Consider the following 1,153,433-nt stretch of genomic DNA (forward strand, 5'->3'; position numbering starts at 1 on the left):
CGCGGAGACAGAGACGGCTGAAAGTGCACCCTGTTTATTTTCTTTTTTTTTACAAAAGCACAAGGTTTTGTTGTTATTGTGAGTGCACACAAATAAAAGTAGACCCTTTATAGTCTCTAATGATGTCTTACACTTATCTGTATGCCCAAAAATATTTATTTTTGTTTAATATTTTAAGTTGTTTCCGCTGTTATGAGGAAAAAATCCAGCAGGACGTGCCGGCGCGGCCGTCGACCCCAGATGGTTAAGTTCTCTTACATTGTGAACACCAAAAGCACTGATGTAATTTCAGCTGATTCTGTGACTGGTTCACTTTAACCAAACTGGGTTTGGTTCACTTAAAATGTACTATATGGGAAGAGAATTCGGCCCTGGATTTTACGTAGAAACCGGCCCAAAAGTTGTTGAGAGGGGTGGGGGGTTCTGCATATCACGGCCCCCTTCAGCATATCGTAGCACTGTTTTGCTGCCCTCTTCAGTCAGTCATGGCCCGTTCGGCATAACGCGGTGGCCCGTTTCAGCTTTTCGCAGCCGGCCCACCAGGAAAAGTCCCGGTTCTCGCTATGGCCAGTCCGCCCCTGTGTGAAACCACCCTGAGATGAATGGATGATGAACTGATAAATGTGAAAATGAGTGGTAACTGAGAATAACATACTTCCTTACTCCTGTTTTCTCCTTTTGTGTTCCATTAAATAAAGTCATACTGAGGGGGCCTGGGTAGCTCAGTGGTAAAAGACGCTGGCTACCACCCCTGGAGTTTGCTAGTTCGCTAGTTCAAATCCCAGGGTGTGCTGAGTGACTCCAGCCAGGTCTCAGCAACCAAATTGGCCCAGTTGCTAGGGTGGGTAGAGTCACATGGGGTAACCTCCTCGTGGTCGCCATAATGTGGTTCGTTCTCGGTGGGGCGCGTGGTGAGTTGAGCGCAGATGTCATGGTGGATGGCATGAAGCCTCCACACATGCTATGTCTCCGTGGCAACGCGCTCAACAAGCCACATGATAAGATGCGTGGGTTGATGGTCTCAGATGCAGAGGCAACTGGGATTCATCCTCCGCCACCCGGATTGAGGCGAATCACTATGCCACCACAAGGACTTAAAAGCGCACTGGGAACTGGGCATTCCAAATTGGGTGAAAAAAAAATAAAAAAATACAATAATAAAGTCATACTGGTCGGGAACAATGTAGGGGTTATTATATAATGACCTAATTTTCATTTATGGGTGAACTATCCCTTTAAGTTAAGAAAATAATTCTCTTACAATTATAACTAAGGGTTCTCTTCACTTAATGGGTTTGTTGAAACCAGACCTAGGTATCTTAGACCTCCTCTCTCCTTTGAGATGTCAGACATCTTGAATGTAGATGAGAAGCTACAGGGGAGGAACCAAAACAGTAATATTAAGCTGAACATATCGAATATGTTCAAAAATATCATAACGAAAATAACAAAACGTCAGACAACTAAGCTGATTCGTCATGTCACATGAGAAGAGGGTCAGAGAGAGGGTGGAAGATTGTTATAAAACTACATTATGAATGATTTTTTTATTGTGACTGTATTAAAAAAGAAATTAAAAAATGTATGATATGACCACTTTAACTTGTTTTTAGGATCAGAATGGGGTTGTTAGTGTTAGTGTTGACAGCCCACAATTTTTCACTAAATACAAATAATTTCCTACCACACCAGGAACTATTCAAACACATGGCTTGACCTTCGATTTATGAATAGCACATCATCTGGGTACCAGCAGCCTGGTTTCAGACTATGGTTAACCACAACAAACACACCCTTCACTCTGTGTATGTGTGTGTGATGATGACAAGAGGTGTAACGTTTTGTCACACACATACTCATTTAAGAGCCTTGTCATTGATGGAGCAAGGTAAATATTAGCAGATTAAAAGTATAGCAATGACTTTACCATTTATGTTCAAGCTCTAAGAGGGAGGCTTGTCTGAGGATTGTGGAAGAAGTGAAAACGTACTTTTCTTGTCAGGATTTCCAGAATGGAATTTAAATTATTCGCCTTCATCACCTTAATCTGTACACCAGGTATGAATTCTCTCTCTTTTTATTTTAATTTTTTTATAAACAACGATGTTGAAAAGAGCATGTTACTGTGAATTTACCAGCCATTAATTGTTTGATTAAACATGTAACTTATAAAATAATTTCAGCATTTATTCAGTTGTTTCAGATTTTTTTTTAATCACAACAATCAAGATTTTACTTCTTGCTTCTTTAAACTACAAGTGGGTCGAGGTTGATTTTAATAAATAATCCAAATGTTCCCTGTCTGTCACTCACTCGACGTTGTGTCGATGTAGTGACATTAGGGGTTCGATCTTGAGAGCCCCAATCACCTTTGCTTAAAATAGAAAAGGCCAATGAGAATTGGCGAGTGGAATTTGCATGCCACTCTCCGCCCCGGACATATGGGTATAAAAGGAGATGGCGTGCACCACTCATTCAGATTTTTTCTTCTGAGCCGAATGCATGATTGTGTTCATCCTCTCACCTTTTGCTTACGCTGCTGGATTTTATGGCGCATATCAGCGGACACCCTCGCATGGTCGAGAGTGGGCGCTTTGGTGGCTGAGTCCACAGGTGCTAAAAGAGTATATTCTAAAGAGTATATTTCCTTCTAAAAGAGCTCGTGCAAACGCTTGCCATCTTTTTAAAGATGTCCTTCCGCATTTGCGCTAATGGATGTGGCCGTTATCTCTCCCCTCTGGATAGCCATGAAATCTGCCTCGAGTGCTTGGGGCCCCAGCACGCTGAGGCAGCTTTCGTGGAAGGGACATGTTCTCATTGTGAGAACATGCCCATCAGAACGTTGCGGTCACGGCTCACTTCCTTCTTTATGAAGCAAGGAGCCACCGTGGTCGCTCCCCAACCTGGTCCGCCCTGGGCTGATGCTCAGCTTGCTGGGTTGGCAAGCACCGCGGGCGTTCTGGATGTGGACATGGGAGCATTTCCACCGGCTCAGCCCTGCGGACCTCCCATCCCCCAGCACGCTCATTCTATCTGGAAGAGCTGTCGAGAGATACAGGCGGTCCACGTCAGGGCAGATTTAATGTGTTGCTCGCGGCTCGCGACGAGAATGAGCTTTCAGTCGCAGCATCGGAAGGTGGGCTTCTGCTATTTGAAGCGGACGAATATTCTGAGCTCCCGCCCACGGGCAGTAGAGCACACGATGAGGTGGACGCTGAGATGGCAGCCGTGCTTGCCCGGGCGGCTGTGAACATCGGGCTAAGTGGAACCCTCCACCCTGCCCTGAGCATTCGCGGCTGCATAATTGGCTTCTGGGCTCCCGGCCACCCCCCCGCCCCGGTGCCTTTCTTCCCGGAAGTGCACGAGGAGCTAACGAAGTTGTGGAAGTCACCTTTTTCTGCCCGTACACGCTTCATGGGCTCGTCCACCCTGACTACCCTCGATGGTGGAGCAGCTAAGGGATATGTTGAGCTCCCCCAGGTAGAGCACGCTGTAGCGGTGCAAGGCACAGATGCCTTGATGCACAGCTGGCCTCGGAGGCTACGCAAGTATGCGTTTCCTCCTGTGAGCCTCATTGCACAGGACAAGCAACAAGTCCTGTTCATTGCGCCGTACTGGCCCAACCGGACTTGGTTCTCGGATCTGATGCTCCTGGCAGTAGCACCTCCCTGGTGCATTCCCCTGAGGTGGGACCTTCTCACTCAGGAGCAGGGCACGCTCCAGCACCCGCAGCCAGACCTCTGGAACCTCCACGTCTGGCTCCTGGATGGGACGCGGAAGACCTAGCGGGTCTTCCGCCAGCGGTAGTAAATATGATCACTCAGGCCAGAGCCCCCATAGCAGCATACCACGATACACTGGACGGGAGACCCTCACGACAGTGCGACCTGATCAACAGGTTCCTCAAGGGCACGAGGAGGTTGAATCTTCCTAGACCACGCCTAATTCCCTCTTGGGATCTCTCTGTGGTCCTATCTGCCCTACAGAGAGCCCCCTTTGAGCACCTGGAGCAGGCTGAGCTCAGCACTTTGTCCCTGAAGACGGACCTCCTTGTGGTGCTCACTTCCATCAAGAGGGTGGGGGATCTAATACATCAGCACTGCACTTTATTACTCTTACTTTTATATCTCACACCGGACTATTATAATTATATTATTATTATATTATATTCTCTCTTAACAACTTACTATCAACCGACAGCCTGAATGTCAATACAGTACAATACAACCTACTGTACATTCTATATATACTATATATACTTTTTATTGAATAATGTGTATCTATATTGTGTGTATTGTATACTGTACAGTGTATGTTATTATTTGTATATTGTGTTGTGTGTAATTATGTGTATATTAGACTTTAAATTGTGTTGTGTTAATTTGATGTTATTGTAAATTGGTATATGTCTCATCACTGTCACGATTGCTATGTTGATCGGAACTGCACCCAAGAATTTCACACACCATTGCACTTGTGTATATGGCTGTGTGACAATAAAAGTGATTTGATTTGATTTGATTTGATTTGATCTGCAGGCGGTCTCTGTCACCAGCGAATGCCTGGAGTTTGGGCCGGCACATTCTCACGTGATCTTGAGACCCCGGCCCGGTTACATGTCCAAAGTTCCCACCACTCCCTTTCGGGACCAGGTGGTGAACCTGCAAACACTCCCTTCAGAGGAGGAAGACCCGGCCTTGTCGTTGCTGTGTCCAGTTCACACCTTGCGCATCTATCTGGACCGCACACAGAGCTTTAGATGCTCGGAGCAGCTCTTTGTCTGCTTTGGAGGGCAGCAGAAGGGGAAAGCTGTCTGCAAGCAGAGGGTAGCCCATTGGATTGTGGATGCCATTTTCCTCGCATACCAATCGCAGGATTTGCCGTGCCCCTTGGGAGTCTGGGCGCACTCCACTAGAGGTGTTGCGTTCTCCTGGGCACTGGCAAGGGGGGCCTCTCTAACAGACATATGCAGAGCTGCGGGTTGGGCTACACCCAATACCTTTGCGAGGTTTTCCTATGTAGGTTTTACATAGAGCTGGTTTCGACCCGAGTGTTACACAGTAACAGCAGGTAGACCAGGCGGCTGGTTGGGTGTACCGCTTGCATTGTGCCTTTCCCCTTTTTCAAAGGTGATAATATGTGCCTTTTGTCCACAACAGTTGAACCCTGGACGCCTCTTTAATTCTTAAGCACTGTTCGGTGACGAACTCAGTGGAGGAGTTACGGCACCAGGCCCAGTACTCGTGGTATGCCTCTTTTCAGGTGAGCCTGTGTGCTCGGGCTCAGTGCTCCATACATGGTGATTCCCCTTGGTAATCCCGTAGTATGAGTTTCCACTGTTCAGTTTCCCCGTAAGTGAACCCTGTGTTTCCCCTCGACAGAGCTTTCTCTGCCTCAGCCACTGTTGCTGCGTACCCTCTCTGTAGATGGGGTCCTCCGGTGGTATTATTCCATATGTAAACTTCCCCGTTGGTAAGTCCATGTGAGGTATTCTCCACATGTTAACCTCCCTCTGGTACGATGTGGTCACCGTAGTGCCCTCCCTCCTGGAGAGGGAAGAGCACTTCCCAGTGCTATTCTAGAAAGTGCTTGGCGGAAATTGCTTAACAGCAATCAGGTAAGGCTCCGCCGGTAGCCTCCTTGGGTAAGTGCCTCCTCCCCCCTTAATGGGACTTGGGAGACGCCTTACCTAACTCGCTGGAAGGTTACGACGTGGTTGAGCGCTCGCTGCGAGGCATGCAGCAGCTTGCCCATATCCACTCTTCTTTACCTCATGGCAAGGTTCAACGCCTGTGGCATTTCCTATAGGAACCCCTAGTGTCACTACATCGACACAACGTCGAGTGAATGACAGACAGGGAACATCTTGGTTACTGATGTAACCTCAGACGTCGTGTCCCTCCTGCCGCGGCACTGAACTGGCCGCTGACATGGCCGGGACTCTCTATTGGCTCCTCAGCATAAATCTGAATGAGTGGTGCACACCATCTCCTTATATACCCATATGTCCGGGGCAGAGAGTGGCATGCAAATTCCACTCGCCAGTTCTCATTGGCCTTTTCTGTTTTAAGCAAAGGTGATTGGGGCTCTCAAGATCGAACCCCTAGTGTCACTACATCGACACAATGTCTCATTCCCTCCATCAGGGAACAGAGGTTACATCAGTAACCAAGATGATATTTTGTTATATTTTATTATTTTTAGAAACATTTCTATCAAATTGAAACTTGAAAGACTTGACACTGGATGTATTGTATGACCCCACATTACTTAGGTGTTGTGAAAAAATCTTACAGTACTTCAACAAATTCTAAAAGTAAAAAATAATTTTAAATTTAGATTAATTTTTTTTTTAATCTAAATACTTGTGTAGAGCAAGGCACTACTGGAAGGGAGCAAGCAACTAAAAATGCAATGACCACATGTAAATTAGTAGACTTATTTTCCTCCTTGTCATGTTCCGACTATGGTACATAGTGCAAACATAAACAATAAACATCACAGTCACACACATATACAATTTTTTTTTAGTTTTGTTTTTTGGTTAAAATAATCGTACAGTTGAATTGTATCTTCCTGGCATTACATATTCAAACTGATACTGATTGCCTCACCTGTCTCTTCTAGGTTTATATGCATTGACCGTAGTTTCACCTAAAAACCCTGTGGCAGTGGGCAGCAATGTGACTCTAAGCTTGAATGACTCAAAGGCCATTCCAGTCGGGAGCTGGCTGTATGGGCCAACTGTATTGGTGGTCTGGTTCCCAGGAGATTCTTTAGTGGGTAGCAGCTTCAATAAGGAAATAGCATTCAACAACATTACATATGAACTCACCTTAACTTCAGTAACTCTACGCAGTTCTGGCCTATATGTAATAGAGTCCTTAAAACCACTGCTGAGCAAAGGAGAGTTTAGATTGGAAGTTCAAGGTAAGTAAAAATGTGGTTACTATCTAAATTAACTGGTTTTATTGGAGTTTGCTTTTATTTAATATGACTGAATCAAGCTGTCTACATTAGGTTACACCAACAAAATGATTTTAAGGGTCAGATCATCAGGTGTTAATTGCTGCATGTTTTCACTTTTTAGTGTACATACATTTTTAAGTATGGAGGTTTTTTACATGAAACATTAGTGCACACACCATACCAATTTAGTTGTTCACACACTTCACTTCAAACTGCAAACACTCACAAACACTGCACAAAATCTTATACTAACACATACTATTTACCATGTGATTACTTCATCCCTTATTGAGTACAACCAGGGGCGTAGCTACGTGGTGGCCATGGGTGACCAGTTCCACCCCTGATTGAAGCTTGGCCACCCCTCTGGCCACCCTTGTTGTGCAAAGCAATTTTGACAACACTGACAGACAGGTGACTTTTTTCGCCTCTCTATGACACAAACAGTCTGCGCTATTCGGGCTGAACAGCTGCGAACCGTCCACACAGCACAAACCTCTGTGTGTAGAGGTGTGATGTCATATCACGACCGTTGCAGTAAATAAATCCCGCCAAATATATTGCGGTCACGGATCCAAAAATAATAAGCGTGAATCAAAATAATAAGCGTGAATGAAAAAATAATAGGCGCAGATAAAAAATAATAAGCGCAAAAACAAATAAAAAGCAGAGATCTAAATAATAAGCACAGATCAAAATATAACAAGCATGAATCAAAAATATATAAACACATTTAAAATATGCTGCAAAAAACAACAACAAATTTAAGCAAAGTCATCAGAATTGCAAAAAAACGTCTCGGTTACATACGCAACCTTGGTTCCCTGAGACGAAGGGAACGAGACACTGCGTAGTTACGCATATGGGGAGTGCCTTCATACATGACCTAGTTGAAACCTCTCTACAATAACGCCAATATTCTAATATTAGCTATGGTGTTTGAGCCCCGCCTGTTTTGGCGCAAAACTGTCCGCTATAAAAACAGGTGCACAGACACCATTTCCTCCGAATTTCTGACTGAGAACAAGGAGCGCATCGCTCGTACCTCAAGAACTCTGAGTCTTGTAGTGCGGCTAGCGTTCGCAATGTCTCATTCCCTTCGTCTCAGGGAACCAAGGTTATGTACATAACCGAGATGTTCCCTTACGACTCAGTACATTTGACATTGCGTAGTTACGCATATGTGGAACAGAATCCCATCACGCCGCACTACACGACATAATTTCCCAGAGAAGAAATATGGCAGTGCAGTCTTGTGGGATGGCGACTGACATGAGCATGCCGCAGTGAGTAATCCTCGTGATGGCCAGGAGGAGAGCACTCATGACGAATATATGAACTAGTCATATAGTATGAATTAACTCCTTATGAACCCAGTCGGGAAGGGAGTATATTTATGATGAAAGTGCTTGCATCTTTATGGTAAATTATAACGGGCTAATGCAGGTGGTTGTGCAAATGATGTGGAGCCCGTACTTAAAGGGAAAGGCATAAGTATATATATATTTGGCTAATGAAGAGCAAGTGCTCTAAACAGAGAGGACTTGTGAAAAAATAGACGTTACGTCTAGGTAGTAAAACCTTGCGAATGTGTTTTGAGAGGACCATCCTGCTGCAAAACATGTGTCTTGTAAGGACACACCATTCATTCATGCCCATGAGGAGGCCATGCTTTTGTTGAGTGTGCTTTAACACCAATTGGGCAAGTCTTACCCTGCAACTCATAAGCCATGGTAATTGCACCGACAATCCAGTGAGAGAGCCTTTGTTTGGAGACGGGCATTCCTTTTGTGCATCTTCCATAGCATATAAAGAGCTGATCAGACAGTCTGAACAGGCAAGTATGCTCAACATATGCATGTAGTGCCTGTACTGGGCATAACAATGCAATGATTGTTCCTCATCCAAATTAAATGGAGGAGGGAAGAAGGCCTGAAGGTGAACCACCTGCGCTTTTACGGGCGTGGTTAGGACCTTGGGTACCTTGCCTTTCCTGGGTTTGACAGTGGCTCTTGAAAGACCGTGGCCAAACTCCAGACATGAATTGTCGACTGATAGTAAATGCAGGTCACAGACCCGTTTTACTGAGGCCAGAGCCAGCAGTAGTGCAGTCTTAATGGAGAGCATGCGCAGTTCTACAGAGTCCAAAGGCTCGAAGGGGGGCCCTGCAAGAGCTTTTAGGACTAAAGTTAAGTCCCAAGTTGGGACTGTAGCCGGCCATGTTGGGTTTAATCGTCTTGCTCCTTTAAGGAACTTTATGATGAAATCATGCTTGCCTATAGAGGTGCCGGCTTCAAGTGCATGATACACAGATATAGTTGCCACATGCACTTTGAGCGTTGACAGAGTGAGTCCTGTGTCTAATCGCTCTTGAAGAAATATTAGAATTTCATGTATGGGGCAGTTTACTGGGTCCTTGCCATGTAAGAGACACCAATCAGTGAACACCTTCCATTTTAGTGTGAAGAGGCATCTCATGGACGGTGCTCTGGCCTGTAAAATGGTGTTCATAACTGAACGCGTCAGTTCTGGCGTGTGTAATGCGCAGGGGCCACACATGCAGGTTACACAGCTGGTGCTGGGGATGCCAGATTGTGCCTCGCGCCTGAGGGGAGATCCCTCCTCAGCGGTATTTCCCATGGTGAGCAAGCTGTAAAGCATCTCCAGCATTTCCAGAAACCATGTCTGGTTGGGCCATTTCGGCGCAACTAATAGAACCGTTTCCATGTCCTCACTGACTTTGCATATGACAGAGTGAATAAGGCATACCGGGGGAAAAGTATATTTGCATTTCGCCAGCCATTTGTGTGCCATTGCATCCGTTCCCAGCGGGGCTTGGGACTTCGAATAACTGAGGGGACAGTGGGCATTCTCCACTGAGGCAAATCGTCATGGTTACTGGTGTAACCTCCGTTCCCTGATGGAGGGAACGAGACGTTGGTGTTGATGTAATGACACTAGGAGTCACTCTTGGGAGCCCGAGACACCTCTGGTCTTTGATAAAAGGCCAATGAAAATTGGCAAGTGGTATTTGCATGCCACTCCCCCGGACATACGGGTATAAAAGGAGCTGGCATGCAACCACTCATTCAGGTTTTACTCTGAGGAGCCGATATAAGGTCCGGCCATTTCAGCGGGTAGTTCAGCGTTGTGGCAGGAGGGACCAACGTCTCGTTCCCTCCATCAGGGAACGGAGGTTACACCAGTAACCATGACGTTCCCTATCTGTCACTCACTCGATGTTGGTGTCGATGTAGTGACACTAGGGGTCCCTATACAAAACGCCACAAGGCTGAACTGTGTTACGTGAACTGGCGGTGTGTGGTGGGCAGACTTGCTGTGTGCCTCATAGCCAGCACACCAGGTCGATACGTAAAAGGTTGTAGAACCTTGCACAGGTGTTGGGTGTTGCCCAGCCCGCTCGCTCTGCAAATGTCTTAGAAAGGCACCCCTGGCCAGGGCCCATGGAGCCGTTACACCCCTGGTAGAATGGGCTGGTAGCCCTACTGGGGACGGCATGCCCTAGGCGACATATGCCATAGTTATGGCGTCAATGAGCCAGTGGGCGATCCTCTGCTTGGAGACAGCGCTTCCTTTCTGCTGTGCACCAAAAGCAGACAAAGAGCTGCTCAGAGATTCTAAAGATCTGTGAGCGATCCAAATAGATGCATAAAGCGTGCACCGGACACAGCGACGACAAGGCTGGGTCTGCCTCCTCCTGGGGCAGCGCTTGCAGGTTCACCACATAGTCCCTAAAGGGGTGGTGGGAACCTTGGGCACATAGCCCGGTCAGGGTCTCAGGATCACGTGAGAGTAACCTGGACCGAACTCCAGGCACATTTCGCTGACAGAGAACGCTTGCAGGTCACCTACCCTCTTGATACAAGTGAGCGGAGTCAGGAGGGCAGTCTTCAAGGAGAGTGCCTTAAGCTCAGCTGACTGCAAAGGCTCAAAGGGGGCTCTCTGTAGACCCTGAAGAACTACAGAGGTCCGATGAGGGAACGAGGCACGGCCTGGAGGGATTCAGCCTCCTGGTGCCTCTTAGGAACCTGATGATCAGGTCGTGCTTCCCTAAGGACTTACCGTCGACTGTGTCGTGGTGTGCTGCTATGGCAGCAACGTACACCTTCAAGGTGGAAGGGGACAGCCTCCCTTCCAACCTCTCTTGCAGGAAGGAAAGCACTGATCCGACTGCGCATCTCTGGGGGTCTTCCCAATGGGAAGAACACCACTTAGCGAACAGACGCCACTTAAAAGGCATACAGGCGCCTCATAGAGAGAGCCCTAGCCTGAGTGATTGTGTCTACCATCCCGTCCAGGGGCCAGACATGGAGATTCCAGAGGTCTGGGTGCGGGTGCCAGATGGTGCCCCTTCCCTGAGAAAGAAGGTCCTTCCTCAGGGGAATTTGCTAGGGGGGAGCTGTCGTGAGGAGCGTGAGGTCCGAGCACCATGTCTGGGCGGGCCAGTAGGGTGCTACCAGGATGACCAGCTCCTCGTCCTCCCTGACCTTGCACAGGGTCTGTGCAAGCAGGCTTACTGGGGGAAACGCATATTTGTGAATACCAGGGGGCCAGCTGTGTGCCAGCACGTCTATGTCAAGGGAGGCCTTGGTCAGGGTGTACCAGAGCGGGCAGTGGGGAGGATTCTTGGGAGGAGAACAGGTGCACCTGTGCCTGTTGAATTGACTCCAAATCAGCTGGACCACCTGAAGGTGGAGTCTCCACTCTCCCCTGAGGGTAACCTGTTGTGACAGTGCGTCCACCATAGTGTTAAGGTTGCCCGGGATGTGAGTGGCTTGCAGTGACTTGAGGTGCTGCTGACTCCAGAGGAGGAGACGGTGGGCGAGTTGTGACATACAACGAGAGCGCAAACCACCTTGGCGGTTGACATATGCTACTGTTGTCATGTTGTCTGTCTGAACTAACATATGCTTGCCCTGGATCAACGGCCGAAACCTCCACAGGGAGAGCAGAATTGCCAACAACTCGAGGCAGTTGATGTGCCAATGCAGTCGCGGACCCATCCAGAGGCCGGCGGCTGCGTGCCCATTGCAAACGGTGCCCCAGCCAATTTTGGAGGTGTCTGTCATGACCACGACGCACCTGGGGACCAGTTCTAGAGGAACACCTGCCTGTAGGAAAGAGAGGTCGGTCCAAGGGCTGAAAAGATGGTGACAGACAGTGTGTTCCATGGTGCCATGGCCGTCTCGGGACTCGAGTCTGGAGCCAGTGCTGAAGCGGCCTCATATGCATCAAACCGAGCGGGGTGGCCACCGCCGAGGATGCCATATGCCCCAGGAGCCTCTGAAAAAGTTTCAGTGGAACCGCTGTTCCCTGTTTGAACGACTTCAAACAGGTCAGCACCGACTGGGCGTGCTCGTTCGTAAGGCACGCTGTCAAGGAGTCCAACTCCAAACCAAGAAAAGAGATGCTCTGAACCAGGAGGAGCTTGCTCTTTTCCCAGTTGACCCGAAGCCCTAGTCGGCTGAGGTGTGAGAGTACCAGGTCCCTGTGTGCACACAACACGTCTCGAGAGTGAGCTAGGATTAGCCAGTCGTCGAGATAGTTGAGAATGCAAATGCCCACCTCCCTTAACGGGGCAAGGGCAGCCTCTGCGACCTTTGTAAAAGACACGAGGAGACAGGGACAGGCCGAAAGGGAAGACTTTGTACTGATACGCCTGACCCTCGAATGCGAACCGCAGGAAGGGTCTGTGTCGAGGAAGGATCGAGGCGTGGAAGTACGCATCCTTCAGGTCTACCGCCGCGAACCAATCTTGATGCCGGACGCTCGCCAGAATGCGTTTTCGTGTCAGCATCTTGAACAGGAGTCTGCGTAAAGCCTAGGTCAGAACTCACAGGTCCAAGATTGGCCTCAACCCACCGCCTTTTTTCGGTACGATGAAGTACGGGCTGAAAAACCCCTTCTTCATCTCGGCTGGAGGGACAGGTTCTATCGCGCCCTTCCGTAGGAGGGTAGCGATCTCCACGCAAGGTAGCAGCATTTTCATCTTTCACTAAGGTGAAGTGGACATCGCTGAACCTGGGCGGATGCCCGGCGAAGTGAATCGCGCAGCCGAGTCGGACGGTCCGGACCAGCCCTCGTGACGGATTGGAAAGCGCAAGCCATGCGTCCAAGTTCCACGCAAGGGGGACCAAAGGGACAACGTCATCGGATGTACCGGTAGGTGGGGCCTCACGGCGGGGTGGAGCTCGAGGTGCCATACCACATTGTGGCCGTGCTGAGTCTAAGGACATCGAAGCACTTACCTGGCTCCTTGTGACCACCCCCGGAACAGCCTGGGACAGGGGAGGAAGAGGCCTGTCCTCGTGACCCGTGGAGACTGTCACATCGGGGGCGGATTTGTGCCACAGCTGGGCGCTCAGGGGCGGGAGACCGCCGCTGGAGCGCCAAACCTGCCAAATAGAGTGGTGGACGGTGGTTGTGAAGATGGTCATACACACCAGATACATGACCCAGGGAACAAGGAAACCACTCTTGCTGAGCTCTTGAGTACTGCAGCCGCTTGGGCATGCAGTGCAATTAAATGCAAAAGGTAACAAAAAGATGGGGATCTGCTTACCAGCTCCAGAGCAGCAGGTTTCGTTGTCCCTGGGTCGCCCGTCTCAAGGGCGCTTTGAAGCATTTCACGGGTTCTGGGCAGCCGCGAGATGGGTGGCATCTGCTTCCTGTGGTGGGCTCCACGCCGGGGCCGGGCCGAAGGGGCGGGCTGCGGCGGAGCCGGTGCAGTCACCGCAGGGGGATGCCCTTGGCAATGAGTAGACGGGGTGCGGGATCTTGAGCCGCGCCGGGGCAGGATATGCCAGCTAGCATCCATCTACTGCTCTACCATCGAGAACTGCTGGGCAAAGTCCTTGACAGTGTTGCTGAATAGGCCCGCCTGGGAAATGGGGGCAGCAAGGAATCGTGTCTTGTCGGCCTCACCCATCTCAACCAGGTTGAGCCAAAGGTGGCGCTCCTGGACCACTAGTGTGTCCATCGTCCGCCCGAGAGACCGCGCCGTGACCTCTGTCGCTCGGAGAGCGAGGGTAGTTCCGCCCAATCCCAGGGCGGAACTACCCTCGTGCAGTTCCTTTAGCGCCTTGGCGGATTTGCAGGAGAGCCATGGCGTGCAGAGCGGAGGTGGCTTGTCCAGTGGCACCGTAGGCCTTGGCCGTCAGAGACGACGTAAACCTACAGGCCTTGGACGGGGGCTTTGGGCACCCGCGCCAGGTGGCGGCGCTCTGCGGGCATAGGTGCACCGCGAGTGCCTTTATCCACCGGAGGATTGCCGAATAGCCCTTGGCCGCCCCACCATCGAGGGTAGTGAGGGCGGGGAAGCTGAAAAGATCGGGACCGGGCAGTAAAAAGTGCCTCCCGCGACCTTGTCAGCTCTTCATGCACTTCCGGGAAGAAAGGAACGGGGGCAGGGCATGGCTTTGAGTGGTGCCACGAGCCCAGGAACCAATCACCGAGCCGCGAGGGTTCAGGGAAGAGCAGTGAAATCCACTCTAACCGACGCTCGCGGCTGCCCGGGAAAGCATGTCGTCATCTCCACATCAGCCTGTGACTTGGCAATCGACCCCGAAGGGAGGAGCCCAGCTGAGGCTTCCGACTGGATGAGCCCGCTCTCCGATGCTGCGCTCGAGAGCTCATCACTTTCGCGGGCTCCGAATAAGAGGTCGAACTCGCCGTGAGACGAGCCGGCAGACTCGCCCGGAAGCCCGATCAGGGCAGACGAGCGTGCTGGGGAATGGGAGGTCCGCGGGGGGATACCCGGTAGAGGCGGTCCCATTGGGGTCCCCAAATCGCCCCCAGTGCTAGCCACGCTGGCCTCATACCCATGGGTAAAAGGACCGAGGCGGGAGCCTCTGGGGTGGCTCGCTTACTTACGAAGCCGAGCCGCGACCGCAACGTTGCCATGGACATATTCTCGCAATGAGAACATGACCACCCACGAATGCTGTCTCCGCGTGAGCAGTGCCCAGACACGAAAGACAGTGATGAATTCCGCCTTGGCTGTTTATATATGCCACAACTGTCATGTTGTCTGAGCGAACCAAGAAATGACAGTTTTATATTTCTGATTGAAAAGACTTTAAGGCTATAAATACAACTGATTGCTTTAGGCGCTGTGTGACAACTTGCCCCAGCGTGACACCTCGCTGGTAAAACGCAGGAGCTGTCCATGGTGCTAAAGCAACTGATGCGCATGCGCCCTTGGCACAAAGCACGTCGTGGCATATGTCGCTTCAGCCAGCACTGAAGAGGTCTCATGTGTAAGAGACCTAATGGAATGCCACCGTCATAAATCCCAATGCTTTCTGAAACCGTTTCAGTGGAAGTGTTCTCCCCAGTTTGAACTGAGATGGACAATGTAGAATGGCTGAAGCAGTAAGTTTCTGTGCTGGCATAACAAAGCCACTGATTGCACCAGTAACAGCCAATCATCAAGGTAGTTCAAGATGCGTACGCCGCTCAGTCTCAGAGGGGCGAAAACCGCATCAATGCGCTTTGTGAATTTGCGAGGAGCCAGAGACAGTCCAAAGGGCAGGACTGTGAATTGATATGCTGTTCCCCCGAACACAAATCTCAAAAACATCCTGTGATGTCATACAATTTAGACATGAAAGTACGCATCCTTCAGATCTATCAACGCAAACCAATCGTGTGGACGTACATACGATAAGATCTGTTTCTGAGTAATCATTTTGAATGGGCGCTTTATGAGTGCGCGATTTAAATGTCTCAGATCCAGGATTGGCCAAAGCCTGCCGTCTTTCTTTGGAACAAGAAAATAACGGCTGTAAAACCCTTTTTGTGCTTGACAATTTGGCACAATTTCTATCGCGTTTTTCACGATGAGACTGTGTATTTCGGCTCATAACACCGGCGCATCTTCGGATGAAACCGTGGAAGACAACGCCGTTGAAACAGGGTGGCCGGTGTGCAAAATTGGATTGTATAACCATGTTCGATTGTTTTTGCAACCATTCTGAAATACTCGTTAGGGCTCCGCATAATGGGACAGAGGGCAATTTGGTATGCTCACTGTATGATATGATGCAACGCTCATGTGTGTGCTTTGAAGAGGAAAAAGGGGCTCTTTATTGAGAATGTGTGAGCATCTCGTGCATTTGCAACGAATGCTGTATTCTTTTTTTGCACTTTTTCAAAGGGTTGTGCCTGTCAGGAGCGCTTTTGCTGCACGTGCTGATACGCAGGTGCCGGTGAGGCAGCAGGTATGGGGCTTTTAGTCAGGCGCTGGCTCGAAACAGAGCAAGGGTGAACCGGCAGTGATATACTCTGTTTGGGCATAAAGTGTCTCATAGCCTGTGACTGCTGCTGAATCGCGAAGTAATGCTCAGCAAACTTATTCACAGAGCCGCCAAAGAGACCAGCTGGAGACACTGGAGCATCCAAAAGAGTGGCTTTTTCCTTATGACTCATTTCTGTGAGGGTCAGCCATATGCTGATGGCCTGAACAGTGACTTTCGTGGTATGCAGCGCTAAATCTGTAGCGGTGCAGAGCTCTTTGAATATCTCTGGATCAAAGCCGTGCTCATCCATTTGCCTGAGGAGCTTGGCTTGAAATACCTGGCGCACCGCCATTGTGTGGAGTGCTGAACCAGCTTGTTCTGCTGCTGAGTAAGCTTTTCCTGCCAGTGCGGACGTTTGTTGACATGGTTTGGAAGGATGTATGCGGTGTGATTTCCACGCCCTGTTACTCGCAATAACCGTTTTCTTCCCCGTGATCCACATTAAAGAGGATGGCGTCACTGCGCGAACGCGCCAAGATTTGGATAGTTCATTATGAACTAAGGGGAAGAATGGGGCAGATTTGCGGGACGCTGCCATTTGACGGCATCCGGACTGCTGGAACCATTCATCAAGGCTAGACTGTTCAGGTTCCTCTGGAGGAGACCACTCAAGGTGAAGCTCTTCGACTGCCCTTGTAAGGATGCGGAGCATCTCCCCGTCAGTGGCGCGTGCATGTTTCTCACCCTCGCTGGGGGGAGGGGCGGCAGCCTCATCCACTGACCACTTGCCTGATGCAGCGAGAGACATAATGACATAGTCATTATTATCCCCAGCATCAGAACCGCTGCACGAGACGAGGCCGCCTGCTCTTTCAGAAGGCCAGAGCTCGTCTCGCACATAGCAGATCGGAAAACATGCACTTCGGAGAGATTGAGGGGCTCGCAGGGCATGTGCCGCCACAAGGACCACCTCAAAGTCATCCTGCTCGACCTCGCGGCCCCGCCGTGCCGCCTCGTGTGAATCCTCGGGTATCACAGAAGCAACTGAGGCTGAATCATCCCTCAGAACAAGGGTGATTCACGAGCGAAGCGTCTAGAGGCTCATGCCCTCACAGTGAGGGTAGTCTGTCTCCATTAGAGCTGACTCTGTGTGGGTGTGGCCCAGACAGTAAACGCAGCTCTCATGCTGATCTGACGGCAGGATGTGCCTCTCGCACAAGGAACACTTACGGAACGTCATCTTTAAAAAGATGCGAACACGTAAGTGACTCTTTTAGATATATAAATATATAAATTAATATATATTTATATCACACATTATACAATACACAATATACAATTGCTTTGTAAGGATACACAAACCCTGCCGAAGCGCTGCGGGGAATCAGGATGCAGAGGCCCATTCACCAGCGAAGTGTCAGTCGGCGAGGCGGTGTGATGTTCGCCGGAACACTGCAGGGGAGCGGAAAGTTTTCCCGCGAAGATTACGCCTGCTAACTTGTGTATATCGACGGCGAAGGTAGAGGGCTTCTAGACAAGAGATGATCGCTGTCTTGAAGGAAGAAATTCTGAGGAAATGGTGTCTGTGCATCTGTTTTTATAGCGGACAGGCGGGGCTCAAACACCATAGCCAATATTAGAATATTGGCATTATTGTAGAGAGGTTTCAACTAGGTCGTGTATGAAGGCACTCCCCATATGCATAACTACGCAATGTCAAGTGTACTGAGTCGTAAGGGAATCATGTTTTCCTTGGTTATATTACTGTTTTTTGTGCTCTCTGACAATTTTGCTCATGTTTTCATTTTTTTGTACGCTTACGCTGTATTTTTCTTTGCTTTTGTTTCCAAGTTCTGCGCTTGATTTTCCAAAACTTGTGAGTAGAGTTTCATGTAAATCAGGGGGCATTTTGCGTCCACATTGGTCCATTAGATCTTGATCGACAGCTCCTCCTCTTGCCAATCATTTGAAGAGGGGAGGTGACGTCACTCCAATGCAACGACGGCTGCTGCTCAATATTATATTATTTGTGGTTGATAGATACGCTGCTTGTGTCTGTTTTGAGTATTTTCTACCAGTTCTAGGAATCAATGTGTTGTCCGAATAGGCCATTGTCATAGTCCGTTAACACATGTATTTAGTCAGATGAATTTAGTTAACAGAGTCTTTAGTTTAAGTATTATTTAAGGCTTCCTTGTTTGTAGGTTATTGGCTACATATCTAAAAAAAAAAAAAAAAAAAAAAAAAAAAACGACGAAAAAACAAGGCTGGGTTGGTGTGGATGTTTGATGCATGTTTTTACTAGCTGTACCAATGTAGTCGCGAGTTCAGAACCCAACTTGATCCGCTTTTCCACGAAATAAAATCCAGACCCAGACACCAAGGCCTATTACAATACTGATGAATATAGAAATGCTTACATATAGCTGGACTTTTTTTTAAATTATTATTATATCAAAAATCTAAAAGTTGTGCACTATTGCTGACACCTACATGCGCACTTTGGAGTTGGCTGTATGCCTGTAAGTCATTTGCTTCAAATGTTACTGAAGTTGTATACTCTATGTTATGGAAATGTTTGTATATGTTTTGGATATGTATGCTCCAATGTTACCTGTATCTTTAGAGATGGTCCCTAAATTCGCTACTATTAGTGAATCAAGAACGTCCAACGTCAAGCCAACTTTATTGCATTATTTATTGACGTGGGAACGCTTGGTCACTTGTTTCTGATTTCACTGCAGTATCGTGGAAAAAGAAACTACATGTAGCCGTGCCAACGATGACAATGTAGGATCAGTACATAACGGCACATTCAGCAACATGGAAAAGCGGATCAAGTTAGGTTCTGAACTCGCGACTACATTGGTACAGCTAGTAAAATCATGCATCAAACATGCACACCAACCCAGCCTTGTTTTGTTTTTTGTTTTTGTTTTTTATATATGCAGCCAGTACATTTTTTTCCTTCTTTTGTATGGCATTGGAAATAAATTGATAACTTTAAATTCCTTGTGTACATTTGTAAGAATTTGCTTTTGGTACAGCATGTCACAGTCAGTAGTGAATTTTTTTGGCCACCCCAATAAAATGACTGGGTCTTACCAGGCCACCCCCGAAATAAAGTTACACACCCTGTACAACACACTGTCAAGAAGATAAAAATCAGCTGATAATAATTTACATGACTAGCATTACATAAAATAACATTCACAGCAACAATGTTATGTCTTGCAATTTAAATCGTGCCTTTCTTAATGGTTAAATGTATTGTTTTAAGAGCTATTTTATGACTGTCTATTTTAACAATATTCAGTCATTATGTAGGTGTCTCAAACTCTGATAAAATACTCCAATATTTGTCAGCTTCAAATTTAAATAATGTAGAAATCTGCTGTTTGTCTTTCTATTTGTGTAAATTACCGTTAATTGACAACCTAAACTAATACCGTGGTGGGTTGCAACACCGTGGAGCTAAATTCATGACTAAAGTCTTTGACGCATAAAAGCAAGGTGAATTGCTCTAATCTAAAAAATAAATGCATTGTATTATCAGTGCTTGCACTTAAACGTGTTGCATTTACAGTACTTGTATTTTGGGAGCCTGAAATTTTGGTTGTATTTTAAGAAAGTGTAATATTTCATTAGGAAACATTTCACAACTAATTTCATTATTAAAAATTAAAAAATAAACCTTCCAAAGTTCATTTCCAAAATATTCAGTTCATTTAAAAATACCATCTAGATTTGTCCACAGGTAAAATTCAGCCTGTTCTATTTTGCTTAACAAAATTCACTTCAAAGTCAGTGGTTCAAATTCGTTTCGAAATTCAACAATCCACATCCGGGAACTGCAGGAAAAGCAGCAGAGTACCAATGCACAATCTCAACCTGGTGCTATTCGTTCTCACCAGTAGGTGGTGCAGTGCGATTGGGTGTTGACTGCTGAAGACCAAAGCTACAGATAGAGAGAACAGCAGTGTATGTTTTAATAGTTTGTTGTTCAAAATTGTTCATGGGTAGAAAATAGATACATATTTGAATTGAACATGTGGGTGGGCATGAAACGCACCTTTCCACTGATTGGTCAACCCACATTATCATCAGTTCCTCAATGCCAAAATATTAGTTGTCTGTTTTAGAAATAGCCTATTGATGTCCCTCGCATCTGCACGCAAAATGTCTAATCCTACTTCTTAGACACACATCCTGTTTTATTTAGCTGTCAGCTATCAAAACTTCTATCAAAAGGTTTCCAGAGGCACTAAGTAGAATGTTAGTATCACTAAAGTAGTACTTAATCTCTACGGCACGTTTCCCAAAAAGCATCAAAGTAGTAAAGTAAAAACTTCGTAAATTAAAGAGGGCTTTGAACCGCTCTAAAGTCATAAGTACAACTTAAATGTATCTTTCGCTAATTTTCACAATTTATCAGAGAATAAGGAACATTTAATAACTTGTATTGATATATTTGGATAATTGGAAAGCCATAGCCAGAACCAAAGCTTTGGGTGTGCCAAGGGAAAACTGTTCAAGAACTGAAGCATAAAAAAGTGAAATTTCTTTGTAACTTTAACACCAATTGCCATTCACAAATGTAAAAATTTTTAGCACAAAATGTATTTTCTGTTTAGCCCAGCGTTACATTATAATGGGTTTATTAGCCTAAACAAATGAATGATGCTTTTATCAATGGAGTTGGTAGGCTTGTTAATATATACAAATATTAGGCTTAATATTTAATCATAAAATGTTATTAAATTATTTTAGAATGTTACATAATTATTTTCCAAAATCCAGAAGACAAATGCACAGGTAAATGAAACAATTTGCACTAACTGACAAAAAGTACTACACTAGGTTTTACATTCTGTGATTCAGAAATAAATGTGTGATTTTGTTAATTTTATGAAATAGGAAAATGACAATACCATGTGCATTCATTTTCCAGCAAAAGAAACAAACCTTTGGCAACATTAGAGACCCTTATTATGATTCACATTGCATGCGTTTACATGCATACATTTCTATCATTAATCTCTATAAAGTTGAGCATCAATCTGAAACACTAGCTTACCAAAGTCATCATTATTTATTTAATTAAATGCTGTGATCGTCATTAACTTTTGCCATCTCAACAAGGTTACATATCATTTCCATGCTTGCCAGTATTTCCGCATTATTGTCATGTTGAAAAGACAAACTCCTGGACATATTGGCAAAGGTTTGAGTGTTGGACCGGACAGCTCTCGTAATGAAGCATTTAAGTTCTACTTTATAACAAGCAATCGAAGTACTGTTTTGGGAAACAGGCGTATCGTATGTAAAATAACGTGCGGCATTAAGATGATCATAAAAGTTTAAGTTGCAGCATATATATATATATATATATATATATATATATATATATATATATATATATATATATATATATATATATGCAAATGTACTGGAGCCTATCCCAGGAGCATTGATTTTTATTATTAATTTTTTTTATTTTTATCTAACATTAGAAAAGCTGAAAACTGAGCTTTGACTTTTACAAATGAAGATAGGCAGATATGTCTCTGCTAGAAATGAATATACTGTTAGCCTAGATAAGATTATTTGAGTTTTTTAAAAAAAAAAACATTATGTCTGTCAATGTAGAAGTCCTTGGTTTTTTGGACTTATTTACTTCAGCACCGGACATTAATATGCAAATATACAGTTCAGGAAATGAAATAAATAAATAAACAAGGCTCAGTTTTCACCATGGTACAATGTTAAATAAAAAAATATATGTTCCAGCAAATCATATTTATGGAATAAATGCATCTTACATATTAATTTAAAAAACTGTGGTCACCCTACTTTATTATGCCTATGTCTACCTACACAGCAATCAGTGATTCAGGGCCGGTTCTAGACATTGAGAGGCCCTAGGCAAATTCTTTTGGAGGCACCCTGAATGTTTTTATTTATTATTTTATTTTTGTATTATTTAATGTGGCATGACATACAACAAAGTGGTAGCTCATTCAATAATCGCTTTAACAATCTGTTTAAAGCAGTAATCTTAACGCTTTTATTTTTTTTTTTTACTCTGGCAAATCTAATCAAAAGTCATGTAGTTTTCGACTATAGTTCTTCCACAGAGGTGCTCGTTGTAGCCTGGTAACTTCTAAACAACATTTTGTTTTCTGATAAAGTGATAAAAACCTGTGCACCTCATGAGAGCTGCCAGCCAATCAGAATGGATTGTCTGACAGCTCTTGTAATTTATGCTGCAATTTACATCATGCTTGCTGTGAATGGTCTGTGGCCATTTCCTGCGGTCTGAGAAACTAAATATATAGAGAGTGCAAAATAATCAATCCGATATCCTTACCACGTTTTGAAATAATAATGACACACTTGTATTATTATTAATATTCATGTTCAGATAAATTCTAGCCATTTCTGAAACTCCAACACACAAAAGAATATGCATTTTACAATTTTAATAAATATTTTTATTAACATTCATTATACATTATATTAATTATAATGTTATTATATTAATTATAAATTATCTGTCAACTACTAATATGAATAGTCTATTAGAGAAACACATGGCATGGTGTTTCTACAAAAAACATGTTGAATTCAGTGTTACTGTGTCAAAGTTCAACGTCTTTAAGCTTGTTCTCTTCAAGTCTCACATCTAGATAAAGGACTCACATGCATGACTTGTTGGGCAAACAAAATATTATTTTGCATTTTATTTGATCACCTCTTAATTTCTCCTGCTCTTGTTTTTGCGTACAGTTCATTAAATTATGGATTGCCATCTCTTGAGCACAGTTATGTGATACAGCGCAGAGGGAACATTACCTCCACCCAGAAGACGTGTCCGAGATTTTGCGGTAGCATCTTAGTAGATTCATCTTAGTTTTGCCTCCTGTCTCCCAAAGCCAGCATAACTTAGGTAGTACTTGAAAATGCTTGTAGATTTATGAGTGCTCTACAGAGCTAAGAGCATCTTAATCCTAATCTAAATGTTGCTCGTTATTTTACGATAGAGCTTTTCCCAGCTGTACAATAGTTAATGGATCTGTATGTTGTCACATATCAGCGGAGCTTGTGTTTCCAGTCCAGCCCCTCTTCTTGAGCTATTCACATGCGTTTAAACAGTGACATATCACCTCTCCACCTCACCGTTTGCCTGTGCCCATTTTGGTGTAGTTTTTACATGCAAGATGCCATTTGTCTCACAGAACTGTTGGAATTGAGAAGACATGAACTGTGGGCTGCAATCCGATCTGATGGTAAGGGGCAAACCATGGTGGCTGCAAACTTCCTCCAAGCTGTCAATGACTTTGTCAGCTGTAGTAGATGTAAGAACGGCATCTTCATAATAGCGGCTGCAGTAATCAACAACAACTAGTATGGACTCTCCTGTGGGCAGTGTGCCTAGTAAATCAGTGGCGAGATCCTGCCAGGGTCCCTCAGGCAGTCATTATCCTCAGTGACTCTGGCCCATCAGGCCTCATGACTAATTGGCACCCATGACATGACCTGACATGTCTCTCAGCATCTTTGTCCATTGCTGGCCACCACACGTTACTACAAAGATTTTGTTTGGTGCCCACAACACCTAAGTGTCCCTCATGAGCTAAATTTAAAGGTGTGGCATTCTAGGCAACGAATCTCACAAATTCCTCAGCTCCATGCTCATGAGTCTGTTTTCCTATTTTTCCACAGACGAGATGCGAGAGTGGATCCACTATATTTCACTTGCCATATATGTGAACCCCACGAAAGTCATATGGTTGCAGTCTAAGCACCTACCTTTCGATGCGGGCACATGGCGTGGATCGCAGGCTGTAAATAGCTTCAAATGGTTTTTGATCTGTCACTAGATCAAACTTTTGCCCATATATGTATGGGTGAAGTCTCTCGCATGCCCATACTAAGGCCAGAGCCTCCCGCTCTGTCTGTGAATATCTTCGCTTACACTCAGTCAGGCTGCGACTGACATAACATATTGGAACACTTTCTCCTTTCTGTTTTTGTATCAGTTCAGCCCCTATGCCTACCAGGCTTGCATCTGCGATAACCTTAGTCAGTGCTTTCTTGTCAAAGTAGGCAAGGGTTCCAGCTTCAGCTAGCTTTTGTTTTAAGGCTTGAAACGCCTGTCTCTGTTCAGGACCAAACATGAATGGAATGTCTTTCTTTGTCAGTCTCCTTAAAGGTTCTGTGACTGATGCAAATTGTGGGATAAACCTACTGCTATATCCCACTAGCCAAGAAACTTCACACTTGTGATGCATTTTCTGGTTCTCTGGCCTCAACCACTGCACGGACCCTCTCAGCTAGATTAGATTTGATATACTTTATTGATCCCACAAGGGAAATTGAAATTGCCATGTCTCTGACTGCAGCTACACTGACCCTAATTTTCAATACTCCCAACTTGGTGGCTGTATCTCTCCCGAGAAGTGGCTCTCCTTCTTTTTTAATGACTGTAAATTCAGCCTGGGTGTGCAGTCTTCCACACTTTATCATGCACGTAAAAGTTCCTTTTATGGGCAGGGGCTCTTTGGACGCATAAGTGTACAACTTTCTATCAGTCTTAAAAGAATGGCATACAATTCTTTTGCTTTTCAGCATCTCCCACGTCGATTCATCAATGATGATGCTTGTAGCCCGGAATCAATTAACATCTTTAAATCGACTCTGCCGACTGAGAATGTAAAACTGTCTTTCACCACGAATGCATACTGACTGTTGTCAGTTCTTTCTTTTTCTCCACCGATGTATTGGGCTGTCTGTTTGGTCAAACTTTTAGTTCTACACATTTTAGCAAAGTGATTGATGCCCTTGCATTTTCTACATTCCTGGCTGCGTGCAGGGCAGGTTGGATCTTTGGCAAAGTGATCGCATCGCCCACATCTATAGCGTCTCTCTCTTTTTTCTCCTCCTTGTTTTGAAACCTTCTTTTGATATTTCCCCCTTTTTTTCATAACAAAAATCACAGTTCCCGCTTGCTTTTCAGGCTCACTGACATGCATGGCAGACATTTGCACCTCCACACGTTCACATTGCATGGCTAATTCAAGCGTGCGCATTAGTGTTAGTTCTGTGCTTTCTTCTACCAGTTTTCTCCGAATGTTGTCTGAGCTGCACTTGCTCAAAACGGCATCATGCAAATGATTGTCTTTATCAGCTCTGAAGTTACAGTCTTTAGCAGCTTGCCTAAGCCGTGTAATAAATTGTTGTACAGTCTCACCTTGTTTTTGTGCGATCTGGTATAAGGACTGTCACTGTAGCATCGTAATCTGGGGCAGTTCCCGTATTCTCCAAAGTTGATAAAATATCTTGCACATCTGTGCCAGCATGGTGTAGTAATAATGCCCTTCTCTGTTGTTTAGTTGAATCGTTTGTGTTCTACCCCAGCAGTAACCCTTTTCCATCTACAAATGCCAAAGCCACCTTGTCCAGCGTGGTCCTAGCGTAGCAGGCTCAATGTAGCAGTCGAATTTCGGATTTTGGATTTCAGATTTAACTAAGTTCTAGTCCACTGGTTGTCCTCATCGCCACTGTTGTGTCTTTGCTCCAACAAGTTAAAGATGCAGAACTGAATCAGACATGAGACAGATTGCCATTGAACTCTGTGTTCTTATTGAACTTGTTTCTCCTCGCTCCTCAGGGCTAACATAAGGAAGTCCCGCCCACTACTTCAGATACACAACACCATTGTCTTTGATAAACTTTGAAAGATGCCAGAAAGATATGTTTAAGTTGAACTTAATGGACTTAAGAGCGGGTTAAAGCTCTCGTTATTTTACGAACATTTTTACGAACCACTTAGATAACGATGCTTTTGGGAAATGCACCTTAGAGATTAAGCATTACTTAAGTGCTACTAACGTCCTACTTAGTGCTTCAGGAATCCCAGCCAAGATTAATAATTAGAATAATAATAATAATAATAATAATAATAATGTAATTATGTAGTTAATTAGGATGAATATATCTGTAAACATTTCCAAGGAGGTAAATTACAAATGTTTATAAAGTTATACACAAATACAATTATGTTACTATGACGAGCAGCACTGGTTCACCCAGATTGATGGCTGGTCCACCCAATCAAATCTTCCAGAATATATTAATAATATATATTATATAGCTCACATGAGCTCAAAATAGCTCACATGATAATAATCATATTCCTGTTAGAAAATGTTGTTAGACAATTGTTTTTTATTTCAAATAAGAAAATTGATATGGTTTTGGTGAATTGAAATGGGTCGTGTCCTAATTCTCACCAAATCGGTCTGTTCCGCTCAGCAGATAACTGATCACATTTTGTCTCTATCGAAGTAGACTCCTTAACATCCAACACACAAACAACAGCCACATATGAGCAGTAATAGGCTGACTACATCCTCTTTTTGTAACGAGTGGCTGCTGGCACTGATAATGATAAAGACGATGACGATGAAATGAAGAACCCAAGTGCAACTGAATCCAAACGTGAAATCCAAAACAGTTGATCCAAATGTAAATAAAACATAAACATGAACAACTAACATGAACATAAACTTGACTTGACTTGACTAGGACTTAGCATGACCATACACAATACCTGACAAAGCACAATAGGAAAACATGAGGGCTTAAATACATGGACATGGGAGAACACATGACAAAGATAACCAATGAACAAACATAACTGATAACAGGATAACAAGACAATAAACCAATGAAAACAAGACACATGAACATGGTGGGAAAACAGTACATCACCTGACTAGGGACACATGACATGAAACAGGAAATAAACTTTTCAAAATAAAAGACAGGATAAACATGAATCAACAAAATACACATGACATATCCCCCCCACAAAGGGACTGACAGACCAAGGAGGAGCCGGAGGGACGAGAGACTCTGGCAAAGCCAACAGGCTGAAGGACCGCAGTGGAGTCGAGGGAATGCAGAGCTGAGGCAATTTCGAGGGACTGACAGGCCAAGGCGGAGTCCAGGGCTCAGAGGGTCCAAGCAGGGTCAGAGGGTTGAAAGTTCCCCTTGCCTGCTTAGAGAACTAAGGGTGGGTACAAGGGCGGGAACCATCTCCAGGTCCAACTGCTCAGATGTGGCCATGACATGGCATGGAACAGACTCAGGCGTGGCTGTGACGTGGCATGGAGCAGGATCAGACGTGGCTGTAACATGGCATGGAGCAGGCTCAGGCGTGGCTGTGACGTGGCATGGAGCAGGCTCAGGCATGGCTGTAACGTGAAACTCTGGCTCAGTGTCCATGACGTGAAACTCTGGCTCAGCGGCCATGACGTGGGACACTGGCTCGGCGACCATGACGTGGGACGCTGGCTTGGCGACCATGACGTGGGACGCTGGCTCATCGACCATGACGTGGGACACTGGCTCGTCGTCCACCTCCCCCACAAGGTCAGTATACCGAGTCAGGCTGTAGGTGCTCCAACCATCAGGCATCAGGGAGGAAGCTGGCTCACTCAGACCTGCCTGGAAAATGTCCTTGAGGGCTACCTCATTAAAGTCCACCCGGCAGGCCAGAGCGCAGAAGTCCTCCACATAGTCCTCCAGGGGACAATTCCTCTGACGTAGGCGGAGGAGCTGGATTGCTGGGTTCATTGTAGGTCAGGTATTTCTGTAACGAGTGGCTGCTGGTGCTGACAATGATAAAGATGATGATGATGAAATGAAGAACCCAAGTGCAATTTAATCCAAACATGAAATCCAAAACAGTAGATCCAAATGTAAATAAAACATAAACATGAACAACTAACATGAACATAAACTTGACTTGACTTGACTTGACTAGGACTTAGCATGACACGTTACCAAACGCAATACTTGACAAAGCACAATGGGAAAACATGAGGGCTTAAATACATGGACATGGGAGAACACATGACAAAGATAACCAATGAACAAACAGAACTGATAACAGGATAACAAGACAATAAACCAATGAAAACAAGACACATGAACATGGAGGGAAAACAGGACATCACCTGACTTGACATGAAACAGGAAATAAACTTTTCAAAATAAAAGACATGAAAAACATGAATCAACAAAATACACATGACACTTTTACCCGAGCATGTCCTTTTTTTTCGGACTTCTGGTTGATTGTCTGGCATAATCAATGTTACTGTCTACACAGGAAGCGTCACTCCTTGTATACACCGGGCGTGTAATGCGCCGCAACATCTTGAGGGTTTAGGCTGTCTACACTGGATGCATCAAAGCGAACGTTCTAAAGGCCGTTACACACTAGCAAGCCTTTAGAACATTTGCTTTTATGAGTATCTAGTTCATTTTCAATGAGAGGCACACGAAAAGCGGTTTTGCTAGCGGCACGGAGGATATCGGGTGCTCATGTATTCAATATGCTGCCGCTTTCACGTGCACGGCTTTCCGTGACAGGTGCCGCAAGAGGTCAAATATTTGATCTTTTTCTTATGCTGCAGCAGTCATTGAAAGGTTTATTATTCACAGCCAATCATACAACAACTTACTGAGCTCATATCAGATTGCTGAAAACATGGAAGAAAAGATAAGTCATTAAAATTCCCAAACTACATGATCCTTTGAAAATCTCATAAAGAGATATTATTTGAAAGTCAGTGCTTGGGAGCATATGAATGCACAAGTAGATTTGCCAGGTTAAAATATACTGCAAAATGAAACCTAATTTTAAAATGAACTGATTTCAGTGGGTGACATGTAGTCAATGCTAATCATAAACCATAACCCCAAAATATTTCAATTTATTCTAATGAAATTATAAACAACAAATAAAAATAAATGCTGTGCTAAATTTGCATCAGGTTTTCTCGTACACAAATCGAAGACAGACAAATCAACAATAAACACAAGTGCCGTTTTTATTTTATTATTTGTTATCTCATGTAACAACCGATTATGATTCAACTGACTTCTATTATTTAACTGACTATCTGCTGATTTTATTTAACTACTATATGAAGTGCAACAGGTGACCTCAGTTTAAAATCTGTGGTCAACTGCATCTTAATTAAAGTGTTGACAGGGCACTTCTACGGGAGGTAAGTTAAAACAGATCCAAAACGACTTTGGATAAAGAAATTTGTGTTTAATTATGTTGGTTTTAGTAAATTCAAATATGTGTGTGTATGTGACTTGGCGCAATGGAGTTCTTGTTCATTGTAATATGTCAACGGCCTCCTCTGAAACTGTGACGCGAGCACCGCCTACACTGCACAAAACGCATGTGTAATGAAGGAGCGAAAGCTTTATATCTCTTGACATTTTTCTTTATGTACGTTGTTTTGCACAATTTTCTTTGCATGCCATTTCTTTCTAAGCTGCCATTGCTTCTAATCACTTAAAACTGAAATGGAGAGTGCTCCCAGCCAAGTGCATTGATCATGAGAAAAAAAAAGGCTGCGTGCTTTTCCGATAACTATGGATCTTAGCTCTTAAGAGCATTCTCTACATGCGAAGTTGCGAACGTTCTTTCCTTTTTCTCATGCGTTTCCAAAACCTGCACTTAACACAAATGCATGACGCACTTTTAAGTCCTTCTTTGCTGTCCATTGTGAAGTGCTGAAAGCTGACCGTATAGTGCCGTTCATTCATAGATTTGTGCATAACTTTATAAATACTTGTAATTTAGCTCACTGAGAAATGTTCAAAGTTATTTTCTTAAATAATTTAACTATATAATTAAATACATAGTTTTGTAATTATTTTTGTGCTGGAGCCTATGATCTACTGTTTTTACAATCACTGCTTTGTTCATCAAATGTGCATTTGCAATGTTTCATTTATCATCTGTGGGTCGACCATTGGGGTGCAAGCTTCTAGGGTCTGTGAAGACTATAAAAAGTATAAAGAGGTTAACGTGTTGGCAGGCCTGTTTCATGTGCACAATAGGGTGGTGGAAGCACTAACACAGGGTACAAACATTAACTGATTAAGTGGAGATCTGTGCTTTGCGCCCAAACTGATCATCAGTGCATAACAATGTGCATGTGACAGTGCCTTTCAGTGTCAGAGAGGAAGATGAGAGTTTGTAAAGAGAAGGAATGTAGGAAGACGCGCCAAGACAGACAAATTTCTTTTCAAATTATAAAACAAACTCAAAACGTACATGGCTGTTCTCTCTACCTGTAGCTTTGGTCTTCAGCAGTCAACACCCAATCGCATTGCACCACCTACTGGTGAGAACGAATAGCACCAGACTGAGATTGTGCATCGGTACTATGCTGTTTTTCCTGCAGTTCCCAGATGTGGAAGTTTGAATTTCCAACCGAATTTGATCTACTGAATTTGAAGAAGCAAATTTTGTTAAGCGAAATAGAACGGGCTGAATTTTATGAGCTGACAAATCTAGATTATATTTTCAAATGAACTGAGTATTTTGGAAATGAACTTTGTAAGGTGAATATTTATTGTTTAACTTTTAATAATAAAATTAGTTGTGAAATGTTTCCAAATGAGACATTCAATGCTTAAAATTTCAGCCTCCCAAAATGCAACCACTGTAAATACAACGCATTTAAATGCAAGCATTGATAATGCAATGCATTTATTTTTTCAATTAGAGAAATTCAACATTCTTTTATGCGTTAAAGACTTCAGTCATGAGTTTAGCTCCATACAACACTGCTTGACAACCATAATATTTTGAATTGTTTTGAACTTAGCATGAATTTATTGTGGTAATCAAATGTACATTTTCAAAATAGAGTAGCTGTTAAAATATGCAATCCTACATTACCACCCCACACTCATTTTAATTTTAAATAATGAAAATTTTAATTTAAAATGGTACACATACAGTACAGAACAGACAGCATTTCTGCGCGTGCACAACGAGGTGCGCAGGGCGCGCGCGTGTGAGATGTGCAGGCGTGAGGCGATCGTATGGTGAAGAGAGTGGTGCCCTATGCACTAGGCTGCGTATATGCATTTAGAGAGCAGCAGTACTGCTGTACAGAACTAATGATCTAAATTCTTTCAACACTGAAAACTGTAACTACACTGAAATAAGAATCCACACAGGACTTTAAAAGCTATGAAATAGCTAAAGTAGGCATTAATAAAACATGATCTTGCTTTGGTTTATATTTCAGCATTATAATGTCATTGTGGGACATTTTCACGTTTTCACTGTAATAAAATGCTTGCAAACCTCTCTTGTTGACAAATTCATCCAGATCTGACAAGAGCCCTTAAAGGTATAGTTCACCCAAAAATTACAATTCTCATTATTTACTCACCCTCATGCCACCCCAGATGTGTATCACTTTCATTTGCTGAACTCAGATGAAGATTTTTAGAAGAATTTCTCAGCTCTGTAGGTCCACACAATGCAAGTGAATGGGTGGCAACATTTTAAAGCTAAACACACAAACATAAATAAGCATAAATTAATCCATAAGACTCCACTGGTTAAATCAGTATCTTCAGAAGCGATGTGATAGGTGTCGATGAGAAACAGAGAAACAGATCACTTTCACATTCTTCTTGTGTTTTTGGTGATTCACATTCTTCTCTGCATATCACCCCCTGCTGTCTAGTAAAAAATGACAAATATTGATCTGTTTCTCACCCACACCTATCATATCACTTTAGAAGATATGGATTTAACCACTGGAGTCTTATGGATTACTTTTATACTGCCTTTATGTACTTTTTGGAGCATCAAAAGTTTGGCCTACAGAGTTAAAATATTCTTCTAAAAATCTTAATTTGTGCTCTGCAGAAGAAAGGAAGTCATACACATCTGGGATGGCATGAGGGTGAGTAAATGAGGAGAACATTTTCATTTTGGGTAAACTATCTCTTTAAAGTGATAGCTCAGCCATAATTTAATATTCTGTCATAATTTCCCTACCCTCATGTTGTTCCAAACCTGTGTGACACTTTGTATTATGTGGAACACAAAATATGTTAGACAGAATGTTAGGGACTGACAGTCTCGGTCATCATTCACTTTCAAAATATGGAGAAAAAAAAAACATTCACTGAAAGTAAATAGTGACTCATGCAAACATTCTGTCTAAAATCTACTTATTGTGTTGCATGGAAGAAAGAAAGTCATATGGGTTTGGAACAACATAATGGTGAATGATGACAGAATTTCCATTAATAATAATAATAATAATATTAATTCTGTAATACATGTTCAATGTGTATTATGTAATGGAATATAGGGGAGTAAACATCTATTATGTAATTTGTGAAAGTAACGAGCTACTCACTACTTGAGTACTCTTTTAATTGGTTTTTTGCTCCTCTACCCACCTCTGATTAGGAGTACATTGAAAGTAGTATTACAGCCCTCCCTGTCTGGTCAGTAACTAATTTCTAATTGGTTAAACTGATGGTGTTACAACTCACCCCGTGTTACAACAACCCTCAGTTTCCCCTATATACTGTACAGTACATGTACAACTTGCCAATTAATTATGTCTAAATACTTCTATAATAGCACAGTTATAACAGGGCCTGGTAAAAAAAAAAAAAAAAAAAAATTTTTGGTTGAGTTACTTAACCTCCTGAGCCCCAAGTATGACTGCTGTGTGCATTTTCCATTTCCCTTTTTGATTTGTAACTAGAACCATGTTTTGAAAAAACATGCAAATATATATATATATATATTTCTGCGGTGGTCGTTGAACAGTTCGAAATGCACCTTATTTTCATCTGAACTCCACATAAAGCCTCTGAAAGCAACATTTTCAGCTTTTGGATGAACTCATCGATTCTCAATGTGAAAATGCACAGTAAATATATAATTTGTAAGGAAAAAATGAGCTAAAGTACACATTAGTATACACTGTGTTTAGCAGTGTGCTGTTTCACGATAAATCGCTCAATTTCTTAAAATGGCAATCAGATGATACTAGAGACTCAAATCTTTTGACTCAAACAGGTTTCAATTTAAAAACTTAATTAGATTTCTTACCAGATGTAGTTTTGTTAGTTTTTTTCCCAAAGTAAGATCGGTGCCATGTTGTTTTGTCATATGACTCCGTACGTTGAAAGAGTAATCCTTTACTGACAGCCTAGAGTCTTCTAAACTGACATCAATTGGTAAAAAATGAATTTAAATTATACATTGCATATAGCAAAGCCAAAATACAACGCCTACAAATGTGTACGCTGGGTCGCACAAGGTTAATGAAAGGGTTGAGCTTTGAAGATAGTGGATATTTTAAAATAGTGTTGAGGAAAATGTAATCCCAACAAAGGAAGGGAATAATTGAGTTTACTAAGCTGGTAGGTGGCAGGAAGTAGACATACTTAGAGTGTGCAGATACTTTGATCCTGAAAGCATTTTCTGTTTACTTGCAGAACCTGTAAGTAATTTGTCTTTAAACATAAGCAACACAAACCTGGTGGAGTTTAACGAAAGCATGACATTCACATGCTCTGCCAGAGGCACGCCAACATGGTTTTCATGGCAGAACGGCAGCACTGTGGTCACGGCTGGAGGAAGAGTTGAGCTCAGGAATGATGGACAAGTGCTTGCCATTAATAGTGTGATGCGGTATGACCAAGGGCCATTCAAGTGTATTGTGGCAAACAACATCAGCAAGGAAGAGAGTACACAAATTACCCTCACTATAAGCTGTGAGTATGACATCATAAAATGGTCTGGGCTATGATGTACTAAACAATAAATTTTCCTACATAGCATTGTAATAGGAAAGTGATGCCTACAAATGGCATCATTTGGGGTGGGGAGCTGACAATGACTGAGTCATGCTTCAGAAGTCATGAATTTGTTTTATTTGCTTAGATGGGCCCAGTAACCTGACAATTACAGCCTTGCCAGAGAAAACGGCATATGCTTCAGACTCTGCCATTTCCATGACATGCTCTGCGGACTCCAAGCCAACAGCTTCTTTCTACTGGACATACAATAAGGTTCCTCTCAATGTCAATGGTCCAAATATTAAACTTACTAACACTACCCAGAACCAAACGGGACAGTACACCTGCATTGCCCAAAATGCAGTCACACTCAGATATGATGCAGTGACCAAAACCATTCGTATAGTTGGTGAGAAAGTACACAATTATGTTTTTCTATATTTACTCTGATTCATCTTGTCATCATTTTAATCTCCAATATATTTCCTTTGTTCATTTAGATCCAATATCATCAGTGGTGGTAAACCCTTCAGCTGGCAACCCAATAAAAAACATGCCTTTTCGTCTGACCTGTGATGTTGTGGGGCCAGAGGACTCCATTCACTGGATTAAGAATGGCATGTACCTGTTACCCGACAATAAGATCACTCTCTCCAGTGACAACTCAACCTTAAACTTTAACCAGCTTACTCACAATGATGATGGACAATATCTGTGTGAAGCTAGTAATGCTGTCAGCAGCATGACCAGCTCGGCCTACAACCTTATAGTCAACTGTGAGTAACAAAATGCACTTCCAAGCAGTGTATCTTGAAGTGTCTTGTAGTAAGCAAACAGTCTTCAAGTGGCCAGGTGCAGAAAATGACCTGTGCGTTATCTGTTATTTGTGTTTGTTCAGATGGTCCATGGAACACATCAATCTCCGGTCCAGCTATAGGAGCTGCAGGGTCCAATGTGACCTTCAGCTGTTCTGCTATCTCTCATCCTCAAAGTCAATTCAGCTGGTTCTTCAACAGCTCAAAAGTGGCAGAGGGCTCAGTGCATGTGACAGGAGTTCTCTCATTAAACAATGCTGGACAGTACACCTGCATGGCATTCAATAATATCACAGGCAGCAGCAGCAATGCTTCAGTACAATTAACTATAAAATGTGAGTTGTTAAATTACAAGTCTTTCAAATAATGTGCATCTTATTTATAGTCTGTCTATTTGTTCAGTTGTTGACCTGTTAAAGGGATAGTTCACCCAAAAATTAAGAAATTCTTTCATAATTTACTTGTTTTAAACCATATGACTTACTTTCTTCTATGGAACACAAAACAAGATGTTAGGCAGAAGTCTTGGTCACCATTATCTTTCAATACATCTTATTTTCCATACAATGAAAGTGAATGGTGACAGGTGTCATTCTGCCTAACATCTCTTGTTTTCCACTGCCATTTTTTAGATGAAATATTTCCCTGTCTGTTACTCACTCGACGTTGTGTCAATGTAGTGACACTAGGGGTTTGATTTTGAGAGCTCCAATCACTTTTGCATAAAATAGAAAAGGCCAATGAGAATTGGCGAGTGGAATTTGCATGCCACTGTCCGCCCCCAGACATTTGGGTATAAAAGGAGATGGCATGCACCACTCATTCAGATTGTTTCTTTGGAGCCGAATGCATGCTTGTGTTCGTCCTCTCACCTTTCACTTACGCTGCTGGATTTTATGCCGCATATCAGCGGTCACCCTCACACGGTCGAGTGTTGTGCTTTCCCTGGGCGCTTCGGCGGCTGAGTCCGCGGGTGGTAAAAGAGTATATTCAAAAGAGTATATTTCCTTCTAAAAGAGCTCGCGCAAACACTTGGCGTCTTTTTAAAGATGTCCTTCCGCGTTTGCGCTACTGAATGTGGCCATTATCTCTCCCCTCTGGACAGCCGTGAAATCTGTCTCGAGCGCTTGGGGCGCCAGCACGCCGAGGCAGCTTTCGTGGAAGGGTTATGTTCTCATTGCGACAACATGCCCGTCAGAATGTTGTGGTCGCGGCTCACTTCCTTCTTCATAAAGCAAGGAGTCACCGTGGCTGCTCCCCAACCCACTCCGTCCTGGGCTGATGCTCAGCCAGCCGGGTTGGCAACCACTGCAAGCGATCTGTATGAGGATATGGGAGCGTTTTCACCGGCTCAACCCCTGCGGACCTCCCATCCCCCAGCACGCTCGTTCTATCCGGAGAGCTGTCGAGCGATACAGGCGGTCTGCCTCAGGGCAGATTTAACGTGTTGTTCTCGGCTCGCGACGAGGATGAGCTTTCGGTAGTAGCACCTCCCTGGCACATTCCCGTGAAGCAGGACCTTCTCACTCAGGGGCAGGGCATGCTCCAGCACCCATGGCCAGACATCTGGAATCTCCAAGTCTGGCTCCTCTATGAGACAGCTGTATGCCTTGAAGTGGCGTCTCTTCGCGAACTGGTGTTCTTCCCGTGGGGAAGACCCACAGAGATGCGCCGTTGGGTCTGTGCTGTCTTTCCTTCAGGAAGGGCTGGAGAGAAGCCTGTCTCCCTCTACCATGAAAGTGTACGTGGCTGCCATAGCAGCTTACCATGACACACTGGACGGGAGACCCTCACGACAGCGCGACCTGATCAACAGGTTCCTCATGGGCGTGAGGAGGTTGAATCCTCCTAGACCGCGCCTGATTCCCTCTTGGGATCTCTCTGTGGTCCTACCTGCCCTACAGAGAGCCCCCTTTGAGCCCCTGGAGCAGGCCGAGCTCAGCACTTTGTCTTTGAAGATGGCCCTCCTGGTGGCACTCACTTCCATCAAGAGGGTGGGGTACCTGCAGGCGCTTTCTGTTGCCAGCGAATGCCTGGAGTTCGGGCCGGCACACTCTCACGTGATCTTGAGACCCCGGCCTGGTTACGTGCCCAAAGTTCCCATCACTCCTTTTCGGGACCAGGTGGTGAACCTGCAAGCACTCCCTTCAGAGGAGGAAGACCCGGCCTTGTCCAGTTCATGCCCTGTGCATCTATCCGGACCGCACATAGAGCTTTAGATGCTTGGAGCAGCTCTTTGTCTGTTTTGGAGGACAGCAGAAGGGGAAAGCTGTCTCCAAGCAGAGGCTAGCCCATTGGATTGTGGATGCCATTTCTCTCTAATACCAATCTCAGGACTTGCCATGCTCCTTGGGAGTCTGGGCGCACTCCACTAGAGGTGTTGCGTCCTCCTGGGCACTGGCAAGGGGGGCCTCTCTAGCAGACATATGCAGAGCTGTGGGTTGGGCTACACCAATACCCAATACCCAATACCTTTGCGAGGATTTATAACCTACGCCTAGACCCGGTTTCGACCCGAGTGTTACGCGGTAACAGCAGGTAGACCGGGCGGCCGGTTGGGTATACCACTTGCATCGCACCTTTCCCCTTTTTTTAAAAGGTGATAACGTACGCCTTTTTGTGCACAACAGTTCCCCATATCCAGTGAACCCCAGACACCTCTTTCATTCTTAAGCACTGTTTGGTGACGAACTTGGCAGAGGAGTAACGACAACCAGGCCCAGTACTCGTGGTATGCCCCTTTTCAGGTGAGCCCGTGTGCTCGGGCTCAGTGCTCCATGCATGGTGCTTCCCCCTTGGTAATCCCGTATGATGAGTTTCCACTGTTTGGTTTTCCCTTAGGTGAACCCTGTGTTTCCCCTCGCCAGAGCTTTCTCTGCCTTGGCCACTGTGCTGCGTACCCTCTCTGTAGATAGGGTCCTCCAGTGGTATCATTCCATATGTGAACTTCCCCGTTGGTAAGTCCATGTGAGGTATCCTCCACATGTTAAACTCCCTCTGGTAGGATGTGGTCTCTGTAGTGCTCTCCTTCCTGGAGAGGGAAGAGTACTTCCCAGCACTATTCTACAAAGTGCTCCGTGGGAAATTGCTTAACAGCAAATCAGGAAAGGCACCGCCGGTAGCCTACTTGGGTAAGTGCCTCCTCCCCCCTTAACAGGACTAGGGAGATGCCTTACCTAACTCGCTGGAAGGTCACAACATGGTTAAGCGCTCGCTGCGCGGCACGCAGCAGCTTGCCTGTGTCCACTCTTCTGTACCTCGTGAAACAGTTCAGTGCCTGTGGCATTTCCTATAGGAATCTCTAGTGTCACTACATCGACACAACGTCGAGTGAGTGACAGACAGAGAACGTCTTGGTTACTGATGTAACCTCTGTTCCATGATGGAGGGAATGAAACTTTGTGTCCCTCCTGCCGTGGCGCTAAACCGGCAGCTGACATGGCCGGGACTCTCTATCGGCTCCTCAGCATAAATCTGAATGAGTGGTGCACGCCATCTCCTTTTATACCCGTATGTCCGGGGGCGGAGAGTGCCTCGTCAATTCTCAATGGCCTTTTCTATTTTAAGCAAAGGTGATTGGAGCTCTCAAGGTCGAACCCCTAGTGTCACTACATCGACACAACGTCTCGTTCCCTCCATTAGGGAACAGAGGTTACATCAATAACCAAGGCATTTTTCTTAGCACAACGGAATGACTTATGGAAAGGTTAGGAATTCCCTAAATTATATTATCTGTCTGAAACCCCTTCTGTGGCTGATTTTCAGATCCACCCAGAGATGTTGTGGTGTTCAGCAACCAGCAACCAATTTTTAATCAGTCATTCACACTAACCTGTCATTACAAAGGAGATGTTGACTCCATTCAGTGGATGAAAAATGGTATGTCCCTGTTACCCGACAATACGATCACTCTCTCCAGTGACAACTCAACCTTAAACTTTAACCAACTTACTCACAATGATGATGGACAATATCTGTGTGAAGCTAGTAACGCTGTCAGTAGCATGACTAGCTCAGCCTACAACCTTATTCTCAACTGTGAGTAAACATACATTTGTAATTTTGAAGTGATGGAATTTTAACTGATTTATGAATTTTGGATGGAAGACATTAAAAAAAATGTAACATTGAAAGTTTTTTTTTGAACTTCAAAATACAAATCATTGTACATAATAAACAGACAAACTTGTACTTGACATCTTTCAGATGGTCCATGGAACACAGCAATTACTGGTCCAGCCATGTCAGAGATAGGGTCCACTGTGACCTTCATCTGTTCTGCTAACTCTTATCCTCAAAGTCAATACAGCTGGTTCTTCAACAGCTCAAAAGTGGCAGTCGGCCCAGTGTTTGTGACTGAAGTTCTTTTACCAAACAACAGCGGACAGTACATCTGCATGGCCTTCAGTAACATCACAGGCAGCAGCAACAATGCCTCAGTGGTGTTCACTGTAATTGGTAAGCTATAATTCAAAGTTTTATTAATCTATGGTCTATTTATATTTTCACAAAACCGTGCATATTATTTTGAATGATATTTTAAAATTAGTCTTTAGAAGTCATTAAACAAGGTTGAGATTTTGAATATGTTTTCAACAGTTAACAGCCATTAGTTGTTCTTGAGTTATACAGCCTATATTAAGATTCTTTTGTATAACAATTCAAAATAACTTCAATGACAACTTTTTCAATGACATTTCTCATCATAGCTGTGAGAAGGCAATATGAACTATTCAGTTATATGGTTACTGAAAGGTGGTAGATACACTGAAAAGTAGAAAAAAAAAATCTGAGATATCTCTGGAAGGATCTGAAATTCAGACAAAAAAGGGGTTTCAGAAAAATCTAAAATTTTGCAGGGATAGCATGGATCCTCAGGTTTTGACAAACATGTTGAGTTTATATTTTAAGAATATAATTTGTAAGGAAATAAAAATTATATAAATGCTAAATAGAAGCATTTTCACAAGTGTACTTTTGAACCCATAAAAAAAAAAGACTTGAAACTTGAAAATTATTATGATATTACTAATATATTATTCTGTACTATCTCCTCAGATGGTGTCACAGTGAGTGTGAGCTCCAATCCTCTCATTCCTCTGGCCTCTCAAAACCTGCAGCTCTTCTGTAATGTGGATGGACACTACAACAGCCTCCACTGGCTTCGAAACAATCAGACTTTCCAGGCATCAAACAGAGTTACAATCTCAGTAGATAACACAACTGTGAACTTCAAACCTCTGCAGACTTCTAACAATGGGAAATACCAGTGTGTTGCCACAAACATATTCAAACAGCACATCAGTCAACCATACAGTCTTGTGGCAAACTGTAAGTAACATTCTTCGATCATGGTTAAAGGGGTAGTTCACCCAAAAATTACAATTGTTTTGCCATTTCCTTACTCTCGTGTTGTTGAAAACCTGTTTGACTTCCTCTCTTCTGAGCAACACATGAGATGTTTGGCACAAAGTTAGAGATTGACAGGTTTAGTTGCTATTCACTTCTCTTGTATTTGAAAAACAAAAATGCAATGCAAGTGAATGGTGATTGAGGCTGTCAGTCCCCAACATTCTGCCTAACATCTCCTTTTGTGTTCTATGGACAAAAGAAAGTTATACAGGTTTAAAACAACATGAGGGTGAGTAAATGAGAGAATTTTTCATTTTTGGGATAAACTGTCCCTTTAATATTACACCAAAACACATAAAGATAAAACCAAATTCCAAAAGAGTACAGACTCAGCTTGTAATAAAATAACAAATACACCATGCCCAACTCATTTAATTATACTTTCAGCCAGTGTTTTATAAGACCAGACCAAGACCATGCCAGCAGCTATATCACCCTGCAGCTCTTGCCTGTTTGCCCACTAAAGCTTAGCAGGATTGAGCTTGGCCAGTACCTGGATGGGAGACCTCCTGGGGAAAACTAAGGTTGCTGCTGGAAGTGGTATTAGGGGGTGGTCACCCTGTGGTCTGTGTGGGTCCTAATGCCCCAGTATAGTGACAGGGACACTATACTGTAAAAAAGCACTGTCTTTTGGATGAGATGTTTAACCAAGGTCCTGACTCTCTGTGGTCATTAAATAGCCCAGGGCACTTCTTGTAAAGAGTAGGTGTGTAACCATGGTGTCCTGGCCAAATTCCCCCCATTGGCCCTAATCTATCATGGCCCCCTAATAATCTCCATCCCTGAATTGGCTACATCACTCTACTCTTCTGTCCACCAATAGCTAGTGTGTGGTGAGCATTCTGGCACACTATGGCTGCCGTCCCATCATCCAGGTGGATGCTGCACACTGGTGGTAGTTGAGTAAATTCCCCCTATACTATGTAAAGTGCTTTGAGTGCCTAGAAATGCGCTATATAAATGTAAGGAATTATTATTTTTATTATTAAGACCATGAAAATATGTAATGGAATATGTAATCTTGTCATGGACTTGTAAGCATCTGGACTCTGTTTTGACTTGGACTCAAACATGTGTGGACTCAGACACAATGACTTTAAGTCGTCATCATGTCTCTTTTCAAAATATAAACAGTGAAAGCTTTGACTTATCTAACACACATTTTATCAACAATTATGATGTGTGTCCTGTATTTATGTCGACCACATAGAATCAGAACTAGTGATGCACGATTAACAAATAAATAATTCTGTTGAGTTGGTTCTGTACAGCGAATTGACCAAAGGTCTGAATCGATTTGCTATTCAGTACGATTCATTCAGACTGCTATTTCACTGAATAATTGCAGCAGTTTCTCACTCAGTAAAACAGCACTGGGATATTTCAGAAAACTAAAAATAAACAAATCATTGGGTCAAGTGGATATTTACTTACAATCATTTGAAACAAACGACTGCTTTTTAGAGGTAACTTTGAGAAACTTCTATTGATGCTGTTTTTCAGTTGCTTTTCTATGTAAACATGCTAAACAGACATCTTGATCATTGCACCATGTATTGCTGTGTTTTCGGCATCTTGTGCAGGAGCGCCACAAAGAACATCAACTGACACTGTTAAAAACATGTCTCGAGACACCTGTGTTCTACTTTATTCATTGCACTGCATTAGTCTGAGCAGCCTCAGCCTTTTAGAAATGCTTTAGCCATTAGTTACATGAATACTACACTGTAACACTTCTCAGTGGGAGGAGGAGGCGAGAAGCAGATTTCCTGGTTCAGGTAAGCGTTTATTTTCCTCACTGCAGCAAATAAAGTCTTTCAAGGCTTTTATGCTGTTCAATAACTCAGTCTAAAAAATCCACAAGCTACTTCACAAAATAAACTCTCAACTTTGCAATAATAACTCCTGGCTTCACAATTGGTGCCCAGGCTCTCTCTCTCGTCTACCTGTGGTGTGGCTCTATTTATGCCACTCTCCCCGTGCTCACTGAAATTAGAGACAGGTGTTAGACATAATTTAACTCAGGTGTAAGCGCCCTTACCGCTTTCTCTCTCTCCGGAGAGATGCTTAACCACGCCCCCGCTGCCACATATCCCCACCGCCCAACTCAGGCTGGGGCGGCATCCGGCCTGCCTACCACTCCCCCCCCATTCCTGGAAAGGAAGTCGGCGACAGCCATCTGCGCTCCCGGTCTGTGGACCACCTTGAACTTAAACGGCTGAAGAGCCAGATACCAACGGGTGATCCAGGCATTGGCATCTTTCATGCGGTGGAGCCACTAGAGTGGGGCGTGATCGGAACAGAGGGTGAAGGCCCACCCCAACAGGTAGTATCGGAGAGTGAGGACCGCTCACTTGATGGCGAGACACTCCTTTTCCACGGTGCTGTACTTAGTTTCCCTCAACGAGAGCTTACGGCTAATGTACAGCACCGGGCGCTCCTCCCCTTCCACCACCTGCGAGAGCATGGATCCCAGCCCCCTGTCTGAAGCATCTGTCTGTAAAACAAAAGGGAGAGAGAAGTCAGGTGAATGTAAAAGCGGCCCCCCGCAAAGTGCGGCTTTAACTTGCGTGAACGCCCGCTGACACTGCTCCATCCATTGGACCGGGTCTGGAGCTCTCTTTTTAGTGAGATCAGTCAGCAGGCTGGTGACGTCCGAATAATTAGGCACGAACCTTCTATAATAGCTAGCCAGCCCTAGGAACTGTCTCACCCCCTTTTTGGTCTTGGGTCTCGGGCAGGTCGCAATCGCCGCTGTCTTGTCAATTTGGGGACGCACCTGTCCGTGGCCCAAGTGGAACCCCAGATACCGTACCTCCACCCGTCTAATCGCGCACTTCTTTGGGTTCGCTGTGAGTCCCGCTCAACGCAGCGATCTCAGAACCGCCCTCAGATGTTGCATGTGCCGCTGCCAATCATTGCTATAAATGATGATGTCATCTAAATAGGCAGCGGCGTAAGCTGAATGCGGTCTGAGGATTTGGTCCATGAGACGCTGAAACGTAGCCGGGGCCCCAAGCAAACCGAACGGAAGTGTCACAAATTGGTGTAATCCAAACGGTGTGGAGAAGGCGTTTTTTTCACGGAAAATTGGTGTCAAGGGGATCTGCTAATAATCCTTCCTCAAATCCAATGTCGAATAAAATCGAGCAGTGCCCAACCGATCGAGCAACTCATCAATTTCTTCTTGTGTTCGGCTACGTACCACGACCCCCCGGCTCGGTCTCGATGTGGTGATGGATGAGGTTTGTACATCCCGGTAGAGGGGAGAACACATCCGCAAACTCCTGTTGCAAACTAGAAACCTCCGCGAGTTGACTCGGTGAGAGGTGGTCTCCGCAAATGACCAGGGTGAACTGTTTATGTTTTGAATTCACCTCCGGTCCAAGATCCGCCTTCTCGGGAACTACCGTAGCCAACATCACGGGGACTGCCTCCCTCCACAATTTCAGGAGATTGAGGTGGTATATTTGATGTGCGCCCCCTCTATCGGTTCGTTTAACCTCATAATCGAGATCTCCCACTCGTCGTGTGACCTCAAAGGGTCCTTGCCACTTGGCGAGTAATTTAGAGCTCGATGTGGGAAGCAATACAAACACTTTATCTCCCGGTGCAAATTCCCTTAGCTGAGTTCCCCTGTCATACAGTCGGTGCTGTCGTTCTTGAGCTTGGAGCAAATTCTCCTGTGTTAGCTGCCCCAAAGTGTGGAATTTTGCTCTAAGATCAAGAACGTATTGAATTTCATTTTTACTGTTTGAAGGTCCCTCCTCCCAGGCCTCTCGCAATACATCAAGCACACCGCGTGGGCGTCACCCATACAGCAGCTCCAATGGGGAGAAGCCAGTGGAGGCTTGCGGGACCTCTCGTACTGCAAATAACAGGGGGTCGAGCCATTTATCCCAATTTCTAGCATCGTCGTGCACGAACTTACGAATCATGTTTTTGAGGGTTTTATTAAATTGTTCCACCAGGCCATCCATTTGAGGATGGTACACGCTGGTGCGAATCAATTTAATATTCATAAACAGTCTTGTCTCAGACTCTGCGTTTTCTGGTCTCGGTCTCCATCTCAACTCAGTTCTCTCTGGTCTTGGTCTTGACTTGGACTCAACCCTCTTCTGGTCTCGGTCTTACTCGAACTTGACCTACTCTGGTCTCGGACTGGACTTGGACTTGGATGAGCTGGTCTCAACTACAACACTGTTTACATCTTAGAAAGTACACTATATTGCCAAAAGTATTCGCTCACCCATCCAAATAATTGAATTCAGGTGTTCCAATCACTTCCATGGCCACAGGTGTATAAAATGAAGCACCTAGGCATGCAGACTGCTTCTACAAACATTTGTGAAAGAATGGGCCACTCTCAGGAGCTCAGTGAATTCCAGCGTGGTACTGTGATAGGATTCCACCTGTGCAACAAGTTCAGTCGTGAAATTTCCTCGCTACTAAATATTCCACAGTCAACTGTCAGTGGTATTATAACAAAGTGGAAGCGATTGGGAATGACAGGCCACATAAAATGACAGAGCGGGGTCAGCGGATGCTGAGGCGCATAGTGCGCAGAGGTCGGCAACTTTCTGCAGAGTCAATCGCTACAGACCTCCAAAGTTCATGTGGCCTTCAGATTAGCTCAAGAACAGTGCGTAGAGAGCTTCATGGAATGGGTTTCCATGGCCGAGCAGCTGCATCAAAGCCATACATCACCAAGTGCAATGCAAAGCGTCGGATGCAGTGGTGTAAAGCACGCCGCCACTGGACTCTAGAGCAGTGGAGACGCGTTCTCTGGAGTGACGAATCACGCTTCTCCATCTGGCAATCTGATGGACAAGTCTGGGTTTGGCGGTTGCCAGGAGAACGGTACTTGTCTGACTGCATTGTGCCAACTGTGAAGTTTGGTGGAGGGGGGATTATGGTGTGGGGTTGTTTTTCAGGAGCTGGGCTTGGCCCCTTAGTTCCAGTGAAAGGAACTCTGAATGCTTCAGCATACCAAGAGATTTTGGACAATTCCATGCTCCCAACTTTGTGGGAACAGTTTGAGGTTGGCCCCTTCCTGTTCCAACATGACTGCGCACCAGTGCACAAAGCAAGGTCCATAAAGACATGGATGAGTGAGTTTGGTGAGGAAGAACTTGACTGGCCTGCACAGAGTCCTGACCTCAACCCGATAGAGCACCTTTGGGATGAATTAGAGCGAAGACTGCGAGCCAGGCCTTCTCGTCCAACATCAGTGTCTGACCTCACAAATGCGCTTCTGGAAGAATGGTCAAAAATTCCCATAAACACACTCCTAAACCTTGTGGAAAGCCTTCCGAGAAGAGTTGAAGCTGTTATAGCTGCAAAGGGTGGGCCGACGTCATATTAAACCCTATGGATTAAGAATGGGATGTCACTTAAGTTCATATGCGTCTAAAGGCAGATGAGCGAATACTTTTGGCAATATAGTGTATATTTAATATATCACTTTTAATATATTGAACTAAACCATGTACCTCTCTTCTCTTCCTCTGTTTGTTTTTGAGCAGTTGGACCACAGAGTGTGCAAATCTTTGTACGTCCAGGTATTCCCACTACCCTAACTTGTAAAGCAGTGTCTGAGCCACCAGCTTTGTATCAGTGGTTTAATGACAACTACGCAATAGTGGGAAATAAATCTTCCATAGCAGTTCTTATTGAGTCTATCCTTGGCACCAGTTACACCTGTGAGGCCAAAAACCCCTTGACCAATGTGACAGTCTACACCAGCCATATCATCAATGGTGAGCATTACGCCAAATTGACACAAAGTAGTTAAAGCTGAACTGTGTAATTTCTGCGCCACTAGCGCCGCCGAACAGAATTGCAAAAATAATCATTTGCTTTCAAACAGTTTTCTGAATAAAACCCCCAGATACAACCAGAAAATTTGTCTAAATACTTAATTTTGAACAATATAGAGTATATTGTTTCATAATTTTTTACTTAAGGTGTGCTTGCGCTTTTTTCTTTCAAAATAGAATAATATATATATATATTAGGGCTGTCAAATTGAAATTAGAATATTCGTTGCATTTAAGAAAACATTGCACATTAGAATGCTAAAACTGTGCATTCGAATTGTGGATGTGTGCCAAGAACTGATGATGACTTAAGATCAATCACATTCTTGTGCTAAAAAGGCTAGACACTGCGCAACAAATACAGGTTAACAGAAAGCAGGTGTCTCAATATGCATTTTAAAGTTCTTTTTAATTAGATACAGCATCTAAAACAGCGCTCCTGCAAAAGATGCTGAATAAACAAAAACAAAGCAAAACAAAGACGTTCGTCTAGCGCGCATTTACAAAGAAAACAAATGGATGGTGTGGCAGCGGGGGCGTGGTCAAGCATCCGTCCGGAGAGAGAGAAAGTGGTAAGGGTGCTTGCACCTGAGCTAGATTATGTTTAACACCTGTTTCTAATTCCAGTGAGCATGGGGAGAGCTGCATATAAGCAGCCACGCCTCCAGCAGAGGAGAGAGAGAGTCTGGCACAAGGAAGGCCACGGTGCTGCTGAAGCTGTTGCATTTAATCTATTGTGTTTGTGAAGCTGATGTGTTTAAGTGACAACGTGCCTGTGAAGCTGATGAGTTTGTGAAGTTGTAAAGCACTGAAGTGGCCGATTAAAAGTCTTACCTGAGCCTGGAAAACCCGCTTCCCTGTGTTCTTCTTCCCTTCTGCTGTGTCTCTGTGTTACAGATGGTTGCAAAAGCGACGTGTTTGGTGTGAACAGCCTCTTACAGTAGGTGGAGTGTAACAAGGAGGAGGGCCGGGCCGTGAATGCACATGGCCGGCCCCCAATCGGGCTAATCAGACGAGGAGGCGGGAACCGGACAAACCATCAAAATAATGTTTAATGAAAACTTAAAAAGACACAAACATAAACACACACGACAGCTGCGTGTGGCTCTCTCTTTCCCGAACTGCCATACCCGGCTCAGCTTTATCCCTGTCCTCGATTGGGGGCCAGTCGTGCGCATTCAGGGCCCCACCCTCCTCCTCATCACATGGAGGTACTTGGCCATTGCATCTTGCTCTCTTATAAGCGTTTCTCAGATTGAGCAATGAGTTTTTTAAATGCTTTGTCAGAAAAGAAGTTCAACTTGGAAATGTGTGTCTCGAGATCCTCGCATTCTGTTCCATTCTGTTGTGTTCCACCTGATTGAACAGCCCCTGGCCTGGGCTCATAGTCTGAGATGCTTCTCCATCGAGTTCAGCCGAATACCACTGCTGTCTGGGAATATTGCTACCCTACATACAGCTGTAATGAATAAAAACAATGTGGTATTTCGCTGTTATTATAGCTTGTGTCTGGGGTAGTAAACTGGCATCAGTGCAAGTGTTAACACCATGTGGACTGCCTATTGAAGCATTACTTTTGATTTAACATATATATTAGGGCTGTCAATTGAGCAGAGAAACTAAATTCGAATTGTTACCTAAAATATTTTCAAAATTTGAATAATATTCTAATTTTAAAGTCAGCTGATTCTTACAACGTAAGTTTAATAATCAGCTGACTTTAAAATTCGAATATTATTGGAATTTTGAAAATATTTAAGGTAAAAAATTTGAATTTAGTTTCTCTGCTCAATTGACAGCCTATATATATATATATATATATATATATATATATATATATATATATATATACTGTATATACAGTATATAAATCAAGTGGCATTTATTTGTATAAATACAAAGGCATTTATAATTTCTTTTATCTTTTATTCAGGGGCCACTGTATATACAGTATGTAGATTGTCGTCAACAAATGTTGTTCCACCTTATAAAACATTTCTCACCTCTGCTCTCTTTACCACAGCACCTGGTGCTGCTGTCAGTGTCCAGGCGAGTGTGTTGCTGACTGCTCTTTTCACTCTCCTGCTCCCTGTGCTGCATGAATAATGGATGGCTATAATATTGATATTAATGTCGAGTTGTCTGTCAGGCCAGAATGAGGACCTACTGTCTAAAAGAGGTAATATTGAGAAATACTGTAGATCACTAATGACAAAAATTGACACTAATTTTTTAACTTTTCTGTGGGGTTGCACAGTCCAGATTAGCTTCATTAAATGCATCTTAATTCCTTTTTCTATCTATCTTTCTATTTATTACTATTATTAATTTGACAGTAATTTATGAATTACTAATTTAATGCTGTTAGAATTATATGCTATTTCTCTTTAGATCTGCTAATCTATTGTCTGCAGTAGGTAAATTAATCTAGGCTGGATAATTTGGAATTGTAGCAGAATATAAATTATCTTCTGGAGAGGTTACATGCACCAAATTTAACCAAAGATTATCTAAATTCAAGGGCGTAGATTTGGCTTGAACACTGGGTGGGGGGTTAGAATGTTTATTTATGTTCTGTAATCATAAATTCTGTTCTTAGGTAAAATTGTAATTCTACTGCTTGATTATTGCAAAAAATATATATAAATGTATAATGATTTTTTAAAATGATCTGAAGACCAAAAATGTGAAAATGCTATATATTTTATCTATTAAAATAAATAAAAGCAAAAATATTTAAACAAACTCATCTTTTTTTCTTTTTTTTTAATGTTTTTTATTTTTATTTATTTTTTTGAAATGCAGTCGCACATTTCTAATTTGTAAAATCTGAGAACAGAAACATTGGATAGAATAGAATACATGTCAATGGTTGTTTTAAGACATAACAATAGATACAAAAATAGTTTTGTATAGACTACATATTTTAGATAGTGTGTACAGGTAGGCTACATAAATAAAACTGCAGGGTAGCTGCAGGGCCAGAGAAAGAGTTATATTGGGTTACTGATGCCTTTGTTGCCTTTCTTCTCCTTCCTCTTCTCTCCAAAATAAACTGTTGACATTTTTTAAATGTCTGAATCCTTCTCTTTTGGCACAAAGCCTTCTGTTCCTGGCTGAGGACTCCTGAAAATGTTAAATAGAAAATAAACTAGTATGAAATATAATATAACATAACATAATATAACACTGTAATTTAATAGATCAATGTTTTGTTTTTGTTTTTCACATTATAATTTTGACGGCGGCTGAGTCCGCGGGTGGTAAAAGGGTATATTTCCTTCTAAAAGAGCTCGTGCAAACGCTTGGCATCTTTTTAAAGATGTCATTCCACGTTTGCGCTACTGGATGTGGCCATTATCTCTCCCCTCTGGACAGCCATGAAATCTGCCTCGAGTGCTTGGGGCCCCAGCACGCTGAGGCAGCTTTCGTGGAAGGGACATCAGAATGTTGTGGTCACGGCTCATGACCACATGCTTTATGAAGCAAGGAGCCACCACGGCTGCTCCCCAACCTGGTCTGCCCTGGGCTGATGCTCAGCCGGCCAGGTCGGCAAGCACCGCGGGCGAGCTGGATGTGGACATGGGAGCATTTCCGCCGGCTCTGCCCCACGGACCTCCCATCCCCCAGCACACTCGTTCTATCTGGAAGAGCTGTCGAGCAATATAGGCGGTCCGCCTCAGGGCCGCGTTTGCAGCTCGCGACGAGGATGAGCTTTCGGTCGCAGCATTGGAAGCTGGGCTTCTGCTATCGGAAGCGGACAAATATTCTGAGCTCCCACCCATGGGTGGTAGAGCACAGGATGAGGCGGACGCTGAGATGGCAGCCATGCTTGCACGGGCGGCTGCGAACATCAGGCTAAGTGGAACCCTCCACCCTGCCCTGAGTGTTCACGGTTGGATAATGGTTTCTGGGCTCGGAGCGTGACTCACGGCCACGCCCCGCCCTGGTGCCTTTCTTCACGGAAGTGCATGAGGAGCTAATGAAGTCATAGAAGGCATCTTTTTCTGGCCGTACACGCTTCGTGGGCTCGTCCACCCTGACTACCCTCGACGGCGGAGCGGCTAAGGGATATGTCAAGCTCCCCCAGGTAGAGCAAGATGTAGCGGTGCATTTATGCCCAAAGGGCGCAGCCACCTGGCGTGACAGACCAAGGCTCCTTTCCAAGGCCTGTAAGTTCTCTCCCTCATTAATGACGAAGGCTTAAAAGGCCATGGGTCAAGCCGCTTCTGCCCTACACACCATGTCTGTCCTGCAGGTCCACCAGGCCAAGATGCTGAAAGATCTGCATGAGGGTAGAACCGACCCAGGGCTGATGCAGGAACTGCCTACTACGACCGACTTTGCCTTACGGGTGACAAAAGTCACACCGTGCGCCCTGGGCCAGACGATGTCCACTCTTGTGGTCCAAGAGCGGCACCTGTGGCTCAACCTTGCGGAGATGCGTGACACCGAGAAAGTCGGGCCGGAAAGGTGTGCTTAATCACCTCGGTCTGCTTTCTCACCGTCGAGAATTGATGGGTGAAATCCTCGACGGTGAGAAAGAAGACCGAGGCGATTAAGCACATCTTGCCGGCGCGACTCGGCCACATCCAGACCTCCAATGTCTCACACCCCATCTGCTTCTCACCAGAGCTGTTCCCCTGCCGTGCCGGCCCTGGCTCCCGAACCATCGGAGTCTGTACGCCGGCCTCAGAGAAAGAGATCCTCCCGTGGGAAGTTGGCTCCACCAGCCCGTCAGTCGGCCCCCAAGAACCCCAGACGGGCTTCGAGGCGGCCCTGACATGGGCAGCCCAGGGATGAGGTGACTGCCTTCGACCGGTCTGATCTCTCCAGCCCCACCATCGCCCCTGGGCCAGCTCGTAGTGAGTATTCTATCCCCAAGTGCCCCCTGGGCCTCGGCACCCACTCGCAATGTCCAGGCGCTGGAAGTCTTTCCGGTCAATCAGGCTAACGCAAGTACCTCCCGTTCCCTCGTTCTCCGTCGAGAGACAGCCGGTGAACAGGTAAGTATGCTGGTCTCTGGGGTCGCTCACCCACCCCAGTCACCGGCCACCGTTGCGGGCTTGTGGAGCAGCACGTCCCCCTGGGCTGTCTTCCAGAGCAAGCTCTCCCCTGTGCGGAGCATCTTTTTTCTCGGTATGGAGTTGGACTCGGTCACTCTCAAGGCATGTCTTTTGACCGAAGGTTTTCAGTCAGTGCTGACCTGCCTGAAGACCTTCAGGCAGAAAGTGGTGGTGCCAGTGAAATAATTTCAGAGGCTCCTGGGACACATGGCATCCTCGGCGGCGGTTCTCCCCCTCGGGTTGATGCATATAAGACCGCTTCAGCACTGGCTACAGACTTGAGTCCCGAGGTGGGCAGTCACACCACAGTGCCATCAGATTTTCAGCCCTTGGTCGGACCTGGCATTTCTATGGGCAGGTGTTCCCCTAGAGCAGGTCTCAAGGCACATCATGGTCACGACAGAAACCTCAAACTCAGGCTGGGGTGCCGTGTGCAATGGGCAGGCACAGCTGCTTAGAGTTGCTGGTGGTGTTGCTGGCCCTGAGGAGGCTTCGGCCACTGATTCAGAGCAAGCATGTGTTGGTCCGGACCGACAACACAATGACCATAGCGTACATAAACTGCCAAGGCGGTGTACACTCGCGTCACAAGTCGCAACTTGCCCGCCACCTCCTCCTTTGGAGTCAGCATACGTTGAAGTCTCTGCGAGCAACTCACCTTCCGGGCGTCCTCAACCATGCAGCGGACACGCTCTCACGGCAGGTAATGCTCCACAGGAAATGGGGACTCCACCCCCACATAGTCCAGCTGGTTTTGGAGAGATTCGGGGAGGCACAGGTAGACCTGATCTCCTCCAAAGAGTCTTCTCACTGCCTCCTTTGGTACTCCCTGTCCAAGGCCCCCCTCGGCATGGATGCCTTGGCACACAGCTGGCCTCAGGGGCTGCGCAAGTATGTGTCTCCTCCAGTGAGCCTCATTGCACAGACTCTGTGCAAATTCAGGGAGGATGAGCAACAAATCCTGTTTGTTGCGCCGTACTGGCCCAACCGGATCTGATGCTCTTGGCAGTAGCACCTCCCTGGTGCATTCCCCTGAGGCAGGACCTTCTCAGGGGCAGGGCACGCTCCAGCACTCAGGGCCAGACCTCTGGAATCTCCAAGTCTGGCTCCTGGATGGGACATGGAAGACCTAGCGGGTCTTCTGCCAGTGGTGGTAAATACGATCACCCCCTCTACGAGGCGGCTCTATGCACTGAAGTGGTGTCTCTTCGCGAACTGGTGTTCTTCCCATGGGGAAGACCCACAGTGATGCGTTGTCGGGTCTGTGCTGTCTTTCTTTCAGGAAGGGCTGGAGAGACAGCTGTCTCCTTCTACCCTGAAAGTGTACATGGCTGCCATAGCAGCTAATCACGACACACTGGACGGGAGACCCTCATGACAGCGTGACCCGATCAAGGGTGCGAGGAGGTTGAATCCTCCTAGACCGTGCCTGATTCTCTCTTGGGTTCTCTCTGTGGTCCTACCTTCCCTACAGAGCCCCCTTTGAGCAGGTCGAGCTCAGCACTTTGTCTCTGAAGACAGACCTTCTGGTGGCACTCATTTTCATCAAGAGGGTGGGGGACCTGCAGGTGCTCTCTGTTACCAGTGAATGCCTGGAGTTCAGGCCAGCACACTCTCACCTGATCTTGAGACCCCGGCCCGGTTACGTGCCCAAAGGACCAGCTCTTTGTCTGTTTTGGAGGACAGTAGAAGGGGAAAGATGTCTCCAAGCAGAGGCTATCCCGTTGGATTGTGGATGCCATTTCTCTCGCATACCAATCTCAGGACTTGCTGTGCCCCTTGGGAGTCTGGGTGCACTCCACTAGTGTTGTTGTGTCCTCCTGGGCACTGGCAAGGGGGGGCCTCTCTAGCAGACATATGCAGAGCTGCGGGTTGGGCTACACCCAATACCTTTGTGAGGTTTTACAACCCACGCATAGATCCGGTTTCGACCCAAGTGTTATGCGGTAACAGCAGGTAGACCGGGCAGCCGGTTGGGTGTATCGCATGCATTGCGCCTTTCCCCTTTTTCAAAAGGTGATAATATGCACCTTTTTGCCCACAACAGTTCCCCATTTCCGGTGAACCCCAGATGCCTCTTTAATTTTTAAGCACTGTTTGGCGACTAACTCAGTGGAGGAGTAATGGCACCAGGCCCAGTACTCATGGTATGCCCCTTTTCAGGTGAGCCCGTGTGCTCGGGCTCGGTGCTCCATACGTGGTTATTCCCCCTTGGTAATTCTGTATGATGAGTTTCCACTGTTCAGGTTTCCCCTTAGGTGAACCCTGTGTTTCCCCTCGCCAGAGCTTTTTGGCCACTGTTGCTGTGTACACTCTCTGTAGATAGGGTCCTCCGGTGGTATCATTCCATATGTGAACTTCTCCATTGGTAAGTCCATGTGAGATATTCTCCACGTGTTAACCTCCCTCCGGTAGGATGTGGTCTCCATAGTGCTCCCCCTCCTGGAGAGGGAAGAGCACTTCCCAGTGTTATTCTAAAAGGTGCTTGGTGGGAAATTGCTTAACAGCAACCAGGTAAGGCTACGCCGGTGCCTCCTTGGGTAAGTGCCTCCTCCCCCCTTAATGGGACTAGGGAGATGCCTTACCTAACTCGCTGGAAGGTCACAACGTGGTTGAGCACTCGCTGCGAGGCACGCAGCAGTTTGCCCATGTCCACTCTCCCATACCTCGTGACACGGTTCAGCGCCTGCGGCATTTCCTATAGGAACCCCTAGTGTCACTACATCAACACAACGTCGAGTGAGTGACAGACAGGGAACATTTTGGTTACTGATGTAACCTCTGTTCCCTGATGGACGGAATGAGATGTTGTGTCCCTCCTGCCGCAGTGCTGAACCGGCCGCTGACATGGCCCTTGACATGGCCGGGACTTTTTATCGGCTCCACAACATAAATCTGAATGAGTGGTGCACACCATCTCCTTTTATACCCTTAATTCCACTCGCCAATTCTCATTGGCCTTTTCTATTTTAAGCAAAGGTGATTGGGGCTCTCAAGATCGAACCCCTAGTGTCACTACATCGACACAGCATCTCATTCCCTCCATCAGGGAACAGAGGTTACATCAGTAACCAAGATATTTTGTGACCTGCTATGATTACTCTAACAGCGGCAGTGGTGTAACTTGGATCTTACAGGCCCCAGTGCAAAGAACCTGTTGGTTCCCCTCCTTGGGGGGCCTCTGTAATTTTTCATTGCCCATAGGGCCCAGAGTCATTTTTATGTTGTAGTTTTTTTGGTCAACCTTCATGGGCCCCCTCTCCCCCGGGCCCTATGGCAGCTGCCCACACTGCCCAGCCTGCCCTACCTCTAGTTACACTCCTGAACTGCAGGTTGGTTTGGTTAAATAAAGGTTGCATGACTCACTGTGTTGACAGGGACAGTTCTGCTCCAGAGCATTTCTTCTCCCTACAAAAAAACAGAGTATAAATCAATAGAACTCACTTTTATTTTACATCATAAATACAGCAATGCATGTCAAATATCCGGTTAATAAAAAACATGATACAGTCTATGGGTAGTAAAAACTGATATTCTAAACCAAAAACATACATTATCACACTTTAAAAGCACAAAAAGAGCTGCTTGTTGTCATAGATAATTACTGTAACATGTTTTCTGGAGAATTACAATGACATGCAAGAAAGGTTTGTGAAAGTAAAAGGAAATCTAAGAGAATAGGATTCCTGGTATTTTGTGTTTCATCAAAAAGTATTTTTAGTGACACTTTAAAATAATAAGAAAGCCTTTATTATTGTCAAATATTATACATTTTGCATATATACAGCAAAATTCTTTTTTTCACATATCCCAGCTAAGCTGGGGTCAGAGTGCAGGATCAGCCATGATACAGTGTCCCTGGAGCAGATAGGGTCAAGGACCTTGCTCAAGGGCCCAACAGTGGCATCTTGGCATTGCTGGGGCTGGAACCCCCAACTTTCTGGTCAGTAACCTAGAGCCTTAACCGCTGAGCCACCACTACAAGGTTGTATTTGTTAACATTACATTCGTTAAATACATTATACATGAACTAACAATAGATAATACTTTTACAGCAACTATTAAACTTGGTTAATGTTAACATATAATAGGTTTTTTAACTTAAAAGTTGTATATGGGGGGGCGCTAGCACGTGGCGAATGGAGTAGACACATTTTGATAGTCTCCTCAGAGCTGTCTCCAATATTTGCTTAATTTACCCATCAATATACCAGTTCACCCTATATGTGATATTACAGAGTGGTGTGCGATTGTCACGGATTTTAGTCGTCATATTTCAAGTTTGCATTTGTCCTCTTGTAACACAAAAATGACCACCAAGAAGTCTACGAAGACCATACAGCAGAGCAAAGATGGCGAGGCCACTGGTGATAGCCTCTCTTTTTCTACTTCCAACACTATACTTTCAGCCATTGAAACTCAAGCCAAGATTTGAAGCGGCTGATGGAGGAAACTAAACTTTTTTTTTTTTTCTTTTTTTTTTCTCCTCTCTGTCTAAACTTTCTATTAACAGTCACCTTGATGTGCTTGATGTCATGCTGGTGAATGTACAATCCGAGCATTCAGGTGTTAAGAAAAATATAGAGTAGTTGGAACTCGCCATGAATGGATGCGACTCACGGCTGGAAGATGTGGAGAAAATGTGAGATGATCTGCGCACTTCCAATAACTTCCTTTGTGCAAAGGTAAATGACTTGGAGGGCCGCTCTTGGAGGCTAAACCTGAAAAGAAGGAGCAGAGCTTGATCCGCCCACTGCATTTGTTACTGAATTGATCTCCGTGCTCCGTAAGCCCATCAAAGTTGACTGTGCCCACAGGTTGCTGAAACCGAAACCTTCAGATGATGAAAGCCCACATCCTCTCATTGCTAAGCTGCATCATGATCGCAACAAGGAACTGATCCTCCGTTTGAGCCGTGAAAATGCTCTGTGGAGGCAAGGTTTTTGTTATTTTCTTTGGAAGTAAGTCCTTATTCTCTTATGACTCAGTACACTTGACATTGCGTGCTAGCGCATATGGGGAGTTGTGCTTCCACACGACCTGGTTGAAACCTCTCTACAATAACGGCAGTTATATAATATTGGCTATGGTGCTTGAGCCCTGCCCGTTTAGGCACGAAGCTGTCCGCTATAAATCAAGTGCACAAACACCATTCCTCAGAATTTTCTTCCTTCAAGACTGCGATTCATCTCTCGTCAAGAAGCCCTCTACTACTTCGCCGTCGACTACACGAGTAAGCGGGCGGAGTCTTCATGGCAACGAGAAGACTCTCCACTCCCCTGCAGTGTTTCCGGTGAACATCACTCTGCCTCGCTGCTTGAAGCTTTGCTGGTGAACAGGCCATTTCAGCATCCTGATTCCCCACAGCACTTCGGCAGGTGTTGTGTCCTTATAAAGTAAATGTATATTGTGTGTGTGTGTGTGTATATATATATATATATATATATATATATATATATATATATATATATATATATATATATATATATATATATATATATACACACACACAGTTGAAGTCAGAAGTTTACATACACTTAGGTTTAAGTCATTAAAACTAATTTTTAACCACTCCAAAGATTTAATATTAGCAAACTATCATTTAGGACATCTACTTTGTGCATGACATGAGTAATTTTTCCAACAATTGTTTACAGACAGATTGTTTCACTTTAAATTGACTATCACAATTCCAATGGGTCAGAAGTTTACATACACTAAGTTAATTGTGCCTTTAAGCAGCTTGGACAATTTCAGAATATGATGTCAAGCCTTTAGACAATTAGCCAAATAGCTTCTGACAGGAGGTGTACTGAATTGGAGGTGTACCTGTCGATGTATTTTAAGGCTTACCTTCAAACTCAGTGCCTCTTTGCTTGACATCATGTGAAACTCAAAAGAAATCAGGCAAGACTTCAGGAAAAAATTGTGGACCTGCACAAGTCTGGTTCATCTTTGGGAGCAATTTCTAAATGCCTGAAGGTATCACATTCATCTGTACAAACAATAGTACACAAGTATAAACAACATGGGACCACGCAGCCATAATACCGCTCAGGAAGGAGACACATTCTGTCTCCTAGAGATGAACGTAGTTTGGTGCGGAAAGTGCAAATCAATCCCAGAACAACAGCAAAGGACCTTGTGAAGATGCTGGAGGAAGCAGGTAGACAAGGATCTATATCCACAGTAAAACGAGTCCTATATCGACATAACCTGAAAGGCTGCTCAGCAAGGAAGAAGCCACTGCTCCAAAACCGCCATAAAAAAGCCAGACTATAGTTTGCAAATGTACATGGGGACAAAGATCTTACTTTTTGGAGAAATGTCCTCTGGTCTAATTAAACAAAAATGGAACTATTTGGCCATAATGACCATTGTTATGTTATGAGGAAAAAGGGTGAGGTTTGCAAGCCAAAGAACACCATCCAAACAGTGAAGCATGGGGGTGGCAACATCATGTTGTGGGGGTGCTTTGCTGCAGTGATCTTAACTGACCTAAGACTGGGAATGTTTTTTAAAATTAAATGTCAGGAATTGTGAAAAACTGAGTTTATATGTATTTGGCTGTGTTTGAGTTTAGATGTATGTAAACTTCTGGCTTCAACTGTATATATATATATATATATATATATATATATATATATATATATATATATATATATATATATATATATATATACAGGGTTGGGAGGGTTACTTTTGAAATTTAATCCACTACAGATTACAGAATACATGCTGTAAAATGTCATTTGTAACGTATTCCATTAGATTACTTAAGGTCAGTTATGTATTCTAAATACTTTGGATTACTTCTTCAGCACTGGTAGATGTTTTCACTTGTTTTGACTATAAAAACTCTGCCAGTACAGTAAGACAAAATACACATGTTAAAAATACATTCTCTGAAAAACCTAAATATCTTATTAGATATTTTTACAGGAAAACAATACAAAAATTATTATCAAGAATACGACGATTTTTGCCCTAATATCAAAGGTCTTACTAGAAAAAAGAAATTATGATCCAACGTGAATTTTCTTGATAAAAAAATATGATCGTGTCTGGTAACATGTGCAAGTAAAATGGCTAGAAATATCATTTTAGCTAAGCGTAAAGCTGACAATTTACACAAGGTTTATTTCTATTTCTTCTGCTCCAAACTTACTTTAAACTTACTTCTCTGTCTGCTCGTATGAATGTAACACATCATAATAAAGTGTTTCACTGCTGTTCATATGAACTTTGGATGCATCATTTATATGTATAAATGTTTTCCATCTGAAAGGACTAAATATTAAATGAAACGAATGACAATAAAATACAAAGTAATCTCTTGAGTAATCAAAATACCTTTTGAATGTAACTGTATTCTAATTACCAACTGTAGTGGAATACAGTTATATTTTGCATTTTAAATATGTAATCCCGTTACATATATTCCGTTACTCTCCAAACCTGTATATATATATATATATATATATATATATATATATATATATATATATATATATATATATATATATAAAAGAGTCGCTTACGTGTTCGAATCTTTTTTGAGATGTCGTTCTGTAAGTGTTCCTTGTGCGATAGGCACATCCCGCCATCAGATCAGCATGAGAGCTGCATTCTCTCTCTGGGCCGCGCTCATGCAGAATCAGCTCTCATGGAGACAGACTGCCCTCACTGTGAGTCTCAAGACGCTGCGCTCACAAATCACCCTCGTTCTGAGGGATGACTCAGCCTCACGCACCCTCCCACCCGCCTCTTCTGTGATACCCGAGGGGTCACACAAGGAGGCATGGTGGGGCCGCAAGGTCTAGCAGGATGAATTTGAGGTGGACCTCGTGCCGGCACACGTCTCGTTCGGCGGTTCTGATGCTGGGGATATGACGTTGTCATGTCTCTCACTGCATCAGGCGAGTGATCGGTGGATGATGCTTCCGCCCCTCCCCCCAGCGAGGGTGAGGAGTGTGTATGCGCCACTGACAAGAAGATGATTTGCGTCCTTTCAAGGGCAGTCTAAGAGCTCGATATCAAGCGGTTTCCTCCAGAGGAACCTACACAATCTCTCTTTGATTAATGGTTCCTGCAGTCCAGATGCCGTTCATAACGAACTGTCAAAATCCTGGCGTGCGCCCTATTCAGCTTGCCTGCGCAGTGAGTACATCCACTCCAATGTGGATCACAGGAAAGAAAACTGTTCTCACACTTTTCAATAAAGGGCTTTCCCACTTCAAAGTCTCACATTTTGTGCAACCGTTTCCCAATGGTGAGCGGCGCATTATATCATGTTATGAACATACCAAATTGCCCTCCATCCCATTACACGGACGTGTTGCAAGCTCTTACTGGCATTCTGACTGGGTGCTAAAAAACGATCGAACATGGTTATATGATCCAATTTACACATCGGCTGCCCCGTTTCAACAGTGTTCTGTCTTCCATGGTTCCGTCTGAAGATGCGCCAGTGTTACGAGCCGAAATACACAAACATCTTGCAAAGAATGCAATAGAGGTCGTTTCATATGAATTAATAAGCCTGCTGTCCTGCTGCACTGATTGAGCACAATCTGTGGTCTGACCACATGATATGCCGGTGTTGCGCGCACAGACTGCAACACACACAGCAGAATTTTCAGCTGTTAATTCCTCGTTCTGGAGAAGAACAGCGGGCCAATTCTAGTTCTGAGATGCTTGAATCACGTGCTTGCGACGTGCCCATTCAAAATTTTAACTCAGAAACAGATCTTATTGCACATCCATCCTCAGGACTGATTTGCGTCAATAGATCCGAAGGACGCGTACTTCATGTACCAATTGCACCACATTACAGGCAACTTTTTAGATTTGCATTGGAGGGAACTGTGTATCAATTTAATATCCTTCATTTCAGTCTGTCTCTGGCTCCCTGCACGTTTACGAAATGTATCAATGTGGCACTTGCCCCATTGAAAATGAATGGTGTGTGTGTTTTGAATTACCTCAGCGATTGGTTATTACTAGCCAATCAGAGGCACTACTGAGCAAACACAGAGACTTGCTGCTTTGCATATGGAAAATCTGGTCTAATGTCAACTGGTGAAAAGCACACTTTTCCCCAGCCAGTAAATCTCCTTTTTAGGAGTTCATGCGTGCACACCTAATAAATGAGCGCATACAGACCATTCTTCAGTGTCTGTTTCAGTTCAAACTGAAAAAACATTACCACTGAAATAATTTCATTTTCCTGTGCATCGCGATAACTCACCACTGTCTGGCTGCTCTAGCACCATGGACAGTGCCAGCCTTCTACCAACAAGGTGTTATGCTGGGTCAAGTTTTTAGAAAGAAAGTGCAGACCGCAAATGTATCCAACACATGTTGGGGTGTGGTGTGTAATGGACGCCTGACTTTCGACTCCTTAAAACAGGTGTATGGAGCAGAACGTGGTTATGTGTCTGTCACTGGGGGAGAGAGGAAGCAGTAAGGGCTATCACCTGGTGACTAATGATACGTAACACCTGTGTCTCGTTACAGTGACGATGGAGATGGGTTTGAAAAGGACGCGGAAAATGCCAGTGAGGGAGAGAGAGTCCCAGTCACGCAGATCTGACATTCCGTGAAGCTAAACGCTGCAAAGCTGCTGAACTTAAACTCATAAATATTTATGTTGTCTTTAACTAAAGCTAAAGTAGATGCCTTGTTGTGAAGCTGAAGACTAAATGCCCTACTGTGAAGCTGAAAAGCCAAAGACTATTTGTTAGACTGGAAAAAACCATTAAAGCTTAATTTACCTGGACTGCCACCCCGCTTCCCGCTTCCTTATTGTTGAATCCTCTACAAGGCGCAAAACGGCCGTGATATGTCAACTGCCTAGAGCTACTGGCTGTCTTTCTAGCTTTGAGAGTTTTTCATTCCGATATTATGAATCACCACATTCTGACTCGTTCGGACAACACAACAGTAGTGGCGTACATATGCTGCCATGACATGCTGGCCCATGTATGGCCGGCGAAAAGCAAGTATGTGCTTCCCCTGGTGCGCCTCCTTCATTCTGTCATCAGCAAAATCCGAGTGGCCATAGAAACAGTTCTGTTAATTGTGCCGAAATGGCCCAATCTGCCATGGATTCCGGAAAAGATAGAGATGTTATACAGCTCGCCATGGGAAATACCGCTGAGGAGGGATCTCCTCTCTTAGGCACAAGGCACAATCTGGCATCCCCAATCCAAGCTGTGGAACCTACATGTGTGGCCCCTGAACAGAGCACGCTAAATGCGTCAGAACTGACACATTCTGTCATGAACACCATTTTACAGGCCAGAGCGCTGTCTACGAGACGCCTCTATGTGCTAAAATGGAATGTGTTCACTGATTAGTGTCTTTCACTTGGCAAAGACCCAGTAAACTGCCCTATACATGAAATTCTCATATTTCTTCAAGAGCGATTAGACACAGGACACACTCCATCAACACTCAAAGTGTATGTGATGACTATATCTGCGTATCACACATCTGAAGCCAGCGCCACTATAGGCAAGCATGATTTAATCATAAAGTTCCTTAGAGGAGCAAGACAATTAAATCCACCTCGACCGGCTACATTTCCGAATTGGCACATAACTTTGATCCTAAATGCCATTGAACACAAAAGTTCAATGTTCTCTGTAAAGCAATTATAAAACAGTGTGCATTATTAAAAGCACTGTTCAAATAAATTTAACTGATACTGAATTAATGTCCACACTGTTTTCCAAATTACCTTTTCCCCTTAAGGAAATACATGCACATTCTGCAAAGACACTCAAAAGAAAGTTAATTGCAGCAGGAAAAATGCAGAAAAGAGGAAAAACATAATACAACTAATTTCAAACGTGATAAAACATCTCACTACTGTACATGTCTCATCTAATAATTATGGTCTTCTACTGTAGAATTTATCCATTTAGCATCACAGCATGAAAACATCGTCACTTCTTTTTATACGTTTTTATACTCAGTAATAATGCCATTTCAAAACACATGAAGCATTCACATAGAAATGAATAGACTCTCAAAACATCTAATGAACTTTCAGCATATGTACACACACTTGTTAGCACATTAATGCTATCATTTATGTAATTCATTGCGCTCCGTTTCTGGACATCTATCGTAGCCAGACCGTAACGGTGGATAATATAAGTAATCCCAGCTGTTGACTTCTTGGCAATAAAGTGAAAAGAACACACAAACAAATTATTCCAAGATTTTCAAACAGATATTCCAAAGTCAGTCCTTCTCTAGGCAGCCGATGGAAGAAGCAGCATCTGGGACTGGAGCGCTTTGCTTTGCTTTGCGAGTGATTTCTGATCATAACGTTGCTGTTTTAGACAAAACTTTAGTTTTGCTTGATTATTAGGATAATCATTAACTGCACACATTGTCCGGGGAATTTTGAAGACATCTTACAACATTTAAAAAGCAAGAATTTGACCGCATGACATGCAAGCAAGCAGGGACCGGCTACACACAAAACGCCAACCAATTGCACTTCTGCTAGCCAACCAGAAATGGAGTGACTAGCTAACAGTGGACTTGCTAAGGATATTGTGGATAGCTTCGCTGATTCATTCGCATCAGACTGGTTTTATTCCGGGTAGATTTTCTTTTTCAAATGTCCGACATCCCATGAATGTTCTGTACAGTACATACACAAAGTGCTCGAAGGCAGCTGTTAATTCACTTGATACCGAAAAGGCTTTTGGTCAGATTGAATGGCTATACCTGCATTTGGTTCTTGAAAAGTTTGGGTTTGGTAAAAATTTTCGTTTGCTTGTTGAGATGCTTTATGCAAAACCAAAATCTGCAATACTTACTAATTTAGACAAGTCGAATTATGTTCTACTTCAGCACAGCACAAGGCATGGCTGCTGTATTAGTCCCTTATTATTCAGTTTAGCCCTAGAGCCATTGGCTACAAGCATTCAGCATCATCTTGCTATAAAGGTCATCACTAATGGGAATGTAGAAAATAGACTCTCTTTATACACTGACGATTTGCTTTTATATTTAAATGATGCAGTTACATCTTTGTGCCCCCTTATGGATTTAATCAAAAAATGTTAGTTCTTTTTCTGCTTACTTAGTTAACTGGGATAAGAGTACTTTTGTTCCCCTAGGTAGACATTTTTCACCCAACTTCTTAGATTCCGTCCCTTTTTGAATTGTTCGAGATAATTTTACTGTGGAGGGGACGTGGTCGTGTGTCTGTCAGCGGGGAGAGAGGAAATGGTAAGAGCCACCACCTGGTGATTATTGACTCTAAACACCTGTGTCTCATTTCAGTGACAGCAGAGACAGGCTTTAAAAGGCCAGTGGAATGCCAGACCAGGAGAGAGAGTCCGAGATGCACACACATCCTGAAGCTGTACGCTGAAAAGCCGTTTGATTCACTATTGAGTTTATGTTGACTATTATCATTGAAGCTGTATGTATAAACTGAAATATTTGCTGGAGAACATATTTTGAGTTAAAGCCCTGAGAATAAAAGTACACTCACGTAGACTGCAACACCAGCTCCCGCTTCCTTCTTACCTCCCACACTTAGAATCTCTACACTGGTTTGGAAGAAGACTGGCTGCCATGAAGAAGACTGGCTGCCATGTACACCTCACCACTGGGTGAATTCATCCATGCCTTGGCTAGCATCCAGGAGACTCACCACCAATCCCTCCTCACCCAGGAGCAGTGCTTCCAGGAACTCCTCCAAGCAGAGGCCGAGGATCGGCAGGCCTTACAGTGCTCCAGGTGGGTCTTCCGCCGCGGCCCCGGAAGTAGCGATGAAGCCGTACCTTGTGCTCACAAATATGGGGCCTCAGGATGATCTGGAGGCATTTGTGAGCCTGTTCAAACACTTTCATCTGCGTCAAGGAAAAACAGAATTGGTCCAGTGCCATCACCCCATGTCGGTGGATGACGCCGTCCAGCTGGCCAAAGCCCACATGGCGGCCTATCCGGAAGCTGGCGAGCAGGATCCACACCCCTTCTCTCACTCTCTCTCTCTCTCTCTCACTCTCTCCCTCTTGCTGCTCCTCCCCTTCTTGTCCATCCCTCTCCTCCCTCTCCCTCTACCTGCTCCCTGGAAATGGGGAGTGTTTCCACCCAAACTGGCACCCCATTTCCACGGGCTGCATTATACTCCAGCCCCCCCTCCCTACCCCTCTCCGTCACCTGTCCCAGGATAATGTCTCCATCGCCACGAGTGCAGCCGGGAAGACTGGGCTGGTCTGTTGGAGTTGCAGGGAGCTGGGACACACCAAAGAGCGGTGTCCGGTGATGGAGGTGGGGACACGGGTCTGGGTCCCTGACACGCCAAAGACCGCCCCCGCTCGAGCAGGGACGTACCGTATACCGGTAAGAATTAAGGGGCATACATACCAAGCCCTGGTGGATTCTGGCTGTAATTAAACCTCGATTCACCATGGCTTGTTTCATGACGGGCTTTAGGTGCAAAACACAAGGTGATGGTGAGGTGTGTGCAAGGTGATGTTCACGAGTATCCAGTAGTGATAGCCATTATTCAATTTCAAAGGGAAAAGCATAGAGTGGAGGCCACGGTTGATTCCCACCTCATCCATCCACTGATTTTGGGGACCAATTGGCAGGGATTTAAAACTTTATTAAAAGCATTATGTGTGGATGGGTCCTGTAAACTGCAGTCTCGGTGTGTGATGAGTGACGCGATGGCTGGGGAGGCAGAGCTGGGGCCGTCTACATCTGCTCAGTGTCAGAGTGATGCAGGAAGTGAATCCTCCGACATTCCCACCCCTAGGGAATTCCCCGAGGGGGATTTCCCTCTAAAGCAGTTGCGTGATGAAACCCTTAAGCATGCCTTTGACCAAGTGAGAATGATCAATGGCCAGCAGCTCCAGCCTGACGTTGCACTCACATATCCATATTTTTCGATCATTAGGGACCGGTTGTATCGAGTGATACAGGATGCTTAAACCCATGAAAATACAACCCAGTTATTAGTCCCAAAGAGCCGTCAGGAAACACTTTTCCAGGCAGCTCACCAATAATATGGTGGGCCACTTAGGACAAGAAAGGACGGATGTGCACAGATGGTTTTCAGATAACGTTAAATCTGCAAAAACCTCCTATTACCAGAACAAGATCAACAGCACCACAGACACTCACAGCTTGTTTAGAACATTCAACACACTTCTCTGCCCTCCCCCTCCACTGCCTGACACATCACTGACAGCAGATGTCTTCACCACATTTTTTACTAATAAGGTTACAACCATCAGCAATACATTCTCAGCACCACACCTTGTCAAACACCTGTCTCCTGTATGCAACTCTTCTGTCTCTATGTTCTCTCCTCTGACTGACACTGAGGTCTCTAAACTCCTCCTCTCCAACCACCCTACCACCTGCTCCATTGACCCCATTCCTTCTCACCTTCTCCAGGCCATTTCTCCGTCCATCCTACCTGCACTTACACACATAATTAACACATCTCTACTTACAGGCACTTTTCCCACTAAATTTAAGCAGGCTCGAGTAACCCCGCTGCTGAAGAAACCCGCACTTAATCCCACACAAATAGAACACTACAGACCAGTCTCTCTCATCCCATTCATGGCGAAAACACTTGAAAGGGCAGTTTTCAATCAAATCTCTGCCTATCTCTCACAGAACAAGCTGCTGGATGACAATCAGTCAGGTTTTAAAAGTGGACACTCCACCGAGACTGCCCTGCTGTCTGTCACTGAGTCGCTGAGATGGGCGAAAGCTGAATCCAGATCATCAGTCCTGATTCTGCTGGACCATTCTACAGCCTTTGACACAGTCAACCATCAGATCTTACTCTCTACCCTCTCCTCGCTGGGCATCACAGGAACTGTGCTTGACTGGTTTAATTCCTATCTCTCAGGTAGGTCCTTCAAGGTAACCTGGAGAGGTGAGGTATCCAAGCCACATCAGTTACTTACTGGGGTACCTCAGGGAACAGTGCTTGGGCCACTTCTCTTCTCTATATACACAACATCACTGGGACCCATCATTCAGGCACATGGTTTCTCTTACCACTGCTACGCTGATGACACGCAGCTCTACTTGTCTTTCCAGCCCAACGACACCACAGTGACTACTCGAATTTCTGCCTGCCTGGCGGACATCTTGGCCTGGATGAAGGAGCACCACCTGCAACTTAACCCAGCCAAGACTGAACTCCTTGTCTTTCCAGCCAACCCTGCTGTTGAACACAACACCACTGTGCAGCTGGGTGCAACTACAGTAATGCCTTCCAAATCGGTCAGAAATCTAGGGGTAACCATCGACAACAGACTAAATTTCACAGACCACATCTCAAAGATCACAATATCATGTAGATTTACACTCTACAGTATCAGGAAGATAAGACCCTTCCTCTCTGAACATGCCACACAACTGCTTGTCCAATCACTTGTCATAACTAGACTGGACTACTGTAATGCTCTCATTGCAGGCCTCCCTGCATGTGCAATTAGACCCCTCCAAATTATCCAGAATGCAGCAGCACGTCTGGACTTTAATTAACCAAAGAGAGCACGTTACACCACTCCTTGTCTCTCTCCACTGGCTGCCGATTGATGCACGTATCAAATTCAAGGCTCTGATGCTGGCATACAGAACAGTCACTGGGTCTGCTCCAGCATACCTAAAATCATTTATGCAGAGCTACGCGCCCACTAGAAGCCTGCGGTTGGCTAAGGAACGTCGCCTTGTTGTACCAACACAAAGAGGCACCAAAACACTTTCCCGGACTTTCAGCTTCATCATACCACGTTGGTGGAACAACCTTCCCAACTCCATCCGTGAAGCTGGCTCACACTCTGTCTTCAAAAAATGACTAAAAACACATCTTTTCCATGAGCACTTAACCAGTCATTAAATTAAATAAATAAAAATAAAATAATATATATATATATTTTTTTAATTCTGTTGCACTTTATTCTGTTTTGAATACTATTATGATGCTAGTGATACTTTGTAATACAGCACTTTTCATACCACTGTCTCCTAAGATGATTTGCTCATGTTTTCCTCTTTTGTAAGTCGCTTTGGATAAAAGCGTCTGCCAAATGAATAAATGTAAATGTATGTAAATGTAGGACACTGCACCGGTTAATGGCCCACTTTTATTGGCCGGGCATTCACGGGGATGTACGCAGATGGTGTGTGGCATGCCGTGAATGTCAGTTGGTGAATCCACCGGCCACACCAAGGGTGCCATTGTGCCCATTACCGTTAATCAAGGCCCCCTTCGAAATAATTGGTATGGACCTCGCCAGGCCATTAGAACGGTCAGCATGCGGATATCGGTTTGTATTAGTCCTGCTGGATTATGCAACGTGATATCCGGAAGCAGTGCCTTTCCATAACATCGCAGCATGCAGTGTTGTGAAGGCACTCTTCAAAATTATCTCCTGGGTGGGGATTCTGAAGGAAATCCTCACCGATCAAGGCATAATATTTATGTCACGTACACTGCGCGAACTTTATGAATTGCTGGGGATTAAATCGATTCGCACCAGCATTTACCACCCACAAACTGATGGGCTGGTAGAATGACTTAATCGAACCCTAAAAAAATTATTCATAAGTTTGTATACGAGGACGCTAGAAACTGGGTCAAATGGCTGGAACCCCTATTATTTGCAGTCCGTGAGGTCCCGCAAGCCTCCACGGGTTTTCCCCCTTCGAGCTCCTGTATGGACATCAGCCCCACGGGGTGCTTGATATCATACAGGAGGCGTGGGAGGAAGGACCTTCCCAAAACAAAAATTTTATTCAGTATGTCATTGATCTTCGAGCAAATCTACACATGCTGGGTCGGTTGTCACAGGGAAATTTGCTCCAAGCTTAAAAGAGACAAAGCTGGCTCTATAATAGGGGTGCCCAGCTATGGGAATTTGCACAAACTCCTGGTATTACTGCCCACTTTTATGGTATATTTTCAGTTAATCATTTAGTATGTAACTATATGAAGTGATTATAGTGTGTTTTATGCATATAAATTGAAATAATTATGCTTTTGCTAGTGTGAAAGAAAATATAATCGTTTGGTACTTTGCAGCTAGAAAAAGCATTATGTGATCACAAGTTTAAATGGAACATCCTGTTTTTGAGCAAAAGACAAATGTCTCTTCATTATAAAGAGCATGCATCTGATCATATGACAAACTTGGAGTAACATAGAATGTATACAAATGCATCCTAAAATATATTTTGCTGATATCACATGGAAATCTGCTGATAAGAAAATCAAATGTAACAAACAAATGAACTATACATAAGTACATCCTATATAAGCCTGTCATAAATTAAGGAGGGGAGAAGCCACAGGACTTCTCCCCCGGCCGGATGGTATGAATAAATGCTTTTGGAATAAGAACTTTGCGTCTCCAGAAATCTTTGACTCAACTGCGCTTCGATTGCTGTGTTGAAGAAATCTAACACGACATGAGCTCGAAATTACTCATCAAGTGGCAAGGACTCTTTGAGGTTACACAATGAGTCGGGGATCTCGATTATGAGGTTAAACGAATGAAAAGAGGCAGAGCACGTCAAATTTAACACCTCAATCTCCTTAAATTATGGAGAGAGGCGGTCCCCGTGTCCATGGCGACGGTAGTTACAGAGACGGCGGAGCTCGGGCCAGAGGTGAAGTTCAAAGCCAATCCATTCATCCCGGTCCCTTGTGGAGACCACCTCTCACCATCCCAGTTCGTGGAGGTGGCCAAGTTGCAAAAGGAATTTTTGGACATGTTCTCTCCTCTTCCCGGTCGTACCGAACCTCATTCAACACCATATCGATACTCCGCCGGGAGAAGTAGTATGGAATCGGCCATACCGCTTGCCTGAACAAAAGAAAAAAATTATTCGGGACGAATTAGAGGCAAAGCTCCAGATGGGGTTAATAGAAGAATCGCACAGTGATTGGGCCAGCCCGGTTGTTATTGTGCCAAAGAGCGACAGGTCAGTCCGGTTCTGTGTTGATTATCGAAAGTCAATGCAGTGTCTAAATTTGACACATACCCAATGCCCCGAATTGACGAACTGCTCGATCATTTGTGTGCGGCTCAATTTTATTTGACACTGGATTTAACATCGGGGTATTGGCAGATCCCCTTATTTCCATTATCCAGAGAAAAAATGGCATTTTCCACACCGTTCGGATTACACCAATTCGTCACTCTTCCGTTGGGTTTGTTCGGGGCTCCCGCCACATTCCAGCACCTCATGGATAAGATTCTCCGGCCGCACGCCGCAAATACCGCTGCCTATTTAGACGATATTATTATATACAGTAACAATTGGCAGATGCAGATGCATATGTAGCATCTGAGAGCTGTCCTGAGGTCGCTGAGGTGGGCGGGGCTCACGGCAAACCCAAAAAAGTGCGCAATTGGATAGGTGGAAGTACGGTCTCTGGGCTTCCACATGGGTCATGGGCAGGTACGGCCCCAAGTTGATAAGACCGCAGCGATAACAGCCTGCCCATGACCAAAGACCAAAAAGGAGGTGAGACAGTTTAAGGGGCTGGCTGGCTACTACCGAAGGTTTGTGTCTAGCCCCTTGACTGATCTCACTAAAAAGTGGGCACCAGATCCAGTCCAGTGGATGGAGGAGTGCCAACAGGCTTTCACGAGAGTGAAATCTGCACTCTGTGGTGGTCCGCTTTTACATGCTCCAAACTTCTCTCTCCCCTTCATTTTGCAGACAGATGCATCAGAGAGGGGGTTGCCGTGCTCTCGCAGGAGGTGGAAGGGGTAGAGTGGCCCGTGCTGTGCATTAGTCGTAAGCTCTCTTTGAGGGAGACTAAGTACAGCACAATCGAGAAAGAGTGCCTGGCCATTAAATGGGCTGTCCTAACCCTCCGCTTTTACCTGCTGGGGCGGGCCTTCATCCTCTGCTCGGATCACACCCCGCTTCAGTGGCTCCACTGCATGAAGGATACCAACACGCGGATCACTCGTTGGTACCTGGCACTTCAGCCGTTCATATTTAAGTTCATCCACAGGTTGTGGCTGATTTCCTCTCCAGGAATGGGGAGGGGGGTTGGCAGGCCAGACGGGGCCTGGGCCTGAGTCGGGTGGTGGGGGTATATGGAGGGGGACATGGTCGTGTGTCTGTCAGTGGGGAGAGAGGAAGTGGTAAGAGCCAACACCTGGTGATTAATGATTCTAAGTACCTGTGTCTCATTTCAGTGATGGTGGAGACAGGCTTTAAAAGGAACGCCAGACTGGGAGAGAGAATCTGAGACGCACACACACCTTGAAGCTGTACGCTGAAAAGCTATTTGATTTATTATTGAGTTTATGTTGACTATAATCATTGAAGTTGTGTGTATAAACTGAAATACTTGCTGGAGAGCATATTTTGAGTTAAAGCACTGTGAATAAAAGTACACTCACATGGACTGCAACACCGGTTCCTGCTTCCTTCTTACCTCCCATGCTCCCTATCATTCATCTTGTCCCCTCGTCTATATTGATTTCTGTTAAACCTTTGTATCTTACGTAGGCACTCATGTGTTATTTTGAAATGTAGTCTGGCTTGTGTTGTGTGTGTGTGTGTGGTTTTTTTTTTTTTAAATAAATAAATAACTAATAAAGATAATATTGAAAGAATAAAAGCTGTATATGTTAAGATTAGTTAATCCATTATAAACTTACATTACAATTAACTATTTTTTATTAACAAATTAACATAACCAAGATTAATAAATGCTGTAAAAAAATATTGTTCATTGTTGATTTGGGATTACCAAATGCATTTACTAATGTTAACAAATTCAACCCTGTTGTAAAGTGTTAGTCTACTTTTTAAATCATATGATTTGATGCTGACCACTCACACTGAGGTTTCAAGAGATATTCATATTTTTGCAACCTTTACTGAGATCATCACTTACCACTACAGTTGCATGACCCGCCCTGTTGTCTGGACAAGAGGACCTGACCTTTAATCATTGGAGATTTATTCGACTGACCCAGCTGAGCTTGTGCTGCACCAAGGACATAAAAACATCTAAAACTCATACCAACATTTTACCTTGTCTGTTCATTAGATAAGTAAGGTCTACTTATGTAATACTCTGTTGGGATGACATTAAGTCAAAAACAAAATATTTGAAGAATTAAACATTATTTAACTGAATATAATGTGAAAACCTGCCAGGCTGTGATTATTACTGTGTCAGTTATTTTCTTTTACAAACACTAATGGCAAAGCCAACGGAGGAAATTGTTGTAAACATAAAATTAGATTGCTCAGTAATCAATATTATAGTGCAAGAGTGAGGGAGAGCATGACAAAACAAGCAATATATTGATGGCTTACATAGTTTTAGTCTCACTGACTGTTTTGTGAGTCACTTTTTGCTTTCGTATAAGAGTGATGTTCTCTCAATTCTTATCTTTATTTCATTAACATAATATACATGAAACACAATATATAACAGCATAATATAACAAAAAACATATCAACTCAGGTAATTTTCATCAAAAATAACAAACAAATACCTTGACAGTGGACAGTAGTGGCAATAATCATAGCAAAGGCCAGAAGTACCTGAAGCTTCATCTCTATCACCAGACAATGAGAAACAATGTCTAAAAGAATGCTTTTAAGTCTTACAGACAAGAACCCAGTAAGGCTGTGTTTTCAAATCTAGGGTTACACTGTATTTATATGGCAAAGCACAGATTTTTAGGTCTCAAATGCCATGTCCAATTATGCCCCAACTTGTTGGACAGAATTCTAGAAGTGAAGTATGAATAAAATGCTGACAGAATATTTCATTTGATTGGAACTGCCAAGCTCTGTGATCAGTTTTACATGCAATTGTTAGGGGACATTTTTTTTTTTGTTGAATTTCCATGTCTCTGTTGTAATTCCAACCCTGCTCACCCTTCAAAGAAGATCTTTATTGTTACCATATTAAATTTATAATTGTGTTCAATTCAAATGAGCTTTTTAAAAAGCTATTTGGCTGAGCGCCAATTTTCCCGCATTGAAATCTTTTCCAGCTATCTGAAGGTTCAGATTTCACTAAACAAAAGAAATAACCTTCCCTGCTTAACTCAAAAACATACATGAGGTAACTGTTTCACCTACATTAATTTAAGCCATAGAAGAAACATGAAGGATGTTCTTGTGATGAAGCAGTAAGAGACCTGGATCACATTTGATGAATATCACACACAAAAAAATTCTTTAACGGCTAAATGATATCAAGCATTGACACCGTAATCAATCTTCTGTTCATTCAGATTCATTAAATGCTGGTCTGCAAGACTGTTTGAAAGGCTGAACAACAATAAGGAATCCATAAAAGTGGGAAGTGGGGAAATTTTCAAACCTGCTTTGGTGAAGATATAATCTCTAAAATATACTAAGAAAGATATCCAATTTAAAGTCATTTCAGTAATAATTTACTATGAAAAAAATACACTACACAAGAAGGACATCAGTTCTTGGAGTAAGCATATTGGTAAACATTTTCATCTCTTTGATATATTTGAGAGTACAAACACTGGACCTTAACTCTTACTTAATTTACAGATTTAAAACCATGACTTGAACTGCACAAAAAAAAACTAATATTGGCATTATATTCATGTTGTTTAGCCAGAGGGGAACTGGCCCCCACAGTGAGCCTGGTTTCTCCCAAGATTATTTTTCTCCATTAACCAACATCTTATGGAGTTTTGTGTGCCTTGCCACAGTCGCCTTCAGCTTGCTCACAGGAGTTCTAAATACAATTATTATTTAATTATTTAATTTCTATACACATTTTACAATCATATTTAATCAAACTACACAATGATCACTGTAAGACATTATAGATATTACAGTTTCATTTTTTTGTTTTTGTTTTTGTTAATGTATGATTTCCTGTAAAGCTGCTTTGAATCGATGTGTGTTATGAAAAGCGCTATACAAATAAAAATGACTTGACTACAACATATATCAATGTCTTGAAATGGGCATTTAGAACACAGATGTAATGAAGAATCATTGGATATCTAATCTAACATGTTGCAACACAAAATACATGTAGTCTTAGACATTTCTGGGGTAACTGAAGTTTAAAAAAAAATAGCAAACATACACTCGGATTGACTTTCACAGACCTACAGATATCTTGGAATTGTAATTACATCTTTATCTGTCCAAATCACTCTGGCTCAGCTGTCATGCATCATCTGAACTTGAGATGCTTTTGTGTACATCATAACATGTCCCAGCCATGTTATGGTTTTCCATTGCTTATCTGATTAAAAAAGTGCCATCACTTATCCAACAGTATCTGCGCAGTGACACATTATCAAAGAACAACTTGACCTCAATTCATACAGCTCAAAGAGACCTGTTTGTCACAGGCTTGCAAAATGATGTGGTATTGATGAGCAAGCTCACAAGCAGAGGTGGGTAGAGTAGACAAAAAGACTGTCAATCTGTAATATTCTGTCTAACATCTTTTGTGTTCCACAGAATACAGGTCACATAGGTTTGGAACAACATGAGGAAATTATGACAGAATATTAAATTATGGCTGAGCTATCACTTTAAAGGGATAGTTCACCCAAAAATGAAAATTCTCTCATCATTTACTCACCCTCAAGCCATCCCAGATATGTATGACTTCCTTTCTTCTGCACAACAAAAATTAAGATTTTTAGAAGAATATTTCAGCTCTGTAGGTCAGTACAATGCAAGTGAATGGGTGCCAACATTTTGATGCTCTTAAAAGCACATAAAGGCAGCATTAACGTAATCATAAGACTCCAGTAGTTAAATCCATATCTTCAGAAGTGATATGATTGGTGTGGGTGAGAAACAGACCAATATTTTTAATTTTTAAAATCACATTCTCTGCATATCGCCCAGCAGAGGGCGATATGCAGAGAATGTGAATCTCCAAAAACACAAGAAGAAGAATGTGAATGTTAACTGTTTCTCATCCACAGCTATCACATCTCTTCTGAAGATATTGATTTAACCACTGGAGTCTTATGGATTACTTTTATGTTACAGTGCATCCGGAAAGTATTCACAGCGCTTCACTTTTTCCACATTTTGTTATGTTACAGCCTTATTCCAAAATTGATTAAATTCATTATTTTCCTCAAAATTCTACAAACAATACCCCATAATGACAACATGAAAGAAGTTTGTTTGAAATCTTTGCAAATTTATTAAAAAGAAAAAAAAAGAAAAAAAAAATCACATGTACATAAGTATTCACAGCCTTTGCTCAATACTTTGTTGAAGCACCTCTGGCACCAATTACAGCCTCAAGTCTTTTTGAGTATGATGCTACAAGCTTGGCACACCTATTTTTGGGCTGTTTCTCCCATTCTTCTTTGCAAGACCTCTCAAGCTCCATCAGGTGGGTGGGGAGCGTCGGTGCACAGCCATTTTCAGATCTCTCCAGAGATGTTCAATCGGGTTCAAGTCTGGGCTCTGGCTGGGCCATTCAAGGACATTCACAGAGTTGTCCCATAGCCACTCCTTTGTTATCTTGGCTGTGTGCTTAGGGTCATTGTCCTGTTGGAAGATGAACCTTCACCCCAGTCTGAGGTCCAGAGTGCTCTGGAGCAGGTTTTCATAAAGGATGTCTCTGTACATTGCTGCAGTCATCTTTCCCTCGATCCTGACTAGTCTCCCAGTTCCTGCCGCTGAAAAACATCCCCACAGCATGATGCTGCCACCACCATGCTTCACTGTAGGGATGGTATTGGCCAGGTGATGAGCATTGCCTGGTTTCCTCCAGACATGACGCTTGCCATTCAGGCCAAAGAGCTCAATATTTGTTTCATCAGACCAGAGAATTTTGTTTCTCATGGTCTGAGAGTTTTTCAGGTGCCTTTTGGCAAACTCCAGGTGGGCTGTCATGTGCCTTTTACAGAAGAGTGGCTTCCGTCTGGCCACTCTGCCATACAGGCCTGTTTGGTGGAGTGCTGCAGAGATGGTTGTTCTTCTGGAAGGTTCTCCTCTCTCCACAGAGAAATGCTGGAGCTCTGTCAGAGTGACCATCGGGTTCTTGGTCACCTCCCTGACTAAGGCCCTTCTCCCCCGATCGCTCAGTTTGGCTGGGCGGCCAGCTCTAGGATGGGTCCTGGTGGTTCCAAACTTCTTCCATTTATGGATGATGGAGGCCACTGTGCTCATTGGGACCTTCAATGCTGCAGAAATTTTTCTGTACCCTTCACCAGATCTGTGCCTCGATACAATCCCGTCTCAGAGGTCTACAGACAATTCCTTGGACTTCATGGCTTGGTGTGTGCTCTGACATGCACTGTTAACTGTGGGACCTTATATAGACAGGTGTGTGCTTTTCCAAATCACGTCCAATCAACTGAATTTACCACAGGTGGACTCCAATCAAGTTGTAGAAACATCTCAAGGATGATCAGTGGAAACAGGATGCACCTGAGCTCAATTTTGAGTGTCATGGCAAAGGCTGTGAATACTTATGTACATGTGATTTTTTTTTTCTTTTTTTTTTTCGTTTTTTTATTTTTAATAAATTTGCAAAGATTTCAAACAAACTTCTTTCATGTTGTCATTATGGGGTATTGTTTGTAGAATTTTGAGGAAAATAATGAATTTAATCAATTTTGGAATACGGCTGTAACATAACAAAATGTGGAAAAAGTGAAGTGCTGTGAATACTTTCTGGATGCACTGTATGTGATTTTTTTTTTTTTTTAGCTTTAAAATGTTAGCACCCATTCACTTACATTGTATGGACCACGGTGATAAATTATTTTAAAAATCTTAATTTGTGTTCAGCAGATGAAAGAAAGTCATACACATCTGTGATGGCATGAGGGTGAGTCGATAATGAGATAATTTTCATTTTTGGGTGAACTATTCCTTTAAGGGCTCTTGTCAGATCTGGATGAATTTGTCAATAAGAAGAGAGGTTTGGAAACATTTCTAGTAATTATTATGGTGAAAATGTTAAAATGTCCCACAGGGACATTATATATAATGCTGAAATATAAACCAAAGGAAGATCATGCTTTATTAATGCCTACTTTTGCTATTTCATAGCTTTTAAAGTCCTGTGTGGATTCTTATTTCAGTGTAGTTACAGTTTTCAAAGTCAAAAGAATTTAGATCATTAGTTCTGTACCATCACTCTTTAAACGCAGAGTACGCAGCCTGCGTAGGACACCAACCCCGGTCACGGAACACTCACCGTTTCTGAAACCGCCCCCATCAACTATATAGTGCACTATTTTGGGTGTCTGCCATTTTGAAGGAATGTCTGAATTCTGAGTGAGTCACTCGTTCCCTACTTTTGTTCACTCATTCTTACCCACAATGCACTCTAATTTCGAGTGTACATTTGATGTACACTCGACGATGGTTAATTACTCATAATCCACTTTTGGGAAGACATACGAGCTGGGAGTTTACTGCTTCCTTCACTCCTGCAATGTTTTATTTCATGCTGAATGTATTAAATTACTTTTTGACAAATCATTACTTGATTAAAATAATAATAATAACATATAGAGAGGCAAAACATACAGATACATTTTAAAATGTACTCAATTTTGCCATTAAGCTGAAGAATTCTTTATTTACTAAATAATCACTGAGGTGATATGATTATGATAATTTGGTCGGATGAGGGCGCTATGCGCTCAGAAACGCTACCCAGCTTGTATTGGAGTTTAAAGATACTAAAGAATAACAAATAAATACAATAATGTACATTAAATAAAATGTGTTTACTCTTTATATTAATATATATATATATATATATTATTCGACATACAATCACCTCACGCCTGCACATCTCTCACACGCGCACCTCGCGCCCCTCGCTGTGCACGTGCAGAAATACTGTCTGATCGCGCTCCAGTTGTCAATCACGCAAACGGCAGAGCAAAAATCATTTACACTTAACTTGGATGTTTACATGGATTTATACAGTTAATCAGCCCGAAGCAGCTCCCATAGTTGTCAGTGCGAGGGCATGGGGTAAATGCGTAAATACTGCTCATGACATATGGGACAAAGTGCACTGATATATTGCTGCACTGATTTAAAAATGTACACTTAAAAACTGATGTCATAAGAGCCCAGTAACAGAATCACCCTGAAAATGACCATCACATTACACAGAAAAGCCTGCGTTAGCATTAGAGCCACAACTTAACTCAGCGTGCTGCATTAAGTTGGAGCTGTAATTTTAATCTTGAAATATCCGCTTGTCTTGGTGTTAAATGAAGGCACTGCATGACGAAACTATTCTTTTTTCACTGTGCGGAGCGAAGAAAGTGTTTCACTTTGTTTGAAGAGCATGATGCTGCAGCAGTAATAGACTCGGCTTGAGTGACAGTCTGTGACAGCGCGCACAGCTGTGAACTTCCACTGTAAAAGTCCCATTCAGTAATCTCTCAATAAATTACACATTAACTAAAATTAAACCCAGTAATGTACGACAGGAACACCGCCCATTGTAATGAAGTAATTTTTTATTAGAAATTTACTTGAATGAGAGTAAAAAGTACCCACTTTTAAACCTACTCTAAAAGTAACATTTTTCCCCAAAATGTTACTCAAGTAAATGTAACAGATTAAATGTAGCGTGTTATTACCCACACTATATTGAATATCACACATGAGAAATGTATATCCATGTATATAAATTAAATAATTTGTCTAGAACATAGCTGGTGTGTCATGCTGTCTCATCCATACAGGGTTTTAAACTGCTTCATAAATTAGTCATTGACAAATAAGGTTGTCCAATATGACAAAAATTAGAATAAAAAAAAAAAGAATCTGGTTTAAGACACAAGTCTAATTTAAATAAATTACATTTTTGTGTCCAATTTGATTTCACACATTTTTGAAACATTTATAGCATTCACACAAAAAACAAAAACAAAACAAAAAACAAGGTGTGGTGTAACCAAGTAAAAGGTATTAAAATACTTTCCTTGCACCTTGAATACATGAGGGTGTAGACAACTTAATTTCACAAATGTTTTCAAACATATATTTTTCAAGGTCATTTTTACAAATCATTTCGGGGCTGTCGTGCTTTCTGGTCGCTCTTGCCCCCACACTGATGCTTTGGCGTGCCTTATCAGGTCTCCCTCCACCATCATTATAATGAGAGACAGGTGTTAGAGTAATCACAACCCAGGTGACGAGCCTTACCACTCTCCCTCTCCCGCAGACAGACACATGACCACGCCCCCCCATGCCACACCTTCTAATTGATCATTTTATGAATCACGGTCTCTCTGAGACACACAAAGTTTTCAGCCTAATGTGAGCAGATCTACAGTGACTTCAATCTCAACAAAAAAGAGGAGGGAAAAATGGCATTGGTCTGCATTCCACAATCATAATGTTTTCCTCTCTGGGAGGGTTATGTTGTGTAGTGCGTGTGATGGGAATCTGTTCCCCATAGCATCAGCTTAGTGACGCAGTCTCTAGTGAACTGAATCGTAAGGGAACATCTCGGTTATGTATGTAACCTCAGTTCCCTGAGATAAAGGGAACGAGACATTGCATAAGCTGGCCGCACTACAGACTCAGAGTTTTTTGAAGTATGAGCGATGCACTCTTTGTCACTCAGTCAGAAAATTCTGAGGAATGGTGTTTGCGTGCCCGCTTTTATACCGGACAACTTCAAAGGGTGGGGCTTAAACACCATAGCCAATCTTAGAATTGCCGTTATTGTAAAAGAGTTTCAACTAGGTCATGTAGAAGGACACTCCCATAGTGTCAGCTTAGTGCAGTAGTATCCAGCTGCAAACCCACAGCACCAGCAGTTTCAGAACAGCAGCACCAGAACCACAGCCACAGAACAGAAGGGGGCAGTGGTGGCTCAGCAGTTAAGGCTCTGGGTTACTGATCAGCAGGTCAGGGGTTCAAGCCCCAGCACTGCCAAGATGCCACTGTTGGGCCCTTGAGCAAGGCCCTTGACCCTATCTGCTCCAGGGGTGCTGTATCATGGCTGACCCTGCACTCTGACCCCAGCTTAGCTGGGATACGTGGAAAAAAAAAGAATTTCACTGTATATGTACAAATGTATAACATGTGATAAATAAATACAATTATTATAAATTATTATAAAGAAGAGAGGGGCAGAGTTATTGACAACGAGATAAGCATGGCGGAGAGCACGGTGAGTTGTTTGTAATGTTTTTGCCATTATGTGGTGAATAATTATCGTATAAATTAAGTTAAGCATTTATCTGCTAAATACTGAATCTGTGCATGGCTTTATCATCTTATTGAAGCTTGAATTTGTTGTCATGCTTTATTGTACAGAATTATTTTTCTGCAGACTGTTCGGTTACTTTTCGTATCGCGTGTTGTAAATGCGATGAAGTTTTGAAGATGTTTTATTATTTATGAATATAAATAGTTTGTTCCACTTTCTTCTGTTATATGCATTGTTTGTGAGTTAATGTTACCTCACCATTAAGTTTTTTAATCGCATTTGTCAAAGTTGAGATAATTGTGTGGTGCTTTTTTTTTTTTATTTCTTGTAGAGACATATAAGGATTCAGAGAGGTGACACATTACCTCAGCTGCAACAGTACAAGTGTTGCAGCAATTACCACTGCCCTTTTTGCTTGGCCAGCGTGTTTAAAACAGCCAAACTGGTCAAATTAAAAAGTCATCTTCAAAGCCACTTCAACAAGGCAGTTGTCCATGGAGGTATGAATATCTTGAGTTATTTGTTTATTATATGTAGTCACAATATATTATAGCATAATATTTTACCAGTGTAAAAATATTAATATTGCGTAATATTGCGTTCAAGCTTTGCCATTCAGAGTGTGCCGTTCAAGAGTTTAAGAAGCTTGCTTAATGGTTACTTGCATGATGTTCTGATTTTGCATGCTGTGACAGTTGTTACAAGAAAGACCCAAATACTGGTGACTGCTGTGATTTTGCATAGATTCAGAGCTTCAAACTGTTTGTGCCGCACAATGTAACTTTGCATATTAAGAAATCTGTTTTTATTATTTGTGTATTTTTGTTGCAGTAAGATGACAGCAAAAATTGCTCCAGGCACATGGATGCTACTGAAAAACAAGGTTGGTTATAAAGAAGTCTGCTAAAGTTGGGACAAATGTCAAACCCTTACACTTAACCTCATGCTTCTTTTTTTTAGGATGACCCCCAACAAATTGGTGGTGTGGACTGTGGAGTCTTCATGCTGATGGTGAACAAATTATGTTTTGATATAAATAAACCATTGGTGTGCTTCTTAGATTGTAGTTAAAGAAGGAACAAGGAAGCAATTTCTTATTTATGACATATACAGAGAGAATTTTCTTGATTTTTGTTGTTTTTCAGTATGCTCTACATCTTGTTTTGGGAGCACCCTTTGATTTTACATCTGTAAGTAATTACAGTTCAAGTACTTGACATTTATGATGTTGTAGCAGTTGATATTTCAAGATTTCCAAACATACGGATATGGTGGACTCTTATTCTTCTGGAGAACTTTGGGGTTTTCTCTGAAAGGTAGATACTGGACATAGCCTCCAGCCTACCACTTGCACCCCCTTCCGACCAATTCTAAATTAACCAAGAAATGTATGTTACAGTAGAGAAACCCTTCAAGAGGCCCTTCCAAGTGGAGAACAAGCAATGCTTAGCAGCAGTGAGGTATGTCTCAAATATAGACACATATTTATCAGTGTATATATATCTTTGCAAATATTACATTTATAATAAATATTAAAAATTACATTTTTCTTTAACATTCTCTAATGAAGGAGCTCCCAGTAATCCGACACATGACAGAAGCTGTGAAATGGCTCCATTCCAACAGACATCTGCTCAGGGGCCCAGTTGAAGAGCCCCTTTTCCTCGCAGTGGATGAAGAGGACAAGGAAAAGGCCCTCAACAATCTCCTGGAACAATCAGAAGCTTCCAAAGAGCCCTTCACATTTCATTTTGTGTTCAGGGATGATATGGATTTATTTTTGCAGGAATGTCATGACAAAATGGGCCTAAGAGTGAATTGTTCATTTGAGGAATTTTAATTTAATTATTTGTTGTATAAAGTTTGATTGTTTCTTTTAAAATTATGTTGCTGTTTTTATATAATATATATATACATATATATATATATATATATATATATATATATATATATATATATATATATATATATATACAGTGGTGTGAAAAAGTGTTTGCCCCCTTCCTGATTTCTTATTTTTTTGCATGTTTGTCACACTTAAATGTTTCAGATCATCAAACAAGTTTAAATATTAGTCAAAGATAACACAAGTAAACACAAAATGCAGTTTTTAAATGAAGGTTGTTATTATTAAGGGAAAACAAAATCCAGACCTACATGGCCCTGTGTGAAAAAGTGATTGCCCCACCTGTTAAAACATAACTTAACTGTGGTTTATCACACCTGAGTTCAATTTCTCTAGCCACACCCAGGCCTGATTACTGCCACACCTGTTCTCAATCAAGAAATCACTTAAATAGGACCTGCCTGACAAAGTGAAGTAGACCAAAAGATCTTCAAAAGCTAGACATCATGCCGAGATCCAAAGAAATTCAGGAACAAATGAGAAAGAAAGTAATTGAGATCTAACAGTCTGGAAAAGGTTATAAAGCCATTTCTAAAGCTTTGGGACTCCAGAGAACCACAGTGAGAGCCATTATCCACAAATGGCGAAAACATGGAACAGTGGTGAACCTTCCCAGGAGTGGTCGGCCGACCAAAATTACCCCAAGAGCGCAGCGACGACTCATCCAAGAGGTCACAAAAGACCCCACAACAACATCCAAAGAACTGCAGGCCTCACTTGCCTCAGTTAAAGTCAGTGTTCATGACTCCACCATAAGAAAGAGACTGGGCAAAAATGGCCTGCATGGCAGAGTTCCAAGACGAAAACCACTGCTGAGCAAAAAGAACATTAAGGCTTGTCTCATTTTTGCCAGAAAACATCTTGATGATCCCCAAGACTTTTGGGAAAATACTCTGTGGACTGACGAGACAAAAGTTGAACTTTTTGGAAGGTGTGTGTCCCATTACATCTGGCGTAAAAGTAACACCGCATTTCAGAAAAAGAACATCATACCAACAGTAAAATATGGTGGTGGTAGTGTGATGGTCTGGGGCTGTTTTGCTGCTTCAGGACCTGGAAGACTTGCTGCGATAAATGGAACCATGAATTCTGCTGTCTACCAAAAAATCCTGAAGGAGAATGTCCGGCCATCTGTTCGTGACCTCAAGCTGAAGCGAACTTGGGTTCTGCAGCAGGACAATGATCCAAAACACACCAGCAAGTCCACCTCTGAATGGCTGAAGAAAAACAAAATGAAGACTTTGGAGTGGCCTAGTCAAAGTCCTGACCTGAATCCTATTGAGATGCTGTAGCATGACCTTAAAAAGGCAGTTCATGTTCGAAAACCCTCCAATGTGGCTGAATTACAAACAATTCTGCAAAGATGAGTGGGCCAAAATTCCTCCACAGCGCTGTAAATGACTCATTGCAAGTTATCGCAAACGCTTGATTGCAGTTGTTGCTGCTAAGGGTGGCCCAACCAGTTATTAGGTTTAGGGGGCAATCACTTTTTCACACAGGGCCATGTAGGTTTGGATTTTGTTTTCCCTTGATAATAACAACCTTCATTTAAAAACTGCATTTTGTGTTTACTTGTGTTATCTTTGACTAATATTTAAACTTGTTTGATGATCTGAAACATTTAAGTGTGACAAACATGCAAAAAAATAAGAAATCAGGAAGGGGGCAAACACTTTTTCACACCACTGTGTGTGTGTGTATATATATATATATATATATATATATATATATATATATATATAATATCTAGTTGTATTTTAGTTATATTTTTATTGAAATGTTTTAGTTTTCATATAGAAAAGTGCATGCTGCACATGTTCTTGGCTTTGGAATAAATGTTTATTTTGAATGTTGTGATTGAAGTATATTTCATATTAAATGCCCAAGTTTCTTTAAGTATTATTTCTAACATCACGAACAAGAAATAATACTCACATATACAATGAAACGGAAAACATTATACAATAATATTGCACAAGATTAATGTTTTAAAATGCTTATTGTACTGTACCTTACTGTATCATTATAACTAATACATGTACGAACTGAAAAGTGGTTTTATTTAAAAGTATGACGTTTCGCATGTAACAAAAGAAAATTACGCTCTAAAACCGTAGGTGGCGTGACTCCGTTTAGAACGTATGCTCCCCTCACTTCAGTTCTGGCGCTGCTGCTCTGAAACTGCTGGTCTGCAGCTGGATATATCTCGCTTAGTGATGTATGTCTCGTTCCCTTCATCTCAGGGAACCGAGGTTACATATGTAACCGAGACGTTTCGATGATAGTATTTAGTTTCAATAAATGCATTATCCGAAAAGTACGGAAGTTCTGAACCGTACGGTGGAAAAAAAAAAAAAAAAAAATAGGTTCTCAGTTCCTTCCTGAGCCTAAGTCTTAATTTTTCTCTCTCTCTCTTCAAAAAAATTTTTTTTTTCTCTCTTCCAAAAAAAAATTTTTTTTTTTCTCTCTTCAAAATTTTTTTTTTTTTTTTTTTGGTCTCTCTTCAAAGATTTTTTTTTCTCTCTTCAAAAAAATGCATGCGGTCTCAACCTTGGCAACCAGGTGCCACTATCAGTAAACATGTAATCTTATGCTATTAATGCTTTCTCTGATGCTATATAGCTGAATAATACATTTATTATTTATTTAAGGGTTTACAAACCTTAATCAAGACAAAATCAGGTTACATATGATTGATATGGCATTCGTTGTCGTGTAACAACTGGAGTTATTTTTTTGTTTGAAATTGTTGGTCTTTCTAAACCATCTATGCCGTTTGCTCAGTGTTACAGGGTGGAAGTGAAGGAATGTACTGAGGAAAACGGGAAACATGGGGAAATTATTATTATGTCTGTCCTTTTGAAGTGTTAGGAGTACGTCTGGTAATGTTAATATTGTTGTAAGTAATCTAATTTCTACTGCGACTGAACGGGGATGTCATGTGCAGACTTTCATGGTGGAATTTAATTATAATAATATATTTTAATATAACAAGTTGTCTATGCTTTTGAAGAAGCTTTGAAGAAGTTCAAGATGAAGAATGTCAAATAAATATCCAAATATTGTTGGTCTGTCTAAACATGAGCTAGACAGTTACGCCGATGTAAAATGCTGATCCCAAACAAATTGGTGAGGGGTGAGGAATCACCTATAGTATCGCTCCCCGGGTTCCGCGGGGGGGAAGAATAGTAGGCTACACACACCTGTTTTGAATTAGCAGAATGGGCGTGAAGCTATAAAAGTATAATGATTTCTGTTGTTAGGGGGGTTCTGGTACTACTAAAAAAATTTTGCCGGAGCTGCCGTGCCGGGAGGTGGGCTGGCTGTTATTGCGAAAACGCCGTGAGTAAATTGGGAGGGGTTATTTGCGACTTCGGGGTAATCTTGAACTCGAGGTTTAGGCGGCCGCTGTTGATGTGTTCTACGGATGCTGTATCCCACGTCCATTAGCGGGTTATGCAGTAAAATTGAATTGTTCTGCAAAATAAAGTCTCTACATTTTTTTTTCTTGAGAGCATTGACTATAGTTTGGAGAAATGTATAAAATCAATTGATAAAAACTGTAAGAAACAAGAAAATATTATTCTGCACTATACAAGACAACGTTTCTTTTTAAAAGGATTTCAACTTTTAATGCGAATGTAGTTTTATGTAAACCGCATTTTAAAATGTATTTTTGAGTACATTTTGAATTAAAAAAAATAAATAAATCACATCGTTGACCGAAATACCAATAAGAGGGAGAAATTATTTCTCGACTCCGACTCGGATTGAAACTTTAATTTGATTGTCAAGCATTAACGTCTTGATAAACTTATCATAAAAAGTAAACTAACAAAAACAGGCTCAACAGGTTTTTCAGACTTTATTCCAGTATTTTGACACAAAGTCGTAAAAGTGTCAGAAACCTAACCTCAGACTGAGATTTCAGGTGATTTTTGAGATGCAATTACCAGACCATTATTCAAGACTAATGCAAGATATTTAATGTTCACAAATACCATTATAGAGGAAAAGCATTATGAATACAAACACCAGGACTAAGAAACAGAGGAATCATACATGTAATTATTAAAACTGATGGTTGACAACTAGCTTTCATACCTCTAATACAGATATGGTGATCTTCCCCTTACAATATGATTCGCTTATTTGAGATTGATTACAGATTTACATATAAATACAAATGGTTTTAACTTGAGCCATGCACACACCACCCACACACACTTCTATATCAGCATTTTATCCACATGTAAATCTTTCAGATACCCAGGGTGCCTAAAGCACACACAATTCACCCACTGTGAAACACGACATTAAACAACACTAGAGTGAAACACAACATTAAGCAAAGAACAAAACCTAATGCAAAATATAATGGGCAAACATGGAAGAGACAAATTAAGAAAAATAAAAAACACTGTACAAAATCATTGGCACAGACAAGCTAAATCAGTGTACATCACAATACTTCTCCAGCAAAGAGAGTGTCCAAAACAATCTTATGGATTCACTTTAGAGTCAAGGCATCATAACCTTGTGTGAATGAACTATTCTTTTCCCAGAAAAGAGCCTATGGGCACTATGCAGGCTCAGTAAAGGAGAACTGAAACACATTAGCCTGTATTGTTCCTTTCAGTGAGTATTTCTCAACATCTGAAGAGCAAGACATCAACATAGCATGCTTTTGTGAAATCTGTGTTTCTACACAAGGATCAAAATAAATTATACGTCACGCAAACCATGATAGCAGCATGCAGCCCTTATTTACACTTCAATAACCATTACCCATCAGAGGTCATAGAGATCAACATTACAATGCAAACTATTAGGGTTTGCCAGTTTTTATGTCTGTGAAGAGCTCTGGAATGTACTAACCATTTTGCATAAACACAGTAAATTGGGTTGAATAGAATATTGGGCTGGCTCTAATAGCACAAGATGAACAGAAAAATCTATTTTTGTAGTAGCAAGGACATAGTAACACATGATGAAAAGCTTGTGACACTGTGTGTGGTGTATGTGTCCATTAAACAGTCATGTTTTCTAAGGGTTTAAAACTCAATAAGGGCTCTAATTATAGAACATAAAGGGTAAGACATCCACTCTGATGCACAGGATGAAGATGGTTATGCTGCATTTTCTTGTGTTAATATTTGTTTGTGTTCAATGAGCATGTTTATCTAACAGAGACTTGATACGTTCATGTAAGGGTGCACACACCCTCTGGTAGGCCGCTGGCGTGAGGTGCAGATAATCGTACATGTCCTGACGTGAGATGGAACCATCTGCTTGAATGAACCCAGGGTCCATGTCAAGCAAAGAGACATGAGACAGAGATTCGACCTCGGACTGCACTAGAGCATTCACACTCTTGTTACGCTCACGAAGTGGGTTTGGACTGTTACCTCTTGGCAGCAACCCCTATTGGTTAGGAAAGAATGAGATTAAGGACAATTAAGATGAAAACTACAAGTCACAGTAACAGTTTTTTCTCCTCCTAAAGCTGTAATCACAATGGAACTCTACACAATATTATCTCTGCACTGTCCAGCATCACTACAATCCTTAACTGTTCATATGTATTTATACTCTACATACCATACTGATTCAACTTTGTATATGCACTTACACTGATATACATCTCTACTTATCCCTGTCCCACTGACTGTCTATATTATATATATATTTATTTATAAATTAGGTATTTGAGAACCGCTGTCCCTTTCTTTATGCTTCCTATATTTCTTATAAATTCTATGTCCAGTGTCAACAACTGCCAAATGGAATTCCTTAAAAGAGCAATCTTACCTGGCCATTAAAATCAATTCTGAGATTGAGGTTTACAGTACGTTAATAGATTGTGTCCAACATCACACAATTCTGTTGCCCATTTCTTTGCTGATCAAGTTCTTACAGCCAAACACTTGACATTGCACAGATGGACATTGACAATATACAGTGCATCCGGAAAGTATTCACAGTGCTTCACTTTTTCCACATTTTGTTGTTACAGCCTTATTCCAAAATGGATTAAATTCATTATTTTCCTCAAAATTCTACAAACAATACCCCATAATGACAACGTGAAAGAAGTTTGTTTGAAATCTTTGCAAATTTATTAAAAAAAAAAAAAAACGAAGAAGAAAAAAATAAATAAAAAAAATAAATCACATGTACATAAGTATTCACAGCCTTTGCTCAATACTTTGTTGAAGCACCTTTGGCACCAATTACAGCCTGAAGTCTTTTTGAGTATGATACTACAAGCTTGGCACACCTATTTTTGGGCAGTTTCTCCCATTCTTCTTTGCAGGACCTCTCAAGCTCCATCAGGTTGGATGGGGAGCGTCGGTGCACAGCCATTTTCAGATCTCTCCAGAGATGTTCAATCGGGTTCACGTCTGAGCTCTGGCTGGGCCACTCAAGGACATTCACAGAGTTGTCCCCTAGCAACTCCTTTGTTATCTTGGCTGTGTGCTTAGGGTCATTGTCTTGTTGGAAGACAGTCTGAGGTCCAGAGGGCTCTGGAGCAGGTTTTCATCAAGGATGTCTCTGTACATTGCTGCAGTCATCTTTCCCTCGATCCTGACTAGTCTCCCAGTTCCTGCCGCTGAAAAACATCCCCACAGCATGATGCTGCCACCACCATGCTTCACTGTAGGGATGGTATTGGCCAGGTGATGAGTGGTGCCTGGTTTCCTCCAGACATGACGCTTATCATTCAGGCCAAAGAGTTCAATCTTTGTTTCATCAGACCAGAGAATTTTGTTTCTCATGGTCCGAGAGTCCTTCAGGTGCCTTTTGGCAAACTCCAGGCGGGCTGTCATGTGCCTTTTACTGAGGAGTGGCGTCCGTCTGGCCACTCTACCATACAGGCCTGATTGGTGGAGTGCTGCAGAGAAATGCTGGAGCTCTGTCAGAGTGACCATCGGGTTCTTGGTCACCTCCCTGACTAAGGCCCTTCTCCCCTGATCGCTCAGTTTGGCCGGGCGGCCAGCTCTAGGAAGAGTCCTGGTAGTTCCAAACTTATTCCATTTATGGATGGAGGCCACTGTGCTCATTGGGACCTTCAACACTACAGAAAAATTTCTGTACCCTTCCCCAGATCTGTGCCTCGATACAATCCTGTCTTGGAGGTACAGACAATTCCTTGGACTTCATGGCTTGGTTTGTGCTCTGACATGCACTGTTAACTGTGGGACCTTATATAGACAGGTGTGTGCCTTTCCAAATCATGTCCAATCAACTGAATTTACCACAGGTGGACTCCAATCAAGTTGTAGAAACATCTCAAGGATGATCAGTGGAAACAGGATGCACCTGAGCTAAATTTTGAGTGTCATGGCAAAGGCTGTGAATACTTATGTACATGTGATTTTTTTTTTTTAATAAATTTGCAAAGATTTCAAACAAACTTCTTTCACGTTGTCATTATGGGGTATTGTTTGTAGAATTTTGAGGAAAATAATGAATTTAATCCATTTTGGAATAAGGCTGTAACATAACAAAATGTGGAAAAAGTGAAGCGCTGTGAATACTTTCCGGATGCACTGTATGTATGATGTTGTCAAAATAGAGTTAAAGGGATAGTTAACGCAAAAATTCTCTCATCATTTACTCACTTTCATGCCATCCCAGATGACTTTCTTCTGCAGAACACAAAGATTTTTTGAAGAACATCACAGCTCTGAAAGTCCATAAAATGCAAGTGAATGGTGACCAAAACTCCAAAAAGGAGATAAAGTCAGCATAAAAGTAATCAATAAGGTTTAATCAATGTCTTCTGAAGTGATCCAGTTGGTTTTGGTTGAGAACAGACCAAAATATAACTCCTTTTACACTGTATATCTTGACATTGCAGTCTCTAGGCACGATCATGATTTCAAGCTCGATTGCACTTCCTATAGCACCATCTATAATCGAGCTTGAAATCATGATCGCCATGGAGACCGCTGTCAAGATGTATAGTGAAAACAGACTTATATTTTGGTCTATTCTCACCCAAAACCAACTGGATTGCTTTAGAAGACATTGATTTAACCACTGGAGCATATAGATTATTTTTATTCTGACTTTATCTTCTTTTTGGAGCTTTTGGAGTTCTGGTCACCATTCACTTGCATTGTAGAGACCTACAGAGCTGAAATATTTTTCTAAAAATCTTCGTCTGTGTTCAGTAGAAGAAAGTCAGACACATCTGCGATGGCATGAAGGTGAGTAAATAGTGAAAGAATTCTCATTTTTGGAAGAACTAACCCATTAAAGAATTATATGACTTAGAGGCAAGGGCTGAGACAACTCACCAATACAAGAGTGTGAGCATTGGGCAGCTTCTGATGGATCACATTGATGATGGCCATGATGCCTCCACAGATTTGTTCTGGGGTGTGCCCATGATTATTAGTACCCACCCACAACACTACCACCTGTGTGCAAACAGACAAAATATTATAAATTATTTCTATTCAGACTATTTTAGCTATTTTCCTACATATGGTATGCTCATTCCATTTGTCAGATGCTTAAAAATAGTCACATGCAGGTATTTTCCTTCACATTACATCACAAAGAGAAGGGATCCGTACACAAAGAAAACACACATGATTCACTTCTAAGAATGTATGCTGTTTATACGTACATAATGTACAGTATGCGTACCACCTTGTATAGGGTAAATATAAGACTCCACAATGATCTTTTAAAGTCACTTAACTCTTTAAATTACTTGGTTAAAAAAATATTTACAATCTATATCTTTAAAATCTTTATAATGCAAGTAAGGATAAACTTATTATTAATTGATAATTATTAATCATTTATATGACACTTTCATCCAAGGTGACATACAGTGCACCCGGACAATTCTGTTGGAGCAACATGCGGTATTTGTCCAAGGGCGCAATAGTGATGGTACATTAAACATTCCTTGTGGAGTTTGAACCTACAACCTTTAGGTTATCTTTAACCACTGGGCTACTCCACAAACTTTATGGTGTAATCTAAATGCACTTGTTAGGGCTGACACGATTATGATATTTGGTTGATGATTAATTGTCAAAAAAATAATTGCAATTATGACGATTAATTGTCTGTTCTTAAGGTGTAGGCCTATATGTGCGAGTTAGGTGCACACATCACAGCGCTTCAGAAGCAGTTAATTTTCACACGTTCTTCAGGAGCTGCTTTCAGTGCAGACTGCAGTGTGGCTCAGTGAGATGGTGGGAGTTCAATTGAATGAGACACAAATGCACCGTTCTTGGCATTTCTATATTCACTTAAAATTCCCTTACTTAGATGGTAAAATATGATTGGAATTTGAAGTGCAAAATAACCGCGATCAGATGATTATTTAACAATCTCGACAGGTCTACTTGTTAGGATGCACTGGCAGGAGAGGGCAAATAAGTGACGGGGTAAACAATGAATAGAATCTACAGAGTGATTTATTTGTGCAAAAAGCGAAGACATCCAGAAAAACATGCAAAATATTTAGTTGACAAAAAAAATAAAAAAAAAATAAAATAAACAATACTTGGGGTTTGTAACCAAAAATATACAATTTAAATACAAGTATTGTTTTGACTATACCACTTAGGTCCAAAAACACATTTCATATAGTTTTTATGAATAAACATGATATTTAGGATTACGATTGCATGAAGAGATTTGTATAGTTATAAAAACACGGATTTGTGAGAGTTTAGCCGAACTGAAGGGGTCAGAATAAACGCCTTGGTAATGACACTACCATACTGCTTTTAAAACTGATATGGCAGTAGTAGTAAGAGTAGAATGGGTAGTATGCCATTCCGAACTCAGCCCATGAAGCGCACAAATTGCTGTCATCGAAGAGTCTGGACTTTCTTTCTTCCATGAATGGAAAAAAAGATTTATGTATTTTTCCATTTATGGAAAAAAAAATGCAATGAAAGTGAATGGTGACTGAGCTTAAAATCTCCTTTTGTACTCCATAGAATTATTAACCGTGAAAGTTGTAATTAAAGTTTCTAAACATGTTTAGGCTATTGGCTTTTTTTTTTATAACAAATACTTTAGTTTAATTTTTAGAAAGACTATTGACATTAGCCTAACCACAGTAATGTGGAGTCATCCATTGTCTGACTTGTGGTTATGGCATTATTACATATGCAACTGTTAAAAAAAATTAGAGAATAATGGTAAACTTTCATGAATGCAAGTACAATTTAGAATGGTTAAAGAGGTTAAAATCTTGACTTCCATGGACAAATGGAAAAATTATTGACAGTTTACCTCCTGTTCTAACTGGCCGTGTTTGCCTTCAGATATTCTAAAGATGACTCAAATCATTAGGCTGGTGTCCTGCTAAACTAATATCATTCTCGTTCAAATAAAATGTCCAAACAAATGCATGCAGTTACAGTCTCCAGCTACTTTTATCACATTTTTGGGGGCAGAGGATGCTAGTGAAAATGATGAGTGGCTAGTGACTTTGAAATACCAATAGCCACAGTGACCGGTGAGCCAAAAATGTTATGTCAAGCCATGGTTGTAACTACACAGAGAGAGATGGAAACAGAACAGACAATGAACAGCTATAAACATATGAGACGCGACATTACTCAGTAATAACCTAAAACACTTAAATACAAGTATAGAGACGATTAACTGCTGCACAGATCCGCGTATAAATGTTGTTAGTGCAGGAAATCACGCCGTGAAAACAATGTTTTCTGTGTGTATGCGTGTGTATTTGTGGGTGCGTGTGCACCGGCGCATTCTCAGTCCAGTCTTTAGGTACAGCACTATGTTGTGAAAACACTGTTAATGTGCAATTGGAATTAATTTGTCACTTTTTATTAATTATTTAATTAAATTAATGAGTAAGTGTTGCAATACTGAAAAGATTTACCTTGGGGCTGATGTGGTCCAATTCTCCACTGCTGAGTCTCCACAGTACATGCTGTGTAGCATCCCCACCGATTCCAAAATTCAGGGCATGGAGAGGAGAAAACAGTTTTCGCCAAACCTGTCAACAACACAAGTATCAAACTAAACATGTGGCAGACACACCTACAATAGGGTGATGTAATAAAAAATTAAATTGTTTTAAACAGGTTACTTTTGTGATTAGCAATGTTAATTAACCTCATTTTTAACCCATATGCAGCCTAACAAAGAAGCAGCCCTTTGCTAATAACAACTAGTATAAAGTTTGTGAAAGGAGACACCGATACAATGATGTACCTCAAACTCATGCAGAAGCTGGACAAGTGAGTCTCCAACAAACAGAACATCTGGCTCCTTTCCTTTACTGTCTGACACAAATCGATTGTGCTACAAATATAAAACACAAATGGCATCACATTAAACCAAAATGACATAATTTACATAGTGCAGAAGGCACTGGCAAAGAGTACACAATAGATTAAATAACAAAATATATAAGCACACTGATTGATAGTGACACTAATTCAGTACAAAATATATTTTAAAAGAAGAAAGACCAGTGACATCCATCGACCATCTCCCTGTATGTCCTGACAGGGCGTGGGTGTGGCTGCAGGGTTGGAATCTTCACCACTCATTATTTCCTAAGGAAACACATAACACAGATGGCAGAAAGACAGGACATTTAAAAAATGGATCCTCATAGTAGACTGGAGAACATCTGATAATTGACTTAACTCCTGTGCAAAATGTTGTGCTTTTAACATGGAATCCTATTCACTGCAAAATGAGTCAAGCCATTTTTATTTGTATATCGCTTTCCGCAATACACATAATTTCAAAGCATCTTTACATAAATGATGCTGTAATGCAGGGTTGCCAACTTTGGATACCAGGCTGGAGTGAGATGTTGATGTCATGGTCGCATTAATGAACAGGCAAATCGTCATTCAAGCCTAGGGGGCCCGTGCCCGTGGCACCTTAATGTATCCCTGGACATATATTGCGCGTACTTGATACTAGTAGGCCTTCCATCTTTAATTTCTAACACAAAATAAAACCTCATCCAACCCTACAAGGCAATTCTATATTTTTTATGTTATTTTTGCTTACTTACGCCAATTTACCTACCGTTCACAATTTCAAAACACCCATACACTATAGCACAATCTCTTCTAAAAGATCTCCAATACTAACTCAGTGTGTTCATTACTAAGCAGCCCATGTGGCTAATGTAGCACTTAGCATTCAGAGATGCATTCCATTTTGAAGGACCATTTCCGTTAAAACAACGCGTAATATCATACTTGTACATATGTGCACTATTAATACATTTTAAAACCTATGTCAGTTCATATTAACTTAGAAACACGCATGATATCTTTACCAACAAATGTGACCACAGCAGAGTTCAAACAGTCAGCCCGTGGTCAGCTGCTAAACCCCGGAAGCTGGATAACTGACCGAATCAGGCATTGTTGGCGGATCACCGAGTGAGAGCGACCTGTAAAAAAAATAACATTAAAACTTTACAAACGCCAAACCTTCATTTCCGTAGAGCTTTCCTGTTTCCTTGGTTTAAATTTAGCACAATTAAAAAATGTTAACAGCATCAAAGTAATTATCTTACCGTGTCTTTCTTCTGTTTTGGAGCATGTGTGTGATCTGCGATCGACTGTCCAACCGTGAAGCACGTTGCTAAGCTACGGGATGGTAAAGTGTGAGTGTTTTTTAATTGAAAGATAGAAAGTTTATCTTTAACCTAACCTACATATTTATTTAATTCGATGGTTTGACAACAAAGAATGCATGTCAGTTCAGGTATATTGCTTAAACTTAAAATTGTTCACTGTAAGCCCAATAAGCATGTGGCTGGTAATCCACTTTACCAAATTTACCAGAAAATACACAAAATTGCTACCCTTTTTATAATACTTTTTACTTTTAAATACTTTTTCTTTGACAAAATACTCTTAATATCTAACTAGTAATTTTCTGTTCCTGTTATGTATTAGGCTCCTCAGTGAAGACATGATGAGCCACCAGACCAGCAAAAGCTTACAAGATAAACCCAATGTGCCTATGACCTCCCACAACAATGCAGCCAGCAAATCTAAGTCCTCTGGTGATACAGCAAGTGCTGCCCCATGCTGCAATGCAATTTGCCATATCAGCAACTCCACACATAGGGTGAAATGTCTCAAAACCAGGAAGGAAAGGAATCAGATTCGAGGTCAGGAGAGAAGCGGGTCTCAAACATGCCCTCAGCACAGCAGAAAAGAATGCGATGAGAAAGCGCAGGGTCATGACTGCCTCCCCAGACATTCATTCACCTCTTGTTCTAGAAAAGTGAGGGCATTTGCCAAGCCATTTTCTCCCCAGAAGCCAAGCATAATAACTGAAGGACACCTCACCTCCATCCAAGGTCTTTCCAGCCATGAGACAAAGTCCATTGATATTGAGAGGCTGGTAAGCGAGCAAATAAAGAGAGACAAGCAGAGTAATGAACAGAGAAACAGTCTCCGTTACCTCCTCAGCTGCCCTCAGTACCTGATTCAGACCATGATTGCACTCTTGACGAAGTACAGGAACCAGGAAACAGTACGCTGCCAGTACTGCAGGTGTGGACAAAGAAAATCTCAAGAAAAGAGTGTACAAGAAAACACCCAAATGTTTTTCAGATTAATAGAAGAGTCGCAGTTCCTATTGGTTCACCTCGAGAAGATGGTAAGCATGATAAAATGCCAATGCCAGGAAGGAAGATACAAATAGCAAAACAAGGCCAGATAATTCAAGTAGCCTGAATTTATGTTGTTGTCATTCTCAGAAATTGAACCGGCTCACCAGTTATGCCCCACTCAGATGAAGCCAACAAGAATAACTCTGATATTCCAGAGTCTCTCAGAGAAAACAGAAATTCCACCTCTGACAAGAGAAGTGGTTTTTATGAATATTCAAAGATCAGAGGAAACCTCAACTATGGCAGGATTCCCTAACATGCAAGTTCTGCAAATCATCAATGAACCGACTTTAACCTCCATGACCTCTCGATCTGAAATGGACTCTGGGACTGGTGCAATAGCAGGTAATGTTATGTCAGTCTCTGTTAGGGAAGTTGTGAAAAGGCTGGCTGCCTGTTTGTGCCAGGCAGTAGAGGTCCCATTGCCAAACCGTTGGTGCCCCCTGCTGGAAGACTGTAGAGAGGTGCTACTGCAAACTTTACAAAAAAGACAGCTTTCAGTCAGAGCATAATCTACACAGGCTACATTCATTGTTGAATGTGAAGGACACACATATCACATCTTGAAATGTATAGATCACATAAATAGTGGTCAAGCAATATAGGTTTTTCAATTATCGATATCTATGGAGCAGAATGGCCGAATTTGAAAACATTTCTAAAGTGAAACGAACATTTTCTCACTTCGTTTTTTTTTGGACTTAAAAAAAAAAAAAAAAAAAAAAACTATGCTTTGACAAAATCTATTGGTAGATTTTAAAACTGATACAAGGGAAAGTTAACTATTTTGTTGTTCGGGCAAGCGAATCTGCTTATCAGCCAATGGTGATCATTGAAAAATGGCCAAATATCATCTGATTAATCAGCCTGGCCATTATTTCACTACACATAGTATAAGTAATTATTACTCAGATTGGGGAGTAACAGAATAAATTTAACGGGATTACGTATTTAAAATATGAAATATTAGTAACTGTACTATACTTCAGTTACAATTTAAATAGTTGGTAATCAGAATACAGTTGCATTCAAAAAGTATTTTATTACTGAAGAGATTATTTTGCATTTTATTGTAATTTGTTAATAAGGGCTGGGTAAAAATATAGATTATCCGATGCATAGCAATCATCGTTTGAACGATATTGACTCTTAAATCCTAAAATCGATATTTCACTGTATGTGGCAACCCTCTATAATGCAAGTAAATAACTCACATGTGCAGCCAAATCTCATGCTATGCGACTATAAATGTCTGTGATTAGCCACTGGCTAGTAAATGTTCAGATTTCACTCACCAGCGATTGAGTGGTATAGTGGAGTTATTAGCACAGACGTCCTTTCACTGTGTGTTGAGAGTAAAAGTTTGGTTTAACACGTTCTATGTTTCCAAAGACGAGATCCACGGATCCATTCGTCATTGAATAATGTCTCTTTTAATACCCTTTCTGTTCTTTACAGTCAGATTCAAAACAACAAAACATACATTTAATTCTAATCATATATGGATGCACTAAAGAAACCACGCACGTCTTGTACAATACATTTAAATAGTACAAATTATGCACATAAACAATAAAAATGTAACAAAAATATATATGCAACATAATATATGCAATTTCAAGACATTGATGGAATAGACTGAATTTGAACACTTTTTAAAAGCTAAAATGTGACCAATTTGATGAGGAACTAATGATAAAATATAATTTCTAAAATTCATATTTTCGAATTGTACTTAGAAGGGTTGCCTAGAAGTTTCCTTTATAATTAATAGCATTAGACGAGAAATAATTTCTTTGATATGTAAGAAAAAGTTACATTGTCACAGAAATGTCTCGAATAGATTCGGGAAATCTGTATCAATACCCAGCCCTAATTTAATATTTAGTCCATTCAGTTGAAAAACATATATCCATATAAATGATGTGATCCGAGGAGCATCTAAGCAGCGGTAAAACAATTTCTTATGTGTTACACTGATATGAGCAGACAGAATGCGCTTTCACACTGTTGATGAGTGAAGAGGTGGAAATGAATTTAGTGATGAACTTCCCCTTTGGTAGCTTAAAGACCCAAACATACTCTACTTAAGTATATGAACGCAGACGCACCTTACTACACAAGCTCGATTTCACGTGCCGTTGCGTTGTGATATGTCTCAGCGCTCAGTTCATAACCCAACGCAAGTACGCGCTGCATTCTCAGCTTTGCCGCTAGGGGCGCTAGAACGGATTTTCTTCTTTCAATCAACAACTACCATGGCGGACTTGGGCAGCAATTTGAGTTCGATCTTTAAAAAAAATATGTATGACTTTTTGTCCCCAGTCCATTCAAACTAACTTGTTTTTTCTCAAACGAACTTGTTTTTTCTCCTCAACTATCGATTAATCCACCACATCCGGGCTGCATCCGAAAAGGTAGGCAGCTGACTTGCTGCCTAATCAGTTAATGGATTAACTGACAGCTCTTAAGGAAACTGATCTCCGAACAGTTTAAAAAGCACCTTATTTTCATCCTGCCCCGTATACAGCCTCCGAAGACAGCATTTTCCTGGTTTCGGATGCAGCAACGGTTTCGTGGTCATGCCTAAAATATCTATTGCCCTCTTGTGGTGTGAGGTTTGGTGTGAGGTTTACAATCGAGTAATGTATGTACAACGGGACCACACGTTGGACATGCGTTGGCCAAGCACTCACATCTGCGTTTGCGTACTTGCGTGAAATATGTTTCGGCTTTTAAAGACAGAATCCACATACAAACAATCGTTTTGAGCAGCAGAAAGATTTAATCTTGTGTAAATTGTAATGTGAACATTTAGATTTATGCTAAGCTAAAATGCTATTTCTAGCCCTTTTACATGCGCCTACCAGGCACGATTAAAAAAAATTGGATCACGAAATCCACATTCAGATCTTTTTATTTTCTCTAGTAAGACATTTGATATTAGGGCAAAGATGTAGTGCAAATATACAAATCTTGATGGGAATTTTTGTATTGTATATCTAAAAATCCTTAGAACAAGATACATTTACTTTATCTTGTTTTAGAAGCAACACTGCATAAGATATTTGGACAGTTTTCAGAGATTGTATTTGTAATATTAGTGTACTGTATTTTGTCTTATTGTACTGGCAGATTTTTATAGTCAAAACAGTGAAAAAACAGTGCTGAATAAGTAATTCAAAGTATTTAGATTGTTACTTTGAGTAATCTAACACAATACATTACAAATTACATTTTACAGCATGTATTCTGATACATTTTAAAAGTAAACTTCCCAACCCTGATTATTACCCTAAAAAGGTTTTTGTATCCTGGGGGTATACAAACATTTAAGAGGCTGGGGAAAGTGAGTTGGCCAAATTTTTGTGAAAAATATTGAAAAGGGGGTCCATGCAAATACTGAGGACAGGAAACTGTGTATATGAAGCACAGCATCAACTCACAATTTTTATCTACAAGTAAAAATGCAGCATTTTTTGAGAAGGCAGCTGACCTCGAAGCAAATGCTCCTATCTTTTCAATGTTATTTTCATGATTTCTACATGCTATAAAATAAAAAAAACAATATTTCAGGAAAAAACATGGAACTGTATTATGTGGGCCCTAATGTATTGAAAAATAGCAATTAATTCATTTTCAGAGGTACCTTTATATGATTGCCCTTTTTAGGGTTAAGTTGTCTACATTTTGGTATAACAGTTAATGTTTAATGACCTTTCTGCATCCCCAAACTATGGCATGCACCGAAATTATTAGAAGAGGATGTTAAGTAGGACTTGGACAGAGGAGCCTCCATCAAGAAGTGTAGGATACAAGACTGGAAGAATTTTCCCCCTCCTGTTTACCTAAATGAACCACTACAATCCCACACAGAAATGATGAGTCAAAGTAACAAGATTCTTGTGAAAGTAAAAATGTCTCAGCTATTTCACCTGTTGTGTTTCACAGTTATTATATTTTCACCTCACAAAGACATAACATTTCAACAATGCTTACTGTGAGTTTGTATCTTTTCTATTTTTATTATTATTATTACATGCTTGTTAATATATAACTGCAGAATTTGCAGTAATTCAGAGTACATATTACCTAATATTATATTTTAACCCGATTTTACCAAGACATTAGCAATTGAATCTGGCATTGCATTAAAAAAACAAATAAACAACCTGTACAGATTAAAAATACATTTCCAGGTAGTAAGTCAGGGCATCAGGTAATATACTTCATCATCTATTTGTGTCTGATTCACAAAGTATTCTCTTCCATGTATGCCCACACCCACTCTCTCTCTCCTTTGATCATTCTCCTCCTTCAGCTTCTGCTCCTCTTGGCTTCCAGTGTTGCTGCTCTTTAGTGCTCTCTTTAGCTGGCTCCAGAACAGTTCTTTTGCACTGGCTGGATCATAACAATTTGACCCAGGCCACTGCAAATAGGTCTTTTTAAGCATGACCTTCCTCATACGGTGGTAAGTGGACAGTTGTCGCTCAGGAATTGGCTCCAGGAAGACCAGCAAAAGCACATCCTCCATTTCTTGAAAGAGGCGGTAGCTGGCCAGCTGGATCTCCAAAGAGCACCATTCACTGCGAAGGAAGCTCTGACTGACCACGCAGATTGTTTTGCGACTACCGTATACGGCAGCCACAATGTTGTCAACAATATCACGGCCAAGCTCAAAGTCGCGGTGATGAAGACAGAGTCGAAATAAAGAACCCTCTAGGTTTGGCAAAAGCTGTTCCATTACCCAATTTTCATCTGCTGAGTTATAGGAAATAAAGGCATCATACTTGTATTTCTCCTCCTGGTCCCGTAAACGACGCCACTGTTCTCCAAACCATGATCGAAAGACATAGTAGCTGTACTTAAATTTCCAGTAAAGTCTCACATAGAGAAGTGGCAATAAGATTAATAAAACCGTGAATGCGTAAGTTGAGGAAAATAGATAGAGTCCTAAGTCCAAATAACAGACATTGGTGTCAAAGTTGTGAAAGTATGACCCTGGGTGATCTTGGCATGTAATATTGTAAAGATATGGAAACTGGAGTCGCTTGTTGCTCTTAATCCAGTTCTGTAAATCACTATTTTGGCAGCCACAACTGAGAGGACAACTACGTAAATCAATATATGACAGATTGGGGAGATTGTCCAGTAAGTGTGTGTCCAAAGACAGCATGGCATTGCGATTCAGATGCAGTACCTTAAGTCCTGTGAGGTTTCCAAATACCTCTTTAGTGAAATATTTAATGCCCATGTTCTCTACAAATAATAACTTCAGTTTTTTAAGGTTTTTGAAAATACCGGGTTTTAGTTGGGCTATACCAACACATGAGTTATCCAGAGTTAAAAACTCCAAGTTTGTTAGGTCATCAAATGTTTCAGCACCAAATCCAGAGATATGGTTGTTGGTGAGGTAAAGACTTCTTAAAGATTTGAGGCCACGAAAAAATGCACGAGGCAACAAGGTTATGCCATATGGCTCCTGTGCGTCAAGTTTCAGATCAAGAAGCTTTGTCAGATTTATGAATGGAGAGTGTGTACGTTCTGTATAGTATTGAATGTGGTTAGCCTGTAAATCCAGCACTTTTAGGGTGGTTTTAAGTTTCCCAAAGAGCATGCTGTCAATGTCTTTCAGACGATTTCTGTCTAAATAGAGATTGGTCAAGCTAAGAAGCCCATCAAATGCATGTGGCTTCAGCTGTGTGATCTTGTTCCCACCTAAATCTAAAATAGTTAAATTTGAAAGAGTATGAAAGCTATAATTGAAAATCACAGCTATTTGGTTGTTGCGCATGTTAAGTGTCTTGAGGCTGATAAGATCTTTAAAGCTGTCGTTGTACACATCAGTCAAGAGGTTGTTGTCTAGACGGAGTGTGATGAGATCTTTGAGCCCACTTAAGGCTTTATGGTCTAGATAGGCAATGATGTTTATGTTTAGCTCAAGGTTTGTTAATTTGGGGGTATTTCTGAAGGCGAAACCACTGACCTGTAGAATACGATTGTATCGATAGCTCAGGTTTCTCAGACTGTGAAAAATTTTTGTTTTGTTGCAGGATGGCAGTTTGGTAAGATGATTATGTTCAATCTTGAGACTTTTCAGTTGGCTCTGTCCATTCAGAAACTGCAAGCAGCCCGTGTTCTTAATCTCATTCTTTGAGAGGTCTATTACATCAGTCACATTGGGACAAAAAGATAATGTATTGTTTTTTAGAAATCTTATGGAATTGCTCTGGAGGATCAGTTTAGATAATTGTTTCTTATTAGGGTGGTGGTGTTGCAAAAGAAAACACAGCGAGGACAATGAATGATCATTCTTCAATTTCAAACCAGAGAAGTCGATGTGCCAAGGTGGTACTTTGGTATAATTAAGAAGCTTTTTAGCAGAGATGTTGGTGAAGCGTAAGTGCAGGAACTTTATGTGCTTCAAATTCAGGCCCTGAAATGCTTTGTATGAAAGTCGTATATTGTCTGACAAATCAAGCACTTTGACATATTTTAGGAAAGACTTGTCACATTCAAGTGTGTATAGTTTATTATAACTGAGGTAGAGGATGGAAAGCGACCGTGGCAGACGGGTGGAATGATGCAGAGTTGTCAGACTGTTAAAAGAAAGGTCCAGTTTTGTCAAGCTGGACAGGTTTGTTATGCTTTGAACCAAAACTGAGAAGTTATTCAGGTGGTTCCGGCGAAAGTCAAGAGTCTTCAGGTTTATCAAATTGGAAAACAGGAACGTATCAATATTATTGAGCTTGTTGTTTCCCAGGAGCAGCTCTGTGAGGTTATGCAAGTCATCGAAGACATGTTGGAGAGATGATATGTCATTGCAGGACAAGTTTAAAGTCTGAAGTTGTGTCAGGTTAAGGAAAGCCTGTTCGTGAACTTTAACAATGTGGTTATAGTCCAGTACCAGAGAATTCAGATTAGGCAGATGTTGGAAGCTTCTATTCTGAACTTCTGAAAGGTTGCATCGAGAAATTGTGAGGTTTGTTGCAGTGGGAAGCAGATCATCTACAATGTTAATTATATCTGGTTCTTGCCGATTAATACATCTGAAGATTGTATGGTTTGAATCTGGGATCTCTGTGCAACTTCTGAAACCATAGCTGAAGGCAGATTTAAGAAAGCATATACTTAATATTGCCCTTAGGATCAGTTTATGACATACAGAGTCTGCCATATTTTTTCATTAAAAAGTATAATTCCTCTTTTGCTGGCACCTAATCCAATATTTAGAGTCACAACACAGGCAGCTGGTAGAAAAGAAAGAGAGAAGAAGTTAAAATCAGTTTAAATTTGAACTAAATTTGGTAAACTTTACAGTTAGGTTCCATTTGTTAACATCAACTAACAATGAACAATACTTATTAATCATTTAATCTTAGTTAATGTTAACGTCAATATATAGTAATACATTTTTCAGATCAAAAGTTATATTTGTTGACATTAGGTAATACACTATGAACTAACATGAACCAAAAATGAACAACTGTATTTTTATTAACTAACATTAACAAAGAATAACAAATGATGTAAAAAATGTATTGTAAATTCTTTCCTCAGAGTGATGTTTTTTCTTTTATTACAAAGGACCCACAATATACTAGACCAACTGACCTCTTGTTCGCATTACTGTATATGTTTCTTCAAATGTAATAAATACATGAACAACATGGTCAAGAACAGGCTATGGACAATTTATGGATTTATTTTATTTATTATTAAAAGAAGAATTAAGATGATTTTAAAAACAATGGTAGTATCCAATGTCTTTAAAGACAGGTTGTAAAAATGTAAATAGAAGGATGCATTTTTGAAAAAATTCTTAAAGGAATATTCCGGGTTCAATACACGTTAAGCTCAATTGACAGAATTTGTGGGATAATGTACCATGAAAATCTGGGTTACAGTGAGGCACGTACAATTGAAGTGAATGTGGTCAATCCATAAACGTTAATATACTGTTTCAAGTCCCAAACTAATCCCTCTTGATTTCGCCCTTCTCCGACTCTTTCTTTTTGTCCTATTTACTTAACTTCCTTAAAAATCGTTACGAACGTAAAATCAAAGGATTTAAATTATAAAAGTAAATATTTAGACACTCGCATGTTTACATGTAAATGCATGACAAGTTTTTCTTCACAGTTTTCTGTCTTTTCACATGCTGCTGTTGCTCACAATACTAAGGTTAAAATACATACAGTAAAAGCATAACACTTGTCATGAAAGTGAATAGACCATAAAAACAGTGAATAGACCATAAAACAGAGAGCTATATCAAATTACTATTAAATCTGAATGGATCGCTCTCTACTGTCGACTGTTTAGTAGTAAAATAAAGAGAAATCTCTGACTCATCGCTTCAAAACCAATGAGCAATCCAAAATAACCCAAAGTCTCTTATCTGTCATTATTTTATTCTAAGTCATTGTGTTGATCATTCTGCTCAAAAAACAATAATTTCTGGATTTAAATAGCTCCATTATTCAGTACCTTACCTTTGTGAAATCATTCCTGTTTCTCAGATTTAGCAAAAAAATTACTGTCTCTCTAACACTCTCACTCACTTTTAAACAGGGGATTCTCTTCACAGGAATTGAAAGAGGAACTAAATGGTTACAGGCCATATTAAATAACATCAGACAATGGACGTCAATTCATAATAAAGTTGTTTTGCTTGATTATTCATAAAAGAACAAATCTCACTTGAAAAAAATTCATTTAAATTAAAATATAATATGGTTCTCTAAGCAAGGTAAACTGAGGTGGTGAGATGTAGAACTGGGACAGGAGTCAGTCATTTAAGCTAAAGCAAAGAGTTAAGGGTTGGTTCATATTGTTTGTGTAAAACCTATTAGCCACGTCATTTATTTCAATACTCCATGTAAGTGATAACAATGACATATTCAGTACACAATAAAAGTGTTATTTTCCTTCAATTGAATGGTTAGTATACAACCCCAATTTCAAAAATTGGACAGTATGAAAAATGCTAATTTGTAAATTATATTTACTCTTTGCTATATTGAAAGCACTACAACTAAACATTATATGATGTTTTACCTTGTGAATTTCATTGTTTTGTTTTTAAAAAAAATGTACATTAATTTCAAATCAGATGATTGCAACACGCTCCAAAAAAAGTTGGGACAGTTGAGTGTTTACCACTGTGAAACATCACCATTTCTTATAATAACACTTATAAAGCATTTAGGCACTGAAGACACAAGTTTAGAAAGTGGAATTTTCCCCCATTCATCCATTATGCAGATCTTCAGCTGCACAATTGTACGGGGTCTTCGTTGCCATATTGCACTTCATAATGCACCACACATTCTCAATTGGAGATGGTCAGGACTGCAGGCAGGCCAATCTAGCACTCGCACTCTCTGCTTATTCAGCCATCATGTGGGTTGAAGTTGTCCAGCTGAAAATTCTGGGACGTACCTGGAAAAGGCAGTGCTGGATGGCAGTGTGTGCTGCTCCAAAATTTTTACATATCTGTCTGCATTAATGGTGCCCTCACAGATGTGCGAGTTACCCATACCATGGGCACTCACACACCCCTGGCCCATACAGACAGTTGCTTTTGGACCTGACGCTGATAACAGCTCTTTGGCCCGGAGAACACAACGACGGCTGTGTTTTTCAAAAACGATTTGAAATGTGGACTTATCGGACCAAAAAACACGGTTCCACTGTTCTACTTTCCATCTAAGATGAGACCGAGCCCAAAGAAGTCAGCAGCGCTTCTGGACAGTGTTGATGTATGGCTTCTCCTTTACATAGTAAAGTCTTAACTTGCATCTGTGGATGCAGCGGTGAATGGAGTTGACTAATAAAGGTTTAATAAAGTAATCCCAAGCCCATGTTCATGATATCCATTACAGATGAATGATGTTTTTGAAGACAGTGATGTCTGAGTGATCAGTGATCACGCGCATTCAGAAGTGGTTTTCGTTTTGCCCTTTACGCACCGAGATTTGACCAGATTCCTTGAATCTTTATACTGTGCACTGTAGAGGGTAAAATGCCCAAAATCCTTCCAATTTGTCTTTGGGGAACTTTGTTCTCAAAGTGCTGGATTATTTGCTGAAGCATCTGTTGGCAAATTGACAAGTCTCGAATGATCCTTGCTCTTGAAGGACTGGCTGTTTTTGGAAGCTCCTTATATATGACACGATTGCCTCACCTTTTTAACATCTCCTGTTTCATATTGCCTTGTTATTTTAACTTGTCAAATTGTTATTAGTCTTACAGGTGCATCTCAATAAATTAGAATGTCGTGGAAAAGTTCATTTATTCCAGTAATTCAACTCAAATTGTGAAACTCGTGTATTAAATAAATTCAATGCACACAGACTGAAGTAGTTTAAGTCTTTGGTTCTTTTAATTGTGATGATTTTGGCTCACATTTAACAAAAACCCACCAATTCACTATCTCAAAAAATTAGAATACATCATAAGACCAATAAAAAAAAAACATTTTTAGTGAATTGTTGGCCTTCTGGAAAGTATGTTCATTTACTGTATATGTACTCAATACTTGGTAGGGGCTCCTTTTGCTTTAATTACTGCCTAAAAAATAAATGAACTTTTCCACGACATTCTAATTTATTGAGATACACCTGTAAATTGCCCCTGTCTCAACTTTTTTGGAGCATGTTGCAATCACCTGATTTTAAATTAATGTACTTTACAAAAAAAACAAAAAAACAATGAAATTCACAAGGTAAAACATAATATAATGTTTAGTTGTAGTGCTATCAATATAGCAAAGGGAGAATATGTTACAAATCACTCCTTTTTGTTTTTATTAGCATTTTTCATACTGTCCCAACTTTTTTGGAATTGGGGTTGTAATTTGGAATATCCTTAAAAATCTTAAAAATCTAAAAACTTGGAAAAACTTTGATCCAGCCATCATGGGTTCTGTCTTGTCTCATTAGCCTTTCATCTTCTGCTCTCGAGCCATCTGGCAGAGTCCACAGAGAGGACAGTAGGTCATAACCACCCTGTCATCACAGACAGAGCCCTTTTAAAAAGAGAGAAACCACTTATTGCAGTCACATTGCAACAATATTACAGAATTTTAACACTGTATTAGAAGCAGTGAAATGCACAAGCAATCATTAATAGCAAGGAATTGGTATAGGTTAAATCCGTAACCTACGTTGATACGATATTTGTGATGGATGTTGGTGCTCAATGCATCATAGCTCCAGGTGGGAAAGGCAAAGAACAGCTTTCACCATTATCCTGTGTCACCTTACAACCCAAGATGCTAGGAATAAAAGTACCACACATACATGAGGGCAAAACCAGTGTCCAAATTCACACTATTCAACAACATATAGGGAACCGATTACTTCTGTTTGATATGACATCACTGACAAAAAACACACAACACTTACTCTTTCACTCTATTTACTCTGAAGAAACAATAAAGTTGCCTTGTTTTGTGGCCAGTAAGCTGACATAAATAGACATAAAAACACTTTTTCCTTCCATGACTTATATTTTAAAATTTAAAATTAAAAAAATAAATAAAAAATAACTAAATTGGTTTGATCAGTATTAATTAATACATATTAAGTGATGGAATTACTAAACCAAAGTTCAAATGTTTAAAATCATATTATCTCTCTCACCTGTTTCAACGGAGTGGCTTCTGATCTTTTTGAGAGATGTGTCTCACTTGCTCAGGTAAATGTTGTTCAGTTTCAAGTACCTTAGTAAAAAGGAAAAATCACTTCATGCATGACAGAGGGGAGAAAAAACTTTAACAAAGGTATTTATAAAATGTGTGCCCTTGGTTGAAACTGATGGGTGGTTTATGTGACCTGTAAAACTAAACGGTAAAGTGTTTGGTTTCAGGGCGAGAAGTTTTCCTCTCTTTCAGGTCTCCGCACCTTCCATTGAGACAGTTTATGTCTTTTATATGTTTAAAGGAGAACAAGTATGTGTGCATTACCCTTTTTGATGGATGCAACAGTTATTGCCCTCAGACGGTTCACCATACAGTCCTTTTTTGATATAGCACAAATCAAAGTCACAGCAGGATTTCACACCAGGATTTCTGACTTCATTAATACTGTACAACGAACACCCATATTATACCGACTGCTGGTATGACCAGGCCTATAAAGGGATACACCCTTCTTAAATCCTTAATAAAGGTAGATTACTGTTGTTCAGATCTAGAGAAAGAACACTGAAAATTGGAATTTGAGTTTCAACTTTTTGCTTGTGAAGTATTGACAGGTAGAATGCAGAAAACTGTCATTTCAGTTTGAAATTTGTGAGTGTTGACATCATGAAAATATTAATTTTCCATACAGTGCTGATTTACTAGTACATTTACCTGGCAGATGCATTTTTAACAAGACAATTTCAAAGAAAATGCATGTGTTGTGTTGTGAAAGTTGATTATAGCTAAGGATATAAATTGGGTGCATATGTTTGTCAGACAATGTCCAAATAATGTTTAATAAACATATATGTCAGCCATATTTTGTTCTGTATATGTGCTGTGTCCTTATTTTTTAAATAAACTATGATTCCAGCATTAAAGGAATTGTTCAAACAAAAATGAAAATTGTCTCATAATTTACTCACCCTCATGCCATCCCAGATGTGAATGAATTTCTTTCTTCAGCAGAACACAAATGAAGATTTTTAGAAGAATATCTCTGATCTGTTGGTTAATGGGTGCCAAAATTTTGAAGCTCCAAAAATCCAACTCGATGTCATTAAAAGTCGTACATAATTTATGAGTTGGCTATTTCGTATGGTCTCGCACGATGTTGTTCGCATAAACTGGTATGACTTCATCACGTGCAAATTCCTGGATGTCTAATGTGGAAGTAAGTGCGAGTTGTGCACACGAGGTATTAAGGACACACTTATTAATATTATGCCTTAACCCAAACCCCTTATCTAAACCTAACCGATCAGTAAGTGTGTAAACATGATAGGAAACTGTTGTGTGTGACAGAAGTATTAGATGGAAACGATGTCCAGCGACATCATTGGCTATAGTGAAAGTCGTAGGAATTCAAACGAGTGCAGTCGCACAATATCATATGAATTAGCCATACAAAGTCACACAAATCCTGACGATTTCACTGTGAGAGTTTGTTGCAAAATTACATGTCAACATAAAAGTAATCCCTAAGACTCCAGTGGTTAAATCTATATCTTAAGAAGTGCAAGAAACAGATCAATATTTAAGTCCATTTGTAATATAAAATTCTCCTCCCTGCTCAATCTCGACTTTTACTTTTTTGTTTTTGTGTTTTTGGTGATTCACATTCTTCATGCATGTGTGCCATACTGGGCACGAAGAAGAATTTGTAGCAAAAATTTACTTAAATTGATCTGTTTCTCACCCATACCTATATTACTTCTGATGATGAGAGAAATTAAATTTTTGGGTGAACTATTCATTTAAGGCCCTGTGGCTTTAGCTCAATCAAACTTCTTTGATTACTAACACATATTGTTGAGTATCAGTAGGTTAAAATGACTCCAGTTGGAGTGGAAAATTTGAAATGTCCTGTCAGTTGTCTATTTTTATTTATTATTATTTATTTTTTTTAAGAATTGTGATATTATGTAGGTCTATGTCTTTGTTCATATCTTTGTCTTTTTTTTTTTTTTTGTCTATGTTTCTATTGAGTTGTATATTGCATTAATAAAAAAATTAATTAAAAAAGTTAAGCTCAATCAACAGCATTTGTGGCATAATGTTCATTACTACACAAAAAATATTTCTACTCATTCCTCATTTATATAAAAAAAAAGGGGGCCAATTAAAAATATAAAAATATACATTAAAATGTACATTGTTTCAAAGGTATTACCATAAGACGTAAACTTTATACGTGTTAACATGATTTTGTGTGATAACTCGCATACATTATCTGTGTAAAGTTATCCAATATTACAACACTGTTACCATGAAATGTAATGCTGGAAAACCCTGTAGGCGATTTTATCACACTAAAATCATGTAGGGCAGAGATTTTATCACACTAAAATTATGTTAAAATGTATAATGTATACATCTAGTTTTAGCGTTTATGGACTGGCTCCATTCACCTCCATTGTAAGTGCCTTACAGTTAGCACAATTTTTGTTTTTGTTAATTTGAAATAAATGAGGGACAATTTGAAATTATTTGATGTTGTAATCAACATTATGCCACAAATGCTGTAAATTTAGCTTATTAAACATTCCTTTAACTTTGTTAGAAGTTATAAACTTCATTTCACATCTGAAAGATTCAAATGAATTTTCTGTGAATGTTTTGCAGGTTCAAAAGTCAGTTCCTCTCTCATAAAGAGCACTTTAACCACACACAGACTTGCATGTAGTCCACAAGCTTGCACAATGTCTGAATTTGAAGACAGTGATGTTGAACGTTGTTCAACCGTTCTCTCAAAACCACACACTCCAGTTTCAAATGTATTGCCCAGGAATAAAATAACAGATCTGAAACACCACCATGGTTTCATTACCATCATTGGAAACAAGAAGTTCTGTGGTACATAAGCAACTGTTAAAATGTAGACCTATGAAAAAGATATACTGTGCAGACATTTCTGTTTAAATTTATTTAATCTGTCATGCAAGAATAATAATTTTGTCAAAGTAAAAACAGGTCAATACAAATAATTAAAAAGAGGAAAGTCACTTAATAATTACATTAACTGAGGATGTGTAAGTAGAAATCGAATAGAACAAATGTCAAAGTAAATTAATTTCTGGTGTAATAAACAATGTTGATCTCCAACAGGCAGCCTAAGTTTCAGGAGTGGTGCCTGATACAAACAGTTGAGAATGTGTCACAGAAATAGTGCCGCTCAGTGCTGAACAGGTTTATTGCAGGTCACAAATTAATTGCAGGTCTTTAAGATATTAAAGACATTACAGCATAATTTTCTGTAAAACTGCTTTGAAATGATGTGTGTTGTGAAAAGCATTATACAAATAAAAATGACTTGACAAATAAATCTCTCAGAATAGCTAACGGTTAAGAACAGTCATTGAAAGTAGGTATAACTAAAATTATCAACTTTAAATTATCAACAATTTAAAAGTTTTTATTAATATACCATACATAACTAGTCTGTCATTTGTCGGAACAGTCTTGTGCAATATAGGCCTAACAACTTTACCACTCAGCTATTCAGGAAACCTTATCAAAGGAAAGCTATCAAAGAAAAGCTCGATCAGTCTTATAATTGTCACAAACTCAGTTTCCCAGCAAGCAACGCGGCCTCCAAACATGGCTGCCCCGGACTCCAATTCCCACAACACAATGCAACACTCTCAATCGCTGGACTTCTGACTACACACACCTGCATGCAATTTCAGACCCTTTATAAGAGACTTTCAGCTACAGTCACATTGTGAAGTATACGTTCTCTTCCCTTGTGTTTAATGGTGCCAAGCCTTCATCGTTTGCATGATACTTTGTTATAGCTCCTTTGCCTGTTTTGACCACGAGTTTATTCTAGCCCTGTTTTGTCTGTTTGCCGATCGCCTGACCTTCTGCCTGTACTCATTGTCGTCTTTATTGGATTGTTGCCTAAACTTAATTAATCTGCCATACTGCACTTGCATCCTACTCTCCTGGTGATATTACCTGACAGAATACTTTGCCGATTCTCGTGGATGCAGCAGGCAACATGGAGTAGAAACAAGCTTTTACTCATCATGGACAGTTAATGGAACAACAACAACAATCCCTTACTGGTCTCAATGCCAAGGTTGATCTCATCACGCAAGCTATCTCTGCATCACCTCCTCCTACACGTACTATCGCTATTAACTCACCTGATGGCAGAAAAATGGGAGAGAAACTCTTGTAAATCACTCAAGAAAATCGCTGTGTGTCTTATGCCCTGGAGTTCAGAACAATCGCTGCTGGAAGTGGTTTTAATGACACTGCACTCAAGTCGTCGAGGGTTAAACCCAGAGATCTCAACCGAGCTGGCATACATGGATAAACATCTTACCCTCAACTCATTCATCGATCTATCAATCCGTCTTGATCTTTTGCTGTTACATCTTTATTTGCCTATTGTCAAGAAAACACCGCAACCTCCTAACAAAACCATGAAACCCTTAAATCGGATATGCAAGACTAAATAAATTTTTTGGGTGGGATAACACTAGCCAAGCTCCGGTGGTCGATTTCCCCATTGCAGTCAGCTGTAATGACCACGGAGCGTACCTCATTGTTTTCAGCACTCTCTTCCAAAGTGAATGATCCCCACTGATGTCGGTACGTTTGGCCATGAAAGCCATTTCTCATAGGGTATCCGCGCCCATGCCTGCCACGGTAAACGAGCCAACGCCTCGGAGGTCGTTCCCCAGTCGCTGCCGGTATTCCTGACCACGACGACTCCGCCCTTGGAGTCTTCTACGGCTTCGCCCCTCAAGCCTCCCACGGCTCTGCCCCTCGGGCATCTCCTGGCTCCGCCTGCCTTCGTCAAGCATCCCTTTGCTCCGCCCTCAACCCCAGAAACTCCACCTCATACGACACAGCCAGCTCTTACTCCTGTTGTTCCGCCTCCTGTCCCTGCCCTGTGGTCTCCTCCTGATCCTGAATTGCCTGTCGTCTTTATTGGATTGTTGCCTAAACTTCATTAAACTGCCATACTGCACTTGCATGCTACTCCTGTTGATATTACCTGACAATTGTATAAATTTATGTATTTTCTTGGCACGGTACTTGGTAGTAGAGAGAATTTCATATAAAATCTTTTCATATAAATAAAAAAATACAAATAATATACACAAAGCTACACTGGGGTTATGTTGATTTACGTATACAGTATATACCACCATTGTTTGGACTGGAGATACTAGCCAGCATATAGAATATAGCAAAAAAGAAGGATATGGTTAAAATTCTGAGTAGGTGCTAACACACCTCAGAGCAGTTCTGTGAAAAGTAAAGAAATGTAGGTCATGGTTTAGTCATACTAGCATGCCCACACAACCATGACTGGCTTCAGCAGATGATTCAATAATTTCATTTATAAAGTCAAGATACATTTTGATCCAATAAAAACTGGATCAGAAAAGTTACAAATTTACTCTTAAACTTTTGCCTTTTTCAAATTTTGTTTTGATGTATTTACATTTAGGACTCAAGATGGCGCCGAGTATGGCTGCTGCGTTGCGAGCTCCGACACAACATAGTAATGTTTTGTTTGTTTTGTTCACAATTCTTATGTTTTTTTGTCTTGGATGTTGTCTGCCTTATTGTCAACGACAGACAAACACTTTTGGTTCAGCAATTTCACACCGTAAACCGGACTTCACATTCCTCAATGCCGACCCGCTGTTTACAAACACGCAAGCGGAGCCCTTTGTCTGGGCAGCACGGCCGCGGAAACGCAAAAGGAAAAAGGGAAACAGAGCCGGCGTTCTCATCAGAGTAAGACGCTGTGCAAATCGACCCCTGCTACCCAGTATTCTTCTGGCAAATGTTCAGTCTCTGGATAACAAGCTCTGCGAGCTGAAAGCGTGGATCTCTTTCCAACGAGATACAAGGGACTGCTGCATTACCTGCCTTACGGAAACTTGGATGTCTGTGGAGATTCCAGACTCAGCCATTGAACCCACGGGGTTCTCCGTGCACCGAGCGGACAGAGTGAAAGACCTCTCAGGTAAAACTAGAGGAGGTGGTGTATGTTTTATGATCAACAAATCCTGGTGTGATCAGAGGAACGTTCATTCTATCAAGTCTTTCTGCTCTCCTGATCTGGAATTTCTCATGCTTCTGTGTCGACCATTCTGGCTACCGAGGGAATTCACAGCGGTCATTATCACTGCTGTGTACATTCCCCCACAAGCCGACACAGACCGGGCGCTCAAGGAACTGTATGGGATTATAAGTGAGCAGGAAACTGCGCACCCTGAGGCCGCGTTCATTGTGACCGGGGACTTTAATAAAGCCAGTTTAAAATCAGTCGCACCAAAATACCACCAGCACATTAGTTTCAACACACGAGGGGACCGGGTTTTGGACCATTGCTACTCTCCCTTCCGGGATGGCTACAAATCCCTCCCCCGCCCACCATTTGGCAAATCGGACCACTCTTCCATTCTGCTTCTGCCCGCTTACAGGCAGAAATTGAAACAGGAAGCACCCACCCTCAGAATGATCCAGTGCTGGTCGGACCAGTCAGACTCTACGCTACAGGATTGTTTTGATCACATGGACTGGGAGATGTTCCGGTCCGCCTCTGATGACGACATCGAGCTTTACACTGATAGCATAATGTGCTTCATCAGAACGTGCGTAGAGGACGTGGTTCCGACCAGAACAGTATGGATCTATCCGAATCAGAAACCTTGGATTAATAGAGATGTTCGCGTGGCACTTAATGTTCGGACCTCCGCTTTTAAATCCGGGAACGCGGAGGAGCAAAAACAAGCCAGTTATGCCCTCCGAAAAACTATCAGAACCGCAAAACACCAGTACAGGAGCAAGATTGAAGGACAGTTTAACACCACCAACTCTAGAAGCATGTGGCAGGGAATTAACATCATCACGGACTTTAAAGGGAATAAAAACTCCACCATGAACACCGCTGCCTCTCTCCCGGATGAGCTAAATACTTTTTATGCTCGTTTCGAGGGAAATAACACCGCCCTCGCGGAGAGAGCTCTCGCGGCTGAAGCTACAGAGGTTAGTTCACTCTCCGTCTCTGTAGCGGATGTAACCCGATCCTTCCGACAGGTGAATATCCGCAAAGCTGCGGGCCCAGACGGCATTCCGGGCTGCCTCATCAGAGTGTGCGCGAACCAGCTGGCTGGTGTTTTTACGGACATTTTCAACCTTTCCCTCTCTTTGTCTGTAGTCCCCACATGCTTTAAAACATCCACCATTGTGCCTGTTCCAAAACAATCAAAAATAACTTGTTTAAATGACTGGCGTCCTGTTGCTTTGACCCCCATCATCAGCAAATGCTTTGAGAGACTAATCAGAGATTACATCTGCTCTGTCTTGCCACTCAATCTTGACCCGCTGCAGTTTGCTTACTGCAACAACCGCTCCACTGATGATGCCATTGCATCTACAATACACACTGCTCTCTCCCACCTGGAAAAAAAGAACACTTATGTGAGAATGCTGTTTGTAGACTACAGCTCAGCATTCAACACCATAGTGCCCTCCAAGCTAGATGAGAAACTCCGGGCTCTGGGCTTAAACAGCTCGCTGTGTAGCTGGATCCTGGACTTCCTGTCAAGCAGACGCCAGGTGGTTAGAATAGGCAGCAACATCTCCTCATCACTGATCCTCAACACTGGAGCCCCACAGGGCTGTGTTCTCAGCCCACTACTGTATTCCTTGTACACACATGACTGTGTGGCAACACATAGCTCCAATGCCATCATTAAGTTTGCTGATGACACGACAGTGGTAGGTCTGATCACTGACAATGATGAAACAGCCTACAGAGAGGAGGTGCACACTCTGACACACTGGTGTCAGGAGCACAACCTCTCTCTCAACGTTAGTAAGACAAAGGAGCTTGTGGTGGACTTCAGGAGAAAAGACAGAGAACACAGTCTCATCACCATCAATGGAGCACCAGTGGAGAGAGTCAGCAGCTTCAAGTTCCTGGGTGTCCACATCACTGAGGAACTCACATGGTCCATCCACACTGAAGTTGTTGTGAAGAAGGCTCATCAGCACCTCTTCTTCCTGATACGGCTGAGGAAGTTTGGAATGAACCGCCACATCCTCACACGGTTCTACACCTGCACTGTAGAGAGCAACCTGACTGGCTGCATCTCCGCCTGGTACGGCAATAGCACCGCCCACAACCGCAAAGCACTGCAAAGGGTGGTGCGAACTGCCAGACACATCATCGGAGGTGAGCTTCCCTTCCTCCAGGAAATATATACAAGGTGGTGTGTGAAAAAAGCTCGGAGGATCATCAGAGACTCCAGCCACCCGAGCCATGGGCTGTTCTCACTGCTACCATCAGGCAGGCGGTATCGCAGCATCAGGACCCGCACCAGCCGACTTCATGACAGCTTCTTCCCCCAAGCAATCAGACTTCTGAACTCTTGATCTCCCAAGATCAAAATACATCAGCACTGCACTTTATTACCCTTACTCTTATATCTCACACGGACTGTCATAAATTATATTATTATTATATTATATTCTCTCTTAATAACTGACTATCAACCGACAGCTGAATGCCAATACAGTACAATACTGTACATTCTATATATACTATATATACTTTTTTATATATTTTATTTTTTATTTTTATTGAATAATGTGTATCTATATAGTGCGTATTGTATACTGTACAGTGTATGTTATTATTTGTATATTGTTGAGTGTAATTATGTTTATATCAGATGTTTAAATTGTGTTGTGTTAATTTGATGTTATTGTAAATTGGTACTGTCTCATCATTGTCACGACTGCTATGTTGATCGGAACTGCACCCAAGAATTTCACACACCATTGCACTTGTGTAAATGGCTGTGTGACAATAAAGTAATTTGATTTGATTACTGCTTTACTCTTGACTAAGGTCACATTGCTATGCCTGACACATTGACCTTATCACAAACCAAGGTGTGAAGTTTTTGCAACACTTGTTACTCTTACAACACATCTGCAGACAAGGGCATAGATTTGGCTTGAACACTGGGCAGTGGGGGGTCTAACAGTAACATACAGGTAAATGTAAATAGGCCACACGTTTTGTTTTATACCAACATGGGGACTTTCCATAGACTTCTATGGATTTTATATGGATCTAACCATTTCTATCACTTAACCCTCACAGAAACCTTTTTGCATTTCACATTTTAAAAAACAAAACATCATTTAGTATGTTTAATAAGCCATTTCCCTCATGGGGACCGCTGACTCGTCCCCACAATGGAGGTTAAACCTGTACACACACACACACTCAAATCTGTATAAAGAATTGGAACATACACATTTTAATTAGGAATTGTGCATAGGCTTCCTGTTCACTAAACAGGAAAGAGTTATTAGCATATCATAAAAGAGGCCATACAATTATTTTCTAGCAGTAAAAGGTATAAACAATATTAACTAAAATGTATCTTCCTGGTGTTACAAATACAGAGATTTCAAGCTGTTCTCTTTAAAGAAACCAATTAAGGATGTTGAAAAGGTTTCCAGTTAGAGTAGGTTTTTTTTTTGAGAGAGAGCAAAAGGGAAGAGAGAAAAAATGTGGCCAGGAAGCACAAAGATGAACGTGTTTCCTGAATTATTTTAGTTATACTCAGACCTCCATCGGGGCCAATCAGCCTCTGCACTGATAACACAGAGAGAATAAGTAAGATACTTTTTTTATTTATTTTGGATGCTGATTGTTAATGTTGATCCCTGATAAATTAAATATAGTTATTTTGATTTAATAAAGAGAAGCATAATTTTATTAATCAGCTTTAAACGTCATTCTCACTAGATTTTAACAGTTTCAATGCATTGTGAAAGGATTTTAGTTAAAAAAAGAAATTACAGTAAGAATATTTTCATATTTTACATTCAGTACAAAAGTTACTGCAAGTAATAATTTCCTTGTCTTTTCCAAATGATATTTTGTAAACAAAAAAATAAATAAATAAAAAATACACACCCAAATTGTTTAAAATACATGTAGTAAATTATGAAAGATAATGATACAAATATGTCAATTTTTTTATTATTTTATATTTTTACATTCAAAAGCCAAACTTATGCAATACTAATTCTCAGCATTTTAAGTTCCCTCTAGTACTCTTCTAATCCTGCTTTTTGCCCCACGAAACTTTAATCTTAAAAGTCTTTACTTTATACTTTACACTTTATAACTCCATTTTTGTACACTTTCAGCTTTACCAACCTGCCACTGCCACGTTTCTAACTTTTACAATTTAACAAATTTGAGATGTTTCTTAAAAAAAAAAAAAACTAGCAGCTTTTAGAATTTGTCTGTTGTCAGCAAACTGGGGATTTCAAAAAATTATGTTTTTGTCAGATTAATGCAGTTTTATTTCCCTTTTCAGACAGCCTTCAGTTCCCGTTTGTAGTATTTGTATAACATACATTAGTAGAAATTTTATGTGGTCTAGAGTACTTCTCTAACTTTTTCACTTTGTATTTTTCTCTCCTGGCATTTGTCCTGAAAGAAAGGAGAGACGAGTGCATCTCGTGCCCACTATTCTACTTGTCATGAAGAATACTTCATCAACCACGAATGTCTATGATGTAAGTGTTAATATGAATCAGATATGTCTATGAGCTTATAATGTTTGATAAACACTTCACTTTGAACAGTACAACTGTGAAAATCAACAAGAAACTGAAATTCCATTACTCTCTCTGTTAAAGTATCCAGATTATGACTACAATTCCACCTATCCCGACGATGATAATGACGATGCTGCCCCCTGCAGTTTGAGGGATACATGGACCTTCGTTAGCAACTTTGCCCCTCTGTCTTACATCCTGGTCTTTATCTTGGCACTAGTGGGTAACATTCTGGTACTGTGTGTGATCCGCCGCTATCGGCAATCTCGACACAACCCCTGCTCCTTCTCACTCACAGACACCTTCTTGCTCCATTTGGCCATCTCTGACCTCTTACTGGCTGTGACACTGCCATTTTTTGCTGTGCAGTGGATCAATGAGTGGATCTTCGGCTTGTCTGCATGTAAGATTGCTGGAGCGCTGTTCTCACTGAATGTCTACTGCGGTGTGCTGTTTCTGGCCTGCATTAGCTTTGATCGCTACCTGGCCATCGTACATGCCGTCAATATCAGCTGGAGACGCAAGAGCTGCCACGCTCAGCTGGCCTGTACTGTGATCTGGGTTGTCTGCTTGGGTCTCTCCACTGTGGATGTGTTCTACCGTGATGTGGTGGTGTTGTATGGCAGAAATCAGCAAGTGTGTCAAATTGTGTTTTCTCAAGAGAGTTCTCAGCAATGGCAGATCGGCATGCAGCTGGTCAGCCTGTTTCTTGGATTTGTACTTCCCCTACTGGTCATGCTCTACTGTTACATACGCATTTTCAAAGCATTGTGCCACGCCAGCACGCGTAGACAGAAACGACGCTCGCTGAGGCTCATCATCTCTTTGGTGGTTGTGTTTGTGGTGAGTTGGGCACCTTATAATGTCCTGCGGATGACTGACAGTCTAAAGACACTGGGGGTCATTGCCAACACCTGCGGGCTGAACAAGGTGCTGGATGTGGGCATTCTGGTAACAGAAAGCATGGGGCTGGCACATTGTGCTTTAAATCCACTCCTCTATGGCCTTGTGGGGGTAAAGTTCCGTCATGAGCTTGCCCAGATGTGCAAGACTGTGTTAGGACCCCAAGGGTGCCTTGGATTAGTAGGATGGGCACAAAGTCGGAGATCAACCCGCAGGCCTACTGGATCATTCAGCTCAGTGGACAGTGAGAATACCTCCTACTTCTCTGTCATGGCATGAAAAGAGTGAAGGGAGAGAAGAAATACACTGAGAAAAGGAAAATAAAGACTGGCATGCACATGGAAAGAAAAAAGAAGTGTAGTCACCAGTGACAAGAGGTGAAATGACAATTGCTTTACTCAGGAATTGAAAAGGAATCACTATTTTAGTTTGTACAGATAGAGTGACATAAAAAAAAATAGTTTACATGCAAGTTCTCTCTTCAAACCAGGGCATTGGCTAATGAAGAACATCTTTTCTGAAATACATGCTATTTGAGAGCCTTAATGTTATAAAATCACATTTCAAAATCAAATCTATTCTTGTGTTATAGATATTGTTGATATTGTCTATTTTGATGTGTTAGCATTTCTACCTTGTTGTGGCAGTTGTAACCATGACAATGAATTATCCCTTGGTTGTCTGGGTCACAAAGAGGAAGTGAAACCATTCTTCTACACTGCATCAAACAAATTAAATCCTTAACAAGATTTTCATTATTGGTTCTACATCACTGCTCTCCTCTTGCACTGTAACATTAAATGGTGCTTTGAATTGTTTGTCTTTTTATTAATCTGTTTTTTTGATATTATGAGTGGATTGTCAGACACATAGTCATGGCGGTTAAAGTATATTTTCTTTAATGTAATTTTTGTAATGTACTTTTTGTAACCTCTAATAAAGTGTAGATACCCATGATTGTAATAAAGATTTGAGAGACATACAATTAATTTCCTTGAAGATACATGCAGTTCTGAGAACTGCAGCCACACAGGAAGCACAGGTCAATATGTGTAATCGCTGTCTTCACATCTATATTGAAATCAGCTCTTTTTTATTTTCAGAGATTAGTGTAAATTAGTATGTTAATACATGTTAGCAATAACATAAATATTGTTGAGAAAAAGTGAAACATTTCTTTCAAAGTCAGTTTATTGTCATTTCTCTTCTGCATCAAAATAAAGTGTCCCCAGAAACCACAATGCAAGTCTTGACAAATGTGACAAACACTTAACACTGTGTGCAGGAGACACAGTTAATTAATACAAACACACCTACAATTTCCAATAAATATAGACAGTAAAAACAGCATATAGCATATATACATTTTATTTGTTCTTTTCTGGAGTGTTTTTTTTTTTTTTTTACAATAATGAATTATGTCTCTTTGCTTTGTTTTTGACATGAGAGACATAATGAATGTACTTACGATCTAAGTGCTTGAAATACTGACATATGCAAACAAGTCCCTTCAAAGCAAATCGTTTGACAAGGCAGCCATCTTGGCAGCTATTTTCTAGTCTATTTTCAACTCCAATGAACAGCTGAGCTCCTTTATTTGCTTTATTAGAAACCTTAAACACACACACACACCAACAAAAAGGACAGCCAGGGAACCAAGTAAACATCTTATAAAGGTTACAGTGAGTTTAATTTTTTTATTTTATTTTTTTTGTTCTTTTGCCAAGTCATGTATGGAGAGGATATGATTTGACGGAGGATCAGGACATGCTGAAAGTCGAATTTGAAAATCCACAGAAGCTCAGTGTTCGCTATACACAAAACCACAGCTTTGTTACAAAGAGTTACAGATTTCACAGCTCTCTTAATCTTTAAAGAACCAGTTAAATCAGAATTGAAGGCTTCAGTTCTGTGGCTTTTAGTCAATATCTGTTGGCTTGTCCATGTACACTCACTGAGCATTTTATTAGGAACACCTGTGCATCTACTTACTCATGTGATTATCTAATCAGCCAATCGTGTGGCAGCAGTGCAATGCATAAAATCATGCAGATCTAGGGCAGGATCTTCAGTTAATGTTCACATCAACCAGAATGGGGATAAAATGTGGTCTCAGTGATTTTGACTGTGGCATGATTGTTGGTGCCAGACGGGCTGGTTTGAGTGTTTCTGTAACTGCTGATCTCCTGGGATTTTCATGTTTATTCAGAATGGTGCCAAAAACATCCAGTGAGTGGCAGTTCTGGGGAAAGAAACACCTTGCTGATGAGAGAGGGCAACAGGGAATGGCCAGATGGTTCAAGCTGACAAAGTCTATGGTAACTCAGATAATCACTCTGTACAATTGTAGTGAGCAGAATAGTATCTCAGAATGCACAACATGTCGAACCTTGAGGCTGATCGGCTACAACAGCAGAACACCACGTCGGGCACTTTATTAGGACCATAGTGTTACTAATAAAGTGCTCAGTGAGTTTATATGCTAGGGTACCTGGTAAAGTTGACATAACTTTTAGAAAATATACCCATTTAAAATTACAGACTTTCTCCTCTGGGAAAATCTTACTAAAAATATTGGTGACTCATCTTGCACTCAAGGGTGTATACACACCGATCATTCAGGTGGAGTCGGGGCGCTCAGTTTATTTTCAACTGTTTTATGCTAAATTACTACCTGCTTATTCTATACAGTTTTCACAGAACAACTTCATTTTAGAACTTCAAACACTAGAGGACACTGTTGACACTGCGTGCGTGTGTGACCAAGCAGGGGCAAAATTGCATGGGGTTTGCGGGTATGAGGGAGCTAGTGAGCTACCAGGACCAAGTGATAACCTTCAAACGGCTCTTGGTCAAGTCGAAGAAAACCAACAGTGCGTCATCGTCGTTATCTACTCCTCTTTCACTCTGTAACTCTACGCGCTGTATTTGCCTGGATCAAACAAACGACTCTTAACAGATGGCTTACGTAAAAGAACAAACATGCAGACAGTTTGAGTTGAAGTGTTGGTAACCGAGAGAAAGCGAAACGGAAACATAACAGCACTTGTAAGTTTGCCTTCTCAGCGCTCGTAAAAACACGACAAGAGGTTTATGATTCTGATGTTCAGTTTATTGTTTCCTCTGTCCTGCGGGCTCAAGCCATAAGCTCTGCTGCGCTGTTGTGCCGTGTCTAATGTTTTTTGTTTCGACAACTAAAACTAGACTAGAATTGTATCTCTGTTTAACTAACCAAACAAACGCGTACTGTAGCTAGTTTTTCCAGATTGAACTTGACATGTATGATGAGAGAAGTTAATGGCGTAAACAAACCAACATACTGTGTCTGTATGCAGTAAGTTAAAGCTTTTTTTATTGTCTTGTGTACAGAATATAGTATATTATGTCTATTATATGCATGTACGTATAAAATTTAAATACGTACAGTGGCTGCCTAAAGTTTGGAATAATGTGCAGATTTTGCTCTTATGGAAAGAAATTGGTACTTTTCACCAAAGTGGCATTCAACTGATCACAATGTATAGTCAGGACATTAATAACGTGAAAAATTACAATTTGGAAAAGAGTTCAGAACTTCTTAAACCACTTCAAAGAGTTCTCATCAAAATCCTCCACATGCAACAATGACAGCTTTGCATATCCTTTTTAGATACTTCCTGTAGGAGTTTAGAGAAAGCTGTTTCTTTTGCCATTTTTGACCTAATATTGACCTTGACATGCCAGTATACTGTGGCAACTTAAAAATAAACAAACAATTAAGCTTTCGACTGTATTTGATAATGGCAAATGATTTTTTTTTAGTTCCAAATTAGCAATTTAGTATGATTACTCGAGGATAAGGTGTTTGAGTCATGGCTGCTGGAAATGGGGCCTGTCTAGATATGATCAAATGACTTTTCAAATAGTGATGGTGCTGTTTTTTTACATCAGTAATGTCATCACTATAACTTGTGATCAGTTGAATGCCACTTTGGTGAATTTCCTTCCGAAACCGCAAAATCTTTACCTTATTCCAAACTTTTGGCCGCCAGTGTGTATGTGATTAATATATAGCACTAGAGAGTTGAAGGTAGCAGTAATATTATAAGAGGCAGCTGTTGGAGGTAGAACAGTAAAAGTGCTATGTGTTGATGGTAAGAAGTTGTGAAGTGACTGACAGAAATTAAAAGAAGCAAATACAGTATAAGATCAGTAATCTTCCTCAGAAGGTGTGTGTGTGTCAGTTTTATTTACAGCAGTCAGCTGTCCCACCCAATACTGTGGAAAGTACGCTTTCAGTTTAAGAATTGTTGCCACATCTTGTGAAAACCCAGCATGTGATGGTTTGCTCATAAGAAACCACTCCACTCAAATCACACCAGTAGCTGCACTGGTGTGAGTTTGATATTAATCTATGGTCTGCTCTGTCTCATTGCAGCACACACTGAGCCTTTAAGACTATTTTTATTTTAGTCCAACATGGAGCTAGATCTGCATGGACTGTTTGAGCAAAACAACACATTTGACTACGATGATTATGAGTACAAGGAGGAGGGCTGCCCATCCAGCAAAGTGTCTGGCTCCATGGCAGTCCTCATTCCCTTTCTTTACTCTGTGGGGCTCTTATGGGGATTGCTAGGAAATGGACTCGTGCTGGTAATACTGTGGCGAAAAAGATGGAACTTGAGTGTGATGGACATCTTCGTCCTCTATCTGGGTATAGCGGACATTCTGCTGTTGCTGACATTGCCTCTGTGGGCTGTAGATGCGGTGAAGGGGTGGATCATTGGCACAGGATTCTGCAAACTGGCTGGAGCTTTGCTAAAGGTGAGACGGGCATTAATGATCTATTGTGGATTAAGGTGTTTTTTTTATTAAATTTAGTTTATTGGTCTGAAATGATCTGAGGTCATATTTTGATATCACTTCAGCTTTTACTTTCATTGATAATTCATTGTTAAACATCTAATGCTTAACAGATAATTAATGTATATTCAAATAGTTAGAAATATGAGACTGTGCTTGTTAATGTACTCAGTTTATGTAATGTACATTTAAATACTTGCAGATATTATTTAATAGGGTTCCCACGTGTCCTGGACAACCTGGAGTTTTGCAATGCAGTTTTCCAGTCATGGAAAATTAGAAAAATACCCAAATGTCCTGGAAAATATTTAGTATAATAGAACTGTTTGACTGTGTTGCAAGCAAGGTTTTACATGCACAAAAACATGGTAACGATCAGGACTCGAAACTAAAGTGCACTCATTCGTATCGATTTTTTTCACTGCAGTCGGCTGCGCATTGTGAAACAACGTCAACGCAACGGTTAACTGCAGGGGCGGACTGGCCATAGGGAGAACCAGGTCCCGGTGGGCTGGCCGCGATATGGGGCTGAACGGGCGGCGATAAGCTGAAACAGGCCACCGTGTTAAGCCGAACGTGTATGGCATCCCTTTAGGCTCTAAAATATGACTTTGCATCACGCACGCCTTCTACTACTTATTCCATTAAAGTCAAGACTTAGACATGACACAGACGTCACGTAAACCACGTCTGTCAGCGAAACGTCTAGGCAGACGTCACGCATCCACGTGTTGCAGTGGAGTGATTTGTTCAATTTCGTTAACTTGTATTGCAACGCGGTATGTAATACGGTTCAGTGAATTGTCAGCGTCTGCCCTAATTACTTCCCTTCACTCACTCGTCTTAATGAATGTGATGTCTGTTTTTTTGCTTTAAGAAAAGCACTTAACTATTGTTCCTGTTATCCCCTTTGTTTTTCTTTGCCAATTTGTTCAGTGAACTTATTTTAAAAATAAGAATTTATTGTATCACACTCTTGTTTATCTACTTCATGTCAAGATTAAATTGCTATATTGTCAGTATAATGCATAACTAGAATGCAAAAAGAGATGCTTAAATTTAAAAACTCTACCAAATATAACAAATGCATAATAGCAAAATATAAATGTGATCAAATATAGAAAATGTATCACTTATGAAGTCTATTAATTTGCATCGCATATATTATAATAAAAGTAATATTCTAGTCAAGACCAGAGTGTATTGAGACGAGACCAAGACTTTGAGGGGTTGAGATCAAGTGGAGACCAAGGCAGGGTGAGACCAAGTCAAGACCAGACCAGTGCAAGTCCCACACTGCATGACACATTTACGATAAAAATGTGGAACATGCAAACCATAGGCACTCAAGTGTGTGTGTGTTGAGAAATATCTTTGATAAAATAATCAAAAGGCATTGCAGAGGTAAACTGTATGTGTGAGCAAACAAACACTAAGGAGCTGAAATCAACTTAACCATCTTTATTCAGCACACCTCTTCCAAGTTTCCAATCCACCTAAAACAATTTTTGTGCAAGCATCGCATCAGGTTTTCTGGGTGACTCTTCCCCTAGAAACCATTAAGTACTGAATATATCAAACTTTTCTCTCTTTTCTTAAACAATCTAGGCTAGTAACTTTAAAAGGAATGCAGCAAGAGGCAGATTGCTAATGTTAGCTAGCTAGCTTTGCTAGGATCACTTACACTTATCTTTATGCTTCCTTTCTAAGTGCCGATAAAAGTTTGACGTGGTCCCAGCCATCTCGGTAAGCATTGCGTTGCAGAATTTACATACTGCCTTGTGTTTTCTTTTGGATGATCTTTTTGCAGATGAACTCTGGTTTAGATTAGTGTTTCCCAATCTTTTTTTTTTTTTTTTTTTTTTTTTTTTGTAGACATTTCCTATAAAGCAAAGAATTGTGGGTTGTGAGTGCCCATGAAGGATACACCTCATCCTACGAATTCCCGTGAAAGAAGGTCGCATTCAAAGTGTCCTACTCACTTTTCTGAAAGGAGACGGCCTCGATGACGTATGCGGCCGACAAATGCGACCTCTGGAGGGCGCAGCCTTCCAACCGAGACACAACCATAATTTTGACCCCAAAGGGACGCCATACGCGTGAAGAGCTTCTCAAGGTCTCTGATGTACGCGCCGTCGGCAGAGGCTCGCGCTGAACTCTCGCGGAAATATAAACTTTGATAGTGAACGCAAAGCGCTCCAGTTTCAATTTAATTTTAACGATCATGTATTTGCAAACTTTCATGTCAAACCGGGTTCATACACGCATGTTAATGACAGTGGCACGGAGGAGGAGACGCATGCCTATCTGTTTCTGTGGAGTGATAAAATTATGAAACTAAATCTGAGGTTTTGCTTCATTAGAAAAAGGGGCTCGTGAGTTTAATCAGAGCAATAAAATAACGTACGAAAGTGAAGAAATTAGGACAAATTATTTACTATTGTATAATATAAATAAAATAAAGTGTGTGTAAAATCTTTTTATTAGTTCCAAAACGGTGTAAATGTAAAATTGACCAAAAAGAGACATCGTAAGTATTTACAAATATATTTAAAACATTATTTTCCATGTCATTCATGTTTTTAAAAGCCTTAAGTCACATCCCCATTTTATTATTTGTTTCATGTATTTGAAGTTAAATATGTAAGAATGACTTAAGGTGTATAATGCACATGCACCTTAAGAAATATGATAATTTATGTGACAATTAATCATGAAAGCCCCAAAAGGGACAATTAATCATCATAGCCCTAAACAGACAATTAGTCGTCATAATCGTAAATTATTTTTTTGGCAATTAGTCATCAGCCAAATTTCATAATCATGACAGTCCTAAGTCACAGCTTTAAGGGGATTAATAATTACACTGGGCCATACTTATTTGGAGAGTTGAGAAACTACTGTCAAACACACCGAAACACCAAAATAAAAGCTTGAATTAAATGGACACATGTATTTTTGCCACTTGCTGGGCACATGAAATATCCAGGAAAATTGTGCCTTGAAAAGATTGGGAACCCTGTAAGAGTCTTTCACTTTAACATAAAGCAATTTTTAGAAATGTCACAATGATTAACAGATCATTTGTTACTGTACATTTAAAGTTTACAAGTGTCATTAGTCTTTTTCAGAAATTCATGAATAAGCGCTTGCATTTATTTTTCAATAATGACCAACTCGCTGTACATTGTCATGCTTGATGCATGGCTACTTGTCTAATAAATGGACATGAAATATTGATTTGAGTTGTAACTATTACTAGCTGCTTTGTAGAGACCACGAAGATGGAATAAGAACAACGATACTGTATAGGAAGGTTTCCCGGATGAACAGTCAGTTATACAATGGTGCCAACAGTCATTGTTAAAAAAAAAAAAAAAAAGTTTCTCTGCTGCATTCTGTGATTTGACCATTCAGAATAAAGTATTTCAGAGAGCTGTGTCATAAGTTAATGGCTGTTCACTTTCATTATCTCTTTAAACATCAGATCCATTTCTACTGTGGCATCTTCTTGCTGGCCCTCATCAGCCTTGACTGTTACCTGTCCATCGTCCGTGGAGTTCAGATGTATTCTCGCAAAAAGCCTGTGGTGATTCACTGTTGCTGCGGGATCATATGGTTCTTGTGTCTGCTACTTTCTATTCCCGATTGGATCTATCTGAAGGCTATCAGTGATCAAACCGATCAAGGTAAATGGGAATGTAATTACTCTTACTCTGATTCCTGGCGTCTTGCATCACGTTTGCTACATCTTGTTGTGGGTTTCACTCTACCGGCATTAGTGATCCTCTTCTGTTGTTCCTGCATTCTTCTAAACCTACGTCAGGCCTGCAATGGCATCCAGAAGAAGGACAAAAGGACACATGTTCTTGCAGCCCTGGTGCTGGCCTTCTTCATCAGCTGGACACCCTACAACATTGCCCTCATTGTAGACACTGCTCAGCCAGTGGACAATGTCTCCACAACAGGAGCAGAAAGGTGTGATGGAAGGAGATGGACAGCTAGCAAAGCAACAGACGTATTGGGGCTTCTTCATTGTGTTGTCAATCCTGTGATTTACCTTTGTCTCTCCAAAGAGTTCAAGCAACGCTCTCTGGCTTTGGTAAAGTTCAGTGGTTGTGATACAGACAGCAATGATGTTTCCCTTTGGGACAAAGCTGGGGTAAATGATAGTGCTTATGTCCAAGAGAAGGAACAAATTTCACTTCAGCCTATGAATGGCATTACACAAACAACAAAAACCCAGGATTATGATACTTAAAAGTAGCATGTGTATTTTCTAAATCATTACATTTATTTTATATTTATTTAACGTAAGCATTTAGTAACTGGACAATGGACAAAGCCCAATGACAGTCCCTCCCCATTTTGTGGAATTGTTTATGGATGATAATGTTTAAAGTCTACTTTGTGTACTCTGGGAAAATATTAGTATGCTGATGAATTTTAAGTACCAATTACTAAAGCTGAACAGGCAATGGTATTTCACTTTGTGCTTCAGTCATGTTGCAGCTTGCTGTGCAGTTATTCTTAAATAGGATAGTTCACCCAAAAATGAAATTGTGTCAACATTTACTCACACTCGTGGTATTCCAAACCTGTATGGCCTTTCTTTATTCTGTGGAACATAAAATTTGTTAGGCAAAAAATGTTTGGCAGAATATTAGGGACTGATATCCTCAGTCCCCTTTCACTTTCATTGTATGGGGAAAAAGAGCATCAACATTTATCAGAATTTCTCTTGTGGTCAACGGAAGTAAGAAAGTCACGGGTAAATGAAGACAGAATTTTCATTTTTGGGGGGGGGGTTATCCTTTCAAAGTTGTTGTCAGTGAGAAAGTTGTTTAAATTTGTTAAATTTAATGTATTTGTATAGCACTTTTTCATAAATGCATGTTCTACACAGCTAAATAAAGAAACATGCCTGCAACCCCCACAGTGAGCAAGCCAAAGGCGACTGTAGCAAGGAAAAGTCCCTAAGATGAAATGTGAAAGTGTACTATAAAAATTGTATCACCACTATCAGCAGATTTGTTGATTAAATCATTTCAGCTCCCATACTACTAATTTTTCTTAGCTATGACATATTGAATGTTAGATTTCTATAGGTAAGTGGTTTCTGGGAGGTTGGCTCCTGTTACTTACATAAGTGTTAAGAACTGTACAAGGTGAAAATAGTGCAATTTTATTATATTGACCTTGAGGTAAATGTTAATTGTCATAAGAAAAAACAACATTTAGGCTATAAAATTAATTGTTTATTCATTGATATTTTATTTGTCATAAATGACTATTCATGGTGAAGTGAGAGAATGACCGGGTCATGTGAGATAGGGTCATGAAGGGTTCTTTTCCCATGTTACACAACCTTTCCTTCCCCAAGTGTTCCAGTCACATACTTTTAGAGGAAGTCCCTTTCTCCCATTTTCCATAGCACTGTATGTACATGATGAAAGACTGGGAAAGGCCCCTGTTGGAATTTTTTTTTTTTTTTTTTGCAGTTCTCATGAGTGGAGTCCCCATGAAAAGAGATGACAACATGTGTACAGAGAGAAAGAGGTTCATTGTATGTACCCTAGCTTTTTGTACTGTGCTGCCAATACAGTGTCTTTCTAAATACTTTGAGGACATTTTATCATATGAACAACGGAGGGGTCTATGTCTGTGTAGTACACAGAGGGGCGAGAGAAAAGTTTAAGCATTTTTTTTAAACTTATTTCCAAACCACCAGACAAACAACGGAGGCATGAATGTGCTTGTGATCAAAGACAGTGCATTTTGAATGGAGTGACTTCCTAGAAAGATTTAAGATTTGCTCTTTGATTGCAAACATAAAAAAAATAGCCTCGTGTCTCAGCACCCCACCCCAGTTCCTCTTTCTTGACAATATGCTCGCCCTGTGAAGAAGATTGCAAAGTCATAAGATCTGATATCATCAATATTCCATCGCATAGTTTTCCCAGTGAGTCATCAATACATGACAAAAATGAACAAAATGAAAGTAGATCATTTTGTTGTTTGATGGATTTGGAGAATTTAAACTGTCACTTTGTGGGAGGTCAGGAAATTGCATACGTTTGCAAGTTGAAATGTGAAGTGTTCATTTCCTGTCTGTGTGTGTTTGTGTGACTGGCAGTTTTACTGACATATTTGTAAAGTCAAATCTTGTTGATAGTCACAGATATATGTATTCAAAGGGCCTAAAAAATAAAAATTCTTGAAGAACTAGAAGTGCTAGAAGATTTTTGTAATTCTTTGTTGCTCTTCCAGTGATGATGTTATACTGCTTTGCATTAGGAGCATGATGGATTGATAGTGCTTGTTGCCCAGTATTTGCATTCATTGTTTTAAATTTTGTTTTTTGTCTGAGGGGCAGGGCCAGTAACCACATAACAAAAAAGCTTAAGGTTCAATGTAGTGGCCATGGTAGGGGAAAGTTGGGTGAAAAAATAGATTCAACTTCACATGTTTTTGCGTGGATGTGTATACAGTACATGCCTACACAGATTTGTTTTGTCATGTCTACTAAGACCGGTTTGTCAATTTTTTTTCATGTGGTCGGAAATCACACCAACCCATCCTCAACCTGTTTTATAAAAGTGTGCTGAACAGAAGTACAGTAAAACACAATTGTTCTCTTAGATAAACAACAAACACCTAAAATATTTAACATATAAATATTACTCAGCCATTGATATTAATGCTTTTAAAGAATTATATCTTGATCTCTATAGTTCCACGTCTTCGTCTACTGATGAGGATAGTAGAAACTTTGTGGAACCAATAGAACTTCCTAAACTGACAACTGAGAAAAACATTCTCTTGATTCTGAGATAACCTTGGAGGAGCTTGGCGAGGTAATTAAGGCCTATAGGCAAGGCTCTGGGACCAGATGGCTTCGCCGCTGAATTTTTTAGATCTTATGCTACAGAACTGGCTCCACTTTTGTTAGAAGGTTATATGGAATCATTAAAGAATGGAAAGCTTCCGCCAACCATGACACAAGCCTGGATCAGTCTGATTCTTAAAAAGGACAAAGATCCAAGCGAGTGTAAGAGTTACTGTCCGATTTCCCTGATCCAGCCTGATGTTAAAATATTGTCAAAAATGGCTAACCGATTAAGTTATGACATCTCTTATACATATACAGGTGCATCTCAATAAATTAGAATGTCGTGGAAAAGTTCATTTATTTCAGTAATTCAACTCAAATTGTGAAACTCGTGTATTAAATAAATTCAATGCACACAGACTGAAGTAGTTTAAGTCTTTGGTTCTTTTAATTGTGATGATTTTGGCTCACATTTAACAAAAACCCACCAATTCACTATCTCAAACAATTAGAATATGGTGACATGCCAATCAGCTAATCAACTCAAAACACCTGCAAAGGTTTCCTGAGCCTTCAAAATGGTCTCTCAGTTTGGTTCACTAGGCTACACAATCATGGGGAAGACTGCTGATCTGACAGTTGTCCAGAAGACAATCATTGACACCCTTCACAAGGAGGGTAAGCCACAAACATTCATTGCCAAAGAAGCTGGCTGTTCACAGAGTGCTGTATCCAAGCATGTTAACAGAAAGTTGAGTGGAAGGAAAAAGTGTGGAAGAAAAAGATGCACAACCAACCAAGAGAACCACAGCCTTATGATTGTCAAGCAAAATCGATTCAAGAATTTGGGTGAACTTCATAAGGAATGGACTGAGGCTGGGGTCAAGGCATCAAGAGCCACCACACACAGACGTGTCAAGGAATTTGGCTACAGTTGTCGTATTCCTCTTGTTAAGCCACTCCTGAACCACAGACAATGTCAGAGGCGTCTTACCTGGGCTAAGGAGAAGAAGAACTGGACTGTTGCCCAGTGGTCCTAAGTCCTCTTTTCAGATGAGAGCAAGTTTTGTGTTTCATTTGGAAACCAAGGTCCTAGAGTCTGGAGGAAGGGTGGAGAAGCTCATAGCCCAAGTTGCTTGAAGTCCAATGTTAAGTTTCCACAGTCTGTGATGATTTGGGGTGCAATGTCATCTGCTAGTGTTGGTCCATTGTGTTTTTGAAAACCAAAGTCACTGCACCCGTTTACCAAGAAATTTTGGAGCACTTCATGCTTCCTTCTGCTGACCAGCTTTTTAAAGATGCTGATTTCATTTTCCAGCAGGATTTGGCACCTGCCCACACTGCCAAAAGCACCAAAAGTTGGTTAAATGACCATGGTGTTGGTGTGCTTGACTGGCCAGCAAACTCATCAGACCTGAACCCCATAGAGAATCTATGGGGTATTGTCAAGAGGAAAATGAGAAACGAGATCAAAAAATGCAGATGAGCTGAAGGCCACTGTCAAAGAAACCTGGGCTTCCATACCACCTCAGCAGTGCCACAAACTGATCACCTCCATGCCACGCCGAATTGAGGCAGTAATTAAAGCAAAAGGAGCCCCTACCAAGTATTGAGTACATATACAGTAAATGAACATACTTTCCAGAAGGCCAACAATTCACTAAAAATGTTTTTTTTATTGGTCTTATGATGTATTCTAATTTTTTGAGGTAGTGAATTGGTGGGTTTTTGTTAAATGTGAGCCAAAATCATCACAATTAAAAGAACCAAAGACTTAAACTACTTCAGTCTGTGTGCACTGAATTTATTTAATACACGAGTTTCACAATTTGAGTTGAATTACTGAAATAAATGAACTTTTCCACGACATTCTAATTTATTGAGATGCACCTGTAGATCAGGTGGGGTTTATTCGTGGCCGTAGCTCTCCTGATAGCATCAGGCGTTTCAATATCATGTGGTCAGTGGTGAATGATCACATGATATTGATGAATATCAATATAGCTGCCATCTCACTTGATGCCGAAAAGGCATTTGATATGGTAGAATGGTATTATCTTTTTAAGATTTTGGAAATGTATGGATTCAGGAATAATTTAATTGGATGGATTAAGTTACTTTATAGACACCCGGTAGCGGCAGTACAAACAAATGGATTAATTTCAGATTATTTTACTCTGAATAGGGGCACCCGGCAGGGTTGCCCTCTTTCCCCATTATTGTTCTGTCTTGCCATGGAACCATTAGCAGCTGCGATAAGAAAGGAAGATGATTTTCCTGGGGTGGTGGTGGGAGGTGTGGTGCATATGCTTTTACTTTACGCAGATGATATTTTATTATTCGTCTCCGACCCCACTAGATCTATGCCTTGCCTCCACAGAATTACTAATTCCTTTTCTAAGTTCTCAGGATACAGTCAATTTGTCTAAATCCGAAGATTTGGCTCTGACAGCGTACTGCCCGGTAACAGCTTTTCAGCCGGGCGCCTTCCAGTGGCCCAAACAGGGCATTCAGTTTTTGGACATTTTATTCCCAGCAAATGTGTGTGATTTAGTTTGTTAATTTTGACCCTTTAATAAAAAGGTTTTCGAGCGATGTGGGCAGGTGGGCTTCATTACATTTATCTATGACTGGGAAGGTTAATGTTATTAAAATGAATTATATTCCAAAATTCAACTACCTGCTATAAACTCCCCCTATAGATGTCCCCCTCTCTTATTTCAAGCAATTTGATAGCATAGCGAAGTCCTTCATTTGGAATGGTAAACGTACCAGATTACATTTCAGCAAGTTGCACAGGCTGATTGACAAAGGTGGGCTAGACCTACCCAAAATTTTGTTTTATTATTATGCATTTGGTCTCAGACATTTGGCTCATTGGTCGCTTCCTCCTGAGAGAGCCCCTCCCTGGTTTTATATTGAACAGGAAGTGCTTGCTCCTATTTCGCCATTGCAAATTTCTCTATCAAACTAACCGGAGAAGTTAAGTTACACCCCTTTATCTCGCATTTGCAATCGGTATGGACAAAAGTGTCCAGTGTGTTTAATTAGGACATTTTATTTAAATGTTGCCTTGAGCATATGGCTGAACCCAAAATGATGTATTAATAAGTCCTCTTTCTGTTGGTCAGAGTGGATTGTGAGGGAGGTTAATACGCTCGTTGACCTATATGAGAGTGGAGTGTTGATATCCTTTGAAAATATGGTTCAACATTTTGGGATTCCCAGGTCTCAATTTTTTAGGTATTTACAGCTGCGCCACCTGCTTTGCACTATTTTTGGGAGTAGCATACCCCCCCTAAAGCGGCAGACACTCTGGGAGTGGTGATTACTGCTTTTGGAAAAGGTCATGAAGCATCAGTGTATTACTGCCTGCTAGTTCAGAGTCTGGGGGACGGAGTTTCAACTTCTCTCAAGAGATTACGGGAGAAATATTTAAACTTGGTATTGGAGGAGGGAGTGTGTGCTAGGATTCTAAAAACTTCAAGTCTACATCTAGAGATGCAAGCGTGCGCCTTATGCAGTTTAAGATTTTACATCGATTCTATTGGACCCCCTCTAGATTGTATAGGCTTGGTCTTAAAGACACACCCACCTGCTGGCGATGCCAATCAGAAGATGGGGACAACCCATGTTTTTTGGTGGCGTGTTAAGATCCAAGAATTTTGGTTGAGGGTTCAGAGTTTTATGTGTGACATATTGGGCACTCAGATGTCATTTTATAATATTTTTTTTATATATATATAATTTTATTTATTTATCACACATTAGCACATATACAGTGAAATTCTGCTTTTCACATATCCCAGCTAAGCTGGGGTCAGAGTGCAGGGTCAGCCATGATATGGTGCCCCTGGAGCAGATAGGGTCAAGGGCCCAACAGTGGCATCTTGGCAGTGCTGGGGCTTGAACCTCCAACCTTCTGATTACTAACCCAGAACTTTTACTGCTGAGCCACCACTGCCCCAGTTTTTGCATCTCCCAGCCAAGCTGGTGTCAGAGCACAGGGTCAGCCATGATACGGCGCCCCTGGAGCAGATGGGGTCAAAGGCCTTGCTCAATTTTTTATGTACTTAGACCTGACGGTGGCATCGTGGCGGTGTTGGGGCTTGAACCCCTGATCATCTAGTCAGTAACCCAGAGCCTTAACCACCAAGCCACCACTGCCCCTGATTTTGCCCCAGGCTCTGTATTTTAGGCAATGGATTAATATAGGTACATAAAGTAATGTAAGATAAGTACATAAAAAATTGGGTCCTAGCAAGTGTTATGATCGGCAGGCAGGTCATCCTTAGGGGATGGACATCGGCTGGAGCGCCCTCATTTCAAGAGTAGCACACAGTGATGGGCAGCGGCATTTGAGTAGATGTCATGTAGAAGGCTAGGCAGCCTGGATTTCTTTAATAAAGAATGGGACAGTTATTTGGCCTTTTTGGGGGGCTCTCGGGGAGTGACAGTGGCGAGGGATTTGTAGTTTTGAACTTTTTTTTTTTTTTTTTTTTTTTTGTGTGTGTGTGTGTGTGTGTGTGTGTGTGTGTGTGTGTGTGTTTCTGAATGTGTTCTGCTGATTTGTTGTCTATTTGTGTCACTGTCAATTTAACATTTGACCAATGGAGTGCTCGTTTGTCATTTTCTGTTATGTCTGTTTGGCTTGTTGTATGGAATCAATAAAAAAATTTAATAACCAAAAAACATATAAATATTATACATATTTAACACTCATATTAGAGTAGGAGGTGGGGATAATGAGATATTACTTTGGCGGGTATTGTCTTGCTAAACAGCCCTAAATAGAACTTGCAATATGTACATAAAATACTTGTTGATATAGTGACACCTTGTGGTTGCTTCAAGTTAATCAATTTATTCCCTTTATAGATTTCCTTAGACCAACAGAGCCGCAATTTCCAAAGACAATATACAGGTGCATCTCAATAAATTAGAATGTCGTGGAAAAGTTCATTTATTTCAGTAATTCAACTCAAATTGTGAAACTCGTGTATTAAATAAATTCAGTGCACACAGACTGAAGTAGTTTAAGTTTTTGGTTCTTTTAATTGTGATGATTTTGGCTCACATTTAACAAAAACCCACCAATTCACTATCTCAAAAAATTAGAATACATCATAAGAATACACATTTTTAGTGAATTGTTGGCCTTCTGGAAAGTATGTTCATTTACTGTATATGTACTCAATACTTGGTAGGGGCTCCTTTCGCTTTAATTACTGCCTCAATTCGGCGTGGCATGGAGGTGATCAGTTTGTGGCACTGCTGAGGTGGTATGGAAGCCCAGGTTTCTTTGACAGTGGCCTTCAGCTCATCTGCATTTTTTGGTCTCTTGTTTCTCATCTTCCTCTTGACAATACCCCATAGATTCTCTATGGGGTTCAGGTCTGGTGAGTTTGCTGGCCAGTCAAGCACACCAACACCATGGTCATTTAACCAACTTTTGGTGCTTTTGGCAGTGTGGGCAAGTGCCAAATCCTGCTGGAAAATGAAATCAGCATCTTTAAAAAGCTGGTCAGCAGAAGGAAGCATGAAGTGCTCCAAAATGTCTTGGTAAACGGGTGCAGTGACTTTGGTTTTCAAAAAACACAATGGACCAACACCAGCAGATGACATTGCACCCCAAATCATCACAGACTGTGGAAACTTAACACTGGACTTCAAGCAACTTGGGCTATGAGCTTCTCCACCCTTCCTCCAGACTCTAGGACCTTGGTTTCCAAATGAAATATGAAACTTGCTCTCATCTTAAAAGAGGACTTTGGACCACTGGGCAACAGTCCAGTTCTTCTTCTCCTTAGCCCAGGTAAGACGCCTCTGACGTTGTCTGTGGTTCAGGAGTGGCTTAACAAGAGGAATACGACAACTGTAGCCAAATTCCTTGACACGTCTGTGTGTGGTGGCTCTTGATGCCTTGACCCCAGCCTCAGTCCATTCCTTGTGAAGTTCACCCAAATTCTTGAATCGATTTTGCTTGACAATCCTCATAAGGCTGCGGTTCTCTCGGTTGGTTGTGCATCTTTTTCTTCCACACTTTTTCCTTCCACTCAACTTTCTGTTAACATGCTTGGATACAGCACTCTGTGAACAGCCAGCTTATTTGGCAATGAATGTTTGTGGCTTGCCCTCCTTGTGAAGGGTGTCAATGATTGTCTTCTGGACAACTGTCAGATCAGTAGTCTTCCCCACGATTGTGTAGCCTAGTGAACCAAACTGAGAGACCATTTTGAAGGCTCAGGAAACCTTTGCAGGTGTTTTGAGTTGATTAGCTGATTGGCATGTCACCATATTCTAATTGTTTGAGATAGTGAATTGGTGGGTTTTTGTTAAATGTGAGCCAAAATCATCACAATTAAAAGAACCAAAGACTTAAACTACTTCAGTCTGTGTGCACTGAATTTATTTAATACACGAGTTTCACAATTTGAGTTGAATTACTGAAATAAATGAACTTTTCCACGACATTCTAATTTATTGAGATGCACCTGTATGCCTACAAGTTTATTTTAATTTAGGTGTTGATGTAAAATCAAGAAAGTATTTTTTATTATTATGTAAAGGGGTTCAGTGGAAAGGAGGAGGCGAGAAGCAGATTTTCTGGTTCAGGTGAGCATTTTATTCTCCCCACTGCAGCAAATGCACTCTTTCAGGGCTCTCACCGTGTTCAATAACTCAATTTAAACATAAACAACTACTTCAGCAAAATAAACTCTCAGCTTTACACTAATAAGCTCTTGGCTTCAGAATCAGGTTCTCTAGTGCCCAGGTTCTCTCTCTTCTGAGTGCTGTGTGGCCCTCTTTATGCTGCTCTCCCCATGCTCACTGAAATTAGAGACAGGTGTTAGACATAATTTAGCTCAGGTGTAAGCGCCCTTACCGCTTTCCCTCTCTCCGGAGAGATGCTTGACCACGCCCCCGCTGCCACATATTATTATTATTTTTATTTTTTTACTATGGCTAATTTGATGTCTCATACATTTGTAAGCTATTGTTACCACTGAAAACATGAAAACCTCTGAAGGTGTCCTGTGGTATCTGGCACCAAGACGTTAGCAGCAGATCCTTTAAAGAGGCCGTATTATGCTTTTTGGGATTTTACCTTTCCTTTAGTGTGTAATATAGCTGTTTGTGCATGTAAACAACAGCACAAAGTCCACGCAAAAGGGAGTTATTCTCTCCCACAGACAACACTGCTCAAGAACTACACGAAACGGCTAGTATGTAGTCCAGCCATTTCTTCCATAAAGTATCTATGTCACTATGTAAAACATTTGCATAATGCCCTTAAGAGCTACTTTGGCCCGCCCGCCAGGATGAGTTGGGTTAGCGTTGTCACCATGCCGAGAAGATGCTGTTTTCTTCACTGCAAAAGCAAAACCTCTTTGTTTGGACTTCCAAAGGCAGACAAATTGAAGAATCAGTTGTTAAAATGTATTTTTACCAATATTCCTCAGCAGTACAACCACAAACAATGCCGGATTTTCAAGAAGGTTACTCCTGAAAGATGGTGCAGTTCCCACTTTGTTGGGACAATCTGGCGCTTCAGGATCACAACCTGTAAGTAGGCTTGATTATTTGTGGATTTATCTGCTACAGAGAGTTCAAATAAAGAGTTTTGTGTTGTAGCTACGGTGTACACCCAGTGCACAGCTGTAGGCCTCTGCTAACCTGCTAGCTAATGTTATTGTGTTGAAATAGTTTTGCTAATCAGCTGTGGGCCCACTTTTGTCGTTCTTACTATCATGAGTAGTGATCAAGTGTGGAGATGGATTTATTTTTACAAACCGGTAATTTTACATCTGCAATCCACGGTAGTGCTTGGCTAACTTGCTATATAATGTTACTGTTTTGGTAAGGGTTTACTATTCAGCTGTGGGCCGGCTTTTACCTAAAACTGTGTAACAAAATGGTCAATCTCAAGAGTCTTTTATAATTATATAATTACAAGCTGTAATGTAACGCTATCAATGGTAGTCCACGGCTAACTTGCTCACTAACTCTCTAATACACCTGATAAAGTCCAACCAGGAGTAAGTCTCTGTTCTCCATTCATAGCTCAGGCAAAAAAAGTTTGGCTTCACCCATTCCTGCAAAATACGACTAACTTAGATGCACTATGTGTCTTTTACTTGAAGCTTTGTTAGGTTCACAATAATCAAAAGTGTACTTGTAAGAAAGCTACAAAATTAAAACTTACCACTGTGAAACGTCCTGCTGAAGTCGTGCTTGCGAAGGTGGTTCAGGCCGATCAACTTGTTCTTCCAAATTTTCATTATCGGACTCGGACTCAAACTGGTACGCAAAAACTGACGCCACTGTTACCATAATTACAATAGTGTTTACAGCTGTTAAGGAAGCCTGAAACTCAGTTATGGTAAGGGGCATTACATTTCCGATACATGGTTGGACAGTCATAACAAACTGGGCCAGCTGACCAATCAGAGCAGACTGGGCTTTTCAGAAAGGGGGGCTTTAAAGAGACAGGAGCTAAATCCGAGCGTTTGAGCAGAGGATGAAAATAGGTGTTGCAGCAATGTACAGTATTAGAAACAATGTGTTTTTTGAATATTAAAGCATGTAAACCTATTCTAGTAGACCCCAAAATAAAATTATGAACCTGTAAATTAGCATAATATGGGCTCTTTAAGTCCTGTAAGTTGCAAGGTGGGACCTCCATGGATCGGACTTGTTGGTCCAGCACATCCCATAGATGCTCATTTGGATTAAGATCTGGGGAATTTGGAGGCCAAGTCAACACCTTGAACTGTTTGACATGTTCCTCAAACCATTCCTGAACAATTTGGAGTGTGGCAGGATGCATTATCCTGCTGAAAGAGGCCACTGCCATCAGGGAATGCCATTGCCATGAAGGGGTGTATGTGGTCTGCAACAATCTTTAGGTAGGTGGTATGTGTCAAAGTAACATCCACATGAATGCCAGGACCCAAGGTTTCCCAGTAGAACATTGCCCAGAGCATCACACTGCCTCTGCCGGCCTGCCTTCTTCCCATAGTGCAACCTGCTGCCATCTCTTCCCCAGGTAAATGCCATCCACATGATCTAAAAGAAAATGTGATTCATCAGACCAGGCCACCTCCTTCCATTGCTCCATGGTCCAGTTCTGACGCTCACGTGTCCATTGTAGGCACTTTTAGCGGTGGCCAGGGGTCAACATGAGTACTCTGACCGGTCTGCGGCTACGCAGCCCCATACGCAGCAAGCTGTGATGCACTGTGTGTTCTGACACCTTTCTATCATGGCCAGCATTAATTTTTTCAGCAATTTGTGCTACAGTAGCTCTTCTGTGGAATCAGACCAGACGGGCTAGCCTTCGCTCCCCATGCACATCAATGGGCCTTGGGCGCCAATGACCCTGTCGCCGGTTCAACGGTTGTCCTTCCTTGGACCACTTTTGGTAGGTACTAACCACTGCATACCGGGAACACTCCACAAGACCTGCCATTTCGGAGATGCTCTGTCTCCATCTAGCCATCACAATTTGGCCCTTGTCAAAGTCCCTCAGATTCTTATGCTTGCCCATTTTTCCTGCTTCCAACACATGAAATTCAAGAACTGACTGTTCACTTGCTGCCTCCCCTTAACAGGTTCCATTGTAATGATATAATCAATGTTATTCTCTTCACCTGTCAGTGGTTTTGTGGCTGATCAGTGTATACTATATTCTTTGTAAATTTATTAAAAAGAAAAAAACTTAAATATCACTGACATAAGTATTCAGACCCTTAACTCAGTACTTAGTTGAAGCAACTTTGGCAGCGATTACAGCCTCAAGTCTTTTTGGGTATGATGCAACAAGCTTTGCACACCTGGATTTGGGAATTTTTCTGCCATTCTTTTCTGCATTTCCTCTCAAGCTCTGACAGGCCAACATGATCACACGTAAAGTCGTCATGATGTTTCCGATAGTTTCGGTACCCTAGGATCAGCGACTGTATACCAATGCGCTGACATGCAGCATTCTAATCAGACATGTTTCAATATGTTTACCTTTCCACCCGGCACTATTGGCAGTGCATTGCATCAACTGTGTGGGAGATTAGGGTTCAAATCCAGGCAGTAACCACGTTTAATAATCAATGACGAGCATGATTAGGAGGTTTCACTTTTCCCTCTAAAATTACTTTTTTACTCCACTTATGGTTAAGGTAAGTTTTGGGTTTGGGTTGGAGGATAGAATCTATAAATATATGCTTTTCTCTTCATTGTATAACGTCCTGTAAAGCTGAAAACAACTTGCTTCACTACTAGCTTTTGGCGACCTCTCCTGGACATAAATAAAGCTCACACGTGCCCATATGCCCTACAACACTTACCACTTTGGCCATTGGGGGCAGTGTTTCGAAATTTTGGTCAACGTATACTGATTTTGGTGGGAAAAAAAGTCAATCTACTCTTTCCGATTTCACTGTGAGATCAGACTGGTCAGGTTGGATGGGAACAGTCGGTGAACAGCCATTTTCAGGTCTCTCCAGAGATGTTTGATTGGGTTCAAGTCCAAGCTCTGGCTGGGGCACTCAAGGACATTCACAGAGTTGTCCCTAAGCCACTCTTGCATTGTCTTGGCTGTGTGCTTTGGGCCATTGGTGCACTGTCAGCCCAGTCTGAGGTCCTAAGCACTCTGGACCAGGTTTTCATTAAGAATATCTCTGTATTGGGGGCCTGGGTAGCTCAGCAAATTAAGACACTGACTACCACACCTTGAGTCGCAAGTTCGAATCCAGGTTGTGCTGAGTGACTCCAGTCAGGCTTCTTAAGCAACCAATTGGCCTGGTTGCTAGGGTGGGTAGAGTCACATTGGGTTAACCTCCTCGTGGTCGCTATAATGTGGTTCTCGCTCTCAGTGGGGCGCTTGGTGAGTTGTGCATGGATGCCGCGGAGAATGGCGTGAGTCTCCACATGTGCTAGGTCTCCGCAGTAACGCGCTCAACAAGCACAGTGATAAGATGCACGGATTGACTGTCTTAGATGCGGAGGCAACTGAGATTCATCCTCTGCCACCCAGATTGAGGCGAGTCACTACGCCACCACGAGGACTTAGAGTGCATTGGGCACTGGGCATGCCAGATTGGGGAGAAAAGGATATTTCTGTATTTTGCTGCGTTCAGCTTTCCTTCAATCCTGACCAGTCCCCCAGTCCCTGCCGCTGAAAAACATTCCCACAGCATGATGATACCACCACCATGCTTCACCGTTGGGATGGTATTGCCCAGGTGACATGATGCTTGGAATTGAGGCCAATCAGTTCAATCTTCATTTCATCAGACCAGAAAATCTTGTTTCTCACAGTCTGAGAGTCCTTTAGGTGTTGCAGTGATGGTTGTCCTTCTGCAAGTTTCTCCCATCTCCACACACGATCTCTGGAGCTCAACCAGAGTGACCATCAGGTTCTTGGTAACCTCTCTTACCAAGGCCCTTCTCCCCCGATTGCTCAGTTTGGCCGGACGGCCAACTCTAGGAAGAGTCCTGGTTGTTCCAAACTTCTTCCATTTAAGAATTATAGAGGCCACTGTGCTTCAATGCAGGCCAAAAAAAGTTGTAGCCTTACCCAGATCTGTGCCTCGACACAATCCTGTCTCTGAGCTCTGCAGGCAATTCCTTTGACCTCATTGCTTGGTTTTTGCTCTGATATGCATTTTCAGCTGTGAGACCTTATATAGACAGGTGTGTGCCTTTCCAAATCATGTCCAATCAATTGAATTTGCCACAGGTGGACTCCAATCAAAGTGTAGAAACATCTCAAAGATGATCCAGAGAAATAGGATGTACCTGAGCTAAATTTCAAGTGTCATAGCAAAGGGTCTGAATATGTCAATGTTATATTTCAGTTTTTTCTTTTTAATAAATTTATCATCAAAAATCTGTTTTTTGCTTTGTCATTATGGGGTATGGAGTGTAGATTGATTTGAATTTTTTTTTAAGCATTTTAGCATAAGGCTGCAACATAACAAAATGTGAAAAAAATGAAGGGGTCTGAATGCTTTCTGAATGTACTGTACAAACAAATAATGTACATATTGCGCATACGAAACAAATCTTCAAATTTTGCTTACAATAATTTTAGTGTCATCAATAATGGGAAAGCCTACAGTCCAAAAACAGGATCATGGTGTCATATATTGCAATTATTTTATGAAATGTTTATAAATATTAACATAAAAATACCTGTGTCCAGAAGTCTTTAGAGTAATTACAGGTGCAAAATAAATGTATAAAAGTTTCCAATTCAAGATTACAAAAAGAACATTGTGGTGAGATGTCTTCCTTAAATTTATTAAGAATTGCAGGTATATGATATGCAACACATTAAAGATATTAACACTGAAAACATATTAGCCTATGCTTACACAATACATATAACTTCTATTCTCTTTTATTGCATTGCAGTTTTATAGCATTAAAATTAAGAAACAGAAGGGACAATTCATGTTGTAGCTAGGCATAAAAAGACAAGCCTTAGCATGTACAATGTGCTATTCTAACTGAAAATTACATAAGGAGGTTACATTTTGTAAAAGCTTTACACAACAAAAATATTAAAGCATATAAGAATGACAGTAAATGCTAAAATAACAAATTTGCAACAGTTCTCCTTATGACTAAACCTATTTGAAAATGTGTTTACTGCAAATTTACAGATATACATTTAAAAACATTGATAACATTATTGGAAAACTATATAAGAAAACTAGTATATATAATAGAAACAAATAGTTAGATATAACATTTCTCAGCAACGGTTTATACAACAACTAGAATTCTAATTTGTAATACTCATTTATTAATTTGGAGTAACTCCAATCATTCATAGTGAAAAAGTATAAAAACAACAACAAAACATTTATACTATTCAATGACATCTTATATTTTATACAGCCCTGAGTAGATCGTTATTTTTTTAATTTAATTTTTTTACTGAATGTTAGAGTGATTATGAATTGTATACGTATTATAAAAAAATGACCACTGTATAGCTCCCTGCCCAGCTGAAATCAATTATAGTGGTTTAAAAAAAAAAAAAAAATCTTATCCATTAAACAAATTTGCCAAGTATTCAGCAGTGATCCATTCTGATAAAATCAATTTTAATCCCTCTCCAAAAAGAGTGAGCTTGCTTATCCAGTATGCTTGAGAAATGCTAAACAGTGGAGATCATAGCTGCCATGTGAACAAAGAAAACTATCTGAAAAAGAGTAAACAAGACACTTCTCTTCATTCATAATTATAATACAGTCTTTATGCTAACAAGAAAGCCATTAGAAATATATATATCCTTATATGTACATTACTCCTCTGTCAATATATGTACCTTTCTCATTTGACTTAATACCAGTTCAAAAGGTTGTCAAAGATCACTGATTGTTTACATATACTAGTTTGATGGCATATAAGTTTCAGAAAGCAGAAGTGTGTGAGGTGTCCACTGACTCTGACCATACAGAGCTCCTCCGGGACATCAGCCCTGCTGGTCCCTTAAGCGTGAAGCCTAGTGGTCTCAGCATGTCCAGCAAATGCTGACGAAATTTCACCCCCACAAAAGCATAAAGAATTGGATTAACACAGCAGTGTAAGTAGCCCAATGTGGAAGTAGCTGTGAGGGCTACATCCAATGCTGTGGTGCTGGCACAGAATGTTTGGTTATTGGTGCTGATGTTGCTTTGGATGGTGTCGACAATGAGGGTGATGTTGTAGGGCGTCCAGCTGATGAAGAAGGCCAGTACCAGGGCTACAATAACACGCATGGCTCTCTTTTTCTGCATGCCCTGGGAGCCGCGCTGCAGCCGCAGAAGGATGCAAGAGTAACAGAACAGCAGCATGAGTGCCGGTAGAGCGAAACCCACCACATGGTAGAGCAGACGAGAGACCAAATGCCAGGAATCAGAGGGGTAAAAGGTAACACATTCAATTTTATCCTGACGTCTGGAGTCTGGAGTGGCTGTAAGGTATATCCAGTCAGGAATTGAGAGCAGTAGGCAGAACAGCCAGATGACCAGACAGCAACAGTGTGTCACCTTGGGCTTTTTACGAGAATACATCTGCATTGCATGGACGATGGACAGGTAGCGGTCAAGACTGATGCATGCCAGCATGAAGATGCCACAGTAGAAATTGATCTGATGAAGAAAGAATAATTTGAAACCTGAAGCTGATTCTAAACATTTCCTACTAAGAATCTACAGTTTTCCTGACCAACCACTGGGCTGCGCCATGATGATTTTGGTTACCAAAAGAAACAATTTGAAAACTACTGAAATGAGCGATCCATGAGCAATTGCTGGCTTGAGCCATTGCATTTGTTGTGTGAAGAAGAACTAATGGTCTAAACATTGCAAGCAAGTGTAAGCCATTACAGTATTTTTGGAGCAATAAATCAGTGTATGGACATTTGTCATGTTTTTCCTTTTAGCAGATAGCCTGTTTAAACAGATCTTAATAGCCACTATAAGTACAAGGTGGTTCCCCATGAATGTATGCTCATCTCAGGTTGTTTATAATGTAGCGATTTCATAGTACAGTAATGTTTATGAATATGTTTAGCATGTAACCATCTGTCTGTTGTAACTTTACTTCCAAATGAACTTATTAAAAATGTATTATTGTAACTGTGATATTGCATATTTCTACGTATTATTTTCATGTTAAATAAAGTATATTTCATCATTATTGAATCCTCATTTTGTGTTTTTATATTACATTCTTATTGTTTGCAGTGCAAAGACTTACTATTGTAGTTACTATTACGGTTCACTTGCATTGTCCACTTAGGCTGTAGGTTATAATATAAAAACTAATATCAGCCATTTCACCTCTTAAATTTATGTGTGTAGTGCAATACAAATATAAATGTGTATTGTGTAGTGGATAAAACTGTTTAATAATCATATTAAAATATAATTAACAGTATTGTTAATCTTCCTCTAAGTAATATATCGGCTATAAATGTTTAAGCAAATAATATGAAAATAGCTCATCATGATTCTGCAGGTAATCTTTGAGTCCTCAAACCATGTGATTCATTCACGCAAAAGAGCAGTGCCGAATCACAACTGACATGAAGTGTTCCTCCGCAAGAAACTTGCAGTTTTAGGCTTCAACTGCTAGACAGCCAAAAGTTACATAGTGTAGCTTTAATATAAAAAATTAACTAAGAAATCCCAACAACATGCAAAATTTAACATGACATCAACTGGGAAAATTGAAATTGTGGTTTCTAAGTATCTCTCGAAATGCAATGCTTTCATGCACTCAGTAGCCAATTATTCATCACACAAAAAGCAAATTGTGGTCTGTACCAACTGTGTTTACTGTGAGTGAACCCATATTTAATTAAGTCTGGTTTGAATTTTCTTTGCATATACCTTTCTTTACTATTACTTGCCTAGTTTCAATCATGATTTTCAATGAGGATGGCATGTCACACAATCTGTTGGTATCTGCCTAATTTTGTTAGCTTCAACCAAGTGACACATGTATTTGTGCCAAAATACTTTAGAGTTTGATTGGTCGCACAGCCTTTGATGTCAACAAGCGATTTGGGAAGGATTTTCTTCTCCCTATTTGGCTGTCCAAACAATGCATGACTGTATGGGTTAGTTGCATCTTATTATTTGCATTTAGCATTGTTTTATCCACTATATAATACCAGACCTACAATCCATTTTGGGGTTGCATTGAGAACCACTGATCTAGGAGGAACAAACAAAAAAAAACAAATCTTTCATGTAAAAATCAACGTAGAAATGTGAACCTAAATACTCTTGCCCACCTTGAACAAAGATCCAGTCAGCTTGCAGAGTCCTGTCCCAAAGCTCCACTCCTTTGCTGCCTCTACAGCCCAGAACGGCAGTGTTAGCAGCAGTAGACTGTCTGCTATGCTCAGATGGAGGATGAAGATGTCTGTGACATTCCAGTTCATCCTTTTCTTCCACAGCACCACCAGTACGAGCCCATTTCCCACCAGCCCCACCACCAGCGCCACAGAGTACAGGACTGGAATAAAAATGGCATCAAACTGCATGCTGGTGTCCTGACTACAGACCACTCCACAGCAGGTCTCATCATAGTAGCTGTAGTTGAAGTTGTCCCCCAAACCAGAAAACACATCAGTCAACTCTTCACTGCTCAGGGTGACCTTTGTTTTAACATCCATCTTCTTCAAAGAAAAAATCATTATAATTAGTATAGTTCTATCTTTGCACACTCTTACAAAATGCTCACAAATTTACTTTTTCACTTTGATTAGTTCTCACTAGTGACTATGAGTGCTAAAAGTTGTGACTGTCCAAGCATTTTATATTTGAAAGGCTAAACTGTAAATGTGACAGCATTTTGTGTGCACGCATTCTGTGAAAAAGTACACGATAAAATGTGACGGCCAAGATGCCACCTAATAATTTCAACACAATATTTACTCCAATCAGCACTCCTACAATTATAAGCAAGATATTACATTATCCTTTGCATCTTAAGTATAGTTGATGAAATAAAGTTTATTACCAGAAGGGGGCAAAGGGGACAACTACACATGATGGCAGACAAACAGCCTTTAAAAGTCTAAGCTGCCAAGAAAATTACATATGTGTAAACAAAGATCAAAATTATTTTGTAACCAAGTAATGCACTAAATCTGGGTAAAATTAACCATGGTTTTAACATAGTAATATTGTATTAACCATATTTTTGCAGAAGCCATAGTTTTAATGCAATTAACCACTGTACTACTACAGTAATATAGTGTAAATATTGTTACTATGATTTTACCACAAAATACCATGGTAATTCTATGATTACTGTAGTAAAACCATGGTTAATTTTTGTAAGGTGAGGTTAGAGTTAGGTTTAGGGGTTGGTGCAGGGTGTATTTGGGACTCTAAATACATAATAAACACGCTACAGTGATCTATGTTAGTAAATACTGTATGTTATTAGTTTAATTAGAGGTGTAAATAGAATCCCAGTGCAAACAGTGGCAGATACTATTTTCACTCCTAATTAAATACTAACAAACAGTATAGGGACATTCCTGCAATGTGTTTATTGTGTTTATTTAGAATCCCATAGACACCCTACACCAACCCCTATGCCTAAACCTTCCCTTACAAAAATTAACCATAGTTTTATTACAGTAACCATAGTTTCATCATGGTATTTTGTTGTAAAATCATTGTAACCACAAAATTAAACATACCATATTTTACCATTTTATCACCATTACACATGACTGTAGTAACACCATGGTTAACAGCATTAAAACTATGGCTTCCCCCATTAAACATGGTTACTACAATATTACTATAGAAATCCATGGTTAATTTTACCTGGCTCAAACCAGTAATTGACTCATTTGAACAGATAAGCAAAACTGGAAAACCACACAGAGCATATTCATCTTTGATATCTTTCTCCTTTTCATTCATAATACAATTCAACTGAAATCTTACATTTACATTGGTGCTGATGTAACAGTCTATCACTTTTCTGATGGTCATTCCTGGTAAAAGTACCATTTCATTGAAAATGAGTTTCATTTTTAGCATTGTGTAGTACCTCTATAGTGTTATGAATCAACTTTTAGGGGAAACCACATTATTTACTGAACATGTTCTCAATTGATGTTATTGAAAACTGAAATCTTTGGAGGTGATAATTTCTCATTGCCTGGTATTTCCCCCTTATATTAGATGAACCGACAGTAGAAGTAAAATAATCTCTCTCATTCTGTTTGTTTCTGTACTGTCCCGGTAGGATATATTAAACTTTTCTTGTTCTGAATTCTTAAAGTCATTAATCGCAGATGGAACTGAAGCTGATTAACAATATACTGTAATTTCATATTGCACTTCAACACAAGGAAAGCAAGAAATTAAATCCAATACTTTTTCTAAGCAATAGGATGCAAGAGTAAAATTACTTCAACAATAAAACAGCCTTGAAAAATGTATACCACTCTCAGGGGGAAAAAAAAAGTACTACACTGTTCCTTTTAAGGGACAAGGACAGTCAGAGGGATGGTACCCCCAAGGGGACCCTTTTTTGTAACTTTAGTACATAATTGACCCTAAGGACCTATCACATATCTTTAAAGGTACATTTATATATTTTGTTCCCCAGGGAGCAAAACATTTTCATGATCAGTGCATTTTTCTCTGAGTGTATAAAATGAGAGCATTAATGTGAGGACTCAAGATACAAAATAAGTAGCCTGAAAAAGAGAAAGGTTTAAAAATAAAAAACTTACTGTGTGGATTCTCACAGCAGTTGAGAGGTGCCAAAATGATTGACACATTGAGAGTTACTCAGTAATAATAGTATAGGTCACAGTATGCAGAAGGGTAGGAAGAGGGAGGAGACAGCGGCAGGGATCACCCTGGTTTGAAGGGGGAAATATGATAACGATCAGTTGTCATTCACAATTCTATTTTAAATGCTCACTTGAACATTCTCCTCAATGAAATGTTACTCTCTAGGAATATCCAGAAATATATGCATGTAACATGCTGGCTAAACAGTCATTGTTCATTACTGACTGTCCATGAGCTTAATCATTTGTAGGGATCTGTAATTCTCCAGCAAAAACCTTACTTACAGAGAAATTGTAACTCCTGTGTTCTAACTGATCAGTACTGTGTATTTGCAATTAACAGTCAGTTGTTTTTGTTTTTTTTGTTTAATTTATTTTTTATTTTTTATGAGATAAGCTTTTTATAGGCAATTATCTGTTTATTTTGAATATGTTTTTATTTTATTAAAAGTGTTTTTTTCTCATTGCGTTTTTGAGCAACAGAATAGAAAATGGTTAATTGGAAGTATAACATTGTTGTTTTTTCCCCCGTACGACTTGCCTGATTCTCCTGTGTGTTGCTGATGCAACGGGATGTTTTTTTCACACCTTTACACCACGTCCTGTTCTCTCAACATTTGTTCTCTTTGTGAACCTTTTGTTTTTTGGTTTTCTACCTTATGAGCAGAGCTTTTGTTATTTGTGTCAGTGTGTAACTGTCACTATAAACAGCTAAGCGAAATGTACAAATAAAAAAAATTCTGAAGGAGAATAGAGAAGAGAAATCAAGCAGAGTTGTATTAAGCATTGGCAAAGAAAAGGGAAGTGAGAGAGGATGAGCATAGCTTTATATTATACTGGGTAGCCAAAAATGGACTTGTAGCTCAGATGATCAGATCCAGACAGATTTAGATTCAAGGCTGGCAGTCTGATAAAAAGTGAAGTTCCTAACTAAAATCTTAATCTGTCACTACTTAAAATTCTGTTGAATTTGCACCTTAGGTGTGCACCACAATCCAATCTAAACTGGTGCATGCATCAGTTCCACCTGTCTTTTTGTTGTTGTTCCCTTTAGAGTCAGTTCACTCAACATTGCTGTAAGCACTATGGAGAGTCCTTCTTAGACAACCTGTTTGAAACCCTTATACAATCACACCAATCATCTGATTGGCAAAGGCGCGCAGTTGGCCTATATAAGTGGGTGCTCATTCACCATTTCTTCTGAATTTTATTCCTTCAAGACCGAGGACATCTTCATCTTGGAAACCCTCTACGCTTTGTCATAGAAATACATGCCTCAGCGGACGGATCTTCTCTGCTATGAAGCAGACAGGACAACTTGTCACCTGTACATCTAGAGCCTACAGCGAGGAGAGTTATTGCTCCCCTGCAGTGTTCCGGTGAAGAGTTCTCTGCTTCGCCATCAAAGACACACCTGGTGAACTGGTTCTTCGCTTCGGCACTCGCCGTGACAGTGCGAGGCTTCAGCGAGATTCCACCCGCTTCCCACAGCATTCCGGCAGTAGATATTTTATCCTTTTCATATATACTGTATGTTGATATATCAAAAAAAGAGCCACTTGCGTGCAACACGTCTTTTTCAATATGTCATTCCGCAATATGTCGTTCCCATAGCAAGCAGCACGTCCTACCGTCAGATGAACATGAGAGCTGCTTTCGCAGCCTGGGCTGCACCTTCGCCGAAGCTGCTATCATGGAGACAGACTGCCTTAATTGCAAGGGCATGAGTCTCCGGACCCTACGCTCAAGGTTCGCCCTCATTCTGAGGGACAGTCCCATCTCTCGTGCCCTCCCACCTGCCTCCTCTGTTAGATCCTGAGGGACCACATGAGAAGGCATGGTGGGGTTGAGTTGGAGGAAATCGAGGAGGATCCCTTCAATCTTCCGATGTAGTGTCCTCGCCAGTACAGTATACGCATGATGAGCTCTGGCCCTCTATTGGAGCGCACAGCCTTATCACGTTTGCCGGTTCTGAAGATGGAGATGACATCGTATCCCTCGCAGCATCAAAAAAGTCCAGTGACCACTTAATTTCGAATGGCCCAAATGGTTCACACACTTTCACATGCTACTCATCCTCGCCAGGTACACCGGGATGGTAGGCAAATGTGTTTCTGTGTGTTGTGTTCTCACAAGAAATAGAAATGCACTCACTGCTCGAGATGCACACATATTCCCATGCTGCGCATCCCCACCGGATACGCCAGGATGGTAGACAAATGTTTTTTGTGCAATGGGCAGTCCACCTCCTACCTGCTGACTGAGGATGCCCAACTCGTGGCCCAACAACTCCTGGTCGACAACCTCCTGAGGTACCCTGAACTGAAGAAAGCCATCCTGCAGCGGGTCGGCCGCAGTCCCAAAGAGCATCACCAGCGGTTCCATTCCCTGATGCTGAGCAAAGTCGGCCACCCATTTGTTTTCGCTCAACAGCTCCTTGATGCCTTCCAGCGGTGGGTGCTGGCTGAGGAGCTCAGTGATGTTGGGGGTGTCATCGTTCTCGTGGTACTGAAACAATTCGTCTCCCAACTATCGAAAGGAACTGCGGAGTGGGTCCAGTGCCACCAACCGGCGTCGCTGGATGAAGCAGTGCAGTTGGTGGAGGACCATTTAGCGACATACCAGGGGGCCAGTGCGCCCCGCTTTCTCTCTCTCTGCGGTCCCTCCCCCGCCCCCTCTCCTCCTTTCCGACTTATCCCGTTCCCCAGAAATGGTGGAACAATCCCCAGAGACCGGTGCCCCGGCCTCGGGGGTGTACTAACACTCCTGTCTCTCTCTCCCCCGGCTCTACCCTTTTTTCCTCTCAGGTGGGGGAAGCTACCACCACTGGTGTGGGCATGAGGTTTGGGCCGGTCTATTGGAGTTACGGGGAGCCGGGACATGTCCACGAACAGTGCCCGGTGATGGAGGTGGGGACATTGATCTGGGTCCCTGACACTCCACAAGCCACCCCCGATTGAGCCGGGATGTACCAAATACCTGTGAGTATTGGGGGGGTTCAAACCAAGCCTTGGTGGATTTCGGAGTCAAAAACATAACATTGAGGCTGTGGTTAGTTCCCACCTCACCCATCCACTAATTTTGGATACTAATTGGCCGGCTTTTCCCGAATTGTTAAAGGGGTTGTGTGTGGATGGGTCCTGTAATACAGTGGGACAGTGTGGGGTGTGCAATGCGCTGATGGGGGAGGCGGAGCCGGGGCCATTTACGTCAGCTCCGCGCCAGGATGACGTAAGGGAGGGGGAAACCTAGGTTTCCCCAGCCCTTAGGGGAATTCCCACTGGGGATTTCCCTCTGGAGCAGATGCGAGACGAGACACTTAAGCACGCATTTGACCAAGTGAAAGTCATTGATGGTCAATGACTTCAGCCGCGCATTGCACTCACATATCCATATTTTTCAATTATAAATGATCGGTTGTATCGAGTGATGCAGGATGCTCAGACAAAAGAAGATACAACCCAGTTGTTAGTACCAAGGAGCCGTCAGGTAATGTTGTTCCAGGCAGCTCATAATCCAATGGCAGGTCACTTGGGACAGGGGAAAACACTAAAGCCATCTCATGGCCCGTTTCTATTGGCCGGGCATTCACGTGGATGTTAGCCGGTGGTGTGTGACATGCCGCGAATGTCAGCTGGTGAATCCGCCAGCCACTCCAAAAACACCATTGCGCCCTCTTCTGTTGATCGAGGTTCCCATTAGAATGGTCAGCACCTGGGCATCACTTTGTGTTGGCTCTGGTGGACTACGCAAGGCAATACCCAGAAGCAGTGCCTCTTCGCAACATCTCAGCACGTAGTGTTGCAGAGGCACTCTTCAGAATAATCTCCTGAGTGTGGATTCTGAAAGAAATCCTCACCGATCAGGGCACTACTTTCATGTCACGTACACTACGCAAACTGTACTAATTATCAGGTATTAAATCTGTTCGGACAAGCGTGTACTACCCACAAACAGATGGCTTGGTCGAACGATGCAAGAGGTCTCGCAAGCCTCCACGGGGTTTTCCCCATTTGAATTGTTATATGGGCATAAGCCCAGTGGCGTCTTAGATGTCATGAAGGAAAATTGGAAGGATGGATCTTCACAGAGAAAAAATGAAATTCAATACATTCTTGACCTGAGAGCAAAACTCCACACACTGGGGCGCATGTCACAGGAGAATTTGCTACAGGCACAAGAACGTCAGTCCCAGCTGTATAACAGGGGAGCTCGGCGACGGGAGTTTGCACAGGGAGATAAAGTACTTGTATTTCTACCCACATCGAGCTCTAAATTACTCGCAAATTGGCAGGGGTCCTTTGAGGTCACACAGCGAGTTGGGGAAGTCAATTATGAGGTAGTGTGTACAGATAGAGGCGGGGTTCGTCAAATTTACCACCTCAAACAACTAAAACCATGAAGAGAGGTGGTCCCCGTATCCTTGGCAACAGTAGTTCCAGAGAGGGGGAGCTCGGTCCGGAGGTGAGTGTAAAAGCCAATCAGTTCACTTGCTGAGACCACCTCTCGCCATCTTAAAGTATGGAGGTTGCCAGGTTCCAAAATAATTTCTCTGACGTGTTCTCCCCTCTCCCCGGCCTCCCTAATCTTACAAAACACCACATCGAGACAACCCCAGGGGTAGTGGTATGTAGTCGTCCCTACCGCTTACCCGAACACAAGAAACAAGTAGTACGGGAAGAATTAAAGGCCATGCTCTATATGGGCATAATAGAAGAATCCCACAGCAATTGGGCCAGCCCGGTGGTTCTGGTGCCTAAGAGTGATGGCTCGGTCCAGTTCTGTGTGGATTATAGAAAAGTTAATGCAGTGTCGAAATTTGATGCTTATCCAATGCCTCGTATTGACAAACTGCTCGATCAGTTGGGCTCGGCTCGCTTTTATTCGACACTGGATTTGACAGGGATATTTGATGCTGATGTCCCGTGAGAAAACAGCCTTCTCCACACCGTTTGGCTTACACCAATTTGTGACTCTACTATTCAGTTTGTTTGTGGCCCCGGCTACATTTCAGCATCTTATGCAGTCCGGACAGTTCCCCCGGCCTGAGTTGGGCAGTGGGGGTATGTGGAGGTGAGGGCGTGGTCAAGCACCCATCTGGGGAGAGAGAAAGTGGTAAGGACATCCACCTGAGATGAATTGTGACTAATTACAGTTTCCATGTTCACAGAGTGAGCCCAGCTGTGCATGTGGGTTGGCCGCTGCCGTTGTTCTTTTATATTGAAGCATCTTGAGTTTGTGTGCGTGTGAAGCTGCACCGTTGCGCTGTAAAGCAAACAAGTTTTTGAGTTTAATAAAAGACATTTCTGTGTGGGAATTTACATCTTCCACTTCCTCCTTTTGATACAAATGCAAACATCTGTTACACATTTACATGCTGCTCTTTCCCCGCTGGAGTTTGCCGGTATGATACACAAATGTGTTTCTGTTTGTTGTGTTCACATAAGAATATTCTCACATAAAAGAGAAAGCACTCACAGCATGAGATGCACACACATTCACACGCTGTTCACTCCCAGCTGGAGTTTGCTGGGATGTTACACAAAGGTGTGTCTATGTGTTGTGTTCAAATAGAGAATAATTCTTCCAAAAAAATGAAAGTGCTTGTGATGCCTTCACGAGATGAACACACACACATTTACATGCTGCTCTTTCCCCACCGGAGTTCACCGGGATGATACACAAAGGTGTTTCTGTGTGTTGTGTTCACATAAGAATGATCTCACATAAAAGAGAATGTGCTGGCTGCACGAGATGCACACACATTCACATGCTGTTCACTCCCTGCTGGAGTCTGCTGGGATGTAACATGAAATATTGTTCCCGTGTGATGTATTCAAATAGAGAATGATTCTTACAAACAAGAGGAAAGCGCTTGTGATGCCTTCACGAGACACAAAAACATTCTCACGCCATTTCAGTTGCACTTCGTCTCTGGCTGTTTTGAGATCCATGTTCAAGGTGAGGCCTCTCCAGCATTGGCTCATACATCATGTACTGAATACGCATTGGCATAATTCGCTGCTGTCTAGCTGCTCTAGCACCTTGGACAGCTCAAACCTTTTAACAGCATCATGCTGGGTCAGGTCCTCTGGCGAAAGGTGGTAATCACAGATTCGTCCAGCACAGGCTGAGGTGCATTGTACGGCTGGCGCCCAGCCTTTGGCACCTGGCATTCCAGTAGCCTGGAAATACTAGCTGTCTCTTAGCCTTGAAGACTTTGCATTCTGAGGTAGTGAATCACCATGTTCTGATTCGATCGGACAACATGACAGTGGTAGCTTACATAAATCACATGCCCTGTCATGGTTAATGCCATTCTGCAGGCTACAATGGCATCCACAAGACACCTCTATGCACTAAGGGGCACATGTTTACAAATTAGTGCTATTCATGTGGCAAAAACTCCATAGTGAATTTAGTGAATTACTCCATAGTGAGATCCTTGTGTTACTACAAGAGAGACCGGACAAGGATCTCACCCCATTGATCCTTAAGGCATATGTAGAAACTGTGTTGGCATACCACATTTGGAGGCTGGGTCCTCCATGGGCAGACATGTTCTACCTTTCAGTTCTTCAAGGCAGCGAGGGCCCCTAAAAACCGCTTGTAAAAAACCCTAGTGTCATGGTCCTGTCACTATGTCAGTCTGGGTTTTTGCCTGGCAGGACTGTGGCATTATCGTCCCATGTCCCACGTCTGTCTTTCTGTCGGTCTTGTTTCATGTCTGGAGCATGGTATCTGGATCCTGACTCTTCTGTCTGGTTCGGTTTCGGTGTCGGGGTCCAGACACTTATGTTCCATGTCTTGTCCTGTGAGTGCATTGCGCTTATCATCTTGGTGGCATGCACTCGCGTCAGTAATCTATGTCTGTCTCTCATGACCGTGGACACACGATGCGTTCACTTTGCGCTGCGTGCTCGGGTCGTGAGCTGTCTTGTTGTGCTATGGTTCGGTCACTCGGTGTAAGGTGTCGGGTCTGTGTGTGGCCGAACTCTCGCACAGGTGTCCTGTCTTGTTTTTGTCGCCTGTTGCGTGCCTCGTGATGTACGCACAGGTTTCGTTTAGTGTGAAAATGCATGGCATCGCTTTGTTTGCTGTTGCTACACATTCTCTCATCTTGTTTGTCGGTTGGCATGGGTGTATATCGCCTCATTGTCTTGGCGATGTGCACTCATGTCATTCAGGTGTTTTGTTGTCTTGTGAGAGCACGTGGATTTGTTTTGTTTCTGTATCACCACATGTCTTTATGTCTTATGTCATACCCCGCCTCCTTGTTTGCTTATTATTAGTTCATTTACCTCACCTGTCCCCTGTTAACCTGTTTGATTTCTCTCCCCATTTTAGCTTCCTCGTGTTTGCTGTTCAGTGCCAGTTCATCTTGTGTCCAGTCTTATGTGTTCCAGTCGGTCTTGCTTGTTGGTCTCATTCAAGTCGGTCCTGTTTATTAGCCCTGTTCCTGTTTGGTCCGGTCAGTCCTGGTTCCCCTATTATGTCTGCCCTTAGCCTGGATTACCTTTTTTCCCCTAAGGTGTTTGTTTTTTGTTTTAATAAATTCCCTGTTTTTCAACTCTGCACTTGGGTCCTGAGCCTCTGTCATTCTCTACAACCGTGACACCTAGCTTGGGATTTAAATCTAGTGCTGAAGGTGCTCATGAGCCTACCGTTCAAATCATTGGAATCTGTTGAGTTATGTGTGCTTTCTCTAAGACCCCACTCCTCTTGGCTCTGGCCTCAGTTAAATGGTGGGTGATATGTGGGTGCTGTCGGTCAACAGCTCATGCCTGGTATTCAGGGCCAGGCCTTTCAATAGCCACCATCAACCCAGGAAAGGTCTCGATCCTTCCAACAGGTGAATATCCGTAAAGCCGCGGGTCCAAACGGCATTCCGGGCCGCATCATCAGAGCGTGCACGAACCAACAGGCTGGTGTTTTTACGTACATTTTCAACCTTTCCCTCTCCTTGTCTGTGGTCTCCACATGCTTTGAAACATCCACCATTGTGCCTGTACCAAAGCAACTCAAAATCACTTGCTTAAATGACTGGTGTCGTGTTGCTCTGACCCCCATCATCAGCAAATGCTTGAGAGGCTAATCAGAGATTACATCTGTTCTGCGCTGCCTGCCTCACTGGACTCACTGCAGTTTGCTTACCGCAACAACCGTTCCACTGATGATGCCATTGCATCTACACTACACACTGCTCTCTCCCACCTGGAAAAAAGGAACACATATGTGAGAATGCTGTTTGTAGACTACAGCTCAACATTCAGCACCATAGTGCCCTCCAAGCTTAATGTGAAACTCCGGGCTTTTGGCTTAAACAGCTCGCTGTGCAGCTGGATTGTGGACTTCCTGTAAAGCAGATGCCAGGTGGTTAGAATGGGCAGAAACATCTCCTCATCACTGACCCTCAACACTGGAGACCCGCAGGGCTGTGTTCTCAGCCCACTCCTGTATTCCCTGTACACACATGACTGGGTGGCAACACATAGCTCCAATGCCATCATTAAGCTTGCTGATGATACGATGGTAGTAGGTCTGATCATTGCAATGATGAAACAGCCTACAGAGAGGAGGTGCACACTCTGGCACACTGCTACCATCAGGCAGGCGGTATCACAGCATCAGGACCCACATCAGCCAACTTCATGACAACTTCTTCCCCCAAAGCAATCAGACTTTTGAACTCTTGATACATATATCATCACTGCACTTTATTAGCCTCAGACTGGACTCACATTTGACACTTCTCTTAATAACACACTGGCAACTATCAACCGACAGCTAAATGTCAACACAACACCTCATATTTATTTCCACTGATTACATGGGGGGGGGGGGGGGGGTTACAGTGTATTTTTATTGTATACAGTCTCCTTATTTTGTGTATACTGTATATTATTAGGTGTATATTGTATATTGTGTTGTGTAACAAGATGTGTAAACTGTGTTATGTGTAAATCAGATGTTTATTGTAATTGTTATACTGCTATGTTGCTTGGAACTGTACCCAAGACTTTCACCCCCTGTTGCACTTGTGTATATAGTTGAGTGACAATAAAGGGATTTGATTTGATTTTGATTTGAAAGGCTATATTCCTAAGGTTCTATCCACGGCCTTCGGGGCTCAGGATGTCCGTCTCCAAGCAAAGGCTCTCTCACTGGATCTTTGATGCGATCACCCTTGCTTACGAATCACAGGGCGTGAATTGTCCTATTGGTGTCAAAGCGCGCTCAACTAGAGGCAAGACCTCTTCATGGGCATGGACAAATGGTGTCTCCTTACAGGATATATGTTTGGCAGCAGGATGGACTTCACAAAACACTTTTGTGAGGTTTTACAACCTGGACGTGGCGTCCATCTCCTCACAAGTCCTCTCTGTATAGAGTGCTTTTTTTACATTCAGTGGGTGATTCCAAGGTCTTATTATGGGTGGGCTTCCGACGATAATTGGCACAGCCACCTGTATGTAGGCTGTTATTGTTGAATTGCCCCCTTAAAGACACAAGTACTCTCATAAGAATAAAAACCTACTTTTCCAACCACATTTGTGAAACGGTTAATAAAACTATACTCTGTAATGTATATCTATATGGTTCATATAGATTCCCAGACTACAGTCATTTCCATCTGGCATCCACCACATGGGATTATTCATTGATTATACACTTGAAGACATATCAATAAGTCATCAGCCTGTAGGCCTGTGACTTCTCATACATACTCTTTTCAAGTGTTTATTCCCCTGGGGTATGACATCACATGCGGTGTGATGGGATACTGTTCCCCATAGTGCATACAGCAATGTCAAGTGAACTGAATCGAAAGGGAACGTCTCCGGTTACACATATAACCTTGGTTCCCTGAGATGAAGGGAATGAGACAATGCAGAAGCTGGCCACACTACTACTTCAGAGTTTCAAGATACAAGTGACTCATTCTTGTCCCTCAGTCAGAAAATGGTGATTGAGCTTATATAGGCCAACTGCGCGCCTAAAGAGGACTGGTGTGATTGTATAAGGGTTTTAACCAGATCATCAAATAAGGACTCCCCATAGTGCTTACAGCAATGTCTCGTTCCCTTAATCTCAGGGAACAGAAGTTACATGTGTAACCGGCAGTGTTGGGTAAGTTAAAAAAGTCTAAAAAAGTAATTAAATACTAATTACTAATTTCATCTTCTACAGTGTAATTAGATTACTGTACTAATTACTCTGTCTGATACTAATAACTTTCTAAAACCCTTATAAACCTCTACCAGATGAAAAATACAAGGATAGACATGAAACTGTTCTTTTAATTCTTTCAAATAAATTATAAAATCAAATAAATTATTCATGAACTGGCCAAAGAATTTAAGGGGGCAGCATTAAATTAGAAAACATATTTTTTAACATTAGACTTTAAATTTCGATTTTAACAGAATACATTTAGTTTTATGTAGAATTGTTCTATAGTCTATACAGTATTTAACACAATTACATCAGAAGTAACTGTAATTAAATTACTGAAAAATTAAGAGTATTCCTTTACTTTTTTCAATGAAAAAGTAATTTAATTACAGTAATTAATTACTTAGTAATGCATTACACCCAACACTGGTAACCGGAGACATTTTCCAGCAAACCTCATGTTAATCTGATTGTGCATGAGGTCATAAGAAAGCCTCAGACCAGGTTGCATGTGTACTTAATATACCTGGCCACAGCAACCCAAAACATCTCATTGCATTTACAGTAACAGAACTTTTGATAATGTGGTAGAAACAATATGCTTCTTCTGTTTTAAAGGGTAAAGATCTTAAATCAAGAAATGTCAGACAAGACATGCTGTAAATTGTTCACAAAACTTGCTAACAAGTTTGCAAGCAAACATACCTAATGAAGTGGCCACCCAATGTACATCACATACAGTAGTGGCCAAAAATATTGGCACCCTTGGTAAATATGCACAAAGAATGCTGTGGGAAAAAATCCACACAGCCTTTTGATCTTTCATTAAAAAAAAATCATAGAGGGGGGCCTGAGTAGCTCAGTGGTAAATTATGCTGGCTACCACCCCTGGAGTTCGCTAGTTCACTAGTTCAAATCCCAGGGCATGCTGAGTGACTCCAGCCAGATCTCCTAAGCAACCAAATTGTCCCGGTTGCTAAGGAGGGTAGAGTCACATGGGGTAACCTCCTCGTGGTCGCTATAATGTGGTTCGTTCTCGGTGGGGCATGTGGTGAGTTGAGTGTGGATGCCACAGTGGATGGCATGAAGCCTCCACACGCACTCCATGTCTCCATGGCAACACACTCAACAAGCCACATGATAAGATGCACGGGTTGACAGTCTCAGACACGGAGGCAACTGGGATTCGTCCTCCACCACCCAGATTGAGGTGAATCACTACACGACCACAAGGACTTAAAAGCACATTGGGAATTGGGTATTCCAAATTAAAAATCCACACAAAAAAAAAAAAGAAAAAAGAAATCTAACCTTTAATTAAATTAATGAACTAAAAACTATTGAAACAGGGGAAATACCTCATTATTAAATAAATCTTTTTCTCCAAAACGCTATACAATACTTTTTGCAGCCTCCCTTTTTTCCCAGCCAAGATAACAGTTCTGAGTCTTCTCTTATAATGCCTAATGAGTTTGAAGATCTGAGACATTCCTCCATACAGAATCTCTACAGATCCTTCAAATTCAGAGGTCTATGTTGGCAGACTCTCCTCTTCAGTTCACCCCACAAATTTTCTATGGGGTTCAGGTCAGGGGACTGCGATGGCAGTTTGTTTTGATGTTTGTTTTGGATCATTGTCCTGCTGGAAGATCCAACCAAGGCCCATTGTAAGCTTTTTATTGCAGCACCAAATTTAACCATGGGCATTGGGTACTTCATTTCTGTGTATGCCAAACCCATCTCTGGTGTTTGCTGCAAAAAAGCTCTTTTTTTTGGTTTCATCTGACCATAGAACCCGGTCGCATTTGAAGCTCCAGTAGTGTCTGGCAAACTGAGTTTGTTGTTGGATGAGAGCAGAGGCTTTTTTCTTGAAACCCTCCCAAACAACTTGTGGTGATGTCTGATTTTTAAAAAAAAATTTTTTTTAGACTTTCTTACACAAGACCCAACTAATTTCTGCAATTCTCCAGCTGTGATCCTTGGAGGTTCTTTGGCCACTTGAACCATCCTCACTGTGCGTGGAGACAATATAGACACACGTCCTTTTCCAGGCCAATTCATAACATCTCCAGTTGATTGGAACTTCTTAATTATTGCCCTGATGGTGGAAATGGGCATGTTCAATGCTTTGGCTATTTTCTTATAGCCACTTCCCATTTTGTGAAGCTCAACAACCTTTTGCCACACATCAAAACTATATTCTTTAGTCTAACCCACTGTGATTGATTATTAAGGGAATTTGGCCTGTGTGTTACCTCATATTTATACCAATGTGAAACAGGAAGTCATGGCTGAACAATTTCATGTTCCTAGTCACCCAGGTGCACTAAAAATTGTAAAATATGAATGGGAATATACTTCAGATATATTTTATTCATAAGAATTTCTAGGAGTGCCAATAATTGTGGCCGACGTGTTTGGAGAAAAATATTTAATAATGAGAGATTTCCCCTCTTTCAATTGCTTTACTTCAATTAAAGGTTAGATTTTTGTGAATTGTTTTAATGAAAGATCAAAATATAAGAAAATAGTTATTATTATTCTTGGGGATTTTAACAAAGCAAATCTCACACGTGAACTGCCCAAATACAAACAGCACATTACATGCCCCACCAGAAACAGGAACATACTGGATCATTGCTACACAACAATAAAGGATGCATATCACTCTGTCCCTAGAGCAGCTTTGGGACTCTCTGATCACTGTCTGGTTCATCTTCTTCCAACCTTCAGGCAGAAATTAAAATCAACCAAGCCAGTAGTAAGGACTGTAAAGAGATGGACCAATGAAGTAGAGTGGGAACTACAAGCCTGCTTCAATTGCACGGATTGGAGTGTTTCTAAGGCTGCAGACACCAATCTGGATGAGCACACAGATACTGTTACATCATATATCAGTTTCTGTGAGGATATGCATTCCTACTAAGACTTATTTAAAGTTCAACAATGACAAACCGTGGTTTACAGCAGAGCTTAGGCAGCTTCGTCAGGCCAAAGAGGATGCTTACAGGGGTGGGGATAAAGTCTTGTACAATCAGGCCAGGAACACACTGAACAAGGAAATCAGAATGGCTAAAAGAAGATACTCTGAGAGGCTGAAAAACAAGTTTTCAGCTAACGACCCTGCATCAGTGTGGAGTGGCATGAAACAACTCACAAATTACAGGAATCCTACCCCCAACCCTGTGGTGAACCAACAACTGGCTGATGACCTGAATGTGTTCTACTGCAGATTTGAAAGGCCCAATCCCACACCCCACACCCATTCTGACATTCACTTCACTTCACACAAACACCAATACCTCCTGCAATCCCCCTCCTCCCCCCTCCTGCTACTCAAACTGCACTTAAGATCTGTGAAGATGATGTGAGCCGGTCTTTCAGAAAAAAAATACAAGGAAAGCTTCAGGCCCAGATGGCGTCTCACCAACGTGTCTTCGATCCTGTGCTAACCAGCTGGCCCCCATCTTCACACAGATCTTCAATAGATCACTGGAGCAGTGTGAAGTCCCATGCTGCTTCAAACGCTCAATCATTATTCCTGTCCCAAAGAAACCAAAAATCACAGGACTTAATGACTACAGACCTGTCGCCCTGACGTCTGTGGTCATGAAATAATTTGAGAGACTGGTGTTGGCCCACCTGAAGAACATCACTGGACCCTTTCTAGATCCCCTTCAATTTGCTTATCAAGCAAACAGGTCTGTGGATGATGCAGTCAACATGGGATTGCATCATATCCTGCAACATCTGGACAGACCAGGGACATATGCAAGGATCCTTTTTGTGGACTTCAGTTTGGCTTTCAACACCATCATCCCAGCTGTACTCCAGAATAAATTACACCAACTCTCTTTTCCCATGTCTATCTGTCAGTGGATTACCAGTTTTATTCACAGTTATTGCCCCATTGAGCAATAACTATGTGCAATACACAGTTTAGTCTTTTTATATTTACCCAACACATCCAACCTCTTCTGCCATTTCATTCCTCTGAAAAAAAAACAAAAAACATTTGCAATGTACATAACAGAATGTATTTGCACTGTACATAACTGATAACAGATTTGTATTAGATTTGCACTACGTATGTGTATGTATGTATGTATGTGTGTGTCTGTGTGTGTATGTACGTATGTGTATAATTATTTTTGTATTTTTTATTATTATCTATGTCTTGCTGCTGTTTTTGTATTGTTTTTTTATTGTTGTACACTGGAAGCTCCTGTCACCAAGACAAATTCCTTGTATGTGTAAGTATACTTGGCAATAAAGCTGATTCTGATTCTGAAAAGAATAAACAATGCAGATTTTTCACAGCCTTCTTTGCTCATATTTACCAAGTGTGCCAATATTTTTGACCACTACTGTAAATTATGCATAAAAGGATTTACACAGCCTTTGCTACCATTAATGAAACTTTGAGGTGATCTTGACACATTTAATTTACCTCTGGCATACTAGCAACATTTTAGTTACAGAACTAGTAGTCATAGGAAAAGTCTTTCTGAAACTGTGCATTATTTAATTGTGGAAATCAAATATTACTGGTGGACCCCTTTAAAGGGGTCATATCATACTCTTTTTTTAATAATTTTATTATCTTCTCTGAGGTTCATTGATAATGTTTTTGTAAGGGGGTTTAGAGGAAAGGAGGAGGCGAGAACCGGCTTGACAACTTAAATAATAATTTATTAAACAAAAACCCAAACAAAAACACACAACTAAAAACACAGCACAGCTGTCTGTAATTCTCTCTCCCTCGAACTGTCGTCCCCGGCCACCTTTATCCCTCGCGCGCCCCATCAGGCTGATTGGGGACCGGGTGTGTCTCATTCCAGCCCGGCCCCGCCCTCCTCAGCTCTACACTCCTCCCGGCGTTGCCCCCGGCATGACGTACATCCCCCCCACCCTTCCTCTCCGGGGGGGGGGGGGGGGGGGGGGCGTGCCTCATGCCCCGACTGCCGGGCGGGTCCTCCCCGCCTTCCTCGACCTGGGAGGAGAAAAAACAACAACACAAAATGGCGAGGGAAAGGCCAACACGGAGCGGCAGAGAGAGAGAGAGGAGAGAGAGAAAAAGAAACTCACCGGTTCTCTGATGCGCCGTCGCGTGGTCCTCGATCACTACTCCACCCTCTCAGGCGGACTGCAGCCGCTCCTCCCCGGGCGGACCGGAGTCAGACCTCCGACCCCCAGCGGACAGAACGCCCCTCCGCGTTCCCGGTGTCCCGTGGAGACTCTCCTCCGCCCCTGGCAGCGGCCCTACCACTCCAGGCGGTCGGGGAGTCACTTCCCTCCTCCCCCCCGCGGACGGCGGTCTTCTCTCGACCCCTCCGCGTTCCCAGGGGACGGCAGGGCACTCCTCCGCCCCCGGCAGCGGCTCCCTCGCTCCAGGCGGTCGTGGAGTCCCGTCCCCACTCGCCTCGCGGACGGCGGCCGTTCCCCGCGTCCGGGTAGTCGGGCTACTCCGTCCCCCGTCGGACGGCAGCAGCGCTCCCCTGGGTGGACGGCAGTGTCGAGGACTCTGCGACGGGAATCCCTCCTCCTTCCCGGGTTTCGGCACCAGTGTAAGGGGGTTTAGAGGAAAGGAGGAGGCGAGAACTGGCTTGACAACTTAAATAATAATTTATTAAACAAAAACCCAAACAAAAACACACAACTAAAAACACAGCACAGCTGTCTGTAATTCTCTCTCCCTCGAACTGTCGTCCCCGGCCGCCTTTATCCCTCGCGCGCCCCATCAGGCTGATTGGGGACCGGGTGTGTCTCATTCCAGCCCGGCCCCGCCCTCCTCAGCTCTACAGTTTTAAAGGTTTTTTTTTTTTTTTTTTTTTTTTGCACCAAAACAGTCATAATTTAGTAATATATGATCATTTTCCACCCTGTCTCTGGCCTTCTGTTTGAAATGCTTGGTTTCGGCCTAAGTGCCTCCAAAACTTAAACATAAACGGCCACTGTTATGATTGGCTACTCAGTCAGAAGACCATGAACAAGCTCCACAACATTATAAAACTACATTTCAGGGTTTACAGATAACGCACACATTGCATCCAAATATATTAAACTGTTTACTTACTGTAAGCACCATAATCTATCAAACAGTCATGACATTTGAAATATTCATGAATGAAAGTGTTTACCTACAGTTTTGTGATCAAGTCCAAGTGTTTTTAAGTGCCCAATCTTTCAATAACAGTTCCTTTGTAAAGCTTGAATCTTGACTGGTTCACAAGCAATCCACACTGATATGAGCCGGAAGAAAAACACGCACATACACAGTCCAAAGCTGTATTTTGGTTTTGGCCTAAGCTCCTCCAAAACTTAAATGTAAACAGCCACTGTTATGATTGGCTATTCAGTTGGAAGACAATGAACAAGCTCCACAACATTATAAAACTAAATTTCAGGGTTGACACATAACGCACATCTAACACATTGCATTCGAATATATTAAACTGTTTACTTACTGTAAGCGCCATAATCTATCAAACAGTCATGACATTTAAAATATTGGGAGCAGGAGCATCCGATCCAACGACCTCTACAGCTCAGGGATTGTAACACCCCCTCCCATAAGACAACACACACATAAGACATAAAAATAAAATAATTAAATTATTATGCATGGGACAAAACATGATATTATCCTTGCCCTTCTTGTGCTGAATGTGTAACGAAAACTCCTTCACGATCAGGGCCCACCTCATAAGACGTTGGTTATGGTTGTACATACGATCCAAAAATACTAACGGATTATGGTCCTTGTACACAACTACAGGCAGTGACGATGACCAATATACACTTCGAAATACTGAAGTGCTAAAATCAAAGCAAGGGCTTCCTTCTCGATTGTTAAGTAATTCAGCTGATGACGATTAAACTTACGAGAGAAGAAGCAGATAGGATGGTCAATACCATCACTACCTTCCTGGAGTAGAACAGCACCAGCACCAACCCCACTTGCATCTATTTCCAGTTAAAATTTTTGAGCAGAATCTGGAGCAGACAGTACAGGGGCAGTACACAGAAAGGTTTTCATATTTTCAAAGGCTGCTTGACAGTCAGCAGACCACACAAATGTATTCTTCGGACTAAGAAGAGTAGTTACACAGTGAATACACAACAGATGAAAAATTGTGACAAAAACACCTGTAATATCCAGCTAAACCCAAGAAGCAGCGCAACTTTTGTCTGGTGGTTGGAACAAGAAAGTCTGAGATAGCAGACACTTTCGCCTCAACAGGGTGTACTTCACCCTGACCTATTTTCCTACCCAAATATGTGACCGTTGCTCTTCCAAACTCACATTTTGGCAAGTTTAAAGTTAGAGAGGCATCAGCAAGCATTTCTACATGCATTTCAGTGTTTCCATGTGATCTGACCATGATGTAGAATACACAATTAAGTCATCGAGATAAGCATTGCAGTTAGAAATTCCAACCAAAACTTTATCCACTAATCGCTGAAATGTGGCTGGAGCATTACGCAGACCAAATGCCATGACACTATACTGCATAAAGTGATCTGGAGTCATAAAGGCAGATATCTCAGAAGCCCAGTGTAGGTTCTACTGGTTGTTTAGATCAGTGTTACTATCAAAAATAATGAATAATTATTTCTTTAGTTATTAATTAATATTTAAATTAAATAATAGAATCTAACTCATTAAAGCCTCATACGGGGCTCCAGTAAATGTAGTGCGCTACATTCAGGAGCGGGTTTGGTTATTAGCAAAAATTAATAATTATCAAAGATAATTATAAATTATTAAAATCAATAGAACATTGATTTGAATCAATGTTAGCTCTTTTAATCCTTCACATCAACAATCAAAGATAACCATCAAATTCAATAGAATATCAATTATTATCAAGGACAATCATTAATTATTAAAATCAATGGAACATTGATTAGAATTAACACTAGCTTATTGATCCTTCAAATTCAACAATCATCAAAGATAATTATCAATTATCAAAATCAATAGATTATAAATAAGGATCAATATCGCCGGGGCACCACCCTGGAATTTGGGACTAATAACCAGACAGTATAACAGTCTCAATATTAGATTGTTCTCTTAAGAAAATCGACATTCAAAAGGAAACAATGAAGGCTTGAATCCGAGCACTGACATCCCCTGCCAGCATTTGACACAGGTGTATGCGAAACAAACCAAAACATTTCTCTTTGAAATATAACAAAGTTTATTTATGCAGTAATATCAATTAATAATCAATACAATGCAGTCAATAAACTTCCGACTTACAACTACAAACTAAACAGTTACATGATTAGATATGGTAACCAAAATAATCCTATAACACAGGAGAGGAAAGTGTGTGTGTGTGTGTGTGTGTGTGTGTGTGTGTGTGTGTGTGTGTGTGTGTGTGTGTGTGTGTAAGGAGTGACGTGCACAAAATGGCGGACGTGACTCTCGTGGAGAGTACGTCACGTGAGATTTCTGGCCAGAGAATGTGGGCGGAGAGAAGCTGGTTAATGGCATCTGCCCGTTTACCGCGTGTCTCCTCTTGTACGATAATTTAGGGACAAAGCTGAGCTTTATCACTAAGTTATCTACTAGCCAAAAGTGTGTGGTTAGTACGAGAGAGAAAGAATAAAGTGGCGGCACCAGAGCCGGTGTCGCGATCGTGGGAGAGAAAGCATCTGTTAGTTTATCACTCAGAGTCTCGGTGGACGGCTTGTAAGCCGTCCCGCGGTCTTTGGTTCTTTAATGGATAAACTCAGTTTGCCGGTCTCACCCGCAATGGCGGAAATATACAACAGTTCAATGTGGTTGGACTACAACACAGCAGATCTCATTCGTGATAACAGTACATTACAGTAATACCTTGAGTATTATTAGCAACAATGAGCAGACTCGGTGGTCCGTAAACTGTACAAGCAATAACCTTGATACACAAGAATAACACACTATAATATTCTATCTCTGCCCAGACGTAAACCTCTTACTTGAATCTCATGAGAACACAGGTAGAACGTGTGTTCATCCGTCCTTTAACTCCGACTCGGTCCCTCGAGGCTCGGGTGATGACGGGAGGCCGTTTTCTCGCTCTGTCGGCGGGTGGTACGGCTGCTGATTCTCGGTGGGCTGGCGGAGAAATCAGCAACGTCGACTTGATTGAAGAGGGAAGAGAAATCTTTTTCTCTTCACTTCTGCAGGCAAACGGATGAAGATGTGGATTGCTCAGCAGTCTCCTTCGGATCTGTTAGAGTGTTCTGTGGAACACAGAGTAATCTCAACACGTCCAGTGAGATGGAGATTGTATGGCCACAGTTTCAAGTCGGATGTTACTTCCTTGTGCCACGAGGCTACACCTGAGAGCAGCGATGAGCTGCATCTACACACGGTGAGCAAAGTTGCTGGAAGCAATGCCCGGAAGGATCTCAGAGGTATTTCTACTCCCGATGACGTCATGGTTGAGGGGCGTTCTGTTGTGTGTCTTATTCAATAGGAGTTGAGAGTTTGATCCTTTAGTGAGCAAGGCTCCATGGGATTTGTAGTCTGTTTTGGACTCCCTTTGTTTGATTTTGGCGCGGTTTTTATCAGTAAGATTTATGACTTTGTGTGTGGGCCTCAGTCAGGTTTTATGACTGTGTTAGGCCTGCCTTTGTCTTCTATCTGAATACATGAGGCCCAACACCGGGCAATGAGGGTAATCTGCCAATAACCTTTCAAAAGGTCCAATTTAGTCACATAAGTTGCACTTCTTAAGTTGTCGACACAGTCTTCCATTCGAGGTAACGGATAGGAATCAGGGACAGTCACTGCATTGACTTTGCGGTAGTCCATGCAAAAACGTGGACTTCCATCCGATTTGACCTCCAGAACACAAGGTGAGCTCCATGCACTAATACTGGGGACAGCTAGTTTGTTCTTTTCCAAATAGTCAACCTCTTTTCTCATAAGTGCCCGTTTAGTTGGATTAACCCTATATGCATGCTTCTTTATTGACTTGGCACCTGACACATTAATGTCATATTCTATTACCTGAGTTTGAGTAGGAACATCATTAAAAAGACATGGAAAATAATTTATCAAGGGCACAATATCTTGACCTTGGTGTACATCTAAATGGTCAAGACGGTTTGACAACTCAGCCAACATCTCTGAATTTAACAACTGTACATTTTGGAGAGTATGAGCATGAACAACCAAGCCATCTGGATCCTCATCATCAGCAGCCAGAGGTGTACTTACAACTGTGGCTACAGACCTAAAAGATGAATCAGAAATTTCCTCATTTCGATGGTGAAATAGCTTCAACATATTCATTTGACAAACTCTGCTCTTACTCCATCTTTGGGGTGTTTCAATCACATAATCTGTTTCACTAATTTTTTCCTTCACTTTATAAGGACCACTGAATTGAGCGGACAGTGAAGAACCAGACACAGGTAACAGAGTTAACACATCATCACCAGGCTGGAACAAGCGTAACACTGCTTCTTTTGTCATAACGGTGTTTCATTGACTTTTGAGAAGCAGACAGTATCTGCTTGGCCAAGTGCTCACGCATTAAACTCACATAATCAGAGGGATTCGTACCAACAGGAGGATCACTTGAAGAAACTTATCTCTAAGAACACTTAGAGGGCCTCGAAATGAATTGAGGCCAACTGTTAAATGCCACACTGAATAGATGAAAATGGGTAAATAGCTTCAGGGTGAGTCCAGGCCAAAATAATAAATAAAAACAATTCTAACTACCAACAACAAAAAAACCTCTTCCCTAACCAAACAAACAAAAATACAATTCTTACCCTCCCTGACTAGCAAACCAGGAGAAAAGAGAAGAGAAAAAGAAAAGGCAACTCACCCCTACAACAAAATGCAAAATCCAAACAAAGAAGCACAATCCCAGAATAATTAACAACCCAAAATTTATACAAACTAAGAAAGTATAAAAAATCCCATTTCACCACAATCTCATTTTTACTGTAAATGGCTTAACACCCCTATTCAAGCTATAGGGAGAAGAGCACACAACATAAGGTCATCAACTGGCTTTTTTAAAACCAAGAAGAACTGTTGAGGTGGAGCCTTGTGATTGGATTGCAAGGCACCGTGGGAGTTGTTGTCAAACATGTCAGTGTTGAAGTCTTCTGTAGCCAAGTCAAATGCAGGAGCACCCCAATCCAACGACCTCTACAGCTCATGGGTTGTAACAATAGTCCAAAGCAGGATGAACAAGACACGTACACATACAGGTGCATCTCAATAAATTAGAATGTCGTTAAAAAGTTCATTTATTTCAGTAATTCAACTCAAATTGTGAAACTCGTGTACTAAATAAATTCAATGCACACAGACTGAAGTAGTTTAAGTCTTTGGTTCTTTTAATTGTGATGATTTTGGCTCACATTTAACAAAAACCCACCAATTCACTATCTCAAAAAATTAGAATATGGTGACATGCCAATCAGCTAATCAACTCAAAACACCTGCAAAGGTTTCCTGAGCCTTCAAAATGGTCTCTCAGTTTGGTTCACTAGGCTACACAATCATGGGGAAGACTGCTGATCTGACAGTTGTCCAGAAGACAATCATTGACACCCTTCACAAGGAGGGTAAGCCACAAACATTCATTGCCAAAGAAGCTGGCTGTTCACAGAGTGCTGTATCCAAGCATGTTAACAGAAAGTTGAGTGGAAGGAAAAAGTGCGGAAGAAAAAGATGCACAACCAACCGAGAGAACCGCAGCCTTATGAGGATTGTCAAACAAAATCGATTCAAGAATTTGGGTGAACTTCATAAGGAATGGACTGAGGCTGGGGTCAAGGCATCAAGAGCCACCACACACAGACGTGTCAAGGAATTTGGCTACAGTTGTCATATTCCTCTTGTTAAGCCACTCCTGAACCACAGACAACGTCAGAGGCGTCTTACCTGGGCTAAGGAGAAGAAGAACTGGACTGTTGCCCAGTGGTCCAAAGTCCTCTTTTTCAGATGAGAGCAAGTTTTGTATTTCATTTGGAAACCAAGGTCCTAGAGTCTGGAGGAAGGGTGGAGAAGCTCATAGCCCAAGTTGCTTGAAGTCCAGTGTTAAGTTTCCACAGTCTGTGATGATTTGGGGTGCAATGTCATCTGCTGGTGTTGGTCCATTGTGTTTTTTGAAAACCAAAGTCACTGCACCCGTTTACCAAGAAATTTTGGAGCACTTCATGCTTCCTTCTGCTGACCAGATTTTTAAAGATGCTGATTTCATTTTCCAGCAGGATTTGGCACCTGCCCACACTGCCAAAAGCACCAAAAGTTGGTTAAATGACCATGGTGTTGGTGTGCTTGACTGGCCAGCAAACTCACCAGACCTGAACCCCATAGAGAATCTATGGGGTATTGTCAAGAGGAAAATGAGAAACAAGAGACCAAAAAATGCAGATGTGCTGAAGGCCACTGTCAAAGAAACCTGGGCTTCCATACCACCTCGGCAGTGCCACAAACTGATCACCTCCATGCCACGCCAAATTGAGGCAATAATTAAAGCAAAAGGAGCCCCTACCAAGTATTGAGTACATATACAGTAAATGAACATACTTTCCAGAAGGCCAACAATTCACTAAAAATGTTTTTTTTATTGGTCTTATGATGTATTCTAATTTTCTGAGATAGTGAATTGGTGGGTTTTTGTTAAATGTGAGCCAAAATCATCACAATTAAAAGAACCAAAGACTTAAACTACTTCAGTCTGTGTGCATTGAATTTATTTAATACACGAGTTTCACAATTTGAGTTGAATTACTGAAATAAATGAACTTTTCCACGACATTCTAATTTATTGAGATGCACCTGTATATAGTTATCATCTTGTACTGAAGCGCACATTTTATCTTATATGTCAAAATATCAAGGAAAATGTTATTCCTCATGATATGACCCCTTTACATTATAATTTTCTAAAATTCACTAAAAAGGCCAGATGTGGTAGTTCTGCCTGCACTCCAAGCTAAGCACTTTATTAAAATAAATAATGTTTAAAAACGTAGGTAATATAAATAGTTATTAACATGCATGCATGCACGTTGCTACATGTTGAAGTTTAGTGGTTAAAGATCTGTGTTAGTAATGTGGAGGTTACTGGTTCAAACCTCACATGAGGTGAATCATGACCTTTAGTTCTCATTGCGTCCTTAAGTAAGGCACTTAACCTCATGGTTGCTGCAGATGGACCATTTCTGTAGTAAGTGTACTATAAAAAGTGTCTGTTAAATCACAACTATAACATTTGAAAATAGCACTGTTTATTATTAAATTACTGTAATATTACAATATTACAATAAATTAAATCTGGGATATTGGTGAGTTGCTATGTACATGAATCAACTGTTTTTGTGCCATTAAAGCAAAATATAAATGCACCCACTGGAATGTTATATAGCAGGTGAGCAGAGTGGGAATGAACAGTGCTGTCTCATAAGTGAGGTGTCAATTTAGAAATGTTTTGCCTGCATCATGCAAATGTCACTGAACGATATCTCAGTTCAGAGGATTATCTTAACCGCAATCTGTTTTATTATGCTTATATATATTATATCGATATTTTAGATCCCCTAATTCCACCCCTAACCATTTTTCAATATGTAACAGGTAACAAGCAGATATAACTGTAGCTACATTATTCTGTTGTGTAGATATTTTTGAGCACCCAATCCCTTCCCAACACCTAAACCTAACCACTTCTTAACAATTTAAAAAACAAAAAGTACAGTCACAACAATTTATTTAAAAAATAACAATAAAGTCCAATAAAAGTCCAAGTCTTCTGAAGTTATATAATAATACTGTGTGAGGAACAGAGTGAACATCTTATTCATACAGCCTGATCTCATTAAAAGTGTGACTGTGGCAACAGTTTTGCAAAATAAAATGACATGGTTAATTACACATACCGTGGCACTATCAAGTTTTAAATCAACAAAACTTGCATCTCTACCTTGAACTTAATCTAAACCTTACCAACAATATCATAAAAAGCAAATGTAAGATGAAAAACAGATGAGGTTTTTAAGGTTAATGGCCTATCGAGTTTTAAATAAAGAAAACCGATATCTCTACCCTAAACATAACTGATAGTGTCATTTGCCAGCAAATGCAAGGTGAAAACACAATTGCTTAAGCAAACATGTCATTAAGGGGTGCTTTCTATGACAATTTTACCTCACGTGTCAAATCGCATGCTATGTTGGATTTGTACCCTGGTCCTAGTTCACATTGGAAGTAAAATGCTAGTGCAGATTGATCAAGCTCAAAAAAGCATTTAAATGTAGTTAGTTATGTAATCCAGACATTAAAATTTCCAAAATTTCAAGTCTTGCGCTATAGCAAAAGTGTTTTGATGTTATAAAATAGCATTGTTTGAGGAACAGGGAGTTGTGTGAGGAACAGTGTTTATGAACTGATACTCTGCCAGTGTACTTTTAAATTAAAATGAGAGTAAAACTGACGAATGAGCCAGTTTTGCCAAATGAGCCAAGTAAAACTCATTTTGCAAAAATGTAGTTACAGTAATGTGATTCTATGAGGCCAGTTTGCATTCAAATGATACATACACACTTTAGCATGTCACAACCGGTCACAAGACATGAGTGCCAATGGCATTTGACATCATTGACGGCAAAACTTTGGGCTTGTTCCTCACACATTCTTACCATAAGGGTTCAGAGGACTAATATAGCACACAAATAGAATGGATTGGATCACTATAGTGATATTTCGTTATGAGAGTGTGAATGAAAAGTAAACACCCTTAACTTGAAGATTGGAATTATTCATGGGGGATGCAGTACAGAATGAAGGTGCCAAGGCTTAGCTGATTATCATTTGAGTCATGATGTTGAAAATGCCAGTGAAAGAATGGGCTGCTCATTCAAGAATTATTCATATAGAATGTCAGAACAAGATTGCCAGTTGCCAGATTGCAAGATTCTTTGTGGAAGCTTCTGTCAGCAGTTCTGGATCCAGCTTTATTGACTCTAAGAGTTCCAAAATATGCAAAACATGCCTTTAACACATAATTCAGTTCAATACTAGCCTACATTTTTTGGGAAGTATAAGTTTAGGAATCTTTTGGGAAACAGGTTCAAAGAATAAAGCACCAAGTAAAATTATATTTATCGAAGAATAAGAAACGTCTTCACTGAAGAATGGTTAACAAAACCAAACACAATGCAAAAAAGTTTTTATCGAGAACAGAGTGCTTTTATTTTACAGAACAAAATAAATTCAGTAGTTTTCTTGTGAGGAAGCTTTTACTCCAAATCAAGGTTCAGTATGAAACGTTCAACAAGTGTTTTTTTTTTTTTTTTTTTTTTTTTTTTTTTTTTTACATCCAACCAAAATTCTTACTTACAGTTTCATTATAATTTGTATTTTCAGAATACATCTGTTGTGCCTTACTTATTCTCAAGTACAGTATTTTATGGCAGAATGGATTGTTCAAAACCACATAGCTATATGAAGCAGAATTGACTGCAGGTGTTGGAGAAAAGTCTCATTTAATTTAAGGAACTGAGAATACTAAGAAGTTAAACAATTTTCATGACACTGCACAACTTCCATAAAAGACTTTAACTTTTGTAGCATTGTCATGGTAATATGATGGGAAAATGTCAACAATATCAGTAAATACTCATTGTTAGGGACAGGACAACCCCACCCAGTGTGAAATTTGGCACACTGATTTGGGTTGGTCTGAATAGTCCCCTGACAAATTTGGCAGTCTCTCTGTCAAACCAGCTAGTGCCTATAGTGAATTTTCTTTTGCAATCACCAAGGCTTATCAGTCTGGGTTTAGTTGCAACAAACCCCTTAGTTACCCTTAGGTTTAGAAAACCTGTAGTGATAATACCCTTACAATTATTACAAAGGGATTTGTTGCAACTGGACCAAGGTCTTTTTGACCTTTTTAAGCAGTTAAAGGGATAGTTCACCCAAAAAGAAAAAAAATTCTCTCATCATTTCCTCACCCTTATATGTAATCAGCTCGATTACAGCTCAAATGCTGACTTTATCTATTTTTTTGGAGCTTTTGGAGGTCTGGTCACCATTCACATGGATTGTATAGATTCTTCTAAAAATTCTTCTCTTTGTTTGTGTAAAGCAGAAGAAAGAAAGTCATACACCTCTAGGATGGCATGAGGGTGAGTAAATGATGAGATAATTTTCATTTTTGGGTGAACTATCCCTTTAATTGTAATGACAGCTGAATGCTTTGTGACTATTGTCAGGAAATACTGTTTGAGCCAAAATTATAATTCAGTTTGTAAACATGCCACAAGCGTTGCCATAGCTGATGGCTTTTAAAAACCCTCACTTCCTCACCCTACACGATCAGAAGAAAATACACATCACCACATTACCACGTTCTCACCGTGACACTGGGTCAGTGAGTATGATTGCAGGGCAAAATATTTCTCCATTTTCTGCCCTGGACTTTAAATCTAGCAAGTGGTGTGTAAACTTTGCAAGCGCTCTGCAGATGGCAATGGCAAATGTAACATAAGTAAAGATACATATGCTTAGGTCTCTATGCCTGCTACACTTCTGCGGTTTCCTGTGCAGTGAAATAGAATGAAGACCTACAGACAGGAAATCTCACTTATTTCCAAAGACTTTGGCCCCCTCTCAGGGATATGTTAACTCTTCAACATCTACTTTGCCTAATATAGAACTTAATTATTTGTCGACAAGATGGTCGTAGTAGATTATTTTCTGATCAAATCATTAATTAACTTCTTAATCTAACAGTTTATTTATTTACTTGCTTACTTATTCTGGTGAACTATCAGTTTAAAACAAGAGTGCGCAGTCCTATTCTTGATTTACCTTTCTGAAGAACATAATTCAAGCTCACCCAAAGTAAACTAGTCAGGATGGTAAATCTCAAGGGGCAGGACTGAGCTGCCTTGATTTTAAGTACAGACTCATTTCTTGTCAACGTGTATGTTTGCTGTCACTTCAGTAATATGTACAGCGAAAGAGTTGGTTTTCAAAGAACTTTTCTCTGTTCACTTCTAAAGTAATCTGTTGGTTCCACTATCCAGTTTTAGTGTAGCTGAAGAAAAGCAAAATATAATTTAGAATCATATAAAACTACATTTGTATCAGTATTACGCTACAACTTTTTTGTTTTTGTTTTTTCATAAATGCACATTTTAGATATAGTTAGCCTTCATATTTGTGGTCTTCTACTGGCATTTCACTGTGATAGTTCTAATGATTAAGAATGTTTATGTCATAGATTTAAAAAGCTTCTGCATCAACTAGTGTATTTGTTGGCATTCAGTATTTTGACTCCTGCTCACAACATACATAGCTGATTCATTACAGATTTGTGAGCTCGTATTCATGTCTGGTTAGTTTCTTATTTGATAATTTCTTTGTAGACAGGCTTTCTATGGTTAATATAATATAAGATAATATCAGGTATAGAATGAAAACTGCTGAAAGAGCAGTTTCTGTATATGTCTGGTTTCAGGATATGTAAGCACTTCTTTCCTTACCTGAGCAATTAAATCAGTTTGATTTGCTCTGCTGTCACATAGTGGAGAGAATGTTAACTTACAACCTAGTTTATTTCTATTGGCAAATATTGGCTTGATGGCAAAAAGCCAATCTGCTCTACATGTTGTCAGTGCCTGAAGTGAAAGAAAAAAGAGCATGTACTCTCCTTGTTAGTATTAAACTTGATTTTTTTGTAAATAAATTATACTCTGTGACTGTTTTTGTTCACAACATATGTTCATTAAAAAAATTTAAAATAGACTTGGGGTTTTATACTATACAGCAGGGCTCTAACTACTTTTTTGCAGGGCAGATTATTATTTTCCATATTTATCTTCCCTAACACTTTCATTGTAACTCACATGTTAACATGAAAAACAAAACTATTAATAATTTGCATTTATTTACATTAAAATAGTATTTAATTAAAAGAGGAATTTAATTAACATGCTCAAAGTCTGGCCATAAATTCCCTTTTAAGATCTGGCTGAAGAACAAACATGACCTCACACACTCAACTAAAAAATTAAATGTACGTTGACAATAAAAACATACAATGTAGTGTTATTGTTTATGAAAACGGAGGAAGAACATTTAGATCTGCAAAAGTCTGTATCTTTGACAACGTCAACCCACATAAGAGAACATTGGTAATCTAATGTAAAATCGTCTTTTTACATAAAATGAATGTAGCCTAAAACTGAAAAAAGAGCATTTTGTCTGTTTTTCCTTTTTCTCTATTATCCTCCCATTTAGAACTAAACACAATCAGGACATATGCATGTTTACCACAAGCGCATAGCCAGGAAATTACTTTTGGGTGGGCCTCTTTAAAAATGGTTGGGCCAAATTTTCTCAAAATTTGACTTTGCAACAGAAAGGTGGCAATTTCAAACAGTTCTTTCACACTTTCAGAAAACAGAATTGATGCATTTGAACTATTTTATAAATATATATTTGAAGTAAAAAAAATAAAATAAATAAAAAATAAAATAAAATAAAAAAAACTCTAATATTCTGGGTGGGCATGGGTCTAATTTGGGCAGTGGCATAGATTTCAAGGTGGGAGGTAACCCGCCCAATAATCAGAACAAGCAAGTACATCCCAGACTCGTTCGAAATGACTGCTTCTGCCATATCGGTCTATGGCAGTAATAGTAAGAGTAGTACGGTAGTATGCAATTCCGATCTCAGCGTAAATTAGAGAAGTGCAGGAACTGCGTTCTGGTGAGTGCCTGCCCACTTCAAGCACTGCATGTTGATAAATAATAATAATAATAATAATATTAAAATCCTGCCTTAAATTTGATAGCTGGCCTACTATCATCATAAGGAAATATGGAAAATGAGTGTGCCTTTCAACATGCCGAGCAGCAAGTTATTTATATATATTAATTAAGTTATATATTCAGAGTTACATTTATATATATATATAGGATTTACAATTAAGCCTAAATATTTAACATTTATAAGTATATAACATTTATTTAATTATTTGTGTAATTATTTACTTGCTCACCCAATAATTAGCCTAATGGTTTATTTTACATCTTCTCAATACATGTAATAAGGAATGTTTTACGCTGGATTTGTATTGTTTGAGATTGAAAGTCTTGGTCTATATCAGTGAATTTGAAAAGTATAGCGGAAAGTAGAGAAGAAAACACTAACCTTTAATTTTTTTTTTTTTTTTTTTTTTTTTTTTTTAATGTTTCCAAGACGTTATGTGGCGGTTATAACGTTTATAAAGGTTCCCAAGACAGTTTTCATTCCAATAACAAAGAAACAAGTTTTAAACCGTTTAGGTTCATTTTATGTAGCATATATAGTTATTTTCTCGATCATTATCTATTCAAACGTATTGACTCGAAGTAGCAGACATAAATTATAAGATTACTGAGAGCTGCACAATCATAAATAAATGTTGTATCGATACTATTGAAAAGAATAAACTGGTCAGTCATGATAAATATATATATATATATATATATATATATATATATATATATATATATATATATATATATATATATATATATATATATATATATATATATATATATATCATGACTGAGTTGTAGGCCCGAGAGTTTTGCATCAGGTATTACGTTGAAATGTTTCGAATGTAAACAAACTTCTTAGAAACTCTCTACATCTGACATCATGGAACGTCCATGCATGGTGACACAGTAATCAATTATAACGTCATGTGAACGTCAGTCTGTATGAAGGCGCAACCTTTCACAAACTTCTCAGTACATTTTGGTTTATCGTTGAGTGCCAAAATGGATTTAGATCTGCTTCGCAAAATTTTTGCCAAACAACAGGATGTCAGCAGTCTACTACAAGAAATCCGCCAGGATCTACATTTCCTGAGCGGTAGCAGACCGGTTAGGGTAAGTTACGAGGAGAGCACTCTCTCTGTCTGTCTGACGCTTAAATCTCTGTGAATTAAAAAAAAAATAGCCTAATGACTATTCTGAACAATCTAAAACTATTATCCTATCCTTCGCTGAACCACGAACAAAAAGTAATTAAAAATGAATGGTAACACTTTAAAATAAGGTTCCATATGTTAACATTTGTTTACAACATCAGTTAACATAAACTAACAATGAATAATACTTTTACAGCATTCACTAATCTTGGTTACTGCTAATTTCAACAAATAGGCTAGTAACAAATTGTTTTAAATCAAAAGTTTTATATCAGAGCATTTTGAGTGTTGGATAACGATGTATTAGGTTTGTGATATATTGTTGGTCCTCTATACACAGTTTGTATGTGCTGGCCTGCATGAATATGTGGTTTTATACATAAATACAGCTGTTGATATGTGTTATTCATACATATACACTACCGGTTTTGAAACACTTGACTGAAATGTTTCTCATGATCTTAAAAATCTTTTGATCTGAAGGTGTATGCTTAAATGTTTGAAATTAGTTTTGTAGACAAAAATATAAATGTGCTACCATATTAATTTATTTCATTATGCCCAACATAGATGGGAACTCCTTCAATACTGTTTAAAAAGCATCCCAGGGTGATACCTCAAGAAGTTGGTTGAGAAAATGTCAAGAGTACATGTCTGCAAATTCTAGGCAAACAGCAACTACTTTGAAGATGCTCAAATATAACACAGTTTTTATTTATTTTGGATTTTGTTTAGTCACAACATAATTCCCATAGTTCCGTTTATGTTGTTCCATAGTTTTGATGACTTTACTATTATTCTAAAATGTGGAGAAAAAAAATTATAATAAAGAATGAGCAAGTGTTTCAAAACTTTTGACCGGTAGTGTGTGTATATATATATATACACATATATATACATATATATAAACTTGCATGCAACAGTATATGAAGTTCCTTAACATAAGTTCGGGAGGAGCGAGCCCATCTAATCTTTCAATTAACAGCCAGAGTATATAAGCAGCTGCTTACCTCTCTTCGGTCTCAGCTGTTTCCAGCATCCCTCCACCTCCCCAACTCCACCTTTACCCTAGGCATCTTGCCCCACATAATCATCTCCTATTAATAGCTGCTTCCTCGAGCCCCTCCACTGTGAACAGCAAGCCGAATAAGTTTAACCTTAATAGATTAAAGATTATATGGGCAAACGAACTCATGAAACAAATGTAATTCATTGCCTTATGTACTCAGAGTTTTATTTGTAAGGCTGTGGTATTTAATAAGGCATTTCCACTTAAAGACTTTGGAATTCCTCAGCTCCATTGACTGGTTGACTGTATTTATACCTGTGACCCATTTTGCCTGACACACTCTGAGGAAGGCTGTTTGCTGAAATGCATATGCCCCATATTTGATCAAAACCATTCTCCAATCTTGTTCTCCTTTTATTAACCAAAATTATAGAACATGAATCAATCATTTTGCAACTTATGTAGTTTAAAGTATATATATATATATATATATATATATATATATATATATATATATATATATACAACAGTTAGTTCCGGTCCTCGAATCTGATTGGATGAGAGACATTCCATGAGTGCTGATGGTCTGACACCATCAGCACTTGGACGCTTCACTGTGTGTGTATCACTTCGCTTGTGTTACACTCTTAAAGTGTAAGAGCAGTACATATGTGTTAAGAGCTACTGTTTGTCTTTTTTTTTTTTTTTTTTTTTTTTGACATTACATATGTTAACCAGCAGGTGGTGGCAAAAGATCATTTTTGTGTGTAATATGAGTCAGTTGTTGATGTGAAATGAATCCGCATCAGCCACTGTGTTTACATACAACAGAGCTCCGTGATCGCTTGTATTACTACACTACTAAAGCTAGGAAATAGTTTTAAATGGCTTCAAACTAACAATTTCAGCATTACGGCTGATCACAGCTGAGAGACACAACAGACTGATTGATTACATAACTCAAGGCGCTTACCACTTACCGGAGTTTACACATTGGATACATACTGTTTAAAATGGCGGAGGACATTGCGGTTTCTATATTTAATGACTCTAGCCCACCGGCTACCGCGAAATAGAGAGGAATACCCCTGCTTGGTCGGCTATTTTACCTCTGAGAAAGCTGATCTTCAGAAAGCTGACAGCATCTCTGCTTGGGTGTGGCAACAGGTGATAGCACACGCTCTCTCTCCCCCTCTCTCTCTCCCTCTCTCACACACACACACACACACACACACACACACACACACACACACACACACACACACACACACACACACACACACACACACACATCCATCCATCCATCCTTGTTTATCCAGTAACTTGTTAGAAACAGCACAAGCCATGATACTATTTCTGAAGTGAAATTTTTAATTACTAAGACTTGGACGCATCATTTGGTTTGAACCAGCAACGGCAGATGCTGATCTGTCACGTAAGAAAGTAGTTCCATACACAAATGCGTTTATATGACCGTACTCAGTTTTTCCTAATTTTTTAAAATGTACTTGTTCATTGAACTGATGTATATAAGCAATATCACACTCGCAATTGTGCTATATTGCCCTAAATCAGCACTGCTGTGATTACCTATGGCACTGGCCAGCGGCCTAATCAAAGCAGTGCTGTTGTAGGTCCATATCGCACTCTTCCTCATGTGATATTGCTTAAATATATAACTATTAATGCAATAAATGTTGCATTTAGCTTGGTTGTTGTTTATTGGAGTGAATTAACTTTAGATGATGTTTCTCAGTCTGTCATTAACTTGTGATTTGAGTCTTTTGAATCTGTTCACTAAAAAGATTTGTTCAGATTCATCCACTTATTCGTTCAGAAAAGACTTTTAATTATTGCATCGATCTCAAACCCCAGCTGCTCAGGAACCACAAACACCTTTTTAAACAAACAACTGCAGTAAGTCATGGCAACATCACATGTTATCGTCACCTGCACTGCATGCCACATGTTTTGCATAGCTTCATCCGTCAGCATGTGATAACTGTATAGTTCAGCTTACGGAGAAGATTATTGATTTAGAGTCAAACATCCAAACGCTAGTGGAGGTCAGTGAGAAAAGCACAGTAGTAACGACTTTATGAATTTCTTCACTAATACAATTGAAACTATCAGAAAGAAAATTGAAATTATGCAACCGTCTGCCACAGCACCTTAGAAGACAGTATCTGATATTGTTCCCTACGAGCAACTTCAGTCCTTCGCTGTCATAGGTCAGGAAGAGCTAGCAAAGCTTTATATTTCTTCAAGAGCTGGTGAAATTTTCCATTCTTCATGTTAGAGTGTATCAATGATATCAAAGAAAGGATGGCTAGAAATATCCTTCTACTTAATTCTGACAAAACAAAGGTATTGATTATTGGACCAAAAATAAGATGCTGGAATATAATTTGTCTTTCAATGAATGCACTGTTACATCGTCTTCTACAGTTAAGAACTTATGGCTGTTATATTTGATAGCAATTTATCCTTTGAAAATCACATTTCCAATGTTTGTAGAACAACATTCTTCCACCTCAGAAATATTGCTAATTTACGATACATACTCTCTGTTTCTGATGCCGAAATGCTAGGCTCATTAATGCGTTCATGACCTCAAGACTAGATTATTGTAATGCATTACTGGGTGGATGTCCTACAGGTTCAATAGATAAACTTCATTTAGTTCAAAATGCAGCAGCTAGAGTGTTTACTAGAACCAAGAAATATGTTCATACAGTATCAGCCTAATTTTATGGTCACTACATTGGCTACCTATTACATTTCTTATTAAATATAAAATTCTGTTAATTACTTACAAAGCTTTGAATGGTCTAGCTCCACAGTACTTAAGCGACCTTCTGTTGTGCTATAATCCATCAGCTTCACTATGATCTCAAAATTCTGGCCTGTTGATAGTATCTAGAATATCAAAATCCACAAAAGGAGGAAGATCCTTTTCCTATTTGGATCCAAAACTATGGAATAGCCTTCCTATCATTGTTCAGGACTCAGACACACTCTCTCAGTTAAAGTCTAGATTAAAGATTCATCTCTCCAGCCAGGCACACACCTAATTTATCCATCAACTCATAGTTATGCTGCATACGTCAGATCTGCCGGCACCATAAACTATTCTCATATTCTAGAACTCTGCAATAATGTAAATGACATCTATGCTAATATTACTCTATTTGTTTCCCTGTCATGCCTTTGAGATGCATATCCCAAGGTTACCAGTGCGAATGAGAATGAACTGACAACTCCAACTGTACAACAAGGGATACTTCAATGGCCACTGCCTGCACCTCTGCGTGCATCATCTTGATCATAGGATGGACTACACTTTCTTAAAATGCAATACATAGACAATAAATTAATGCCAACTTAATTAATTAATTAATTCCATTAATGCCTTCATCAGCAAAATGAAAAAGGAAACTGCATCTATGTGCACTTCCACAATCAATTCGGGATGGATTTCAAGACACTTAATCATTAATCTTAAAGTTCAATAAATTTCCTTTAGTTTTATACATTGCCCACCAACATCTACTCAGTTTACTCAATTAATAAATGACTTGCATTACACACACATTACCGGTCAAAAGTTTTGAAACACTTTCTCATTCTTTATTATAATTTTTTTTCCACATTTTAGAATAATAGTAAAGTCATCAAAACTATGGAATAACATAAATGGAACAATGGGAATTATGTTGTGACTAAACAAAATCCAAAATAAATCAAAACTGTGTTATATTTTAGCATCTTCAAAGTAGTCGCCGTTTGCCTAGAATTTGCAGACATGTACTCTTGACATTTTCTCAACCAACTTCTTGAGGTATCACCCTGGGATGCTTTTTAAACAGTATTGAAGGAGTTCCCATCTATGTTGGGCACTTACTGGCTGCTTTTCTTTATTATTTGGTCCAAGTCATTAATTTCAAAAACTTTTTATTTTATTTTATTTTTTTTATTAAATTTTAGTTTTATAATTAAATAAATTAATATGGTGGCACAATTATATTTTTGTCTACTAAACTAATTTCAAACATTTAAGCATACGCCTTCAGATCAAAAGATTTTTAAGATCACGAGAAACATTTCAGTCAAGTGTTTCAAAACTTTTGACCGGTAGTGTATATAACTAATATTTGCATTATATTCAAACTATACAGCTAGAGGGAACTGGCTCCCCCAGCTAAGCCTGGTTTCTCCCAAGGTTTTTTTTTTCCTCTCCATTTATTAACATATTATGGAGTTTTGTGTTCATTGCCACAGTTGCCTTTGGCTTGCTCACTGGGAGCCTACAGACAAATAACTTTTAAAAAATGATTATATTATAATGTTTTTCATTTAAACTACTCAATGAGGACTGTAAGACATTTAAAGAGATTACAGCATCATTTTCTGTTACATCATAATGTTCTGTAAAGCTGCTTTGAAATTATGTGTGTTGTGAAAAGTGATATAGAAATAAAAATTACTTGATTTGAGTTGACTTGATCCTTGAATTTCCCTAAATTTGTTCCTTTCGGACTCAAATCACCGACTGGTTTAGTGAAGGGGCTTATTTGTTCAGTAGGTCTACTCAATGATATGCTCATTCACTGTCAAATGCTATTGGTTCGTGCTATATACAGTCTTTACAGGCACTGCAAACTAGTGCAGCCACAGTGCTGCCTCTGTTTAACAAAGCTTACAATCAGTGTTTAAGAGGGACTTAAGCGATCACAGATTTGCATGCTGAATACAGACTTACAGATTTTCAGCAAATTGTTTTAGGATTTTAGAATTTTTATGTCTAGCAACGCCTATGTTCAATACAATCCTTGCTCTTGTTCTTATATTCACAGACCGGTTCACCTGTAAACCTCCAGGGAATGGAAAGGGAGTACCAGGCATCTCTGGTATCCCGGGGCCATCAACTGGCAGAGAGGTTTGAGCAGAGACAGGATGCTATGATCAACAGAATCGCAACGTCTTGTCTGTATGAGAACTTTGCTGCTCAACCTTCAAGACCTTTTCAGGCCAGTGGGCACCAGAGTCCCACCCCACCTATCAGCAGGCCTAAAATATTTCACAGGTGCTATAGGAAGGTCAAACCTTTCATTCCACCTGAGAAAATAGAAAGTTCTCCTTTCCACAAGGAGAATCTAAATGTTAAGAACCTGTTGGAAGAGATGACAGCGCTTCAGGACAGGATGTGTGATGAGGTAAATGTGGTAGCACACAGAATTGAAGCCTGCAGCACACATACAGTTGAGGTGGAGGAAGAAGAAGAGGTGTGTTTATCGGAAAACCTCAGTCCAGTAAAGCTTCACACTTCACCAGAGCTACCGGCTTTGCCCTTTAAAAACACACCTCCGGATATGCCACCTCATTCTCCACTTTATTATCCACCTGCCTCTGTAAAATGGACGAGCAAGATACCCAGGCTTGGAAGTTTGTTCAAATGGAAAAGATCAGGTAAGTCTCTGTATAGAAAAATAGCATTATAGATTGGTTAAAAGATAAATAAGATAAGAACGGACCATGGCCAAGAGCACATCATTGCAAAAAAATCAGTAATGAATAGTTAGTTGCGACTTTATTAACCAAAAAGTTGTATTTTAAAATGAGAAATAAAAAATTTAACTTTTAAATCAACTCTATATAGCACATTTAAAACAAAAGTTGACTAAAAGGCCTAACAGCAATGTTAAAAACATATACCACAAGCACACATACCAAATTTAAAAATTCTACTAATAAAAGACAAGATAGATACACTGTATCCTCAAACTCATTTTCCAGACTCAAAGGCCAGTGCCAGCAGCATTTGGTTTGTAGATCCAAAGGCCTTGAAGAAGTATAAAGGATTAGGAGATCAGCAATGAGGAGAGTGATTGTGTAGTGCTTTAAAAACAAATAATACGATCTTAAAATCAATCCTGTACTGAACCGGTAGCCAGTGAAGGGAGGATAAAACAGGAGCAGGCCTAATGTGATCCCTTTTTAAGTGCCAGTCAGTAGCCTGGCTGCAGCATTCTGCACAAGCTACAGACAGATTACCGAATAAAGTGAGTTACAATGGTCCAGGCCGTATATAATAAAGGCATGAACAACAGTCTCTAAATCTTTAAAACTGAGTAAGGGTTTTAGTTTAGAAATACTTCTAAGTTGATAAAAGTTGCCTTTTACAACAGAATGTATCTGTTTATCAAAACTAAGGGTTGAGTCAATTGTGACACCAAGATTTCTTACAAAGTCTTTCGTGGTCATTGCTTAGGGAGCAAGTACACTAGCATTCTTATTTTTATATTTTGGGGGGCCAAATATGATAATCTCAGTCTTTTATTAAGCTGGAGAAAGTTATTAGACAACCAGCATTTAACATCTTCCAAACAGTCCATAAGGAACTGTTCCCAATTTTAAAGTTTGGTCAATCAATTTAGGATAACTTTTATTTGTGTTGGTTTAGTAAAAATAGTGACAGAGCCTGTGGATGTTCAGAAGACGGTCAAAAAGGTCACCCCTATGTTCCACATCAGGAAACAAATTGAGGTGCAGAAAAACCAGGAACACAAAAGATCATTGTTCAGTCCAGGAATAGCCCTCCGACTGCTTGGAACAGACAGCAAAGAATGGTAACAATATATATTAAAGGGATAGTTCACACAAAAATGAAAATTCTCTCATCATTTTCTCACCCTCATGCCATCCCTGATGTGTATGTCTTTCCTTCTTCTCCAGAACACAAATGAAGATTTTTAGAAGAACAGCTCAAATCTGTAGGTCAATACAATGCAAGTGAATGGTGAAGAGAATTTTAAATCACCAAAAATCACATAAAGCCAGCATAAAAGTAATCCATAAGACTCCAGATCTCAGGCACCACTGGAGTCACGAGTTTGAATCCAGGGTGTGCTGAGTGACTCCAGCCAGGTCTCCTAAGCAACCAAATTAGAGTCACATTGGGTAACCTCCTCGTGGTTGCTATAATGTGTGGTTCTCGCTCTTGGTGGGGCGCGTGGTGAGTTGTGTGTGGATGCCGCCGAGAATATGTCTCCGCAGTAATGCACTCAAGAAGCCACGTGATAAGATGCACGGATTGACGGTCTCAGACGCAGAGGCAACTGAGATTCGTCCTCCGCCACCCGGATTGAGGCGAGTCACTATGCCACCACGAGGACTTATAGCGCATTCCAAATTGGGGAGAAAAGAAATAAAAAAGACTCCAGATCTCCACCTTTGACTAGCCCCGACCAGTAGGTGGTGATATGCACGAAGAATGCAATGGCCAAAAAGCAAAAGAAGAAGAATGTGGAAGTGAAGGTGGAGATTTAGGGTAAAAATGGATTTAAATATTGATCTGTTTCTGGCCCACACCTATCATATCACTTCAGAAGATATCGTTTTAACACTGGAGTCTTATGGATTACTTTTATGCTGCCTTTATGTGATATTTGGAGATTCAAAATTCTAGCCACCATTCATTTGCATTGTATGGACCTACAGAGCTGAGATATTCTTCTAAAAATCTTTGTTTGTGTTTTGCAGAAGAAAGAAAGTCATACACATTTGTAATGGTACATGGTTGTAAATGATGTGAGAATTTTTGGTGAACTATCCCTTTAAGAATTAAAACAATGAAAGATAGAAATTAAGTAGAAAAGAAGGCCTTCAGTCTGATCATATTTAAAACTATATGTTTATGTCTTTTAAAAAAAAAAAATAAAAAAAAAATAAAAAAAGGGAGAAGAAGATAGAAGGTTTGTGGCAAGTGCGTGTCATGGCAGAACATCAGCCGGGCATCCTGTTGGAAAATCTGGATGCTATCTGCCTTGCTGTTTCGAAACAGGTGATTGACAGTATTTCACAGTACAACTCATTAAATGATTCTTATTACATTCCCAAAGATATCCCATGTCTTATTGAAATACAAAAGGAAATGCTTAGTAGATTCAAGTTTCCTAACTTACTTACATGTAATCGGACACCATCTAGGTTAAGAACATTCGCTCTGCTGTTTCCCAAGAGGCTATAGTAACACTGGGGCACCTCTACGAACACCTGAAGGGTGGCATGAACGCAGAATTGAAACTTACTGCCACTGTCCTTCTTCAGAAGGCTGGGGATAGAAGTCAGTTCATCCGTGATGATGTCTGCAGGGCCCTTCGTAAAATGGTACAAAACTGTGGCCCTACAGGGGTCCTGCATGCAATCCTAGAGGAAGGACTGAGGTAAGAGTTTTAGTAATTGATTAAAACAAGTGATAATCAATATCATCTAATAATGAACTTGTAACTTTTTCAACATTAATGGAAAGTCTTGACTTGTTAAAGTTTTGATAGAAGGTATTTGTAATTTGAATTAGCAAAGTGAGCACATCAGAATTATCTGTTGTGCATTAACTGTTCTGGATATTTGTCTGCTTTGTTGCACAGTCATCGAAATTCAGCAGTTAGGGAGTGCACTGCTCGCTGCCTAAAAGAACTGGCAGAAATTTTGGGACCATCACAGTTTGTCAGTTCCAAGAAGAACTACAATGGTCGCTTTCTAAATGCCATCTGCAGATTGGCTGTAGACCCGGCTTCAGAAGTCAGGTATTTATTTTACAGTATATGTTCTCCAAATCCTGAGATTTAAGGTTACATTTTTAATCATTACCTGGGATGTAGCTCTGCAAATGAAAAGTACCTAACTAAACTTGTCTTTATAGATACCAGGCCCGGACCACCCTTACATTTCTGGCCAGTCATGAAAATTTTTTAATGACCGTGGACAGATCTGTAGATCCAGCCCATAAAGCGACCATAAAATACATAATCACCAAAGCAAGGTACAAATGACCAGTGAAATTGCAGTCCCACTATGTTTACTATTATAAGATGATTAAAGTTGGAAGAAATAGTTAATACATAAGTTTAATGTTGATTTTCTCTTTTTAGGGGTACATGAGGTGAAAAGAGTGTTCAAAATACAAACACCTGGAGCACACACACAAAAACATCTGGATCACTCAAAAAAAAGAAAACATCTGGAGCACTCAAAAAAAAAAAACATCTGGATCACTCAAATAATAGAAAACATCTGGAGCACTCAAAAAAAAAAAAAAAAAAAAAAAAAAACAAACATCTGGAGTACATCAAGAAAAACAGCCGGAGAACTAAAAAAAAAAAAAACAAAAAAACATCTGGATCACTCAAAAAATAGAAAACATCTGGAGCACTCAAAAAAAAAAAACATCTGGAGTACATCAAGAAAAACATCCGGAGTACTAAAAAAACAAACAAACATCTGGAGCACATCTATTTGTCGGCTACAATCAGAAGATGTTTCTTTTAAAGTAACATAATATGCTATGTAAACGTGTACGGAAATAATGATTGCTAAGACACTGTGGTATTCAAAAAATATAAGACTAACACAGTGCAGTTTATATAGTAATCCTTTATTGATTCTAAATAATTCTGTATGTGGGTTCATAATCACAAATTTCTTCAGATTAAAAAAAATAAATAAATCCCTCAAAACATTTTAAATAGCCTTTTCTTTGTCTTTACAAACACACAGCAAGCAGTGGAGTCAGCACCTCTTTGTTACCTTTAATATTTGAAAACTGGAGAACATCATGAACTTGTCTTATAATTGGAGCTTTTAATACAGTCATGTATTCAGCTATTGCAGCCAATGAATATAGTCATTTTTGAAACGAAACGAAACCTGAGTGCCCACCATGTCGCGCACAAAATTCTGAACCTTCGACCAGAATTTCTGGATCTCGACACACCACCAAAAAACATGGGCCATGTCTCCATCCTCCGATTGGCATTTCCAGCAGGTGGGTGTGTCTTTAAGACCAAGCCTATACAGTCTAGAGGGGGTCCAATAAAATCTATGCAAAATTTTGAATTGTATAAGACACACCCTTGCATCACTAGATGCAGACTTAATGTTTTTAAGAATCTTAGCCCACACTTAGCCCAAGTTGAAATCTTTCTGTCATACTCTCTTGAGAGAAGTTAAGGCTCCGTCCCCCATACTCTGAATTAACAGGGAGTAGTACACTGATGCCTCATGACCTTTTCCAAAAGCCGCAATCACCTCTCCCAAAGCATTTGCCTTCTTAGGGGGATGTGTGCTACTCCCAAAAATAGTACAAAGCAGGTGGCGCAGTTGTAAATACCTATAAAACTGAGGTCTGGGGATCCCAAAATGTTGAACCAAGTTTTCAAACGATCTCAACACACCACTTTCATATAGGTCACCAAGTGTGGCAACCCCCCTCACAATCCACTCTGGCCAGCAGAAAGGGGACTTATTAATACACAGTCTTGGGTTCTGCCATATGCTCGAGGCAACATTTAAATAAGTGTCCAATTTAAACAATCTGGACACTTTAGTCCATACCGAGTGTAAATGCGAAATAACGGGGTGTAACTTAACTTTTCCGATTAGTTTGATAGAGATGCTTTGTAATGGCGAAATAGGGGCAAGAACTGCCTGTTCAATAACAAACCAGGGAGGGGCTCTCTCAGGTGGAAGTGACCAGTGAGCCAAATGTCTGAGACTGAACACATAGTAATAAAACAAAATCTTGGGTAGGCCTAGCCCTCCTTTGTCTATCGGCCTATGTTACTTATTAAAATGCAATCTGGGATGTTTATCATTCCAAATGAAGGACTTCGCTATGCTATCAAATTCCTTGAAATAAGAGAGGGGGACATCTACAGGGAGAGATTGTAGCAGGTAGTTAAATTTTGGAATACAATTCATTTTAATAACATTAACCTTCCCAATCATCGATAAATGTAATGAAGCCCACCTGCTCACATCGCTCGAAAACCTTTTTATTAAAGGGTCAAAATTAACACTAAATCAGACAAATTTGCTGGGAATAAAATCCCCAAATACTGAATGCCCTGTTTGGGCCACTGGAAGGCGCCCGGCTGAAAAGCCGTTACTGGGCAGTACACTGTCAGAGCCAAAGCTTCGGATTTAGCCCAATTGACTTTGTATCCTGAGAACTTGGAAAAGGAATTAATAATTCTGAGGAGGCAAGGCAAAGATCTAGTAGGTTCAGAGACAAATAATAAAATATCATCTGCGTAAAGCAGAAGCTTATGCGGCACACCTCCCGCCATCACCCCTGGAAAATCATCCTCCTTTCTTATCGCGGATGCTAATGGTTCCAGGGCAAGACAGAACAATAATGGGGAAAGAGGGCAGCCCTGCCGAGTGCCCCTATTCAGAGTAAAATAATCTGAAATTAATCCATTTGGTTGTACCGCTGCTACAGGGTGTCTATAAAGTAACTTAATCCAACCAATAAATGTACTCCCGAACCCATACATTTCCAAAATCTTAAAAAGATAATCCCATTCTACCATATCAAATGCCTTTTTGGCATCAAGTGAGATGGCAGCAATCGGTGACTGATCATTCGCTACTGACCACATAATATTGATGAGATGCCTGATGTTATCAGAAGAGCTATGGCCCCGAATAAATCCCACCTGATCTATATGTATAAGTGATGTCATAACTTTACTTAATCGATTAGCCAAAATTTTTGACAATATTTTTACATCTAGTTGGATCAGGGAGATTGGACGGAAACTTTTACTCTCGCTTGGATCTTTGTCCTTTTTAAGAATCAGACTGATCCGGGCTTTTGTCATGGTTGGAGGAAGCTTTCCATTCTTTAATGAATTTGTAAAAACTTCTAACAAAAGTGGAGCCAGTTCTGTAGCACAAGATCTAAAAAATTCTGCGGCAAAACCATCTGGCCCCGGAGCTTTGCCAGTAGGTAGGGACTTAATTAACCCTGTCAAGCTCCTCCAAGGTTATCTCAGAATCAAGAGAGTTTTTTTGCTCAGTCGTCAGTTTAGGAAGATCCAATGGTTCCACAAAGTTTCTAATATCTTCATCAGTAGACGAAGACATGGAACTATAAAGATCAATATAGAATTCTTTAAAGGCATTATTAATATCAATGGCTGAAGTAACAATTTCACCACCAGCAGATTTCACTGAGGGAATGGTAGAAAAAGACTCTCTCTGCTTTATATATCTAGCCAAAAGCTTCCCTGCTTTGTCACCCGACTCAAAGTATGACTGTCTTGCCCTGAATAACCAAAACTCCACTTTCCGTGACAAAATAGTATTATATCTGTATTTCAATCGGGTCAATTCTCTGAGGCCATCAGCTGACATACAGCGCTTCAGCTCTGCCACTGCACTTTTAATATTTCCTTCCAACTCCACAAGTTCTTGTGCTTTGGATTTTTTGATGAATGAGGCATACTGTATAATCCGACCCCTAAGAAACGCCTTAAGTGCCTCCCAAGCCACGCCCACAGAGGATACTGAGGACCAGTTGGTCTCCATATAAACATTGATTTCAGTCTTAAACATTTGTTGGAAATCAAGATTTTGCAAAAGGGATACATTAAGGCGCCAACTATATGATTTCTTTTTCTCTATATGTGGCAACACCTCTAAACTCACCAGGGCATGATCTGAGACTAAAATGTTTCCAGTTGAGCAATCAACAACAGATGAAATGAGGGATTTGGATATATAAAAAAAAATCTATTCTAGAATAAATCTTATGGACTGATGAAAAAAAATTATAGTCCCAACCAGATGAGTTCAAAAGTCTCCAAATATCTGTAAGACCAAGATTTTTACACATCCTGTGAAGCGTCAATGTTGCTCTAGGGGGTTTACACACTTTTGCTTCACTGTGATCAAGGACTGAGTCCATCAAAAGATTAAAGTCTCCTCCCAATATTATATCATGAGGGGTGCCAGCGGTTTGCAGCGTTAGGTGTGTAAATATTAGCCAAAATCAACCTTTGCCCTTGAATTTCAGCTAAAATAATAATGACTCTTCCTAATTTATCTTTAATCTGTTTGAGATATTTGAATTGCTTCCTGCGGAGAGAGATGTGTTTCTTGAAGAAACACTATATCATATTTATATGATAAGTAATAACCTTCCTTCTTTTTATGGGGTGCCCCTATCCATTTACATTCCATGTGGAGAGAGATAGTACACTTATATTAACATTTGACATTTTGATAAAGTAGAAAAAATAAATTGTGTGTCAAAAACAAAATTATACAGACCAAATTCCCCATTAGTGAAACAATCAAACCCCGAACTTCCCCCAGAACAAAACAAATAGAAAAAAGAAAAACATTTGTATTAACCCCGCGCACGAGAGCGCCAACCGGCGACAATCCCTTTAAACTCAAAAGGTCCATGAATGCCCACGAGTCCCCACGACAACTTTGCCATCAGATTGCTCAATTTTGCCTAACAAATTTGTGAAGCAAAATTACATAACTTAAAATACTTTGTAAAATAAACCCAGCAAATAGGAAGAATGAACACAAAGAACATGCAGATTCATTCACAGAACTGTCTCAAAAGAGTGATCTTCCACAAAACAAATTCCAGCCAATATAAAACCGTTCAGATTCCTCGGACAGACAAACGAATGATCAGTGAGCCAGCTGTTATGAGTTCAGCAGATGACGTGATCATTCCAATGTCCCGTAAAAATACTCAACATAACAAACTCCAGCCAGCAGGAGGCATAAGCACGAAGAACAAACAGATTAATCCACAGCTGTTCCAAAGGCGTGTTATTCAATAGAACAAGGTCCAGCCGCTAGGCAGAACCAACACAAAAAGAAACAAAACCGGCATCCCGGTTCCCCGGGTGGTCAAGTCAATTCACTCGGAGGCCGCATAAAAGTATATACTATGACTTACATAATCTGTCAACTTTATAAAAGACATCCTTTGTGTGAGCATGTAGATATTCATCCGTAGTGTCCACTCTCAAACTGGCCGGGAACTTCAATGCAAAATTTCTTTAAGGAAAAGTGTTATTCACAAAACAAGCTCCGGCTGCTAGGCGGAGCCAACGCAAAAAGAAAAAAGAAACCAAAATTGGCCCAGCTTCCTCAAGAGTAAGTACAGCGAGTCGACCCACTCACATGAGAAACATCCAATGGTTTACTCAGACATTGATTCAATAAAAGACATTGCCTGATTTGGACATGTAAATACTTTGCGACCGACCTTCGTTTCTATTCTCAGTTTGGCCGGAAATATTAGAGCAAAAGTAATCTTTCGCCGATGTAAGAGTTTCTTACATTCCTTGAACCGATCGCGTTTCTCTCTTGTCGAGTTTGCAAAGTCCGGGAACAGAAAATATTATAGTTCTGCCAAGAAAGCTTCCCTTTGTTCCTCGCCTGGCGCAACACAAGATCTTTATCGGATGATCTCAGAAATCTGGACAGAATCGGTCAGGGCCTATTTCCCTCAGCAGATCTGTGAGCTGGGACTCTGTGAGCTCGCTCGATTTCCAGCTTGTGGCCTGTTATGCCGAGCAGACTCGGGAAAAGCTCCTCTAGGAATTTCACCATATCTCTGCCCTCCTCATGCTCAGGAATTCCAACAATTCAAACATTATTCCTGCGGCTTCTATTCTCAAGATCTTCAAGCTTTTCAAGGAGATGTTCCAAATCAACTTTGGTCGCGGGCGGATTAGTGGATAATTCCCTTTCCGAAGATTCCAAAAAATCAATTGATTTCTCAACATCAGTCACTCTTGTAACTAACTCAGAGAATTTTGTTTCCATCGCCGTAATCGATCGACGTATTACAGCGAGATCCTCCAAGTCAGCAAGAATCTTCGTCAACATCACCGACATGTTGGACAACTGACACTGGATTCCTTCTCCTGCCGCGCCATCCAAATCGAGTCCCCGGTCTGTAAGTCTGTCGGGGCTTTCATCCTGAACACGTAAGTGTCTTTTAATGTCTCCAGAGCCCGAGGATTTTGACTTCTTTGCCGTGTTTTGCATCAAAGAGCAAATGTGTAACTGGGTGTATCAAAATTCACCAGATTGTAACATGAAAATAATTAAAAATTTAGCAAAGTGCGCGAAGCTCGTTGCTCACACGTCTGCCTCTTGCATGGCGTCACGTGACCTCAAGACTGAAGTTATTAATATTTGATAATGATATTTTTCTCAGCAGGCCGCCGGCAGGCCCATTCAAGCTTAAAGGGTTAAATATGTCATAGTTTTATTGTAATTCAAAGAAATGTACAAAAGTCCAGGGACTCCCAGGCACAATTTGTTTTTTCATATAGTATTTTATTGTACATTATGAGTAATTTTTTATTTATTTTTTTCATATTAAGAATTAACAGAAAAGCAAAAAAAAAAATTATTATGTATAAATGTAATAGACCATTCAGAGCATTAGGGAGATAAATAAGGAAGGTAATCTGCAATATGAATGCAGTCACTGGAATGGGAAGTTTAACTCAGACAGCTATACATCAACATGGCTATTTGTAACATCAGTTATAAATATAAAAAGCAGAGGATCCTCAGGTCTTGTAGAATCCTTTTGTTTGGGGACTGAGAGAGAGGAAGATAATCAAAGATGATGTATATGATACAGTATATGTGTTGAAAGGATAATTCACATCATTTTCTCACTGTAACGTTGTTCCAAACCCAAATGCCTTTCTTTCTTTTACGGAACACAGAAGGAGATGTTAGGCAGGGACTGACAGCTTTAGTCATCATTCACTTTCATTGTATTGAAAAAAGATGCAATGAAAGTCAGTGGTGACTGAGACTCAAAGATTCTGCCTAACATCTTCTTGTACTGTATGTTCCACGGAAGAAAGAAAGTCATACAGGAACAACATGAGGGTGAGTAAATGTTGACCTAATTTTCATTTTGGGTGAACAATCACTTTAAGTTAAAAACAGGATACCAAACAGCCACTAAACTTACTTTTTACAGCAGCAGAACTTGGTCTTGTGTCGTCTGTACATTATCATCTGTTGAGAAGTATCACAAAATCTTTTTCAGTTTCACCTTTCAAAAAGTGTATTGATGACAGTCAAGTGTGAGTGTGTGTGTGTTTGTGTTGACAAACAAGTCCTCTGTAATGAACAGGGAAAAACTCTGCTTTGAGTACATATCACGAAGATCTTAACCTGTTTGTGTCTGCGAATGACAATGATGACGATAACAAGGAGCAAGATGAAGACAACAGCTCCACTGCTGATGGCAACCCAAAGCCAGATGTCCATCGAAACTTTCTCTGCAAAACAGTTTATCGATAACAGCAGAGTTACACGTTTTGCAGCACATTCATCACTCTTTTCCTATTTCTGTCACTTTTCTTACCAATCTTCAGGAATAGTTCAGCAGATGTCAGCATCTTCTCATTTTTCCAGAGTTCACATCTCCATTTCCCTCTGTTCTCCACTCTCACTTCAGGGATGGACAGAGAAGCAGGGTGAGGAGAGGAGCTAAGTGATGGAAGAGTGGAGCAAGATGGACATTTCCATTTCACCTCGAGGTCAGAGGTCATAGGATGCCCTAATGTGCATGTCAGATTCACCCTTTGGCCTTCAGATAATGAAGAACCCGGAGAAGAGTACACTAACAGAAGGAGAAATTTAGAGAGTTCTGATTAAATAATCCAAGTAAATGTTTGTATAAGTTATGCATTTACACATTTACACTGTATGTTATGTAACTGCAGTGTGAAAAGTCTCTGAAAGTTCTATGTAAATATAGACCAGGGCTTTTTGTCACACAGGAAAGATGTCACAAGGGCTGTTTAGTAACTATAAGGTTTTTGAGTCAAAAGTCCAATTACACAAATGTGTGTTTTCTTTAGCAGTGGTTTTGTATGTTGGTTTCAAACACCTAGTTCATAAATGTCTAAGTACACTCAGTAATTTTTTGTGTATTTTGCACTGGGCTTATACAGATACCTAGTGTGTGTATGAAGCTTCACACAGAAGAAAAGGTTTTCAGTTACTGATGCCACTGAGCACTATGAGTAGTCAGATTAATCTATTCCATGAGTAAATAACAAAGGTTCCCTGTCTGTCACTCACTCGACGTTGTGTCGATGTAGTGACACTAGGGGTCACTCTTGGGAGCCTGAGACACCTCTGGTCTTTGAAAATTGGCGAGTGGTATTTGCATGCCACTCCCCCGGACATACGGGTATAAAAGGAGCTGGTATGCAACCACTCATTCAGATTTTCTCTTCAGAGCCGAACGGTCATGCTCATTGAGCTGAATCCTACTGTTCATTCACCTCTGCTGGATCTGACGGCGCATTTCAGAAGCTTCTCCCTCCTCTGCACTGGTGCACTGCAGAGAACGCCCCTGGGCGCTTCGGCAGAAAAACAAGAGAGTATATTTTCTGAAAGAGCTTTTTTCTCCTCTAAAAGAGTATATATTTCTCTATAAGAGCGGCACACAAGGAACGTCTTTTTAAAGACGCGTCTTTTTAAAGATGCCTTTCCGTTTGTGTGTTATTCATGGTTGCAGTCATTATCTCTCAACTTCGAATGGTCATGATCGCTGTCTTTCCTGTCTGGGCGCGACCCACATGGAGGCAGAATTTGTGGATGGTTCATGTTCTCATTGCGAGAACATGACCATGGCAACGTTGCAGTCACGGCTTGCTTTTGTAAGAAAGCCCTTGCGGCTCCCCGCCTCGGTCCTTCTACCTACGGGTATGAGGCCAGCGCGGCTAGCACTGGGGGCAATTTGGGGACCCCAATGGGATCGTCTCCACTGGGTATCCCCCCGCAGACCTCCCATTCCCCAGCACGCTTGTCAACCCCAATCGGGCTTCCGGATGAGTTCACCGGCTCTTCCCACGGTGAGTCTGGCTTCTTGTTCGGAGCCCGTGAAGATGATGAGCTCTCGAGCGCAGCATTGGAGAGCGGATGCAGAAGCCTCAGCTGGGCTTCCCCCTTCAGGGATGATTGCCCAGTCACAGGCCGGTGCCGAAATGACGGACATGCTTTCCCAGGCGGCCGCGAGCGTCGGGTTAGAGTGGAACCCTCCGCTCTCCCCTGAACCCTCGCGGCTTGATGATTGGTTCCTGGGCTCGCAGCGCCGCTCAAAGCAGCCACGCCCCGCTCCAGTGCCATTCTTGCCGGAAATGCACGAAGAGCTGACGAAATCGTGGGAGGCACCTTTTACTGCCCGGCCCCGATTCTGCAGTTCCCCTGCTCTCACTACCCTCGATGGCGGGGCGGCCAGGGGCTATACGGCAATTCCCCCGGTGGATAAGGTGCTCGCGGTGCACCTATGCCCGCAGAGCGCCGCCACCTGGCGCGGATGCCCTAAGCTTCCGTCCAAGCCCTGTAGGCTCACGTTATCCCTGACGGCTAAAGCCTACAGTGCTGCTGGACAAGCCGCCTCTGCCCTGCACACCATGGCTCTCCTGCAGGTCCACCAAAACAAGGCGTTGGAAGAACTACACGAGGGTAGTTCCGCCCCAGATTTGATGCAGGAACTGCGCTCGGCGACCAACCTCGCTCTCCGAGCGATGAAGGTCATGGCGCGGTCTCTTGGGCGGACGATGGCCACACTAGTGGTCCAGGAGCACCAACTTTGGCTCAACCTGGTCAAGATGGGCGAGGCCGACAAGACACGGTTCCTTGCTGCCCCCATTTCCCAGGCTGGCCTATTCGGCGACACCTTCAAGGACTTTGCCCAGCAGTTCTCGGCGGTGAAGCAGCAGACAGAGGCAATCCGGCACATCCTGCCATGGCGCGGCTCAAGATCCCGCACCCCATCTGCTCATTGCCAAGGGCGTCCCCCTGCGGTGACTGCACCGGCTCCACCGCAGCCCGCCCCTTCAGCCCGGCCCCGGCGTGGAGCCCACCACAGGAAGCAGACGCCACCCGTCTCACAGCCGGCGCCTAAGGACCCACGGAGGTCATCAAAGTGCCCCTGAGACGGGTGACCCAGAGACGAGGGCACCCACTCACATGGAGCTGGTAAAAGACCACTCCATCCCCCGGTGGAGGGCCGGGCAGAAAATCTTTTGTTGCCTTTTTGTTTGAGTTCGCCGCATGCCCAAGTGGCTGTGGTACCCAACAGTTCAGCAAAAGAGCAGCTTCCTTCCTCCCTGGGTCACATACCCTGTGTGCACGGTCATCACCACGACTACCGTCCACAGGTTTTTTTCTTGCAGGATTGGCGCTCCAGCGGTGGCCTTTCCACCCCTGAGCGCCCAGCTGTGGCACACAGCCGCCCCCGATGTGGCAGTCTCCACGGGTTACAAGGACAGGCCTCTTCCTCCCCCGTCCCAGGCTGTTCCGGGGGTGGTCACAAGGAGCCAGGTAAGTGCTTCGATGTCCCTAGACTCAGCACGGCCACGACGTGGTGTGGCACCTCGTGCTCCGCCCCGCCGCGAGGCCCCACCTGCCAGTACATCCGACGACGTTGTCCCCTTAGTCCCCCTTGCGCAGAACTTGGACGCATGGCTCACGCTTTCCAATCCGTCACGATGGCTGATCCGGACCATCTGACTCGGCTACATGATTCAGTTCGCCAGGCGCCCGCCCAGGTTCAGCGGTATTCACTTCACCTTGGTCAAGAGCGAAAACGCTGCTACCTTGCGCACGGAGATCGCTACCCTCCTACGGAAGGGTTTTACAGCCCTTTACCGAAAAAAGGCGGTGGGTTGCGGCCAATCTTGGACCTGCGAGTGCTGAACCGGGCCTTACACAGACTCCCATTCAAGATGCTGACGCAAAAACGCATTCTGGCGAGCGTCCGGCATCAAGATTGGTTCGCGGCGGTAGACCTGAAGGATGCGTACTTCTACGTCTCGATCCTTCCTCGACACAGACCCTTCCTGTGGTTTGCATTCGAGTGTCAGGCGTATCAGTACAAAGTCGTCCCTTTCGGCCTGTCCCTGTCTCCTCGCGTCTTCACGAAGGTCGCAGAGGCTACCCTTGCCCCGTTAAGGGAGGTGGGCATTCGCCTTCTCAACTATCTCGACAACTGGCTAATCCTAGCTCACTCTCAAGACATGTTGTGCACACACAGGGACCTGGTGCTCTCACACCTCAGCCGACTAGGGCTTCGGGTCAACTGGGAAAAGAGCAAGCTCCTCCCGGTTCAGAGCGTCTCTTTTCTCGGTTTGGAGTTAGATTCAGTCTCCTTGGCGGCGCGCCGTACGAACGAGCGCGCCCAGTCGGTGCTGGCCTGTTTGAAGGTGTTCAAACAGAAAACAGCGGTTCCACTGAAACTTTTTCAGAGGCTCCTGGGGCATATGGCATCCTTGGCGGTGGCCACCCCGCTCGGGTTGATGCATATGAGGCCACTTCAGCACTGGCTCCAGACTCGAGTCCCAAGATGGGCATGGCACCACGGGACACATCGCGTTGTCATCACGCCAGTCTGTCACCGTCTTTTCAGCCCTTGGACCGAGGCACCGTTTGCAATGGGCATGCAGCCACCGGCCTCTGGACGGGCCCGCGACTGCATTGGCACATCAACTGCCTCGAGTTGTTGGCAATTCTGCTCGCCCTGCGTAGGTTCCGGCCGTTGATCCAGGGCAAGCACGTGTAGGTGCTCCGCATGTGGCGGTTCCCTGTAAGGCTAACCCTATATGATATATATCTTCCGCTAATTCGTTTCTCTGTTGGCAAATTGCGTCTTCCTTGGGCAGAGCCCCTCTGCCCCAGTCTCCATGTTTGTAGTAACTCCTCCCCCATTGGGCAGGATCTACCTTGAAGACTCTCCACATGTTTGGAAAGACCATGTGACATATCCTTCCACTTAAATATCCCCCCCCCTTTCTTTGGGCGAGGTGTGGTCTCCGCTGTGTCTTCCCCTTGGGAGGGACACCCCCGACTAGACCTGGTGGCCCAGTCAGATAATCCCCCTTCTTTTTTAGGGAGTGGAAAAAAGAGAAGGGGAAAAGAGGCCACAACTGGGTTAAGCCTGTCTCTATCTCTTGGGTAGTCGACTTGTCCCCAAAAAGGGCCGTTCGACACTCATAACTATGTTGGGGGAGGTTACGTGTCAACCTGGTGTGCTAGCTATGAGGCATACAGTAGTCTGGCCACCACACACCACCAGTTCACGTAACACAGTTCAGCCAATTGTGGCGTTTCGTATAGGGACCCCTAGTGTCACTATATCGACACAATGTCGAGTGAGTGACAGATAGGGAACATCATGGTTACTTGTGTAACCTCCGTTCCCTGATGGAGGGAACGAGACGTTGTGTCCCTCCTGCCACAATGCTGATCTACCCGCTGAAATGGCCGGACCTTATATCGGCTCCTCAGCATAAAACCTGAATGAGTGGTTGCATATCAGCTCCTTTTATACCCGTATGTCCAGGGGAGTGGCATGCAAATACCACTCGCCAATTTTCATTGGCCTTTTATCAAAGACCAGAGGTGTCTCAGGCTCCCAAGGGTGACCCCTCAGGGAACGGAGGTTACACAAGTAACCATGACGGTTTACAGACATAAAATGGAAGTTTTCAGCTGGTCATACTATCTTAATATGTCTTCATCTCATATGAGTGTAAATAATTTTAGTGAAGTAACGATTACCACATATTCGTAATTAATGTTAATTTATAAAAAATATTATTGATCATTGTTTGTCCATGTTAGTTCATAATGCATTAAGTAATGTTAATATATACAACATCTAATGTAAAAAAAATTATATGTCTGTATATGTATTTATATGTTAAATTAACATTAAAGCTGAAGTGTGTAATGTTAGTTCCACTAGTGCCACTAAAGATCAAGCAAACAGATAGTCCCACCTACAACTCACACCATTGGTTGATTACATTTTATTGTGTTGGTATGGACAGGTCGCTCAAAACAAACAGAGGATTTTTATAGCGCCACAGAGACAGTGTTTATGGTTTAAAGAACATTAACCTACAATTGGCTTACTTATAGTTGTCTCTGCATATTAAGATGTGATAAGAGAAAGTATTTTAACACAGAAAAATTTACACACTTCAGCTTTAACCAAAAACAACAGCAGCAAAATAGCACCCTCAACTGACAACTGTTATCAGCAACATGGCATAAAAATGGCATTAACAACACACAAAAATGATTGACAGGCAGAAAGCGTCATTGTCTACGGCCCGTGGACACATTTTTGTTTGCTGTTTACTGGAGTAAAAACTGTGACAACTAGCCCCATGTTATCAGCTATATTTTTGCAATAATTAATGTGAATTCCTCAATGATACTTTATTCATCCAAAGTGTTTTTTCACATACCCTGCAGAACCTCCACTTGCACCTTCCTGCTGAGGATCTTATTCATGAATTTCAGACTACAGGTGAACTCCCCTCTAATCTTCTCCGATACAGGCAGCTTATGAATTGATAGATCCTGGTCTTTTAACTCTCGTCCCTGGACAGTAATTTGTGCACCCATTGTGATGTTCCATGTAGTCTTCGGGTGAACACTTAGGCTGAGAAGAGATTCTGCAAGCTGCTGGTTTTGGTCACTGCGAGGAGTGAAGCTCCAGCTAACCCCCTGGAGGCCACAGTCAGTTACAACGGCCCAGGGGATGTTAGAGGACAAAGAACAAGGGATGTCAACTGTAGAGTTGGGGTATGAATAGGAGACATATGTATAAATGGGATCTGGTGGAGAAGGGGCAAGATCTGGTGAAGAGACAAGAAAACATATGAAAATTAATATTACAAATGTTAAAAAATAATACTATATCAGAATATCATAGTTCATGCAGTGCAGCATCATCACCCACAGAGACAAACATTGCCAAACAATATTCACACAAGTTTTCTACTTAGAGTTCCTCACTGTGAATCTTTATCATTTATTATATTCATTGTTACTTTCAAAGTAAAAAAAAAAAAAAAAACTCTTATTCTTATTCTGTAAGGTTAATCAGTCTACTTGAAATAATTCACTGCCGGCAATATAATATTCCACGTTCAATACAAGTTATGCTCAATCAACAGCATTTGTGGCATAATGTTGATTCCCACGAAAAATAATTTCAACTTGTCCCTCCTTTTCTTTAATAAAAAGAAAATAAATGAGGTTACAGTAAGGCACTTACAATGGAAGTGAATGGGGCCAATTTTGGAACGTTTAAAGGCAGAAATGTGAAGCTTATAATTTTATAAAAGCACTTACATTAATGCTTCTGTTAAAATTTGTTATTTGAGCTGTAAAGTTGTTTAAATCATACTTTTGATGGTAGTTTTAGGGTTTACTGCGTTACGTCGACATGGCAACAAAGCTGTAAAATGTTATGTAACTTTACACAGAAAAGGTTAGTAAGTGAGTTTACCACACTAAAATCATGTTAATATGCATATTGTTTATGAAACAGTGAGTATTTTAACTTTACAAATGAACCCCATTTACTTTCATTGTAAGTGCTTTACTGTAGCCCAGATTTGTCCTTTTTTAAAGAAAAGGAGAGACAGGTCAAAATAAATTTTTATTATGCCACAAATGCTGTAGATTGAGCTTAACTTGCAACGAACCAATATTCCTTTAAATGTTAGAATCTGTAATCAAGTAAGATGAAACTGAAGTAAAGTGCTGAGTAAAGATGAGAGAGAGTAAAAAGACATTTAAGAAGTACACTTCTGTAATGGATTGATACTCTCAGAAAAGAGAGAGAGAGATATGCAGAGAGTGAGTGTAAATACAGTGTATAACATTTATAAACACACATATACACAAAATACATAAAGTGCATACAGTAGAGTGAATGTATACACATGCAGTCTCACCTATTACAGAAACACTTGTTGTTGCTTCTGCTTTTTTCTTTTCATACTTCACCTCGCATGTCCAAACACCACCGGCGCACCTGGACACATCTTTAACCGAAATTGTGTTTCCACTGTAAGACGTAATCTCACGTTCACATTCTGAGTTTTTAGGTGGACTCCAAGTTACAGTGGTCGGAACCGAACTGCTTTCCGCTTCACAATTTAGAGACAGAGTGTCACCAAATATCACAGCCGGCACTTTGAGTATAGACACTAAAACAGAGAAAAAGATGTTGAAATGTGGAATATGAAAAATCTAAAGGAAGTGAAATCTTATCATTTAATGTGTATGGTTTTACACCAGTTTTACATAACTAAGTGTAAACAGGTTGTAACTGATGTGAAAGTATGCAGTGCAGAATTCTCTTTTGCAATTAGACTCTATGACACAGGGTGGCGCAGTGCACCTATTGACATTCTTACGTCATCACACTCTTTTAGTGTAAGAGTCCAAATTTAAACTCAACAGTGAGTGCCATTTCATCATATATTTGAAAAAAGAACTAATAGGAAAATCATTCTAATACTTGTCTCAGTGTTTTTGAAAATGTGTATTTAGAAGAGGCTAATAAATGGATGTTTTCACTGCATAATTTGAATATAATAATTAGAAATGCTCTCTCTCTTTGCACTTTGTCTTACCGCGGTACAGTTTGTAGGTCTTGGTATAAGTATCCTTCAATACATGTTGTTCACAGTGGAAAATTTCAAAATCAGAATCCTGCACTGGTGAAATTTTTAGAGAGAAATCCGGTAACAGAGAGGCACGCGTCCAGGTCCCTACTAATGGCATAAATACATGTGCAGTTATATCAAACATGATAGCCTAATTATTATTAGAGTACACAAAAATACATATACTCTTAAACAAAAACTTGCATCTCACCCTTTTGGATCCCTCTCTGAGGGTTCCTGCTGATGACTTCTGCTTTAACCTCTGACCCATAGTACCAGTTCACATAAACATTCTCTGCAGTTACCGTTTTATCTCTGGGTAGAGTAACAGTCCCTCCTTCCTGTGCGTAAATTACCATGGGGCTTCCTAACGGTAAAGGAACACAAACTGCTTATATAAGCTGCTACTGATTTCATGCCATATACAGTAACAACTGTCATGTTATTTGCCACACTTACCTTGTGCTTTGAGAAATTGGAGAAGCAGAGATATTAGTATCCAACCCAGCATCATTCTGTCCTCAGAACAGATAGAGAAAGGGCCGAGGATGATCTGTAAACCATTTCAGTTAGACACTGCTGATTTCGTAGCCATAGACAAATGTTAGAGTAATTGGAAGCCTTTAGAGGAAGGAAGGGGCTTGTGGTGGGCTCAGATTTTTTGAGTGATTGAGAGAAAGAGTAAGAGTAGAGAATGGCGAAGGGGAGAAGAAAGCTTTGTGGTGGGCTATGGGTTACAGACACAAAAGGAAGACAAGTGCCAGTGTAGAAACTTAAAAGAAAAACAGCTTGAAAGACAGCAAGAAGAGGCAGCTGAGAGGTTTGTCTGTGGTGGGCTGAGATTGTACGGTGAGTAGATTGTTATCCTGCTCCTTTTCACCTCTTCACCTCCTCCTCCATAACACCCCCTCTCTTCCTCCCTTGTTCCACGAAAGGCGGATCTCTCCTCGCTTACACATAGAAAAAAGTACACCACATAGCGCTGCTGGTGGCATAGCTAAGCTGGGAGTGTGGTGTGCATTACGTCTGTTATATCTGTTCTTGCCTTTCTTCTTGCATTTTTTTTTTAAATGTGTATGTGATTCACATAAATCTTTCTTTTTTACACTCCCTGTGAAGAGATTGATACTTCAAAAATGCAATGTATATAGGGACCCCACACTGTAAACCCTTTAGGTCTGTGACTTTATTTACAATATTGATAATATTAAGATACATTTAGGCACACTTAAACAAATCAAAATTATTCACATTTCTATAAAAATACAAATAAAAGTATCCGGTGAAATCATATTACTTCAAAACTTAAAAAACAAAAACATTCCGCAAACATTAATTCTGCATGTAGCAGCTCTTATATTGTGGACCCCAAGGAAAATAGTTTTGTTTATTAAGATCAGGCATATGATGCATTGGTTATACATATCAAGTAAAACAACTTACTGCTATGCTGTGGTACAAGCACTTTCTTGATAAATAAATGTAGTATGTACACTAAAAAAAGTGGTAATTTGCAAATGATACCTTATGGAGATATTTCTACCTGATCTAAACTTTATAATTAATTTTGTTGATGTAACCTAATGTATTCCGGTTCATTCAGTGATGTTAAATACTGTAATATCTCTACTGGAATAAAACCAGGTAATTTTGATGTTGCCCCATGAAGCACATATTTTAGTTTTTTTAAATCAGGGTAAATTTAAGCTAACGTAAGCACTGCAATTTGCATAGTTGCTTACACAAAAGTGTAATACACAGAACATTTTGGAATAAAATTTGGAAGAATTCTGAAATAATGCATAATTAGCCAGATGATAAACCTTTATGTGGAATGTGTTACTAAATATTTGCGGTGCCTCACAGTCCAGGCTTTTTATGCAAATATAATTCAGTGAAATCTAAATCGTGTCAATCCCAGCACGAGATTCAGCACACTGTCTCAGCAATGGAGAAAATGGAGAAATCAGAAATCAGTGAAGTTGAATCAGTGAATGGTCAATATTTGTACTGCGGAATGAAATCATTTGTTGAGACAGGCAGTTATATTTCAGTTATATTTCTGCCATTTGTACAAAAGGTCTCAATGCATTTATTGCTCCAAACCTCTTTGATTTTGCTACATCGTTCTGCTCTAATTTATTCAATTACAAACTTGCCTACGGTGTATATCAGTGTCTCCAATGATGGAATTAAAACTGAATTAAAAATGTAATTTTTACATCACCAGTGGAGTACAATGTGTGAGAAATGAGGAAAAAGTTTTAAAGAATGAGAAAGAAACAGGGGAAAGAGAAGCACACAAAGAAACATAAAAGACAGATGTAGACAGAGAGATAGAGATAGAGAGAGCAAGAGAGTGCACCTGAAGAACTAACCCATAAAGACAGACGATCAGGGCTGTGGTCAGGATGGAGGTTAAACAGCAAACAGACACAGAAAGATGGAGAATAGAAGGGAGGGGAACAATACTAAGACCACGAACTTGACATATTTAAATGCCTTAAAACAACAAATAATGGACCTGACAGGCTAAACATGTCTAGTAAATGTTTTAGTCAATTAAAGAGTCCTAATATAAGAAATTATTCGAAGAAATTCAAAGCGAATTTTGACTTTTTTATTGATCTACTCGAATGATTCCATTTTAGTACTAAGCACTGAGCAAAAATAAAACTAGATCTTGTTGTTTATGTGATTATTGTTCATGTTATGATAGAATCAATGATAGTTCTGTGGCTCATTTTCATGTTTTGCAAATTTATATGCACGTTTTAAGTTGTAAAAGTAATTGAACTAAAAACGTTAAGAGTACAAAGTATTATCCCTGTTCAGTGTTCTTTAATTTTGACTTTATTTCATACTTTATAAACAGTTCACAATGCGGCTTCAACCAGTTTTCTGTTTCTAAGGCAATGTTTCCTTATAAAAAATGTGTAAAAAAAAAAAAAAAACATCAAAAAAGATTTTATTCCATATTCTGACTTCATATTATAATAAAAATATTTTAAAAAGATCTATGATAAAGATTGAATAAATTTTGAATGTGTATGATAAATATATGTTTAAATTTACACGTATGTGTAAATATACTCACCTTATGAGCAAAATACTGTATCGCTTTTCTTCTTCAAAGTTGTGCAGCGGATGTGTTCACTTGCTGGCTAAAATATTTCTACGCCTCCCCTCTGTCTGATTGGCCTAAGGGATAAAAGAAAACGTCCAGCTATTAGCTTGAAGCTGTTGAAATAGGTTTATAAAAACAAAAAAACAAAAAAAATGAAATCCACAGAAAATCTAATTGTCACTTATAAATGCTTGTGACAGTGAAACTTAATTACTTTTCTGACCGCATTCTTTTTGGTATTCTTGTTCCAGTTAAATACATCAAATAATCCATGAAGCATAGGAAATTGTACATTCAGATATGTCCAGGAAAAGCTTCAATACGTAGTAATGACGATAATTGCTGCATAAATGCATAGCAATTTTTTTTACTGATAACCTGGAGGGGGAAAAAGACATCGACACCTAATTATTCCCAAAAAAGTTAATTCTGAGAAGGTTCTTTTTCACTTACTATAAAAGACAAATATTATGCATGAACATTCATCGATTAACATATACTCTGAAACCTAATTTATTCTACATTATTTTGAGCTGTCATGATTTCATTTTATGTTTTGTTTGTATGTTTTAATTTTGTATGTAAATTTTTGTTTGTTTTCATCAATACATGGTATAATTGACTTTATGGGGTCCATGTATGCTTTTATACATCATTCCCTATTAGAAACCATTAGTGTTACAGAGGTATTGATAAGATATCTAATCCATTCCACATTGTAAAAAAGTGAAAATGTGTAGTTGTTACTGTAAGGAGCTATTTCTATCTGATCTGACCCAATGTGTAACACACTGCACATTGGGTATAACCTAAAGTAGTTAATTTAGTCATATTAAATCATATTTTTCAACCAGTTCATTTAGATATTGCCAATTAAAAATATTTTTTATGTTACCTGCCAACACACTTTTACAGTGCATTTAAAAAACACTACTTCTTCACATCTGTTTCAGCACCCAAACCATCGAGCACAAAAGATGAATCTGATTAACATTTTAATTTCTCTCTAATCCTCTTTCCTCTTTAATTTTTCCATTGCCCTTGCTCTATTGCATAAATTGTTACATTAGATTGGGTTGTATATCATCTGTTTAAAGAGATTTAATGCTTCATTTTAATATTCACCTGGCACTCGGAACCTGAGTGTGACTACGGTTCTAGAAAATGCTGGTGGAATTTTACAACATGTGATAACTGTTTACAATAAACAAGTGTTTCTGTGTTATTACTATTGTACAGGATCCTGTCAAAAACACTTGAATTATAGAACTTCTTCAAATTATTCCAGTGTCCTGAACCAACATATAACAACAGATCCAGACTTTAAAATGTATTACATTCTCAACTGTCTGCAGCCCAAATAGATTTCAGGGAAAAACTTAAGATGTTAATTAAAATGAAACCAGCTTTATGCATTTTCTGAATTTGAATGTGATTTGTTAGGAAATTCTTGGTAGACAGAAAAAAAAGGAACAGTATGTGAAAATGACAGGAAAACGCTTGTGTGACTTATGTAACTTTATCTAGGTCTGAATCCTGTAAATCCAATGATTCTCATTTAAAACATCCTCATGCAACATGCAATAAGAAGGTTTCAAATGCATTTCAGATATAGATAATTCCATTTAGAGAAAGCAATGGCTTGCATAAATCGAAGTTAATGTTTATCATATTTTATAACACAGCACACAATCTCTACATCTTTCCTACTTTCCCACTGGCTTGAAAAAAAGTTTTTGGTAGAAAAAGGAACTGATACAAAAAATGAAAACTATGCAGTTCCTTAAAGGATCTTGATTCCTCTGTTAAACAAAAATAAAAATGAGAGATAGAAGTTCAAGATACAACACTCTGGTTAATATTAGACAACAATGGTCTTGCTAGATGCTGACTATAGATGTAAAAATGCTTATGTCTGTTTTTTTATGATCCCCAATTGTCAAGTCAGTACATACTGAAAAATATTCATATACTTCTCTTCATAGCTCCTCACTATATATCTTATATTTGTATTGTGTATAGGTCTATTATTACCTTAGAAACAACTTACCAAGTCAAGTTCCCCAAACTCGCTTGCAAAAATTCTGATTCTTATTCTGATTGCGCAGATGTGTTTCAGAGAGTTTAGAGGCCCAAATAAGTCATGAGTAAGTCTTTCATTTATAAACACATTTTTGCAGCATCATTGGTTGGACAGAATATCCCTCCTCTGATCAAGAACTATTTTCCGCTGTAGGATTCTGTAGTTGGTTATTAAGTTAGTTTTTTTTTTTTTTTTTTTTTTTTTTTTTTTTATGATTCTTTTGAAAATCTTTTGAGAAGTTTGTCAAGTTACATTATGGGTTCTTCAGATCAGTGTATTTGTTTCTGGGTTCTTTATTGCACAAGTGCATTTATGGTGTTCTAAATATGTATAACAAATTCTCTGTGGAACTCCTACACTGTAAACCCTAAAACTGTCATTACTGGAAACATTAAGTTGTCTGAAATAAGTATTACTTGAAATGTCAGGTCTCGGGCTCATAACTCATATATTTAAGTTCATTGAACTTATTTATCTTACAATTCCATAGACTTTAGATTTTAAGTGTTAATAACTCAAACTTTTGAGTACAAAATTGAGACTATGAGGAATACCCATAATGCTTTGCACTTGAATATTTATTTATGTTTCATTGGTCAAAGGAAAGTTATTGGGGCATTAAATAGTTGTAATTAATAATGTATAGAGGATTTAGCTCTTTTGTAGTATTATTTATGTTGTTTTGTTGCAAATAGTTGTTTTGTGTGATGTCACCATTAGGGTGATCAGTGTCCCATTTGGTCAGTAGCCCTATTGGCTAATTCTTTTTGTGCATGTGCGGTTAAAGTGCAGGTATATATGCGTTTCTTTGAAGAATTAACCTAAATAGTTCAGTTCATTGTACATATGAACACCAAGTTAATTCAACTTAATTACAAATGTTTTGGAGATGCCATTACTCAATTCAATTGAGGGACCGAGTTTACTCAATCAAATGAGTAGTCAACTTATTAGGGTTTTCAGTATAGCATTAGTCTTCAAAATCATTTTGTTCTGTAATAAAGTATACCTCTCTAGAGGTATAGATACACTGAGAACGAGAGAGAGAGAGAGAGAGAGAGATACTTTAGTGTAGTTTAGAGCTGTAGGACAGGGGTGGTTTGCAAAGGGGAACCACATGAAGGCTGAAACAAACATGCTGCCTGCCTCACATCTGTGTCTAAGGTTTCACCTTTCTGTCATTCTCTCTCTTCCTGCCATGCTCTGCTCAACATTTTCAAAAAATAAGTTAAACTTCACACAGCTCTTTGTCATTTAGATCACTATTTTCCTTAATCTGTTGGTAGCTTTGATGTTTCTTATGAATTCAGACCTTGCTCTACAATACCACAATTGGATTGGATAGTTAAATTTTAGGTGTATTTTCAAGTAAATTCTCAGGATAGTAACTAGATATCAACTAGCATTTAGGTAGTGCTCATTTAGCTTGCAGTATGATCTATCTATCTATCTATCTTTCTATCTATACTACTCTTTCTGTCTTTGTGTTCAGAGTTATAAGGAAAGACCCATTTTAGAGGGATTCCTTATTACTCACATAGACTGAAAGGGCGTCAAGAAGCCAAACATGATCATTACAGAAAGAATGAAAGAAAGAAAGCAGGAAAAGAGGCGGTTGTGGGCGATTTATTTCAATATGTCCCATACAGGTGTTTGTTTTGTATTTCCCCTTCAGCAAGTAATTTCCCTGCGTATTTGACTTAAGAACTGAGGTGTGATATTGTGATCATCATCCACACATCTTACCTAACTTGTGTTACAGTACTTTTGGCAAAAAGTCAGTCTGGTCTGCTAAAATTAGCTCAACTGTCACATGGCGAGAGAATTGTTTGTAGTGGGAGATTCGCTATTGCTGTCTGACTAACAGGGGATCCCTCTAACAGATCTGATCCTCAGAAACTTTTAGTGATTGACACACATCTGCTCAGACTGTGGGCTGTAAGAAAATGGTGAAAACTCTGAGGCGTGCCTGCAGACAACTGAAGAGGGTTAAGATGGATGCCATGAGGGACTGATGCAGGAAACAGCTGCTTATTGTCAAATGTAAGGCTTTCACATGGCAAATGCCCTGTTTTGGAAAAGTCAGTGGAAAATATAGAGAAAGACCAATTGTATTTATCTCTTTTTTTCTTGTTGTTTTCAGTTACAAACCTCCTCCATTTAATTAAGTCTTGTAGGTTTGAAATGCATGTGCGGCTAAATGTCAGTGGAAAGACAAGTCGAGGGAAGGGAAGTTTACTGAAATTTGGTCAAATGCTTACGAAAATGTGTATTTTTAGGTTAATGCACAGAAGATTAGATCACATTGTTGTCGGTTACTTTCTAAACTTGACTGTACAGAAGACGATTCTCTTCCATTACACAATTATTATGTTCACGTCATTTTGTTTCTGGCTCTCTCACTGTATTTCTGCTGAAATCTGTAAATGGCCTTTGCTATAGTCATACTCATTTTCTGGAATATCTTCTTCTGAATTCAAAATGTTTATTTAAAAATTGAAAGAGATTTTTATTTTGTGGCTAAAAAAGGTTTTCCATGTTAACATCTGGTCATAATGATGCCTGTTTAATGTATTGAGGTGAATGAGTCTCACCTGAACATCCATTGAGCCAAATTTGATTTGCATGCTCTGTAGATGTTTGTTTGCATTTTTCACATTAATTAAATTTTCTGTTCCAGACTGAAACGGTCAGATAGGAAAACACTCTGACAGCATGTGTGGTGTGTGTGTGGAGCAAACTGAAATGAGAGGATGAGAAACAGAGAAACCTGTCTGTATGACACACTGTCTGAAAGAGGGAATCCTTCTCTCATTATGAAAATCACTCACTCCTTATGAAAGCGCAACTGCAGTATTCAAACACAAGGAAAAACAACAAAATCAACTGATAAAAACACAGCTGAACTCTCCTATTAAGCTCCTCAAAATGGCTATACCATTAAGACCTTTATAAACATTCTCTGTACACTACTGCACCAATAAAACTGAAGGTATCACCCATTGTGATGTAACACTGGACCACTTTCTGACCACCCTTAACCATCTATATTTTGTCTAATCACACATTTGTTCACTTTTGACGTAAAAATGCAGAATCTGCTCTGCAACATTTATGTGTTCTGTAAACAGGACGCTCAACATCACACTGTTTAATTTGTGCTCCTTCACTGTAAAAAATCCAACTTCAGTTTTGTCAGACAAGCTCAATTTTAAAAGTTGATTGAACTATCTAATTTAAAAAAAAAGGGAGTTTACTTAAAACAATCAATTAAGTCAACTTGTATGCCATTTAAGTCAGAGCAACTTACATATTTAAACAGTGAGCACATACAATATCAAGTCTGGTGGTGAAGTTAGAACATACAGGCTTTTGAGCATGCTCAGTTTGATCACTGACCTTCCAACACACCCCTATTTGAAAAGTTGTGCACCTCTGTGAAATGGAAGTTTAAATTTCACTGATGTAAGTCTATAAAGCCAGGTTCAACCACAGAAAATCAGGAAATATGTGGGAATTTAAATCTTTGATTTCAAATCATATCTTTAATGATGTTATCCATTTGTTAAAGTCATGGAAAGGTCTTGAAAATTCATGGGTCAAAATCTGAAGGAACTTTGTAAGGCTGAGCACTATGAACTTCACATTGTTGCATCTGCTTCTGAGCATGCCCACTGGTGAAGCATTGTAGCTGAAGACACTACCCACAATCCCCTGCTCTTGAATTTATTTATGTGTGTTTGGTCAAAACGTTTTGTAAATAATCTGATTTTAATTAATAGATGTTTTTGCTCTTTATGTGTTTTTAATTATGTTTTGCTGTAAAAAGTTGTGTTTTTTTTTTTAAGTCACCATCAGGGTAAGTTGTGTTCGCTTTGATCAAGTATCTTTATTTATTAAGTTGATTCAACTTCTAAATGTTTTAAGTATTTGTAACCTACACCATCATTTAAATCAGACCAAATATTTGGTGTCTTGATGGGGCTGATACATGATCTTATGTCAAAATATAGATTTAATAAAAAAAAAATAATAATTTTATTGTTTTCAAAAATATTGAAAGTTATGGACAGCTGTACTTAAAAATTCTAGTTTATTCAACTTAATGATCATTGATATTTTTGAGTTCGCTTAACTTACTGTATTAAGTTCATAGAACTTGAGATCCAATTGGAATTGTTAAGTTGGTCAAACTAATTTGTCTGAAGTTGAGTAAACTCAAAAATGCTTTGCAGCTGGTTGCCTTACTTTTTTAAGTTTACTAAACTTTTTATTTTTTAGTGTTGTTTGAGTGCTCCGACTTATTACTATGTGCTTTATAATCCTCAGCTTTGTTCATGATTCCAAAACTACTATTTCCTAATTTTTCATCATTTAAAGCCACAGGTATCCAGTCACAGAAGGATGTTTGTCGCAGAATTGAATAATATGAGGATCATTTGATGTCCGATGATTTAATTTAAAGATACTCATATATTTGAAATAAATTCTTAACATACTTACACTCTAACTAAATATTATTAGGCTACATACAAGAGTTCAAGCTACCTTACTACATGAAAAAAGAAAAAGACAAGTCCATAGTTAATGTGCTTGAGATTTTGATTACATTTATGCTCTAAACATGTTACAACGCTGTGGAGAGATAGTCTACAGCACAGAAGAGGTACAATGAGGTTAAAGGCCCGCCAGGGTAATAGGTCCTAAATAACAACAAACACCACCACTGTACTTTTCTAAACACCTTTTTGTTGCTTTGCACTGAGAAAGTTTACTGAACCATGATTGTGTGCGATGACAAAAGGTAGACTTTGAGGTACGTTGATCTAACACATCCAAAAAAACCTGCTCTGCATAAAATGGACACCCAACAAGAGAACGCCTGCACTGCAATATTATGATTTCCATAAGGAATTGGGCCCACATGGACTGTACAAATCACAACAGAGATTCACTTGTGAAATATGCCTTTACTAACATTGCACCTCCAACATATACACAGTTTTGTTACTAGAAGCAGCATCATTAAAAATACAAACATGTTACAAAAACGACAAAGGAATTATTTTGAAGTATTTAATTGTTACTATATTAAAAGTAATTGTGTATGATATTGCATAGTGCCCTATATATCATTAAAACATTATTGCTCCCTCGTTGTTCTTTTGCCCTATGCTCGCATTTATTACATGATCTTAAATAAAACAATAAATAAAACAATTATATCATTTCACTTTATTAACTGACTTTTGTTTTTAATTGCTCCATAAATATTCTGTAAAAAAGAAATAGTTTTGAATCGTCATACAAATGGGTCTAGAAGAAGGCACATTTTCCTTGTTTTCCCCTATATTAGTGATTTGCATGCATATTACATATGTACATTGTCCAATATCTTTTTCTTATGCTGACATAAATGTATACATATTCTGTTTTTGCCAGTTTGAACCATGGTATTAATCACAATACATATTTAATATGTAGAAATATATGAATGGATGTTGCTGTATATAACTTTTTATAGTTGATAAAAAATACTACGATATTTTCTATCTCTGTGCGTAAGGATACTCTAAAAGTTACAATACAACATATTATTTTCTCATTGTACATATATCCAAAATAACACTAGACAGAAAGTTTAGAATGTTTGTGTGAGAAACTAACCGTGCATGTTTCTAATGCATTATATTATCCAACTTAAAGCATTTACAGATTTTATAATTGTACCATGAGGATCTTTACTCATTTAATACCTTTTATTAATATTTTTTTCATTATGACAGTGTGTGAGTAGAAGGCATTGTTTATGCATGTCTTACAATTCAGAGTTGAGTTTCTCTAACTGGATGAGCGGCTTCTCCTTAGCTCAACTAAAGGCCGCTGTTTTAAAGAGCAAATAGCTATACAAAATAGCTGTCAAGGTAATAAACTATTGTTTTACATTGTGAAATTTAGTACTGCCGTGTCCACAATAGTTGTCAATAAGCTTAACAAATAGCTGTGATTAAAAATATGGCAATAGTATATTTTGACATGTACTCACTGTGCACAGTGAGCTAAAACAGCTTAATCTGTGTTCAAAAGCTTTGACTTTTTGGAAGATATTTTTGTATTTCTTGTTATGTAAACAGATTATTTTTCACACTGTGCATCATACCACAACAGAATGAGACAAAGTCACCAAAAAATAACATACACATATACATATATAGATAATATAGATGTATGTGCCGCATGCTTTTAATGCCAGTGGAGTTTATTATTGCATATTGTCAGAGCATTTCTGTAAAGTCAGTTACGCTGGAAGGATTTTCTTCTCTTTTTTTTTTTCCCAGCATGAAATAAGCATGACAGAAAAAAAAAAAAAAACATAGAAAAGCCATAGGTAACTATCTCTAGATATTTGCAATCATATATACTCACTAAACAGTATTATAGACTGGTAAACATAAATGACCATATGTTGTCTTTGACTGGCTTTCATGTTTTGCTTTGGAATTCTGGGACTCTAAACTCTAGAATGGATTAGGACTCTATGAGAGTTTTATTCACCTGACTGAATAACCAAGATGGAAAAAAATAAATAAAGGAATCGCACACCTTGAAATCATCCATAGACAGGATTTTATCAAGCGACGTTTCGAGCCATTCAATTCTTCCTCAGATTTCATGTAGCTCTTCCCAGGTATGAGGTTCCTTTATTTACTTTTTGGTTTGAAATTTGTGGATCCTGCACCCACATTTACAATTTTTGGGATGTGCAAGCTTTTTTTCAATATTTTTATCACAAAGATGGACAGAATTTGTGATAAAAATGTGGGGGGGGGCGTTCCAAATTCTTAGATTTGGTGCATTTGTACTTTCAAATGCACCAAATCTAAGCATTTTATCTCTTTCCTGTTTATCCTCACCAAGAAAATCATAACAAATCCAGATTATTACCAAAAGACGGTCATATCTCAACAGCACAATTCTTTTCATAATTGGGGACTAGCGTTTATAGAAATTAGTCTTCCTTGCAGAGTATATTGAATAAAGGCTACAATTAATGTGGATGGGTTTTTATTAGTGAAATTGGTTGGGGGAAGACGATGTTGTCTTAAAAGAAATAATGGTTCCTGCTGTTTAGTGTTTAGTTCCTGCACAGACAGCACCCAACTAAGACCAGCCAACAGGGGAAAATGTCTAAAGCAGTCCGTTACATGGAAACCACTGAATCAATAAATGAATAACGCTAATACATGCTAGTGACTTAAACATAAAAAATACCTCTTCCAAAATAACTGTGGTATTAATCTTCCAATTTTATGAATCATGATTTATATACTTCTGACAACATTTGCATTTATTCACCATTACATATGGTATACAGACTTACAAAAATTAGCATTTATTTCTTATTACCTAAATGTACACTATTTCATGATTTAATTTACAATACGTTTCTGCCTAAATGAACTCATTTGAATTAAATGAAATATAACAAACTAGAAAGTATCATTTCACTGATTCTATACAATCGTGTGGGAATTTAGCGTGTCATATAAATGTTGAAACTTCAAAACCACAGACAACTTAGCATACAGCTAAAGAACTCTAATATTAAAATACAATTCAACTTGAAGTATTGGACTAAATCTTCACTTATCTTAAAAGAGTCAATAGCATTGCATACATTTCTGAATTCAAGTGCCCAAATTCAGGCGTTGGCCTACAGAACAGATGTCAAGTTTTAACTCCTGTGATCCAAGAAGTCACCTAATATCTGTTAGTGTTAATGTTACACATAGTGAAGGCTGACACATTAAAATTTTGCATGTCTACAACTAGAGTAGCAAAGCATAGCTTATGTAACACAGGTCATCCTACATGTTTTCTTTTTGTGTGATATCATCATAAACAAATATTCATTTACAAATTATCTGTACGCCAATACACCCAAAATATCTCATCAAATGGTTATTGATTTCATAATTCAGCTTTTAAAATTTTGATCAATCTGTACCATATGAGTCCTATCCACCAGAAACATCTGCACAAATTCAGGACAGTGCAGTATATAAATAAAATGTTAGGTAATATTATTTTATTCAGCTAAAAAAGATTACCTCTAAACATTTTTAACAACCAAACACTGCATCTCCATCACTATGATTTTGTTTGGTTAATTGTACTCTTCGTTTGTGTCAGTGAGAGATGCATAACTACAAAAGACCTTTGACCGTATACACAAGAAAACCTGTAGCAGACTGGCTGATTCACAATAAGTGGTAGCATTGTATAAGTTGTAATAATAACAGATACATAATACTTACAGTGCTGATGAGATGAGAGTGTTTGTGTGTGTATGTGGGTTCTGATCAGGATCAGAGAGCTACACAGACATTTTCTTCCAAACACACTCTGTCATACACACAGGACAGGAAACTGCGACAGGATTCGTGCAGCTCTACACTCATCTGTGTGGTGGTATTGTGTGCCACTGTTTTTAGTTTGACAGTTCTGTTCTATTTACCTCTTTCCTAGTGTCACTGTCCCTTTTATATTCCACTGAGTTTCCCTCTACATGTCTGTCACTCCCTGCAGCAAGCTATCTTTCTTCCTCTAACAGGCCTGTAAACGCAACTCATATCTTTCTTTCTCTTCAGTGGAGTTTTATTTTGGCTATAATGAGTTAAGGCTGCTTTGAGCCTGCTCAAAACTCTTAAACTTTCTCAAAATTCTTAAAAATGCCTTAAACTTAGTTGTTGTCATCATGATGGAGCATATATTTTATAGTTTCATATTAAGAAGTATAATTTCATATTTTCATTCATTTCATAATTTTATAGTTAAAACATTAATCTCATAACATCATTTATTCAATTGCAACTGCTGTGTAAATGCATTCATGCCACCTCTGTGCAGCATTAAACAGTCTGTGTAAATGCACCTTTTCTTGGTATATTTGCCACTTCAGATGCAGCTTCTGGGCCACCTTTGCAGTGTAAAGATGGCTTTAGATTCACTTTGACCCAGAAACACATTTTGAGTTTTATGCACTATAGTAAAAGTCTTTCTAACGATATAATTATCATGTTTCTACTCCAAACCATCGATGATATAATCATTTAAAGGGTCATGAAACCCCAGAACAAATTTTTGGAGATGTTAACCGATATGTACAGGTTGCACATCATTGAAAACAATGCTAACATTCATTATGTTTATTATTAAGGGGAAAGTGGCTATTTTTACCTTTTAATGACAAATTTCCTTCTGGTTTAGAAACGAAAGTTGAAGCAACATCACAAACTGTGAGGTATATGCATGTACATCACAAGATTCTTAGCTTTTTTTCTTATTATTCATGAGAAGGAACGCTACCATTCAATCACAGCACTGTGCCATGCATGCGCTCACATTGCTTTTCTTTAGTGTATCAAACTCTAAATGTGTCTCTGGGACAAGGTGACTAAAAATCGAGCAGGTGATGTAACAAATATCCTTTTAATTGCTACATGTAGTAATGCTTGTGTCACACCAAGATACAGACAATTTTTATAGTCATTTTTTAGAAAGCAATTTGTTCTGTTTGACGTCTGTGAACAGATGTGTATGTATAAAAGTATATATGCACCTGTGAACTCAAACAATCCCAGCTGCACCAGTTAAGGAGAAGGCAAATTCAGCTCAATAAATCTATAATGCAAATGTGGAGAAATAGAGTCACGCCCATGTACACACACACATGCATGTTAAAAGAGTATTATGTAAAGTTTTATTGATGAAACAAAAGCTGAAATATTCAACATTGTGGTCATTCAACAATTTGGCTGTGAAAACATTTACATTACATATTTAGCTAAATGTTGAAAGGGCAACAATCAAATGTGCAACACCATTCAGTCTTAGGACTGTGCTAATGTTTTACAGCAAATATTACAAGTGCATGTCTCATTTGTAAGCAATATGCATATTGAAAAGCACTGGCCCAGCATGCCACATGATTTGTCTCTCAGTGACTGCAGTTTTCCATTCTCCAGTACACATCAGTTATATGGTTTTGGACTGTTGTATGCATTACGTTGTTGTCTGGGGACTGGAACAGGCCTCATTACCTTTCCCAACTCCATGTTTCTCTCAGATCTTTAAAAAAAAAAACATGGTGTAAGACATCTATAACTGTGAGAAGGCTCTAATGCGGTGTCTTAAAATGGACAATTGTTGTTGTGCCCCAGAAAATATTTCAAAATTAATTGGTTGTTTATTTGAGAAATATAGATTGTGTAAACAAAACATCTCTTTTTGACCCCAACAGTAAATATGAAGTGATGTAATTAAGGTGATACTTATCTATTAGAATAAAATGAAAAATGACAACATTAGAACTATTAAAAGGAATATTCCGGGTTCAGTACAAGTTAAGCTCAATCAACAGTATTTGTGGCACAATATTGATTTCCATAAAAATTTCTTTCAACTTGCCCCTCCTTTTCTTTAAAAAAAAGCAAAAATCTGTGTTCCAGCGAGGCACTTACAATGGAAGAGAATGGGGCCAATCTGTAAACATTAAAATACTCACTGTTTCAAACGTACAGCCACAAGACTTAAGTATGTCAACATGATTTTAGTGTGATAATCACTGATATTTTAGGTAAATTTATAGCCAATTTTACAACTTTGTTGCCATGACGATGTATTGTGAACAAACTCTTAAACCCTAAAATGACAATTTAAACAACTTTACAGCTGAAATACACACATTTTAATGGAAGAATTAAATGAAGTGATTTTATAAAATTATAAACTTCACATTTCTGCCTTTAAACCCATCAAAAATTGGCCCCCTTCACTTCCATTGTAAGTGCATTACTAGCCACGTTTCCACTACTGGGCCGAATGAGGGCGTGCTAGTGCATGCCAGGGCCAGTTTGGCCCGCCGATTACCCATGGGCCAAACAAGGCCAACTTGCCAGGTTGTGTATCCAGCGCACAACGGCACAGGTTCATGAAAAATGTAAAAATTGCAGACACCAGTACAAATCTGTTAAAACGCACAATAGACAAAGCGGCACCCAAAAAAAGAACTTTCATGGTTCGAGATCATGGACAGTGTGCCGGGACATCGTCCCGCTGTTAGTGGAGAAACCACTTGGGACACCATGGCAGTTACAGTCAGGTGAGTTGTCAACGCTAACTTATATAGCTTGCTAATGTTTGCAAATGATATAAACTCGATAGTCTAGATAACATATCAGCTTGAGTTTCCCTATTGCTTATGAAATGGGCAGTGTGTGACATTGGCACCAGGGCACCGTATTAAAGGTGGGTTTTAAGGCAATGCTGCAGGGCAATTGGCCCAATGGTGAGAATGCAGATTGATTTTGTTCTCGGGTCTCAAGGTCCAAGGCTATTAGCCCTGGCAGGCCAAAAATAAATAAATAAAGAGGCTACAGTGAGGCACTTACAACAGAAGTTATTGGGGCCAATTTTTGGAGGGGTTTTAAAGGCAGAAATGTGAAGCTTAGAATTTTATAAAAACACATTAATTTTTCTGTTAAATGTGTAATTATAGCTGTAAAGTTGTGCAAATCGTAATGCACTCATTTACTGCAACATACTCTCATGGTGAAATCATAAGGATTCCTAAGACTTTTCTAAATTTGGCTAATTGGTATGATATACGACTGCACTCATATGAATTCGTACGACGAGGCAACCACACAGACCCCCCCCCCCGGTCAACAACTTTGGGGGTGTGTTGAAGTGGGTTTCCAGGGCGCCATGCAAGCTAGAAACGCTACTGCCTGTTACACTGCTAGGACACCAGTTTGAACTTGAGATCTGCCTCCTTATACATCCACTACAAATGACCTTGGCACTAGCTGGTTTAATGCAAAAATGACTGAGAAAAGCAAAGTTTCCTCTGGGAAAAGATCTAGCAATATTTGTTTACAGGTGCCAATTGGTTTGATTTTTTTGTAATCTAGTTCAATGAAGTTGCAATGAAATAACTTGCGATGGCACAAATTTGCACAGAAAAGTTACTGTGACCAAACCAAGTATCATTGTATGAGGAGGTACCTGTTGCACTGGCAGTAGTCTTTAGCTGTAAGAGGTTGCCGCATGGATCTCAGCTTTCTCACCCTCCTCTACAGAAAAGGAAGAAACCATTAAATGAGCCTCTTCCTTCTTTCTATCCTTCTATCTTTCTTTCTCTCACCTTCATTTGTTTGTTCCTCCGTTGAACAAGAGCAGTCAAGATAATAAGTCCAATCAGAACCACAGAACTTACTCCTACAGCAATCCAGACCCACAACTGTACACCCAACACATCCTTGGTCCAAGGTCCCTTCACTTTGGTGACGATCTGTCCACCTCCTATTTAATAATCATTACAAACAGACAGAACTGGAAATCTGTGAATCTGGAATGAGATTAGATGAGTTTGTAAAGTTGTGCAGTTGTGTCGTGTTTTGTTGCACCTGAAGGACCAGCTACAAACTTTAACGTTGCTACGGCAGTTAGATTCGTTCCATCCTCAAACTCCACTGTACACACATATTCACCTGCGTAACTACGCTGCACCTGAGTATGGCAGAGAGAGCGAATAAGAGGATAAATGACTTAAAACATGAAATGAAAACAAATATTGTTAATGCCAATAAAATAAACAAACATTAACACAGATGAGCATATAGGGCATTCACTTTAATCAGGTGGATATCAAAGTTGGTGCCGAGTTTTCCACTTGTAAATTTGACTTTTGATGAATTCTGGCCCTTCCAGTGTAAGCCTTTGTCATAAGTGTTTTCTAGGGTTGGGAAAGAGACTGAGGGGAGATGGTCAGCCTGCCATTTCCCACCCACTACACGTGGGTTAAATGCACTATTAGAGAGAGAACAGGGCAGCACTATGTCGCCCCCTTCAGGAACTTCAACATCGTTGGTCTGGAGATCTGTTAGAGACCACACACAAGTGTCATTCACAGCACGAAATGTGCAATTTACCATTTAGCTACAATATCCAACATTACTAAAAAATCAGACCAAAAAAAAAAAAAAACACTTTTATAAATGTAGTTTAACAACAAAAGCTAAGAGGGACACCAACCGACAACTGTCAATCTGACATTCATTTTCAAGTCCTTGATCTGACATGTCCAATGGCCATCATATTCTGAGGTCACAGGCTTCAAGGAAATTACTTGGTTTATTTTACTGTATGGCAGCCCATTGGGGCTCAGCCACTGTACTTTGGTTTGTGGTTCTCCTGTAATGGAACAGTGCAGCTCTGCTTCAGTCCCAAGACGCGTTATGGCTGGTTTAGCAAAGACTGAGAAAAAAAAAGGGGGTAAATACAGTATGTAAAATAAGGTAAATTATATAATTTAAATATACTTTTCTCCATTGCTGTCCTCTCTCACCTGATCCAACACGCACAGTGTATTGTTTCCCTGACTGCCTGCATGAGTAGACTCCCGAGTCACGTGTCTCCAGTCTGGGTATCTTCAATGTGCCTCCATTTGCATTTGCTTTAGAATGAATATGGGCAACTTCGTTGGAAGTACCTCAACAAATAAAGTCACAAGTTATAGTGCGACTACTCACACAACTGCATCATGTTATATTTCTATGTGAATAAAATAATCATAGGTTGTTGGTTGTTAATGATGATTAATCAAATGTCAAAGTGTATGTAGAGGAAAGAAAATCTGATACCCTTCCGTTGAGTTCCTCTTTTGGCAACAAAGGTAATGAGTAAAATACTGTTAAATTCCCAATCTATATCACCATGGGAAGGTGAATCACACTGCAGGGAAATTTCATCCCCAGCTTGCCGATATAACACATCACATTCTCCAGAGAAAATACACAGGACTGACAGAGAGAAGGATGGAGAGTTAAAGAGGAGACGAGAGAGATAAAGAGGATGTAATATCAGTTTCATTTAGTACAAATGACAGAGAGTGTTAACTAGGAGTAATTATAAACAGTTTAAAATTATAGGTATAGTATATATTGATTTATATTTTGCACTGAGTTTATTTATGCTCACCAAAGAGAAAAAAGATCTTGAATGAAGACATGCTGTTCCTATTTCTAAAAAATAAATGTGAAAAAAAATAATCCAAATATTAAAATCAATACCACAGAGCTATGATTTTCAATGGTTGATAAACAATTTTTTTATATTAGACTTTCCAACTAAAAACAAAACTGCAAAACATCCATGTGGCATGGGCCACAAAAGCAAGTTCATTTTGTATTCCTTTTTGCATGTTCTTTCATGATCTTATTTTCCAGTAAACACTTAATTTACATTTAATTGTTTAACACTTAATTATATTCATAATTTTAACTGATTAATAATTAATTGATTTAAATAAATTGAGATAACAAATGCAATTTCTTTCTCTTTAGGCTAAACAAAATATTTGATGCCTCCAAATTTCATGCAGACTTTAAAAAGAGCAAGCAATAAATAAAATAGATTTTATAATCTTCAGCTTTAATTACCTAATGTATGTTAATATGCAAGTTTCTTTTCAAGTGTTTATCATCTTACTGAACATTTACTTCTCAATTTTATCTGCCCAATCGTCATCTTTGGAAGTAAATTTTAACATCCAGTAAAATCGTGTTCTTATAAAAATAAAAACAAACTGTGCATATGTCATTTAAAACTTTAGATTCCTAAAGAATTTTGCTATTATTATTTTTACCCAGTGTATGTCCACATATTTATGATATCTATTAAAAAAAAACAATATTAAATTTTACTTAAGTTGATAAAAAGGTATCACGACTTCACAATTGAGCATGACTGAGAATTGGTTGTTGAAAATACATGTTAATTTTACCACAAGCAACAATCCATAATTAATCGTTTTTACCCTTTTTTTTTTTCCCCCCATTACTGCTTTTTTCTGCTTGCATTAAATAAGTCATTGGTTTATCTTTGTTAGGCATTGCATTTTCTTAAGTCGAAAGGTCTTACAGAAAGCTCTGGTGTTTATACTCACGTTTGGATGCCGTTTTGTTGAAAACGTTTAGCAGTTTTAGTCCGGCTGCTAAACTCTACAAAAACTTGTGTGTGTGAGAAAAATGCCAAAACGCAAAGCTGAACCAGCACAAGAAACTGAAATGAGGTAGGAGAGCGGAAGAAAGAGGGGGGAAAAAATGCTGTTTGAAAAGCACTAACCAATGTAGGGCAGAAAACTGCAGTTACATACACTGATGAGCCAAAACATTATGACCACCTGCCTAATATGCTGTTTGTCCTACGCATGCAGCCAAAACAGTCGAGGAATAGACACTACAAGACCCCTGTAGGTGGCACGTGTCAAATTGACGTCCGCATCAATGGTTGGGCCCGAGATGTAAAAGAAAACTGGACTCATCAGACCAGGCGACCTTCTTCTACTGCTCCAAGGTCCAGTTCCAATGCTCGTGTGCTCATTTTAGGCGCTTTCGACGGTGAACAGGGGTCATCATGTGCACTCTGACCGGTCTGCGGCTACAAAGCCCCATAGGCAGTAGGATGCGATGCACCGTGTTATGACACATTCCTCCCGTAACCATCATTACCATCATTTTTCTGTGACTTGTGCCACAGTAGACCTTCTGTCGGTACGGACCAGATGGGATAGCCCTTGTTGCCCTGGCGCATCAATGAGCATTGGGCGCCCAACACCCTGTCTCCGGATTGTGGTTTGCCCCTCCTCGGACAACTGTCGGTAGGTACTCACCACTGCTGACTGGGAGCACCCCACAAGCCTTGCCGTTTCAGATATGCTCTGACCCAGTCGTCTGGCCATAACAATTTGGTCCTTGTCAAAGTCGCTCAGGTCTTTACTCCTGCCCATTTCTCATGCTTTTAACCTGTTGACTACAAGAACTGATTGTTCGCTTACCATCTAAATCTACCCAGACCTTGATATGTGGCCTTGTTAGGAGATGATCAACATTATTCGCTTCACTTGTGAGTGGTCATAATGTTTGGCTAATCGGTGTACCTCTGAAATATATGAGTGTTGTTAGACTAGTAAAATCTCTAAGATACAATTATTAACCAAATATGATCTGTCATTGGTTGTCAACTCACATCCCAGAGTGTCTTGCTTCTACATTTACAATAGAATAATCCCACTATCCTACCAGTAAACGTGCATATACTGTATATTAGAGCCAGGCTAGCCTATTTCATGTGAAAAGTTTATTGCTGACGTTGTATTTTGCAGAAAAATCCATAATCCACTCTCAAAGTAATAATACACTGAGTCAAAAGAAGCAAAGAGACACTTTTTTAATATTTGGAAGCGAAAAGAACAAAAGGAAAACTTTCCTCCCCACAAAAAAAACAGAACAAAATAAGGAAAAAAAGAAACCGCACAATAACTTTTGCATTCATTTTTTTAAATTTAAAAATCCAATCTATAATTTTATTTATTTATTATTTTTTGTTTTGTGATTTAGTGATATTTACTTGTCAAATATTTGCAGAAACATTATGGAACACAAAGGGAAGGAAGGTGGAGTTTAGGAAGGTGCTCTAGAAGCAATGATGTCACAATAGCCACTATCCAATCAGGGGGAGGCACGAAGGAGACTAGTGTGTGTGTTTGTGTGTGGTAAGGCATTGTACAACAGAAGTGTTTAGAGTAAGAACACTCTAATTCGCACATCCTACGTTATTTTTTTCCTCTCCATTTTTTCTTCTGGCTTCCTGTCATCTCATCGGTGGTCATTATATTTGAGGGAGAAGTGCTTTGACTTAAAATGGCTTATCAGAAGGAGGTGTCTGGTCCTACTTTTCCTGTAGCTCAATTGTGTGTATGTGAGAGATAGATGCTACACTAATTTTCTCTATTCCACCACTCTCCTGTAAAAGTACAGGTAGCCCAGGTCCTTGGGGGGTTTCTCAGAGGCACAGACTTTCTGATCGTTAAAGATTACCCACCTGTAAGAAACACAGAAAGAGACAGAGATATTGAGATACAGCAAGACTGAGAAGGAAATGAGAGCACAGTGATATTACTGTTTAGGAGCGGCATATGAATACAGAAAGAGAGAGAGAAGACTTTACTCACTGTTGGTCCTTCTTGATGTGGCAAACATAATGGCCACACATTGTGCTTGTTCCCATGTGACTGATGAACGCGAAAAGCTCATACTCTTTAGGACAAATAAAAGAAAAATCATTAGAAGCATAAAGCAAAGAATCACTGTTTAATGCAGGGTTGCTGCAGAGTTTTTAAAATCAAATGTAAGACTTTTTCCAAGACCTGAATGAATACAATTAATACCGTATCCCCATACCAAAAAACCCCACACAATCTCAAAATAAATCATGTATCACAGACTCTTACTTAAACAGGCAGGGGCACATATTCAACATGGCCTTAACATTGCTTATCAGTAAAACAGGGTAGGATATATGCAAGCTCAAAATACTCAAGACATGTTTTCCACATATATATCACATTAAAATTGGTTTATGTACCATTATATAAATAGATACAAATTAGAGGTTGACCGATATTGGACTGTTTCGATAATTGTTTTATTGGTAGCCTATATTAAATGTTCTTAGTCTTTTCTTCATGTTATGGGGAGGGCCAGACAGAGGCTACAAGAGTCCAAATGTAATTAAATTCCAGATGCACTTTATGGGGGGGATTCGATTCATAGAGTGAAACTTTTAACTTTAAAGACACTTTAACTTTGAAATACACCAGGGACTCTTATTTTGAAATGTTTGCGCTTCACTGCTTCCTGCTGTTCATTCAAACAAATAAGGGAAATAAAATGTGCACTCCTACAATAATCTACAATGTAAACAATTAAAAGTAAAACATTTTCATATTTCATCAACAATATATCGTCATTATCAACAGTTGATCATTAGTGATAGCTTGTCATAAATTGAACTGCTCTGCAACAGCTGAAAACACTCACAAGCCCCCCGAGTGCTTGGAGAAAATACAACAGTGCCACGTTTTCACTTTGAAGAATGCAGCGCATGCATTTAATTAAATCGTATTCTTTTTAAGTTTATCACATTAGGTCATATCACGATTCCTGTCTTTCCGCCCCCAAATTTTAGACCTCTTTAAATAAAAATTAAGACTTTTGTTGAATCATTTAAGATGTTTAAGACTTTTTATGACCTTAAATTTTGGCAAACTGAATTCAAGACTTTAAGGATCCTCAGGAACGCTGAAACACACTTACTTCCTGGTCCATCACGGACACGTGGTCCTGGAGGAGGTTCCCGACTGGCCTCACTTCCTCCCTCGGAGCGGCCACCTTCAGACACATCCATGGACTCCAGATCATCCAGATGTGAAAAGATCCAGTCCACAGCACGCTCTAGAACATTATTCTACCAAAAGAGAATTTGACAATAAACATAAACATATTAAAATAGAGAAAGTAAAAACAGGATCTGAAAGTTTCACATTATGGAGTTTATGGTTTAATAATCATCCATAACACAGTGTGCAGGGCTGAAAATCAGATCTGTGCATGAAAGTTTTGCATAGTTATGATTCATAAAGAGAGCTGATGTCTCTCACCGTAGCTCTGAGAGCGCGAGTCGCCTGGTCTCGACTGAATCCCATAGAAACAATGGTTGCTAGGTGTTCCTCAGGTATGCTTTCTGTAGGTGTGGTGCCAGGGGCGGAACTAGAGCCAGGCAACACTAAAGGTGCAGAGAAATCTGCAGCCAATCACACACAGAGAAAGGTTAGTGAAAATCTGCATACTACTATATAAGAGCATTGCTCTTTGGTGCATGTATTTACCAGGGTCATCCATGTGTCCCATCACCCAGTTCATGGCAGCATCAATGCCAGTGTTGCCCGTGTAATACACAGCCTTACGACAGGCCTCCAGAGGGAAACCCATCTCACACAGTTGAGACACTGTGGAGTCATCCAACACCGGAGCTGAGAGATATACAGACAGAGAGATATCTATAGATGTGTCTTGATATAAAATTTCGAAAATAATATATATAGACTAGACACAACCCAAAATGAAACAATTAATGGGAAAATTGTAGATCCAATGTTTTCTAAATAAGAAATTCAATTGAAAAATGAATATTGAAACTAACTGTGGTTGAGCTTCATGTAAAAAAGACAAAGTACAGCTTAATTTGAACTCTTAAGTATGCATGTGATGGAAAGTAAAAGCAGACAAGGTCATCAAGGCAGAGGAAAGCAAAGGAAAAAGAAAGGATGAAAGAAAGGCTCAAGTTACAGACAGATGAAAAGACCAATGTAGTAGGAAAGAGAAAAGACAGACTGACACAGCAGTGGGGAGTAGAGAGAGTCGTCCTCCTCGTTGCCGTGGGAACCCAGGATACCTTTAACCTCCACGTCAGGGGTCATAAGAGGAGGTGGGGCCACTTCTGGTAGAAGCTCCTCCCCTGGCTGCTGTCCCATGGCCCTGAGCGCGCTCAGATCCAGTGTGTCAGGAACGTCAATGCTCACATCTAAAAATGCATCAAGTATTTTCAATGATCAATAAAACAAGCTATTTGAGTGCATTCATTTTTAAAATGAATTTTGAAATAATCTATTGACATAAATATCAAACATAGCAGATTAAAATTTTGTTTACCCAGCTTTTTAGGGACCCAGTCCAAGCCAAAGGTGAATTTCTTGATTTGGATGACAAGATGGTCAGGAAATGAAGCAAAGCGTGTGGTCCTGAGATGAAGAGACAATAAGATAAAAAAACATTACACAGAAACACTCCCCAGTAATAATAAAAGCTATTGTACAATTTCTATGCCTCTAAAGGAAAATCAAGGGTTCCATGACCATTACATAAAGAAAAAACAGAAAACAAAAACCTAAAATGAAAACGTAATGAAAATATTAAGTTAAATAAAATTAAAAATAAAATGGGGAAAAACTGTAACTAAGAAAATAAATGTTCATGTCTCCACTTAAATAAACTAAAAATTTTACATTTACTTTTGACATAGTACAGGTGCATCTCAATAAATTAGAATGTCGTGGAAAAGTTCATTTATTTCAGTAATTCAACTCAAATTGTGAAACTCGTGTATTAAATAAATTCAATGCACACAGACTGAAGTAGTTTAAGTCTTTGGTTCTTTTAATTGTGATGATTTTGGCTCACATTTAACAAAAACCCACCAATTCACTATCTCAACAAATCAGAATATGGTGACATGCCAATCAGCTAATCAACTCAAAACACCTGCAAAGGTTTCCTGAGCCTTCAAAATGGTCTCTCAGTTTGGTTCACTAGGCTACACAATCATGGGGAAGACTGCTGATCTGACAGTTGTCCAGAAGACAATCATTGACACCCTTCACAACATTCATTGCCAAAGAAGCTGGCTGTTCACAGAGTGCTGTATCCAAGCATGTTAACAGAAAGTTGAGTGGAAGGAAAAAGTGTGGAAGAAAAAGATGCACAACCAACCGAGAGAACCGCAGCCTTATGATTGTCAAGTAAAATCGATTCAAGAATTTGGGTGAACTTCACAAGGAATGGACTGAGGCTGGGGTCAAGGCATCAAGAGCCACCACACACAGACGTGTCAAGGAATTTGGCTACAGTTGTCGTATTCCTCTTGTTAAGCCACTCCTGAACCACAGACAACGTCAGAGGTGTCTTACCTGGGCTAAGGAGAAGAACTGGACTGTTGCCCAGTGGTCCAAAGTCCTCTCTTCAGATGAGAGCAAGTTTTGTATTTCATTTGGAAACCAAGGTCCTAGAGTCTGGAGGAAGGGTGGAGAAGCTCATAGTCCAAGTTGTTTGAAGTCCAGTGTTAAGTTTCCACAGTCTGTGATGATTTGGGGTGCAATGTCATCTGCTGGTGTTGGTCCATTGTGTTTTTTGAAAACTAAAGTCACTGCACCCGTTTACCAAGAAATTTTGGAGCACTTCATGCTTCCTTCTGCTGACCAGCTTTTTAAAGATGCTGATTTCATTTTCCAGCAGGATTTGGCACCTGCCCACACTGCCAAAAGCACCAAAAGTTGGTTAAATGACCATGGTGTTGGTGTGCTTGACTGGCCAGCAAACTCACCAGACCTGAACCCCATAGAGAATCTATGGGGTATTGTCAAGAGGAAAATGAGAAACAAGAGACCAAAAAATGCAGATGAGCTGAAGGCCACTGTCAAAGAAACCTGGGCTTCCATACCACCTCAGCAGTGCCACAAACTGATCACCTCCATGCCACGCCGAATTGAGGCAGTAATTAAAGCAAAAGGAGCCCCTACCAAGTATTGAGTACATATACAGTAAATGAACATACTTTCCAGAAGGCCAACAATTCACTAAAAATGTTTTTTTTATTGGTCTTATGATGTATTCTAATTTGTTGAGTGAATTGGTGGGTTTTTGTTAAATGTGAGCCAAAATCATCACAATTAAAAGAACCAAAGACTTAAACTATTTCAGTCTGTGTGCATTGAATTTATTTAATACACGAGTTTCACAATTTGAGTTGAATTACTGAAATAAATGAACTTTTCCACGACATTCTAATTTATTGAGATGCACCTGTATATTACAAAATGTGACATCTTTACAACCTGCCTTCATATACATGGAAATGCACCACGAAAGCAATAACTCAAGGCGGCCCTGAGAAATGTAACATTTAATGAAATGAAACATAAAATAGTGGTATCAGTTAATGCATTAACTTAGACAACCCTAAAATACTTAAGCTAAATACTGAAAAACTTAAACTAAAAAAAAGCACTAAAAATTTCAGTAAAAACTAATGAAAAATACAAAAATGAAACTAAATTGATGTCAAATTAAAAGAAAATTACATTAAAAACTAAAATAATCCTGCCAATAACATTTTTGGAGGACTAAAAAGGGAAATGAACATTATAATGCTTACTTCGTGGCAGTGGTTTTGGCCTGCACCGCAGAGCTCCAGAAATCTGTGAGCGTTTCTGGTTCGCTGAGAGCAGCCAAACAGGCAGCAAATGGGATTTGAGCACGTGGCGCAGAGGGGGGAGGGGCTACTGATGACTCTGCCTCCTCACGCCGACGCTCAGCTTCCTGTAGCTCCTCTGATAAACAGGAAGTGACAAATAAGAGTTACAATAAAGAAATAAAAATAAAATTAGATAAAAAGTATGGATAAGTATTTCTAGAAGCTCCAATGAATGTCTAACCCATATTGGATGCCTGGTCCATAGGAACAGGCAGCTGGACAATGTAGTCCACTCGTTGAGTATACTTGGCCTTTTGTGACTGTTGGCATACGATTTTCTCCTCCACCAGGAAGCGGAAAGCTTCTGTGGGATTCATGCCAGACCGACAGTTCCTCTGAGAAACATAGATGAAATAAAAGAAACACAACAATGTGTAAATGCACAAAAAAAGTGGACAAAAACAGAGGCAATGAGAGAATGAATTCAACATTACCTCCACCATATTTATAAAGTGAAGAAGAAACTCCTGTGCATCCTGTTGCCGACTGGTAGAGAACTCAGGGTGGCCTCGTCCAACCAGGGCTTTGAACATGCGAGGTGCTATACCAACCTGGTCATCCTTTACAAAAAATTATAATAATACAACTAAATAGATGTTGTAGGAAAAATACCTTAATGGATGGTTTTAGCTGGAGAAAAAAATCTGGATTAAGGTGTGAGTGTACCCTGGGTTCAGTGGAGGCATTGGGGTCATCTCCAAGGTCTGGGGCAGGCTTGGAGTACTCTCCTGACAGAAGTCCATAACCCAGCTTTGCACTAATAGAGAAGAGTTCAATGAGGGAACAGACACCTTTGATTACCTCATTAAATCATAAAAGCAACTTTCTACAAATGGGGTACACTTACCAACTGGAATTCGTATCCAATATGCATTAGAAACAAATGCCATGTTTTTTTGTCACTAGTTCTATAAAATATGTTAGATTAACAATTATCTAACCTAAGATTAACATTGAATGTGAAGTATGCAATATAATGTAGAAATGTTTAGAATAATATCTCAGCTCTGTAGGTCCATACAATGCAAGTGAATGGTGACCAGAACTTTGACGCTCCAAAAAGCATCTAAAGGCAGCATAAAAGTAATCCATAAAACTCCAGTGGTTTAATCCATGTCTTCAGAAGAAATATGATAAGTGTGGGTGAGAAACAGATCAATATTTTAGTCCTTTTTACTATCTCCCTGGCCAGTAGATGGCGATATGCACAGATAATGAAAATCGCCAAAAACAAAAGAAGAATGTGAAAGTGGAGATTTATAGTAAAAAGGACTTAATTTATCTGTTTCTCAACCACACTTATTTCACTTCAGAAGAAATTTATTTAATCACTGGAGTCGTATGGATTACTTTTATGGTGCCTTTATATGCTTTTTGGACCTTCAAATTTCTAGCCACTATTCATTTGCATGGTATGGACCTACAGAGCTGAGATATTCTTCTAAAATCTTTGCGTTAAGCAGAAGAAAGTCATACACATCAGGGATGGCATGAAAGTGAGTAAAGATGAGATAATTTTAATTTTTGGGTGAACTAATCCTTTAAGCTCTTTTTAACAAAACAACACAGTCATTTGTTTATTTTACTCTTTCTTTCAGGCTATATAGAGAAAAGACTATTGAAGAACTGAGCCCTGTTACTGTGGGTGATGTATAGCGGCCTCTGCTGGGAGCATGATTTACTGGAGCTACTCTAATGTCTTCAACAGGACTAAAGCTGAACACACTCATATTTTAAAGTATGTGTGCATTTGAAAGTTTGTGGTGCAGGTACTCACACTTGGGTCTTGAAGTCCTGGGTGGGGTCAGCGGGCGCCTCATCAAAGATCTTGTCAATTTTGGAAACGTATCTGAGATGACATTGAGAGGACAAAAGGCATTTAAAAACATTCTTTCAGCAATATTATTTAACTCCAAATCATGTACAAACACACAAAATTCATTGCATAATTAGCTAATATACACATACAGACTGCAAACAGGCAAACTATAAGGACACAGGTGAGGCTGGCATACCATGAAATAAACATAACACTGGCTGAAATACGCACAACATGACAAAAACACTAAAACATACACACATGCTCTCACAAACAATCAAAGAAGAACTGACTTGGTCTGGAAGTCAGGGATGGTGAAGAGCACTTGCATGACAGAGTTGAGGTAGCAGCTGTTTCCAAGATTTTTCATCCCTGTGAGCCCTGGGCCCCAAAGGGGCCTCAGAGTAGTTCCTGACTCCTGAATCACCTCCCACTCTCCCACACGCTGGTTCACCGCAATCTCCAGCTCAGTCATGGTTCGTTCAGTCTAAAAGAGAGGAAAAGCCTAACTTTAAGAACAGCATTCCAGAGTTTCCAAGCTTATCTTGCACATATCTTCTTATTCCCATATTTACAATGTGAGGAATGTATAAATACAAACAACATGCTACTGTACATACAAAGTACGGCTGACTTTAATTTATTTCAAAGAGTTTACCTTCTCCATAGTCATCATATCAATGCCAAAGTGAGCAAGATGTTCTGGAAGCTTTGAATCTAATACCATATCATCTTCATCATATGAATAGACATCTGCAAAGACATATACATTACAGTGTTATCATAAAAAAATATACCTCAAGATAAAGTTGACATTACTTACTCAGATGTCTACATTCCAGTACATTCTGTTGGAGATACCTGCTCCATCTGGTGTTATTGTGCCAAGTTTGACAGCCAATGGGTATCCGCTCTGCTGGTAGTGCAGGAGGGCGTGGTTATTCCCCCCTGTGCCATCGAAATATCTCCGCCCACACAGAACCTTCCCATCTGTAAGATTCATCCACAGGTTCTCCTGTAGGTCACAGACTTCACACCTCCAACCACTGAAAGAAGAAAAAAATAAATAAATAAAAATAAAAAAAATGACTGAACAGTTGAGGAGACACTAAATAGGGTAAAAAAATTTTTAACAATAATCTTTTGAAATATGAGATATTCCAAGATCATATTCTCATTATTACAAGATGCTACAAAACACATAGTAGACATTACGGATAAGGTTGAAATAACACCCGTTTTTGCCCATGTTTACACAGACTGCGTAATAAATCACAAAGTAAATGTTAGAATCATTATGTAATATCCTTCATAGTTGGTAAACTATGTAAAGCTTTACTTAATGTATGTTGAGATTTTTGTGCGTATTTAGATAAACACCTTTAAAATGCAAGCACTGCTAATTCACAAGTGTATGCAAAAATACAATATAAAAACTTACACTATAAACGTTTTTCAACATTATTATATCAGTATTACAGAGTACAAGTTAAAGAAGAAAATTAGCCTGAAACTTAAATTTGTGAATATAAGACACCAATTTCTCTCATTTTATAAATTTTTTCCCCCTAGAAAGATTCAAATGTGTGTACCTTGGAGGGATTTTGAGTCCATTGTTGAGTTGTTTGAGTTCAGCTGCGTGTTTAGACTCCTGTCGTACCTCTCCGTCCCACTGCTGCACCTGCAGGGTATGTGACACTGAGTCTGCTGCCTGCAGCCCCGCCATCGACAGAGACACCTGCACACGCAACAGCACCAACACACAACAGAGAATCAACATCTCTTCCATACAAACTTTAGCCTACACTGAATTATGACTGTATTCTTTTAATTTCTAAAAAGTAAGGAAGTTATTAGGGTGTAGGCTAAACAGTTTAATAACAGGTTATTACAGTGTCATTATAGTTTGACAAGTTGGTTAAAACATGTCAAAACCTTATTTATTGACCATATAGGTATCACTCTTAGAACAGCCACAAGTCTTTACACAATGTAAAATAATTAAGAAAATTCTATATAATACAAGAAACTCACCCGCTCCCTAACAACATCTGGCATGGAAGCTAGATCCTCTGATGTCACTTCCTGTCGGTCTGGGAAGAGAACCACTTTGACCTCCTCCTCATACTGATCCTGCTCAACGTCAAATCCTCCCTCAATCCCTGGGAGAAGATGAAGTTTGTTAATGGGAAAGGTAAAAGGCTGAAATTGTAATGCATGAGAACAAATGCAAAGCTTTAAAGCCTCTAATGTTTCATAAAGTAAACAAATGGTGTCTGAACTACATCAAATTATTAATTGTGAATTGTAAGTACGGAGGGTGACAAAACTTGACCATAAGCATGTCAGACTACCTCCTACTCTCAATGAAATACAAAAGATTAATATCTTCATGAAGACAAAAGAGTGTTTAGTTTGAAGTATTTGTCTGTATCTGATCAAAGTTAAGTCAATTCAAGCACATTCTGCAAACACAATCCATGAAGATGAAACCATCATATACAGTAATACAATATTAAGCAAGGACTGAGGGCAAAGAAATGTAGGGGTTTACCTATGGCCAATCTTGTGAGCTTCTTTTTTGGAGGATCACCAGATCCAGAATTGGTATCATCCTCTTTCTGAGAAAAAGCCAGAAAATGACTTAAATGACCCACACCTTTCATATCACTTCTGAAGACATGGATTTAACCACTGGAGTCTTACGGATTACTTTTATGTTGCCTTTAAGTGCTTTTTGGAGCTTTAACATTTTGGTCATCATTCACTTGCATTGTGAGGACCTACAGAGCTGAAATATTCTTTTAAAAATCTTTGTTTTTGTTCTGCAGAAGAAAGAAAGTCATACACATCTGGGATGACATGAGTGAGTAAAGGTGTGTAAATGATGAGAGAATTTTCATTTTTGGGTGAACCATTCTTTAAGTCATGTAGTGTGTGTTTGTCCTTAGTCTACATATGGCATGCCATGGGGCAACATGGCAATACATATCTTGAGTGCAAAAATTTTTTTTTTTTTTTTGTATAGTTCACCATCAGGTGACAATTTACTGTGAGTGTAACATTCCTCATGAAGAGTCTCATAACAACTAAAGATGTTAACCTTTGAAAACATTGAAATTAATCATTAATTATTGTAATTTACATAAGACTAGACGGCAATTAAAGATTTGTGAACTGTCAGTCTATACAGTTATACATGGTTGCGCAGAATGATCATTCATGTGTTTTTCAATGATGGCATGGGGATTCCTCTTGTCCCAGCACTGCTGTGTGCTTACCTGTGTCTTGCGGGTCCGTGTGATGTGCAGATAAGCTCTCTGACCGGTTTTGGCGTGGTGTCGGTCTACATACTTGCTTCCATAGCCGAGAAAGCTGTTCATGCAGACATACAAACCGCCCTCACTCTCCTGAAACAGGCGGAAAGAACTTTTAACAAAATACGGGTTGTCAGCAGCGCCACGAGCATTTACGCGCATGGCATGGAAACAGAGAGACTTCCAATTGCAGAGGAAAATAACACAACTTTCCAGCTCCTGGCTTACGTTAGCGTAATAACTAGCTCATGGCTAGCCAAAATAGTACATTTAAGGGGTCATTTAAAAGTATAACTTGAAATGAACGGTTTATTTGGGATGGTGACCAATAAGGTGCAGTCAACCGCGATGATGACTGGCGTAATACACTGACGCGAAAACGAGCAAACTTGTGCACTGAATGAACGCTAGTTAGCATTATCCCGGCATACAGTTAGAGCGCGGTGACTGTGCAGACGCATGCTGCTGCTGCTGAACTCACCGGGCTGGAGAATGAGAAGGCGCACTCGTCTTTGTGAACACGATCTCCGGGCCTCGGAACCCGAATCGTAGACAAAACCGACATTAATATCTCGCTAAACTCCGTCATCTCTGGCTCAACTCGATTTGCCTTCTGGCCAACACACGCTTGCCCGCCTGTGTTTTGTAGCGCCCTGTCTGTGATCACCCGCTCCTGGAATACAGTCCCCTTCTTTCTCTCTGTTTCCCTTCAATGAAAAGCTGCTAATGATCTAGTGTGTTTCATTCGAGGCCAGGGACGCTGCACACTCTCAAACTGCACATTACAGCAGCAGGTGTTTCGCCGTAAAATGCCGAGAATGCGCGCAAATAATATTTACTCTTTTACAAACCAAACGTTGCGGATTGCGCCGTCTGCCCTTCCAGTCTGAATTAAATGTTTACATTCGGCATATTAATCAAGGGTTAGTTAATTGTTTTCTCTAGCACGTCATCAGCATAACAGTAAGTTATAATAACAAGATATATTGTATGGTGCTTTATTTTGGTGTATTACGGTAATCTGGGAAGCCATGATAGTCGTCAACATGAGAAAGCGGAAATTTTGGCCTTATGTATATAACAATACTGGCCTCATGCGGTTGGGAGTGCATTTGCGAGCTAAAGTTAAAGTTACTGCATCAGGTTATAAGGATGCACCAATTAATTGTTTTTTAATTATTATTATTATTATTTTTTATGTGAGATCAACAAAACCTGTCAGGAAGAATCTTTGTACAAACTAGATCAATAATTATCAAAAAAAGTTGAACTTTTCATTTGGCATGGCTATAACGGTAATTTAAACATATGGGTGTGGCCTGGATTATGCAAAAACTATTAAATCCAACACGAAAAGTCCTATTTTCATATTTAGTACGCATGTGGGAGATAACATTTTGAAGAAGCATGCAAAATTTGGTCAAGATTTGACAATAGGTGGCACTATAAGAGTTATGAATGTTTATGCTATAGCGTTTTACATGCATGTGAATGGTTGTATTATCGGAAATGTTTCACACAGACACACATTATTCATATCATATGATAGATCTCCTCATTCTGAACAACTTTGCATCAAGAACCATATATGTCAATCAAACTGTTCGTTAAATATTTGAGATTATTTAGGTTTTTCACTCAACCTCGACAAATCTAGTGTTGTACAATTCTCTGAACTTCTAGATAAATATTAGCAGTAGCAGAAATACTCAAACCAGCCCATCTGGCACCAACAATCATGCCACGGTCCAAATCATTGAGATCAAATTGGTTCACATGAATAAGTAGGTGTACATGTGTTCCTAATAAAATGGTCGGTGAGTGTGTGTATCCCTTTATTTTTTGAACAGCAATGGGATAATGTGATTAAACAAACTAAACCATTTATCTTGAAACATTGAGCACATAACCAAATGTGGGCATATGCACATGAAACTCATGACCAGCAGATGGCATGTTTGTAAAGCAACAGATGGAGACGTTTAAAGAAACAAAAACGATTGTGTAATATGCACAAGTCAAAGTACAGACCTTTTTTATACCGGGATTTGAAAACGCGGAGGTAAACGATTGCAGGGTAAACTTCAACAGCGGTGAATGGGAGATCACAGCAAATATTATTTTCACTTACACATTTGTTCCAAGACCAAAAGAAAAAAATCCACTATTACATTTGAATGACTTTCCAGAAGAGGAAAAAACAAAAACAAAACAGAGAGCAGTGGATTAAGACAGTCAGATGAGAGAAGATGCCAAATTTACTGTCACTCTTTCAGCAGCTGTAATAGAAACCCCCTCACAGCTGTGGTAATTCATTTTTTTAAAACTAATTCCATGGTAATATAATAATAAGCATAATTTTATAAATTTACACTCAATATTTTAAACAATTATAATATAAAAAATTGCGAGATTTACGCTGCTAAATAAGGCGGAAACGTGTCATCACAGTCTGTGAGAAAAAGGTATATTAAAGGGATAGTTCACCCAAAAATTAAAGATCTCTCATCATTTACTCACCCTCATGCCATCCTAGATGTGTGATTTTCATTCTTCAGCAGAACACAAATGAAGATTTTTAGAAGAATATTTCAGCTCTTTTGGTCAATACAATGCAAGTGAATGGGTGCCAATAACATTGTGAAGCTCCAAAAATTATGTAAATCAGCATAAAAGTAATCCATATGACTCCAGTGGTTAAATCAAAGCCTTCAGAAGCGATTTGATAGGTGTGGGTGAGAAACCGATCAATATTTAAGTAATTTTTTACTATAAATTATCCAATCAATGTCCACTTAAACTTTCACATTCTTCTTGTTTTCCTTTTTTTTTTTTTTTTTTTTTGTGATTCACATTCTTCATGCATACGCACGCATGTGTTGGGTCTCACTGGAACCCATATTTTTGCTTTTTTTTTTTTTTTTTTTAAAGAAAAGGAGGGACAAGCCAAAATAATTGTTTTGTGGTAATCAATATTATGCCACAAATGCTGTCGATTGAGCTCAACTTTTATTGAACCTGCACTATTCCTCAGGTAACATTTTTAACCCATAGGCCATAGCCTACCATAAGCACACACACGTGCATACATTGCTATTTAATTAGGGACTTCGTTTTGACTTTACTGTTGTTCAGCTAATAACTGTAGATTTATTACTGTAGACGTTTTTAGTAAATAAATACAAACCAATATTCTGGGGACATTTTTCTACAAGTTTCTCTCTCTCTCGCTCTCTCTCTCTCTCACACACACACACACACACACACACACACACACACACACACACACTTCTCGCTGCCTGCCAGGCACGTATTTCCCTCATTTCTGTCTTCACATCCAAACTACAGTCTACAGTCTCTGCATTATGGCGCTGCGCTCAAACACATGCTCTGCTGTATACGTGGCGCTGAAAACAGCGTTCTTCTTAACTCTAAACTATGCAACTATAACTACAGGCAGTGGACTATCTTCAGAGAGTTTATCCGGACTGTTACCCCCATATGATGAGCTCTATTACCGCGGGGTTCGGGCATATTTTATGGAGGAATGGGAGCGAGCTGCGGAGTTCATAGAGAAATCCTTATCCACTCGAGACATGCTCCTGCGAACTAGACGAAAATGTCACGACGAGTGTTTAACAGCAGGAGATGACACACTCTCTGACTTGAGTAAATCTTAACTCTTTGCACAGCAGCACGAAGTGTTTTTGTGCATTACCATCACAGTGTGTGTTTCAATGACTTGGAATGCATAGTCTGTGTGTAACCACTCTAGTGCTTGAAACAGACTGTCAAAATAATGCTAAAAATACAAAACACGCTATGAAAAACCGGATTTTGGAGTTAGTTTTGTATTACTTGCTTAGTCATTTGCATATTCATACTGTGTTTTTTGTTGTTTGTGTGTAGACCCAGAAGAAGGTAGTCTCTGGGACCTGAGGACACTGGACTGGATGCAACTGCGTGCTGAGTGTGTGAAGTTCTGCATGGGTCAAAGCATCTCTCCGGCTGGCCTGCTCCCAGTATCTTCAGACATTGAGTATGAGTTTGGAACACGCAACCCTTACAACTTCCTGCAAGTTACCTACTACAAGGTACTATGACTGATCAATATGTATAGGTCTATACACCGATCAGCCACAACGTTAAAACCACCTGCCTAATATTGTGTAGGTACCCCTCGTGCCGACAAAACAGAGCCAACCCGCATCCTTCTCACCACAATTGTACAGAGCAGTTATCTGAGTTACCATAGACTTTGTCAGTTTGAAGCAGTCTGACCATTCTCTGTTGATCTCTCTCATCAACAAGGCATTTCCGTCTGTAGAACTGCCGCTCACTGGATGTTTTTTGTTTTTGGCACTATTCTGAGTAAATTTTAGAGACTATTGTGTGTGAAAATCTCAAAAGATCAGCAGAAATACTCAAACCTGCCCGTCTGGCACCAACAATCATCCATGCGATTATCTAATCAGCCAATCATGTGGCAGCAGTGCAGTGCATAAAATCACACAGATACAGGTCAGGAGCTTCAGTTAATGTTCACATCAACCATCAGAATGGGGAAAAAAAATATGATTTCAGTGATTTTGACTGTGGCATGATTGTTGGTGCCAGACAGGCTGGTTTGAGTATTTCTGTAACTGCTGATCTCCTGGGATTTTCACACACAACAGTCTCTAGAATTTACTCTGAATGGTGCCAAAAACAAAAAACATCCGTTGAGCGGCAGTTCTGCAGATGGAAACACCTTGTTGATGAGAGAGGTCAACAGAGAATGGCCAGACTGGTTCAAACTGACAGAGTCTGCGGTAACTCAGATAACTACTCTGTACAATTGTAGTGAGAAGAATATCATCTCAGAATGCTATTCTGAGATGCAGGTTGGCACTGTTTTGGCAGCATGAGGAGGACCTACACAATATTAGGCAGGTGGTTTTAATGTTGTGGCTGATCTGTGTATATTGGTCATGAAGCAAATATAATATACACTTATCCTAACACATCTGAAAGGGTCAGGATAACTGAATCTGAACAACATTTAGACTTGTAAGGACTGCCTTTGTGAATATTGTGAAAGCAAACCATGCAGCTATTTCTTAAAGACTTGAGAAAGCCCTAGGTCAGTAGGTCAGTGTTTTGAAGGTTTAAAATCCCTCACACCAAACATTCTTGTCTCTCCTCACATTCTGTACAGTTGGATAAACTGCAGAAAGCAGCTTCAGCTGCTCACACGTTCTTTGTGGCCAATCCGAGCCACCTGGAGATGAGGAACAATATTGAGAAGTACAGGAGAATGACAGAAGTGAAAGACGAATCCTTCCAGGACAGAGAGAGAGAGCATGAAAAACACTGGGTGAGTATAGTGACATTAAGGATCACAAAAATAAAATTAAAATAAAAGCCAAATAGCAAGATTTTGTATGTTGAATGTCATGTTCTCAGGGTGCATTTTACTAATGTCCGAACTCTTGTGACCATAAGTAATGTAAATATATTGCTGTAAGTCAAACTAGTCAATTTGGTTTCTAGTGTGTTGTGCAGGGTATAATTTTAGCAAATTCTTTTTACTCTGGCCGAGAAAGCTTTTATCTTAGAGACTTAGAGGCTTGTGTGCTGGATGTCTAAACAGCCAACTCCTGTCAATTATATACTTATCCTTTACCTCTCTCTCAACTTCTATTATGAAAATTCCTCTATTCATTTTAATCACACAGTAATTAGTCATTTACTTTAAAGGGATAGTTCACCCAAAAATGAAAATTTTGTCATCATTTACTCACCCTCATGCCATCCCAGATGTGTATGACTTTGTTTCTTCTGCACAACACAAATACATTTTTTTAGAATAATGTTTCAGCTCTGTAGGTCCATACAATGCAAGTGGCCAGATCTTTGAAGCTCCAAAAATCACATAAAGGCAGCATAAAAGTAATCCATAAGACTCCAGTGGTTTAATATATGTTTTCTGAAGCGATGCAATCACTTTGGGTGGGAAACAGATATATTTCAACACTATTTCAATCCATTTTTTACTATAAATCTCCACTTTCACTTTCAGAAGGTGAAAGTATAGATTTATAGTAAAAAGGACCTAAATATTGATCTGTTTCTCACCCACATCTTTATGCTGCCTTTATGTGATTTTTGGAGCTTCAAAGGTCTGATCACCATTCACTTGCATTGTATGGACCTACAGAGCTGAAATATTCTTTTAAATATCTTTAATATCTATTAAATTGTGTTCAGCAGAAGAAAACAGTCACACACATCTGGGATGGCATGAAGGTGAGTAAATGATGAGAGAATTTTCATTTTTGAGTGAACTATCCATTTAACCAGTTCGCTCGGTTTCTCTTTCTACCCATCTTCTCATCCTTCCTAACTTTATCTCTCTCAGGAGATGTATGATGCAGCCCTTTTGGCTGAGAGCTCGTCTGATTGGGTGAAGGCAGTGAACAAGTGGAAAGAGTGTGTGAACGAGACACTCAAGCAGACAGAAGAATGCAGAGCTCTATGTGTGATGGCATCACAGGTCCTTCCAGAAGAGCCAGACACTGTACAGGGGGCTTATGAGAGAGCTGCAGGTGAAAAAGAAAAAAATATTGTAAAGAAATATAAAAATGTATACACTACTGGTCAAAAGTTTTGAAACACTTACTCATTCTTTATTTGTTTTTTGTTTTTTTCACATTTTAGAATAATAGTAAAGTCATCAAAACTATGGAATAACATAAATGGAACTATGGGAATTATGTTGTGACTAAACAAAATCCAAAATAAATCAAAACTGTGTTATATTTTAGCATCTTCAAAGTAGTCACCCTTTGCCTAGAATTTGCAGACATGTACTCTTGACATTTTCTCAACCAACTTCTTGAGGTATCAGCCTGGGATGCTTTTTAAACAGTATTGAAGGAGTTCCCATCTATGTTGGGCACTTATTGGCTGCTTTTCTTTATTATTTGGTCCAAGTCATCAATTTTAAAAACATGTTTTATTTAATTAAATTTTAGTTTTATAATGAAATCAATTAATATGTTGGCAGAATTATATTTTTGTCTACAAAACTAATTTAAAATATTTAAGCATACACCTTCAGATCAAAAGATTTTTAAGATCACGAGAAACATTTTAGTCAAGTATTTCAAAACATTTGACCGGCAGTGTATATTTTTATGATAAGTAGAAGTGAAACAAATTGTTTCAAGGAATAGTTTTTGTATGTTCCATAATATTCACTCACTTATACTTGTAAATTAATATTTGAAAATACATTTTGTTACCATGTTCTTTGAATTGCATAACCGATTGTTTTGATGGCATAAACCAGTAAACATTCTGTCTTTCTCTTTTTCTCAGCCCTCTCTCTCTCCTTGCTGTCATGCAAACAGACCTGTGTGTCCTTGGTGTCAACTCGACCTGGAAGGATTTCTGCTCTGGAGGACTTCCTGCCAATGCAGCTGGAGCATCTTCATATAGCTCAGTACAAAGGTGAGATGTTGGTACTAGTGATTTGTTATTTGGGATTATCTAAATGTTTTCATTCATGAACGTGTTGTTCATCTGTGTTTATTTTTTAGTTAATTTTTTTCTTTCACAAACGCAACTGACCCTTCGCTAAGCTCCGCCACACTTGGTTTCTGTTGCTCGCTCAGACATGCTGTACAGAATTTCCCAAAGGAATTAATTGAAGATTTCTGCAAACAGGATGATTTTCAGGTGGCATATATCCTCTCTGGGTTCCTTGTGTCACTATTATAAGTTCTGCAGCAACCATGTTTTCCAAATTACCATATTTTTGAATAATTTCTGTAAAATTCCATGAAACTATCCAAACACACTGGATATCCGTAGATGTACATTAGAAAAGAGCAAAAATGTGTCAGTAATGTTTTTAAGTAGAAGAGGCATTTCCACTTTCTTAAAAGTTATAATTAATGCAAGGACACTATTGTAACATTGACACAACTCTTCTCTTTTCTAATCTTTGGTGTCCCACAGCTGGTGACCTGAAGGGGGCAGTGGCGATCCTGCGCTCCCTGCTGCTCTTTTACCCCACAGATTCAGACTCCCTTAGTAACCTGCAGCTTTACACCCAAAATCTAGAGGGCGACACTGAGGCTCAGGAAACAGCCCCCATTCAGGTAAACCATGAGTGTAATGGATGGGAAAAAAAGGAGTAAATATGACACATGGGAGATGGCCAGAAAGACTATGGTTTGCATTGATAGATGGGTCTGTCTGATTAAGATGAATGGATGAGCCAATGGTGCAGATCTATACAGACTTGTTATTTGATTTCTTAAAGGAAATTGCCTTGTATGTCAGCAGAGCCCTGCAGGAGAAGAAATTGCTGTACTTTGGGATGGCAAACTTGGACTTTAAATTCAGTGACCCGGTATATGCCTCTGTGTGTTTTGTGTGTGTGTGTGTGTGTGTGTGTGTGTGTGTGTGTGTGTGTGTGTGTTTCACCCCTTGTCTTTTGTTTTCCTTTCTGAAACTAACCTTAAAAGGCCTCAGTCTCACTGTCTGTCCCCGGCAGGATTTGTGGACACCCGAGGACGCTGTGCCCGAGTCACTGCGAGAAACCTGGAGGTGAGAAAAGAAATGACAAATTATGGTAGGGAACTGGTGGGATAAATTTACTGGGAGCTTCATCCCTTTTCTTTTTCTCAGAGTGGAGAAAGAACAACTTCATGAGAAACTGAAGCAGGGAGAGAAAGTGGAAGAAGTGGATGACAGTGGATTTTATGCAGGTACAAGGAGGGCTAGGTACTGGCACTGATTTCCCGATTTGATTAAATTCTGATTCACAAGATTTCAATTCGATTCAGATTTCGATTTGATTCCCTATCGATTCATTTGGGTACATTTCAGATTTTAAATCGATGTTGATTTATTTGGGAGTATTTCAGTTACAACAACAGGCCTGTTTCAATTATATTACATACGGTAATCACCTTATTGCTACAGTGCATAAAATACATTGTGTCTCACGCATTGTTTACTTAAATTTCACACATGCATATTTCCAAATATTTTTGACCATTACAGTTTAACACAGAGGACACAATTTATTTTTAATGACCTCTGAAATTTGGGAGGCATGCTGCAAATAATTTTCAGCAAAAGTTTCAATACATCCACTGAAAAAATGTATAGATTATAAAATATTTATTTTTTTATTTATTTTAATTGATGTCAGATTATTCAATAAAGACTCCATTAATCAGAAAATCAAAAATAAATTCCCACCCCCTAGGTACAAGGACTGTTTTTTGTTGTTGTTTTTTTTTTCAAATCCCCTTCCTTTCCACATGCTCTGTACTGTTTTTGGGAGTAGCACACACCCCACTAAAGCGGCAGGTGCTTTGGGAGAGGTGATTGCTGCTTTTGGAAAAGGTCATGAGGCATCGGTGTATTACTCCCTGTTAATTAAGAGTATGGGGGACGGAGCCTTCTCTCAAGAGAGTATGAGAAAAAGATTTGAATTTGGTATTGGAGGATGGAGTCTGGACTAAGATTCTGAAAAATGTCAAGTCTGTATCTAGAGATGCAAGGGTTCGCCTTATGCAATTTAAGATTTTACATAGATTTTATTGGACCCCCTCTAGATTATACAGGCTTGGTCTTAAAGACACACCCACCTGCTGGCGATGCCAATCAGAAGTTGGAGACACTACCCATGTCTTTTGGGGGGGTGTTAAGATCCAGGAGTTTTGGTTGAGGGTTCAGAGTTATTTGTGTGATGTTTTGAACATTCAGGTTTTGCTTTGTCCCAGACTCTGTATTTTGGGTGATGGAGCAGTCATGAATTTAGGGGATAATCACATTAAAAATGTAATTTTAAGGGGTTGGAAGTCAAGTGGAGCACCCTCTTTTTCAGAGTGGTGTGTGGAAATGGGGAGGGTAGCTGCATTTGAGGAAGTGGTAAGTAGAAGGCTGGGGTTTAGGGACTTATTTGTTAAAAAATGGGGCAAATATTTAGTTTTTTGGGGGGAATCTAGGGGAGGGGATGTGGAGAGTGTAGTTTAGTTTTATCATGTATGCTTATTATTTTATTTATTTATATATATATATATATATATATATATATATATATATATATATATATATATTATTATTATTATTATTATTATATATATATATATATATATATATATATATATATATATATATATATATATATATTTGTTTTTTTTTTGGATTGTGTGTTATGTGGGACCACAGGGGTGTTCGTTAGGGGTCAGGGTGGGATGTATTTGTGGGGTTTAAATGTAAAATGTTGATTCTTTATATATGTGTTGAGTTTTTCACTGTCATGTGCATATGAATCAATAAAAATGTTAATTACAAAAAAATCCCATTCCTTTCATTATTTTTAATAACTTATACTCTCTTCCTCCCTCTTTCTCTCTTTCTTGCTCATTCTGTCTGTCCCCAGGTGGTTCTGTTCCTGTGGTTGGCATAACAATCACTATGGATGATCATGTGCTGAATGGGACCAATCGTGTTGTGCTAGATGGTGTTTTGTCCCAATCCGAATGTGATCGTGTGATGCAGCTGGCTGCTGTGAGCTTTTCAATAATCATTCAAAAATCTGCCCGTCATTTACTGTTGTGAGCTGTGAAATTCCAATCAGCCTACCAATCAGATTCTGCATGTGTTGGTGATAGGTCTCTGCATCAGTGGGTGATGGTTACCAGGGGCGACGCTCTCCGCACACGCCGCATGAGAAGTTTGAGGGTTTGACTGTTCTCAGAGCACTTAAGGTGGAATATTACTCACTCATGAAACATACTAGAATGATTTATAAAATTGTAGGAACACTTACCAAAAATATACATCTGTTTTCCAGTTGGCTCAGGATGGACTGGTTAACCAATCAGATGCTAGACTGCTGCATGAGATTGGGGAGACTGCAAAAGTTCTGATGCACTCATACTTCAGAAGTCACTCTGCTCTCTACTTTGCCTACACGCACCTTGTGTGCCGCTCTGCCATCCCAGGTATAGCAAATGTGTAGTGCTGTAACAGTACTGTCACTTACTCACTTTTTATAGCTCAAAAAAGTATCTGGTTCATGACATTTCATAATCATATAAAACATGAAGAAGTGCAGTGAATATTTACATACTAAGATATTATGATTGGTGTACACACTGATAAAGTAATAGTTCACCCAAAAAGGACAATTGTCTCATCATTTACTCTTTATTAAAAATGTATCCTCATGCCATCCCAGACATATATGTCTTCCTTTCTTCTGCAGAACACAAACAAAGATTTTTAGAAGAACATTTCAGCTCTTTAGGTGCATACAATGCAAGTGAATGGTGACTAGAAGCTTTTCCACCATCAGGCCAAACAGTTCTCATCGCAAAACCGTACTGTACCATTCCGTGCTGGGTTTGTTGGTGTGGTTACAGTTTCTTTTTCAACTGTGGTGCAGTGAAATAGGAGAATGTCCGTAACAGGTCCGTCTGTGGCGACAGCATGAAAGGTAAACATTGGAGCGAGTGCGCTATGGAGGATAATCGCATGTTCCAGTTTTTAGGACTGCTTTTTTCCTTTAGTTTTAGGGATCATATCGCAAAAAGGAAAGCAAAGAGAAAAAGGCAAGAGGTTTATCATCATTAGGGCTCATGTATGCCACCGCACACGAACATGCCGAAAGGTAAAAGTTCCCTGACTAGCTAAAAATTATATTTATTGACTAAATATTATCTATGTATTATATGAAAATAGTATATGAGAATATATTGATATATTTTGAGTTTTAATGAATTCGTAATCTGCTTCCCTGATGAAAAAGGCGTGTAAAAAAAATAAATGTATGCTACAATACTAGTTAAACCATCATTAAAAAATACGATACACTAATCATACACGTTTTTATTAACTTTTATTAACTTCAGCCAAATATTAGCCAACTTGGCAAGATAGAAACAACTAAAAGCACTAAAAGTTGCGTTGGCAAATTGACAGTTGTTAGTCACCACGTACTAAAGCCATTAAACCAGCGCGGTTGAGTACGGTTAGCTAACCATGCCGAGAATTCCGGGCCGAGAACGGTTTATAATCATGCCGTGCCGAACATGCTCAAGTGGAAATTGTACTGTAACCGTTCCATTCCATGCTCAGAACTGTTCGGCTCGATGGTGGAAAAGCAGCTCATGTCTTCTGAAGTGATATGATGGGTGTGGGTGAGAAACAGATCAATATTTAAGATTTTTTTTATAATATACCTCCACTTTCACTTTCACATTGTTCTTCTTTTGTTTTTGGCAGTTCGCATTCTTCGTGGATATTGCCATCTACTGGGCAGAGAGAAGAATTAATAGTAAAAAAGGACTTAAAAATTGAACTGTTTCTCACCCACACTTATATAGCTTCTGAAGACATGGATTTTACCACTGGAGTCTCATGGATTACTTTTATGCTGCTTTTATATGCTTTTTGGAGCTACAGAATTTTGGCACCCATTCACTTGCATTGTATGGACCTACTGAGCTGAGATATTCTTCTAAAAACCTTTGCTTTCTGCTAAAGATCTGGGATGGCAAGAGGGTGAGTAAATGATGAGAGAATTTCCATATTTGGGTGACATATTCCTTTAAAGTTCACTCATTTGGTCAAACTAACCCCAAACTGACACTACAACATTACTATGGATACAAGTCAGTCACATTTCTGAAAAGTGCATGCCTACTTTGTGATGCAATAGAGGGTTAAAGCTTCAATAATATATTCCTACTGCATTTTGATTCAGTCAGAGAAACATATTAAAAGGTGTTTTGGGGTACCTGCCTGGGGTCCCAAACATAAAAACAGTAAAGATTTCAATAGAACGTGAGAGTTAAGATATACGTATGTTATCCATGGATATACGTATGTTTCTATATGTGTGTGAAGGGCACCAGGAGGGGCGGTCGGATCTTTCTCATCCAGTTCATGTGGATAACTGCATCCTGGAGCCAGAAACCAGGCAGTGCTGGAGAGAACCTCCTGCTTTCCCTCATCGAGACCTCAGGTACATAGATGTGTATACCTGATAGATGTAGACAATCACTAAAACAATCTGTTCAAATGTAGTGAACCAATGGCACACAAAGATATTTGATAAAAAACAGAAACAGTCTGTCTTACCAGACACCTTAATTTGTTGACTTTACTGTTATGCACACGCAATGTGATTTACATGTATTGATGCCTTTGCAGTGCAGTTCTTTACCTGAATGATGATTTTGAAGGAGGCGAATTCTTCTTCACTGATCGAGATGCTAAAACTGTCACTGTAAGAACCATTTCCCAATATTGACTATTTTTTTTAATTCAAATTCATGAGCTCTCACCAAATTAATATAGCTGTCTTAAATCTATTTATAAATAATGTTTCACTTCACACTGGTCTCTCTGTTTCAGGCAAAGGTTAAGCCAAGCTGTGGGCGACTTGTTGGCTTTACATCAGGGCCTGTCAATCCTCATGGTGTTACTGCAGTAACGGCTGGTCGACGATGTGCACTGGCACTCTGGTTCACCACTGAAAAGCAACACAGAGATATGGTGAGAAACTATAAAGGGCCATGTGCCTCAGACTGTATATAGTTATAATTGTCACACAGCTACTTTGAAACTGAAGCTTCCCAAGATACTAGCTACTCATTAAGTAGTGACATTACAATCAAGCTACTCTTGTAAAAAAAAAAAAAAAAAATTGTTGCTAAACTACAAATGTAGATAACTACATTAAAGCTATTTAAAGAAGAAAATATTTTAGATATTCGAGGAAATTGAGCGCCTTTTGTTTTTTCTTTTTGTGCTGGTTTTTGTGGAGTAACACTATTTTGGGACAGTTTTGTGGATGAATCTGCATGCTCTTTGTGCTTATGCCTCCTATTGGCTGGAGTTTGTTTTGTGGAGTATTTCTTGCAAGACATTGGAGTGATTAGGTCATCTGTTGCACTCACTGAACATTCGTTTGACTGTTCGAGGAAACTGAAAAAATTCCCTCATTTCATCTGTTGTTGATTGCTCAATTGGAAACATTTTAGTCTCAGATCATGCCCTGGTGTGTTTAGAGGTGTTGCCACGTATGGAGAAAAGAAAATCATATAGTTGGTGCTTTAATGTATTCCTTTTGCAAAATCCTGAATTCCAACAAATGTTAAAGGCTGAAAACAGTGTTTATATGGAGACCAACTGGTCTTCAGTATCCTCTGTGGGCGTGGCTTAGGAGGCATTTAAGGTGGTTCTTAGGGGCTGGATCATACAGTATGCACAAGAACTCGTGGAATAGGAAGAGAATATTAAAAGTGCCGAGGCAGGTCTGAAGCACCGAATGTCTTCTAATGGCCTCATAGAATTGACCCGATTGAAATACAGATATAATACTATTTTGTCACGGAAGGTTGAGTTTTGGCTATTCAGGGCAAGACAGTCTTACTTTGAGTCGGGGGACAAGGCAGGGAAACCTCTGACTAGATATATAAAACAGAGAGAGTCTTTTTCTACCATTCCCTCAGTGAAATCTGATGGTGGTGAAATATTTACATCATCTATTGATATTAATGATGCTTTTAAAGAATTCTATCTTGATCTCTATTGTTTCACGTCTTCATCTACTGATGAGGATATTAGAAACTTTGTGGAACCATTAGAACTTCCTAAACTGACGCCTGAGCAAAAAAATTCTCTTGATTCTGAGATAACCTAGGAGGAGCTTGGTGAGGTAATTAAGGTCTTGCCTACAGGCAAGGCTCTGGGGCCAGATGACTTTGCTGCTGAGTTTTTTTTAGATCTTATGCTACAGAATTGGCTCCACTTTAGCTAGAAGTTTATTCTGAATCATTAAAGAATGGAAATCTTCCGCAAACCATGACGCAAGCCCGGATCAGTCTGATTCTTAAAAAGGACAAAGATCCAAGCGAGTGTAAGAGTTACCATCCAATTTCCCTGATCCAGCTAGACGTTAAAATATTGTCCAAAATTTTGCCTAACCGATTAAAGTTATGACATCTCTTATACATATAGATCAGGTGGGGTTTATTCAGGGCTGTTGCTCTTTTGATAACATTAGGCGTTCCATCAATATCATGTGGTCAGTGGCGAATAATCATACTCTGGTTGCTGCCATCGCACTTGAAGCCAAAAAGGCGTTTGATATGGTAGAATGAGATTATTTTTTTAAGATTTTGGAAATGTATGGGTTCGGGAATACTTTTATTGGTTGGATTAAGTTACTTTATAGAAACCCAGTAGCGGCGGTACAAACGAATGGATTAATTTCAGATTATTTTACTCTGGATAGGGGCACCCCGCAGGATTGCCCTCTTACCCCATTATTGTTCTGTCTTGCCCTGGAACCATTAGTAGCCGTGATAAGAAAGGAGGATGATTTTCCAGGGGTGGTGGCGGGAGGTGTGGCGCATAAGCTTTTGCTTTATGCAGATTATATTTTATTATTTGTCTCTGACCCTACTAGATCTATGCCTTGCCTCCACAGAATTATTAATTCCTTTTCTAAGTTCTCAGGATACAGAGTTAACTGGTCTAAATCCAAAGCTTTGGCTCTGACAGTGGTTTGGTTAGCGCCTTCCAGTGGCCCAAACAGGACATTAAGTATTTGGGTATTTTATTCCCAGCAAATCTGTGATTTAGTTAGTTAATTTTGACCCTTTAATAAAAAGGTTTTCGAGCGATGTGGGCGGGTGGGCTTCATTACAGTTATCTATGATTGGGAAGGTTAATGTTATTAAAATGAATTATATTCCAAAATTCAACTACCTGCTACAAACTCCCCCTATAGATGTCCCCCTCTCTTATTTCAAGCAATTTGACAGCATAGCGAATTCCTTCATTTGGAATGGTAAACGTCCCAGATAACATTTCAGCAAGTTGCATAGGCTGAATGGCAAAGGTGGGCTAGGCCAACCCAAGATTTTGTTTTATTATTATGCATTCGGTCTCAGACATTTGGCTCATTGGTCGCTTCCTCCTGAGAGAGCCCCTCCCTGGTTTTGTATTGAACAGGAAGTTCTTGCCCCTATTTCGCCATTGCAAAGCCTTTCCATCAAACTAACTGGAGAAGTTAAGTTACACCACGTTATCTCGCATTTGCACAAGGTATGGGCAAAAGTGTCCAGAGTGTTTAATTCAGACATTTATTTAAATGTTGCTTTGAGCATATGGCTGAACCCAAAGTTATGTATTAATAAGTCCCCTTTCTGCTGGTCAGAGTGGATTGTGAGGGGGGTTAATACACTCGGAGACCTATATGAGAGTGGAGTGTTGAGATCCTTCGAAAATTTGGTTCAACACTTTGGGATTCCAAGGTCTCAATTATTTGGGTATTTACAGCTGTGCCACCAGCTTTGTACTATTTTTGGGAGTGGCATACACCCTAAAGCGGCAGATACACTGGGAGTGGTGATTAATGCTTTTGGAAAAGGCCATGAGGCATTAGTGTATTACTCCCTGCTAATTCAGAGTCTGGGGGACAGAGCTTTAACTTCTCTCAAGAGATTATGGGAGAAAGGTTTAAACTTGGTATTGGAGGAGGGAGTGTGGGCTAGGATTCTAAAAAACGTCAAGTCTGCATCTAGAGATGCAAGGGTGTGCCTTATGCAATTCAAGATTTTACATTGATTCTATTGGACCCCCTCTAGATTGTATAGACTTGGTCTTAAAGACACACCCACCTGCTGGCGATGCCAGTCAGAAGATAGTGACACAACTCATGTTTTATGGTGGTGTGTTAAGATCCAAGAATTTTGGTTGAGGGTTCAGAGTTTTGTGTGAGACGTATTGGGCACTCAAATTTCATTTTGCACCAGACTCTGTATTTTAGGCGATGGGGCAGTCATTAGTATAGGGGATAAATACATAAGAAATTGGGTCCTAGCAAGTGTCATGATCGGTAGACAGATCATTCTGAGGGGATGGAAGTTGGCTGGGTGCGTCCTCATTTCAGGAGTGGTGCACGGAGATGGGCAGGGTGGCGGCATTTGAAGAGATGTCAGATAGAAGGCTAGGCAACCTGTGGGTATTTAATATGAAGTGGTATTTTTTATTTTTTTGTGTAATTTAGCTTTGACCACAGGGATGTTTGTTGGGAGTCAGGGTGGGGTTGGGGATTGGGAGAGGGAAGGGGAATAATGGGGGTTAAAAGTTGATTCTGTGCATATATGTTTTGCTTTTCTGTTTCATGTGTTAGAATCAATAAAAAGTGTTAATCAGAAAAAATTATAGAAACAAATGGGCAAATTCAATTCATATCAAGCTTTATTAACTAGATAAACTTAAGTGTACCAGGGGTCGGCAACCTACGGCACGCATGCCAATGTTGGCATGCAGAGGGGTAATCACTGGCATGCAAGAAACAGCAAGAGAGGAGTAGACTATTTCCAATTACATCTTGAGTCTGTTGTACATGCTGCGAAAATACGCTGTGTGGTCATGAGGAAGGATTACATTAAGATGTAGATTGGCATGCAGGTGCGAGGGACTTCCTGATTACCCTCCATGTGATTTTGAAAAAAACATGACATAAAAAAAGAAATATTAAAGATTCCACACAATTTCTTGATCACTAATCAAAAAAGCTAATTTGTGACATTAACTGTGTTAACTCATTTTGTACAAAAGGACAGGTTTTCTTCCATTAAAGCACTTTCACAAGATGCTCTAGATAAATTCACATGCAGGATCATGATTATATCATAATCATCAACTTTTCACTCAAACTATAACAATATCCCTACGCTACATATAAAATAATTGTTTATTTTAACAGATTCATCTACATGGACAGTCCGAAAGAACCAATTAACTTAAAGGGGTCATGAAATGCCTTTCTTTATAATTTTATTATATTCTTGGAGGTACACTTATAATTTCAGTGATGTTTTTGCACCATAAACAGTCATATATTTGTAAAATATTATCATTTTTCACCCTCATTCTGTCAGAAACACTCGGTTTTGGTGCTGCTTCTCCTTTAAGACTTGACAGTAAATGCCACTGTTATGATTGGCTCTCTGCTTTTGTCTGACCTGCTCTCTCTACTTGCCATCTCACTGCTCACCGCTACTGGACCGGCGACCAAAGTGATAATGTAAATTAGGAGTTGATGTGTTGTTGTGGAGGCAGTCTGATGCAAATGTATTCCACAGTGTGACATCACAATGTGGAGGAATTAGAGAACAAGTTGTTTGGTTTCAACAAATGCTCTTTTTGGAGTGGAGGAAATTTTGAATTCTGAAACTTATAGTATGTTTTTTTTATAGGACAATGACTACTTTATATGTCAAAAGATCCAGGAAAATTGTATTCCTCATGTAATGACCCCTTTAAATAATTTGGTTTTCCTAGCGCTACATGAAAGAGAGAGAGAAAGGTTTAGGTGAGTGTGTTTGATTACTCCCTCGGCTGACAAATGTAGCGTTGTGACGCTACTCTCTGGTAAATGGAAATTGTTATTGGAAAAGCTATTGTGAAAATAGCTGAACTACTATACGGCTAGTGAAAAATGTTGTTAAGTTAGTAGCATCGCTACTTTTAGTTTGCTTCTTCCCAACACTGGTAGTTGATGCAGTAACTTGTTAGAAACTTACATTTAAAAGCACACAACGGTTTAAAAATTCACTTTTGAGGCATGATTGTAATTTATGTTGAAGAACAAAATATGGAAGTCTTTTCAAGTTATGTTAACCACAGACCTTATTTTGCTTGATCTACCATATTTTTTTATAAAAGGAAAATCGCTGTTCAACAAAATCAGCTCCTGAGGGAATCCATCGATCGATATTGCTAATTCTTCTCATTGTTTTAGGATTACAAATTAACAGATCTATTAACAAGCAATACAGACAAAAAGCTGAATGTGCTCAGCTTACAGAGAAATTAAAAGAGGAATAGTACTAACTCTAACTAATAAGCAGTAACTCATGTTTATTTTGTCTCAGGAGCATGAAGAAGCTGAGTCCTTATGGGCAGCAGATGGACAGAGTGTAGTAAAAGAGGAGAAGGGTGATGGAGAAAGCACCTCAACACCTGCCCGCAGCGGGAGAAGCCAAGTCAAAGAGAGGAGCAAAAAGAGGGAAAGAGTGACAGGCAGACACGATGAACTGTAAGAGTGACAGGTGAATGAGCCAATCGGATGACAGACAACGCATCCTTCCGGTGCCCATGGACATCGAATACCACGCAATCTATGCACCCTGTCATCATTTCATGAACACTAGTTTATTTACTAGTTTATCTCAGACAGCCCCAGACTATGTCTCTATAAGTGTGAAAGTGTGTACATGTTTGTGCCTTTGCTGGTTATGTTGAAATATGATGCTTTTATTAAAGAATCAGGAAACAGTGAATGGGATACTTGGGAATGGGAGTAATTTATTATTCTCCTTTTATTATTATTTTATTTGAATACTACTTTATAATAATACAAGTATTAATATACAATAATAATATGTATTTGTATTGTTATTATTATTATTATTATTAAATCGTTATTTATTCTAAAGGCTAATTATGATTAATAATATTCTTTATGTTTAATATTTATAAAATGAATATATTATACATAATTTATTTTAAGTATTTTAGGTAACATTTTAGTTTAAAGTTGTACACATTACATGTATCTATGATTACTTACTATAGAAATAAAATATGGATTGTAAGTACAAGCAGCTTTACAAAATAGTTTCACAGTATGCAGTTCATTAGTATTACTCAGTATTACCTACAGTGTAATAAATACACTGTAACAAGCATTGTAAGATTAAATGCAACCTTAATTATTTATGTATTACTATTAATAATGAATACTTGTATAATATTTTTAATTATTGTTTTGCATATTTAACAGTGAAGAGAGAAGTGGCTAACAGAGAAGTACATGAGCAGTCAGTGAGATTGAGCTATACTACAGTACATTAAAACAAGTGAGTGAAGAAAGGGAGGGAGGATGAGAGGGGAGGTGTGGACGGACTGTGGCACATTTGCACTGATGGAACGAGTGAGGGACAGAAAGAGGGAGGGCAGAGAGTTATGCAGAGGCGGTAAAAGAGATGGAGAGCGAGATTACAGATAATCCCTCGTAAATGAGTGCATTTGTTTATGAATATTACAAATCTCCCATTTAGAGTATAGAATAATAATCCAGGCAAGAAATCATGTAATCATTCATATCCAGTTCCCCATCGCAACATGATGCCCCTTCCAGTAAACCCAATAACCACTGACATTCCCCTAATGCACCAAGAGTCAGACTTTTGCCTTATTTATGCTTGCCATTTACCCCCTCTGTTAATCTACATTCTGCTGTAAAAAGTGGGTATAGAATGGATAATGGTTTGTTAGGTGTTAATCTCATTTTATGCATTTGACTCTCAGCAGGCCTGTAAAACTGTTAAGAAGTTAAGAGAAAAGCAGATGCGCAGACATGCCTCTTAGATAAATGACAAAGACCCTTCTGACCTGTTTCCATTGAGGTTTGACTATCACAGAGATGCATTTGGGAATAATCTCTTCTCCCTTGTGATACAACATTACACAAAATGTTGGTGTGCAGGATTTTGATCAACTCTGAAGAGCAGGAATATTAAGAGTGATAATGGAACAGTCAATGTTCCATTCTCATAACTTTTATTGACCGTTTCCACCAGGATGTTTCCTCTAGGAAACTTTAGACATACACTAAGAATTACTCTTCAATTATAATTTAACTGGCAAGGAATGGCTTTTTGGTTCAACTGTTAATTAAATTCTGGAACAAGAAAGTTTAGAGTGAAAGATAGTGTCATATTCTGCTTGTAAAGCGCAATATTTAATTTGTAACGCAGAATCTAATTGTTATATTTTTGAAAGTAAAACATTTTCTATCATGGTGGGGACCATTGACTTCTAATGTTTTTATACTGAGCTAATGATACACTCAAAAACAATCAGTCTGTTATTAAGATTTAAACATTTCCATCAAACTGATTTCCATCAAGAGTAATCTTTAAATAGTGTACATTTTATGAATTCAACATAATTGTGAAGTATTTAATCAAGAGAGGTATGAACTTTTAACCTCCTGAGACCCAAGCATGACTGATGTGTGCATTTTCCATTCCCCTTTTTGATTTGTAACTAGTAGCCCTTAAGAAACAGCAAAAACAAAATTAGACCAAATAGTTTTCCTAAAAATGTATGGCAACATTTGTGGACAGAGGGACTAAGTTGTGAAATTAGCTATAGAAAGTCAGATTTTTTTTTATTATTTTTTTTATCAAATTGTTTATTGTTTCCAGGAGTGCTGGTTATTCATGTTTTTGAGACATTACATCAGATATTAGCAGAATTAATTTTGATTCAAAGCAATGGCCAGCATCATCCAAATACAGCCAACCATGTTAAAATAAAATTATACATTATAAATTCTGAATTTAAGTAATGATGCCCATTGTCCCATGTCTGCCAAACATCTTGCGTGGTTCAAATATCAGCTGCAGCCTGAAACGGAACTTTTGGTCGGATTTTAGAAGTGAATGCACTTGGCTGCATAGGAAAGGTATAGGATGCTCCATTGCTCCCTAATTAGGGAACGACTTAACCTCCAGTGTGCTGTCTGTCTGGACTGGTCTCACAACAGTTTGAAATGCACCTTTTTTTCATCCTAACTCCATATACAGCTTATGAAAGCAACATTTTCCAGCTTTTGGGTGCATCCATTGATTCTCAATGTAATAATGCACAGTGAATATAGGATATTTTAAGAAAAATGAGCCTATAGTCCACATACGTGGTCATTGTGTTTGACAGAGTGCCGTTTGACGATAAATCGATGCATTTTTTTTAAATGGCATAGTATAAGTCGTTTTTCTTGTGTTGGTTGTTGGCTGGTCCCCATGTATAGGTGATTTCAGGTTTTACTATTCTTGCAGGCAAAACCTTACCCACAAACACACGCTATCCTACTGTATACATACATACAGCCTAACATAACAATAAAGGGATTTTTACATGATACTGAACCTAATGCAGCTCCTCATATACTGTAACTTTGGTTGCACTTTATTTTACAGTATGTGTACTTTCAGGATACTTAGAGTGTACTTATCCTAGAAAGTAATGAGTAATATTAGGCAACTACATATACTTAATATGGATTAAAGTTAGGGTTAGGTTTAGTACCTAGTAATTACTATAGTTGTTGTAATTATATAGTACGTAAATGTGGAACAGTACTGTAAAATAAAGCGCTACCGTAACTTTTCCTCAGTGTTCATCCATGTAAAAATAAACCACTCCCTTTTGTCCTAATAGAATTTAATCCTTTTCACCCATGGGTCATGTTGTCCCCCTCCTTCTTAAATCGGGTGATGATTTTATCCACCATGCTGTGATGTTTTGTCTGGTTCAGAGAGGAAGAGGAGTACGAGTTATTTATGATAATGATAGTTTGTCAGATCTAAATCAGGACACAGAAATTGATTTAAGCAAAGCCTTAAATTTTGACAGATTTTAAGCTCTTTTTCTGTGCTAAATTCTCTCACTCATCTTTTTTCCTAGAGTGATGTGCATTATCTGTTTTGTTACAATATCTAGCTTTTGAACCAATGAACACACAAAGATCCCTCTCTTCTTTTTGGTGCCACTGTGGTTACATTGTTATGGTGACAGAATTTTTGTTACAACATAATACATTATTTTACAAGCAGGCTTGATTCAAACCTAATTAAGAATTAAAACATATATTATATTATATTATATTATATTTAATCATCTTAAATAAAGATTCTACTCACAGCAGCCTCTAGAGATCTGAACCTAAGTCACCTCTAAGTATTAATATCTCTCATTTAAAAGCAGTTTACACTACATCAACTCACAGTCATCTCAAACTAGAAATCATTCCATACATAGAAATGTCTCTCCACATTATTTACTGTTTTCATCTTCCTTTCTTTTCCATCCCCCCATCAGAAGGGATGACATTTGTGAATGTTGTGGGTATCCTGCCTGCTCATTCATGACTAATAAACCACTGTAGTCCCATTGAGCCCTTTATCTGGTGGCTTTTGGGGTAAAAAAGGTGGTTTTCTGGGACATTGGTATTTAAAGATTAGTGAAATATTGCTAATGGACATTTTCAACCTCTGACCTTGCTATTTTCACAAAACTTTATTGTTATAATGTTTCTCAATCCATTGTTAGTGTCTGAAACCAGCCGTCAGTGTTTGGTCCTACCAATGGGACTTGATAGAAGGACAACATATGATATGGATTTTAAATATAATGCCTAAAAGGAGACCAATATTTACCTCATGATAATATTTAAGTCACTAACCACATCTCAAGACAAACTTCTACATTTAGTCAACATTTCTTTTTGTTTATTGGAAAACATTTCCTGATGCCCAGATTGGGGGGAAATGGATGGATGGATGTGTATTGTTTCTATCACTACTGAAAGCAAAAACTAGTGAAATCTACCCATTCTTTTCCCTTACCTGGCCCTCTATTTTCTACACCTGCTCTTCTGTCATGTGACCCCATGACCTGATTCTTCCCACTATTTAGTTATCTTGTCTTTTGCTCTCTGTTCTCTCCTAACATATTTCCCTCCCTCTCACTCTCTCCATCCCAACCAGGCTTTATCCTTTCAGCCCTGATCTCACTCATCCCCTCCAATCCTCATCTGCCCATCACAGAGTTTACAGAGAGAGAGTGAGAGAAATCAGGAGGTTCGTAAAGCAGAAAACCTGAATGAAAGACATTGTCCTGAGAAAAAGACAAGTGGAGAAAAGGAGAGTTAGAAGGGAAAAGAAATACAAATAGAGTAGAGAAACATCTAAGAGGAGCAGGTAAGTGTTGGACTTTTTCTACTCATTCAGATCTATATTTTGGATTTGCTTAACAATGCTTTAGCTTTTTACATGGCAAAGTTACGAATACAACAATTGGTTTATTTAGGAAATTCCTATTTTAAGACAAAACCAAAACTATTCCATAGAAGTCAAACAGCTTTAAGCCTGAAGTAGCCATACAATGCCTAAACTAAATGGCTTTTGTTGTGCTGTAGTGACAACAGATATATGTGACTTTTCATTGTGATGTTAAGCAATAGAGTAGCACAGTAGAAATATCTTTATATTCTCAGTGCTTTTGAACATATTATTTTAACAGACGTATAATGAAAATTTTCTCTTTATTGTGAGGAATAAAGAGAAAAAGGACATGTTATTAAATATTTTCAATCATTTCAAATTACTTAATAATTAAAATCAGTCTAATGAATGCAAAGAATCAACTAGATGTTATGGAAATTATTTAAATAAAAAAGGTTTGGAAATTACTAATGACTGTAATATGATCACAGACTGCTTTTTCAGCAAAGTCACAGAAAACTCCTGTCAGAGATTCAAATGATGGATAGGCCACACTCATATACCCATTCCATCTCTTTCTCTCGGTCTATCTACCTACCCCCCTTCCCATCTCTGCTGTAGCTCTTATCCAGATGCAAAGAGCAGTCAATAATCGGATGAGAACAGATTTGATTCAAAAGGCCTCCCTTAAAATCTCAGCAGTGTGGATTTAAACTCACTCTATTGCCTCTCTATCTCTATATCTCTCTCCCCCACTTTCTCACTCTCTTGGGTTATGGTATTTGGTGCTCCCAGTCTGGCTGGTGATAACATTGCCATTTCTGTTTAATTTACACTAATGACAAGAGATGACAAACACAAAGCAGCAATCTCAGGTATCAAGTCCACCTTCAGTTAGAAAAAAAAAAAAAAGACATTTTAACATTCACTGATGTCCATTCTGGAACAGCTCCCTCCCACCGATCCACCTCTCTCCCATCCACACCCTTCTGTTCCCTCACTTTCTCCTCTCAAACAAATTTTAGGCAAAAGTCATTTTAGGCAAAAGTCATTTGGTCATGCAAGCTCGGGAGAGACACAAAGATTCAAAAAACAATTAAAGCAAAAGGAAATAGTGTATATTAATCTGGTCAGGCTTTGTAAGGTAAGACATGATATTCAGAAACTTGAGATACATAAAATAATTATTTGATATAAACACTAATTGTTCTAGCAGGTGACTAAAACTGGGGCTCACTGCTTAACTCTAACTGTAGACTACAATATTGATATTGCCAAAAGATCATCAATAACGTCTGATAAGGAGATTATAATTTTGTATCTCAGATCTCATCCACTGCTTGTGTCTTCAGCAGAAAATCTACTTATTGTTTTGACCGTTTTTCCAAGAACTCAGGCGTAATTTTAATAAGTGTTAAAGTGAATGAATTATTAATTTAAACACAATTATCACTGTCTACTGTTCATTTCAACTATAATCTGTTCTGTTATCCTGTGAATGCTTTTCAGAGGGACTTAAAAACTAGAAATTAATTATAAGTCACCACAAACATATATAACTTGTGTGATAAATTAATGTAACTCAAACTTTTGCACTTAAATATAATCTATTAATGGACTAGAATATTCATGTAGAGTAATATCTGACTGCATTAAAGGAAGTGTGAATATTTGAAAAAGCAGTACCTTGTATGGCAAAGTGCTTGACTATGACTTGGTACACCTTGAATATGGGTGTAAGATTTGTACAAGTGAAATTTTGCATGCATCCTTATTTGTGAGGATTTGCAAACCAGGTTGAGGGGAGTTTGAATTGCAAATACCTGTTTAAGGGGCAACCGAAGTTATATTTCAACAAAAGCAAAAACAATTACCTTTTCCCACAACCAGTAGGATAAATTGCACAGTCATAATCAAAACAACAGCTGCGATTACTGTAATAATGAAATGAAAGACTGAAATAATGAATGATACTTTCCTCTCCCCAGCATTCTCTTGGCTCTACTGATCTCACTTCCTGTCTATATTCGTGGGTGATTGTGCCTGACAACCGTTGCCATGGGTGAAATGGAGCAACTGAGAAAGGAGGCAGAGAGCCTGAAGGATGAGATCACTGTTAGTGTTACCACTCTCAAAGACCTTGTAGAATATGTCTAACAAAAAAAATCAAAGTATATTCTGTGTATAGTACATTTTTAACAATACAATAACTTTAGTAACAAACATTTAACATACTTTTTACTAAAATATAGGGACATTTCATGAAATAATTCTAAACTACACTACCAGTCAAAAGTTTTGAAACACTTGACTGAAATGTTTCTCGTGATCTTAAAAATCTTTTGATCTGAAGGCTTATGCTTAAATGTTTGAAATTATTTTGTAGACAAAAATATATTTGTGCCACCATATTAATTTATTTAATTATAAAACTCAAATTTAATAATAAAAAAAAAAGTTTTTGAAATTGATGACTTGGACCAAATAATAAAGAAAAGCAGCCAATAAGTGCCCAACATCTAAACAGCACTGTGGCAGCAGTGGAGTCATTCAGGTTCCTGGGCACTACCATCACACAGGACCTGAAGTGGGAGACCCACATTGACTACATTGTGAAAAAGGCCCAGCAGAGGTTGTATTTCCTTCACCAGCTGAGGAAGTTCAACCTGCCACAGGCGCTGCTGATACAGTTCTACTCAGCAGTCATTGAGTCTGTCCTCTGCATTTCAATAACTGTCTGGTTTGGTTCAGCTACGAAATCAGACATCAGAAGACAACAAAGGACAGTTCGGACTGCTGAGAGGATTATTGGTTGCCCCCTGCCCACCCTTCAAGAACTATACACTTCCAGAGTGAGGAAAAAGTCTGGAAAAATCACTCTGGACCCTACTCACCCTGCCCACTACCTTTTTGAACTGTTGCCTTCTGACCTACGCTTCAGAGCTCTGAGCACCAGAACCGTCAGGCACAGGAACAGTTTTTTCCCTCAGGCTATCCATCTCATGAACAGTTAAAATTGCCCCTTTGAGCAATAATTAATGTGAAATACACAGCTTAGTCTTTTTATATTGTCCAACACATCCTACCTCTTCTGCCATTACATTCCCTTGCACTGTACATAACTGATTTGTATTTAGATTTGCACTACATATGTGTATGTGTGTGTATGTATGTATATATATTCATATATGTGTATATGTATGTATATATATTCATATATGTGTATATGTATGTATGTATGTGTGTATGTATGTATGTATATATATATACAGTGCATCCGGAAATAATTCACAGCGCTTCACTTTTTCCACATTTTGTTATGTTACAGCCTTATTCCAAAATGGATTAAATTCATTATTTTCCTCAAAATTCTACAAACAGTACCCCATAATGATAACGTGAAAGAAGTTTGTTTGAAATCTTTGCAAATTTATAAAAAATAAAAATAAAACGACACATCACATGTACATAAGTATTCACAGCCTTTGCTCAATACTTTGTTGAAGCACCTTTGGCACCAATTACAGCCTCAAGTCTTTTTGAGTATGATGCTACAAGCTTGGCACACCTATTTTTGGGCAGTTTCTCCCATTCTTCTTTGCAGGACCTCTCAAGCTCCATCAGGTTGAATGGAGAGCGTCGGTGCACAGCCATTTTCAGATCTCTCCAGAGATGTTCAATCGGGTTCAAGTCTGGGCTCTGGCTGGGCCACTCAAGGACATTCACAGAATTGTCCCAGAGCCACTCCTTTGTTATCTTGGCTGTGTGCTTAGGGTCGTTGTCCTGTTGGAAGATGAACCTTCGCCCCAGTCTGAGATCCAGAGCGCTCTGGAGCAGCTTTTCATCAAGGATGTCTCTGTACATTGCTGCATTCATCTTTCCCTCGATCCTGACTAGTCTCCCATTTCCTGCCGCTGAAAAACATCCCCACAGCATGATGCTGCCACCACCATGCTTCACTGTAGGGATGGTATTGGCCAGGTGATGAGCGGTGCCTGGTTTCCTCCAGACATGATGCTTGCCATTAAGGCCAAAGAATTCAGTCTTTGTTTCTCATGGTCTGAGAGTCCTTCAGGTGTCTTTTGGCAAACTCCAGGCGGGCTGTCATGTGCCTTTTACTGAGGAGTGACTTCCGTCTGGCCACTCTACCATACAGGCCTGATTGGTGGAGTGCTGCAGAGATGGTTGTTCTTCTGGAAGGTTCTCCTCTCTCCACAGAAAAACGCTGGAGCTCTGTCAGAGTGACCATCGTGTTCTTGGTCACCTCCCTGACTAAGGCCCTTCACCCCCGATCGCTCAGTTTGGCCAGGTGGCCAGCTCTAGGAAGAGTCCTGGTGGTTCCAAACTTCTTCCATTTACGGATGATGGAGGCCACTGTGCTCATTGGGACCTTCAATGCTGCAGAAATTTTTATGTACCCTTCCCCAGATCTGTGCCTCGATACAATCCTGTCTCAGAGGTCTACAGACAATTCCTTGGACTTCATGGCTTGGTTTGTGCTCTGACATGCACTGTTAACTGTGGGACCTTATATAGACAGGTGTGTGCCTTTCCAAATCATGTCCAATCAACTGAATTTACCACAGGTGGACTACAATCAAGTTGTAGAAACATCTCAAGGATGATCAGTGGAAACAGGATGCACCTGAGCTCAATTTTGAGTGTCATGGCAAAGGCTGTGAATACTTATGTACATGTGATTTTTTTTCGTTTTTTATATTTTATAAATTTGCAAAGATTTAAAACAAACTCCTTTCACGTTGTCATTATGGGGTATTGTTTGTAGAATTTTGAGGAAAATAATGAATTTAATCCATTTTGGAATAAGGCTGTAACATAACAAAATGTGGAAAAAGTGAAGCGCTGTGAATACTTTCCGGATGCACTGTACTGTATATATATATATATATATATATATATATATATATATATATATATATATATATATGTGTGTGTATGTGTGTGTATATGTATGTATGTGTGTATGTATATATATATATATATATATATATATATATATATATATATATGTGTGTGTGTGTATATGTATGTGTATATATATATATATATATATATATATATATATATACATACATATACATACACATATATATACACACACACACACACACACATATACATACATATACACACACACATATATATATATATGTGTGTGTGTGTGTGTGTGTGTGTGTGTGTATATGTATGTATGTATATGTATATGTGTATATATATATGTGTATTTTATATATACTTTTTTCTTTTCAATATTTATCTATTTAAAAGTCTTGTTGCTGTTTTTGTATTGTTGTGTTCTGGAAGCTCCTGTCACCAGACAAATTCCTTGTATGTGTAAGCATACTTGGCAATAAAGCTCATTCTGATTCTGATTCTGAACATAGATGGGAACTCCTTCAATACTGTTTAAAAAGCATCCCAGGGTGATACCTCAAAAAGTTGGTTGAGAAAATGTCAAGAGTACATGTCTGCAAATTCTAGGCAAACGGCGACTACTTTGAAGATGCTAAAATATAACACAGTTTTGATTTATTTTGGATTTTGTTTAGTCACAACATAATTCCCATTGTTCCATTTATGTTATTCCATAGTTTTGATGACTTTACTATTATTCTAAAATGTGATGAAAAAAAAAAATTATAATAAAGAATGAGTAAGTGTTTCAAAACTTTTGACCACAGTGAAACCTATAGAAAACGTTTTGGGATCATCTCTAATATGTGTTATGTCTATGTCGGCATCTGATATCTCTGCGCTATAGGCAGCTCGTAAAGCAGTGCAGGACCTCACACTGCAGGATCATGTGGCAGGGACAGCTGTCGTGGGACGTGTCCAGCTAAAGATCAGGAAGACATTGAGAGGACACCTGGCCAAAATCTATGCCATGCACTGGGGGACAGACTCAAAGTAAATATTATCTTTTTTGCAAACATACTAACTGTACTATATGGGTTGATATACAAGTAAGCACATACATACATTATACAGATACCTCAGGTATATTGTACATATATATTCTATAATAATTACATACATATACTCAGTTTACATGTATGTGCTATGCTGATAGAGCATGCACTGTATTTATGCAAATATTAGTAAGATCAAGGCTTTTTATATAATCACAGATATTTGCAAGGAGATTGATACATGTAAAAGACCTCCTTGGCCCCCCCTTAATTTCTTTACCTCTGATTCGGCTATATTTGAAAGGCAAATCTCAATCAGAGATTTGGATTATTACACCAACTCACCAAACTCAGTTTGCTTCTTAAAATAAGGTTAGAAGGCTTGATAAGGGATCAGATCTTTTGTCGTTGAAGATTTTTGTTTGTGTTACAGCAGTTACACTTGAGATAAGCACTGAATTAACTACTAAAGTCTTACCATACCATTTTTTATTTTACCTGTGGCTTCAGAACATGTTTATTTTCTAACCCGACCCCTATTTCTTTGTCTTTTTGTCTCTTATTGTCTTTCTCTCAGACTGTGTGTCAGTGCATCCCAGGATGGCAAGTTGATTGTATGGGACACCTACTCCACCAATAAGGTACTGCAATGTTTTTTTTTCTTTTCTTTTTTTGCCTTTTCTGTCCTTTTGTTTAGCTATAAAAAAGCCCAAAATCACTGATAACTATTGATAAAAAAAATAAAAAAAAATCTACAACATTTGTTGCTAGGTGTGGTGCTCACCAAAAATCAGCAGAGCACTTTAACTTGCTCTCATGTACATTTCAATGCAAATCATTTCTGACCATGGCTATTAAGAAAATTAGGACCTGCCAGTGGCCAAATTTGTGTGCAAGAGGAAGGAGGCATATTTAAATGACATGAAGTCCGAAAGTAGGACTGAAACATTTTCTGTTTATTCTGAGGCAAAGGGTTTGTTCCCTATCTGTCACTCACTCGATGTTGTGTCGATGTAGTGACACTAGGGGTCACTCTTGGGAGCCCAAGACACCTCTGGTCTTTGATAAAAGGCCAATGAAAATTGGCGAGTGGTATTTGCATGCCACTCCCCCAGACATACGGGTATAAAAGGAGCTGGTATGCGACCACTCATTCAGATTTTCTCTTTGGAGCCGAACGGTCATGCTCATTGAGCTGAAATCTACTGTTCATTCACCTCTGCTGGATCTGACGGCGCATTTCAGTGGCTTCTCCCTCCTCTGCACTGGTGCACTGCAGAGAACGCCCCTGGGTGCTTCGGCAGAAAACAAAGAGAGTATATTTTCTGAAAGAGCTTTTTCCTCTAAAAGAGTATATATTTCTCTAAAAGAGCGGCACACACGGAACGTCTTTTTAAAGACGCATCTTTTTAAAGATGCCCTTCCGATTGTGTGTTATTCCTGGTTGCGGTCGTTATCGCTCAACTTTGGATGGTCATGATCACTGTCTTTCGTGTCTGGGCGCGACCCACACGGAGGCAGCGTTTGTGGATGGTTCATGTTCTCATTGCGAGAACATGACCATGGCAACGTTGCGGTCGCGGCTTGCTTTTGTAAGAAAGCAAGCCACCCCAGCGGCTCCCCGCCTCGGTCCTTCTACCTACGGGTATGAGGCCAGCGTGGCTAGCACTGGGGGCGATTTGGGGACCCCAATGGGATTGCCTCTGCCGGGTATCCCCCCGCGGACCTCCCATTCCCCAGTACGCTCGTCTGCCCCAGTCGGGCTTCCGGATGAGTTCGCCGGCTCGTCTCATGGTGAGTCTGGCTTCTTGTTCGGAGACTGCGAAGATGATGAGCTCTCAAGCGCAGCATCGGAGAGCGGGCTTGTCCAGTCGGACGCAGAAGCCTCAGCTGGGCTCCCCCCTTCAGGGTCGATTGCCCAGTCACAGGCTGATGCCGAAATGACGGACATGCTTTCCCGGGTGGCTGCGAGCATCGGCTTAGAGTGGAACCCTCCGCTCTCCCCTGAACCCTCGCGGCTTGATGATTGGTTCCTGGGCTCGCGGCGCCGCTCAAAGCAGCCACGCCCCGCTCCAGTGCCTTTCTTCCCGGAAGTGCATGAGGAGCTGACAAGATCGTGGGAGGCACCTTTTACTGCCCGGCCCCAGTTCCGCAGTTCCCCCGCTCTCACTACCCTCGATGGCGGGGTGGCCAGGGGCTACACGGCGATTCCCCCGGTGGATAAGGCGCTTGCAGTGCACCTATGCCCGCAGAGCACCGCCACCTGGCACGGACTCCCTAAGCTCCCGTCCAAGCCCTGTAGGCTCACGTATTCCCTGACGGCTAAAGCCTACAGCGCTGCTGGACAAGCCGCCTCTGCCCTGCACACCATGGCTCTCCTGCAGGTCCACCAAGCCAAGGCGTTGAAAGAATTGCACTAGGGTAGTTCCGCCCCAGATTTGATGCAGGAACTGCGCTCAGTGACCGACCTCACTCTCCGAGCAACGAAGGTCATGGCGCGGTCTCTCGGGCGGACGATGGCCACATTAGTGGTCCAGGAGCGCCACCTTTGGCTCAACCTGGTCGAGATGGGTGAGGCCGACAAGACACAGTTTCTTGCTGCCCCCATTTCCCAGGCTGGCCTATTCAGCGACACCGTCAAGGACTTTGCCCAGCAGTTCTCGGCAGTTCAGTAGACAGAGGCTATCCGGCACATCCTGGAGTGGCTCAAGATCCCGCACCCCATCTGCTCATCACCAAGGGCATCCCCCTGCGGTGACTGCACCGGCTCTGCCGCAGCCCGCCCCTTCGACCCGGCCCCGGCGTGGAGCCCACCGCAGGAAGCAGATGCCACCCGTCTAACAGTCGACACCTAAGAACCCATGGAGGTCATCAAAGCACCCCTGAGACGGGCGACTCAAGGACGAAGGAACCCACTCACCTGGAGCTGGTAAGAAGACCACTCCATCCCCCGGTGAAGAGCCGGGTGGAAAATCTTTTGTTGCCTTTGTTTGATTTCGCCACATGCCCAAGTGGCTGCGGTACCCAACAGTTCAGCAAAAGAGCAGTTTCTTTCCTCCCTGGGTCACATACCCGGTGTGCACGGTCGTCATCACGACCCCCGTCCACGGGTTTTTCCACCCCTGAGCGTCCAGCTGTGGCACATAGCCACCCCCGATGTGGCAGTCTCCACGGGCTATGAGGACAGGCCTCTTCCTCCCCCATCCCAGGCTGTTCCGGGGGTGGTCACAAGGAGCAAGTGCTTCAATGTCCCTAGACTCAGCACGGCCATGACGTGGTGTGGCACCTCGAGCTCCGCCCTGCCATGAGGCCCCACCTGCCGGTATGTCCGATGACGCTGTCCCCTTGGTCCCCCTTGCGCGGAACTTGGATGCGTGGCTTGTGCTTTCCAATCCATCGCGATGGCTGATCCGGACCGTCCGGCCCGCCCAGGTTCAGCGGTATTCACTTCACCTTGGTCAAGAATGAAAACGCTGCTACCTTGCGCATGGAGATCGCTTTTTTACAGCGGTTTTACAGCCCCTACTTCATCGTACCAAAAAAAGGCGGTGGGTTGGATCTGCGAGTACTGAACCGGGCCTTACACAGACTCCCGTTCAAGATGCTGACGTAAAAACGCATTCTGGCGAGCGTCCGGTGTCAAGATTGGTTCGTGGCGGTAGACCTGAAGGACGCGTACTTCTACGTCTCAATCCTTCCTCGACACAGACCCTTCCAGCGGTTTGCATTCGAGGGTCAGGCATATCAGTACAAAGTCCTCCCTTTCAGCCTGTCCCTGTCACCTCATGTCTTCACGAAGGTCGCAGAGGCTGCCCTTGCCCCGTTAAGGGAGGTGGGCATTCGCATTCTCAACTATCTCGACAACTGGCTAATCCTAGCTCACTCTCGAGACATGTTGTGCGCACACAGGGACTTGGTGCTCTCACACCTCAGTCGACTAGGGCTTCGGGTCAACTGGGAAAAGAACAAGCTCCTCCTGGTTCAGAGCATCTCTTTTCTCGGTTTGGAGCTGGACTCAGTCTCTTTGACAGCGCGCCTTACGAACGAGCGTGCCCAGTTGGTGCTGGCCTGTTTGAAGGCGTTCAAACAGAAAACAGCGGTTCCACTGAAACTTTTTCAGAGGCTCCTGGGGCATATGGCAACCTCGGCGGTGGCCACCCCACTCGGGTTGATGCATATGAGACCGCTTCAGCACTGGCTTCAGACTCAATCCTGAGATGGGCATGGCGCCACGGGACACATCACGTGGTCATCACGCCGGTTTGTCACCATCTTATCAGCCCTTGGACCGACCTCTCGTTTCTACGAACAGGTGTTCCTCTAGAACTGGTCTCCAAGCACGTCGTGGTCACGACAGATGCCTCCAAAACGGGCTGGGGCGCTGTTTGCAACGTGGACAGGCCCGCGACTGCATTGGCACATCAACTGCCTCGAGTTGTTGGCAATTTTGCTCGCCCTGCAGAGGTTTAGGCCATTGATCCAGGGCAAGCATGTGTTAGTTCGGACAGACCACACGGCAGTGGTAGCATGTCAACCGCTAAGGCGGTCTGCACTCTTGTTGTATGTCACAACTCGCCTGCCGTCTCCTCCTCTGGAGTCAGCAGCACTTCAAGTCGCTGCGAGCCACTCACATCCCGGGCAACCTCAACACTACAGTGGACGTGCTGTCACGGCAGGTTACCCTCAGGGGAGAGTGGAAACTCCACCCTCAGGTGGTCCAGCTGATTTGCAGTCGATTCGGACGGGCACAGTTGGACCTGTTCGCCTCCCAAGAATCCTCCCACTGCCCGCTCTGGTACGCCTTCACTGAGGCTCCCCTCGGCATAGACGCGCTGGCACACAGCTGGCCCCCTAGCCTGCGCACATATGCATTTCCCCCAGTGAGCTTACTTGCACAGACCCTGTGCAAGGTCAGGGAGGACGAGGAGCAGGTCGTCCTGGTAGCACCCTACTGGCCCACCCAGACGTGGTTCTCGGACCTCACACTCCTCGCGACAGCCCCCCTGGCAAATTCCCCTGAGGAAGGACCTTCTTTCTCAGGGACAGGGCACCGTCTGGCACCCGCAACCAGACCTCTGAAATCTCCATGTCTGGCCCCTGGACGGGATGTGGAAGACCTAAGCGGTGGTAGACATGATCACTCAGGCTAGGGCCCCCTCTACGAGGTGCCTGTATGCCTTTAAGTGGCGTCTGTTCGCTAAGTGGTGTTCTTACCGACGGGAAAACCCCCAGAGATGCGCAGTCGGATCAGTGCTTTCCTTCCTGCAGGAGAGGTTGGAAGGGAGGCTGTCCCCTTCCACCTTGAAGGTGTACGTTGCCGCCATAGCAGCACACCACGACGCAGTCGACAGTAAGTCCTTAGGGAAGCACGACCTGATCATCAGTTTCCTAAGAGGCGCTAGGAGGCTGAATCCCTCCATACCGTGCCTCGTTCCCTCATGGGACCTCTCTGTAGTTCTTCAGGGTCTACAGAGAGCCTCCTTTGAGCCTTTGCAGTCAGCCGAGCTTAAGGCACTCTCCTTGAAGACTGCCCTCCTGACTGTGCTCACTTCCATCAAGAGGATAGGAGACCTGCAAGCGTTCTCTGTCAGCGAAACGTGCCTGGAGTTCAGTCCGGGTTACTCTAACGTGATCCTGAGACCCCGACCGGGCTATGTGGCCAAGGTTCCCACCACCCCTTTTAGGGACCAGGTGGTGAACCTGCAAGCGCTGCCCCAGGAGAAGGCAGACCCAGCCCTGTCGTTGCTGTGTCTGGTGCACGCTTTACACATCTATTTGGATCGCACGCAGAGCTTTAGGATCTCTGAGCAGCTCTTTGTCTGCTTTGGTGCACAGCAGAAAGGAAGCACTGTCTCCAAGCAGAGGATCGCCCACTGGCTCATTGATGCCATAACTATGGCATATCACGCCCAGGACATGCCGCCCCCGGTAGGGCTACGAGCCCATTCTACCAGGGGTGTAGCGGCTTCCTGGGCCCTGGCCAGGGGTGCCTCTCTAACAGACATTTGCAGAGCAGCAGGCTGGGCAACACCCAACACCTTTGCAAGGTTCTACAACCTCCGGGTGGAACAGGTTTCGTCCCAGGTAGTGGCACACAATACAAGCGGATAAGCCTGGGATAGCCGGCCGGGTGTATCGCTTGCACACAGTGCCTTCCACCTCCTTTTGAGCTGAAGACGTGCGCCATTAATTCCCAGTAGTGTTCACAAACTTTGTTCCCTGGTTGACTTCCTCCGAGCCCTGTGGCAGTCGAGTTTTCAGAGAGACTCGCTGCCGGCCCAGTACACGTGCTAACTAAGAGCCCTGTTCTGGGGTAGGTGCTCCGCATGTGGCGGTTCCCTGTAAGGCTAACCCCATGTGATATATATCTTCCGATAATTAATTTCCCCGTTGGCAAACTGCGTCTTCCATGGGCAGAGCCCCTCTGCCCCAGTCTCCATGTTTGTAGTAACTCCTCCCCCGTTGGGTAGGATCTACCTTGAAGACTCTCCACATGGTTGGAAAGACCATGTGACGTATTCTTCCACTTAAATATCCCCCCTCTCTTTGGTTGAGGTGTGGTCTCTGCGGTGTCTTCCCCTTGGGAGGGACACCCCCCGACTAGACCTGGGAGCCCAGTCGGATAATCCCCCTTCTTTTTTAGGGAGTGGAAAAAGAGAAGGGGAAAAGAGGCCACGACTGGGTTAAGCCTGTCTCTATCTCTTGAGTAGTCGACTTGTCCCCAAAGGGCCGTTCGACACTCATAACTATGTTGGGGGAGGTTACGTGTCGACCTGGTGTGCTGGCTATGAGGCACACAGTAGTCTGCCCACCACACACCACCAGTTCAAGTAACACAGTTCAGCCAATTGTGGCGTTTCGTATAGGGACCCCTAGTGTCACTACATCGACACAACGTCAAGTGAGTGACAGACAGGGAACGTCATGGTTACTTGTGTAACTTCCGTTCCCTGATGGAGGGAACGAGACATTGTGTCCCTATTGCCACAACGCTGAACTACCCGCTGAAATGGCCGGACCTTATATCGGCTCCTCAGCATAAAACCTGAATGAGTGGTTGCATACCAGCTCCTTTTATACCCGTATGTCCGGGGGAGTGGCATGCAAATACCACTCGCCAATTTTCATTGGCCTTTTATCAAAGACCAGAGGTGTCTCGGCTCCCAAGAGTGACCCCTAGTGTCACTACATCGACACAACATCTCGTTCCCTCCATCAGGGAACGGAGGTTACACAAGTAACCATGACGGCTTGTTGCTACATTTTGTAAGTGAAGAACTCTGTAAGCTGTGGTGTCATGCCTTGACTTCTTCCAGAAACAAACAGTAATCTCTGGCTGTATAGTGGAGCTATAGTTTTGGAATATGTAGTGATATTATTGATATATTGATAAATTGATATATTTTGAAATTAAATAAGGTTTAGTTAAATAAATATATTTAAAATATTTTAAGCCATTTTCCATTGATTTCCTCTATATTTTTTATATACCTTTTATCCAATTCTTGGAGCTTGCACCAAATTCATGCAGAAAAGACAAGCTCTGTCCCTGGAGACATGGGATGGCATGTTGGTTAATGCAGTAGTGCAGTATCTAAATTCCTCAATTTGGCATCCTTCTATACATCCCGCATAAATCACTGTACATCCCTATATCCATGTATTCCTATAACTGAGAACGTTTCTTTAACAACGTACTTATAACCAGATGCCAATAAGCCTTAATCTCTTGAACGTTAATTAACATCGTGCCTGATTGCGGTCTAGGTGCATGCAATCCCACTGAAATCCTCATGGGTGATGACATGTGCATACGCCCCTTCAGGAAACATGGTGGCGTGTGGAGGACTGGACAACATGTGCTCCATCTATAACCTGAAGGGCAAAGATGGTAATGTTAAGGTCATGCGGGAGCTCGCAGCACACACAGGTAAGAATAATTTATGAATTTGGAATTTTAACTTTCTGAGCCCCATAATAACACAAATATAGGCTTCAACCATGTCTGAGAAGGGAAGTGAACTGTGAGCTAGTAGCTACTTGTAACTGACGCATTGGTTTTTCTTTTTGTCTTTCAGTATATATCATTTGATTCCTCTTTATTGGGTTTTCTGTTCATCAGGTTACCTTTCTTGCTGCCGCTTCCTGAGTGACAGTGAAATCATCACCAGTTCTGGAGACTGCACCTGGTACACAGTAAAACATTTATTAACTTAAATTAATTGTGCTGTAAATAATGCATTTAGATCAGCACTACATCCTTAAAATGACATGACCTCTGATTTCTTTGCAGTTTTCTGTGGGACATTGAGACAGGATCACAGAAGACTGTCTTTGCTGGCCATCTGGGAGACTGTATGTCCCTGGGTGTGGCCCCAGACTTTAACACTTTCATCTCAGGAGCTTGTGATTTCACAGCCAAACTGTGGGATATCCGTGATGGCCAGTGCAGACAGACCTTTGGAGGCCATGAGAGTGACGTCAATGCCATTGGGGTAAGAATGCTATGGAGTTATAAAAATCAATTAGAGATTACAACCACAAAACAACCAGGGGAAATATTGAGTCAAAATATAATGAAACCACTTAAAAATGTAAAAAATTATTAGGCAAGCATCACTATTACTGTTGCTTATACTATAGGGTTAGTAATAAACTTAAGTATTTAACTTTGGTATGTAACTCATCCTGCACAATTTTTGCTATAAACATAAATGTTTCATCCACTGTGGCTTGTTGAGGAAAGGTGTGCTATATAGACTATAAAATGTGCAGAAATGCCCTTATAATTCAACTGAAGGAAGGACCCAATCCATCTCTATGGATCAGAATATCATATAGACTTGGGAGTGGGCTCTTTTGACTTGGGTTAGTAAGCAACCACTTAACAAACACACTGAACACCCGTGCAACCACATAGCAATGCGCTAAACACCACTCCAAACTCCTTATCAACCAACTCAACTTCTTTCTTTATCTGTTACTCTATCTCTGGCCTCTTCAGTTTTTCCCAAATGGCAATGCAGTGATCACAGGTTCAGACGATGCTTCCTGCAAGCTGTATGACCTGCGTGCAGACCAGGAGCTCATCACATACCAGGACTCCGCAATCATGTGTGGAGTAACTTCCCTTGCTCCCTCCCTCTCTGGAAGACTTATCCTCGCTGGCTATGACGATTTTAACTGCAACATCTGGGACACGCTTAAGGCAGAGAGAGTGGGTGAGTAGCAGGAAAGAGATGTGAACAACAGATACTCGTTACATCTTTTTTCTAAAATCTGTTCTATGAAACAGTGATACTTTGAAAAAAAGTTGACTGTAAAAAAAAAAAAAAAAGCAATTATATCCAGCATACAGGGCATTTTCAATACAAATGTCACGTCCACACTAATACTAATTGCTACATTTACACCTCTCATCCATACTGGAACGTGTTTTCCTCCACAGTAAACAGAGACTATCCAAAACGCTCTTTAGCAATAAAGTTTGCACATTATGCACAACCGCGTCCTAATGGTGAGCGGTGCAATATATAATGTATGAACATACAAAGATTGCAAAAAGTGTACAGCGCTCGCACAAGACGCTCACATTTTTTCAGTAAAGGGCTTTCCCACTTCAAAGCCCACATATTTTGCAAAACCACTTCCCAATGGTGAGCGGCGCATTATATCTTGTAATGAATTACAAAGATTACAGAGCTCATTATACATGCACGAGACGCTCACACTTTTCAATAAAGAGCTTTCCCACTTCAAAGCCTCACATTACACGCAACCACTTCCCAATGGTGAGCAACACATTATATCATGTTATGAACATACCAAATTTCCCTATGTCCCGCAACATGGACGCGTGGCGAGCTCTTACTGGCATTCTGACTGGGTGCTAAAAAATTATCGGACATGGTTATATGATCCAATTTGCACGTTGGCCACCAGTGTTACGAGCTGAAATACACAATCTTTTTTTTATTTATTTTTATTAACAATTTTTTATTGATTCCAGTCATAAAACATACAAACACAACATAGAATAAGGAATCAATTATTCACATTAAACCCCCCACGAACATTACCACCCCCCACCCCCAACCTGACACAAACACACACTACTGTGGTCACCAACAACTAGAACATAATAATAAAAGAAATAGAAATAAAAAAAATGTAAATAAATAATAATAATAAATAAATAAAAGATACACTTTCAAACAACATCAATAATACACATATTCAACTAAACTACAAATCCCTCTCCACAGCTCCTCTGCGAGAACCCTCCAAAAAACCTAAATAACTCCCCCAATTCATGACAAACAAATCCCATTTCCCCAGCCTTCTAAAAATCACCTCTTCAAATGCAGCCACCCCGCCCATCTCCCCGCACCACTCCCGAGGTTGCCCCAGCCGATTTCCATCCCCTGAGGATGACTTTCCTGCCAATCATGACTCCGGCTAGGACCCAACTTTTTAAATATGTATCCCCAATGTTGACAACCGTCCCATCACCCAGGATACAGAGTCTGTGGCAAAATGAAAATTACCTCACACATAAAGCTCTGATCCCTCAACCAAAATTCTTGGATTTTAACACATCCCCAAAAAACATGTCTTTAAGACCCAGCCTATACAATCTAGAGGGGGTCCAATAGAATCAATGCAAAATCTTAAATTGCATCAGACGGACCACTGCATCTCTCGATGTAGACTTTTTAGAGTCCTAGCCCACGCTCCCTCCTCCAATACCAAATCAAAGTCTTTCTCCCATAATTTCTTGAGAGAAGACAAAGCTCCGTCCCCCAGACTCTGAATTAAAAAAGCAGTAATCACCACTACCAGAGTATTTGCTGCTTTAGGGGGGTGTATACTACTCCCCAAAATAGCACAGAGCAGGTGGTGCAGCTGTAAATACCTAAAGAACTGAGATCTAGGAACCTTAAAATGTTGAACCACATTTTTAAACAATCTCAACACTCCACTCTCATATAGGTCACCGAGTGTAGTAACCCCCCTCACAATCCACTCTGACCAACAGAAAGAGGACTTATTAATGCATAATTTTGGGTTCAGCCATATACTCGAGGCTACATTTAAATAAATGTCAGAATTAAACACTCTGGACACTTTTGTCCAAACCGCGTGCAAATACAAGATAAAGGGGTGTGACTTAACTTCTCTGGTTAGTTTAATAGAAAGGCTTTGCAATGGCGAAATAGGGGCAAGAACTTCCTGTTCAATACAAAACCAGGGAGGGGCTCTCTCAGGTGGAAGTGACCAGTGAGCCAAATGTCTGAGACCAAATGCATAATAATAAAACAAAATCTTGGGTAGGCCTAGCCCACCTTTGTCAATCGGCCTATGTAACTTGTTGAAATGTAATCTGGGACGTTTACCATTCCAAATAAAGGTCTTCGCTATGCTATCAAATTGCTTGAAGTAAGAGAGGGGGACATCTAAAGGGAGAGACTGTAGCAGGTTGTTGAATTTTGGAATACAATTCATTTTAATAACATTAACCTTCCCAGTCATAGATAAATGTAATGAAGCCCACCTACTCACATCACTCGAAAACCTTTTTATTAAAGGGTCAAAATTAACTCTAACTAAATCACACAAATTTGCTGGGAATAAAATGCCCAAATACTTAATGCCCTGTTTGGGCCACTGGAAGGCGCCCGGTTGAAAAGCCGTTACTAGGCAGTACGCTGTCAGAGCCAAAGCTTCGGATTTAGACCAACTGACACTGTATCCTGAGAATTTAGAAAAGGAATTAATAATCCTGTGGAGGCAAGGCATAGATCTAATGGGGTCAGAGACAAATAATAAAATATAATTTGCGCAAAGCAAAAGCTTATGCGCCACACCTCCCGCCATCACCCCTGGAAAATCATCCTCCTTTCTTATCGCGGCTGCTAATGGTTCCAGGGCAAGATAGAACAATAATGGGGAAAGAGGGCAACCCTGCCACGTGCCCATACCCAGAGTAAAATAATCTGAAATTAATCAATTTGTTTGTACCTCCACTACTGGGTGTCTATAAAGTAACTTAATCCATTCAATAAAAGTATTTCTGAACCTGTATATTTCCAAAACCTTAAAAAGATCAAGTGAGATGGCAGCGACCGGAGTCTGATCATTCACCACTGACCACATGATATTGATGAAACACCTAATGTTATCAGAAGAGCTGCGGCCCCGAATAACCCCCACCTGATCTATATGTATAAGAGATGTCATAACTTTACTTAATTGATTAGCCAAGATTTTTGACAAAATTTTAATGTCTAGCTTGATCAGGGAAATTGGACGGTAACTGGATCTTTGTCCTTCTTAAGAATCAGACTGATCCGGGCTTGTGTCATGGCTGTCGGAAGCTTTCCATTCTTTAATGGTTCCGTATAAACTTCTAACAAAAGTGGAGCCAGTTCTGTAGCATAAGATCTAAAAAATTCTGCAGAAAAAACATATGGTCCCGGAGCCTTGCCTGTAGGTAAGGCCTTAATTACCACATCAAGCTCCTCATCAGTTTAGGGAGATCTAATGGACCCACAAAGTTTCTAATATCTTCATCAGTAGACAAAGACGTGGAACTATAGAGATCAAGACAGAATTCTTTAAAAGCATTATTATTATCAGTGGCCGAGGTAAATATTTCAACACTAGCAGTTTGCACTGAGGGAACGGTAGAAAAAGACTCTCTCTGTTTTATATATCAAGCCAAAAGCTTCCCTGCTTTATCCCCTCGACTCAAAGTATCACTGTCTTGCCCTGAACAGCCAAAACTCCACCTTCCGTGACAAAATAGAATTATATCTGTATTTCCATCGGGTCAATTCTCTGAGGCCATCGAACAACATTCGGCGCTTCAGCTCTGCCTCCGCATTTTTTATATTCCCTTCCAACTCCACGAGTTCTCGTGCTTTGGATTTTTTGATGAATGAGGCATACTGTATGATCTGACCCATAAGAACCGCCTTAAGTGCCTCCCAAGCCACGCCCACAGAGGATACTGAGGACCAATTGGTCTCCATATAAACACTGATTTCAGCCTTTAACATTTGTTGGAATTCAGGATTTTGCAAAAGGGACACATTAAAGCGCCAACTATATGATTTCCTTTTCTCCATATGTGGCAACACCTCTAAACATACCAGGGCGTGATCTGAGACTAATATGTTTCCAATTGAACAATCAACAACAGATGAAATGAGGGACTTGGATATCAGAAAAAAAATCTATTTTAGAATAAATCTTATGGACTGATGAAAAAAATGTATAGTTCCTACCAGATGGGTTCAAAAGTCTCCAAATATCTGTAAGACAAACATGTTTACACATCCTATGAAGCATCAGTGTTGCTCTAGGGGGCTTACACACTTTTGCTTCACTATGATGAAGGACTGAGTCTATCAAAAGGTTAAAGTCTCCTGATGAAGCACACTTTTCTCCAGCCAGTAAATCTCCTTTTTAGGAGTTCATGCATGCGCACCTCATAACAAGCACTTACAGACCATTCTTCGGTGTCTGTTTCAGTTCAATCTGAAAAAACATTACCACTGAAGTCATTTCACTTTCATGTGGATCGCAGTAACTCACCACTGTCTGGCTGCTCTAGCACCATGAACAGCACCAGCCTTCTACCAACAGGGTGTTATGCTGGGTCAAGTTTTCATAAAGCAAGTGCTGACCACAAATGCATCCAACACTGTTTGGGGCACAGTGTGTAATGGACGCCCGACTTTCGACACCTGGAAACAGGTGCGAAACGGCCGTGACATGTCAACCGCCTAGAGCTACTGGCTGCCTTTCTAGCTTTGAGAGCTTTTCATTCTGATATTATGAATCACCACATTCTGATTCGTTTGGTCAACACAACAGTAGTGGTGTATATATGTCGCCATGACACGTTGGCCCACGTATAGCCGGCGAAATGCCAGTATTCGCTTCCCCTGGTGCGCTGCCTCCATTCTGTCATCAGCAAAGTCTGAATGGACATGGAAACAGTTCTGTTAATTGCGCCGAAATGGCCCAATCAGCCATGGATTCCGGAAATGACAGAGATGTTATACAGCTCGCCGTTGGAAATACCGCTGATGAGGGATCTCCTCTCTCAGGCACAAAGCACTATCTGGTATCCCCAGCCCCAGCTGTGGAACCTGTATGTGTGGCCCCTGAATGGAGCATGCTAAACGTGCCAGAACAGATTCAGTCATGAACACCATTTTACAGGCCAGAGCGGCATCCATGAGATGCCTCTACACGCTAAAATGGAATGTGTTCACTGATTGGTGTCTTTCACATGGCAAAGACCCAGTAAACTTCCCCATACATGAAATTCTCATATTTCTTCAAGAGCGATTAGATGCAAGACTCACTCCATCAACGCTCAGAGTTTATGTGGCGACTATATCTGCATATCACGCACCTGAATCCAACACCACTATAGGCATACATGATTTAATCATAAAGATCCTTAGAGGAGCAAGACGATTAAATCCACCTCGGCCGGCTACAGTCCCGACTTAGGACATAACTTTGGTCCTAAAAGCGCTTGCGGGCCCCCCTTCGAGCCTTTGGACTCTGTTGATTTGTGCATGCTCTCCATTAAGACCACACTACTGCTGGCTCTGGCCTCAGTAAAATGGGTCGGTGACTTACATGTACTATCAATTGACAATTCATGTCTGGTGTTTGGCCCCGGTCTTTCAAAAGCTACTGTCAAACCCAGGCTATACGCCTAAGGTTCTAACCATGCCCTTCAGAGCGCAGGTGGTTCACCTTCAAGCTTTCTTCTCTTCTCCATTTAATTTGGATGAGGAACAATCCTTGCATTTGTTATGCCCTGTGCAGGCGCTACATGCATACGTTGAGCGCACCCGCCATTTCAGACTGTCTGATCAGCTCTTTGTGTGTTATGGAGGACATACGAAAGGAATGTCCGTCTCCAAGCAAAGACTTTCTCACTGGATTTTTGATGCGATTGCCCTGGTTTACGAGTTGCAGGGTAAGATCTGCCCAATTGGTGTTAAAGCACACTCAACTAGAGGCATGGCCTCCTCATGGGCATGGACGAATGGTGTGTCTTTACAAGACATGTTTTGCAGCAGGATGGTCTTCTCAAAACACATTCGCAAGGTTTTACAACCTGGATGTAACGTCTCTCTCTTCACAAGTCCTCTCTGTTTAGAGCGCTTGCTATTTCGTTTGCCAAACATATATTTATGCCCCTCCCCTTAAGTACGGGCTCCCTATCATTTTACACAACCGCCTGCATCAGGTTGTTGTAATTTACCAGAAAGTCACAAGTACTTTCATTATAAATAAACTCCCTTCCCAACTGGGTTCGTGAAGGGGTTAATTCACTGTATGACTACAGTTAATATATTCGTTCTGAGTGCTCCGCTCCTGGCCCAACATAAGGGTCACTCACTTGTGGCATACTCATGTCGGTCACCGTCCTGCGGGACTGTAGTGTCATGTTTCCTCTCTGGAAGGTTATGTCGTGTAATGCGGCGTGATGGGATTCTGTTCCCCATATGCGTTAGCACGCAATATCAAGTGTACTGAGTTGTAAGGGAATGCCTCGGTTTTGTACGTAACCTCGGTTCCCTGAGACAAAGGGAACGAGACATTGTGAACGCTGGCCGGACTACAAGACTTCTTCTGAGGTGCGAGCGATGCGCTCCTTGTCCCTTAGTCAGAAAATTCTGAGGAATGGTGTTTATGCACCTGCATTTATAGGACAGCTTCGTGCCTTAAAGGGCAGGGCTCAAACACCATATTAGAAAATTGCCGTTATTGTAGAGAGGTTTCAACTAGTTCTTGTGGAAGGACACTCCCCATATGTGTTAGCACGCAATGTCTCGTTCCCTTCATCTCAGGGAACCGAGACGTTCACAAATCATGACGAAAATCCAAGCAGGCGATCCAGGCTGTTTAAACTGTCAGGAGACTGCTGCTGCTTGTGCTGGATATGCACGAGTGTGTGAGTGCAACCAAAGTCTTTCTAGCAAGTCATTCCACTGTCGGCCATGTTTGGAATGCTCTTGGGAGGCTATTTCCAGTCATGAAAATGCAGCTCCTATCTACTTGAATGGGGAAAGACCAAAATCTCTAAAACGGTTGGTCAAGATTACAATCAAAGAAAATATTTCAAATCAGCAGTAAAATCTGACAACACTGATATCATAAATGGTGCTTCTTTACCTCAGATTACACTAAAAAACGCAATTTTCCCAGCTTTTATAGCTAATGCGTTCTCGAGTTGATTGACAGGTGATGTCTGTGTCTAAAAGATGATTGGCTCTTTTACCTGTAAGGCGAGACTTCCTATCTACATCCGTTGACTGTTGGCTGCAGTTGGGCATTCTAATTTTTTCCATTCATTTTAATAGAAGTGGTCCGTCTCTGTTAAATAGTCTCTGGTGCAACTAAGGTAAAAACACTTCACGTGTGCTATAAGTAAACGTCTTATTCACTATGCACTGTATGTACAATTTCTTTGATTTGGTATTTTTGGAGTAAATGCGATTGCTAACGTGGAAAAGCCATCCATGGTTGCTGGACTATTGTGTGTGCTGTTATGTCCTTCTTCCTAATATATTTTAGCAATTTTATGTTTATGTTATTAACTATATTAAATTGTGTTATATATCAGCATTGTATCAGCCTATCAGCCACCCTGCTCTCTGAATATCGGCATCAGCCATTAAAAAACCCATATCAGTCGACCACTACAAAAAATACAAGAGTTTTAACAGAAGAATTAATGGAAGTGCTTTTATGAAATTATAAGCTTCACATTTATGCTTTTAAACCCTCCTAAAAATTGGCCCCATTCACTTCCATTGTAAGTGCCGTACTGTAACCATGATTTTTGCTTTTTTTTAAAGAAAAGCTGGAACTAGTCAAAATAAAGTTTTGTGGTAATCAACATTATGCTACAATGCTGTCGATTGATTTTTTTTCTTGAACCCGTAATATTCTCTTAAATCTACATGTTAGAAAAACACATATTCCCCCGAATGTTTTCCCAACTGAGTTGTCTCAACAGTTTCATATTGAACAATGTTGCAGAAATGCGAGCTCCTAGCATGCATTACAGCAAAATAAGAAATAAAAAAATGATTGTTAATTGATAGTTTGAAGTTACCTTGACAAAAACTTATTAGCTTAATGAGACATTTTGCATTGAGGATAATTTAGATGATTAAAAATAAAAAATTATTGGGGCCTGGGTAGCTCAGCGAGTATTGACGCTGACTACCACCCCTGGAGTCGCAAGTTTGAATCCTGGGTGTACTGACTGACTCCAGCCAGGTCTCCTAAGCAACCAAAGAGGGTAGAGTCACATGGGGTAACCTCCTCTTGGTGGCGATTAGTGGTTCTCGCTCTCAATGGGGCACGTGGTAAGTTGTGCGTGGATCGCGAAAAGTAGCATGAGCTTTCCGTGCCGAGTCTCCACGGTGTCATGCACAACGAGCCACGTGATAAGATGCGCAGATTGACTGTCTCAGAAGCGGAGGCAACTGAGACTTGTCCTCCACCACCTGGATTGAGGTGAGTAACCGCACCACCATGAGAACCTACTAAGTAGTGGGAATTGGGCATTCCATATTGGGAGAAAAGGGGATAAATAAAAATAAAAAATTATTAAAAACTTTAAAAAAAAATCTTTTTGTTTTTTGCAACAATTATTTTGTCTTACTAACATCTTAAATTGCACTACATTTTTTCTTCAAATGACAAAACATTATTATTTGTCTTTTTCAGGAGTGTTGTCTGGTCATGACAACAGAGTGAGCTGTATTGGAGTGTCATCTGACGGCATGGCCTGCTGCACAGGGTCATGGGATAGTTTTCTGAAGATCTGGAACTAAGATGTGGTCTCAAAAAGAAGCAATATCAGGAGAATATGTCAAAGACAGGGTAAAATGTAAAGGATACAATTGAAACAGGACTATGGGAAATAATTGTATATGTAAGGAGGGAAAGGAATATGTTTGTTATGCAGAAGTCACAACAAGAAGGATTGTGAATAGAAAAACTCATTCAGAGATGGGCTGACTTGTTGAATAATCTCGCCAGAAATCATGCAATAATACTAAAAGTTTTTTGGGGACTGCTAACTGCAAAAGTGGGCATTTACAAAGCAATTACCCATTTGGTGATTTCTGAGGTTATTTTTGTTTAGGGTAATTAACACGAGTGTGTTAGTGCATATAATCACTATAGCATATGAAATAAGACTTTCAACACTAGTTGAATCAAGCTTACTAATATCATCTACAATGCGCTTCTTATGCTTCTCAAACCTACGTATATGACAGAGGTTGCCAAAATAGTTGAGCAAGATTTGCAAGTATACAATGACTTCAGTCTACAAAGAATTACATTTTCACTTTTATACAATGTGGATAGATAGATCAAATATGAGTTCTAGTGAGACTGTCTGATTGAAGCTTCTTTTGTTGAATTGTGTTAGTTCTTTTTTGATAGTGCACTGATAGTATCATCTGATTGTTCTTTTCTGCGTATTCAGGCCAATAAAAAACTATGACAATCTTGATTTTTTTTCTCCTACAAAACAATGCCTAGAATATTTAATTCAAACTATCTGAATAATTTAAATCTTAATCTTAAAAACTTCATTCAGTGAGGGGAATTGGATTAATGATTGCAATTGTCTTGCCACTGCACGTTAACATTTTGTAAAACGTAAAAAAAAAAGTAAACCTGTTTAAGAAAATTGGTACTGTATCAAATATCTGATACCTGAAATCTGATACAAAATAGTCAATAATATTGCTCGACACCCTAACAGATTTATCATTTATCATTTATCATATATAATTATTAATTATTAATGTATTGGAATACTAATATGTATTAATTGCTGAAACTATACTGCTGGATACAGCATGTTACCATATTTAAAATATATTTGTAAGCATGGCTCCATTTGTATATGGGGCATTAGTATCATTAGACATTGAATATTGACCAACTATTCACAAAGCAAAGATTTAAAAGGAATAGTTCACCCAAAAATTATAATTCTTTCATCATTTACTCACCGTTATGACTTTCTGTCTTCTGCTGAAAACAAAGATATTTTGATGGAGATATGATGTGAATATATACATACAATGCAAGCTCCAAAAAGGACATAAAGGCAGCAAACTGTAAATGTAATTCATATGACTCGAGTGGTTTAATCCATGTTGTCTAAAGATCCGATCAGTTTTGGATGGGAACAAACAATACATAACTCTACAACCTTTTTCACTACAAATCTTGCCATCTGCAGTCTCCAAGGCGCAATCATGATTTTAAAGCTCGATAACACTTCATCGTGCTTGATGAATGAGCAAGATTTGTATTGAAAAAGGAGTTTCATTTGGTATGTTTCTCATCCAAAACTGATGATATCACCTCAGAAGACATGGATTAAACCACTCAAGTCATAGGAATTACCTTTATGCTGCCTTTGTCCTTTTTGGAGCTTGGAAGATTTGGACCCTGTTGACTTGCAGAGTATAGATTTACAGTGGCAAGAAAAAGTATGTGAACCCTTTGGAATTAGCTGGTTTTCTGATTGTTTATAAAATTTGAAGTACAGACAAGCAACAATAATCTTTCATTTCTTTATTGAACACATCCTGTTAAACGTAGAAAAATGGGGGGATGTGTAGCTCAACGAGTAAAGACGCTGACTACCACCCCTGGAGTTCGCGAGTTCGAATCCTGAGTGTATGCTGAGTGACTCCACAGGTTTCCGAAGCAACCAAATTGGCCCGGTTGCTAGGGAGGGTAGAGTCACATGGGGTAACCTCCTCATGGTCGCTATAATGTGGTTAGCTCTCGATCCTGCGGAGAATAGTGTGAAGCCTCCACACGCGCCATGTCTCTGCCACCTGGACTGAGGCGAGTCACTACGCCACCACAAGGACTTAAGAGTGCATGGGGAATTGGGCATTCCAAACTGGGGAGAAAAAAAACGTGTGGAAAAACAAGTGAACCCTTGGACTTAATACCTGGTTGTTCCTTCTTCAGCAGCAATAACTTGTGTTTCCAATATCTGTGGATTAGACCTGCACAACATTCAGAAGGACCATTCTTCTTTACAGAACTGTTTCAGCTCAGCCATATTCTTAGGATATCTGGTGTGAATGGCTCTCTTGAGGTAATTCCACAGCATCTCTATTGGGTTACGGTCTGGGCTCTGACAGGGCCACTCCAAAAGGTGGATTTTCTTTTTTAAGCTATTCTGTAGTGGATTTATTATGTTTAGGGTCATTGTCCTGCTGCATCACCCAACTTCTATGAAACTTCAGCTGGAGCACAGCCACCCTGACATTATCCTCTAGGATATCTTGATAAACTTGGGAATTCATTTTTCCCTTGATGGCAAGCGGTCCAGGCCACGAAGTAGCAAAGCAGCCCCAAATCATGATGGTCCCTCACCATACTTCACCATTAGGATGACGCTTTCATGTTGGTATGCGGTGCCTTTTACGGCATACGTAGTGCTGCGTGTCGAGGTGGTCTTTGACAAACTTCAGGCGTGTAGCAATGTCTTTGTTGGAAAGCAGCGGCTTCCTTCAGGTTATCCTGCCATGGACACCATACCTGTTTAATGTTTTCCATATAGTAGACTCTGGAACTGGTTAACAACTGTTCATATGATTCCTTCATATCTTTAGTGGTCACTCCAGGGTTCTTTTTTTACCTCACTGAACATTCTGTGGTGTACCCTTAAAGTCATCTTGGCTGGACGGCCACTTCTAAAGGAAAGTAGCCACAGTACTAAATCGTCTCCATTTATAGACAATTTGCCTAACTGTGGACAGATGAATATCTATGCTCTGAGAACTTTGTAACCCTTTCCAGCTTAATGCAAAGCAACAATTCTTGATCGTATGTCTTCAGAGATCCATTTTCTTTTGCAAGGCATGGTCCACATCATCAGATGCTTCTTATAAAGAGCAAACTTAAAATGTGTGTGCTTTTTATTATGTCAAAAACACACTAACCCACACCTCCAAATCTCATTTCATTAATTGGATGCCAGGTTTGCCAACTCCTGACTCTAATTACCTTTTGTTGATATCATTAGCCTAGGGGTTCAAATACTTTACGACCTTCACTCTGGATGTTTGAATAATGTATTCAATATGTACAAGAACACCACAACTTGTGCATTATAAGTTAAAACAGATTGTGTTTGTACATTATTGTAACTTAGATGAAGATCAAACAAGATTAAGAAATGTATACATAAATGCAGGTAATTCCAAAGGGTTCACATTTACCTCTGTATTCACTTTATATCTCCATTTGTGTCCTGCACAAGAAAGTCATACGAGTTAAGAGATGGCACAATGGTGAGCAAATGACAATTGTCATTTTTAGATAAACTATTCCTTTAAATCTGGTTCAAGTGAAAATGATATATAATAAAGTAGTCCCATCCACAATGTCCTCATGTCAGCTTAAAATATGAAAGAAATTGGTGACAAAACAATTAAAATATCAACTTTATTTACATTAAAACACACAAAAGGGTTTATTTACAAAAACCACACAAAGAAAATGAGAAATTATTATAATCCAATTTAAGGCATGAAGACCTGAACATTTTTATATACATAGTGTTAGGTAAAATGTTCATTTTCATCCAGTTTGTCTTACTCATTCTCCTTGTTCGGTGAGAGAATCAGAGCCCTTCTGTCCAACTGACTGAACCTCTGTTTTTCTGGGGTAGACACTTTTAACTTAACCTGAATAGGGACAAGAAATATTTAGAGATTTAAGGTACAATAGATGAAAGCAATTACATGAAATGGAAGTCCACAGTGAAAAGGGCACCAAGGTTCAACTAGCAGTAGTAACGAAGGACCATTTTGCTATAACCTGAATTTCAATCATGTGCAATTACCTGAGAGTTGCGGTCCCTGGGTGAATTTGCCTCCTTCAGAATCTGCAGAGGGGATCTGCCCTCACCAATCAGATCTTTTTATGTAATAAAAATCAAATATACATTTGGCTTCAGAAAGTGCATTTGAGAACATATTCATTTTCTTCCATTGAAAAAATCCTACTCTCTACTTTCCATAAATATTAGCTAAAATATCTGTCATCACAACAAGAGCAGCAGAATCATTAATAATGCTTAAAATTATGCCTGCTTGGTGTACGCAGACACACTTACCTCTCTGCCTCCGTTTGGTGCGAACAACCATATTGTTATTCTCGTTGGTGGCAGTTTTTTTGGTGGACAGTGGTGAAGACACAGTTGTTTTTCCACGCCCTTGTACCCCTCGGGCTCTGACACCAGTGGTTCCAAACCCCACGCCTAACCACTGGGGCTTAAAAACAGCCTGACTGGGGCTACGGGTGTCAAACTTTGGACAGCGGATGCCAGGATTGACAGTTTCAACCTGGGTGTTGGTCACTGGACTGGATTTGCTGGCGGCAACAGCTGGCTGAGGTGTAGGAGGTTTGGTCACCTCTAACTGCTCATGGATCTGTTCTGGAACTGCAACAGTGACCTGATGGGGGTGGAACTTAAAGATAAGAAACCAGAAAACCAAAAAAACAAGAAGTACTGAGCCACACGCTGTAGTTCTAAAAACTCAGTGAGCTGCCTTGCGGTCCATTGCTACCTTTGATAAGGCCGTTCAGACCAAATACATTCTTGCATAGACAAAAACAAAACATGGAACAGGAGCCTTGTGGTGCATTATGAAATAAGATTAAAACGAATTTAACTTGACACACCATCTTAAAAAAAAAAAAAAAAAAAAAATAAAAATCCTCCTGTGCGAGACGCTGGAAAAACGCAACTGTCAAAGAAGACAAAAACATGTTCATTGTAAATGGTCCCTAAAGCAGCATCCTAATCTAAATCGAACCTCATAAGCGAAGGATTTGGAATATTCTGCACCACAAAAATAGGGCTTTACATGAAAGATGAAACGCAATTAATTCCAAGGGAGTTTAATGTTAGCTTGTTGCTTATCCAATGATCATAAAAATACATAGTACACACACATACATTTTTGGGTAATGGTCGGTTTTTAATGAATAAACTATTTATAGGGCTGGGTGTTGCCAACCACCTCACAATACTATATGTATCAATTTCAATCTCTGACTGCACAGAGAAACAGATCACAGAGTTTACACTTATTTAGATGATCTGCTTCATTATTGAAATGTTACACATAATTACACAAATCAAATAGAAAGAAACATCGTGATATGGCAATATCGTAAGACAGTATTGCAATATCAACATATGATTCAGCACAGCGCTACTATAATACTTTTATAGGCAGCTCACTATGTTTTGGAACAGAGAGAGTATTTCAAGAAACTCAGAAACACACCTGCTCGTCAGATGTCTGGGAGGAAACATCATCCACCTCAGAGGTCAAGGCAGCTTCAACAACAGGTGTGGAGGAATCCGTGGATTGTGGGACCACAGAGACATGAGCAATGGAGTGATCCTCATTCGGTTGTCTCTCAGCAGGAGGAAGTGGAGTGAAAGGATGCTCCTCCATGGAGGATGAATAAATGCCTTCACGACATGCAAGAAGACTCAAACTGAGTTCCTTCTTCAAAGGAGAATCACCAAGAAGCAAAGCCTCCTCCGCCTCTTCTAGTGGGGGCTCGGCATCCACCTCCAGCTCCACCTGACTGTCCACAATCAGCACAAATGGGCTGCTGCTTTTGGAGCTGTAGCCCTCTGAAGGAGAGAGGACCTCAGGTGTAGACAAGGCATCTGTGTGTCCATTGAGGATGCCAGAGTTCTGGTCTTTCACCAGAGGAAGCAGATGCTCTCTGGAGCATGCGTCATGTTGCTTCTCCACACTGGGCAGGCTGGGGTGTTTTGTGAAAGAGACAGGACGATGGGGTGCTGCAGGCGAGTCCCCATTCCTAACGTCGTTGAGAAAGAAGGAGCTCAGCCGCCTGGCTAGAGAAGTTACACTCACTGTAATGCAAATAAGGAAGGACTCTTGAGCTCTAAGTGTTTAAACTTAAAGTACCCATTTGGGCAAAATGGCAAAAAAGGTGACTTCTGCCAAAAGTCAAGTAGTTTGCATCCCTGTCTTTATGTCATGGAATGTCATGTCATGGTGGTTAATAATTAGTGGTCGACCGATATGTTTTTTTTTTTTTAATAGCCAATACCGATATCCAGAGAGCAGGGTCGCCAATACATCACACAATTTAATAAAACAATTGCTAAAAAAAAAAAAAAAAAACCCCGAATCAAACCAATTGTACATACAGCGCATAGTGAATAAGACATTTACTTATAGCACACGTGAAGCGCTTTTACTCTGAAGTTGCACTCACATGCTCGTGCAGATCCAGTGCAAGCATCAATCTTCTGACAGTTTAAATGGCCTGGATCGCCTACTTGGATTGTCACGGAGTGACCATCATGATTTATGAATACATTTTTTGCATTCTATCTGGCTGATGGTTCAGGAGGAAGATATTAGACGAGCGCTCGACAGGAAGAAAATGCTGGATTTTCATGAGGTTCACGAATTACATCCATTTAAACGTGAAATCTGCATATTTGCAAATTGTATATAATAGAAATTGCTTTGATATTTGCCTTTTATCATTAGACAAGACCGTAAAAGTAACAGGGAATTGCTGAGAGAATGAAACAGTCTAGCACTTTAACACGGAGCTCAAACGCGTCTGCCGCGGCTCTGATATGTGGATAGTTCAAATGACACTGTTGCACACCGGTCTATTTTTGTAGTAACATAATGGCACGGAACAAAACGAACTGTGACTGGTCATTTACATGTCTTTGTTAATTACCATGCAAGCAGGCGATTCTCAGCGCTCTCAAGAAACAAATCGGCCAATGACGAGAATTAAAAACGTCAGAATATCAGCCAATTTATCTGCCTCGGCGATATATCTGTCGACCACTATTAATAATAAATGGTCTAATTTCTGTACCACTAGTAGGGCTGCAATATGACAAATAATATATATATATATATATATATATATATATAGAAATAATAGACTTTGACATTGTAATTGCTATTAATAAATTTTACATTACAATACTTATTTTGGGTGGATCAACTACATACCATATTGCATGTATAGGCTACACATCCAAAAAAAAAAAAAAATTACTTAAGATATTTTATCAAAAGGAAAATGCCTAAAAGAGTCAACTTAACATTGACCCTCCAAGCAGCATTAAAAACAAAATTTGAATAAATTATACACAGAAGCAAGCAATGGACTTGTGATTGGTAACAACGCTCAACCACTGCAAAGACAGTTAAAGAACATTTATAAAAAAAAATAAATAAAAAAAATAAAAAAAAGTAGACCTAAATATACTGCTATAATTCGACACTACTCATGATTCGTTAATTGTGGCAGCTGTAATTTAGATTATTTATTCGATTAATTGTGCAGACCTAGCCAGTAGTGTCACCAAATGGAATTGCAAAAATAAAGAGTGTGTACATGCACAATCTTACACTAATGATCCTTAAGCTGACAAAGTGAAAAGTCATGTAAATGCCTTAAACGGCTTTCCTTTATGGGGTTAGGTTTATAAATGGTTTAAGCAAGAACATAGGTTGCCATGTTGGTTCTGTTTGCTTAAGCAAACTGAGCAACATTTTGATAATACCAAAGTGCCCCCCCTTCAGCTTGTGAGCTCTTTTAATTGTGTTATGAATGACAACATGAAGTACTCTTATCTTACCCTTTATTGGGGTTCGGGCAATACCAGATGTGGGCGAGCGGGGGTCAACAAATACAGGTGCAACTGACTCCACTACAGGAAGAGGCGTGTAAGCCACACCCACCTACAGGAGAAGAGGAAGATTTATTTGTTTAAATTTGATTAAAAGATGCACACTTTTGAGAAGATACACTTTGTTTGTCATTATGGACTACACTTAGTTTTCAGCTATAAGTGCTATTGTTCACTTTGAAGACTGTAGTGTACACCTTTGTATGAAATCTTCAGTTTTTTGGCAATTTTTTATTTTTATCCCCTTTTCTCCCAATTTGAAATGCCCAATTCCCACTGCTTAGTAGGTCCTCGTGGTGGCGTGGTTACTCACCTCAATCCGGGTGGCGAAGGACAAGTCTCAGTTGCCTCCGCTTCAGAGACCGTAAATCCGCACATCTTATCACATGGCTCAATGTGCATCTCACAACACTGGAGGCTCATGCTACTCTCCGCAATCCACGCACAACTTTCCACGCACCCCATTGAGAGCGAGAACCACTAATCACTACGACGAGGAGGTTACCCCATGTGACTCTACCCTCCCTAGCAACCAGGCCAATTTGGTTGCTTGGGAGACCTGGCTGGAGTCACTCAGCACACCCTGGATTCGAACTCGCGACTCCAGGGGTGGTAGTCAGCGTCAATACTTGGAGCTAACAAGGCCCCCCCAGTTTTTTGGCAATTTCAAGCATTGTATTGACTTCATTCCTCAAAACAATGATTGACTGATTTTCTAGAGAAAGTGGTTTCTTTTTTGCCATTTTTGACCTAATATTGACCTTAAGACATGCCAGTCTATTGCATACTGTGGCAACTCAAAAACAAATAAAGACAACGCTAAGCTTCATTTAACAAACCAAATAGCTTTCAACTGTGTTTGATATAATGGCAAGTGACTTTCTAGTACCAAATTAGCATGATTACTCAAGGATAAGGTGTTGGAGTGATGACTGCTGGAAATGGGGCCTGTCTAGATGACCAAAAATGACTTTTTCCAATAGTGATGTTGCTGTTTTTTTACATCAGTAATGTCTTGACTATACTTTGTGATCAGCTGAATGCCACTTTGGTGAATTTAAGTACCAATTTCCTTCAGAAACAGCAAAATCTGTACATTATTCCAAACTTTTGGCCACCAGTGTAGAAATACACCATTTCATTAATTAATGAGCGAGTGTGTCTAATAACTGGGCGGTTACTGAGATTAAGCAAGTAGTTTTCTGCTGGTCATGTGAATCTAACATGGCAGCCCCCCTGTGTGTGGACCCTCTCCATGTAGAATAAAACAGCTTTTATAAAGGTTACTGATATGACTGGAGTTTCCATCTCATGTGAGTGGTCATGATTTAAAAAAAAAAAAAATTCATATTCACTTCTTTAGGACTAAAACGTTAATGAGGTAAAAAAAAATTACTGAGTGCACCTTTAAACATAACACTTCTCATGTGAGAGCTGAGCTACATTTCATCTAAGAATCTGGGTTTTCACCAAGAAAGACTGTGGGGAAAAAATGAATGATTAGTTCATATTTTTGTGAGACCTTGTTACCATTCAGATTAACGGTCTTTTGACCTGTTTCATGTGACGTCACCATATGATCACGCCGCCATGTTTGTGACCAATTCCATATTTCTTCATTGTGCTGCGCTGTGGGATGCGGCAAATGCAGGCTAAAAAATAAATTCTATTTATAAATCATAACAAGGTGATACAAGTGTTTACTTACCAGAGCCAAAATGCCATTTTTATTTCAATAGAGTTTTATCTTTTAGTGACAAGGCTTCATTTTGCCAAAGTCAAGCAGCAATGAAGGGGGAGAGGAGGGATAAAAACACTTGTTGGTCTTTGCTCATTTATTCAGACATGTCACTTATCTGTACACGTGTCAATTATATTTATAAAACCATCAATTCAGAAACAAATTGGAAATGCACATAGGATGATGTAATTCATACACCCAGAATGTCATAATTGTAAAACATTGTAATAAATAAAAAAGCTCTATAATGTGAATATATAGTATATAATGTATATACTAATGTTAGTCAATAAACAACACATCATAAGATCATGAAGCACAGACTATATTCACACTAATATGCCTCGGTTGCTTTCTGTGTATTCTTCAGGAGTTAAAAGCAGCTCTTACATTCATACAAACGGGATCATCACAGACGTTTTGTAATATTTTCAGAGCAGAAAACACAAACATTTGTAACTTCTGAATGATAAATGTTTACGGTGATGTACCGGTAGACGTGCACTCGCCGGTCACACATCAGACTCGCCATTGTACGGAGATGAATTGTGGTTAAAATACGTTTAAATGTCCGCTAAAGTCAAATTTGGCAATATTTGTGCTGACTTCAGACCTGTATACACCTCTCCTGGGACTTTGCATGGATCAAAATATTTTTATTTATATATATATATATATATATATATATATATATATATATATATATATATATATATATATATATATATATATATATTAGTTTTACGGGTGGTTTTGCATTCCTCCCTCTGATGGTCACAAATATGGCGTATGAGGAGGGAAAGTGACGTCACTATGCTGGGAGAGTTTTACCTGTATAGGTGTGCGGTCGACACCGCAGGACGGTGAGCGAGGGTCCACCAGTTCTGATACACGCAGTGCTTTTAGTCGTTGGCTCAGGTCTGGCTTTGGTGTTGATGCCACAGTCATCTTGCTTTCACTGGCACCCATTTTTAAGTCTTTGTAAGAAAAAGAAATACCGCGTGTTAAGGTCTTCAAAGGAAGGTAAAATAACAGTCATTTTGTTCAAATATTAAGATATTGAAATGAAATGCAATGAGGTAGGTACTACGTGTTACTAAATTTAGTAGTCGAATTTCATTAAAAAGCGAAGTAGCGTTTTAATAACAAAATGAAGCTATCTGACACCAACTCAAACTAACCTTAAAACACGTGTCCAACAAACACAAACCACTATAACTTTCTTTTTCTTCCGTCTCTTTCACACCAGGTCAGACAAAATATGTCTGTCGTGTAATACTGAATGCGTATCAACACAGAAATACCTTCAGCCGTCTTCGAACTCCGTGTGACTCGAGCAAGAGCATTTAAATGATCCGTTCTCTGTTTGGGGCGACTTTTAAACAAACCAATGGGTTATTGCCTCGGCGCTTCTGATTGGCTGAGACGGTAAACTAATGTTAACATGGGCGTGTTTCAAAGATTTGAAATACAGCCGCGTGTTGACGTCACCATCTTCGTCTCTCGCATTTTAAATCAGTCAAAACAAGATACACAAAACAATTTGGGAAAAAAAAAACAACATCAAACGAATTTATCGGGCAATTAATATTGACCATTTGTAGAAAAGATACTTAAGTATATTTAATTCTGCTCTCTGTTTTGATTATATCCAATAGTAAACCCTGAATAAAAATATAATAAAATGTTTATCAAATTTAAGTACTAAAAGCATACATACACTTTTTATAATTTATATATGTATTCATGTACAAAAAGTTTGTTTTACTCAAGCAAACACAATCATTTATGTCAAAGCTTTATTGCTTAGATTACATAGATATCAGTTTGGATTGGCTATATGTAAAACAATAATAATTATTGGGCAATACACAATATGGCAAGTAGAATTTACAATTAAGCAAACTAATTTACAGACAGAGCAAATATCCATGATAAGAGTGCCTTTCAGTCTCACAACCCTTCCCTCACTCACAAATAAACAAGATATGAACTTAAAGGCTTCCAAATTACCTCCGTTATTTCATACGAGAACAGTATTGACACATAAAACATTTATATCTCAATATCTCTCCTCTCTGTGTCAAACAAAGGTAAGTATTTTTGAGCTCACAGTGCAGGGACCTAATTTTCCCTATATGAGATGTATATGTATTGTTATTTTGAGAAGGACAATGGCAAGAACTGTTGTTGTCTTCAAAACAAACAAAATACAAAATTACAACAGATTCTCTGAAGAGTAAACGTCTGGCAAAAGCTGTGGTAAAATTGTAGTGTAATTAAATTACATCCACCGTCTGGTTGTGTTAATTGATGTACCGTTGGCTTTTCATCATGACCTTTTTTCACATGAACAGTCATCAGTTTGTCTGTCTATCCATTCATGCTGTGCTGGGGCTGAATGGGTGTTTCACACTCCTTTTTTTGTCTTTAATCTCCCCACACTGCCACCTCTAAAAATCGTCCTCCATCTCGTTCAACTTTTGTTGAAATTCACACCTCCAGTCTTGCTGTTTTGCTCTTCATAGCACCTCTCTCCACACTCACACTCTATCTCCCTTCACTCCATTATTCCCTCCATCCTTCATTCTGTCTCTCCCTCTCTCTGGCAGAAATGTGCCATCAGCGTGTCTAGATCACGCCGGTCAGCAGCTGTGTATAGTGAGCTTTCTCCCATCATGCTCAACGCCATGCGCAGGGTGGACCAGATGTTGTCTGACATCACATTCGCTGCTGCACCTGGTCCCCGACCTGCGCCTCCCTCTCCGTCCCCTGCGGCCTGTCTCTGCAGCGAAAGTGCCTCTAGGAAGTGCTCTACTGCCTCCCTGAAAAAGACAAAGGAGAAAAGGCATGACACATTACAATTTGTGACCTGCTCCATCATTTTGAGTTACGTTGACCCAGAAACACAAATTGTATGCACTAAAAAAAATAAAAAAAGGAAAGTCTCTGCTTTCTATTTATATAATTATTATGTTTCTACCCCAAACCGTTGCCAAGATATAATAATTTAAATGTTGACTGAGACTTTCCTGTTTACTTAAATGCATAAAACACTTTTCTGGGTCAAAGTGACTTATTATGATGGAGTATGTAACATTTATTTTGTGTTATTGTTTTGTGGCATGTGTACCCTAGTACACATTTTCTATTACTAACCTATGGGCACCTAGGTTGACACAACTGATGCCCAGGTTATATCGGCTGCGTACAAATCCAGGCTGTAACTCCAGTGCTCGTCTGTAAGCAGCTACCGCCTCCTCTGATCGGTTCCCATTAGCAAGAGTTGCTCCCAGCTTGTTCCACAACAAATAATCCTTCATGTGGGGTTAACACAAGAAAGGAGAATGTTAATGGGGTTGTTCACCCAAAAACTTAAAATTCTATAATTGTTTACTCATTCTCACGTTGTTCCTTGACTTTTTTTCTTTCATGGAACACAAAAGGAACGGTTACAAAGAATGACAGCCATACTGCCTAAATTCCTTCTTCGTTGAGGGGTAAAAAGAAGTTCGAAACAGCCGAGCAATGGTGTACTGTTTGCAAACATTCAGACACCTGCCACACCGCTGTTGGAGGCATTTAGAGGAGCATTTAAAATGAGGACGAACAAAAATACATGTAAAACCTTAACTAATGTGACATTAAAATGTGTTATCAATGACTTCATGCCACATTCTATGAGTACAATTCACATGAGATCAGTAAAAGTAGCTGTTTTAGCCACTCGATGATGATTTAAAGTTATATACATACAGTGGAAAATGTTTAATTTGTGTTGTATACTTTCATGGAGCTATTGAGCTAACATGCTATACCCGCGTACATTATATAATATGCGCAGATTACACGTTGTTATGTTAATTTATGATGACACTGATACTACAGCAAAGATCAGTGTATAAAAGAGTGTTAATGGGCAGAATAAAGACAAAAGAGTGATGATATTGATAAGAGAGGCATATCTTACTTAGGGCAGATGTGTGAATTGGCTTTCGCTGCAGATACCACGAGTGAATGAACACTTAAAGAGTATTTGAGTAGATTTGATTCCTTTAGTAGACTAATTTACAAAAAAAAACAAAAAAAAAAAACATGACGTGTGACAAGGAGGAGGGCATGGCGGGGCCGTGATGGTACATGGCCGGCGCCGAATCAGCTGATCAGCGGAAGAGCGAGATAAAGGGGAGCCGGAGGTGCCAGTTCGAGGGACAAAGATGCACGCAGCCGCATTGCATACATGTCCGTGTTTGTTTTATGTTGTTTTAAGTTTGAGTTTTGACATTAAACTTACGTTTACTGTTCAGCCGGTTCCCGCCTCCTCCTTGCCCATCCTTATACTGTTACAGTGGTGCCGAAACCCAGGAGGGAGGAGGGATGCGCTGTTGCTGAGTCCTCGCTGCTGCCATGGGAGCAGCCGCGGCCATCTGCCTGGGGACGGAAGGGTTGCTGCCGGCCGCCGAGAGCCGGAGGAACCGCTGCCGTCCGCCATGGGAGGAGCGAGCTGGTGTCCGCCAGAGGGTGGAGGAGCGGTTGAGGACTGGGCAACAGCGTGTCCGGGAGCCGGCGAGCAAGTTCTTCTCTCTCCTCTCTCTGTGTCTCTGCCGCCCTTTACCTCTCCCCACGCCTCCCCTAGTCTCTACCCCAGTTTCACAGGATGCGGGGTGGACCACCAGCTGACAGAACGGCCGGAAGGGCAGCGTCTCCCCTCCAGAGATGGGGGGAGTTAGACAGACTGGTGGTGCCTAGTGTGATGAGGAGGAGAGCATGGCTGTGCCGTGATGGTGCACGGCCAGAGCTGAATCAGCTGATCTGCAGGAGAATGAGATAAAGGGGAGCCGGAGGCACCAGTTTGAGAGAGCGTACATGCGGCCGCATTGCATGTGTGTCTGTGTTTGTTTTATCTTGTTTTAAGTTTGAGTTTTGTTACAACATGGTCTTGGAAAATGTCTCTAAGTAAACGATCATACAGATGTAAGTAAATTTGTACCTTCTCGCAAATCACTCTGCACGCCAGTGTGTTAATGCTGACTGATTTTGACTGAACAATGTAACTGAAAAATCTGTTTGCCTCAAAGTAGGTGGAGCTCCAGGTCACACCTACTGAAGACTTGGACCAATGGCAGTAAGAAGGTTTCTAGCAGCTGGTGAGAATTTTTCCTAAAAGTTCGCTCAGGTGAGCTGTTACAAACCACCGAAACGAACTCAAAAACACCTTTTTGGCTAGATTTTGTTCTAAAAGACGTCACACCCCTTCTTTCTTTAATTTCGTGTGCAGTATATTGAGGCCTTACTGGACCCTGTATACTCACTGAGAAGATCTTCTTTGCTCAGAGCCAAAAAGAAGTTCAAAACAACCGAGCAACGGTAAACTGCTGACCACGGCGCTGGGAGAGGTGTTGAAAGGTGCACAAGACCGCATGTAAAAAATGTACTTGTGTGACATTATAATATGTTATCAATGACTTCATGCCTAATGCTATGAGAAGAATTCACATGAGATCAGTGAAGCTTTCACCACTCGATGATGATTTAATGTAAATGCAATTAATGTTTACATTCTGCATTCATGGTGCTAATGCGCTAACACTATATGTGCCGGTTATACTCTGTTTTTGTAATTTATGATGACAAGCTCTTTTAGTACTGCAAAGATAGGTGTATAAAAGTGTTAATGGGCAGAATAAGAATGATAAGAGGCATCTCTCACATTGGGCAGATGTTTGAATGGCTTTCGGCTGCAGATGGCACATGAGTGAAGCAGCATATAAAACAGAATTAATGGGCACTTAAAGAGTATTTCAGTAGATTTGATTCCTTTTGTAGACTAATTAAACAACCAAAAAAATTAAAATTGCATGACATGTTCTTAGACAATGTCTAGTGATGTCCCAATACCATTCCTTTTTTGAGAACGAGTACGAGTTTTTTCTTTCTGATATTTGCCATTACCGAGTCCGATACCTGTTTTTTTTTGTTGTTGTTTTTTTTTTGCTTTATTTTTTTCTGAACTGCATATCAACATATTATTTCAATTTTATCATCAAAATAGTGTTTAGATAAATAAATTACAACTTTAATCAAATGAAAATATTAAAATTTATTTTCAACATAATATTGTATTATTTTTTATCAAATGAAGTGCTTATATACTGAACCTCACAGCACAATCCAAAATACAGCATTGGAGTTTTACACTGCCTGGCCAAAAAAAAAGTAGCATACTCGAATATTTTGTTGGACCGCCCTTGATTATGGTGCACAATCGTCATGGCATTGTTTCAACAACCTTATCCAATGTCACAACATTTATTTCCATCCAGAGTTGCATTAATTTTTGGCCGAGATGTTGTATTGATGACGGAGAAGTCGAACCACTCCGTAAAGTCTTCTCCAGCACATCCCAAAGACTTTCAGTGGGGTTAAGGTCAGGACTCTGCGGTGGCCAATTCATGTCTGAAAATGATTCCTCATGCTCCCTGAACCACTCTTTCACAATTTGAGCCCGATGAATGTTGGTATTGTCATCCCGGAATATACCCCTGCCGTCAGGGAAGAACAAAATCCATTGATGGGATAACCTGATCATTCAGTACATTCAGGTAGTCAGCTGACTTCATTTTATTGCTGCATAATGTTGCTGAGTCTAGACCTGACCAACTGAAGCAACCCCAGATCATAACACTGCCTCCAGAGGCATGTACAGTGGGCACTATGCATGATGGGTGCATCGTTTCATGCGCTTCCCTTCTTACCCTAACGCGCCCATCACTTTGGAATAGGGTAAATCTGGACTCATCAGACCACATTACCTTTTTCCATTGTTCCACAGTCCAATCTTTATGCTCCCTAGCAAACTAAAGTCGTTTTTCTTCCGATTAGCCTCACTATCAAATGGTTTTCTTGTGGCCACACAGCTGTTTAGTCCCAGTAAGTTATTGTCGCATTGTGCGTGTGGAAATGCTCTTATTTTCACTATTAAACATAGCCGTGAGTTCTACTGTTGATTTTTTACGATGTGACTTCAAGCATTTTAGTGATCTCCGATCACGAAGTATACTGGGGCCTTAACATCTCCTTTATGTTGCATGTTAGAAAGAAAGTCATACTGGTTTGGAACAACATGAGGGTTAATGACAACATAAATAAATGAAAAATATCACTTTAAGTATAATACTGATGAACAATTTAAACAACCCTGTGCATGAGTGTGAATGAGAGAGGACAAACCTGTGGTGTGATGGACAGAGCTGCTGTGAAACAGTCCACAGCCTTGTCATATTCTCCACTCAAGTTGAAGAGAACTCCCAGACCACACTGCAGCTCAGGGTCCACCTGAGTGGGATCAGCGGCTGCTGCACTCAAAAACAGTGACTGCACTTCATTAAACAGTGCCCTTGGATGTAAAAGAGAGATAAAAAGAGAGGGGGAAAGAAGGAACTGGATGAGCCATTAACTTGATAAAGGTCTGCTCTGACATAAGTATTCCTAAGTCATATTTTATCTCCTTAGAAATTATTTTAAAACCTGCACTATCAACTGATTAATGCACTGAACAGAGTGCATATTGTCTGCAGATGGAACTCCACACCAGTGTCTGTGTTAAGAGTATTTTTAGACCATTGCTTACTAATGATTGGTGACAAATGTAAGGCTGTTGCTTGGTTACAATGCCCAGTCCAGTGGGTTATGTATGTCTCTGATGCAGCAAAGGCATACATTTTAAATTAATCCACAGAACTGCACTCATATGTAAGTTTTAGATAATTTTTCCAGGTTCAATATAAATTAAGCTCAATCGACAGCATTTGTGGTCTAAATAATTTTGCCTTGTTACACAAAAATCCCAGTTACTGTAACACACAATGGACGTTAACAGGGATGCGTTCTGAAGGCAGAAATGTGACAAATAATACATGCATTATTTGACCTATGAAGTTGTCTAAATCTTATTTTTTTGGATGAGACCACTTTTCTAGGTGGGATGAACTTCTGGTTAAGCATTATCAACGTAATTCCCGTGGATGGAGTTCGCTGGCTGCATGTAACTAACTCTTTATTTCACATCCTTTTTGGGTATCCCTAAACGGATTGTGCAGAAGTTAATGGGTTTACTGGCATTACGTGGCAATTCTATCACAGTAATCTCATGCCAACACAAGTCATGTGGTTACATTTGAAACAGTATGCACTTTAATTAGGGAAATTTAACGCATTCATTTCTGGGATTAATAGCTGACTCCCTCTACAGACTACAGCTCAGCATTCAACACCATAGTGCCCTCCAAGCTAGATGAGAAACTCCGGGCTCTGGGCTTAAACAGCTCGCTGTGCAGCTGGATCCTGGACTTCCTGTCAAGCAGACGCCAGGTGGTTAGAATAGGCAGCAACATCTCCTCATCACTGACCCTCAACACTGGAGCCCCACAGGGCTGTGTTCTCAGCCCACTACTGTATTCCCTGTACACACATGACTGTGTGGCAACACATAACTCCAATGCCATCATTAAGTTTGCTGATGACACGACGGTGGTAGGTCTGATCACTGACAATGATGAAACAGCCTACAGAGAGGAGGTGCACACTCTGACACACTGGTGTCAGGAGCACAACCTCTCCCTCAACGTCAGTAAGACAAAGGAGCTTGTGGTGGACTTCAGGAGAAAAGACAGAGAACACAGTCCAATCACCATCAATGGAGCACCGGTGGAGAGAGTCAGCAGCTTCAAGTTCCTGGGTGTCCACATCACTGAGGAACTCACATGGTCCGTCCACACTGAAGTCGTTGTGAAGAAGGCTCATCAGCGCCTTTTCTTCCTGAGACGGCTGAGGAAGTTTGGAATGAACCGCCACATCCTCACACTGTTCTACACCTGCACTGTGGAGAGCATCCTGACTGGCTGTATCTCCGCCTGGTACGGCAATAGCACTGCCCACAACCACAAAGCACTGCAAAGGGTGGTGCGAACTGCCAAACACATCATCGGAGGTGAGCTTCCCTCCCTCCAGGAAATATATACAAGGCGGTGTGTGAAAAAAGCTCGGAGGATCATCAGAGACTCCAGCCACCCGAGCCATGGGCTGTTCTCACTGCTACCATCAGGCAGGCGGTATCGCAGCATCAGGACCCGCACCAGCCGACTCCATGATAGCTTCTTCCCCCAAGCAATCAGACTTCTGAACTCTTGATCTCCCACGATCAAAATACATCAGCCCTGCACTTTATTACTCTTTTATCTCACACCGGACTGTCATAAATTATATTACTGTCATTATATTATGTCTCTCTTAACAACTGACTATCAACCGACAGCCTGAATGTCAATACAGTACAATACTGTACATTCTATATATATACTTTTTTCATATATATTTTAATTTTTATTGAATAATGTGTATCTATATAGTATCTATATAGTAAAAAACAAAAAACAAAAAAAAAAAAAACAGCATATTGTATACTGTACAGTGTATGTTATTATTTGTATATTGTTGAGTGTAATTGTGTATAACAGATGTTTAAATTGTGTTGTGTTAATTTGATGTTTTAAGTTGTGTAATTATGTATAACAGATGTTTAAATTGTGTTGTGTTAATTTGATGTTTTAAGTTGAGTGTAATTATGTATAACAGATGTTTAAATTGTGTTGTGTTAATTTGATGTTTTAAGTCGAGTTTAATTATGTATAACAGATGTTTAAACTGCGTTGTGTTAATTTGATGTTATTGTAAATTGGTATATGTCTCATCACTGTCACGACTGCTATGTTGATCGGAACTGCACCCAAGAATTTCACACACCATTGCACTTATGTATATGGCTGTGTGACAATAAAGTGATTTGATTTGATTTGATTTGATTTGATTTGACTCTTTAATGCATAAAAATAAATAAATAAAATGCAGTTTCCGTTTTTTTCACTTCACGAAACGTATATTTTAGAAACTTTACACTTCCTGTGGCTACAATTCGCATAAATAAATTTCCTGGAGGTACACACTCAACTCAACTGCACATCCTATTACAGACACTGATTGTGTGAGTAGTGCACGCTTGTTCATTGCACGCGACACATGTCTTGGGCATAATAAACACAGTAGCAGACTTACTGTACGGGGAGCAAAGCCGTGCCAGAGAGACCCAGCGTGTGCGCAACTGAGACTGAAAGGCAGCCAGAGAGAATAATAGTTTTGAGATTTTAGACTTTAGCATTCAATTTGTTTTATACCTGTTTGTATAGTCTAAAAATACAGCAGCAATGTACTCTTACATTTATTTTGCCAATAAAGCTTGATATGAAGTGAATCTGCCCGATTGATCCTATTATTAAAAAAGTCCACTGGAAAACGGCAAAAGAAAACTTTTAATTACAGCGACTGATGTCAACTGATTTTATGACATGTATACATATACTTGAATCAAAGAATTTAAAATGTGTCTATATTTTAACATGTTTATTTTTACATTATTAAAATAAATGATGACGAACCAATTTTTGGCAAATTCTTTAAGACAAAATATAAATATATTTATTATTATGTTTTAATGTTAGTTTTAATGTACCAAGATAAATCGTGATTAATCACAATCAGTTTTTATTAATGTGTTCTTTTATTGTAAGTGCCTTTCTGTAACACCGATTTTTGCTTTTAACAAAAAACTGAGGAATGAGTCAATATTTTGTTGTGAGATAATCAACATTATGGCAAAAATGCTGTTAATAAAGCTTAACTTGTTTTGAACCCAGAAACATTCCTTTAAAGCAATTATCAATCCTCTTACTCTGGCAGAAGGGATCCAAATCTCTCCCTCTCTTTCTCCTTCTCCCTCACGCCTCCTCTCTCCTTCTCTTGTTCATGCTGCTCCAGGATAGGCTGGTATTTAGGGTTATGCCTTAACCAATCGCGAAGTGTCTCACAGGCCTGTCTGTGCAGTGACTCATTGGTGAAGCTCACAGCTAGAGCCATGAGGGCTGTTAGATTGTCCTTTTTCAGTTCAATACATCTGAGGGCAAGAATTGAGACTTTAATTCAAAAGGGAGGGAGCAGTATTGAAGAACTAAATTGCTGTGCAAAGTAAGAGTGCATTAATCATTCTCACCTGCGGAGGGCACTGATAGCAGCAAACTCTTGCTCATTCTCCGCCTGGCAGGTGCCCAGATATTGCCAAGCCTGCAGTATCGCCATACATAGTCAGCATTTCACAAAGCCAAACAAGAAAACATAACACTCTTTGAATACCATCAGAAAAAATTTATCATCAGCTTTTGTGTGTAGGGATTATACATATGGAGCTCTGACCAGTTGGTTGCCTGGCTCTCTCTGAACCGCACTCTCAAAGAGACGTACAGCTCCAGGAATGTCCCCTGCCTCCATCCTCCTCACACCCTCAGCTAATGGATCTTCATGGGATAGGAAGGGGTTGTCTTCTTCAAACTGATATCCCTAAGAGAAAAGTAGAGGCCTGTTCACACCAAGTCTGATGGTACAAACAACATGAAAGTATGAAGTATTCACAATAAATTTTTCACACAGAATATTTTGTCATTCTCTATTTAAAAAAATAATAATTTGAACTCCTGAATGAATTGTTCAGCATGTCAACAATTCAGAATCTATCAGAATAAAAAACAATGGATTGTCGCTGAACGATATTATGGACTCAGTGTGGAGGAGTTTATTGAGATCCATTGTTTCATTATAAGATCTTGTCATGCATGTTTTTTTTTTTAGTAGAAAATTCCGACTTTGTGTAAACAGGCCTAAATGGTCAAACAACAGTACAAAACATTGCAATCATGCCGCTGTATGGAATATCAGCATGGCTGTTATTCTGCCATAGGCACAATGCCACAGGTAATCACAGCTGTGCTGATATTCAGTACAAAAGATTGCAAGTGTAATATTGCTTTTATACAATGGCTCTATAAAGAAATTAATCTTGAGAAACATACATTGTATACATAAAATAGACAGTCTATTTTTGCCCTGCTTATGAAAAGGTTAAAAACTAAAGCCAAAGTAGGATCAAGTATTGCATGTCGAGTCGAGTGCTAACAATAGTGAAATGTCCCAGTGCTGTTAAATTTCCAAATATGTAGCGTAATTAAATATCAGCACTCTTGGAATGCCCCTGCTTTATAAACTGTAAAATAAATAAATAAATAAATAAATACAAGGAAAGGGATCAAAGAGTTTCAGTCGAGTGAAGGTATCAATCTGTAAAAGGGCACAGATTTGCATTATCAAGGTACCTTGTCATAAGAGCTGCTGAGCATTTGGTCAAAGTCAGAGAGCCAGGGGTGAGCTTCAGCATCTCTCTTTGCCATTTCCTCCCACTCCTGCTGGAGTTTCTCCCAGAAATCAACATCACTCTGAACACCAACACATTAGCACAGATAAATACATCTATGCAATATATTATGCTGAAATAAATGTAAATGTGTGAGTGAAGTCTGCTTCACCTCCACCGCCGCTTTGGCCTGTTGGAAATCTGGCCCACAAGCAGTGAACTCATCTACCCAGGATTCTGCTGATTCTGCCGAAACCTACCGAGCACAGCGACATGCCAGGCTGTTAGCAGCCTCCATAACACATTTCAGAGCCTGCAAATGCTTAAGCAATACTCAGCTGAAGGAAAAAAAGGACAAGACCTTGTTATGAATGAGAATGGGGGAATAAAGAAAGGATGTAAAGGAAAAAAAGAAAGTGAGGGACTGGGAGGCAGACAGAAGGAATTAAATCTCATTCATCCATCTTTCCTTTCCTCTCTATTTAAACATAGGAAGCAATGTTCTCGTCTAAAAAGGTACCTTTACTATTGCAGGTTCAACGCGTTTTCAAGAACTGAGCAAGGTTCTAGCTCCAAATGCTGTCTTGCTGCACTATCTACGTTAAAAGCACTATTAAAGCAACACCCTGAATGCTTAAAAAGAATACAGTACTTCACCCAAAAAAAAAAAAAAGCAATTATTTACTCACCATTATTTTGTTCCAAACCTGTATGACTTTTCTATTTTAACTTATGCAGAATACACAAGATTTTTTTAAGGTCGCTGTCCATTGTTTCAGTACAATGCTATTGGATAGTGCCTCACTTTAAAGCTTAAAGTATCCAAAAGTGTCATAGAAGTAGCCCTTGCGATTTGGTGAGAAACAGCCCAAAGTTTAAATTGCGTGTTCAAGCGAGAACTAGCGTTTTTTTGCGCTAAATCACACAAGTTCTCACGTTAGCTGGGAGAACGTGCTTCTCTCATAGTGCTCCTGAACATGCAATGGATGCCAAGATTTTCACTGAACAATTACTTACATTTCAAGTTGTTTCTCACCAACACCGTATAGTATGCCTTCAGAAGACTTGGAATATGATGCATGGACTTTTATGGAACATTTGGGTCCTTTTTTTAAGCTTTAAAGCGGGATATTTATTAAAACATTTCCTTTTGTATTACACATAACAATCACTAAATCACTCGCATATGCTACCAAATTTCGCGCTTTGTGTCTAAAAAATATCTTTTATTAGCCATTGGCAAGTAAATATTCAGATTTCACTCGCCAGTGAGTTGTGTAGTGGTGAAGAACTTTAGCACTGAGATCCTTTCACTGCATGATGTGTCTCATGAGCACACACTCTGAAAGAAATTGACCTTATTTGGCTGCAGTGGGTCCTGAACTGTCATGGATCGTGGTGTACCCTCTCTTTAGTTGAGTCATGATATGCCATAGTTACATTTAAAATGCATTTAACGATATCAACTCTATTGTGTGCTGTTCGGGTCTTTTGGACCCGTTTTGATATTTTATCTTTAATAAAAAATGGTATCCTTTATCTGAGTGGTACAAGATTTGGTGACTTTTCCTCCAGTAGCAATCTGAATATACCCAAACAATCTGGAATTGATTCAATAAGTCTAAGGGGTCAGAAAACAAAAAGCAACACTTGTGATGTTCTGGGTCATTTTTGGCCCGCTATAGGAAATGAATGGGAAATACTAAAATACAGAGATTTTTTGTTTTATTGTTGTCAAATAAAAATAAATAAATCAGACACGATGCAGAACACAACCACAGATAAATGAAGGGGTGAGACTATAAAACATCCACAATGCAGAAAACACACCCACACACAAACACACTCACACACACATACAGGTTTGTTTGACTATATTAGTGATCTCTTATTGACTTCCACCGATTTCATATCAGGCTAACAATATTTTCTATTTCCAAACTCTACCCGTAAACCTCACCATCATACAAACATGTGCACATCAATAGATTTGAAGATCAACATCTTCTGACCAATTTAAGAGATTATTTTAATGAGGACATTTGGCCCTCACAGGTGTAGACAAACCTGTCTGTACACACGCAACAGTCTCTAGAGTGTATAGAGAATGGTGCCAAAAACGTTGGGTTCCAATTCTGTCAGCCAAGAACAGAAAACTGAGGCTATCATCTGTGTACCTCAGCAGAAATCCAGATTTGTCAGATCAGGCAATGTTTTTCAGTCATCTACTGTCCAGTTTTGTTGAGCCTGTGGCCATGCCTCAATCTCCTGTTCTAAACTGACATCGATGATACCCGGAGGGGTCTTCTAATGCTGTAGCCCATCCGCCTCAATATTTGACGTGTTGTGTGTTCAGAAATGCTTTTCTGCATAGCACTGTTGTAACGTGTGTTTATTTGGGTTACTGTCACCTTCCTGTCAGCTTGGACCAGTCTGACCATTCTCCTCTGGTTGTTTTTCACACCATTCTCTTTACACTCTAGAGATTGTTGTGTGTGAAAATCCCAGGAGATCAGCAGTTACAGAAATACTCAAACCAGCCTGTCTGGCACCAATCATGCCACGGCCCACGGTCGAAATCTCATTTTTCCCCATTCTGATGGTTGATGTGAACATTAACTGGAGCTCCTGACTCATATCTGCATGATTTTATACATTACACTGCTGCCACATGATTGGCTTATTAGATAATCGCGTGAATAAGCAGATGTAGAGGTGTACCTAATAAAGGGGCCAGGTGAGTGTACTATATACCAAACATACCACATAGGTCGAAGTCTGAGTCTGACTAATCTAAATATTAATTGTAATATACACTCTCACATACTAAAGCGTGTGAAGTCATTTATATGAATACTATATATATGTGAAGATGCCCCTGCCGGGTTTGCTTAATATCTTTTTCAGTTGCATTGCGCTTGAATGCCGTCAAAAGTCTAGCACGTAAAAACAAAAATGTACTAGCCAACAGTGATTTTTTTTCTCCAATGTGTCCGTAGAGGGTTACATAAGAAAGTCATATGGGTTTGGAATGACATACGGGGTGAGTAAATTATGACAGAATTGTCCTTTTTGGGTGAACTACAGTATTCCTTTATAACAGAATGTGCTCTGGTCAGCAGGGGCTAGTTAACATAACGAAAATGACAAGACTACAAAAAAAGACAAAACAGCAATTCCAGGACTACTGCATCACTGTTGTCAGGTGATAAGGGTCCTACCTGCCTGGCGATAGTAGCCCATTGCTCTGCCTTTTTAGCTGTAATTTTGTCATTCTTCTTTTTGCCCACTCGAGTTTCCACTTGAACAGTCCCTTCCCCTGATTCCAGGAACTGGAATCGCCAGTATTGGACAGAGGGTAGGGAGGGGTATTTATGGATATTAAGGTTTTGGTGTGGGATTGTTAAGGATAGTGGGGAAATTTAGATGGATGGAAGTCAAAAGGTTAAAATGTAGGGATCAATATGTCATGACGATCGTCCATGACAAAAGGAAGAAGGAAATATCACAATTAAACTATTGCTCAGTTGAACCAAGGAATAAAACCAAGCTCACTGTTTAGAAACTAGGAACACCCTTCTAGGGGCAGTTTCTAAACATAGTTTTAGTCTAGTCCTGGACAATGTAATTTTTCCATAAAAAAATAAATAAATATGAGGTCTAGACTTGACCTATGTGCAGAAACCAACCCAATCAAAGATATCCAAAATTGGATTTCCTATGGGTAATTATTTAATACACAGAAGTGCACATTGGCAAGGACAGAGAGCATGCTATGTAGTTTGGGCTAATTTTGCCTAGCAGCTTGAGAAGAGCCAAGATGGCTGCCAGGAGGCTGCAGTTGCACCCTTTGCAGTATTTCCTCTACTGGAGGAGCAGGGAGGGGCTCGTACCTGGTTGAGGCTGGAGGCCCAGTGCTGTGCCTCCTTGGCCTGTGCTTTATCAGTGAGCTCTTTTCCTGCTATGTCCTCCACAGTCACACTGCCCTCGCCAATCTGCCTAATGAACCGCAGGAACTACACAATAACAACAACAACAACAGCTATTACACATCTACTGCTAACAGGGAATACAGAGAGAGAGATTTGAGACACATTGAACACACACACTTTCATAAGTCCACTACTGGTTTCTTCTTGACAGTTGTGTTCAGACACAACTCAACCACAGGGAGGAAGGAAACACAGCCAAAGACATAACAGTTCCCAAATTATACGATGAAGCATGGGCAGAGTAAAATGAAAAAGAGAAAGCCGAATAGGTAAAGAAATGTACATGAAAATGTGAAAGATGTCACATAACATGATTATCTGCCACACATAAAAAAGTATAACTTTAACCTGTCTATTAATTATCTACTTTCCTGGAGAATTCAAAAAGCTGTAAGATGTAATAAAAGATCCCTTGAGACAACATTAACACAGGTTTAGTCAAACGAAACTGACCCCTTGTGACAGATCATTTGTGCGATGTGGCATTGTTGCAAGCACAGCACATTCACTCTGAAATAGTTACACTTTGGCCAAAGTATCCAGCAAAATAATCAGTTTATAAACTTACAGTACCGAAATCCTCATAAAATGATGGTACTCACACACACCCCCAGTGTGTGTGGTTTAGGAGGAATATACTGTATGTATACTTGTTTAATACAACTATTTATGTGGTGACTTTGACTAAAGTGCTACAAAGTACAGTGCAAAGAACGCTTAAACAACACAGACCATAGCAGGAGATCTGTTTTTTGTTCTCACCTCTGTGTTATGTAGTTTAGGATCATCCACTTTGGCAAGGAGCTCATTTGCCGTTTGTTTTAGTTCTTCCCCTGACTGGTATTCTTGTGTCCTGATAAGATCAAAATATATGAATTAATTCACTAGGATATGGCTAGTAGTAACTCATTTTGACATCATCAGGGTTTTTCCTGGGCCAAAAATGGTCTTCGTTGGTGACTGATGTATACGGTCATCCACATGCTCGAAGTTGATTTATTACATAATTGCATTTAATTAATACATAACATAATTACTTAACTGCATTTCATGTTTACATTGAATACGAGTTATTTTTTCACCATCTAAGTATATGGAACCTTCTGAATTTTTTACTTGAAAGGTGCTATGTGAAATCAAACTTAATTTAATTAACATCTAATTTCTATTATTTTTTTAGAAAGACTAGCTTTATATTGATCTAACCACAGTAATGAAAGTCATCCATGGTCATACCTATGCTTATAGCATTGCACTGTAAATATAAGGGCAAGGAAATAAAGGCTTTAAAGTCTGAACCTCCAAGACTTGTCAACAAATTATGGACAAATTATCCTCTTGTCTACTATATGTTCTGTTGGAATGATGTTTGATATTAGGAAATAAACTGGCCTTGTTTACCTACAGATATTCCTAAAGATAACTTAAAATACTAGGAGCCTGATGAAAGGAAAACAATATTTGTTATGGAGGAAACAACCTTTTTACATGCACATCCCCAACTCTGTAAACTATTTTACTCATGGGAACATTCAGAATATTATAACTACTCTTGCTGAATTTATGAAAAATATTTATGAAAATATTTATTTTGCTTAAATATATTTATGAAAAAAGTAGCCTAAACGCATTTAAAAAAAACTTTAACTACAACTGCCACAGTAGTCACCTAATATATAAGCATATCTAATTTGAAACTGCATACCTTTTGTCAAAATACCATTGTTACTGCTGTAAAATCATGATACATTTTAGTAAGGGTGATGGTGTGTTTTTGAAAAAAACATTGTTTTGTCGCATGTCAAAATAATCCAGCAGAGCGGAGGTCTTGTGCAAGTGGTCGCGCCACACCACACGAAAACTGGCTTCAGTCACACTGCACAAATGCGTATCTCAGATGAGAAGCATATTTAGCATGTATAAAGTGCCGAACGTGAGATGAATATATTTAATTTGGTTTCATTACATTTTTTATCAAGGTTAGTTCTCTCTACCTTTTCTCTCCCTGAAGAATGTTTACAGTAAATCACTATTAACATCTATTACTGATCTGATATAAGCATAGATACATAGTATAATTTATGCATGTTCTACTTACGTCAGTCTTTCTAAATTATTTCATATCAAATTAAAATAAAATACCATTCTTTGTCTTGTTCTCTCTCTCCCAAATCTCCAAGCCACAACTTCTCCTCTGATTGCTCCAGGTACTCCTCTGCCCAGCGGCCAGGGTCTAGGAGACAGGGGGATGGGAATTGAATAGTGGAGGTATAGTAGAAGACAGCAAAAGAAAGAGTGAAGCTATTAAAGAGAATGAAAGGATGGCTGGGCAAAGACTAGTGAAGAATTGTCAACTCCATCTAATGACATCATTAAACTATAATATGGGCTAAAATAATCAATTTAAAAGTATATTAACCTGCCACTTCATTGATGAATTCTCTGGTCCAATCAGCATCAGCTGGATCTAAGCCAGCTTGCCCAGGAGAAGAGGCGGAGTCGGCACCAGACAGGAATTCTGCTGCCCAATCGCCCGACAATGCCAGAGCAGCAACGTCAGGAGCTGGAAAACGGAAAGTTATATGGATAGTTACAGCACACTGATGAGTGTCAAAATCTGTCTGTATGTGTTCGTGTATGCTACCTCTCTGAGGAGCCTGTCTGTAGTTTTGTTGATCTATCTGCTGCATTTCCTCCAGCAGTTGTCCCATATCAAAACTGTGGGGAGGTCGTTGTGGGCCCTGCAGAAACTCACTCACCAGCTGGATTTAAAAAACAACAGGCATTATAACTAGAGCTGGGTAAAAATATTGATTTTCCGAAGCATAGCGATCTTCGTTTGAATGATCTTGATATCAATTCTTAAATTCCAAGATCGATATTTCACTTTATGTGGCAACCCTCTATAATGCAAATAAATCACTCGCATGTGCAACCAAATCTCATGCTATGCGACTATAAATGTCTGTGATTAGCCACTGGCTAGTAAATGTTCAGATTTCACTCACCAGCGATTGAGTGGTATAGTGGAGTTATTAGCACAGACGTCCTTTCACTGCGTGTTGAGAGTAAAAGTTTGGTTTAACATGTTCTATGTTTCCAAAGACAAGATCCACGGATCCATTCGTCATTGAATAATGTCTCTTTTAATACCCTTTCTGTTCTTTACAGTCAGATTAAAAACAACAAAACATACATTTAATTCTAATCACACATGGATGCGCTACAGAAACCATGCACATCTTCTCTCGTTGTATACGCTTACTGACTGATGCTGATAGTCTTAAAGAGACAGTACCGATTAAGCACGTGTTCTACATATCAATGTAAATACTTGTAAATAGTAAACAATTATGCAAGTAAATACTAAAAATGTAACATATATATATATATATATGCAATTTCAAGACATTAATTGATGGAATAGTCTTAATTTGAACATTTTTCAAAAGCTAAAATGTGACCAATTTCATGAAAAACTAATGATCAAATATAATTTTTAAAATGAATATGTTCAAATTGTACCTAGAAGGGTTGCGTGGAAGGTTCCATCATAATTAAGAACATTAGCCGAAAAATAATCTCTTTTTTATGTAAGAAAAATGGACATTGTAACAGAAATGTCCCATATGAATCAAGATCGGAATAGAATTGAAAGTTTGTGAATCAGAATTGAATCGGGAAATCTGTATCAATATCCAGTCCTAGTTATTACAGTAAGAACACAGACCATTAGTGTCTGTTTAGACCAAACACGTTCTTACTCTAAAAAAGCAAGATGCAGAGCAACGAATAGAACAGAACACAGGTATCTCGAGACGCGTTTTTAAAAAAAGTCTGTTTTAACCTAACACAGTGTCTAAATAATGCTGCACTCCTGCAGAAGATGCCGAAAAAACAGCAAAGTGGTGCAGTGGTCAAAGATGTCCGTCTAGGACATGTTTACATGGAAGAACAATTTATAAGAGAGTGGCCAGACGCAAAAACCTGTTCGGCATGAACGGCCGCTTAGACCTCTATCACAATAGCCCATTTCACACATGCAGCTGGGTAAATTACAGGAAAATTGTTTGGTTGCCTTTACTGGCAAATGTACCACATTTGCTCTTCACACATACCATCAAAATGAACACTTATAGGTACTAATGATACAACTTCACATTAAGGGAAATTGCCAGAGCAAAATTTACCAGTATTTTCATAAGGGTTGTGTTCACACATGACCTCTAACCTGAAAATTGCAGTACATTTTCTGGAAAACGCTGTATGTGTGAAAGAGGCTTAAAACACAAACTGAGCAAATAAGCTCATAAGAATACACTTTAATACATGATAAGACAAAAATACACACCTCCTCTTCAGAGGCTATTTCAATTGGAGTAGGAGGAATCTATGGAAAAAAGAGAGGGTATAAAGAAAGATAGAAATAACTGAGCAAGATTATCACTCCAGTGAACCAAGGTATCTGAAAGTGTTTTAATAGTGTCAATGAACTGTGCAAACATTTAATAGGCCTATTATGACTAAGAGGTGCTAATAATTTTAGTAGCTTACAGTGGGTGTTGATCGGTGTCTCCAAGCCCCTCCCTCTTGGGTTATGTGACCAGTCAGTTTCATGAGGGGATTGGCTCCCCCACATTCCCCTTCCACTAACTCCCGCATAGCCATGGCAATACACAGTCAGGCTGGATCTGGAAACTGACACCTTTAGATATCTAGAAGTAATCGAAATATTGTCATTTGGTGGTATGTTTTATAAAAGCAACAATAGAGAAGTGGTTCAGGGTCTGAACTGGTACCCAGAGGTTGTCATAGAGACCCCATGAAAGTGCTTGATGAGCAGTTTTCTTTCCTGCTGACATAATCATTTTGAAACAGAAAGTTTGGATGGAACATGTCGCAAGGGCTCATCTCTCTTTTCTTTTTCATTTTTAAAATTAGCATGATTTGCTACTGGCAAGTCTTTTGCAGGTCGTATTAGGGGAGAAACATTCTCATTCTAAAGAGCATTTGATTGGACAAAATCTGTGCAGTGCAAGATGAGTCATAAGTATTTGTGGTCCATTTACCTGAAAAGGAAGGCTGTCAAATTTACACAATTTATAACAAACTCCATCATCTTTCCTGATTTATGCACAAGCCATTGTAAACTATTCCTTCTCTAAAATCTTTTGGATTAACATCTCTTACTTGCCATGAATAGAAAACCTCTCCAACCTGAATAGGGACTGTAAAACACTGAATCATCAGCTTCATCCCACTCTGATAAATCCTGCAGACTGAGCTACCTTTCCACTGGCATAAACATATGCTCCATAAGCTTATCTAGGCTAGAAGGATTAGTTAGATATCAGAGTTCCTGAAAACAACTACATTACTGTCCTTATGCAACAAACCCAGAACTGCAGAATAAAGGGTTATTGGTGATGAAACTGCTGTTGAAACTGCCCACCGGTTGCATCAGTCATGCGATCACTGACAGATTCCTGCATTGTCCATTTGTACATTGAGACTACAACATGTCAGACATAATGAGCACTTCTGCTCTGATCATAGCAAACATCAGTAATGGTCTGGTTTATGTCTTCTGTCAGTTTGGCTTGTTAATAGTGGCGCACAGACATATGACATGTAGATGGCAGTTACACATCCTAACGTTCCAGACAACAACCGGTTAGCTATTCACAGTGATGTGTGTGCAGTAACTATGATTGATCATCCTAAAGATGTGAAAGCACAGTTAGCTTACAGGCTAAACAAACTCCCCTCACCTGCACAGGCGATGTGGTCACCTCTCCTCTTTTTCCCCTTTTATCCGGAAAATAATGCAGTTTTATTTAGAGACAAAACACGACAGAGTCCAGCGGTTACTAAGAATACTGCTAAGGTTAACAGCCCACTGTTTGTCGGTACCTGACGTGTAAATGTTCCTTTGGTGACCGTTCTGTCTTTATTTACCTTTCCCCGTGTGGCCCACAGAAACAGGAGCAAACCAGCCACACGAATTCAACACACTACGCTCCGGCTATTCACCAACGCGACTTACGTAAAAACCAACGACAAACGCTTTGAATTGTGCTGTGACTCGCGACGGACGAGGCGAGATTTGCGTTGAGGTTACGTAAAATTCCTAAAGTGACAGCGCATGCCTTGTCTTGAGTGACAGAGTGATAACCTATTGTTTCAACGTAAAACATTTTAATTATATGTAAACAAAATGTGCATTACAGGATTTTCTACCATAAACAACTAACACAACGACAATATAATTTCGCACACCACAAAAATGATTCAAAGGCCATCAAATACAGCCACTTTATTATATATATAATTTATTTTCGAAAACATTTCACATCCTTGCAGATGTTGCTTTAGACATATAAAGGTTTATATTTAGAAATATAAATATGTAATTTGTTAATTGTGTAATATGCGTTGTTTTCAATGTTTAAAATATTTGTGGCTGTGACTGCAACTCATCTCTGCACTTAATGGAGCACTCTGTATTTTTTTAAGTAATGAAAAAAAATTACCCTTTAGAAATGAATAGTTCATTAGAATTTTTTTTTTTTTTTTTTTGCAATTATGTACACTCACATGAGATGAAGAATCCAATCATATCAGTATTCTATTAGAAGCTGTTTTATTTTCCATAGTGTCGGGCTGTCATGGGGGCCGCCATGTTGAGATCACATGACCAGACTACTGACTTTATTTTAGTAAAGTCCCTATTATCAAACACTTTTGCTCACTGAATAAATTTATAAATCATGGCTGACTGCAAATAAGGAATTTCTTCAATGGCATCGGCAACCGTATACGATTGCTTGTTTGTAAAGCTGTCAAAATTAAAATTTAACGAGTTAATTTTTCTTAATCGTGATTAACGTTTAACGTTAATACAGCATAAACCAGCATAAACATTTGTTGGAAGGGCAGATCCTTTGTTTGTGCCTGCCCGGAGTCATTACACTGACGTACACCACAAACACACAACAGTGCTTCCGTCTCACTGTGAGTGATAAAATTATACCGATTTGTAACATTCACACTAATATTTGTATGGAAATTGTGAAGATCTGTTTCGTATCCCCCCAATATGTACATTATATATGTTTGTCTCTTGCAAAAAACAAAACAAAACAAACAAACAAACGAAAAAGATTAAATAATGGAGAAAGGACCTCTTAAAGCAATTTGTTGTACAATACAAGCTGAAATAGGACTTTTTCAACCTATGAAAGGTGCAATTTAATTACCACAGAAGCACATCAAATCTTATCTATCACGAAAATGCAGAATGAGATGTTGTTTGCAAGCGCTTTTCATGTGGAGTTCAAAGCAGCACTTGATGGTGGGGTTGACGCCCTGACGAGAATCGTGAAAACAGCTTCATGATTGCTGTAGCAAAGCAGATAGCCACAGTCTGCTGGCAGATTAATATTGTGGAAGATTAGAGTTTATCAGAATTAGTGCCTATTGCAATGAATATTCAGCCTATGTTCTTTCAATTAGTCAACCTCCCACTTAGACTTTGGGAAATGTTTAAAGTTACTAAAATTGGTGCTATTTTAGTGCATTTCTATCTTTATACTGTGGAAGGCTTTGTTTAGAAAATGTTAATAAAGTATTATATTGTTACATATTGTTTTGGTTTCTTCCCTAAAAAGGCAATAAATGCATTTTGACAGGAAAATAAGTATATATAGAGTAAAATCTCAGCACTTTCAAAATCTGCAATTAAATCGACTGACAGCACTGCGTATGTAATGCTCTATCCGTGTTGCTTGGTGTCAGTGTAAATCCAAAGATGACTGCCATATTGACCACAACATAAACAAAACAATAGTGAGTGCACATTTAAACAAATTACGCACCAACATCTAAAACCAGAGACCACATGCTGACGTCATCCGTGTGTTTTTATTATGAATTTTTTGAACAGCATATTTCTTCAGACGGTTATCAATAACAATCAATCATATTATCCATGGCATTGTATCTATAAGTATAGTTCATTGTCCCAATGGTAACCATTGTAATAATATATTGTTTTAATTCAGTGTTATCCATTCTTAATATCACACTGCAAAACAACAGGCCTTTATTTACTGACAGGTTTCCACTGTACACTAACACAGACAGAGAAATAGTCAAGGGAAAAGAGAGAAGAGTGCGAGCTGGAAGGAGGAAGAGCAGCACAGTTGTACATTCAGAAACCAAAAAGCAGTGGCATCAGAAAGTGGAAGGATAAAGAGGAAGAGAGGACAGGGATAGGAAAAGAGAAGAAATGTTTAGACAAGTGTACATGTTGAAAGGGATGATGGCATGATGGAGGTGAAAGTGTTCTAGGCATAACAACAATGTGCCTTTCTGTTGCACTGTGATTCAGATATTAACAAGTTTTTAAATAACACAATTTAACACACAAATAAATAGACATTCATCAAGCCAATCATTACCGCTCTTATTACTAATACTATCATTGTCGTTATCACTGTATATTATCAATAGAGATCTTAGAAAAAAATAACTAGCCTATCTGAAAGTGAAAAGACTGAAAATGAAAGTAATAGTAGTAGTCATTTGTATTTACATACATTTAAGTACAATCAAAACTGCCCGTGTTGAGCTAACATTCTGAAACAGCAGAGGGCATTGCACTGTACTGTGTTGTTTGTTGTGAGAAGAGGTACACAAAAGATTTGTGTATGTGTGCATGTGTAAAGGTAATAATTCTGGTACTGTGATGCTTAAAAGAAAGCAATTTCATACCTACCTGTAATCTGTCACTCACTATTACTAAACAGCATTATTACTGACTAGTCCTCTATATCTGTACATGTAAATTTGTTAGAGGAATGTATAAAGAGATAGATTGTGCAGAGGAAAAACAGCTTCTAAAATGGTTGAGTTTTGGACTCCATATATTGGGTACTAGACATTACATTTGTTAAAAAAGGCTGTAACTTGTGACCTAATTTTAAAACAATGTGTCTGAGTCAATTAGCTGATATGAGTTGATACTTTTACAGTGTTTTCATTGTGTTTGATACAGTGTAGTGAGCACATCAATTGATAAGGTTGTAGGATGAATGAATGCATTATATAATTGTGCCATTTATAAATATTGGGATCTGGGTCGAAAATGGCACAATGTTAGTCAGACATTTGAGCAAGAGGATATGCACTGTGCATTGCGTTTGTGTGAGCGAACATTCCAGAGAGAAGCATTGCATTCATAGGTTGAGATCCAATAATTATGTAATAGACTTTTTATTTACTTTGACGGTGTGTCTGTGTGTGTGTGTATAACATTTTAGTGGTAATTCCTGTATGTTCTGTGAGTGGTTGTTTTTTGATTATGTGGACGTAGCTAAATGGCTCAGTAGCGTCTGGGGGTGGAGTCTCTTCCCTCTTTCTTGATGATGATTCGTTGGTCATCACTGGTTTCATCAGGCGAATCCACTACTTCCTCCTCATCATCACACTCTCCTTCCATATCTGTCGCAATGCCCATGCGGTTTTCATATGACTTAGAGAGAATAAAAACAGAGAGACTTATAAATAACATGAGTCACTAGACACATTACCAATAATGCTGATATGTCCTGTACTTTTGGATTCATACCTCCATAGGGTTCACAATAATGGTGAGGGCAGAATCATCCCATTGGTTACTGCCTTCTTTGCCTCCGCCTCTTGCTCCTTCACCACGACGGTGGATGGAACGGATGCGGAAGACACCAAGAATCACCATAACAACCAAGAAACCCACACAAACCATGATGATGACAGTTGCAGCCCCTGGAACAACTGTGTGTGTGAGAAGATGAGAGAGACTGTGTTTATTCTTTATTGTTTATAATTCTTTTAAGTAGTCATATCAAGAGGAATCACATTTTTCTTGATCTTTTGATATAAAATAGTTCACTGTACTATGAAAACATACAGTACATTTTAGAACTCCCAATACAGAACCACTGAATTCTAAAGGTCAAGAAGAGATGGTGGAAAATTTCAGTTAAAAAAACTGGACTAACATTACACTATTAGAATGGACCTCAGGGAAAAAATTTCCCTTTAAAAGCCAAGGAGGAAAATTAGATTTATGTACTTATATGGGGGGGGGGGGGCTATGTGTGTGTGAACACATGGGCAAGTACCAGAGTTGCGGTGTGGGTTGGGAAGTGTGTGTCCACTCAGTTCTCCAGTGTGGTGGGATGGGTGGAGGAACTGCTGTTGAGATGCCAGCAGGTGAGACGGATGGTAAAGACTGTCCAGACTGTGCAGGAAGTTCACCTGAGTGAGTGCATGAGAAAGCAAAGCAAAAAGAGAGAGAGAGTTTTTTAATTATGTATCAATTTAAGAGCTTGAGTCCCTTGAAGTATAAAGTTTCAGTGGTGTTCTTTGTCAGGAAGTGTGTGTATTGGGTTAGTGTGGTGTTGTGTGGTGTGGGTCATGGTGAAGTATCAGTATCATGCTTTCAGTGTTTATTACCTCCAGTGTGAGCTCATTGCTGGTGTACCGGCCATTCATTTCTGAGCATGAGAGACGGAACCTTCTTTCAAAACGGGCCGAGCCCTTTGCTAACCGATAGCGAATGGACCGCAACACGTCCTCATACACAGAAATGGATTCCGCTCCTGAAACGAAAAAGTAAGAAATAGATTGTTGTTTTTTCTCTACTTCCTATTAAAATAAATAAGAATGTGGTCATGGCTAGTTTTTGCTAAAATAATGTAACATTTATCATTCATTACTTGCAGAATTAACAGAACATACATTAATTGCTTTTACAGTGCCTGCAAAAAGTATTTGGACGTTTAAGCCACACTAAAATATCAGTATATAGTATATATTAATTAAATATTTATTTAATTATTTTGTAATATTTACTCATTATTTTATTTATTCATAATATTAATAAATATAAAACCACCTGACTAATATTGTGTAGGGTCCCCCTCGTGCCGCCAAAACAGCGCCAACATGCATCTCAGAATAGCATTCTAAGATGCTATTCTTCTCACCACAATTGTACAGAGCGGTTATCTGAGTTACTATAGACTTTGTCAGTTCAAACGCGTCTGGCAATACTCTGTTGACCTCTCATCAACAAGGCGTTTCCGTCCGCAGAACTGCCGCTCACTGGATGTTTTTTTGGCACCATTCTGAGTAAATTCTAGAGACTGTTGTGTGTGAAAATCCCAGGAGATCAGCAGTTACAGAAATACTCAAACCAGCCCATCTGATGAAACACCTTGTTGATGAGAGAGATCAACAGAGAATGGCCAGACTGGTTCGAACTGACAAAGTGGTGGTGGGGGGGTAATACACAATATTAGGCAGGTAGTATTAATGTTGTGGCTGATTGGTGTATTTTAAAAATATAATAAAAGTGGAATTTATTTCCAAGAGAACACGTTTCAAGTTAAACATTATACAGAAAAATATATATATTCGGTATAAAGTTGAAAACAAAATAAATGTATTGTTAAAAAATTAAGACAAAAAGTATTTGGACACTTTCTGGTTGTCAAACATTAGTGGAACATGTCCATATTTAAAGGTGCTGTAAGCGATTTTTTTCATGGAAAGGTATGCAAAAAAAATGTCTACTCCCTGAAAGATGTTAATGAAATAAGTGTCATGAGATGTCTCACTGTTCTCTGTGACAGCTCTAGACTGTAAACAGAAAAAAAAAAATTTGTGTCCATGGGACGTGGTCTCTGACGCTTTCTGCCTGTCAGTCATTTTGCGCGTTCTCATAGTATTGTAGTTGCAGTGAATTATTGAGGCATAATGCCATTTTAATGCCATCTTGCTCACAATACATGTCAGTTGAGGGTGCTATTTTGCTGCTGTTGTTTTAGACAACACATTCTGCTCGATGTCGGTCTCAATAAAGTTCATTTGGTGTCTTTGGAGTGCTGTGTTTTGGAAAGAGGAGGCGTGGCTAATCCAATGGCTCAGCTTGTGGAAATTCTAGAACTGCTAAAATCGCTTAAAGCACCTTTAATGTGATAAACTACACCTGTTACTCTGTTAGGACACTGTGTGAACTTAAGGGGAACTGACTTCAAACATCCATTAACAATGACCAGTTCATTAAAAGTTATTTTTAAAAAATGACAGAAAAGTGAAAAGGACTAGCATAATTTGTTTGAGGGTGCCTCTTTGTTTGATATTTTGTTATCTAATGCACTTAAGTGTTCAAATACTTTTTTGGGCCACTGTAAATTGTACTTTCCCATTGTTTATACATTTTTCCTCATAAGGGGTTTTACACAATTATTTTAAATGAAAAAACTCAAATGACCTGTGATGGCAATGTAGGCTGTTGTGTTTATGATGTCTAACCCCCTCTCTCTTAATGCTTCCATGTCCACCAGAAGCCCCTCCCTTTCTGGGTTTAGCTCCTCCCCCAAGGGCTGGACTTCACACCCATCCAGAGTGTGAGCCACAGCATCTGACATCAGTGCTGATAAAGAGACAGAGAAAAGCAGAATTATTCTCTACCCTTTGGCCATAACAAAGACATGAGAGCAGAGCAAAGTTCTGTTTAATTCATTGCATAAGCCTAAAACTACAGATAACAGAGAGCAGGATGAAGTGACAGAGCAAAAAGGTAAAGTACAGGTTAACTTGTTTTGCTCTCACTTTCTACGATAACATAGTACACTTGTGATAAACAAAGAGATTGGAACTTGACCTTGATTTCTATCTAGTGTATCTATGCTTCACCCCTGGAACCACAAAACAATATCTTAGATTGCAGGTCTTTTGTTCTTAAAGCTGAAGTGCCTCATTTTTCTATGTTAAAATACTTTCCCAGCTTAATATGCAGTCAACTATAAATAAGCCATTCATAGGCTGATTTCCCCTAAAAACTGCGAACACTATAGCACTATCAAAACATTCCTGTTCATTTGAGCATCCCGACCAACCTGACATAGCAATACTGGCTTAACCAATGGTGTGAGTTTGAAGCGGGACTATCTGTTTTTAACCAATGGAAGACCGAGGTCATTGTTTTATCAGTTCCGTTTGGTGATGCTGGTGGCACATATTCTGATGTTTAGATACATTTCTATGAATAAATGAACTGAATAATTTGTGGCTAAAAGCTCTTTCATTGGTTGTACATCAAGCTGTGAGTTTACAGACTACTGTTTAAGGTACAGATGTTCAGAGATGTTTTTTTAAGAAGCTTACCGCCTCCTTCCATGCCCTGTGCAGCTGTGTTAACAGCATGAGACAAGGAGCAGACAATACGGAGCTCAGGAAACAAGAGGACGCCTTGAGGGCCCTCAAATTCAGCGGCTGGCCGGGCCAAGTGTGGTCCAACACCAGAGAGAGAGATCTGCGGTGCATCAGGCTGGAGCACGACCAGGTAACCCTCCAGCTGTCTGAGAGAGAGACAGCTCTCTTCACTGAAACACCTGCAGAATGACAAAAACATGATTTAAAGGGCACTGCAGCACAGTTGGACCTAACCAGACAAAAGCAGTTATGAGAATATTTAGATACTTAACAACAGATGATTAAAATGGGTGCATTTACACTACTGTTTGTACAACCATGCGTGCCCACATGATTTCATGTACGCATGCCAATAAATCTGTCACTGTGAGCAGCTGGTAAATTTATCTCCGGCTTATCATGGATGCTGCTACAGCTGGTCATTACGACCACTTGACTTGTTATCTGGTAATAGTATAGGAAAGCTCTGTTATGTACATGCTTGCCAAAAAAAAAAAAAGAATTATTATTATTTATTTGTTTTCTGTTTAACTAACACCAAACCAACCACTCACTGCAACTACTGTATAACTGGTAATGTTTATTAATCTTTTTTGTTACTAACCATTTTTCATTTTTATTTTGCCTACAGCATTTTTCCTAAAGCTTAAATTTGTGCGACCTCGCGTACATATGCATGGACATTGTATTTTGACTTTGCTATACGCAACACATAATTTAATTTCATTTAAACTGACTGATCTCAGTTCAGAAGACTCTGGGCTCTCAGTAAAGGGACAAAACAACATGGTGCCGACCACAGTGTTTGTCTTTGGGAGAAATGTCAACAAAACTACATCTGGTAAAAAACCTAATTAAGTTTTTACATCGAAACCTGTTTGAGTCAAAGATTAGAGTCTCTAGTTTAATCCGATATAGAGTTTTTTAAATTTCAGTGATTTATCGCGAAACACCACGCTGCTAAACACTATGTACACTGATGTATACTTTAGTGCATTTTTTCCTTAGAAATCCTATACTTACTGTGCATTATCACATTGAGAATCAAAGGGTTCATCCAAAAGCTCGTAAATGTTGCAAAAATGTTTATATGCTGCTACGTGCATTCACTCCTAAAATCCAACCAAAAGTTCAGTTTCAGGCTGCAAATGATGTTTGGACAACTCAACATCTTTGGTAGACATGGGACAATGGTAATCAGTACATAGAAATGTCATGTCATGACATCAGAAATATATGTATAATTTTATTTTAACATGGTTGGCAGTGAATGGATGATACTGGTCATTACTTTGAATCAGAATTTACTATGCTAATTTCTGATGTAATATCTGTAACCTCTCAAAATCATAAATAACCAACAATCAACAATTTGATTTTAAAAATCGGACTTGCTATAGATTGGTATTATTTAAAATTTCACAACTTAGTTACGCTGTCCACATATGTGGACATTCATTTTTAGGAAAACTATTTGCTCTAGAAATTTGTTTTTGCACGTTTCTTAGGTGCTACTAGTTACAAATAAAAAAGTGAAATCAATAATGCACACAGTCTCTTCAAAATCCTTATGTCAAATGAGTAGTATATCCGGAAACTCTGTATTTATTATACAGTAGGCAAATAATACCCGGATGATACACTGCATCTGCTGAGATTCTGAAAAGTGCAACCAGAGGACACTTTGCTATCCTAAAAGGCTACACAAGCTGAGGAGCTGTCAGTTTCGAAAAATTAAAAATAAAAAAATGGCAGAGAAATGTGAGCCAGGTGACTCTTTGTATAGGTGTAAATCCTAACTACCAAGAAAGTTGTTTCTCATGGTTACACTGTACTTGTTTAACCCTTTAAGCTCTGAAGGTGTTTTTAAAGATTTCCTGTTTCAGTGGCATGCCCAAAATTAAAGGCTTATAACTTGACAAAAAAACCCCCAAAAAAACAAAAAACAACGAGGGTCAGGTGTTTGGTAGCATTGTAAAGGAAACTTTTCAAAAAATGTTAAGATATAGATTATGATAAATTCAGAGACTCTCAGCCTAAGAAACAGCTGAGAAATAAAAATACAAAATAATTTTAAAATAAATTGAGCAAAAAATTTACTTTTTTTCTTATTTTTTTCTGATTTGACATTATATATCTCTGGGGGTAAATAAGGTAGCTCTGAAAAACTGCATTTGTTTTGTTCCCAATCATGTCAACTGTACCTGAGAAAAAGTTTGTATTGATACGATAAAGCAATCAAAAGTTATAGCATTACAAAAATGACAAGCCGATCCTTAAAGGGTTAATTAAGAATTTGGATGAAGCAATTATTTTATTTCAACTTAGGTAGTCAAATACAAACTAAACCTACTGTTCGCCAATTTTCTGAGAAAATGCAAATTAATATACAGTCTGTAATCATGAGACTTTAGATATGCTGAGCCAGTGGAAATTAACATTTTACATTTATTTTAGCATGTGAATGGTTTATTTACCTGAGAGAAGTTGTAAGTTTCAGAGGACGAACGCCAGGGGTGGCAAATCGTAGAGAGTTCCTGTATGTCACCTGCTGAATGGCACGGTTGAAACTTTCAATGTCATCTCCCTCTAACACCAGCACAGACTGGCTAGGGTTCACATGCACCTGAGAAAGAGAAGCTGGAGTTAGTAAAATTAGGCTAGTTTAAACATTAAAGGAATATAACCTGAAGTAGTTTTATAGTACCTTCATGCCTGAGCCCAAAGTCTCAAGGTCTCCGAAATCAAGCCCCTCTCGACAAGCATACAGACACTCCACCACACTGTGTGGCTCCACATTTCCTGGACGCACCGTTACCCCTGACAACAATCCCTTGTAACCACTGATAAACTTCCCTATGGACCAAAAATGAAAATACACATACATTATATATGCATCAATACATGGTCTCTTAATGAACGTTAAAGATGCATTCAGTCATTTTGTATATGTTACGCAGGCTAAAGGCAGTAATTTTGTACTTATATTGACACCTAACATTAATGCAACATCAAGCAAAAGCAATATTTTTTGGTTAATACATACTGCACTTTCTCATCCACAAACAAACTGGTGTGAACCTCACCTGTGTCTTTACTCTCTGGCATGGTGTTGTTCACAATGTCTTTCGGTTTCTCTTCTGACTCTGCAAAAGAATGGAGAAAGGAAGCAATAGTAATTTTATTCATTTTAAGCCTCAGTCCAGTGTCAAAACATCAGCTGTGATAAGGATGTTTAAAGGGGTGATTAACACAGGCTAGGTGACACAGTCAGCCAAACAGCAGGAGACTAAAAGCTTGGGCAACTCTCTACCTCACACACAAATTAAGTGAGTGCCACAGCGTGTAAGAATGGTTCCGTTTAGTTGAATAATTGATGAGTACAGAAGTATTAATAGCTAATTGAAACATGCACAGCCTAAGAAAAGAACATGACTAAAGAAGATGTCTGCTCCTTTTCACACCAACTCAAAGATTTGTCACATATGACTAGGGTTAGGAATTGAGAACCATCAAGAGATCTCATTTAGAACTGGTCCCATTTAAAAGAATACTGGAACCGAATTATTTTCATAACATTCGGTTACTTCAACAGTTCTTGAATGTCTGAGTTCTTCCATGGATGTGGACATTACTCTGCTAAGGAATATATAACCTCATGGCAAAAGAACTAATGTTTTAGCTGAGTTATAAGTAAGCTTGCAATCTGAATTGAATATAATAAAAGAGAAAGATTTGCGAAAGAATGACTCTTATGAGCTGGTTCGTTTTGATGAATCAGTGAAAAAGACTCCCAAATCAATCTCAAACTCACGAGTAATCCGTTTATGTAAACTTTGAGGCTTGTGTGACTTAAATCAGGCTAATTACTGTCTCAGTACTGTAGGTAGGACCAATATAAGAATTATTAATGGAATTGTTAAGGAACCGCAAATGTTACGTGGAATCAAAATTATGTTTCTCCTATATTTCATACATAAATTATGTATATATATATATATATATATATATATATATATATATATATATATATATATATATAAAAAGAAAATAGATATAATAATAATAATAATATATGTTTTTCTATTCTAACTGCAAGTCATGTTTATTTATAAATTCCAAAAATAAACCCCAAATTTTATAAAAGAGATACATTTTTCCCTTTAAAGCATAAGACATTTTTTTTTCAACTGATAAGCAGACTGACAATTCTCTCATTGTGGTGTTGTGTGATTATTATTATTATTTATTTATTTTTGTGTGTGTGTGTGTCTTCATGTTAATGTCCTTTCTGTATATAATCGTTATTGTAGATATATTTTTTATTTTATTTTTTCTGAGATGACAATAACCAAGTGGGTAGGGAATATTAACTTTCTATTTTGTTTTGTTAAACATGCAAAATCTGTATAAAAAATTATTTAAAAGTAAAGAAAAATATGTATTAAAAAAAAAGATGATTCCCATTACTATATACGACTGATTGATAACTTACCCCAGCATGCTCCAATGACCAGTCGTTGGTGTGGTGCAGGGTTGGGGATAGCTCCATTGTCATGGATGAGAGCAGGGTCAAAGGTCACACCATCCACATACAGAGTGACAGAGGGAAACTGCACACTAAGGGACAGGTGATGCCACTCACTGTCACACACCTGTCAGAGGTTAAAGATCAGCAAGTTTTAGTTTGCAAGTATACTATACGTTCTAAAGCAAGACACATTAACAACAGATGAAAAAGCCAGTTCTTGTGTTCCTGTGATTGCGTGACCTCTTTGTTTAACCCCCCATATTGTAAAATCGTCTGCCAGACCTGGCTAGCTGGCCCTCATACTTTAAACTAGATATTCTTTAGTGTATAAAATTGAAGTAACCAAGAATTCCCATCACGTCTAGTTTACCTGCTCCAGTTTCCAAAGGAATTTGACAGGCCTAGCGGCAGACACATCTGGCCAGTAGAAGAGAGAGAGACGACAGCCATGTACCGATACAGAGTAGTGAGAGTACGAGTCATCTAGAAATGAGACCAACACAAATCAGCTCACTTAAAATCAGACACCATTCATAATTATTACGATAAAAGTCTTTGACTGTACAAAATTATAAATTAAAAGACATATTGTGTTGGGATCAGAACTCACTGAAATATTTAGGAATACATCTACCGAAAGAAATCCCAACACTGGCAGAGATAAATTTTGACCCCCTCTTAACAAAAATGAAAGGTGACATACATAGATGGAATTCCATCTCTTTCCTTGGCCTCAGTCATAGAATTGACTCTGTAAAGATGAACATCCTTCCACGATATCTCTACTTATTTCAAGCACTCCCTGTAGAAGTTTCCTTGAAACAATGGCCCGAATTGAATAAGATTATTTCCAGATTTTTTTGGCAAGGGAAAAAACCCAGGGTCAAATTCAAAACTCTACAGCTCCCAACGGAGGAAGGAGGAATGGCATTACCCCATTTTAGGGATTATTTTTATGCAGCTCAGACTAAACCCTTAATTAATATATGTAACCCAACATACCATGCTAGGTGGAAAGATATTGAACTTTCAATAATGAATGATCCCCTAATTCATGCAGTATTAGCACATAAGAATTTGGGAAGATTTATAGATAAGGACAAAAGCCCCCCAAAAAATCTGGAATACGATAAGAGAAGAATATAAACTAGATCATAAACTACAAATAATTCAATGGTGTGCCTATGACCCTGAATTCAAGCCTAATAGAATAGATCATAGATTTAAATCCTGGATCTCAAAAGGAATAACAACATTCTATTCCCTTAAAAAAAAGGGACACTTAAAATACTTAGAAAGCTTGAAGAAAGAATATTGCCTTGAGAAATCTGATTTTTAGATATCTTCAAATACTTAATCATTTTGAACATAACATTAAAAATAAAACAGACTTTGATGACCCAATATTGAGGATACCAAATGTTGGAGACAGTGTGGGTTTCGGGGGAGCCAATCACTGGCATATATTCTGGGAGTGCCCAGTGATAAGACCTTTCTGGGCAGAGCTTCATAAAGCATTGGAAAGCATACTTAACACTGTCCTGCCTTTGCAGTTTCCCACATTATTCTTAGGAAATGATGATTTCCAGGCAAGAAGGCCTGATGAATATTTATTTTGTATTTTATCATCTGCTGGTAAAAAAGTGCTCACAAGGAGTTGGTTGCTTCCTGAACCCCCCACAATACAAGAGTGGATGGATATAGTAAATTACATTTATGTTATGGAAAAGATTACTTTTTCCCTTCATCTTCAGAAAAATGTGTTTATTAAATTCTGGACCAAGTGGGTCGAATATGTAAGGCCATTACGATCAGATTTTGTGGAGGTATTGAACAAATTACCGTTTAAGGTTGTTGTAATCTTATCTGTTTGCTTATTTACTCGTTTGTTTGTGTATTAGCCCTTAAGTACATACTCTATACACGGCCAGAGAGCCCGCATACCTTTTTTCTCTACCCTTGCACACCTTTTCCCTACCATGCATTGGGAACTTGTACGCTTTCTCCCACAGTCTCTACCACAGACTAAGAACCCTTAATTACCACCCTTCAGTATGGATTATTATGAACTTTGCCTCCCCCAAATTGTAAAGTTTTTGGATGGCAGAGAAAAAATACAACTACTTCCATTTGGAAATAAGTGCTGATGTATATGCTGCTACACCAAAATAAAGAATTTAAAAAAAAAATAAAAAAATAAAAGACATATTGTGAAATCACATCCTGTTATCAGTTTTAAATTTCTGACTGACCATTCTTTACAGTACTGCAGACAATAGTCTCCTCCCCTTTACGGGTTCCTCTCGCCTGATTGGCTGGTGGTTGTGTGTTAGCCCCTCCCCTTCGCATCCAAAGCTGCAGTGTGAAGTGGTCACCAGATACTGTTGAAGTAACGGAATCAGGTACTACAGCAACATGGGTGGAGCCATTGAAGGAGAAGACCAGGGATGAATCAGAGGATGGCAGAGTTGGCAGCGCAGCGGTCCAATTGGTTGCAGGAGATGGGGGTGGAAGAAGGTCAACTTCACCCCTCACAGCACCTGAAAAAAGACCAAAACATAAGAAAACAGATTACTGATTTGGTGTTTGAAATTTCAACAGTGAATGAACCCTGAGAACTATGGACATAAGTGCATGCTCATTTGAGAGGATTTGCATTCTATGGTTTAACTGTGGAGAACTTTGGGAGTGATTTGGGATAAAATAGGCTATGTGCCTATCAGACATTTTCCCATCTGCTATAAATGAAATGAACAGTTGGTCAACAGAGACTGCAACAGATAAACTCCTAGTCCTCAACAGACTGCATTTTCGCCTAATCAGTGGTAATCCTCATGAACAAGGATCTGCTCCCGTTATTACATTAAGACCTAAAATAATTTAAAGTGAATGTTCACCCAAAAATGACAATTGTGTCATCATTTACTCATGCTTATGCCATCCCAGATGTGTATGACTTTCTTTCTTTGGCTGAACACAAAGATTTTTAGAAGAATATTTCAGCTCTGTAGGTCCATATAATGCAAGTGAATGGTGACCAAAATTTTGAAGCTCCAAAAAGCACATTAAGGCAGCAAAGAAGATATCCAGTGGTTTAATCCATGTCTTCTGAAGAGATCGAATCGGTTTTGGGTGAGACAGACCAAAATATAACTCCTTTTCTTTATAAACCTTGATATCAGCAGTCTCCTTGGTGATAATGATTTCAAGCTCGATTACACTTCCTAGCTCCATCTAGCGCTCTGCGCACGCGTCAAAGTGTAATCGATCTTGAAATCATGATTGTGCCTAGAGACTGCAATGGTAAGATGTACAGTAAAAAAGGAGTTATATTTTGGTCAGTTCTTACCCAAAATCGATTAGATCGCTTAAGATGACATTGATTAAACCACTGGAGTCATATGGATTACTTTTATGCTGCCTTTAGCTGCTTTTCGGAGATTCAAAGTTTTGGTCACCATTCACTTGCATTGAATGGACCAACAGAGCTGAGATATTCTTCTAAAAATCTTCGTTTGTATTCAGCAGAAGAAAGGAAGTCATACACATCTGGGATGGCATGAGGGTGAGTAAATGATGAATTTTCATTTTTGGATGAACTATTAAAAATTTCCCAGACCAGCAATTGGTGTGGCTCACAAACATACCACAAAGCCTGCGCACAGATCGATCAGAGTAGCTGTCCCTGTCGCAGCCCTTCCCAATATGACCCGTCTGAAGCTCAACAGTAGCCTGAATATTCCAAACCGTCTCCTCACACGTTTCCAAGTGTAGGTTCGGGAAGAGAGGGATACTGCCGGAGCCAGGAATATATTCAATACGCTTTGACCATCCTGTAATTCAAACACACACATATAATAGACTACTGTCTAATTATAAAACGGATAGTACCGACTCTAAATTCTAATTGGATTCGCCGTGTTCGAAGCCATTGCAGCCATGCAAACCTTCGACCACAAATTATATATATTGTTTTTTTTATTTCTTTTTTTTTTTATCCCTTTTTCTCCCAATTTGGAATGCCCAATTCCCACTACTTAGTAGGTCATCATGGTGGCTAGGTTACTCACCTCAATCCGGGTGGCGGAGGACAAATCTCAGTTGCCTCTGAGACAGTCAATCCACACATCTTATCACGTGGCTCGCTGTGCATGACACTGCGAAGCCTCAAAGCATCCACGCACAACTTACCACGCGCCCCATTGAGATCGAGAACCCTTAATCGTGACCACGAGGAGGTTACCCCATGTGACTCTACCCTCCTTAGCAACTGGGCCAATTTGGTTGCTTAGGAGACCTGGCTGGAGTCACTCAGCAAGCCCTGGATTCGAACTCGCGACTCCAGGGGTGGTAGTCAGCGTCAATACTCTGAGCTACCTAGGCCCCCTACAAATTTTATATTAATATGCCAAGATATGCTACATTGTTTGGCAACCACAGACAGTTAGGATAATGAAAAATATTACTTGGCGAAAGAATTGTTTATTGTAATAATTATTAATAAATGTCACTATTGAACATTTGTGTCTTTTATCAAAGTTCTGTTGCCACCGTTAAATGAGCTTGAGTAATTACCAATCCAGCCTGGCTTGCAGGAAGGTTTGACTGTGACTTTGACCTGAGCATCAGCCTGTGCTCGATTCTTCCCACAGTCAAAGGCTGTCACCCAGAAAGTGTGGACATGCTGGTGTTTTGAGTCCAGTGGCTCAGTATTCTTTATGTTCCCTGAGTTTGAGAGAGAGAGAGAGAGAAAAAGAGAAAGAGAGGTTTATTCATCCAGAACTTTGAAGAGAACTTTCGAAGATATGAAAGGCACAGGCAGACCATATAGAATTGTAATAGAAATACGCACAATAAGAAGTAAGAGAGAGACAACAAACAAAGCAGTAAAACAAGGCAGAGCTCCTTTTTGGTCAGAATTTGTCATGTTACAAAATGTCGGCTATTGATCGCCTCTCCTTCTGGGCTGTTCAGAAAGTTGCCCAAAAAACCTGCTGAATATTAAAATGTCATCTCTGGCTTTTTGATAAAAAAATGATTTGCATACTAAAGGTCTGCGCTTGGTGAGACTAGATGCAACATTATGGAGAAAAACTATGGTGAACTGTAGTTCTGGGTTTTATCAGTGCTAGGCGTTTTACATTATTTCTGTACAATAACAAAACATATTGCCACAAATAGTATAGATTGTAAGTTATGATCTGACTTAAAGTGTGTAATTTCTGCGGCACTACTGATACCAAACACTATTGCAAAAAATAATAATTGTTTTCAAACAGGTTTCCCCAAACACTCACTCATCTTCCATTGGTCAATCACACAGATAGACCCGCCCCAAACTCATTGGTTGAGCCAATGTTGCTGTGTCAGGCTGGTTAGGATGCTCAAACAAACAGAGCAATGTTTTTATAGTACCACCGAGTCAGTGTTAACACTTTTCGGGGGAAATCAACCTACAAACGGCTTGTTGTTGTCTCTGGATATTAAAGATGCTGTAAGTGATTTTAGTCATTTTGGAATTTCCACAAACTGAGCCATTGGATTAGCCACACACCCTTTTTCCAACACCCCGCACTCCAAAGTTTCCAAATTAGCTTTATTGAGACCGACAGGAGCAGAAACGGTTTTCAAAAACAACAGCAGCAAAATAGCGCCCTCAACTAACAAATGTTATGAACAAAATGGCATAAAAATGGCATTAAGCCTCAATAATTCACTGCAACTACAATACTATGAGAATGCGCAAACTGACTGACAGGCAGAAAGCGTCACAGACCGCGGCCCGTGGACACATGTTTGTTTGATGTTTACAGAGTCTAGTTCTGTCACAGAAAGCAGTAAGATATCTCATGACACTTACTGCATTTCAATCATATCTTTCAGAGAGTAGGACATTTTTTTGCATACCTTTCAATGAAAAAAATCGCTTACAGCACCTTTAAGCTGGCATTGGAGAAAGTGTTCTAACATTGAAAAATTGACACAATTGACAAACATTACACATAGCTTATTTTCCTAGTAAAGAGTTAAAGGTCTCACCATCGTTGTCAATGGTAAAAGGGACATTTGGCGTGGTGATGTCATAGAAGCAGATCTGGCTGTACTGAGGGGAGCAGTCAGCATCCACTGCTTCCACCCGCACAATACGATCAAACAAACGACCCTCGGGCACCGACGCCTCATATCGATGCTCCACGAAGACTGGAGAGAACTCGTTCACATCATTTACACGAACATGAACTGTGGCTCTGTGAAGAAAGGGTATTAAGAGCACAATTTAGAAAGGAAAATACAAACCAGCAGAAAACCAAAAAACGTGTTTGGATTTTTTTTTTAATTAGTCAAGTTTGGAAAGTCAAGTTTAGTTATTTGTCATTTGCACAGCATGATACACTGGGCAATGAATTGTTAAAAAAAAAATTTAGGCTATGATTGCAGCCACATTACGTATGTCAACATATCTATCTAAAAAAAGTATAAAGTAAAGTGAAGAGGGCAGTACTGAGGAGGTATGTCATCATACAAAGATGGTGAGAAAGTTGAGACAGAAACTGAAGTCTCTCTTACTTGTGGGATTTCTTGCTGTTAGTGCCATCAGGACCCTCACCGCAGTCATAAGCCTGGATAGTGAAGCTGTGCTCCTTCTGACTTTCACAGTCCAGGGGCTCTTTAGACCGAACTAGACCTTCTCCAGTGGAGCGGTCCAACACAACTGCTTCAAACTGTGCAGTACCAGAACCACCTGGTCCATTATGAACCCTAAACCCACAGATTTCCCCTGAAAAGAGAGAGAGAAGTTAATGTTAAAAAAATCAAGTCTGTAGTAAAAAAACAACTTTTGTATAAAACCCTCATTTAAATGAAATGAACAGCATTGTGTTTAGAAATTGCTGTCACAAATGACACGGCACTGTGAATGTTAGCTCAGCCTGTGGTGGGGGGGAGGTCTGTCATCTTTATTCCCTGTGTATTTTGTGTAAACATAATGTGTAATTCCAAAACTAGCTACCTGAAGCTTCAAAATAGTCACCCCCCACCCCCCCCCCACCCCTCTCCCATAAAACCCTTACAACAACCCCTTGTCTATAGCCTGTAAACTAGTAATAATGTGATAACAAGCATGTAACAACACACTATTACACCATTACAATGAATGAAAAAGCATGCCTTTCATCTTAACTAGTCTTCACATTAGAAGCAGAAGAGCTTATATGTATTTGGGTATTTGACATAATATGGACATAAGCCTTTTTTATTCAACATAGATTTTAGATTAGCATGGTTTACATAGATTAGAATCTATAAAGGAGAACAGTGTTTTCCCTATATGCATTCTGCAGCGGTGCTGCACCACTGCTGAATTATGAGCGCCGCTGTTGTGATTTCACATGGTTAATTAAATTTTCTTGACGCAACATAATGCTTGCCAGCCCCCATCGGCTGTGCACTTTCTACACTGCGAAAGTGACCCCACCACACATAGTGACTTACTCACGCACTTACTCACAGTGACGTCACTGCATAACAACACGTGTCAAACTCGCTTCATTTCAAGTGGCCCGCAAGCTCATTTCTTAACGTAGGATGGCAGGGGATCACAACGTTTCACTGAACAATCAGTTAGCGCTTTCCTCGTAAATATAAATGAGCCTTCCCCGTCATCTGTATGTTTTGGAGCACATATTGCTCGCTTCAAAAGCGGAATGAAACAGCGCTACACGGGTCAATTATCAACACAGCTCAATCATGGGTAAAGCAGCACGAGTGCAGAGCAGGTGTGGTAATTCGCAATCTGGTCTCAACCGAACAACAGACTATTTTATATGCACTTGTGAACCAGTGAGATACGCGGCAGGGTTTGCGAAAACCTGTTTGAATGTGGTACAGAATTGTCTGTTGCAAAACTCTTATGTCTCGGTGATGAAACTAGTTTAAAACAAACAGACCCCGCATTCTAAACTGTACTGACAAAGAAAACAGGAGAAAACATAAATTTTTCAATTCTCAGATCACAACACTTACAAAACTTTACCATGGATTTACTGCAGTAACACTAACTGTACAGTCTTACCTATGGTAGTTGTGGCAGAAAAACTTCCTAAATGTATTTAGACTGCTGTTTTTTCATTACAAAATTACCATAGTTCTTTATATAGAAACCATAGTTACAAACCATGGTAGTGAGGAGCCATGCATGGTTTTACCTATAGTTACCATGAACTATTACAAATATAATTGTTAAAACTATGGATACAATAGAAGAACTATGGTGCATTTTCATAATTATGGACCAAGCTATCAGTTTTCCATCTGTATAAAATCTGTACCCTTGTAATGCTCTCTGATTTGAATTCAAGAAATTCCAAGACATGACTGTAGTTTAATTAGTAGGAGCCTGAAGAAAGGAATCTGTAAAGAAGACCCAACTTATTCACACTATCAGAATATTTCAATTTAGCCATATAAAAATTAGGTGTCCATTCTTTCCACAGATGTTACTGTTGTTAATATCATAATTTTCATCTGCATCCCAACCTCAAAATCAATGCTGTCCTGTCAAATGTGCATTTCATTGCACATAACATGTTAAATGATTTGCATGGGTGCTACCAAAGCAGGTGCTGGTGCCACATTTTCAAAGGGCCCTTTGAGGGCACAAACAAACCCTGATGCGGCCCAGGCTGAAATTGAGTTTGACACCCCAGTTTTAATCTATTCTTTGACCAACACGCATTAATACGGGTCCGGTGTTGCAGGCTTGTGGATGCGCACTCAACAGCACTGCTGTTGAAAAAATCATAGCGGAAACACAGGAAGAGTGTATATTTTAGGTGCTGTACCCAACAACGTAACAATTTTTAATTTTTGCAAAAATTATAATTTTAGAAGAAAAAAAATGCTGTTTAAAACATGAAGCTTTACATGAAGTATAGAATGTCACACTGCAGGGCACTTTTGTGATTGTTTGAAATGTCAGTTGACTACTAACCCATTTACTAACTTATTAGATACATGTTAATATGATGGCATTATCTTAGTAATTATCATCATCTTTACCAGCATAGTGCAGTGGTGCGTCTTTATCCAGGGCGAACAGAGGTGGGTTGAGGAGGACAGTATTGTCGTTTTCCATGACAATCCCCTGGTACTCCGTCTCGATCCATGGCTTGTGTTTATTGGCTGAGAATGAAAAATGACAAAAGCAGGGCAGGGTGTGAGATCCAAAAGAACAATCTGTGATTGAAAATAAACAAAAAATTTTTTGGCCAAGACTAATTATTATGAAGGTGAGTGAGCAGAGATTCAAAGACAAACATATATAAGTCGAATTATGCTAAATTACATTAGCAGCAGATGGTGCAATGGTTTGGCCAGCTGTACATAAGCATAACGCTTGCATGTTTAGTTACAAAAAATACCAATATGGGGATCCACACTAACCGAAAGTGAGTGACGGACACACACACACACACACACACACACACACACAAATAAACACACAGTATGCCACGCCTTACTGCTTTGCAGAGAAATTAGGTGTAGAGATTTGTTGGCCTGATCACACAGCGTGAAGTATATTGCACCTATCACTCAAACACAGACACAGCTCTCCGTGAACACTCTGAGAAAGACCTCAATGTACAAATCTCACTCTCAATCAAAAGCTTTTTTAAATTCTAAAAATGAATGAAAATTGGTTCAGCTGAAGGAAATAAATTTCCTGTGGAAAATGTTCAGTGAATCAAACTATGAATAATATATATATATATATATTTAAAGGAATGTTCTGGGTTTAATACAAGTTAAGCTCTTTGTGGCATAATGTTAATTACCAAAGAGAATATTTTCAACTCGTCCCTCGTTTATTTAAAAAAAGTAAAACGCGTGGTTAAAGTAATGCACTTACAATGGAAGTGAATGGTGCCAGTCTATAAACATTAAAATACACACTGTTCAAAAAGTATATCCACAAGACGGAAACATTATACATGTTAACGTGATTTTAGTGTTTTAAAATTGCTAACAGGGTTACGGTGTAACGTAGTCAAGGCAACAAAGTTGTAATACTGGATATACACTTACTGAGCACTTTATTAGGAACACTATAGTCCTAATAAAGTGCTTGATGTGGTCTTCTGCTGTTGTAGCCCATCCGCCTCAAGGTTCGACATGTTGTGCATTCTTAGATGCTATTCTGCTCACTAAAATTGAACAGAGTGGTTATCTGAGTTACCAAAGACTTTCTGTCAGCTCAAACCAGTCTGGCCATTCTCTGTTTACCTCTCTCATCAACAAGGCATTTCCGTCCACAGAACTGCCGCTCATGGATATTTTTTGTTTTTGGCACCATTCTGAGTAAATTCTAGACTCTGTTGTGCATGAAAATCCCAGGAGATCAGCAGTTACAGAAATACTCAAACCAGCCCATCTGGCACCAACAATCATGCCATGGTCCAAATTACTGAGATCACATTTTTTCCCCATTCTGATGGATGATGTGAACATTAACTGAAGCTCCTGACCTGTATCTGCATGATTTTATGAATTTTACTGCTGCCACATGATTGGTTGATTAGATAATCGCATGAATAAATAGGTGTAGTAGTGTTCCTAATAAAGTGCTCTGTGAGTGTAACTTTGCACAGATATGGTCAGTAAGTGATTTTATCTCACTAGAATCATTTTAACAAGGATAAAGTTGACGTCTTACGATGTTTTACTTTTGAAACTGTTTGTATTTTAAAGGTGCTGTAAGCGATTTTAGCCGTTCTGGAACATTCACGAGACTGAGCCGTCTATCCAAAACACAGCCCTAGCGGCTGTCAAAAACAGTATCAAAATAACACCATCAGCTGTTATGAATCTGAATATGTCATTAAACCTGAATGATCCTCTTCAACTGCTACACTATGATAATGTGAAAAATGATGGTCAGGCAGAAAGCACATCAAAGACTTCTGAGTGGCTGATCAAAGAACTTGTCCGCGGTCACATATTTGTTTGCTATTTTACACAGTCTAGTGTTGTCACAGACCGGTGAGATATCTCAGGACACTTATTTCAGTGATATCTTTCAAGGAGAAGGAACATTTTCTGCTTACAGGACCTTTAATGTTTATGGCCCCATTCACTTCCTTTGTAAGCCCATTACTGTAACCGTGATTTTTGCTTCTTTTATTTTTTAAATAAATGATGGGCGAGTCAAAAATATTGTTTGTGGTAATTAACATTATGCCACAAATGCTGTCGACTGAGCTAAACCTGGAACATTCCTTTAAAGCTGAAGTGTGTAATTTTTCAATGTTAAAATAGGCCGAAAGTGTAACAATGAACCAATGGCATTGCAACAATTGGGGAGGGACTATCTGCTTGTCCAACAAATGGCACAATGGCAAAGCCTTCAGAAAACCTGTTTAAAATTTGAATTATTTTTAAAATTCCATTTGGTGGTGCTAGGGGTGCACAAATTACACACTTCGACTTTAAAACTACAACACTGGAATATACAATAGTATACTATAAAATGTGGTCACCTTCAATTTTAACCTTAAAGAGCTATTTCCAACTGATCTAACTCATAAAATTTGTTTTGTTTAAATAACCTAATGTATTCAGGTTGATTCAGTGATATTAAATAATATCTGAATGTTGACAAGATGGCGCCGCAGATGGCTGCTTCGGTGTGCTCTCTAGTGTTTTTGTTACTTTTGTTTGTTTGTCATATTTTTTGTCACTCTTTCCTGATCAGTTTCACCAGGGATGAACTGCTGAATATTTGGCAGAGCATACCTGCTAATTTTTTGCCGGTGTTTGATTATTCGGATGTTTTATTAGACATCTTAGTTGGAGGCACAGCGGTACTCTACAAGCGATCCAAAAGACACAAGCGAGGGAAGCGAGCCGGCGCGCTTGTGAAGCTTCATCAACGCGGCTTTAGGATTCATCTGCTGAATGTCCGCTCCCTTGCCAACAAAACGGACAAATTGCTTCTGCTCACTCAAACAAATAAGGACTTTTCTAACTCCGCTGCTCTGTGTTTCACGAAAACCTGGCTGAATGAAGCCATCCCGGACAGTGCATTTCATCTGCCGGGCTTCCAGCTGTTCAGAGCGGATCGCATTGCGGAATCATCAGGGAAAACGAGAGGCAGTGACATGTTTTTATATCAACGAAAGTTGGTGTACAGATGTAACTGCATTGAAGAAGATATGCTGTCCTAATTTAGAAGCGCTCTTCATCAACTGTAAGCCTTTCTACTTGCCATGGGAGTTTTCCTCGTTTATTCTGGTGAGTGTTTATATTCTGCCACAAGCGTGCGTGAACGCAGCGTTGCAACAGCTGGCTGATCACAACACAGACATGGAGCAACAACACCCGGACTCTCTTATTATTATTCTTGGCGATTTTAACAAAGCAAACCTCACCCGTGTACTGCCAAAATACAAACAATACATCACATGCCCCACCAGAGACAGAAACATACTGGATCACTGCTACACCACTGAAAAGTATGCATATCGCTCTGTCCTACGTGCAGCTTTAGGACTCTCTGATCACTGTCTGGTTCATCTTCTTCTGACCTACAAACAGAAACAAAAATCAGCTAAGCCTGTAGTAAGGACTGTAAAGAGATGGACCAATGAAGCAGAGCTGGAACAAGCCTGCTTTGACTGCACTGATTGGAGTGTTTTTGAGGTTGCAGCCACAGACCTGGACGAGCTCACAGATACTGTGACACCATATATCAGTTTCTGTGAGGGAATGTGCATCCCAACTAGGACATAATTTACCATTAAATAATGATAAACCATAGTTTACAGGAAAACTCAGACAGCTTCGTCATGCCAAAGAGGATGCTTACAGAAGTGGGGATAAAATATTGTACAACCAGGCCAGGAACACATTGACTAAGGAAATCAAAGTGGCTAAAATAAGCTACTCTGGAAAGCTGAAAAAACAGTTTTCAGCCAACGACCTTGCATCTATGTGAAAAGGCCTGAAAAGCTTCACCAAGTACAAAACACCTCCCCCTCGCTCTGTAGAGAGTCAACTAATTGATGAAAAGCCCAGCCTCACACCCCTCACCTGCTCTGATCTTCACTTCGCAGTTCACACACACACCAACACCTCCTGGAACCCCCCTCCTCCTCCCTCCTGCTACTCAATCTGCATTTATGATCTGTGAGAAGGATGTGTGCCGGGTTTTTCGGAAACAAAAGACTAGGAACGCTTCAGGCCCAGATGGTGTTTCACCTGCCTGTCTGAAAGTCTGCACTTACCAACTGGCCCCCATCTTCACACAGATCTTCGATAGATCACTGAAGCAGTGTGAAGTTCCCTGCTGCTTCAAACGCTCCACCATCATTCCGGTCCCCAAAAAACCCCAAATCACAGGACTTAACGACTACAGACCTGTTGCTCTCACGTCTGTGGTCATGAAGTCTTTGAGAGACTGGTTTTGGCCTACCTGAAGGACATCACTAGACCCCTGCTGGACCCCCTTCAGTTTGCTTACCGAACAAACAAGTCTGTGGATGATGCTGTCAATATGGGACTGCATTATATCCTGCAACATCTCAACAGACCTGGGACTTATGCAAGGATGCTATTTGTGGACTTCAGTTCAGCCTTCAATACCATCATGCCTGATCTTCTCTCAACCAAACTGACCCAGCTCTCCGTGCCCACCCCAATCTGTTGATGTCGATCTGTCTGCATACAGATGGGAGGTTGATCGGCTGGCTGTCTGGTGCAGTCACAACAAACTTGAGTTGAACACGCTCAAAACAGTGAAGATGATAAAGGAATTCAGGGGAAATCTCCCCTGCCCACTCCCTCTTTGAACTGTTGCCCTCTGGCCGGTGCTACAGAGCACTGAGCGCCAGGACATCCAGGCACAAGGACAGTTTCTACCCTCAGGCCATTTTCCTCATGAACAATTAAACTGCATCAGGACTCCTCTATAGTGCAATAATATAAATACATATCTCATGTGCATATGTAAATTCACATATTTAATTCAATAACTGTACATACCCCTACCTTGCACATACATTACCACTTGCACATGTAAATATGCCATTCTGTTATATGTCCTATTTTGTATGTCTATTTATACTCTTACCTTGTTTTATATTCTGTGTCTCATTGTAATGTTCTGTGTGCACTTGTTTCTCCTATCACCAAAAAAAAAAAAAAAGATCCTTGTGTACGTGAGAACACTTGGCAAAAAAGCTCATTCTGATTCTTTTGATTCTGATTATTTCTGGCATAAAACCATTTAATTTAGATGTTACCAAGCACATCAGTGTAGTAGACTGTAGCAGTGTGTGCGCTGACCACTAACACATACAACAGTCTGTAAATCTGAGGTTTTTTAATGCATGACGGTAAGCTGACCACCTCACGCTCGTATTTCAACTCACCTTCTCTTTTTTGGGCATTTATCTTACTACCTATCCCACTCTCTCTCACCCACCCACCCACGCCTACATTCCTCCCTCTCATCCCTCACTCAGCCATATAACATTAATCTGAGCATCAGACCACTGGATTACTCTTCGGATTACAGACTGAGAAACATCACTTTGCATCTCTGGAACACACAGAGAATTATTAATCGTAAATTAAGAAAAATAGCATCTCCAGTTTTCAACGTCCCTAAAAATAGCAGAGACAAGAATAGATAAGCTTTCACCCTTTTCTTCAAGGACAAGACAGTCAACCTCACACTCTCTCATTCTCACTCTCATTCTCTCTCTTTCAGAAAACCTATCTTATGTGCATCCTTCCCCACTCTTTCTGCCCATTTCCAAATTTTCCTGTATTGGTCTCTCTCTCCATCAGTTAGTCTACATATCTCTGTCACTACCTATCATCTATTCTGTCTCCTTTTTCCTTTTCTCTTTCAGTGTATCATTCTACTCTTTTTCTTATCTCAGTCTCTTTGGATTTCACTTTTCTTCATCATGTGATTTGTTCTCAAGTCACCTTGAGATACGGCCTACCATCTGGAATTTAAAGGGATAGTTCACCCAACATGGAAAATTCTGTCAACGTTTACTCACCCTCATGTTGTTCCAAACCGGTATGGCTTTCTTTCTTCTGTAGAACACAAAAGATCTTTTTTCCCATGCAATGAAAGTGAATGGTGACTGAGAATGCCTAACATCTCCTGTCGTATTCCATAGAAGATGGAATGTCATATGGGTTTAGAGTGTATGAGTGTGAGTAAATGATGACAGAATTTTTATATTGAGTGAACTAGCCCATTAACCCATGCATTTAAGACAGGGGAAGCATACACCTTATAAAAAGTACTGTAATACTGATCTGAACAGAACAGTCAAAATATTGACATCACATAACATACAGTGTGACATTATTAAATTAATAATGAATGAACTGGTGCATGAAAATCTGCTGTAAGTGCATTTCCCTCTCATCCGCACTTAATCATCAACACACTGCTCAATATCAACATTCAAAAGGATGGAGGAGACTGACCTTTGTTGCCATGGGCAACTGAAGTCAAGCAAAAGAGGAGAAAGGAGAGAAAACTCATTCTGGCCATCTGAGGGAGGAAGGTAGAGGCAGAGGGGAAGAACAGAAGGAAAATACATGCTTTAACCTGATATCAAGCAGTTTAAGGTATAGAGCAAAGAGGACATACAGATGAGCGCAGAGACAGAGAGACAGACATATCACCTTGAATACCACACTGGGGTTGAATTCTCATTTCACATGCAATTTTGCTAGCATTCCTTTAAACTTTAGTTAAGACAAATGCTCTGCTCTATGTAAATGCGAATGTGATATGTAGCCTAATACCCTTGACATCATTTTTGTAGCTATGGCCTAGTTTGGCCGAGGAGGATAGACTCATATCTAAAACAGTTTGTCGACTTATTTAGAATATTATATAGAGTATTTTTACCACTGACAATCAACAGTTCTAATAAAAGCTTCATACTTAAGACATAACATGAGTATGCGTGAAATTGATAAGTGTGCGCATCCTCGTTCACACGCGCGCGCAGGTGTATCCTCGCGAATGTGTGAGCGCACGCGGATATCACATTCGCTTAAGAAAACAGGTTTGTTAACGGAATAACTAATTGCCCTTGCTTTGCCCATCTTGATTACAGACAGATGAAAATACATTGACTATTTATCTGTCGTTTACGTAAAACAATATATTTTTAAATGAAGATTAAAAGCTGACAATTTAGATGACAGGCAGAGGACGGGATTTTCAATGTTATAGCTCACACATATATGCGACAAACATGCATCGATTTTTTTAAGCCTGTAGGTCCATTCACGCGCCTCGAAATCATCATCTCATCGCATATCTACAAAACAGAGACAGCGGATTATAACCCCAGTCCTAATTGTAATATGTAAATGAGACCTATTATTTTGGGATCAAATGTAACGTTACCGTGAGGTGTTAGATGGTACCCTTCTCAGTCTCCTCTCAGCATCCGTCACACACTCACACTTTGACAGCCTGATGCCCGCCGACACACGAGCACAGCGAACGCAGCGGGTGGACCGTTGGGGGCTCCTTTGCCTCGCGAAATTATCTGAACTGCGAGGAGGATTGAAACCGGAATTTAAAGATTAGATACCAAGAAACCAATGATGTCGGTGGATAACGTGAGAAAAAAAGACGGAGCAATAGCCACGGTATCTCCTCCCTCTAGCAGTTTCTTAACCCGCCCACACTGCGTCTCTCTTGCTCTCCGCACTCACTCGCGATAAGCGAATTTACCACCCCTACTATGGTGAAGGGTTGTTTCTTAATATTCATAGTCTTAGTGATCGCCATTGGAGGGTAAGAACACATTTAATTAATATTCATTAGCCAGGCCGTGCCTATTGGAAGGCAATATCGCGATTTAGCGACTGACCAATTCATTTTCAAGAACCAAGCAACGTCATCATAACCTAATTAATATTTATGACCTAACGGTTCACCATAGTATGATTCTTACTTGTCCCGATTAATCACCGTGATGGCTGGCTACGTATGACATCTTTAAGCTCGTGCACAGTACTCATCGTCAGACCACACAATTACTCCCACTTCGAGTGTATAATGACTAACAGTTGTTTATGCGTTTGAGAAGGCTCGTCTCAATCTTAATCTGGGCGTCAGTTATAGTCCAAACTGCATGATGACGTCATATTGGATCGAACAGCAGACATATCTAAAACCCTGACAGCCCTAACTTTACATCTTACTGTATTGTACATTTTCCCTTTTATAATGTATATTTATTTAAGAAAAATATTATTTTTTATTTCCTTTTCCCTTGTATGTAAACCAGTGTATCCTTATTGTCACGGTACTGACAGTTTTCTAAAATGTTGTGAACATGTCATATACAGTACAATATTTCTGTCACTTTGTGGACTTCAATAATAATAATATTAATAATAAATCTTAAACCCTGACTTTACAATCCAAAAACTCCACAACACATTGGTCAAAATAATTTTGTTAAAATCCAGTATATTTAATGAATATTACAAAAATGTTCTCTCTTTTGTACATTTGGTAGCAATAAGGCAGAAGTAGTTTGTTTTCCCAAAAACAATTATTTTACATCATTAAAGTGTGTACCCCACAAGTATAGCCTAAATATTATAAAACAATTCAGATGCTATAGTGAGCCCCTGCTGCCTCTGATTGTGTCTGGGAGCAAATCTTAAAAATCATCCTCACTGAAGAGTTATGTACAACGATCAGCCACAACATTAAAACCAACTGCCTAATATTGTGTAGGTCCCTCTCGTGCCGCCAGAACAGCCCCAACCCACAAGATGCTATTCTTCTCACTACAATTTTACAGAGCAGTTATCCGAGTTACCGTAGACTTTGTCAGCTCGAACCAGTCTGGCCATTCTCTGTTTACCTCTCTCATCAACAAGACATTTCTGTCCACAGAACTGCTGCTCACTGGATGTTTTTTGTTTTTGGCACCATTCAGAGTAAATTCTAGAGACTGTTGTGCGTGAAAATCCCAGGAGATCAGCAGTTACAGAAATACTCAAACCAGCCCATCTGGCACCAACAATCATTGATGCGATTATCTAATCAGCCAATGGTGTGGCAGCAGTGCATAAAATCAGGCAGATTTGGGTCAGGAGCTTTAGTTAATATTCACATCATCCATCAGAATGGGGAAAAAATGTGATCTCAGTGATTTGGACCGTAGTATGATTGTTGGTATCAGACGGGCTGGTTTGAGTATTTCTGTAACTGCTGATCTCCTGGAATTTTCACACACAACAGTCTCTAGGATTTACTCAGAATGGTGCCAAAAACAAAAAACATCCAGTGAGCGGCAGTTCTGTGGACGGAAATGCCTTGTTGATGAGAGAGGTCAACAGAGAATGGCCAGACTGATTCGAACAAAGTCTACGGTAACTCAGATAACCGCTCAGTACAATTGTGGTGAGAAGATATCATCTTAGAATGCTATTCTGAGATGCGGGTTGGTGCTGTTTTGGTGGCACGATGGGGACCTACACAACATTAGGCAGGTGGTTTTAATGTTGTGGCTGATGAGTGTATATTTGTATCAAGAATCTTCAATATGTCATGTCATACAAAACGGATGCATGAAGGCAAATGTGTGTCAGAATTACTGAAAGCAGACAACAAAGTCTTGAAAGCTGATAAAAGGTCTGGACAGGTTTTTAATTATGCTGATCAATCAGAAGAAAGGTAGTTTCGAACCAGTATATAGCCTGTTTCACAATTTGGTTCACTGCCCATTAAAATGCTTGTTATAATATCAAGATTTAACACTCTGCTCTTAATAATATTGACACACATCTACCCTCTTATTTATGAGTCAGGTAGGTAGTGCATGTCTTTACCATGGTTCCTTTTTCACTTGTGCTCAACACTGGACAAAAAAAGACTTGGAGAAAATGGAGTGAACAGGGTATTAGAGAAGGTCAGATGGATTGACAGGCAGTGTTAAAGGGAGTGAGGGAATGCGATGACAGAATGACGGTCCCTTTTGTGAAACTTTAAGTCCAAAAAGCTATAAAACTGCAGCTACCATAAAACCCATCCTAAAAAATTAGAGGAACCCCCATCAGAAGTTGTCTAATCACAAGAAAAACTGTTATTAAAAATGAAAAATATTCATTTATAATGTCAGGCAATGCTGAGTGTACTGTTCACTCTTATTCACATATTTGTGTGTGTGTTCCAGTGCCTTTTATCAGTCTCAGGGGGTTTGCAGGTTTGTGGAGGTTTTCCAAGCAAAGGAAAATAAAAAACGGTCTCATTAGTTTCCATCTTTAAATGAATGTTCTACATCCTTTCTAAAAGTGCACATGTGCCCTTAGCTATAGCCAAAGCCAATTCTCTGATTAGACAGGAAACAGAAAATGAGATCATTACTGAGTAATGAGTGCAATGGTATGAGCATATACAGTATAATTATCTTAAGCCACCAAACATCAGTACTTCTTATTCAGTGAATATTCAATCGCAAAACTGCATATATTTCTGCAGTTTTTTACCTTTTTCATTGTTGTCCACACCTATATGACCCTCCAACTGACTACCATTTATACACATACATCATGTTGTATGTATATAGTAATATATTACTAAAGGCCTTAAAATTTGTCCTCATCGGTTGCTCTTTAAAAGTCACAGTTCAGTCAGTTTAGACAGCTGCAAACATAGATACCTGTATGTAAAAGAGAGAAGACAGAGAGAGTTAAACAATTTAGCCATTCTAAAATACCAAAACTTATGATCAGCAAAATATGCAGGAATGTTTACACTTGCTCTGTTGTTTTAGAATACACATGAATACACAGACACACTTTCCCATCAAAGAAGATTTTCTAGGGCTAGTGCAATGAAAGAAAGAGCAAAAGATGTGCATTACGTGCATAATTGATGCCTTATCTATGTATTTTATCACTCTTGTTAATAATCACCATTCTTCGTCAGAACACGAAACCAACTTTCGCCATGATTCTTTAGTTTCCCCACAAGTAAATACAACATTGTGTAGGTGTTTATGTGCACTCATCTCCTAAATACGATTATTGCAACATGTCTTGACAGCAGCATTAGACTCCACTGCGACTGAAACGGACAGACATGACAAACTCACACAGAGACTGGATAAAAGATAGTGACAGAGAACAGAATAAGAGAGAAAGAAGAGTGTGTATGTGTGTTTGAGATAAAAAGAGAGAGAGAGAGAACAGACACAAAGAGTTTAGAAGAGATGGAGGCAAAATTTACCCTTTTAACTAATTCTCCTTTTTCTCAGTGCCTCTTTTTTGAGGCACGAGCACCTTGCGGAGGTATGGCAGGACGAGAAAGGCAGCGAAGAAAAAGATGTGACCACAGAAATATAAAGAGGAGTAAACCTGAAAAAAATAATGAAACATTAGCAAACACTGTACAATATGGATTGATAAGAAGTCATGGCTCATCAGGATCAAGATAAATCCACATCCAATACCAGATTAATGAATGCCCTGAGTACACACCTTGAACCACTTGTCATAAGTGAAGAGGCAGAATGGCACAAGAGGGTATCCCATAAAAAGCCAGTGAATAAACTGCTGCACTACATATACGAGCACATAGAGAGGGCTCTGAGCTATGGACACAAGCAACGGACTGTCCCGCACCAGAGCCTGAGCCTGTAAAAACATTGACATAGCCGTTATAATATTACCCAACATCATTCTTTGGGGCCATAGACAAAAGATACATTAAAACATTGTGTACATCTTACCTAAAGCCACAGTTTACAATTCTCAGTAAGCTTCTAATCTAAGAATCGTTTCGGGTCTCATACACTAATGATTGCAAACAAGTGTTCAAATGTGCACAGAAAAGGTGCTTACGCAATATTTTCACCAGATTTAAACTGATGTGCACAAACATACATTTGTTTTTACACTTGTTCTAATGTTGATGAATTGCAATTATTCTAAATGAGGGGGGAAGTGCCCGGAATTAGTAATTAGCATAATACACGCCCAAACCATCTCCATACATACCAAACCATTCATCACATTCTTCAAACATATTTTTACACTCTCTTTACCAGATCAAGCAATACTGCACATCACATTTTATTACCCTGAAATAAGACTTATATGATAAATACTCAAAAATGAAACATTTACTCACTTTCATGCCATCCCAGATGTGTATGTCTTTCTTCTGCTGAACAAAAACAAAGATTTTTGGAAGAATATTTCAGCTCTGTAGGTCCATACAATGCAAGTGAATGTGACCAGACACTTTAAGCTCCAAAAATCACATAAAGGCAACATAAAAGTAAGCGATATGATTCCAGTGGTTTAATATATGTCTTCTGAAACGATGCAGTCACTTTGGGTGAGAAACAGATTAATATTTACTATAAATCTCCACTTTCACTTTTCAGAATGTTAAAGTGAAAGTGGAGATTGATAGTAAAAAAGGACTTAAATATTTATCTGTTTTTCACCCACACTTATCATATCACTTCTGAAGACATATATTAAACCACTGGAGTCTTATGGATTACATTTATGCTGCCTTTATGTGATTTTGGGAGATTGAAATGTCTATTCACCATTCACTTGCATTGTATGGACCTACAGAGCTGAGATATTCTTCTAAAAATCTTTGTGTTTTGCAGAAGAAAAAGTCACTTCCACGCAGGTTTTTTTGTTACTGAATGAGACCTTATATCTTTAAACCTGTAAACTTTCAGATCCATCTTCTGTTGGCATCATAAAGACTCAGAAGACTTTAGTCATCTTCTTGATTCTAAACTTCACACCTCACATCAGCTATAGCAATGTTGCCATGGTTACCTGCTTCTCCACGTTGACAATGATGAACTCCATGGAGAAGCAGATGAGGTACCCTGAGTGCAAGCCATGCCAGATTGCCAGGAATAACAATGTGAACATCTGAGACAACAACTTGTTACCCAAGAACTTCAACCTCTTAAACACATGCCTGTTACAAACAACAGGAGGAGACAGAACAAAACAGAGAAAAAGGGGGAGAAAATGAATGAATAAAATATCTCACATTTTACAAAAGAAAGCATTAAGGGACATAAAAAATAAAGCTCCGATTCCGATAAATGTCAAGAGTATAAACCACATGTGCACACCTGGCCACCCAAGCATTTGTGTTGATGTTGAAGGAGTTGATAGTGCCTGTGAAGAGGGGTGTGGTCTCAAATAGCCACACTCTGACATTGGCACAGGCATCCCATTGGTGCTCGCCTTTCTCGTTCTTCCCATTATAGCCCAGCCCGGAGAGTATACACACACCCTCCTAAGTATATATATATATATATATATATATATATATATATATATATATATATATATATATGAGAGAGAGAAAATGTGCATTCAGTATGTATTACAGAAGAGATATGTCAAAAATTATGGTACAAAGACAAGACGACAGTTACTAAAACAATACAAACACACCTAAAAATCACAACCAACACAAAGGTTTAGGCCAGAGAACCTGTTCAGCATCAAGTCAACCTGAACAGGTGTGGCTTGTTACTTCTAAGCTGGTGAACCTTATGGAAGGTCAATTTCAGGCACTCCACTAAGAAAAGAAAGCCATTTCTTGTCTGTAATTGGCTTGCTACACAACTAACACCTCTCCATGAAGATATAATAACAATACATTGACAGCCTGCACAGCATGAAATATAATGACTCAATTATCTCAAGTGTGGTCTTAATGGGAGATTGTGGTTGTGGTGCTTACTCACCGTTATTAGCCAGCAGCTGATGTACTTGTACAGGTTTATTTTTACCCACACTAGATTATACACACACTTGTACCAGAAAGGTTGTGCCTGGATAAGAAATAATTAAACACTTCTGATTAATTTTGACAAGGAATTCTGTCCATCTTATTTCATTTGAAAGCATGACAGATCTAGCCTTGTCAAACCAGTCCAAGGTCCAAGTATCAGTTAGCAAAGGATTTCTGTCAGTCTCAGAGGTTCACATAATGACAATAAATCAGTCAGGATGTCAATTTTCAGTCCATTGCCATTAAAATTAAATAACAAGTTAGAACAAAATTTAGAGCATATATGCGGTGTTCTAATCACTGTTTGAATGCTTAATAAATGCACTTCTGCTGAAATTGATAAATGGCCAGTTGATAAACGTATGAATTAAATTACTGACTACAATTAATTGATCGTTGATCAATAACACCCTAACAATGAATATTTCTCAACATGTATCACTATGATGTCACTCCTTTCTCCTCAGCAATAATGCAGTTATTCTGTTTGCCGCAACTGTTTTTTCATTTCCAAGAACATATAAATAGCTGCCAACAGGTAGCTGACAGAACGTTCTCATTCAGACTGTGAGCTTCAGGGCCAGACTGAACAGATCCCACCAAAAACAAGTGGCCTCAAACAAAGTTCAGGTTTAACAAGACTGTTATTTAGCCATGAACAAGTGAACTTGTTATTTATTATGCCTCAAAATCCACTTAACATTGATTCACTGACCTCAAACTCATCTGTTAAGTAGTAGCTATCTGGGTAAAGCGGTCCACCTATCGTGAAGATGGTTAAGGAAAGCATACCCAAACCTAGTCGTTTCATTGCCGGAACCACACTGTGAAACAGAAGAGTGAATGTCTGTTAGATTAAAATGTTTAAGGAATAGTTCACCCAAAAATGAAAATTCTCTCATCATGGATTATTTTTATGCTGCCTTTATGTGATTTTTGGAGCTTCAAAGTTCTTGCCACCATTCACTTACATTAAATGGACCTACAGAGCTGAAATATTGTCATAAAAATCGTACAAATTTTGTTCAGCAGAAGAAAGTCATACACATCTGGGATGGCATGAGGGTGAGTAAATAATGAGAATTTTCATTTTTGTGTGAACTATCCCTTTAATTAATTTTAATTAGGTGAAAGTTGTATTATTTTGGTCAGTATTGGTCCAGATGTTGTCAAGAGTTAGTCAAAACAACACACATGAAAGTTTAAATAGTAAAGTAATGTCCCTAATGCTAATGTTGTCTGATGCACCTCATTAGTTCAACATCGTGGAAAGATGTCATTACGGATATTAAGAGAGGCAAAATATCCAGTTTTACTGTCCTCTCTTATGTGTCTTGAAATTGTGCTGGCACTTAAGTCATTACTACATCAACTGATGTAGATATACCAGATGATTACTGTCAAGATTCTATTACTTGCAAAATTACTATGTGAACAAATCAAAATTGGGTGCAATGTGAACAAAGTCTAAGATCAAAACCTGTTCATCATCACTGTGCCCTTGAGCAAGTAACACAAGTCACAAAACAGGAAGTGTTATTGCAATGGAATTCCCATAAATCACCACAGATGAAAAAGGTTGGGCTAAATGTTAAATGAATGTTAAATCACTGGTTTTAACCAAATTTGTAAAGCTGGTATGATTAGGCTTGTGTCCCTCAGTGAGATTGTGCGTTTACCTATTGGGTGGGTGTCCAGGGCAATCAGACATTTCTCGGGATACCAGATTCTGGTAGTTGCGTAGTGTGAACTGAGGCCCTACCAGGAAGCCTCCATAGAAGTATGAGAAACCGAACACCTCCAACAGAGATGGTGTAGAGCTGAGGGCAGACTTCTTCTGGTCTGCACTTATCTGAGACTATCAGATACAAGAAAAAGAGTAAATTAATTATAAGAAAGAGATTGGAAAACAATACAGGTTAAGGTTGAATGGAATAGTTCCCCCAAAATATGACAATTCTCTCATCATTTATTCACCCTTATGTGGTCTCAAATTTGTGACTTTCTTCTGTGGAACACAAATGAAGTTTTTTTGATGGAGATATGTGTTTACATTGGCAGCCATAAGTTAGGAATAATGTACAGATTTTGATCTTATGGAAAGAAACTGATACTTTTATTCACCAAAGTGGCATTCAACTGATCACAATGTATAGTCAGGACATTAAAAACGTGAAAAATGACTACTACAATTTGAAAAAAAAATTCAGAACTTCTTAAACTACTTCAAAGAGTTCTCATCAAAAAAATCCTCCACGTGCAGCAATGACAGCTTTGCAGATCCTTGACATTCTAGCTGTCAGTTTGTTACTCAGGTGACATTTCACCCCACGCTTCCTGTAGCACTTGCCATAGATGTGGCTGTCTTGTTGGGCACTTCTCACGCACCTTACAGTCTAGCTGATCCCACAAAAGCTCAATGGGGTTAAGATCCATAACACTCTTTTCAAATTATCTGTTGTCCAATGTCTGTGTTTCTTTGCCTACCCTAACCTTTTCTTTTTGTTTTTCTGTTTCAAAAGTGGCTTTTTCTTTGCAATTCTTCCCATAAGGCCTGTACCCCTGAGTCTTCTCTTTACTGTTGTACATGAAACTGGTGTTGAGCGGGTAGAATTCAATGAAGCTGTCAGCTGAGGACATGTGAGGTGTCTATTTCTCAAACTAGAGACTCTGATGTACTTATCCTCTTGTTTAGTTGTACATCTGGCCTTCCACATCTCTTTCTGTCCTTGTTAGAGCCAGTTGTCCTTTGTCTTTAAAGACTGTAGTGTACTTTGTATGAAATCTTCAGTTTTTTTGGCAATTTCAAGCATTGTATAACCTTCATTCCTCAAAACAATGATTGAGTGACGAGTTTCTAGAGAAAGCGGTTTCTTTTTTGCCATTTTTGACCTAATATTGACCTTAAGACATGCCAGTCTATTGCATACTGTGGCAACTCAAAAACAAACACAATGTTAAGCTTCATTTAATTTAATTTTTTGATTTTCTAGTACCAAATTAGCAATTTAGCATGATTACTCAAGGATAAGGTGTTGGAGTGATGACTGCTGGAAATAGGGCCTGTCTATATTTGTTCAAAAATGACTTTTTTCAAATAGTGATGGTGCTGTTTTTTTACATCAGTAATGTCCTATATACTTTGTGATCAGCTGAATGCCACTTTGGTGAATTAAAGTACCAATTTCCTTCCGAAACAGCGAAACCTGTACATTATTCCAAACTTTTGGCCACCAGTGTATATCGATACAATGCAAGTAAATGGGGTCCAACACTTTCGAGCTCCAAAAAAGGACATAAAGACAGCATATCCATACGATTTGAGTGGTTTAATCCATGTCTTCTGAAGTAATTAAAACCCTTTGGGAGATAAGCTGACCAAATGTAACTCCTTTTTCACTATAAATCTTGTCCATGAATCAAGCACAAGGAAGTGTCACCAAGCTTCTGCAGATGTCAAAATTTATTGTGAAAAAGGAGTCTGTTTCTCACATAAAACCAATCACATTGCTCAAAAAGCCATGGATTTAACCTCCTGAGTTGTATGGATTGTCTTCATGCTGCTTTTATTTATTTTTTGAAGCTTGAAAGTGTTGGACCCCATTGACTTGCATTGCAAAATTATAAGAGTCTGAGGAGGCATAAAGGTGAGTAAATAATGAGAGAATTGTCATTTTTGGGTGAACTACTATAAATTTATGGAAATTGATAAAGACAAAATTGTGAAAATGTTGACATCTACTTGGGCAAAAAAAAGGAGATGAATTAAATCAAAACTGCTTTAGTTTTGTATCCCCTATACAGGGTTCCCATATCCCATATTTACATTATTTTTCCAGTCCTTTGTGATTAATAGATAAGGATGAAAAAATTTTTTTAGAGCTCACAAAGAGCAATTTCCAGCCAATGAAATATCTTAGAGTAGAGCATAACTAGGAGAATTTAGATTCACTATTGAACTTTCCATGATTTAATAAGACAATATTGATTTCCAAGCTTGGAAATCACCATTTTAAAATTCCATGTGAACTCATAGTCATGGAAAGTCATGTGCTAGTGAACAAAGAGGAGTCTATTATCGGTCATCAAGTAGGCTAATCTTTATACCCCCAATAAAACATTGCTTTAAGAAGCATAAGGGATTGCTGTGTAGGGTGGCTACAGTAAATGACATCATCAACAGATTTTAACAGAGATTTTGATGCATGAACACAATCAAATTAACAAGCCAACTGTGTTGAAGCATAGCTACTATAAACATTAAAATAAAAAAATAAAAAATAAAAACATTATTTGCAGAAAGGCAGAAAGCTGACTCCAATATGAGCACAGCTGAGATAACAGATTATACAATTACACCTGAGGGCATGCTTCACCAATCACACACCGTCAAAACACACTACACTTCACCTTGCCAGGTATCTTACACTGTTCCATATTGACCATTTAGTAAAATGTCTGCTACACCAGTGTTTCTCAACCTAGTGGCCCGTGCCGTAATTGTAGGGGGTCCGTAGAATCATTTAAAATATATTTGAAAATGCCGTTGTTGAGAGAGAAAGAGAGACAAGTCACATCTGTGTATGTCACACTGACAGAGGTTGTATCGGTAGGCTTGATTTAATCAGGAGAATTTTCTTTAAGTTATGGTGTGTAAATTCTTTTCACGTTTAATGAAAAAAAAAAAAAAACCTGAAAAATAAGCTACGTCTGTTTATATGTCATTTAACACTGTATACAAATAAACAGGTTTTAGTCTGAGTAAAGTAGTATGCCTACTGTATTCTATTAATTCATTAACGTCAGCGGCTACCTTTCTGTGGTTATTATTTCTGATATTTGCAACCCTCATTATCCGGTTCACTGACTGAATGTTTTTACTATGATGAATATGAAAGTAAAATTGTGCCTAAATGATTTGCATGCAGAGTAAGATTTGTGAAAGCGTAAATCAAATTTCAAGCGTAAAAATGTATTACATGCGCACAGAACGTTTTGTAAAGGTGTAAATCAAGTTGCAAGCGTAAGAAACAAATATTAATATTTATATTATATTATTCATTATTATAATTCATGTGTTGTGAATCTGTAATTTCGTATTAACACAAAGTAAACTTGGTGTGTATTCTTCTGACTTCCTTACACTTTTGGCACTGTTTTTGCACCTAAACATGGCCAAAAACATTCCAAACCTGCAGTCAGCAATATGCAAGCAAAGAAAGGCTGTAATGAACAGCAAAACGGAATGACCGCATAGAATCAGTCTGTATGTGTAAAATAAACTACTGCAAACGTGTAAATGACTTGTGTTTGTGGCATAAATATTTTTCAGAAATAATCCAATATACACTGTTCCGTCTTCCTTTTGTTACACTTTTGGCATGAATTTCTCAGTGAAAAGAGTTTTGCAAGCGTGAGGGGGAAGGTGGGTCTACCCGTTTCTAGTAACCAATCAAATGAGGTTTTTGTTTTAATATGCGTTATGTTTATACTTTTTGTTAATATGCAATTACAGATTCACAACACATGAATTACACTTATGCAAAGCATTAAAGTATTGCTAATATTTGTTTCTTATGCTTGCAACTTGATTTAAACCTTTACGAAACGTTCTGTACACATGCAGTTTATTTTTACGCTTACGATTTGATTTACACATTCACAAATTTTACTCTGTGCATGCAAATCATTTAGGCACTATTTTATCTTCATAGATGAAATGTCATTTTGAGGGCATGTGAGGAGTTGCATGTGTAAGCAGCTAGAGTTTGTTAACAACTGTTATGTTGGACAGAATATTTTACATAAACTTAATGACGGCAAAATACTCTATAAAGGCGAAATAAACTGAATAGGCTATTTTAAAACGCTACCGTCTCGATGATGTTTAATTTTTTTGATGTTAGCATATGTGTTTTGGTGTGCAGCACGTTTGACCGGCAGACATCAATTACAGTACGTATCATGTAAAAGTAGCTTTGGACTATAAGTTGCAGGAACTTTAGGAAATTAGGTTGAGGAAAAAAATTAAATAAACCCAAATTATACTGGAAAATACGGTAGGTAGGCCTATATTTTTTTACATGGTAATATTATTTCCAAAAATAGGGGGAAAAAAATCAGGTTATTGTTTATTGACTTTAAAATACTGATCAGCAACAATAGAAATGTAAAGGTCAGTGTAATGTGAATCCTTTTAACAAATTAACAAACAAATGTAAGACAAATGGTTGGAAATTAAGTGATATAATCCTGTTCTGTTACTGAAATATAATGTTTTGTTACATTTTTATATTAAATGAAAGTTAGACTTTTTTTGTGATTAATGTAATTTTATTGCAATGAAAATATTGAAATGGTAATATAATATAATATTTTATATAAACAAAAGTAAAAATGTAACAAACAGAGAGTGTTACATAGGCCAGTTGACAAAGGTGGGTTAGTCCTACCCAAGATTTTGTTTTATTATTATGCATTCGGTCTCAGACATTTGGCTCATTGGTCACGTCCTCCTGAGAGAGCCCCTCCCTGGTTTTGTATTGAACAGGAAGTTCTTGCCCCTGTTTCGCCATTGCAAAGCCTTTCTATCAATCTAATTGGAGAAGTTAAGTTACACCCCGTTATCTCGCATTTGCAATCGGTATGGACAAAAGTGTCCAGAGTGTTTAATTCAGACATTTATTTAAATGTTGCTTTGAGCATATGGCTGAACCCATAATGATGTATTAATAAGTCCCCTTTCTGCTGGTCAGAGTGGATTGTGAGGGAGGTTAATACGCTCGGTGACCTATATGAGAGTGGAGTGTTGAGATCCTTTGAAAATATGGTCCAACATTTCAGGATTCCCAGATCTCAGTTCTTTAGGTATTTACAGCTGCGCCACCTGCTCTGTACTATTTTTGTGAGTAGCATACACCCTCCTAAAGCGGCAGATACTCTGGGAGTGGTGATTGCTGCTTTTGGAAAAGGTCATGAGGCATCAGTGTATTACTCACTGCTAATTCAGATTCTGGGGGATGGAGCTTTAACTTCTATCAAGAGATTATGGGAGAGAGACTTGGTATTGGAGGAGGGAGTGTGGACTAGGATTCTAAAAAACATCAAGTCTACATCTAGAGATTAAAGGGTGCGTCTGATTTTGCATTGTTTATATTGGACACCCTCTAGATTGTATAGACTTGGTCTTAAAGACACACCCACCTGCTGGCAATGCAATTCAGAAGATGGGGACACAACCCATGTTTTTTGGGGATGTGTTAAGATCCAAGAATTTTGGTTGAGGGTACAGAGATTATGTGTGACGTATTGGACACACAATTTTCATTTTGCCTCAAACTATGCATCATAGGTGATGGAGCGGTCATTAATTTTGGGAATAGCCACTTAAAAAGTTGGGTCCTAGCCAGGGTTATGTTTGAAAGACAAATTATTCTTAGGAGGTGGAAGACAGCTGGGGCACCCTCGTTTCAGGAGTGGTGCGGGGTGATGGGTGGGGTGGCAGCATTTGAGGAGGCGATTTTTAGAAGGTTGGGAAAATGGGATTTGTTTAATAGGAAGTGGGGTGGATATTTGGCTTTTTTGTAGGGTTCTCGGGGAGGGGCAGTGGAGAGGGATTTTTAATTTTTAGTTTGATGTGTATGTGCATTCTTGTTTTTTGAAAGTATATTTTTTTAGGTTTTTTTTTTTATTTTATTTTTATGTTGTATTGTAAGTGACCACTGTAGTGTGTGTTTGTGTCAGGTGGGTGGATGGGGAGGGGTTTAATTTATATAACTGATTCTGTATTTTAGGTTGTGTTTATTTGTCTTGTAGATGGAAGCAATAAAAATGTTAATAACAACAAAACAAAACAAGAGGGTGTGGGGGGGGAGTTGAGACTGGTTTTGAGATATGATGGGGGTCCAGTACTCAAAAAAGGTTGAGAACCACTGTTCTACACAAATGAAGAAGATCCCTTGTGGTTCCCCATCAGCTCATTGTGCTCAAATCATGCAAAAAATACAAACAGCCATACAGGATGAGGAAAAGATAATGGTATAAGGATGAAGCTGTTGATAGCAAATCATAACTTAAGTCATACTCACTGGTTCTTTTCCACCATCATAATAATCAAGTGCTAAACCTGCAATAAGAAAATATTAAACCATCACTCATCCCAGATGATCAGTTGCCAAGTGAAAATGAGGGGATGTTACAATCACTATATAGTGCACTGTTTCCCAATCCTGGTCTGACACTGCACATTTTGTATGGCTCCCTTATTTCACACACCCAAATGGAGCCTCTACTAACAAGCTGATGAGTTGTATTAAGTGTGCTAGATTAGGAAGGCATCCAAAATGTGTCGTGTTGAAAGTACTCTACAATCAAGATTAGGAAACACAGAGTGCATTTACATGCACACACATTTATTTATTTATTTTTGTGTGTTTTTTTTTATTTATTTTTTTTATCAGACAACAAAAGAAAACCGTGTTTACATGAGATTTCATCATGGGGTAATTCTCTGCTTTTGACATTAAAACATAAACAGGCATGCGCAAAACACTTGCGCACATTGGATAAGCCAGTAAGAATGCTGTTAAATATGTTTTACATGCAGAGTAATTGGGGTAATGGACAAAAATCTATGTGTGTCAACTGACCCTTCGCTAAGCCCCACCTTAAAAGTGTTTCTGACCAATCCTATCTTAGCACTATCATATAACGCACTCAGTGATGAAGAACAACAATATTAGAGATATTACATCAGTTATAAAGTAGAAAAAAGTAATAACAATAGTATTTACAACAGTAATACAGTAGTAATACAAAACAGTTCAAAAACTAGTGTATTATCATGGTTTTTTGGACATATAGCATGGTAATACCAAAGTACTCTATGAAGTACCTTGGAGTAACATTTACAAACTGTACCATGATACATTAATATAAATATCATTCAGTATAATGGCATACAGTGGCCCAAAATTGTATCATTACTTTTAAGCCATTCGTAAAATTGTATGAATCTCATTGCATTAGATACAAAACAGAGGTCAACCAAGTGGATTTTGCCGATACGATAAATACGGTGGTGGAAAAGGCAGATAACCGATTAATCGGCCGATATTTTTTAAAATTGATTTATAAAATTTTAAAACATTTTAGTCTTTCCGTACTATCAGCACAGATTTTTGCCGATAACCGATAGTTCCAAAAAACAACTATCGGCACCGATTAATCAGTAAAACCGATATATTGGCCTACCTGCCTTTTAGTTTGATATTTTGTTCTCAAATAAAATTTTCAATGTTTAACAAAGTACCTTGGTATTACCATCTGATACAACAGTACTTTTACCACTACAGTACTTTTTTGTAAGAGTACAACTATATATCCATTTACCTTCATAGCCTTGTGAAAATAATCTATACATTCTGAGGAATAATAGATGAGGATGGAACAGGAGTCAAAAGCAGGTATCATACCGATGAGTTTGAGTGTGAGGACACAGTGAGGCATGGTCCATTTGATATCATACTCATCTGTAGCTGTGTAGTAATAACCCATCAACAGATATACCTGCCACACAAAGAGAGAGACACTTTAATACATAATTCAACATGTTACTGACAAGCCTAAGACATTTCATGCCCAGGATGAGAAAAGATAGATAAAGTTTAAGTGAATGAATGTGAGTGTGTTGTCTCACCATCTGAAAGATAAAGCTACTCAAAACGCATGTTACTGTCCTTCCCATCAACCTCAGCATCAAGAATTGAATGACTATACATAAGAGTGAGTGACCGACCTGAGACCCTGAGAGTGACATAGAAAGATGGTGTTATTGCATTCCAGTGGTACCTGTCAATGTGGTAACAACATAACAAGGTTTAAAGTTAACAATAAGGGAGACAGAGAGGAAAGGGGCATTCACACACACAGCAACAAAGCAACCAAAAGAGTGTTGCTGGAAAATTTACCGTTGGCATGCGATAAACAGGATTCTCACCCTTTTTGACCAATGAAATTACATGACTTTTCCAAGATTTGTGTTTATGGGTAGATTTTTAAAAATCATTTTGATTCAGACAGATTCGCTAATGAATCATTCAGACCGAAATTGTGAACCACTTTGACCTACTCGCTGAAAAGAGCAGACTCAAAAGAACAACTCGCTCACAAATTGAACAAAACTATGGCTTGTGAGCAAGTTTTACTCTACCCAAGAGCATTATCTAGATTATGAGATATTTTTAAAGCAGATAAAAACCAGAAATATGTAAGATTTCATAAATTTCCATAACTTTTGCAGGTTTTAGATGATGTAAATGAGCAGCGATGCAATGCAGCTACTAACAATAGGAATGTAGACAGTGATCTGCCACCTGATACAGATGAATACAACAGTCAATTACGATCGCCTACTAGCAATCAACATGTAAAATCACTGTGTGTGTGAACGGGGTAAGACAGACAGACAGACAGACAGACAGCGAGAAAGAAAGACAGATTTTAGGCTCTATGACAACTGGAAAACAACAAAAGACCATAATAAGAGCACTACAAAAGTAAAACAATGACAAAAGAGAAACAGACCTGCTGTTATATCCAAATGCAGCAAAAAATAAAATACACAGAATACAAACACAAGTTAATAGTCACATTTCCTAACACAACACTCATCTATTTTCATTAGCTTGCTTTTCAACCTGCCACTTATATTCTCATTAACTACAGTTTCACCACCCAGGGGTTATCACCATGGCAACAAGACCTTATATCTCTCTGTCACTGTTTTTTTTTTTTTTCAAAGCCACAGCCAACAGGAAATTACTACTACAGTTTGCAGATCCGTTTGCCAGGATACCCTTCATTTCTCCTCCATTACTTGCAAGGAAACTAAATGGTCAATAACTACATTAGTTTTCTATTAGGGACAGGTTATAACTTTTTTTCCCAGAGTAAATGACAGACCTTAACACTTTTTTTTTGTGTGTTTTTTTTTTAAGTTTCCAAAGGTTAAAATGGTTAACATAACTCCACACCCTAATATTGTGTGTTTATTAACTTTACAAGTAACATAATAATTTAAGTTTCAGAATTAGGAAAATAAGAGGAACATTTACAAGAACTACTCATATCTTTGACAATATCAAACCACAAATTACTGGAAAATCAATAAAACGACCTTTTTAACAAAGAAAAATGTCTTCCATATTTATAAGGAAATATGGAAATTTATTTTCAAGTTTTTGTTATAGGCTATTATTTTCTGCTATACCTGTAAAGTGAGAAAAAAATAAAAGGTTAAAAAGACTAAGGAATCTACCATTAACTGCTGTCCAAGTATACAAAATTGTAAATTGTTGAATAATTTTAAACATTAATAAAGACATACTGTATATAATTTTGCCTTACAACAAAAAAATTATGTTCACTGCCACAACACTACAGGTATTATTGGGAAGACCTTTTTGACATATCCATTTCGTGGACTGGCATTTTTAGGACACTTTATGAAACATAATTAATTGCACAAACGTGGGCTTTCCAACTTAAAGGGATAGTTCACCCCAAAAATGAAAATTCTCTCATTATTTACTCACCTTAAAGCTCCAAAAACTTTCACATTCTTTCACATTCTTAAAGTAAAAGTGGAGATTTATAGCAAAAAGTACTGAAATATTTATGTTTCTCACCCACATTTATCATATCACTGGAGTCGTAAGGATTACTTTTATGCTGCCTTTTTGTGATTTTTGGTGCTTGAAAGTTCTGGTCACCATTCACTTGCATTGAAAGGACCTACAGAGCTGATATATTCTGCTAAAAATCTTTGTTTGTGTTCAGCAGAAGAAAGTAAGTCATAAACATCTGGGATAGCATGAGGGTGAGTAAATGATGAAAGAATTTTCATTTTTGGGTGTGTTTTTTTTAAATATATTTATAAAATATTGCCAGCAAAAAAGATGTTATGCAAGTGGAACACTGAATTAGATTCATACTGTAGATTTTGTTCATAGGAGGAGGATAATATTATGCATTAATTTTTGTATTGTCCTTTTGTTGCTTTTTTGGGTCCAATATAGTGAATTGGCTTGCTGCATTTGAAATTACATTTCCATTGAATCTGTACACAATACTTTGGGGTGATCATACACAAAAACAAACATTTTTTATTTTTTATTCTAGTAGTATTTTGTATGGAAAACTATTGATAGTAAAGGTTTAAGTTTACCTGCATTTGAAATGCAACTGAAGTACTATTACATGTTAGAGAAAATGACAAGAGTTCAAATTGGTAGGAAGGCACGTTTCTAAGAAATTTGACAAAATAAGTGAGCTGTTTTGAAGATTAATTGAGATTAAGGTTTTTCATTTCACTGTAATATATTCAAATATTTATATATAATTATAGTTGTAAGCTTTAGTGCATATTACTTTATGTAACTGTTACCCCTTTATGTTACAGCTTAAAGTGTATTTTATGAATTTTTATTCATTATTTATTTATATCTTGGAAGAAATAAAAGCTGTATGAAGTGATCTAAGAATTATATAGATTTTTTGTATGTAATTTGTTACATAGAAATTACACCTGCTCTTACTGTATTTTTTTATTATTATTTTTTTGTAAAACTGTTTCTGATACATTTCATTTTTGTTGTATGTGCAATGTGATAATAATAATAATTAGCCTTTTAAAGCTCCCATGATAAAAAGGAGTCTTTCCTGCTCATGAAAATATTTTGAACTTGGTAAATATGAAATCAGTGTAATTTACATTCATTTACACCTCATTGGTGGACGCAGAACGAACTTAATTTGATGATGTTCAATATTGAGAACACTGACTCACAGCTGTTTGTACAGTAGAACTATATATATACAGAATAGGTTCAGTGGCACTTCACATTATCACTTTTCACAAGCACTACAAACTCCACGAATCAGACACGTCGAATTTACACTTGAAGCAGGCAGAATAAGAGAGTGTTGGGACATTCTTTTTGCTAGAAAAAGCGACTGGTCTCACTTAGACATAATGACACTAGTTATCAGACAGATCTTTCAGTTCCTCTCTCCTTCCTTTCCTCATCTCTCTCTCACCAAAGTTAAAAATGGCCAGTGCCAACCCAGAGAATGTGTGGAACAGATGAACAAGTGTTGCAGACTGATGAAAGAGAAACCACCGGTACACCAGTGCAAAGGGATAACCTATAGGGAAAAAAAGAGAGCAAAAGTAGGAGAGATTAGTCATATGATGCAACCGTTGATAAGTGTCTTCTTCTGAATCTACAAGTGGTTCTAATGTGCTTAATCCCCCCCCCCCCAATGCTAAAACTAATAAATAATGTAAAAACACTTTTATTCAGTAAACCTTTACAATGTTAATGATTTTATCAAGAAATGTATTCAATAATTTTTATTCAGTTACACAATGCCCATTCTGAGTATAAGCATTTCTTAGATTCAGATTTAAACACACAAAGTGAGAAGAGTAAGTATACAGGGTTATAGCTAGTGGGTTGAAAAGTGGTAACAATTCTAGGGGCCCACAGGTCCAAGGGGGCCCCAAAACAAAATTTAAACTGTACTTTTTAATAGGAAAGGGGCCCAGAGCAATATACAGTCAAGGGAACAGCCAGAATACCTGTAAGTATACCACTTTTTATCATGGTTAGAAATACACAAATACATTAAACAAACAGCAAGACAACAATAGTTATGTGTCAGGCATTGAACTCATGCAAATGAACAAACAGGCTTCTCTGGCTTCCCCAGTACAAATGCTCTACATGCCATTCATTTGGTAGCAGTGGTTAACCAACACATTGCAGTGCAACTGACCAAAGTACAGAAGATTCTGCTAAACTCCTCTCACATTGACAACGTGTAACTTAAAACCAAACTTCATTTGCATTGTAACGTTACAACTAACTGTGGGTCAGATGAAATAACACGCTGTTCTAGAATTAAAAGGATAGCTGTCAGATGAAGGTCTAATCAGTGAAAGTAGTTACAGACAGAACAATCCTGGTAGCTGTGTGCAGTTGAGCATGAATATCTCGCCTGGCATGTAGGTCACTTTTGTCGACCTTTGAGTTAGTCAAGAGCGTGTCTGACCGGAGCCAGTCGGTGTAAAGTACCGTGTCATGAATGAGTGTTAAGCTGTTAGTTTGTGGAGCTGGAAGCAGTTTGGACTGCTGTGACTTGAGCACACTTCTGGTTCAACAACATAACTGTCCACGTTTCTAATGACTTCTAATAACAATCTTCACAGTCTCTCGGCAGAGTCTAAAAGATATGACTGCGTGGCGTTTACTTACCTAATAAGATAGACAAAATCAATCGAACCGCCGGTTCGGGTGAACCTAAATATTCGGATAAATTCTCCATGAAGGGAGCCGCCATCTTTAGTGTGGGCGGAAGTAGCTGCGCTCGAGTTTCTACGAATGTGTGGCGCTCGTGAGGTCTTCACGTACTCCTTAACTTCGTCCTACTCCTCCTCTCTCCACCTCTCACACCATTCAACCGCACTCCCGACCTTCAAACTCAGCTTTGCGCAATACCAAAGCCATTCCAGTTCATGCCAAAGCGCCTACATAACGTCCAAAATGAGACTGAGGTGGTCTACTTACTGCAACAGTCCATTTAGAACAATTGGGACATTATTAATCCATGAGATTTGATTGACTAGCGTTAAACAGCTAATGTAACAAGTGAGATACACCAACAAAAATACTCAAAGAATAAAGTGAACTGATTATGGTTGATTTTGACAGTAGGCATGGCTTGATAGAATTTATAGTGCAATGTTGCACTGCTGCCCTCTAGTGTTTGAGTTTATTTTTGGCATTCCCAAACACAGAGGCTGAGTTCGTAACTGCATACTACCATACTACCCATACTACTCATATTATTTCTATGAGGGTAAATAAGTAGCAAAACTCGAGAGCTTGCATATTTGGATTTGAGAACTTGTACAATAAATAAATTTGCACCGATGTGAAAATTAAAGTTGAATGCTACAATCTGCTCTCACAGACAATAATTCAAAGCTTGTGTTCTGATTTCACAATTGCAGATGAGTAGTCACAAATGTGTAAAATGGCATTCACATAAATACAACTACAGACACAAACTTGAATTACTGTACTTTAATTAATTTTTGCAGAACAACCACAAATCGACACTTACAACCTCTCAAATCTGGCACTGCAACTTTAAATCTTCACGCCTTGACTTTTGCAACTACTTTTGCGAAAAACCTGTGGTAAAGCTCACTAGTGCACTTGTAAATACTGATGTGAGAGAGCAAGACCAGTGTTCGGCGGGGGAGGTGTAAATGAAGTCGTTTTATTGGTTGATGCTTAGCCAATGAAATGGGAGGTTTTTGTACGTGATGATGTCACGCCACAGCGCCAGCCTGCGCTTTTTTGTTAGGGCAAAGTGGAGCCAGTGTTATGGGGTTTTGGGCAAGATGGTGGGTTAAGCAGTCGCATCTTTTGGACCTCATTAAAACTGGTCCCAAAGTTTAGTATGAAGGTGAGGAATTTCTACTATAAAGTGTCAAGATGGATGCACAAAACTGATTAAACCTGCCAAATTAAAACTGGACTTCAAACGACAGGAAACTTCACCTAATATTGACAATAAGGAAGAGGGTAGAGAAGTGGAGCATGACTATGCAATGGACATAACTTTGCTAAATAAGAGAGAACACAGAGACGACTCTGTACCGCCAACGCCAAGCAAAAAGCCTGTGGAAAAGAAGTCTAAGTCAACAAATGATGGTGAGAAGGCTGAAATCTCTAATAAAACCATTTTGGAGGTGATACTAAGTCTTGAAAAAAGAGTGAATGAAAAGCTGGAAGACTTAAGCCAGCAGACAAAACAAAGTAGCGCCACGATCGCTAGCTTTGGAAAGGCAGTCCAGTTTAATGGAGAAGAGGTGAAAGAATGCAAAAAGAAAGTCAAAGACCTTGAGAAACAAAATGACCAACTACGCAAAGAGAACAGCGAACTTAAGGAGAGAGTTAAAGAACAAAAAGATCCAGAATGAGGTGGTGTCTTCGGATCAAAGGCTTGGAAGAGAAAAAAGATGAAAATATCAGAGCGCAAGTCATCCAAAAAAAGAGGATGCTTACAGAAGTGGGGATAAAATCTTGTACAATCAGGCCAGGAACACACTGAATAAGGAAATCAGAGTGGCTAAAAGAAGCTATTCTGATAAGCTGAAAAACAAGTTTTCAGCTAACGACCCTGCATCAGTGTGGAGTGGCATGAAAGACATTACTAACTTCAAGAGGCCTTTCCCCAACACTGTATGGAACCAACAACTGGCTGATGATTTGAATGTGTTCTACTATAGATTTGAATGGCCTAGTCTCACACCCCACACCCGCTCTGACCTTCACACAAACATCAACACCTCCTGCATCCCCCCTCCTCCCCCTTCCTGCTACTCAACATGCATTTAAGACCTGTGAAGAGGAGGTGTGCCGTGTCTTCTGGAAACAAAAGACAAGGAAAGCACAGGGCCCAAGATGGTGTTTCACCCACTTGTCTAAAATCCTGTGCTAACCAGCTGGCCCCCGTCTTCACACAGATCTTCAATAGATCACTGGAGCAGTGTGAAGTTCCCTGCTGCTTCAAATGCTCAATCATCATTCTTGTCCTAAAGAAACCCAAAATCTCAGGACTCAATGACTACAGACCAGTCACTCTGATGTCTGTGGTCATGAAGTAATTTGAGAGACTGGTGTTGGCCCACCTGAAGGACATCACTGAACCCTTTCTAGATCCCCTTCAATTTGCCTATCGAGCGAACAGGTCTGTGGATGATGCAGTCAACATGGGATTGCATCATATCCTGCAACATCTGGACAGACTAAGGACATATGCAAGGATCCTTTTTGTGGACCTCAGTTCGGCTTTCAACATCATCCAAGCTATTCTCTGGACTAAATTACACCAACTCTCTGTTCCCTTGTCTATCTGTCAGTGGATCACCAGCTTTCAGATGGACAGGCAGCAGCTAGTGAGACTGGGGGAATTCACTTCCAGCACCTATACGATCAGCACTGGTGCCCCCCAGGGATGTGTGCTCTCCCCACTACTCTTCTCCCTGTACATAAATGACTGCCTCGCCAAGGACCTCTCTGTCAAGCTCCTGAAGTTTGCAGACGACACTACTGTCATCGGCCTTATCCAAGATGACGATGAGTCTGTATACAGAAGGGAGGTTGAACGACTGGCTCACTGGTGCAGTCAAAACAACCTTGAGCTGAACACGCTTAAAACAGTGGAGATGATTGTGGACTTTAGTAGGAACACCCCAACATTAACCCCGCTCACCATTCTAAACAGCACTGTGGCAGCAGTGGAGTCATTCAGGTTCCTGGGCACTACCATCTCACAGGACCTGAAGTGGGAGACCCACAATGACTCCATTGTGAAAAAGGTCCAGCAGAGGTTGTACTTCCTTCACAGTTGAGGAAGTTCAACCTGCCACAGGCGCTGCTGATACAGTTCTAATCAGCAGTCAATGAGTCTGTCTTCTGCACTTCAGTAACTGTCTGGTTTGGTTCAGCTATGAAATTGGACATCAGACGACTATAAAGGACAGTTCGGACTGCTGAGAGGATAATTGGTTGCCCCCTGCCCTCCCTTCAAGAACTGTACACTTCCAGAATAGGGCTGGAAAAATCACTCTGGACCCCACTTACCCAGCCCACTTCCTTTTTGAACTGTTGCCTTCTGGACGGCACTACAGAGCACTGAGCACCAGAACCATCAGGCACAGGAACATTTTTTTCCCCTCAGGCTATCCGTCTCATGAACAGTTAGAACTTCCCCATTGTGCAATAATTACAGGTGCTGGTCATATAATTAGAATATCATCAAAAAGTTGATTTATTTCACTAATTCCATTCAAAAAGTGAAACTTGTATATTATATTCATTCATTACACACAGACTGATATATTTCAAATGTTTCTTTCTTTTAATTTTGATGATTATAACTGACAACTAAGGAAAATCCCAAATTCAGTATCTCAGAAAATTAGAATATTACTTAAGACCAATACAAAGAAAGGATTTTTAGAAATCTTGGCCAACTGAAAAGTATGAACATGAAAAGTATGAGCATGTACAGCACTCAATACTTAGTTGGGGCTCCTTTTGCCTGAATTACTGCAGCAATGCGGCGTGGCATGGAGTCGATCAGTCTGTGGCACTGCTCAGGTGTTATGAGAGCCCAGGTTGCTCTGATAGTGGCCTTCAGCTCTTCTGCATTGTTGGGTCTGGCATATCGCATCTTCCTCTTCACAATACCCCATAGATTTTCTATGGGGTTAAGGTCAGACGAGTTTGCTGGCCAATTAAGAACAGGGATACCATGGTCCTTAAACCAGATACTGGTTGCTTTGGCACTGTGTGCAGGTGCCAAGTCCTGTTGGAAAATGAAATCTGCATCTCCATAAAGTTGGTCAGCAGCAGGAAGCATGAAGTGCTCTAAAACTTCCTGGTATACGGCTACGTTGACCTTAACCAGCAGATGACATGGCACCCCAAACCATCACTGACTGTGGAAACTTTACACTGGACCTCAAGCAACGTGGATTGTGTGCCTCTCCTCTCTTCCTCCAGACTCTGGGACCTTGATTTCCAAAGGAAATGCAAAATTTACTTTCATCAGAGAACATAACTTTGGACCACTCAGCAGCAGTCCAGTCCTTTTTGTCTTTAGCCCAGGCGAGACGCTTCAGACGCTGTCTGTTGTTCAAGAGTGGCTTGACACAAGGAATGCGACAGCTGAAACCCATGTCTTGCATACGTCTGTGCGTAGTGGTTCTCCCCCACATTTTTGAATGGGTTTTGTTTCACAATCCTCTCCAGGGTGCGGTTATCCCTATTGCTTGTACACTTTTTTCTACCACATCTTTTCCTTCCCTTCGCCTCTCTATTAATGTGCTTGGACACAGAGCTCTGTGAACAGCCAGCCTCTTTTGCAATGACCTTTTGTGTCTTGCCCTCCTTGTGCAACGTGTCAATGGTCGTCTTTTGGACAACTGTCAAGTCAGCAGTCTTCCCCATGATTGTGTAGCGTACAGAAATAGACTGAGAGACCATTTAAAGGCCTTTACAGGTGTTTTGAGTTAATTAGCTGATTAGAGTGTGGCACCAGGTGTCTTCAATATTGAACCTTTTCACAATATTCTAATTTTCTGAGATACTGAATTTGGGATTTTCCTTAGTTGTCAGTTATAATCATCAAAATTAAAAGAAAGAAACATTTGAAATATATCAGTCTGTGTGTAATGAATGAATATAATATACAAGTTTCACTTTTTGAATGGAATTAGTGAAATAAATCAACTTTTTGATGATATTCTAATTATATGACCAGCACCTGTATGTGCAATACACACCTTATTCTATTTACATTTATTCAACATACCATACCTCTTCTGGCATTACATTCCCTTGCTTCTGTATATAACAGATTTGTATTTGTACATACGTATATATATATTGTCTTATTTTGTATTTCTATATATAGTTATATTTTCTATTCACTTTTTATTTTTATTCTATTTTTTATTATTATCTCTGTCTTGTTGTTGTATTGTTTGTGCACTGGAAGCTTCTGTCACCAAGACAAATTCCTTGTATGTGTAAGCATACTTGGCAATAAAGCTCATTCTGATTCTGATTCTGATTCAGAACAAAACAATCAAGAAAAAAATATGGTGATGGAGTTACAAGGCAAGTTTGATGATCTCTATCTTGAAAGAGCTCAGGGTGCCTTTATAAGATCACGAGCAAAATGGATTGAGGAAGGTGAGAAGAATTCCTCGTATTTAAGTAATTTAGAAAAAAGCAGGCAGCAGAGAAACTCAATTATAAGTCTAATGATAAATGGGGTAGAATGCAAAGATTTTAGGTGTATAGAATTTTTTAAGTTGTATTCCTCAGTTTATCTCTTTTTTGATAAAATCAAGAGTGTTATCCCATGTATTGAGGACTCCTTTAAAGATTTATGTGAGTCAGATCTTAAAATTGAAGAATTGGATTCAGTTATCATGAAGATGGCTTCAAACAAATCTCAAGGGACGGATGGGCTCAACCAATTTTTATCAACTTTTTTGGAAGGATGTAAGAAATGTATTATTCAAAGCCTTAAAGGAGTGTATAGAGAAGAAAGAACTGATGTCAAGTATGAAACAAGGCTTAATTACCCTGATCCGTAAATCTGGTAGAGATAAAAGAATATTAGATAATTTGAGACCAATTACATTGCTTAATACGATTATAAAATACTTTCTGGGGCTATTGCTGCTAGGCTGAAGAAAGGTATTTCAACCATAATTAATGAGACTCAATCAGGATTTTTGAAAGGAAGATAAATCCATAATAACATAAGACTTGTATTAGATTTACTTGATTATAGCTACACGATTCAAGGGAGTGGGTTTCTTGTATTTTTAGATTTTTTATAAAGCATTTGATTCCATTGAACATCCTTTCATTTTGAAAACTTTGTATTACTTTGGATATGAAGAGAGATTTATTCATGTAATTAGAATTTGGAGCACTTGTTCAAGATTTGAGATTAAGAAGGGAATTTGTCAAGGATGCGGTAGCTCACTGTTATTGTTTATACGTAATGGTTGCAGAGATGTTATCCATATTGATCAAAAACAATTGCATTGAAGGGTTAAATGTGATGGTTTATTGGATTACTGGATTATTATAAATAATAGTAAATCAGTTAACAACATTAACAACTTTATTTTTAAAAAATGGAAATCAAATTCCCCTAGCTTTACAATCCTACAGCTGAACATAGATAAATGTGAATTATTAACCTTACATGATTATCCCTGGAAGCCATTATATAATATAAAAATTAAGAAGGAGGTTACATATTTGGGGATTGTTATTTCTAAGGATAAAACAACAACTGATAATATGAATATTTGGAATAATATAGAAAAGTGTAATTTCAGTACTAAACTGAAGCTGCAGAGACAATCTTTTTCCAAAATGTATAGTTTGTCCAGACACATTTACCCAGCCTTCTCCTTACCCATATCAGCGAGAAAAAATGGAGAAAAAATTTCAGTACATACAGAAGAAGGACGGTTAAAAACTATGAAGATGGGGGTGTGAATGCAATCCTGAACCTGAAATGGTTAAAATCTTTTATTCAGAAGAGCCACTCTTTTTGGTTTATTGTCCCCAAGGCGATCTTTCAAAAATTGTGTGGAATAGACTTTCTACTTTGTTGTGATTTTGATTGTAGCTCATTACCAATTAAACTCTCTGCTTTCTACTGGAAACTAATATATAAAAATAACTTTTTGTGAAATGCAAATAGAAAGTTTGGAACATGTGTTTTTACATTGTGAATTAGTGCAACAGTGCAACCTTCCTGGGGTGATATGCGGCGCTATCTACAGTCCAAGGAGATTGAGATGTCACTCTTGACAGTGAAGACAATTAAGTTTGGTGTTTTTGTCGAAAACAGGAACTTGGACTTTGTTCTCAACATTTTGAAAAAAAGTTTTTTATACATAAATGTAGATACTTTAAGACTAAGCCCAGTTTAAACCATTGGAAGCATGAGTTAAAACTCTTGAATAAGTCATTGAAACTTGTTAAAGCCCTTAAACTGGTTATATATATATATATATATATATATATAATTTTATTATTATTATTATTTCTTGTGTGTGTGTGTGTGTGTGTGTGTTAAATGTCTGTCCATTTTGTATATCGCTTTTGGTTGTGCTCAACCTGAGACAGAAGATTTTTGATGAATACAACTTGATTATGTGCCTTGTTTGTTTGTAAATCATGTTCTCAATAAAAATAGAAATACATTTTTTTTTTTAAAGTGCCAGTGTTATGGATCAACTGGGGATGTGCACGTGCATGTGAATAATTTCACTTGCCTTATCAGCAGATTCGTTCAATGTGAATTGCCAAGGAGCAATTTTTTTGCACAATATAAATAATGTTAGTATGATTATTAACCTGCTTTGTTTCATTAATGCCTGTTCTAATGAATTTGACACAGTTTAAGAGCAATTTTAACGGCTTCTACATTGGTTTGAATGGGAAATGGCAATTACACTGGGCAGTAAATCGCAAGTGGATAATGCTAATATGCCTGCTGGTTTAGCGGTAGCATATCTGCTAACCATTCATAATGACCTGGGTTGAAATCCTCTGTGAACATCTGTATTTCCATTTACATTGTAATAACAGCATCCTTTACTTTTCAAAGGTTATGTGCATGACAATGCTGTATGTTTATAACTACCCATGACACTGCCAAAAGATGATCTTTCAGAACAGCGCATTTTTTTGTGGAGAGCAAGTACAAAGGCCAAATTGACCAGTGGGTGAGAATAAATGAGAATAGACTTTGAGAAAGCATGAGAAAGTTCTTCAGAAACTTAATGATTTTGTTTGTTTAGCAAAATCTTAAGATTTTCAATCTTAAATCTTAAACTGGTTTGACAATTTTAAAAAGCTTCTTGACTTTTTTTTTTTTTCTCAGTAATTCAAGCATTCTCAGAAAATTCAGAATACTGGTCTTAAATCCAGGTCAGACAGAATGCATCTGTAGCTTTGCTGCAAATTTTTATATATTTTTAACAGATATATTGACAATTTTTAGTAAAACACACATACACAGACAAACAATTTTAAAAATTGTTTTAAATAAATAAATCAAAATTGTAACTGAATCTGACAGCCAGTAATTACAGTATATAATTACTGGCTGTAATACTAATGCTAAATACTTCTAAATAATTTATTACACATAATAGTATATTACCACAGCTATAGATCATGAAATGAAACATTTCTTGTTCTGTGTGTTTTTCCGTTGTTCTGCTACAGAATGACTGATCCACAATATTACACAATTTTTTTACATATTTACACATCTTACAATCTTATATGAAAACCAGCAGTTATGATGGAAAAACCATTGTGTCCTGAGCAGTTACCCCTTGGGGACACTACTTCACAGGCGAACACAATTTATCACGACACTGGCTCTGCTTTTCCCTCACAAAAAGGCGCGGGAATGGCGTGACGTCATTGCGTACAAAAACTTCCCATTTCATTGGCTAGGCATCAACCAATAAAATGACTTAATTGCCCCCTCCCCCACCGAACACTGGTTTTGCTCTCTCTCATCAGTATTTACAAGTGCACAAGTGAGTTTTACTACAGGTTTTTCACAGAAGTAGTTGCAAAAGTCAAGGCGTGAAGATTTAAAGTTGCAGTGCCAGATTTGAAAAGTTTTAAGTGCCAATTTGTGGTTGAGCTGCGAAAATGAATTAAATTACAAAAGTTAATGTGTAATACAAGTTTGTGTCTGTAGTTGTATTTATGTAAATGACATTTTACACATTTGTGACTACTTGTCTGCAATTGTGAATTCAGAACACAAGCCTTGAATTATTTTCTATGAGTGCAGATTGCAGCATTCACATCGGTGCTGTGAGTGTAAATTTCAACTTATGAGTATAAATATTTATTGTACAAGTTCTCAAATCCAAATATGCAAGCTCTCGAGTTTTGCTACTGATTTATCTTCATAATTTCTGCCATAGACAGTAGTAGTAAGAGTAGAATGGGTAGTATGCCATTGAGAACTCAGCCAGAGTTCTTCAAATCAAGTTGGAATTTTTTTTTTTTTTTTTTTTTTACTATTAAAGGGATAGTTCACCCAAAAATTTAATTTCTCTCACACAAACAAAGATTTTTAGAAGAATATCTCGGCTCTGTAGGTGCATACAATGCAAGTAAATGATGGCCAGAAATCTGAAGTTCTAAAAAGCATATAAAAGCAGCATAAAAGACTCCAGTGGTTAAATCCATATCCTCAAAAGCAACATGATAAGTGTGAGTAAGAAACAGATCAATATTTAAGTCCCATTTTAGTATAAATCTCCACTTTCACATCTGAATGTCACATGTGGTGCCTGTTCGTTTTACTTTCACATCTAAAAGTGAAAGTGGAGATTTATAGAAAAAATGACAAATATTGATCTGTTTCTTACACCTATCATATCGCTTTTGAAGATATGGACTTAACCAAGTGGATTACTTTTCTGCTGCTTTTTGGACCTTCAGATTTCTGGCCTCCATTCACTTGCATTGAAAAGACCTACATAGCCGAGATATTCTTCTTAAAATTTTCGTTTGTGTTCAGCAGATGAAAGGAAGCCATAAACATCTGGGATGGTATGAGGGTGATTAAATAAGAGAATTTTTATTTTTGGGTGAACTATCCCTTTAAGCAATCAAGGTCCTCATTATAAGACTAAACCCAGTATGCATTGCACGTATTGTTGTCAAATGAAATTGTTTATTCATTAATCAATTTAGTTAATTATTGTTTAGTCTGGTGCAATGCATGTGCACTCCACTCCAATCTGTTCTCATGCAGAAAATATTGCTTGAAAGCACTGCCTATTTAAATCTCCAGAATAATGGTCTTGCTTCTAACATATTACATGCCAGCAAAAACCACTAAAAAGTACTCTACAAAGCTATATCACTAACAATACATACAACTTTAATACACAGCAGCAGTTCTTCAGATCGCAAACCATTTATTTCTTCAATTACACAGTGAAATGGGCTTCCTATTAAAGGAAACCTACTAGACAAATACTAAAAGAGCAATTTTCCAACTATCAGCCAGCAACGACCCGTGCTTACTACTTTTGACAAGAATAAAGGTCATGGTGACTACAAGCAAAAACAATGACTTATTTCGAAATATATGTTACAATGACATCTGAAAACCATTTAAAAGTATAATTATTTAATACTTTATTTCATCTAGAGGATTGTGTTATCTTGAAGTATTTTCCAGCATATTTTCTTATTAAATATAGCAAATATATTTGTAGAAATCGCAAACGCAAAAGGCATTGTGGGTATGCAAATCTAAACCCACCCCCGATATCCGAAACGTAGAAGAGTTATTAATATTCATAAAGAAAGCAGTACAGGATTGGACAATTCAGTAATATTCACCATAAAAGCACTCCTTGATTGGCCAGAGAAACTACAACTCCACCTCCAACCAAACCCTAGCAAATCAGATTGCACTGTACTCATGAATATTAATGACTATTCCCCTACCATCCTGCCTTTCGGAAATCCGCCTACCGGCCTCCTATTACAATGATGAATGTTTTAGATGTTGCAGTGATGAAACAGAACAAAACAGCACTCATTTCACTCAGTTAAAAAATGGACCCGTACATCTACACTGTCTGTGACCAAAGAACATGTATTTTCGCAGGCGTGTCGTGACGAGCCAATGACAGATACCGGGGGGAGGAGTTTCCCTAGCCATCTTTATATAAAGGCTGACGTGCTACATTTCCTCGCTGTCTCTTCGTCTGGAGGAAGTCTGTTAGAGTCCCATACAAAGTGTTTCCTAGTAAAAGCAACGTCTCTGCAAAGATGACTGGCAGGAAGTTTTTCGTCGGTGGAAACTGGAAATTGAACGGCGACAAAAAGAGCATCGAAGAGCTCGCCAATACATTGAATAACGCCAAACTCAACGCAGAAACCGGTGCGTATTTCATTCAGTTTCCTCTGCAAATCTCCTCTTCACCAGGCACAGTCACATGCCACTGCAAATACAGGCCTTTAGACACTGCATTGACCCTGAGATGACATTTGCTTTCACGCAGGACAACTATCATCGCCATAAAACGAGCGATATTACCGCTAACGTTAATAGCTCATCAAACAAAAGCTGCTCGTTGTTAACCGGTAGTAGTTATATAGTCAGTTGGGGTAACCTTCTACTAAACACTCTTGTGTCCAGCATAATTCCTGACATTCCAAGATCACATTTGTATTAAAAATTCATGGCATTTGTAAACATTTTATCAAAATGGTTTGGGAGAAATGACTGGATTTGATTTAACGTCATGTTTTGTTAATGAATGAGAGCATGACGCCCCTCTTGTGTCGTGATTCATGGGTTAAAGCTTGATACGGGTGTGTGATTTCCAGCACGTAGCCTTCATGTGTATTCAGTGCCTTATCAAATGACAGGATGAATAAGATGCTCGGTTTATCCTTGGCGCGGGAGGACAAATCTGTGGAATTCGACGTAGCATTACGTAATAGTCTTACGTTAAAATGTAACATTGAAGAAAAACGAGAGTTGTTACAGTAACGCATTAAAGCACCACAACCCTCTTGCTCAGTTTCCGCTATTTACAGTGACGAAAACCTGCATCACTGTCTGAGCTTTCACAAGGGTTCAAATGATAGATCGACCTTGTCTGTTAGATTCACAACAGCAGAACTGTGGACTTTAAATGGTAAAGTTCAATAGTCATTTTGCATGTGCGTCTCTTTCATTGATGGGCTGAAACCCGAGGAGCTTCTCAAGACATTTAACACTCAAATGTCATGGGTCAGATTGTCATATCTCGCACTAGCGTGTCTTTTTCATATATAACATTGGCCTATGTCCTGGCCATGTGTAACCTCTGCACTGTAACCCTAATGCTCATAATAATAGTTTTAGGTAGGGAAAAATTAAATCATACAAATGAGTTCAAATAAATTAGCCTTGAGTATTTAGAACCTTCTCTTTCTGAGTTTTTGAAACTGACACCTTTTAAGTAACCTGAATTGTTTTATTGTTTTGAACTTGATGAACATGTCTCTATTTTACAAGAACTTCAATTTAACTGAATGGGCAGGGGATTTCTATTTCCAAGCATGCTTTGCATGGCACTCAACAGTTAGCATAAATGTGTCTTTGTGCAAGATGAACGTAAAGAGGGATGCTTGTTAGTGTTTAATGTTTTGTGTTATTTAGAAGAGTTTCTGTTAAGTTCAACTTCTGGTGGTAACCATTATGGTGAATAGTGGATAGTGAATATTTCAAGTTAATAGCAATTAATATGCATGTGCAGTACAAAATCTGAAAGTTCTATTAATTTAAATGTGGAAGTTTATTAACTTGTGATGTAACATTGCCTCAAATTATGTGAGTTCTGCTGATTTAATAAGGTATACTGTGTGTGGTATGTAGTCATACGAGAAACCTTTTCTCTTGCAAACTTTGACCTTTTGTCAAGAGGGACCAGGTGCCAAATATGAGTGACCTTTACACCAGAGTGGCAGTCAGTGTTTAATTTAGTCTGACCCAAGATAATTTTACAGTATAAATGCCACCTCCAATGGTGATACAGCTCAGCCTTTGAAAAGTAAAATCATTAATCCACCCTGTCCACAACCTTGCTTTCAATATAATTCTTTTTTTTTTTTTTTTTTGGGAGACACTTTCTGTGAATTTGTGTTGATGAAAAATACTCACCCAAGTGTCCATCTTGAAAATGTCATTGACCAAGAGGTGCTGCACCATTAGAGAACATTCTGGAAGTAGAAAATGGATGGTGAAATAAATGTATAGGAAACCGGAAATCTTCTGTTTGCAGGTTTATCTCAAGTCACATGTTGGCAAGGAAAATTGCCCTGCCTTGCTTGTCTGTTACCCTGAAGAAATACTGCAATAATTAAAATTCAGTGTGATTTGTCCAGTTGCTGTTAAACACTTGTTTGTTTTGCAGAGGTTGTGTGCGGTGCCCCATCCATCTACCTTGATTTCGCCAGGTCTAAGCTGGATGCTAAAATTGATGTGGCTGCACAGAACTGCTACAAGGTTGCAAAGGGTGCCTTTACCGGAGAGATCAGGTACATGACTGGCACATCAGCCAAAACAACATCTAACACATTCTTACATGATGAAAATTTGGAAAAATAAAATGATTGTTGATTGCAATGACAATCACCAGTAATAAAAAATGCATTGTTATATATAATTTATAAAAAATAATTTATTATTTATCTATCACTATACACTTATCTGTCTCTTTCAGCCCTGCGATGATTAAGGACTGTGGAGTAAAATGGGTGATTCTGGGACACTCTGAGAGACGCCATGTGTTTGGAGAGAGTGATGAGGTAACTCGCTAATGTATTATAGAATATCAGATTGTCTCAGTGGAAAATAATTCAGCAGCTGATACGGAAAAGTGAATAAAGTACACTATATGCTTCTGATAGTCCATGAGCAATATATTTTGACATTTCATTAGTTGCCATTCGATTACATTCATTTGATGGAAATTATGTAGATGCACCATTCAGTTTGAGTGCATTTTATGACATGAAACTGTATTTAACTGCCCCCTGGTGCCTAGATTGAAATATGGCAGCTGTACTGTTCAAGCCAACTGGTTACTTCACAACATAACTGCTTTATTTAAACTCTCTAGTCTAGGTAATACAAAAATTGTCAAACTCAGGCATTACCTCTGGTATTACTAAAAGATTTATTAAAATTCTTCCTGCTAATGCATTTTACATGGACATCTCTAATCCTCCTAATGCAATTCAAATGAGTTTATATTGTCTTAAAGAATCTGCCACTATATGTATATTGAAGCACCATAAGGTTTTACCATAAAACTGCATAGGCCCTCATCAAACTAAATGGTATTCAGTACTGGTTTACACCGGAATAAAGCTCCACCATTATCAACATTGCTTAAAGTGTAATTATGCAAAGTGTTAATAATTTTAAAAGTGCTTTCTTTAAAACGGGTATTAGAGGACTATTTTCTTTTTAAAAAGAAACCTATTGGACAAATATTAATGGTACATTTTTTTTCTAGCCTTTGTGCAATTAACTTATCATTTTCAATGGGTATCTCACTCATGGTGACTGAAGCATACACGTTATCTAGGAACATTTGAACTAATTCAAGCTAAATGTGTGATGCATTATGGGTATGCAAATCTAAATATGTGAGGTCTCTAAAGGTTTTTTTTTTTTTTTAAGAGAGGAATGGAACCGTAGGAAATTGTCATTAGACATTTCACAGAAGTTATTTGTGTATATTCAGTTCATATGAATATGATTACCACACAGCCATAACTTATACAAATTTTCGAAAAACGTGTGAAACAGTCAGTGGCTGGCTCACAAAAGACAATGGATGTTCGTTCACTGCTATTAACACACATAAAATTAAATGATATACGCTCTCTGATCACCCTCCCTGGATTTGTTTTTCCTGACAGCTGATTGGCCAGAAGGTCGCTCATGCTCTTGAGAATGGTTTGGGTGTGATCGCCTGCATTGGTGAAAAGCTGGATGAGAGGGAGGCCGGAATCACTGAGAAAGTTGTTTTTGCCCAGACCAAAGTCATCGCAGGTATCTTTCATTAAGATTTACAATGCATTATAAGAACTTTGCTGTAAAAGATATTTGATTGATAAAGACTGCATCTTCTCTCTTAGATAACGTAAAGGACTGGAGCAAAGTGGTCCTCGCCTATGAGCCCGTCTGGGCTATTGGCACTGGTAAAACTGCATCGCCACAACAGGTACATCTTTTAGTACATTAGGAGTCATTTGGATTCGTTTGGAATCAGAACTTGGTGGCTGCTTAATGTTCACTAATAATTCTCCTCTTGTAGGCTCAGGAAGTGCATGACAAGCTCAGGCAGTGGTTGAAGGCCAATGTCTCCGAGGCTGTTGCCAACTCCGTCAGGATCATCTATGGAGGTGAGGGTTCCTCCTTGCTTAGTATTCAGTGTCAGTCCTCTGAGGATAGTAGAGCTTTATATAGTTGGACTGCACTATGAATAATCCATACACGTATCGACATGATCCAAGTATAGTTTAATACTTGCATGCTGTTTACTTTATACTGTCTTAAAAATACCTGCAAGCATATGTATGTAGATGTACCATGTGCTATTTGGAGATTAAATGTTAAATAAAAAAAGACAAATAAATGTAGTTACAAAACAATACTTAAAACACACATCAAACTGCATGTTTATCATTTCAGAGTATACAAGTGCAACACAGACAATAGTTGTAGTTTTTTATTTTTTAATAACAAGCATGAGGGACTTAAGAAAACCTACTGGACAAATACTAAAAGAGCAAATTTTCAATGAACTAATGTGCAATGAACTCCTCATCAATTTCAGTGAGTACCTGACTCATGGTGACTCCTTTAAACATGCACATTTAAACATGCCCTCAAATTGTGTCATCCACTACTCAAACTGTCTCTGGACAGTAATGTTTAAAATAGAATGTAAAGACGTACTAGAAATAGTGTTGGTTGTGTATAATTCTAGCAGACTTGTACAGTAAAACAGGGCTGTTCACTTTTCCCAGAGGGATACTGTCCTGCAGAGTTTAGTTTCAACCAGGAAAAAAAAACAGGGCTTTAGTGAGTTGAATAGGCCTGCATTGGACTGCATTAGATAAAAACGTGACACTAGATTGTGCCTTTAAAAAAAAAAAAAAAAAAAAAGTAAATAATATTTGTATTTAGACACCCAGAGAGCAAGCTAAAGGCGATAGTGGCAAGGAACACAAAACTCCATAAGAATTTGGTTAATGGAGAAAACAACTTTGGGTAACCAGGCTCACTGTGGAGGCCAGTTCTCCTCTGGCTAAACGGCTTGAATATAATAACAATATTAGTTATTTACATGTAGTACAAGTCATGGTTTAAAGGGTAAACTAAGTAACTTTTTGGGGCCAAGGTTTAAACAATTTTGTATGAATTGCGTGGATAATGAAATTGAGTTGTAATTTTAGGGCTTCCTTTTAAAGAAAACATACTGGACAAATAGCTGTTGTGCAATAACCTTTCAATTTCAGTGGTACATCACTCATGGTGACTGAAGCATTAGATGTTTGTATATACAGTTGAAGTCCACACCACAGATTTAATATTAGCAAGGTATAGTTTTGGCAAGTCATTTAGGACATCTACTTTGTGCATGACACAAGTAATTTTTCCAACAATTGTTTACAGACAGATTGTTTCACTTTTAATTGACTATCACAATTCCAGTGGGTCAGAAGTTTACATACACCAAGTTAACTGTGCCTTTAAGCAGCTTGAAAAATTCCAGAAAATGTCAAGCCTTTAGACAGTAAGCCAATTAGCTTCTGATATAAGGTGTACTGACTTGGAGGTGTACCTGTGGATGTATTTTAAGGCCTACCTTCAAACTCGGTGCCTCTTTACTTGACATCATGGGAAAATCAAAAGAAATCAGCTAAAAATTGTGGACCTCCCAAGTCTGGTTAATCCTTGGGAGCAATTTCCAAACGCCTGAAAGTTCCACGTTCATCTGTACAAACAATAGTACGCAAGTATAAACACCATGGGACCATGCAGCCATCATACCGCTCATTCTGTCTCCTAGAGATGAACGTAGTTTGTAAAATTGGAATACAAGTAGCACAAGCTTGTGCTTCAGTCAGCATGAGTGAGGTACCTGTTAAAATGAGTTTCATTGATCACTTATATCTTGGAAAAATGCTCTTAGTATTTGTCTATTTGATCTTGTTAAAGGAAGCCCCTTTAAAACTGTTAAAAAGAGAGGCTTCTTTGAAATATTGGAAGTTGCAAACACTGTTAAAAACTGAATCTTTTAATATTACTTAAAGGTGGGTAAAATATTAAACTCTGGCTTAAATAATATCTGAAGAGTTTTTCTCATTAATAAATAGTCTAGCACTGTGAAACCTTATTTTTAGTATTAAATTACTGAAGGTGGGTGAAATATTAAACTCACACTTTAATATCAGAGCACTTTACTTTTTAACAAATAGAAGGGACTTACTTTCACAAAACATCTACTGGATAAATACTAAAAGAGCAAATTTCCAGCTATCTGTTTTGTAATTAACTGTCTTATTGCTTTCAATGGGTTCCTCGTTCATGTTGACTGGAGCCCAATTTACACTGAACCAGTTGAAATTAAACATGTAAAAGGCATTGAGTATGCAACTCAATATACCCCCCCCACCCCCCACCATCTCTAGACTGGACAAGAATGTTTAAGACTATAAAGAAAGCAATGGATTGCTAAGTTGAGCTGCCCTATGCAAATAAATACACATTCCGACAAGTGTACCTTATTACTCTAAACACTGATGAAGCTGTGCTTACATTTGGGTTCTTAGGTAAGGGTTTGCTTGACTGTTTGGAAGATCTACTGACATTTTCAAAACGACAGCAGTTCCAAATAAATAGTCAGCAACAGAAATATTTGATGAAAAAGGTTAAGTTTTCACCAAGTGTTCTTTCTTATGGAAGAATACCATGAGTTCTCCATTACTGTTAGTAATGTTTTCCACGGTCTACTCTTTCAGGGTCTGTCACTGGCGCAACCTGCAAGGAGCTTGCCTCTCAAAAAGATGTGGATGGCTTCCTGGTGGGCGGTGCTTCCCTAAAACCAGAGTTCATCGAAATTATTAACGCAAAAGCATAAAGCTAAAGCCATCTACCTAAACTCTAGGGCTTAGGTCTGGTCCCGAACCCTTTTTCTTTAGACAGTGTTATTGTGATTTTGTTACTATTGTTTAATTTTGACTTGTCCTTTTTTGTGTTGTTATAATAAAGGGACAGATTGACACAAAGCACTCGAGATCTATTCCACAGAAGTATGGAAACATGTGCTACTGAGTGTACTACTAATCCCGCACACAAGTGCAGTGGACTACAGAGCTGTAAAAAGAACCAACATCGGGCGTAAGGCCCTATGTCTCTACTTGAGAAATATTTACCAACTTTCATTTGTACACAGTGTCAAATCTAGTCAATCAATCTCCGTGTCTCTTAAGTGGAACTGCTTTCCATGAATGTGGTTATCCTTCTGTTTTCCTGTCCCTAAAAGAGTGTTTTGCACATTCTCTAAGTGGCCTATGTCCTGAAAGAGGTGCTCATTGTATGTAATGGCCAACAACATTGTTTAAGGAATATAAATGGTCTAATAAATGTTTCAGGAGTGTAGACCTAATTTTGCGGTTTCGTCTCGGGTCATATTCTGTATAATTTACTTTGAATATACACATAATGATAATAACTTGTGTGTGTGTGTGTATATATGTATGTTAAACCTCATCGCCAGAAGAATTTAGAAGTTAGTCGTTTCTATATATATATATATATATATATATATATATAATAACTTTGTGGTCAAATTTAACCAGATTACTTCTATTTCTGCTACACTAAATCTTCTATAACTTTATTTTTGGCAGTTGCACTATTTTTTTTTTTCTTGGTAACAAGAATAAACAGTATTCCTATAAAATAAATCTAAAAGTTCTAAAAAGTGCTAAAAGAGCAAATTCCCAACTATTGTGCAATGATATGCTCTTATCCCTTTCATTAGGTACCTCACTCATGACTCGTAATAAAATTTGAATCAATGAATGTGACATGAAAAATACATTGAGTGTCATTTAGAATTTGCACTCCACTGCTGTCAACCCTGTCTCTGGACAAGAATGTGGAGTTGATTTGTTGTAGTTCAAGCAAAAAAGTTAGTGTACATTTCACTCCTTTGCCTTCATTCAAAGAAATCTTTGCTGTGACACTACTACACTGGATTGAGTAAAATATCAAACATTTAAAAATAATCATTTTTACACTCCTAAAGGGACTTCCTTTCACAAGAAACCTACTGGACAAATACTAATAGAGCAAATTTCCAAATAACAACTGCGGAGTGTGAACCTGTTTTTTCACTTTCAGTGGATCCCTCACTCATGGTGACTGAAGCACAAGCTGTAAGCGATTTTTTTTTTTTTTTTTTTTTTTCATTAAAAATTATACAAAAAAATTGCCTACTTCCTTAAAGATATGAATTAAATAAGTGTCGTGATATATCTCACCAGTCCCTGTGATAGCTGTAGACTTTGTAAACAGCAAACAAATGTGTCCGCGGTCTCACGCTTTCTGCCCATCAATCATTTTGCGCGTTCTCATTGTGTTTTCGTTGCAGTGAATTATTGAGGCATAATGCCATATTCTGATTTATAATTTGTCACTTGAGGACGCGATTTCGCTACTGTTATGTTTGACAACCGTGGGAACATGCTCTGTGTCGGTTTCAACGGCTAAGTCTCGTGGAAATAGCTTACAGCACCATGTAAAATTAATTACAGGTATGCACATTTGGACACGCCCTCCACTGTTGTTACCGCCTACCTACTTAAACTAGTGATAGTGAACTTGGTTATAGCACATAAAATATACCCCTTCCCTTAAACAATCATTGATACATCATCTTTTATATTACTAATGATATCATCTTAAATCTCGATATTGAACATTTTGTCAACTGTGGTAGAATGAGCTTCCAACCTCCACACAACTGATCACACATCTGTTTCGCGAGCACTTAATCAACACTAAATGCACATTTTGAACAAATAATAAAATCCTTGTTTGTCTTTTTTTTTTTTGCATCTTTACTACTCCAGCGCAATACTGAAGATATTGTTGACTTCTGTATGAAAAATTGCTTTTGTCGCTTTGAATAAAAGTATCTGCTAAATGTCAATGTAACTATCCATTTCCTAGCAGTTAGATGGCTTATTACAGCACTCTTAAAAAAAAAAAAAAGTTTTCTCCGCTTTCATCCATCTTATTCTTGAACGTGGAAGTAATCCACGATTCGACTGTTTTCAATTTCCGGTGTCCAGTGTTTTGCATATATTCTTAGAGGGTAATGTCAAAAAATCATGCCGATACTTCACAGAGTTGAGATGACAGTTTTTTTTTATAGACAGTGCCTCACCTGAGTGTGTAGAGAACATGAAGCGATGGTCAAAGGTTTAAATAGTTGTTGTTCTCCTCTGGATCGCTTGTTTTGGCAGTAATTATTTTGCGTCTCGAGACCAGAAGTAGAAAACAGGCAATTACAATCATCATGTCGCCGCCCAGTGGTTGCTCAGGAAAACGATAGACTGTAACCATGGTTCCCTGAAATGAAGGAATGAATGCTGTCAGTTGACGCTGTGGGTTATCCCCGCAGGCATAGCCAATCTCTGAAACTCTTTAAAATCTTGCCTATTCTAACTGGCAGATAGCGCTTTGTGCTCATCCTCCCTCGTGGGCGTATATATGGGCAGTGCATAGTGCTCTCTCTCAAGAATATTTGACTGAAGGGTGCAAGCGACCCTTGTAGTAGAGATTCATTAGCACGGCCTGCTTACGCACCATTCATTCCCTCATTTCAGGGAACCATGGTTACAGTCATAATCTTATCGTTCCCTATCAATTCAGTCATGAATGCTGCGTTATAGCTGACGCTATAGGGAATGTTTATCATCATGCCGAGCAACTGATTCACATGCGTAAAGATGCGTACTAGCCAATGGGGTACCAGAAAGCACCAACAGTCTCCTCTTTGCAACGCAATAAGACGGCTATGACTGCACTACCTGATCCGGTTAGCATCATCGCTAGATGAATTAAATCACTACCATGTGTGAATAAGTATAAATAATGGACTAACCAAATGGGTACTGAAAACACATAAGTGACTGCTAACTGCAGGCTATTATGGGATGACCATGTATAAATAAGCTGGTAGTAAGCAGCAGGATACATAGTTTAACTCTCCTGGGAAGAGAGAGAAAGGAGACATCCAGGTTGTAAAACTTGGCAAAGTGCTAGGGGATGCCCAACCTGCAGCTAGGCATATGTCTTTAAGGGAAACGCCATTAGACAATGCCCATGAAGATGCCATGCCTCTAGTGGAGTGAGCGTATACTCCAACAGGTCACTGAATGCCTTGCGAGTCGGATGCGAGCGCAATGGAATCCACTATGCGATGTGAAAGCCTTTGTTTGGAGACAGCCAACCCTTTAAAGTGACCTGTGACACAGACAAAGAGCTGATCTGAAAGCCACATTTGCCTTGTGCGATCGATATATGCATGCAGTGCTCTTACAGAACACAGTGTGTGTGTAACCTCTCCGCTGAATTGTACTGGATAATTTTCTTTAAGCATGTAACATAAGCGATACAGCCTGATTGTGTTTGTATGTATCTGTATACAATTGCCATGGTCCCATGGTGTAGGTCAAAACTTTTGGCACGTAGCCTTTCCTGGGTTTAAGAACGGCTTTTGATATCTCTAAGCAGGAGTCATTGACCGACAGCGCTTGAAGGTCCCCGACATGTTTTACTGAAGCCAAAGCGAGAAGCAGCAAGTCTTTAATGAGACTGCATGTAAACTCACTGAATCCAATGGCTCGAACGGCAGGCCTGTGAGTGCTTTTAACACAAGCGCCAAGTCCGAAACTGGCACGGTGGTGGGGCGAGACGGTCTCAACCACCTCGTGTCATGGAAGAATTTCACAATCAAAGGGTATCTGCCTATTGATAGACGCCCAGTGGGATATGTCTGGTTGCTATGGCAGCGACATACACTTTGAACGTAGATGGGGCGAGACCCGCATCTAAACCTTCTTGTAGAAAGTGAAGTATAGGCTGTATGGTGCATTGTACAGGGTCCTCGTGCCAAGAGGAACACCAATCCACGAACACTCGCCATTTCAACGTATATCCCTGTTCTTCAGCACAGTCCAGCATTGTGAAGGCTGCGGCTCCCTTGACGAGTATGGTGAATGGCATGACTTCATGAGCTCTTCGTGCAGCTTGGGGAAGAATGGCACTGGGCGGCGTGACAGAGTCACGTTGGCTCGAACAGAACTGAATGTCTAGCCGAGAACATTCAGGTGCACTAGGAGTGGGCCAATCCAATTTGAAGTTCTCGACAGCCCAAGCGAGCACCTGAAACAGTTCAGTTTCAGAAACTCTAGTGCAGTCTTCCTCTCCTCGAAGTCCCGGCGAGCTCATCCAACAACTGTGTCCAGGGCTCACCTTTCCGACACCATATCATCCTTATCCTTGGAGTGAGTGCCAAATGTAATGGAGCCCTGCACCCCAATAACGGGATGCAGGTCTTCACGGGCATACTCCACAGGCGAAAATGCTTGCGGATGAGGCGAGGAGACACACGATGCTTGCGCCAGCTCATCCCGCCCTCGTACGTCTCCCTCATGTGCCACAGGAGCATGGAGGGAGGGGAAGGGACCGGACTCATCCCTCAGAAAGTGGGAGAACCGAGAGCGCAGTGTTTTGAGTCTCATGCACTTACACTGAGCACAATCTGACCCACTGACACCACCTCTGCGTGAGCCTGACCCAGGCAAAGAACACATCGCTCGTGCTCGTCGGATAAGGGAACATTCCGTTCACACGGCAAAATACATTTATGAAACGGCATCTTTAAAAAGGCATCGTTAAGTAAACAACTTTTAGATTGTGCACAGTATACAGATACATACAAACACAATCAGGCTGTATCGCTTATGTTACATGCTTAAAGAAAATTATCCAATAAATAATAATCCTAAGCATACTTTCCGTTGAGGCCCATAGGCCGTAGAATAATCCCAGCACTGTGATGCAACGAGAGAGGTGAAGATGTCTCGTCCGCCTGCTGTCCACAGGAGGAAAACTTCCAACACTGCTGTTCAGCTGTGAAGGTTAGTGGTATCTGCTATCGCCGGAGAACCGCAGGGGGTAGGAGAAAACGCAGATCCACCCGCTGTGAGAGGGGCAAATAAAGAGATGGCGCTATGCACCACCTCAATATATGCCTGCTACCTGCGCGAGGGAGGCGGAGCACAAAGCTCTATCTGCCAATTAAAACTGACAAGATTTTAAAGAGTTTCAGAGATTGGCTACGCCTGCGGGATAACCCATAGCATTAGCTATGACGCAGCATTCATGACTAAATTGATAGGGAACTGTGGATACTAAAAATAACGTAGGAAGCACACCAACATGGAAACCTGTGGAATATTTAGTAACCAATTATAATGAACATTTTCTATGACTGTTTACAAACGTTTCTTTCAATTAAATCAATAAAAACATCTGATTTAAATTCTTTATTTTTTCCTCAAGAAAGTAAATACATTATGTACAGCATCTACAAACGGCAGTATATTCAATGTGAACTCCAATGTACAACATTTGGAGCTTTAATCAGGGCCGAGATATTTTTGCTTCATGGGTTTGAGGATGAGCTGTAAAAGAAAAAAAAAATAGTTGCAAGCACAGTCCTGTGGAAATACTTACTGGCAAGCACTGACCACATGTAAACCAATCCACAATCGCAACATTGCATTACAGAACACAATACACAAAGAAAAGAGAGAGGAATAGGCAGAAAGAGAAGTATAGAGGGTATATATATATGGCTGAATAAAAAATAAATAAATAGATGGAAACCAAAAGCAGTCAATAAATGGCTAGAAGTTCAAATGATCTAGTAGGGAGAGATCATCACTTACAGAAGCAAATATTACCAAAAAACAAAGAGCCTGATGCATAAGAAAGAGTAGAAGAACTTAGGGGTTCAAGAGGACAGGCAACATTTGAAGAGACAGATAGAGCTGTTAGTAATGTAGCTGTGAAAACAATACATATCAAATATAACAGTTCAACAGTAAAAGCTAAAGATACATTATATATATATATATATATATATATATATATATATATATATATATATATATATATGAAAACTAGTGGCTTCTAGATGACTGATAATGCTTGGGACACTAAATTGGTTTTAAAGGCCAAAATCAAGTAATAAATCAAGCATTATGGGCACCATTTCCTTAACACTGCAGTGAGATCTAATTTAGGTGTGGAACAAGAAGTACAAAAGGGCTATAACTATCTGTATGTCCAGGAATGTCCAGTATGCCATTCTACAGCTTAGATTAAATCAAAGTTAAACATTAGAAATATATTCAGTCCATATCACAAAACAAAGCCTAAACTTAACCAATAAAGCAATAACCAGCAGCAAAAAAAAAATAAAAATAAAAAATAAATAAAAAAATTGCAGAAAATAAATCAGCTACCAATGCAGAGAAAAATGAAGCACTAAGAAGAATGGACACAAGGCATCACTGAACATACAGCATATGAACAAGACTATATACATTGAAATGGTCTTTATGCTGACAAGATGTTCTGGTATAAAGGCTTTGAAATTAGTTTAAAAAAAAATTGCAAATCAAAATCAAGCTTTTCTTAAAAAGACAGATTCGTCAGACAACAACAGGCATAAGCAATCTCAATAAGCCGATGTCTGGATGTCTCAATGCCCATTTTCCAGTATGCCCTCATCTTTTTATCTCTTGCTTTGCTCCAATTTTGCATGACTGCAAGAAGAGAAAGAGAATCTGGTAATGAAGGAGAACAGGGGGTGGGAGGGGTTGGAAAAAAAAAAAAAAAAGGTTGAGAAGGAGAGAACAGAGTCAGTGTGGCAATGTCATTTACAGTCAACCAGTATTTATCATCATCAAGTGGTTAATCAAGGGACAATCAAATACAAGAATCCAAATAAAGTGAGTTTAAGTAGTCAAAATGAACACAACTGAACAAAAAGAAAGCACTGCTCAACTATGATTAAAAAGCTCTAACTGTTGCCCCAACTTCAATGTATTTCAGCCTTCAGTATTCATTTGATCTCAAATCAAGTCAAATCAGTTAAGAGAAGTTACAGAATAAAGGATCAATGCATTTTCGCCCAAAAAAAAAAAAAAAAAAAAAAAAAAAAAAAAAAAAAATTTGCGGAAGGTGTGGAAATTGTACTTTGACCAAATCTTTCTCTTGCTGTATGTATATTTTGGTATCTCATAACGGACATGATCAGGGTTCTGTTAAAAGGCATGATTTTAGCAAGAAAAAGCTGAAGAGGGAAAGAGAGGTGGCAGATGAAAAGATAAAGATTGATAAACAGGGTAGGGAGGTGCTGAGAACAGAGCAACAAAGAACTAAATGTGACACAGAAAGAGTGACCAGTGCTTTTTGGTTATGACCAACAAGGGAAAGATTTGGGATATTATTCATTCATGAAATCTGTCTCATTATGAGTTTGTATATGTTAACTGCAGCCCGAGCTTTACTTTTTAAACTTATTTTATGTTTTGTCCAGGGGACCAAGCAATTTAAGAATTAAACATTTCAAACTAATTTCATTTGTTTGTACAAAGTGTGCACATGCTCACCACACAAGACATTACACTAAATCTTTAAAAAATGGCATCAAAATTTCTGTATGGATCAAAATGACTTACCATTGTATAAACAAACAAAAGCTAATAAACAAAAGTACTATATAAAGAGAAAGTAACAAAATCTCACTCTGCACATTATTTACATTATCACATATGTACACACTTTACCAATGAGTGTTGGCTCTTTTAGCAACCCTGAGCAAAACCATCTTGCTAAAGCACACATTTCAGTTCCAAGCCCTATCCATGCTGGCTGAATTTTAAAATTACCACATTAAATTAATCTGTTTACTTCAACACCAAAAATGCTAAAAGGGTCCTTGCTTATTTGCAATGCAAGCAATAGTTTTTAGTCTATTACAGACCATGGAGCATTAGATTTTCAGCATACGACTTTGAATTGGTACACCATCAATGCTTCTCTCTGCAAGACTGTAATATTATAGCCATTATACTGTATAAACCTTTGAAATTTACTATTGCATCATAGCAATATCCAGTTAAAAAGCAGATCCATTAGATTACTCTGTAAATAATCTATCATATCATTTGTACAGATCTCTTGGTGTCACTAATACTTCGATCTTGAGGCAGAGTGCAACAGGAATATTAGGGCCTATTTCACAATAACACAGGTTGCTAAATTTACAACCAGTCAGCTGGGTAAAAACATAACACTACTGAACAAAATGCTCGACATTAGATAATACCTCAGCAAAAAAGCTGAGCATCCTTTTTCCAGTCCTTCTTACCAGCAACACATACATTCTAAGCTACCAAGTGGATGTTGCCAAAGCACAAGGGGGACACAGCCATACAAACCCATCCGTTTCCAAACCCAAAAAGGACAGCGAATGCCCTCATAGAGTTGAGATCACCATCTGAAGAGAAAACAGGAAGCAACAGCCATCTTGCTTTTACTGCAGAACGACTGAACTTGGTCAGGGTGACTGCATGTTGGGTGTAGGGGCCATCTATGTTGGGTGGTGCATGAGAGGACACTCTCCAGTGGAAAGCTGCTGGTGGCTAAATTCTGTGGTGTAAGCATGCCATATTTGGACCAGGATGACTTTAAAACGGTTGAGCCTATTCAGATCACAGCTGGAGAGGAGAACATTTTATAAGGTTGTGAGTCACTGACTGGCTGCAGCCATTTCATTGAGCTGCGCTCCCTGGGTGTTGAGAAAATAAGGGCAATATGACAGTGAAGCCCAGCTTTTGAGTGTTGAGATGCCATATCGTGTGCAGTAGGGCGAACGGAGACTGTGTGAGAGGGAGACATGTGATGGTGTGGAATGTGGCCTATCTGCATCTCTGGAAGTGATCATCTTGTTACATATCTCAGTCCGAATCTTGTGGGCTATACTGGCATGAAGATCACAGAGCTGAAGTGATGCAGGAGCTAACAGAGCACCTCCAACTCCACTCACTTACTGCAGACATCTCAGGCAAAGAAAAAGATAGGGCATACAAACCATCCTCTTCTTGCAAATCACAGGAATGCCAGGCAGCTCACTTGGAAGGTTAGTGGTATGTCCATTAAGATGACAATGTGAACTTAGGTTGTTCTGGAACAGACATCTTGCAGCAGTAGCCTTTGTCTTCTCATAGACTTAATCAGATGGTATGCTGTCGGTGTAAAGTGGCTCACATTTTATTCAACCTTTCCCATATTGCTGTTGTTTTCAGGTCTTGAGCTTTGTGGCTGTTTGCTTGAAAGGAGAGAAACATGAGAACACAGAACACTGTTAGCTTGAAAATGCTTTGAGGTCTGTGGTGTGGGAGACTAAGTCTTTTCTTTCAGCTGTCTGAAACTCTCTGACTGCGGAGATGACCCCATCAGATCTTTGCTCCATGTTGATGAGATAAACTGCAAACTAATTCTGCCAATTAAGTCCTTGTTGCCAAATACGTCACTAAATGGGCTGTGTGTACAGGCTATAATGGGTCTTGAAATGGCACCTAAGTAACTGTATATGGATCTATTAACTGCTCGTCTTAGTCAGAAAGTCCTTCACTCTACAAGAGTTAGAAATAGAGATCTCTTACAAATATAAGTTATAAACTAAGTGTGTGTGTGTCTGTTATGCGGATATCTGGTCCCTTCTCTAAAGTCTGTTTCAATAGGCTGTGGACTTTTATGCTCTATAAGTGAAAATTCCCTTGCCCTCCCCTTTTCCCGATACTAGGAGGTGGACAGACAGGCTGAGCTGACTTTACAATCTATTTTGCTAGGGTCAGAGGGGATGAATGTAACCCCAAGCCCAGTTAGAAATTCTAAACATGAGTCTAAATCTGGGAAGGCCAAGCTGGACTGCACATACTCCACTGGCACAGAGGGCCTGAACCTGCAGCAGAGAAAGGGGGAAAGATTAGACTTCTACAGCAGTACAATTTTTGCAATGACACTCATGTGCATCTCCCTGCTATCTGTACTAACGTTTTAAGAATGGCCCTCAGCGCCAACTTCCTTTCACGCTCTGCAAACTTGTCGATAAGGTAAGAAGTCATACGCGGAGCTTGACGATACAATTTGAAGAACCGGTGGAAGTTTCCAAGCGCCCAGGCTGTACGGAGCTCAAGAGCATGGGCTACACATGGATCAGCACGAAGCTCAGGGGTCAGGTACACAAGCTCAGTTGTAAGGTCTAAGAAAAATGGGAAAAAAGGCATTAAAGACTTGCTGTAAGTCTAAGAACGGGGAAGCCTGAATTAAGAGTGCAAAATTATAGGGGAGACTAAATGACTTAAGTAAAGCAATATACCTCCAGAGTTCTTAGTAAAGATGAAGTAAATAAGCCTGTAGGCGGTGAATTCTCCAACGTTGTCCGACGGGCAGTCCTTATACAAGGCCTTCAGCTGGGTCTGGCACTGGTTGAACTCTTCATGATCACCCTGATAGCACAAGCAAAACATATTCAGGTTATGCCCAAAAGAAGAACCTGAGTCCAAACTGAATGAGAGCTGACTTTAGTTGGGATAGTGAAAGGCACTCCATACCTTTTCCAGAGCGATACGAGCATGTGTCTCATAGACCTCCACTGTGAAGTCTGTACGCACACCTTGAACCTGAAGAACACAAGAATTCAACACAAGATACTAGGGCTGAAACGTTTAGTCGACATTATCGACAACATTGACAACAAAACATTTTCGCTGCCGAATAGTCGTTTGATTTCACTTAATGTAACATGAGATCACATTACACTCTAATGATGACGCACGAGAGCAGCACTGCAGTTTGCGCCTGACTGAGGAGAGGAAGAATTACACAGCTCACAGTCCAGATAAACTTTAAACTTCCAAACAGCTTCAGGTGATGTAGATCGCAAAGATGAGGGAATTATACAAAAATACAAAATACGTAAATAAAGAAGCACTCTCGTTGTGGAATAAGCAGATCCGGAGCTCTTTAAAGGAAACACCCCGGCATTACATCTTAAATGCAGTTATATTTAATGTGTTATAGCTTTATTAAAGCTCAAATAATACGGAAACAGATCACGTAAATAATTACAAACTCCTAAACTGGTCTTTCTTTGTGCGGTCAGCGCCTCTTCTATGAGTTGCACGAACGTCCTGATCTAAGGGGGAGAGAATGAAACAGCAGCTGGCTGAAGCACACTCTGGCGTGGGGACGCTCATCCCGAGCGTGCACGCTTAATGCAGCTAGATTATAACGTGATGGCTGGCAATTTATTCAATCATAATATATGTCACTGTGCATTTCTTATCATGAAGAAAATTGGCAATATGCAGCTTTATTAATAAAAGAGAGTTTGTTTTTTTTGTGAGTTAAAGATGGATTGAAATGAACAAAAGTGAGAGAGGGTAGACTTTGACCCATTATACACTGCAACAGAATACGTTTTTGTTTTGGCTTGTTTTCCAATATAAATATCTAAAACTAATTCAGTGAATGTCATTTAGAGGTATTTTTAAAAGATGATTTTGTCCTCTTTATTGTTAGTAAGCATGTTTAATACAAGTCAGGGCACAAGCTGAATAATTGGTTTAGAGCTAATGATTAATCGTTGCAATAATCGTTCTAATAATCATTAGATTAATTATTAAAATAATTGTTAGATGCAGCCCTTCAAGATACTGAGACAAAAAAAAAAAAAAAAAAAAAGGGGGAGAAACTGGTAGGTCATAAAATTTACTCACAGTGAGGTCCTGTCGTATTGATTTCATTTGTTCACATGCATACAAGTAATCCTGGTTTGTTTTCCAATGAGTTTTAACTGCAGTCAGAGACTTTCGCAACACCTGGAACACAAGAGAAAATTCACTACAAATCCAACACAGTGAACCCGCACAAACAATCCATAAAACACATGCTCTGATCACAACCAGCAAATAAGCCTCAGTAATAAACCACTGAATATCAATGTCACAGTACCCTGTATTCACTAGCAAAACTATAACCATTAAACAGATTACAAATTATATGCAACACCTAAATTACAGGAGACACTTACAGGTACAGGTCTGACAGTTGCTGGGTCGGGGGCACAGGTGAGGCGCAAGTAGTTTTTGGTGATGTCCTGGCAGGTGCCGACAATGGGGAAGTCGTCCCAGCTGAGTCCTTCCTGGGAGCCATTGGGCAGGTCAAAGACGTTGATGTTTAATACAAGGGGCTCAGTGCGTAGTTTAGTGTGGAAGCGTGCAGCTCGGCTCTGCTTCTTGGCTTCGCGATTTGGGTCATGAAAGTCCAGACCTGCATTACCGCCTTTTCGCTTTTTCCCAATACCACTGCTTGGATCATCCATATTCCTGAAAGAGGAAAAATAATGGTGTGATTGGAAATGTTTTATAATGTTCCCTAAAGTTCAGGTCATACAATCAGTGCTGATTTCTCACCTCCGCCCTCTGTTTGCTTTGCCTCTTCCTCTGCCTCTCTCTCCTACAACTCCTCTTCCTCGCTCCCTATCTGCCCCACGGCCACGGCCAGCCTTTTGCTGCCGCCGGGACAACGGAATACGAAGATCACTTGACATGCTGCTGTCTGTTTGGGAGCCAGAGTCACTGTAGGGAGGAAGACAATCACCAATTAAACCTTGCTGTTCTCCATCAAAATTTTTCCTAATTAAAGGGGATACTTCACCCAAAATAAAAATTATCTTGACATTTACTCACAATTATGCCATACCAGATGTGCATCACACAAAGATTTTTAGAAGAATATTTCAGCTCTGTTATAGAAGACTGCAGTGGTTAAATCTGTATCTTCAGAAGCAATATGATAAGTGTGGGTGAGAAACAGATCAAGATTTAAGTCCTTTTTACCTTAATCTCCACTTTCACATTTTGAAAGTGAAAGTGGAGATTTATAGTAAAAAAAGAACTTAAGTATTGATCGTAAAACTTCTGAAGATATGGATTTAACCACTGGAGTCTTACTTATATAACAGAGCTGAAATATTCTTCTAAAAATCTTCATTTGTGTTCTGCAGAAGAAAAAGTCATACACATCTGGGATGGCATTAGGGTGAGTAAATGAGAGAATTTTCATTTTTGGGTGAACTTTCCCTCTAACCAAATTTCTATCTTAAAGTGTTGGTTTTAGATTGTTTAGACTGTACTAATTTTGTTGGTTTGCATTACCTGCGGTTATGTCTACTCCTGCCTCTGTTGCGGCTGTGAGGTGAGGGGGATCGTGACGAAGATGAGTGGGAGGAGCTGGAGGAGGGGCTTCTTTGAGAAAAGACATTCCTATAGTTACCCAGCCTGGCTCCACCCCTGCCTCGAGTGGCTCCACCTCTTCCCAAACCACTGTCCTGAGAACGTTGAGCAACAACTTCCCAGCGAGACTGCTTTGGCTTCAGACTGATTAAAAAAAAAAGTAGAAGCTTAGTCTCAAAGGTTAAGCAGCTTGAAAAGATTGAGAGACAGAACTGATTAAATTTACAAATTTATATACACCGATCACCGAGCGGTTATCTGAGTTACCGTAGACTTTGTCAGTTCGAACCAGTCTTGCCATTCTCTGTTGACCTCTCTCATCAACAAGGCATTTCCGTCCACAGAACTGCCACTCACTGGATGTTTTTTTGTTTTTGGCACCATTCTGAGTAAATTCTAGAGACTGTTGTATGTGAAAATTCCAGGAGATCAGCAGTTACAGAAATACTCAAACCAGCCCATCTGGCACAAACAATCATCCATGCGATTATTTAATCAGCCAATTGTGTGGCAGCAGTGCAGTGCATTAAATCATGTAGATAAGGGTCAGGAACTTCAGATAATGTTCACATCAACCATCAGCAGCAGACGTGACGCCATGCGAGAGACAGACGTGTGAGTGACGAGCTCCGTGAACTTTGCTAGTTTTTAAATTATTTTCATGTTGTGATCCGGTGAGATTCGATACACCCAATTACATACTTGCTCTTTGAGGTAAACATGGCAAAGAAGTCAAAATTCTCAGACTCTGGAGACATTAAAAGACACTTACGTGTTCAAGCTGAGGCCTCTGATGGGACTGCGGACCGGAGACACGATTTGGATTGTATGTTGGGAGTAGATATTCAGCGTCAGTTGTCCAACATGTCGGTGATGTTGACGAAGGTTCTTGCTGACTTGGAGGATCTCGCTGTAATACGTCGATCGATACAATTCTCCGAGTTGTTTACAAGAGTGACAGAAGTTGAAAAACGAATCGATTGTCTTGAGTCATCAGAAAGGGAATTAACCGCTAATCCGCCCGCATCCAAAATAGATTTGGAATTAATTTCAGAAAAACTGGAATATTTCGAAAATATGAGCCGAAGGAATAACATACGAATTGTTGGAATTCCTGAGCATGAAGAGGGCAGAGATATGGTGAAATTCCTGGACGAGTTTTTCCCGAATCTGCTCGATATTACAGGCCACAAGCTGGAAATCGAGCAAGCTCACAGAGTGCCTGATCGCAGAACTGCTGAGGGAGATAGGCCTCGATGCATTCCGGCCAAATTTCTGAAATCATCCGATAAAGATCTCGTGTTGCGCCAAGCGAGGAGCAAAGGGAAGCTTTCTCGGAAGAACCATAATATTTTCTTGTTCCCGGACTTTGCTAATTCCACAAGAGAGAAACGCGATCGGTTCAAGGAATGCAAGAAACTCTTACATCAGAAAAAGATCTCGTTTGCTCTGATGTTCCCGGCCAAACTGAGAATAGAAACGAAGAATGGTCCCAAAGTATTTACTTGTCCAAAACAGGCACTCTCCTTTATAAATACATTGGAGTAAGCCATTTGATGTTTCTTATATTAGTGGACTGACTCACGGTTGAGGAACTCTATTATCTGAGGAAGCTGGGTGCCATTTTTGTTTCTTTTTGTGTTGACTCCGCCTAGCGGCTGGAGTTTGTTTTATGGCATTACTCCAAGAAACTTTTGCATTGACGGAAGATTTTTTGTTACACTGAAGTTTCCGGCCAGATCGAGAATGGACACTTTGGATGACCACAAAATATCTATATGCTCACATAAAGGACAACTTTTATAAAGTTGACGGGCAGAGTAAGTTATGGTGTTTTTTTGGGGGTTTTTTTGCGCGCGGCCTCCGAGTTAGTTTGGCTCTTGATCATCCGAGGAACCGGGATGCCGGTTTTGTTTTTCGCGCTGGCTCTTCCTAACGGCTGGAGCTTTTTTTGTGGAATTACACTACTTCGGGACAGTTGTGGTTAAATATGTTTGTTCTTTGTGCTTATGCCTCCTAGTAGAATGATTACCTCATCTGCTGCACTTATAACAGCCAGTTCACTGAACAATTGTTTGTCTGTCCGAGGAAACTGAACGGTTTTATATCAGCTGGAGTTTATTTTGTGGAGGAACACACCTTCAAGACAGTTCTGTGAATGAATCTACATGTTTTTTTGTTATTCTGCCTGTTGGCTGGGGTATGTTTTACAAAGTATTTTCTGTTATTGTAATTGTACCTCACAAAATTTGTGCAGAAGCACCGGACTCGTGCAATCCGATGGCAAAGTTGTAGCGGGGGCTCTGGTATGCGTACATGGATTGTCACCGGTTGGCACTGTCATGCACGGGGTTAATGCGCACGTTTTTTTTTTTTCTGTTTGTTTTGTTCCTGGGAAGTTCGGGGTTTGATTGTTGCATTAATGGGGAATGTGGTCCGTATAATTTTGTTTTTGACACTCTCATTTTTTATTTTTTATTATATCAAAATATCAAATGTTAATATGAGTGGGTTATCTTTCTCCACATGTAATGTAAATGGGTTTGGGCACCCCAAAAAAAGAAGGAAGGTTATTTCTGTTCTTAAGCGCAAGAAATATGATATAGTATTTCTTCAAGAAACACATCTTTCCCCGCAAGAAGCTGAAACATTTGGGAAGATATGGGGTGGGCGTGTCTTCTTTAGTGCTGGCTCAAGTAAGAGCAGGGGAGTCATTATACTGATTAATAAACATCTACAATTCAAATGTCTCAAAAAGACTAAAGATAAATTAGGAAGAGTCATTGTTGTGTTAGGAAAAATTCAGGGGCAAAGGTTGATTTTGGCTAATATTTACGCACCTAACGTTGATGATCAGGGCTTTTTTATAGATCTTGAAGGGATGTTGCAAGCTGCTGGCATCTCTCATGACATAATATTGGGAGGAGACTTTAATCTTTTGATGGACTCAGTCCTTGATCACAGTGAAGCTAAAGTGTGTAAACCCCCTAGAGCTACATTGACACTTCACAAGATCTGTAAAAATCTTGGTCTTGTAGATATCTGGCGACTTTTGAACCCATCTGGTAGGGATTATAAATTTTTTTCATCAGTTCATATGATTTACTCCAGAATAGATTTTTTTTTCATATCGAAGTCCCTCATTTCATCTGTTGTTGATTGCTCAATTGGAAATATCTTCAAGTCTCAGATCATGCCCTGGTGAACTTAGAGATGTTGCCACATACAGAGAAAAGGAAATCATATAATTGGCACTTTAATGTATCCCTTTTGCAAAATCCTGATTTTCAACAAATGTTAAAGACTGAAATCAGTGTCTATATGGAGACCAACTGGTCCTCGGTATCCTCTGTGGGCGTGGCTTGGGAGGCACTTAAGGCGGTTCTTAGGGGTCGAATCATTCAGTATACCTCATTTATCAAAAAATTCAAAGCACAAGAACTTGGAGTAGGAAGGAAATATTAAAAGTGCCGAGGCAGAGGTGAAGCGCCGTATGTCATCTGATGGCCTCAGAGAATTGACCCGATGGAAATACAGATATAATACTATTCTGTCGCAGAAAGTGGAGTTTTGGTTGTTCAGGGCAAGACAGTCATACTTTGAGTCAGGGGACAAAGCAGGGAAGCTTTTGGCTAGATATATAAAGCAGAGAGAGTCTTTTTCTACTATTCCCTCAGTGAAATCTGCTGGTGGTGAAATTTTTACCTCAGCCATTGATATTAACACTGCTTTTAAAGAATTCTATCTTGATCTCTATAGTTCCACGTCTTCGTCTACTGATGAAGATATTAGAAACTTTGTGGAACCATTAGAACTCCCTAAACTGACGAATGAGCAAAAAAACTCTTGATTCTGAGATAACCTTGGAGGAACTTGACGAGGTAATCAAGTCCCTACCTACTGGTAAGGCTCTGGGGCCAGATAGTTTTGCCGCTGAATTTTTTAGATCTTATGCTACAGAACTGGCTCCACTTTTGTTAGAAGTTTATACTGAATCATTAAAGAATGGAAAGCTTCCACCAACCATGACACAAGCCCGGATCAGTCCGATTCTTAAAAAGGACAAAGATACAAGCAAGTGTAAAAGTTACCGTCCAATTTCCCTGATCCAGCTAGATGTAAAAATTCTGGCTAACCGATTAAGTTATGACATCTCTTATACATATAGATCAGGTGGGATTTATTCGGGGCCGCAGCTCTTCTGATAACATCAGGCGTCTCATCAATATCATGTGGTCAGTGGCGAATGATCAGACTCCGGCGCTGCCATCTCACTTGACGCCGAAAAGGCATTTGATATGGTAGAATGGGATTATCTTTAAGATTTTGGAAATGTATGGGTTCGGGAGTACGTTTATTGGTTGGATCAAGTTACTTTATAGACACCCTGTAGCAGCGGTAAAAACAAATGGATTAATTTCAGATTATTTTACTCTGGATAGGGGCACCCGTCAGGGTTGCCCTCTTTCTCCATTATTGTTCTGTCTTGCCCTGGAACCTTTAGCAGCCGCGATAAGAAAAGATGATGATTTTCCAGGGGTGATGGCGGGAGGTGTGGCACATAAGCTTCTGCTTTATGCAGATGATATTTTATTATTCGTCTCCGACCCCACTAAATCTATGCCTTGCCTCCACATAATTATTAATTCCTTTTCCAAGTTCTCAGGATACAAAGTCAATTGGACTAAATCTGAAGCTTTGGTTTTGACAGCATACTGTCCAGTAACAGCCTTCCAGCCAGGCACCTTCCAGTGGCCCAAACAGGACATTAAGTATTTGGGCATTTTATTCCCAACAAATTTGTCTGATTTAGTCAGAGTTAATTTTGACCCTTTAATAAAACGGTTTTCGAGCGATGTAGACAGGTGGGCTTCATTACATTTATCGATGATTGGGAAGGTTAATGTTATTAAAATTAACTGTATTCCAAAATTTAACTACTTGCTACAGTCTCTCCCTGTAGATGTCCCCCTCTCTTATTTCAAGCAATTTGATAGCATAGAGAAGTCTTTCATTTGGAGTGGTAAGCGCCCCAGACTACATTTCAATAAATTACTAGGCAGATTGACAAAGGTGGGCTTGGCCTACCAAAGATTTTGTTTTATTATTATGCATTCGGTCTCAGACATTTGGCTCATTGGTCGCTTCCACCTGAAAGAGCCCCTCCCTGGTTCTGCATTGAACAAGAACTCCTTGCCCCTATTTTGCCATTGCACAGCCTTTCCATCAAACTAAATAGAATAGTTAAATCACACCCCATTATTTCACATTTACACTCAGTATGGACAAAAGTGTCCAGAGTGTTTAATTCAGATATTTATCTAAATGTTGCCTCGAGCCTATGGCTTAACCCCAAACTATGCATTAATACTCCTTTTTTGTTGGTCAGAGTGGATTGCGAGGGGGGTTAATTCACTCGGTGATCTTTACGAAAGCGGTGTGATAAGATCCTTTGAAAATCTGGTTCAATATTTTGGGATCCCCAGATCTCGGTTTTTTAGGTATCTTCAGTTACGCCATTTGCTCTGTACTATTTTTGGGAGTAGCATACACCCCCCTAAAGCATATACATAAAATGTATTTATTATTTTATTCTCTGTAAATGTGTGTACTTATGTAAGACCACTGGGATGTTCGTTTGGGGTGGGGTTCTTGATCGGGGAGGGGAAGTAGTGGGTGTTAATGTTGAATCACTGTATATATATATATATATGTTTTGTTTTTCTTTGTTTTGAAAATGAATAAAAATGTTAATCACTTCAACCATCAGCATGGGGAAATTTTTTTTTATCTCAGTGATTTTGACTGTGGCATGATTGCTCATGCCGGACGGGCTGGTTTGAGTATTTCTGTAACTGCTGATCTCCTGGGATTTTTGCACACAACAGTCTCTAGAATTTACTCCGAATGGTGCCAAAAACAAAACATCCAGTGAGCGGCAGTTCTGTGGATGGAAACGCCTTGTTGATGAGAGAGGTCAACAGAGAATGGCCAGACTGGTTCGCACTGGCAAGGTCTATGGTAACTCAGATAACCGCTCTGCACAACTGTGGTGAGAGGAATAGCATCTTAGAACGCTATTCTGAGATGCAGGTTGGCGCTGTTTTGGCAGCACGAGGGAGACCTACACAATGTTAGGCAGGTGGTTTTAATGTTGTGGCTGATCTGTGAATTTGAATAAGCCACTTCAGCAAAGAATGGTTAACTGCAAGTTCAGAAAAAAAGACAACTCACTCTGGCAGTGGTTCTCTAGTCCAGTCAATAGTGTAAGCAGAGCCATCCTGTAGTCTTGACTGCAGAATGTCTTTCAGCACTTTCTCTGTACAATCCTTATCCTCTTCAGATTCACAGGCTGTAAAACAGCGCTGCACATACTCTTTCATTGCCTGTGGCCAGTCCTGAGGCCTAAAATTTCAAATAAAAATATGTAGTTTTCATTCATTCTTAACAAATCTGTCAATGTACACTGACTTAAATATTAATATCACTGAGCTAATATGGGAGATAGATTTTAAGTGTATCTGCACAGCACTAATACATGTTCTGTTGTTTCTACTGAGAGATTTGCATTTTCCAACCAGCACTCTTAATTTAGGATATTGCCTTGCACTCTCACCGAGTCTGGGCACTTCCTGCTGAAGTGGTAGATGTTGCAACTGCAGACCCAGATGATGTGGGGTCAGCAGCAGTGGAAGACAGTCCCGGGGGCTGTTCACCTGGAGGGAAGTTTTGACTGGCCATGACATATGGACGCTTTTGTATATTAAATTTGACGGCACCAGATCCAGGAGCCTCTGTAGAGGAAGAATCAATTACAATTCATCAGGCAGCAATGAAACATTATACATGATAAGCACACATATTCATTTAAAAGGGTGACATCTAATTACACATACTGACACACATTAAATACACAGAGACACGTACGCGTTATGCGTTGCCACAGCTGGTGGCCACCTTTGTTCATACTGTTTGGTTTCTTAGCATCCACTCTGCCTGGTCCTCCATATGGGCCTTGTCCTGTACCCTGCTGCTGAGGGGGCTGATATCCAGGACCCTGATAACCCTGGTATCCTGGCCGAATCTGCCCTTGATTGTAACCCCGCATGGGGTTTGAATCAGTGGGGCTGTATGGCAGGGTTCCGTTAGGACTGTAGGGGGTCTGTGACAGAGGTGGAGGGTACTGGGCATTGGGTGGGGGAGGTATGGAGGGTGGAGGAGGGGGTGGAGGCTGGTCAGAGGATGTAGGGCTCTGGGGTGGAGGCTGAGGGGTTGCAGGAGGAGGAGGTTGGGAAGGATAACTGGAGGACTGATCTTCCATCATAGGCATGACAGGGGGCTGAAAGGAGGGGGTGGGGGGGGGGGATTGTGAGCACATTAATTAGAATTAACACACTGTGATTTATACATTTACATCCGCCAGGTTTTCAAACACATATGCTACCGGTCAAAAGTTTTGAAACACTCATTCTTTATTATAATTTTTTTCTTCACATTTTAGAATAACAGTAAAGCCATAAAAACTATGGAATAACATAAATGGAACAATGGGAATTATGTTGTGACTAAACAAAATCCAAAATAAATCAAAACTGTGTTACATTTGAGCATCTTCAAAGTAGTCACCCTTTGCCTAGAATTTTCAGACATGTACTCTTGACATTTTCTCAACCAACTTCTTGGGGTATCACCCTGGGATGCTTTTTAAACAGTATTGAAGGAGTTCCCATCTATGCTGGACACATATTGGCTGCTTTTCTTTATTATTTGGTCCAAGTTTTCAATTTCAAAAACATTTTATTTTTATTAAATATTAGTTTTTGAAATGAAATAAATTAATATGTTGGCACAATTATATTTCTGTCTACAAAATTAATTTCAAACATTTAAGCATATGCCTTCAGATCAAAAGATTTTTAAGATCATGAGAAACATTTCAGTCAAGTGTTTCAAAAATGTTTGACCAGTAGTGTATATCGAGTTATATACCTGTCCAGTGGGGGTTTTGGGTGTCTGGTAGCCCCCTGGAACACCATACTGTCCTGGAGGATATGCTCCTCCATACTACAAAAAAACAAAAGGGACAATATTTAAAGCTGCAGCAAAAGGGACTCAACACTGGTTACGCTCCATTAACAACATTTGTGGCATAATGTCTATTAGGCCTGTGTTCAAAATATTGCTACAATGATAAATCACCATGTTCTCCTTGCCGATGCATGCATAGATGCAGCTGCATCCGTATCATTTTTAGGCAGCACTTTAAAAGTTTAAGGGTAGCCTATCACGCGAAGCAAGTTGACTGTTATGTTTACATGGACACCAGAAAGTGGGTTATTGCGAGAAAGCAGTGTTCCTGTTCATCAGCACTGTATAAGCGGCATACTCTTTAATCCTGTATACATGCAGCTCGTTAGTAAGCAGCTTTTTCTACACAAACGTAATCTCCCCACTTGTGTAAAAAGCAAACATGGTATCCGAGGAAGACTAAAGAATAAAGAAGTTTAACTGAGAATAAAGAAGTTTTATTCTCAGATGCTTCTCTTTATTTTCAGATATTCCAGAGTTGTTAAGGTGTTTGTTTCCTTACCTTTCTTTCATAACCTGGAGCGAAATTGTGCTTTAATAGTAGGGTTTCCCTTTACATAAAACTCTGGGATTCCCTGAATGTACGAGCGGATATACACAAACATGAAGGACCATCGATATTTTACAGTGGTGTTTATAAATAGGTATAGTTAATGGTATGTGCTTTTCCCACTGTACACTCAGAAATGTTTTGTCGACTTGTTGTTGGGCTCCATCCTATGACGTTTGTTATTCAGTCTGTTCCACGCACATGCATGCTTTTCAAAAACCTTTTTGAATGCTACTTGCGTGTTTACATGGCCATATAAGCACCGTTCTCCGGGAAAAACCTAGGTATGTTAAACTGCTTTCTCTTAATCCCTCAAACGGCGTAAGGAAATCAGCGTTCTCATTTACATGATGTTTCAGAACACTGCTTTCTGCAAAAACCCTGGAATAACACGCTTAAGTGCATGTAAATGTGGTCATTTACTTGAGCAGTAGAAGACCACCACATTTAAATTGCAGAAGAGCTGATTTATAAGCACAGATTCTTAAGGCCCTGATATACTTCCCGAGAAGTTCTTCTGCGTTCTTCGTTCAGATGTTTGAAACAGCCAAGAAACTGTATACTGCGAACATTCAGACACCCGCCACACCACTGTGGAAGCCGTTTAGAAGTAATTTTAAATTACTTTTTTAATTTTAAGACGCTCAAGATTATAAGGTGACATTAAAATGTGTTATCAATGACTTTGACACATTCTATGAGCAGAATTCACATGTGGTCTGTAAAAGAAGCTGTTTTAACCACTTGATGATGATTTAAAGTAATATACACCAATCAGCCACAACATTAATACTACCTGCCTAATATTGTGTAGGTCCCCCTCATGCCGCCAAAACAGCGTCAACCCGCATCTCAGAATAGCGTTCTGAGATGATATTCTTCTCACCACAATTTTACAGAGCGGTTATCCGAGTTATCGTAGACTTTGGCCAGACTGGTTCGAAGAGACATTCTCTGTTGACCTCTCATCAACAAGGCATTTCCGTCCACAGAACTGCCGCTCACTGGATGTTTTTTGTTTCTGCAACCATTCTGAGTAAATTCTAGAGACTGTTGTGTGTGAAAATCCCAGGAGATCAGCAGTTACAGAAATACTCAAACCAGTCCATCTGGTACCAACAATCATGCCAGGGTCCAAATCACTGAGACCAAATTTTTTCCCCATTCTAATGGTTGATGTGAACATTAACTGAAGCTCCTGACCTGTATCTGCATGATTTTATGCACTGCTGCCACACGATTGGCTGATTAGATAATCGCATGGTTGGTGCCAGGCGGGCTGGTTTGAGTATTTCTGTAACTGCTGATCTCCTGGGATTTTTACACACAACAGTCTCTAGAATTTACTCAGAATGGTGCCAAAAACAAAAAAACATCCAGTGAGCAGCAGTTCTGTGGATGGAAATGCCTTGTTGATGAGAGAGGTCAACAGAGAATGACCAGACTGGTTCGAACTGACAAACTCTACGGTAACTCAGATAACCACACAATTTTGGTGAGAAGAATAGCATCTCAGAATAATATTCAGAGATGCAGGTTGGTGCTGTTTTGGTGGCACGAGGGGGACCCTACACAATATAAGGCAGGTGGTTTTAATGTTGTGGCTGATCGGTGTATATGCATTAGAAAATGTGCCATTTGTCTTGTTTACATTCTGAATTAATGACGCTAATGAGCTAACACGCTATAAGCAGCCATAAAATGCGCTGGTTACACGCTGTTATTGTAATTTATGATGACACTGATACTACTGCAATGATGGGTGTATAAAAGAGTGTTAGTGCAAAATACAGACCAAAGGATGACAAGAGGCATATCTTACTTTGGGCAGATGTGCGAATGGCTTTCGCTGCAGATGGTACATGAGTGAATGGGCACTTGAGAGTATTTGGGTAGATTTGATTCCTTTTGTAGACGAATAATAAAAAATAAAAAAAAACAACGCATGATATGTTCTTGGGATATTTCTCTATGCGAACAATTGTACAGATGTAGGTAAATTTGACTGACTAAACAGCAAACAGAATTAGCATTTTTCCTAAAAGTTCGCCCAGGCGAGGTGTTACAAACCACCGAAACGAACGCAAAAACACCTATTTGACCAGATTTCATTCTAAATTATATCACAACCATTCGTTCTTCGATTTCGTAGGAAGTATATTGGGCCTTTATTGATTTGATCATCTGTACGAATTGGTTAACCATTTCTTAGCTACATGTTAAAGTGAATAAAAGCATGAGTGAATTTCCTGCATTATGATCCTGGAACATGCGGGAATGATTAAAATTGTGCACAACACCAGCAATCCCTCGCCATATTTCAGGCCCTGGAATTATTTGAGCTGTGAAAACATTCCACAAATACTGTTGTTAGGGTTGCAATGGTATGAGATTTTCATGGTACGATAACCATCTCAGAAATTACCACGGTTTCATGGTATACGGTATTACACAATTATCATTATCAGTTACAATGACCCTTGTTTTTTTTTTTTTTTATTGTTGTTGAACAAACGCTTTTTTAATTGAAACTTAACCTTTTTTTGTTTTTTTATTGAAGCATGTGTAAAAAAAAATGTATTCTAAAATAAATAGAATAAGAAAGCTAACAGAATTATAATAAACTAATAAAATAATAACATGTAACTATAACATGTTATATAACTAAAGCATGTTAGTTTACATGTTAAATTAACTACTAAATGAAAAATATCATCAGCTGTGTGAGCTTTCAAAGTAATGTCTTATGATTATTAACAATTAACATACAGTTGTGCTCAAAAGTTTGCATTCCCTTGGAGAATTGGTAATATATGTACCATTTTTAAATGGTAGTCTTTTCACTATAGGCCTTGTTGACCCCTCTCCAAACATAGCGCTTATGGTTGTGACCATAAATCCCTATTTTGGTCTCGTCACTCCAAAGGCATGTCAAGGTGTTGTTGGGCATATTGTAACCAGGCTTTTTTGTGGCACTGGCGCAGTAAAGGCTTCTTTCTGGCAACTTGACCATGCAGCTCATTTTTGTTCAAGTATCTTCGTATTGTGCTCCTTGAAACAACCACACCGTCTTTTTCCAGAGCAGCCTGTATTTCTCCTGAGGTTACCTGTGGGTTTTTCTTTGTATCCTGAACAATTCTTCTGGCAGTTGGGGCTGAAATCTTTCTTGGTCTACCTGACCTTGACTTGGTATCAAGAGATCCCCAAATTTTCCACTTCTTAATAAGTGATTGAACAGTACTGACTGCCATTTTCAAGGCTTTGGATATCTTTTTATATCCTTTTCCATCTTTATAAAGTTCCATTACCTTGTTACGCAGGTCTTTTGACAGTTCTTTTCTGCTCCCCACGGCTCAGTGTCTAGCCTGCTCAGTGCATCCACGTGAGAGTTAACACACTCATTGACTATTTATACACAGACACTAATAGCAATTTATAAAGCCACAGGTGTGGGAAATTAACCTTTAATTGCCATTTAAACCCGTGTGTGTCACCTTGTGTGTCTGTTACAAGCCCAAACATTCAAGGGTATGTAAACTTTTGATCAGGGCCATTTGGGTGATTTCTGTTATCATTATGATTTAAAAAGGAGCCAAACAACTTTGTGATAATAAATAGCTTCATATGATCACTATCTTTAAATAAAAGACAGTGTTTTTGCATGATCAGTCATATTTTCAAAATCAATGCTAAAGTTTCACAATTTCTGCCAGGGTATGCAAAATTTTGAGCACAACTGTATACTGTATGAGTGCGACAGCACATCCAGACTGCTCCTGTCTGTACCTTTAACTCAGTGGTTCTCAACTGGTTTTGCTTCAAGATCCAGTTTTACATTGGAAATCAAGTGGCGACCCACCATATTAAAAATGTAACCTGTATTTAATGTATCCTGGGTCGCATTTCCTTTTATGTTGCATAGTAATTTTCATGGTTTTCAAGTACAAGGACACGCATCGTGACATTATTTTTGTTGTTGACGTCAAGGAGAAAAGGAAGAGGTGCACGCGCAGGTGAGATTCTCCGTCCGGTTGCATTTTTTTTCTCAATACCGTAGATAAGCAAATGTACTGCAACCCTAACTGTTGTTAGAACTTGATTTGTTTTAACCCTGGCACACTCCTTTCAGTGTGTAACTGAAGTTCATTATGTAACAGACTGTATACGGACACACATTTTAAGCATTTAAAAGAGTGTGTGTGTTCATTTACCGGAGACATGGGGTAGTAGTAGTTATAGGGATATGGGTAACCAGCATACTGTTGCTGGTTCTGTTGATACCACTGTTGATAGTACTGCTGCTGCTGCTGTTGTTGTTGTTGTTGTTGTGGCATTGCAGAGGAATCTGTAACTGTTGTCTGATACTGGCCAATCTAACAGACAAAATAAAAAAATAATTATTCACATGCCACAAAATTGGCATAAACAGGTCATGCAACTTTGAGAATTAAAAATAACACTTATTCAACAGCAGCAGGTATAGCTTCTATTCTTATATATATATATATATATATATATATATATATATATATATATATATATATAAAACATACCGGCTGGGTGGTACGGTCGGTTGGTGAAGTCTTGGAAGAGTTCTGATTTTTACTGATGGATGCTAGAGCCTGTCTGGCCTTTTCCCATTCTGGGTTCTCATGGATTTGGCCCTCTCCACTTGAATTAATACCATACGGCCTATGAATGACAACATGACATATTTGACAATCCAACTTCAGGTTACACCATATGCAGATGCGCAACTACAAGCAGTGCAGGGAGCGCACTGCGCAGTCGCACTGGGGTCGAGGAAAAGGGAGGGGCCGCGACAATCACAAAACTAAATAAAGCAAACCTAATTTAATCAATCTATATCAATTAATCAGTCTATATAAATGATATGTACTTTTTCAAAACGTGCAACTATATGTACATTTTTACAATGCCATAATGATTCAGTAGGATTTCAATCGGTACAGGCTAACAAGGAAAAGTGGCTATTTAACACAGGCCTGTAGAAAACAAGCCAAACGTTAAAGCACCGTTGACTGACTTCAGACTTTAACTTCAATTTGAAAGAATAAATTGTGTTAACACCACTATTTCCAACCAATACCAATGAAATCGTCAAAAGGGGAATCGTTTTACGATCGGCGATAGCATTTACTGTTTATCTGCGAAGTGGGCGAACAGATCAGGATCGATAAATGCCAATGGAGATTTAGACCTACTTTCACCTCAAAAATGCTTTGTAAGGTCTGCACTTTGTGAAAGCAACCGTCGAAATAATGCAGCGAAACACACAGTGGGTGGTAAACAAAAATATTTGGAGAACTTTGTAGGAATCTTACCAGCTCGGTGTCGGGGCTTGCTGTGTCGCGTTCGCCGCCATTAGCTCGTCCTCAGATTCTACGCAGGTCTGAGTAGACTGAATTAATACTAACAATTAATGTAGGATATTCTGTAGTAAATCGCTTAAAAGAGTTACACCGCAATGGTTTCTACCGAAAAACGTGGGAAAAAATCGAGTTCGAGATTATTTTATGAAGATATTGGAGCCCATTTCAGCGATTTCTTCTAATTCAACGGCTGAATGTCAACACCTCAAACAAAATGGCTGGAGATGGTGAGACCGGAAATTATGCCGCCCTTCTCCCATTGGACGAGACAATATTCTGCACACGACCAGTTTGAATCATTACACACACACACACACACACACACACAGAGAGAGAGAGAGAGAGAGAGAGAGAGAGAGAGAGAGAGAGAGAGAGATCCAAATTATGTTTAAAATACTAAAACAATCCAGAATAAATTGACATTGAACAGAATTTATGTCAAGTCCTATTCTGGCAGTATATTTCAAAAATCTCTAAATTGACCTGTAGGTTTCTCATAGATTCTGGCCAAATGTGCATGCAAATATACAGCTGAAGTCAGAAGTTTACATACACCTTAGCCAAATACATTTAAACTCAGTTTTTCACAATTCCTGACATTTAATCGTAGAAAACATTCCCTGTCTTATGTCAGTTTGGATCACTACTTTATTTTAAGAATGTGAAATGTCAGAATAATAGTAGAGAGAGAATTATTTATTTCAGCATTTATTACTTTCATCACATTTCCAGTAGGTCAGAAGCTGACATATGCTGTGTCTCGTTTGGAAGGCTGCGTGCTATGTAGTACGCGAGTATCCTCCTTTAAACAAGCCTCATTTAAATGAGACGGCCTTCGTAGGACAAACTGAAAGGAACGTAACATGGTTTCTGTGACTGCACGCCACTCTTTAACAAGCACGAGCGCTTTGAGTGAGAAGGGAACAAAGTCTCTTTAGAAGGTAATGTATGAGGTACATTTTAGGAGAGTTATAATTATGTAAAGAGAAAAGAAAATAGATTTTACAGGTGTACTTTTAGTCTAATACTTTATGTTAATAATATATTAATATAATTATACATATTATATACTCTGCACCCATCTACTGAGGTACTTCAACTTGGGAATTAACATTCCTTGCGTTTGAACATCATATTTACGGGCAAATTGGCGTAATTTTTTAGACATTTCCGTTGAAGCAAAGTATTGTGGGTTGTGAGTGCCTATGAAGGATACACCTCATACATCCTCTGAATTCCCATGAAAGAAGGCCGCATTCAAAGTGTCCTACTCGCTTTTATGAAAGGAGACAGCCTCGATGACGTATGCGGCCAACAAATGTGACCCCCGGAGGACGCATCCTTCCAAACGAGACACAGCCATACACTTTGTTAGTATTTGGTAGCATTGCCTTTAAATTGTTAAACTTGGATCAAACTTTTGCCTAGCCTTCCACAAGCTTCTCACAATAAGTTGCTGGAATTTTGGCCCATTCCTCCAGACAGAACTGGTGTAACCGTGTCAGGTTTGTAGGCCTCCTTGCTTGCACACACTTTTTTCAGTTCTGCCCACAAATTATCTATCGGATTGAGGTCAGGGCTTTGTGATTGTGTCATGTGTATTCTGTTGATTCATGTCTTTTATTTTGAAATTCTAGTTCCTGTTTCATGTCATGTGTTCCTGTTTCCCTTGTCATGTGATTTCTGTTTTCCCTCCATGTTCATGTGTCATGTTTTCATTGGTTTATTGTTTAATTATCTTGTTATCAGTTCTGTTTGTTCATTGGTTTATGTTCTCCCATGTCTTGTATTTAAGCCCTCATGTTTGCATTGTCTATTTGTGGAGTATTGAATGTTATCGGATGTGTTGGTCAAGCCATGGTCAAGCCATGGTCAAGCCATGGTCAAGCCATGGTCAAGCCATGGTCAAGCCATGGTCAAGCCATGGTCAAGCCATGGTCAAAGTCCAGTCTCATGTTATGATTGCTTCATGTTTGTAGTCAGGGTTATTGGTTTTCACGGTCTCTAAATAAACTGCACTTGGGTTCTTCATCTTTACGTCCTCGTCATCGTCATCATTGTCAGCAGTTCCAGCCAACATACGTTACAGAATTCTCCACCTCCCATGGACCCAGCGGTTTTGCTTCTGCGCTTACGTCAGGGGAATCGTCCTCTGGAGGACTATGTTGAGGACTTCTGCGGTCTAGCCAGCCAGGTGGACTTTGATGAGGTTGCCCTCAAGGGTTGTTTTAGATTTGGACTGAATGAGTCCATTTCTTTTTTGATGCCTGGCAATCGCAGTTCCCTCAGCCTGGCTTGATATATCGACCTCGCCCTTCGATTCATCGGTTCCCCGTTCACTGTGGGGGAGGCGGATCCCGAGCCAGAGTTCCACGACACGGCCGCCGCCGAGCCAGAGTTCCACGTCACGGCCGCCTCCGAGCCAGAGTTCCACGTCACAGCGACGCCTCAGCCTGCTCCATGCCATGTCACAGCAACGCCTGCTCCATGCCACGTCACAGCGACGCCTCCGCCTGCTCCATGCCACGTCACAGCGACGTCCCTCGACATTGCCTCAGCTCGGCATTCCCTCGGCTCCACTACGGTCCTTCAGCCTGTCGGCTGTGCCGGGGTCCCTCGTCCCTCTGGCTCCTCCTTGGTCTGTCAGTCACCTGGCTCCGCTTTGGCTCTACGATCCCTCAGCTCTGCCTTGCTCCTTCGAGCCTCTAGCACCGCCTTGGTCCTCCCTGCCATCGGCTCCACCCTGGCCCTTCGAGTCTTTGGCTACTCTCCGGGCACCATGTTCCATGGCTCCGCCCCTCAAGCCTCTCACGGCTCCGCCTTCCATGGCTCTGCCCCTCGAGCCTCTCATGGCTCCACCCCCCACGGACTTTGCCTTGGTCCCATGCCCCTCGCCCTTTCTCGCCACACCACGCCCCACGCCTCAAGACACCCCCCCCACTCCCTACAGAACTTTGAATTTATGTCATGTTTTACGTGTTTTGTTTATGTGTTGGGGTGTCAGGAGCCACCCCTTAGTGGGGGGATATGTCATGTGTATTCTGTTGATTCATGTCTTTTATTTTGAAATTCTAGTTCCTGTTTCATGTCATGTGTTCTTGTTTCCCTTGTCATGTGATTTCTGTTTTCCCTCCCATGTCCATGTGTCATGTTTTCATTGGTTTATTGTTTAATTATCTTGTTATCAGTTCTGTTTGTTCATTGGTTTATGTTCTCCCATGTCTTGTATTTAAGCCCTCATGTTTGCATCGTCTATTTGTGGAGTATTGAATGTTATCGGATGTGTTTGTCAAGTCAAGTCAAGTCTAGTCAGGTTATAGTCCAGTCTCATGTTATGATTGCTTCATGTTTGTAGTCAGGGTTATTGGTTTTCACGGTCTCTAAATAAACTGCACTTGGGTTCTTCATCTTTACGTCCTTGTCATCGTCATTATTGTCAGCAGTTCCAGCCAACATACGTTACAGATTGCCACTCCAGTACCTTGACTTTGTTGTCCTTAAGCCATTTTGCCACAACTTTGGAGGTATGCGTGGGGTCAGTCCATTTGCAAGACCAATTTGTGACTGAGCTTTAAATTACTGGCTGATGTTGCTTTAATATATCCACATAATTTTCCTTCCTCGTGATGCCATCTATTTTGTGAAGTGCACCAGTCGCTCCTGAAGCAAAGAACCCCCACAACACGATGCTGCCACCCCCATGCTTCACGGTTGGGATGGTGTTCTTTGGCTTGCAAGCCTCACGCTTTTTGCTCCAAGCATAACAGTGGTCATAATGGCTAGACAGTTCAATTTTTGTTTCATCAGACCAGAGGATATTTCTCCAAAAAGTAAGATATTTATCCCCTGTGCACTTGCAAACTGTAGTCTGGCTTTTTAATGGTGGTTTTGGAGCAGTGGCTTCTTCCTTGCTGAACAGCGTTTCAAGTTATATCGACGTAGGACTCATTTTACTGTGGATATAGATACTTGTCTACCTGTTTCCTCCAGCATCTTCACAAGGTCCTTTGCTGTTGTTCTGGGATTGACTTGCACTTTTTGCACCAAACTACGTTAATCTCTAGGAGACCGAATGCGTCTCCTTCCTGAGTGGTATGATTGCTGCATGGTCCCATTGTGTTTATGCTTGTACACTATTATTTGAACAGATGAACGTGGTACCTTCAGCCATTTGGAAATTGCTCCCAAGGATGAACCAGACTTGTGGAGGTCCACAATTTTTGTTTCTGAGATTTTCTGATTTATTTTGATTTTCCATGATGTCAAGCAAAGAGGCACTGAGTTTGAAGGTAGGCCTTAAAATACATCCACAGGTACACCTCCAATTCAGTACATCTCCTATCAGAAGCTAATTGGTTAATTGTCTAAAGGAATGACATAATTTTCTGGATTTTTTCAAGCTGCTTAAAGGCACAGTTAACTTAGTGTATGTAAACTTCTGACCCACTGGAATTATGATATAGGCAATTAAAAGTGAAACAATCTGTCTGTAAACAATTGTTGGAAAAATTACTCGTGTCATTCACAAAGTAGATGTCCTAAATGACTTGCCAAAACTATAGTTTGCTAATAATAAACCTGTGAAGTGGTTAAAAAATATGTTTTAATGACTTCATCCTAAGTGTATGCAAACTTCTGACTTCAAATGTATGTACAAATGTAAAAATGTAAATAGGCTAATGTCATTATAAAGGTTAGTCATAAACAATAATTTATTTAGCCTACTCATTTGTACCTCCTTAACTAAAAATCGGATACTAGTGGATCGCAGTCTAGCAATCATGCATGGTTGTTCCTTTGTGCATCACCCTAGATGTCCATTGTATGCATCATTTTCTGGGGTAGTCTATATGAACTGTGGTGCCACAGCATAATAATGACTGGCAACTTGCAAATATAAGACAATTAGTCCCTCAACTAAACCTTTCACTTGCATGACAGGGTTTTTAAAACAATTCACTCCCTTCTGAGCAGGACGAATCAACCCTTTTTCAATAATATACATTTGCATTTACATGTATTATCTTGGCTGATGCTTTGTTACAAATGTGTACATGCACTGAGTTGCAACAAAGTTGTTATTGTTAAAAGATGTGGTCCTCCATTTAAATGATGAAACGTACTCGTTTCTTAATTTACACGACAGGCAGAGAATAGTTTAATATTTTATTTTTTAACTGTTTGGGCTAGTAAGTATATCTATTGTTATAGACAGACGGCTTGAAAATTTTCACTCATGTGAAGTATAGTGTAGTATAGTATAGTATAGCATAGTAAAATGTAGTATAGTTTAGTATAGCATAGATGATGTAGTATAGTAGCATATTATAATGTAGTAAGGTATAGTATAGTACAGTATAGTATAGTAGTAGACTAGTATATTTTCAGAGGGGTCATGTTTTTATTTTTTGGGTAATTCCTGGGATTCAGTAATATTTCAACTTTTTTTTAAAAAACTCTGAATACTCCACAATATTCGGCACATATTTAACCTCCAACAGATCATATTTTCCCACCTTAGGCATTAAAGCCCTTTTATTATTTTTTGCTTTTTCCAGATTTTGACAACTTTTGTTCTCAACCACATCACTGACAAAATGGAATTGGTTTGAAAAAGATTTTATACAATACTTGTTATAAAACAAACATATATCTACTGCTCATGTGTCCCTCATACTTATTTACAGACTACAAATATACACTCACTGAGCACTTTATTAGGAACACTATGGTCCTAATAAAGTCCCAACATAGTCTTCTGCTGTTGTAGCCCATCAGCCTCAAGATTCGACATGTTGTGCATTCTGAGATGCTATTCTGCTCACTACAATTGTACAGAGTGGTTATCTGAGTTACCAAAGACTTTCTGTCAGCTCAAACCAGTCTGGCCATTCTTTGTTGACCTCTCTCATCAACAAGGCGTTTCCATCTGCAGAACTGGCACTCACTGGATGTTTTTTGTTTTTGGCACCATTTTGAGTAAGCTCTAGAGCAGGGGTCGGGAACCTTTTTGACATGGAGTGCGTTGTGTGGAATCTTTAATATTCCTTATATTATGTAATACATTTTTCAAAATCACGCATAGGGCACGCAAGCAACAGCGAGAGAGGAGCAGGCTATTTTATTAATATGAAGTTTTTCGCACCTGCATTCCAATCTACATGTTGATGCAATCCTTCCTCATGATCATGCAGCATGTTTTCATCAACTGAATGGGAGGATAAACACTTTTAAAGACATTTGCACATCACAAGCCAATCAACTATTCAGCCCTTTTTGGTGAATCGCACTTGCAAAATCCTAAAATTTATTTATTAAATTTATTTCCAAATTTAATTTAGATTTTGAATAGACTTGAAAAGATTTTGAATCCCACAATGTGGGTTTATGTTTTCTCTTTTAATCGTTTAATGTAATTTTGAGTGTGACCATGGTTTAAGGAGAGTGTACCCAGTAGTGTAGTCTAGGGCAGCGTTTCTTAAACTAGGGTCCATAGACCCCCGGGGGTCCTTTTCAAATAGCCAGGGGGTCCGTGGAAAATCCCTGAATTGTGAACATTGTGTTGCAATGTTGTAATCAAATAAGCAATAAAAAGCAATAAAAAAAAAAAAAAAAAAAAATACTCAATTTAAAGCTTTTGACTAGTATAAAAATAGGACATAACAGAAGTTTAGAACAATGTATTCAAACACCCAATTAAAAAAGTTGGAACAGGGGAAATCCAGTTATTCCCATGGTAACAGCCACAGCAACTTCTCTGATTGGTGAATGAATCTCGCTTCTAGATGACTCGAGGGGAATTACACATGTTATTTACAGGAGTTTCTGTGGATGACAGTGGACAATATCCATCATACATTGAGACATGGAGCTGTTACTTCATCCAGTAAAAAAAGAGAAGGGGTTTAATGACGTCTATTTCAAGTTATATCGACCACAATGAGCGTGAATATTCACAAGCCACAGCTGACCAGCACTGGATTAGCAAGGTCCCCGTTTCTGACTGTATATAGCCTATTGTGGCAGGGCGGAGGGCGGGGCCGGGTCGTGATTCTGCACACCTGGCCCCTAATTAGGCTGAGGAAGCCCGAGAGGGATAAAGGTGACCGGAGACGGCAGTGTGACAGAGAGAGAGAGAGTTACGGGTTGCTGCCCGACACCTGTGTGTGTCTTTTGGTTCAGTTTATTATTAAAATATTATTTCTATTATCAAGCCGTTTCTCGCCTCCTCCTTTCCACTGAGAGTGTTACACCTACTTATAATTATTTTGATTAATCTTGCTAGATAAAGTATGCTACTGTCATATTATAAGTTTGTATAATATGACGATTGACGGTCCAGCTTCTTGTCAAATGTGATAATATTTCCTAACATGGTTACCATGACTTTAACCATACGATCTGCCTAATAGTGGCCAATATTAGTTCATTTCATTATTTTTGCAGTATATAACTTTCCACTTCAGTATAACTGTCATTTACGTGAATATAAATCACATCACGAATGGAAGAGAGAGCCTTTATAATGTAGGAATATGAGAACTTTTAATTTTCCTTTATTTTTTTCCTTTTATTTGCAGAAAAGCAAAAAGTGACAGTTAAAAACAACATGATCATTTGACACAATGAATAATGATTAAATTGTGTTATTGTTTCATAACTGTTGTTTAATTATGAAAAAAAAATATGATATTATAGTAACAAATAAAAACGAATGAATCAATAATCAACTGTTTATTTTTCTTCAGAAGAATATGGGACTTTCCCCATGCTTTGACTAGGAGAAAATTATCATAATTTCTGAAAAAATAAGTAGTTTGAGCTTCGTAGTGTTGTCGATGATGTTTCTTCGCCCTGCGGATGGCGCTAAAAACAGAAATGAGCAACGGACTGTCTCTAAAACTTCATTTTATTGTGTTTGTTCTTGCCCTCTTTGATATGAATGTGCTGTATTTCTCATTTGTAAATTGCTGTACAATGGCTGGATGTAAGTCAAAGTTAAGTTTATTTAAGCAGTGTAGACCAAAATGCTGTACATTAAGTGTACATCAAAAACAATAACACATTCTTACAATCTTATTAAAACACAATGGAATAAAACATTTCCAAGCATAAAACCAAATGCATGCTTGTCCATTCTGCAAGCTTCATATGTATTAAAACATATTGGAACTCATTACTGTGATCTTTTTTATACTTTTAGTAAATAATACAGTGCATCTGGAAAGTATTCACAGCGCTTCACTTTTTCCACATTTTGTTATGTTACAGCCTTATTCCAAAATGGATTAAATTCATTATTTTCCTCAAAATTCTACAAACAATACCCCATAATGACAATGTGAAAGAAGTTTGTTTGAAATCTTTGCAAATTTATTAAAAATAAAAAACAAAACAAATCACATGTACATAAGTATTCACAGCCTTTGCTCAATACTTTGTTGAAGCACCTTTGGCACCAATTACAGCCTCAAGTCTTTTTGAGTATGGTGCTACAAGCTTGGCACACCTATTTTTGGGCAGTTTTTCCCATTCTTCTTTGCAGGACCTCTCAAGCTCCATCAGGTTGGATGGGGAGCGTCGGTGCACAGCCATTTTCAGATCTCTCCAGAGATGTTCAATCGGGTTCAAGTCTGGGCTCTGGCTGGGCCGCTCAAGGACATTCACAGAGTTGTCCCAGAGCCACTCCTTTGTTATCTTGGCTGTGTGCTTAGTGTCGTTGTCCTGTTGGACGATGAACCGTCGCCCCAGTCTGAGGTCCAGAGCACTCTGGAGCAGGTTTTCATCAAGGATGTCTCTGTACATTGTTGCATTCATCTTTCCCTCATCCTGACTGGTCTCCCAGTTCCTGCCGCTGAAAAACATCCCCACTGCATGATGCTGCCACCACCATGCTTCACTGTAGGGATGGTATTGGCCAGGTGATGAGCGGTGCCTGGTTTCCTCCAGACATGACGCTTGCCATTCAGGCCAAAGAGTTCAATCTTTGTTTCTTATGGTCTGAGAGTCCTTCAGGTGCCTTTTGGCAAACTCCAGGCGGGCTGTCATGTGCCTTTTACTGAGGAGTGGCTTCCGTCTGGCCACTCTACCATACAGGCCTGATTGGTGGAGTGCTGCAGAGATGGTTGTTCTTCTGGAAGGTTCTCATCTCTCCACAGAGAAATGCTGGATCTCTGTCAGAGTGACCATCGGGTTCTTGGTCACGTCCCTGACTAAGGCCCTTCACCCCCGATCGCTCAGTTTGGCCAGGCGGCCAGCTCTAGGAAGAGTCCTGGTGGTTCCAAACTTCTTCCATTTACGGATAATGGAGGCCACCGTGCTCATTGGGACCTTCAGTGCTGCAGAAATTTTTCTGTAACCTTCCCCAGATCTGTGCCTTGATACAATCCTGTCTCGGAGGTCTTCAGACAATTCCTTGGACTTCATGGCTTGGTTTGTGCTCTGACATGCACTGTTAACTGTGGGACCTTATATAGACAGGTGTGTGCCTTTCCAAATCATGTCCAATCAACTGAATTTACCACACCTGGGCTCCAATCAAGTTGTAGAAACATCTCTAGGATGATCAGTGGAAACAGGATGCACCTGAGCTCAATTTTGAGTGTCATGGCAAAGGCTGTGAATACTTATGTACATGTGATTTTTATTTTCTTTTTTATTTTTAATAAATTTGCAAAGATTTCAAAGAAACTTCTTTCACATTGTCATTATGGGGTATTGTTTGTAGAATTTTGAGGAAAATAATGAATTTAATCCATTTTGCAATAAGGCTGTAACATAACAAAATGTGGAAAAAGTGAAGCGCTGTGAATACTTTCCGGATGCACTGTATCAATGGCCAGTGTGCACTCCTTACCCTCGCTGGGGGAGGGGCTGCAACATTCTCCATGGACCATTATCTGATGCTCCGCGGGACATGGCATCATTATCATCGTCAGACCCTGCGAATACCACAACACCGTGCTCATTCATAGAGGGCCGGAGGTCGTCACGTGCGTACTGCACTGGCAAAGACGCTGCATGGCAAGATCCTCCTCGAGTTCTTCCATCTCTACCTCACGGCCCCACCGTGCTTCCTCATGTGGTCCGGGCACGGGAGGCGGAATCATCCCTCAGAACAAGAGCGACCCTAGAGTGGAGCGTCTTGAGACTCATGTCCTCACAGTGAGGGCAGTATGTACCCATGAGAGCTGATTTGGCGTGGGTGTTGCCCAGGCAGCGAACGCAGCTCTCATGTTGGTCTGACGGAGCGATGGCTCACAGGAACACTTGCGATATGACATCTTTAAAAAGACGCGTACACAGAAGCGGCTCTTTTATGTGTATTTTACGTCACTTGGACAGATTTATATTATATATATTGAAAGGAAACAACTCCTGCCTGGATGCTCCGGGAAGTGGGTAGATGTCTCGCTGAGCGAAGAACCCGATCCGGCGGCGAGGAGGAGAGACTTCTTCACCGGAACATAGAGGGGGTGGGTGAATCTTCGCTGCAGGTGCTGGACTCAGGCGAAGAACATCTTAATGCATCTGCAGTAGTGATGGGAAGATTGGATCATTTTACTGACTTGAATCTAGTTCGAGTCTCGTTCAGCAAAATGAACAAATCTATTCAAGTCATTTCGTTCATTTGAGCAGAATTAAATTAAAATGTTACATTTTCAATAGCCAAATCCCCCCAACACGTCTACTTATGCAAACTTTGATTATAGTCCCAATAAAGAAAAATTGATAATGCAGCCAAGGTTCACCTCTGGAATCTTCTTGTCCGAGTTGTTTGTTCGTTTGTCACGTGACAGCCGTATGTGCATAGCGGGGACCAGATGACTCGAGAGGTGAACTAATCATTTCTGTTTCCTGTGTGAGCAATGCATAGCGTATACGGTTGTCAAGTGACAAAAGAACGAATGACTCGGACCAAAAGAGTTGAAAGGTGAACTAATAATTTCTGTTTCCTGTACAGTGCCTATGCGGTTTTCACGTAACAAACAAATGGAGGTTGCGCAATGCACATGCGCAGCCAACACAAAATGAACTAATCACTCTCTGAGACTACTCGTTCTTCAGAGTCACATAGAAGATTCGTTCAAAATGAACGAGTCGTTCATGAACGACCCATAACTAGTCCGCAGGGAACCCTGTCCGCTGAAGGGTGTCCGTTGACAGCGAAGAGCGGGCTGATCAAGATGAGATTATCTGTCATAGTCAAAACGAGACGATGTCGGTCTTGAAGGAAGAAATTATGTTTGAGCGCCTGCTTATATAGGGCAAATGCGCACCTAAAGGGGCGGAGCTCAAACATCATTGCCAATCACAAGATTGGCGTTATGATACAAGGGCTTCAACTAGGTCGTGGAAAAGGGATTTTCCCCATAGCGTTCAAATGCAATGTCGAGTGAACTGAATCGATAGGGAACGTGATAATGTGAACATTACTACACTCATATGAGCTATACAATACTTAACAGTTTATTGCGTATTATGTATGTATTAGTTTATTAATTCAAGTACTTAATAAAGTATCAACAATTTTTATAGAAGCCTAATGAAAGCAACATTAATGAGACCTATTAATTTAAATACATATTTAACATCAAGTTACCATACCATGTTTCGTATTAGTGTACTGTACACCATGCCAGCATGAAACTTACCCTTTAATACATTTTGTAGGTGAACTGTTAAAAACAAAGGTGGTCAGCAGCAGTTTAAGAGAATCAGACATTAGTCAAAGCTTATAACGTATGCAGGGCCATAGCAAGGTATTCTGGGCCCCCTGACTGTATATGGGTCAGTCCTATTAAAAAAAAAAAATGATGTTTAGAATTTGTTGCGGGCCCCCCCTGAAACTGTGGGCCCCTTAGAATCGTTACCACCTTTCACCCCACTAGCTACGGCCCTGAATGTATGCAGTCACTGACTTTGCCAACAATCCACTTTAAAACTGGACAGAAAAATAACAAGTCTGAAAACAACCAACAGACTTACCAGAACAAATCATTCATTGTTACTTTTTAATTTGAAATAATAAGTGTTTCCAACTATTCTGATCAATATATACATTCACTACCAACTGAACAATCTGAGGAAACATCTTTGTAAGAGGAACCGATCATCCAATGTACGGCTTGGATTCGTTTAAAAACTGGGTAAAATAACAATATTGTCTCTGTCCTGTCTGTGTTGCTCTACCAGAATCACGTGTTGGTTTGTTTAGCCAAGATAAGGACATCAGGACACGTCAGACACGTAAGGCATTGGCCTAATTTTCCTTTATTTGGGTTGGTTAGACTGACCAAGGGCACATTTGAGCGACAGTTCAGATGCCTAATAGAATCACTGTAAACAAATGTAAACCCCGCCCACTTTCCTGCCTAAACGGTTAGGGGTGATGTCAGTATATTATTATGTGTCTTATTGGTCAATCCCCATAATAGGGCGGTACATTATTTGTTATTGTGGAGAAATGGGCCAGTCGACATCTTCAACATAGAAGGCGATTTATAACATTTAAAGTTTTTGCGTTTGTGAGACTAACATCATCACTTTGCTTATACGGGTATGAAATATTCGTCCAAGAAGGGAAGACAAGAATATTGATTCCTGAATCCATCAGTTGTATTAGAGGTAAGTTTTGTGTGTTTACCATAAGGGTTCATTAAGAAGTCCAGTCAACCGATTGCCGATTTTGTAAGGTTAGTTTACTAAATCTTGTAGATTTGTGGTCAATCAAAAGTTGAAACAAAAATCCAGTGGTCATCCGCGACAAATTCACTATTGTTCCCTGAATAGCAAGATCGTGTAATGCGAGAAGCGGGTGAGCTCGAGGAACAGCAGTTGTTATGGGCTCAGTTATCTCACTTTATCATGTCCTTCCTGATACCAGCAGGTTATTATTGTTTATTTCTAAACAACTAAAAGCTGAGTGTTTGGAAATTGTGCAGTACTACCGGCAGTAGTGGGAAGGACATATTGTCGCATTGCAGCACCATCACCAACGACAGTTATTGCACACAAAAGCCTGATACACGCTATAGCACTTTAAACTACAGGAAATCCGTACAAAATTACTGTGGCTGTACCATGGAATAGTGATGTATGTTTCAGATTATAAAAACTAGGGATGTCAAAGTACCGGTACCAAGTCAATACTTAAAAAAAGATGTAACGATAGTAGTACCGGTTACCAGTACTGAAGAACTACTGAAATTTTGGCATTATGAAAACCCTAATAAAACAATGGTACTGAATAATCATTCATATACCATGGTATTTCCACAAAGTAATTTATAGAATACCATGGAATTACCATAGTACAGGTCCAGAAAACAGAGGCATTTCCATAGTACCTTGTCCAAAAACCCTTGTAAAACCATGGTACTTTTATGTTAGTGAACATTCAGAGCAAGTGTGAAATCAGTTAAAGGGATAGTTCACCCAAAAAGTTAAATTCTCTCATCATTTACTTACCCTAATGCCATCCCAGATGTTTATGACTTCCTTTCTTCAGCAGAACACAAATTAAGATTTTTAGAAGAATATCTCAGCTCTGTAGGTCCATACAATGCAACCGAATGGTGACCAGACCCTTGAAGCTCCAAAAATAGCATAAAGGCAGCATAAAAGTAATCCATATGACTTCAGTGGTTAAATCTATATATGCAGAAGCGATATGACGGGTGTGGGTTAGAAACAGATCAAGATTTAAGTCCTTTTTTTACTCTATATTTCCAATTTCACTTTTACATCAGAAAGTCACACGTGGTGCCTGTTTAGTTTCACTTTCACTTCTAAAAGTGAAGGTGAAGATTTAGAGTAAAAAAGGACTTAAATACTGTTTCTTACCCACACTTATATCACTTATGAAGACACTGATTTAACCACTGGAGTCTTATGGATTACTTTTATGTTTCCTTTATGTGATTTTTGGAGCTTCATAGTAGAGCCCGACCGATATGGGATTTTTGAGACCGATACCAATTTTAGAGGGGGAAAATTCACAGATTACCGATATGGTGGCTGATATAGTTAATTTTTGAGCTGGAATGAAAACAGACCTTTTCTATGTGGATTGTGCACCAATGCAAAGGTACTCAGAAGGCTGCTTTCTTAAATATTTTTATCGAAGAATATTTTACATTATTATTATAAATTGTCAACAAATTCTAGAAATGAACACTGAGAAAATAAAGAATAAATAAAAATACAATAAATAGCTAAATAAACATCAGTACTGTATGTTTAGTATCAGTCAATGGCTGACCATTAAAATAAAGAATAAATTCAAATAAAATAAATAGCTAAATAAACATCAGTAGTACTGTTTAGTATCAGTAAAATGCTGACCATTTAAATAAATAATAAATAAAAATAAAATAAATAGCTAAATAAACATCAGTACTGTATGTTTAGTATCAGTCAATGGCTGACCATTAAAATAAAGAATAAATTCAAATAAAATAAATAGCTAAATAAACATCAGTAGTACTGTTTAGTATCAGTAAAATGCTGACCATTTAAATAAATAATAAATAAAAATAAAATAAATAGCTAAATAAACATCAGGGGCCGTTTGCACCAGCAATACGTACGTTATAACTTAGCCTAGTTGTGGCATAACATTTTTCCACTACTAAATATTTGAGCGTTGCACCATTAAACTTAGGTAGAACGTAACTCTACGTATAAACTAAATATTTACGGAAGCCTCTGACCACGAGTAATGGTTGGAATAAAAAGCAGACTCATTTAATGTCATCAATGAGCTCATGTTTTGGTTGACAGGCATCAGTCCTTTTGACATATATGATGATGTTGGCACTCGTTTACATTTACGAGAGAGAGAAAAAACGTACTTTTAAGCAGCTCTTCAGCATGAAACCGTTCTAACGGTGCCGTTTTTAGAGTGCATCACCCGGTGTCAAGTTTCAACACATTCAAAATATATATAGGATATTAAAATGAATAAATGTCTATTTTTCCAGCCTGTTGTATTAGAATTTTTTTATCACCACTCATTTATTTTAGATACAGTTCCAACAATATATACTATTTATTAAATCTACTTTTATTATGCATCCTATTTTAATGTCTGGAAACCACACTTTGAAATATTAAATTTTATAAATGCAATGACTGGAATTGTTTGGTTGAAGGGGGTACCAAACTGTGAATCCTGAACAAAACAGTTCGGTGAATACGTTTACACGCTGACAAGGTATGAAAGTAGCTACGTGATTAGCTATAAGCTCGTTGCCACGGAGAGTAAAAGATGGACTTTATTTACTTTCCAACATTGTGTCTCACCAACTAAGTAACAACATAGCATGAAATCAACACACACCACACACAATCCACCACCGCACCGTTGTCTGCTGAGCTGCAAAAAGATGCTCTGATGTTTACCTTTCAATCTGTTATATTACTGACTGCATTGACATACTATAGCTGGCTAACAGCATACAGATGTGATCAACATGAGTGACATGGTTGTCAGGGACAAGGTTAACATTATATTAGTTATATAAAATGATGGGGTCATTGTTTATTAACTTTCCAGTATGTATTTCACAAACTAGTTAGTAATTTACGGAGAAGACACCGCCTAACTCCGCCCTGTCTGAAGAGCCACCGTCAGTTCAGCTCTGTAAACAATGGAGTCGGAGCACGCTCTGCTGGACAAACTAAGTTATGAAACCAATTCTAAAGCATTGTTTTCTGCATTATATGTTCTGAAAAAAAAGTTTTCATATCTGCGCATATCGTTAAACATATATGGCAATACCGATATATATGCCGAAAGGCTAGTATAGGTCGACTGATACTACTTAAAAGTTCTGGTCACACTTGCAGTGTATGGACCTACAGAGCTGACATATTCTTCTAAAAATCTTTTTGTGATCTGCAGAAGAAAGTCATACACATCTAGGATGGCATGAGGGTTAGTAAATGAGAGAATTTTAAATTTTGGGTGAACTATTCCATTAAGGGCTTTAGTAGAAAAATACACATATATGTTTGTAAGTGGATGTCACATTAACAGAGAGAGAAGCAGGACCCAAACGCAGAGAAGCAATAATGTGGGCTTTATTTACAAAGAACAAAAATACAAACCAAAACACCTGCATGGGTTTAAAACAGAAACAGAATAATAAATGTAAACTCAAAAGCAGAAACCGTCTGAAGTATCACAGGAACAGGACAAGACTGACTGGATACGAAAACAGCACCAAAATATAATAACAAACGATTTGACACAGGACCACTGGTGGAGTGCCCTAATGGGCAACCTTCCAATGAAAAATTGTGATGCAGTGCCCCCTAGGGTGCCCCTATGTGTGAGGAAATGTGGTAAATTGCCCTCCAAGGTGCCCCATGTGCAAAAAAACATGATGAAGTGCCCTCTGGGTGCCCTTCCAGTGGATAAAATTTGATGCAGTGCACTAATGGGTGCCCTTCCAGTGGTAAAATTATGATGCAGTGCACTCATGGGTGCCCCATGTGTGAAGAAATGTGGTAAAGTGCCCTCTGGGTGCCCTTCTAGTGGAGGAAACATGATGAAGTGCCCTCTGGGTGCCCTTCCAGTGGTAAAATTATGATGCAGTGCCCTCATGGGTGCCCCTATGTGTGAGGAAATGTGGTAAAGTGCCCTCCAAGTTGCCCCTATGTGCAAAAAAACATGATGAAGTGCCCTCTGGGTGCCCTTCCAGTGGATAGAATTTGATGCAGTGCACTAATGGGTGCCCTTCCAGTGGAAAAATTGTGATGCAGTGCCCTCATGGGTGCCCCTATGTGTGAGGAAATGTGGTAAAGTGCCCTCCAAGGTGCCCCTATGTGCAAAACAACATGATGAAGTGCCCTTCCAGTGGAGAAAATGTGATGCAGTGCACTAATGGGTGCCCTTCCAGTAGAAAAATTGTGATGCAGTGCCCTCTAGGGTGCCCCTATGTGTGAGGAAATGTGGTAAAGTGCCCTCCAATATACACACAACTAAATATTTGAGCGTTACACCATTAAACTTAGGTAGGATGTAATCCTATGTATAAACTAAACCAGGAGTAACGGTTGGAATAAATAAGACTAATATTTTATGACATCAATGAGTTAATGTTTTGCGTGACAGGCATCAATCATTTCGACATACAGTATGATGTTGACATTTACGAGAGTGAAAACTTACTTTTAAGCGTCTCTTCAGCATGAAACCGTTCTAACGGTGCAGTTTTCAGGGTTCGTCGCCTGGTGTCAGGTTTCAACACATTAAAAATATATATATAGGATATTAAAATGAATAAGTGTCTTTTTCCAGCCTGTTGTATCGCCCCTTATGTAGTTTAGATACAGTTCCTATATATTGTTATTTACACAGGGCAAATATACTATTTATCAAATGTACTTTTATTACGTATCATATTTTAATGGGGATATAATTTATTACAGCTGACAGTTGTGTGAGAAAACAAGATTTGAACATCAACCGTAACAAGATCAAGCTAAAATTCACGACTGTTTAACACTTCTGTGTACAAATTTGAAGACTGCTTATTAGATAAATACAGTCATATTATGAGACTACGCATTACTTTACGGAGAGTTTACGACCTACTAGTTAAGTCTTGCCTTAAGAACAGGTGGTGCAACCAAATTAAGCACTGACTTAGTTACAAACTCTAGTAGTTACTAAGCCCTTAGTGTGAACTTTATGTCCCAACTTACGTGAGAATTTAGGCACAGCTGGTGCAACCCCACCCTGAAACACACGAGGGAAAACATGACACAGACATGACAATATGAGACAGTCAGGGGAGGGACAGTCAGACCCGACTGTGACGGTGGATGTAGTGCAAATGCAACCAGCAATGGTCTTTTGCACAGTAAACAAGCTATTTAGAGCACACACACAAAAAAACTACTAGGCCAGAGTGATTTTTGGTCCACTTTCTTTGCAACGGTATTGGACACATTTTCTAGTTTGGTTTGGCACACTCAGCCACTTGCAAACCCACTCTGAATTACATCATATGGACATGCTTTAATATGAAGCAAGCATTTTTATTCTGATAGAACTGGTGTGCATTTCTGCATTATGAAATGTCCCTCTGCAGCGCATGAGTGGCCCTAGGGAATGGTTAGACGACACCAGAACAAAACAAGCAGATATGCAGGCATCACAGTCATTAGAAGAATATCCAGTTTCACGGTTTTGAAAGATGCTAAAGCATTTTCCACGACCATCAGTGATGAAAGAATGATGTCACAAGTGTACAGTTAATCCTTTATGTACTACAGCTGGTAAACTTTGAGGCAAATGTCACTTAAAGACACTATAGTTGTGTGTTCTTTTTTGCGAGTTACCTGACCCAGGTATGTTGTTTCTTTATCAAATATACTGTCTGTATATAGTTCAGCTAATGCACTGATGGCACAGACCTAGGATGTAGTTTAAATATGCTCATACTGTTTCAAATTTGTTCATTTTATTTAACAGTGAATGACACCTTGTAGCACAAGTAATGTGTAGAAACAGTACTACTAGTCAGGACTCAAGACATACATGAACAACATCTGGACTGAGGGCAAAGGAGAGGAAGAGTCCCTGGTTGGATGGCAAGATGTCCAGAAAGTTTGCCTAAAAAGAATGTATTTTGTTAAACATGTGAGTGACTCATTCAGAGAATAAGTGGGTTTGAATCCATTAATGGCCATCTAGTATGGGATCTAAAAACCCTTCTGCTTGTTTTTGAATGTTAATACTACTTGATTTTGCACCCCAGTGTAATAAGTAGCAAATATAATATTATAACTATTGTAATCATATAATATTAACATGTCCATTCATTGTATTTTTGGGCTTTTTGCCTTTCAATTCATAGAGACAGAGTAGACAGGAGACGAGGGGAGAGTAGTGGGGGGAGTTGCTCAGAAAATGTCACAAGCCAGATTTGAAGTTGGGTCACCCGCGCATAAGCATTTTTATTTAAAAAAAATTTTTTTTGGCTCCTCCGGACTATTAGGGTGCAAATACCTGTGTTGTGCTACTTAAGTGCAAATAGATACTCCATTGATTTTAAGTATGACATTCTTTTTTTTTATTTTTATGTTTGTTGATATTATTGTTAATGTGTTTTGCTCACAGATGTCTAGCCAATATCAGCGAAGTGTTCCACTGGAGGTCAGAAGAGCAGAAGGGGAGAGAGTTCGTGCCAAACATCCGGATAAGATTCCGGTCAGTCTTATGGATGGAAACAACAATAACATCTGTTACATTTCAGCTTCATAATATTAAGAGGGTTCAGTGCATATACACTGAAGTGTCATATACAGTATCATTTGGAGAAGTGGAGATTGTAATGAGTGAATGTTTATTTTGTTTATGTTATTAGATAATTGTGGAGAGAGCTGCAAGATCCCGAGCTCCTGAACTTGACAAAAAGAAATATCTTGTTCCTTCAGACCTCACAGGTGACAACTCTTATTCCTTGTATCCTTCTGTTTGCTACTGAGTACATTGTTGATCCAATTATATTTATGAATTCACCAAATTGGAAACCAAATCAGCTCATGACTTACAGTAATTGTTATTTCTGACCATAAACTTCCTCAATCCTCTCTTCCTCTTGAGGAAGAAATGAAACTGTTTGCAATTTAATTTTGAAGTGAATAAATCAGTTTCTGTAAATCTGTCCCTCCACACCCTCCCTCTTTTTCCTCCAGTCGGTCAGCTTTGTTTTCTGATCAGACAACGGGTGTCTATGAGGCCAGAAGAAGCTCTCTTCTTTTTTGTAAAAAATTCCCTCCCTCCATCCAGTTCCCCACTTTCTGCAGTGTATGAGGTAATTCAAGCACCCTTTCGCTTCACTAGTGCTGAGAAGTATACACATATTTTTTTCCAGATTGATAATTATAAACCATCTGTTTACATATATCATTTTAGTAAGCTGTGCTTGATTTTTAGTGGACTAGAAAAGTGGCATGTTGTTATTGCAAAGCATATACATACACAATGCAGTTAAAGATGCTACAGCTAATACTAACTTAACACATTTAAAGAACTGTTAAAATTTGTACAGCCTTAAAATCACACAATGGCCATTATTATATGTTTACATTTAATCATTTAGCAGACACTTTTATCCAAAGTGACGATATATATATATATATATATATATATATATGGTGTTGTGTTGTTAGAATGTTTTTAAACATACCAAAGCCATATTGAAATTAACCAGAAAAACCACAAACCACTCCGCACTACTCTCAGTTGATTAAAGTTGTATGTTATTTTAGTAATATACACCAGCGTCAGAAATTAAGGGGGGCTCAGGGCAAACATGCCACCAAAAATGCCCCTGAAATTCAATATGTGGTGTCAAAAAAATGCCCTCTTAATGAATGAGTCTGTTTTTTGTTTGTAACATCTAATATAGTTCTTAATATGCTATTGTAGTCTTAATTATGCATATTATGGAATTAAATATCTAGAAAAAACTTCGTTGATTTAATTCTTTGGGTAGTCTTGAATTTGTATTAATGAATTGACATATTTGATAACAAAGTTTTTTTTTTTAATGGTTAGAAAAAAGTATTCCCTCTTAAAAAGGTAAAAAAAAAAAAACAAATGCCCTAAAAATCAAATCCAGCTGCAAAAATCCCCCCTTTATGTAAAAGTTAATTTCTGACACTGACAAACACTCTAAATTTGAGTCCTGTATGTAAAAGGAGGTTTGAGCAATAACACCTCACTGGGTTATTATTGACCATGTCTGATCTAAATGTTTCATCTCTGTCCATGTTTATAGGAACACCATGAGGAAGACCTGTTCCTGTATATGACATACAGTAATGAGAGTGTTTACGGTGCCTGAGACAGAGGATAAAAGGGATTAGAGAGAGAGAGAGAGAGATAATTGTTAAAGAAAGCAGGAGAAGGTTTTATATTTTATTTACCACTATTATCCCATGTTCAATACATTGTGCCCTACAGGAGGCATTGTTCTTAAGTGGGAACTAAAGGGTGCTGTTTGTGAATATCAGTATTTGGGGCAACTATAATGTTTTTCACTAAGCGGATTTATGACAGTAAAGCATTGTGTGTATAGTATTAAGATTACAAAAGAAGAGAAAAGAATAAATGGTCAAAAAATACAGCTGAATTTTGAAAATGCAGTGGTAGAGCAAGAAAGTATTCATTTCACCTTTCTCTCCCAGGAGCAAGTCATTTGTATTTAATTCAAATAAGTTTTTGTTCTTATTTTTCTTGTTTTGTAAAGTATTATCAATAGCTTTTGTGCATATAATAAATAAAATCTTAAAAGTGTCTCAGATTCACTTTTTGGTTATTTCATCTTATGTCATGTGTGCTTTGTATAAAATCCAGAGGACATTTGTTTTTAGTACATATGAGGTTTGTATCATTCTTGTCCAATATTTGTTCCATTCAGTACTGTAAGAAGGATTAACTATCCCTGTTTAAGCACATATTCAAATAATATTTTGCTTTTCTTTTGAAGCAGCTCACATAAGACCTGCTGCAATAACCCTTTTTTTCCTTAGGTCACCCCTGTGTGGGATTGCACCTGCAACTGTGATAGCAGCCCAGAGCAATCACAGTTATCACTATTAATCAGTCAATAAGGCTACCCCAAACCCAGAGGGACAGTAACGACCCATACAAGCAAAGAGATTGTTAGGAGATGTTTTTATTTCTGGTTTTCCTTCAGGATTGGACATAAGTGGTTTTACTAACTCTGTCAGTGAAAATAAGAGAGAAGTGAGGAATATCGTGGTGACGTGCAGGATTATAAAGAGGAAGTTGCAGAGAAAGCATTGATCATGTGTAATGTTCTGAATTATCCTGCTGTGCGAAATAATTAGTGTCAGGTCAGCAAATTTAAATGTGGGAAGTCTTTCAGCTATTGCTGGTTGTTATTCTTCATAGAATCATAGTTGTGTTTAGACAACAGCAGATTTGTAGTACTTTGTATTCAGTTTGGTTCTATCAAAAAGTTTGTAGAACTTAAAGGGACACTGATAAATTAGTCAGGAAACCGAAACTCTGGAGAATTGGCTGTAAGAAAAGTCATGGAGAGCAAGAAGACAGAAGTAGAAGTGGAATTGGAGAAGATCACCAAGGCTGAGGACAAAGAGGAGAAGGAAAGGCAGGTGACAAAAGGTAAAGTATTATATACAAAATATTGTTTAATAATAAGAAGTATAATGAAGTTTTCAATTGCTGTGTTGAAGTCCAAGACCAGAGAGCCTGTGTGTTCAGTCTGAGAAACTAATTATCTGAGCAGGACAAAACAAAGAAAATGATGTATTTTTTCTGATTTTGTGAAGTCTGGCAATTTATTTTGATAATACATATACACACTCACTTATCACTTTATTAGTAACACTTTGGTTCTAATAAAGTGCTTGATGTGGTCTTCTGCTGTTATAGTCAATCCGCCTCAAGGTTCGATGTGTTGTGCATTCTGAGATGTTATTATGCTCACTACAATTGTACAGAGTGGTTATCTGAGTTACCATAGCCTTTCTATCAGTTCGAATCGGTCTGGCCATTCTCCGTTGTCCTCTCTCATCAACAAGGTGTTTCCGTCCCCAGAGCTGAGGCTCACTGGATGTTTTTTGTGTTTGGCACCATTCTGAGTAAACTCAGACTGTTGTGCGTGAAAATCCCAGGAGATCATCAGTTACAGAAATACTCAAATCATGCCATGGTCGAAATCACTGAAATCAAATTTTTTCCCCATTCAAATGGTTGATGTGAACATTAACATTAATGCCATAGTGTTCCTAATAAAGTGCTCAGTGAGTGTGTGTGTGTGTGTGTGTGTGTGTGTGTGTGTGTATATATATATATATATATGTATGTATGTATGTACACTACCGGTCAAAAGTTTTGAAACACTTACTCATTCTTTATTATAATTTTTTTCACATTTGAGAATAATAGTAAAGTCGTCAAAACTATGGAATAACATAAATGGAACTTTGGGAATTGTGTTGTGACTAAACAAAATCCAAAATAAATCAAAACTGTGTTATATTTTAGCATTTTCAAAGTAGTCACCCTTTGCCTAGAATTTGCAGACATGTACTCTTGACATTTTCTCAACCAACTTCTTGAGGTATCACCCTGGGATGCTTTTTAAACAGTATTGAAGGAGTTCCCATCTATGTTGGGCACTTATTGGCTGCTTTTCTTTATTATTTGGTCCAAGTCATCAATTTCAATAACTTTTTTTTTTATTATTATTAAATTTTAGTTTTATAATTAAATAAATTAATATGTTGGCACAATTATATTTTTGTCTACAAAACTAATTTCAAACATTTAAGCATAAGCCTTCACATCAAAAGATTTTTAAGATCATGAGGAACATTTCAGTCAAGTGTTTCAAAAATTTTGACCGGTATTGTAATGTATGTATGTATATATACACACAGTTTGTATTCATGTATACTCTTAGTATATACATTTAGTTGTTTTTTTCTTTTTTCTTTCTTTCACATATCTTGTATTCAGCTACATCTTCTAAAACTGAAGAGGAGGTTGTAGGGAAAGGGAATGTATACTCTACTCTAAGCATCCCATCTGAGCATGTCTATAGTGTTCCATCTTCAACTCGACCTTCTTGTACAGTCAATAAAGGTAATACAATCAGTTCTTTAAAACCCAAATCAAAGTAAAACTCTGGTGGTCATAAAACTACAATGCATTCAGTCTTGTTAGTCAATGCTGTTGCCAAACCAGTAAAGTGTCAATAAATAAAAATACATAAAATGTAATGAAAAATTCCAAAAAAGAATATCTTTTGTACATAAATTTGATTATGACATTATTAAGAAATTATAAACTAGACAGATAATGCTGTAATTAAATGGTATAAAAATTCATTGCATGATACGAAAAATTTGATAGATCCAGCTGTCGATCTAAAATGGGTCAAAAAGAGGAACAAAAACTGAGAGAGAAAAAGAACAAGTGATGCACTGGACAGTGAGCTAGAGCAAGTTTTAAAGCCCAAATATTATTATTTGTGTGTGTGTGTGTGTGTGTGTGTGTGTGTGTGTGTGTAACTGATGCAAGTGATCTGAAGTGTGTCTGAAAAGAACTCCGAAATCTAAAGGATGATTTTGAGTTGAAGTGCTCTGATTCCAAACAGTTTATTCCTTTGTCATTTTAATTTATAATCAACCTAACTGGTTTCCACAAGCAAAGCATCTCTTGAATGATATTGCTAATCTTTTGCATTGCCATCGTTCTCAATTACCTTATCTGGGACAAAGAGCAGCGTCATTTTGTCCTCTTTATAAAGTACTTGAAAGTCAGTGGGTATTGTCTCGGTTAAGTACGTAACCTCGGTTCCCTGAGATGAAGGGAACGAAACATTGCGTTTATTAACGCATATGGGGAGTGCCTTCTTACACGACTTAGTTGAAACCTCTCTACAATACGGCAATATTCTAATATTGGCTATGGTGTTTGAGCCCCGCCTGTTCTGTCCGCTATAAAAACAGGTGCACAAACACCATTTCCTCAGAATTTCTGACTGAGAACAAGGAGCTCATCGCTCCTGCCTCAAGAACTCAGAGTCTTTTAGTGTGGCTAGCATTCGCAATGTCTCGTGCCCTTCGTCTCAGGGAACTGAGGCTATGTAAGTAACCGAGACGTTCCCTGAGACGAAGGGAACGAGACATTGCATTTTTTAATGCATATGGGGAGCAGAATCCTATCATGCCGCACTACATGACATAACCTCCCAGAGTGGAATAATAGGGTTCAAAAGAGTGTTACTATAAATGCAAACTTTAATACAGTGGAAAAGACACTCTATTAGCATAACATAAATATATATAAATAAATAAAAATTTCCATCATACTTTTGAATGTCCATGTACTAAAATAAAATATTTGATGCCATGATTTTTCCTTCATTTACTATTACTACTATTTTGAATGGCCATGGAAAATGAAGTAATGTGATAACAACTTTACCTGGTCGCAAAAATTAGTCCGTTAATTTACCTGATGAACTTTCACCTTTTGCTGACCCTTTATGCTTCGCAGAGCTAATGTGTGCTTCTAAATCACTTGCACCTTCATTAGCCGTAGCTTTACATGTCATACATTCTGCTTCCCACGGATCTCGACCTGGACGCAAGCATGGGAATTTTTTGATCAGATCTTCTGTAAATTTGCACTTTCGTTTGGGCATTGTTTCCACTCAGCTGTCATTTGCTGCTACTGTCAAACAACTGTTTGATGCCGAACACAACAGCGCTTTGGCGTTCGCGGAGAGATTGACAGGCAGGAATTTGGCCAATAGTTGCTGCAATCCTCTTATAATCGACCAATTGGTGTGCGAGAAGGCAGGACTTACAAAGAGGGGTTAAAGCGATGCAAATATGCGCACACACAATGAAGTATTAGACCAGATGCACATCATAATGCAGCTAAAGCCGAATCCCGGACATTTTCGCAAACTTAGAAATCCCGTCCGGACGCTTTTTTAAGGTACGAAATAAGAGGACATGTCCGGGAAAAAGAGGACGTATGGTCACCCTACACAGACGGCAAAGTGTCGTCTGAGGCAGCAGCTGGATTCAGGTGATGATGAATCTTGTGATTGCGCATCTTTTGACTTCCGTCATTTGTCGGTCCTTGTAACGTCAAATATCTGTACTATTTTTCTCCAGACACATCACCAGATATTCACAGGAAGGTTCGTGTTTACCGCATCATTTCAGTGGTTCTCTTTGTCATCTGCATCCTGTTGATGATTGTGGTCCTTGTACTGTTTGTGAAGTGTAAGTGCATCTCTCTTTTTTTAGCTACACGTAGGCATATAAACACTAACAATTTAAGGTTTCTTTTTATGGAAGACATGAAGATATTATTATTATTATTATTATTATTATTCATTTTAAAATGATACAAATAATGTATAACTTACCCTTTCAACACTGTCATCATGACTGGGGCTGTTCACACCGAAATCGTTTTTGCGTCTGTCTGTAAACATGCACCTCATCTCGCTGTTTTTTCATTGTCTTCATCTTTCAACTTTTAAAAAACGCGTCTCAAGACACTTGCCTTGTTCTATTTGTTACCTGGCGTCTAGCTTTTTAAATGAATAGTCCGTGTTCAATAAAACTAAGTTAAGCTCAATGGACAGCATTTGTGGCATAATGTCGATTACCACAAAAAATCATTTCGACTAGTCCCTCCTTTTTGTAAAAAAAAACAAAAAACAAAAATATGGGTTCTAGTTAGTCATTTACAATGGAAGTGAATGGAGCCAATCCGTAAACGTTAAAATACTCACTGTTTCAAAAGTATAGCCACAAGGCGTAAACAATATTTGTGTCAACATGATTTTAGTGTGATAAAATCACTTACTAACCTTTTCTGTGTAAAGTTATATGCAATTTTACTACTTCGTTGCCATGATGACATAACTCCATAAACTGTAAAACCCTAAAACGTCCGTATGAACGGCGATTTGAACAACATTACAGTTCAAATAATACACAAGTTTTAAAAGAAGAATTAATGTAAGTGCTTTTATAAAATTATAAGCTTCACATTTCTGCCTTTTAAACCCTCCAAAAATTGGCCCCATTAACTTCCGTTGTAAGTGCCTCACTGTAATCTTGATTTTCGCTTTTGTTTTTAAGAAAAGGAGGGATGAGTCGAAATAATTTTTTTGTTGTAACCAACATTGTGCCATGCCACAAATGCTGTCAAATTAGCTTAACTTGAAATATTCCTTTAAGCGCAAGTATGCATTCAGTCTGAACAGCCCCCTCCCCTCACACATAAGCTACTTATTTATTATGGTTTTATAGTAGTAACAATATCTCATTGTCATTATGGTATTTTGGAAATTCTGAAGCTGTGTTTGCAATGGTCAATTTTTAAAAGTGTCGCTTGTGCAGAAACACTGTTACATTATGTTATGCACAGTGAATGGAAAGCAGCCATGTGAGATTGTTCAAGACATTGACAGGACTCCACTGGTCCAGGAATGTACCTTGAAGAAATGCCATGGGTTACACGAACAGCAATTGGTCGCTGACAGCAATCGTGAGTTTGTGGACAAAAGACATACAGTTATCTTATCTACAATGTTTTATATTAGTTTTAGTCATAGTTTATATGAATATATATATATATATATATATATAGTATATTTATTTAACTTTTGTTTTATTGTGTTGTGCAGAGTGTGTGTGCAGTGATTGTGGCAGGGACTGGCTGCAGTTCGAGAATTCTTGTTATTTCCTGTCCCAAGACCGTCTTTCCTGGCAGAAAAGCAGGGAGGAGTGCCAGAGGAAGGGAGGAGATCTTGCCATCATTACTAATGAACATGTGCAGGTAAGGAAATCTTGCTAAATAAAACCTAACAAGAGTGAATGTCATATTTAGGTGTATATACATTTTTTATCTCTACCGTTCTGCAATATCTCATCTCTTCAGGGGTATCTGACTGAGAAAGGGAAGTTGCATTACTGGATTGGGCTAAAACGTGTGGGGACAAATCAGTGGGAATGGATTAACAACAATGTATTGACAGTGAGGTGGGAAAATTTTATGGCTGCAATAATGTGATTAAAATGAGAATAGGCTATATAATGACTGTTATATTATCTTAAAAGTAGTTATGATAAACAGTAGTTTTGATAATGAGTGAACAATAAATTATAATGTTTACAAAAACAAACAAATAAAAAATGAACAGATTTGGTTAAATGTGGTTTAGCAGATGATGACTGACTATGCCTCTACTCAATGCACAGATATTGGGGAGATAATTCCTCCAGTGGGGACTGTGCTCTCATAGCTACAGATGAACCACTTGAACGGAACTGGTACGCAGACTCCTGCAGAATATACTCACAGTACATCTGTCAGAAGAGCTTAAGATCTGCTTAGCATGTTACACTAGTTCGAAATCGAAATCGAAATTACCTACATATCAGGACATCAGAACTCAACTCTTATACAATCATTAATCCTTTTCTCTAAAAAAGTCCAGTCAAATGTAATGAGAATTTCACCATCAACATACATTGCACAGCTTTTTTGTATTGACCTGTTTCAGTGACGTCACTTTTTCCCCGCAACCGCCATATTTGTGACCATCAGTGGGTCAAAACAACGGCGGTGAATGGAAAAACCCATAAAATAATAACAAGAAAAACCTAAAAAAACCCGCTTTTGATCCATGCAAAGTCCCAGGAGAGGTGTATACAGGTCTGAAGTCAGCACAAATATTTCCAAATTTGACTTTAGCGGACATTTAAACGTATTTTAACCACAATTCATCTCCGTACAATGGCGAGTCTGATGTGTGACCGGCGAGTGCACGTCTACCGGTACATCACCGTAAACATTTATCATTCAGAACAGAAATGTTTGTGTTGTTTTCTGCTCTGATTTGGTCAAAATATTACAAAACGTCTGTGATGATCCCGTTTGTATGAATGTAAGAGCTGCTTTTAACTCCTGAAGAATACACAGAAAGCAACCGAGGCATATTAGTGTGAATATAGTCTGTGCTTCATGATCTTATGATGTGTTGTTTATTGACTAACATTAGTATATACATTATATACTATATATTCACATTACAGAGCTTTTTTATTTATTACAATGTTTTACAATTATGACATTCTGGGTGTATGAATTACATCATCCTATGTGCATTTCCAGTTTGTTTCTGAATTGATGGTTTTATAAATATAATTGACACGTGTACAGATAACTGACATGTCTGAATAAATGAGCAAAGACCAACAAGTGTTTTTATCCCTCCTCTCCCCCTTCATTGCTGCTTGACTTTGGCAAAATGAAGCCGTGTCACTAAAAGATAAAACTCTATTGAAATAAAAATGACATTTTGGCTCTGGTAAGTAAACACTTGTATCACCTTTTTATGATTTATAAATAGAAACAAAAATGTAGCCTGCATTTGCTGCATCCCACAGCACAGCAAAATGAAGAAATATGGAATTTTGGTCACAAACATGGCAGCGTGATCATACGGTGACGTCACATGAAACAGGTCAATAACAGGCATTACATAGTGAAGCTTTATAGGGCAGAAAAAAAGTTTGTCCAGCTTATTTGTCAGTATTATCACTGAACTAATACAATTTAACTGTTGTGATCATATATACAAAGCTTGTTTATTTGCACTAAACATGTCTAATGTCCACACAATATTTAACTTAAGTAAATGCCTGAATTGCACATTCATTCTCTAGTTTGTAATGTCTCTTTTTGTATTGCTTTATTAAACGTCTACCCTTATATTTAACAATATTGATGTTGCAGAGTTCAACTTTGTCTACCAAACACAACATTTATACATTTAAATATGGTAAAACACTGAAATAATTCATAATAAGTTGGTACCCTTAATTTATTTTATGAATGTCACATAAACTTTATATTACAACTTGACCCAACCCATTTTCACACATACTTCCATTAGGAATGAGGGAAATCCACATTTTCTTCCCTATCAACTTCGATACTCTGACGAATAATCTGCCAGCATTTTAGTGGCTTCCTTTTAGACTTGATTTGCATTGGATCACTTCCATTGTCACTCTTCCCAGTATCCTCCTCCTCCTTGGCTGGTTCTCCATCCTTTGCAAACGCATTAATATATCGTTTCATCTTTTGCACCAATGGGTCATTGCGATCCTCCACTCTGGAATAGAGATAAAGATTGAGTGTGGTCAAGATCAGTGTGTTCAGTAATGCTTTTGCATTGGAATTGTGATGTGTGGAATTGCAGAGTCCTTACCGGAGGTACCAACGTTCACCCAGGCCATACGCCAGACCACAAGCACCCAGCCTTGGCCACAGACACAGTGGAATCCTTCTTTCGAGCATCAGAGTAGTGGCCACCACCTATGAACAGAGAAACCTATTTTCACCCAGCTCCAAAAGCCTCTCTACTCTCTGGTATGTCTGAATACTGTTTCCTCACATGTGTCCAGAACACTTACTGTAGTGGGACTGTAGTCTACTATCTACAATACCAACCTGGGTCCTCCAGAGTTCATCACGTTCCTGGGTGACCCTCCACTGTGTGTCGCTCATCATGGCGATCAGGAGGTTAAAAAGGAGTATGTAAGAGACCACGCTGAAGCAGATGTGGAGACAGTGCACGACTGGATGGGTGTAGATAGTGTGGTCCACAGGCAGGTCAATCAGACCAATACTCAACTCAAACTGAGAGAATAAGGAAATGGGGAAAGAACGGTATGCTGGTACAGCCAAAGGTTCTTGAGTCATGTAGACCATCCACAGGGCTGAGAAGGGTAAAGAGAAGAGTGTCTAAGTACAAACAATGACAAATTAAACATTCAGATGTGAATAACTGGAAATGTAACTGTAACTGAACTAACCAGCAGAGAATCCTATGAGAAAGATGAGGCTCAACCACATGAACTTTGTCAAGTCTCCAAATATTGTCTACAAAACAAAATCCACACAAATATGTTAAGCTATGCTGGGTTTGAAAATAAACAACAGTGAAATGCTCTCTCTGCTAATCACTCCACCTTTTGGATCACAATGACGTAGGGCCCCAACATCTCAAAACCTCTGGCGAAGTACATAACATTGGACCAGCCAAGAACCAGAGACCAAGCCATTAGCACAGCTTCTCCTGCCATTCCAGCTGTCCTCAGCACACACAGAATCACAACTAGACATGCATAGCTAACCCTGCCACAGAAATACATAGAAATGGAAACAGAGATGTGAAGAGTGTAAATGAATGCATGCAAGTCAAACTGATTTCATTCAGTGTGATAATGGGCTGGTTCATCATAACAGAATGAACTTACAAAGTAACATGGAAGGGACCTCCAAGGGCACTTTGGCCAAAATAGCGTTTAGCCCCCACTTTCAAAATACTGGGAATCTGAAAATAATTAAACATAAGGTATAAGGGTTTTGACTCCATAGCAATTTTTAGATGTTAATATCTTTAGATGTTAAAGATAACCTCTATCAGCAGAATAATGATGGCTCCTATGACACTGAGAATTTCTCCAATTAAACGGATGTGATCTTTACGTGTTTGATAGCTCTCCTAAACACAAAGAGAAATTGGGTAATTGCATACACGCATATAATGTCAAAGCTTTTACATACAGGAAAAATACAATAACACATAGTGAATTGCACACTGTAAACCCCCGGGGTATTACAGACAAAAATATTTTGAGTCAGACTTACCAAAATTTCTCTACATGTTTATCTGACTAAAACAAATTAAGTGGTGCTGAGTTAAAACTTGATAACAAGTCACAGTAACTTAGGAAATTAAGTTTTTAGTAAGTGAACGTGATTACTGGCAAACATTTAAGTAATTCTAACTTCTGTTTTTGAGTATTAATAACTTGTTTTTGTTAGTGAATTATACAAAAATAAGTTTGTAAATTTAACATTTTTTCTTTTAGACATAAAATGAAATTACAACATAAAAAACTTGAATTTGTAAGTCATCTTAACTTTTGCTTCTGTTTGGGTAGTTTTAAACTTGAATTAGTTCTGCCCATTGTACATAGAATTTTACCTTTTGAAACTACAGTTATTTAGTCATCATGCAAACAAGGTTATTTTGTTCTCTTTACAAAAGCATTTTAATTTTAAAGTATTTATAATTACATGTTGTCTATGATATTGACATTAACCTGTTTTATCTTAAAAATTTATTCTTTTGTTGACCAACTCTGAAATTGTTAAAATCAGTATAGTGTTTAAAAAATAAAAATTATGCTTAAGTACATTTAACTCTAAAGTAGGGATCTGTAAACAAGAATGTTTGAGTTAATGAGGCAAAATTTTAAGAGTGCAATGTACTTAAAAAAAGCTCTACTTACTTAACAGGTCCAGTTAAATGAACTCAAAACTTTGAGTTATTTGGGTTCAAATGACAAATATCTTTCATGTTTTGAGTAACTTTACTTAAAACTTGGTAGTGCAGCGGGTTTCCACAAACATTTTGGGTAATGACTCCTCGGTAGGGTTTACAGTGCAAGTGCATAATGTGTTCTAAACTCAACCACTGTCTCTCATATGCACATGCAAACACACCTGGAAGGTTTTCTGAATTTTTATGGTGGGGTCGTTGTCTGCTTTGGTGTAATTCTCAGGAAGATCCTTTAGGGGGCGGTTTATACAACACAGAGTAAATATGCTAATATACAGCAGGTACACCAGCATCAATATCCTAAAAACAGACCAATAGCGTAACTAGTATTAGGAATGTCAAACATCATGAAATGTGATAAACATAATTTAATATATTTTGTAAGGCTTCATAACACACCACTGCTATCAAAGTGATATGTTGCCTGTTAAATGAGAGGGATACAGCTGCAAGCAGAGCTCCAAAAAGGGGTGGGAGCTCTAAACCAGCAAGAAGGATATAGCTGCAGATATTGCTCCAAAAAGGGGCGGGAGCTTCGAACCACTTTTAAAGATATAGGGAGCCCCTAACCTTAACCGTGATTGGAAGTGACACCCTTTTTGGAATTGTCACCACCCCCTTATGGATTAACCACACCCTTCTGGAGATGCTGCAGCTATACCTACTTAAAAAATGTAATAAGGCACCTGAAGTAATGCTTCCCAAAAAGATTCCACTTCAGACTGACGAGCTGTCGCACTGGAGTCAGCTCAAGAATCCTCCTGGCCTAAACAGAAAGATGCACAAAGCACTCAAAGAATGAAGTGTAGTTAAGAGATTAACAAAGAACAACCCAGATAAAGCATTTTGGTTTAGGCTAATACTACAGATGATTTTGATTCTCATTATTAGGGACTGTTCACCCAAAAAAGAAAATTCTGTCATAATTTATTTTTAAACTAGTATGTTTATCCATGGAACACAAAAGGAGATGTTAGGCAGAATGTAAGAGACTGACTGACATCCTCAGTCACCATTCACTTTCATTGTTTGGAAAAAAGATGTCTCCTTTAAAATGTCTCCTTTTGTGTTCCACTGAAGACAGAAAATGACACAGGTTTGGAACAACATAAGGGAGAGTATATGATGACACGATTTTCAGTTCTTTAACATTAATAATGACCCTGCTTTTTATTCTGTGATATGCCCAGCACTTCCACACATTAACACACCTCTCTTTTCTGACTGCTGACAATAACCTCAAGCACTGAGAGGTCATCTACCCTGGAGTCAATCTCAGTAAGGTCATAAAGGTTGGAGGACAATGGCCCAAGACGCCACTGAATAATTCGTCTGCGGTTAACCAAGTGTTGGAATGCCTGCATATCATTTAAGAAACATTACAAAAACATTACACAATGTTCTTTAAAACCTCACAATAGCCATGTTACCTTGCAATTCAGTGAAAGATAAGACGTCAATGCAATCAGTGTGTTTTTAGAAAAGGGTGAATGAAAAGATTGCTCTCTTACCACAAGGTTGCCCTCCTTAGCAGCAAGTTTGAAAGGTGTGAGGCCTCTGAAGTTGGGTATCATGTCTAGAGGTACAGTGGGTTCCAGCTCTGCATCGCGTGTCATTAGCATGTCAAAAATCTGACATGCAGTTGTTTTATTGTGCTGCAATACCAACAAATGTAGGATGGTATTACCTGTTGATGAGAGTGAACATTTCAAAGAGAAATACGGGGAGGATGTGTATATTTTGAGTAAAATAACTGGTCCCACTTTATATTAGGTGTCTTCAACTACTATGTCTTTACATTAAAATACAGGCAATACAATGTAATTATTGTACAATTATATGTTGTTCTGCAAAATTCTCACAAGATTCACATTTGCTGCTACTGCGGTTGAGGTATGGGCAGGTTTAGGGTTAGGTTAGATTAGGGTTAGGTTTCGCATTAGGGTTAAGGTTCACAGTTTAACTACAGATGTAATTCAATTCAGGTACTTTAAATGTAAGTTCAATGCAACAACACATATATACATGATAAGTACATTGTATTAAATGGTTAAGTACACAATAGTTAAAGCACCTAATAAAGTGGGTCCAAATAATGATTTAGGCCAATAGATAAAGAAGTAGTTAACCCAAAATGAAAATTCTGTCATCATTACTAATGTTGTTCCAAACATGACTTTCAATCATCCCTGGACCACAAAAGTATGTGTTAGGCAGAATGTTAGTCTCAGTCATCATTCATTTTTTTTCATTGCATCTTTTTTTTTATCTCCTTACAATGTAATTGAAAGGTGACTGAGGACGTTTTCTGACTCGTTTCTCATTTTGTATTCCACGGAAGAAAAAAGTCATAAGGGTTTGGAACAACATGATGACAGAATTTTCATTTTGATTGAATTAACCCTTTATTAATTTATGTTTCTTTTACCCAGGGAATCCTGAGCCCGAATATTAGCGCCAGCCTTTATCAGCATGGTGATAATTTCTTCATTACCCACACAGCTTGCAAATGCCAGGATGTGTTCACCTACAGTCACACAATATTTATATATATTTTAATATTAAATAGTAATACTCATGGGAAACTATATACGTATCTCCTGACGCTAATCAACATTTCAGTTACTTTGTGATTAATAAAATAAAAGCATTAAAGTCTCCATCTCACCAAAGTACAGAAGTCCTCCTCTTCTTTTGCGGAAGTACATGCCTGTGACCCTGGGTGTCGCGACATCACCCCCTCTAATTATCAACTCCCGGACTAAATTGACATTCTGATTAACTGCAGCAATATGAAGGGCTGTTAAACCTTTCAATCAGAACATACATACATGAGATCTTGCAGCACAAATAGCAGTTGATTTGCATTAAATGCTTGATGAAGTTTTTGATTTCACTTGTGTGCATTAATACCTTGGTAAAGTTCAGAAGTCATAGGCTCGTTAATGAGCTCTGGTGCTCCATCCATTAATGCCACAGCTGCTTCAAAATTATCATTCAACACAGCAACATGCAATGCAGTCTCTCCAAGCTCTCCTGGAATGCACACCAAATGTCAGATCAGTCGAAATAACATTGTTTTTGTCTTTCAGATATACAGGAATAATAATAAGTAATGCAAAAAACTGTGCTTTACCTCTCTCAAAGATGTTTGTTGATGCACAGTCAAGAAGTTTCTTAATACAGGCTGCATTATTCTCCTTAGTGGCCGAAAACAGGGGAATGTCATTTACTCTAGAGAACATAAAAAGAAATGCTCAAGTACAACATTAATTAGGAGCTGAAATCAGGACTTTTAAAGCCTTAAAACAGATCAACACAAAATAAACTAATATATCAGACAGCTAATGTTTATTACAGTGCTTGAAGGAGGCATTGTATTGATATCCTTTAAAGACTCTATTTCTATTCTTCAGACTAATTCAGACTCCATTCAAATGTTGTTTTATAGATAATTTCAGTCTTATGTGCTATCTATTTTTTTTTTTACCAGAAAACTTTACGTTTTAAGAGATTTAAGAATAAAACTGTGAAAATCTGTATTTGACTTACATTGGTAGAATATCAAACTGCAAAGACGGAAGCCGTGCTATTTATTTTGACTGTTAGCTGATCTGATGCAAACATTTCATTTAGGCAGAACCAAAGCATTTAACCTAAGCTTACCAAAACATTTACACTGTGCTGCCTTGTAAGCTAGTTTTTAACCTCCCGAGACACCTGCGGAACTGCTTTGTGCTTTTTCCATTCCCCTTTTGATTTGTAACTAGTAGCCCCTAAGAAACATGCAAAAAAAAAAAAAAAAAAAAAAACTATTTGTTTTTAGACCAAATAGCTTTCTTAAAAATGTATGTCCTCATATGTGGACTGTAGGATTAAGCTGTGAAATTTTAAATGATATCAAGCTATAAAAAGTCATATTTTTTAAATCAAATTGTTTATTATGTTTCCAGGTGTGTTGGTTATTTATGTTTTTGAGATGTTACAGACATTAAATCAGAAATAGGCATAAATAATTCTGATTTAAAGTAATGGCCAGCATCATCCAATCACAGCCAATCATGTTAAAATAAAATTATACATTATAATTTTTTAATCTATGTACTCATTACCATTGTCCCATGTCTGCCAAACATGTTGAGTGGTCTAAATCTGCAGCCTGAAACTGAACTTTAAATAGGAAGTTTGGATTGAATGCACTTATCTCCATTAAGAGCTATAGGATGCTCCCTTGTTCCCTATTTAGTGAATGACTTAACCTCCAGTGAGCTGTCTGTCTGCACTGGTCTCAGAATAGTTCAAAATGCAACTTATTTTCATCCTAACTCCATATAAAGCCTCTAAAAGCACAATTTTTTCAGGTTTTGGATGCATCCTTTGATTCTCAATGTGATAATGCACAGTTAATATAGGATATTTTAACTGAAACTGAGAATACAGTCCACGAATGTGGTCATTGTGTTTAACAGTGTGCCGTTGCGCAATAAATTGCTCAAATTTAAAAAATGGCATATCAAATGAAACTAGAGAGTCTAATCTTTTGACTCAAATAGTTTTAAAAGTAAAAACTTAATTATGTTTCTTACCAGATGTAGTTTTGTTGGTGATTGACGCCATATTGTTTGATCACGACTCCGCGCGTCGAAAGTTTAACTGTTTACTGACAGCCCAGAGTTTAAATGAAATGAAATTATGCGCTGCATATAGCGAAGCCAAAACGTAATGTCCACGCAGGTGCACGCGGGGTCTCAGGAGGTTAATATATAGTTTACATTATAATAGTTATAAATGGTAATAGTGATTAATAGAAGTTTGTATGATATTCATCAATATGTGTCTTTTATAAACTGCAGCTTTTTGATAGAAAACAATTCTCTGACCTCTAAATTATGTTAATTGCCAATTTCAATTAATAAACAGAATTATATACGTAATTATATACATATATACATACTGTATATACTGTATCAAACCTTTTTGTCTGCATGAGGAAGGTCTCATCTAACATTTCATTCCAGCCCTTTCTATGCTGAAGTCGGAACTTCATTTGGCTCCACCAATGATTTATCTCCCCTGCAGCGGTTCTGGAGATGGCTGGTGTCATGTTTTCTGGTTCTGGAGTGTCGGACCAAAAAGACTGGCAAGAAGAACATGTATACAGTCAGACAAGCAACTTTCTAAAATATAGTAAAAAATATGAAGTTAAAGCAGTTTCACACTTCATCTGTTCTTTTTTTTTTTTCAATTAACATTTTTATGGATTCATAAACATATAACAAAATAAAAAACACAACATATATACACTGAATCAACATTTAATATTTAACCCCCCCTAATACCATTCCACAATCACCAAACCCACCCTAACCCCCAACGAACACCCATGTGGTCACAAATAGATACATGCACAAAAAACAAACAAACAAACATATATAATACACATATAATTAAAACTAAACATCTCTCTCCCCGGCCCCTCTCTGAGAGTCCCCCAAAACACCAAGTAATTGCCCCACTTCCTGTTAAACAAATTCTGAACCCCCAGCCTTCTGTTCATCTGCTCTTTTGATATTGCTTCGATATTATCAATACTTTTTATCTTTAAAAGTAAGAAGATTTTTTTTTTTTACATTTTTTTTATTTTTTTATTTTTTTAAATTACAACATTTCTGATTCCAGGTTTTTTCTTTTAGACAAACTGAATGCATTATATATATATATATATATATGTATAAGGTTCTTGTGCCAAAGAAAATGTATATCAAACTAGAGGAAAACAGTAAAAACAGCAAAAACAGTAAAAACACATTCAGAACATTAGAATCATTAATGAAAAAACTTTCAACAATACGGTGTCAAAAGATGCCTGCACTCACAAAGCAATGTCAATTACCTACCTTACAGAAATCTGAAATATGTTATTCCAATATGTTATTTTTAGGAATGGATATATATAGTATGTTGGTTTGACTTTGTCAGTGGACAATAGAAAGGTAAGCAGTTTGTAGACTGACATCAGTATTTATACTTCTAGCTGAGCCAGGGAAGGAGGGAGGAGAATGTCACACAGGTGGCCAGTGGAAAAATTTGGATCAAGAGAGTTTTTATGGGGCCGTGGAGATTATTTGCAATACAGCAAGTGACCCTTCTGTTCTGCTGTACAGTATCTCTCAAAGTTTGAGAAAATGAGCGAAATTGGCTCTCTTAAGTGAATGTGATTTGTCCTGTGATAGATGAGTTCAGCTCAATTATGCTCAGATTCAGAAAAAACAGAGTGAGAAAATTAGGGATGCACTAGTGTATCTGCTGCTGATATTTATCGGCCAATTATGGACCACAGTTTTTGTTTAGGTGTAGATACTGCGTTTTGCCTTGGTAAGGTAGTAGTGTTGGTAGTAGTAGTAATGTAGGACAGGAGAGATTGGGACAAATTTATGAACATAACTCTACAATAATAATGTTGTGTTGAACCACTTAATCTAAATCTCTAAATCTGTTCTTCCTATCCAAGTTGTCCTACTTTTTGTTTAATTAGTTAAAATATTATATCAGTGATCAACCTGAGCATTATTTGGACAAAATTGAACATGATGTACCCTTATGTTCAATTGTTCACCAATATACCTCTATAGAGCTTCGAGATTGGTCCGTGGTCCATATTTTTCTATCCTGACCCATCATCGTAAAACTGCCAACCTAACAGGGAGAGGAAACAAAACCATATCAGTCAACACTTTTTAAAACACAGTCCAGATTTAGCTGACGGATACCTGGATGATCTAGATGATTCAAAACAATCTTCAGAGGCTGGAACCTTCCACCTTTATGTAAACGCAGGTTTAGATCTGTCAAGTACAAGGCTCACTGTCCTATTAATAAGCGTTTGTTCTTCTCCACTGAATCGTTTAATAAACTCAGTCCGTAGAATTGCCAGTCAACATTCGCAAGAGTTGTTCTCTCAGTAATGTGGCGAAGGACTGGTCAAACAGAAATCACCAAACCAGGTCAAGACATAAACCGGTTTTCTGGTCTTGATGTGTCAAGATTCTTTCTTTATTGTTTCCACGTCTTTCAGCGTAACAGGACAAACCACATGCTGTATGTTCCCCCTCAGTAAAATTCGTCTGATGATGGATTTTTTGCACGTAGGATTATAGGCAAACGAAGTCTGAATTTCAAACGATCTTTACTGCAGTGGATTACTGAGTACCTTAATCTCAAAACAGATGTTTACGTGTGGTAAAACAACAACAAAAAAGTCACTGGCTGTCTGAACGACTGGAATAAATGAATGTGGTCTAGTGTAGCATAAAATACTTCACTATTAATCATTGAAAACATTAATTCACTGTTCATAAATACTTAATTATGCGCTAATTCAGTCGCTATTTTTTTCTCTCGATACATGGTAAATTATGAATTTAGGTTTAGCGACATATTAAACAATTACAACTTGAGAGTTCGGAGGCTTTATATATATATATATATATATATATATATATATATATATATATATATATATATATATATATATATATATATATATTTGTTTACACAGATACGATAAATACGATGTAATTAATGAGCGAATAGTTTAATTGAATACACTAATTGTTCTCATAAATGCTTCGTTAATCATTTCAGTAGCTCTTTTTCTTTTTAGCGACATTATGCAATTACAACATCAGGGTTTAGTGGCTTTTTACAGTAATATAGGGTCATTTAGAGTATAATACATAGTGGTCAAACAACAGAGACCTAAAAAACAAGGCCTAATTGTATGTTTACATCTCAAAGCACAAGTGTTTTGGTTAACAAAGAGAGCAGTGTCAGTAAGCTGGGTGTAAATGACACCTGATATATTTTTCATATCAACTATGAACTATGAAAAGTTTTAGATATGGTTAAATGTTATTTACTAAGGCAAAGGGTAAGTTTCAGTCTCCAAATAGATTCATAGATGAGATAAGAGACAAATAGGTTTGGTGATGGTCAGTACATTAATAATAATGGTTGGCCAATGGTGTTTGGTTTAAATGGCTTGTGTGAAGGTCTCAGTATGTGGTAATATATGGATCATTAGCTTGGACCAATTGTTAAGTAATGGGTGTTTTTTTGTTTTTTGTTTGTTTTTTTGTAGGTGTTGTTTTGCATTAAAAAGCACATATCTGCTGGACACCTTCTGGGAGTAACATCTTTTGTGAGTTACACCACCTTGTGTTGTTTTTGTGATGTTGGGATGTTTTCAGATTTTCATGTGCAAATTAGTGTGTGTGTGATTTCATCCTGTTATACCACAAAGAGCAAATGTTTGCAAACAACTTATTTTAGTGCTGTAGTTAAAGTGACAGGTTCAGTTCAGTATCAGCAAGGTCAAAAAGAATCAAGAATGCAGAGCTTTGATGAATTTTTGCAAGACGCTTTTCACTAACCTATACACTGTGTGCTATATTGTTACAGTCTATGACAAAGTGAACTGTTGCTGATCATTCTAAATTTCTGCTCTCACAGTAGAAATTTAGAATGATCAGCAACATTTCACTGCATACGACCTGCGTAACGACAAAGACTAGTAATGGATATGCATATTTTGTAACATAAAGGTGTTTTCCCTACTTTCTTCGAAAACATCCTGAATTGTGTACATTACCCCTACCAGACCTGATCTCAAACTGAGAATATATGTCCACTTCCAGGTAAAGCTGACTCACACTGATCTGTGTCTGATACATGACACTTTGCTGACTCTAAGATATTTATGGGAGATGAGAATAATACAATAGAGCTATAACAGTGTGATGATGAGTAAAGACTCATTTTTGCTTTAAGCTACTGTGGACACATTCAATTTCTTAAAGGGATAGTTTACCCAAATAGGAAAATGCTCTCATCATTTACTCACTCTCATGCCATCCCAGATGTGTATGACTTTCTTTCTTCTGCTGAACACAAAGATTTTTAGAAGAATATTTAATCTCTGTAGGTCCAAACAATGCAAGTGAATGGGTACCAATATTTTGAAGCTCCAAAATGCATATAAGTAAGACTCCAGTGGTTAAATCCATATCTTCAGAAGTGATAAGATAAGTGTGGGTGAGAAACAGATTAATATTCAAAACTTTTTTTTATTATAAATGCTCCTCCCTGCCCAGTAGTTGGTGATATGCATGAAGAATGTGAATCGCCAAAAATAAAATAAGAATGTGAATGTGAAATTGGAGATTTATAGTATAAAAAGGCTTAAATATTGATCTGTTTCTCACCCACACTTATTATATCGCTTCTGAAGACATTGATTAAATCACTGGAGTCTTATGAATTACTTTTATGAATTTGGAGCTTCAAAACTTTGGTCAGCTTTCACTTGCATTGTGAGGACCTACAGAGCTGAAATATTCCTCTAAAAATCTTCAATTGTGTTCAGAAGAAGAAAGAAAGTCATACACATCTGGGATGACATGAGGGTGAGTAAATAATGAGAGAATTTTCATTTTTGGGTGAACTATCCCTTTGAGAATAAACTTTTGATTATAATACTAAATGTTTAGGACATATCAGACAGTAGTCAACTTTAAACAAAATCATATATATTTTACAAATTTCCACAATAATGGAATAGTGGTGAACAACTGTACAATCAAACAGATCCAAATATACAACTACTTGAACATACACTCCCCGTTTTTTTTTTTTTAAACATATTTCTTTACACAGGAATCAATTCTTACGCCCAAGAAAACACTTTTGTTTTAACTTCAGCAGCACTACACAGATTCTTTCATCTGTTCATTGCAAGTTACAAAGACACACACACACACACACACCTAAAATATACACAAGTGTCTCTCTTTCTTTAACATTAGCCAGAAATTATGACATTTACTGCAACACTACTTAATAATGTTCATATATTACAGTGTGACTTTATGCCACATCATTTACAGGGTGAGATAGTCATGTACATGGGTATTATAGGTAGGGGCCTAAAGTGGACAAGTTTGGGATTGGTAAAGGGAAATGTTCTCAGGGACTGGCTATCACAGCAGCACAGATGGTGCTTTTGAATGTGATGTGAGATCATGGAATGTCACAGATCTTAGGGGCTGTTCACACCGAACATGTTTTTGCATTTCAATTAATTCAATGTACACATGCACTAAACCGACATCTTTAACCTCAAACACGTGTGTTCTGTTTTGTTTGTTGCTCTGAAGTATCTAGCTATTGATTTTTGGTGCCTTAACGCGTTCGTTCTGAACGGCCCCTTAGGTAGTCTTAGGTAAGTAGTGAAATACTGTGGCTGTAGTGTAAGATTGTTACTCACAAAATAAAACTTTCATGTTTGTGTACCTGAATAACTTCACACAACTATTGTATGACATTAGACATTGGTCCAGAAACTGAGAGCCTTTAGGTGTTTTTTAGGTGGTTTTCAGTTAGCAACCAATGAGAGTATTGTCTGGTTATATACAGTAGTTAATAAAAAAAAATCTAGTGTCATTGACCAAAAGTGCCAACAAAGACATAACAGTCAGTTACTGTCCATTTAAAGTCTATGATTGTCCTTGCAACTGATTGGGAAAAGATTGTTCTTTTTTGTGTTTTTAAGGCGCAAGTTCATACTGAATGGCATCAAGTAATGAACTGATAAGTGAAAAGGTGAGAGGTAGTGCAACATTGAAAGAGAATGTAAGCGAAAGAGCAATATGGAAGACAACAGTTCAGCAAGGAAGGGTGGCACAAATGGGTGAAAAAGTAATAATAAAATGCTCTTTTTTTTTTCTTGGCTCCTCGTCTCTTCCTTTTTCTGTCTCTTTTTATTCCAGTGTTCCTACACCTCCACGGGCTGCCACACGCTGTGAAATACATCATTAAGCATGTACAACACAAAGTGGGAAGCCTTAGACCTCCACATGTCCCTGAGTGAGGTGTGTCCTGAGTTGCTGAGCTGCATTTACGATTTTCCGCTGATGACCAAGCAGATTCACTCCTAGAGCCTGCACATCCCTGAGAGATATAGAGAGAGGTAAATAACATGAAGGGGTGCATTGTATTTACAGCACTAATACAGAAATATGTGGGTAGTTGCATAACGGTTTTTTAGCAGCATCAAGATTGTAGGTTAAAATTTATATGAGGGTAGTTTGATCTGAAATGCTTTTGAGAAGTTGACTTGTCCTGCAATGTACAAAGTTGTGCCTGACCTAATCCTTAAAAATAGATTTTTGTTGGTGTAACCTAATGTAGTCAGGTCAATTAAGACATGTTTTTTTTTTTTTACAATGAAATGTAAACATGTATATGTATATATATATATATATATATAAAATCAACATTTAAACCCTACAACCCCCTCCCTCCCCGACCCCCACCAAAAAAAACCCTGTGGTCATATACATACATACATATACAAACATAAATACATATACATATATATACACATACATACATACATACACACACATAATAATCATACAAACTATAATACATTACTCTCTCCACACCCCACCCGAGAGTCCTCCAAAAACTCCAAATACCTGCCCCATTTCCAAACAAACTTATCCAAGCCACCCCATCTTCTAGATGACACCTCCTCATAAGCTGCCACCCTCCCAACCTCCGTGCACCACTCCGGATATGGGTCGCACCAGCTGACTTCCAACCCCTAAAAATAACCTGCCTGGCGATCATCACACATGTCAGAACCCAGTTCCCTATATGGCCATCCCCCACATCGATGACCACCCCATCGCCCAGAACACAAATTCTGGGGCAAAATGAAACCCGAGTGCCCACCACATCGCACACAAAATTCTGAACCTTCGACCAGAATTTCTGGATCTTGACACACCACCAAAAAACATGGGCCATGTCTCCATCCACCGATTGGCATCTCCAGCAGGTGGGTGTGTCTTTAAGACCAAGCCTATACAGTCTAGAGGGGGTCCAATAAAATCTATGCAAAATTTTGAATTGTATAAGATGCACCCTTGCATCACTAGATGCAGACTTAATGTTTTTAAGAATCTTAGCCCACACTCCTTCCTCCAATGCCAAGTTGAAATCTTTCTCTCATTCTCTCTTGAGAGAAGTTAAGGCTCCGTCCCCCATACTCTGAATTAACAGGGAGTAGTACACTGATGCCTCATGACCTTTTCCAAAAGCTGCAATCACCTCTCCCAAAGCATCTGCCTCCTTAGGGGGATGTGTGCTACTCCCAAAAATAGTGCAAAGCAGGTGGCGCAGTTGTAAATACCTATAAAACTGAGGTCTGGGGATCCCAAAATGTTGGACCAAGTTTTCAAACGATCTCAACACACCACTTTCATAGGTCACCGAGTGTAGCAACCCCCCTCACAATCCATTCCGGCCAACAGAAAGGAGACTTGCCAATACACAGTCTTGGGTTCTGCCATATGCTCGAGGCAACATTTAAATAAGTGTCCAATTTAAACAATCTGGACACTTTAGTCCATACCGAGTGTAAATGCAAAATAACGGGGTGTAACTTAACTTTTCCGATTAGTTTGATAGAGATACTTTGTAATGGCGAAATAGGGGCAAGAACTGCCAGTTCAATAACAAACCAGGGAGGGGCTCTCTCAGGTGGAAGTGACCAATGAGCCAAATGTCTGAGACTGAACACATAGTAATAAAACAAAATCTTGGGAAGGCCTAGCCCTCCTTTGTCTATTGGCCTATGTTACTTATTAAAATTCAATCTGGAACGTTTACCATTCCAAATGAAGGACTTCGCTATGCTATCAAATTCCTTGAAATAAGAGAGGGGGACATCTACAGGGAGAGACTGTAGCAGGTAGTTAAATTTTGGAATACAATTCATTTTAATAACATTAACCTTCCCAATCATCGATAAATGTAATGAAGCCCATCTGCTGTCATTGCTCGAAAACCTTTTTATTAAAGGGTCAAAATTAACTCTAACTAAATCAGACAAATTTACTGGGAATAAAATACCCAAATACTGAATGCCCTGTTGGGGCCACTGGAAGGCGCCCGGCTGAAAAGCCGTTACTGGGCAGTACACTGTCAGAGCCAAAGCTTCGGATTTAGCCCAATTGACTTTGTATCCTGAGAACTTAGAAAAGGAATTAATAATTCTGTGGAGGCAAGGCATAGATCTAATAGGGTCAGAGACGAATAATAAAATATAATCTGCGTAAAGCAGAAGCTTATGCGGCACACCTCCCGCCACCACCCCTGGAAAATCATCCTCCTTTCTTATCGCGGCTGCTAATGGTTCCAGGGCAAGACAGAACAATAATGGGGAAAGAGGGCAACCCTGCCGGGTGCCCCTATCCAGAGTAAAATAATCTGAAATTAATCCATTTTTTTGTACCGCTGCTACAGGGTGTCTATAAAGTAACTTACTCCAACCAATAAATGTACTCCCGAACCCGTATATTTCCAAAATCTTAAAAAGATAATCCTATTCTATCAAATCAAACGCCTTTTTGGCATCAAGTGAGATGGCAGCGACCGGAGATTGTTCATTCGCTACTGACCACATGATATTGATGAAACGCCTGATGTTATCAGAAGAGCTACGGCCCTGAATAAACCCCACCTGATCTATATGTATAAGTGATGTCATAACTTTACTTAATCGATTAGCCAAAATTTTTGACAATATTTTTACATCTAGTTGGATCAGGGAAAATGGATGGTAACTTTTACACTCGTTCAATTAAGACATGTTAAATAATATATACAGTACATATTTCTTACTTGAATCAACCACTTAGTTTAGATCTTACCACACGAAGCACAGGTTTTAGGTTCAGATTTTCCCAGTTTGTGGTGTGACATGCTATACTCCATCTAAAACTATTCTATACAGCATTTTGCTAATTCTTTTATAATATTATGCATACAGATCTAGTAACATCATATTATTTGAAAGACTACATGGAATGTTTGTCTTTGTAAAAAAAAATTCAGCACATCACAGGACCATGCAAAAGGGGATTACAAATTATGAAAAATATAAAAGAAATAGTGACCAGTTACAAGACCTAAGATATACATATATATTTTGTATACATAGACTGGCGGCCAAAAGTTTGGAATAATGTACAGATTTTGCTGTTTCGGAAGGAAATTGGTACTTTAATTCACCAAAGTGGCATTCAGCTGATCACAAAGTATAGTCATGACATTACTGATGTAAAAAACAGCACCATCACTATTTGAAAAAAGTCATTTTTGGTCATATCTAGACAGGCCCCATTTCCAGCAGCCATCACACCAACACCTTATCCTTGAGTAATCATGCTAAATTGCTAATTTGGTACTAGAAAATCACTTGCCATTATATCAAACACTGCTGAAAGCTATTTGGTTCGTTAAATTAAGCTTAACATTGTCTTTGTGTTTGTTTTTGAGTTGCCACAGTATGCAATAGACTGGCATGTCTTAAAGTCAATATTAGATCAAAAATGGCAAAAAAAAAAAAAAACAGTTTTCTCTAGAAACTCGTCAGTCAATCATTCTTTTGAGGGATGAAGGCTATACAATGCTTGAAATTGCCAAAAAAACTGAAGATTTCATACAAAGTACACTACAGTCTTTAAAGACAAAGGACAACTGGCTCTAACAAGGACAGAAAGAGACGTGGAAGGCCCAGATGTACAACTAAACAAGAGGATAAGAACATCAGAGTCTCTAGTTTGAGAAATAGATGCCTCACATGTCCTCAGCTGACAGCTTCATTGAATTCTACCTGTTCAACACCAGTTTCATGTACAACAGTAAAGAGAAGACTCAGGGGTGCAGGCCTTATGGGAAGAATTGCAAAGAAAAAGCCACTTTTGAAACAGAAAAACAAAAAGAAAAGTTTAGACTGGGCAAAGAAACAGACATTGGACAACATAATTTGATAATTTGAAAAGAGTGTTATGGATCTTAACCCCATTGAGCTTTTGTGGGATCAGCTAGACTGTAAGGTGCGTGAGAAGTGCTCGACAAGACAGCCACATCTATGGCAAATGCTACAGGAAGTGTGGGGTGAAATGTCACCTGAGTAACAAACTGACAGCTAGAATGCCAAGGATCTGCAAAGCTGTCATTGCTGTACGTGGAGGATTTTTTGATGAGAACTCTTTGAAGTAGTTTAAGAAGTTCTGAACATTATTTTCAAAATGTCCTGACTATACATTGTGACCAGTCGAATGCCACTTTGGTGAATAAAAATACCAATTTCTTTCCATAAGAGCAAAATCTGTACATTTTTCCAAACTTTTGGCCGCCAATGTACATATTAAACTTAAATCTTGATGTTGCTAAAAAAGTCCATGGACACATTATTCATCAACTACACTTGAATGTATAAAGAAAAGTATATATCTTAGGTCGTGTAACTTACAATTTATTTCAGGCTTATTTTAATCACCTTTTTGTAATCAGTGCTTAAAGGGATTGTTGACCCAAAAATGAAAATCCTCTCGTCATTTACTCACCCTCATGCCATCACAGATGTGTATGACTTTCTTTCTTCTGCTGAACACAAACAAAGATTTTTATAAGAATATCTCAGTTCAAGTGAATGGTAACCAGAACTCCAAAAGCTTCAAAAAGTAGATAAAGTCAGCATAAAAGTAATCTATATAACATCAGTGGTTTAATCAATGTCTTCTGAAGCGATCCAGTTGGTTTTGGGTGAGAACAGACTAAAAAGGGAGCTAAGTGTAATCGAGCTTGAAATCATGATCACCAAGGAGACTGCTGTCAAAATGTACAGTGCAAAGAAGTTATATTTTGGTCTGTTCTCGCCCCAAAACCAACTAAATTGCTTCAGAAGACACTGATTAAACCACTGGAGTCTTATTGATTACTTTTATGCTGCCTTTATGTCCTTTTTGGAGCTTTTGGAGTTCTGGTCGCCATTCACTTGCATTGTATGGACCTTCAGAGCTCAGATATTTTAATTTTTGGGTTGAACTATCCCTTTTTATTGGTCTTGTGGTGTGACGAATGTTTAAAAGCAGAAATAATCCATATAGTCTCTTTTAATTAATATGCAGATAATAACAGCTGCTTGCATAATAATTATAAAGGAATTAGCAAATTGTTGTTTAAAATGGTTTCAGATAGAGTACAGCATGTCACACTAGATGTGTTAGTATATTAGTTTTGTTATTTTGAAATATAACTAGGGAAAGCACTTACTCCATTGTGAGCATGCTTGCTCTTTCCAAACTGTGGTACTGTGCCCTCTCAAATGCATCTTTGTACCGGTCCATCTTTAGAGCCGTCAGCCAATCACCGACTGTTACTACTGATGAGAGGTCAGTAGGAGTTGGACTAAGGAGTGGCTGAGTGGGACTTAAAAAAGAAGAATATATCGAAACATGTAATATAATATTTGTTGCCTATTAATTAAATGTGTGAAATGTCATCTCACCGGATGTGTTCGGACTTCAAGGAGGCAGGGTGCCGTATGAGACGGTCAAGGGATGATAGGAGAGAATCAAAGCCTGGTCGGTCCTGCCTGTTGGCCTGCCAGCACTGCAGCATTAGACCGTGAAGAGCCGGGGGACAACCGTTTGGAGCTGGTAAGCGGTACTGATCAGTCACTGCCTTCATCACCTATAGAGACAGAGTAATTAGAGAAGAGGTGACCCCTGAAAAAGTGTTTAATTGTATGGGGCACAGAGAAATAGAAAGAAAGAGGGGTGGACAAGTAATTCAGGTAAAAGAGGAACCAATAAACAGCAAGATCTAAGTTAGAAAAAAAAAATCATCATTAGACAGGGAGAATATGTTGTGGAAATATTTATTATTAATATAGTCAGCATGTGAGCACACACCCATTGAGGTCATAAAATTTCCTGATATTCTAACTACCTGTGAACCTCTCTATGTGAATTACATTCAAAGCCACTTAAAGGTGCACTCAGTAAGTTTTTCCTCATTAAAAAAGTATTTTGTTTCTTTTTTGGAATTTCTTCTCTTTCTCCCCAATTTAGCATGCCCAATTCCCAATACGCTCTAAGCCCTCGTGGTGGCATAGTGACTCAATCCGGGTGGCGGAGGACGAATCTCAGTTGCCTCCACGTCTGAGAGAGTCAGTTCGTGCATCTTATCACGTGGCTTGTTGAGCACGTTACAGCGGAGATGTAGCGCGTGTGGAGGCCCACGCTATTCTACGTGGCATCCACGCACAACTCACCATGCGCCCCACCGAGAGCGAGAACACATTATAGCGACCAAGAGGAGGTTAACCCAATTTGACTCTACCCTCCCTAGCAAGCGGGCCAATTAGTTGCTTAGGAAGCCTGACGGAGTCACTCAGCACGCAAAAAGTCTTACTTCTAAAGAAATTAATTGCAATTTTGAAACATGTATTAAATCATGAGCTCTCACGTGTGATGAAGACTCCAGTCATATCAGTAACCTTATAAAAGCTGTTTTATTCTACATAGATAGGGTCCCCTCATGGGACTCACATGACCAGCTGAATGCTACTCACTTAATCTCAGTAACCATCCTGTTATTCAACACTTTCACTTATGGATTAAATTAATCATGGCTGACTGTTAATAGTAAATTTCAAAGATTTCCTCAATAAGTGATAACTGTTTAATGATGCTGCATCCATGCTCCTTGGTGTAAGTGTAAGTCCAAGACGACATACAGTTGTGCTCAAATGTTTGCATACCCTGGCAGAAATTGTGAAATTTTGGCACTGATTTTGAAAATATGACTGATCATGCAAAAAACTGTCTTTTATTTAAGGATAGTGAGCATATGAAGCCATTTATTATCACATAGTTGTTTGGCTCCTTTTTAAATCATAATGATAACAGAAATCATCCAAATGGCCCTGATCAAAAGTTTACATACCCTTGAATGTTTGGCCTTGTTACAGACACACAAGGTGACACACACAGGTTTAAAATGACAATTAAAGATTAATTTCCCACACCTGTGGCTTTTTAAATTGCAATTAGTGTCTGTGTATAAATAGTCAATGAGTTTGTTAGCTCTCACGTGGATGCACTGAGCAGGCTAGACACTGAGCCATGGGGAGCGGAAAATTACTGTCAAAAGACCTGCGTAACAAGATAATGGAACTTTATAAAGATGGAAAAGGATATAAAAAGATATCCAAAGCCTTGAAAATGCCAGTCAGTACTGTTCAATCACTTATTAAGAAGTGGAAAATTCAGGGATCTCTTGATACCAAGCCAAGGTCAGGTAGACCAAGAAATATTTCAGCCACACCTGCCAGAAGAATTGTTCGGGATACAAAGAAAAACCCACAGGTAACCTCAGGAGAAATACAGGCTGCTCTGGAAAAAGATGGTGTGGTTGTTTCAAGGAGCACAATACAAAGATACTTGAACAAAAATGAGCTGCATGGTCGAGTTGCTTTTACCGCGCCAATGACACAAAAAAGCCCGGTTACAATATGCCCGACAACACCTTGACACGCCTCACAGCTTCTGGCACACTGTAATTTGGAGTGACAAGACCAAAATAGAGCTTTATGATCCAATTATGTTTGGAGAGGGGTCAACAAGGCCTATAGTGAAAAGAATACCATCCCCACTGTGAAGCATGGTGGTGGCTCACTGATGTTTTGGGGGTGTGTATTTTCATGAAGTATTTTCTAAAGGCACGGGGAATCTTGTGAAAACTGATGGCAAGATGAATGCAGCATGTCATCAGAAAATACTGGCAGACAATTTGCATTCTTCTGCATGGAAGCTGTGCATGGGACGCTCTTGGACTTTCCAGCACGACAATGACCCTAAGCACAAGGCCAAGTTGACCCTCCAGTGTTTACAGCAGAAAAAGATGAAGGTTCTGGAGTGGCTATCACAGTCTCCTGACCTTAATATCATCAAGCCACTCTGGGGAGATCTCAAACGTGCGGTTCATGCAAGACGACCAAAGACTTTGCATGACCTGGAGGCATTTTGCCAAGACGAATGGGCAGCTATACCACCTGCAAGAATTTGGGGCCTCAAAGACAACTATTACAAAAGACTGCAGGCTATCATTGATGCTAAAGGGGGCAATACACAGTATTAAGAACTAAGGGTATGCAGACTTTTGAACAGGGGTCATTTCATTTTTTTCTTTGTTGCCATGTTTTGTTTTATGATTATGCCATTCTGTTATAACCTACAGTTGAATATGAATCCCATAAGAAATAAAAGAAATGTGTTTTGCCTTCTAACTCATGTTTTCTTTAAAAATGGTACATATATTACCAATTCTCCAAGGATACGCAAACTTTTGAGCACAACTGTACATAAAAATAAAATAAATAAATAACATGCAAACTTTAAATCCCAACCTGAAGTTCACACACTCAATCTATACCAGGGCTCTCCAACAGGGGGTCCTACTAGGTAGTACTGCAGGGGGTCAACCAATTATTGTTTGATCTATGATTAATGTTTGTGAAAAAATAATAATATGCTTAAAAACAAAAATACAATAATAACTTAACTTCAACCAAAGATAATGTTCAGATAAATGTTTAATAATGCAATGTAAGCATCACAAAAAGTACATAAATACATTAATATGGAACTATACCAGTGTTATTATAGCCAGGCTTTAAATGTACCACTCAGTTTTATACAATATGTAACAGGGGGGTCCCTGCTTCGCCTCTCTATCCACAAAGGGGGCCTTGGCAAAAGGTTGAAGACGCCTTCTCTATACTATGGTTTGTTTATGTGACTGCTTATGTAAAGGTCCAGTAGCTCCCTCTAGTGGACTGCTTAGTGAAATGTATTACTGCCAGTTAGTTCATATCTCTGCTTTGTCACAGCTTCGGATGAAAATCAGGTCTGACCTCACCTCTTGGTTGCTCATGTCCCAGTACGGACGTTCTCCATATGACATGACCTCCCACATAAGTATCCCAAAGCTCCAGACATCACTGGCTGAACTGAACTTACGATGCTGGAAAGCTTCAGGAGCTGTCCACCGTACAGGGATCTTACTGCCCTGAAAAAGAGAGAGAGAGACAGACAGAAAGAATAATTATATTAAATGCAATGAATACACCAATTAAAGGAATAGTTCACCCTCATGCCATCCCAAATGGGTATGATTGTTTCTCTTCTGTTGAACACAAACTAAGATTTTTAGAAGAATGTCTCAGCTCTGTTGGTCTATTCAGTGCAAGTGAATGGTGGCCAGAATTTTTGAAGTGCAAAATAAAAGCATAAAAGTAATCCTTAATACTCCAGTGGTTAAATCCATGTCTTCAAAAGTGACATGATAAGTGTGAGTGAGAAACAGATCAATATTTAAGTCCTTTTTAACTATAAATTCTCCTCCCTGCCCAGTGGGTGGTGATATATACGAAGAATGAGAATTGGCAAAAACAAAAGAAGAAGAACATGGAAGTGAAATTGATGATTTATAGTAAAAAAGGACTTAAATATTGATCTGTTTATCACACACACACTTATCACATCGCGTCTGAAGACATGGATTAAACCACTGGAGTCTTATTGATTACTTTTAAGCTACCTTTATATGCTTTTTGGACCTTCAAAGTTCTGGCCATCATTCACTTGCATTGTATCACTACATCTACGTCGACCTACAAATATTCTTCTAAAAATCTTTGTTTGTGTTCTGCAGAAGAAAGAAAGCCATACACATCTGGGATGCAATGAGGGTGAGTAAATTATAAGAGAATTTTCATTTCTGGGTGAACAATCCTTTTAAACATGATTATATTGCTTTTTAAGAAGGCACAAAATCTCCCAGTAAAATGCAAAGATGTCTAGGCCTAAAAAGATAACAGCAGGCTACATCGTCCCTCAAAAGCAACAGTGGGGTTGAGAATGGGTTGAGAAAGGGTTGAGAAGAATTCATTTTACAAACAAAATTAAAGATTTGTCGTATTTTTGATGTAAAAAAAAAAAAAAACGTTCTCCTGTCCCAACATAATATGCAGAGACAACTATAAGTAAATCATTTGTAGGTTGATTTTTCCTTAAAAGTGTTAAACCTTGTCTCTGTGGCGGTATTAAAAAACATTGCTATGTTTGTTTGAGCATAACAACCAACCCGACATAGCAACATTGACTCATACAATGGTGTGAGTTTGGGGCGGAACTATTTTTTTGTTCGGCCAATGGCATACAGGGGGAAGTGTTCGGGAAACCTGTTTGAAAACAATTATTATTTTTGCAGTTCTGACACTGGTGGCGCAGAAATTACACACTTCATTAAAGGTTGCATGATAAGAGATTGCCTGATGGGAAAAAGAGGGGGGATGACAGTCGATATTATTAATATGGTGGGAAAGGAGACTTCTTTTAAACATTTAGCTATGCAGTGTTTTCAACATTTCCAGACATCATAGCGTACCAATGAGGCAGTGTAGGTGGGCATGTTGTGGTCTAGACCCCTCATTAATCGCGATAGGCCAAAGTCGCACACTTTACACACCAGGTTCGAATTCACCAAAACATTCCGGGCAGCAAGGTCACGATGCACAAAATTCCGCTCTGAAAGATAGCGCATACCAGCTCCAATACCTCTCACCATACCCACCAGCTGTAACACGCTGAATTGATCCTCGTTTTCCTTTAAAAAAATGCAAATATATATAATATTGGTATCATTTGAGAGAAAAGCTTATTAAAGGTGCACTCAGTAATATTTTTTTCTCACATTTATTCTTACACATAAAGAAATAAATAGTACTTTTCAAAAGTAGGTTTATAATCCTCTACACTCACATTAGACGAAAACTCAAGTCATAATAAGAGCTGATTTATTTTAAATGGAGCGGGTCGCCTCAAGTGGATGGATATATTAAGCTCAAATTACCAGTCAAATAGCTTGATATTGGTATCCAGCCTGTTATTTGACAATTTCACTTATGGAATAAGTTAAACATGGCTGAGTGCAAATAGTGTATTTCTTCAATAGCATCGATAACTGAAAACAATTGCTTTTATGTGATGCTGCATGCACGCCTCTAGGTGTCAATGTAAGTCCAGCATAACATAAACAAAAAATGATTGAGTGCGCCTTTACAATTCAATGAAAGAGTTAGAGAGCATTAAAGAATGTAAGGTCAGAAATAACAAGTAAAAAGCAAGAAAACAACCTGTAATATGTAAGAATGCAGTCTTACTCTGAGAAAGGCATCAAGGGGACCGTTCTCCATAAACTCTGTGATAATGCGTTCAGGAGGGGTGCGAGTGATCACCCCCTCTAGTTTCAGTACGTTGGGGTGATCGAACTGGCCAAGGACTCCTGCCTCACTGAGGAACACATTCTTCTCACGGTCTGTCACTCCCCTACGCAAAGTCTTAACTGCAACCAGCACTTCTCTACGACCTAGTGGCCTGTACCGACCACGGGACACCTCTCCAAAGTGAGCTAGAAAGTTTTTCAAATGGAGGTTAAAACATTTTCACCTCAGTAAATAACAGCCAAAGAATGAATCCATAATACTTGTTCTTTTTTTTTCTTTTTTTTTTTTCACTTGTTAGGTTTATGTTATCTTGCCTCTAGAAAAGCAATGGACTTTCAAAAATGTACTAACCTGCACCAATGACCTCTTCGATCTTTAAGTGAGCAGGGTCAATTTCTCGTGCAAATTCTTTGACCGCTTCACTGGGGTCCTCATAAGTGGAGGGATCTACGTAATATTTCACCCCACCTGGATGAAAAACAGCATCCACATTAAAAGGATAGTTCACCCAAAAATGAAAATTCTGTCATCATTTACTCCCCCCTCATATTGTTCCAAACCCGTATGACTTTCAGTCTTTCATAGAACACAAAAGGAGATGCTAAGCATCAGTCACCATTCACTTTCATTGTATGGAAAAAATATGCAATGAAAGTGAATGGTGACTGAGGATTCTCCTTAACATCTCCTTTTGTGTTCTATGACAGAAAAAAGGACTTAGGGGTTTGGAAAAACATGAGGGTTAGTAAATTGTGATAGATTTTTTATTTTGGTGAACTATCCCTTTAAACGTCATGCAAAGAGCCTATCTAATAACTGGTTCTGTTACAGACATGCTGTCAGAGTTCTCAAGTTTTTAGGCCAAGTAAGTAATACCACAAATATGTATACCATAGTCAGCACAACAAACAAAGAAACTACTGACACAGCAGGAGATTTATCGCTTGTTGTCAAAATACTAAAGGTCTGATAAACCCCTCAATACTGTGGTGTTATGGCAAAGTGTTTTACAGAAGCACAGTTATTGCATAATAGCAACAATTACACACTAGCTTAAATACAGTCCACTGTGGAAGATGAAAAAATCAAGTGAAAACATTGTGTGTTTTCCTCTTCATTCTCCTGGGGGCTGTATTACATACCATGCTGTATATGTATGAGTTATGTCCATTAAAGTGATAGTTTACACAAAAATGAAAATTCTACCATCATTTACTCACCCTCATGTCATCCCAGATGTGTATGTCTTTCTTTCTTCTGCAGAACAGAAATGAAGATTTTTAGAAGAATATCTCAGCTCTGTAGGTCCATTCAATGCAAGTGAATTGTGGCCAAACCTTTGAAGGCCCAAAAAGCACATAAAGGCAGCATAAAAGTAATCCATAAGACTGCAGCGGTTAAATTCGTCTTCAGAAGCGATATAATAAGTGTGGGTGAGAAACAGATCAATATCAGTTATTCAATTACTTCATTGGCATTTGGCGATTCACATTCTTTGTGCATACCTACTGGGCAGAGAAGAGAATTTATAGTAAAAAAGTACTTAAATATTGATAAGTTTCTCATCCACACCTATCATATCACTTCTGAAGATATGGATTTAAGCACTAGAGTCGTATGGATTACTTTTATGTTGCCTTAGTGTGCTTTTTGGACTTTCAATGTTCTAAATGGCCACCATTCACTTGCATTGTATGGACCTACAGAGCCGAAATAGTCTGCTAAATATCTTCATTTGTGTTCAGCAGAAGAAAGAAAGTCATACACATCTGGGATGGCATGACGGTGAGTAAATAATGAGAATTAAAATTTTTGGGTGAACTATCCCTTTAAACAACATATTCTATAGTAGTGACTTGGAAATCACAAAAATATATGCAAGCATGCATTGCAGCTCACATATAATTGACATACTCTCACCTCTGTTGCTGATGTATCTCTGAAGTCTATCACTATAAGGGCTCTCTCGCCTTTTACTAGTGGAAAAAGATACAATAAATATCAATTGTGTTTTTACATGAAATATCAGCAACATAGTATTTATTTCATGTTTTTATAAATATACAGTATATATAAAAATACCTAGCTGTGTGAGGTAAAAGGTTTGTTGTGCATACCCTCGAAATACAAACACGATGATGATCGCTATCACAACCAATAGAAATGCTGCTCCCCCCATCACTGATCCAATCATAAGAGGCAGACGATTTTGAATTTGCTTGGAGTGCTCCTCTAGAAAGTAACATGGGATTAGTTAGAGCAGAGTCGTAGAAACATACAGTACCTCCTAGTAAAGAGAAACTATATCTCTTACAGTATACTATATAGGTGCTTTTATAAAAGATTTCTTGAATCTTGTAAAGCGCATAATAATGCACAGGCAGTAATTTTTATGTATAAGGTGCCAAAGTTTTCACCTAGTCCAAGACTGGTCCAATAAAATCAAGCATTTTAAAGTAAGTACAATATATTGCATAACTAAAGTAAATGTAAAAGACCTTTGTTATAGATCAAGATTATATTGCATAGCCATAGTGTTAGCTAGAGTAATACATTATGTGTGGAAGTATATGATATATTTCAGTAAATTATGTATTTGCCTATTGCTAGAGTGCTGAAGTAAATAGTGTGGCTGTAGGGTCCGTAGCCTCTCTCATTTCGAGCACGGATCTGGAAGGCGTAGATGGAGCCTGGAATCAGACTTCCAACTGTAACTGTGTTAGTTTCACTGAACACACTCATCGCATTGTCCTCATCAGAACCCTGTCAGAGAGAGAGAGAGAGAGAGAGAGAGAGAGAGAGAGAGAGCACCATTTGTGTTATTTGTGGATGTTATCTTCTTAAAGGGACAGTTCACCCAAAAATGACAATTCTGTCATCATTTACTCACATTCATGTTATAGCAAACCGAATGACTTTCTTTCTTCCATGGAACACAAAATTTGATGCTAGGCAGAATGTTAGGGACCGAAAGCTTTAGAGTGCATTCTTCAAAATTACTAAAAGTCATAGGGGTTTTGAACAGCATATGGGTGAGTAAGTAATGACCAAATTTTGAAAAAGCATGAAAGGGCTGGGGCAAAGGTGATGCACAAAGTTTTATGTTGATTTAAGATTTCGGATAAGTTACAGTAATGACCTTGTCGTAGAATCGGAGCTGGTATTCCAAGATGTCACCATTAGGCCGGTCAGGTTGAGGCCAAGACAGGGTGATGGAGTCTTGAACTCTGCTCAGCTGGTGCAGCATTGGAACCTCAGAGGGCACTGAAACGCAAATGTATAATTATAATAGTGACCACATGGGGGCTCATTTCATTTCAATGCGGCATACTTCTGCTTTGTTTAGATATTCCATGCTTTCCTCATTATGAATGTTTTGATTTTTGTAAATGTTCGTGCACATGCCGATTCACATGCAAATATAGGGCTAAATGTAATGAGGCAATTACGTCATGCTTTGGTGCATGTTTGACGGTTAGTTAGACATTGCTGAAGCCTCATTCATGCTAATGAGGTCATGAGTTAACCATTCTCCACTACCGCTCTCTCCCTAGTCCCCTGACCCCCTTCATCTCACCCTAATATCTCTGTCTGTTAATCAGTCATGTGGAAGAGCACAGATAGGTGACTAAGTGCTGCTGAACACAGCTCAAAGTTTAAAGGGATAGTTCACCAAAAAATGAAAATTCTGTCATCATTTACTCACCCTAATTTTCTTCCAAACCCATATGACTTTCTTTCTTCAGTGAAAACACAAAAGATGTTAGGCACAATGTCAGCCTCAGTCACAATTCACTTGAAAGCATATTTTTTTCCATACAATGACAGCTTATGGCGACTGAGGCTAAGATTCTCAGCATGAGGGTAATTTAATGATGAAGGAAATTTAAATTTTTGGGTGAACTATCCATTTAATGGTCAGCCATATAAATTAACTAATGGAGGTAGCGATAACTAGTAGAAGGAAGAAAAGAAACAGTGAGAGACATCAGAATTGCCCCCTTTGTCTCGAAAGTTTCTGTGCACTGCCACATTGATTATCCTCTCTCCATTTTCTCATCTCTTTCTGTCTCTCTCTGCTTTCTTGACTATTATATGAGTTGACAGGATATCGTGACCCAAAGTCATTGGGGTCCAGATAGCAGAGGATGAGAAATGATGAGGAGAAAAGAGAGATGGACTGAAAGGGTGGACCATGGGGAGAGGAAGTGAGACCAAGAGGGGTTGAGAAAGTCTAGACATAGAGATAGTGATGACAGGGGACAGACACAGAAAGACATACTGTAGATACACTGAGCTTACAGTTTGGTGCACACATATAACCACACTAATACATGTTCGCAGCATACATTTCCTTTAGTCTTACCTGATTGGCTGGTGGTGAAGTTGATGCTGGCAAACTGAGGTGGAAACGGACTCAGTGCTGACACTTCATTTATTGCTTGAACCTGTAAAATCATTCACAACTCATTGCAGCTACATTCTTCCATGTGCATAAGGCGCTGTAATATAAGGAGTAATAATAATGACATAAGGTGCATAAAAGGCATAGTAATAATAGCCATCTTGGGCAATCTGTTGAAGTATATGGGGAAAAGGGGCTAGTTGTCACACTTCTTTACTCCAGTGAATATTTCCTAAGTTAGGTTTATTTTCAATAGTCAATTTCTGTACCTTAGGCACATAAAGTAGTGGCTACAAAAAAGCTATTTAACAAACATTTGTGATAATATACTGAAAAAATGTTGTCACACTGTAAGACAAGTGTCTTCAACAGGGGGTCCGTGACCACCAGGGGGTCCATGGTGGTACTGCAGGGGGTCCACAAATTATTGCTTAATCCACCATTGGCTTTTGTAATAGTCACTCACTCAATTGCACGCGAGCGACAGTGAGAGAGAGAAGTATGAATTTTAGTCTCTCCACATGTTGAAGTCCTTCGCAGCTGCATGCCAAATCTTAAAGTGTGACTAAATTGCACTAGTCAGTAGAAGCGTGCAGCCTGGACAAACCCTTCACACGACCACCGCTCATCACGAGCCGCTTAATGCACGACACACATCAGGTTTAGCAGCGCTGCAGTGGAGGGTCGCGTGAGTAAAACGTGTCTGCTTTGCGTTGGTCGTGCTGTGTGGTTGAGCAGATGACAGCCTACAGTTTTTTTTATTATTATTAGTTGCTTTTTGCTTTCAGAACAATAGCTTACTTGCCTAGGGTAAATAAATAGTTACTGCTGAGATTATCAAGCTGGCATACACAGTCCTTAACGTTCCACATATACAAGACAGGACTCATTGTTTTCCTCATTACAAATTTTTACTCAATGAAATGAACAGTAATTTTGAAATATATGTATAAAATCAATCACTCACATGAGATGAAGACTCCATTTTAGTAACCTTATAAAAGTTGTTTTATTCTGCATGGACAGGGTCTATCTGTTTCTTTCTGTTGACCAGCCAAGACCACCCTGACCAGCTAAGACTACACTGACCAGCTAAGACCAGCCTGACCATCTAAGACCACCCTCCAGCTAAGATCAGCATGACCAGCCTGACGAGCTAAAACCAGCCAACCAGCTTATGCTGGTTTTAGCTGCTCTTTTCAGCAGGGCCTCATTTAATGATTATTTCAATGGCTTTGCAATGTAAACATCATGAAGTATGTACATAAAAAATATAGTACCGTAGCACCATATACGTTTTTATAGGCATAAAACACAACACTCAATTTTATACAATATTTAACAAGGGTCCTTGCTCTGACTTTCTACCCACAAAGGGATCCTTGGCCAGAAAATGGCTGAAGACCCCTGCTGTAAGGGGTATTTAATGGCTTATTTAATGGCTTTTTTTATTTATTCATTGGCTTTTCAGCTAACTTTGCCTCAGTTTTTTAATCACAAAAAAAATCCATGAGACACCAATAATGTAAAAGATGACATACAAAAATCTAAAAAAAATGTTTAGGCCAACAGATTTAGTAATTAATGATTACAGCATTTAAAACATGCATGGCAACAATTTTCCCCAATAAAATGTGACAACATGCCCAAACCTTTATGAAAAACATCCTTGTCCTATGAACAAAGGTCAACCTTTCAGTTACAATCTACCTTCAGTGTATACAGTAGTTTAACCTTGCCTTAAGGTATGCAGTGTGATTTTATTGCATTCACCTGTTTACCCAAGAGCAATTATAATAATGAAAATTCATTATGAAAAATTTAATGATATTGTAATTTTAGTTTGGAGGTCAGAATAAAAAAAAAGTTTCTAATTTAATACAGTTTTGAACTAGGTGTTACTTATTTTGTTCAGAAAACAAACATTTGTTTGGGCCTGGGTAGCTCAGCAAGCATTGACGCTGACTACCACCCCTGGAGTCGTGTGTTCGAATCCAGGGAGTGTTCGAATCCAGCCAGGTCTCCTATCAACCGAATTGGCCCTGTTGCTAGGGTGGGTAGAGTCACGTTGGGTTAACCTCCTCGTGGTTGCTATAATGTGGTTCTCGCTCTCTGTGATTTTTGCATGGATGCTGCGTAGAACAGCGTGGGCCTCCACACGCGCTACGTCTCCGCGGTAACGTGCTCAACAAGCCATGTGATAAGATGCGTGGATTGACGGTCTCAGACATGGAGGCAACTGAGATTCGTCCTCCGCCACCCAGACTGAGGCGAGTCACTACTCCGCCATGAGGACTTTGAATGCATTGGGAATTGGGCATTCCAAATTGGGGAGAAAAAGGGGAGAAAATCAAAGAAGAAAAAAGAAAACAAGCATTTGTGCAATTGGACTTTTGACTCAAAACCTGATGATGACGATGCCATGCCATGATGCAATGTCAACAAACCCGCAAGCGGGCCCTCAAGAAATAAATTATTATAAAAAGATTACTAACTACAGTCTTGACCAACACAAAATAGGTATCATTTGAAAGCTTAGAATCTCTATTTTGCAATGCATGTAGGCATTATGACCAAAACTGAACAAGTTCTTCCGAATCAAAGTGTTCCGTTTTGATAATTTATAAAAAACATTGCACTGCACATATTACTGTAATCAGTAAAAACATCAAACTGATCAAATAGCCGTGTGTCATGTTGTTGGAAAGCTCTCAAAGAGAAGAATACAAGCAGCCTATTTGTTTTACTGAGACAAAAATATAGCGAGTAATAGCTTAGTATATGTCTTTGACATACATGTTACATGTAAACAGGTGTTGCTTATTTGCCGCATTTTTGCTTATAACTTCACGAAAAATAAACAGAATATAAACTATACCATTACTTAGAGGGGGTGATTATCTTTAAAATGAGCCCACACACAACGTAATTGGATGCATAGGTCATTAGATAATCCACACAAAGCACAATGTGCACACAGCACGGAAAGTGCTATCTGGCTAAAAACACATTAGCTTTGCTGGATCGGTTGACCTTATCGGAAATTATGTAATACGTTGTCAAGCATCATGGAATGCTAAACCAATCGTATTAGGATTCAGATTGCTGCAACAAGAGGTGGAAGTCATCCAAATATGGACAGAGAGGATCGTTCACTGTAATTACATAAGGCCACCACTAGATGGTTCCAAGTACATGATACAGACTCAATGATGGCTCAAATGACACATAATGGAATTGAATGAGATCTCCTTACTCATGCCTGCATGCTTTGGAGAGAGAGCAAACATTTAGTCATTGTTGTATTTGCATGTGTAATTAGTTATTATGTACAAATATTATGTTTTATTTGTTTGGAGACATTATTGGACAATAGGATAAATACGTTTTTTTGTGATTTTTCAGCAGTTTCTTAGGCTGAGAGTCTCAGAATTTATCATAATCTATATCATTAAAAAATTTGAAAAGTTTTATTTACAATGATATCAAACACTTGACCCTACTTGGTTTTTGTTTTTTGTCAAATTATAAGTCTTTAATTTTGGGTATGCCACTGAAAAAAAAAACACCTTCAGAGTTTAAAGGATTAAAATACTTTACAGCTCAAATATTACATGAGTTTTAACAAAATAATGAATGTAAGTGACTTAGCTTCATTTCTGCCTTTAAATGAAAGGCAATGGTCCCCATTCACTTCTATTTTAAGTGCTTCACTGTAACCTCGAATTGAAAAGGAGGGATGAGTCAAAGTTAATTTTTGTGTTAATCAGCATTATGCTACAAATGCTGTTGATTGAGCTTAAATCTATTGAACCCGGAATTTTCCTTTAAGTGTACTGTTCACTAAAAATCCCAACTTTGAAATCTAGCCTCATTATTATAATAATTAATTATATATCACACATTTACACATATACAGTGAAGTTATTTTTTTTCCACATATCCCAGCTAAGCTGGGGTCAGAGTGCAGGGTCAGCCATGATACAGTGCCCCTGGAGCAGATAGGGTCAAGGGCCTTGCTCAAGGGCCCAACAGTGGCATCTTGGTGGTGCTGGGGCTTGAACCCCCGACTTTCTGATCAGTAACCCAGAGCCTTAACTGCTGAGCCACCACTGCCCCTCATGGCATTTTGTATTAATTTGCATGAGATTACGAAATTGTAAGACATCGTACGACTTGGCTCACACAAAAAGGCATGACTTTTATGCCCATTGAGACCAACAAATCAGATCCACCCCCCAAACTGATACCATACAAGCATCTAACACTTTGTTTTTTTTGTTTTTTTAGAAAGAAAATGTATGCAAATTAATTTGGTTACTCATTCCATATTTATTAATGCATTACAAATGACTGATGTATGTCAGTAACCTGGAATACGGTTTCCTTGTCTCATTCCAAACCTGATGTTTTCTTTCATCCATGGTACACAAAATGTATTGTCTTATTATATTTCTATAAAAATTATGGTTAGGTTTGGGTTAGGGGTTAAACTGGAAAAATCATTCCATTGTGTGTTTGTTCGTTTATTTTCTCTCTGGGAGTAAAAGTCGTAGGTTTTAATATGAGCCAACTTGTACTCTGATGGTGGAAGACAATGTGGCAAAGATTCCAAAAATGCAATCATTCTTTTGTGTATTGTATTCTCAGTATAAGACAGGTGCTTCTCGAAATTGTAAGCTCAGTATCTATATGAATTAGGTGCATGTGAGCATGGCTAAGTACCTGTATGAGGTAGGTGACTCTAGTGAGCAGGTTTTTGAGGGTAACTTTTGTCTGTTTTAAGCCATTTTGAGAAGGGGAAAAAGTGACTGTCTCTCCACACCAGGAGCACATGCTAGGTGGGGTGTTAGTGGCAGAAGGGCAGATTCGACACACCACCCCATACCACACTTCACTCCGACCTCCCATGTCCTTGGGAGGTCTCCAACGTAGCGAAACCCCACCCTCTGAACTCTCATACTCCCAGGATAGAGACAGCGGTGCTGACGGAGGGCCTGGGAAATAAAACGTAAGATTATTCACAAACATCATTAGTAACGGACCTCGCAATCTCCACAGTCTTCTAATGATTACCCTCTATTAATCTCAGTCTCAGACAGCATGTACACAGACCGCCCACAGTCTGTTCACGGGCCGTCTGATGCATATTGCACACATAAAATGGCAAGAGCTAGCTGAAATCACCAGTTCAAACCTGACTGGCTGACTTTACGCAACTTCTGGGAGTAAAGATGGACTCTTCTTGTCAAAGTTGGTGGTTCTTGACACAGATTTTATTGCTAAAAGTCAAAATTCTGGCTACACGAATGTTTGTGAGAATTGTTTATACATTGTCTTCCAATAAATAATTAGTCACATATTGTTGCATTTAGCTGGTTGGTCTCTTACATGTGCAAGCAGTGGTGTTAGCATCAGTTTGTGCTCGGTAGAATCCACTCCGACATTCGCAAATTTTAGAGCCGTCTGAACTGGTTCTGCTGTTAGCCGGACACTCTGTGCATGAAACTGAGCCTGCAACTGCTTTATAGGACCCAATCGGGCATGCTGTTGAAAAAAAGAGAAAAGAACCAGATTACAATCATGGCACATGATGCACTCAAACTGTTTGGAAAGTGTCAGATTCCTACTTTGGAATTCTGTCAGTTGTACTAGAACTGGGTGCTGATCAAATGAAAAGCACAGAAGGGGGGTATAATTATCCAATTGGAAGCAGTGAGTGGCAAATGAAACATAAACTGTTGCAAAAAGTATCGGAAAAACAATTTGGTTCAAACACACACAATTAGTGAGTGCAAATAAAAAAATGCATGTTGTATTGTCCTGTCAAGCACTTAAAAATTTTCTTTAATCTGCTTACCGGAAAAATAGACATATGACTAAATCATCCTCCAAACAAACTAATTAAATAGTATTTATTTAGTCGGATGTATAATTACTTGGTATACAATGACTGAAAACATTGTTAGAAGGAAATCTCTGAGTCAGATAGTTGTCATTCTGACAGGATGGAAAGGGCTTCTACATTTGAAATGTGCTCCATGAAACACTGCTTTGCAATGGATTTGAAACTGTCTGAACCACTTTTCATAAAGATCAATGATATACACGTAAATGCTCACTGTGACTTCTGATTGGCTGTTAATTTGAGTCCCTTTAACAGCCTCCAGACCCACAATGTTTCTCCTGCTTTATCGGTTGCTTTATTGGACTGTTGCGATTGGTAAAAATTATATGCCCAGCAGCTGTGAAACATACCAACCTTTTATTGGAGATCGATTGTAACCCAGCTTGAAGTTCAGCAATGAAAAACTGTGGGAGAGTTTCATTGACTCTTTACCCTTTCAATTGTGTGGCCACAGAACAAACCACAACAAACATAATATAATGTATATAAAGCGGAAGTAAACCTGCAAATAAATATGTTTACATAATCCACATTATAATGTTTGAGTACATAAGATTTTTCACACTATATCATTGCTGAGTCACAGAAGAGCTGACATTACAACACTACTGATAGTAGTAAAACTATAAATGTACACTGAGATGGTTTATCATTAAAAGCCTGTGACACTTTAATTACAGAGTTCAGAGTTGCTGTTTCATTGCTTTTAGGCTCACAAGTCCCCTGCCCTATGTGACTAGACAGGTCATACAAGTGTAACACATTTTCAGCATAACTTCAATGAACAGACAGAGGGAGAGAGAGAGATACAGAGAGAGACATACAAAACAGAGGGAGAGAGAGAGAAAGAGATTTCAATTTTCAGAAAGCTAAAAGGATTTTTATGTTCTCACTGTCTGTCAGATTTGATGTTCACTCCTAAACACTGCGGTGAGAAGTGAGAAAGAAAGGAAGAGGGGCATAGTGAGAGAAAAAAAGGAGAGTGTCATCCATCCATCTTTCATGTAGTTGGATTATATTATCCAATGTGTTCTCATATGGCTGTGACAAAAGACTACAAAACATCCACTCTCCTCAGACATCTCCAACACCTTTTAACATTTCTTCCTCCGATTCACACTCCCCATTCACTCGTCTCGTTTCCGTCTCTTGTGGCCACATTTTGGCCACTAAGCATCTAGTTTCCTCATTATTAACTGGCCCAGATTTCTTAATAAAATAGTTCCAGTGAGATGACATATACTACAATTTTTTTTATTGATTTGTATCTGGCTTTTTTAGTCACAGATACTACGAAATGTAAATTACTTTCATCTACATAAAAACACATGTTAGACCAACAATATTCCCCCAAATGTTGTCCCAGCTAGCATATGTTGTCTGAACGAACAATTCCCTGTTAAACAATTTTGCTGATTTGCGAGTTCTCAGCATGCATTGCAACATTAATAAATTATGCGGGAAGTGTTATGGGCTTAAGTTTATTGACTTTATTTATGCTGTTATTGTTGTTTTTTTTTTTTGCCACTGTTAGTCAGTTGTTATGTGGTGATTTTAGGAGCTCATCTTTCAACTTAATGAGGTTTGTGTGTTAAGGGTTGAGGTCTTTTGTGTGTCTATATACCTCTTTTCAAAGGCAAAGATTACAGTTAACGTCATGTAAAAATAATTAAAAAGATAACAAAATGAAAGTTCTCATATTGCGAATTTGATAGTTGATAGTTGGCTGAACAAGAAATTAGTAGTTCTCTCAACTAGAATTTTTGCATTTAGTGAAAAAACTAATTCACATTGACTAAACAAAGCAATGTAACTGAGGAAAATGATTAGGACAGTTGTTGAGAGAACTCAATCTTACTGCATCATGTTGCCTTGATTTTTTAAGTTTGTTTATCAATACTATTTTTACAGTGTAGAATAAGGCCTGTTTCATAGCGCATGAATAAGCAGCAAAATTGCAACAACAAGCTCACATTGTGCTTTCACACTGACAATGTTTCTGCTGCATGAAAGGTGCTGGTGCACAGAAGATAAAGTAATTCTTCACACTGAGGGAGGAATTCACTAAGAATGAATTGCACCCAGTAAAAGCATGCTCTTGACTATATTGCACACCTGGATATATGCCAGGTTATAATGCTCTTCTCCATCGTTTGATCATTATTTGGTGAATTACTGCTGCCATGATCAATAGAAAATTTACAAAACATCTCTTTTTAATAAAATTCATTTTTCGGCCTGCTTTCCTCAGGCAGATATAGTGCAATGTTAAGCTCAAAGTATACTTTGGTCAGAGGTGGAGGACGCATGATGCAAATCTTGTCATCAGCAGAGCGCGCCTTTGAACTGTCAAGGATCGCCAAAGTAGAGACGACCCAAATGCAGGATGGCGAATAAGGACTTTTATTAACAAAATAACAGAAAACAAACAAAAACTACTCCGTAGGGGAAAACTCAACAGTCCAGGGCAGGCAAAGGGAAGACTAACAGATACCTGACAGGGAGACATTCACTGGAACATCCACAACGAACTCGCACAGGACAGAAAACACAGTGAGGTTATATAGGGAAGAAAAAAGGAGATAACAAGGAATAACAGGTGGGAACAATCAACTAATAATCAGACAGGTAACAAGGCAAACGAGAGGGCGGCGTTATCACTGAAGACAGACACGAATGCACAAGGGAATGAGAAAACACAAATTCAAGTGCATTCACACAGCACGAGACAAAGCACAAGTGCCTGGAGTAAATAAACCAAACCAACCGAAGTGGCTGAATCCAGACACAAGACTTAAAATAGACATGGAAACACGTACATGTAAGGGCTCTGCCACAAAGGGAAAAAACCCAAAACTAAGGGCAGAACCCTGACATGAACTCACAGGATGTGCTTGCGCCTGGAGTTATTTGCACTAATTAGTAGGTCCACAAGTTGAAACTCTTACTTTAGCCATTGATGTCACAAAGAAGCGCTAGAAGAAGATGTAATCACCGCTAAACATCAGGAGATGAAGGTAAAACTACAACAGTGGATGTGCAAGTCAAGAGTGTGTGTGAGGAGGTCTGGAGATACTTGCATTTGTATATCTAGAGTCTGAAGGAATATAAAGACATCTTTATGGGTCTAAACTCCTGAAGAAAAAGTCTGGTGTCTCAAAGCAGTCGTAGTGCGCATGCGCCAAACACCAGCACATGTGTGCACAGTTATATGGAGTATATTTTGACAGGCTCACGTTCGACTGTATGCCGACGCTGAGCATTCGCGTCAACATGGTAGTATACATAGGGCTTTAACTGCACCAGGCAAATAGCACAGAGTTTTGTGAATGAAGCACAATGAGCCTGATTTACTTAGAGAGGAGGCGTGTTTGTGCAGAAAGGAATGACATTAACTTAAATTAAATAATCAAAAGGATTGCGCCTGTATAGACTACATCGCGGGTGATTAGTGAATAAGATGCAGGTTTTTAGTGCTGAAATACCACATGCAAAAGTGCCACTGTTCGCTGTTTATTAAATTCAGCCCTGAATATTTCATTACATAATGGCCACAAATTATACAACTGTTATTGGGAGTGATCTATTGACAATTATTACAAACTTAGTCATAATGAAATCTAATTTACATGAAGAGGGGAATCACATTTACATCCAAATGATTTTAATTAATCTACAACTCAAACCTCAAAGTATAGCTATGAACTGCTTAAATCATCTGGATTCAGTTGGAATTCAGCGCACTGCACACGGTAAATAGGCTCAGTGCAAAACTCTTCAAAATAGGTGCATTGATAATGCTGCAAACTAAACCCTGTTAAAGAATTATTACAATGCAAGTGAATGATATAAAATGTAGTGGCAGTTTTTAAAGTTCATACTCTTCATTCATTTGAATTAAATACTTAACATTTATTATAAATTCATTATAGCTCTAAAAAGAAGAAAAAGTCAGCATAAACATAATCCATCAGACTCCAGTGATTTAATCAATGTCTTCTGAAGTGATCCAGCTGGTTTTGGGTGAGAACAGTTATATTTTGGTGTATTCTCATCCAAAACCAACTGGATCGCTTCAGAAGACATTGATTAAATCACTGGAGTCATATGGATCACTTTTATGCTGATTTTATCTCCTTTTTGGAGCTTTTGGAGTTTTGGTCACCATTCACTTGCATAGTATAGACAGAGCTGAGATATTCTTCTGAAAATCTTTGTTTGTGTTCTGTAGAAGAAAGAAAGTCATCATGGATGGCATGAAGGTGAGTAAATGATCAGAGAATTTCTCTGTGGTGTGAAACCATAATGCCGGAGCTGTTGATCGGCTGATGATATAGAAATTTTTCTTATGACACGTACATCTGGCATTTCAGAACGTTTAAAAATGTTGTCTTTTGTATCTCTGAAATGTACATGCCATCTCATGAACAATGTCTCAAAGTCTATCTAGGAAAATTACATACTACAGGACATGCTACAGTATCCCACGTTGAGAATGAAAAGTTATGTGCTTCCAAGATGCTGAAATTACTGTGCTGCCAATAAATGCTTGAAATATTTAATCAGAATGTTGTTTACAGTATGCTGTTCTCTGTCACATGCCAAAGAGGGTGGATTGACTATGATGTTCCCAGCTAACTTAATAAATCCACCAAAAATGCAAATTCTTTCATGAGTCTCAAGGATCTTGACATAGTTATATTGTTAACAAATTACCATTAGTTAACATGAACTAACAACGAACAATACATATTAAGCATTTATTAATCTTGGTTAATGTTAATTTCAAGATATACTAATACATTTTTTAAATTATAAGTTGTGTTTGTTAACATTAGTTAATGGACTATGAACTAACAATGAACAACTGTATTTGTATTAACTAACATTAACAAAGATGAATAAATGCTCAAAAATCTGAGGCGTCAAGCATTCCTGATCAACTCACAAAAGAGTGTATTTAGTATTAGCAATCTTTTTTTTATTATTATTTGCAATTAAAAATGTAATAAGATTTTCTAATTCCATTAACTAGATGTGATAAATACAGGTTCACTTTTTTCCATGTCTGAATAAGATGAGTATATTCTGTGTTATATTATTGAATCATACAAGTGATTTGAATAAATATTTAATAAGGATTTTATTATCTCAATTTTCCTTCTCGTCAGTTTAAGACATCAGTGTCCGAGATGACCATTTGAGTTTTTCAATAAGTAATAATCCAAATTAGCTATAAAAAAAACCTGTCATGTCATAACCAGTTTATTGCAAGTGTTTGTTGGTTTGTGTAGGCCTATTTGTTTTTGTTTATCAAATCAAGAGAGAATTAAGCAAAAGGCATTGGAGAGGGAAGGGCTGTTCACATACTGTATAAAAAGAGCATCCCTCAAATTAAACGAAACTGAGATGAAAAATTGACATTAAAATTAGGAGCATTAAAAAAGATGCAGATGAAGGGAAACTGTAAAAGCAAATGGGCAGAGAGCGAGAGACCTCAATGAAGTGTATAATTTGGCGTTGACATCGTACTTGGTATTTAGATCGCTGACCCAGTTTCTCTCTCTCTCTCTCTCGTTCCTCTCTCTCTCCCTCTCTTAGTTGCTCTTATTCTCTTAATTTGGCTTGCAGCGTACTTACTAAAGCACACAGATGCACAAATACAAACACACAAACACATAAACACACTATCTTACACAATCACAAACACATGCATACAACAAACTCAGTATGTAGCCTCACAAAAGGGAAATAAAAAGGTATGCACTTATTCGGTCATTCTCTGGATCATGCATCTCAGACCACTATGTTGAAATCATCACAGGACACACATTTCTATATAATTAAAATCCATAATTATGGCATTTAATCTGGAATTATGTCCTAGTAATACTCTGCAGGCTCTTGGCATTGCACAACTTTTTTTTTGCTGATTGAATTGTTCGGCATTAGCTAAACTGGAGACTGAAAGTTCAGTAGCTGATGATTTATTATTAAACCATATAATCATGATTGTAAACAAAGTAAATTTCTCTGTCGCTCACAAAAAATATATTTAAACAAACATAAATTGGGAATTATTTTGGCGGGGCTTTTTTAAAAGAACATATCTTCATTCCCTCATAAAACAAGATATTGAACCTAACAATAACAACTGAAGATTTGCAGTTATTGTTGGAGTATTAAGGTACTGATTAACCAGCATATGGATAGACAGTAATAAGCAAATACAGACAATACGCATCATTTTTATTCACTGTGAATTGGCTAAAACTTACAGTACATTCATAATTTTTGTTCATGGTGGACGATATGCTAGCTCAATATCTAAACATATTTAATAGGCATGGGAAAAGTGCCAATATAATGCATAATGTAATGAAAACAAAGAGTCAATCAAGTAGTTCTCTGTGTCACACTACAAACAGCCTAGTGGTCACCAGTTACACTTTAGTTTCATTTACTTCAGAGAATCATACTGTACTGATTTATATGAAAATGTAAAATGCCACTACACTGCCTTTATACTATCTGAATAGTCTTGGCAACACAGAGGCGCAGACTATATAAATCTCATAGCAAGTCAATGTCACTCCTCCCTCCAGGCTTGCTACCAAGTATATCAGTATTTCAGGAGTGGGAATGAGTCATACTGCCTTTATAAAACACCATAATATTGAACAAAATATGTGAATTATTCCCATAATTTATGAGATTCTGTAACTGTGACATTTGAAATGTGCATTAGGCAAAGAAAAACACTAAACTTTCCACCGTCCACTATGAAAGCAAAGTGTGGATGTGCAGGTGAAATTGCTTCATATGCTCAGTCATGCTTTAACCACTATGATCTTGAAGGACAACTAAGGGCAAAGAAAAAGAGATGACAGGTCTTATGGGGCTTTGATTCTTGCTAAAACCTGCACATTTGTCCAAAAAATATTTCACATCAATTCAGTTATTTATTAATTTTGCCAATTACAAAATGAAGTCAGTTGATGCGATTGCCAATCCAGACAACAAAAAAGCATCATGGGTAAAACATTTCCATTGAGCTGTTCAGGTTGTAGTCCAAAAACCCGGAAGATAATTCGCCATGGGTTCCCTCTGGATTTTCCTATGGGTTTTTATAATGGGGGTTTTCAACTCGAGTAGGACTAAAATAATGTCTGTGGTAACATTACTTGACGACATGTGTTCCTTTTGTTCTACAACATAACACATTTTTGTACCTCAAACATGAATTTTTAAGCAACTGTTATGCAAAAAAAAAAAAAAAAATGCAATTTAATACAGCCACAAAATTCACGTTTGAGGTATGAAAGTGTGTAATTTATGTTGTAGAACAAAATCGTCAACTAATGTTTACATTAGACCTTATGTATTTTACTCATAACTTTGCGATTAACATTTTTATTGACACATCTATTAAATAAAGAACAGCAAAACATATACATACAGAATCAATATTTAACCCTCATATTTAACCCTTAGCTTTCCATTCTTGAATGATTCCGTATAAACTTCTGACAAAAGTGAAGTAGCATAAGATCTAAAAAATTCAGCGACAAAACCATCTGGCCCCAGAGCCTTGCCTGTAGGTAAGGCCTTAATTACCTCGTCAAGCTCCTCCAAGTTTATCTCAGAATCAATATAATTTTTTTGCTCAGTCGTCAATTTAGGGAGTTCTAATAGTTTCACAAATTTTCTAATATCTTCATCAGTAGACAAAGATGTGTAACTATAAAGATCAATATAGAACTCTTTAAAGGAATCATTAATATCAATGGCCGTGATAAAAATTTCACCACCAGCAGATTTAACTGAGGGAATGGTAGAAAAAGACTCTCTCTGCTTTATACATCTAGCCAAAAGCTTCCCTGCTTGGTCCCCCAACTCAAAGTATGACTGTCTTGCCCTAAGTAACCAAAACTCCACTTTCCACGACAAAATAGTATTATATCTGTATTTAAATCTGGTCAATTCTCTGAGGCCATCAGATGACATTCTGCGCATCAGCTCTGCCTCGGCACTTTTAATATTCCCTTCCAACTTCACGAGTTCTCGTGCTTTTTATTTTTTGGTAAATGAGGCATACTGTATGATCCGACCCCTAAAAACTGCCTTAATTGTCTCCCAAGCCACGGCCACAGAAGATACTGAAGACCAGTTGGTCTCCATGTAAACATTGATTTCAGTCTTTAACATTTGTTGGAAATCAGGATTTTGGAAAAGGGATACATTAAAGCGCCAACTATTTGATTTCTTTTTCTCCATATGTGGCAACATCTCTAAATTCGCCAGGGCGTGATCTAAGACTAAGATGTTTCCAATTGAGCAATCAACAACAGATGCAATGAGGGACTTATATATAAAAATAAATACATTCTAGAATAAATCTTATGGATTGATGAAAAAAATTGTATAGTCCCTACCAGATGAGTCCAAAAGTCGCCAAATATCTGCAAGACCAAGATTTTTACACATCCTGTGACGCGTCAATGTTGCTCTAGGGGGCTTACACACTTTTGCTTCACTATAATCAAGGACTGAGTCCATCAAAAGATTAAAGTCTCTTCCCATATTATATCATGAGGGGTGCCAGTGGCTTGCAACATCCCTTCAAGATCTATAAAAAAGCCCTGATCATCACCGTTAGGTGCGTAAATATTAGCCAAAACCAACCTTTGCCCCTGAATTTCTGCTAAAACTATAATGATTCTCCCTAATTTATCTTTAATCTGTTTGAGAGATTTGAATTGTAGATGTTTACTTATCAATGTAATGACTCCCCTACTCTTACTTGAGCCAGCACTAAAGAAAACATGCCCACCCCATATCTTCCCAATTTTTTCAGCTTTCTGTGGGGAAAGATGCATTTCTTGAAGAAACACTATACCACATTTCTTACGCTTAAGAAAATAAATAACCTTCCTTCTTTTATGGGGTGCCCCAAACCATTCACATTCCATGTGGAGAAAGATAACACACTTATATTAACATTTGATATTTTGATATAATAGACAAAATAAATTGTGTGTCAAAAACAAGATTATACAGACCACATTCCAACATTAGTGCAACAATCAAACAAACAAGAGTTCAGTGAGCCGGCTGTTTATGAATGCAGCAGATGACGTAATCATTCCAATGTCCCGCAAAAAGTACTCCACAAAACAATCTCCAGCCAACAGGAGGCATAAGCACAAGGAACGAACAGATTCATCCACAGCTGTCCCGAAGGAGTGTTATTCCACAAAATAAACTCCAGCTGCTAGGCGGAACCAGCACAAAAAGAAACAAAACAGGCGTCCCAGTTCCTCAGATGGTCAAGAGTCAAATTCACTCGGAGGCCGCATGAAAAAATACACCATGACTTACTCAATCCACCAACTTTATAAAAGACATCCATTTGTGTGAGCATGTAGATATTTTGCGGCCATCCCCAGCATCCACTCTCAATCTGGCCGGGAACCCCAGTGCAAAAGCGATCCTCCATCAATGCAAAAGTTTCTTGAAGGAGAAATTTTTTTGTTATTCAACAAAATAAACTCCAGCCACTAGACGGAACCAACACAAACAGAAACAAAAATGGCGCCCAGTTTCCTCAGACAATTGAGTGTATGTTCAGTGAGTCAATCCACTCACATAAGAAACACCAAATGGCTTACTCCAATGTATTTATGAAGGACAGTGCTTGTTTGGGACATGTGAATACTTTGCGGCCATCCTTCGCATCTATTCTCAGTTTGGCCGGAAACATCAGTGCAAAAGCAATCTTCCATTGATGTAATACACTCCTTGAATTGATAGCATTTCTCTCTTGTCGTATTCGCAAAATCCAGGAACAAGAAAATATTGTGATTCTTCCAAGAAAGCTTTCCTTTGCTCCTCGCCTTGCGCAACACAAGATCTTTATCGGATGATCTCAAAAATTTGGCCAGAATTGATCGGGGCCTGTTTCCCTCAGCCGATCTGTGAGCCGGGACTCTGTGAGCTCACTCGATTTCCAGCTTATGGCCTGTTATGTCGAGCAGACTCGGGTAGAGCTCGTCTAGGAATTTCACCATATCTCTGCCCTCCTCATGCTCAGGAATTCCAACAATTAGGATGTAATTCCTGCGGCTCCTATTCTCAAGATCTTCAAGTTTTTCAAGAACGTGTTCCAAATCAACTTTGGTCGCCAGCGGATTATCAGATAATTCCCTCTCCGATGACTCCAGATAATCGATCCGCTTCTCAACTCTTGTAACCAACTCAGAGAATTTTGTTTTCATCGCCTTAATCGATCGACGTATTACAACGAGATCCTCCAAGTCAGCAACAGCCTTCGTCAGCATCACAAACATGTTGGACAGTTGACACTGGATTTCTTCTCGCGCCATCCAAATAGAGTCCCCGGTCAGCAGGCCCGACAGAGGTTACATCTTGAGCACGTAAGTGTCTTTTAAAGTCTCCAGAGACGATTTTGACTTCTTTGCCATGTTTACCTCAAAGAACAAATATGTAACTGGGTGTATTGAATCTCGCCGGATTATAACATGAAAAGTGCACAGAGCTGTCACTCACACGTCTGCTCCTCGCATGGCATCACATGACCCCCTATTTTACTCATAACTTGAAAAATCTCATTATAAAAACCCATAGAAAAATTCAGAGGGAACCCATGGCGAATTAGACTTCCAGTTTCCCCTACAAATTGACGTCATGACTGAACAGCTCTAAAAAGATTTCTTCTCATAAGTTATTTATTTTATATTACATTACATTTATGCATTTTGAAGACTCTAAAGGGAGTACAGCGGAACAATCTAGTTCCGGAACTAAAAATCCAATTCATAGGGGAATTGATTATTAACGATAACTTATAAACTGTTAAAGACAGACCTACCGATAATATGTGCTTCTGCTGAAGCGATCAGTCCTCATTATTTCAACTTTTATAGCCAAATTCCTAGTGAAAAACATTACTACCCATAATCCTGAAGAAAAATGCTCCACCAAGAAGAGAATCCCGGCAAACAAACTGTGGCAAAAGAGTTCTGCAGCAACCACCCACTTCCATTGATGCACTGCGAATGATCTCTCCTTGCACTCTTAAACTGCTTATATATTTTTATATATATGAATATTTTGCAATATACTTTAAATATATTAATCTATACTCAGGGTTGGGAGGGTTAATTTTGAAATGTATTCCACTACAGATTACAGAATACATGCTGTAAAATGTAATTTGTAACCGTTAGATTATTCAAGGTCAGAAACGTATTCTAAATACTTTGGATTACTTCTTCAGCACTGGTAAATGTTTTCACTTGTTTTGACTATAAAAACTCTGCCAGTACAGTAAGACAAAATACACATGTTAAAAATACATTCTCTGAAAAACCTAAATATCTTATGCAGTGTTGTTTCTAAAACAAGATAAATCAAATTAATCTTGTTTTATGGATTTTTTAGATATTTTTACAGGAAAACAATCCAAAAATTATTATCAAGAATATGACTTTTGCCCTAATATCAAAGGTCTTACTAGAAAAAAGAAATTATAATCCAACGTGAATTTTCTTGGTTAAAAAATATGATCGTGCCTGGTAATGTGCATGTAAAATGGATAGAAATAGCATTTTAGCTTAGCGTAAAGCTGACAATTTACACAAGATTTATTTCTATTTCTTCTGCTCCAAACTTACTTCAAACTTACTTCTCTGTCTGCTCGTATGAATGTTACACATCTTAAGAAAGTGTTTCACCGCTGTTCAAATGCACTTTGAATCGCATCATTTATATGTATAAATGTTTTCCATCTGAAAGGACTAAATATTAAATGAAACAAATGACAATAAAATGCAAAGTAATCTCTTCAGTAATCAAAATACTATTTGAATGTAACTGTATTTGAATTACCAATGATTTAAATTGTAATTGTAGTGGAATACAGTTACTTATATTTTGTATTTTAAATACGTATTCCCGTTACATGTATTTCGTTACTCCCCAACCCTGTATATATATATATATATATATATATATATATATATATATATATATATATATATATATATATAATACAGGGTTAGGGAGTATACAAAACTTTTGACTGGTAGTGTACATATATATATATTACACTTGACTGAAATGTTTCTCATGATCTTAAAAATCTTTTGATATGAAGGTGTATGCTTAAATGTTTGAAATTAGTTTTGTAAACAAAATATAATTATGCCACCATATTAATTTATTTCATTATAAAACTAAAATTTAATAATAAAACAAAGTTGGACCAAATAATAAAGAAAAGCAGCCAATGGGACTCCTTCAATACTGTTTAAAAAGCATCCCAGGCTGATACCTCAAGAAGTTGGTTGAGAAAATGTCAAGAGTACAAGTCTGCAAATTCTAGGCAAAGGGTGACTACTTTGAAGGTGCTAAAATATAACACAGTTTTGATTTATTTTGGATTTTGTTTAGTCACAACATAATTCCAATAATTCCATTTATGTTATTCCATAGTTTTGATGACTTTACTATTATTCTAAAAGTGAAAAAGAATTTATAATAAAGAATGAGTAAGTGTTTAAAAACTTTTGACCGGTAGTGTGTGTGTATGTATATATAAATATATTATAAATTATATATTTAATTATATATATATATAATATATAATTTTTATGTTATTTTAGAACATAAAAAATAACATGTAACAATATATCATACAACCCCATAGGCTATTATTATTCTCAAATTGATAATTTTGCAATTTACAAATGGAGGCTAAAGAGTAGACAAGCACATAAAATAAATGTCTTGTTTAAGGACCATTTCAGAGGCTGTACTGAATTATGATGACACATAACAATTCAACTGTAGTCCCAGTGTTGTTGCATGTCATTTGCGTATATATCTTGAGATGGTCTGAGATCATATACAGTGTTCACAGACAAAATTCTTGAAAACTGTTCCGAGATGACAGACAGATATCAAATAGTGAGAACTCACAATAAGAGCATGTTCCGCAAGACACGGGAGCGCCAAAGCGGCAATGACTCTCTGAATACACAGCAAATCAGACACACGCATTGACAGCATTTCTTTAATTTGTTCTTCAAAATATCATCTAGTGTGTTTCTTCAAGCGTGCATCTTTTTGTCTAATAGCATTTCTTGTCGTATGTATGTCACTCCGAGACCTCTTACAGGTCGCCTACCACATTGACAGGTAGATGAGCAAACTTACCTGTAAATGTGCATGAAATACCCGCATTTGGCGGGTGATGGGTGCTAATTTCATACCCTGCGGTTAAGAGAAAGCGCTTAATCACACAGCTTCTGTCAGAGAAAACAACTTATGTGTTAAGTGAAGTTCTTATATGTTTTTGAAGAGTGCGCATGTGCTCATATGCTCAAGTGTGTTTGGGGAATCCCAGCATCTGATGTAAAGGGAAACCCCACTATTGCAGCATAATGTATCTGTCACAGTTACACAGTGCACACCACTTTTGTGTCTTCAGCAGCTTTCGCACATTAAACAGCTTTCTGGAGTACGTGCAAATGAGCTTTTATAATTAAATATCCACACAAATTATAACTCCACCCCCTGCATAACGCCATTAATGAAAGCTCTATATTGTTGAACAAATGTGGTTTCGAAAGATGGGTGGCGACATAGTTTCTATGGTTTTGGGAAACAGTCGTGACTAGCTAGTTAATTTCTCCAATGATACATCATACTAAGGTGGTTAAGCGGTGAATAACTGTGTTGTACGGGAAACGTACCCCTGGTTGGGATGCTCAAACAGATTGTTTTGATAGCGCAAAAGTGTTTACACTTTTCAAGGAAATCAACCTACAAATGTGTTACTTGCAGTTGTCTCTGCATTATTAAGCTGGGATAGGAGAACGTGTTTTTACGTAAGACAAAAAATTACGCACATAACCTTTAATCAGAATTCCCATTATTTTTTCATTTTTGATACTGTGCTTGAAATACAGGAGACAAAGCATGCAAGGGAAGTTAAAATCAGTCAGCCAGTGAATGTGATTGCTTATATTGCACCAAATCTATAAAGCACCTACGCTGACTCTTAAAATTAAAGCACAGAACATCTTCTGCAAAACCAATTCAATCAATCAATTGTATATTTGCACACAAATAAAACCAAACCCTGTCCATCACTCTCTCAACACGACTTCTGCCAATCCAACATTTTCTTGAATTCTGTAGGATTTGCTGGAAGCTCAATCCTCTTTAACTTGTGTCCACTACTAGATCCTTCCCCCCTCCTCTTCCCTGTGGTTTCTGTCACTTGTACAGCTGAATGGCCATTACATCACTGTGACCTAAATATGTCACATCCCTCTCTTTTCCCCACTCACTCTCCACCCCCAACCCCCCCCCCCCCCACCCCCACTCTACTTTCGTCTTCAAGATATCCCAAAACTTATTTTCTGATTTACTCGCATCGCCCCCAGAATTTAACCCTGTAATGCCTTTCCGCTTTCCTCCACTTCTGCTGCACCTCTCTCTCTCTCCTTGTCTTTTCGTCTCTTTGACCTCATTCCCTTCATTGCTTTGGGAGAGAGAGAGGAAGAACTTATTGATGCTGAAGATGAGTTTGTCTCATTTTGACTGCTATCTCCTCTAAGAGATAAAAAACATGGCTCTTTTTCTCTTGTTCTCTCTCAATATTTATTTTTTGTCAGCCAATCTACACACAGCACAGATTACAAAGAATACAGAGAGGAGATGTGTCAACCACATACCCACAGAAGCACATGTTATGCTGACAAAGTGACAAAGAACAATCCTGACACAGACAGGTAGATGCAGAAATCCTTGCACACACTTTTTGAATTTACATCCCTGTGGGGACTTTCTATTGACTTCTGTTTTTTTATACTGTGCTAAAGATATTTTTTGTTCCCTAAACCAAACCCAAAGACAAACCTTTCTGCATTTTGACATTTTCATTAAGACAATATTCAGTATCTTTATTATGCTGTTTTCATTGTGGGAACCTTTGGCTGGTCCTCATAATGGCAGAGATTTTACCAGTGTTCGAATTGAGGGGTAGCTGGGGGCATCCGGGACCCCCATATGGCATTAGGGACTCCCCCTATAAGAAGTCAAAAATAGACTGGGGGGGGGGGGGGGGGGATTGATCCCCAAATATTTGTATTTTAGTAAAGATAATATTGACAAATACTATTTAATTTACACAGTTAGGATACGGTAAATTTTGTGGATATTTACAATAATCAGGGCTCTCCAGTGCAAGCGTTTTACTCGCATTTGCGAGTGAAAATTACTGCTTGCGAATGCAGAAAAGTATTTGGGCGCATGGCGCAAGTAACAGCTGATTTAACGCCCAAAGTTATGAACTTATAATTGCAGCCTACCAGCAGAATTAAAATCACTAATGTATCTTCCCTCATATACCAAATAATTTTAAAGAGGTGCGTTATTTATTTTTGCATTAAAAGCACATTTTTTCACTCTCACTTGGCTGCGAGCGCTGACTTCTCCCTCCCTCTCTTTCTTTCATGCTCACGCAGAGACAGAGGGAGAGATATACCACGTGAAGATGGTTAAAGCGGAGTTTCTTGCTTGTTTTTATTTGTCAAAATGATGGACAGCGTCTTGAATACTGATGGATTAATCTCGCGCTCACACGCAAGTTTCTGAGAAAAACAGCGAGTCAAATTAAAATGTGCGAGTCCAAAATATGCGCGATAACAGTAAACAGTGTGTCAGTGTCCTCGTCTAACTCAACGTGATAAGCAAAATCTCAGACATAAAATGAAATTTTAAAAATCATGAAATGTCACTACCAATAACAACCTCTTTGCACAAATGCGTGAGGATGAGGTGCACCAAATTTACAGTATTCTGCTTCTAACGCAGGTGTGCTGGCTGTCGTGTGGACAATGGGTTTCTTTTTCTTGGATTTTCAATGGTCATGAAAATTCGATAACATCATAACCACGCACTGTAAGACTTTAAAAACCTCTTAAAATGGCATACCTTGTTGATGCTTTAGAACGAGACCAACAAGCAGCTGCATGGCTCTGTGTCAGTGTGTAATAGAAATGTCAACTGTGAGAAATGTATCAAGTATCATGTCTATCGCGGTTATGCAAAATCCGTGGCAATGCACGTTTCCAAAAATCATTATATTATAATCATAATTTTGCATTTCTCACGGCCATCGATGATAGTGCTCTCTGGCGCGCGCACACGAGCAAACACATAGCATGCGAGGAGAGAGAGCGCGCCTTCAGGGGGGTGATATAGTGTATGTGTAGACTTGTATATAATACATTTTAGAGTAAAAAGGCTGGGAACCACTGGTCAGGTGCATGTTTTCATAGAAAAACAATTACAAAAACAGCATAGACAGACGCAGAATTGCTTCTTTGTGGTAGTGTATGTCATATAAAATATATAAACCTTTTATAACTTTCATGAATAACCCATTAAGCATTATTGCATTATACAACACGTAATAGACAGTTAAAACTGAAAAGACATTAATGTATTTATGAATGTCATGAAAGTTTGATTTGAAAGATTTAAATGTTGATGAACTACTAATCTGTTAAGAATTAGGCCTACCTACAGTATATGTTTGTTAATGGCAAATGGAAGTATAAAGTGTTATCAATATATTATTAGTGTATTAGTGGCTTAAGGAGATCCGTCAGGACTGATGTAGTTTGGTGCTGCCTGTAAGGTTAATTTAAAAGAAAATAATTTGAAAAAGGTTTATCAGAGAAGACATCCTTTGTCATGTATGAAGAATCTTTTGTTAATTAATTCTGTAGTAATTTTAATGCTTGCATGCTCTGTTGTGATACACTACCAGTTGTATCAATCTGAACACCGACTGTGTCCCTAAATACCGCTAAGCGCAACAATTTGTTTTTAGACCTTTTTGTATAAATACAGTAATATATATATTTTAAAATACATTATGTATTTTATATATTAATCTTTTTTTTCTTTTTTCTTTTTCTTCAATGAGGACATCCCCAATGTCCACAAAGAAGGCTTTTTTATTTAACTAATATCTGGGGACAAATTCATCCTTAGTAAACCCACACAAACATAGTGTATTGAGCAATGCAGAGTGTGTATTTTTTGGTGCGATCAAGTGTGGGTTATGTGGGTGATAACATGGGGACTCTAGAAATGGATCCACCCAAGTAATCCTTAAAATTACATCAGTGTAGTGTACAGAAAACTGGAATACTTTCGCTTTATCAGTGTAGTGTACAGAATCAATGTGACTACATGTTTTGTTGACTCACCCAGACAGGCTGAGCCATTATGGTTGGGCTCATATCCCGCATCACACGTACATCCTCCTACAGGAACCAGCCATTCACCTTCTGTGTTACAGTGCATTCTCGGAGCTGTTCCGCCCTGTGATTGGCTATGAGGTACACAAGTCCCAGTCACTGGAACCAGAGAAGTTGGCTCTGCCCCTGAGGGCGTGGCTGGGTAGAAGGCCAGGTAACGACTGGTTGCTGGGCAGCGGTGATAAAATATTGAAACACCCATGAGCGACACACATGCTCCGCTGTCTACTATTGCTAACACAAACCTAAAAGAGAGGTAAAGCAGGAGAGAGACAAAAAGGAGTGACAAAAGTATGAAAAGAAGGTAAATAGAGATTATAGATGACAAGTTTAGCAGCCAGTAAAAAGGGCCATTCATACCAATCATGTTTTTGCGTCCGTCTGTGCTGTTTTTTTTTTTTTAATTGTTTTTCTATGTAATCATGTGCTGGACGGACGTCTTTGACCATTGCGCCACATCTCGCTGTTTCTTCACGCCACATTTTTTAGATGCTGTGTCAAGTTAAAAAGAAATTCATCTGTTTGAATTTCAACTTTTTATCTGTTTTAATTTGAGGTGCTGCATCTAGCTTTTTTGCCCCAAGAACATGTTCGGTCTGAATGGCCCTAGGTCACTTCATGCATCTGCATCATGCATCACACCATATGCAAATATAACCAAGTTCAAGAAATGATGCGATTTTGCTGCACTTGATGTGTCATATAAAAACTAGGGATGTCACGATACCATTTTTTTTAGAACGTGTATGAGTAACGATACTTCCTGTTTGGTACTAGCCGATACAAAGTCCGAGACCTGTTTTTTGTTTTATTTTTTTCTGAAATTCCATACCAACAATTTATTTCAATGTTATAATAAAAATGGTGTTTAAATAAATGAACTGATTAAAACTTTAATCAAATTAAAATATAACAATTAATTTTCAACATAATGTTGTATTATTTTTATCAAATGAAGTGCTTTTATACAGAAGCTCACAGCACAATCCAGAATTGGAGTATAACATTGGAGTTATATTTTTTCAAATAAAATGCTGCACAACAAAGAACCACAGATGTGCAATATTGCTTAAATATACACAATAATACAATTACTATTGATTAATTATTATTATTTGTAGTAGTAGTAGTATTACAGTAAATACTACATAACTATAAATTAAGAGCTCGACACCAGTGAACCAACATGGAGAGAAGTCCAAGGAATTGTACAGAAAGCCCGATCAGCATCTGCCTCAGGACCAAGTGGTATACCTTATAAAGTATACAAGAGATGTCCGATGTTACTCTGCAGGCTATGGGAACTTTTGTGGAGGGTATGGTAAAAGGCATCATCCCACTGTCCTGGAAAAGAGCAGAGGGCTGTTTCATACCGAAAGCGGACTCCTCTGAGATCAGCCAGTTCCGAACCATTTCTCTCTTGAGTGTCGAAGGAAAGACCTTTTTCTCTGTCCTGGCCAAAAGGATGACTACCTATATGGTGAGGAACAAGTATGTTGATACATCAATCCAGAAAGGTGGCATCTCAGGCTTCTCTGGGTGTTTGGAACATACCGGTGCCATCAACCAGCTGATCCGGGAGGCCAAGGAGAGCAAAAGTAATCTAACAGTAGTCTGGCTTGATTTGGCTAATGCGTATGGATCAATCCCTCACAACCTTATCACCACAGCTATGGAACACTACCATATCCCCTACCACATCAGGTATGATCACCAGCTACTTTGGAGGATTTAAGTTTCGGTTCAAGACTGCCCATTTTACAACTCAGTGGCAGGACCTGGAGAAGGGAATCGTAACGGGCTATACTATCTCCCCCATCTTGTTTATCATGGGAATTAATCTGCTCATAACAGCGGCAGGGAAGGAATCCAGAGGGCCGTTAATGGAGTCTGGCACCCGCCAGCCTCCAATAAGTGGCTTTATTGTTGACCTAACTGTAACAACTTCAATCCACGTACAGGCAAGGTGGATCCTGAAGGCACTTGATGATGTGGCAACATGGGCAAGGATGAAGTTCAAACCAAGGAAGTCAAGAAGCATGATGATCAGAAATGGGAAAGTGACCAGCAAGTTCCAATTCCAAGTCCAGGGGGAGGTTATACCATCAGTTGAGGAAAACCAAATAAAATGCCTAGGGAAGTGGTATGATGCCTCTCTCACTGACAGAAGCAGCGTATCCAGGACAGAGAAACAGGCAGATGAATGGCTGAGAAAGATAAAGGGATCAGGCTTAACAGGGAAGTTTAAGGCCTGGCTCTTCCAGCATGGTCTGCTACCAAGACTCACATGGCTACTGACAGTCTATTAAGTGCCTATGACATCAGTGGAAGGAGTTGAGAGGCTTCACATCAGTAGGGCTATACATCAGGTCTGGACAGTTACAGCTACCCTAATCATCAGTGGTGGAAGAGTTCAAGGTGGCAAAGTGCAGTGCTGTGATGATGTACAGAGACTCCAGTGATGAAAAGATCAGAGGTGCAGGTGTCACTACAAGATTAGGATGCAGGTGGGCAGCTGACACATCAGTGGCACAGACAGAAAGCATGCTGAAGTTGAAGGACATTATTGGGAACCCGTGCATGGGGAGACAAGGACTCGGAACTACCCACTTTCAGCAATAGGGGAAAGCAGACCCAAGGCAGAGAAGAGACATGATCCAAGCCGAGGTCCGACACCTGGAGGAGGAAGGGCGAAGGTCCAGGTCCGTGGAACTTGGAGAACAAGGAGCCTGAACAAAGTGGGACCTGCCAAAGTGGGAGATCACGTGGCCTGAACTTTGGAGACTGGAGCCGTTTCGCATCTCTTTCCTGCTCCGATCAGTGTACGATAATCTTCCAACACCATCAAACCTGCACAGGTGGGAAATGAGGGAGGACCCAATGTGCAAGCTATTTTGAGGGAGAGGCACGCTTGCACACATACTGGCAGGGTGTAACACTGCACTTAGCCAGGGAAGATACAGATGGCGTGACAAGGTCCTCAGAGCGCTGACTGACATCTTGGAGCAGGAGAGATGGAAAAAGTGCCAGATCCACATGAGACCGGCTCCATCCATTCAGTTCATCGGGGGGGGGAAGCCACCCTCCTCCAAGAAGACCAAGAAGAGCCTTCTGCAGGCAGCACAATCGTGGGAGATGAGGGTGGACCTGGGAAGAAAACTACTGTTTCCCCAGGTCGTCCAAACATCCCTGAGGCCTGACATGGTCACATGGTCTGAGGAGGTAAGGAGGATCATCCTGATTGAACTGACAGTCCCCTGGGAAGACGGATGTGAAAAGGCATCGGAGAGGAAAGCCACCAAGTACCAGGACCTGGTCCAACAATGCAGGGACAAAGGGTGGAAGGCCTGGTTATTTCCAATTGAGGTTGGCTGCAGGGGGTTCCCTGTACAATCTGTGTGGAAGACGCTCACAGCCCTGGGAGCAGCAGGAAGGGAGATGAAGACAGCTGTGTGCAGGTTGGGGGAGGCAGCTGAAAGAGCCTCTTGCTGGCTCTGGAATTGGTGGGAGGAGTTGAACTGGAAGCCAGGAGAAGATGGGCAGTGACTGGCCATCACTGCTGACCCGCCAGCTGGAGGGCGTTGTGGTTTAGGGTTGAAACGTCCAATGAAAGTTGGATGCCACCTGATGACATCATCTCCTGGCCGAAAGCTACAGTCATGAGCAAGTGACTGAAGGTGTTATTATCTTGATGTATATAATAGTACTGATCTATTTCTGTCATAATTTTTCCATGTAAATTGAGCTTTTATTTTTCAGAGCTTTTATTATGAAGTGTTTCTGTGTTGCTATGATGGTAGCTTCTCAGTCTGGAAAGGCCGGTCGCTACGTGAATGAAAGTGATTATTAAACCGCAAAAGGCTGCTGTTTAATTAAATAAATATGTAGTATGTATGTGCATGCTGTTTCTCCCAGATGCGGTTGAAATATAATCCAAGCACACGCAACATATCAAGCAGAATTTATATTAGACACACTGAAGAAGATCCGCAAAGCTCTTGTAACTGTGTATGTATCCGCTTTTTGTATATGGCCTGAATAACCAGATGCATTTACACTTGGCCAAGTCGCATCTTCTATGTCTATATGATTCGTCTTCTTCTGAAGTGGTTTGAGTTATTGGATTGCTATCCATCTTGAATGCATTTTAGAGAGAATTTCCAGTTGGTCTTTATGAAAATGCATTAAGTGACCAAGTGTTGACAGCCTAATAATTGTTGTTTGTTTTCATATTCAAACCATATCAAGGCAAATATTAACACTGTGGCTGATATTTACTCAGTCGAATTGCCTGATCCTGGGTGACTACATTCAGAGGCAAGCTCATTTCATCTGCACACAGTGACCCCAATTCATGAAGTGTTTTAGGGAGACAGGGCAAAGGCAAAAGGTCATTGTACCCTTTGCGCGTGAGAGGAGCAAAGCTGCGGGTTTTGATGTTGATGCGTCGTGTGCTCTCAGACTTGTACTGGTGAGGTAGACTGGGCTCCACATGGCTGAAGCTCTTGTCTGCTGCGATGGTGTCAATCTTTACCCAGCCCTCTCTCGACTCCCCACTGGAAGGCTGGAACAGTGAGAGAAAGAGAGAGAGACTTGTAAATTGTAAAAATGTATCCTTTTGTGTTCCATAGTAAAAATAGCAGCATACGGGTTTAGAACAACAAGAGGGGTTGTGCAATAATTTAAAATTAAAATGTTTTAATTTAAACTGTTGCTTTAAGGCTTAACTATTTATAGTGCATCAACACTGCATTTGAAACATTAACTACAAGCGGGCAGAAATGAAGAGATGACAACAGTGTTACGTAACAGAGATGTTGTGACTTGCAAAAGAACCAGAGACAGTGTTTGTTTTACACAATGATGGGCCACATCCCTTTCCCAGAGGGACATCATCTACATGTTAACACCTCTCTGCATCTCCCTCCATTCAGTGAGCTTTTATTGGTCTGTTTTTAGCCATTTCTGCTCCCTTGAGGAGAGCTGTAATAAGCCACACACATTGAGACTCCATCCATAACAGTCCTATCAAAAATGTGTGTTTTCCCTCTAACAAAAATGACCTAAATAGCACTTTTAGAAATTATATAACATACCCTGAGGTAATTCTGCCCACAGCAAGTGGTTCTATTGGTTCTAACAACCGATGCTCAAAATATTTAAATACCAAAAGAAATTTGGTACAACATGCCTAGTGTGTAATTTCTGCACCACTATAGCGTCAGAATTTAAAAAATAAACACTGTTTTCAAACAGATTCCTGTAAACTCTCCTTTTCTTCCATTGGTTGTACAAACAGAAAGTCCTGCCTCAAACTCACACTATTGATTGAGCCAATGTTGCTGTGTCGGGCTGGATGGGCCACTCAAACAAACAGGGATTTTTTAATAGTGCCACAGAGCTACAGTGTTACGCTTTTAAATGAAATCAGCCTACAAATGGCATATTTAGAGTTGACTCTGGATGATAAGCTGGGATACAAGAAAGAATTTTAACACTGAAAAGATTACACACATCAACACACATCAGCACACATCAGAGTGGAGATTATAAGTATTTTTTTTTTACTTAAGCATTGAAAGATATGTTTCTAGCTTTAATATTTTACAATAATATATTTTTAATTGGAAGCCTCCAGGCTTATGACAGTATCATGTAGGTTTCGTCTTGCCTTTCTCTTGAGTGATGCATCAGGGGAAATGTAGTTCATACAATATACAATCATTCAAAGAGCATGTGGGTCTTAATTTCTTTGAAAACTAATCCCATGGATCCTCAGGCTCCTCTATAACAAAGATTCAAAATGTGTCTTAGTGAGTCAAACAAAACAAAACAATGCAGGACATAATGCTGCCAGAATTCTTCATATGATGCCTGTGTGTGGGTGGTTAAGACAAGATAAACACAGAACCAGTGTTTATAAAAAGACTAACACACTCCTGTTAGCTTTCTAATGCTTATTCTGTCCTGCAGAAATAGTAACTTGAAAGTAAAACTTTGTAGATAACTGAATTTTTGTGCCCTGAGTGTTAGAAAAACAAACAGGGCCTCAGGTTATCTCCTGGCACTCTCCTCGAGTATGGAACACTTAAAAAAAAAAAGGTTAGAGACACAAATCCAATGCTTGTGGTGAGAACTTTTAGAAAGGTAATATTTTTCTTTAATTTATACAAAATATAAGTTTATCCACAAACTAAGGTTGTCAAGAAAAAATTTGAAATTCGAATATCCGTAAAATTTAAGATAAAAATGCACATTTGAATGCTAAAATGAGCATTTATATTTTTTATGTTTGCCAAGCACTTACATTTAACAGCGCAGGTGTCGAGATATGTTTTAAAGGCTGAATTTCCTTTTAAATGGACACAGCATCTAAAAAAAATGCATTAAAGTATAAACGAGCATGCTTACACAGAAAAAGACAAATGCGTTCGGAGTGAACGGACCCTTTGTGACCCTGCTTGCTCTTATGAGTGTCTCACTGCATAAGCATGAGGTACGTACATACAACTGTATTTAATGAAAAACACTGTGGTACCGCTGGTAGAGGCTTAAATCTGTGGTAGTACTATGGCACTTGTATAAGCTTCTGTGCAACACTAAGTTTACATAGAACTGTCTATTAAAGCTTTTTATTCTTGTTTTAATTTTTACATTAGATTTGAAAATATGAACTGGCTAAATCTTTTTGACTTTATCATTTTATCTTCTTCTTTTAACAGACAGATATTTTCTTTGCAATAAACAATATTTATGACAGAGTTTCTATGAGGAGGTTCCCCCTATCAGTAATAATGTCTTTCACATTTGAATATAATTAGAATTTTGGTAATGTTTCAGTGAAAAATTCATATTTAGTTTCTCAGCCCTATTGACAGCCCAACTACAAACCAAAATTTGTTCCCAATCTAGATAGCCCATGTCTTAAACCACAGTAAAAGTAGTTGAGGCAACCCATGCACTATTTATCCAAGTCTTCTGAAGGCATACGATCACTTTGTTTGGTGAACAAACTCAAATTTATGTCGTTATTCACTTTCAAATCAAATCATTCATCAAATCAACTACCGTAAACAGCGCACATATCAAATATAGCGAAACGTCAATTACATCAAATTTCTTTGGTTCTCGTGTTGTGACGTGATTACTTTTGGTCACGAGAAGCACAAAAACCAATAAGGTTTGATGTTAAGAATGTGTCGCCATATTTGATTTGGCTGTTGTTTACTTTCATTATATGGCAAAAAGATGAGTAAAGATTTAAAAAACGAATTTCCTTTTGTGTTCCATGGAAGAAAAAGTTCATACGGGTTTGGAACGACATTAGAGTGAGTAAATAATGACATTTTAATTTTTGTGTGTACTATCCCTTTAAGTATGCATGTATCATATTCAGGGACATAGCAATCATTATAATTTGGGGGACATCACTTCTAAATCTATATTCTATATTCTCTATTTCAAATACTTTCATTGCCTCAGGTCAGATTATACTTGAATATTTCTTTTTCTACCATTGAGTTTAGTACAATCACACTTTTCAATCATACTTTAATCCCAATAAAATGGACTTCCTCTGGCCTTGAGTGTGATATAATCCCTCATCACTCACCTCAGCTGCCCAGGTTCTCTCGAGCTCTCTCTGGGAGTCAGCCTGTTTGTAGTACAGTGTCAGTGTCTCCCTGCATGTTGGGGAAGGTGAGCGTAGACTGGCACAGTCGCGAACTGAGAAACGTAGAGTCACAAAAATCCGTGGAGCTGACTGCCGGTATAGGAATGGTGTGGCCAGCCAGTTGTCTTGAAGACGAGGGTTCTGATTGACATTGCAGACTTCAAAGGTACGCATAAGTTTCCCCTTGTCGTCTAACACGCTTACCTCATCCCACTGGAAGGTGGAAGAATGTTGAAGAATAAAAAGGAAAGATGGAGATCAGCCTGAGGCATTACTTTAGTACAAAAAACATTTCTGATACTCTCTTGATAATATATATACTATATATTTTAAAAAATCACATGCGCAATATATAGGTAAAGAAATAGTTTTCGTCCAGAAAAGAAAATCTGGTCATCATTTTCTCACCCTCATGTCATTCCAAACCTGAATGATTTTCTTTCTTCTGGAGACCACAAAAGAAGATATTAGGCAGAATGTTCATGCTGCTCTTTTCCATACAGTGAATGTGAATAGTGACCAGGGGCTGTCAAGCTCCAAAGATGACCAAAAAAGCACCATAAAAACCATAACAGTAGTGCATATGTCTAGTGTGCTGTATATTAAGTCTTTTAAAGTGATACGATAGCTTTTTGTGATGAACAAGCTGAACAAGATATTGTATGCATTTTTTCTGCAAATATACAACTCATAATAATTGGTATGAGAAGGAGAAATCATTAGATAGAGAACGACTTGGCTTTCACGAAAAGGTAAAACTTTTAAAATTGTAGTCTTCTCAAGAGAAAAAATATCCGCACTCCTTTTTAAAAAAAAACATTTTTTTTCCATTTTATTTTATTTCTCACAAGTCAGGGGACACAAGTCTTCTCACAAGTCTTTTTCATCAAATTTTAGCTAGCTTCCTATTCAACAATTTATCATAAGAAAGTAAATGTTTGTGAAAATCATGGTTAGATTTATGGTTTTAATAAGGAGTGACTTTATGGTTTAATTTAGATTTGGATTAGGTGTATAATATAGAATATGTACGATTTCTTAAGATTTCATCATCCCATACTATTATTAAGACTTGTCATAAGACCGGGTTGAATATTCCCCTCCACCGTAGCTCTCAAATCTCATTTGTGCAATTTAAATATGCACATATTCACGATAGGTTACGAGACACATTAGAAACAATGGTGTTTGGGATCACTGACATCAAACTTGGTGTGAGACATCTTGATGAATATTTGAATATGTGCAAATGTGAATGAGATTTAAAAGCTACGGCGAAGATTATCAGTGAAAAACTACTTTAATTTCGGGTCAGCTCCTCACACAAGCTATTGTAGGACTTCAAAAGACTTGGAAAAAAGTGCACTTAAATGGTACTTTTATGGTGCCTTTGTCATTTTTGGAACTTGACAGTCCCAGGTCACCATTCACTTTCATTGTATGGAAATAAGCAGCGTCAAAGTCATACATGTTTGGTGAGTAAATGATGACAGAATTGTAATTTTGGGTGAACTATCCCTTTAACAGAGCCTACTCTGAATTAAAGAGGGTGAAAACTGAGTGAAACAATGAATATTAACAGTGATATTGAGAAGTAAATGAGAGAAGTAGAAAAAAATGCAATGTTAGCAGAAATGTGGACTTTAGATGGGACTTGTTTATAGATGTAATCCCAAAAAAGTGTATTATGCCTTTTTTGGATGGAGTAACACAGATTGGATCAGAGAAATGCCATTGTCTGCTTTTTCAGGTGATTTAAAAAGAAAATTCCAGAAAAAAACCAAATCTCTCCAGAGATCCACAATCCAGAAATCACACACACACAATGATTTTTATACTGTATAACTATAGATTCTATCCCCTAACCCTAACCCTACCCCTAAACCTAACCCTCACAAAAAAACTTTCTGCATTTTTACATTTTCAATAAAACATTGTTTAGTATGTTTTTTAAGCAATACTAAACAGGAAAAGACTGCTAGAATATGAAGAGAGATTGAAGGAAGGGTGAGCATACACTGTTAGAAATATTTTGACAGGTAACCTAAAAATATTGTAACAACTGAATTAAATCAAAAATCTTAATATGACTGAATCAACCTGTGTACATTAGGTTACTCCAACAAAACATATCTCTAAGGGTCAGATCAGGTAGAAAAAGCTCCTTCAAGTAACTACTGCACATTTTCATTTCGTTCAGGGAACGAGGAAAGAAATGGACTAGAATGGAAAGAAAACAAGATGGGGTGAACAGCTTGAGAGCAACAGAAGATGAGTGAAGGGGAGGGGGAGGAATTCAGTAAAGCACAGATGGATAGATTAACAATGATATGTAGACAGGCCAACTGACAGAAAGAGGGAGAGAGAGAGAGAGCGAGATGATGGTGCAGGGAAGATGAGGGAAGTGAGGACTGAGTTTAGTACTACTCAGTAGGTCAGAGAAACATCAGTTGTCACGCTTGAGATGACATCAAGTACATACATCAAAGGATGAAGAAATTGAGAGATGGGAAGGTTTAATATGCTCCATTTCTTGTCCTTTCAAAGAAGTGGGATTAAAACAGGAAATACATAATCTTTAACCCACTGAACAACGAACACACATGGAAGAGGTCATTATGGACAATCAATGATAATAAAGTGTTCAAGTGTGATTATTATGTCCATCAGATGCATTTAGCACTTGTGTTCTGTTTGGGTTCTATAAGCCATGTATTTTAATATTTTTTTAATATAAATTTTAGCTGAAATGGGCTTGAAAATGACACTTAACATTGAGGTATAAAATTGAAACTTAATGACTTTTCATAAACTGAACTATAACCAATATTTCAACCTAATAACATGCTTCAAACGTCCTCCATGAAAAATGTCAAATTACATACACTACCGGTCAAAACTTTTGAAACACTTGACTGAAATGTTTCTCATGATGTTAAAAATCTTTTGATCTGAAGGCGTATGCTTAAATGTTTGAAATTAGTTTTGTAGACAAAAATATAATTGTGCCACCATATTAATTGATTTCATTATAAAACTAAAATGTAATAAAAAAATTGGACCAAATAATAAAGAAAAGCAGTCAATAATTGCCCAGCATAGATGGGAACTCCTTCAATACTGTTTAAAAAGCATCCCAGGGTGATACCTCAAGAAGTTGGTTGAGAAAATGTCAAGAGTACATGTCTGCAAATTTTAGGCTAAGGATGACTTCTTTGAAGATGCTAAAATATAACACAGTTTTGATTTATTTTGGATTTTGTTTAGTCACAACATAATTCCCATAGTTCCATTTATGTTATTCCATAGTTTTGATGACTTTACTATTATTCTAAAATGTGAAAAAAAATTATAATAAAGAATGAGCAAGTGTTTCAAAACTTTTGACCAGTAGTGTATGTCATTTGTGATATAAAACATGAATAAATGCAATACATTTTTATATTATTTTGATTTCTGTTATTGCATTTTTCTACACTGTTTTTTGTGGGGGTCAAAATGAAACAATGTTACTAGAATGGAGGCCAGTTACATTTCTGCTTCACTTTCAAACTTCAATTATATCTATCTAGTGGGTTTTGATCAGGGCAGAGTAATGTATTTAAAGGGGTAGTTCACACAAAAATGAAAATTCTCATTATTTACCCTTATGCTATCCCAGATGGGTATGTCTTTCTTTATTCTGCTGAACACAAACAAAGATTTTTTGACAAATATTTCAGCTATGTTGGTCCTCACAATGCAAGTTAATCAGTACCAACATTTTGAAGCTCCAAAAATCACATAAAAACAGCATAAATGTAATCCAAAAGACTCCAATGGTTAAATCCATATCTTCTGAAGCAATATGATAAGTGTGGTTGAGAAACTGAAAATATTTAAGTCCTTTTGTACTATAAGTCTATACTATCATTTTCACATTCTTCTTTTGTGTTTGACGATTTGCATTCAGGCAGGGAGGAGAATTTATTGTAAAAATGGACTTAAATATGAATCTGTTTCTCACCAACACTTATCGTATCGCTTCTGAAAATATAGATTGAACCACTTGAGTTTTATGGATTACGTTTATGCTGCCTTTATGTGATTTTTGGAGCTTCAAATTTTTGATACCCATTCACTTGCATTGTGAGGACCAACAGAGCAGAGATATTCTTCTAAAAATCTTAATTTGTGTTCAGCAGAAGTAAGAAAGTCATACTCATCTGGGATGGCACGAGGGTAAGTACTGTAAATGATGAGATAATTTAACATTTTGTGTGAACTGCCCCTTTAAAGAATTTAAAGGGGAATATATTAAGGGTTCATTTTAAAATAATTTTTACATCATTGGAGTCTCTGGGACCCCAAACAGAAAAACAGAAAAGTAAATCTGAATAGAACATGAGGGTTAAGTTGCAGTGAATATGTGCTGTGTCTAATCTAAGGCATCTTACCCCTGTGTCAGGATATGTTGTCCAGCCTAGTTCAGCAGTGGACTCCCTAGTGTCCAGCAACATAACTGAGGGATGCAGGAAAGGATAGAGATGGACAGAAAGGGAGAGACAGAAAGATGGACAAATATAGACAGTGAAAGAGAGTTAATTAGGTGAAGAGAGTTAATTAGGTATATTTTCATAATTATGTTATTTAGATTGAATATTATTGTATTAGCTCTTCAGTGGGGTCCAAAAGTCTGAGAACACTATTGAAAATGCTTCTGTTTTGCATCTAATTTAGTAGATGTTTGAATCATTACAAATTATTAGGCCTGTAAATCAATTAACATTTTGTAACTAATTAATCTGTAATGTTTTCTGTGATTAATTGTGATTAATCATGGTACATGATACATTAAAACAAACATTAAAATATAATCAAATAAAAAATGCTCTCAGCAAGCTACTTTATAAGCTGCTCGGGCTGACTGTTTAGAAGCGGAGGCAACTGAGATTCATCCTCTGCCACCCAGATTGAGGCGAGTAACTGCACCACTATGAGGAATTAGAGAACATTGGGCAATTGGGCATGCCAAATTGGGGAGAATTTTTTTTCGTCCTGTGGTTTCTTAATAATATAGGATCAAATTGCCAGATTCAATTCATATCAAGCTTTATTGGCAAGATAAACTTAAGTGTACATTGCCAATGCATTATTAGACATTAAAAACTCCTAACTCTGCCGTTGCCAGTCCCAAGCCCGGATGTGAAAGGAGTAGGGTTGGATGTTGGGCTAGCAACCCGTCCCCGTAAAAAAATCCAGCCTGCTATGGAAACGACAAGAGAAAATACATTGAGTGCAACTGAACGCAGGAATTCGGATTCGTGTAATATATTGGCAGTGGAGGAGTCTCATCGTGGTGTCCAACGCCTGATGATGGATACGACATTCACTGCAAGAAAGGTTACCCAGATTGGAATCTGTAATGTTCGTACGCTTCACCAAAGCGGCCGCCTGAAGCAGCTACTCAAGGAATTTGATCGATATTGACTGGACCTGCTGGGTGTCAGTGAAGTCCGATGGAAGGGAAATGGGGAGATGACCAGTGATGGAAAGAAGGTTCTGTACTCCAGTAACGAGGATGCGCACATCTGCGGGGTCGGGTTGGTCCTCGGAGAAGAAGCAGTACGTGCCCTTGTTGGATGGAAGCCAATTAACGATCAAATTACCACAGCCCGTTTTGTATCAGCCCACGTTCAAACAACTGTCATCCAGTTTTATGCCCCAACTGAAGAAGCGGGCAAAGCCGAAAAGGATGAATTCTATGACGTGCTGCAAGCCGTGATGGAAGAGATGCTGAAACACGACCTCAAGCTCGTCATCAGGGACATGAACGCCCAGTTCTGCCATGAATGCCAAGGCTTTGAAGAGATCATCGGCCCTTTCGCACCTTCGGAACGGCTGTCGGATAATGGGGAATGGTTGGTCTCCATCTGCGAGTACAACGACCTCCGTGTCGGGAATACCTTCTTCCAGCATAAGTCCATCCATAAGAAGACATTGTGCTCACCGGACGGCCACACACTCAATGAGATCGACCATATGTGCATTAGCCGGCGGTGGATGACGGCCCTGCTGAATATTACGAGTGGCTGATGTGGGGTCGGACCACTACCTGGTACGAATAAACCTTAAAATCAAGCTGCGGCACCATGGAAGAAGACCCAGGACCGTTCGCTGTCGATAAGCTTAAAAACCGGGCATTGCAGCCGCCTTTGCCCTTCAGCTTTGAGGCCCTGGCTGATACAGTGGAGGTGGAGTCACAATGGCATGGCTTCAAGGAGATGGTCAGCAGAGGGGGAAGCAAAAGTAAGAATGGATACAAAATAGGTCATGGACCTTGATTGACTAGAGAAGGAAAGTGAAGCAGAAGTGTGATCAGGCCAAGAATCCTGATAACATGGCAGCGACGGCACAGGTATATGCCGAACTGGATCGGGCCGTAAAACATTGCAGGCACGATAAGAAAGACTGGCTGGAGAAGAAGAGCTGAGAAGCCAAAGAAGCTGCTGATCGAAACAACATCCGTTGTTGTCGAGCATTTCCGAGAAACACTAAATCAGCTTTACCTGCAAAACACTTACGATTTTGAACAAGAAGGAGTGCAAGAAGAGCTGCAAGTGGAAGATGGAGACATCATGGCACAAGAATTTCGAATGGCCATCAAAATGCAAAAGTCAAACAAGGCCGCTGGCTTGGACGAAATCCATGCGGAGCTCCTGAAACACGGTGGTGAACTGGCAAGGCATCACCCTGCTCTCAGCACCAGGTAAAGTCTTCTGTGCAATCCTTCTATGCCGAATACAAGTAGCTGCCAACCAGCGCCTACGAGAAGAACAGGCAGGCTTTTAGCAAGGGCGGTCATGCTGCGATAAAATTTTCGCATTGAGAAACATCATTGAGCAATGTGTGGAGTGCAAGCGGCCTCTGTCAATCAATTTAATTGACTTTAAAAAGGCCTTTGACAGCATCCATCGAGAATCCTAGTGGAACATCCTGCATTTGTATGACGTCCTGAGGAAGTTAATCGCAGCCTCCCAGTCCCTGTAGCACCATTCTAGCTGCTGCGTTAAGACGGACATGGGCCACACTGAGTTCTTCGCCATAGAGACCGGCATTAGGCGGGGGTGCATCTTGTCACCCTTCTTATTCCTGAAGGTCCTTGAGTTCATCATGAAGAAGGCCCTGATGGGGCCCAGTGTGGGCATAAATTGGGCTGCCTTATCGACCATGACTTTGCGGACGACATCACCCTGCTTGCAGAGGATGGGCACCATCTGCAGGAGCAAACATCAAGCCTGCACCAAGAGGCGGCCAAAATTGGATTGCAGATTAGCACTGAGAAGTCCAAGGTAATGCATGTTGGCGTCTGAGCTGGCATGCCAAAGATTCGGGTCGATGGGCATGATCTTGAAGAGGTTGAAAGGTTCACATACCTCAGCAGTGTCACTGAACAGGATGGAAGCGCAGAGACAGACGTCAAATGCCGGATTGGCAAGGCCTCGGCAGTCTTCCAACAAATGCGCAGTATATGGTCGTCTGCGTCCCTCTCGCTTAACATCAAGCTTTGCCTATATGCATCCATCATCCTCCCAATGGTGACCTACACCACCATAACATGGAAAATGTCGACCAGTACAACCTGGAAGGTGAACGTCTTTCACCAGCATTGCCTGAGATGGATACTGCACATTCGATACCTTAACTACATTAACAACGAGGAGGTCCTATGACGTAGCAAGCTGCCAAGCCTCAGTACGATCATTGCACGCCATCGCCTATGACTAGCTGGACATGTTATCCGCATGGACGACAGCCATATCCCCAAGAAGGCATTTCTATGGGTTCCACCTGGAGGCTAACAATGACTGACTTGGCACAGGTCTTTCATCAATGACCTTAAAGCCCTCAATGTCTCCTGGGATGAAGTCGAAGAGCTCGTCAGTGATTGCACCCGCTGAAGAACTCTAGTCATCCAATACGCTCCTTAGCATGGGTGAAAAAAAAAAGAGAAAAAAAAACAAATTGAAAGCTTAAGTTTAATTTGCTGAAGTTTAAAGTCTAAAATCTATTATTTTCACGGCAGAAATGAATATGTTAAAGTTCCTAGTCCTACAAATTATATTATAAACATATACTGTTTTTGTCAGGTAACAAAAAAATGTGCTTCATTATGGAGCTAGAACAATGACTTAAGAATTTGAATCTGTAATTTGTTAATTTGAATTCTAAACTTTTGTTATTTTTCTAGCTCCATACTTCATGTTTCAACATCTATAAATTAACTTTATTCAAGTTAAAATGTTACATAGCATGACTAAATTAACTACATTAGACCTTCAAAAGAAATGTGTAGGGTTATATCAAGTAGAAATTGATTTTTTGTTAATAACAATTTTATTGATTCCATTCATAAGACAAACAAACACAACATAACATATGGAATCAATTATATACATTAAACCCCTCCCCCAGAACATTGTCCAATACGTCACACATATGAAACTCTGAACCTTCAGAGTTCAAAAAAATTTCACCACCAGCAGATTTCACTGAGGGAATGGTAGAAAAAGACTCTCTCTGCTTTATATATCTAGCCAAAAGCTTCCCTGCTTTTGTCCCCCGACTCAAAGTATGACTGTCTTGCCCTGAATAGCCAAAACTCCACCTTCCGCGACAAAATAGTATTATATCTGTATTTCAATTGGGTCAATTCTCTGAGGCCATCAGACAACATTCCGCACTTCAGCTCTGCCTTCGGGCTTTGGATTTTTTGATGAATGAGGCATACTGTTTGATCCGACTCCTAAGAACCGCCTTAAGTGCCTCCCAAGCCATGCCTACAGAGGATACTGAGGACCAGTTGGACTCCATTTAAACATTGATTTCAGCCTTTAACATTTGTTGGAATTCAGGATTTTGCAAAAGGGATACATTAAAGCGGCAACTATATGATTTCTTTTTCGCCGTATGTGGCAACACCTCTAAACTCACCAGGGTGTGATGTGAGACTAAGATGATTCCAATTGAGCAATCAACAACATATGAAACGAGGGACTTAGATATAAAAAAAAATCTATTCTTGCATTAACCCTGCGCACAACAGTGCCAACTGGCGTCCATCCTTCTAAACTCAAACAGTCCATGTATGCCTACGAGAGCCCCCGCAACAACTTTGCCATCGGATTACTCAAGTCCGGTGTTTCTATGCAATTTTGTAAAACAGAATTACACAACAGAAGATAATCTATAAAACAAACTCCAGCCAATAGGAGGCATAAGTACAAAGAATGTGCAGATTCATCCACAACACTGTCCCGAAGGATTGCTGCTACACAAAACAAACTCCAGCCGCTAGGCGGAACCAGCACAAAAAGAAACAAAAAAGGCGCTCAGTTTCATCGAATGATCAAGTGGATGTTCAGTGAGTCGGTTCACTTGGCTGCAACATGAGAACCACAAAATAACTTACTCAATCCATTGACTTTATGAAGGGCATTGCTTGCTGGGGACATGCAAATACTTTACGGCCATCCTTAGTACTATTCCCAATTTGGCCGGGAACATCAGTGCAAAAGCGACCTTCCGTTGATGTAAGAGTTTCTTGCATTCCTTGAATCGATCACATTTCTCTCTTGTCGAATTCGCAAAGTCTGGGAACAAGAAAATGTTGTGGTTCTTCCAAGAAAGCCTTCCTTTACTCCTCACCTCACGTAACATGAGATCTTTATCGGATGATCTCAGAAATTTGGCCAGAATTTATCGGGGCCTGTCTCCCTCAGCGGATCGATGAGCCGGACCCTGTGAGCTCGCTCGATTTCCAGCTTATGACCTGTTATGTCGAGCAGACTTGGAAAGAGCCCATCCAGGAATTCCACCATATTCTGACCCTCTGCTCCCTCAGGAATTCCAACAATTCAGATGTTATTCCGCTAGTTACGATTCTCCAAATCCTCCAACTTCTCCAAGACGTGCTCCAAATCTGCCTTGGTCGCTAGCGGATTAGCAGCTAATTCCCTCTCCGATGAATCCAGATAATCAATCTGTTTCTCGACATCCCCCACTCTTGTGACCATCTCAGTGAATTTCGTCTCCATGGCTGTGATCGATCGACGTATTGCAGCAAGATCCTCCAAGTCATCAACGACCTTCGTCAGCAGAGCCCAAGAATTTTGAATTCTTTGACATATTGTCTTCCTAGAACAGTTATGGAACAGGATGTATCGAATCTCACCAGTTTATGACACAAAAAGTATCAAAACTAGCAAAGTGCGCAGAGCTCGCCGTTCACACGTCCGAACCTCGCATGGTGTCATGTGACTACTTGAAATGGATCTTTAAGGTAACAATTAGACATAACCACTTTTTACAGTGTAACAATTTTAATACAAAATTTAGTTGAACATTTTTATTTGAAAGAAAATTCTTAGTATTCGGTATGCTTTCTGTTTATTTCCAGGTTTAAATTAGATTTTGAATCTGAGATTTTCAATATGGACTTTGGACCCCACTGATTGTCAAAATAAGCGCACACATTATACAGGATAGGCCTTAGATAAAGACTCCTTAGATAAAGATTTGTCATCATGAACACTTGCTAAACAACAAGCACACAACACGGCAATGCATCTGTCACTTGCCCATATATGACAGATGTGCCACAGGCAAAACATATGTCAAAATACGGTGTACATTAAAGGTTGAAATGACCAAAATCAGGTGTCCAAACTGTCCTTTCCCATCATATTATGCTTTCTCTGACATTCATTTAATGAACTGTTTATCATGGAGCGAGAGAAAAAATAAATAACAAAAGTGAGTCATTTCATGTATGTAGTCCATCATACTGTTTACAAATGAATTATTTCTGAAATGTTTCATGTTTAATTAATGCCACATATTTTTCCAGATGAGGGCCTGAGCTCTGGCTCCTCTGGGGCAGCATAAAATGGGCCGAGCCCGCATCTAAGGACCTTAAAATCCCCTAAATTGAACAAACTGAAATGAGCAAACAGAAATTAAGCACAATCATAAACGTAGCACACGCTCACAGAAGGCAGAAATCACACACACACACACACACACACACACACACACACACACACACACACACACATGCACACACAAAACTCAGCTGTCACATACACTGAGGGTGAGAGTGTTTTTAATTCTGTCTCCCCCTCCCTCCTCTTTTTGCCCTTAAAACCAGGAAACTGATATTATTCTGTGGCTTACACTAAATCCATCCCCTCCCCTCTCTTTCTCTTGTGTGTAAACATATTTTTTTAGATTATGCTCACAGATGGGGACCCTACAAATCTCTCCACCAATCCATCATTTTCCCTTGCGCCTGTCTCTCACTACTTGGTTTGTATCCATCTTTGGCAACTGTTTTTGGTAATGTTCTGCTTTTAAAGGATTATACCCTTAATATAAAACGTAGTTAATTGTTCAAACAGGACAGAGACAATGTGGCTATAATGCAAAACATACAGTGGAGTCCAAGAGTCTATGAGTGAAAACGCTTCTATTTGCATTTTGCTAATTTAGGCACTTGCGTTTTATACATATATATAAAAAATGTGTTTCTTTTTTGTGTGTCTTTCTTCTGCTCTAACCTCTGTACAGTACTACTCCAACTACAATTAGCAGTGCTATATAAGCAGTGTGACACTGCAGATATTGTTGGCTTTTGTACAGTGGCAAATTCTCAGGGCCAGCAAAGCCTTCTCTGCTGGCCTAACATGTCTAATAAAGAAATATTTTTTCATCCTTTCATTCTCATTCACCTTTTTGCCTATTTATTTTCAATCGCTTTCCATTCATCTAAAAACAAATAGCAAACAAAGAATAGTTTATCCAATCAGAATTTTTCCTTGATCCTTACAAGCGAAGCGTGATGACTGGTTCACAAATCACATGCCCAAAGCTGAGCGCTTCCAAAGCAGTGCGTGAGTCTGAGCTCCACCCCGTTAAGCCATCAGAATTTCTACAGAATCCCTCAGCAGTTCAAGTGAATAGGCATCTAAAGTCATATTGTCAGATTCATCAGCCAATCAGATTGATTTATTTGTTCTTGGTGGGTGTGGTCTTTCGGATATGTCCCGGTCGAGGCCTTCTAGCTGGCCTTGAGTGACGCAATCATGCTTTAAGTGATGTACATAATTTGAAAGCAAAGAGCGTGAGATCTAGCTGACGAGTCGGCTGTCACTGGTCACATGTGCCGCCATTGAGAGAGAGATCCTTATGGATGTAAAAACCTGAGATGTAAACAGGAAAGGAGGGCTGATTTTCACTTCAAGTAAATTGGTAAGTGTTTTTTGCATTGTTATAGCAACATCAGGAGTGTAAATTAGGCTGGCTGGAGCATTCAGTATCGGATCAAGTTTTGAAAAGAACCCTTAAGGAGCAAAAATTAATGCAAGCAACATTTAGATCGCAAATATTATTAGATAGATTTTTCCTGGTATTAGACCTTCTTGGTTTTGGCTTTCGTGCGTGGACGTGTTTTAAAAAAGTCAATTGGTATTGTTATTTGGCTGCGATGTAATGTATAATGACCATAGGCATAGGGTGCCTTAATAATTGTGAAACAGTGTTCTCTTAATGGCATGAATCGCACTGAAGGCCAAGACTTAAAATGCACGGGCCGCCACTGCTTTTGTATGACAAATTGCTTTGAATAAAAGCATCTGCAAAACAACTAAATGTAAATGTAATTTAATACAACATTTCTCATTACAAATAATATAGTCTTAGAAATTGGCATGTTCCCCATAAGATTTAATGACAAAATGCACTCAAGCTGGCATGGACTTCACAAGTTTATGCAAAACTTGATGATCCACGTTATCCAGTGTAACGGGAGCCAGCTGATAGATAGCTGTGCAATGTGTATAAACCTCACTCTTCTGACCCCAAGAGGTGCACTAGCGACTGACACTAGGGACTGTAGCCTTTAGCCTCCTTGTTAGCGCACCCGCCTCCCATGCCGGAGATGCCGATTCGAGTCCCGTACAAAGCGGGTAGAACAGGAGCGTCACAATTGTGCAGTGACCCGGATGGGAGTGAGGTTTAGGGGGGTGAGTGTAATGGTGGCCAGCTGATAGATAGCTGTGCAATGTGTATAAACCTCACTCTCCTGACCTCAAGAGGTGCACTAGGGGCTGTAGCCTTTAGCCTCCTTGTTAGCGCACTCGCCTCCCATGCAGGAGACACCGGTTCGAGTCCTGTATGGAGCGGGCAGAACAGGAGTGTTACAATCCAGCATGATCTGAGAATGTTCCAAAGAGCATCTTGTGTGCTTTAATGGATGCAAGGAAAAGTAAAGATCACAAATTTGCTACCAATTCATTAGTAATCTAGAAATAGTATGGAATATTAAATCTTTTTTTCTTTTTTTTAGAATACAAATATTTTTTCAATGTGGTCTCAGAATTATTGACCCGACTAGTATAAAACTAGCCCAAAAACATGTCCAAATATTCCAGACTGAAAACAATTTCTTATTATTTAAACTGTATCTATCAAATAATGTATTATTGCATCTTAAATTTCATTAACAAAATGTTTTATTGTAATGAATTTGTCTGCTCTTCATGAATTAAAAACAATTTAAAACAATCTATATTTTTCATCAAAGAGAAGAACTGCTATAACTTGCACACAATCTTCTGAAAAGCAATACAATAAAATCCATTCTGAGTCTGCATGTCACTTTGGACTGACCACTTGGCAAATAAGCACCAGTTAGTATGTTGTTGCTCTCAGGCTTTAGAAGGCATTTTCTGCAGAGCATTTTCATGCATCCTTTAAGAACAATGTAATTATTTCTACTGATTTAGTTTGGTGTTTGCGATTAGTAAATGTTATTTGTGCCAAATGACAGAATACCCACAAGGAAAAGGCTATGAACACTTCCACACTTAGTGTCACAATTTACATGACATTATTCATAAAGTATAATATTTATACTTCATGCAAACTTGCACACACACAAGCACACATGTACAGTTTTACAAGCACTTACTTAGCAAGAACATACTGTATGCACACAGACACACAAATGCACACCATTAATCTTTGACCCTAAACAATCATTTCTGTTGATCTTTTTGTATGTGAGTATAGTTTTTTTTATATTGTCATACATTTAAGTGCGTGCACACACAAACACTTAATGACCTGTTATTAATGACACATGTTGGTGCGACTATCCTTATGAGGACTCTCCATAGACATTATTTTTATACTGTACGAACTATAGATTATATCCCCTAATCCTAAACCTACCCCTAAACCTAACCCTCACAGAAAACTCTCTGCATTTTTATATTTTCAAAAAACATCATTCAGTATGATTTATAAGCTGTTTTCCTCATGGGGACCAACTGATTGTCCCCACAACGTCAAAAATTTCAGGTTTTACTATCCTTGTGGGGACATTTGGTCCTCAATACCTGGACACACACACTGTATTTAACACTCTCTCTGCAAGGAGTCTACCTTCTGACCTCATTCTTCAGAGGATAATTTTTACTATAATAATTCACACTCCTTATATGTGGCTTTGTACATGTAAGTCAAATACAATACGTATGGTCTTATAAAAAAATGATTTGAAAATCAGTGAAATGAAATCATGCTTGCATAGGGGAATCATGGACAGTGTACCATGAAATCGTAAGCTTATGGTTTGGTAACTAACATATAGCACATTTGTTTATCTATAAGAGTGCATCTGCCTCTTTAATTGACAAACCAGCATGATCAATCTAAATAAAGATACTTAAAAATGTGTGGCATTTGACTTCAAGGTCAACTACATCTATGGCCCCTGAAAGAGTCTAAGGCACTATTAATAACCACCCAAATTACTGTAATGTATTATGTATTACTGACATCAGACTTGCAGAAGAGAATCAATTATTAGCAGGTCTTAAGTGCTCAAAGAACCTAAAACTCCAAAACTGCCAAATGTACACATTTATACACAGACGACCATGAGGACAGCTCAAGGTGCTTCAGTGGGTAGAAAATTCTCTATCTGTAATTCTGGAAGGAACAGAGCCAACTCTGAGACAGGAAAGTTAATTAAATCACATGGGATAGTTTTATGATATTTTAGGGTAGTTTTTAAGCTTTAAAGTGAGTCACTATCAATGGCATTGTATTGAAAAGGTGCACTGGGATATTCATTCATTCATTTAAAACAGTTCATTTTGTGCTGTACAGACAAAAAAAGTCATACAGGCTTGGAACGACATTAAAGAGTGAGTTAATTATGACAATCCCTGGTTGGGAGAACTATCCCTATAAATCAGACTATCCAAGTACCACTTAAGTCACCACCTTATCTATTTTTGTATCACACACTGCTGGAATAAAATGTTGGTTATGCATTACGGGTGTTATTAGACAAGATGTACAAAACTATATTAAATTTGTTAACCGATCAGATATTACAAATGAAACACAAAAAATAAAAACATGTGTGCCGCTTCCTTTCTTCTTTACTTAACGTACTGAAAACCTTTATATCCTGCTCTAAAAATCGGATTTATCTTTTGGCTTATACAGGCCTTGCTGGTAAATATGGACTACATTCTCACATTCTCTTGAATAAAAATTCTGTACAGTGGTAGTGTGTCAACAAGATTAAATCTGCTCGTGATTTCAGTTTATTACTTTTTAATCTGTGTGGTATTAGGAGTATTAGAATTATTAGACCCCTCTACTGAACAAAAAAAGGTAGGAATTGGATATGATCTGATTTTTTCATGTTTCAAATGCCTTTATCCAAGAATCTCCTCTAAATGATTTGTTCTGAGTCCCTCACTGTAATTAAAACTGTATGACCTGAACTCCTAAATAGCTTTTTAGAAAGCCTGTGACCCTGAGCGTGGACACGTATGATGTGCCGTTCTGCGCTCAGTGGGTCCATTGTGATCCAGAGAGGAACAGGAGAGATGGGACTGTTTGCACTGATGGAAGCAAAAAACTGCTTTGTGGGTAAAACCAAGTAAGTGCTAGAGAAATGCACTCCACTGACATGTCATTCTCATTCCTGTGTTTTACACACACACTGTCCCCCTAACTCTCTCTCTCTCTCTCTCTCTGTCCCTACCCCCTTTTTTGTGTTTATTATTAAACAGGAAAGTGACAGAAGGGCCTTAGGGCTTAAACACAAAGATACATTTAGTTACATTATTGATGCAAGAGAAGGGGAAGTATTTTGGTTTGCTTTCATGGTCACTTCAGCTTTAAAGTGTGGATGTGTATGTTTTAGTGGTGTTTTGAGCTGAGATGAAATTATTAGGGATGTTTATGTGTAACATCATGTTCAGAGGTTGTGCCAGAATTTTTCACTTTGTCATAATCTAAATTTATCCGTCATTCTTGTTTTCATTTTATAAGTACTCGGGCTACATTCAGGGGCGTAGCATACATTATAATATGTACATACTATATGATATATTTTTTTAATCCCCTTGCTTGAGCCTGGTGAAAGTTCTACCTGTCAATCAACCGCTGTGCTAAAACAATTATTTTAAACTTTGTCAGCAAGGGCGTAGCCAGAAATGTACTTTTGGGTGGGCTTCAATAAAAATGGATGGGCCAAGTTTTCACCCAATTTTTCCTTAACTGAGAAGCGCCGCATTCAAACAGTTCTTTCACAATTTCAAAAATCAGAATGTATGCATTTTTTAAACTATTTTATAAATATACATTTGAAGACAAACAATAATCGGTATTTTTCTGGGTGGGACTGGTCCTAATAGGGTGGGCCCAGGCCCACCCCAGCCCATCCTTGGTTACGCCACTGTTTGTCAGTTAAAGCGCATACATACACACACAAGTTCATGGAACTTTTTCAGTGTGCCCGATATCAACATAAAGAGTCACAGATGAGAAGCACACACATCTCTGAAGCTCAGTTAATACAGGTCCTCCACTACAATAACTGAGAATTCTACTCTAAACATAATGTTTGTGCTTCTATTAAATGCAAGTATAATGGACAGAAATGATGCACCATTTGTTTTCACACTTTCTTTTTGTTATTATACTTTTTTGCGCTTTATTATTATGCATTAACACACTGACATAATGATTTATATATGCAGTCATGAAATCAGAGACTCTCTCCTCGAAATTCAAACACAAATAGTCAAAAGAGATGCATATTACCAGGTGTAAATGGTGATGGTGCCTGTTAATACACTGTACATCTTAATACCAGGGAATAAACAGGACACATGCACACCACAGAAGTGTGTGTGTGTGTGTGTGTGTGTGTGTGTGTGTGTGTGTGTGTGTGTGTGTATGAGAGAGAGAGAGAGTCAAAACTGATGCACTAGTTTAAAATTATTTTTTTGTTTCTTTTTATCTGTAAAAATGATGGACAGCATTTGGAATTATCTGTCAATGTTTCAAAAGTGGGTAAATGACGTGACAGATAATTTTTGGTTAACGCAACCCCTGACATGTTGGGTTAAGTGACTGTTTGTGCCCCACCAGGAATAAAGAGCCCGAGACACCACTGAATGCATTTACTTCCTGGTTTCCACAGGACCAGAACCGATGGGTGCGTTCCATTCCGAAGGGCTCATCCCTATGCCCTAATCCCTTCAGAGGGTTTACACACCAGAGAGAGAGCTTCGAAGGGTTGAAGGGTGTAGGGCTCAAAAATATCAGTAATTAGGAATGCACTTCACCGTTATCTATCCAAGCCAAAGGCTGACACTAATGAACGTCACCTGCACCTAATCAGAAATATTTTCACATGATTCTGCATCACTAACTGCTTTCAGAATAGACACTGAAAGGAAATATAAAGATTAAAAAAAATGACTTTATGAAAAATTTAAGCATCATGTTTAAAAATGTGTTTGATTTGTTTTAATAAAAAATAAACAAATAAACAAATGTACAGTGCAGTTATTAAATAAATAAAATGTCACTCTGTGTTATTATTTTATTTAAACTCCTTTAGAATAACTGATCCAGTGAATTTACATTAAAACACACAAGCATTAACCAGTTTCAAACAAAAAGCCAGGGCTTTAAAATCATTTTTAAAAGTTCATTATAATAATTAAAAGCTTTTATAGACTATGAAGATGAAGGGATGTGACATGTTTTTGTTTATAGACAAAATATTTTTTGTTTAGGTTTAATTTACACTAAATTACAATTGGCAAACCATATTTGTGACGTATGCTTCGGTTCCGGTCCACTTGGCAGCGAAGTGTCCATCTGTTGAAACTTACGGAAATGCCCGTTTTGAAGGGCCCTTCAAATCAGCTATTTATGAGCCCTTCGGTTTGGAATGAGCCTTCAACATGGCGGCCAAAATCGTTCCCCCTTCGAAGTGCCCTTCGGAGGTGGATTTATCCCGTTTGGAACGCAAGGGATGTTTCTGAGTAAATGCGAATACTTCCTGGTTTCCAGGGGTCCGATATCCTGTGTTTTGGAGATTGCTTGCGCAATGCGTTATCAGTAGCACCGCAGGGAAAAGTGAACAATTCGAATTGATACAAAAATGTCTAATTGGAGATGGTGCTTGTCAGTAATTTGGCAGATTGGTGTTGATATCAGTGTTCATGAACACTCTGAAGCACCATGTTGATTTCCAGTGTGATCGTGTTGTACATGATATCAGAATTTTTCTTTTTGGGTGAAAAAGAACTTCCCTTTAAAGTTTGTTTATCTTTCTCTTTTATACACTTCAATCATGCTGTTCAGCATGCATATAATAGATTCATAAAAAACTTTCCTTTATAATCATTCTCTTTGTGTGCTGGGTTTTCATATGAGATGGTGTGGGTGTCCTGCATTAGCAGTGCTGTGTCTCTGTGAGTTGTGTTCACTTGAGTGCTCAGACTTGCTCTCACTCTGGGGTGTGGGCTTGCTTATAAAAGGCTAATGCTTTCTGTCTTTTATATAGAGACTCTGTGTGTATGTGGCTTTCTTGGTTCTCAGAAGTGTTAACGTGCAGTGCCACAGTTCACGCTTGATTAGTCAGTCCTGCTCGACACAACTCGCTGCAACATTAATCATGCTATAATACTGATGTGAGAGTGTTTTACTCCAACACCTTTACAGGATAGCCTCATACACACAGCAGGACTTCAACTTGACTATGCATTTGACAATCACATATGTACACAGCATATACATGTACAATGCACACTCATTATACAGTGGGGAGTCCACTTGTGAAAATGCTTCTATTTTGCATTTTTCTAACTTAATACAGTTTCTTTTCAGTACAAATTTTATTATCAGAATAACAATTTGAGTAAAAAGTTAAATTAAAAGAAAAATGAACACATTTAGCTTTAAAGACAGTATACACTGGAGCTGGCATGGACTTCACAAGTTTGTGCAAAACCTGATGATCCGTGTTATCCAGCATGATTTGAGGATGTTCCAAAGAGTATCTTATGTGCTTCAATGGAAGCAAGGAAATCTGACATTTTGTACAGAGTTAATATGGTCAATGTCAAAAATGTGTTTATTTAATTAGTGACCAAGAAATAGTTCTAAATCTTTTTACGTCACATAGTTTCTTTGTTTTACATTTTTCAAAATCCTAAAGCTTCGTTTATTTCCAGGTTAAAATAAAATTTTGATATGGGCTCAGATGTTTGGACCCCACTGCATGTAAACAAATGCATCTGACAACTCATTCTTTCTAAATATATCAGTGCAGAAAATCCATAAGTTCCACACACTTATAGCTGGAGGGTTGTGACAGTGCTAATGTGTCATTGCAACCCAAGTTTTCTTTCGTTTGCAGTGTGTGTTTACAGTTTGTGTGCTTGTTTATTTGTGTAACTTTGGCAGTTTCTTCTTAATATGCTCCAGATGTCTCTATGTACAGACAGTCACCCCAGGACACACACACACACACACACACCTTGGTGCGGCTATCCTTATGAGGACTCTCCATGGACATAATGATTTTTATACTGTATGAAGTATAGATTCTATCCCCTAACCCAACCCCTAAACCTGACCCTCACAGAAAACTTTCTGCATTTTTGCATAAAAAACAAAACAACAAAAAAAAAAAAAAACATAATTTTAAGTGATTTGAATTAGAAATGTCCTCATAAACCACATTTATAGCATAATACCCTTGTAATTACCAGTTTGTAACCTAAAAAAAAGTCCTCGTAAACCACCCAAACACGCCCACACACATCCACACACACACACACACAGTCCCTCCCTCATCACCACCAAACCACAGAGATGGAAAGAGAGAGACAGGGATTAATACAATTCCAGATTTAAGATCACGCATGTCAGTGAATGCTACCAGACCTCCTCATTTTGAGGTTATAGCTTGAATTTAAGCTTGTCTGTGGTCTAACAGGCAACATTCCAACTACTTTGGCAAACATTATGTAAAGGTTAGAAAAAATTTTGCTAAAATAATGTAAATGGGACATTCTTATGATATTATTCAATAAAAGTTCTCAAAGTGTCTGGAGAAAAAGTTAATAGTACAATACTATTTTTTTGTTCCAACGTCCTTTAAACTAAAATTCTTTAAAGAAATTCAGAAAGTGAAGATGGATAAAGAAGTCAGCAGATTACATTTTCTGAAAGTTTTCACATTTTGAGTAATGTTATGATCAGTGTTGTACTGTATAGAATATCCAATTCTTCATACTTAAAGGGATATTTCACCCAAAAATGAAAATTCTCTCATCATTTACTCACCCTCATGACATCCCAGATGTGTATTACTTTCTTTCTTCTGCTGAACACAAAGATTTTTTTTAGGAGAATATTTCAGCTCTGTAGGTCCTCACAATGCAAGTGAATGGTAATCAGGCCTACAAAAGCTCCAAAAAGGAGATTAAGTCAGCATAAAATAATCCATATGACTCTAGTGGTTTAATCAATGTCTTCTGAAGCAATCCAGTAGGTTTTGGGTGAGAAGCGACCAAAATGTAACTCTTTTTTCACTGTATTCATCTTGTCATTGCAGTCTCTTTGGCGATCATGATTTCAAGCTCGATTACACTTTCCAGTGCTTGAAGCATTAGCAGAGTGCTAGATGGAGCTATAAGAAGTGTAATTGAGATTGAAATTATGATCACCAAGGAGACTGCTGTCAAGATATACAGTGAAAAAGGAGTTACATTTTGGATTGTTCTCACCAAAAACCAACTGAATCGCTTCAGAAAATGTTGATTGAACTACTGGAGTCTGATGGATTATGTTTATGCTGACTGGAGATTTAAAGTTCTGATCACCATTCACTTGCGCTTTCACAGAGCTGAAATATTCTTCTAAAAATCTTCGTTTGAATGTCATACACATCTGGGATGACAGGAGGGTGAGTAAACGATGAAAGAATTTAAATTTTTGGGTCCCTCTAAGTAAATGGAAATTAATTCAAGCAAAAGTTTTGAAAGTACATTTAACATTTTTAAATACAAATTATTTAATAGCCAAAAAAGTGATTAAAACATACATGCACAGTCTCTTTTCTTCAGTTTGTTTAGAAGTAGAAATACAGCACCATTTTCACTGAGTTCCCCTTGTGATTTTGATTCAGATTCGCAAATCGATTTGCAAACTGAATTGTTCAGACTGCTCTTCCAACCAATTTGACTGATTCAAAATGATAAAATTAATCAAAAGATTCAGTTCAAAGATTCATTCACCAATCAGATATCACAATCACCACGCCGTATGCATTTTACATTTTCGGCTGTTATTTATTTTATTTTTTTGGTGTTCAGTCACAAAAGTAAATGTAGGTTCTGGAGAAATGTATTGGTATGTATTTATTTTCTCTTCAAAATTTAAAAAAGTAAAAGTGAAAGAAATATTTATGCCTGAGTAAAGAAGAAATATATTTTGATAATGTACTCAAGAACATGAAGTATGTGTACTTCTTTTCATATACACCTCTGATTATGATGCAAAATAATTTTATAGTGTAACCTTAAAATAATGTTCTCCTCACGTTATCAAAACCAGACATTTGCATATTCCCACAAGCACAATGTAATATTTGGAAAATGTTTTAAGAATATAAAATTGTCAGCTGGTCTGTCTCTCTCCACATAACACTGCTTATGACTCACCAGGGCACTGGCAGCACCCTTCTTTTCTTGTAGCTTGCAGATATAGACCTGTACATCTTTGCTTTGGCCCTAGAGGCATGCTGTATTTTTCTGCTTGATCTCATCAGTGGATTGACCTATGCACACACCGGTTCACCAGGGGACTATGAAGTGTTCTTTTATTTTTTAGATTTTGCTTTTCTTTTTTATCCTGCCTTTATTTAACCATGTTAGTCAAACTGAGTTTCACATCATACCTTTCATGCAGTGTTGCCTTGCAGCAATGAAGGGCGAATCATGGAACATACAGTAACAAGCAGCTCTGTGTGTTCTGGCATCTTTGCTCTTAGTGGGCTGACGTCTCCACTATTTTTTCTAAAATACAAAGGGCTTTTCACATGAATGCTGTGCATCCAGTAATTTAGGGCATAGGGCAAATTTATAAGACATGTAAATGTATAATTTTGCTCTGTAGACTACACTATTAATATTTGTTTTTGTCTTTTCAGGTAAAAATTCTTCATGTGGTAGCAGTATTATTTCAATAATAAATAAGCTGCAAGTAATGATAATTTTGATAATCGACTAATCTAACGGTTATTAGAATGATTATTCAACTATTCGAGCGATTATTGCAACGATTAATCATTAGCTCTTAACAGACTATTCAGCTTGTATCCCAAGTTAAAAGGTTGTATAAAATGTGCTTACTAACAATAAAGAGGAAAAAATCATCTTTTAAAAATACTTCTAAATGACATTCACTGAATTAAAGGAAAAAAGTTTAATTCAGTAATAAAATCACTGCAAAAAATCTTATTGTTATCAAGTGTTTTTGTCTTGATTTCCATTTAAAAGAGTCTAAAATCCTTAAAACAAGATACATTTACTTAAGAAGCAACATATAAGATATTTAGACTTGCTTTAAGAGAATGTATCTTAAATATAAGTGTATTTTGTATATAAGTGTATTTTTTCACTTGGTTATACTTCTGCGAGTGCAGTAAAGACAAAATATACTTATAATCAAGATCTATTCTCTAAAAGAATGTCTAAATATCTTATATGCTGCTTCTCAGGTGAATGCATCATTTTTTTAAAGGATTTTTAGATATTTTAAAATATTTTTAATATTATATTCAACATTCTCATATAACAATTTTTTCTTCTTCAGTATAGTTGCTAAAGTAAATGTACGTTGTTTTAAAGGAGTTGTAGATATTTTAGTTATATATTGTAAAACAAACCGAAACAAAAACAAATCAAAAACGTATTTTGTTGCAGTGTACTCACCAAAAAAACTCTCTCTTATTAATAAAGCTGTGTATTGCCAATTTTCTTCATGATAAGAAACACACAGTGACATATATTATGATTCAATAAGTCGCGAGCCATCATGTTATAATCTAACTGCATTAAGCACACATGCTCGAAGGACGAGCGTCCCTGCGCCAGAATGTGCATCAGCCAGCTGCAGTTTCAATCTCTCCCCCTTAGATCGGGACACTAACCGCACAGAGAAATGCCAGTTTCGGAGTTTGTAGTTATTTACATGACCTACTTACTTATTATTTGAACTTTAATAAAGCTATAACACATTAAAGACGCTCGACACGCACATTTTGCTTCGGCGGAGCGGCAGCTCTGGCTCTGCTTATTCCACAATGAGAGTGCTTCTGTATTTACTTATTTGGTATTTTTATATAATTCCCTCATACTTTGCGATCTACATCACCTGAAGCTGTGAAAGTTTAGAGTTCGTCTGGACTGTGAGTTGTGTTTTCTTCCTCTCTTCAATCAGACGTGAGCTGCAGTGCTGCTATAGCGCGTCATCATTAGAGTTTCATATGATCTCATGTTACGTTAAATAAGATCAAACGACTGTTTGACAACGAAAATATATGTCGACAATTTTTTATTGTCGATGTTTCAATAATGTCGACTAATTGTTTCAGCCCTATTTAGATTACATCAATGAAAGTAAGTTTTAATTCAGGTCCAGAAGAAATAGCTCCTTAAAAACCACTAGAAATGGCTTGACAAGCTCAGTTTTCTTTCCTGTGTTGACATATTTCCTATTGCAACAGGAAGTCTGGGTGGGACATATCGAAATATCCAACAGTTTACATCACCGCTATGAACATGATTTGCTAGTAGAGTTGACTCGCGGTTTCCCCGCCACTTTTTTGTTATTCAGCATTTTGAATATGTGACGTCTCCTCAGCTCCTGTGGCATTATGGGATATTACAATGTCCAGTGGGTGCACATTTCAGAATCTTGGGGAATGTATGTCATCTGGGTATTTTTGCCTATACTGTTTTATGAAAACTGAGGATTTGGACATACTACTCAATTGACATGCTATTTTAGCATATGCTATTGTAGGGAAGTATGCATATTCAGATGCGGGGTTGCTATTGCTTGTCAGGTAGGTGGTAGTAGCTTGTTTTGGGGGAGGGACATTCTCATTTTAGAGAGCATTTGATTGGACAAAATGAGTGATTGCAAGATGAGTCATCAATATTTTTGTTCCGCTTTACCGGAAGAACTTTACATTTTAAATGCGTATATCTGCTTAAACTTTTTTTCTTTCTTCACTTTTATGATTACACTCAAAGCTTGCAGACATGGACTAAAAGCCACAAAACTCAAATTTGGATTTCTTGGAGTATTTAAACTGCGTGTTTTCACTTTTACCAGTGTAGCCTGTACAAGCTATACATCCGTTTGTTAGTCCGAACAGCCTTCTAGACTCAAACCTGGTTCCTATCTACCCTCTTCCTTGTTAACATGTTAGCAGCCATTCACTCTGTAAGTAAGTGAACGTTTGAGGTTAGCTAGTGGAAGTGTTGGCAGTGTCGGGGGAGGGGGGCAGCAGAAGATGAGAGTGGATGAGAGCAGGGTGATGCAGTTAGCCTGGGGCAACATTTTGGGCTTGGTTGGGTACATATCCCACATCTAGGCAAGCTGAGCTGCATGAGTCAATACACTGACAGTAGGAGACCTAGCAAGGAGATCATGTACACACACACACACACACACACACACACTACACACACACAAATCCAACCTGAGAAGAAATGGACATGAAACAGACCTAGCAATGAGAAAAACAAGCCCTGTAAAGTTCAAGCCGTGCCGCCTGAGGGACCTTTTCATGGCCCTGTGTGAGACATGACATGAAACCGTGCTCTCCTCCTTTCTCCCTGCACCTCTTCATCTTCTTTTCCGCCTTCACAGCTTCCTCCTTTTTACATGGGCATGGGTGTAAAAGTAGCTTTTAACAGAACATGGGGCTTTTAAACCATTCTGTTTCTCTCTGCAATGAACACCCTGCTGTGTCCTCACACATACTCCATTTCAACACAACACCCCTGAAGAGACAAGTGATGGCTAATTACTACTAAAGGAGCGCACAGTAATTTTTATAACCAGACCTCAGGGTTTGACTTTATGGTGTTGTCTCCAGTCCAGATTGACTGCACTCTAGTAGGGATAAACTCTTTTTCTCACTCTCTGAGTAGAAATAGGGTTGGGTTGGGTTTTCAGAAGTTGGTCCCACTTTATATAAGGTGTCTTTAACTACTATGAACTTTAGCATTTGATACAATACACTTATTATGTACATATGTTTTGTTGCATTGTACTTACATTTAAAGTATCTGCATTTAATTACATTTTGTAGTTCCACTGTTAACCTTACCTCAAACCCAACCCTTACCCTAAGACCTAACTCTAACCCTACCCCTACTACTAAACCTACCCATACCTCAACCTCAGTAGCAGTAAATGTGAATCATGAAAGAACGACATGTAGTAACATAGTAAATACTAGGGATGGGCATTTTGGTCATTTTGTCTACTGGAGTTTTCAGACTAATTACTCGACGAGTACTTGAGGGGCAATGACATGTACATCACTATATACTGTATATAATAACATGTCTGTCAAGAGTCGTGTGGCTCCATGTGAGGGTTGGACGTGTGAACGGCGAGCTCTGTGCACTTTGCTAGTTTTCAATTCTTTTTGTGTCATAAACCGGTGAGATTTGATACACCTTGTTCCGAAACTGTGCTATGAAGTAATATGTCAAAGAATTAAAAATCCTCGGGCTCTGGAGACATTAAAAGACACTTACGTGCTCAAGCTGATACCCCTGACAAGGCCGCAGACCAGGGACTCAGTTTGGACGATGCTGCAGGATAGATTCAGTGTCAACTGTCGAGCATGTCGGCAATGCTGGCGAAGGTCATTGTGGACTTGGAGGATCTTGCTGTATACGTTGATCAATCACGGCCATGGAGACTAAATTCTCTGAGTTGGTTACAAGAATGGGGGATGTCGAGAAACGGATCGATTATCTGGAGTCATCGGAGAGGGAATTAGCTGCTAACCCGCTAGCGACCAAGTTAGATTTGCAGCGTGTTTGGGAAAAGTTGGAAGACCTTGAGAATCATAATCGGCAAAACAACGTCCGAATTGTTGGAATTCCTGAGAATGAAGAAGGCCGAGATATGGTGAAATTCCTAGACAAGCTCTTCCCGAGTCTGCTCGACATAACAGGCCATAAGCTGGAAATCGAGCGAGCTCACAGGGTCCTGGCTCAAAGATCCACGGAGGGAGACAGGCCCCAATCAATTCTGGCCAAATTTCTGAGATCATCCGATAAAGATCTCGTGTTACGAGAGGCGAGGAGCAAAGGAAGTCTTTCTTGGAAGAACCACAGCATTTTCTTGTTCCCAGACTTTGCAAATTTGACAAGAGAAGAACGTGAAGGAATGCAAGAAACTCTTCATCATCAACGGAAGGTCGCTTTTGCACTGATGTTCCTGGCCAAATTGAGAAAAGATACTAAGGATGGCCGCAAAATATTTACATGCCCACAGCAAGCACTGTCCTTCATAAAGTCAATGGAATGAGTAGGTAATGGTGTGATTCTCACTTTGCAGCAAGTGAGCCTGACTCACTGAACATTCACTTGACCGTCCGAGGAAGCTGGGCACCTTTTTTGTTTCTTTTTGTTCCGCCTAGTGGCTGGAGTTTGTTTTATGGAATAACACTCCTTCAAGGAACCTTTGCATCGACGGAGGGTCACTTTTACACTGAAGTTCCCAACCAGATTGAGAATAGATGCTAAGGATGGCCGCAAAGTATTTACTTGTCCCCAACAAGCATTGTCCTTCATGAAGTCAGTGGAATGAGTAAGTCATTGTGTGGCGCTCACTTTGTAGCCAATTGGACCTGACTCACTGAACATTCACTTGACTGTCTGAGGAAACTGGGCGCCTTCATTGTTTCTTTTTGTGCTGGTTCCGCCTAGAGGCTGGAGTTTGTTTTGTGGAATAACACTCCTTCGGGGCAGTTGTGGATGAATCTGCACGTTCTTTGTGCTTATGCCTCCTATTGGCTGGAGTTTGTTTTGTGGAATATTTTTTGCAAGACATTGAATGATTAGATCATCTGCTGCACTCATGAAACAGCCGGCTCACTGAACATTCGTTTGACTGTCTGAGGAAACTGAATGTTTTTTTGTGTGTGTGTGTGTGTGTGTGTGTGCTGGTTCCGCTAGAGGCTGGAGTTTGTTTTGGGGAGGAACACACCTTTGGGACAGTATGTGGATTAATCTACACGTTCTTTGTGTTTATTCTGCCTATTGGCTGGAGTTTGTTTTATAGATTTTCTTCTGTTATGTAATTCTGTCTCGCAAAATTTGAATAGAAGCACCGGGGCTCTCGTAGGCGTACATGAACTGTTTGAGTTTAGAGGGATGGACGGCAGCTGGCGCTGACGTGCATGGGGTAAATGCGCATGTTTTTCTTTTTTCTGTTTGTTTGGTTCAGGGGGAAGTTCGGGGTTTGACAGTTGCACTAATGTTGGAATGTGGTCTTTATAATCTTGTTTTTGACACACAATTTATTTTTTCTAATATGTCAAAATGTCAGATGTTAATATGAGTGGATTGTCTCTCTCCACGTAGAATGTGAATGGGTTGGGGCACCCCATAAATAGAAGGAAGGTTATTTCTTTTCTTAAACATAAGAAATATGATATTGTGTTTCTTCAAGAAACGCATCTTTCCCTGCAGGAATCTGAAAAATTTGGGAAGATATGGGTGGACATGTTTTCTTTAGTGCTGGCTCAAGTAAGAGCAGGGGAGTCATTACATTGATAAGTAAACATCTACAATTCAAATGTCTCAAACAGATTAATGATAAATTAGGAAGTCATTATTGTTTTAGCAGAAATTCAGGGGGAAAGGTTGATTTTGGCTAATATTTACGCACCTAACGTTGATGATCAGGGCTTTTTTATAGCTCTTGAAGGGATGTTGCAAGCCGCTGGCACCCCTCATGATATAATATTGGGAGGAGACTTTAATCTATTGATTGACTTAGTCCTTGATCATAGCGAAGCAAATGTGTGTAAGCCCCCTAGAGCAACATTGACGCTTCACAGGATGTGTAAAAATCTTGGTCTTACAGATATTTGGAGACTTTTGAACCCATCTGGTAGGGACTATAATTTTTTTCATCAGTCCATAAGATTTATTCTAGAATAAATTTTTTTTAATATCTAAATCCCTCATTTCATCTGTTGTTGATTGCTCAATTGGAATCATCTTAGTCTCAGATCATGCCCTGGTGAGTTTGAGAGGTGTTGCCACATACAGAGAAAAAGAAATCATATAGTTGGTGCTTTAATGTATCCCTTTTCCAAAATCCTCAATTCCAATAAATATTAAAGGTTGAAATCAATGTGTATATGGAGACCAACTGGTCCTCAGGGTCCTCTGTGGGCGTGGCTTGGGAGGCACTTCAGGTGGTTCTTAGGGGTTGGATCATACAGTATGATTCATTCAAAAAGTCCAAAGCACGAGAACTCGTGGAGTTGGAAGGGAATATTAAAAGTGCCGAGGCAGAGCTGAAGTGCCGAATGTCATCTGATGGCCTCAGAGAACTGACCCGATGGAAATACAGATATAATACTATTTTGTCGCGAAAGATGGAGTTTTGGCTATTCAGGGCAAGACAGTCATACTTTGAGTCGGGGGACAATGCAGGGAAGCTTTTGGCTAGATATATATAAAGCAGAGAGAGTCTTTTTCTACCATTCCCTCAGTGAAATCTGCTGGTGGTGAAATTTTTAACTCGGCCATTGATATTAATAATGCTTTTAAAGAATTCTATCTTGATCTTTATAGTTCCACGTCTTCATCTACTGACGAAGACATTAAAAAACTTTGTGGAACCATTAGAACTCCCTAAACTGACAACTGAGCAAAAAAATTCTCTTGATTCTGAGATAACCTTGGAGGAGCTTGGCGAGGTAATTAAGGCCTTGCCTACAGGCAAGGCTCCAGGGCCAATTGGCTGTGCCGCTTAATTTTTTAGATCTTATGCTACAGAATTGGCTCCACTTTTGCTAGAAGTTTATACAGAATCATTAAAGAATGGAAAGCTTCTGCCAACCATGACACAAGCTTGGATCAGTCAGATATTTAAAAAGGACAAAGATCCAAGCGAGTGTAAGAGTTACCGTCCAATATCCCTGATCCAGATAGACGTTAAAATATTGTCAAAAATTCTGGCTAACCGATTAAGTAAAGTTATGACATCTCTTATACATATAGATCAGGTGGGGTTTATTTGGGGCCGCAACTCTTCTGATAACATTAGATATTTCATCAATATAATGTGGTCAGTGGCGAATGATCAGACTCCAGTCGCTGCCATCTCACTTGATGCCGAAAAGGCGTTTGATATGGTAGAATGGCATTATCTTTGTAAAATTTTGGAAATATATGGGTTTGGGAATACTTTTATTGGATGGATTAAGTTACTTTATAGACACCCGGTAGTGGTGGTACAAACAAATGGATTAATTTCAGATTATTTTACTCTGGATAGGGGCACCCGGCAGGGTTGCCCTCTTTCCCCATTATTGTTCTGTCTTGCCCTGGAACCATTAGCAGCCACGATAAGAAAAGAAGTTGATTTTCCAGGGGTGGTGGCGGGAGATATGGCGCATAAGCTTTTGCTTTATGCAGATTATATTTTATTATTCATCTCTGACCCCACTAGATCTATGCCTTGCCTCCACAGAATTATTAATTCCTTTTCTAAGTTCTCATTCTCAGGATACAAAGTCAATTGGGCTAAATCCGAAGCTTTGGCTCTGACAGCGTACTGCCCAGTAACAGCTTTTCAGCCGGGAACCTTTCAGTGGCCCAAACAGGGCATTAAGTATTTGGGCATTTTATTCCCAGCAAATTTGTCTGATTCAGACAATTAGAGTTAATTTTGACCTCTTAATAAAAATGTTTTTGAGCAATGTGGGCAGGTGGGCTTCATTACATTTATCTATGGTTGGGAAGGTTAATGTTATTAAATTGAATCGTATTCCAAAATTTATCTACCTGTTACAGTCTCTCCCTGTAGATGTCCCCATCTCATATTTCAAGCAATTTGATAGCATAGCGAAGTCCTTCATTTGGAATGGTAAGTGTCCCAGATTACATTTCAATAAGTTACATAGGCCAATTGACAAAGGTGGGCTAGGCCTACCCAAGATTTTGTTTTATTATTATTAATTCGGTCTCAGACATTTGGCTCATTGGTCTCTTCCACCAGAGTAGCCCCTCCCTGGTTTTGTATTGAACAGGAAGTTCTTGCACCTATTTCGCCATTGCAAAGCCTTTCTATCAAACTAACTGGAGAAGTTAAGTTACACCCCGTTATCTCGCATTTGCACTCGGGGGGGTATGGGGGTAGTGGGGGTTGAATGTTGATTCTGTTTGTATGTGTTTTGCTTTTCTTTGTTTAATAGATGAATCAATAAAAAATGTTAATCACAAAAAATAACATGTCTGACAAACGTCTTTGGCTGCTGCATTGCGTATTGTTGTTCCAGTGTATCATCTATTTATTATTATAGGCTGTTACAAAATGTACAAAAGATTGCATAATCAAAATATAATGCATCATATTTTGTCATTATGTGAATATGCGCTGCCCAACTCAATGAAAGAATGTGCACAATGCACATCTGTCCTTCCTTCAGGTTTCCTCAGTAATCTTAGTAAGCGAGCACCAGTTTTTTTAGTGACTGTCTAACTGTCTATTTTCAAATTGCGGTTGGCTTAACATGAGACACCATAACCATCGCGTTTTTAATATGCATGTTGAGTTGAAGTCCAGTCGCTGTATTCTGTTCCATTTAGCTGTGCTCTGTCTAGCTGTTTGAAACACTCGCAGCACGTTGAGTCTACTGCCACACCCCTGCTGTATGTGTGTCTCCCCAAGTGTTCGCTCCTGTGGGGAATGTATTGTTGTTGCTGTGATGATTCATGAAGCGTTCCATTCAACTCGGAGTGTCGGAATTTCCACCTTTCAGCTGGGGAAAGTGCAACGGAATGATACATTATGTTGGACTTCTAACTTGGAAACTCGTGCGGAAATCTTCAACTCCCATTTTGTTGTGATGCAGGTGTGTTACTTAACGCAAACATGTTTGTTAGTACATAGAAGTTAATGACCAAATATTAAGTGTGACGAGAAGTGCTCAGACTTGCCTCACATTGTGAGAGAACCATGTGGACAGAAAAAATGGGTTCTTCCTGCTGAAAAGACCAGCTTAGGGCCAACATTAATTTCCATGTTGGTCTAAGTGGTTTACACTGGTTTGGTGCTGGTCTAGCTGGTGGACCGGCATAGCCATGTTGTTCACCAGCAAAAAATGCTGGTCAACCTGCATGGTCTTTCTGATGAAGCCGGATGACCAAGGATGGCTGGTTTAGCTAGATTCAAAGCCTTGTATGGACATCAGCACACTGACATCCCAGCATCCAAAACACAACTGGTTACCAGCAATGCTGGGCTTTTTATAACAAGTTTCAATTAAATTATGTGAATCTGAAAATACCATTCATCAAGACAATTACTCTCATTTGTTTATAGTAACTGAACAAGCATAAAATTGTTCAGTTGCCACAAACAACTGGAATTGCAAAAGACCAAACATTTTGTCTGCAGCAGTGGTTCTCAAATGATTGGTGGCAGTCGAAAAATGTGTTGCAGGCCTGTTTTGATAGGGTAACAGACAGCACTGTAAAAGGAATGCTAAATACAAATAATAAAATGCAACTAGCCATTTAACAGTGCATAGTTATGGTAACAAAATAGATAGGCTTATATATTTTATATATATTTTGCATATATTTTTGTTGTTGATGTCAAAGAGTGTGTATCCAGTCAAACTCTACTGTACTTTGGTGCAAAGTTGTCTGTTACTTGGTAGAAACTAGCCACATTTGGCAGATGCCAACATGGACAGGTTGTTTGACATTAAACTTATCTTCGAAAACTCTGTCCAAAACTTCAGAAGGTACAGTAATAGAAGACTAAGGTTCACTTGCAACAAAGATATGTGTGGTTTTTCTCACCACAGTTTGTTTTGTACTGCAAATTATTGGCTGCCGAGAGCGATTTTCAAGAGACATTTAGAAACCTATAATTAACCAATAAATACATTTCAATAGTTGACTTTCACTTACTTTTGTACCATAAACATTTTTGGTATTTGTTGGTTTACCACTTGAACTCCAGAATAAAATCTGTGTCCTGAAAGAAACCATTTGAGAACCACTAGTCTGAAGTATCTAATGCACTCAGAAAAATGTTCTTCACTTGCAGACTGTGAAAGGCCTTACTGAGATATTGAAGTGAGGAGGCACTATGTGAACAGCCAGGCAAAGTCTATATGAATGGCTGTTGTGCTAATTAAAGGTGATGAAGGGTACAGGCCTTTGCTATAGGAGGGAAGGTAAAGATGTTTGCTGCATTAGTTTAGAGTTATCCGCCTTTTTCGTAAATTGGAAGTGTTCCACGGTTTGCCTGTTTTCAATTTCCGGTCACCAGTGTTTTCACCCACATCAGAGTTTAATCTTAGCAGTAAAGTATTACATTTGTATTACACAGGAGAAGCAATCTATCTACAGGAGTCTGCAGTTGCATGTAAGCTTGTTTATTCCATTGTTTTATTTTGTTGTAGAGTAATATTCATTGCTAGACTTGTGCTGGTTGTTTACTGTCTTGAACTCGAGTCGCTTAAATGTGTTGGTGTGTGTGCTACATTGTTTTGACTTGTTCCAGGGTATTCACTGCTAGATTTAGAGTTGGTTGTCCAGTGTGTGTAATACTATCATTGTTTTTAGTGTCTATAAACAGTGCTTCACTTGTTTTAGAATATTATTCATTGCTAAAGTGTAGCATAATTTATTTGCGGTGTACTGAAGTCGCGTTTGTTCCCACGCTTTTCACCTCACGTGACCCTTAGTTTTAGTTGCCCACATGACTAGCTTTGTTGTGCTAAGTAGCATTAAGGTGTGTCCAGCTTTTTTCACTTTACGGCTCGTTAGCAGCATGTATATATTTGACGTGTATACTGACGCAGCAGAGGAAGTGGTAGCCCTTGTGTAAAGCCCTCCTCGTGTGAAGACCTACTTGTGTAAAGACCAGCGAGTCCACCGAGCAAGGACACGACAAGGCACCATTCACCATAGCATTTAATTATCTTTTAATTGTATCAATTTTCTTATTTTTCTTCTACATACTAACATGTCTACTTCACGAATAACATATGCCCTCAAGCACATCCTTGTTATCTGTTACAGACAGTTTACACGATATAAACGCAAGACAAAATGCAACCCACACAACCTACGGCCACTTTGCACTTCAGCACCTTCTCAACTCTCTTTCTCAGTGGGACTCTGGAACTGCCAGTCAGCTGTGCACAAAGTGGACTTCATTCCAGCCTTTGCCACACAGTCCACCCTCAGCATCCTTGCACTGACAGAAACATGAATCTGTCCAGAGGATACAGCAACACCTGCTGCTCTCTCCAACAACTTCTCCTTCTCTCACACCCCTCGACACTCCGGTAGGGGTGGAGGAACAGGTTTGCTTATTCCACACAACTGGACTTTTTCACCACTCTCTTCTCTATGTAACAATACTTATTTTGAATTCCATGCAATTACTACAATGCAACACACAAAAATAAATGTTGTTGTCATTGCCCTCCAGGTCAGCTGACAAACTTTCTCGAGGAGTTGGATGTCCTGCTGTTCTCCTTCCTGGAGGATGGCAGGCCACTTGTGGTTCTTGGTGATTTCAACATATACCAAGACAAGTCCCAGGCCACTGAACTTCATACTCTTCTGGCCTCATTTGACTTGGAAAGACTAAGCACTACAGCAACTCACAGATCAGGCAACAAGCTGGACCTCATTTTTACACGTAACTGTACCAACTCAAATATTCTTGTTACTCCTTTACATGTCTCTGATTACTACTTTGTTCAATTCAACATGACTCTCCCATCTACATTAAAACAGACTCCACCTTTGGATTCCTTTCGCCCTCACGCTTTTCCACAGCTGTCTCTACCTATCTTCCCACACAAAATATATTTTCCACCCTGGATGTAAACACTGCCACAGACACACTAAGCTCTACTTTAACAACCTGTCTAGACAGAATCTGTCCTCTCTCCTCTTGGCCAGCATGTATTACACCACCCAGCCCCTGGCTCTCCGACGTCCTTTGTGAACATCGGACTGACCTCTGGGCAGCTGAGAGGAGACGGCAGAAATCTAAAGATCCAGCAGATCTGGGTAAGTATCAGTCTCTGCTTGCAACATTTTCAGACAACGTTAAATCTGCAAAAACTTCCTATTATCAGAACAAGATCAACAGCACCACAGACACTCACAGCTTGTTTAGAACATTCAACACACTTCTCTGTCCTCCCCTCCACCGCATGACACATCACTGACAGCAGATGTCTTTGCCACATTTTTTATTAATAAGGTTACAGCAATACATTCTCAGCACCACACCCTGTCAAACACCCATCTCCTGTATGCAACTATTCTGTCTCTGTGTTCTCTCCTCTGACTGACACTGAGGTCTCTAAACTCCTCCTCTCCAACCACCCCAACATCTGTTCCCTCAACCCCATTCCATCTCACCTTCTCCAGGCCATCTCTCCGTCCATCCTACCTGCACTCACACACATAATTAACACATCTCTACTTACAGGCAATTTTCCCACTACATTTAAGCAGGCTCGAGTTACCCCGCTGCTGAAAAAACCTGCACTTAACCCCACACAAGTAGAACACTACAAATCATTCTCTCTCATCCCATTCATGGCAAAAACACTTGAAAGGGCAGTTTTCAATCAAATCTCTGCCTATCTCTCACAGAACAAGCTGCTGGATGACAATCAGTCAAGCTTCAAAAGTGGACACTCCACCGAGACTGCCCTGCTGTCTTTCACTGATTCACTGAGACAGGCGAAAGCTGAATCCAGATCATCCATCCTGATTCTGCTGGACCTTTCTGCAGCCTTTGACACAGTCAACCATCAGATCTTACTCTCCACCCTCTCTTCGCTGGGCATCACAGGAACTGTGCTTGACTGGTTTAATTCCTATCTCTCAGGTAGGTCCTTTAAGGTAGCCTGGAGAGGTGAGGTGTCCAAGCCACACCAGCTACTTACTGGGGTACCACAGGGTTCAGTGCTTGGGCCACTTCTCTTCTTCATGTACACAACATCACTGGGACCCATCATTCAGGCACATGGTTTCTCTTACCACTGCTACGCCGATGACACGCAGCTCTACTTGTCTTTCCAACCCGATGACACCACAGTGACTGCTCAAATCTCTGCCTGTTTGGCAGACATCTCGGCCTGGATGAAGGAACACCACCTGCAACATAACCCAGCCAAGACCGAACTCCTTGTCTTTCCAGACAACACTGCTGTTGAACACAACATCACCATGCAGCTGGGTTCAACTACAATAACACCCTCCAAAATGGTCAGAAATCTAGAGGTAACCATCAATAACAAACTACATTTCACAGACCACATCTCAAAGACTGCAAGTTCATGTAGATTTACACTACAATATCTGGAAGATAAGACCCTTCCTCTCTGAACATGCCTCACAACTTCTTGTTCAGTCACTTGACATAACTAGACTGGACTACCGTAACGATCTCATTGCTGGCCTCCCTGTATGCAATTAGACCCCTGCAAATGATGCAGAATGCAGCAGCACATCTGGTATTTAATGAACTAAAGAGAGCACATGTTACACCACTCCTTGTCTCTCTTCACTAGCTGCCGGTTAATGCACGTATCAAATTCAAGGCTCTGATGCTGGCATACAGAACAGTCACTGGGTCTGCTCCAGCATACCTAAAGTAATTTCTGCAGAGCTACGCGCTCACTAGAATCCTGCAGTCGGCTAAGGAACATCGCCTTGTTGTACCAACACAAAGAGGCACCAAAACACTTTCCCAGACTTTCGGCTTCATCGTACCACGTTGGTGGAATGACTTTCCAACTCCATCCGTGGAGGTGACTCATTTTCTGTCTTCAAAAAATGGCTAAAAACACATCTTTCCATGAGCACTTAACCAGTCACTTAAAAAAATAAAATAATAATAATTATTGTTGCACTTTAATCTATTTTGAATACTACTATTCTGATGCTAGTGAAACTTTGTAATATGGCACTTTTCATACCACTGTCTCCTTAAGATGATTCCCTTATGTTTTCCTCTTTGTAAGTCTCTTTGGACAAAAGCGTCTGCCAAATGAATAAATGTAAATGTAAATTTGTAGAAGTTGTCGAGATGATGTTTTCTATAGACAGTGCCTCACCTAAATATGTAGATTAACTACTTAATGATACTAACTACTTACGACAACAGCACAAGTTGAGCGTCAAATTAATTTGTACTCCAAATAACACTTAAATGGTTGTTGTTCTCCATCTGAATCTTTCCATCTGAAAAGACCAGAAACACAAAACAGGTAGATTGAATCATCATGGCACCGCCCAGTGGTTGCTAAGGAAAACTGTGGATAGGCCTGAGGGAACGGCTATGGGATTGTTAAATGTGATAAAGGTATGGGTTTTGCTATAGGAGAGTAGGTAAAGGGGTTATAGTTTTTAGAGAACGTCTATATTTGCCTTGAATGATTAGAGGTTTGGGCCTGTGCTATGGGACGAATGTGTACACCGAAATTATTTTTCCTTCATGTGGTAACTTCTAAATTAACATCACTGAATCAACCTGAATACATTAGGTTACACCAACAAAACTAATTTTAAGGGTTAGATCAGGTATAAATATCTCCTTAAGATATCAATTAAAGGTTACCACATTTTACAGAGTAACACTAATATAGTATTAGTGCAGTATTAGGCCAAAGGGAACAAGCCACTAGAACAAATTGTTTTCTGTCTGTTTTTATGTATAAAGTAGCTGTTCACAGTCACCTGATTTATCTGAATTTGACTGTTTTATTTGTCACATACACACAAGGTGCAATAGCAGTGAACGTCATGGTTACTTGTGTAACCTCCGTTCCCTATCTGTCACTCACTCGACGTTGTGTCGATGTAGTGACACTAGGGGTCACTCTTGGGAGCCCGAGACACCTCTGGTCTTTGATAAAAGGTCAATGAAAATTGGCGAGTGGTATTTGCATGCCACTCCCCCGGACATACAGGTATAAAAGGAGCTGGTATGCAACCACTCATATGGGTTTTATGCTGAGGAGCCGATATAAGGTCTGGCCATTTCAGTGGGTAGTTCAGCATTGTGGCAGGAGGGACTCAACGCCTTGTTCCCTCCATCAGGGAACAGAGGTTACACAAGTAACCATGACGCTCCCTATCTGTCACTCACTCGACATTGTGTCGATGTAGTGACACTAGGGGTCCCTATAAGAAATGCCACAATTGGCTGAACTGTGTTACGTGAACTGGCGGTGTGTGGTGGGCAGACTACTGTGTGCCTCATAGCCAGCACACCAGGTTGACACGTAACCTCCCCAACATAGTTATGAGTGTCGAACGGCCCTTTGGGGACAAGTCGACTACCCAAAAGATAGAGACAGGCTAACCCAGTCGTGGCCTCTTTTCCCCTTCTTTTTTTCCACTCCCTAAAAAAGAAGGGGGATTATCCGACTGGGCCACCAGGTCTAGTCGGGGGGTGTCCCTCCCAAGGGGAAGACACCGCGGAGACCACACCTTGCCCAAAGAGAGGGGGGATATTTAAGTGGAAAAATATGTCACATGGTCTTTCCGACCATGTGGAGAATCTTCAAGGTAGATCCTACCCAACGGGGGAGGAGTTTTTACAAACATGGAGACTGGGGCAGAGGGGCTCTGCCCAAGGAAGACGCAGTTTGCCAACAGGGAAACAAACTAGCGGAAGATATATATCGCATGGGGTTAGCCTTACAGGGAACCGCCACAAGCAGAGCACTTACCCCAGAACAGGACTCTTAGTTAGCACGTGTACTGGGCCGGCAGCGAGTCTCTCCAAAAACTCGACTGCCACAGGGCTCGGAGGAAGTCAACCAGGGAACAAAGTTTGTGAACACTACTGGGAATTAATGGCGCACATCTTCAGCTCAAAAGGAGGTGGAAGGCGCTATGTGCAAGCGATACACCCGGCCAGCTATTCCGGGCTTATCCGCTTGTGTTGCGTGCCACTACCTGGGACGAAACCGGTTCCACCAGGAGGTTGTAGAACCTTGCAAAGGTGTTGGGTGTTGCCCAGCCCACTACTCTGCAAATGTCTGTTAGAGAGGCACCTCTGGCCAGGGCCCAGGAAGCCGCTACACCCCTGGTAGAATGGGCTCGTAGCCCTACCGGAGGCTGCATGTCCTGGGCGAGATATGCCATAGTTATGGCGTCAATGAGCCAGTGGGCGATCCTCTGCTTGGAGACAGCGCTTCCTTTCCATTGTGCACCAAAGCAGACAAAGAGCTGCTCAGAGATTCTAAAGCTCTGCGTGCGATCCAAATAGATGCGTAAAGTGCGCACCGGACACAGCAACGACAGGGCTAGATCTGCCTCCTCCTGGGGCAGTGCTTGCAGGTTCACCACCTGGTCCCTAAAAGGGGTGGTGGGAACCTTGGGCACATATCCCGGTTGGGGTCTCAGGATCACGTGAGTGTAACCCGGACTGAACTCCAGGCACGTGTTGCTGACAGAGAACGCTTGCAGGTCACCTACCCTCTTGAGGGAAGTGAGCGCAGTCAGGAGGGCAGTCTTCAAGGAGAGTGCCTTAAGCTCGGCTGACTGCAAAGGCTCAAAGGGGGGCCTCTGTAGACCCTGAAGAACTACAGAGAGGTCCCATGAGGGAACGAGGCATGGTCTGGAAGGATTCAGCCTCCTGGCGCCTCTTAGGAACCTGATGATCAGGTCATGCTACCCTAAGGACTTACCGTCGACTGCATCGTGGTGTGCTGCTATGGTGGCAACGTACACCTTCAAGGTGGAAGGGGACAGCCTCCCTTCCAACCTCTCCTGCAGGAAGGAAAGCACTGATCTGACTGTGCATCTCTGGGGGTCTTCGCGTCGGGAAGAACAACACTTAGCGAAAAGACACCACCTAAAGGCATACTGGCGCCTCGTAGAGGGGGCCCTAGCCTGAGTAATCGTGTCTACCACCACAGTTGGTAGACCGCATAGGTCTTCCGCGTCCCGTCCAGGGGCCAGACGTGGAGATTCCAGAGGTCTGGGCTTGGGTGCCAGAGGGTGCCCCGTCCCTGTGCCAGCATGTCTATGCCGATGGGGAGCCTCGGTGAGGTCATACCAGAGCGGGCAGTGGGAGGATTTTTGGGAGGCGAACAGGTCCACCTGTGCCATCCGCATCGACTCCAAATCAGCTGGACCACCTGAGGGTGGAGTCTCCACTCTCCCCTGAGGGTAGCCTGCTGTGACAGCGTGTCCGCTGTAGTGTTGAGGTTGCCCGGGATGTGAGTGGCTCGCTGCAACTTGAAGTGCTGCTGACTCCAGAGGAGGAGACGGCAGGCGAGTTGTGACATACAACGAGAGCGCAGACCGCCTTGGTGGTTGACATATGCTACCGTTGCCGTGCTGTCTGTCCGAACTAACATGTGCTTGCCCTGGATCAACAGCCGGAACCTCCGCAGGGCGAGCAGAATTGCCAACAACTTGAGGCAGTTGATGTGCCAATGCAGTCGCAGACCCATCCAGAGGCCGGCGGCTGTGTGCCCATTGTAAACAGCACCCCAGCCCATTTTGGAGGCATCTGTTGTGACCATGATGCGCCTGGAGACCAGTCCTAAAGGAACACCTGCTCGTAGAAACGAGAGTTCGGTCCAAGGACTGAAAAGACTGTGACACGCGATGTGTCCCATGGCGCCATGCCCATCTCGGGACTCGAGTCTGGAGCCAGTGCTGAAGCGGCCTCATATGCATCAACCCAAGCGGGGTTGCCACCGCCGAGGACACCATATGCCCCAGGAGCCTCTGAAAAAGTTTCAGTGGAACCGCTGTTTTCTGTTTGAACGTCTTCAAACAGGCCAGCACCGACTGGGTGCGCTCTTCCGTAAGGCGTGCCGTCAAGGAGACTGAGTCCAACTCCAAACCGAGAAAAGAGATGCTCTGAACCGGGAGGAGCTTGCTCTTTTCCCAGTTGACCCGAAGCCCTAGTCGGCCGAGGTGTGAGAGCACCAGGTCCCAGTGTGCACACAACATGTCTCGAGAGTGAGCTAGGATTAGCCAGTCGTCGAGATTGTTGAGAATGCGAATGCCCGCCTCCCTTAACGGAGCAAGGGCAGCCTCTGCGATCTTCGTAAAGACACGAGGAGACAGGGACAGGCCGAAAGGGAGGACTTTGTACAGATACGCCTGACCCTCGAATGCAAACCACAGGAAGGGTCTGTGTCGAGGAAGGATCGAGACATGGAAGTACGCATCCTTCAGGTCTACCGCCGCGAACCAATCTTGATGCCGGACGCTTGCCAGAATGCGTTTTTGAGTCAGCATCTTGAACGGGAGTCTGTGTAAAGCCCGGTTCAGTACTCGCAGGTGCAAGATTGGCCACAACCCACCGCCTTTTTTCGGTATGATGAAGTAGGGGCTGTAAAACCCTTTCTTCATCTCGGCTGGAGGGACAGGTTCTATCGCATCCTTCCGTAGGAGGGTAGCGATCTCCGTGCGCAGAGTGCAGCATTTTCGCTCTTGACCAAGGTGAAGTGAATACCGCTGAACCTGGGCGGGCGCCTGGCGAACTGAATTGCGTAGCCGAGTTGGATGGTCCAGATCAGCCATCGCGACGGATTGGAAAGCGCGAGCCATGCGTCCAAGTTCCGCGCAAGGGGGACCAAGGGGACAATGTCATCGGATGTACCAGCAGGTGGGGACTCGCGGCGGGGCAAAGCGTGAGGTGCCACACCACGTCGTGGCCGTGCTGAGTTTAGGGACATCGAAGCACTTACCTGGCTCCTTGTGACCACCTCCGGAACAGCCTGGGATGGGGGAGGAAGAGGCCTGTCCTCGTAATCCATGGAGACTGCCACATCGGGGGCGGCTGTGTGCCACAGCTGGGCGCTCAGGGGCGGAAAGGCCACCGCTGGAGCGCCAATCCTGCAAGAAAAAACCCGTGGACGGTAGTTGTGGTGACGACCGTACACACCGGGTATGTGACCCAGGGAGGAAGGAAGCCGCTCTTTTGCTGAACTGTTGGGTACCGCAGCCACTTGGGCATGCGGCAAAATCAAACAAAAAGGCAACAAAAGATTTTCCACCCGGCCCTCCACCGGGGGATGGAGTGGTCTTTTTACCAGTTCCACGTGAGTGGTTCCCTTGTCCCTGGGTCACTCGTCTCAGGGGCACTTTGAGTAGCTCCGTGGGTTCTTAGTCGCCGGCTGTGAGACGGGTGGCGTCTGCTTCCTGCAGTGGGCTCCACGCCGGCGCAGTCACCGCAGGGGGACGCCCTTGGCGACGAGCAGACGGGGTGCAGAATCTTGAGCCGCACAAGGGCAGGATGTGCCGGATTACCTCCATCTGCTGCTTCACCACCGAGAACTGCTGGGCAAAGTCCTCGACGGTGTCGCCGAATAGGCCTGCCTGGGAAATGGGGGCAGCAAGAAACCGTGTCTTGTCGGCCTCACCCATCTCGACCAGGTTGAGCCAAAGGTGGCGCTCCTGGACCACTAGTGTGGCCATCGTCCGCCCTAGAGACCGTGCCGTGACCTTCGTCGCTCGGAGAGCGAGATCGGTCGCCAAGCGCAGTTCCTGCATCAAATCTGGGGCAGAACTACCCTCGTGCAGTTCTTTCAGCACCTTGGCTTGGTGGACCTGCACGAGAGCCATGGCGTGCAGGGCAGAGGCGGCTTGTCCAGCAGCGCTGTAGGCTTTAGCCTTTAGCAGGCATAGGTGCACCGCGAGTGCCTTATCCACCGGGGAATCGCCGTATAGCCCCTGGCCGCCCCGCCATCGAGGGTAGTGAGAGCGGGGGGAAGTGCGGAATCGGGGCTGGGCAGTAAAAGGTGCCTTCCACGACTTCGTCAGCTCCTCGTGCACTTCCGGGAAGAATGGCACTGGAGCGGGGGTGGCTGCTTTGAGTGGCGCCGCAAGCCCAGAAACCAATCATCAAGCCGCGAGGGTTCAGGGGAGAGCGGAGGGTTCCACTCTAACCTGACGCTCGCGGCCGCCTGGGAAAGCATGTCCGTCATTTTGGCATCAGCCTGTGACTGGGCAATCGTCCCCATAGGGGGAAGCCCAGCTGAGGCTTCTGCGTCCGACTGGACAAGCCCGCTCTCCGATGCTGCGCTCGAGAGCTTATCATCTTTGCGGGCTCCGAACAAGAAGCCAGACTCGCCATGAGACAAGCCGGCGAACTCATCCGGAAGCCCGATTGGGGCAGATGAGCGTGCTGGGGAATGGGAGGTCCGCGGGGGGATACCCAGCGGAAATGATCCCATTGGGGTCCCCAAATCGCCCCCAGTGCTAGCCGCGCTGGCCTCATACCTGCGACCTCAACGTTGCCATGGTCATGTTCTCGCAGTGAGAACATGAACCATCCACAAACGCTTCCTCCATGTGGGTCGCGCCCAGACATGAAAGACAGCGATCATGACCATCAGAAGTTGAGAGATAATGACCGCAACCAGGAATAACACACAATCAGAAAGGCATCTTTAAAAAGACGCATCTTTAAAAAGACGTTCCGTGTGTGCCGCTCTTTTAGAGAAATATATACTCTTTTAGAGGAGGAAAAGCTCTTTCAGAAAATATACTCCTTGTTTTTCTGCCGAAACGCCCAAGGGCGTTCTCTGCAGTGCACCAGTGCAGAGGAGGGAGAAGCCGCTGAAATGCGCCATCAGATCCAGCAGAGGTGAATGAACAGTAGTATTCAGCTCAATGAGCATGACCGTTCGGCTCCGAAGAGAAAATCTGAATGAGTGGTTGCATACCAGCTCCTTTTATACCCGTATGTCCGGGGGAGTGGCATGCAAATACCACTTGCCAATTTTCATTGGCCTTTTATCAAAGACCAGAGGTGTCTCGGGCTCCTAAGAGTGACCCCTAGTGTCACTACATCGACACAACGTCGAGTGAGTGACAGATAGGGAAAGTTTTTTCCCCCGTGCAAGCCTTCTAGACTGTATATATATATATATATATATATATATATATATATATATATATATATATATATATATATATAAAGTTGAGGCATTAAAAACAAGACAACCACACATACATAATCCCATACACAAACATTTCCACACACCCTACTGTTTACCATTCTTGCCCACAAATACAAGGCACAATGGCAGATTCAGATAAAGTTAGAATAAATAAATAACAGTGGCGCATACAAGCTTCTGCGAGACAACATTTTCCCAACAGAATGGCATTCAAATACCACATACACACAAAAATGAGTCACTAAGAGCATGCTCAGATTTTTCACAAGAGCTCAATATGAGATGCCAACTTCATCAACCCGTCTATTTAAACTGCTTATGTCTGTCTGCAACACATTGACTGAAAACACCATATAGTGAATAGAAAAATGACACATAATTGACAGAGAGAAAGAGCAAACACAGATGAAAGGCTACACAGAGGTACCACGAAGTGAGTGGGGTGTCTGTATTGTTGCTCGACTGAATGATCCGGAGGGGAGGAGGGCCATTATAACAATTTTAATATCAGAAAAGGGTGCAGAGAGTTGGGGGGGGGGGGTGTACTCCCTTGGGTCAGAGAGCGATAAAGGTTACACAACAAATTATTCACCTCTCCGCTGGCTCTGTTCTACACTCTTTTGTTAGGAGTGAATGCAGCTTGGCAGGGTCCATAGCGAGCTCTTCAATTCACAGTAACAACTCATAAGCACATGCACTCATTATACAGGATGAGGGTCTGTTAAGATATTCAGAATGACACAAATAAACACACACACATGCCAGCTATCACAAATTTGTGCAGATTTGTAAGAAGGTAAACTATCAGAAACACAAATAGACCTACAAACTCATTCTGAAGACTTGCAGCTATCACAAATTTGTGCAGATTTGTATGAAGGTAAACTATCAGAAACACAAACAGACCTACAAACTCATTCCGAAGACACGCACACATAGACTTGCATACATGCCAGATGGCAACACACTGTCAGACAGGACAGGAACGTAAGAGCCAGCAGATAAATTCCCCAAACACACATCCACACATACACAGACACAGGGGTCCGAGCGCACCGAGGAGCAAAGGAAGTTTCATACCTTCTTCTGCGGAACTGTGCTGGACCACAAGAGAGAGAAACAGAAAGATTCGCCACATTTCCATCAGAACAACACACAAGAGAAGTCCAGAGAGCAAGAACACGAGTGAGGGAGACAGGAGGAGAGAGAGAAAGAGAGAGCGAGAGAGAGAGAGAGAGAGAGAGAGAGAGAGAGAGAGAGAGAGAGAGAGAAAGGAGGAGGAGTCTGTCTGCTCTTTTCTATCTCAGATTAAAGGGGGAGAGGGAGCGGCGTGGTGGGGGGGGAATTTATGTATGATTATGATTATGACTGAGAAGTCACTGAGCAAAGAATGAGGAGAGAGAGACACTGTGTGTGTATGTGTGCGTGTGTGTGTGTGTGAGAGAGAGAGAGAGAGAGTGAGAGAGAGAGAGAGAGTTGGAGGTGCTAGAGGGACTAGTATACTGACTTAAGCCACTAAAATGTGATGAAAAGCAAAAAACAAGTTTGGCTAGTTTGAAGAAAAAGTGTCTAGACTCGCAGACTTATTCACAGTCCAAGTCGTACTCCAAATTAATTTGGTGAACACTCTGGATTGGCATTCCAAAAAGTTAAAGCAAGCCAGATTGGAAATATGCATCACTCAGTAAAGGAAGACTGGAAATATGCCTATGTGTTTTCCTTTCCTCTCTCCTTTCAACAGTTTTTTTCCTCCAGAAACATATTTTGATTTTTTGTTTGTCTTGGCCTAGGTTACATCTCATTTTCTGCATCCATCCACCTCTCTCTCTCTCTCTCTCTCTCTCTCTCTCTCTCTCTCTCTCTCTCTCTCTCTCTCTCTCTCTCTCTCTCTCTCTCTCTCTCTCTCTCTCTCTCTCTCTCTCTCTCTCTCCCTCTCAACCACAGCCACAGCCACAAAGTCTTTCGGGGATAGACAGCCCTAGAAGACTGCTATACTACTACAGACATGGTTTTGTGGTGAGTTTTACAGTTATCTCTTTAAAAACAATGCCCCCTGCTGGACACAAAGAGATGCCAACAGGTTCAGGTTCAGGTTTTATTATTTGTCACATACATATTACAATCATGTGATGTAATGTAGTGAAATGTTTTTCCTTAGTTCCTCGTCCCACAGTGCAACAACAAACAGAACCAACAACAAATTAAGGACATACACCCACATAATGATAAAAAAAAAAAATAGAATAAAATATATAGACTATAAAGAAATATAAGGTGAATAAATAAAATATGGTAGAAAATATGCAAAATATACAGAAATGTACAGAGTATACAGAACTATACAGTGTGCAAACTTTTTAGTTAATTAAAATTATAGTGCAAACTGTCTTGTGTCTGTGCGAAGCTGGAATATACAGAATCCTTCAAGTGTCCTTGTTCAGTAGTCAGATTGCCTAAGGATAAAAATTCCTCCTGAGTCTCTCTGTGTTGGTCCTCAGGATCCGGTAGCGCTTCCCTGATGGGAGCACTAATAAGAGTCTGTATCCGGGGTGGTGAAAGTCTTTGATAATTCTCCTGGCCCTTGTCCTGCATCGCTTGGTGTAGGTGTCTGTGATGCAGGGGAGAGAAGTCCTGATGGCCTTCTCTGCTGTCCTCACCACTCTGGACAGCGCCTTTCAATCTTAGGCTGTGGTGCCTCCGAACCAGGCGGTGATGCTCCCTGTGAGAAGACTCTCCACAGCCCCAGTGTAGAAATCCCTCATCACCCTATGGAAGACCTTGAACCTGGCCAGGTGGTAGAGACGTTGGCACGACCTTGTCACCGGGCTGTTTGTGTGTGTTGTCCAGGAGAGGTCTTCTGTGAGGTGGACCCCAAAGTATTTGAAACTGCTCACCCTCTCAACTGTGGCCCCGTTGATCATCAGGGGGCTGTAGTTCCTCACCTGCTTCCTCCCATAATCAATAACCATCTCCTTGGTCTTGGTGACATTCAGGGAGAGATTGTTATTGCAACACCATGTAGAGAGGACATCCACTTCCTCTAAGTAGGCCTTTTCGTCATTGTTAGTGATGAGGCCTACCACCACTGTGTCATCAGCAAACTTCACCAACTTGTTGGAGCTGTGTTTGGCTGAGCAGTCACTGGTGTAGAGGGAGTAAAGCAGGGGCTGAGGACACAGGCTTGGGGGGCTCCAGGGTCTGTGGTCATTAAGTCCTGTGATTTTGGGCTTCTTTGGGACAGGAATGATGATTGAGCGTTTGAAGCAGCATGGGACGTCACACTGCTCCAGTGATCTATTGAAGATCAATGTGAAGATGGGGGCCAGCTGGTTAGCACAGGATTTTAGACAAGTGGGTGAAACACCATCTGGGCCCTGTACTTTCTTTTACTTTTTTGTTCGGAAGACACGGCACACATCCTCTTAAGTGCAGGTTGAGTTGCAGGAGGGGTGAGGAGGGGGTTTCAGGAGGTGTTGATGTTTGTGTGAAGTGAAGGTCAAAACGGGTGTGGGGTGTGAGATTGGGCCTTTCAAATCTACAGTAGAACACATTCAAGTCGTCAGCTAGTTGTTGGTCCACTACAATGTTGGGGTAGGAGTCCTGTAGTTAGTAAGTTGTTTCAGGCCACTCCACATTGATGCAGGGTCATTAGATGAAAACTTGTTTTTCAGCTTATCAGAATAACTTCTTTTAGCCACTCTGATTTCCTTATTCAGTGTGTTCCTGGCCTGATTGTAGAAGACTTTATCCCCACCCCTGTAACCTCCTCTTTTGCCTGATGAAGCTGCCTGCTCTGCTGTAAACCACGTTTGTCATTGTATGTTAAATAAGTCCTAGTAGGAATGCACATACATTTGAAGTCAGAAGTTTACATACACTTAGGTTGAAGTCATTAAAACTCATTTTTTTAACCACTCCACAGATTTAATGTTAGCATACTATAGTTTTGGCAAGTCGTTTAGGACATCTACTTTGTGCATGACATGAGTAATTTTTCCAACAATTTTTTACAGACAGATTGTTTCACTTTTAATTGACTATATCACAATTCCAGTGGGTCAGAAGTTTACATACACTAAGTTAACTGTGCCTTCAAGCAGCTTGGAAAATTCCAGAAAATGATGTCAAGCCTTTAGACAATTAACTTCTGATAGGAGGTGTACTGAATTGGAGCTGTACCTGTGGATGTATTTTAAGGCCTACCTTCAAACTCAGTGCTTCTTTGCTTGACATCATGGGAAAATAAAAAGAAATCAGCCAAGATCTCAGAAAAAAAAAAATTGTGGACCTCCACAAATCTGCTTCATCCTTGGGAGCAATTTCCAAACACCTGAAGGTACCACGTTCATCTGTACAAACAATAGTACGCAAGTATAAAGCCCATGGGACCATGCAGCCATCATACTGCTCAGGAAGGAGACACATTCTGTCTTCCAGAGATTAATGTAGTTTGGTGTGAAAAGTGCAAATCAATCCCAGAAAAACAGCAAAGGACCTTGTGAAGATGCTGGAGGAAACAGGTAAACAAGTATTTAAATCCACAGTAAAACAAGTCTTATATCGACATAACCTGAAAGGCTGCTCAGCAATGAAGAAGCCACTGCTCCAAACCTGCCATAAAAAAGCCAGTCTACAGTTTGCAAGTGCATATGGGGACAAAGATCTTACTTTTTGGAGAAATGTCCTCTGGTCTGATGAAATAAATTGAACTCTTTGGCCATAATGACCAACGTTATGTTTGGAGGAAAAAGGGTGAGGCTTGCAAGCCGAAGATCACAGTCCCAACTGTGAAGCATGGGGGTAGCAGCAACATGTTGTGGGGGTGCTTTGCTGCAGGAGGGACTGGTGCACTTCACAAAATAGATAGTATCATGAGTAAGGAAAATGAAATGGATATATTGAAGCAAAATGTCAAGACATCAGCCAGGAAGTTAAAGCTCGGTCGCAAATGGGTCTTCCAAATGGACAATGACCCCAAGCATACCTGAAAGTTGATGCAAAATGGCTTAAGGACAACAAAGTCAAGGTATTGGAGCGGCCATCACAAAGCCCTGACCTCAGTCTGATAGAAAATTAGTGGGCAGAACTGAAAAAGCATGTATGAGCAAGGAGGCCTACAAACCTGACTCAGTTACACCAGTTCTGTCTGGAGGAATGGGCCGAAATTCCAGCAACTTATTATAAGAAGCTTGTGGAAGGCTACCCAAAACGTTTGACCCAAGTTAAACAATTTAAAAGCAATGCTACTAAATATTAACAAAGTGTATGTAAGCTTCTGACCCACTGGGAATGTAATGAAAGCTGAAATAATTCTCTCTACTATTATTCTGACATTTCACATTCTTAAAATAAAGTAGTGATCCTAACTGACCTAAGACAGGGAATTTATTAAATAAATTTGGCTAAGGTAAACTTCTGACTTCAACTGTATCCTCACAGAAACTGATATATGATGTCACAGTATCTGTGAGCTCATCCAGATTGGTGTCTGCCACCTCATATACACTCCAATCAGTGCAGTCAAAGCAGGCTTGTAGTTCCAGCTCTGCTTCATTGGTCCATCTCTTTACAGTCTTTCCTACTCGTTTTCCCTATTAAATCCGTGATTCGATCCGCTCTGAACAGCTGAAAGCCCAGCAGATGTAATGCGCTGTCCGGAATGGCTTCACTCAGTCAGGTTTCTGTGAAGCACAAGGCAGCAGAGGTTGAAAAGTCCTTGTTTGTACAGGTGAAGAGATGTAGTTTGTCCGTTTTATTAGGAAGAGAGCGGAGATTCGCTAGAAGAATTCTCTGAAGTGCTGTTCGAAAGACGTGCTCACCTGCGTCTCTTAAACAACACAGCTGCGCCTCCGACTAAAATGTCCATCAAAGTATCCGAATAGTCAAAAACCAAGAAAAGATTATCTGGTATGTGCTGCCGAATGTTCAGCAATTCGTCCCTAGTAAAACTGATTGGAAAAAGATTACTAAACACAGGACAAACAAACAAAAACAACAAAAGAATTGAAGAGCTCCACAGTGTGGCTGCCATCCGCGGCGCCATCTTGAACATTTTCTCCAGAAGAGACCAGACATGAGCTTTACTCAAACCCAAATAAAGAAATGCAAGCACACACACACACGCACACACATTGGTGCAAGTATCATTATGAGGACTCTCCATAGACATAATGATTTTTATACTAACCCTAAACCTAACCCTACCCCTAAACCTAACCCTCACAAAAAACTTTCTGCATTTTTACATTTTCAATAAAACATCATTTAGTATGTTTTTTAAGCTATTTGAATTATTGGGATACTAGAAATGTCCTCATAAACCACATTTATAGCATAATACCCTTGTAATTACCAGTTTGTAACCTTAAAAAAAAGTCCTCGTAAACCACTTAAACCTGCCCACACACACACACACACACACACACACACACACATAAACAACTGTGCCTACGGCTGCACAAGCAGTTAATAAAACAAAGGGTAAAAAAAGAGAAAGCAATAAGAAATATGTACCCAAAATAGACTTACAAAATATAGGCTATATAACTGAATGTATCTGTAGCTGTTAGTCAGCTACAGGTCCGGTTCCAAATCAAAATCACTGAGGGTGCTTCTGAAATAGTGGGAGTGCTCTGTATAAAGTGGAGATGTATCATAATTACACATTTTTAAATATATTTAATCATGTTTAAATGCTACTAAAACAACATAAAGAACAGTTTTTCATGTACAGAAAATGTATTGCTTGCATTGTGTGTTTGCAAAATGCAAGGATTTTTGTGTGTTTGCTGGGATTCAAGGAAATCTGCTTGCCAATTTACAGTATTAGTCTTACATATTCAGTTGAGCAGAGGTGTGCAATTGTTTTGGGTCAGGTGCCACATCAGCTGTTAAGTAGAACATGGAAGAGAGAAGATAAAATTCTGCATAGTTGTATCTTTTAAGCCCAGAAGTAGTAGTGCACTCATGCACTCAATGAATGATGCACCATTTTCTGAAGTGTATACAGACTGATGGGACCATTCTGCGATTGCTTGAAGATTTGCTGCTACTTTTCTATCATGTGTTAGTAAAACTGAATAAAGGCTGAATACAATTATTAATAGTTTATTTTACCATACTTCAGTGCAGTTAGTATTCAATCTACATCACGAGTCTGGTTTAATAGTAAAATAAAATATTCAGAAATTATAGATTCTAAAAGCTTATTTTAATGTTGGCCACAAAGTGGACCCGTTTACTTGTTTATTCTGAAAACATTATCAACCCGTTTACAAGCTCATGGGTCATGATGTGTGTTTCGTCAGTGGTTTGATTGGCGCCCCATTCAGCACACAACTGAATAAAACAGGCTGCATGACACTGATAAATTATTACTGCCAGAGAAACATTCACATACAGGTGTGAGGGATGTCAGAATTTTACAAATAGCACAAAGAACAAACATAATCCTCTCTCACTTGGTTTTGCTCGAGTGTCCCCTCCATGTGCGATTGTTACGAAGATCAATTGGGATTTTACTAAAGTTCATCACTGAAAAGGTTTGCTCGCAGACTTGGCACTAAACAGCAAACGCAGCCTCATGAATGGACACGGAGTGGCTACATCATACTTTTCTTTTAGCATAATATTGCACTATTGAGCGCTAAGTATTTTATTTAATTTTTTTCGAAGAGGAGAGAGAAAGCGCACACTCGCTTTGTTGTAGCAATTCGCAGTGTAGAAGTTAAAAGGTTCTAAATAAGCTATTTCAAAGTAGTAAATAAACATCAATGGCTGACATAAACAGTCATTAACTTGTGATTGCTCTTTTTTCTGCTCCTCTTCTTTGTGCGGCTTCCTGCCTTGTGCAGCTGATAATTTGGTTCTTTTTTTACTCATTTTGTCCACATATGATAAGGATCCGTTTATAATAAAATCGCGTAGCGCTAGTGCTCAATATATGGGTAGAGGGGCGCACAATTGTTACGAGAGGGCGCACTTTCGAAAAAAAAAAGAAAAAAAAAACCTCTGGTGCTCTCTATCATTTTGCACCTTAGGCAACCGCCTATGTCGCCTATACCACAGGCCGGCCCTGATTGTTATAACTTTCCTCAAGAAACTTAACATCTTTTCAAAGCAATGCAGAAAGTAAAATAACATATAACATATACATAAAAATATAATCCATAAATAAACACTTAATTAGGCCCTTTGTGTTTTTAGTAATCTCTATAAAGAACATATAAAATATCTGAAAGAAAATATGGCTGGTTGTTTCCTGATATCAAACATCATTCAAACAGAATTTTAGAAAGGGTTATGATGTGTATTTTAAAAACCCACTTGACATCGAGAGAAACCAGAACGAGTAACAGGTGTGAGCTGCGCTTTTTCTGTCACAGGAGCACAAATGAAGGGACTGGGATGACTTCAAGACTCGCACGCACTTCTGTGTTTCAGACTGTGTGCAACACTCGCACAAAACACAGCTGCATGTGTTTGGATGGGAGGCATGTGACGGACGCTCAAGCTAAATTTCATGCCGCAGAAGTGGATTCAGTGTAATTTTTTCTCACGTTCTATACAAGCTTTTCATCTAATGACACGTGCAGCTGTCAGTGAAAAACTGTGTTCATTATTTCAGTCTCACGTAAAGCCCTGACCACTGAGATATACACGCACATTGATATTTACATATATCGACATACACAATGTACAGACCTTGCAAATCTCTGTTTTCTGCTCTGTATCGCGTTTTCTAAAGCCAAACCAATTCCACACCACGGAGGATGCACTTTTCCCTTCATAATCTCCTCTCATCTTTTCATTCAAATTAATTTGAGGAACAAGCAGTCACTCTGCCTTCATCCATTTATCCGACAGAGTGTGTAATGCGTACGTGTTATGTGCTGTACACATTTCTTGTGTGGCAATTTTGCATAACTGCGATAAAGATGACAATCCAAAATGTATACCGGTTGGCAAATTTCTACCAGTATATCTTCCACCCCTAGTGTGTAACTTTTTCAGTGTTAAAATACTTTCTCCTATACCAGCTTAACAATGCAAAGACAACTATAAGTAAGCCAGCCATAGGTTCATTTTCTTGAAAACTGTAAACACTGTGCCTCAGTGGTGCTATGAAAATTCTTCAGTTTGTTTTGAGCAGCCTGTGCAGTTTGACACAGTAACATTAAACCTACCAATGGCGTGAGCTGGGGGTGGGACTATATGTAACTATCTAGAAGGCTGTTTGCAAACGTTTACACACTTCAGCTTTAAGGCTTTTGATATAATGCATTAATTTAGTGTGACTAATTATAACTAGGGATGTCCAGATATTGATACTGGTATCGGAATCGGGTCCGATACTGCGCTCAAGTACTTGTACTCGTAAAAAATTCTTCAGATACCAAAAACCGATACCATCTGACATACGAATGTCATTAAGTAAACATTCAGTGCACAAATTCATGTTATGTCCTAGTGAGATTTGTTTTTTACAGCAAAAGCTGCAATTTACTGATATAAATATATAGTTTGCATAAGCTGCACACTGCAAATGCGAGCACTTGTGAATGTGTGGAGACAGTGCGGTGGTGACGTCGGCTGCACATACAGTACCTTTTAAAGCTTCTCCTTGGATTATACAGGGAGCAGAGGAGATATCATGAGCACTGAGTGCTCTGTTTGTAGCAGATGACAGTGAACAGAGCACAAATGAACTTTGTAGTGCAAGGCATATACAGAGTACATATTTATTTATTTAAATAGCAGCCTTTTGTAGTTTAATAATCACTTTGAGTCACGTAGCTACCAGCTTTTCCGGAGTGGGAAGCTACCATCTTATGTGAGAGCTTTTTATTCATAACAACACAGAAACACTTTAAAACAAAAGCTCAATTTAAATAAAAAACGTATGATAGAAATGTAATATTCATAGTTATACTACTACTACTACTACTACTACTACTACTACTAATAATAATAATAAATCAATAGTAACTGTATTATATTTAAGCAATATCTTACATCCGTGATGCTCTGTTATGCAGCACTTTATTTGACAAAAATAACTCAGATTGTGCTGTGAGATTCTGAATAAAAGCACTTAAAAAAAAAAGCACTTATTTTTTGATAAAAAAATAATACAATATCACGTTGAAAATTAATTGTTATACAATTAATTAAAATGTCATTTAATTAAAGTTTTAATGAATATATTTATTTAAACACCGCATTTTTTATGATACATTTGAAATAAACTGTTGATTTGCAGTTCAGAAAAAAACACACACACAAAAAAAAACAGGTATTGGACTCTTTATCGGCAAGTACCAGAAAAATAAATAAATACAGTACTCCTACTCTGTCTCAAAAAAATGGTATCGGAACATTCCTAATTATAACGATTACACTATGTAACACAATTTTTGTTCCTGGGTAGTGTGTTATTTCCTAATTGCTTATGCCTCAAAAGTATAAAAAATGGCAATTATTCCCCACAAACTTTGCTTTTGTGACCAGGACAGTGATATTTTGAAATGTACCTATTTCCAATGAGAAAACAGGCGAATTTGTGTCTTTTCGTTCACATAAAGTCAGAAAAAACAACATATGAATCCAAAATCTTTCTTTATCTGTGGTCCAGCGAAGACACCGGCTTTGACCTTTGCCTCAGACAGCTTAGGGAAGAAGTCTTGAAGGTACTTGAAGGCTGCCGAATCTTTATCTAGAGCTCTGACAAATTGTTTCATAAGGCCCAATTTGTTGTGCCGTGGTGGCATCAGCACCTTCCTGGGGTCCACCAGTGGCTCCCACTTGACGTTGTTCCTCCCCACAGAGAACTCGGTCCGCTGTGGCCATCCCGCATGTGGTAGTGCGCCTTGGTGTCCCTGCTGTCCCAAAGGCAAAGATAGCAGGGAAACTTGGTAAAACAGCCTTGGAGACCCATCAGGAATGCCACCATTTTGAAGTCTCCTATGACCTCCCAGCCGTACTCATCATACTTCAAGGCGTCCAGCAAGGTCTTGTTGTAATCCTCTTTGAGGTGCACCGAGTGAGCCAGGGGAAGACACGGTACTTATTACCATTATGGACCAGCACGGCTTTGAATATTACTTTAGTATAAATACATGTTAATTTGGATTCATATGTTGTTTTTTCTGACTTTATGTGAATGAAAAGACACAAATTCGCCCGTTTTCTCATTGCAAATAGGTACATTTCTAAATATCACTGTCCTGGTCACAAAAGCAAAGTTTGTGGGGAATAATAGCCATTTTCTATACTTTTGAGGCATAAGCAATTAGGAAATAACACTTACTACCCAGAATAAATAAATAAATAAAAGTTGGTTACACAGTGTTATGATTGTGACATAAAATATATGATTGTGACAAAAACTATATGATTAATTATATTCAGTGCAGTTATTTATTAAAATAAAGCATTAAAAACCAGAGTGAGATGCACCAAAGGCGAACACAAAAAACGCATCCTAGCCCGAGTCTACAGATTGTTTAATAGCAAAATGGATTGTTGTGGACCTTATAGGAGAATGTTCAATGATATGGAAATAAACCAAACAATATATTGACTTCAAAAGCCACTTTTTGGTATTGTCTAATAATCAATGCTTTACTTGTTTGTCACAAAAAATGCAATGTCTATGAATTATCTGAGTTATTATATATATACAATAAATAAAATTATTTTGATTATTATATACTGAATTATCTTTATTTGGGGGCCCATTTTGGCAAATATTGATAAATATTATTAATTGTGATTAATGTGATGAATTACTCGGCATATGTAATTAAAGGATCACTTAGTAATTTTTTTCCTCATTTATATTTTTTTACTTCTAAAGAAATTAATAGTATTTTGAAACATGTATAAAATCATCACCACTCATGTGAGATGAAGAGTTCAGTCATATATGTGACCTTATAATAGCTCTTTTATTCTACATGGAGCTGGGGTGCCTCATGGGGGCAGCCATTTTAGCATCACATGACCAACTGAATACTACTCGCTTAATCTCAGTAACTGCCTTGTTATTGGACACTTTCTCTCATGGATTAAAGGGATTGTTCACCAAAAAATGAAAATTCTCTTTTCATTTACTCACCCTTTACTTACGTTTACTCACAAAGTCATAAACATCTGGCATGGCATGAGGGTGAGTAAATGATGAGAGAATTTTCATTTTGGGGTGAACTATACCTTTAAATTAATCCTGGCCTACTGTGCATAGTGAATTACTACAATGGCAATGGCAACTGAAAACTACTGTGTTTGAATGATGCAGCATCCAAGCCACTTGGTATCAGTGTAAGCCACTTCAACATACTACAACTTACAACATAATTACTGAGTGCACCTTTAATTCAATTTATTAATTGATTGACAGCCTTTAGTGTGAATATTTGGATTTAGTGAGTTTGTGTAAAGCAAACCGTATGATGTTATGACACTTTACACATGAATTGCATGATATCAGACAAGTGAGAATGAAACTTTCACAAATTACTTTCACAAATATCACATTCAAGCTTTTTAATCATCTGTGGTTAAAAGGCAAACTGAACAGCCTATCCTAAGAAATAAATCACTTACAATTATTAGACAACAGTATTAAAACCATTCCATCCCATTAGGTGAAACAGTCTCAGGAATAGGCAAACAGTCACAAACACATGATCTATCAAATCAAATGTGTTTTTATCTTATCATAGCTAGCACTTATTCTGCTCAGTCCATTACACACAAAATAAATATGAGCTCATGGCATTATTTAACATACTCATATATTTAGGACTTTGTTGTTGTTGTTTTGAGGCAAAAGTAAAAAAAAAAAAAAAAAAAAAAAAAAATGGCATTATAAAAGCTACAAATATAATAAAACATATAAATATAATATATATTAATAACACAAAAACAAGAAAACATCTTTGGTGCGCACTTGGTAAAATTCCAGAAACAAGCTCAATCAGCTAGTCAGACTGTAACAAAATGCAGTTATAAAAAAAAAAAAAAAAAAAAGACAATATTTACACGGTGTACATAGCGATACTTACACAGTGATGTCCTTAACTACACCAAAAGCTGAATACCTGACTTAATTATTTAGAATTAAGTAACCCATAATTTAGTCTGCACATGCACTGTATTGGACATGTTAAACAATAAATGTTTGCTTGTGATCTCTGGGCTTTCATGATTGACATTTATGTGATCTTGCATCAGTAGTGTTCATTCAGTGATTTCGAGTAACTGTCATGAGAAATACTTCAGTGACTTATAACACTATTTAAACACAGATACTTCATACCTTCAGCAGGACGTTTGGAACCAGTATTAACTGATATAAACTGGTTTTACAACAACACACCAGTACACAACTGCACATATTAGGCTAAAAGAACAGTGGCGTAAGGGCTTCAACATCAGTTTGTTTAGGGGCTCTTGAGGTTTTCATCTTTTAATATTTGGCCCATTTTCTAAAGTGCTTTAGAGTTTCTCTGTGTCTTTGTTACTATTACACATAATAATAATAATTTAAACTAATCTCAGCCCACAAAATCCACAGATATGCATTACAGCCAGTGGCAAATTCTCAGGGCCAGCAAAGCCTTTTCTGCTGGCCTAACATGCCAAATAAATAAATAAATATTTTTCATCCTTTCATTCTCAATCTCCTTTTTGCCTACGCATTTTTAATCGCTTTCCACTCTTAATTAATAGAGAAAAATGTTTATCCAGTCAGAATTTATTCCTTTGCTTACAAGCGAAGCCTGACAACTGTTTCAAATAACACATGCCCAAAGCCGAGCTCGTTAGCAGAAGCAGCGTGTGAGTCTGAGCTCCACCCCCTCAGGCCTTCAGAATTTCAACAGAATCCCTCAACAGTGCAAATGAATGAGCAACTAAAGTCAGACTGTCAGATTCATCAGCCAATCAGATTGATGTATTTGTTCTTGGTGGGTGTGATCTTTAGGATATGTCCCAGTCAAGGACTTTTAGCTGGCCTTGAGTGATGCAATCACGCTTTAAGTGACATAATTTGAAAGTGAAGAGCGTGAGATCTTGCTGACGAGTCGACTGTCACTGCCACTATCGCCATTGAGAAAGAGATCCTTATGGATTTAAAAACACGAGATGTTCTGCATGATCGTGTGATTGCTTAATTTATTAAACAGGAAAGGAGGACTGATTTTCACTTCAAGTAAATTGGTAAGTGCTTTATGCATTGTTATAGCAACATCAGGAGTTTTCTAAGTGTAAATTAGGCTGCTTGAGCATTCAGTGTCGGATCAAGTTTTGAAAAGAAGTGCTGCGTTCCATTTAACTCTGAAAGTCGGATTTTACAACTTCTTACTAGGAAAAGTGCAATGAAATGCATCTTGAAGTCAGAATTACAACTTGTAGGCTCGTGCAGAAATTCTCAACTCCGATTTCGCCGAGATGCAGGGGCATGATGTCACACAAACACGTCAACACTCAGGGAGATATACAAAGTAAGTGATGATAAACATTCACTTTATTAAGTAATATCGATAAATGAGTTTGTTTCCACATTACATGATATTAAAGCTTGTTTAACAAATGCCTGAAGAAACAGGTGTATAAATCATTAAATCTCTTTTGATAATTGTACACCTGTAGCACAAATGATAGCGCTGCAGCATTGTTTATCAGTTGGGTTGCTAGGAGACATCTCTAATGAGAGTCAAACCCCTGCTAAGCTAACAGGAGCGTTGCAGTTCCGAATATCGGGGAATGGAATGCATTTGTGGTCGGAGATATCAAGTAGGAATATCCCACATCCAACTTGAATGAAACACAGCATTACCGTGTACCCTGACGAAATGAAATTCATTGTAAGCAACATTTAAATCGCAAATATTATTAGATATATTTTCCAGGTATTATAGACCTCCTTGGTAGATTCATATGAAAAATTATGATTTTTGACATACATTTCACAAAACAGTTATGCTGCAGTTAAAATTAGGCTTGCTTGAGCATTAAGTGTCGTTTCAAGTTCTGGCTTTCGTGCGTGGATGTGTTTTTAAAATGTCAGTTGGTATTATTAGTTGACTGCCACGTAATGTATGATAGCATCTTATTCATTGTGAAATTGTGTTTTCTTAATGGCATGAAACGCACTGAAGGCCTAGACTTAAAATGCACAGCCCGTGGCTGATTATAGCCAACAAATCCTTTAAAACTGCAGGCCTGAATTGCAGACACAAATATACGAGCATGCCACTGGGACATAAAAATAAAGAAGTGGATTAGGTTGTTTCATCTTTGGAACTGTTAGGTCGGTACTTTGTTTTCTGAGAGGCATGCTGACGGAAATCACCAATAACCAAATTAGGGGAAATGTGTTTAGCATAAATACATGAAACAAGCATTCCACTATTCTTCTAGGTACCGATTAGACAAACAGCATTCCAAGTGCTTCTCTACAATATGAATAATCACTCTGTATTTCTAGTTGTCTGATCAGGAGAATAACAACCATAGTATTGTTTTCAATATAGAGTTAATCTGATTTAAGTTTCTGGGCAATATGGAAAATTGGGATAGTTAACTATTTAAATACAAGAAGTTGTAATCATAACTCAGATCAAGTGCTTAGTACTTTGTATAATCTTTACACATCATTTACATATTTAATAACTAAACTAATTTGACAACACACCTATACATTTAACTAAATTTGAAAAGTTTACATTTAGTAAAAACTAAATTAACAAAGCAAATTGTTTTAAGGCCTCTTTAACCAACACAAATGTGTAATAAATATGTAAAAAAGTATACACTTGAGACATAGAGAAACAAATCCTGATAGATTCCTTGTACTTAGCTCAAATAGCCATGACTTAATTGAGTGCCATGAATACTTGTTATGCGTTCATAAAGAATTTATAACTGTCATTAAAAGTTTATGCTGAAATATATGTATTACTGTAATGAATATTTCTTATACCCTGTTTGGTGTTTATTACCATCAGTGTCAGTGGTTCCCAAACTTTTTAGGCCGTGCACCCTCTTCTTATACTTGACAACGTTCAAACACACCCATAAACAATGTTCAAACCCCCATCAACCTATTTCATCCCAAACTTAGAAATAGCCAGAGATATAATCACATTTTTACCTAGGATAACCAAATGCAACCTGTACATGAAAAAGAAAATCGCTTATTGATAAAAAAACAAAAAACAAAATCCCAAAATATTGATACACATATAAAAAATTGTATTGCTGCTTTCCCTCTTCCCAGTAAGATGGATGGGCCTGCATGTTTACGTGAGATTAGGTCTGTTTTTCCGGTAGGCAAATCAAGTACGTATCAGCTCAATTTTGAGAAGTGCTATTATTATAATGGCTATTACTGGCTATTATAATCTGTAACTCTTGAAATGTAAAATGTTATTTATCAATAAATCACTGTTGTGCCACATCAAGAGTCAAGTATATCAAGATATAGACAAATCTGTAACGAGATAAATTTTGCACAATTGCAGACAACATAAGTTAATTCTGTGCACCCCCAAGGCTGCGTACCCCATGGTCTGGGAACGCTGATCTACATGATCTGCTTGATATGATAATTACCCAGTATTTTACACTATTTTGTCCCTTATGGAGCTACAGTTTTTTTTTATTTTTTATTTTTTATTTTTTTAACAATGCCTATTATTTAGCTGCCTCTGTTCTCTACTCTGTGTTGTAGGTCAGGTGTATCTTGTGTATATTTTCTCTATGGGTTTATTCCACTTTTTCCTGTCACCTGTCCTGGTAACTCAGTCATCTGAAACTTCTCTGATGACGGGGTTACTGGCAGAGTGACCACACCCTCTGGGGAAGAGTAGTTTGCAGCATTAAAGCCTGCAGCATTGGCAAATCCACTGGCAATATCTTCAAAGGTGCGACCCTTGGTCTCAGGAACACGGAAGTACGTAAACACGAAGAAGAGGATGAGGAAGATGAAGAATATGATGAATACGTACGGACCACACAGTTTCTGGAAAGAAAGAAGGTTCATATTAGTGTGTTCCATAGTGTCAAAAACATACCTTTTCATTAAGGGGAATTTATTCTCTTAATAAGAGGTTTATAAGTGTATGAGTTGTCCAAGTGTAGTATGAAACACAATGTTTTTCCTACACGTAAGCATTTGCTGTTTTATGTTTCAAATGCATTTGATGTGTTGCTGCTAGCATTAGCACGTTAGCTAACCTCAGTTCAACAATTTTATTTCAAACAACATACATTTTTACACAGCGTGGGGTGATGGTAAAGGATTCAACTTACAAGTAAGGTGCTGTCTTTACTGAAGTTTGGCTCGTTGCTACATTCTCTACAAAATTGTTTTGTCAGACCAGCAACGCAACCAGGTAACTCCGCCCCTTCCGCTGCGTACGGCAAACCGCGAGTGCTGAGTGCATGAAGTGTCCAACATTCTGCACTCCGTTTTGACAGTTGAAGAAGTACATCATCCGGGTACTCATAACACATTCTTTTTGTTGCATTTTCAGTGTTAACATACTACTCGTCATGTGTTTACATACTACTAAATGACGTAGAATAGTGAAGGAGTGTGCGGTTTGGGACCCAATTAGGTTGTCATCATTTTGTGTCAAATACTTCAATTTAATAATTAAAATCAAATGTATTTATTAAAAATATTTCAATTAAATAAACTGTCCATCCGAATAATTAAAAGATTTATATAGGCCTAGAAAATAATTGTAAAAATACACTGGATGTTAAAATTTTTTTTATTTTGGCCTACTTTTTGTCATAAGTGCCCTCAGCCCTGTTTAACTTATGACCCTCTTGTGTTAAGTTGTAATACTCTTGAATAAATTCTCATGTCCTTGCAGACTGATCACACTGTAAATTCAGTAACAGAAGGTCGAAAGCTCTGCTGCTGACATTGGCCTGTGCTTACCGAAATTTGATCTACTGCCCTCAGTGGCCAAAGCTGGAAGTGTTGTTGAGATGAAATGTCCACTGGGTGGCGGCAAAAGCGAGTTGTATGTTTAGTTGTAAATGATGTAATACAGTCAACAAGAATACATATTCCATTTCTCACCATTGTTTATCTGAATGTGTCACCGGTCCTACTCGTCTTGCCCTGAGCGTGATTCGAAACGGCGATCCCTGGCATGGGAGTCAGATGCGCTAGAAAAGCCATGGCTATAACCTTGGTCATTAGTGAGTCCCTTAAGGCCAGGAAAGTGAGGTTTACACACTGTACAGCTATCACGTACCATCTGGCTACCGTTACAAATGCAATTACTTCCTGGTTTCCATGGGACCAGAACCCCTGTCTCAGAGATAACACGCGCAACATGCTATCAGTAGCACCACAGGGAAAGGTAAACACATTTGGATTGAGGCAAAAATGTCTGATGGGAGATGCCGCTTGTCAGTAATTCAGAAGAATGGGATTGAATTCAAGGTACATAAACATTGAGAAGCAGTGCGTCGATTTTCTGTGTGATCATGTTGGTCTTTTCTCTGTACTGTAACCAACTTGAAAATTGTGATATGAATAAGTACAGTATTTGGTGTTGTTTCCACATTGTTTTCTGTGACAGGGTCCTTACCAGTAATTGTGGGAAAAGCAGTCCAACAAGAAAGTTGGCAGTCCAGTTGGAGCATCCCGCCACAGCGATGGCCGCCGGCCGGGGACCCTGAGCAAATAACTCTGCCACTATGAACCATGGGATTGGTCCTGGTCCCATCTCAAAACTAGCCACAAATCCAAACACTGATGCAATGGCTAGAATGCTGATCGCTGAAGTTCCCTGCTAGCCACAATTGGAAATAGAAAAATTCAGAGAAAGAGAGAGAGAGATACAGTAGTTGATTGGATGAATTCTAGCATAAATGTAAGTTGGAGGTTAAATCATATCAAACACTTACCCCTTCAGATGTTATGACAGCAGTGCTATTCTGAAGCAGTCTAGTACCGTTTTCCATTGCGGGTCCTACAGGGTTCTTTGAATGATAAGCAAAGGCAATAAAAGTGAATAAAAATTTTACTTAAAAAAGTGTTCAATTTAGATGAACCAGTCACATCTAATCATGTAGGGCAATTTAATTATTATATGCAACTTTCAAAAAGAGCTAAGTAGAATCTGTCATGTGTAAATTGACTGGCAGGTCAAAAGTATAAACTCACCACAAGTTTAAGAGAAATGGTCATGAGCAGAGCGCAGGCAGCCATTCCAGCCAGTCCAATCATATGAAGAGTTCTTCTCCCTGCCCTCTCCACCAGGAAGAGCTGTTGATCAAAGCAGTGGGAGCATCCGCACAGAGAGAGAACAATTTCAGCTTAAGTCACAACATTTTTGTCAAGCCTCATCTTAGCTCTGCTGCTTAATGCATGGCAGAAATCAATGAGAAACTCACAGAAACTACGGTGAAGACAGTGTTGACTGCACCCGCCCCAATAGTGACAAAGACAGGGCCAGTGATGCCTGCAGTCCTGAAGATCTCTGTTGAATAATAAAATACCTGGAAAAATACAGAAAACATAGATCAAACATAGATTTAGATCAAAATCAATTCATGTGAACGAGAGAGTGAGAGGGACCCTGGAAGGAAACATTACAAATAGGTAGAAATTTAAGATATCAGAGTCAAACAAAGGGCTTTGTGGACATTAAGTGGAAAGTTGTGCAGTCATGTCAGTGACTAAAGTTCTGATGTAAATGATAAAAGTTACTGAGCACTGAATGACATAAGTAGCTTTGGGAAATGATGTGAAAGACTTTTAAGGGGATGTGCTAATCAAAGTTCAAGTTCATACACTAATGGTATGGAGAATCTGTGATGTGTGAGACTCACAGCATTGATGCCGGACAGTTGCTGGGATAGCTGCAAGATTATGGAGACAATAATGGGTTGTCGGTAGGCGGGGTTACGGAACAGCTCTGGAATCGACACCTTCTTCTCCATGGCCATCTTCGTGGCCTCTTCCTTCATCTCACGAATGTCATCCTCCACATCTGAATGCCCGCGAAGACGCATCAGCACTGAGAGAAGAGGAAATATAGAAAGATAAAATATCAGTGCACAAGAGTATAAATTAGAGCTGTAAAAATTAATGCGATAATGCATGCAATTAATTAAAAAAGTTTAGCGCATTAATTTTTCTTAATCATGATTAACACACTTACTGATAATAAAGCATAAACCAGCATAAACACTGGCTAGAAGGGCGGAACCTTTGGAATGTGTCTTCCCAGATTCATTACACTGATGGACACACCACAACAGCGATTCTGTGTCAATAGCCTAGTTTCCATCCACTTTTCGCGCTATTTTGTTATCGACAAAGTGAAAATGCATTAAAAAAAAATTTGCTAAATTTGCCGTCTTCTGCCTGTTTCCATTCAAATGGCCTTTTATCGATAAAAATGGTGTGCGTGATGACATCGTGCCTAAAAAAACACTTTGTGGCATACGTTTTGGTTTATCGCAAAATAAATTTGTCCTTAAGCCGTTTCCGTACAGAAATGTGTGTTTATCACTAATTCGCCTCCCAGATGTCCCTAATTTTTTTCCTCTGAAGTTTTGGTAAAATGGGGAGAGTAATGAGACATTTAATTGAAATTAGCCAACTTACTGTCATTTTAATTTCACAAATAAAAGCAATCAGAAGACGAGGAATTGCAATCAAAAGGGAACAGTTGCCCTTCTGATAGGACTGTAATATTGGTCCTGATGTTGCGCCTATCGCAGGTTGCCACCGGTTCCAACCCAAAGCAAATCGTCATGGCCCTGTTCAAGCTGGCAACCTGCACCAAGTAATGGGGGAAACTTTCGGTCTTAGAATAAGGACCATCCATCAATGTCTATATGCTGTGTGCACAACTATTAAAGAAAATTTGATGCAGTGCAATTTCAGGGTTTACATATGATACATTCCTGATATTCAATATGCTATTTTGAACAACTATCTCATCTAAAGCATTGCCAACACAACTGCATTATGTCCCGCATATTTGTCCAGCAACTTTTAACGACCAACTGAACTTGATTGTCATCTAAAATGAAATTTATATTTTCTGAAGAAACAAATGCAATCTGAGGTAAAGAGGGTGAGATTTAAAATATTTAAAAGTTTTAAAATGTTCAAAAGCTCTTTTTCTGAAAGTGATCTCAGCATTGGACAAATAGTTCTGATAGTTTATAGTGTTGAAAAAAAGTGTAGAACATTCTGAGAATGTCATTCAGCCGACTTGTTTCGTCTACGGAACAGGGTACGGCAAATTTAAATTTGTGTAAAGAAAAGGCATATATAGGTCTAAAAATATATATTTTTTCATTTGGTAATTTATTTTTTTAATTTAATGCTTTTTTCGTTTGGTAATTTATTTAATTTAATACCGGGAATTGTTGCCGGCATTTTTTCAAATGTAAACTAAACAATAATTTAATAGAATTGGGCTATGTTAGTGTTCCAAAAAAGCACACTGATGCTTTTCTCCTAGTACTGTGTATTTATGTTTCATTTAAAATATCTTTGTGCATAGAAATTATATGTTTTTTGCATTGTGGACTAATTCCGTGACTGCCGTCTATTATTTTGAATGGTGTTTAAAAGCAACTTTAATAAATTAACGGATGTCTACCATGATTAAATTAAATCGCAAAGAGTGGCCATTCATTTGTTCTCTGTGCACTTGTCGATGTGCATGTTAGGAGATATTTGTGTTGGCACTCCTGAAGTGTTTGCAGATCGGATCTATATGCCGTTAAGATCAATCCATAATCACGTAAAATAAACTGGCTTTCAAAGATGTATACCTTGTCATCATGATTAACACCGGCTAACAATTGGTGGCTCAGCGGTTAAGGCTCTGGGTTACCAATCAGAAGGCCGGGGGTTCAAGCCCCAGCACCACCAAGATGCCACTATTGGGCCCTTGAGCAAGGCCCTTGACCCTATCTGCTCCAGGGGTGCTGTATCATGGCTGACCCTGCACTATGACCCCAGTTTAGCTGGGATATGTGAAAAAAAAGAATTTCACTGTATATGTATAATGTGTGATAAATAAATATAATTATAAATTCTGTCATGTGACACTATATTTTTGCGTTAATGCCAATTTTCTCGACAAAAAGTGTTTCCAAACCAGATTTTCGCGACATTTGAAGTATCGACATAGAGTTTATGTGCTAGAGTTAAACGGAAAAATATTATGTCGACACTTGTGAAATTTTATCACTTGTGGTAATTTGTGTTTCCATCAGCTTTATTTTGATGCGCTAAAACCTTTTTTGCAAAAAATCTTTGGATGGAAACGTAGTTAGTGATCAAGTGATAGAGGAAGGACCTCTTAACGCTATTTGTGGTACAAAACAAGCCAGTTGGGACTTTTGATAGAAATCAAGTACTTCGCAGCCTCTGTAAAGTGCATTTAATTACCACAGAAGCACGTCAAATCCTAACTATCACGAAAAAGCATAAAGAGACGTTGTCTGCAGCGCTTTTCACGTGGAGTTCAAAGAAGCAAATTACTGTGGTATTGACGCCCTGACGCGAAGCGTGAATGCGGCTTCTCAATTGCTTTAGCAAATGGATAGCCACAGTCTACCAGCAGATTAATATAATGGGAGGATGAAAGTTTAAGAGATTTAATGCCCATTGCAATAAATACTCAAACTATGGGGACTAATTCTTTTAATTAGACAAACTCCCACTTAGACTTTGGGAAACGTTTGATGTTACATGAATTGGTGCTATTTTAGTGCATATTTGATATCTTTATACTGTGGAAGGCTTTGTTTGTAAATTGTTAATAAAGCATTATATTGTTACATATTGTTTTGGTTTCTTTCCTAAGAAGGAAATAAATGCATCTCGACAAGAAAGAAGTATATATAGAGTCAGAATTCAGCACTTTCATAATCTGCGATTAATCGCGATTAACTATGAAAAATAATGTGATTAATCGCGATTACAAATTTTAAGTACTAGTTACTAGTATAAATACAATTTAGTGGATCATTCTGTTATCATAATCCGTGTATCTTCCGTTCATTCCATATCCGTTTCGAAAATCAATAACGGAAAATGAAAAAACCAACTTGTCTTTTTATTTAGCAATTATTTGCCTTGGTAAATTATTCACTAAAACAGTTTTAGAAAAATAACTTTAATACTGATTTTGTAAATTTGATTTTCCAATTATCTGTAACACATTTGTAGGCTGTTATTTCCTGATAACTAATTCCACAGAAGTTCATAGGCTAACGAGGATTGACACTTTTAACCTATGTTCTGCTGTTCCTGTAAGGATAGATGCTGGATCTTGGTTTTATATGGGACGTTGGGAAAGGTAATAATTACCAGAGTTTCTCCCTGATTTTAATCCCATGTGAACTGGTCATGCCAGTAATTTTTCCAGACTTTTTACGGACTGCACGCTCCCGTGCCGATAAAGATTATAATGTAGCTATTTTACCTTCTATAAAACGGCCGGTAAAAATTACCCCTGTTTATAATCCCGTGCAAACTGACATGCTGGTAAAAAGCCAGAGAATCTGTACTGTCCAACCTGTGAACCCTTTAACTTTTGTTGTTTCTCAAGTTATTCAAGTGTCTTAAGTGGATGTTGGTCAAGAGAAGACACCAGAAATTGTAAAACGCGCTTCATTTCAGATGAACTGCAGAGAACTCTGGCTGTTGCGTTTGGACTGATGCACATAAAATGTGAAAAGTAGCTACATAAGCACGTAATATTGTGATTTGCCCCCCACGCTACATATTTTGCAGAGGGACAAATATAATGTGAATGAATTGTACACATTTTTTATTCAAGAGTGTAATATATGATTTCAGGCTCGCTAATATCACCAGTTCTGTTGTATTTGCCAGATATACCAATCAGTTTCTTCTAATAATCCAAGATACAGTGTATGATCCTGTTTAATATTTCCTGCATAATTAATCAGTACTGCTATGATTTCTAATAGGCCAGTTACATGGTGACAAGTGTGTAAATGCAAAAGACACACCCATCTCTGTGATTTTTGCAGACACCGCTTAAGTCCCATGCAAATCGATGGTAAATTTACAGATCTACAGTAATAGCATACATCCGGTGAACTAATACCATCCGAATTGGGCTTTCCTTCCCCCTTAAAACTCCCTTTACTGTATATCCCTTAAAAATCACCAAGGGTAAGATCAGGTATAAATAAGTCCTTAAAGTTACATTTGTAGGTTACCACTTTTTTCAGTATAGCAGGCTCACCTTGGCGTGCCTCCTCCTCCTGGTTCAGATTGATGAGCAAGTAGCGAGGGCTCTCTGGACAGAAAAACACCATAACACTTTGTAGCACTGCAGGCAGGACAGTCAAAGCCAGCAATAATGGCCACAAATCCTGAGACCCCAGCAATGACTCCAGACCAAAGATCTAACATAAAATTCATAAAAAATAACCCATTAATAACTTGATGACACCAAAAGACATCTATTTCAGTATTTCTGATTTGCTATTTTGTAAATAATTGGTTTTCCGCCAAACATATATTCAACAAACATAAATATTTGGCATGCAAAATTAATATTAGTCTACAGTTAAATCTAACCTGTGCTACCAGGATGCCAATGACCACCCCAAGTTGGTGAAGTGTACCAAAAGCTCCTCGCAGTGCTGTTGGAGCAATTTCACCCACATACATGGGTGTCAGCCCAGTACACAGACCACAGAACACACCAATCACCAGACGACCCAATATCATCATCTCATAGGAGGTGCACATGTTGGATAAACCCATCAGCCCTCCACCAATCAGAGCCAGGATGTTGGACAGCAGCATGGACTTCCGTCTGTACAGTGGAGATAGAAGAGGAGGGAGATGAATAAGGGAAAATGAGAAAAAGAAATGAATTTAGTATAAAAGCATCCTCTACATGTTTGTCAGAATCACATTTTTGTAACAGAGCTTTTGCATTTTATTGGTTTTATATCACAAGAAACAACAACAAGTCATTCATAAATGGTTTATGATTATAATACATTGTATAATACATTTTTTCAGCTTTTCTCAAATGTTCTCACCTCCCAAACTTGTTAACCAAAGCACCAACACAGAGAGACCCGATCATGCCCCCCACACTGAAAATAGCAACAGCAATACTCCACACAGTCGTAACAGTGGAAGCGTGCATGGGCTCTCCAGTGCGCACCAGAGTCACATTTCTGAAGAAGTCCTTTATTTTCTGATCATCAACAGAGATGGAGAGCGTGTTGGTTTCTGACATGTTGAAGAGTTGTTATGAGTTACTTATAAATTAAAAAATTATTTACCTTATCAGGTGCATTGATGACTCCTGTGTTGTAGCCGAACTGCAGTGAGCCAATCACAGCCGTGGACACGCAGAAAATGAGGCAACACGTTACCTGCTTCCCCTAAAAAAAGAGAGGAGCATACAGATTATTACTGTGACATGCAGAAAATTCACTCACAAAAGAGTGAATGAAAGTAATACAGAAATAAAAAGCATCCCAACAAAGTCTCAAAATGTGCATAAACACTGCAAATATGTGCACAAACAGTGTCCTATTTCTACTTTTGTCATTTCTTGCATGACCAATATCATGTGAAACAGTGTGTGAGGTTTTTGGAATTACAACATATTACACAATACCGTATTTACCAGTGTATTTTTTAAAGTGGAACAACAGAATAAATCTGCCATCACATCAATAAACAAACAAAAAACCTGAAAATGTGCTTCATTTGGTAACAACTAAATTAACTAAATAAACTACTAAACTACTAAAACTATTAACATCTCTGAACCAACATGAATACATTAGTTTTCACAAAAAAAACAAAAAAAAAAAAAAATGTGTAGGGTTAGATCAGGTAGAAAAAGCTCCTTAAGGTAGCAAGGATACCATTTTATAGTGTAATTACACCACATAACTGCAGTCATTCATTATAGCAGAGCATACGTACTGTACACAATCAAGAGATCAATAACATTAGTCATTATTCCAACCTGAACAGCACAATTAGTGACAACCAACTTAAGATTAATACATCAACTGACACAATAGCTACCATATTTGTATTAATATGTGTAATTTTTTTAATTAATTACTGAAACTGTCATACAGAAATAAAAGAGGTCAGTACACTGTAAACTGAATTGCTACACTGTAAAAAAGTGGTAACCTGCAATTGTTGAAAAAAAACTTTAACTGCACAACTCAAAATACAAGCTCATATTTTTCAAATAATTAATAAATACATTTAAAATAAAATAAAAAATACAGGCTCCTTTATTATTCAAATAAATGAGCCTGTATTTTTAGTTGTGGAGTTATATTATTTCTTCTTAAATTTTGCCATAACTTGCACCTCTGAATTTAAGGTGTATGTTTGCTTAAGAATTTTCTAAAACCTGCAATTGTTACCTTAAATTGTTACCTTGTTACCTTAAACCTTTCTTTCTGCAGAACACAAACAAAGATTTTTAGAAGAATATCTCAACTCTGTAGGTCCATACAATGCCAGTGAATGGTGGCCAGAAATGTGAAGGTCCAAAAAGCATACAGTATAAAGGCAGCATTAAAGCAATCCATAAGACTCCAGTGGTTAAACTCATATTTACATTTACGCATTTGGCAGACGCTTTTATCCAAAATGACTTACAGTGCACTTATTACTGGGACAATCTCCCCAGAGCAACCTGGAATTAAGTGCTTTACTCAAGGACACAATGGTGGTGGCTGTGAGGATTGAACTGGCAACCTCCTGCTTACCAGTTCTGTGCTATAGCCCACTACGCCACCACTACTCCACTATCTTCATATCTTCAGAAGAGATATATGTGTGGGTAAGAAACATCAATATTTAAGGTATTTTTCACAATAAATTGTCCTTCCTGCTCAGTAGGTGGAGATATGCATGACAAATGTGAATCGCCAAAAACAAAAGAAGAATTTGAAAGTGAAAATGGAGATTTATAGTAAAAAAGGACTTAAAAACAGATCTGTATTTCACCCACACTTATCATATTGTTTCTGAAGATATGGATGTGACGAGGAGGAGGGCATGGCTGGGCCGTGAGGATGCACACCCGGTGCTGAGTTGCCCAATCAGTGGGAGAGAGATAAAGGAGGAGCCGGGGATGCCAGAGAGAGAGAGAGAGAGAGAGAGAGAGAGAGAGAGAGAGAGAGAGAGAGAGAGAGAGAGAGACGCACACAGCTGCTCTGTGTGTGTCAATGTGACGTTATGTTTCAGTTTTATGATTAAAGTCTTTGTGAGTGTTAATCCGGCTCCAGCTTCCTTTCCTGACTGAACAGAGGTCTTTCACACTGTTGCCGAAACCCGGGACTGGAGGAAGGTACACTGTCAGAGAGCCCTCACTGCTGCCGTCCGCCAGGAGGTGGAGGAGTGGCTGAGGACTGGGTGGGCGGCATGCCCACAGGAGCTGAAGATGAATGTTGTCTGTTTCTTCTCTCTCACTCCCCCCCCCCCCCTCTTTTGTGCTCTCTTCATCTCTCACTTCCCCGCCCTCTCCTTCCCCTAGAGCGGTGCCTGAATACCAGAGGTGGGGAAAACCATCCGGCGCTGGGTTGACTGGAAGGAATGCTGTTCCTCTCCAGAGTGGGAGGGGAGTAAGTACAGGCCGGATAGGTATCCAGGCCTGACTCAGGCGATGGGGGAGTGTGGCAGGCCAGGCGGGGCAGAGTGAGGACAGGGAGGAGCGAGGCCGAGGTGTGCACCTGGGGCGAATGATCTCGCCCAGCTGTGAGTGATGACAGCGTGAGTAGGTGGGGGATAAAGCCGGAAGCAGAGCTGCAGTAGAGAGAGAGAGACGCCGAGAAAGAGAGAGACACCTTGAAACTGTGTATGAGTTTGTTGCTCTGTGTTTAATTTAATGTGGTGTTTGGATTAAAGTTTGTTGAATGTGCATCCGGCTCCAGCCTCCTCCTTTCCCGACCGAATAGAGGTCTTTCACAAAGGATTAAACCGCTGAAGTCTTGTGGATTAATTTTATGCTGCATTTATCTGCTTTTTGGACCTTTAAGGTTCTGGCCACCGTTCACTTGCATTGTATGGATCTACAGAGCTTAGATATTCTTCTAAAAATCTTTGTTTGTGTTCAGCAGAAGAAAGAAAGTCATACACATATGTGATGTAGTTTGGGTGAATACATGATGAGATAATTTTCATTTTGGGGTGAACTATCCCTTTAAGGAGCTGCCTGGTCTAACCCTTAAAAATTAATTTTGTTGGTGTAACCAAATATATTCAGTTTGATTCAGTGATGTTACATCATATTTAGACCAAAAAACTGGCACACACCTGCTCCTAATAGACATTTTGAAAAAAGACTGAACATACACATACCCAAACACATGCACACAAACAGAGGCTGACTGCTGGAGCAGTGGTCATGAACAAGGATAGGGGTGTTTATATATACAGTACTGTGCAAAAATCTTATGAAGCACATAAGATGCTTCACAAAAACATTTGGCTTAAGATGGTTATTTATATTTTCAGCTTTAGTGTGTCAATAGGAAATATACATTTTAGACACCCAAACATTTCTTTTGCAAATAGAATAGAATAGATGAACAGGGAGCCCTGCAACAGATGGCATGGTCCCCACAGAGCCCCCCACTGAATATTGAGTCAGTCTGGGATTACAAGAAGAGACAGAAGCAATTGAGACAGCTGAAATAGATAGAAGAACTGTGGCAAATTCTCCAAGAAGCTTGTAACATCCTATCAGCCAACAACCAAGAAAAACTGTGTCCAGGTGTACCTAGGAGAATTGGTGCTGTTTTGAAGGCAAAGGTGGTCACACCAAATATTGATTTAGCTTTTTTTTATGTTTACACGATTTTGTATGAGGTTAACTGATAAATGAAAACAATTTATGGCATTATTTTTGAAGACATCCTCACTATGCAACATTTTTCCCAAGTGCCTTAAACTTTTGCACAGTACTATGTATGTCATGTGATCAGAGTCGTCGGCGCTCCTTGAATCCAAAGTTCATACCCAAGAGTTCTACTGAAAATGATCCATCACTTTATTTATCCTTCATCCCTATTTAATGAGGACAGACCACTAATATTTATCCCCCACCTTGCACCTCCACCACATCTCTTCCCTAATTTATCAAATGAACCATACTTATTTATTACATCACCACACTCAATGTTACCACTTAATATCTTTGTAATGAACTGCATTGGATATTACACACTAATTAGCAGACTTGAATTGGAAATTTCCTCTACAGTCTGTTCATTCTAAAACAAGTAAGAACTGGTAGGTTGCTGTTTATATTATGCTCAAGTTTGAACATGCCATCTGAACTCTGCTCTGAACAAACATATCTCATGTCTCTCTCTTCCTCCATTTCTTAATTCATGGTATGTTATCCTATCTCGTATTACAATTTGAAATGAGAACATTGTCTCTCAAATTGCACAATGACTCACTTAACTTCCAGAGAACTAAGAGCATTTCCTCCAGGAAAGAGAGGGGATTTGGGTGTACAGTATCCAAAGAATGTTGCTAGGAGTCGTTGATGGGATATTCAGATCAAAGGGGTTTGAATGAAGCAGAAATAATGTCATACTAGATCAGCTGCATGTCATGTGTATATTTCGGTGCCGAGTCTATTCAAATGAACACTAATGGCCTGAAAGCCAAGGATAAGTAAACACAGAGCAAGTGCATGCAACACATTAATGAAATCATCAAGAACCAGTAATATAGCGGTGGTACAAACGAATGGATTAATTTCAGATTATTTTACTCTGTATAGGGGCACCTGGCAGGATTGCCCTCTTTCCCCATTATTGTTCTGTTTTGCCCTGGAACCATTAGCAGCTGCAATAAGAAAGGAGGATGATTTTCCAGGGGTGGTAGCGGGAGGTGTGGAGCATAAGCTTTTGCTTTACGCAGATTATATTTTGTTATTCGTCTGTGACCCTTCTAGATCTATGCCTTGCCTCCACAGAATTATTCATTCCTTTTCTAAATTCTCGGGATACAGCGTTAATTGGTCTAAATCCGAAGCTTTGTCTCTGACAGCGTACTGCCCGGTAACAGCTTTCCAGCCGGGTGCATTCCAGTGGCCCAAACAGGGCATTCAGTATTTGGGTATTTTATTCCCAGCAAATTTGTGTGATTTATTTAATTTTGACCCTTTAATAAAAAGGTTTTCGAGCGATGTTGACAGTTGGGCTTCACTACATTTATCTATGACTGGGAAGGTTAATGTTATAAAAATGAATTGTATTCCAAAATTCAACTACCTACTACAGTCTCTCCCCATTGAAGTTCCCCTCTTTTATTTTAAACAATTTGATAGTATAGCTAAATCCTTTATCTGGAATGGTAAACGTCCTCAGATGCATTTTAATAAGTTACACAGGCCAATTGACAAAGGTGGGTTAGGTCTCCCAAAGATTTTGTTTTACTATTGAGCTTTTGGTCTCAGACATTTGGCTCATTGGTCGCTTCCACCTGAGAGAGCCCCTCCCTGGCTCTTTATTGAACAGGAGGTCCTTGCCCCTTTCTTGCCATTGCAAAGTCTTTCAACCAAGCTGCCCGGAGAAGTAAAGACAAAAGTGTGTTCAATTCGGACATTTACCTGAACGTTGCCGCAAGTATTTGGTTAAACCCTAAATTGTGCATTAACAAGTCCCCTTTCTGCTGGACAGAATGGATTGAGAAGGGAGTTGCTGTGTGACCTGTATGAAAATGGAACATTGATATCCTCTGAAAATATTATACAGTGGTTTGGGATTCCCAGATCTCAATTCTTCAGGTACTTACAGCTGGGCCATCTACTTTGTACCACCTTTGGGTGTAGTACACAGCCCCCTAAAGCGGCAGACACTCTTGAGATGGTGCTTGTTGCTTTTGGAAAGGGTCACAAGGCTTCAACGTACTATTGCTGGTTAATTCAGAGTCTAGGGGATGGGGTTTTAACAACTCTTAAGAAGTTATGGGAGAGAGACTTGAATTTAGTACTGGAGAATGAAGAATAGGGTAGGATTTTTTGTCTAGGGATGCAAGGGTGCGCCTCATTCAATTTACGATTCTGCATCATTTTTATTGGACTCCCTCTAGACTGTGTAGGCTTGGCCTTAAAGACACACCAACATGCTGCCAGTTGGAGGATGGGGACATAGCCCATGTTTTTTGGTTCTGTACTAAGAGTCAAGAGTTTTGGTCGAGGGTTCAGAGTTATGTCCGTGAGGTCTTGAGCACTCAGATTTTATTCTGCCCCAGACTTTGTATTTTGGGTGATGGGGCGTGTATTAACGTAGGGAACAAACATATAAAAAACTAGGTCCTTACCAGCATGATGATCGGCAGGAAGGTGATTCTTGGGGGATGGAAGTCGGCTGGTGTGCCCTCATTTCATGAGTGGTGCACCAAGTTGGGCTGAGTGGCGGCTTTTGAAAAGATGTCGCATAGACAGCTGGGCAGTTTGGGTAATTATGGCAAGAAGTGGGGCACTTATTTGGCCTTCTTAGAGGGTTGCCAGGAAGGAGCAATGGAGAGGGACAGTTTGGATTCAATATATGTAATTAATTAATATGTGGAACCCTTTTTCTTTTTGTTATTTATTGGTTAATTTTTATGTCTTTTTATGTCATCGAGTATTTTCTTTGGACTGTCTGTTTGTATGTGCGTCTGTTGTTATTCAGTGTTTGACCACTGGGATGTATGTTGGGTGACAATTTTTTGTCAAACATAACAAAAATTGTTAATGACAAAAAAAGAACCAGAAATGTGACAGGCTCTTAAAACAAGCTTTATCTATAACCAAAAAATATTACAGTTTTTCTCTATCTATTTTACACATTTCTCTAAACTATAGTCCATGCTCTCAAAACAATTCACACTGCCAACGAAACACGCGTAATTTTGCAAAACATTTAAATTTCACTGCATAATTTAGCAATGTATTCCGATAATGCATTTATTAAAACTAAATACTAACATCAAAACTAAAGATGTGTTCTCTATTGAATTCATAACATTTTCAGCTATAGACACACAACTCTATCTTTGAAATAACACATTTATCATAAAAATCCATAATAAAGACATTTTTCCATGTGTTTTCATAAAAAAAAATTCTAAATTTCTAGTCATTCTCTGGACAGGTTGAAGTCACTGTAGATCTGCTCACATTAGGCTGAACACTCTGTGTGTCTCAGAGAGATTCATAAAATGATCAGTTAGAGGGACTCTCAGATCATTTCAGCCTCTTCTGTGTCTTCTTTACTCTACTCTTTTACCCTGTTGTCCTCTTTCTCTCAGCTCACCATCATTACACCATCTCCATTTGTTCTTTCCTCAACTCTTTCAAGGCTAACTCCTGGAAAAACTGAGAAAACCTTCCCCTTTTCTCATCACTTCTTCCTCCTGTTTCCTCTTCCTTTACCCACTCAACCTCTTCTCAGTTTACACCTTTTCTTCATCTTGTACTTTCTCTTCTTCTTCATCTTCCTCATTGTTTGTATGCTCTGAATTTTCATATTGTACCTCTTTTATAGATAGCAAAATCATGATAGTTGTGTGAAAATGTTCGTAAATTGCATTTTCTTTGCAGTGTGCATTACTAACCCATCAGATATCAATATGAAGGATTTGACAACCTGACATTTGAGAATATGACTTTAATTTAGTCATCTGTGTTAACTGTTTTGAAAGCATGAATCCTGGATCAGAGAAATTTGTGTGTAGTGTTTCAAGAAAATGATAAAAATCAAGAAGAATTTACAATCTGTTTAGGACGATTATAAAGTGTTTAGATAGTGTTTTGAGAGCAGTGACCCGAGTTTGAAGAAATGTGTCAAAATGATCAAGAAAAACAATAAAATACTTTACTAGTTCTTGCATAGAAATTAACAGTGAATAATAATAAAAAAAAGAAAAAATATTATATATATATATATATATATATATATATATATATATATATATATATATATAGTATTTGTTATAAAACATAATGACCTTATCCTTTTGCACAGTGACAGAAGTGAAAAGACTACCTTATTACTGTCTTTCATCTTCTCCATCTTGCTCCCTGTTGTGAAAGCGAAGACTTGGAGTGTTTTGAGCTTTTGGTCTTTCTCTTCTTGCAGTGAAATGTTTTCTGGGAAGCCTCTGAAAAAAAAAGTGATAAAAGATATAATTACTTTCTCTAATAAACAGGAATTGAGACACTTTTTTAAGCCTTGGCTAAAACCACAAAAAGTTGATTTCCTGCAACGGATGTAAGCTCATTTGAGATGTCAGTTAAATAATCAGTATTGTGCAATGTAAACTGCAAAGTAAATGTGGAAGTAGAATACAAGCGGCAGAGGAGCTCTGTCAGCTCAATATCCTCTCTCTTTTGATCTCTCGATATAATGTGAGGTTTTGCATGTGCATTATGTAACTCTGTGACTTTCTTGTAATGTCAAAATCCTACCAAACTGCAATGTTAAACAGTCTACCGGTGAGTTGAAAAGAAGTTATAATTTTAGTTAATTATAACTTCATAACTTCCAAATGCATGCCTGATTCAAGACAATATGCATTTGATCGCTTTGTTAGGAATATAAAACACATAAATAATGACATAATGCACAGAATAGTTCAAAAGTTCATTGGAATGCAATACCATCTCCTATTAGTCTTTAATAGGCAATAATTATAATTGACCTAACGTATTAGTATTATTAATACAGTTATTAGTTAGTAATAAAGCAATATCTTCTACAATAATTATTTAAAAGATAAAGTCAACACGTATTATATCATAATGCTCTATAATCATAATTTAAAAGAAAAATATTTACGTTTAGTTTTGCAGCGCTTGTTTCTCAGTCAGATGTCGCTAATGTGTGTTGAACACTTCTACTAAAACTCATTCGGCAGTCGTGGGTTTTATGAGAGAGTGGGACACGAGCAACTGCACGTTTCAGTTTCTTTCGTCACACAGCGGTGCTCCCCCGTTTCGGTAAGATCCGAATCACATGATATGTAAACGAGAACTTCAATTCTGAGACACCCGCGTAACATCCTTTCATTGGAAATTAAGCTCGTGATTAAAATAGCGTTCCTATGAAGGACGAGACCAAAAGCGCCTAAGAAGCCCAAAGTGTGATCTACCTAGGCTATTAAATGCTGTCTAGATTAAGAGTTCACGGAGTTTTAAGACACGGCCTTTCTTAAGTTCTTTATTTGGTCATTAGCAAGAACAGAACGGGATGTGAATCATGCCTCTGTTCTTTTTCTCGCAGCATCTCACCGGATTCAATCCAACTAAAGTCAAGTCCGGTCTCTGTGACAATGAAACAGTTATTCTTGTCATGTGAGTGCTGCTGTGAGAGACTGACGCCTGTTTTGTTTGTAAACAAATAGTCCTCTCATCCGAGATTGGACAATTTGCGGGGTTTGTCTGGCACTTGATACAAGTGTGATCTAGCGATTAAAGCAAATGTTTCATTGCCTACGCTCATATTTGAAGTTTTCATTTGGTTTATGGAAATGAGTGAGGCTAAGGCACGTTACAATTTAATTTCAATCTCTTATTGAATATACACAGAGGACACTCGCTATCATTATCATTCATGTAGAAAATAAAGTTCGAAAATAGCACCAGTTTTCTGATGGTGTTGTCACTTTATCTGAAGACAGACAACAGGAACTTGTCTCCAGTTAAAGGAAACACATTTTGATAACTGAGATCAGCTATCGATAGATAGTATCTTTGCAGTCTTTTCCTCTAAACACTTGCCTGGGGCAAAATCAATGGTATATACGAGTATCCTCAACAACACCCCATAAAAAAAGTTTTCTTATGCTTTAGTTATGTGTGTGTACACAAAAATAAAAAATAAAAATAAAAAAGAAGAAGAAGAAGAAAAAAATATTTTTGCTGCTTGTTCAATTTACTTAAAATGAACTAAAGCAACACAATTCTTGAACATTTTGTCACAGCTTGATTTTACTGCATTCTGTCCATTTAAATTTTTAAAATGGAAGTTTACTTGGCAGCACTCAGTGGGTAGCACTGTTGCCTCACAGTAAGAAGGTCACTAGTTCGAGTCCCGGCTCACCAGGCACTTTTTGTGTGAAGTTTGCATGTTCTCCCTGTGATCGCGTGTTTCTTTTTCCAGGTGCTCCGGTGTCCCCCACAGTCCAAAAACATGCAAGTCAAGTGAACTGGAAACTCTAAATTGCCTGTAGGTGAGAGTGTGTATGTCTGTGTGTGTTAGCCCTGTGATGTATTGGCCACCTGTCCAATGTGTTTCCCTGCCTTTGGCCCGAGACAGGTGGGATAGGCTCCAGCACTACCTGTAGCCCTACATAGGACAAGCAACTATAGAAGATGGATGGATCGAAGATTACTTAATCAATTTGAGTTGGGACTACATTAATTTAGCATTGATTAAACTGAGCAGGGGATTTCCATTTCCCAACATATTTGAATCAGAATGGATAGTGAGAGTAAATGTTAAAATTAAGTGTTATTTTGGGGGGGTTTGTGCAAGATGAATAATTGCTAGTGTATACACTTGCTAGTGTATAATGTTTGGTTATGCTGAGATTTAGAAGAGTTTCTGTTATGCTGGAGTTTTGTGGGTTGCATTATGATGAAGAGTGGAGCTTGAGCTAATGATGAGGACAGGTAGATGTCACACAAGAAATTGATTTTTCACTTCGTTGAACAAATGCTGTGCTAATCATAGCATAGTTACTAAAATACACTCTGTAGTGCTTCCAACCACAGCATGTATTCAGCATGCTAATATTCACTTTCAATTTTTAGTACATACACGATCAGCCACAACATTAAAACCACCTGCCTAATATTGTTTAGGTCCCCCTCGTGCTGCCAAAACAGCGTCAACCCACATCTCAGAATAGATGATATTCTTCTTACCACAATTGTTCAGAGCGGTTATCTGAGTTACTGTAGACGTTGTCAGTTCAAACCATTCTGACAATTCCCTGTTGACCTCTCTCATCAACAAGGCATTTCCGTCCACAGAACTGCCGCTCACTGGATGTTTTTGTTTTTGGCCCCATTCTGAGTAAATTCTAGAGACTGTTGTGTGTGAAAATCCCAGGAGATCAGCAGTTACAGAAATACTCAAACCGTCTGGCACCAACAATCATTGATGCGATTATCTAATCAGCCAATCATGTGGCAGCAGTGCAGTGCATAAAATCATGAAGTTACGGGTCAGGAGCTTCAGTTAATGTTCACATCAACCATCAGAATGGGGAAAAAATGTGATCTAAGTGATTTGGACCGTGGCATGATTGTTGGCGCCAGACGGACTGGTTTGAGTACAGGTGCATCTCAATAAATTAGAATGTCGTGGAAAAGTTCATTTATTTCAGTAATTCAACTCAAATTGTGAAACTCGTGTATTAAATAAATTCAGTGCACACAGACTGAAGTAGTTTAAGTCTTTTGTTCTTTTAATTGTGATGATTTTGGCTCACATTTAACAAAAACCCACCAATTCACTATCTCAAAAAATTAGAATACATCATAAGACCAATAAAAAAAACAATTTTAGTGAATTGTTGGCCTTCTGGAAAGTATGTTCATTTACTGTATATGTACTCAATACTTGGTAGGGGCTCCTTTTGCTTTAATTACTGCCTCAATTCGGCGTGGCATGGAGGTGATCAGTTCGTGGCACTGCTGAGGTGGTATGGAAGCCCAGGTTTCTTTGACAGTGGCCTTCATCTCATCTGCATTTTTTGGTCTCTTGTTTCTCATTTTCCTCTTGACAATACCCCATAGATTCTCTATGGGGTTCAGGTCTGGTGAGTTTGCTGGCCAGTCAAGCACACCAACACCATGGTCATTTAACCAACTTTTGGTGCTTTTGGCAGTGTGGGCAGGTGCCAAATCCTGCTGGAAAATGAAATCAGCATCTTTAAAAAGCTGGTCAGCAGAAGGAAGCATGAAGTGCTCCAGAATTTCTTGGTAAACGGGTGCAGTGACTTTGGTTTTCAAAAAACACAATGGACCAACACCAGCAGATTACATTGCACCCCAAATCATCACAGACTGTGGAAACTTAACACTGGACTTCAAGCAACTTGGGCTATGAGCTTCTCCACCCTTCCTCCAGACTCTAGGACCTTGGTTTCCAAATGAAATACAAAACTTGCTCTCATCTGAAAAGAGGACTTTGGACCACTGGGCAACAGTCCAGTTCTTCTTCTCCTTAGCCCAGGTAAGACGCCTCTGATGTTGTCTGTGGTTCAGGAGTGGCTTAACAAGAGGAATACAACAACTGTAGCCAAATTCCATGACATGTCTGTGTGTGGTGGCTCTTGATGCCTTGACCCCAGCCTCAGTCCATTCCTTGTGAAGTTCACCCAAATTCTTGAATCGATTTTGCTTGACAATCATAAGGCTGCGGTTCTCTCGGTTGGCTGTGCATCTTTTTCTTCCACACTTTTTCCTTCCACTCAACTTTCTGTTAACATGCTTGGATACAGCACTCTGTGAACAGCCAGCTTCTTTGGCAATGAATGTTTGTGGCTTACCCTCCTTGTGAAGGGTGTCAATGATTGTCTTCTGGACAACTGTCAGATCAGCAGTCTTCCCCATGATTGTGTAGCCTAGTGAACCAAACTGAGAGACCATTTTGAAGGCTCAGGAAACCTTTGCAGGTGTTTTGAGTTGATTAGCTGATTGGCATGTCACCATATTCTAATTTTTTGAGATAGTGAATTGGTGGGTTCTTATTAAATGTGAGCCAAAATCATCACAATTAAAAGAACCAAAGACTTAAACTACTTCAGTCTGTGTGCATTGAATTTATTTAATACACGAGTTTCACAATTTGAGTTGAATTACTGAAATAAATGAACTTTTCCACGACATTCTAATTTATTGAGATGCACCTGTATTTCTGTAACTGCTGATCTCCTGGGATTTTCATGCACAACAGTCTCTAGAATTTACTCAGAATGGTGCCAAAAACAAAAAACATCCATTGAGCAGCAGTTCTGCAGACAGAAACGCCTTGTTGATGAGAGAGGTCAACAGAGAATAGCCAGACTGGTTCGAACTGACAACGTCTACAGTAACTCAGATAACCACTCTGTACAATTATGGTGAGAAGAATATGGGTTGGCGCTGTTTTGGCGGCACGAGGGGGACCTACACAAAATTAGGCTGGTGGTTTTAATGTTGTGGCTTATTGGTGTAGACATATCAGAGTAATCTGAGTTAAATTGAAACATCTAATTTTGTTGTGTTCTTTCTACAATAAGCATTTGCATGGAGATTACATAGTAATTTTATGTTTAGAAAACTCATTTCAAACATGTGGATCCACTGTCCACAACTGAATCAAGTTCAGCCAAAGAACATTTTTTTTGTGTGTATGATGCAACAAACCTGTCCTTGGCATGAGGAGTTTTTAATGCGAAAACACGGACAGACTTCAACATACAGTAGATAAAATATATTCAAATGTGCATTGCCATTACTACAACAGAGAATTTAGTAATGTGCCTTAGAAAAAACCTGAAGTAGTCTGAAACCAATTTAAAACAGTTGTGTAGATCAAAGTAGCAAACACATGGGCAGGAAATGTCAAGTTGCTTATCAAACTGCATTCTAGCAATGCTCTCTAGCAATGCTCTCTAGCAATGCTCTCTAGCAAAGTCTTAGTCTTTTCTGGTCTAGCTCATATCTGAGTTTCATTTGACCTTTGTCTTTAAAAATTTTTTTTCTTATTAAGCAAGTTTGTCATCACTTCCTACAAATATAAAGCAAAAAGACGCATCCTCAGAAATGTAAACTGTGGTATTCTCTTCAGTCTTTAACAACCATAGTAGTTTATTTTTTAACTGGTAAGAATGTATAGATGATTATCCATATCTCCCAATATATTTTAGTTCGCAGTGCCTCAATAAATGTTAAGCCTGGTACCATTTATCAGGATGACCAAGTAAATAATGACTACTCCATTGTGAACATGAAGGCATAGGTTCATATCCTGATTAGTACACTTCCTGTGTACTCTTGAGTAAGACACTTAACTGCAGTTCCCTATCGATTCAGTTCACTCCACATTGCCGTAAGCACTACGGGGAAGTCCTTCTAGACGACCTTGTTGAAACCCTTATTCAATCATGCCAATCTTCTGATTGGCAGTGGTGTCTGAGCCCGTCCATTTATGCATGCAGTTGGCCTTTGTAAGTGGGCGCTCAGTCACCATTTCTTCAGAATTTTTTTCCTTCAAGCCTAAGAACTTCATCTTCATCTTGGAACCCTTCTGCTTCACCGTCGATGTACTCTTACAGCGGACGGAACTTCTCAGCAAGACGCGAACAGGACAGCTCGTCGCCTGTGCTCAGCACCTGCACCGAGAGGCTTCCGCTCCCCTGTGTGTTCTGGTGAAGACGCTCTCGATGAACGGGTTCTTCATTCAGACGCTCGTCGTTGATCAATGCAGCGCTTCAGTGAAATTCTACCTGCTCACACAGTGCTCCGGCTGGAGTTACTGTATCCTTTTTAATATATACAATATTAACTAAAGAGCCACTTGCGTGAAACGCGTCTTTTTAAAGATGTCGTTCCGCAAGTGTTTCCTATGCGAAGTTGTGAACGGCACATCATGCCATCTGATGAGCACAAAAGCTATGATCACTGCCTGGGCTGTGCCCACACACAAGCAGCTCTCATGGAGACAGACTGCCCACACTGCAAGGGCATGAATCTCTGGACATTGCGTTCTAGGACTGACCTCGTTCTGAGGGAAGATCCAGCCTCTTGTGCCCTTCCACCCGCCTCTTCTTTGTTAAGTCCCGATCTAACGTCCTCGCCTGGGCAATACAGGTGCATCTCAATAAATTAGAATGTCATGGAAAAGTTCATTTATTTCAGTAATTCAACTCAAATTGTGAAACTCGTGTATTAAATAAATTCAGTGCACACAGACTGAATTAGTTTAAGTCTTTGGTTCTTTTAATTGTGATGATTTTGACTCACATTTAACAAAAACCCACCAATTCACTATCTCAACAAATTAGAATATGGTGACATGCCAATCAGCTAATCAACTCAAAACACCTGCAAAGGTTTCCTGAGCCATTTTGAAAATGGTCTCTCAGTTTGGTTCACTAGGCTACACAATCATGGGGAAGACTGCTGATCTGACAGTTGTCCAGAAGACAATCATTGACACCCTTCACAACATTCATTGCCAAAGAAGCTGGCTGTTCACAGAGTGCTGTATCCAAGCATGTTAACAGAGAGTTGAGTAGAAGGAAAAAGTGTGGAAGAAAAAGATGCACAACCAACCGAGAGAACCGCAGCCTTATGAGGATTGTCAAGCAAAACTGATTCAAGAATTTGGGTGAACTTCACAAGGAATGGACTGAGGCTGGGGTCAAGGCATCAAGAGCCACCACATGCAGACGTGTCAAGGAATTTGGCTACAGTTGTCGTATTCCTCTTGTTAAGCCACTCCTGAACCACAGACAATGTCAGAGGCGTCTTACCTGGGCTAAGGAGAAGAAGAACTGGACTGTTACCCAGTGGTCCAAAGTCCTCTTTTCAGATGAGAGCAAGTTTTGTATTTCATTTGGAAACCAAGGTCCTAGAGTCTGGAGGAAGGGTGGAGAAGCTCATAGCCCAAGTTGCTTGAAGTCCACTGTTAAGTTTCCACAGTCTGTGATGATTTGGGGTGCAATGTAATCTGCTGGTGTTGGTCCATTGTGTTTTTTGAAAACCAAAGTCACTGCACCCGTTTACCAAGAAATTTTGGAGCACTTCATGCTTCCTTCTGCTGACCAGCTTTTTAAAGATGCTAATTTCATTTTCCAGCAGGATTTGGCACCTGCCCACACTGCCAAAAGCACCAAAAGTTGGTTAAATGACCATGGTGTTGGTGTGCTTGACTGGCCAGCAAACTCACCAGACCTGAACCCCTTAGAGAATCTATGGGGTATTGTCAAGAGGAAAATGAGAAACAAGAGACCAAAAAATGCAGATGAGCTGAAGGCCACTGTCAAAGAAACCTGGGCTTCCATACCACCTCAGCAGTGCCACAAACTGATCACCTCCATGCCACGCGGAATTGAGGCAGTAATTAAAGCAAAAGGAGCCCCTACCAAGTATTGAGTACATATACAGTAAATGAATATACTTTCCAGAAGGCCAACAATTCACTAAAAATGTTTCTTATGATGTATTCTAATTTGTTGAGATAGTGAATTGGTGGGTTTTTGTTAAATGTGAGCCAAAATCATCACAATTAAAAGAACCAAAGACTTAAACTACTTCAGTCTGTGTGCATTGAATTTATTTAATACACGAGTTTCACAATTTGAGTTGAATTACTGAAATAAATGAACTTTTCCATGACATTCTAATTTATTGAGATGCACCTGTATGCACGTGATGAGCTCCGGCCCTCTATACGTTTGGCAGCTCTGACGATGGGGATGATGCTGTGTCACTCGCAGATTCAGACGAGTGGTTCACGGAGGATGCTCACAAACACCTGGAATGCACCCTACTTTTCGCGCACTCAGGTTGGAGATGCCGCTGTCCTCACTAAAGTGGACCACGTGGAGGAAAAATGCTACTCAAAGCTTTACCTGGTGGAATAAGCGGTCACTGCTCACCTCTGCTATAATACTGTCATGGGATGGAAAATCCCGTCCCACCCACCCCTCCAAGCTGTGTCGACTGACGTCCGCACTGACTGGAATAGCTTATACAGCAACGGGCCAAGCTGGTTCATCACTCCACAGCATGTCGTTGCTCCAGGTTTTTCAAGCTAAGCTTCTCAAACAAATGGATGAGCAAGGCCCCCATCCAGAGCTGTTCAAAGAGCTCCACATCACTACAGATTTGCCACTGTGAGCCATGAAAGCTACCACTCAGGCCATCAGCAAAGTGGTGAGCAGCCTGGTGGTTCTGGACCAGCATATTTGGCTAACTTTCATGGAGATGTGTAACTCAGAGAAAGCCACCCTCCTCGACACCCTGGTCGCCCAACGATTGCTTTGGCAATGCCGTGTAAGGCTTTTTAGAGTGCTTCATCGCAGTGCAAAAGCAGTCTCAAGTGATGAAACACATTCTGCCAAAGAGATGTAGCACTTCCCCTTTCCCAGCATGCTTCCAATCTAATGCCGGTCAGTGCCCGGCAAAGAATCCATCTCTCACTGATCCAGCACAGCCAAAAGCTATACATAATCTAGCCATAAATTTCCTTAGGGGAGTGAGGCATTTGAACCCCCCTTGCCCTGCTATGGTGCCGACTTGGGACTTGAATCTGGTGCTGAAGGCACTCACAAACTCCCCGTTCGAGCCACTGGAATCTGTTGAGCTGCAGGTGTTTCCATAAAGACCACACTCCTACTGGCTTTGGCCTCATTTAAATAGTGGGTGACTGACAGCTCATGCCTGAAACTTGGTCCAGATCTGTCAAAAGCCACCATTAAACCTAGAAAAGGCTACGTGCCTAAGGTTTTATCAAAGCCCTTCATGGCTCAGGTGGTTCGTTTACAATCCTTCTTTTCCCCCACCATTTAATTCAGATGAAGAGCAATCTATGGATATGTTATGCCCGGTGAGGGCATTGCATACATATGTTGAGCACACCCATCAGTTTAGGCTGTCGGATCAGCTCTTTATTTGTTATGGAGGATGCACAAAAGGAATGTCTGTCTCCATACAAAGACTCTCTTGCTGGATTGTTGATGTGATTGCCCTTGCTTATGAATCACAGGGTGCGAATTGCCCTGTTGGTGTCAAAGCGCATTCAACCAGAGGCATGACCTCTTCATGGTTGTGGACAAACGGTGTGTTCTTACAGGACATGTGGCAGCAGGATGGTCCTCACAAAACATGTTTGCAAGGTTTTATAACCTGGACGTGGCATCCATCTCTTCACAAGTCCTCTATGTAGAGAGCGCTTCTTACTATCAAGCGGGTGAGCCCAAGCTCTTATTACGGGTGGGCTACCGACTATAATCAACACAGCCACCTAATTATATGCTGTTGAACTGCTTCTATTAAAGTCATAAGCACTCCTATAAGAAATAAAACCTACTTTCCCAACCTTGTTGTGAGAGGGTTAATAATCCATACTGCATATATCTATAGATCCCATGTAGACCCCAGACTACATTAATTTCCATCTGGCGTCCGCCATGTGGGACTATTCAAATGCACTTTAATATGACTTGTAAGTTATCGGCCTGTGACTCCTTATGATTATCTCTATGTAGTGTAATAACTCTGGGAGTGTAATGTCATGCAGTGCGGCGTGATGGGATACCGTTCCTCATAATGCTTATGGCAATGTCGAGTGAACTGAATCGATAGGGAACGTCTCCAGTTACACATGTAACCTCGGTTCCCTGAGATGAAGGGAATGAGACATTGACAAAGCTGGCCGCACTACTACTTAATATTACGAGTGACTCACTCTTGTCCCTCAGTCAGAAAATTCTGAAGAAATGGTGGCTGACCGCTGGCTTATATAGGCCAACTGCGTGCATATAGGTGTGGGGCTCAGACACCATTGCCAATCAGAAGATTGGCGAATGACTAAGGGTTTCAACAAGGTCATCTAGAAGGACTTCCCCATAGTACTTATAGCAATGTCTCGTTCCTCTCATCTCAGGAAACCGAGTTTACATGTGTAAAGATGTTTTTGGATTGCAGAATGTTTTTGGATTGCTGAATAACCTTATCTAACCTGTTCAAATAACCTCTGACCTGCTCTGACATTCCATCTGTTTCATATGAAAAAAAGGTCACTATGTTGTCACTGTTTGTGATAATTCAATCTTAAATAAAAAATAAAAAAAATTGATAAATGAGATAATAAGGTGAAGGCAAGTCAAAACAAATGTTTCTCCTCGAAGTATTTCCAAATGTGAACATAAGTACATCTCTTAAAATTATATTCACTTAATAATCCAAAATCCAGTTAATAGAAAAAACAAACTGGACCAATGTGATTCACAATAATAAAATGCCATATGATTGCATCATTATTTGACTGCAGGAAGCTCTCAGTGGAATGCTTAACTCAAATTTAAAGTGGATATATTAAAGCGAAAGTGAACAAGGAGTATCAAATCACTGTATTGTCACTCAAACATATACTCAAGTGCAACACTGGGTAAAATCTTGGGTGCAGTTCAAAGCAACAGCAGTCATGACAGTGATGAGACATATACCAATTTACAATAAACGAGGAGTAAAAACAAATATAAATAAACTTTTTTATATATATATATATATATATAAATTTGAAGTCAGCTGTGTACTACTGTATCTCAGCCACTGCAATGAGAACCCAAGTCGTTAATTTACTGCCATCTGCTGTTTGTAATGCACAGCAGTCAATAGCATGGTCATTTTAAGCAAGATTATTAAACTTAATCCGTTACCTGGCATTATTCAAGTGGCATGTAAACTTGTATTAACTCCTTAATCACATACTTCATGTAACCTCATCCTGCCAATTCAAACTGAATTGGCCTCTGAGATGACTTGATCTCTGAATGGCCAAAGCCAGCAACTAATGGTAAGCGTTAATTAAACAAAGCCTGTGGACTGAAGAGAATCGACCCTGGTTGATGACCCTCTTTATAATTCCAACTCTGCATACCAAGACCTTAAATTAAATTTAGGCCAATCTGACATCCACTTTCTAGACTGGGTCAATGATAAAACTGGTGTCTTTGCCACTGTTGCTTTTGGCTTGTTCACTCTGGGTTTTTAGGGCATTATTTTTTGTAGAAAGCACTATACAAATAAAATATAAAACTCCACACCTGAAAAGCCACTAAGGATGACGTAGTACAATGAAATTTTAGTTCTGTGTTTGAGAAACACTGTTTGAGAAACACTGAAACAACATTGAATAGCTTGTTTATATTGCGGACATACACATTTTTAAATTACTTTTACCTTAACATCATAACAGTGGTAAAGCAAATACAACACCAATATTGGTTGAAATTGTGTATCTTTATTTTGTAAGTATCTTGCAACAGTAGGAGTGACACGAAGCATGATGCCACGTTATGACCTCAAAATGTTGGAGATCAAAAGGTCATATGACGCAGTTCCTCTCTGAATGAGCATTTATCCTCCAGCTTTCAAACCAATACCAAAGACAACATCAAAATTGGAAATTAATATTATGATGTACTCTACAAAACATTGAGAGTCCATAGATTGAAAGTAACAGCAAGCATTTAGATCTTTCCAGGGAAGCTTCCATCCTCAATCTGGCCATCCCATTTCTCCAACTGAAGAAAGAACACAACAGCACATTGCATGTCAGACATAAATTCCAGCAGACCTTCACTACATTTCTTCATTGTTCTGAATAGGAATCTTAAGATTTAAGATAAGGAATGGAGACACCTGGTGGCTATAGTTGGGATACACATGAAAACATCTGATCTGATTTTATGAATCCAGATACTGTAACAAAAAAAATGTACAAATGACAATGAAGTTTCCAAGCTTTTTTCCTTCATTTTCCACCATGTTTTAATGAAGATATAGGGAAGCAGCAAAACAATAACACTGTATTATTAGGTACATATTGGCATACAGCAATATGTAAATACCTGGAAGTCAGGAAGCAGAACACACACTCTAATAAGAAAAGCTTTAACGACAGAGTTAAAAGATTAGAAAGTTGATACTTACCAAACCAAAAGCCTGGGAACATGCTGGGTTGGGTGGGTTACAATAATGAAGAAAGGAGAACTTTGTGCTAGCTAACATGAGGTTGCACTTTTTTTTTAAATAGCCTATAGTCTTTAGTTTACCTATGTAAATGTTTGTTGTTTGTTTGTTTTTAACACCATGCCAGCTTCTATGGCTATTTCCATGGCGAGAAATGTGTAAGGAATTCTAAAAAGGTTTTTAAAATCTATTTTTCCTAAAAACTCTAAAATTGCGTTCGGTTTGACTGTTAAAAATTTCTTCCAGAGTGCTGACTGAATAAAAAAGGTTTCTCACCAGTATAGTCTAATAAAACATGTTTCAGGGATAATGGATTCTGGCAGAAGGTACATGTTGGTGAATCTTCTCCCAATATTTAAAACTTGTGTGTCATCCTTGAGTGACCTATTCGACAGCGGGTGTAGACGATCTGGTCCAAGCGATTTGAAAACAGAGAGGAACTTCTTTTGCCAACAATAGGGCTGATTTCATGGAGTTTGTTCATGGTGCATTGATCCCACTCAGTTTGCCATTTGTTTTTAATATATGAATTTATTATGGGTTTTAGGTCAGTGGGAGGTGGTATTGGACACTTTTTGAAATCCGCTGATAAGGCCTCTTTTGCAGCAGTGTCTGCTTCCTCATTTCCTGGGATTCCACAGTGTCCAGGTACCCAGCAGGAGCAGATATTGAAATTCTGAGCCTCCAAATCCAGCAGCTTGCATAGAATCTTTTCAAGCATTGGGTGATCATTTTTTAAAGATGACATTGCCTGAAGACATGATTTTGAATCTGAAATTATAAGAATGTTTCTCTGTTGCATAGTCTTTATGAAGTCCAGTGCTAAGACGATAGCGTTTGCCTCTGCTGTAAAAATTGAGCTGTGATTGGGGATGGATATTCCTTTTTTTTTGATGGTTGATCACAAATGCAGATGACACATGATCCTCAGATTTTGATCCATCTGTATATATAGGGACATGTGATGGAAATATTTCTCTAATGAAAAGGAGTAATTGAAAGTAATTTGGGTGGGTTTCAGATTTTTTGTTTTTTGTTAAGTCTAAGATTATTTTTGGTTTTTTAAAGTTCCAGGGGGGAATTGTATTGAAGTGTGTCTGATCCAGTATGCTCAGATCTACTTTGAGATTTAGTAAATGTGGTTTGATCTGTAGTCCAAAAGGACGGATATGTCTTGGTTTTTGTTCGTATAGGCTTGACAAAGGGGTTGAGAAAACAGGATGGTAGGCTGGGTTTTCTTTGTTGGTCTTCAGCTTTGTTGAATACTGTAGGGCTAGTTTGAGGAGTCTGATCTCCAGAGAAAGTTCATTTGCTTCTACATGCAAACTTTGAATTGGTGATGTCCTAAAGGTCCCTAAAGCCAGACGTATACCTTGATGATGTACTGTGTCCAAGAGTCGGATATATGATTTCCTGGCTGATCCATACACTATACTTCCATAATCTAGGCGTGATCGAATTAGTGCTCTGTAGAGATTTAAAAGAACTGAACTTTCTGCACCCCATTTTGTTTTAGCTAAAACCTTTAAAATGTTCAAGGCTTTAAGACATTTATCTTTTAAAATGTTTATGTGAGGGATAAAATTCAGTTTACTGTCAAGAGTTACGACAAAAGCAATGGAGACATTCATTCTATACTCTATTGCGGAGGGGCCAATATCCAAGGGTGACAGTCCAGGTGAAGAAGCCCATGGTCATCATCAGGAGGACATTGATGTGTCCAAAATATTAGGCGGTCAAATTATTTGCTTATGACTTTATTTCTCAGAGATACTGTTTGTCTACTGTTGCATTAGATCAGTGGCAGGTAGTATTTATGCTTAACGTGGAGGGGACAACTTCATTCTACAGTATTGTATTGACAAATATTTGTAAACACCCCTGAGCAGGAGTCATTAGCTTATGGTCCTTTTTTCCAGAAGAGAAAAAGTGTAAATCTTAGATGAGTATATCTGCTAAAACTTTTATCAATGTTCCGTGTGGAAAAGTCTCGTTATCCCCATTTACTGCCTTTAATGTCACAGCTTATGCCAAGTGAACACTACATGACTCAAGCTCGTCTCTTTTGAAGTTGAGACGGCGACTTAAGACTAGGATCTCATGACAAAAGGTCTTGTTGTATGCGCACTCCTGTGACAGGGCGAGACGCTTCGACAGTTTTCAAATCTTCTTGATATCTAGATGCCTTGTTGTTGTGTGTGTGCACTGTCCCGACGAGCAAGAGATGACAATGAGCCACAACCAGTGAAATAAATAAAGTGCAAGAGGAAGGCAAGGTATTAGTAAGCAGAAGACCAAAAATAATTAGAATATAATAAAATAAATCCTCACCCACATCTCCCTACCTGCTGTTTTTTATTATCAGCTGTTTTATAATTTTTTCCTTTGCAAATGGTGCCAATAAAGCACGAAAACGGACGAGAGCCACTCTTTCATGTTTTTTTTTTTTTTTTTTTTACATGCATCAAGAATAAACTGCACTAGTTTGTGAATGAATTTTATTATCTTAATTTTAAGATGCATTTTTGCCGATCTGTTTGAAACGGGACGGTGCTAAGGGCAGCTGAAACGGCCGTTTTTTTGCCAGTTCCGTGTGAATTTCAAGGGAATAAGCATACGATCGGAAATTTTAAAAGCGAATGCATGAACATACACAACAGGGACACGAGAAGCTCAGTTACAGGTACTGCACAAAAATAACTCAGAATTCTGCTCTAAACGTCATTTTTGGGAATATTAAGAGAAACTGTGCTCCAGTTTTCAACACTTTCCTTCTCATCTTTTACGCATTACTATTATTCAGTAAAACACAGACATAACGATTTCTGTCTATCCTCATGAAATCAGAGACTCTCTCCTCAAAATACACAAAACACAAGTGGTCAAAAGAGACAACCAGGTGTAACAGTGATGTCTCGCTTGTACATTTGTGATCGGATCACCCAAAACTCCTCTTAATACCAGGTGTACACATGGTCTCAGTCGAGGACGAATGGTCATGTATTTGATACACTACAGTCCAGAAGTGTTTGCACCAGCACGGCAAAAAAACAGACTGCGAGTCACAGGATGCCGACTGCAAGTCGTGTAGTGTATGCTTGGCTTTATTCACTAATCTAGAGCAAGGATTTCAAATATACCACTAATGAAAGGACATTAGAACTCCTTGGTGACATTCAAAAAGGAAAGCCATTTCAGAGACAGAGCAAGTTATAACATTTTGATGAAATATTACAAAGACAAGTTTTTTATTACTTTGGAATAATGTGCACAGATGAAATAAGTAATAGAATAAGACCACGGACATTTAATAACAATATAAATAATGTCAATAGATTCTATATTATAAATAGCCGTTTTCAGTAGAATGGTCTTACCCAGCTCATTGGGCACAGGCTCTTGTAGACTCTCTGATACCATTCACAGGGAGAAGTGTCCTGCCCTTTGCTCGACAAAGCCTTACTACACCTGTGAAAGTCTGACAAAAAGAGAAAGTGAAATAAAGCATTATATTATATGGATTGAAATCAGCCAGATATAGATCACTGTCTATGACTCTGATATCTACCATTTGTTATGCCAGAAAGATACATTATGCAAGTACACAAATGCAAACCTAAGCATTTGGCCAAGGCATTGCCAACACATGGTTCAGTTTAAATATACTGATATCAGTCCTTAAATCCTATGATCAATCTTGTCCTATACGCGCAACTCTCTACAATGGGAGTAAATCACTCACATGAGACCAAATTTCACGCTATGCAACTAAAATTGTATGTGATTAGCCACTGGCTGGTAAATGTTTAGATTTTACTCACCACTGATTTAGTATATTGGCTAAGAAGTTGTTCATCATCCTTTCGCTGTGTGTTAAGAGTAAAAGTTTGATTTGACTCATTCCATGTAATGCGTGTCCAAGGACAAGATCCACGCAATCCCTTTTTGCATTGAATAATGTCTCTTTTAATGCTGTCTTTTCTTTACAGTCAATTGTTGATAAAAACAACAAAAAAAATAAACATTAAATTCTAATCATGAATAGCATGGATGACGTAAAGCCATTCCAAGTCCTCTCATTAGTATGCACTCATTTACAGTTGCTTTCTACAGAACTGCTGGTTTTAGCACATGTTCTATCAATCAATGTAAATACTTGTAAAAAGAATAAATTATGCATTAAACAATAAACATGTAACAAAATATAATATGCAATTTAATATATTTATTGATGGAATAAATGGATTTGTAAAAAATTTTAAATGCTCAAATGTGACCAAAATGATGAAAAACAACATTAAATTTGTAAAATTACTATTTTCATAATGTACCTACAGTTGAAGTCAGAAGTTTACATACATCTTAGCCAAATACATTTAAACTCGGTTTTTCACAATTCCTGACATTTAATCGTAGAAAACATTCCCTGTCTTAGGTCAGTTAGGATCACTATTTTAAGAATGTGAAATATCAGGATAATAGTAGAGAGAATTATTTATTTCAGCTTTTCTTTCTTTCATCACATTCCCAGTGGGTCAGAAGCTTACATACACTTTGTTAATAGTTGGTAGCATTGCCTTTAAATTGTTTAACTTGGGTCAAAGGTTTTGGGTAGCCTTTCACAAGCTTCTCACAATGAGTTGCTGGAATTTTGGCCCATTCCTCCAGACAGAACTGGTGTAACTGTGTCAGGTTTGTAGGCCTACTTGCTCGCACACACTTTTTCAGTTCTGCCCACAAATTTTCTATCGGATTGATGACAGGGCTTTGTGATGGCCACTCCAATACCTTGACTTTGTTGTCCTTAAGCCATTTTGCCACAACTTGAGGTATACTTGTGGTCATTGTCAAACTTAACGATGGTCATTATGGCCAAACAGTTCCATATTTGTTTCATCAGACCAGAGGGCATTTCTCCAGAAAGTAAGATCTTTGTCCCCATGTGCACTTGCAAACTGTAGTTTGGCTTTTTTAATGGCGGTTTTGGAGCAGTGGCTTCTTCGTTGCTGAGCAGCCTTTTAGGTTATGTCGATATAGGACTCGTTTTACTGTGGATATAGATACTTGTCTACCTGTTTCCTCCAGCATCTTCACAAGGTCCTTTGCTGTTGTTCAGGGATTGATTTGCACTTTTCGCACCATTTATTCATCTCTAGGAGACAGAATGTGTCTCCTCCGTGAGCGGTATGATGGCCGCGTGGTCCTATGATGTTTATAGTTGCATACTATTGTTTGTACAGATGAACATGGTACCTTCAGGTGTTTGAAAATTGCTCCCAAGGATGAACCAGACTTGTGGAGGTCCACAATTCTTTTTCTGAGGTCTTGGCTGATTTTCCCATGATGTCAAGCAAAGAGGTACTGAGTTTGAAGGTAGGCCTTAAAATACATCCACAGGTACACCTCCAATTCAGTACACCTCCTATGGATTATTTCTGGAATTTTCCAAGCTGTTTAAAGGCACAGTTAACTTAGTGTATGTAAACTTCTGACCCACTGGAATTGTGATATAGTCAATTAAAAGTTAAAAAAATCTGTCTGTAAACAATTGTTGGAAAAATTACTCGTGTCATGCACAAAGTAGATGTCCTAAACGACTTGCAAAAACTATAGTTTGCTCATATGAAATCTGTGAAGTGGTTAAAAAATGTGTTTTAGTGACTTCATCCTAAGTGTATGTAAACTTCTGACTTCAACTGTAGTTAGAAGGTCCCTTGTATAATTAACAGCACTGGCTGGGAGAACATTTCATTCATATGTAAGCAAAATGGACATTGTAACAGACAGTCAGACAGATAGACAGATGAAACACAGATAGTGATAGATAGACAGACAGAAAGAAAGTGACAGACAGACAGATAGATTTTTCAGTTGATGAACATTTCTTCATCCTGAGTTGATGTAATGAAATGAGCGTGCATCTTGAGTTTCTTGAGGGAAATGTATGATAATAATAATAATAATAATGGTCAACAAAATATCCGACTGAAATGTGGCATAATGTGAAATTTAGCTTTACGGTAAGAATAATTTAAAAACAAGTTGGGGGGTTTTATTTTTTATTTGTATTTTTTTTTTTACTTGGACTATTGTCAAGTTCCAAATAAAGATCAAAGTAAATATTTAATTCACTGATTGGATTATCCAGAAATAGGCAATACAATTTGGTTATTTAATATATTAACACATTTTAATTTTCCAAAAACAAAAAAAATAAATTGTGATATATTTTTATTGTGATATAAAATAACTCAAATCGTGATAAGAGTTTTGACATATCACCCACCTCTAATTGATAATGTGTTGGAAATTTAATATTTATGTGCTGATAGTAATATACTTTCCATAAATACATAAATCTTAAGTCAGTACAGGTTAGGATGGTACAGTATTATTAGAGTCGCCAGTCCTGAGGTGGTTGGAGGTCCAACCGTATGGATCTAGATGTCTAACACAAGCAGTGACGAAGGAACTGGTGATATACTAAAACACAACTCCTCTCTACTGTTGTTGTGACCTTGAACAAAGCACTCAAGCCCAGTTTGTTCCAAGTACAACTATCAGAATACAAATAATAGGCTACTACTAATCGATCTTGTCCAAAAAATTCCTACGTGTAACGCACAGATACATCTTTGTCTCTTTCAAAAAAGAATGCATTTGCTTACTGATAAAGCAGCCCAAGGGCTGTGGTAATTAATGGCACAATAAAGTCTTCATTAAATTAATAATTATTCAAATGTTGGTCATATAATGCTTACCGAGGTAATTCTGAAAACAGTTTCGTGTCTGGTTGGTGTTTGGGAAACGGGCATCGAATGGAGCCGTTCTGTAGTTCTTGATCTTGTCCTCAATAACATCAGCCATCTTCAAAGACAGTCGGCCTGCAGGATATACAGTAAACATTCAAACATCAATAACTGTGTCAAATCACTGAAATAAAAGTACCCTCAAATGTCGTAGTTCAGACAGTTGCCGCTCAAAATAACACAGCAGATAATTGTGACAGTCACATGTTCAGTAGTAGTTATTGCTGGTGCCTCAGCGAATGTCATCAAACAAGTCATGTTTTGATGTCACTCTTTAACCGTTACCCTTCAAATGAACTCTCCAAACATTCAACACATAATTGTACATGTCTCGTGTGAAAAAAATCGTGTGAAAAAAGTTTAATGGAGCTTTAAAACGGTTTGCATTTTCATTAAAGTAACATAACCTTGGTATAACCGGTTTAAGTAGCCTACGGCTTGCTAGCTCGCTAACGGACTGCTTCAAATGAACCATTTTCACATTGTTATTCAGTGACTTTGGCATTAGTGTAAACGTCAGACTATCAAAATGCCTTACACGAGACTAACAATTTTAAGACACGTTAAACGATACAAATATAAATGTTGAGGCCTACCTTCAGCTGTGTCCTTATCCTGATGTCCTCTCAAAAGACTTTTTCAGCGAACTGAATTGTGGGAAGACAACGCATGTGTGCCGATCAAGAAATGACGCAAGGCGGGGCTTACGAGACTAGTGCACTAGATAGGCTACATTATTAAAGGACGTGTGCACCCATAAATGAAAATTCTCTCATCATTTACTCACCCTCATGCCATCCCAGATGTATTTTACTTTCTTTCTTCTGCTGAACAAAAATTAAGATTTTTTGAATAATATTTCAGCTCTGTAGGTCCATACAATGCAAATGAATGGTGGCCAGAACTTTGAAGCTCCATAAAGCACATAAAGGCAGCATAAAAGTCCCCAGTGGTTTAATCCAAGGCAATCCAAATTTAATCGATCTTGAAATTACGATCGTGCCTAGAGACTGAAATGGCAAAATGTACAGCGAAAAAAGGAGTTATATTTTGGTCCGTTCTCACCCAGAATCGATTTGATCGCTTCAGAAGACATTGATTAACTTCTGGAGTTATATGGATTACTGTTACGCTGCCTTACGCTGAGATATTCTTCCAAAAATCTTCGTTTGTGTTCTGCAGAAGATAGTCACACACATCTGGGATAGCATGAGGGTGAGTAATGATGTGGAAATTTTCTTTTTTGGGTGAACTTTGCCTTTAACACACTTAAAAAATATTTGTCATTTGAGATGTATGATGCATGTGTGTATGGCCCGCTTGTGTTTACTGCGTGTCCTCTCTAATCTTCAAATGTAATCTGAAGGAGGAAGACATAATTCTTAGTGACGGCTTCCTTCTGGATACTCATCCTATGTTTACATTACTACATCCACTAATTTTTCGTCAAAGTACATAGAGTGGGTTGTTCTGTGTAAATAATTATTTAAAATTGTGTTTTAAATGTTATTTATCTAATTTTATAAAAGGGAGATATCAATGTTTCAGACATTTTAAATCAAATTACCAAGAATTTCTTGATTTGATGTCAAAATGCATCTTATGGCTAATGTATAAGAGGAATAGAGTCTTTAAAATAAAAACATTTAGAAATTCCATATAGATCTATGGGCAATGTGTCATTCTTGATGTTTGCCTCGATGTTTACTTCCCTTCCATCTCAGTGTCCTTTTGAATTTGTTTTTATGCATTGTATCCATTACTTTTTATATTTATTGTTTTCTTTGACCTCTAGGGTCACCTGCCTTCAAGATTACATTTGTTACATCAGGTGTTGTAGAAAACTATATTTTAATATGTTTTGTACAGTTGGCCTGTATTTAAAAGAATGAAAATAAACCTGACTTCACTTTGAGAGTTCTAAATTAATTTATCAGTAGGTACCTCCCTACTGGCATATATGCAATTAAGCATTAAATTGTTGTTATTATTGTTTTGACATATTATTATATTCATATTATATACAGGTGCATCTCAATAAATTAGAATGTCGTGGAAAAGTTCATTTATTTCAGTAATTCATCTCAAATTGTGAAACTCGTGTATTAAATAAATTCAATGCACACAGACTGAAGTAGTTTAAGTCTTTGGTTCTTTTAATTGTGATGATTTTGGCTCACATTTAACAAAAACCCACCAATTCACTATCTCAAACAATTAGAATACATCATAAGACCAATAAAAAAAAACATTTTTAGTGAATTGTTGGCCTTCTGGAAAGTATGTTCATTTACTGTATATGTACTCAATACTTGGTAGGGGCTCCTTTTGCTTTAATTAGTGCCTCAATTCGGCGTGGCATGGAGGTGATCAGTTTGTGGCACTGCTGAGGTGGTATGGAAGCCCAGGTTTCTTTGACAGTGGCCTTCAGCTCATCTGCATTTTTTGGTCTCTTGTTTCTCATTTTCCTCTTGACAATACCCCATAGATTCTCTATGGGGTTCAGGTCTGGTGAGTTTGCTGGCCAGTCAAGCACACCAATACCATGGTCATTTAACCAACTTTTGGTGCTTTTGGCAGTGTGGGCAGGTGCCAAATCCTGCTGGAAAATGAAATCAGCATCTTTAAAAAGCTGGTCAGTAGAAGGAAGCCTGAAGTGCTCCAAAATTTCTTGGTAAATGGGTGCAGTGACTTTGGTTTTCAAAAAACACAATGGACCAACACCAGCAGATGACATTGCACCCCAAATCATCACAGACTGTGGAAACTTAACACTGGACTTCAAGCAACTTGGGTTATGAGCTTCTCCACCCTTCCTCCAGACTCCAGGACCTTGGTTTCCAAATGAAATACAAAACTTGCTCTCATCTGAAAAGAGGACTTTGGACCACTGGGCAACAGTCCAGTTCTTCTTCTCCTTAGCCCAGGTAAGACGCCTCTGACGTTGTCTGTGGTTCAGGAGTGGCTTAACAAGAGGAATACGACAACTGTAGCCAAATTCCTTGACACGTCTGTGTGTGGTGGCTCTTGATGCCTTGACCCCAGCTTCAGTGCATTCCTTGTGAAGTTCACCCAAATTCTTGAATCGATTTTGCTTGACAATCATAAGGCTGCGGTTCTCTCAGTTGGTTGTGCATCTTTTTCTTCCACACTTTTTCCTTCCACTCAACTTTCTGTTAACATGCTTGGATACAGCACTCTGTGAACAGCCAGCTTCTTTGGCAATGAATGTTTGAGGCTTACCCTCCTTGTGAAGGGTGTCAATGATTGTCTTCTGGACAACTGTCAGATCAGCAGTCTTCCCCATGATTGTGTAGCCTAGTGAACCAAACTGAGAGACCATTTTGAAGGCTCAGGAAACCTTTGCAGGTGTTTTGAGTTGATTAACTGATTGGCATGTCACCATATTCTAATTTTTTGAGATAGTGAATTGGTGGGTTTTTGTTAAATGTGAGCCAAAATCATCACAATTAAAAGAACCAAAGACTTAAACTACTTCAGTCTGTGTGCACTGAATTTATTTAATACACGAGTTTCACAATTTGAGTTGAATTACTGAAATAAATGAACTTTTCCATGACATTCTAATTTATTGAGATGCACCTGTACAGCTTTAACCATAGCTGCAAGAAAATGTTAAACTACACTTAGATCAGTGATGTACATTTTTCCACAGCACCTAGACTAAAGATAGCAATGCTTGAAGTCAGTGTAGTTACAGTCCTCTGCCTTTACAGGGCACTGCTGGCTACCAAACCACTTTCTCCTTTCCCCTACTCAGTTAGACATCACTGTTGGGGCCAGAGTCTGAGAGATGTACAGTAATGGAGCTCAACTTTTAATAGTTTACCAAGTAAGCGTAAACTACTGTATGCAAACTCATTCATTCCATGCACATTCTCTTTAACCAGCAGCCAGGATGAGCGTTCACTTACATGCTAAAAACAAACATGGAGGGACCAGTTTGAATGACGCACAGAAGCCTTCACAGCCTGCTGTCAGTGCTTCCTGTCTGAGAGTCCAACTGCTTTTAGAGCTTTTGGCTTAGTTTGTGGTCTGACATGGTGTATGTGTATTACGTACAACTTCTTCTGCTTCCAGAACTACTGTAAGATTCTGGATGTGGTTTACCTTCTTCGTGATGGCTATAACAGTGAGTGCAGCCAGATTCAATGCTTTTCTCTTTGTATAAGCCTTGCAACAATATAACATATTAAAAAGAGCACGGCGTGTTAATTAGGGTTGGCAGTTTTAGTTGGTAATCCTAGTGTTAATCGACAAATTATCAGGGAAAACCTGGAAATCTCGATGAATTTTAAATTTTGTTTTCCAGGCCTGGAAAAGTCATTGTTTTTTTTTGTTTTTTCTTTAAAGGTGCTACTTTTTTTAAGTATGTTGAAGTTTGGCTTGGACTGACACCTAGTGGCCTGAATCCAGCATCGTCCAAACACAGTAGTTTTCAGTTTCAGATGCCATTGTAGAAATTCACTATGCACAGTAAAACAGGATTAATTTAATTCACGAATGAAAGTGTCCTATAACAGGGCAGTTACTGAGATTAAGCGAGTAGTATTAAGATGGTCATGTGATCCTAACATGTCTGCCCCCATGAGGCGCTCTTACTCCATTGAGAATAAAAAAAGCTTTTATAAGGTTCCTGATATGACTGGAGTCTTCATCTCACATGTGTGGTCATGATTTTAAAAATATGTTTCAAAATTACTGTTCATTTCTTTAGAATAAAGCTTTTTTAATGAGGAAAAAAATTAATGACTGCAACTTTAAATAATTATTTATCTTTTTTTTTTTTTTTTTTACTTTTCTCCCCAATTTGGAATGCCCAATTCCCAGTGTGCTCTAAGTCCTTGTGGTGGTGTAGTGACTTGCCTCAATCTGGGTGGTGGAGGATGAATCTCAGTTGCCTTTGTGTCTGAGACTATCAATCCGTGCATCTTATCATGTGGCTTATTGAGCGTGTTAATGCGGAGATGTAACACATGTGAAGGCTTCATGCTATTCTCCACAGCATCCACGCACAACTCACCACACGCCCCTCTGAGAGCGAGAACCACACTATGGTGACCATGAGGAGGTTAACCCAACATGACTCTACCCACCCTAGCAACCAAGCCAATTGGTTGCTTAGGAAGCCTGATTGGAGTCACTCAGCATGCCCTGGATTTGAACTTGTGACTCCAGGTGTGGAAGTCAGCATCTTTACTTGCTGAGCTACCCAGGCCCCCTATCTTTTTATTTTTTTTATTAAAGGTTAAAAAGTAATGGGAATTTGTTTAGTAAATAAAAACATTTCAAGTTATCCTCTAAAATTTATTTAGTTAGATATTGCTCCTGATTAAAGCTTGTGTAGAGTAAAACTATATTGCAAACCATTTTTGTGAGTAATGTAGATTGTTCTTTTGAGTCAGTTGTTCTCAATTAATCAGTTCACAAATTGGTCTGAATGATTCATTAGTGAATGTAAATTATTTTTCAATCCAGTAATCACAAATTACTAAACATGTCATGGAAAAGTCACTAAAATTCATTGATCAGAAAGTGTGGGAAACCTGAATTATTTGTGTTTGGTAGGTATATTCTTACAATTTGTTTATTGTTTGATGAACAGATATACACACATAGTTGTTCTTTCCTCACACCATCATTCTGTTTTTGACAAGGTCAGAGGTTACAGGTGCCTCTCTCTCTTTGACATCCTGTCACAGTTTCCCTGCTTCCCCTTTTTTTGCAGAAGCCCATACAACAAAAATCTAAGAGCATACTTAGGATAAAACATGCTGAGGCAAGTGCTAATGTACCTATAATGAATTTTCCTTTGGGTAATAAACATATATACAGTTGTAACCCTTTCAGAAATATTCTATTTCCAGTCGATTGTTCCAATAACTCAAGAATTAACAATTCACATATGAATGTCATATGCCTCTGATTATAAGACATTTCTGTATGAATGGCAGAGCAGAGCTGATTGTAATTGGGCACACCAAACATTCTGACTAGTTTTTATTCCATTTCTTTTGGTTTCACTCTTTGTATGTAAAGCAGTCATGTTTGTCTGTATGTGTATACTTCATAATCTCTCTCTCTCTCCCTCTCTCAGGATATAGGTGTTGTCCATTGAGGAGGAAGGAAATTCTGTCATTTAGAACAATAGGCCTGCTTCTCTTTCTATAGACAGAAAAAGGGGGAATGAGAGGGAGAAATAGAATGCAAGAATAAGCGCTAGAGGACTCTTTTAGAGAACAGGGAGAAAATTCTAGATCAAAAATGAAAAATAATTGCTGAAAACAAATTATTGGTGAAAGGAAAACTTTTGGTCAAGCAACGCAAGGCATTAATCAGAAATGGATGTAAGCGTACTTACTCTGGAATAAGGATTCACAGAGAGGACCCTCACTGGTATTTTTTAAAATATACATATATATAAAATACGCTTTTACAAACAGCAACAGCCATCCAAAAGATTTATCCAATATAAAGAGGAAGCCCATCACAGTGGGTAAGTCACATTCAAATCATCTGGTGGCGAGAGAAGCCATTTTACCAAGCAAAATGAACAATTTGGATTTCTTAAGCTGTAGTCAGCATATACTTCAAACCTTTTCCCAACCAAAAGTTGTACATTTTGTTTCTTGGTTGTTCTGCATACACCATTTACTTTCTAGAATGTGATGAAATCAATTATGGTCAAAGAGTCTACATAATAGATGGTGTATAATCCACAGCTGAGTGAACTTCTTCACTTTTGAGGAATGACTGATGGCAAATGATCCTTAGGGGGTCTGTCCAGGGGTTTTCCCCATCTGTCTGTGAGGATACATGGAGGTGAAGCCCACAGTCAGGGTGGAGGACAAAAACTGTATGTTATTACATATAACCAATGTTCAACATTTTTAAACAAAGTTAAAAAAAAGATGATATTCACAGAATGTGGTTTGGCTGCATGGCTGAACTTCAGCGGTGATAGTTTCATGTTGGTTGATATCCTCGTCACGGCCTCTTGGCGAAGCCACTTGACACTTACTTGACTTCCACAAGTTTGCTTAGCTCAGGAGCGACAGTGCCAAACCTCTGCTTTTCATTAGAGATGTAGACATGAATGTGAAATAAATCTTTTTCTCAGAGCCATAACTATTCACCGCCTGCCCTGTTAAATCTGTGGCATTTCCCACTAGCTCCGTTAATACTCTGTTACTCACAGACTCTTAGATGTAGAGAACGAAGAATGTATGACATTGCATGTCCTGATTCTTCAACGGGATATTTGCTTTTCCTCCCATTCGTCTACTGATGTCATAAAGTGCCATTCATTCAACTACTGAAATCTGATTTTGGAGAGGATAAAACCTCAGTGACACAAACCCAGAAAACTTCAAAAGTCTTGCAAGACGTCTAATATTGTTACCTTATGTCAATGTTCTCCTGGTGTTTCTCTATATCTTTTGCCATCTGTTTCCCTAGGACATTTTCCCCTTTTCCTCCCTAATCCTCTAAATGTCTCTAAATGCCTTTGTCAGTTGATTTTTGTCATTTTATCTTTCCATTCTCCACACTCGCACCTGTCTTTCTCTCTCAATCAGATGGAGGAGTCTGGTAGTCCCCGATTTAGGAAGCTTCATTTCCCAGTGGGCTTGTGGATAAATTCTCCACGGAAACACTTTGCCAAGCTAGGAGCCCGCTGGCCCAGTGCAGCCTCAGTCAAGTCAGTCTTCTGAACTTTCCATTGCTTTGTTAAATACTCTCCTTGTCTCTATAGGCCTCACTGCACTGACAGTTTTGATTGCATAAGTAAGTGACTTATGCACACCACTGTAACTAAATTAAAATTTCTTGATCCAAGTATGGAAAGATTTGCATGCAAATTATCAATATGACAGATTTTGCCAACTAATTCATAATTCAAGCAGTAAAACACTATTATGCTGGACTGCTGTCCTTCTGTCATATTGAGCTACAAAAGCTTATACAGCTCTTAAAGGGATAGATCACCCAAAAATGACAATTCTGTCATCATTTATAAATCCTCCAAACCCATATAATTAGGGCTGTCATGATTATGAAATCTGGCTGATGATTAATTGTCAAACAGATAATTGTGATTATAACAATTAACTGTCTGTTTTAGGACTCTCGCAGTTATGACTATTATTTGTTTGTTTAAGGGCTTTTACGATTATGATGCTTAATTGTCATACAAATTGTCATTTATTCATATTTCCTTTGAAGCTTTAAAACTTATGAAACATTAAAAATAATATTTTAAATATCAAAATATTTCAAAATATCTGTCTCTCTTTTTGGAAAACTTTAGTCTTTGTCCATTTTGCATTTACACTGTTGTTTTTGGAACCCAGCCAACAGTTATTATATTTTATTATTAATATATTATCACAGTGCTTTAAGTCCAGTTCAGAAGTGGTTAATCTTCACATGCTTTTCAGGAGCTGCTCTCAGTGCGGTCCATGGTGTGGCTCAGTGAGACGGTTGGAGTTCAGTTGAATGAGATGCTCAGATGTGCCATTCATTCCCTTATTTGGACAGTAAAATGTGATTGGAATTTAAAGTACACAATAACTGCGTTTTTCTCAAATAACCATGGTTAGATCAAATAAGCACGATCAGACGATGATTTAATAATCGCGACAGGCCTACATATAATTGTTTTTTTCAACGGTACACAAAAGGAGATGTTAGGCAGAATGACAGCTTCAGTCACCCTTCACTTTCATTGTATGGAAAAAAGATGCAATGAAAGTGAATGGTGACTGAGACTAACAATCTTCCTTGAATCTTTTGTTGTGTTCTACGGAAGAGAAAAAAAAAATCAAACAGGTTTGGAACAACATGAGGGTGAGTAAATGATGACAGAATTTCCGTTTTTGGGTGGACTATCCCTTTAAAGGCAAATTCACACTGCCCCGACAAACTCAGTGTGTTCACCCTGTTGGAGTTTGTTGGGGCAGTTTGACAATAACAAAATTCTAAATCCAACAGCCAACTTTAGAAAGTTGTTTGTTAGAGTTTGTTGAAGTTTGTTGGGGCAGTGTGAATTGGCCTTAAGATTATTCGACTTTGATTGATATGTGATATAAGATTTGTAAATCATCTCCTTCCTGTTTCTTCTTTTTATTAGGTCCACAACTAGTTCAGATGCTGCCTCCCTGCATGAGGCCCCATTATCTATCCCTCATTCCACCCCTTCTCTAGACCCACCCTCTCCATCCCTTTCTCCAGCCTTCCTCCGCCCTCGCCCAGCCAATCAGCAGTCCCGTGCCAAGCGGCTGTCCCACCTCTTCCTGAGAGGCCGTTCCAATAGCGACCGAGACTGGGCCATTGGAGAACATGAGAGGGAAATATGGGCACATTCTGCCGCCCCCTCATCACATCACTACTTGCCTCCCGCATCTTCTAATGCCCCTGGGCTGGTCAAGATCTATGGAGATGCCCTGTCCAGTGGGGCTAACTATCGCAGCTTGCTGGCAAACATTCACTCCACTGCTCGCCAGCTCATTCAGCAGGTCATCACCCGCTACACTGAAAGAGAGAGAGAGAATGAGTGCGAAGACACAGGTATTGATTTCCAAGTAGCAGAAGGAGTTTGGTTAGTTGTTTAAAGTGATCACGAATATGTAAATTTGTGAAAATGCACACATTACATAACATGATGCATATTTTGTTATTATTTACTCACCTTCATTAATTTTAAACCAGTCTGCTCTTATTTTTTTTAGTGGAACACAAAAGGAGAGATTTTGAAGAATGTTTACACAGCTGTTTTCTATCCAACAACAGTTCACTGATACCACATCTATCAAGCTCCAAAAGGACAAAAAAAAAAAAAAAAAAAAAAAAGAATCATAAAGGCCATTAAAGTAGTCTATACGACTTTTTGCGCTACAAACCAAGTCTTCTGAGGACATACGCTGACTTCGTATGAAGAAAAGAGTAAACTTTAAGTTGTTGTTCACTGATAATCTTCCATTAATTTTACCCCTGACAGAAGTGCTGAAACCTAATTCACGTTTATGTTCAGATTAAAAAATTGTAATTGAAACCAATACATTACATGTGTTGTAACCAAATGTGATGCGCTGTTTCATATATGTGGGATGGAGAATGAGATTTGAGAGCTGCAACAAAGGGGAACATTTTCCGCAAATGATGACTTAAATTTTGGTATGTTTCTCACACAAAGCTATCGCATGGCTTTAGAACACTTAAGAGAAATATTGTGTATTAGTCATATGGACTTTTTATATGATGGTTTTATGCCAGTTTGTTTATGCTAGTTAATTTTTGGAGCTTGTTAGCTGTGATCAATCAAACTATCTATGTGTTAAATATATATATATATATATATAGAACTATTTCATTAGAGTCCAGATGTTGAATTCACCCAACCCTGATCCCATTTTTGTACTTAACTAGCTGTGCCTTCTAACTTTAAAATCTGCACTCAAAACTTGGAAAATTAAACTTGGAAAAGCTACATTGACTAATGTTTAAGTAGTGCATTTTGAGTAGAGACATTACAGATTAGAAGTAGGAAATCAGGCTTTACCCACTCATTGTATCAATCCCTTCTGAATCTCCCAACTTCCTGTTCACCTGGTCAGCTCTCCAGAAATATTCCCCCGAGGACTTCCTGTTATGTGATGTCATTGGAAAGCCCATTCATCAGCCAGATGGAGCTATTAAATGGGAAACAGAGTGCCGAAGGAGTGTTGCATCCTGGGAATGCCTCTTACAGCTAGTGGATATGTGGAGACCAAAGGATGGTTTTGAACGACGGTTCGAGATCCAGCACCTTGATGAATATGAGAGGGAGGAGAAAGAGAAGGAGATACAGAGATAAAGGGATGGAGAGAGTTATCAAGGTTAGAACATCTTGCAGAATATCTTTACATTGAACTGTAAGTCTCCCAAAACACCTGCCACCAATGCTTTGACGGCTGAAGCTGATAGTTGTAACATTTGGTTAAAGCTGATGTGTGAAATTTCTGAGACACCAACATCACCAAATGGAACTGCAAAAATAATGATTGCTTTCAAACTGGATTGCTGAACACTCCTCCCTTCTGTTAGTGGTTGGTCAAAAAGATAGTTCAGTCATGACAACTCTCAAACAGATTTAGCATGTTAATGTGGGTATGACATATGGATAGGATATTGGTCTTGGTGGACTACATCTGCCAATGCTGCTGCTGCTGTAGAGCAAGTACAGAGACTTACTACTGCTAGAAAATAAACATACATACGGAGTTAGCATGTTGACATGCTGCTGCACAATTAGACAAAACGCAAGAAATGCTGCATCGAGCATGTATTAAATGTTACTGGACAAATAGACATTACAAACAATCCCAATGTAGCAGATCTAGACAAGTGAAGCTGAGGTAAATGTGGGTTTCAGAGAAATACTCTCTTACAGTGCACTGCAGAGAAACCAGCTTATATGCGAAACTGAGCCATTTTACCTTTTCGCGTGTGAGTTTCTCCATTACTGATGAACCCCCCATCATGAGTTCTTAATGCACGCTATAATAAAAAAATTTTTTACCTTACACTTCAAAGCAGATGCACTAGAGGACAGATTATATCATAGCAGGTGCACTGAAGGTCAGAGCCCAGCATAGCGTGATCACACCAGTTTGATTGTACGTGCGAAAGGGTTAACAAAGAGACAAAGAGATTTAGAAAAAGAGTGAAACGCAAGTTGATTGGCTACCTGATTACAAGTCAAAGGACCAATCAGCTTACACCATGCAAGCCTTTTGGCTTAACATGTCACATGTGAGCATGCTGATTGGCTAAAAGATAACAAGTCAAAGATCTTATAGGCTTGCACCATAGAGTTGCATGGCTGAACTTTGGTCATTTCAGCCCCAAACTCATGCCATTGGTTGAGTCAATGGTTGTGCTATGTTGGGCTGGTTGGGTGGCTCAAACAAACAATGTTTTTACAGCACCACTGTGGAGGTGAGGGCCTGGTCGAGCGCCCGTCTGGGGAGAGAGAAAGCGGTAAGGACATCCACCTGAGATGAATTGTGACTAATTACCGTTTCTATGTTCACAGAAAGAGGGAGAGAGAGTGAGAGAGAGATACAGACCAGAGACTACATGTCTGCTACCAGAGTGTTTCATATAGAGTTTTGTGCTGAAAAGCAGACCTGTCTTATCTTTTATGCTACAAAGCAGACTTTTGGTTTTGAGTGTGAAGCTGCAAAGCGATTTTCTATTATTTTGTTGATAAAACTCTGACTTATGTGGACTGTGAAAACTGGCTCCCGCTTCCCCTTTGATCCAAATACGAACCTTTGCTACACTGGTGCCGAAACCCGGGATAAGGAGGAAGGGTATGCTGCTATGGAGACGTCTTCGCTGCTGGACGAGGTGTTCCGATCCCTCGCCAGCATCCACCAGGCTCAACACTAGGCCCTCATGGATCTGCGGGCAGAGCAGCAACAGTGTTTCGAGGTGCTTCTTCGAGGCCAAGAGGAGGACTGACGGGCGTTGTGGAGGTTGGTACCCCAGGGGATGGGGGTGCACACCACAACCCCAGCAGCAGCGAACCCCCATGTGATGCTGGCAAAGATGGGGGCGCAAGATGACCTGGAGGTCTTTCTGGAGCTCTTCCAAGCTCTGGAATGGCCACAGGTGGAATTGGCAATCCACCTCCTACCACTGCGGAGGCCCAACTCATGGCCCAACAACTCCCAGTCGACAACCTCCTGAGGTACCCAGAGTTGAAGAAAGCCATCCTGCAGCAGGTTGGCTGCAGTCCCGAAGACCATTGCCAGCGGTTCCAATCCCTGACGCTGAGCGCAGTTGGCTGCCCGTTTGCCTTCACTCAACAGCTCCGCAACACCTGCCAGCGGTGGGTGCTGGCTGTCGGGGGTGTCATCGATCTTGTGGTACTGGAACAATTCGTCTCCCAACTACCGAAAGGAACGGCGGAGTGGGTCCAGTGCCACCGACCGGTGTCGCTGGATGAAGCAGTGCAGTTGGCAGAGGACCATTTAGGCCATTCTCTCTCTCTGTGGGCCCTCCCCCTTCCCTCTTTCTTTCCGACCTATCCCGTTCCCCCGGAAACAATGGAACACTCCTGTTTCTCTCTCCCCTGGTTCTACCCATTCTTCCTCTCAGGTGGGGGAAGCTGCCGCCACTGGTGTGGGTGTGAGATCTGGGCCGGTCTGTTGGAGTTGTGGGGAGCCGGGACACGTCCGCGAACAGTGCCCGGTGATGGAGGTGGGTACGTTGATCCAGGTCCCCGACACTCCGCAGGCCACACGATTGAGCTGGGATGGACCAAATACCCTTGAGTATTGGGGTATGGGCGGGAGGGGGTGTACATCCCAAGCCTTGGTGGATTCAGGTTGTAACCAAACCTCCATTAATCAATGCTTGGTTCAAAATGGGGCATTGGATACAAATAATCAGGTGAAGGTGAGGTGTGTGCATGGGGATATTTACGATTATCCTGCAGTGACCGTCACTATTCTATTTTGGGGTCAAAAGCATAACATTGAGGCTGTGGTTAGTTCCCGCCTCACCCATCCACTAAGTTTGGGTACTGATTGGCCGGCTTTTCACAAATGTTAAAGGGGTTGTGTGTGGATGGGTCCTGTAATACAGCGGGACAGTGTGGGGTGTGCAATGCACTGATGGGGGAGCCGGAGCCGGGGCTGTCTATGTCAGCTCCACATCAGGATGACATAAGGGAGGGGAAAGCCTCGGCTTTCGAAAGAAAGCCTCACTGATCAGGGCACTACTTTCATGTCACGTACACTATGCAAGCTGTACGAATTATTGGGTATTAAATAAATTCAGACAAGCGTGTACCATCCACAAATGGACGGTTTGGTTGAAAGATTTAATAAGACCTTAAAAAATATGATTCATAAGTTTGTGCAATTGGAAGAAGTGGCTCGAACCTCTGTTATTTGCAGTGCGAGAGGTCCCGCAAGCCTCCACGGGGTTTTCCCCATTTGAATTATTACATGTTAGATGTCATGAAGGAAAATTGGGAGGAGGGACCTTCACAAAGCAAAAATTAAATTCAATACGTTCTTGTCCTGAGAGCAAAACTCCACACACTGTGGCGTCTATCACAGGAGAATTTGCTACAGGCACAAGAATGTCAGTCCTGGCTGTATAATAGGAAAGCTCGGCTACGGGAGTTTGCACAGGGAGATAAAGTACTTGTATTATTACCCACATCAAGCTCTAAATTACTCACAAAATGGCAAGGGCCCTTTGAGGTCACCTGGCGAGTTGGGGAAGTCCACTATGAGGTAGTGCATAAGGATAGGGGCGGGGCTCATCAAATGTACCACCTCAACCTGCTAAAACCATGGAGAGAGGTGGTCCCCATATCCTTGGTGATGGTAGTTCTGGAGAGGGAGGAGCTCGCTTTTACTCAGCACTGGACTTAACAAAGGGTTATTGGCAGATCCCCTTGATGGCGATGTCCTGTGAGAAAATGGCCTTCTCCACACCGTTTGGATTACACCAATTTGTGACCCTTCCATTCGGTTTGTTTGGGACCCTGGCTACGTTTCAGCGTCTGATGGACAGGGTCCTCAGACCGCATGCTGCGTATGCCGCTGCTTATTTGGATGATATCATTATTTACATTAATGATTAACAGCAGCACATGCAGCATCTGGGGGCCTTTCTGAGGTCGCTGCAATGTGCAGGGCTCACAGCAAACCCAAAGAAGTGCGCAATTGGATGGGTGGAGGTACGGTATCTGGGGTTTCACTTGGGGCATGGGCAGGTGCGACCCCAAATTGATAAAACCACAGTGATTGCTACCTGCCCGAGACCAAAAATGAGGTGAGACAGTTCTTTGTGCCTAATTATTTGGACATCACCAGCCCGCTGACTGATCTCACTAAAAAGGGAGCTCCAGACCCGGTCCAGTGGATGGAGCCATGCCAACAGGCTTTCACACAGGTAAAAGCTGCACTTTGTGGTGGGCCACTTCTGCATTCCCCTGATTTCTCTCTCCCTTTTGTTTTGCAGACAGACACAACGGACAGGGGGCTGGGTGCTGTACTGTACCAAGTGGTGGAGGGGTAGGAGCGCCCGGTGCTGTACATTAGTCAAAAACACTCTATGAGAGAGATGAAGTACAGCACCATAGAGAAGGAGTGTTTAGTCATCAAGTGGGTAGTTCTCACTCTCCGCTACTATTTGTTGGGATGAACATTCACCCTCTGTTCGGACCACGCCCCACTCCAATGGCTCCACCGCATGAAGGATGCCAACGGATCACCCGTTGGTATCTGGAACTCCAGCCATTTAAGTTCGAGGTGGTCCATAGACCGGGGGCACAGATGGCTGTCGCGGACTTCCTCTCCAGAAAAGGGGGGGGAGTGGGCAGTCCGGACGTTTCACCCGGCCTGAGTCGGGCGGTGGGGGTATTTGGAGGTGGGGGCATTGTCAAGCGCCTGTCTTGGGAGAGAGAAAGCAGTAAGGACATCCACCTGAGATGAATTGTGACTAATTACAGTTTCTATGTTCTATGTTCTATGTCGGGGAGATAAAAGATGGACCAGTTCACAGAAAGAGGGAGAGAGAGAGATACAGACCAGAGACTACATGTCTGCTACCAGAGTGTTTCATATAGTGTTGTGCTGAAAAGCAGACCTGTCTTATCTTTTATGTTACAAAGCAGATTTTGGTTTTGAGTGTGATGCTGCAAAGTGATTTTCTATTATTTTGTTAATAAAACTCTGACTCACGTGGACTGTGAAAACCGGCTCCTGCTTCCTCCTTTGATCCAAATACGAACCTTTGCTACAACCACAAAGCCACATTGTTCACAGTTTTCAGGGAAATCAACCTAAAGATGGCTTAATTGTCTCTGCTTATTTTAACATATATACAATTACATACTTCTGCTTTATCATGTGATATTATTGTAAGTGCAATAGCCAAAGTAACAATTATTTTGTGGGAAAACACAAAACATACTATTATGGTAACAGGAGTGCATTGGAGGTGGAGTCACATGGCCTCTGGGGGTGGTCCAGAGGGAGAACGAGGTCATCGTGGGAGGAACACTGAACTTAGGAGAAGCATCAGTGATATGAACCTGAGTCTAAGGCATCGGCAAGGCAACAATGCTCCTAATGACCCTCGATGTACTGGCAATACCCCAAAAAATGGATAGGATAGAAAGAACATAGTGAGCATGATAGCAACTGAACCAGGAGAGGTACAATGATGAAACAGACAGACTCTGGCAAGCCTTTGCTATGTTTTATACCCTCAATAGTGTAAAATGGAATTGATCATTAAAAGTCATACAGGAGACCGGGGCTAGGTGTCACACTTAAAACTCAAGTGAATATTTCTTAAGGTAGTTTAAATTTTGTCAATTTCTTTATGCACATTCTATTGAACTTTCCCCCCCATTATTGCCCCGGAAAAAAATAAATAGTTAACTGAACACATTGACCACTTGTGACAACACGTTTCACTTTATGGGATAAGTTGTCATAATGGAATCTGCCATCTAACAGCCTATTATAGGTTTTTAGTGCACAATTTAAACAGTAAAAGAACTATGAAAACAAAATCTTTCATGAAGCAGCAAAAATGTAAAAGGTAACATGCAAAAATATAAAAATATTGTTTTGGCCAACAAATATTGTAATTGTATAAATATAAAAATTGTATAATTATTATTTACTATTATAACTTATATAAATATACAGTATATTTTACATGTGACAACTTGTTCCGACCTGACATATATGAAAACTACCCTTGTCCTGAGAACACATTTCACCCTTCGGTTTAATTGTACCTTGATAATAATATTGATCCTTGCCTGAAGGAACACTAGTGTGTATTTTAGTGTTCCTTGTTTTTAGTTTACTTGTGTACCCAACAACAAAAATATGATATTAGAATTTTATTTTGGTCGATAGAATTCACAAATATAATTCTAATAGTAGACCATTTTTAACTACTTGTTTGAAACCAGCATACAAACTACTGCTAGAGAAAACAGAGATTAGTGTACTTGGAGATTTGACTCCAAAACATATATACTAAATAGACCTTGTGACAACTTCCCTGTGAGACAACTAGCCCTGGCCACCCCTATATCACTAAACAACATAAAAATTTGATACCATGTTTGTGCTACAATAAATGCATGCAATCTAAACAAGCCACACAGTTGAGTGAAATATCAATTTTCTGTTTTGTCTTTCCCTGATTCTCAAGGTCACTGGGTCAAGAGGCGGAGCTGAGGCAGACAGACGAACTCAGGCAGCGGAGGAAGAGAGAGACACCTGTGACTTGGAAGTGATGTCGCAGAGTCTGATCCTTCCGCCCACCGATCGCCCTTACTTCCTGTTACTGCAGGGCTATGACCAGAGCAAGGCCAGACATGCATCATCTCACTTATCTTACAGCCATCCCATGACATCATACCTGTACTCCTTTAATCACAACATACCATCAGCGCTTTCATACTTTTGAGTGGAATGGCCATTGAACGCACAACACAAAACAGCCATACAGAAGCTCTCTATGCCCACGCGGGCCGGACAATACCAATACAAACATGCTGTGTCTACATCTTCTTCTTTGCACAATGACCTCACACAAGTGCGCATTGTTGAAAACTGTAACACTCTTCATTCCTTATCAGCAGTGTATTTTTGTACAACTTAAGATAGGAGATTGCACAGATTGTAATAAAGACCACAATAAAGATGATAACACCTTTTTCCACTCTCTCTCACTCTCTCTCTCTCTCTCTCTCTCTCTCTCTGTCTTTCTCTTCCCCATTCTCCTTCTCTTTTTTATGTCTCTCTATAAATCTCTCATTCATTCTCCATACACCTCTCTCTCTTTCTGTTGCTTGTGTTTTGCCATTATTTGTACAGGACTTTGTGTTGTACATAATGGCGGGTCACACACATGTTTTTGGGCGGAAGCCAACATTCCGTGAGCGTGAGATGGACAGGGAGAGAGAGAAGAAGGGGAAGAGGCCTCTAAAAGTGGACACTTTCCTCTCAGCCCCTGACCTGCTTGTTCGACACCTCCTGATCAGGAGAGACACAGCTGTCCCTGAGCAACCCCGCAGTCAAGGTAGTCTGACACATAGACCTCAAAAGAAACATTTAAAACAACAGTTCCATTCATTAACATTAATTAAAGCACTAGGAATCATGAACTGACAATGAACAATATATGTTTTTACAGCATTTATTAATCTTTGCTAATGTTAGTTCATAAAAATACAATTGTTAATTGTTAGTTCATGTTAGTTCATAGTGTATTAACTTTTGATTTTAAAATGAACATTATCCAAGATTAATAAAAACTGTAAAAGTATTGTTCATTGTTAGTTCATGATTCCTAATGCATTAACTTATGTTAACAAATGGAACCTTATTGTGAAGTGTTACCAAAACAACTACAATACCACAGCAAAGTCATTATTTTTGTTGTCACAGCAGTTCAGGAGAATTAAGAACATTCTAAAATGCAGCACCAAGGACTTCAGACATTTGTGATAGTTTGTTCTGATTTAGGGTCAAGAAGTAGACAGTACAGCATAACAGATAGTATAGACCCTTAAAGGGATAGTTCACTGTGACGAGGAGGAGGGCGTAGCCAGTGGCGTCCAGTGCGTCCAGTGTTAAGGCCCGGCCACGCCCTCCTCCTCATCACATTCACCCTAAAATGAAAAATAATTTAGTCACAGCTCATGTTGTTCCAACCATGTATGACTTTCTTTATTCTACAAAACACAAAAGGAAATAATTTAAAGGTGCAATAGCATACACTTATTTTTAAATAATTTGATCATATTCCCTGAGGCCCACCGATGATGTTGTTAAAGTTTTTTTTTTTTGCTACAAAACGGTCATAATTTAGTAATATATGATCATTTTCCACCCTATCTCTGGCCCTCTGTTTGAAATGCTTGGTTTTGGCCTAACTGTGAGAACTGGTCCAGGACACGTTTGTGCTCAAAATAACAAGATGAAGCTGAATGAGGGTCTCCTTTTCAAGGCAGTTGCAACTTGACACGTGTCTTAAAAGTGGCACGAGATACATTACAACAGTCAAAGATGTCTATCTAGTGCATGTTTATATACAAAAATTATTCAAAATAGTCCAGATGGGTCCCCTTTGGTGTTATAAAAGTAGTCCATGCAACTCATCATATTCCAAGTCTTTCCAAGTATGATGAATGGACCGAAATTTAAGTCGTTATTCACTCTCAAGTCAAATCAAATAAAATCATTGATAAAGCCCATAAACAGCGCTGAAATCCAATATGGCAGCTATGCTGATAACATTAAACCTCACTGGTTCTTGTGCATCTCGTGATCATGCATCATGAAGTCAGGTTCAACCTCATTGGCTCTTTTCTCAGAGAACTGCCATTTTTAAAATGGTGCCTAGAGGCTCTACAAAGGGTTCCTCCAATGTGGCAGTCTGAGGAACCCCAAATGGTGCCTCTAGCATCTTTTCATTTTTGCAATGAAATGTGCTTTTTGGGTGACCTGTGAACTAACTTTGAGGACAACTGATTATTACCATTATACTTCTGGTTCCTATTTTCCCCCAGCCTTGGCTCGTCCATTCAGAAGAGGACCTGTCACTCTTAATGGAGCTCCACTGTACAGAGAAGCAGCCCTAAAGCCTGGAGACTTGCTGGGTCTTGGCAGTCACTTCCTTTTCCTTTATCGTGACCCCCTTGTTACCCCTGCCCCACCCCTGGCATTACCGCCACCATGGCAAAGTGGCATGTCAACTTCCTACAGCCCTAGCAGCATGACCGATAGACAGGAAATGCTCAGGCAGTATCTGGGGTCCACAGATTCGCTACTGAGATTCCAGGCCAAACATGCAGATGCCCTGCTGCAGGTAAACACAGATATAATCAAATACTCCTTGAGACTATCTATCATAAACAAATACTAGTACATACTAGTAAATACAGTTCTCACAAGGGAATTTTATCATTATGGTATTCCACAACAGCCAAACAGTAAGCTACATCAACTTAAAAATCAGAGTGCAATCAAAGTTTAACCACAGATGACAAGATTTCTGCCTAAATGTTTATAATATGGCCAGCATGCAGCTCACGCTTTGTGAGTGCTGGAATGAAATGTAATTTTGTTGAAAAATTTTCATCAGTAAACTACAAATATTGCAGCAGTTTAAAGGGATAGTTCACCAAAAAAGTCTAAATTCTGTCATCATTTACTCACACTTATGTTGTTCCAAACCCATATGTTTTTCATTCTTTCACAGAACGTAAAAGGAAATGTAAGGCAGAACGTTTGCTTCAGTCATCATTAACTTTTATTTACAGCTTTTTTTCCATAAAATTAGAGTAAATGATGGCTGAGGCCAACATTCTCCTAAACATCTCCTTTTGTGTTACACAGAAGAATATTTTTTAGTGTGGAACATCATAAGGGTGAGTAAATAATGAAAGAACTTTCGTAAAGGGTTAGCTCACCCAAAAATCATAATTCTCTTATCATTTATGCTCATGGCGTCTCAAACTCGTATTAAATTATTTTTTCTGCAGAACACAAATGAAGATATTTTGAAGGATGTATGATGTGTTTTTGTCCATACAATGTAAGTCAGTGGTGTCCAAAACTTTCAAGCTCCAAAAAGGACATAAAGGCAGCATAAAAATAATCCTTGTCATCTGGCACGATTGGAACACAGTTCTGGCTTTAAGATGGTAATGCTTTTATGCTGAACGCATCTGCCAGGTACTTAATCCCGGTCTCATTATCAATAAAATAACATGTTGCGTTATCATTTTCTGGTGTTTATCGTCAACCTCTTAATCACTGTGGTACATTTTAAAATGATAATTTTAACTAGCATCTGCATTTTTAAAATAGCCCATCTGGGAGTGAAAACCGCGAACTCGGCAACACTGTGCATCAAGCTCGAAGAAGTGTGGGAATGAGCTTCTTTCATGAAGGCGCCGATGAGAATGTGGATGTCAAGATTTATAGTGAATAAGAACTTACATTTTGGTTTGTTTCTCACCCAGAGTGATTGCAGCGCTTCAGCAGACATGGATTAAATCAATCGAATTATGTTTATGCTGCTTTTGTGTCCTTTTTGGAGCTTAAAGTGTTGGACCCCATTTACTTACATTGTATAGACAAAAACACCTCATACATACTTCAAACTATCTTTGTTTGTGTTCCGTCAAAGAAAGAAAGTCATACAAGTTTGAGAAAGCATGAGAGTAAATGATAAGAGAATTATAATTTTTGGGTGAACTTTCCCTTTAAAGTTTGCTATGGCTTTATAATGTTTATTTATACCAATCAGTTACTAAGTTCTTCCGACTACTTATTTCAGGAAATTATCTCAAAGAACTCCCAGATCCCAGATACAGGGGGCGTGGCATTAGCACCTGCCTACCTTCTGTCACTCATGATTGACTATGCATCAAAACATCTGGATCCTGCATTAACACCACAACTGCAATTAAAGGCAGCCAATCAGATCAAAGGGATTGTTTGGGTGAGTATCCAAATATCTAGGTGGCAGAAAACATCACGATATCCTAAAGTGTAACACCACAACCTTTATATGGAGTAAAGTCAAGCACAGGGTTGGTCTGTTATGTAACAGTACAGTGACAGCCATTGGAGTGCAAAAGCGATATTGAGCATAAGCCATTACTGTTCTTCACACTTTTTCTGCCCTATTTTGCTCATGTGGGTTTGTTATGTCGTAGTATATGTGTAAACTATGGCATAGATAAAACTAGTTAAACACAACAAACACTTAATGTAATAAAGTTTTTCTGCAGAGAGTGTTTGTGCATTGGCTATTGGGGTTGTCCAAGAGTGCCTTAAGATGTACTTTCTCTGTAAAGCTGTGGTTGAGGAGCCACAGCTGCAGACACAGATGGGCTTTCACTGGAATTTTGCCGTAGTTTGTAAACAGAGGTTGACTGATGTCATTTCCACCCGTTTGGAAAATGTGCTGTCATTGTCCGGACACATCAGCCAAACACACCCGCCCAAGCATTCATCCGAGTCTACTTTAATCTCTCTCTTTCTCTGTCTTTCCCGTTCACTCTCTCTCTCTCTCTCTGTTCCATAATTCATTTCTCAGGACAAAATTAAAGAGTTTGGTGACAAAAATTCAACACAAAAGTAAGAACCTGCACTACCTCTCTATGCTATTCTTCATCTGTATACACGGTTTAAACATTGTTGCTCAGTGACAGTTATGGGCTGTAAACACCAAACACCTCTTCCCTAGCATTGAGCTTGTAATATGCCATTCTGTTGAAGTAAAATTTCCATACATGCTTGTATAGAATTTATACTGCTTATTTAAAAAAAAAACTATAAAAATATACAGTATATACTGTATAAACAGTATATATACAGTATATATACACCGATCAGCCACAACATTAAAACCACCTGCCTAATATTGTGTAGGTCCCCCTCATGCCGCCAAAACAGCGCCAACCTGCATCTCAGAATAGCGTTCTAAGATGCTATTCCTCTCACCACAATTGTACAGAGTGGTTATCTGAGTTACCATAGACTTTGTCAGTTCGAACCAGTCTGGCCATTCTCTGTTGTCCTCTCTCATCAACAAGGCATTTCCGTCCACAGAACTGCCACTCACTGGATGTTTTTTGTTTTTGGCACCATTCGGAGTAAATTCTAGAGACTGTTGTGTGTGAAAGTCCCAGGAGATCAGCAGTTACAGAAATACTCAAACCAGCCTGTCTGGCACCAGCAATCATGCCATGGTCGAAATGACCGAGATCAAATTTTTTTTCCCATTCTGATTGTTGATATGAACATTAACTGAAGATCCTGAACCGCATCTGTATGATTTTATGCATTGCACTGCTGCCGCACGATTGGCTGATTAGATAATCGGATGAATAAGTAGGTGTACAGGTGTACCTATTAAAGTGGTCGATGAGTGTATATGTATATAATTAAATAATATATTAATATAAAAAAATTATAGTATGAAATCAATCATGTATACATAGCTGAATATTTTATCACATATATAGACTTGTATATAGGTATGTATGGATATGTATGTGCTGCTTTGGTGCTCCATGCTGAGGTTTTAATAGTGGTTTTGTTATGTGTGTTCAGTTCAGCAGAGGCTGAGGTTGAACTTCCTCTACCAAGCATGCAAAAGCTCTCCTCTGACCTTCAGCCACTCATGTTCTGGATGTCCAATGCCACTGAGCTCCTCAACTTCTTCCAGGTCAAAGTCGAAACCATGGAAAAAGAATGGGAGTTTGAAGGTGAGAGAGATCAGCAATTACGGCGTGTTTTCTCAAAATAAAAAACACTTATAATCTTATATAAAATGTTATGTCTTTTGCTCACCAAATTCAGTTTCCTCTTATCTCTTATAATGCCATCTTGTCCTTTTTGGTCAACCTGCTTGTCTAAGTAAGCATTCCTTCAACATTATGTGCTGCGAAAAAGGTCTGAACCTTTTAAATTGAATTACAATAAGAATATGTTCTACAAATTGCCATATGAGTGATGCATCTCAAATAGGAGCAGTTCATGGTCACAGAATGTACATAGTCACAGTATTTACGTCAGAACTTACTTGTCACTTTATGTTTAGTTTATGCAGTGTCTATTTGATTTTGGGATAGGGATAAAATGAGAGTAAATGAGGACAGACTTTTCATTTTTGGGCGAATGAACACTATAAGTGTTAAAAATTGGTATTAAGTCACATTGCATGGCCTATGGTCTTTTCAATGTGATTTTATGTACATTTTGTTTTATAAATAGTAAGTTTGGTCATTAAATGAAGAGTCCACCTGTTGCTTCGTGCTTCGTCTCATCATTACTTGTAGCTCCGGGTGACCCTGTTCTGTCAGCTGACATGGACACCTGTTCTGAGGCACTGGCACAGCTGGATGATGTCATAATGCACACCTTTCGGTATTAGTATTGCTTAATTTAAATGTATCATTAGTACATAACACCTACTCATGTTTTGGTTCCTGCAAAACATTTATTGATGCATTTATAACTCATTCTACTCAAGTTTCTCTCTTCCTCTCTCCCTCTTCCAGACCTTATACTCACTGCTCCCTGCATTGTTAGACACTAATCCATTTTCCAGCGAGGAGAAGAAGAAAGGAAAAGCAGGCACTAAAGACAGAGTAGGTAGTGGAGGTGAAGGAGATGAGGAAGAGGACGTCTCCTCCTTACCTCCCACTGTAGCTGGACTGGTGGAAGTGTATCGGTGCTCTCTGCAGCTTTCCTGGGAAGCTTGCCTCTCTCCACCTCTAACCTCCCAGACGTTTGGCTACCTCTTCTTTTTCACAAACACATCACTTCTCAACACACTCTTGGAGAGAGGTGACAATATACAGTTTTTAATAAACACTTTTGTGTTTGTGCATGGTTTGGAACAGTGATGACAGCAGTTAAACATTCTGACTCAAGCAGGACATGCTGGAAAGAATGGGAGTTTGAAATTGAAAATGATTCATTTGTTCCTTCTCATACAGATAGTCTGTTCTCTTGGTCTCGTGCAGTTCAAATCCGAACTAATCTGGACTTGGTCCTAGACTGGCTACAAGGAGCAGGCCTTGGAGATATTGCTTCTGAGTTTCTTAAGAAGATATCAGTTACTGTCAACTTCCTGTGCGTACCTAAGACTCGCCTCATTCAGGTGAGAGTTTGAGAGTACACTAACCACTATGCAGGCTTAAAGGAATAGTTCACCCAAAAATGAAAATTCTCTGTAACACTTTACAATAATGTTCCATTAGTTAACATGAACTAACAATGAACAATACTTTTACAGCATTTATTAATCTTAATTATTAATCGTATACTAATACATTTTTTAAATCAAAAGTTGTATATGTTAACATTAGTTAATGTACTATGAACTTCCATTAACTAACAATGAGCAATTGTATTTTTATTAACTAGCATTGTTCAATGTTTATTCATGATACCTAATGCATTAACTAATGGTAACGAATGAAACCTTATTGTAAAATGTTACCAAATGCCTTCCCAGATGTGTATGACTTTCTTCTGCTGAGCACAAACAAAGATTTTTAGAAGAATATCTCAGCTCTGTGGGTCCATACAATGCAAGTAACCAGGGTCCAAAACTTTGAAGCTCAAAAAAGCATATAAAGGGAGCATAAAAGTAATCCATACAACTCCAGTGGTTAAATCAATGGCTGTTTCTCAATGTGCACTCTTTTGTGTTTTTATGTTCTCGTGGACACTTTCGATGTCATCATCCACTGCTGAAGTTCAATTCCGATACTCAAGAACGCATGTACGGGAATGCATAAAATTACCCGGATGTGTTCTTGATCTTGTTCTTGATTTATTGTTGTGTTTTATCCACCGATATATCAGTGGTTTTACCTCAAGAGTTTCCCACTGTAAGCTCATGAAAGTCTGATGGCTAGTGAGAGTCATTATACTCAATATATTTGTTGTTTTGTTGGGCATCATTTTAATAGTTATAAACAAATGTAGGAAATTAGAGTTTACAGACTTTATTCTTTTAACGTGTTAGTAGTCCTGCAAAACCTCACTGGTGTGTGATAATGCCAGGAGTTCTCTCACTGCCTTCAAATGCGCTGTGACAGTTAATTGTGCAACAGGAAGATCGCAGCACATCTCAAAGCTCACAATAGATGCATTCTATGTCCTCCTGTCCTTCCTGAGTTCATTCTTCCAAAGTGGCTTGACAAGACCACAAAAACACAAGTTCGTTCTTTGAGTTCTTAGAATTGAGAAACACCCATCATCTATAGAAGCGATATGACAGGTGTGGGTGAGAAACAGATCAATATTTAAGTTCTTATTTTTCCAACAAATCACTTTCAAACAGCCATCTTAAGCGCTGTTCTTCTTTTTTTAGGGCATTACGCATTCTTTGTGCCTATCGCCACCTACTGGGCAAGGAGGAGAATTTATAGTAAAAAAGGACTTATATATTGTAATGTTTCTCACCCACACCTATCATCTTACTTCTGAAGACATGAATTTAACTCTTGGAGTCTTATGGATTACTTTTATGTTGCCTTTATATGCTTTTTGGACCTTCAAAGTTTTGGACCCTGTTTACTTTGTACATTGTATGCACCTACAGTACAGAGCTGGGATATTCTTCTAAAAATCTTTGTTTGTGGTCAAGTCAAGTCAAGTCATTGTATAGCGCCTTTCACAACACACATCGTTTCAAAGCAGCTTTACAGAAGATCATGCATTAATAGAAAATGAAACTGTAATATCTATAATGTCTTAGAGTCATCATTGTGTAGTTTGATAAAATACGATTGTGTATTGTGTTTAAAAATAAGTAATCAAATAATAATTATATTTAGAACCCCTGTGAGCAAGCCGAAGGCGACTGTGGCAAGGAACACAAAACTCCATAAGATGTTGGTTAATGGAGAAAAATAACCTTGGGAGAAACCAGGCTCACTGTGGGGGCCAGTTCCCCTCTGGCTAACATCATGAATATAATGCCAATATTACTTATGTATAGTGCAAGTCATGGTTTAAACTTATTAAACTAAGTAAGTGTTGAGGGTCGGTGTTTAAACAAAGATTTTGTATGAACTGTAAGCAGTGGCAAATTCTCAGGGCCAGCAAAGTCTTCTCTGCTGGCCTAACATGCCAAATAAATAAATAAATATTTTTCATCCTTTCATTCTCAATCTCCTTGTTGCCTATGCATTTTTAATCGCTTTCCACTCTTAATTAATCAACAAACAAATAGAGAAAAACTAAAAGTTTATCCAGTCAGAATTTATTCCTTGATGCTTACAAGCGAAGTGTGACAACTGTTTCACAAATCACATGCCTGAAGCCATTCTCCTTAGCTGAAGCAGTGTGTGTGTGAGGAGGCAGGCGAGGAATGAGGATCTAAATGCAGCTTTTAATGGAACAAATTGATAAACAAAGTACTCAGAATAGAATAAAATGAAACAAAACATGGGAAACCAGGCACAGAACGTGACAACATATGTGAAGACTGACAAAGAAACCAGGGGAAACAATACAAATGGGCAAACAAGGAAATGAGGAACACCTGGGGAAAACAATCAGGGGAAAAAAAAATCATGAAAAGAAACTACAAGGGACTACAAAATTAACAGGAAACAGGAACGGGGAACTAAACAAGAATTTCAAAATAAAAGTCTAAGCAAAAACACAGGGAATACATTACAGTGAGTCTGAGCTCCACCCCTTCAGGTCTTCAGAATTTCCACAGAATCCCTCAACAGTGCAAATGAATGAGCAACTAAAGTCAGATTGTCAGATTCATCAGCCAATCAGATTGATTTGTCTGTTCTTGGTGTGTGTGATCTTTAGGATATGTCCCGGTCGAGGCCTTCTAGCTGGCCTTGAGTGACGCAATCACGCTTTAAGTGATGTACGTAATTTGAAAGCGAAGAGCGTGAGATCTTGCTGACGAGTCAGCTGTCACTGCCACTATCGCCATTGAGAAAGAGATCCTTATGGATTTAAAAACCTGAGATGTTCTGCATGACTGTGTGATTGCTTAATTTATTAAACAGGAAAGGAGGACTGATTTTCACTTCAAGTAAATTGGTAAGTGCTTTATGCATTGTTATAGCAACATCAGGAGTTTTCTAAGTGTAAATTAGGCTGCTTGAGCATTCAGTGTAGTATCAGGTTTTGAAAAGAAGTGCTGCGTTCCATTCAACTCGGAAAGTCAGATTTGACAACTTCCTACTAGAAAAAGTGCAAAGAAATGCATCTTAAAGTCAGAATTACAACTTGTAGGCTCGTGCAGAAATTCTCAACTCCGATTTCGCCGAGATGCAGGGGCATGATGTCACACAAACATTTCGACACTCAGGGAGATATACAAAGTAAGTGATGATAAACATTCACTTTATTAAGTAATATCGATAAATGAGTTTGTTTCCACATTACATGATATTAAAGCTTGTTTAACAAATGCCTGAAGAAACAGGTGTATAAATCATTATAATCTCTTTTGATAATTGTACACCTGTAGCACAAATGCTAGCGCTGCAGCATTGTTTATCAGTTGGGTTGCTAGGAGACATCTCTAATGAGAGTCAAACCCCTTCTAAGCTAACAGGAGCGTTGCAGTTCCGAATATCGGGGAATGGAATGCATTTGTGGTCGGAGATATCAAGTAGGAATATCCCACATCCAACTTGAATGGAATGCAGCATTACCGTGTACCCTGACGAAACGAAATTTATTGCAAGCAACATTTACATCGCAAATATTATTAGATATATTTTTCCAGGTATTATAGACCTCCTTGGTAGATTCATATAAAAAATTATGATTTTTGAATGTCTGTTCGGGAGACGTTCATTTCACAAAACAGTCATGCTGCAGTTAAAATTAGGCTTGCTTGAGCATTAAGTGTCGTTTCAAGTTCTGGCTTTCATGCGTAGACGTGTTTTTAAAATGTCAGTTGGTATTATTAGTTGACTGTCACATAATGTATGATAGTCATAGCGTCTTATTCATTGTGAAATTGTGTTTTTTAATGGCATGAATCACACTGAAGGCCTAGACTTAAAATGCACGGCCTGCGGCTGACTGTAAGATTAATGACTAATGTCTTTGAAGTCCATCCTGGATTAACTGAAGAAGTTCACATAGATGCAATTGTCCTTGTTAGTTGGCTGTTGAAGGGTTTTGTTGGCAATGAATTGATATTCTGTGTATTCAGTTTCAAGAGTGTGGTCCATCATTAGACCGAGGTGATGCAGGCAGAGTTCAGTGAGGTGCATCACAGTTCAACCGGCCGGTAATTTCGGTGAGGTCTGTCCTAAGTCCAAGGTTCAGGCAATGGCATATGATGTATCCCATGTCTTATGGTTGGAGTTGGCATCAGTTCATCCTCTGAAGTCCATCGTAATAGACTGAAGTGATGTTTGGCTGGCACCGGCTGCTATTAGTCGTCATCACTCAGAAACATGTAGCAGTGGAGTCCAACATGAAGCAGGAATGGAGCTGGATCCAGCCGGTTCTGGTGACCTCAGGATAGGAGTCCCGAGGTTGAGACAGGGAAACAAATAGAATAAAATTAGCATAGATGCCATTCAATTTATTGCAGAGTTATAGATCATGATCAGTGTTTCTGGTTCCGGCAGTCCTAACTAAAGCAGCATAATTGTGAGTTGAAGGATAAATTAGGTGTATGCCTGGCTAAATAGATGAGTCTTTAGTTTAGACTTAAACTGAGTGAGTGTGTCTGCATCTCGAACAGTGTTAGGGAGACTATTCCATAGTTTAGGAGCCAAATATGAGAAGGATTTACCTCCTTTTGTGGATTTTGATATTCTAGGAACTATTAACATGCCAGAATTTGTGATCGTAATGAACGTGATGGAATATAGCATGGTAGAAGGTCACTTAAGTACTGCGGAGCTAGACCATTCAAAGCTTTGTACGTAGTTAACAGAATTTTAAAATGTATACGAAATTTAACAGGTAGCCAATGTAATGACGATAAAATGGGGCTAATATGATCATATTTCTTGGTTCTAGTCAGCACTCTGGCTGCTGCATTTTTAACCAATTGAAGTTTATTTATTGATCTTGCTGGACATCCTCCCAGTAATGCATTACAATAATCTAGTCTTAAGGTCATGAACGCATGAATTAGTTTTTCGGCATCAGCAACAGAGAGCATGTGTCGTAATTTAGCAGTATTTCTTAGGTGGAATGCTGTTCTACAAACATTGGTAATTTGATTTTCAAAGGACAGATTGGTATCAAATATAACACCTATGTTCTTCGCTGTTGAAAACGATGTAACAGTACATCCATCGAGTGTCAAATTATATTTTAGCGGCTTGTTTCTAGAGGTTTTTGGTCCAATAATTAGTACCTCTGTTTTGTTGGAATTGAGAAGAAGGAAAATTCTGGCCATCCAATCTTTTATTTCATTGATACACTCAATTAATTTGGAGAATTCTGAAATCTCATCAGGTTTTGAAGAAATATAAAGTTGGGTATCTTTGGCATAAGAGTGGAACTTATTCCATGATTCCTGATAATATCTCCCAGGGGAAGCATATACAAGGAGAAAAGCAGAGGTCCTAAAACTGATCCTTGTGGCACTCCATACTTTACTTTTGGTTGGTTTGACAATTCCTCATTTACATAGACAAAGTGGTAGAGGGCTAAAAGGACCTAAACCATGCTAATGCAACTCCACAAATGCCAACAGCAGAAGAAAGAAAGTCATGCACATCTGGGATGGCATGAGGGTGAGTAACACAGCATGAGATATTAGGCAGAATGTTAGACACTGACAACATCAGGGTTTGGAACAAGATGAAGGTGAGTAAATGATGACAGAAAATTTTAGTTTTTAGGTGGACCATCCCTTTAAATTTTAGCCATTCATGGAATATGTAAAGAAGTAAAGCAGTTTTCTTTTCATCTGTACAGTATATCTCAATAATTCAGTTGAAATTGAATTGTTAATTATCAAAATGCACTCTATTCCATTAGTCATCCTGGTCCAGTTTACAGGAAGAACATTCCTTGCTAAGTCCTTCCCAGCTTCACCATCTTCTCACTCACTATAAGCTTGGATCAGCGAGAGACCCGCCTTCCTCATGGGCTCCACCTCCCGGTACCAAACTTGGAGGTGGTAAGTAACAAGAAGACTATTCTTAAGACTATTCATTAAATTAAATTTATGTCAATGGAATTATTCTTTGTTGTCCTAAAGATATTTTCGAGAGTTTCTTGGACCATCCTCCTCTTATCCTGCCCAATGAGACACCCCGCCTCGACCTGACTCAGCCAATCCCAAGCCCTGAGCTACAAAAGGATGTGACACGTCTGCGAACGTTCCTGTGGGGGCTGGACCAGGATGAACTACCAGCTAATCAGCGGATTAGCCATAATGAGATTTTTACCAGCGATCAGTCTTTAAATACTAGTACATAAGGTCCTGTTCATGTAGAATTCATTTCAGGTGCCATTCCTCCTCTTTATGCCATTCTAAGACATCTGTTAGGTTTCAATACATAATCATGTTATAAATTGGCTTAATTATGAATCTGTATAATCCATTGCCTTTCAGTTATCTTTCATATCTGTTAGAAAAGTAAGAGAAAGACAGGGATATGCCTTTGGGGCCCTCAGATTAATATTCTCACAAATAACAGGTCATAGTGATATTATAAAATGAATAGAAGAAAACTTGATGTTATAGGAGCTTCATTGCCTGGTTGCAATGAATGCCAACCTATTATTTTAAACATTGTCTTCGATTGTGCTTTTAAAGTAGACTTTGATTGCTAGATATTATCTAAACACTTCCATATTCAATTTAAAACAACAATTTAAATTATATGATCAGGTAAATCAGTTGCATTGATAACACCTTTTTTTTTTTTTTAAATCAATTGCATTGACCTTGTCCATTGTAATGTATTTTCACATAATCTGTAATAAATAAACAAAAGTTACGTTAAATATATATATATATATATATATATATATATACACACACACACACACACACACACACACACACACACACACACACACACACACACACACTGGCGGCCAAACGTTTGGAATAATGTACAGATTTTGCTGTTTCGGAAGGAAATTGGTACTTTAATTCACCAAAGTGGCATTCAACTGATCACAAAGTATGGTCAGGACATTACTTATGTAAAAAAAACAGCACCATCACTATTTGAAAAAAGTCATTTTTGATCATATCTAGACAGGCCCCATTTCCAGCAGCCATCACTCCAACACCTTATCCTTGAGTAATCATGCTAAATTGCTAATTTGATACTAGAAAATCACTTTCCATTATATCAAACACTGCTGAAAGCTATTGGTTTCGTTAAATGAAGCTTAACATTGTCTTTGTGTTTGTTTTTGAGTTGCCACAGTATGCAATAGACTGGCATGTCTTAAGGTAAATATTAGGTCACAAATGGCAAAAAGAAACAGCTTTCTCCAGAAACTCATCAGTCAATCATTGTTTTGAGGAATGAAGGCTATACAATGCTTGAAATTGCCAAAAAAACTGAAGATTTCATACAAAGGTGTTCACTACAGTCTTCAAAGTCAAAGGACAACTGGCTCTAACAAGGACAGAAAGAGACGTGGAAGGCCCAGATGTACAACTAAACAAGAGGATAAGTACATCAGAGTCTCTAGTTTGAGAAATAGACACCTCACATGTCCTCAGCTGACAGCTTCATTGAATTGTAAAGAGAAGACTCAGGGGTGCACGCCTTATGGGAAGAACTGCAAAGAAAAAGCCACTTTTGAAAGAGAAAAACAAAAAGAAAAGGTTAGGGTAGGCAAAGAAACACAGACTTTGAACAACAGATAATTGGAAAAGAGTATTATGTATCTTAACCCCATTGAGCTTTTGTGGGATCAGCTAGACTGTAAGGTGCGTGAGAAGTGCCCGACAAGACAGCCACATCTATGGCAAGTGCTACAGGAAGCGTGTGGTGAAATGTCACCTGAGTATCTGGACAAACTGACAGCTAGAATGCCAAGGATCTGCAAAGCTGTCATTGCTGCACGTGGAGGATTTTTTGATGAGAACACTTTGAAGTAGTTTAAGAAGTTCAAAAAAAATTTTTTTCAAATTGTAGTAGTCATTTCTCACGTTTTTAATGTCTTGACTATACATTGTGATCAGTTGAATGCCACTTTGGTGAATAAAAGTACCAATTTCTTTCCATAAGAGCAAAATCTGTTATTCCAAACTTTTGGCCACCAGTGTATATACATATATTGTCACTAATGGCAAATATTACTTTTAGCAAAAACAGGCAGACTGTTGGAAAAGTGGCGCCCACATGCTGTTCTATTAATCAACGCTGGGTGGCATGATCGCAATGGACAGTTATTGAGAAACACCATTGATCAATCTTTGCCTAATTTACACGTACAGTACATTACAAGAGTAATACCTTTATCATGCTTTTTATTATTAAAAGAAGCCTATAACAATCATTATCCTGAAAATTGTTTTAAAATAATTTAAAAAAGTGATAAATACTTATTATATGCAAACTAGGGTATGCTACGGAATATTTGCACGTTACAAAACTTGCCTTGGTAACCACACCAAATACCAAAGTTATTGCAGTTATTGGTAGCCTTCTACTGTAAAACAGCTATGAATTCATATGGCATTCATGTCTGTCATTTTGTTTATTTGATGACAGTTTACTAAAAACAAGTTTTCACGGTTTTATTGTTGTAACCATAACTAATGTTAATTTGACGGAAGCTATAGTATGTTTACCATGGTAAATGTTTGGGGAAATGTCTTATAGATTCTAGATCGATCCAGCTGTTATACAGTACAACAGCCAGAGCTATATAAGCTAATGTTGTGACGGAGGGAGCATGGTTCACAGCCTACTACTGTTTGTTGTGTTTCTCATTTCTGATAAAACAGCCTTGTCACTAACAGTGTGACGTCTTGACCTGAATGAAGCGCTGCATGGAAGTGGCGTCAGATCCATCCTTGCCACATATGTTTAGCTTTACATGTTTTTGAGAATGAGACAAACTTTCCCAAGACTTCTACGGACGTCATATCGTCTTTAATCCACACTTATAGTAAGACTGTGTTTTCCTTTCCGTGTTGTGTCTTGACAACGAGCCAGATCTCTGTTTCTTCCGGTCAGTTGCTGCTTTATTGCATTTTTTACGGTAAGAATGTGATCCCGTGAGAGCCGTTTACATCACTCCGGTAAATTTACCCTGAGTCAGCGGCACCAGTCTTCATCTGTCTTAAAGGAATATTCCGGGTTTAACGCAAGTTAAACTCAGTCGACAGCATTTGTGTCATAATGTTGATTACAACAAAATATAATTTCGACTCGTCCCTTCTTTTATATAAAAGAAGGGACGAGTCGAAATTATATTTTGACAAACATATATATATATATATATATATATATATATATATATATATATATATATATATATATATATAAGGCTAAAATCGAGGTTATAGTGAGTCACTTACAATGGAAGTCAATGGGACCAATTTTTGGTGGATTAAAAGGCAGAAATGTGAATCTTAGAATTATATAAAAGCACTTACATCAGTTCTTCTTTCAAAACTCTTATTATTTGAGCTGTAAAGTTGTTTAAAAGTAAAAAGGTTAAAAATAATCCTTTCCTCATTAAAAAAGTTTAACTCCTAAAGACATGAATTGTAATTTTGCAATATATGTTGGAAATCATGACCACTCACATTAAAAGGAAGACTCCAGTTATAACAATAACCTTATAAAAGCTGTTTTATTCAATATGGAGAGGGTCCACACATGGTGGCTGCCATATTAGAATCACACGAGCTGCTGAAAACTACTCACTTTATCTCAGTAAACATCCTGTTATTGGACACTTTCACTCATTGATTAAAGTAATCATGGCTGATTGGAATACTACATTTCTACAATGGCATCTGAAACTGAAAACTATTGATTTTAATTTAGGCTGCATCCAAGCAGCTAGGTGTCAGTGTAAGTCCAAGATGACATAAAGTTACTGAGTGCACTTTAAATCATTTTTGTGGAATTACAGGGTTTACAGTGTTACGTCGTCATGGCAAGGAAGTTGTAAAATGAGATATAAATGTACACAGAAAATGTTATGTAGCCATTTTATCACACTAAAATCATATGTAACATTCATATTGTTTTCCTCTTGGGTCTATACTTCTGAAACAGTGAGTATTTTAATGTATACAGATTGGCCCCATTCACTTCCATTGTAAGTGCCTCACTGTATCCCAGACTTTTGCTTTTTTTTAAAGAAAATAAATTTTTGTTAATTTTCATTTTGCTTCAAATGCTTTCAGTTGAGCTTAACTTTTGTTGACCCATGTGGTCGAACTTTATCAATTAAGTTACTATACGACTTATGATGTGCAAATCTGTGTGGTTTATGAGCGAGACTCTCCAGGGGCTATTTTGAACTGCTCTTCCATTCATCATGGAATAATTGATGATTATTATTTGGGTTAAAGTAGTAAATATGTTTTTCAGACAAGTGGTCATACAGCTATGGGTCAGTGGTGCCAGTGTGATGTGTCTGTGAGAAGAACAGTCAATCTCCCCATCCTTGTTCTGTGTCACTCTCTGCTCTGTCCTGAAATGTGTGCTTGTATTGCTCACATGGCAGGCACACACACACACACACACAGCATAGATATACACCCATTCATCCAGGTGCAGTTCCCCGCACCTGTTGAAGTTCCTCTGTAATTAGGACAACACAATTATTTTTCGGAGGCCGAGGGGGAAGGAGGGCTGACGGAGCAGACAATGGAGCACTTATTCTCTGTTTCCTTTCTGTTTTTACATCTTTCAAGTAATGATAGATTCTTCCACCTTCAAAGCACACAGGTTTCCTACAAAACTGCTGAGTCAGTAAAGAGAGAAAGGGAGGGTCTCTGTATATGTTGGGATGTGTGTGTGTCAGCTGTCAACTGTGTGTTTGAGGAAGTATGGGACGTCTCCTCAAACATGATATGGCCGATTTATGAGCCATTTAACTTATGAGGACCTCTGATAATGTCCTCACAAGTCGGTTTTTGTTTTACTATATTAGTAAGAACATTTTCAAAATATTTAACTATAGCTACATCTGCACACACACACACACACACACACACACACACACACACATGTTGATTTTGATATACTTGTGAGGACCCTCCATAGACATAATGACTTTTATACTGTACAAACTATAGATTATATCCCCTAACCCTACCCCTAAACCTAACCCTCACAGAAACCTTTTTGCATTTTTACATTTTCAAAAAACATCATTTAATATGCCATTTCCCTTGTGAGGACCACCCAAAAGGTCCTCACAACCAGAAATGTCCTCACAGAACAGGTTGATTCTCAATACTTGGTCCTCACAAGTATAGCAAAACCTGTACACACACACACACACACACACACACACACACACACACACACACACACACACACACACACAGTTTGATAGCTTTCTCAATGATTGTCCTTTTGAAGGTCTACTTCAGTTTGCCTTTATTACACAACATGGGGCTTTCCAGGCTACGACCCAAATCACCTGATCATTCAGGCCACCAGCTGCTCAACAACTTTTGAGTGTACTATCTTACCTACTGTTCAAGGATAAAAAAACATAAATGGCAAAAACAAATTTTTCTGTTGTACCAGTAGATAAGCATAAGTGAATACATCTGCAGCACTTTTACATGACCTATGTGGTTTATTAATGCATGGTATCTATAAAATTACTAATTCATTTGCATATTTGCATACAACAAACTGCAAAAAGGTGAGTTAATAGCTTTACATTACTTGACTAAAAGCCCTCTCGTACATAACAAATTAATATGATTGAAACAGCTCTGAAATGTAAACAGTTTGGCAAAATGATTGGTGTCTATCATCTTTTATGACGACACGCCCCCTTCAAACATCACAACTCAGAGACTCTGGTATCATCTAGACTTTCCCACTGTAAATATGATTTCGCTTGATCATTAATGTGCTCGGAACTGGTTAAGCTTTTTTTCGTCTCCACTTGAAGGCCATATGTGTATACTTGAGATGAATATATTTGAGATTGAGTAACTACATAAACTACAGTCTATTCAGCATACAAAATGATCGTATTCCTTCAGAACACTTAGAATATGACACATATGCTGCATGGACATCTTTTATGACACCTCTGGGTGCATTTATAAGCTTTTATAAGTTTATAAGTCAGTCACTGTCAACTACTATTGTATGGAAATCAGCGATCACAACATTCTTTAAAATATCTCCCTCTGTGTTTCACAGAAGAGAGAAAGTCATATGGGTTTGGAACAACATGAGGGTGAGTAAATGTAAACCTTGTTTTGAAGTATTGTTTTTCTATAATTTGATTTCTGAATCAGTTTTTGAAAGTAGGCTAAGTCACCCAGACTTAGAATCAGCATTCAGCATCTGCAATATCTAGTCAAACTGATGCGATTATCAGGAACTTGGAGATTTTTCTGTATTTCTGACATAAATTATACAACATAGCGCTCTAATAATTTTGGTGTTAGGTTAAATATGTGATGCACATTTAGTTCCAGCTGTCTTTTTAAAATGTATGTTCTTAAATACATAATTTGGTCACTATGTTAGTGGTAAAAGAGGGCAAATAGCATAAATGGAGACGTGTGTGTGTGCGCAGTAGATCTCTCTGCAGCCACTGCGGTCATTGAGGTTGAGCTGCCCTGAGTTTCCTACCCTTCTCTGACAAAGTCGGTGTGTGTGTGTGAGAGAGAGAGAATCTATCCATGCATACAGTATTTGCGTGTGTATTTCTATCCATGAGCAGAGGGGGAGTTAACACATGTGTCACTTTTCATTTACATTCTTAAGAGACCCAAATCCTTCTCTTTCTGTCTTCAAGTGTATTTGGAAAATATGGAATGGAGTGTGTTTGTGTAGTCAGTGTGTGTGCATGGGAAAGACAAGAGAGAGTGCGTGTGTGCTCCTGAATCCACATGTGTAGGTTTGGGGTGAGAATGGGGACGAGTGAAACACCCAATGCTCTCCTCTGGGACAGATTCACTTTCTCCTGCTGCCAGGCCGATTACGTCATCACTACCCACCATATTAGAAGAGCCCTGTGATGTCATAGACAGAGGTTATCCATTGGTGACAGATGTTCTGCACACACACATATACATGCACATTCTGTCATTCTACTGTATATTGTCTTTCTCCTTCAAATTATATTATCAACACACTCTGTCCCTTTTACCCCTTGCTCTATTCTCTACCTTTTCCTCCCTCTCCCTACAGTACATCTCTCATCTAGTTTCTCTCACTCCACCCTAACCTTTGCTCTGCTTTTCTCTCCCCACTTTTCCCTGTCCCTCCCTCTATTTCATATTTGCTCTCTTTCAGGTTTGCCTTGCCTGGGCTGGGACTCTACACTCTGGTCTTGGGTTTAGGGGTCTTGTCCAAAATGCACACCACACCCCACTCTCCCATTCAGGCACTTTTGCATCTCCCCCTGCTCTCCTCTCATCCCCTCATCTCTCTCTCTCTCTCAGTGGCGGAGGGGGCAGCGGTGCTGTGGGTTGGGGCTGTGTTCCGTCAGACCTGCTTTTTCTGTCGTGCTTTTGTTCCGTTCTGCGTCATCGTGTTGACTGAGCAGACCCCACACTTACCGGGCAGTCGCGCACCCGGGCTCAGCCTAACACTGAGCCATGTTAGCGGCTGTAATCTGATGGCCGTGTTTATTATATGTAGCCTCTCTTTGAAGGGGTTGAGAAAGTCTTTGGGCTTTTTGTCCAGTGCTTTGGCTGCCCGCGCAGAGGTGCTTGCAGTGCTAATAGTCAGGAAGAATAATATTTGCATTCGTATTCACTCAAAACACGCTTTTTTCCATATTAGTGTCAGAGAAGGGATAAAAGGGGACAGGATGGGAGTTCTCTCTCCCTCACTCTCTCTCTCTCTCGCTCACTCTTTTGAGAGGGTAGAGGGAATTCTGGGCCCTGGCTGTGGTGGCAACCCTGTGTCTACTCCATCAACCCTTATTACGCCTCCACAATCCCATAATAGGTACTTAACCTCTTCAATGTGTTTGACGCTCACGGCATCACTCACTGTCTGTGCCAAAACAGGCACTTTGCCTCTTTCTCTCTCTCTTACTTATTTTCTCTCTGACCCTCTCTCTCTGTCTCTCTCAAATTCAGTGTAATTCAGTTCAGTGAGCTTTAATGGCATCATCAATAATGAGTACATTTGTGTGTTGAAACTAGAGGCATGTTAGCTGTTATTAACAGTGAAGAACAGTGCAAAATCAATGAGCAATAAATAAACTGTAAATAAATAAATATAGTAGGGTAGACGGTCTGTGAATATTTCCCTTCTAATGCAAGTTTGAACTGTCATTATCAGTTTGCATATTCACAGTAGTATTCTTTCTCTGCGTGGGAAATTTGAAGTCCACATTGATGAGAAATTATTAGAGAACATCTGTTTTGTGGGGTAAATGTAACTTACCTTGTTGTAATCATTGATTTTGTACTTAGAAATTAACATATTTTGGTACATGCTAGAATGCAAAGTCACTGAGAAAATCAGGCAAACATGCAAGGTGATCAGTGGGGGAGGTATGTATGTATGTACAGTATGTATGTATTTGTGTATGTATGTATGTACAGTATGTGTGAATGTATTTGTGTATGTATGTATGTACAGTATGTGTGTATGGATGGATGGATGGATGGATGGATAGACTCACTGAGCACTTTATTAGAAACACTATGGTCTTAATAAAATGTTTTTTTTTTTTTTTTTTTTTTTTTAACCATTCTGAGTAAACTATAGAGACTGTTGTACATGAAAATCCCAGAAGATCAGCAGTTTCAGAAATACTCGAACCAGCCCGTCTGACACTATCAATCATGCCTCAGTCGAAATGACTGAGAATCAAATTATTTCACCATTCTGATGGTTGATGTGAACATTAACTGAAGCTTCTGACCCGTATCTGCATGATTCTGTGCATTGCACTGCTGCCACACGATTGGCTGATTAGATAATCGCATGATTAAGTATGTGTACAGGTGTTCCTAATAAAGAGCTCAGTGAGTGTAAATAGACAGACAGACAGACAAACAGATACACTCACTGAGCATTTTATTAGAAACACTATGATCCCAATAAAGTGCCCGACGTGGTCTTCTGCTGTTGTACAACTGTACAGAGCAGTTATCTGAGTTACCGTATCCTTTCTGTCAGCTCGATCCTGTCTGGCCATTCTCCATTGACCTCTCTCATCAACAAGGCATTTCCATCCGCAGAACTGCCACTCACTGGATGTTTTTTGTTTCTGGCACCATTTTGAGTATACTCTAGAGACTGTTATGTGTGAAAATCCCAGGAGATCAGCAGTTACAGAAATACTCAAACCAGCCCGTCTGGCACCAACAATCATGCCACAGTCCAAATCACTGAGATCACATTTTTCCCCATTCTGGTTGATGTGAACATTAACTGAAGCTCCTGACCCGTATCTGCCTGGTTTTATGCATTGCACTGCTGCCACACGATTAGCTGATTAGAGAACGCATGAAGAAGTAGTTGTACAGGTGTTCCTTATAAAGTGCTCAGTGAGTGTAGATAGATAGATAGATAGATACAACTGTCCTGGAGTAGTGTTGCAACAGTACCCGGTATTTGGACAGTTGTAACAAATGGGCTTCTTGTCTTCACACACTAATTGTGGAAAATAAGAACAATGTATGCAGGTTTTTGACATTTATTTTGTTGGTAGACAGATAAGCAGAAAGTCAGCGGGCATGGCCATGAAGTGTTGGTATTTTTGTGCAAGCTTACGCTAAGTCTGGGCGCAAGTGGGTTTGGCCAAATTGCGCGCACAAGGCGCCAATTGGGTCAATGGAGGTTCTTCTCCGGCACTGTCTCCGTCCTATTATACAGTCCATTCCCTTTCAAGCACCAGTAATATAAACAAAGACAGTACATTCATAAGAAGTTGTTTGTGTAAATGGACTGTGTGCAATGAATTGCAAGAATAAAAATATGGATTTACATTATTTTGTGCGTCCTTGTCAAATGGGACCCATTCCTTTTATACGCATGGAAAATGTGGTTCAGGATATGGATGTTAAATTACAGAGAATGTAAGTATTATAAATCATTTTCATCTACTGACACACAAATCATGGCTAGTATTAACAGTGATTGTATCGGCATGCGCTTCACTTCTACCGGTCGACCTTGATTTTGAAAAATGTAATTCATTTACTGAAACACGAAAAAATGAAACCAAAAATATTTCTAAATTGAAATTACAATAAAATGAAATTTTTATTTAAAAAAATAAATAAAAAATTTTCACAAAAAAAAATTCCAAATCCAAACATTTTACTCTCTCCTTCTTCCACCAGCCCCTTTTGCAGTGACTTAAACATAACAATAAAAATAATCATAATAATTTAAAAAATAAACCATGACCTCCAGAAAATGTAACACAAATCTCATAATTTTTTAACAGCTTCAACAGCAATAGTCAAGGACAATATTTGATGTTCTGTACTTTCAGAATTTGGACATGAACTTTATTACCAGCTGGTGAAATCTCCAAACTGCAAATGCAGGAACTGAATTTGGACTTTGCGCTGAGTTAAAATATGGTATTGAAATGTCTAAGCGCAATGACATATTTCTCAGGAAAATAGCAAATTGAACTTTGTGCCACTTCATTATTATACAATACACCCACAGTTTGCGCGCCTACACCCACAGTAGCGCAAACACTCCCACCCATTCCCATTTGCGCTTTGCGCTGGCACGGAAATTGCACTTAGAATTAGCGCTCTCACGAAAATAAGACTTTGTCCACGGTTGTTGCACATAGCGCTGCGTTTTGCGCCCTCACGAATAAAGAACCCTATTTCTTCTGTGGAACACAAAAGGGATATTATGCAGAATGTTAGCCTCAGTCACCATTCACTTTCATTGTATGGAAAAAAGATGCAATGAAAGTGAATGGTGACTGAGACTAACAATCTGCCTATAGCATCTCTTTTAGTGTTCCACAGAAGGAAAAAAAATCATGTGGGTTGGAACAACATGAGTGTGAGTAAATTATGACAGAATTTTCATTTTTGGGTAAACTATCCCTTTAAGGAAGCCAACAAAGCCAAGGATTAGAAGCAGTGGTAACATACTCTTAGTGAGACTAATGTAAGTTTGTAGGCTGTCTGTCTTTATTACTGTCATAACATTTTCACAAAGCTTTCCTTTCATGATGTAGTTGAAATCATAATGATCCCATAAGCAGTAAAGCAGATGTACTGTATATACAGTAATCACTGAGGTGAGGTTTATGTTTTCTACATTTTCTAGAACACAAATGTCACCTTTGTGATCATAACCAAAATACCTGTACGTGCATGTGCATTTTATAGCATTGTTTTATAATCTATCTAGGATCTCATCAATAGGACTCTTTGTGAATAGCAGTATGCAGTAGGTGTGTGTGTGTCAACATCTCAGTGTGATATCTTGGAAAGCCCTCTGACATCACCTGTTAAACTCCAGTGATGCATTCTCATTCAAGGAAATTACAGCGTGCCGTTTGTAAATCATTTAGGGGGTGGTGCTTGAAATGGAGCCAAATGACAGCTTTCTCTCCACATCAGTGGCTGCTAAGGTAAAGAAAACATTAGACATCTTTTATTCTTGCTTTCATCCTTTCAATCTTAACAGGAGATGATGACATAGATGTTTCTTCCTCCCATTCTGTTGAACAATATTACATTATCTAAAGAGGGCATGGAAATGTACATCTGTCTCTCTCCTACTCACTCATTCGCATGTTTTCACAGATGAGCCGCAGTTGTACAGCAGCAATAGACAACTGCTGTTCCGATTCGTTCCTCACTGACGGTGTTGAAGTCCCTATCCTTTCCCAGACTCCTCCCAGAACTGATCTATACACATTAGGCCCAAATATAGAGAGACTGATGGCTCTTTTGTCAAGACTGTGTGTGTTCTGGGTGGGAGGCATATGGCATATGCTTGCTTAAGGCCCGGCACAGTTCAAATGATGATGTAACGTCAGGAAACGGGGGAAATCAACCCCGGCGGTCCTGTAATCCGATCCCCCCCCCCCCCCCCCTCTCTCTCTCTCTCTCTCTCTCTCTCTCTCTCTCTTTTTACACTCATTCTTGTACTTGCCCATATTTTTTAATTTTGTCTATCAATGTAATTGGGGGGGATGAATGACCAGTGCACAAGTCACCTGCTGTAGGCTCAATGTGATTTTGCAGTGAAAGTCAAATTAATTGTGTGTAACAGGTAAAGGCTCTGATCTGAGATCATTGCCGGCTTGGTGACAGACAAACAAAGTGTTAGAGGGGCTGTCACTGATCTAGTATTAGTTCAGGCTGAATCATGGCGAGGTTGGTGGGACTGATCCACTTAGTAGTGTTTGAGTAATGCTGCCCTACAGTCTTGCGGTGTGTTGATTCTTTTCATCAAGGATTTTCTTTCTTGTTTGCTGTACTCCTCACCTCTGCCCTTCCTCTCATCCTTCATTCCCCCCTCCACCCTTCTCCTCACTGTCTTTCTGTGTCTTCATACTTTCTTACATGTCTACTGTCCTTTAGGGAATTTACCCTATCTATGACTCTTTCATTCTTCACATTCCTTTCATACTTACAAGGATAAGATGATGAAAAATACGTGTGTGTGAAAGAGTGTATGAGAGCAAGGGATAAGGAGACACTGAGTGGGTGGTATTAGCGGGATGACAGACCCAGGAGTTTTTAGTATGAGGACGCTGTGCTTTATTGATCTTTTTGACTGTGAGAGGCTAAATGGCCATGTAAACAAATGTATAAATGTAGACCGGTCATTATGACATACATCACATTTCTGTGGCTGAATCAGAGGGAGAAATAATGAATGAGCAAGATGGAGTGGGATTGTTTCACCTTAAGATTGTAAAACTGACCAGTCATACGGTAAACTGTGACTTCCTGTATGTGAGACTGACCTTTCAGTAATTGTGTTGTTTTTTCAAGACCAGCTGAAATAGCTAGGTTTATGTGCACTGTATTGGTTCCAAGGGCAGAGAGCTTTTAACTTTTTTTAAGAAAGATATAATGAAAAGAAAGAAAGAAAAAGAAAGAGGCTAGATCTGCCTCTTAGTGTATAGAAATTAAACAAGTCCTAGAGTAATCCAAAACTAGCAATGTGCTGTGGTTAAAGCCTAATAAGACTAATAAGCCTTAAAGAGCCCTATTTTAAAACCGCTTTGTCTTAAGCGCAGTGCAATGTGATATGTCATATGCATGCAAAAGTCATGGCCATGAAGTTATGGTATTTTCGTGCAATCGTGCTTAGTCTTAAGCGTTAGATGTTTGGTGAAAGCATGCGCAAAGCGTGAATGGGGTTGGTCAAGTGCAATTTAATTCTGTGGCTCTTTTCTGGTCATTGTGCTGTCTGCATCCTATAATATATTCCATTCCCTGTCAAGCAATGTCGATATAAATGCAGACAGCCAATTCATAAGAATTTGCCGTTTAAATGGGCTGTATGCAATGCATTACAAGAATAGAAATATTAACCATTTGTGTCTTAGGGTGCTTTCACACTAGCACTTTTGGTGTGCTCCCGGGTCCGAATGAGGTCAGATTTCAGTTCGTTTGGGGGATGTGAACGCTGTTTTCCGAACTTGGGTGAGCACCCGGGAACCACACTTGAGTCTGCTTGAAAAGGTGGTCTGGGGTATGGTTCATGTGAACTCCAGTACGGTTCGCTGCTGATATGAACGCAATCATATCAAATTGTGGAAGTGAACCACTTGTGATGACTTAATTTGCATCTTTGCAGGCTCCCGATTGCAATTATCATGGTATAATGCATTTCGCATACCTGCTTGTGTCCAAAAAAATCCCCTTCAGAGAGCAACTCACATTCTTTACATATCTGGCAAAGCATGTGCGGCCTCGCGGCAGACAGACGCTAATATTCATTGCAAATCCAAAGAGACAAACTTGAATACTTCACTTACAGTAACACAGTGAAGCTGATGACTTCTTGAGTTCTTACCTAGTTACAGTGATTAAACAGTTGCCTCTTGTCTTGTACTCACATTGATGACAAAATCGGGCCGCGGTTTGTACCCAAATAATATGATGTGGAGAGAGACCAGCGAAGGCAGGGGGAGGGGGGAGGAAGCGAACTCGGGTTCGGTCCAAGCAATCAACTAATTGGAAGTAGACTGTGTTGAATTATAAAGAATGCAATCACACTGATGTACTGACACACAAATCATGACCAGTATTAAAAGTGATTGATAGCTTTTTGATATCATCCACTGGTAAAACCCCCAAACTGCAAGAAATTGCGCCGAGAATAGATGTGGTTCTCAGACATCTTAGCGCAATGACCTGTTTTCAGGAAAATAGCATATTGTGATTTTCTCAATATCATTAGCCCCTTTCACACATGCAGCCACATAAATTACAGGAAAATAGTTGGGTTGCCTTTACTGGTAAATGTTCGAAATGTGCTGTTCACACATACCATCAAAATTTACATTTATAGGTACTAATGATACAACTTCGCATTAAGGGAAATTGCCAGAGCAAAATTTACCAGTATTTTCAAAAGGGTGGTGTTCACACATGACCTCTAACCTGAAAATTGCAGTACATTTTCTGGAAAACGCTGAATGTGGGAAAGGGGATACTAACTTACAATACACCGACAGTTTGTGCACACAGATAGCGCAAGCACTTCCACTCACACCCACTTGTGCACTGCATTCACACCCACTTGTGCATTGCACAGGGACAACAACTGCGCATAGAATTAGCGTTCTCAAAAAAATTGGATAAGATGCAGCGCAGGGTCGTTGCGCGAAGCATGGTCATGAAAATAGAGCCTCTGTAGTGTCTGTTTGAGCATCCTGACCAGGCAGACACAGCAACATTGGCTCAACCAGTGGTTTGATTTTGTGACGGGACTATCTAATTTCCAACCAGTGGCAGAAGGGGGAAGTGTTTGGGACAACACAGGATCTCGATATGTTGTTACCGAATGTTCCAGTATCCTGACTTCGACCACATATTTCCAAGTTACTGATATGCGCCATCTCCTGTCAGACATTTTGCATCAGTTCAACTCTGTATTTCTTTTCCAGTGACGCCAAAGAGACACTGGTTCTGGTCCCATGGAAACCAGGAAATAATCGCTTTCACATAAACAATGATGAGTGCAATTCAGAGGTTACCTTTTTGCTCTAATATTACATTTTTACTCTACTAAGATTTAGGTTTAGGGATGGTGTTTGGTTAGGGCATATGGTTAATCAAATATGCATTCCTGTTGACAGTAACTAAAAACAACTCGCTTTACAACTTTCTTTTGGACCCTGTGGACATTTCAACTGGAAACTGGAGCTCACACATGCTCATATGTTCAACAAGACTTCTGGCTTCGGCCACTGGGAGCATTAGTTTGAATTTCAGAAAGTACATACCAATTTCATCTGAAAAACATTCGCCTTACTGTTCTCATATTCACTGTGAGAATTCACTGTATGTTTAGGAAACTTGTTTGAAAACAATATGCAATTCCATTTGGTGATGCTAGAGACACAGAAGTTACTCACTTCACCTTCACCAGGGAAAACCAAAAGTGATTCCAGTGATCAAAAGGCACGTTTCTTTGATACAGCAGAATTGGGAAGCATGATCAGCAGGACTGTTTGAAGGTGTACACCAGAGGTGCAGAGTAAGGATTGTGGAAATAATTGCCATGCTTGCAGGGACTGTGTAGTTGGTGATATACAGGCAGTGGAGTACTAAAACAATGCAAGATCTTGTGGGTATGATACTGAATGAGTTGTTGGAATAAATGATGAGGAAGAAAAGATCAGTCAGTACAAGATTAAATATGAAAACAGTGAAGTAGTAGAGAAGCACACAGCTACTGTATGTTAACAGTATTGAAAATCCCAGGCAAATCTGTGGCAGCACAGGCAGAGAGCCAGTACAACCATGAAGGTTGGCATCAGACCTCACAAGATTACAGCTAGCAAGACAAAACATGAGTTACCAAACAAAGAGTTGGTGACAGCCCAGTCTACCAAAGACTCCATAATGGTGCTAATAAAAGGACTGGCATAAGAGGAAGCTGTCAAATGTTTGTTAAAAAGGGTGTAGTGGCACAATGGCCCCTTAACCAGGCCCTTGCTAAAATTCACACACATTTAAAGGGTGGGCCCCTCTTCCCCAGCGCTCAATGAAGTCATGTTTATTTGCATAGCACTTTTCACAATTAACATTGTATCAAAGCAGCTTTACAGAAAATTGTATTTTAATGTCTGTAATCTAATAAATGTAATAAAGTCCCCAGTGAACAGTGTCATCGAAAAATCCAACCTAGGTTTATAGAATGAATGTTACTATAACTACATTTTTGCAAACCGACTTTTACATGCTGCATTCTATGTTGTAGTTGTATTCTACTGCAGTTTCCTGGTGAAATGAACACTAGAGGCACTACAACAACTGTGTGTTTTATTCACTTTCACACAAATCACGACTACAATGGCTGATTGTGACATTATAAACACTTATTCACACTATTACCCACACACTGTTATGTTATGAAATCAAAACACTTTTACTATGACACATCATTTGAAAAATTATAAATTTTAACTCTTGTATTACAGACTCACCTACATCTGAACACTTAATCCAAGGTGATTAGCTTCCATGGTAACTCACCTAATAGAGTGTTGGATTTTGGAATCAGAAGACTGCGGTTCGAGTCCAGTCAAGAAAGAGTGTCAGAAGCAACACAAGATGACGTGGTTGCTTCAAAAATTTGCTTTTAATTTCTCATTTTGTTTTTGGACACTATCGGTTAGGCTTAGGCGTTGGTAAAGGGTAAGGATGTCTCTTCTGTGTCTACCACTCATTTAATTTTAGATCACTTTTGGTTAGATTTTGGTTAAAGTTTTAGGTTATGTAGGTATGTTTTACTTATTTAAACCTCCATCTAATATTCACCTTAAAAACCTCATTTTCATGAGACCAGGCTGGAAAAACGTTATGCCTGTTTTATTTTTTTTTTATTTTTTTAAAGCCCCCAGTGAGCAAGCCAAAGGCGACTGTGGCAAAGAACAAAAACTCCAATGACAGCCCTTCCCTTGCGGGGCCCATAAATCATTCCCAGGTTGCACTAGTTTGTTAGATTGTCTTTGTAATAATTATATTATTTATTGCATTAAATGTTTACTTGCCAATGTTACTGGCCAGTTGGCAGGTAACTTTTTAGGCATTGCAACATAGGTTAGTACATGTTTTAATTACAATGGAAGAACAATAGCCTGACCTTCGCTGATGGAAGCAAATCGAATCAAAGAAATATACTATACCAGAGACTGTATATAATGAGATGGATCACTGGTATAGTTATGAATGGAAGAGATCATAGAGCTGAATATGGCAGCTCTAGGAATGGAAGTCCCACGTTACAATTAAAAGAGCCAATTACTTTTTTGAAAGAGACATCGTCTGTCAGTTTTCATCAAGAACGTGCATGCGCATTAGGTCTGACCAAAAGAAGCGCAATTAAAGGTAAAGTTCACCCAAAAATGAAAGTTCTCTCATTGTTTTGTTATTTTCATGCCATCCCAGATGTGTATGACTTTTATCCTCTGCTTAAAAGAAGATTTTTAGAAGAATTTCTCAGTTCTGTAGGTCCATACAATGCAAGTGAATGGTGACCAGACCTTTCAATCTCCAAAAATCACATAAAGGCAGAATAAAAGTAATACATACGACTCCAGTGATTTAATACATGTCTTCTGAAGTGATGCAATCACTTTGGGTAAGAAACAGATCAATATTTCAATCCTTTTTTACTAAAAATATATACACCTTCACTTACAGAATGTGAAAGTGGAGATTTATAGTTAAAAAGGACTTAAATATTGATCTGTTTCTCACCCAAACTTATCATATCGCTTCTGAAGACATGTATTTAACCACTGGAGTCATATGGATTACTTTTATGCTGCCTTTAAGTGCTTTTTGGAGCTTGAAAGGTCTGGTCACCATTTATTTGCATTGAAAGGACCAACGGAGCTGAAATATTCTTTTAAAAATCTTTGCTTGTGATCAGCAGAAGAAAGAAAGTCATACACATCTGGAATGGCATGAGGATGAGTAAATGACAAGAGGATTTTCATTTTTGGGTGAACTATCCCTTTAATTATACGATTATATTTGACTCCTGATTCAAAATATGTTATTTGCTTGTAATCTTGACCAACCATTTTGGTGATTTCATCCAAAATAAAATATATAAGAAACAAAAACAAGATGGGTCTCAGTGTTTTTGTGACAGGTTGTGAGAAAGCAAGTGAGCATGCTGTGAGCCACAAATATGCAAGGGAAAAACAGATAATTCCTTTATCATAGGGGAAAAAATGATAATTCCTTTATTATAAGGAAAACAAACAATATTTTTGTAATGCAATCATACAAATTACAGTTTCATGGATGGCAGGAAATAAACATGACATATAAATGTTCAATGTTTGGGAAAAAAAATGTATTTGCTGTGGTTTGGATTAGTTTCTAAGTGACAATATGGTCTTTATTAATCCTTTACACAATAAGAATATATGGAAGTTGTGAATCTCTGAGAAGACGTAAGTATAATTTCTTAACAACACAATGGAAAGCACAAGTTATATGACAGTGGAGATTAGCAGTTCTTTGAGCAGACTAAATGTGGGACTCAATGGCACATCTTTGTAAGCAGCAGTGAGAGTTGGTTGGCATTAGTCACACGACTGACAGCATGAGAATTTATGTGTGTTGCCCTCAAAAGGGTACCCTCTTTTACATCGCTGGGATCATGATGAAAGCCTAGTCAGTGGGACAAGCCGATGACGTTTGAGCATTCCATAATCTTTTGTCTCCTCTCTCCAGCACACTCTCTCACTTTCTTTCTCTTGTTCCCACTGTCTCACTGTCAGCCGACATCAACTGTCCATCGTATCTCATCCTGCTTCACATTGCTTAATCTCCTTTTCCTTTCCTCCTTACTCATCTGTTTTTCTGTCGTGAAATTCCTCCCTTAGAAAAAACACTGCAAAAACAGCCCTCCAGTCAGCCCTGTGATGCAGGAGGAGGATAAAAGGGGGTCCAGGAAGGGGAGGGTCCAGTGCCATCCAGTGTAACAACAGATCTCCAGTAAAGGGGAGGGTGATGAGTTTGGCCTTTGGACGGCTTGTGACGCTGCTCCCTTGTGAGATATCAGACGAGCCTGACAAAGACACTGAGAATGCAGAATGTCTCTGGCCTTCTGTCTCCTGGGTACCTTTTTTTAGCAACAAAGAATGCGCTAAAAATAGCTCCACTCACATGCATTCTCTTTCCTTTGTTCCATCATTCTTTAGTTATGTTTCAATTTCCCCTAATTCCTTAGAGAGCAAGAGAGAGAGAGAAATAGAGAGAGATTGAGAGAGATCAGCATAGTGACCAGACCTGTTTACGTATTTTACTGCTGTTTCCATCCGCCTGTTTTTGTTGTTGTTATTTTTTGGCTGCCCCTTGTTTATGTTCAGCCCTCTCCATCTGACACCTACTCTTCCGCCGAGATGAAGAGAGTTGGAGAGATGGTGAAAGATGGTTAAAGAGACAGAAGAGGTAAAAGACCCAGAGAAACAGACAGAGACATAGAGACAGACAGGCTGAGAAACTGAGATGGTGAGCAATACAGACAGGACATATACAATGACAGGTGAGGAAAGAATGTTGAAGCAGACTCAGAGAGGGACGGTCAGCATTTCTGTGTTTGTATGCACGTGCTTTAACAGACTGAAATTATGTCTGAAAAATGTTAACATGCTTGTGAGATGGACAGATGAGACGAAGGAAGAGGGGGAGAGAGAGTATGGAAAGACTTGCCCACCCTTTAAATCATTCCTTTATGCGTGGGATGTCTTCCCTATTCATTCTATTACATTTTTGTCTCCTGTTTTCCTCCTCTTTCTCTCTTTCACTGACCAATTGCTATTTATTAAAAGATGTTTTTACTCTCTGAAAATATAGCATGTCCATAGCTAGTGGGGTTAAAGGTGGTATTTATTAATAGGAAAGGGGCCCAGAGCAATATACAGTCAGGGTAAGTCCTTACTACGGCCCTAAGCATGTTACAGTAAATAAATATATAGATAAATGTAATAAACAAATGAAAATACATCGAAATACATGCTTACACAACCACACACACACAGTCACATTCAGAATTTAATTTCTGAAATAGTTTTGCGTTCTCTTACAGTAAGTTTTGCAACCCCTCGCAATAATTTGCATTCCCTCACAATAAGTTTTGCCCAAACAGACGGCGGGAGCATGGAACTGGCCCAGCACTCAGTTGGCAGCCCGCCTCATGCCGCTGTTATCCAGGGAACCCCAACTCACGGCCCACCAACTACCTATGTCCAACCTCCTGGTGTACAAAGATCTGAAGAAAGCCATCCTGCAACGGGTTGGCCAAAGCCCAGAGCAACATCAGCAACACTTCCGCTCACTGTCACTCGGCGAGCTCGGCAGCCCGTTCGCATTCGCTTGACAGCTCCGTGACACCTGCTGAAGGTGGCTGCTGGCTGAAGATAGCAACGCAGAGGAGATACTCGATCTGGTGGTACTGGAGCAGTTCATCGTCTGGTTACCGAAAGGGACAGCGGAGTGGGTCCAGTGCCATCGAATGGCGTCGCTGGATGGGGTGGTCCAGTTGGCTGAGGACCATATGGTGGTGTATTTGGGGGCCGGCGAGCCCCATGCTTCTCTCTCTCTCTCTCCATCTCTCTCCACCCTCCCCCTCTCTTTCCCCTTGTCCTGTTCCTATTCCCTGGAAATGGGGAATTTTGACTCCAAACCCGGTTCCCCGGTCCCTTGGGCTGTTCAACCCTCCAGTCTTCCCTAACCCTCTCCGCTCTCCCCCACAGGCTGGTGAATCCGCTGCCACGGGTGTAGGCGTTAAGTCTGGGCCAGTCTGCTGGAGCTGCTAGGAACCTGGGCATTTCCAGGGCCGATGCCCTGTGATGGAGGTGGAGACATTGGTCTGGATCCCCGACGTGCCACAGGCTGCCCCAATCGAGCAGGAGCGTACCAGATACCTGTGAGTATTAAGGGGGGTACATACCAAGCCTTGGTGGATTCAAGTTGTAATCAAACCTCCATTCACCAAAGCTTGGTTCAATCCTTGGTGTGTGCACAGGGATATTCAAAATGACCCTGTAGTGACGGTCATTATTCAATTTCAGAGCCGTCGGGAAATGTTATTCAAGACAGCTCATTATAATCCGATGGTGGTTCACTTAGGGCAGGAAAAGACACTGAATCATCTAAAGGCCCCTTTCTATTGGCTGGGCATTCGCAGGGATGTTTGCAGGTGGTGTGCGGCATGCCACGAATGTCAGCTGGTGAATCCACCGGCCAACCCAAAAGTGCCATTGTGCCCCCTTCCATTAACCGAGGTCCCCTTTGAAAGAATTGGTTGGGCCATTAGAGTGGATGGCACGCAGACATCGCTTTGTATTGGTTCTGGTGGACTATGCAACATGATATCCAGAAGCAGTGCCTCTGCACAACATTTCAGCGCGAAATGTTGTGGAAGCACTCTTCAGAATTATCTCACGAGTGGGGATTCCAAAAGAAATCCTCACTGATCAGGGCACTACGTTTAGGTCAAGTACACTACGTGAACTGTGCAAATGATTGGGGATTAAATCGATTCGACCAGCGTTTTCCACCCCCAAACGGACGGGTTGGTCGAACGAACGATTTAATCAGACCCTAAAGAATATGATTCGTAAGTTTGTGTACAAAGATGCTCGAAGTTGGGACAAGTGGCTCGAGCCCCTATTATTTGCAGTACGAGAGGTCCCGCAAGCCTCCACGGGGTTCTCCCCATTTTAATTATTGTATGGGTGTCGACCACACGGTGTGCTCGACGTCCTTTGGGAAAATTTGGAGGAGGGACCTTCAAACAGCAAAAACAAAATTCAATACTGAGAGCAAAACTCCACACACTGGGGAAATTAAAGCAGTAGAATTTGCTCCAGGCTCAAGAACGTCAAAGCTGGCTGTATAATATGGGTACTCGGCTATGGGAATTTACACCGGGACATAAAGTCCCACATCGAGCTCTAAATTACTTGCCAAGTGGCAAGGACCCTTTGAGGTCACACGGCGAGCTGGGGAAATCGATTATGAGGTGAAACGAACGGATATAGGTGGATCACGTCAGATTTACCACCTCAACCTCCTAAAACCGTGGAGAAAGGCGGTCCCCATGACTTTGGCGACTGTGGTTCCAGATAGGGAGGAACTCGGACTGGAGGTGAAGTCACCGATCGAGTCACCCAGGTCACTTGTGGAGACCACCTCTCACCTTCCCAAATCACGGAGGTTGCCAGGTTGCAAGGAGAAATCTCCGACGTATCCTCACCTCTTCCCGGTCGTACAAATCTTATTGAGCACCATACTGAGATGACCCCAGGGGTAGTGGTAATTAGTTGACCCTACCGATTACCAGAGCACAAAAAAATGGTTCGGTAAGAATTAAAGTCCATGCTGGATATGGGGGTAATAGAAGAATCCCACAGTGACTGGGCCTGCCCGGTGTTTTTGGATCCAAAGAGCAACGGTGTGGTCCTGTGTGGATTATAGAAAACACAATGCGATGTCTAAATTTGATGCATACCCAATGCCTCGGATTGATGAGCTGCTCGATCAGTTAGGCGCGGCTCGCTTTTATTCGACACTGGATTTAACAAAGGGATATTTGTAGATCCCCTTAACTCCCATGTCCTGTGAAAAGACGGCATTTTCCACACTGTTCGGATTACACCAATTTGTGACATTTCTATTCAGTTTGTTCAGGGCCCCAGCTACGTTTCAGCGGCTCATGGACTGAATCCTCAGACCGCATGCTTCCTTGCCGCTGCCTATCTCGACGACATCATTATTTACCGTAATGATTGGCAGCAGCATCTGCAGCATCTGAGGGCTGTCCTTAGGTTGTTGAGATGGGCGGGACTCACGGCAAACCCAAAGAAGTGAGCAATTGGGCAGTTGGAAGTACGGTATCTGGGCTTCCACTTGGGTCATGGGCAGGTGCGGCCCCAAATTGATAAGACCGCAGTGATTGCAGCCTGCCCAAGACCTAAGACCAAAAAAGAGGTGAGACAGTTCCTGGGGCTGGCTGGCTATTATCATAGGTTTGTGCCTAACTATTCGACCGTCACCAGCCCGCTGACTGATCTTACTAAAAAGGGGGCACCAGATCGGTCCAGTGGACGGAGCCATGTCAGCAGGCGTTCACACAGGTGAAAGCTGCACTTTGCGGGGGGCCGTTATTGCACTCTCTGATTTCTCTCTCCCTTTTATATTGCAGATGGACGCATCGGACAGGAGGTTGGGAGCGGTACTGTCCCAGATGGTGGAAGGGGAGGAGCACCCCGTGCTGTACATTAGTCACAAACTCTCACTGAGGGAGACTAAGTACAGCATGATAGAGAAGGAGTGTTTTGCCATCAAGTGGGCGGGTCTCACCCTCCGGTATTATCTGTTGGGGCGTGCTTTCACCCTCTGTTCGGACCACGCCCCACTCCAGTGGCTCCATAGCATGAAGGATACCAACACGTGGAAACACGTTGGTTTCTGGCTCTCCAGAAGCTCTCTCAGGGAGCTCCCGGCCTGAGTCGTGTGATGGGGGTATGTGGTGATGTGTGCGTGGCCAAGCGACATCTGTGGAGAGTGAGGATGGGAGAGGAAGAGCGGTAAGGATTGACACCTGTGGGAAACCACCTCTAACAGCCGTTTTGTGTTGCAGTGAGAGCTGGAGTTAAAAGGGCAGTCCAGGAGAGAGAGAGACCGACCTGAGTGGTGTGTGTGTGTGTGTGTGTGTGTGTGTGTGTGTGTGTGTGTGTGTGTGTGTGTGCCCTGCTGAAATGCAAACCGTGTGTGTTATACTGAAAAGTAGTGTAAATAAAGAAACTTACATGGATTGTTTATCCGGCTCCCACAAGTGACTTATCACACCATTGTAACCACAAAATTTACAATAATTTTACTACTGTAACCATATTTTAACATATTTTAAGCCATATTTGTAGTAAAACCTATGCAATCTATGGTAATAATAATCGTAATCATTCTGCCAAAAAAAAAAAAAAAAACAGTCAGGGCTACTGCATTTTTATTACTGTAAAACAGTGATTAATTGTTTGGGTTAGCACCATAGTTTTAAATTACCATGGTACTTGTACCACAAATTACTATAGTAAAACTGTAGTAACCATATTTTGTTTAGCGCAATTATCATAATTTTTATTACCATAGTTTCCTGTATTTTTTGCTATGGTTTTACAAAAAATAAATAAATAAATAAAATCATGGTTAAAATATGGTTACCGTAATACAGATATGGTAATTTTGTGGTTATGGTTTTACTACAAATAATACCATAGTTGAACTGTGGTTACTCTAGTAAAACAATGGTTATTTTTTTTAATAACGTTATTGCAAAGGAACCCCCAAAAATGCGAGAAAATGCTAAACTATTTCAGAAAATAAATTACTATCCTTCCTATCCTTTAAACGGGCTAGTTCACACAAAAATGAAAATGTTCTCATCATTAACTCACCCTCTTGCCATCCCAGATGTGTATGACTTTCTTTCTTCTGCAGAACACAAACCAAGATTTTTAGAAGAATATCTCAGCTCTGTATGTCCTCACAATGCAAGTGAATGGTGATCAGACCTTTGTAGCTCCAAAATCACATAAAGGCAGCATTAAAGTAATCCACACAACTCAGTTATTAAACAGAACAATATTGTCCCTTTTTACTATCAATCTCCACTTTCAATTTCACTTTCAGATGTGAAAGTGAAACTAAACAGGCACTACATGTGACTTTCAGATGTGAAGATTTAGAGTAAAAAAAGGACTTACATTTTGATCTGTTTCTCACCCAGACCTGTAACATCACTTCTGAAGATATGGATTTAACCACTGGAGTCATATGGATTACTATGTTTTCTTTCTGTGATTTTTGAAGCTACAAGCATCTGATCACTATTCACTTGCATTGTGAGGACCCACAGAGCTGAAATATTCTTCTAAAAATCTGTGTTTGTGCCATTGTTGGGATGGCATGAGTGTGAGTATATCATGAGAGAATTTTCATTTTTTGGTGAACTATACCTTTAAGAAGCTCCGTATGTACCACAATCTGGCACATGATAAATGTAAATTTAATAGAGGTTTTTTTTATTTCACTTTCTCTCATTTCTGTCTTATAAAAAATATTTAATTTCACCTACTGACCTGACCACAATGCACTCTCATTCTCTCTTAATGTCTTCCAGCAAACAGCTTGCATCACAGTGTGTGTGTGTGTGTGTGTGTGTACATGTGCGTCAGGGTAATATCAGAACACTACTGCCATGAGAGTTTGACTCTCTATTTATTACCATTTAGAAGAATGTTCATAATTAGATTAAGTGTTTGTACTGTAAGTGTGTTACAACAGCAAGGATATAAAATTTTACCACCACCACCACCCCAGTATGTCAAGTTTAAAGGGGACAAATGGCATCTGTGTGTGTGCGTATACAGTAATACTTGGCTGAGATAGAAAGTAACATTAACCGTCCTTTGTGTGTGTGTGGCAGCAAAGTGTGGTGAATTGCTTGGCTTGTACATAACACATTTACTTTTCTCTTCCCGTGTGATTGGAAATCATTTGGCAGAGGTGCAGTCCAGCACAGTGTTTTTGTGTGGTTTGATGTGTGTGTGCATCCTTCTGCATGTGTGTTTGCAAAGTTGTGAGAAGAATTTTGAGACGTCACTTTATTGCCCAATGATCTTCCTGCAGTGTGTCATTCTTTTTTTCTCTCTCCCCAAACTTTAGCTTTTCCCAAAGAGCCATTAACACACTCACTTGCTCTCTGACGTCTCTGGAGCAGTACAGGGGTTGGGAAAGGTGAAAGGGGGGTTGAGAGGGTTCCCAGATTGTGGCTGGTTTGGACACACCTCTGTCACAAAGAATGGGAGCAGTCAGAGAGGGTCAAAGGACATTAAAACATCCTGTCATAAGGATTAACTTTCTTTTTTTTTTTTACTGTATTTATACACCGTCCCACGAACACACACACATTCATCTTCCTCTTGTTTCCTTATTTCTTTCTCAACACTGTCATTGTGTAATCCCTCTGGGGTATTTTTGAGATGGTAGAGAAATGATTAATTTATATCAAATCATGTTTCTGCAGGTATCCTTTCTGTTTTCCTATTCGGTGTCTCATTGGCTATATATGTTGCCAAACTGTTGATATTGGTGTGTGTGTGTGTGTTCATGACTGAGGCAGAAATAGGCCAGAACGTATTAAAATAATAATTTGATGGCCAAACAGCCACCGTGTTTTGAACAACTGGAGAACAGAGTAACATGAAACAAAGTTTGATTTATTTAACTCCTGACTAATGAACTTTAAACATCCTCACGTTTTTTTTTTTTACCTATTTAGACTGGTAGAACTTTGTTCCATAACACTGACAAATAAACTTACAATTATTTGTGCCCTCACCCCCCACTTACACCCACATTTATAATCTTAATCATTCTACATTTTTGAAGACGTTTTCCATTTAAGTCTGCTAACTAAATTATTCCACAAATAATGGTTTTAATTGCAGATCTGCAGTCTGGCAGTAAAACCAAAATGGACTAAAACCAAATGATCATATGTTGCAAATGATGGTTGCTGCTGTTGTAAGGTTTTGGCATGGGAAATGAAAATGTGGATTTTACAGTATTATTTATCTGCAGAAGAAAGTTTGTGAAAGGTTGCGTGAATTCTGAAGGCAGATATACTGTATGTTAGACTGCACTTAAAGGAATAGTTCACCCCAAAAAATTACAATTCTGTCATCATTTACTCACCCTCATTTCATTCCAAACCCATTTGATTTTCTTTCTTCAGTGCAAGCAAAAGGAGATGTTGAGCAGAATGTTCATGCTGTTCTTTTCCATACAATGAAAGTTATTCAATGAAAGTCTTGCCTTCTGCCTTAGCTGTCATTTCTCGGTCACACTTTCAATCAAATACAGTCATCTCAATATGAATCCGCGCAATCGGGATTTTTGCCTGATGGATTTCCAGTGGCGAAAATTTTGCCTACGTGAAGTTCATATGGGGTTCAAGTTTGGTGAACTTTGACATAAAAATTTGCATCGTTTACCAATAGGAAGTTGCCTGGTTTGACAGTGACCTCTGGCACTGTACATACAGTAGCTGCACAACATTTTCGCAGTGGACAAGCAAATCATTTTAGCGTTGAGTTTCTTTATAACTTTTAAAGTGCAGCTTTAAAAAAAAGGCTGCTTTGCAAGTCGTTTTTGCGGGTTTCACACACACTTAACATCCACCCATGCCTTCTTCAAATGGGAAATTTCACTGTCTAAAGATAAATGTGTCCACGCCATAAGACCGTAAACATGACCTTAAACATTGTTGGCTTATTAAGCATAATTGGTGTAAGGTTGTGCATGTAAACGCACTAATTGACATTAAGACTGGGTTAAAATATTGATTTTTATGATTAATCGTGTTTTTCATTTGAACAATCCCAATATAGATTCTTAAAATCCCAAGATAGATGTTTTACTCTATGTGCAACCCCCTGCAATGCAAGTTAATCACTTGCATATGGGACAACATTTCGTGCTTTGTGACTAAAAATGTCTGTAAGGAACCATTGCCTTGTACATTTTTAGATTTCACTCACAAGTGATTGTGAAGGAGTATAGTGGCATAGACGTTTTGCACAGAGATCCTTTCACTGCGTGTTGAGAGTAAAAGTTTTGCTTGACTCATTCAGTGTAATGTTTCAAAAGACAAGATCCACGCAACTCATTTGTCATTGAATAGTACAAATTATGCATGTAAACAATAAACATGTAACTATTCATAATTATATACTATATATCTATCTGTATATATATATATATATATATATATATATATATATATATACATCTCACACACACACACACCCACACACACACACACACACACACATATATATATATATATATATATATATATATATATATATATATATATATATATATATATATATATATATATATATGCATTGACTTTGTTGTCCTTAAGCCATTTTACCACAACTTTGGAGGTATGCTTGAGGTCATTGTCCATTTGGAAGACCCATTTGCAACTGAGCTTTAACTTCCCAGCTGATGTCTTGAGATGTTGCTTCAATATATCCACATAATTTTCCTTCCTCATGATGCCATCTCTTTTGTGAAGTGCACCAGTCCCTCCTGCAGCAAAGCACCCCCACAACATGATGCTGCCACCCCCATGCTTCTCGGCTGGGATGGTGTTCTTCGGCTTGCAAGCCTCACCCTTTTTCCTCCAAACATAATGATGATCGTTATAGCCAAACAGTTAAATTTTTGTTTCATTAGACCGAGGATATTTCACCAAAAAGTAAGATCCTTGTCCCCATGTGCACTTGCAATCTCTAGTCTGGCTTTTTTATGGCGATTTTGAAGCAGTGGCTTCTTCCTTGCTGAGCAGCCTTTCAGGTTATGTCGATATAGGAGTCATTTTACTATGGATATAGATACTTGTCTACCTATTTCCTCTAACGTCTTCACAAGGTCCTATGCTGTTGTTCTGGGATTGATTTGCACTTTTCACACCAAACTACATTCATCTCTAGGAGACAGAATGTGTCTCCTTCCTGAGCAGTATGATGACTGCGTGGTCCCATGGTGGTTATACTTGCATACTATTTTTTGTACAGATGAACATGGTACCTTCAGGTGTTTGGAAATTGCTCCCAAAGATGAACCAGACTTGTGGAGGTCCATAAGTTTTTTTTTTTTCTGAGGTCTTGGCTGATTTCTTTTGATTTTCCCATGATGTCAAGTAAAGAGGCACTGAGTTTGAAGGTAGGCCTTAAAATACATCCACAGGTACACCTCCAATTGACTCCAATTAGCCTATCAGAAGCTAATTGGCTAATTGTCTAAAGGCTTGACATCATTTTCTGGAATTTTCCAAGCTGCTTAAAGACACAGCTAACTTAGTGTATGTAAACTTCTGACCCTCTAGAATTGTGATAGTCAATTAAAAGTGAAACAATCTGTCTGTCAACAATTGTTGGGAAAATTACTTGTGTCATGCACAAAGTAGATGTCCTAAATGACTTGCCAAAACTATAGTTTGCTAATGTGGAGTGGTTAAAAAAATTGTTTTAATGACTTCAACCTAGGTGTATGTAAACTTCTGACTTCAACTGTGTGTGTGTGTGTGTGTATACATATATATATATATATATATATATATATATATATATATATATATATATTCTGGTCCTATTCGTTTAATTCTTATTAGTTCAAAGATTGGTCTAAAGCCCAAAAGTATACTTTGATTATGCAGTGAATGTTCAGCATCTGTGTACAGTTGAATGCAAGCCTGTATACTGTACTCCATATGACTGTGCACCAATACAGAGGCGGTTGGCGCATGCCGGCTACAACTGCTATGACAATATTTCTCTTCAGGGGTTTAGACCTATAAAGATGTCTTAATAGTCTACACACTCTCACGGCAAAATCGCAGGGATTCATACAACTGTTTTAAATTTGGCTAATTTGTATGATATCGTATGACTTTCACTACAGCCAATGACATCGCTGGACATCGTTTCTATCTAATACGTGACAATTACTTGCTTCTGTCACACACAACAGCTTCCTATCATGTTTACACACTCTACTGATCGGTTAGGTTTAGATAAGGGGTTTGGGTAAGGGGATAATATTAATAAGCATGTCCTTATCACCTTGTGCACAAAACTCGCACTTACTTCCGCATTAGACATCCGGGCATTTTCACATGATGAAATCCTACAAATTTATACGAACGAACTCGTATGAAATCATACAAAATAGCCAACTCGTAAAATATGTATGAATTTTCATGAGACTGGGTTGTAATAGTGCTTCAGACTGGAAATAATTCCAGGCGCATACACATTCTGCGTGTTCGAAAAATGTGGCTGCGCGCGATCAGTACTCTTGCACTCTACTGATGATGAGATTTGCATCACGCATCCTGTCTGCGTCTTACCGAAGTATACTTTGGGTCCTGAGAAAGAAGCTTTTCAAGAGTAGTTCTTAAACTCACCATTTTTACAACAAGTTGAAATGCATTAGTGCCTCTATTGTTCCAATTAAGCTGAGGTGCCTGAGGTCTTGACTGATCAAAGGAAGTTATTAAATAAGACAACAAAAAACATTTCTAAGATTGTGTGTGGGATGGGCAATGAAACAGTGTGTGTATTCTTGTGTGCTGCTGTGTATGTCAGGAGAGGAGGTCTGACTGTGTGTGAATGGGCAGACCTACACATAATGAACGAGAATGTCTGTGTGTGTGTGTGTGTGTGTGTGTGTGTGTGTGGGCAGGTTTAAGTGGTTTACGAGGACTTTTTTTTAGGTTACAAACTGGTAATTACAAGGGTATTATGCTATAAATGTGGTTTATGAGGACATTTCTAGTGTCCCAATAATTCAAATAGCTTAAAAAACATACTAAATGATGTTTTATTGAAAATGTAAAAATGCAGAAAGTTTTTTGTGAGGGTTAGTTTTAGGGGTAGGGTTAGGGTTAGGGGATAGAATCTATAGTTTGTACAGTATAAAAATCATAATGTCTATGGACAGTCCTCATAAAGATAGCTGCACCAACATGTGTGTGTGTGTGTGTGTGTGTGTATGTGTGTGTGTGTGTGTGTGTGTGTGTGTGTGTGTGTGTGTGTGTGTGTGTGTGTGTGTGTGTGTGTGTCTCATTACAGTAATGAGGTATCAGGATGTCTGGACACTTATTGCTCCCCACCTGTGTCTCACTTCCCCCTTGATTGAGGGATGTGTGTGTATGTGTGGGAGTTGGTGTGTAATGTCTGTGAGGTTTGTGACTGGACAGCTCAGACTACTGGTCCTTCCTCTGGTGTGTACAGTGATCAATGATGTGACGAACTGAACATGAGGACCACACACACACACACAAGCATACAGCAGAGCCATCAGCGCTGATTGGTAACCCACTAACACACCAACACACAAACACACATAATCAGACACACACGACCTTTGGATTATGGACTTCAACAGACTCACCATCAACCACCCAAAAGACCCCCATCAGGGCATGCAGGCAGAGAGAGTTGGTGAGTGACTAACTTGACTCTTTCTTTTATTCTTTTCCCAGCTGTGTCTTCAAACAGGTCTTTGATGTGGGAAATTAAAAGAGCGAGTGTGTCAATATTTCCCTCCATCCCTCCATTGCTCCTGCACACTCATCCATTTCCCTTACTTCCATCTTTTCCTCTCTGCTCCCTTTCTTCTTTATGGCTGACCCGACAAATCCAGAACATGACCCTGCAACCGCATTACCTCGCCATACCCTGTGTGTGTGTGTGTGTGTTTGTGTGTGGATGTACAGTAAGTGCATGAGAGAGTGTGAAGATAAATGGCTATGTGTGAACACTGCATACAGAACTGTGTGAGAGAGTTTGTGTGCACTGCAGTCTGCACCGGGGTTAGGGGGCGTGCATTAATGCACGCTTGGTGCAGGGGTGTATAAAGCACTATAAACACATTTTAAATCATGTATTTATGAGCTTTTTTAAGCAATGTTTTGGGTTCAATGGAAGTTAAGTTCAATCAAAAGCATTTGTGGCATAATTACCACAAAAAATTCAAATAGTTTCAACTTGTTCCTTGTTTATATAAAATAAAGCAAAAATTGTAGTTGCAGTAAGGCACTTAAAATGGAAGTGAATGGGGCCAGGCATAAACATTCAAAAACACACTGTTTCAAAAGGATAGCCACAAAATTTTAACATGATTTTAGTGAGAAATTTACTGCCGTTATGGTGTTTACCAGATTACAGGATTTATCGTGTTGTAACAAAGTAATAATTGATGACGGTCTGTTGAATTATTAAAAAATAATGCACACACCGAGGTTGTAATGTGGCCGTACTTAAACAGGCTGGAGTCAATTATTCTGCTTATACCACAGTTACCACTCAAGACATCGTTCACGATATTTTCTGGTTTTTGTCCCTAAAACACTCTTGTGAGAGGAACTAATTTCTTCTGCCACGGATTCAGCAACTTGCTTTGATAAAGCTCAAGCCTTCATTGCTAGTTCGAAAATGTCGCTTTAGAACTAGCAACAGAGGATGCGCTGCTTTTCGGCATTGGTAGTGTGTGTGTACGTGTGTGTGAGCGAGAGAATGAGAGCAATCGCGTGTGGGATTACCTGTGTTTTATGTGGCTCTTGTCAGCAATTACATCACTTAAAATTGCCAAGATGTAAGTTTAAGTATTCTTCTCAGCAGCAGTGTTGCCATTCTTGTATTTAGCTTTTCCATTGCTAAACAACTGTTTACAACCCCACTGAGTTGCAGGGGTGTGCTGACTTTGCTCCCGAGTATGTGTGTGTGTCCCTGTGTCAAAGCAAAAGAGAGGGGGAGTGCGAAGGTGCTTTCCATTATGTGAGGCTGATTAGGGCAAAATACACTGAAACACTTGCACATATTAAAAGTTATTTCAGATAATATAGAAACTGTTGTACTGATAAAGTGGAGGGGGTGTGGATCTATTTGTTGGTTGTGATTCAAATATCTATGTGTATGTATGTGTGTCAGTGTGTGTGGTGGTGAGACGAGAGTGAAAGAGAGAGAGAGAGGGAGCGAAAGGGCGCTTTTTCAACAGAAATTGAAATAAATTTAGGATATTATAGACATTGTCATTCTTATCTGATATACTTAGCCAATGTCTTTGTTTTATATGGTTAATTTGCTGTGGTAGCCTGTACGGCTCTTTGAAATAACTGAAATAATTTAGCGAAGTGATATGGAACCATTATGCGGTCAAGAAGACCTGGAACTACTTCATTGCTGTGCGTTTACTGGAAAATACTTGCAAACCTTAGAACGTCTTTCAACAAATCATGATCAAGCATTCAACAGACCCCTGGTATAATATTAAACTTTACACAGGTTTGGTTAGTAAGCCGCTTTATCACACTAAAATCATGTTAACATAATGTTTACATCTTGTGGCTATTCTTTTAAAACAGTGTGTATTTAAATGTTTATGAACTGGCCCCATTTACTTCCATTGTAAGTGCCTTACTGTAACCACAACTTTATTATTATTATTATTATTATTAAACGAGGGACAAGTCAAAATAATTTTTTGCAGTAATCAACATTATGCCACAAATGCTGTCGACTGAGCTTAACGTGCATCAAACCCAGAACATTCCTTTAATGTGAAGGAAAGTGTAGAATGACAGAGGGGAATGGGATATGATGCAAACCAAATTTTCCACAACTGCTGTTATGTTTCATGAGTACATGCCCACTGTGCCACTGCTCCAATATGTCCCCCCCCCCCCAAACACACATACACACACTTTTCAAGTCATTACTACACCCCTGAATGTGTTTATTAAATTGAGAATCTGAAAAAGGTCAGCCACTAATGCCGCATGTGTATTTACGGTTGCATTAACCCCTCGCCCATACTTTCTCCTTGTCTTTCTCTTTCTGTCTGGAAACTCCTCTCTGCCTCTTTTGCAACACTGTGCTATGTTTTATTACGTGACTCCGTGTTTCCAGCGCCGTGTACTGGTTTCTGTATATGCTAAATTAACCTCTCCCTGTCTCTCTCTCTTTCTCCCTCCCTCCCTTGCTTGCACTTGTAAGGTTTGTGCTTATGTTCTGCAAATCCTACAACTGTAACTATGCAACACGTACAGGCCTCACTGTGCAACACCTTTCCCTTTTAATCCCTCTCTCACTCTTTCCTTTACACTAGAGAGAAAGAAGGGGGAGCGTCAGAGAAAAAAAAGAGGTTGGAAAGAGTGGAAATAACAGACTGGTGTCTCGGAGCGAAGTTTGAAAAGGTGTGTATATGGTAAATATGTGCAATGCTATGTGTTTCTGAAAACACACCCTGATCTAGGCTATAGCATCATCTTTATTTTGCCATGCAAATTATGTCATTATTTATTCCTAATATAACGGAGTTGAGAGAAAGAGAGAACGGGAGAGAGTTATGAAACCCAGATTGACCGATATAAAATGAAACAATGGGCTTTTTAAACTTCTGCAACGATAGAGGGAGAGAGGGGAAGAGATCTAGAGATGAAACGATAAAGAGATGGATGATTTGATTGGCACAGATTGCTTAGCGGGATGGGGCAGAGGAAGAGAGATAGCAGCAGCAGGATGGACGCGGAGAGATAGACAGACCTAGAGAAATGATATTGCCAGAGGTAAAAAAATAAAAACAACAGAAACTTTTTTTGTCTTTCAAAAAATTCGCAAAAGTAGACAGACAGCGCCAAGGGGCGGGAGGCGAGCTGAGAAGGCGAATGTGTGTGTGTGTGTGTGTGTGTGTGTGTGTGTGTTTGTGTGTGTGTGTATGTGTGAGAGAGAGTGTTTTTATGAATGAAGTGGTGACTCAGGATGTGTCATACCCCCGTCTTTATAAAGGAAGTTTTAAACAAGCCTAAACATTTCACTTCGCGAAAAATTAGACTTACACACACTCGCATCCTTCTCTCTCTCTCTCTGTCTCTCCCTCCAAACACCTCTCTGTCCCTCACCGTGTATCTTTCCATCCTTACTCGCGTTTAATACTACACAACTATTAGGACTGAACAGAGTCTCTTTCAAGGGGCAACTTTTGGTGTCTTTTCTTGCTCTCACTAATTCTGCACTTCTGTCATTCATTCATTTTCTTCCTCACCTCACACTCTTCCTCTGTCAACTACTGTCTTGAGCCGTCCACGCGGACACTTGAGAGAGAGAGAGAGCGCGAGACGAATTTTGGAGCACGTGACAGTGTCTGGAACGGCATTTATTTATTAATTTTTTACACTTTATTTATTTATATATATCTATCTATCTATCTATCTATCTATCTATATATATATATATATTTATTTATTTGTGATAATTTAATTGAAAATCATCTTCTTATCAAGGACCTGGACAAGTATGAAATGTAAGTGCCAAATAATTTATTATAGCTTCAGACTATTCGCTCTGTTATATTATACGCTTTATTCAACACATATGCGCAGTGATCCGTTATTTCCAGTGTAGCGGCACTTGTTGCTTTAACTCAGCAAATCGCCACTGTGTAATTATATCACGCTGTTTCGTAATCCATTTGTGACGCATTACCTTAAGCTCAAATAAACAACGTAGAACTCATATCTACAGACTTTTGAACTTACAAAAATGATTTGTCTTTAGACCACGTGTGATTTAGAAATATGGGAATTTTTATGGAAAGTTGGTCGGATTGTTAGTTTGACAGGATAATGGCATGAGGCACTCGCGGTTAGTTCATTAGTGAAGCATTTATCATGTCGACAGTAATAAAGGATCAAGTGTTATTCGCTCAGGTCGCGCAACAGCGCTTATGAGCGCGCGACTCTCTTTTGATGCCTGTTATTTTCGGGAGATGAAAGCAGTGTCCTCTGGCTGAAACTGCTGGTACGCTTTTGGACGTGTGGAAACATGGTGATGTTGTAACAGTGGCACAGGCTCCTGGGAAGAACCCAGGAGTGTTGCTTGTTACCTACAGTATATTGATGGTGTGCCTGCAGGCAGCGTCTTCAGTATTAATCAATGATTTGTTTTCCTCCTCTGCAGTGCTGGGTGACTCCTCCTCATCTCTGCTCCTCTCGTTGCTGTTGGGTCAGCTGCATCTGTTCACGTCGGCATTCCCTGCCCACCACCGGCACCGGTTCCATGACTTTGACAAGCTGACCAATCAAACCAGACACCTCCTTAAGCTGACTCAAGATCTGCTGGTGAGTTGAACGCTGTGGCTTGTATGATCTGATGTGACAGCAGTGCCAGTGCTGGGTTGTCAGTGTGTGTCTAACCAGGAAAGGAAGTTAACACTGTACTATCTGAGATGTTGATGATTATCAGATGCTTCATCTTGATCGAGCTTCTGAACAGCTGTGAGAGATGGCTGGGCAACAGTAATGCTCCTTGCAAAAAAGATTTGTGGACAGGAATTGCCTTATCACTCTTTCTCTCACAGACAAACATACATACACTGTTCTAATTTTCATTCAGCTGGCTTATATATTAATCATGGTATGAGGCGAGATAGCAGATTGCGGTGGCTTTGAGTCCATGTGGGAGCAGATAAAGCTCATTACTGTAACCTCTATCTTACTAAAAAAAAAAAGATATCTGGATTCAGGCCCAGCAGCAAGGCCAACATCCCAGGCTTCATCAAAGCAAGTAATGTAACGTTTGTAAACGTTCAACCTAATGAGCCTGAACTTACGGGATGGGGGTTGGGGGTAACATGAACGTATAAGGCCTTTAGGTGGGTTCTTTGGAGCCTTGTGCTTGAATCCAGTGCTCGAAGCCGTGGGCTTTGGTTAAGTTTTGTGGTTGCTAAGTGATGGAGATCCACACTTTAAGGGGCTTGAACCCACAATGCTCCCCTCACCTCTTCGAAGTCTCCCTTCCCTACCTCTCTGTGCAGAAACATAAACAGGTCCTTGTTCCCATGGTTACTTGGAGGTCCTGTTTACCAGCATGAGTGAAGCACATGGCACAGAAAGGTGAAAAGTACAGTGTTGCCAGTGTTGCCTTCCATGTCGTTCCACTGTAAAGTAGAACTTAAGGAAAATGTTAACAGATGTACTGCTTAATGCCACAGTATGAGGTATAATCATTTGTTAGGGTGTGATTCCAGATTGTTAAGTTTGTCGTTAAGATGTTTACTTGTCAAATTTGTGTTTTTCTTTTGAACTGGATGGTTTATTTAGCTATATAATTTAGTTTTTGAACAAGACAACAGATTTTCTTGCGGCATCAAGAATCACCTGTTCTTTAGGTCTGGGGGGGGGGGGGCGGCATTGCGTCCCTACTTTTGCCTTGTGCCCCTCACCCAGAGACTTTTGATGCCCCCACCCTGACTGACAATGAAACAATCGGACTGAAGGTGAAACAATCAACATTACCTTCCCCAAACATGCCCCACCATAGGTCGCATATTAGTACCAGCCCTGATTCCATCACTAGCTGCGTTTCCACTAACTGGCTGGCTGGCCAGTTGATAGCCCTGGCTTGCACTGGCCTGATAGTGGAAAAGTGGCTACTGATTTTGTTGACCTCTTTCAGGCAAAGTCCAAAATGTCACCTCTCTAAGTTCAGCTCATTGCTTCAAATACTGTAGATACAATAACTCTGCTCTCTGATTGGCTGTGAGTGTGTTTGTGTTGTATATATGGGTGTTTAGTGTTAGCCTCCCTGTGTATGTGCTCCAGATGTTACAGCAAAGAAATTTATCAAAGACCCCACTGGTGACAAAAGGGCCCAACACACTTTGAAAAATATTTTGTTAGTTTTTCAATGACATGAAACATTTATTTTGGTTTCTATTCTTGCATGGAGTTCCACTTTACAGGGGTCAAGGCTAGGAAAGAAAAATAGAATGGGAGTTGACGGAAAGTCCCCACAAGAAAGCTATAAAACCATGTGTGTGTGTGAGTGCATGCACAGAATGTTTTACTGTTACTTGTGTGAGTTGGTGAGAGTGTATATACATACTATGTTTGTATGATTGTGTGTGCGTGCCTGTGCGAGTGTGCATGTTGTAAATAGTTGTGGTCTGTGTAGGTGTGGGGCTGCTTGTTTAGCTTTTGGTCTCCACAGCAAAGTGTCCTGATAAAAATCAGTCTGATTTATCACTCCCGGATTTGCATTCAGGAAAACAGGAGGAAGGAGGGGACAAGAATCAGTTGAGTGAGGTCATGATCCAAATAGGGAGAGAAGGGACAAGTAACCGAGGAGATAAAGAGATCAGAGAGTGCTCTGGATGAGGGACGCTCGACAAGGTGTGTGTGTGTGTGTGTGTGTGTGATGATGACAGTCAAAGGGCGCACTAAGATGGAGAGAGTTGAAACTCCCACTAGTGAATGAAGTTATGACATGAATTAATGAAGTAAGGGATAGTATGTGTCATCATTATGTAGTCTTACAGATAGAGAAAAAGAAGAGATGGATGAAGGATGCAGAGGGAGAGATATACACAAAACAACAACACAAAACTTTGGAAAGCTGGCTTTTACATGACATGGCTCTCATTGTCATCACATTGCCTTCTGATTGGTTGATAGTGTTTTCTCTTGTGACAAGGCTCCAATGACGCAAAGGGTACGTTACACCTGTCAGTCAAACAGTTATCAGCACTAATTAGTGTACACAAACAACCCTTCCAATGACTCATAAACAGTCTCTGCTCAGTTTGTGTGGTGACCACATTATAAAGCAAGCGCAGACCTCGGACCATTGTTTGAATAAATCAAGAGCAAGTTCGGGTCATTCTTCACCCATTTGCGTGATACCTTATAAACACCTGTGCAGTGTTAAATTGTGTTTGTGTCTCCCTCTAGTGCCAGCTGTGGAGAGTGCAACCAAGGCATGGACTGGCCATACGTCACGGCACTTTTTTTTAGTCCTGACCCTGGAGTTTCCCTGCAGACCAGTGTTGTCAATTCCACTTCAAGCACCTTAGTCATTGCATATGTTGTTATTCTTCCTCTAGAAAACATCCTGTGGCTTCAGGTCACGAACCTGAATTGTCTAGGTTCAGAAGTTAAAGCTTGTGGGAACTCTGGGTGACTCCTGTTCCCTGTAATTCTGTGGTGGTGCTAGTGGATGCCAATCGTTTCATTTCTGGGACAACTTTTACTTGTTTTGTTTTGGTTGTCGAGTTCAAAGTTGGAGACCTAGAAATTCTCAAAGTGTCATGACACGACTTTGTGGACATTTTTCCATTCAGAGTGTGTGTGTGATGTGCATTTTTATCTTTATATTGATGCCTATTTTGTCTTTTTTCTTTTCTTGCAGAAAGACCCAGTGTTTGGCACAGAGGTTGATCATCACAGATTCAAGTCTCTTCCAGCAATCAGCAGCAGAGTCAGTGACCTCAACACTCTGGAGGTGTGTGTGAGGGCAAAAAGGCCTATTTACTGTATCTCTTTAACAGTAAACATTTTTTTACATTAGTCTGTACACATACTTTAAATGTAATGCAGGACAGCTAGTTTGCAGTGACATTTGGAAACCACTGTTGTTGTTTTTCCAAATACCTTTACTAATGCTCCTGCTCTCTCCCATTTTTTTCTCTCTCACAGTTCAAGCCTACACTTTCTCAGCTCCATGCAGACCTCAAGTCCTTTGAGCACCATTTTGAGTGGCTGAACAGAGTGACACGCAAACAGCAGCACAGCTCAGTACCAAAGTTGACAGACATGATCTCCCACATTAAGAGCCTGATAAACTCCTTACAGCGTCAGGTAACATGCTCAGACACGCAGTTATCTGTGACCTGCTCCATCATTTTGAGTCGTATTAGCCGCATTTCCACTGCTGGGCCAAATGACAGGGTTCCCGTGGATCCTTAAAAAGTCTAAAAATGTCTTAATTCAGTTTTCTGAAATTAAGATCATAAAAAGACTTAAATATCTTAAATGATACAACAAAAGTCTTAATTATCATTTAAAGAGGTCTTAAATTAGAACGTGGAAAGACAGGAATCGTGGTATGACCTAATGTGATAATCAAACTTCAAAAGAATACGATTTAATTAAATAAATGCATGCGCTGCATTCTTCAAAGTGAAAACGTGGCACTGTTGTATTTTCTCCAAGCACGCGGGGGCTTGTGAGTGTTTCCAGCTGTTGCAGAGCAGTTCGCAATCATAAGGCCATATCGAAAATTTATGACAAACGATCACTAATGATCAGCTGTTGATAATGATGATATAGTGTTGATGAAATATGACAATGTTTACTTTTAATTGTTTACACTGTAGTACATTGTAGATTATTGTAGGAGTGCACATTTTATTTCGCTTATTTGTTTGAATGAGCAATTGGAAGAAGTGAAGCGCAAACATTTCAAAATAAGAGTCCCCAGTGTATTTCAGCCTTTAAAATGAAAAGTTCCGCACTGTGAATCTTTTTTTTTTTTCTTGCATCTGGAATTTAATTCAGTTTGGACTCTTGTGACCTCTGTCTATCCTGCCCCATCACAGGAAGGAAAGACTAAGAACATTTAATAAAGGCTACCAATTTTTAAAACTATTGGCAGATTTATTGCCATTCTTTCAACTCATTAACATATCAGCAAAATCCAGTATTGGTCGACCTCTAATTTGTGTTTATTTATATAATGGTACATATACCAATATTAATGTGAAATTTATGTGGAAAACATGTCTTGCATACAGTAGATCCTATCCTGTTTTACTGATAAGCAATGTTAAAGAGCACCTATTATGGTTTTTCAAATATAACTTTTCATGTAGTGTGTTACATAGCTGTTTGTGAATGTAAAAAAGTCTGCAAAGTTTCAAAATGCACGACAAATGGTGTTATTGACTCCCAAAAGAAAGAACCCATTCTGAACACTTGAAACAAGTCGTTAGTAATTCCAGACTTACTTCCTGTACTAACCTATTTAATTTGGTAACAAAAAACCTACCTCTGGTCTTCATTGGCTGCTGGCGAACAGCTTTGACCCACCCTCAAACACTACACTAAGCGGTAGACCAATCACAACAGACTGGGACATCTGACCAATCAGAGCAGAGTAGGCTGTCTGAAAGGAGGAGTTTAGAATGAATCCTTTAGAATGGATCATTGAACGAGTCGTTTTTTGGCACTGGCGAAAAAAGGTAATGCTGCAATTTAAATTATGAGCAAATTAAAGTGTTTTTTGACCTTGGATGCATGTAAATCTATTGTATCAGACCTTTAAAACAAAATTAGGCACGTTTAAAAACCATAATAGGTGCTCTTTAAGGCCATGTTGAATATGTGCCCCTGCCTGTTTAAGTAAGAGTCTGTGATACATGATTTATTTTGAGATTGTGTGGGTTTGTTTTGGTATGGGGATACGGTATTAATTTTATTTGTTCAGGTCTTGAAAAAGGTATTAAAAAGTCTTAAATTTGATTTAAAAAAATCTGCAGTCACCAAATTTAACTTTTTTTTCTAAAAACGGCCCATTGCAGCTTATGATTAATTTTGATTAAGTGTGTCACATTTCTTTTTATCTCTGAACAGCATGCACTATTGTCGCTAGATGGGCTTATCCATTGTTTTTAAACCCTATAAACTGTAGATATACCATATCGGTTTTACCGATTGTTCCTTGCCAATAGTTGCTTTTTAAAATTATCTACAAAATTATCCATACACAAATTATCACGGTTATCTACAAAAATCTATGCTGATAGTTGCAGATATTTTTTTTATTATTCCTCTGTGTTCCTCAATCTTTCATCAATGACAAAATTCATCCATATTTTTATCCTCACTTCAGTGTCTTCAATGCATATTTTGTTTGTTTGATTAGATAATGAAGGATCTAAATTGAAGCGAGGGCATGCAACGAAAAATGCGACTATATGGAAACGTGCCCCATCAGCACATATATTATACTTAATATCTTGTGAATAATAATAAAACTTATTCCTCATTAAACCTAATTTGGTAAAGTATATATATATATATATATATATATATATATATATATATATATATATATATATATATTATATACAGCATACAGTAATTATTTTTTTCTAGTTATTTTTTATTCTATTTGTTTTATTTTAAAACCCAGTTCTGTACAGCACAGTGGTCAACTTTTGTTGTGTTTATTTGTGCTTTATAAATAAATAAAGAAGAAGAATATATATATATATATATATATATATATATATATATATACACACACACACACACACACACACACACACACACACACACACAAAACTCCATCTGCTGAATATATAGGCTATAAAAAGCTTAATTTGGTTAATACTTAACTAAATCATTTCAAACTTATTCGTCATTCCAAAATAAGAGCCCCTTGTGTGTTCCAGGCTTATTTATAGTTAAAAGTTCCGCATTATGCACCAAATCTTGGGATCTTGGGACAAAATCTGGAATTTTGATTGAACAATAAAATATAACTGGGGTTTTATTTATTTTGGACTCTTGTAGCCTCTGTGTCTGTGCCTGTCATAGTAAGGAAAGACTAAGAATCTTTTTTATAAATCATTCTATAAATCGATTTTAAAAACGATCGGCCGATTAATCAGTTATCTGCCTTTTCCACCACCTTTGTTATCGGTACCAGCAAAATCCACTATCGGTCGACCTCTAATTGATATCACTTAAAGATGTTTTCATAGAGATATAATTTACTGTATTTATATTGTAAGTAATAATTAGCATTTAGTGCCATTCAAACACCATGAAAATATCATCATCATTATGTTGATGTTTGGACTTTGTGCTTCATCCTTTAACCTCTCGTCTTTCTGAAATTTCAGATGACAAGAGCAGAAGCTCCCCGGATCCCTGTCCCCTCTCCGTCACTCCCACCTAATCTTGCCTTTCACTGGGAGGTGGTCCAATCCTCTCAGGAACTTTTGCAGCAGTTCAGGCTCTTCTGTGATTGGGCCTCACGAGTGTTCCTTACCCTTAAATCTAGATTACAGGCATGAGGACTCTCAATGGTCAGGACTCAATTGGTGCTTTCACACATACAGCCTTTTCTGTAAATTTAACGGCATTTTTCCGTTTAGAGGTCATGTGTGAACAGCACTTAATGTTGAAATGCCGGCAAATCAGCTCCAGAAATTTACAAGTTTGAGCCAGTCACAAAGTTCTGAAGGAGCTGACGCAATTACACCATGCGTTTAGTTGTAAGCCTGTGATGTGGGAGTCGAAAATCATTGTGGAAATACATGTCATAAAATTGGACAGACACTGAAACAAATGAGCTGCTCTCCATCCGAGCATTTCCGGCAAATGACATCTCAGAGTTTAAACAGCATGCTGATGTGTGTATGGTAGCAATACGGATAAAAGATGGAAATCAGTTTAATGTGTGAATAGCAGATATGGCACATTTACCAGAAAAGGTAATGCAGCAATTTTACTGCAATTTAATGGGTAATTTCATGTGTGCAAGATGCTAATGACCCACTCAACCAATAAGGCAATAACTGGTAGTCTATGTATTAATGAGATGGTATGATGATTTAATCCTCATTTCTGCTACCGTTACTAGCCCACTGGAACATTGCACCCGCAGTTCAAATGTAAAGACTAAAATCTGCCTGGATAGTGAGATCTTTGTCACATTCGGAAGCCTAATCATTCAAGGAGTCTGATCTGAAACTCACAGTGCGACTTCTCTGCATTCCAGTCGACATCCTGCTTATGACGCTCCATTTAATCTTCCTTTGCCTTCTCCTTTTTAGTACAATTAATTTTCCAGAACTATTTGTTATTTATGTATTTATTTATTTATTAATTAGTTATTTATTTGATAATTTTATTTATTTGATTACTCGAGAAACATGTCAACAACATTGTCAACATTCTATCTTTTGCAAGTCAAGAAGTCAAATTTACTCTCTTTCTTCCTTTAATACCTGTATCAAAAAGAAACCACATGGTTGACAACTTTGACTACGTACAGTATGTCTTATCAAACTGATTATATTTCCTCTTGTCTTAATTTCCTCTTCACTGTTATCTAGGTTACAGTACTTTGCCACTATGTAGCAATATTTTTGGGAGTGTAATGTATGTCAGTGCTGAATAAGAGAGGATTAGCACTGACCTAAACTTTGCTTGTGTTTTTTTGTTTTGTTTTGTTTTTTTTTGTTTGTTTTTTATTTGCACAACATATTGGGGTTTATATTTACAGTATGAATCCATCATGTGATTCAGAAACATGTCAACCTCAGTTTAAGCAACATAATTGAGAAAAAGACAACCTAAGCCTTAAAATACTGTGTATTGTGATACTTTGGTACTGTACAGCTATACACACGCTTGTTCCCGAATGTAAATTTGTGTATTCAATGCAATTAATATAATATAGTTTTCTACAATATAAGGTCCAGTGCTCTATCAGTATGCTGCAATATTAACATTAATTTTCCTTTCTCTCCCTTTTTTAAAATTTTATACAGTATTTACTATTTATTGATATTATAATTGATTATTATTAAATAGTTGTTGTCGTTGTTTTCTTCTCAAAATTATTTATTTCCGCATATCGGAAGTAAGACTTCTGCCATGTTTTGTACTTTTATACTACTTTTTATCTATTATTATCTCTGTTTAGGTCCATTTCTGTGTCTACACCGAAAGTTGTTACACGTATGTGCACTAAAACATGCAGAAACTTTGTTTTGGTTAAACTGTGTGCCTTATGAGAGAGACAATAAAGGAATTGACGTGTACATTTCATAAACTTGTTGTTGTTGTCTTGTCTAAAAGAGAAGCTGAGCATACGATTAGAAATGCTAGCGATTTTATAACACGACAACTGTTTTCCACGTTTGAGCAGGCCTATACAATTACTGTAGTTAGGTTTATTCATATACCGTTACGCTATCAAAAAGCAAGGAGGCGGTGACAAATGACGCACTAGTTTCGGTTAAACTACACTACCCACAAACCCTTACACAGAGCTCGACCAATACATAACAAACCCCCTCTTAGTATATTATCTAGTTTTGAGACGTATTTAGGGAATATCTCTTGTAGAAAGTCGAATTAAGGTTTTCTGTGACTTAAGAAGAAAAACGAGGACGGTCAATACATTTTTTAATGCAATGTTCGTTACAGACCAATGAAACGAGCCAACGGATGACGAGAGAGAACCAATAGGCGCCGACTTTACTGAGAGGCGGTCGCAGCTGGTTAGTTTGTGCTCTAGTTTATTGTTAAGGTTGTGTGGACTATCACTGCGGACTTCGGCCTTATGTTACTACAACATCAGCCATTTCACAACAATGAACAAAGGGAATAATAAACGAATTGAATAAAACACTCATTTCGACGAATATAGCGACGTTTGAAGAACGCAGACAGGGACTGAGATGGATTCGAGAAGGCCAGCTCCTGACAGCACATAAATAAACAAACAGCGGATAAAACAACCCTGTTTTGATTAACTAAAGGGTGAGTGCGATTTGGTCTTTTATTTTTATTTTCCCCTCATTTCCCTAGGACAAGAAGGCAGGAACACACAGATAGAGTGCGGGTGAGGCAGGGAGGGGGAGTGAATCAGGCAAGAGGAGGCGGATCTTTAAAGGGGAAGGTGGATCAATGCTGAGGTGGTCTGTTTACTAGTGACCAGGACCGCATTAATGCACGGGCTTTCCCGTCGACGTTTTCGGGAGGGCGCGTATGTAAACGCGTTCTGCGGGAGACGCTGATGTAAACACAGAGAGGGTGCGTAACGGCTAAACCCGTCCGTGTAGCGCAAAATCATCGAGTGAAAACGTTCCGATCTACATCCATCCCAGATGTTTATGCCTTTCTTTCTTCTGCAGAACACAAATGAAGATTTTTTGAATAATATTTCAGCTATGTATGTCCATACAATGCAAGTGAATGGTGGCCAGAGCTATGAAGGTCCAAAAATTTTTTTTTTACTATAAATCTCCACGTTCACTTTCACAGTTTTCTCTTTTTGCCGATTCACATTCTTCGTGCATATCGCCATATCTACCGGGCAGGGAGGAGATATATATATATATATATATATATATATATATATATATATATATATATATATATATATATATATATATATATATATATATTAATTCTCCTCCCTATATATAAAAGGTCTTAAATATTGATCTGTTTCTCACCTACACCTTTCATATCACTTCTGAAGACATTGATTTTACCACTGGAGGTGTATGGATTACTTTTATGGTGCCTTTACGTGCTTTTTGGAGCTTCAAAGTTCTGACCACCATTCACTTGTATTGTATGGACCAACAGAGCTGAGATATTTATCTGAAAATCTTTGTTTGTGTTCTGCTGATGATAGAAAGTCATACACATCTGGGATGGCGTGAGGGTGAGTAAATGATGATAGAATTTTCATTTTTGGGTGAACTATCCCTTTAAATTAATTTCATGCAGATTAAGAAGGGTCCTGCTGTGTGACATGCTAGAATTAATCTTTTGACTGAACGGCAAGTATTTTAAACAAAGAAAAAAAAGAAAAAAGTCTTGTGGAATTATTATATCATTGTTATTTGAGATACTATATGCAATATTTGCACTTTTCTTTAAACAAAAATAAAAAAATAATTTGTCAAACCACCGCAGAATCATTAAAATGACCCAGTGAAAGCAAAAAGTTAATTAAAAATGGTGAACAATTACAGCACCTAAGATATACTCTATGCTTCTTTTATACATACAGTTGAAGTCAGAAATTTACAAACACTTAGTTTGAAGTCATTAAAACTCATTTTTTAACCACTCTACAAATTTAATATTAGCAAACTATAGTTTTAGCAAGTCGTTTACGACATCTACTTTGTGCATGACAAGTCATTTTCCAACAATTGTTTACAGAGAGATTGTTTTACTTTAAATTGACAATATCACAATTCCAGTGGGTCAGAATTTTACATACACTAAATGTACCTTTAAGCAGCTTAAAGTCAAGCCTTTAGGCAATTAGCTTCTGATAGGCTAATTGGCGTCAATTGGAGGTGTACCTGTGGATGTATTTTAAGGCCTACCTTCAAACTCAGTGCCTCTTTGCTTGACATCATGGGAAAATCAAAAGAAATCAGCCAAGACCTCAGAAAAAAAACTGTAGACCCACAAGTCTGGTTCATCCTTGGGAGCAATTTCCAAATGCCTGAAGGTACCACGTTCATCTGTACAAACAATAGTACGCAAGTATAAACACCATGGGACCACGCAGCCATCATACCGATCAGCAAGGAGACATATTCTGTCTCCTAGAGATGAATGTAGTTTGCTGTGAAAAGTGCAAATCAATCCAAGAACAACAGCAAAGGACTTTGTGAAGATGCTGGAGGAAACAGGTAGACAAGTATCTATATCCACAGTAAAACGAGTCCTATATTGACATAACCTGCAAGGAAGAAGCCACTGCTCCAAAACCGCCATAAAAAAGCCAAACTACAATTTGCAAGTGCACATGGGGATAAAGATATTACTTTTTAGAGAAATATCCTCTGGTCTAATAAAGCAAAAATGTAACTGTTTGGCCATAATGACCATCGTTATATTTGTAGGAAAAAGGGTGAGGCTTGCAAGCTGAAAAACACCATCCCAACCGTGAAGCATGGGGGTGGCAGGATAATGTTGAGGGACGCTGCTTTACTGCAGGAGGGACCGGTGCACTTCACAAAATAGATGGCATCATAAGGAAGGAAAATTATGTGGATATAATGAAGCAACATCTCAAGACATCAGCCACAAAGTTAAAGCTCGGTCGCAAATTGGTCTTCCAAATGGACAATGACCACAAGTATACCTCAAGTTGTTGCAAAATGGCTTAAGTACAACAAAGTCAAGGTATTGGAGTGGCCATCACAAAGCCCTGACCTCAATCCGATAGAAAATATGTGGGCAGAACTAAAAAAATTGTGTGCGAGCAAGGAGCCCTACAAACCTGACTCAGTTACACCAGTTCTGTCTGGAGGAATGGGCCAAAATTCCAGCAACTTATTGTGAGAAGCTTGTGGAATGCTATCCAAAACGTTTGACCCAAGTTAAACAATTTAAAGGCAATTCTACCAAATACTAACAAAGTGTATGTAAACTTCTGACCCACTGGGAATGTGATGAAAGTAGGGGTGAAATGATTAGTCGATGTTATCAACAACGTCGACAATAAAAATTGTCTACAAACATTTTCTTTGTAGAATAGTCATTTGATCTCATTTAACATAACATGAGATCACATTAAACTCTAATGATGTTCGCGCCTGACTGAGGAGAGGAAGAATTACACAACTCACAGTCCAGATGCACTCTAAACTTTCCAAACAGCTTCAGGTGATGTAGATCGCAAAGTATGAGGGAATTATAATGCAAAAATACAAAATAAGTAAATACAGAAGCACTCTCGTTGTGGAATAAGCGGAGCTGGAGCTGCCACTCCGCTGAAGCAAAACTTGCGTGTCTGTATAAAGTTCAAATAATACGGAAGCAGATCATGTAAATAACTAAAAACTCTGAAACTACCATTTCTCTGTGCGGTCAGCGCCTCTTCTATGAGTTGCGCGAATGTCCTGATCTAAGGGGGAGAGATTGAAACTGCAGCTGGCTGATGCACACTCTGTCGCGGGGATGCTCATCCCTCGAGCACGCGCGCTTGCTGCAGCTAGATTATAACGTGATGGCTCGCGACTTATTGAATCATAATATATGCGTCACTGACAATACGCAGCTTTATTAATAAGAGAGAGTTTGTGTTTTTGTGAGTTAAAGATGGATTGAAGAGAACAGTAAGGTGAGAGAGGGTAGACTTCGACCCATACACTGCAACAAAATACATTTTTGATTAGTTTTTGTTTAGGATTATTTTCCAAAATAAATATCTAAAACTCCTTTAAAACAACACACATTTACTTTAGAACTATACTGCAGTAGAACATGTTTTATCTGAGAATGTTGAATATAATATTAAAAATACAAATATATTACAATATCTTAAAATCCTTTAAAAAAAAAAAAAAGATGCATTCACCTGAGAAGCAGCATATAAGATATTTAGACATTCTTTTAGAGAATAGATCTTGATTATAAGTATATTTTGTCTTTACTGCACTCGCAGATGTATAACCAAGTGAAAAAATACACTTATACAAAATTCACTTATATTTAAGATATATTCTCTTAAAGCAAGTCTAAATATCTTATATGTTTCTTCTCAAGTAAATGTATCTTGTTTTAAGGATTTTTAGACTCTTTTAAATGGAAATCAAGACAAAAACACTTGATAATAAGATTTTTTGCAGTGATATTTTTACTGAATTAAACTTAATAAAACTTTTTTTCCCCCTTTAATTCAGTGAATGTCATTTAGAGGTATTTTTAAAAGATGATTTTGTCCTCTTTATCATTAGTAAGCACGTTTGATACAACCTTTTAAGTCGGGGCACAAGGTGAATAGTCGGTTAAGAGCTAATGATCAATCGTTGTAATAATCGCAGAATAACCGTTCTAATAATTGTTAGATTAATCGATTATCAAAATAATCGTTAGTTGCAGCCCTAGATGAAAAATAAAAGCTAAAATAAATCATTCTCTCTAAAATTATTCTGACATTTCACATTCTTAAAATAAAGTAGTGATCCTAACTGACCTAAGACAGGGAATGTTTTCTACGATTAAATGTCAGGAATTGTGAAAAAATGAGTTTAAATGTATTTGGCTAAAGGGTATGTTAACTTCTGACTTCAACTGTATATGTAAAATGACATATTGGACATGTTATATGATGTATGCTGAACATTCTGTATAAATTTAATGTTTATCTTTATAAATTAAGGTAGTTCTATGTATTATTACAGCTCTGTCAGCTAAGGAGAAGAAGGCCCAAGTCATTTAGCCTCAGAGAGAATCAAACTGGCTAAAGACCCCACCAAATGCAAACAATGGCTGCCATAATTAGAGCAAAACACAGAGACGACTGAGATCCCTTTACTACAGGCCACCTTTTCTCACCAGGTGTGATGGCCAAAACTGTTGCCACTCTGGTGGTCCAAACTGAACTCTTACCTTCTCAAACATCCTCCTCCCTTTCTCCCTTTCCTTCCCTCCTCCCCACTGTAGAGGATGGAGGGAAGGATGGAGAGAAAGGAGAAGAAGAGGGGAAAGAGTCAGGAGCCGTGCTCACAGGTGACAAGGTGACATCATCAACACCCCCTGTTACGACAGTGGCAAAAAATCCAGAGCATCCATTCGAGTGTTTGGACTGTGGCAAGAGTTTTAAGTGGTCATCCAGACTGGCACATCATCAGAGGAGCCATAACAATGAGAGGCCATATCGCTGTAACCTCTGTCCTAAGGCCTTCAAGGGCTCATCTGCCTTGCTTTACCACCAGAGGTGAGAGCTCTACTGATATGAATTGACATGCTAGGTCACAAAGCCTCAAAAACTGTATGATGTACGTAGATGTGATTCTATGGTGCATCCTCAAAATACACAGATTGTTTTTTTTTTTTTCATGTTCTCTGTGATTCACAAAGTGCATTTCAATTTACAGAAACTAGCTATTCTTTTGGTTTGATTAGGGTTTCTTCAATTAGTCCTGTTCTATTTCAGCACAAGTGTCCTGTATTTACAAAAGTGAAGTTCCCAATATAAAATTGGTTTGTGTGTTATTTAAGGTCTCATTCAGGAGAGAAACCCTATAAGTGTGACGACTGTGGAAAAGCCTTCAAGCGCTCCTCTCTTTTGCAGGTGAGACATTCCCGTCACAAGTAGGGCCTCTCTGTTGAAGATTTAGACTTTAGTCAAACTTCATGTTAACTGGTGATAATATGTACTAATTAGGGCTGGTTGATGGAATATTCACAATATATCCTCAATTATTTTGCAGGCAATATAAAATTAAGCAACAGTGTAAATATTGTGACAGTTTTAATGAGTTTCTTAGACTAATTTTGCAATCTCTTTATTACGTATTATTTTATTACGTTTTTGCACAATTATTCTGTTTCAAAGGAACTTTTAATGGTATAAAATTAAGTAAAATCTACTTAACTTCATGACATAAATTTACTCACTTTAATTAATATTAACTCAAACATTTCAGTTAATATGGTAACTTATAAATCTGATGTACATGGTACTAAAATAAATTTAGTAAAATTTAAATGAACCTTTTATTGGAACATTTCACATTTTTAACTTTCCTTATAAACACGTTTAATCATGTACCATATGACAATGGAAGTCTTCCACAGGAAAGGTTTATGCATGCTATGTAGTTTATTGGACAACATTACCTTGTATTACTGGTGATAGAAACAAAACACAGAGCTGTGCGCAGATCTTGGTACGCAAAAACAATGATGTAACAATTAAAAGTAAAAAAAATTTTTTTATCATGAATGGGTTATTTTGAGTAGAAAATAAACTTCAGACTTCACAAAACAAGAAGTTACCAAATGTAATAACAAAATCAACAATAAAAACAGTGTAAATAAACGTAAAAAAAAAAAAAAAAAAACTGTGAAACCATGCATTATTCATGCACGGTGCATGCTGGAAACACCAGCTTTGAAAAGTTACGTAAAATGAACTTATTTTATTTACCTGTGAAATTTACTTAAATAAACAAAACATTGTTTTCAACTTTAGGACTGAGCCACCACTGCCCCTGTATGTGAATATTTCTGGTTATTACTAGGTATTGTTATATTGGTGCATATAAATGATTAAATAACATTCTTCCTTGTATTCATTTAGTGAAAAAAATATGTGGAAAACATATCTTTTTAAGATAGATTTTTACTGTATTTTACTTCTCGCTTTAAACATTTTAAATCTAATGGCTGTTGGTTGCAACCACCAAAATAAAATCTAGGCCTCTCTTTAAATCTACACCTTAAACAGTCTATTATAGGCTTTTCAGCCAAATTTAAATGAACAATTTTGAGGCATAAATGGAATAGGTAACGTAAAAAAGTATCAAAACATTATTTTGGCCAATAAATCCGGCATGCGGAATCAGCGTTTCCATGGGAACCCTGATTGTTTCCATGGGAACGCTGATCATGCCAACTTTCAGCTGGCGAGTGGCACCTGTCCCTTGTTTGTTCCTACTTATTTTAATCCCCTCGTTTGTCTTGTTCTTTGCTGGATTGTTGAATGTAGTCTGTAGTGATTGTTGTGTTATCATTATAGAAAGCTGTTTTATGTAAAGTACTTACCTCACTCTCTCTGCCTAGTTGGTCCTGTCTCATGTATCTGTTTGTTTGCCCGTCTCTGCCTGAGTATAGTTGCCTTCCAGTTTGCTCTACGCTTGTTCTCTGCGCTCACGAGTCTTCAATGGAGGATTCCTCGTCTCTACCCACGTGTTGGGAGAGTGATTGCCTTCCAGTCTGCTAGGCGCTGTTCTCTACACCTCACTACGCTTCAACGGAGGATTCCTACGAATCAGCTCCTGACTTCCACAATGCACACACTCGCCTACGAACACACTATTCAAGGATTTGCCTATTGCGCGGCCATGGCGCGCACACATCCACAGACTTCTTCCCGCTACTGCAGCCGGTGCCAGGATCCTCAGTCTTTGCCAGCACAGTTGAAGTGAATATTTATTGTTAATAAATCCTTTGAACTGTTCCTCTGCTCTTGGGTCTCTTTGTCTCGCTCTCGCTCTGTGACAGAACAGTCCATCCATGATGGACCCAGTGGAGGAATCTACTCTTCGCTCCACCCTGTCTCAGTAGGGAGCTTTACTGGGACGTCAGCAGGATCAAATCTCCGCTAAAAACCAGGCTCTGGAGATGATAGCGTTGTAGCTCACTGAGCTCACCTCAGTCATCCAACAACTCCGCCGGCCTCATCCACGTTGCTGGATGCTCCAAGTCCTGCCCCAATCCTCAATCTCCGTTCTCAGGTGAAGCGGACTCTTGTTACACCTTCCTTGCACAATGTTCCTCATACTACTTGTTGCAGTCCACTGCTTTTCCGTCGGTGTCAATGAAGGTGGCATACGTCATCACACTCCTCACCAGAAGGGCCGCTGTTTGTGGAACTGCCATGTGGGACAACGAACTTCACTGTTGCACATCATTCCTAGCATTCACCACAGAGCTCTGCCGAGTGTTCGATCTGGCCCTGCTGCAAAGTGGATCAGCCAGTCAAGCTGTTTCCTCATTGGGGGATTCCGGAGCCGACGGGGATGGGTTGGATGTCGATGTGGTCTCCAAGTGGCAAGTCCGGTCTAGTTTGATGAACCTGTCACCGCCCGGAGGGGGAGGAGTAGGGGGAGGAGAGGAGCCTGCTCCTCAGTCGCTGCCAGCATCCACGGCCACGGAGGCCGTTCCCCTGCTGCTACTAGCATCCACAACCATGGAGACCGTTTCCCTGTAGCTGCCAGTGCTCACGGCCACGCAGGCCATTCCCCTGCCGCCGACAACGGCCACGCAGGCCGTTCCCCTGCCGCCGTCAACGGCCACGCAGGCCGTTCCCCTGCTGCCGACAACGGCCACGCAGGCCGTTCCCCTGCCGCCGACAACGGCCACGCAGGCCGTTCCCCTGCCGCCGACAACGGCCACGCAGGCCGTTCCCCTGTCGCTGACAACGCCCATGGCCACAGAAACCGTTCTCCTGTCGCTGCCAGCGCCCACTGCCACGGAGATCATTCCCTCTTCCCTGCTAGCGCTCATGGCCACAAAGGCCGTTCCCCTGCCTCTGCCAGCACTTACGGCCACGCAGGCGTTCCCCTGTTGCCGACGACGGCCACGCAGGCCGTTCCCCTGTCGCTGACAACGCCCATGGCCACGGAGGCCGTTCCCCTGTCGCTGACAACGCCCATGGCCACGGAGGCCGTTCCCCTGTCGCTGACAATGCCCATGGCCACGGAGGCCGTTCCCCTGTCGCTGACAACGCCCATGGCCATGGAAGCCGTTCCCCTGTCGCTGACAACGCCCATGGCCACGGAAGCCGTTCTCCTGCCACTGCCAGCGCCCACTGCCACGGAGGTCGTTCCCCCTTCCCTGCTAGCGCTCACGGCCACGAAGGCCATTCCCCTGCTTCTGCCACTCCCTCCTGAACCCTGTCCAGCAGCTGCCAACTCTGCCCTGAGGCCACCTCCCAGACCACGACATCATTGCCCCATGTTCTGTCTTGTGTTTCGTGTCCTGTCTTCCCGTATGGTTCCCTTTCATTCTGTGTTGGGATCCAGACACTCATGCTCCATGTTCTGTTTGTTTTTGTTCCAATTATGTTGAAATTTTCTCCCTCATGTGTTTCAGGTGCCACTGGCATGCGGAATCAGCGTTTCCATGGGAACCCTGATTGTTTCCATGGGAATGCTGATCATGCCAACTTTCAGCTGGTGAGCAGCACCTGTCCCTTGTTTGTTCCTGCTTATTTTAATCCCCTCGTGTGTCATATTCTTTGCTGGATTTTTGAATGTAGTCTGTAGTGATTGTTGTGTTATCATTATAGAAAGCTTTTTGATGTGAAGTACTTACCTCACTCTCTCTGCCTAGTTGGTCCTGTCTCATGTATCTGTTTGTCTGCCTCGTGTGTCGGGTGTGTGGTTGCCTTCCAGTTTGCTGTACGCTTGTTCTCTGCACTCACGAGTCTTCAGCGGAGGATTCCTCGTCTCTGCCCATGTGTCGGGAGAGTGATTGCCTTCCAGTCTGCTGGGCGCTGTTCTCTGCACCTCACTGCACTTCAACAGAGGATTGCTACGAATCAGCTCCTGACTTCCACAATGCACACACTCGCCTACGAACACACTATTCTGGATTTGCCCATTGCGCAGCCACGGCGTGCATGCATCAACAAACTTCTCTTCGCTACTGCAGCCGGTGCCGGAATCCTCAGTATTAGCCAGCACAGTTTATTGTTAATAAATCCTTTGAACTGTTCCTCTGCTCTTGGGTCTCTTTGTCTCGCTCTTGCTCTGTGACAGCTTGATCATAAAGTTTCTATTGCATCAGAAAAATACTAAGACAGATTAGAGTACAACAAGAATAATATATAAATATATATAATAAAAATTTTTATTGTATGGTCAAGTGCAATATTGTTGACCCTTGCCTAAATGTAGACTTCTAGGGGTTCTTTTTCATTTCTGAAATTGTACTTTCTCGTTTCATTTCCTTTTTTTCTTTCCTTAGGAAATAAGGATGCAAGGAAAGGAAACGTGGACGGAGGAATCGTAGCTAGATGTATTTGTAAAATGGAATGCCCTTCTCACTCATCGCATCACTTTAAAGCGCCGTCTCTGTACAGATGCATTACATTGGAGTGCTTTCCTCTATGTTGTTGAAACTTGTTTAATTTATAAAAACTAATAATTCAAGATGCACTGTTGAAGTATGTGACAATTATGGTTTATTTAAACCGCAAAGGTGAAACATGAATTTAAACTGTTGTGTCAGATGTGAGGGGGGAGGAGAATTTATATGTCGGTCAGGAGCTTTGGCCAAAAAGTCTTCCGCATAGGATTCTCCTTGGCTTACTCACTCAAGCGACCTCGGTAATCGTCCTCCGTCCTTGATCCTCGCCTCCTTGTGGTGCATTTAGAGAACTGATACATCCTTCATGATGGCGGACTTTGATTAGTTTCCGGGTCACGGGCTGGAGGACGGAGGAGCGAGGAAATGAGGATACACAATTTAAGAAATTAAAAGCACCCTAGGAGATAATTGTTTTAGCTATATTGCCCACCACTAGTACCAATACATAGTACTGGTTTTTTAAACCAGGATTCATTCTCAGCATGTATGAATTAATGTATTTAGTCTTAAAAGTGATTCTCACTCTGACTTTGGTGCAAATTTTACAATACTTGATGTACTTACTGTCACAATGATTTATATATCCAGATTCATCGCAGTGTGCATACAGGTCTACGCACTTTCCAGTGCTCCTATTGCCCTTTGACCTTCAAATGGAGCTCACACTACCAGTATCACCTCCGCCAGCACACTGGTGAATGTCCATACCCATGTGACATCTGCTCCAAAGCCTTTAAGAACTCCAGCAGCCTGCGTCGCCATAAGAATGTACACCTGGGTTTCAAGCCTTACGTCTGTGATGTCTGCAATAAAGCCTTCAGTCAGTCAACTAACCTGCGGCAGCACATGCGTATACACACGAGTGAACGTCCGTATGTTTGTGGGGAATGTGGGCGCAGCTTCGCGCATTCGTCCAACTTGGCACTGCATCGCTTCTCACACATAGAAGGAAAGGGAAAGGGTGCTGGAAAGGCTGAAGGGGCCAGCTCAGGGTCAGCTCCTCGAGAGGTGGAGGTGGTGCTGACAGAAGATTTGAACACAGTTGGGATGACCATATCTGAAATGGTCGGCCTTGTGGGTGGACAGGAGGGAGGGGTCGGGCAGGTGTTCCTGTCTCACAGTGCACCCTCACCTGCTACCTCAGGCACATCCCATCAAAATCTCCTTCCCCAGCTTACCCTCACACCCACTTCCTCCACTATCACAGGCACAGAGCATTTGCACATTAACAAGACAGACACTGGTGCTAGTGTTTTGCTGTTTAGCTGTGGCAGCTGCAATGAGACATTTTCAACACAAAGTCACCTTGAGGAGCATCAGGCACTACACCTGAACAGCCTTGGCCCAAGGACTGGGGGTGGAGTTGCAACAGAAAATAGCACAGAGGCTGAGGGAAGTGGGGTGTCACTGGTCGGGCCAACACCATTGTTGGCTGATTTTGAAGAGGTTGTTGAAACCACCACAGTTGCAGATAGCGGGCAGAGGGCTGAGTTACTTGGTCTGGATGGGGTCAGAAACGAATCAGGACAGGCTCAGTTTGATCTTCTGCAAAGATTCACTACGTCTATGAATCGGATGCCTTCTGATTCTTGTGTGCAATCTACAACAGAATGTGCCTTCTGTGGGAAGAGTTTCAAAACCAGCAGTGGACTGACACAACACATGGCCCAGGTGAGGGCGAGAAAGAGAGGGTGGGAGACATGCAGTAATTGGACCGTTGAATTATATGTGGAGAGTGTTATTGAATGCAGAGTGATGTTTTGGTGAGATTTTAAAGGCATAGTTTACGCAAAAAGGAACATTCTGTCATCATACTCGCCCTAACGTTTTCCAAATCTGCATGACTTGCTTTCCTCCGTGCACAGAAAATTAGATGTCAGGTAGAACGTAAGCATCAGCCACCATTCCATGCAATGAAATAATTACCGAGGCTAACATTCTGCCTAACATCTCCTTTTGTGTAACATGGAGAAAAGAAAATCATACTGATTTGGAAGGACATGATCCAATAAATGATGATGGAATTAGCATTTTTGGGTGAACTATCCCTTTGAAAATTTACTAATTCATTTAAAGTTTGTGCCAATAATTCTCCATCTCTCATTCTTTTCTTTTCAAGTCCCATTCTCTTGCTCTGTCTGAGTCCCGTTCTCAATTCAACTGCTCAGCATGTGACCGCTCCTTCCCGCTGCTCTCTTCTCTGCTCACCCACCAGCACTCCCACACTCCAGAGCAGAGATTGCTTGCAGAGGCAGAGGCAGAAATTGTCTGCCCCTCTCTCTCGCTGCCCCTTCCCTCTTTAAAGAGAGAGGGAGAAGATGGAGAAAGAGAGATCCATGTCAGTCTAATTGCTGTCACTGAGGAGGGAGAGAGACAAGCTGTGAAGCCATCTGCCAAAGCATCAGGAAAGGGAAGCAGGCGAGGTGGAGGTAGCAAGACATCTGCCACAAATAATGGTAAGAGAATGCTGTGGTGGATGTTAAACCATTTGTTTAGTTAGGTCTAATTGGCTGAATTTTGAAGGTGTCGAACACAATCATATATTTAAAATCTGTCTTCCTTGACTGTGAGGTTTAGGTTTTGGTCCTGAATGATGATATTTATTCTTAAGCTTTTGTTTTATATTCAGTATTGGTATAATAAACAAACACACGTTTGATGCATAGTTATCATATGGTTACCTGTATTTGCATACACAATATGTGACTCCCATATTCATCTCGCAGGTGTATTTCTAAATCTGCTTTCATTCTCTACCAGAGAGGCCATATCACTGCTCTGAGTGTGGGAAGTCATTCAAAGGTTCATCAGGACTTAGGTACCACATGAGAGACCACACTGGGGAGAGACCGTATCGATGCACAGAGTGTGGCAAGAGCTTCAAAAGGTCCTCACTGCTCTCCATACACCAACGGGTATACAAAGATGTTTTGCAAATTGATTTTTTTGCTACTGTATAGGAGCAGTATTTGAAAAAAGTAAATTCATTGCATGATTAAATCTATAATGTATTTAACCTTCAGAGACCCAGCAAATATATCATCAGTATCAATAGTCCCCATTTGTTTTAAATAGTAAAATGTCCTTAACTGTTCATGAATTTACCTTTACTGCTTGTAATAAATAATGTTTCATATTCTTACATGTGTTGAATTGGGTTGTGAATGAAAACATTTTCACTTAATCTCTAACAAAACAGTAGTGAACTTGTGTAACCCTAAATGGCCAGAGTTGCAACCGGCAACGTTTTTTCAAAATTCACCCCAAAACAAAATGTTCATAAAAATCATCAGGTTTATAACCAGTGGCTTCCCAAAAACCCTTTCAAGGAGGAGAAAAACCAACCAAGACATCATCAATTTCATTGACTGGGTCTCTGAGGGTTTATTCATTAATTACATGGTAATAACTACATAATCCTGTGAAAAGAATGTACTGATTTTAATGATTTTTCATATTTTTTAATGATGTCATGTTAAGGGAAAAAGTAATTTTGTTAAAACCTGTGTATGTTTTCTAAATAATCTGTGAATGAAAATGCATTTAAAAATATCTCCATAATTGCTCCCAACCCATCTAGGTCCACACAGGTGTGCGGGCTTTTCAGTGCCCCTACTGTCCACTGACCTTTAAGTGGAGCTCACACTACCAGTACCATCTTCGCCAGCACACAGGCGAGCGCCCATATGTATGTCAGGAATGTGGCAAGTCTTTCAAGAACACCAGCTGTCTCCGTCGCCACAGTCAGCTCCATTCTGGCCTACGTCCGCATGCTTGTTCTGTGTGTGGTAAGGCTTTCTCTCAGACCTCCAATCTCAAACAGCATGAAAGGACACACTCCGGAGAGAGGCCCTTCCAGTGTTCTCAGTGCCAGAAGGGCTTCACACACTCCTCCAATCTGCAGCTGCACCTGCGCACACACTCCTTGCGCAAGGACTTCAAGTGTCAACACTGTGTAAAAGAGTTTGTCACGCTCTCCTCCCTGCAAAGGCACCTGAGGACACATAGTTCCAGGGGTGTAGTAGCATGTACGAAGGAGGTGGGGAAGGTGGCTAGAGGTGGTGGGGCACCAGAGACAACAATGCTGAATTTAAACATGAATGTATCTGGTGGGCTTCCCTCATTGTTTCCCACTGATGGTAATTCTACATTGATTATTTCACCCCCAAATCTAGACATACCTCCAAACACATCACAGAATTATTTCATGATCCAGACAACTTCAGGACTGCAGCTGATCCCACTGTCCAATCCCACACCAACACAGCCAGCCCCTCCTCCTCCACCCCCACCCCCACCACAGACTCAGAATTTCCTGCTTCTTCAGTGCCAGTCTAACAATGGAAACCAGCCTAGTCTGATTCTGGTCCCCACAACATCCAATACAAACACTCTTCGCACCCCTTCAGAACCACAGACCCTTCCATTGTTGCAAACCATTCCAGCACTGCCCAAAGTTTTGGCCCCAGCCCAACCTCAGATCCAACAATTTCAATCAGTTCAGACACAGCAGAGATTTATTTTGACCAATAATAATCCTCCCCTCATCACTTCCCTGCCACAAAGCACACCAACAATTGCTCATCCCGTTTTAGGCACTGTTAGTCGTACCAGGAAAGGAGGTACTAGGCGTGGACGGAAGCCTAAAGCTGCTATCCAAACCCCCCCCACTGCCATTAAGACTACAGCAGTCAAACAACCATTGATGTCGTCAGCTGCAACTTCCACATCTACCACAACATCCATTGCCACTTCTGTTGCTTCCTCAACGACAGAGTTCCAGCAGCTTAATGGTTATGATGATCTACCAACTGTGTCATCTGTCAGCTCTAGCCAAGTGCCTGAAAGCCCTATTGTCCCTGCTGTTGGCATTGTGTCAGTGACACCAAACTCCGATAATTCCCATGTTCTAAGAGGTGATCCTGAGAGTTCTCCAGTCGAGGAGAAACCTGTCCAAGAAATCTCGAGGGAGCGCTTTGTTTTGTGTTTAGAGGAAGGGATGGAGGACGGAGGACCGGGTGATGGGATGGAGGTGGAGATGGAGGGAGGGAGTGATGCAGGGCGGTCATATGTCTTGCAGATTGAAGATGAAGGGCAGCAAGAAGAGGGAGGCAATAGTGAGGGACTAAAACAAAAATATGTGCTTCGGTTTCAGACAGAGCATGAGGGAGATGGAGAAAGAGAGAAGTCTGAAATGGTCTCTCTTAACCTTCTACGAGAGTGGACTGGTCAGAGCGAGGGGCATAGATCTGTTGAGACTGAAGGAAGTGTTGAAGTAGAGAAGTCATTTGTAATTCATTTTCAAACTGATCCTCAGGGTGAGGAGGACCTTCAGCCAAGCTCGGACTATATGGGAAGCCCAGGTGAGGATCTCAGCCTTTCCTGCCATCCTGCTCAAGCCTTGGTGCCTCTGGAAGGGCAGGATGTGGTTTTTGAGCTAGGTAATAAAACTAAAATGGATGTGAGCACAGGCCCTGGAGACAGACAAATGATTGCACTGATAGAAGGTGAGGGCAACAGCTTTAGGGGAGGGGGTGGTTTTAAAGGGGCTGTTGAGGAAAACTCTGGGCAAATGGAGGGAATATTTCAGTTAGAGGGAGGAGAGGGCATTGTTATAATTGAAGTTAGCACCAGCAGTTTGAGAGACAGTGGAATAGAGTCAGCAGAAGTAGGACATACTTTAGTGGAAGAAAATGATGGAAGGCAAACTAGTGATGCACATGCAGCACAAGAGGAAGTAACATTAGAGGTGCCAAAAGTTCATGAGGTCGAGAGCATATAATAATTGGAGATCGGAATGATTAAAACTTCAGGCTAAATATGGCATAACTTTTTAGTTTAACTGGCTTTAACACAAATCACACCTTATGACACTTCATGTCCAAACTATTCATATGAAGTAGTGGTTGACTCTCTGTAATTCTAAAGTGTTCCTTTTGGATGGTGATTAACAGTTATAGACATTAGGAAGCAAATGTCAGTACTGTAGCTGTACGACCAACACAGGACCTAAAGAATGTTGGATCCTAAAGTATATAAATCAACGTGGACTTTTCCCTTGCACAAACAGACACCACAGTGTCTTCTTCCTCTGGTGTTTTTACCTTCAGACTGCACTTCATGAGGATAAAGCATATTGCTTGGAAGTTGTAGAACTTTGTTCACCTGGCCCCTACGGGGAGCTGTTTCACAAACCACAATCATCAGATACAACCCAGCTGAAAATAATGGTTTCTGTTTGAAGGAAGTCCCTGGTGCTCTTCTACATCCAGGGTGCACTGAAAAGAGAAATAATTTATAATTTATTATTAATTATGAACTATATTCAGATATGCTGTCATGTTGACAGTGACTGTACAGAGTGAACTTTTGTAAATATGTCTATTTGTGTTCATTCTTCATATTGGTACTAGTTTATGACAATTACCAATAAAAATAGGTATGAATGTCAGTATTTGTGTTTGCTGTTTCACTAGTTTCAGTGTTTAGAAATGTTAACTTCATATTTAAGTTAATCTAAGATTACATTTAATGGATGCACTTAATACACTCCATGTTGATATTGCTGCATATAATTGATCTAGATGACAAAGGCTCCATTGCAATATAAACTCAGCAAAAAAAGAAACGTCCCTTTTTCAGGACACTGTATTTTAAAGATAATTTTGTAAAAATCCAAATAACTTTACAGATCTTTATTGTAAAGGGTTTAAACAATGTTTTCCATGCTTGTTCAATTAATGAACGTGCACCTGTGGAACGGTCATTAAGACACTAACAGCTTACAGATGGTAGGCAAGTAAAGTCACAGTTATAAAAACTTAGGACACTAAAGAGACCTTTCTACTGACTCTGAAAAACACGAAAAGAAAGATGCCCAGGGTCCCTGCTCATCTGCATGAACGTGCCTTAGGCATGCTGCATGGAGGCATGAGGACTGCAGATGTGGCCAGGGCAATAAATTGCAATGTCCGTACTGTGAGATGCCCAAGACAGCGCTACAGGGAGACAGGAAGGACAGCTGATCGTCCTCGCAGTGGCAGACCATGTGTAACAACACCTGCACAGGATCAGTTCATCCAAATATCACACCTGCGGGACAACAAGGATGGCAACAACAACTGCCTGCGTTACACCAGGAATGCCCAATCCCTCCATCAGCGCTCAGACTGTCCACAATAGGCTGAGAGAGGCTGGACTGAGGGCTTGTAGGCCTGTTGTAAGGCAGGTCCTTACCAGACGTCACCGGCAACAACGTCACCTATGGGCACAAACCCACATTCGCTGGACCAGACAGGACTGGCAAAAAGTGCTCTTCACTGATGAGTTGCAGTTTTGTCTCACCAGAGGTGATGGTCGGACTCGTGTTTATCGTCGAAGCAATGAGCGTTACACAGAGGCCTGTACTATGGAGCGGAAGCGATTTGGAGGTGGAGGGTCCATCATGGTCTGGAGCGGAGTGTCACAGCATCATCGGACTGAGCTTGTCATTGCAGGCAATCTCAATGCTGTGCGTTAACGGGAAGACATCCTCCTCCCTCATGTGGTACCCTTCCTGCAGGCTCATCCTTACATGACCCTCCATGACAATGCCACCAGCCATACTGCTCATTCTGGGCGTGATTTCCTGCAAGACAGGAATTTCAGTGTTCTGCCATGGCCAGCGAAGAGCCCGGATCTCAGTCCCATTGAGCACGCCTGGGAACTGTTAGATCGGAGGGTGAGGGCTAGGGCCATTCCCCCCAGAAATGTCCGGGAACTTGCAAGTGCCTTGGTGGAAGAGTGGGGTAACATCTCACAGCCAGAACTGGCAAATCTGGTGCAGTCCATGAGGAGGAGATGCACTGCAGTACTTAATGCAGCTGGTGGCCACACCAGGGTAGGGTTGCACCAGCTGTGCGTAAGTTCTCACGTAAGTTAGGACGTAAAGTTCACACTAAGGGCTTATTAACTGCTAGTTAGTTTGTAACTAAGTCAGTGCTTAATTTGGTTGCACCACCTGTTCTTAAGGCAAGAGTTAACTAGTAAGTCGTAAGCTCTCCATAAAGTAAGGCTTAGTCGCATATTATGACGTTTACCAGTATTTATCCAATAAGCAGCCTTCAAATTTATACACAGAAGTGTTAAAAAGCCGTGAACTTCAATCTGATCTTGTTACGGTTGATGTTCAGCACTTGTTTGCTCACGTAACTGTCAGCTGTAATAAATTATATCCCCATTATATGATACCTAATAAAAGTACATTTGATAAATATATTTGCCCTGTGTAAATAATATTATAGGAACTGTATCTTAAATAAATGAGGGGTGATAAATACTAATACAACAGGCTGGAAAAATAGACATTCATTCATTTTAATATCCTGTATATATTTTGAATGTGTTGAAACTTGACACCGGGCGACACACCCTGAAAACTGCAGCATTAGATCGGTTTCATGCTGAAGAGCCGCTTAAAAGTACGTTTTTTTTTTTCTCTCTCTCTCTCTCTCTCTCGTAAATGTCAACATCATAATGTATGTCTAAATGATTGATGCCTGTCACGCAAAATATGAGCTCACTGATGTCATAAAATATCAGTGTTTTTTATTGCATCCGTTACTCCTGGTCGTAGGCTTCCGCAAATATTTAGTTTATACGTAGGGTTACGTCCTACCTAAGTTTAATGGTGCAACGCTCAACTATTTAGTAGTGCGTAAATTGTGACTTAGTGCCCATTTACGCCACAACTAGGCTAAGTTTGAATTTACGCACAGCTGGTGCCACCGGCCCCAGATACTGACTGTTACTTTTTTTTATTTTGACCCCCTCTCGGTTCAGGGACACATTATTCCATTTGTGTTAGTCACATGTCTGTGAAACTTGTTCAGTTTATGTCTTAGTTTTTGAATCTTTTTATGTTCATACAAATATTTACACATGTTAAGTTTGCTGAAAATAAAAGCAGTTGAAAGTGAGAGGCCGTTTCTTTTTTTGCTGAGTTTAGCTGTGATGCCCGCCTGAAATTCACAAAGTGCACATGCTCACTAGCGTCAAAATTTAACCGCTACGTGAGCTTCTACACTACGCAGTTTGCGCAGGGTCGGATTCACTGATGAGGATAGGTTGAAATTATATTCCATGTTGGAAGAGACAACGCTGAATCCTTCAAACATCGCAAGTAACAGGCTACAGAGAGAGGTATTCCTGCATTATCTTGCTTTGATATTTTTCCTTGCGTTTCAGTATATTAGTTAAGTAGGTCACGCATGCTCTAAATACCATAACTATAATTTGCCTATAGCCATAAGCGGCGTTTACCATATAAGGATTTAAAAGGCGTTATTGGGGTTGACAGCGAGCGAGCTAACGGTAGACCATGCTATCTTAAACCTGTTAAATGCTTCTGATCAGATGCACATCCTGTAAATCGTAGACAAATCATAATTTTTCATTAATGTTTATATTTTAAGCTAGCTATGTTAACGTGTTGAGGAGGTTTGTGTATCACGGCCCCTCAGTACATGTAATATTCGTTTCCTAAACCCATTGAGCAGCCAAAAGTAAACCTCAAGTCTATATCACGTTGGCCAGAATGTTACAGTAAATGTATGTGTCCTCATTCGCATATAACATTGCTCTATGAAAACACAAAAGAACGTTTTCTGTTGGTGTTCAAAAAAATCGCTTCTGATTTTAAATCTTGCTGTTTGCAACTATACCAAAATCGCTAAAAACAATAAATAAAAATAAATAATAAAAAAAGCAAAAACAAATTCCGAAGTGTCCTGGTTCAGATAAGTCATATTTAAAACTCCCTGATAATATTTTACGTTAATATATGTTCTTAAAGGGATTGTTCACCCAAAAATGAAAATTCTCTCATCATTTACTCACCCTTATACCACTTACTGGGTAGAGAGGATAATTTATAGTAAAAAAGGACTTAAATATTTATCTGTTTCTCACCCACACCTATCATATCACTTGTGAAGGTATGGATTTAATCACTGGAATCGTATGGATAACCTTTATGCTGCCTTTAAATGCTTTTTGGACCTTCAAACGTCTGGTCACTAGGGCTGCAGCTATCGAATATTTTAGTAATCGAGTATTCTACCGATTATTCCATCGATTATTCCATCGATTAATCAAGTAATCGGATAAGAAATACTTTTGCCTTCTTAAAGAGCAATAGTAAATATACAAAAGAGAAAAGACAGGTCTCTTAAAATAAACAACTAATTGGTTTCCTTTTTTAGAAAAATCAACATTTTTATTGCTTAAATTGCATATAATAATATCTGTCAAAACTAAATTAATTTAGTGTATTTAAGTGCCATTTTACATTCTAGGTTTTAAAGAAAACATTTTCTGAAATGCAAAACCAAAAAAACAAAAACAAAAAATCAAGTAATTTCAAATTACTTTAACCTAAACACAACCTAAAAACAAAGACATAAATTTAAGTAATAATAAATAATAATAATAATAATAATAATAAATAAACATTGCTTTAAGTTGGTGCAACTTAACTTTCAGAACTACAAGTTTCAACCTAACTACAGCTCAGACATAACGTAAGCCTTTACTGTCTTCTTGGAAGGCTTTGTTGCATTTGTAGGAGGCAAAAAACAAAAAAAAAGTTTTGGCAGGATTGGATCTCCTGGATGAGGTAGATATGGTGTGTGTGTGTGCGTGTGTGTGCATGCATGTGTTCGTAAGCCTTTAAAGGAGCATGTGGTGGTTGCAGTGAAGAAAAGTGAGCATATCAACATGCTCAGAACTGAGGCTTGCTCTGCGCTTTGATGCAATGTTTCCTGCTGCAGAAAACAGACTCTCTGATGGTGTGGATGTTGCCGGAATACACAGCAAGGACTTTGCCAGCCTTGCCAGTGTTGGATAGCACACTGCATTTGTTTTCCACCATGACAGCGGATTCTCCTTCTTGGACAGGGGACGTTCTCCGAAATATATCAAGACCTCCATCTGCACAGTTTGGATTAACTGCTGCTCCTCATCCTCTTCATCACTGGTGCTGGAGTCTGATGATGATAACAGTATATTGTCGAGGAATGATGTTGCACCCTTGACATGCGTTACTGGGTTGTCTTGTGCTGTGCCGGAGGCTCCATTTTCACTTTCGTTGGGCTGCCTCGCTTTCTTTTTGGCAGCAGGTGCCATGGCTTGTACTGTGATTTGGACCTTGAATGCTTCGTCAGCAGGCAAGAAGTTACGTTTTCTAAACCTGGGATCCAAAGCAGCAGCAATCAGGACTGTGTTTAGTGATTCAGGTTGAAACACAGATAGTCCTTGCCATCTTGCTGTGATCTGTTCTGCCACATGAGCCTGGTATGACCTTACCGGTGCAGTCTCAAAAACTGAACTCTGTATGGACTTCTTATGGCTTTGCACTAGCTGTGGAAGTGCAGAGAGGGTAAAATATTGTTGCCCACTCAGAAACACCATAGCTCCTTCAAATGGCTCAAAGGCCTGGCTCAGCTCCTCAATCAGGTTCCACTGTTCAGGCTTAAGATCAAGGTAGTGGTGTTTTCCTCTCGGAGTCACTGCTGAGTCCGAGAGTGCAGCAGTCACTGGCCATCTTTGTTCCAGAAGCCTGGATAACATGTGATAAGTGCTGTTCCAGTGAGTACTTACATCTTGAACCAGCATGTGTTGTGGTGTGCCCGTTTGCTGCTGCTTATCCTTTAGCTTAGTTCATGTCAGCTCACTCCTTTTAAAATGTTCGACAAGGCATCTTGCAGCAGCCACACACTTGGAGATAGCTTGGTGGTTCTTCAGAGTGCTTTGCACAACCAAGTTCAGGGTTTGACCTGCACATCGCACTGATGCACCTCCATGCTTTTCTGCCAAAATCTTCACCACTGCTATGACATTAGCACCGTTGTCATGGACAAGAGCTTTGATTTTCACTGGTAGAATGTCAAATTTGGCAATTACATCCTCAAGCCACTCTGCAATATTTGCAGCTGTGTGTCTCTCTTCAAGGGGCATTTTTGTCAGGCTTTGGGTCTCCATTTCCCAATCCTCCCCAAGAAAGTGACACGTCACCCCCAGATATGCCTCTGTAGCACAGCTCGTCCAAATGTCGGTTGTGAGTGCAGTGCTGTCAGTCTCCTTAAGGGTGTTCTTCAACTTGCCTTTGATTTCTTCATACTTTTTCCCCATCATTTTTATGAAGTAGGTTCTTGAAGGAAGCATGTACCTGGGATTGAAAGTGAAAATCATCCTTTGAAAGCCTTCATCCTCCACCATGGACAGTGGGCGCATGTCTGGGACAGTCATGTTCAAAATACTGTCTGTAAACTTAGCTGCTTGCTCAACTGAACGTGGTGCAGCTGTCCACACAAAGCTGTCCATATGACGCTGTGATTTACTGAAAAAGAGGTGAAATAATAATAATTATTGATATTTATTACTAGGCCTAAATATCATACTGTATGCTAGTTCATAAGACTGGCTAATGTACATTTATTTACTATATTGTAGGGTTGCCCTACACCTGCTTACCCTACTCACTGCAATCAAATAAACTGAATATATCTGCTGTATTGGATTGGTGCATTTTAGACTTCAATTTCTTCTTACACCACCTGATATTTTGCTTTCTGGGGTAGTTTATGCATCACTGTGAGGGGAGTACCTGTGTGTGTGTGTGTGAGGGGTTTATGTTCTTGTGTGTGTGTGTGTGTGTGTGTGTGAGAGGGACTATCATAATAACAACATGAATGAAGCTCAGGCTTTCACAAATTGACTGCAGCATTATATTTTCTGTGGTTATTTTCTTGAGCAAAACTTAGCTAACTTAGGGACATCATAACTAGCCAACATACTGATTTACGTTCTTAACTAGCCATTACATATAGCCATAATTAACGCAAATTCTTCACTAGCCTTCATCTCAACTAGCAATCATACTTAAATGCTAACATTAACGTTACCTTGTGTCGGGTCCGCTCTGTGGACTGGATGCGTAGACTGGACGCTTTCTGCTGAGATGCTGAAGCATTTACGTTGTACTGTTGTGGTAGGCAAGTTTGGTTTTACAATGGACACACTGTACAGAGTTTTCGTTTTTGTTTTTTTCAGCTTAAAATGATCCCAAACTTTGGACACTTTTTGTCATTTTCTCTGCCTCACTCCTCGCTATTTTCTCTCCCTTTCTCCATTTTGCAATCTGCGCCATCAAATCACATCTACCTCACATATCCACAGCGTAAGCACGTTGTGCAACAGTAATAATCATCCGTGCGAAACAGTGATCACTAAGCGGTATGGATTAAACGAAGCTTCGATGATGATTTTTAGTAATCGAGTTTCTCGAGTTTCTCAAGGAATTGTTTCAGCCCTACTGGTCACCATTCACTTGCATTGTGAGGACCTACAGAGCTGAAATATTCTTCTAAAAATCTTTGTTTGTGTTCAGCAGAAGAAAGAAAGTCATGCACATTTAGGATGGCATGAGAGTTAGTAAATGATGAGAGAATTTACATTTTTGGGTGAACTATCCATTTAATTTCTTCAAAAGGTTAGGTGTGATGGTTAGATTGGACCTTGGTGATGTAGTCCTCCGACGGATGCAGGAGAAGGACGTTGAAGCTGTGAAGGCTCTTATCAAGGTAGAATGTTTTTATTTTTATTATTATTATTTTTTTTTAATTATTATTATTCAGTGCATTCTACCTCATACAGTATAACCCTCATGGACTGTTTTTTTCCCCTCACCCTTCTCACTCTCTTCATTTGTCCTATTTTCTTTCTTTTTCTCTCTCTCTGTTTACAGGAGGGATGTGAGGGAACAGAGAACCGCCTGATTCTTCACCTTCTTACCCGTCCGCTCACTCTTCTCATGCTTGCAACTCTCTCCTCCATCCTCCGCTGTGTGCTTCACTCCTTTATCATGGCCTTGGTCATTCCAGTCTTCATTCTCATCATCTACCTCAAACTCACCATCCCACAATCGGTGGGCATCCTGGGCTCCAGCAGGCCATACTGGGACTATGTGGCCAGCAGTTACCATGCAGACATTGAGCCAGACCTACCCAATCCTCACTCAGGCAGAGTCAAACTGATCCCCAACCAAGAGAAAACCAGACGGCGTAAAAAAGCCAAAGAGAAGGAGAAGGAGAATGAGAAAACAAATGAGAGAGAGCAGGTGGATGAGGATGAGCTTAAGGAGAGGGCGAGGGTTGCTGGAGAAGTGTGGGTGGCAGACTCTGATGGGGAGATTATAGGGTGTGTGGCTAGAGATGGTAGGAGTCGGGATGGTGTAGGTCGGATCTGCAGGCTGGTGGTTCAAAGCTGGTACCGCAGAGAGGGACTGGGCAGATTGATGGCGCAGGGCTTGGAATCTAAAGTAAAGCAGAGTGGAATATGCCGGGTCTATGCCCACGTGCCCTATCCTTCCAAAGTGGGAGAGGCTTTCTTCAGGAAGCTGGGCTATCGTCTGCAGGGTGAGACTGCAGGGACTGAGGGAGAGGAAGATGATGACTGTGAAGAGCCAGAGAAAGGTTGGCTGGGGTTCCCTTTAACAAAAGTGTTTGTTAAGGATCTGTAAGTGTCAATCTTTCCAGTGAATTATAGACCACAGCCATAAACTCAGAGAACACCTCTCGCTTTGCTACTATACATGTTATCTTCTATGATTGTTTATATTTACAAATCATAAATATGTAAATCATAAAAATTATATTGTTCTGCAAGAATGTTTTAATATTGGTGAACATTGCATATTTCATCTCAGGGGTTCAGAGCCCTAGTCATGAAGGTGTTATTTAAGCTTCTGAAGGAGTGACTGAAAAATGTAATTGGTTTTAAAAATTGGTTTCTGTTTACCTTATTCACTTTATTTTATTGTGTGGTATTTATAATATAGTGAATTTTAGCTATATTCCCTTCTGAGAACTTTTTGTATGTTTCCCTTGAGTGTTGAAGAATAAGCGCAAAGCTTTTGTAAAGTATAAATAAAAGTTATGCTCCAGAGGTTTGTCCCTTGACCTTAATTTTTTCCACAAATTCACAGGATAAAAATTAATCATTGTACCCTGAATGTGAACCTGTTAGTTATTGTGTTTCTAATGGGTATAGTTATCTTATTTTCTGCTTTGCTGATCGCTACCAAAATATCTGTGGTTTTGCAGCACTGCTCTGATAAGTCTCACCAGAAGCAAACTTTGGCACAACATTGTACAAACTTTCTTGTGAATGGAGTTCAGCTTCTCATATACAGTCTGATTGCTTTAAATTTACTGCAAAAGACATTGCACAAATGCTGCATGCTTTAAGTGTGTAGGGTGGGTATAGTTTAGTGACGCTGAATTTGAAACTAAGAGCTGTTCATGTTGTGCGGTTATGTGCTATACCTTAACCACTCACACTATACCCAACAGCACCTTTTGCTCTCATTCACAACCGGATGTTTCTACAGTTTACAGTGTGGTTGGGGAGATGCTCACCTGCAACAGAAAGCTGCGCTGTCACGTTTAGCCTAAGCTTTCAGTGCTAACTTACTCAAAACCTTTGTCAGACTATTGTTGTACTTTTAAAACCTCAAACTTCATACAGACTATGAACTTCAACAATTAACACCAGCCAGGTTAATGAAGTAATTAAACAACTTCTGGCTAATAAAACAGAATAAGTAGGCATGTAGTACTCATTTAGCTGGTTTTGATATTACTGTACACATAGTGGTGAATGTTTAGGTTTAATTACTGGTTTCAGGATGATTAGAACTGTTACCTGAAACATTTTACATTTTGTCAGACCTCACAGATACTCACATTGAGAAATAGAAATGAATTCACTGATGAATGCAGGGCTTTGTGAATGTTTTGGAAGAACCATTAACCTTGTTCTTTTTCTTTTCAATGTAGAAACCTGTTTTATGCATTTCAGTGCCGGTCCCTATAAAGTTTTATGGGCTGCTATTATGTTAGTCAATTAATGCGCTCACAATTACTTCATCATCTTTCCTTTTGTAACTTTTGCAAGTCATAGTGGGCAGTTTGTTGTGGAAGACCTTTTGTTATAATGAACAGAGCTACTCAGGCAAATGAACACCTGCTACTATGCCCCCTAACCGATGTATAACTTATTATTGTCATCAGGAAACAGATGTGAGTTCATGACTGTGGAAAGTAAGTGTGTTTGGTGTTGTGGTTGAGTTTGTCTGCACGATGGGGTTCTGTGCGTGTGTGTGGGTAGGTTTCGGAAAATATGACTTTGCGTTTCCTGACATGATTCGTTCATTGGTATTGCGCCCCTTGATACAATGTGGTGGTCGCCATCGTCCTTCCTAATCGTGAGACAGAGGACAAATGTGGGCTTTGGGTCACTTGTGGCAGTAACCAAATGTTTAGTTAATTAGTGGTAGTGCTGTTGTCTTCATGTCATTGACATGATGAAAGTTATAGCCTATGCATTTTTGTGTCCACAAAATGCAGGGATTTTTGTGTTTGCTGGGATTCAAGGAAATCTGCAGTATTTACAGTATTAGTCTTACATATTCAATTGAGCAGGTGCGTGCGATTATTTTGGTACAGGGGCCACATTAGCCATTAAGTAGATCCTGGAAGAGAGAAGATAAAAAGTTCTGCATAGTTGTATGTTTTAAGCCCAGAAGTAGTAGTGCACTCATGCACTCAATGAATGATGCACCATTTTTTGAAGTGTATACAGACTGATGGGACCATTCTGCGATTGCTTGAAGATTTGCTGCTACTTTTCTATCATGTGTTAGTAAAACTGAATAAAGGCTGAATAAAATTCATAATCTCAGCACAATTGGATTAAGTGAACATAGATGGATTGTACACAATGAAATGCTAAAGAATGGTGTTGCATTGGCCAATTTTAAATAAGTTAATTGAGCAAGCAGTAAAATCACATTGAATGAACACCATGTGTTAGAAGTCTAAATCCATTTGAACATTTCATAGCAATGTGATCAAATGATGACTGTTTTAAAAAACAAACTTGGATTTTATGCAATATATTTATGTTCTCATCTCAAACATAAATATATTAAGTAGATTTCAAGTCTACTGGTTTAGTATTTTCAATAGAGCTGCTTTCCCTTTTTCCAGTGTGAGATTAATTTGATTAATGAATCGGCATATCATGTGATAAATTCATTTAAAAAAAATAGCAATTGACTGCTCTAAGACATCATTTAACAAAATGTATTTGTCTTTCATGACAACAAACATTGGAACAAATTAATAGCAGCAAAAAATCAGCTGATGACAAACAAATGTAACAAGGGCAGTATGTATATTCCTTTCTGTTTTCCCATCTTATACACACAGAGTGTATTGTGGTAAGACCTCAGAAAGACTTGTGGTCGGAAGGTAAATCATGGGAGCAGACAGATCTCTTCCAGATGTTAACATTCAGACATACACACGAGAAGCAGCTCATTGGAGAGCGGTGATTTCCCTGGCCACAGAGTGCATGAGAGGGTGAAGTAGAGTGACTGGAGACAGACATACACACACAGGATGCCAACTTTAAAGGAACCAGGAAAGAGCCAAAGACAGTGGCAGACAACCACAAATTAATAAGTGTGTATGTCTGAAGAGATAACTCTCTCTGGGCTTGCTTTTGCAGTAGGGCCCTTGCTACCTGTGTGTATAAGTGTTTTGGTGTGCGTGCATGTGTGAGGGTTAATTTTCTTTTTGGAAAAACCCTCTGGGAAGGTGTCAGAGCCTCCAAGGGATTTTGGTGACCTCCCGTAGTAAACCCAGCTTTTTGGGCCCCTGAGGAAAAAAACTAAATGAGTGGAAAGGGTGAGGATGGAGAAAATCTGAGCAAGAGAGAGAAGGTATGGGAGTGTTTGGATGTTTTTTTTTTTTTTTTTTATGTGTGGGGAAAATGAAGTGGAGGGTGCAAGAGATCTGGAAATTTCCAATTCGCTTTGGTTACACTGTTGGCAGGATTTTCTGACGCACATTCTGGAGTAAAAAGTTTACAAAACACGTCAACACTCAAGAGACTAATATGTGGTTAGGACAAGGTCAAATGCTATTTTATAAACATGGAGCAAAAAATTAACAGTTTCTAAACAGACAATAAATCCATCCATGATGCCATCCAACTGACTGTAAATTCAGTTCTGACCTATGTAACTGTCTGTGTAGTTATCTTGTATCAAATTTAACAATGTAACAGATATGGCAGAATATACCTATACACTATATGGCAGGGTTCAATAATATTATAGAAGTGACACACTGTCTTTTGTTTCTGTGACTCTTTTACATATCTCTTTAAATATCACTTACTAATTATACAGATTATTCAGCCGTGTTGCTGTTTAAATGCACTTCAGCCCTCCAAAATAGGTTTGAAAACCATTTTCACCCAATCAGGGACCCTCTTTCTTACAGCTATATGAGTATGTCATACGTTTTCTATACCTCCCTCTTCCTCAACCCATTTTTAAACTCTCACTCATTTTTGCATGACTGAATGAGTTAGCAAGTTTCGTCTTTCGGAATGATCAGCAAGCTGGACAGGTAAGTAAATGAAAACAAAACAAGTGATAGTGACAGACAATGAGATTTTTTTTATTTTTTAGTTTAGACTGTAGGCAAAGCCAACCGTACAGTATATAAGGCAAAGTCAACAGAACTGGTATTGAAAAATAATAATGAGAACAAATTAATAAAGGAATAATTGAATGCATTAATGGTAGTCATTTGATGCATTTTAATGACATGCAGGTTTGAGGGTTTCTCTGTAGTGCAATAACCTGTTTGCAGATTTTTTCTAGTTTCAGAAAGTGAAAATGGAAACTGATAGTTCTTATGCCTGTGAGTGTTTGTGGGTATGCTGCTCAGAGTCTCTATTTTTCAATGCTCAAGGTTCAGAAACAAATATAAACTCAACTAACCACTGATGATTCAAGGCAGTCCCAGTCATACTGTACAAAGTGCTAATTACTAAATGCTGTAGACAGACAGAGGAACTTTGGATTTATGAATTTTCTATATGAAATTGAAGAGAAACAGTTCTCTGTAATGACCCACAAATTATTAAAGGGATAGTTCACCCTCTAAAAATACTGTAATTTTTTACTCACTCTCATATAATGAAGACTTTCTTGAAATTTCGTTTCTGGGTGAACTATACTTTTAAAAGTGAAGCTCACCACCTGCAGGTTAATTCAGTTTGAGAGTAACTGAAACCTATTTCAGCACAATAGATGTCAATTACAAACACATTAAACCTCTGAAATACATTTTGTAGAGGAAGGAGTTACACCACTAAAAGAATGTCATATTCTGCTATAGTGTCCTGCTGACCCAGAAGAAATTTATCTTCCATTATAAGAATGTGCGCTGGGCTTTTGGGAGAAACGAGACTTACCTTTGTTTTGTGGTGAAGAGACGCACCGGCCCTGACTCACTCTCTTTTGACTTTGGACACTTGCGCAATCGCTCTGGCTGCCATGTAGAGGTGAGGGAAAGATGAAATTCAATGGAGTGAACAGATAAACAGAAATATCAGGATAAAGTGCATGTGACGCAGGATATAATAATTAATTAAATTAAATTAAATTAATTATATAGGTCTTATAAATTGGGTTATTAACCTCTGTCTCAACCTCTCTCTCTGTGCCTTGTTTCCTTTTGCTTTAAAATTGAAGCTGCTCTTCCTGCGGTATTTGGGGGTGCTGTGTCCAGGCCTGTGGGGTTCTAGCGTGGATGGTGTGAGAATGTGTTACTCAGTGACCTGGTTCTGCTCCTGGTCGCCCTGCTTTAAATGCGCCCAACAACTTGCACACTTCCTGTCACAGACACCCAACCTTCGGCTGAGAATCTTTGTGTCACGTCTTTATTTCTGTGATGAAGAGGACAGCCAGGAGAGGGAAGGACTGCGACACCTGTGGAGGGCAGGAGTGCAAATCTCTGTTATGACCTATAAAGGTAATCAAGGGAAGGAGGCTGTGAGGAAAAGAGAGGAATATTGCTCTTTTCATATGTGTGATGTGATGTGATGAATTGTGTGCAATACTTTTCTTATATTAGTTTCTGTTTTGTTTCTAAGACTATTTCTACTGCTGGCAAACATTTGTTGCACGGAGGGAGAGGAGTTTTAAAGCCTGGGATGACCTTCATCAAAACTCAGTGAGACTGGTTCGAAAACTCAATCGGATCCTACAGGTTACAAATCAAGAACTTTAATATGACCTACTATTATGGCATTATATCACAAGAATACTTGTTAAAAGGTTAAGTGTGTCATTTTAAAGTTGAAATTATTTGTTCTATCACAGCTTAATATGCAGTGACAACTATAAGTAAGACATCCATTGTGTGATTTCGCCTAAAAGTTTAAACGTTTTAGCTCTGTGGCGCTATCAAAATATTGTTCTGTTTGTTTGAGTGACCCAACATGCTCAAAACCTGCTTAAAGTGATATTTCACCCAAAAAATGTGTGACTTTCTTTCTTCTGCTGAACACAAACAAAGATTTTTAGAAGAATATCTCAGCTCAGTAGGTCCATACAATGCAAGTGAATAGGTACCAAAATTTTGAAGGTCCAAAAGGACATAAAGGCAACATAAAAGTAATTCATAAGACTCCAGTGGTTAAAGCCATATCTTCATAAGTGATATAAGTGTGGGTGAGAAACAGATCAATATTTAAGTCCTTTTTTACAATCAATCTCCACTTTCACTTTCAAGTTTTTCTCTTTTTTTTCTTTGTTCTTTTTTTTTTTTTTTTTGGCTAGTTGCATTCTTTGTGCATATCGCCACCTACTGGGCAGGGAGGAGAATTGATAGTAAAAAAGGACTTAACTACTGATTTGTTTCACACACACATCCATCATATCACTTCTGAATATATAGATTTAACCACTGAATTCTTATTGATTACTTTTATGCTGCCATTCTGTGCATTTTGGAGCTTTAAAGTTTTGGCACCCATTTACTTGCATTATGAGGACCTACAGAGCTGAGATATTCTAAAAATCATTGTTTGTTTTCATCAGAAGAAAGAAAGTCATGCACAATGTCTTGAGTATGGAGTGGGACTATCTGTTTGTCATACAGTGTTTGTTTAGAAAACCTGTTTGAAAACATTCATTATTTTTAAATTTCTGTTTGGTGCCACCATAGGCACAGAACTTACACACTTCACCATTAACAGTAGCATTTGTGAATGAATGAATACATAATATAATTCTGCTGATTACATGCCTTCTTTTTCACCATAGCCCTGCGAGACTGATGATCTGAGGGACAGTTTAGCTCTCCTTGGGCTGTGACCACAAGTATGAGGTTCCCAAATCAATGAACACTGAAAAATGAACAGAGTAGTATGAAGAAATGGTGCTGTCTGACCTGAGACTTGAACCTATTGACTCGAATTTGAGTTAATACTGATATTGTATTGTATAGCATTAATGTGATTATGTTGGATGTCACTTGAAATCAAATAAAAGCTGTGAATTGACATTATAATTTTTGGCTGTATTCTGTCTGTGTCAAACCATTACACTTATTAGTTTTATCTGTCCCAGAAGAATGAGGTACACTTATTTCCATGTGATGTTATTACCAGAGGTTGGCATATATATCATATTTTTACATTTTTTGTTTCCGTACAGTGAGTGTACTATCTGTTTGCTTGTGCTGGATGTGAGAGCATCTTACAGCTGCACAGTAGTGATTTGGCTAGTGATGCAGTGTGACACTTAGACAAGATTGACAAGACACACAATAATATCTTATGTAAGTCTGATAGGAATAATGAAGTTTCTTAGAAATATGTCAGGAAAGTGACAGTGACAAGATGTCTGTCATGTCTTAAGACTGCAAGCTTCTAGGTAAATATGTGCTGGGTAAAAAACATGTATGAATTTTAATGGATAGTCACTATGAAATATAAATTAATGAAACATGAGTATTAAATAACGTGCCTTGTAATACATCACACAACAATTGATCAAACCAATACTTTGTAACCTGTTACATTACATTAAAACATTACTTTTGTGTCGAATATTACAGGGTTGAAGGTAGTCCAAAAATAGCTAATAACTGCCTTAAAGGGATAGTTCACACAAAAATGAAAATTCTCTCATCATTTTCTCACCCTCATGCCATCCTAGATGTGTATGACTTTCTTTCTTCTGCTGTAGACAAACAAAGATTTTTAGAAACATTTCAGCTCTGTAGGTCCATACAATGCAAGTGAATGGTGGCCAGAACTTTGAAGGTCCAAAAAGCACGTAAAGGCACCATAAAAGTAATCCATAAGACTCCTGGGTTAAATCCATATCTTCAGACGCGATATGATAGGTGTGGGTGAGAAACAGATCAATATTATTAAAAAAATATATATATTTTATACCCTTTTCTCCCCAATTTGACATGCATAATTCCCAATACGCTCAAATTCCTGTGACTCACCTTGATCCGTGTGGCTGAGGATGAATCTCAGTTGCCTCCACTTCTGAGACAGTCAGACCGCGCATCTTGTCATGTGGCTTTCTGAGTGCGTTACCGTGGAGACCTAGCTCATGTGGAGGCTCACACTATTCACAGCGGCATCCATGCACAACTTAGCACGTGCCCCACTGAGAGCGAGAACCACCTTATAGTGACCACGAGGAAGGTAACCCACGTGACTCTACCCACCCTAGCAACCGGGCCAATTGGTTGCTTTGGAAGCCTGGCTGGAGTCACTCAGCACTCCCTGGATTCGAACTTGCGATTCCAGGGGTGGTAGTCAGCGTCTTTACTTGCTGAGCTACCCAGGCCCCGATAGATCAATATTTAAGTAAATCTTTACTATCATTCTCCACTTTCACTTAGACATTCTTTTTTGGCAATTCTCATTCTTTGTGCATATCACCACCTACTGGGCAGGGAGGAGAATTTATAGTAAAAATGAACTTAAATATTGATCCGTTTCTCACCCAAACTTATCATATCGCTTCTGAAGATATAGATTAAAACACTGGAGTCTGAAGGATTACTTTTATGCTGCCTTTATATGCTTTTTGGACCTTCAAAGTTCTGACCAACATTTACTTGCATTGTATGAATCTACAGAGCTGAGATATTTTTCTAAAAAACTTTGTTCGTGTTCAGCAAAAGAAAGAATCATCTGGGATGGCATGAGGGTGAGTAAATGATGAGATCATTTTCATTTTTGGGTTTCTTTAACTTTCATCCCTTTAACTAATCAATATCAGTGCACCACACCGCACCACATATTTACAGATTTTTATTTTCATTTATTTTATTTTATTTTATTTATTTATTTATTATTTTTGTGTGTGTGTGTGTGTGTGTCTGTGTGTGTGTGTGTGTGTGTGTGTGTCAAGTAAAAAAAAAAATTAAATAAAAGCTGATCACTGTGATAACAGAGTGGAAATATTGAGTCAACCCAGACACCAAAAATATTAAAAAAAACAAAACAAAAAAAATGTAATATTTTTAAAATGTTATTTAAATAAAAGCAAAAATTTATGTAGAATTAAAATGTAATGGTGATTAATGGGGACATGCAGGTCAACAAGAGTCAACATAAAACAACATTTTCAACCCATGTAGCTTCCATAATCTGATGTATTGCATATTTCCAAGTGAAATATTTTTCAACACTCGGAAATTGTATTGCACCATGACAATTTTACCTGTTGAGAATGCTTTAAAAATAAAAATCAGTGCCAAACTACAAACCTAAACTTTCCTTTACCTCTAAGTGTCCCTGTTCCCCTTGTAACCTGTAGGGGGATCTGCTTGCCCAGGCTCCAGTGGACAAGTATCCTGGCACTTTCCTCAAAACCATGAGTAACCCAATTGCTTTGAATTGTGGATCCAGAATGACAGTGGTAAGTGAGAGAGACTGTGAGAGGGAACCAGAGGGAAAGAGCTACAGTCTGAATCAGATTCTAAGATACTATATTGTATTTCTTATTATTCTCTTTCACATTTTACAGAATCACCTCATGTATGTTTCAGATGATTATCTGAATCCTTACCTTTTTTATACAATTATAACATGGTCAATCTTTATCTGTCACACTTTCTCCTTCAGGGTTAAATGTGCATTTGTGTTTATTTTATGCACATATGTGACCTAAGCTTCTAGATCACAATAACACAAGCAGCCATATCTCCCTGAAGCTTTAGACTGGTTGTCCATTGAAGCTAAGTTGAGCCTGGTCAGTACCTGGATGGTAGACCTGAAATAGGTGTTATTTAGGGTGCTCAACCTGCGGTCTGTGTGGGACCTAATGTCCCAGTATATAGACCGGGGCACTATAGTGTAAAAAGGAAGTCCTTTGGATGAGATGTTAAACTGAGGTCCTCACTCTCTGTGGTCATTAAAAATCCCAGAGCACTTCTTGTATATCATGTGATATTCACTTATTATTGATTACAACCCAGGAACAAGAAAATGAATATAATAACAAAAAACTAAATTAACCAGTATTCCACTGACATTAAAATTAGCAAATGTTAGCATTGTAATCCATCTGTCTACAGGTAGAGTTTCATGACCCTTTAAACAGAACAAAACCACTAAATTATTGCATTACTATTAGTACATCATTACTCTCATTTATTTCCACTTACCAAAAAAAATAAATAAATAAATAAATAAATAAATAAAAAAAATCACTCTAAGGAGGCAGAAACACTGTTTGTCTTAGTTTTGTTTAAAGAGAACTCCCTCTCTTTAGCAAAATTGTCTTTTCACAAGAAAAGTGCTAAATCAAAGAAGTTATAAATATATAATTGTATTTAATTTTAGTATGGTTCCTTTTTTCACCAGGTTTTTGATGTATCAGTTCTTGTGTTCATAGCAGCTTCTGTCTTTGTATCTTGTCTGATCGCCCTCTACTCAGGGGCAGATTATGACTAGCAAGGGCCCCCCTTGGTCCAATTATTTTAAAAGTTGAGATCTATGCAATCAGTTTTCATTGATTTATGTCTCTTTTAATACCTGTTCTGTTATTTACAGTCAGATTAATTCAAACACACAGCACAGATGTGGTAAAGAAAATGCTCAACCGAAACACGTTCGCTGAACAGCCACAGTACCATTTTAACGTTTGTTATACATAATGTGAACTCAGTGTAAATACTACAAATTATGCATACAAAATGCATATATTTAAAAGACCCATAATAAATTATGAAATATTTAATTTAATCAATTTAACTTCACACTTTAAATATTGTATCTATGCAAAGGTTTGGTGAAATTTGGCAAAGAGTTCAGGTAGCTCTGGCTCACGCTGCAATATCTTTTCTAACTCATCTGAATTATCGGGTGCGTTCCTTTCAGAAGTGATCATCCCTACACCCTATTTCCTTCAAAGACTTTAACCTCCATTATGATAGCTTTGAAGGGCTGAAAGGTGTGGGGCTCAAAAATAGTGGTCATTTGGTCATTTTTTTGGAAATTCTGTTTGGAACGACCCTACAGCTTGGCTACCATTATTATTCTTCCATCGAAAAGCCCTGTGAGGGCATCATTTAAGCCTTTTCAAAGTGTCCAAAAATCCCCTAGACTACATTACATTGACAATGGTTAAATGAGCTACAAGTCTGTTTTTGAATGTTCGTAATTTCAAACTTCAGCTGTCAAAATTTACACACAAGCCCTTTAATCTGGTTTAAAATGCTCTTCTTTCTGTATTTCTTTCTTTCTTACTGTTAAACCTGTACACATTTCTAACTTCAAGCATTTAAAACTACAGTATTTTAAACTTTCAGACAAGGTTTTATCAGACCAACATTACAGTTTGTGGTATCTAGTTTAATCATAAAGTAAAATATCAATATTTTCTTATCAACCACCTAAGCCAAGTTATTTATTGTAATGTAGGGCAAACATGCAGTTATAGCAATGAATAGTATAATACACGTTTTTGTTCGACAGCTCTTTTATACAAAGAATAAAGCTTAACCATATAAAGCCTAACATATTATATAATAGTCAGGAAATTATATTTTTTAAATGTTTAAACCTATTTTTCTATAAAATAATGAAATTTGAAGGACATGTTGCTTGAATTCAATAAATACTAATTTTGAAATATCAGTAACAATATAAACATTATTGTTAATTTTACTTTATCAAAATCAGCAAAGAAAAATGAGATGAGTGCATCAAAATATGAAGGTAGCTCATTTGGAAATTATTTTACAAGGTCTTCTACTTCCAGAAGAGCATGAAAACTTTCACCAGGTGGCGTTATAAGATTAAAGAGTGTCTCAAAAAAATGTCATTAGAAACAGGAACGCAAAAGGGTCCTAAAAGAGGACTGGGGGCCTTTATAGTCACAGGGCCCTGTTGAGGGGGCCTTGTATAAGCTGTGGGGCCCACATATTTAAGCATATACAAACATTTGTTTTCAAAGTTGATGGGCCACAAGACCTTGCAGCACAGGGCTACCCCAGGCCCCTGGTAGTCAAGGGCCCCTGGGCACTGGCCCCATTGGCCTGATCCGTAATTCACCTATGCCTGTACTGTTTGACCAATGTACAGATCAGTGTGAACTATGCAAGCTTTGTCTAAGAGACTTGCAAAACTATACCATTCCATTATACTACATGTAAACAGACCACTTTGTTATGTTAAAGGGATTAATAACTATTTCTGTTGAACATACTTGAGCTGTTCAGCTGCTCTCAGTTCTGTTCTGGTAGTGTTTCTTTAATCAGTGGTCAGAGGTGTAAGGTCAGGGTGAAAACTTGCTGACTGTTCTTATGTGTGACATACGTGTGAAGAATTCATGCCATGCACTGAGATTTTAAGAATTGTACCTTGATAAGTGTATATGTATGAGGAAATCTTAACATAAAGGATGATAATCCAAAGCATTACTGTGAATAGTGGTGTTTCGTTCATGAACAAACCTGTTATTCTTTTGTACCCCCTTATTAGAAGAATATCATCACAAGATCCTTTAGTGTCGAAAAAGGGAGAACTTTAATTATTTAAAAAAAAAAAAAAAATAATAATTTGCTATTGGGCATTTCATATTTTACTTACAGTGGCTGATGTGGACATACCGTATATACTAAGAGGATATAAAAGACATAGTGGTTATACAGTTAGCTACTTTAACATTCATCAGCAGAACTGTGCATTGTCATCCCCTGTGTGATGAAATTAAGATCCTATTAAAATACATTCTTTAAAAATACTTAGGCATTCATCCAAGCTTATTTCAATTCCAAGCACAAGTATTACAATTATATATTTAAAAAAAGTGACATAATGTGTGTATTATGAACAGTAATGATTGTGATAAGTCACTGGACCACAGCTTATATTTAGGAACAGAACAAGGTTACAGTTTGAGATTGGTAAATCAGATTTATCGTAATATTTGTTTGAACAAAGCACTCTCTCCTTTTCTCTCTCTCTCCCAAACGCTGCGCTTTTCGTCCATCTCGCATTAGGCCCTGTTTGCCCAAGTTTTTGGGTTGACATGGCGACAGCGTCTCCTGTTTGACCTCTTTTGGTGTTTCGGCCACCCAGATTTCTCTCTACAGAGTTCGGCTGAAAAAGAGGGGAAAGAGAGAGAGAACTTAGTGTAAGTGTCTTCTTGTATTAGTTTTAATGGGGACATATATCTCCCTGCTCTATCCAACCAAACTATTTATGAAATCTGAACTGTAAAAATGGGTCATTCAGATAATTTTAACTTTACCCACACTGATAAATAAATAATGTTAAGTATGTTGAGGTAAGCCAATCATAACATAGGTTATTTACATTTAAAATCTTTAAGGTACAAAAGCAGCACAAGGAGCCTGTTTAAGGGTCAGAGAGAAGGTGAAAAATTTTTATTAAAAAAAAATTGTGCTTCAAGAAAGTCGACTTTTAGGGGAAAAAATAAAATTCCACAAAAGTGAACAGTTTGCATTTATGTTCTGTTACTGTAAAATTACATTTCGATACAAAGACCACTAAACATTAAGTTATTCACACTTGATGTAAGTTAGTAACGATGACAAACATGAATTGAGAATTTTCCTTCTGAATGGTCTATAATTTTGATGTGGAACTTGGCGTAAACTGAGAAACCATGTTATTTAGGTTATTATTTAAATAATTTATGTAAGTCAATTTCTATTTGATCGTTTGTTGATGTTTCTTTCCATGTCTGCATTTTATTTTCTTATTTGCTTATGTATGGTATATATTAACTAATGAATTAAGATAACCTGCTGTAAGCCTTGTTTACTGTGTTTCTATTATAAGTTTGCTACAGAGATACTGTGTCTCACCCATTAGGAGCTTGTCTTGTTGACACATGGTCCTCACACAGATTTCCTTGTTGATCACATAGACTTGTGGAAGACTGGAGGAAACCGATGTCATATATTTTACATGCAATTTATCAAATACAAATCTCTTTGTGTATGTTCAGCAGAGGAGAAGATCAACAGGAAAGAGAAAGGGCAGAGACAAGTATGACTGATACAGTCTTAAAAATATGTTTGTTTTTGTGTCTGTGTGCTTGCGTCAGAATGTGCGTTTGTCAATGTGTAAGCCACCTATGAACCATATGAACTCACCTGATGGCAAAGTAGGGTCCTCAATGTTCTTTATTTCTGGTCAGAAGCAGAGACACAGAGCAAACACAACTCAAAACATGTAGGAGAGACTGGGGCTAGTTGTCACAATATTTACTTTAGTGAATATTTCACGGGGAAGGTTTATTTTAAAAAATCAGATTCTGTATACAAACATAGCTAGTAGTCTTTGCTACTGTAGACAAAATGTTCATGTTTATTAGTGTTATTCATTTTCATCAGTATTCATAATAATTTTGTAGCACTATTAATCATTTGCATTATACTATATACTTTATACTTTTATATTATCATATTATGTTGTCTTTGTATTGTCACATTTACTTTTATACATTTGCTATAAGCTTATATAAGTAGCATGCATTTGTATTTGTTGGACGTAAAGTTGCTAAGAAAGACTTTTCAGAGACACGTGTTTCAAATTATAAGGGGAAGGGAAGTAATATGGGCTCCTTTTAAACAGTGGAAGAATATATTTTTTTCCCCTATGGATGGATTAAAAAATGCCCTGTAAGAGTATTTTCTTCAGAGAAAGACCAAGCAAGACTGAGAGTTGAGAAAGACGGGGAGACCATCAGAAGACACCACTCTCCGATTAAAATTGAGCTTTCTCTCATGTATGATAACTAAAAATAATTAATAAAATGTGTTATTTCTTGACAAGTAACTGGTGTTTGGCTCCGTAACTTCACAATGGGGAAACAGACATACATTTAAAGTCTTCAATTTGGCACCTCGAACACGATCAGCATCTTCAGGCATCTGTCTCAGAACAATCAAGTAAGAACCTTTTTTTTTTTTTTTTAATTGTCCTAAGTCTGCCTGATAATAGTCAGTAATGAGACATATTGTCTGAGAACTGCTGTAAAGAACTGTATTATCAATTAATAAAAGTTGGTGTTGCCAAGAATTACTAGATGTCAGACATAGCTAAATTTAAGATTAATTTATGTTGATCTGGCTAATTTAAGTTGATCTGATCAGTGAAACTTTAAAATATTTTAATTAAACTGGGAAATTGACCACTGGAGAAAAGAGGTGATTAAGCTGTGAGACCAGGTGAGAGGTCAGATTCATGACCAAGAGCCCAAAAAGGGTCAGTCTAGTTGGAAAAACTAGGATCATAGCAATTCTGTTGGTTTTAATATACAGAGCTGCACTGATTTGATAAACAAGAAGAAAGGAGAAAGAAATAATAAAAGAAAGAGAAAAGAGAAGGAAAAAATAATAAAAGTAATCAAATCAGTCAAAATCCGTTTTGTTAAGTTCAGTTAGTTATCTGAGCATAGAGGAGAAGGATGAAAAAAGCAAATCGTTGTTTTCACCCCGTAAAAGCAGGAAGAGCATGAATGTAGCTGCTGAGACCCAGCGGGAGCCAGGAAAGGACAAGTCCCTTTGGAAGGCAGTTTTTTCTGTGTATAAGAAGGACAAGAAGAGGAAGGAGGCAGCGATGATGGCTGACACTCTACCTGCCACTGCTAACCCTGAGAGCAAATGGAAAGTGCTGGTATCAACAGAACCACAGATCTATGTTTCAAGAAGAATCCCAGTTTTTCTGAGGAAACAGACTTGTCCTGCAACGCTTTTTTAGAATGATTTCCTCTCAGAGCTCAGAAAGCAGGAACGGAAGAGCAACTCAATGCCAAACTAACCTACCAAGTGCAGATTGCAGCGCGCAGACAAGCCAAGCAAGAGGAGCTGTGGAGATTGCACAGAGCACAGATGATTCAGTTGGATCAGGGGGACGTGAAGCAGAGGCAGCTGGAGGAGAGGGGTGTGGCCGTTGAGAAAGCTCTGAACCTCTTCTCTAGTACCTCTGACCTCTTGGACATACACCTTGGTGGAATAGGACAGAAAGATGACCCTAGCCTGATGCATCAATGATTTAAGCTGGTACAGGAAAATAATGCACTTGTACGCTATATACCTGAGCTTATGATATTTGCACATAAGCTGGAACTGGAGGACAGACAAAGTCATCTGCAACAGGAGCTGAGAGAGTGCATGGCAGTAAACAACCATCTTAAGGGAGAGGAAGAGTTGGCGGCGGAGAGGCGTATTTTGAGCGAGATGCTGGATGTGGAGGAGCAGAAGGTAATAGCCCATCATCTAAATAGGTTGCTGCCAAGAATGATGATCAAACCTCTCAAGGGAGGATGTGGACTGAGGCACAAGTTCGTCAACTCATTGAGGGGATCATACGTCCACAATAGGAATCAGTGTCCCCCTGTGTGAGGAAGACAAGAGACAATCGCCTTTTTGTTCCCGCATTACTAGGGGGCCATCACTGTGAATGTTTGGTAGACACTGGAGCTGTCATTTCAATAACCGACCTGAACCTACCCACAACAATTGAAATCATGGAAGCTGAAGGAGTTGGAGGAGGCATCATGACATTTCGCAAAAGCAAAATACATGAAGATGAAGTCAAGTCAAGTCATTTTTATTTGTATAGCGCCTTTCACAACACACATCGTTTCAAAGCAGCTTTACAGAAAATCATGCATTAACAGAAAATGAAACTGCAATATCTATAATGTCTTGGAGTCGTCATTGTGTAAGTGCAAGTCTTATGGACATCTTTCTGGGTAGGGTCATTCACAAGGAAGCCTTATTGGCATGGATATTCTTCCATTGTTGAACATGATCATATTCATTGACAGCCGTCAAATTGCCACAACAGCAGAGCTAATACCACATGAATATCATACATCCACTATAAGCTCTGTTGGTGCAGCAAAACCAATCATCAGAAACTGGGGAAAAGAAGGCAGACTTGGAAGCCGAAGGGATCGTCAGAAAAGCTTCATCCACCACCAACAGTCCTGTCTGGCCTGTTAAGAAGTCTGACAACTCATGGAGATTAACAATCAATTTCACAGGACCATTGTCACCCAGTGGAGGGTGTCAATACATTCTGGTGATCGTGGATCGATTTACCTGATGGGTGGAAGCATTTCCTATGGGAGCTTGTACTACCAAAGCGGTGGCATGTGTGATGGAAGAAGTTTTCCCTGCTGGGGTCTCCCATATGAAATTTATTCAGACTATGGGACTCATTTAACTGGAAAGCTGATGAAGGAAGCAATGAAATTAATGGGGATCAAACAGAAGTTCCACATTCCATACCACCCACAAAGCTCAAGGATGGGGGAAAGGATGAATAGATCACTGAAAACAGCTCTCACCAAAGCCATTCTGCAGACAGGCCAAGGTGGAACCTAAGAGCTACCCCAAATTGAGTAACAGGACTGACACCATACAAGCTGATAACTGGGAGAGTTTAAATGGATGGATTTAAAAATGCCTTGTAAGAGTATTTTCATCAGAGAAAGACCAAGCAAGACAAAGAGACGAGAAAGACAGGGAGACCATCGGAAGACACCACTCTCAGATTAAAATTTTGCTTTCTCCTGATAACTGATAACTTAAAAAGAATTAATAAATGTGTTATTTCTTGGCAAGTAACTGGTGTTTGGCTCTGTGACTTCACAATGGGGAGAAAGACTTTATTGGGTAAGTTGGGTAAGACCTGCTGTTTGACACTCATTTGAGAAAAATAGTTTGTTTGGAAATATGAAATATTCCATGTTCCACAACATATCTGTGTTTAACATTTATTGCAGGCTATTTAATTGCTTTTCAGCCAAATTTAAACAGTAAAACAATTACGAAACACAAAAAATTAATGCAATAGCAAAAAATTTAATTGTGACATACTAGATTAATTAGTTATATACAATTACAACATATAAAACATTTGTGGCAACTTGTCTCAATATAAATGTGTCCTGTCCCAACCCAAAAAAACAAAACAAAAAATGGCCATAAGAACACAGGTGTACCATCTGGTTAAAATCTAGCTTCATAATATACTGTAGTTGACCCTTGCCTTAATAAAGGAGCAGTAAGTGATTTTTTATGGAATGGTATGCAGAAAATGTTCCTTTTTCCTCAAAGATTTCACTGAAATAAGTGTCCTATACACTGCCTGGCCAAAAAGAAAGTTGCCATTTGGATTTAAATAAGCAGATACTTAAGAGCCTATGTTTGGATCATTATTGCAGTGATTAATGTTTCAGCTGGCAACAATTCTTTTAACCCTAAATGATGTAGTGTGTAGCTTCTCATCTCTTAAACAACCATGTCGGAAGACGTAACCCGTGGTCGTGGAAAAGATGTTACTGTGTTTCTGAAGGGGCAAATTAATGGCATGCATCAAGCAAAGAAAACAACTAAGGAGATTGCTGAAATCACTGGAATTGGGTTAAGAACTGTCCATCGCATTATTAAAACCTGGAAGGATAGTGGTGAACTGTCAGCTTCATGGAAGAAATGTGATCGGAAAAAAATCTTGAATGATCATGATCGGAAATCACTAAAACGCTTGGTGAAGTCACATCGTAAAAAATCGACAGTAGAACTCCCTGCTATTTAATAGTGAAAGTAAGAGCATTTCCACAAGCACAATGCGACAAGAACTTATAGGACTGGGACTACACAGCTTTGTGGCCACAAGAAAACCACTTGTTAGTAAGCATAAAGATTGGACTGTGGAGCAATGGAAAAAGGTCATGTGGTCTTATGAGTCCAAATTTACCCTATACCAAAGCGATGGGTACGCACCCATCCCAGGGTAAGAAGGGAAGCGCGTGACGCGATGCACCCATCATGCATAGTGCCCATTGTACAAGCCTCTGGAGGCAGTGTTATGATCTGGGGTTGCTTCAGTTGGTCAGGTCTAGGCTCAGCAACATTATGCGGCAATAAAATGAAGTCAGCTGACTACCTGAATGTACTGAATCCCTGACGGCATGGGCATAATACAAGACGACAATGCCAAGATTCATCTGGCTCAGATTTAGAAAAAGTGGTTCAGGGAAAATGAGGAATCATTTTCACACATGAATTGGCCACCACAGAGTGACTTTAACCCCATTGAAAGTCAGAGGTGGGTAGAGTAGCCAAAAACTGTCCTCAAGTAAAAGAACAATTACTTAAAAAAACAAAACAAACAAACAAACAAAAAAAAATACTCAAGTAGAAGAAAAAGTACATAAATAATTACTTGAGTAAGAGTAAGAAAGTATCCAATTAAAAGAGTACTCAAGTAGTGAGTAACTCGTTACTTTCACAAATGACATAATAGACGTTTACTCCCCTATATCCATTACATAATACACATTGAACATGTACTACAGAATTATTATTATGATTATTATTAATGGAAATTAATGGAAATGGAAATTCTGTCATCATTCACCATCATGTTGTTCCAAACCCATATGACTTTCTTTCTTCCATGCAACACAATAAGGAGATTTTAGACAGAATGTTTGCCTGAGTCACTATTTACTTTCAGTGAATGTTTTTTTTCTCCATATTTTGAAAGTGAATGATGCCCGAGACTGTCAGTCCCTAACATTCTGTCTAACATATTTTGTGTTCCACATAATACAAAGCATCACACTGGTTTGGAACAACATGAGGGTAGGGAAATTATGACAGAATATTAAATTATGGCTGAGCTATCACTTTAAAGAGATAGTTTGCACAAAAATTAGAATTCTCTCATCATTTACTCACCCTCATGCCATACCATATGTGTATGACTTCCATTCTTTTGCAGAACACAAATTAAGATTTTTAGAAGAATATTTTAACTCTGTAGGCCAACGTTTTGATGCTCCAAAAAGCACATAAAGGCAGCATAAAAGTAATCCATAAGACTCCAGTGGTTAAATCCATGTCTTCAGAAGTGATATGATAGGTGTGGGTGAGAAACAGATCAATATTTGTCATTTTTTGCTAGACAGCAGGGGGCGATATGCAGAGAAGAATGTGAATCTCCAAAAACACAAGAAGAATAATGTACCCCTCCCTGGTTTGTTATTGAACAGGCAGTTCTTGCCCCTATTTCGGCGTTACAAAGCATCTCTATCAAACTAATTGGAAAAGTTAAGTTACACCCTGTTATTTCTCATTTACACTCGGTATGGACTAAAGTGTCCAGATTGTTTAAATTGGACACTTATTTAAATGTTGCCTCGAGCATATGGCAGAACCCAAGACTGTGTATTGGCAAGTCTCCTTTATGGATTGTGAGGGGGGTTGCTACACTCGGTGACCTATATGAAAGTGGTGTGTTGAGATCGTTTGAAAACTTGGTCCAACATTTTGGGATCCCCAGACCTCAGTTTTATAGGTATTTACAATTGCGCCACCTGCTTTGTACTATTTTTGGGAGTAGCACACACCCCCCTGAGGAGGCAGATGCTTTGGGAGAGGTGATTGCAGCTTTTGGAAAAGGTCATGAGGCATCAGTGTACTACTCCCTGTTAATTCAGAGTATGGGGGATGGAGTTTTAACTTCTATTAAGAAAGTATGGGAGAAAGATTTGAATTTGGTGTTGGAGGATGGAGTGTGGACTAAGATTCTGAAAAATGTCAAGTCTGCATCTAGAGATGCAAGGGTTCGTCTTATGCAATTTAAGATTTTACAAAGATTTTATTGGACCCCCTCTAGATTATACAGGCTTGGTCTTAAAGACACACCCACATGCTAGCAATGCCAATCAGAATTTGGAGACATAGCCCATGTTTTTTGGGGATGCGTTAAGATCCAAGATTTTTGGTTAAAGATTCAGAATTATTTGCGTGACATTCTGGACACTCAAATTTTACTTTGCCCCAGACTTTGCATTTTGGGCGATGGGGAAGTTATAAATTCGGGTGACAAATATATAAAAAATTGGGTTCTGACTAGCGTGATGATCGGTACACAAATTATTTTAAGGGGATGGAAGTCAGACGGAGCGCCACCATTTCCAGAGTGGTGTGCGGAGATGGGGAGGGTGGCGGCTCATGAGAGGATGATAGATGGAAGGCTGGGGCGGGAGGACTTATTTTTCAGGAAATGGGGGTAGGTATTTGGCAGTTTTGGAGAACTCTAGGGGAAGGGATGAGGAGGGAGATGTTTAGTTTAATTATGTATATTTATTATATATTTTATTTTTTATTTATTTTGATTTTTTATTTTATTGTTTGTGTGTGTGTATTATTTTATGTGACCACAGGGGTGTTCTTTGGGGTAGGGTGGGGTTGGTGTTTGGGGAGGGATATTAATGAGTGTTAAAAGTTAAATGTTGATTCGGTGTATATATGTTGTGTTTTTCTCTGTTGTGCTTCCTTTTTGAATCAATAAAAAATGTTAATTACAAAAGAAGAAGAATGTAAAGGTGATATGTTTCTCATCCACACCTATCACATCGCTTCTGAAGATACTGATTTAACCACTGGAGTCTTATGGATTACTTTTATGCTGACTTATGTGATTTTGTTTAGCTTTAAAATGTTGCCACCCATTCACTTGCATTGTATGGACTAACAGAGCTGAGAAATTCTTCTAAAAATCTTCATCTGAGTTCAGCAGATGAAAGAAAGTCATACACATCTGGGGTGGCATGAGCGTGAGTAAATAATGAGAACTGTAATTTTTGGGTGAACTATCCCTTTAAGGGCTCTTGTCAGATCTGGATGAATTTGTCAATAAAAAGAGAGGTTTGGAAACATTTCCAATTGAAAATGTCCCACAAGGACATTATATATAATGCTGAAATATAAACCAAAGCAAGATCATGCTTTATTAATTGCCTTCTTTCGCTATTTCATAGCTTTTAAAGTTCTGTGTGGATTCTTATTTTAGTGTAGTTGCAGTTTTCAGTGTCATAAGTATTTAGATCATTAATTTTGTACAGCTGTACCGCCGCTCTCTAAATGCATAAACACAGCCTAGTGCGTAGGGCACCATCCCCGGTCATGGAACACTCGCTGTGTCTGAAACAGCCCCCATCAACTATATAGTGCACTATTTTGGGTGTCTGCCATTTTGTAGGAGTATCTGAATATTGATTGAGCCACTCGTTCCCAACTTTTGTTCACTCATTCTTACCCACAATGCACTCTAATTTCAAGTGTACATTTGATGTACACTCGACAACGGTTAATTGCCCATAATCCACCACGGGGAAGACATACGAGCTGGAAGTTTACTGCTTCCTTCACTCCTGCAATGTTTTATTTCATGCTGAATGTAGTAAATTACTTTTTGACAAATCATTACTTGATTAAAATAACATATAGAGAGACAAAACATACAGATACATTTTAAAATGTACTCTTTATTTGATCAAATGTGTTTACTCTTTATATTAACACACAGCATATATTAAAAATGACAAACAGAATGAAGATTTATTGTAATATATTATTTAATAAGAATAACAAGTAAGGCCCAAGTATTTTAAAATTTCTTATGTGACGTTGTTTCTGCCACAGCCCCAGAGCTCCAAACACTTGGTATATATGTCAGCGTCCGAATTCATTCATTTCGTTCACTTACTGCTGTGATATAGTGCACTAACTGCCATTCACTATTTAGGAAATAGTGAATGAGTGAACGATTGCGGACACAGCCACTTTCTTCGCCATACGATCGCCTCTCGCCCGCACATCTCACACGGGCGCGCCCTGTGCACCTCGCTGTGCACGCGCAAAAATGCTGTCTGTTCGCGCTCCAGGGCAGGGTTGCACCAGCTGTGCGTAAGTTCTCACCTAAGTTAGGACGTCAAATTCACACTAAGGACTTAGTAACTACTAGTTAGTTTGTAACTAAGTCAGTGCTTAATTTGGTTGCACCACCTGTTCTTAAGGCAAGAGTTAACTAGTAAGTCGTAAGCTCTCTGTAAAGTAATGCGTAGTCGCATAATATGACGTTTACCTCTATTTATCCAATAAGCAGCCTTCAAATTTATACACAGAAGTGTTAAACAGCCGTGAACTTCAATCTGATCTTGTTACAGTTGATGTTCAGCACTTGTTTGCTCACAAAACTGTCAGCTGTAATAAATTATATCCCCATTATAATACGACACATAATAAAAGTATATTTGATAAATATATTTGCCCAATGTAAATAACAATAGGAACTGTATCTAAAATAAATGAGGGGTGATAAATAAATACTAATACAACAGGCTAGAAAAATAGACATTTATTCATTTTAATATCCTGTATATATTTTTAATCTGTTGAAACTTGACACCGAGCGACACACCCTGAAAACTGCACCTTTAGATCGGTTTCATGCTGAAAAGACGCTTAAAAGTACATTTTTCCCCCTCTCTTTTAAATGTAAACGAGTGTAAATGCCAACATCATCATATGTGTCGAAATGATGTATGCCTGTCGCACAAAACATGAGCTCATTGAAGCCATTAAATCAGTCTGCTTTTTTTATTGCATCCGTTACTCCTGGTCAGAGGCTTCCATAAATATTTAGTTTATACGTAGGGTTACGTCCTACCTAAGTTTAATGGTGCAACGCTCAAATATTTAGTAGTGCGTAAATTGTGACTTAGTGCCCATTTACGCCACAACTAGGCTAAGTTTGAACTTATGTACAGCTGGTGCAACCGGCCCCAGTTGTCGATCACGCAGATGGCAGTGATTTGTACTTAACTTGGATGTTTACATGGATTTATACAGTTAATCCGCCTGAAGTAGCTGCGATAGTTTCCAGTACCCCCGCAAGGGAGCGGGGTAAATGTGTAAATACTGCTCATGACATGCGGGACGCAGCACTGATTTAAAAATGTACACAAAAACTGATGTCATAAGAGCCCAGTTACTTTATCACCTTGAAAATTAACATCTTATTACACAGAAAAGCCCACATTAGTATTAGAGCCAAAACATACCTCAGCGTGCTTGTCTTGGTGTTAAATGAAGGCATTGCATAAGGAAACTATTCTTTATTTCACTGTGCGAAGAAAGTGTTTCACTTTGAAGAGTTTGATGCTGCAGCAGCGATTGAGTGACAGTCTGTGACAGCAGCTCAGCGCGTGCAGCTGTGTGAACTTCCACTCTGGTAAAAGTCCCATTCAGTAATCTCTCAAATTACACATTAATTAAAATTAAACCCAGTAATGTAACAACAGGAACGCCACCAATTGTAAAGAAGTAAAAGTAAAAAAATGTCATTAGAAATTTACTTGAGTGAGAGTAAAAAGTACCCACTTTTAAACCTACTCTAAAAGTACTTTTTTTTTTTTTTTTATCAAAAAGTTACTCAAATAAATGTAACGGAGTAAATGTAGCGCGTTACTACCCACCTCTGTTGAAAGTCTTTGGGATGTGATGGAGAAGACTTTATGGAGTGGTTCGACTCTCCTGTCATCAATACAAGATTTCAGCCAAAAATGTATGCAATTCTGGATGGAAATAAATTTTGTGATGTTGCATAAGGTTGTCAAAACAATGCCACAACGAATGGACACCGTAATCAAAGCTAAAGGCGGTTCAACGAAATATTAGAGTATGCAACTTCTTTTTTGGCCAGACAGTGTATTACTGGTCTCTGTGGCAACACTAAACTGTGTAAACAGTAAAAAACAATGTGACAGAGAATTACCAGTTTGTTGTGCCCAGACAGCAACAAGTACTGTGGAAAAAAGCAGAAGAGTTATGTTGGATATGCAAAAAAAAAAAAAAGAAAAAAAAAAAAGGTATCTAGCATTCATATTAATTGAATTAACTGGTTTGTGTTGTGTTGTTTTGATTACTAGAGTTACCAAAGAAACAGCAGCATAGCAGCACAGTGACTGGAGACTTAGCCATTTTTCAGGATCTTCACACGTCCAAACACAGCTCAGGGCTGGAGAGAGCAAAACGTTGTTAGCTAGTTAATCACAACAACCTTGAAATAGTTTTCAATTCATTGGTGTTTACAATAGATGGCCTTTGTAGTAAGTACCCCGAGTACACTCTTTTGTAGAGAGGTTTAAGGCAGTTAAAGATTGGACCAAAATGTTATCCATTTAAAGACATCCTCGAAACACTTGGACAAAACAAATTTTGGAAAGAAGGACCGCAGATGCTTGAAACTCATTTAGATTTCCATGAGCTCTTACTCATCCAGATTCTCCTTTATTGATGTCACAGAACATGAGTTCTCTGTTCTCAATCTCTTATTAAAGATATCGGTTACAGCTGTTCCATCCATCCAGTTTTGTCTGTTTCCTTCTCTCTCCCAAACTCTTTTCCTCTAAGCCTATGTTTCTTGGTGTCCAAGACATGAGCTCACAAAGAATGTGCTTTCCCACCCATTCTTGTGGACTCACTGAAACACACACACATATACACATATACATATAGACATACAGACATATTCATACACACTCATACATAAACACGTACATTCTTCTATGCATTTCCACAACCCATAGATGCGCCAAAGGGTTCTATTGCATATTCATAAACTGACAAGTTGATTGAATTATAGACTGCACGTATACATCAACACACAGGCTGTATACACTCACACTCTACATTCTTATAGATTTAAAGTGTGAATTTCTTGTTTATGTCTAGCCTACACATTGTTTAAAGAGTAATGCAAATTTTACACATTAAGATCGTTAAGATTGGTTATCTCTGCCCAAATTTTGAAACCCTGTCTTGTCTATTTTACTCTTTGCTTATCAATACCAGTGATTTTACTTGAGGTAGATGTGTTATATGATGATTCTAATGATGTAATATTCTCAAAATAATTATTTATTTTATAATACTTACAAATTTATTGTCCTCTGCTATTCCTTATGTTTTTCACAATCCTTTGGCTTTTTTTTTTTTTTTACTTTTCCCCTCCCTCTCCCTTCCCTCCCCTCTACATCCCTCTGCCTGTCTCTCTCCCTCTCTCTCTATCTATATCTATTTAAAAAAATGGAAATGAAGTCCATATTAAAAAATCTTTGAAACTGCCTTCATGCCTTCATCATTAATTTCTGCTACTTTTCAAATGCCCTTCATTTAAAGATGTTATTGTTTTACCCTTGTCCCATCGTAAAGTATGATTTAATTGTAAAATGATAGTCTAAACAAAGAGTAAAAATAATCATAAACAATTTCAGTATGTATTGTGTGACAATGATTTATAAAAATGTTCACACAAATATATGATATTACCATTCTAATATAATATATTAAATTCATTTATAATATAAATGTAATTTATTACTTAGTATTTAGGATTAAATGCTAGCAAGGAAATTAGATTTAGCAAAGGAGTCTGCCGTTTTATTCCAGTAAAAAAAAAAAAAGTCATTTCCACCTCATCAGTGCTATCAAACAAAATAGGGGAGACTGGGCTAGTTGTCACACTTTTTACTCAAGTGAAAATATCTCAGTCAGTTTATGTATAGTCACATATCTTAAAGTCTTGGCTGCAAAAAAAAATAAAAATAAAATCCACTGTTATTTCCCAGGAAAAAAGATACAGTTCATATAGCAGCACTGTCACACTAGGGGTAAGTTGTCACAATGGAACCTGCCATTAAACAACCTATCAGGCTTCTGCTAAAGAAAACACATTTGCATTTTGACTCAAAACCTTGTTGTTACTGAAATATAGACTGGCCCATGTGAAAACTAACCTTGATCCCCCTTTCATCATTTAAGATGGGGTGGAAATTACAATGTGGTGGAAATTTTATGACGTTTCACAAAAATGGCAATTCTACTACATGTAACTTTTGGACCTTGTTAGTGGACAGATTAAATAAACCAGTGAGGATGAAAAATACATTTGAGAGTTTATACTTTACAGTAAAAGAGCACAGGTACAAAAGTGTCTATAGTTAAAATAACACACCCATGTATTAATATAGTAACCATAGCGTTGCTATAGCCTTCATTTAAATAAAATTTCATGATAAATGGTGACGGAACTGCATGCCAAATTGGCCTTGTCTCCATTGCAATATTTAATAATTTAAGGTCACCTTCACACTAATAGCCTCCTTATGTAGCCTGAATGTCAATACAGTACAATACAACCTACTGTACATTTTATATATACTATATATACTTTTTTTTTTATTGTATAATGTGTATTCTATATTGTGTGTATTGTATACTGTACATTGTATGTTATTATTTGTATATTGTGTTGTATGTAATTATGTGTATATTAGATTTTAAATTGTGTTGTGTAAATCTGATGTTTATTGTAAATTGGTATATGTCTCATCACTATCATGACTGCTATGTTGCTTGGAACTGCACCCAAGAATTTCACACTCTATTGCACTTGTGTATATGGTTGTGTGACAATAAAAGTGATTTGATTGATTTGATTGATTAAATATAAGACATTTACTCAGTGATATGACAATGTGTAAACCTAATAAGCTTACCCTAAATTTTACCACTATTAATTCTGCTTTGGAATGGAAGTGAATGTATTTTCGTCAGGAAATTCAAATCTAGTTAGCGTCTGTTCACAACATCTCTCACCAGAGGTCACTGCAGAGCAGTGAGTGGATAAAATCTTGTAGTGTTTTCATATGTAAAACGTCTCCGGTTACATATGTAACCTCGGTTCCTTGAGATGAAGGGAACGAGATATTGCTGTGAGCACTATGGGGAGTGTCCTTCTACACTACCTTGTTGAAACCCTTATACAATTATTTTAAGTATTATAAAACTCTGAAGTAGTAGTGCGGCCAGCTTTCAATATGTCTTGTTCCCTTCATCTCAGGGAACCAAGGTTACATGTGTAACCGGAGACGTTCCCTTTCGATTCAGTTCACTCAACATTGCTCTAAGCACTATGGGGAACAGTATTCCATCACGCCGCATTACATGACTACACTCCCAGAGTTATAACTCTAAATAGAATTATTCATAAAGAGTCACAGGCCGATGATTTATAAGCAGAGGCAGACCTATGGGACGGGCAAGCAAGGCAATTGCCTGGGGCCCCAAGCTGGGGGATGGGCCCCCATCCATTTAGCTACAAATTCAAGTAAGAGCAGAATTTAAAATGTTCCGACAGTCACAAAATTTTCATGAGATTTTCATTCTGTGACACCCCCCTAGAGTGGCCCCCATCCCTTTAGCTACTAATTCAAGTAAGAGCGGGATGCAGGAATCATGAAGAGGACATCCGATGTACCAATCTGGGAGTCAGAAGAGGAAAAAAGAAAGAGGAGGAGGAGAAGAAGCATGGCAGTGCTGACTAGTACAGAATCCGTAATGTTTACTGAATTATCCCTTCTCATGAATTTACATTCACTTCATGTAATAAAATGAATAAGATTTGATATTTCACTCTGTTTAATGACAGAAATTTTACAGTAAGAGTAATTCCTTAAGTTATATAAGGAGTACACATCTGACATGCAAAATAAAAATGAGAGTTACAGACATAAACGTCATAAAGACATGCATGTCCATTAAAACGAGTAAGCGCTAGTCCTTTTGTCATTGTGAGGCTTCAGTATACAGCGTCCATTAGAAGTTGTAGTCCAAATATGTGTGCATTTAGAGACAATTTTATGGATTCTCATATGTTTACTTCACATTTCTTTACAAAAGATTGGATTGCCATTCAGTTTTCCTCTAAATTATGTGACTCTCATGGTGTGTGTTATATATGTACAGAAAGAGAGGGGTACGTATAGAAGAGAGTTATTACATCACAACTAGTTTAATTTTTCTGTTGAGTTTAGATAAGCAACTTCTACTATGGATTAGATCATTTATTTTTTCATGAAAAGAGTGGTTGTGAGATGGCATTGCCAGCTTATGAACCTATACTGCATGTTACCAAAATTTATGCTTGTTAGTTAAAGATGGTAGTTTAAATGCTTCATGCTTTCTTTTCTGTCTCTCTAAGAGCATTACTGAAGTCTTTACAACACCCCAGACAAGCACATATTGAATGTGAATTCAATGTATCACAATGTGGTATTATTGATATCGATAAGGCCTTCTCTCAGAAATCATTTTACCTAATTCTGTGTGTTACAATGAGAATATTCATGCTGAATTAGAGTATTCAAGCTAAATTTATCTGATGTCTGAATGTATATAATAATTTACTTATATCTGAATTTATATAATTATTTATTTAAATTATTTTGCAGTTCCATGGACTTCCAGTGAATCCTCCTGCTCTGCTCATGATGAAGAGGATCTTCACACAACCAGCAGTGCCATCAGCAGTACCACAACAGCAGGTATTTCCATCACATCAACACCTCATAAAGAGAAAGAGGCCACACCACTCCTTAGTGGCATCACCACAACAGCAGAAGGCAGTCAGATCTCTTTAATAATACCAGATGACCCGTACTGTTGCTAAGTGTCAAGTTATGCTGTGTGCTGTGAAATAGTGAAAAAGGAGTCCTGAGTGCACTTTGAATGTATTTTTTTTATTTTGTTATTTTTTTTGTATTACAACGTACACTTTAAACATTGTTCTATTATTGCATAAATGTAATATATTTGCATTTTAAATGTAGCTTACTGCAAATATTCTGTTTGATATGTTCCTGTTATTTTTGGAAAATAAATGGTTAGTGTTATAAAAGGGTGTTTGTGGGGTGTGTCCCTAGTCCCTGGGGCCCCCAGAGTCCCTTGGATCGCCTCTGCTTATAAGTCATTAAAGTGTATATGAATAGTCCCATGTGGCGGATGCCAGATGGAAATTAATCATATTTGGTAGCCCACCCATAATAAGGGCTTGGGCTCACCTGCTTGAATGTAAGAAGCGCTCTACAGAGAGGATTGCAAGGAGATGGATGCCACGTCCAGTTTATAAAATCTTGCAAACTTATTTTGTGAGGACCATCCTGCTGCCAAACGTATGTCCTGTAAGGACGCACTGTTTGTCTATGTCCAAGAAGAGGCTATGTCTCTGGATGAATGCACTTTGACACCAATAGGACAATTCGTGCCCTGTGATTTGTAAGCGAGGGCGATCGCATCAATGATCCAGTGAGAGAGCCTTTGTTTGGAGACGGACATTCCATTTGTGCATCCTCCATAACAAATAAAGAGCTGATCCTACAGCCTAAACTGACGGGTGCGCTCAACATATGTATGCATAACATATGCATAGATTGCTCTTCATCTGAATTAAATGGTGGGGGAAAGAAGGCTTGCAAATGAACCACCTGAGTCCTGAAAGGCACTGATAAGACCTTAGGCACGTAGCCTAGGTTTAATGGTGGCTTTTGACAGATCAGGACCAAACTCAAGGCATGCGCCTGCATGCCACCCACCTGTTTAAATGAGGCCAAAGCCAATGGGAGTGCAATCTATAAGGAAAGCACCCGCAGCTCAACAGATTCCAATGGCTCGAACGGGAGGTTTGTGAGTGCCTTCAGCACCAGATTTAAGTCCCAAGTCGGCACGATAGCAGGGTGAGGGGGGTTCATACGCCTCGCTCCCCTAAGGAACTTTATGACTAGATTATGTTTGCCTATTGATGAGCCAGCCTCCAGGGTATGGTCGCTACATAAACCTTGAATGTTGATGGGGTAAGACCAGCATCCAGCCACTCTTGTAGGAATGTCAAAATCTCAGCTATGGGGCAATTCACCGGGTCTTTACCACATAAAGAGCACCAATTTGCAAACACATGCCATTTAAGTGCATAAAGGCGTCTAAGGAAGGTGCTGTAAATTGAAAATTGTATCCAGCATAACACCCTGTTGGTAGAAGGCCGGTGCTGTCCATGGTGCTAGAGCAGCCAGGCAGCAGCGAGTCACTGCGATGCTCATGCACCAGTGGCTCCAGGCGAGATGTGGAACATGTCACTCATGTGTAACAGACCTAATGGTATAACGGCGGATGCTGCTGTCATAAAACCCATCATTCTCTGAAATGACTTCAGTGACAATATTTTCCCCAGTTTGAACTGAGACAGACACCGAAGAATGGTCTGTATGCGCCCATTCATGAGGTGCACACGCATACTCATGGAGTCAAGATAAACTCCTAAAAAGTAGATTTGCTGGCTGGGGAAAGTGTGCTTTTTGGCCAGTTGATATTCAGACCCAGATTTTCCAGATGGCAAAGCAGCAAGTCTCTGTGTTCACTCAGTAATGCCTCTGATTGGGCTAGTAATAACCAATCGTCGAGGTAATTCAAAACATGCACACCGTTCGTTTTCAATGGGGCGAGCGCCACATTGATAAATTTCGTGAATGTGCGGGGAGCCAGAGACAGACTTTGAATTGATACACAGTTCCCTCAAACACTGTGGCAGCAGGGGCATGGTCCAGGGAGAGAGAAAGCAGTAAGGGTGCTGACACCTGAGCTAAATTATGTCTAACACCTGACTCTAATTCCAGTGAGCATGGGAAGAGCGGCATATAAGCGGCCATGCCACCAGCAGACGGGGAGAGAGTTAGGGGCAAGAAACCTTATTGTGGAGCTGATGAGATACTGTTGTGAAACTGATGAATTATTATTGTGAAGTTACTGAGTCATTGTGAAGCTGTAAAGTGCTGGAGTATATTAATTAAAGCCTTACTTGTGAGGAAACCGCTCTCCTGTGTCCTCCTGCTGTGAAGGTCTTTTACAAACACGAATCTCAAAAACAGCCTGTGACGTGGTGCAATTGGTACATGAAAGTGCGTGTCCTTCAGATCTATTGATGCAAAACAGTCCTGAGGATGGATGTGAAATAAGATCTGAGTTAACATTTTGAATGGGTGCTTCACGAGCATGTGATTCAAGCATCTCAGATCTAGAATGGGCTGAAGCCCACCCTCTTTCTTCAGAACAAAATATTGTCTGTAAACTCCACTGTGTGTGTCGCAGTCTGGGACAGTCTCTATCGCGACTTGTGCGCAGAGATTCACAGTGAGGAGACTGTGAATCTCTGCGCGCAACACTGGCACATCCTGTGGTTGGACCACAGATTGCAAAATGCTGGTGAAGCGAGGTGGCCGGTTCTCTTTTGTGAGAACACTCTTTATTTGAATAATACACACAGAAGCAACATTTTGAACAATATCCCTTTCCTGATGAACAGTATTGGGGATGAGGGCGAAACATTGTGTGCCTCGAATCGAGCATTCTTTGGCTCTGGACCGTGAATAACAGAGAGCTCTGGGCTCCTCTTCATGGGGCTGGGCATATCAGGAACGCTTCTGCTGCCTGGCCGAGGTTTTTCCCTCTGCGTGGTGTTCGTGCTGAGATGGCGGGTGCATACATTTGGGCCACTGTTTGCATGGCTTCACAGACAGCTCAGTTGTAGCTTTCAGCTGTGATGGGGCAGCGAGAGATGGATTGTTTGCCTGGCACTGACCGGAATTAGATCAGGAGCATGCTGGGAAAGGGGAAGTGCTATATCTCTTTGTCAGAAAGTGTTTCATCACTTGAGACTGCTTTTGTGCCACGATGAAGTGCTCTGAAAAGCCTTCCACGGCTTGCCAAAGAGTCCGTCGGGCGACATCAGGGTGTCGAGAAGGGCGGTTTTCACTGCGTCACGCATCTCCGTGAGAGTTAGTCAGATATGCTGGTCCAGAACCACCAGGTTGCTCATCGCTTTGCCGATGGCCTGAGTGGTAGCTTTCGTGGCTCGCAGCACCAAATCTGTAGCAGTGCAGAGCTCTTTGAATAGCTCTGGATCGGGGCCTTGCTCATCCATTTGTTTGAGGAGCTTAGCTTGAAAATCCTGGAGCCCCAACATGCTGTGGAGTGCTGAACCAGCTTGGCCCACTGCTGTACAAGCTCTTTCAGACAGTGCAGACGTCAGTCGACACGGCCTTGGAGGGGTGGGCGGGGCAGGATTTCCATCCCATGGTGGTATTATAGCAGAGGTGAGCTGTGATCGCCTGTTCCAACGGGGGAAGCTTTGAGTAGCCTCTTACTTCAGCGTGGTCCACTTTAGTGAGGACGGCAGTGCCTCTGACTCTGACCTGCGCGGAGAGTAGGGCACACACCAGGTCTTTGTGAGCTCTGCATGGACTTCAGGGGAGAATGGTGCGCTCCTCCGGACCACAGTCTGTTGACGACGGCTGGTTTGCAAAAACCATTCATCCAGGCGAGACTTTTCTGGCTCTTCAGGAGGGGACCACTCAAGACCGAGCTCTTCAACCACTCTCACGAGGACACGAAGAAGCTCCCTGTCCGTGGCGTGTGCAGGCACTCCATCCTCACTGAGGGAAAGGGCGGCAATGTCCTCCGTGGACCACTCACCTGAAGCTGCGAGTGACACAGCATCATCCTCATTGTAAGAGCTGCCAAACGTAATGAGGCTGTGCTCTCTTATAGAGGGCCGGAGCTCATCACACGCATATTGCACAGGCGAGGACATATGATCGGAAGTTCGGGGGCTCACAGGGCTTGCGCCGGCACAAAATCCTCCTCTAATTCTTCCAACTCAACTTCATTGCCCCTCACAGTAGAGGTGGGTGGGAGGGCCCGAGAGGCTGGATCTTCCCTCAGAACGAGGTCGATGCTAGAGCGTAACGTCCGGAGATTCATGCCTTCACAGTGAGGGCAGTCTGTCTCCATGAGAGCTGCTTGTGCGTGGGCATGGCCCAGGCAGTGAACACAGCTTTCGTGGTCATCAGGTGGTGGGATGTGCCGTTCACATAGGGAACATTTGCTGAACGACGTCTATAAAAAAATGCGTATCACGCAAGCGTCTCTTTGGTTAATATTGTGTGTGTGTGTGTGTATATATATATATATATATATATATATATATATATATATATATATATATATATATATATATATATAAAGGATACAGGAATATATGGGAATTAACGGTAATTAATGGGAATAAACTGGAAATTTGCAAAATTTCAAGTTAGCCTATAAAAGGGAACTTAAATGTAGTTGAAAAAAAAACATCTTGCAGCATAATCTTGGTTAAAACAACCAGATTTTATGCAAATTCAGTTGAACTTCAATTACATGCACACAGCACACTACTTACTGCAGGCATTCTTATTACAGCAGGACTATTGAAGCCACACTACTGCATTTGAGCCCAAGGACTACATCCAGTCAAGTACGTTTTGATGATATTACTAGGGTAAATATATTTGATCTATGGTATTAAAGTTTAACTAGCAAATACTAAATAAAAATGTATTTATACAGTAGCTAGCTAGCCATTAAATCAGATATGCTAAATGTTAGCTAGCTAACGCAATTTCATTGACAATTTAAGAGGCTAGCTATCATGGTTTTAGCTAGCGCAACTGTGATGCTGTTTCTTCTGCCTTCTGCTAGCCAGTTTTCTGTTATCATACAAGAACGTAGGTTATAATTTGATTTAGTATGCTGACTGAGGAATGTTCATCTAGCCTATTTCTATTCATTTGTCCAGCATCAACTGTAAAATATTTTTACCATTCCAGAATATTCCAATTGTTTAGCTAACTATTTATATATCTGTGCATGGCATTGCATCAGTGTTTTTTACAAGCTTTTTTCTAATCTTATTCTACAGAAAAATGCCACGTGCACCAACTGATGTGTGGATACATTTCACCTCAGCCAATGTAGAAGGCTGTGTACATTTGCAAGTACTGTGCAATGACCTATGTTAAGAATGCCACCAAGATGCAGCAGCATATAGCCAAGTGCCCAAAGTTTTTTCCAATATTTCCAAAATTCCCCAGCTTAACTTCCCACGGAAAGTTTCTGGAAAGTTTACGGAAATTTACCAGAAATTTTTCACCCCTTTGCAACCCTAGCGATGAGTCATCCTGTTCGCGTCTTGCTGAGAAGTTCCATCCGCTGTAAGCGTATATTGACGTCAAAGTAGAGAGTGTTCCAAGATGAAGACGAAGTTTGCAGTCTTGAAGGAAGAAAATTCTGAAGAAATGGTGACTGAGCACCCGCTTATATAGGCCAACTGCACGCCTAAAGGGGCGGGACAATCAGAGGATTTGCATGATTGTATAAGGGTTTCAACAAGGTTGTGAAGAAGGACACTCCCCATAGTGCTTATAGCAATGTCGAGTGAACTGAATCGAAAGGGAAGGCTTTGTTAATTTGGAAGTATTTATGATATTGCTTTTTTTATCTATTGACATTTTCACAATCCGTCAAGTGACCAAATGAAATGAATTTACATTTTGTAAATCAAAGGTAAGACAGTGTAGCTCATTTGTCGTAAGGTTAATCTTTGTTGATAACATGCCAGAACCATGTCATTAGGCTTACTCTTTAGATTACATATTATTAGACCTTTAGGGCAGCGCATTGTTTAAGGCTAGCATAAAAATGTGTCATTTTATTAAATTAATCTTGTAAAATAACTTGTAACCTGCATTTTTTACCTTAAGGAGATACTGATACTCGATCTAACCCCTAAGAGTAGTTTTGACAGTGTAGCCTAATGTTTTCAGGTTGATTCAGTGATGTAAAATAATATTTTTGACTTGAATAAAACCAATTAATTTAGATGTTACTATATAAAGCAAATTTTTAGCTTAACATTTCATTGTGGTTTCCTAATACCCAAACTTTGCCATGGGACGATACCCTAACTAGGTCGACAAAACAGGCATAAGAGGAGCCGATGACATCTTGACAGATGGACGCAGCACAGGAGAGAGCCAAAGCTGAGCTAGTCTAAACCAGTGTACACGGCAACCTGACAACCTGATTGTGGGATTGCATGTACTTCAGAATGCCATGAGGGATGGGGAGAGGGAGTCACGTCCCGTGTCCAGGAGTTCAGCACAAATAAGGTTAGCCTGCCATGTAGTAAACACAGAATAACACACAGACCTGTTTATTAGAGGAATGTCTATCCCACCTCCAAGTAAATGCAACTCTCTTCAGCTTCCACTCAATCCTAAATGGTAACCTACTTATTAGTTTTCTGTTGTCCTTAGTTATTGTATTTGTTCATTTTATACAACTGTACACAATTGAATCTGTCATGAATCTCTCTTTTAGACTTGCATGACAGTGTAGATATTAGTAAGATAGTATTGAATCTTGTCTAGTAGTAAAAAGTAATCAGAGACATTTAGGAATCCCAGACCTATGATATTGCAGTAGATGCAATCTGTTTGTATTAAATGAGTCTTTACGTAACCAGCCTTGGAGTTGATGTTGATGTCTGCTCCAATCACTGTCATTCACATTTGGAGTGTTAAGACTGTAAGATATAAACACTGTTATAAAAAAACCCCAGTGAGAATTAAGCAAATCCCCCATAACTGTTTTGTCAGCTCAGAGTTTCATGTGGCACAAAGTGTTCCAAGACATTTATCAAGAATGAGTTCTAATTCTGGTCCATGCATGATTTCAGACTGTACGTCTGCAGATATTGTGGAAAGGAGAATTAGTCCTTGCTACTGTAAATACTATATAGATTAATTTCTTATACTGACTGCTGTTTTGCAATAATCGGCAGTCTGTATATTGATATGTTTTGGCGATGTAATAATTATCCTTGTATTCTGCTGAGGTTTGTAGCAAGATCTGCTAAACGCATTGCTGGCCTTGGCTCTGCTCTGCTCTATGGCTCATTACCTGTCATTTTAATGATCCATTGTGCTCTCTGTGTCTCACACCACTCATCAGTTGTTCTGTCCTTCCATCCAGCTGTCCCCCACAGAGTCTATCCCTGTCCACTGGAATTTACTGGCCATCAAATCTCTGTTTATGACATTGTATTCATTTGTCTGATGTTAAAGATTTAGTTTTACTAGCTGCAGTAAGGAGCCATGTAATACTGTCAGTTGTCATTTAAAGATACAACAAAAGTAGTTGCTTAATTGAAAATAGCAATCAGAGACTAAAAACAAAATGTTGTTCACTTCGGTTCATTCTGAGCTAAAACTGTATTTTTTTATTACAATTCCGGCGATCCACAGCCTCCTTTCCAACTGGTAAACGGTTAGAACTAAATAAAAAAACAGTTAATAATGGCACGCGAGTCTCTGTGAGTGATTGCACAGAAAACACACAGGAGAATAGCAGAAAATGTGTAGAGAATCTAAGTACAGCACAGAAAACCTCATTATAGAGAAATTTCACAGACATAACGAAGTAAACAAAGCACATAATGCAGCTCTGCTCTTAGATATCCGCTTCTCTTTCTGCTACGTGCCTCAAACGAATCTCTGAGTATCTTTAAATGATTTGATGTCACTAACTTGGCAAACTTGGGCAAATTATGTGATAATTTCATCCTCAAAAGCACTCATTCTATGAACGTGGAACCTTGTTAACACAACTCAGTTTCCAGGTACACTGATAAAACGTCCTGTGTGCATCTACTCATGGAAGTTCCATCGAACCAGCCAATCAGATTTGCGCTGAGTTGACTGAGAAAGCATTTTTCAGTTTTGTGTGCTATAAGCATCAGACAGTTAGAGAACGGAATGTGGGCAGTCTGTGGGTGTGCCATCCGAGGCTGAGATTAGTGATATACCAATTGCAGTGTTGCCAGATCTCACAAGAGAAACAAGCGACCTGATCTGGAAAAACAACTTCAAAATAAAGGACTTGCCCCACCCAAAATAAGTGAAAAAATAAGCAATTTTTTCCCCATGTGGGGGAACTATCAGAATGGAAATCATAGCAAGCATAGTATACAGTTATCAATATAAAATAACGTATTTTCTATTAATGTATTCTTAATATTAAATATATCCCCCAAAATATTTCAAATTTACATCTGGCCATCTAAAATCAATTAATAGCCTAAATCTCTCTCTCCTGCATATACATACACACTTTGTGGGCCGTTTGGACTAAACGCCATCATATGCTAATTATTTTATTTTAATTTTTTTGATAATTGTTTAATTATATTATTTTATTTTAATTATTTGTTTTATTTACAGATCTACTTCTCAGTCAAAACCTGGCAGCATCAAATCTTTATCAATGCATCATATCTAACATTAATTCAGTGAAGACTTGGAAACAACTGATTAATGTACTTTTAACCTCAATATTTTCCTTGTATTTGGATTAATCGTGCATGTATATGTAGCAATTATAGTTTCCTATCTGTTACTCACTCGACATTGTGTCGATGTAGTGACACTAGGGGTCGAACTTGGGAGCCCCAATCACCTCTGATATTTGAGAAAAGGCCAGTGAGAATTGGCGAGTGGAATTTGCATGCCACTCCCCCGGACATACGGGTATAAAAAGAGACGGCTTGCATCCACTCATTCAGATTTGTTCTTCGGAGCCGATCAGTGCAGAGCTTCTCACTGGCATTTCATTCACCTCAAGAAGTGTTCAGGCTGTTGGATATATGCCGCATTTACAGCGGGTTCTCTCACCTTGCACAGATAAGTGCAGAGAACGCCTCTGGGCACTTCAGCAGCCACACAACTAAAGAGCAAGTTTCTCTAAAAGAGCAAAGCACTGATGGAGAGTGTCTTTTTAAAGATGCCTTTTCGTCTATGTGCAGTTCCTGGTTGCGGTCAGTATCTTTCATCCTCTGACGGCCACGATAGCTGTCTCACGTGTATGGGCTGTAGTCACGCTGAGACAGCGTTCGTGAATGGCTCATGTTCTCACTGCGAGAGCATGACCATGGCAACGTTGCGAACATGTCTTTCTTTCTTTTACAGAGGGAAGCCACTCCAGCCGCTCCCCGTCCTGGTCCTTCTGCTTGCATGCACAAGGCCGCGGCGGCTAGTGCTGGGGGCGATATGGGGGCTTCAATGGGAGAATTTCCATCAGGTGAATCCCCACGGACCTCCTATTCCCCAGCACGTTCGTTTCCACCAGTTGACTTCATGGATGAGTCAGGCGGCTTGCCCCAGGGCAGGCTTAATGTCTCATTCGGGGCTCGAGATGAGGATGAAGCATCAATCACAGCATTGGAGAGCAGGCTTTTGCAGTCTGACGCTGAGGACTTAACTGGGCTCCCACCATCTGGTGCGGTCGCCCAGTCGGAGGCCGACGCGGAGCTGATGGCCATGTTTGCCCGGGCCGCTGCGAGCGTCAGGCTGAAGTGGAACCCTCTACCCTGCCCTGAGCATTCGCGGCTGGCCGATTGGTTCCTGGGGGGGTACACGGAAGTTCCTCGGGTGGAGCAGGCGATTGCGGAATCATCCTAGGTTCCCATCCACGGCCTGTAATTTCACGTCGTCCTTGACGACCAAGGCTTAAAGTGGTGCTGGACAGGCCGCCTCCGCCTTGCATGTCATGGCCATTCTGCACGTTCACCAGGCCAAGGCTCTGAAAGAGCTGCACGAGGGTAGTCCTGACCCGAGATTGATACAGGAACTGCGCTCGGTGACCTACTTTGCCTTGCAGGCAACAAAGGTCACGACGTGGGCTCTCGGGCAGGCGATGTCCACTATGGTGGTCCAAGATCGCCACCTGTGGTTCAACCTTGTAGAGATGAGGGGTGCCGACGAGGTTCGCTTTCTTGACGCCCCCCATCTGTCATGGTGGCCTGTTCGGCGACACTGTCGAGGACTTTGCCCAGCAGTTCTCGGCAGTCAAGAAGCAGACAGAGATGATTCGGCACATCCTGCCCCGGTGTGGTTCTTCCGCTGACGGCGTAGAGCCTCCCGCAGGAAGATGACACCCCCCGTCCTTCGGTCTGGCGCCAAGGACCCGAGGAGGGCTTTGGAGCATCCCTAAGATGGGTGACCCAGAGGTGAGGAGACCCGCTGTCAGCCAGGAGGTGGTACACAAACCACTCCATCCCCTGGTGGAGGGCCGGGAGGAGAATCTTTGGTTCCTTTTTTTATGATTTCGCCACATGCCCAAGGGGCATCGGCACTTTCATTTTCAAAAATAAAAGTGCGGTTTCCTTGTTCTCTGGGTCACACACTTGGTGTCTATGGCCGTCATTGTCACGACAGCCGTACATTGAACACTCACAGCAGGGGCGCTGCAGACGCAGAGAGGTCTCTCGATGTGGCAGCTCCTTGTCCGCCCTGCCACGAGGTCCCATCCGCAGGTATGTCAAAGGTGATTGTCCCCTTGGTGCTCCTTGCAAGGAGTCTGGAGGCATGGCTAGCACTCTCCAACCCATCGTGCTGACTCATCAGGACGATCCGACTCGGCTATTTGATTCAGCCAGGCACCCGCCCAGGTTCAATGGCGTCCGCTTTACCTCAGTAGCAGGCAAGGATGTCACAGTTCTGCATGCGGAAATAGATAGAGCCTGTCCCTCCAGCTGAGATGAACAAGGGGTTTTACAGCCCCTACTTCATTGTATCTAAAAAAGGCCGTGGGTTGCAGCCAGTCTTAGACCTGCGAGCTTTGAATCGGGCCCTGCACATGCTCCCGTTCAAAATGCTGACACAGAAGTGCATTCTGTCATGCATTTGGCATCAAGATTGGTTTGCAGCAGTAGACCTGAAGGACGTGTACTTTCTCGATTCTGCCTCGACACAGACCGTTCCTTCGGTTTGCCTTCGAGGGTCAGGCATACCAGTACAAGGTCCTCCCCTTTGTTCTGTCCCTGTCACCTCGCGTCTTTACGAAAGTCACAGAGGCAGCCCTGCCCCGCTAAGGGAAGTGGGTGTCCGCATCCACAATTATCTTAGTGACTGGCTGATTCTAGCTCACTCTCAAGATTTACTGTGTGTGCACAGGGACCTAGTGCTCAGACACCTCAGTTGATTGGGGCTTCAGGTCAACTGGGAAAAGAGCAAGCTCTCCCTGGTGCAGAGCATCTCTTTTCTCGGGATGGACTCAGTCACTATGACGGTGCACCTCAGTGGTGGTGGTGTAGTGGACTAAAGCACTGAACTGGTAAGTGGAAGGTTGTTGGTTCAATCCCCACAGCCACCACCATTGTGTCCTTGAGCAAGGCACTTAACTCCAGGTTGCTCCAGGAGGATTGTCCCTGTAATCAGGGCACTGTAAGTCGCTTTGGATAAAAGTGTCTGCCAAATGCATAAATGTCGGGGCATATGGCGTCCTCATTGGGTTGATGCTTATGAGACAACTTCAGCACTGGCTTCAGACTCGGGTCCCAAGATGGGCATGGCCCCTCGCGTGGCTATCACGCCGATCTGTTGCCACACGTTCGTCCTTTGGACGGACCTTGCATTTCTACAGGCAGGGGTTCCCTTAGAACAAGTGTCAAGGCGTGTCATTGTCACAACAGACACGTCCAAGTCAGGCTGGGGATCCTGGACAGGACCTTGACTGCGTTAGCATATCAACTGCCTCGAGTTGCTGGCGGTATTGCTGGCTCTGTGGAGGTTTCGGCCATTGATCCAGGGCAACCACGGCGACAGTAGCATATATAAATCACCAAGGCGGTTTACACTTACGTCTCATGTCGCAACTTGCCCACCATGTCCTCCTTTGGAGGCAGCAGCAACTGAAGTCATTGCGGGCCACTCACATCCCAAACTAACTCAATCACGCAGCGGACACGCTGTCGTGACAGGTGATGCTCAGAGGAGAGTGGAGACTCCACCCCCAGGTGGTTCAGCTGATTTGGAGTCGATTCGGCAAAGCGCAGGTAGACCTGTTTGCTTCCCAGGAATCCTCCCACTGCCCGCTATGGTACTTCCTGACCAAGGCCCCACTCAGCACGGACGCATTGGCACACAGCTGGCCCCGGGGCTTGCACAAATATGCATTTCCCCTTGTGAGCCTGCTTGCACAGACTCTGTGCAAAGTCAGGGAGGACGAAGAACAAGTCGTGTTGGTGGCACCGTACTGGACCACCCAGACTTGGTTCTCAGAGCTCAGGCTCCTCGTGACAGCCCCTCCCTGGTGAATTACCCTGAGGAAGGACCTCCTTTCTCAGGTACGGGGCATAATTTGGCACCCGCGCCCAGACCTCTGGAACCTCCATGTCTGGCCCCTGCTCTGCCACCAGTCGCTGCACTTGTAGAGCTCCTCCCTTCCAGCTAGGACCTACCGCAGGGACTCCTTTCCGTGTGTGGTACTTCCCGGTTGGTAAGTCCATGTGATGTATTCTCCACATGTTAACCTCCCTTCGGGCAAGATGTGGTCTCCGCAGTGTCCTTTTCTCCATTGGGGAAAAGAACACCTTCCCCGGTGCTAATATATCTTGGTCCCAGCTGTGAATTTTTAATTTCAAAGAGGAAAAGAGAGAAGAGGTCAAGAACAGCTGAGACTCTGTGTTTTTTTTTCTTCTCACATAATAACTTAATTTCAACTCGGATCAGAATTTCATGTCAATTTAATTATTTTTTTGGACGATAGCTGTGTAATAAACTGGATAATCTACAGTTATCCGATCATTATTGCTAAATAATCCCCATTAGGGTGAAACATAACCACCATACCACCCAATCAGGGTTTATTTTGCGATAACGCCTGACTTACACAACATACAGGGTATTTCCAAAAACATTAAATGATATTTATTATCAGAATTTTTAATGCCACCTATATAAATGTAATTTATTTATATGTTAGCTATTTAATAAATTAACTTCCACTTTATGGACAATGTTGTAAGAATGACTTTTTCTTCTGTGGAAAACAAAAAGAAAAATAGGTAAAAATCTTCATACATCTTTTTGCCATATAATGAAAGTGAATAGTGACTCTGAGCTCTATAAAGAGGTCAAGCTCTATAAAGGGGGAAAAAAAACATTAAACCTTAGTAAAATTAGTCGATACTATGTACACGAGTCGTTACTCAGTTAACCGTTTAACATGCCTCTATTCGAATACCAAAATCACTATTCGGTTATTCTACACATGCAACAGAGGTGTGCAACCTGACTCGAGCCTGACGGGACCCGAAATCTATAGGGTTTTGGGCTGATTTGGGTTAGTTTTTCAAATATAGGGCAAGTTAGGGGCTGGTCACATGTGCTTTTATGTGCGTCTGCTCTGTTTTTCAATTGTTTTTCTAAACACACGCTGGATAGACATCATTGACTGTTGCACCACATTTAACTTTTTTCATTTCAGCATCTCATGCAGGACCGGCAAATTTTTTAAACACCTTGTCAAGTTAAAAAAAACTTTTTTTACAAAGCATCTCGAGACACCTGTATACTGCTTTATTTGTTGTGCTGCATCTAGCTTTTTAGTGCAGGTGTCACAAAGATTCGACATTCTGAAGAAGTTCAGGTTGCAAACAGGACTTCATGTAACTGTTACACTGTTAAACATGATTCCAGATTGTTCTTCATCAGGCAATGTTTTTCCCTTTTGCTCTTGTGTACATACTTATGTACAATAATTCGTCAAGTTCAATAATAAACTTTTTAAAAATCAAAGCATCCCAAAGAGGGTAAAAAACCGCAGCAGTGTAACTCAATGCACATGACAATAGTGTTCACTGCCTCTCTGAAATGTGAATCTGCACAGGCAGAACACACATTAGTTTGGCACTTAAATTACGTATTTTCCATTGGTTAAGAATACTATGTTACGGACAATGAAAGATTGATTATTTTTGTTTTTTACTTTCATGTGAGTGATTTTATCAGTTGAAGATCCATGTATTGTGCTGTTTAGGCTCATAGCTCACTGTGCACTTTATTCCCTGCTATGAGTAGTGTTTGATGCAATGTTATTTATTTCCGAGTCCCAACTCCCAACGAATAACCAAAGAACTGTTTGTAAATCCTTGCAGTTATCCAAATATTACAAATGGTTACAATGCACATACCTAGTCGATACGACTCTTTCCCAAGATTTTTCAAGTCGTTTAAAGCCATACCATCACTTATTTTGTTCTTTTGTCCTTTATGGGGCTTAACAGCCTAGGGTCACTATTCCCATTCATTGTATGGAAAAAAGATGTGAAGATTTTTGTGTTTCACAGAAGAAAAAACCCATGCAGGTTTGGGTAAATAATGATAGAATTTACATTTTTGGGTGAACTATTACTTTAACATGACTTGAAACAGAAACAGGAAGCTGAAATAATCAGAGCTCAGAACATAAACAAATAGAGCACTGTTGGTGTTCTCCATTTCTGAACAGTCTGTGTTGCTTAATTTCCAGAAAGCTGATAAACTGAAACAATACAAATTTGCTATCAATGAAACACAGAAACAAACAACACACAAAATGTTTTTCACCATCCTCCATAAAAGTACCTCAATACCATCTTCTGAGAAAACAAAACAGAGAGAAATGTATAGGTGACTCATTAGACTGCTGTAGAGCCGAGGAGGGCGGGGCCGGGCTGGAATGAGACACACCTGGTCCCCAATCAGCCTGATGGGGCGCGCGAGGGATAAAGGCGGCCGGGGACGACAGTTCGAGAGAGAGAGAGAATTACAGGCAGCTGTACTGTGTGTTTTTAGTTGTGTGTTTTGTTTAAATTGTTTATTAAATTATTATTTAAGTTGTCAAGCTGGTTCTCGCCTCCTCCTTTCCACTAAACCCCCTTACAACTGCATTAATGCATCAGTGAGGGAGAGTAGGAGAGACATGTCACTGTTTGCAAAATGAATGGCCTGGACTGAACTGAAGAAGAACAGTTCATATCATGTACTATCAGGGAGATGAGGAGCTGACCTTTTGTGAAAGGCAAGATCGAAAACATGGAGAGAGTAAGGTAGACCAGAGAGCGATGTACAGTGTGCAAGGAGAGGACACAGAGAGGTGCTGATGTGTCTGAATAGATGGACCTGAGGCTATTTATAAATCCATCTGCAGAAGGGCTTACATGGGTCTCATAGTGAAGACCTGAGCTGACAGAGCAATCCATCTGGGTTCAGTGTGAGGTCAATGGATGACTGAATAAAGTAATAACCAAAACACTAGGATATGTAAGAAAATAAACAACAATTAGTTGAATGAATTAAATCTAGATTAGAGAGAGAGATTAGTCTCAGACAGCATGCCTACTGTCCTCAGTCCATTCACTGACCATCTCATTCAAATTTCACACAAAAATGCCAGTTCCAATTTGAATTGCTGGCCTTACTCAACTTCAGGGATTAAGGGGTACTGGGTTGATACTTTAAGCACTTTTGAACTAATCACTAATCTAACTTAAGAACTAATAAGTTGGTTTGCCAAAGTTTTCTATGTTAGTGGCATCAAGTGTTGAGGAATAACTAACTGAAAGTAGCGACGCTTGTATGACAGTAGCACACCTATTTTCACAGAAGTGAAACTTTTCCAATAACAAGCTACATTTTCCAACGAGTAGCGGTGTACTGTCACAAAACACTACATTTATCACATTGTATTACGAACGCAGCAATGGAGCCAAGGGAGTAATTAAATGTGCTCATCTAAACTGTCCTCTGTGTCTCTAATGAAGTGCAGGAAAATCCAATAATTTAAGTGAATTGGTTCTTTGGACAGTTCATGTAAATGAACCGGTTAGAATAAATGATGAAATTATATTTAGGGAACTCCATTTCATTTTTGTATAGTTGGACAGTTCATGTAAATTAACTAGTTTACATAAATGATGGGTAAGATACAGCTTCAAAGTAGCTTAGCTGACACAGAGAGTTTTGTTTGAGGTGCTTAATAGCAAGTTAACAAGATATCTACAAGCAGAACTATATATTTATGTTCTACAAACTTGATTTAGGGTTTACACATTGGACAATTAAAAACTGGAAAAATACCATAGACTTACATTGCCAGAATGTTCAATCGACCAACGAAATACTCATTAGTTCGAACTGAAACTGTCAAAACATTGAAATGTAAACAAACCAATAAAAGGCCTTTGATCTGCTTTAAGGGGGTCGCACACCGGACGCATGTGGCGGACGACATAGCGCATTCTAAAATTCGAAACAGTTGTTTTCTATGAATGTACGCACATCGGCGCCACTTGGCAGCTGTCGGTGGTGCCCAACTGCGACTCCGGAGGCTGCTCAAATTTCTAACGTGCCACAGAGTGCAACTCGCATATTTTCCATTAAATTCGATCCAAATCATTATCAAAGGACATAGGTTATTTACTCTAGCCTTGTTCACTCTTGAAGAAGGGAAAAAACTTGGTACCTTTGTGTGTACTGTCTGTCACCTGAAATGCATCGACGTGCCCTGTGTTCGATACCTGTGCCATGTCCTAGCCATGGCGCGACAAGGTCGCGCTTCTCGTCAGGTGTATTTGACAGTTTGTCTGAGCATCTAGCTAGCTAGCTGTTTGTTGTACTGTAATGTCTGTATGACCATCAAAATTCCAACTTCTATTTTAAAATTCAAGCCAACATCAAAGTTTGTCTTGACAGACTTTACTTATCTAGTCTCCTTTTTTCCTGAGTTACATCTGTGAAATAGTTATTACTTATTACTTTTTGATGGACAGAATTTTGAATCAAAAACGCCATACACATTTTTAGTCTTTTTTGTTTGTTTGTCTTCTGTACAACCAGTTGAGGAGACTGCCATACCATTACATTTTGTTTTTACATTATTGTGGTACAATCTATTTTAGATAACCCTGCGCATAAATAGTTTGATGCTTTACAGTAAATGTTGAATAGATGATCTCTTCCTATCTCAGTGGATGGTTTTAATAAGCTGCAATGAAGAACAAACTTTATGCTTCAAGTCAAAATATCGGCTACACATGACCACAGAGAGACCAGAACTATGTAGAGTCATGGACCATGGTTGTTTGATTAGTGGGACAACAGCTGGAAAGTTGGACTCCACCACACATATTTAAATTGATCCACTGAATCCCAGAACAACACTAACCTGACACCCCTTATTGTACCTGTGTTTGTTTAACATTTCACATTAATCTTGTCCTATATAAAGTGGAGCGCTATTTCAGTAAGCCTTCCAATATATTAGCTCAATGCTCTGATCATGTCAGGTGTTATAATGAAGAAAGTCATCACAACTCCTCAACATGTGTTGATGTGCACATAAGGACATTGATTGTGTAACTTGAGAAGTGCATATAATATAAGTAATGAGTCAAGAGAGTAAATGCGTCACCAAAACAAAAAGAATTTTATTACACCTTTTAAAAACAAGTGCATTTCTATGTACATAATAACAGTTTGTTTGAGGTAGAGGCACAGTATTTGTGTATTCCATATACTACATCTGATGAGCGTACATTTCTACACCTCATCCTCCTATCTGACTCTCTGCATGTTTTGAGAGAAAATGGCATTGCACCTGAGAAAAAAATCTATTGTGCATTACAGTATTGATAGCTTCAGTATTACCAGCAGAATATGAGAAACATTAAATTACAGTAGTCCCAAAAGGTATTTGGACACACTTTTACAAAACACTTGTATGACAAATGTATGAATTTCATTGTATTAGATCACAAATATCAGTCCATTTTTTTCTTTCTATTTTATCTATCTAATGCAATGACATTCTTACTTTTTTCACTCTTAAGTGTGGCTTAAGTCTCTAAATACTTTTTGGGGCTACTGTAAGTAGTCTAGATCTGATTGTACATAAAAAAATAACTGTTAACTGTTCTTTCGGCTGCTCCCATTAGGGTATGCCACAGCAGACCATCCGTGAGGTAATAACTAAATTAACTGGTTTTATTCAAGTAAAAAATATTAACATTACTGAATTAACCTGAATACATTAGGTTACACCAACAAAGCTAATTTTAAGGGTTAAATCAGTTAGAAAGAGCTTCTTAAGGTAACAATAACATGGTTTCTCTTTTTACACTGTACTGTACATAGTTTACACATCCATTTATTTTCTCTATTTCTCATTGCATAATACAAGTGCTCTATAGTATTCCAAAATATAAACATATATAAAAACTCTATATACTGTGTAAAAGGTACTGTTTGAACTTTATCTCTCCCTCCTTCCCAATCTTTCTTTTTCTCCTTCCACCGCTCCTCTCTCTCGCAAATTCTTGGCCTCCTCTTGTGCTTCCTGCTCTCTCCACATCTCCTCTTTCTCTGTTTTAAGTAACCAAGGTCCCCCAAGGTAAGACAAAATCTCATCAGGCCCAGGACGGAGCCAGGGGAGCGGGTGCAGCAGCTGCCTCAGCAGAGTTAGGACTAGTGAGCTTAAAGAGTCAAAATTAGGGGGCACCTCTAAGTCAGCCTCCTCACTGTTACCTCTCTCCCCCAGACTTATAAAGTCCTCTGCTTGCTTCTTAAAATTTTCTCCCTCCCTTAGCCCATTCTGTCTCCTGGTCCTTTCCTCTGTCTCTTTGGTTTGATTTAACCAGTCTCTGTACTTGCAGTAAGAGGGGTCATCAGAAGTGCTCTCTTCCCAGGGGAAGCAGGTAGTCAGTAGGCAGTATATAAGGATCCCCAAGGCCCAAGTATCCAAACTGGGCTCCACAGAAATCCAGATATCTTCTACCTCCTCTTCCCCATTCACTCTCTTGGCACCTTCCACCTCGGGCACACAGAAAGGGGAGTTGTACCACACAGCACGGACCTGAGTCCCCTGCGCCCTTGCCAAACCAAAGTCACCCAGTTTGACCCAGCGACAAACACGGTCACATAAGAACACGTTTTCTGGTTTGATATCACGGTGCACAAAGCCCAGAGAATGGAGGTGTGACACAGCGCCACTCAACTGGGACATCACACGCTGGGCACACTCTTCGCTCACCCCCTCCTACAAACACAGAGAGAGAGATGATGAAAAGCTGTGGTCTGTATTAAACCTGCAGCTCAGTAGTACACTAAGTACTCTCATTAGATTGCATTAATGTATCAGGCTGATGACAGGAACAGTTGTTTTGGCAAGAGAATGAGAACATGGGGATATCAGAGAACATGTTCGTGCTGGAGTCCTTATCGCCTGAAAAGACGTCACTGCAAAAAATGCCCCACATATCATATGCGTCATACTATTTTCTGTAACAGTGCTAGATATACGTGACCACTGTCCCAAAAACGTGTCCATTTGTTGTGCACTTTTGAGAACTTCCTGAGTGAATTGAAGGTGAAGTGTGTAATTATTTCAATGGTAAAATACTATCTCTTACCCCAGCTTAATTTGATATCTATAAGTAAGCCATTTCTAGGTTGATTGGTAAACACTGGCATTTTCAAAATGCTTTGTCTGTTTAAGCATTTCGGCAAGCCCAACACAACAACATTACCTCAATCAGTGGGTTGAGTTTGGGGCGGGACTACCTATTTGTTGACCAGTGTAGACTGGGGGAGATTTTGCGAAACCTGTTTGTAAACAGAGATTATTTATGCAATGACGTTTTGGAGACGCCAGTGGTGCAAAACTGACACACTTCACCTTTAAGTTCAGTAATGCTTAAAGGTGTTTAAAATATGCTAAATCTTTGCAAAAAAGAATCTAAAATCATGTCAGACTGAAATTAGAAGTTAATTAAGTCTGTTCCATCCACTGACCTCTGACACAATGACATCATACAGGTCGCCATAGAGACCAGCCTCCTGGGCGAAGACATAGTGAACAGGCGTGGAGAAGAAGATACCCACAGCACGCGTCAGAGAGGGGTGTGTGCAAAAAGAGAGGGAGAGATTGTATTCACGCAGGAAAGCATGGAGAGTGGTGGAACAACGAGGGAAGAACTTCAGAGCCATTGGGGTTCCTGTAAGTTCACAGTTTGAAGTAAGTAAATGGTATCCTGCTTTGTTTGTAAGAATAGTATGGAATGACTCCAGGTGCGTACTAGATTATGCTCTCTATAGTGCATAGTGCCAACATGTTCAGGTATAATTTATGTTTATGATAACTGTCCAAACTGTCCAAAAGTGTATCAGTACTGACCTCTCATTTTATGCACAGCCAGCATCACCTTGCCATATGACCCCTCACCCAGCTTCTTGATGACTTTGAAGTGCTCTGATGTCACCAATGATGTCATAGACTGAGCTGTGAGGTAGCACTGCTCATCCAGTTCTTGAGATGCAGTCTGACAAGAAAAGGATAGTTATTCTTCCAAAGATAATTTCCAATCAGTTTTCTAAGTGAAGCCTCCACTGATGTTTTAATTGATGCCACCTTCGTCTTTGTGAAATGTCAAGATTTGAAATTAAACTACTCATCCCACAAAAACAGTGTGTTATCCGAAAAGTATTTAGTAACTGTAATCTGTTTACTTTTTAGTCAAAAAGTAGTGTAATACATTACATTTTAAATTCTTGTAATTAGATTACAGTTACTTTCAAATCATTTAATTACTTTTAAGTACATTACTAGGGTTAAACATATTTCTAAAATAATATTTATGTAGAATACATTTAAAACAAGAAATATGTTTATATGTATGTTTGTTTTTGTTACTGTGACATCTGAAAGGCCCCATAATGAGTCATTGCAATGACAAACATGTTTTACTGAGTGTGACTTGTGTGTAACAATGAATGAGGAAATATAGATATTATTTTAATTCGTTGAGCGGAAAAGTGTTTTAGAAAGTGACTTAAAAGTGAAACAATTAGTTACGTGATTAAATTTGAAATTAAGTTGTCAGTAAAGTAATCTGATTACAATTTTAGATAATTAGTAATTTGTAGTGGATTACTTATTTTGAGTGACTTACACAACACTGCACCTAAGCAGAGGACAATTTTGATGAAAATGACTGACTGACTGTGCATTATTCCACTCAATACAGTATCGACTTTATTGGAGTGACTGTTTGCACTTGATGTAAATAGCACCTACCACACAGCGTGGCTGTTTGCATGCTAATAGTCTAGTAGAAACACAGAAATTGAAGACAAACAGCACCCATTAGTGTTGCTGCAATAGTGCAGTGTGTAAAGATGGTGTGTATGTGCTTTTTCATGCGGATGACCTGGGTTCTACATTGTAAAAAAAAATCCTGTTGTTTTTACAAAAACAAAACAAAAAATTATGTGGTTGCCAGAATAATTATGTAAAAAATACAGTAAAAATGTAAACAACTTTACAGAACAACCTGTTTATTTTACAGTTTAAAACTAATTTACATGACCATGATGGCACAAAATTCTGTTAAATTTACAGTAAAAAAAAACTGTCATAAACTTAATATTAACCTTCTGAAACTGTAAAAATCTGATTTTTACTTCATATGGTATTGTTAATCACCTTAAAAACTACAGAAGAGCACATGATGACATGAAGTTCACCAATAGTGGCTCTTCCAGGAGCAATGACCAATAAACATGTAGAGATAGTGCTCAGTGTGAAATTTAAATAATGCAGTAAACATTAACTAAACTACATCAAAAATAAAACAGAACCAATGTACATAACTGATATTAAAAATAAGAAGAAACATAACTATTCCCATAAAATATAATGAAATGTAATGGGTCACGCAGGGAATTGTGGGAAGGCCGATTATTGTTTTTTACTGTAATTTTAACAATAATTTACTGTTAAAAGTACATGTACTCTCTTGTTAAACAATGTACATTTTTACCATTAATTACACTGGAAAATCATACTTTATACATCTAAAAGATGTCATTTTCACTACATTTTATTGTAAAAACTACTGTATTGTCTTTTAAAATGTATAAAAATTTTTATACTGCATATTTTACAGTTAATATTCGTTAATAAATTAGTGTTTTATTTCTGTAGCATTTTTACATTCTTTTACTGTTAAAATTACAGACAATTTTACAGTGTAATCTTCCTTTTGTCCCACTTTTTCCCATCCTGTTTCCTGTCTCCACACTTAATGTTTACTTTAACACTACTAATAATAAATAAAAATGAATATAAAGGTTGAATTTTTCGAAATGATTTGGTCACAATAAAGATAGAGGAGTTGAGAGAATGGTTTGATCTGGTTAAAATTAAACATGATTTTATAATAATAATATTGTAGTAACCATTTTCTTTTTTTTCTTTTTTTTTTTGTGGAAGACATAGTATTGACCATGCTGTTACTACAGTAATATGGTGTTAATATAGTAACCATGTTTTAACACAAAATACCATGGTAATATTATGGTTACTAGTAAAACCATGGTTATTTTTCATAAGGGAAGGTTAGGGTTAGGTTTAGGGGTAGGGGTTGGTATAGGGAGTCTGTGAGACTCTAAGTAAACACAAAAAACAGGCTGCTGTGACTTAATTAGGGGTGTTAATAGCATCTAACACTATTTGCACTTAGTGCAAAGAAGATGGTTTTGGTTGCTTTTCCTTTGCTATATTTTATTGATTTGAGCTGAAATTATTTTATTATTTGAGAAGAAATAATAAAAAACAACAGAGTGCTACAAAAGACATGACATTAGCACAGTTAGGAAATCGGTGGCCTGTGACTACGGTCAATCTTACAGTTTAGCAGTCATTATACAAAAATGTTTTACCGCAGAATACTGCGATTGACCAACCAGAAAGTATTCCAGAGAGCGTGCAATAAAAATAGTTGCATAACAGTTGAACCTCCCATCTGTCAATACCTTCCTCAGCCTTTACTTTCCTGTCAAGCAGATGATGGTCAGACAATACCATAAGCCCATTAACACCTCTACGACCCTGAAATAGCTAGGGTGCATGCTGCAACTGCATTTTTACATAACACAAAGCAAGCAGGTCATATTTACATCAGACACTGTATATTTATCAGGGACATTTGTTGATTAGAATTCCTAGGTGTGTGTGCATCACACCTGTCCATGCACATTGCTGTTCTTTTTATTTTTTTGACAATGCATCCTATGCAACCTTTACTTACACCATGCAGCTTAAAAAATCCCGCAGGAACATGTGTTACTATCAACATCAGAGAACATGGAAATATTTGGTATATTGTTACCACTTTATAAGCCTTATGGGAGTCTATGGTGTCGGCTGAATTGAGTGGTTGTATGGTGCCATTGCTAGGCACTGAGAACAAAACCACCAGAGCAGTCTTTATCTTACTGATAGATGTCTCTAGCAGTGGCCTTTGATAACATGCCAGGAGTGGAGTGCAAGCACTCGTTACATTTTCCATGGAACCTTCATACCTTCATGTAATTTACAGTAAGACTAACAATGTTGATGTTAAAACATAAGAGTGGCCTCCATGTATTTACAAGGTATTCCCGAGCATATGTATAGTACTTCTTAATGATGTCACTCATTCATCCCTCGTATTACAATTTTTAACATTTTTCTATATTGCTCTTCAACTGTTCAAATCAAGCTTTATATCACAATTATTTCGGTATCATTATCACAATTATCATTGTTACTGGTGTACAGGAAATACATTTATGTTTACATTAAACATTTCTTTTCTTTTTTTTTTTTCATAAAACCTAATTTATGGATTTGTTTTTGTGATTTTCCTTTGCAACCTTTTTTAAATGGCTGAAGAATGTCTTTGACTGAAACATTTCTATTTACTGTAATAAAGTTTTGCAAGCTATGACAACATGCAGTACTCTTTCAAAACTTTCAGACATAAGTGCCTGTGTCACCTGTCTGCAACCACTCAAGTGTGCGTGGGGTTTATTTTTTCCTTTGCAAGTATATATCAAATTCTGCATGCAGTGCATTTTACTGGAATTATGTCGTTTTTTTATACACTATCATCCTTTTTAACCACATTCTTTACAATTCAAATTCAATGACAACACTTTCACTATGTGCCAATTTTGCAATATTTACAATAGCTTTATTATTCGGAATGATTATTAATTAACCTGTTCATTTGCAATTGAATATGTATGGATTTGACAACGGAACACAGTGCTCTTTCTGAGTTCTTTATAGTATGAAAATATGGGATTTGAAATATGGTGCATTAAAGGTCTTTATTTAAATTTATAGGGAAAAAACTGAAATACAAAAAGGATTTAGTTCTGTAAAGATGCCTTTCACAAATCTATGATCATCTGTTTGTGACAAAATCACAGCGTTTATTATTGCATGCATACAAGCAGACAAATTATACTTCATGATAACATTATCTATTGTCTAATCTTGTGAAAAACAAGAAAGTGCAGTCACTGTTTCTAGTAATAAATTCTTGTTAATGTGTGACATTAAAAGGAATTTCTCTGTCAAAGAAATTATAAGAAATAAACAGTAATATTTGACTCACAGTCATAGTCCACTGCTGAAAGTTCTCTCAGGAAGTCTTGGAAATAGTATTTTTTTTTCTTTCTTTCTTTTTACTCTCACTTTCCCATCTGTACAGGAGTGACTACTGATTCTAACTGTTGTTTGCTTGTTATCAGCGTACAACCGAGATCAAAAAGTGTTTAGGAATCTATAGTTAATCAGATATGTGACAGTGTAAGTGTGTGAGTGTCAGCTCCTGATCCTATGTGTGGGGTTTTATATCTCTGCTCTCTCTCTCTCTTGATCCTTAATGAATCTAACAACCCTCACCCAAGCGCAGCACCTTCCTCTGTCCTCTCTCTCTCTCTCTCTCTCTCTCTCTCTCTCTCGCACTACCCTTTCCACAATCCCTCCAAAATTCTTTTATTTGTTTTCACCCCAGATATCCATGTACTACAGCTGTGAGGTATGCTGCCTGTCTCTCTCTCACACACTCTTTCATTCTCTCTCTCTCTCCTCCTGCAAGTCAGTGCTAGCATTCCAGTGAATTCCACCTGTCAGTCAGTCTGTCTTGCAACACCCTATTCTGTCCCTGTGGTTCCCTACCATCTCTTTCCTAATCCCTCCTCTCTCACACTTTTTATCACCCTCTGTCCTACTACCACTATCACTGTCGTACTCAGCAAATTCTGCTACTGTGCAGAATACCAGTTCCAATCAGCAGCTCTGCAGGATTAGGTGAGACTGAAAAAAAGAACAAGAGGTTTTCCATTTTACGCTCTAATTACTCCTAAGGCTCTGTGTGGTATCCTGAATTCACTCTGTGCTCATTTGTTGACCAGAGTAATTATAGTTTTCAATTTTTAATTAAGTTTTTATTTCTATTTTATTTTCAATTTTTCTTTGAATTTAGGCTTGTTTTTGTTTATTTTAGTTTTCACTAGTTTATTTAGTTATATATTTTCTAGTATATTAAGCTTTTATTTAGTTTTGAAAGTTTAGCGCTGCCAAAGTTAATATATATAATATCATTTAACAGATTAAATTTGGCCATCTTAAATTATTAAAAGCAAAGATTAATATTATATATATATATATATATATATATATATATATATATATATATATATATATATATATATATATATATACATTACTATTATATATACCTATAATACATATGCTGTGTATATATAATATAATATAGATTATTTTTATATATATAATACTATTTCATGACTCCAAAACTAACTATAAAAAACTATTAATTTAAGTTTGCATTTTTTTATATAAAGTACTTAATACTTTAGTCATTGAAGTCATTTTTTTTAGTTAGTTTTGGAATCATGAAACAGTATTTTAGTGTAGTTTCAGTTTTTCCAGTAAAGTTTCTATTAACAATAATAACAGTTCATATCTTATTTATGCACAGACCTCTTTTTAATCAATACATTTGTCTCCTCCTTTGACTGCTCCCTCTTCTGGGTCACTTTATTGGAACTAAACCTGCATATTCTACCATCTGCTTGACAAAACTAACAGCTGAAACCTTGCAGAACCTAATACAGCTATCCTCTCTATGACAAACCCCTGCTCCATGCTGCCAAATCACATTCTCCCTCTCTAACTCTCAGTTTCACCTCTGTCTCAACTTTCTCTCTTTCTCTCTCTCTCTCTCTGCACTCCTCAATTCACCCGTTTCTACATTTTACCTTCTCAGAAAGATTTCCTTTGATATCTCAAGTATGACATGGCTCCTGTAAGTTACATAAGTCAAACAATCCATATTATTGCTACCATGGTCAGTTCTGTTTTTCCTGCTGCCATCGTAGTGTTCTCTACATTGTAGTAGCTGTTACACTGCTCTCTGCTTTAAAAAGACTTCCAGCAGTCCCCCTTGTCTCATCTCCATTCATATTCTGCACTGCACCTCTGTCTATCCCCTGATGTTCAGGAATGTCACATGTATGTCCATGACATCATATTTAACATAGTTTAACATGTTACTCAATACCCAATATACCCACACAAGCACCAATTTGCACTTGAAAATATCGATAGATGCTATTTACACTAAGTGTAAATAGCAACTGTGACAAGGTCTCTGACTTTCTTCTCAAGGAGCACTGCAAACACAAACAGCTGTTAGGGATAATTTCCCACATGTGTCAATCCTTACCCTTCTTCTTCTGGATGCCTCGCTCTCCACAGATGTCGCTTGGTCACGCCCCCATCACCACAGCAACAAAAAGTATGTTCTTACACTGAGTGCAAATAGTGTTAGATGCTATTTGCATCCCTATTTAAATACTAACATACAGTATACTGGCATCACTGCAGTGTGTATATTATTAGGGGTGTAACGATGCATCGATCCATTGACCATGATGTGCGCGGGGTCTTTGAAGCCAAATTGTGCTCTGCTATCTGTGCGGCGTGCGCACGCGTCAACCAGGCTACCCGTGAAGTGCGAGCTCTATTGACAGGATCGTGCAAGCGGGTCAACCGGGCACTCCTTAAAATGTGAGCTCTCGTGACAAACGCAGAGCGGCTCACATGGGTGCATGTGACCCATTTAAATTTTACATGAGAATTTGCTATTTTAAAGTAACATGGAGAAGTTCAACCATGTGAAACATTTGACAACGCCGACATACTGAACAGCACTAATGAGAAACACCTGCTCAGCTCCAGCATCAGTTATAAGACTTTACACATCTACACATCAACACCCTTACTAACATTTATCCCAGTTAACTGTAACAGAATTTTCATTACAACTGTGAAAGTTGTAGCCAAGAAAACCACTGATAGTTGGAAACAAGTCATGGGTATGCAAGTATTTTGAATTGGATTAAACTGACAAATTAGCTGTCATCAAACGAGTGATGATCACTTGTGTGTGACTTTATTTTTTTATATTATTTATCTGTATAATTGTTCTCAAAATCTGAAGTACCTTATTTTGTTGTGGGTGTCCCAATGTGTATACAGAGAGCTGAATAAAATAATCAAATTATAATTTGGTTGCATTTGAGGGCAAAAAAATAAATAAAAAATTTAATTGATTGTGTAAAATAGGCACATAATATTGATCGCAGGCCCCTGAATCGAATCATATCGTGGTAGACTTTGAAGTATCGGCAAATATCGGATCGCAAGCTGAGCGAATTGATTCAAGATCGTTTTGTGATTAAACGTCCGATACACCCCTATTTATTATGTATATTTAGAGTCCCACAGACACTCTGGCTGTGTCTCGTTTGGAAGGATGCGTCCTCCGGAAGTCGCATTTGTCGGCCGCATACGTCATCGAGGCTGTCTCGTTTCAGAAAAGCGAGTAGGAAACTTCGAATGCAACCTTTGAATGCGACCTTCTTTCAGGGGAATTCGGAGGATACATGAGGTGTATCCTTCGTAGGCACTCACAACCCACAATTCTTTGCTTCAACGGAAATGTCTAAAAAAAAATGTAAATATGATGTTCAAACGCAAGTAATGTTAATTCCCAAGTTGAAGTACCTCAGTAGATGGGTGCAGAGTATATAATATGTATAATTATATTAATATGTAATTAAAATAAAGTATTAGACTAAAAGTACACCTGTAAAATCTATTTTCTTTTCTCTTTACATCATTATAACTCTCCTAAAATGTACCTCATACATTCCCTTCCAGAGGGACTTTGTTCCCTTCTCACTCAAAGCGCTCACGCTTGTTAAAGAGTGGTGTGCTGTCATAGCAATCATGTTATGTTCCGTTTCCGTTTGTCCTACGAAGGCCGTCTTGTTTAAATGAGGCTTGTTTAAAGGAGGACACTCGGTATACTGCAGTCTTCAAAGGACGTGTCCTACCTAGCATGCAGCCTTCCAAACGAGACACAGCCACTATCTCACAGTCGCCATTGTTCCAAGGACTCTTATTTTGAAATAGTTTTTGTCTAGTCCCCAAACTACTTTTCCCAGGATTCACTGCCCTCTTCACAGCCACCTGTTCTCCATTCCCTCATCAGCATCTTGTGTATAAATACCCTCTTGTTTTGTTCCATCTTTGTCAGTTCTTGTTCGTTGTTCGTAGTTGCATAGTTTATGTTACCTCAAACGACTGACTTGTTTTGTAACCTTAGTCATCATCATCTTCTATGTATTCTCATCTTCTTTTAATTGTGGATTAAAAGCACTGCTGCACTTAGATCCTGCTCTCTCACCTCATCTAAACGAAACGTGACACTCTACACCAACCCCTACCCCTAAACCTAACCCTAACCTTACCTTACAAAAATAAACCATGGTTTTACTACTGTAACCATAGCATCACCATGGTATTTTGTAGTAAAATCATAGTGATCCACAACATTAAACATGGTTACTATATTAACACCATTTTACTGTAGTAACATCATGGTTATTTGCATTAAAACTATGGCCAAAAAGCATGGTTACTACAATATTACTATAGTAAAAGCATGGTTAATGTTACCTGCATCAAACTTTTCTCTCAACTCCCCATTATGTCCAAAATAAATAAATAAATAAATACATACATAAACCTTTAAATTCATTTTTATTTATTAATATATGTAGTATTAAATGAAATATTAAGAGTAGAGACAGGAGACAGGATGAGAAAAAGTGGGACAAAGTGGGGAATAGAACCTGGGACATCTGCTTGATAAAAACTCATTCACACCATCTTTAGACACTACACTGTTGCAACAACACTTGGAGATGCACTTTGGCTTTAATTTCTGTGTTTCCACCAGACTACTGGAGTGCAAATAGCCTCGCTGTGTGACAGGTGCTATTTATACCTAGTGCAAATAGTCACTCCGTTAAGGGCATAGTGAATATAAAATTATTTCATTTGTATTCACTAATCAAATTTGGAAATTGCTCTCCATAGTTATGTCTGTGGACTATCCCTTTAATAAAACAGTTTTATACATATCAACAAAATAATTTCTTGTAGAGACTTCTAGTGTATATTTATTGGTACTCACCGAACATAAAGTGAGTTTTAGTGTCAGCACAGCACATGGAAGGCAGACAGTGTTGCGCAACAAGATAAGAGACACAATTTTTTTCAGTACCATTCACAAGCCATAGTGTAGAAACTAGAGTGACAGTAATTTTTAACATTTTTAGCATGAGTCTACGCAGGGCTTCGTCATCGTGTTTTAACTTTTTATGTTGATTTGTCAAATGTCATGATGAAGACAGGCACACTCATCCAAACCTCAAGTCTGTTACATACTGAAAATAACGTAACATTACTTCCAAAAAGGTCTGAGGCTCTTGAACATACAGACACTTCCATATCAGAACCAGCACTTGTAGTCAAATAAAGACCACAACACAGTTTGTTCCATTTTGCCAATGCAGTTCCAACTGAACTCCTTTTCATAAAAGAAAAACAGCTGGAACCAAACACTAACTACAAACAAACCTTTGTGTCTTGGACCCTAAACCAATAAGTGCCTTTTTTGAAAACTCTTGAAATGTTTACTTAAACCTTATAGAAGGATTGTATGCTGGTTGGGCACTATGAGCACCCAATATGATTAGCATTAGAAACAGCAGTGCAGTTACATGATTGTGACCCTTTCAGGTGAAACGTGGGCAGCAGGTCTCTCGTGGTTTGTGTGGTTTTGACTGGAGTCTAGTCCACATCTGATCCGTTTCAGCTTGCAACTCACACAGGGAAGCAGCAACACGATTTTTCCAATTATCACCGTGACAGGGAGAACAAGTGTCAACACAAAATTGGGTGGCATGTAGAAGTGATAAGACTCCTCCAGAAATGCCCGCTGCCAACCAAAAAGCAGGGCGTGGAACGTGGAAATGAGCAGGGTGATATAACCTAGAGTGGACTGGATAAAACTAAACTCTCACCAATTAAGGGCATTGTGGTTCGAGGGAATGGATGTGATGGCCAGCAAAGAGAGAAGACCCAGGCCCATAAAGCCAAAGGAAACATACATCTCCACCCTCCAAACTTCCTCTTCGTTCCATGAGTTCTCTATGTTTGCATGTATCTGTTGATAGGCCATGTTGAGCACCAGGTATCTCTCTGAGCATCTTATGGGCAGGCAGAGGCTGTACAGCACATGTATGCAGGTGAAGAAGAAGCTTAACAAACCGAGCTGTTTGCGGCTCTCCAGCCAGCCCTCCAACCAGTGGGGAAAACGGCGGTACTTTGTCCCATAGATGAGCTGGTACACAGCAGCTAGCTGTCCTGCTAAATACACTAGTGCTAACAGAACTATGGCCACTCCTGTTCACAATCTCCATAGGAATATTGTAAAAAACTCTGTCTGGTCTTCATATAAGGATAGATAATGTCTCGCACAAAGGAATAGGCAAAGAAGAAGATGGACAGGGCCACTGCAGTCAAAACAGGCCCTTTCCAGGATGTGAAGAGATGTAAGGGCATGTTCTCAATCTCTTTGGCGGAGGTGAGGGCGCCCATGTCCACAGGGATGAAACTGAGCTGACGGGCCAACTCAATAAGCTGCTGTCGAGCGTCCACTGAATTACTGCAAATATAGACCTGTCGACTGGGGTCTCTAGGTCCTGACTGCATGGCCCATGATGAGATCACATTGAATCCTTTGACCACAATGGATTCTGAGAAAAGGGAGGCTAAGTACTCTGCATTTGATTCTGGATACTGGTTCACCCATCTGTTATTGCTGACATCCACCAGTATTTTCCCCACCAACAAGTGTTTGATGTCCCAGAGGGAAGAATAATGCTCTTTTCGAATGGCTAGGAACACAATGGTGGCCTTCCCCACTGCATCCTCATTATGGGTCACATCCACCACGTGTGGGAATGATCTGGCAGCCCTCTTAGGTTGCCGGCTCCCCACTACCATGTGAAACCCGCTGCGGAGCAGCCGGATGGCCAGGCTTTTGGAGAAGTCCTCAGAACCGATGATGGCAACTGTGGGCTTACTGGGTCCCTCCTTGGACCCATTCTTCAGCCCGTTCGACAGGATGCAAACTTTGGTACTGGCTAAACTGCTTCCCAGCAGGGAAATGGAGTCCATTTTCAGGCCTGAAGCACCCTGAACAGGATCTAAAGAAACTGAAAAAACTTAACATGCTCGGACTGGAGTGCTGCTTATATTCTGGGGCGTAGCCAGGAGTTTTTCACAGGGGTGGCTGGGCAGGGGCCAGCGATCAGTCTGTGGTGGCACATGGAAAGCAGAGGTGCGTGGATACAAAAACGGAGGAGAGTGGATACAGTGACACCCGGGACAGAGAGGTGCGGCAACCTTGGTGTGCACACATGTTCGTGTGCATTTGTGTCTATTTGAAAGTATTTTTGTAAGATTTTTTTTAAAGGGTTAAAGGTGCATTCAGTAATTTTTTCCTCATTAAAAAAGTTTAACTCCTAAAGACATGAATTGTAACTCTGCAATATATTTAGGAAATCATGACTATTCACATTAGAATGAAGACTCCAGTCATATCAGTAATCTTATAAAAGCTGTTTTATTCTACATGGAGAGTGTCCGCACATGGTGGATGCCATGTTAGAATCACATGAGCAGCCAAAAACTACTCACTTAATCTCAGTAACCATACTGTTAGTTGACACTTTCACTCATTAAAATGAAGTAATCATGGCTGACTGTGAATACTACATTTCTACAATGGCATTTGAAAACTATTGATTTTAAATGATGCTACAAGCCACTAGGTGTCAGTGTAACACAGTCATATAAAAGATGTAATAGTAAAATGTCTTATAGAATTATTTTTATACCTGTTTTTTGCCTATTTACTATTACTGCATTATAAATACTGTTCTACTGTACTATAAATCTCCACTTTCACTTTCGAATTCTTTTTTTTTTTTTTTTGCCACCTATTAGGCAGGGAGGAGAATTTATGGTTAAAAAGGACTTAAATATTTATCTGTTTCTCACCCTCACTTATCATATTATCATATCATATAGCTTCTGAAGACATATATTTAACCACTGGAGTCATATGGATTACTTTCATGCTGCCTTTATATGCTTTTTATAGCTTCAAAGTTCTGATCACCATTCACTTGCATTGCTGAAATATTCTTCTAAAAATCTTTGTTTGTGTTCTGCAGAAGAAAGAAAGTCATACACATCTGGGATGGCATGAGGATGAGTAAATGATGAGAGAATTTTCATTTTTGGGTGAACTAACCTTTTAAAAAATTAATTGTATTCTATTGACAGCTAGTTTCTCCTCACGACCGTCACCTATAGTTTGTTGTTGTTTTTTGTAAAAAGCGCTAAACAAATGAATTTGTATCAAGTTGAAGATGTTTCTCTTCAGGTTTATACATCTAACATTTCTCTAATAATGGGTAGAAAAAGTATACAGTATACTGTCAACATAATACAAAGGATTTTTTTTTTTTTAAATAACATTTTAAACATTTCTTTTGAATTTAATACATTGGCTATAAAAACATATATTATTTATTTTTGGATTATTTAATTTTTAGTCACGATTGTTTTAAGTCACTGTTTTTCTTACACAGTATAAATAAGTTTATACATACAAATATATAGCAGCCTTTATATTTTATTAAGGGGGTCTGTCTCAAAGGGATCATCATATTTGGGAGTTCTTGGCATCAAAAATTTTTAAAACTCCTGTAGTAAATGCTAATTTCATTTAGGACATCGCCTCTATGTGGAGACTGTGTGCTATAGCATCACTGGTAGGTAGTAAAAATATCTAAAATAGCAGCCTAATTTACACTTAGAAAACTTCTGATGTATATCAGCTATAACAAAGCAAAAATCACTTACCAATTTACTTGAAGTGAAAATCAGCCCTCCTTTTCTGTTTACATCTCAGGTAAATCCATAAGGATCTCTTTCTCAATGTCGATAGCGGCAGTGACGACAGCCGACTCGTCAGCTAGATCTCGCGCTCTTCGCTTTCAAATTACGTACATTACTTAAAGCGTGATTGCGTCACTCAAGGCCAACTAGAAGGCTTCGACTGGGACATATCCTAAAGACCACACCCACCAAGAACAAATAAATCAATCTGATTGGCTGATGAATCTGACAATCTGACTTTAGATGCCTATTCACTACACTGTTGAGGGATTCTGTAGAAATTCTGAAGGCTTAATGGAGTGGAGCTCATACTCACGAGACACTGTGTAAGTTGGCCGCACTACGGACTCAGGGTTTTTTTAGGTGTGAGCGATGCGCTCTTTGACCCTCAGTCAGAAAATTCAGAGGAATGGTGTTTGTGCGCCCGCTTTTATACCGGACAGCTTCGCGCCTAAAAGGGCGGGGCTTAAATGCCATAGCCAATCCTGGCATTATTGTAGAAAGGTTTCAACTTGGTCCTGTAGAAGGGCACTCCCCATTGTATCAGCTTAGTGAGGCAATGTCTCGTTCCCTTCATCTCAGGGAACCGAGGTTACATACGTAACCGAGACGTTTTCTGCTCTGATTTGGTCAAAATATTACAAAACATCTGTGATGATCCCATCTGTATGAATGTAAGAGCTGCTTTTAACTCATGAAGAATACACAGAAAGCAACCGAGGTATATTAGTGGTTTACATTGTAGTCTAGTGGTGTGAATAAAGCCTGTGCTACATGATCTTATGGTGTGTGGTTTATTGGTTGACATATACACATTAAATATGTACTATATATTCACATTATAGTGCTTATTATTTATTACAATGTGTTACAATTATGACATACCTTTTATACAAGCTGGGTGTTACAAATAGCATTGTCCTATGTGCATTTCCAATTTAACTGTATCCAACTTGATTATGTTATAAATATGCTGTTATATATATAGTAGACATGTGTATAGGTAACTGACATGTCTGAATAAATGAGCAAAGACCGTACTCTCTCATCGCTGCTTGACTGGTGAAATGAAGACTTGTCACTTAAAATATAAAACTTTATTGAAAGAAACATTACATTTTGGCTCTGGTAATAAAACAGCAGTATCAAATTTTCAAGATTTATAAATAGAAACAAAATTTTGCGGCATCTCACAGTGAAGAAATATGGAATTTTGGTCACAAACATGGCGGTTAGACAGTGACGTCACATGAAACAGGTCAATACACTGCTGTTAGATACGGCTTCATTTTAAAGTCGTCTAGAAAATCTTTGTAATATTCACCATTGTTCATGAATATTCAAATCAGGGAGCGCGCAAGGGGGCGCGGTCGCTCCCGGCTGCGGAGAAACGGAAGCGGAAGTTCCGCCATCTCCTCGTACCATCCAAGTAACAGCAGGGTCAGTACAGACGATATATTTCACAAAGTATAGTATTAAAATCAGTTACATTACGTTGTATATATTTATACGACGAACCGGACTCGAGAGGTGATAGTTGTTAAGTTAAATCACTGTCGCCTCTCTCTGTCACACACTCACTCGCGTCTCTTTATGAGTTCAGTTAGCATAGTGCCGCGCGCACATCTCTTAAGTGAGTGTTTTTAAATCAGTACCGTGACAGAGACAACAACAACAACAACACCTTCCTTTACTCCCGCCCTCCTGTCTTCACTACACGGACTCTGCTTTCTCGCTTTCTCCTTGACGTCTGATCTTGTTTGAGAGCGAGACCTGGAGCTCAGCGGTAAGTAGCCCCAGCTAGCTGATCTCTAGTTGACTTGGCAGTGATCACTTTCTGTCTGTTTGAGACGCTGTGAACTGGAGAGAGGTTGTTGTGTGCTGAAGTTACTTTTGGAGTGTTTTCTAACCACTGGGAATATATGCTACTGTTCTGTTGGATTGGATCTGTTGTTGTGAGTCTGTTCTGTTAGGTGGGTGGAGGTTTGCAATATTGAGAGGAGAGACACCGTTTAACCTCTCATCTGCTCAGACAACGATAAACTAACTACACGTCATATTATCAGATCGGATGGTTTACTAACTGTCAGATGTCTGAGCATGTATCTGTATTTACGGATGCACATACACACATTCTTTGGCAACAGTTGTCATAGATAAATTAATAAACCTCTGAGCAAGAGTTGTTTTTGGAAACCACCTGTTGACCACTAAATAAAAATGTTCCACTCATTTTGTGCTATTTATTTAGCAAACCAGCAGTTGTGAATAGAGATAAACAAATATGTGGTCTAATTTACTATGGACTTTACTCTTGCTTTCCTCAAGGCGACTGTGGGACTGTTAAAAGGTCAAAGCCTTATGTAACTGTGCTGCATATTAATACATCCTATCATGAACTACACCTTATCGCCTCTTGTTACTGGACTGACTGACATTTCTCAGAGGAAATGCATTGTTGTATGTTGGCCTAAAATAAAAATAATGGTACATAGTCAAGGGTTCTTAGGAAGTGCATGTTAATAACAACCTTAAACCTGCGTTATGCTATAATGTTTGTGTTTAAAGAAGTAGTAAAATATGTTTGTGTGTTTTAAGATGTCATGAAACTGTATTTTTATTGATTCATAGCAGGTGTGGCACTACTGTGTATAACAGTTTCACAGTAGGCCTACACCTAGCTGATGTCACAGGTGTGTTGTAAACCAGTCCCTGTACTGCCTTTAGGCACTGTCCGCCGCTATTGTGGGAAAGAGTGGAATTGAATCTCTATTGTGTTTTTAAGCCTCCATGATGCTCTGCCAGCTTTCATCCCTGTGTGATGTCATTGTTTGTTATACTCTACTACCCATATAAACTTTCCCATTGGCTCTCTCTGTTTCTTTCTTTGTAGTGGTTATTTCACCCCAAATCTGTGCTTCTGGGCCCCGATGTGGCCGTGCGGAGGTTTGGAACAGTGGACAGGCTAAACAGTGAGAGCTCTGTGACCCTGAACTGAGCACGCACACAGAGAGACAGGGGGGGGAGGGGAAGAGAGACCGACACTCCCAGGTACACTTCACAGCCTGTGTCACTTCCTTGAGCCAGACATACACTTCATCAGATGCTCTTGTTTTTTACTACGGTGCTTTGTAGATTGGGGAATCTCTGGGGCTGTGCTGTCATGGGTTCAGTGGGTGAACAGTAGGGCTGGGTATTGATACAGGTTTCCAGATTCGATTTCGATTCAGTATTGATTCATATGGCTGTATTTCATTTATAATGTCCCTTTTGCTGACATAAGATATAAATTCTCTCCCAGCTAATGCTGTTAATTATACAGGGGACCTTCTAACTAGGTACATTACAAAAATATTAATAGGTTAAAAACTGGCCCCCACAGAGGAGCGTCACACATGTTTCTTCAACAGCCAGTTACGTTACAAGCTGCCAGATTCAAATCAGCTTTCGCGCTGACACAGCTGAGCTGAACACGTGCCTGACATTCATATTCACTCAAATATTGAATCATACAGTTGTTTCAAGCACATGATACATTTACTTTATATTCATACATCCAAATGGTCACCAAAGTATCACGATAAATAGTTTACAGCTCATATACGCTGTTAACACATCAAACGCGATCATCCGATGCGTGCGGCCATGCTTGTTGACATTAGTGGTTATGCGATTGTCATTCGTCACACAAACAGCTACTCAAACAGTCTTTTCAAGCATTTGATACATTTATTTTATGTAACAGACAGCCAGATTGTCACCAAAGTACCATGATATCAGTTTACTCCCAGTCAACACAGCACGGTTATCCTGTGCATGCAGCCGTCTCCTTATTAGGTGGACATACGGTTGTCATTCACACAAACAGCAACTCAAATTGTGTTTAAGCATATGATACATTTATTTTCTGAAACAGACAGCCAAACTATCACAAAATCACCACGATAACAGTTTATAAATTCGTATACTCACAGTCAACACAGGCAAGCTGTACTCCTTATATTATTTGTCCATTTATTTTTAAAGCTATATATAAACGTAAGAACTAAAACAAATACAGTACAGTAGACCAGTTTGTTCATATGTTTACCATGGTATATACAGTATTTTTCACCCCTAGTGAACAGTACTGGTAACCTATAGCATAGCTGCAATGGGTGCCATGCACCCACAGCCAACTAAGCAGAGAAGTTTGGGAATATATAGTGAGTGATAATATTTGGGGGGGAAAATGCTTTAGCCTAATACAGTAAATGTGTCAATTTTGAGTCATTTTGGATATATTTAATATAGGCTTTATCCTGTTTCTTACACCCACACAATTGAATAACAATGTTCACACTTTTTGCATAATTTGACAGAATTACAGCTTGATTGTAAATAACGCCCAATTTAAGTATTCTTCCCACAAGTGATATTTAACTCAATTTTTGTTTATTTCTCTCTTTGTTTTCAGATTATAATAATTTTAAACATGTAATAATTTGTATTTTTATAATGAATTTTCGTATAAATTTTATATACGGTGGCAAGAAAAAGTATGTGAACTCTTTGGAATTAGCTGGTTTTCTGCATTAATTGGTCGTAAAATGTGATCTCATCTTCATTAAAGTCACAAGAATAGACAAACACAATGTGCTTAAACTAACAACATACAAACATTTATAATCTTTCATGTGTTTTTTGAACACATCCCATTAAACATTTACTTCGATGTTTAGGGTCATTGTCTTGCTGCATCACCCAACTTCTACTGAGCTTCAGCTGGTGCACAGCCACCCTGACATTATCCTGTAGGATATCTTGATAAATTTGGGAATTAATTTTTCCTTCGATGATTGCAAGCAGTCCACACTCTAAAGCAGCCCAAAATCATGATGATCCCTTCACCGTACTTCACCGTTGGGATTATGTTTTCATGTTGGTATGCGGTATACGTAGTACTGCATGTTCTTCCCAAACAATTGAAACTTCGTTTCATCAGTCCACAAAACATTTTCCCAGTAGTGTTGTGGAGTGTCAAGGTGGTCTTTGGCAAACTTCAGGTGCACAGCAATGTTTTTGTTGGAAAGCAGTGTCTTCCTTCATGGTATCCTGCCACGGACACCATGCCTGTTTAATGTTTTCCATATGGTGGACTCATGAACAGAGATGTTAACCAATTCCAATGATTCCTTTAAGTCTTTTGCTGTCACTATAGGGTTCTTTTTTACCTCTGAGTATTCTGTGGTGTGCCCTTTGAGTCATTTTGGCTGAACGGCCACTTCTAGGAAGAGTAGCCACAGTACTAAATTGTCTCCATTTATAAACAGTTTGCCTAACTGGGGACAGAATATTTAAGGTCTTCTATATAACTTTGTAACCCTTTCAAGCTTTATGCAAAGTAACAATGCTTGATTGTAGGTCTTATGAGATCTCTTTTTTGCAAGCCATGGTCCACGTCAGCAAACTCAAAATGTTTGAGTGCTTTTTATAAGTTAAAGTAGCTCTAACCCACACCTCCAATCTCGTTTCATTAATTGGATGCCAGGTTTGCCAACTCTGAGCTTTTGTTGATGTCATTAACCTGGGGTTCACATACTTTTTCCAAATTACACTGAATATTTGAATGATGTATTCAATATGTACAAGAACAATACAATAATTTGTGTGTTATTAGTTCAAACAGATTGTGTTTGTTCGTTATTGCAACTTAGATGAATATCAAACCAGATTTTTAGACAAATTAATACATTAATGCAGGTAATTCCAAAGGGTTCACATACTTTTTCTTGCCACTGTAAATATTTAAATTCTGGGTCTTGGACAAGGCTGAAAATATAAAATCTACTGTATACTTAAAAGGCACTTGAAATGTCCTGAAAATAAATGATAAAAACATGGTAAAAAGTTTGTAAGTCAGTTTTAATGTGACCTTCATATAATAACAACATCTCTTTGTTTTAATAAAAATCAGACCATTGGACATGAAATTGCCAGAAGTTGAAGAAACACCCAAGAGTGGATCTAACATGTTTGATTTGTATTTTTAAACAATGGTGTGACCGTGGATTGGTGAAGGGATTTTAGGTGTAGTATTGATAAACCTTCTGCTGGTGTCTCCTGATCATTCTTAGATTTGATAATTAATTTGAGTAAAGTTGCCATGTGTTTATCACTTTATTGTTCCATTTCATTTGGAATTCAGAGCCAATACATTCCCATTAAAAAAAACTTTATATTAGCTTGCCCTGTATTGACCTTTGTTCCTGTCTATATTAGTGTTTTATTGACCTTGTTTTACAATCTCTCAGATTTAGCACAACCTGATAGCCAGCCTGTTGCCATGTCGACATCATCGCTTCGGCGGCAAGTGAAAAACATTGTTCACAATTACTCAGAGGCAGAGATAAAGGTTAGACTTTTACCCTTCCAATCCAGCTCTCATGTTCTCTTTACATTATTTTCCTGTCTTTCTCTCCTTCATGACCTTGGAAAAGTTTCCTGTCTTTCTCTCCTTCTTGCTCATCTACCTATTTTCATGATAATTCTTTCTTTTTCTGCCCTTCAGAAAAGCAGCGATTGAATGAAACTGCAGGCAGTCTCGCATAAGAGCAGGATTTCATTCATTTTTTGTCACGATTATTTCAGTTTAGGTTCAAACTAATAAAAAAATACCTGAAGAAACTCTGATTATTGCATCAAGAAGTATACTCATTATCATATGTCTGCTTTTGATTAAGTGCTAAAAGAGTACATTTAGAACAAACACTACAATGTATCAAAGTTCATTGAGCCTTACTTTGTACTTTCTCCAGGTTAGGGAAGCAACCTCTAATGACCCATGGGGTCCCTCTAGCTCTCTGATGTCAGAGATTGCAGACCTGACATACAATGTAGTGGCCTTCTCAGAGATCATGAGCATGGTCTGGAAGAGACTCAATGACCATGGCAAGAACTGGAGACATGTCTATAAAGTAAGTTCAACACTGCTGCGAATGGCACTTGTGTTATAATGGAATGAACACCGATGCTTTAAACAATTGCTCTTGTATATTCAATTCTCTTTCTTTCTCAGGCTATGACTCTAATGGAGTATCTGATAAAGACAGGTTCAGAGCGAGTGGCACAGCAATGCAGGGAAAACATCTACGCCGTTCAGACACTCAAAGACTTCCAGTACATAGATAGAGATGGCAAGGACCAGGTATATTTAAACAAATAAAATGTGTTCTCTCTCTCAATAAGAAAATAAAAGAATAACTCATGGTGTTAGTTTTAAAGTGTCCTTCAGGTTGTTAGTGGTTGTGCTCATGTGTGATTCTTACACTGCAACAATCTTTCGCTCAAGGTCTGTTTGTGCAGTTAGCAAAAAAACACCAGGCCTTTTAATCAACACCTTTCTTTCTCACACTAAAACCACAAAAACCTCAGCCCAGTCTTCAATCACATTGGGGCTAATTTAAAATCAAATATGTTAGTCACCCTAATATATTTCTAACTCTTCACGTTTGTTTTGTCACTACCTCAGACTCAGTGACTTTCAGTCATCTGTGTTTAATTATTCACTCAGATGCTAACATTAAGGCTATTGGACAAAAGAGCCATTAAACATATTTTATGTGCAACCACTTGTGCTTTGAACATAAAATAAGTTGATAGATAAAACACACCTGAATATAAAATAGAATCACAAAGCAGTCCTACTGCATGTGCCTTGAACGTGCCCATACAGGTTCACCGTCAAGAGAGTATACGTTGCGTGAGGCGTAACCTAGGCTAAGTGCTTTTCAAATATGATTCATGAAAGACTGGGCCTCATAATTGCTTTGATTTTGCATACTTGTATGCACAGGAAAAGTTTTCAATAAAAATTTCCAGCTGATTCACAACACTTGCGTACGCACATTAGTTTGTTCCTACCCGCTTTCCAATGTTAATTAATTTCGGAGTATTCTATATGAAGGAGCACGTTCACGAAGTTGGTAATTTGCATAAAACATGCACAAACCATCTCCAGTATAAGGGCCTTTAGCACCACCGTACCTGTATAGGTGTAAATATGTAGAGAAAGATGCCGCTGAAGCAAAAGGCAAAAAAAATCACACTATAAAACAAAGTTCAACATTACAATTAAGAATGATTTTATAATATGTATCACTGTAGATATTAAACTGAAGGCATGCTTTGAGCGCTGTTTGTGCAGGAGCATTAATCTGTGCCTCATCGTTTGGTTCAGGCTGTGCGTGTGGTCCATAAGGCAGTGCACAAAGTGCAAAGAAATCTGTGGCCTTTCTACATCTTTGCTTGATTTCGAACAGGACATCGTACCGGCACCTTATAAGAGTTAGAATCGCTGCTGATTATGTGACACAAATTGTGCACTTCGAACGCTGCCATTAGGTAAAGAAACTCCCTGTGCCATTGTAATGTTGTGCAGTATACAACATGCTAAAACCATTGGGCAAACCTTTTAGTGGTTTAGTAGTCGACCGATATGGGTTTTTCTATGGCCGATACTGATATCTAGAGAGCAGGATGGCCGATAAACATAATACAATTTAATAACAGCAAATAAGATGTACACAACATTTCTAAAGTGACAAAAAAACCAAAAAAAAAAAAAACACTTATTTACTCAAATATGCATAAACTTGAAGAAAAAAACCCCTTGAAAACAGAAAGTGTAGAGTATTCATTGCAAATCTATTGGTAGATTTTGGAACTGACACAAGGGAAAGTTAACACTTCTGTTAATCGGCCATGTGATCACGGTTATTAAGCTGTTCATTTCAAATTGGTCAAATATTGGCCGATTAATCGGCCTGGCTGATATATCGGTTTATCGCTAATATACGTGTGTATACAGTTGAAGTCAGAAGTTTACATACACTTAGGTTGAAGTCATCAAAACTCATTTTTTAACCACTCCACAGATTTCATATTAGCAAACTATAGTTTTGGCAAGTCGTTTTGGACATCTACTTTGTGAATGACATGAGTAATTTTTCCAACAATTGTTTACAGACAGATTGTTTCACTTTTTAATCATAATTCCAGTGGGTCAGAAGTTTACATGCACTAAGTTAACTGTGCCTTAAAGCAGCTTGGAAAATTCCAGAAAATTATGTCAAGCCTTTAGACAATTAGCCAATTAGCTTCTGATAGGCTAATTGGAGTCAATTGGAGGTTTACCTGTGGATGTATTTTAAGGCCTACCTTCAAACTCAGTGCCTCTTTGCTTGACATCATGGGAAAATCAAAATAAATCAGCCAAGACCTCAGAAAAAAAATTGTGGACCTCCACAAGTCTGGTTCATCCTTGGGAGAAATTTCCAAATGCCTGAAGGTACCACGTTCATCTGTACAAACAGTAGTATGCAAGTATATATGCCATGGGACCACGCAGCCATCATACCGCTCAGGAAGGAGACGCATTCTGTCTCCCAGAGATGAATGTAGTTTGGTGTGAAAAGTGCTGATCAATCCCAGAACAACAGCATAGGACCTTGTGAAGTTGCTGGAGGAAACAGGTAGACAAGTATCTATATCCACAGTAAAATGAGTCCTATATTGACATAACCTGAAAGGCTGCTCAGCAAGGAAGAACCACTGCTCCGCCACAAAAAAGCCAAACTACAGTTTGAAAGTGCACATGGGGACAAAGATCTTACTTTTTGAGAAATTTCCTATGGTCTGATGAAACAAAAATTGAACTGTTTGGCCATAATGACCATCGTTATATTTGGAGGAAAAAGGGTGAGGCTTGCAAGCCGAAGAACACCATCCCATCCGTGAAGCATGGAGGTGGCAGCAGCATGTTGTGGGGGTGCTTTGCTGCTGGAGGGACTGTATATGTAAATAGATGGCATCATGAGGAAGGAAAATTCTGTGTATATATTGAAGCAACATCTCAAGACTTCAGCCAGGAAATTAAATCTTGGTCGCAAATGGTTCTTCCAAATGGACAATGACCTCAAGCATACCTCAAAAGTTGTGGCAAAATGGCTTAAGGACAACAAAGTCAAGGTATTGGAGTGGCCATCACAAAGCCCTGACCTCAATCGTTCCACTGATGATGCCATTGCATCTACACTACACATTGCTCTCTCCCACCTGGAAAAAAGGAACACTTATGTGAGAATGCTGTTTGTAGACTACAGCTCAGCATTCAACACCAGCTTGATGTGAAACTCCGGGCTCTGGGCTTAAACAGCTCGCTGTGCAGCTGGATCCTGGACTTCCTGTCAAGCAGACGCCAGGTGGTTAGAATGGGCAGCAACATCTCCTCATCACTGATCCTCAACACTGTAGCCCCGCAGGGCTGTGTTCTCAGCCCACTCCTGTATTCCCTGTACATGCATGACTGTGTTGCATAGCTCCAATGCCATCGTTAAGTTTGCTAATGATACGTCGGTGGTAGGTCTGATAACTGACAATGATGAAACGGCCTACAGAGAGGAGGTGCACACTCTGACATGCTGGTGTCAGGAGCACAACCTCTCCCTCAACGTCAGCAAGACAAAGGAGCTTGTGGTGGACTTCAGGAGAAAAGACAGAGAACACAGTCCCATCACCATCAATGTTACATCGGTGGAGAGAGTCGGCAGCTTCAAGTTCCTCGGTGTCCACATCACTGAGGAACTCACATGGTCCGTCCACACTGAGGCCGTTGTGAAGAAGGCTCATCAGCACCTCTTCTTCCTGAGATGGCTGAGGAAGTTTGGAATGAACCACCACATCCTAACACGGTTCTACACCAGCACTGTATAGAGCATCCTGACTGGCTGCATCTCCGCCTGGTACGGCAGTAGCACCACCCACAACCGCAAAGCCCTGCAAAGGGTGGTGCGAACTACCAGACACATCATCGGAGGTGAGCTTCCCTCTCTCCAGAACATATATACCAGGTGGTGTGTGAAAAAAGCTCGGAGGATCATCAGAGACTCCAGCCACCCGAGCCATGGGCTGCTCTCACTGCTACCATCAGGCAGGCGGTATCGCAGCATCAGGACCCGCACCAGCCGACTTCATGACAGCTTCTTCCCCCAAGAAATCAGACTTCTGAACTCTTGATCCCTCAGGATCAATATACATCAGCACTGCACTTTATTAATCTTATTATCTCACACTGGACTGTCATAAATTATATTCTCTCTTAACAACACACTGGCAACTGACTATCAAACGACAGCCTGAATGTCAATACAGTACAATACAACCTACTGTATATTTTATATATACTATTTTTATTGTATAAGGTGTATTCTATATTGTGTGTATGTGTATTCTATATTGTGTGTATTGTATATTATTATTTGTAGATTGTGTTGTGTGTAATTATGTGTATATTAGATATGTAAATTGTGATGTGTAAATCTGAGGTTTATTATGTTGGCTTGACAAAGCCAACATTCTGATCTACTATTTAAGCATATTATTATTATTATTATTATTATTATTATTGAGCCAAAATTTAAACAGTATCTCCTAGAGCTTTCAAGCTACAAACACCAAACTCGCCACAGACTTTCAGACTGGTCTGATTCGGGTTGCTATCTCTTTTCTAACTGATCAGACTTCCGGAATTCCCGTATCAGACTTCCGAACAGGACTGATTTTAAATTGACCCATTCAAGGTGCGAAAACTTTTCCCTGTAATAACGCCTTTAGAGGATTCAGTCTACTTACTATCACTCTACCACTTGTACTTTCTGTCTGTCCACTCTGTTCATCACTCCACTCTTTTTATTCTTTCTTTCACTCCATCACTTTAACACCCTAGCAACTGCATACAACCTAGCAACCATTTAGTGCACCCTAGCAACCAGAACCCATTGACTGCCATTCATTTTACATTTACATTTGGCAGACGCTTTTATCCAAAGCAACTTACAAAGCATACTTACAGGGACAATACCCCCGGAGTTAAGTGCCTTGCTCAAGGACACAATGGTGGTGGCTGTGGGGATCGAACCAGCAACCTTCTGATGACCAGTTATGTGCTTTAGTCCACTACGCCACCACCACTCCATTCAAAATGGCATGGATGTATATCTTCAGATCAGATCCTACAGACATGAGAGTTGGCTTGTTTGAATTGGGTGAGCAATCAGTCTTTAAGTATCATCATGGAAACTACTTAGCCATGCCCTAGCAACCATTTAGAGCACCCTAGCAACCAAACCCCACTGACTTCCATTTAAAATTGCTTAGATGGTATCTCAGGATCAGAATGTCGTAGAGAATTCATTGTTCGCTTGTATTACTCAGAACAGCAAGCAGCCTTCTTGGTTTCACAGTGGCAACTGCCTAGCAACCACATGGGCTTACCCTAGCAACCAAGTAACAAATCAAATATCTCTGCACCAGAACATCGTAGAGACATCCGGGTTGACTTATTTCACTCAGGATGGCAAGGGGCCTTGATAAGTATCATCCTGGTAACTGCTTAGCAACCAGATGGGGTTACCCTAGCAACCAAGTAACAAATCACATATCTCTGCACCAGAACGTCATAGAGACTTCCTGTTTCATTCATTTGACTCTGTGTAGCAAGGAGCCTTTTGAGTATCACCTTGGTAACTGCCTAGCAACCATGTAACAAATCACATATCTCTGCACCAGAACATCGTAGAGACTTCTGGTTTCATTCATTTGACTCAGTGTAGCAAGGAGCCTTTTGAGTATCACCTTGGTAACTGCCTAGCAACCAAATGGTGTTAACCTAGCAACCAATTTGCCATTCAGAAAAACAAGCAAGGGGTAGGGTTGCATAGGACTTCTTGCAGCCGGCTGTCTATCTGTATGATGTTCCTTCTGTCTGTCTGACCTTCAAACTTCCAACTCTTCCAACTATTTTAAACTTTCAGACAAGGCTTTGTCAAGCCAACATAAAGTTTGTCTTCAAACTTTACTATCTAGTGGTAAATTGGTATATACTGTATCTCATCACTGTCGTGACTGCTATGTTGCTCGGATCTGCACCCAAGACTTTCACCCACTGTTGCACTTATGTATATTGTAGTGTGACAATAAAAGTGATTTGATCAATCCGATAGAAAATTTGTGGGCAGAACTGAAAAAGCGTGTGCGAGCAAGGAGGCCTACAAACCTGGCTCAGTTACAGCAGTTTTGTCTGGAGCAGCTTATTGTGAGAAGCTTGTGGAAGGCTACCCAAAATGTTTGAGCCAAGTTAAACAATTTCAAGACAATGCTGCCAAATACTAACAAAGTGTATGTAAACGTCTGACCCACTGGGAATGTGATGAAAGAAATACAAGCTGAAATAAATAATTCTCTCTACTATTATTCTGACATTTCACATTCTTAAAATAAAGTAGTGATCCTAACTGACCTAAGACAGGGAATGTTTTCTACGATTAAATGTCAGGACTTGTGAAAAACTGAGTTTAAATGTATTTGGCTAAGGTGTATGTAAACTTGTGACTTCAACTGTGTGTGTGTGTGTGTGTGTGTATATATATATACACACACTGATCAGCCACAACATTAAAACCACCTGCCTAATATTGTGTAGGTCTCCCTTGTGCCACCAATACAATACAGCGCCAACCCGCATCTCAGAATAGCGTTCTGAGATGCTAATCTCACCACAGTTGTACAGAGTGGTTATTTGAGTTACCATAGACTTTGTCACTTCGAAACAGTCTGGCCATTCTCTGTTGACCTCTCTCATCAACAAGGCATTTCCATCCACAGAACTGCTGCTCACTGGATGTTTTTTGTTTTTGGCACCATTCAGAGTAAATTCTAGAGACTGTTGTGTGTGAAAATCCCAGGAGGTCAGCAGTTACAGAAATACTCAAACCAGCCCATCTGGCACCAACAATCATGCATGCTATTATCTAATCAGCTAATCGTGTGGCAGCAATGCAGTGCATAAAATAATGCAGATACCGGTCAGGAGCTTCAGTTAATGTTCACATCAACCATCAGAATGGGGAAAAAATTTGATCTCAGAGATTTGGACCATGGCATGATTGTTGGTGCCAGATAGGCTGGTTTGATTATTGCTGTAACAGCTGATTTCTTTGTAAAAACATACGCAGTACACCGATTTCATGCTCAAATATGTGTGTACAAATGGTTAGTGAATGAGGCCCAGTGTTATTAGTTAGTTTGTTGTGTTACAAGTAGTGTCAGCAAGAGGAAGAGGCTTTGTGTGTCTTAGATCATAGAAAATTAGTAAGTGGTATATTGCATGTGTGTTCGCAGGGTGTGAATGTACGGGAAAAGGCTAAGCAGCTTGTGACTCTGCTAAAAGACGAGGAAAGGCTACGAGAGGAGAGAATCCATGCACTCAAGACCAAAGAGAAGATGGCACAGACCAGCAGTGGTAAGAAAAGGAAGTGTTTTGCATTATAAAGAGCCTATGAGGGGTCAGGCTGGACGCACAGAATGGTTGTTGGTCAGCCTCTATGTAAACACATTCTAAACGCACTTAAGTCCCTTCACAGTGTTGGCCAAGAAGTTGGCAAGCATTTTGCCCTGGAAGCACTTTTAGGGACCAATACTCCACTATCTATTGATGCATCATAATAGCTGTCATTTGACTCCTCCCTTAGCCTCTTCGGCCCCTTCTGCTCCTGCTTTAGGGGGAGGACTGCCCACAGGACCAGATGCTGAGCAGGCGTGGCCCCAAAGCTCAGGAGAAGAGGACCTGCAGCTACAGTTGGCACTGGCTATGAGCAAGGAGGAGGCGGAGCAGGTAAAGTGTCTCAGCCAATCAGCAATCAGGTAAAATCTAAAACTATTGATATGGTACCAGAAACAGAAAGAGCCTTGTTAGACCTTCTTAAAGTGAAATTGGATTTTCGCAGAGATATATGTTGCTCTAATGGGAATTTTTAATATATTTTTGCTTATCAGCACTGATTTTTAAAAAACATCCTAGAACTAAAAACATTTCTAACATGCAAATAATAAACTAAAAAAAGCTTTCTTATAATAACCATCCTAAAAGCTCCCTAAATTTTTTTTCCCTAACTGCCATCATAAAATAGAAATAAGAGCTATATCTGTATTAAAAATACATTAATAAACACATTCAAAATTAGGGCCCTTCCTCTGCACAGTTTCTGAACATTTCCCCTTTCACTCCATCACTCACACCCCTCCCCACCCTGACCCCCCCCACCCCCTCCCTCAGACTAGCACTGACCCTCTGGAAGATGCAGAGCTCCGCTACGCACTCACAGTCAGCAAGGAGATTCACCAAAAGGTCAGGGATGAAACATTCATCCAGGTCACAGTGGATGAACCCTTCCTATGCCATTCTCTTTCTTGCACTTCAGACTTCAATTACAAATCAGTGATCAGCCTGAATTGGACCCTCAATTTATTTCAGTATGATCATGAAACAATCAAAACATCTGTTACTCCTTTGCCACCAAAATGGTGCTGGTTCCTGTGCCAAAGGCGGTGCTCAGCTTGGGGAACTACAAACTGCACTCAGAACCGGCCCACTTTTCATTTGAGGTTTGAGAGCACCAGCGATGATGTAACAGACTATGTAACTACACATTCTGCCCCCAATCAAACATAGTCTTTTGAGTTTTGATTTTTTTTTTTTTTAAATCCGCTTTTGATAGAAACAGAAAATTACACAGAACATTGAGAAATTAATTTAATAAATGACATTTGCAGCAATTAATTTAGATATGATATTTGTAATTAATATCAGCTTATTTTAGATTGACAGAAAATAAAGAGGCTGGAGCTTCTGTGCAATGCAACGAGAAGTTTGTCAACTGATCGTGCTTTGCAATGCCACATTGGGCGTTTCGTTGATTATAATGGGAGCAATCTAATCGTGTCAGTCTTGCCAGACGAGTTGTTGTAATGACAACTTTGTACAGAGACTGCAGACAGTGTTCAGCCCTCTGGCCTCTGAAAGTAGCGGTTCCTGGTTTGAGATCAGCAAGTCTTAGGGGCCATTGCGGTGCAGATTTTTCCTTCCCGGAGTGTCCTTTTCTGTGTTGGAAATGCACAAAGTGGTTCCAGATTGGATACCGTAACCAGCACCCTGTTGTTGGAAAAGGCTTAACAGATGGACCTAATAAGTACTTAAAAATGTTTTAATTTTTAGTTTTCACGAACTGAAGTGTATAATTGTATAATTCGTATTGTGTTCTTATTGAATTCTCATGAAAGAATCCTGGTCAATCGTTCTACATCTGCACAATGAAATCAATGAATCATTAAAATGACAACTGCCTTGTTCAAACATATTTCTAAATTCTCATTAATTGTACATTCGTTGTAATTCCACCTGATCTAAAACTGTCTTTGCAATATCAGAAACACCCACTACTTCCCAATGTTGTTAATTTGTGTCTAAATCAAGCCTTGACGCACACCTCTGAAGCTGGTGAGACATGGGAGTCAGGTTGCCACAGTAGACTCCATTTCCCATCAGCCCACAGAACTTTGGTTCACTGTGATGATGTGACGGTGGTGTGTGATTGGCAGGAGGAGCGTCTGCGCAGGGGGGACGACCTGAGGCTGCAGATGGCCATCGAGGAGAGTAAGAGGGAGAAAGCCAAGCCCGAGGAGGTGTGTGATTGTGTATGTGAGAATGTCAGTGGGTTGCAGATGATGTCAAGACTTCATGCTTGATGAGGCATCCCTCTTCTAGGAGAATTATGATGAGAGTATGAGGAGTACACATGGAAGCGTGTTGTGTTCCTGTGTGTGAGCTTTACCAAGGGTTGTGTGTTTGTGTACCTGCCTCTCACTCTCCAAGAGTTACCTGCTCTGTCTGTGTCTCTCACCCTGCGTACACTCTTTAGCACAAAGATGTGAGTGAGCTTTTAGGTCTGTTCTAAAACCTTGTGAGATGTCTCCTGCCTACGTAGGCAGCTGCATTCTATGACAGCATCCTAACTGACATGGAACCTCAAGTTATTGAGTGCACTCACAAATTCACTCACAATTGATTTCAATACAGGTGATGTTAGAGGAACTACGCAATACTCTGAGCATAAATATATAACACACATACGTTTCAGGTAAAATAGTAAGTTTTCTATGATTTTAAATTTTAAAAAAATTATCAATACTTTTCCATATTGAATGAATTATATACAGTAAGTATATTTAAATTTCAATCAATTTCTCTCGCTTTGTCCACCATCTTTATTTTTTCACCGATTGCGGATTATTGCCTCTAAAGAATACATATGATGCTGCCTTAGAATCTGGCTGAAACATGGTTTCTTAGGAGGCAGCATAATTAAGCTACCTTTTGGAACAGCCATTGATGCCTAAAAATGTTGCCTTCAGAGGCAGCTCTCTAGGTTTTGGAACAGAGCATGTGTTTCACGTCCTCTAGAATTTCATCCACACTGCATCTATTATTGAACCACTTTCAAGTGAAAGTGCATGTCCTCTATGTATAAACAAGCTTTTCTTTTATGCTTTGGATTTTTAGCGAACTCCTTTTAAAAGAGGACGTTCTTACTGACATGTCTCTCTCTCAGTCGTCTCTGATGGAGTTGAGTGCGGTAGATCCGTGGGGGGCCCCTGCAACAGGCTCTGCAGGACCCTCTCCTCCTCCCGTTTTGGCTCCTGCACCTACAACTGGACCTTGGGGCACGGCTGACCCTTGGGGAGCCGTCTCCCCTGCCTCTCCGCCAAGTGCTGACCCCTGGGGTGGAGCACCACCAACAGTAGCCCCAGACCCATGGGCTGACACCTCATCTGGAGTGAATTCTGACCCCTGGGCATCTACAGGTGAGAGTGTAGAAGATCTTTTGATCCATGGGACTCTTGTGCAAGGTTGGCATGAATTGTTAGGTCTTCCCAGTGTTGTCCTCTGTATCTTTACCCTGGCTTTTCCTCTTTCTATGTGGTGTCCTCTTATCCTTGATATTTCCTCATGTCCTCTCCAGCTGTGACCCCTCCAAGTGCCAACCCTTGGGCTCCCTCTGTGGCTTTGGCCCCTACCCCACTATCAGGGTCAACTGATCCCTGGGCAGCGGAAGGAGCTGCTCCTGCCACTGATGGTTTGACCTCTGACCCCTGGAGTGGCTCAGTTAAACAGACTAATGGCACAGGTATACTTGCACATTTATACGCATCAGTGGGAATTATCACAGAATTTCAAAAGATATTGAGTCTTTAGTCATAAGTCACGTTGCATCAGGCAGCCTTGGAAACATTGCACTGTTCAATGAACACACGTACATACAGAAAAAAGTGTGTATTTGTCAGTATTCCCACACAGTTTTCACTCTATACTGCCCAATCTGCAACTTAAGAGGGTTTGTACTTGATACTGGTTATTTGGCCATATGCTCAGCATTGCCTTCTTGGTTACTGTTGCTCGCTCAGGCAAGATTTACAGAACTCATATAAATAAATTAAAATAAATTCTTTAGTGGGCTGTAATGAAGTGTTGCATTGCAAAACATTTGTCTTGAAAGAAATTATTAAAAACATGATTAAAAACTCTGGAGACTGTGAATCAGAATTTAGGGGAATGTTTATAACAGTCAACTAAAAAGAGAAAAGCCTCATTTGATGGTGATTACAACTGAGGCTGTAAGTGTAAGTGAACAGAACTGTTCCTAACAATTCTATCACACCACAGAGAACTTCCATAGAAATACATCAGATAAGAGCAGAATCTTGTCAGGTAGGGGTGGACGATATGACCAGAATCTTTTATCACATTATGAGTAATCTTATATCACAATGACGATATATATCACAATATTGTAAATGTTTTTGGAAAATCAATATATTTTTTTTAATATATATTAAATAACCACTTCAGTCAGGACCACTTCCGTCAAATGAATACTAACTTAAATACTGAATGAATACTTTAATGCAATAACACAATGAAGACAGGAATTCTAACTGGCAATCAATTGTAGTCTTAGGGCACAGGACAACAAGACAGATGTACAGAAAATCTAAAAGGCAAAGCTGCCATGCAAGACGTGGAACTAAGAATGGAGAAGGGTGTTAACCCTCTGGGGTCGATGGACGTGGCGGCGTGTCCTGCTGGATTTTTTCCTCATAACAGTGGAAACAACTTAAAATACTCCGTCATTTTTGGGCATACAGAAAAGAGTAAGACATCATTAGATACTATAAAGGGTCTACGTTTATTTGTGTACACTCACAATAACAACAAAACCTTGTGCTTTCGTAAAATAAAGAAAATAAACAGGGTGCACTTTCAGCCGTCTCTGTCTCCGCGAGCATCTTTCTGAAACACGTCACAAAAATGAACTGAAACTCTGCGAATACTTATCAGACAAACATGAAACATATGTCTAAAGAAAGCTTAAAATGTCTGCTTTCAAATAAAACAATTCAAATTTAAAACAAATATTCTCCTGCAATGTAATCTGTATGAAACAAAGTGATGTACAGTTTCTCCTGGCTCAGCTAATTATCGCTAATGTGATCAAGTCTTTTAGTTTTACGTACATTAGTTAACATGCTATTTTATATAAACGTACATATTTTACTAGTTGGACTATTTCCAGACTTGCCAGCCAGGATTCAGGGTATTGGAATTTGAAAAATGTCCTAATAGGCTAGATTTAGTTACATTTAAATGTTGTTTTGGCTAAAGCAGGTATTTCAGTTGTGTTCTGTATGATATAAATATGATATGTAATATGATATAAAAATAATATGAATGTTTAGATTAGATTTTAACTAGTGTTTGTGCTGCCTCATTATCATCAATGAAGCTTGTGCTTGCAAATATCTGTTTTAAATTGTAAAAATATTTCACAATATCACTGTTTTTGCTGTATTTTGGATCAAATAAATGCAGCCTTGGTGAGCAGAAGAGACTACTTTTAAAAACATTTAAAAAATCTTACAGATCTAAAACTTTTAAACGGTAATGTAGGTCTAAATTTAAGTCTGTATGTAAAGAAAATGTATAGTCAGATTACTTCTTTTAACTTAAACTTGATTGTGTGAATAAGCTACAAACAATACATTCAATCATAAGTCTCCTCACATTCATTCTCTCTCAGGGGAGGGGTCTTTGTCTCCTCAGGTGTGAATCACATCAATATTCATGATCATACACGCCTCCTCGTATATGGCCTTTCTAACACAAAAAGTGTCTTACAAAAGTTAAATGACTATATTGTTTTGTATGAATGAGTGATTAGGATGGTTTTCACATCATTTTGTAGCAAAAACTTTAGGCTACAAGATCCAGTTCAAAAGTCTTGTGAACAAATGTTTAGTATGTCTTATATGGCCTTATTTCAGTGACTTAAAATTTTTGTTTTTTAAAAAACCACGCATAAACGTTATTTTCTCAAAAATACAAACATGTACATACATGTTGTTCACATATTATTGTAGCCCAGTTTGTGCTGAATACAGTGTTATCAGACATTAGCCATTAATATGTTTTTAAGCAAATGAAAAAAGCACAAATGTCAAGGCATGTCAAAACTTCTCCAGGGCCCAAAACACCCTCAGACCCCTGAGGGTTAAGAGCATGCTTGCATCCATGCAGTGGAATGACAGCTAAAGCAATAAATAAATGGAGTACTTAAATAGAACTGCTCTGAGCATCTGAATTGTATTGGTAGACATCATGATCAGCTGAGCGTCCGCTGATTGCAAGCTGACTAACGTGACCTGCCTGAACTATGAGTAATTCTCGTCATGTGACACAAGTTTGCAGATTACATTTTCTTCTCTGTGTTGGCTTTTGTGAACCCACACCACAGATATCACACCTGTTTTAATACCAAGCTCCTCTTCATTTTCTTGACTTGTTTGGGAGTCACCCCGCTCTTTGGAGATGTTTTCCAGGGTCAAAAATGGTCGAGTAGCACGTGTGATCTCGCTCTGCGCTCTCCTGTAAATATTGGGAAGGCTGCAGGACTTGTGAGCATTTACGAGCTCCAGAGATAGCGTGCGCGACGCACATGAAATGCATGTGTCAGATGAGAAGCATATTAAGCGCTTATAAAGCACCAAACCGGAGATGAATATTATTAAATTTGCTTGGGCGGCCGGTGAAATTTTTTTAATGCCATGAAAACCCTGTCCATGTTTCGTCAAGCCCTGCCCACTGATAGATAACCCCCATGCTGCAAACATGGATATTTACATGTTGCGATATACACAATATAGCAAAATCTCTATCGACACTTTATGTCATTGCCACGATATATATTGTCATATCGCCCAGCCCTAGTGTACCACAACAATGTCAATGATAGGATTGGTCAGTAACGTTCTTAAGGCGGGACTTAGCGAAGGGTCAATTAGATGCTTGTGTTAAACCATCTGCCTGTAATTCTTATTCTCTTTCTGTTTCCTTCTTTTCTCCACACCCCAGCAGATCCAGAGAGAAGAGACTCCTCAGTGACAGGTGATGCAGGTGGTGGAGGGAGCACAGGCTCTCCGGTGTCCTTTGATCTTTCATCACTCGGCTCCTCCCTGCCTGTTCGAAAAACACCAGAATCATTCTTGGGGCCCAATGCAGCGCTTGTGGATCTGGATTCACTAGTATCATCAAAACCTAAACCTAAACAACCACCACCACCACCAAGCATCTCCTCCGCATCTCACAACCCCTTCCTTCAGACACAGGGTGTGTACCATGTTTTTGCCCTATTCACACTGACAGAGATTTTATTGCTGAAAGTCGCTACTCTTGGTCGCTAGTAGGAGCTTAATATATAGGACTGGCCATAGCTTTTGAAATTTGATCACAAATAAGATGTATTGCCGGTAAAAATAAGAAGATTTGTACTGATGGAAATAGAATTAGCTCAGGTCACTTTTTCACTGCAGGTTGCTGTGAATGTGAACACCCCCTTTAGAGTGAAACATAGTTTTTGTTTATCACTTAACTCTTTCTCCTTTCTCTTTAGGTCCCTCCTCATCAGGTATGAGCGTTACACCGGGAAGTACCATTTCTAGTCGAGGGGTGTCTCCAACCCCTCCTTCCACTTCTAATCCTTTTGGCGCAACCCCAATGGCATCTATCTCCCCTCAACCCTCTTCACTTTGTCTGAGCCAGCTCCGTGCAAGCCCTGTTCCCCCAAATCCTATGCTGGGTCACATGCCTCCACCAATGGTTCAGCCAGGTATGGGCATGCCAGGAATGGGGGTCCCTATGGTGGCCCCGGGGATGGGCATGGGAATAGTACAGTCCAGCTCAATGGGCATGCCTTTCAGTGGAATATCCCCCATGGGTCAGGCAGGAAACCCCTTGCTGATGGGCCCGGTAGGCCCTGCGCAGCCTACACTGATTTTGGGCGGGCCAACAGGGGTGCATGGAGTAATGGGAACAGGGGGATCTGTGGGAGGTGGAGCCACAGGCACAAGCACCAATCCTTTTCTCCTTTGAGAGTTTTTACCAATCCCACGTGCTCTGTCCACTCAAGAACCAATCCAAACCTGCCCTCCCAACACAAACAGTTTATGTTTGACAAAAAAGAAATGTGTACATCTCTATATTTAATGAAAATAGTAAAAAACAAAAATGGTATTTTCTTTCACAAAAAAGCGTTTCATTTTTTATTTTTTCATTTTATTTTATACAGTATTTGAGGTCTTTTTATTTCCCTATTCATTTTTTATTTTATTTTTTTCAGACATGAGCATGGATGATTAGCAGGGGTCATTCAATGAATGCAGGCTGTTAATATTGTTATATTAGAATGATTATTGCTAAAAAAAAAAAAAAAAAAGAGGAAGAAAGTGGTAGAAAAAAAACAAGCCACTAATGAACTGATCTCATTGAATCATACACATCTTTCTCCCCCTTCCATTGATTAATGACTGTAAGACAGTTTTGCTCTGAGTCGATTAAAAAGGGTTCTGCTCTCCATTGCATTCTCAGTTCTAGAGAAAATCATTAAATAGTTGTATTTTAATTTAATGTGTAATCTTGTATAATTTATTTTTTAGCTAATTGCTCTGACTCCTGGGAACAATTCAACCAAGGAAAATCACACTGGAAATTGTCATTGAAAGAGATGCCTGCTTGGTCTCCTTGGACCTGCGAAATTTCAGTCCACTTCATGTGATTCTTATACACTTGTGAGTTGCTGAAGGGGGGCTGTATGTGCGTGTGTGAGCGTGTATGTCTGTGTTGTAGAGAGAGTCGGTGTTTATGTTGATGTGTCCAGTCTTTTCACTCGGCTCACTGCTGTTCTTTTGTTGGGGTTTTAGCAGCATAGTCTCACATAATAACAGGATCTTCTGTTATAAGGATCCTTTGTATTCAATGATTTATTTTTGCAGTTTTATTCAACTCTTGTAAGAATCAAAGCATTAATTCAACACCTGTTCACGTGAAAGCCAGCGACTGTTCTTGCATTTCACTTCACCACTTTTGTCCTTCAAGATTTACACAGAAAATGGGGAGAGTAAAGTGTTAACGCTTCTGAAACTGAAACAGAAAATGATCTGAATGACTAAGCGAAATCATACTTTGAAATTGGGGACTGAATGATGTAATCCATGCTGTGAACCTTTATTTACTTTCAATTAATTATTATATATATATGAAAATTAGATATTTCTCTAATATTGGCTATGGTCAGAAATTGTCTGGTGTTGATGGTGAACATTCACATTTAAAAATAAAATGGAAAAAAAAATTAAATTTAATAAATAAAAATGAAATAGTTCAAGCTTTTTTGTTGTATTGGTTTGCATTCACACATCAGGCAATTGTAACAGAGAATTCAATGTTTCCTTTATTTTATTTTTAATTGAAAACTAAATTTATGTCCCTAGGTGGATATGCTAAAGTGACAAAAAATTGTGTAATATAAAGTAACAAATGTCATATTAATTTTCAGTCAAAATACACCCATATGTATTGTTCATTTTCAGGATTGACCCACACTGTCCTTCAAGGTTTGGAGCAGTTCAAGCACAAACTAGCACCATTTTCAATGGTGCCATGATAACTGACTGAACACTGAATGAATAGGGCATTGTCAGGTTTGGTTAACCTCAGTTGCTGGTGAACCAGCATTTCAACATGCAAACAACTATATATGAACCATTGTTCTACAGTAAACTTAAGGTAGGGTCGAAATGAAGAGAAACACAAATAGCTTAATCCTGTTCATTTTGTGTTGTATGTAGGACATCTGCTTTTGTTCCATATTTACATGAAACAACCATTAAAGATTAATGTGTTGGCCTCGTGACGTCCTTGACAAATACTGTGGCTTTGTCTCATAAATTGGCTCATGATGTGTTTTATTTACTGTGTATTCTATAAGTTTATGTTTGCCAAAAAGTAAAAAAAAAAAAAAAAAATCACTCAATTAGGGAATCCCAATCAAAGTCATCCTGGATCTCCTCACTGTTGCTATGAAGATTCTTCAAAGGTGGATGAGCTTGAAGTGCTGCATGAGAAAAAATGGCATCATGTTAGGTTGTTTTGAGCAATTAGACCAATATAGCAACAGTCATTCCCTCTATGAATATATCTGTCTCAGAATGACTATATAAGGACAGGGTAGATTGATGAAGCTGAACAGGTGAAAGGTACAGTATATGCTCACTGAGCACTTTATTAGGAACACATGTACACCTACTTATGTGATTATCTAATCAGCAGTCAATTGTGTGGCAGCAGTGCAATGCATAAAATCATGCAGATATGGGTCAGGAGCTTCAGTTAATGTTCACATCAACCATCAGATTTGGAAAAAATCTCAGTGATTTTGACTGTGGCAGGATTGTTGGTGCCAGATGGGCTGGTTTGAGTATTTCTGTAACTACTGATCTCCTGGGATTTTCACGCACAACAGTCTCTAGACTTTACTCAGAATTGTGACAAAAACAAAAAACATCCAGTGAGCGGCAGTTCTGTGGACAGAACGCCTTGTTGATGAGAGAGGTCAATGGAGAATGGCCAGACTGCCTTGAGCTGACAGAAAGGCTATGGGAATCTGATAAACACTCTGTACAACGTAGTGAGCAGAATAGCATCTCAGAATGCACAACACATCGAACCTTGAGGCGAATGGGCTACAACAGCAGAAGACCACGTCAGGCACTTTATTAGGACCATAGTTTTTCTAATAAAGTGCTCATTGAGTGTAAATACATGAGCTTTAGATGTGCAGTGGTCCTGTAAGGCAGTGGTTCTCAGCTGGTTTTGAATCAGGATCCAGATTTTGCATTGAACAAAGTACAAAAAAAACTACAATGTCCCTAAAAAACAAAAACATTGAAATGTATTGATATTACCAATGTCCCAACTATATGTCCTTTTCTTAACATGTCATATGCTGAATAGGAAAATACAATTTTGAAGAATTTGTTAATGCATTACAATTTTAATGGTTTCATGCTCTCAGCAATCAGTAATTCACTGCACAATACACATTGTGGTGTATCCTTGTTGCAAGTGACCCTATATTTAATATAGTCTGGTCATTTAAAAAAAAATTTTTTTTTTTAAAACATTATTACAGTGTAGTTTTGTTAATGCTTTTTGAGGATGCAGGCATCTGCCTAATTTGGCTATCTCCTGCCATGTGGCAGCAGAAGTCAAAAACAAAAGATACAGGAAATTTGTTCTCCCTTTTAAAAAATGATTATACAGTTAGATGGATTTTATTATTTGCATTGAGCATTGTCTTTCCCTGATGTCCCAATAAGAAAAGACCTGTCCTCCATTTTGGGACGTGACCCACCAGTTGAGAACCACTGCTATTATGAGTATGAGGAGGACTCTCTCTCAACACACCGTTAGGAGTCAGAGGCTGGCTTGCTGTGGGCTGCAGCCCTGGAAGTCTCTGTGGTGTCTGGTTTTGGGCATGAGGGGTCAGGGTTCTCCTGGGACTGTGGAGGGGAGGTTCACCAGGAGGGATCTGGGAGGGGTAGATCAGTGGAGATGGTTGAGTCAAACTAGCCAGTGTAGGAGGGTTAGTGGACGGCATACTGAGAGGAGGTAGGGTCATTTGTGCTACAGAGGAGGGGCCACAAGAAGAGGAGCCAATGAGACCCTTCTGAGTGAAGAAACGGTTGAGCGAATCACAGAGCGAGGTGAAGAGTGCCGAATCCAATGCCCAGTCACAGAGCTCAGCTTGACGCATGCTCTCTACCAGGTCTACATGAGAAGATAATAGATAGAGACACTTAATAACTCTGTTTTACCTTATAGTGAAGTAGTCTAGTAGTCTTTTGGATGCATTTATAATTTATTTAAACTTTAAGCAATTTAGATACTTCATAGAATATAGTGCTTTTAGATACGTGTCTCTTTGAAATTTAATTGTAAATCCAGAGTGAAAAGTAAAACCTTTTTTTCCAAAATTGTTTTAAAACAAATTGCCCAAATCAAATTTCCCTTACTGAGACAATCAAGCAATATAACACAAGACAGAGTGCTGTTGTACTCAATATTAGCATAGGTATTCAGTACAACAGCGAGTTTGTACATTGCAAATGTGATATTGCTTTTATACAATAGTTCTATAAAAACAAGTTAGCATTGAGTAACTTACAATTTTAGGCACAAAGTGGGCAGTTATTTTGTTTAATGAAGCATCCCAGTGCTGTACTAAATATCAGCACTCTTACTAAATATTAGGAACACAGCTTGTCCAATCAGACTGGAGAAAGGAAACTAACATTTATTATAATACTGTATATTCACATTTTAATTTTTCATCCTAGAGTTAGAAACATCTCATTCTAGTTTGCAGCTGAGTACTGACCAGGGTGACAGGTGAGGTCAATGTTAGCCCAGTCCAGACTACTAGCAATTCTGAAACTCTCTCTCAAAGAGTTGGCATTACTGAACCAGTCTTCTGGAACAACTGAGAGAGAAAAGGAGGAAGATAAGATGATACGGATCACTGATCAGGCTATCAGAACACTTATATCCTGTTGACACATTTCACCACTGTACAAGTATACTCACCATTACTATGTAGCAGCTTGTCAGGATCAGTGTTGGAATTTGAATGAATATTAGAGGGGTTCTGGTTGTGGTTTGGGTGTAAGTTGGGGATGAAACTAGAGTTAGTATCAAGTGTATTTGGGTTGAAGTTACCATTAGTATTAAGGGGGTTTAGGGTAGAGTTTGGGTTGGTGTATTGGTTATTATTGGGGTTCGGACAGGGGCAGGGGGAGAGAGGAGGCAGGGTTGGGGTATGGAGTGGTGTACTGTCGTTGGTAAGTCCAAGTAAATTGGGAACGTCCACTATGAGAGGAAGTAAAAAAGAGAATTATTCACAAACCTCAGGAAGATAAATGTTAAACCTTCCTCAAAAAGAGCTCATAGATATAAGGACTCTGAAAATAGTAAGTAAAAGATAAAGAACATCATAATCCACTCGTTGTTCACACTTACCATGTGAGGTGACTCTCTCTCTCACAGAGCGACAGAGAGACTGAAAGGAATTGTAAAGGTCTGGTAGGTTCAAATCAGCAAAGGAGAATCGGAGAGGGGGATCCACATGAGGGTTCGGAGGAATAGAGGAATGAAGAGATGCAGGAATTGGGGCAGTTTGACGTTGCTGCGGAAACAGAGCCAGCTCAAATTAATTACTTATTTGGATAAACAGTAAGCCATATACAAAATGATGTATGTAGACAAATTCATTAAAAATTAAATTGATTGTAAAAGCAGACTGAAAACAATACTTGTTGTAGTAGAATCCATTTCAGGCTTATCAATATCAGTATCTTTTCCAATAAAGTCCCATGAAATCACTGATTTGACATATTTGCTATTGTAATAGGAAATTTGGATGGGACATATAGAATAGACTGTAGTTATGCCACAGCCATGACCAATGATTTGCTACTTGCTAGGTTGTTGCAGGTGGTATTATTAGAGTGGAGGGACATTCATCAATATTTCTGGTCCATTTTCCCACAAGAGAAAGAATTTTTTTTTTTTATTATTATTATTTTAACTGTAAATTTTTTAGATTTAAATATCTGCTACGGTATACTTTCAGGAGTATACTAACCTATAGCCAGAGAAAATTTAGCAGAGACGGGCCACTTCTATTAAAATAAATGGGTGAAATTGGAATGCCCAACGGTTTTAGAAAGGAAGTCCCACATTACGGGTAAAAGAGCCAATCACCTTTTAGATACAGACATCGCCAGTCAATCAAATCAAGAACGCACATGCGCATTAGCTATACACGCTGGGGAAAAAAAATTCTAGCATAATCTGAGGTAAAGAACCACAATTTATGATTCCAGTGCTGTCAGATTTTACTGCTGATTTGAAATATGTACTTCGATAGTAATTTTGACCAACCGTTTTGGAGATTTCTGTCTTTCCCCATTTGAGTAGATGGGAGCTGATCTTGTACACAGCTTGTTTACATAGAAAAATAGCTGCCCGATAGCATTCCAAAGATGGCCGCCAGTTGATATACTGTAGCTGGCTTCAAAGCTAATAAACATTAACTAAAATCCATTCACACATCTATTATCTACTTCCCCATTCTCTGCTCTGAATGGATCTTAATCCTTAATAGAATTAGAGAAAGTAGACGAAATTACATTGTACCTTGCATGGAGGGGGAGAGAATGTACTCTTGACATCTGGGAGTGGTGGGAGGGGCTCCGGTTGATTGACAGGCTCTTGGGCTTCTGGGAATGAAGCCTGGATCAGGGATGGAGGTGTCAGTGAAGGGAATACTCTTGATCTTAGTATACATCTACACTATTTCATTGATGAAATGAGCATGCTTTACGGTATGTAATGTACCTCCTCTTCAGGATAAGGGCGTTTAACACCTCTGTGTTGAGTTAAATCAGGTGACCCATCCATCGTCCAGTATGAGCCCTGATAACAGAAAAGGTGGATTCTTTTAGCTTCAGTATAGGTGAGCAAATGGATATGTGGATATGAAGCAAACTCTGAAAGGAATAGTTCACCCAAAAATGAAAATTCTGCCATTATTATTATTATATCGTTCCAAAGCCATATGAATTTCTTTCTTCTGAGGAACACAAAAGGAAATATTTCTAAGAATGTTGCTAATTTCAAATCAAAAGCAGCTGACAATGACTCACTTCAAAGCTTAAAAAAGCTACCAAAAGTGTCACAAAAGAAGTTCATGTGCCTCGTGCATCATATTCCAAGTTGTCAACAGCATCAAACCTCACTGGTTCTTGTACATCTCGTGACCAAACATCATGATGTCATAACACAATACCAATGAGTTTCATGTTACTGACATGTTACCATATTTGATTTGGCCATTGTATACATGAGTTGATTAATGTATTGTTAACAGACCATAATTTAAGTTGTTATTCACTTTCAAATCAAATCAAAGTGATTGTATGGCTTCCGAAGACTTAGATTATTATGCATGGAATATGGATGATGAAAGTCTTATGGAATTCACTTTTAAGACACTTTTGGGTGCTTGTTTAAGCTTTCAATCAACTCAATATCAATAGTTATTGTATGTAAATCAGTGAAAACGACATTCTTTAAAAATCTCTTTTTGTACTCCTCAGAAGCAAGAAAGTCATATGGATTTGGAACGATATAAAGGAAAGTAAATAATAACAAAAATTTCCTTCTTTGGGTGAACTATTCCTGTAAGATGTTTTAAAGAGCTGTCTGAAGGTTCAACAAGGATTTAATAGTGTGGCAGTTAATAGTCTCTCGTATTCCTGATGAATAAATCTCATATATAACTGAAGATAAAATGTGACTACATCACCTTTCCAGGGTCACTCTGTGGTCGAGGAACTTTCCGGAAATACTTATTGAGGGATAGATTGTGCCGAATTGAGTTCTGGGTTGAAAACAGAGAGTTTTGATTTTATATGTCAAAATCTTATCATCTCCTAAAATCTTTTATCAGTTTTTTTCCAACTCAGCATGCACAGGCTCCTCAAATAGTCAGAATATGCACCATTTCAAGTAAAATAGCATCACAAATCAGTTGGCTTCACTCAGGAAATACTTGGGAACAGATTGCAAAGCGTTTCCTGTAAAATATAAACACACCTACAGTTCGTCATTGCACACTAACCACAAATCAGTAAAAATGTTTTAATAAATCATATTTAAGTATGCCACAATGAAAATCAGTCGTTCATTTTGAGTCTGTGCCTAAATAAAAACAGAAGTTTTGCTTTTGACAGTAGGGTATGATACAAAACCAGAGCTCCTTGGCCATTCAAGTCAATATTATGTCTATCAAATGTCTAGAATCTTTGTAATCCAACAGACTATTGTCCCATTAGTCGGATTCTGGAAATGGAAGTAGCAGCAGTGGTTTTGGGTGCATACCTCTTTATAGTTTACTGATCCGTTATAGTTTTATATTTTATATGATCAGTAATAGTTTAAACCTGATTGATAGGATTTTTTCAGGGTATATTTCCATTAAATAGACACCTAAGTTACAGAGAGCCTTTTGCAGTAAATTTAAGAGTTGAATTTGACCCAGAAAAGCAGATGAGATATATATATATATATATATATATATATATATATATATATATATTTGTCATAAATTGTCTTTTTATTCTTATTTTTATTTTCTTGTTATCTTTTATTTTCTTTATCATTTACATTTAAAGCCATTTAAATTGCACTGTGTATGAAATGTGCTTTATAAATAAACTTGCCTTGCCTAGGTCTTTAAGGCCAAGACTCCAAAAGCATCAAAAAGCACATAGAATGGTATAATAATAAATGGTGCAATGTTGAAAATGTTGTGGAAATGGAACAGATGCTGAAGATTCACAATGAACTTCACTGGGTTAATATAAGAACCAAAAATCTAAACTTTCAGCTACATTGCAAAATAGTTTCTTTGTAGATTTATTTATCAAATAAATAAAGGTGTGAAGCCTAACAATAAAGTTGTATTCAATTAACCCTGTTCATGCACAACTGCATACATAACGTCGCATCATGGCACAATTTAATGAGGAAGTGGTCATATAGTGTTTACCTTCCATCCTCTTCCTGCTCTGCTATAAAAAGGAAATGTATCACTGATCCATGTGTAAATGTCATTCAAACTCAGCTTTCTTTCAGGGGCCGAACTAATTGCCATGGCGATGAGAGTGGCATAGCTGTGTGGAGGCTTCCCTTTGGAATAAGATGCAGGGGACGCTGTAGGTATGGGAGGGATATCCTTCTCTTTTCCTCGCTCTTTCTTTCGTTCCACTCTTTCTTTTCCTGAACGCAAGGTGCTGATTCCCAATTGGGGAAGCCAGTCAATGCTGGTCAAACTAGAGTCCAATTCTGAAGTCATGCTCAAGGGAACGTCTGCGGTGCAGTGAAAACAAAACATTATGTAATACTGTTTTTCTACGCATTCCATCTTAACTATGAACTATTTAACCAAGTATATAATTTCATGTCAAAAACAGCTGCAAGACAATAGGATTTCAATGATTTGCAACAGAAAGCGCATATCCACAGAATCTCATTTATAATTCATGATGTTATGGCTTGAAAAAGAAACAGAGATTCTTCAAGCATTAGAATTATTAATACTAAGGTTAGATAAACTTACATTCTTTCCCAGTATACTGAGAGATAAACTCTGTATGTTTGCAGAGTAAGAGATCCAGTAGAAGAAAAGGAAGGAAAGAAAAACATACCTTCTGTCAAGAGGCCACAGACTTCACACTGTGTCAATTTTTAATGCTGTCATCTGTTACACAGGAGTACCTAAGGGAGTTCAGCAAATGTTTACTCCTCTCTCTTCTCTCCTTTCTGCTTATTGCAGCATTCATTCGCCAGCAAAAGTGTCTAAGTCAATTCTTTTTGTATTATTGTTGCATTTGGGAGAAGAAAAAACTATCGGAAAAAAGTTCTTCCCTTTCTTTCTCATTCCTCCTCCCTTTCTGCCTGTGTTGAATGTCACACACTCCACCCTCCATTTGACATTTGAGCACTCTCTATGTTTCTCCTCCCCTCTCTCATTCTCTCCTCCTTTCTATCATGGCTGCACTAATAATGTTTTACTGGTGAGTAAGTTCCTGTTTCAATGCTGAAATAGGTCATGAGTGGAGCTGTAGGCGGGAACTCACTGTAATAATTTCCATTCAGATTTACTTGGCCCACAGTGATCTTAACGTCCTAGTGCAGTTCACACTTCATACTCTGTCAGTTCCAACCAGGGGTATGTGTAAGCCATGGGGTACGAAAACAAAATAATGTTTGTAATGAATGCAAGTTTAAAAAATGTATGTGGATGACACTCATAGCAGAACATGTACTATTTGGACTTTTAAGTGACTTTATAATATTAAAGATAATGCTAAATGTTATACAGTATCAAATGAGTTAAATATGACACATTTTTGGGGGTACATTTGGCAAACAAAGTTGGGAAACAATGCTCATGCCATAATGCATTAAGAAAAAACATTAGTAACAAAAGTCAGAAACTATGTATAATTACAATGGTATTTATCATAACCCATATACACACCATATGCATTAATATACAAAAGGCCTCTATTATGGTACAGGAAGCTTTATTCTCATTTTAGTGTGATGCATGTACAGAATTTAATACAAAATAGGGATGAGAATTATTGAGGAACTTTGTAGTTGAGTACACCAACCCACAAAAAAACAAGTAATCTATTACTTGTAAATTAAAATGTAAGTTAACAGGTATGGCACATCCATTAAATTTATATTCTGTTTTATTCACAAATGTCACCAAGAATGGTTTCTAAATAAGCTAACTTAAACTTTGTGTTTGCTTTGAAAGCAAAAAAAAAAAAAAACAAACAAAAAAAACAATATGCATTAATTAAATTATCATTACATTTCTTTACAATCCTCATAGCATTAATTATTTGGTTGTGACTGCTAGACTTGGTGAAAAATACAGTATAATTCAGCATTGCCTACAAATATGCAAAAGACAATACATTTGCGATTTTCGAGTAGTATTTTTAAGTCAATTAGCTGATGCTGAACGAGTACTCGATTAGTTGATTACTTGTGCGCATCCCTAATAGAAAATAACTCTTCATTTGAACTTTTTAACTCTTCTTTGATTCCTTGTTACTGATTACTGACAAGAAATTACACAAAAAAATTAAAATATGCATTTCTTTTAAAGTACTGTATGATTATGCAAACAGAGCACAGAGCTCACAGGAGTCCAATGAGATGGTTCAGAGAGCTGTTTGTGCTGAGTTATAGTAATTTATGTAATAATGTCTGTAGGGTGTGCTGTGTGACTGGCCCTACAGAGAGCTGAGGAAGGCCAGCAGGCCTGTATCAGGGGAGGGGTGAGCCAACAGCTTCTGGATCTGTGTGCACAGATAAAGGACAGGTAACAACATGAATGCCACAATGGCCGAACGTGATTTTACTTACCACAAAATCCCAGCCATCTGAGGGCCTCCTCATACTCTCTAGTTCACACAAACAAGCACACTCAAGTTAAACCTACCATTACATCAAGCTAAGAAATCCCTTCTGAAGTCATACAATTTTCCATAATGTTTCATAACAAGGTTCTTAAAAAAGGGATAGTTAAAAAAAGCACAACAAAAGTAGTCAGTGCAACCTCTGTGCTATATCCCTTATAAAGGCATAGGCCTTGTGTGAGGTGCAGACAGGAATTTGATGATGATGACAGAATTTTTTCTTTTTCAGTGGAACTAGTCCCATTCAACTACCTAGACAGACAGACATGTATCTCTTTAAAATTAGGGTGCTTGGCATCCTGCACTAGTTGCAGTAAAACTCCCTCTGTAGTGGTGAGAAACGCCCCACTCTGCTTCAGTCGTGACAGCGCAAAAAGCCGATCTGTCTGACTGAAAAATTAAAGGCAAATATGTTTTCAACACCTTCATAATTGGTTAAAGGCTTGACTTACTGCAGATTCTGCACAACCCCCTGAACAAATGGAGATATGTCTGCATGCTAACACTCTTGTAAAAATGCTCCTGTTTCTGGAACTTTAGACAAGGGCTTAAAAGGCCATCCATCACTGTTGAAATATACAATACTAGACTTGAGTTTGTGTTTGAATAGATATAGGTGTGTGTCATAAGGCATGTAGCAGTCCTTCTTTTTTGTATTGCTTTTAAGACATAAGTTATCATACTTTGGTATTATCATGAAATACCTTCAAGTTAATAAAATAAAATATCACAACCTTTTTGTTATTTGTTCTGACAAAAAACAAGGAAACCCTAAAGTTGTTTATACCTTCGAGAGGAGACAGCATCTGCTACAATATGTCCCTCCATGCCCCGCTCCAGGAGATCATAGGTTGTGCACTACAGAAGAATGAAAAACCTAAATAGCATGATCCAGAGATGATAACTGTATGTGAAAATGTGCCATGGCATTGGCTTAAACATCCCAATTGACATTATCACGATGCACGCTTGAGCCTCAATTCCACACATTATGACTTACTGAGGATCTCCCAAACACTTGAGTGAGCTGTTCACACTCCCAGACAGCATGGAAAAACTGGTCTTTGCATGAGGCTTCAACCCATCAGCCCCCAGACCTTTAGGGTACTGTTCTGTCCAAATCTGGTGGATGCCCAAGATTCGACATGCCTGAGAGAGTATAAATATGGTTACAGTATAAATATGGTTCTGGCTGACTGCCATTTTTTTTAACAACTAAGGCAAAAGCAACAGCATTTTCAGACATGTAGCTTGTTTGATTTGTTCCAAAACAGGGGCTAAAATTGTTGTTTCAGTGTTGCATCTTCCTCTTGATTCAGTTTGCTTTCAACATTTCAAAATGGACCAAAATTATGTTAATAGAATTTACATGTGAGCAAATTGTTCCATCATTGGTCAGAATGTTTAAGAGCTGTTCCGCTGTTGTGGCAAATTTTGACTCCCCACCACATTCATACTCCCCACTACCTGATTTGTCCCTATCCTTAAAGACCACCCCTACCCCCACCCCTAAACCTAACCATAGTAGGGAGTCATTGGTAACACCTACTCCTAAACATAACCATACTAGAGAGTCAAAAATTGAGAAGGATATAGCTGCAGGCCGAGCTCCAAAAAGGGGCGGGTGCTCCAAACTGCCAGCAAAGACATACAGAGAACCAAACCCAAACCTTACCCTAACAGTGTGTGTAAGTGTCACCCCCTTTTGGATTGGGCCCAGTCCCCTTCTGGAGTAATCCTGCCCCATTCTGGAGTTTACCCGCCCACTTCCAGTGTTCCCTTTCGATTCAGTTCACGAGACATTGCTGAACACTTTGGGGAATTCCATTTCCATGACCTAGTAGAAGCCTTTGTATCATAACGCCAATCTTATGATTGGCAATGGTGTTTGAGCCCCACCCTTTTAGGTGCACACATGATACCCATCAGCGGACGAGATTCCCTGCAGATGCATCAGGACGTCCTTCGCCTGACTCTCAGCACCTGCAGCGAAAGATTCAGCCGCCCCCTCTAGTGTTCTGGCGAAGAAGTCTCTCCACCTCGCCGCTAGATCAGGTTCTTCGCTCAGTAACACATCTACCCGCTTCCTGAAAAAAAAACCTGAAGATTTCATACAAAGGTGTACACTACAGTCTTCAAAGACAAAGGACAACAGGCTCTAACAAGGACAGAAAGAGATGTGGAAGGACAACTAAACAAGAGGATAAGTACATCAGAGTCTCTAGTTCGAGAAATAGATACCTCACATGTCCTCAGCTGACAGCTTCACTGAATTCTTACATACACTGTGATCGGTTGAATGCCACTTTGGTTAATAAAAGTACCAATTTCTTTCCATAAGTGCAAAATCTGTACATTATTCCAAACTTTTGGCAGCCAGTGTAAATATATATATATATATATATATATATATATATATATATATATATATATATATATACACATATATTGTATTATTCCGTCCAAGTGACGTAAAAAACTCATAAAAGATCCGCTTGTGTGTATGCATCTTTTTAAAGATGTCATATCGCAAGTGTTCCTGTGAGCGACACAACGCTCCTTCAGACCAACATGAGAGCTGCGTTCGCTGTCTGGGCCGCCCATGCCAAAGCAGCTCTCATGGGGGCAGACTGCCCTCACTGTGAGGACATGAGTCTCAAAACCCTCGTTCTGAGGGACAATTCCGCCTCACGCGCCCTCCCGACTGCTTCCTCTGTGTTAAGTTTTGAGGGACCACATGAGGTAGCATGGCGGTGCCACGAGACAGAGCTGGAAGAAATCGAGGAGGATCTTGCGCCAGCGCAAGCCCCACGAGCCCCTTGACCTTGCCATGCAGCATCTTCGCCAGTGAGGTGCGCACATGATGACCTCCGGCCCTCTATGAATGAGCACAGTGCTGTCGTATTCGGCGGGTCTGATGATCATAATGATGTGTGTCCCTCGCAGCACTGGAAGAATGGTCCATAGAGGATGCTGAAGCCCCTCCTTCCACCGAGGGTGATGGGAAGATCGGATCATTTTACTGACTTGGATCTTTGAGTCTCGATCAGCAAAATGAATGAATCTTTATTCAAGTCATTTCGTTCATTTGAGCAGAATTAAATTAAAATGTTCAATTTTCAATAGTCAAATCCCACCAACACGTCTGCTTTCGCAAATTTTGATTATAGTCCCAATAAGGAAAAAATGATAATGCAGCCAAATAAAAGGACAAATTATGAGAAACAGAAAGATTAGTTCACCTCTAGATTGAATCTTCTTGTATGAGTCGTTTGTGACAGCCGACTCGGACCAGATGACTTGAGTTGAACTAATAACTTCTGTTTCCTGTGTGAGCAATGCATAGCATATACGGCTGTCACATGACAAAAGAACGAACGACTCTGACAAGAAGACTCAAGAGGTGAACTAATCATTTCTGTTTCCTGTGTGTGTGCATATTGTATATGGCTGTCACGTGACAAAAGAACGCACGACTCGAAGCAGCATTCAAATAAATGTCTGAATTAAATACTCTGGACACTTTTGTCCATACAGAGTTCAAATGTGAGATGACTGGGTGTAACTTAATTTCACCGGTTAATTTGATAGACAGGCCCTGTAATGGCGAAATAGGGGCAAGAACTTCTTGTTCAAAACAAAACCAAAGAGGGGCCCTTTCAGGTGGAAGCGACCAATGAGCCAAATGTCTGAGACCAAAGCATAATAATAAAACAAAAGCTTGGGTAGGCCTAGTCCACCTTTGTCAATCGGCCTATGTCATTTGTTGAAGTGCAATCTGGGACGCTTACCATTCCAAATGAAAGACTTCGCTATGCTATCAAATTCCTTGAAATAAGAGAGGGGGACATCTATAGGGAGTGACTGTAGCAGGTAGTTGAATTTTGGAATACAATTCATTTTAATTACATTGACCTTCCCAGTCATCGATAAATGCAGTGAAGCCCACCTGTCCACACCGCTCGAAAATCTTTTTATTAGGGAGTCAAAATTAACTCTAAATAAGTCAGACAAATTTGGTGGAAATAAAATACCTAAATATTTATTGCCCTGTTTGGGCCACTGGAAAGTGCCCGGCTGGAAAGCCACTACTGGACAGTATGCTGTCAGAGCCAAAGCTTTGGATTTAGACCAACTGACTTTGTATCCTGAGAACTTGGAGAAGGATTTAATAATTCTGTGGAGGCAAGGCATAGATCTAGAAGGGTCGGAGACAAATAATAAAATATCATAATTTTCCACTTCTTAATAAGTGATTGAACAGTACTGACTGGCATTTTCAAGGCTTTTGATATATTTTTATATCCTTTTCCATCTTTATAAAGTTCCATTACCTTGTTACGCAGATCTTTTGACAGGTTTTTGACTGTTCCCCATGGCTCAGTATCTAGCCTGCTCAGTGCATCCACGTGAGAGCTAACAAACTCATTGACTATTTATACACAGACACTAATTGCAATTTAAAAAGCCACAGGTGTGGGAAATTAACCTTTAATTGTCATTTTAAACCTGTGTGTGTCACCTTGTGTGTCTGTAACAAGGCCAAACATTCAAGGGTATGTAAACTTTTGATCAGGGCCTTTTGGGTGATTTCTGTTATCATTATGATTTAAAAAGGAGCCAAACAACTATGTGATAATAAATGGCTTCATATGATCATTATCCTTAAATAAAAGACAGTTTTTTTTTGCATGATCAGTCATATTTTCAAAATCAATGCTACAATTTCACAATTTTTGCCAGGGTATGCATAGTTTTGAGCACAACTGTATATACTCTTATGAATATATAAGCTATAAAAAGTCCAAGTCACCATAATTTCAAAATAAGAGTCCCTTGTGTGTTTTGTGCTTGTTTACAGTTAAAAGTCCCACTTTATCCACCCAAATCTTCATTATTTTTACACTATGTAAAGATAAGCATAGCTTCTATATAAATTATAGATATAAAAGCAGACAGTTGTCAAGATGCAGTGATGACAGCATATGTTAAGGGCTATATAGGTGAAAGAGATTGTGTTGTATTACAAACACAAGTAGTTCTGATGAACTGAGGGTGCTGTACCTGTAGCAATCTTGCAGCATTGCTCACAATGTTTGTGATCTGGAAAATACTGGGTCTGAACTTCTCCTGCATGTCACACAATAACAGCACTGAGCCTTTGGTGGATAGTCTGCCAATTCTTGCCACTAAGGAGACAACCAGGTATTAAAGTCTGAAGTGTGTTGTACCCACCACAATATGGTATGTTTGTGCATACACTAGACTAGTGTAATACATATCATGGGCCCATGTGTCTGACAGCGCCACCTAAAGTTTTCGGTATAAACATAAGAGCCCTAAAAAAGAGTGTACATCAAATAAGATACAAAAACGTCTCAATGACACTGGCTGTGTCTCAAGAATCTAGTGAGCTGCCTATCTAGAAAGCATTTATGGACGTCACATGCGTGTCTGAACGTTAGATGGCGCCTATGATGTCCAAAGAATTCCATAGGATTTGAGACAACCATTGTAGCAATAGAAGTGAAAGTAAGTAGTCATGCGTGTAAGTTAGTGAATCCTCCTCACTTACTGTTAATGACATTCAAAAGCAAACAAACGGTAGGCTACTTACTGTTTGTAATGCAAATAGGAATGGGGGAGTTTTAGGCCGCAATAAAGACAGCTCAGGTCACCGCTGCCCCGTGTCTAGATGAGCTATTTTAGTGTCCACCCACTCCTCTTAGAGGTGAAACTGTTGAAACACTCACTATAGTTTATATGAGTAAACAAAGCACACAACACCACCAGCAGACTCGTGACAGCAGCACACACACTGTAAGTTCCTGGTTTTTGTGACGACGCGATATAACACAAAGTTATACACTAATCTGTGTGTGTCCTTAAAATATATGATTTCTTGATTAAAACAATGTAGCACAATCGCTGCAACACACTACACATGTCCAGATGAGAGCCCAGCGCTGCTGCTCATTGCCAATGAGCCGATCATCCAGTAGGGGGCGCCGTCAGACGCACAATCGGCCAGCGTTTATTCTTTTAGTTATTGCACGGAAAACGTGTATTTGTGTGCGTGTTTTCATTTTAAATGCATACACACGATCCTGGAAACAGCTGCTGCACTCGAGACGCTGTATTTGAGAATGTATTTAGTGACTTGAAATGCGAAATTGAACCGGAAGTGTTTGGAAGTGGCTATTGACCTTAGCGAGGGCACTTACGGCCTTGGCGTTTCAGAGATTTTGTTGGAAATACAGGCTGCTATTAAGGCATCAACGTAGTTTTCAGGAATATATGAGCTCTCGCACGAGCAGAGCACTTCTTTATTCCTGCACAGCTGTTGGTGCTTCTGTGTTTCTCGCGGTTTCTTTGAAAGCACGTTCCTCATGCTAGTCTTTTTATGTGCTGGGCGCTTCTGGAAGACTTCAGCTCGCCCCCTCTGCTTTCATTAAACTACGCTCTGCTTTCCCCGCCTCGCAGCTTTCTCTCACAGAAACAGTAGTTTCTTAATTTCTTCACGCTTGTTGTGGACTTCATTTTTTGTTTAAGAGATATTCGCAGTCACTGAGTTGCTAACTGCTAGCTAGCCAGCCCGTTTTACTCTCAGTCGGCATATTGGAGTCGCTGGAAAATGTCCGATTTTGACGAGTTTGAGAGACAGCTGACCGAAAACAAGCAAGGTTAGAAATAAAGCTGTATACCTGGTGCAAATGAGGTTTTGAGCATGTGTTTCGGTTAATGTGGTTGTAATGGTTAGTCAGTGAGTGGTTGTAAGATCCCTTCATTGGTCTGGCAGCTGGACGTGGCTGCAGCCTGAAGGATGATCTTTGCTGTAAAAATAGGTATCAGGGTTATTATACAAAGAAACAAGCAAATTAAATGTTGACGTGTCTTAAATGCGTTGCAACCCGTCAAAACATTTGTAAAGTGTTGGGTAGTTTTGCACAGGGGGAGTGGTTTCACGGAGATGACATTAATGTACAGTGGGGTTCAATAGTCTGGGTATACATTGAAAATATAGAATTCGAAATCGAATTTGAACATGGGAATGAACCGAGGTGTTTTTTTTTTTTTTTTTCATAGTAAATGTGCAGTTATTAGGCCAAAAAAATAAATAAAATGAAAATAATAATAATAAATAGAAATATGCAAATTTGTGACATTGGCTGTGTAAGTTCAGACTCTTTGGGCCATTCTCAAATCATGCTAGGATAACATGGATTTTGCACAGACCTGTGCATGTCATTAAAAGAAAATTACCAAATACTATTAAATTAGAACAATGCAAAATACATGCATTTTCACAAGCTATGGGTCGTTACTGATTAAAGGAATAGTTCACCCAAAAATGAAAATTCTCTCATTTACGCACCCTCATTTGTTTGTATGACTGTATTTCTTCTGCTGAACACAAACGAAGATTTTTAGAAGAATATTTCAACTCTGTATGACCTTACAATGCAAGTGAATGGTGACCAGAGCTTTGAAGGTCCAAAAAGCATATGAAGGCAGCATGAAAGTAATCCATAAGGTTCCACTGGTGTAATCCATGTCTTCAGAAGTGATATTATAGGTTTGGATGAGAAACAGATCAATAATTAAGTACTTTTTTTTTTTTTAACATAAATCTACTCTTTCACTTCCACATTCTTTTGTTTTTGCCAAATTACATTCTTCATACATAGCACCACCTACTGGGCAGGGAGGACAATTTAAAGTAAAAAAGGACTTACATATTTATCTGTTTCTCACCCACACCCATCATATCGTTTCTGAAGATATGCGCTGAGTTCGGAATTGCATATTACCATACCACTCTTACTATTTCTGCCTTAGATATGGCAGAAGTAGTATGCAATTGTGAACTCAGCCATGGATTTAAACACTGGAGTCGTATGGATTACTTTGATGCTACCTTTATATGCTTTTTGGAGCTTCAAAGTTCTGGCCACTATTCACTGGCATTGTATGGACCTACAGAGCTGAGATATTCTTCTAAAAATCTTTGTGTTCAGCAGAAGAAAGTCATACACATCTGGGATGATATGAAGGTGAGTAAATGATGAGAGAATTAGCATTTTTGGGTGAACTATCCGTTTAACAGAAGAGCAGCAGCAAGAAGTTGTCAGTTTGAATAAACATCTAGTATGCATGTTGATTTGAAGGAAGTGTTTATTATATGCTATTTTTTTTATTTTTTTTGCAATTCATATCTACAGCGGACCGGGACAAAGAGAACAAGCACCATCGGCGTAGTGGCTCGAGAAGTCACAGCAGAGACCGGGACAGAAAAAGAAGGAGCCGGGACGGAGACCGAGAAAGGAGAGGCAGTCGAGAGCGCCATGGAGATAGCAAAGACCGCAGACACAGACGCAGGTACATGGAGAAATGTGGATTGTTGAAATTATTGGGGATATTTTTTACACCAGCAGGTCCGTCTGAAAAATTCTGCTGCTTTGAGTGTTCCCTAAAGGCTTTTCGAGTGCCCTCTGGGGTATCTCTAGATTTTCAAATACCATTTGAAACAGATTTTGTCTGTGTTGATTTCTCTTTCTGTCTGTGCAGTCGCTCCCCACACCGTGAGAAGAAAAAGATTAAAGTGAAAAAGTATTGGGATGTTCCTCCTTCTGGTTTTGAACACATCACACCCATGCAGTACAAAGCAATGCAAGGCAAGTGTCTCTCTCTCTCTTTCTCTCTTTCTTTTTCCCATATGTCTAACATCCTCTTACTTTGGCCTTAGCTGCTGGTCAGATCCCGGCAACTGCTCTGCTGCCCACAATGACCCCTGAGGGTCTGGCCGTGACCCCAACACCTGTTCCCGTTGTGGGCAGCCAAATGACCCGACAGGCCCGACGGCTGTATGTAGGCAACATCCCATTTGGCATCACAGAGGTGAAGTTTATTATCCCTGACATCCATCAGATAGGTGTTTTGGTGTATTAGAAGGTGTGATGATCTTTAACCTGGATTAAAACAGATTCTTTTTCAGAATCTTCATCAGAAATGTGCTGAAAAGAGTTGCTTTTTCTCATCACTTGTGATCCGGTGAGGTTGGATGTTTTGCTTTTTTCTTATTTTGGTTTGATAATAGCATTGTTCTCTAATCTCTGATAGGAGTCTATGATGGACTTCTTCAATGCTCAGATGCGTTTGGGTGGCCTGACTCAGGCCCCAGGGAACCCTGTCCTTGCTGTGCAGATCAACCAGGACAAGAACTTTGCCTTTCTGGAAGTCAGTTTTTGTTAAGAGCAGTAGAGCTCATTTTTATAGATCCTCACATATGCTTTTAGAAGTTTCGAGAACATAATGAAAATTGTATTTTTATGCTGTGGTAATACAGTTCCGCTCGGTGGATGAGACAACACAGGCCATGGCCTTTGATGGCATAATTTTTCAGGGCCAGAGTCTGAAGATTCGCAGACCACATGACTACCAACCTCTACCAGGAATGAGTGAAAATCCCAGTGTCTATGTCCCAGGCATGTCTCTCTTTTGCTCTCTTAATTCTATTATGTACAAGCTTTTGCATTAATGCCCAGAGCTCAAGGTTTTACTCTCTCCAGTCATTATTTTGTGTTCAAACTTGAGTATAGAGTGATTTAAGGATACTCTCTCTGTAGGTGTTGTCTCCACAGTGGTGCCAGATTCTGCCCATAAGCTCTTCATTGGCGGTCTGCCAAATTACCTCAACGATGACCAGGTTTGTGTCAAAATGTCATTTTGTGGCAACACATTCCTGTCACTGACAAAGTATCACTGTCATAATGCAGAGTTAACTGTCCTGATTGTATATAAGGTAGAGCAGAACTGATTTCCCAGTACATTTTTAGTTGCCTTATGTTCAAGTTCAGTCAAAACTATGAATTATTGTTTTACCAAAACTATTTTGTATTACTTGACATGGCGTAATGTCTTTTGTGGGCGTGTGGTCCTTAACCCCTGATAGGAGCGCAAATGACAGATTAAGGGGCTGTTCAGACCGAATGTGTTTTTGCTAGAGCTGTCAAAATTAACTTGTGATTGCATGCGATTAATTAAAGTTTAACGCAATTTTTCTTAATTGTGATTAATGCATTTATCATTAATAAAGCATAAACCAGCATAAACACTGGTCGAACCAGGGTGGAACCTTTGTGATATGTTAATGTTTCCGCCCAGAGTCATTACACTGATGTACACAACACACACACACAACAGAGATTCCGTGTCTATGATCAAGTGATGGAGAAAGGACCTCTTAATGCTATGTGTTGTACAAAACAAGCCCAGATGGGACTTGTGACAGAAATCAAGTACTTTCCTGCTCCTGTTATGTGCAATTTAACTACCACAGAAGCACTTCGAGTCTTAACTATCACAAAAACATTGTCTGCAGCTCTTTTTCATGTGGAGTTCAAAGCTTGATGCTGGCATTGACGCCTTGAAGCGAATTATGAACGTGGCTCTACGATTGCGGAAAAGCAGATAGCCACAGTCTGCCAGCTGATTAATATTGTGGAGGATGAGAGTTTAAGAGATTTAATGCCCATAGCAATAAATATGCAACCTATGGAAAGGTTTGTTCTTTAAATCCCCCCACTAAGACTTTGGGAAACATTTAATGTTACTTAAATTGGTGCTATTTTATTCCATTTCTATCTTTATATTGTGGAAGGCTTTGTTTGGAAAATGTTAATAAAGCATGTGATAGGTTTAGGTTCGTGGGCAATGGAGGAGTCAGGAGGCAACAAACTGTCAATGTGAGTATTTTATTACTCTTAAGCATCACACAAAAACTTTAACAAAAAAAGGTACTTAGCGGCCAATTATACACACAAAGGAGTCTTTGATAATCTGGCGGGCACATGCAGCCACAACTCTCTCTGCAGTCTCTCCCACACTGATGCTCTGGCATGCCTTATCAGGTCTCCCTATGCCATCACTAGAATGAGAGACCGGTGTTAGAGTTATCACAACCCTGGTGACAAACCTTACCGCTCTCCCTTTCCCGCAGACAGACACATGACCACGCCCCCCCATGCCACAAGCATTATGTTGTTACCTATTTTTTTTTTTCTTTCCTAAAAATGAAATTAATGCATTTTTACAGGGGAAAAAGTATATATAGTGTCAAATTTCAGCACTTTCTAAATCTGTGATTAATTGTGAGTAACTGAAAAATTATGCGATTAATCGTGATAAAAAATGTTTATCGACTGACAGCACTAGTTTTTGCATTAAAAGCTAGATGCATGGAACAGATTCATTATTCTAAAGTCTATATGGAGTCCAGATATGGAACAGAAGTCAGGTGTCTCAACACGTTTTTAAAATGTCAAGTTCTTTGTACTTGACAGCATCTTCTGTGCAAGACACTGAAAAAAGCGAGGTGCAGATGGATGCAATAATACATTCGGTGTGAACAGCCTCTTTGTTGTCGTTCTTTACAAGGATATCTATGAAACATTTCTGTCCTCTCAACCGAATTGATGCACTGAAAGGTTCTAAAATTCAGGCCTTTAATGCAGTTCACCTTAATCATTTCAGAGAGCATTTTCCTTGTTTTCTGTAACTTGTGAAATATTAATTTAATTAATTTTCATTAAAGGAGCTTGTGGTATTTATGTATTTAATTTCCTGTGATAGTAAAAGGCACTGTAAGCTGTAATCTGAAAGATGATTTCTGCTATTCTACAGGTGAAGGAATTGCTGACATCGTTTGGTCCCCTGAAGGCCTTTAACCTTGTGAAAGACAGCGCTACAGGTCTCTCTAAGGGCTATGCCTTCTGTGAATATGTTGACGTCAATATCAGTGACCAGGTGATGTAGAAAAATCACAGATTAATACTCCAACCTCCTTTAGATCTAAATGTTGTAAGCATTAAAAACATACTCAGCCATTCAAAAGTTTGTGGTCACTTACTCATTCTTTATTATTATTATTATTATTATTATTATTTTTTTACATTTTAGAATAATAGTAAAGTCGTCAAAACTATGGAATAACAAAAATGGAACTATGGGAATTATTCTGTGACTAAAAAAAAATCCCAAATAAATAAAAACTGTGTTATATTTTAGCGTCTTCAAAGTAGTCACCCTTAGCCTAGAATTTGCAGACATGTACTCTTGACATTTTCTCAACCAACTTCTTGAGGTATCACCCTGGGATGCTTTTTAAACAGTATTGAAGGAGTTCCCATCTATGTTGGGCACTTATTGGCTTTTTTCTTTATTATTTGGTCCAGGTCATCAATTTCAAACTTTTTTTTTTTTTTAAATAAAATTTTAGTTTTGTAATAAAATAAATTAATATGTTGACACAATTATATTTTTGTCTACAAAACTAATTTCAAACATTAAGCATACACCTTCAGATCAAAAGGTTTTTAAGATCATGAGAAACATTTCAGTCAAGTGACCCCAATCTTTTGAATGGCTGTGTATATTTATTCTAAAATCCCACAGCAAATTACATAAGCTTACAACATTATTAAACCTCATGGGCTAGAATAGGGGCTAAGATGAGGCGTATCAGAGCGGTTAATTGACACCTATATTAACCTCTCCAAGGCACACTGTTCACTATCACAGGCCATCGCAGGGCTAAACGGCATGCAGCTTGGTGACAAGAAACTCCTGGTCCAGAGAGCCAGCGTCGGCTCAAAAAACACCACACTGGTAAGGGAGAGTGTGAATGTGTTTGTCAAATTTTTGTGCAACTTGAGTACCTTTATGAGTTGCTGAGCTCCGATGTACTCCATATAGACTTTAGAATAAGGAATCTGTTTCTTCTTCCCATTCCTTGTATTCTAACCTTTGTTCGTTCCTCTGAAGACGGGCATAAACCAGACTCCAGTCACCTTACAAGTACCAGGTCTTATGAACACCTCAGTGACTCAGATGGGAGGCATTCCTACAGAGGTATTGTGTCTGATGAACATGGTGGCACCAGAGGAGCTGCTGGATGATGAAGAGTATGAGGAAATCGTTGAAGACGTCAGAGACGAGTGCTCCAAATACGGCCAGGTCAAGAGCATCGAGATCCCACGGCCTGTTGACGGTTTAGAAGTTCCTGGCACTGGAAAGGTTTGACACCTACTTGTACATGTGAATGTAAAATTTTAAATTAAACCATTAAAACCTGGTGTTTGTTTTCCTTTTTTCTTTGTCTTAGATCTTTGTGGAGTTTATGTCAGTGTTTGACTCCCAGAAGGCCATGCAAGGATTAACAGGAAGGAAATTCGCCAACAGAGTGGTGGTGACTAAATACTGCGACCCTGATGCCTACCACCGCCGTGACTTCTGGTAGAGACAGGACAGAATCAAGAGCGAGAGAGACATAGAGACGCAACACAGATGGTGTGATTTCAATCTCTCGGAAAACCCTTATTTCGTAGATTTATGAGGTCTGAGAGGGTGTGAGCATTTTTTAAAATCTGGCAGACTGAAAACATTACTTGTGATTGGGCAGAATGTAGTGCATCAATCATGAGTGAGGTTTTTTGAGGACGACAACAATGTTCAAGTATGTGCAGAGCTTTAACATGGGATTTCAGACCATACAATTTTTAAAGTCTACAGAAAAGGATTAAATTAGACATGTCACTAAACTTCCAGCTTATTTTTGATCCATAGTAATTTTTTTTTGTCAGTTTTTCTCAATGTATTTAAAACTTACTCTATCATCTGTACAGCTCACACACTGAGCCAGACTGGTCAGATAGGAGTGAGAGAGGAGGATATAATGCAGTGAGTGAAGGAAGCTGAGGGGAGAGCAACAATGACAACAACGAAAATGAATGTTACACTCAGAAAACAAGGAGGTGAGAGGGGGGTACTTGAAGAGAGAATTCTTTGTTTTTGGGAAATGGTTTTATTTAGGCTGTGAAATGAGGCTTCCATGTTTAATTGTAGAGGTTAAATGTGTGAAGCAAGAGGAGTTTCTGGGTCTGTTCTTGACAACATGCATATATGAGGTAAGGCCACTTCAGAAATCATGTAGAGGGTGAATATTACCAATTATGTCTATACTGTCTTTCTCTCCTCCCATCCCCTCCTCTTTCTCTTTCCCTTTCCATCTACCTTTCCCTCCTTTTATAATAGTTGTGCTGTTTCTTGTGAACTCCACTTTCCTGGCCCCATCTAACCAAATTTGTACACAGTGAAAAAGAAACTTGTCTCTTTCTGTTATTTCTTTATACACATTCTGTATCTAACTGTCCACTACTGTTTTTTTGTTGTTGTTTTTTTTACTGTAATAAGCTGAGCTGATTTAATACAGTGCGTTTATGTAAGAGCACCAGAAAATTGATCTGGTGAAATAAACTCAATGTGTTTGAAATGAACACATTTCATCAGTTCTGCCAGCAGATAGTGCTAACAGGTCTTGTTATTCTGGACTGTGCAATTCAAAGTGGAGTAGTTCTCATACAGTATCTGACTATTAGCAGCTATGGGTGACTCAGTATTTTTGGGGGGGATGTTAATGTTTCTTTCTCAAATTAATAATAAAAAAGGAAAACAAGTCAGTGGAAATATGTTGGTTGCTGATCTACTCAATTGAATTGTCTTAAAATGCATAATTGCTGAAAAAAGTTGTTCAATGTGCTTTACAATCCAGATTCTATATATAAGAATATTAACTGTTTGTATAAAATTTTATAGGTGTCCATTAATTTAACTGCTTATAAGAAGGTTCTATGAAAATTTATTAATTTTATTATATAGGCATACAGTATAAAAAAAAACTTTGACCCATTGGTCTCCTGTGTGTTAGTGTTAGTGCTGGCACACCCATGGACTGTTCACTGACCAGCTGAAGCATACTGCAAGAAGAATTGGCAAGAGAGAAGTTTCAATTCGATAAGCTGATACCCAACTTCTAGGAGTCAGGGAGAACAGATTTTATCAGTCTGTTTGGAAAAGTTAGGAGAGTGCTACTATGAGCACTTTAGAGGAAGAGCTAGTCACTATGGCGCTATGAACCTCACAATGTATTTGATTTAAAATGTATTTTGAGGTAACTGCTAAAAGTAAAAGGAATATCCTAAAGCACAACTATATATTCAGCATGGTTTTAAGAGATTTGTTTAGACCTGTTTTTTTCTCTACAACCTTATGTGTCATTAGATGAATGAACTACTTTGTTATATGCTGTTCTATTATTGTGGTATAATTGATTTCAGATTTAACCACCCTTAAGCAACATAGGGGAAAAAACCAAAACAAACATCCTTCTTCCTGTCTGAGTGGGCTCGGGGTTCAGAACAAGTTAAAATGTGCACCATTTTTAATGCAGATAAACCTGTGATACCTGTGTGCTAGTGCTCCATCTTCACAGCAATATTTTCTCATCCAAAACAATGGTTGGTTACAAAAATACATGTTTTCTTGACCTATAAGAGTCACTTCTAATGGTCTGTTAACAGATAGTTCTGATCTTCTTTATTTAGCATTTTACTACATCACCCCTATCCTTTCTAATGCCATATATTTAATGTCTATCCTTTATAACTTCTAAACCACCTTTCTAAACTTATTCAATTACATCCTTTATTCTCTTGCACACCCCATACTTTGGTTTAATTTAATTCCATTTATTTGTATAGGGCTATTACTTTCTATGCTGCTCTAATGCTTATGTATTTAATCAGCTGTTCTCTCTTGCCATATAAACAGTCATCTCTCTCTTTCCTTTCTCTGCACTGTAACTCCCGCGCACTTAATGTTATTAACAGGTGTTTGTCCAAAATAGAACTCTTGCCCATGCACATACACAAACATTCATGGATCAACTGACATACACTCAACTTTCTTTCCCACACACATGCAGAACTCTCAACAACATACACTTGAGTTCAAAACAGGAAAACCGAAGATTCTGGACATGCAATGAAAAATACTCTTGCTGGACCCATCTTCAACCTCTACCCAGAAGCTATCATTCATTCCATAACAGTTTCTACAACTTGATTGCATGAGCCCCAGTTATAGCCACTTGCTTTCTCTCTCTCTCACTCACTCTCTTTCTGTACGGACATCCCTCCCTCTCTTACCTTCACAGCTGATTTTCTAGTATCTAGTCATCAGATCTTCAACCACACAGAACAGGTCAGGAATTCATTGCTCTTTTTGTTGCTAAAGCTTGATGGCTTTTCAATGCACTTGCTGCACACATATACTGTTACAGCTTTAAAAAAAAATATGTGCCAGCCTTATATTTAATATTTCAGTGTTGTACAGTTTAAAAATGTATGTGCTCTTAGGGTGGCTGTTGGATGATAACTTTTGATAAATTTGGTAATCGAAATTTAGAATACATGAACATGTTGTATGTTTATTGACCTGAATTAAAAAATGATAAAGATTATTATTATTATTGTTATTTTGCTTGAAAACTTTGTTGGGCATGTGACTTGATGTGGCATTGTGGCCCCATGGTATCATAGTCAAGTTATGTTGTCTGAGTCTTTTTATCTGATACATTGCTTCAGGTACACTGTAAACACTTAAACGTCATAGGTCTCCATGTAATTTAGTGTGATATGAGATGTTTATGCATTGTGTTGTTTGATTCTAAATCACTAAATTTATGAGTGTGTGGTCTGGTGCTGAAGCCTAGTTACTTCAAAATGATAATTGGTTTCTTCCATTATGACTGCCAAAACCCTCTGACATAATTCCCTGTCTGCCGTCTTGGCTGAGATTTTTGCCTCTGGGTGTCAGCTGGTGTGTGGAAGGAGTGTATTATGTTGGTTTCACCCTTGCCTTTATTAGGGGGCCAAGCACCAAAGGTGCTATAATAAGTGCTTTTGCGTTTTCGCTAATAACTCCAGAACCATAAGGGCTAGAATAAAAAAATCTTCCCCTGATTCCTTGAGTCAAGCCCTACAAAACGTATATCTCCAATTTCATTTCCGTCTAAAAAATGTTTTTGCACTTTTGAATTTTGTGAAAAATCTACTTTTCGAACTCCTAGGCTGTTTGTCCGATTCCCACAAACATTTTTAAACATCATCTACAGACTCCATGACAAAAAGTTATCATAAGAATGTTGATATGTCAGAATGTTCCAAAGATATTAGCGATACAGTTCCTCCGGTAGAATGCAATTTGATTAATTGATCAATATCTACTCAACACAAAGTCCAAACGTAACGAAACTCGCTACACATGGTCAACGGGCCATATTGAGGATGCATGCTAACTTCCGTTCAGTTTTGCCCATAGGGGGCACTACAACTAAAAAACTTTCATAACTAAGCAGCTGTTTGCTCGACTAAGTTCAAATTAAATATGCACCTTCTTTGGTTCAAGTGCTAACACATCCTTAAAATATTAATTAGACAAATCAAACAAAATGGCCGCCAGCAGCCAATCAAATTTCAGCACCTAATAACTTGAGTTGTGAATGGCTGATGGTCATGAAATTTATTATATACAAGCAGGGTCTCCACACGAAGCTTTATATAAAAAGTCATGATAAATGGCCACATGTTGGCGCTATAATAAGCTAATTCGTGTTTTTAATAATAACTCTGAAACCGTATAGGCTAGAATAATTTTTCTTAGCTTCTCCAAATCCTTCAGTGCCTCCAAATCATATGGTCACATGTATTTCTATTTCCGCATGAAAACTTTTCAACCACTTTGATTTTTTTGAAAAACCTACTTGTAGGCCGTTTACTCGATTCACACAAAATTTTGCTTCAAACCCTCCTCACAAAAAGTTATCAAAATAATTTTGATTTGTTTAGTAGTTCGGAAGATTTAAACCAATACGTTTTTGAGTGTGGCCTGTAATTACTTATTGGCCTGTATCTTGTGAGCAAAAAATTCAAACTTAACAAAGCTTAAAACACATGGACAAGAGAACTAGGGGGTGCTAAAATTTAAGAAAATCCTATTTGTTAGTTAGGGTTAGGGTTTGAGTTAGGATTCCATAGGATCTTTCCTCTCCAGTCTGATTATTTTTGTTATTTGTCCATATGTGCTTGGCCCCTGACAATTTCCGCTTGCAACTATATTTATTAAATAAGAGTCGTAGGCTTTTCCATTTTTGATGCAAACAGACGCTGCTAACAATGTAGCTTACTTATTGGCGGGTAATTGTGTTGTGACGAAATATGACAGAGTTGGGGTAATATAGAAATATGGGTTTGAGGAGATGATTTTGGTTGGTTAATTGTAGCCTGTGCTACATCTCCAGGTCATGTGTAGAGTTTTAACTGCCTCTGGTGTCTCAACTTTCTGTAACTTGTGCAGTGTTAAATGGAACCAAACTCTTTTACTCTGTATCTAATTTTACATCTATCTGAACAACAGTTTGTAGTCAGCTGAAATGCCTATACTCTGATGCCTTGGTCAAATTATTTTTAATTATGATTATTGCTGGACTCCCATATTGTTGGACTCACAGTCAAACACCAAAACCTCAAAATTTGCCATCTACAAGTTGGATTTATTTTAATACACTGCCTCAAAAAAAAAAAAAAATTAAAAAAAATATATATATATATACACACACACTACCGGTCAAAAGTTTTGAAACACTTACTCATTCTTTACTATAATTTTTTTTCTTCACATTTTAGAATAATAGTAAAGTCATCAAAACTATGGAATAACATAAATGGAACTTTGGGAATTATGTTGTGACTAAACAAAATCCAAAATAAATCAAAACTGTGTTATATTTGAGCATCTTCAAAGTAGTTGCTGTTTGCCTAGAATTTGCAGACATGTACTCTTGACATTTTCTCAACCAACTTCTTGAGGTATCAGCCTGGGATGCTTTTTAAACAGTATTGAAGGAGTTCCCATCTATGTTGGGCACTTATTGGCTGCTTTTCTTTATTATTTGGTCCAAGTCATCAATTTCAAAAACTTTTTTTTAATTAAATGTTACTTTTATAATGAAATAAATTAATATGGTGGCACAATTATATTTTTGTCTACAAAACTAATTTCAAACATTTAAGCATACGCCTTCACATCAAAAGATTTTTAAGTTTATGAACATTTTAGTCAAGTGTTTCAAAACTTTTGACCGGTTGTGTGTGTGTGTGTGTGTGTATATATATATATATATATATATATATATATATATATATATATATATTTCCAGTGTTTTTGTCTTGTCTAGTAAAAATATCTAAACAGCCTTAAAACAAGATATATTTTCTTGAGAAGCAAAAATGAAAAAAATATTAAGTCTTGTTTTTAGAGAAAAGAAAAAAATGTATTTATTAAAAAATATTTTTTGCAGTGTAGCTTCTTGAAAAGTGTATGTAACAATGATGGCATGCTTGTGAGTGTATCACTATCATTTTTGCTTGTTTCTAACCTTGTTGTCTTTCTATTGGTTCTGTGTGGGTGTTTGGCTTCAGTAAGCCTTGTCCAGTATAGTACTCCCTCCCTGTACTGGTACAGTCATAATGACTTTAGACCCTCTGACTCGCTGCTTGTCACACATTAATCAACACATACTGCTCCACCTGGCACTCTCCTTTTCTCCCTCTTTCTCAAAGAACCTTGTGTTTTATCAGTCAGTTTGTTCAGTCCATGTTAAACTCTTCCCACTCCCTCGTCTGTTTTTAGAATATCACAACACTGCACACCTTGAATCCCAATATCCATAGATCTAATAGTTCTCTGTACATGTAATGCTCAGGTATTTATGAGGCCTTAAAATGGCACAGATCAAACGGGCTGGCCGGGTATGTGTTGATATCTTGCAGCAAAATCTGGCAGAGCTAATTCGCAGACAGTGTGACCTAATTGTGATGCATATTAACCTTCCCTGAAAGCTTATTGCCTGTTTGCTTATTCCATAGAGGACTAAGATACAGTGCCAGTTTCCAGGTATTAGTGCTGTTCTCTGTGCCACTGCCTTTAATAACTGGATTACTTATGGCAATAAATAGTATAGAAAAAAAATCTGTAATAAAAGTACCACTGAACTAAGTACTACTAATACAAGTTTATGGCACATGCAGTGCTTGTATGTGTTGCTGGTCACCGGCATTTATTGTGTTGGGGATGATGGTTTGCTGGTGTCCCCACCAGGCTTCTAAACTAGCTTAACCAGCAAGGTTCCCTATGTTGGCCAGCTTTACCAGGAAGATCATGGTCTATGATCTCATAGGATCACATTAATATACCAAAATTTTAGCAAATTGACTTTTATATGGCTTGTTCAAAGTATCGCAGCAGTTTCCTTGTAAAATGAACCAGAAATCCTTTTATTCCCTTTCACAGAAATCACTGGTAAAATGACAGATTAGTTCATAAACACATACTTTTTGACTTAAGGTATGATTTGAACTTTTACATTACATAACCAACTAATTTTACAAGATTGTTCGAGTGCGATCAAATAGCGTGGAGGCACAAATGATAGAGCATTGAACTTGCAATGCAACAGACATACTCTGGTGGCCAAAAGTTTGGAATAATTTACAGATTTTGCTTTTTTGGAAGGAAATTGGTACTTTTAATTCAAAAAGTGGCATTCAACTGATCAGGACATTACTGATGTAAAAAACAGCACCATCACTATTTGAAAAAGGTAATTTTTGATCAAATCTAGACAGGCCCCATTTCCAGCAGCCATCACTCCAACACCTTATCCTTGAGTAATCATGCTAAATTGCTAATTTGGTACTAGAAAATAATTTGCCATTATATCAAACACAGTTGAAAGCTGTTTGGTTCGTTTAGTGAAGCTTAACATTGTCTTTGTGTTTGTTTTTGAGTTGCCACAGTATGCAATAGACTGGCATGTCTTAAGGTCAAAAATGGCAAAAAGAAACAGCTTTTCTGAAACTCTTCAGTCAATCATTTTGAGGAATGCTTGAAATTGCCAAAAAAACAAACAAACAAATGTCATACAAAGGTGTACACTACAGTCTTCAAAGACAAAGGACAACTGGCTCTAACAAGGACAGAAAGAGATGTAGATGTCCCAGATACGACTAAACAAGAGGATAAGTACATCAGAGTCTCTAGTTTGAGAAATCGTTGCCTCACATGTCCTCAGCTGACAGCTTCATTGAATTCTACCTGCTCAACACCAGTTTCATGTACAACAGTATCTGGACAAACTGACAGCTAGAATGCCAAAGATCTGCAAAGCTGTCATTGCTGCACGTGGAGGATGTTTTGATGAGAACACTTTAGAGTAGTTTAATTGTAAATAGTAATTATATTATATTCAAATTGTAATAGTAATTTTTCATGTTATTAATATCCTGACTATACATTGTTATCAGTTGAATGCCACTTTGGTGAATAAAAGTTCTTTCCATAAGAGCAAAATCTGTACATTATTCCAAACTTTTGGCTGCCAGTGTAGGTACAAGTCGAAACGTGAGCTGAATATGTCATTGAAGCACCACAAAATGATGTTGTTCCTTCAGCAATTGCTTCATTTTTCATCTCATATTTGTTTTTTATGACACTATCGGTTAGGTTTAGGGTAGGGAGGTAGGTTTTGGCGATTTTAAAACTCGATAGAGCATTAATCTTAACCTCATCTGTTAGGGAGAACATTTAACTCTCTTTTATCGCCACTGAGTGGACATTGCACCTGGGAACTGCCGCGATATGCGTAATGAACCACAAAATATCATTTTGCAAGAATGTTGCCACAGTCACATATTTTTCACCGCCAGTGTATTTTTTCACTTGGTTATACATCTGCGAGTGCAGTAAAGACAAAATATACTTGTATTCAAGATCTATTCTCTAAAAGCATGTCTAAATATCTTATATGCTGCTTTTCAGGTGAATGCATCTTTTTTTTTTTTTTTTAAGGATTTTTAGATATCTTAAAATATTTGTATTTTTAATATTGTATTAAACATTTTTTCTTCTGCAGTATAGTGCTAAAGTAAATGTGTGTTGTTTTAAAGGAGTTTTAGATATTTATATTGGAAAACAAATCAAAAACGTATTTTGTTGCAGTGCATAATGGGATGAAGACTACATCTCTCACCCTTCTGTTCACTTCAATCCATCTTTAACTAAAAAAAAAAAACAAACAAAAAAAGCTCTCTCTTATTAATAAAGCTGCGTATTGCCAATTTTCTTCATGATAAGAAATGCACAGTGACATGTATTATGATTCAATAAGTCGTGAGCCATCACATTATAATCTAGCTGCATTATGTGTGCGCGCTCGAGAGATGAACATCCCCGCAACAGAGTGTGCATCAGCCAGCTGCAGTTTCAATCTCTCCCCCTTAGATCGGGACACTTTGCGCAACTCATAGAAGAGGCACTGACCGCACAGAGAAATGCCAGTTTCTGAGTTTTTAGTTATTTACATGACCTGCTTCCTTATTATTTGAACTTTAATAATTAAATACAACTGCATTTACGCCGGGGTTTTTCCTTTAAAGATGCTCGACACGCAAGTTTTGCTTCAGCGGAGCGGCAGCTCCAGTTCCACTTATTCCACAACGAAAAGTTTTGTCAACAATTTATTATTGTCGACGTTGTCGATAACGTTGACTAATCGTTTCAGCCCTACTTGCAGGTAGGTAAGCTGGTCTTTTCAGCAAGGGTATTAAAATTCCAATTAGAAGAATGCATTCGGTCTGAATTGCTCCTGCAATATTGTCTAGTCACTAATAATTATAGTGTAGATCTCTGATAAATTTGTCCTTCAATCTTTCTGCTTCTCTGTACTTAGTGTCTTTTGAATAGTCTTTTTTTCCTCTCCCCTGTAGGTGCATCAAAAAGAGGAGTGTATCTTCTTTTACTACTCTATAAGACCTCAATCCAGTCTCTCATCAAGTCTCTCTTTTCATCTCATCACCCATTTATTCCTGTCTTGTTACTGCCTCCCCTCTTTTCTTGACATCAGTAAATTCTCAGTCTACACTCTTTAGAAAGGAGCCCCTGTCACTTGGATTTCTTGTACACTGGATTCTTTTTACATCACAGAACATTTTAATTCACTGTCATCTCCTTTTCCATTTTTGAGCCTTCAATTAATACACTTTTCTGCATTCTCTTTTCATTGTTTATTCGCCCACCTTACTCCAGTCTAATCTCTTTAGTCTTAGTTTTTTTTTTTTTGCAGTAGTCATTGCAGTGTGTCTCCTTCTGGGAGGTTTGCCCCACATCTTTAAAGGTTGGGGCTGCCATGTGGTCCAATTTTTTTTTACAGCAAGAGGAGGATGGGAGAGGAGGTATGGCTGCAATGGGTGGGGCAGGGAGTAAGGGTGGGCGCGGTGCTAAAAGGTCAAGGCCCCCGCGAATGAGTGACAGCCAGGAGGGCAAGATCAAGCTGGCATTTTTCGTCGCCATCATAGGTGTGACGCTGACGGTACTGGGCATGGGTACAGAGTTTTGGGCAGAGCTTTCTCAGCCAAAACACTTCAGGAACAACCAGACGTGTGAGATGGCACATTACGGCCTTTGGAAATCATGTGTGCGCACACTATGGGTGTCAGATATTGACCCGGAGAGAGAGAGCTGTGGACCAGCAGAACTGCCTGGAGGTAAGAGCACTTGTTCACTTTATTTCACACACTCACTCACTCACTGGCTATGTACAGAATAGCATACTTCCATACTACTTGCACTGTTTCTACTGTATGTATTCTGTGTACAGTAGGTACATTTTCTATATGCGTAGATTAATACCCAGATCACCTACTTTGTTTGCCAAAATGTGCAGTATACAACTAAGCGCATTGCACCGGGTACTGTATTCCACATTGCAATGTGTTTGACTTGACCTTCGATTTCTAGTGTGATGAATGAACCGGAAGTAATATTAAGCACGAGTTTAAAATATATTTCTTGACTGTATTTAAATGGACTGCCCAGAGTTGAATTTTTTTTGCACAAAATGTAATGAAAAATGAAAAATAACTATATAATTTCTAAGATAATGGGACACCACTTGCAGCATGCAACATGGTGTATTCATGTGACAACAATGCAGAATACTACTGTTGCATAATGCATTCTGTTTCACATGCTATTTTAAAAATAGTGCGCAGCATACAGTGTATACTGTGCAGTATTCATTAAGCAGTAAGTTAGTATACTGTGCAACAGTCTGGTTCTTAAGTAAAAACCCATTGATTTTTTGCCATAGACGAATTGATTTTTAACAATAACTAATAAACATTTAAAGAAAAACTTAACATGAGTTTCAAGGTTATTCATCGATTGTATATGCTTCTGTTGAAGCCATCAGTTTGCGTTATTTCAACTTCATTGTTTAAAAATCGTTTTTGAAAGCGGAATTCCTGATGAACAATTATGTTAACCATGGACCAGCAGAAAAGGTCCACCATGCAGAGAACTGCGGCCAACAAAGCCTGCAAAACTAGGTTAAAGCCCTTTGTATATATCGGAATATTTTGCGTAAAAAATAAACTTAAAATATATTGTTTCTTTACTTAAAATCAACAACCTAAAATGTACAAGTTTTATATATTACCATCGCATTTATTTAATTTGTCATTCGCAATGCTTCATGGGATTGTAGTTCGTGCCCTCGTGAAAGACGTTAAGTAAACAATCTTGTACCTTTGTCTTTTTGTCCGATTTTCTAAGTTTGTAATGCTGCGATTTACCTCAGAGCTGGTTGGTTTGGTTCATGGCTTACAACTCTTTAATCTTTTAACCCTTACTGATGCAGTGTGTAGCTTCTCATTTCTTAAACAACTATGTCAGATGTCGTATCCCGTAATTGATTCATCGGGCTCAAATTGTGAGAGTGGTTCAGGGAGCATGAGGAATCATTTTCACACATGAATTGGCCACCACAGAATCCTGACCTTAACCCCATTGAAAGTCTTTGGGATGTACTGGAGAAGACTTTACGGAGTGGTTTCACTCTCCCATTGTCAATACAGGATCTCGGCCAAAAATAAATGCAACTCTGGATGGAAATAAATGTTGTGACGTTGGATAAGGTTGTTAAAACAATGCCACGACGATTGCACGCCATTATCAAAGCTAAAGGCGGTCCAACGAAATATTGGAGTATGCAACTTTGTTTTGGCCAGGCAGTGCATTATCCATGTATCGTATTTGTGGGAAGTCTAAATGTGAACACATTCTATATGAACAGTGGAAAGAAAAAATATGTGAACCCTTTGGAATTACCTGCATTTATGTATAAATTTGTCTTAAAATCTGGGTTGACCTTCATCTAAGTTACAATAATGCAGTGGTTTTTAAACCTGTCCTGGAGGCCCCTCAACACTACACATTTTGCATGTCTCCTCAATCAAATACATTAGCTCATTAGTGGAGACTCCAAGACTTAAATTGGTTGTGTCAGAAAAGGGCAACATGCAAAATGTGCAGTGCTGGGGGGCCTCCAGAACCGGTTTGAGAACCACTGCAATAATGAACAAACACAATCTGTTTTAACTAATAACACACAAATTATTGTATTGTTCTTGTACATATTGAACACATTCAAACATTCACAGTGTAGGTTGGAAAAAGTATGCGAACCCCAAGGCTAATGATGTCAGCAAAAGCTAATTAGAGTCAGGAGTTGGAAAACCTGGCATCCAATTAATGAAACTAGATTGGAGGTGTGGGTTAGAGCTACTTTGACTTATAAAAAGCACTAAAACATTTTGAGTTTGCTGATGTGGACCATGGCTTGCAAAAAAGAGATCTCAGAAGACCTACGATCAAGAATTGTTGCTTTGCATAAAGCTGGAAAGGGTTACAAAGTTATGTCAAAGAGCTTAGATATTAATCTCCTCACAAATTGCCTATACGTGGATTTAGTACTGTGGCTATTCTTCCTAGAAGTGGCTGTCCAGCCAAGATGACTCAAAGGGCACACTGCAAAATGATCAGTGAGGTAAAAAAAGAACCCTAGAGTGACAGCTAAAGCTTAACATCTCTGTTCCTGAGTCTACTATATGGAAAACATTAAACAGGCATGGTTTCTATGGCAGGACACCACGAAGGAAGCTACTGCTTTCCAACAAAAACAGTACTGCACACCTGAAGTTTGCCAAAGACCAATTTGACACTCCATAGCTACTGGGAAATATTTTGGGGACTGATGAAACTATGGTTGAATTGTTTGGGAAGAACACAGCACTATGAATGGTGTAAAAAGGGCACCGCATACAAACATGAAAACATCATCCCAACAGTGAACTACGGTGGAGGGATCATCATGATTTGGGGCTGCTTCGGGGTCTCGACTGCTTGCCATCGTCAAGGGAAATATTTATTCCCAAGTTTATCAAGATATCCTAAAGGATAATGTCAGGGTAGATGTGTGCCAGCTGAAGCTCAGTAGAAGTTTGGTGATGTAGCAGGACAATGATCCTAAACATCGATGTAAATGCACTACAAAAAAAAAAAACCCAACTTTTGGAGTGGCAAAGTCAGAGCCCAGACCTTAACCCAATAGAGATGATGTGGAATGACCTCAAGAGAGACATTCACACCAGAAATCCTAAAAATGTGGCTGAGCTGAAACGATTCTGTAAAGAGGAATGGTCCAAAATTCCTTCTGAATGTTGTGCAGGTCTTATCTGGAGCGAATATAATTAATTATTTAAATACAATTATTATTTAATTACTTATTTTTATACACACTTCATAATCGTATTTAATCAAACTACACAATGATGACTAAGACTTTATAGATATTACGGTTTCATTTTCTGTTAATGCATGATTTTCTGTAAAGCTGCTTTGAAACAATGTGTGTTGTGAAAGACGCTATACAAATAAAAATGATTGACTAGCGGAAATGCTTGGTTGAGGTTATTCTTGCCAAAAGTGGATAGACCAGTTATTAAATCCAAGGGTTCACTTAAGTTTTCCACTGTGAATCTTTTCTATAAAGGGATGTGTTCTATAAAGACATCAAAGCTTATAATTGTTTGTGTGCTGTTTGTTTAAGCATATTGTGTTTGTCTATATTTGTGACTTTGATGAAGATGAGATCACACTTTAACAGATTAATGCAGAAAACCAAGAAATGCTAATTTGTAAGAGCTCTGTTTAGTATAACATTATCAGCTCTATGCTAATCATATCTAGAGCAGTCCACTCAACATGTACTGCATATGAAAACATAGAATTGTGTAGTTTGTAAGGATTGCTGTCAATAACAGCAAATTCAACATATGTATATACTGGTTTGTTGGTCACTGTTCTAGCAGGAAAATCAGTTGTACGGCGCATGGTTGGATAAAGCTGACAGCAAGCCAGATTCAAATCTAAATATAGAGGACATGAGTGAAAAAGCAAGAAAGTTAAGAAGGATGAGAAGGATAGTGAATGTGTGTTTTATTTTGTATATGTTAACCTGAGTCTGTCTTCTCTCTTCCTTGTTCTGCCCTTCATTGTCTCTTTCCATCTGCCTCACTCTTGTTCCCTCCCTCTCCATCTGTCTCTCTCTCTCTTCCTCTCTGGTTCTTTCAGTGCCATATGTGAGCGAGCTGCTTTGTGTCCTCAGTGCATTAATACACAATGATCCTCACAGGGCTTACAGCAGAAAACTGAAGTGCCTTATTCTGTTTCTCTGCACCTTTTCACCCCCTCTTTCTCATTTTTCTTTTGCTCTTAGAATCTAATTGCACGTTCTTCAAACTCTATACTTCTGGGGAGAATACTGTCATATTTCATAAATCGACAGAAAAGGGTAAGTTCTGTAGCGTTTCTTCCTGTATACTGTGCCCTCTTTTCTCTCTGCTTTCTGTATGTTATGCTCCTCTTTCTTTTCTTTCCTCTCTATTCTATTTAATTTCTCTCATTCCATGCTGTTTCTCTCTTTGAAAATCAGTCACATGTCTCTGTCTCCTCCCCCTCCTCCATGTCTCTCGCTCTCCCTATCGCCATCTCTTACATCTACCTTACTGTCCTGTCAAACACAAGGGTTTATCAATTTTTATCTCTCTCTTCAAGAGAAAATTTCAATTTACAAGTGCATTGGCAGCAATCATATGTGAATTCACCCAAACAAAATATATGTCCAAAAGTATGTGTACACCCCCTTAAAATGAATAAGTTTGGTTAGGCCCCTTAATTTTAAAGTGATGACAAATCTTAAAGAAATAGTTCACCAAAAACGAAAATCTTCCATGGAACATACAGTTGAAGTCAGAAGTTTACATACACCTTAGCCAAATACATTTAAACTCAGTTTTTCACAATTCCTGACATTTAATCGTAGAAAACATTCCCTGTCTTAGGTCAGTTAGGATCACTATTTTAAGAATGTGAAATATCAGGATAATAGTAGAGAGAATTATTTATTTCAGCTTTTAATTCTTTCATCACATTCCCAGTGGGTCAGAAGTTTACATACACTTTGTTAGTATTTGGTAGCATTGCCTTTAAATTGTTTAACTTGGGTCAAACATTTTGGGTAGCCTTCCACAAGCTTCTCAAAATAAGTTGCTGGAATTTTGACCCATTGCTCAAGACAGAACTGGTGTAACTGAGTCAGGTTTGTAGGCCTCTTTGCTCGCACAGGCATTTTCAGTTCTGCCCACAAATTTTCTATCGGATTGAGGTCAGGGCTTTGTGATGGCCACTCCAGTACCTTGACTTTGTTGTCCTTAAGCCATTTTGCCACAAATTTGGAGGTATGCCTGGGGTCATTGTCTATTTGCAAGACCCATTTGTGACCGAGCTTTATCTATCTGGCTGATGTCTTGAGATGTTGCTTCAATAAATCCATATAATTTTCCTTCTTCATGATGCCATCTATTTTGTGAAGTGCACCAGTCCCTCCTGCAGAAAAGCACCCCCACAACATGATGTTGCCACCCCCATGCTTCACGGTTGGGATGGTGTTCTTCGGCTTGCAAGCCTCACCATTTTTCCTCCAAACATAACAATAGTCATTATGGCCAAACTTTTTTGTTTCATTTGACTTTTCTCCAAAAAGTAAGATCCTTGTCCCCATGTGCACTTGCAATCTCTAGTCTGGCTTTTTTATAGCGGTTTTGGAGAAGTGGTTTCTTCCTTGCTGAGCAGCCTTTCAGGTTATGTCGATATAGGACTTGTTTTACTGTGGATATAGATACTTGTGTACTTGTTTCCTCCAGCATCTTCACAAGGTCCTTTGCTGTTGTTCTGGAATTGATTTGCACTTTTTGCACCAAACTACATTCATCTCTTGGAGACAGAATGCATCTAATTCCTGAGCGGTATGATGGCTGTGCGGTCCCATGGTCTTTATACTTTCATATTATTGTTTGTATAGATGAACATAGTACCTTCAGGCATTTGGAAATTGCTCCCAAGGATGAACCAGACTTATGGAGGTCCACAAATATTTTTTTTCTGAGGTCTTGGCTGATTTCTTTTGATTTTCCCATGATGTCATGCAAAGAGGCACTGAGTTTGAAGGTAGGCCTTAAAATACATTCACTGGTACACCTCCAATTCAGTACACCTCATATCAGAAGCTAATTGTCTAAAGGCTTGACATATTTTCTGGAATTTTCCAAGCTGCTTAAAGGCACAGGTAGCATACAGTGTATGTAAACTTCTGACCCACTAGAATTGTGATATAGTCAATTAAAAGTGAAACAGTCTGTCTGTAAACAATTGTTGGAAAAATGACTCTTGTCATGCACAAAGTAGATGTCCTATATGACTTGCCAAACTATAGTTTGCTAATATTAAATCTGTGGAATAGCTAAAAAATTAGTTTTAATGACTTCAACCTAAGTGTATGTAAACTTCTGACTTCAACTGTAGTTACTTCGGGCTGTCAAGCTCCAAAGAGGAACATGTGTTATGGTTTTGTGGTTATTTTTTGGTGCTTCCCAACCCAGAGACACTATTCATTTTCATTATATGGCAAAAAGCCAACCTGGTCTCAAAAAATCACGTTACAAGATGAACGCAAAAAGTAACACAAACAGTGTCATACAAGCAGTACAAAATTAGATGGTTGCTTTAGCAATTGCCTTTTTACATGTCACATGTTTTTATTTATTTATTTATTTATTTTCAGAAACTATTGGTTAGGTTTAGTTTTACGGTAGGGAGGTAGGTTTTGTTGATTTAAAACTCGATAGAGAATTAACCTTAAAAATCTCATCTATTTTTCATCTCACATTTGCTTTTTCTGACACTATCGGAATGGTTTAGGTTAAAGCCCAAGTATACTTCAGTCAGAGTGAATGCTGAGTGTCTGCGTACAGGATGCGTGATGCAAATTCCGTCATCAGCAGAGTGCTCAAGCACTAAATGCACATCTTTGAACGCACAGAATGCACATGCAGCTGGAATTACAGTACAGTAAACAGTGGATGTGCATGTCAAGAATGTGTGTGTGAGGAGGTCTGGAGATACCTTCATTTTTTGTAACTCTAGTTTGAAGGAATGTAAAGACATCTTTATGTTTCTAAACTCCGGAGGAGAAATAGTCCTGTATCCCATAGCAGTCGTAGTGTGCATGCACCAACTACCTGTGTTTGCGCACAGTCAAATAAAGTATAGTTTGACAGGCTCGCGTTTAACTTTATCCATGTTACGCTAAGCGTTAGCGTCAAAACTGAAGTATACTATGGGCTTAAGGGTAGGGAAGTAAGTTTTGTTGATTTAAAACTTGATAGAGCATTAACCTTAAAGGTGCACTCAGTAAATTTTTCCACATTTAAGAAGTTTTACTTCTAAAGAAATTAATTGTAATTTTGAAACATGTATAAAATCATGACCACTCACATGAGATAAAAGCTCCAGTCATATCAGTAACATTATAAAAGCTGTTTTATTATACATAGAGAGGGTCCCCCTCATGAGCACTGCCATGTTAGAAACACATGACCAGCCCAATACTACTCACTTAATCTTAGTAACCTCTCTGTTATTGGACACTTTCACTCTTGGATTAAATTCATCATAGCTGACTGTGAATAGTAATAATTTAAGCTTCACTTGTTTTTTCTCAACCTCATCTGTTTGGGAGAACATTTAACTCTCTTTTAGTGCCACACAGTGGACATTTAATGTTGGAACTGCTATGATATGTGTAAGGAGCCAAATAATATATTTTTGCAAAAATATTTCCATGCTCACATAATTTTCATGAGATAAGGATGCGTATAAAGACTTATTAGTCCCTGTGCACAAAGCGAGATCCAAAAAGAGATGGGTTAGGGTTACTGAGACTAGTGTGAAAGAACTTGACTGGCCTCCACAAAACCAAGACCTGAACCCCATTTAACACATGAATTTGACTGCAAGCCAGGCCACCTCACTGATGCTCCTGTGTCTGAATGGGATCAAATCCCTGCAACTATGTTTTAACATCTATAGTGTAAAACCGTCTGTAACAGTATAGAGATGGGCAAGGAGGAGGCGGGAACCGGACGAAGCATCAAAGTAATATTTTAATGAAAACTTAAACAAAAGACACAAACACACACACGGCAGCTGCGTGTGGCTCACTCTCTCCCGAACAGCCGCATCCGGCTCGGCCTTATCCCGCTCCTCGGCTGATTATCCCAATTGGTGGCCGGCCGGTCGCATTCACGGCCTGGCCCCGCCCTCCTCCTCGTCACACCATCCTAGAAGAGTGGAAGCTGTTAGGGAGGACACACTTCTGCAGAAATTTCTGAAAAATATCTGTTGAACATTTAAAGTTGTAGAAGCACAATACTAGCTACTTAATTTTCAAAACCAAATGCCAATAGCTTTGACTTTAAATGTTCAATAAGCACATAAAGATGTGGTGTTTGGGTGTCTATGTACTTTTGGCCATATACAAAGTTTGGCCTAGTGATGATAAAATGGAGAATTTTGTAGAAATGGTTTAAAAACAAACATGTCTGAGTGCTTGCTTACTCTCTTTGTCTCTTAGGTTTGCATATAGCAGCTGCAGTGTTGGCTTTGCTCAGTTTGTTTCTAATGGTCATGGGCTCTGTGTGTATCACCATGTCCCTTAGTAAGAGTGTACCCTTCTTCCTCAAACCTGCTACCATCTGCTTCGTCCTCTCAGGTAAAACTCCAGGATAAACCCCGTTCCACTGCCATAAAGCACCTCAAAACATCATTCAGTCTCTTTAAACACCTTATAACTTAATAATTCATTTGCAGCAAATCTGAAATAGTTATGAAGGATTTGGCAATGTTCAAGCACACTGTGTCCCATTACTGGGACTCTGGGTTCAAACCTCAGCCACATAAAAGTCACAGCTGGCCATATTTCAGAGTGGGTGCACCAGCCATGTGTAATGTACACTCATATGTAATTGTGAGTTTGAGGTGTATCTCAAGAAAATACCCAACGCACACTTCCTTGGTGGTGTCTGTAAGCAATAGGTGAATAAAAGAGAAGGCCTTGATTTGCTTCAGTATTTCATCATGGACCAAAACCGAGTGCTCTGTGAATGAGGAAAGACATTTACCAGAAAGAGGTCACATTTATAGGAATTTCTCAGAAAAATTTAAATTCTGTAATAATTTAATCACCCTCATGCTGTTTTAAACCTTTATGACTTTGGTTTTTCCGTGGAACTCAAAGAAGCTGTTTTTCCATACATTGAAAGTTAATGGGAATGGGGGCTTTCAAGCTCAAAAAAAGAAGAAAAAAGTACCATTCAGTGTTGTGCACCATTTTGAATTGAAAGAAGAATGCCAATTCAGTTCCAATTAAATTCCTGAATTTGGACTGAATTTGAATTGAGGTAGCAAAAAGGATGTAGAATTGCAATTTGAATTTGAATTTAAGAAGTAGAATTAAAGTGTAATGAAATTCAAAAACATTCCTATGACTGTTTTAAAGTTTCTTTTTTAATAATAGATTTGATTTTTCTGCATAACATGAAACTTGTAATCATATTATCATATGCATAATAAATGGGGTATTTCCAGAAACATTACACTGTTAAAAAAAAAAAGGTCTTATATCAAGTAAACAATGCTGGGGGAAAAAAAACCCCATTGATGATTTACTTGATTGTTTTTTTGTTGTCGTTGTAATTATTATTTATATTTATTTATTAATGTATTTATTTTGGCTTGGTAACTTTCAGGAAGGCATAGCAGGGAGTTGGATTATTTCATTTAATTGAGTTTAAATATGGTTCAGCCCCTCTTCCCAGCATGCACTGGGGCATGAATAATATGGTTGCATTGTTTGGCCATATTTTTATTTACAGTGATATTGTTGATTTTGTTGTCAAGGTAGATAACTTACTGTTTTGTGATATCAGGAAGATTTTTTTTCTCTAATAAAATGATCAATTTGTTAATTTTTACCCTTGTCCTTTTTAATGTACAAAGTGTCAAGGTCAATTCGTGCCATTTTTAAATATTTTTTTTTTTTATGTTTTCCTGTGATAAGTAAATATATGATATTGTTTAATACAGGAAGAGCATTGCTTTCCATTAAATATATGTTTATAGAAATGTACATGAGATGCTCAGAATATTGAACAGTTTAAAACCATGTAAATAAAGGAAGCAATTTTCATAGGACTAGTGTAAGTTGATAGTTTAATCTTCCTAAAGTTACTTAATTTAGGTATTTGTTAAATATGTCAAATTCATATGTACAGCTAACATGTAAAAGTCATGGCAGGTTGATATTTTAAGTTAGTTAATTTACTTAAAATGAAGTAGATTAATTCAACTTAATAAAAAAGAAATGCAAACTTCAAGTTATACAAACACATCACGTTTTACAGTATTAATAATGAATAATAAATATAATAAAATGTAATAATGTTTAAAATGCCACCTATAGAAATTTGTATTTCATTTATTTCACTATTTTGAATCTATTTTTATGAAGTTTTCTAAAACAAATGTGGTGGGCCATTTCTGGTGCTGTACAGCAAAAACAAAATAGTTTAATGGCTATGTTAATTGTATTTTTTTAATTTAGTAATTTTTTTAGAGAGAGAAGTATTTGTAAAAAATATTCTACATATTAGGGAATAAATAGGCAAACTTGGTCAAAAATGACAACCTAATTGTTTATCACAAAATATGTCTTTGACTAATGAAACTGTGTAGTGTGACTGTGTTGAATTTCTTTTGAATTGCGGTTCAGTAAATTCCACTTCCTGTCATTCCAATTCTAATTCCAGTTCAACTTCCTGTGGGGCATGGCCAATTCAATTAAAATTCCAACTCATGAATTGAAAGGTAGTTAATTCTGAAATTCCAAATTTTGCACAACTCTGGTATCATTATATTATCATAAATGTGGTAGATATGACTGGTACGCTATATTTTAAGTTTCTGAAGCCAAATTATGGACTGAAATTTGAATTGTTATTTGCTGAAAATCTTTCCTTCTGCTGTAGCTTACAAATCTCATTTGCATTCACATTCATTAAATATGCCCCATCAAGATAAGGTTTGATGTCAATGAAATCAAACATCATTGGTTTGACGTTTGTTGTCTTTGACATCAAGTCTGGTGTGACGGTGAATGTGAAATACTGAACTTTAATGACCTTTCATCTCCATTTCCCTCTCACCACTCTACCCAGGTGTCCTGGTGCTGTTGTCCATCATTGTCTTCCACCAGTCTGTACTGGCATTACTGGCAAGTGATCACAGTATACCTCTCCATCATGAGCTGTCCTGGTCAGTGGCATGCGTTGGCTCGGCTGGGGCCATTCTAGTCTTTGGAGGGTTAATGTTCCTGTTGCTTTCCCTCCCCTACAACCCCCTGGAGAAATGTTTCCGTCAGCAGAGCAGTAGTGATGCCTAGCTCTCAGGGGGACTGCCAGTAAGTGAAGTAGCAAAAGATCTTTTATACTCTGATGCTGCTAATGAAGATATCCACTGATGTTATAAAGGACGTCCAAACCACTGAATATAAAGAGTAACCAATTTCATAATGTTTTGCCATAGCTAGAAAACTGTCATTAGAATTGCTTGTCAATAGGGATAGTTCCCCCCAAAATCATTTACTAACTTTCATGTTGTTCCAAAACTGTATGACTTTCTTCCGTGGAACACAAAATGAGATTTTAGGCAGAATTTTAACCTCAGTTAGCATTAATTGTGTTTTTTTCTCTCTTCAATATAATGAAAGTGAATGGTGACTGAGGTTAAAGTGATAGTTCACCCAAATATTAAAATTCTCTCAGCATTTACTCATCCTCATGCCATCGCAGATGTGTATGACTTTCTTTACTCTGCTGAACGCAAAGATTTTTAGAAGAATGTCTCTGCTGTAAGTCCATACAATGCAAGTGAATGGTGGCCAGAACTTTGAAGCTCCAAAAAGCACATAAAGACAGCATAAAAGGACTCCAGTGGTTAAATCAGTGTCTTCAGAAGTGATATGACAAGTGTGGGTGAGAAACAGATCAGTAGTTAAGTCCTTTTTTACTATAAATTTTCCTCCCTGCCCATTAGGTGGTGAATCGCCAAAAACAAAAGAATTGAAAGTGGAGATTTAAAGTAAAAAATTATTACATGGATTTAAAAAAAGACTCGGATTTAACCAGTGTAGTCATATGGATAAATTTTATGCTGCCTTTATATGCTTTTTGGACCTTCAAAGTTCAGGCCACCATTCACTTGCATTGTATGGACATACAGAGCTGAGATATTCTTCTAAAAGTCTTCGTTTGTGTGCAGCAGAAGAAAGTAAGTCATACACATCTGGAATGGGGGGGGGGGGGGGGGGGTTATACGGGTTTAGGACAACATGAGGGTGAGTAAATGATAACAGATTTTTCATTTTGGGGTGAACTACCCCTTTAAGTCATGTACTCTGATATTTCTATGATGGCTCTGTACATAAAATCAGTGACCAACAGATCTGTTTACTCCCTTTAAGTGCCCAGTTACACAACATGCTGTGCTATTGCGCTGTGTCCTATTATCTGCATTGCTGCTTTGTATAAGACGCCTGACTTGATTTCATGTTGTACAAAACTGACTACACTGACTGCTGATTTTTTTTAATTATTATTATTATTTCTTTTTTTTTTTTTTCAAAAATAGGCCATCCTTGCTTTGACTTTACAGCATAACAATGCTAATAGGGATTGGTGCAATTCCCTGCTGAAAAAACAAAAACAAAATACAGCTATTCAGGTTAGTTTATGCTAGTTAGTGGTGGTTTGGCGGGTGTACCAGCGTAGCCAGCGAAACTTGGCTGGTAAACCTGGTCGACCAGCATGGTCTTTCTGGTGAAGCTGGTTGACCAAGAAAGTCTTGCTGGTTAAGCAAACCAGCATTACATAATATATGCCGTTGACCAGCTATACTGATCTTTTCAGCAGGGTTTTCATTAAACAAAGTAACAAGCAGACTAGATATCATAGATGTCCATTCATAGATTCATTAGGATGGTTTATTATTTGTACTAATGTTAAATTAAGCTGAATACTATGCATATGAAACATACATGTGTGAAAACTATTGATGTGGATTAGGCAGACTCACTGTTGAGCCACAATTCTGTGTAAATAATTTGTTTGTACAGTGTTCTCCAGTAGATGCGAGAGACAGTGTGAAGCTATTGTCCCTCATCCTCTTTCTTTTGTTTGTTATTCATTTCCTTGTTTCTGCCACTCTCTGTTTGTCACAATTTTGTGTTTTTCTTTCTCTGGTTTTGCTTGAGGTTTAAATCTCTTTGACCCATAAAAGTTTCCTGCACCCTCTGCTTCACTTGTTTCTTAATCTCACTCCTTCTCTTTTGACACTCACTCAGTCTAAAATTAGTGCATTGCTCATCTAAGCACATTATGTTGAAGTGGATGAGAAATATTATCCTAGAATTTCAACTATGCCCCCCCTCAACGTTCTCTCGTCATTGATCGCTCTTCTCAGTGTCTCCGAGGGGTTGGGGGGAGCTGCTGTTTCTCTGCGTCTGCCCTCCCGTTCCTCCTCTCCAACACCAGCTCTCAGTGAGGTGTTTGTGAATGTAGTGGCAGTACATTTGGGAAGTGAGGAAAGGTCTTCGCCTCAGTTATCTGCACTATGTCTCTCGCCCAGCTGCCTAACTGAAGCATACATCCCATCCAAAACAATCTAGATCTTCTATATAACCACAACAGGTTGCCATGTTCCTGCAAGGCATGTCCTACAGTGTGCTTGTCTGTTTAATTTGGTAAATCAGAACAAAAATAATGTTAGTTGGTTGATGTTGTTGTGTGGTATGGTTGATCAGTGTGGTTTGGTGCAGGAGTAGGGAAATTAGAGCCTGTAGGTTGACACTCAACCCAGCAGTCTGCTTGTATATATAGCCCTTTAATAGTGCCTGTCAGACTATCAGGCTGTTCTTTCATATTTTTTTTTTTTATGTTGCCAAGTGCACTGGGGGAATAAAACAGGCTTGGAGTGCAAATATTTAGTTGTTGGTCCATAGGAGAAAAATGTTTCATTACAACACATTACACAGTGCATAATAACAGTTCAAATTAATGCACAGATTAATAGAAAATTGTATTAATTGCACACTCTTTAAAATTTACACACTGTATCATAGCAAACATTCAAAAAAAACATTGTTGTTAATGTTTGGGGAAAAACATGAACCCTTTCAGAAAATTACAATTCTTACCTGCTCATCTGAAATGTCTGTCTGCTTTCCTCAAAAAAAAAAAAAACAACAACAACTGATCAACATCTTCAGTGACCACGTTTACATGCACTTAAGAAAGCAGGTTATTCCAGGGTTTTTGCAGAAAGCTGCATTCTGAAATGTCATGTAAACGAAAATTATTATTTCCTTATTCCGTTTAAGGGATTAAGAGAAAGTGGTTTAACACACCTAGGTTTCTCCCAGAGAAAGCTGCTTATGTGGCCATGTAAACACATAAGCTGCATTCTAACAGGTTTTTGAAGAGTGCGCATGTGCGTGGAACAGACTGAATAACAAACATCATAGGATGGAGCCCAACAAGTCAACAAAACATTTCTGGGTGTACAGTGGGAAAAACACATACGCTATAAACGATACCCATTTATAAACTCCACTGTGAAATATCGACGATCCCTCACGTTCGCGTATACAGTTGAAGTCAGAAGTTTACATACACCTTTGCCAAATACATTTAAACTCAGTTTTTCACAAGTCCTGACATTTAATGGTAGAAAACATTCTGACTGACATTAGGTCAGTTAGGATCACTACTTTATTTTAAGAATGTGAAATGTCAGAATAATAGTAGAGAGAATTATTTATTTCAGATAACTTTCATCACATTCCCAGTGGATCAGAAGTTTACATACACTTTGTTATTATTTGGTAGCATTGCCTTTAAATTGTTTAACTTGGGTCAAACATTTTGCGTAGCCTTCCACAAGCTTCTCACAATAAGCTGCTGAAATTTTGGCCCATTCCTCCAGACAGAACTGGTGTAACTGAGTCAGGTTTGTAGGCCTCCTTGCTTGCACACGCTTTTTCAGTTCTGCCCACAAATTTTCTATCGGATTGAGGTCAGGGCTTTGTTATGGCCACTCCAGTACCTTGACTTTGTTGTCCTTATGCCATTTTGCCACAACTTTCGAGGTATGCATTGGGTCATTGTCCATTTGGAAGACCCATTTGCGACCGAGCTTTAACTTCATGGCTGATGTCTTGAGATGTTGCTTCAATATATCCACATAATTTTCCTTCCTCATGATGCCATCTATTTTGTGAATTGCACCAGTCCCTCCTGCAGCAAAGCACCCCCACAACATGCTGCTGCCACCCCCATGCTTAACGGTTGGGATGGTGTTCTTCGGCTTGCAAGCCCCTCACCCTTTTTCCTCCAAACATAACAATGGTCATTATGGCCAAAAAGTTCAATTTTTGTTTCATCAGACCAGTGGAATTATTTTTATTTTTTTTTATCCCACGGAACAAAAACATCAAGAATTGGAAGTAGATGTGGGAAGCTTATTATTGACACAAATCAGTCATTTGATTGCATAAATAACTATGGAACAAGTAACCAATTTTCAGACATCGTTTACTAACCCCTGTGTTGTTATAACCCTAAATGACTTTCTTTCTTTTTCTTAACACAAAGGGAGAAATTGTGAAAAAATTTTGTTCTCAGTAATGGTAGTTTGTGGTGACCACCTCTTCAATCTTCAAAAGAATGCAAAAGTATAATTCAGAAGTCTAATAAATTATTCCACGAGCCTCATGATAGGTTTGGTGAGAAACAAACCTAAGTCTAATGTGTTATTTAGTGAAAATGTTCACAGACCGGCATAGGTGAAATACGGACAGGGGCCCTTGACTACTAGGGGCCCGGGTTGGCCCTGTGCTGCAAGGTCTTGTGGCCCATCAACTTTGAAAACAAATGTTTGTATATGCTTAAATATGTGGGCCCCACAGCTTATACAAGGCCCCCTCAACAGGGCCCTGTGACTATGAAGGCCCCCAGTCCTCTTTTAGGACCCTTTTGCATTCCTGTTTCTAATGACATTTTTTGAGCCACTCTTAAATCTTATAACGCCACCTGGTGAAAGTTTCCATGCTCTTCTGGAAGTAGAAGACTGTAACGACAGTCGATATGGAGGACACGGGAGGCAGGTTGCTCCACTCACAGGTAAGGCTTTTAATGACCACACTTCAGCTTCACACACTAATCTCTTCAGCTTCACAATAATAATTTCTTCAGCTTCACAATAATAATCTCTTCAGTTTTACAGTAATAATTTCTTCAACTTCACAATAATAACTTTCTGGACCCAGGCTCTCTTTCCCTGGTCTTCTGGCAGTGTGGCTCTTTTATGCCGCTCTCTCCGTGCTCACTGTAATTAGAGACAGGTGTTAGACATAATTTAGCTCAGGTGCAAGCGCCCTTACCGCTTTCTCCGGATGGACGCTTGACAACGTTCCCGCTGCCACAAAGACCTTGTAAAATAATTTCCAAAATAGCTATCTTCATATTTTGATGCACTCATCTTTTTTATGTGAAGTCTTTGCTGATTTTGATAAAGTAAAATTAACAGTAACGTTTATATTCTTACTGATATTTCAAAATGAGAATTTATTGAATTCAAGCAACATGTCCTTAAAATTTCATTATTTTATAGAAAAATATGTTTAAACATTTAAAAAATATAATTTCTTATATAATATATAATATAATTATATAATATGTTAGGCTTTATATGGTTAAGCTTTATTCTTTGTATAAAAGAGCTGTCGAACAAAAACGTGTATTATACTATTCATTGCTATAACTGCATGTTTGCCCTACATTACAATAAATAACTTGGCTTAGGTGGTTGATAAGAAAATATTGATATTTTACTTTATGATTAAACTAGATACCACAAACTGTAATGTTGGTCTGATAAAACCTTGTCTGAACGTTTAAAATACTGTAGTTTTAAATGCTTGAAGTTAGAAATGTGTACAGGTTTAACAGTAAGAAAGAAAGAAATACAGAAAGAAGAGCATTTTAAACCAGATTAAAGGGCTTGTGTGTAAATTTTGACAGCTGAAGTTTGAAATTACGAACATTCAAAAACAGACTTGTAGCTCATTTAACCATTGTCAATGTAATGTAGTCTAGGGGATTTTTGGACACTTTGAAAAGGCTTAAATGATGCCCTCACAGGGCTTTTCGATGGAAGAATAATAATGGTAGCCAAGCTGTAGGGTCGTTCCAAACAGAATTTCCAAAAAAATGACCAAATGACCACTATTTTTGAGCCCCACACCTTTCAGCCCTTCAAAGCTATCATAATGGAGGTTAAAGTCTTTGAAGGAAATAGGGTGTAGGGATGATCACTTCTGAAAGGAACGCACCCGATAATTCAGATGAGTTAGAAAAGATATAGCAGCGTGAGCCAGAGCTACCTGAACTCTTTGCCAAATTTCACCAAACCTTTGCATAGATACAATATTTAAAGTGTGAAGTTAAATTGATTAAATTAAATATTTCATAATTTATTATGGGTCTTTTAAATATATGCATTTTGTATGCATAATTTGTAGTATTTACACTGAGTTCACATTATGTATAACAAACGTTAAAATGGTACTGTGGCTGTTCAGCGAACGTGTTTCGGTTGAGCAGTTTCTTTACCACATCTGTGCTGTGTGTTTGAATTAATCTGACTGTGAATAACAGAACAGGTATTAAAAGAGACATAAATCAATGAAAACTGATTGCATAGATCTCAACTTTTAAAATAATTGGACCGGGGGGGGCCCTAAAGAAAATTGGCCCCGGGCCCTTGCTAGTCATAATCCGCCCCTGCTGACCGGTGATGTCCTGTGCGTGTTCATGATAGGGCACAAGAGCAACAGTTAACGCAGCCCCCTCGCGACATTGGCGCATTCAAGCAAAAACTTGTTTTTCTAAAAACAGGTCCTCCACAATGATAGCGACAACAGAACATACCATAACACAGCTGCTCACTAAACAGAGAACAGAACTTACTAAACATGTCTGAAGAGTTTGTAGTTGAAGAGTTTATGCATTTCTTTGCCCAGCCTTATTATTTTTTTACATTTTTGGACCAGTGCCAATTCACAGCGGACGGAGTTACCCACGCGATGCCGAAAATAGAAAACAAGCAATCAATAGAATGTACCATCACTCATCACTGCTCGTTAGGACAAAAACTCTGATTACCATAGAAAATATACCTTGCAGCAGCATTTCTATGCCCAGCCTTATTTTGCTCAGTGTACTCAGAAATCAAACAGAAACGTAGAGGAGGCTACAGGCAGCAACAGTCCCACCGTGTCCTAACCTGATGGCAAATGACACATGGTAACAGGTATATTTTCTATGGTATTCAGAGTTTTTGTCCTAACCAGCAGTGATGAGCAATGGTAAATTCTATCGATTGCTTGTTTTCTATTTTTGGCATTGCACGGGTAACTCCATCCACTGTGAATTGGCACTGGTCCAAAAACGTAAAAAAATAGGCTGGGCATAGAAATGCCTCAATTATTTGACTACAAACTCTTCAGACATGTTTAGTAAGTTCTGTTCTCTGTTTTGTGTACAGCTGTGTTGTGTTCTGTTGTTGCTATCGCTGTGGTGGACCTGTTTTTAGATAAACAAAACAAGTTTTCACTTGAACGCCCCAATGTCACAAGGGTGCTACGTGAACTGTTGCTCTTGTGCCTTATCATGAACGTGCACAGGAGATCAATGGTCAGTGAATATTTTTACTAAACAATACATTAGTTTTCGGTTCGTTTCTCACCAAACCTTATTGTATGCTTTCATAACAATCATGAACTCATGGAATAATTTATTAGACTTCTGAATTATACTTTTGCATTCTTTTGAGGATTTAAGTGGTGGTCACCATAAACAGCCATTGTATGACATCACTGAGCACAATGTTTTTTTCAAAATTTCTCCCTTTGTGTTAAGAAAAAGAAAGAAAGTCATATAGGGTTATAACAACACAGGGGTGAGTAAACAATGACTGAATTTTCATTTTTGGGTGAACTAATCCTTTAAATAAGTTTGGATTGAAGGCTAAATTGGATACCAGTGTTGTATTGATTTGAAATTATTTTTGTTATAGTCGCACCTTTTGTAGGAGCCAAGTTGTACAGTATCTTAAGATTTTACCATTTCATACAAATTATTACGAGTTGTCATGTGACTATGTTGCGTTGGTCGGAGCAGAAATGTGTGGGTGTGTACAGCCTTATACACAAAAAACATATGTTTATATCAGCTTTCTCTGTCAGTCCTCCAATAGTATTGTGAATAAACTTAAGGTAGCATGTTATGGGGGATCAAATGAAAATTGGTGTCAGCTGATACAAGCAGCCTCTGCCGAAAAACAGCATAGCTGGTCACCAGCTTTTGTTGTATTTTGGATGCTGATTCTGCATGGAATGTAAAACATACAGGTGCATCTCAATAAATTAGAATGTTGTGGAAAAGTTCATTTATTTCAGTAATTCAACTCAAATTGTGAAACTCGTGTATTAAATAAATTCAATGCACACAGATTGAAGTAGTTTAAGTCTTTGGTTCTTTTAATTGTGATGATTTTGGCTCACATTTAACAAAAACCCACCAATTCACTATCTCAAAAAATTAGAATACATCATAAGACCAATAAAAAAAACATTTTTAGTGAATTGTTGGCCTTCTGGAAAGTATGTTCATTTACTGTATATGTACTCAATACTTGGTAGGGGCTCCTTTTGCTTTAATTACTGCCTCAATTCGGCGTGGCATGGAGGTGATCAGTTTGTGGCACTGTTGAGGTGGTATGGAAGCCCAGGTTTCTTTGACAGTGGCCTTCAGCTCATCTGCATTTTTTGGTCTCTTGTTTCTCATTTTCCTCTTGACAATACCCCATAGATTCTCTATGGGGTTCAGGTCTGGTGAGTTTGCTGGCCAGTCAAGCACACCAACACCATGGTCATTATCCAACTTTTGGTGCTTTTGGCAGTGTGGGCAGGTGCCAAATCCTGCTGGAAAATGAAATCAGCATCTTTAAAAAGCTGGTCAGCAGAAGGAAGCATGAAGTGCTCCAAAATTTCTTGGTAAACGGGTGCAGTGACTTTGGTTTTCAAAAAACACAATGGACCAACACCAGCAGATGACATTGCACCCCAAATCATCACAGACTGTGGAAACTTAACACTGGACTTCAAGCAACTTGGGCTATGAGCTTCTCCACCCTTCCTCCAGACTCTAGGACCTTGGTTTCCAAATGAAATACAAAACTTGCTCTCATCTGAAAAGAGGACTTTGGACCACTGGGCAACAGTCCAGTTCTTCTTCTCCTTAGCCCAGGTAAGACGCCTCTGACGTTGTCTGCGGTTCAGGAGTGGCTTAAGAAGAGGAATACGACAACTGTAGCCAAATTCCTTGACATGTCTGTGTGTGGTGGCTCTTGATGCCTTGACCCCAGCCTCAGTCCATTCCTTGTGAAGTTCACCCAAATTCTTGAATTGATTTTGCTTGACAATCATAAGGCTGCGGTTCTCTCGGTTGGTTGTGCATCTTTTTCTTCAACACTTTTTCCTTCCACTCAACTTTCTGTTAACATGCTTGGATACAGCACTCTGTGAACAGCCAGCTTCTTTGGCAATGAATGTTTGTGGCTTACCCTCCTTGTGAAGGGTGTCAATGATTGTCTTCTGGACAACTGTCAGATCAGCAGTCTTCCCCATGATTGTGTAGCCTAGTGAACCAAACTGAGAGACCATTTTGAAGGCTCAGGAAACCTTTGCAGGTGTTTTGAGTTGATTAGCTGATTGGCATGTCACCATATTCTAATTTTTTGAGATAGTGAATTGGTGGGTTTTTGTTAAATGTGAGCCAAAATCATCACAATTAAAAGAACCAAAGACTTAAACTACTTCAGTCTGTGTGCATTGAATTTATTTAATACACGAGTTTCACAATTTGAGTTGAATTACTGAAATAAATGAACTTTTCCACGACATTCTAATTTATTGAGATGCACCTGTATTAGTATGGACATGACCTGACTTAACCAGCAAGAGTTCCTTTGTCAACCAACATCACACACAAAAAAAACACACACTTGTCAACCAGCTTTGCTGGATTTGCTGGATTCCGTGTTGGTCTTAGCTGGTCTTTTCAGTAGGGTCTACTCAGGTCAATATCTTAACATCTTACACTCAGTTACACTCACCCAAAACTATAGACATCCAAGACTGACTGCAACATAACTAGTTTATTCTGCAAAGCCTGCTTAATTGGAGGACACAATATTTTAGAAGATAGCCTGATGAAGATTAAAAAACACACAAATGACATCACTCATAGATTGTTGTTTCTTTTATATATAAAATTCGTGCAATACAGTGTTAAGTTTATCACACATTAAGATAAACCATATTGTTTCTCTAGATATATCTATTGTCCACTATATACCATTTATAACTGACCACATAAATGCTGTCTCTGTGTAGTTTTTCAAAAGTTTTATGAATTAAAAAAAGACCCCCAGCTGCAGGATATTGTGTGGTTTAATGTCCATTTGAACTCTATAATGTAATGTCCCGTGTTGACCTCTTGTTAGCTGGGATCATGGAGTAAAGGTTTAAGGTTAGCAGAAAGTTCACATATATAATCTCTCATTAAGAGAAGCAGAAAGTTCGAAGGGAATTAGGTGCAGCACAGTGAAATTGTTTTTTTTTTTTTTTTTTTTGGAGGGGAGCTTTGCCTTTGGGATGCTGTCATGATCACATGACACAATGTAGGGATAACACAAATGACACAGAGGGTGCATCTCATCTCACTCCCTAGCTCCCTATGTTGTAAATCAGTACATCTTGAAAACAAATTTGAGCACTGGCAAGGGTGCTGATCAACTGAACATTGGGACATTTATGACTCAATACCTGTGACACGATTACGAGGTTGCGCGTTTAAACGCAGCTGGTATTAATCAACAACATCGTTGTTTAAATGACACTGTCGTGCATTTTCGTGGTAGATATTACAACATACAATGCTATTATGAAAGAAAAATGACATAAAAGAAGAAATAAAAAATACAAAGGAGTGTATTTTAAATCTATTAAAAACTCTAAAATTTAGATTAGATTGTTTGCCTTTAATGCACATTATGGATTAAATATATTATGAACAAAATCTCTTTTAAAGAGAAAATAAGACTCTGACTTTATAATTGTACACTTGCGCTCATCTTCTAACGACTTGAGAAACTTTAGAAGACATGACGACAATTCCAGTAAGGGAAAATAGTGAGCAACAATGCTTCCGGACTTTTACGGTGCATTTTGGGAATTTTTAGGGAGCGAAAGTTTCAGTGCACTGGGAATGGGACACCCCTGGAAATGGCAGACTCCCTGTCTGTGCCCTAACTACTGAAATAGGGAGCTAATTGAGACGCATCCAGGGCATTCCCCCGACAAACAAGTGTAGCACAATCAGATCTCAAGGAAGACAGTGTCCTCATACATATATATATATATATATATATATATATATATATATATATATATATATAAAGCCCCTCCCACCCATTCGGCCCTTCCCAATACATAAAGCTCCCCATCATGTCTGTACCCTTTTGATTTTAACGAAAGTAACTTTTTTTTTTCAAATACACTTATGCGTAATACACATTGGCATTTAAAAAATATTCTTTTTAGTTTTTTTCTAACCTTCTTGCAACCACTTAACTGCAAACCTTTAATTTTACAATTCTGTTATTCAAATCGCATTTTATTTTCCCTGCCCTTTTGAAAAGTACAGTCTATTCTGAACAACATTTACCACCTGTTGAATGCAAACATATTGTCTCTCCCTCTTTGTCCAAGTGAGGGATCATATTAATGCCCCAAAACAAAGATTTTCAATTTGACAAGTGCTACTTCTACTGCTAACAATGATTATAACAAAAATAATATGATGGTAAGTTTATATAAAAATCTTTTTCATTTTAACACTTTGTTGGTTCAGTCCATCAATTATGTTGCTGATCTGTTTGCTGAGCTGGAAGACAGATATACAGATTTTACACACTAAATTGCATGTTATCAAAGGGTAGAAAATAAAACTTTCTTTAAAATAAATAAAATGCTTCTCACAAAGTTAGTTGTAATAATCTCATTCTCACACATATTGAATACGCTCATGTTTCTGCAGTGCTCAGTATCACATGTTTTGGAATCACAGTCAAAATCTTTGTAAATCAATCATTCAAATCATTCAAAATGTTAAGCACAACTAAACTTAGTCGTAATAACAACAACACTTCACCATTTTGGAATTCCACATCTCTAAAATCAAAGCAAACTAATCAACATCACAGTTTTATTAAGTTAAAACATGTTATAAAACAGCACAAAAAACATCATAAGTGTTGTTGTTATTATGAGCTGTTTATCATTCTTTTATTCTTTATTTTTCATAAAGTGAAATATTTGTCAATATTGAGAGAGTTATTTGCCTTGTTTCTACGCTTTTGCACTTAATCAACTCCTCCAACCCTATCTGACTACACTGGTGTAGTTTTCCTGTTTAGTGTGTTGGAGTTACTCTCTCGGTCACCTTTCCCTAACCTATCCAGCGTTCCCATCCCTCGTTCCCTCTCCACTGTAGAGGAATTAAAAGGGGGAGGCTGGGAGGAAGGGACGGAGTTGCTGAGCGGAGCATTGGAGTTGGAAGAATTCTGGACCGCTGAGGGATTGTGGGATTTGAGCGAGGGGAGTGTCCCACTCATCATCATGCCTCCTCCTCCACCCCCTCCACCCTCCTTGGGGAAGCAGTTGTGCAGCTGGTATAGTGTGGCCCGGTCCACAGTGCCGTACAGTGGAGGGGCACCCAGCCCTCCTAAACCACCCAGTTTGGGATCTCGGGAGAGGGTGTAAAGGGAAATATCACCCCCTGGCAGAGCGGAGCGGGAGTTGGGTAGAGTGGACACAGAGATGGGCCCCTGGGAGAGTAAAGCAGAGGGGGGCATTCCGAAGTTCTTACCCCCTGGAGGGCCACCCACGGGGGACGGGTCTCGGGAGCGTGAGGGGTCAGTGGATCGAGAGCTGGAACGTGATCTGCGACGGAAGCGGTAGCTTGGGAGTCGTAGCATGGCGTGAGTTGTGCTCTTAAAGATATCGGTGCGAGAGCGACAGCGAAGCTCCTTGTTCTTCTCGATGTAGATGTTCACAGCCAACACTCCCACCATCTCAGCCAGGATGAAGGACAGCCCACCAAAGTAGAAAGACCAGCCATATGAGTATTGCCATTTCTTATCCTCATCCTTCTTTGGAGAAATGTCACCCAGGGCAGCAGAAATGTACACTATCACACCAATGATGTTACTCAGTCCTAAAATTGAAGGGCCAGAAACATGCCTGATCAGAATTTGCTATAGCCAGTATCCAGATATGTCATGTGTTCACATATCAATCGATTAAAACTTTAAATTAATTACATGACATGCCAATTAATTAATCGAATAAATCATAATAATATAATGATAATTCAACATGACTAATACAAAGTTATTAAAATAACTACAAATATATAGTGTATAATATAATAATTTAAATGTATTGCATTGTTGTGGAAAACAAGCATTGATTGCACAATACAAAAAGTGGTTTAGAAGACAATATATATATATATATATATATATATATATATATATATATATATATATATATACATATACATATATATTATTATTTCCATTTTATTAAACAAGCCTACAGTCGACAGCAATCCATTTTGCAACTGAGTTTGTCAATCTGTCCTATTCTCACATGACGCGTTCTTTTTTTCTTTTTTCTTTTTCTTTTCTCCTCTTTTTCTCCCCAATTTGGAATGCCCAATTCCCTATGTGCTCCAAGTCCTTGTGGTGGCGTAGTGACTCGCCTCAATCCAGGTGGCAGTGGATGAATTTCAGTTGCCTCCGCATCTGAGACCATCAATCCACGCATCTTATCACATGGCTTGTTGAACGCGTTACCGCAAACACATAGCGCATGTGGAGGCTTCACGCTATTCTCTGCGGCATCCACACGTCCCACCGAGAGCGAACCACATTATAGCAACCACAAGGAGGTTACCCCATGTGACTCTACCCTCCCTAGCAACCGGGCCAATTTGGTTGCTTAGGAGACCTGGCTGGAGTCACTCAGCGTGGCCTGGATTCGAACTTGTGACTCCAGGGGTGGTAGTCAGCGTCTTTACTCGCTGAGCTACCCAGGCCCCACATGACGCGTTCTTGCTTTCCATCTGCGGCATTTTTAATTGTCATTCTATGTACATATGCGTTCAACGGCCCGTGGTTTAAAAACACCTGTTGCACACAATACACCCTAGCAGCGCATCAACTTCAGCAGCAACCAACGCTTGTGCTTTTACACCAACAGTGTTTCTGCTGCAGAAACTTCTGCGCTCTATACAGAAAATAGTTAATGGTTATCAGGAGTGAGCTACTGATAAGTATTACAAACTTGATCATCATGAAATTTTATTTACATGATGGAGGTGTAATCTTATGTAGTCTTGTAGAATTATTTAATGGAGTGACAGCCAACACAATAAGCTCTGCTCATTTCAAAACATCATTCAGCTGAATGGAGAGGGTAGGACGATGAGCCTTTGATGTTGTTTTGCAACAGAGGATGGTTTGATCACTTAGTTTGGCTCAATCACTCTTAATATAGCTTAATAATGTAGTCAGAAATAAGTAATTATTTACAACCATTGAATAGCAAATTCTCATTGTTCAAACACCAATCAAAACTTTAAAGTGTTGAGTATTTTCTTCACAAAAAGGACATACTTCCAAAAACATGTTAACTTACCATCTGCACCAACAGCTGGGGTAACTGCATCCAAAGCTTTTTCCTTTGTTAATTAATCCTTATAAAAAGTATGTTGTAGGTCATAGAGCACTTTGTTTCTTCACAATAAGTCATCTTGGTTACTGGTGTAACCTCTGTTCCCTGATGGAGGGAACGAGACATTGTGTCGATGTAGTGACACTAGGGGTTCGCTCTTGAGAGCCCCAATCACCTTTGCTTTATTCAGAAAAGTCCAATGAAAATTGGCGAGTGGAATTTGCATGCCGCTCTCCACCCCGGACATACGGATATAAAAGGTTACCCCGTAACACTCAGGTCGAAACCGGTACTATGCAGAGGTTTTAGAACTTCGCAAAGGTATTGGGTGTAGCCCAACCCATTGCTCTGCATATGTCTATTAGAGAGGCGCCCCTCGCCAGTGCCCAGGAGGACGCAATACCACCTGGTGGAGTGCGCCCGAACTCCCAAGGGGCACAGCAGGTCTTGTGATTGGTAAGCCAAAGAAATGGCATCCAAAATACAATGGGCCAGCCTCTGTTTGGAGACAGCTTTCCCCTTCTGCTGTCCTCCAAAACAGACAAAGAGCTGCTCCGAGCATCTAAAGCTCTGCATGCGGTCCAGATAGATGTGCAGGGTGTGAACTGGACACAGCAATGGTAAGGCCGGGTCTTCCACCTCTGAAGGGAGCGCTTGCAGGTTCGCCACCTGATCCCGAAAGGGAGTGGTGGAAACTTTGGGCATGTAACCGGGGTCTCAATATCATGTGAGAGTGTGCGGCCCGAACTCCAGGCATTCGCTGGTGACAGAGAGCGCCTGCAGGTCCCCAACCCTCTTGATAGAGGTGAGCGCCACCAGGAGGGCCGTCTTCAGTGACAGAGTGCTGAGCTCTGCCTGCTCCAGGGGCTCAAAAGGGGCTCTCTGTAGGGCAGGTAGGACCACAGATAGATCCCAAGAGGAAATCAGGAGTGGCCTAGGAGGATTCAATCTCCTCACGCCCTTGAGGAACCTAGTGGTCAGGTCGTGGTGCCATGAGGGTCTCCCATCCAGTGTATTGTGATACGCTGTTATAGCAGCCACGTACACCTTCAGGGTGGAGGGAGACAGCCATCTCTACAGCCCCTCATGTAGGAAGGACAACACAGACCTGACCGTGCATCTCTGTGGATCTTCCCCATGGGAAGAACACTAATTTGCAAAGAGACGCCTCTTCAGTACGTACAGCCACCTCGTGGAGGGTGCTCTGGCCTGAGTGATCATGTCTATCACAGCTGACGGAAGGCCTGCTAGGTCTTCCGTGTCCCATCCAGGAGTCAGACGTGGAGGTTCCAGAGGTCTGGCCTCGGGTGCCGGAGCGTGCCCTGCCCCTGAGTGAGGTCCTGCCTCAGGGGAATGCACCAGGGAGGGGCAAATGCCAGGAGCATCAGGTCTGAGAACCAAGTCCGGTTGGGCTAGTACAGCGCATCCATCAGGACTTGCTGCCCATCCTCCGTGACTTTGCACAATGTCTGTGCAATGAGGCTTACTTGGGGAAACGCGTACTTGCGCAGCCCCCGAGGCCAGCTGTGCACCAAGGCATTCATGCTGAGGGGAGCCTCGGACAGGGAGTACCAAAGGGGGCAATGAGAGGACTCTCGGGAGGCGAACAGGTCCACCTGCGCCTCTCCAAATCTCTCCCAAATCAGCTGGACTGCGTGGGGGTGGAGACTCCACTCTCCGCAGAGCGGTACCTGTCGTGAGAGCACATCCGCTGCACGATTGAGGACGCCCGGGAGGTGAGTGGCTCGTAGAGACTTTAACGTCTGCTGACTCCAAAGGAGGAGGCGGCGGGCGAGTTGTGACATGCGATGTGAGCGTACGCCACGGTCGCTATGTTGTCCGTCCGGACCAACATGTGCTTGCCCTGAATCAATGGCCGAAGCCTCCGCAGGGCCAGCGATACTGCCAGCAACTCTAGGCAGTTGATGTGCCATTGCAGGCAGGGCCCTGTCCAGAGCCCCGATACTGTCTGCCCGTTGCACAAGGCGCCCCTGCCAGAATTCGAGGCATCTGTCGTGACCACGACATATATGCATCAACCTGAGGGGGAGTACCAAGGATGCCATATGCCCCAGGAGCCTCTGAAATTGTTTCAGTGGCAACGCTACCCTCTGCCTGAAGGTTTTCATCGACTGTGCACGCTCGTTCGTAAGGCATGCCATCATGGTGACGAGTCCAACGCCATACAGAGAAAAGAGATGCTCTGCACAGGGGAGAGCTTGCTCTTTTCCCAGTTGACCTGAAGCCCCAGTCGGTTGAGGTGCTGAAGCACGAGGTCCCTGTGCGCACACAATAGATCTCACGAGTGAGCTAGGTTCAGTCAGTCATCGAGATAATTGTGGATGCGAATGCCCTTCTCCCTTAGCGGGGCCAGGGCAGCCTCTGCAACTTTGGTAAAGATGCGAGGAGACAGGGACAGACCGAAAGGGAGGACCCTGTACTGGTATGCTCGTTCCTCAAAGGCAAACCGAAGAAAGGGTCTGTGTCAAGGAAGGATCGATACGTGAAAGTACGCATCCTTCAGGTCAATAACTGTGAACCAATCCTGATGTCGTACTGACAGCAGGATGCGCTTCTGCGTCAACATCTTGAACGGAAGCCTGTGTAAGGCTTTGTTCAAGGCGTGCAGATCCAGAATTGGGCACAACCCACCCGAAGGACCGAGGCATCCTCACCTCGCACTGCAGTGGAGAGGACACCACTGAACCTGGGCGGCCGTCTGGCGAACTGGATCGCGTAGCCGAGACGGATCGTCCTGATGAGCCATTGCGACGGGCTTGAAAGTGCTAACCAGGCTCCCAGCCTCTGCACTAATGGCACCAGGGGAACGATTGGTTTTATCACACCCGGGGTGGGTGGTTCACGGCGAGGCAGAGCAGACGCCCCACCGGGAAGATCGTCCGTGGGAGGCGTGCTGCCCCGCGAGGCCGCAACGGTGGCCGGTGGCTGGGGCGGGCGTGCGAGCGCCTGTTTGCCAGCTTTCTTTCGACAGAGGACATGGGAACGCGAGATATTCGCATCCCGCTCGTTGACCGGAAAGAATTTCAGCGCCTGGCCCTCGCAAGTGCGAGGGCCGGAAGGGCTGAGCATAGGAGAATGACCCAGGGAATGAGGAAACTTCTCTTTTACAGCAAGGCCCTTGACCCTATCTGCTCCAGGGGTGCCGTATCATGACCGACCCTGCACTCTGACCCCAGCTTAGCTGGGATATGTGAAAAAAAGAATTTCACTGTATATGTGCAAATGTATAATGTGTGAAAAATAAATATAATTATAATTATAATTATAAATTGGGTGTCAGCAGCCTCATCTCTGGGTCGCCTATTTCAGGGCTGCTTCAAAGCCTGTCCAGGGTTCTTGGTGGCCGACTGATGGGCAGGCGGTGCTGCCTTCCTGCGGGAGGATCTTCTCAGAGGTCGGTGTGCAGGCTCCGATGTGGGGGAGCCGGGGCCAACGCCGCAGGAGGACGGCCTTGGTGAGAGTGGGCAGGGCATGGGACTTCGGAGGCCTGTAGACGGCCGAGTCGCGCCACGGCAGGATGTTTAATGGCCTCCGTCTGTTCCTTCACCGTCGAGAACTGATGGGCGAAGTCCTCGACAGTGTCGCCAAAGAGCCCCCCCTGGGAGATGGGCACATTGAGAAAACGGACCTTCTCGGCATTATGCATCTCCGCAAGGTTGAGCCACAGGTGTCGCTCTTGGACCTCCAAGTTGGACATCATCCATCCCAGGGCGCGGTGGGACTTTCGTCGCCCGTACAGCGAGGTCGGTCATGGTGCGCAGTTCCTGCATGAGCCCTGGGTAGGTCCTACCCTCATGCAGATCTTTAAGCGCCTTTGCCTGATGAACCTGCAGGATGGCCATGGCATGCAGGGTGGCCTGACCCGCGGCATTGCAAGCCTTCACCACTAATGATGAAGAAAACTTACATGCCTTGGTCGGTTCTTCCAGGTGGCTGTGCCCTGTGGGCACAGGTGCTCCGCAACGGCGTGCTCGACCTGGGGAAGCTCGACATATCCCTTGGCTGCTCCGCCATCAAGGGTAGTCAGGGTGGACGAGCCCGCGAAGCGTGTCTGGGCAGAGAAAGTTGTCTTCCTCGCAGTGAGAACATGACCCATCCACAAAAGCTGCCTCGGCGTGCTGGCGTCCCAAGCACTCGACAGATTTCGTGGCCATCCGGTGGGGAGAGATAACGGCCACACCCAGTAACACAAAGGCGAAAGGACATCTTTAAAAAGACGGCAATCGTTTGTGTGAGCTCTTTTATAGAAAATATTCTCTTTTTGAATATACTCTTTTACACCTGTGGACTCAACTGCCGAAGCACCCAGGGGAAGCACAACACTCAACCGTGCGAGGGTGACCGCTGATACGCGCCGTAATTCCAGCAGTGATAGCGAGGTGTCGGGACGAACACGTGTGCTCGGCTACGAAGAACAAGTCTGAATGAGTGGTACACGCCATCTCCTTTTATACCCGTATGTCCAGGGCGGAGAGCGGCATGCAAATTTCACTCGCCAATTTTCATTGGCCTTTTCTGAATAAAGCAAAGATGATTGGGGCTCTCAAGAGCGAACCCCTAGTGTCACTACATCGACACAACGTCGAGTGAGTGACAGACAGGGAACTTGTGTCATCCATTGTCAATTTACCAACAACATGGGCTGTCGTGTGCAGTGGTTTACCACAACTGTTAGCACTCAGCTGTGTATGGCAGTGTTTCTCAACTGGTGGGTAGCCACCCAAAAGTGGGTCGCAGGTCTGTTTGGATTGGGTCACGTCAGCAGGGAAAGAACAATGTCGTGGTTCTACCTCCATTGAAAAATTTTCGCTGGCCATCCAGGCAAATTGAATGATAATCTTGTGCTCGGGGCTTTATGTGCATTAAATATGCTTCTCATCCACAGCGCAAGCCTGTTTTTTTTTTTCTTGCGAGTAGCATGCTCTCCAGAGATACAGTAGATTAGAGCAGAGTAGATCACTGGCGCGAATGGTTCTGTGATGGCTCGAACCAATGATCTGCTTTGCTCTAATCTACTGTACTGTTGCGGTGCAGATCACACAACAGATGCGACTAATTTGAATTCTAGTGAGAATTATCTAGTTTAAAGTGCTATAGAGCTGGTCAAACCTCTCAAACAGCTAGACAGCACCGACATTATATACCGCACTGGCGAGGAAAACATTTTGCTATGCCCCAAAATAAAGAATTTTTTGTTGACATCAACAACAAAAACAGTGTTTCTTTATACATTGCCTTAAGGCCTGTTCACACCAAATCCGTTTTTTTCGGTGTGATTGTTCATTCCAAACAAGCTTTTAAATGGGAACAGTGGACTCCCATGGCGCTATTCAAACCAGGTGTTTGTTTTTTTTTCGTGGACAGTGGCCCATTTTTCTTTTTCTTTTTTTCAGACTGCAATGAAAACTGACTGACCAATGAGATAATAGCTTTTTGTCATTGATCCAGAGTCGCTGCAGCTGCTAAATCCAGTGCATTGGTGGCGCTAATCAACTGGCAAACACCGCCATTGGACGTGCAGATGATACACCCCCCTGAAATTTTAGGCTATACTTAAAAATAAATATTTGCAGTTCTTGAGCCCTTTGTACTGCAAACATAAACCCCAGTCTGTGTTTGAAAGTCTGCTTATGGTGTTTTGTCTTAATGTAAATTATTAAGTATAAATAAATATGCAACAGCGCTCTTTACTTATCTCACTCGGATATAAAACAGTATATATACTCCTCAAACTGCTTCCATGGAACCATGGAAAGAACATAATGAAACAGTTATGCTAAATTATGTAAAAAATGCTTTAGCGGGGGCCTTTGTAGCTCAGCAAGTAAAGACGCTGACTACCACTCCTGGAGTCGCGAGTTCGAATCCAGGGCGTGCTGAGTGACTCCAGTCAGGCTTCCTAAGCAACCAATTGGCCCGGTTGCTAGGGTGGGTAGGGTCACATTGGGTTAACCTCCTCGTGGTCGCTAAAATGTGGTTCTCGCTCTCGGTGGGGCTCATGGTGAGTTGTGCATGGATGTCGTGGAGAATAGTGTGAAGCCTCCACACACGCTATGTCTCCACGGTAACGCGCTGAACAAGCCACGTGATAAGATTCGCGGATTGACTGTCTCAGACGCGGAGGAAACTGAGATTCGTCCTCCGCCACCCGGATTGAGGCTAGTCACTACTCCCCCACAAGGACTTAGAGCGCATTGGGAATTAGGCATGCCAAATTGGGGAGAAAAGGGGAGAAAATACAAAAGAAAATTAATAAATGCTTTAGCAGTGTTCAATATATTAATCTCTAGCATTGACAGCTGAAGGGTGGGCAGGAGACTGGTATAAATGTTGGTAGAACAGCAACAGGAGTGAAATAGTTTTGAGTTTCATTTTTTATTAACTCTGTGTGAATAGATCTTCCATCGGAAGTTCATCACGCAAAATCGTCATGGATTTTCTGTGAACAGGCCTTTAGACATGAAAACCATGAATAAAACTATGCAAGATAAAAGAAAATCTACAGTAAATACACGACAGTACACGTTACACTTTTTACTATGTTGGGTTGCACTGATGTCCGATGTAAAACCTGTGTCCTGAAGCAAAACCAGTTGAGAACCACTGGAGACTTGCTCTCTATATTATAGTATTTATGGCCCATGACTTGTACTATACTGTAGTTTTAAATTATAAAACCACACTTCTGCTTAAGCTGTATGATTGAAATAATAAAATTTAGATTTTGCCACTTTACATTTTTTTTCCTATGTGCTCAAATTCATACAAAAAAAACCTTGTGTGCTTGTTTTTTGCAATTTGAAATTTTTTGTAAACTCATATTCATGAAGTCCATCAACGTTGCACTGTCACTTTAATGAGCTGCGCAGCAAAAATAAACTTTTGATGCTGTGCTGCTGCTGCAACGTTTCTGCAACACTCTGCCGCCCTGCTTCTGCTTCCGATGTTAATACTCTAACTTGTTAACATGGGTGTCGGATAAAATATGCACTGATTTTGCACTGCTTCGGCATGCGGTGTGCAACAGGTGTAAGGTTTGACGAGGCACGCTGACTGCCCTTTACTGACACGGCTTGTAAAAACACAAGTTACCTAGACTTGAAGCTTGAATTGCTCTGATGGTATGAAATACATACTTTCATTACGGAATTTATGTATGAGTCAGGAGATGTGATTAAATTATATTAACAGATTAAATTGACAGCCCTAATTCTAACAATTAAAGGTATGGGTCACCAAAAATTTTAATACTATCATCATTTACTCACTCTTATGTTGTTCCAAACCAGTATGACTTTTTTTCTTTTGTTGAACACAGAGAAGATGTTACTCTCTGTCACCATTCCCTTTCAGTGTAGCTTTTTTCCACAATAAAAGTGAATGGTGACCAAGGCTGTCAGTCCTTACAACATGAGGGTATGTAAATCATGACAAAATTAAATTTTTGGCTGAAATAACCTAAATGTGTTTTACTTTTAACAATAATATCATGCATTTAACAATAATATCATGGATCATTCTGTACACATACATGCAATATTTTATTTAGCATTTTAATGAATTCTATTGTGTTATCTATTGTGAGTATAAGTTGAATAGATATATGAAATCCATTTTTGGAGCACAGGTGAAATATTATGTGTAGTTTGACATTTACTCCTACACTGACACAGTTCCACACACACAAAGCATACATTTTACCTGCCGCTACAAACAAAATGCCAGCCCCCAGCACGATGTTCCTTTTGCTCTTGTAGAAACGACTGGCTGCAATACAGACCCCTCCCATTAGCAGCAGGATTGCACTAAGAATGGGAAAGATGTTGGAGGCACGGACGACTCCTGCAGAGAATGAGAGAAAGCAGGAAGACAAAGATAGTGGTGTAGAGAGACAGATGGGAGGGTGAAAGATGGAGAGCATTGTAAGTGTGAGACATAAGTACTGAGGAGTTCAGGGTTTTAGCACTGTGAATTATATATATATATATTAAGCTAAAATGAGGCATCTGGGTAATTAAACCATGCTGTTGCTCTGTGTGTCAGAGTGTGTGAAGAATACCCAGAGGAGAAGTGTTCCTCTGAGAATTCAGCATTCCATCTGGGACCATTCAAGCTGGGACAGTGCAAGGAAATGCCACGTAAATATCAACCAAAATGCCAACCTGTGTGCGTGCATGCATTTATGCATCTGCCATGCATGGATGCACACAGGAAACTGTAGCACAGAAGTATCTGCGAGCATTTCAGGGTTTATGAAGCATAGGATTTAATTTGCAGGATTATTATGCAGTTGAAAAAAAAAAAAATACAATCTACAATATGTGTTTTTCTTGTGTATCACAGAAACTTTAGTAAATTTAAAGGAATAGTTCACCCAACATTCTGTCATTATTTACTCACCTTCATGTCGTAACAAGCCTGTGTGCTGTTATTTTTTCTTTGGAACACAAAAAAGGAATTTTTAAAGAATCTTCTCATAGATCTTTTCCATATAATGACCACATTCATAGTAACCACAGGCTGTCATACTCCACAAAGTACTCATGCACCATACTCCAATACTTGTGAAGCCATACGATAGTTTTGACCAAATTCGACTTGTCATTATTTACTGAAAATCTTCATGCCGCTACAGCTTTCAAATGAAAAATGGCACCTAAGGTGTAGGTGGTAACATCATTGGCCTTTGTATGGAAAAGATCTATGTCAAGATTCTTCTAAAATAATAATTTTTTAGAAAAAGCATACAGGTTTGGAATGAGGGTAAGTAAATAATGACAAAATTTAATTTTTGGTTGAACGATTCCTTTAACAAGGTTAGGTAATCACTGTTGCTGCAGTCCAGCAGAAATGCTTTGTCATGATAAACTTTCTTGTTCAAATAAAGAAGAGCCTCTTACGCAGGACGTATTCAGCTCCATCATGATCAAAGTCTGCGTCCTCTGGGAAGTGGTTGATCTGGGAGCACACACCACGTTTCACCCCTACAAGTACAGATATGAGAACATCAGAGCTAAGACATCTCGGCAGTAACATTCACATACTGCGCATTTGGTAATTCTGAGGTTAAATGAGTGAACTGCACCTTAAACTTTCTCACTCTCCCACATTTGTAATCTACACAAACATACTCTCATGTAAATGATTAACAGACAAGAAGCGGATGGACACACTAAAAATACTAAGTAAACATTTAATGAATTTGTAAAAAACAAACAAAACAAAAAAAAATCAACTATGTTTGATCACACGGTAAAACAGGTCATCATAATAATTTTGTTCAATCTATGTGTAAACAGTTTAAAATTGTTTAGGACAACCTTTAAATCCAATTTGCAATACTTAAGAATTTACAAATTTAAAAAGATAATTCAAAGTTTAAAAAAAACCTCAGAAGCACAATAAAAAGAGTTCTACAAAAACAATCAATGGCCTAATCCACAATCCAATCTTTTTTAAATCAGATAGGTTTCAAATCTTTGGATTTTTGCTTCTGGTAAAGATCTAATTCACTTAATTCATGTTAATTCATATTTTGTTAAGGTGCTTAGGCAGTAGAACAGAGATGAAAACAACACATACACTTTCACCATTGAAATCAGACAGCCCTGGAGTTATTTGGGCAGTGACTAGCTATTGCTCCAGTGCTGGGGGCCTACTGCAGACATACAGACTGACGCACTATGATGACAGCATAACTGGTGTTGGTTGATGGAGTGGGAGTGTGATGGATTGATGAAGCACAGACGAAGGGCAAGTTGGACAGGTGTGGGGGGATTTCACAGCTGTTTCTGTCTTTTAATATTACACTCCTGGAGATTACTCTGTAAGAAAGAGATGGGGGCACAAAATGGAAAGCTGTGAGCGTAGTCCTGGTAAACCCTGCTAAAAAGACCAGCATATGTTGTTTTTTTAGATGCTGGTGTGCTGGTTCCCTACCAGGATTCTTAACTAGCTTTATCGGCAAGACTCCCTTGTTCCAACAGTTTCACCAGTCAAGTTTTGCCTGTGAACAGCATGAATCTGCAGGTCCACCTGCTAGATCAGGGACACTGATTTTGTCAAAACATGTTCCTGGACATATTTTGCATTTCTGACCGAAAACATAGTCCTAAACCTATCCCTAACCAAAACCTACCCATAAAATGAAAGGGAAATAATTGGTTAATAAGAGAGGTATAAAAACCCTAACCCCAGCCTTAAGTATAACCCTAACATGAATACAAAATCTAACCCTAAAATCTGATTGGTTTACAGAAATGTTCCAGGACCAACAAGAGTGTTGATCTAGGAACAAGTACTACTTGGCAAAATCACAGTTACCACTGGATCAGCACCATAACTGGCACTAACCAGCCTGTACCAGCATTTGTTCTGGTCTAAGCTGTTTTTTTTTCAGCAGGCATGAACAGTAGAATCTGGGATCCCTGTTTTAGCTACTTGTAAAAGAGACTGCATCTTGCAGGAATGGCCTTATGTCACCTATAATTACTGCCATCAAGGAATCACCCACAGAACTGAGAATTATATGAGAAGAACTGAGAAGTAACCACCTTGTTCTTTCTTCCTTAGGACCAATGATCTGTAAGCTACGTGCACATGAAAGCAAGTAGTATTAGCCTCTTCTTTTGATTGCATTAGCTTTACAGCAGTAGAGGAGTCCAGGTGAAGGGCAGGGCAAGGCCCAAAAGTGTGTGTGTGTGTGTGTGTGTGTGTGTGTGTGAGGGTTAGGTTTAGGGGTAGGGTTAGGGGCAATAATCTATAGTTCGTACAGTATAAAAATCATTATGTCTATGGAGAGTCCTCATAAGGATAGCCGCACCAACGTGTGTGTGTGTGTGTGTGTGTGTGTGTGTGTGTGTGTGTATTTAGAGTAGAGTTGGGGCAATGTGACAGTAGCTGTGCCCCAAATCAGACACTAGAGCAACACATTTCACACATTTAAAACATTAATTCTGCCAGCTGAAAAACGGTGAATGCTTCTGTGTAGTAAAAAATGTTAGTGTTGAGACAATACTACTCTTCATACACTATTTGGCCGAGAGCCTAGTATATAGTGTAAAACAGAAGTCGGCAACCTTTTTGACATGGAGTGCCATTTTTTATTTTCCTGGTCAATGGCTGTGCCAACAACCCCCCCATAAAAAAAAAACAAGCGCATGGATGTGATTTTCCTAAGTTTGAGTCCACAAATATTTTGCATTTTTCCTTACGAATGATATTATCAGCATAACAGTTTGGGTGAAATTTTTTTGCAAAAACTGATGATTATGATATAATCATGATCCTGCACGTGAAAGGATTTCATGAAAGAAAACCTGTCCTTTTGTACAAAATGAGTTAACACAGTTAATGTCACAAATTTGCTTATATAATTACTGATCATGAATTTGTTTGGAATCTTAAATATTATATTATGTTATACATTTTTCAAAATCACGCATAGGGATAATCACTAGCATGCAAACAGCAGCGAGAGGAGCAGTTTTTCGCACCTGCATTCCAGTCTACGTCTTGATGTAATCCTTCCTCATGATCACGCAGTGTGTTTTCATCAGCTGAATGGGAGGCTAAATACCATTAAAGTGTGACGAGACTCGCGCTGCGCGTGCAAGCCACAGAATCCTAAAACTTTATTTCCAGGTTTAATTTATATTTTGAAAAGACTTGGATTTTTGAACCCCACGATGTGGGTTTATGTATTCTCTTTTAATTGTTTAATATAATTTTGAGTGTGACCATGGTTTAAGGAGGGTGTACCTGTATGCTGGAAAGGATTAATAGTGGTGTTTTCCTTATTACATCACGTGTTGTTCTGAAAGCAAAAAGAAACAAATGAAACACGGAATGTAGGCTGTCATCCGCACAGCCTGACCGAAGCAAAGCGGCCACGTTGACTCGCATGATTAACCGAACGTGAAGTGCTGCCGGCTCGTGATGCGTGAATGGCTTGCACGTGCTGCACAAGTCTGTTGGGTAAACTGCAGTCTCGTCACATTTTAACGTTTTGTTTAGCCTCCCATTCAGCTCATGAAAACACGCTGAATGATCATGAGGAAGGATTACATCAAGATGTAGATTGGAATGCAGGTGCTAAACTAAAATAGTCTGCTCCTCTCTTGCCATTGCTGGCATGCCAGTGATTACCCCTCCGTGTGCCAATGCTGGCACGCGTGCCAGAAGTTGCCGACCCCTGGTGTAAAAGCTAGGGTGGCCAGATGTCCCAATTTTCCCGGGACAATCCCGTATTTAAGTACTTTTTCTAGTGTCCCGACTTGTTCTGAAAAAATCGTGTTTTGTCCCGTATTTCCCCCGCCTAAAATTTCTCTATCACCTATGCGGCTTTCTCAGTCACATGAGCATTCTAATCAAAGGTAGCCAAGGATAGGGCTTGTAAAACCATTAAAATCACACCGTGTTATTTGAAGTACATGACTGAATTAAACTATCCAATCACAATCCCCTATCAATAGACATCCAGTTACTGAACTGACTGAAGAGTCAGTTTGAAAGAGCACACAGATGAAATTGTGGCTGGAAAAATGTCAAGGAAGCACGCATGTACATTTAATGAGGAACTTCAAAAAGAGTTTAAATTTCTAAAAAAGGAGTCACAGACAGAGCCTAGTAAAGTGAGGTGTGATATTTGTGGAGCTCGCTTTTCCATCGCCCATGGAGGCTGCACTGACATCGCGTTGCATGTTCATACAAAAAAGCATGTGGATGCTGCTAAAAGTGAGTGTGCCACACCAAAGTGTTAGCGATTTGTTTTGTGAAGCAAAGTTCAGAATCTGACAAGGTGCACGCAAGTGAAGGACTTTTTGCTTATCATTCTGTTATGCACGGCCATAGCTTTGCAAATTCATGACCTGAGAAAAGTCTTGCAGGCCAGGCTGGAGGAATCATTCATACCCTCTGACATTAAAAAGCAGTTGGATGCCCTGGTTGAAGCTGGTGACATGCGAGGAGATGATTTCTTTTATTCAGCATCGGTGGATTACCTCCAAAATTGGAGCCGCTCATTGGAGAACACAGAAAAACTTGAGTGGGCCCTACTGAGAGACATCCCAGAGTGGAAAGACATTCAGAGCAGCCTCGAACACTTCTACTCCAGAATCCCAGCTCTCAGTTTGATTGAAGAAACCACACTCTTTGATGAGTGGGCTTGCGCGAAAAACATTGTCACTCTTCATGGAACATGAACAAGACGGCCACGTCTGAGAGATGGACAGATGTTTTATGCCTGCCTGGGACATCTGCATCTGTGGATCGTGTGCTCTCATTAATGAATGCAGCACGAACACCGGATAAATCTCGACTCCGTGTAACAGTCATGAAGGCAATGCTTTTCGTACATCTTAATTTTGGACTGGACTGCTCTGCATTTTACGATAAAGTCTTGAAAGACAAGCGCACACTGAGAATAATTGCTGCCAGCGAACAGTTACAGATGCAGATGCACCCTCTACTTCGCACTGATCTGCGCCTAGGTAAGGATATGTAAATTTCATTTTTGCTGGGAGGGGGAAAATGTCCCGTTTTCCACAAGCAGGAATCTGGTCACCCTAGTAAAAGCACAGTATATAGAACATCATTTAAGACACAGCTAATCAGTACACCTATCATCACACACCAAGCAGCCTTTGCATTTGGCAGCTTGCGTCCATCTTGACCAGTGTTGGGTGTAACGCATTACAAAAAATTGAAAACGAAAGCGAAACGCTTCAAGTTTTCATGTGCTCACAATCAATCTCAGCGAGCGCTATGTCAGCGTGCTCCCAGCCCTGGCTGGAGGAGAGAGGCACGCAAGGCTGGGCCAGCGACAAATCCTCCTCAAGTCTCCGCACACTACCCCATCCTTGCGTGCCTCCCTCGTGTGTCCTTCTGCAGCTGCTGCAGGAGGAGACGGGATCGGCTTGGGGACGCATATGGAAAACAGCACTCGTTCCCGTCTGACAGAGGGATACATCGCTCACAAGGTGGAAACATTTCAGAATGGCGTCATCAAAAAGACGTCGCTAAGCAAACAGCTCTTTTATGTTCTTTATGTACTGTACACAATAAAACAAAAACACAATGCAATAGTGTTAAAGATGCACAAGTGATAAAGGATACGCAATTCGTCCGAGCACAAGCAGGGAGGTAGTAATAATCCACTCGATGTAAAGCTGTGTAAACACACATGCTGCACATGTACACACATAAACAGACATACTGTACATGCACACAGACATGCATAATGCAACACACAAGCAAACCTGTATATGCACACCGAAAAGAAACAACAAGCATTCAGATAGACTCTGGTTTTACTATCAAAGCTGTTTGCAACTGTGTTTTCAGAAATGTTTTCAGTTCATTGGTATTCTTTTTCTGTCTTTCACACCAACACAAACACAGGTGAACAAGCATACTGTATATATACATGCCACACACAGCTAAGAAGGTTGTAGGTAGTGGACACACACACACACACACACCTGAAGATACTACTACAGCATATTTGAGATAAGAAAGTTTCATTTTTAGAAATGCATTGGATCTCTTTAGCCAAGTTGCTGTCTTTATGTTGCTGTAATTTTGTTACTGTTTTCAGTCTATTTTCAGAGCTATTATTGTCACATTGTGACACAGGTTTGATTGGTTTTAGAAAGTAACTTTAAAGTAATTAGTAATCTGATTATTTTCCCCATGAAGTAATCAGTAAAGTAATCCAATAACAATTTTAGAGAAGTAATCATTAATTAGTAGTGGATGACTTTTTTTTTAAAGTAACTTACCCAACACTGATCCTGACATTCATTATGCAGATCCAAAATGGCTGCTGTTTCCACTTCACCTGCTCTTAATTGTGTTTCTACTAAGCATCCATTTAGGCTGTAATCTCCTGGGGAAAGCAAGAATGTACTTTTGACCTCTAAACTGTGCCAAGTGTGCTGTAACACTGCAGCTACCAAAGGGGAAAAGAAAAAGGGGAAAGTGAGGATATAATGAGATCGAAAGAGAAATAAAGTGAGAGAGAAGCAAAGAGAGAGAGAGAGAGAGAGAGAAGACGAAATGCTGTGGTGATTGGGGAGTCGGGCTTATCTTTAATTAAATGCTTTGTTATCAGAGAGCTTAGCCATAAGGCTAAATTAGCATAGCACAGTGGCTGGCTGCAGGCGGACTGGAGAGCGCATTACACGGGGATGAGTGAGAACATGAGGTGCTAAAACAGCCCCTACGACTGGGACTGTTGTCCCTCTGTGTTGACCTCTCAATGCAATCAGCTCAGCCTTTTAATTAGACTTTTACAGGCTTTTTGCCCTACGCTCTTAAACTGAAAACACTTTAGCTGTAAATGCTCATATCAGGGTTGAGGATGTGTATATATTTTATGATTTTGTTTGCATTAATTAATCTTAAATACCAGATAACTGAGAATATTCCCTTGAACTACTTTTGAAAATGTTTAATTCTGTACATATTTTTATAGAGAGATTATGAGAATCATTTATTAAACACTTATGATAATAAGTGAATAATATGCATTATCTTAAGCCCGTGACATCCTGTCAAGTTGATGAATAATTAAAGTAAATAAAGATATTATGATAAGAACATTTTTGTAATGGGAATTGTTACCATGCATGTAAAATGATCTATTATTTAAGATTTAACCACCTAATTGTTGATATAAGTTGAATTGTTGATACAAAATTGTAATATCCTATATATGTGTGTATGTATGTGTGTGTATATATATATATATATATATATATATATATATATATATATATATATATATATATATACATACACACACACACACACATATATTTATTCCTGCTCCGTGCGCATATACGTATGCTTACACAATCACTTAGCCAGGTGTCAGATAACTAGCACAAAGATTCAGAGCTCGGTCCGGATTTAGGCCGGATACATACATACATACTAACTAACGAACTATCTATCTATCTATCTATCTATCTATCTATCTATCTATCTGCTGTCAATCGATTAAACATTTTAATCAAATTAATTACACATTATGTAGATTAATTAATTAAATAAATTGCATATATAAATATTTGTGAGAAAGCAATGTATTGTTTATTTGCATTTTACTGAACATAAGCTAATCATTGGCCTACAGTTCACAGCACTCCATTTTCCAACTGAGTTTTTCAGTCAGTCTGAGATTTATTATGAGGGCTCGTCTAAGGACGCGTCAATGTACTCCTGCGTCAGATCGATGTTTTTGGAGTGTCTCACTTTAATTGCGTCTCATCATAAACATATCGTTTTAAGGTCGCTGCGTCAAGTTAAATATAGTTTAATACTTAGAAAAACACGCCTTGAGATCCCTGCGTTAGGATTTTCGCTCCATCAAGCTGAGTTTTGAACACAAGAACACCTCCTCTTGTTGTGTTGTCTGCTGTCAGTAAATGTGGTTTGTTCTCTGTGTAAGAGAACAGGAGACAACAGGTGGTACTTCAAGCTTGAATAGCTTGGAATATTCCTTATTACAGTCCAGGGACATGATTAATTGCGTAATTTTCTTTAACGCGTTATTTTTTATACAATTAATCACACTAAATTAACGTGTTAAATTGACAGCCCTAATATATATATATATATATATATATATATATAACATTTTGGATGTGTGCCAAGTATTGGCGATGACTTATGGGCCATTCAGACCAACGCATTCTTGGGCTAAAACAGACACAGTGCAACGAATAAAACAGAACGTGGGTGTTCCAAATGCATTTTAAAGGCTGAATTTCCTTTTAAATTGACACAGGGTCTAAAAAAGTGCAACACTCCTGCATGAGACGCTGATAAAACTATGCCTTGGCTTGCTCTTATGAGCGTCTCGCTGTATAAGCATGAGGTACGTACAACTGTATTTAATGATAAACACTGTGGCACCACTGGTATTATGAAGCTTGAATCCCTGGTAGTACTATGGCACCGGTATAGGCTACTGTGCAGCACTGAGTTAACATGGAAATGTCTATTGAAGCGTTTCTTTTCTAGTTTGACTTTTTTACCTATGATTTGAGAATAGGAACTGGCTAAATCTTTTGACAAATCATTTTATGCACTTTTGTTAACAGACAGATATGTTCTTCGCAATAAACAATAGTTATGACACAGGGCTGTTTGGTTTATATTGATTTGTTGCGCCCTCTTGTGGATGTAGGAGACAATGTCGATTTAAAAATCTGATGTCTTGTAGATTTTCCCCCTTACAGAAATAATGTCTTTAAAATTCTAATATAATTCAAATTTTGGTAGCCTAATATTTCAGTGAAAAATACTAAATTAGTTTCTCTGCCCTGTTGACAGCCTGCCTTAGTAGAACCAAATATGTACCCCCCTTACCTGAACTTCTTATAATTGAGTCAAAATATTAACTGTCCTGTTTTCCAAATAAGCATTTGTAACCACAACAATGTAACCAAGAGCAAAGATGGTGGCTGACCCTCCAGACAACAGATCCTCCACAGGCCAGAGTGTGTCAGGGCCCCGGGGTCCTTCTTGTCCTTATTATGGGGATCTTCTTGTGTGGCATTGGCGGTACTATTGCAGATGAGCGCCCGCGAGTAGAGCCAATAATCAGTGCCGATAGCCACCGTCATCAGGCCAAAGGATGCAAAAGCACCCACGATGGTGAGAAGGATCTGTATGCCCTTCTCACACACCATGCCTATGAGAGAGAGAGAGAGAGAGAGATGCAAAGATAAGTGAAATGGAAATAAATGGAGAGAGATGGAAAACATAAGGAAACATCATAGATCTTAGCATGATAAAGACCAAACTTGAATGCATATCCACATGAGCATTGCGGCCAATGCTGGGTCCAAAACAAACACTTGTCAAGTTGCAAATTCAAATAAAAACTGGCTCTGGCAAGTATATAATGTGTATTGAAGTATACAGTATACCAGTGACCGGTAACTTTATACTAAGAACTACAACATAATACATGCTTAAAATTAAACTTTAAAACTGATAGTCTAACCTTTGCTGATGTAAGTGACGAGAACAATTAAAACCAAACATCTACTACAGAAAACATCTCAGATCTTACATGTGACAGGTGTAGTTTCACTGGAGACAGCTAAATATATTAATAAAAAAATTGTTAAGGGCAAAATATTTTTTTTATTAACTTATAATGCAAAATATAGTTTCATGGCTTGTAAGAAATATTCATGGTGGGTAAATTCACCCACCATTGGCAGGTGGGGAAAAAGATTATTTTGAACCCTGGACACTTGTGAATTCATACAAGTGCCTATAGGGTTCAAAATAAACTTGTATGTTTTTACTGTACCAAAGCTCCTACTTCCCTTCCTTGTAATGAACTCCATAAACTTTATTCTAATCATGCCCTCAAACTCAGGCCATTTAATATTGTTACTTGATTGAAGAACAGGTGTCAGCTGAATAAAAATCATATTTTCATAGCTTACCTGACGGCGAGTTTCTGTCCTTCGACTCAATTTTGAAATCTTTCTTTTCCTCGTCAGATGAGAATGTGCTGTCCCCTCAATCCGGACAGCATCCATCGACTGTCCTCACACACTCCTCCTCTCCTTCCTGCACTCGTTTACTCCCCCTCTATCTCTACTGCTTTCACAGGTCAACCACACTGGGCAAGCTTCTTGTGGACTCTGATGTAAATAATCTTACTTTCTTTCAGTAATGGTCATTACAGATAAAGAACCTAAAGAGAGAGAAAGAGAGAGATTGGATTCTGCCGCAATTTCTCTTCCGCAAAAAAAAAGTGCTTTCAATCTCTTTTCCCTTAGGACAAGATAAAGGAATAACTGACAAACATGCAATTTAGTAACATTACATGAATTGGATCATTGCATGTCCATAGAGACTCCCTGACCAAGCAGAGCGAAAACTGTTACCTCATTCTACTTGAATCTTTTACATGTAACCACACCTAACAGAGACACATGCAGGCACACACAAACACAGCAGAAACCTATAAAACCAGAGAACAATCGTGCAGTTTGCATCATTTAGCAAACATAATTTAACAGACATAATGCAGTGCTGCCTTGCTTGTTAATAATTTATAATGCGATAAGGAGGCACAGCCATCAAAATGGGTTAAACCCTGTTTGCATGGTGAGCCTCTGCAGTACAGATTTGCAGCTCTCAGAAAAAAATCCCTTTCTAGTAAAGCAAGAATGGAAAATCAGGGCCATTTTTATTGATGTGGCACATTAGTAAAATTGCATTAATATAAAAAACATTATTAACGTGTGATTTTGTACATTTAACAATTTGAATAAAGAGGTGAAAAATTGCTCCAGTCAGTTGACTCGTCTCACTGAAGTCATTTATCAAAGTTTATTTTTTATTTATTTAACACAGTATGAGAAAGGCTCAGGTTGGTTATATTTCTCACTTGTGGGTCCCTTACAAAATGTTTGAGAAAGGTAGGACAGCATGAAGTGTTCTTACAACAGAGACAACAGAAACAAACAAAAGAAAATCAATACTAATGCATAAGACACACAAAGTAAATCAATATAAGAAGCAATGGGCGGTAGGTAAAAATGACATGTATACAAAGGTGTTTTTATGCAGCTGTTAAACAGAAATATTAGGTATAACAAAGTAGGGATGTGCCAGGGTGGTCGACTAATCGACTAGTCATCTAAAAACTGACTAGTCGATTAATGGGGTTGTAGTGTTGGTGGTTTTAATGGGAGAAGCATTTCTCAAATTAATTAAGAGTAATTAACTCTCTTTGAGAGTGTTTTTGCATGATGATAACTTGCTGTGCTTAAAGGTTCACTCAGTGATTTTTTTTCTCATTTAAAAAAGGGAATGAATAGTAATTTTGAAACATACAGTTGAAGTCAGAAATTTACAAACACTTAGGTTGAAGATATTAAAAAAAAAATTTTTTTAACCATTCTACAGATTTCATATTAGCAAACTATAGTTTTGGCAAGTCATTTAGGACATCTACTTTGTGCATGACATGAGTCATTTTTCCAACAATTGTTTACAGACAGATTGTTTCACATTTAATTGACTAATCCAGTGGATCAGAAGTTTATATACACTAAGTTAACTGCCTTTACAGTAAGCAGATTGGAAAATGTCAAGCCCTAAATGAATTGTCTTTGCTGTAGATTTGTATTTGTGTAAGTGTATTGTTCAAAATGGTCGTTTGGCGTGTGTATCCTGGATGCTTCAACCTTCAGAAACCCCAAAGAAAATGCACTCTGGGAAAAATATAAACTTTTCATCAATTGCCTATATATGATCATGAGCAATTGAAGCTCTGGCTTACCGCGCTGAACCTGGATATCAGTACACCCCTACATTCTCTCAAATATTGGAGGGTGTACAGTGGACATTTTACCCCTGAGGATTTCAGACCATCAAAAGAAACAAAGGGTCGATATCTGAATTCAACGGCTGTGCCCATGCTGTTTTTCCAGCGAACTCAGGTATGTGTGAAAACTTTGTCATTGTCACGCCTCCCTCGGGCTCTGCACCTCCCTCAGTGCTACACTTCTCATCACCCAATTTCTAATTCACTGCACCTGCACTCAGTTCACTCGCTCATCACTGCCTGCATAAATAACTCACCTTCATGCCACTTCACTGTCAAGTCTCACACAAATGACTCTAGTTTGACAACACTGCTCTCATGCAGAGTTTATTTAACTGTCTGTATTTGCTCTTGATTTTCTTCGATATCTGTTTAGTGCTTACTCCGCTGTTTCACCTGTTACCTCTTCTTCAGCTCTGTGGACTTTAAACCCTTTGAATCTCTCTTCAGTTTGTGAAGCTTCTCTTCTGTGTGATATCACCTGTACCATTGATCTCACTGTGTAAACCCTGTAAATCCTGTGAATCTCAGGAAACGCTCTCGCACTTGGTTTCACTAACTACAACTTGTGTGGCTTGAATTCCTGACAGTCATATAGCCTATATATTTCTGCTAAAGAAAAAGCACAAGTATATAAACAACAGCATTGCTCTGAAATAAAGGATGGTTATTTACTGCAGTAATGTTTTATTTTATTAATATTTGGAAATATTTTTTTAATATATATATATATATATATATATATATATATATATATATATATATATATATATATATATTGTTTTGAAATTGTTTTGGACTGTTTTGGTTTGTGAATGGTGCTTGGTCTGTGCAAGTTTCTCTTGTAAAAAATGACCTCTCATTAGTGTGCGTCACAGAGATGTACGGAAGCGTACATTTGTAGTTAAAAAGTATATAATTATTGTGTTGTTTCTAAAAATAATTATCGTTTGGGTTCAGAGGAACTTTATTTGTCGACTGGAATCATGTGGATTATTTTGATGCACCCTAAATATGCATTTTGGACCATCAAAAAATGGAGTACATTCACTTGTTTAAAGGAGGAGGCCTGAAATGAAATCCTAAAAATCTTAAATTCTGTTTTGATGAAGAAAGAAACTCAGATACATCTTGGATGGCATGAGGGTGAGTAAATTATCAGCAAATTTTCATTTTTGGGTGAACTATCCCTTTAAGGCAATTAGCCAATTAGCTTCTGATAGGCTAATTGGCTATTTGGAGTCAATTGGAAGTGCACCTGTGGATGTATTTTAAGGCCTACCTTCAAACTCAGTGCCTCTTTGCTTGACATCATAGGAAAATCAAAAGAAATCAGCCAAGACCTCAGAAAAAAAATTGGTGGACCTCCACAAGTCTGGTTCATCCTTGGGAACAATTTCCAAATGCTTGAAGGTACCACGTTCATCTGTACAAACAATAGTACGCAACTATAAACACCATGGGACCATGCAGCCATCATATCGCTCAGGAAGGAGATGCATTCTGTCTCCTAGAGACGAATGTAGTTTGGTGCGAAAAGTGCAAATCAATCCTAGAACAGCAAAGAACCTTGTGAAGATGCTGGAGGACACAGGTAGAGAAGTATCTATATCCACAGTAAAACGAGTCCTACATCGATATAACTTGAAACGCTGCTCAGCAAGGAAGAAGTCACTGCTCCAAAACCACCATAAAAAAGCCAGACTACAGTTTGCAAGTGCACATGGGAACAAAGATCTTACTTTCTGGAGAAATGTCCTCTGGTCTGATGAAACAAAAATTGAACTGTTTGGCCATAATGACCTGGTGGAGAAAGGGTGAGGCTTGCAAACCAAAGAATGCCATCCCAACCGTGAAGCATGGGGGTGGCAGCATCATGTTGTGGGGGTGCTTTGCTGCAGGAGGGACTGGTGCACTTCACAAAATAGATGGCATCAAGAGGAAAGAAATTTATGTGGATATATTGAAGCAACATCTCAAGACATCAGCTAGGAAGTTAAAGCTCGGTCGCAAATGGGTCTTCCAAATGGACAATGACCCCAAGCATACCTCCAAAGTTGTGGCAAAATGGCTTAAGGACAACAAAGTCAAGGTATTGGAGTGGCCATCACAAAGCCCTGACCTCAATCCGATAGAAAATTTGTGGGCAGAACTGAAAGAGGCCTACAAACCTGACTCAGTTACACCAGTTCTGTCTGGAGGAATGGGCCAAAATTCCAGCAACTTATTGTGAGAAGCTTGTGGAAGGCTATCCAAAATGTTTGACCCAAGTTAAACAATTTAAAGGCAAAGCTACCAAATACTAAGTTAATGTAAACTTCTGACCCACTGGGAATGTGATGAAAGAAATAAAAGCTGAAACAAATCATTCTCTCTACTATTATTCCGACATTTCACATTCGTAAAATAAAGTAGTGATCCTAACTGACCTAAGATGGGGAATATTTTCTATGATTAAATGTCAGGAATTGTGAAAAACTGAGTTTAAATGTATTTGGCTAAGGTGTATGTAAATTTCTGACTTCAAACTGTATGTATAAAATCATGACCACTTATGTGAGATGAAGAGTTTAGTCATATGAGTAACCTCATAAAGCTCTTTTGTTCTACATGGGGCAGGGGCGCCTCATAGCAGCAGCCATTTTAGCATCACATGACCAGCTGAAAACTACTTGCTTAATCTCAGTAACTGCCCTGTTATTGGACACTTTTATTTATGGATTAAATTAATGCTGGTTTACTGTGCATAGTGAATGTCTACAATGACATTGGTAATTGAAAATGTGTTTGAATGATGCAGCATTCAAGCCATTAGGTGTCAATGTAAGCCAATGTAAGTCACTTCAACATACTTCAAAAAATTACTGAGTGCACCTTTAATAGTGAATAACAGTTAGCACAGTAAAACCCTCTCCTAGAAGTTTTGTCTATTTTATGCTTTAGGTTTAGTCTTTTTATGCACTGTTTTTACAGCAAAACATCACATCAACAAAAAATTTCAAGATGATCACTGTCAGATGTTAAATCCTCTGCTATGAGTAATAGCAGTATTTGTGAGGTGATGTGGAGAGAATAAAGTCTTTTGCTGATTCTGTCTGACACTGCTTAAATAAATAGTTCCAGTTAGAAATGTTAAACTGCTTGATGTCATGAACTAGATGTGTACCCACAATATTATCTTGCGGTTCTGTGCTTTTGAATGTGCAGCGAGGATCGCCCTGAAGCGCTCCAGTTACATTAAAGCACGTCATTCTGCTTTCAAGATGTGCATAAACAGTTTTCATGCTGCTCAAGCCTTTCTTATTTTGTACTCTTCTTACTTTGATAGTTTTGTACAATAAGATGTTATAGTTTTTTAGCCTATTTATTTGTTGAATATCCGTTAGTTACCATGTTTGAAGTGCTGCACTTAGCGTCCATATATCCCTCTAAATGGCATCTGATCGGGCTCACTTGAACTTAACAGAGCCTAATTATACATTATCCTTAACAACGTCTAGTCATTTAAACAACCGACCAACTAGTCGATTATGAAAATTGGTAGATTTGCCCATCCCTACAACAACGCAAAGCTAAAGTCTTAAAGACATAGTTCACCCAAAAATGAAAATGTCATAATTTACTCACCCTCATGTTGTTCCAAATCTGTGTGACTTCTGTGGAACACAAAAGGAAACTGTAGGCACAATGTTAGTGCCAGTCACCATTCACTTTCATTGTATGGAGAAAAGATGGAATGAAAAGTGAATGGCGACAGACTAACATTCTGCCTAATATCTCCTTTAATTCCTGTTACATGGAAGAAATAAAGTCACACAGGTTTGAAACAACATATGGGTGAGTAAATGATGACAGAATAAAAATTTTTTGGGGAGAACTACCCCTTTAAGAGAGTCTTTCTTAATTAGCTTGGGTCTTAAGAGGGTCTTTACAAATAGCTTGAGCAATCAGATGGGGAAGACAGAAATGCCTTGTCTAATCTCTTTTCACAATGAAGTGATTAGGACAGTTTCTCTTGCTACTCTTTTATGGCTAATAGTGTTCTTCAGGAATGTTAGCGAGAGAGACAGAGAGAGTAACAGCCCGTTCCCACACTCTCAGTCTCAGCTGGAAATAAACCATCATATGACATTCACCTATGAAATCTGGGCCTAACGCTCTATTGCTACAGTTCCTCTCTCTGCCAGCATCCCTGGTTGCAAAGTCAACACATTCACAGATCACAAATGCCTCTTATCTAGCTAAATAATCACTGATTTACAGTGCTTTACATTACCAGCTATTTAAGTTTTTCTGTAGAATTTATAACAGGTTATCAATTAAAATAAGTCATTTTATTCACCACACTACTGCAAACGGCGCCCATATAGTATCTATTAAATCCAATTCTCAGGTACAAAATCCAAATGATTTTGTAGGTCCTCGTCAAAATGAGACGAGACACCCCGTGCCAATAATACAGAGTTAATGGGATTACTCGCATTATGTTGGAAAACAATCTACAAAACTCCAAACCATACGCTTAAGTTAAATAAATATATGACTACGGGATTCATCCTGGTACTTAGTTTCAGGTGCCTTCTAATTTCATGCTTTCTAATTTCATCAACTTTAAATGATGTGTACGTATGCACATGCAAGCATGTATCCTGACATTGCCTCACATATATTCCAGACATATAATCCAGCAAACAATTAAGTTTAAGGCTTCCGCAGATGCTACATTTACCATGTCTCCCTCAACAAGCATTTGTACAAGCGTGTTCGCAGGTATCTTGCAACACCTAATCGCAGGAAAATTCGAAACATCTTCCTAGAAGTGCTTTTACAGGGTATCCCCTTTTACGATCCTGGCTCAACTATTCGTCTGTTACCCCAATTGCCAGCACCATTTAATGCTAGGCATTTCTGCAAATGCACGTTTTACATATTACTGTTGACGTTATCCATAAATGTTATATTATCCATAAACCCGTCCCTCAAGGAAGAAGCAGGTAGCGGTAGCCCTTCTTCCAATGTTTCCAACAATGTACACCCACTATCGAAGTGCTGGTCAAGGCCGTTATCTCAGCAGAATGCAGATGCCTGCCTAACCTTGAGCCCCGTCTAACCGCAACGATTAGCTGCGGACCAATGCGATCTATGTCCGACTGCTTCAGCTACATTCACTAATGGCTAATACTTAACCCTAATACTTAACGCAAATGCGCTGTTTATGTGCCGCAACCGCCTGCATCTCTGCATAAAACAATTTCATTCTATATATAGTCTACTATATGTCCTCCCGTCGAACGCCATGCTTGACGACCCAGCCCATTCATATCGCAGAGTGAGTTCTTGTTTATATGCAGTGTAAACTTTTCACATGAAAACACAGGCTCTTCCTGTTAAATGTTGCATGGTCCCGTGATCGAGGATTCAGCCCGTTCGTTTCGAATAGGGAGTTCTTTTAAAATGCAGCATATAGCACTTTCACAAGAATAAAGTGTTCTACCGTCGAATGCTGTGTGGGCCCATGCCTGCGGATTCAGCCACTTGCAGAACTGAGCGAGCTCAGTAAAATACAGCATAAACCATTCTCACATTAATCATATGCTCTCTCATTGAACGCAGTGTGGTCCTGCGCTCGAGGATTCAGCCCGTTCATACTGAAAAAGGGGGGAGGGCTCTCGTTTTAAAGCAAACTTTAATCACTTAATTTGTATGCAGCACGTGCTATCCCGTTTGAATGCAGTGAGATCCACAATGTCCGGACTGTGGACTCTCCCGTTCAAACGCAGTACGACTCTCCCATTCAAAAGTAGTACGGCTGTCCTGTCCAAATGCAGTACGGCTCTCCTGTTCAAATGTGGGAGGACCCCCATTTGAATGCAGGCTGGGCCTAGTAAATCCACAGCCGAGTAAATCATTTACACGAATCAGATCAACAAAGAGGATTTTGCATTTCCAACCTGCCGAATTGCGTCTAGCTCAAAAAAACAAAAAAAAAAAGCTCAAAACCGGCATCTCAACAAACTATACTAGAGCCATTTTTTCCGCATCAGCACCGCAATCACAGCAGCCCACAAAGGCCTGCCCGAGTACCAAATATGCTTACTGGGCCGCTGGTCATCCGACACATATCTTAGCTACATCCGTACCAACTGTCTCCACATCAGAAAGGCACAACAAGCCCTCATCAGCTAATTACGAAATGTTCATAATCGGGGTCATGTGGATGCTTGCTTCATCCTTATCAGTTCACTAGGCCGGCCCCACCATTTGGACGCTTCAGGAGCCCCCTGTCTCAAATCACTGTAAGGGCAAGCCATAAGCACTCAAGGGCTCTCCCGTTCGAATCACAGTGGGGGTTCCCTCGTTCGAATGCAGCATAAGCTAACTCACGTTTATTTGTATTGTGGGCTCTCCCATTCGGGAGGACTCCCCCGCTGGAATGCAGTGAGGGTCCCCGTTCGATGGCAGGTTGGGCTTGTCTGCTCGAGTGGCTGCCGAGCCCCTTTCCTAAAGGGTTCGCCCATTCGCTGCACAGGCCCATCCCATCGAACCAACCATGTCTGGAGGGGGGCTTATGGTCAGGTTTGAGGGGCTTGGATTCAAGCCTCTGCCCAGGGTGACCCTGCCCGACCGTGGGGGTGGCCCCCGTGTTTGGGCGTAACAATCCCTCCAGTGCATAACAGCTCCCGCAAGAGCTAATTTCCATGCAGCCTATTTTCATTCTTCATTTTCTACCTTTCCAGCACCTCCCAGTTTCCTATCCCCCAAGTGGACCCTAGCGTGAGGCTGCTCTGCTCGTTCTATCATCTTTGGCACCTCTGCCCATATCACACAGGGCTTAGCAAGTGCTACCCCCCCCCCCCTTTTGGGGGGAATAAGAGGCATAGTAAACACCACTTCATACTACAAGGCTCTGTAGCTAACGGTTCGCTGTCATGTTTCCTGGCTTCTTTTTGGGGGGTATTCAAGCTCGGGTCAAGTCTCGAGCCTCAAACCCTTCGCCCAGTACAGCGAGCCAAACATGTTTACACTATCCTCAAATGCAGGATTACATTAACTTGCGAACTACTGAAATGGAGTTTCATTAACAAAGTTCAGGAAGAGCAAGTTCATTTAATCTGACCAGTCACACTGCTAGAGCATGTGTATATAAACAGCTGCTTACCCCATGTGCGTCGAGCCTTCCAGCATCCCTCCACCTCCTCATCTCCACATATCTATTTCATCAATAACTAATCTAAGTCCGGGGGGTATTCAAGCTCAGGTCAAGTCTCGAGCCTCAAGACCTTCGCCCAGGACAGCGAGCCAAACACATTTACACTATCCTCAAATGCAGGATTACATTAATTTGAGAACTACTGAAAACAAAATGTGAAAAAAATTAAGGGGTCTGAATACTTTCTGAATGCACTGTATGCATGCATAGTGCACATTGTAGTATGTACTACTGTCTAGTCAGCACTGCTATGTGGTATGCTTTTTAGAATGTAGCTTGCATGTATAGCATTGCATTCACTTCTTGTATGTACAATACAATATATGTTTATATAGTATAATTTACCATAACACTATATAATTTGTTAATCCTCAAAAGAAAATTATCATAACTGTATAATAAAAAGTTCAAAATTTTGCCTTCTTCTGTGTGCCAAACTGATCAACCACTTGTAGTGACCATTTGTCTGTGGTGGCTACAAAACTAAAATATGTAAAGCCGAAATTGGCAAGAAAGACTATCAAGCCAAGACCACATGCTTTTTATAATTGGAAGCACACACACACACACACACACACACACACACACACATAACACCTCATATGAAGCAGATCGCTCCTGTGTTTCCACAGACTGCTCATTTACATTAATTGCGATAAATACATGCAAATATATGGCTTGACAGACCACAAAACCACATTTTTATTTACATTTGTTTATAGTCACACAAGGGAAAGAAAAATAAACAAAGATCTTGTTCTCATGTGTCTCTCACATAATCAGCAGTGTTACACACAATTCAGTATTTTAAAATCAGTGCCTATTCATTGGATTTTGAGTTGGATTCACTGAGTTGGAATTTGAATTGAATTAGCCACACCTCCACATGCTGAGTTTGAATTTGAACTGGAATGAATGCAAGAGAAATGTACTGAATTTATGTTATTTTTAATATCTTTTAAAGGAATAGTTCAACTAAAAATGAACATTTTGTCATCATCGCAAGTTCTAAACAATCCAAGTTCTTGAGTGAACTATTACTTTTTAACTATTTGACGTTGCCTTGATGGAACCGCAGACTGGTGTATCGCAGTGCTTGAATAGCTATAGCTAAAGGTTTCCTAGTGTTGTTGTGGACAAAAACAGAACAGAACAGAACTTTTCAGTTGTACTATTTAAGGTTTCCATCTTGTAAACATGCTTTATGTTGTTTGGCTCCATTTTGGAGACTTCGGAATAAATTGAGAGTATTCTGGAAAACATGGCTTATGAAATTAAAATTAATTTATTAAATGAAAATATATAAATCAAACACAAATCTCTATAGATGACATTATTAATATCCTGTAATATTTCTGTGTGTGTTATGTGTATGATAATTCATAATGAACAATGAAATGCATTATTTTCAACTAAACTATACTTACAGCAGTTCTGTTAATTTATTAGATTTTCATTCAATTTAAATTCTACATCCTTAAATTCAAATTAGAATTCTACATTCTGTTTGCAATCTCAACTCAAACTGAGGACATTTTTGAAAGGCATTCTCAATTTAATTCTGAGTGATGAACAGTCCTGGTAATCAGGCACAATGGCACTTCCATTGACTTTGAGAACTGATTTGCAAGGCTTGAGGGAAAATAAATGACACAAAATAAATAATTTCCCCCAGATCATTACTTACTCACTATACATTTGACTTGTCAAGATATGTATGTCGAGTAACCAGTCAAAATGACAGAATATTAATACACTCAGACAAATAATATCATAACTGTGAAAGGCAAACCCATAATTATGGGAAACTTGTCCAATTATTTGGACTCGATTTAAAAAAAATTAGAGCACAATTCCCTGCTGAAATCATGACAAAGAGAGTCAATTATGACCTCTCTAAGAAAGATGAAGAGACAGAAGCAGACAGAATAAGACTAAGAGAAAATGGATGGAGAGGTGGAAGGACAGAGAGAGAGAAAGCAGAGATCGGGCAGAGCAAAAGTCAACAAGTAGAAACAGCACACAGCAATAATGAAGAGTCAAAAATGGAACAAACACAAGTGCACTGTAGTTCTGCTACACTACAATAGTGGAATAGTTCAACCAAAAATGAAACTTCTGTCATCACTTTCATGTCGTTCCACACGGAATAACAAAAAGTGAATTTTTAAAGAATATCCTGGCCATTTAGCTTCTTTTTTTACTGAAGAAAGACATTATGCTGATCTGAAAATTTTAATCAGCGATCACACTCATCCATGTCACAAATGCAAATTGTAACCCATAGTGATTCTGTCACCAAGCATTTTTCCTGGGGTACTCCTACACAAAAATTACTAATCAAATCTGGAAGTGGAGGCACTGCTGTCTGTTTTTATTGAACATAATTTCTTTACTCACTGAAAGCTGCATATTGACATACCCTTTCTACATGCAAGCCTTGAGGTGATAAATACACAGTCCCACACATTCGCAGTGTAAAGTCCAAGAATTGCTTCCTAAATCAATATATAACAATTGTTTATGTTCATGGTACTCATGTTATTTCGGTGAGCTACATGTGGCAGGGAATCAGAGAGAGAGAGTCATTATGTCAGTCACCCCTCCACCATTCTGTATCGGCAAGTTTGTCATACCTTCGACTGAAGAGAGCGAGATCTCAGCAAAACAGTTGACAATTGTGATACCCTTGGCCAAAATCAAGCTGTTTGGAGTCTGCTAGTGTGAAGTAGGCTTTAACTGTTGCAATTCACAAATTGGATAAGTCCAATTTGTGAATGAATCATTCAGACTGGTTTTTGTGAACTGCTGTAGTGAATAACTACTCAAATTTATGTCTGTTTCTTGGAATATAGTGCACAGATTGTATGGACCCCTTTTATGATGCTTTTAAGTGGTGGCGATTTTGATCCATCCCAGTGACTCGAGTCTCAAATCCATTCATGAAAAAGATTCATTCAGATTCATTCATTGATTCGTTCATTGAACATTTCTGCAAATTTCACCTTTGTGCCAGTAGCCAGTAGTCTTTCATGTTTTGAACAATTAATTGCATTAAGCCAAAAGCACACTCATGCATGACCGGAACAAGTCTAATTATCCTTCATTAAAATTTGTGTGTCTATAATTCTAGATCCTCGTTCATGAACGAAATCCCTGATTTCGAGTATACCAGTACATTCATATCATTCATGAATGAGGTGACTGACTGGTTCAGTGAAGGAGTGTTTTTGTTCAGTGGTTCAAACCAATGATATGCTCCTTCACAGCCATGGTATAGTCCATCTTTAAAAACAGGACAAAGCAACACAAATGAAATTTGCATGTCTACAAATGTACAAAGACACTTTTAAAATGTAAACACCGTAACCATTTTTGCCACAAATGACAAGAATGCAGGTCTTATTTTTCCTATATTTTCTCAAATGCTGAGCTTCACTTTAACCGAGCCATAGATAAAGTTCAAGAAAAGCCTAAATATCTTACAGTGTGCACCAAAGCACAAAATCTCTATTCATATTTCACGTCATTTTAACTGTATGTTCTTAATTAATTTTTTACACAGTCATAAATTGGGGATTATGTTTTCTCCATTCCTATAAACGCGTCTTGGTTCATTTCACCCAATTCTCTCCTTGGTAAATGCGATTGACTCACAGGCCGAACTGAACAAATTAAATGCCTCCTGTCGTTCAGTCAGTCAGCAGATCCTCATTCACAAATGAGATGACTGAGTGATTCATTCATTTTGTTCACAAACAAGTATACTAATACATTCAGAGACATCTCATCTGTTCAGTGAAAGGCATTCCGTTCAGCCGGTGAAACCAATGATATGCTCCTTCACAGCCCGCACTCGAATGCTATTGGCTCATGCTGTTGTCAGTCTTTAAAGACAAGGAAAGCCACTAAAGCAGTCTCACGCTTCAAACCAGAGCTCATTGTCTTCGAAAGGGAGAGCGTCCTTTTGTGCTCCACAGAAAAAAAGAAGTTATACTTTGGAACGATATAGGGGTGAGTAAATTATGACATGATTTAAAAACAAATTATGTTTCACTTTGAAAAGTGTTTAGCATTATACATTAAATGAATGCAATAAAACACTATCTTCACCTTTATGTTTGGATGAATTTAGGGCTGCACTATCATCCTCATGCTAAGGGTGTGAAACGGCACTGAGGCGAGAGATAACATTGCTAATGAAGGATTAGAGTACAACACCTGAGCTCTCCTGCACTGTTTATCACGCTCACACACCCACCTCTCTCGTCCACTCTCATGCACTTCTCAATGCTCCTTTCATTCCCACGCACCTCTTCAAAACACACCTCTAACATTCACTCTTCTCTTGCTGACTGTTGTCATATTTAACATTCTCTTTCTGCCAGCCTCTGCTCTGAACACTGTGTCCATCCCAATTACACTTTGAGTGGTATCAACACACAGGGCCATCATGCACCTATTAATTTATTTTAAGGTGGCACCACTGGCACACTTGGCTCAATTAGTGCCCTAGACAAGATAAGACATAATAAAAAAATAATAATAATAAAAACAAAAACTTTATAACAACTTAGGTTTTCCTTATATAATCTTAGACCACAGAGGTATGGTTTTTCAGTGTGCAAGCCAGGGGATCTGGTTTAACAGGGAAAGAGTCATACAAGTTTCATGGGTTGACATTGACAGAATTTTCAGTTTAAAGCAGATGATGCTGGGAAGGTGCAACTCAGTTGGACTGACCAAATGTTGACATGTTAATGGGTCATTTCTGAGCATAACTGTCTGGCATTTTTTCCATTGGTAACTTTTTTTAACGATTTTTAATGATAACTTATAAACATTTAAAGACAGACCTAGCGTGAGCTCCAAGGTGCTTAATCGATAGTACAGAATACGCTCCTGTTGAAGCCATGAGTTTGCATTGTTTTAACTTCATTAAAAAATTTTTTTTTTTTTTTTACAATTTTCACAATTGCTAAGACACATTTCTTGAAACCTTCACCCATTTTCTCACAACTTTAAACACAAACCCAAATCTTCAAACTATATTCACAAAACCCCTGAGTTTTCTGGAAAAATCAAACAATCGCCTCAAAACCATTTCATCTGTGCTCAAAATTAAACAATGCTTTCAGATCATACACACAGCCAGTCAATATATAAACATTACAGAGCATTCATTAGACCCTACATAAAAAATAAAAAAAATGGAGAACACAGCACCCAGGGCATTTAGTTACAGATTTTTTTATTTTTTATTGTTGTATACAGTAAATGTATTTTAGTAATCACAACTTAGTACAGTGAATATATTGTATACTGTAAGTACTGCAAGTAATACAGTATTGAATGTCTGTATATTCAGCACTTGCATACTGTAAAAATACAGTAGTCCAACTGCAAAAGCCTAGAGAACAAAGAAAACTCTAAATGAAAAGCACATTACAGCACACTCAAAAATGTTGTGCAACTGCAAAATCAAAGTCAATGAGAGATTAATTCTCTGCGTCACGTCTTTGTGCTTCGTTGTTGTGCTTGTGGTACAATTGGTTTGATCACATCATTAGAAACAAGTGTGACAATTTTGAGTCATTGTGTGCAAACTACTCCTAATGGAAAAAAATTAATGGGAAAAACACTTCAAAACCAAGATGGCTGAAAAAGTGTGCGGGCACTTGCACACCATTGTCAGAACCATATGTACAGTATATTAAAGCAGCTTTTTCTCTAAAACTGATTTGACTAGAATCTTCATTTCATGTGAGTGTACAGTACATAATTTTAACATACTTTTTTCAAAAATAGTATTCTACTATTTCTTACTGTGTAAAATTTTAGCAATTAGCAAAAAAACAAATCACTGAGTGAACCTTTAATTATCAAAGATAAATATATATATATATATATATATATATATATATATATATATATATATATATATATATATATATATATATATGTACTGCATACACACATACATTTAAAAATCTGAGGGGGCACATGCTTGAATGGGCATGACACTTCAACAAAACATTTAATTATGTGTGTTGCTCTTCCACATACATTTGCAACCTATAACTCTTACATTGTATTTGTGTTAACTTGAGCATGGACATGTAACATTCCAGATAAAGGTTAGTAAGGGTGACTAATGCTAGGCTGTGTTCATTTTATACTACAAACACAGACCTTAGAAGGATCAGTTCGGACATGACATGAAATTAGGTGTTCTAACCTATTCATTTCAGATCATATTTCCACTCACAGACTGAGAATGCTGTGTGCTGAATGTAATCGTGTCTGTATTAAGCTTCAAGATAATGTTTTCACAACTAATTAGTCATTTAGCTGACAAATTTTATAAAGTAACTTACAGTACACTTATTACATTGATAGTCTCCCTGGAGCAACCTGCGGTTAAGTGTCTTACTCAAGGGTACAATGGTGGGTCGCCCATTGCATGGTTTTTAGCCTACTACTGTACCTTTCAGTTACCAGACCAGCTCTTTAAAACACCACCACATTATACCCTGACATAACTTTAACTCATTAATTTTTAATTACTTTAACTGTAAAAAGAGCTGTGCTACAGTTTACTCTGTAACAGGGGATGTACACTGCCTGGCCCCAAAAAAAGTAGCATACTCTAATATTTCATAGCCACAAGACATAAACTATATGCGTGTTATTATGATTTTAGAGTGATAAAATCGCATACTTACCTTTTCTGTGTAGAATTATATCCAATTTTACAACTTCATTGCTATTACGTTATTCTGTTACACCATAATTCCTGTAATCTTGGTGATCGACGTAAAACTATGATTTAAATGACTTAACAGCTCAAGTTTTCACAGAAGAATTAACATGAGTGCTTTTATAAAAAATATAAACTTCACATTTCTGCCTTTAAAACCTCCAAAAATTTGCACCATTCACTTCCATTGTAAGTGCCTCAACGTTACAACCTTGGTTTTGTTTTTCTTTTTTTTTTCTTTTTTTTTTTGATAATCAACATTATGCCATAAATGCTGTCTATGGAGCTTAACTTGTATTGAACCCAGATTAATCCTTTAAATAGGCATATATGTAAACAATCAAAGCATAGCACTGAGCACCCCTAGCCTATTAGAAATGCCAGAAAAACTCAAGCCCCACATTTAATAAATCAGAGTAAACAGCTAATTCATGCACAAATCCTACTGTCATTTATTAACTGAATCAAACCAGGAAAAAAAAAAACAATAAAGTAAAATTGACCCAATAGGCTAGATTTTATCCATAAATGATCAAAACCACTAAAAGTGAAAGAAGTAGTTACACTAATCTTAAACTGGCCCCAGTCTAAACAACAGAGTAGATTCCATTCAATTCTATTAATTTCCATTATGACCACACATAATTTTGAGACTATTTAAGAGATGTATAATTGGTATAATCAATGGTCATTTCTGCTCACGAATATTCCTTCTGAGACATTACTGTAATAAATCAGTGCTACTTTATTTATTCTAAAAGTTATTTTCAGATAAACTTCAGACATACAGATTATTTGCTACAATACTACGTTTACAGTTATGCTACTGCAGCAGTGTAGGAAGCTCAGAGGACGAGAGTGAGTGAGGATATTCATTTAGTTTGCTTAACCTGGATGTCCATTGTGTCTCCTCCCACAAGCAATTAACAGAGTCTCTTAACAAGCTGTATTACCTTGTTTCTTAATTCCTTTTGAGATCCAGAAAAGAAATGTATGAACAAACTGAGTAAATCAGATTCCTTTGCTTTCTTGATGATGTCTATGCGTGAAGGCAACTAACAATCACAGTCTCTTGCACTAGCTCTGTCTCATGTCTGTAATTAAAGTAGAGGATTTCATTCAGAGAAAGTTTTAGTAACAGTCTAGACCAATATAGGAAAAGTTAATTATCAGAGTTCTAAGGACAAACCAAAAGAGAAAACTCATTGTGTGTGTATGTGTAAGCTGTTCCTCACATGCCTACAGTGTGTATGTTTGCATACAGTATGTCTACCCATCTTTCTACAACTGAATAATTGTACCCATACCAGGGTCAGAAGTAATGGGGAGCTCAGTGCAAAATGACAAAAATGCCCTCGAAATTGTGGGGGCAAGAAATGCCTTTGTAATGAATTGTTCTGTTATTTATTTGTAATATCTGCTATAGTTCTTAATATTATATTATTATCCTAGTTATACTGTGGTATAAAATTGCTGTTGATTTCATTCTTACAGTATGAGGTAATACATTCTTGAGAATTCGTATAAATAAGTTGATTAATGTATTTGACATAAACAGTCAAATATGCCCTCTTAAAGGTAAAAATGTGAACGAGCTATATATTGCACTTTAATGTAAAAGTTAATTTCTTACACTAACCCACAATAAAATGAAATCTGACAATTCTGAGAAGAAAGCAACATGCAAATATGTTCATCTTCTATATTAATGTGAAGCTTTTTAACCTGTTTAATCCCAAAATTTTTTCCAGCTCAGTGGACGCTAGGGCTTCACAATTAATCTAAAAACGAATCGCGATTACGATTACGGCTGTCACGATTATGTAATCGTGAAAGCGGACGATTATTCAATTTAAGTCTACTCCTGTTGTGTTAATGGTTTCTATTTAGAACGTGTTTTTTACAGCGGTTATGTTTCTAACCAATCCAGGACATCTGCGTTGAGCAATGAAACGACAATGGCCAATCAGAGACGCAGTGAGTCTTCAGACCAATCAGTCATGACAACCAATCCTTATGCGCAAGTTTTAAATAGTCTGACGTCCAGATGCTTGCTTACAGTATGTTCCATCTCTGTTTGCGATGGCACACGAAAATTACTGTTAAAGAAACATCATCTGACACTCTAAAAGAAGCTGTAGAACAAAGGTGTGCAATTTTTTATTATTTTCAAATAATTAAAAGTTGCATGTCCTGCTGTTTTATATACCATAGGTAAACAAACCGTAAACGAGCAACGCAACAAAACTAAAACGATCCCGACCGTTATAATCAAGGTACAGACAGTCTAAATAACTGATTTATTTTCTTGTTTAAATGGCTATATTTATTATGTGAGCATTTGTGAGTGCAGAACTCTGTGTTAGTGATCTCGCGCTGAACTGCAGGGCTCAGACAGTTTCAGTCATTATAATGGGAGAGTTTGAATATTGTTCACAAATGAATCACACAAACTCGTAAACTGACTGATCTTACCTTCCAAAGTGCAGCCACTGTGACAGATTTGAGGCCAAATATGATCTAATGATGATGTTATGTGAACAAGAATACAATACGGGATTTTAAATGCAGTAAGGAGCTTCAATCTAAATCGTCTGATCAGTTTGACTATTGAATATGTCAAATATTATTATTTACTGTATGTGGGCCAATAATTTAAGCAGTAAAGACACATATTGCATGTCTGACAGTAGTTTTTTATTTTTATGCCACATTTTTTCAGGCTTTGGAAGTGTTAAATGTGTGAATACATCAACATTATACATGACACACAGGCATATTGACTGAAATTAACAATGGTTTTGTCAATAGTTCAAAAAGAACCTACATATATTTCTTCACTGTAAACATAGATATACCTTTATAATAACCTTTAGTAACATTAACAAACATTATTACAGTATGTAATGCTTAAAAGAAACTGCAGTGCAGCCCATAACCACCTGCTGTTCTGAAGAACCCGGAAGTGATTACTTGCTTAGTGACATCACCAAATAATCATCATTAATAATCGTGATAACAATATCAAGGGCAATAATCGACAATTATGATTTTTGTCATAATTGTGCAGCCCTAGTGGGCACATGTATTTTACTCCTTAGATAGCCCAATTAAAAAAACTGAATGCCTTTTCTAAAAATGTTTTTAAAAAGTTAGCGAAAGTATGAGATTTGTTCTTGGTCACTACTGTAACCGGTGGGAAAATACAGAGTAAGTGTGATATAGTCATTTTGCTCAGTTGTCCAACAGGACCCAATAGAAAATTGCAAACAATAAAGTAAAAAAAAAAAAAAAAAAAATCATATCAAGCAATTGAGGGGGCAAGGGGAATGACAAACCAAGAATAATTGATATTTATTTTTACTTTGTTTTATTTATTGTAATAATACTTTGAAATCTGCAATTTTATAATGGGAGTCAATCAGTCACCTATTCAAAAATGGGTCTCTGTATTTTCCCACTGGTCACAATTATGACCACTTGTTTACTTGTGTACTGCAAGTATGATTTATAAGAGGCTAAGAAATCTAAAACAATGTAAAATACTGTAAAACATTACGATTCAAACAACTTTACAGCTCATATAACACATAAGTCTTATCATAAGAATTACTTTAATATAAGTAATTTTATAAAATTATAAGCTTCATGTTTCTGCCTTAAAACCCTCCAAAAATTGGCCCCATTCACTTCCATTGTAAGTGCCTCACTATCTGCTATTTTTAAAGAAAAGGAGGGACGTGTCAAAATTAAGTTTTGTAGTAATCAACGTTATGCCACAAATGCTGTGCATTGAGCTTAACTTGTATCGAACCTGGTCTACTGGAAAAGTGTCACGACTAACAAAATGTGCACCTCATGGGATAACACAGCGAAAAGAGGCCCACTGCAAAAAACAATCCATGTCTAAACCTTAATTCACCATTAAAGAGCTTCATGCAGTGATTCAGTCTGTCATTTCTGTCTGAAGAATCATATGCACTCCTCTAAATGACATGGAGAGTAGAGCAGATAATCTCAGTCAGGGGTCCAATCTTCAGTAATTGCAAAAAGACTGTCAGCTAATTAAAGTGTTTTCTTTTCCTTTGTTGTATTCTGAAATGCTCTTAGTTCATATATAGATTGTGGGAGAATAGTGTTGGTGCAGCAACGCTGACACAGGACTCTTCAGAGTATTACATAATTATGATCCCAGGAGACACAATCCAGTTAAACACAATCCTCCAAAAGAAAGAGACACAACCTGAGCCCTGAACAGCTGCGTTCGTCCATTAAAACATTTCTGTCTGGTCATAGGCCATGTAAACGATGGAGGTACACCTTAAAAGGCTCAATGCAAGCACTCAAGCATGCTGATTAGGGGTTTTGAATCAAAGCCAGGCTCTGTCATCACCAGCTTGTGCTATATTATTTTGAACTTTCTGCATTAAAATACACTATATGAAGTTCAGGAATGCCTGAATGGGGCACATATACTCACTGAGCACTTTATTAGGAACACCTTTACACCTACTTATTCATGTGATTATCTAATCAGCCAATCATGTGGCAGCAGTGCAGTGCATAAAATCATCCATATACGGGTCAGGAGCTTCAGTTAATGTTCACATCAACAATCAGAATGAGGAAAACATTTTATCTCAGTGATTTCGACTGTGGCATAATTGTTGGTGCCAGACAGGCTGATTTGAGTATTTCTGTAACTGCTGATCTCCTGGGATTTTCACGTACAACAGTCTCTAGAATTTACTCCGAATGGTGCCAAACACAAACAACATCCAGTGAGTGGCAGTTCTGTGGATGGAAACACCTTGTTGATGAGAGAGGTCAACGGAGAATGGCCAGACTGGTTCGAGCTGACAGAAAGGCTACGGTAACTCAGATAACCACTTCTGTAGTGAACAGAATAGCATCTAAGAATGCACAACACGTCGAACCTTGAGGCGGATGGGCTACAACAGCAGAAGACCACATCAAGCACTTTATTAGGACCATAGTGTTCTTTATAAAGTGCTCCGTTAGTGTATTTAAATAAATATTTCATATATTGTGTCATTCTGTCACAGTTGACAGGTGTGATCAGGGAATCAGGACCATGATGTGGGCCTTTATCAGTCTGAAACAGAGGCCTCTTGACAGCAAAGACCATGTTTCTCTTAAGGTCACATGATGTGACTGAAAAACGTGGATCAAACATACACGAGCAGCAATGTGGAAAAGGCCCCTGCTCGTGATCAGTGCGATTAGATAAATGGTCGTGGTGAAGTGTGGGAGTTGACAGGGGGAGGCTGGGCGCTGATGCGAGCCGCAGTGCATTCATTAGATGAGGCGAACTGTATGAGAGCGCGAGCCCTCCACGAGACCGAAAATGGACGCCTGGTGAGAGCGCGTCTCTGTGAAGAAAAAAACCCCGTTCATTCTCGCTTTATAAAGCTAAACGAACGCACAAGATGTGTCCAACAACAGAGAAAAAGAGCATCAACAGTCTTGTTATAGAAGTATATCAGTGGTGCTCGTGTGTCAGAGCTCCAGATAAGGAGAGTTCTGCCTGCACATGCATAATGAATTCGCAGATGCGCTTTCATATGCAGACTGAACGCTGATTTCGTTCGTTTTGATTTAACAAATATTTACATGCGATGAAATTTGGGGGGGAAATCGACAGCAGAGCTTGCAATTTGCCATCGATTGATTCCGCTCGTTACATTCCACATGGACACACACATGCAAAGGAAAAACATTCTAATAGGCTACCCCGAAAATCTCAAGCACACAAACAGACTGCAGAAAATCTGAGAGGATCTCTTACCAGTTTAGTTTGTCTCCGATTTGAAGACCGTCGCACTCCCAAATAAGAAAACGAGGAGAGATAATTGCATGTAAGGAGAAATGGACTATAAACGAGTTACTAATTAAATAAATACCGGGTACGTGGAGCGGCTCGGGGAAGTTATGCTTTTTAAAGGTCAAATATTAGAAAACAAGTCACAAACGTGAATATCTTTTAAGATAGATAGCGCACACGTCACTCGAGCGCGTGTAGCCAATGCGTGTGCGCGCGACTGCGTCTCCCCCGCCCGCGCCTCAAACATTCACTGATTCTAACCGTCCCTTGCCTTACCCCCGTGTGTGTGTGTGTGTGTGTGTGTGTGTGAGAGAGAGAGAGAGAGAGAGAGAGAGAGAGAGAGAGAGTCGTAAGCAACTTGTCGCATACCAAATCCTAACAGGCAAGAGGAAATTTTCGCGCCATTGTGCGTTTAAATGGAATCTTTCTCCCAGAAAGCCGTTACACACAAACACGAACTCATGGGACAGATCATTCACAATGTGCGCACTGGAGCGCTCGCGCGCGTGTTTGTGGTTTACGAGGACATGTTTTTAGGTTACAAACTGGTAATTACAAGGGTATTATGCTATAAATGTGGTTTAAAAGGACATTTCTAGTGTCCCCATAATTCAAATCGCTTAAAAAACATACTAAACAATGTTTTTATGAAAATGTAAAAATGCAGTAAGTTTTTTTTTTTTTTTTTTTGTGAGGGTTAGGATTAGGGTTAGGGGATATAATCTATAGTTCATACAGTATAAAAATCATTATGTCCATGGAGAGTCCTCATAATAATAGCTGCACAAACGTGTGTGTGTGTGTGTGTGTGTGTGTGTGATTAACAACAAATATTGTCATATTACCCTTATCGCAGGAGGTGTTAGAAATAGGCATATTGGGGATGACGTTAGTACCGCACTGCTAATGAAATGCAATGTTATCCAGCCTGAGAAAGAGCACTAGAGTTCCGCAGAGGGGGAGAGAGAGAGAGAGAGAGAGAGAGAGAGAGAGAGGGGAGGGAGCGACAGATGCGTCAAGAGCACGTGAATGTCTCTTTCTATCGCTTTCCGTCGTTTTAAAGATCAATAAACACTTAGCGTGTTTTCAGCACTCCGCGGACTTGGATAAAATAAGCTGAGGTCGAGTTCTGAGTAAGCGTGTTGTTGGGTAATCATGTGAAAATGACCAGTCCCAGTTTTGGACCGAAGGAGGGGTTTGAGAGGCTATTTTTTCGACCTGTTATAATTTCGGTGCGAGAGATGATGCTGTGGGTTCACGTGAGCGCATTGTGTTAATGCCAAGACATGTTTCTCATTAAGACAAAGAGTCAAATGACCAAACACACACGTCTGCACATTAGTTCAGTGAACTGCGACGTTCAAAGGTTTTTCTCGACCGATATATTCATGTTCATTTTCTCTCTGCATCTCTCTCACTCACGCGCGCGGAGCTGGGAATGGCTAATGCTGGATGACAGCTCTTTCATGCAGTAATGTTGGTGAAAAGAGAGCTATATCCAGCTCTTTACTGACACGTGCAGCCCCTCATAAGCGCACACTAACACATATACACGCACTTTATTAGTTGTTGGTGGGGGGAATTTAGCGTTTTGATCAATTGAACTGCACGCAGCCCTGGGGCAATGGAACGATGAACAAAGCAGAACAGAGATGCACTTAACAGTCCCAGTGCAGAAAACACATACATAGCTATGCACGCACACACACGCACACACACAAATATTCACATTGCTCTACCCTTTACAGTAATATAAGGGCATATTGCAGTAAGGGGGTCACAAGTGTCTCCCATGACCCCCTTACAATGAATCATTTGCATCCGACAGACTCTCTCCAAAATATTCAAGTCTGAAGCATGATGTTGCTGGTACATAGTCTACGTTGCTGACAAGCAGCAGTTAATGCTTTCAGCACCACAGACAGCGCATCTTATACAGCCGCAGTTTCAATACAGCCTCTGAACCACTAGAGGGCTATGTGAGCGCTGACAGTTTAAAATATGCTGTCTTGCAGCTCGAATTAGACCTCGTGGAAGCTTTGAAGTGCGTAATTTCTTTGTGGGCCTACAATGTATCATGCATTCAGAAAAAGCTGTACAAAATAAGAACTTTTAAATCATTTTAATTTCATTGCAGCTTTTCAACAAATTTCTGAACATCTTACAGATAGGCAGTGAACCAAAATCACAAAAAAAAAAAAAAAAAAAATGATACCAGACACAATATTTCTAAACTATTTAAAAAATGATCAGGCTTATGAATCTCTCTTATTCAAAATGCAAACAATATGCTCATAATTTCAAATTTGTCCATACCTTGTCTATACCATAAGTAATTCCCTCTTTAGCATTTGATAATAATATTAATACTAAAACTAACAATTCACAGATTCCATGATTAGAAATAATAACAGTTTAAGAATATTTTCAGTATATGCAGGAGTAAAGGCAATAGTTACAGTTTTCTTTTGTGCTCTACATGTAAGCAGAAATGAATTGTCAGTTGTGGTGTGCGAGATTGTCAAAGTGTTTAACATTTTGCAATAACTTTCATTAGATACAGTACATGTGCTGTTTAATATGTTATAATTTCACAACAACATTCAATCTTAAAGAGAGGCCTTTTGTTCTAAACATAATTTTTCTTCTTCCTTTTCACATAAAAAACTATACCATTACTTCAAACTCTCTCTTTGATGCTGTGTATACATTACTTCAGTTAAAAAACAGAACTTGAACTCTGTGAATTTTCTCTTCTCCCTGTCTTTAGCATGGAGAGGCGCTCATGCGCATGTGTGTGTGATAATGTGGGGGTGGCACTGCAGCGGGTGACGTGGACAGAGGCAGGGTCTGGGATGCTGCAGCTGTTCCAGGTGCCCCAGGGTGGAGAGGATGGTTGTGGTGGAATGAAGCAGGAGAACCTGGCAATGACAGCTGGTAACCAGCTCCAGAGTTGGGCCTAGAAGCAGTGGTGATTCTTGGAGATGATGTGCTCTGCTGGACACTGGACTTTGGTGGGGGCTGGGGGTTCTGAGTGAGCTGGATGGAGATGTCACTGGAGATTTCAGAGGCGCTCCGTACTCGCTGGGGGGGAGGCCAGGTCTCTGGGTGCAGGTACTGACCGCTGTAGTCACTGACCTCAGAAAGGCGGGGACGATAGAGAGCTGGATGAGGCCGGTACATCTCTTCTTCTGCATAACGCTTCATAAAGAGATACACAGACATCACACCAGCACCCTGAGAGAGTAAGACATGATGAATTAGGAAAAACATAAATATATTACTGTATATATAGACAGACAGACAGACAGACAAACGGAAGGACGAACGGACAGACAGACAGATATATGGACAGACAGACAGACAGACAGATAGATAGATAGATAGATAGATAGATAAAGTCGGAGCTTTCATAGAATTCTGAGTTTATAACTTGTAATTTACGAGTTCTGCAAAGACGTGAATGGTTTTTGCAAATCAGAATCTTGTCATTATGGTAATTCCGACATGACCGGAATGCACCATAAGCTAGTCAAAAAGTGTTGTTATGAATACCAACATTCAGTGCTGTGCATTCAGAATTTAAAACCACAACAAATGCTGGTGACTAGCCATGCTGTTTCTTTTAGCAGGGAAGTCTATAACGCATTTGTGGCAGGTTGGAAATAATATCAGTGTATGCAGGGAGTACTGACTGTGGTGTGGTTATGTGATTACACTCTTTAATGAATTAAGAAAAACTTGAATAAATTAGCTGTTTTTGCAGCAATGCATTTTCTTTTCTCTCAAACTTACACGCACACACACTGACAAACTAATGTTTCCTTAAGCAACCATGCTAGTTAAAGGATTCTGCTGAATCAAGCAGAAAAAAAAGAGTTAAATCTTGAACTTCAATTTTGCTTAATCCTCACTTCATGGGCGCACACAAAAAATGGCTGACAGACAGTCTGTAGCTCTGACTGCTCCATCATCTACATTTGCTCTGGACTGCACAAGATCTGTCTTTCATTATCACTACACATTAGTATCTATATTTGTGTAACAAAAGCTAAAAGGCAGAACTGAAAAGTGTATGTGGATGCGTATTGTGTATAAATAGAAATAAATATACACAAGGTGATGTTGATCTCCTTGGTACCTTCTTTTCATTATTAATGTCCAGAGTAACTAAAATGGAGCCCTTCCACATTCATAATACACAAAGAGAACACTCAAAGCTTCTGCCATAGACTAAAGTGTTTGTCAGGGTAGGGTCATGTTAAAAGCATCTGCTTCAGCAGTATCAAGTGACATAATTACAGTACCATCATTTGTCAAGTCCCTCAGGTCTAGATGCATAGCCAAGATAGTCATATGTTCAAGTCATTAGAATTTTAACCTAAGACTATATCTTGGCCATTCAAGGTCATAAGGTGTACATTTACTCTCAGCTGAATTTTTTTTATTTATTTGTTTTTACATGAAATACATTTTAAGACAGAAATTTCATTCTGAAACTTTGGCGTCTAACCTCTTTTAGCAGGAAGGAGCTGGCAGCAAACGCGAAGGACCAGCCATATCGGTAGCTGAAGAACTGCTCTGGCTCCCGCGGCCTGTTCATTACTTCATCATTGATACTGGAGATATACAACACCAACCCCACTACCAGACTAAGCCCTAGGAGAGAGACATAGAATAAATGATAAAAACTGAGTGAAGAGAAAATAACTGAACACTACAGTAATATCCTGGCTGCCACCCCTGAAAAGCTCAGCTGTCAGCTGAGTAAGTTGAAATGTTAAAATTAGAAACAACATAAATATACAATATAGATTACAAGCAGTTATGAACCAACCAAGCACCCCAGTGACATGATATATATATATATATATATATATATATATATATATATATATATATATATATACACTATATTGCCAAAAGTATTCGCTCATCTGCCTTTAGACGCATATGAACTTAAGTGACATCCCATTCTTAATCCATAGGCTTTAATATGACGTCGGCCCACCCTTTGCAGCTATAACAGCTTCAACTCTTCTGGGAAGGCTTTCCACAAGGTTTAGGAGTGTGTTTATGGGAACCATTCTTCCAGAAGCGCATTTGTGAGGTCAGACACTGATGTTGGACGAGAAGGCCTGGCTCGCAGTCTTCGCTCTAATTCATCCCAAAGGTGCTCTATCGGGTTGAGGTCAGGCCTCTGTGCAGGCCAGTCAAGTTCTTCCATACCAAACTCGCTCATCCATGTCTTTATGGACCTTGCTTTGTGCACTGGTGCGCAGTCATGTTGGAACAGGAAGGGGCCATCCCCAAACTGTTCCCACAAAGTTGGGAGCATGGAATTGTCCAAAATCTCTTGGTATGCTGAAGCATTCAGAGTTCCTTTCACTGGAACTAAGGGGCAGATCCTGAAAAACAACCCCACACCATAATCCCCCCTCCACCAAACTTCACAGTTGGCACAATGCAGTCAGACAAGTACCATTCTCCTGGCAACCGCCAAACCCAGACTCGTCCATCAGATTGCCAGATGGAGAAGCGTGATTCGTCACTCCAGAGAACGCGTCTCCACTGCTGTAGAGTCCAGTGGCGGCTTGCTTTACACCACTGCATCCGATGCTTTGCATTGCACTTGGTGATGTATGGCTTGGATGCAGCTGCTCGGCCATGGAAACCCATTCCATGAAGCTCTCTACGCATTGTTCTTGAGCTAATCTGAAGGCCACATGAACTTTGGAGGTCTGTAGCGATTGACTCTGCAGAAAGTTGCCGACTTCTGCGCACTATGCGCCTCAGCATCCGCTGACCCCACTCTGTCATTTTACGTGGCCTACCACTTCGTGGCTGAGTTGCTGTCATTACCAATCGCTTCCACTTTGTTATAATACCACTGACAGTTGACTGTGGAATATTTAGTAGTGAGGAAATTTCACAACTGGACTTGTTGCACAGGTGGCATCGTATCACAGTACCACGCTGGAATTCACTGAGCTCCTGAGAGCGGCCCATTCTTTCACAAATGTTTGTAGAAGCAGTCTGCATGCCTAGGTGCTTCATTTTATACACCTGTGGCCATGGAAGTGATTAGAACACCTGAATTCAATTATTTGGATGGGTGAGCGAATACTTTTGGCAATATAGTGTATATATATATACAGTTGTGCTCAAAAGTTTGCATACCCAGGCAGAAATTGTGAAATTTTGGCATTGATTTTTAAATTGTTTCAAGGAGCACAATACTTGTTGACACCTCTCCAAACATAGCGCTTATGGTTGTGACCATAAAGCTCTATTTTGGTCTCGTCACTCCAAATTACAGTGTGCCAGAAGCTTTGAGGCGTGTCAAGGTGTTGTCGGGCATATTGTAACCGGGCTTTTTTGTGGCATTGGCTTCTTTCTGGCTGCATTGAACTTGACTATGCAGCTCATTTTTGTTCAAGTATCATAGTATTGTGCTCCTTGAAACAACCACACCGTCTTTTTCCAGAGCAGCCTATATTTGTCCTGAGGTTACCTGTGGGGTTTTCTTTGTATCCTGAACAATTCTTCTGGCAGTTGTGGCTGAAATCTTTCTTGGTCTACCTGACCTTGGCTTGGTATCAAGAGATCCCTGAATTTTCCACTTCTTAATAAGTGATTGAACAGTACTGACTGGCATTTTCAAGGCTTTGGATATCTTTTTATATCTTTTTCCATCTTTATAATGTTCCATAACCTTGTTACACAGGTCTTTTGACAGTTCTTTTCTGCTCCCCATGGCTCAGTATGTAGCCTGCTCAGTGCATCCATGTGAGAGCTAACAAACTCATTGACTATTTATACACAGACACTAATTGCAATTTAAAAAGCCACAGGTGTGGGAAATTAACCTTTAATTGCCATTTAATCCTGTGTGTGTCACCTTGTGTGTCTGTAACAAGGCCAAACATTCAAGGGTATGTAAACTTTTGATCAGGGCCATTTGGATGATTTCTGTTATCATTATGATTATGACCGCATTGTCCCACTGTAGCTCTTCGTTACTGCGTCCCACTTAACAGGAGATATTGAAGGGTTCTGCAATTAATTTGTATTATCAGAGTGACAGCGAATCTGACCAATCAAATGCATTATTTTCAACTTGGGGCGGCCTGTCAGGAGTCTATATATATATATATATATATATATATATATATATATATATATATATACACACACACACACATACATACATACAGTATATATATACAGTGGGGGAAATAAGTATTGAATGCGTCAACATTTGTTTCAGTAAATATATTTTTAATGAGGCTATTCACAAAATTTTCACCAGACATCAGTATTAACTCAAGAAACTCAAGAAATGTAAATAATTCACAACATTAAAGTCCATAAATAAAGTTATGTGTAATAAAGTGGAATGACACATGAAAAAAGTATTGAACACGCTAAGAAAAAGCAGTTCTCCAAGACAAGGTAAGGCAAGGAACCAGCTGAAATCCGTAAGTAGTTAGAAAGTAATTATACCTCCTATCTGTGCAAATTAATATCAGCTGGGTTAGTAAATTGATGGTCTATAAAAAGGCTTTTAATTACCAAGGTGTCACACAAGAAACATCTCATGATGGGTAAAAGCAAAGAGCTCTCCCAAAACCTTCGCAACCTTATTGTTTGCGAAACATATTGATGGAATCAGATACAGACGTATTTCAAAACTTCTGAATCTTCCAGTAAGCACCATTGGGGCCATTATCCACAAGTGGAAGCAACATCACTCCTTCAACAACCGGCCATGCACAGGAGCTCCTCACAAGATTTCTGACCAGGGAGTCAGAAGAATAGCCAGAAGAGTAGCCCAAGAGCCAAGGAGCACTCGGAAAGAGCTCCAGAAACACTTGGAGGCAGCAGGTACCATCGTCACAGAGAAAACAATAGGCAATGCACTCCACCGCCATGGCCTCTATGCACGCTCACCCCGCAAGACTCCATTACTAAAGAAAAGGCATGTCGAAGCTCGTGTAGTCTGTGTAGTCTGGTCAGACGAGAGCAAAATAGAACTTTTCAAACATTCACCATGTTTGGAGAAGAAATGGCACTGCACATCACCCTAAAAACACTATACCAACAGTGAAGTTTGGAGGTGGAAGCATCATGGTGTGGGGCTGTTTTTCATCGCATGGTACTGGCAGACTTCATATAACTGAAGGAACGATGTATGGAGCCCTTTACCGGGAGATTCTTGAGAAGAATCTGCTGTCATCCACCAGGATGATGAAGATGAGATGTGGGTGGACCTTCCAGCAGGACAACGATCCAAAGCATACAGCAAAGGAAACTCTCAGTTGGTTTCAGAGAAAAAAAATCAAGGTGTTAGAATGGCCCAGTCAATCACCTGATTTGAATCCAATTGAACATTTGTGGAAAGAGCTAAAGATAAAGGTTCACAAGAGGGCCCCCCGGAATCTTCAAGATTTAAAGACAATATGTTTAGAGGAATGGGCCAAAATCACACCTGAATACTGCGGCCGATTAATTTCTTCATACAGGAAGTGTCTTGAAGCTGTCATTACAAACAAGGGCTTCTCCACTAAGTATTAAATAAATTTCAGTTAGCGTGTTCAATACTTTTTTCCTGTGTCATTCCACTTTATTACACATAAGTTTATTTATGGACTTTAATGTTGTGAATTCTTTACATTTGTGGATTTCTTGAGTTAATACTGATGTCTGGTGAAAATTTCATGTGAATAGCCTCATTAAAAATATATTTACTGAAAATTTTTTTGACGCGTTCAATACTTATTTCCCCCACTGTATAAGCTATTTATGTTTAGATGTGAATGCGGAAAGTGTCTTTAAAGGCGTGGTCACATTTACCTTTGCACTGTGAAATTCCCCCGGTCGAAATATAGTCATCTCTATGGGAATCCGTGTGATTGTGAATTTCGAGCGATGGACTTCAAAGGGCAAAGAATTTCCCCTCACGAATTTCACATGGAATAAAACTTTGGTGAACTTTGACAGGCGAATTTACTACGTTGAACAACAGGAAGTTGCTTGGTTTGACAGTGACATCTGTGTGGGCGGTGCTTCGTATACATTTACACTGAATATTCACAATGGACAACAATATCATTTTAGAGGCGAGCTTATTTTTACCTTCACTCTCACAGAGCATAAAGTGTAGCCTTAAAAATATGCTGCTTAGCAATCAGCTTTTTGCTGGTTTCACAAGTGCTCAACATCTGCCAATGCCTTCTTCGCCCTCAAAATTTCAAGTGTATCTGTCTGCATCACGCAAGACTAAAGGAACACACACTTCACGACACGGCCACTACAAGGAATGGCCCCTTGGATCATAAAGTGATTCTATTGGCTAAAATAACTTTTAAAAACTTATGCAATCATGTGTATGATTCATGTTGTCTTAACTATGAAAATAGAACAAATAATACTTTTAAATTATATGTCACATATTAAATTATTAAATCAAAGATGTAAATGGTGAAATAAAAAATTTCTCTGTTCTGTTTTTTCCAGTTAGCTCACAAGCTAACAGGTTAACCTGTTAGCTTAGCAGATAGCTATCTTCTTCTCTTCTTCATTTTCGTCACATTTCTCCTTACCGTCACCACCTATTCATATGGCGGTATGATTGTATTCAGTCGAAATTTTAAGTTGTGTTATGTTTATTAATTTTACAAACTTTTTATTTATTTTTTAATCTTTGTGGGTAGTGTTAGTTTAAGGGGTAGGGAAAGGTGTAGGGTTGCTGCAGCACTCTTAATAAACGCAACAAACACAGTCTATGAATGTGACATCCAATGGTTGTAAGACTTCAGCATTTCTCAGTTATTTGAAGGGGGGTGTAAATTGTAGTGGGCCTTTCATGTAGCAGTCTTCCAGGATGCAGACAGATCCTTCTCCAAAATTTTGCCATGCAAAGGTAAATGTGACCGCACCTTAAAGGAATAGTTCACCCAGAAGTGAAGATTTGCTGATAATTTACTCACCCTCAGGCCATCCAAGATGTATCTGAGTTTCTTTCTTCATCAAAACAGAATTTAAGAATTTTAGGATTTCATTTCAGGCCTCCTCCTTTAAACAATGCAAGCGAATGTACTCCATTTTTTGACGGTCCAAAATGCATATTTAGGGTGCATCAAAATAATCCACACGACTCCAGTCGACAAATAAAGTTCTTCTGAACCCAAACGATTGATTATTTTTAGAAACAAAACAAAAATTATATACTTTTTAACTACAAATGTTCACTTCCATACATCTCTGTGACGCACGCTCATGAGAGGGATGACTTAACCTCGTTGGTAAGGTCACGCGTCACGTGGCGGAGGAGGCAGGAAGCGCGTCATTGGTTACAAGAGGAGCAGCGCTGTACAAAAGTTTAATTGTCTTTGCTGTAGATTTGTATTTTTGTAAGTGTATTGTTCAAAATGGTCATTTGGTGTGTGTATCCTGGATGCTTCAACTTTCAGAAACCCCAAAGAAAATGCACGCCGGGAAAAATAGTAACTTTTCATCGATTGCCTGTACATGATCATGAGCGATTGAAGCTCTGGCTTATCGCGCTGAACCTGGATATCAGTACATCCCTACATTCTCTCAAATATTGGAGGGTGTGCAGTGCACATTTTACCCCTGAGGATTTCAGACCATCAAAAGAAACAAAGGGTCGATATCTGAATTCATCGGCTGTGCCCATGCTGTTTTTCCAGCAAACTCGGGTATGTTTGAAAACTTTGTCACTGTCACGCCTCCCTCGGGCTCTGCACCTCCCTCAGTGCTCTGCTCCTCATCACTCGATTGACTAAATTCACTCATTCTTCATTGCCTGCATAAATAATTCACCTTCAAGCCACTTCACTGTCAAGTCTCACACAAAGGACACTTGGTTTCACTAACTACAACTTGTGTGGCTTGAATTCCTGACAGTCATATAGCCTATATATTTCTGCTAAAGAAAAAGCACAAGTAAATAACGCAATGGCATTGCTCCGAAATAAAGGATGGTTATTTACTGCAGTAATGTTTTTTATTATTATTTGGAAATTATTTTTTATTTTATATTGTTTTGAAATTGTTTTGGACTGTTTTGGTTTGTGAACGGTGCTTGGTCTGTGCAAGTTTCTCTTGTAAACAATGACGCGCTTCCTGCCTCCTCCTCCACGTGACGTGTGACCTTACCAACGAGCTTACGTTATCCCTCTTATGAGCGCTTGTCACAGAGATGTACGGAAGTGAACATTTGTAGTTAAAAAGTATATAAGTATTGTTTTGTTTCTAAAAATAATCAATCGTCTGGGTTCAGAAGAACTTTATTTGTCCACTGGAGTCATGTGGATTATTTTGATGCACCCTAAATATGCATTTTGGACCATCAAAAAATGGAGTACATTCACTTGCATTGTTTAAAGGAGGAGGCCTGAAATTAAATCCTAAAAATCTTAAGTTATGTTTTGATGAAGAAAGAAACTCAGATACATCTTGGATGGCCTGAGGGTGAGTAAATTATCAGCAAATGTTCATGTTTGGGTGAACTATTCCTTTAAGGCAAGTCTGTTCACCTGGCGGCCATCTTGGTAACACCCCTGGGCAGCTATTTTGTATGGAGTAGGTAATATACATAAAAGTACAGCTCCAATCTACTTAAATGGGGAAACCCAAAATCTCACTGTTGTTACATTACATTCTTCTTCTTTAGCTCAAATCACACACTCAAGAAACTTTTCAGGCTGGTCCAGTCAATGTGCATGTACATTCTAGAGTGAACAAGAAAGCAATGCCTCTATTAAAAAGGGGACTGGTTGTTTTAACTAAAAGGTGGGACTTACAAGTTACAAGCAGTAGTATGTGGTGAAGTGTGCATCAGAGTAGGCTCGGCACAGCAGCTGCAAAGGGGTTGCTCGTGAAGACCCTTTAGAATTGTTAAATGACAAATAGGACACCCTGTGGACTACACTGAAATGTGCAAGCGACAGCCATCGCAAGTTCACAAGAATTCAGTTACACATCCAGTGCACCATTTTATGACAGGGCCTATGAGTAACAAAAAGAATATAAAGAAAAAATAGAAATACTGAAAAAAATCTCCTAAAGTAAAATGTAGAACGCCTTTAACCAATGAGAGGATTGCCAAACAGCATAAAAAGTGACAGCACAGCACATACATAATGTACTCACATTATTCACTCTATTTATAAGGACATCACAGCACAGTCTTCCAGCCTGGCCCCTTAGTACATACCGCCCACCCTTGAGCCATCTTAACAGGCCACTGATAAGAGGACATCAGCTCAATCTAAATACATTGCCTGGCTAAAAAAAGTTGCCGATTGGATTAAATAAGCAAATACTTAAGAGCCTATGATTGGAACATTATTACAGTGATTAATATGTTTCAGCTGGCAACAATTCTTTTAACCCTAACTGATGCAGTGTGTAGCTTCTCATTTCTTAAACAACCATGTTGGAAGACGTATCCCGTGGTCGTGGAAAATTTTTTACTATGTTTCAGAAGGGGCAAATTATTGGCCTGCATCATGCAAAGGAAACAACTAGGAGATTGCTGAAATCACTGCAGTTGGGTTAAGAACTGTCCAACGCTAGGATAGTGATGAACCATCAGCTTCGCGGAAGAAATGTGGTCGGAAACAAATCTTGATTAATCGTGATCGGAGATCACTAAAACGCTTGGTGAAGTCACATCGTAAAAAATAGACAGTAGAACTCACGGCTATGTTTAATAGTGAAAGTAAGAGCATTTCCTCACGCACAATACGATGAGAACTTATAGGATTTGGACTAAACAGCTGTGTGGCCACAAGAAAGCCAATTGTTAGTGAGGCTTATCGGAAAAAATGACTTCAATTTGCTTGGGAGCATAAAGATTGGACTGTGGAGCAATGGAAAAAGGTAATGTGGTCTGATGAGTCCAGATTTACCCTGTTCCAAAGAGATGGGCATGTCAGGGTAAGAAGGGAAGCGCATGAAACGATGCACCCATCATGCATAGTGCCCACTGTACAAGCTTCTGGAGGCAGTGTTATGATCTGGGGTTGCTTCAATTGGTCAGGTCTAGGCTCAGCAACATTATGTGGCAATAAAATTAAGTCAGCTGACTACCTGAATGTACTGAATGAACAGGTTATCCCATAAATGGATTTTCTTCTTCCCTGACTGCATGGGCATATTCCAGGATGACAATGCCAAGATTCATTGGCCTCAAATTGTGAAAGAGTGGTTCAGGGAGCATGATGAATCATTTTCACACATGAATTGGCCACCACAGAGTCCTGACCTTAACCCCATTGAAAGTCTTTGGGATGTGCTGGAGAAGACTTTATGGAGTGGTTCGACTCTTCCGTCATCAATACAACATCTCAGCCAAAAATTAATGCAACTCTGGATAGAAATAAATGTTGTGACGTTGCATAAGGTTGTCGAAACAAGACCATGACAAATGCACGCCGTTATCAAAGCTAAATGCAGTCCAATGAAATATTAGAGTGTGCAACTTTTTTTTTTGGCCAGGCAGTGTAAATTACAGCCTGCCACCCCACACTCTCCTCACTGTAGGCAAGGGGATGAGGAGTGTGCTGGAGAGATGGTTTGAGGACAGAGGGACATAAATTTAGGGACAGGTAAGAGGAGCAGAGGAATGTGGAGCAGAGGAATGTGTAAACGGGTAAACTGGGTGATTCTGGCGAAACCTGTCAAGAAAATGTCCTGGTCCAGTTTTACTCCAAAATCAAAAGAAACAAATAAGAAACAGTGGGAATAGTAAAAGTAAAACATACAGACCCGTTGCAGTAATGAGAATTGGTGGTAAAATGCAGTGCAGACCCTCAGGGTCATTATTTAGTGTGGGGCACAAACAATCAATTAACAATCAATTATTTGACCCATCTTTGAAACAAATAATTCCAAATTTTGTCACAGATGTGCTACTCATGTTACACTTTATGTTCACATCAGGGCCTTTTAAGTTTTGTGAACTTGTGCATGTGTGTATGCGCTTGAACTGGCAAAGTTTAAAAACCCCATTTTTGCACAGCGGTTGATTGACAGGTAGAAGTTTCACACTAGAACTCATTGGTTTCACCGGACTCAAACAAGGGGAGTCAAAAAATCTATCATAAAAGCCTGTCTACTGTAATTTATGTGCCATTATAATATATGCTATGTCCCTCAATGCCCTAGAACTTATAAAATGAAAACAAGCATGACTGATACAAATTGATCATAACAGAAATTTTACAGAGAGTGATGAATTGGAATTTAAAACTTACCAATGAAGTTCACTACGCAGGTCTACTCTGCACTAGGGCTGGGAATCGATTCCAAAAAGAATCGATTCCGAGGTGTTGGGAATCGAGAATCAACTCAAAACGTTGGAATCGAAAGCTGGAGTTGGATCCTTTCAGGGAAACCGGCTGATATTTTTAGACTGTGTTTATTTCCTTGACCACTGAACTACTACACATTTCAGAAGCCTAACAGCACTAAAACAATTTACAAAAGAATTATAAAATGGCTGCATCTTAACGATCATCAACCTGTCTCTTTTGTAGTCCGTCAGCATCTGTAAATCCGCTCTGTTTTTTTAGCTGTATTTCGCAATCACACAAGCCCTTCAACATTTCTGCTTTCCAGACCTGTGTTGTTTGCTGGTATTTTTTACTTTGGATTAAAATCAAGTAGCATGCCAAATTTGTGAAAGGAAACTGGCAAACAATAACAACTTCCCCAATGTTACAACACAAGTCTGCAACAAGGAGATGGCAGAGTTCAGTTAGCTTCCCAAGTGAATTGTTTGGACATTTTATTCAGTGTACAAAAGGTAGTGGACAGCTACTGTACATTCTAATATAAACCTATTTCTAAACAAGTACTCATGAGTGTAAACAGACAGTCTCAATGTAGGTTAAATGGTGCTTTTAAGATTATTTGTGGTAGTTCTTTGAAATACAGGCGCATCTACTAAAACTTCCCTCAAATTTATCTCATGGAATTGAAGCATCGTGCATTTAGGCCCAAATTTAATTTTAGAATGGACCTATTAATAGTAAATGTCATTCATGCTAGTGTAAAGAACGCTTAGTAGTGAGCTGTTTATTATGAGATTTAACTTTACCTCCCGTTTTTTTCTTAGAATCAAAAAAGAATTGAAACTATTAGTCGATTCCCAAATTTCTGGAGTCAAACAGCCCTACTCTGCACCCGGTAACTTCCAATGCTCATGCTCAGATCTGCTCAGATCTGTGTTAATATCAGCTCCTGTTTTTTACCTCTATGTTGGTGTGCACACGACAAACTGTAGGAAAAAAAGATTTGCTGTGTTAGAACACTTAGGCATTTTACTGAAGTGAATAGATATGTAGACACACTTTTTTTATACATGAAAACGTACGGATGTTATTGAAACTCGTAATTATTATAAGACTACTATTGTTGTCTTTTGATAAATATCATGTTCAGCACCTCACAGACTGTAGGTAAATGATCGATTTGCTTTGTTCTTATAATGCTTAAAACCTCTACTAAAGTCTCTTTAAAGATCTGTAGACATAAACATTTTAAAGGATTAAAATTTTCTTTTGATCGTTGATTCAGTGATTAACTAATTTCACACAAGACACTCATTTGTTACCATCTTCTGGCATCACCAGAAATGTTCACTGAATCATTAAATGGATCTGAACGAATTTTGGTGAATGTAATCAAAACACTCGAGCCACTTGGATACATTTAAATATATAAAATACATAAAAAATAAATTGCACATGCACAATTGTCATTATTGTAATTGATTCAATAATTTATTCAGGACCAGCTTGTGCTCAGTCTTTTATTGTCATGTGTGAAACAGAAGCAAGTGCTCTACAAAATGCCCTTTATTTTTGCAGCTAATTTTGCGAATTTTGCAATTATTTTGCAATACTTGAATCTTTAAAATACTACAAATATTAAAAGTAAATAGTACATATATATTAATATAATACTTATATCATACTTATATATTAATATATACTGTAATATATTAATACTGTACTGTATGTGTTTGGTCTGTGCGAGCCACCTACTGACAGCTGTGTCCCCCCACTTTTAAAATGACTGCTATTCCCCTCCACCACGCATAGCAAATGATAACGATTAAATGGCTTTTACGCAACATACCTTAATAATAATAGAATTTATCAAAAGAATATATACTTTTTTTCTTGTATAATGGACATAAAACACGTTTAAGTTAGAGAAAATATAATTTAAGATGATGCCATGCAATTTGCACAAGGTGGCGCTGAGTGTACAGATACTGCTGATAAAATGATCTTAAGTGTCCTGAAAAAGATGTCACAATGCAAAAAATCTTAATGGTCCTAATTGTAGTCTTCGTTTGCTTTATGTTTAATATGATTTCATATTTTTTGTGTTGATTTGGGGTTAAATATGACCAGGTGATTATCTTGACAGTTTAGAAAATTCTGTAGAGACAGAATTTTCTTCTATAGAGATAAAGGAGAGACCATAGCAAATACAATTCTTGCATTCCCATTTGCTCCAACTGTAAAACACACAAGTAGGAGAGATGAATTATGACAGTCAGAAGAAAAAGATAATTTACTGTCTCTCCCTTAGCAGCTCTATTTGAAATCCCATTGCAGCAGTGTTGACAAGTTTTTTTTAAATTAATACCAGAATAAAATAAACTGTGGTGATATATTAAATAATTGATAATGACAATAAAAAGATGCCAGAACAACACCATTATGATGGTAAAAGGCATGTTTCCCCATGGACTGCTGAAAGTAACTGTTGTCTGATGAAATAATTTTTTTTTTCCAAGCAACAAATGCTGTACATCACAAGTAATTTATTTTATCATGTCACTGTAGATGTTTCTCCAGTGACAGATTTTTTACAGTTTTTTATGGGCTAGTATTTTTTGCTTTATGCTGCCATTGATGATTGATCAGTCACATGACAAATGTTTCCAGAACTGAGCGCTCATGAGAAAAGATGGCAGCCTCAATATTGCATACTTCTGAAGCTTCATGTGCCAGTAAAGCAACTGCCATTGAGCTGAATAGTAAATGCAAACAGTTAGTTCTCTCCAGAACTTTGGTTTGGATAGAGAATAAAGACAAGTCTGTGAAAAGCACAAGAGGTCACAAGAGCAAGAGGTGAGAACGGGTGAGAAAAGCCTTTCTCGCATATCTCAGCTCTGACAACCTGCACAAACGAGAAATCTCTGTAATATTTATTGCAACAGTTACAAGTACGTATGTAAGTCTTCCTTTCATTCTCTCTCACATGCAGAAACAAGTCACAAAAACAAAAACACAACATTCCTGCAAACATCATCTACATTTCATAGCCACCCCATCTAACAGTGCTATCAGTGCACAATCTTTATTATTTAATGGCTTCTCTGAAGTACTTTTATCAGCCCAGAGGAGTCTGGAATGCCCATTACATATTCAACAGAAGGCCGATAGAGAACGAAAACAGAAAAGGACAAGTAAAAAGGTGTTTTTCAAGGGCAGCCTGTCAGGAAGTCTGCGTTGCAGGATGAGAGAGGTGTGTTAGATAAAGTTGAAGGTCTTTTCTAGCCATGTGCAAGGTTGAGGCAGTGATGCAGTAAACAACAGGGGCATCTGCATACAAATAAGTTCCACATTCAAAGAGGGTTAGGGTTAGTCCTCTCCCTGCAGTCGTTTATGAAAATGCTATTTCATTAAAATAAATTACATTCATATAATTTATTAGTTTCCAGGAACCATGCTATTCAACAAAACAGATGATTTACAGCACCTCTCGTTTGAACAGCTCTCTTATCAAATGTTATATTATTGTATACATAATCATACTATATACTCTATTAATATAGTATGATTATGTATATTCCTTCAAAATATACTTCTGTGGTAAATCTGTCAGTGATTACTAACCAGTCATTCATTTTTGGGGTCTGAGGTAAATTTCAGATGTTTAAGAATTTTTAAGTAGAGGAGACGCAGTTAATGCGGCAGTGCTTAGCAGAGTGTAGGTCTACTGCTTAATTCTCTATAATGAGCATGTTTTATGTTTTATGTTTTATAAACTTGCTGACCTCTGCTGGTAAAGGACTGAATTGCATGTTCAAATATTTTAGGTGTTCTACTGGGAAATAAGAGAGGGATAGATCTGTCACTATTGACTGATAAGTTTAATCTTAACATTTACATAATATGGAAGGCATCTGGCATATTTGTATACATAAACTGATGACTTATTTCTCTATATTAGAGCGTTAAAAACATTACATGAGAAAATAATAACATTTGCAACCATACAGTGAGAGCTGTCATGTGTCAGTTATACCAACTAAATGGTGTATTTTATAAAAGTGAAATATAATACTACCATCAAAGAAAATGTATCACCACAAACCAAAAAGTTCCAAAAAGTAATAAATAATAAACAGATGGAGCATTTTCATGCTCACACACAGGTTTAAGATCAGAGAAGACATCACTAATTAAATACAGATGGTGCTGCTGCATTCTAGTGACTACAGAACACAAAATCATTACACATCTAATCCTCCTCAAAAAAGGATCTGCTTTAGATATGTTATTAACTGTTAAGTTTTTAAGAGAAATTTGGAAAGAGACAATTAAAAGCAAGGTTCCTCCAGGCTTCTTTGTAATGACATAATTACATTATAATTGTATTATATCCAAAAGTGTGCTATAACCAGGGGTTAAATTTGGACCCCCCCCCCCCCCAAATTGAGCACTGGTTGCATATTAATTTGTGAAATAGAAATAGAATGAAGTGACAAACAACTGCCCTTTTTTTTTTTTTTTTTTTTTTTTTTTTTTTGATCGGAGGTGCCAGAACGCCCCAATTTAACCCCTGGATATAATATATATTCAAGATAAAATGTCTAAAAAGAGAGTGAAGTTTGGGGGGTTAATAAAGACTATTCTCTATCCCCTAACCCTACCCCAACATCTGACTCTCACAGAAATATTTTTTGGCATTTCCATTAAATCATTATTTAGCATGTTTAATAAGCCGTTTCCCTCATGGAGACTGTTGGCTGTTACCCACATTTTTGGTGATTTCAGGAGACCCCAGAATGTAGGCAGAACATGACCCCATCCCCCCCACCCCCACGCAAATCACTGCATGGCACAAAATCAGCATTATCCAGCAAAAAACTGGCAGACAGTGTCAACAGCTCTCAGATGGAATGGTTTCCCACTACCTGAGAGGATGAAGAAGATTCCAGAAATGAAGGCCAGAATGGTGCGTTGGGGACGGATGTGGCCCACGTTACTGATGATGAAGGCCATGAACACAAAGAGAAGAGACACCATAGGGAAGGGTGTAGCTGTCCTCACCATCTCTGCCAGAACAGGGAATACATGTGTGTGAGAGTTGGTTGTACAGATGTAACAAGTAACTTTGTTGTGATAAAGTAACTTTCACTCACTGAGGATATTTGCTGTGTTTTCTGTTGTAATTTCAATCTCTGGTTCCGTAAAATACTCAGAGGCGACACATCTACCTTTCTCTGAACCTAGGAGAGAGAGAGGAGATATATTAACATAATATGAATAATAAATGACAGAAAACATGGATATAAATAAAAATTTTACTAAGAGAGGCAAATTATAAACAGATATTCTTGTTTAAGTATATATGTACTGCTCAAGAATTTATTTATTTTTTTTCAAATATACTGCTGTGCAAAGGCAAACCACAGTAAGTACACATTTTGACCGAATTTAGTTATGCCCGAAATCAGGTATCTTAGACTGTGATCTGTCTTGTGACAGACAGTTTTTGCTCATCTGTGCTCAGATTAAAAGAAAACAGTGTGAGACTATTTTATAATCCACATTTGGCTGGACAATCAAAAACTTTGAATTTGTTTTTCTTTGTTTCAGTGTTGCCATAGTTACTGTGTTTTGGCTTTAAAGAGCAGTATAGGTTTGCTGTGTGTGTGCTTGTCTAACTACTATACCGTATACTACATCCTCCTCTGTGTCTGTGTGCTAACAAAAAACACCACAGCACCATGCATATGTGATCTGTATGTTACATAAGTATTTATTATAAACAATACTCTCCAGAGGTTGTGCACAACTGTGTGTGTCCCCACCTGCTATGAAACACACTCTCCAGAGACCAGAGTGCAATGCCATCTTGACATCGATTGTTTGGTTCTGCTGCAGTATGATGCCCTCCTCCATCAGCAGCCAATAATCTGTCGCCACGGCAACCCCCACCAACAGCAGTCCGCACGCCCCAAACACTGTGGAGAGCAGAGTCAGAACCCTGCTGCTGCAAGAGCTCATCTACACACACAGACACCATATACATACAACAAAAGAGAGAAAACAGTCAGTATATCAGAAGAGAACAGAAATCCATAGCCACACAGCAATTACATTAGGGATATACAGTATATTTGTAATGGAGAGGGAAACTGCACCATAAAAAGAGACTTGTGCTCAACTGTTGTTTTTCTTCAGTTCACCAGTAAAACAGCAAAATAGGAGTGTAAAAGATCAGGAGAGACACCAAAAGTGATATCCCGCGAGTTTCTATCCCACTGTGGCAATAATCAACCAATCACACGAAAGGTCAAAGTTCACCTGGCTTAAGGGGTGGCAGTCATTGTGGCAGAAAGTGAAACATTATTGGCAGTGATTCAAATGGCACAACACACACATCACGCACGCATACAGAGCCATGACTCATAGCTTTACTGTGAGACACACAACTCATCTGTGTAGAGAAAGAAACAGATGTGCACACACACAGCATTATAAGTAAACACACACCGTTCTTGCCCACTAATTCATTCTGGCATGCCTTTGCAATGCAATTCAGTGTTCAGAGGCAATGAGATGCTTTTTTATTTATGCTTTAAAAAGGAGGCAGAGAGAGAGAGAGAGAGAGAGAGAGAGAGAGAGAGAGAGAGAGATTCAATGAATGTACCCCAAATCAAAAAGTGTATTATTCTTAGAGAAAAAGCCAAATGTGCCAAAATGCAGCAAGATTTGTAATATCCTGCCACTAACTGAGGTACAATGATCTTTAATCTCCCTGAACACCCACACCACTGTGTTTAGTGTTTTGTTGTGCTAAAACAATTTCACCAACAAAACGATTTAAATGCAATTACAAAATAATGTCATTAACACTTTATATTAATGGTGCTGTCAGCGATTTTTTCATGGAAAGGTATGCAAAAAAATGTCCTACTCCCTGAAAGATATTAATGTAATACGTGTCGTAAGATATCTCACCAGTCTCTGTGACAGCACTAGACTCTGTAAACAGCAAATAAAAATGTGTCTGCGATCCGCAGACAATGACTCTTTCTGCCTGTCAGTCATTTTGCATGTTCACATAGTATTGTAGTTGCAGCGAATTATTGAGTCATAATGCATTTTTATGCTATGTTGTTCATAACAGTTGTCAGTTGAGGGCACTATGTTACTACTGTTGTGTTTAACCATTTCTGCTCTCAATAAAGCTCATTTTGGTATCTTTGGAGTGCGGGGTTTTGGAAAGAGGGGGTGTGGCTAATCCAATGGCTCAGTTTCGTGGAAGTAGAACAGCTGAAATCATCATGGTTACTTGTGTAACCTCCGTTCCCTGATGGAGGGAACGAGACGTTGTGTCGATGTAGTGACACTAGGGGTCACTCTTGGGAGCCCGAGACACCTCTGGTCTTTGTTGGCGAGTGGTATTTGCATGCCACTCCCCCGGACATACGGGTATAAAAGGAGCTGGTATGCAACCACTCATTCAGGTTTTATGCTGAGGAGCCGATATAAGGTCCGGCCATGTCAGCGGGTAGTTCAGCGTTATGGCAGGAGGGACACAATGTCTCGTTCCCTCCATCAGGGAATGGAGGTTACACAAGTAACCATGACGTTCCCTATCTGTCACTCATTCGACGTTGTGTCGATGTAGTGACACTAGGGGTCCGTATACGAAATGCCACAATTGGCTGAACTGTGTTAAGTGAACTGGAGGTGTGTGATGGGCAGACTACTGTGTGCCTCATAGCCAGCACACCAGGTCAACACGTAACCTCCCCCAACATAGTTATGAGTGTCGAACGGCCCTTTCTGGGGACAAGTCGACTACCCAAGAGATAGAGACAGGCTTAACCCAGTCGTGGCCTCTTTTCCCCTTCTTTTTTTTCCACTCCCTAAAAAAGAAGGGGGATTATCCGACTGGGCCGCCAGGTCTAGTCGAGGGGTGTCCCTCCCAAGGGGAAGACACAGCAGAGACCACACCTCGCCCAAAGTGAGGGGGGATATTTAAGTGGAAGGTTACGTCACATGGTCTTTCCAACCATGTGGAGAGTCTTCAAGGTAGATCCTGCCCAATGGAGGAGGAGTTACTACAAACATGGAGACTGGGGCAGAGGGGCTCTGCCCAATGAAGACGCAGTTTGCCAACAGGGAAATGAATTAGCGGAAGATATATATCGCATGGGGTTAGCCTTACAGGGAACCGCCACATGCGGAGCACCTACCCCAGAACAGGACTCTTAGTTAGCACGTGTACTGGGCCAGCAGCGAATCTCTCCGAAAACTCGACTGCCACAGGGCTCGGAGGAAGTCAACCAGGGAACAAACTTGTGAACACTACTGGGAATTAATGGCGCAAGTCTTCAGCTCAAAAAGAGGTGGAAGGCGCTATGTGCAAGCGATACACCTGGCCAGCTATCCCGGGCTTATCCGCTTGTGTTGCGTGCCACTACCTGGGATGAAACCGGTTCCACCCGGAGGTTGTAGAATCTTGCAAAGGTGTTGGGTGTTTCCCAGCCCGCTGCTCTGCAAATGTCTTTTAGAGAGGCACCTCTGGCCAGGGCCCAGGAAGCCGCTACACCCCTGGTAGAATGGGCTTGTAGCCCTACCGGGGGCGGCATGTCCTGGGCGAGATATGCCATAGTTATGGCGTCAATGAGCCAGTGGGCGATCCTCTGCTTGGAGACAGCGCTTCCTTTCCGCTGTGCACCAAAGCAGACAAAGAGCTGCTCAGAGGTTCTAAATCTCTGCGTGCGATCCAAATAGATGCGTAAAGTGTGCACCGGACACAGCAACGACAGGGCTGGGTCTGCCTCCTCCTGGGGCAGCGCTTGCAGGTTCACCACCTGGTCCCTAAAAGGGGTGGTGGGAACCTTGGGCACATAGTCGGGGTCTCAGGATCACATGAGAGTAACCCGGACCGAACTCCAGGCACGTTTCGCTGACAGAGAACACTTGCAGGTCACCTACCCTCTTGATGGAAGTGAGCGCAGTCAGGAGGGCAGTCTTCAAGGAGAGTGCCTTAAGCTCGGCTGACTGCAAAGGCTCAAAGGGGGCTCTCTGTAGACCCTGAAGAACTACAGAGAGGTCCCATGAGGGAACGAGGCGTGGTCTGGAGGGATTCAGCCTCCTGGCGCCTCTTAGGAACCTGATGATCAGGTCGTGCTTCCCTAAGGACTTACCGTCGACTGCATCGTGGTGTGCTGCTATGGCGGCAACGTACACCTTCAAGGTGGAAGGGGAAAGCCTCCCTTCCAACCTCTCCTGCAGGTAGGAAAGCACTGATCCGACTGCGCATCTCTGGGGGTCTTCACGTCGGGAAGAACACCACTTAGCGAACAGACGCCACTTAAAGGCATACAGGCGCCTCGTAGAGGGGGCCCTAGCCTGAGTGATCGTGTCTACCACTGCAGGTGGTAGACCGCTTAGGTCTTCCACGTCCCGTCCAGGGGCCAGACATGGAGATTCCAGAGGTCTGGTCGCAGGTGCCAGAGGGTGCCCCGTCCCTGAGAAAGAAGGACCTTCCTCAGGGGAATTCACCAGGGGGGAGCTGTCACGAGGAGCGTGAGTTCCGAGAACCACGTCTGGGTGGGCCAGTAGGGTGCTACCAGGATGACCAGCTCCTCGTCCTCCCTGACCTTGCACAGTGTCTGTGCAAGCAGGCTCACTGGGGGAAATGCATATTTGCACAGGTCAGGGGTCAGCTGTGTGCCAGCACGTCTATGCCGAGGGGGGCCTCGGTCAAGGCGTACCAGAGCGGGCAGTGGGGAGGATTCTTGGGAGGCGAACAGGTGCACCTGTGCCTGTCGAATTGACTCCAAATCAGCTGGACCACCTGAGGGTGGAGTCTCCACTCTCCCCTGAGGGTAACCTGTCGTGACAGCACATCCGCTGTAGTGTTGAGGTTGCCCGGGATGTGAGTGGCTTGCAGAGACTTGAAGTGCTGCTGACTCCAGAGGAGGAGACGGCAGGCGAGTTGTGACATACAACGAGAGCACAGACCGCCTTGGTGGTTGACATATGCTACCGTTGCTGTGTTGTGCGAGCCACGCGTCCAAGTTCTGTGCAAGGGGGACCAAGGGGACAATGTCGTCAGACGTACCGGCAGGTGGGGCCTCGCGGCGGGGCGGAGCTCGAGGTGCCACACCAAGTCGTGGCCGTGCTGAGTCTAGGGACATCGAAGCACTTACCTGGCTCCTTGTGACCAACCCTGGAACAGCCTGGGGAGGAAGAGGCCTGTCCTCGTAACCCATGGAGACTGCCACAGCTGGGCGCTCAGGGGCAGAAAGGCCACCACTGGAGCACCAATCCTGCAAGAAAAAACCCGTGGACGGTAGTCGAGACCGCGCCGTGACCTTCGTCGCTCGGAGAGCGAGGTCGGTCGCCGAGCGCAGTTCCTGCATCAAATCTGGGGTGGAAATACCCTCGTGCAGTTATTTCAACGCCTTGGCTTGGTGGACCTGCAGGAGAGTCATGGCGTGCATGGCAGAGGCGACTTGTCCAGCAGACTTGTCTTTAGCCGTCAGGGACGACGTGAGCCTACAGGGCTTGGACGGGAGCTTAGGGCGTCCGCGCCAGGTGGCGGCGCTCTGCGGGCATAGGTGCACCGCGAGAGCCTTATCCACTGGGGGAATCGCCGTATAGCCCCTGGCCGCCCCGCCATCGAGGGTAGTGAGAGCGGGGGAACTGCAAAATCGGGGCCGGGCAGAAAAAGGTGCCTCCCACGAAGAATGGCACTGGAGCGGGGCGTGGCTGCTTTGAGCGGCGGCGCGAGCCCAGGAACCAATCATCAAGCTGCGAGGGTTCAGGGGAGAGTGGAGGGTTCCACTCTAACCTGACGCTCGCGGCCACCCGGGAAAGCATGTCCGTCATTTCGGCCTGTGACTGGGCAATCGTCCCCGAAGAGGGAAGCCCAGCTGAGGCTTCTGCGTCCGACTGGACAAGCCCGCTCTCCGATGCTGCGCTCGAGAGCTCATCATCTTCACGGGCTCTGAACAAGAAGACAGACTCGCCGTGAGATGAGCCGGCGAACTCATCCAGAAGCGTGCTGGGGAATGGGAGGTCCGCGGGGGGATACCCGGCAGAGACGATCCCACTGGGGTCCCCAAATCGCCCCCAGTGCTAGCCGCGCTGGCCTCATACCCGTAGGTAGAATGTCCGAGGCGGGGAGCCGCTGGGGTGGCTTGCTTTCTTACGAAAGCAAGCCGCGACCGCAACGTTGCCATGGTCATGTTCTCGCAGTGAGAACATGAACCATCCACAAACACTGCCTCCGTGTGGGTCGCAGCCAAGACACGAAAGACAGCGATCATGACCATCCAAAGTTGAGAGGTAACGACCATAACCAGGAATAACACACAATCGGAAAGGCATCTTTAAAAAGACGCGTCTTTAAAAAGACGTTCCGTGTGTGCCGCTCTTTTAGAGAACTATATACTCTTTTAGAGGAGGAAAAGCTCTTCCAGAAAATATACTCTCTTGTTTTTCTGCTGAAGCACCCAAGGGCGTTCTCTGCAGTGCACCAGTGCAGAGGAGGGAGAAGCCGCTGAAATGCGCCATCAGATCCAGCAGAGGTGAATGAACAGTAGAATTCAGCTCAATGAGCATGACCGTTCAGCTCTGAAGAGAAAATCTGAATGAGTGGTTGCATACCAGCTCCTTTTATACCCGTATGTCCGGGGGAGTGGCATGCAACTACCACTCGCCAATTTTCATTGGCCTTTTATCAAAGACCAGAGGTGTCTCAGGCTCCCAAGAGTGACCCCTAGTGTCACTACATCGACACAACGTCGAGTGAGTGACAGATAAGGAACGCTTACAGCATCTTTAATGTTCCATTTGTTAAGGGAATATAAAGGGGTTCATTTATGACTATAACTCACTGACAAATAGGCAATTCCAGCATTATGGATGTGACATTTGCAGTGAAAATGTGAAATTTTAATTCATAAGTACAGTATATCAAACTTTTTCAGTGTTCAATCATAGACCCCTGCAAACAGAGTCCAGACATCAGAAAACTTTCAGTCTAGACAAGTTTTTTTTTCTTCTTTTTTTCTTCTTCAGTTTAGATCAGGAAATGAGCTTGCGTTATGGATGTGACAAAAATGGACATGAGTTTTGGGAGACCACACACTCTGTAAAATCTCTGTGAATTGAAATGCACAATCCAGAAATAATAATAGCCACATAATGTAGAAGGGTTGGCACTACTAAGATCATGTTATATTTTTATTCGTTGTCATTTTCACATAAATGTGGAGCATTACGCATTACGGACGTGACATCTATTCATTACGGACGTTACAGTTGTGAAAGCAGCTCTTACATCACGAGGAAAAAACATCCAAAATGTTTTGAAACCTGCAGACTTTGAAACACTGTTATGATGTCCATCAAGGCTGCATGATGAATTAAAACAAGATTAAAATTGGCATTTTTCCACGGTATGGTTAACATTTCCATGGAATTGTCCAATTGCATTTTAAGTCATTGATTTGGGGTTATAACCACATGCATAAAAAGTTACTTGCAATATCTGCCAAATAGGACTGAATGCACATAACTGCATAGAGAGCTATAGGATGCTCCCTTTTTTACATTAAAGGTGCCTATTGATGGTTTAACCTCCGGTGTGCTCTCTGTCTGCACTGGTCTCAGAACAGTTTGAACAGCACCTTGTTTTCACCCTAACTCCACATAAAGCCTCTGAAAGCACCATTTACCAGCTTTTGGATGAACCCATTGATTCTCAATGTAATAATGCACAGTGAATATAGGATTAAATGTTATTTCAATGTTATTAAATAAGGAAAAATGTACTAAAGAACACATTAGTTTACATTGTGTTTAGCAGTGTGGCGTTTTGCGATAAACCACTCAAATTTTAAACATGACATATCGGAAGAAACCCGAAACTCTAATCTTTTTACAGATTTCAATGTAGAAACGTAATTAGGTTTCTTATCAGATGTAGTTTTGCTGCTGTTTTTCCCAAAGACAAACTCTGCTATGGTCGGCGCCATGTTGTTTGGTCACATGACTCCGTACGTTAAAAGTTTAACCCTTTACTAATCTGCCAAATAGTGAGCAAAATACGTCACGTTATAAATTCTTAATAACACTTAAAACATTATTAACCTATGAAAATGTACCTTAATGTAAAGTGGACAGCTGAAATGCATTTATTAAGGAGTTTCCAACAATATAAACATGTACATAAAAGTTCAGCTTGGTTTAATGACAAACTCTGCTATGGTCGGCGCCATTTTGTTTGGTCACATGACTCTGTACGTTAAAAGTTTAACCCTTTACTAATCAGTCGGTTTAAAAAAATGTAAACTATGCGTTGCATATAGAGAAGCAAAAATACAATGTCCACGCATGTGTACGTGGGGTCGCACAAAGTTCTAAACATGAAGAGTCTCAAGAAAAATGACATAATCCCTCCTTTTAATCTCACTATATTAATATATAGTCTATTTTGCTACATTTTGCGACATAAATCTTGAATTAGGGCATTTTATGTTTTTGATTAGTATTGGATTAGTGAAGAGGTGTATTAATTAAGCATTTATAACATGTAAGTCAAATGCTCACTATAAGCCAAGTATAAGATGAAAATTGCCCTTTTAATGCATGTTGCTTTTACTGCATATAAATGATTTATAATGCATTTGTAAATGACTTATTTGTCATTAGTGAACCCCTTTATAAACCCTTAGCAAACGGAACATTAATGTAAAGTGTTACTACAGTTTCATTGTCATGCTAAAATAGCACTTTGGAGAGGAGAGAGAGAGAGAGAGAGAGAAAGGGGCAAGAGAAGAAACTGCAATGAGGAGAGGCCAAATATGGGGCAGATGACTAAAAATGGCATGTCTGTAGATGTCAGAACATTATGAAATGTGCTCTCTGTGTGAAATGTGCGAGATGACCTCGTGCACCTCTAATTCTCCCAGAGCAACCCTACAATCAATTCTTAATTAATGAGGTCTGTGTTTTATCTTGATTGTGAATGTTTGGATGCAGCGCTGACGAAAACATAAAAGGTCTTTCAAAGCAAAACGTGTCCCCCATTCTCTCTGCATCTGTGCTGAACTCGTACAGTGGGGTTTCATCCTGTCGTTTGCTTTCTGCCTATTTAAGGGTTACAATTTTACAAGTGAATAATAACATGAATGCTGTCATTCGGTTATGTGCACGTTGTTGAAAGAATACATTTCCTGTCGCTCTGCGGCTGCTGCTATGATGACTTTTATGATAGAAATATTTGAAGATGCTGTATACTGTGTGTGTGGGTGTGCTTTTTCATGCTTTCATTTCCCGTCTGTCTTTTAGAGTTGGTGATTCAGCTCGGCACCCTAAGCAACGAGAGATGGAGAAATAGGGATAAGAAGAAAGAGCACAAGAGTGAGAAAGAGTGAAAAAAAGACAAATCCTGAGAAACATCAGAGAACGTCTCAGCTTCTAAAATATATCTCAGGTGTCTAGACAAAATTCTCAGTGCAACACTGTGCCACGTGTACAAGTGCCTGCAAATATCATGCAGTTCTACCTTTTGCCATTTGTCCCAAAACAAAGAGAGATGCAACCAAGAACACCATCAGTCAACATAAAAAGAACCCCAGCGAATGATAGACAGATTTTGCAATGTAATAAAACTGGCATAGATAGAGCACTGTGCTAGTGTTGAGTGCTTTGAAGCAAACACAACAGAGGCAAAAACTCCAGCTTGACCATCTACACTGAGATGCCCACATAAAGAAAGCTTTTTTTTCTTTGCAAGGCTCTTTTGCCCTGCAGCGCTTCTGCGCCCTCAAGGCTTTGTGCACTGATGTAGAAGAGAAGTAACTTCTTCATGACAAGCCCAGCCTGCAAAAGATCAACATCAAACTCACATACAACAATCAGCCACTGCAAATTCCTTATGTTTTTATTTTTTATTTGTTGGGAACACACAAGGCTATCAGCACTCAAAAGTGGTCTTGTCCTGTCTTTTTTGGAAAGAAACCACTGTGCTACATCAAAGCTTGAGGTATTAGTATTGTTTTAACATGAACAGTGTGACTGTGAACACACTTCATGATCTTATTTATATTTACAAAGTGACTTTCAGTACTTTCAAATATACAATATGAGTCCATGCATTCCCTGGGAATCAAACCCATGACCTTGGTGTTGCTAGCACCATGCTGTGCCAGTTGACCTACAGAAACACAAGCTTGCCCACTCTTCAAGACTTATCCATGAGTTGATGTTGCACAAAGTATTGTACTTACAGTCTGTACTTACTCTCTCAGTGTGGATAAAGTGTACTTGATCATCAATTTTGGATCTGCATCCTATTAAGTATCTCACACTTGTTTAATTAAAGGATACTTCTAAGATATTTACAAGATAGCTGAATGTATTACAGTAAATGTGTTAACAAAAGGGGTACAGTGAGAAACAAGGACAGAGAGAGAGAGAGAGAGAGAGAGAGAGAGAGAGAGAGAGAGAGAGAGAGAGAGAGAGAGCGAGCGAGCGAGAGAGAGAGAAGATGTAGGCTAATGTATGGAAAGACCTTGGCCCAGTAATGATGGAGTTCCCACCTACATGCCAGCGCGCGCCTCCTGGGGCACTTGAGTGAGCCAGTTACAAACTACCATTCACACTCTTCTGCCGATGGTTATTAACACAAACTGCTCAACAGCTGCAAATGTTAGTATAAATCACTGCAATCCAGTATCCTAAACCACCCTTGAGGTTTACAATCTACAACCGACCACAAACAACCCACTTTTCTATGATAAATCTTTTCCCACATATTTTCACGAATGACACAACACGCGACGCGCTCGCGCACCTGCTGGGATTATGGAAACGCCTCTGTTAACGCAGTCAACGCGCAACTTCTGTCCATAACACTTGACAAAGGTCTGGTGTTAAAATGTGTTTCGAGTCAGTCACACGTCAGTTGATAACAGTAAACAACAATGAAAACAGACAAAAGAAGCGTGTACTCACCCTGCCCGTGCGCGTGGAGCTGACGAGTGTGCAGAGAGCGCGCAGGCACAAGCCTCACACCAGGGGTGCCTGGCAAAAGTTCCTCTCTCTCTCTCTCTCTCTCTCTCTCTCTCTCTCTCTCTCTCTCTCTCTCTCTCTCTCTCTCTCTCTCTATCTATCTCTCTTACGTGCGCATTTCCCACCATAACCCGTTCTCCTCTCCTCCTTTACATCTTCATGCCTTCCATTCCTGTTTTTATTTCAGTAAAATAAAAGTGAAGTGAGAGAGGAAGAGAGAGAACAAGACAGAAACAGAGTTTGTGTGTAATTGATGTCGTGAAACAGAGCAAGAGGTTTGCTTTAGAAATATGCATTGGTAAATGTACTTTTGCGCTGTATATCGATTTAAAGGTGGTTTTCTTGCGTGGAGGTTTTGATTAAAATTAAGTTACTCACAAAATATCAGCTGAAGCTGTTTAATGTCAGTGCTTTTAGGCGGGAAAATGCAGCTGATATCGCAAACCATGTGGTTGTAATTCGATGCATTTGGTGTTCCTGTGCAAGATGTAGACTTGTCAAATTCCAATCCACTCTCTTATGTAAAGAGAGAGAAATGTACAAAGTTAGTCTGGGTGAAAAAGACAAATTAGTCAATAGTTAATTGTGATAGATTAAAAGACAGCCATACAGGGGACAGCATCATTTGCAGTAAAATTATGAGTCAGAAAAGGAGACAGAGGACTCATTTTCTCCTTATATTAGCAATTTGTGTAATTTTCCTTGACATTTAGTCATAATTCAAAAGGATGGCTTTGCAGCAGCACCCAAGACTTACTATTTGTTGGATTTAACAAAAGAAAAGGTGCTGGTCTGTTCCCCTTTACATAATATTGATATATGGTCTTCATCCTGGCAGATGCTGGGAAGTGTAAAGGGTATATTTTGTGCTGTGACAATTACTTACATGTAGCTGAGAAAGTTGCAATGCAGGTGCAAACATGTTATCAGTACAGCTGCGATCATGTTCACATGAGACATACAAATAACCTATAAATCAGATGAATGTCAGATGGTTAAATGGTCATGTTTGTCATCATTTCATTTTATGCCCTAGCCTCATCTCTTCTCTCTCTCTCTCTCTCTCTCTCTCTCTCTCTCTCTCTCTCTCTCTCTCTTTGGTCCCACTGTACTTAAGAGTAGCCCTAACCTCCTAATGGATTATTTTTAGGCATGATATCAATAGCACAGTACACTCTGACCTCAAGGAGTGAATGTGGAAGAAAGAGAGACTGAAAAAGAGATATCTGCATTATAAAAAATTGCACACACAACTAGCAGCATTTTCAGAAAAGCCCTTCATTTCTTTAATACGCCGCTTTTCATACTCTTTTCAACACTGTACAGCTTCAGTTCAAGCAAGAAGATGAGGTCACACAACTAAAAAGAAAGTCAGAGTGGGGCATTAAAAAAAGGATTGACGGAGATGAAGACAGTTACAGTAAGGAGGTTAGGGTAGTTTTTAATAGGCAGGGTATCTAAGGGTATCCTGTTATATCACTCAAGCCCACTGGGATGGCTGATGGAGTGATCAGAGTGGAGAGAGAGAGTGTTGCAATTGAGAGACGAGTGTAAAGGTCTGTCTATCCCTTCTCTCTCTCTGTTAGTCACATATCTCTCTGTGTGTGTGTGTGTGTGTGTGTTTTTTTCTCTATCTATCTATCTATCTATCTATCTATCTATCTATCTATCTATCTATCTACAGGGTTGGGAGGGTTACTTTTGAAATGTATTCCACTACAGATTACAGAATACATGCTGTAAAATGTAATTTGTAACGTATTCCGTTAGATTACTCAAGGTCAGTAACGTATTCTAAATACTTTGGATTACTTCTTCAGCACTGGTAGATTTATTCAGTTCTTTTGACTATAAAAACTCTGCCAGTACAGTAAGACAAAATACACATGTTAAAAATACATTCTCTGAAAAACCTAAATATCTTATGCAGTGTTGTTTCTAAAGCAAGATAAATCAAACTGATCTTGTTTTAAGGATTTTTAGATATTTTTACAGGAAAACAATACAAAAATTATTATCAAGAATATGACTTTTGCCCTAATATCAAAGGTCTTACTGGAAAAAATAAATTATAATCCAACGTGAACTTTCTTGATTAAAAAACATGATCGTGCCAGGTAATTTGTATGTAAAATGGATAGAAATAGCATTTTAGCTTAGCATAAAGATGACAATTTACACAAGGTTTATTTCTATTTCTTCTGCTCCAAACTTACTTCAAACTTACTTCTCTGTCTGCTCGTATGAATGTTACACATCTTAAGAAAGTGTTTCACCGCTGTTCAAATGCACTTTGGATCGCATCATTTATATGTATAAATGTTTTCCATCTGAAAGGACTAAATATTAAATGAAACAAATGACAATAAAATGCAAAGTAATCTCTTCAGTAATCAAAATACTTTTTGAATGTAACTGTATTTGAATTACCAATGATTTAAATTGTAACTGTAGTGGAATACAGTTACTTATATTTTGTATTTTAAATACGTAATCCCGTTACATTTGTTTCATTACTCCCCAACCCTGCCTGTCTGTCTGTCTGTCTGTCTGTCTATCTATCTATCTATCTATCTATCTATCTATCTATCTATCAAACTGTTATCCCGGATGTTGTTTTATCCCAAATATATTGAGTACAACAAACACAAATCCTATTACTATCTCCATTACTTAAATGTTTTGAGTTTGGTGAATTTCATGATTTTCACTCATTCTACTGGAATTTTTGAGTTCCAGAAATGTATCTTAGCTTGTTTTAGTCTGTTGCCAATGGCAACAAAATAAACAAGATTTTTTTATATTATATTAGTGTTTTTTGGAGTTGACACAACTAACAACTTTCAAGTCAGCTTAACATGTTAAATTGTCATTGTATCAATTTGTATACTTAAGTTGAATTTACACATGTATTTGTCACCTTAACTCAAAAACATATGTTAAATCTACTACATTTGGTGCTAGGATACCCGCATTATTTATTGCAAAATTTTTGAGACTAAGATAAACAATATCACCCTAAATGTGGTCCCAATCTAGCGTAACAAAGTTGTAAGGCAGAAAAATGTCTAAGAATTTCATATTATGCAATGGTACTGATTTGCCAGCTCCCCGCCTGCATAACTGCATGTGATATTTTTATATCAATAATCAATAACTTGTGTCAATGCGGAAAGATAAACACAACTAAGTTAAGTTGAGTCAAAGTAAAGATTTTACCTAAAAAAAAATAACAACATACAGGTAAGTGCACAAAATGTAAAGAAAAGTAAATACAGAGAACAATGAGTAACAGTAAATTAAACTGACACTTTCAATATTTAGTGAGGGGTCACCCTCTCTCCCTCAGATCATGACAGTAGAACAATATAATCTGCTGCTAAATCTATAAATTCAGCCGTCTCTCCTAGAACATATGAGAGTTTCTCTATATTACTCATTCTGCTGAATTCAGGCAGGATCTGTCCTATGACTTTTAAATATGTTTAAATCTGATGGTCTCATATTTACTGCACTCAGCGAGAAAGAGAAGTTCCTCCTCTATGACTCTTTGAGTGAAGTGTGAAAACAGTTTGTTCTCGCTGGGTCTCCAGCTCTGTCTGTGCCGACCCGTCACAGACTGTGCTCACTCACACGATACTTTGTAAGGAGCTTCCTGTGACGGAGTCTTTAATTTTGGTCAAATATGGTGCCAGTTTATATTCTGTCTTAATTTTTTGAAAGTAGTTCAATTTGTTTGTTTCTTTGAGTTTGCTATGCCAATAATGGAGGCAGTCTTCATGGGTTGTGTTTTATTTTTGTATAAGTTTTGCCTGCCTGAATTGATGAATTTAGCTGGTGTTTGTCCACTAAGTACTGTATAGGGTCACTCTCTGGGTGTTGTGTATAAATGCACAGTGATGGTAATATTCTGGGGAAGAGTCTGATAGGTGGAACCAGAATTTACTGGCTCTCTTTTGAATGTCAGTCAATAGAGGGAATCTGCCTAGTTCTGCCCTACAGCCCAGGTTAGAAGCACTTCTGTGAACTCCCAGGATTTTTTTATAGAATTCAAGGTGGAAAATTTAAATTGTCCATATTTAGTGGTAAGGCCCAAATACTGCAGTAATTTTCTAGAATTGAGAGGCTTTCACATAATCCCTCTTCAGTAGGTGAGCGCAGCAGCAGGTCGTCTGCATATAGAAGACATCTGATTTCTCTGTCCTCTAGATTGAGTCCAGGGCTAGAAGAGTTTTGAAGCATTGTGGCCAATTCATTTATGTATGTATTAAATAAAGCTGGGCTTTAGACTGCAGCCTTGACAAACTCCCTTATTCTGGCTGAAATAATCAGTTCGTCTGTTGTTTATTTTAATGCAGCATTTGTTGTCTTTGTACATGTCTGTGACGAGGAGGGGGTGGCGCTCCAATGTAACGTGTAAAGGATGGGCAAGGAGGAGGTCGGAACCGGCAGAACAGTCAACATAACTTTAATGACATAAACAAACTTAAAGAAACACAGCGGCTGCGTGTCTGTCTCTCTCTCTCTCTCGAACTGATGCCTCCGGCTTGTCTTTAAACCCCTCCCAGCTGATTAGGACAATTCAGCACCAGGCGTGCATCCTCACGGCCCAGCCACGCCCTCCTCCTAGTCACAATGTCCTTTATTAAATCATAAACCTTTCCTCCTAATCCACTCTGAATCAGTTTAAGGAACAATCCATCATGCCAAACTGAATCAAAAGCTTTTTTTAAATCAATAAAACAACCAAATATTTGTCCTTTTTTTGTTTGGTGGACATGTTTGTGTATAAGTGTGTAGATGTGATCAGTTGTTCTCTGTTTTGGCATGAATCCAATTTGACAGTTGTGTAAAGTCTTATTTTCTTGGAGTTTATCTGTCATTTATAATGCAACCGAATAGTTTGCCAAGGTTGTTGCTTAATGAAATGCCCCTGTAGTTGTTCGGGTTAAATTTGTCACCTTGTTTAAAGATTGGAGTGATTTGATTTTCTTTCCAATTCTCAGGAAAGTGTTCTTATTTTAAGAGCAAATTGAATAATTTGAGAATGGCCTCATTCAGTTTGGGACTGCCATGTTTCAACATCTCATTGCTTATTCCATCTGAGCTGCAAGATTTTTTTATTTTTGAGGGATTTGAATTTTTTCATTGAGTTCCTTCAGTAATATGTTCCATAATTCCTAGAATTAATTTTGATTAACTGCTTCTATTTTGTTGAGCTTTGTTGTCATATGTTTGGCTCTTTTGCATTTTATCAGTGACTTGTCCTTTTTAAGCATTTGTTGACAGATGGTACATGTTTGTTGGCTTGAGGGGTCTCTGTGTTTTTTATTTGATAACATTCATAGTTCTTCTCTTAACATTTGACATTCTTTATCAAACCAGTCAGCTTTCGTGATTTCCTTTTTTTTCTCCTGTTCAGTTTTATTTTCTTCAATGATTTGCTGGCAACTGTGAAAAATTTTTTTTGTCAATTGTTTTGTTGCCAAATTGATGCTTTTCTCATCTTCTCCAAATGTGGTGAAGAGAAACACATCTATCATTTTCTCAACCTGAGTGCTGTGGAGTTTAGCTTCATACTGGGGTGGACTGTCTTTTCTCCAGAAGAATCTTGTTGGGAGGGGATCTAGTTTAGACTTCTGATTTGAAGATGGTAGAAGACTGGCTGACTTGTTCAGACTAATGACAGTGTGACAGTGGTCTGAAAAAGTAGCTGAGGCATCACTCTGAAGTAATTGATCATGTTTTGATCTAGATCTGGGATGTCGTAGTCCACTGTGCTACTACCTAAAGAAGAGCAGTAGGTAAATCGACCCAAAGAATCACCCTATGTTCTGCTGTTCACTATATAGAGACCCAGGCTTTTACAGAGCTGCAGAACTTGTTTTCCATTTTTGTTTATCGTGTTGTCATAGCTCAGACGTGGTTCAGTGGAACACTTATTTTGATTTAAATTTGTATTGTTAATAATATACTTACAATACCGGTCAAAAGTTTTGAAACACTCATTCTTTATATAATTTTTTTCTTCACATTTTAGAATAATAGTAAATTCATCAAAACTATGGAATAACATAAATGGAACTATGGGAATTATGTTGTGACTAAACAAAATCCAAAATAAATAAAAACTGTATTATATTTTAGAATCTTCAAAGTAGTCACCCTTTGCCTACTGTACTCTTGACATTTTCTCAACCAACTTCTTGAGGTATCAGCCTGGGATGCTTTTTAAACAGTATTGATGGAGTTCCCATCTATGTTGGACACTTATTGGCTGCTTTTCTTTATTATTTGGTCCAGGTCATCAATTTCAAAAACGTTTTTTTTTATTTTTTATTTTTTTTATAAAATTTTAGTTTTATAATTAAATAAATTAATATGGTGGCACAATTATAATTTTGTCTAAAAAACTAATTTCAAACATTTAAGCATACGCCTTCAGATCAAAAGATTTTTGAGATCATGAGAAACATTTCAGTCAAGTGTTTCAAAACTTTTGACCGGTAGTGTATCTCCAACTGAACTAATATAATCCAGTTCTTTTTCAGTTCTTGCATTCAGATCCCCCATTATCAGGACTGAGCCAAGAGACTGAAACTGAATGATCTCGTAATGTGGAGAAGATCTCCTGATTATAATAGGGTGACTCATGTAGGGGGATGTAGGTGGCACACAGGTAAGTATCCTCATCTGTACAAATGAGTTCCTTTTTCATTTTCATCCAAATATGTGTTCTCGCTTTTTTAACAGGCTGAATGTAATGAAAAACATTCTTTAAACCAATCAATAATTCCTCCTGAATCTCTTCCATTTTAAACATGTGGGTGTTTCACTGATGGTATACGTAATTCTCTGTAGTTTAAAGGAGTGTAGGATTTAGACTCTAATCGACTCCATGTCTCAAGTAATATTATGATATCTGAACTATCTACAATATTTACAAAATCAGTGTTCTTGCTTTTTTCTCCAAAAGCAGCAGAAAACATTCCCTGAATGTTGTAGCTTGTGATTTTAAATTATGACATTGTGATTTTTGTGTGTAGCTGTTGTTCCCCTTCTGTCACTCACTCGACGTTGTGTCGATGTAGTGACACTAGGGGTCACCCTTGGGAGCCCCAAACACCTCTAATCTTTGAGAAAAGGCCAATGAGAATTGGCAAGTGGAATTTGCATGCCACTACCCCGGACATACAGGTATAAAAGGAGCTGGCTCGCAACCACTCATTCAGATTTTTTCTTCGGAGCCGAGCGGTTGTGTGTCAGTGAGCTGAATTCCACTGCCGGTCCATTCACCTCAGATAGAAGCGTATGCTGTTGGATATACAGCGCATTCCAGCGGCTTTCTCTCCTTCTGCACGCTTAGTGCAGACTACACCCCTGGGCGCTTCGACACTGCTACTAAGAGAGTATATATCTCTGCAAAGAGTATATTTTCCTCTATTAGAGCAGCACATTGACGTGAACGTCTTTTTAAAGACGCGTCTTTTTAAAGATGCTGTTTCATCTTTGTGTAACTCCTGTGAACTCCTCCACTGGGGGACGGAGTGGTCTGGATACCAGCTCCATGGTAGCAGCAGACATCTCCCTCCCTGGGTCGTCCTTCTCAGGGGTGACCTCACTCGTCTGTGAACTCCTTGGGTCACACGGTGTTTACGACCGCCGTTATCACGGCGACTGGACACTGAGCACCTGCAACTTGGACGTCGCGACTTGGGCCCCCCGCCTTCGTGCGCCCAACCGGACTACACTCACACCCATGGCCAGACGGTTGTGAGGAGTTACGAGGATGGGCAAAAAGTCCCTCCTCCCCGTCACCGACCCCCCCCCCCCGACGGCGGGTACATGGAGCAAGGTAAGTGCTTCCAGGTCCCCTTAGTGCCCATTGCCCCGAGCTTGGACGCATGGTTAGCACTTTCCAACCCGTCACAGTGGCTGGCCAGGACCATCCAACTCGGCTACGTGATTCAGTTCACCAGGCGCCTGCCCCGGTTCAGCGGCGTCTGCTTCAACTCAGTGCAGGGAGAGAATGCCGCCACCCTGCGTGCGGAGATTGCGACCTTTCTGCGCAAGGGCGCGATAGAGCCTGTCCCTCCAACCGAGATGAGGAAAGGGTTCTACAGCCCTTCATCGTGCTAAAGAAAGGCGGTGGATTGCGGCCAATCTTGGACCTGCGAGTTTTGAACTGGGCTTTACACAGGCTCCCGTTCAAGATGCTGATGCAGAAGCACATTTTGGCGTGCGTCCAGCATCAAGATTGGTTCATGCGGTAGACCTTAAGGATGCGTACTCACGTCTCGATTTTACCTCATCACAGACCCTTCCTATGGTTTGCTTTCGACAGCCAGGCGTATCAGTACAAGTTCCTGCCCTTCGGCCTGTCCCTGTCCCCTCGCGTCTTCACGAAGTTTGCAGGGGCAGCTCTTGCCCCGTTAAGGGAAGTGGGCGTCCACATACTCAACTGCCTCGACGACTGGCTGATTCTAGCGCACTCTCGAGAGTTGCTGTGCGCATACAGGGACCTGGTGCTCAGGCACCTCATCCGTCTAGGGCTTCGGGTCAACTGGGAAAAGAGCAAGCTCTCCCCGGTTCAGAGCATCTCTTTTCTCGGTATGGAGTTAGACTTGGTCTCAATGATATGTAGCACGCCTCACAAGCGACTTCACTGCCTGAAGTCATTCTGGCGGAAGACAGCGGTTCCACTGAAACACTTTCAGATGCTCCTGAGGCATATGGCATCCTTGGCGGTGGTCACGCTGCTTGGGTTGATGCATATGAGACCACTTCAGCACTGGCTTCAGACTCGAGTCCCAAGATGGGCATGGCGCCGTGGCACACATCGCATGGCTATCACGCCACTCTGCCGCCACTTGTTCAGCCCTTGGATAGACCTTGTGTTTCTGTGGGCAGGAGTCCCCCTAAGTGTCTAGATGCATCGTGGTCACCACAGACACCTCCAAGTTGGGCTGGGGCGCCGTGTGCAACGGGCACGCAGCCACTGGCTCCTGGACAGGACCATGGCTGTGTTGGCACATCAACTGCCTCGAGTTGCTGGCTGTACTGCTCACCCTGCGGAGGCTATTGCAGTTGAGCAAGCATGTGTTGGTTTGGTCGGACAACACAGCGACAGTAGCATATATAAATCACCAAGGCGGCCTACGCTCTCGTCGCATGTCGCAACTCGCAGGCGATACTCAACGGAGAGTGGAGACTCCACCCCCAGGTGGTCCAGCTGATTTGGAGTCGATTCGGCAAAGCACAGGTAGACCTGTTCACTTCCCGGGAATCCTCCCACTGCCCGCTCTGGTATTCCCTGATGGATCTTATGCTCCTCGCGACAGCCCCTTCCTGGCGGATTCCCCTGAGGAAGGACCTCCTCTCTCAGGGACGGGGCACCATCTGGCACCCGTGCCCAGACCTCTGGAACCTCCACGTCTGGCCCTTGGACGGGACACGGAAGACCTGAGTGGCCTACCACCATCAGTGGTAGACACAATCACTCAGGCCAGGGCTCCCTCTATGAGGCAGCTTTATGCTTTATAAATGGCGTTTGTTCGTGAGTTGGTGTTCTTTCCGAGGTGAAGACCCCCAGAGATGCGCAGTCATGTCAGTACTTTCCTTCCTGCAGGAGAGGCTGGAGGGTCAGCTGTCCCCCTCCACCCTGAAGGTGTATGTGGCCGCCATAGCGGCACACCACGACGCAGTGGATGGTAAGTCCTTAGGGAAGCACAACTTGATCATCAGGTTCCTGAGAGGCATCCAGAGGCTGAATCCTCCTAGGCCATGCCTCTTTCCCTCATGGGATCTCTCTGTGGTCCTCCTGGGCCCCGTTTGAGCCACTAGAGTCAATCAGGCTGAAAGCCCTCTCTTTGAAGACAGCCCTCCTGATTGCACTCACATCCATCAAGAGCATTGGGGACCTGCAGGCGTTCTCTGTCAGCGATACCTGCCTGTCGTTGCTGTGTCCGGTGCGTGTTTTACTTGGATCGCACGCAGAGCTTTAGACGCTCTGAGCAGCTCTTTGTCTGCTTCGGCGGACAGCGGAAAGGGAACGCTGTCTCCAAACAGAGGCTTGCCCACTGGATCATGGATGCCATCGCTCTGGCATACCAAGCCCAGGCTGTGCCCGCCCCTTTGGGAATACAAGCACACACTACAAGGAGTCTGGCATCCTCGTGGGCACTGGCCAGTGGCACCTCTCCAGCAGACATCTGCAGAGCAGCGGGTTGGGCAACACCCAATACCTTTGCGAGATTTTACAATCTCTGGGTTGAACCGGTTTCGTCCCATGTTTTGTCAGGTACGAACAGGTAAGTTTGGTAATACGGAACAGCTGGCTGGGTGTATTGCTTGCATATAACGCCTTTCCCCTCTGTGAGGTGAAGACGTGTGCTTCTTCTCCCATGCGAGTTCACGAACCGTGAACCCTGGATGTCCTTCCTCCCTAGCCCTGGGGCTTGCGAATTCGATGGAGGAATTCGCAGCTGGACCCACTACGGGTACTAATATGCCCTGTACTTGGATAGGTGCTCCACAGGTGCCGGTTACTCCGGTAACCCCCTGTGATGTATTTTCCGAGGTATGGTCTCCCTGTCGGCAGACCCGCATCTCCCTTGGGCAGAGCCCTCTCTGCCCCCGGTCGCTGTGTTTGTAGAGCTCCTCCCCTTCCAGGCAGGACCTACCACCACGTCTCTTCCATGTGCGGCTAGTGAGCCCACGTGACGTATTGCCACATTACCTCTCCTCCAGGCAGGATGTGGTCTCCACGGGGTCTTTTCCCCCTGAAAGAATAGGAAAGGAAAAGAACACCTTCCCCGGCACGTGTAATAGCGTTAGATGGCCCCAGCGGAATCTAATACTCTGTGGAGAGAAAACATAGAGAGAAAAGGCCGTGGCTGGCGCGGCCTGCTCCCACGCTAGTTATGTTGCTTCCCCCCCTCTGGGATGTGGGGAACCTCATGATGTCTTGTGGGGCATTGGGGGAGGTTATGTACGGACTGATGCACCTGCTATTATGCACGCAGCAGCTTGCTTGCACCTGCATCGGCAGTTCACGTAACACGGTCCAGCTGTTGTGGAGTTTTTCTATAGGGACCCCTAGTGTCACTACATCGACAAAACGTCGACTGAGTGACAGAAGGGGAATGTCTTGGTTACTGTTGTAACCTCTGTTCCCTGATGGAGGGAACGAGACGTTGTGTCCCTCTTGTCACAATGCGGTACTATCCGCTGAAATGGCCGGGACCTTGTCTCGGCTCCTCAGCACAAAACCTGAATGAGTGGTTGTGAGCCAGCTCCTTTTATACCCGTATGTCGGGGGAGTGGCATGCAAATTCCACTCGCCAATTCTCATTGGCCTTTTCTCAAAGATTAGAGGTGTTTGGGGCTCCCAAGAGCGAACCCTAGTGTCACTACATCAACACAATATCTCGTTCCCTCCATCAGGGAACGGAGGTTTCAACAGTAACCGAGACGTCTCATCAACTGCAGTTGTTTCTCCAGCATATTGCTGTGTTGGTCACTTTTGATCAGCTCCTCTCTCACCCTCCTCAGCTCCTCTCAAAGCTCCTGGTTGTTCTCTTCCAGATGTCTGACAGCAGAGCAGAGCTGATGAAGCTGTTGTATGCTGAGGTGGCTGGTCTGGTTTTGGAGCTGGCAAAGGCTCTTGGTAGTTTCCAATTGAAACGGGAAGTAGTCCTACTACTGCTCACCGATTTTGACTCTCAAGGCCTTGATCTTTGGAGATTCAGGAGAGGCGGGGTGTCTGTGTGCTACAGGGGTGCTCGAGCTGAGCACTCTGTTTGTGACTATTATGGAGCAGGACTCTACATTGCTCTTCACCTCAGGATCTTACTTTAACTTCTGAACCTCCATTTTAATGTTCATGAAATTCTTCTGGATTTCATTAATGATGGGTTCTGACATCTAGACCATGACTGTACCGTTGTGATACACGTTTACAGTTTGCTTTGACTCTTTTTCACCTTCCAGATTGATTTGTATACCTTTACTGATGCCACATTTTCTGCTGCAGTTTATGGCAGTAACAAGAGTGCTGTGCCAGGCTGATGGCTGATCAGTGAAGAAGAGCAGGTTACACCAGAATCTGTTGGGTAGTGGTCCACAGTAGTCAGACAGCAGCATCTCTGGATTCTCTCTCAGGATCATCTCTTTCATCTTCTTCTTATCTTTGTTTGATTTAACTTCTGCTGGATATATTATCTCCAGCTCCTCTTCATTTTTAAAAAAATGCTACTGCAGGCCCAAGCTGTGATCAACAGTTTGAACTGCCATGGGATGTTAGCTTGGCTAGCAGTTAGCTTGATGTTTAGGTTGATTTATAAAGTACCCCATTTATATAATCACAAGGAAAGCTACACAGTGATAAAAGGCTGAAAAATGTTGACCATCAACAAACAGCAATCAATAAGTTTTACCTTGATGCAAATGCAAGCGATGATGGACATGATACCCCAATGCTATGTAAAACTGAAAAATTTGTAATCAATAAATATTATTACAATTAATATAACAGTATAATCAAAACACAAATTGTATTATCCTAGTTTTTCACAGTTGTGCTGTGAGCATAATACACTTGACACAAACATAGCCTTTTCCTTTACCTCCATTCTCTGTTCTGCCCTTTTCTCTTTTCATCAGCCTGTTTTCACTTCTCTTCTCCCCTCTTCTTTGTTCTCCTGAAAAAATGCATGAAAGGTTTCTACTTTTCTGTTGGCAGTATTTTTGTTGTCAGTGCATCTTTCATGTTGCATTAGATGGACAGTTTTGGCACGGCGTGCAGACTCGAGTCTTTCCAGGTCAGGCATCATGATACAAGACAACTGCTTGTTTATCACAGAGAACCAACAGAGACTAAATCATCATATTCATACCAACGTCAAAACTAAACAAAAAGTTGACACCAATGAATTAATCTTTAAATAAGAGATCCTGCAGGCTGAACTGATTTAAGGCCAATTTGGCCAATATTAGTAAGAGTATTTAAATTGAATCTGTATTATGCACTTTAAATGATTAAAATACTTAATTAAAAACAACTGAGGCTGCCTGTTTTGATATCGGAGGTTATAAAATATTATGATGACATTTTTATTTTATGCTGATGAAAAAATGACATGTTTTAACAGGGTCATAGACAATTTCTATTGTCTGTTTTTTATGTAATTATGAATGAACATTAAAACATATACTTTATAATACACAGCACATACTTAAAGATATGCATATAAATATATGAAATAAGTCATAGATATCTAAATTTGCATATTTAATACAGTCATTTGTTTTAATAATCAGGGAACACTCAGTCCAAACACTCATATTTTTAAATACTAACATGTTGCAAAGTATTATTGTCATATTTGGACTGAATTCTGATGCATCTACAGAGAATTATAATCTAACATTCATGTCACAAACATGATTATATTCTACAGCAATAATGATGTTTTTTGTATCTAGTGCTCATGTTACTCCTAAATCATATGCCGAGTTTCTACTGCATACCAGTTGCCAGGTGTTAAAAGGATTACCAGTGTTTGTTCTCCTGTCTGCACATATTTGGTTAACTAAACCAAACTACAACAAACAGAATCTCATGCAAATACAAGCAGAACCACATTTGTTGATTTGCATTACTTAAAATTCATAATAATTCACAATAATAATCAGCTTAAATTGAACTTCAAAACATGGGGTATATTGTGTTTGTGCTGGTTCCTATGGAATGGCAATTACTAGCATCCAATAGGATACCCAATAAAATCCTATGGTCCAATGAGATAATCCCTAACTAGTTAAGACTGCTACTTCTGGAGTGGACTGGATAAATAATAATAATAATAATAATAATAATAATAATAATGCTTTGTTCCTTAGTGTTTGTAATGCTTGTGTTTGTACTGTTAAGAATGGACACATTCATATCAGTGCAGTAGTTTTTCAGACTGTGATGGCTGGTCTAACTGAGAATAACCTCTATTGTAAGCCAGCTAAAGCCAAATTACAAAATGGTGTTTTTGGTCACTGTAGTTGAGATTCTAGAATCAAAGATGGTTGCTGCTGATTGATTTGGGTTTTTTCAGACAGCTGTGAGGGGAGAGGTGGGAAATTCCGGGTTGATGTAGGAGAAGCCCTGGAATTCCTCTTGACTGATGGCCGCCAGTACATCCGGGTCAGAGGGTGTGAGGGCAGAGGGGGCAGATGTGAAAAACTTATCGAAATTCTCTCCTTTTCTTCCTCCCTGTGAACATGAAAAAGAAAATCAGTTTGATTCACCTTTAAGTTCTTTTCTAGTAGTTATCAAACAAATTTTGTTTTCTGTGCACATTTTTCCCTAAGCTAAGCTGTGTAAGATGTCAGTGTCAGTGAGGTGGCAGCTCTGTACCTCCACTTACTTGCTGTACACACACACACACATTCACACAGTGTAATAACTGCATAGATTAGCATGTGAAAAATGGGCAAAGGGCCACAGGCAATGAGGGTCAGGCTTGTTTTGGTTCTCTTGTCTTTACAAGACAACATAACACCAATAAATATGAATGTGAAAATGCACTCTGGGAAAAAAATGGAAGGAGCAGGCAGAGCACATTAATATATTTCTAGTAATATAGTTACAGGCTTAAAGTAACAAAAAATAAGCAGGCAGTTACTCCAGTAGGTGGTGGCAAATGAACATCTTTTATGTTATAAGTGAGTCATTCCATCATTGACTCAACTGATTAATTTAAAAACACCAGTCATTCACCACTGTAACTATGGAAATGAAAGAGAGCACTAACCCTAAGCCTATACCAAACTTTTCTTTTGCTTTAAAAAAAAAAAAAAAAAAGACAATATATATATATATATATATATATATATATATATATATATACAGGTGCATCTCAATAAATTAGAATGTCATGGAAAAGTTCATTTATTTCAGTAATTCAACTCAAATTGTGAAACTCGTGTATTAAATAAATTCAATGCACACAGACTGAAGTAGTTTAAGTCTTTGGTTCTTTTAATTGTGATGATTTTGGCTCACATTTAACAAAAACCCACCAATTCACTATCTCAAAAAATTAGAATACATCATAAGACCAATAAAAAAAACATTTTTAGTGAATTGTTGGCCTTCTGGAAAGTATGTTAATTTACTGTATATGTACTCAATACTTGGTAGGGGCTCCTTTTGCTTTAATTACTGCCTCAATTTGGCGTGTCATGGAGGTGATCAGTTTGTGGCACTGCTGAGGTGGTATGGAAGCCCAGGTTTCTTTGACAGTGGCCTTCAGCTCATCTGCATTTTTTGGTCTCTTGTTTCTCATTTTCCTCTTGACAATACCCCATAGATTCTCTATGGGGTTCAGGTCTGGTGAGTTTGCTGGCCAGTCACGCACACCAACACCATGGTCATTTAACCAACTTTTGGTGCTTTTGGCAGTGTGGGCAGGTGCCAAATCCTGCTGGAAAATGAAATCAGCATCTTTAAAAAGCTGGTCAGCAGAAGGAAGCATGAAGTGCTCCAAAATTTCTTGGTAAACGGGTGCAGTGACTTTGGTTTTCAAAAAACACAATGGACCAACACCAGCAGATGACATTGCACCCCAAATCATCACAGACTGTGGAAACTTAACACTGGACTTCAAGCAACTTGGGCTATGAGCTTCTCCACCCTTCCTCCAGACTCTAGGACCTTGGTTTCCAAATGAAATACAAAACTTGCTCTCATCTGAAAAGAGGACTTTGGACCACTGGGCAACAGTCCAGTTCTTCTTCTCCTTAGCCCAGGTAAGACGCCTCTGACGTTATCTGTGGTTCAGGAGTGGCTTAACAAGAGGAATACAACAACTGTAGCCAAATTCCTTGACATGTCTGTGTGTGGTGGCTCTTGATGCCTTGACCCCAGCCTCAGTCCATTCCTTGTGAAGTTCACCCAAATTCTTGAATCGATTTTGCTGGACAATCATAAGGCTGCGGTTCGCTCGGTTGGTTGTGCATCTTTTTCTTCAACACTTTTTCCTTCCACTCAACTTTCTGTTAACATGCTTGGATACAGCACTCTGTGAACAGCCAGCTTCTTTGGCAATGAATGTTGTGAAGGGTGTCAATGATTGTCTTCTGGACAACTGTCAGATCAGCAGTCTTCCCCATGATTTTGTAGCCTAGTCAACCAAACTGAGAGACCATTTTGAAGGCTCAGGAAACCTTTGCAGGTGTTTTGAGTTGATTAGCTGATTGGCATGTCAAAATATTCTAATTTTTTGAGATAGTGAATTGGTGGGTTTTTGTTAAATGTGAGCCAAAATCATCACAATTAAAAGAACCAAAGACTTAAACTACTTCAGTCTGTGTGCATTGAATTTATTTAATACACGAGTTTCACAATTTGAGTTGAATTACTGAAATAAATGAACTTTTCCACGACATTCTAATTTATTGAGATGCACCTGTATATTTAGTAATCCTTTTTCCAACTGAGGATGTCTCCAAAGTAAGGTTTTGCCAGATTACATTAACCCAAAGAGTAGATGAATTAATCTGCATGGTGGGATGTCTTGATACAATAATAAAAAAAAAAACGAGTACTGATGTGTCCTTTTTGGTACTCGCTGATACAGATACAGATACCCATTTCTTTGTTTTATTTTTTCTGAATATGATATCAACAGTTTATTTCATCAAAATGGTGTCTAAATAAATTCATTTAACTTGAATCAAATAAAAATAGAACAATTCATTTTGAATATATATATATTTTTTTATATAATATCAAATTAAGTGCTTTTAAACAGAACCTCACAGCAAAATCCAAAATACAACATTGGAGTTATTTTTGTCAAATAAAGTGCTGCATAACAGAGTATCACAGGTGTGTGATATTGCTTAATTATAATACAATTACTATTGATTCATTATTACTAGTATTATTATTTTTATTATTAGTAGTATTACAGTGAATATGAAATAACTATACAGCAGTGATATATTTCTGTCATACTTTTTCCATTTAAATTGAGTTTTTACTTTAAAGCCCTTTCCATTTCTGTGTTTTTAATGGTAGCTTCTCACCTTCGCAAAATCAGGTCGCTACATGACCCAATGTGATTATTAAACTGTAAAAGGCTGCTGTTTCATTAAATAAATACAGTATGTAGTCCGTATATGCCTCGCAAAACAAAGTGAATTAGTGCTCTGCCTGCTGTCATCTGCTACAAACAGAGTGCGCGATGCTCATGTTTTTCATGAGGAGGAGCTCTAAATGGTATGAGCAGGTGGTATTTGCACAACACATTCACTCTGAAGCACGTAGCACATGTAAACTATACATGTCAATAATAGCAGCCTTTGTGGTTTAATAATCACACTAGGATATAACGTGATTTTAATATATGTGTTGAATGTTTACGGAAACATTAGTACGTCAGATGGTATCAGTTTTTGGTATCCGCGCATTTTTTATTGAGCACAATTTCAAGTACATGAGCGCGATATCGGAATGGGGACATCCCTACACAGGAGGTATACCCACCTGCACATGCACACACAAACACACACACACAGATGCATATTTTTATGCATATTAGGGGTGGTGCAGCAAAGCCATTATCTGTATCTGTATCTGTTACTATGAAAAAATTATCTGTAACTGTATCTGTATTCGGATAGAACCGGATATGGACGTGGTTTAAACCAGAAGTGCGTCAAAACTAATTTTAAAATGTAACTCTCTTACATTTAGGCTATAGCTTCTTTATATAAAGTGTGCCTTGGATAGGCTTATTTAAACATTATTCTTATTCTTCTTCTTATTATTATTATTTAATTATGTAATTGATATATTATTTATTTTTTCTCACCAGATGAAGCTGAATATGTAGGCCACATATACTGTGGATTATGTTGTTAACTGTGGTTTCTCCTGGTATTTCGGACATTAATATCTGCTTAAACAATACTTATGTTTATGTCTGTGCAGTGTGCAAGTAACAATGTTATTCTGGAGGTAAGAGCTGTTTGCAGCGAATATTAAATACAAATACGAATATTAAAAGAAATGAGAATTAATAAATATAACCTACAAACTGAAAGCACTGTAAATCTCTATCAGAAAGTTTTATGATACACTCAAGGCTTATTTTGTGTTCACATACTTTTGTGGAGGACATAATTAATTAGTTAAATTACATGTGCAGAATTAGCTAAATGTAGTGGAATAAATTGCAAGATCGAGCCTCTATATATTTCTAGAATTGAAAAGTGAATTTTTTTTTTTATTTTATTTTTTTTTCTAGAACCCTCCTTGTGCAGAATATTCTGAATAGACTTACACTCTATGAAGTATTTAACCTCTATGGGGCATTTAAACATTTTTGGAATAAAGGATTAACCAGATAATTACATTAATGTGGATATAAATGTGGTCAACTTACAGTCAAGCTCCACTATAAAATCATCACTTCTTTGGTCAGGAATTAAACATGCTCAGGTTGGTTTATAAATCCTTACGTGTGAAACATTTGTCGTTAATGTGATCAGACATTTCAAACAGACATTTCAAGAAGTGGAAAATCTGTATGAAATAGTAAATACTCTTTACAAGCTTAGATTTCTAAGACTCGCACAATTAACAGAGACTGCAGATCTGAACTTAAAATCACCATGCGCATTTTCATTCATAAGGTTTACACTGTAGTAATATTGGCTTCACAGACTCATCATTGCTTTGTAATTTTCTATATGTTTATTTAAAATATCGCTTTATGCCTGTGCTCATTGGATGATCAGTCTTCCGAATATTTTTTCTATTATACGGATTAATTCGTTAGTCGTTTTGAAGTCATTATTCGTGCCTTTCTGAATATGGTATTGGGCTTTGGGCACATCCCTAATGCATATGCAAATGTTTTCTATCATGGTGGGGACTTTCCATAGTCTTCTATTGTTTTTAGACTGAGCTAAAAATATTTTCTATCCCCTACTCCTAAACCTCAAACAAACCTTTCTGCATTTTAAGATATCCACTAAGACTTTATTTAGTATGTGGATTAAGTGTTTTCTTCGTGGAGTTTTATAGGTGTTGTGATAGATGATACTGACACTTCTGGGTTTGAAGGGAGGCTGTATCTCTAATCTCTCCAGCCTGTCCCAGTCTATCCAGCGGAAGAAAGGATGCTCCCGTATTTCTCTCTCAGCATCCTCTCCTCCACCTAAGCGCTTAACAGGGTTCTTAGTCAGGAGCTAGGAAAGAAAGAAAGAAAGAATGAAAAAATTTTTTTTTAGCAGGTAAGGTTAGTACTAATGATGGGATAGCATGTACTGTGAACCAAGTACTGTAGGCAGCGGAGATGAAAGAACATGAAGTAGATTACCCCTTTACAGATGGCCACAGCCTCCCGAGAGAGACTCTTTGGATATGAAACGCTCTGTTCCATGATGGACTGAAACAGCTCCTCCTCATCAATCCCATCAAAAGGAGGCTGATGAAAAGAGAGAGAAACAGAGGGAGAAGTTGCAGGGGATAAAGATCTAGTGAGAGAGGGACAGAATTAAAAGGTTACAGCAAGAGAAAATGAAAAATAAGTCAAATTACCTGCCCAGCCAGCATCTCGTAGAGGAGAACTCCATATGACCACCAGTCTACCGCTTTACCATACGGCTGATACGCCACAATCTGAAAACAATACAAATCCTATATATGGGTTTGCTATTAAAAAATGTATTATTGATTTAATTAATTGGATAATGCAATATTCTTAGAATTATATAATTAGGAATATTTACCCTTACAGAGGTATAAACCATGTTAAATGCTTCAGTTTAGATGGATGGTGTCATAGAAACATGTCATAAAGATAATTACACAATCAGTATGCTTGTGTCTCTGTGTCAGTTGTGTATGTATGTGTGTCTTAGTGGAAGGCATGAGTAAGAGAGATTAATTTCCTTGCCTGCAGGGACACATATTGCATCTTTTCAAAATGACAGGGACACAAAGATCAATGGCTTTTTCTTTTTTTACATAATGTGATCAATGTGAGCCAGTTTAACTGCTGGGTTAATACAGTGCTGACGCTTACTGGGCTTTGTTAGACCCACATAAACACTTATACTGACCTTATTCACTTATTCACATATATGCAAAACACATCACATAGACAATTTAGCATATACATCACTCGATTCAGATGTCCATCATAGCACCGAGTAGTAAGCACTGCAGTGAACCTAAATGAAATACACACACACAAAGACACGTAGATGCATATACACACAGACATGTGCTGTCTGTGCACATTGACTGAGTGTTTAATGTAGTTTAATGAGTCAAAGTCACAAAGAAAAGAAGAGGGATCTGATGGGAGGAGAGGAATGGATTAAGCAGACTGTGGGAGAGATATACTGTAAAGAGAAAGAGAGAGAGAGAGAGAGAGAGAGAGAGAGAGAGAGAGAGAGCGAAACCTCAGGTGCAATATAATCAGGTGTGCCACAGAAGGTGCGGGTGGTCTCCCCCTCCATCATGCCTTCCCTGCACATCCCAAAGTCTGCTATCTTGATGTGTCCTTCACTGTCCAGTAGGACATTGTCCAGCTTTAGATCTCTTCAGGACACAGAGAGAGAGAATATTAAATGACTGTAGCATATGTTGTGTTTGTGCAAGAACAAACTCATCTGTGTCTTGTACCTGTATATGATGCCATTGTTGTGCAGGAAGAAAAGACCCACCGCTATCTCAGCAGCATAGAACCTGCCAGCACAAAATGAACTCTATTAAACACACTTTCCTCCACTGTGGGCAGAATGAGAAAACGATACTGTACAAGAGAATTTAGAAACAGAAGGAAGATAGTGAATCAATAAGGAAACAATTAAAAAGAAAGAAAAAGAATGCAGGATAGAGATATAGTAAGATATTAAAGACAAGAAGTGCTCACGCTGCATGCGGTTCTTTAAACTTTCCCACGATTTGGATGTGAAACATAAGATCACCACCATTCACATATTCCATGACATAATACAGACGATCCTACAACACAAAACCAATTATCAGTAATCAGCACATATGCAATGTCATAATACCATCCAGAATTAAAAATGTATTATCAATCAATACACTTGATCACATACTATACAAGTAAATAATACAACAAAGCCCAATGCTGATTAGCAATTAGCCTATGCGACTGTCATACATATATAATTCTACGTGTGATATGGCAACTGTTCACAGGTCACTTTTTCATTTAATCTTATAAATTATATCAAGTTGGTAACACTTTACAATAAGGTGGTATTTGTTAACTTTAGTTAACATAAACAAACAACAACAAATATTTTTAAAGCATTTAATAATTTTGGTTAATGTTAATGTCTACATATACATGTTTTTACATTAAACTTGTTTATACATTATGAATGAACCCTTAACAATAAAAACGTGGCAAAATTACTAATAATGATAATAATATTAATAATAATGATACTCTAATTGCTTTATTACCAAAAGTGTAGGGACATTAGTGACCCGAGATATTATAAGAGTCGCAATATGCATTTACACTTCCATAAATCATATTTTTATGATTATTTCATATCTATATGAGTTAACTTTAAGAGGATATATATTTCTTAGTTTATTACAAGACAAATGAGCACTATATTCATTCAAATTTTCTAAACTATAGCAAGTACAACACATGAATAGTAGGATATGGCTATTGCCATTTGGGTGTACTACTGAAATTATTTAAGTTGTATGTCTATTTAGATTCAATAGGTACCTGTAAAAATACATACATGTATCTTATGTGCTATGTGTTGCTCAATATGTATTTGACAACCGGTTGGGTCTCATAAAACATCAGTGAAAAAAAAGAAGAAAATATAGCTAAATATATTCTTTTCTATTACTTTCTAATTGTCATTAAAATGCTTTAAATATTATTATATATATTCCATATTCATATGTGAACTACAAAATACAACAATTAAAGATGAAGTGTGTAATTTCTGCACCACTAGTGTCAGTTCCCAAGCTGAATTGCAGAAAATAATTGATGTTTTCAAACAAGTTTCCCAAAGATTGTTCGGTCAAACAGATAGTTCCACACTAAACTCACTCCACTGGTTGAACAAATGTTGCTACTTTGGGCCGGTTGGGATGCTCAAACAGATTGCTACTGTATTCCGTCTGGTTGGGCATTGAAATAACTGGCAACACTTTACAATAGGGTTCCATTTCTCATAACCAAACATACTATTGGTTTGTTAAAAATTCATTCTCAGAGAAAAAGTCACGTGATTTGAATTCAAATGTTAAAAAACCATTAAGGCCACACACAACTTCTATCCTCTTTTTCTCTCCTTGAATACCACAGCTGCAAATGATTTCATTAGGCCGATTGCCAATTTGCAGTATGTATTGGCTAAAAGTGGTCTGACAATTAGCACAGTGAGAAATCATTTTTAAATGCAAAATTAGGTAACTAAGAGAGTTCCAAAAAGGCTATCCAAAAAAAAAAAAAAAAAACTAGTGCTTGAATTGCAGATTCATTAATTACAAACACTATGTATTGTGTCTAAGCGAGTATGAAATGAAAATGTAATTGATTTAAAATGATCCAACGAATCATATTTGGCTACATAGACTGGCTGGCTTTACATTTGAAAAATGGCAGAAGAAAACTATGAATCAACAGTTTTATTCCAGCTCACCTCTTTAGGACAGGATTCTAAGAAGGAAGGAACTTAAGCTATTCAAGGGGAAAGGTGACCACACTCTCACATTATTACATGTGTCTGTTATTTTGTTCACCACTGTTCGAGCTGACATATTACATAATCCCCTTTGTCAAAATTTAAAAAGTAATTCTGCTCTTGCTATTCCTCTCCCTCTCAAGACTACTAACGACCTCGTTAAGGGCACACAGCTAATTAATGAATGTAATCTTTTGGTCCCTATCTAGGCCAATGTACACAACCATTTTATAATAACCATGATTCTTTCATTGTTACAATGATTACACGGCTTTACTGAATAGCTGACATCATTACTCCACAAACCATAAAAACCTCATTAAAAATAACCAGTCCGCTGCCCTGGGAGACCAGTATGCACATGGAAGACCAATAAAATGTCAGTACTGATGTTACAGTTGTGTAAAGCTAAAATAGGTGATTTAAAATTGCCCTGAAGGTGGTGATTACATCTTTTCCATCACTGAGGGACAAGTGACATTTCAGCCCATATATATTTCATAATTTACAAATGTGCATATGTACTGTACGTATGACCTCATCTCCTGACTCCCACTCCTTCTTAAAGCTGAAGTGTGTACATTTTTTTAATGTTAAAATACTTTCTCCGATCCCAGCTTAATATGCAGAGACAACTGTAGGTAAGCCATTTGTAGGTTGATTTTCCACCAAAAATGTGATAATGTGGCTCTGTGGCGCTATCAAAACATTGCAGTGTTTGTTTGAGCATTCTGACTAGTCCAACATGGCAACATTGGCTCAACCAATGGAGTGAGTTTGGGGTGGGACTACAGTGTTTTAAAACAATATTATTATTATTATTGCAATTCCGTTTGGTGACGCCAGAAGCGCATAAATGACTTGACTTGGTTCATACTAGAAGCTGATCGATAGATAATTACAACTAAGGTGGTGGAAAACGGCAATAACAGATTAATTGGCTTATAGTTTTTAAAAACTATCTTTTCTTACTATGAGAGGCACAGACATAGAAGCTACAAGAGTCCAATATTAATCAAATCAAAATGCAGTTTATTGTGTGAAAAAAATTAAGATTTAGTGCATAATGTGTGGCTTTCAAATATAAACAACCCCGAAACACATTGGGGACTCTTCATTTTTAATTGACTTAAATTTAGTAGGTTAGGTACCAAATTAAGCTTTTACAGCCTATATATTTCACAAGATGTGTTTTAAATGAGGAATAAGGTTTATTATTATTCACAAGATATGAAGTTAGAGACCCACTGTATGTGCTGATGGGGCATTTTTCTATATAGTCACATTTTTCTTTGAAGGACCTTGCTTCAATTTATAACACATCATTATCTAAACAAAATATATGTAGAAGTGAGAATAAAAATGTCGATGAATATTATCAGTGATGACAGATTTAGATATAGCAAATCCACATGAGGTGTCAGTGGTTGTTTTTATTTCACCTCTAGAGGCCGCTGTTATACTGTAGAACTAAACATTCTAACTGTAGAAACCTTCAGTGCCGGACACAGTGGAATAATAATAATAATAAAAAAGAAAACTATTCGCAACTATTGGCATAGATTTTTGCCCATGACCAATAGTTCCAAAATGCACCTATCGGCACCGATTAATCTGTAAAACCAATATATCAGTCAACCTCTAGTCCATATACACACAACTCACACACGCTGACCTCAGTCTGAAAGGCGAGGTACAGAGAGGTCAGGAAGTGAGGTCGTCCTGTGAGACCCAGCACTCTTCTCTCCACCATGGCACTCTCTGTGTCCTCATCCTGAAACAGTACATCTTTCTTCAACACCTTCACCGCAAACAGGCGCTCGCTCCCCCTCTCCTCTGCCAATAATACCTGTGGGATTGTGAGGAAACCTTGTTAACACTTCTTGAACATTAATAATTAAGAGTTCATCATCTTCTGCTCACATTTCTCCTGCAGCAATGTGATTGGGCAAACATAAGACAAGAGGGTAAAACATCATTAGAAGCTAGTTTAACATGTACAGGCTTCAACTAGGGGAACATTAGCTCAAATCAAACAACCTGAGCACACACATGCATACACTTATTGAGCTCACTGCAGCCTAGGGATGCTATACCACTTATTTTAATTTCAATCCCATACAAAGTACTATCAATACCAGTAACAATACCTCTGTTAAAAGGAATTATTGTGATTTCTGGTGATCATTGGGAAATTGTAGGCCATTTGTAGGTCTAATTAAAAAACACTTAAAATCAATATTTTTCTGTGGATTAGTCCTCTCAATACAACATTACATCAGTGTGTGAGGTATTGATATATTGATAGGACCGATCCATCCATCCCTACTGCAGCCTCAATGAACTGAGCAATATTTCTCTCTCTTTATTTACATTGGCTACTTTCTTAAGTGTGCCTGCTCTCGTAATGTCTAGCTTTCATTTAGCCTTTTCTCTGCTCTGTGTCATTTTTCTATCTATCTCTGCATCCCAGGTCTCTCTCCTCTCTTTAATTTATTTCCCTTGTTTCTATCCTTTCTTTAGCACGGTTCTGCACCCTGGAGGATGTGCTGTCTACTGAGCATAACCCTGACCTCTTATATAACCAAATATCTTATGAACACACACACTCACGAGTGTGCACACATGCGCAAGCACGTCAGTTCTTACACGGTCAGACACTCAAATGCACATGCAAAATCTGCAGTTGCAAACATTCATCACATCTACATATATACTAAAATTATTTTAGATCTATTAGTATAACAACAAAGGCAAACAAACATTCCTGCACCCAATCAGACAAAAGAGTGCAAAATGCACACGTACACTCTCATGTCATTTTCCCTCAGTGATCAAACAGCTCAGTCCTTCGCTTTTACGCTCTGCACTGACAGGTGACAACAGCATTCTCTTCGGCACAGACAGAGGAATAATGCTTTGTTTAACCAAAATATTCCAACATTCCCCCCAGGCAGCTTGTTTAGTCTTATGGTGGGAATGTGCATCTGTCGTATACATATCACAAATTGCACTTTATTTATCACATAACAGGATTGCCTGAACTCGTGTATCTGCATAGCCCTAGGTATTTTAAAGGTGAATGAGGTATGCATCTCACTGGACCTTGAGTCAGAGCTTCTGCTTCTGCATTTTAGATAAGGAAATCATCCCCCCCCCCCACCCCCAAAAGCAGTATATTTATTTATTAATTTAAATTATTCTGTAACTTTGCAAACACAAGTTTATGAATTTGTACAGTATATACAATATGAGTGATTCTTTCATTAGGGGCTTGTCTATTTAACATTTTCAAAAATGACATTTGTTCAAAATGTTTCAGCATTGTGTTTAAGCATTTAACACATGTCCTGGAACAAGGATCTGATCATGGGCTTGATCAACTTTCATGTGGATTTTTGTTGTTATGTGATGGTAATGACATTTTTTCACTTTTAAGTTGAAGGAAAGGGAAAAGTGTTTTAGAAAGTAACTTAACGTAAAAGTAATTAGTAATTGATTACTTTTTAATGAAATAATGAGTAATCTGATTACAATTTTAGTGGATTACTATTTTTAGGTAACTTACCCAACACTGACTGATTGTTAGTTATAAGAAAATGACAAATTGCACACATAAATACCAAATTAATTAACTGAAGTTTTTGAGAAAAAGTGAACAGTAGAATTTATAAAATAACACTTTTTATGAACTTATTATAGAGGGGAATTAAAATATTTCCTGGTGGGGATAAGTGAAAAATAGAGAAATTGAGGCAAATTTAACCTTTCAATGCTTAAAAATGAGGTAAAAAGTGATTTAAAAAATAAATAAATAAATAAATAAAAATAAAAAAGTATATAAAAAAAAAGAAGAATCATCCTAGAGGACAGATAAGTTCCCTTGAAGAATCACCCATATGTGTTTTTTTAATTGTTTTATGTGTGATTTCAAATAACCTAATTCTTAAAATCTTTAAGCATATTATACTATGTGCTGTATATAAAGTATATTTGAATAGTACCTTGCCAAAACTCCCTTTGCCTAGAACCATGAGGAAGTTAAAGTCATGCAGTCCAATTTGTCCTGTGCTCATGTGCAGTACAGTGGGAGTCGGGCTCAGAGCAGGCGGGGCCACAGTAGGAACAGCCGTTGTCACGGTAGCAGGATCAGGAGGAACAGAGGGCGAGATTGCAGCATCTGGCACCTGACAACATGGAGAGAAACATGGGATGAGAACTTGAAAAGAGAGAGAGAGAGAGAGAGAGAGAGAGAGAGAGAGAGAGAGTGAGTGTATTGTTTCTAAATAGACCTATACTGCCCTCCTGTGTATGTGTTAAGAAAGTGAGTGGGGACCAGTTGGCAGTATTTCTTCGTCTATTTATTTTTATTTTTACATGAGTTCAATTTAAAAGAGTTTATCAAATCAGCAAAAAAAAAATAAAAATAAAAATAAAAAAGAATGAAAATATTAAAATTGTATAAATTACACATGCGCATATATATATAATACAGTTTTAGAGTATCTTGGGTGCAAACTTGTGTGTCTGTGCCTGGATGTTATCCTCTTTTAGTTATTGAGTATGTCTGTTTATTTGTATATCTGAAATGGTTGCTGGCACTCTACAGCATTCTCCAGGCTAAATATTGTAAGTGTGTGACTTGTCATATAGCTGATTCTTTTATTCAAAGTGACTTACAGTCCTCCTATTATAGACACAATCCCCCCTGGAGCAACCTGAGGATAAGTGTCTGCACAAGGTCACAGTGGTGATCATGAATTGCCACTATGGGGTTTGAACCTTTGAACTTTTCAGTTACTTGCTCAGATCTTTAAACACTACTATGCTACATCACCAAATGTTTATGATGTATACTGTCTATATTGACATATAGAGTATACAGTGTGTTACAAACGTATGAGACCACTTGGGAAAATGCTTTTATTTTTCTTATTTAATACAACATTTTTCATTAAATATTATATTCTGAACATGAATTTGAGAATATCTTAGTATTTGGTTTTTGCTTTAATAACAGCATGCATTCAAGCTTGCGTGGACTTCACAGATTTGTGCAAAGAGCATCTTTTGTGCTTCAATAGAGGTAATGTAATCTTACCTTTTGCTCTTGGTCAATATCACAAATTTGCTTAATTAATTAGTGACCTAAAAATAGTGCAGAATCTTAAACATTTCTTATTCATTTTACATCATAAGGTTCCTTTTTCAAAATCCTGACATTTTTTAACCCTCCTATGGGTTCATAAATGAGCCCTACTTTTAGTCCTCCTGGTAATATTTGACTGGAAAGAGCAAAGGTGTAAATTATTTTTTTGATGATAATGATACCATTTCTTCTTCCCTGAAGTAATAACAATAAAATGCACTACTTTTTGGATTTTATGCTATTTTGATCTTATTTACATGTATGTTTCTCCATTTTACTATTTGCATATGCAAATAAGCAAATTTATGAAACTTTAATACAGTAAAAACCTACACTTCTGTAAGTTGAAACATGAAGAAAATATGAGAACGTGAAATATATTGGAGGCAGATTGCTGCCATCTGGTGAACAAAATATAAATAACATGACTTGAAAATCATGTTGTGACAATAATAGACAGTAGATGGCTGCAGGGTCTCCTGAACAGTAAAGCGTTTGGGCATGGTACTGCTACAGAATGAACTGTGAGCAAGACTCAACGAGGCCACATTTATAACTCATAGCTGTGGGAAAATGTCTTTGTTTCGGTAACAGAAAGATGCAGTGTTTTGTCTGGAGGATGAGGCACCTGCATCTAAGCGTAAACTTTCCTACATTGGAAAATGTATACTTACGTACATTGGGGTCACTCAGAATTTGTTATTTGATCTTTGTTCTCTGAGTGTGTGTGTGTGTGTTCTGCATTCTCTCTTCTGGCTGTTTTAGTCTCACCCATTTATTTCTGTGTGTGTGTGTGTTATGTAGTGTGTTCTCCTCCTAGCTGTTTTAGTCTCACCCATTTATTTCTGTGTGTGTGTGCGTGTGCTGCATTGTGGGTGTGTTAATGTCTCACCCCCTCATTTCTGAGTGTGTGTGTTTAGCATTTTTGGCTGATTTATTGGTTTTATTTGAAAAAATAAATAAATAAATAATAAAAGAAAAAACCTCTGTTATAGTCTCACAAGGTCATTTTTGTTTGTGTGTGTGCAGTAAGTCTGTGTGTGAGTGGGTGTGTATGTTTTGCACTCTGGATATTTTATAGCCTCACATTTTAAATTTCTGAAGTGTTTTTTTGCATTGTGGCTGATTTATTGATTGTATTTGACAGATAAAAAAAATAAAATAATAAGAATTGCTCTGTGTTATGTTCTTTTTCATTAATTTTCAACGGTCATCAATTTTTGTATGTTCAGATGGCAAGTGGAGGAAAAGTCACCCAGTCTTATACCACTCAGATAAAGGAAATAATTTTTTATTAAATCATCATTATTATCATTATTATCATCAAAAATGACCGAAGACCATAGGAGGGTTAAACTGTTTAAATAAGATATTGAATTCTAAATGTTCAGTGTGGTCTCAGAATTTTGGACCCCACTGTATGTCCATATATAGAGCCAAAAAAAAAATGGAATGAGTACATAGAAAAAATCAAATTCATATCAAATGATATGAGAGTGTGTACCTGCAGGTCTGGGTCAGGTACAGGGATGTTATAATATTCTCCCTCATCCTGGTTGAGTAGCTTGAACCAGCCACTGACAGAGCGTCTGAATATCTCACTAACACCAAATGAGAGAGCGCCCATGAAGTCATTCCGTGAGGTACGATCCCAGTCCCAGACCTCTACAGATAAACGCCTGTCCCACTGCCTCCCACGAACTGAACTATAGATAGACAGAAGGAGAGAGAGATGACCTTGCATATACAGTATATATACTGTCTATATCACTTAGCTCCACCATATACACAAACACACATTGGTTTTTCTATTTTGATGCAGACTTTTATTGTTTTTTACTGAACAAAAATATATTTTCTATCCCCTAATCTAACCCCTAAACCTAACTCTCACAGAAAGCTTTTTGCATTTTTAGAATTTCATTAAGATATTGTTAGTGTGATTATTAAGCTGTTTAATAATGTTAAACACACACACACACACACACACACACACACAGACACACACAAACACACATAAAAACTCACAAGGTGAAACTCTCATTCCAGATTGGGTTGAGTGTAGAACGAATGGTTTTGGTTTTCTGTTTGCTCTGGCTCTTTGGATCAGGGATTAGTTTGAGCTTCACGTAAGGGTCCGACAGGCCGTTAGGGTCCATGGGGATCAGGTTATGTGCTTCATGCACTGAAATGCAGATTACAGACTGAGAATGAGTGTGTGTGTGTGTGTGCATACATATATATGTGCTTTTATATGTAGCTGTATTTGCATGTTGAGACCAAAATAAAACTTGATTAGAGGGTTTGTATTTATCTGTGTTTGTGTTGATATGCTAATACAGTTAATGTATATTAAGTTGTAAGAAATTAACCTTTCAGTAAGACATGCTGCTGGTTCCCTTTAAAAGTACAGAACTGCATTATAAACACTCACATTCTTTGTATAGCATTAATAGACTTCTTTCTACTCATTAGTCTCTCTATGTTGGGGCTTCTGATCTAAGAGCCAAAGACTTAGTGAAGTTGACAGAACAGCTACTACATTGTAAAAACAGCAGCTTGTGAGTGTATAATTAACCTTGTACTGATGATGCTGTATGCACACATTTCCCTCTGCTGGAGAAAAGCTTAACTGTGCCATGCAGCTCCTAGTAGTTCTGCAGTGTGCTTCCTTAGACAGCACATTCTCCTTTCCGCTTTCAGTGAGCAAAGAAGTTATTCATCCTCAGGGTATAAACAGGAGCCCCTTTATAAACACTGTTTGTAAAGTCTAACAGTGTTCATCAGTTTTTAAACTTCCTGTCATGCTATCCCAGGGGCGGCACTCCACCTGGACTGAAGGAGCCTGTTGCCTCTTTTCTCGTTAGCCACGAATGTTTAAGAGGCACAGGGGTAATTTAGCCCTGACTTTTATTTATGGGTCATTAATAGACAAGCTACAATACAAAATACATCAATACTACAATACACTGAGCAACCCCCAGTGTTATACTTTTTCCACAATTTCTACTATAATATAATAAAATAATACAATATATAAAACTAATAGTTTATACAGTATAGAGTATAATACTATATACTACTATTACTACACAATTAGACATCATCGATCATTTTCTATTTAACATTTAATTTCATAATATCCTTACTTTTTATTCATATTTTTAATTGATTAACATTTATTTTGTTACCTTTTCAAGCAAACTTTAATGGCAGCATTAATAGCCATGTTTACAATCTTGATTTTTATTTTATTTTTACACTTTTAGGTTGCTTTGCATTATGATATTGAACTTATAAGCTAAGCCCCAAATTTAATTTATGTCTAGTGACACCTCTGAGCTCACCAGTAACATATATGTCCTCCTTCTCTCCACGCACGGTCAGGCGAATCCGTCCTCTTTTCTCAGTGTGGTCTTGTCCACACAGACTGGGGACACTGTTCTCACAGCGCTTGTGTACGTTCATGTCACAACCTATCTCACACGCACAAGCAGACACAAAGAATAGGAGAGAGATTGATTGTGAAAGAGATGCCTCACAAATAATTGTTGCATAATTGTTAACAGCCATGGCAGTACATTGGTCCTTAGGACACGTTGTGCTGAAACAGCATGTGCTTTCGGCCATCACAGCTTGCTTTATTATTTCCTGGAAGTGCAGCATGTCATGCAAATTATATTAGATGATATGGTTGTTATGACATGGATTAAACCATAGTTAAAGGAATTAATTTAATCTCACATTCACTATGAGATACAGTTTCTGTTAAAGGCCTGAAAAACAACACTACGCACTGATACCATTACTTACAATTAGATCAACTGTGTTAATTTAACATCAGTCATCTCGATGATTGTGATCTGTAGATTAAGCTAAACATATTCAAGAATTAATACTGTGGAGGTTTGAATGGGATAATGATGTGATACAAATTCTATTTTGACTATAAGAAACTCAACTGGTTCTAACACCAAAATACACTTCATTGAGTTTTTGTTCTCATTGCATGGACCTAGAGAGCTGAAATATTCTTCTAGAAATCTTCATTTGTGTTCAGCAGAAGAAAGAAAGTCATACACAACTGGCATGGCATGACAGTGAGTAAATGATGAGAGAATTTCAATTTTTGGGTGAACTATCCCTTTAAGGTAAAGAACTTGCTATCCGGCAGATTTCACTCAGACTTAAAGGGATAGTTCATCCAAAAATGTCATTTTTAACTCACATGTCCTTACAAACCTGTATGACTTTCTTTCTTATGCCGAAGAGGAGATGTTTAAATGAATATTCCAGTCCGCCTTCTCAGCACAATGGCAGTTGATAGTGCTTAACTTTCAAGCTTAAAAAAGGACCCACAAGTATCATAAAAATAGTCCACATGGCACCATCAGATTAGGACAAAATTTCCATTTTAATTTGAACTATTTCTTTAATTTATTGAAAGTGAATTCACATAATATACAAATAAAGGTGAAGTTGGGATGATGGAGGGATGCCGGTAGAATGATCTTTGTAGTGAGGTAAGCAGTTGCTTATATGTCCTTGCATTGTGATTGGCAGGATAAAAACTGTGAACTTTGAATTAACTTTCATTTGGAACTTGATATAAATGGACTCACTGGCACATTTCATGCCTTGATGAATGAGGCCGTAGAGCAGAGACCCACAGTGATCACAAAAGGTGGGACTGGAATATGTGTGTACTTTAAACTTGTGTTTGCTCTTGAGGTCCTGGAGAAAGAGGGAGAGAGAAAAATAATGTACTCATAAAATATTTTAATTGCTTAGCCTGTTAGCAAAAGCACTTTGATGATATTTCATATTTAACACAGAAGAGTATGCAATTCAAAATCCCATTTCTTTGAAAAGGTTGGGCGAGAGAAGGACATTAAATTATGCATCTGATGAGAAACACACTTATTCTGTCCTTTGCTCTAGAAATAGGATAATCTGTCATTATGCACAAAGCATATGCACAAATAAACACACATACGCTACTTTCCCTCTAGCTCTCTCTTTCGCTCTTTCGCTCACAGGGTCCAGAAGAAAGGCTCCGTTTTGAAGTGACTTTTTCACTGGGAGCCAATTAGCCAGGGCTATTTTTAAGGATGAATGGTGGATGAATGTACGAGTTCAGCTCAGTTGTGAAAACTGAATCCTCCTAAATGCCTAAACTCTGTCCACCCACCCCCGTTTTCTCCCTCTTCCCCTTATTCTCACTCTCTGCATGCTGACTGCTTCTTTTCTTCATCCTCTGACAATCTTCCTCTCCACTTTCCTGACTCTGTCAGTCTCCCTCATCTGCCTTTCACACAGCCATCACTGTCTACCCTTCCTTACATACACAGCCGCACACAGCCTTTCCTCCTTTACCTCATTTTACATTTTATTTAGCTACTTATGAAAAAAAAAAAATCTAGTAAAAAAACTTGTAAATAAGCTCCCAAGGAGAGACAGGGTGAAATGAAGACAGTGTGTTTCAGTACAGCCCATTTCATGCGTTTCACTTTCACACTTATTCTCACAGTCACTGTTTACTATGTGAGTGTCAATAGCAGTGTAACACCATTATATCACTTCCCCTGCATGTTTTATCATAGCAAGAGTAAGAGAGAGAGAGAAAATTTATTTTTCCCCTTTGATAGTCTTCTATTTTAAAGAAAGTATGCGACAGAGAGCAATAAGGATTGTCAGGAAAATAAAAAGATAGTGGTGGTGAGACCTACTTCCATATGGCTTACTCAGATGAAAATAAATGGTTTGCATTGCAAAAATGTGAAACTGAAGAAAAGACTTTCTGTGAATTTACATGCTGGTCCAGGCTGGTTTGGTGCTGGTCTAGCTGTTTGACCAATAAAAATTGCAGGTCAACCAATATGGCCTTTGTGGTGAAACTGGTTGACCAAGGAAGATTTGTTGAATAGGCTAGATACTGTACAAGCCTGCTAAGGACACCAGCATCCCAAACACCAGCAATGCTAGTCTTTTCAAAAGGGGAGAGGAATGGGGTAATGGTGAGATACAGGAGAATGAGAGCTGAAAGATGGTAAACATAGCATAAAATCAAATATGAGAAGATCAAAAATCTAGAAATCATATTGAAGTAAACAGAAAGAGACAAAAAGAAAAATAAAATAAAATAAAAGTGATAGATCAAAAACAAATGGATACTAAGACAGTACATTCACATACAAACACAAAGAAAGAAAGACATACATACCTCTGCTTTAGGTGCAGTCATGGCTCCAGGACAAGTGAAAGTGACGAACTCATGACAGCGTTTGTGCACCACAAAACTGCAGACTAACAGAAACACATACCATATGCTTCCATTTTTGTTCTCAGAGAATACACTACATGGCCAAAAGTATGTAGATACCTCCTAATAATTAACAGGTTTGGCTATTTCTGCTACACATATTACAAGCTGTGCAATCAATGGACAAACATTTATATTAGAATGCGCTATACCAAAGAGCTCAGTGACTTTCCATGTAGCATTGTCATAGCATACCACTAGTAAAATGGCTTACTGTGTGAAAGAACTTGAAAGAACCTGCTCAAAGCCCAGACCTGAACCATACTAAACACCTTTGGGATGAATTGTAATGCCATATCACCTAACATCAGTGCCTGACCTGACTGATGCTCTTGTCTGAATAAGAGGAAATCCCTAGTCCCTACACTCCCTTACCAGAGGAGTGTAAGCTGTTATAGCAGCACGAGGACCAACCCCTTATTAAAGGAATATTCTGGGTTCAATAGAAGTTAAGCTCAATCAACAGCATTTGTGGCATAATATGCCACAAAAATTATTTTGAGATGCCCCTCCTTTTCTTAAAAAAAAAAAAAAGCTAAAATCTTGGTTCTAGTGAGGCACTTACAATGGAAGTGAATGGGGCCAATCTGTAAATGTTAAAATAGTCACTGTTTCAAATTATAGCCACAAGATGTAAACAATATGTGTATCAACATGATTTTACTTCATTGCCATGACAATGTACTGTCAACAAACCCTAAACTTCTGTAAAATGATGATTTAAACAACTTTAAAGCTCAAATAATACATGAGTTTTAACAGAAGAATTAATGTAAGTGCTTTTATAAAATAATAAGCTTCACATTTATGTCCTTAAACCCTCCAAATATTGGCCCCATTAACTTCTATTGTAATTGCCTCATTGTAACCCAGATTTTTGCTTTTTTAAAAGAGTCAAAACTAATTTTTGTGGTAATCAACATTATGCCACAAATGCTGTCGATTGAGTTTAACTTGTATTGAACTCAGAATATTCCTTTAATGCCCATAGTTTAATATTACATGTTCATGGGTGTGATGTTTGGGTGTCTACTGTACATACTTTGGGTAATGTAGTGTATCATCACCAACAACTGACACTGACATTGCATCAAAATGATTACCTTGACATTGGAATCCTTGCTTTCCAATTCCCCTGTAAAAAATAAACAACAGCTCATATTATGCTATCTAATTATATTGCTTAATTGTATAGATTTGTGAAAAGGAGAGGGGAGATCAGAAGGAGTGGTGTAGTGTACATTGTATGCATCATTACAGAGGGCAAAGAGTAGACATAAGCTGTCGAGGCTGTGACAGATACAGGTAATTTCAAGAAATCCTAATACGACGGGCCATTTAAGGGCTCTCCAATACACCATAACAACAGGTTGCTCTGCTCCTGATCTCTTTGCTATGCTAAACACAACTTAGCATAAATCCCACAAGTGCTAATACAAGATGCTTTGACACCTAACACTGGGTATGAGCCACTCTGAAATAAGCTGAGAATCCAAATCAGAGTATCTATGGCTCTTTAAGTGTGTCCTTCAGACCATTTGGAAGGTTTTGAGAGGTGTGAACCATCGACATCAATATACTGTATGCTCCAAAATATGGGCACAGACACGACAAGAACAAAAAGACAGCGGAAGGCAAAGAAAAGGAATGAGAGAGAAATAATTAACTAGAAGAAACTGTTATTTGTATTTATTTATTTTACTTTCTCTATTGGTCTAGTTTAATTGAACTGTCAATAGAGTTCAGTTTGTGTTGTTTTATGTAGGGTGAATGCAGGTAAATTAGACCACTTTTGAGTTTGAGATGACTTTTTGAGATGAGATTTTATCTGAATTCACCCTGTGTATTTATCACTATTACGATTACTACTAATCCTCTTAGTGCGCTGGGACATGATGCTAATTTCTTAAGAGGTCAACCAAACCTCACTGAACTTCTTTTGCACTGAGTTTGCACTGATGTTTGTCCAGCTGCTCTTGGAACCCGGTATTCCTGGTTCTCATCCTACATATTTCTGGATTTGATCACCAGGTCCAAGGTGAAGTATGTAACTTTTTTTATGTCAAAATACATTCTACCTTTCCCAGTTTATTGTTCATTGACAACTATAAGTAAGACATCCATGGGTTTACCTCCCCCAAAAGTATAAACACTGAGCCTCCCAGGCACTATCAAAACATTGTTGTTTACATTTTGAGCAGCCCACTCAGCTCCACACATCCCTTTCTAGCTCAACCTATAGCGTGAGTTTGGGAGCGTGGCTACATGTTCAGCGGGGGGAATATTAACATCCATAGCAGAGGAAAAGAAATTTAGCATCACCAAAATTAGAAGACTTGCTAAAAGACAAAGTGACAGAGAAAGGAGTAAAACCAGAATGAACATCAGCATCGCATTTACAAGGTGGAGGACTTTGAGGGAATTTTTGGGGTTCGATGGAGACGCAAAACTTGCAGAGTTGCTTCTTGACAGGTAAGCTACACTCAAGGTATTGCCACATAAGTTACTGCTGAGCTTCAGATACATTTGTATGATACTTGAAATATGTATCGTTATGCTTACTAGTTACCAGAAGAACCATCCTACCTCATGTGATGGATCCCCCATAAACCCAGCTGCCGTTCAATAAGCCAGTGTTATCAGACGACCCGATTCCTCTGCCACACTTTCTGTCCTGTGTATTTATGTTATAGAGGTCTTGTTTATTACGACATTAAACATTCATCATCTTTTATTTAGTATGGCCTATTTGTTCATAGGGAATCAGAGAGTGTGAAAGGGCATGATGTGTCTAAGGGGTGTTGGTACAGGTTGTTTGAAAACATACTTTATTTTTGTAATTCCATTGGGTCCAACTAGAAGTGCAGAAATTACATACTTCACCTTTAATGATCATCGCAGAGATCAAATCAAGATGTTATTGTCCTAAGGCAGTGGTTCTCAAAATTTTTTTGATGAGCATGCGACATAATTTTAAAGCGGAGACTTTGTTGTACCAAAAAACATAAAACACAAAACTCAATATTTGTGTTATTTGCTTACTGCAACTTTCTGGATGCAACTTTGATGAATTGCATAATTTTAAAGTTTTGTTAATAAATTCAGCAGGCTTACACATCCAAACCTTGCGTTTCTTGAATTCAAACAGAAGTGGGCTATATCTGGGGTCTATAAAATGAAAATGCGAAGACAGAAACTAATAATAAAAGTGATATTGTTCATATATTTCAAAAATAAGTAAAAGACCAATAATATTACATATTTTGTCCCACTGAAAATACTCATTCTACATTACAGCATTGATTTGGAGTTGGATGCAAATGTAAATTTACTCATATCAACAACAGTAAGGTTATCTATTACATCTATAAAAAGTAAACCAGTTATTTTTTCTTACACTAAAACAAAAATATTTTAGCCTATTTTTTAGGATTTACACATTTCTATTTCATCTTAAAAAAAAAAAAGTGTATTTTGCATTTGCCCTTTTGAAATGTTTAATTTATTAATTAATTATATTTTATAGTTTTAACAATGGTATTTGTAACAAGACCACAGTAAACACATGGAAGAATGGATCTTCACTACCATGGTTAGATGTAACATGGTTTCTATAAAACAAACTATGGCATTTTTGTAATTATAAACAGTAGACCTACTCTAAACACATGTAAAAACAATAAATACAAAATATACGTATAAATATAAATAAGTTGTAACAAAAATTCATTATATTCCCTCACTTCCCTGTAGCCTATGACAAATGTAATAGAGCTGAAGTAGTGATATGATAATATTTATTATCAATCTATTTCTGCCTAAAGTACAGTTAGTGTTACTATAGCAAATTCAAGGGTGGTGATGTAGAATTCTGTGCCGAATTCAAATGGTTTCTGCTTCTCGTGCCTTGCTTCTCACTGATTCTCGCAGAGCTGTGCGTTTAAGAGCTCGAGACCGGTCTGCGAGTAAAAACGCAACTTCTTTTCCTCACACTGCTCTGTCCATTGAGCCGTATCCATTTACAGAGCCATACAGGTGCATTAGCGGAGATTGTGCCTCTGCCTGTGTATTTGACGCTGCTAAACCAGATACTTCAGATGCATCAGTAGACTTCAAAATCAGATGAACTGCGGTACAAATGCGTATGGTTACAACCCGTATAATTGAGAACCAACTGATATACTCCAAGTCTAGATAAACATTTTAATGTAAAGAGGAACTTGACGATAGGTTTGGTTATTATGACTGATAATGCCCCCCATTTGTAACCTAATGCTCCCCTCCCTACTAATTTGCTCTCAGTGCCCCCTGGCATCCTTTGAATGCCCCCTGGGGGGTGATACCACCCCCGTTGAGAAGGGATGGTCACTTCGACAAGGAAACATTTGTTGTTCATCTTGTGGTACATGCTGTTTGCAGAAATGGTACAGTCTGTGGAAATTGTCATGTCCCACATTATAATGCAGTCTCCACTGTGGACCAACCACCCTCTCCGGTGTGTGTTGATACCATTTGTTGTTGTTGACCTAGCACCTATCAACATACTTCTTATAGGCCAGTACTTTGCATTCAGACACCATGTTGCTGACAGTTTCCACTGCATCACCACAAAGGCGGCACTTGGTGTTTCTGGTGGTATTGGGTGTTCAGCTCTAGGTTTCATTCTTAAGATCTGCACTTCGAGGCCATTTGTGTATCGGTTCTTTGTTGACAAATGGCTTGTCAAGTTTGTTGAAGAACTGGCTAAGTAATGGGTTCTGCTTGCAGTGCTTGCATTTTTGCCTTCATTATCTAGTCCTTAAGTAGCAGCTAGATTTTCTTGCTGCTTGCACTAAGGGTCTCTGGCATACCATACTATTTTGGATCCAGTGACCTCTTTTGACAATGGACAATGGAACGCAAAGAGAATGGCACTCTCATAAGATTCCTTGCTGTTTCGAGCGCTAGTAAAACATGGCCTCCTTAGCAACTGCAGTAAAGATGCTTGCTATCTGTTCTTGGGTGTAAAAGGCCATGTATTGTGAGAATCTTACTGGTTTTGTGGTTCATAGGCAGTTTTTGGCCATCTTATTTGAGTTGGATGATTTTACTCCTTGGTGATTTACAACTACACTTTGCATATATAGTGTAATATGCAATGAATGGAAAAATTAAATAGAATAGAACTGAAGAGAAACAGCCAGAATAAAATACAATAGAAACAGATGCATCTATCAGTATCTATTTGAGCTGTACTAATGAAGATGAGGTATATCCGGGTGTGATCCATGGGCCATATGGCTGGTCGCAGTTCCATGCAGGTTCTGTGGAGCATGTGGTTAAATGGCAGCTCAAACAGAGAGGGCTGCATAATTTAAGAAGCCCCTCAGGGCATGAGTTTTACGAGGCATGGAGGAAACTGTGAGAACAAGCACGGTCATGTAACACATGTGTGGAACAGTGTTCTTCTGCCCTTTCTTGTATGTGTCATAGAAAGTGTGCTCATTGTAAATGTTAAAGGGATAGCTCACCCAACAATTTAAATTCTGTCATAATTTACTCACCCTCGTATTATTCCAAATCTGTTATGACTTTTTACATTTTGAAGAATGTTGTTGATGCTATTTCTAATACAATGTACGTGAATGGGGACTGAGGCTGCTGCCTAACATCTCCTTTTTTGTTCATACAGAATAAAGTCATCCAGCTTTAGATTTAGATTTTAGAACAACATGTTGGTGAACTGCAAATTCTCACAGTTAATTTATATTTGAAATGTGATTTATAGTATGCTTTGTGCAGTGAAATACAGTAAATATACAATTTTATTTTAAAATATTCATGCATGGCAGTGGTCCTAAATTGTGAAGTATGCACTGCTGGAAGATGGTGTAAGATTGCCTTTTTGTACCTAGTACAAAATAAAATGAATAGTAGCAAAAAATAAAATAAAATAAAGAGTACAAATTATTTTTTCAACAATTTTAAATAAGGGGTGCTAATAAATATTCAGTTTATTCAGTCATGACGTATTGGTGTACAGTATTTGCTAATTGTATGTAAATTGCATGTGAGAGCTCCGTACAGCATTGAGAGTGGGTTATGTATTACAATATGAATCATGATATGGATATAAGATATTTAGGATAAAATGAATAATATAAATGCAGTGCAGTGTTAAGGTTAAGGTTAAGATTAAAGTATCTGGTTACAGCAAAATTATGTTAAGAGTTCAGCGAAAAGTTATTGATGTGGCCAGTGAAGTGTTAAAGATGTTAAAGTACCAGATGAAGTCAGTGCAGTGGCTGCAGAAAGTGGGCTGCTTGAAGAACCGGGCAGTGAACTGGTGGTCCTTCACTTCGATGACCCTCTTGTGTTTAAGTGCTCCTTTCCTCTGGAAGACTGGGAGCCTAGGAGGAGGAGAGAGGGGAGAGGGGAGTGTGGAGGAGGAGGGAGATGGGGAGGACAGGGCCAGGGGAGAGAGAGATGGAGACGGAGAGACAGGGGTAGACATGCTACCAGTTGGAGAGCACAAGACACAGAGTAACGACCTGGGAGAGGTCAGAGAGAGAGAGAGAGAGAGAGAGAGAGAGTGATAGATGGTTTACAGGAGGCAGGGCAGATCTACAAGATGAATAAAACAAGGAATGAAAGAAAATACAAAATGATATATAACGGGGGAGAATAAAAGGAAGAAGAGAATCTGGTAAAACACACAAGTCCAAAAGGTTAGAACATGGAACGCAGTAGAAAGAATTCAATAAGAAGTGATGGCAATTTAGTTTGTGATGTTGAGGAAATGAAAGGAGGAGGTTCCCAGGAGGAGTGAAGGGAGGGTGAGAAACAGAGAGTGAAATAGAGGTTAATACACACTCTAAGAGAAACTTTCATAGGGACTTAAAAAAGCATAGCGATTCGAGTACTTTCTGCCCTACTTCAAATACACACACACATACACACACACACACACACACACACACACACACACACACACACATCCTACATTCTCCATGTCAACCAGATCCCCACCACCTGCTCATCCATTTTCCCTTTTCAAGCTCATTCCAAGCACAGGATCTCTCCAATCAATCAATCAATCAATCAATCAATCAATCAATCAATCAATCCGTCCGTCCGTCTGTCTGCCTGTATATCTACAAACGACATCAAAACAATCATATTAAGAATATCTGTTGCTAACTGCTGTTCTTTGGCTGATTTGAGGTCAGTCAGAAGTAGGAAGAAGTAGAATAGATCAGACTCACATTAATAAAAGAGAATGCATCCATCGAGAAAAGCTGAAATGAATGATGACGCACACAGTATCAAACCAAACAACAGGAGATGACACTGAAAAAATGAAAATGACATTAATTAAAAGAGGAGATCAACAGAGATGGAAGAAAGGAAAATAAAAAGAATTTAGGACATGCAACCAAGAGTGATATAAATTAGTTTATGAAGAGTTACCAAAAGAAAGAGAAAGAAAGAAAGAAAGAAAGAAAGAAAGAAAGAAACAAACAAACAAACAAACAAACAATAACAGAAACCAGAAATAGCCTACCTGTATATGTGACAGTATGGTTGAGATCTGATATGATGGTGGGTTTCTTCTCTTCCTCACCTCTCTCTTCCTCTTACTTCTTCTCAGGACTTGTTATACTATGCAATCAATCCTTGACTCATTAAAAAGTAAGAGAAAAAAATGGAGTTGCTACAAACGAGGAAAAAAAAACTGAAAAAAGAATCAAACCCCAAAGAGGAAATGAAGAATGAAGGGAAAGATGATACAGCAGCTTTTCAGGAAAAATAGAAGATGGAGGAGGAGTGCACAGTCGTATATTCCTTTATCCAGTAGAGAGCAAACAGAGGGGGTGAGAAAAAGAGGCGATTTTCACTTTCCAAGATTGACTCTGTTTTTACCGACAAAAAGAGGGGATGAAGTGAGACAGCGAAAAAGAGAGAGAGAGAGAGAGAGAGAGAGAGAGAGAGAGGGAGAGAGAGAAGATATGAGGGAGTAGATGAAGAGAAATAGGCAGCAATTCATTTTTGAAATCTGGGTTACCCCTCTCTAGAGAATGAAAGAGAGACAGATGATGGGAGGGAGAGGAAAGAGGCCAAAGAGAGAAAAAGGAATGAAGATGTTGGCCACCAATTCGCTTGTCCTTGTGTCAGCCAGTAGCTCCTCCGTTTCAGATGAGTGTTTGGTCGAATGAAATCTGATCAATGATCAATAATCAGCTTCAGTCTGTAACTGTGCCATTCTCACTCTATCAAAATATTGCAACAGATTGGTGACTTGGCAGCCATTACATTCATACATAGGAGGTTTGAGGCCTGCACGACTGCTCAGAAGAACTGCTGAGAATGAGGGACAGGAAGTTCAGCATTCCTGACAAGAGAAACATCTAGAGCAGTGGTTTTCAACTGGTTGGTCACAACCCAGAAAAGGAGCAAGGGTCTGTTCCATTAAGGTCACGGAAAGTAGTGAAAAACAATGCTAAATGCAAATAATAAAATACTTTTTACAAAATAATAATGGTTATGACAGCAACATAAATAGGCTTATGAAAACTTTTTTGCCAACAGGTTTGGACAGGTTTGCTTGATATCCTCAAAAACCATGAAAAAAATGGGGGTTGCAATGACTTGCAATGAGGATTAAAATTGTTTCTGCCAACAACAGTGTGTTTTGTGTGGTGAATTATTGTCTGCAGGGAACATTAAACCATCAAAAGTCAAGAGACATTTAGAAACCAAACACCGAAGACATAAAGCCAAAGTAAAACTAAAATTCCTATTCTGGTGATTTTTTTGGTAAAAGTGTCTTAGTGCCTTCCAGACTAATTTCCTAAATGTTTTTTTTGGGGGGGCGGGGAACTGGAGAAAAGAAAAAAAAAAATCGGTTGCAGAGACTTTCTTTTTCAGTTCAGGGATTCTGTAGCATAATAAACAACTTTGGTACTAAATGTCACCACTTAATGCCCATTGTTAAATCTGTGTCCTGAAGCAAAACCAGTTGAGAACCACTGACATAGAAGATTATACACTGTAATGGTGGTTAACCTACTCACACAGGTATCTGTAGCGATCACAGCTGCATCTGAAACCAGGTCACACTGTATGTGAGAGAGAAGTCAGACAAGATGGCCACCACACACTGGCATTAAAAGATAGAGGAAGACCAGAGGGAAAGATGACAGCAAGCGGTCTGGCCACAGTGGGGCAAAGGGTTAAAGGAAGAGTGTATAGGACATAACACTAACCCACTAACATCCAGTGAGCAGGAGATAGAGAGAAAGTCCATGAGGTGATGTACTATAAAAGGAGGGAGAGGAGGAGGAGGAGGAGAGGAAAAGGAAGGGAGTAAAAGGTTGAAGGTCTAATTGTGTAAAATGTAGGTTATTAGTCTCCTGATGGGGACACTGTGAGAAAATTAATTAACAATTATAATTAGCAAGATTGTTAGAGAGCAAAACGGTGTCATTGGACAGGTATGTGTTTGGAGCTTTAGGTGTGTGTATGTGTGTGTGTGTCGTTGTCATTGAGATTGAGGGTGTGTAGGTCAGCATGTTTTATATCTTAATTTTAGATAAAGGCACATGCGGCAGCAATGGTTTGAGAGCTTCCGTGTCTAATGATGGCAGTGTTAAATCAATGCCAGCTTCACATCTCTGGTCATGCTAGCTGTTATAGCATCATCATACAGAACATAGAAGGCTTAGTATTCAGTTTAAAGTCAAGGGCTTATGCATTTATCTAGAGTCAAGTATACTGTCATATAGGCAGGAGACATTCTTTCGCTTAATAACAGAAGGTGCAATGCAGCAATGGGCTTCTATAGTATAACAAGACTTCTATAAGGCTGAAGAATAGAACCGAAACTAGTGAGCAAATGACCTGTGAGGGCACAATGAAAGTGTGATGGAAAGGAGGGCAAAATCATTTTCTCCTCTAAACACGTAAACAGCATATTTGTGGGTGTATGCCATCACAGTACTGCAGGCTTTCAGTATCATGTTACAAACATGGCCATGAGACAAATCACAGACATGAATCATGTTTAGCCTTTTCACACCTGTCATTTTTTAATAGCAGAGCATTTCATCATGGCCTTTCTAGAACAAACATCTAAACAATGTTGCATAATCGGAAAGAAACAAAATTTCACCCTTTAGAAGGGACAACATCATGTAAAATCAGAAAACGAAGTGACTATATTTGAAGAATAGGATGCTAGTTGTCACTTTTTACTCCAGTGAATATTTCTCAGGATATGTTTAATTTCTGCCACATACCATACCAAGAGCCACTGAACATTTTCACCATTTTTGCCCAGGAAAAAAGATACAGTTCATTGAACACATGTTAAACAAAATCTACACCTTTCTTTAAGACTATGCCTGCTTTAAACACCCTTTTATAGGCTTTTCAGCAAAATTTTAAAAGTAAAACAATCAGGGCCTGGATAGCTCAGCGAGTATTGACACTGACTACCACCCCAGAAGTTGCGAGTTCGAATCCAGGGCGTGCTGAGTGATTCCAGCCAGGTCTCCTAAGCAAACAAATTGGCCCGGTTGCTAGGGAGGGTAGAGTCACATGGAGTAACCTCCTCGTGGTCTCTATAATGTGTGGTTCTCGCTCTCGGTGGGACGTGTGGTGAGTTGTGCATGGATGCCGCGGAGAATAGCATGGGCCTCCACACATGCTATGTCTCCACGGTAACGTGCTCAACAAGCCACGTGATAAGATGCGTGGATTGACTGTCTCAGACGTGGAGGAAACTGAGATTCGTCCTCCGCCACCCAAAAATCCGTCACTACGCCACCGCGAGGGCTTAGAGCGAATTGGGAATTCCAAATTGGGGGGAAAATTTAATTACTATGTGAATACGTTGAGTTTTACTATGTGTGCTTCTGATTTTATATTTTGTGAAGCACCATGTGTTTAATCGCTAAAAGATGCTATATAAATAAAATTATTATAATTATTATAGTTTTAATATGAATCTATAACATTTCTGTCAAATCATACCCGTTACTACAGTTGGTGTTACTACAGTAATGGCACCTATAATTTTTTATCTTTTCCTCATCAGAGCTGTTTATGTCAGGTCTGTCTGGCCTTATGAGATGTTTGACATTCTCCATAGTGCTCCAATGTAGAAAATTATCAGTTTAATTTAGGTTTTGTGGTCTGCGCCGCGCTGTTTATTGCTATCCAGTCAAGCCTGGTTTATGACGCGTCCAGTTTTGTACAAATGGGAAGTGCATTCAGCGCTTAAAAAGCGCTTTTGGGATAAACCACTGAACGTCTTAAGGGGGATCACACACTAGATCATCTTTTATTATCAAGTAAGAGCAGTCTTCATTTTAGCTAACCAGTGCAAAGTGGCAATTTATCACAAAATCATGCAGGATAAGACTCGGGGATTCTGCTAGGCCCACTGTCTGTCCAAGGCCCTTAGAATCATCCTTACCTTCCACTCTGTCATGACACCCCTGGCTATAAAAAATTAAAAAAAAAAAGGACAATTTACTTTGGAGGGTCAAATTCACAAAAACATATTCTAATTTAAGAGAGTTTTGAGTTTGAAACCATCAAGCACACATTTTCACATTTGAAATTTTAATTCCAATCTTATTGACACACACACACACACACACACACAAACATGTTGGTGCAGCTATCCTTATGAGGACTCTCCATAGAATCTAAAAAATGTCCTCGTAAACCACCCAAACCCACCCACCCACACACACACACACACACACACGCACACACATGTTGGTGCAGCTATCATTATGAGGACTCTCCATAGACATAATGATTTTTATATTGTACAAAGTATAGATTCTATACCCTAAACCTAACCCTCACAAGAAACTTTCTGCATTTTTACATTTTCAATAAAACATCGTTTAGTATGTTTTTTAAGCTATTTGAATTATTGGGACACTAGAAATGTCCTCATAAACCACATTTATAGCATAATACCCTTGTAATTACCAGTTTGTAACCTAAAAAAAAGTCCTTGTAAACCACTTAAACCTGCCCACACACACACACACACACACTTTGGCTGGTTTGGATACAAGCATCTGCTACATGACTAAATGCAATGTAAATGTAACTTTGATTATATACTTCTTAATACACTCACTGAGCACTTTATTATGAACAATATATAAGACATGGTCTTCTGCTGTTGTAGCCCATCCATCTCAAGGTTCAATGTGTTGTGCATTCTGAGATACTATTCTGCTCACTACAATTGTACAGAGTGGTTATCTGAGTTACCGTAGCCTTTCTGTCAGCTTGAACCAGTCTGGCCATTCTCCATTGACCTCTCTCATCAACAAGGCGTATCTGTAAAGTCTAGAGACTGTTGTGCGTGAAAATCCCAGGAGATCAGCAGTTACAGAAATACTCAAACCAGCCCGTCTAGCACCAGCAATCATCAAATCACTGAGATCACATTTTTCCCCAAATTTACTTAAAAAGTACTTGAATAGCATTTAAATAACATAAATAGTGATTTTTGGTGGAGTATAGCCGCAATTACTAGAGCAGCAGTCATGCTGTGAATACTGGGAGAAATATTTCACAGTGCTATCTCTGCCTGCTTTACAATGCCCAGCTCCTGCTCTTAAAAATGAACTATGGCAATGCTGAGTAGAAATACATTACCACCATAAAGCACTCTACCACACCCACAGCACTCCAGGAACACACCTCTCTCCCAAGAACAAGAGAGAGAGAGAGAGAGAGAGAGAGAGAGAGAGAGAGAGAGAGAGAGAGAGAGAGAGAGAGAGAGAGAGAGAGAGTTTTGTTGAGGATTAGTTACTTAAAAAAAAGAGAGTGTAATAAAATGGAAGAAAAGCAATAGTCACTGAGTATCTGGAGGTTTGTTAGTGACAGAGAGAGGGTAGTTTCGAGTTTGAGACATCCACAACTCAAACACCTCACAGAAGGTTTAGAACACCCATAAAAAACCTCCATTACCTCTTTGGGGCCATAATATTGTATAATGATTATGTTACATACAAAGATTCTGCATAGAGATGCTTTCCCAATGCACTTCAACAGTACAAATGCCCCAACATACACACTAAATACAGACTTCTTTAGGGACTTTCCTGCTTAGGAATTCTATCCTCAATCTCTCACAGCATCAACACCAAAACCAGATCAAAACCAGCATCTTTAATTCATCAATCTATATCATGATAAATATAAATATACAAAAAAAACCCCACAAACATTCACTCTTTTTATTTGCCAATATGTCCAGTTCTGCTGACTGAGTTCTTTTCTATCTGTATGACTGCCATTTTAGTTCCTGCATTTCACAGCTAATTTCTTCCTCTTAGTTCACGGATAAAGTTTGAGACAGTTTAAATCCAGAGAACCTTGATAACAGAGGCACTTTCGCTTCAGGCACAAAAGCAGTGTTAAACTAACCTGAAACATGGCAGCCAATTTCACAATGAGCACTGCATTCATTAAATCATGAGTGAGTCACTGACACCTCCTGTGTGACTTATGACAGATATGGGGATGATGAGGCTGTCTGAATGAGTCTGAGGAATGGCAGGATGATATTAATAACTACTATTTTTTTATTTTTTTATTTTTTTACATGATTTCCTTAAACTTTTGTTCAGGTTTTCTGTAATGATTTTCATCTGGAACTTTTGAATTCCACTTATAATCTTATTCAAGGTTTCTTACACAAAAAACAGTCATAATTTAGTTTTTGCATGCCCAGTTCCCACCCTCTCTCTGACCCTTAGAATTAGACAGACTATTTTTGCTAGTGTACTTTTAACCTCCTGAGACCCATATCCAAATGCGTGGACATTACGTTTTTGGCTATGCTGATTTAATTTTATTTAAACCAACTGATCTCTGTTCAGGAGACTCTAGGCTGTCATTAAAGGTTAAAATTTCGACACACCGAGTCATGTGACAAAACAACATGCTGCCAGTCTCAGCTGAGTTTGTCTATGGGAGAAACAGCAACAAAACTACATCTGGTAAGAACCCTTATTAAGTTTTTACATTAAAATCTGTTTAAGTCAAAAGAGTAGAGTCTCTAGTTTCATCCGATGTGCCATTTTAAAAATGTCATCGATTTATCGCAAAACGGCACGTTGTTAATCACAATGACCAAATATGTGGACTAAAGGCTCATTTTGCTTAAAATATCATATATTCACTGTGCATTATCACACTGAGAATCAATGGGTTCGTCCAAAAGCTGGAAAATGTTGCTTTCAGAGGCTTTGTATGGAGTTAGTATGAAAATAAGGTGCATTTCAAACTGTCCTGAGACTAGAAAATGTTTATGTTAATATGGTTGGATGATGCTGGCCTTTACTTTGAATCAGAATTATTTATGCTAATTTCTGATGTAATGTGGACATACATTTTTAGGAAAATTTTTTGGTCTAAAAAAAAAAAACGTTTTTGTATGTTTCTTAGGGGCTACTAGTTACAAATCAAAAAGGGAATGGAAAATGCACACAGCAGTCATGCTTGGGTCTCAAGAGGTAAAAACTTCTATTTGTATCTGACCTTCGTTATGATTTACCAAAATTTGCTATTCTCACAAAACCGGTCAAGACAATGTCCTGGCCATATTTAACCCCAAATCAATACAAAAATATTATATACAAATATATTTGCATATAATACAAATACTGTATATTGCACTTTGTCATGAAATGTGTTTAAATTTCAAGAAAATAATTTCACAATGTAAAAAATCATAATAGCCCAAAAATAGACTTATTTTTATATGCAAAATATAAGGGGATTTTCTAGTAAAATAGACCAGGACATTTTCTTGACAGGTTTCAAACTCTTATTTCAAAAGAGTAATTTTTTATTTTTTCCAAAACCTTATTTTCCATGATTTAAGTTTCATTTATTTGTCATAGTTCATCCATGGTCACTTTTTTAATGAATAATATAAATTCACCTTCTAGGAAATCATCTGAAATTTAAAGGGGACATACATTTTCAGATGATTTCATAGAAGGTGAATTTATTTTATTTATTACAAAAGTGACCATGTATGAACTATGACAAATAAATGAAACCTAAATGATACTTAAGTGGTAGCCACTCTGTTTACTTCTACTGAACACAGACAGACAGACAGACAAACAATCAGGCAGTTAGACACCCACAAAGGACCCAAATGCACACAAACACCCAAAGCTTTCTATATTTCCAGCTTGTTGATCTTAACTGCTGAGTGGATTCTTTAGGAACTCTCATTCAGACACTGATGAAATTCAGCCATCCCAACAGAGTGCACTGTCTGGCCAACTAATCTCTCTAATTAGCTTAATTACTCAATTAGCTACTCAGATATAACAAGTTCCAGTTGCAATACCCCTCAAGAACCCAGAAAAATGAAGGTCAAAAGAGTATATCTTTTTGTTTCAGTGGTACTAAACCATGAGACCCTGTGATGTGTCGTAACATTTAGAAATTCACATCTATCACAGAAACACTGATCTGAATAAATTTCTCCGCCAGATAAGAGGGATTCATTGCTTGAAGGAAAACTGTATTGAACCAGCAGCTATGTGGGCAGAGATCATAAAATGCATAACAAATTATGCTGTTTTTTAAAATAAATTTTTTAACACCAATGTTCAGTCATGCCACATTTGTGGCTTTGAGAGTATTGTAACAACAGCTTATGATATATTTGTTTACAGAGAGAGATTTTAGGTAGATTCAGAGGATCTGAACATCAAAGTGCACCTTGTTTTGATCTCTCTACTGTAAAAAGCGGAGAGAGTTCATACTGGCCACACGCCATCAGCTTATTAGTCCTGACATTGCACTAATGAAGAGAAAAAAATTCTGCATCTATACAACCCCCAGCCTTCTTTTTTTCCTCCTCCCATCTCCGTGTTTTTGAGACCAGCATCTGACCAATTACTGGAATCTATTAGGGCAAAATGGAAACATCCAAATTTGCTTGTGTCTGGTCTTGCTTTTCCAACTTTCAAATGAAATAAGACACAGATTACATTTGAGAAACATTGCTTCTGGAAAGCACAAAACACAGGCAGGGGGGTTCAGCTGTACCATCTCTTAATGATCAAATCTAAATTAAACATATGCCTCTGTAATTAGCTTTTCATATTAGGTTTAAAAAGACATTTTAACTATTTGAGAGCTGAGAGCTTATTTAAGGTGTACATTCAACAAGAAAACAGTTGCAGAGAATCTAAAGGCCTTTGAAGCTACAAAAACAACTGGCAAAAACAAGCAACTTTAATCGCCTCTGCGCCATGTGTTTTATTCATTCGCAAAGGTTTTATCTATTAAGGAAGAAGCGAAGTCCTACAAGACGAATTTATATTAATGCTAATGTCAATGATGATGAGAGACAAGCGCTATGCCATGTGAAGTTGGAGTATGCCCCCGTGAATTCCATGTAATTTGTCGCTCGACCCCAGTGCAGTAATGGTCAAGGAAAAAATGTGAGACGAAGAGGAAAAAAGGGAGATCTGACAGGATTTGCTTTGTGGATGAAAAGACTAAAAGACGCTGAGGTGCTCTCTATCTCTCTTTCTCTGTCTTTTCCCTGTTCTTTTTTTTTTATAATATGGAGAGATCAAGTCGATGTGCTGCTGCAGCCTGCGGTGCGGTGGGCTGATGATGAAAGAGAGAACATTGCTGCTTCTACCATGTGCAGCATGTGTGAGTGTGTAAATGTGAAAAACAAGGCTGTCTGAGATAATAAAAAGAAGAAATATTTTTTTTAAATAGTAGTTTAAACATGAGTGAAGTGTAATATTTGTCTTCATGTTGGTTGCACACATTTTTATAATGAAATTCAACCAAAAATGTAATGACTTAAAAAAATATCAAGTGGTATAACTATTAAGTAAAAAGTAAACAAATAAATAAAAAAAAATTATTAAAAAAAATAAATAAATACTTTGAATACTCATGAGAGTACACAACTTCCTGTAGAATTTATTTTAAAAGAAGTTTTTCAAACATTTGTCAATGTAAAAAAAAATGTGTAACAAATATCATGAACTTTTTAATCATGTCACGATTTTCTTGGGGTTAGTCCATTTGACCCAAACTAACCATATATATTTTTTAAAAAGGTCAAATTATTTTTTCAAAATAAATAAATAAGACCTTGAAAGTATTTCCTGTTTTGTAACAACACGACAACCAAATGGCTTTCTGCATGTTGGTAACGCCACACATGACATTTGTTGTATTAACACAAAAATTAGTTTGATTTGCCCCTCCTTTTCTTTAAAAAAAGCAAAAATCTGTGTTCCAGTGAGGCACTTACAATGGAAGTCAATGGGGCCAATCCGTAAATATTACAATACTCACTGTTTCAACAGTATAGATGCAAAACATGCATGTTAACATGATTTTAGTGTGATAAAATCACTTACTAACCTTTTCTGTGTAAAGTTATAGCCAATTTTACAACTTCATTGCCATGATGATGTAATGTCAATAAACCCTCAAACTACTGTAAAAAAGACGATTTAAACAAATTTACAGCTCAAATTATACATGAGTTTTAACAGAAGAATTCATTTAAGTGCTTTTATAATATTATAAGCTTCACATTTCTGTCTTCCCTCCAAAAAATGGCCCCAATGACTTCCATTGTAAGTGCCTCACTGCAACTTTGATTTTTGCTTTTTTAAAAGAAAAGGAAGGCTGAGTCATAATTATTTATTGTAGTAATAAATATTATGCCACAAATGCTGTCGATTGAACTTAACTTGTATTGAACTCGGAATATTCCATTAAAACAAAACTGCTTCATTGTTTATTACATTGTATACACATTTTAAGCAATAATAATAAAAGCCTGTGCCAGACATGCAATGTTATGTCACTGAGCGAAGAGCCTGCCTTCCTGTTACTAAAACATCCTTAATTTCTCTCTTTCTCCCTTATACACACATGCAGTGCTAATCTGAGCATTGATGCTTTAGTGAGGGGATAAGCGAGGGCTTGGTTTCTGCTGTGCTGCGGCAGAACTCTTCATACTCGTGTGGCTTTTGAGTGACATAAAAACAGCTCAGTGTTGATCGATGCACAGACATCAGCACACCCCAGAGATGGATCATCTACAGCTGCTGAAAACACTCCCAAGATAAGACTGAAAGCTCTCCACTATCACACTGATAACATTAGATTTAGTGCAATCCAGCTATCTCAAAATGCATATGCACAAAACACAAAATATCTGACAAACTCATTTCACCTTGGCAGACACAAACACAGCTTCCAAGTAAGTGGGTACGAGAAGAAGAAAGGTTGAATTCCAACATTAAAGGTTCCATGCCATTATTTGTTTATAATATGCTTGCACTTCATCAGCATTGAAAAAAAACAAACAAACAAAACAACAACAAAAACAACATGGAAATAATATTCTGTACATGCTTGATTATGTCCTGGTTGGAATAACACTAATATGCCTATAATTTGAATGTATATTCTATAATTTATATAATTATTTATTCTGAATTATTCCAGAGGTGCCCGCTCTAAAGGAATGTTCCAGGTTCAATACAAGTTAAGCTCAATCAAGAGCACACTAAAATCATGTTAACATGTATAATGTTTGCATCCTGTGGCTATATGTTTTTAGAGGTTATAGGCTGACCCCATTCTCTTCCACTGTAAGTACCTTACTGTAACAGCGATTTTTTTTTTTTACACATTATGCCACAAATTCTGTTAACTGAGCTTAACTTGAATTTAACCTGGAACATTCCTTCAAGTTTCTGAAAAGAAACAATAAAAATGTCAATGAAAATTGCAAGGATAATGCACATTTCTGAGATTTTGACTATAATAATACTAAAATAGACTACTGTACATTGTCTATTATTGTGAAATTAGAATGTAAACAAATTGCAAAATATAATTAATCACTGAGGTACGAGAGAGACCAATGCTATCTTGTGATTATAGTCATGTCTAAAATGGCACTGAAAGCTCAGACTGTTTTTACAATAAAGCATGGCCTTGAATGCCTTATTGATTAATTTTATGACAAACTGTTTCTTAAAAATGTTATTTTAGAAAATTTGCAAATGCCATCCTTCTGGTAGACTCTGACATGTAAATAATACCAGAACAATATTCTATGGGTGCTACTCAGTGATATACACACAGTAGCTATACGAACAGGTGTCCGATATATAGCTGCAACTACATCATCTGTCTTTCTCTGTATGTCTACATGTACACCTGTGTATACCCATCTATCAACACATTCAGTTGTAAAAAAGACAATGTTTTCTTTGGGAGGCTTAAAGGTAGAACAACATTAATGCACATGCTAACATATAATGCATTAATAACTTTTGAACTGCAGTAAAGCATTGATGCTTATATTGTGCAGGACTGTGTGTTGATGTTTGTGTATGTCATTTTAACTGAAGAGGAGATGAAGATTGCAGCTTCAGTGAGATACGAAAAATGGCTCATGAATGTGTGTGCTTGTACGGAGGTTGTGGCTTATATAAGGTCAGGTCTGGTTTTTAAAGATCAAATCTCAGATCGCATTGCTCAAAGGAAGAAAGAGAAAGAAGCCTGCCAAGAAAGTGAGGAAAGTTCTTCCCAAGATACAAGAGAATTTACTTAATCCTCCCTGCAGGAATGTGGGGAAGGCACACACACATGCACACTCACTCATAAACAAGCCTTCCCTTGTTCACACGAAAAATACAGTTAGGAGGATAAATAACCAAAAGCAAGCAGGCGATGAGTATTTTAAAGAGAGTATTCTTTATGAAGCAATTGTTAGCACTGACCCCATCAAACCCCTTCCCAGGACATGATGTCATAACCAAATAAATGGTGGATGGATTCAGTCTGGACTGTACAGTACAAAGGCCATAAACATCCTCAATTATACATGCCTGTCACACACATACAGTACATACAATGCCCTTGGTTACAGTGCAGAGTACACAATGCCACATCAATTAAAACAAACCTTGAACAGAGTGAAAAAAACTCAAAATACAGTATATCCCAACAACTACAAATCAAACAAAAAATGTATAATTGCAAGCTGTTCAAAGTGACAAAGTAATTAATTCTTTCTTTTCCTTCTTCTTTAAGAATGATGAGATGGGATTATGTGGTTATTACTGTGATGTGACATGAAGTATGCTAGAGTATCGTGGTTTTCACAACATAACATACGGTAGCATTCACTGGGGACAAAGCACATATTATCTAGTAGCAACACTAAAGTGAATTTCCACCCATATATCCCAAACATTATTGTTCGTGTTCAGCTGCAGCTTGTGGAATAAGGGTAGGCTAAGTAAAGCATGTAGTGGTCTATCACAGGGGCTGACCTGCTTTCACACAAACACACACGCACACACACACACACACCGATCTCTTCTTACACTTTTATCCGTCGAGCTGTCTGTCAAGTAATGCCTCAGTCTCTCAGTCTCAAAACTCTTGAGGAGAGAGAGAGTTCTAGAACACATGCTGAAATTACGGCATCCAGGAGCAAAGCTGCCCATCTGTGTGTGTGACTGTCCTGAGTGTGAATTATGAAGTATAACAGTCCAATGAGTGAAAGGACAGAAAGGAAAAACAGCTGAAGAGAGATGAAGAGGTTATGTTTGAGAAAAATGAGACAGAACTGGAAACTTGCTGTTGGGGCAAAATCACCCAACAGAAGGCGTGCCGGCACACAGATTAACTTATGGGTATGCAGGCATATACGCACACACACTTTCTCTCTCATTCACAATCAGCACATAAATAATACATAGCTACAAATGTACTGTCTTTGTGTCCCTCACTTCTCCCTCTCTCTAACTCACTGAGTGCTGTACAGCCCCTTAATTCATTGCATCATGCATTGGCCAAATGTGAAATGAATGGTAGAGAACGTAGCTATACCAATTGCAAAGTGAGGTGCACACACATTTGTGACCACATTTACATGCACACCTTTTTCCGATTAAGGTCTATAGCTTCTGGAATATTCCTTTGTTCTCATGTAATCAACATATTCCAAATAAACTAAAACATGCAAAAAATGTCCTACTATTCTCTTTTGGAAATACTGGAGATGCTTGCTCTTGCCATTTATTAAGATGCATTTAGATATTAACTTAATTAACTCTCTAACTAAAAAAAAAAAAGGCCATGAAACTCAAACAAATGTAGGCCATGATGTTTGTTTTAATGTTTGTCTCCTCCTCGCCCCAAAAATGTGTTTATTCCACAGCTCGACTTTTCACAACCGCCTGTGCAGATATAAATAAGTGTTCCTGTGGATATTCCGAATAAGGTGTTTAAATTAATCCAAATTCTGATTAATACAGGCATATCTCAGTTGTCTTATTCAAATTTCTAGAAACCTCAATCTTCCAATGGCAATCAGGTTAATGCATTTACATTATGCTTCAATAATATGGCCATATTCTGATCTTGTGCATGTACACACTGTCAGTGTTTCATGGTTGTATCAGGGTAGGTAATACAACTATGCAATTATCTACAGACACACAAATAAACAAACAAACAAACAGCCACAAAGGATCTGATGCAGCAGCTAACCAGCCCTTGACACAATGTTATTTAATTTCCCAGCCAAATATTGACCATAACTGACAATTATGCCAACAATATCCAACTCTGTACTGTCTATTTGACAATGTGCATATCATGTTATCAGATTACCTTTTAGTTTGAGGATGTGGATGACACACAGTATCTACTGCCTATGTACCTCCAAACCAACATAATCAGCATGGCAACATTATGTTACAATTTCACACATTACCCATGCATCTGGTAACCACAGTAACAACGAGTTGTGTACAGTACAGCCCAGACTCTCACTACAGTGTCATGGTCATCAGGTACAACTCTTCAGTCATATTTTTCAGTTGTTTATCAACTACATCATACATTTAATTGATCATTATTTTTAATAATCAATTAATAGGAGCAGGAACACAGTAGCTACTGGTCTCTGTTTTTTTTCTTCTTTTTTTTTTTTTCTTGTTTTGTTTTTTTGCTAACTTGAGAGGACATAGAGGAATAAACAGAGATGCTAAAAATATCTAAAAAAGGAAATGTCAGAGGTACATCGTTTAAGTTGCCTAATCAATGGTACTGTGGAATAAAGATACTCAAAATAATAACTACAGAATAAAAGTAGATCAGCATTAATTGATGATGGATGGATGGATAGAATGACAGAATGTCAAAAGAACAGATGTGATGATGACTACACAACATAGCATGGGCAAAGGACATCAAAAACAAATAATCTGAAATGTATTTAGGTAGTATTAGAGTAGTGGTAAAAAAAAGTTTGCTTTGAATGAGTGTAGATGAGACAGATGGGATAGATGGATAAAACAAAAGAATATTAGACTTGTTTCCTGTTTTTTTTTTTTTTTTTTTTTTTTTCACAGGCACTAATGATTTCACAGTCATATAGGAGGAATAAAAATTCAAAAATGTCTCCAGAGTCTATAATTGCTACAAAGCTAAAACATTTAAAACTATTTCTACCACTTCCTCCAAGGTATATCAAACTTAACTTATTATATATATATATATATATATACCTGTTTATATATATATATATATATATATATATATATATATATATATATATATATATATATATATTTATTTGTACATATATATTTTGTATATCATAAATGATATGATGGCAATGGAAACTAAATACAATGGGCAATAAAATATCTAAATCAATTCACAGTATAATATGATACATTCTCAAAAAACATTATATAGTGATAATATTTCTTTTTGTTCTAAAAAAAAGCAATAAGGGAATTATAAGTCTGTTCTGTACATGCAGTCACAGAATACTGTGTTAGCGCCTTCTGACTCAGTAAGGGTCAATGACAGATCAAGTGTACTCACGGCACACAATATTAATTCAGTCATTCTACATCCATCTCCCTGCCCCCCACCATGCTTCAAATGCCGGGTGCGGTGGACTTTCTGCTGATGCACCTGTATTCCGGGCATTGCAAGAAACGCTGAGCGAGGGGATTAAGCGGCTGTGTGTGATTCAGTTTACACAACACACGATTCAGTACCTGAGCTTGTTATTTCTCGACTCATGCGATAACATGTGGGTCATCAAAATGTGGAAAAGCCCTAAATTTCATTGCAAATGATAACGAACCTTCCCCAGGTGGTCTTGTTAAAGGAACAAGATGTGAAAGGGAAGCAAATATCACTTATTCCCATGTAAAGCTATGTATCAAAAAAGGGCAATCAAATCTGTTGATCTGTGACAACATGTACAAGCTCTCTGTGCCCCCCAGAATTAAAGTGTAATTGTCTCTTCCTGTAATTAGTAACTGTATCCAGAATGCTACAAAATCTACAGTCTTCTTTTTGCTAAATCATTTCAAACCTACATGCAACTACAACATGGGCAAATAAGCAGTGCCTGACGTCAAATAGGTTATTGAAAACTGAATTTCTTTACATGACGTTTGACATCATTTATCTTGCCAAAACTAAATGATGCATAATGTCTTAGGCTGTCTGTCTGAGACTCTCAGCTAAAAAACACTTAGCATTGTGTTTGTCCTCGAGTCTTTATTAACATATGATAACGTTTGCACTGACGAGAGCCAGCAACTTGTGCTTTATTACATGCAACTCTGCATTGGAAGTAGTCTTGACTTGATTATGCGATATCTGTGACAATGACAGCCTCAGCTCTTTTAAATACTCAGTAAAACTGCCCTAATCTATCGCAAAAACAGAGACAGTTGACTGTTTTTGATCTAATGCATGAAGATTAAGGAACAAATAAATAAGCAAGCACAATCCATGCATGGTCCACCATTTGAAATCATTAACATACAGTTTTTTTTTTTTTTTTTAATATTATGTAGCCATCTAGTGCCAATCATAAATATTGCAACCCATCATCGTTTGATGAAAGACAAGTATTGCTTGTTTGCAAAGAAAGGACCATTGCAGTGCTGTGGATCTAGTTGTGATAATTGGAAAAACTCTATTATAAAAAAAGAAACAATTTTGTAAAAATTGTCATCACATCTATAATCCCACTATTTAACATCAGACACAGCTAGTTTACCCTCTTCTTAAAATATAACCACAGTGAGAGCAATAAATAGCATAAAATAAACAAAACCTGAAGGAAAAGAATGATACAGGAAAATTGCTACATTTGTGTTCTGTTTGTGTTCTTATTGTTCTTTTAAAGTGTGTCTCTTTAGAACATAACGTCATTTCTATTTGATGTCAAAGTGACACCATAGCATTATAGTTGTGAATAGGACAACAGAAGTTCTGACAAGTTAAATCCATTTGGATTCTGATTGGCTGAATCTTGCTGTAGAAATACAGGAAAAGTGGCAGTTTACTCTTGTTTACTTTGAGATCAAATTTCAATTAATAATTTTCTAACATGGTCTTGTAAGAGGAACACAAGCATGTATTGATGGCATAAAATCACTGTTGCAAGTGTCAAAAAGAAAAAGAAACAACAAATAAAAAAAACAAAGAAGGGGATTTCTGTAGCTATGTGTATCAGGTTGCCATGGAGACACTTTTTCAGTCATTGGGTTGATGCTGATCATCTGAGCCTCCGCAAGACTGCATTCAGATTGACTATAGATTAATCTTGAGTCTTCTGTATATAAACTGAATAGCCAGTTTGAGCCACAGCAGTATTTGATGCCTGTGATCTCATGTTATATGTGGACGATGCAAAAATGTTTTTTCCTTGTTTGAAGGAGTGTATATGTGTAAACATGACATCATTACTCACAGAAAAAATCCAGACATTTGCTATCCACTGTTCTCATTGGAGGAGAGGAGCACAGAGGACATCATAATACTCAGTTCAGACCGAAGATGGAGCATGGCTGGAGTATCCATTGTGACCCTGGCAGATTCTGTTGAGCCATTCCCTGCTTTGACTGTTGTTTCTTTGCTGCTCCAGTCACTGTCGTGGATGTTTTCCTCATCTTGGTGCGACGCATGTATGTGCATTACACTCCAGCTGCGCTTCACAGTAGAGCATACACACACGCGCAGCAGCGAAGCCCCGTGTCATACCTCACTCTCTAGGCTGGAGAAATGGGCAGAACCACGGCGTGAGCACAAGCTCTTGGCTTTAAGTGGCAGGTGGGGTGAATAGAATCGCCGTGGCTGGGGCACAGACCGAAGTCTCTGGTACTGAAGCTTAGCGCTGGCAGTGGCTGCCTGGGAGGAGCCTGATGTACACCCGCTGGAGACCGCAGGTGGAGGGGACATAGATGCAGAAGATGGAGGTGGAGGAATGGGCATGGGAAGGGAGTTGGGAGCAGAAGGTACAGATAATGTGGGCAGAAGTGGCTGAGGTGGGGAGGGTGATGGCTTGGGTATGTGTTCTGAGAGCTGGACTTGCTGGGAGCTTAGGTTGGACTGGCTTCCAGATTTGGATTTGTCAGGTTTAGGTGGTGGTTTGGGCCGAGAGCCTCCACTGAAGCTGTGGCAGTGAGGAAGCAGATCCTCCTGACTGTGGGACTGAGCACTCCTGTGTTTGGAGTGTACATGAGGCCTACCATGCCCATACTGTGAACATGTACATGTTGTATCTTGCATTCTGTCCCGAGACCTCTGACCTTTGCTCTTTGACCCACTGCGACCACGCTTTTCACACTTCATCTGCAGTTTGTCCACTGACCAGTAGCGTCGTGGCGGTGGGAGAGAAGTGGGAGGGGGTGGCCCCAGCCCCCCACTGCCTCCACCAGACCCCCATCCAACACCTGGACCTGAACCCCAAAAATCACCTGCCAGACCCCACCCTTCAGCACGACCCAGAATGGATTCATCACGGCTATTGATACTACCACCTTTCTCTCGGGCAGGATATGTCCCAAAAAACCAGCCCCCACCCCCTATTCCACTGGCTCCACCCATGCTACTTCCTTCCCAATATCTCTCAAAACGCCCAAACTCTACTGAGGAACCTTCCTCAGAAAAGCTTTCTTCTGCCCTTATTCTGTCCTGCTCAGACTCTGACACTGCATCTCTCCCCCCTGCCCGCCGTACTCTTTCCTCTATTCTCTCCCTTTCTCGTTCCCTCTCAATTTCCTCATCGTTGTCCTCTTCCTCATCCTCAGAATCCCATTCATGGAAGGACAGGCCTTCTCTGGTGTTTACTCGCCCCCTTTCATAGCGAAGAAGCAGTGGCCTCCGCTCTCCTACTCTCCCTCCTGCCTCTCTGTCTGTGCCACTGCTCCTCCGTCTTTTGGAAGAGGAGAGGAGAGCATGTAAAGTGGAGGGAGAGGAGGGTCCTGAGGCCTCCGTGCCCCCTATTTCTCCTCCACTGACCCAGAATTTGACTGATGAGGGGAGTTTATTGAGGTTGGGATAGCGTTTACTGGATGGCCGGTGTTGTGAATGGGAGCTTTTGGGTCTCCTCTCTCTACCTCTACCTACCCCACTCTCCTCTCTTTCATCCCCTTCATCCTCACCTACTTCTCTCCTCCCTTGTTCTCTCTCTCCCTCCCAGGCTGAGAGGCTACCTTTGTCCACAAATGTGCTGTGATACTGAGTGGAAAAGGAGGAGTACTCTCTTTCTCTATCCCCTTCCCCCTCTCCTTTTCTCTCTGCCTCCACATCACCCTCATCTGGCTCTGACCTTTTGCCAGATGACACCTTCTTCTTCTTTTTATTTTTCATTGCCTTCTTCTTTTTCTTCTTTTTTACTTTGCGACGTTTCCTCTCCCTTTCTCTCTCCTTTTCACGCTCTTCTCTCTTTTTACGCTTTTTGGTTTTCTTCTTCTTTTTCTTTTTCTCCTTTTCCCTCTCTTTCCTATGCTTCTCTCTTTTCCTCTCTGCATCTTCTTGGGCTCCACCACTCCTCTCCCTATCTCGCTCTCTCTCTGCCCATCCTGCCCACCACTCCTGGAGCTGTGCTAACTGGCTCCCACCCCTCTCTCTCTCTCTATCCTTCTTTTGTTCCCTGTCTCCAAAAGTGCCCCATGGTTTGCGTGGGGGTATAGGAGGGGGAGGGCCCTGAGTGAGAGATCTGGGGGAGAGAATGGATCGCTCTCTGTCCCGGTTTCTGTTGTGGCCCTGCAGAAGACTTGACTCCTCGGTCAACTCGTCCAAATCCTCCTCATCCTCTTCTTCAGCATCTCTGTCTCGGGTGCTGCTAGATGAAGCTGTGGAAGTGGATGATGGAGAGGTGGAGCGTGAGGATGTGGCTGATGATGTGGTTGAGGAGCTGGTGGTGGATGAGGAAGATGAAGTGGAGGTGAAGGGGAGTGAGGGAGAAAGGGATGGAGGAGTGTAGGTTGGGGAAAGTGTGACAGGCACAGGTATGGGGAGAGGAGGTGAGGGTCTCGGCCTTCGACTCACTTCCCTTCCTCCACCTCTCCGGCCCAGTGGCAGAATATTTTCATACAATGGGCCGCCAGGTTCTTTGGGCTTTTTTGGCCGCCGTTTTCTCCAGAAAGATGAAGGGAGAGGAGGAGAGGGGTGCTGCAGTGGGGGGTTAGGTGTAAGCGGGGCTGGGGCCTGGCTTTTAGGGGGCAGCCTGGGAGTCCCCAGAGATTTAACCCCTCTACCCTGACCCCCTTCACCAGTACCCGCTCCCACCTTCTTCCCCATGCCATGGTCCATGCCCTTCTCCTGGTAGAAAGCAACACTAGGTGGTGGAGGTTGTTGGTGGGCTCTAGGGACTGTTTTTGGAGTTTGAGAACCTGTCTGTTGGTCCACACATGGCCCAAGTCCCTCAGGATCAATAGGTCCATAGTAGCGCTTATATCCATCTAGACCACTACCAGCACCTCCACCACCTGTCCAGGTAGGTGCCACCTTTTTGGGTAAGTGCCCTGTTTCTGATAGGGCTCCTCTCATGCCCATGGATGTGGTAGCACTAGTGGTTTTGGGTAGTCTCCAGCGGTCCACAACCGCCAGCCTGCGATCAGGTCTTGGTAAGAAAGTAGTGCATGGTAGTGGAGCTCCCAAAATTTGAGTGTTTGAGGGACCCAAGTTTGCTCCAGAATGAACAATTGTGGGAGGGGATCCAGGAAGAGGTGTTTTGTAAGACTGAGAAGGCAGAGGTTGCTGTGGTTGCGGCTGCTGCTGTTGCTGCACCAGCGCAATGGCTGGATTGGATACAGCTGAAGTGACCACATGTGAGGAAGAAGAAGCAGTAATCATGGCAGTGTGGTGGTGGACAGGAACTGTAACTTTGGATCCACTTTGGGCAGTCTCATCCTCAAAACTGCAGCAGCTATACATTCCCTAATTATGCAAAAATTGAAAGAAGATAGAGGATAAATAAATGAAGATTAGTTATTTTGAGAGACAGGTATTTGTTCATGAAATAAGTCACATTCTGATAATAAAGGCAAATCTGTTTAATTTGCATACGCATCACTCTCACCCCATATGTAATCCCACAGGCACAATCCACATCACCATCTTTTCACTCTACACAAACTCTCCTAAATATTTTTCACCCAGTGACTAATTCTTCACATTTCTCTAACTCACTCTCTCTTCACATTCACTCTCTCACCCTGCTGAAGGCGAGTAGGAAGTCCAGTTTGCCAGACTGGCCCATTTTGCTCATGCAGTGCCGCAGCCTCCAATACACCAGGTGCTCCCAGGCAAAAACCAGCAGACTCAGGCCCATGGCCACCAGCAGCATGTAGAACACACCAGCCATGTTGTCTATGTCTAGTTTGGAGCTCATCACCTCAATTTTATCATTATGACAGATCCCTGAGAGCCAGAGACGCTCTAGCATCTCAATCTCATCTGAGAGAAGAGGGGAGAGGAAGACAGGGCATTCAACATTATTCACTTTCCCATTTAATAAGTAATAAGACAACTTTACATGATCAAGTTGCGTCAATAGAACATACGGTATATGGATACAAAATGGTAGTGATTTGCCTCTCCCACATGCTTGCTGTGGCACGAAACAGATGCAAAAACTAAATGTTATTTGTTGTGAACCTAGGTCAGCTGCTATATAGAGACCTCATAGTATTAGATTGAAGATATTACAGGTCAGAGGTCAAATGAAGGGAAAGTGAGGGAATGCATTTATCAGAGGTTAATGTGGTAAAGGGAACATTACCGTGAAGGTGAAATGTCTGTTTAGAAGCTGATCAAAGCAGTAACCTTTGTTAATCCAGCAAGAGTGAAAGAAAGATAGCAAAAGAGGAAGAGAGAGAGAGGCCTGTATGGTAGCAAAGGCTAGATCCTGCATAATGATCTACCCATATTCTCTTTTCCATATAGGTTAAATGAGAGGATAGAAAGGATGGAGAGCAGAGTGCTTTGTCTTTTCAGTGCTGCATTGTGTTAAGAAAAATGAGAGGATGTGGAGAAATAAGTAAAAGGCGGGTGAAAAGAAAGAGAAAGGAAAAGAGAGTGACACTGTCATTATGAAAAATAGCAGAAGCACCTTTTCCATTCAAAGAGGGGGAAGTTAACATACAAAGGAGGGATGAAGACAGATGGCGAGTGTGGATGGAGGATGGGAAAAGACAGTGCATGTGCATTGTTTATGTTTGTCTATGTGTGTGCGTTAGGGGGTGAAAGATGGAACATGAAAGTGTGAAAATGAAATAAGATAGAAGCAGCAAGAGTGATAGGCAGTGGGCGGAAAAACAAGAGGACAGAGAGGGAGAGAGAATGGTGAAAGGGTGAGATCATAATCATTTAATTGTGCTGGAAGATGGTCAGGCTTGCTGAAAACTCAAGAGAAAAGCAAAATCTCACCTTCCATCTACAGAAAGACAAGCTTGTCAATTGCCCCAGACTGAGGCATGTACTGCAGCATTTACTGCATCGATGGGGACTTGTCAATGGCAGAAATAGCGGTCGACTGATATGGGTTTTTTAATGGTCGATGCCGATACTGATATCTAGAGAACAAGATGGATGATGTCTGAAGCAGATGCATTATAGAAAATAAGATGTACACAACAATTATTTAACACAATATTTGCTCAAAATGTAAAATATTAAAATAATAATAAATATACAAATAATTCAAAATAATTTTTAAAATAATAAAAAATTTAATTCAAAGCAATTATTTGAAAACAGAAAACACAAATGGACAAAATGGATAACCATCGGGCGATTTATCGGCTTGGCCAAAATATCAAACACTAGGCAGAACATCTCAGCATGGCTGAATTATGGCGTCTGTCTTTTATGCTATCAAAACAAACTATCCAACAAGAGTAACCTGCAGGCATTAATCACAATGTAGATGAAATGCCACAGAGACCTCACATTAAATATTTCACAAAAGAAGTTGCAGTCAAGCAAGTACGGTAAAGTACGGGCTGAATCCCACGTGGGATTTGAACAGATAACAGCATGAGCCCGGCTCGGATCTGTCCACTGCCTGTTGACACTGACCATTCACCTCTTCCTGACTCCTGCCAGTGGCCCTGGCGAACCACTTCACTGACCAAAGCCAAACTCAGCAGGCGTGTCATACTGAGCCCATTCATACACACACAGGTGTGACACACATATGCACTAACAAAGCCTTACAAAAAACATTCAAATTCCCAAATATTGTACATACTCACACACACACATTCATAAACAAATGTAAATTCTCTCACACATTGCACATTATAACCAGTATTGGGTAAGTTACTCTAAAAAAGTAACTACTACTAACTACTAATTACGTCTTCTACAGTGTAATTAGATTACTGTACTAATTTTCTGTCTGAAAAGTAATTGCATTACTTATTACTAATTACTTTCTAAAACCCTTATCAACCTTGACCAGATGAAAAATACATGAAAATGTTCTTTTTATTCTTTCAAATAAATCATATAAAATAAAATAAATTATTAATGAATTGGACAAAGAATTTAAGGGGGCAGCATTAAATTAGAAAACATATACAGGTGCATCTCAATAAATTAGAATGTCGTGGAAAAGTTCATTTATTTCAGTAATTCAACTCAAATTGTGAAACTCGTGTATTAAATAAATTCAATGCACACAGACTGAAGTAGTTTAAGTCTTTGGTTCTTTTAATTGTGATGATTTTGGCTCACATTTAACAAAAACCCACCAATTCACTATCTCAAAAAATTAGAATATGTTGACATGCCAATCAGCTAATCAACTCAAAACACCTGCAAAGGTTTCCTGAGCCTTCAAAATGGTCTCTCAGTTTGGTTCACTAGGCTACACAATCATGGGGAAGACTGCTGATCTGACAGTTGTCCAGAAGACGATCATTGACACCCTTCACAAGGAGGGTAAGCCACAAACATTCATTGCCAAAGAAGCTGGCTGTTCACAGAGTGCTGTATCCAAGCATGTAAACAGAAAGTTGAGTGGAAGGAAAAAGTGTGGAAGAAAAAGATGCACAACCAACCAAGAGAACCGCAGCCTTATGATTGTCAAGCAAAATCGATTCAAGAATTTGGGTGAACTTCACAAGGAATGGACTGAGGCTGGGGTCAAGGCATCAAGAGCCACCACACACAGACATGTCAAGGAATTTGGCTACAGTTGTCGTATTCCTCTTGTTAAGCCACTCCTGAACCACAGACAACGTCAGAGGCGTCTTACCTGGGCTAAGGAGAAGAAGAACTGGACTGTTGCCCAGTGTTCCAAAGTCCTCTTTTCAGATGAGAGCAAGTTTTGTATTTCATTTGGAAACCAAGGTCCTAGAGTCTGGAGGAAGGGTGGAGAAGCTCATAGCCCAAGTTGCTTGAAGTCCAGTGTTAAGTTTCCACAGTCTGTGATGATTTGGGGTGCAATGTCATCTGCTGGTGTTGGTCCATTGTGTTTTTTGAAAACCAAAGTCACTGCACCCATTTACCAAGAAATTTTGGAGCACTTCATGCTTCCTTCTGCTGACCAGCTTTTTAAAGATGCTGATTTCATTTTCCAGCAGGATTTGGCACCTGCCCACACTGCCAAAAGCACCAAAAGTTGGTTAAATGACCATGGTGTTGGTGTGCTTGACTGGCCAGCAAACTCACCAGACCTGAACCCCATAGAGAATCTATGGGGTATTGTCAAGAGGAAAATGAGAACAAGAGACCAAAAAATGCAGATGAGCTGAAGGCCACTGTCAAAGAAACCTGGGCTTCCATACCACCTCAGCAGTGCCACAAACTGATCACATCCATGCCATGCCGAATTGAGGCAGTAATTAAAGCAATAGGAGCCCCTACCAAGTATTGAGTACATATACAGTAGATGAACATACTTTCCAGAAGGCCAACAATTCACTAAAAATGTTTTTTTTATTGGTCTTATGATGTATTCTAATTTTTTGAGATAGTGAATTGGTGGGTTTTTGTTAAATGTGAGCCAAAATCATCACAATTAAAAGAACCAAAGACTTAAACTACTTCAGTCTGTGTGCACTGAATTTATTTAATACACGAGTTTCACAATTTGAGTTGAATTACTGAAATAAATGAACTTTTCCACGACATTCTAATTTATTGAGATGCACCTGTATTATAACATTAGACGTTAAATTTCTATTTTAAATTCACTATTGTTTTATATAGAATTGTTCTATAGTCTATACAGTAATTAACGCAATTACATAAAAAGTAACTGTAATTATTTACTGAAAAATTAAGAGTAATCCCTTACTTTACTTTTTTCAATGAAAAAGTAATTTAATTACAGTAATTAATTACTTAGTAATGCATTACACCCAACAATGATTATAACACACACGAACACTTACTTTCACTCCTCTGCTCTTGCAAAAACAGCTTCTGTTTGGCAATGGGACTGAGGGTTGGCACGGTTAAGTGGGCACATTTTAACAGCTAATGCTTAGACAAGGTTTTTAAGTTCAGGCAGACAGCCAGTCATTGCCATCTGCATGACCTCCAACACTGTTCCTTGTGCAGCTTCCTCTGATCCCACCCTGCTCCCATCACACTCAAGCAAACACTGCTCCTGGATCAGCCTTAAACTTCAACACCTTTATAAACAGATCAGAACTGCTGATGCATCTCTGAGCACTGCAATAAGTTGTTGAAGTTGTTAGTAGGTGAAAGGACTTGTATACTAGATATTCACGGCAAAAGAAAGCTGCTGGCCCTGAGATAAAATAACGTAGTGCTTTTAGCAGGTAAGAAGTGCTTTTACGTGGCACTGGTCAAAAAGGTTACCCGCAGTGTTTTTAAAGACATGAAAAGGCTGCAGATGGGCAAGTGGTTGCCTGTGGTTTATAAAGGCTCTAAAGAAACCTTAAAGTACAATTTGTAATCGCTATAACTGGCAAGCTCACCGTTAGTGGTTGTACAACAAAAACAGAATCAAACGATAATTTAATACTTCCGTAGTGACTTCAACCAAATGTTCAAACTTAACAGCCTGCGTTTTTACTGACACCATTTCATCAATTATTAATTGTAATTTTGAAAGTTGTGTGGATAACTGACCCATGTGCCCTCAGTAAATATGCTAAAATACAATATATATTATATACTGTACATAATATATTATATATATAAAATACACTATATAATATACACAAAGCTGACAGTTCACCACTATCCTTCTAGGTTTTAATAATGCGTTGGACAGTTCTTAACCCAATTCCAGTGATTTCAGATATCTCCTTAGTTGTTTCCTTTGCTTGATGCAGGCCAATAATTTGCCCCTTCTAAAACACAGTAACATCTTTTCCATGACCACGAGATACAGTACGTCATGCAACATGGTTGTTTAAAAAATGAGAAGCTTCACACTGCATCAGTTAGGGTTAAAAGAATTGTTGCCAGCTGAAACATTAATCACTGTAATAATGATCCAATCATAGGCTCTTAAGTATCTGCTTATTTACATCCAAACGGCAACTTTTTTTTTGGCCAGGCAGCACAGATCAATAAATCTTCTTAACTTCAGAAGTAACAAAGTAAGAGCGAACACTCACACAAAAGCACTGATATTGTCTGTCATGAATGTCTAACGGAAAAGTAGAGAGGGATTACATGTAGAGCTAGACAGCTGCCATAAAGAACAGCAAAAATCTATTACATGACACTTAAACATTTTGTATTCTCTATAATTTATAATAAAGAATCATTAGCATCAACCGCCCCGAAGCCCCCTCTATGCTATTTAACACTTTAAAGGTTAACAAGGACAGATTTGAGAAAATAACATAATATAAACATACCGCACCTTAACAAACCAAATAAATAAAAATGTCACTGTTCATTTCACATTTAAAGCTGCTTGGCTGTTAAACGGTGGTGTTAGCTAATGGAACCTGGCACTAGTGTGACAATCTCACTGTGGGAACCTGGCATACACATGCATTCTTTCAGTCGCTCTCTCTGAAACACCAAAAACCAGAGAGGATTTAAACAGCAATCACACAAACCATCCAGTTGAAACAAAACACTGTGTCAGATAGCCATTGTGTTTATGTGTCTGTGTATGTATAGGTGTGAAAAGTCTGGAAGGAGGGTGCATAAACAACAATTAAAGACTTAGTTCTTGGACAAAGAGACAGTATCTGAATCAGATGCGTTGCACTAGACTATGACATTGCAAATATGCAACAACTAATCCAATACGGAGTGTGAGAGTGGGCTGTCACTCAATATACACTTCTCACTCATACCTTCGCTGTTGAAAAGACCAGAGTTTCCAAAAATCAGCTGTTGAAAAGCACATTGCGTTTTAAACGCTGGTATACTACATTTCCTACCAGGCTTCTAACCAACAAGCCTCGCTTGGTCGAGCAGCTTCATCAGAAAGACCAGGCATTTTGTTTTTTGGGCTGGTGAACAGCTTGGCTATTATGGTCAACCAGCTAGACCAGCATCAAACCAGCACTAACCAGCATACACAAGCTTGGACCAGCATGATAGAAATTCATAGTAGTCTAAACTGGTCTTTTCAGCAGTTTTCACAATGCACACATAAAATAACAGAATCTCATTCACACACAATCTCTCTCTCTTGCTCTCTCTCTCTCTCTCTCTCTCTCACTCTCAGTGTCTCACTCAGACTGCATTTCTGTCATTCCCAAGACAAACTGAATCCTTGATACATGCCCATCTCTTTTATGCATCGGTGAGTTTCTATCATCTCCTTTAAATCAGTAAACAGCCTGCCAGCCTGCATCCTGAGCACAATGACAAATATCACCTGTCAGATATGTATCTAACAGAGATACATATTGCATCATGTCAAGTGTACTGGATTACAATTAAGGGGTTGGACAGATGGGTTGAAGCTAGAAGTACTGGCTAATGAATCAAGTCTTGTAGACATGCATTAAAAAAAGACTTTAATCTCAAAAAGGCTTTAATCTCCCCATCCCAAAAGCCAAATGTACTTATAAACAGTCCCCTAAATTTAGCCCCCTCTTCACTTTGATACTGCAGAACTCTCACCGTCGCCCACTAGCTGCAGTAAGGCCAGATCCAGTGGCCGTTTCCAGCGCGAGTTCTTGATCAGGGCAATGCCGTAGCCCGTTGTGGCAAATACTTTCCCCGAGCCGATGGTCATCACCTTACAGCCTTCATCTTTACGAGCCATGTAGTTTAACACGGCCGCATCGTAGATTAAGGCATCCAGCTTGCTGCAAAGAGAGACAGAGTGGGAATAAGAACAGACAGAATGTGAGAGGCAAAAGGGGGGTGACAGACAGAAAGAGAGCAAAGAGAAATGTTGTAGTGATGCGGCATTATATTATCACTTTTGCTAAAAATGGATAAGGAAATGACAGGCTCAGGCATACCACTGTGTGGATTAACAACGCATGATAAATAGATACTTGAGAGAGAAAGCATGGGAGGAGAGGAGAAATGTGCAAACACATCGTAAAGGAACCCCTGTTTGCAGGAGCAACAACACGGGATGGGAGGTTTAAAGAAGAGAGAGAAGTTATGTAACATGTTGGCAAGAGAATAAAGGAAGTCAATTAGTGCGTTACATGCACAACAGTATGCTGATAAGTATCAAAAATCAGCTGAATCATAAAAGAAAACTCTGTTAACAAGAGATTTAAATTAATTAGGTTTTTCTCTGATTTTAAAGTCAAGATTTAAATAGACATGCACACAAGACATTGGATAAGCTGCCAAAATGGTGGTAAATGTGTTTCAGTGCGGAGCGAAATCGGAGTAATGGCCTAAAATCTATGTGTACCAAAAGAATTTCTGCTTTAGTACTCAATGACCTATCCCTAATAAAACAGCACAGTTTAAGGCATTTATGTGAACAGACATGTTGTCGGATTATTAAGCAGAATTAGTTTAAAATCATGCATGTAAACGCTCTCAGTGATGGAGAGAGGGATGAATGTGAGTAAGGAACACAGCACAGACCCGGACTTGAGGTGAGATATGGCATCCTCCACACTTTTCTGGTTGTATTTGATCATGTACTGGTGCATGTCTGGATAGTTGCTGCGGATGTTTTTCTCTGTGCTTCCATTTGGGACTGTTCCAAATTTCAAAGGGGGGTACTGCTCCGTTGGGTGCTGAAACTGAGAGAGGGAAACCGAGGATGAAAGTGTGATTGCATTTGTTTTTTGAGAAGTAATTATTGGACGAACAAAGGAAATAAAAAAAATAAAAATCATTGTACGACTAAACCTGAAAGTGAATGTTTGTCAGAAACAGGCTACAGCTAGCTACTGCAGCTGTCAAAACTGAATATAATGCATCATAAATAGTGAACAATATACAGAGCTGCAATGCTGAGATGCACATTGTGTTTATTCCGCTGTAAACAAAGGACAACAAAAGTGAAACAGATGGGGTGAGGGACTATTTAAATTTTAAAAAGGATTACAAAATGAACATGAGGCACATAAAAGAAGTAACAAAAGGCACCTTAAGTTGAATGGCTTTAAATATCCAGATATGTTGCAGCATATTTTTTTAAATGTTAGAAAACAAAATGGAATACAAATAAATTCAATGTACATAAGTTAATTCATTTGGCATAACAGCTAAACACGGTGTTTTGATGTATGTGTGTGTGTCTCCACAAGCATCCCATCAGAATCTCAAGGTTAATACTAAGATTCAAAGGCAAAGCAACATTTCCATGCTAGAAATGCCAAATTGCAAACTGCACACAGACCCACTATAGCTGAGTGCTGACATCACATTCCCTGCTTAGATCTCCGTAACACTTTACACTATAAAGTGTAAGCACAAGAAAAGACACATCAATACTATATCCTCTGGCTGTTACCACACGATCAAGTATAAATGTTCTTTATTGTTCTTGTCAGCTTTGGTAAGGCATTTTATTAATAATAAGTTCCCTATCTGTCACTCACTCGACGTTGTGTCGATGTAGTGACACTAGGGGTCACTCTTGGGAGCCTGAGACACATCTGGTCTTTGATAAAAGGCCAATGAAAATTGGCGAGTGGTATTTGCATACCACTCCCCCAGACATACGGGTATAAAAGGAGCTGGTATGCAACCACTCATTCAGATTTTCTCTTCGGAGCCGAACGGTCGATGTTTACTGAGCTGACTGTTCATTCACCTCTGCTGGATCTGACGGCGCATTTAAGTGGCTTCTCCCTCCTCTGCACTGGTGCACTGCAGAGAATGCCCCTGGGCGCTTCGGCAGAAAAAAAGAGAGTATATTTTTCTAAAAGAGTATATTTCTCTAAAAGAGCGGCACACACGGAATGTCTTTTTAAAGACGCATGTTTTTAAAGATAACTTTCCGTTTGTGTGTTATTCCTGGTTGCGGTCGTTTCCTTTCAACTTCGGACGGTCACGATCGCTGTCTTTCGTGTCTGGGCGCGACCCACGTGGAGACAGCATTCGTGGATGGATCATGTATTCACTGCGAGGCTGATGTGGAAATGACGGACATGCTTTCCCGGGCGGCCACGAGCGTCAGGCTAGAGTGGAACCCTCCACTCTCCCCTGAACCCTCGCGGCTCGATGATTGGTTCCTGGGCTCACGGCGCCGCTCAAAGCAGCCTCACTACCCTCGATGGCGGGGCAGCCAGGGGCTATTCGGTGATTTCACTGGTGGATAAGGTGCTCACGGTGCACCTATGCTCGCAGAGCACCACCACCTGGTGTGGACGCCCAAAGCTCCCATCCAAGGCCTGTAGGTTCGCGTCATCCCTGATGGCCAAAGCCTACAGTGCCGCTGGACAAGCCGCCTCCGCCCTGCACGCCATGGCTCTCCTGCAGGTTCACCAAGCCAAGGTGCTAAAAGAAATGCACGCGGGTAGTTCCGCCCCAGATTTGATGCAGGAGCTGATCTTGGCGACCGACCTCGCTCTCTGGGTGACGAAGGTCACAGCGTGGTCTCTTGGGTGGGCGATGTCCACCTTAGTGGTCCAGGAGTGCCACCTTTGGCTCAACCTGGTCGACAGGCACGGTTCCTTGCTGCCCCTATCTCCCAGGTTGGCCTATTCGGTGACACCATCGAGTACTTTGCCCAGCAGTTCTCGACAGTGAAGCAGCAGACGGAGGCTATCCGGCACATCCTGCCCCAGGGCGGCTCAAGATCACGCACCCCGCCTGCTCGTTGCCAAGGGCGTCCCCCTGCGGTGACTGCTCTGGCTCCGCCGCAGCCCGCCCCTTCGGCCCGGCCCTGGTGTGGAGCCCACTGCAGGAAGCAGACGCCACCCATCTCACGGCCGGCCACCAAGAACCCACGGAAGGCTTCGAAGCGCCCCTGAGATGGGCGACCCAGCGACGATGAAACCCACCTTGGAGCTGGCAAACAGACCACTTCATCCCCTGGTGGAGGGCTGGGAGTAGAATCTTTTGTTGCTTTTTTATGGCTCATTGACGCCATAACTATGGAATATCACGCCCAGGATGTGCCGCCCCCGGTAGGGCTACGAGCCCATTCTACCAGAGGTGTAGCGGCCTCCTGGGCCTTGACCAGGGGCGCCTCTCTAACAGACATTTGCAGAGCAGCGGGCTGGGCAACACCCAACACTTTTGCAAGGTTCTACAACCTCCGGGTGAGACCGGTTTCATCCAGTGTAGTGGCACGCACAAGCAGGTAAGTCCGGGACAGCCGGCCAGGTGTATCGCTTGCACATAGCGCCTTTCACCTCCCCTGAGCTGAAGATGTGCGCCGTTAACTCCCAGTAGTGTTCACAAACTGTGTTCCCTGGTAGACTTCCTCCGAGCCCTGTGACAGTCGAGTTTTCGGAGAGACTCGCTGCCGGCCCAGTACACGTGCTAACTAAAGCCCTGTACTGGGGTAGGTGCTCCGCATGTGGCAGTTCTCCATAGGTAACCCCATGCAACGTATATCTTCCGCTAACGTATATCTTCCCTTTTGGCAAACTGCGTCTTCCTTGGGCAGAGGCCCCTCTGCCCCAGTCTCCATGCTTGTAGTAACTCCTCCCCTGTAGGGTAGGACCTACCATGGGACTTCTCCACATGGCATACTTCCGACATAGCTCTGCAAGACCATGTGACATATTTCCACTTAAATACCCCCCCCCCCCTCTGGGCGAGGTGTGGTCTCCGCGGTGTCCTCCCCTTGGAAGAGACACCCCCCCGACTAGACCTGGTTGGCCCAGTCGGATAATCCCCCTTTTTTTTAGGGAGTGGAAAAAAAAGGGGATAAGAGGCCACGACTGGGCTAGCCCGTCTCTATCTTTTGGGTAGTCGACTTGTCCCAAAGGGCCATTCGACACTCATAACAGTGTTGGGGGAGGTTATGTGTCGGCCTGGTGCACTGGCTATGAGGCACACAGTGGTCTGCCCGTCACACCCCACCAGTTCACGTAACACAGTTCAGCCAGTTGCGGCGTTTTGTATAGGGGCCCCTAGTGTCACTACATCGACACAACGTCGAGTGAGTGACAGATAGGGAATGTCCTGGTTACTTGTGTAACCTCCGTTCCCTGATGGAGGGAACGAGACGTTGTGTCTCTCCTGCCACAATGCTGAACTACCCACTGAAATGGCCGGACCTTGTCTCGGCTCCTCAGCATAAAACCTGAATGAGTGGTTGCATACTAGCTCCTTTTATACCCGTATGTCCGGGGGAGTGGTATGCAAATACCACTCACCAATTTTCATTGGCCTTTTATCAAAGACCAGAGGTGTCTCGGGCTCCCAAGAGTGACCCCTAGAGTCACTACATTGACACAACGTCTCGTTCTCGGAACGGAGGTTACGCAAGTAACCAGGACGTTGCTTGTCATGTAAAATAGGAGTTGGATGGCGAAAACTGTAAAAAGGAGAGACCCCATCCTTTGTCACATAATTGTGTAAAATTGTGTATCCAATAATGATGAGTTTATAATTAATAAAATGTTAAATGCCACCTATTATCTTTTCTGAAAATTCGTGTCATTTTCACTAATAGACTCTGAAAGCATCCTGCCCCTCAAAGAATAATAGTGGAAATGTTTTTGTTTTTTTATGTTGTTCATTCACTTAGTTTCCAATTTAAGCTTGTGCCAATCTCAAGTTTTCCAATCCTGCTTTAGTCTCTGTGGTCATACAGAGTATTGATCCCAAAATCCACATCAACACAGCAGGATGAATTACGGAACTTTGTATGCAAGTATACACACAATAATATGCACACATTCCCACTGTATCTTGTTCTAAAAAAGGCAATACCTTTTTATCGCTGAGGCCAGACACAGTGTCAATGTATTCCTCTTGGATCATGAAGGCAGCCAGGTTGGCAGTGTAGCTAGCCAGGAAGATGACAGCAAAGAAAGCCCAAACAAGAACCATGATCTTACTAGTGGTTCCTTTGGGGTTCTCCACTGGAACAGAGTTATTAAAGACCAGAGCCCAGAGAAGCCAGATTGACTTCCCTATTGTGAACTTAGAACCTCCCGCCTCTAATGGAATAGAAAGAAAGAAAGAAAGAAAGAAAGAACTTGTTAAGTTTCTCAAAAGTGTGGATAACTGGATTCCACCATTTCTTTTTGTTGGACTCCAGCAAAACTAAGCAGATGATGAGGTGAGAGCATTGGTGCCAGAAAAGGATGAAGAAGAGAACAAACAGAAGAAAGAAAGAAATATTAGCACAAGAGCAAAGTCTGCAGTCCTTTATTATACATTTGTGTCTAAGGAAACTGCCTGCACCACAAAAATCAAACCCACGTCCAGCCTAATAAAGAGCAGAGGTGAGCTCAGCCATTAGAACTCCTCAATAAACTCACAGAAAAAACAACAGTGCACATTTATTTTCATTACAGTAACGCTTGAGTCTACTAAAGTTTGACCTTAATTAGGTTGCGTGGATGGCTAAAAGTCGGAGAACAGCAGACTCACTCTTGCCACTCTGAAGGCTCCTGTTGTACCCCACAGGACTGAAGTACTCAAAGATGAAAACGGTCACTGCCACGACGGTCAGGCACATAACAAACATCATCACCCACACAGCAGGGCTGTAGGGCTCTAAAAGAGGGGACAGAGAGAAAGAGGAAGCAGAGAGAAATCAAACCCTTTTTTTTTCTACTTAGTTTATTTTCAAAATAAATGTTCTTAAAATTAGGATAACCTCACAGTTGTCTTAAATCCTAAAAGGTAATATATTTAATATTTTATTTAATATTATTGGGTTGTTTCAAATGTGACACATTCTATAATGTTGGATTGGATGTCGCATTGGGATGTTTATGACTTTTCAACGTTTTTGACTGTTTTGTGTTTTATGTTATTTTTATTTTCAGCTTCCAAACCATGTAAATGTTTTCACGAAATTCAAACAATAAATGTTGTTTTGAAGCTTCTTAATGTGGTGACCACTCATGCTAATTCAAATGGATGCGCTCCATAATAATAATAATAATAATAATAATAATAATAATAATAATAATGTATTTTATTTGTAATGCACTTTTTCTCATACCCAAAGCACTATAATACAGAGAAAAAAAAACACAACACCAGAGCACTCCATAGTGCTATCTCTCGTGAATCTGTGTAGAGATCTTCATAGAAACATTATTATTCATTAGCTTCCCAAAGAAAACGTCATGGTTACTGGTGTAACCTCCGTTCCCTGATGGAGGGAACGAGACGTTGGTGTCTATGTAGTGACACTAGGGGTCACTCTTGGGAGCCCGAGACACCTCTGGTCTTTGATAAAAGGCCAATGAAAATTGGCGAGTGGTATTTGCATGCCACTCCCCCGAACATACGGGTATAAAAGGAGCTGGTATGCAACCACTCATTCAGGTTTTACGCTGAGGAGCCGATATAAGGTCCGGCCATTTCAGCGGGTAGTTCAGCGTTGTGGCAGGAGGGACCAACATCTCGTTCCCTCCATCAGGGAACGGAGGTTACACCAGTAACCATGACGTTCCCTATCTGTCACTCACTCGACGTTGGTGTCGATGTAGTGACACTAGGGGTCCCTATACAAAACGCCACAAGGCTGAACTGTGTTACGTGAACTGGCGGTGTGTGGTGGGCAGACTTGCTGTGTGCCTCATAGCCAGCACACCAGGTCGACACGTAACCTCCCCCAACACAGTTATGAGTGTCGAACGGCCCTTTTTGGGGACAAGTCGACTACCCAGAGATAGAGACAGGCTTAACCCAGTCGTGGCCTCTTTCCCCTTCTCTTTTTCCACTCCCTAAAAAAGAAGGGGGGTTATCCGACTGGGCCGCCAGGTCTAGTCGGGGGTGTCCCTCCCAAGGGGAGGACACCGCGGAGACCACACCTCGCCCCAAGAGAGGGGGGGATATTTAAGTGGAAGAATACATCACATGGTCTTTCCAACCATGTGGAGAGCCTTCAAGGTAGATCCTACCCAATGGGGGAGGAGTTACTACAACATGGAGACTGAGGGGCTCTGCCCAAGGAAGACGCAGTTTGCCAGTAGGGAAACGAACTAGCGGAAGATATAGATCACATGGGGTTAGCCTTACAGGGAACCGCCACATGCGGAGCACCTACCCCAGAACCGGGCTCTTAGTTAGCGCGTGTACTGGGCCGGCAGCGAGTCTCTCCAAAAACTCAACTGCCACAGGGCTCGGAGGAAGTCAACCAGGGAACAACTTTTGTGAACACTACTGGGAATTAACAGCGCACGTCTTCAGCTCAAAAGGAGGTGGAAGGCGCTATGTGCAAGCGATACACCCGGCCGGCTATCCCGGGCTTATCCACTTGTGTTGCGTGCCACTACCTGGGACGAAACCGGTTCCACCCGGAGGTTGTAGAACCTTGCAAAGGTGTTGGGTGTTGCCCAGCCCGCTGCTCTGCAATGTCTGTTAGAGAGGCACCTCTGGCCAGGGCCCAAGAAGCCGCTACACCACGGGTAGAATGGGCTCGTAGCCCTACCGGGGGCGGCATGTTTTGGGCGAGACATGCCATAGTTATAGCGTCAATGAGCCAGTGGGCGATCCTCTGCTTGGAGACAGTGCTTCCTTTCCGCTGTGCACCAAAGCAGACAAAGAGCTGCTCAGAGATTCTAAAGCTCTGCGTGCGATCCAAATAGATGCGTAAAGCGCGCACCGGACACAGCAACGACAGGGCTAGGTCTGCCTCCTCCTGGGGCAGCGCTTGCAGGTTCACCACCTGGTCCCTAAAAGGAGTGGTGGGAACCTTGGGCACATAGCCCGGTCGGGGGTCTCAGGATCACGTGAGAATAGCCTGGACTGAACTCCAGGCACGTTTCGCTGACAGAGAACGCTTTCAGGTCACCTACCCTCTTGATGGAAGTGAGCGCAGTCAGGAGGGCAGTCTTCAAGGAGAGTGCCTTAAGCCCGGCTGACTGCAAAACTCAAAGGGGGCTCTCTGTAGACCCTGAAAAACTACAGAGGTCCGATGAGGGAACAAGGCATGGCCTGGAGGGATTCAGCCTCCTGGCGCCTCTTAGGAACCTGATGATCAGATCATGCTTCCCTAAGGACTTACCGTCTACTGCGTCATGGTGTGCTGCTATGGCAGCAACGTACACCTTCAAGGTGGAAGGGGACAGCCTCCCTTCCAACCTCTCTTGCAGGAAGGAAAGCACTGATCTGACTGCGCACCTCTGGGGGTCTTCCTGATGGGAAGAACACCACTTAGCGAACAGACACCACTTAAAGGCATACAGGCGCCTCGTAGAGGGAGCCCTAGCCTGAGTGAATGTGTCTACCACCGCAGGTGGGAGACAGCTTAGGTCTTCCGCGTCCCGTCCAGGGGCCAGACATGGAGATTCCAGAGGTCTGGGCGCGGGTGCCGGATGGTGCCCCTTCCCTGAGAAAGAAGGGCCTTCCTCAGGGGAATTTGCCCGGGGGAGCTGTCACGAGGAGCGTGAGGTCCGAGCACCACGTCTGGGCGGGCCAGTAGGGTGCTTACCAGGACGACCTTCTCCTCGTCCTCTCTGACCTTGCACAGGGTCTGTGCGAGCAGGCTCACTGGGGAAAACGCATATTTGCGAATGCCAGGGGACCAGCTGTGTGCCAGCGCGTCTATGCCGAGGAAGGCCTCGGTGAGGGCGTACCAGAGCGGGCAGTGGGAGGATTCTTGGGAGGCGAACAGGTGCACCTGTGCCTGACTGAATCGACTCCAAATCAGCTGGACCACCTGAAGGTGGAGTCTCCACTCTCCCTTGAGGGTAACCTGTTGTTACGGCGCGTCCGCCGAAGTGTTGAGGTTGCCCGGGATGTGAGTGGCTTGCAGCGACTTGGTGCTGCTAACTCCGTTGGAGGAGACGGCGGGCGAGTTATGACATACAGCGGGAGCGCAGACCGCCTTGGCGGTTGACATATGCTACCGCTGCCGTGCTGTCTGTCCGAACTAGCACGTGCTTGCCCTGGATCAACGGCCGGAACCTCCGCAGGGCGAGCAGAATTGCCAGTAACTCGAGGCAGTTGATGTGCCAATGCAGCTGCGGACCCGTCTAGAGGCCGGCGGCTGCGTGCCCGTTGCCAACAGCGCCCCAGCCCATTTTGGAGGCGTCTGTCGTGACCACGACGCGCCTGGAGACCAGTTCTAGCGGAACACCTGCTCGTGGAAACGAGAGGTCAGTCCAAGGGCTGAAAAGACGGTGACAGACCGACGTAATGGCCACGTGGTGTGTCCCGTGGCGCCATGCCCGTCTCGGGACTCGAGTCTGGAGCCAGTGCTGAAGCGGCCTCATATGCATCAACCCGAGCGGGGTGGCCACCGCCGAGGACGCCATATGCCCCAGGAGCCTCTGAAAATGTTTCAGTGGAACCGCTGTTTTCTGTTTGAACGCCTTCAAGCACCGACTGGGCGCGCTCGTTCGTAAGGTGCGCCGTCAAGGAGACTGAGTCCAACTTCAAACCGAGAAAAGAGATGCTCTGAACCCCGGTTGGCACCTTGAGCTTGCTTTTTTCCCAGCTGACCCGAAGCCCTAGTCGGCTGAGGTGTGAGAGCACCAGGTCCCTGTGTGCGCATAACCCATCTCGAGAGTGAGCTAGGATTAGCCAGTCGTCGAGATAGTTGAGAATGCGAATGCCCACCTCCCTTAACGGGGCAAGGGCAGCCTCTGCGATCTTCGTAAAGATGCGAGGAGACAGGGACAGGCCGAAAGGGAGGACCGCAGGAAGGGTCTGTGTCGAGGAAGGATCGAGACGTGAAAGTACGCATCCTTCGGGTCTACCACCGCGAACCAATCTTGATGCCGGACGCTCGCTAGAATGCGTCTTTCGAGAGCTCATCACTTTCGCAGGCTCCGAATAAGAGGTCGAACTCACCGTGAGACGAGCCGGCGGACTCACCCGGAAGCCCGATCGGGGCAGACGAGCGTGCTGGGGAATGGGAGGTCCGCGGGGGGATACCCGGCGGAGGCGGTCCCATTGGGGTCCCCAAATCGCCCCCAGTGCTAGCCGCGCTGGCCTCAAACCCGTGGGTAAAAGGACCGAGGGGGGAGCCTCTGGGGTGGCTCGCTTCCTTACGAAGGCGAGCCGCGACCGCAACGTTGCCATGGACACATTCTCGCAATGAGAATGTGACCATCCACGAACGCTGTCTCCGCGTGAGCAGTGCCCAGACACGAAAGACAGTGATCGTGACCGTTAGAAGGCGAGAGATAACGAGCACAACCAGGAATAACACACAATCGGAAAAACAACTTTAAAAAGACGCGTCTTTAAAAAGACGTTCCGTGTGTGCGCTCTTTTAGAGAAATATATACTCTTTTAGAGGGGAAAAATGCTCTTTCAGAAAATATACTCTCTAGTTTTTCTGCCGAAGTGCCCAGGGGCATTCTCTGCAGTGCACCAGTGCAGAGGAGGGAGAAGCCGCTGAAATGCACCGTCAGATCCAGCAGGTGAATGAACAGTAGTATTCAGCTCAATGAGCATGACCGTTCGGCTCCGAAGAGAAAATCTGAATGAGTGGTTGCATACCAGCTCCTTTTATACCCGTATGTTCGGGGGAGTGGCATGCAAATACCACTTGCCAATTTTCATTGGCCTTTTATCAAAGACCAGAGGTGTCTCGGGCTCCCAAGAGTGACCCCTAGTGTCACTACATCAACACCAACGTCGAGTGAGTGACAGATAGGGAACTTTTTCCTTGCAGAAATTTCCTCAACAAGAACCTCTTGTCTACTGTTTTTGTTCATTTTCCTTTCCTCCATGTAAAATTAAAAGTTATCAAAAGGTTACCAGCAAGTAAATTCTCCTTTTACAGGTAATGTCGATAAACTGACACATCTCACGCACTTTACATTAAAAAAATTATTCTTAAAATTTTTCCTAAGAACTTTCTTAATTTTTTCTTAAGAACATTTTCATAAATTCAGACCCAGAAATCAAGTAATAATATTAATATCAGGGGTGTAGCAACCAATTTCTTTAGAAAATATTGTACAGTATTTTATTTTTAATTTTAATGCATAAACAGTAATACTACTACGGCTTTGCCTTTCACAGTTTGTGCGCTAAGCCACTGACAGAAAGTAAACTACCTGAGGAGAGAATATGTAAGTAACAGAAGTCATCTTTTTTTTTTTAAACCTAGACCTAATTATTCACTTACAGTACGTATATGCCACAAATTACAGTACGTGACAGATGTTTCTGGAAAGTTTTGTTCTGGAAAGTGTATCCATAGCAACTAGGTATTTAAAACCATGTCATACTTGTGAAATGAAGCTGATGAGATTTATAATTTGCCTTCCACCCCACCACTTTCTGATCGTTTTACACCCCTGTTAAATTCACACTGATCAGCCACAACATTAAAACCACTTGCCTAATATTGTGTAGGTCCCCCTTGTGCTGCCAAAACAGCACCAACCCGCATCTCAGAATAGCATTCTGAGATGCTATTCTTCTCATCACAATTGTACAGAGTGGTTATCTGAGTTACCATAGACTTTGTCAGTTCGAACCAGTCTGGCCATTCTCTGTTGACCTCTCTCATCAACAAGGCATTTCCGTCCACAGAACTGCCGCTCACTGGATGTTTTTTGTCACAGTCTCTAGAATTTACTCAGAATGGTGCCAAAAACAAAAAACATCCGTAACCTCTGTTCCCTGATGGAGAAAATGAGACATTGTGTTGATGTAGTGACACTAGGGGTCACTCTTGAGAGCCCAAAACACCTCTGCTTTTTTGAAAAAAGGCCAATGAGAATTGACAAGTGGAATTTGCATGCCACACCCACGGACATATGGGTATAAAAGGAGCTGGTATGCAACCACTCATTCAGGTTTTGTGCTGAGGAGCCGAGACCAGGTCCCGGCCATTTCAGCGGGTAGTTCAGAATTGTGGCAAGAGGGACACAACGTCTCGTTCCCTCCATCAGGGAACGGAGGTTACGAAAGTAACCAGAACGTTCCCTATCTGTCGCTCACTCGAAGTTGTGTCGATGTAGTGACACTAGTGGTCCCTATACAAAATGCCACAACTAGCTGAACTGTGTCACGTGAACTGGCGGTGTGTGATGGGCAGACTGCTGTGTGCCTCGTAGCCAGCACACCAGGCCATCACGTAACCTCCTCCAACGCTCTTATGAGCGTCGAACGGTCCATCAGGAACAAGTCGACTGCCCAACTATAGGGACAGGCTAGCCCAGCCGAGGCCTCTTTTCCCTCTCTTTTCTCCCCAAAAAGAGTGGAATTTGTTAATTGACTGGGAGCCATAAGTGTCTGCATCAGGGGGTGTCCCTCCCAAGGGGAAGACACCGTGGAGACCACACCCCACCCAAAAGGGGGGGGGGGGTATTTTGAGTGGAATACATCACATGGTCTTACCGAGTCTTGTCGGAAGTATGTCATGTGGAGAGGTCCCATGGTAGGTCCTACCCAAAGGGGGAGGAGTTTCTACAAAGCATGGCGACCAGGGGCAGATGGACCACTAACCAAAGAAGACGCAGTTTACCGACGGAAACGATTTTGCAGAAAATATCACATGGGGTTGCCTTCGGGGAATCATTGCATGTGGAGCACCTACCTCAGTACAGGGCCTCATTAGTGCACTTACTGAGCCGGCAGCGAGTTTCTCCGCAAACTCAACTGCCACAGAGCTAAGGAGGAAAGTCATCCAGGGATCACAGTCTGTGAACACTACTGGGAGTCAAGAGTGCACGTCTTCCCCTCAAGGGAGGGGAAAGGTGCTATGAGCAAGCGGTACACCTGGCCAGTTGTCCTGGAGCTTACCTGCTTGTGCCTGCCACAACTTGGGACGAGACCGGCTCAACCCGGAGATTGTAGAACCTCGCAATGATGTTGGGTCAACTCTAGCCCGACGTTCGCGGTCGCCTGGGAAAGCACGTCCGTCATTTCCGCGTCGGCGTGAGACTGGGCGACCGTTCCCCGAAGGGTCGCCCAGTCTCACGCCGACGCGGAAATGACGGATGAGCCCGCTCTCCGATGCTGCACTCGATAACTCATTGTCTTCCGGAGCTCCGAATGAGAAGTCGAACTCGCGCTGAGACGAGCCGCCGGTCACGTGTGAGAGCCTGATCAGGGCAAGCGAGCATGCTGGGGAATGGGAGGTCCGTGGGGGGGATACCCGGCAGAGGTGGTCCCATTGATATCCCCAAATCGCCCCCAGTGCTAACCGACGCAGCCTCAAACCCGTAGGTAGAAGGAACGGTGCGGGGTACCCTCGATGGCAGAGCGGCCAGGGGGCATTCTGTGATCCCCCAGGTGGACAAGGCGCTCGCGGTGCACTTGTGTCCACAGAGCGCCACCACCTGGCGTGGGCGCCCGAGACTCGCATCCAGGGCCTGTAGATTTATGTCGTCCCTGAAGGCTAGAGCCAACAGAGCGCCTTGTCCACCTGGGCCGGGTATCCCCCCCCTTAAGAAAGCAAGCCGCGACCGCAACATTGCCATGGTCATATTCTCGCAATGAGGATAACAACCGCAACCAGGAATAACACACAAACAGAAAGGCATCTTTAAAAAGATGCATCTTTAAAAAGACGTTCCGTGTGTGCCGCTCTTTCAGAAAGAAAATATACTCTTTTAGAATATACTCTTTTAAATGTTCTGCCGAAGCACCCAGGGGCGTTCTCTGCAAACCACAGATGAAGAGGGGGAGAAGCCGCTGAAATGCGCCGTAAGATCCAGCAGAGTGAGGTGAATGAATTCGGCGGATGAATTCAGCTCAATGAATAGAACTGCTGGGCTCCGAAGAGAAAATCTGAATGAGTGGTTGCATACCAGCTCCTTTTATACCCGTGTGTCCGGGGGAGTGGCATGCAAATTCCACTCGCCAATTCTCATTGGCCTTTTTTCAAAAAAGCAGAGGTGTTTGGGGCTCCCAAAAGTGACCCCTAGTGTCACTACATCGACACAATGTCGAGTGAGTGACAGATAGGGAAGCGGTAGTTCCGTGGATGGAATGCCATTCTGAGATGCGGGTTGGCGCTGTTTTGGCGGCACGAGGGGGACCTACACAATATTAGGCAGGTGGTTTTAATGTTGAGGCTGATTGGTGTATATAAATAAAAACACCTTCAAATAAAAATAAAAACAAAGTGCAGCATCAAGTCGTGTGAAAGAATGCTGATTTAGTGCTTCTCACTGAACTGTGATAAATTTCTGTTTTGAAAGGGAACTGTATGTCTGATTGATGAGCTGTAAAATGATACGCACCAATACCTGGAAAGTCGTACATCATAATCACATGCAGCAGAGGCTGATTAAAGTCAAATATGATGAAGCATTATGGCTCTTACAAGATGCAAACTCACCAAGAAAGGCAGAAGGAGAGACGGTTCCATTACTACGAGAAACCATGACGCTGATGCCTGTCTCCACAAAGGGCACAGAGAAGTCCACGACCTCCGACCTCTCCTCGTTGATAGTGAGGGAGCCGATAGCCATGTCTGCCCGCTTGTATACCACCTAGTGAACAGAAGGCAATGAGGAGCTTTTTTAATATTTATTTTTGACTTTCCCACATTTATATATGGGTAGTTGATGCATAACATATTTGTGGACTTTTTATTTTAATCAACATCAGGATTTTGCTTTAAAATTTGATCTTAGGTCCTGTAAATGGTTGCTATTTTGATGTTTTTATCAACTTTTTACCTTCACTAGTTCCTTTTAAATGGTCCTGCAGTGTTACAAATGCATTTTTAAAAGTACAAATATTCCATGTACAGTGTAGTCCTTCAATTTACACCATAAAGCTGCATGCATAATAATAAGGCTATTATTAAAACCTTTAAAGGAAATGTACTGGTCACATTTAACCACAAATCAATACAAAAAAATATGATATTATATTTAATTATAAGATTTTTTTTGCATTGTAACATTAATTTCAGGACACATAAGCACATTTTACCCCCAATTCTCATTACCATAACACATCTGGATGTTTTACTTTTACTGTTCACATTATTTTCAATGATGATTCTTATTATTGTAACACAGTAATTTTTTGACTGTAACAGTAAATTATTAGGCAATTCTCAATTAAATTAAGAGATGCAACTTCTTGGAGAGTGTTTTGCATGATGATAACTTGCTGTGCTTAACAGTGAATAGCAGTCAGCACAGTAAACCCCTCTGCAAGAGGTTTCATCTCTTTAATGCTTTAGGTTTAGTCCTTTTATGTGCTGCTGTTACAGCAATCAAAGCGCCGCATCAACAATATATTTCAAGACGATAACTGTCGGATGTTAAATCCTCTGCTGTGAGTAATACTCCCGTATTTGTGAGGTGATTAAAATCTTTTGCAGATTCTGTCTGACACTGCTTAAATAAATAGTTGCAGTTAGAAAGGTTAAACTACTTGATGTCATGAACTAGATGTGTACCCACAATATTATTTTGCATTTCTGCGCTTTTGAATTAGCAGCAATGAACAGCGATGAAACACTCTGGTTACAATGAAGTGCGTCATTTTGCACATCACTAATGGCCACATTCTCACAGCAGCAGAATACAGTTGTCAGGCCTGTTTTGAGTGCTTAATACGGTTGCGCTCACACACAGGATGGTTATTTATGAGTGTGACAACCGCATTCTAAAACCGAACAGACACCCACAAATTCTCAAGACTCAACCGCATTCTTGGCAAACCTGTGCTGTGTGAACGGAACCGTATTGGACAACTAGTCGTTAGTCACGTCATATATTGTGAGAGACACACTACACTGTACACGTGCGTGTCTCGTATGTTTCATGTGAGATATGAGCTATGTGTCATCCGAATATCCAACCGCTGTTTTCCAATGGCTGCTCACGGGCGCAAGGCATACAACACAAAAGCTGGGCTCTGCACGTGGTTAAAAAGTATTCAAAGCTGCTGTCGGTTAATTATGATAAAATGGATGAACTTTCGCCTCATTTGGACTTGTTTATTTAATAATGCAGAGTCAATTGTGAAAAGACATGCCAGTGTCATTGATGTCGCCATCTTTAATATGTACTTCAGACACTGTCACTGTGGATACAGCTGTTAGAATACGGTTGTGACTTCAGTTGTTCATTTATACAGACAGTATTCAAGCCGCTACTATAAGATTTTGTATGAACAGGACATTTCAAGACTCATACCTGTAAACAAATGCAGTTGTCAATCCCAAACACTGACACGTAGTGTGAACGTAGCCAATGAGAACCACTCATCCACTAGGCCATGGCTCCAACAGACATGTATGTTTTAATGCAGTTCCTCTACACTTAATTGAATAAACACAACTGACTGCATTCAAGTGAATTATTTAAATATGCATCAAAACTAGACATCCAAAATAGAACTATCAAGAACTGGGCTCTTGATGTTATTCAACAAAGGAGAGTCCACAGCGTGAAATCAACAATTTGCCTGAACACAGGGGCCATATGCGTGTGTGTGTAACGTGGTCTATCTGCAAATTTAGAGAACCTCTTCAAGCCTCCATTTCTAATTAATATTCATTCCACGTACTGGCCGCATTCCAGTATCCATAAATTGGTCGGGCAGATAGTGTAGTAAGAAGGCTGCACACATAGATGCTACAGGAGGCAGGTTATCCATCTCTAGACAGTATACCCCATACAGAGAGAAAGCATGTCCAGGAATACCAAAAAGGAGAGACAATATTAACATCTTTACTTTCCAGTGCAGCTCTTTTTTCTCTTTGCATTCTGTTTTATATTCCTGAATGATGTGAAAAGCTCATGATGCAGAGGAATGGGATTTATGGCGACTATGCAGAGTTGAGTCACTGCCTAAAGTCATCCAGGTTACAAGCTTTTCCAAAGCTCCTTTGACAGCTTGAATACTGCACTGATTTCAAAGAGATGTGCACCTGCACATACAGTATGTGTGTGTATCTGCGATGGAAAGGGGATTGTTTAGGTAGTAAAATTTGCACTCTACATCTGAGGCATAGCAAAAGGTTTTGAGTGAGCCTGCATGTCCGTTGGTCTGCCGAGACTGTGGAAAGAACATAGATCAAGTTGTCTTGAGTGAGCTGCAGCCCTGAACCTGCTGCAGGCCAGCATGCCGCACAGGGGAAATGTGGACCTGTCGTAGATAGAAGATCAAAGCTCCTCACACACACACTCACACACACACACATGCTAGCAGCCTGAGAAAATAACCCTTAGCACTGCGCCTTCAGGGGCTGTGCTGACAGCTGATTGGCCAAGGATCAAAATATGCAGAAAAGAGACCAGGATCAAGCAAGGGAGAGAGAAAGAAAAATGGTCAAAGAAAAAGAGACACCGTAGAGACTGAAGTAGAAAAAAATGAGAAGGGAGAAGGAAGCAGAGGTGGAGAAAGAGAGAAAGAAAAACATGTACGAAAACGTGAGTAATATTAAGTCCAGAAGAGTGTAGATGAAGAAGGAATGAGACAGTGAAAAAGCTGTTTCTATTCCCTAGCAACTGTCTCGAACAGGCGTCACTCAGGGGTGTGAGCACCACAGCGGGGTGTCTCTCTCAAAACAACAACCTCCTGTCTGTCTCACACACAAACACACTCATTGTTTGCTGATTTCAGGGCTCTGTCTTGGATACCTCTGCATTCCTGTATGTGAATACGTGTGAACCATTAGTCAAATTCCTCAGCGCTGTGTTAAAAGGGTTCAGAGTGTTTCAGTAGTCCTTGTGGCCGGCAGATACGGGTGGGAATTCAGTCCTCAAAGACGGCAACAAGTAACTTCTACGTAACATCACATACCACACTGGAATAACAGGTTCAAACCCTTTATATAGCAAGACAACATGTCTGATGCTCTCATTGTTTTTGCAGCGCAACTTCTTTAAAAACACACTGTACCAAGACTTCGTCTATCCCATAATCCTAGTGTTTGATAATCATGAGAGCTAATAAAAATGGGAATAGCAGCCTTGCCTTTAATCTGTAGTCCTCTCTCTACCTAACACCCATATTTACTAAATATGCAAGTGCAGTCTTCTCAGTGATATCGCTGACGGTGCATCCAGGGCACTTGCTCATCAGTCCAGTGGATAAGTAGAGGGGCTGATGGGAATACAAGAAATATGGCCGGTTTACAGTAGGCGCAAGTAGTAAAAAGCTTCACTCACCTCTCCCACCATCCCGTTCCAAACACCGTCAATCTTTTTCCCATGTTTCCCATTTGTCACCAAGTAGAGGTCATAGGTGAAGCCCACAATTCTGGCCAACCGCTTGAGGATGTCGATGCAGAAGCCCTTGCAGCACTGTTTCATGGGTGCCACCCCTTCCTGAAGGGCACTGTAATTAAAGAAAAAGAGTGTTCATGTGTGTCAACAAAATCCATCAGTTATTCCCAGGGCCGGCCCTGTCATTTTCGGGTCCCTACACAGATTTTCAAAATGGGGCCCCCCTACCTACAACTACAGCTAACCAAACACACCCAATATCAAGCAAGCTTAAACTGTGCAAATAAATCAATTAATTCAAAATATAAACCTTAAAAATGCAAAACTATCAACTGTAGATTATTAGCACAGGTATACGTAACTGCTTCAGAAGTACAAAAATTAAAGAATATAATTTTTTTAACAAACCAGACATCAAATAACATGCACAAATTAACAAATATCTTGAAATTTCAAGACTGTGCGAAAGAACAAGAAATAATTAAATTACCAAATTAAGGTAAGGTAGATTCTATTTACACTTACTGTAAATAGTGGCATATACTATTTGCACCCTGATGTAAATTGTGGCAGATACGATTTGCACAGCAGTGTTTTCTAAAACAGTATATAATATAACAATATACTGTATTTAGTGTATGTAGTATTTGTATTGTGACGGAATACATCGCTGACAAAGGGACGAAACGCACTGCCTTTGCAGAGCATGGCTCTAGAGACACCGGTCTCTTCTCCGTGCGAGCGTCATGATCCTCGCTCTTCGCCGGCCTGTAAAATGCCGAATAGCTGAAGAAAGCCGCCTCCCATGCTTACCGGACCAGGAAAAGCGCTCGTGCGGCCGACCGCCCCATCTCTGCACTGCCCAACCTTCAGTGAGCCCTCCGATCATAGCGAGGACATCGGGTTTTACTTTTAGTTACATCACACTTCCCTAAGACATTTTATTTATACCTTGTGTGCTAATTTTCATTTAAATTGAACAACTCTCCGACAGCGTACATCCACTGTCTATCTTCAATTTCATGGGATGGATATGGGGAGCAGAGTGAATCTGGCAAAAGGCAGGCTCGATCTCTGGTCATCCGCACTGAAAATCAATTGCTATACTAATGTCGCCACGGCAGTTCTTAGATGTGTAAGTGTCAAATGTACATAGTTTTGTCTCTATACCTTTTCTTTAATGCTAAAATAAATTTGACAAAAATAATTTGACAGGTCTCATTGGACTATTGGAGTGCATATAGCCGGGCTGTGTGGCCAGAGCTATGTACGCTTACTGAAAATTATTATTTGGCTATACTGAACTCGTGGTTGGGGGCCCCCTGGTGGTCCCGATGCACTATGCACCCGCTTAGGTTGCTTATTAGGTAGGGCCGGCACTGGTTATTTTCATGATGATGGTAACGAGGGGTGTTGCAACAGTTCTAACTTTCCGAAACTTGTAAGTTTGCTCCCCCGACACTTTTTGGAGATTAATCATTATATGTTTTGTTTGATTTGCTTGGCTGCAGTTTACAGAAAACAATTGTAGCTGGCCACGTAAATCGACAAACAGTTCTGTCATTATTTTACTCACCCTCATGTCATTCCTAACCTGAATTACTTTTCTTTTCTTCCGTGGAACACAGTAAGTTAATTTTTTTTAAATATCCAGGCCACTCTGTTCCATATAATAAAGGTGAATGAGGGCTTTGGATGTCAAGTTCCAAAACTGCAAAATCATCAAAAATCATCAAAAGTTTCGAAGGACATAAGGGTGATAAAATTTAAGAAATTTAATTTTGTATCAATTATCTCTTTAAGACCAAACAGAAGCCTCTGCCAAAACAGTTGCACTGGCATCGTGCAAGCAGTAAGCAGCAATCCTACTATGGCTAGCACCTACTTACCCATGTCTGCCTTTTCAGCAAATCAGGTAGGAATACAAAACAAACATCACATCACGTGGTTAATATCTATTACTCAAGCTGATAAGTTTTTTAATGTTCCCCCCATTTTTCATATAATTCTTACACTCCTGACGTTAACAGAGAAAATACAATTTTATGTTAAACAGGGTGAATGAAAGAGGGATAGACAGAAGAATGGAAAGAGACCAGGTGGTTTGTGAGTAGTACGTTGTCTTGGTAAGTTTGAGTGATATAACTGAGAATGATATAATGAGATGAAACACAGACGCCTACATGAGAAGCATGGGAGCAGTGAAGCAGCATCCGCAGAGACATGTCTGCTTGGGCAGACTGACAAGCAACATGATGGCTAAGTATGAACAGAGATCGCCATAAGGCAAACAGTAAATGAGAGAGGGAGAGAGGAAACAAGTGATTGATTGTAATGCTAAGAGAGGTGAGTTTAGCCCCTGGAACCTCAGTGTAATAAAAAAGCAAGATATCCAAAGATAAAGAAAAAAACTGAAAGAATATGATAAATGACTGGAGAAAGATTGCCCAAGATACTATATATGACTGGAGAAAGATCGCATCTAGACATATGCCTGGTTATACCAAACTTTTCCATCATTTGATGAGCTACTGCTGCCATGATCAATAGAAAATGTAAACAAACGTCTTTTAAATGAAACTCCATTTACCGCCTACATAAAACAGGTATTAGTATAGAGCAAAGTTAAATCACACCAGTCAAATAGTGCAGAGTTTTGTGAACAAAGTGTAATCTACAATGAACACTAATATACATGTGTTTGCTGAAAAGAATGACATTGAGTGTGTTTATATGCACACCAATATGCAGACAAGTACCAAAAATTTGCTTATTAAAAAAATCTAAGATAAGCCAGAAAGAACGGCAGCAAAGGTGTTAAATGTAACGTAAAATCGGGGTACTGGGGAAAAATCTATTTATTAAGCTGTTTATGATCATAACCCGATAAAGGAAAACGATTTAAGATGTTCAGATGACCTTACGCGTTGTCAAGTTATTTAGCATAAGGTGTGAGATCATGTATGTAAATGCACTCAAGTACTTAATTTAAATACTAATGGCCTGTGCTGACTGCGGCTGGTTAAACTGGATTGTGCACAAAAGTGGCACTAAACTAAAAACTGAAAGTTTATGTACCTTTAAAGGGAAGAAACTCCAGTTGCTGCCATGTCCATCCCTTGAAACGAATTTCAAAATTTTCTCATTTTAACTTTGGCTTCTTCATTCTCCTCGAAAACAAAATGTTCCTTTTTCCCCTATATAAAAAAGCCATGATAAATGGCAGAAGAGGTGGTCTGGTCAGTACTAACGTGGCATTGAGAGGCCGCCGACATGGCACGGAGTCCCTAATGCAGGTTCCAGAAGCAGGGTCTGCAAGCTCCACGATAACGAAGGGGCGTTCCTCCAGGGTCACAACCCTCAGGTGCTGGGCATCGTCGGGTGGCTGTAGAAATGGCCCGTAGCGAGACCAAGCAGGGTATCTCAGACGTAACACCCCGTTCTCCCACCAGCCTACCTAAGATCACACAGACAGCATATGGTTGAAGGTTAGGGGTCATTCTCATCATTGCGCCGCACATTCGCAACAGCAGAAATATATCCCATTAATTTAGATATTTATTTAATAAGGTTTAAACCTGACATCCAACTCCTCAGTATGAATTCAGCTCATAAATCAATAAAACATTCAAGTCAAAGGTCAAATCCTGACCATTTCAGCTATTCTTAAAAGAATCATTGAGGTTGGATTACAGACAGGACTGGCTTCTTTCACTCAGGATAAGCCTTTAGAGTGGGAAAGGATAGTGAAAAATGAAAGATATCTCCTCTACGTTTTTTTGTGAGCTTATTTCTGAGGGCTCTCTAAAACACCTTTTTTAGTCACTGGGGAATGAATGGTTCCCTATCTGTCACTCACTCGACGTTGTGTTGATGTAGTGACACTAGGGGTTGCTCTTGGGAGCCCCAAACACCTGTGATCTTTGAGAAAAGGCCAATGGGAATTGGCAAGTGGAATTTGCATGCCACTCCCCCGGACATACGGGTATAAAAGGAGCTGGCTCGCAAACACTCATTCTGATTTTTTCTTTGAGCTCGGGACGTGAGGCTTCTCGACGTGGCGTCTCCTGCTCCGCTCCGCCCCGCTGTGAGGCCCCACCCGCAGGTACATCAGATGCAATTGTCCCCTTGGTGTCCCTTGCCCAGAGCTTGGAGGTGTGGCTAGCACTCTCCAACCCGTCACAATTGCTGGCCAGGACCATCCGACTAGGCTATGAAATCCAGTTCGCCAGGCGCCCGCCCGGGTTCAGCGGTGTCCACTTCACCTCTGTGAAGGGCAAGAACGCCGCTGCCCTGTGTGAGGAGATCACGACCCTTCTGCAGAAGGATGCGATAGAGCCTGTTCTACAGCCCCTACTTCATCGTGCCAAAGAAAGGAGGTGGTTTGCGGCCAATCTTGGACCTGCGAGTACTGAACCGGGCCTTGCACAGACTCCCATTCAAGATTGCTTCGCGCACTGAAACTATTTCAGAGGCTCCTGGGGCATATGGCGTCCTCGGCGGCGGTCACACTGCTTGGGTTGATGCATATAAGACCGCTCCAGCACTGGCTTCAGACTCGAGTCCCGAGATGGGCATGGCGCCGCGGCACACATCGCGTGGCCATCGCACCGATCTGCCACCACTTGTTCAGCCCTTGGACGGACCTCTGCGGGCAGGGGTCCCCTTAGTGCAAGTTTCCAGGCACGTCATTGTTACGACAGACGCCACCAAGTGAGGCTGGGGCACCGTGTGCAATGGGCATACAGCCGCAGGCTCCTGGACAGGGCCGCAACTGCGTTAGCATATCAACTGCCTCGAGTTGCTGCCGGTATTTCTCGCCCTGCGGAGGCTTCGGCCGTTGATCCAGAGAAACCACGTGCTGGCACACAGCTGCCCCCGGGGGTGGCGCAAGTATGCATTTCCCCCAGTGAGCCTGCTTGCACAGACCTTGTGCAAGGTCAGGAAGGACGAGGAGCAGGTCATCCTGGTGGCACCCTACTGGCCCACCCAGACTTGGTTCTCGTTGCTCACACTCCTTGCGACAGCCCCTCCCTGGCGAGTTCCCCTGAGGGAGGACCTCCTCTCTCAGGGACGGGGCACCATCTGGCACCCGCGACCAGACCTCTGGAATCTCCATGTCTGGCCCTTGGACGGGACGTGAAGACCTAAGTGGTCTACCACCAGCAGTGGTAGACACGATCACTCAGGCCAGGGCTCCCTCTACAAGGCGCCTGTATGCCTTGAAGTGGCGTTTGTTTGCTAAGTGGTGTTCTTCCCGACGTGAAGACCCCCAGAAATGCGCAGTCAGGTCGGTGCTTTCCTTCCTGCAGGAGAGGCTGGAGGGGTGGCTGTTCCCCTCCACCTTGAAGGTGTATGGGGCCACTATAGCAGTGCACCACGACGCAATAGACGGTAAGTCCCTCGGGAAGCACGACCTGATCATCAGGTTCCTTAGAGGTGTGAGGAGGCTGAATCCTCCCAGGCCGCGCCTTATTCCCTCGTGGGATCTCTCCATGGTCCTGTGGGGCCTGCGGGGAGCCCCGTTTGAGCCCCTAAAGTCAGTTGAGCTAAAGGCGCTATCATTGACAACTGCCCTCCTGACTGCGATCACATCCGTACTCTCACATGATCCTGAGACCCCGACCAGGCTATGTGCCCAAGGTTCCCATGACCCCATTTAGGGATCAGGTGGTGAACCTGCAAGCACTGCCCAGGAGGTGGCAGACCCAGCCTTATCATTGCTGTGTCCGGTGCATGCTTTGCACATCTACTTGGATCGCACGCAGAGTTGAAGACACTCTGAGCAGCTCTTTGATTGCTGCAGAGGACAGCGGAAAGGAAGGGCTGTCTCCAAACAGAGGATCGCCCACTGGGTCATTGACGCCATCGCTTTGGCATACCATGCCCAGGACTTGCCGCCCCCCTTGGGGCTTCAAACACACTCCACCAGGAGTGTGGTGGCCTCCTGGGCCCTGACCAATGGTGCCTCTTTAGCAGACATCTGTAGAGCAGCGGGCTGGGAAACACCCAATACCTTTGCAAGATTCTACAATCTCCGGGTTTCACCACTTGCATACAGTGCCTTTCCCCTCCTGGAGGGGAAGACGTGTGCTTTTTCCCCCTAGCCGAGTTCACGAGACTGTGAACCCTGGATGTCCTTCCTCCTTAGCCCAGTGGCAGGCGAATTTGGTGGAGAAATTCGATGCCAGCCCATTACGTGTGCTAGTAGGCCCTGTACTGGGGTAGGTGCGCCACATGCACTGGTTGCCCGTGAGTAACCCCGTGTGATGTATCCTCCAAGGTATGGTTTCCCCGTTGGTAAACCCATGTCTTCCTTGGGCAGAGTTCCCTCTGCTACCGGTCACCGTGTTTGCAGAGCTCTGTCCCCTCCGGGTAGGACCTACCACAGGGACATCTTCCACATGCAATACTGCTGGTCGGTAAGTCCATGTGATGTATTTCCACACAATTACCTCTCCTTTGGGTAGGGTGTGGTCTCCGTGGTGTCTTTCCCCTTGGGAAAGGACACCCCCACCCAACGTGGACACTTATGGCCCCAGCTGAACAATTTCCAATTTTTGGGGAGAAAAAAATAAGAGAAGAGGCCACAGCTGGTGCGGCCTGTCCCCATTGTGGGCAGTTGGCTTGTCCCCAAGGTGCAGGGGACCGTATGATGCTCATCGAGCATTGGGGGAGGTTACATGAGGGCTGGGTGCGCTTGCTATGAGGCACGCAGTGGCAATCCACGTAAAACAGTTCAGCTAGTTGTGGCTTTTCGTATAGGGAATCCTAGTGTCACTACATCGACACAATGTCGAGTGAGTGACAGATAGAGGGAGGAACGAGACGTTGTGTCCCTCTTGCCACAAAACTGAACTACCTGCTGAAATGGCCGGGACCCTGTCTTGGCTCCTCAGCGCAAAACCTGAATGAGTGGTTACAAGCCAGTACCTTTTATACGCGTATGTCCGGGGGATTGGCATGCAAATTCCACTCGCCAATTTCCATTGGCCTTTTCTCAAAGATCAGAGGTGTTGAGGCTCCCAAGAGCGACCCCTAGTGTCACTACATCGACACAACGTCTCATTCCCTCCATCAGGGAACGGAGGTTATGACTGTAACAAAGACGATTTTTCTTTTCTGATAAAGCTTTTAGCTAAGTGAACACAGAGGGAAAAGGTTACGAGACTGAGAAAAACAGAGATGGGGTAAAATTTGTCAAACTGAGCTATGGCAACATAACTGGGTTCATAACCCATACACAAAGGTCCTGTAAAACTGTATGTACTGTACAGGGAAAATTAAATGCACACAGCGAATGACAGAAAATAAGACAAACCGTCAGTGCTGTCCATAAAATTGTGTTTTATACAAGAAGTATAAACTAATCATATTTACATGCATTTATTTAGTAGATTTTCATCCAAAGGGACATACACATGAGGAATACTACAACACAAGTGGCTCTTCATAAGGATATAGTGATAACAGAGATTAGAAAGATTAGAAAGGGCAACGTTTATTATAAATTTTCTCAACATGTAGCTTTATTCAAGCTGTCAAACCACAAATAGACAAACTTGGTGCTGAAAAATTGCCTATACTGTACACAATATATCTATATTTACATTTAGTCATTTAGCAGACGCTTTTATCAAAGCAACTTAGAAATGAGGACCATAGCAAGCAATTTGTCATACAAACAAATGTATCTGTTATCAAGGACACAGGAGGGACGTTGCATCAAATGCAGCTCGCTCCTATTATAATCAATGATGCCGTGTACACTGGACAGGACTGCTGCACTGTGTCACATCGACAGTTTATAGACACTCCTTTCTATTCCTGATTCGCTGCACATGCTTGACGGTACAGCTGAGAGCTGATTGTCTATGCATGTCACCTTCTTAGAATGTTTGCTTCAACACGTCCAGAGTAGACAGCCTTAAACCATTGCAATGCAATTAGACATCAGTCACATCAGGTGTAGACAGGGTATTAGGCTTCTTTTGGAACTATTCTCATTGGTGGAGCAAAACTAACTGGCCATATTTGTCTAAAATGTTAATTATTTAATATTAACTTATTTTTTTTACCTCACAGACATGCATGGACATTGCATTTTGTCTTCGCTATACGCAAAGCTTAATTTAAATTCATTTAAACTGACTGATCTCAGTTCAGAAGACACTGGGCTTTCAGTAAAGGGTTAAACTTTCGATGTACGGAGTCATGTGACAAAACAACATTGCGCCATTCACAGCAGAATTTGTTTTTAGGAGAAAAGCCAACAAAATTACATCTTGTAAGAAACCTATTTATGTTTTTACATTGAAAGCTCAAGAGTCAAAAGAGTAGTCTCTAGTTTTATCTGACATGCTATCTAAAGATTTTTAACGAATTACCGTGAAACAGCACGCTACTAAACACAATGTACAATAATGTGTACAACAGCACAATATTTCATTAGAAATCCTTGATTTTCTGTGCATTTTCACACTGAGAAAAAATGTTTGCTGTCAGAGCTGGAGTTATACACTATCAAAATATACAGTTATATACCGTCAAAAGTTTTGAAACACTTGACTGAAATGTTTCTCATGATCTTACAAATCTTTTGATCTGAAGGTGTATGCTTAAATGTTTGAAATTAGTTTTGTAGACAAAAATATAATTGTGCCACCATATTAATTTATTTCATTATAAAAGTAACATTTAATTAAAAAAAAGTTTTTGAAATTGATGACTTGGACCAAATAATAAAGAAAAGCAGCCAATAAGTGCCCAGCATAGATGGGAACTCCTTCAATACTGTTTAAAAAGCATCCCAGGCTGATACCTCAAGAAGTTGGTTGAGAAAATGTCAAGAGTACAAGTCTGCAAATTCTAGGCAAAGGGTGACTACTTTGAAGATGCTAAAATATAACACAGTTTTGATTTGTTTTGGATTTTGTTTAGTCACAACATAATTCCCATAGTTCCATTTATGTTATTCCATAGTTTTGATGACTTTACTATTATTCTAAAATGTGGAAAAAAAAATTATAATAAAGAATGAGTAAGTGTTTCAAAACTTTTGACCGGTAGTGTAGATGCGGCCTTTGAGAATGCGTGTCAATGGGAAACAGATCCTGCAATTTCACACGGTGTGACGTGACATTAGGCGGTACAAGAGAGACATGATGAGTAGAGGGCTAATGGTTAAGTCAGTGAGTTCATTTCTCAAACGGGACCATCTACAGTAGTATACAGTCTCACCGAAAACAAAGCAAGCGTTTTTTATCAGCAATGGCAATAAACTATAGTGTTGTTGACTTTATATCACTGACTAGGAGTATAAATGTATGAAAGTCTTGCACGTTTCGCTCAGACATATACTCCTTTTAGGCAACATACTCATTTTTCAGTGAAATGGTGCTGTTCTCCTGCCGAAGCAGATGCTCGGCTTGTGCCTGGCTGTGGATCTGTGAACCTCTCTCAGAGCCATAATGCAGCGGGCAGCGGAAAAGCATGTTAAACAGAGGACAAGCCAAATTAATTTTTATTGTGTGTGTATACTGCGGACATGCCAATAAAACAATAATAGTATTTGTATACTGTATGTTTGGCATGTGCATTCTGATTTTATTGATGCATAAATACGCGCATTTCATAGCATTCGATTATTATGCTCCGGTTTATTAAGTTCAAAGGACATTCTAAAACACTTAATGTGGCTTAATACTACTAAAAACAATGACCACATAGAATTTTTTTTATTTATTTTTTTTATCCTAAGAGAATCCTTAAGCCACGTTAATTGTTTTCCTTGTGGACAGTTGGAAGGAAAAGGCTTAAAATTAAAAATCTTCAGTGTCGTTCTTTTAGCAGTAGGCCTAGATCGTGTTTGTGACAAGTGAAGTGAGAGAAATTTAGTTCTCATTGGTCATTGATTTATTCCATTATACATAGGCCTATCAAAATATAAAGTATTTTTCCTGTATTTCCCATAAGGCGCAAATTGTGAATGAAGGAAAACAATGCAAGGGGAAATGGGAAAAAATATGCAGAAAAACATTTTATGACGTTTAATACAAAATGATGATGATAATAATAATAATAATAATAATAATAATAATAATAATAATAATAATAGAAAGATGACTGCAAGATGATCCCACTTTATGATAGCACTTACAGTAAATAATAAAAAATATTAAAACATACTCGTTTTCTACTGTTTTGCGAACTTCCTCACATTATACACATTTACATTCAAGATATTTTGGTAAATACAAAATTTTTATAATTTCCGGGACACTGTTTATCTCGTGCATCCACAAAAGACTGATTGACTTATCTGACTGTCAAGTTTCTTAAAACTTTAAACTGTAGATGTTGCTGATCGCAGTAGGCAGCTGATGTTTGCGTTTCATGACGTTGTTGCACTCGTGGGTGATATTTTATTGTTGAGCATCGATTATTAAAGTCCACCATACAAAGAGTGCAAATAAAACGTCATGGTTACTTGTGTAACCTCCGTTCCCTGATGGAGGAAACGAGACGTTGTGTCGATGTAGTGACACTAGGGGACATTTTTGGGAGCCCGAGACACATCTGGTCTTTGATAAAAGGCCAATGAAAATTGGCGAGTGGTATTTGCATGCCACAATCCCCTGGACATACGGGTATAAAAGGAGCTGGTATGCAACCACTCATTCAGGTTTTATGCTGAGGAGCCGATATAAGGTCCGGCCATTTCAGCGGGTAGTTCAGCATTGTGGCAGGAGGGACACAACGTCTCGTTCCCTCCATCAGGGAACGGAGGTTACACAAGTAACCATGACGTTCCCTATCTGTCACTCACTCGACGTTGTGTCGATGTATTGACACTAGGGATCCCTATACGAAACGCCACAATTGGCTGAACTGTGTTACATGAACTGGCGGTGTGTGGTGGGCAGACTACTGTGTGCCTCATAGCCAGCATACCAGGTCGATTCGTAACCTCCCCCAACATAGTTATGAGTGTCGAACGGCCTTTTGGGGACAAGTCAACTACTCAAGAGATAGAGATAGGCTTAACCCAGTCGTGGCCTCTTTTCCCCTTCTCTTTTTCCACTCCCTAAAAAAGAAGGGGGATTATCCGAATGGGCCACCAGTTCTAGTCATGGGGTGTCCCTCCCAAGGGGAAGACACCGCAGAGACCACACCTCGCCCAAAGGGGGGGGGGGTATTTAAGTGGAAGAATACGTCACATGGTCTTTCCGACCATGTGGAGAATCTTCAAGGTAGATCCTAACCAATGGGGGAGGAGTTACTACAAACATGGAGACTGGGGCAGAGGGGCTCTGCCAAAGGAAGATGCAGTTTGCCAACAGGGAAACAAATTAGCGGAAGATATATATCGAATGGGGTTAGCCTTACAGGGAACCGCCACATGCAGAGCACCTACCCCAGAACAGCGCTCTTAGTTAGCACGTGTACTGGGCCGGCAGCGAGTCTCTCCGAAAACTCGACTGCCACAGGGGTCGGAGGAAGTCAACCAGGGAACAAAACTTGTGAACACTACTGGGAATTAATGCCGCACGTCTTCAGCTCAAAAGGAGGTGGAAGGCGCTATGTGCAAGCGATACACCCAGCTGGCTATCCTGGGCTTATCCGATTGTATTGCGTGCCACTACCTGGGATGAAACCAGTTCCACCTGCAAGGTTGTAGAACCTTGCAAGGGTGTTGGGTTATGCCCAGCCTGCTGCTCTGCAAATGTCTGTTAGAGAGGCACCCCTGGCCAGGGCCCAGGAGGCTGCTACACCCCTGGTAGAATGGGCTCGTAGCCCTGCCAGGGGCGGCACGTCCTAAGTGTGATATGCCATTGCTATGGCGTCAATGGGCCAGTGGGCGATCCTCTGCTTGGAGACAGTGCTTCCTTTCCACTGTCCACCAGAGCAGACAAAGAGCTGCTCAGAGACTCTAAAGCTCTGTGTGTGATCCAAATAGATGCGTAAAGCTCACACTGGACACAGCAATGTCAGGGCTAGGTCTGCCTCCTCCTGGGGCAGCGCTTGCAGGTTCACCACCTGATCCCTAAAAGGGGTCGTGGGAACCTTGGGCAGATAGCCCGGTCGGGGTCTCAGGATCACGTGAGAGTAGCCCAGACCGAACTCCAGGCACGTTTCGCTGACAGAGAACGCTTGCAGTTCTCCTACCCTCTTGATGGAAGTGAGCGCATTCAGGAGGGCAGTCTTCAAAGAGAGTGTAGTAAGCTCAGCTGACTGCAGGGGCTCAAAGGGGGCTCCCTGTAGACCCTGAAGAACTACAGAGAGGTCCCATGAGGGAATAAGGTGCAGTCTGAAGGGATTCAACCTCCTGGCGCCTCTCAGGAACCTGATGATTAGATTGTGCTTCCCTAAGGACTTACCATCCACTGTGTCGTGGTGTATCGCTACAGCGGCTACATACACCTTCAAGGTGGAGGGGGACAGCCACCCTTCCAACCTCTCCTGCAGGAAGGAAAGAACCGATCTGACTGCAAATCTCTGGGGGTCTTCGCGTCGGTAAGAACACCACTTAGTGAACAGATACCACTTCAAGGCATACGGGCCATGACCAGTGGTGCCTCTTTGGCAGACATCTGCAGAGCAGCAGGCTGGGCAACACCCAACACATTTGCGAGGTTCTATAATCTCCGGGTTGAGCCGGTTTCGTCCTGTGTATTGTCAGGTCTGAACAGATAAGTTCCGGGACAGCTGGCCGGGTGTACCGCTTGCGCATAGCGCCCTTCCCCTCCCATGAGGTGAAGACGTGCGCTTTTGACTCCCAGTCGTGTTCACAAGTTGTGATCCCTGGATGACTTTCCTTCTTAGCCCCGTGGCAGATGAGTTTGCGGAGAAACTCGCTGCCGGACCAGTACGTGAGCTAACTAAGCCCTGTACTGAGGTAGGTGCTCCACATGTGGCGGTTCCCCATAGGTGACCCCATGTGATATCTTCCGCTAAATCGTTTCCCTGTCGGTAAACTGCATCTTCCTTGGGTAGAGGCCCCTCTGTCCCCGGTCACCATGTTTGTAGAAACTCCTCCCCCCTCGGGTAGGACCTACCATGGGACTTCTCCACATGACATACTTCTGACAAGACTCGGTAAGACCATATGACATATTTTCACTCAAAATACCCCCCCCCCCCTTCTCTGGGCAGGGCGTGGTCTCCGCGGTGTCTTCCCCTTCGGAGTGACACCCCCCCAACGTAGACATTTATGGCCCCCAGTCGGTTAACAAATTCCACTCTTTTTGGGGAGAAAAAAGAGGAAAAGAGGCCACGGATGGGCTAGTCTGTCCCTTTTTTTTTGAGCAGTCGACTTGTTCCCGAAGGACCATTCGATGCTCATAAGTGTGTTGGGGGAGGTTACGTGACGGCCTGGTGCGCTGGCTACGAGGCACACAGCTGTCTGCCTGTCTTGCACTGCCAGTCCACGTAACACAGTTCAGCTAGTTATTGCGTTTTGTATAGGGACCCCTATGTGTGAGTGACAGATAGGGAACGTCCTGGTTACTTTCGTAACCTCCGTTCCCTGATGGAGGGAACGAGACATTGTGTCCCTCTTGCCACAACACTGAACTACCTGCTGAAATGGCCGGGACCTTGTCTCGGCTCCTCAGCACAAAACCTGAATGAGTGGTTGCATACCAGCTCCTTTTATACCCGTATGTCCATGGGAGTGGCATGCAAATTCCACTCGCCAATTCACATTGGCCTTTTTTCAAAAAGCAGAGGTGTTTGGGGCTCCCAAGAGTGACCCCTAGTGTCACTACATCCACACAATGTTTCGTTCCCTCCATCAGGGAACGGAGGTTACGAAAGTAACCAGGACGTTAACTACATACAAAGCTTTGAATGGTCTAGCTCCACAGTACTTAAGTGACCTTCTACCACACTATATTCCATCATGTTCATTATGATCACAAAATTCTGGCCTGTTAATAGTTCCTAGAATATCAAAATCCACAAAAGGAGGTAGATCCTTTTCATATTTGGCTCCAAAACTATGGAATAGTCTCCCTAACACTGTTCAGGATGCAGACACACTCACCCAGTTTACAGTGAATCTGGAAAGTATTCACAGCGCTTCACTTTTTCCACATTTTGTTATGTTACAGCCTTATTCCAAAATTGATTAAATTCATTATTTTCCTCAAAATTCTACAAACAATACCCCATAATGACAACGTGAAAGAAGTTTGTTTGAAATATTTGCAAATTTATTAAAAAAAAACAAAGAAAAAAAAAACACATGTACATAAGTATTCACAGCCTTTGCTCAGTACTTTGTTGAAGCACCTTTGGCACCAATTACAGCCTCAAGTCTTTTTGAGTATGATGCTACAAACTTGGCACACCTATTTTTGGGCAGTTTTTCCCATTCTTCTTTGCAGGACCTCTCAAGATCCATCAGGTTGGATGGGGAGCATCAGTGCACAGCCATTTTCAAATCTCTCCAGAGATGTTCAATCGGGTTCAAGTCTGGGCTCTGGCTGGGCCACTCAAGGACATTCACAGAGTTGTCCCGGAGCCACTCCTTTGTTATCTTGGCTGTGTGCTTAGGGTCGTTGTCCTGTTGGAAGATGAACCTTCGCCCCAGTCTGAGGTCCAGAGCACTCTGGAGCAGCTTTTCATCAAGGATGTCTCTGTACATTGCTGCATTGATCTTTCCCTCGATCCTGACTAGTCTCCCAGTTCATGCCGCTGAAAAACATCCCCACAGCATGATGCTGCCACCACCATGCTTCACTGTAGGGATGGCATTGGCCAGGTGATGAGCGGTGCCTGGTTTCCTCCAGACATGACGTTTGCCATTCAGGCCAAAGAGTTCAATCTTTGTTTCTCATGGTCTGAGAGTCCTTCAGGTGCCTTTTGGCAAACACCAGGTGGGCTGTCATGTGCCTTTTACTGAGGAGTGGCTTCCGTCTGGCCACTCTACAATACAGGCCTGATTGGTGGAGTGCTGCAGAGATGGTTGTTCTTCTGGAAGGTTCTCCTCTCTCCACAGAGAAATGCTGGAGCTCTTTCAGAGTGACCAACGGGTTCTTGGTCACCTCCCTGACTAAGGCCCTTTTCCCCCGATCGCTCAGTTTGGCCGGGTGGCCAGCTCTAGGAAGAGTCCTGGTGGTTCCAAACTTCTTCCATTTACGGATGATGGAGGCCACTGTGCTCATTGGGACCTTCAATGCTGCAGAAATGTTTCTGTACCCTTCCCCAGATCTGTGCCTCGATACAATCCTGTGTAGGAGGTCTACAGACAATTCCTTGGACTTCATGGCTTGGTTTGTGCTCTGACATGCACTGTTAACTGTGGGACCTTATATAGACAGGTGTGTGCCTTTCCAAATCATGTCCAATCAACTGAATTTACCACAGGTGGACTCCAATCAAGTTGTAGAAACATCTCAAGGATGATCAGTGGAAACAGGATGCATCTGAGCTCAATTTTGAGTGTCATGGCAAAGGCTGTGAATACTTATGTACATGTGATTTTTTTCATTTTTTATTTGTAATAAATTTGCAAAGATTTCAAACAAACTTCTTTCATGTTGTCATTATGGTGTATTTTTTGTAGAATTTTGATGAAAATAATGAATTTAATCCATTTTGGAATAAGGCTGTAACATAACAAAATGTGGAAAAAGTGAAGCGCTGTGAATACTTTCCAGATGCACTGTAAGTCTAGACTAAAGACTAGAGATTCATATCCCGAGGTTACCAGAGCCAGCCAGATTCAGCTCCGTTCCTGCTTGGTTTCAGACCCACTGCTACGTGTCGCTGAGTGATTGACGACAAACTACAGCTGGTGCTAGCCAGACATCACTTCAGTCTTTTACGACAGACTTCAGAGGATGAACTGATGCCAACTCCAACTGTAAGACATCGGATACTTCATATGCCATTGCCTGAAACTTGGATTTAGGATGGACCCCACCGAACCTCACCGAAATAACCTGCCGGCTGACCTGCGATGCACCTCATTGATCCCTGCCTGCATCACCTTTGTCTATTGATGGACTACACTCTTGAAATGGAATACATAGACAATCAATTAATTGCCAACAAAAGCCTTAATCAGCCAACTAACCAAGAACAATGCATCGATGTGAACTTCTGCAGTTAATCCAGGATGGACTTCAAAGACATTAGTCATTAATCTTACAGTTCATGCAAAATCTTTGTTTAAACACTGAACCTTAACACTTACTTAGTTAACAAATTTTAAACCATGACTTGCACTGCACACAAATAACTTATATTGGCATTATATTCATGCTGTTTAGCCAGAGGGGAACTGGCCCCCACAGTGAGCCTGGTTTCTCCCAAGGTTATTTTTCTCCATTAACCAACATCTTATGGAGTTATGTGTTCCTTGCCACAGTCGACTTCGGCTTGCTCACTGGGGTTCTAAATACAATTATTATTTAATTATTTAATTATTTATTTTTTTACACAATTTACAATCATATTTAATCAAATTAAACAATGATAGACTCTATAGACTTTATAAATATTACAGTTTCATTGTCTGTTAAAGCATTATTTTCTGTAAAGCTGCTTTGAAACGATGTGTGTTGTGAAAAGTGCTATACAAATAAAAATGACTTGACTTAATTTGCTCAGATTTTCAGAAATATTCTATTGCCCGAGAGGTCTCTGCCACAAAAATAATAATCTATTCTACAATATGATCATAGACAGCTGATCCTACACATACATAATTACTGCAGCTGCCAAGTGCCTTTTTTATTCACATTAGCTACAATAACTAGTTCTGCCAGCCAGGTTAATACAGTGCGCATGAGAAATACTGTAAGGCACCCATGAGATAACATCGGAATCCCATGCGCCACCTGGTGGATATTGTGAGAAGCATAACTAATTAATTTAAATTCTGAGAAGCCCTCCTGCATGCTGCGCAATTTCACGTGATGGATTTCATGACAGCTCATGAAAAAACTCAAAGGCCGCATCTATAGGATGAAAATACGGTGCATTTCGAACTGTTCTGAGACCAGTGCAGACACTGGAGGTTAAGTCAACTAGAGGTTAAGTCATTCACTAAATAGGGAGCAAGGGAGCATCCTATAGCTTCCCTACGAAGCCAAGTGCATTCAATACAAACTTCCTAACAAAAGTTCAGTTTCAGGCTGCAGATATTGTTTGAACCACTCAACATGTTTGTCAGACATGGGACAATGGTAATCAGTACTTAAATTCAGAATTTATCATGTATAATTTTATTTTAACATGGTTGGCAGTGATTGGACATTGCTGGCCATAACTTGTATCAAAATTAATTATGCTAATTTCTGATTGGTAAAATGCATTTGAAGCATAATAAACAACATTATAAACATAATAAACAAGTCCTTCTTTAGCTTGGTATTATTTAACATTTCACAACTTTGTCCCACTGTCCACATACGTAGACATACATTTTTAGAAAAACTATTTGCTCTAGAATTTTAATTTAATTTATTTATTTATGTATTATTTATTTATTATTATTATAATTATTATTATTATTTGCATATTTATTAGGTGCTACTATTTACAAATCAAAAAGGGAAATGGAAAATCCACACAGCAGTCACACTTGGGTCTCAGGAGGTTAAATAACTGTTGTATAAAAGTATTATCACACTCACAATCATGTTGTTGCCTTAATATCAGCACAGTCCTGCAGACTCATGCGGCTGAATCACAGCCATACCGATATTCAGTACAACAGCAGTGCACTCTTACTTGTGTGATATTGCTTAAGTACAATACTATTCTATTTAAAAAACAACAACCTCTCAGAAGTTGGTAAGCAGCACATACTTCACATACTACTGTTTTTACCAGTCTCTACACTCAAACTTTGCCAGCAGCACTGAGTTGTAGGACTCTCCCTGTCACACTGGCAGAGAGTGGCAGCTATCAGCACAAAAGCAGCCCTCTCTCCAAAGCCCAGAGAGCTATTCACAAGACACAGATACTGCAAAAAGATGTTCTGCTTTTAAAAAGTAGTTACAAAGTCTCTGTGGCAGGAGGCGAATAAATATACTTCACATACATAGTGTGTGTGTGTGTGTGTGTGTGTGTGTGTGTGTGTGTGTGACTTTAAGATATCAGCCATCAGCTGGCTGATAGAAGAGTTTGCATATTAGCAGAGGATCAGGGCATGGGCGTCTAATTGAAAGGAATAGAGCAGGAAATGCAGTCAGCATGTGGATTCCTGCAAGCACTGGTCTCATTGGGCTAGTTATCCCACTTCTAAATGCTCTGTAGTCAAGGCTGTGCCGCTACAAAAGGCACTGAAATCAAACACATCCAGGGCGAATCAGTGAAAATGATAAAAAGTCGATTCAACGACATCCCCTCACCTGGTCCCTGTCTCGTTCTCGGTTCATCAATCTGTCTGCTTGGAAATGTCCATTTGTCTGCCTGTTCATTTGCCTCCCCTTCCTCTCTCCACCCTCCTCAAAAATCCACCTTTACAGTCTGTTAACCCAAGATCCATTTTCTCTGAACAGCTCTCGAAATCTGCCGGCACTGACAGTGCAGGGAACAGGAAGGGAATGTTGAGATTGTTGGCATGTGTTTGCCTTTGACAGACAGCATCAGCCCAGAATCCAGCCACACATCCAAACAGGTGACACAGGCTTGTTTTCTGAACAGCTTTTTAAAATATGCATGGCATGTCAAAAAGTGGCACAGCTTGGCAAGGCAGGGGTGTGCGTGTATTTTGTGACTGCTTGAGGGATATAAATGCTAATGATGCACACTGTTTAGTGTCATGTCCTTATAATAACCTTTAATATGTTTAAACGTGCTGTTGGGTCTTTTCCCTTCTTGATCTCTCTACTTCTCTCTTCTCCGATCTTTTTCAAATATTCCCTGCATCTTTCTTTCTTCTCTCCCACCTCCTCTCGCTCTGGAAAACATTCAGTTCTCAGGGCCGATCTGTGTCAGTGGCAGCCAGACATTTTAACTCTTCTCAGCGTCAGAATGTGGGCCGACAAAACAACCGAAATAGGAGTGTTGGAGCATGTGTGGAAAACCAGAGATCCTAAGGTGCATAACAAAGAGCCGGAGTAGCAGAGATCTGGGCCCAAGCTGAGGGGGCACAGCTTCACGCAGGCAGAGGTAGAGCAGGGCCCTGATCAAACACCATCTCCCCCGAGAACAGATAATACTTTCACAGGGTGAAATACAAATACACTACCATGACACCCCCGTCCCTGTGAACGACCCTCTGAGGGGCTACTAGAGGGAGGAGGAAACGAGACGCTTTTATCCCAGTGCAATACTTGCAAATCAACTAGTCGATTTACACAGCATAAACACACATGAACACATCCTGATAGATACAAAGGAGAAACGTGCTTGGCATTTCATTCTTTCTAAACGTCTCTCCAGTGATCGATTCATAGAAACCGCATGGACAAATGGGATCAAAAGTGCTGTACCAGTTAGAGCGAGCTTTATTTGTTAAAGGACTTTAAATGCTTCATGTGTGAGCATCACATGAAGTGCCTTGTGCACAACAAGCTTCTGGAAGTTGAGTCATCCACATCCTTTGTCTACTCTAAGTTAGACAGAATGCATTTACGAGAACAAGAGACAAACAGAGCGAAGACAAAGACAGTGTACATCAAGTTTTAATAGAGCGCCCTCCTAAAACAAATGAAAATTGAAAACCTCCTATAGTCATCGTGGAACCCTTTTAAATGTACATTATGTCGCCCCATTAAATATTTTATGTGAATCACAAAGACTCTGTGACTGTGAAGTACAAAATCATTTACAGTAGATTTCTCAGAGCTCTAACGGCACTTCTCTTCAGAACATATCTGCAAATGAGCACTTTTGTTTTACTATCTATCTCCACGTTCACTTTAATATTTTTCTTCTTTTGTTTTTGGTGATTCACATTATTTGTGCATATCTCCACCTATTGGGAAGGGAGGAGAATTTTTAGTTAAAAATGACTTAAATATTTATCTGTTTTTCACCCACACCTATAATATCGCTTCTGAAGATATAGATTTAAACTGGAAAAGTATGGATTACATTTATGCTGCTTTTATGTGCCTTTTGGAGCTTAATTTTCTTTTCTTTACCCATTTATTTACTAAATATTCTTCTAAAAAATCTTCGTTTGTGTTCAGGAAAAGAAAGGAGTCAAACATATCTGGGATGGCATGAGGATGAGTAAATGATAAGATAATTTTCATTTTTGGGTGAACTATCCCTTTAAGAAAATGTATTAATGTTGGCCATATTCATTACTGACTAAATGTAAAACAGTGGCAAGAGGAATGAGCTCAGGGGCTTTCACCAAAACAAAGCTTATGATCAACAGTCAACCTTTCAAAATGCCTTCGGCAACACAATCTCTGTGCGTCCTCTCACTCTCCTGCCTGGACCTGTTAACATAAGCCTGTCTCAAGACAGAAACACTCCTGTGCCTGGGCCTAATAAACATTGATCTTCACCTGTGCTGTGCTAATAAAAAAAATAATAAAAAGAATTGTATAAAATATAGGCTATACATATATAATGTTTTCCTGAAAATTGGTGTTTCTTCAATTTTAGGCACTTTTAACACTATTGACAGGAGAATTATGTCATTTTTGTCATTGTTTCTGAAAGTTATGAAAATTCCCACGATTTTCTTAGTTTTTTTTCAAACATCACTTGTCTCTAATTTCCATCTCAAGCATTCTTGTCACTGACACTTTGCTGACCTGGTTATCAAGAACACTAACCTTTGAAAAAGGTTATTCTTTTTTACACAATAAGTATATTTAATGGTTTATTTTTATTTCACTTTATGTTTTTAGATAATCATAGTTTTAAACACATAATACTTTTTTATTATTATAATGGATTTTCATAGTTTAAGATTGAAAGTCTGGATCTGGGGATAGGGTAAAACACTAAAATCTATAATTAAAAAAAGGTATTTGAAAACTACCAAAAGGAGGAAGGCATGGTAAAAAAAAGTTTCTAAGTAAGTTTTATTGTGACCTTTATATAACAAAATGAAAAAAGGTCAAATCTGTTAGTTTGAATAAAAACCAACCCTTGGGACATAAGATTGCCCAAAGTTGAATAAAAAGCTATGGAGATCAGCAGAAACCCAACCTATACACTACATCTAAACTATTTTAGCTGCTATGGTTCAATGTCAGTAAATATTGCCTGAAGGAATTAGAATTTCTCCTATGAACTTAATCCACTGTAATTTTCACTGTTAACAGATTGTAGAGGTGGAGAATGCAAGACTGAAAGGGTTTACAATTTTCAGGCTCTACGCTTGTCTTTGTGGCATCTACATATTAATAATTCTGTTTTATGGCATTGGTTTGAGTGGCACCTTCAAGTATATGCCCTTTTCTCAGGATATATTTACTCAGTTGGATTTGGCAACAGTTATTTTGTCTCACGACAGCAGCGATTTGCAGAAGAAATGTAGAGCCACAGTTTCCCATGTGGCATCTGTACGATACACAGATATATGAGAAGCCAATCAATTTTAAAGAGTTTTTATTCATATATTTATTTATTCCTTTCACCACTCAGACACACTTAATGCAAGCATAACTAGCTGTTCGAAGGAAATGTAGAGGAACAGAGGAAATCTAATCCCCTCTCTAAAACATTCCATAATTAATTATTTTCTTTTTATTGTCATTGTCTAATAATAATAATAATAGAAAAGTGATACTGTAGAGAAGCACTGATAATCCCACTGTTTTCATCTCAGTAATATACTGTGGGTATCATGGATATGCATAGATAATAGGGCCAAATGTAAACATATGCTAATTGCATATTAAGTCCGCTTGAAACTCTAATTATATGTTTATATTATCAAGGCTTTAACTGTTTTGTGCAGTACAGCAGAAGTGCACAGTCAACAGCACACCACTTTCACTGCTGCATAATGTGATGTATTGTTCAGAGTTAATTGTAATTGGCTTTTTCTGCTTTGTACTGTCATGGGAAATTGTTTTTTCAAAATTATTGCAGTGTCAATTTGTATATCATTTTAAAATAGTTTTCAATCTATACATCTTACTACTGCAAACTGGAACATTAGAGTTTCAGCTCTTAGACAGCCAGTGCTCAGCATGGCTACTGCAATGCTACTTTTCATCCTGGACACTACCAATCATAACAGCATTTACAAAAGAATGAACAGAAATAGAATTCTGATTAGTTCTTACATCTTCCCAGCCACTCCCAGGTGTGTAGGAGATGACATCCAAAAAGGGATTGGCCAGGTAGCCCTCATTATTGAAAGAATAGTCCCGCCCACCAAGAGTGATGTTACTGAAATACCTGCAAAGCAGAGAGAGCAAAAAAAAAACAGTCTGTTGAGGGGGAATTGACCCAGAAAGAAATAGTTCAAAAGAGGAAATCTTACACAGAACACTTCACAAACATCCTAATTAGGTCAGATTGCAAGAGTGTGGTGAAGGTTACCATTTTATTTCTCTCAGCAATGGAATCAAAGGAGACATTCACTCACTTAATATAAACCAGTAAAATACCCAGAGCGGTGCCTAAATCTGAAATGTGCCATTCTTTATGACTGCTTCAAATTAATCTTTTTTTATCTTAAATTAAATATGCTTTTGGCAGAATGAAAGGACTGCACACTTAAGAATTTCACTAAGTGAACAAATATGAGGGAGCAAAGTTTCCTCTGCACTTTTCATATAAGTCTTTCAATAGACTTTGGAGAATATTACTCGGAATGTTCCTACAAATGCTTGCGTGGTAAATACAAATCCATTATGTAAAGGCCTATAGTATGTAGCAAACCACAATTACAGCAGTGGCACTAAACAGGTAAATCTCTGTAACTCTTTCTTTTTTTTTAGACATTTTAGGCAATTTCATATAAGCAAGAAGGTAAGAGGTGTGGGACATGAGCAAAAAATTATAATATTATATTTTTGGTCGATAACAAGATATATCAAGATTAGTGGAAGACAGATTTATTGGTTTTACCGATTAATCAATGCCGATAGTTGTTCTTAGGAACTATCGGTTATCTGCAAAAAATAATTAATTTTGTTCCTATTTTTTTTATTCCTCATCAATAAACCTCTTAAGAGCACCCGGTGTATTTTGGACTTGTTTAAAGTTGAAAGTCCCCCGTAATGCACCAAATCTTAATTTTTCTAGTTATTATTGAGATTTTAGTTGCACGATAAACTGCTTTTGGGATTTAATTCATTTTGGTCTCTTGAAGCCTCAGTGTCTGTACCCTTCATTGTAAGGAACGTCATGGTTACTGGTGTAACCTCCGTTCCCTGATGGAGGGAACGAGACGTTGGTGTCGATGTAGTGACACTAGGGGTCACTCTTGGGAGCCCGAGACACCTCTGGTCTTTGATAAAAGGCCAATGAAAATTGGCGAGTGGTATTTGCATGCCACTCCCCCGAACACACGGGTATAAAAGGAGCTGGTATGCAACCACTCATTCAGGTTTTACGCTGAGGAGCCGATATAAGGTCTGGCCATTTCAGCGGGTAGTTCAGCGTTGTGGCAGGAGGGACCAACGTCTCGTTCCCTCCATCAGGGAACGGAGGTTACACCAGTAACCATGACGTTCCCTATCTGTCACTCACTCGACGTTGGTGTCGATGTAGTGACACTAGGGGTCCCTATACAAAACGCCACAAGGCTGAACTGTGTTACGTGAACTGGCGGTGTGTGGTGGGCAGACTTGCTGTGTGCCTCATAGCCAGCGCACCAGGTCGACACGTAACCTCCCCCAACACAGATATGAGTGTCGAACGGCCCTACTTGGGGACAAGTCGACTACCCAAAGATAGAGACGGGCTTAACCCAGTCGTGGCCTCTTTTCCCCTTCTCTTTTTCCACTCCCTAAAAAAGAAGGGGGATTATCCGACTGGGCCACCAGGTCTAGTCGGGGGGTGTCCCTCCCAAGGGGAGGACACCGCGGAGACCACACCTCGCCCAGAGAGGGGGGGATATTTAAGTGGAAGAATACATCACATGGTCTTTCCAACCATGTGGAGAGCCTTCAAGGTAGATCCTGCCCAATGGGGGAGGAGGTACTACAACATGGAGACTGGGGCAGAGGGGCTCTGCCCAAGGAAGACGCCGTTTGCCAGCAGGGAAACGAGCTAGCGGAAGATATAGATCGTATGGGGTTAGCCTTACAGGGAACCGCCACATGCGGAGCACCTACCCCAGCACCGGGCTCTTAGATAGCGCGTGTACTGGGCCGGCAGTGAGTTTCTCCGAAGACTCGACTGCCACAGGGCTCGGAGGAAATCAACCAGGGAACAACTTTTGTGAACACTACTGGGAATTAACAGCGCACGTCTTCAGCTCAAAAGGAGGTGGGAGGCGCTATGTGCAAGCGATACATCCGGCCGGCTATCCCGGGCTTATCCGCTTGTGTTGCGTGCCACTACCTGGGACGAAACCGGTTCCACCCGGAGGTTGTAGAACCTTGCAAAGGTGTTGGGTGTTGCCCAGCCCGCTGCTCTACAAATGTCTGTTAGAGAGGCACCTCTGGCCAGGGCCCAAGAAACCGCTACACCCCTGGTAGAATGGGCCCGTAGCCCTACCGGGGGCGGCATGTCTTGGGCGAGATATGCCATAGATATGGCATCAACGAGCCAGTGGGCGATCCTCTGCTTGGAGACAGCGCTTCCTTTCCGCTGTGCACCGAAGCAGACAAAGAGCTGCTCAGAGAGTCTAAAGCTCTGCGTGCAATCCAAATAGATGCGCAAAGCGTGCACCGGACACAGCAACGCCAGGGCTGGGTCTGCCTCCTCCTGGGGCAGCGCTTGCAGGTTCACCACCTGGTCCCTAAAAGGAGTGGTGGGAACCTTGGGCACATAGCCCGGTCGGGGTCTCAGGATCACGTGAGAATAACCCGGACCGAACTCTAGGCACGTTTCGCTGATAGAGAACGCTTGCAGGTCACCTACCCTCTTGATGGAAGTGAGCGCAGTCAGGAGGGCAGTCTTCAGGGAGAGTGCCTTCAGCTTGACTGACTGCAAAGGCTCAAAGGGGGCTCTCTGTAGGCCCTGAAGAACTACGGAGAGGTTCCATGAGGGAACGAAGAGCGGTCTGGAGGGATTCAACCTCCTAGCGCCTCTTAGGAACCTGATGATCAGATCGTGCTTCCCTAAGGACTTACCATCAACTGCGTCGTGGTGTGCTGCTATGGCAGCAACGTACACCTTCAAGGTGGAAGGGGACAGCCTCCCTTCCAACCTCTCCTGCAGGAAGGAAAGCACTGATCCGACTGCGCATCTCTGGGGGTCTTCGTGTCGAGAAGAACACCACTTAGCGAACAGAGACCACTTCAAGGCATACAGGCGCCTCGTAGAGGGGGCCCTAGCCTGAGTGATCGTGTCTACCACCGCGGGTGGTAGGCCACCTAGGTCTTCCGCGTCCCGTCCAGGGGCCAGACATGGAGATTCCAGAGGTCTGGGCGCGGGTGCCAGAGGGTGCCCCGTCCCTGAGAAAGAAGGTCCTTCCTCAGGGGAATTTGCCAGGGGGGAGCTGTCACGAGGAGCGTGAGGTCCGAGAACCATGTCTGGGTGGGCCAGTAGGGTGCTACCAGGATGACCTGCTCCTCGTCCTCCCTGACTTTGCACAGTGTCTGTGCAAGTAGGCTCACTGGGGGAAATGCGTATTTGCGAATGCCAGGGGGCCAGCTGTGTGCCAATGCGTCTATGCCGAGAGGAGCCTCGGTGAGGGCGTACCAGAGCAGGCAGTGGGAGGATTCTTGGGAGGCGAACAGGTCCACCTGAGCCTGACCGAATCGACTCCAAATCAGCTGGACCACCTGGGGGTGGAGTCTCCACTCTCCCCTGCGGGGAACCTGCCGTGACAGCGCGTCCGCTGTAACGTTGAGGTTGCCCGGGATATGAGTGGCTCGCAGCGACTTGAGGTGCTGCTGACTCCGGAGGAGGAGACGGCGGGCGAGTTGTGACATACAGCGGGAGCGCAGACCGCCTTGGCGGTTGACATATGCTACCGCTGCCGTGCTGTCTGTCCGAACTAGCACGTGCTTGCCCTGGATCAACGGCCGGAACCTCCGCAGGGCGAGCAGAATTGCCAGTAACTCGAGGCAGTTGATGTGCCAACGCAGCCGCGGACCCGTCCAGAGGCCGGTGGCTGCGTGCCCGTTGCAAACAGCGCCCCAGCCCGTCTTGGAGGCGTCTGTCGTGACCACGATGCGCCTGGAGACCAGTTCTAGAGGAACACCTGCTCGTAGAAACGAGAGGTCGGTCCAAGGGCTGAAAAGACGGTGACAGACCGGTGTAATGGCCATGCGGTGTGTCCCGTGGCGCCATGCCCGTCTCGGGACTCGAGTCTGGAGCCAGTGCTGAAGCGGCCTCATATGCATCAACCCGAGCGGGGTGGCCACCGCCCCAGGAGCCTCTGAAAAGTTTCAGTGGAACCGCTGTTTTCTGTTTGAACGCCTTCAAACAGGCCAGCACCGACTGGGCGCGCTCGTTCGTAAGGCGCGCCGTCAGAGAGACTGAGTCCAACTCCAAACCGAGAAAAGAGATGCTCTGAACCGGGAGGAGCTTGCTCTTTTCCCAGTTGACCCGAAGCCCTAGTCGGCTGAGGTGCGAGAGCACCAGGTCCCTGTGTGCGCATAACACGTCTCGAGAGTGAGCTAAGATTAGCCAGTCGTCGAGATAATTGAGAATGCGAATGCCTACCTCCCTTAACGGGGCAAGGGCAGCCTCTGCGATCTTCGTAAAGACGCGAGGAGACAGGGACAGGCCGAAAGGGAGGACTTTGTACTGAAACGCCCGACCCTCGAACGCGAACCGCAGGAAGGGTCTGTGTCGAGGAAGGATCGAGACGTGAAAGTACGCGTCCTTCAGGTCTACCGCCACGAACCAATCCTGATGCCGGACGCTCGCTAAAATGCGTCTTTGCGTCAGCATCTTGAACGGGAGTCTGTGTAAAGCCCGGTTCAGTACTCGCAGGTCCAAGATTGGCCGCAACCCACCGCCTTTCTTCGGTACGATGAAGTAGGGGCTGTAAAACCCTTTCTTCACCTCGGCTGGAGGGACAGGTTCTATCGCGCCCTTCCGTAGGAGGGTAGCGATTTCCGCGCGCAGAGTAACAGCGTTTTCGCCCTTGACGAAGGTGAAGTGAGTACCGCTGAACCTGGGCGGGCGCCTGGCGAACTGAATCGCGTAGCCGAGTCGGACGGTCCGGATCAACCACCGCGACGGATTGGGAAGTGCAAGCCATGCGTCCAAATTCCGTGCGAGGGGAACCAAGGGGACAACGTCGTCGGACGTACCGGCAGGTGGGGCCTCGCGGCGGGGCGGAGCGCGAGGTGCCACAGCACGTCGTGGCCGTGCTGAGTCTAGGACATCGAAGCACTTACCTGGCTCCTTGTGACCACCCCCAGAACAGCCTGGGACGGGGGAGGAAGAGGCCTGTCCTCGCGACCCGTGGAGGCTGTCACATCGGGGGTGGATTTGTGCCACAGCTGGGTGCTCAGGGGCGAAAAGGGCACCGCTGGAGCGCCAATCCTGCAAGATAAAGCCCGTGGACGGTAGTCGTGGTGACGACCGTACACAGCGGGTATGTGACCCAGGGAGGAAGGAAGCCGCTCTTTTGTTGAACTGTTGGGTACCGCAGCCACTTGGGCGTACGGCGAAATCAAACGAAAAGGCAACAAAAGATTTTCCACCCGGCCCTCCACCGGGGGATGGAGTGGTCTTTCTACCAGCTCCAGGTGAGTGGGTTCCCTCGTCCCTGGGTTGTCCGTCTCAGGGGCGCCTCGAAGACCTCCGTGGGTTCTTCGGTGCCGGCTGAGAGACGGGTGGCGTCGGCTTCCTGCGGTGGGCTCCACGCCGGGGCCGAGCCGGAGGGGCGGGCTGCGGCGGAGCCGGTGCAGTCACCGCAGGGGGACGCCCTTGGCGACGAGCAGATGGGGTGCGGGGTGTTGAGCCGCACCGGGGCAGGATGTGCCGGATTGCCTCCGTCTGCTGCTTTACTGTCGAGAACTGCTGGGCAAAGTCCTCAACGGTGTCGCCAAATAGGCCCGCCTGGGAAATGGGGGCAGCAATGAACCGTGTCTTGTCGGCCTCGCCCATCTCGACCAGGTTGAGCCACAGGTGGCGCTCCTGGACCACTAGTGTGGCCATCGTCCGCCCAAGAGACCGCGCTGTGACCTTCGTCGCCCGGAGGGCGAGGTCGGTCGCCGAGCGCAGTTCCTGCATCAAATCTGGGGCGGAACTACCCTCGTGCAGTTCTTTCAGTGCCTTGGCTTGGTGGACCTGCAGGAGAGCCATGGCGTGCAGGGCAGAGGCGGCTTGTCCAGCAGCGCTGTAGGCCTTGGCCGTCAGGGACGACGTGAGCCTACAGGGCTTGGAGGGGAGCTTAGGGCGTCCACGCCAGGTGGCGGCACTCTGCGGGCATAAGTGCACTGCGAGCGCCTTATCCACCGGGGGAATCGCCGTATAGCCCCTGGCCGCCCCGCCATCGAGGGTAGTGAGAGCGGGGGAACTGCAGAGTCGGGTTCGGGCAGTAAAAGGTGCCTCCCACGACTTCGTCAGCTCCTCATGCATCTCCGGGAAGAATGGCACTGGAGCGGGGCGCGGCCGGTCTGAGCGGCGCCGCGAGCCCAGAAACCAATCATCAAGCCGCGAGGGTTCAGGGGAGAGCGGAGGGTTCCACTCTAGCCCGACGCTCGCGGCCGCCCGGGAAAGCATGTCCGTCATTTCGGCGTCGGCCTGTAACTGGGCGACCGTCCCCGAAGGGGGAAGCCCAGCTGAGGCTTCTGCGTCCGACTGGACAAGCCCGCTCTCCGACGCTGCGCTCGAAAGCTCATCATCTTCGCGGGCCTCGAACGAGAAGCCAGACTCGCCGTGCGACGAGCCGGCGAACTCATCTGGAAGCCCGATTGGGGCAGACGAGCGTGCTGGGGAATGGGAGGTCCGCGGGGGGATACCCGGCGGAGGCGATCCCATTGAGGTCCCCAAATCGCCCCCAGCGCCAGCCGCGCTGACCTCAAACCCGTAGGTAGGAGGACCAAGGCGGGGAGCCGCTGGGGTGGCTTGCTTTCTTACAAAAGCAAGCCGCGACCGCAACGTTGCCATGGTCATGTTCTCGCAGTGAGAACATGAGCCATTCATAAACGCTGCCTCCGTGTGGGTCGCGCCCAGACACGAAAGACAGTGATCATGACCATCCGAAGTTGAGAGAAATCGACCGCAACCAGGAATAACACACGAACGGAAAGGCGTCTTTAAAAAGACCCGTCTTTAAAAAGACGTTCCGTGTGTGCGCTCTTTTAGAGAAATATATACTCTTTTAGAGGGGAAAAATGCTCTTTCAGAAAATATACTCTCTAGTTTTTCTGCCGAAGCGCCCAGGGGCGTTCTCTGCAGTGCACCAGTGCAGAGGAGGGAGAAGCCGCTGAAACGCGCCGTCAGATCCAGCAGAGGTGAATGAACAGTGCTATTCAGCTCAATGAGCATGACCGTTCGGCTCCGAAGAGAAAATCTGAATGAGTGGTTGCATACCAGCTCCTTTTATACCCGTATGTTCGGGGGAGTGGCATGCAAATACCACTCGCCAATTTTCATTGGCCTTTTATCAAAGACCAGAGGTGTTTCGGGCTCCCAAGAGTGACCCCTAGTGTCACTACATCGACACCAACGTCGAGTGAGTGACAGATAGGGAAAGACTAATAATTTTTGTATCATTCTATAAAATGATTACAAAAATCATATCGGCCGATTAATCAGTCATCTGCCTTTTCCACCACCTTATTTACTGATATCGTCAAAATCCTCTGGAGAGCACATTCCTTAACATACGGCAACATTTTACATAACCACAATAGAAACGACACTCTATTAATTGTTATATCACCCACTTCCAGAATCTATAGTTAAAGGAAGTTCAGGAAGTATAATTTAACATGATGAGAGTATCAAAATCCATCCCTCACAGTATATGGCAGAACTAAGTATGGCTACTCTACAGACAACATAAAATCAGAATTGACCCTATTTTATTTCTTAATAAATGTTCCTACTCTTTCCTAAGAAGTTCCCACAAATGTTTGTGTGTTAAATACATGCAAATCTATTATGTATAGGCCAGTGTAGCAAACCACAATTACAGCAGCACAGGTAAATCTATGTTTCTCACTAAACCTCTTCAATTAGCTGATGTGTAATGAGTTGAGTCACACGGATGGGTGTTACGTTGACAGTTGCCACTCATTGAGTCTTTATGACATCTAAAGCACTCTGCTCTCCCTATTACAAGTAAAACATGCAATAAAAGGTGAGTAGTCATTAACACTTTCATTTATTATGGCTGCTGTTCAGAAATACCAGTTTCATCACCACCAGCTCATCTGTTTTCTCCTCTTTCATTTCACATATCACCTCTTACACGACACGACAAAACTATAATTTTCCTATTATGATCACGTGCTTGTGATGTAGATGGCTTCGCTGATTATAATGGGAGCTTTCTAGTTTTTTCATGTTGCATTGCTCGCTTGCAATGTAGTTACGGATTCAATCACACTGCTACTGTTTCTCCTCTTCCACCCACACACTTGTTTTAAATGCTGGGGCATGTTGAATGCCTCCCCCTACAGTCCTTGCAGCGGAACAGTAAAGGACGTCTGTGCCCCAAAGGTGCAGCACTTTCACTCTCATTAGTGAGTGTGCCATTAACGATAAACTGACTTACTATAAATGCAACAAAGCAGAAAAGTTGAAGGTTAATGCTAAATGATCTGAGCTTTAAACACAGTTCTTACGATGAACATAAAGAAGGATTTTTTTATGTTGTTTTTTATTTTATTTTAAAGATCAGGCAGTATAATTTAACAATATAATAGCATCTAAATCCATCACTTGTATGGCAGAACCAAGTATGGCTACTCTAAAGAAAACATGAAATTAAAATTGGCCCAGTTCGCTTTCTTAGTAAATGCCCCTTTTTTTCATAATCTTTCATCGAATGGTCTCCATCTATGAACCAACTTCTTTATTCACATAACCAATCTCATGTAGGTGGAGATAAATAATATTTACCAATAATATCATCCAATCACAATTTATCAAGTCCTGATGGATAAAATCAAACCCCGCCCTTCATTATTTACCACTGAATATTACATTACACTTGGAAATATGCACCATTACATCAATGTAATGCATTGCGAATGTCATTTCATGCTGTCTTAAACTGCCTACTATACTGTAGTATAGGTAAAGGTGTTGTGCTGCTTTGTGTGAGATGTGTTGTATTTCTCTGTTCTCGGTACAGAGCATACAAGTCATATCTTGTATCTGCGTAAAGAACAGTCTCTTACTTCATTCTACCACGAATTCTTTGAGTTCTGTTCCCGTCCGTCTGGCAGTTGGTGACAAAGTGTGGTCCTCCAGTGGCTCCATATTCCTTGCGCAGGGCGACAGCTCCATGGGTAAGGATGGACACCCCACGGGCGATACGTCTACGGGGCTCGTCCCTCCAGCCCTGTGGCCTGACCGCAAATAGGCGATTGGGCAGTCCATTCAGGCCAAGTTCGGACAGAGCTGGACCCACCGCGATCCATATGTGGGAGGCACTGGCCTGACCAGCTGCCCAAGCAGCCTGGAACACCTGTTCTGCTTCCTCCTGAGAGCAGTACAACAACCGCACCTAGAGTGTGGGTGAGGGCAAATAGGACAGAAGAGATGAACACCAGAGCGCGGAAGCAAAAGAAGACACTAAAGAGAGTGCAAAAAAGAACACAGAGGTCAAAAGGAAGGTAGAGACTAAAGCAGAATAATGGAGGATGTTCGAGGAGAGGATAGGAGAGGAGAGGAGAGGAGAGGAGAGCACAGAAGCATTACAGGGAAATCATAAGATTTATTCCACACAACATGTAACATACAGGAATGTCTTATAATTTAAAAGGAGATGAGCAGGGATAGATTAACAGTGCTTGGACATTCTTAATTAAGAAAGAAAAGGATTTTGGAAAGAAAAAAAGGAGGGAAAGAAAATCTGGGATAATCTGGGAGAGAGAGTGGAAAGGAAAGAAGAGCAGGAAGGAGAAACTGTGAGAGCGACTTAAGATTTCACCTTTAAAATGCATGAGAGAGGAAAACCCAAGAGAGAAAGACTGTAAGAGAGAGAAAAGGAGAAGAGAGCAATATGTTGGAGATTGTGTGCTGAGGGCAAGAGACAGAGAAGGGAAAGAGAGAAAGTGAGAGAACTAGGAAAAGAACAAGAGAAAAAGAGAATAAAGAAATAGGGAATCCAACCTGTATCAAATCTCACCAGCCCTGAACACGACAGATAAAGTAATGAAACTGTGGTCTTGTGCTCACTGTATATTCTGCATGTGTCTAAGGGAGCATGTGTTTTTATATAATGAATAAGTATACATTTCTTTGTGTTTATAAATGTACACTTTATGTATCTAAAAGTGCATCTTTGCCAACATTTCTGTGTATATGTGTGTGTGTAATTGAGCAGAAGCACTGCAGACTGAATCTAATGCATACGGCATTGGGCTGCACCACCACAGGCTCTGTGTTATATTAACACTGACATCAGTGTGCTGGGACCCACAAGGCACAATAACAACCCCAACACACACACATACACAGAACAATAAGAGCCTAGAGCCAGGGGGAGACAGAGGACAACCTGTGACAAACACACACACATACACATTACACAAATATAGGTGTAGACAGCAAAGAGAATGAGAATGAGAGGAGAACTGAGAAAGGACAGCGAGAGGTCAGAGAGGGAAGGTGCAAAGCCAACATATAAGTGCAAAAGAGCAGAAAACTAAAGCAAAAATAAAAAGTAAAAAAAGGACAGGAAATGATGTCAGGTGTGGAAAGAAGGAAGAGTGAATGAATTATTAAATGAGGGAGTAAATGAATAAGTGAGACAGAAAGGAATTGACTTTCTCTCTCTCTTTCTACCTGTGCTTCATTCTCTTTCAGCAGTCGCCGTGTGCGTGCTCCTCCCGGGTCATCGGTTAAATTCAACATCACTATGCTCTTCTTCTCCCAACCGATGAATGACCCGTCGGTCAAACCTTCCACCACCGACAGAAAGTCCTGGTAGCCATGGTGACGTGTGGACACCACCGAGAAGGCCGTCCAATCATACTCCTCCAGCACCTCAAAAATCACCTCCAATTGCAGTGCGGTGGAGGAGCTGAACTGCAGGAAGATTGAGCCGGTCTCCTGCAGAGTAATTAAGAGGGTAAATGACTACATTTCCCAAGACTAAAGACTGCAGTCTATTCATTCCCTGCATAAGGCATCATGAGAATTGAATTTGATATCAAGTGTTTATTACACATCGTTCTCTAATGGTAACAGCAGATAGACAGAGCTTGTCTTCTGCAGTGTAATTAAAGGTATAGTTCACCCAAAAATGAAAATTCTCTCATCATTTACTCACCCTTATGCCATCACAGATATGTATGACTTACTTTTTTCTGCAAAACACAAACAAAGATTTTTAGAAGAATATCTCAGCTCTGTTTGTCCATACAATGCAATATTTGATATGGGCTCTGAAAACATGGCCTGATCAATTATTAGATTTGATCTGAGAGTGAATAATGACCTCAGTCTGTTCATCATACTAAGTGATTGCATGCCTTCAGAAGACTTGGAATATGACTCTTGAGTCGCATTGACTACTTTTATGATACATTTGGGTGCTTTTTTAAGCTTTAGAGTGAGTCACTATCAACTGCTACTGTATGGAAAACAGCGGTCGAGATGTTCTTTAAAATATCTCTTTATGTGTTCCATATAAAAAAGAAAGTCATATGAGTTTGGAGCGACATGAAGGCTAGTAAATAATGACAGAATTAAAATTTTTGGGTGAACTATTCCTTTAAGTCATTGTAATTCTTTTCAGTGCAAACACGCCTCCTTTCTTTTTTTTCTTTTTTTTTTCTTCTCCCCTTTCCTCCCCAATTTGGCATACCCAATTCCCAATACACTCCAAGTCCTAGTGGTGGCATAGTGACTTGCCTCAATCCGGGTGGCGGAGGATGAATCTCAGTTGCCTCCGCAACTGAGAGATGCAGTCCGTGCATCTTGTCACGTGGCTTGTTGAGCGTGTTCACGCGGAGACCTAGCACGTGTGGAGGCTTCACGCTATCCTCCGCGGCACCCACGCACAACTCACCACACGCCCCACCGAGAGCAAGAACCACATTATGGTGACCACGAGGAGGTTAACCCAACATGACTCTGCCTACCCTAGCAACCAGGCCAATTGGTTGCTTAGGAAGCCTGACTGGAGTCACTCAACATGCCCTGGATTCAAACTTGCGATTCCAGGTGTGGTAGTCAGCGTCTTTACTTGCTGAGCTACCCAGGCCCCAACACGCCTCCTTTCTATGTAAATTAAGCTTTTTATTGTGCCTTACGCTGGGTTCACACATCCTCCGTGAGCAGGGCATGAGTGAGCGGTCGCGTTGGACGCTCACATTGGCTGCGTCTCTTCCACGAGAAACAGCAGCACCTCTGCACAGAAAATAAAGTTATCTATGAGGTTTTATGGTAAATTTGTTCTTTAAAAAGGTCATAATAAGCTGAGGTTATTGCTGCTTCAAGGACAACAGCAGGCAGTCACGTGCACTTCATCTTTATCAGCATACTTGGTTGTGATTGGTTAATCTTGTGTCTATACTGTACACCTATATACACAGAATGGCAAAAGGCCCAGCAGTTTATTCCTTCTTTCCTTTATTGAGTTATTTTATTGAGTTTACTTGCATGCAGACATATAAATTGTAGTGTACTATAGGTTCAGTTTGAATAATTTTGCTTTTGTGTCTTTTCTGTAATCTCCTGATTATTTTAATGTTGTACTGCACCCAGAGCCGCTGAGCTTCGACTCAACGCTGAAACTATCCGCTCACTGTTGTGTCTGGGACACTTCTGAGACATGTCACCTCACGACTCATGCTTGCAGTGGGAATGATATCATCTTTTCATATGGACGCCGAAACGAAAATGTGCCGCTCACGCCTCACTCACGCCCCGCTCACGGAGGATGTGTGAACCCGGCATTAGTCACAAAATTCAGCACTATTTGCCTGGTGCAATTATCATTGCGTTATAACTGCCCGTGGAAATAGACGGTAAAGGAAAATGTATTTAAAAGACAAGTTTGTGTACATTTTCTTGTGATCGTGGCAGCAGTAATTCATCAAATGATGGAGACGAGCTTTATAACCGGGCATATATCCAGATGCATGGTGCAGTCGAACACGCTTTCGGCATTTTAAACAGATGATTCAGGTGCCTGGATGCCAGTGGTGGAGAGATCCTGTACAGTCCCAGTAAAGTATGTCAATCTTGGAAGTCTGCTGTATGCTCCAGAACCAAGCACTCAGAACCAGGCTGCAACATGGGAAATTGCACATGCAAATTGCATTCAGCACTAATTTGAGTGTGTTTGTGTAATTTCCTGATTTGCATAATTTCTTTATTGGTCGGGTGCTAAAAGAAGGCCCATAGTGTGCACAAATAAACAATGCTATCAGCGGGTGCAATTCATTCTTAGTGAATTCCCCCCTCAAATTCTTAAAGAGATTCTGAGATATGCAGCCACTGCAGGAACTGGTGGGAGGTACTTCAGTGAGTCTCTAATCATCACCAGATTTAAATTTAATCTGTGCATGTAAGTGTGTAGGATTTGACACAACATGATCAAAAGGATTCAATACAGTATCATCTCTCAAGAGTACAAAAACCAAACATTTGCTAACTTGAATTAATTTTTCATTTGTGTCTTTTTGCTTTGTCTTGTTTTCACATTGAGCTAATGAAGACTTGTGTTATGTTGCTTACTGCTGAGACAAGCAACTGAATCACAAGGCCCAGACCGAAGCACTTCAGTGAACAGAAGAGAAAAAAAGAACAGACCATATGGCCTGCAGCTGTAATGCCTGACCCCTGATCTTGCTATTTATCCAAATGGATATGTTTGTAATGCTATCCCATCCTACAGTTATCGGTGTGCCCTGATCAGGCCCCAACAGAGAAAACAGCAGCCGTATCTCTATCCATTTAACGTTTCTCCTCAGGCATTACCATTAACAAACAATGCCCTTATAGCACTGCAGCAACCCAAACACCATCTAGCAAGTACTGGAACTCATTAATACCAAGTGCTTGCAAAGAAAGATGCTTGTGAGGAATTCCCACAGTCAAAAGAAAGTTCAATATTGTTTGTCTTTTCTCCTACTGTAAAATGATTCAACACAGCTAATGTCTGCGATTTTGTTCTGATCTGGTCCTTTAAATACTCACTTTTTTCAGTGGCCTTGTTTTACTTTATAATTAAATACAAAAGATAGTACAGTCAATCAAGGAAAAAAAAACTATTTTCAAGAACAGACAGCTATACTAGCATAAATCTAACAGAGATACAAGGGCCAGATTCACAAAACGTTCTTAAGAAGAAAATTCTTCTTAACTACCATTTTCTTCCTAATTTCGAACTTAAGAGAAAACTTAAGAATATTTTGTATTCCAGAAAAAAATTCTTAAGAAAGTTCTTATCTTTTTTCTTAAGATTGTTCTTAAGAAAGGATTTAAGAAGCATTCAAATTCTTGTTTTTTCTTTTCTTAAAAATCATCGTAAATAACATCTTAAAGTTAGGATAACCTCACAGTTGTTTTAAATTCTAAAGGTAAGATGTTTAATGAATTGACTGGGTTCTTTCAAATGTGATGCATTCTATCATGTTGAGTCTGAAGTCGAAATGGGCTGTTTACGTAGAAATGTGATTGTAGACCAAAACACGTTTTTGACTGTTTTGTGTTTAATTATATTTTTATTTTCAGCTTTCAACCCATGTAAATGTTATCACCAAATTCAAACAATAAATGTTGTTTTGAAGCTTCTTAATGTGGTGACCAATCATTCTAATTCAAACGGATACACTACATATAGTGCTCTCTCTCCGCGATCTTTAGTTCATAGAAACATAATAATTATAACATTAGAAAGCTGAGACTTTCTTTTTCACACCCCATCCACATCCCTATCGGAGTTGGGCACAGCGGAGACAGCCTCCGCCATTTCCCATTTACCCGCCTCCTACTTTCCTACGTGATATAATTATCAAGCTTCCCAAGGAGAACTTTTTCCTTGCAGTAATTTCCTCAACAAGAACCTCTTTTCTAATTAAAATGTATCAAATGGTTAGCAGCAAGTTAATTCTCCTATGACAGCAAATATCGTTAAACTAACACATCTCACGCACTTTACATTCAAAAAAATTATCGTGAGGTGCTCGCTACTTTAAAAATTAAGCTAATAAATACATTTATTGTTACAATTTACTAGTGTTGAAGTATTGAATTTGATGTAGGCTATTAGACAAGGCAAGCCCATGAGCAGGCTGATCAGTCAATGTCAAAGCCTGTCTTTTTATTCTTAAGAAAACAATTTTCTTAAGTAAATATTTGAGAACTTCTTTTGAGTTTTTCAAGAATTGCACTTAGGATCATTCTTACGATCTTCTTATAATTTATCCTAAGAACTTTCCTAATTTTTTTCTAAAGAACATTTTTGTGAATCTGGCCCCAGGACATCAAATAGGACAAGTTTCTTACTTACTTACGAGACATTGCATCTGTTTTTAAATTGTTCGGTTAGTTGGCACCAGTCTATATTGGAAGATTTGCACTGTGAAGTCCTAGGTAGATCAATACAATGACCTCAGGGGTTGAGGCAAATTCATTTAACTCAAAGGATGTAATCATTGTGAAAAACAACCAGTTGTTTTCTAATTTACTTTTGTGTGCACTTAAAGGAATATTCAGGGATCAATATAAGTTAAGCTCAATCAACAGCATTTGTGGCATATAATTGATAATGACCAAAATTAATTGACTTCCGTGTGTGTTCTTTAAAAAAAAGCAAATATCTGGGTTATAGTTCAGCACTTACAATAGAAGTGAATGGGATCTATCCATAAATGTTAAAATACTCACTGTTTCAAAAGTATAGCCACAGGTTAACATGATTTTAGTGTGATAAAATCGCTTGCTAACCTTTTCTGTGTAAAGTTATAGTCAATTTTACAACTTCGTTGCCATGACTACGTAGTCAACAAACCCTAAAACCCAAAACTACTGTAAAATGACGATTTAAACAACTTTACAGCTCAAATAATCCATGAGTTTTAACAGAAAAATTAATATAAGTGCTTTTATAAAATTAAAAGCTTCAGATTTCTGCCATTAAACCAGGGCATTAACCACAATATATTTTGAGGGGGACAAGACCACCCCCCCCCCCCCCCGAATAATTGATATCCTTGTTGCTGTTCTGTTGCAGTCCACTATGCACCACTGTCTCATTGTCATTAAGTTGTTGCAGGAATAACATAATGGCTTAAAAAAGTAACATTTTTACCATGCTCAGTAGCCTAAGACCGCTCGTCAATGTCATATGAGATTAGCGGGAACCTCATGGATTATCCCAGAGTAACATCAGCATCAGCAAGCAATTCAGGTTAAGAGTATTTGTGTCATGTGAGATATAAGTATCTAACTAACATGCAATATTTGACCACTGTTTTATGATTGAAATTTTGTACTGACTGACATTAATTTCCAAGGGTGCAAACTATTCACCATTTGGCGAAATTCGCCATTTTGATTTGAAAATATGTCATGTACAGTACGTGATTTGTATGTCATTCATAACTGTGAATGTGAAAACATTAACAGAGCCATTTTCAGCGAATCAGGCTTAAGACAAAGAGTGAATGTGTGTATATTGTAAAGGAATTAAATGAATGTGGTAATCTGGCAGGTTTTTGAAACAGCTTTTTAGAAAACTCTCTTGACACTAAGAAAATTATCTATATAAAAAAACCACACACACAAAGTAGAGCGTTTTCACCCAGATCAGAACTAGAACATGGTAAGACCTGTGATTCGTGACTTCTATTGTGCTTTTAGGTTTTGGCAAGGACAGTGTCATATATTCTTAATGCAAATATTATTAGTTAATAATTTAAAATCAGTTTAAGATTCTCTAAATAACTTCTTTATGTCTTTAATTAATTCTGAATTTTGTAAAGCATATCCTAAAAGTCTACTTTTAAAAGAGACAGTTTTATTTTGAATATGTCTCGTCAAGTTTGTGCTCAAAAAATGAGCCACCAGTTAAAGTAGTTCACCTAAAAATGGAAAATGTACTTTTACTCACTCATTTACTCACCCATATGTTGTTCAAAACCCATATGCCGGGTTTTTTCTTGAAACATAAAAATATATATATTTTAAGCAGTTCTATTCCATAGAACAACAGTTTATAGTGAGCAGGAGCTGTAGAGCTTCAAAAAGGACAAATACTATAAAGCATTTTTTTTTCTTTTCTTATTTATCCCCTTTTTCTCCCAATTTTGGAATGCACAATTCCCACTACTTAGTAGGTCCTCGTGGTGGCGTGGTTACTCACCTCAATCCGGGTGGATTCTGAGACCGTCAATCCACGCATCTTATCACGTGGCTTGTTGTGCATGACACTGCGGAGACACACAGCACTGGAGGCTCATGCTACTTTCCGTGATCCATGCACAACTTACCACACACCCCACTGAGAGCGAGAACCATTAATCGCGACCACGATGAGGTTACCCCATGTGACTCTAACCTCCCTAGCAACCAGGCCAATTTGGTTGCTTAGGAGACCTGGCTGGAGTCACTCAGCATGCCCTGGATTCGAACTCGCAACTCCAGGGGTGGTAGTCAGCTTCAATACTTGCTGAGCTACCCAGGCCCCCCACTATAAAGCACTATTAAATGTTCAGTATAAAGACATCATAACAGTAGTCCATATGACAAGTGCACTATATTCAAAGCTTTCTGGGGCCATACAACAGCTATGTGTTGTATGGACTTCTTTTATGGTATTTTTATAATAAATTTTTTTTTCTCTTTGGACCTGACAGCATTGGTCAATATGAACTGTTCCCTATCTGTCACTCACTCGACATACGGGTATAAAAGGAGCTGGTATGCAACCACGCATTCAGATTTTCTCTTCGGAGCCGAGCGGTTCTATTCATTGAGCTGAATTCATCCACCGAGTTCATTCTTCACGAGCGTCTTCACGAAGGTCACGGAGGCAGCCCTTGCCCCGCTAAGGAAAGTGGGCATTCGCATTCTCAACAATCTCGATGACTGGTTGAACTTAGCTCACTTTCGTGAGTTGCTATGCGCACACAGGGACCTCGTACTCCGGCACCTCAGCCAACTGGGGCTTCAGGTCAACTGGGAAAAGAGCAAGCTCTCCCCGGTTCAGTGAATCTCTTTTCTCGGTCTGGAGTTGGACTCAGTCTCGATGACAGCGCGCCTCACGAATGAACGTCGGTGCTGAACTGTCTGAAGGCGTTCAGATGGAGAACAGAGGTTCCACTGAAACACTTTCAGAGGCTCCTCGGGCATATGGCATCCTCAGCGGCGGCCACACCGCTCGGGTCGATGCATATGAGACTGCTTCAGCACTGGCTTCGGATACGAGTCCCGAGATGGGCATGACACTGCGGGACACATCACATGATCGTCACGCTGGTCTGTCACCGCCTCTTCAGCCTTTGGATCGACCTGACATTTCTACAGGCAGGAACTCCCCTAGAGCAGGTCTCCAGGCACGTCGTTGTTACAACAGATGCCTCAAAGATGGGCTGGGGCACTGTATGCAACAGGCACACAGCCGCCCACTCTTGGACTGGCCCATGGCTGCGTTGGCACATCAACTGCCTAGAGTTGTTGGCAGTACTGCTCGGCCTACGGAGGTTTCGGCCATTGATCCAGGGCAAGCACGTGCTGGTCCGGATGGACAACAAAGTAACGGTAGCAAACATCAACCACCAAGGCGGTCTACGCTCCCATTGCATGTCACAACTCGCCCGCCGTCTCCTCATCTGGAGTCAGCAGCGCCTCAAGTCGCTATGAGCCACTCACATCCCGGGCGACCTCAACACTGCAGCGGACGCGCTGTCACATCAGGTTACCCTCAGGGGAGAGTGGAGACACCACCCTCAGGTGGTCCAGCTGATTTGGAGTCGATTCGGTCGAGCACTGATAGACTTGTTTGCTTCCCGGGAATCCTCCCACTGCCCGCTTTGGTACGCCCTGACTGATTCATCTCTCGGTATAGACAAGTTGGCACACAGCTGACCCCCTGGACTACACAAGAATGCGTTTACCCCAGTGAGCCTACTTGCACAGACCCTGTACAAGGTCAGGGAGGACAGGGAGCACCCTACTGGCCCACTCAAACATGGTTCTCGGATCTCACGCTCCTCACGACAGCCCCCCGGCGAATTCCCCTGAGGAAGGACCTTCTTTCTCAGGGACGGGGCACCATCTGGCACCTGCGACCAGACCTCTGGAATCTCCATGTCTGGCCCTTGGATGGGATGTGGAGGACTTTAGTGGCCTACCGCCCACGGTGGTAGACACGATCACTCAGGCTAGGGCTCCCTCTACGAGGCGCCTGTATGCCTTGAAGTGGCATCTGTTCGCTAAGTTGGATCGGTGCTTTCCTTCCTGCAGGAGAGGTTGGAGGGGGGGCTGTCCCCCTCCACCTTGAAGGTGTATGTAGCCTCTATTTCGGCTCATCACGATGCAGTAGATGGTAAGTACTTGGGGAAGCATGACTTCATCAGGTTCCTGAGAGGCACTAGGAGGTTGAACCCCTCTAGACCACGCCTCGTTCCCCCGTGGGACCTCTCTGTATTCCTTCATGGTCTACGGGGAGCTCCCTTTGAGCCCTTGGAGTCAGCTGAGCTTAAGGCACTCTCTTTCAAGACTGCCCTCCTGATTGCGTTCACTTCCATCAAGAGGGTAGGGGACCTGCAAGCGTTCTCTGTCAGTGAATCGTGCCTGGAGTTCGGTCCGGGTTACTCTCACGTGATCCTGAGACCCCCGACTATGTGCCCAAGGTTCCCACGACCCCTTTTAGGGATCAGGTGGTGAACCTGCAAGCGGTGCCCCAGGAGGAGGCAGACCCAGCCTTGGCGTTCCTGTGGCCGGTGCGAGCTTTACGCATCTATTTGGATCGCACGCAGAGCTTTAGAAGCTCCGAGCAGCTCTTTGTCTGCTTTGGTGGACAGCAGAAAAGAAGCGATGTCTCCAAACAGAGGATGGCCCACTGGGTCATTGACGCCATCGCTATGGCATATCAAGCTCAGGACATGCCACCCCCTGCAGGTTTACGAGCCCACTCTACAAGGAGTGTAGCGGCCTCCTGGGCCCTGGCCAGTGGCGCCTCTTTGGCAGACATCTGCAGAACAGCAGGCTGGGCAACACCCAACACCTTTGCGAGGTACTACAATCTCCGGGTTGAGTCGGTTTTGTCCTGTGTAGTGGCAGGCACATGCAGGTAAGTTCCGGGACAGCTGGCCGGGTGTACCATTTGCGCATAGTGCCTTTCCCCTCCCTTGAGGGGAATACATGCGCTCTTGACTCCCAGTAGTGTTCACAGACTGTGATCCCTGGATGACTTCCTCCTTAGCCCTGTGGCAGTCGAGTTTGCAGAGAAACTCGCTGCCAGCTCAGTAAGTGCGCTGGTAAGGCCCTGTACTGAGGTAGGTGCTCTGCATGCGGTGGTTCCCCATAGGTAACCCCATGTGTTATATCTTCTGTAAAATAAATTCCCAGTTGGTAAACTATGTCTTCCTTGAGCAGAGGGCTCTCTGCTCTGGTCGCCATGCTTGTAGAAACTCCTCCCCCCTTGGGTAGGACCTATGATGCAACTCTCCACATGACATACTTCCGACAAGACTCAGTAAGACCATGTGATGTATTTCCACATGAAGTACCACCCCCCCCCCCCTTCTCTGGGCTGGGTGTGGTCTCCGCAGTGTCTTCCCCTTGGGAGTGACAACCCCCCCTCAACGTGGACACTCACAGATCCCAGTCCATTAACAAAATTCCACTCTTTTTGGGGAGAAATAAGAGGGAAAAGAGGCCGCGGCTGGGCTAGCCTGTCCCTATTTTTTGAGCAGTCGACTTGTTCTTGAAGGACCGTTCGACGCTCCTAGCTTTGTTGGGAGAGGTTACGTGACAGCCTGATACGCTGGCTACGAGGCACACAAAAGTCTGCCCATCTCGCAACGCTAGTCCATGTAACACAGTTCAGCTAGTTTTGGCGTTTTGTATAGGGACCCCTAGTGTCACTACATCGACACAACGTCGAGTGAGTGACAGATAGGGAATGTCCTGGTTACTTTCGTAACCTCCGTTCCCTGATGGAGGGAACGAGATGTTGTGTCCCTCTTGCCACAACGCTGAACTATCCGCTGAAATGGCCGGGACCTTGTCTCGGCTCCTCAGCACAAAACCTGAATGAGTGGTTGCATACCAGCTCCTTTTATACCCATATGTCCGGGGGAGTGGCAAGCAAAAAACTACATCGACACAACATCTCGTTCCCTCCATCAGGGAACGGAGGTTACGAAAGTAACCAGGACATTTTTGTATGGAAAAGAGCAGCGTTAGGATTCTTAACAAAAGATCATATTAAGATTCTACTGGGAGGAAAAAAACAATGAGGGACATCTTAACGGCAGTAAATAATTGTGTATTTTGTTTTTGCTAGCCAGCTGACACAGTCATGTAATTTTACAGATACATCAATGATGAAAAGAAATTCAAATTATATTAATCTTTTCTTTGATACAGCACAAAAAGAAAGAAAAGATGACTGAAACAGGCAAATTGCTAGAAATGCAGACACAGTGTTTGTCTTGTACTGTGTGAAAATTATAAAACTTTGGGCATTTATTGCATTCATGCCTTTATTTATAAAATGATTGTTTGGTCCCCCCCAATGTTCAAGACATGGTTATGGCCTTGCATTAAACCCTTCAAAAATTGGCCCCATTCACTTCCATTGTATGTGCCTCACTATAACCTCAAATTTTTGTTTTTTTAAGAAAAGGAGGGAAGAGTCAACATTTGTGTGTTAATCAACATTATGCCACAAATGCTATCGATTTAGCTTAACTTGTATTGAACACAAAATATTCTTATATTCAAAATATACATGAGTAACAACCAACTCTAATTCTAAAAATAACTTTTTCCCTCTGTATCTAAGCTTTGGCATCAGCCATACCTGTGGTACCCTGCCCAGACCCGCTCCCCCTCCCACAGCAACAATGGGGAGGCCGGTCTGGGCCGAGACGAACTCCAGCATGGGGGCGAGGGGGCCGGAAGCCACTGGGAGGGGTCTCTCATCTTCATACACGAGTCCCTGAAGGGGCCTGGCTGCCAGCAGGTCACATAGTTGAGAGAGCAGTGTCCTGGGGCTGCTGTCATTCACCTGTAGTCAATTCACATTCATGTTCACATTCACAGTTTTGACTTTTGTAGTTATGAATACTCATGCTTAAGTGCCCATTTTATGGATTGCATTAACTACACTTTAGTTCACACTTCAGTTCACATTCAACAAAGTGTAAAAATTCATATTCAGTTTCCTTCTAATCTTTAGTTCCCTATCTGTCACTCACTCGACGTTATATCGATGTAGTGACACTAGGGGTCACTCTTGGGAGCCCGAGACACCTCTGGTCTTTGATAAAAGGCCAATAACAATTGGCAAGTGGTATTTGCATGCCACTCCCCCAGACTTACGGGTATAAAAGGAGCTGGTATGCAACCACTCATTCAGATTTTCTCTTCGGAGCCGAGCGGTCGATGTCTACTGAGCTGACTGTTCATTCACCTCTGCTGGATCTGATGGCGCATTTCAGCGGCTTCTCCCTCCTCTGCACTGGTGCACTGCAGAGAACGCCCCTGGGCACTTCGGCAGAAAAAAGAGAGTATATTTTCCTGAAAGAGTATATTTCTCTAAAGCGCGGCACACACAGAACGTCTTTTTAAAGATGCGTCTTTTTAAAGATGCCTTTCCGATTGTGTGTTATTCCTGGTTGCAGTCGTTACCTCTCAACTTCAGACGGTCACGATCGCTGTCTTTCGTGTCTGGGCACGACCCACACAGAGGCAGCTTTCGTGGATGGTTCATGTTCTCACTGCGAGAACATGACCATGGCAACATTGTGGTTCTTACGAAAGCAAGTCGCCCCAGTGGCTCCCCGCCTCGGTCCTTCTACCTACGGGTTTGAGGCTAGAGCGGCTAGCACTAGGGGCGATTTGGGGACCCCAATGGGACCACCTCCCCCGGGTATCCCCCCGCGGACCTCCCATTCCCCAGCAAGCTCGTCTGCCCCGATCGGGCTTCCGGATGAGTCTGTCGGCTCGTCTCACGGCGAGTTTGACCTCTTGTTCTGAGCCCGCAAAGCTGATGAGCTCTCGAGCGCAGCATCGGAGAGCGGGCTTGTCCAGTCGGATGCAGAAGCCTCAGCTGGGCTCCCCCCTTCGGGGACGATTGCCCAGTCACAGGCTGATGCAGAGATGATGGACATGCTTTCCCGGGTGGCTGCGAGCATCGGGCTAGAGTAGAACCCTCCGCTCTCCCCTGAACCCTTGCGGCTCGATGATTGGTTCCTGGGTTCGCAGCCGCACCCCGCTCCAGTGCCTTTCTTCCCAGAAGTGTATGAGGAGCTGACAAAATCGTGGGAGGCACCTTTTACTGCCTGGTCCTGATTTATCAGTTCCCCTGCCCTCACTACCCTCGATGGCGGGGCGGCCAGGGCTATACGGTAATTCCCCCGGTGGATAAGGCGCTCGCAGTGCATCTATGCCCGCAGAGCGCCGCCACCTGGCGTGGACGCCCAAAGCTCCCGTCCAAGCCCTGTAGGATCACGTCGTCCCTGACGGCCAATGCCTACAGCGCTGCTGGACAAGCCTGCAGGTCCACCAAGCCAAGGCGCTAAAAGAACTGCACAAGGGTAGTTCCACCCCAGATCTGATGCAGGAACTGCGCTTGGCGACCGACCTCGCTCTCCGAGCGGGCGATGTCCACCTTAGTGGTCCAGGAGCGCCACCTTTGGCTCAACCTGGTCAAGATGGGTGAGGCCGACAAGACACGGTTCCTTGCTGCCCCCATCTCCCAGGCTGGCTTATTCGGCGACACCATCAAAGACTTTGCCCAGCAGTTCAATTCTCGACGGTGAAGCAGCAGACGGAGGCTATCCAGCTTATCCTGCCCCGGCGCGGCTCAAGATCCCGCACCCTGTCTGCTCGTCGCCAAGGGTGTCCCCTCCGCAGCCGCCCCTTCGGCCCGGCCCCGGCGTGGAGCCCACCGCAGGAAGCAGATGCCACCCGTCTCATGGCCGGCCGCCAAGAACCCATGAAGGTTGTCAAAGCGCCCCTGAGATGGGTGACCCAGGGTCGATGGAACCCACTGCACTGGTGCTGGTAGTAAGACCACTCCATCCTCCGGTGGAGGGCCGGGTGGAGAATCTTTTGTTGCCTTTTCATTTGAAGTGGCTGCAGAACCCAACAGTTCAGCAAAAGAGTGGTTTCCTCCTTCCCTGGGTCACATACCCGGTGTGCACGGTCATCATCACGACCACTGTCTACCTTTTTACCCTTGCAGGATTGGCGCTCCAGCGGCGATCTCCCCACCCCTGCATGCCCAGCTGTGGCACACATCTGCCCCCGATGTGACAGTCTCCACGGGATGTGAGGACAGGCCTCCTCCTCCCCCGTTCCAGGCTGTTCCGGGGGTGGTCAAAAGGAGCCAGGTAAGTGCTTCGATGTCCCTAGACCCAGCACGGCCACGACATGGTGTGGCACTTCGAGCTCCACCCTGCCGCGAGGCCCCACCTGCCGGTACGTCTGACGATGTAGTCCCTTCGGTCCCCCTCACACGGAACTTGGATGCGTGGCTTGTGCTTTCCAATCCGTCGCGATGGCTACGCAATTCAGTTCGCCAGACATCCGCCCAGGTTCAGTGGTATCCACTTCACCTTGGTGAAGGACAAAAACGCTGCTACCTCCTACGGAAGGGTGCAATAGAACCTGTCCCTCCGGACGAGATGAAGAAGGGGTTTTACAGCCCCTACTTCATCGTACTGAAAAAAGGCAATGGGTTGTGGCCAATCTTGGACCTGCGAGTACTGAACCAGGCTTTACACAGACTCATTCTGGCGAGCGTCCAGCATCAAGATTGGTTAGCGGCGGTAGACCTGAAGGACGTGTACTTTCACATCTCGATTCTACCTCGACACAGACCCTTCCTGCGGTTTGCATTCGAGGGTCAGGCATATCAGTACAAGGTCCTCCCTTTCGGCCTGTCCTTGTCCCCTCGCGTCTTCACGAAGGTCGCAGAGGCAGCTCTTGCCCCGTTAAGGAAAGTGGGCATTCGCATTCTCAATTATCTCATCGATTGGCTAATCCTAGCTCACTCTCGGGACATGTTGTGTGCACACAGGGACTTGGTGCTCTCGCACCTCAACCGATTAGGGCTTCGGGTCAACTGGGAAAAGAGCAAGCTCCTCCCAGTTCAGAGCATCTCTTTTCTCGGTTTGGAGTTGGACTCAGTCTCATTGACAGCATGCCTCACGAACGAGCGCTGTTTGAAGGCGTTCAAACAGAAAACAGCAGTTCCACTGAAACTCTTTCAGAGGCTCCTGGGGCATATGGCATCCTCAGCGGTGGCCACCCCGCTCGGGTTGATGCATATGAGACCGCTTCAGTACTGGCTTCAGACTCGAGTCCCGAGATGGGCATGGCGCCGCGGGACACATTGTGTGGCCATCACGCCGGTCTATCACCGTCTCTTCAGCCCTTGGACCGACCTCTCATACGGGCAGGTGTTCCCCTAGAGCAGGTCTCCAGGTGCGTCGTGGTAATGACAGACACCTACAAAATGGGCTGGGGCACTGTTTGCAACAGGCACGCAGCCGCCGCTTATGGACGGGCCCACAGCTGCGTTGGCACATCAACTGCCTCGAGTTGCTGGCAATTCTGCTCGTGCTGTCATGGCAGGTTCCCCTCAGGAGAGAGTGGAGACTCCACCCTCAGGTGGTCCAGTTAATTTGGAGTCGATTCGGACAGGCACAGGTAGACCTGTTCGCCTCCCAAAAATCCTCCCACTGCCCGCTCTGGAACGCCCTGACCGAGGCACCTCTCGGCATAGACGTGCTGGCACACAGCTGGCCTCCTGGCCTCCGCAAATATGTGTTTCCCCCAGTGAGCCTATTTGCACAGACTCTGTTCAATATCAGGGAGGACGAGGAGCAGGTCATCCTGGTAGCACCCTACTGGCCCACCCAGACGTAGTTCTCGGACCTCACGCTCCTCGCGATAGCCCCCCCTGGCGAATTCCCCTGAGGAAGGACCTTCTTTCTCAGGGACAGGGCACTATCTGGCACCTGCGACCAGACCTCTGGAATCTCCATGTCAGGCCCCTGGACGGGACGCGGAAGACCTAAGCGGTCTAAAACCCGCAGTGGTAGACACGATCACTCAGGCTAGGGCCCCCTCTATGAGGCGCCTGTATGCCTTGAAGTGGCGTCTGTTCGCTAAGTGGTGTTCTTCCCGACAGGAAGACCCCCAGAGATGTGCAGTCGGATCAGTAATTTCCTTCCTGCAGGAGAGGATGGAAGGGCGGCTGTCCCCTTCCACCTTGAAGGTGTACGTTGCTGCTATAGCAGCACACCATGACACAGTGGACGGTATGTCATTAGGGAAGCACGACCTGATCATCAGGTTCCTAAGAGGCACCAGGAGGCTGAACCCCTCCAGACCGTGCCTCGTTCCCTCATGGGACCTCTCTGTAGTTCTTAAGGGTCTACAGAGAGCCCCCTTTGAGCCTTTGCAGTCAGCTGAGCTTAAGGCACTCTCCTTGAAGACTGCCCTCCTGACAGCGCTCACTTCCATTAAGAGGGTAGGAGACCTGCAAGCGTTCTCTGTCAGTGAAACGTGCCTGGATTTCAGTCCGGGCTACTCTCACGTGATCTTGAAACCCCAACCGGGCTATGTGTCCAAGGTTCCCACGACCCTTTTTAGGGACCAGGTGGTGAACCTGCGAGCGCTGCTCCAGGAGGAGGCAGACCCAGCCCTGTCATTGCTGTGTCCAGTGCACGCTTTACGCATCTATTTGGATCACACGCAGAGCTTTAGAATCTCTGAGCAGCTCTTTGTCTGCTTTGGTGCACAGTGGAAAGGAAGCGCTGTCTCCAAGCAGAGGATCGCCCACTGGCTCACTGACGCCATAGCTATGGCATATCACGCCCAGGACGTGCTGCCCCCGGGAGGGCTACGAGCCCATTCTACCAGGGGTATAGCGGCCTCCTGGGCCCTGGCCAGGGGTGCCTATCTAACAGATATTTGCAGAGCAGTGGGCTGGGCAACACCCAACACTTTTTCAAGGTTCTACAACCTCCGGGTGGAACCGTTTTCTTCCCAGGTAGTGGCACGCAATATAAGCGGATAAGCCCGGGATAGCCGGCCGGGTGTATCACTTGCACATAGCACCTTTCACCTCCTCTGAGCTGAAGACATGCACCATTAATTCCCAGTAGTGTTCACAAACTATGTTCCCTGGTTGACTTCCTCCGAGCCCTGTGGCATTCGAGTTTTCGGAGAGACTCGCTGCCGGCCCAGTACACGTGCTAACTAAGAGCCCTGTTCTGGGGTAGGTGCTCCGCATGTGGTGGTTCCCTGTAAGGTAACCCCAAGCGATGTATATCTTCCGCTAATTCGTTTCCCTGTTGGCAAACTGCATCTTCCTTGGGCAGAGCCCCCTCTGCCACAGTCTCCATGTTTGTAGTAACTCCTCCCCCGTTGGGTAGGATCTACCATGAGACTTCTCCACATAGTTTGCAAGACCATGTGATGTATTTTCCACTTAAATATCCCCCCCCCTCTCTGGGCGAGGTGTGGTCTCCATGGTGTCCTCCCCTTGGGAGGGACACTCCCTGACTAGATCTGGCGGCCCAGTCGGATAATCCCCCTTGTTTTTTAGAGAGTGGAAATACAGAAGGGGAAAAGAGGCCACGACTGGGTTAGCCTGTCTCTATCTTTTGGGTAGTCGACTTGTCCCCAAAGGGCCGTTCGACACTCATAACTATGTTGGGGGAGGTTACGTGTCGGCCTGGTGCGCTGGCTACGAGGCACACAGTTGTCTGCCCATCACACACCGCCAGTTCATGTAACACAGTTCAGCCAGTTGCAGCATTTTGTATAGGGACCCCTAGTGTCACTACATCGACACAATGTCGAGTGAGTGACAGATAGGGAATGTCATGGTTACTTCCGTAACCTCCGTTCCCTGATGGAGGGAACGAAATGTTGTGTCCCTCCTGCCACAACGCTGAACTACCCGCTGAAATGGCCGGACCTTGTCTCGGCTCCTCAGCATAAAACCTGAATGAGTGGTTGCATACCAGCTCCTTTTATACCCGTATGTCTGGGGGAGTGGCATGCAAATACCACTCGCCAACTTTCATTGGCCTTTTATCAAAGACCAGAGGTGTCTCAGGCTCCCAAGAGTGACCCCTAGTGTCACTACATCGACACAACATCTCGTTCCCTCCATCAGGGAACGGAGGTTACGCAAGTAACCATGACGTTAAGTCTAATGCTAGTCTACTCGAGTGTTGGGGAGTAACTAACTAAAAGAAGCAAGCTACTAACTAAACTACATTTTTCAGCAATGTGACTGTAATGCAGCTATTTTCACAATAGTATAGCGTTCCAGTAGCAAGCTACACTTTCCAATGAGTAGCGCTGTAGCTCCACAAAACACTTTTATTGCGAATGCAGCAATCACACTCACCTTAACCATCCTCTCTCATACATATGTAGCGGAACTCCAAATCAAGTCTGTTTCTTTCCAACAGTTCATGTAAATTAACCAATTCCAATATTTTGCACTGCAAACTCCAAATCATTTAAGTTAGTCCTTTCATCCGGATGCTTCACGTAAAGGAATTAGTTCACATAAATGATTCACTTATTCACTTAAGACCCTGCACAGCCATAAAGGGACTTTGCATTCTTTTTATTACTCAAACTATTTAATTAACTGCTGCATATGTGTGTATACCACTATATTTTGACACAGTTATATAAAATATGGTGTTTAAATTTAGTGTACATTTATATGTTCTGTTTATTGTTGTCACATCAATATATTTATAAATATTTTCTTCTTTAAATAGCTTCTATATAGTTAGCTACTTTTTGTTAGTAACTTGTAGTGTAGCTAAGTACTTTTTTAAAAGAATGTAGTTTTACTATAAATTATGAGTAGCTTGTAGCTTAGAACGCTACAGTTTCAAAGGAGCTTCTCCAACACTGGTTTGCTCTAATGTAAAATCACAATCTATCTCTACTCTGAAAGCAATTAATTCTTTATCATTTGTGTGGCTCCTTTCGAACTGACCTGGAGCCAGATTACGTTTGCAGATCCCCACTGGGTGACGACGCTCTCACCAAAGCTGCTGTGCACACGTCCGAAGCCTGGGTACGGCACCCTTCCCGCAGCCGCTGCGGCCCCTGCTTCCCCTTGTTGGGTAACAGTTGAACCTGCATGGATTACTGCAATGTTGAAGTGCATTGATGCCACCGGGTCACGTTCACGCTCTCGAGGGCGGAGCAAGAGATGAGGGGAGGAGCTGGTCTGCCCCACCCATTCTACCAGGGTCAACAGCAGAGATAGGGTCGGTACTGTGACCATGGCAACAAACGAGGAGGTCAAATAAGAGGGCACCATTAGAGAAAGCCTGAGTAAAAAAAGCAAGAAAAAGGGAAACTCTGATTAAAATAAAATAAAAAAGTTACTTATGGCCTACTGCATACATAGAAATAAAATCTAACTTTAGAGAAAGAGTGAGCAATTAGAATAAGTGAAAGAGAAAGAAAGGGAGAGAAAAAAAATAAAAATAAAAAAGAGAAATAAAAAATAAAAGAATAGAACTGACAAAGAAGGAGAGAAAATGAAATAGGCGTAATTCAGGCCACAGGCTGAAATGGAGCAACAGAGGAGGGTAACTGATAGAGGGACAGACAGAAACTGTGTCTGTCTGTGTCTGTGTGTGTGTGTGTGTGTGTGTGTGTGTGTTTGTGTGTGTCCAGGTATTCCCTATGTTGTGGGGACATTAGATAGTAAAACCTGAAATTTTTGACATTGTGGGAACAATCAGTCGGTCACCATGAGGAAAACAGCTTATTAATCATACTAAATGATGCTTTTTGAAAATGTAATAATGCAGAAAGTTTTCTGTGAGGGTTAGGTTTAGGGGTAGGTTTAGGGTTAGGGTTAGGGGATAGAATATAAAGTTTGTACAGTATAAAAACCATTATGTCTATGGAGAGTCCTCATAAAACATGAAAACCCAACGTGTGTGTGTGTGTGTGTGTTTGTGTGTGTGTGTGTGTGTGTGTGTGTGTGTGTGTGTGTGTGTAAAAAGCAGTCAGAGGCAAGGAGGGTGTGGATGTTATTCCTTTAAAGTGCATGAATATAACAAAAATTAAAATATCTATTCACAACCACCACATGCACATTCCTTGTACCAGAACGAATGAACACACACAAACAAAATGATTTACTGTGATAGAGGTTAGTGCAGCTGATATTGTTATACTTTTCTCTCTCACCTCAACCACACACACAATACAAGCACATCATTTTCAATTTACTTTTGTGGCAGCCTCCCCCTGCCTTCTCCTCTCTGTTTCATGACTTCAGGTGCTAATGCAATTGCTTGGAATCACCAGGCTCTCTGACATAAAATTCCATCTCCTGATTCAGTCACTCTTTTCTGGGTTTGTTCTCTTTTTGGTGCATTCTGTTTCTCCCTCTGTTCTATTTATCCGTCTCTAAGCCTGTTGGTCTGTTGACCCTGACAAGTCCTTCAGATAAATGAGAGGAAGAATTAAGAGGCCAAAGACGACAAAAAAAATGAAAGGAATTTGGAAGAGATGGCGACAGAGAGAAACAGAAAGGGAGGGAGGCAGACACTGGAATTCTGTTTGGCTGTAAGAGGTAAATATAGTCTAATGACTAAGATGAGCAGAGAGGAGTAAGAAAGGGAGGAGGGGAAATGGAGGGAGTGGAGAGAATGAAAGAGGGATGAAACATGGATGAATCGAGGGAAAGAGAGAAATATTGATTACCAGGATGTGTGTACGTGTTTGGCATGAATAGACATGCTGGCAATCAAGGGACAGTGTGTGTGTCTCAAAAAGGTTGGCGAGGGGGGTGGGAGATGGTGGGGAACACGAAAGATCATCCAAACACATTCCATGGCAGCATATTACCATTTTTGAGTCACTTTAAATTAACTTGAAGTAATCATTGTCTGGGCTGTCATATAGGAACCCACTGTGCTAATGCTGTGCAAGAGCAGTAATTTACTGCCGCTTCCACTGGTTGCGTTGTACAGTAGGAGAAGTGGAAAGTGCACACAAAGAGAGCCAAAGAAAAAACTGTACAATACATCATCCACAAAAGCAGAGACATGTGTTTTCTTTTCATTTGCTTTCAGACCCTTCCAGTGTCCTGGAAACGTATAGCTGTTTAGTTCATTCATCAAATCATATCATTCATGTTTATAATGAAATGAACACAAGCTCATGATATACACCACAGCACCATAGCATGGTAATTATAATATTTTATGGACAGACATTATATAATAAGATAAACACACATACGGGTGTTTCATCTTCGGGCACTTTTAATGTCCCAGGGGTTGATTTTTATTAAAACGAACAGACTGCAGATTTTTTTTTTCCTTTTTGGTTTATGGGGGTCATATTAAAACTGACCAAATACCTTCATTTATTTTTTGGTGCTTTTCAAATGCTTTTTATGTATAGATTTTACTTCTATTTTTACTTACTTTATAGCCTTGTCCCACACCCAGACAAGTTCATAGTTCAATATTAAACTATGAAAAATAAAAAATACATGCTTGTGATGTTTTCAGAAAACAAAGAAAAATCAAGGTAAATATCACTTGTGGGTATATATTTGCTGGGCATCATTTCCAATCAAGCTACTATATAATGTAAAAAATGTGATTTAATTGTGTGTATTTAGGATACATTAAATGTTAAACAACACAAAGGAGTCACCCATATTACAGTTGAAATCAGAAATTTACAAAAACTTAGGTTGAAGTCAATAAAACTATTTTTTTTATTCACTCCGCAGATTTAATATTAGCAAACTATAGTTTTGGCAAGTCGTTTAGGACATCTACTTTGTGCATGGCACAAGTAATTTTTCCAACAATTGCTTACAGACAGATTGTTTCAATTTTAATTGACTATATCACAATTCCAGTGGGTCAGAAGTTTACATACACTAAGTTAACTGTGCCTTTAAGCAGCTTGGAGAATTCCAGAAAATAATGTCAAGCCTTTAGACAATTAGACAATTAGCTTCAGATAGGGGGTGTACTGAACTGGAGGTGTACCTGTGAACAGGGTTGGGGAGTAACGAAATACATGTAACGGGATTATGTATTTAAAATACAAAATATAAGTAACTGTATTCCACTACAGTTACAATTTATATAATTGGTATTTAGAATACAGTTACATTCAAAAAATATTTTGATTACTGAAGAGATTATTTGCATATTATTGTCATTTGTTTCATTTAATATGTAGTCCTTTCAGATGGAAAACATTTATACATATAAATGATGCGATCCAAAGTGCATTTGAACAGCGGTGAAACACTTTCTTTTGATGTGTTACATTTACACGAGCAAACAAAGAAGTACGTTTGAAGTAAGTTTGGAGCAGAAGAAATAGAAATATGTGTAATTGTCAGCTTTACGCTAAGCTAAAATTCTATTTCTAGCCATTTTACATGCACATGTTACCAGGCACGATCATATTTTTTTATCAAGAAAATTCACGTTGGATCATAATTTCTTTTTTTCAAGTAAGACCTTTGATATTAGGGCAAAAATCGTATTCTTGATAATAAGTTTTGTATTGTTTTCCTATAAAAATATCTACAAATCCTTAAAACAAGATCAATTAGATTGATTTTGTACTGGCAGAGTTTTTATATTCAAAACAAATGAAAAAATCAACCAGTGCTGAAGAAGTAATCCAAAGTATTTAGAATACGTTACTGACCTTGAGTAATCTAATGGAATATGTTACAAATGACATTTTACAGCATGTATTCTATAGTAGTGAAATACATTTCACAATTAACCCTCCCAACCCTGCCTGTGGTTGTTTTTTCAGGCCTACCTTCAAACTCAGTGCCTCTTTGCTTGACATCATGGGAAAAGCAAAAGAAATCAGCCAAGACCTCAGAAAAACAAATTTGGACCCCCACAAGTCTGGTTCATCCTTGGGAGCAATTTCCGAATGCCTGAAGGTACCACGTTCATCTGTACAAACAATAGTATGCAAGTATTAACATCATGGGACCACACACCCATCATACCGCTCAGGGAGGAGATGCATTCTGTCTCCTAGAGATGAACATAGTTTGGTGTGAAAAGTGCAAACAGCAAAGGACCCTGTGAAAATGCTGGAGGAAACAGGTAGACAAGTATCTATATCCACAGTAAAACAAGTCCTATATCGGCATAACCTAAAAGGCTGCTTAGCAAGGAAGAATCGACTGCTCCAAACTGCCATAAATAAGCCAGACTACAGTTTGCAAGTGCACATGGGGACAAAGATCTTACTTTTCGGAGAAATGTCCTCTGGTCTAATGAAACAAAAATTAAACTGTTTGGCCATAATGACCATCGTTATGTTTGGAGGAAAAAGAGTGAGGTTTGCAAGCCGAAGAACACCATCCCAGCTGTGAAGCATGGGGGTGGCAGCATCATGTTGTGGGGGTGCTTTGCTGCAGGAGGGACTGGTGCGCTTCACAAAATAGATGCCATCACGAGGAAGGAAAATTATGTGGATATATTGAAGCAACATCTCAAGACATCAGCCAGGTATTTAAAGCTCGGTCGCAAATGGGTCTTCCACATGGACAATGACCCCAAGCATATCATCAAAGTTGTGGCAAAATGGCTTAAGGACAACAATGTCAAGGTATTGGAGTGGCCATCACAAAGCCCTGACCTCAATCCGATAGAAAATTTGTGGGCAGAACTGAAAAAGTGTGTGTGAGCAAGGAGGCCTGCCAACCTGACTCAGTTACACCAGTTCTGTCTGGAGGAATCGGCCAAAATTCCAGCAACTTATTGTGAGAAGCTTGTGGAAGGCTACCCAAAATGTCTGACCCAAGTTAAACAATTTAAAGGCAATGCTACCAAATACTAACAAAGTGTATGTAAACTTCTGACCCACTGGGAATGTGATGAAAGTAATAAAAGCTGAAATAAATAATTCTCTCTACTATTATTCTGAAATGTCACATTCTTAAAATAAAGTAGTGATCCTAAGTGACCTAAGACAGGGAATGTTTTCTTTGAATGTCAGGAATTGTGAAAAACTAAGCTTAAATGTATTTGGCTAAGGTGTATGGAAACTTCTGACTTCAATTGTAATAAATAATAATTAAAAAACATAAAAAATATTCCACATTTCCATCACCATCATTTCCACCTCAGAATTCTATTAAAAACAGTACAAAATGTGAGATACTGTCGAATTGGCATTGTTATTTTCATGACTTTCAGAAAAAATTACAAAATGACATAAATCCCATCTGATGCATGTGCATACACTATTGGACATAGTTAGTAAACAAATGTAAAAACTATTGAGAGTGTGAACATTTTTTAACAAGACTTTACTTTCTAGAAATCCACAGTGCTAAAAGTGCCCGAAGTTAAAGAAACACCCATATACAGAAACTAGAGCTGTCGAAATTAAAAAGTTAACGAATGTGATTAATTTAAAATGTTTCACACATTTTTCTTAATCATGATTAACGCATCTACCAATTTCCACATTATATTCATCATTTCTGAAGTAAGTGTTGAACACTGGTTGGAATAGGGTGGAACCTGTCAAAGATTAAGTGATGGAGAAAGAACCTTTTAACCATACTTTTTTTACAAAACAAACCCAGATGGGACTTTTGATAGGCCACAATCACACAACCCTGTGGAGTGAAACATCAGCATTTCCCCGGTGCCACGTTCCAGACAATTCAGATGAAGTATCAACATGTGTACAGCAGGCACTTGCCTTTGGCTTTGAGACTGGGCAAGCATCAAAGATTTTTTAGTACATATTATTTAATGCTCTGCCCAAAACACATTATACGGGTGAGTGTAATCGCGGAAATGTTATAGACGTAAATTGTTGCCTTAGAACCCACCAGTCAATGGAAACAATTGTCACAGTGGCGAACTTCATGACCAAATTGTTTCAAATTCAGAACAGTAATTTTGCTCAAATCACACAAATTAAAGATTGTCATATATTGAGCTGAGCATGTTTATATCCATTAAATTATACAATGAACCATAATGCCAGAAGAGCTTGTTTTGACATACAACAAAAAGAAAAAGATAGCCAGTTACCAGTTTCAACATCATAGGCCTCACACGTCACTCTTCCCATAGTTCAGAACCACTGGAACGGACAGCAGAAATGAACTAATCTGACCACCAAAGACAACAATCTCTACCTGAATGCACAAGGCAAATGTAACATAGACACGGTAGTCAACTTTTTAGTCTTTTTTTTTTTTTTTTTTTTTTACAGAAACTGCGCCCTAACATTAGAAATGTAAAACAGACATAAAACAAGAAGGACTACTCATTTTGGTAAGCATGCTCACCTTGGCCATTTGTAGTAGCAGGTGGGATTCAATTTGAATGAACGTACAGTGTTAAATGAAAGGGCAGTCAACAATGCTTTGAATCAGAGAAAGCATAACATAAAGTACTTATACCTGAGGATGCCGCCAAAGTGAATAAATTAATAACTGTCTGTGCTACTCAACTGAGATGAAAGATGACAAATTTGAACGAAAACAGAAGTTTATATTAATTATATTTAAATATTTGAGTGTCATCTTTCTTTTCACCCTTCTGTTAGGTAAGCACTGCTTACCCTGCTTATATGGACAGCACATCTCTGGTGTACATTGCCAGCTCTAAAAGCAAAACAAGACGTTCTTTGCAAGCACTTCAAAGTGGCCAAACATATAAATGCAGCTTCATGATTGCAGTAGGAAAGTGGATAGCCACTGTTTGTATTGTGAAGGATGAGGGTTTAAGAGATTTAATGCCCACTGCAATGAAAACACAAACTACGGGGACTAGATATTTCAATTAGTTAACCTCCCACTTAGACTTTGGGAAGTGTTTAATGTTAATTGAATTGTTGTTATTTTAGTCCATGTCAATCTTTATACTGAGGAATGCTTTGTTTGGAAAATGTTAATAAGACATTATTGTTACATATTGTTTTATTTTCTAAGAAGGAACTAAATGTATTTTGACAGGAATATAAGAATTCATAGTCAAATTTCAGCACTTTCAAAATATATGATTAATCACGATTAACTATGAAAAATCATTTGATTAATCATGATTCAATATTTTAATCGACTGACAGCCCTAACAGAAATATATTCAAGCAATATCAAACAAGCAAAAGTGCTGTTGCTGAATATCAGATATGATTCACCCGCACTGTAGGTTACATTTTGGACACAATATGGCTACTTATTTTGTCTATTTTCGCTCCACTAATGAAGATAGTTCCAAACAAAGCCAAAGCAGGATCAACCATTGCATGTTGCTGAGTAAAGCACAGACTGACAGCCAGTCTACAACAACACAAACACAGAAAAGGGGAATGCTAAAGTGAAGCATCCAAGTGCTGTTATAGCCTACTAAATATCAGCACTATTGGAATGCCGCTTGTCCATTCAGACAAGAGGACCAGAATTAACTGTTGAATAATATTTAATTATCTATGTTAGTTAAATATTGGAATTGTATCAAAATATTAACTTATATCTTTAATCTATAAAATAAAGACATTTCTGGTACATATTTTGGCACAACAAGACCCAAAGATAATACATCTTTGGGGGTATTTTTTTCTTGTGGTCACTTCATACATTTTTACTTCTCGGATAGCTATCTGATCATGAAAAGATCAAGTGCAAATGCCCTCCACTATGGATTTGAGATTGATATAAATCCTCAGGAGGTGGTTTGAGACACAATCCAGATGAAACTCGGTCAAGTGTAAATGCATCTGGCTGTTCAAGCTAGATATGTAAACTTTACTCTGCCCAAAAAGCACTACATCAGCATGGGGAAAATGCAAAACATAACAGTTGGTATTGAGTAATTGAAAAGGGCTCAATAAAAATTAACAAATCAAGAAATGGATGCACAATGTAGTAGAGATAGAACTTCTTGAAATGTATTTGATGCAGATCGCTGATGAAACTGAAACTAAACACTGACAATAAACGCAGCTGACACACATGGACATATCTTATCTACGACAAGCCCCGAGGGGAAAAATACACCACGCACACACGCAGACACACACGTGGACTGGGAAAGTCACTTGGAATCAAATAATAAATCACATCTTTTAAATTTGCTGACCTGCATTAGCATAATCATGGATGTGATATTTGCATATAGCGTGGGAATTGCAGATCGGATTTATATCTGTTGGCGGAGACACATTTATGTGGCTACGTAAGTGTAAATGGAATGTGCTTATTCAATCTAATAGCAATCCAATCAGTAAAAATGCATGAAGTGATCAAGTGTAAATACCCGTTTAATTTTCCGCTTTCACATAAGCCACTTTTCCACCATCGGGCCAAACTGATCTTATTGCAAAACTGTGCCATTTCGTGGTGATCCGGGCCAATAGGCATGGTTCCGGTTTCTTTTTCCACTGTGGTGCTTGAACGTACGTAACGAATACGTCAATTGGGTGACAGCATGAGAGGAAAACATTGGAGTGCGCTATGGATGATAATTGCATATTCCACTTTTAGAACTGCTTTTCCCCCTGGTTTTTACTCTGCTAAAGCACTGGAAATACATGTCTCATCTCGCAAAGAGAAAAGCAACGATAATCATTTGCAGAGGGATTATGCATGCCACCGGACACAAACACACAAAAAGGTAAAAGTTCCCAGACTAGCTAAAAAGGACATTTATTGAAAAAATATTATACAAGAGAGTTTTAATGAGCTAGCTAGCTCAATCTACCTCCCTGATGAAAAAGGTGTGTAGAAAAATAATGTACTATACCAGTTAAACCATCTCAATAAAGCCATTAAGATAAACCAAACATACACTATTTTTTAATTGAATTTTATTCATATAACTAACCAAAGCAAACTCTGCCAGCTACCTAGAAACAACTGAGTTACATTGGCGTTGGCAAATTGACAATTGTGAGTCACCACACACTAAAGCCATTCCACCAGCACAGTTGAGCACATTTAACTAACCGTAATGACAATTCTGTGGTGAGGACAGTTTGTAATTGTGCCATGCCGAACCATGCTCAAGCGAAAATGCTACAGGAACCATTGTCATCCAGTCCTTGATGCTCATGCAATACAGCAGTAAGACTTGAGCCTTGCCAACAGTTTCCCTTCCCCTTATTCCCAGAGTAAAACAAATAAAAAATAAATGGACAACTAAAGACACAACATGAGATGGAATATTTTGACACAGCCACTAGCTGGATCTGGGCCCATGTGCATTGACAGCTCGTGATCATTATGGCTAAACCCATGGATGCACTGCATTGGCTGTGAATGAGCTCCCCTTTAGTGCCCGACCGTAAAAACCACTCGTAAAATGTGTCACATGCACAATGATGACCGACGCTATCAAAAGCACTTTAGGTGATAAATGACCATGTCATCCATCAACCGTTCACAAACACACACACACACACACACACACACCCTCGTCACAATAACAAAGCACATGCTGCACTGTACAAAACAATTACAAGACTTTTTATACACCATGAGCCGGTTAAACCCGTTCAAAAGAGAATTTACTGCACAGTAAAGCAGTGAGTTTAATCTAGTCCACCTCTAAGATCTGTACTTCAAGAGTGTTGTTTAAAGTAATCTTACCCACAAGACACAAGCTGTCTTATCTTCCTCCTTTACCTGATTTTCACCTTCAGTCTCAGGGGACTGGAAAAAAACTGTAGAAAAGCCATTTTCCCAAAAATTTTTACCAGTGTTAAACAATGTGCAGGCTACTTTTTAAAAATCAAGTAATCTGATTCTTCTGGGTGTTTGTACCACACGTCATAAAATTTCCAATCACAAAAGTACCAAAACAATATGTGGAATATTTAATAGCAAATACGTATCTACACCAGTTGATAGATTAAATATTTTCACACATTTAAAACATTTTACACATTTAAACCATCACATCCTTAGCCATTTGAAAATTATTGAAAATGTTGGTAAATTGTGTAGCCTAGAAGTTCTAGGCTCATAAGCACGAGGTTGTAGGTTTGCAAACCTCAAAAGGGGAAATCCATGAACTACCACCATTGTGCCCTTGGGCAAGACACTTAACCCCAGGTTGCTCCAGTGAGACTATTCCTCTAATAAGTGTACACTTTGGATAAAAGTGTCAGCTAAATGATAAAGTAGCTGAATGACTCCCAGCATATTATTTCGAAATATAGTGCTGTTAGACACTGACAGAGGTCCAAGAAGTAAAGATGTAAGTGCACTCAAGGGGCCTCATCTTCACAGCTTCACAATTCTACAATACACAAAATGAAGAGTCCATTTGGATTGATTCCCACCTTTTCTTTATTATTTTATACTTAAGCAATACAAGCCATATGTTGGAGATCAGCAGAGACTTGGTGTCAAGGAGTTCTAATATACATTACCTGGAGAGAGCTAACCGTTAGCATTCCATTTCATCTCAGTTGCATTTGCTCGGCTGGCACATGACCCCCTTGGAAGCAAATGATGTGGAGGCTGAACCACTCAGTATTAGAACCATTTGTCATGTGACTCATCATTCATCAATGCCAGCAGATAGGGAAAAATATTAATCCATTCATGCCTTTAAGAGCCCTTCCAAAACAATCTGTCAATGCAAAACATGAACTAAAATATAATGAAATACTTATGCTAATTTCTAAAAAAATTATTTCATCAAAATACAGGTTTATATTTTAATGTCCGTCAATGGGGAAACATGCTTTCTGTAGGGGCCTATGATTTCCGCAATGCGGGAAAAAAGTTGAAATGAATGTAGGGGTGCTCAATTAATCAAATCGCGATATGTGCCAAGTGTGATTATTAAACTGCAGAAGTTTGTGATTTAATAAAATAAATAGTTTTCATTTATACTTTAAAGTGCTGTTGTGCAGCACTTTTTTTGACCAAAAATAACTGCAATGGTTTGTTTTGTATTGTATTGTGAAGCTCTGTATTACACTTTATTTGATAAAATAATGCAAACTTGTATTTTCATTTCATTAAAGTTTTATGAATTCATTTGAGACATCCTTTGAATGATAAAGTTGAATTAAACAATAGGGCTTTTTAACCCCAGGTAAATAAATGTTTCACAATTTTGAAAGGGGGTTAGCAATGCTTTAAACCCAGGGTCATGAAACCCTGCTCTGGAGTTAGTGCTGCATTTGCGGGGTGTTAAAGAAATTTAAAAAAAAGTTGTTTAGCAACACACAACCAATCAAATAATGCCACAGTGCTTACCTCATTTACAGTAAAAGTCATGCACTTGGTACAGTCACAAGAACTTTCACTCGCTATTTATGTTCTCCGTCTGATGTCGACGCACTAGGTCACATGACTTCAGTAGCGCTAGTTCTATAGACCTTATTCACAGTAGTGCACCATATATACTTTTTGAAATGGATGAAAACAAGGCCGTGATGGTCTCTTCAGTGCCACGCACTGTATAAATCTGCTGCTGTAGATCACATAATGCTCCATAACTTGTGCCTTCTGGATTTATTCATTTTCTGACAATTCTCTGAAAGATTTTCTTTCAATGGTTCATCAGCAATACTTCATCCAAAACACTTTAAACAAATAATTTAAACTGTGAATAAGGTCCCCTGCATTCCTGAAGCATGAGCAGAACTTATTTCTGGGTAAATGGTTTATAAAACCAAAGGTTGAAGACATTTGTGCAACATTTTTCGCAAGAATTGTTTATGAACAATTTACATACAAATTGAAGCAACAAATTACGTAAGAATGGTTTTATGACTCATTCGTGAAATACTGTTGTACGAATGTCTGTGTAATTCTGTGTTGTGTAGCTATTAGTTTTATGACAATTCCCCTGCCCACAAACTGCGCTCAAGTGAAACTGCACAAGATTAGTTTTGTATAATAACCTGTAACAGCCAAATATATTTGGAATTACGCAAAATTAAAAATAAAGTGAAACCGGAACGCTTTGCGCTCAGTGCAAAAAGCATGAATTTGGCAATGGAGATATTTGAGCTTTCATTTCTCAATAGCATCATCTAAGCTGCACTAGTGTCACGTAGCCAGACCTTTGACTAAAAAGGTGACTCAATCGTCGATTAATCAATTTCAGCACAGATGCATTCAGTAATCATGCCAGCACAAAGGGAAAATACTGTCTATACAGTCATCTGCTGCTAGAGGGTGCACTGCCAATTACGCGCTGCATGACACATCCTGTCAGCATCATAGAATAAAAAACACAGCTAGAAAAGATAAAGCAGGGGGTCAATGTAATCATGGAGCATTTCTCTATAGATGAACATTATGTTTACTGAATAAACTGGCCAGTCTCCCTGTACGTCAGTTCTCGCTGGAAGAGCATGAGGTTGAGGGAGAGACATTCACCTGAAATCTCTCCGTCACCAGTGTAGAGGTATGTTATTAATAGTGATGTGCATGAGTAATCTACTAATCGATTACTCGTTCTGCACCAGCTACATTACTCGAATATCGCTTAATGATTTTTCTTTGTGTATTTGCCGGCCGTGAGCAGCGCTGAATACTGTACTTTCACTCTGAATCTCACATCAAATCTTGCAGTTACAATTGAGTCCACTGGGGGGCACTGTGAATGTGTGTGTGTCGACGAGATGTTGAATGAGCGAAGAAGATATGATGGCGCCTAGTGTAGCACTTGCAATACTTGTAATATTTAGATTCTTTTTTAATTGTACTGTATTGATATTCGCCTCTTTGTTGGAGTCATGTAAACCAACGGATGAGGATCTGCTTTTATGGTGGAAAAAAACTGCGTAGCAGTACAAGAAACTCTTATCAGCTTATCAGACCAGTATGTGTGTATGTGCATTAAATCTTTTAACATGGGCAGAGCACATTTAATAAAAATATTACTTTCACCATTTGTTTTCCTGAATAGTACATATTAGTATTGAAAATGTGATGCTCTTTATGTAGACTCAAGAGTTTATATATGCACATTACTCTAATGCTGTCAGCATTGGTTTCTGTGTTTCTAAGCCTGCGGAAGTGCAAGTGTTTTTTGTTTTGTTTATGTTTTTTTGTTAAAAAAGTGTTGTTGTTTTGGGGTTTTTTGCATGAAAGTGTTTTTCCCAACAGAAAAGCAGTTTGTTGAAGCTAGCTTATTTGGAAACCATTCTGGGTAATGTTTGTGAATAAAACAAAATATAAATTTTACGTACATGTCATACTTGTTATTTTTAACTTACATTTTAATTTACAAGTAATCGTTTACTAATTTTTTGTGGGTTAGAGTACTCGACTCCAAAATGACTCGAAAATGCCCATCCCTAGTTATTAACTGTATTCACATAGTGTGTTATTATTTGACTTAATTTCAAAGAAAAAAAAATAAAGCCTGAAATATCCCACGATCTACAACATGAAGTTTTAATAAACTCTCATCTGTATCTTCTATGCAAGTTATTATTAACAGAAATATATTAACAGTATATGTATGTATTAGAATGTATTAAAAATACACTGAACTGAAAATATATTAGGAAAATACCAATACTTGCATTTCTTAAGTGTATTTATTTACAATGATATTTAAACAGTAGGCTACATGCACATACTTACATCAGTTTCATGTTTTCACATTTCCTTATACAGTAAGGATTTTTTCTCCAATGTTGACGTTTTCAAGTTTGCATTACAACGGTTAGTCAGTACAAAATCAAACTTTGTATAAATAATGCTTTGATTGACATTTTCAAGTTTGCATTAAAATGGTTGGTCAGTCAAAAATCAAACATTATATAAATAAAGCTTTGATTGAAGAACATTTTGCGTCTTGTATTTTTTGAGTTTCAAGCTGCTCGCCTCTTACAGTTTATTATTGTTATTGTTAATGATTAATTGACTGTCATTCGTTAACATTAACAATTGTTGATTTACAAAATTTCTTACAATTTGCAACCCTACTCAAAACCATTTGTTGAATTAACCAGGAACCTTGTGAACATGACTCTGTTATAAGGTGAACTGTTCAAAAGTCATGTGTGCTTTTACTTATGGAAGTTCCATCAAAACAGTCAATCACATTGCCACTTATTAGATCAAGATATTGTTTTCCAGTTATGTGTGCAATATGCATCAGACAGTTAGTTTAAGTACTGTCGGCAGTCTGTGGGAGACTACAGCTGCATGGACATACTTTCCACTCACATTCTCCATCAACACAGCATTGGACTTGCAGCAAAGACTGCTGATGCTGACCTGAAGAAACATTGACCTGTCGACTTGACAACTAGTAAAAATGAGTAGTCAAGCAAACCTTAATGTACGTTTGTATGTACAGAATGAAATACAAATAAATGCAGCAGAGTCAGTTGATACGCTGGCAAATCTTTTAGCATCCTGAAAATAAGAAATCTTATATATGTTGATACTGGTCTTAAAAAACAACCACTTGCCTTAATTGTTGGTCAAAACTGCCACAACATACACATCCAGAAATAGCAGGTCCTTGTTGGCAGCCTCTATCTCGTTATCTCATAATTTATTTTACAGATGAAAGCAGGAAGCTGAGATGTTTGAAACAGCAGCCACATCTGAACAAATAAACAAACAAACAACAACAACAAAAAAACTCTCAGCATAATTCCATCCATCCATCTTCTATAGCCGCTTGTCCTGTGCAGGGTCGCGGGTAGTGCTGGAGCCTATCCCAGCTGTCTCGGGCCAAAGGCAGGGAAATACCCTGGACAGGTGGCCATTCCATCACAGGGCTAACACACACAGACATACACATTCACACTCTCACCTATGGGCAATTAAAAATGTCCAGTTCACTTAACCTGCATGTCTTTTTTTTTTTTTTTTTTTTTTGGACTGTAGGGGAAACCAGAGCACCAGGAGGAAACCCACATGAATATGGGGAGAACATGCAAACTCCACACAGAAAGGCCCAGTTGAGTGGGGACTCGAACCCAGGACCTTCTTGCTGTGAGGCGACAGTGCTAACCAATATGTTTTTAATTTCGCTTCATTTTGAGCAAAAACTGTATTTTTTTTGTACCAGTTCAGAAGTTCCGTAGCCTCCTTTCCAAAAGGTTACCGTTAGAACAGAATAAAAGAACGGTTAATAGCTTTTTTAAATGACAGCACTCTGCACTAAGGGGTGGGTGAAATACCAATTGCAGTGTTGCCAGATCTCATAAGAGAAACAAGCAACCTGGTCTGGAAAAACATTACCAAAAATAAGCCACTTGCCTCACCAAAATAAGAGAAAATAAGCAATTTTTTTTTTTTTCCAGTGTGGTGGATTTATCAGCATAGAAATCATAACAGCATACAGTTAATTAACAGTTAAGTATAATTTAAATGACAGATCATCTTCAGATTTAAAACCTGGCAGCATCAAATCTATATTAACCCTTCGTTACGGGCGCATAATTGAGGCCTTTGAGGTAAAATATAACCACAAACAATAACCATATAATTTTGTGAAAACTAACTTCACTTCCACTAATTTAAAAAATATTTTAAATAAAACATTTTATGTCACATTCACTTCAGTGAAGATCTACATTTCTCAATTTAATTCAGGGAGAAAATATGAAAAAGCATTAGGGCCAGATTGCTTCCATCTTCTGAAAAAAAAAAAAAATAAATAAATAAATAATTTAAATGAAAATGACCTGAAATGTATTCCACTACAGATTACAGAATACATGTTGTAAAATGTAATTTGTAACGTATTCCGTTAGATTATTCAGGTCAGTAACATATTCTAAATACTTTGGATTACTTCTTCAGCACTGGTAGATTTATTCACTTGTTTTGACTATAAAAACTCTGCCAGTACAGTAAGACAAAATACACGTTAAAAATACATTCTCTGAAAAACATAAATATCTTATGCAGTGTTGTTTCTAAAACAAGATCAATCAAATTGATTTTGTTTTAAGGATTTTTAGATATTTTTACAGGAAAACAATACAAACATTATTGTCAAGAATTTTGCCCTAAATTCAAAGGTCTTACTAGAATCAAAAACTTATGATCCAACGTGAATTACTTGATAGAAAAATATGATCGTGCCTGGTAACATGTGCATTTAAAATGGCTAGAAATATAATTTTAGCTTAGCATAAAGCTGACAATTTGCACAAGGTTTATTTCTATTTCTTCTGCTCCAAACTTACTTCAAACTTACTTTTCTGTCTGCTCATATGAATGTAACACATCATAAGAAAGTGTTTCACCGCTGTTCAAATGCACTTTGGATCGCATCATTTATATGTATACATTTTTCCATCTGAAAGGACTAAATATTAAATGAAACAAATGACAATAAAATGCAAAGTAATCTCTTCAGTAATCAAAATACTTTTTGAATGTAACTGTATTCTAATTACCAATGATTTAAATTGTAACTGTAGTGGAATACAGTTACTGATATTTTGTATTTTAAATACGTAATCCCATTACATGTATTCCGTTACTCCCCAACCCTGGATATGTTATGGTCTCACCCCTTCATTTCTGTGTGTGTTCTGCATTGTGGCTGATTTTATTTGACAAATTCTATAAAATAAAAAAATGCTCTCTTTTATTCTCTCACCCATTCATTTCCTATGTGGGGTCAAATTTGAGTTTTTTTTTGTCACACCACCGCACAACCTCAATCCAGACCAATTTGTGTGTGTGTGTGTGTGTGTGTGTGTGTGTGTGTGTGTATATAGCAAGCAAAATGTAGGAAAAGTCACCAAATCTCATGCCACTGAGATGAAGGAAACCATGTTATTTTAAGGAATAATAATTTTTGACCTCATAGCTACAAAAGTGTTAATGCATCATATCCAACAATAATTCAGTGAAGACTTGGAAACAACTGAGAAATGTATTTTTTTTATCTCTAATAATGTTTTCCTTGTATCTGGATTAGCCGTGCATGCATATGTAGTAATTATACATAGTTGTTCAAAAGATATTCATTCATAAAATGTCACATCCACAATGTGCATTAAGGCAAATAAATGTGTGATGCAGCAGTTTCCTTCAAAAATGTACCGTGATAAACCCTTTGGCCTTTAGTTTCATTAAAAAATTATCAGAATTAATTTAACCAGTTATAACCTGTTACCAGCATTTTAAAATAAAGTTTTCACTCCGGAACAATTGAAAATGACTTTGTTCCGGTTTTCAGTTACATTCTGCAAAAACTTTAGTTTGTTTTCAGTTTTCATTCATTGAACCATTTTTAGTCCCTGCTACCCACTGAGCTACCGTGCTGCCCCTTCAGCATGAATCATTTTTCTCAATTCATTCTAGATAACCTGAGAGCTGAAATGAGAAATCTGTGAGCTGCCCTTTCCACAAAGCCCTCTATGCAGCATTTTGCTAACTTCTCTCTCTCTCTCTCTCTCTCTCTCTCTCACTCACTCACTCACTCACAATTTCCCACTCTCTTACTGCTTTCTGTTTGGAGGCCCTGAACTGCTTTAGAGGTTGAAGAACCCTATGTTCTTGTGTAGAACGGTGGCTAATCATCCTGTGACTTCACCTCATACACAAGCATTTCCCAGGTTATGCTGAGTCGATTCAATCCAACAAACACCTCCATCCCCATTCACAAAACAAAGAAACACCTACAAACCCCCCCATTCATAAATCAACACCCTAATAACTCCCATTCACTAAAAACAACCCACATGGCTTCAATTAACATAACAAACGAAGCCTAAAACATTAATTTGCCCAATTTATCCATGCTGAGAAAACAAGTTTCCCATCCACAAGGAAAGAACAATTTCACAAGCCATTTTAATCAAATCCTCCTGAAATTAATCTTCTGTGTTTACAAATGAATGGTCGTCCTAGTTTTCCCTGATTTACAGAACATACAATTTTCTTCTCCTTTTAAAATGATAGGAGTCCTTTAAACTTGTTTTAAAACAGCCCCATAAACAATATTTCGAACAACACCATGCCCTGTATCCACCTATTGTCACCAACTACTGTATCCAACATTTTCCCCTTTCTCAAATATTTGGCTGCTATTCAGAGGCTTTTCATTGATTAATGGGCTCCTGGAAGCCACTACCAGCCTGCAGCTGGCTCCGAGGACCCTCGTGCAGAGTTCAGCACCATGAACCTCCATGGCGGTCTCTGCATGATACCCTGTTGGGTTTGGCCCAACCAGCACATCCCTTAAGCTTCCAGGCCCCATTGAGAGCCTGCATTCTGCCTTTCTGTCAAGTACAATGGAGTGTTGTAAGGATTAGAGCTGTTCTAAGGACACACTGGGGGAAATGCTTTGAGTCAACACGGATCATAAATCATCCAAAATCTATGAGCCTCTGGGCTGCATCTGCCCTAAGACCTGCCTTCACCCTCAATAACTCTATCAATCCTCAGAAGATCCGAGCTTCTGTACAAGACACAAAGAACCGAAGCACCTCAAGGCTGGATGTGAATTTTATCAGCAGTGTGGGCCTCCACATTTCCTTTTTCCTTGTACATGAGGATTTAACCAGAGCTGGTAATTTATTTCCACTTTAAAGGATTTTTAGCTCTGAACAACAGGAGTAAATGATGTGTGTAAGTCAAGCTTCAGCTGCTGAATCAAGCCTTTCGCCAAAGATACCGCTCAAACTGACTCTTAACTAAAATTTAATTATAAATGACCAGGAGTGGCCTCCTTCTGCCTCTATCCACAGATAATTGACAGCCCACCATGGGCACTAGCTATTCATTGGTTGCCAAGATTAATAGCACTGTTTCATTTAAAAAAAAAATAAAATAAAATAACTGAAAAACCTTATCAAGTTGGATGGGGGTTTCATAAAAAAATAAAATAAAAAAAACAGTTGCCCTGTGTTGTGTCTACCATTTAAATATGAATGAGATTTAAAGTGGAAATGGCCTAGAAAGAGAGACCCTCCTAACCAAGAGCTGGGAAAATAAGTTAGGAGATGCAATCCATCAGGGAGAGTGGCCTGTCCTCTGAGAGCTACGGAGCAAAAAGTCCATTACCCAGCAAAACCACACAGATTTAGATGCAATGATAACACAGCAGTTGTGGAATCCATGATGCAAAGTGTTTTTTGTTTTTGTTTTTTTTTCTTGAAAGAAAGATTGGCATGTTTCGCTATGTGCTTTTCTTCACAGGAAAGCAAAATTTCCAAACAAGCATATTGTTTTACATTTCTGGCAAATCAAGAATGAACTCTTGCGAAAAACCTAATGAAGCATCTGATGAGCATTCAAAAATGAAAGGAGGTTACAGTTGTACATGAGCCAAATTGAATGTAGTGCTCCAACTGTATCTGTTCATCCAGGTGGATGCTGCACACTGGTGGTGGTTGAGGAGAGTCCCCTGTTCACTGTGTAAAGCTTGAGTGTAGTGTCAGAAAAGCGCTATATAAATGTAACATTCATTCATTCAACGTAGTGGGGAGTGAACGGATCAGCAGCCAGTGGAGTGGCACGGGACGGGTAGGAGGTGCTGATGAGAGGAGATGAAGAAGGAGAGGTAGAGTTGAAACACAGCACTCTTACAGCAGCCCTTCTCACACTTCTCAGACACATTCTGCTGTGAGGAGAGAGATTTACTCACAAGAGCTGCATAATAACTCTCAACAATGTCTTGACTGATCCACAAACACATCTAAATGTTCACAAACTCACCTACACTGCACTAGGGCAGCACAATGTAAGGATCTTTCCGGGTCCGATACAAGTTAAGCTTTTGTGGCTTAATTTTGTTTAATACAAAAAATGTATTTAGACTCATCCCGTGTTTGTTTAAAAAAAAAAAAAAAGAAGCAAAAACTGAAGTTACAATGGAAGTGAAAGGGGCCAGTCCATATACATTAAAATACAAAAGTATAGACATATGACCGAAACATTATTCATGTTAACATGATTTAAGTGTAATAAAACCACTTACTAAACTAATAAACACTGCAACGCCAGTTAATCTCTGATTTTATCATTCTAAAATGATCTTTAACATGTCTAATGCTTTAGTCTTGTAGCTATACTTTTGAAACTGTGTGTATTTTAGCGTTTATGGACTAACCCCATTCACTTCCATTGTAGGTTACTTCCACTGTAACAACAAATTTTTGATTTCTTCTTTAAAAAACAAGGAAGAAGTTGAAATTATTTTTGTGGTAATCAACATTATGCAACAAAAGCTGTCGACTGAGCTTGATTTGTACTGAACCCGGAAAATCCCTTTATTCAAATAAATAATAGAGATTACAATTACAGCTGCTTTTACAGTATCAGTTTTTACAGGCAACTGCAGGGGGTTCATGAGAGAGTGAAGAGGTTTCGTAAAAAAAATATTCCTGTAATTTACAGGATTTTAAAAACATTGACAATTAATTCCAAATTTTGTCCTCCATTTGTCTCTCCAAGCGCACGCTGCCTTCATATGGAGTCATATTTGTGCCACAATGATATTTGGAGCATGCAACAATTATATTTTGAGCACACAAAAATTTTCTGCACGCACAAGATAATATTGCAAAGATTAATTCATTTTGAGCCAGTGTTTCCTGCACTGCTATTTAGCAGCGGCGCTCCGCCACTACTGAATCTCCAGCACCACAGCAAAAGAAGAAACTCAAGTTGTGAGCTTGCAGTATGAATTGTATGTGATGAGATAAAATTAGCGCGTGCTGTGAAGTAATGCAAAACAACACGTTTTTCTATTGCATTGTGTAGGGCTGAATGATCTATTGAAATACAATTTTAATCAAGATATGAACTAGTGTGAATATTATTAAACCACAAAGGGCTGTGATGTGATTTAATCAAACAGTCTGCACATGATTCTCGTGCACAGCTCTGTTCTGAGTGAGCAGACGTGAGGCGGTTCTGTGCACGCTCCACGAATTTCATCTCGTTCACAAAATAACAGTGTTGCATTGTGACCGTATTATATTACAGCGCTCCAAATTTACTTTAATTGTTCACTACAAGTTCCTTTATAAATCTTAAATAACCCTATGACACCAGGTTTTTGTGGCCAGAAGATGAGGTGCGATCATCTCGAAGCTTTAACCAGATCCCAAAGCAATGCTGCGTACAAATTTATTAAGTTATTAGGGAAATATTACATAGGTATAATAATATTAATATAGTTATTATTAGTTATTATAATACAATTGTAGGCCTAATATATTTCTGTAATTTCTTAATGCAGTAATAATAACCATTATTATTTTTATTATTATTATTATTATTATTATTATTATCATCAGGGCATGAAATTCGGCATGTATGCGGGTATTGTGCACAAATGTAATCAATCCAGCATGTTCCACGTTCATAATGCGGGGAATTTCCACACTATTTTATTCATTTTAACATGTAGCTGAGAACTGGTAAACCATTCCATACAGATGAATAAATAAAATCAATAATCTTGTCTTTGTATCAAACTGTAATTCCACAATCTGCGCAAATAAATCATCTCTTCCGCATCTCTCTCTCTCCCTTGTACAGCTTTCAGCTGCTCATTAAACGCATGTTGAGTTCAGTGTGAGCGTATGCAGTGAGGATGAGCATATTTACTGAATTAAGATGTTACAGATCTATAAACATGTTAATTCGACATGCGAATGGCGTTGTACTGCGTCTCTGTAAGCGAGTGATGCTTTAAAACTATGCTCTTGTTTATAATCAGCAAAGCAGTCAACATTGCAAGTGCGCAACGTTGAAGCGATCTAATTTTGCCACCTTTCGTACCTTGGTGCTCTATCATAAAAATACAGTACCAATAAAGGCAGAAATAGCAAATAAATAAATAAATAAAAAGATTGCCTTGTGTACAGCCAGAACTGCTCAGCTGCAGGGTGAAAAGAAACACAGCTATTAGGCTACATCTCATCTCCCTAGAGCACTTTTAATAAATTTATATTTCTCTCAGGAGTTCATTTGTTAAAATTTTAATTTTATGTAAAATTAATGTAACTGTTGAGTAATGACTTGTACTCTTAAAGTGATAGTTGACTCAAAAATGAAATTTCTGTAATCACGTACTCACCTTTGTGTTGCTGCAAACCTGTATGATCTTCTTTCTTCTCTGGAACTTAAAAGGAGATGTTAGGGGAGAATGTTAGTTTCAGTCACCATTCACTTTTATTGTATGGAAAGTAAGATCCAGGTACAGTGAATGGTGACTGAGACATACTGCCTAACATCTCCTTTTGTATTCTACGAAAGAGGCAAATTCATACAGAATTGAGGGTGAATATTGACAGAAATTTCATTTTTTAGTTTGACTACCTGTTAAAGTATTTGTTATAGGTATCAAGAACAACAACATAAATATAAGTCAACACATGACTGCATTACGTCTTACTGGGAAACAAGTGACTGAAGAAAAGGGCCATAATATAGACTTTATACTAAAAAGAATCATTCTATCTGAATAAACCTAGAGGTAAGCATTGAGAAAAGTACTCCCCTGTGATATTTAAGTGAGATTGTTGTAAAATTTCAGATGTTTTAGTTTTACAAATTTTATTTCCAGCGCACATTTTCTGCATGTTTTCTGTTAGAAGCAGGAGAATTTTGTTAAACATATAGCATTCGAGTGCATGATTTTGTTTCTCAACATTGTGATTCCACAAACACCAGTAATTCATGACATGATATTAAATTGCATTGCATATGGCAGTGCTTGTTCTGGAAGAGAGACTCAACTAAATAACGGTGAGAAAAACTGCAACAGTTTAAGTACAAATGTACAGTACAGTACAGGTTTAGTTAAAACGATTTTCATACATTTCCCTTGTGATAAACACTATTTACTGCTAGGGCTGCAACTAACGATTGTTTTGATAATCAATTAATCTAACAATTATTAGAATGATTATTCGACTATTCGGCGATTATTGTGACGATTAATGATTAGCTCTTAACCAATTATTCAGCTTGTGCCTCGACTTAAAAAGTTGTATTAAACGTGCTTACTAACATTAAAGAGGACAAAATCATCTTTTAAAAATACCTCTAAATGACGTTCACTGAATTAAAGGAAAATGTTTTTTATTAAGTTTAATTCAGTAATGAAATTCACTGCAAAAAATCCTATTGTTATCATGTTTCTGTCTTGTTTTCCATTTAAAACTGTCTAAAAATATTTAAAACATGATACATTTACTTGAGAAGCAACATATAAGATATTTAGATTTTAAGAGAATGTATCTTAAATATAAGTGTATTTTGTATATAAGTGTATTTTTTCACTTGGTTATACTTCTGCGAGTGCAGTAAAGACAAAATATACTTATAATCAAGATCTATTCTCTAAAAGCATGTCTAAATATCTTATATGCTGCTTCTCAGGTGAATGCATCTTTTTTTAAAGGATTTTTATATATTGTAATATATTTGTATTTTTAATATTATATTCAACATTCTCAGATAATTTTTTTTCTTCTGCAGTATAGTTGCTAAAGTAAATGTGCGTATTGCCAATTTTCTTCACAATAAGAAACACACACGTTATAATCTATCTGCATTAATTGTGTGCACTCAAGGGATGAGCGTCCCCGCGACAGAGTGTGCATCAGCCAGCTGCAGTTTCAATCTCTCCCCCTTAGATCAGGACATTCACGCAACTCATAGAAGAGGCACTGACTGCACAAAGAAATGCCAGTTTCAGAGTTTGTAGTTATTTACATGATCTGCTTCCGTATTATTTGAACTTGAATAAAGTTATAGCGCATTAAATATAACTACATTTAAGATGTAACGCCAGTTTCCTTTAAAGACGCTCGACACACAAGTTTTGCTTCAGCGGAGCGGCAGCTCCAGCTCTGCTTATTCCACAATGAGAGTGCTTCTGTATTTACTTATTTTGTATTTTTGCATTATAATTCCCTCATACTTTGCGATCTACATCACCTGAAGCTGTTTGGAAGTTTAAAGTTTATCTGGACTGTGAGCTTCCTCTCCTCAGTCAGGCGCGAACATCATTAGAGTTTAATGTGATCTCATGTTACGTTAAATGAGACCAAAAGACTATTCGACAACGAACATTTTTGTCGACAATTTTTTATTGTTGACGTTGTTGATAACATCGACTAATCGTTTCAGCCCTATTTACAGCCAAAACAATGACACTGTAATCTGAGGAGAAATACACTATTTTCATGTTATGCGTTTTCTCTTGCATTAAAATCCATTATAATGCATGGTTACTTAAAACAGTACTAAGACTGGAAGGCCAAATTATTTTTTAACACATTAGTCATATAGCCTACCAATTTTAAAAGGAAAGCTGGTTCGTTGAGCTCTAAAGATGGAAAAAGTGGAAGAAAATGCCTGACAGAAAAATGTTGTCTTTTTCTATTGATTGCTGCTTTATTATTTTGGCAAAAAGATGTGTTTATTAAAAAGTGATTGATAGGAATTTTGTTCTTCTTTGTCGTATTAAAGCACTTTAATTTTAAGCGTGTTAAAATACATCTGTCCACACAATTTTTCAGTTGTTTTCTATGCAAACAAACTCTAGGTGGACCTCTACAACCATTGTTGCACAGCGTCTTACACTAGAGCATAGCTGGGGGAAAAAATGTCCCGTATTAAAAGCTGAACTGTCCCGTATTTGGCTGGTAGAAAGTTGGCAACCCTAAGTATGATTGGTGATCTAGCCAGCCAATCAAAATTTACCCCCTCATCTCTGATTGGCTGAAATTCTGGCACACTGTTACTCTCAAGTGAGATCTTGCACATGCAAAAAACAAAGTGACATAAATTTCAGAATTCTGTGCAAATTCACATTCAAATAAACTTTATTTGAGTGCAAAATTGGTTTTTAGTTGCTTAAAATTAATTAATCTTTGCAAGAAGATACATTGCTTTACATAACAGAGTTAACGTGTGTGCAAAATACCTTTTTGTGTGCTCAAAATATAATCTTGCACACACAGAATTGTGGCACAAATATTACTCCATACCCTACACTGCATATATGTGTGTGAGCAAGCAAAAGAGCACCCTCTGATGTAACTGACAGTGAGAAAAAAGGCACTTTATACTGTAAAAGTGAATTATACTCCAACATAATTACTTTCATTATCAGCAGTGCAATCGTGTTTTAAAAATACTGTTGGATTCATAAACCTGACATTGTTTGCCCTGTACTCCTGAAAAGCACTGGGTTCTGGCTGTTGAAGATTACTATTTACCGGCCACTTGTGCATTGGTTCAGTTCACAGAGGCTTCTTTTGGGTCTTAAAGCCATCATTTTATTCAACCAGCTACTTATTCCATGCACTGTGGCTGAAACTCTCAATATATAATTTATAATTTCCTAAAAATATAATATAATGTTTCATTTCCTAAAAAAAATTCTAGAACTAACAGGAACATGTATAACAGTATAAATGAAGTGCAAAGTAAAAATAATAATATTTTGAAAAGTTAACATTACTTAAAATCTCAGGGGGTACTTCAATGTAAATAAATTAGGTCATAGGGTTTCAGTCGACAAAAAAGTTTGGGAACCCCTGCTATATTAAATCATGAATTTTTTTTATTGTAGCATTCCTTTAAGTCTACTTACATAACAACAAAATATTTTATTTATAAAGTTTTTTTTTTCTTTTTCTTTTTTTTTTTTTTTTTTTTTTTTTTTTTTTGCAGTGGTTGAGCATTGCAACCAATAACAAGTTAATTGTTTGCCTTGTGTATTTTAGTCAAAATTTGAATAACAGTTTTGCTTGTGCTGCTGAGAAGACCAAAGTGTCTTTTAGACACTGTGTTAATTTACTGATGTATAAAACAGCAGTAACAGCAGCACATTTGTCAGCTTGTTTTGGATGTGTTGCCTATATTTTGCCAGTGCCATAATCATGCAGCCCTACACTGCACACACACAGACACTCAGAAAACAACCTGCATTCTTAAAACACACTAAATCATATCAGTATGTGTAGTTTTCTCTTTAGGTCCATTTTTAACAATAGACACGAATTCTCAAAATCAGGACACACTGACAAATTAAACTCCCTCATTCATTCACACACACACACACACACACACACACACACACACACACACACTTTCACACCACATCTGGCCTGTCCTCACACACACCGGATGCCAGAAAAGAAGCCGGATACACACTGAGCACATCAACACAATCTTCATGGACACTGATACACTCTCACAGCTGTCAGCTTCCTCCCGTGCCCGCCTCAGCACACACAAACGAGCACACACACAGACATACACTTGGAAGTGGACACTTGGCTTTTCCCACTGACGTGTAATTTCAGGCACAGATGCACAGGGCAACCACACACACAAACACACACATGCTCACACATGCCACACAGATACACACCATAAAATCTGTGATAAGGACCACATGTTCTCAAATGGCATATGTTTAATGACAGTTACACTCATGTGCAACCCTGCACTCCAGTGCATAGACAGACATCACACAAACACACTGCTGTTAGGAGTCTCTTGCAAATTGCTTTGGAGAGCATCTGCCAAGAAAATAAATGTAAATGTAATCAGAAATAGTTGCAATATTGGCCTGATCAGACCTCCGCTGTAGAAGCGCTGTGACTCTCTGCTTGACATGGTCATTACTAAAGGTTAATGGGAGTGTTGTTAACATGACAAAAAGCCTGTCATGGACCTTCAATCCTTGACACAACTGCTTTGAAACATGCACACTTTGGATTATCTTACAAGTGACAGAGATTCCTGCTGTGCTGCTTTATTGTGTCCTTTAGGCTGTTTTGGAAATGTCTGTTTCCGCACATCTCTTGATGTGTCATGAATCTGCGTTAATGAAAAAACAAGGAGACATGGGAAGGGTATAAATTAAATATCATGAGTTCATCAAATAAAAAGGAACATGTAAATGGAACAATAAAGGAAACAGCAGCATATGAAAACATATTTATCATAAATTAAATTTCCGGTTTAATCGGCATAGCTCAGAATCCTCAGCTAAGCCACGCCCATTACCTTACAAATTTTGAAGACTGTGTATAAAGCTTTTTGGATTAAGCATGTAAAGTAGTATACTATTAGTATGTATATTAGACACATGGTAATCTCTCTAGGTAGCTTTTGTGCAATTGCCCCTAATTAACAAGTGCAGTATGAGGAAAGGGATGATGAAAGAGAAAGAGAGAGAGGTGTTTGACAAAGCAACGGGTGAAGCTCATAATTCCTGTACTTTTAATGGAAGTTGTTGGGAAAACTTCACAGACGCAACTCAGCAAAAAAAAAAAAAAAAAAAAAAAAAATAATGTTTGGTGTCAGAGTTTAAATTAATGCATCCTTGCCTTGTCCTATTTTTTTTTTTTTTTAAACAGATGACAGTTGTTGTCCAGTGAGACAAGTTTCCCCTGTGCTCAGCATGCCATGCTGTGAGTGAAACAGCAAATTATGGCTGTAATAACACAACAACGCCCTTCTATCCTCAATCTCCAAGACAGTATATCTATTGATATTTACAAAAATAAAAGCAGTCAGCATTCATAAACACACATGTATTCGGATAAATAGGATAGGTAAAAATAAATAAAATCAAAAAGACTTGACCATAAAGCCACACTCTATTTTTAAGATATGAATCATTTATAACATTTAAACTACTAAATGGTTGAGGGTAAACAATATATTACACAGTGATGCACAGATACACACTTGGATATAACAACACATCTTCATATACAACATTAGATTACTGATGCACCAGCATGCACACCTGTGCATCACATGCTTGATTACACATACAATCTCTCTTTCTTTCCCCATCTCTCCTTCCCTTACACACACACACACACACACACACACACACACACACACACACACTAAATACAACTGCACTGAGGAAGAGGCTGTATGTAGGCCTTCTAAACAAAAGTACTTTGTACAAACAATATTACCTATAAGGGTATTTGTACTTCATACCAACATTTTTACTTTTTTAAAACAAATGAAAATTTTCAGTAATTAAAAGTTTCTTTACTGGTGACGAGGATTCAAAATCAGCCTGAAACCCAAAAGAGTGCAGCATTAACCAAACGTTTCCTGTAATTACAGTCTGCTGAAAACAACAACAACAACAACAAAACTATTTGAATAAAGAATTTGCTAAAAAAACAAAAATAAAGGGGAAATGGGTAAAATATTTTTTGGCATTACAACCCGAATACACAGTACTGTGCAAACGTTTTAGGCACTTGTGAAAAATTTTGCATAGTGAGGATGTCTTTAAAAATAATGCCATAAATAGTTTTTAGAAATACATTTATCAATTAACGTCATATAAAGTCCAGTACACATTAAAAAAGCTAAATCAATATTTGGTGTGACCACCTTTGCCTTCAAAACAGCACCAAATTTCCTAGGTACACCTGGACACAGTTTTTCTTGGTTGTTAGCAGATAGGATGTTCCAAGCTTCTTGGAGAATTCACCACAGTTCTTCTATCTATTTCAGCTGTCTCAATTGCTTTTGTCTCTTCATGTAATCCCAGACTGACTCAATGTTCTGTGGAGGGCTCTGTGGGGGCCATGCTATCGGTTGCAGGGCTCCCTGTTCTTCTATTCTATTCTATTCTATTTGCAAAAGGAATGTTTGGGAGTCTAAAATGTATATTTCCTATTGACACACTAAAGCTGAAGATATAAATAACCATCATAAAACCATCTTGTTTTTGTGAAACATCTTACGTGCTTAAAACTTTTGAACAGTACTGTATGCTAATGTAATCTCTGCTTAGTACCAAACCATTTTTATTGCTTTGTAGTTTTTATTAGCTAAATAAATCCACAAAGTTTATATCAGACAGTCCAGATTTCAAAATGTGCTAATGTAGTGTGTTAACCATAACTATAACAACTGACTGGTAAAATGAGTAATACCTTGAAAAAAAAAAAGAAAAAGAAAAAATCTCACAATAGAGAAACAGACAATTATTCAGTCACACGACTGACACAAAACATCCTATTGGCTCAAGAATAATTGGACTTCATTTAATTTTAGATGAAACTGTCTATAAATGTATACATTACTGCACACTGAATTACTTTTGTCCCATAGACTGTTACTGGTGAGACTTGCTACTTTACAAGTTCAAACACTTACACCTATTCTTGTTTTGATCTAAACAAAAGATCTTCTCTGGATCTATTTCAGGTAAAGGCCTGTTTGTTTTCTTTCCCTCCTTTTTCCATTAACATAATTTTGTATGTGTTATTGGACAGAAATCTGTCAATACAATCAATCGACCCCTTGAATACACAGAGCCGAAAATGTCTCCTCAGGCTGGTCCACCATTATAGTGTCATTTCACTGCCCCCGAATCTCATCTTGTTTCACCCAACAGCTGCTGTACACATCTCCGTAGCTCTCCACTTCACAGAAACAGAATCACAATACCTGTATTATCACTACATACCTTCCCAAGGGTAAAGCACAACCTCACTGGCTTGATATCCAGCCATTGTTATTTAACATCTGTCAATAAGGTTTTATTGTCTTTGAATGGGTTTCGGAGATGAATGATTTGAGAAATGGTGTGAGCTAACTCGAGTTAAGACACAGATATCAGGTGAATTGTACAGTAGGTGAGGGAAGTCTCACTGGGATTTCTGTGGAAACTGTACAGCGTGATTCCCAACCGGTGGTACGTAAACAGGTTCTGGGGGTATGCAAAAGGAATTGGATTTTGCTATGTTGAACCTAAAAAAATGCATGGCTTAAAATTAGGGATGGGTAAATATATAGATTTTTCAATTCATTGCGATCTTCATTTGAATAATCCCGATATCGAACTTTTACTCTATGCAAAGTTAAGCACTGAGATCTTTTAAATAATGTCTCTTTCAATACACTTTCTGTTCTTTACAGTATGTTGATCAAAAACAACAAAAAGAAACATTAATTCTAATCACACATAGCATGGATGCGCTAAAGAAGCTCATTAACATGCACTCACTGGCTGAACTACAGGTAACCTTAAAGAGACAGTACCATTTTAGCACTTGATCTACATACCAATGTAAATACTTGTAAATAGTACAAATTACGGTGTGTGTGTAAACAATAAACGTAATAAATATAGAGCTGTCAGAATTGATGCGTTAACACATGCAATTCAGCATAAACCAGCATAAACACTGGTGTGAAGGGCGGAACCTTTGCGATGTGTCCACCCGGAGTCATTACACTGACGTAAAATTCACAACACACAACAGTCGCTCAGTGATAAGTCAGTGATAAAGTGATAGAGAAAAAACCTCTTAATCAAAACAAGCCCAGATGGGACTTGTGATTGAAATAAAGTATTTTTCAGCCTATGTTATGCACATTTTAATTACCACAGAAGCACGTCAAGTCTTAACTATCACCAAAACGCCGAATGAGACATTTTTATCTGCAAGCGCTTTTCATGTGGAGTTCAAAGCAGCACTTGACGCTGGCATTGATGCCCTGACACGAATCATGAACGTGGCTTCTCAATTGCTGTATCAAAGCGGATAGCCACAGTCTACCGGCAGATTAATATCATGGTGGATGAGAGTTTAAAAGATTTAATGCTCATTGCAATGAAAATGCAGCCTATGTGGAAACAACAACTCCCAAGTTAGTCAAACTCCCACTTAGACTTTGGGAAATGTTTAATGTTACTTGAATTGGTGCTATTTTAGTGCATTTCTAGCTTTATACTGAAGAAGTCTTTGTTCGTAAAATGTTAATTAAGCATTGTATTGTTACATATTGTTTTGTTTTCTTTCCTAAGATGGAAATAAATGCATTTTGACAGGAAAAGAAATATATATAGTGTCAAATTTCAGCACTTTTGAAATCTGCGATTATCTACGAAAAATATGCGATTAATCATGATTAAACATTTTAATAGACTGACAGCACTAAATAAAACATATGTATGTAATATAATATATGCAACTTCAAGACATCATATTTATTGATGGAATACATGGGATGTATTTAAAAAGCTAAAAGGTCCCCAAAAGTATGAAAAACAAATGAAAAAATAAAATTTGTAAAATTAATATTTCATTATGTACCAAATTAGAAGGTTCCCCTTTATAATTAACAGCATTAGCTGAGAGAGAATTTATTTAATATGTAAGCAATATGGACATTATAACTGAAATATTTCCAAATAAATCAGAATTTAATTGGAATTCAATTGAATCAGAAAATCTTCATCAATACCCAGCCATAATGATGTTAATAGATCAAACCAATACTGATTGATTAAAAAATCAATATTACTGATAATGTTAAATTATATTTAGTCTTTGATACACATCTTTGGTTTTGTGTCGATGAAGGTGTACTTCAGCCTTACTAAGGTGCTTTGGGGGTACTTACAGCAAAAAAGGTTGGGAAAGACTGCTGTACAGGAGTTAGAGCGAAATATCCGTGGTTACAGTAACCGTGGAGATGGGTGAAAGGGAAGACTCAGCTTCCTGTGAAAACTCATGGCTGATTAGAACAGGATGCCACTGAGTGCTACACTTTCTTTGATAACATTTCCTCTTAACTTGCTAACATTTCCGGCTTTTTGTTAAATAACACTTATGTTTCCATTTTCAGAGCGTTTTCACCACCACAATGGATCATAGAAACATGCTCTTCCATCCTTCCAATGCTCCTTTACTAGCACTCCAGCGCTGCCTCAGCTGTGTAACACTATAAACCAGCAATAGCTCTGCCAGGCATGTGTGTGTGTGTGTGTGTGTGTGTGTGTGTGTGTGTGTGTGTGTGTGTGTGTGTGTGTGTGTGTGTGTGCGTGTGTGTGTGTGTGTGAGAGAGAGAGAGACGGTGTGGGCCTGTGTATATGGGTCTGAATGTCTCCATCTGACCCCCAACCACCCAAACTGCATCTGAGGTCTAATATAAATTAGTGTGGCCTTTATCAATAGCAAGCCGGCCTAAACCACTGGGGAGCCAGGGGAAAGGGGAGCAATGTAATCTCTTTCAAACACCAGCCTATGATCTCGTTAAAGACTAATTGATGTTCTGTGTTAACGAGCTTTACCTTAATTAGTCACATTTAAGTGAACAGGAGATACTGAGTGGGGAGTTGGGTGCAGTTTTGGGTATGCTGGACTCATCAGCACAGTTATGTGAACAAAAAAAGTGAATAACACGTAGGGAGAAAATGAATAACATGGAGAGATAAATAAGGAAATAGAAAAGACAGGGAGAGAGAGAGTGCAAAAGAGAGATGTTAAAAAAGCAGAAAACTCTAGCCTAAAAAGCCCAAGGGTGGGAAAGATAGAGAGGATAGAGAGCAAAGGTAAAGAAAAAGCCAAAGAATCAATGTGCTGAAAACAGAGGAGAAAGGGAAAGAGGATAAGAGAAATGCAAACGTTGATTCAAGCTGCTCTCTCAGTCAGAGCCCTCCAACCATGTTGAGTCTCAGATATTCAGTTCAATTCTCGCTTTCTTCCTCTCCTTCCCTTCATCCTCTTGCTATTCCACTTCCATCTTTTTCTCTTTCCCTCTGCACTGTATTTTCAATTTCTCTAACTATCTTCCTCTTTTTCACATCCTTTACTTTATTTCACTGTCTGTCAGGGTCCTCTCCCTGTACATCCTCTGCTACATCCTCCTCTCTCTGTGCATTATAGTCTCTCACCTTCTTTCATTCTTTCACTTTCCTCCTTTATAAGTACACGCCCTCTCCCTCTACAGTAAAGCCTGGAAAGCAGCTGTAAGATAGACCGCTGGGGTGAAGCTACATATATTGACACTTAAGGCAACACATTAACATCACTGTACGCATTACAGTACTGCAGTGTGTGTGCAAGTGTGTGTGTGTGCAAGTGTGTGTGTGTGTGTGTGTGTGTGTGTGTGTGTATGTGTGTGTGTGCAGTCCTTGGTGGTTTGCATGCCAAGTATCCACAACATGCCTTGTTCAATAAATGTGCTTTAGAGCAAATTCAAGAATATTTTAGAGAAGGTTATAACTTTTCTCACCTCTCTCTTTTTACCTGCTTGAGCAGATATCTCACAAAATGTGGAAATACTCTTGTAACAGTGCAGCATGAGGTTTATGAAACAACAGCTAGGTCAAATTTCAAAACACACCATTAGTGCACTAACATACAGTATACAACTGAACTAAAATGTTTTCTGTTTGTGATATAGGTCAGCTTAGCACTGATCTTGGGCCTGTCTTAGTGGACATTAAAGGAATATTCCGGGTTCAATACAAGTTAAGCTCAATAGACATAATTTGTGGCATAATATTGATTACCGCAAAAATTAATTTTGACTTGCACCTACTTTTTTCTTTAAAAAAAGCAAAAATCTTTGTTCATGTGAGGCACTTACAATGGGGCCAATCCGTAAGTGTTCAAATAGACACTGTTTCAAAAGTATAGCAAGACATAAACAATATGTGTATGTTTACATAATTTTAATGAGATAAAATCACTTACCAACCTTTTCTGTGTAAAGTTATAGCCAATTTTACAGCTTCTTTGCCATGACAATGTATGTCAACATACCCTTAAACGACTGTAAAAATTACGATTTAAACAACTTTACAGCTCAAATAATACACGAGTTTTAACAGAAGAATTCATTTATGTGCTTTTACAAAATTATAAGCTTCACATTTCTGCCTTTAAACTCATTGGAAATACCTCAATGGAACCCAGATTGTTGCTTTTTTTTTTTTTTTTTTTTTTTTAAGAAAAAGGAGGGATGAGTCGAAATAGTCTTTTGTGGTAATCATCATTATGCCACAAATGCTGTCGATTGAGCTTAACTTGTAGGACTACAGGCTCAATCATAACAGCTTTAATAAGTTCAGCGCAAGTAGGGAGTAAAACGTATTAAGGAATATGAAGCAGAAGTCCCATATAAAGGATTTTACTTCATCTAAACGCCAACGTTTTGATTTATATCACAGGAGGAAAACTGTGGGCCTTTCATGGGGCTCATGTGAAATTAACATAATGAGCACTTCTCATAAATCTCACTGATTTTGTTTATACTCCGCTATTAAAAAACAAATCACCAGACTTTGAGAAATTACAGCAATAGACCGTATGTTTATTTAGAATGAAGCAATTCCGTCTTTCCATTCAAGATTAGTCAAATTAATATTGTTTAAATAAGGTTGCATTGCACCTTAATGCCAAGGTTAGACTCTTTCTCTCTCTCACACTCACACACACACACACACACACACACACACACACACACACATTGTAAGACACTGATAACTGTGCACAGTAAAATTGCTCAGTAAAATTGATATATCCGCAGTTTACATAAACAACTGGAGACCAGCAGCCTGACAGCGCGGCACAGCGACATGATCATCAGCTGCACCGTGCATGGAATCGGAATTTTAAACACGTTTTAATATTCGGTTGCTTCACAGTTGCTGTTTTTATTAAAATCACTAATTGTGCCCGCAGACTGCGCGTGTCTCTGCGCCGTTTCCAGGCGCGTACGACAGTGCGCGTGTTGCGTTTCTGCGTGTTGCTGTAACCTGTCTGCGTTTCTGTGCAGTAAGGGTGTGAGAAAAGTCGAAGAATGTGCTGTTTGAGCGCATGTTTCACTGAGGAACAAGTGGGGTTATAAGCACTGGCACATATGTGCGCGCGTGCAGCAATGACAGAAGGGTCAAACCCCCGCGCACGCTGGCCGTATCCATCTCTCTATCGCGTGCCATCATTTTTTTCCACAGATAGCGCATGAAGTACCCTCACCCGGAACCGCCGGTGCACTGTCAGTGACATGTCTCTTCGCTCCACGCATTTTCCTTCAGTCAAGTCCATGCAGAAACACAGCAGAATTCATTAAACTGTTACTTACTGTGTTTTTCACGCGCCTGTCCCCCCTCTCTCCTTTCGGCCCTCCATTCTCTTCACATCATTCCCCTCGAGGTATCCTTTTTACGGCTTCTCCGGGGAAAATACACCTAGAAATATATATTCTACATGTATTTAATTTTCGCGAGCTCTCTCACTACCTATCTCCCACTTCCTCCTCTCTCTCTCTCTCTCTCTCTCTCTCTCTCTCTCTCTCTCTCTCTCCGCTCTTTTGTTAAAATTCAGTATATGCGCCTCGTCACCTAGCAACCATCAACCTCCCTCTCTCGCGCGTGCCTCCTGCCTCTCTCTCTCTCTCTCCCGCACTCTCCATCACTAGCGACACGTGTTGAATGCTAAACTTAGCGGTTTGGAATAATATTAATAACTGGGTGGCTCGAGGTCTCTCTCTCTCCCAATACGCGCGCGCGCGGGCACACACACACGCACACACACACACACACACACACACCTCCTTTCGCTCGCGCATATCATCATGCAATATAAATATTTGGATCCATTCAGCCCTCTGTTGCATGCCACCCGCAGCCCCCCTCCGTGTCTCACTCCCCTCACATCATCCCGTACTGTGAATCAGTGGTGCCGTATTGCCGCTCCTGCTTCTCCGAGCGTAACGGAGAGCTGTGCGTCCGTTTCTCCGTCTGTCCGCCGACACGCGAGTGCCACTACACACGCGGGTATCCATACAGCATGGACAGGCAAAAATACGTTTGTGTGTGCGCGTGTGTACTGGTGAGTAACTGTTGCTTGTGACTGGTGGTTGAGCTGTAGTAAGTATCAATGCACCAACTTGCTTATTTAAGAAGAAATGATTCGCCTATTTATGTTGTGTTTTTATTAAATAATTAAAAAAATAAAATAAAAATAAAAAACCATTAAATTCCACGTATATTTTCTGCCTTCTGCGCTCTCCTGATTATAGCCTGTTATAGCTTATCTGTTGATATGGTCACTTGTCAATCGATTAATAAACCAATAACTCGTGATTAATACTGATACTCTGTGTGTTTCATTCAGTGGTCTCGAATGATGAATGACCAATATTTTTCGGAAGGTCACTCCTTCCAAGCGTGACGCAGCGCTATTGATGAAATGCCGTTCACCCTTTTAAAGCAAAAATAGCCAACTGCCCCATTTGCTCATATCCTCCACTGAAGAAATATCAGCATTACTGTCATGTACCTGCAAGAGCACAATCTTGGCTTGTTGTTCCAGATCTTCTGTTGTCGGGCACACAAGTTAAAGGAATAATCCGGGTTCAATACAAGTTAAGCTCAATCGACAGCATTTGTGGCATAATGTTGATTACCACAAAAATTAATTTAGACTGGTCCCTCCTTTTCTTTAAAAAAAGCAAAAATCTGGGTTATAGTTCGGCACTTACAATGGAAGTGAATGGGACCAATCTGCAAACTTTAAAATACTCACTGTTTCAAAAGTATAGACACAAGACATAAACAACATGCATGTTAACATGATTTTAGTGTGAGAAATTAGCTTACTAACCTTTTATGTCATAGTCCATGATGACGTAAACCCTAAAACACTCAATAAAACGTTTAAACAACTTTACAGCTCATATAATACATGAGTTTTAACAAAATAATTAACGTAAGTGCTTTTATAAAATTATAAGCTTCACATTTCTGCTTTTAAACCCTCCAAAAATTGGCCGCATTCACTTCCATTGTAAGTGCCTCAATAGCCGCGTTTCCACTATTGGGCCAAATGAGGTCGTGCTAGTGTGTGCCAGGGCCAGTTGCGTTCCCACTGTCTCTTCCGAGGGCTTCATCGTGCCTCCTCTGGGCTTTCTCTGGGCCAATATCCAATGGCCTTTAGCCCACTGATTACCCTTGGGCCAAACAAGGCCAACCAGGGATTGAGACGGCTTCAGTGTCAAAGGCGGAGTTTCGCCGAACTTGTCAGGATATATATCCAGCACACAACGGTACACGTTCGGGAAAAAAATAAATAAAAAAATGCTATGAAAATACTATATGTGAAAAAATTTATTTTATTTATTTTTTGAGAGTGAAAAGGGGCAAAGGGATTCGCCTTTGTGTTGTCAAGTTGAACTTACAAACATATCATTCATCAGTTTGATTCCCATTGGGCAGCGACAGATGTCAGCTGAATATGGTTTGCCACATAAACTGTCAAATCAAATGAGTGTGATTTTGAAGTTAGTGCATGTAAACAAGTTTCATTCAGCGGAATTTATGTTCTGCTCTCTCTCTCTCTTTCTCTCTCTCTCTCTCTCTCTCTCTCTCTCTCTCTCTCTCTCTCTCTCTCTCTCTCTGTATATGTGTCCCATTGTTTGAGTTATAGCTCAGACCACAACAGATGAGTAAACATTGATAGTCACAAGTAAATCCGATCAAATCAGATTGGGGAATGCAAAGGCTATTCTCCCTCTCTCTCGATTCCTCTCCCTGTGTTGGCATTTCTTTCTCTCTTGGTATACTCACAAAGTCTGATTAGAGTTGACAAAAAAATCCCCTTTAATCAAGTGAATAGTAGATGGCGGAATTGAGCCGCAGTGCTCGTGGCGCGCAATTCTTGGAACAGGGCCTTATAGGAATCATATTGAAGGTTCATACAGGCCTTTGGATAATTATGTGGACTACGAGATGGTATCTGGCATTAGTGTTGGATAAAACAACTAGATCTTGGCAATCGGCAAGGGAGAAGCGGAGAAGAAGCTAGGCTAATATGAGAACTAAAGAGAAAAACTGCCTGAGGGAAAAAAGAGAGTGAGCCCTATTCAGTGCCACACAGACTTTCCTTTCGCACTGGGAGACCTCAGCGACAATTGATTTTTTTTTCTATGTCCAAGCTGTAATAGAAAATAACCAAGTACTTTTGCGCAATAGCTGTCACCAACCTTCTGAGAAGAATAGGGCTAATTTTTTACGGTGCCTTCGCAGAACAGCTCCCTTCAAATCCGCTACATTTCATTTGTTGAATACATTTTCTTCCTCTTGAAATTTGTTTTTTTCCTCACAGTGACACTGAACTCTCTTACTAGGCCTTTGTTAAATGTGAAATCACATGGACACAGCTGGCCCAAAATTAGGCTTGCAGGAAAGAAAGAAAACGCAACCAAACGTCACATTCAGTAAACAGATCCGCATTATAATCATGAGCTAATTAATGTCACAAGCATGAACAAACATCACCGCTTTTCAAGCATCCACATTGGTGAAGATATAAAGCCTTTGTATGAATAATTCTTTTTTAAGGCTCAACACCTCGCTTGTGTTGATTTTGTTTAGTTGGTGGGGTTCAGAGGGAGCACTGTCTGATAGAAGGCATGAGAGCCTTCACTCCCTCTGGTAATTTCTCTGATCACTTATAATTCCAGTTAAACAGTATTACTCTCACTGAACAGATTCATCCACACCTAATGATGGCATGATGCTGCGTGTTTCAAGACCCCTCTTTCTCCATCTCAAGAGCTATTCGACAGGGTCAGATAGAGATTCAATGAGAAAATTGGAAAGCACTTCATCATTTGCAACACCGGGGGTTTGGGCTTTATCCCAGTTTGTGCTGAGGTTCTCAGATATATTGTATCACTTGTAAGGCCCAACCAATCAGTGCTTTTAGCTGGCTAATTATTCAGCAGCCATTATTAAGTGTACAACTGTTATTTGGTCTTTGTCTGGATTAACTATGTCAATACAATAATATATACAAATAAATCTTTATAATTGTTTTATTCAAGAAGCATATGGTGCCAAACTGCTTGACACAGACTCAGTAACTCTGAACACACTGACCCCATGACCTGTATTTAAATATAAATATAAAATGCATGCAACATGGATAGATAAATAAATAAATATTACATCATCCATGAAGTGCTGTGAACACAGTCGTTCAACTAGCTCCCACCGTCTCAGAACACAGCAGGCTTGCCTGGCTTGTCTGTTCGGTTCTCCCCCGTTCCCCCTCAGTTTGTTTCTTAGTTTCTATTCTAACTAAACGCATACCAACCACTGCACACAGGCGACTGGTACCTCTACCCAAAATAAGACATATTGATGTCTGCCTACAAGATGAACAGGTTTGGTTTAGCCTGATCCAGTTAAGCTGATAAAACAATTGAACAGAACAGAAACCAAAAGACACTTCATCAGCTAAGAAGCTAATCTGGCTTCTTTTGATTGAGGATTGAAGGCGCAGAACATTCTATTATGCTTTGAGAAGACAACATTCTTATGCCAAGTATACAAAAAATAAAAAAATAAAATAACAGGGCAGTTCACAGTGAAACCAAACTCACTGAACCAGAAAATTATTATGCTTTGCAAGGGGTATTCAGATTGGGGGGAGGGGGTCCCCTTTTGTAATGCTTAATTACCTCTCTCCCCTGTACTTGAGGTAATCTTTAATCTGATGAGCACCCTGGACTCCAAGGGTGCTCTGTATCCACCACTGATAAAATTCAGACACACATATACACACACACACACACTTTCTCTGAATGAAAATAAATGTGCAGATAGCTGCTCTGACCCAGACTGAGCTGGTTAGTGCAATAGAGTGCATTTTGTATTGCAAACACAGTGTGATTGCTTAATCTGGGGCAAAGTGAAGTTATATTGATATATTGAAAGAGCAGGACAAAAAAACAGAGTGAAAATAGGACTGAGAGTATTTGAGTAAGAGAGAAAAAAAGATGAAGAGCTTATACAATATTGTGCTGGAAATCAGCAAAGTCAAGTATAGGGTGGAGGAAAGGGGTGTAATGAGCGAGAGAGGAGAGAAAGAATAAAGATACGCACAGAGGAAAAGAATGCACACAGAACGGAAAGAAGGGGAGGGTAAAAGGGAGGGGCAAAAAGCATGGCAAGATTACACATGAAAACAGCAGTCTGTTTTCTTCTTTGACAACCAGAAAGAGAAGTAGAGAGACAGACAGGAAGCTATGGTTTCATTCTTAAATCTATATCACTTTAAAAAAAGAAATTGAAATAGAAAGAAAAACAATACAGACAATTGAGAGAAAAAATGAGAGCAACAAAATAAATAGGTGGATAGCCAACACATTGGTAGAGTTTACTGAACCAGACATATTCTGACATCTGTAGAGGGCAACAAAGAGAGTGAGGTGTGATTTTAGAGGTGTAACTCTAGCATTGCTTTACTGCAAGAACTTACGAGATTCATACATAGACATTCATTTGATTTTAGGAAATAATTTAGTTTTAGAGAGACAAGTTGGTGAAAGAGAAAAGCAAGTGGATTAAAACAAGTCCCATCAAAAACCAAACCATGTTGGTAAAAGAATACCGAATATGCATGCCTCTTACTGTGGATGAGGTAAGTTTTTATCTTTTTCAGCACATGTATTTGGGTTTGCGTCTGTAATGTGTATGTAGTGCATCTGCACATGATTGGTGTATAAACACGAGCAAGTAAACATGTAAGGAATTAAGATGTTTATTCCTCTCTGTTTATACAGTTGATACTGCAAGTAACAGCGATATTTAAAAAATGAAAATCTGTTCACGTCATAATCTTCACATGCTTGCTCGGAAAAGAATAGTGATGCTTTTTCCTGTCAAAGCTAAACTGACTATTTTGTGTTTGTTTAGGCCCTGTAATTACTTGAAATGTATATGTTGTAAATTACTCTGAAATATTTTGTGATTGAGAAGTGTGAACCGTAATCTAGGACATATTTCAACTCAAACTAAATTAAAATGCACATTTCAGTTCCAATTGACATTTACATTACATTTTCAGGTTAAACCCACACAGAAATCTGACATATCACAATAATATGTAAAACGCACAGGCCTATAATATGTATGGAGTTTACTGATATAGAAAAGTCACACTTGCACATATATGCAACAACATACACCTATCAGCTACAACATTAATATTTTGTAGGTCCCCCTCGCGACTATTGTGTGTGGAAATCCCAGGAGATCAGCAGTTACAGAAATACTCAAACCAGCTCGTCTGTCACCAACAATCATCCATGCGATCATCTAATCAGCCAATCGTGTGGCAGCAGTGCAGTGCATAAAATCATGCAACTATGGCTAAGGAGCTTAAGTTAATGTTCACATAAACCATCAAAATGGGGAAAATGTGATCTCAGTGATTTCAACCGTGACATGATTGTTGGCACCAGACGGGCTGGTTTGAGTATTTCTGTAACTGCTGATCTCTTTTGATTTTCACGCTCAACAGTCTCTAGAATTTACTCAGAATGGTGCCAAAAACAAAAAACATCAAGTGAGCGGCAGTTCTGCAGACGGAAATGCCTTGTTGATAAGAGAGGTCAACAGAGCTAACAGAAAGACTACGGTAACTCAGATAACCACTCTGTACAATTGTGGTGAGCAGAATAGCATCTCAGAATGCAAAACACACTGAACCTTGAGGCAGATCGGCTATAACAGCAGAAGACCACGACGGACACTTTATTAGGACCATAGTGTTTCTAATTAATTGCTCAGTGAGTGAATATGACCAAATAAATGAACTTCAGTTTTATGTTAATGGCCATACAGTATATCATATTTTTGCATGCAAAGACATAAAAAATATATTTTATCTTGCACTTATTATAAGCATAATATAACATTTTGTGGCATTTTTTCATATTAACAGACAATTTTTTTAATTAAGCCAAATGAAAGAATTATTAGGTTTATGCAAAGATTATTATTATAGTAATAAATACGTAGCTATTATTTTTTACATTGCTTCGAATATAATACCTACAATAATACAGCAACAAGCACGTTAATGTTTATTTAGCAATGCACTCTAGAGAGGCTAGAGAGATGCTGCCTCCCTCTGAAACTTAATCCGCTGGTGTCGCTGCTTGACTGAGAGACTTTTGTAAATGTGAAATTTTGTGGTATTTTATTTGTTTAATTTATGTACAGCCGATTCTTTTTCACTTGCTCACGCGATAAGCTTCCAGTGACAAGCCTTCTATCTACAGATGGGAATCGTAAGGAATTTAACTATTCCAGTTTTGATTTCTCTTAATGATTCCGGTTCCTTAATGATTCCAGTAACAATTCTTTTAGTACTTTTGAGGAAGAATTATTTGCATTTTTACCTATTGCATTGTCTGCCCTCAGCAGCCTGTTGCCAAACAATGGTAACATTTCAGATTTCTACAGAGCAGATATAACAAATTAGAAATACATTTAATAAAATTATTGTAAAAGATGTGCTTTTAGACTTTTTAGAGGTATAACATTTTTTTTTTATTCTAAGCAAACAAGAAATGTGATAGCATATTTAATTCATTTATTAATTCTTAAAAAAAACAAAAAAAAAAAAACACTTATTACAATAGAAAACTTGTGAATCTTTTACTACACATTGTCATATTAACAACCAGTCAGTAAGAGCACTGCTTGATTAAAGTCTAACAGGTCTGAAGTACAACATTAAATAAACAACAACAGTTCCAGATACAGTTTAGACTACACCATAAGTACCATATGTTTTGCGTTGTAGATTCAAAAGAACCACTCAGTAGAGTCATTAATTTGGGAATCAAAATACACTGGTAGCACAATGGGTTTTACGCTGTAGACACAGTAGAGGTCAGCGTTGCTGCTGAAGTGCGCTGCTGAAAACATTGTCAGAGTAATTTAGTACAGTGTTCAATCCGCATCGGCAAACCCAAATTCTGTCTGTCCACAGCATGTCACGGCTGTGCGAGGCGGTGAGGATCTCCTACACTTAAATGTCTAATAAAATTAGAGATCAGAACAGTCAGGCAGAACATGCTGTTTATTGAATGTAAATAATTTTTTTACAGAAGCTATGTATGGACAGGGTAGGGTGGGTTACTTTTGAAATGTATTCCACCACAGATTACAGAATACATGCTGTAAAATGTAATTTGTAATGTATTCCGTTAGATTACTCAAGGTCAGTAACGTATTCTAAATACTTTGGACTACTTTTTCAGCACTGGTAGATTTATTCACTTGTTTTGACTATGAAAACTCTGCCAGTACAGTAAGACAAAATACACATGTTAAAAATACATTCTCTGAAAAAACCTAAATATCTTATGCAGTGTTGTTTCTAAAACAAGATAAATCAAACTGATCTTGTTTTAAGGATTTGTAGATATTTTTACAGGAAAACAACACACAAATTATTATCAAGAATACGATTTTTTGCCCTAATATCAAAGGTCTTACTGGAAAAAAAGAAATTATGATCCAACGTGAATTACTTGATAAAAAAATATGATCATGCCTGGTAACGTGCATGTAAAATGGCTAGAAATAGCATTTTAGCTCAGCGTAAAGATGACAATTTACACAAGGTTTATTTCTATTTCATCTGCTCCAAACTTACTTCAAACTTAATTCTCTGTCTGCTCGTATGAATGTAACACATCATAAGAAAGTGTTTCACCGTAGTTCAAATGCACTTTGGATCGTATAATTTATGTTGTGATCCAAACTGAAAGGACTAAATATTAAATTAAACAAATGACAATAAAATGCAGAGTAATCTTTTCGATAATCAAAATACTTTTTGAATGTAACTGTATTCTAAATACCAATTATTTTAACTGTAGTGGAATACAGTTACTTATATTTTGTATTTTAAATATGTAATCCTGTTACATGTATTCCATTACTCCCCAACCCTGCATATGGACATACGCTTTCTATGACAATCCACAAAGGGATAAATATGCATCAATCACACAAATTCACAAGGTAAAGTTAAATCTTCTAAATAAAGATTCAATGATATCAAATTTTATATCATCGAGTGCATTTACATGCACACTAATACGCTGACCACATTTACATGCACTTAAGAAAACGGTTTATTCCATAGTTTTTGCAGAAAGTGGCGTCCAGAGGCCGGCGACTGCGTGCCCGTTGCAAACAGCGCCCCAGCCCATTTTGGAGGCGTCTGTCGTGACCACGACGCACCTGGAGACCAGTTCTAGAGGAACACCTGCCCGTAGAAACAAGAGGTTGGTCCAAGGGCTGAAAAGACGGTGACAGATCGGCATGATGACCACACGATGTGTCCCGTGGTACCACGCCCATCTCGGGACTCGAGTCTGGAGCCAGTGCTGAAGCGGCCTCATATGCATCAACCCGAGTGGGATGGCCACCGCCGAGGATGCCATATGCCCCAGGAGCCTCTGAAAAAGTTTCAGTGGAACCGCTGTTTTCTGTTTGAACGCCTTCAAACAGGCCAGCTCTGGGTGTGCTCGTTCGTAAGGTGTGCCGTCAAGGAGACTGAGTCCAACTCAAAACCGAGAAAAGAGATGCTCTGAACCGGGAGGAGCTTGCTCTTTTCCCAGTTGACCCTAAGCCCTAGTCGGCTGAGGTGTGAGAGCACCAGGTCCCTGTGTGCACACAACATGTCTCGAGAGTGAGCTAGGATTAGCCAGTCGTCGAGATAGTTGAGAATACGAATGCCCACACCCTTAACGGGGCAAGGGCAGCCTCTGCGACCTTCGTGAAGATGCAAGGAGATAGGGACAGGCCAAAAGGGAGGACTTTGTACTGATACGTCTGACCCTTGAATGCAAACCGCAGGAAGGGTCTGTGTCGAGGAAGGATCGAGACGTGGAAGTACGCATCCTTTAGGTCTACCGCCACAAACCATCTTGATGCCGGACGCTCGCCAGAATGCGTTTTTGAGTCAGCATCTTGTCTGTGTAAGGCCCGGTTCAGTACTCGCAGGTCCAAGATTGGCCGCAACCCACCGCCTTTTTTCGGTACGATGAAGTAGGGACTGTAAAACCCCTTCTTCATCTCGGCTGGAGGGACAGGTTCTATTGCGCCCTTCCGTAGGAGGGTAGCGATCTCTGCGCGCAAGGTAGCAGCATTTTCGCTCTAGACCAAGGTGAAGTGAATACTGCTGAACCTGGGCAGGCGCCTGGTGAACTGAATCGCGCAGCCGAGTCGGATGGTCCAGATCAGCCATCACGACGGATTGGAAAGCGCAAGCCACACGTCCATGTTTCGCGCAAGGGGGACCAAGGGGACAATGTCGTCGGATGTACCAGCAGGTGGGGCCTCTCGGCGGGGCGGAGCTCGAGGTGCCACACCACGTCATGGCCGTGCTGAGTCTAGGGACATCGAAGCACTTACCTGGCTCCTTGTGACCACCCCCGGAACAGCCTGGGATGGGGAGGAAGAGGACTGTCCTCATAACCTGTGGAGACTGCCACATCGGGGGTGGCTGTGTGCCACAGCTGGGCGCTCAGGGGTGGAAAGGCCACTGCTGGAGCGCCACTCCTGCAAGAAAAAACCCATGGACAGTAGTCGTGGTGACGACCGTGCACACCGGGTATGTGACCCAGGGAGGAAGGAAGCTGCTATTTTGCTGAACTGTTGGGTACCGCAGCCACTTGGGCATGCGGCGAAATCAAACAAAAAGGCAACAAAAGATTTTCCACCCGGCCCTCCACTGGGGGATGGAGTGGTCTTTTTACCAGCTCCAGGTGAGTGGGTTCCCTCGTCTCTGGGTCGCCCGTCTCAGGGGCGCTTTGACGACCTCTGTGGGTTCTTAGGCGCCGGCTGTGAGACGGGTGACGTCTGCTTCCTGCGGTGGGCTCCACGCCGGGGCCGGGCCGAAGGGGCGGGCTGTGGCAGAGCCAGTGCAGTCACCGCAGGGGGACGCCCTTGGCGACGAGCAGATGGGGTGCGGGATCTTGAGCTGTGCCGGGGGTCTACTGCTCCACTGCCGAGAACTGCTGGGCAAAGTCCTCGATGGTGTCGCTGAATAGGCCAGCCTGGGAAATGGGGGCAGCAAGGAACCGTGCCTTGTCAGCCTCGTCCATCTCGACCAGGTTGAGCCAAAGTTGGTGCTCCTGGACCACTAGTGTGACCTTCGTCGTTCGGAGAGCGAGGTCGGTCGCCAAGCGCAATTCCTGCATCAAATCTGGGGTGGAACTACCCTCGTGCAGTTCTTTCTACGCCTTGGCTTGGTGGACCTGCAGGAGAGCCATGGCATGCAGGGCAGAGGCGGCTTGTCCAGCAGCACTGTAGGCTTTAGCCGTCAGGGATGACGTGAGCCTACAGGGCTTGGACGGGAGCTTAGGGCGTCCACGTCAGGTGGTGGCGCACTGCGGGCATAGGTGCACCGCGAGCGCCTTATCCATTGGGGATTCACCGTATAGCCCCTGGCCGCCCCGCCATCGAGGGTAGTGAGAGCGGGGGAACTGCGGAATCGGGGTCAGGCAGTAAAAGGTGCCTCCCATGATTTCGTCAGCTCCTCATGCACTTCCGGGAAGAATGGCACTGGAACGGGGTATGGCTGCTTTGAGCGGCGCCGCGAGCCCAGGAACCAATCATCAAGCCACGAGGGTTCGGGGAGATCGGAGGGTTCCACTCAAACCCGACGCTCGTGGCCGCCCGGGAAAGCATGTCCGTCATTTCAGCATTGGCCTGTGACTGGGCAATCGTCCCCAAAGGGGGAAGCCCAGCTGAGGCTTCTGCGTCCGACTGGACAAGCCCGCTCTCCAATGCTACGCTTGAGAGCTCATCATCTTCGCGGGCTCCGAACAAGAAGCCAGACTCGCCGTGAGATGAGCCGGCGAACTCATCTGGAAGCCCGATTGGGGCAGACGAGCGTGCTGGGGAATGGGAGGTCCGCGGGGGATAGCCGGCGGAGTCGATCCCATTGGGGTCCCCAAATTGCCCCCAGTGCTAGCCGCGCTGGCCTCATACCCATAGGTTTTTCTTACGAAAGCAAGCCACGACCGCAACGTTGCCATGGTCATGTTCTCGCAATGTGAACATGAACCATCCACAAACGCTGCCTCCGTGTGGGTCACGCCCAGACATGAAAGACAGCGACCATGACCTTCCGAAGTTGAGAGATAACGACCGCAACCAGGAATAACACACAATCGGAAAGGCATCTTTAAAAAGACGCATCTTTAAAAAGACGTTCTTTGTGTGCCGCTCTTTTAGAGAAATATATACTCTTTTAGAGGAAAAAAGCTCTTTCAGAAAATATACTCTCTTGTTTTCTGCCGAAGCGCCCAGGGGCATTCTCTGCAGTGCACCAGTGCAGAGAAGGGAGAAGCCTCTGAAATGCGCCGTCAGATCCAGCAGAGGTGAATGAACAGTAGAATTCAGCTCAATGAGCATGACTGTTCAGCTCCGAAGAGAAAATCTGAATGAGTGGTTGCATACCAGCTCCTTTTATATCCGTATGTCTGGGGGAGTGGCATGCAAATACCACTCGCCAATTTTCATTGGCCTTTTATCAAAGACCAGAGGTGTCTCGGGCTCTCAAGAGTGACCCCTAGTGTCACTACATTGACACAACGTCGAGTGAGTGACAGATAGGGAACGTTATTTACACAAGGGTCGCGGGGAAATTTCATAGCTGTGAAGAAAGCTGCTTACTGACCAAGCCACATGTATACGGATGTAAAGATTACGCCTCTTATATACAGTAGTGCATGTAAACTGGAATGCTGCTGTCTCGCAATAACCCGCTATCTGGTGTCCATGTAAACTTAGTCATCTATAACTACCAAAAATCAGCTTATTCTAAAAAATCCGACAACGTATGTGTTTACATGAGATTTTAAATCATCGGGTAATCCTTAATAAAAAAAATGTGTTTACAGGCAACACTTTTACACATTGTATAAACTGGTAACAATGCTGGTATGTGTGCATGCAACACGAAATTTGGGTAATGCACAAAAATCTACATATGCCAATAGTTTTTTGCTATTTATGTTTATGACCTTACCCCAATAAAAGAAAACCATTTAAGGCGTTTACATGACTGTATATTTTGTCAGCATATTAAGAATAATCATTTTAAAAACATGCTTGTGTATATGCTTACTGTGTGTGACAGACCTCGACAGACAGCTTAGCAAAACATTCAGTAGGTGTAAGACACTTGTTCAAAATGTAGTCTTTTTGAGCTGGCTAGTTAGACGCTGGCTTTAATTAACTGTTAGGAGAAAGATGTTGGCCCACAGCGTTCCACAGTTTACAGCGGATGGGGCTACTCGAAAACCTAGCAATTAACAGAAAAACTCAGATTAACATGAAAAAGATACTGTTTATCACATGTCGCATTATTGCGTCATGTCTGGTTAGAACACAATGGAAGTTCTTAGATATACAGTGGAAACTGCAATATGTGAAGAAGAAAAAAAGTGGATTCAATCTATTTTTTTCCAGATATTGATTCTAATGGATATCAATATTTGGGAACACATATTGCAGATGACAGATCAGACATACCAAGATAAGGACAATGAGATACGCATACAAACATTTAAGTGGAAAATGAAGTTCTTAGAAGCTTGAAACTCAAGAAGCAAGGAATGGGGAGGACTTTTCATATGAAAATCAGCTGAGCACACACTTCTTTACAAGCAAGGACAACACGAGGTCATGAAAGGAGGTTAGCAATATATCTCTCTCTCTTCCTCAGTATAAAATCGGCCAGTTGTATATGATCAGCAAGCACAGCAGTGAACAAAGCGGAGGAGGTGAAGGGGTGGAGGTGGTCCGTAATGAACCTTGCACAGACCCCACATGCGGAGCTGGTCAGATCACAGAGAAACGCATCTACCTCAACAGGTAAGAGCACACACACACATACACACATGCAAAAATGATCTTGTTTCATTCACAGTTTACATCACCCACCTGCCAGTGTGCCAGCGATCAGCAAATATTAATGACTGCAGCTAACACCTTTACGCATGCAGCAGAGCACTGTCCATCATTCACTTTCCCTCCAAAACAGCTTCTTCTATTAATTTCCTGTTGTGTTTATGTTTCAGCAAATTTCCAGAAAATCTGAACCGTGTTCAAACACATCCATCACTTATACATTCCTGGAATGTTCTGGGATTGTTAGTTTGTGGTTATAAAAAAAATCTAAAAAGATAATTCCTAGAACATTAGGAACAATAACCAAACCACAGGAACCACACACTAATGTTAGAGGAGCGTTCTGTGTTGGCTGGGAAGCAGCCTGAAGGGCCAGTCAGACATAACATCCATACATTTAAAAAAAAAATAAAAAATAGCAAGATCAGCAACTAATTTAACAGTATGTCTGAGGTGTCTTGTGTCTTAAGGCACATTTTTAAAAGTTGAAGTTCATTTAACTTGACACGGCACTCCTGCCCGAAACGATGAAAAATGAGCAAGGTCAAAAACATTAATCTAGTACATGTTCACATAGAAAAAAATAATAATAATAATAAAAAAACAACAACAAAAAAAGCAGTATAGATTGATGCAAACCGTGTTCTGTGTGAAGAGCCCTTAAACGTTGGCTTGCACTTGTCCTCCAGAGAATCTTGTATACATTCTGTCTGATATCCTCCCACATTGTGTACATGCACACACACTTACTGTAATTGCTTGTTTTCTTATGTTCTTTACACTTCTTTGCTCTACACAGACAAAAGCCCCCCCCCACACACACACACACGCACGAAACACACACACTCAGTCATTAAATGCTGTAGTGAATATGAATTACTGCACCTCTAGCAGTAAACATTTTTTTTCAAAGCATTAATGTGTTAGCAAAGACCAAAAGGGCAGAGCATTACTTTCCTAATGGTCAAATAAATCTTATCGTGGTGCATGTGAGTTCAATTCAAATTGTGATATTACTGCAGACGGGATCATTATATCCTGTTTACAAGTACATCAGGCTAAACTGCTGCATTGTAATTATGAATAATTTAACTTGTATCATCAAGATGGCTTCAAAGGATTATAATTTAATGACAGTTGTTTGGTGGGAAGGTGCTGTTTCACAGACAGGACACACTGAGGAAATGTCTGTCACTTCAGAGATGCGGAGATGGGGAAAGAGGCAGAGTGAGAGAGCGTGACCACATCCATGGCACTAGACACTACTGGCTGACCGTGAATGATTTACATCTTCTCTCCTCCTCCCCTCTCTTCTCATCCTCTGTCCATCCATCCATCACTCAGGTCCTCAGGCTGTAAATCTGAACTGCTGTCTGTGCTGTCTTATCTTACAGTGCTGAGTTCATTATCTCACTCTCTCTCTCTCTCTCTCTCTCTCAGACTCTGCTTTTTTTTAGAGAAAGATGGCACCAGACACCTCTGGAAGTGAGACTTATTGCTTTTGTGACAGTTGTCTAACCTCTCACCCCAACACACAATTGTGCACACATGCACATACATGTCCAAATGTATGGGGACACCTGAACACCATACCACTGTGTACATGTTGAACATTTAATTTTAAAACAATAGGCATTAATGGGGAGTTGGTTCTTCCACTCTTCTGTGAGATGAGAATTCTCCCATTCAGACACAAGAGCATCAGGCACTGCTGTTGGGCAACGGGGCCTTGTAGTCAGCTTTCCATTTTGTCCCAATGGTGTTAAGCAGGCATGTGATGTGGGTTTTGAGGCTGGGCAAGCATCAAAGATTTTTAATACACATTATTAAACGCTGTGCCCAAAACACATTATACGGGTGAGTGTAAATTGTTGCCTTAGAACCCACCAGTCAATGGAAATGTCTTGGTTACTGATGTAACCTCTGTTCCCTGATGGAGGGAACGAGACGTTGTGTCGATGTAGTGACACTAGGGGTTCGATCTTGAGAGCCCCAATCACCTTTGCTTAAAATAGAAAAGGCCAATAAAAATTGGCAAGTGGAATTTGCATGCTACTCTCTGCCCTGGAGATATGGGTATAAAAGGAGATGGCATGCATTACTCATTCAGATTTATGCTGAGGAGCCGATAGAGAGTCCCAGCCATGTCAGTGGCTGGTTCAGCGCCACGGCAGGAGGGACACAACGTCTCGTTCCCTCCATCAGGGAACAGAGGTTACATCAGTAACCAAGACATTCCCTGTCTGTCACTCACTCGAAGTTGTGTCGATGCAGTGACACTAGGGGTTCCTATAGGAAATGCCGCAGGTGCTGAACCGTGTCACGAGGTACGGAAGAGTGGACACGTGCAAGCTGCTGCGTGTCTCGCAGTGAGCGCTCAACCATGTTGTGACCTTCCAGCGAGTTAGGTAAGGCATCTCTCTAGTCCCATTAAGGGGGGAGGAGGCACTTACCCAAGTAGGCTACTGGCGGTGCTTTTCTTAATTTGCTGTTAAGCAATCTCCCGCCGAGCACTTTCTAGAATAGCGCTGGGAAGTGCTCTTCCCTCTCCAGGAACGAGAGCACTATGGAGACCACATTCTGCCGGAGAGAGGTTAACATGTGGAGCATACCTCATATGGACTTACCAGTGGGGAAGTTCACATATGGAATGATACCACAGGAGGACCCTATCTACAGAGAGGGTACAAAGCACAATGGCCGAGGCAGAGAAAGCTCTGATGAGGGGAAACACAGGGTTCACCTAAGGGGAAACCGAACAGTGGAAACTCATCATACGGGATTACCAAGGGGGAATCACCACGCATGGAGCACTGAGCCCGAGCACACGGGCTCACCTGAAAAAGGGGAATACCACGATTACTGGGCCTGGTAGCATTACTCCTCTGCCGAGTTCATCACCGAACAGTGCTTAAGAATTAAAGAGGCATCCGGAATTCACCGGGTACGGGGAACTGTTGTGGACAAAAAGGCGCATATTATCACCTTTGAAAAAGGGGAAAGGCGCAATACAAGCGGTACACCTAAACAGCCACCCAGTCTACCTGCTGTTACTGTGTAACACTCAGGTTGAAACCGGGTCTATGCATAGGTTATAAAACCTCACAAAGGTATTGGGTGTAGCCCAATCCGCAGCTCTGCATATGTCTGCTAGAGAGGCCCCCCTTGCCAGTGCCCAGGAGGACGCAACACCTCTAGTGGAGTGCGCCCGGTCTCCCAAGGGGTACGACAAGTCCTGAGATTGGATGCAAGGAAAATGGCATCCACAATCCAATGGGCTAATCTCTGCTTGGAGACAGCTTTCCACTTCTGCTGTCCTTCAAAACAGACAAAGAGCTGCTCTGAGCATCTAAAGCTCTGCGTGCAGTCCAGATAGATGCACAGGATGTGAACTGGACACAGCAACGATAAGGCCGGGTCTTCCTCCTCTGAAAGGAACGCTTGCAGGTTCACAACCTGGTCCCAAAAAGGAGTGGTGGAAACTTTGGGCACGTAACCGGGCCGGGATCTCAAGATCATGTGAGAGTGTGCCGGCCCAAACTCCAGGCATTTGCTGGTAACAGAGAGCGCCTGCAGGTCCCCCACCCTCTTGATGGAAGTGAGCGCCACCAGGAGGGCCATCTTCAGAGACAGAGTGCTGAGCTTGGCCTGCTCCAGGGGCTCAAAGGGGGCTCTCTGTAGGGCAGGTAGAACCACAGAGAGATCCCAAGAGGGAATCAGGCGCGGTCTAGGATGATTCAACCTCCTCGCACCTTTGAGGAACCTGTTAATCAGGTCGCACTGTCATGAGGGTCTCCCGTCTAGTGTATTGTGGTGATCTGCTATGGCAGCCACGTGCACTTTCAGCACTCCAGCCCTTCCTGAAGGAAAGACAGCACAGAACCGATGGCACATCTCTGTGGGTCTTCCACACGGGAAGAACACCAGTTAGCAAAAAGATGCCTTGTAGGGGGGACCCTGGCCTGAGTGATCATGTCTACCACCGCTGGCAGAAGACCTGCTAGGTCTTCCGCATCCCATCCAGGAGCCAGACGTGGAGATTCCAGAGGTCTGGCCACGGGTGCTGGAGCGTGCCTTGCCCCTGAGTGAGAAGGTCCTGCCTCAGGGGAATGCACAAGGGATGTGCTACTGTCAGGAGCACCAGATCCGAGAACCAAGTCTGGTTGGGCCAGTACGGTGCAACGTACAGGACTTGCTGATCGTCCTCCCTGACTTTGCACAGAGTCTGTGCAATAAGGCTCACAGGAGGAAACGCATGCTTGCATAGCCCCCAAGGCCAGCTGTGCGCCAAGGCATCTGTGCCGAGGGGGGTCTCGGACAGGGAGTACCACAGGGGGTAGTGAGAGGAGTCTTGGAATATCTCTGAAATCAGCTGTACTATGTGGGGGTGGAGTCTCCACTCCCCGCGGAGCGTTACCTGCTGTGAAAGCGCGTCCGCTGCACAGTTGAGGACGCCCAGAAGGTGAGTGGCTCACAGAGATTTCAAGGTCTGCTGACTCCAAAGGAGGAGGCGGCGGGCAAGTTGCGACATGCAACGTGAGCGTACGCCACCTTGGCGGTTTATGTATGCTACGGTCGCTGTGTTGTCGGTTCGGACCAACACATGCTTACCATGAATCAACGGCTGAAGCCTCCTCAGGGCCAGCAACACCACCAGCAACTCTAAGCAGTTGATGTGCCATTGGAGTCGTGGCCCCGTCCAGAGCCCCGACACTGCTTGCCCATTGCACACGGCACCCTAGCATGAGTTCGAGGTGACCACGACGCGCCTTGAGACCTGCTTTAGGGGAACACCTGCCCATAGAAACGCCAGGTCCGACCAAGGGCTGAAAGTCTGATGGCACTGTGGCATGATGGTCATACGCCGGGTGCCATGTTGCCATGCCCACCTCGGGACTCGAGTCTGTAACCAGTGCTGAAGCGGTCTCATATGCATCAACCCGAGGGGGAGAACTGCCGCCGAGGATGTCATATGCCCCAGGAGCCTCTGAAATTGTTTCACTGGTGCCGAAACCTTCAGCCTGAAGGTCTTCAGGCAGGTCAGCACTGAATGAGCACGTTCGGTCGTAAGACGAGCTTTGAGAGTGACCGAGTCCAACTCCATACTGAGAAAAGAGATGTTCTGCACAGGGGAGAGCTTGCTCTTCTCCCAGTTGACCTGAAGCCCGAGTCGGTCGAGGTGCTGAAGCACAAGGTCCCTGTGCACACACAATAGATCTCTCGAGTGAGCTAGGATTAGCCAGTCGAGATATAATTGAGAATGCGTACGCCCTGCTCCCTCAGCGGGGCCAGGGCAGCCTCTGCAACCTTGGTAAAGACGTGAGGAGACAGGGACAGACCAAAGGAGAGGACCTTGTACTGGCCCAGAGGACGGAGGCACCCTCGCCCTGCACTGTAGTGGAGAGAATGCCATTGAACTGGGGCAGGTGTCTGGCGAACTGGATCGCTTAGCCGAGGCGAATCGTCCTGATGTGGTACCAGGGGTACGACTGGACTTACCGTGCCCGGGCAGGGTGGTTCGCGGCCAGGCAGGCGCCCCACCTGGAAGACAGCCCAGGGAGGACTTGCTGCTCTGCAAGCCCACAACGGTGGCTGGTGACTGTGGTGGGCGAGCGGCCCCAGAGACCAGCACACTTACCTTTTCACCGGCTGTCTCTCGACAGAGAATGAGGGAATGGGAGGTACTCGCGTTCACCTGATTGACCGGAAAGACTTCCAGCGCCTGGTCGTTGTGAGTGCGCTGGCCCAGGGTATGAGGAAACTTCTCTTTTGTTGACCACGTGGGTGCCGAGGCCCAGAGGGCACTCAGCGATGTAATACTCACCATGCGCTGGCCCAGGGGCGATGGTGGGGCTGGAGAGATGCCCCGGGTCAGACCGGTCAGGAGTTGTTGCCTCATCCCTGGGCGGCCCATGTCAGGACCGCCTTGAAGCCCATCTGGGGTTCTTGGGGGCCGGATGATGGGCAGGTGGAGCCGACTTCCCACGGGAGGATCTTTTTCTCTGAGGCCGGCATGCTGGCTCTGATGGTACAGGAGCCGGGGCCGGCACCGCAGGGGAACGGCTCTGGCGAGAAGCAGACGGGGTGCGGGACCTCGGTGGCCTGAAGGCAGCCGGGTCGCGCAGCAGCAGGATGTGTTTAATCGCCTTGGTCTGCTTGCTCACCTGCTTCCTTGACGGTGTCGCCAAAAAGCCCCCCTTGGGAGATGCGTGCATCAAGAAAGCAGACTTTCTCGGCATCATACATCTCCACAAGGTTGAGCCACAGGTGCTGCTCTTGGACCACAAGAGTGGACATTGTCCAGCCCAGGGCACGTGCCGTGACCTCCGTCGCACATAAGGTGAGGTCAGTCTCAGTGTGCAGTTCCTGCATCAGCCCTGTGTCGGTCCTACCTTCGTTCAGATCTTTCAGCACCTTGGCCTGGTGGACCTGCAGGATGGCCATGGCATGCAGGGTGGAAGCGGCCTGACCCGCGGCCTTGTAAGCTTTCTTCATTAAAAGAAAGGCATAAATGCACCGCTACGGCATGCTCTACCTGGGGAAACTCGACGTATCCCTTAGCTGCTCCACCATCGATGGTAGTTAGGATGGACGAACCCGCGAAGCATGTACGGGCAGAAAAAGGTGCCTTCCACGACTTCATTAGCTCCTCGTGCACTTCTGGGAAGAAGGGCATCAGGGCGGGGTGGGGCGTGGCCGTGGTGGCTCCTTGCTTCATGAAGAAGGAAGTGAGCCATGACCGCAGCGTTCTCATGGGCATGTTCTCGCAATGAGAACACAACCCTTCCACGAAAGCCGCCTTGGCATGCTGGCGCCCCAGACACTCGAGGCAGATTTCGTGGGTATCCGGAGGGGAGAGAGAACGGCCACATCCAGTAGCGCAAACGCGGAAGGACATCTTTAAAAAGACGCCAAGCGTTTGCGCGAGCTCTTTAAGAGAAAATATACTCTTTTAGCACCCACAGACTCAGGCTGCTGAAACGCCCAGGGGAAGCACCACACTCGACTGTGCGAGGGTGACCACTGATAGGCGCCTTAAAAAATCCAGCAGCATAGCAATAGATGAGAGGACGAACACACAAGCATTCTGCTCCGAAGAAAAAATCTGAATTAGTGATGCACACCATCTCCTTTTATACCCGTATGTCCGGGGTGGAGAGTGGCATGCAAATTCCACTTGCCAGTTTTCATTGGCCTTTTCTATTTTAAGCAAAGGTGATTGGGGCTCTCAAGATCGAACCCCTAGTGTCACTACATCAACACAATGTCGAGTGAGTGACAGACAGGGAACAATTGTCACAGTGGTGAACTTCATGAATAAATTGTTTTATTCAAATATTTTTATTGATTTTCTTATTATGCAACATACATTACAGCACAGAGACATTTACAACTTTATTTCAAACTCACAAACATATCCACATCCTGACCCCTACCCACATACACACACATCCCCTACATCACAGAGAAAAAAAAAGGGTGGGGGGGGGGGAGGTTAGGTATCAAAATTAGCTGTACTAGCAGATGGAAATTCAGATTCGACATAAGATAGAAAAGGTTGCCAGACCCTGTAGAACTTTCCAGAGGAGCCCCGGATAGTATATTTAAAATGTTCAAGCTTGAAATATGACATCACCTCTATTACCCAGCGTTTATGAGATGGTAGCATTGCCTTTTCCCAACTGAGAAGAATCAGACGTCTAGCCAATAATGTGGAAAAAGCTATGAGCTCTGACAGATTCAGCGCAAGCTGCATTTCTTCTGGCACTATGCCAAAGATGGAAGTCAGAGGATTGGCATTGAGATCTCTATTGCATATAAGTGAGAACGTTCTAAAAACATCTTACCAGAATTGTGTTAGTCTGGGGAACCACCAGAACATGTGACTCAGGTCTGCTCGTTCTAGACCACATCTGGGGCAAGTTGGGTCTGATCCTGGATATATTTTAGCCAACTTGCTCCTAGAGAGATGGAGCCTGTGGAGCACCTTACATTGCAGAAGCCCGTGTCTAATACATACGAGTGAACCAAATTAATTGCCCATTACCAAGCTGTATCCGATATTTCTATTCCCAGTTCCTCCTCCCACTGCCTCATTATGTGATCCAGAGATGGGGATGTGGCTCTTTGAATGTTCTCATAAAGGATGGACACCGTACCTCTAGGAGAAGGGTCCTTATTTAATAGCTCATCTATCCAGCCACCCTCTGGTTGGTTCAAGGAAGGAGAGAAATATTTTTTAACGAAACTCTGGACCTGTAAATACCTAATGAAATTGGACTGAGTGATCCCAAAGTCTGTTCTTAGTTGCTGGAATGTAATAAACAAACCATCCTTGAAAAGGTCCTTAAAACATTTGACTCAATTTCTAGACCAGAGTTGAAATGCTGAGCCTATAAGGGAGGAGACCAAATTGTTTTAAATTCAGGATAGTAATATTGCACATATTACACAAATTAAAGATTGTCATATATTGAGCTGAGCCTGTTTGTGTCCATTAAATCATACAATGTACCATAATGCCAGAAGAGCTTGTTTTGGCATACAACAAAAAGAGAAAGAAAAGATAGCCAGTTACTAGCAGGTTACATGTTTAAAAATCATAGGCCTCACACATCACTCTTCCCACAGTTCAGAACCACTGGAATGGACAGCAGCAATTAACTAATCTGACCACCAAAGACAACAATCTCTACCTGAATGCACAAGGCAAATGTAATGTAGACACGGCAGTCTACATCCCCTAAAACATTTTTTTGAACAGACAGTGCGCCCTAACGTTAGAACTATAAAACAGGCATAACACAAGAAGGATATGATTGCCAGATCACCACATCATAGCCTAGAATCTATGACCTAGTATCAATAACGCAGATTTTTAATAAATAAATTAACTTACCTTTACTGGAACACAAAATCCATGCTTCTCTCCATGCGAATGAACATCTCTGTCACTTTATTGTAAAAGTCACCCACTTGTTGAAGTTTCGATAGCCTCTCTTCCTCGATTCCATTGAAATCCCTGTAGGTCACAGATGCTTACACTTTATCTATTTTAATGCTTAATAACGCATTAGTTATGTGAACTCGAACATGCTGGCATAAAACTAATATCTAGTCTATCAGATAGCGTGACTGAAGGAAGCAGCTTCTGACTGGCTTACTCATTTTCATAAGCATGCTTACCTTGGCCATCTGTAATAGCAGGCGTGATTCAATTTGAATGAACATACAGTGTTGAATGAAAGGTCGATCAACAATACTTTGAATCAGAGAAAGCATAACATAAAGTGCTTATACCTGACAGTGGCAAATAAATGAATAACTATCTGTGCTGCTCAATTGAGATAAAATATGACGAATTTGAAAGAAAAGAGGAGTTTTTATTAACAATTATATTTAAATATTTCATATTGTCATTTTTCTTTTCACCCTTCTGTTGGGTAAGCACTGCTTACCTTGCTTATATAGATGGCATGTCCCTGGTGTTCAGTGGGGTTCATGTCTGGGATTTGTGCAGGCCAGTCAAGTTATTCCTCACCATACTCAAAAACTTACACATGCCTGTAGTAAATTTATGAATAGGGGCATTGTCATGCTGAAACAAAATGGGCCCACCCCAAACGGTTGCCACTAAGTTGTAAGCGCACAATTTTGTGTCATTGTAAGGGGCCAAGCTAAACTTGTTGATTGCTGAACAGAACATCATGGCTGGTCAACAGTATATGTTTTGGATGCTGTTAAGCTGGTGTCCCCTAGGCTTCTTATTATGGTTAACCAGCAAGAAGTTCTTGGTCAACCAGAGGCCTTTCTCACCAAGTTAGTTGAGCAAACTCAGAGTTTCAGAGTAGGTTTCGGGTTGACAATAAACAGACAGATCCAAACCTGTTTAGATCAGGTTCAGCAATCCAAAGACTCATGGGATTAAGGCCCAGAGTTTGATCCAGAGTTCACGATTAAACCTGAAGTGCATGAACATGAATTAGCATCATTTGCAGCAAACTTGTGAAGCATTATCTCAAAAGTATCTCAAAAGTTTATTTTTAATGTGCTGCTCAAAAGATACAAGATTCCCATGAAAATCTATATTTATTGAATAATAGTGACTTTATTTTTGCTGTGAGGGAGACTTCCAAAGGAGACTTGTTAGAGACTTGGCTGAAACCAGCATGAGCATGTATACAATTAAAAAAAGTAGTCTATCAGCAACAGGAGATAACATCGTCTTTACACTGTTGTGTGCCTCTGCCACACAATGACCAAATTAGCTGACCAATGGTATAAAGCACTGGCATAGCCACGGGTGGGCCTGGGTGGGTCGGTGCCACCCATTGGGCATTCAGGCCCACCTAATTATTGTCTTATACCCCTATTCCACTAACATCCAAAAACTTGCCGGCTTTGAACGCCAAACCGCTAAAGTTAAAAAAATCTTTGTCATAACAGTATATTGAAGCCAGCATCTCACTAAGTGGTAAAAAACAACTTCATTCTGGCCAGTGGTGTCACACCAACTGACTGTTCCAATGAGGTTTCGCTCTCTTCACTTGAGATTTGTAAAGTCAAACACACACAGGTTCAGAATGGAAAAGACATGACAGACATATCCGCCTTTCTCTCCAATTCTCCAGTTGATTTTCAGTAAGTGAAACATCCAAAACCTCCAAAACACTGCGGTCTCCTATACTCTCTGTCTGACTGTGGCTTCTAACTGTGTATGTGGGGCTTCCTTAGCCTTTTCCATCCCTCTCAGTTTGATTTCCGAATACTCCGGTTGAAGCAAAATAAAGAGGTTTCTCGTTTGAACGCCCAATCTTGCGAGCAGGGACTACATGAACTGCTGCTCTCGTGCACTCTTATGAACATGGACAGGAGAGCAACGGTCATTGATGATTTTAACTAAATAATTAATTAGATGTTGGTTTGTTTCTCAATAAAAAACCTTACAGTATGCCTTCAGAACAAGGAATAATTTGTTAGACTTCTGAATTATACATCTGAATTTGTGTCCTTTTGAAGCTTGAAGAAGTGGTCACCATCCACTGCCATTAAAAGACATCAGTGAGCAGAAATGTTTTTAATAAAAAAAAATATTTATTTTTTTCTCCCTTTGTGTACCGAAAAAGAAAGAAAGTCATATGGGTTTAGAATAACACAAGGGTGAGTGAATAATGACTGAATTTTAATTTTAGGTTGAATTATCCTTTTAACAGATGTTTAGCTCTTTTTGGTGTTTTAATTATGTTTTGTTGTGAAGCCACAATCGGGGTGATTAGTGTTAACTTTGGTGAAGTTTCTACAGTGTAAAGGTTGATACAAAATGTGAGTTTATTGAACTTAGTTTTACATGTGAAGTTTTAGAATCCAACTTTAAGTTGGTAGAAATAATTTGCTTTAAATTGAGTAAACTCAAAAAAGCTGTGCAGCAAGTTGCCTTATAATTTTTTAAAGTGTGGGATGTACAGCACGAGTAAGTGTTCTTTATTCTTTGTTTAAGTGTATTGTGATTCAAAACATTGATACAGTATATTGTGATATTTTACTCACTTGTTTCTCATTAATAGGGTTGTGGAGTAAAGGAATACATGTAACGGGATTACGTATTTAAAATACAAAATGCAAGTAACTGTATTCCATTACAGTTACAATTTAAATCATTGGTAATTAGAATACAGTTACATTCAAAAAGTATTTTGATTACTGAAGAGATTACTTTGCATTTTATTGTCATTTGTTTCATTTCATATTTAGTCCTTTAAGATGGAAAACATTTGTACATATAAATGATGCAATCCAAAGTGCATTTGAACAGCGGTGAAACACTTTCTTATGATGTGTTACATTCATATGAGCAAACAGAGAAGTAAGTTTAAAGTAAGTTTTGAGCAGAAGAAATTGAAATAAACCTTGTGTAAATTATCAGCTTTATGCTTAGCTAAAATTATATTTCTAGCCATTTTACATGCACATGTTATCAGGCACGATCATGTTTTTTTGTTTTTTTATCAAGAAAATTCATGTTGGATCATAATTTCTTTTTTTCTAGTAAGACCTTTGATATTAGGGCAAAAATCGTGTTCTTGATAAAAATGTGTGTGTTGTTTTCCTGTAAAAATCCAAAAATCTTTAAAACAAGATCAGTTTGATTTATCTTGTTTTAGAAACATCACTGCATAAGATATTTAGGTTTTTCAGAGAATGTATTTTTAACATGTGTATTTTGTCTTACTGTACTGGCAGAGTTTTTATAGTCAAAACAAGTGAAAAAATCTACCAGTGCTGAAGAAGTAATCCAAAGTATTTAGAATACATTACTGATCTTGAGTAATCTAACAGAATATGTTACAAATTACAATTTACAGCATGTATTCTGTAATCTGTAGTGGAATACATTGCAAAAGTAACCCCCCCAACCCTGCTCATTAATCTGTATGGACTTGCACAAGCAAAGACCTAGTAAGACCTTTGATATTAGGGCAAAGATGTACTGCAAAAATGTTATTGTTAAAGAGAAATTTTGCATTGTTGTCCTGTAAAAATATCTTACAATTCTTTAAACACGATGAATATACTTTATTTTGTTTTAGAAGCAACACTACACAAGATACTGTACTTAAGCTTTTTCAGAGAATGTATTTTGAAGTGTGTTTTGTCTTACTGTACTGACATATTTTTTCCTACTTGTTATTAAACAAAATAAGTGAAAAAAATTTGTGCTTAAATAATCCAAAGTATTTAGGTTACATTACTCATCTTGAGCAGTCTAATGGAATAAGTTACAAATGATATTTTACAGCATGTATTCTGTAATCTGTAGCAGAATGCATTTTAAAAGTAACCCTCACAAGTCCCAAGCCTGACTGTTACCCAGAACCAAACCTGCCATGGAGCAGGTTAGCCATGTTGCACAAGTACACTGACCCACCTTCTTGAGACGAAAAACCAGAGTTTGCTCAATCTAAACTCAAACGTATTGAGGTAGCCACTAAAAGCTGCTTTGTGAGACCGGCAGCTTTTCTAGAAAGATTATGTTTGTTGTATTGCTGTTTTTTCCCTGGGAACAGCCAAGCTATGCTGGCCAAACCAGCACTGACCACCATCAACCTGCTTGGACCAGTATAGAAATTCATTCTGGTGTAAGCCGATTCTTCAACAGGGCTGTGAACGTGTTTGAATAATATGTCTGTTGTGTCATAATGTTGTGTTTCTCATGTTTCCTCTTTTGTCTGTTTAGCAAACTGCCTGCCTGGATGAGAAGGTTTGTTCCCATGGCTTTTTATGTGACAGAAACGGCTTGGAATTTCTACCCTTACACAATAACAGGTCAGTTAAAGCATTCTGATAGGATAAATACCCCCAGCATTTGAATATTCATGTGCCCTGTCACATGGCACTTAAATCCATCTTGTCCTTTTAATGCACCAGTAACTGCCATGATCTAACATCCAGTTTCTCTTCTGCATATCTCTCTCTTTCTCCAACCATTGCTGTTTTACCGCAGAGTACACGGTAATTATTCTCACATGACAGCTTAGATTCATGCAGTCTGTTTGGGCTCACTGGCCCACTGAGCAAACAACATAATCATCTCTATTTCTCCTCCCCACTTTCTATCTCTTTTCCTTTCTCTTTCTCTCATATCTTTACTCTTCCCAAAAGTGTTCCTTCCTACCGAAGTTCCACATCAGGATAGAGACACGCTTTGAGAATGACAACGGGTGCACAGAAAATGTGAGTATTCTAATATGCGCACACACACACACACACACACACACACACACACACGTTTACTTGGCTAAATCTAAATTTGGATGTATAGAATTATATTGTTTTTATATACAAGATTATTATAATTGCTATAGACCCTAACCCTAAAATAAAACTTTTTGCATTTTTAATGTTTTCAAAAAAACATTATTTACTTAATTAATATATAGTTTTTACAAATAAGTACATTCCAAATTAATTTTGTCAGATTTAGCACACATCTGGGGACAAATTTGTCGCCCCAAAGAATAGTTATGGATGTATACACTCACACACACACACACACACAGTGTGTGTGTATGTGTGTGTGTGTATGTGTTCGCACAGTAGCTAATCCTCTTAAAGGAGGGCAACGATTCATCAGCAGCACACGTAGCTGCCGCGTCCTTGCAAAGGCCATTGTGTTTTTGCCTGTCTCTGAAGCACTCAATACTAGCAGTCAGGTAAGCAAATCCAATGTGAGCAAACACTACACCTCACTCTATTGATATAGGAAACCATGGCCTTTAAAGTGAAAAGACAATAAAAGCAATTCAGTTAGTTGTGTTTTCATTCAGTGGGGTTTGTTTTAAAGTGGAGAGGCTAAAAGGAGTCAAGTTACAGTTTTTGTTGATCGCTTTGGTACTATTATCGCTCCAAGCACATAACTCCAAACTCATCACACTTGTAACGCAGCCAGTCTTTCATTCAAAACTTGCCATTGTGCATTCATTTGGAAATGGTAACATCTCTCACCACACAACCATTGATTCAAAATACATGTTTCTTGTAAAATGTCATTAGAACATATGTTCCCTATCTGTCACTCACTCGACGTTGTGTCGATGTAGTGACACTAAGGGTCACTCTTGGGAGCCCGAGACATCTCTGGTCTTTAATAAAAGGCCAATGAAAATTGGCGAGTGGTATTTGCATGCCACTCCCCCGGACATACGGGTATAAAAGGAGCTGGTATGCAACCACTCATTCAGATTTTCTCTTTGGAGCCGAACGGTCATGCACACTGAGCTGAATTCCCACGACTGTTCATTCACCTCTGCTGGATCTGACGGCGCATTTCAGCGGCTTCTCCCCCCTCTGCACTGGTGCAATGCAGAGAATGCCCCTGGGCGCTTCGGCAGAAATAAGAGTATATTTCTCTAAAAGAGTATATATTTCTCTAAAAGAGTGGCACACACGGAATGTCTTTTTAAAGACGCGTCATTTTAAAGATGCCTTTCCGATTGTGTGTTATTCTTGGTTGCGCTCATTATCTCTCGCCTTCTGACGGTCACGATCGCTGTCTTTCGTGTCTGGGCATTGCTCAGCATTCGTGGATGGTCATGTTCTCATTGCGAGGACATGTCCATGGCAACGATGCGGTCGCGGCTCTCCTTCATAAGAAAGCAAGCCACCCCAGAGGCTCCCCGCCTCGGTCCTTTTACCCACGGGTATGAGGCCAGCGCGGCTACCACTGGGGGCGATTTGGGGACCCCAAAGGGACCGCCTCCACCGGGTATCCCCCCGCAGACCTCCCATTCCCCAGCACGCTCATCTGCCCCGATCGGGCTTCCGGATGAGTGTGGTCTCTCGGGCGGACGATGTCCACATTAGTGGTCCAGGAGCGGCACCTTTGGCTCAACCTGGTCGAAATGGGTGAGGCCGACAGGACATGATTCCTTGCTGCCCCCATCTCCCAGGCTGGCCTATTTGGTGTCACCGTCAAGGACTTTGCCCAGCAGTTCTCGACGGTGGAGCAGTAGACGGAGGCTATCCGACATATCCTGCCCCGGTGCGGCTCAAGATCCCGCACCCTGTCTACTTGTCGCCAAGGGCGTCCCCCTGTGGTGACTGCACCGGCTCTACCGCAGCCCGCCCCTTCGGCCCGGCCCCAGCGTGGAGTCCACCGCAGGAAGCAGAGCCCACCGTCTCGCGTCCGCCCAGAACCCGTGAAAGGCTTCAAAGCGCCCTTGAGACAGGTGACCCAGGGACGACGAAACCCGCTGCTCTGGAGCTGGTAAGCAGACCTCTCCATCTTTTTGTTACCTTTTGCATTGTGCTGCATGCCCAAGTGGCCGCAGTACTCAAGAGTTCAGCAAGAGTGGTTTCCTTGTTCCTTGGGTCACGTTTCTGGTGTGCATGGCTGTCATCATGACCACTGTCCACCACTCTATTTGGCAGGTTTGGCGCTCCAGCGGCGGTCTCCCGCCCCTGAGCGCCCAGCTGTGGCACAAATCTGCCCCCGATGTGACAGTCTCCACGGGTCATGAGGACAGGCCTCTTCCTCCCCTGTTCCAGGCTGTTCTGGGGGTGGTCACAAGGAGCCAGGTAAGTGCTTCGATGTCCTTAGACTCAGCATGGCCACGACATGGTGTGGCACCTCGAGCTCCGCCCCGCCGCGAGGCCCCACCTGCCGGTATGTCCAATGACGTTGTCCCTTTGGTCCCCCTTGCGTGGAACTTGGACGCGTGGCTTGCGCTTTCACATTCGTCGCGATGGCTGGTCCGGACCGTCCGACTCGGCTACGTGTTTCAGTTCGCCGGGTGTCTGCCCAGGTTCAGCGGTGTCCACTTCACCTTGGTGAAGGACGAAAACGCTGCTACCTTGCACAGAGATCGCTACCCTCCTACGGAAGGGCGCGATAGAACCTGTCCCTCCAGCCGAGATGAAGAAGGGGTTTTACAGCCCCTACTTCATCGTACCGAAAAAAGGCGGTGGGTTGCAGCCAATCTTGGACCTGTGAGTACTGAACTGGGCTTTACACAGACTCCCGTTCAAGATGCGGACGCAAAAACGCATTCTGGCGAGCGTCTGGCATCAAGATTGGTTCACGGCGGTAGACCTGAAGGACATGTACTTCCACGTCTCGAGCCCTCCTCGACACAGACCCTTCCTGCGGTCAGGCATATCAGTACAAGTTCTTCCCTTTTGGCCTGTCCCTGATGTCTCACATCTTCAAGAAGGTTGCAGAGGCGGCCCTTGCCCCACTTAGGGAGGTGGGCATTCGCATTCTCAACTATCTCGATGACTGGATAATCTTAGCTCACTCTCGGGAGATGTTGTGCGCACACAGGGACTTGGTGCTTTCACACCTCAGCCGACTAAGGCTTCGGGTCAACCAGGAAAATAGCAAGCTCCTCCCCATTCAGAACATCTCTTTTCTCGGTTTGGAGTTGGACTCGGTCTCTTTGACAGCGCGCCTCACGAACGAGCACGCCCAGACGTGTGTTGGTCTGTTTGAAGGCGTTCAAACAGAAAACAGCGGTTCCACTGAAACTTTTTCAGAGGCTCCTGGGGCAAATGGCATCCTCAGCGGTGGCCACCCCGCTCAGGTTGATGCATATGAGACTGCTTCAGCACTGGCTTCAGACTCGAGTCCCGAGATGGGCATGGCTCCAGCCCTTGGACCAACCTCTCATTCCTACGGGCAGGTGTTCACCTAGAACTGGTCTCCAGGTGCGTCGTGGTCACGACAGATGCCTCCAAAACAGGCTGGGGCACTGTTTGCAACGGGCATGCAGTCGCCGGCTTGTGGACGGGCCCGCGACTGCATTGGCACATCAATTGCCTCGAGTTGTTGGCAGTTCTGCTCGCCCTGCGGAGGTTTCGGCCGTTTATCCAGGGCAAGCACGTGTTAGTTCAGACAGACAACACAGCAATGGTAGCATATGTCAACCGCCAAGGCGGTCTGTGCTCTCGTTGTATGTCACAACTCGCCCGCCATCTCCTCCTCTGGAGTCAGCAGCACTTCAAGTGGCTGTGAGCCATTCACATCCCAGGCAACCTCAACACTACAGTGGACGCACTGTCACGACAGGTTACCCTCAGAGGAGAGTGGAGACTCCACCCTCAGGTGGTCCAGCTGATTTGGAGTCGATTCGGACAGGCACAGGTGCACCTGTTCACCTCCCAAGAATCCTCCCCACTGCCCGCTCTGGTACGCCCTGACTGAGGCCCCCCTCGGCATAAACGCACTGGCACACAGCTGGCCCCCTGGCATGCGCAAATATGTGTTTTCCCCCAGTGAGCCTACTTGCACAGACCCTGTGCAAGGTCAGGGAGGACGAGGAGCAGGTCATCCTGGTAGCACCCTACTGGCCCGCCCAGGCGTGGTTCTCGGACCTCACGCTCCTTGCGACAGCCCCCCCCCCCCGGAATATTCCCCTGAGGAAGGATCTTCTTTCTCAGGGACGGGGCACCATCTGGCACCCATGACCAGACCTCTGGAATCTCCATGTCTGGCCCCTGGACCTGCGGCAGTAGACACGATCACTCAGGCTAGGGCCCCCTCTACGAGGCGCCTGTATGCCTTTAAGTGGCATCTGTTCGCTAAGTGGTGTTCTTCCTGACGGGAAGACCCCCAGAGATGCTCAGTCGGATCAGTGCTTTCCTTCCTCCAGGAGAGGTTGGAAGGGAGACTGTCCCCTTCCACCTTGAAGGTGTACGTTGCCGCCATAGCAGCACACCACGACGCAGTCGACGGTAAGTCCTTAGGAAACACGACCTGATCATCAGGTTCCTAAGAGGCGCCAGGAGGCTGAATCCCCCAGACCGTGCCTCGTTCCCTCATCGGACCTCTCTGTAGTTCTTCAGGGTCTACAGAGAGCCCCCCCTGAGCACTCTCCTTGAAGACTGCCCTCCTGACTGCGCTCACTTCCATCAAGAGGGTAGGAGACCTGCAAGCATTCTCTGTCAGCAAAACGTACCTGGAGTTTGGTCCGGGCTACTCTCACGTGATCCTGAGACCCCGACCGGGCTATGTGCCCAAGGTTCCCACGGCCCCTTTTAGGGACCAGGTGGTGAACCTGCAAGCACTGCCTCAGGAGAAGGCAGACCCAGCCCTGTCATTACTGTGTCCGGTGCACGCTTTACACATCTATTGGGATCGCACGCAGAGCTTTAGGATCTCTGAGCAGCTCTTTCTCTGCTCTGGTGCACAGCGGAAAGGAAGTGCTCTCTCTAAGCAGAGGATCACCCACTGGCTCATTGACGCCATAACTATGGCATATCACGCCCAGGACATGCCGCCCCCAGTAGGGCTACAAGCCCATTCTACCAGGGGTGTAGCGGCCTCCTGGGCCCTGGCCAGGGGTGCCTCTCCAACAGACATTTGCAGAGCAGCAGGCTGGGCAACACCCAACACCTTTGCAAGGTTCTACAACCTCCGGGTGGAACCGGTTTCATCCCAGGTAGTGGCACACGATACAAGCGGATAAGCCCGGGATAGCTGGCCGGATGTATCGCATGCACATAGCGCCTTCCACCTCCTTTTGAGCTGAAGATGTGCACCATTAATTCCCAGTAGTGTTCACAAACTTTGTTCCCTGGTTGACTTCTTCCGAGCCCTGTGGCAGTCGAGTTTTCAGAGAGACTCACTGCCGGCCCAGTACACGTGCTAACTAAGAGTCCTGTTCTGGGGTAGATGCTCCGCATGTGGCGGTTCCCTGTAAGACTAACCCCATACAATATATATCTTCCGCTAGTTCGTTTCCTTGTTGGCAAACTGCGTCTTCCTAGGGCAGAGCCCCTCTGCCCCAGTCTCCATGTTTGTAGTAACTCCTCCCCCGTTGGGTAGGATCTACCTTGAAGACTCTCCACATGGTTGGAAAGACCATGTGACGTATTTTTCCACTTAAATTCCCCCCCTCTCTTTGGGCAAGGTGTGGTCTCCGTGGTGTCTTCCCCTTGGGAGGGACACCACCCAACTAGACCTGGCGGCCCAGTCGGATAATCCCCCTTCTTTTTTAGGGAGTGGAAATAAAGAAAGGGAAAAGAGGCCACGACTGGGTTAGCCTGTCTCTATCTTTTGGGTAGTCGACTTGTCCCCAAAGGGCCGTTCGACACTCATAACTATGTTGGGGGAGGTTACGTGTCGACCTGGTGTGCTATCTATGAGGCACACAGTAGTCTGCCCACCACACACCGCCAGTTCACGTAACACAGTTCAGCCAATTATGGCGTTTCTTATAGGGACCCCTAGTGTCACTTCAACGACACAACGTCGAGTGAGTGACAGATAGGGAACGTCATGGTTACTTGTGTAACCTCTGTTCCCTGATGGAGGGAACGAGACGTTGTGTCCCTCCTGCCACAACGCTGAACTACCTGCTGAAATGGCCGGACCTTATATCGGCTCCTCAGCATAAAACCTGAATGAGTGGTTGCGTACCAGCTCCTTTTATACCTGTATGTCCGGGGGAGTGGCATGCAAATACCACTCGCCAATTTTCATTGGCCTTTTATCAAAGACCAGAGGTGTCTCTGGCTCCCAAGAGTGACCCCTAGTGTCACTACATCGACACGTCTCATTCCCTCCATCAGGGAACGGAGGTTACACAAGTAACCATGACGGTTTAATCACCAAAACACAACATAATGATATCTTTTCAGTTTAGTCATTTTAACTACCAGTGAATCCAAAAACAAACATTTAAGATACATGTTTCATATCACCCTTAGAAGTGCTGAAAGTAATATGCTACAGTACTGTAAAAGACAGATTAAACAGTTTTCACATTAGGCAATACACTTACATTACCCAACATTTACAGAATCTATCATTTCCATAATATCTATCCAATGTGTAATCAAGTTGTGATCAATGAAGACATCCTCTACAATCATTTGGGCAAATTGTGTTTTTCAGATATAATTGTAACATGGGTATACTCTCTATAATCAAATGTACACAGTTAAATAAAATAAATTAACTAAATGAAAACAAAACATAACATTTAGCACACATTACATTCATTTGGATCAAGCCTGTCTTGAGCATTTGGCCATAGATTCTCGTCCACATCACAATGAATGTCATCATTGTTCATGCACCTTGGGAAAAACCTTCTGGCATGGTGAATCCATGCTTGACATTGGTCTACACTGATGTCATCACATACCTCCTCCATGGTCTGAAGGAGGGTGGCGCACTCAAGGGGTTGCAATCATAGACCTTACACCTCTATGCTGAAAAAAATTCATCAACAGGGATGAGGAAAGGAGAGTATGGGGGCAGGTAGAGGGTCATGAATCGGGGATGGGCCTGAAACCATGCTTGAACCACCTCTGCATGGTGGAACCTGACATAGTCCCACACAATTACATAGGTGACCCCTTCACCTTGACAGGTCGGCTCAATTTCATTGAGAAACTCAATGAGATGTGCAGCGTTGTAGGAGCCAAGTAATAGCCTACGTCTTACCACACAATCTTCAGAGATAGCTGCGCACATGGAGATGTTTCCTCCACGTTGTCCAGGCACTTGGACAGTGGCCCATTGGCCGATGAGGTTCCATCCATGACGAGTTTTGGCCAGGTTAAAACCCACTTCATCAACAAAAATGTACTTGTGATGGTTCTCATCAGCATCAAGCACCATCACCCTCTAAAAAATATATTTTGGAAAGTTCTTTTTACAGTGTAGTTCCAATATACCGATGAAGTAGGCGGTGCATCACATAGTAACAGTAGTACAGTATATAGTGTTGTACCTGAACATACTCAGCCCTCAGTTGTTCCCTGTCTGTCACTCACTCGACGTTGTGTCAATGTAGTGACACTAGGGGTTCGATCTTGAGAGCCCCAATCACCTTCGCTTAAAATAAAAAAGGCCAATGAAAATTAGCAAGTGGAATTTGAATGCCACTCTCCGGACATACGGGTATAAAAGGAGATGCCGTGTACCACTCATTCAGATTTTTTATTCGGAGCCAAACGCATGTGTGTTCGTCCCTATCACCAACACTTATGCTGCTGGATTTATGGCGCATGTCAGCAGTCACCCTCGCACGGTCGAGTGTTGTGCTTCCCCTGGGTGCTTTGGCGGCCAAGTCTGCAGGTACTAAAAGAGTATATTCTAAAGAGTATATTTTCTACTAAAAGAGCTCGCACAAACGATTGGCGTCTTTTTAAATATGGCCTTTCACCTTTGTGCTACTGGATGTGGCTGTTATCTCTCTTGAGTGCTTGGGGCGCCAGCACGCCGAGGCAGCTTTCGTGGAGGGGTCATGTTTTCATTGCAAGAACATGCCCATGAGAACATTGCATTCGCGGCTCACTTCCTTCTTCGTGAAGCAGGGAGCCGGCTGCTTCCCAACCCTGTCCGTCCTGGGCTGAAACTCAGGCGGCCGGGTCGGCAAGCGCCACAGGCAATCTGGATGTGGATATGGGAGCGTTTCTGCCGGCTCAGCCCCCGTGGACCTCCCATCCCTCAGCACGCTCGTTCTACCCGGAAGAGCTATCGAGCGATGCAAGCGGTCCGTCTCAGGGCGGATTTAATGTCTCATTCGCGGCTTGTGACAAGGATGAGTTATCGGTCTCGAGAAAATATCAGGAAAGGCCACTGCCTGTAGCCTCCTTGGGTAAGTGCCTCCTCTCCCCTTAACGGGACTAGGGAGACGCCTTACCTAACTCGCTGGAAGGTCACGACGTGGTCGAGCGCTCGCTGCGAGGCACGCAGCAGCTTGCCCGTGTCCACTCTTCCATACCTCGTGACATGGTTCATCACCTGCGGCGTTTCCTATAGGAACCCCTAGTGTCACTACATCGACACAACGTCAAGTGAGTGACAGACAGGGAACATCTAGGTTACTGGTGTAACCTCTGTTCCCTGATGGAGGGAACGAGACGTTGTGTCCCTCCTGCCACGGCGCTGAACCAGCCGCTGACATGGCCAGGACTCTCTATCGGCTCCTCAGCATAAACCTGAATGAGTGGTGCACGCCATCTCCTTTTATACCCGTATGTCCGGGGCGGAGAGTGGCATGCAAATTCCACTCGCCAATTTTTATTGGCCTTTTCTATTTTAAGCAAAGGTGATTGGGACTCTCAAGATTGAACCTCTAGTGTCACTACATCGACACAACGTCTCGTTCCCTCCATCAGGGAACAGAGATTACACCAGTAACCTAGACGTTTCACCCAGTCATTGTTTCTCTCAAAAGGCACCAGGTAAACGTGTTTCATTGATACCTGGTGCCTCTTCAAAAGGCGAGCTGCTGTTGGAAGGCTTATGGATGCCACATTGGCAAAGGTGTCATTGTTCTCCTCAGTTGCCTGCTTTATTTCTGACAGCCGTATATCATTCCTGGCCCTCACCATTTCCATCTCTGCCCACTCCTGCTGGTCGGTCAGCACACGGCCACAGCCACCACTATGGGTTTTTCTGTCAATTCTAAGCATAGAACAATAGATCATACAGTAAGAATACTGTAACATGTTTTATGAATTTACATGCATTACAATTTACTGTAATGGTAAAGCATAGTATATATCCTCCAGACGAAAAGTTTGGATGATAGAACTGACAGTAGATCTTTTTAAATTTGGATCAACTAATCTGGCAGCCTCTGCCATAGTAAGGCCTCGGTTCACCACATGATCAACGATGATGGTCCGGGTTTCATTAGAGACAACAGTTCTGCCTCCCTCTCTCTGATGACCAACCCTTCGACAGGCCTCATGCCCACCTCTCTGACCTCTCTGTTGGTGCCCATGCCCACCTCTCTGACAGATCCCTTGTCCACAAGCTCTTCCTATTCCTTGCTGTCTATCCTACTCCATGTTAAAAGAAATTGCCAGTGTTTACACCTCCCCTTTTACAGTATATGGTGACCAATTGTGGTTACCACTGTGTGAAATCAATTAGCAATAACGAGTATTCATTATGTGTGGTTACATGTAATTTCGATGTTCATACAAACACACATTTTATTTGTGTAGTTCTCGAAATCCATATACTGTATATAGCTGACAAACCAATTTAAAATCTATAGGTTTACCAAATGGTTCAGTGATTAACCATTAAGAGCAGTTGGATTAAGTGTTGGTCAAACGTATTTACGCAAATCAGAAGAGAAGTATATCAAAAGTATTGTGAGCATTGTATTGTGAAAGACAATGACTTCATATGAAAGGTATTTCTTTGATGAAATACTGATTAAGTGTGGTGAAAAAGTTACTGTGTAATTTGATGTGTGTTATACTTAGTCAACTGAACATGTGTTTACATGTTTGAGTTTTGTACAACAGTTGTGAGGTTTTACGAAATACTTGTGATAATAGTACTAAAGTGAACAACAAAAACTGTATTACTGGTTTGCTGTGAGTTTTTTTTTTTTTTTTTTTTTGCTTACAGCAAATGAGAGAGAGGCAGTTGTGCCCTGGAGTATTCTCTGTTATTAAGTAAGGAAATATAAGACTTAAACAAGACCCAACCTGCCACAAAGTGGAGACTCAAAGATGAATGAGTAAGTCTGCCTGTGGGAAAGAAAGAGAAAGGGAGATGGCATGAAAGTTTTGTTATTGATAGCCTTCTTTAAATGTTCCCTCCAACTCATCTAACTTTCACTCAGCATACCATCTAAACTAGCAGACACAACTATACATTCAAATACACACAGTATAGTTTACAGTGGGGTTTAAAAGTCTACATCGACGTATATGTGGAAAATACTTAGATTTTGCATTTTTCAAGCAAACTTATATTTAAATGTCTAATTACTATTATATTATATTTCATAATAATTATATTATGAAGATCATTTCCGTGAATTTTTTTCTCGGTATTTGGTATGAATGAGTATTGTATGCCCCATTTTGCTTAAATGACAGCATGCACTCAAGATGGCATACACTGCAAATGTTTGTGTAAAACCTTTATGATCCACGTTATCTAGCATGATTTGTCTAGAAACATTATTGTCTAAGAACATTATCTAGAATGTTCCAATGAGCATTTGGGTGCTTCAATGGAAGCAAATCTGAAATCTTTAGCACAAAGTAGTTCACATGGTCAATGTCACAAATATGCTCATTAGATGAATAATCTAGAAATAATCCATAATCTCTTAAATAATTCATTATTTTCCATCAGGTTTTTTGTTTAATGCTAAAACGTTCTGCTTATTTCCAGGTTTAAAGTAGATTTCAATCCATTTTCAAACAGTACACTTTAACACATGCACTACCACAGCCCCTAATTAAACATACACCAGAATCATTAGAGTCATTAATGAAAGAATAGCACTGATTTTCTTTATTGTTTGTTTGTTTGTTTGTTTTTGTTTGTTTTTTTAAATCATTCTTTTCTCTAACATTCCAACGGCAGCAAAAAGCACCTGCAATGCTAAACAGTCAAGGCAGTCTTTCTAACCCTAATGTTAAGACTTGTCATCTGGTAGGTTTTCTCCATTGGCCTCAACTGATACAGATAAAAGCTCAGTTGGCCTGCAGTAGTTTGCATAATTCAGTACTTCTGCCTATAGAATGCTTGATTTTGCAGTCTTTGTTTCTATGTTTTTTGCAATAATTTAGATTCCCTGCCTTTTGTTACGTAGTGTATCAATGTTCTGTAATGTGTTACAGTATGTTTAACCGATGGTATTGTGTGATATTTTATATTAAGATCACTCTGAGCATTGCTAAGTACTGAAACAGCTTTCCTTCATCACCAATGGCATGCAGAAGTTGGTGCATTTGTCCTCTTTGCTATACTATAAATTACAGTGTATTATTTAACTTGGCATTAGGAAATTGCTGGGACAAGAAAACAGTGTGTTCTCTGATATACAGTAGTGTTGGATTTCTCTGACCATGCTGTCTGTTGTCTCCTGTGTGCAGGTGTTTGGTGATAACCCCACACCAAAAGGCAATGTCTGCTTTTTGGATATCTTGAGTGATCCAATCCCTGACAAGCATTACAAGCAATCGGAGGTACAGACACATTCATTTATGCAGAAATACATGGTAAAACACAAACACACACAAAAGACTCTCATAAAGGTGCAAACATCTACAAAGCTACCATTTAAATGACACAATTGAGATGCACTCCACTACAGATAAGTACATGTGCGCACATACACAGACAAACGGCAAGTAGGACATTATAAAAAGCCACATTCCTCAGTGTACTACATTTAGAAACACTTTTCTGAAATCTTTTTCAGTGGTCAAACAATACATCAAAGAAAAGCATGTTTCCATATTACACTCACAGATTCAGTCATGCACAACCCAAATCCATGGCTGTCATATTTGAAGTTAGGAATAAGACAAATCCAAGGGATTGCAGTTATACAATGAGAAAAAACAGTTGCGATATACCAGACAAAAGCTCAGACTTGCAGCTGAGGCAAGCCATTATCTTAGCTATTCTTCAGACTTAAGGGACCAACCTAAAACTTTTAACACACATACTGAATTTACGATAGACTAGGAGCTGGCGAATCAGTGTTGAAATATCAATACTTCCAATACTGATGTTGTATCAAGAGGACCTATCATATGCGGCAGTTCCAGCTGAACAGTTAGCAAAAAGTTACAATTTATTATAATGGGCTTATGACATTAGTTATACATTTAGTTAGACTAAAAGATGTTAAAAGATTGATCATGTTCTGTAATTGCCATTAATAAATGATGAACAAAACAGAAGTCTGATAATTTGCAGTTTACATCTATTTAATGGCAATGACGGCTTTCAAATATAACGTTGAATGGCTATAATTGCCCATTTACCATCACATATTACAAAAACTTTCCAATGGTCTTGGTATCAGCAGTATTGGTCTTGATTATACTTGGTAACAGATTGAAAAGAAAGTAAGTGCTGTCGTCCGTCCCTAACATAAAGAGCCCATTTTGATTATGGTATGAGTCTGAACATCAGCAACACACACAGACTCAAATAAATGCATTTTCCACCACAGAATTTGAGCAATGTCACACACACACACAAATGAGGCACACATGATGAACTGTGAAATGTAATGTCACACCCGCATAGAGATACATGTAACGTGTGTAATACACATGAAAACAAGCAGTGATCTGCTCACTCAGCAGAAAATGTATATCTACTTAACACAAACAGGATCTGAGCAACTGGGTGTCAAAGAAAACAGGCCGGGGACCCCTAGTGGATGGCTGGAAGAACATCAACAAACCTATTATGTGCTCCTACAAGAGAGTCACCTGTAGCTTTGAGGTCTATGGCTTCCAAGGAAGGACCGAGGAGTTTGTTCACAGGGTACTGACGAAAACACTTTCCCATGTCATGTCATTATTCCCATGCATTACATCATGCTTTTTAGTCATGCAATTCCATCATGTGTCATATTATGGCATGTTATGATTCATCATAGAACATTCGTGACATTCTTTTGGTGGGACACAGACAAGCCGTGGCATGGATTGATGATTGGCATGGTACAGTAAATGTGATGTTTTGTAAAGTACTGTATTGCTTCATTACAATGATTAATCACAAGTTCTGTTAAGTGTATATCAAAATCCTAATCCCTGGCTTGGTACTCAAATGCTGTACATGATCTATCTTACTACTTTGCAAATACAGTGATTGTATAACCTATATTTGTGCATGCAGGATTGACACTTGAAGAGGTCAGAGAGTATGAGAGAAAACTGCAGGAGGAAACCAACAGCAAACTGAAGAGTGATATAAACTGCACAGGTAACATTTCATCAGAGGAATGGAGCAAAAATTCTGAAGGGGAGTTTGGAAGAGAGGGTGGAAGAAATTGTGTGAGAGGTTTGAACACAGTAGGGGGAGTTCACCAAAAATGAATTTTGTCCACTGATAGTGTCTACATGCTGTCTACATTGTTTTAGCACCCGATTTACTACAGGAATAACTGTCTCAATTACTTCTGCCATGATTGCTTAAAAATGTCTCATGTTAGATCTCATGTAAATTACAGTGTTTTTTACACTTATCACAGGAGTTCCATGGTGACATGTCCACTGTGTGGCACTACAAGCGATTAAAATTTTCTTCCAAACAGATAAGGTTTTTAAGGTTAATGTTCTATCAAGTTTAAAATCAAATAAACCTACCTCCCAACCCTAAACCTAACCGAGTGTCATAAAAGAAAATCTGACATGAAAATCTGACATGCAATTTTTTGGTGTGATTCACCTGTCAACTTGCGTGCTCTACAGGACCTGTACTACGGTCATTTGCATCATAAGTGCAACGCTCTCATCAGCTGAGATACTGCACAATTTGATCGTGCTCGAACAAGCTTGTAAAATGTAGTTGGTTATGTAATGTAAACATTAAAATTAGGGATGCACTGATGTATCGGCTGCCGATATTTATTGGCCAATTATTGACCAAATTAAAAACATTGGCAAATCGGTTTAAAGCATGAAAACGGCGATATGAAAAAACGATGGTTGATTTATAATTAATTATCAACACACTTTGTAATAACTCTGTGAATTCAAATGCACAATCCCAAAATAATGTTAGCCACATTATATAGAAGGCTTGGCACTCCCACGAACATGTAATATAAAATTTTTAATCATTCTCGTTCTTGCATTATTGAGAAAAATAAACATAATTACAGACTTAACAGTTGTGAAAGCGGCACTTGACTATACCTGATGATCCAAAACATTTTGAAACCAGCAAACTTTGACTTGTGAGACATTGGTATCCATTAAGGCTGCATGACTGATTGAGTTAAGATTGAAATCGTAATATGGTCTTAATATGGAAGCATAAGACTTAATATTAAAAAGATGGGGCCATGAGTATTAGAGGAGAAAAAATTCAGAGAGCTATAGACATTTAGAAAGAGGGTGAAAGAGAAAGAGTGAGAGAAAGAGCGTTTTACTTGCACTAGTGATGGATAAGTTACAGTGAGATTTTGCCACTGCTGTTGCCCCTGAACATCCCCCTGTATTCTTGGCAGCTTTGGCATTTGGATGCATGTGAAAGATCTCTCAGTGTCCACACTGCCCTCTATTGGTGAATGTATTACACTGCATTGAGGTGCTCTCTCACAAATAATACAGTTTAGTCACCACTGTGATGCAACATTATAGATATTATGAAATTCATCATGACTCATCTAACGACATTGCCACATGTTAGCAAGCTGAATCAGAAGCAAATGTGTTGGGGCAAAACCTGTTCAGACTTAACATTTCTGTTCTGATAATACCATCAAGCTAAAGTCATGTTACCATTGGATGGCAATAATTACATAACAAAATCTATCTCTCTTTTGTCTCATTTTTCAGACTCTGCTCAATCAGTGCACCACATCTTCACTCGCTCCATCTCTGTTAATGATGAATCGTCACTGAAAAAGTTGGGGATAAAGACTTTGGACATTGAAGACTCTTCATCCTGCCCACCCTCTATCAAAAGTCCTTTGAGATTAAATTCCAACCCGGAGTAACAGCCCTCAACCCGTCTTCCCACCCTCACCCCTCAACAAGTCTACCATTCTGGATTTATCATAACCACTGACAGTATTACTTCTTGAAACCATTCATTCATGAGATAATTTATCAAAATTCTCTTGACTTGGACTTTCTCTTCCTGCATCTATAAAACGTATAGGGAGACATTCCACATCGTCTACTAAAAATATGACACTCTTCTCTTAATTCCCTCAGAACTTGTATGCATGGGCACCATCCAGAGGTTGACATTTTGCCAAATTCTCACTTTACAACAGTAAAAGGGCTGAACTGGAAGCAATACTCCCACCTCACAAAACGGAATATAATGTAATAATAGATATAACATAATAGTGGTACTGGTTCCACATGGAGTGAAACCATATTTCTTAAGGTCAATATATATATTCACTTCTCTCACAGACAAGCCCTCCTCAACAAAATAGCAAACCTGTGGACTCAGGAAGTGGTTTATTCCATGGACTATGAACATGAAGTGGACCACAGACCCAGCTGAGCACAGAATGAAGATGAACAGCCTCAATTAATCTCAAGAGACAACCTTTAGCCTGCTTCAATGAGACACTGTCATATGGATTATGGCAAATGTGAGTGGCTAGCCAAAATTTCAAGTGGGTTACTGGTACAGAGGTTAACCTTTAACCCTGCATCAATACATTGATAGAACGTAATTGAGTGTTGTCACAAAGTACACATTGGGAACATTATCAGTAGTACTCATGGTGAGTATTACTGGATTGGGCATTACTGTATGAGGCTGATACTACACCAGCCTTTAAGCAGTAATATGACATTGGTTTTATTCTGTATTTTTCTCTTGATTTTCAAATAAAGTTGAATTTAATGTAATTTCTGTGCCGGTACCAAACAAGTTTATTTTCAAACAGGTTTCCCCAAACACCATCTGCCATTGGTCACACAAACAGGTAGTACCGCCCTAAACACCCATTGAGTCAATAAGTATGTTTACATGCACTCATATTTGTCAATTAGAATACAATTAATTAAACTGCAGTACTGTATAGTACTGTATGTCCTAGTGCAACTGCAGTACTGTACAGTACTGTATGTCCTAGTGGTCAACCGAAATGGGATTTTCAATGGTTGATGCCGATACCCATATCTAGAGATCAGGATGGCTGATGGTCGATTACAATTTAACATCAGCAAATAAGATGTACACAATATATTTAAAGTGAAATAAACACTTACACAAATTTACTCAAAAAGTAAAAAAAAAAAAAAAAGAAACTTGAAAACAGAAAGCATTGACTATCCATTGACAAATCTATTGGTTGATTTTGAAACCAACACAAGCGAAAGTTAATACTTCTGTTAATCGGCCAAGCGAACACGGTTATGCGATAATGCAAAATGGCCGAAAATATCGGTTGATTAACCGACCCGGCTGATGTATCGTCTATCACTAATATGTACCCTAAAAAATATTCTTTGCACTTGCATTACATGTATTCCAAGTAGCGTTAGACGTCACATTCTGAAGAAGAGGAGAAAGGTGGAGAAAGCCACCGTGAGCATGGCACTTAAGACATGGCATTTTTGCTTTGTTGAGATCTAAAAATATGCCAGAAAAACTTTCTTATGTTACTTACTTAGAAGCAGCATCCCAACGTCCTGTTTGGCTTAACCATATAGCCTCATGCCCATTCCTCCTCCAATAACCAGGCATCTCAGAATGAGAGTAAAGATTGGTGAAAAAAAGTTCTCCTTAAGGAGTTTACAGATGTGGAATGGAAACTAAATTTTAGAATGACACAACATTTTTCATGAAAGAACATATGTGCCTTGCAGAATATTTAATGCAAGCCCTATACTATCTGAACCACCACTGATTTGTAATTAGGTTCCTGTGGCGAGGATTGTGTAATTTCCAATCAATTTGGAATTCAGAAAAGCACTGCAAACTGAACTGTACATGTGTGTACAAGGTATTGATTTTTTTTCATTTAAATTTTGAATACGATTGAGAAAGTTGTCAGATTCAATGGTTCACACAGCCCATATTCTTCAATTTAATGGATTGCTTAAGATCTACACCTTCACTTTCAGTCGGATAGAAATTTCATTCAGATCGAGCTCAATCGGATAGACTGAGGTGTTTATCGATTGACACTTTTTATTGATTTACACAATTGACACAGAAAAGCAAAACAAACATTCACAGAATCAACATTTAACCCACATTATTCCCTTTCCCCCTCCCAATCCCCAACCCCACCCTGACCCTCAACAAATATCCCTGTGGTCACACTTGAGTATACACACACACACACACACACACACACACACAAAAGGAATTATATATATATATATATATATATATATATATATATATATATATATATATATATATATATATATATATATATGTATTTAAACTCAGCAAAAAAAGAAACATCCTCTCACTTTCAACTGCTTTTATTTTCAGCAAACTTAACATGTGTAAATATTTGTATGAACATAAAAAGATTCAACAACTAAGACTGAAAAAAATGAAATGGAATAATGTGTCCCTGAACAAGGGGGGGGGGGGTCAAAATCAAAAGTAACAGTCAGTATCTGGTGTGGCCACCAGCTGCATTAAGCACTACAGTGCATCTCCTCCTCATGGACTGCACCAGATTTGCCAGTTCTTGCTGTGAGATGTTACCCCATTCTTCCACCAAGGCACTTGCAAGTTCCCGGACATTTCTGGGGGGAATGACCCCAGCCCTCACCCTCCGATCCAACAGGTCCCAGACGTGCTCAATGGAACTGAGATCCGGGCTCTTCGCTGGCCATGGTAGAACACTGACATTCCTGTCTTGCAGGAAATCACGCAGAGAACGAGCAGTATGGCTGGTGGCATAGTCATGCTGGAGGGTCATGTCAGGATGAGCCTGCAGATAGGGTACCACATGAGGGAGGAGTATGTCTTGCCTGTAACGCACAGCGTTGAGATTGCCTGCAATGACAACAAGCTCAGTCCGATGATGCTGTGACACACCGCCCCAGACCATGATGAACTCTCCACCTCCAAATAGATCCCGCTTCAGAGTACAGGCATCGGTGTAACGCTCATTCCTTCGATGATAAGAGTCCAACCATCACCCTGGTGAGACAAAACCGCGACTCATCAGTGAAGAGCACTTTTTGCCAGTCCTGTTGGTCCAGCGAAGGTGGGTTTGTGCCCATAGCCGACACTGTTGCCGGTGATGCCTCAGTCCAGCCTCTCTCAGCCTATTGCAGACAGTCTGAGCACTGATGGCCTACAAGCAGAGTGGTGATAGCGTAGTGGGCTAAAGCACATAACTTGTAATCAGAAGGTTGCTGGTTCGATCCCCACAGCCACCACCATTGTGTCCTTGAGCAAGGCACTTAACTCCAGGTTGCTCCGGGGGAATTGTCCCTGTAATAAGTGCACTGTAAGTTGCTTTGGATAAAAGCATCTGCCAAATGCATAAATGTAAATGTAAATGATGGAGGGATTGTGCATTCCTGGTGTAACTCGGGCAGTTGTTGTTGCCATTCTGTACCTGCCCCACAGGTGTGATATTTGGATGTACCGATCCTGTGCAGGTGTTGTTACACATGGTCTGCCACTGTGAGGATGATCAGCTGTCCTTCCTGTCTCCTTGTAGTGCTGTCTTAGGTGTCTCACAGTATGGACATTGCAGTTTATTGGCCTGGCCACATCTGCAGTCCTCATGCCTCCATGCAGCATGCCTAAGGCATGTTCATGCAGATGAGCAGGGACCCTGGGCATCTTTCTTTTGGTGTTTTTCAGAGTCAGTAGAAAGGTCTCTTTAGTGTCCTAATTTTTATAACTGTGACCTTAATTGCCTACCATCTGTAAGCTGTTAGTGTTTTAACGACAGTTCCACGGGTGCATGTTGTTAATTGTTTATGGTTCATTGAACAAGCATGGAAAACATTGTTTAAACCCTTGACAATAAGATCTGTAAAGTTATTTGGATTTTTACAAAATTATCTTTAAAATACAGTGTCCTGAAAAAGGGATGCTTCTTCTTTTACTGAGTTTATATAAATAATCACACACATTTAAACTACACTTCTCTCTCCACTGCCCCTCCCTGAGAGCCCTCCAAAACAGCCAAATAGCTGCCCCATTTTTTATTAAATAAATCTAAGTTGCCTAGCCTTCTACATGACATTTTCTGGAATGCTGCTACCCTCCCCATCTCTGTGCACCACTCTTGAAATAAGGGCGATCCAGCCGACTTCCATCCCCTAAGAATAATCTGTCTGCCTATCATAACACTGGTTAGGACCCAATGTTTTATGCATTTATCCCCTATATTAATGACCGCCCCATCGCCTAATATACAGAGTCTAAGGCAAAATGAAATTTGAGTGCCCAATACATCACACATAAAACTATGAACCCTAAACCAAAATTCTTGGATCTTAACACACCACCAAAAAACACGGGTTGTGTCCCCATCTTCTGATTGGCATCGCCAGCAGGTGGGTCTGTCTTTAAGACCAAGCCTATACAATCTAGAGGGGGTCCAATAGAATCGATGTAAAATCTTGAATTGCATAAGGTGCACCCTTGCATCTCTAGATGCAGACTTGACATTTTTTAGAATCCTAAACCACACTCCCTCCTCCAATTCCAAGTTTAAATCTTTCTCCCATAATCTTTTGAGAGAAGTTGAAGCTCTGTCCCCCAGACTCTGAATTAGCAGGGAGTAATACACTGATGCTTCATGACCTTTTCCAAAAGAAGTAATCACCACACCCAGAGTATCTGCCACTCTAGGTGGGTGTATGCTACTCCCAAAAATAGTACAGAGCAGGTGGCACAGCTGTAAATACCTGAAGAATTGAGACCTGGGAATCCCAAAATATTGAACCATATTTTCAAAGCATCTCAACACCCCACTCTCATATAGGTCACCGAGCGTATTAACCTCCCTCACAATCCACTCTGTCCAACAGAAACGGGACTTATTAATACATAACTTTGGGTTCAGCCACATGCTCGAAGCAATATTTAAATAAATGTCTGAATTAAACACTCTGGACACTTTTGTCCATACCGAGTGCAAATGCCAGACAACCGGGTGTAACTTAACTTCTCTGGTTAGTTTGATAAAAAGGCTTTGCAATGGTGAAATAGGGACAAGAAATTCCTGTTCAATACAAAACCAGGGAGGGGCTCTCTCAGGCAGAAGCGACCAGTGAACCAAATGTCTGAGATCGAATGCATAATAATAAAAAAAAATCTTGGGTAGGCCTAGCCCACCTTTGTCAATCGGCCTATGCAATTTACTGAGATGTAATCTGGGACGTTTACTATTCCAAATGAAGGACTTTGCTATGCTCTGAAATTGCTTGAAATAAGAGAGGGGGATATCTACAGGGAGAGATTGTAGCAGGAAGTTGAATTTTGTAATACAATTCATTTTAATAACATTAACCTTCCCAATCATAGATAAATGTAATTAAGCCCACCTGCCCACATCGCTCGAAAATCTTTTTATTAAAGGGTCAAAATTAACTCTAACTAAATCACACATATTTGTTGGGAATAAAATACCCAAATACTTAATGCCCTGTTTGGGCCACTGGAAAGCGCCTGGCTGAATAGCCATTAACGGGCAGTATGCTGTCAGAGCCAAAGCTTTGGATTTAGACCAATTAACTCTGTATCCTGAGAACTTAGAAAAGGAATTAATAATTCTGTGGAGGCAAGGCATAGACCTAGTGGGGTCGGAGACGAATAATAAAATTTCATCTGTGTAAAACAAAAGCTTATGCGCCACACCTCCCACAATCACCCCTGGAAAAACATCCTCCTTTCTTATTGTGGCTGCTAATGGTTCCAGGGCAAGACAGAACAATAATTGGTAAAGAGGGCAACCCTGCCGGGTGCCCTTTTCCAGAGTAAAATAATCTGAAATTAATCCATTTGTTTGTACTGGTGTCTATAAAGTAACTTAATCCATCCAATGAAAGTATTCCCGAACCCGTACATTTCCAAAATCTTAAAAAGATAATCCCATTCTACCATTTCAAACGCCTTTTCAGCATAAAGTGAGATAGCAGCAGTCTGATCATTCGCCACTGACCACATGATATTGATGAAACGCCTAATGTTATCAGAAGAGCTACAGCCCCGAATAAACCCCATCTGATCTATATGTATAAGAGATGTCATAACTTTACTTAATCGGTTAGCCAAAATTTTTGACAATATTTTAATGTCTAGCTGGATCAGGGAAATTGGATGATAACTCTTACATTCGCTTGGATCTTTGTCCTTTTTAAGAATTAGACTGATCCGGGCTTGTGTCATGGTTGGCGGAAGCTTTCCATTCTTTAATGATTCCATATAAACTTCTAGCAAAAGTGGAGCCAGTTCTGTAGCATAAGATATAAAAGATTCAGCGGTAAAGCTGTCTGGCCCCAGAGCCTTGCCTGTAGGCAAGGCCTTAATTACCTCGCCAAGCTCCTCCAAGGTAATCTTAGAATCAAAAGAATTTTTTGCTTAGCCGACAGTTTAGGAAGTTCTAATGGTTCCACAAAGTTTCTAATATCCTCTTCAGTAGATGAAGATGTGGAACTATAAAGATCAAGATAGAATTCTTTAAAAGCATTATTAATATCAGTGGCTGAGGTAAATATTTCACCACCAGCATATTTCACTGCGGGAATGGTAGAAAAAGACACTCTCTGTTTTATACATCTACCCAGAAGCTTCCCTGCTTTGTCCCCTGACTCAAAGTATGACTATCTTGCCCTAAATAGCCAAAACTCCACCTTCCGTGACAAAATAGTAGTATATCTGTATTTCAATCGGGTCAATTCCCTGAGGCCATTAGATGACATTCGGCACTTCAGCTCTGCCTCGGCACTTTTAATATTCCCTTCCAATTCCACGAGTTCTTGTGCTATGGATTTTGTTGGTGAATGCGGCATGCTGTATGATCCGGCCCCATAGAACCACCTTAAGTGCTTCCCAAGCCATGCCCACAGAGGATACTGAGGACCAGTTGGTCTCCATATAGACATTGATTTCAGCCTTTAGCATTTGTTGGAATTCAGGATTTTGCAAAAGGGATACATTAAAGCAGCAGCTATATGATTTCCTTTTCTTCATATGTGGCAACACCTCTAAACACACCAGGGCATGATCTGAGATTAAAACGTTTCCAATTGAGCAATCAACGACAGATGAAATGAGGGACATGAGGGAAAAAAATCTATTCTAGAGTAAATTTTATGGACTGATGAAAAAAATATATAGTCCATACCAGATGGGTTCAAAAACCAAGATTTTTACACATCCTGTGAAGTGTCAATGTTGCTCTAGGGGGCTTGCACACTTTTGCTTCACTATGTTCAAGGACTGAGTCCATTAAAAGATTATAGTCCTCCCAATATTATATCATAAGGGGTGCCAGCAGCTTGCAACATCTCTTCAAGATCTATAAAAAAGCCCTGATCATCAACGTTAGGTGCATAAATATTAGCCAAAATAAGACTTTGTCCCTGAATTTCAGCTAAAACTATAATGACTCTTTCTAATTTATCTTTTCTCTGTTTGAGACATTTGAATTGTAGATGTTTACTTATCAGCGTAATGACTCCCCTGCTCTTACTCGAGCCAGCACTATAAAAAAAAATGCCCACCCCATATCTTTCCAAATTTTTCAGCTTCCTGCGCAGAAAGATGAGTTTCTTGAAGAAACACTATATCATATTTCTTATACTTAAGAAGAGAAATATAAATAACCTTCCTTCTTTTTATGGGGTGTCCCAACCAATTCACATTCCATGTGGAGAGAGACAATCCACTCATATTAACATTCAACATTTTGACATATAATAAAAAATAGATTGTGTGTCAAAAACAAGATTATAAAAACCACATTCCAACTTTAGTTCGACAATCAAAACCTGAACATCCCCCAGAACCAAACAATCAGAAAAAAGAAAAACATGTGCATTAACCCCGCACACGACAGCGCCAACTTGCGTCCAGCCCTCCAAACTCAAACAGTCCATGTACGCCTACGAGAACTCCCGCGGCAACTTTGCCGATGGATTGCTCAAGTCCGGTGTTTCTATACAAATTTTGTGAGACAGAATTACACAGCAAAATATATTCTATAAAACAAACTCCAGCCAATAAACAGAATAAGCAAAAAGAGTGTGTAGATTCATCCATAAAACTGTCCTGAAGGTGTGCCACTCTACAAAATAAACTCCAGCCGCTAGGTGGAACCAGCACAAAAAAAAGCACACAGAATCTTCAAACAGTCAAGCAAATGTTCAGTGAGCCAGTCCACTTGGCTGCAACGTGAGTACAACAAGATAACTTGCTCATTCCATTGACTTTATGAAGGACATCACTTGCTGTGGGCATGTGAATGTTTTACGGCCATCCTTAGCATCTATTCTCAATTTGGCCGGGAATATCAGTGCAAAAGCGACCTTCCATTGGTGAAAACGTTTCTTGCATTCCTTGAATTGATCACGCTTCTCTTGTCGAATTCGCAAAGTCTGGGAACAAGAAAATGCTGTGATTCTTCCAAGAAAGCCTTTCTTTACTCCTCGTCTTGTGTAACACAAGATCTTTATCGGATGATTTCAAAAATTTGGCCAGAATTGATTGGGGCCTGTCTCCCTCCTCGGATCGATGAGCAGGATCCCTGTGAGCTCACTCGTTTTCCAGTTTATGGCCTGCTATGTCGAGCAGATTCGGAAAGAGCCCATCCAGGAATTTCAACATATCCTGTCCCTCTGCTCCCTCAGGGATTCCAACTATACGGACATTATTCCACTGGCTATGGTTCTCCATGTCCTCCAACTTCTCCCAGTCACGCTCCAAATCGACCTTGGTCGCTAGCGGATTAGCAGATAATTCCCTCTCCGATGACTCCAGGTATTCGATCCGTTCCCTATCTGTCACTCACTCGAAGTTGTGTCGACGTTGTGTCACTCTTGGGAGCCCGAGACACCTCTGGTCTTTGATAAAAGGCCAATGAAAATTGGCGAGTGGTATTTGTATGCCACTCCCCCGGACATACGGGTATAAAAGGAGCTGGTATGCAACCACTCATTCAGATTTTCTCTTCGGAGCTGAACGGTCATGCTCATTGAGCTGAATACTATTGTTCATTCACCTCTGCTGGATCTGACGGTGCATTTCAGCGGCTTCTCCCCCCTCTGCACTGGTGCAATGCAGAGAATGCCCCTGGGCACTTCGGCAGAAAAACAAGAGAGTATATTGTCTGAAAGAGCTTTTTCCCCTCTAAAAGAGTATATATTTCTCTAAAAGAGTGGCACACACGGAACGTCTTTTCAAAGACGCGTCTTTTTAAAGATGCCTTTCTGATTGTGTGTTATTCCTGGTTGCAGTCATTATCTCTCAACTTCGGATGGTCATGATCGCGCGACCCACACGGAGGCAGCGTTTGTTGATGGTTCATGTTCTCACTGCGAGAACCCGCAGTTCCCCCACTCTCACTACACTCGATGGCGGGGCGGCCAGGGGCTATACGGCGATTCCCCCGGTGGATAAGGCGACCGTGGTGCACCTATGCCTGCAGAGCTCCGCCACCTGGCATGGACGCCCTAAGCTCCCGTCCAAGCCCTGTAGGCTCACGTCATCCCTGACGGCTAAAGCCTACAGCGCTGCTGGACAAGCCGCCTCTGCCCTGCACACCATGGCTCTCCTGCAGGTCCACCAAGCCAAGGCGCTGAACGAACTGCACGAGGGTAGTTCCACCCCAGATTTGATGCAGGAACTGTGCTCGGTGACCGACCTCGCTCTCCGAGTGACGAAGGACACGCCGCGGTCTTTCAGGCGGACGATGGCCACACTAGTGGTCCAGGAGTGCCACCTTTGTCTCAACCTGGTCGAGATGGGTGAGGCCGACAAGACACGGTTCCTTGCTGCCCCCATTTCCCAGGCTGGCCTATTCGGCGACACCGTCGAGGACTTTGCTCAGTAGTTCTCGGTGGTGAAGTGCAGACGGAGGCAATCTGGCACATCCTGCCCCGGCGCGGCTCAAGATCCCGCACCCTGTCTGCTCGTCGCCAAGAGCGTCCCCCTGCGGTGACTGCGCCGGCTCCACCGCAGCCTGCCCCTTCGGCCCAGCCCCGGCCCCAGTCCTCCACCGGGGGATGGAATGGTCTTCTTACCAGCTCCACGTGAGTGGGTTCCCTCGTCCCTGGGTCGCCCATCTCAGGGGTGCTTTGCGAACCTCCGTGGGTTCTTTGGCGCTGGCTGTGAGACGGGTGGCATCTGCTTCCTGCGATGGGCTCCACGCCGAGACGGGCGACCCAGGGACGAGGCAACCCACTCACGTGGAGCTGGTAAGAAGACCATTGGGTCACATACCCGGTGTGTACGGTCTTCAACATGACTACCGTCCACGGGTTTTTTCTTGCAGGATTGCGGTGGCCATTCCGCCCCTGAGCGCCCAGCTGTGGCACACAGCCGCCCCCGATGTGGCAGTCTCCATGGATTACGAGGACAGGCCTCTTCCTCCCCCATCCCAGGCTGTTCGGGGGTGGTCACAAGGAGCCAGGTAAGTGCTTCGATGTCCCTAGACTGAGCACGGCCACGACGTGGTGTGGCATCTCGAGCTCCGCCCCGCCGCGAGGCACCACCTGCCGGTACGTCCGACGACATTGTCCCCTTGGTCCCCCTCGCGTGAAACATGGACGCGTGGCTCGCGCTTTCCAAACCGTCCGACTCGGCTATGCGATTCAGTTCGCCAGGCGCCCGCCCAGGTTCAGCGGTATTCACTTCACCTTGGTCAAGGGTGAAAACGCTGCCACCCTGCGCACGGAGATTGCTACCCTCCTACGGAAGGACGCGATAGAACCTGTCCCTCCAGCCGAGATGAAGAAAGGGTTTTACAGCCCTTACTTCATTGTACCAAAAAAAGGCGGTGGGTTGCGGCCAATCTTGGACCTGCGAGTACTGAATCGGGCTTTAAACAGACTCCCGTTCAAGATGTTCATGCAAAAACCTCAGCCGACTAGGGCTTTGTGCCAATTGGGAAAAGAGCAAGCTCCTCCCGGTTCAGAGCATCTCTTTGTCTTGGATTGGAGTTGGAATCAGTCTCCTTGACGGCGCACCTTACGAATGAGCGCACCCAGTCGGTGCTGGCCTGTTTGAAGGCGTTCAAACAGAAAACAGCGTTCCCACTGAAACTTTTTCAGAGGCTCCTGGGGCATATGGTGTCCTCGGTGGTGGCCACCCCGCTCAGGTTGATGCATATGAGGCCGCTTCAGCACTGGCTCCAGACTCGACTCCCGAGATGGGCATGGCACCACGGGACACATCGCGTGGCCATCACGCCGGTCTGTCACCGTCTTTTCAGCTCTTGGACCGACCTCTTGTTTCTACGAGCAGGTGTTCCTTTAGAACTGGTCTCCAGGCGCATCGTGGTCATGACAGATGCTTCCAAAATGGCTTGGGGCGCTGTTTGCAATGGGCATGCAGCCGCCGGCCTCTGGATGGGTCCGCAACTGCATTGGCACATCAACTGCCTCGAGTTGTTGACAATTCTGCTCACCCTGCAGAGGTTCTGGCCGTTGATCCAGGGCAAGCACGTGTTAGTTCGGACAGACAGCATGGCAACGGTAGCATATGTCAACTGCCAAGGTGGTCTGCGCTCTCGTTGTATATCACAACTCGCCCGCCGTCTCCTCCTCTGGAGTCAGCAGCACTTCAAGTCGCTGCGAGTCACTCACATCCCGGGCAACCTCAACACTACAGCGGACGCGCTGTCATGGCAGGTTACCCTCAGGGGACAGTGGAGACTCCACCCTCAGGTGGTCCAGCTGATTTGGAGTCGATTCGGATGGGCACAGGTGGACCTGTTTGTCTCCCAAGAATCCTCTCACTGCCCGCTCTGGTACGCCCTCACCGAGGCTCCCCTTGGCATAGATGCGCTGGCACACAGCTGGCCCCCTGGCCTATGCAAATATGCGTTTCCCCCAGTGAGCCTGCTTGCACAGACCCTGTGCAAGGTCAGGGAGGACAAGGAGCAGGTCGTTAAGTCCTTAGGGAAGCACAACCTGATCATCAGGTTCCTAAGAGGCGCCAGGAGGCTGAATCCCTCCAGACCACGCCTCGTTCCCTCATGGGACCTCTCTGTAGTTCTTCAGGGTCTACAGAGAGCCCCCTTTGAGCCTTTGCAGTCAGCCGAGCTTAGGGCACTCTCCTTGAAGACTGCCCTCCTGACTGCGCTCACTTCCATCAAGAAGGTAGGTGACCTGCAAGCATTCTCTGTCAGCGAAACGTGCCTGGAGTTTGGTCCGGGTTACACTCACGTGATCCTGAGACCCCAACCGGGCTATGTGCCCAAGGTTCCCACCACCCCTTTTAGGGACTAGGTGGTGAACCTGCAAGCACTGCCCCAGGAGGAGGCAGACCCAGCCCTGTTGTTGCTGTGTCCGGCTTTACACATCTATTTGGATCGCACGCAGAGCTTTAGAATCTCTGAGCAGCTCTTTGTCTGCTTTGGTGCACAGCGGAAAGGAAGCGCTGTCTCCAAGCAGAGGATCGCCCACTGGCTCATTGACGCCATAACTATGGCATATCTTGCCCAGGACATGCCGCCCCCGGTAGGGCCACGAGCCCATTCTACCAGGGGTGTAGCGGCTTCCTGGGCCCTGGCCTCTCTAACAGACACTTGCAGAGCAGCGGGCTGGGCAACATCCAACACATTTGCAAGGTTCTACAACCTCCGGGTGGAACCAGTTTCGTCCCAGGTAGTGGCACGCAACACAAGCGGATAAGCCCTGGATAGCTGGCCGGGTGTATCGCTTGCACAGAGTGCCTTCCACCTCCTTTTGAGCTGAAGACGTGCGCCATTAATTCCCAGTAGTGTTCACAAATTTTGTTCCCTGGTTGACTTCCTCTGAGCCCTGTGGCAGTCTAGTTTTCGGAGAGACTCGCTGCTGGCCCAGTACACGTGCTAACTAAGAGTCCTGTTCTGGGGTAGGTGCTCCGCATGTGGCGGTTCCTTGTAAGGCTTACCCCATGCGATATGTATATCTTCCGCTAGTTCATTTCCCTGTTGGCAAACTGTGTCTTCCTAGGGCAGAGCCCCTCTGCCCCAGTCTCCATGTTTGTAGTAACTCCTCCCCCATTGGGTAGGATCTACCTTGAAGACTCTCCACATGGTCGGAAAGACCATGTGACATATTCTTCCACTTAAATATCCCCCCCTCTCTTTGGGCGAGGTGTGGTCTCCGTGGTGTCTTCCCCTTGGGAGGGACACCCCCCGACTAGACCTGGCGGCCCAGTCGGATAATCCCCCTTCTTTTTCAGGGAGTGGAAAAAGAGAAGGGTAAAAGAGGTCACGACTGGGTTAAGCCTGTCTCTATCTTTTGGGTAGTCGACTTGTCCCCAAAGGGCCGTTCGACACTCATAACTATGTTGGGGGAGGTTACATGTCGACCTGGTGTGCTGGCTATGAGGCACACAGTAGTCTGCCCATCACACACCGCCAGTTCACGTAACACAGTTCAGCCAATTGTGGCGTTTCGTATAGGGACCCCTAGCGTCACTACATTGACACAACGTCGAGTGAGTGACAGATAGGGAACGTCATGGTTACTTGTGTAACCTCCATTCCCTGATGGACAGAACGAGACGTTGTGTTCCTCCTGCCACAACACTGAACTACCCGCTGAAATGGCGGACCTTATATCAGCTCCTCAGCATAAAACCTGAGTGAGTGGTTGCATAGCAGCTCCTTTTATACCTGTATGTCTGGGGGAGTGGCATGCAAATACCACTCGCCAATTTTCATTGGCCTTTTATCAAAGACCAGAGGTGTCTCGGGCTTCCAAGAGTGACCCCTAGTGTCACTACATCGACACAACATCTCATTCCCTCCATCAGGGAACGGAGGTTACACAAGTAACCATGACGTTTCTCAACATCCCCCACTCTTGTAACCACATCAGTGAAATTTGCCTCCATGGCAGTGATCAATCGACGTATCACAGCAAGATCCTCCAAGTCAGCAACGACCTTCATCAGCATTGACAACATGTTCATCATCTCTCGCCGCATTTCCCGCACCTCTCCGACTAAATCAATTCCCAGGCTTGCGGCCTGCTCGGGGCATCAGCTTGAGCACATAAGTGTCTTTTATGTCTCCAGAGACTGAGGATTTTGAATTCTTTGACATATTATTCTCCTAGAACAGTTATGGAACAGAGTGTATCGAATCTCACCAGTTTATGTCATAAAAAGTATTAAAACTAGTATAGTGCGCAGAGCTCGCCATTCACAGGTCCAATCCTCGCATGGCATCATGTGACTCCTAGACTGAGGTGTTTAAATTAAGGCTTTTTATTCCAGTTGACCTATCAGTTGCATTATTAACAGATTATTTGGTTGCATGTTAATGTAGACATGGTTGTCTTGTAAAGCAACTCAACCAAACAGAGCAATGAGGAAAGTTCCACAGTGATTTTGTGGCAAATAAACCCCTACAAATGGCTTAGTTATCCACCTTCTTCCTGAACACGTAATTTGCCCATGGTTCATACAGGAAGCCAGTTGCTGTTTTTCGAGTGTTTTACATTCATATTGCTTTACATTCTAGTAGCCAAATTTTTATTTTTGTTGAATTTTTTGTAGAGGGAACTGAATTTTACAAAAAAAAATAAAAAAACTTAAAAGCTATTTTTTGTAATCTCTTGCACAGTAAGAGATTAGCCAAAATATCTTGCCTGCAGGAGTCGCGGAGCAGAACACTGAACAGATCTTTACAACAGACATCTTACACTATGATGAGTACTACACACAGGCAAAAAATACAGGCATATGCAGAACTGAATTGTGTCTTTGAAAATTATAGATGTTCTATATTCATTAAATATATCAAAACTGCCATCTCATTGCACATTATTCTACATTCACTTCAATAAGCATTCATGTCACCTGTGCTATTGACTCAAATACAGTATAGGCGACTGATTTAAATGCCTGCTGTTAAACGTTGAAGGAATAATTCACCCAAAAATTATAATTTTCTCATCATTTATTCACCCTGATGTTGTCTCAAACTCGAATGACTCTCTTTCTCTGTGGAACACAAACAAATATATTTTTATGAAGATGTGAGGTGTTTTGTCCATGCAACGCAAGTGAATGGCGACCAAATTTTCAAGCTCAAAAAAGCACATAAAGGCAGCATAAAAGTAATCAATACGACTCCAGTGGTTTAATAGATGTCTTCTGAATCTATACAATCTATTTTGGGTGAGAAAAGACCACAATATAACTCATTTTTCACTGTAAATTTTGACATTGGCAATCTCCTTGTCAACCATTTAGTGCTCTGCGCATGCGTCAAGCACTAGAAGGTGTAATTGAGCTTAAAATTATGATCGTGCCTAGAGACTGCAATGACAAGGAGTACAGTGAAAAACAATTTAAAAGAATTATATTCTGATCTGTTCTCACCCAAAACCGATTGGATCACTTCAGAAGGCATGGATTAAATCACTGGAGTCTTATGGATTACCTTTATGCTGCCTTTATGTACTTCTTGGAGCTTGAAAATTTGGTCACCATTCACTTGCATTGTATGGACAAACAGACATCATATACTATCTCAAATTTCATCTGAGTAAAGCAAAAGCTTATGCGCCACACCTCCCGCCATTACCCCTGGGAAAACATCCTCCTGAGACGACATAAAGGTGAATAAATGTTAAGAGAATTAAAATTTTTGTGTGAAATATTCCTTTAATGTTTCCACTATAACAGCTTTTCAGTTTTAGTGAAGTAAAGACCTGAATTTGCCACTTACTGTAGTTTGAGGAGCGAGATCGTAATACAGGTACATCTCTGGATCTGGTGGAATTCTTTAGCTTTGTTTTCATCAAAAAGGGGAAAAAAAATATACTCTCTTCCATGAAAAAAAAAAAATGTTAGCCTAAAAATGTGCTTTATGTGGTAATGTTGGTTTTATTATGAACTGGTTTAATTCAAGTAAAAACATTTTTAAGGGTTAAAGTAAATATGAGGTAACGACTTTTGACAGCGTCAGGAGGATAATTTAATTTTAAAGCTGCAAACATGCACATCTCCTTTCCTTCTGCTTAAGTGTGAAATGTAAAGTATAGGGTGCTGGGCACGGACATTCTTCTCTAATTTGTCTGTGTTTTATACAAATACTTCCTTTAAAAAAAAAAAAAAATCTTATTTTGTGGCAAACAACAGCAGCACATGTTGACTATGAGCTCATATGTAATTTTATCTTGCATTTCAAATGGTTGTGGTTTGCAGTTTTTAATGAGACCAGAAAGGGAAAAACAACAAACAGAAGTAGGGGGCCATCATGGCACTGACCATTGGTTGTTTGTGGATGCACATTAAACTGGCATATATAAAAGTATTTTAACACAACAAAATTCACCACCTTTAAATAAACATTTTATCTTAATGAAATATTTACTGTAACCATGTCTTGCGGAACAGCTCCTGCCTGAAAGCATGAGTATAAACATTGAAAAAAGGTAAGTTTTCATTATAACTGTTCTAAATGCTCTAAGAACTAGCATGTTTCACTGCCATTAGTAACATTCTCATTTCCTCATCACATATAATTGCAAAGATACTCACTGCTTCCTCCTGTGGCTATTGCTGCATTTATTCATTCCTTGAGTTTTATTTTCTTCTTTTTAATCTTTCTGATGAGGGGATGCAGAAGACAGAGATTCTAGTAGCGCTCAAGGGACACCAGGCTGTTCTGCTGCAACTCTGGTTCTCTCTTTCTTTCAATTTCTATGTATCTTCAGTATTTCCTTTCTGACCCTCCTTTATATCTCAATTTTTCTATGCCTCTCAGGAGAACATTTCTTATGTATAAAGTTCATTAGAAGAAAGCTTCCAAGGCTTCCAGATTCAAGATCTGTTCTCTACTCCAGAATGGTATAGATAGCACAATGGAATAAAATACTTAAAATTTTAGAATCTTTACAATATTCTAAAAAAACATTTGTCTATGTTGTCTGTGTTTTCTCTTGCTCCAGATAGCAGGGGAACTGGAAAACCCAGAGCGGAGCTGGAACGGAGTGATTACAAGATTACAAGGAAAATTGCTAAAACTCCACTCACATACATCTATGCGTTGCATGGCGATACCCAAAGCTTGATGCTTTGGCTTCTTTTCAATCTATATTCCATAAACAATAAAATACACACTGTTTCAAATGTATAGCCACAAGATATAAACATTGTATGTGTTAACATGATTTTAGTGTGAGAAAATCTAAAGTTATATCCAATATTCAACTTAGTTGTCATCACAATGAAACCCTGTAATCGTGGTATTGAATATGCGCTGCAACTGAATGTATTTAGGAGAAACATTGTGGTTTAAAGAGAGAAAACAGAGAGTAAGCCCTGTGAACTGACCCAAATACAGATGATTTTTGCTTCCCCCTCTAATCATTCTTATCATAATAAAGTATAGGTGGGTTAAAAGGATTCTCAAGGGTAATTTATGAACAGTAATTATATTGCTGGAGCCATCCCCAGCCAACACACACATGCGTGCATACACACACACACACACGCACAAGCATCCCTTCATGCAAGCAAATGTAGAGAGATACATGCATGCGCATACTCCCCCAGGAGGGTGGGAATATTTGGGAGGCATTCATTGAAATTCAGGCCCTAAACATGGCAATCAGCACAACCATAAAGGACCCAAATTTAATTGGCCCACCCAGCCAATTAATTACATAGCCAGATCTGCACTGCAACACAGCATATGTTCCCTAATAAAGCCCAATGGATCGTAATAGAGACATATTATTGATTCACAAAGGTGGAATTACACTGTTCTGTAGAAGCAGAGACCACAAAAGTGAACAACAAAATCCTGTAACTATACACCCAAACAAACATACAGTACCCATATACATGTAGGGACACAACACACATGTGCATGACCATAAATACAGTATACACACACACACACACACACACACAAGGGTCTTGAGTGTTGTCATGGACACAAACCAGGGTAGAAAAACGAATAGTTAGTTGTTGGTCATTATAGACATTATGTGGATACACACTCAGAAAAACACACAGGGCATGGCATACAAAGGTTAAAATATGTCATTAGATAATGAGATTTTACCAACAAGCAGCCAAAAAGCCTCTCCACCCCAAGCATGAGAGGAAGAGCAATGAGACTCTGTCCAGCAAATCCAGGAAATCTGCACGATTTTCCAGCCTCTCTCTCTTTTAACCAGCATCGAGCTTCTATTAAAACATCAGACAGCCACTGGCAAACCTCGCAAATCTGCTTATTACTTCTTAGTTCCTGCCTATCTTTCGGTCTTATTCTCTTAATTTTTTTTCTCACTTTTTCACACCTTTCTTTTTCATTTCCTCTTTTATTATATATACATATATGATTTTCATCATTCATCAAAATTATATTCCAGTAGAAGCTCAGCAGAAGGATAGAGTCTCAGAAAGTCAAGTTGGTATTCTCCTTATTGATAGATGAATACAAGGGTGTAGATTTGATTTGAACATTGGGGGGGGGGGGGGGGGTTGCGGTGTGAAGCATTTACATGTTTCCATTGATCATAGAATAAATATTGGGGGGGGTTGTACTTGCTTGTTTTTAATTATTCACCCCTGGAATATACGCCCCTTCATGAATAATTGAATAGATGTATGCATGGATGGATGCAAAAGATATCAATACCATTTGTCCAGTCAAGAGTCACTCTCTCTCTCTCACACACAAACACACACACTATGCACTATGCATGATGGGTGCATCGCTTCATGCGCTTTCCTTTTTACCCTGAGGCGCCCATCACTTTGGAATAGGGTAAATCTGGACTCATCAGACCACATGACCTTTTTCCATTGCTCCACAGTCCAATCTTTATGCGCCCTAGCAAACTGAAGTAGTTTTTTTCCAATTACCCTCACTAACAAGTGGCTTTCTTGTGGCCACACAACTGTATAGTCCCAATCCTGTAAATTCTCAGTGCATTGTGGGTGTGGAAATGCTCTTTCACTATTAAACATAGCCGTGAGTTCTACTGTCGATGTTTAACGATGTGACTTCACCGATCACGATCATTCATGATTTTTTTCCGACCACATTTTTTTCGCAAAGCTGACGGTTCACCACAATACTTCCAGGTTTTAATAATGCATTGGACAGTTCTTATCCCAATTCCAGTGATTTCAGCAATCTCTTAGTTCAGGGGTTTTCAAAGTCAAAGAAAGAATGTATATGATGGGATTCAGTGGCCTTTACATTTATTTTGACAACTTCTAAGACAATATTTTTCTGACCTTGAAAGGCTTGACGTTTTCAGCACATAAAGGTCGTGGTGCATCAACTGATCCTGTCCATGTCAATCCTAAACTTAAATACTGCTCATGGTATTGTCGTCTTTTGGGTTTGACTCCTGAAATGGAAGGATTCGAATTTGGTGGTCTCAGAAACCGCTCCATTGTAATTACAAACTAATACATCACGTCTGCTTTATTGGCAGGCTTGACAAATATCAGAAAATCTTCACTAAGATTCTTGATAAATATATATATATATATATATTTTTTGCTAGACAAAGGGAGTGGCAGAGTTGTATCAGTGATGTAGTGTGATAGGGCTCTTGACCCTAATCTCAGATTCTCTTGTTTAACTGAGGCTGTAATTACTCTCTCTCTCTCTCTCTCTCTCTCTCTCACTTCTGCCATGCTGTTCAGATTGTTATCTACACACTGAAAGAGCTTATAATCACTAACTCAAGAGGCAAAGCTCCTGGGACTCAGAGAGCCCTCTGACTTTTTTCTCCTCCCAACTCTCCTAAAGACTTTTTTACCACTTCTCAAACCCTCTCTATACAAATTCATACTTGCATCTCCACTACAGTTTGTTGCATTCAAATACCATCCACTACATAATTTCAGAGCTTAAAAAAGCATAATCATTCACAAACAGAGCATTAAGCTCTTGTCTGTAGAGACAGAGTAAAATAACTCTATTAGAATAAACAGACTCGTGCTTAACAGAACTGATTGGCTGACAGAAGGAGAAATACTAAGCTGTATTGACCTTGTATGCTTGGCCGGTGTTGACATATGTAAGGTAATGATGTGTTGGTCATTATGTAATCATTTTCTCTGGGTTCAATTGGCCCCCACGGTTCCACCTGTTCAAACAGGCATCCAGCAGGGACAACAGATCCACCACAATGTGTTTTTTTACTCAGCTAACACTCAAACACTGCATGCGTGTGTCTGCTTCATATGCTGACCTCTAGTCTAGTGATTCACTGTGCTTAAGACAAAAAAACAAAACAAAACAGGTTAACAGGAAAAATATAGGGGCAGGATGGGGTGGAAGAGTGAAGGGCAAAAGGAGAGGTAAGGTGCACCATGCTGTTCCAGAATCAAAATCAGAATGAGCTTTACTGCCAAGTGTGCTTACACATACAAGGAATTTGTCTTGGTGACAGAAGCTTCCAGTGCACAAACAATAAAACAAGACAGAAATTATAAAAAATAGAATAAAAATAAAAAGCAAATAGAAAATATAATTATATAATAGAAATACACAATAGACTAAAAAACAAAACAAAACAAAAAAACATATATATACATATATACATATATATATATATATATATATATATATATATATATATATATATATATATACTGTATACGCATGTACAAATACAAATCTGTTATATACAGATAGTGCAAGGGAACATAATGCTGCCTTGTGCTTCACAGAAACCTGGCTGAGTGAAGTCATTCCGGACAGCGTGTTACATCTGCCGGGCTTTCAGCTGTTCAGAGCGGATCGCATCATGGATTTAATGGGGAAAACGAGAGGCGGTGGAACATGCTTTTACATCAATGAAAGTTGGTGTACAGATGTAACAACATTAAAGAAGATGCGCTGTCCTAATTTGGAAGTGTTCTTTATTAACTGTAAGCCTTTCTACTCACTACAGGAGTTTTCTTCGTTTATTCTGGTGAGTGTGTATATTGCGCCAAACACGTGTTTGAATGCCACGCTGCAACAGCTGCCTATCAAATCACAGAACAGCAATACCCAGACTCAGTTATTATTATTCTTGGGGATTTTAACAAAGCAAACCTCACACGTGAACTGCCCAAATACAAACAGCACATTACATGCCCAACCAGAGACAGAAATGTACTGGATCACTGCTACACAACAATAAAGGATGCATATCGCTCTGTCCCTAGAGCAGCTTTGGGACTCTCTGATCACTGTCTGGTTCATCTTCTTCCAACCTACAGACAGAAAATAAAATCTGCTAAGCCTGTAGTAAGGACTGTAAAGAGATGGACCAACTAAGCAGAGCTTGAACAACAAGCCTGCTTTGACTGCACTGATTGGAGTGTTTTTGAGGCTGCAGCCACAGACCTGGACGAGCACACAGATACTGTTACATCATATATCAGTTTCTGTGAGGATATGTGCATTCCTACTAGGATTTATTTAACATTTAACAATGACAAACAATGGTTTACATCGGAACTCAGGCAGCTTCATCAGGCCAAAGAGGATGCTTACAGAGCTGGGGATAAAGTCTTGTACAATCAGGCCAGGAACACACTGAATAAGGGAATCAGAGTGGCTAAAAGAAGATACTCTGAGAAGCTGAAAAACAAGTTTTCAGCTAACGACCCTGCATCAGTGTGGAGTGGCATGAAACAACTCCTGCTGCTCAACCTGCACTTAAGATCTGTGAAGATGATGTGATCCGCGTCTTTCGTAAACAAAGGATAGGCCCAGATGGCGTTTCACCTGCATGTCTTAGATCCTGTGCTAACCAGCTGGCCCCCATCTTCACACAGATCTTCAATCACCAGCTTTCTAACAGACAGGCAGCAGCTTGTGAGACAGGGGAAATTCACTTCCAGCACCTGTACAATCAGCACTGGTGCCCCCCAGGGATGTGTGCTCTCCCCACTACTCTTCTCCCTCTACACCAACGACTGCATCACCAAGGACCCCTCTGTCAAGCTCCTGAAGTTTGCAGATGACACCACTGTCATCGGCCTCATCCGAGATGACAATGAGTCTGCATACAGTTGGCTGTCTGGTGCAGTCAAAACAACCTTGAGCTGAACATGCTCAAAACGGTGGAAATTATTGTGGACTTTAGGAGGAACCCCCCCAACACTGTCCCCCCTCACCATTCTAAACAGCATTATGGCAGCAGTGGAGTCATTCAGGTTTCCTGGGCACTACCATCTCACAGGACCTGAAGTGGGAGACCCACATTGATAATTTTATATTATCCAACACATCCTACCACTTCTGCCATTATGTATATGTATATGTGTGTGTATGTATGTGTGTGTATATGTATGTATATATATGTGTGTATGTATATATATATATATATATATATATATATATATATATATATATATATATATACAATCCAATGTTGACTGCATCATCCACAGACCTGTTTGCTCATTAAGCAAATTGAAGGGGATCCAGAAAGGGTTCAGTGATGTCCTTCAGGTGGACCAACACCAGTCTCTCAAATGACTTCATGACCACAGACGTCAGAGCGACGGGTCTGTAGTTATTAAGTCCTACAATTTTGGATTTCTTTGGGACAGAGATGATGGTGGAGCATTTGAAGCAGCTGGGAACTTCACAGTGCTCCAGTGATGTGTTGAAGATCTGTGTGAAGATGGGGGCCAGCTGGTTGGCACAGGTTTTTAGACAAGTGGGTGAAACACTGTCTGGGCCCTGTGCTTTCCTTGTCTCTTCACAGATCTTAAGTGTAGGTTGAGTAGCAGGAGGGGGGAGGAGGGTGATTGCAGAAGGTGTTGGTGTTTGGGTGACGTGAAGGTCAGAGAGGGTGTGGGGTGTGAGACTGGGCTTTTCAAATTTACAGTAAAACATATTCAGGTCGTCAGCCAGTTGTTGATTCCCTACAATGTTGGGGGAAGGTGGATATTTAGTAATGTCTTTCAGACCTCTTCACACTGATGCATGGTCGTTAGCTGAAAACTTGTTTTTCAGCTTCTCAGAGTAGCTTTTTTTAGCCAATCTAATCTCCTTTTTCAGTGTGTTTTTGGCCTGATTGTACAAGATTTTATCCCCACTTCTGTAAGCATCCTCTTTGGCCTGATGAAGCTGCCTAAGTTTTGCTGTAAACCATGGTTTGTCATTGTTGAACATTACATAAGTCCTAGCAGGAATGCACCTATTCTCACAGAAACTGATATATGATGTTACAGTATCTGTGAGCTTGTCCAGGTTGGTGTCTGCAGCTTCAAAAACAATCCAATCAGTGCAGTCAAAACAGGCTTGTAGTTCCAGCTCTGCTTCATTGGCCAATCTTTTTACTGTCTTTACTACAGGTTTAGCTGATTTAAATTTCTGCCTGTAGGTCGGAAGAAGATGAACCAGACAGTGATTAGAGATCCCAAAGCTGCTCTAGGGACAGTGCGATATGCATCCTTTAACCCCCAGCCAGAGCGTTCAAATTTGGGAATAATTATTCCCATGGTTCCTGTCTCAGTATCTTCGCCGTCCAATCACTGATTTTATTTCTGAAAACTGCCAGATACTCATGACAATATAAGCTAAAAGCACATATGATTGGCTAAGAGATTCTTGGCGTGAATAATAAATATATCGTCATCATCGTCATCCTCCATTTGCCTGGGTGGAGCCAGAGAGGGTATCCCGGTAGATTACCTCCAGTGTTGGACTTACTGCTTCAAATTGAAAACTGAGGTGATCTTTCAAGGTAAGACAAGTTATTTAACATGTGTTGTCAATATTGTCTATTGAAAGTCAAAAAGTTTTAGTTACGAAGAATTTATTTGTAGGAGTAACGTTAGTTATTTCTGGAAAAATGACATGACCATCGGCGTTCATCGGACAGGCAGCTAGCCTCTATTTTTAAGCAAATTTCTGTGAAACTTGCTAAATAAACATTAGCTAGCAATACTATGTTCATTTTTATCTAAATATCAATAACTTTTTTGGCCAATTTTGTCGCTTGTGGAAGATAGTCATACCTTTTTAGTTACGAAGCATTTATTTGCGCTAGCTAGTTTTGACGTGACCGTCATCGGTGAGCCTCTTCTTTTTATATAAACATTTTTTTTTTGGCAGTTTCTGTGAAACTTGCTAAATAAACATTAGCTAGCAATGCTATGTACATTTTTAATAACTTTTTTGCCAATTTTGTCACTTGTGAAAAATCTGCCTGAAGTAATGTGAGGCAGAGAGCAGACGCTGTTCAGACCTCTTTTTTTTCTTTCTTTTTTTTCTTTTTTTGATGCTGTCCAGACCTGCCTGGAAACTGGCCTGCTAGTTAAATATGTTATCTAGCTTGTTGATTTTCCCATGTAATAAAAGAAATGGTAGATATATTTCTATAATTTAGCAGATAGCCTTACCCATCCATCACACAGACATGATTTTAGATTGTGTGTAGCTTCCTGTTCACAAGGAAAGTGTGAGAGGGCTGTCTGCAGTTGGACATTCTGGTTAGTCTGCAAGCCTTTGGTGACTATTAATGTACGGATTTGTGAAGAACACACTGCT

At 40.1% G+C, this 1,153,433-nt stretch overlaps 37 protein-coding genes, 2 long non-coding RNA genes, 3 other non-coding genes and 2 pseudogenes across 90 annotated transcripts; 17 read left to right on the forward strand and 27 right to left on the reverse strand.

Moving 5' to 3' along the window:
* The first annotated feature begins 1,874 nt into the window (after nt 1-1,874).
* Nucleotides 1,875-48,663, forward strand: LOC127453950 (carcinoembryonic antigen-related cell adhesion molecule 5-like). Its single transcript, XM_051720783.1, has 10 exons — nt 1,875-2,058; nt 6,628-6,930; nt 33,594-33,872; nt 34,042-34,305; nt 34,397-34,672; nt 34,795-35,046; nt 38,477-38,749; nt 38,918-39,169; nt 39,770-40,042; nt 47,966-48,663. The coding sequence occupies exons 1-10, from the start codon at nt 2,013-2,015 to the stop codon at nt 48,046-48,048; spliced, it is 2,301 nt and encodes a 766-aa protein (XP_051576743.1). The 5' UTR covers nt 1,875-2,012; the 3' UTR covers nt 48,049-48,663.
* A 36,328-nt stretch (nt 48,664-84,991) lies between these two features.
* LOC127453970 (platelet-activating factor acetylhydrolase IB subunit alpha1-like) lies at nt 84,992-93,575 on the reverse strand. Of its 2 annotated transcripts, none has more exons than XM_051720840.1 (6): nt 93,459-93,575; nt 92,629-92,715; nt 92,369-92,458; nt 92,034-92,150; nt 89,446-89,568; nt 84,992-86,563 (listed from the first exon to the last, which is right to left on the reverse strand). In XM_051720840.1, exons 2-6 carry the CDS (start codon nt 92,707-92,709, stop codon nt 86,306-86,308), a joined length of 669 nt encoding a protein of 222 aa, XP_051576800.1. In that variant the 5' UTR covers nt 92,710-92,715; nt 93,459-93,575; the 3' UTR covers nt 84,992-86,305. The 2 variants fall into 2 exon arrangements, with proteins under 2 accessions (XP_051576800.1, XP_051576802.1); XM_051720842.1 differs by lacking the exon at nt 93,459-93,575 and adding an exon at nt 93,203-93,451.
* Nucleotides 93,576-97,443: 3,868 nt separating this feature from the next.
* Nucleotides 97,444-103,395, reverse strand: LOC127453946 (toll-like receptor 13). Its single transcript, XM_051720777.1, has 2 exons — nt 103,307-103,395; nt 97,444-102,061 (listed from the first exon to the last, which is right to left on the reverse strand). Exon 2 carries the CDS (start codon nt 101,986-101,988, stop codon nt 99,019-99,021), a length of 2,970 nt encoding a protein of 989 aa, XP_051576737.1. The 5' UTR covers nt 101,989-102,061; nt 103,307-103,395; the 3' UTR covers nt 97,444-99,018.
* A 12,701-nt stretch (nt 103,396-116,096) lies between these two features.
* On the forward strand, nt 116,097-119,262 carry LOC127453964 (C-X-C chemokine receptor type 3-2-like). Its single transcript, XM_051720823.1, has 3 exons — nt 116,097-116,170; nt 117,006-117,084; nt 117,208-119,262. Exons 2-3 carry the CDS (start codon nt 117,049-117,051, stop codon nt 118,306-118,308), a joined length of 1,137 nt encoding a protein of 378 aa, XP_051576783.1. The 5' UTR covers nt 116,097-116,170; nt 117,006-117,048; the 3' UTR covers nt 118,309-119,262.
* A 1,623-nt stretch (nt 119,263-120,885) lies between these two features.
* On the forward strand, nt 120,886-188,297 carry LOC127453957 (uncharacterized). 6 transcript variants are annotated; one of them, XM_051720801.1, is made up of 9 exons: nt 120,886-121,077; nt 122,447-122,835; nt 184,037-184,649; nt 185,644-185,809; nt 186,918-187,023; nt 187,170-187,405; nt 187,610-187,768; nt 187,885-188,004; nt 188,114-188,297. In XM_051720801.1, exons 2-9 carry the CDS (start codon nt 122,488-122,490, stop codon nt 188,121-188,123), a joined length of 1,758 nt encoding a protein of 585 aa, XP_051576761.1. In that variant the 5' UTR covers nt 120,886-121,077; nt 122,447-122,487; the 3' UTR covers nt 188,124-188,297. The 6 variants fall into 6 exon arrangements, with proteins under 6 accessions (XP_051576761.1, XP_051576763.1, XP_051576762.1 ...); XM_051720803.1 differs by lacking the exon at nt 120,886-121,077 and adding an exon at nt 121,084-121,363; XM_051720802.1 differs by lacking the exon at nt 120,886-121,077 and having other exon boundaries at nt 121,370-122,835.
* LOC127453963 (C-X-C chemokine receptor type 3-like) lies at nt 136,201-162,223 on the reverse strand. Of its 2 annotated transcripts, none has more exons than XM_051720821.1 (3): nt 161,638-162,223; nt 145,500-145,886; nt 136,201-143,847 (listed from the first exon to the last, which is right to left on the reverse strand). In XM_051720821.1, exons 2-3 carry the CDS (start codon nt 145,881-145,883, stop codon nt 143,128-143,130), a joined length of 1,104 nt encoding a protein of 367 aa, XP_051576781.1. In that variant the 5' UTR covers nt 145,884-145,886; nt 161,638-162,223; the 3' UTR covers nt 136,201-143,127. The 2 variants fall into 2 exon arrangements, with proteins under 2 accessions (XP_051576781.1, XP_051576780.1); XM_051720820.1 differs by lacking the exon at nt 161,638-162,223 and adding an exon at nt 147,972-148,073 and having other exon boundaries at nt 136,202-143,847.
* Nucleotides 188,298-194,330: 6,033 nt separating the features above from the next.
* Nucleotides 194,331-217,392, reverse strand: LOC127453958 (uncharacterized). 2 transcript variants are annotated; one of them, XM_051720809.1, is made up of 11 exons: nt 217,050-217,392; nt 206,619-206,722; nt 203,981-204,074; nt 203,733-203,888; nt 203,489-203,626; nt 202,805-203,059; nt 201,305-201,697; nt 195,400-195,657; nt 195,207-195,313; nt 195,001-195,047; nt 194,331-194,615 (listed from the first exon to the last, which is right to left on the reverse strand). In XM_051720809.1, exons 3-11 carry the CDS (start codon nt 204,033-204,035, stop codon nt 194,585-194,587), a joined length of 1,440 nt encoding a protein of 479 aa, XP_051576769.1. In that variant the 5' UTR covers nt 204,036-204,074; nt 206,619-206,722; nt 217,050-217,392; the 3' UTR covers nt 194,331-194,584. The 2 variants fall into 2 exon arrangements, with proteins under 2 accessions (XP_051576769.1, XP_051576768.1); XM_051720808.1 differs by having other exon boundaries at nt 194,332-194,615; nt 203,489-203,629; nt 217,050-217,379.
* Nucleotides 217,393-218,471: 1,079 nt separating this feature from the next.
* On the reverse strand, nt 218,472-224,861 carry LOC127453962 (tyrosine-protein kinase-like otk). The gene is made up of 10 exons (XM_051720819.1): nt 223,742-224,861; nt 222,775-222,818; nt 222,438-222,596; nt 222,143-222,286; nt 221,830-222,051; nt 221,427-221,674; nt 221,202-221,304; nt 220,940-221,097; nt 220,801-220,868; nt 218,472-218,862 (listed from the first exon to the last, which is right to left on the reverse strand). The coding sequence occupies exons 2-10, from the start codon at nt 222,803-222,805 to the stop codon at nt 218,766-218,768; spliced, it is 1,230 nt and encodes a 409-aa protein (XP_051576779.1). The 5' UTR covers nt 222,806-222,818; nt 223,742-224,861; the 3' UTR covers nt 218,472-218,765.
* Nucleotides 224,862-225,005: 144 nt separating this feature from the next.
* On the reverse strand, nt 225,006-236,656 carry LOC127453948 (ubiquitin carboxyl-terminal hydrolase 5-like). 2 transcript variants are annotated; one of them, XM_051720780.1, is made up of 20 exons: nt 236,342-236,656; nt 235,825-235,953; nt 235,098-235,164; nt 234,578-234,705; nt 234,136-234,281; nt 233,405-233,589; nt 233,202-233,296; nt 232,837-233,030; nt 232,502-232,573; nt 231,391-231,481; nt 231,159-231,284; nt 230,906-231,059; nt 230,626-230,800; nt 228,348-228,436; nt 228,091-228,219; nt 227,525-227,668; nt 227,297-227,439; nt 226,953-227,103; nt 225,809-225,893; nt 225,006-225,678 (listed from the first exon to the last, which is right to left on the reverse strand). In XM_051720780.1, exons 1-20 carry the CDS (start codon nt 236,447-236,449, stop codon nt 225,585-225,587), a joined length of 2,505 nt encoding a protein of 834 aa, XP_051576740.1. In that variant the 5' UTR covers nt 236,450-236,656; the 3' UTR covers nt 225,006-225,584. The 2 variants fall into 2 exon arrangements, with proteins under 2 accessions (XP_051576740.1, XP_051576739.1); XM_051720779.1 differs by having other exon boundaries at nt 228,034-228,219.
* A 2,530-nt stretch (nt 236,657-239,186) lies between these two features.
* LOC127453951 (prolyl 3-hydroxylase 3-like) lies at nt 239,187-255,386 on the forward strand. The gene is made up of 16 exons (XM_051720784.1): nt 239,187-239,529; nt 239,770-239,954; nt 241,058-241,216; nt 242,261-242,447; nt 243,223-243,354; nt 243,865-244,007; nt 244,172-244,261; nt 244,406-244,458; nt 244,540-244,619; nt 246,308-246,435; nt 246,540-246,635; nt 246,722-246,872; nt 248,779-248,896; nt 249,085-249,160; nt 249,289-249,429; nt 254,829-255,386. The coding sequence occupies exons 1-16, from the start codon at nt 239,226-239,228 to the stop codon at nt 254,994-254,996; spliced, it is 2,211 nt and encodes a 736-aa protein (XP_051576744.1). The 5' UTR covers nt 239,187-239,225; the 3' UTR covers nt 254,997-255,386.
* Nucleotides 255,387-259,575: 4,189 nt separating this feature from the next.
* On the forward strand, nt 259,576-284,254 carry LOC127453966 (guanine nucleotide-binding protein G(I)/G(S)/G(T) subunit beta-3-like). Of its 3 annotated transcripts, none has more exons than XM_051720827.1 (9): nt 259,576-259,724; nt 261,737-261,863; nt 265,531-265,676; nt 266,256-266,319; nt 273,446-273,608; nt 273,801-273,867; nt 273,972-274,173; nt 274,683-274,899; nt 283,454-284,254. In XM_051720827.1, the coding sequence occupies exons 2-9, from the start codon at nt 261,807-261,809 to the stop codon at nt 283,558-283,560; spliced, it is 1,023 nt and encodes a 340-aa protein (XP_051576787.1). In that variant the 5' UTR covers nt 259,576-259,724; nt 261,737-261,806; the 3' UTR covers nt 283,561-284,254. The 3 variants fall into 3 exon arrangements, with proteins under 3 accessions (XP_051576787.1, XP_051576788.1, XP_051576786.1); XM_051720828.1 differs by lacking the exon at nt 259,576-259,724 and adding an exon at nt 260,563-260,623; XM_051720826.1 differs by lacking the exon at nt 259,576-259,724 and adding an exon at nt 260,788-260,892.
* Nucleotides 284,255-287,207: 2,953 nt separating this feature from the next.
* On the reverse strand, nt 287,208-294,640 carry LOC127453960 (uncharacterized). Of its 2 annotated transcripts, none has more exons than XM_051720817.1 (7): nt 294,543-294,640; nt 294,070-294,215; nt 291,447-291,549; nt 289,075-289,679; nt 287,895-288,234; nt 287,622-287,695; nt 287,208-287,463 (listed from the first exon to the last, which is right to left on the reverse strand). In XM_051720817.1, the coding sequence occupies exons 2-7, from the start codon at nt 294,205-294,207 to the stop codon at nt 287,371-287,373; spliced, it is 1,353 nt and encodes a 450-aa protein (XP_051576777.1). In that variant the 5' UTR covers nt 294,208-294,215; nt 294,543-294,640; the 3' UTR covers nt 287,208-287,370. The 2 variants fall into 2 exon arrangements, with proteins under 2 accessions (XP_051576777.1, XP_051576776.1); XM_051720816.1 differs by having other exon boundaries at nt 294,420-294,592.
* A 390-nt stretch (nt 294,641-295,030) lies between these two features.
* LOC127453953 (peroxisomal targeting signal 1 receptor-like) lies at nt 295,031-315,534 on the reverse strand. Of its 6 annotated transcripts, XM_051720788.1 has the most exons (18): nt 315,436-315,533; nt 315,294-315,330; nt 314,077-314,237; nt 313,874-313,912; nt 312,167-312,284; nt 311,942-312,085; nt 311,665-311,755; nt 310,285-310,375; nt 309,424-309,546; nt 308,752-308,862; nt 305,703-305,786; nt 305,493-305,612; nt 304,540-304,683; nt 304,340-304,410; nt 304,022-304,243; nt 300,469-300,634; nt 296,398-296,555; nt 295,031-296,063 (listed from the first exon to the last, which is right to left on the reverse strand). In XM_051720788.1, the coding sequence occupies exons 3-18, from the start codon at nt 314,188-314,190 to the stop codon at nt 295,823-295,825; spliced, it is 2,037 nt and encodes a 678-aa protein (XP_051576748.1). In that variant the 5' UTR covers nt 314,191-314,237; nt 315,294-315,330; nt 315,436-315,533; the 3' UTR covers nt 295,031-295,822. The 6 variants fall into 6 exon arrangements, with proteins under 6 accessions (XP_051576748.1, XP_051576747.1, XP_051576750.1 ...); XM_051720787.1 differs by having other exon boundaries at nt 315,294-315,534; XM_051720790.1 differs by lacking the exons at nt 315,294-315,330; nt 315,436-315,533 and adding an exon at nt 314,740-314,759.
* A 2,069-nt stretch (nt 315,535-317,603) lies between these two features.
* On the reverse strand, nt 317,604-344,059 carry LOC127453947 (calsyntenin-3-like). Its single transcript, XM_051720778.1, has 19 exons — nt 343,764-344,059; nt 342,827-342,893; nt 336,377-336,499; nt 333,887-334,097; nt 333,359-333,567; nt 331,895-332,044; nt 330,967-331,152; nt 329,572-329,859; nt 327,690-327,802; nt 327,284-327,443; nt 325,875-325,934; nt 325,496-325,644; nt 325,266-325,414; nt 322,741-322,967; nt 321,845-322,006; nt 320,023-320,168; nt 319,689-319,824; nt 319,154-319,338; nt 317,604-319,057 (listed from the first exon to the last, which is right to left on the reverse strand). The coding sequence occupies exons 2-19, from the start codon at nt 342,891-342,893 to the stop codon at nt 318,908-318,910; spliced, it is 2,871 nt and encodes a 956-aa protein (XP_051576738.1). The 5' UTR covers nt 343,764-344,059; the 3' UTR covers nt 317,604-318,907.
* Nucleotides 344,060-345,698: 1,639 nt separating this feature from the next.
* LOC127453959 (lysophospholipid acyltransferase 5-like) lies at nt 345,699-385,350 on the reverse strand. 5 transcript variants are annotated; one of them, XM_051720813.1, is made up of 15 exons: nt 384,871-385,349; nt 381,280-381,408; nt 377,556-377,614; nt 363,267-363,374; nt 359,866-359,972; nt 359,642-359,735; nt 358,256-358,293; nt 351,848-352,026; nt 350,884-350,992; nt 350,122-350,208; nt 349,498-349,664; nt 349,190-349,337; nt 347,864-348,019; nt 347,613-347,740; nt 345,699-347,043 (listed from the first exon to the last, which is right to left on the reverse strand). In XM_051720813.1, exons 5-14 carry the CDS (start codon nt 359,923-359,925, stop codon nt 347,621-347,623), a joined length of 1,158 nt encoding a protein of 385 aa, XP_051576773.1. In that variant the 5' UTR covers nt 359,926-359,972; nt 363,267-363,374; nt 377,556-377,614; nt 381,280-381,408; nt 384,871-385,349; the 3' UTR covers nt 345,699-347,043; nt 347,613-347,620. The 5 variants fall into 5 exon arrangements, with proteins under 5 accessions (XP_051576773.1, XP_051576775.1, XP_051576771.1 ...); XM_051720815.1 differs by lacking the exon at nt 381,280-381,408 and having other exon boundaries at nt 363,193-363,374; nt 384,871-385,350; XM_051720811.1 differs by lacking the exon at nt 381,280-381,408.
* On the reverse strand, nt 374,833-374,886 carry LOC127454671 (U7 small nuclear RNA). The gene has a single exon (XR_007899588.1). It is a non-coding gene; the product is annotated as a U7 small nuclear RNA (small nuclear RNA).
* LOC127453969 (triosephosphate isomerase B-like) lies at nt 375,581-383,082 on the forward strand. Of its 2 annotated transcripts, XM_051720839.1 has the most exons (8): nt 375,581-375,785; nt 377,809-377,932; nt 378,118-378,202; nt 379,325-379,457; nt 379,544-379,629; nt 379,723-379,810; nt 382,436-382,588; nt 382,686-383,082. In XM_051720839.1, exons 1-7 carry the CDS (start codon nt 375,674-375,676, stop codon nt 382,552-382,554), a joined length of 747 nt encoding a protein of 248 aa, XP_051576799.1. In that variant the 5' UTR covers nt 375,581-375,673; the 3' UTR covers nt 382,555-382,588; nt 382,686-383,082. The 2 variants fall into 2 exon arrangements, with proteins under 2 accessions (XP_051576799.1, XP_051576798.1); XM_051720838.1 differs by having other exon boundaries at nt 382,436-383,082.
* On the reverse strand, nt 380,159-380,206 carry LOC127454673 (U7 small nuclear RNA). Its single transcript, XR_007899590.1, has one exon. It is a non-coding gene; the product is annotated as a U7 small nuclear RNA (small nuclear RNA).
* On the reverse strand, nt 383,726-383,779 carry LOC127454672 (U7 small nuclear RNA). The gene has a single exon (XR_007899589.1). It is a non-coding gene; the product is annotated as a U7 small nuclear RNA (small nuclear RNA).
* Nucleotides 385,351-388,024: 2,674 nt separating the features above from the next.
* LOC127453949 (leukocyte receptor cluster member 8 homolog) lies at nt 388,025-410,125 on the reverse strand. Its single transcript, XM_051720782.1, has 15 exons — nt 409,853-410,125; nt 409,061-409,199; nt 408,719-408,880; nt 403,859-403,933; nt 402,797-403,208; nt 402,486-402,663; nt 402,104-402,274; nt 395,792-396,013; nt 395,048-395,212; nt 394,666-394,960; nt 394,352-394,453; nt 393,185-393,253; nt 392,950-393,079; nt 392,625-392,832; nt 388,025-392,532 (listed from the first exon to the last, which is right to left on the reverse strand). The coding sequence occupies exons 1-15, from the start codon at nt 409,891-409,893 to the stop codon at nt 392,370-392,372; spliced, it is 2,532 nt and encodes an 843-aa protein (XP_051576742.1). The 5' UTR covers nt 409,894-410,125; the 3' UTR covers nt 388,025-392,369.
* Nucleotides 410,126-422,325: 12,200 nt separating this feature from the next.
* Nucleotides 422,326-431,219, forward strand: LOC127453973 (gamma-aminobutyric acid receptor-associated protein-like 1). Of its 2 annotated transcripts, XM_051720846.1 has the most exons (6): nt 422,326-422,527; nt 428,388-428,555; nt 429,036-429,125; nt 429,283-429,361; nt 429,614-429,732; nt 430,702-431,219. In XM_051720846.1, the coding sequence occupies exons 2-6, from the start codon at nt 428,454-428,456 to the stop codon at nt 430,765-430,767; spliced, it is 456 nt and encodes a 151-aa protein (XP_051576806.1). In that variant the 5' UTR covers nt 422,326-422,527; nt 428,388-428,453; the 3' UTR covers nt 430,768-431,219. The 2 variants fall into 2 exon arrangements, with proteins under 2 accessions (XP_051576806.1, XP_051576807.1); XM_051720847.1 differs by lacking the exon at nt 428,388-428,555 and having other exon boundaries at nt 422,332-422,527.
* A 574-nt stretch (nt 431,220-431,793) lies between these two features.
* Nucleotides 431,794-439,238, forward strand: LOC127453967 (early activation antigen CD69-like). Of its 2 annotated transcripts, XM_051720829.1 has the most exons (7): nt 431,797-432,074; nt 433,434-433,559; nt 435,608-435,718; nt 436,878-436,997; nt 437,137-437,288; nt 437,391-437,491; nt 437,711-439,238. In XM_051720829.1, the coding sequence occupies exons 1-7, from the start codon at nt 431,984-431,986 to the stop codon at nt 437,844-437,846; spliced, it is 837 nt and encodes a 278-aa protein (XP_051576789.1). In that variant the 5' UTR covers nt 431,797-431,983; the 3' UTR covers nt 437,847-439,238. The 2 variants fall into 2 exon arrangements, with proteins under 2 accessions (XP_051576790.1, XP_051576789.1); XM_051720830.1 differs by lacking the exon at nt 433,434-433,559 and having other exon boundaries at nt 431,794-432,074.
* Nucleotides 438,595-447,851, reverse strand: LOC127453952 (transient receptor potential cation channel subfamily V member 6-like). Of its 2 annotated transcripts, none has more exons than XM_051720786.1 (17): nt 447,768-447,851; nt 446,844-447,007; nt 445,007-445,104; nt 444,784-444,906; nt 444,539-444,652; nt 444,299-444,397; nt 443,382-443,557; nt 443,082-443,228; nt 442,557-442,636; nt 442,035-442,170; nt 440,941-441,027; nt 440,780-440,856; nt 440,492-440,657; nt 440,336-440,402; nt 439,971-440,239; nt 439,729-439,835; nt 438,595-439,632 (listed from the first exon to the last, which is right to left on the reverse strand). In XM_051720786.1, exons 2-17 carry the CDS (start codon nt 446,972-446,974, stop codon nt 439,407-439,409), a joined length of 2,103 nt encoding a protein of 700 aa, XP_051576746.1. In that variant the 5' UTR covers nt 446,975-447,007; nt 447,768-447,851; the 3' UTR covers nt 438,595-439,406. The 2 variants fall into 2 exon arrangements, with proteins under 2 accessions (XP_051576746.1, XP_051576745.1); XM_051720785.1 differs by having other exon boundaries at nt 444,539-444,679.
* Nucleotides 447,852-451,486: 3,635 nt separating this feature from the next.
* LOC127454574 (ephrin type-B receptor 5-like) lies at nt 451,487-544,256 on the reverse strand. 2 transcript variants are annotated; one of them, XM_051721863.1, is made up of 19 exons: nt 544,142-544,256; nt 503,862-503,926; nt 499,366-499,638; nt 496,154-496,317; nt 491,703-491,998; nt 473,874-474,029; nt 473,208-473,479; nt 468,444-468,525; nt 467,217-467,341; nt 466,678-466,840; nt 466,195-466,309; nt 465,998-466,053; nt 464,429-464,545; nt 464,015-464,262; nt 463,240-463,458; nt 461,710-461,859; nt 458,294-458,478; nt 458,059-458,214; nt 451,487-452,877 (listed from the first exon to the last, which is right to left on the reverse strand). In XM_051721863.1, the coding sequence occupies exons 1-19, from the start codon at nt 544,203-544,205 to the stop codon at nt 452,772-452,774; spliced, it is 3,012 nt and encodes a 1,003-aa protein (XP_051577823.1). In that variant the 5' UTR covers nt 544,206-544,256; the 3' UTR covers nt 451,487-452,771. The 2 variants fall into 2 exon arrangements, with proteins under 2 accessions (XP_051577823.1, XP_051577824.1); XM_051721864.1 differs by lacking the exon at nt 544,142-544,256 and adding an exon at nt 524,597-524,667.
* Nucleotides 544,257-555,892: 11,636 nt separating this feature from the next.
* LOC127454040 (solute carrier family 2, facilitated glucose transporter member 3-like) lies at nt 555,893-577,369 on the reverse strand. Its single transcript, XM_051720969.1, has 12 exons — nt 576,944-577,369; nt 576,152-576,266; nt 568,406-568,507; nt 568,157-568,317; nt 567,684-567,924; nt 567,346-567,508; nt 562,928-563,115; nt 562,490-562,594; nt 562,260-562,361; nt 562,001-562,075; nt 561,682-561,882; nt 555,893-560,090 (listed from the first exon to the last, which is right to left on the reverse strand). The coding sequence occupies exons 2-12, from the start codon at nt 576,176-576,178 to the stop codon at nt 559,827-559,829; spliced, it is 1,629 nt and encodes a 542-aa protein (XP_051576929.1). The 5' UTR covers nt 576,179-576,266; nt 576,944-577,369; the 3' UTR covers nt 555,893-559,826.
* Nucleotides 577,370-588,110: 10,741 nt separating this feature from the next.
* Nucleotides 588,111-596,376, reverse strand: LOC127454231 (cytochrome c oxidase subunit 6B1-like). The gene is made up of 4 exons (XM_051721293.1): nt 596,267-596,376; nt 595,623-595,745; nt 592,239-592,339; nt 588,111-588,413 (listed from the first exon to the last, which is right to left on the reverse strand). Exons 2-4 carry the CDS (start codon nt 595,726-595,728, stop codon nt 588,360-588,362), a joined length of 261 nt encoding a protein of 86 aa, XP_051577253.1. The 5' UTR covers nt 595,729-595,745; nt 596,267-596,376; the 3' UTR covers nt 588,111-588,359.
* A 6,673-nt stretch (nt 596,377-603,049) lies between these two features.
* LOC127454017 (ras-interacting protein 1-like) lies at nt 603,050-629,210 on the forward strand (annotated as a pseudogene).
* A 15,479-nt stretch (nt 629,211-644,689) lies between these two features.
* Nucleotides 644,690-653,684, forward strand: LOC127454018 (uncharacterized). The gene is made up of 3 exons (XR_007899481.1): nt 644,690-647,499; nt 649,780-650,164; nt 652,302-653,684. It is a non-coding gene; the product is annotated as an uncharacterized LOC127454018 (long non-coding RNA).
* Nucleotides 653,685-671,265: 17,581 nt separating this feature from the next.
* Nucleotides 671,266-687,820, forward strand: LOC127454012 (zinc finger protein 628-like). Of its 3 annotated transcripts, XM_051720915.1 has the most exons (7): nt 671,266-671,550; nt 675,951-676,486; nt 676,771-676,843; nt 681,958-683,040; nt 683,489-683,825; nt 684,130-684,284; nt 684,950-687,820. In XM_051720915.1, exons 2-7 carry the CDS (start codon nt 676,113-676,115, stop codon nt 687,149-687,151), a joined length of 4,224 nt encoding a protein of 1,407 aa, XP_051576875.1. In that variant the 5' UTR covers nt 671,266-671,550; nt 675,951-676,112; the 3' UTR covers nt 687,152-687,820. The 3 variants fall into 3 exon arrangements, with proteins under 3 accessions (XP_051576875.1, XP_051576876.1, XP_051576878.1); XM_051720916.1 differs by lacking the exon at nt 671,266-671,550 and having other exon boundaries at nt 676,420-676,486; nt 681,247-683,040; XM_051720918.1 differs by lacking the exon at nt 671,266-671,550 and having other exon boundaries at nt 676,435-676,486; nt 680,673-683,040.
* Nucleotides 687,821-687,965: 145 nt separating this feature from the next.
* Nucleotides 687,966-696,352, forward strand: LOC127454013 (probable N-acetyltransferase 14). Of its 3 annotated transcripts, none has more exons than XM_051720920.1 (3): nt 687,966-689,828; nt 694,898-694,988; nt 695,153-696,352. In XM_051720920.1, exons 2-3 carry the CDS (start codon nt 694,908-694,910, stop codon nt 695,924-695,926), a joined length of 855 nt encoding a protein of 284 aa, XP_051576880.1. In that variant the 5' UTR covers nt 687,966-689,828; nt 694,898-694,907; the 3' UTR covers nt 695,927-696,352. The 3 variants fall into 3 exon arrangements, with proteins under 3 accessions (XP_051576880.1, XP_051576879.1, XP_051576881.1); XM_051720919.1 differs by lacking the exon at nt 687,966-689,828 and adding an exon at nt 690,396-690,549; XM_051720921.1 differs by lacking the exon at nt 687,966-689,828 and adding an exon at nt 693,624-693,756.
* A 2,801-nt stretch (nt 696,353-699,153) lies between these two features.
* Nucleotides 699,154-702,822, forward strand: LOC127454160 (single-stranded DNA cytosine deaminase-like). Its single transcript, XM_051721163.1, has 5 exons — nt 699,154-699,887; nt 700,665-700,830; nt 701,021-701,300; nt 701,422-701,537; nt 702,596-702,822. The coding sequence occupies exons 1-5, from the start codon at nt 699,868-699,870 to the stop codon at nt 702,644-702,646; spliced, it is 633 nt and encodes a 210-aa protein (XP_051577123.1). The 5' UTR covers nt 699,154-699,867; the 3' UTR covers nt 702,647-702,822.
* A 5,561-nt stretch (nt 702,823-708,383) lies between these two features.
* On the reverse strand, nt 708,384-721,674 carry LOC127454236 (uncharacterized). Of its 2 annotated transcripts, XR_007899506.1 has the most exons (7): nt 721,587-721,674; nt 720,584-720,666; nt 720,424-720,453; nt 720,125-720,223; nt 709,935-709,970; nt 709,644-709,717; nt 708,384-708,912 (listed from the first exon to the last, which is right to left on the reverse strand). It is a non-coding gene; the product is annotated as an uncharacterized LOC127454236 (long non-coding RNA). The 2 variants fall into 2 exon arrangements; XR_007899505.1 differs by lacking the exon at nt 720,125-720,223.
* A 20,967-nt stretch (nt 721,675-742,641) lies between these two features.
* LOC127454144 (serine/threonine-protein kinase SBK2-like) lies at nt 742,642-749,908 on the reverse strand. The gene is made up of 4 exons (XM_051721132.1): nt 749,680-749,908; nt 745,410-745,554; nt 745,028-745,230; nt 742,642-744,272 (listed from the first exon to the last, which is right to left on the reverse strand). The coding sequence occupies exons 1-4, from the start codon at nt 749,683-749,685 to the stop codon at nt 743,490-743,492; spliced, it is 1,137 nt and encodes a 378-aa protein (XP_051577092.1). The 5' UTR covers nt 749,686-749,908; the 3' UTR covers nt 742,642-743,489.
* Nucleotides 749,909-755,223: 5,315 nt separating this feature from the next.
* Nucleotides 755,224-756,725, reverse strand: LOC127454239 (metalloreductase STEAP2-like; annotated as a pseudogene).
* Nucleotides 756,726-759,862: 3,137 nt separating this feature from the next.
* Nucleotides 759,863-781,074, forward strand: LOC127453756 (epsin-1-like). 3 transcript variants are annotated; one of them, XM_051720419.1, is made up of 13 exons: nt 759,863-760,266; nt 761,374-761,531; nt 764,774-764,874; nt 765,278-765,436; nt 765,538-765,666; nt 772,698-772,818; nt 773,048-773,190; nt 773,632-773,703; nt 774,954-775,037; nt 775,964-776,216; nt 776,375-776,539; nt 779,821-780,075; nt 780,359-781,074. In XM_051720419.1, exons 3-13 carry the CDS (start codon nt 764,806-764,808, stop codon nt 780,835-780,837), a joined length of 1,929 nt encoding a protein of 642 aa, XP_051576379.1. In that variant the 5' UTR covers nt 759,863-760,266; nt 761,374-761,531; nt 764,774-764,805; the 3' UTR covers nt 780,838-781,074. The 3 variants fall into 3 exon arrangements, with proteins under 3 accessions (XP_051576379.1, XP_051576381.1, XP_051576382.1); XM_051720421.1 differs by having other exon boundaries at nt 779,824-780,075; XM_051720422.1 differs by lacking the exon at nt 773,632-773,703 and having other exon boundaries at nt 759,864-760,266.
* Nucleotides 781,075-781,162: 88 nt separating this feature from the next.
* On the reverse strand, nt 781,163-790,394 carry LOC127453757 (forkhead box protein J2-like). 2 transcript variants are annotated; one of them, XM_051720424.1, is made up of 10 exons: nt 790,074-790,387; nt 789,416-789,735; nt 788,171-788,245; nt 787,201-787,278; nt 787,000-787,095; nt 785,821-785,986; nt 785,389-785,670; nt 785,183-785,284; nt 784,210-784,572; nt 781,163-782,857 (listed from the first exon to the last, which is right to left on the reverse strand). In XM_051720424.1, the coding sequence occupies exons 2-10, from the start codon at nt 789,719-789,721 to the stop codon at nt 782,769-782,771; spliced, it is 1,557 nt and encodes a 518-aa protein (XP_051576384.1). In that variant the 5' UTR covers nt 789,722-789,735; nt 790,074-790,387; the 3' UTR covers nt 781,163-782,768. The 2 variants fall into 2 exon arrangements, with proteins under 2 accessions (XP_051576384.1, XP_051576383.1); XM_051720423.1 differs by lacking the exon at nt 781,163-782,857 and having other exon boundaries at nt 782,887-784,572; nt 790,074-790,394.
* Nucleotides 790,395-790,557: 163 nt separating this feature from the next.
* LOC127453760 (isochorismatase domain-containing protein 2-like) lies at nt 790,558-798,651 on the reverse strand. The gene is made up of 5 exons (XM_051720428.1): nt 798,572-798,651; nt 796,932-797,056; nt 792,868-793,016; nt 792,655-792,725; nt 790,558-791,747 (listed from the first exon to the last, which is right to left on the reverse strand). The coding sequence occupies exons 1-4, from the start codon at nt 798,594-798,596 to the stop codon at nt 792,677-792,679; spliced, it is 348 nt and encodes a 115-aa protein (XP_051576388.1). The 5' UTR covers nt 798,597-798,651; the 3' UTR covers nt 790,558-791,747; nt 792,655-792,676.
* Nucleotides 797,491-806,409, forward strand: LOC127453758 (splicing factor U2AF 65 kDa subunit-like). Of its 3 annotated transcripts, XR_007899454.1 has the most exons (12): nt 797,491-798,550; nt 800,090-800,246; nt 800,436-800,542; nt 800,614-800,765; nt 800,988-801,104; nt 801,214-801,352; nt 801,494-801,573; nt 803,550-803,672; nt 804,426-804,533; nt 804,690-804,941; nt 805,030-805,214; nt 805,550-806,407. XR_007899454.1 is itself a non-coding variant. In XM_051720426.1 (11 exons), the coding sequence occupies exons 1-11, from the start codon at nt 798,502-798,504 to the stop codon at nt 805,162-805,164; spliced, it is 1,398 nt and encodes a 465-aa protein (XP_051576386.1). In that variant the 5' UTR covers nt 797,491-798,501; the 3' UTR covers nt 805,165-806,409. The 3 variants fall into 3 exon arrangements, 2 of the variants coding, with proteins under 2 accessions (XP_051576386.1, XP_051576385.1); XM_051720426.1 differs by having other exon boundaries at nt 804,447-804,533; nt 805,030-806,409; XM_051720425.1 differs by having other exon boundaries at nt 805,030-806,406.
* A 197-nt stretch (nt 806,410-806,606) lies between these two features.
* Nucleotides 806,607-827,436, forward strand: LOC127453759 (voltage-dependent calcium channel gamma-6 subunit-like). The gene is made up of 5 exons (XM_051720427.1): nt 806,607-807,965; nt 814,589-815,365; nt 819,439-819,513; nt 823,693-823,830; nt 826,334-827,436. Exons 2-5 carry the CDS (start codon nt 815,008-815,010, stop codon nt 826,555-826,557), a joined length of 795 nt encoding a protein of 264 aa, XP_051576387.1. The 5' UTR covers nt 806,607-807,965; nt 814,589-815,007; the 3' UTR covers nt 826,558-827,436.
* A 10,500-nt stretch (nt 827,437-837,936) lies between these two features.
* LOC127453735 (voltage-dependent calcium channel gamma-4 subunit-like) lies at nt 837,937-881,782 on the reverse strand. Its single transcript, XM_051720384.1, has 6 exons — nt 881,261-881,782; nt 859,587-859,840; nt 858,593-858,817; nt 850,017-850,100; nt 848,818-848,958; nt 837,937-839,572 (listed from the first exon to the last, which is right to left on the reverse strand). Exons 3-6 carry the CDS (start codon nt 858,813-858,815, stop codon nt 838,746-838,748), a joined length of 1,275 nt encoding a protein of 424 aa, XP_051576344.1. The 5' UTR covers nt 858,816-858,817; nt 859,587-859,840; nt 881,261-881,782; the 3' UTR covers nt 837,937-838,745.
* Nucleotides 881,783-883,413: 1,631 nt separating this feature from the next.
* Nucleotides 883,414-911,724, reverse strand: LOC127453736 (voltage-dependent calcium channel gamma-7 subunit-like). The gene is made up of 6 exons (XM_051720385.1): nt 911,632-911,724; nt 901,452-901,647; nt 900,780-900,866; nt 900,552-900,692; nt 885,810-885,955; nt 883,414-884,533 (listed from the first exon to the last, which is right to left on the reverse strand). The coding sequence occupies exons 2-6, from the start codon at nt 901,645-901,647 to the stop codon at nt 884,063-884,065; spliced, it is 1,041 nt and encodes a 346-aa protein (XP_051576345.1). The 5' UTR covers nt 911,632-911,724; the 3' UTR covers nt 883,414-884,062.
* A 13,046-nt stretch (nt 911,725-924,770) lies between these two features.
* On the reverse strand, nt 924,771-954,264 carry LOC127453734 (protein kinase C gamma type-like). 13 transcript variants are annotated; one of them, XM_051720371.1, is made up of 18 exons: nt 953,473-953,990; nt 953,174-953,258; nt 952,193-952,459; nt 947,033-947,064; nt 945,831-945,913; nt 944,230-944,341; nt 942,955-943,083; nt 941,636-941,792; nt 941,112-941,313; nt 938,463-938,645; nt 936,134-936,307; nt 932,637-932,728; nt 932,387-932,449; nt 932,164-932,302; nt 931,295-931,375; nt 931,074-931,181; nt 930,802-930,942; nt 924,771-925,954 (listed from the first exon to the last, which is right to left on the reverse strand). In XM_051720371.1, exons 2-18 carry the CDS (start codon nt 953,191-953,193, stop codon nt 925,793-925,795), a joined length of 2,145 nt encoding a protein of 714 aa, XP_051576331.1. In that variant the 5' UTR covers nt 953,194-953,258; nt 953,473-953,990; the 3' UTR covers nt 924,771-925,792. The 13 variants fall into 13 exon arrangements, 11 of the variants coding, with proteins under 11 accessions (XP_051576331.1, XP_051576334.1, XP_051576340.1 ...); XM_051720374.1 differs by having other exon boundaries at nt 952,193-952,611; nt 953,473-953,985; XM_051720380.1 differs by having other exon boundaries at nt 952,193-952,318; nt 953,473-953,984.
* Nucleotides 954,265-968,665: 14,401 nt separating this feature from the next.
* On the reverse strand, nt 968,666-1,051,385 carry LOC127453789 (glutamate receptor ionotropic, NMDA 2D-like; the record flags this gene model as incomplete). Its single annotated transcript, XM_051720485.1, has 14 exons — nt 968,666-974,246; nt 974,524-974,765; nt 981,387-981,574; nt 982,323-982,483; nt 986,580-986,809; nt 987,246-987,371; nt 996,085-996,238; nt 999,884-1,000,052; nt 1,003,192-1,003,397; nt 1,022,161-1,022,275; nt 1,031,311-1,031,639; nt 1,032,923-1,033,189; nt 1,044,123-1,044,329; nt 1,051,308-1,051,385. Coding segments are annotated over 14 exons (5,661 nt in total), but the record flags the coding sequence as incomplete, so codon positions are not given.
* A 39,696-nt stretch (nt 1,051,386-1,091,081) lies between these two features.
* LOC127453737 (cytoplasmic phosphatidylinositol transfer protein 1-like) lies at nt 1,091,082-1,129,621 on the forward strand. Its single transcript, XM_051720386.1, has 10 exons — nt 1,091,082-1,091,509; nt 1,099,631-1,099,779; nt 1,113,050-1,113,138; nt 1,113,317-1,113,324; nt 1,113,475-1,113,546; nt 1,125,181-1,125,273; nt 1,126,436-1,126,591; nt 1,126,707-1,126,770; nt 1,126,949-1,127,035; nt 1,128,616-1,129,621. The coding sequence occupies exons 1-10, from the start codon at nt 1,091,462-1,091,464 to the stop codon at nt 1,128,774-1,128,776; spliced, it is 927 nt and encodes a 308-aa protein (XP_051576346.1). The 5' UTR covers nt 1,091,082-1,091,461; the 3' UTR covers nt 1,128,777-1,129,621.
* Nucleotides 1,129,622-1,153,433: the final 23,812 nt, after the last annotated feature.

This window comes from Myxocyprinus asiaticus, chromosome 16, assembly GCF_019703515.2.
Source record: "Myxocyprinus asiaticus isolate MX2 ecotype Aquarium Trade chromosome 16, UBuf_Myxa_2, whole genome shotgun sequence".
Lineage (NCBI taxonomy): Eukaryota > Metazoa > Chordata > Actinopteri > Cypriniformes > Catostomidae > Myxocyprinus > Myxocyprinus asiaticus.

Coding starts and splice junctions, on each gene's coding strand:
- LOC127453950 (XM_051720783.1), top strand. CDS start 2,013: ATGGAATTTAAATTATTCGCCTTCATCACCTTAATCTGTACACCAG. Junction 6,931..33,593: donor GTTTAGATTGGAAGTTCAAG/GTAAGTAAAAAT, acceptor GTTTACTTGCAG/AACCTGTAAGTAATTTGTCT. Junction 34,306..34,396: donor CAAAACCATTCGTATAGTTG/GTGAGAAAGTAC, acceptor TTGTTCATTTAG/ATCCAATATCATCAGTGGTG.
- LOC127453970 (XM_051720840.1), bottom strand. CDS start 92,709: ATGAGTGGTGAAGATTCCAACCCTGCAGCCACACCCACGCCCTGTCAG. Junction 92,151..92,368: donor AGCTTCTGCATGAGTTTGAG/GTACATCATTGT, acceptor TGTTGTTGACAG/GTTTGGCGAAAACTGTTTTC. Junction 89,569..92,033: donor TGGACCACATCAGCCCCAAG/GTAAATCTTTTC, acceptor GTTTGCACACAG/GTGGTAGTGTTGTGGGTGGG.
- LOC127453946 (XM_051720777.1), bottom strand. CDS start 101,988: ATGGCAGACTCTGTATGTCATAAACTGATCCTAAGGGCAATATTAAGT.
- LOC127453964 (XM_051720823.1), top strand. CDS start 117,049: ATGAAGAATACTTCATCAACCACGAATGTCTATGAT. Junction 117,085..117,207: donor CAACCACGAATGTCTATGAT/GTAAGTGTTAAT, acceptor TCTCTGTTAAAG/TATCCAGATTATGACTACAA.
- LOC127453957 (XM_051720801.1), top strand. CDS start 122,488: ATGGAGCTAGATCTGCATGGACTGTTTGAGCAAAACAACACATTTGAC. Junction 122,836..184,036: donor TGGCTGGAGCTTTGCTAAAG/GTGAGACGGGCA, acceptor TTATATTCACAG/ACCGGTTCACCTGTAAACCT. Junction 187,024..187,169: donor GCCTTGCTGTTTCGAAACAG/GTGATTGACAGT, acceptor GACACCATCTAG/GTTAAGAACATTCGCTCTGC.
- LOC127453963 (XM_051720820.1), bottom strand. CDS start 148,019: ATGTGTCAATCATTTTGGCACCTCTCAACTGCTGTGAGAATCCACACA. Junction 145,887..147,971: donor CTGCTGTGAGAATCCACACA/GTAAGTTTTTTA, acceptor TTTTCTTTGAAG/AAGATGGATGTTAAAACAAA. Junction 143,848..145,499: donor TGACTGGATCTTTGTTCAAG/GTGGGCAAGAGT, acceptor TTTCTTCATCAG/ATCAATTTCTACTGTGGCAT.
- LOC127453958 (XM_051720808.1), bottom strand. CDS start 204,035: ATGATGCTGGGTTGGATACTAATATCTCTGCTTCTCCAATTTCTCAAA. Junction 203,889..203,980: donor CCAATTTCTCAAAGCACAAG/GTAAGTGTGGCA, acceptor CTTTACCGTTAG/GAAGCCCCATGGTAATTTAC. Junction 203,060..203,488: donor GACCTACAAACTGTACCGCG/GTAAGACAAAGT, acceptor TCTCTGTTTTAG/TGTCTATACTCAAAGTGCCG.
- LOC127453962 (XM_051720819.1), bottom strand. CDS start 222,805: ATGTCTTCATTCAAGATCTTTTTTCTCTTTG. Junction 220,869..220,939: donor GGAGGAACAAACAAATGAAG/GTGAGAGAAAGA, acceptor CCTTTTCTGTAG/AGGAGGGTGAGAAAGCTGAG. Junction 218,863..220,800: donor GACTACTGCCAGTGCAACAG/GTACCTCCTCAT, acceptor TTTTTTTTAAAG/ATCTGAGAGAAACATGGAGT.
- LOC127453948 (XM_051720779.1), bottom strand. CDS start 236,449: ATGACGGAGTTTAGCGAGATATTAATGTCGGTTTTGTCTACGATTCGG. Junction 232,574..232,836: donor ATCCCTGACTTCCAGACCAA/GTCAGTTCTTCT, acceptor ATGTCATCTCAG/ATACGTTTCCAAAATTGACA. Junction 230,801..230,905: donor GGACCAGGCATCCAATATGG/GTTAGACATTCA, acceptor CCTGTTTATCAG/AGGAGCTACAGGAAGCTGAG.
- LOC127453951 (XM_051720784.1), top strand. CDS start 239,226: ATGGCGCTGCGCTCAAACACATGCTCTGCTGTATACGTGGCGCTGAAA. Junction 241,217..242,260: donor GAGAGCATGAAAAACACTGG/GTGAGTATAGTG, acceptor TATCTCTCTCAG/GAGATGTATGATGCAGCCCT. Junction 249,161..249,288: donor GAGATGCTAAAACTGTCACT/GTAAGAACCATT, acceptor TCTCTGTTTCAG/GCAAAGGTTAAGCCAAGCTG.
- LOC127453966 (XM_051720827.1), top strand. CDS start 261,807: ATGGGTGAAATGGAGCAACTGAGAAAGGAGGCAGAGAGCCTGAAGGAT. Junction 265,677..266,255: donor CACTGGGGGACAGACTCAAA/GTAAATATTATC, acceptor TCTTTCTCTCAG/ACTGTGTGTCAGTGCATCCC. Junction 274,174..274,682: donor GTGACGTCAATGCCATTGGG/GTAAGAATGCTA, acceptor TGGCCTCTTCAG/TTTTTCCCAAATGGCAATGC.
- LOC127453960 (XM_051720817.1), bottom strand. CDS start 294,207: ATGGGTGCCAGTGAAAGCAAGATGACTGTGGCATCAACACCAAAGCCA. Junction 291,550..294,069: donor TCGACCGCACACCTATACAG/GTAAAACTCTCC, acceptor CTTCTCCTGTAG/GTGGGTGTGGCTTACACGCC. Junction 287,696..287,894: donor CACCAAACGGAGGCAGAGAG/GTAAGTGTGTCT, acceptor TTACATAAAAAG/ATCTGATTGGTGAGGGCAGA.
- LOC127453953 (XM_051720787.1), bottom strand. CDS start 314,190: ATGGCTATGCGGGAGTTAGTGGAAGGGGAATGTGGGGGAGCCAATCCC. Junction 308,863..309,423: donor GGGCCTCCAGCCTCAACCAG/GTACGAGCCCCT, acceptor TGGCGATTCCAG/TTCCTGGAATCAGGGGAAGG. Junction 304,244..304,339: donor GCTATCAGTGCCCTCCGCAG/GTGAGAATGATT, acceptor TCTTGCCCTCAG/ATGTATTGAACTGAAAAAGG.
- LOC127453947 (XM_051720778.1), bottom strand. CDS start 342,893: ATGGCCAGAATGAGTTTTCTCTCCTTTCTCCTCTTTTGCTTGACTTCA. Junction 332,045..333,358: donor TTTTACCATTGACAACGATG/GTGAGACCTTTA, acceptor TCTCAAACTCAG/GGAACATAAAGAATACTGAG. Junction 319,825..320,022: donor GCAATGAGCTCACACTGGAG/GTAATAAACACT, acceptor GCACTCACTCAG/GTGAACTTCCTGCACAGTCT.
- LOC127453959 (XM_051720810.1), bottom strand. CDS start 364,571: ATGGCGGCTCCCTTCATGGAGAATTTATCCGAATATTTAGGTTCACCC. Junction 352,027..358,255: donor ATGATGGTGGAAAAGAACCA/GTGAGTATGACT, acceptor TGTATCTGATAG/TCTCAGATAAGTGCAGACCA. Junction 349,665..350,121: donor TCAGCTGCTGGCTAATAACG/GTGAGTAAGCAC, acceptor ATATATACTTAG/GAGGGTGTGTGTATACTCTC.
- LOC127453969 (XM_051720838.1), top strand. CDS start 375,674: ATGACTGGCAGGAAGTTTTTCGTCGGTGGAAACTGGAAATTGAACGGC. Junction 375,786..377,808: donor CAAACTCAACGCAGAAACCG/GTGCGTATTTCA, acceptor TTTGTTTTGCAG/AGGTTGTGTGCGGTGCCCCA. Junction 379,811..382,435: donor CGTCAGGATCATCTATGGAG/GTGAGGGTTCCT, acceptor CTACTCTTTCAG/GGTCTGTCACTGGCGCAACC.
- LOC127453949 (XM_051720782.1), bottom strand. CDS start 409,893: ATGGCGGCGAACGCGACACAGCAAGCCCCGACACCGAGCTG. Junction 396,014..402,103: donor ACTAGAGAACCACTGCCAGA/GTGAGTTGTCTT, acceptor TTTTTTAATCAG/TCTGAAGCCAAAGCAGTCTC. Junction 394,454..394,665: donor CAACTGTCAGACCTGTACCT/GTAAGTGTCTCC, acceptor CTTGTGTTCCAG/GTGTTGCGAAAGTCTCTGAC.
- LOC127453973 (XM_051720846.1), top strand. CDS start 428,454: ATGAACAACATCTGGACTGAGGGCAAAGGAGAGGAAGAGTCCCTGGTT. Junction 429,126..429,282: donor AACATCCGGATAAGATTCCG/GTCAGTCTTATG, acceptor TTATGTTATTAG/ATAATTGTGGAGAGAGCTGC. Junction 429,362..429,613: donor TGTTCCTTCAGACCTCACAG/GTGACAACTCTT, acceptor TTTTTCCTCCAG/TCGGTCAGCTTTGTTTTCTG.
- LOC127453967 (XM_051720829.1), top strand. CDS start 431,984: ATGGAGAGCAAGAAGACAGAAGTAGAAGTGGAATTGGAGAAGATCACC. Junction 437,289..437,390: donor TTACTAATGAACATGTGCAG/GTAAGGAAATCT, acceptor TCATCTCTTCAG/GGGTATCTGACTGAGAAAGG. Junction 437,492..437,710: donor AACAATGTATTGACAGTGAG/GTGGGAAAATTT, acceptor CTCAATGCACAG/ATATTGGGGAGATAATTCCT.
- LOC127453952 (XM_051720785.1), bottom strand. CDS start 446,974: ATGACACCAGCCATCTCCAGAACCGCTGCAGGGGAGATAAATCATTGG. Junction 444,907..445,006: donor AACAAACATCTTTGAGAGAG/GTAAAGCACAGT, acceptor TGTGCATTCCAG/GAGAGCTTGGAGAGACTGCA. Junction 444,398..444,538: donor AGGAGGACTTCTGTACTTTG/GTGAGATGGAGA, acceptor GTGTGACTGTAG/GTGAACACATCCTGGCATTT.
- LOC127454574 (XM_051721863.1), bottom strand. CDS start 544,205: ATGGAAATGTGGCGAATCTTTCTGTTTCTCTCTCTTGTGGTCCAGCAC. Junction 473,480..473,873: donor TAACACCACTGCTTGCACAT/GTAAGAGACCAA, acceptor TTTATTTCCCAG/GCCCTCCGTCAGCACCGCTG. Junction 466,054..466,194: donor ATCGTGTTTGTATTTCGAGG/GTATGCACAACA, acceptor TTTTTCCACTAG/TAAAAGGCGAGAGAGCCCTT.
- LOC127454040 (XM_051720969.1), bottom strand. CDS start 576,178: ATGGAGAAGATGAAAGACAGTAATAAG. Junction 568,318..568,405: donor TCATCAATGCACCTGATAAG/GTAAATAATTTT, acceptor GTTGATGATCAG/AAAATAAAGGACTTCTTCAG. Junction 567,925..568,156: donor TTGGTTAACAAGTTTGGGAG/GTGAGAACATTT, acceptor TCCACTGTACAG/ACGGAAGTCCATGCTGCTGT.
- LOC127454231 (XM_051721293.1), bottom strand. CDS start 595,728: ATGGCTGATGTTATTGAGGACAAGATCAAGAACTACAGAACGGCTCCA. Junction 592,340..595,622: donor CTGTTTTCAGAATTACCTCG/GTAAGCATTATA, acceptor TCTTTTTGTCAG/ACTTTCACAGGTGTAGTAAG. Junction 588,414..592,238: donor GCCTGTGCCCAATGAGCTGG/GTAAGACCATTC, acceptor TTCTTTCTTCAG/TTGGAGAAATGGGATGGCCA.
- LOC127454012 (XM_051720915.1), top strand. CDS start 676,113: ATGGCCAAAACTGTTGCCACTCTGGTGGTCCAAACTGAACTCTTACCT. Junction 676,487..676,770: donor GCCTTGCTTTACCACCAGAG/GTGAGAGCTCTA, acceptor GTGTTATTTAAG/GTCTCATTCAGGAGAGAAAC. Junction 684,285..684,949: donor TGCTCTCCATACACCAACGG/GTATACAAAGAT, acceptor CAACCCATCTAG/GTCCACACAGGTGTGCGGGC.
- LOC127454013 (XM_051720920.1), top strand. CDS start 694,908: ATGGTTAGATTGGACCTTGGTGATGTAGTCCTCCGACGGATGCAGGAG. Junction 694,989..695,152: donor CTGTGAAGGCTCTTATCAAG/GTAGAATGTTTT, acceptor CTCTGTTTACAG/GAGGGATGTGAGGGAACAGA.
- LOC127454160 (XM_051721163.1), top strand. CDS start 699,868: ATGATCAGCAAGCTGGACAG. Junction 700,831..701,020: donor GCTCTGGCTGCCATGTAGAG/GTGAGGGAAAGA, acceptor TTAAAATTGAAG/CTGCTCTTCCTGCGGTATTT. Junction 701,301..701,421: donor CTCTGTTATGACCTATAAAG/GTAATCAAGGGA, acceptor TTTGTTTCTAAG/ACTATTTCTACTGCTGGCAA.
- LOC127454144 (XM_051721132.1), bottom strand. Junction 745,231..745,409: donor GGCTGTGCATAAAATGAGAG/GTCAGTACTGAT, acceptor GTGAACTTACAG/GAACCCCAATGGCTCTGAAG. Junction 744,273..745,027: donor ATGATGTCATTGTGTCAGAG/GTCAGTGGATGG, acceptor CTGTGTTTGTAG/GAGGGGGTGAGCGAAGAGTG.
- LOC127453756 (XM_051720419.1), top strand. CDS start 764,806: ATGTCGACATCATCGCTTCGGCGGCAAGTGAAAAACATTGTTCACAAT. Junction 772,819..773,047: donor GATGGCACAGACCAGCAGTG/GTAAGAAAAGGA, acceptor CTCCTCCCTTAG/CCTCTTCGGCCCCTTCTGCT. Junction 773,704..774,953: donor GCAAGGAGATTCACCAAAAG/GTCAGGGATGAA, acceptor TGTGATTGGCAG/GAGGAGCGTCTGCGCAGGGG.
- LOC127453757 (XM_051720423.1), bottom strand. CDS start 789,721: ATGACTTCAGAATTGGACTCTAGTTTGACCAGCATTGACTGGCTTCCC. Junction 785,671..785,820: donor AGAGAGAGTCACCTCACATG/GTAAGTGTGAAC, acceptor TTCCTCTCATAG/TGGACGTTCCCAATTTACTT. Junction 784,573..785,182: donor TGACCTCACCTGTCACCCTG/GTCAGTACTCAG, acceptor CTTCTCATGTAG/ACCTGGTAGAGAGCATGCGT.
- LOC127453758 (XM_051720425.1), top strand. CDS start 798,502: ATGTCCGATTTTGACGAGTTTGAGAGACAGCTGACCGAAAACAAGCAA. Junction 801,105..801,213: donor AGAACTTTGCCTTTCTGGAA/GTCAGTTTTTGT, acceptor GTGGTAATACAG/TTCCGCTCGGTGGATGAGAC. Junction 801,574..803,549: donor ATTACCTCAACGATGACCAG/GTTTGTGTCAAA, acceptor GCTATTCTACAG/GTGAAGGAATTGCTGACATC.
- LOC127453760 (XM_051720428.1), bottom strand. CDS start 798,596: ATGCTCAAAACCTCATTTGCACCAG. Junction 793,017..796,931: donor ATGCTGCAAGATTGCTACAG/GTACAGCACCCT, acceptor ATACTCTCTCAG/GCATGTCGAATCTTGGGCAT. Junction 792,726..792,867: donor AAGTGTTTGGGAGATCCTCA/GTAAGTCATAAT, acceptor ATTCTTCTGTAG/TGCACAACCTATGATCTCCT.
- LOC127453759 (XM_051720427.1), top strand. CDS start 815,008: ATGTGGTCCAATTTTTTTTTACAGCAAGAGGAGGATGGGAGAGGAGGT. Junction 815,366..819,438: donor ACCAGCAGAACTGCCTGGAG/GTAAGAGCACTT, acceptor TTTTGCTCTTAG/AATCTAATTGCACGTTCTTC. Junction 823,831..826,333: donor CATCTGCTTCGTCCTCTCAG/GTAAAACTCCAG, acceptor CACTCTACCCAG/GTGTCCTGGTGCTGTTGTCC.
- LOC127453735 (XM_051720384.1), bottom strand. CDS start 858,815: ATGGTGTGTGAGAAGGGCATACAGATCCTTCTCACCATCGTGGGTGCT. Junction 848,959..850,016: donor TGGAGCTGAATACGTCCTGC/GTAAGAGGCTCT, acceptor CATTCTCTGCAG/GAGTCGTCCGTGCCTCCAAC. Junction 839,573..848,817: donor CATTTTGTTTGTAGCGGCAG/GTAAAATGTATG, acceptor CTTCAATTTTAG/GACTGAGTAACATCATTGGT.
- LOC127453736 (XM_051720385.1), bottom strand. CDS start 901,647: ATGAGCTCTTGCAGCAGCAGGGTTCTGACTCTGCTCTCCACAGTGTTT. Junction 900,867..901,451: donor GAGAGTGTGTTTCATAGCAG/GTGGGGACACAC, acceptor TCTCTCTCCTAG/GTTCAGAGAAAGGTAGATGT. Junction 900,693..900,779: donor AAACACAGCAAATATCCTCA/GTGAGTGAAAGT, acceptor CTGTTCTGGCAG/AGATGGTGAGGACAGCTACA.
- LOC127453734 (XM_051720371.1), bottom strand. CDS start 953,193: ATGCATTCTCTTTTATTAAT. Junction 944,342..945,830: donor TGACTGCACCTAAAGCAGAG/GTATGTATGTCT, acceptor CTCTTTCTCCAG/GACCTCAAGAGCAAACACAA. Junction 932,729..936,133: donor ACCTCGCCTTTCAGACTGAG/GTCAGCGTGTGT, acceptor TTTGTGTTGTAG/GATCGTCTGTATTATGTCAT.
- LOC127453737 (XM_051720386.1), top strand. CDS start 1,091,462: ATGTTGGTAAAAGAATACCGAATATGCATGCCTCTTACTGTGGATGAG. Junction 1,125,274..1,126,435: donor AGCATTACAAGCAATCGGAG/GTACAGACACAT, acceptor TAACACAAACAG/GATCTGAGCAACTGGGTGTC. Junction 1,126,592..1,126,706: donor CCGAGGAGTTTGTTCACAGG/GTACTGACGAAA, acceptor GATTCATCATAG/AACATTCGTGACATTCTTTT.